The following is a 1153433-nucleotide window of genomic DNA, read 5'->3' as shown; positions in this document are numbered from 1 at the left end:
GCAGGATTCAGATGCCCAGTGGGCAGGTCATGTTCACACCCCAGGTCAAGGCTGGCTGGATGGGATGGGTGTCGGGGACTGCGAGCTCTCCCTGGGGTTTATCCTTTGTCCTGCAGGCATGGGTCCCTGTCTGAGGTGTGGGGCTGTGCACACACAGGTCTGTGTGTGATCTGGGAGCAGCAGGGGGACTGGGCAGGAGGACAGTGAGGATGGCCGGGCAGGGCTGTGATGCATCCAGGCTGGCTACCAGTCCCTGTCTTTGCAGAACACCGGGGGGAGACTATTGTACACTGACTCCATCTCCCTGACACAGGGAGTGACCGTAGGGGTTTCTCCAGGAGCAGGGACTGGGGACTGCCTGGGAAGGCCTCTGACACTCACTGCCCAGGCCACTGTCCCTGCTGGTATCACACAGGACTTTGGTCCAGCACATGGAGGCCAAGCCCAAGCGTGAGAAGGCCAGGGCTGGGTGTATGTGGGTGTCTGGCGATGGGACGGCAGGAGACCCCAGAGGCTGGTGTGGGGCCAGGAGCAAGGACTGGGTGCAGAGCACCCAGCGGGTGGACTGCAGTTGTGAAGATGTCCCAGTGAGGGTTCCTTCCTAGCTGTAGCTTTTTTGAGAGGCCCTGGGCTGAGCTCCATCTCTGCAAAAGCACACAAGCTTGTTCTTTCACTCCAGAATCTCCAACAAAATGAGCTGCGCAGGGGGTTGCCTCTGGAATGTGGGGACCTAGATACCTGGCTCTAGCTCTGAAGATCCAGAGCTGGCCCCAACTTCATCTGCAGCTCCAGAGGGTGGGATGCTACCTGGAGAGACTTCAGCAGGAGACCAGGGGTCCACCAGGTGACCTGGCACCTTCCCACAGAGAACCTGACACTGTCCCAGAAGCGCCTGCCCCTCCCCAGCCCCTGCTCCTGCTCTTGCCCCAGTTCCTGCTGTTTCCCTGCCCCTTCCCCTGCCCCAGCCCCTGCTCCCACCCCTGCTCCTGTCCATTCCCCTGCCCCTGCCCCAGCCCCTGCTCCCACCCCTGCTCTGGTTCCTGTCCCTGCCCCTGCCAGAGCCCCGCCCCTCAGCCTGTGCTGCTGCTCTTGCATCTGTCCCGGCTCCTGTCCCTGCCCTTATCCCAAACCCTGCCCCTACTCCTGCTCCTGCAGGGCTCCCAGAGCCACATCCAGAGCCCACAGCCCTGCTGCTCATACAATTATCCCTTGTTCTATCCCCCAACCCTGATGGCCCGCAGGAATGTTCATCCCTCACCTGTATGTTCTTTCTCTCTGGTACATATTAATTCATATTAACTGTTATTTGCTTTCCATGTTCTGCATACTGTTTATTATTTCTCTTAAATAAAATTATTTGGTTACACTTGAACGTGTCACATTCCCAACTCTGTGTCACCACACCACAGAACATCGCTGGCAGGATATCTTCTCCCCCAAAGGAGACCCTGAACCCAAAGCCCTCCCTGCCCGTTTCTCCTCCAGCCCGGCCTCTGGAAACCCCTAAGCTGCTTTCTCTCTCTGTTCCTTTACCTGTTCTGGATGTTTCTCTACATGGAATCATACAATATGTGCCTTTGTGTCTCCCCACCTATTTTCAAAGGGGACTCTTTTTTTTCTGTGTTTATGTGACATAGAATTTCCCTTATTCCATATTGAAACCCCTGATGGATTACAGATGAGATATAATCATAGAGGCCCCTTTAGGAATTATGCACAATCTTGGGGTCAAGACCCCTGTTCCTGCTGGGACACCATAGCCTTACCCTAGACAGGACACAGCTGGTTCCTTCTGTGGCCCCCACAGAAACCAGGGAAATGCAGAAAGCTGGAAGACACACCACAGAGGGCAAACACATCACTCACAACCCAAGGCCAGAGAAAAGTTTCATCTGACTCTGTTCCAAACCAGGCTCCAAGTCATGGGATTCCACAGGGACAGAGACCAAAGGCATGCAAGATGGGGTTTGCGGGGGGGGGGGGGGATAGGCACATGGGGAGTATGTGTCAGAGATGCGTGAGGTCCTGGGGAAGGGCTCTGGCAAAGGAAACCCTATGAGGGCAGTGCTGGTCACCCACAGAGCAGGTGTCTGGTCTGGGGATCAACAGCCCTGGTGAGAATGTGAAGAAAGAGAGGTCCAATACAGGTCCCCTGGAGAGAAGGGTGACGGGCACCCCTGTCTGGGAGAACAGTGAGCAGCACCCAACCTAGCCTGCAGGTGCACCCATCACCTAGCTGTGCTCAGCCTCAGTCTCAGCCCCGGAAACTCTGGCACTTGTCACAGATGTATTGTCGGGATTGTTCAGCACAGTGGTAGTGGAGAGAGCAGGGAATGGAACAACCCTAATGCTCAAGGAGATGGATGGGATCCATGGTCCCAGTTCTCATGATAGAATGTCCTATAGCTACTGTCCCAGGGTCATCCGGGCACAGGATCCGGGAAGCCCCTCATGAGACCCCCCTCCTGCCACCCTGCTCCTGGGAACATTCAGAATTGTTTGAGGAGGTGGAGAGGAAACAGGGTGACAGCAGAGCCAAGGTGAAGGAATGTCAGCACTGGGAGGACAGTGGCGGGAAGCCACCCAGTGGTGGGAAGCCACCTTCCAGGGCCCAGGCTGTGATGCCCTCCGGTCTCAACCCAAATAATTGCTCCTCGTGTATGGACCAGACTTCTACTTTCACCCCCTGCTTCCTACCTCATTTATTCAACATCTCATTCATTACCCCCTTTTTCCTTCCCTCCACCCCTCTCTTCTCTCCCCCACTGCATCACCCTCCCTGCCTCCCTCCCATCCTTCCTCCCTCCTTCCCCTCACTCCCTCCCTCTCATCCTTCCTCCCTCCTTTTCTTTCCCTCCCCTTCCCCCTCCCTCCCTCTCATCCTCCCTTACTCCCACCCTGCCATCCTCCTCCTCTCCCTTCCCTTTCTAGCTTGCTCCCTCCCTGCCTCCCCCATCCCTCCCTCCCTCCATCACCTCCCTTCCTTCTTTCATTCCTTCCCTCTCTCCTTACTCTCCCTCCACTCCCTCCCTCCCTCATGCCTTCTTTCATTCAAAGATCTGGGGTCCCTGCTCTGTACTGAGCACTGGGGCTTCATCAGTGAACACTGATGACCCCAACCCACGTGGTCATGACCACTGTGGGAGGTGACATGGGGCAGTCCTCAGGGCTAGCAGTGGTGATGAGTCCTAAGAATCTACTCCTGATAACAGAGGCCAGTTGCACAAAGAAAAGAATGGAAAGACCCATGCTTAGCACTTCCTCTAGAAAAATCTAGTCCTGAAAAGTGATGAGAATTAAATATATCCTAGACTTCATGCAATGTGAGTGCTAATGGCACACAGTCCTGATTCCTAGAAGCAACAAAGAGTAAATCATCCAGCATCGACCGGGGATTTATGCACAACTTTTCTGACCAAATGCCAGTGTTTCCGCCAACATCTCCAGGGCCTCTGAGTTTTCCCAAGGGTCTCTGTGATCCTCTGACTCTTCCATCGACCTCCTTGGGAAGCTCTGTCCTGATGTCTCCCTTATCTCCTGCCTTCTCTGCAACCCTTCTGTGGTCTCCCCTCCCCTCACCAGGGCCACCCTCACCAGGATTCCCCATGCCCCTTGGCTGGGTGCCCACATCCAACACTGGGCTCCACGAGCCCTATGTTTTTGCAAGGCCTGTGCATTCCCTCTGGGGTCACCTGGCTTCTCCGTTGAAGCGGCCTGCATCTTCCTGCACTGGGTCTCCTCTGATGAGTCTGTGAGGTCAGCCTGTGCCCATGTCACGGGTATGGAAGCACGAGTCCAGAAAGTCCAGATGACCTGCTCGAGTCCCAGCATGTGGAGCCTGGGCCGAGAGTGGTGCCTGAGCAGAGGAGTTGGGTCCAAGGAGCCTGAGGGAAGACGTGGCACAGAGATCCCCCAGGAGAAGAGTGAGCATCGTGGGGGCCCGGCGCTCAGGCCTGCTGGGAGACCACGTCCCACCCACATTGGATCTGTACCCAGGGCTGGTGGTCATCAGGGTGTCCACCCTCCCAGGCTGCAGGCAGGCAGTGACTGGTGGGGGGAAGGGGGCATGGTTGGTGCAGGAGAGAGCCCTCAGGTAGAGAGGAGGGGGCAGGTGCTTCCCCCAGCAGCAGGTACACTGGGATGGACTGAGAGGGCATCAGGGGACAGCAGTGTCTGCAGCTGGGGTCTTCACACAGGCCGCCTCCTGATGTCCCCAAACACAAAGTCTGGCCCAGGACCTCCCCTCAAGCTCCTACTCCCAATCCTTTGTACTCAGCTCAAGAGCAAGAAATGGCCAATAGTTGAGGTGGTATTGGGCGCACAGAGACATGTGATTTTCTGGCCCATGATGTAACACTGCTGGCATTTTAAAGATCTCAGGGCTTTGACTCAAAAACTGTAGAATGCCAGGGACCCCAGACAGCTTTCTGGAAACATGCCTCTGTGCCTTGCAGCCCTCCAATCCTACCAACTCTGCTCATAACCCCTCCAGAGCATAGGCCCGCAGTCTTGGGACCTCAGATGGCCCAATGTGCCTACAAAAAGTGGTCCAGGTGGGACATCAGGACACACTGTGGGTTCCAGTAAATCCTCCTTCCAGAAAGTGAGGGTATTGCTGGACGAGCTGTCTGAAAACAGCCAGATCAGGGTTCCAGGAAGACACCAAAGGCACAGAAGTATCTGAGGGGCATCTGAAGGTCAGGTAGGGACAGCGGGAATCTCGGATGGTTTTGCCTAGGGGCAGCTCCCGTCCCCTAAACCCTCAGTCTGATGGCTCTGCTGGGATGGCGGAGGGACCATGCCTGGAGGACCCATGTCTCCACTGTCAGAGGTCGCCAACTCGATCTGTGCATGGGTGGGGAAACCTGGCCACACCCCGAGGAATTTCTGGAAACAGTAGCCATCTCAGTGGCAGCCGACCTGGGAGGTCAACCTTCCAGCTGCCTGAGGTGGAATCGAGCCACAGACCAGCACACTAGCCAGAAATGGAAGAAGGAGAACCAGTTCTGCATTTCAATAGTTCCTAAGTTACTGGTTTGTTCCTATGGTTAGTACACTTTGCAAGGCCTTGAAAATGTTCTCCTCATGTTCTCTGCTGGAGAGGTTCTTGAAAAATCTCTGGTTTATAGATAAAATCATCCAGAATTGACCTTGGTTGGCACAGTCATGCTGGGAAAAGTATGGATTTTCCCCCAATTACTAAAAATAGAACTCCTGTATGCTCCGATTACGGGGTAGACATTTATAGAAAATGAAGTCAGTTTCTCGAAGTAAGATCTGCAAACTCTCACCCAATCTCTCCAAGGAGGGGCGGTCACCCTTAGCAACAGGGTACCCATGTGGGAGGTCATAGGCAACCCTCCCCTTGAGGCAGGTGCCTCCCTGGACAAGTGGCTGCCCCAGTGCTGGGAGGTCTCCACAGTAACTCATTCAATGTCTTGGATACTAGGAGGAAACAGAGTACAGCACTAGGCCAGTGAGGGTCAGGACACACTGCCCCAAATACAATATCTTGGCAAATTAAATATAGAAACTGGAAGAATTTTCCATAGAGCAGAAGCAGGAAGTTCCCTCTGATCCCCAGCCATCAGCCCTTCTTCCCTGAAGCAGGTCAGAATACTCCCATGTGGCACTTTCCTCCCCAGACCGCAGAGAGGACATGCTTGTCAGCAGAGTCAAGGAATTTAGGGTCACAAAACCTAGAGGAACAACCTGGTTAAACTAACCTTTATCTTCCTAGTTACTTTTTTATCATTTACCAGCCCTAGCTCAAACCCCTGTGTCTCTCAATTCTTCAAACATTTATTGCTTCTTTTCCTAAAACATAGAACTGTTGGCTCCAATTGCCTCTGCTGGTCTCCATGTTCTTGTGAGGCTCCCAGCAAAAAAATCAATACACTGGCCAGCTTTTCTCCTGTTCATCTGTCTTTGTCAATTTCCAGACCCAGCCAGGGACCTTAAGAGGAGCTGAAGAAAACTTTCCTCTCTTGCAGCCCTGAGACGGGTGTTGCGGGGGCATTGCGGTGGGTTGGGGAATGGGGAATGGGTGGAGTCAGGAAAATCCATCAGGTCTTCCTGACCTTGGTTAGAGCTTCCCTCTGCTGGGAAGCAGCACAGGGCTGTGTATGGCTGGGGAAGCCCGGGAGAGGCAGGTGGAACATGTAGGAAGCTCCCTGACCCCCAGCCTGGGGACTTGGCCTCACTGACAAGTCCAGGGTATGATGATGAATATTATAATGGAAGCATCCTGAATATCAGACCTTCCCCACCCCAGGCTTCAGTATGGCTGCTCCTTGTGGTTGCAACTTTGGCTTAGAGAATTTTCTGAACCAGCTTTGTCAAGACTGCGTTCTTTGCTGTGTGTGGCCACTGAATCCCTGCGCTGTAACTTAGTGGTCAGCCAGTGGCTGGGCAGACAGGTCACCCGTGTTCCTGAGCTATGGCTACAGACTGGAGGGCCCCACAACCTCATCCTCAGTTTCAAACAGTCTGCTTGAGTGGCTCATGGAACTCAGAGAAACACATTACTTACTAGATGACCAGTTCATTAAAAGGACAGAACTCAGGACCAGGCAGCTGGAAGCAATGAGCAGGGCAAGGTGTGTAGCAGAGGCTCGGAGTTCCCCTGCTCTCAGAGCGAAAGGGACCTTCACCCACCTCCTCTCTGACCTTTGTCTTTATTCCTTCTTTTTTTTTTTTTTTTAATTTATTTACTTGACAGACAGAGATCACAAGTAGGCAGAGAGGCAGGCAGAGAGAGAGAGGGAGCAGGGTAGAAGCAGGCTCCCCTGAGCAGAGAGCCCGATGCGGGACTCGATCCCAGGACCCCGGGATCATGACCTGAGCCGAAGGCAGCGGCTTAACCCACTGAGCCACCCAGGCGCCCCTTGTCTGTACTTCCTAATTGATGATGTTCCTCCTTTGGGCTCATCTGTGAACTCAAGTCAAAGACCCAGAGGTCACCAAAATGACCCCTCAAGCAATAACCACTGCCTGATGGTCACCAGCAAGACCCCACGTGATGGACCCCAAGACAATGACTGACCAGAACTTTACTGACCCCCCTGCACCTGCCCACCAACCTTTGTCCTAGATTTTCCTCATATAAAAGCCCGGAGTGTTTTCAACACCTTGAGACCACGCCAGTTCTCGGCCCTCTGGTGCCAGCTGCACTGCAATTCGTTCCGTTCCTGTGTCACCACCACTCATCTCTCTGCCTTTGGATCAGGGACACTGTGAATAGTGTAATGTAGCAAGTCAAATACCAGTTCTTCCCCTCCCCAGGGTTCACGGCTGCTGCTCCTCTCACTGCAGTTCTGCTGTTGGCTTAGTGACATTTCGGAACTGATTTTGTCAAATTTGTATCCTTTGTGTGTGGCCACAGAAGCGTCTGGTCTGTGAATGTAGTGGTCAGCAGTCGACTGGGTGAGATTTCCTTAAACATCTGGAAACTGTCCTCCTTCTAAAAAACAAAAACAAACAAACAACTTCTAGTCCTTGCAGATGGGGAGGAGGGCTCTGGGTGTGTGGGTGTTGGGATACACCTTCAGTACCAGCCAGGCCTCTTAGCACTTTGCCTTGGCCTTCAGTTCCTACTTGCCAAGTCTGACAATCACCAGAGGGCAAAGCCTAGGACCTTCTCAGGTTGGCTCTGAGCAGGCACCCAGCCCATGCATGAAGTATCCCAGGGGCTTGGGAAGAGGTCAGAGCTTCCAGGCCCTTCTTCCCTAATTCTCCTAATGACTCAGCCTTTCTTCCAGTGATTCTGCTTGATTTCTATTTGCCCCAACTCTTATCCATTGCCCTTGGTGGCAGAGACTCACAGATGCCTTTAAATGGTTTGGACATCGACTGTCCTCCAGTAGTCACCTCACTACTGGAAAAGTTAGTGGAAAACAACAAGTCACAGAGCAATCCAAGGGTCTGGACTTGGTGTTTCCCTCTCCTGAGATGGGGACATCTGTTAAAGGGGCAAGTAGACAGCTGATGGGGGCCCAGGCACCTGACATGGACAGGACAGATGGGGTAGATGAGACTGAGATCCCTGGAGCATGTTCCTGGCATCTGGAATGAACTGGCCTTCAAAGCTGCAGATTGGTTGGGATCATTTTCAGGTTGAGGAGGAAAATGAGGGGAGCAGAGACTTATAACAGACACATAATTGTTCAACATCCCTCGACATGAGAGAAATATAAATCAAAACTGTAATGAGATGGGATGCCTGGGTGGCTCAGTGGGTTAAAGCCTCTGCCTTCTGCTCAGGTCATGATCTCAGGGTCCTGGGATTGAGCCCCGCATCAGGCTCTCTGCTCAGCGGGGAGCCTGCTTCCCCCTCTCTCTGCCTGCCTCTCTGTCTACTTGTGACCTTTCTCTCTGTCAAACAAATAAAATCTTTAAAAAAAAAACTATAGTGAGATACCACCTCACACCAGTTAGAATGCCTAAAATGAACAAGACTGGAAACAATAAGTGTTGGTGAGGTTTTGGAGAAAAGGGAACCTTTTTACACTGTTAGTGGGAATGCAAGCTGGTGCAGTCGCTCTGGAAAACAGTATGGAGGTTCCTCAAGAAGTTAAAAATAGAGCTACCCTATGACCCAGCAATTGAACTCCTGAGTATTTACCCATTTACCCCAATGATACAGATGTAGTGAGAAAAAGGGGCTACCTGCACCCCAATAATCATAGCAGCAATGTCCACAATAGCCAAGTTGTGGAAAGAGCCTAGATGTCCTTTGACAGATGAATGGCTAAAGAAGATGTGGTCCATATATGCAAGGGAATATTCCTCAGTCATCAGAAAGGATGAATACCCACCATTTGCATCGACATGGATGGAACTGGAGGGGATTATGCTGAGTGAAATAAGACAAGCAGAGGAACACAATAATCATATGATTTCACTCATATGTGGAACATAAGGAATAGGGCAGAGGACCACCAGAGAAAGGAGAAAAAACTGAATGGGAAGAAATCAGAGAGGGAGACAAACCACGAGAGACTCTGGACCCTGTGAACCAATCTGAGGGTTACAGAAGGGAGGGAGTGGGGAGAATGAGGTACTTGGGTGACTGGTATTAAGGAGGGCACATGTTGTGATGAGCACTGGGTGTTACAGGCACCTAATGAATCAATGAACACTACATTAAAATATACTGATGTACTATATGTTAGTTAATGAATTAAATTTTTAAAATTAAAAATTAAAAAATAAAACCAAGGCAGAAACTGTACATAACTCAGAGGGCTCTGTCCTCCTGGAGGCTGAGCTAGTGGCCACAGCCAAGGCCTGTGGCAGTCGGGGGACTGAAGGTCTGAGAGGTGGCTCAGGGCACCCCTGCCCCTGAAGCCCCGTGGCCATGGCAAGGTGCAGGGCCCGGGAGGGAAGACCCAACCAGAGGCCACCCTGGCTCCACGGCCGCTGCAGGACCACTCCCAGCCTCACCTGGTGGTGTCTGTCTAGAACCAGGAAGAAAACCTTTTCCCTTGATTGTTCTTTTTAAACATGGTTGCTGAGCATTGACACAGAAATCACCCGACATATAACTGGAGCCATTCACAGCTGCAAATGACCCAGAAGTTATCAAAATGTACTGACCACAAAGAAAGGACCTTGTGTCCCCAGGCAGGCCTCCTGTGTGCAGGTGCAGCTGGGGCCCTGGGAATGCCTGTGTGGGCAGGGCTGGGCTCCAAGGTCTCCCTCAAGGGAACAGAAGTAGGAACCTACTCTGACAGCTGTGCTCAGGACAACATCCCCTGATGGAGACAGGGGCAGCTCCTCATGAGTCCCGGATGTCCTGGTGATTCTTGGCCACAGCCTGAGTCTCAGTTTCTTCATGAAGGGTGGGGAGGGCAGCCCAGCCACCATTGGTCACACAGCTCCTCCTGGGATAGCACTTTGGTGGGTTTGTGGTCCAGCAGGTACCTGTTCAAGTGGCTCTTGTCATGCAACACAACCTCGATCCCATTGGCCAGGTCCACCTCCATCACCTGGTGATAGGCCAAGGTCAGTCAGTGAACCTCCACTACCAACCCCCCCAAAAAAGGCCCCCATGTAGTAAACGTCACCCTGGTCCATGGGGATGTGGGCCTGGGACTGTGGCCACCACTGGTAGCTGAAGTCCTCATGGGACACCCAGTAGGAACTGGGGTGCAGGGTGCCAAAGAGGGGGGCAGGATCTCCATGCCCACATGGTCACGAACTTCATGTCCACATCCACACACAACAGGTCATCCACCTCACGGAGGAAGTGCTGCTCACAGAAGTGGCTGACCGTTGCCATGTACTGTATGGACACATCCTGCTACTGCGGGGCACTGGGAACCTTAAGGACCACCACCCTCCCAGGGGGGCACACAGGCCTGGCAGCTTGCTGGTCGGTGATGACCTAGTATGTGTCCCTGTGTCCCACCATGATGGGCTTCTCTGCCCTCTGCAGGGACAGCTCCAGGAAGACCACCTATGTAGAGGGACGAGGGACAAGGTGGGAGGAGGGTCACAGTCAGAGCTGGCCGCAGGACCCCAGAGCTGGGGGCCATGTATGTGTGCACCTTCTTCAAGGAGGCAGGCCCTGGCCTGCTTTAAGCAACAGTCACTCTCCCAGCCTGTCCAGAGCAACTCTGCTTGTGAGGCCTCCCTATCTTCTGTTCCCAGAGATGGGGGCCATCAGCACCCCATCATACGAAGGGGAGCCTGAGACTTCAGAGGTGGGAAACCAACCCCATAGTCAGCATGCTGTAGCCAGGAACACTCCCCCTGTGCCGAGCTCCCAGGCAAACCCTGCAGGTACCCTCCCCTCACCAACCCCCTGCATGTCCTGCCCACCTGCCAAGAGTGGAGCACCTTTGGGCACATCCCTCCTTTCTATGGCCCACAGACTGGCTAGAATCAGCAGGGCTGGTCTCCTGCTCCACCTTGCTTTGAGGGGGCTGTCTCTGGCCCCCACAGAGCTGTCTCCACCCCCCATAGGGTCCTCTCTTGAAGGCTACTGGGCCTCTTGCTGACAAGGTCCACCAATTAACCACTGCTATTCCTAGGAGCGGTCACCCTTGAGCTCCCGCAGATCAGGAATCAGGTCTAGACCATGGGCAGGGATGGGGAAAGAGGACCACTGGAAGAAGAGAGGCTTGCTTAGGCCCCAGCCATGAATCCAAGAGTGGAAGCTTCCAGGTCCAGGACTACATCTCCCAGGCGCCTGAATTTGGAAGTCTTGTCTCTCTGAGAGGCTACCTGTGGGGACAGCAGCTCTCCCATTGTCAGCAAGGCTCGTGAGCCCCTCTGAGACGGATTTTTTCTTAAGGTTTTATTTATTTATTTGACAGAGAGACAGTGAAAGAGGAAACACAAGGAGGGGGACTGGGAGAGGGAGAAGCATGCTCCCAGCTGAGCGGGGAGCCCAACATGGCAGGGTTTGATCCCAGGACCCTGTGATCATGACCTGAGCAGAAGGTAGATGCTTAACAACTGAGCCACCCAGGCACCCTGAAACTGACTTTTTCACACAGGCACTAAGCCTACTTCCCAGTGCCTGCCCCAAACCCGGCAGCTTAGTAAATCACTCACACAGGGAAGGAGGGCACTACATTTAAATAGGGGATAAGGCAGCTGGCAGACATGAGTCAGGTTACCAGTGGCAAGTCCAGGTCCAGCCAACAGGGGAACAAGCCAAACATGAAGCAGGGGGAGAGAAGACTGCTCCTGGAAGAGGGCAGAGAGAATGTAAAGGCCTGAAGTCAGGCCCAAGGCTCATGTGGGATGCCCACACACCTGTGAGCCCCACGGGGGGTGGGGGCATATAGTGGGAGAGAAAAGGCTGGAAGGACAGGAAGCTGGGGAGCAAATCATAGTGATGCTCCAAGGTTATGTTCTAAAAAGACCACTCTTCTTGTTACCAGAGAAGAATGGGCTCTGTACAGCAGAGGGCAGGGAGACCTTAACCTTAAGTCCTAACCCTAACCCCATCCTAACCCTAATCGAACATTAATTTTGAGGACTGACAGCTCTACTCTGAAATCACGAACAAGTCCATCATGCTGGCTTTCACTCCTTGCTCAGTATTTTACTAAAAGTTCTACCCAAAACAATAAGGCAAGAAATAAGGAATCCACATGTGAAAGGAAACAGTAGAACTAGGTCTATTCAGAGACCAGAGATGGCATTGTCTTACATAGAGACCCTCCTAAAGAATACACAAAACACAATCACCGCCAGTTCCCGAATTCCACAAAGTTATAGGACAAAGTATCAATACACAAAAATCTCTCTTATTTATATACACTAGTAATGAATCATCCAAAAAGGAATTTAAGAAAACAATTCCATTTTAGGGAACATCAACATTGACAAAATACTTAGGAATAGATGTAATCAAGGTGTACATCTTGTATACTGAAAATTACAAAACATTGCTGAAAGAAAGTAAGGGAAACCTAAATAAATCTGAGGACACCCCATGGTGATAAAAAGACATACTATTGATAAGATGGCAACAAAGCAATGTGGAAATTCAATGTGTTCCCAAGAAATTTCACAAAGGCCTTTGGGTGCGAAGAAATGCACAAGCTAATTGTAATAGTCATATGGAATTTTAAGGGACCACAAGTTAGCCAAAACCATCTTGGAAAAGAAAATCAAAGGTGAAAGGTCATACTTCTGAAGTTCAAATCTTAATACAAAGCAATAGTAAATAAAACATTGTGATACTGTCACAAAGGTATGCATACACCCTGAAACAAATAATATATTACAAGTTAATTAATTGAATTTAAATTTACAAAAATTTTTAAATAAATAAAATACATATTTTTTAAAGTATGCATACAGATCAGTGGGATTTAACTGAGAGCCTAGAAATAAACCCCTTCATCTATGGTCCACTGAATTTTGACAAGGGTGGACAACATTACACTTGGGGGACATAATGGTCTTTTCAACAAAGGGTGCTAGACTATCTACTATCCATGTACAGAGCAATAGAATTGGACCATTACCTCACACCACATATACACATTAACTCAAAAACAAGTAAAGGCTTAAACGTAAGAGGTAAAATTATAAACCCTAGAAGAAACAAATGGGGATAAATCTTCATAACCTCGGATTTAGCAATGCCTTTAGATCTGACACCAAAGCATAAGAAGGAAAAGAAAAAAATAGGTAAAATAATATCCTCAAAATTAAAAATCTGTCCCAGGCGCCTGGGTGGTTAAGTTGGTTAACTGTCTGATTCTTAATTTTGGCTCAGATCATGATCTCAGGGCCATGAGATTGAGCCATATGTTAGGCTCTGCACTGCATGTGGGGCCTGCTTAAGATTCTCTTTCTTTCTCTCTCTGCCCCTGTCCACTTTCCCACTCTCTCTCACTCACTCTTAAAAAAGAAATGCAAGGGCACCTGGGTGGTTCAGATGATTAAACATCTGCCTTCAGCTCAGGTCATGATCCCAGGGTGCTGGGATCGAGCCCCATGTCAGGCTCCTGGCTCAGTGGGGAGCCTTCTTTCGCCCTCTGCTCATTCTCTCTCTCTCGGTTTATCTCTCTCTGTCAAATGAATAAATAAAATCTTAAAAAAAAAAAAAAGAAACGTTAAAAAAAAATAAAAATATTTGTACATCAGAAGATACTATCTAGAAAGTGAAAAGACAACCCCAAGAATGGAAGGAAATATTTGCACAATATTTATCTAGTAAGAGTGTGTTGCCCAGAATATGTAAAGAGCTGTTACAACTCAACAAAAAGACAACCCCATTTTTTAAATGGAAGAAGGACTTGGATAGACTCTTCTCCAGAGAAATCATACAAATGGTGAAGAGCACATGAATTTAAACATCATTAAAATGAAGTTAAACATCATTAATCTTTATGGAAATGAAGATTTAAACTGGTTAGATGTCCTTTTACACAAGTAGAATCACTATGATCAAGAAAACTAAAAATAACAAAAGAATGTTGAGAAACTGAAACCCTCAAACCTCGCTTGTCAAAAATGGTGCATTCTACATATAAAATAGTTTGGAGTTTACTCAAATAGATCCAAGCAGAATTAACTTAGGGTTCAACAATTGTCTTCCTAGATATATACCCCCCAAATTGAAAACACTGGTCCAAACAAACAAAAATGTACAGGGATATTCATAGCAGCAGTGTTCACAATAGGCAAAACCCAGAAACTATGCAAATGTCCATCCATGGGGAAAAGCATAAACAAAATGAGGTAGATCCATAAATGGCTATCTTGTTCTGCTGTATGAAGGAATGAAGTAAAATGGTTCATTTGTGGGGAAAAAATATGGTGGTTCCTTAAAATATTAAACACAGAATTCCACTGCAGCCTATATGCCCCCCAAAATTGAAAGTGGAAGTACCCATATTCAGAGCAGCATTTCTCACAACAGCCAAAAGGTGGAAGCCACCCTAATGTCCACTGACAGATGAATGGATAAACAAAATGTGGTTTATACACCATGGAACATGATTCAGCCTTAAAAACCAGGGGAGTTGACACAGGCTTCAACACAGGTTGAATGTGGAAGTCATTATGCTGAGTGCAATCAGCCAGTCATGGAAGGACTGTACGATCCCACTTGGATGAGGTGTCTGGGACACAAAACTGGATGTGGCTGCAGGGGGCTGAGGGGAAAGGACAATGGGGAGCTGGTGTTTCATGCATACAGACTCCCTTGGGGAGAACGAGAAAGTTCTGGAGAATGATGTACAACAGTGGGAACTCAACTAAGGCCAAACAATTATGTACCTGAAATGTTTTAAGGGGTCAATGTTCTTAAGTTTGGTCATTGTGAAAAAGTGAATGGAAGACTGATGGATGTCACAACGTGGATGGACACTGAAAACAGCCCCAGTGACATAAGCCATATAGAAATACCACTCAGGGGTGCCTGGGTGGCTCAGTGGGTTAAAGCCTCTGCCTTCGGCTCAGGTCATGATCCCAGGCTCCTGGGATCGAGCCCCACATCGGGCTCTCTGCTCTTCAGGGAGCCTGCTCCCTCCTCTCTCTCTGCCTGCCTCTCTGCCTACTTGTGATCTCTGTCAAATGAATAAATTAAATATTTAAAAAAAAAAAAAAGAAATACCACTCAGATGGGAGCCGTCTGTGCTCCTTAAGTCCATCAAGGTTACCCAAACATGTGGGTAAAGTCCTGGAAGAACTTCCAGAAGATGAAAACTGGATTTAAAAGGAGAAGACATTTCAGACTGTTGGGCAGGTGGTAACAGCTAAAGTGGGCCTGTGGTCTGGGTTCAAATGTGGGAACCATCATGATTTCCTCACTGGGGGTTACTGTGTGGTTGCGTGGGACAGTGTCCCTATTTGGTGTAAAATGCATGAAAGTAGCCTGTGTGAGGTGGCAAACATGGTAAAGAAACGACAGCTGGGGAGTCTGAGTGTGCAGATAAAGCACATTTGTGCTGCTGTGACAAGTTACTGCAGATCTGAAATCACCGCAGAGTAAATGACTTCCAAATATCCACGTTAGCACCACGTCACAGAAGCGAGAGAGGACATCAGACTTCCAGATGGAGGCCAAGCCCTACCAGATCCAGTTCACCCACTGTGGAGCGGTGACTTGCCCTTGGAGGAGGCCACATGTTAGCAAGAGACTCGTGGAGGATTAAATCGGGGGCCCCATGCCTTGGGTGTAGTAGAAGCAGTAGGAGTCGGAATTCCGATTCTCCACAACACTCCACTACAGCCTGGTTAGAACTGTGAAAAATCATGAAGGTAAGCCTCAGTAAAGTGGACTGGGGATACCAGAAGGGGAGGCTATAAGGGGGCGCCTGGTGCTCAGTGCCCATTACAGACCGCACATTACAATCCCCCATGGGAGAGACTCACCCATCACAGGCCCCACAGGGGAAACTGGAGGGTTCATCTCTTACAAGAAATCCACCATCCCCGCACCTCGGCCAGTGAGAATCCTCCATCACCCTGAACCCCTGCCTTTCTCCAGTGGGCTTTCCTTCCAAGCAACTCTCCCAACTTCTTCCTCCTTCTCCATGAAATAATGTTCCTCTCCTTTGCTTCTTGCACTTGTCTGATGTGACCATAGCTTGCTCACCCCAGATTACCACTCTCTGTTATTCCCAAATAAACCCATTTTGCAAGTTACATAACTGGCAGGTTGAGTTTAAGAAAAACAGAACTAATAAATTCAAGAAACTTGCAAGGAATGAAATCAATATACACAAATCAATTGCATTTCTATGTGTTCCGAAGGAACCATCAGCAAGAAACTATGGAGAACAATCTCATTTGCTACTGCATCCAAAAGAACAAGACACCCAGGAGTCCCCTGAACCAAGGAGGTGACTGAACTGTCCTCTGACAGCCATGAGACACTGATGACACACAGAGAGGGAGACACATGGAGAGGGGAAGACACTCTGTGCTCAGGGAAGAACCGATTCTGAGAAAATACCTACTCTCCCCAAAGCTGTCTACAGAGTCTACACTGTTGCTCCTGAACTTCCAAACTCCTGACTAACCCTGAAGCAGCTGTGGACATGGGAAGGAGCCTGCAGGGCCAAGGCAGGGGGAGTATGAGCACCAAGGCAGGCGGCCACTCCCTAACTGAAGACTGAGGAGTCCCAGGAACTGAATCTGCACGTGTACAAACAGAGACACAGGACCCGGGGCTCATCCGAGCCCAGAAAAGGAAGACCCCACGCACAGCACTGTGGGAGGCCACATCAACACACATAAACCCACAGAAGAACCAGTGTCTACACAACGCGACTTTCCTCCTGGGGTCCTGTGACCATGCACCCCCTCACCAGTCCCCGCTCAGGTGGTTTCTCCTTACCTTCTCCTCCAGCGGCTGGTCCTGAGTGGGCGAGACTGCTGTCAGTGTGGATGTGGCCCCACGTCCTCCACAGTGTGTCCTGTCAGTGTGGATGTGAACCCACATCCTCCCCAGCTTGTCCTCTCAACGTGGGAGCGGCCCCATGTCCTCCAGAAGTCTCTACAGCAGGTTCTGAGGAGGCCTGGCTCCTGTCCCAGCTGCAGCTGTGCAGGTCAGGCTAGGGCAGGAGCTGGGGTCCTGCGCCCTCTGCAGGTGGGGTAGGTAATGCAGGACTAGGGGAGCTCACCCTTCAATGGAAGCACCTGCTCCCTCCTGGGGTCCAGCTGGAGCCTTTTCATTCTGGAAATTCAAGCTGCATGAAGCCCAATATCCTTCCACTTCTCCAAAAATAGCTAAGGAACAATGAATTGGAAACAGTATGGAATGACAACAGTCCCTGACACAGTGGTGGCACCAAACATGACCCTGGCCCTGACACAGACCCACACTCTGACCTTGCTCTCAAGCCTGACCCTGAGCCCAATCCAAGGCCCTAACCCTAGCCCCCAACCCAAACAGTGTTCACAAGAATCAAAAGGTAGGGACACCTGGGTGACTCAATGGGTTGGGCCTCCACCTTTGGCTCAGGTCATGATCTCAGGGTCCTGGGATTGAGCCCTGCATTGGACTCTCTGCACTCTTCCTTGCCTGCCTCTTTGCCTACTTGTGACCTCTCTGTCTGTCAAATAAATAAATAAAACCTTTTAAAAAAGAATAAAAATGTAGAAATTGCAAATATCCATCAGTGGTGAATGCATAAACAACATGTGGTGAAGTGTTTGAATTTGGGTTCAGGTTCAGGTTTCAGTCAGAGTTCTAGATCAAGCTTTGGGTTTCGGGTCAGGGTGAGGATTTAGAGTGAGGGGTGAGGAAACAGAGTTGGAGTTTAGGGCTTTAGGTTTATGATTTAGGGCTTAAGACTCAGGGATGATGGAATAAAGTTCAAGGTCAAATTTGGGGTTTGGGTTCATGTTGGGATTTGGTTTCAGGGTTCATGGCTCAGAGTTCTGGTTTAGGGTTTGGGTTCGTGGTTCAGGGCTTGGATCCAGGGCCCAGGTTCCAAGTTCAGGCTTCCGGTTCAATTTCAGGTTTGGGATTCAGGGTTCCAGTTTGGGCTTTAAGGTCAGGTTAGTTTTCAGCGTTATAGTTAAGGGTTAAGGTTAGGCTTAGGGATGACATATTTTCATCAGTTGTCATCATGGACACAAAATCTCTATCACAAAATTGTATTGTAAATCTGAATTGTATTTTGTCTGGGTGTCAGGAGCTGGGTTAGAATTTAAGATCTCAGTAACTATCCCCCAACAACATTCTGATCCAAGGGTCTCCCAGTCACCCAGAAGCAGCTTTTGTCTTGGCTCAAACATACCCTTGGCAGAGAAGGTCAAGCTGTTGCCAAAGTTGGGATGACTTCACAATGGTAGAGATGTGAATATCAAATATCAGGGAAATGTTCATGGAAAATGAAACAGGAGACAGATAACTGCTCAACTCTTGATTCTTCCACAATGACAAAGACAAAGTCTCCAATGGAATCTGATAAGATTCCTATGGTACTCATTACCAGAACTGAAAGAGGGCCACCTCCCCTGCTTTAAACTAAGAATCACAGCAGGATACTTCCTACTTTGTTCAAAAATAAAATTTTATTATTTGGCAGTTCCAGTGTACAATTTGTAGAAGAATTGACAACATTTCCCTTTCTCAAATCCTCATCAACATATGGTTAAAATGCCGGCAACATTGTAATGCACTGCTCATTGGAATACCAAGTACAAGGAGGGCTATTAGAAGCAATAAAAAGGTATCAAATATGAAACTCAAAAAAAGTACCCTTTATGGGCACTCAATGAGGATTCCTAACCTTAAAATGTAAAGTCTCATCCTATGGAATTTATCCATATAAAACTCATCAATAACAATAGCCTATTGATCACCATAACCACCTCACCATTGACCTCTAGGCTTATAATACACACTCCAACCGCTAGAGACACACTTCTCAGGAGAAGAACAGGACTTGCCCACTCCAGAGGTCCAAGTCTTTCAGTGAAGCCAAAAAAAATCCCAGCCCTTGGAAATCCCAGCCATTAGGACACAGTCACAGAAACCACACCCAGAACTCAATAAAGGACAGACATCTCATGAAGCGGGTGCTGTAGATCACCACCAACCCCACGAAGTAACTCTAGAGTAGACTCCAAGTCTGTCCCCTGCCCAGGATTACATGGGGCACCACATTCTTCCAACACTCCATCCTCAGAACAAAACCATGAACCGTCTTTGTCAGTCCTGTGTGCAGGTTCACATGAGCCTTGTAAAAGCCAGACACCTTCTTGAGAGCACTCAGCCTCTCACGCCTCTCCTAGCAGATGGAGGGTGCTGTCTCCCCGACTTCCGTAACAACTAGAAAATACTTGAAACAAGTCTTGCTGTACTCCATGCAAAAGGCTTATTCTCTATCTGCAAAATGATGGACGCTCAGACACCATGGATTCCCCACATCTTTCTGAACTAAGATAAAATGGAGATACAGCTTGGCAGAGCGGTTATCACAACCCCCTACACACATAAACAGACACTCTTCATTTGTGCCCTCCAGACCAGTTTCCATCCACCTTGTTCATTCTTAGCCATCGTCTCTGCAGAGTAGTACAGTTGCCGAGGTGCTGGGACTGAGGTGCTAGGTGCTAAGCCAGCACCTTGGACCACTCACTATCAGAAATTAGTATTTGTGTTATTAACAGATACATCTCAGAAGATCTTGCCACAGTAGTTATTAGAAAAGTCATTACAACAGAGGTCCTAACAACCTGTGCCAATCTCTAGGTCTCCAGTTCCTGGCTCCAGGGACTGACTCATCCATGGGCATATGACTTGGTCACAGCCAATGAGGTGGGAAGAACCTCCATCTCAGCCTGCAGAGGCAAGCATGGGGTGGACCTTCCAGGCCAGGGCTTTTAAATCCTGACTGCAGAAATGGCCTAGGTCAGACCCGGGCAAGTGCCACAGAGGGCCCAAGAAGCCAGTTGCTCCATAACATTGGTGAGGCCTCCATCAGACTCGTCCTGAAGCCCACACATGCTAGATCCTAAACTAACTCAGGAGAACCATAAATGTGCTCCTGGTCTTGGCCTGAAGAAGATGATTCATCTGTGTGGTAGGTAAGTACAAGATATACCCACCAGGCAATGGGGACTGACTCAGCCACACTATACCTATATGGAATTCAAACACAGACAAACATCTTATGGCAAGCTCGAGGTCTACAGAGAAAGGCAGAATTCCAGAGGCCTTAATTATTCACCCATCTCACTATCATTTTTTTTTCCTGTTCAAGTGGAGGGGCCAGGGTTAGGAAGGATAGATCCCAGTATCTTCCCACTCTGCCACTGGAAAAGAAGAGCCCTCATCCCGTCATCCATCATGTTGCAGATCTGGGGTGTGGGAAACTACCACCCATGGGCCACGTGGGACCTCCCTCCATATGATCTCAATCCAGTGTCTCTGAGACATTAGTTATGGATGGCCTGTGACTGCTTTCAAGCCACAATGCAAGAGTGGAGTCATTGTCAGAGACACCACATGCACTGCAACACTTAACAGAAAATCATTATAGAACTGTCCAGAAAAGTCTGTGCTGATCCCTGATCTCAAAAATACTAAGATCATGTCCCTTCTTTGAGTCAAACGTAGAGCTTTCTGGGCCAAATCTAATTTCTTCACCAACAGAAGCAAGGACTTCCATGCTTTGAGTCAGAATGCCATATCCATCATCCTCTATTTACACCTTGAATGCCACGTCTACAGGTCTGTAGCACAATGGGAATTCACTCTTTGCCATGGTAGTGATGCTCAGAAATGGAGGTGTAAGTGTGAGCTCGTGAGGGTGAGCATGGGTTTCCTCTTGGGTAGCCACAGTGTGCAAGGAGAATATAACAGAGTAGCGTGCTTTCTGTCCCACAGGAACGGCCATGCCATGTGGTTGCATAGTGACCTCAGAAGGAAGCCACCTTCCTAGAACACACTTCGTCTGTCTAGACTCCCAAGTCCCTTGTCCTGGACACTAGATTGCACCAAACCTGGGGGCACCCAGAGGGATAGGGACTCGCCCTGCCCATCAGGGTTTTGAAGGACACCTGCTGTTCCAGGGCAAAGGATCCTGAAACCATTCATCCACCTGTCATCCAGCCACCCATCTGAGAGAGAGAGATCTACTCCAAGCCAAAAGGACAAAGAGATGATGAATAGCAGCCTTGTGTGACAAGTGCCATGACAGGGGACACTCAGAGAACTGGGCTTGTGCACGATTGGCCAGACTGGGAGACAGGGAATCAGGGGTGTTCCAGCTGGATGTCACAGCTGTGCCTTTGTGTGCCTTAGTGTGACTGGGCGTTGACGAGACTGGAAATGACAGAGCAAGCAAGGGCCGGTGTCCCTAAACTGTCTTCTGCAAGGCAAAAGTTCGGTAACGAGATTTCCTTCAGTATGCTTTCATGTCACATGCGTCTGTGAGTCCCTAAACCTGATTATGCAGAACATGAAGTATGTAGGAAGCCATGGCTTTCAAACCTGAGGTGCCAGGGCAGAGCACCCTTGATCTTTCTTTTGGCTGCTTTCAGAGTAGGATGACTTCTCCTGCCTTCATCTCCGACCCCAGGACAGGGAACAAAGGCAACACAGATCAGCACGTTGCAATGTCCACTGAAATCTGCAAAGCCATGTTCTCACAGGAGCTAATGGATGAGGACCAGTGGGACAGAAAGGGGAGGCGGATAGCAAGGAACCAGAGGAACATGTCATGTGCATGTGAGCTGGCCCACTTCTCTACCGGTCGGAAGCAAGGCATGCCTGACAGGAGGGAGTCCCACCTGCACCTGGTCCATCTCTTCACCGCCCTTGAGCAGAGCAAAGGATGTGCTGAGCTTGGTGTGGCTTTCACAGGGACATGGCCAGCTGGCCACAGATGCTTCCTGCCAAGTACCTAGAGGACCAGCTCCTTCCTGGGCCTCAGCTAAGATGAAACAATCATTATGTTTAGTTAAGTGACCTATTTCTGGGGACAGGTCCTGTGCTCGGTGCTCTGGTGACTATATCCCCTCCCTTTGTCTTTCTGAAAAACACCTTAGGCAGGTAAGATGGACCTGCAAAAAGCTGTCCCCAGTTCAGGTATGTCACTTGACCCTGACCCTAACCCTAATATCTACCTAAAATATAGTATTTAAAATACTTCTCGTAAGTGAAAGGATGGTTTTTATGAGATAAAGAATTCAGGGACCAACCTTTTTTGGTCTTAACTCTCTTGAATTGCTTCAATCCAAACCATTTCAGCCACATGCTATCTGGAGAGTGGCCACACGGGGGAAGCACTGAGTAAACAGTGCGCCAAACCCATTGCAAAGCCCATTCTTCCTTCATCCTATCAAATCTTGTTCATTCGAAGTTTACAGATCTTGGTACAGGTGATGAAAAGTGTGACTTTGCTGAATTTTTTAACAATCAAACTTATTCCTTCAAACTGTTAAGAATAGAAGGTGTTTTCTAAAATCTCAGACTTGGAGAGCTCGGGAAGGCCCAGGGGCCTGGGAAAGGCCTATGACTTGGAATTGAATCAGGTCTACTTAGGAAACAAGGATGGCTTCTCTTCCACTTCCTTGCAGGATGAATTTGTGTCAACAACCAGCACTGAATCCACACCAAAGAGTACAAGTACAACTCAGAGGAAAACCAAGGAGAATCCACAGCCTCTAGAAGTAGAGAAAGAGCCAGCCCCAGGAACAAAGACATACCAGGAAGGCTCTGCCTAGGTCAGTTCGCATTTCCGCAGATCCTGTGGAGCTACAATGCCCCCAGTGCCCCCGGGGTCGTGGGTCAGGCTGAGCGCACACCCTGATGCTGTCCTGTTGGAACGCGCGACAAGCCTCCTGGGCCCTTCCTCCATGAGAGAGGAGGTGTAAGGCCACCAAGAGGCAAGTGAAGAATTTAAAGATTTGAAGCAAGTGTGAGAGTGTTCTCTTTGTTGTTTCTTTTGTTGGTTGTTTTTTTTTTTTGTCACAGATAGTGAGAGTTGAAATACAGCAGAGGTGTGATTTTATTAATATGATGCTTCTCCAAAGTGGTCTGTCGTTTTCAAAGATGCATCAAATAAGTCCTGTCCTTTCGACCCCTGCAATCGTGCCAGAGTGGTGCTGTTCCATTTACACTCTTTTACTGTTGAGGAAACTGAGGCTCATGTGGTATCTCAAGGTTGTTAAGGAAGCGAGAGTCAGAGTGGAAATTAACATTTTTATTTCTTGACTCTTAACTCACTCTGCCCCATCGCCTTCCTTCCACTTGTCTTTTTTTTTTTTTTAAAGATTTTATTTCATTTATTTGACAGATAGAGATCACAAGTAGGGAGAGAGGCAGGCAGAGAGAGAGAGAGAGGAGGAAGTAGGCTCCCTGCCAAGCAGAGAGCCCGATGCGGGGCTCGATCCCAGGACCCTGGGATCATGGCCTGAGTGAAAGGCAGAGGCTTTAACCCACTGAGCCACCCAGGCGCCCCCTCCCACTTTTCTTCTAAAGAAAGATAAGCAATGGCTCTCTGTCAATGAAGTACATAAAATCCATTACAATTTAATGGAAATTTTAAAAACAGTGGAAATATAGTGATGTCTCTTAAGGAACTCTTATATTATTTTATTATATTATGTTATTTTATGGCATTGTAACAGTAAGGGAAGCAGATTTGTGGTAAGTCCTTGAATTGGGAAAAATCTTCAGTTTCTGAGCAGAACCTGTAATTTGCATTTGATCTTATAATTCTAGGATGAAGTAATTATAGCATGTTGTATACAATTAAGGCTGAGGAATAATTTCATTTTATGTGCTAACGATGTTCACATAGGAAAAGATGTCCATCAAAGCCACACTGAGAAAGTCAGTGAAAGTTGGGCAAAAAAAAAAAAAAAAAAAAGTTGGCCTGGATGTATTTTACATCTGAGATAGAGTGATTTCAGTTTGAAGATGATGCTAGATTTTGTATGTGGAAGAGATCAAAGAGAGAAGTAAAAAGTTTATATCTAATATCATAACTTAAAATAGAAAGCTTATTTTCTTATTTTGGCTCCATTAATTTATATGAACCAACAATGTAAACTCATCAAGCAATACTTTGTTTTCATTTGTACAATGGGAGGAAAAGGACATTCTTATTTCCGGTGAAACTGTGGAACTCAAGAAGGAATATCTTAGAGCATTTCTAAACAGAAAATATTATACAAGTGACATTTGAAAGAGATGAAAAATATGGCCTTTAGTCCCCATCTGGACTAAAATGAAAGAAATGGAAAATAAGAGTTGCCTGTAACTCTTAGAAACTATCTTCTAGGTTACTGGGGTTTCCATTTAGAACATTAGAAACCAACATTTGACTTTGGTGCCTCAGAGTCTAGAAAACAATTTAAGTAATGGATCTTGCCAGATTTCCTTTTGTGTATATTATGTGTAAGGACCTATTTAGAAACTGTCTCTGCTCCCCTTCCCGCAGGGGATTTACTTGGAAACAAGTCCGGGAAACTAGCTCCATGTAATAAAGCCCAGATACAAGGGTGGGTCAGGCCAGGTGGAGACATCTGACCAGTGGGGTGTTGCATACTGTCCTCTTAGCTACCAAGGAGTAGGGACCCCCGCCCTCTGGGAGCCTTTTTGGCACCAATCCTAATCAAGGTATAATAGGCTGGGTCAAATTTCTGATAGGGTAAATTGTAACTCAGTTGGTCACCTAGCATCACTGTGGAGTTTCCTGTGTGTGTTACATTTTCATTGGCCTCCTGTGCGTGGCCAGGCCCAACTGCATGGCCTTTGCCCTTAAAAGCTAGTCTGTGAAACAGAGAAGGGTTGCCCTCTCTTGTAAGAGGTGCGGCCCCAAACGTTCCATTAGATTTTTGATGCTTGGTGCGAAATAAAGCTTTGCTTGACCTTCGCTTTATATCAGTCTCGCTCCTTTAATCACGGACCCATTATTGGGGCATAACATTATGTACTTTGTATTTTGCATACTTCAGTGGTATTGTGGGTTTCCATTTTACCAATTTTTCAGTTTTTGCAGGTTTTAGGGGTCAACCAGTTGTTCCATTTATATATAGTAATCCTGAATTTACTTTTACTGTTGAATAAAGATTTTCATGGCTTAATCAGTGGACAGTAATTAAAGTATTTATTGAGTCCTGGCATAAATTCTGTGTCTGAAAAAATAAAATGCATTGTTTAAGAAAAATTGATAGCTGCCTCCATTTAATTCATTAGCCCTTCATTTACAAAAGAAAATTAATGAATGGAGCAGTACTAATCACAACATAGATGCTTCTGATTATTACTAAAACAAGGCTTCATATATGACAGTTTTCATGACTTAAAATTTGAGATACTTTATTGCATGTTCTTAGCAATCTGGCCACATGGACACTGAAACCTTTACAGTCTGAGTTTCATCACCCCTCCAAGACTCTCATTAACACAGTTCCTGTTTATTGTTCACTTCCCTTTCCATGCCATTAGTAATTCCATGCCACTGTGAAATTGTTCCTGTATTTCTGCTTTCTTTGTCTCGTTTACTATAGGAAAATTCCACCTCCCTGATACCACATTAGGTTTTGTACCATTATTTCATCAAACTGCCTACCTCAGTATGCCCATCTTCAGAGTTATCCCTGGGCTTTTCCAACAAGCCTAACAACAGCATGCTATTAAAGGACCTTTTCTTGTATCACTGATTATTCTTATAAACAACAGTTTATTTCTTTGCCTTAACTGAAATTTTACTTTTTCCTCTAGTTCTCTTCACTGGAGAGTATTGTTTTCTAACTTTCCTAATTCATTAGAAGACTGAGTAGATTTCCATGTTAACTGCAGACCATGCTTTTGCCCCCACTAGACAGCAGTCACTTTTTGGAAATCGTTACCAAACCTTGACACTAGCTTTTTCCCAAGTGGTGTCAGCAACTAACAGTCAAAATGCAATCCCTCTCATTGATGACTTCACCAGCAAGCTCCTGGCTTTTATCACTATCTCCTACCTTGCCAGATATTTTTACAATTTCACCATCAGAAGGCATGACCCTTCTGCCACCTGAAATGTCAATCACTTCTAGATATTTCCAGGCCAATTTTATATCATTCAATTCATCCTTGAAGAGATGGGTCATGCTTTTCATGTTTGGAAATGATTAATCTCCATGAGCTCACACTTTGTGCACATCAAAATCCTATTTATTGCATCTCTTCCTTTACCTTTTTGCAATTTCCCATCCTATGTTTTTTCCCATTCCTCAATTAATTAGCTTGGCCACCATATTAATTGACTAATGATTTGTTTAATTCAAATAATTATTACCAATTATTGCGGATAGGTACTCTATTAGAGAATTAGGATTTGAAGAATTTAAGACAAAAACAGCAAAGGTTGATCAACATAGTACCTCCAACTAGAAAATTTAATTCAGTAAGCACTAGAAAGTACTGCCGCAATAGCTGGATACGCAGCATGTTGTAAAACAAAAATCCCACAGTGCCAGCTGAGGTGGCTCAATAGGTAAGATGACAGCCTCTGTAAGAAGCCCAGAAAAAATATGTGATGATAAAGTAAGATACTCAGAAGTTCTAGCGTGGTAATGGAGAGGTTTCAAGGTTCAGAGTCAGGTTGAAAAAGATTCAAAGAAGGATCTCTGGACTGAGGACAAATAGCTTGCACCAAGGCATCCAAAAGTAGATGCCTGTATACTGTCCCCCCAAAGACCAGTCAGAAAGTCACAGCTCACTGATTTTACAAGCACAGATTCTGGACTACACCAGGGACAACATGACAAAGATGAGAGCGGTGCTCAAAATCAAAAGGAGATTCAAGTCCTCCTTATCCTCTGTGACTATAAGAACATTGAAACACTTGTTACGTCATGACCTCATCTTGAAGAAAATGAGAACAAGAAAGCATTGGAAAGGCAGAATTCTCCCCAGCCCCCACTTTAGTGAGAAATAACTGATGGGATGCCTGGGTGGTTCAGTCAGTTGGGCCACTGCCTTTGGCTCGGGTCATGGTCTTGGGGTCCTGAGATCGAGTCCCGCATCGGGCTCCTTGCTTGGCGGGGAGCCTGCTTCTTGCTCTGCCTCTGCCTGCTTGTGTGCTCTCTCTCTCTCTCTTTCTCTGACAAATAAATAAATAAATAAATAAATAAATAAATCTTTTAAAAAAAAAAAAAAGGAAAGAAAGAAATAACTGACATCTGGGCACCTGCGTGGCTCAGTGGGTTAAGCCTCTGCTTTCAGCTCAGGTCATGATCTCAGGGTCCTGGGATCGAGTCCCGCATCAGGCTTTCTGCTCAGCAGGAGCCTGCTTCCTCCTCTCTCTCTATCTCTCTGCTTGTCTTTCTGCCTACTTGTGATCTCTGTCTGTTAAATAAATAAATAAAATCTTTAAAAAAAAAAAGAAATAGATTCCTGTCTCACGTTGAGGTCTTTTATCCATTTCGAGTTTATCTTTGTGTACGGTGTAAGAGAATGGTCGCAACGTGAGACAGGAATCTATCAGAATCCTAGAGGAGAACATAGGCAGTAACCTCTTCGATATCAGCCACAGCAATTTCTTTCAAGATATGTCTCCAAAGGCCAAGGAAACAAAAGAAAAAATGAACTTTTGGGACTTCATCAAGATCAAAAGCTTCTGCACAGCAAAGGAAACAGTCAACAAAACAAAGAGGCAACCCATGGAATGGGAGAAGATATTTGCAAATGACAGTACAGACAAAAGGTTGATATCCAGAATCTATAAAGAACTTCTCAAACTCAACACACACAAAACAGATAATCATATCAAAAAATGGGCAGAAGATATGAACAGACACTTCTCCAATGAAGACATACAAATGGCTATCAGACACATGAAAAAATGTTCATCATCACTAGCCATCAGGGAGATTCGAATTAAAACAACATTGAGATATCACCTAACACCAGTTAGAATGGCCAAAATTAGCAAGACAGGAAACAACGTGTGTTGGAGAGGATGTGGAGAAAGGGGAACCCTCTTACACTGTTGGTGGGAATGCAAGTTAGTGCAGCCACTTTGGAGAACAGTGTGGAGATTCCTGAAGAAATTAAAAATAGAGCTTCCCTATGACCCTGAAATTGCACTGCTGGGTATTTACCCCAAAGATACAGATGTAGTGAAAAGAAGGGCCATCTGTACCCCAATGTTTATTGCAGCAATGGCTACGGTCGCCAAACTGTGGAAAGAACCAAGATGCCCTTCAACGGATGAATGGATAAGGAAGATGTGGTCCATATGCACAATGGAGTATTATGCCTCCATCAGAAAGGATGAATACCCAACTTTTGTAGCAACATGGACGGGACTGGAAGAAATTATGCTGAGCGAAATAAGTCAAGCAGAGAGACTCAAGTATCATATGGTCTCACTTATTTGTGGAGCATAACAAATAACATGGAGGACATGGGGAGATGGAGAGGAGAGGGAGTTGAGGGAAACTGGAAGGGGAGATGAACCATGAGAGACTATGGACTCTGAAAAACAACCAGAGGGTTATGAAGGGGCGGCAGGGGGGTGGGGGGGGAGTGGGAGGTTGAGGAACCAGGTGGTGAGTAATAGGGAGGGCACGTACTGCATGGAGCACTGGGTGTGATGCCAAAACAATGAACACTGTTATGCTGTAAATAAACAAATAAAAATAAATATTAAAAAAAAAAGAAATAAGTGACATCCATCACTGTGTAAGTTTAAGGAATATACATCATGATGGTGTGATTGACATGTATAGTGAAATAATGACCACAAGAGAGTCACTTAACATCCATCATCTCATATAGATCCAGGAAAAAGCAAAGGAAGAAGAAAAAAGAAAAAAAAGGTGCTCTTTGTAAAGAGAATTCTCATGGTTTAATCCAACAACTTTCTTTTATACCCTACAGCAGTGTTAGCTGTAGTCATGTTGTAAATTATGTTCTAATACTTATTTATCCTATAATTGGTAATTTCTGCATTTTGACCATCTTCCTCCCATTTCTCCTCCGCACAAAACTCCATCTCTGGAATCCTTAAGTCTGATCTCTTTATGTATGTTTAGATTACTTGTATATTTAGATCCATATATATTTAGATCCCACATAACAGATGATGCCATATTTGTCTTTAAATCGTACAGTATTTCTCTTTCTCTGTCTGGCTTATTTCACTTAGTACAATGCCTTAAAGGTCCACCTATGTTATTGCAAATGGTAAGATTTCCTGGTTGTGTGTGTGTGACTGAATCATATTCCACTATGTATAGACCACAACTTCCCCATCCATCCATCCATCCATCCATCAATGGACACCCAGGTTGTTTCCAAGTCTTGGCTACTGTAAACAATGCAGCTGTGAACATGGGGATGCGGCTATCAAGTTAGTGTTTTCATTTCCTTTGGTTATATTCCCAGGAGTGGAATTGTTGGATCCTAGGATAGTTCTATTTTTAGTTTTTTGGATCCTCCATTCTCTTTTCCATAGTGGCTTCCCCAGTTTACAGTTCCACCAGCAGTGTGCTAGGGTTCTCTTTTCTTCACATTCATGCTGACATTTCTCATCTCATCTTTCTAGTTTGAACTTGAGCACCTTTACATATACCCACTGACCTGAAAGGCAGAGTATTTATCCAAAATTGACTAAATCATTGAAAATAAGTTTTTATACTTGTGAAGCCTGTGAGGTCATATGTTGGCAGGTTAAACTACACAACTGGCCTTTGAACAATGTGAGGGTTAAGGTCACAAACTCCTGTAAAATTAAAAATCCAAGTGTAATTTTGACTCCCTAAACACTTAATTACTAAAAGCCTGTTGACAAGAAGCCTTATGGATAACTTAAACAGTCTATTAACACATATTTCGTAGGTTATAGGTATTCTATACTGCATTCTTATCCATTAAGAAGGTAAGGAAAATCTTAGGAAATTACAAGGAAGAGAAAAAATACATTTACAGTCCTGTACTGTACTGAAAAAGTTCCCACATAAGTAGACCTATGCAGTCCAAATCTGTTGTTCAAAAGTCACCTGTTTTTTTATCCTTCTTTTAAAACACAGCAAAATGGAAAACTGCTAGCAAATTTAGATCTTTTATAGAAAACAAAAATGCTAGCTTTCCTTTACATGTTTAAGGAGTATTATGAGTAAACTTTTAAACCTGCAATTACTATCTATTTTCTCTTCTTTTTTAAAATATATTTTTATTTATTTGACAGAGAGAGATCACAAGTAGGCAGAGAGGCAGGCAGAGAGAGAGGAGAAAGCAGGCTCCCTGCGGAGCAGAGAGCCCGACGTGGGGCTCGATCCCAGGACCCTGAGATCATGACCTGAGCCGAAGGCAGAGGCTTTAACCCACTGAGTCACCCAGGCGCCCCACTATCTATTTTCTCTTCAATATAGAGCTCTGTAATGTGTCATCAGGAAAATAGGAGCATAAAACAAACACTTTCTGAGACACAGCAGAACTTATATAATCAAATGTGAGTTGACTTCCTAAGTCATCAGTTACCTGACACTTACTCTCCATGGATGACAGACATTCTGGAAGAGATAATTCAATGGAGGTAGTAAAAAAGCTTAACAGTGGGCTAGGGGGTTGAGGGGCAGGACGGAGGGAAAAAATAGGCAGAAAATGGCATTTTTAGGGCAAAGTACATGTACATTACTGTAACAGTGGATACATCTAGTTCTGTACTTGTCAAAAGCAATAGAACTGACAATAGAAAGAAGGTAAATTAAGAACTTTGGTTAATAATAATGTAACAGAATTGGCCCATCCTTTTAACAGCTCTATCTCACTAATGGAAGATACCAATAGTGGGAAACTACATATGCGGAGGCGTGAAAGGTATATAAGAGCTTACTGTACTTCCAGCTCCTTCTTTGGTGAAATTAAAACTGCTCTAAGGGCGCCTGGGTGGCTCAGTCTGTTGTTTCCAGTTCTTGATATCAACTGAGGTCATGGTCTTGGAGTTGTGAGACTGAGCCCCACATTGGGCTGTGCATGGGGGTGTGGAGTCTGCTTGTGATTCTCTCTCTCCCTCCTCCTCTGCCTCTGCCCCTCCCAGCTCTCTTTCAAATAAATAAATAAATAAAATGTCAAAATAAAACCCCTGCTCTAAAAATATGATCTATTCATAAAAATCACAAAATAAATAAAAAATTCAAACATTTAAATCACTGCAGTACAAGTAAGTAGACTAAACTCTCAGAAGACTGAGATTTTTAGGCTAGGTGATAAATCTAAAGTCAGGTATATGCTTTTACTAAAGATACATGTTAAATTGAAAAGCACCAAGACACTGAAACTAAAAGGAACCAAAATTATGTACTATGCATCTTGAATCATAATAAAACTAGAGTGACTAGAATAATTGTCTAAATGCAAGAATAAATAGATAGAGACAAGGAATTACCAAAGTCACCAGAAGTGACAATTCATAATGATTACAGGCTCAATATATCAGAAAACTTAACATTGATAACTATGTAACCCCCAAATAATGGAAATAATGGAACTACGAAACAGCTGAAGTATGATTTGGCAAAACTACCAGGCAAATCCATGATCATAATTATAATCTTTAACACCAGTCAGTAATTGGCCAGCAGTCAGTAACTGGGCGAAATAGCAATAGAGATACCGAAGACCTGAATATCACTATTGACTATTGTATCCTAAATAGTATTCCTAGAAAACTACATCTAATAGCTAGACAATACAAGTCCTTCTCTGGAAAACATGAAAAGCTTACCAATGTAGACACTGAGCTGGGCCAGAAAACAAATGTCCTTCAATTTCAAAGGAGAGCACTCTTTTAGACTATGTCCTCTGACACAAACAGAAGCAAATTAGAATCAGTGAAAGTAAATACCCGAGAAAGTCATAAGTACTTAAAAATAACAGCAAGTTGTTTTTTAATAACACATATGTCAAAAAAGAATAATTTACAGATCACCTTAGGAAATTACAAGTGATTTTAAGTAAATTATGATGAACATATTACATACCAATATTTGCAGAAGGCATTTATTATGCTTAGAGAGAAAAACATAGCTTTACATTCTTATGATAGAAAATAGGAAAGGCCTAAGATTAATGATCTAAATGTTCATCTTATAATGCTAGAGAAGAACAAATTAAATGACAAGGTTGGAGAAAAAGTGAAGTAATTCAGTAAGGAATCAATGATATAACAAATAACCAGTAAATTAACAAAGCCAAAAATTCACAAGTTTGTCATTTGAAACAATCAAGAAGATTGTAACAACTTGTAACAACAGTGACACTAGAAGAGAGAGAGGAACACGGATACAAAGTAAGAGAAGACAAACAGCTATAGTGAGAATGTAAAAAGCTCTTACCACTAAAATTCCAAGAATGTAAAAAAATAAGTAACTATTATGAACATCTTTATTCCATTACTTTGTTGAGGTACAAAAATCATCCCAATTTCTCTCTCATTCTTAAGGCTTTCAGACAACTAATCTCATATCAAATGAACAGCTCAACACAGAGGTCAAACACCATGTGAAGTTATCACAGAGGAAAGAGCAAAGTAACACCTGACCTACCATTAAAATCTGACTTAGGTTCACATGCATAAAGCAAATGAAAGTAATTCTTTACTATTAAAATGAAAATCTCTGAATAGTTGATAAACAGAAGTTCTTACTTCTACTATAATCCCTTAATGGTTAACACATTTTGCATCCAGTACAGAAACTTTGGTCTTCTCTAGTGTCATGGAAGTGCAACTTTCATCTCCAAAAGTTGCATTTCATGAGTGCATGACATATATTTAAAATATATATGAGGTGAAAATAAGTAGGAAAGAGTAAATAAATGAAAAACACACTTCAGAAACGAAAAATAAGTGGTAAGGAATCCTAGGATGACTAAATCTACTTATGATTCCTGAAACTAAAATGTTTACATTTTTTTGTCCTGATTTCAAAAGTCACATGTGGCACTGAGGACTAGGTGTTATAGGTTCAATGACTCATTGAACACTGTATTGAAAACTAATGATGTTCTATATGTTGGCTAATTGAACAAAATAAAATAAAGAAAAATAATAGGCTGAGTATTTTTTAAAAATTAAATAAAAAACAAAAGTATAATATGAAATTTAATCAAAACAAACCTTACTTTTAAAATAGTACAATGTACTAATTAAATAGTACAATGTACTAATTAAATAATTAAATAATCATTTGTTCAAGAAAAAGAAAAGATGCAAAGGAAAAATAACAAACTATAACAACTATCAAGATTAAATAGGGAATATGATGATAGGTCTGAAGAGGAGATCATATGAAGTAATTATTAATATCTTTATTTGCTAATTGATTTATTGGCAAACTCTTTCAAAATAACACTGGCTAAAGCAGACAGAAGAAACATGAATTCACACTCTATGTGTAATTCCTAAACTGTGCACCAAGGCGTGTTAAGACAACATAGTGAACTCTGAGGTCTAACACCATGTATTTTAAATATATGTCATGCACGCATGAAATGCAACTTCTGGAGATGAAAGTTGCACTTCCATGACACTGGAGAAGATCAAAGTTTCTGTACTGGATGCAAAATGTGTTAACCATTAAGGAATTATAGTAGAAGTAAGAACTTCTGTTTATCAACGATTCAGAGAGTAAAAAGTTAATGGATAGGGATGCCTGGGTGGCTCAGTTGGTTAAGCTGCTGCCTTTGGCTCAGGTCATGTTCCCAGGATTCTGGGATCGAGTCCCGCATTGGGGTCCTGGCTTGGCGGGGAGCCTGCTTCTCTCTCGGCCTCTGCCTGCTTGTGTGCTCTCTCTCTCTCTCTCTCTGACAAATAAATAAATAAAATCTTTAAAAAAAAAGTCAATGGATAAAGTGGAGAAGTATATTCCCAGTATTTCTGAGGAAACACGTATAAAGAGAACGCAGAAGAGACTATGTATAAACATACACAACAAAAACTGAGGTTTTTGGGGGTCATTTGATAAATGTCAGTTAAAACCACTATGATGTACTAACGACAAATCCACCCGATTTGTGAAGATCTATAATAATGACAAAGGGGGGGGGAGACAAGATGGCAGAGAAGTAGGAGACCCTGTTTCAACCTGTCCCCTAAAGTGAGCTGATTACCAAAGCACTCTGTTCACCCATGAAATCAGCCCGAGATTAGAATTACACATGTCTGGATCTCTACGGGGGCAGAAGATGCCAGTGGACAGGTAAAGCAGAGTGAAAACATTGGATTAATATCGGAAGATAAAAGGGAGAGGGAGCCACCAGAAGTGACCCACTGGAAATAATACCCTAATACGAGAGTGCCCTGTGATTGGGGACTAGCATTAACTTGGAGTCTGGTTGAAAGCACTCAAAAAGAGCAAAAGAACTCAAGAGGCAGTTGGTGGAATTGGGCGGTTAGGGACAGGGACTTAAGCTCACGGACCCAGGACAGCCACCCCGGGTGGGGAACAAGAGAGAGCAGGGAAGAAGCCAGGTCTTGGTCCCTGAGCCACCAGTGCACCTGAGAGCGTCGGGGTGGTGGTGCCTGTGAGAGTCTACTGAGGATGCCAGCTGGTGCTCACAGCCTTTTGTGTTCTGCGGGCACACTGCTCCACCAGGGTCTGAGTCACGCTCCACACCCTCCCCTGAGAGAGAGGTCCCTGCAGGCACTAGCCGGCACTCTCTAGGACTGAGAGATTCTGAACACTCTGTCAGGATCGTGACCTGAGCCTAAGGCAGATGCTTCATAGACTGAGCCACCCAGGTGTTCCAGAAGAACAAATACGGTTAAAATGTCCATACCACCAAAAGCAATCTACAGAGTTAATGTAATCCCTATCAAAATATCAACAGCATTTCTCAAAGAACTAGAACACACGATCCCAAAATTTATGTGGAACCAAAAAAAGGCCCCAAATAGTCAAAGTGATCTTGAAAAAGATAAAAAACTGGAAGTCTCACAATTTCAGACTTTACTTCATATTACAAAACTATAATAATTAAGAGTATGGTAGTAGCACAAAAACAGGCACATAGATCAACAGAACAGAACAGAAAGCCCAGAAATAAACCCACAGTTATAGGTCAATTAATCTTCTAAAGGAGGAATGAATATCTGACTGGCAGCAAAAACAGTCTCTTCAACAAATGTGTTGGGAAAACTGGCCAGCAACATGCCCAAGAATGAAACTGGACCACTTTGTTTCAGTGCACACAAAAATAAACTCAAAATGAATTAAGAACCTAGGTGTGAGACCTGAAAATATTAAAAGCTGTGAAGAAAGTACAGGCAATGATCTCTGACATTAGCTGTAGCAAACTTTTTCTAGATATCCCCCCTGAGGCAAAGGAAATAAAAGCAAAAATAAACTATGGGGACTACAGCAGATAAAAAGCTTCTACACAGCAAAGGAAACAATCAGCAAAACTGTATAATAACCTATGGCACGGGAGAAGATATTTGCAAGAGAAGGATCTGATAAAGGGTTAGTACACAATATATATAAAGAAAACTTCTACAACTCACCACCCAAAACCAAATATTCCAGTTAAAAAATGGGCAGAAGACATGAATGTTTTTCCAAAGAAGACCTCTAGATGGCCAACAGACATGTGAAAATATGCTCAACATCACTCATGACCAGGAAAATGCGTATCAAAACCACAGTGAGATGCCACCTCACCCCTGTCAGAAGGACTAAAAACAAAAATCAAGGAACAACAAGTGTTGCTGACAATATGGAGGAAAAGGACACTTGGTGCACTGTTGGTAGGAATGCAAAGTCATGCAGCCACTGTGGAAAACAGTATGAAATTTCCTTGCAAAGTTAAAGACAGAACTACCTTATGATCCAGTAATCACACTATTGGGTATTTACCCCCAAAATGCAAAAACACTAATTCGAAGGAATACATGCACTCCTATGTTTATTGTAGCATTATTTATGATAGCCAAGTTATGGTAGCAGCCAGTGTCCATAGATAGATGAATGAATAAAGGCGTGTGTGTACATATATATGTATGTGTGTGTACATATGACAATGGATTATTATTCAGCCATAAAAAAAAATGAAATCTTGCCATGTGCGCTGCATGGATAGAGCTAGAGAGTATAATGCTAATTGAAAGAAGCTGGAGAAAGATCAATACCATATAACTACCAATGGGTAGAATTTATTATTTTTATTGTTTCTTAAAGATTTTATTTATTGGTCAGAGAGAGAGAGAGAGACAGCGCGTACGTGCACAAGTGGGGGTGGGGAGCAGTAGGCAAAGGGAGAAGCAGGCTCCCTGCTGAGCAAGGAGCCTGGTGCAGGACTGGATCCCAGGATCAAGGCAACAAAAGCCAAGCTGAAGGCAAATGCTTAACTCACTGAGCCACCCAGATGTACCCCAGGTAGAATTTTAAAAAAACAAAATGAACAAGGAAAAAAGAGAGAGAGAGAGACAAACCAAGAAACAAACTATACAGAGCCAACTGATGGTTACCAGAGTGGAGGTGGGTGGGGGAGATGGGGGGAAATAGGTGATGGGATTAAAGAGTATTCTTACCACTATGAGCACTGAGTGATGTATAGAATTGTTGAACTTCTCACAGTATTGTACACCTAAAACTAATTTAACACTCTGGGCTAACTCTGTTGTAATTAAAGTAAAAACTTAAAAAAAAAAAAAAAAAGTGGGGCATAAACAATGAATCTTGGAACACTGAAAAAAAAAAAAAAACCAGAAAATCTGAAAAGACTGCAATGACTTAGCTACAAACCTAAGAAAGAAAATATGTTATCAGGGAAATTATATTACTAGGGAAATTAAGCAAGGAGATAGGTAATATAATCATCAGAATTTCTACAAGTTAAAATACAGCTCTTGAGGGTTAATAATTTAGCAGAATACTTATAAAAAAGGGCAAAACTGAAGAATATCTTTATAACATCTGGAAAATAATTAAGTAACACTGGACCAACAGACCTCAACACAGCTCATAGGGTTTCCCCCAGATTCATTTACATTTATTCCACATACAGCATTATATGAGTTTAAGGTGTATATATATTTGATTTTATCCATTTCTATATTGCAACACAGTTACCACTGTATGATTAGCTAGTGGTTCCATCACATCTAATAACTCTCATTTCTAAAAGCATAAAAAAATTGGGAAAAAGGGATGAGACACCAAAATAGAATTAAAAATCATAGTATAAATTCAACAAAATGAAATAAGAAATTTTCAAGAGGCAGTATTAAAAGAAATAATAATAATTTTCTAGAACTTTTGAAAAATATTAATCTTCACATTAAGGAAGCTAAAGTTACTCTCTCCATATATATATACAGAAAGGGAGATACATGTATCTTTCTCTCTCGTTCTCCATACACACACACGTGCACACACACAGGTGAACTCCTTATATGTATACGTTATAATAAAAACAGGAGAAAATTCAAGCAAAGAATGTTAAAGCAGAGAGAAAGGGTAGTAATTCTAAACATGACACGACAAAAATTAGATAAGTATCAGGATTCACATTTACAATACAGACTAGACCCTAGAGAACATTTCCCATGTGCTCAGTGATAACAATTTAGGTGTTCATATGCCACTAAGGTACCACTCAAGACCAAGGAAAGAAAGTGCATTTCTAGAATGTGAAATAGTTTAAGAATGCACAAAAAAGAATCACAAAAAGTTTAATTTTTTATTTTTTTAATTTTTAATTTTAATTTTTTAATTTTTACACATGGTTTACATCAAGGCAAAACTAAGCCTAGAATGAAAGCAAGAGATTTAAGAAAGAAATGGTGACAGAAGAAATACATTTAAAAAAATATTTAATTGAAAATTACTGTGCTATTTCTAATAGGCAGTAGCTTCAAAATAAAGTTCATCAAAAAATAGAAAATGAAAATTCCAAAGAGGAATGGATAAAATAGAAACAAAGATAATTGTTGAAGAGAGGTCTGAGCACATTTATTGACCTGCATCCATCTTTAGACCCATTTAAAAATGAGATTCATTAAATGAACTTGTCACAGCCAAGAAATCTGGGGATGTATGAGTGAGCTGGGGATGGGGAGCACAGTGGGTAACATAATGAAATCTATTTATGGGAGAACAAGAGATGGTGGACACTTCTTTACTGATGAAGCAGAGGAGGAAGTGGCCAGGCAGGTCATCTGGAAAAGCTTCCAGATCCAGCTCTGGAAAAAAGCAAGACAGGCAGAAAGCTTGGGGGTGGGGGGAGCAGGGATTGAGAGTGGTTTCTAGGAAGTCCAAACATGGAACAACTGGAATAAGTGACACCCCTCCACTCACACTCTTGGTCCCATATCCTGTATCTGGCCGTTTTAGATTACCCAGAGGACAGACTTTACCCAGGTCAGTGGAGAACTACACACTTTAGCAGAAATTTATCACAATTCCTGAAAGAATGAGAGACCCTATGGTAGATGCTGCTTCCAGAATCCAAATTACTTCCCTATTGCTACAGGCATGATGCAAATCAGCAGCTGAGTAAGGAATGACCAAGAAGAACTAATAGCATGAAAGCAATGAAAACAATTAGGATTGCAGGCTTCAAAAGAAAACTTAAACATTTCAAATTCATATTTTCAGAATGACTCAAGAATGTATTGGATAGGTAACACCAGAATAGTATACAAAATGAACTACCAAAAAAGTAGGATGGGGTGGGGAAGAGAGTTTTAAAATTGTATACTCAGCATATAAATTAAAAATTTTAAAACATTAAAAAAATGCTTAAAAAGGACATTTTATTCAGAGTTAAAAAAAAAAGACTAAGAGAGATTGATTTTGCAAGGAAAGCAGCCTAATGCAGCATTCCAATAGTGTCCGTATATGAATGGCGTGAATTTGAGCTGTGGCGAAGAGGGGGGGAAATGGAGAAGGAGAAATACCTACAGCAGGAAGAGAAGCCATTGACAGAAGCTGAGGGGGAAAAAACCCCACATATTTCACAGCAAAGGGACTGTTCAGTGCCCTTGAGAGTAGGTGGAAAATTTAACTAAATAATTCTTCCCACGATACACAACTTTGAAAGGTAGAGCATTAAGTTTCTAGAGAGAAAGTACAGGAGAACTGCATCAAATATTCATCAGAGTGGAATCTACAAATGAAATTTTGGTGTATCTTTAACATTTTGATTGTAGAATACAATTTGAACCTAAAATTCTCTGTCTACCAAGACCACCAGACAGAAATTTTACCTCCTATGTTTTCTCTCCTCCTGTGTCTTCCATGCTCTGTGTATCTTCCTGCCTCCTGCCTCTTTGCCTATCTTTGTTTCTTTCTAAGGATGTTGTCTGAACATATTAATAAGAGAAATATAAGTGAAAAGCAAAATAAAGGAAGACTTTACCCACAATAGTGAAGTTCACCTAGAGTTCCAGCAAAATGGAAATTGTAACTTGGTATGTGCACTAAGGGGACCTTGGAATACAACATTAAAATAAGAACAGAAGTTGAGTGGGGGCGCCTGGGTGGCTCAGTGGGTTAAAGCCTCTGCCTTCAGCTCAGGTCATGATCCCAGAGTCCTGGGATCAAGCCCCACATCGGGCTCTCTGCTTAGCTGGGAGCCTGCTTCCTCCTCTCTCTCTCTCTGCCTGCCTCTCTGCCTACTTGTGATCTCTATCTGTCAAATAAATAAATCTTTAAAAAAAAAAAAACATAAGTTGAGTGACATCTAAAGGAAAAGTAGTCTTGAAGAAAAGGAACCGATTAGATACCAAAAAGTATGTATGGAATAAATAGTCCATGCTAAAGAAAGTTCACATTACTTCAGTCAATAAGGACAGCATAAAGGTGAAATAGAAATTCTGGAAAAAAACAAAACATATTACATACTCCAGATGTTGGAATTATCAGAAATGGATTAAGGCAAGCACAGTTAACGTGTTAAATAATTTAGAGAAGTAAGCATCATGAGGGAATAAATAATGCTTTTCAATAAAGAGACGGAAATTTTCAAAAGCACTGAATGGAAATTCTACAATAAAAAAAAATCACATTGGGCATAAAGATTTCTTTTTGGGGGCTTTCAAGAGAACTATAAATGGCAGATAAAGATCAGTGAATACATACATTTCAGACAAAATGTGGAAGAATTTATCTCCAGTGGACCTGCTAAATAAAGTCTGTTAAAAGAATTTCTTTAGACTGAAGAGAAAAGATGCCCTATAGAAAACTAATTCTGAATCGATAGCAATGCCTGGGAGAATAAATATATGGGAAATACAACAATCTCAAAAAAAAAAAAAAACCCCAAAACTGAAAAACCTCTTCATAAATTGGTAGTTGGCCTCATTAATATCCTTTCTCCAGTCTTTAATTAGGCAAAGAAGTTCAGTAAATATATGGAAGATTGGAAGAGCTGTGCTATTTTGACTTAACTGGTATTTTATAACATCACACCGAATATTGGTAAAATACACATTTCTCTCAAATGTGCTGGAAATAGTGATAAAAGCCATATGCTGAGCCACAAAACAGGTCACATTTTGTTAGAAGAGAATTTGTGCAGAATTTGTTCTATACTACAGTAGTATCCAATTCTAAGTCACTAAGTGGCATTAATCTAGAAAATCTCCACATGCTTGAGGATTATACAATCTATTTCTAATGGATCATGGGTCCAAAAATTTAAAGAAAGACCTCAAAAATAGCTGAAGAAAACACAACATATTAAAAGTTGTCTCATATGCTAATCAGTATTTAGATTTATAGCATTAAATGCAATAAAGAAAAAGGAAAAAGGAGTCCTTAGGATATAAACTTCCACATCAGTGGAGGGACGCCCAGCTGGCTCAGTGGGTGGAGCCTGTGACTCTCGATGTGAGTTCAAACCCCATACTGGGTACTGAGATAACAAAAAAATCTTAAAGAAGCTAGTTGAATAAAATAATCCCAGAGCCAGTCAAAGTTGTCAAAATGATAAAGAAAACCTTCTACATATTTATTTTATTCCATTAAAATTAAAGGAGAAATATTATATGCTAACTGCAAAAGATGTGGAAAATACACTTGAGAAGATGCAACATACATTCAAGATAAAATTGCTCAGTAAATTAAGAATAATGGTAACTTTTCTCAATCTCATAAATTAAATCTCAAAAACAGAATTGAAACCAAAAAAGCTATGGCCGATACTGTAATTAATGCTGAAATACAGGCCACCTTACCCATGATCAGAAACAAGACATGTTTCAGCCTTACCAGGGAAATTAAACAGTGTATCCAAGACCATATAGTTAGTTCAGTAAGTCAATAGTCCTAAAGTCAAATATACCTCAAAATAATATTTTAATACCTAAGAAAATAAGAACCAGAATGGTATTTTGAAAAGAAGATATTATGAAGACCGAATAACCACCACCACAATAAACCACATAAGGAATAATCATTTAAGGCTCTCATTCTCATGTTTTCCATGTATATAGATAAATACACACAAACACACACACACACACAATATGTTTTTATATATAATATATATAAAAATTCCAAAATTAAATGTAGCAACTGATCTCCATTTTTCAGTGGGATCTCTCTACTATCAGGAAACTATGGTACATATGTGGGGTTTCTAATTCATCTGCAATGCTTTCTCAGAACTTTCAGAGTCACTGAAGAGAGGTGATTTCACAGTCTTGGCTTCAAAGAGGACCATAAAAATAGTTTTTGAGCCATTCGTTAAAGTATGTTGTACTCTTAGGAATCAGTTAAGAAATTAAATAATATATTTCAAGTATAATAGTTGGAGAAAATAAGGAAACAATTTAACTCCTAATGAAATTAAGTTTGGGGTATTACATCGATTTATAGATTATGGCTTTATATAAGACAATCAGATGGTTATTGGTAGCACATAAACCTGAAAACTTTCTTATGTAGAGTAGCGCACTGTCATCCTTTAGTCACATAAAGCAAATATTTTCCTAACTGTTACATCTCTAACTTATCATATCTAACAATATCATAATTATTTGTTTCCATGCCTCCTTCCATATTCTTTTGTCCACTTCCAAGGGAAACTCATAGGGGACTGTTATCCTACTTGGCCTCAGAGCTGAAAATAGTTCCTAACTCGATATAGGAGCTTTGAATTTAATTAAATTAGATTTTAAGGATAAAGCAGACATCCCTACATCCTAGAAAGAGCAGAGCAAGACTTGCAGGATCAAAGGTAAAAACATGGACCAACTAGAAAAGCCAACACACGAGGAGGATTTGGACATGATAGCATTAAAAAAAAAAAACACACAACAAAACTCTGAAAAACATTTTAGTAGCCAATTACAAAACAAAAACAAAAACAATTTATTTAGCACAATGGAATGTTTTAGTAGTTAAAACATAAGGTTAACATTTCACAGGACAACTATTTATATACACATAAATCCATTATGCATTCTGAAGAAAAATTTGGAAAAAAAATTGACTTGAGTACTTACATAGATGTGTCCATCTCCTGTTGAAAGCATGATCATTTTGAGATTGCATGGAGCAAACCCTCAGGGGTTACTCAACAATCACCAGGTGAACTATTACATTTTGGATTATAGGGAATAGGAACAAATTACCTCCTCTTAGAAGGGAACAATGGTATAGTAACTTGGAAATGGATTTAAGTAGCAATGGCACAGCACTGAAGACTTACATAAAAGGTTCAAGTATGGATCCATATTTTTTGAAACTAAAAGCTCCAAATACATTGCCTCTTACATTCTACCAAGTCTTCCTTTTGTTATTCTTTTTTTTACATACGTAAAATATTCTTATTTTTATTTTTTATTTATTTTATATTTTTTATTTATTTTTAAAATTTCTTTTCAGTATTCCAGTATTCATTGTTTATGTATCACACCCAGTATTCCATGCAATATGTGCCCTCTATAATACCCACCACCAGGCTTACCCAAGCTCCCACCCCCCACCCTTTCAAAACCCTCAGATTGTTTTTCAGAGTCCATAGTCTCTCATGGTTCATCTTCCCCTCCAATTTCCCCCAACTCCCTTCTCCTCTCCATCTCCCCATGTCCTCTGTGTTATTTCTTTGGTCCACAAATAAGCGAAACCATATGATAATTGACTTTCTCTGCTCGACTTATTTTGCTCAGCATAATCTCTTCCAGTCCTGTCCATGATGATACAAAAGTTGGGTATTCATCCTTTCTGAGGATGAATTACACACTACGTAGTGTAAATGGACCACACCGTCCTCATCCATTCATCCATTGAAGGGCATCTTGGTTCTTTCCAGTTTGGCGACTGTGGCCATTGCTGCTATGAACATTGGGGTACAGATGGCCCTTCTTTTCACTACATCTGTATCTTTGGAGTAAATGCCCAGTAGTGCAATTGTAGGGTCATAGGGAAACTCTATTTTTAATTTCTTAAGAAATCTCCACACTGTTTTTCAAAGTGGCGGCACCAACTTGCATTCCCACCAACAGTGTAAGAGGGTTTCCCTTTCTCCACATCCTCTCCAACACACGTTGTTTCCTGTCTTGTTAATTTTGGCCATTCTAACTGGTGTAAGGTGGTATCTCAATGTGGTTTTGATTTGAATCTCCCTGATGGCTAGTGATGATGAACATTTTTTCATGTGCCCGTCAGCCACTTATATGTCTTCATTGGAGAATCTTGTTCACATTGTTCATATCTTCTGCCCATTTTTTGACATGATTATCTGTTTTGTGTTTGTTGAGTTTGAGTTCTTTATAGATCCTGGATATCAGCCCTTTGTCTGTAGTGTTATTTGCGAATATCTTCTCCCATTCCGTGGATTGCTTCTTTGTTTTGTTGACTGTTTCCTTTGCTGTGCAGAAGCTTTAGATCTTGATGAAGTTCCAAAAATTCATTTTCACTTTTGTTCCTTTGCCTTTGGAGACATATCTTGACAGAAGTTGCTGTGGCCGATGTCGAAGACTATGTTCTCCTCTAGGATTCTGATGGATTCCTGCCTCATGTGAGGTCTTTTATCCATTTTGAGTTTATCTTTGTGTATGGTGTAAGAGAATGGTCGAGTTTCATTCTTAACCAGAAATATTGGTATTCAAAGCATAGACTGTACATTTCTAAAATTTGACATTCATTAGGCTTAAGACATTTTTTCACTGACAGGTTTGAACTTTTTGGATAACCAGAAAATTAAATTTCATGATGATAAAACAGAGTGAAAGTATTTCTTTTCTGGAGAATTAATGAATTTTATCAATTTCCTTTAAAAGTTTTTATTAATAATACCAGCTATTCACGCACCCACTTTTTACTAAAATCATTCTATAATGTAAGAGCTCTCAGGTCAGAACTGTGTTTTTGTTTTTGTCTGATGGATACATACATATTATAGCAATACGTAATCTCAAAAAAAGTCAATGTAGAACCCAAGAAGGGCTATTCATTTACTACTCCTTAATCAGAAGCAAAATTCTCATGCACAGAAATAAATACAATTTAAGTTTAGGCTCTGCATATACTAGTACCATTTTAACAAAATTAAACACAAATTTTGGTAAGAAAAGTGAAAGTTACATTTATTTGGTCACTTAATGAATTAAAAAATTTTACACATCTACCATTTATTCTTACAGTCATGGTGAATGTGTTAAAAGAAAAATAAGTTTTTGTCCTCTAAAAGATTTTAATCTATATAAGACATCAGAGGATATGTAAATCTTGGAGCTGAAAATAAAATCAAGGTCAGAATGTGTGGTGCAGAGCAGAAGGAAATGCTGGTTTTTCCTTTGTATCTTAAATGTCATTTATGACACAGATCAGGAAGCCAGATGTAGTGATATTTTCTAAAAATCAGGGTGATCTATGTGCTTTTCATGTCCATAGTCTGGTTTCTGAATGATTTATGGTCTTCCCAAACCAATGAAGAAGTTACTAACAGTATTTCTTTGAAGAACGTTTTCTTTCTTGTATTGCTATTTAAGTGACTAAGTATAAACCAGGTAAAATCACATAGTTAATGCATAACACATTTCAAAAAAGGTTAGTGTAATTAAAAATACTAGCTGTATTATCTGGGGCGCCTGGGTGGCTCAGTGGATTAAGCCGCTGCCTTCGGCTCAGGTCATGATCTCAGGGTCCTGGGATCGAGCCCCGCATCGGGCTCTCTGCTCCGCGGGGAGCCTGCTTCCTCCTCTCTCTCTGCCTGCTTCTCTGCCTGTTTGTGATCTCTCTCTCTCTGTCAAATAAATAAATAAAATCTTAAAAAAAAAAAATACTAGCTGTATTATCAAAAGACCTAGGTCTTTCTTCAACTTTCCTAGGAGCTAGAAAATTACCTTTATAAGTTTTCTAGACTCTAAAATTTTAAGTCTAGAAATTTGATTTGGTCTAACTCACAACATTATGAAGATCAGATGTGCCCAGTGTGATAGCATTTTTTAATAAACAAAAATGCACAGTATACATAAAATATTTGGAAGATTAGAATTTCTGTAGACAAATAGTTTTAATGGTTCTTTGTCCCTCATCCTGTACTACACAACTTCTTTTCTGCTGCAGAAATCAACCAAATTCTCCATGAATTACAAAAATCACATTCATTTTTAACTCATGTTATGTGAAGTCTGCTGGATGGTTGTAGCTCAGATAGCTAGTTCAATTTTTCTAGGTTCTGTTAATTTGATCAGTTTAGAGGAAATTTGAAATGGGATGTCCATATGGAAATACTCCCTAAGAACTAAATTAATGCACATATATTAGGAATGAATTTTATAAACATGCTTCCTTTTATGTTCTCTTTGTCCAAGATAGTACTGTAAGTAGCAAAATGTTATTCATTGCCCTTCTCAAACTAACCTGTTATGATTTTATAAAGAATCAGTCCCAAATTTCCATGCTGATTGTTCTAGAATATCTGTGTTTTATTTCTTTCAGTGAGTCCCTTATTGCCAACAGTTAGACTCCTTTTTGAATTCAACTTCTTATAGTCATTAATAAGATGCAGTTAGTAACATATCACTTGCAGTATTAACATTCTGTCTCAAACTTGTTCTCCCAAAGCAACTTCACGAGGTGTATTTTCTACCTCCTGCTTTAGCCAGGCTAACACTTTCAACTTCACCAAAACAAACTGTGGACCACTACTTTTTCAGTTTTCTTTAACAGTAAAGTTTATAAGCCTCTAGTCGGGTTACCAAAAAAAAAAAAAATTACAAGAGAAGACACAAATTACAAATATCAGAAGTTGGAAAGTGCCCATTACTACTGATCCCATGAACATTGCAACATTAGTAAGTGAATATTATTAATTCTATGCCCACAAATTTGATAACTTGATGAAATAGAACATTCCCTCAAAGTCATCATCTAAAGAAACTTCCACAAGAAGATGTATAATCTGAATAGATCTCTATTAAAACAACCAATTCAGTGATTAACAACCTTCCTAAATGAAATTACCTGTTGCAGGTGGTTTCACTAGTGAATTCTTTTTTTTTTTTTTAATTTATTTATTTGTCAAGAGAAGGAGAGAGAGGGAGCCAGCACAGGCAGACAGAATGGCAGGCAGAGGCAGAGGGAGAAGCAGGCTCCCTGCCGAGCAAGGAGCCCGATGTGGGACTCAATCCCAGTACGCTGGGATCATGACCTGAGCCAAAGGCAGGTGCTTAACCAACTGAGCCACCCGGGCGTCCCTCACTAGTGAATTCTGACAAACATTCCAATAATGATGATACCAGTTCTCTACAGTCTACCCAAAAAATAGCTAGCAAACACTTCCTAAGTCATTCTGTGAGGTCAGTATTGCTCCAATATTAAAACTGGATGGCAACATGAAAAAAAAATAGAAAAAGTACAAACCAAGATGTTTCATAAAAACAGATATAAAACCTACAACAAGTCATAAGTAAATAAAATTCAACCCTGTATGAAACAACAATACAGCATGAACAAGTGGAATGGATTCCAGGTATATAAGTCTGTATCAATATCTTAAAATTAATTATTATAATCCATCACAAGTTAGACATGAAAAATTGTATTGATACAGAAGAATTATTTGAAAAATGCAATACCATTAATGATTAAAAAAAACAACAACAAAAAAAAACCTTCCAATCAGAAATGGAGGGGAAAGTAACCAAGCTCATTGAAATTAAAACTAATGTCCTATTTCGTGGTGAGAAACTAGATACTTTCCCCCTAAGATCAACAACAAGGCAAGGCCGTCTCCTTTCACTACCCTTACTAAGCGTTGTAGTGGAAGTCCTTGCTAACATAGTAAGAAACAAAAGTCATAAAAGGGACGCAAGTTGAGAAGAAAAAATAAAGGGCAAATGAAAGCATATGAGAAGCTGCTCAGTATCTCAGGGCATTAGGGAATAGCAAATTAAAACAACAAGATATCACTGTGCATCTAGAATGATTAAAACCCAAAACACTGACAACGCCAAAATACTGATGAGAATGTGGAGCAGCAGAAACTCTTTGGCTTGCACGAAAGAAAATGGTCTGACAGCTTACATGTAGAATCCAATTTGGAAATTTTTTTACAAAGTTCGTCACAGATTATCACATGATCCATTAGTTACTCTTCTAAATATTTACTCACATGAGTTGAAAACTTATGTTCACACAAAAAGCTGCACATAAAGTTTCTATCGCTTCATTTGTAATTGTAAAATATGGGAAACAACCAAAATGTCATAAATAGGAAAACAGATAAATTGGTACCTCCTAACAACAGAAAATTATTCAGCAATAAAAAGAAACAAACTATCGAGTTTTGAAAAAAACAAGGAGAAACCCTAAATGTTTATTACGGAGAAGCCTGTCCACAGAGACTACATACAGCATCCTTCCAACTAAATGACATTCTGAAAAGACAAATATATGGGGATAGTAAAAAGATAAGTGGTTGCTGGGGATCAGGGGTAAGAGTGAAAGATAAGTTGATAGAGCACAGGAAATTACAGGGCAGTGAAAATACTCTGTAGCACATTGTAATGAAATATATACATAACACTGTGCATTTATCAAAACTTCCAGAATATACAACACAAAGGGTGAACTCTAACATAACTGTGTACCTCAGGAAATGATAGCACGTCAGTAATGATTCAATTTTAACAAAGGTATCACACTAATGCAGCAAATTACTGACATGGGACACTAAAGGACACTGTATGTGGAGGCAGAGGATATACACCAAATTCGCAGTTTCTGCTTCATTTTTCTATAACCCAAAACTAGTCTAAAATATAATCTCTGCCATTGAGAATATCTCAGTAGAAGCCTCCCAACCTGGGGGTGGGGGAAAACACTTCAAAACAGACACAATACGATCAGTAGCAATAGCATCAATAAGCTCAGGATTGCCACTAATAAACTTCCACAAATCTGATGAAAGAGTTGTCCTCAACATACACACTGAAAAGGAAAGCTATTCATTTGTTAATTTCCAAGATGTTGTATTAAAAAGAATACTGAATGCAACAGATTCAAACATAAAACAATCTTCTTTGTCTTAAAGACAGTGGTAAATTACGGAAATGAAAAAGAAAAAACAAACAGAAAGAAAAACAGAAAGAAAAAGAAAACAGGAACTATTGGCCAATGGTGCATATTTACTACATAATAACTTCATATTTTCAGTGACACTAAAATTCTGGACAACCATAAAAAGTATATATAATAAGTATATATATTCATGTATATATACTTGTGTGTGGGGGGGTTTGTTTGTTTGTTGTGTTAATTTTTTTTTTTTTTAATTTATTGGACAGAAAGAGAGAGAGAGACAGCAAAAGAAAGAATACAAGCCAAAGGAGTGGGAGAGGGAGAAGCAGCCCTTCTGCTGAGCAGGGAGCCCAATGCAGGGCTCCATCCCAGGACCCTGAGATCATGACCTGAGCAGAAGACAGCCGCTTAATCAACTGAGCCACCCAGGTGCCCCTGTGTGCTGTTTTCTGTTGGTAGAGAAAACATGCTAATTTATGGGTTACGTTCAAAGGATGGGAAAATAAGTGAATAGTTTGGAATTGGGAAGAGGTATTTGTAGTTTAAATTGAAAAATAACTATAAAAGAAATTTTCATGGAAAAATATAAAATATAAGCATATTAGAATCATCTATTTCAAAGAAGAGATTATTAAAATGGAATAAAAAAGAAAACCTGTCATATACAGAATATAATATATGTATTTATGGTAAAATATTTTCAAGATTTTAAAATCAAAGGAGTGTAAAAATATTTATTAATATTTTTACTTTAATGAAAGGTGAATGGGGGAGACATTTGATTATATAACACAAAATAGAATTAAGACAGAAATCTTGACATTCAGTACTGCATAATATTAACTGCAAAGAGAGGTTTGACCAAATTATATAGCATGTAAATTATATCTCAATAAAATGGTTTAAAAGAAAAGGTTTCCTTTTGGCATAACCATTAAAGTTAGCAAAGAAGAGCATTGCTTGACATCCAAGCACAGGCTGGCAACTGAAAGCCAACATTAATGTATCACACCATTTCTGTTTATTCTCCCCATTCATTTTTCTCTTTTTAAAGATTTTATATATTTATTTTAGAAAGAGAGGGCACATGAGTGGGGAGAGTAGCAGGGGGATGGGGAGAGAGAATCCCAAAAAGACTCCAAGCTGAGTATGGAGCCTGACTCGGGGCTCCCTCCCAAAACTCTGAGATCATGACCAGAGCCAAAATCAAGAGTCACATGCTTAACTTAACCCATTGAACCATCAGGGTGCCCCCACTCCATTCTTCTCAAGCATCACGGGACTTCTATTTCTCCAGCTTAGGTTAAATGGGGAAGGATTTATGGTGCCTTTGAAGAGAGGTAGCCACTTGAGCTGGGATTATCATTGTGATCTGGTGATTCCGCATCAACAGTATTTAAGAACAACAGTGCCAATTTCATTCTGATTTTCATCCTGTTCTTTATCCACCACCTGAACAGTTGACTCACCTAAACCAATTTTTTTTTCCATTTCTCTTATTATCATTTTTATGTTTCTGTTAGCCTTCTTTGTTCTTTGGAATGGCTTCTCATTACTAAAGCAATACACAGTAGATGTGGTAGCAAGAGGTTGTTCCCTATGTGGTTTATCGCCCTCTGAACATCAGGTTGAAATAAGGTGGCCCAGGCAGAAGGAACTGCCTGTATCACAAGATATATGGTTGTTTGGATCAGAGGCTCATCACTCTGGCTGGGTGATTGCTTGTCATCCAAATCTCACCTCGCTTGTACATGTAACGTTTTAAGGGCTTCAGGGGATAGTTCATTATTTAAAGAAGGCAAGGCAATCAAGTGGTAAAATTTGCAGCATAAACTTACTCAGTTCATGACTTCATTCATTCCAAATTGGTCAATTCAATTACATCTAAATTCTGGAGAATTTTCTGTGTGTTGAATTCAGCTGGGACTCCACCTGACTAGTCTATTCTGTTCAATTATGTCTACCATGAAATTGTAAGTCTCCTGATTATTTAACTAACAAATCTGAAATAATGAATATTTATCAGGGACTTGCTAATATTTTCAAACAAAGAGTCACACTCCTTTGAACTATATTCACGGACTTATGTGGTCCCCTATCTCCTGCGTCATATGTCTGGGAGTATGGCTAGTGAGTAATATTCATAATTCATATATATATATGAATAAAATCATAACTGATGACAGTATTTCTCAAATTCCCAACAGAATCTTCCTTGTACAATAACATTTTTTTCACTTGTCTGTTTCACCTGCTATGACTGGCTCTTATGTTTTTAGCAATTCTACTTAACACTAAAAATCAATTAAGTACTAACCCAGTTATAGTCCCCGGCCTCCTCCTCTCAATCGTCCTTTTCTTATGAATTTATTTTGCCAGCTCAACAGTAGTCAAAACTTTTCACTCATAAATAATAAGCAAACATACAAACATACAAACAAATCTCTACAACAGAAGTTTTGCTGCTTCGTACTGAGAGTGGGTCAGCAACTGTCCCGGCATTGAAACCTGAGCTCTTTCTTCCCTTGTCCTTGCCTAACCACAAAGTACCCTTGCCATATTGAGTTGTAGGTCTGAAAGTCAATCCTTCCTCTTCAAGATGCCAGCCTGTAAGATCTACTGTGATTAAATAGCAGCAGTGGTCTTGGGTTTGCCTAAACTAGACTATTAGTGTGATGACCGAATTTAAAAGTATGTGAGATTCTTAACTATTATCATAAAAGTGGCAACGAATACTACCTTGCTATCATCTGAGCAAAACAGCCTGTAACATCAGCCTTTATTGGCAGTGACAGCCCCTTTACCCCTTTACCCCTTTACCCCTTTACCCTGGCAATGTTTAACTGCTTCACAGAATTCAAAACAGGAGATGAGAGCTTGGATGTCTGGTTGACTTATCTGCATGCTTGTCTAGACATCATTTCATAGAAATAGTCAAACTTATGGGTTTGCAGAAAACTTTGATTTTATGGTGGGTGCTCTGATATAAGGATCAAAATGAAGTTTAGATTATTTCTGTTTTTATCATCTTTATCATTTATATAAAAAGGTTTAAGATACTGACTCAAGGGTTGGGGGTAATATATAGAGGACTCAGTGCTGGTCCAAAGAGAAGAATTCGATTCTTTTGTCTGATCTCTTCAAATGCTTCCTGTACCCAAAAAGGATGGAATCTTACATTTCACCATGAATGAGAATCACAAATACTACTGTCCCTTAGTAATCTTTTCAACCTCCACAGACTGAGATGAAAACTGTTCCTTTTAAAACCATGGTTTAACAGAGAGGAGAGGAGAATACGATAAAATCACATGTCCCCACCTTGTCCAGAAGATTTGCCCATTCTGTGTCCTGCTTTCTGTTGCCATCCATAAATTACTTTGTAGAAGCCTCCCTTTCTGTTACCCTTCCCCTCCTCAGCTAAGCCGAGCTCTCACTCCTGCTGTGGTCTCCTCTATACTTTTTCATCCAGACTTAAAACTGTATGAGGTAATTATATATGTATTTCCTATATTCATCAGGGTTGAAAGTTCTGAGAGCTGGAAAGTTATCTATCTTATTTGTTGTGGTTTTCCCCTGCACCATCACATAGTAAAGCTTCCTAAAAATGCACAAATAACTATAACAGATTGAGTCCATCGAATTTTCTTGATCACTTTAAAGTGGTAGCCAAATAAATTTAGAAGGTAGAGCTTATAAGATGAGTCTCCTCTGATTTTTTTTCCATAGCATATACTCTTTCTTTAAAAAAGATTTTATTTATTCATTTGACAGAGAAAGAGAGAGAACATGAGCTGAGGGAGGGGAGTGGGGCAGAGGGAGAGGGAGAAGCAGAAGCAGACTGCCTGCTCCCTGCTGAGCGGGGAGCCTGAATTGGGTCTCTATGTGGGGCTTGATCCAAAGGCAGACCCTGAACCATCTGAGCCCCCCAGGTGCCATCCAGAGCTTATATTCTAAAAACTAGAGAGTCATTCTTTTTTGGAGGTGAACTATCTACTACTTTATTACTGTATTTATTACTAATTATTTAATAGCTTATTGAGAAATAACTTATATACAAAAATACTGCACACAGATATTCACTTTTAAATTCACAACAACAGGGGCACCTGGGTGGCTCAGTGGGTTAAAGCCTCTGCCTTCAGCTCAGGTCATGGTCCCAGGGTCCTGGGACTGAGCCCCGCGTCAGGCTCTCTGCTCAGCAGGGAGCCTGCTTTCTCCTCCTCTCTGCCTGCCTCTCTGCCTATTTGTGATCTCTGTCTGTCAAATAAATAAATAAAATTTTTTAAAAAAATAAATTCATAACAACAACAAAAAAAGGACTGACCAAAAAAAGGAGTCTTGAGTCCACTACAAATATAATACTTTATATATCACTTACTGGATAAAGTTATCAGAATTTTTTCTTGGGCTGATAAGTCACATTCAGAACTCCATTTTAACTTAGGATCTTTGTATGAGGAGTTCAGAACACTCCCTGTAAGTCAATCCATAATTTCTTAGAGTACTTTCAAAATGCATTTCACGAGCCTCTATATTCTCTATGAAATTGCTTTGTAAAGTGGAAAATAGTTATCACATCAGTGATTAAAGTTTCCCCAAGAGAACTTAATTTTCTAGGTCCAGATAACAGTCATGACCATAAAATTTCTTTGCCTCAATCAAATCCTAGCACCCCTGTGGCCGAGGTTCATTTGGAAGTGTTACTAGTGTGGTATATGGAGCATCCTGATCTTCACAACGACTTTATCACCTTTCCTATTTTCTGAGCCATAGTGGTGGTGTTCATGCTGGGCACAGTCCTTTTTAACCATGTTTCCAATGGGCTATTTGACGTGCTCTCAATTATCAAGCCCTTGCTGCTTTATTCCCTTGAGTCTGTTTGGAAATAGTCTCCCAACCTAGGTTTTCTGTTTTCTCTTTTTTAATTTTTATGTATGTATGTATTTATTTATTTATTTTACCTTGTGCCAAGTACTTCACCATCTGGACATCTCGCAAACTGACATCTGTCAAACTGTGGTCTCAAATCAACATTTCTGTTCTGAGACGTGGTATTTTTTTAGGAAAAAGGAGGCACAGGAATTACCATATGTTTTCTTATCCTGACCATTTGAATTCTGAATCAGCATAATTCCCCTGATATTGAACAGTTCTCCATTTTCTGATTTTGGTAATTTTGTAAACATTATGCAGTAACTATTTTATGGCATTGAGATGGGAAGAAGATTCACCGTGTACTATAAGGCTGGCTATCTATGCACTGGCTAGCTTCCCTTCATGATGCTTACATGAGATCCTTGGCATCACGTGAACGTGGAAACACATTGTTCACTTCTGTGAACTTCCATTTTGTCAAATTCATCTATATAATCAAAAGTTTTTACCCACTCACTTACCTCTATGACTCCCCAAGAAATCAGGAATATGTTTCTCCAGTCTTTTAATAAAGCCATAATGTAACAGTGGTATCTTTAGAAGCTGAAGGAATTTGAGAATCTGGAAATGTAAACTCTCCACACAGACAGTCAAATCAACTGTCACATATGCTTTTTGAATGCAAATAATTAAGAGGTCAAGTATATTTTTGTACTCCCCCTTTCTAGCGCCCTTGCCCTTAATATGTGTACATGCGCACACACATTCTTTGCTGCTTTCATTCCTCAGTGCTCATGGACAATATGCTCCTGCTGTTTCAAGTCCTTCTCCATGCACAGCAGATGAAAACTGCATTGAGACTGCTAACACTACAAATCCCCACAGTGTAGAGTGAAATGTATGTGGGTTTAAGTCTTAACAGGAATCGAATTCCAACACTGCCACTCAGTGATACAAGACTGTCTTTACAAGTACTACCTGCAAGACCAAACCATCCTGTCATCAAATTTCTTAGTATGTGAAATTAATCGGGGTGATTATCAGTGGGTTCTCATGGCTTTTGGAAGGCAGACATAGGCCTACCCAGCATGGGATCTATGGGCTGGTACTCACTCAGCATTTAGGGAGACCTACTTCATTCTTCAGTGTGTTCCATTTCCTATGGCCCATTGTCCTCTGCTGTGCTGAGGCAGAGCTGCTGTTCTGCATTATCAGCTGTATTTCTTGTGTTGCCATGATCTGGAGGAGGAGAAAGAAAAGGAAGCACTAATGTAATTTTTTCTTATCCAATACGTGTCCTATATCCAGAGAACCCTAAGACTTTAAGGTATAAGGGATATCTAAAGATCAGAAAACCTAGATCCTTACTCCTGTTTGATGCTGGAATCTGCTCTGACAGTTTTAAGTAATTAGCTAATTTATTCACCAATGATTTCAGCCAAACAAGATTCATGAGATTCATTCATTTACCCATTTTTTTTCTCTGAATATTTATTTCATACTATGCTCTGAAGATACAATCAAGAAACAGCAAAAATCCCAGCTCTCATGAATTTTACATTCAAATAGGAAAAGATCAAAAAACAAAAATAGCAAAAAGGTATGACATCAGGTATGATTAAGAGCCATAGATGAGATAGGGAAAAGAATTGCTGAAGAGGATGAGGGAGCTCAATTTCAAATCAGATGATTAGGAAACACCTCACTGAAGAAGTGTCTGGGGACAGAAGCCTCGGGAAGTGAGCATGAGTGTTACCCACAAAAGAGCTTTCTAGGCAATGCCAAAACCCTAACCCAAACACTTACAGATATAAAAGCTCTTAGGTGTCTATTGCCTGGTGTGTTTGAAGAGCAAAGGTCCAGTGTGGCTAACACACAAGAAGTAAGGGAGATAATAACAGGACATGTAGTCAGAGAGGTAATGTGATTAGAGGCTAATGATATGCAGATTTCCTGGGACACTGTAGGCTACTGTAATGGTTTTTGCTTTCTCTCTGACGAGTAGGTCAAGTCACTGATAGGGTTTGAAGAATGGAGTGGCATTATATGATTGATATTCTAAAATACAACTGTCTATATATTTATATATTATATATACTTACATATATTATATTTATATATATATATATAGATAGATAGATAGATAGATAGATAGATAGATATGGATAATTTCCCCCAGCTGCAATGCAGAAAATAGGTAATTGGATTGAAATCAGAATCAGGGAACGAATGAGGAGGCCATCACAATTATCTAGATTAGAAGCCTGGATGGCTTGGATCATGTCACTGTGGTGGATGTAGTAAGCTATTGAATTTTAGATATATTTTGAAAGTAGATCTGATAGGATTGGCAGGCAAAGTGAATGCTGGCTATAAAAGAAGAATTAAGGATGACACCAAATTTTTAGTTTAGGCAGCTGAAAACAATGTAGCTATCATCCAGACAGAGAAGATGTCAGGGGAGCAGGCTTTGGGAGATAGGAAAAGTTTGCTTTGGAAATGTTGAGTTCAAGGTGTCTTTGACTACTTAGGTAAAGACAGTAGATGGTATGTACAGGTCTGGAATTCAGGGATTTAGGAGAGAAATCCAGGCTAGAGAATATTTTTAGAGTTCATTCATATTTAGATAATATTTAAAGCTGTAATTATCAGGAGTAGATTTAAATAAGGGAGGAATAATTTTGTTTAAAGGTTCTATGATGTTAGGATCATGGGAAGTGGAAAGGAATAACCCTTGATTCAGAAGGGGAAACACTGAGAGAGGGAAGGGCCCCTGGAACACAACTGAAGAAGTATTTTTAGAAAATGGCTATGCTAAAACTACTATAATGCTACATGTCAATTCTCTCAAGCAAGAAAAGTGGGAATGAATAATATGTAAAATTCTGCTTCTAAGTAAAGGATGGCAAAAACTGAGGATTCCTGCATTTAGCAATGCATTTCTAGGTGATTTTGATAGAAGTAGTTGTGGCATCAAAGTTTCATTAGAATATTCCGGGGGGGGGGGGGGCACCTGGGTGGCTCAGTGGGTTAAAGCCTCTGCCTTAGGTTCAGGTCATGATCCCAAGGTCAGATGAAGCCCCATATTGGGCTCTCTGCTCAGCAGGGAGCCTGCTTCCTCCTCTCTCTCTGCCTGCCTCTCTGCCTACTTGTGATCTCTCTGTCAAATAAATAAATAAAATCTTTTTTTTTTTAAAGAGTCTATTTTCATGTGTGGTGCAAGGAAATGGTACAATTTCATTTTTCTGCATGTGGCTGTCCAATTTTCCCAACACCATTTGTTGAAGAGGCTGTCTTTTTTCCATTGGACATTCTTTCCTGCTTTGTCAAAGATTAGTTGTCCATAGAGTTGAGGGTCTATTTCTGGGCTCAAAATGGATGAAGGACCTCAATGTGAGAAAGGAATCCATCAAAATCCTTGAGGAGAACACAAGCAGCAACGTCTTTGACCTCAGCCACAGCAACTTCTTTCTAGGAACATCGCCAAAGGCAAGGGAAGCAAGGGCAAAAAATGAACTATTGGGATTTCATCAAGATCAAAAGCTTTTGCACAGCAAAGGAAACCGTTAACAAAACCAAAAGACAACTGACAGAATGGGAGAAGATATTTGCAAATGACATATCAGATAAAGGGCTAGTATTCAAAATCTATAAAGAGCTTAGCAAACTCAACATCCAAAGAACAAATAATCCAATCAAGAAATGGGTAGAGGACACAAACAGACATTTCTGCAAAGAAGACATCCAGATAGCCAACAGACACATGAAAAAATGCTCCACATCACTCGGCATCAGGGAAATACAAATCAAAACCACAATGAGATATCACCTCACACCAGTCAGAATGGCTAAAATTAACAAGTCAGGGAATGACAGATGCTGGCAAGGATGTAGAGAAAGGGGAACCCTCCTACACTGTTGGTGGGAATGCAAGTTGGTGCAACCAGTCTAGAAAACAGCATGGAGGTTCCTCAAAATGTTGAAAATAGAGCTACCCTATGACCCAGCAATAGCACTGCTGGGTATTTACCCTAAAGATACAAACGTAGTGATCCGAAGGGGCACATGCACCCAAATGTTTATAGCAGCAATGTCCACAATAACCAAACTCTGGAAAGGACCTAGATGTCCATCAACAGAGGAATGGATAAAGAAGAGGTGGTATGTGTGTGTGTGTATACACACACACACACACACACACACACACACACACACACACACACACAAAATGGAATACTATGCAGCCATCAAAAGAAATGAAATCTTGCCATTTGTGAAGACAGGGATGGAGCTAGAAGGTATTATACTTAGCGAAATAAGTCAATGGGAGAAAGACAACTATCATATGATCTTTCTGATATAAGGGAGTGGAGATGCAACATGGGGGGTTTGGGAGGTAGGAAAAGAATAAATGAAACAAGATGGGATCAGGAGGGAGACAAACCATAAGAAACTCGTAATCTCATAAATAAACAGGGTTGCTGGGGGGAGAGGGTGGTGGGGTTATGGAAATTGGGGAGGGTATGTGCTATGGTGAGTGCTGTGAAGTGTGTTAACCTGGCGATTCACAGACCTGTACCCCTGGGGATAACAATACATTCTATGTTTATAATAAATAAGTTAATTAATTAATTAAAAATTTTTAAAAAGTATATTCTTGAGGAGAACAGGCTGCAGAGAACAAGTCTAACCAATTACTTTGAGAGGACTGTCTGTTAAATAGAGCAGAGAAAGAGTAATGCTTAGGGAGAAATGGGGCCTGCACGCGTGCATGTGCGTGTGTGTGTGTGTGTGTGTGTGTCAAGAGAGCACATATCACAAGCAGATTTTATTCTCTGGGAATGGTACCCTATGACAGTCAACTCATTCCATCTTTGACCTGTCTTTTACACTTTATTTTAATCATCCACTAACCTCTCTCACCACCATTTCTGTTAAAATCCTCTTGAAATAGTGACCTTGCTGAGTTATTTTTCCTCATACGCCAAACCATCAATAAAGGTTTGGGTTGCAAACTCCAGTTTCACTGAAGTATGGGAGCATCTTAACATCAATGCAAATGTCTTTCTGAACAGGAAGTGCAGAGATCTAAACTCCCTTTTTCTACATCTCAAAAAATAAACACTACAGGGAGTACAAGACAGGGATGTCTCTATTTTAGTCAGAAGTTTTGCTTCCTTGTTACTGGTAAGTCATACTTTTGGGGACATAGTGGGAGTGTTGCAGTTGGGGTTCCTATGACTAAAAATGTGCATCTGTAATGATTTTAAACAAGCAATTTCTTATTCTCTTTGTATTATGCCACAAAAGAAATGTTTGTGAGGTAATGCCTTCTTACACTAAAGATTAGAATACACCAAGAGGTTTTCTAAACTACAGAAGGGACTTGGCAGTATCTACAGGGGTTTTTTTAAGATTTTATTTATTTATTTGACAGAGAGAGAGAGATCACAAGTAGGCAGAGAGGCAGGCAGAGAGAGAGGGGGAAAGATGGGGGAAGCCGGCTCCCCACCAAGCAGAGAGCTGAACATCGGGCTCAATCCCAGGACCCCGAGATCACGACCCAAGCCAAAGGCAGAGGATCAACCAACCGAGCTACCCAGGCACCCCTATCTACAGTTTTTGTCAATTATTGTCACAAACAACACTACAGAACAAACCACTTACTAACCTACATACCAAGCATTCATGAGGTAGAGAAATGCCATAGACTCTTAGTAGACGGGACTGCAAAGTCACCTGGCAGACAAAAACAGGAAGGTGTGAAAAATAATGCAATCCATTTTTTACTGTGCTGTTGCAATTTGCTGTGTTTTTCTAACTGGCTCAGGATATATGCTAAGTGACTGTTAAAAAGAAAAATGATGGTATGAGAAATAAACTAATATAATTCTAATTATTAAATATGGAATAATGTTGTGATTGTGAAAATTTCTTGAAAACAGTTCATTCTCTCAACCGCTTCACTCAGTTAACTGTGTGTCTGTAGAAAAATATATTATTTTTTTTCATTGAATTTATGATAAAGTTTATATATTTATATACACATTTTTGTCTGCTCCTTCTAGTCAATTGAAAACTCCTCAAAGACCTAAACCATATTCATTTTGATCCCCAAAGTATCACTAGCCCTTAGCACATAATAATACTCAGTAAACACACACTGAAGGAAAGAGGGAAAAAGGGAAATGTTGAGTAAGCAGAAGCCAAATGAAAGGAAGAGAGAGAATGATAGGCAGAGGGGAAAAAGAGTAGTGGGCTCTGAGGTGAGAAGGAATGTGGTATGCAGACCTGGAAGCAGTCTGCCCAGTCCAGTATGATTGGCTGACAGGAAAGGGCAGAAAAGATTTAGAAATAATGCGTACTCTGAGGGCACAAGGATGTAAAGGTCATTTTCAGTAGTTTCAATGGCAGTGAGATTCTACTGCTATGTTCTGTAAGAGAAAGTTCTGCGATGAGTTTTCTCTTAAAAAAAATAATACTCTGGTGTCTCCCACAGAAATTCTGGAAAAACATGGCAGTGAACATATACCCTCCCAGCTGTACCCACATTTCTCTGTCACTTCTCCTGAGCCAACCACCTCAGGGAGTGGGGCAGGTATGGGGCTCAGAGCCAGTTCCAGGGAAGAGCTGGTGCTGGTCTTTCCCTCCAGGAGAGCTTGGAGAGTGCTGTTCAGGGGAGCTTGACTGGACTGTGTGTACAAGCTTGACCGGCCCTCTGGGAGATAAGGAATTACCAGCTGCCTGGGCTGGGTCCTGGGGCTGCTTCTGGCTTTGGGAGAGCTCTGAGCTTCCCCACTCCATGATGCTCCCACTGCCCATCCAGGCCTCAGGGGGAAGGTCTTTGTCTTCCTTGCAGAAAACAAAGCACATCACATCCCACCAAGGACATCATGATAACTGAAAAAATGTCTTCCTGAATAACAAATTCAAGTCCATAAATGGTGGGACAAAACCTCTTGTCTCATAAAATCAAGTGAAAATAGCATTTTAAAGTATCAATAATGATATAAAACATATGAAGGAAAAGATGAGACTTGGAGAAAAAAATCTGAAAATGGAATAGAATGATACTAGGATTTTCAGGAAGAGAAAAGAATTGGACAGGTTATCAGAGTTAGCTTAAAAATGACAATTTCTTTGGCTATCAGACACATGAAAAAATGTTCATCATCACTAGCCATCAGGGAGATTCAAATTAAAACCACATTGAGATACCACCTGACACCAGTTAGAATGGCCAAAATTAGCAAGACAGGAAACAATGTGTGTTGGAGAGGATGTGGAGAAAGGGGAACCCTCTTACACTGTTGGTGGGAATGCAAGTTAGTGCAGCCACTTTGGAGAACAGTGTGGAGATTCCTGAAGAAATTAAAAATAGAGCTTCCCTATGACCCTGAAATTGCACTGCTGGGTATTTACCCCAAAGATACAGATGTAGTGAAAAGAAGGGCCATCTGTACCCCAATGTTTATTGCAGCAATGGCTACGGTCGCCAAACTGTGGAAAGAACCAAGATGCCCTTCAACGGATGAATGGATAAGGAAGATGTGGTCCATATGCACAATGGAGTATTATGCCTCCATCAGAAAGGATGAATACCCAACTTTTGTAGCAACATGGACGGGACTGGAAGAAATTATGCTGAGCGAAATAAGTCAAGCAGAGACAGTCAAGTATCATATGGTCTCACTTATTTGTGGAGCATAACAAATAACATGGAGGACATGGGGAGATGGAGAGGAGAGGGAGTTGAGGGAAACTGGAAGGGGAGATGAACCATGAGAGACTATGGACTCTGAAAAACAACCAGAGGGTTTTGAAGGGGCGGGGGGTGGGGGAGTGGGAGGTTGAGGAACCAGGTGGTGGGTAATAGGGAGGGCACGTACTGCATGGAGCACTGGGTGTGATGCCAAAACAATGAACACTGTTATGCTGTAAATAAACAAATAAACGAATTAAAAAAAAAATGACAATTTCTTGACCTCAAGAGAAAACCAAAGAAACACACTCAAAGAGCAAGAATGTAAGTCCCAAGAGAGGTCTGCCCACCTTGTTCTCCACCGAATCCCCAGAGCAAGAAAAGTACCTGGCACATAGTAGGTCCTAAATGGATTTTTGCCTTGGGAATTAATAAACTTGAAATTTGCTTCTGGCTAAATTTGATGAAATGCTTTGAAGGCATGAAGTTAAATGACATATAATCTACTTAGGGTAAAGGGGATCAAGATGGAGAAAAGTACAACTGTAGTTAAAAATGAAACTAGAGGGAACATTGGGATTTTCTTCAATATGCCTCAACATTTGACACTTAATCAAAAGGTAGTAAATTATTATTGATCACTCATACAGGCCATAAATATCAGTCAGTCATGGTGATGCTCTAACGAACTACCAGAGTCAAAAGTGATTGGAAGATATATTTAGACTAAATAAAAAAAGGCTTAAACAAAAACTTTGTAACACTCATATACTTGGCATACAGTTGTATGAATAAATGTGTGTTATTTTTAGCAAAGAAGTTCATGTTTAATAGAATACATATTTAGTTTCCTTTTATAATCTCCAAATACTTGTTAAATGTCAAGTAATGGGCTTTATGTCAGCATATAGACAATGCTATGGGATTGGAGAGGTTGTTAAGGGGAAAAAAATGCATCCCTATTGTTTTACCCTGAGTAGAATATCTCATGTCCCTTGCTGAGTGAGAGAGGCAACAGGCTAACAGGAGTAGAAAACTGAATTTCATGATCTGTGGGTGACTTTCTGTATGTACAATGGTATGATATTCTATTAATGACTGTGATATATAAGGATGATCTCTACTTCTTAGATTCTTGGAAATTTTACAGAGCAGGTTCTTCTTCCCATTCTTTGTGGTTTTAATAACATTTACACTAGTCAAAAAACCATAGATCACTATCTACATATTTTTTTTAAATTTATTTTTGTCAGAGAGAGAGAGAGAGAGAAAGATCGAGCACAGGCAGACAGAGTGGCAGAGGGAGAAGCAGGCTCCCCACGGAGCAAGGAGCCTGATGTGGGACTCGATCCCAGGACGCTGGGATCATGACCCCAGCCGAAGGCAGCTGCTTAACCAACTGAGCCACCCAGGCGCAATGAACTATTTTTAGAAAATCTCAAACACATACTGCAAACAGTATAAAGAAGATTACATTCTCCTTCTCTGAATATGTTTGCCAATAATTCCAACAAATTTTGTACAACTCCCATTTACCTTTGGTATATAGAAAGAGTAAAAAAAGAAATAACAGCAACTTTTCAGAGGTCTCTCGGAACAATGAACATCTTCTTTTTGGCTTTTATGGGACAGAATCACTCCTACCATATTTTTAATATGGTTCTAATAGTCGATGTTGATTGACTTATTTTACTCCTGCCAGTTCTGTCTGTATCACCCATCACGTTGTATGACGCTAATTCACTCCAAATGATGAACTGTCCCACTGGAAGTATGAGCGTGCAGCACTGCCAAACTCAGGGAGGCCAAAAGAACATTTTTTTGGTGCCATGTACTCATCCGGGGAAGGGTTGCTACATTGTTCCATAAAAAAATCTCTAAGACACTTAATTTATAACATTGCTTAGAGCACAGACTGTATCTTTGAGGTCTGCCCTGTAAAAACACGCCATGCAATATCATTAGGCAGAATGAGAGAACGATTATATGGAAAACAAAATGAAAACATTCTTGTTTCTGATGCTTTGGAATCCTATTCCACTACTGATGAGGGAAGAGAAGGCAAGCTGAGTACACAGCACAAGCTGATACCTGCACCCTTCCCCCAGCCCCCCACTCCTGGAGGGGACGTGGGTGACACTCTTCCAGGAATCTCCCCCAACTAGCTTGATGTTAATACCTTGCTGGAGAGAAAAACCTTGAAAATGGTAAGGCGTCTGGTATCCGGTTTCTTTTTTTTTTTTTTTTAAGATTTTATTTACTTATTTGATAGATCACAAGTAGGCCGAGAGGCAGGCAGAGAGAGAAGAGGGTGGGGGGAAGCAGGCTCCCCACTGAGCAAAGAGCCCAATGCGGGGCTCCATCCCAGGGCTCTGAGATCATGACCTGAGCCAAAGGCAGAGGCCCAACCTGCTGAGCCACCCAGGTGCCCCTGGTATCCGGTTCCTTATAGGTCCTCTTTAATACACAAAAGTTCCTTAGGAATCTCCCTTTTCCCTTACCTCCCCCAAAACCCATAGTCTGTAATCAGCCGCTGGTCACAACTCCAGTGCAGCAGATTTTCCTGCCCACAGGTCCTCTCCCTGTGCTTTAATAAACCACAATTTTGCACCAAAGATGTCTCAAGAATTCTTTCTTGGTCCTCAGCTCTGGACTGCACCCCACCAACCGTCAACTATATTCTAAAATTTCATCATTTGGCGCCTGAACGGGGGGGCTTTGAGTCTTTACATCTGGACACCAAGCTTTGGTGCAAAATTGGTGAGTACTTTCTCTCCTCTTCCTTTACTCTCATTTCAGGGGCTTTTCAAGGAGTGTGGTCTTACTGGAACACTTGCATGTCAATTGCTCAGGCTCTACTCTTCTAGTCCATGGCTGCTCTATGGGGAGAGAAAGCTGCATTTTGGCTGGAAGTTAGTACCCTGACCAGAATGGTAATTGTAAGGGCCTATTTAGCCAGAGCAGCTCCATCTGGTTAAATAATGACTTTGTTGTTTATACATTAAAACTTAAACTGACCCTGCCACCCCTTCCCCCAGGGACTTACTTAAAAACAAGTCCTGGAAACCAGTCCCAGGTAACAAAACTCAAATACAAGGGTGGGTCAGGCCAGGTGGAGGTATCCAATCAGTGGGGGAGCATACTGTCTCCCTAGCTACCAAGGAGTATGGGTCCTGCCCTTTGGCCGCCTTTTGGGCGCCGATTCTGACCAAGGTGATAGGCTAGTTCAAATATCTACTATAAGGTAAACTATAATTCAATTGATTCAATTGGTCACTTATGTGTGACCTAGCAGGACTGTGCAGCTTTCTCTGTGTGTTACAATCTCATTGGCCACCTTTGTGTGGCCAGGCCCAACAACATGGCCTTTGCCCTTAAAAGCTAGTCTGTAAGGCAGAGAGAGGTCACCTCTTTGCAAGAGATGGCCTGGCCAGTCGGTTTGATTCTCAACACTTGGTGTGAAATAAGGCTTTGCTTGACCTTCGCTTTGTATCAGTCTCGCTCCTTTAAGGACCCAATGGTAATAAGACCCAGAAACTTGATGCCCTATCTATTCCTTCTTCCTTCCTTCCTTCCTTCTTTATTTCTTTGACAGAGAGAGACACAGTGAGAGAGGGAACACAAGCAGGGGGAGCGGGAGAGGGAGAAGCAGGCTTCCTGCTGAGCAAGGAGCCTGATGCAGGGCTTTATGATCTGAACCAAAGGCAGATGCTTAATGACTGAGCCACCCAGGTGCTTCTTTATTCCTGTTCTTATACAAAGTTGTCTGTCTTGGGCATGGGACAGCCACCTAAGTCATCAGGATGGCTGCCAATCTTAAGACTCCTATGGGCAGTTTCCTCCTGATTGATCTAATGTGATCCCCTCCACATCCCTGGTCTGACCACTTCTAGCTGTGGGACTTCCACTGGGGATGAAGTTTGAGAATATAGGTGAGGTTCAGTGGGGTGGGGTCTGGAGCCAAAGACCAAGAAAGAGTTCTTGAGATGTCTTTGGTCCAAAATGGTGGTTTATTAAAGCCCAGGGTCAGGACCTGTGGGCATAAGAGCTCCTTCCCTGGGGTTGTGAGGTGTGGCAGGTTCTGTACGGGTTCAGGGAGGAAAGGAAAAAGGGAGGTTTCAACAGAACTTTCATATGCTAAAGAGGATCTATAAGATACTGGGTACCAGAGCCCTTGCCATTGTCAAGGTCCTTTTTCCCTTCTAAGCAAGGTATTAACATTAAGATAGTTGGGAGATTCCTAAAGAAGTCACACACTCCCACCAGGGGCTAGGGGTGGGGGAAGGTTGCAGGGTGTCAGCCTTTTGCTTTGTCCTCAGCCAGTCTTCTGTTCCCTCATCCTTGGGAGCTGGCTGAAACCAGTACCCAACTGAATTAAAACCCAATGGGAACCTTTCTTAGGGAAGTTGTCTGTCAGGACCACATGTGTTGGAATGTCACTTAGACCATGATGGGTTCAGTGTCCTCTACTAAGTACTTAAAGCTACAAAATTCAGTAATTTCCCCTTGTAAAATTTTTCTAGTATCTCCCATAGGTTAAAATGACAGGGCAGTATGCAACCTTCAGGACAGACGGTGGCACGGCATGGCACGGCATTTCAGTCCATTTACCAGGCACCCACCTGTAGCCTAGGATGTGAGGGGGAAGGGGAGGGATGCTGGTACCCCTCCAGGGCCCTTCTTGGCAGGACTAACTTCATATGGAAGGCAGGATTGTGATTGCTAACAATGTCTTGTTTGAGGGATGCCTCTGGTCACTTTTGACACAGGGGAACCTCTGACGTATCCTGTGTGGGATGCCAGCCAGCAGTCAGGGGGGATTTGGTAATGGACTTTCTTTACTTTTCTGGGAGCATGGCCTCAGTAGGCTTCTTCAGTTCCCAAGGACTCTACCTTGAGGTACATTTTAACCCACTGGAAGCAAACTGCATTGCAAAACTTAAGAAAGGAGTGAACTCCTAGAAAACTGCACGGCCTCTGTGGGATCTATTGGTTAGATCTCCTCTGCAGGAAATCAGGTGAATGGACCTAGGGGACCTTCATTGCTCATACCTAGGCCTTCACTGCTTTACACTGGGACCCCAACCTAAGGGCCCCCTGCAGAATGTGTTTGCCTGAGTATGTCTGGCTAGTAACCCCCCCTCCTGACCTGTTGGACGGTAATTATGTAATTAAGCCACCTCCTGGTAAAGCCAAGTTGCTGGAGGATACACAGGCATCCCTAGCAAAGGGGACTCCAACTTTCTCTCTCTGTTCCTCCTGACAGATGTGGGGGCTTCTCCCTCACTCATTTCCAGGTTGATGGCTATAACTAGAGCCAACTGGGGTTCATCCCCTTGGGATGGAGACACTAAGGAATATTCCCAAGCAGCTGAGGAAACTCCCTTTGTTTCAGGGACATTCCCTGTCTTCTCTGGCCTACGTGGAATATTTAACCCCTCCCCCCCTTATGGCAGGAAATCATGGTGTTTGCTCCTCTGTTGGAACTGATGAGCTCTGAAACCCCGAACCCTCTCTCTGCCTTCTGGCAGAACTTTGTCTCTTCTGTCTCCCCCTTCCCCTGTTTTCCCACCAGTGTGGGTGCAACCTGCGTGACTGGCCTCTAGACCATCCTTGGTGCCTCCTGCACCACAGCTCCTCTCTTCATGGTAAGGGAGCAAGAAGCACCCCTTGAACCTCACATCTCCCACTCCAGATTGCCCCACCCATGTCTCAGGTAAACACTGGAAGTGCAATGCGCCCAAGCGGAATGTCAATCAGCATTTAAACTAAGTTAAGTTTATTGGTTTAATTAAGATAGACATGTCTTTAAAGTTATCAGCACTGAACATGAATCTTACTCTGTGGAGGTTTGCTGAAAGTCAAATAAGCTAATATGATCTCTGTTGCAATCTGTTAGCAAAAAAAAAAAAAAAAAGACTAAACTGATGGTTCATTGTCTCAAAGTTTTCATGGGTAATTGCTCAGATAGCTTTCAAAGTCTTTGGACTTGGACGATAAATGGAATTAAATTCATTGGACATCTAGGTCTTTTCCAAATAGGATAAAGTGCTAAGTCATTAATTACTGGACATAGGTCGGTGCTTTTGACTTCTTACTGCAAAGAAATGAAGGATATTTAAATCTGTTGGTAAACATGTTTTGTGCTTAATGGAGTCACAATTTTGCCATGTAAAGAATTCTGATATAACAGTTCACAGTTGGCTCCTCCTTAGTCTTCACTGGAGATTAAAGTTTCTAAAGAATGCAAAATTCTAAATGACTGATGGGAATGCATTGTTGTTGAAGGTAAAAGGTAATTTTGTCCTAAATAAGATGGTTTCTGGGGAAGGTGGATTGGGACAAAATGTGAACGCAGAGGAAAGTTGTAGAAGGTTTGTGAAGGGAAAATTTTAGATGGAATTTTAGGTTTGGTCAGAGTGGACTAAGATGAAAATAAACAGATTTTAAAATAAACTGGTATAAGATTGAAAGTCTGCTTTCTCTCCATGCAAATTTTGCACCAAAGACATCTCAAGAATTCTTTCTTGGTCATCAACTACCACGGAGCCTCATTTATCTTCTAAGACTTCATCACTATATAGAAGTCTATAGACTTCTATGTAATCTAGAAATAATAGATGGGCAAGAGTAATTCCTTTGGCAAGAGTGGAGGCACATATAACACTGGGTACCGTAGCACGTAAAAAGAAGATCCCCCCAGGGAAATTTGCAAAAAACTAACACAGCTTATTCTGATTAAATATTAGGAGGGTTTTTTGGGTAGGAAATGTTTGTTAAGAATGTCCTTTTCATAAGCATAATGACACTGAGTGCTGTTCTCCCACTAACAAGTTTTTTGTTTTTGTTGTTGTTTTACCGCTTGTGTCTAGTTTCATTTTCCGGTTCATTGATCAAGAGCTCCCTAGAGAGCCCCATTTCAGCACCTAATGCCCTGCAGGCTGATCTCCAGTGGAGCTTATTTAATCCAAGCAACATGAAACTTTAAGCTATATAGTCACATTCAAGAAAGTCTTGTAATTTCATGTTTTATGTACTTTTATCTCCCTTTCATAGAAGCACTGTACCAACCAACCAAGACTGCAGTTTTTTAACTCAAATCAATGCATCCCTCCCAAAAACCAAACTCTGGACTACTTTTCTCCAAGTGTTTCTAGAGAATTCCAGTTGTTGCTATTCCTTTCATGAATCTTTTTAAATTTTCCACTTCAGGTCCCTAGGCAAATGCTAGAGCCCTGAGCAAGCTTTAAACGAATCACTACTACTGTTCAGATCCCTTTCTTGTCATAGGATTTTTTTTTTTTTTTTTAGATTGACATTTATGAAGCCTTCTGCATACTCCTGTCCTACCTATGCCCCAGTACCACCAGCCTGGACAGGACGCTCTCCACAACTTCGCCTATGAGCAGCAGAAAAACTAGTGATTGCCCCCTATTATATATCCCAGATCAAATTAGACTGTCCACTTAATCTAACCTAGGAAAGCAATTATTTGCATTTGGGATTCTGTGAAGTGCCTAAGGTAACTGTGTGCCTTCCTAAAATGGGTGTTCACTTTAGTACCATTTTTTTTTTTAATTTACTTGACAGAGAGAGAGATCACAAGTAGGCAGAGAGGCGCGGGGGCAGGGGCGGGGGGACAGGCTCCCTGCTGAGCAGAGAGCCTGATACGGGGCTCGATCCCAGGACCCTGAGATCATGACCTGAGCTGAAGGCAGAGGCTTAACCCACTGAGCCACTCAGGTGCCCCAGTACCATTTTTTTCCCTTAAAAATGTGACCTTGGATAGGACTGGTTAGAACCAGATAATTTAAAAGCATTTAGACTTTGTGCCATAATTTAGGTGATAATACAAATGTAGCCACCATTTCTGCCTCATTCTAAGGGCGTTTCTGATATTTTTGCCTGCTATCTGAAAGGCGAATAAAAAGACAAATCAACAAGAGTGGAGGAAAGTTGACAAAGAAGTAGAGAATGGTGGTTTGAGTCCTATGAAAACCAATTCTTACCTTTCGTGGTGCCACAGTAATGATCCACCATAGTGCAGGGCCAGGTACTGCTGGGGTTAATGAGGAGCAGAAAATCAGCAGCAATACCTGGTTTGCTAAAATGTACCACAGAGGGCCCTGGGGGTGATGGAAGGTTTGGGAGGAGGGTGGAGGCCTTTGGAATGCCCTGGCCTGCTCCCCACTCTGCTGTTGGAATGCTGTGGGGAGGGGCCTTCCCCAAAGCTTTGTTAGTCCAAACAGCTGCCCTGTGATCTAAGAGATGGATGCATTGTCCTCTAGGCTATGTTTGGCAGAACCTGTGGTAGAACAGGAAGATTAGCATATTGTATCTTTATGAGAAACAGCTCCTCCTGGTTTCTGTGAGAGCCCTTGAGAAACAGTGGTAAGGATTTGTGATTATCCTGAGAGACCCAAAAAGTGGGAGCGAAGAAGAGCAAAGTGTCTCCAGGCATTGACCCCCTTGCCTTGCCTCTCTGTGACAGCCAAGTTTGGAGTAATCTTTCATCCATCAGTACAGGGATTGCTGTCCATTGCTGGCAAGGTACTACTTTTCTGAAAACCTGTGTTCTCGTGAATTTTTTGAAGTACAATTAATATGCGGTCTTATATTGGTTTCAGGGGTACAATATAATGGTTCATCAATTCTGTACATTACTCAGTGCTTGTGAATATTGGTGAACTTTTCCTCTCTTTTATCTATTTCAGCAAGCCCTCGCCCCGCCACTTCCCTCTGGGAACCACCAGTCTTTTCTATTTAAGAGTCTTTTTTGTCTATTTTTCTTTGTTTGCTTCTTAAATTCTACATATGAATAAAATCATATATTTGTCTTTCTCTAACTCATTTCACCTAGCCTTATTCCCTCTGAGTCCATGCATGTTTTTGCAAATGGGAAGATCTCCTTTTTTATGGCCAATGCATATTACATTGTACACATATGTCCCATCTTCTTGGTTCATTCATCTAGCAGTGGACACTTGGGTTGCTCATCAACAAAACAAATAGGCAACCTCTTCAATGGGAAAAGATATTTGCAAATGATCTATCTGATAAGAGGTTAATATGAAGAGGAAAATGACCCAAAGCAGGCCCAGGCCAGGAGGCCCGAGAATATCGAAAGTTACTGACAATGAACTAGAGATAAGCAGAAGCCCTACCCACAGCAAGAGCTAACAGGCCCTTTCTGCTTCTGTAAACAGGCTCCTGCTGCAGGATCCCTGCACTCCTGTTCCCTCCCAAAGCAGCCCCTGCTCTCCCAGTTTAAACCCACCTCCCAGCAGTCAGCATAGCCCTGGGAAACTGCCTGCCTGCAGTCCCCTATGAAAACCTTGTGACCTCGTTGCCCAGGGCCCAGAGTTTCGAGTATGAGCTCATCTGGGCCTGACGGCATGAAATAAATTCGAGTACTACTTCTCTGAGTGTCCCTTATCCTTTGCAGGTCTAATTTTCATTTTTCTGCAACAAATATCCACAGTGTATGAAGAACGCACAAGGCAGTTAGAGACCACCGGGCCCCACCAGGCTCCTGTCTGCTGCTCTCCATTGCTTCTGCTGAGGTGGAAGAAAAGACCAAATGGCCCTCCCATTTGGTTAAGATATGAAAATAAGTCATTGCTCCTGCTGAGGCAGAAGAAAAGACCAAATGGACATCCAGGTTGATTAAGAAAAGAAAAGAAGTCCCCCAGGATGATTTAGCACTCTTCTGAGACACCTCTGTATAGATTGTACTTCCACATAAAGGGGCCAACCGTCCCTGAGAGACCGCAAAAACAACCCATTACCACCCCCCATCACCCGTAACCATAAAAACTCACCCTTAACCCTGTCGGGTGCTCGGCTTTTGGGAAACGATCCCGCTGAGCCCGCCAGTGATAATAAAGCTGAGTTCTCCCTGATTTCTGTGTGCTGCTTGAGTTTCCTCGGTCGGTTCAGATTTTCTGCAACATTTGGTTCCCTGACTAGGAAACCCAACCATGCTGGCCCATTGTGCCACCAGTGTGGAACCCGAGATGGGCTGTGGAGGGCAATGGAGTACCTACCCTAGGGTTTAGGCGTGCCCCACTGATTTCAGCGGACCCAAAGCTGGGTTCTCCCAGATGCCCACAGTTCGCCTCTGCCCTGCTGGACCAACAATAGAAGACTGGGGACAACTGGCAGATTCCACCCCTCAGACCAGGTAAGCCCCAGGGCCACTGCCTGAATCAGACCCATCCATTGTAGATAGAAGGGGAATCTGATCACCTCCCATCACTCAGGGATACCCAGAGAGGGCTGTCCAACCTGTTTGAATGTGGAGAGTGCCTGACTGTGTGAATCTGTCTGTACAGCTCCACCGCTTCAGCTACGGAGTCTAAGTGGGCTGCACCCTGAGTCTCGTGGAGCATCATATAGCATAACGGTCATCTACTCCACTGAGCCTGGTCTGGAGCTTATATGGATAGACCTTAGCTAAGATGCTCCTAAGTTCCCATGAGGGATGCAAACAGGACAGCACCTGAAAAAAATCCCTTCCCTTTGTCTGTGACATCATTCATGATGGGAGGGAAACCCAGTAAACCTAATGTCTTAGACTGCATGCTTAAAAACTTTAAAAAGGACTTCAGCAGTGACTATGGAGTTCATATGACCCTGGGAAAACTCAGGACCCACTGTGAGCTAGAATGGCCTAGTTTTGATGTTGGATGGCCCTCAGAAGGAACTTTAGATTTACCCACCATCAGACGTGTTTATTGCATGGTCATGGGAAACCCAGGGCACCCAGATCAGTTTCCATATATTGACTCCTGGTTAGAAATAGCTAAAACCCTTCCCCCATCGGTACAGTTCTGCATTTTTAGTAAGGGACAGTGCAGGATCCTCATTGCTCAACCAACCAGAAATACTCAGAATAAAGCCATATATCAGGGGGATCCAGAGGAAGAGCTCCCACAACCATATGTTCCTTCAGCCCCCTGACTGCTCCTGCATTGGGATGTGGAACCCTGCCACCCTCAGTCTCTCTGCCGCCTCTGGCTCCATCCCTGCCTCCCCCTGCTCCAGCACCAACTTCAGCCTCTCTGGCACCTCTGATTCCACCAATGGCCACAGTCTCTCTGCCACTTCCAGTTCTCCAATCGTCAATGGTCTCACTACCAGCCTCCACACCACCACCAACTACTCGTGGTGGGGACTCCTCCCCAGAACCCAAACCCTGAAACACCATGTGCTGTCTCTGAACACAGGAGATCCCAACTTACCAAATGCCCTTCCGTGAGACCTGAGGTCCCAATACGATTGGTGCAGATGGCACCCCCAACCAGGTAGGCCCATCTTCTATTATCAGTCTTTCACCACTACCAACCTCCTAAACTGGAAATATCATACTCCACATATTCAGAGAAACCACAGGCAATGATTGACCTCATGGAATTCATCTTCCAAACCCACCAACCACCATGGGAAGATTGTCAACAGCTCCTTTGCACCTTGCTCAACACCAAGGAGAGAAGAAGTATCCTTCAGGAGGTGCGTAAGTGGCTTGAGAAGGTGACTCCAGGACGTGTTATGAATACCAAGCAATGGGCTCAGGAGTCTGCACCAGATAATCGGCCCAACTAGGACTTAAACACAGAAGAAGGCCATAATACTATCAAGTGCTACCAGGAAGCCATCCTGCAAGGTCTCCAACAAGGTGCCAGGAAACCTACTAACATGTCAGAAACAGCTGATGTGACTCGGGACAGGGAAGAAACTCCTGGTAATTACTATGAGTGACTTTTTGAGGATTTCTGCATATACACTCCATTTGATCGAGAAGCACCTGAGAACCAACAGATGGTAGATGCAGACTTTGTGGGACAGTCAGCTCCTGATATCTATCGCAAGCTCTAAAAACTTGAGGATTTTGCTGGGATAAACATCACCCAGCTACTAGAAATAGCCAATAAGTTCTATAGAAACTAAGAGACTGTAGCAGAACAAGAGGCTGAAAAGAAGATGAAACAAAAAGTCACTCTGCTGGCCACAGCCCTTCAAAAAAACTCTCAACTACGAGGACTGCCAGAACGGTTAAGAGAACAGCCTCAACAACGCATAACCCTCAAAAAGGGCCAATGTGCATACTACAAGGAAACGGGGCACTGGAAGAATGAATGCCCAAATCAAAGGCCAAAACCATTCGAATCCTCCATCTGACCTAAAACCCAGGCAGACCGGGATCCAGACTTTATCAGACTAGGCATCATAGACTCGGACTGATGGGGACAGGCTCATTAATGCTAGGCCCCTGGGAGCCCATGGTTGATATAAATATGGAGGGGCCAGAAGATCACTTTCATGGTGGACACCGGGACAGAACACTTGGTAGTAACTACACCAGTGGCACGCATTACAGGATGAACCATAACCATCATGGGTGCCACAGGGGATTGAGCTACAAGCCAACCCTTTTGCCAATTCCAAACTTGTAAGCTAGGCAGACACACTGTGTCCCATGAATTTCTATATGTTCCAGACTGCCCACTCCCTTTACAGGGAAGAGATTTTCTTTCAAAATTAGGAGCACAAATCTCCTTTGAATCTTCTGGACAGGCCACCATGAGTCTAAACCCCACCAGACTTCAACTCATCTTGTCCCTCAACACACCCTGGAATGAAGAATGGAGACTGTTTGAGCAAGAACACCCTGAGACAAACCCCAAGCCCTACAGACTGCAGTTCCTGATGTATGGGCGGAAGATCACCCTCCCAAACTTGTCATCCAGTAAGCTCCAGTCATTATAGAACTAAAGGCAGGAACACAGCCGCAGTGACAGAGGCAGTATCCGATCTAATGGGAAGCCCAAATAGGCATACAGGCCCACCTAGAGCCTTGTTTACCTGCCTCAATCTAAAGGATGCCTTTTTCTGTATTCGCCTACACCCCCCGCACCCCCACCGTAAGTCAACTTCTCTTTGCCTTTGAATTGACTGATGTCAGCTCGGAACGCCAGATGCAACTCACCTGGACCAGACTTCCACAGGGATTTAAAAACTCATCAACAATATTTAGTGAAGCACTGGACTCTGACTTGGCTGACTTCCCCAGGGAACAAACTGGCTGCACAGTACTCCAGTATGTTGATGACCTTCTCATCGCCAGCCCAACTAAGGAAAACTGCCACCGAGCGACTCTCAACCTCCTACATCATTTATCAAAAAGAGTATATTGAGCATCCTGGAGAAAGGCTCAATTATGTAGACAAGAGGTCAAATACTTAGGATTCATGATAACTCAAGGAAGACAGGCCCTCAGCACCAAACAAAAGACTGTGATAATTAACCTCCCACAGCCCACCCCCAAATGAACTTTGCATGAGTTCTAGGGGGCTGCAGGTTTCTGTAGAATCTCAATACCGGAGTTCTCAGTCATAGCCAGGCCCCTGTATGATCCACTAACGGGACCCGATAATCATCCTCTTTAATGGGAAGACAGACAAGAGAAGGCTTTTAAGGAACTCAAGGACTTACTTGGAAGGGCCCCAGCCCTAGGCCTACCCGATACTGGGAAACCCTTCTGCCTGTATGTTCATGAAAAAAACAAAATTGCCTTCAGACTTCTAACCCAACCAATAGGCCCTTGGGAAAAGCCTACTGCATATCTGTCAAAGAAATTAGACCCTGTCACCTCCAGATTGCCCCCTTGCCTACGGGCCTTGGGAGTTGCCACACTTCTCATCAAGGAGGCTGACAAGCTCACTCTAGGACAACAGCTCACAGTAAAAGTTCCCCACTCCTCTGAACAGTCAGAATCAGAAATGGATATCAAATGCCAGATTCACTCAATATCAAGGGATACTTCTAGAAAATCCTTGCATAAACCTACAGATGGTGCAGGCACTCAATCTGGCCACATACCTCCCAATGATGGAAGGGGAACCAGAACATAACTGTCAGGAAATCATAACTGAATTCTACGCCGCCTGGCCGGACCTCCAGGATTCCTCTCTGAAGAATGCTGACCTTACCCTATACACTGATGGTAACAGCTTCCTAAGCAATGGCCCAAGAAAAGCAGGTTACACCGTTACCATGGTTACCGAAGTCCTAGAAGCTAAAACACTCCCTCCAGGATGGTCAGCTCAGAGAGCTGAACTGTGGGCCCTCATCCAGGCACTCTTACTGTCTAAGGACAAAAACATATATACTCAGGATACACCTTCACCACTCTACATATACATGGGGCAATCTACAAAGAAAGAGAACTCCTCACATCTGATGGAAAAACCATCAAGAACAAAAACAAAATCCTCCAGTTATTAGAGGCAGTATGGGTGCCACGGAGCTTAGCCATCATCCACTGTCAGGGACACCAAAAAGGAGATGCTGAGCCAGCTATAGGGAATCGCTTAGCTGACCAGGCAGCCAGGGAATCTGCCCAAGACAGACAACCTGCTTTCTAGCAACCATTACCCCCTCCTTACAAAATCTCACTTATACAGCAGCTGAAGAAGACTGGGCCAAAACCGAGGGAGCCATTCACCATCCCCAGGGGTGGTGGATCCTCCCGGTTGGGTGCTTATTCATTCCAGCAAACCTCACCTCCTATGCCATCACTGAACAACATTCAACTTCATACTTGGGGAAAACGGGGCTTGAAAAACTGCTGGCAAAACCTTTCTACACTGCCAGACTCACGACCTTGTGTAAGTTGGTCACAGATTGGTGCGCCACTTGTGGTAGACACAACCCAAAAACTGGACCTTCCCTGCCCCCCAGAGAACAGCGCACAGGGGCAGCTCCCTTCCAAGACCTGAAAGTGGACTTCACAGAGATGACTCCTTACCAAGGCATAAAATATCTGCTAGTTCTGATCTGTACCTTCTCAGGATGGGTAGAGGCATATCCAACCCAGACCAAGAAGGCCAGAGAAGTCACCAGAGTACTCCTCTAGGAGGTTGTGCCTCAGTATGGGATCCCGCTTACCACACACAGTGACAATGGCCCAGCTTTTATCTCTGAAGTTTTATGAGAGCTAAATTTAGCCCTCAACATCTCCTGGAAACTCCACACAGCCTACTGGCCTCAGAACTCAGAGAAAGTAGAGCGTATGAACTGTACCCTCAAGGAAACCTATCCAAATTACATGCTGAGACCTCCTTAGGGTGGACAGATCTACTTCCCTTAGCAGCACTCCACTCCCCCTCTACCCCTCAAAAAAATGGATTCTTCCCATTTGAAATATTCTAGGGCAGGTCACCCCACTGTTTTCTTCTTTTCCAGGCAACATTAATGTCTCAGAAGATACATTCCTCCAGGACCAACTGTTATCCCTAGGGAAAATCCTCACAGTATTACACGCCCACATATCCACATATTAAGAGAGGGCCTCTATATCCTTAGGAACCCCTGTCCATTCCTTCTGCCCTGGAGATGAGGTCTGGGTAAAAGATTGGAAACATGAACCCCTTTGCCCAACCTGGACTGGCCCACATACATTAATTCTCACAACTCCCACTGCTCTCAAGGTTACCAACATCACACCATGGATTCACCATTCATGAGTGGAAAAGGCAAACCTGGACAAAGCTACCTGGATCCCACATCTGTCACCATCAAACCCTCCGAAGATTATTCTAAAGAAGGACCCCCAAACTAAAATACATCCTCTCCTTTCTCAACCCAGCTGGAGCCTCACCTTATGGCTACTAAGTTTCCTCTGCCTCTTCCTGCCAGGGACCCCCAGTAACCCAAAAACATATGACTGGAAATTAACCCAGACTTTGGAAGGCCAGGATGAATTCCTTCATAACCAGACCACTGACAAGTGTCCCAGCTTCCAGATATCCCTATGTCAACTCCTGGCTCCATGCAAGGAACAAGTACTTGAAGGGAGGCTATGTAAAGAACAGAGACACCAGATACAACTTTGTCCAGACCAGGGGTTAGAGGAATTCAGGGAAAACTTTTGTGACCAATGAGGTTGTGAGACCATAGCCCCATAGCCCCAGGCAACCCTCAGGTCTCCCCTGTTTACATGTCCCAGGCCAACCAAACACTCACAATTATCCCCACAAAACTGTGAAGGCTCCTACTGGGGCCAGCTGTGATGCTGAGGACTGGGTTTGTATGTTTCTGGGGGGGACCCTGGAACGATATTCACTCTCTGCCATGACAGACTCCCACTGTAGCCCAGGTTCTCTTCTATAAACCCCACTCCCCCAGAGCCAACCATTCAAAACTATACTTATCAGCTTTTAAACACCTAGCACTTATGGCTCAACTAGACCCATTCGCCTACTGGTTCCACCTGCTGGGTCTGTCTCACCCTAACTCAATCAGCTTTCTTCCGTATCTTCATCCCTCCTAACTGGCTGTTGCCCAATAATACAAGCCCTGTGAGTTTTGGCCCCATACAAAACTCGGTCCTGCTCTTTCCAGGTAACAATCTAACCAGCTTTCTTCCCCCTGGCTGCACTGAGGCCCCAGACCCAGGCTGCCAGAACTTCACAACTCCTCTACCTTATTGCACCTCCCTGGGCATTTTCCTCTCCTGTGAAAACAACCTTCTCTTTAGGTGCCACAACGAACGTAAGGCCCCTTCTGGTGGCATACTTGTGTTTTTGTGCCCCTCTGCCTCACTATATTCAGACTTCCAGTCCCAGGTCTCTCTTCACCACCTAAGTCGATGGGGCAGTATAGTCTTACTGTTCTTCCTGGGGGCTGGAGTCTTTGCCAGCATAGCTACTGGCGCATCGGGCCTTGGGACTTCCCTTAGATTTTACTTCAAGCTTTCACAGGAACTCAACGATGATATGGAACATATCACAGATTGATTAACATCCCTCCAGACACAACTCTCCACTCTGGCAGCAATAGCCTTCCAGAATCAGAGAGCCCTAGATCTCCTCACTGCTGAAAAGGGAGGAACCTGTCTCTTCCTACAAGGAAAAATGCTGCTACTGTATCAACCAGTCCGGGATCATCACCTCCAATGTTCGCGAGCTCCGGGAACACATCCAGCATCATCAAAAAGGACTCACATCTTGGGATTTCAACCCATGATCATGGACATCCTGGCTATTACCCCTAGCAGGCCCTTTATTGTCCCTAGCTCCTAGTTACTCTCGGTCCTTATCTCAACAGTCTCATCCGTTTCATCAGAAATACTATCTCTCAACACATGACAGCCTGTATCTTTGCCCTCCGAGGATACCGTTCCTTAAATCTAGATAATGATGATCTCTAGGGTACCCCTGCCAATCATCAAGAGGGGGGACATGAGGCGGAGAGAGACCCCCGGGCCCCAGCCCCTTCCTGTCCGCGGCTTTCCATTGCTCCTGCTGAGGCAGAAGAAAAGACCAAATGACTGTCCTGTTTGGTTAAGAAAAGGAAAAAAACAAGTCCCCTGGGATGATTTAGCACTCTCCTGAGACTCTGCTGTGTAGATTATACTTCCACAAAAAAGGGTTCAATCGGCCCTGAGAGAACACAAAAAATGTCCTGTTACCATCCCCCATCACCCATTACCATAAAAACTCACCCCTAACCCTGTTGGGTGCTCAGCCTTTGAGGAATGATCCCACTGAGCCCGCCAGCGATAATAAAGCTGAGTTCTCCCTGATTTCTGTGTGCTGCTTGAGTTTCCTCAGTCGGTTCAGATTTTTCATAACACAGATACAACTCAACTCCCAATAAAAAAAAAATCTAATTACAAATGGACAGAGGAGCTGAATAGACGTTTTTCCAAAGGCAACATGCATATGGCCATCAGAGACATGTAAAGATGCTTAACATCACTCATCATGGAATGCAAATAAAAACCACAGTGAACTGTCACCTCGCAGCTGTCAGAATGGATAAAATAAAAAACACAAGACACAGTGAGAGTTGGCAATGATGTGGAGGAAAAGAAGTTTTGTGCACTGTGTGGGAATGCAAACTGGGGCAGCTACTAGGAAAAACAGTACAGAAGTTCCCCCCAAAAATTAAAAATTGAAATGCCACAGGATCCAGGTCTTCTACTAGTTAGTATTTACCCAAAGAAAACAAAAACACTTATTTGAGAAGATACAAGTTCTTATGAATTGTTGACTAGTAAGTTATTCTCTAAGAAAGGTTCAGGTGTGGGGCGCCTGGGTGGCTCAGTGGGTTAAAGCCTCTGCCTTTCGCTCAGGTCATGATCCCAGCATCCTGGGATCGAGCCCCGCATCAGGCTCTCTGCTTGGCAGGGAGCCTGCTTCCTCCTCTCTCTCTCTCTGCCTGCCTCTCTCCCTACTTGTGATCTCTATCTGTCAAATAAATAAATAAATAATCTAAAAAAAAAAAAAAAGAAAGAAAGGTTTGGATGTATTAGGATTCAAGCTAAAAATCCACAGAGTTGACAGTGAATGAGGAGATTCATTGATTGCACAGAACTTTGTGGATATGGAGTTCCCGTATATCTGATGAGTAACACAGTTACTAAGTGTTACGTATGTACACACATGCATCTGCTTATGATTTAGGATACAGACATTTTTGGTGACATGATTTTCTTCTATTAACACATTTTTATTAATAAGTATCAATTGTAGGGGCACCTGGGTGGCTCAGTGGGTTAAAGCCTCCACCTTCAGCTTGGATCGTGATCCCAGAGTCCTGGGATCAAGCCCCGCATCAGGCTCTCTGCTTAGCGGGGAACCTGCTTCCTCCTCTCTCTCTCTCTGCCTGCTTCTCTGCCTACTTGTGATCTCTGTCTGTCAAATAAATAAATAAAATATTTTTAAGTATCTTTGTAATAAGAGCTTTTATTTCCAAATTTACTTTATAATCTGTAAAAAGTACTGTACCAAGATGGCAGAGAAGTAGCAGGCTGAGACCACATCAGGTAGCAGGAGATCAGCTAGATAGCTTATCAATCCATTGCGAACACCTACAAATCCAACAGGAGACCGAAGGGAAGAACAGCAACAATTCTAGAAACAGAAAATCCACCACTTTCTGAAAGGTAGGACCAGCGGAGAAGTGAATCTAAAGTGACGGGAAGATAGACCACGGGGGAAGGGGCCGGCTCCCAGCAAGTGGAGGTGTAATGGAGCACAAAATCAGGACTTTTACAAGTCTGCTCCATTGAGGGACATTGCTCCAGAGGCTAAACCGGGGTGAAGCCCACGCGGGGTCAGCGTGGCCCCAGGTCCCACAGGGTCACAGAAGGATGTCGGAGTGTCGCAGAGCTCGCACGTATTAGAGCGGGGAAGTCGGCTACAGAGAGAAAGCTGAGGAGTGAGCTCTCAGCTCGGGGTTACCTTGAACCGGTCGCAGGCTGGGTGACCTCGGAGCACAGCCAGAGGCCAGGGAGAAGGAGTGACTGAGTGCTTCTCTCTGAGGGCACACTGAAGAGTGGGGCCCCAAACTCTCCGCTACTCCAGGCCGGAGATTGGGAGGCTGCCATTTTCATTCCCACCCTCTGGAACTCTACGGAAAGCGTTCAGGGAACAAAAGCTCCCGAAAGCGAACCCAAGCGGATTACTTAGCTCTGGTAAGGGTGGTACAATTCCGACTGGGGCAAAGACACTTAAGAATCACTACAACAGGCCCCTCCCCCAGAAGATCAACAAGAAATCCAGCCAAGACCAAGTTCATGTACCAAGGAGAACAGCAGAATTCCAGAGGAGGAGAAAGCAAAGCATGGAATTCATGGCTTTCTCCCCATAATTCCTTAGTCTTGCAGTTAATTTAATTTTTTTAATTTTTTTTTGTAATATTTTATATTTTATTTATTTGACAGAGAGAAAATACAACTAGGCAGAGAGGCAGGCAGAGAGAGAGGAGGAAGCAGGCTCCCTGCGGAGCAGAGAGCAAGATGCGGGGCTCGATCCCAGGACCCTGAGATCACGACCTGAGCCAAAGGCAGAGGCTTTAACCCATTGAGCCACCCAGGTGCCCCTATTTTTTTTAATTTTATTTTTTTTTCTTCTTCTAATTTTTTTTAACTTTTACCCTTTCCTCTTTTAACATTTTTAACTAGTTTATCTTAACAATACCTTTCATTAAAAAAAATAATAATCTTTTTTGAACCTTCATTATTATATTCACATTTTACCCTTCACTGTATCTAACTTTATTTTTTGTATACACATAGGGTTGTTTCTTCTAAAAAATTTGGGGTACAACTTCTAATAGATCAAAGTATGCCCTAAATCTAACTCTGAGCTTGTTCTAGTCTCCAGCCCAAGCAAAATCTCTGCACTTTCTTTTTCTTTATTCTCCCAACCAATTTACTTTATCAACTCCTTTTTTAGAAATTAAAAAAAAAATTTTTTCCTCTTTATAGGCATATTCCATCCCTTCATTGTGTTTACCATTATACATGTTTTTCATTCTTTAAAATTTTGGGTGGCATTTTCTTCTAAGAGACCAAAATATTCCCAAAATTAAGTGGGTGACCCTGTTCTAGACACCAGTCTAATATATATATTTTTTTTTTAATTTGTTTTCTTTTTTTTTTTTAATTTTTTTTTCTGAACTTCTTTTTATCCCCTTTCTCCCCCCCATGATTTGGGGTCTCTTCTGATTTTGCTAAAGCACATTTTCCTGGGGTCTTTGCACCCTTTTAGTATTTTATTTGCTCCTTCATATATTCTTATCTGGACAAAATGACAAGGCAGGAAAACTCACCACAAAAAAAAAGAACAAGAGGCAATACCAAAGACTAGGGACCTAATCAATACAGACATTGGTAATATGTCAGATCTAGAGTTCAGAATGATGATTCTCAAGGTTCTAGCTGGGCTCAAAAAAGGCATGGAAGATATTAGAGAAACCTCTCTGGAGAGATAAAAGCCTTTTTTGGAAAAATAAAAGAACTAAAATCTAACCAAGTTGAAATCAAAAAAGCTATTAATGAGGTGCAATAAAAAATGGAGGCTCTCACTCTAGGATAAATGAGGCAGAAGAAAGAAATAGTGATATAGAAGACCAAATGACAGAATAAAGAAGCTGAGCAAAAGAGAGACAAACAAATACTGGACTATGAGAGGAGAATTTGAGAGATAAGTGACACCATAAGACAAAACAACATTAGAATAATTGGGATTCCAGAAGAAGAAAAAAGAGAGAAGGGAGCAGAACATATATTGGAGAGAATTATTGGAGAGAATTTCCCTAATATGGCAAAGGGAACAAGCATCAAAGTCCAGGAGGTGCAGAGAACACCCCTCAAAATCAAAAAGAATAGGTCCACACCGCGTCACCTAATAGTAAAATTTACAAGTCTTAGCGACAAAGAGAAAATCCTGAAAGCAGCCTGGGAAAAGAAGTCTGTAACATACAATGGTAAAAATATCAGATTGGCAGCAGACTTATCCACAGAGACCTGGCAGGCCAGAAAGAACTGGCATGATATATTCAGAGCACTAAACGAGAAAAACATGCAGCCAAGAATACTCTATCCAGCTAGGCTATCACTGAAAATAGAAGGAGAGATAAAAAGCTTCCAGGACAAACAAAAACTGAAAGAATTTGCAAACACCAAACCAGCTCTACAGGAAATATTGAAAGGGGTCCTATAAGCAAAAAGAGACCCTAAAAGTAGTAGATCAGAAAGGAACAGACAATACACAGTAACAGTCTCCTTACAGGCAATACAATGGCACTAAACTCATATCTCTCAATAGTTACCCTGAATGTTAATGGGCTAAATGCCCCAATCAAAAGACATAGGGTATCATAATGGATAAAAAAATAAAACGGATCAATACGCTGCCTACAAGAAAATCATTTTAAACCCGAAGGCAACTCCAGATTTAAAGTGAAGGGGTGGAAAACAATTTACCATGCTAATGGACATCAGAAGAAGGCTGGGGTGGCAATCCTTATATCAGATCAATTAGACTTTAAGCCAAAGACTATAACAAGAGATGAGGAAGGACACTATATCTTACTCAAAGGTCGGTCCAACAAGAAGATCTAACAATTTTAAATATCTATGCCCCTAACGTGGGAGCAGCCAACTATATCAACCAACAAAATCAAAGAAACACATCAATAATAATACAATAATAGTAGGGGACTTGAACACTCCCCTCACTGAAATGGACAGATCATCCAAGCAAAAGATCAACAAGGAAATAAAGGCCTTAAATGACACACTGGACCAGATGGACATCACAGATATATTCAGAACATTTCATCCCAAAGCAACAGAACACACATTCTTCTCTAGTGCACATGGAACCTTCTCCAGAATAGATCACATCCTGGGTCACAAATCAGGTCTCAACCGGTATCAAAAGATTAGGATCATTCCCTGCATATTTTCAGACCACAGTGCTCTAAAGCTAGAACTCAATCACAAGAGGAAAGCTGGAAAGAACCCAAATACATGGAGACTAAACAGCATCCTTCTAAAGAATGAATGGGTCAACCAAGAAATTAAGGAAGAATTGAAAAAATTCATGGAAACAAATGATAATGAAAACACAACTGTTCAAAATCTGTGGGACACAGCAAAGGCAGTCCTGAGAGGAAAATATATAGTGGTACAAGCCTTTCTCAAGAAACAAGAAAGTTCTCAAATACATGACCTAACCCTACACCAAAAGGAGCTAGAGAAAGAACAAGAAAGAAACCCTAAACCCATCAGGAGAAGAGAAATCATAAAGATTAGAGCAGAAATCAATGAAATAGAAACCAAAAAAAACAATAGAATAAATCAACGAAACTAGGAGCTGGTTCTTTGAAAGAATTAAGAAGATTGAAAAACCCCTGACCAGAGTTATCAAAAAGAAAATAGAAAGAACCCAAATAAATAAAATCATGAATGAAAGAGGAGAGATCACAACCAACACCAAAGAAATACAAATAATTATAAGAACATATTATTAGCAAACCTATGGCAACAAATTTGATAATCTGGAAGAAATGGATGCATTCCTACAGACATATAAACTACCACAACTGAACCAGGAAGAAATAGAAAACCTGAACAGACCCATAACCAGTAAGGAGATTGAAACAGTCATCAAAAATCTCCAAACAAACAGAAGCCCAGGGCCAGACCGCTTCCCAGGGGAATTCTACCAAACATTTAAAGAAGAATTAATACCTATTCTCCTGAAACTTTCCAAAAAATAGAAATGGAAGGAAAACTTCCAAACTCATTATTATGAGGCCAGCATCACCTTGATCCCAAAACCAGACAAGGACCCATCAAAAAAGAGAATTGTGGACCAATATCCTTGATGAACACTGATGCAAAAATTCTCACCAAAATACTAGCCAATAGGATCCACAATACATTAAAAAGATTATTCACCACGACCAAGTGGAATTTATTGCAGGGCTGCAAGGTTGGTTCAACTTCCGCAAATCAATCAATGTAATACAATACATTAATAAAATAAAGAACGAGAACCATATAATACTCTCAATAGATGTTGAAAATGCATTTGACAAAGTACAGCATCCCTTCCTGATTAAAACTCTTCAAAGTGTAGGGATAGAGGGCACATACCTCAATATCATCAAAGCCATCTATGAAAAACCCGCCGCAAATATCATTCTCAATGCAGAAAAACTGAAAGCTTTTCCGTTAAGGTCAGGAACAGGGCAGGGATGTCCATTATCACCACTGCTATTCAACATAGTACTAGAAGTCCTAGCCTCAGCAATCAGACAACAAAAAGAAATTAAAGGCATCCAAATCGGCAAAGAAGAAGTCAAACTATCACTTTTTGCAGATGATATGATACTTTCTGTGGAAAACCCAAAAGACTCCACTCCAAAACTGCTAGAACTTGTACAGGAATTCAGTAAAGTGTCAGGATATAAAATCAATGCACAGAAATCAGTTGCATTTCTGTACACCAACAACAAGACAGAAGAAAGAGAAATTAAGAAGTCAATCCCATTTACAATTGCACCCAAAACCATAAGATACCTAGGAATAAACCTAACCAAACAGGTAAAGAATCTATACTCAGAAAACTATAAAGTACTCATGAAAGAAATTGAGGAAGACACATGGAAAAATGTTCCATGCTTCTGGATTGGAAGAATAAATATTGTGAAAATCTCTATGCTACCTAAAGCAATCTACACATTTAATGCAATCCCTATCAAAATACCATCCATTTTTTTTCAAAGAAATGGAACAAATAACCTTAAAATTTATATGGAACCAGAAAAGACCTCAAATAGCCAAAGGAATATTGGAAAAGAAAGCCAAAGTTGGTGGCATCACAGTTCCAGACTTCAAGCTCTATTACAAAGCTGTCCTCATCAAGACAGCATGGTACTGGCACAAAAACAGACACGTAGATCAATGGAACAGAAGAGGGAGCCCAGAAATAGACCCTCAACTCTATGGTCAACTAATCTTCGACAAAGCAGGAAACAATGTCCAATGGAAAAAAGACAGCCTCTTCAACAAATTGTGTTGGGAAAATTGGACAGCCACATGCAGAAAAATGAATTTGGATCATTTCCTTACACCACACACGAAAATAGACTCAAAATGGATGAAGGACCTCAATGTGAGAAAGGAATCCATCAAAATCCTTGAGGAGAACACAGGCAGCAACCTCTTTGACCTCAGCCACAGCAACTTCTTCTGGGAACATCGCCAAAGGCAAGGGAAGCAAGAGCAAAAAATGAACATTTGGGATTTCATCAAGATCAAAAGCTTTTGCACAGCAAAGGAAACCATTAACAAAACCAAAAGACAACTGACAGAATGGGAGAAGATATTTGCAAACGACATATCAGATAAAGAGCTAGTATCCAAAATCTATAAAGAGCTTAGCAAACTCAACACCCAAAAAACAAATAATCCAATCAAGAAACGGGCAGAGGACATGAACAGACATTTCTGCAAAGAAGACATCCAGATGGCCAACAGACACATGAAAAAGTGCTCCACGTCACTCGGCATCAGGGAAATACAAATCAAAACCACAATGAGATATCACCTCACACCAGTCAGAATGGCTAAAATTAACAAGTCAGGAAATGACAGATGCTGGCGAGGATGCGGAGAAGGGGGAACCCTCCTCCACTGTTGGTGGGAATGCAAGCTGGTGCAACCACTCTGGAAAACAGCATGGAGGCTCCTCAAAATGTTGAAAATAGAACTACCCTATGACCCAGCAATTGCACTACTGGGTATTTACCCTAAAGATACAAACGTAGTGATCCGAAGGGGCACCTGCACCTGAATGTTTATAGCAGCAATGTCCACAATAGCCAAACTATGGAAAGAACCTAGATGTCCATCAACAGATGAATGGATAAAGAAGATGTGGTATATATACACAATGGAATACTATGCGGCCATCAAAAGAAATGAAATCTTGCCATTTGCGACAACGTGGATGGAACTAGAGGATATTATGCTCAGAGAAATAAGTCAATCAGAGAAAGAGAACTATCATATGATCTCCCTGATATGAGGAAGTGGAGAAGCAATGTGGGGGGTTTGGGGGATAGGAAAAGAATAAATGAAACAAGATGGGATTCGGAGGGAGACAAACCATAAGTGACTCTTAATCTCACAAGACAAACTGAGGTTTGCTCCGGGGGGAGGGGGTCCAGGAGAGGGTGGTTGGGTTATGGACATTGAGGAGGGTATGTGCTATCGTGAGTGCTGTGAAGTGTGTAAACCTGGCGATGCACAGACCTGTACCCCTGGGGATAAAAATACATTCTATGTTTATAAAAAATTTTAAAATGTTAATTAAAAAAAGTGCTGTACCTAGTAAACACAGAAACTACCTACAAAGTCAACTTGTAACTCTCTCAGAGTACTCTGACTTTTTTTCTTGACAGTCATCATCATGTCTAAAAATAATACATTTATACTTCTAATTTCTGACCTTTCAACTGACATGTCTTTTCTTTCATTTCTTAGGTTGGATCCATATTTGCTTATTACTTCTTGGCTTACCTTTTGAATTTGCCAGAGCACAACTTGAAGCAACCTCCCTAAGAAGGGAATGTAAAAGAGGTAAATTTTCTGAACTGAAAATGTTTGAAAATGTTTTAATTCTATACAAGTATGGTTAACAGTTTGGTAGCTGATAAAGTACATGTTGAATCTTTTTTGGGGGGTCTCTAGGTAATTAATAGTACTTTTTGAATATTATTTGTGTCATATTGAAGATGTCTGTATTATCTCCACTTTTACATTCTTTGTTTTATTTCAATCCTGAAATTTCATGATGATGTATCTGTATGAGTCTCTCTAGAAAGTATTAGATTCTCCATTGAGCCTTTTTCTTTATGTTGTCACTCTCTTTTAAATATCTATTTTCTGAAATATTTAGTTAACTCTTCAGCCTTATATTTTATTTGCATTTTTAAAAAATAATTTTGTCGGGATGCCTGGGTGGCTCAGTGGGTTAAGCCTCTGCCTTCAGCTCAGGTCATGATCCCAGCATCCTGGGATCAAGTCCCACATCAGGCTCCTTGCTTGGCAGGGAGCCTGCTTCTCCCTCTGCCTCTGCCTGCCACTCTGTCTGCCTGTGCTCACTTGCTCTGTCAAATAAATAAATAAAAATCTTTTAAAAAATATAAAAATAAAAATAAATAAAAAATAATTTTGTCAATCATGTTTAAAGATATGATCCAGTGCATTCAAGAAAAGAAATCTATGTAGGTCTTTGAATTGTTGAATTTTAGAGGCAAAAACTTTTTTTAGGGGACATGGAAACTTACCCATGACCAAAATTTAAAAAGTAGTAGTAGTAGTCTTTGCCCTTCCTCTCCACCTCCCCTTCTTCATCCTCTTCCTCCTCATCCTACTGTTGGTGATTATGTAATGCTGTCAGTACATAAATTAATACAACCTTCCTGGAGGACACTTGCTTAGTAGAGACTGAAGCTTCACCATGACTATGACCTAACTGCTCATACATACAGAGTCTACCTCTAAAAATATATAACTAAGAAATTATAAGAATACCATAAAAAATGTATTCAAGGATAGGATAACTCATAGCCAAGATTGAGAAAATGTATCAATTAAGTTACACTTAAGTGCAAGTAACCAGTGAGAAGTTCCTGAATTAATAGAGTGACTTATTTCAAATTAAATATATTAAAATGGGGATATTCGGCATCAGTTAATTCAGTGGTTTTTACATATCATTTCTCATATTGGCCTATGGTACCTGTCTACAATTAAACTGGCAAGAATTGTGCTATTATAGTAATTGATTAGGCTAAACAAGATTGAGACTAATTTCTAAAAAAGTTGTTGAGAATATGTTGGTAATTAGCATGGTGGTCAAGCTTGCCATTGGAATTGATTAAAGTTTTGGAATTTCATATGACCATACAAGAATGGATCTCACAAAGGTCTAAAGCCCACCGACCTTTGTTTTGGGGTGACTAACTTTAACTTTATTGAATCTCAAAGAGAGTTCAAAATAGTTGGTTTGTGCTTAGAACCTAGTGCAATAGGCAGAAAGATATTCAAGTCTCCAGAGTAGCTAAGACAGAGTCAGGCAGGCATTTTGGGGGATGGGTGGCAGAACACGGGAGTACAAAACAGGAAAGGCAAGCCTCTAAAATCCGTCCACATTCTCACCATGCATTTGTGCAATGAATCCTTTACATCTCACAAACCACTTACACCTCACATACCTGAAGTGAGCTATTTTGGGGGTCTAGGTGTTGACCCCTGGACAAATTCCTCTTTTGTTCAGTCATCCCCATAAGCTTACATAACTTTGTCATATTAAAAAAGTCCCATCCTGTGTCCTTCAGTGTTTTTCTATCACTGATACAATTATCTGTGCTAATAATCATGTGGGTGGTAAACTGTGCAAGTCTCGCAATTTTAAGAGAATTGGGAAATACTTTGGACAAACACTTAAGGATAGAAACTTCTATCTTATTAGGACACTGTGCTTATAAAATAGTGTTATTTTCAAATTAATTGGGACTGGATGAAAAAGAGTAAGATTCAATCTGACTTAGAACTTCAGATGAGCAGGAATCTGTGTGTACCAGAGACATGATGCTTATGTCTGTAGAATTCACCTGGGAGTTTCTAAAATTTTTTAAAAAGATTTTATTTATTTATTTGACAGACAGAGGTCACAAGTAATCAGAGAGGCAGGCAGGGGAGGGGAGGGGAGGGGAAGTAGGTCCCCTGTTGAGCAGAGGACCTGATGTGGGGCAAAATCCCAGGACCCTGGGAGCATTACCCAAGCAGAAAGCAGAGGCCTTAACCTACTGAGCGGCCATCTTCCAGCCCTCTCCTCCCCCCTTGCTTAACCCTTGACTCTCCCGCTGAAAGGATGTATGCCCAGCTCACGTCTCCATAGGTAACCCGATACCCATGCAGGAAACAGAAGTATCAGGTCCCCCCACCCCATACCCTCTGACCACCAAATACCCTACCATATATGGATGTGAGCCCATGCCCTGCCTTGGCCCGATAAAAGACCTCCCGCCAACTCCCTCCCAGTGCGACTTCCCCCACTTCCCTTTCTGGAGTCTAGGAACCTCGCCCAAGGGTGCCCACCTCCTCCCGGCACAACTTTTCCTGGCTCCCCTTCTCCTGAGCTCTGAAACTTCATCGGAGAGTGCCTTTAATAAATCTTGCCTTGCGCCTACCTCGCCTGGTGTCGTGTTTATCTTGCCTATAAAGCCTTACAAATAGTGATGTGGCCTTACTTGAAGGCAAGCTTGAAGCTAGCTATAAAGATCACTCACAAAGCCAGGACACTGAAGTGACCGATAACCTCTAAAAATGAAAGAGACAAGCTACAGAACAGAATTCTTCTCCCCTTTATGCTATGGATGGGAAAAATAAAAAAATCTTTGAAAACTTGAATCCCCAGTCCTGGACCACACATGAGAAGAGATCAGAATTCCATAAGACAACACAACTTTAAAATATTACATAAGAGCAAAATAAAATCAATATCTAGAAATGAAAATGCATACTGATTTTTAATATAATAAATAGCCTAAAAATTGTTAAATGAAGAAAATTAAAGAACTGTTCGACATGGGAATATACACACATAGGAACAGAAGGATAAACATGAGAAATAGGAAGAAAAGAGAGGGTTCTAGCACATTTATAATGGTGGTTTCCAGATGGAAGAGTACACAGAATACGGGACAGATTACAGCAGTAGAGAATGGACTGGAAATTTGTGGGTTTGACAAATGAAAATAAAGACCTGCATGCATAATTGAAGAATCATAAATGAAGCAGGGAAAACACTCAGAAATACAAAAGTTTTTTTTTTAAGATTTTATTACTTATTTTGACAGAGAGAGAGAGAGAGAGAGATCACAAGCATGCAGAGAGGCAGGCAGAGATAGAGAGGGAAGCAGACTCCCCACCAAACAGAGAGCTGGATGCAGGGCTCGATTCCAGGACCCTGAGATCATGACCCAAGCTGAAGGCAGAGGCTTAGCCCACTGAGCCATCCAGGTGCCCCTAGAAATATGATAGTTAAAACCAAAAGGAATGACACTTAGATGCAATAGGGCAATAAATGAAAGATCAGGAGTCATGTAAATACACATTTTCCAAACAGTAAAAAATAAAATAAAATAAAAATATGTAAATTTCTGTATTTGCTTTGGGAAAACATCAAACATGAGAGCAAAATGAAGCCATTTTTCAGGAATAAGACACAATATTACTTATATTCTGACATTAACCAATGAAAATGTCTTCAATAAAAAAATGAGTCATCGGGGTGCCTGGGTGGCTCAGTGGATCAAGCCGCTGCCTTCGGCTCAGGTCATGATCTCAGGGTCCTGGGATCAAGCCCCGCATCGGGCTCTCTGCTCCGCAGGGAGCCTGCTTCCTCCTCTCTCTCTGCCTGCCTCTCTGCCTACTTGTGATCTCTCTCTCTGTCCAAAAAAAAAAAAAAAAAAAAAAAAAAAAAAAATCTTAAAAAAAAAAAAATGAGTCATCAATAAGAAGCAAGACAGCCAGTATAGAAATTCAGCTTCTGGCCAGGATGGAATAATAGGAACCAGAACTATGCTTCCAGGTGAAACTATTTTAAAAATGAACAAGATTATGAAAAAGTGGTTTTCAAGACACTGGCAATTGCTGCTATGAACATTGGGGTACAGATGGCCCTTCTTTTCAGTACATCTGTATCTTTGGGGTAAATACCCAGTAGTGCAATTGCAGGGTCATAGGGAAACTCTATTTTTAATTCTTAAGAAATCTCCACATTGTTTTCCAAAGTGGCTGCACCAACTTGCATTCCCACCAACAGTGGAAGAGGGTTTCCCTTTCTCCATATCCTCCCCAACACACATTGTTTCCTGTCTTGCTAATTTTGTCCATTCTAACTGATGTAAAGTGGTATCTCAATGTGGTTTTGATTTGAATGTCCCTGATGGCTAGTGATGATGAACATTTTTTCATGTGCCTGTTAGCCATTTGTATGTCTTCATTGGAGAAGTGTCTGTTCATGTCTTCTGCCCATTTTTTTTTAATTTCTTTTCAGCGTATCAGTATTCATTGTTTTTGCACCACACGCAGTACTCCATGCAACACATGCCCTCCTTAATACCCACCACCTTGTTCCCCCATCTCCCACCCCCCGCCCCTTCAAGACCCTCAGGTTGTTTTTCAGAGTCCATAGTCTCTCATTGTTCACCTCCCCTTCCAATTTCCCTCAACTCCCTTCTCTCCATCTCCCCTTGTCCTCCGTGTTATTTGTTATGCTCCATAAATAAGTGAAACCATATGATAATTGACTCTCTCTGTTGACTTATTTCACTCAGAATAATCTCTTGAAGTCCCATCCATGTTGCTACAAAAGCTGGGTATTCATCTTTTCTGATAGAGGCATAATACTCCATAGTGTATATGGACCACATCTTCCTTATCCATTCGTCCGTTAAGGGCATCTTGGTTCTTTCCACAGTTTGGCGACCATGGCCATTGCTGCTATAAACATTGGAATACAGATGGCCCTTCGTTTCACTCCATCTGTATCTTTGGGGTAAATACCCAGTAGTGCAATTGCAGGGTCATAAGGAAGCTCTATTTTTAATTTCTTGAGGAATCTCCACACTGTTCTCCAAAGTTCTTATGCCCATTTTTTGACATGATTATCTGTTTTGTTTTGTGTGTGTTGAGTTTGAGGAGTTCTTTGTAGATCCTGGATATCAGCCTTTTGTCTGTACTGTCATTTGTGAATATCTTCTCCCATTCGGTGGGTTGCCTCTTTGTTTTGTTGACTGTTTCCTTTGCTGTCCAGAAGCTTCTCACCTTGATCAAGTCCCCAAAATCGATTTTTGCTTTTGTTTCCTTTGATTTTGGAGACATATCTTTTTTTTTTATTTGTTTATTTACAGCATAACAGTGTTCATTGTTTTGGCATCACACCCAGTGCTCCATGCAGTACGTGCCCTCCCTATTACCCACCACCTGGTTCCTCAACCTCCCACCCACCCACCCCCTCCCCTTCAAAACCCTCTGGTTGTTTTTCAGAGTCCATAGTCTCTCATGGTTCATCTCCCCTTCCAGTTTCCTTCAACTCCCTCTCCTCTCCATCTCCCCACGTCCTCCATGTTATTTGTTATGCTCCACAAATAAGTGAGGCCATATGATACTTGACTCTCTCTGCTTGACTTATTTCGCTCAGCATAATCTCTTCCAGTCCCGTCCATGTTGCTACAAAAGTTGGGTATTCATCCTTTCTGATGGAGGCATAATACTCCATTGTGTATATGGACCACATCTTCCTTATCCATTCATCCGTTGAAGGGCATCTTGGTTCTTTCCACAGTTTGGCGACTGTAGCCATTGTTGCAATAAACATTGGGGTACAGATGGCCCTTCTTTTCACTACATCTGTATCTTTGGGGTAAATACCCAGCAGTGCAATTACAGGGTCATAGGGAAGCTCTAGTCTTAATTTCTTGAGGAATCTCCACACTGTTTTTTGGAGACATATCTTAAAAGAAGTTGCAGTGGGCAATGTCGAAGAGGTTACTGCCTATGTTCTCCTCTAGGATTCTGATGGATCCCTGCCTCACGTTGAGGTCTTTTATCCATTTTGAGTTTATCTTTGCGTATGGTGTAAGAAAATGGTCAAGTTTCCTTCTTCTGTAGGTAGCTGTCCAATTTTCCCAGCACCATTTATTGAGGAGACTGTCTTTTTTTCCACTGGGTATTTTTTCCTGCTTTGTTGAAGAATATTTGACTGTAGAGCTGCGGGTTCATATCTGGGCTCTCTACTCTGTTCTACTGGTCTATGTGTCTATTTTTGTGCCAGTCCCATGGTGTCTTGGTGGTCACAGCTTTGTAGCAAAGCTTGAAATCAGGTAACATGATGCCCCCAGCTTTGTTTTTCTTTTTCAACATTTCCTTAGCAATTCGGGGTCTCTTCTGATTCCATACAAATTTTAGGATTGTTTGCTCCAGCTCTTTGAGAAATGCCAGTGGAATTTTGATTGGAATGGCATTGAAAGTATAGATTGCTCTAACCCGTATAGACATTTTAACAATGTTTATTCCTCTGACCCATGAGCATTTTCATTGTTAGTGTATAAGAAAGCAACTGATTTCTGTACATTGACTTTGTATCCTGTCACATTTCTGAATTACAATATGAGTTCTAGTAGTTTGGGGTGGAGTTTTTTGGGTTTTCCATATAAAGTATCATGTCAAGAGAGAGTTTGACTTCTTCATTGTCAATTTGGATACCTTTTATTTCTTTTTGTTGTCTGATTGCTGTTGCCAGGACTTCTAATACTACGTTGAACAAGAGTGATAAGAGTGGGCATCCTTGCCGTGTTCCTGATCTCAACGGGAAGACTGTCAGCTTTTTCCCATTGAGGATGATATTTGCTGTGGGGTTTTCATAGATTTTATGAAGTTGTGTAATGTTTCTTCTAACCCTATACTTTGAAGCATTTTAATCAGGAACGGATGCTGTATCTTATCAAATGCTTTTTCTGCATCAATTGAGAGGACCATGTGGTTCTTCTCTCTTCTCTTATTGATTTGTTCTATCACATTGATTGATTTCTGAATGTTGAACCATGTTTGCAACCCAGGGATGAATCCTACCTGGTCATGGTGGATAATCTTTTTAATGTGCTGTTGGATCCCATTAGCTAGGATTAGAATCCTAACATCCATATCCATCAGGGACATTGGTCTGAAATTCTCCTTTTTGGTGGGGTCTTTGCCTGGTTTGGGGATCAGGGTAATGCTGGCTTCATAAAAAGTTTTCCTTCTGCTCCAATTTTTTGAAACAGCTTCAGGAGAATAGGTATTATTTCTTCTTTGAAAGTTTAGTAGACTTCACCAGGGAATCTGTCAGGTTCTGGGCTCTTGTTTTTTGGGAGGTTTTTGATCACTGCTTCAATCTCGTTACTAGATATCAGTCTACTCAGGTTGTCAATTTCTTCCTGGTTCAATTTTGGAAGTTTATAGTTTCCCAGGAATGCATTCATTTCATCTAGGTTGCTTAACTTATTGGCATATAACTGTTGATAATAATTTCTGATGATTGTTTCTATTTCCTTGGTATTAGTTGTGATCTCTCCTTTTTCATTCATAATTTTATTAATTTGGGACTTCCCTCTTTTCTTTTGGATTAGTATGGCCAATGGTTTATTGATCTTATTGATTCTTTCAAAAAACCAGCTTCTAGTTTCATTGATGCATTCTACTATATCTCTAGTTTCTATCTCATTGATCTCTGCTCTAATCTTGATTATTTCCCTTCTTGTGTGTGGAGCTGGCTTACTTGTTGTTGATTCTCTAGGTCTTTGAGGTATAGAGACAGCTGGTGTATTCTGGATTTTTCAGTTTTTTTGAGGGAGGCTTGGATGGCTATGTATTTTCCCCTTAGGGCCGCCTTTGCTGTATCCCATAGGTTTTGGACTGAAGTGTCTTCATTCTCATTGGTTTCCATGAATTGTTTAAGTTCTTCTTTGATCTCCTGGTTGATCCAAGCATTCTCAAGCAATGTGGTCTTTATCTTCCAGGTGTTTGAATTCCTTTCAAGCTTTTCCTTGTGGTTGAGCTCCAGTTTCAAAGCATTGTGATCTGAGAATATGCAGGGAATAATCTCAATCTTTTGGTATTGATTGAGCCCTGATTTGTGACTCAGTATGTGGTCTATTCTGGAGAAGGTTCCATGTGCACTTGAGAAGAGTGAGTATTCTGTTGTTTTAGGTGGAATGTTCTGTATATATCTATGAGGTCCATCTGGTCCAATATGTCATTCAATGCTCTTGTTTCTTTATTGATTTTCTGCTTGGATGATCTGTCTATTACTGAAAGAGGTGTGTTATGATCCCCTACCATTAATGTATTCATATCAATATGACTCTTTATCTTGATTAACCGTTTTCTTATGTAATTGGATGCTCCCATATTGGGGGCATAAATATTTACAATTGTTAGATCTTCTTGGTGGATAGTCCCTTTAAGAATTATGTAGTGTCCTCCTGTATCTATGACTACAGTCTTTCATTTAAAATCTAATTTATCTGATATGAGAATCACTACCCCAGCCTTCTTTTGAGGCCCATTGGCATGAAAGATGCTCTCCATCCCTTCACTTTCAGTCTGGATGTATCCTTAGGTTCAAAATGGGTCCCTTGTAGACAACATATGGATGGGTCCTGTCCTTTTATTGAATCTGCAACCCTGTGCCATTTTATGGACACATTAAAGCCATTCACATTGAGAGTGATTATTGAGAGATACATTTTTATTGGCATTGTGTTACCTGTGAAGTCTTTGTTTCTGTAGATTGTCTCCATATATTTCTGTTCAATGATATTCTTGGGTTTTTTTCCTCTTTTATAGAACCCCCCTTAATATTTCTTGCAGTGCCAGCTTGGTGGTCACATACTCTTTTAAACCTTGCCAGTCTTGGAAGCTCTTTATCTCTCCAACCATTTTGAATGTCAGTCTTGCTGCATAAAGTATTCTTGGCTACATGTTCTTCTCATTTAGTGCCCTGAATACATCTTGCCTGCCAGCCCTTTCTGGCTTGCCAGATTTCTCTGGACAGGTCTGACATTATTCTTTGGGCTTTCCTCTGTATGTAAGGAATCTCTTTCCCCTAGCTGCTTTCAAGAGCTTCTGTCTAAAATTATGATTCATCATTTTCACAATCAGGTGTCTCGAGGTCCTTCTAGATTCCATGATCTTGGGGGGAGAACTTTCTGCCTCTAGTACATGAATGCTGGTGCCATTCACCAGATTGGGAAAATTTTCATGGAGAATTTGTTCAACTATATCTTCTAGTCTTCTTTCTTTCTTTCCCCCTCCCCTCAGGGATTCCAATAATTTTGACATTGGAATGTTTCATGGCATCATTTATTTCCCTAATTCTGTTTTCATGGCTTCTAAGCTGTTTGTTCCAGGCTTCCTCCTGATCCTTTTTCTCTATCAGTTTGTCCTCCAGATCACTAATTCTATCTTCTGCCTCAATTATCCTAACTTTTAGAGAATTTAGATTCGATTGGAACTCATTGAGAGCATTGTTAACATCATCCCTGGTGGATTTCAATTCTACCCTAATCAGTTTCATTTTGTCATCAAAGGCTTTCTCCAACCCAGGTATTGCCTGGATAATTGTTAGCCTGCATTGTCCATATCCAAAAACTCTGATGGAGAGAGCCCAGTCTCTGAATATTTCCTCTGTTTGGCATTCCTCCTCCTAGTCATTGTGGTGAGAGATGGCTGAATGGATGTGTAGCTGAATGTATCAACCGTGGTGCAGGCAAGGTGCACTCTGGAATGCTTCTGAGCAATTCGAGAGTCCCCACCAAAAAGAAAGAAAAAAGAGAGAGAAAAAAAAAGAAAGAAGAAATAAAAAAGAAGGCCCACTCAAATGGGCCCCAAAGGTAAGATTTATAAAATATATAAACAAAAAGACTAACAAAAGTACATGATGAGAGAAAAATAAATAAATAAATAAAAGAAACCCATCAAAATGAACCCCAAGTATAAGATTTATATACTACCAGAACAAAAACAAATACACAGAAACACTGACAGAAGAAAAAGATGGGAGGGTGGTTATAGATTCTTAGTGTGGGTGAGGAAGTTTATTTTGATTCTTCCTGAACGTATCTTGATATCTTTGTTAAAGGACTCAAATTTCCTGAGATAAATGGGGATTAAAACTGGTTTACATATAGGCGTAGCATTGATTGGGGAAAGGGGATTACCTTGAAGCTTATCTCTATATGAATATTTTTAAAAATTAAATTAAATTAAAAAATAGAAAAGCAAAAGAAAAACACAGGTATATGTATCCCAAAAGTTCAGGTTAAAAGGTTATGGAATTTGATGTACTGAACATCTCATTGTGATGGTAAATAGGTAAAAAGTTATATATATACTAAAAAAATGAAAAGAACCAGAATAGTGGGAATGAATTAAAAATAAAAGTTATATCTATGAAGTAGTGGTGGTTGTCCTCTTGTTTTTGTCTTTGTTTTTGGCTGGCTTTGGGGGGGGGGGGGCTGCTGTGTGGTTTTTCAGAGAGTCTTGCTCGAGTTGAGTCCTCCTACCCCCATCAAGGGGCTGGGCTCTGAGGAAACCGGTTTTTCAGGCTTTTGTTCTCTGGAGGTTTTTTGGTTTGTTTGTTTGTTTTTTCTCCCCTTGGTGGCTTTTGGTGGTTCTTTGGAGGTTTAGAGGAAAACAAACTGCACCCAGACCTCCCTCTCAGAGAGAAGCCTCGATCTGTTCCCCTCTGGGTGCCCCAGAGCACATAAATTCCCCCTCTGCCACTGGCAGAGCACATCTGCATCATGGTCTCTGGGGTCAAAATAACTCCTGCTTGTACCCAAAACCACAAGAAATACTAGCTGCAGCTGTCTGGGCAGGTCCAGACCACCAGAGAGGTCCCAACCAGAGCTAGCACACTGAGATTTACTGGCTGGGCTGGGCTGAGAGTGTTCAGAATCTCTGGGTCCTAGAGAGCACCCACATGGACCTCTCTCAGGGGAGGATGTGGAGCGTGACTCAGACCCTGGTCGTGCAGCAGGCGTGCAGTGCACAAAAAGGCTGTGGTTCTAGACATCGCTGGCTGGTGTCCAGACCAGACTCCCTCATGGGCGCCACCACCCAGATGTTCTCAGGCATGCCAGTGTCTCAGGGACCAAGACCTGGCTTCTGTGCTGTGCTGACAGCAGTGGCAGTCCTGGGTCCATGGGTTTAAGTCCCAGTCCCCAGCTACCCAATTCCACCAATTTCCTCTTAAAATCTTTGTCTCTTTTTTGAGTGATTTTAACCAGACTCCATGTTAATGCTGGTCCCCAATCACAGGGCACTCTCGTATTGGGGTATTACTTTCCAGTAGTTCGATTCTGGTAGCTCCCTCCCCCTTTTGATATCTTCCAATATCAGTCCGATGTTCCTACTCCGCTTTACCTGTCCACTGGTGTCTTCTTCCCCCGTAGAGATCCAGAAGTGTGTAATTCTAATCTGAGGCTGATTTCATGGGTGATCAGAGTTCTTTGGTTGGTAATCAGCTCACTTTAGGGGACAGGTGGACACAGCACCTCCTACTTCTCCACCATCTTGTCTCCTCCCAACTCCATGAATTTTTTCCCTTTTTATTTAAAGATTTTATTCCTTTCACAAATCACAAGTAGGCAGAGAGACAGGCGGAGAGAGGGGGAGGAAGCAGGCTCCCTGCTAAGCAGAGAGCCCAACGCAGGGCTCAATCCCAAGACCCTGAGATCATGACCTGAGCTGAAGGCAGAGGCTTTAACCCACTGAGCCACCTAGGTGCCCCACCATGAATTGTTTTAACTTCTTCTTTGATTTTCTAGTTGATCCAAACATTCTTGAGCAGGTTGGTCTTTAGCTTCCAAGTGTTTGAATTTCTTCCAAACTTTTTCTTATGAATGAGTTCCAGTTTCAAAGCTTTGTGGTCTGAGAATATGCAGGGAATAATCTCATTCTTCTGGTATCAGTTGAGCCCTGATTTGTGACTTGTTATGTGGTCTATGCTGGAGAAAGTTCTGTACGCACTCGAGAAGAATGAGTGTTCTTTTGTTTTAGGGTGAAATGTTCTGTATATATCTAGGAAGTCCATCTGTTCCAATGTGTCATTCAAAGCTCTTGTGTTTCTTTGTTGATTTTCTGCTTGGATGATCTGTCTATTACTGAGAGTGGTGTGTTAAGATCCCCTACAGTTAATGTATTCATATAAATGTGACTCTTTATTTTGATTAACAGTTGGCTTACGTAGTTGGCTGCTCCTCTATTGGGGGCATTAATATTTACATTTTTTGGATCTTCTTGGTGGATAGACCTTTTAAGCATGATTCAGTGTCCTTCTGTATCTCTGACCACAGTCTTTAGCTTAAAATCTAATTTATCTGATATGAGCATTGCTACCCCATCTTTCTTTTGAAAAAAAAAAAACACAAAACTACAATGCAAAAACCACTAACAGAAAACAAAAACAGAAAAGAAATTAAAAAAAAAAAATAGGGCACCTGGGTGGCTCAGTTAGCTAAGCGACTGCCTTTGGCTCAGGTCATGATCCTGGAGTCCCAGGACTGAGTCCCGCATCAGGCTCCCTGCTCTGCAGGGAGTCTGCTTCTTCCGCTGGCCTCTCTCCTCTCATGCTCTCTCTCTCAAACAAATATACCTTAAAAAAAAAAGAAATCAAAAAAATAAAATGAAGAAATAACAAAGACAGCTTACATCTCAAAATTCAAGCTCAGAGAATTTTTTTTCCTTAGAAAACTTCCATAACTCGGGCACCAGAACATGGCCCATTATTAAAATAAGTGGTTTGGCTAATTATACTTTTAATGAAAGAAAAATGATACAGGCAAATGGATGTCTTGAATTTAAAACCAAGCACTTCATATCTTACTACATCCCTGGGAACACTGACCATGGATTCCTAGAATACCAAAACAAGCAAACAAACAAAAAAATTAACATCTCCATAAAAGACATTTCTTATTTCTTCACACCATTTATATCTGAGGCTGGGGCACAATTTCAACCCTCAGGCTGTGTGATCTTGACTGGTTACTTGATTTCTCTGAATCTGATTTTACCCAGTTATGGGAATAAATAAGGCATGTTAACAAATAATAAAAATGTGCTAACTCCTTGAGAATATGCAGATTAGGATCATGGATTAATAATCATAACAGCTAACACTTAATATACTGCTCCCATATGCCCCAGACTCTTAGGAGTGCTCTATACGTGCTCACTTACTTAATCCTTGCAACAACCATATGAACAGGTCTGGTTTTCAGATAAGAAAACTGAGTTCTAGAAAGAGAAAATAACTTGCCTGAGATCATTAGCAGAGTTGACTTTCAGGCCTGTATTCATCTAGCTTCAGAATTGCAGAAATTAATATAGACATCACAAAGATCTATGCAACCGCCCATTTTTTTTAATTGCATAAGGGCACAGCAAGTGTGATTTTGACCAAAATGGTATCAACCACAAAGACCACCTTTCTACATCACTAAAAAAAAAAATTAGACACAAGAGAGGATTGCAGAATGGTGCTGCAACTGCATTCTGATACTCTTGTGGCATCCAGCAGGTAATGGAGGAAAAGATCTGTGTTCTAGGTCATCTGATGCCTTGAACAATTTTGCAAACAGGGAAAATTTGACAAAACCCAAACTCAAGTCACCCCAGCAATTTTTATCCATTTGTCATGTAAAGTATATGTATTTCTAGGGAACTAAATTGTTCACTTGTCTAATTCAACTTGTCAAAATGTTTCTAATGGTTCTGTGTTGTTGTAGAATATTTATGATGATTCTTTGAGGAAATAAAAGTGTGTTGACTATAAGAACTAGAATGACATAAGTCAGTTTAAATGCCTTTTTTTTTTAAGATTTTATTTATTTATTTGACAGAGAGAGATCACAAGTAAGCAGAAAGGCAGGCAGAGAGAGGAGGAAGAAGGCTCCCTGCCGAGCAGAGAGCTTGATGTGAGGTTCAATCCCAGGACCCTGAGATCATGACCCGAGCCGAAGGCAGAGGCTTTAACCCACTGAGCCACCCAGGCGCCCCTTAAATGCCGTTTTATAGAAAATCTCTATCTTTGCAATTCAGTCTTGCATCTCAAATTAGTTACGTTTCATTCTTTAGACATTGAGTAAGTAAGAACTATGCTATTAACAATGACCATTATTTACTGAATGCTGATCATGGATGCATATTAGGATGATTTGTAAGATTCTGAAGCCCCTGACTCAGAATATTCTCTGATTCACAAGTCTTGTAGATGACCTTGACTTATTTGATTAGCTAGAAATTTTTCAACTGTAAGTGTGAGGATCTAATACAAGTCAATGTTAGCTAAATAGAAAATTTCATGGTTCCTATAATAAGTGAAAAGGCCAGTGGTATACTACATCTGGTCAGCCTGCTCAAGGGACTGAGAGCATTTTTGATCATCGAATCTTACTCATCTCTTTGCTTTCTTTAGTATTGTTTTTGTTATTCTTTATTGCATATTCTCTGTTTTGGCAGTGGCTAGGTTATATTCTAACAGCGTTCAAGTACCTAAGAAAGATGGCTTCTGTTGTTAGTAGTTTCAGCAACGGTTGGTTGTTGCTTTTTGACCTGATTTGGAAGGTAACCTTGTTCCATGACTCCATCTTCCTGGAGCTATAGAAAATCAGTACTTACCAAAGGGCTTTGGAAGCTGTTAGACTATTGCGTAAGTGCTCAGGAAGTTCTTGGGATGTGCTTATACTGAAAAAAAAAATCATTATTTATCTGAAATTAGAATTTAATTGGATATTCTATAATTTTGTTTGCTAAATCTGGCAGCTTTACTCAAGAGCTTATTAACCTCTATGACAAATTAATATTTCCAAATATAGTAATATGAATGTCCTAAAGGCACACTCACAAGCAAAATGATAAACCCAACCAACCAAACAATACATATCAAGAATGGCATTTTTCTAGTGTCAAGAATTATTCAAAATTCTTTTCATGTAGTCTTGTAAAAACCTGTGAGAAAAATAATTTAATTATTCTTATTTTACAGATATGGACATTGGGTCTCAACAATGTTAAATATCCTGAATGTGAAGCAGCCAGAGGTGCTGAGAGCCAGTGTTGAACCAAGTTGTGTGGCACCAGAGATGTCTTACAGGTAATCTTTTCAGTAGTTTCATGTCTCTTGCTTTTCAGGGCAGGATTAACAAGCTACTCTGGTAAGAACCAAACTTTCTTTTTTCTATTGATATCTTCATAGTTTCCTTCCTTGGGCTACATTTGCAAAGAACGTGAACTGTTTCATGTACTTGAATTCCAAATGCACTATTATTACTTGGTAAATTAAGGGACCCATTTGCCCTATTGGACTGATATCCAGTTATCTGTCCCATTGCCAAGTAATCCGCTGAAAGAGAGAAACCTAGATTCACATCTAAGGAAGTTGTCTTACTAAACTGCACAGCATTTTCTTCTTGTTATCACACCCTTTGTCAGTGCAGAAGGGCAGTCCTTAGCCTTGGGGCCAATGATGTTTTCTGCTTTTACATGGCCACCTTGCGTGGCTCTGTGTCCACACACAGAACTCAGTACTTGTACAAGAGCATTTCAAATGAGCCAGGGTTGGGACCTCAAACCTCAGTATTCAAATATTCTTTTACACTTGGGGAACAAAACAGTCCCCAGTGTAACCTTCCACCTTATGGGTCAGAATTCCCTTAATCTCTTTAATTCATTCAGGAGGAAAGAAAAGAAAACAAAGTCTGGCAACCCGTTTCAGTTGTTCAACCCAATACATAAATTAGGCTTTCTTCCTGCCACTCTTCCAAATCTAAATATTCTATAAATGTTGCAGGTAAGAAATTTTTTTAAGTAAATTTCGTTGTAACAACTAGATTCCAATTCTCAGCTCTCAGAGGAACATATTTCTGCCAAATCTGCTGCAGCTTAATGGTCAACATTGTTAAGGTTAGAAGTTTGTAACCAGACTTATAAAGATAGTCTTAAAATTTCCCAAATAGAGGTTGACTTTTTTTTTTTTTGACTGCTTAAATCCTACCAAAATAAGCATAACTTCCTGACTGACTGCCAGCCTGTCTACGGAAAGGTAAATCATTTTAACATAATTATATTATGGTTAAAAGCGTCTGGTTAAAACGTGCAAACTAAGGAGTCTTTTAGGATCAGTTTAGATGTCAATTCCCTACAGATGTATACAAAACCAAAGAAAACTTTTTAAGTCCATGTAAAAAAAATGTATCCATACTACTCATACTACTTACTCAAAAAAAAAAATGGAGAAAAATCATTTACTGCAATATGTCACGGATCTTCAATTTCCCTGCTCTCCTCTAGATACCAATACTACTTTCCCAACACAGAGAGCAAATTCTTTTTTGTTATACATGTGTGTTCATGGTAAGCAGAAGGCATTGTGCCTGCCACAACAGGCAAAGTTTCAAAATAAATTTGCCACCAGCCAGTTGTCACTGGTCTTGCCTGAGGAGCAAGGGAGACCCACGGAGCTGGGCCTCAGTGCCACTCATTCTGTTCCTTTCTTAACCACTTCTGCCACCTCCTGGGTCAGATAGGACTTGTCTCAGGATAGAGCAGCTTGCATTTTTCCTCGACAAGGAAAAGTCAAGATAGGGAGCTGAGCTGATCCAGAAATAAATGGAAGAAAATCTATGAGCATAGAGTTTCTTCAAGTGAGCCCCTAACTTCATGCATTATAATCACCAGGGCTCTTTGCTAAAAATGTTTATTCTTTGAGACCACACTGGATCAAATATTACAGATTCCTCTGGGTAGGGCAGAGGGATCGATAATTTAGATATTTATGGCACGCTTCTAAAAATGAGGTAATTACATATGTCTTTATGGCAGTGACCTCAAGAGTCTGGAAAACTGTAGTATAAACTTGGCACATTATTCTGAAGAGGGATGTTTAAGAGCTTATGGCATCCAATAGGCTGGGTTCAAGTCCTGACCTGTCATGGAGAGTGTCTGTTACTTAACCTCTTGGAGTCTCAGTTTGCTGAATTCAGAAAACTGGATAGGAACAGCATCTGGTGTTTACTGAGCACCCAATAAATAAAAGCCTATTATGAAAAAGCACACCAAATAAACTTGAGTTTCTGTTACAAAACAAGAGATTTTCCACAAAAGTTTTATTTGAAGCTGGACTTTTCAGACTGTGTTTCTGTCTGCTCTGCCTGTATTCAGACTTTCTTGAAAGGTTTAGGAAACTCTGATCAGAGGAAAGAAGCCTTTTCTCTCTCTCTCTCTCTCTCTCTTTAAGGCATTGCTATTAACTAGTCCTTTCTTTTTTTTTTTTTTTTTAGATCTAGTTATCTTTTTAAATTTATTTATTTTTTCAGCGTAACAGTATTCATTGTTTTTAACTAGTCCTTTCTTTGAAATCTTGTTGTTATTAGTGTTTGCTATTATCTAGCAAACTTTCTTGGAAGACTTGCTATTGTAAAGACCCAGGACGAACTGCAGCTGAGAAAATGACTAATGCTAACTAAAATATTCTTTAGACTAAGGTATAAGAATGCTAAATCATTTATTTTTATTTTAAAGCAAAAAAAAAAAAAAAGGAAGGTATTGTGAATACCGTATTGGCATGATCAGCATATTCTTTCTCTTAGTCGAGCTATAGAGAAGCCACATATCTTAAAGGGAACATTCTTTAGGGGCGCCTGGGTGGCTCAGTAGGTTAAAGCCTCTGCTTTCAGCTCTCATCATGATCTCAGGGTCCTGGGATCAGGCCCCCCACTGAGCTCTCTGCTCAGTGGGAAGCCTGCTTCCTGCTCTCTCCCTCTCCACCTGCCTCTCTACCTACTTGCGATCTCTGTCTGTCAAATAAATAAATAAAATCTTAAAAAAAAAAGGGGGGGGACATTTTTTAAAGTGAAAAATTGTATTCACAAAAATAAAGTAAGTGCCAGATCCTAAAGTCTGTCCTATAATCTGCATACATAGGCCTCAGAAGGTCACTAAAAAGGAGACTGATTCACAACAAAAGGACTTCTGTAAAATCAAATGTTAATGGCAATAGATTATGGTATAATTTTGCTGCAAGTTCTGGAATCTTCCCAGTCTCTTGCCTATAATTGCCTACAGCCATCTCCACTTGGGATTTACATTTGTCACCAACACTGGCAAATTCAAAATCCATTATCTAAGACTTCCCTTCTTGTGAACACCAAACTCAAGATCACCTCCAAAGTTGTTTTCTCTGTTGGTGTTTCTCTTCCCTGTCTTCTCTGTGTAGGCTACAGTGTACTTTTTATAACTCTAACAAAAGTTACTTTCTAGTTATGTTAATTCATTAAGCTGAAAAGACTATAACCTGTTGAAGAGTCTTTCTATATCTGAAAAAATGCTACATACATATTTGTTTATCAGGTATCTGTCTGTCTGCCTCTCCATCCCTCCATGCATCCTAATTCGTTCAATAATAATAAATAAATAATGACAGTCCAGTTCCTGTTCCTAAAACTGTGACTTCTGAAATGCTACAACAACTGGTACATTTGAAATTGTACCTGGCTTAGTCCAGGACTGGTATAAGAAATGTTCAGGGTAAGTCTGTGATATTTATATAAGAAAGCAAAGAAATAATAAAGTCTTGATAGTTTTATATCCAAAGGACTTTGAGATCAAAACAAAGGAACTCCCACTGAACAAGATGGGAAAACTCATGCAACAAAAGTAAATCAGATTCTATTCACTGAGACATATATTTTAAAAGTGAGTTAATAAGGATACTTAAAGAGAAGATCTAGTTAAACAACACCAACACCAACAAGACAGAACACAAACAAAAACTTTATTGATACCTACCTGAGTATTTAGAACACTACTTCCTTAACAGGGACGGGCAATTAAAGGAAAATTTGATATCTTCCCTGCTGATCTCCTATTAACTGTATTTTAGTGTAATCAAACACTCTTAGTTAATGATGAAAAGGGGTTTTTTAGAGAAGAATTTAATAAATGAGGAAGAAAAATCAGAATTAAAACATTGCCATTTTGCACTTTTTAATAAAATAATTGTTTTAGGCAGGGGGTAAACAATTAAATGAAAAAAATGATGGGGAACTTTATAAAGGAGGATTTAGGCTATTACCACCAGAATATCAATGGTCAATCTTTTGATTATTGAAAGTGAGACAGCCAGATATTTTATACCTCTTAGAAGCATTATTCCTAAAGTTGAACCTGAATTTATGCAGACTTTTAGATAATGGTTCCAATTTTTAAGGAAAAATAACTCCTCCAACAATTTAAATAACATCAAAGAAAGGAGACAGATAAATCAAGAATGTAGTTCATACCATTGGACAACTGACAAGGCTTTTGCAATGTGACAGCATGTGAAACAAGAAAAAGGAGGATTTGAATAGAAGAAAATCTAGGTTAACAAAGACCTCAGAAACAGAGCAACCAATCCAATGTATGTAATTTGAACAAACTACTTCAAAATAGTTATTTTGAAACAAATGATAAACTAGCACATGGAATAGCACTAGATACAAAAGAATTGACACATTTTTAGATCTGATAGTGGGATTTTGCTAAAGAAAAAAAAATCCACAATTTTGTGAGATGTACATATCATTATATAGTCCCCACCTTACTCTTTGAACTTTATTCTTGATAACTTTTTTTTCCTTGCCCTGAAGTTGGCTTCATCTGAAGTTAATATAGCTACTCCACTTTTCTTTTGATTAGTGTTAGCATGGTATTTCTATCCTTCTTTAGAGAGAGCCACGTTTCTGAACTATATAACTTTCCTTTAGCTTGGGAAAAAAACTGCTATAAGACTTTTTTTCTGCAGGGAAGGGCTGCTTGAAAAGAATTTCCTCCCACGTTGCTTGCCTAAAGATTTCTTAATCTCTCTTTCACTGTTTTTGCCATGTTTTTAAAAATTCCAGTCTAGTTAACCCACAGTGTTCTATTAATTTCAGGTGTACAATATAGTGATGTTCCATGTCCATGCATTACTCAGTGCTCATCACGATAAGTCTACTCTTAATCCCCATTACCCATTTCACCCGTCCTCCCACCCACCTGCCCTCAGTTTGTTCTCTATAGTTAAGAGTCTGTTTCTTGGTTTGTTTCCCTCTCATCTCTCCTTCTTTTTTCCCTTTTGCTCATTTGTTTTATTTCTTAAATTCCACATGTGAGTGAAACTATATTTGCTTAGCATTATACTCTATATAAAGTTATTTTTAAATTTTTATTTATTTGACACAGAGAGAGATCACAACTAGGCAGAGAGGCAGGCAAGGGGAAGGGGGAAGCAGGCTCCCTGCTGGGCAGAAAGCCTGATGCAGGGCTGGATCCCAGGACCCTGAGATCATGACCTGAGCTGAAGGCAGAGACTTAACCCACTGAGCCACCCAGGCGCCCCGAATAGATCCTAGATCCATCCATGCTGTTACAAATGGGAGGATTTCATTCTTTTTATAGCTAATACTTCATTGTGTATGTAGATCACACCTTTTTTTTTTAAGATTTTATTTATTTATTTGTCAGAGAGAGAGAGAGAGAGCGCGCACAGGCAGACAGAGTGGCAGAGGGAGAAGCAGGCTCCCTGCGGAGCAAGGAGCCCGATGTGGGACTCGATCCCAGGACGCTGGGATCATGATCTGAGCGGAAGGCAGCTGCTTAACCAACTGAGCCACCCAGGCGTCCCTAGATCACACCTTCTTTATCCATTCCTCTATCAGTGGGCATTTGGGTTGCTTCCCTTGTTTGGCTATTGTATATAATGCAGTATATTTCGGGGTGTATATATCCTTTCAAATTTGTGTTTTCATATTCTTTGAGTAAATAGCTAGTAGTGTGCTTACTGGATCATAGGGTATTTTTACTTTTAATTTTTTGAGGAACCTCCATATTGTTTTTCACAGTGGCTGCACCACTTTCCCTTCCCTCCGGCAGTGTAGGAGGGTTTGTTTTTTACCTGTATTCTCTCCAACACCTGTTCTTGAGTTTTTGATCTTAGCCGTTCCGACAAGTATGAGTTGATATATCACTGTGGTTTTGATTTGCATTTCCCTGATGACGAGTAATGTTAAGCGTCTTCTAATGTGTCTGTTGGACATCTGTATGTCTTTGGAGAAACATCTGTTCATGTCTTCTGTTCATTTTTTAATTAGATCATTTGTCTTTTGGTGTTGAGTCATTTAAGTTCTTTTTTTTTAACATTTTATTTTAATTCCAGTTGGTTAATATACAGTGTTATATTAGTTTCAAGTATAAAATAGAGAGTTTCAACAGCTCAAAACACCACCCTTTGCTCATCATGGCAAGGGAACTCCTTAATCCCCATCATATGTCTAACAAATTCCCAAACCCCCTTCCCCTCTGGTAACCATCAGGTTGTTCACTATAATGAAGAATCAGTTTCTTGGGGCACCTGGATGGCTCAGTGGTTTAAGCTGCTGCCTTCAGCTCAGGTCATGATCTCAGGGTCCTGGGATCAAGTCCCACATCAGGCTCTCTGCTCGGCGGGGAGCCTGCTTCCCTCTCACTCTCTCTGCCTGCCTCTCTGCCTACTTATGATCTCTCTCTGTCAAATAAATACATAAAATCTTTAAAAAAAAAAAAAGAATCAGTTTCTTGCTTTGTCTCTCTCTCACTCTCTGTCTCTCTTATTATTTTTTTCTTTTGCTTATTTGTTTTGTTTCTCAAATTCCGCATATAAGTGAAATCATACTGTATTTGTCTTTTGTGGAATGAGTTCTCTTAGCATTATACTTTCTAGCTCTGTCCATGTCATTGCAAATGGCAAGATGTCATTCTTCTTTATGGCTGAATAATATTCCACCCCCATCTTCTTTATCCATTCATCAATTGATAGACAGTTGGGTTGCTTCCATATCTTTTTTTATTTTCTTTCGGCTTTTTATTTAAATTCTAGTTAGTTGACATATAGTGTAATATTGGTTTCAGAAATAGAATTTATTGGGGCGCCTGGGTGGTTCAGTGGGTTAAAGCCTCTGCCTTTGGCTCAAGTCATGATCCCAGGATCCTGGGATTGAGCCCCGCATCTGGCTCTCTGCTCAGCAGGAAGCTTGCTTCCTCCTCTCTCTGTCACTGCCTGCCTCTCTGCCTGCTTGTGATCTCTGTCTGTCAAATAAATAAATAAAATCTTTTTTAAAAAAAGAAATAGAATTTATTGATTCATCACCTAATTACAACACCCAGTGCTTATCACAAGTGCCTTCCTTAATAGCCATCACCCACCTAGCCCATCCCCCACCCATCTCCCATCCATCAACCCTCAGTTTGTTCTCTCAGTTAAGAGTCTCTTATGGTTTGTTTCCCTCTCATCCCCCACGCCTTCCCCTATATTCATCTGTTTTGTTTGTTAAATTCCACATACAAGTGATCATATGGTGTTTGTCTTTCTCTGACTTATTTCATTTGTTGTAATACTCTCTAACTCCATCCATGTTGTTGGAGATGGCAAGATTACAGTCTTTTTGATACCTGAGTAATATTCCACTGTATTATATGCATGTATGTATGTATGTATGAATATACCACATCTTCATCATTCATTAGGCAGTGGATATTTGCGCTTTTTCCATAATTTGGCTATTGTTGATAATGCTTCTGTAAACACCACATTGCATGTATCCCTTCAAATCATTGTTTGGGTAAACACCTAGTGTTTGTGCCAGTACCATATTGTTTTGATTACTACAGCCTTGTAATTAAAACTTGAAGTTTGGAATTGTGGTACCTCCAGCTTTGTTTTTCTTTTTCCAGATTGCTTTGACTACTCAACATCTTTTATAGTTCCAAATTTTAGGATTGTTGTCATGTGGAAAATGTTATTGGTATTTCAATAGGGATTCCATTAAAACTTTAGATTGCTTTGGGTTTGTATAGACATTTTAAACAATATTTGTTCTTCCAGTCCATGAACATGAAATGTCTTTCCATTTCTTTTTGTCATCTTTAATTTCTTTCATGAATATTTTATAGTTTTCAGAGTACAGTTCTTTCATCTCTCTTGTTAAGTTCCCCCCCACAGGTATTTTATTACTTTTGGTGCAATTATAAATGGGATTGTTTTCTAAATTTCTCCTGCTGCTGCTTCATTATTACTGTAAACAAATGCAATGGATTCCTGTACATTGATTTGGTACCCTGCAACTTTACTGAATTCATTTATCAGTTCTAGTAGGTTTTTTGGTGGAGTCTTTTGGGTTTATTACATATAGTATTGTGTCATCTGCAAATAATGAAAATGTTACTTCTTCCTTACCAATTTGGATGATTTTATTTCTTTTTGTTGTCTCATTACTGTGGCTAGAACTTCCAGTGCTATTTTGAATAAAAATGGTAAGAGTGAACATCTTTGTCTTGTTCTTGATCTTATGGGGGAAGCTCTTATTTTTTTTCCCATTGAGTATGATGTTAGCTGTGGGATTTTCATATGAGGCTTTTATTATGTTGAGCTATGTTCTTTCTAAATCTATTTTTGAAGGGTTTTATCATGAATGAATGTTGTATGTTGTCAAATGATTTTTCTACATCTGTTGAAATGATCCTATGGTTTTTATCCTTATCTTACTGATGTGATGAATCACATGGATTGATTTGCAAGAATTGAACTGCATTTGCATCCCAGGAGTAAATCCTGGTTGATACAATGAATGATTTTTTTACTGTATTGTCAGATTTGATTTGCTAATATTTTGTTGATGGTTTTTACATCTATGTTCATTAGAGATATTGGCCTGTGATTCTTTCTTTCTTTCTTTCTTTCTTTTTTTTTTTTTTTGTGGTGTCTTTATCTGGTTTTGGTATGAGAATAATGCTGGCCTTACAACGACCTTGGAAATATTCCTTCTTCTTCTGTTTTTTGGAATAGTTTGAGAAGAATAGGTATTATCTCTTCCTTAAGTGTTTGGTAGAATTATCCTGTGACTGTGTCTGATCCGGGACTTTGGTTATTTGGGAATTTTTTAGATTACTGATTCAATGTCCTTGCTGATAATCAATCTGTTCAAATTTTCTATTTCTTTCTGCTTCAACTTTCTTTGGTAGTTTTCATGTTTCTATGAATGTATCCATTTCTTATGGGGTGTCCAGTTTGTTGTCATATAATTTTTCCTAATATTCTCTTAAAATTGTCAGTATTTCTTTGGTGTCAGTTACTATTTCTCTTTGTTCATTTGTGATTTTCAGGGTTTTTTTTTTTAATGAATCTAGTTAAAAGTTTATCAATTTTGTTGATGTTTTAAAAAAAATAGGTCCCGGTTTCATCTTTTTTTTTTTAAGGTTTTATATCATTCATTTCTGCTCTAATATGATTTCTAAGGTTTTGGGTTTTGTTTGTTCTTTTTCTAGCTCCTTTGGATGTAAGATTAGGTAATTTGAGATTATTTATTTATTTATTTATTATTTTTTGCTTCTTGAGGTTGGCTATGATTGCTATAAACTTGCCTATTAGAATTGATTTGCTGCATCCTAATTTGGACCATCGTGTTTTCATTTTCATTTGTCTTCATGTAATTTTTTTTAGAATTTTAAAAAAATTTTTATTTATTTTTTTAAATTTCTTTTCAGTGTTCCAGAATTCATTGTTTATGCACCACACCCAGTGCTCCATGAAAGGCCCTGGGGCCTTCATGTGCTCTCCAAGTCCGAGATTTTAGAAAAGATTTATTCTTAACAGGTTTAAAGAATTAGTTTGGTTGTTAAGAAATTCAACAAAGTCCCACTTTTCATCAACTGTAAACATTGAATGAACAAGGTTTGACAGGATGAGGGAAGAATGGGCTTTGCAGTGGGGTTTGGGGCACTGTTTACTCAGTGCTGTCACCGTGTGGCCACTCTCCAGATAGCACGTGGCCGAATGGGTTCAGATTGACGAATTCAAGGGAGAGTAAGACCGAAGGTTAGTCCCTGAATTCCTTAGCTCCTAAAAACGATCCTCTAATGTATAAGCAGTATTCTAAATCGACTATCCTTTTTTACTTTGCAATTTATTTTCTTTTTTTTTTAATTTATTTTCAGTGTATCAGAATTCATTGTTTATGCACCACACCCAGTGCTCCATGCAATACGTGCCCTCCATAATACCCACCACCAGGCTCACCCAACCTCCCACCCCCGCCCCTCCCAAACCCTCAGATTGTTTTTCAGAGTCTATAGTCTCTCATGGTTGATCTCCCTCTCCAATTTCCCCCAACTCCCTTCTCCTCTTCATCTCCCCATGTCCTCCATGTTATTTCTTTTGCTCCACAAATAAGTGAAGTCATTTGATAAGTGACTCTCTCTGCTTGACTTACTACACTCAACATATCTCTTCCAGTCCCATCCATGTTGATACAAAAGTTGGGTATTCATCCTTTCTAATGGAGGCATAATACTCCATAGTGTATATGGACCACATTATTCATTCATCTGTTGAAGGGCATCTTGGTTCTTCCCACAGTTTGGCGACCATGGCCATTGCTGCAATGAACATTGGGGTACAGATGGCCCTTCTTTTCACTCCATCTGTATCTTTGGGGTAAATACCCAGTAGTGCAATTGCAGGGTCATAAGGAAACTCTATTTTTAATTCTTAAGAAATCCCTACACTGTTTTCCAAAGTGGTTGCACCAACTTGCATTCCCACCAACAGTGTAAGAGGGTTTCCCTTTCTCCACATCCTCTCCAACACACATTGTTTCCTGTCTTGCTAATTTTGACCATTCTAACTGGTGTAAAGTGGTATCTCAATGTGGTTTTGATTTGAATCTCCCTGGTGGCTAGTGATGATGAACACTTTTTCATGTGTCTGTTAGCCATTTGTATGTCTTCATTGGAGAAGTGTCTGTTCATGTCTTCTGCCCATTTTTTGACATGATTATCTGTTTTGTGTGTGTTGAGTTTGAGGAGTTCTTTATAGATCCTGGTTATCAGCCTTTTGTCTGTACTGTCATTTGTGAATATCTTCTCCCATTCGGTGGATTGCCTCTTTGTTTTGTCGACTTTTTCCTTTGCTGTGCAGAAGCTTCTCACCTTGATGAAGTCCCCAAAATTGATTTTTGCTTTTGTTTCCTTTGACTTTGGAGACATATCTTGAAAGAAGTTGCTGTGGCCGATGTCGAAGAGGTTACTGCCTATGTTCTCCTCTAGGATTTTGATGGATTCCTGCCTCACATTGAGGTCTTTTATCCATTTTGAGTTTATCTTTATGTATGGTGTAAGAGAATGGTTTAGTTTCCTTCTTCTATATGTAGCTGTCCAATTTTCCCAGCACCATTTATTGAGGAGACTGTCTTTTTTCCGCTGGGCATTTTTTCCTGCTTTGTTGAAGAATATTTGACTGTAGAGCTGCGGGTTCATATCTGGGCTCTCTACTCTGTTCTATTGGTCTATGTGTCTGTTTTTGTGCCAGTCCCTTGGTGTCTTGGTGGTCACAGCTTTGTAGCAAAGCTTGAAATCAGGTAACATGATGCCCCCAGCTTTGTTTTTCTTTTTCAACATTTCCTTAGCAATTCGGGGCCTCTTCTGATTCTACACAAATTTTAGGATTGTTTGCTCCAGCTCTTTGAGAAATGCCAGTGGAATTTTGATTGGAATGGCATTGAAAGTATAGATTGTTCTAACCCATATAGACATTTTAACAATGTTTATTCTTCTGACCCGTGAGCATGGAATCTTCCATCTTTTTGTGTCTTCTTCGATTTCTTTCATGAGTGTTCTTTAGTTCCTCGAATACAGATCCTTTACCTCTTTGGTTAGTTTTATTCCCAGGTATCTTATGTTTCTTGGTGCTATAGTAAATGGAATCAATTCTCTAATTTCCCTTTCCGTATTTTCATTGTTAGTGTATAAGAAAGCAACTGATTTCTGCACATTGATTTTATATCCTGCCACATTACTGAATTGCAATATGAGTTCTAGTAGTTTGGGGGTGGGGTCTTTGGATTTCCCATATAAAGTGTCATGTCATCTGCAAAGAGAAAGAGTTTGATTTCTTCATTGCCAATTTGAATACCTTTTATTTCTCTTTGTTGTCTGATTGCTGTTGCCAGGACTTCTAATACTATTTGAACAAGAGTGGTGAGAGTGGGCATCCTTGTCGTGTTCCTGATCTCAACAGGAAGGCTGTAAGCTTTTTCCCATTGAGGAAGATATTCGCTGTATGTTCGTGTAATTTTTTAATGTCTTCTTTGATTTTTTTTTGATTGACCCATTCTTCTTTTAGTAGCATGTTATTTATCCCACATGTATTTGTAGTTTTTCTAGATTTTTTTCTTGGAGTTGATATCTAGTGTTATAGCGCTGTGGTCAGAGAAGATGCACGGTATGACTTTGATCTTTTCAAATTTGTCAAGATATGTTTGAGGCTGGGGCGCCTGGGTGGCTCAGTGGGTTAAGCCTCTGCCTTCAGCTCAGGTCATGATCCCGGGGTCCTGGGATCTAGCCCCACATTGGAATCTCTGCTGGGTGGGGTGCCTGCTTCCTCCTCTCTCTGCCTGCCTCTCTGCCTACTTGTGATCTCCCTCTGTCAAATAAATAAATAATCTTTTTTAAAAAATGATATGTTTGTGGCCTAAGACGTGATGTATTCTGGAGAATTTTTCATGTGCACTTGAAAAGAATGTGTATTTTGCTGTATTAGGATGGAATGTTCTGAATTTATCTCTTAAATCCATCTGGTCCAGTGTGTAATTCAAAGTCATTGTTTTCTTGCTGATTTTTCTGTTTGGATGATCTGTCCCTTGATATGAGTACAATGTTAAAGTCCCCAACTATATAGTTTTACTAGGTTTTTTAATCTTTTCCTTTTGATAAGTCTAGCTAAAGTTCTATCAATTTTACTAAACTTTTCAAGCAACCAGCTCCTAGTTTTATTGATCTGATCTTTTGTTGTTGTTGTTGTTGTTTCTGTATCATTTCTTTTCTAATCTTTATTAATCCTTTCCTTTTGCTGGCTTTGGGCTCTGTTTATTATTCTTTTTTAACATCCTTCAGGTGTAAGGTCAGGTAAGGTCAAGACTTTCTTCTCTTCTTCTTCTCCAGGTTGGTTTGTATTGCTATAAACGTCCATGTTAGAATTACTTTTGCTGCATCCTAAAGATTTTGGACAACTGTCTTCTCATTTTCATTTGTCTTCATGTAATTTTTTATTTCTTTGAGTTTTTGTTGGCCCATTCATTGTTTAATAGCATGTTTTTTAACCAAGCATGTATTTGTTGTCTTTCTGGATGTTTTCTTGTGGTTGATTTCTAGTTTTTGTTTTGTTTTGTTTTATAAATTTATTTATTTTTTTCAGCATAACAGTATTCATTGTTTTTGCACAACACTCAGTGCTCCATGCAATACATGCCCTCCCTATTACCCACCACCTGGTTCTCCCAACCTCCCACCCCTGCCCCTTCAAAACCCTCAGGTTGTTTTTCAGAGTCCAGAGTCTCTTATGGTTCACCTCCCCTTCCAATTTTTTTTTTTATAAACATATAATGTATTTTTAACCCCAGGTGTATAGGTCTGTGAATCGCCAGGTTTACATACTTCACAGCACTCACGATAGCACATACCCTCCCCAATGTCCATAATCCCCTCCCCCTACCCAAACCCATCTCCCCCCAGCAACCCCCAGTTTGTTTTGTGAGATTAAGAGTCATTTATGGTTTGTCTCCCTCCAAATCCCATCTTGTTTCATTTATTCTTCTCCTATCCCCCAACCCCCCATGTTGCATCTCCATGTCCTCATATCAGGGAGATCATATGATAGTTGTCTTTCTCCGATTGACTTATTTCACTAAGCATGATACCCTCTAGTTCCATCCACGTCGTCGCAAATGGCAAGATTTCATTTCTTTTGATGGCTGCATAGTATTCCATTGTGGATATATGCCACATCTTCTTTATCCATTCATCTGTTGATGGACATCCAGATTCTTTCCATAGTTTGGCTATTGTAGACATTGCTGCTATAAACATTCGGGTACACGGATCACTGCATTTGTATCCTTAGGGTAAATACCCAGTAGTGCAATTGCTGGGTCATAGGGTAGTTCTATTTTCAACATTTTGAGGAACCTCCATGCTGTTTTCCAGAGTGGTTGCACCAGCTTGCATTCCCACCAACAGTGGAGGAGGGTTCCCCTTTCTCCGCATCCTCGCCAGCATCTGTCATTTCCTGACTTGTTAATTTTAGCCATTCTGACCGGTGTGAGGTGATATCTCATTGTGGTTTTGATTTGTATTTCCCTGATGCCGAGTGACGTGGAGCACTTTTTCATGTGTCTGTTGGCCATCTGGATGTCTTCTTTGCAGAAATGTCTGTTCATGTCCTCTGCCTGTTTCTTGATTGGATTTTTTGTTCTTTGGGTGTTGAGCTCTTTATAGATTTTGGATACTAGCTCTTTATCTGATATGTCGTTTGCAAATATCTTCTCCCATTTATAGATTTTGGATACTAGCTCTTTATCTGATATGTCGTTTGCAAATATCTTCTCCCATTCTGTCAGTTGTCTTTCGGTTTTGTTAACTGTTTCCTTTGCTGTGCAAAAGCTTTTGATCTTGATGAAATCCCAAATGTTCATTTTTTGCTCTTGCTTCCCTTGCCTTTGCCGATGTTCCTAGGAAGATGTTGCTGCGGCTGCGGTCAAAGAGGTTGCTGCCTGTGTTCTCCTCAAGGATTTTGATGGATTCCTTTCTCACATTGAGGTCCTTCATTCATTTTGAGTCTATTTTCATGTGTGGTGTAAGGAAATGGTCCAATTTCATTTTTCTACATGTGGCTGTAAAATTTTCCCAACACAATATGTTGAAGAGGCTGTCTTTTTCCATTGGACATTCTTTCCTGCTTTGTCGAAGATTAGTTGACCATAGAGTTGAGGGTCGATTTCTGGGCTCTCTCTTCTGTTCCATTGATCTACGTGTCTGTTTTTGTGCCAGTACCACACTGTCTTGATGATGACAGCTTTGTAATAGAGCTTGAAGTCTGGAACTGTGATGCCACCAACTTTGGCTTTCTTTTCCAATATTCCTTTGGCTATTTGAGGTCTTTTCTGGTTCCATATAAATTTTAAGGTTATTTGTTCCATTTCTTTGAAAAAAATGGATGGTATTTTGATAGGGATTGCATTAAATGTGTAGATTGCTTTAGGTAGCATAGACATTTTCACAATATTTATTCTTCCAATCCAGGAGCATGGAACATTTTTCCATGTGTCTTCCTCAATTTCTTTCATGAGTATTTTATAGTTTTCTGAGTATAGATTCTTTACCTCTTTGGTTAGGTTTATTCCTAGGTATCTTATGGTTTTGGGTGCAATTGTAAATGGGATTGACTCTTAATTTCTCTTTCTTCTGTCTTGTTGTTGGTGTACAGAAATGCAACTGATTTCTGTGCATTGATTTTATATCCTGACACTTTACTGAATTCCTGTACAAGTTCTAGCAGTTTTGGAGTGGAGTCTTTTGGGTTTTCCACATATAGTATCATATCATCTGCAAAGAGTGATAGTTTGACTTCTTCTTTACCAGTTTGGATGCCTTTAATTTCTTTTTGTTGTCTGATTGCTGAGGCTAGGACTTCTAGTACTATGTTGAATAGCAGTGGTGATAATGGACATCCCTGCTGTGTTCCTGACCTTAGCGGAAAAGCTTTCAGTTTTTCTGCATTGAGAATGATATTTGCAGTGGGTTTTTCATAGATGGCTTTGATAATATTGAGGTATGTGCCCTCTATCCCTACACCTTGAAGAGTTTTGATCAGGAAGGGATGCTGTACTTTGTCAAATGCTTTTCAGCATCTATTGAGAGTATCATATGGTTCTTGTTCTTTCTTTTATTAATGTGTTCTATCACATTGGTTGATTTACGGATGTTGAACCAACCTTGCAGCCCTGGAATAAATCCCACTTGGTCGTGGTGAATAATCCTTTTAATGTACTGTTGAATCCTATTGGCTAGTATTTTGGTGAGAATTTTTGCATCAGTGTTCATCAAGGATATTGGTCTGTAGTTCTCTTTTTTGGTGGGATCCATGTCTGGTTTTGGGATCAAGGTGATGCTGGCCTCATAAAATGAGTTTGGAAGTTTTCCTTCCATTTCTATTTTTTGGAACAGTTTCAGGAGAATAGGAATTCTTCTTTAAATGTTTGGTAGAATTCCCCTGGGAAGCCGTCTGGCCCTGGGCTTTTTTTTGTTTGGAGATTTTTGATGACTGTTTCAATCTCCTTACTGGTTATGGGCCTGTTCAGGTTTTCTATTTCTTCCTGGTTCAGTTGTGGTAGTTTATATCTCTAGGAATGCATCCATTTCTTCCAGATTGTCCAATTTGTTGGTGTAGAGTTGCTCATAGTATGTTCTTATAATTGTCTGTATTTCTTTGGTGTTAGTTGTGATCTCTCCTCTTTCATTCATGATTTTATTTATTTGGGTCCTTTCTCTTTTCTTTTTGATGAGTCTGGTCGGGGGTTTATCAGTCTTATTGATTCTTTCAAAGAACCAGCTCCTAGTTTCATTGATTTGTTCTATTGTTTTTTTAGTTTCTGTTTCATTGATTTCTTCTCTGATCTTTATGATTTCTCTTCTCTTGCTGGGTTTAGGGTTTCTTTCTTGTTCTTTCTCCAGCTCCTTTACGTGTAGGGTTAGGTTGTGTACATGAGACCTTTCTTGTTTCTTGAGAAAGGCTTGTACCGCTATATATTTTCTTCTCAGGACTGCCTTTGCTGTGTCCCACAGATTTTGAACAGTTGTGTTTTCATTATCATTTGTTTCCATGAATTTTTTCAATTCTTCCTTAATTTCTTGGTTGACCCATTCATTCTTTAGAAGGATGCTGTTTAGTCTCCATGTATTTGGGTTCTTTCCAGCTTTCCTCTTGTGATTGAGTTCTAGCTTTAGAGCACTGTGGTCTGAAAATATGCAGGGAATGATCCTAATCTTTTGATACCGGTTGAGACCTGATTTGTGACCCAGGATGTGATCTATTCTGGAGAAGGTTCCATGTGCACTAGAGAAGAATGTGTGTTCTGTTGCTTTGGGATGAAATGTTCTGAATAGATCTGTGATGTCCATCTGGTCCAGTGTGTCATTTAAGGCCTTTATTTCCTTGTTGATCTTTTGCTCGGATGATCTGTCCATTTCAGTGAGGGGAGTGTTCAAGTCCCCTACTATTATTGTATTATTATTGATGTGTTCCTTTGATTTTGTTATTAATTGGTTGATATAGTTGGCTGCTCCCACGTTAGGGGCATAGATATTTAAAATTGTTAGATCTTCTTGTTGGACAGACCCTTTGAGTAGGATATAGTGTCCTTCCTCATCTCTTATTATAGTCTTTGGCTTAAAATCTAATTGATCTGATATAAGGATTGCCACCCCAGCTTTCTTCTGATGCCCATTAGCATGGTAAATTGTTTTCCACCCCCTCACTTTAAATCTGGAGGTGTCTTCGCATCTAAAATGAGTTTCTTGTAGGCAACATACTGATGGGTTTTGTTTTTTTATCCATTCTGATACCCTGTTTCTTTTGATTGGGACATTTAGCTCATTAACATTCAGGGTAACTATTGAGAGATATGAATTTAGTGCCATTATTAGCCTGTAAGGTGACTGTTACTGTATATTGTCTCTGTACCTTTCTGATATACTAGTTTTAGGCTCTCTCTTTGCTTAGAAGACCCCTTTCAATATTTCCTGTAGAGCTGGTTTGGTGTTTGCAAATTCTTTCAGTTTTGTTTGTCCTGGAAGCTTTTTATCTCTCCTTCTATTTTCAGTGATAGCCTAGCTGGATAGAGTATTTTTGGCTGCATATTTTTCTCATTTAGTTCTCTGAATATATCATGCCAGCTCTTTCTGGCCTGCCAGTTCTCTGTGGATAAGTCTGCTGCCAATCTAATATTTTTACCATTGTATGTTACAGACTTCTTTTCCCAGGCTGCTTTCAGGATTTTCTCTTTGTCACTAAGACTTGTCAATTTTACTATTAGGTGACGGAGTGTGGACCTATTCTTGTTGACTTTGAGGGGGGTTCTCTGCATCTCTTGGATTTTGATCCTTGTTCCCTTTGCCATATTAGGGAAATTCTCTCCAATAGACCTTCTGCTCCCCTCTCTCTTTCTTCTTCTTCTGGAATCCCAATTATTCTAATGTTGTTTTGTCTTATGGTGTCACTTATCTCTCGAATTCTCCCCTCGTGGTCCAGTAGCTGTTTGTCCCACTTTTGCTCGGCTTCTTTATTCTCTGTCATTTGGTTTTCTATATCACTAATTCTTTCTTCTGCCTCATTTATCCTAGCAGTGAGAGCCTCCATTTTTGATTGCACCTCATTAATAGCTTTTTTTATTTCAACTTGGTTAGATTTTAGTTTTTTAATTTCTCCAGAAAGGGCTTTTATATCTCCAGAGAGGGTTTCTCTAATATCTTCCAGGCCTTTTTGAGCCCGGCTAGAACGTTCAGAATCGTCATTCTGAACTCTTGGTCTGACATATTACCAATGTCTGTGTTGATTAGGTTCCTAGCCTTCGGTACTGCCTCTTGTTCTTTTGTTTGTGGTGATTTTTTCCGCCTTGTCATTTTGTCCAGATAAGAGATATGAAGGATCAAATAAAATACTAAAAGGGTAGCCAAGACCCTAGAAAAATGCGCTGTAACCAAATCAGAAGAGACTCCAAATTGTGGGGTGGAGAAAGGGGATTAAAAGAGGTTCAGAAAAAAAAAGAAAAAAAATTTAAAAAATAAAACAAATAAAGAAAAAATATAAAAAAGAAAGAAAAAATAAATATATTTAGATAAACTAGTCAAAAAACGTTAAAAAAAGAAAAGGGTAAAAGTTTTAAAAAAATTTAGCAGAAGAAGAAAAAAGAAAGAAAAAAAATTGAAAAAAGAAAAAAAATTGAATTAACCGCAAGACTAAAGAATCATGGGGAGAAAGCCATGAGTTCCGTGCTTTGCTTTCTCCTCCTCTGGAATTCCTCTGCTATCTTAGGAATTGAACCTGCTTTCCTTGATAGATGAACTTCGTCCTGGCTGGATATTTTGTTGATCTTCTGGGGGAGGGTCCTGTTGTCATGACTCTCAAGTGTCTTTGCCCGAGGCGGGATTGCACCGCCCTTACCGGGACCGGACTAAGTAATCTGCTCAGGTTCGCTCTTGGGAGCTTCTGTTCCCTGAACACTTTCCGTAGAGTTCCGGAGGACGGGAATGAAAATGGCAGCCACCTAGTCTCCGGCCCGGAGGAGCTGAGAACCCAGGGCCCCACTCCTCAGTGCACCCCCAGAGGACAGCACCCAATCACTCCCCAGCCTCCGGCCGTGCTCCGAGCTCACCCAGCCCACGACCAGTTCAAGGTAACCCCGAGCTGAGAGTTCAGTCTTCGCCTCTGTCTCTGTAGCCTTCTCCGTTCTAGTACCTGCGAGCTCTGCGACACTCCGACACCCCCGATCCTTCTGTGACCCTGCGGGACCTGGGGCCACGCTGACCCTGCATGGGCTTCACTCCGGTTTAGCCTCTGGAGCAAGGTCTGTCAGTGGAATAGACTTTTAAAAGTCCTGATTTTGTGCTCCGTTCCTCCGCCGCTTGCTGGGAGCCAGCCCCTCCCCCGCGGTCTATCTTCCCGTCGTTTTAGATTCACTTCTCCGCCAGTCCTACCTTTCAGAAAGTGGTTGATTTTCTGTTTCTAGAATTGCTGTTCTTCTTCTCTTTGATCTCCCATTGGATTTGTAGGTGTTTGCCATGTTTAGATAAGCTATTGAGCTGATCTCCTGCTACCTGATGTAGTCTCAGCCTGCTACTTCTCTGCCATCTTGACTCGGCCTCTTGATTTCTAGTTTTATAGTGTTGTAGTATTGTGGTCAGAAAAGATGTATTGTATGACTTTAATCTTTTTGAATTTTTTAAGATTTGTCTTATGGCATAATATGTGATCTATTGTGGAGAATGTTCCATGTGTACTTGAAAAGAATGCGGATTCTGCTGTTTCTGATGGAATGTCCTGAGTATATCTGTTAAGTCCACTTGGTCCAGTGTGTCATTCAAAGGCATTGTTTACTTGTTTGTTTTCTGTTTAGATGAACTATCTATCGAGGTAAGTGGGATATTAAAGTCCCCTATTATTATTATTATTATCAATTAGTTCTTGTATGTTTATTATTAATTGTTTTCTATATCTGGATGCTCCCATGTGGGGTGCATAAATATTTACAATTGTTATATCTTCTTGTTGAATTTTCCCCTTTATTATTAAATAATGCCCTCCTTTGTCTCTCTTTACAGTTTTTGTGTGGCATGGATACTTTAATAATAGTAATTGTTCTGATCCTTGAATATGGAATTTCCATTTGTTTATGTCTTTTTAATTTCTCTCATCAGAGTCTTACAGTTTATGGGGTACAGATTTTTCACCTTCTTAGGAAATTTATTCATAAGTATTTTATTGTGTTTGATGCTGTTTTAAATGGGAGTGCTTTCTTTCTCTTTTGGATATTTCATTGTTAGCATCTTGAAACACAAATGAGTTTTTATGATTTTATATCCTGAAACTACTGAATTCATTGATTAGTTCTCATAGCCAAAATATACCCAGCTCCTGATTTCTGGATTTTTCCCAATTTCTATATTTTACTACCATAAATAACCCTGGATTCAACTTCCATTTGTTAAAAAAAAAAAAAAAGGAAACAGATAATAGCCTTAATTAATTTGTCTTAGGCTAGCTTCCTAGAAGTAGATTCGTTTCTCAATAAATGTGAACGTTACTAATATCCGTCTTACATATCACTCTCTAGATACGTTGTATCATATTCTTCTTTACCTAATTATAGAAAGCTCTACTTCACTACATCCATGTCAAAACAAATTATTTCCTTTCAAATCTTTTTACTCTTATTAGCAAAAATACAAGAAGATATATTAATTTGTATTTCTTTCATGATTTGAAGAAAATATAGTTCAGTATACATTAGCTAGTTGGATTTCACCTCTCATGGTTTTTTGGATGTGTTGACTAATGGGTTACCTTGAAATCTTAGTTGTCCAAGTTTTGAATGTTTTTACTTAAATTTCTATATAAGGAAGAATGAGAGAGACTACATCAGGTGATGACAGAAGACACAAGTTTTAAAATTTACTTATTTAATTGGAAATAAAGTTGAATATTCCTGATGTAAATATTAATATTAGATGCATATGTTACAATCATCTTTATGTAGTGTTTTTTTAAATAGGAAATAATTAACTGATTTTGTCAAGGAGTCAAAAAAATGAACATTCGGACATTTTCTTTTTTTTCTTTTTTTTTTGACAATTTTATTTATTTATTTGACAGAGAGAGATCACAAGTAGGCAGAGAGGTAGGCAAGAGAGAGGGGGAATTCAGGGGTGCAGGCTCCCTGCTGAGCAGAGTCTGATGCAGGGCTTGATCCCAGGACCCTGAAACCAGGGCCTGAACCAAGCCTAAGGCAGAGGCTTAACCCACTGAGCCAACCAGGCACCTCCATTCTGGCATTTTCTAGCTTCAGGTGTTATCAGTCTATGCAAACACAAAGGCAGTTTGACATAGTTCCTGATAATACAGGCACTGTAGGAATGAACTTAAAAGTAAATAAAAAGTTATCTGATACCATTCCCTTAGTCCAATGATACAGAATTAAATCCATGAAACATTTAAAGGTAATAAAGAAATTAACTTATTTGGATGTTTCTTTGTTCTTTTACTCTCCTAGATTTATTTGATTTAATTATAATTTCACAGGCTGCACCTCATGACAGCTACTATTTTTTAAATGATTTCTAGAACACACTGGTTTCTCCATTGTCCTATTCTTAATGTTCATCCATCAGAGTGTGTATTTTCAGCATTCATTATATTTGTTTACTGCTCATTAAGTAATTGTATTCTTGGGAGCCTTTTAAATATGTATTATTTTACCTTAAACTGATATTATATGTTACTGTATATACTATATGCTATAATATATATTATATACTATATAATATTATATATGTTATATAACCTTAAAAACTGATGTCCATTTAGTTACTAACTTTTTATTTTCTGTTATCCCTGCCAGAATCTCACTATTGCCAATGGATGTATATTTATCATTTGTAATCCCAGGGATCCCTATCTTCTTCCCACTTTTTTGGTTTCTAATCAACTCGTGACCATGTTCTGGGAACTTGAGACTATTAAAAGTGTTTTATCTAAATAATAAGGGAGATACTGAATGTAAATTGAAAATATGGCTACTTCACTCCCTGTCCTAAAATGTTTCTAGTAGAGAGATTTCTTAAGTCTTAAGTTAGCAGATGGTCTTACAGGAAAAGTCTTCATTATTCTCTGTACCCAGGTTTTCCTAGTTTAGAATCCTCAAATGGAATGCATGGTAAACTGATATCTCAAAAAACTGTATGAAAATGGAGATATTTTCTAGAAGAAACATTTCTGAAGCACTTTTCATTTATTTTAGCATCATAATCTATGTTGTAAGCAATTGTTTAGCTTCTCGAACTGAGTAGCACCTTTCATCTATTGAAATTCTTTGCATAAAATTAATAAGTCAAACTGAGTTGTATTGAATTACATAACATTTTGGCAACACATAGTCTACATGCTTCAAAGAAATATATCTGAGTACACTTTGTTTTTTTAAACTAGTTCTTATACAAGATCAGACAGGCAACATGAATGAATAACACAATGAATACCACAACCCACACATAGATAAAGAATCATTATTTTGCTGTATTTGTTTCTTCTCCCTTTCTGTCTGTCTGTACACATGCATATGGATGTAATTATGTGTGATGGTATTCACATATGTATATATGTTCATGTATAAGTATAAATATAATTTCACAATAAGCTGAAGACACTATGACCATTTTCATCTTAAATATTACAGAGCGTATTCAATGAAAATAAGAACATATCCCATTAATATTTTTAATCAATAATTATTTATATTACAGGGCACCTGGGTTGCTCAGTGGCTTAAGCCTCTGCCCTTCGGCTCAGGTCATGATCTCAGGGTCCTGGGATCAAGCCCCACATTGGGCTCTCTGCTCAACAGGGAGCCTGCTTCTCCCTCTCTCTCTCTCCGCCTGTCTCTCTGCCTGCCTACTTATGCTCTCTCTGTGTCAAATAAATAAAATCTAAAGAAAAATATATATATATAAAATTATTTATGTTTTGTCAATATGTCTTTTCAGTCTGTTAATCTAGAAGAGCTCCCTAACTTCTTATTTTTTCTAATTTCTTATTTTATTTTATTTTTTCAGTGTTTTTTCTAATTTCTTATTTTATTTTATTTTTTCAGTGTTCCAAGATTCCTAGCTCCTTATTTTTAAAATATTGACGTTGCGTTGACACCATGCCAGATATCTTACAGAGTGTACCACAACCTAGATTTATCTTACTGCTTTCTTATGTGTACTTTTAAAAATTTTTTTCTATTGACATTAAAATAGAACTTATATATGAAGGCTTGGTTAGATTCAGGATAAACTTCCATTTACTTGTTTCAAAAATCTATCTTTGGTGAGTCTTTTTTTTTTTTAATTAATTAATTTATTTTTTCAGCATAACAGTATTCATTGTTTTTGCACAACACCCAGTGCTCCATGCAAAACGTGCCCTCCCTATTACCCACCACCTGGTTCCCCCCAACCTCCCACCCCCGCCCCTTCAAAACCCTCAGGTTGTTTTTCAGAGTCCATAGTCTCTTATGGTTCGCCTGGTGAGTCTTTATAGTACATATTCTATTTACAATTATTATACCCTCTTTTTGGATTAATCCCTTTATCATTATGTAATGTTTTTTTGTCCCTTGTGGCTGCCTTTGTGTTAAGGTCTTTTTTTATCTGATAGAAATATTGCTATCCTGGCCTTTTTTTTTTTTTTTTTTTTACTTCCATTTGCATGGAATATCTTTCTCCATCCCTTCACTTTTCGTCTGTTATGCATCCTTAGGTGTGAAGTGAGTCTCTTGTAGACAGCATATAGATGGATCTTGGTTTTTTTGTTTTTGTTTTAATCCATTTAGTTAGCCTATGTCTTTTGATTGGAAAATTTAATCTATTCACATTTAAAGTAATTACTGATAGGTATGTGCTTATTGCCATTTTGTTAACTGTTTTCTAGTATTTTGAAGCTCGATAATTTTGCTCTTTTCCCTTGAAATTGATTACTTCCTTTGGTGTTTGTGCGTGGATTCTTCTTTTTTGCACGTCAATTATAGGTTTTTGGTTTCTAGTTACCATGAGGCTCATATATAACATCCTAAGTATATAGCAGTCTATATTAAGTTGGTGGTCATTTAAGTTCAAACACATTCCAAAAGTATTACATTTTTACTCCCCACTCCACATTCTATGTGTATGTCATATTTTGTATTATTTATTCTGTGAATCCCTTAACTAATTTGTTTTTATATTTTATTTTTTTAATTAACTTATATTATTAGTTTCAAAAGTACAGGTTTGTAATTCATCAATCTTATATATTACCCAGTGCTCATTACATCACATGCCCTCCTTAATGTCCATCACTCTTAATTTTTTTAGATATAACTGATTTTTACTACTTTGCTTTTTAATCTTCCTACTTGCTTTATAAGTGATCTACTACCTTTACTATATGTTTACTTTTACCCATGAACCTTTTTACTTTAACTATTTTCTTCTAATAATGGCCTTTTCTGCTTAAAGAAGTACCTTCAGGGGTGCCTGGGTGGCTCAGTCATTAAGTGTCTACCTTTGGCTCAAATAATGATCCCAATGTCCTCGAATCGAGCCCCACATCAGGCTGCCTGCTCAGCAGAAAGTCTGCTTCTCCCTCTCACACTCCCCTTGCTTGTGTTCCCTCTCTCTGTGTCTGTCTCCATCAGCTAAATAAATAAATAAATAAATCCCTTCAATGTTCCTGTAAAGTTGGTTTAATGGTGATGAACTCCTTTAACTTTTTGTTTATCTGACAAACTCTTTATCTCTTCCTCAATCCTGAATGATGCCCTTGCCAGATAGAGCCTTCTTGTTTATAGGTGGTTTTTTTTCCCTCCTGTCATAGTTTTCCTTTGACTATATCCTGCCACTTTATTCTGACCTGCAAAGTATCTGCTGAAAAATGAGCTAGTAACTTATGGGTTTCCCTTCTATGTAACTAATTGCTTTTCTCTAGTTGCTTTTAAGATTATCGCTGATATCATGGGGCGCCTGAGTGGCTCAGTGGGTTAAGCCTCTGCCTTTGGCCAGGTCATGATCCCAGGGTTCTGGGATCGAGCCCCGCATCGGACTGTCTGTTCAGCAGGGAGCCTGCTTCCCCCCCTCTCTCTGTCTGCCTCTCTGCCTACTTGTGATCTCTGTCTGTCAAATAAATAAATAAACTCTTTAAAAAGATTACCTTTGATATCTTAATTATTACATATCCTGGTGTAGGCCTCCTTAAGTTTACCTTGTTTGGGACCCTCTTTGCTTTCTGCACCTGAATATGTTTCCTTCCCAGGTTAGGGGAGTTTTCAGCTATTGTTTCTTCAACTAAGATAACTTCCCCTTTCGCTCACTCTTCTTCCCTGCAACCCAGTATAATGAAAATGTTAGCATGCTTAAAGAAAAGTCTTTATTTCTCCATATTTGAAGGATAACTCTACTGGATACATTATTCTTGGTTGGCAGTTTTAACACTTGGAATATATTGTTTTACTCTCATGGTCTGTGGAGTTTCTGTTGAGAAATCTGTTGAATTAGGCTTAATTGGGGGTTCCTTTGTAGGTTAGAATCTTTTCTCCTCCTCTATACCCCAGCTCTAACTGCTTTTAGCATTTTCCATTTATTTTTCATTTTTAACATGTTCATTGTAGTATGTGTTAAGTAGGTCTCTCATATTTAAATTCATTAGTTAATATACAATGTAATACAAGTTTCAGGTTTACAACATAGTGATTCAATACTTCCATAAAACATGCAGTGCTCATCCTAACAAGTGCACTCTTTAATCTCCATCACCTATTTAACCCATTCCCCAACCCACGTCTCCACTGGTAACCATCAGTTTAACTTAACAACCTCTTAAGGGCAAAAATGCTTTTATTAGAGGTCAAGATCCCTGCGAGAGGTTTCAGTACTCCAAACAAGCACAAAGCGGAGAAGAACTACATTCATTGGGTAAGAAAATCAGGTAAGGGGTGCCTGGGTGACTCAGTCATTAAGCATCTGCCTTCAGCTCAGTTCATGATCCCAGGAGGGTTTGAGCCCCACATCAGGCTCTCTGCTCAGCCAGGAGCCTGCTTCTCCCTCCACCTGCCACTTCTCCTGCTTGTACTCTCTTTCTGTCAGATAAATAAATAAGTAAAAATGTTTTTAAAAAACAGGTAAACTTTACCCTTCTCCACCTTTCACCCTAGCTAGAACAGCTCAGGGTCAAGATTACACTGGTCTTGTAATTCTTTTTTTTTTTTTTTTGTAATTTTTTTTGTAATTTTTGTAATTTTTTTTTTTTCCTGCAAGAAGAAGGAAATAGCATGGTATGCCTTCAACATTCTGAACTTTTAGTATGCTTTCGTAGAGGTAGGGTTTTTTCTTTTTACAAGTTTTTATTTAAATTCCAGTTAATACACAGTATAGTAGTCTCAAGTGTAGAATTTAACTATTCATCACTTACATAAAACAACCAGTGCTTATTGCAAGTGCCTTCCTTATCACCAATCATCCGTTTAACTCATCCCATTGCCCACCTCCCTTCCAGTAACCCTGCTGGTTCTCTATGGTTGAGACTGTTCTGTGGTTTGCCTCTTCTTCCTCCCACCCCATATTCATCTGTTTTGTTTCTTAAATTCCATATATGAGTGAAATCATATGGTATTTGTCTTTCTCTGATTATTTCACTTAGCATAATACTCTCTAATGCCATCCACGTCATTACAAATGGCAAAATTGCAATCTTTTTTATGGCTGAGTAATATTCCATTGTGTACATGTATACCACATCGCATTTATCCATTCATGAGCCCATAGACATTTGGGCTCATCCTATAATTTGGGTATTTGTTGATAATGCTGCTATAAACATTTAAGTGTCTATAGCCCTTTGAATCAGTATTTTTGTATCATTTGTGTAAATACCTAGTAGTGTGATTGCTGGGTTGTAGGATATTTCTATTTTTAACATTTTTAGGAAACTCCATACTGTTTTCCAGAGTGGCTATACCAGTTCACATTCTGAACAACAGTGCACAAGGGTTTCCCTTTCTCCAAATCCTCACCAATACCTGTCCTTTCCTGTGTTGTTAATTTTAGCCATTCTGACTGCTATGAGGTGATCTCTCATTATAATTTTGATTTGTATTTCCTGATGGTGACGGGTGTTGAGCATCTTCTCATTTGTCTATTAACCATCTGGGTGTCTTCCTTGGAAAAATGTCTTCTGCCCATTTTTTAACTGGATTATTTGTTTTTTGAACTATTGAGTTTGATAATTCCTTTATAGATTTTGGCTACTAATCCCTCATCAGGTCATTGGCAAATATCTTTTCCCACTCTGTAGGTTACCCATTAGTTTTGTTGATTGTTTGCTTCACAGTACAGCAGCTTTTTATTGTGATGAAGTCCCAGTAGTTTTTTTTTTTTCTTCTGTTTCCCTTGCTCCAGAGATCTATCTAGTAAGCAATTGCTACAGCCAATGTCAAAGAGGTTACTGCCTATGTTCCCTTTAGGATCTTGATGGTTTCCTGTCTTACATTTAAGTCTTTCATCCATTTTGAATTTATTTTTGTCTATATTGTAAGAAGTCCAGATTCATTCTTTTGCATGTTGTCCCATTTTCTCACACCATTTGTTGAAGAAATGGTCTTTTTTTCCACTGGATATTCCTTCCTGCTTTGTCGATGGTTAGTTGACCATCTAGTTTTGGAGTAGCTCTCTTTTTCACTGAAATAATAGGGTGATCTATTAGCTTAGTAAAGTTGGATGTCCAAGTCTTTACCAGGCTTGGGAAATTTTTTAGCTATTTAAATACACTTCTGTGCTTTTTCTCCCTTTCTTCTCCTTCTAGAATACTAATTTCTTTAATATTTGTATGTTTGATGGATTCCCATAGATCACGTGTGCTTTTTTTGGTCTTTTTCATTCTTTTCTTTGTTCTCCTCCAGTTGGGTTATTTGGAAGTTCCTATCCCCTTGCTCACTTATTCTACCATCCCTTTGGTTTACTTTGCCTTTTTTTTTTTTTTTTTTTTTCCATTCATTGAATTCTTCAACTCTAGATTTTCTGTTTGGTCCTTTTGTGTATGTGTGATTCCTCTTTGTTAAAATTATTGTTCTGTTTATGTATTCCTGATTTCTTTGAGTTGTTTTTTCTATGTTTTCTTGTAGCTCATGGAGTGTCTCAAAACAGCCATTTTGAATCCTTTATGAGCTAGATTGTGAAATTCTATGTCATTGAGTTCAGTTATTAGAGGATTATTGTTACCTTTAGATGATGACTTGTTTCCTTCATTCATCATGCTCTTTGGAGTTTTGCATTGCTGTTTTTGCATTCAAGTAGCAGAATGCCTCCAATCTTTATTAGTTAGCTTCAGAAGGAATATACTATCTGTTGGCCCTGTTTATCTGGGGTTTTCTCTAACCTTGCATAGATACACCTGCTTTATACTTCTTAGTCCCACTTAAGGCAGAATTCTTAAGCTTTTTAGTTTTCTCTGGTTCTTACAACTGACCAGGTTGGCTGTTGGAATCCTCTCCTCTGTTTTCCAGAAGTTGGCACTACCACTCAAGTCTGTTGTTTCTCCCTTTTCCATAGACTGGTCTGATTCCGGTCCCAACACCACCACCACCACCACCACCACCCACTGCCCCCAGAGAACTCCATTCACTGGACCTCACTCTGGGTGCTGCACTCAGGAGCACCCACAAAGAGCTGGCTGCAGAGTGAAGTTTAGCTGTCTGGGTGATGGGGGTTGCCTGTGGCCTGAGTTGGACAGCCTCAAGTGAGATTTTTCCAGAGGCTCATTCCCTTTTTAACCCTCTTTGATGTTCTTATCAAAGAACATCTTGATACAAAGAGCCTCTTCCTTGATCTCTTGCTTCCCCCAAGTTACAGAGGTTGCACCTCAGTACTGTTGGTGCTGCTGGAGATAAATGGGTTTTTCCAGCAGTGTGCTGCACAGCTGAGGTGCCTGGACACTCACCACTCTCCTTTATTGTTGATGGAGAGGTCACTACCTGCTAGTTCAGCCCCATGCTGTGTTACCTTGGGAGGCCAGGTAACAAAATTCTGACAAAATTCTTCTTGCCTTCTTAAGTGTATCCAAATTTATAATTTTTCCAATAGTATGTTAGAATCTTCCCCTCGTGAAGGCTGGAATTTTACAAAGTCTCTTGCCTTAGAGTGTCAGCCTGTTGGCATTCTCCATATCTGCCCTGAGAGGAGCTGGGGGCAGCTTTTCCAACTCCTGCTGCCTCCACAGACTATACTGAGCCTGTAGGTTCCACAGCCTGTACAAAATATCCTGTTTGCCTACTACCAGATGCAAAGAGACTTCTCCCAAGTCCTTTTGCATTTGGTGCTGGGTCCCACAACTGGCAAGTGGCACTTTTGTTCATGGATGGATGCCTAATTAGTTGTTTAAAAAAGGAAAAATTGAGGGACAGTCATTCTCTGTTTTCAGTTTTCTTGATCAGGATTTTCCCCTTATGAGATTCAGCCTGCTTTATTTTTATTTTTGTTTTTATAAAAGATTGAACTTTTATTTTTATTGTGTAATTTAAAACATAGAAAAGGTTTCAAATAAAAAGAGTTTCTTCACAAGGAATCTAAGGACTAACACAAATTTAAGTTGATTTAAAAATACATGAAGTAAGAATTTGTATCATGTATAAGAAAAAAGGGCAAAAGAACCCACCCCAATACATTTAATGGGAGAAAGACTAGAAAAGTAGGTAGTTTCATGAAACAGGTTTCTTAACTCCTTTGCTTGGATGAACCTGGGAGGAGGAGGTTAAGGATTGTGGAACTACTCAGGAATGGAAAGTACAGAGGAAAAACCCTGTCAGTCATCTCTGAGGGCAGGGAAGCCACTTAAAAGATCTGCAGCATCAAAGAAATAGCAAAGGAAGCCACATGTCCTCTCTTACCTAGCCAACTCCTTCCCACCAAGCAAATCTACATCCCATATTCTGTGGGATGGCTTCCCAGTTTATCCTTTTACTTGGAACATACTTTAAAACTGGAAGCGCTAAGGAATTTTTATGCCTAGCCTCAGACATTTCAGTGGGCGTGATATATTCAGTGATACCTTTTTATCATATAATTAAATTTAAGATAATTCTTCAAGCTATTTCCTAATGTGTAACATATACTTTACATTTTATGACCACACAAAATCTGGTACTTGGTCGAGATTTTTTTTCCCCCAGAGATCTTATTTAGAGACTTGGCTACCTCTTCTTTTATGAAAGAGAAGGAAAAAAGGCATTACCAAGCTTGCCAGCTCACAGCAGTCCACATTTTATTTCTGTGGAGCCGAAAACATAGGACAAGTTCTTCATAAAATAAAGATTTTGAGGTATGCTAAAAAGAATAATCCAGGTTTTTCTCCTTCACACTTGCCTGATTAGGAAATATTTTCATATATAGTAACTGTATGATAAAATACTTTGCATTCATTTAGAAAGGTGGCTTTACATGTATTGATGTGGGGAAATGTGCAAGCTATACAGTTAAACAGGGTGAAAAGCAAGTTGTAGAATAGAACGTACTGAACTACCCCATTTTTATAAAAAGCTAGGCTATGTTTAGAAAATGAAAATTTGGGAGGAAATGTACCAAATCTTGAAAGAGGTAAGCACTGAAAGATGAGATTACAGGACATTCCTACTTGGCATGTTTCATTTTCTATAATTGACTGTTGTTTACCTTATTAATCTTAAAACCAGAAAAATAACAATAAAAATAGCCAATCAAGTCTTCCTCCACTTTCTCTTAGCTATTTGGGATATAGTAATTGGGTCCTACAAATTCAATCATTAAAATGTTACCCTCAAATGTCTACTTTCAAAACATCTTCTCTTAGCAGATAAATCACCAAAATCATTGCTAGTCTGATGAAAAGTATGCAGGTCACTTTTTTTTTTTTTAAGATTTTATTTATATATTTATTTGTCAGGAAGAGAGAGAGAACACACAAGTAGTCAGAGAGGCAGGCAGAGGCAGAAAGAGAAGCAGTCTCTTTGCCAAGCAAGGAGCCCGATGCGGGACTCTATCCCAGAACCCTGGGATCATGACCTGAGCCAAAGCCAGCGGCCTAACCCACTGAGCCACCCAGGTGTCCCATGCAGGTCACTTATTAACAGCATATTCTGTTGAAAACAAAAACAGTTTAAAAAACAAACAAACAAATGTCCAGAGGCTGTCTTGACCTCTGCAGGGTACCTCAGAGCTCCCTCAGCAGGAGCAGTTCCAGCCTGCTTTTAACAATCTGAGCAGTGGCTTCTCCTGTTCCTTCTACATTTCTCTAAAATTATTCATATCCTTACCTATTCCCTTCTTGCACCTCAGTTCATTCCTATAATTTGCCCCAATCATGAAAGTACATTAGTTCCATCTTATTATATATGTTTATTCAGTAATGGTGATTCATCAGAGGCTATTCCCTTTTTGACCATTGAAATAATGCATATAAATACTTCCATAACTCAATCAAAATCCATCATGTGACCATGTTTTTCAATTACAGGTAATGGAATAGGTTTGTTTTTTTTTAACTGAGGGCACTGTGGAATTTGTTCCCTTGATAACTGCTGATGACCTTTATATTGTCTCTTTTTACCTTCATGCATCTTAATTCCTTTGAAGCATTTAGGACTGCAAGTTGTTGTTGTTTCTTAATTCCTCTTGTATTCTCTTCTGTCCGCACCCCACTACCACTTCTTTCCTTGGATCTCCTGGACTGGTTAAGGAGAGGTACTCAGGTGAATTATTTTCAACCACCCCTTCTACCCACTTCCTGCAATTGAGCACCACATCCAATCAATGTCCAAACATTTTTAGCAATTTTCTTTGCTTTCTTCCATCTTCTCTGGTACTGCCCTCGCTCAGACCCACTCCCTTTGCCACTGTGCCTCAGTCTCTTTGATCAGTCCTAAAACTAGGTCTTGCCTAGAAGAGTTTTCGTTCAATATGGTGGAGATAACTATGTAACCACACTCAGAGAAAGGGGTTCCTCTCTTCTAGAACTGAACAGATTTAGTAGAAAGACCATCAAGTAGACAGGTGAGTTATCCAATCTCAGCAATTATAAAAAGACTAAGAATTTGGTCATTAGGCAGAACTGGCTTGAGCAGTAAGGAATATAAAACAAGCTTCCCAGGAGCCCATTTCTGGGAAGCCCCACAGCAGCACCTCCTTTGTAGTGTGTGAATTCAACTGACCCATGGGGTATTCTTTTGTTTCAGTGATAATGACTGAACAAGTTAAGGTTAAGTCATTATTAGAACGGTCCTGTGGCCTTTCTTCGGACTGAAAAGGTACACTTTTTTCTTAAGAATTGGGCAATACTCTTAAGAAACATATCTAGAAGGTAATATTTTAGATGGCAATACATACTCTGCCCCCACAGTTGTGGCAAACGTTGAACGGTCTCTGACGGTGTCATCCAGACAGGACACTTCCTAGAAAATAAGTAAGGTAAGGGCTCAGGTGCGGGAGAACAAGGTGAATTTCCTCATCTGCTCAGTGAAAGGCTCACTGGTCAGTGGTCTGCATTCTCACCATGCTACTTTCTCTCATTTAGCCACATTATGAATGGGCTGGTCTTACAGGGAGTAAGGAATAACACCTCCACCCTACAGTGCACCCGCATCTTACAATATACAGGACCGACACCTCCTGTACCACAGGATACACAGAATAGTGCTGAGGTTAAAAAACCCTGACTCAAACCGACTTTCCTGTACTTAGTGTAATTAGTAATCCTTCATCTAAAAACTGTGTTGAAGACTTTGGCTAAGGTTGCTCTGGAATCAAGGAAAATTTGATCTGCATGGCCACTCTGTGGTTTTTGGTTTTTTTGTTTTTAAGATTTTATTTATTTGACAGACAGAAAGAGAACAAGCAGGGGGAGTGGCAGGCAGAGGGAGAGGGAGAAGCAGACTACCTGCCAAGCAGGGAGTCAGACATGGGGCTGGATCCCAGGACTCTGGGATCATGACCTGAGCAGAAGGCAGAAGCTTAACTGACTGAGCCACCCAGGCATCCCTGCATGGCTACTTTGAATACTGGAATATAATAGCTAAACCCTAACATACTTATTTTAAAAATAAACTCTAACATATTTAAAGGAAAGACTCTTACAGACCATATAACTTTCACCCCAACACCAACATGCTTACAGATGAGCAAACTGGGGGCCAGAAATAGATACCTTACAGGGTAAAAGATTCAATTCTTGGAATTTTATTTTTCTCATTTTTCCCTGATTACCTAACATTTTTTGAGGTCCAAATAAGAAAGCTTAGGAGAAAGCACTTTGTAAAATACAAGGATATCTATATATGTATATAGGGATTATTACTATGACAATATAGCCATATATCAAGCCAAGATTAAATTTATTATTGGAATAGGTTTTCTGTTGTTGTTGTTGTTTACTCTAATTCAATACATTTTTTAAGCTCCTTTTTAGTCTACACACCGGTCTACACTGTGAGGAGGAAATTGAAAACATGGAAAAACTTGGTCCCCACCCTCGAGGTGTTCACAGTCAATTGATACAATGTAGAGTAATTAACTCATTCTATTCAAAATATATACTGAAATTTTAAAAAAGTTGTTCTACAACTATATAGAAGGTCATTTTATCACAATAATTTTAAATAAGGATAACTTATAAATGCATAATCCAAAATGAGCAATTAGCAAAATCATCTTTAATGATTTGCTGAGATAATTAGTGTTCATAATAATGACCAAAGGAACAAAGATCCAAAACTCTTGGAATTATAGAGGTAAACACTAGACTGTGTTCAGGATAATTTTGGTATGAAGTCTATTCATTTGACTCCTGAAATAGTTGAAAATGGGAATCCAAAAATTAAATAAATGGGTCATTTCCAGAATAGATTCTTCTGTAATGGTATTTCTTGTTTTGTGCAGATTAACAGAGTATCTCACCAGGCCATATCTCCATGCAGTGGACGGTGTATGTGAAAGTAATACCAAGTCACAGTTTGACTAAAATATTTTTTCTCCTGATTCTTAGAGCAAATATATATTATGAGAAAAAAAGAAATCACCACGCAGGGGTATTTTCTGTGTGTTTAATAAATAGCTTCTGTAGTAGGATACTTGCTCCAATAAATCTAGAAGCATTTAGAAAAGCTTACACAGACTTCAAAAACAACTGGGATCTTAAACTTCATTCAATGTCATTCTGTGTTCAACACCTGTTTTCATCAAGCCAAATGATATTGAGCATAAATAAACACAGCAGGGCGTAAGTTTTAATTAACATAAGCTTTGACCACATGTTCTGGGTCAACTCAGTCTCATTTATGATTTTCTCAAGAATCTTCCACATTGGGGCTGGCCTCCTTCTGTGGCTTGAAGGCACAGGTGTTTGTTGTTATTGGTATTGTTTTAGGGTTGCTTTGTCTTGTTTGCCTTCACCCAAACCAAATTCTGCTGCCTTCCTAGATGCATTTGAAATGAGAATATATGTTGTTGGGGCAAATAAATGTCCCAAATGCCATGATTCTTCAACCCCATAACCATAGCAGACATGGCTAATCCATCATGGCACTCTTCCTGGCCAAGCTTGACTATGACCTCTGGATCTTTGTGATTATACTCTAGCCAGCTATGACCTACCAATGAAAGGGACCTGGCTGTGGAGATGGCTGTGTATCCACATGTGTGCATATCTATGGATATACTAAAAACAATTGAACTGTGCTTTTCAAATAAATGAATTGTATGGTGTATGAATTATATTTCAAAGCTGTCAATTTCTGGTCACCAGGGAAACGATAAAGTACCTTGAACAGCTCCTCTCTGTGCACCGCCCCCCCCCCACAACACACCCACACCAAAAAAAAATTGTCAGGAAAGGGAGTTGGTATTTCAGTGAAAATCTATTAGTTTGTCCAAGCATGAGATTTTTTTAAAAAATAGACATTGAAAGGGTAGATAACTCTTTTTCTTAATGCAAGGCTAAATCCTTTCATAACAGCTTCTGTCACACTTGTGGCATGTAGTAGAATACTCTTCGAAGCTTTGTTGAAACACAGAATGCCGGCTCCCAGAAATTCTGTGGTGTGGGCTTGACAATTTGCATTTCTAAGAAGCTCCCAAAGGATGCTGATGCTGCCTATCTTGCTTGGCCCACACTGAGTAGTGGCATTGGCTTAAATCACTTGATAAAACCAGAGAGCCAGGACAAGGCAAATACTGTATAAAAATAGTTCCAAACCCAAAATAGCAAGCAATGACATCATGTTCTTAGAGTGCAGTTACCAAGGAACAGAATGGAAATATTTATCCATGAAGAGCAAAAACCTGTCACAAAAGCTAATGATCCCTCTCTAAGAAAGAAAAATAGAAGGAGGAATTTTAAAATAGAACTGAGCTATAGCAAACCTAAAGCATGGCTTTTAAATGCTACAATGAGACAGAAGATATATTATAATTTCTTTTTATTACTTAGGTTTCTGAATTTTTAGGTAGTCTCTGCATAGGTTTTTTTTTTTTTTCCTCTTTGAGTTGTATTACCCTTTTGATGATTAGGTTTCTCTGAAAAGTCCCCATAGGCCTTTTATCAAAGATAAATAAAAATGCCAGTATGTAAGCAATTGGTCTTTTTAAAGTTCAACTTATTTTTTATTTTTTATTTTATTTATTTATTTATTTGACAGACAGAGATCACAAGTAGGCAGAGAGGCAGGCAGAGAGAGAGAGGAGGAAGCAGGCTCCCCGCGGAGCCGAAAGCCTGATGCAGGGCTCCATCCCAGGACCCTGAGATCATGACCTGAGCCAAAGGCAGAGGCTTTAACCCACTGAGCCACCAGGCACCCCTCAACTTATTTTTTATTAAGGAGGAAGTGATTACATTATGAAATAACAGGAATACTACTTTCAGGAAAGTGGAGGACTCTGTTCATAGGAATTAATTAGAATCTCAAGTTTGTACCTTAGGAATCAGACACTGTTAGTTGTTCAGAAAACCATGTTTTGGCTTCATACTCAACTTACACAGAAAATGACAGGGGAATGCATTGCTGAGGGCTAAAGAGCTACGGAAATGGAACATGGATGGAGATTGTCTGAGATGATGGAGAGCTACCCAAAGAGAAGCAGGTTCTTGCTCTGAGCAATGATTCTCTGCAGGGGGAGGTAGAGGTGGGGTGAAGATGAGAACTGTGAGAAATTGAGGTGGAAAAACTCAAAGTCTGAATCAATGTCCCAGACAATGGTTCTCAAATTTGAGCTTGAAGACCAAGCGCTTTTGTTAAAGCACTGGTCTCAACCCTAAAGACTGATCCAGTACATTTGAGGTGAGACCTTATGTCTTTGAACCCTTGAGTACAATGCTGTTCTAAGGCTTATCCGAGATTCTACTGCATCTGTCATCAGTGGAACACACATTGAGAAACTGTGCTTGGGATTAAGCATCCCTGTAACAGTTAATGTGCGGGCAGATGGGGGCACATCTCTCAGACGTATGGGGGGTTGAGAACTATAGCTGTGAAGGGAAAACAGAGCTTAAAAATAAGAAACAACTCCGTGTTTGCATTAACATTTTTTTTTAACCGAGATGAAGTGAAAGTCTGGGATACTAGTCTGTGTTGAATAGTCAGGCCAATCCCTAGCTGTATTCCTCACTAACCACTTCAGGGCTGGCTGTGAAAGGCCTGGTAACACTTGGTGTTGGGATTCAGCCCGGTCACCATTTAGGTATTGTGATAGGAAAGAGTGAAGAGGAGACGTTAGCTCTTGGGAAGGTATCAGTACCTAGTGAAGCCGACTCATTGTTCCTCAGCTGAGTGTTCCAGTTAACCTACATAATATGATTACTTATTTATTTTTATTTTTTTAATTCTGAACTAAGCACAAAACAATTTATATTGCTTTCCTTCATCTATAGCACAAATAGAATGTTATAAAATGGGTACTGATAAAATGCACGTATTCAGAGTATTAAAGAATTGGGGCACCTGAGTGGCTCAGTCAGTTAAGCTTCTGACTTTTGATCTCACCTCAGGTCTTGATCTCAGGGTCATGAGTTCAAGCCCTGTGTTGGGCTCCACACAGTGCATGAAGCCTACTAAAAAAAATTTTTTTTTTTAAAGAATTTAAGATGCATTTGGAAGACCTGGGTGGCTCAGTTGGTTAAGTGTCTTCCTTTGGTCGTGATCTCAGGATCCTGGAATCAAGCTCCACATCAGTCCTGCTCCTCAGAGAGCCTGCTTCTCCCTCTCCCTCTGCCTGCCACTCCCCCTGCCTGTGCTCTTGCTCTCATGCTCTCTCTGTCAAATAAATAAAATCTTTTAAAAAGAAAGAATTTAAGATGCATTTAAAATTTTTTAACAGAAATGTCCAAGAAATGAAGATGGTGCAGCAGCGTCTTCTGGGAATGACCTGCACACCTGCACACAGAGACTCAGTATGTCATGCAAGCAAATGCCCCAGGTGGGTGGCAAAACACCTGATGGGAAAGTCCAACCACCCTGGTGTCCTGTGCCTTCCCTTCCTTAGTCTATTACCAAAAATATGTTGAAGAGGCAAAGATAAATGACACACTAAGGCTCTGTGCAGCAGGTGAAGCAGCTGGAACAGAGATTCTGGACTGTAAACAGCATGAAAGACCCCAATCTCTTGTGGTTGGGAGAATATGGAAAGCAAAAATATGTCCTTCACACATACCTTCCTATGTCATAAGGGAATTCCTATTATCCTGGAACCCAGTACTGGTCTCTTCGAAAATGCCAGCAAAGGACAGTTTCAAGAAGACCTCTTCTCATTTGAATGTAACTGTTAGAAAGGAATCGACACAGTTTCAAAAAAAAAAAAAAAAAAGATAATAAAAGGAAAAAAGCAGCAAACACAAATGGCAGATAAGGATCTCTCTTCAGAAGAAAGTCACCCCGAACATAAAAATTTAGAACAATCCTACCTCACATACCCTAAATCTTTTAATAAGCTATTGGAACTTGGTTGTTAGTTACCACTTATAAAACAAGTGGCCAAAGGATGCCTGGGTGGTTCAATTGATTAAGTGTCTGCCTTCAGCCCAGGTCATGATCCCAGGTCCTGGGATTGAGTCCCACATTGGGCTCCCTGCTCAGCAGAGAGCTTTCTTCTCCCTCTGCCTGCCGCTCCCCCTGTTTGTTCTCTCTCTGACAAATAAATGAAATCTTTAAAAAAAAAAAATTTCTAAAACAAGTGGTCAAAAGTTAAAAAAAAAAATGAGAGCTGTCCATCAGGGAGATTCAAATCAAAACCACATTGAGATACCACCTTACACCAGTTAGAATGGCCAAAATTAGCAAGACAGGAAACAACGTGTGTTGGAGAGGATATGGAGAAAGGGGAACCCTCTTCCACTGTTGGTGGGAATGCAAGTTGGATATGGGGAGATGGAGGTACTAGGTAACAAATCATACCAAAACAAACAAAACAAAAACCCTCTATTAAAGGTAACTTTAGAGGTAGGTATAAAATTATTTTGTAGTTTTATTATTGTTGTAGTTTTTATTTGTAACTCTTTTTAAACACTCTACATTATTTAAGACAAATGCATAAAACAATAATTATAAAACTATGTTAGTGAGAATGTAATGTATAAAGATATAATTTATGATAACCTAAAACAGATATGGACAGCTGTACAGAGGTTGAATTTTGTATATTTAAGCTAAGTTGTTACCAATTCTAACTAGACTGTTAATATTTAGAACTTTTAAATAATCCCCATGATAACTATTAAAGAAAAAAAAATTTAAATACACAAGAGGAAATAAGAAGGAAATCAAAATATATACTACAAAAAAAAATCAGGTAGGGGCGCCTGGGTGGCTCAGTGGGTTAAAGCCTCTGCATTCAGCTCAGGTCATGATCCCAGGGTCCTGGGATCGAGCCCCGCATCGGGCTCTCTGCTCAGTGGGGAGCCTGCTTCCTCCCTGCCTCTCTGCCTACTTGTGATCTCTCTCTGTCAAATAAATAAATAAAATCTTAAAAAAAAAATCAGGTAAACACAAAAAAGTGCAGTAAAGGAGGAAATGAAGAACAAAAAATATATAAGGCTCCCCCCCAAAAAAATAGCAAAATGAGGAATTCTTCCTTATCAGTAATCATTTTAATGTTAAATGGATTAAACTCTCCAGACAAAAGCAGAGATTATGAATATGGATAATATCAAAATGAACAAAAACCCATGATCAAAATATATGCTGTGTATGACACATTTATGTTTGATTTAAAGACAAAAATGGATAAAAGACCTTAAGGTGAGGCAGGAATCCATCAGAATCCTAGAGGAGAACATAGGCAGTAACCTCTTCGATATCAGCCACAGCAACTTCTTTCAAGATATATCTCCAAAGGCAAAGGAAACAAAAGCGAAAATGAACTTTTGGGACTTCATCAAGATCAAAAGCTTCTGCACAGCAAAGGAAACAGTCAACAAAACAAAGAGGCAACCCACGGAATGGGAGAAGATATTTGCAAATGACAGTACAAACAAAAGGTTGATATCCAGGATCTATAAAGAACTCTTCAAACTCAACACACACAAAACAGATAATCATGTCAAAAAAAATCGGCAGAAGACATGAACAGACACTTCTCCAATGAAGACATACAAATGGCTATCAGACACATGAAAAAATGTTCATCATCACTAGCCATCAGGGAGATTCAAATTAAAACCACAGGGAGATACCACCTTACACCAGTTTGAACAGCCAAAATTAGCAAGACAGGAAACAATGTGTGTTGGGGAGGATGTGGAGAAAGGAGAACCCTCTTCCACTGTTGGTGGGAATGCAAGTTGGTGCAGCCACTCTGGAGAACAGTGTGGAGATTGCTTAAGAAACTAAAAATAGAATTTCCCTATGACCCTGCAATTGCACTACTGGGTATTTACCCTGAAGATGCAGATGGAGTGAAAAGAAGGGCTATCTGTATCCCAATGTTCATAGCAGCAATGGCCATGGTCGCCAAACGGTGGAAAGAACCAAGATGCCCTTCAACCGACGAATGAATAAGGAAGATGTGGTCCATATACACTATGGAGTATTATGCCTCCATCAGGAAGGATGAATACCCAACTTTTGTATCAACATGGATGGGACTGGAAGAGATTATGCTGAGTGAAATAAGTCAAGCAGAGAGAGTCATTTATCATATGGTTTCGCTTATTTGTGGAGCATAAGAAATAACAAGGAGGACATGGGGAGATGGAGAGGAGAAGGGAGTTGAGGGAAATTGGAGAGGGAGATGAACCATGAGAGACTATGGACTCTGAAAAACAACCTGAGGGTTTTGAAGGGGCAGGAGATGGGAGGTTGGGGGAGCCAGGTGGTGGGTATTAGGGAGGGCACGTATTGCATGGAGCACTGGGTGTGGTGCATAAACAACGAATTCTGTTACACTGAAAAGAAATAAATAAAAAATAATAAAACAAACAAACAAAAAACCCAAAAACAAAACAAAACAAAAAAGACAAAAATGGGGGGCGGTGTCTGGGTGGGTCCGTGGGTTAAGCCTCTGCCTTCAGCTCAGGTCATGATATTGGCGTCCTGGGATCGAGTCCCCCTTCTCCGCCCGCCTCTCTGCCTACTTGTGATCTCTCTCTGTGTCAAATAAATAAATAAAATCTAAAAAAAAAAAAAAAAAAAAGGCAAAAACGGGTTGAAGGGCACCTGAGTGGCTCAGCTGGTTGAGCATCTGCCTTTGGTTCAGGTCATGATCGCAGGGTCCTCCTGGGATCGAGTCTCACATTGGGCTCCCTGCTCAGTGGGGACCCTGCTTCCCCTCTGCCTGCCATTCCCCCTGCTTGTGCACACTCTTGCTCTGTCAAATAAATAAATAGAATATTTAAAAAAAAAAAAAAAACAAGAAAACGGGTTGAAGGTGAAAGCATGAGAAAGATATTCCATGCAAATAGTAACCAAAAGAGAACTGAAATGCTTGTGCTAATAGCAGACAATGTAGACAAGAGTCAAAAACTGTTACAAGAGGGGCGCCTGGGTGGCTCAGTGGGTTAAGCCGCTGCCTTCGGCTCAGGTCATGATCTCAGGGTCCTGGGATCGAGTCCCACATCGGGATCTCTGCTCGGCAGGGAGCCTGCTTCTCTCTCTCTCTCTCTCTCTCTCTCTCGCTGCCTGCCTCTCTGCCTACTTGTGATCTCTTTCTCTCGCTGTCAAATAAATAAATAAATAAATAAAATCTTTAAAAAAAAAAACTGTTACAAGAGAGAAAAAAGTACCTATAATCTCTAAGAATTAGTTCATCAAGAACAATTATAGGGGCGCCTGGGTGGCTCAGTGGTTAAAGCCTCTGCCTTCCGCTCAGATCATGATCTCAGGGTCCTGGGATCGAGCCCCGCATCGGGCTCTCTGCTCAGCAGGGAGCCTGCTTCCCTTCCTCTCTCTCTGCCTGCCTCTCTGCCTACTTGTGATCTCTGCCTGTCAAAATAAATAAATAAAATATTTTAAAAAAAGAACAATTATAACTACATGTCCCCAAAAATAGAACTCCAAAATAATGAAGCAAACTTTGACAGAAATGGAGAAATGGACATTTCTATTATGTTTGAAGATTTCAATAATGGATAAAACAATAGAAAAAAATCTAGGATTTTAACAACACTATAAAGCAACTAACCCTAACAAACACCTACGGGACACACCACATAAAAGCAGAATACAGTCTTCTCAAATACACATGAAATATTCTCCAGGATAGTCCACATTTTAGGCTACAAAACAATTTTCAATAAATTAAAAAGACTCAAATTATACAAATTATCTTCTGTCCCCAAATGAGGCTAGAAATAACAAAAGAGAAATTGGAAAATTTCCAAATATGGAGAAATTAAACAACACACTCAACCAGAGGACAAAAAAATCACATGGGAAATCTGAAAATTTTTGGAGATGAAAGGAAACAAAAACAGCATACCAAACCATATGAGAGGCAATGAAAGCAGAGGTCAATGGGAAATTTATAGCAGTAAACACATTTTAAAAAGAGGGATACTTCCAGATTCCAGTCCAGCATGTAAGAAGTTTGAAAGTCACCACCTCATTCTAACAAGTCAAAAGCTGAACAGACTGAAAAAAAAATTAACACTGTATCTATGAGAGAAGTTAGGTCAAACCACTGCCCCCCAAATTAAAGAGACCAACAGTCAATATAGAGAATCACATCTTATAGCAATTTCTTTGAGAACCAGTGCTAGGGTAGTGAAACCTGAACTGGTAGATTTCTCAAGGCATGTGGACAACTCTAAGAGTTAAAAACTCCAAAGGGGACCCACTCATGGAGGTGGAAAGAACCCAAACATTTTAAAGCTTTCCCTGGGTCTCTATCAGATTCTCAAAGTTAATATCAGAAAAAATCCCCTCATGCTTCTGATGGAGAGAGGGAAAGGAACCATTCTGAAGTATGCCAGAGCATTCTGTTCTTAACAAGGTTGGCCCTCAGGAAAAACTATTACCAAAGCCTAACCTGCTGGGCTTTTATCAGAGCATAATGGTGGTGGGGAAAGAATATCCCCAACTCCAACCCCTCTTGCCAACTTGTCCCACCCCAGAGAGGGAGGGAAGCATGCATGAAGTTAGTTCATGATCCAGAAGTATAGGCTCAATAAAAGGTAGAGAAATAACCATAGGAACAAAACACTTTCCTTCCTCTTACACCCTACCGCATTATTAAAGGTCTAAAGTTGTTCTTTATAAGTTGGAAGAACAACACTAACTTCAAGACCTACCACAGAGCTGCAGTAATTAAGATAGTGTACTGTTGGTTAAAGAATAGATGAATAGATTAATGGAACAGAATGAAGAGTCCAGAAATGGACCCACATAACTGTACCCCACTAATCTCAACAGAGGAGCAAAGGCAATACAATGGAGCAAATATTGGGTTCTTCAACAAATGGTGCTGGAACCACCAGATATACACCTGTGCAAAAAAAAAAAAAATCTAAACCAGACTTAACACCCTTCACAAAAATTAACTCAAAATGGATCACAGAACTAAATGCAAAACACAAAACAATAAAACTCCTAGAAGATAACATAAGAGAAAATCAGATGACCTTGGGTATGGTGATGACCATAATTCATGGGCATAACCCATGAGTGAAAGAATTGATAAGCTGAACTTCACTACAATTAAAAGTTTCTGCTCTGTGAAAACAAGTGTCAAGAGAACAAGGAGACAAATCAGAAACTGGGAGAAAATATTTTCAAAAAGACACATCTGATAAAGGAACGTTATCCAAAATACACAAAAACTCTTACAACTCAGCAACAGCAAACCACCCAATTAAAAGATGGGCCAAAGAGCTGAATGGACACCTCACCAAAAAAGATATACAGATGATAAATAAGCACATGAAAAGATTTTCCTCATCAAATGTCATCAGGGAAATGCAAAATAAAACAGTGATATACTTAATAGAATGGCCAAAATCCAAGACACGACACCAAATGCTGGTGAGGGTGTGGAGCAACAAGAATGCACATTCATTGCTGGTAAGAATGGGAAATGGTACAGTCATCTTGGGAGACAGTTTGGCAATTTTTTACAAAACTAAACATGCTCTTGCCAATACAATCCAGAAATTACACTGTTTGGTATTTACCAAAAGGAGTTGAAAACATTTCTGTGTAAAAACTTACACATGAATAGCATTCATATTCATATTCAATTCATATTCAATAACATATTCAATAGCAACTCTATTCATAATTCTTAAAACTTAGAAGCCATGGATGTCTTCAGTAACAGAATGAATAAAAACCGTGGTGCATCCAAATGAATATTACTCAGTGCAGGAAAGAAATGGGCTACTAAGCAACAACAACAACAAAAATGCAGGAAATTTAAATACATATTACAAAGTGAAAGAAACTAATCTAGAAAGGCTATATACTATATGGTTTCAACTACATGACATTCTGGAAAAGACAATATGATGGAAAAAATAAAGAGAGTGGTTGCCAGGGGTGAAAGGGGAGGGAGGCATGAAAAGAGCACAGAGGGTTTTTAGGTCAGTGAAACTACTCTGTATGATACTAAGAACACATGTTATTGTATATTTGTCCAAACCCACAGAAAAGTCAACACCAAGAATGAATCCTAATATAAATTATGGACTTTGGGTAATAATGTTATGTCAATGTAGGTCATCAGTTGTAACAAATGTACTGCTCTGGTAGGGAATGCTGATAATGGGAGAGGCTATGCATAAGTGGGAACATGGAATATGTGGGAAATCTCTGTACCTTCCACTCAATTTTCCCATATACTTAAAACTGCTCTAAAAAATAATTTCTGGGGTGCTTGGGTGGCCCAGTCAGTTAAGCATCCAATGGGCTCAGGTCATGATCTCAGGATCCTGGCATCAAGTCCCTAATAGAGCTCTGCACTGAGTGGGGAGTCTGCTTATTCTGTCCCTCCCCCTCTGCTCCTGCATGTACGCTCTCTCTCTCTTTCTCTCTCAAATAAATCTTAAAAAAATAATTTCTATTTTGGGGATACCTGGGTGGTACAGTTGGTTAAGCAACTGACTCGGTTTTGGCTCAGGTTGTGATCGCAAGGATCTTGAGATCAAGCCCCACATCGGGCTCCATGCTCAACACAGAGTCTGCTTAAGACTCTGTTTTCCCTCTCCCTCTCACCTCTCTCTAAAATAACAATAATAATTTCTATTTTTTTAAAAAAGAGGGAATATCTTAAATTAATAATAAATAAAAATAATAAAACATCATAATGAAGCCATGAAGAGCAAATGAAAAAAATCTAGCAGAAGGAGATACTAAAGATTAAAGCAGAGATAAATGAAATGGAAATTGATAAAGAGAATTGATGAAACCAAAAGTGGTTCTCTGAGAAGATCAACAAAATTGGCAAATTGATAGCTAGACCAATAAAGAGAGGAAAGATGTAAATAAATGAACACAAGGACATCATTAGTGGAATTAAAAAATTATAAGAGAATATTACGAACAATTACACACCAACAAACTAGATAACCCAGATGAAATTAACAAATTTATAGAAAATACACAACTTACCAAAACTGACTCAAGAAGGTCTAGAAAATCTAAAGAGATCTATATTGAATAAAGAGATTGTACTAATCCATTTTTAAAAAGAGACAGATTAGTCTTTAAAAAAAAAATCTTTCAACAACAAAAAAAATCCAGGGCCATACAGCTTCACCGGTGAATTATACCAAACATTTAAAGAAGAATTAACACTAATCCTTCAAAAACCCTCCCAAAAAATAGAAAAGGAGGAAGCAACTTCTAATGTATTCTATAAAGCCATATTACCCTGATACAAAGTCAGACAGACACTAAAGAACAAGAAACCAATGTCACTTATAAGTATAGATGAACAAATCCTTTACAAAATACTAGCACAGGAATCTGACAGCATATTAAAAGGATTTTTTATCATGACCAAATAGGATTTATTCCATGATGCAAGGATGGTTCAACATTAAAAAGAAAAAAAAATCAATGTAATAGAAAAAAAGTACCCAACATGGTCATCGCAGTTGGTACAGAAAAAGCTTTTGGAAATATCAATGCCATTGCACGATAACAACGCTCAATACACTGGGGATTGGAAAGAAATTCCTCACAACGATTTATGTAAAACATCAAAGCTAACTTCATACTCAGTGGTCAAAGACTGACAATTTTCCCCCTAAGATTAGGAACAAGACAGGGATGCATGCTTTCACCATTGCTATTCAACATTGTACTGGTAGTTCTTGCCAAGAACAGTTAGGCAAGAAAAAAAAGTGGAGACGCACCTGGGTGGCTCAGTGGGTTAAAGCCTCTGCCTTCAGCCCAGGTCATGGTCCCAGGGTTCTGGGATCGAGCCCCGCATCGGGCTCTCTGCTCAACAGGGAGCCTGCTTCCCCTCCTCTCTCTCTCTCTGGCTGCCTCTCTGCCTACCTGTGATCTCTGTCTGTCAAATAAATAAAATAAAATCTTAAAAAAAAAAAGAAAAAGAAAAAAAAGTGGAAAGGCATCCAGACTGGGGAAAAAGAATCAGTTTATCCCTATTTGCAGATGACATGATCCTATAAGTGGAAAATGGCAAAAAATACATAAACAAGCCAAAAAAATATTAGAACTAATAAATTTAGCAAAGTTGCAGTACATAAAATGAACACACAAAAACCAGCAATGTATTGCCAATAGATTAACAAAGAACAATCAGAAAAGGAAGTTAAGAAAACAAGTCATTTAGAATAGTACCCAAAGAATAAAATACCTAGGAATACACTTAATCAAGAAAATGAAATACTTGTACACTAATAACTATAGAACATCGCTGAAATAAATTAAAGACGACCAAAATAATTGAAATATACCTTGTAATCATGAATTGGAAGATACAGTATTTTAAGATGGCAAAAAAAACCCTATCAAAAATAATCTACAGACGCAATACAATCCCTATCAAAATTCCAAGGCTTTTTTTTTTTTTTGCAAAAATGGAAAAACCAATCCTCAATGTAATCCATATGAATTACAACTCAACAAAAATGAGCAAAAGAGTTGAATAGCTATTTTTTCTTTTTTTAAAAGGTTTTATTTATTTGAGAATGAGTGAGAGAACATGAGCAGGGGCAGGGGCAGAGGGAGAGGGAAAGCAGACTCCCCACTGAGGAGGGAGCTGGAAGTGAGGCTCCACCCCAGGATCCTGGGACCATGACCTGAGCTAAGGGAGAGGCTTACCTGACTGATCCACCCAGGCATCCTGAATAGCTATTTTTTCAAAGAAGATTTGCAATAGCCAACAAGCATATGAAAGATGTTTAACAGCATTAGTCATTAGGTAAATGCAAATCAAAATCATAATGAGATACCACTTCATTCCATGACTGTAAGTTAAAAAAAAAAAGCAAAGAACAAGTGTTAGTATGAATGTGAACTGGAATACTTATACATCATTGGTGAAATGTAAAGTGGTGCAGCTGCAATGAGAAACAGTTGGCTGGCTCCTTAAAGAGTTAAACAGAATTACCATATGAACCAACAAGTGAATTCCTACACAGCTACTCAGACAAGTGAGTACTTGCATGTTCACAGCAACATTATTCATAATAGCCAAAAGGTGGAAACAACCCAAAAATCCATCAAGGGATGAATGGATAAACATTGTGATATATGTATACAGTACAATATTATTAAGCCACGGAAAAGAATAAGTACTAATACAAATTATAGCATGGGTGAACCTCAGAAGCATTATTCCACATGAAAGCTGACACAAAGGTCACATACCGTAGCAGTCCTTTTTTTTTAAAGATTTTTTTTTTAAAGATTTTATTTATTTATTTGACAGAGAGAAATCACAAGAGAGGCAGGCAGAGAGAGAGGAAGGGAAGGAGGCTCTCCGTTGAGCAGAGAGCCCGATGCGGGACTCGATTCCAGGACCCTGAGATCATGACCTGAGCCAAAGGCAGCGGCTTAACCCACTGAGCCACCCAGGCGCCCCATTTGTATGTCTTCATTGGAGAAGTGTCTGTTCATGTCTTCTGCCGATTTTTTTTGACATGATTATCTGTTTTGTGTGTGTTGAGTTTGAAGAGTTCTTTATAGATCCTGGATATCAACCTTTTGTTTGTACTGTCATTTGCAAATATCTTCTCCCATTCCGTGGGTTGCCTCTTTGTTTTGTTGACTGTTTCCTTTGCTGTGCAGAAGCTTTTGATCTTGATGAAGTCCCAAAAGTTCATTTTCGCTTTTGTTTCCTTTGCCTTTGGAGATATATCTTGAAAGAAGTTGCTGTGGCTGATATCGAAGAGGTTACTGCCTATGTTCTCCTCTAGGATTCTGATGGATTCCTGCCTCACCTTAAGGTCTTTTATCCATTTTTGTCTTTAAATCAAACATAAATGTGTCATACACAGCATATATTTTGATCATGGGTTTTTGTTCATTTTGATATTATCCATATTCATAATCTCTGCTTTTGTCTGGAGAGTTTAATCCATTTAACATTAAAATGATTACTGATAAGGAAGAATTCCTCATTTTGCTATTTTTAGGGGGGGCTTATATATTTTTTGTTCTTCATTTCCTCCTTTACTGCACTTTTTTGTGTTTACCTGATTTTTTTTTTTAAGATTTTATTTATTTATTTGACAGAGAGAGATCACAAGTAGGCAGAGAGGCAGGGAGGAAGCAGGCTCCCCACTGAGCAGAGAGCCCGATGCGGGGCTCGATCCCAGGACCCTGGGATCATGACCTGAGCTGAATGCAGAGGCTTTAACCCACTGAGCCACCCAGGCGCCCCTACCTGATTTTTTTTTGTAGTATATATTTTGATTTCCTTCTTACTTCCTCTTGTGTATTTAAATTTTTTTTTCTTTAATAGTTATCATGGGGATTATTTAAAAAGTTCTAAATATTAACAGTCTAGTTAGAATTGGTAACAACTTAGCTTAAATATACAAAATTCAACCTCTGTACAGCTGTCCATATCTGTTTTAGGTTATCATAAATTATATCTTTATACATTACATTCTCACTAACATAGTTTTATAATTATTGTTTTATGCATTTGTCTTAAATAATGTAGAGTGTTTAAAAAGAGTTACAAATAAAAACTACAACAATAATAAAACTACAAAATAATTTTATACCTACCTCTAAAGTTACCTTTAATAGAGGGTTTTTGTTTTGTTTGTTTTGGTATGATTTGTTACCTAGTATCCTTTCACTTCAATCTGAAGATTCCCTTTAGCATTACCTGTAGGGCAGGTCAGCTAGCAACGAACGCCGCCACCCTCCCACCCCAGCTTTTATCTGCTAATGTCTCAATTTCTCCTTCACTTTTTAGGTTATGCCAAATATAAACTTCTTTGGTGATATTTTTTTGTCAGTACTTTATACTGTATACTTTGTCAGTACACAATAAATAAATAAATAAATGTCACTCCACTCTTTCTTTTTCTCCACGGTTTTTTATGAGAAATTTGTTGTTAACATTATTGAGGATTCCTTGCACATGATTTGGTTCTCTGACTGCTTTCAAGGTTCTCTTTGTCCTTGGTTGTCAACAATTTGATTATAATGTGGCTTAGTGTAGATCTCTTTGTGTTTATCCTTATTGAAGTTGCTGAGTTTCTTAAATGTATAGATTTGTGTCTGTTACCAAATTTGGGACATTTTCAGCCAGTGTTTCTTTAAAGGCCCCATCAGTCCTTCTTTGGGATTCTCCTTATGCATATCTCAGTAGGGTTGAACTAGGTGGCACAGGTCTCTTAGGCACTGTTCATTTTTCTTCATTGTTTTTTCTGTTACTCAGACTTGATAACAGAAATTGATTCCTCTTTGGGGCGCCTGGGTGGCTCAGTGGGTTAAGCCTCTGCCTTTGGTTCAGGTCGTGATCTCAGGGTCCTGGGATCAAGCCCTGTGTCAGGCTCTCTGCTCAGCGGGGCACCTGCTTCCCCTCTCTCTCTGCCTGCCTCTCTGCCTACTTGTGAGCTCTTTTCGTCAAATAAATAAATAAATAAAATCTTTTTTTTTTAAAAAGGAAAGAAATTGATTCATCTTTACATCCACCAGTTCTTCTGCTTCCTAAAATCCACAACCTTCCTAAAATCTGCAATCTTCCTAAAATCTGCAACCCTCTCATGAGTTTTTCATCTTAGTTATTGTAATTTTCAGCTCTAGAATTTCTTCACATTGAGGAAAGGACAGGTGGGGCTACGTAGGAAGAGATAGGGGACTCTGCAACCAGGCTCACAGAAATCCCAAAAATGTGGAGGTGTGGGAAAACAAGAGGTAAAGGAACAAATCAAACCACCCTGCCCTAGGTGTGGGACCTAGGTCTGCTAGGTGGTCGGTGTCTTTTTTATGGCAATCACCTGTGACCGACAAAGAGTAACCAGACCCTAAAAAGGAAGCAAGCCATTGAAGGTGTTATCACTAGTCCTTGCTCAATGGTTATACTGATGGGGATGTTAAAAGAATTTAAGTTCCCAGGTTAGCTTTCTATAAAAGACCAAGGATAAATGCCCTCATTGGCAACTCTGTCCGGACACCTCTCTTGAGAGATTTTTCTGTATCTTCACTTAATAAACTTCTATGGCTTCATTCACTGTTTCCCATGAGATTCATTCTTTGACTCCTAGCTCTCCTGCTTCAATAGTTCCTTTTTACAACTTTCATCTATTTATTGATATTGTTTATACATTGTTCTTCAGGTTTCCTATAGCTTTTTGTCCATGTTTTCCTTAAAAGTGGTTTCATATATTTAGAACAGTTGATTTAAAGTTTGTCTAGCTAGTCCAATGTGTGTACTTCCTCATGGAGAGTTTCTGTTAATTTCTCCTGTAAATGGGTCTGTCATACTTTGTTTACATGCTTCATAATTTTTTTTGTTGATAACTGGACATTTTTAATATTATGATGTGTTGGGAAAGCAGGTTCTTCACCCTCCCCACAGTTTCTTTTTATTATTATTTCTATTGCATGCTGTTGGTGTAGCTGTTCAGTGACTTTTCTGAACAATTTTGGTAAAAGTCTGTTATTTTCTTGTCACTTGTGCTTTGAAGCTTCTGTACCCTTAGTTTATGTTCAGCTCTTTACAGAAATTTCCTTGAATACCGAGAGAGAGAGAGGGAGGAGGGGGAAAGGCAGAATAAAAGCTCCTGTCATTCAGTACTGGGGTACTTGTGTTAGGATATCTACACCTCTGCCTTCACCTTCATTTCTTGCTTTCACTGAGCACAGAGTTCAGCCTAAAGTGGAAGCTCAGAGTCTTCTCTGGTCTTTTCAGACCATGCATCCTACCCTGGATATTCATATGACTTTTGAAATTCCTCAGTGTAAAAGTGCAGCTTTGAACGCCCTACTATTCCCAAAGAAATTCTCTCCCTCGGTTTTCTTCACTGGCTTTGGTGCTCTCTTGTATGCTTCAACTATAACGTTTTGCCCCAAGTGGCTGCACATTGCTCATTTACCTTAAAAAGTTTAAGGAATGCCTGTTGCTTTTCCTCCTGAGTTAGGCAAAACAGAAATGAATTCCCTGTGTCAGTCCTTCAAGTACTGCCCGTAAAGAAACAAATTCTTTGCAAATAACGTCTGTTCTGCTCTCTTCAGCATCAGGGAGTAGGATCCCCCACTGGGAATGCAGGCTACTGTCTTCAAGACCACCACACATTCAGGAAGGGGGTGGGACAAAGGCAAATAAAAATGGCAGAAAGATTTCTATTGTTCTTAAATGTTTTTTTAAAGATTTTATTTATTTATTTGACAGAGATCACAAGTAGACAGAGAGGCAGGCAGAGAGAGAGGGGCAAGCAGGCTGCCCACTGAGCAGAGAGCCCAATGTGGGACTCGATCCCAGCACCCTGGGATCATGACCTGAGCTGAAGGCAGAGGCTTTAACCCACTGAGCCACCCAGGTGCCCCTTAAATTTTTTCTTGATTCAGCATTTCCTTGGTTTCTTTTTTACCGTTTTCCATAAATTTGAAAAGTTGATGGTTTATGCTTTTTTTCCAATTGAGTGTGTGTGTGGAGGGGGTGAGGGTGGAGAACGTGCCCTTGGAACTGCTACTCTACAATTTTTGGTGACCAGAATTGGATATAGTTTGAAGGGTAAATATATTCTATATTCCCAGAAGACTTATATTGGAAATTCTCCAATTATTTCCTGGTGTCTAAAGCTTGTTCAGTAGATAACTCATTACGATATTCTCTAATTTCTTGCATAATCATAATTTTATGTATGGTCTTATTTCTTGAAGTTTGGTTGGCTCAATATAAAAGCCTTGGTTCAGATTTCCCCCTTCTAAATATATTAAATATGCCACTCTATTTCTTTTGGCATCAAGTGTGGTGTATAAAATTCCAACGTTAACTCAATTTTCTTTCCCATATAAGTGACCTGGCCTTTTTGCCTGAATGACCAAAACCTTACTTTCTTCTTCTCCTTTAAAAGTCAGTAGTTTTATGAGAGTATTTCTCAGTAGTGGCTATTATGGGTCAGTTTTACTAGTATTTGAGATGGCTTTCTAACATATGTTTGAATCCTATTGTTTCAGTAGAGTTTTATTCAATTATCATTTTGGGAATGTCTTCCTATTCAATTCCTTTGTTTTTCTTCCTCACAGCTTCTTCTTGTAATTATGGTGGATCGTCTTTGCCTGGCTTCCCATATTTAACGTTTTTTCTAAAGAGTCCTTTTAACACCTTCTGTTGTCTAGTTCCTCCTGTTATTTTTTTCTCTTTTAAGCTTTATTTGTGAAACGTTTTTATTTTTCTTTCTTTCCTGAGCTCCATGAGCTTTTTCATATTCTCCTGTTGTCTTGTTATTTACCTATTTGTTGTTCCTTTAGAGTTTCTATAACCTTTAAATGCTTTATTGAAATGTATACTTTAAAAGGATGAATTGGGTCCAAATCAAGTTCTGGACATTTTCACCATCCTAAAAGAAACCCCATACAAACACCGGTCACTCTCATCCCTTGGCAACCCCCTATCTTAAGTAACCATTAATTTACTTTCTGTTCCTATAGATTGAGTTTTCTGGACATTTCATATAAACAGGATCATACACGCGGTCTTTTGTGACTGGCTTCTTTAACTTGGCATAATGTTTTCAAGGGTCATTGATATTATAGCATACATCCGTTACCTTATAGAGTACCATATAGGTCTCTGATCCATTTAAAATTTTGTATATTGTATGAGGTAGATGTTCAACTTCATCCTTCAACATGTAGATATTTAGTTGTCCCAATGCCATTTGTTGAAGAGATTATTCTCACTTGAATTGTCTTGGCACCTCTGCCAAGCATCAACTGACCACAAATTGTTATTTCTGTACTCCATTCCATTGATTTATATGTTTATCTTTATGCCTGCATGTACCACAGTTTAGATTATTGTAGCTTTAAGGTTTTATCTCCCCTGCTTGTTTCAGGTTGAGTTTGTTCTCTTCTCCGTATTTTAAGGTGGGGTTTGAGGGTTTTTTGTATCCTTTAAAACAGGTGCTTACTGCTATAATTTCCCTTTAAGTACTGTTGTAGTGGCATTCGATAAGTTTTGGTATGTTGCGTTTTTGTTTTCATGTAGCTCAATGGATTTCCTAATTGTGATTTTTCTCTTTGACCTACTGATCAAATTTATGGAGTGCATTAATTTCTACACATTTTTTAATTTTCCAGATTTTTGTTACTAATTTGTGATTTCATTCCATTGTGACTGAAGAACAGACCTTTCATTATTTCAGTACTTTTGCATTTATGGAGGCTTGTTTTGTGTTCTGGCATATGATCTGTCTTAAAGCATATTTCATGTGAGCTTCAGAATTGTGCTGGTTTGTGAACGCTCTATAGATATATTTGGTGTAGTTGGTTTATAGTGCTATTCAGGTCTTCTGTTTCCTTGTTGATTCTCTTCCTACTTTTTCTATTTGTTGTTGAAAGTTGGGTCATATTATTGCTGAATTGTCTATTTTCCTGTCAATTCTGTCAAGTTTTGCTTCAGAATTCTGACGGCAAAATATAGAATTGTCAAGAATTTATGGACTGTGTGGTGAGGTACGGAGATGTTTATACTTGTTAATAGATTCTTGATGGATTCTCTTTTATCACTATAAAATGAGCCTCTTTCTGTAGGAAGTTATTTTCATATCTTTGTTTAGCCACTTCAGCTCTCTGAGGATTGCTGTGTGCAATGGTATTTTCATTGTATTTTTAACTTTTGAATCCAAAATGTGTCTACTGGGGACAGCGTGTAGTTGGATCTTGTTTTTTAATCCATTCTGACAATATTTAACCTACTCTCATGTAATGTTCCTATTTATATGGTTGGATTTATGTATTTTGCTTTTTAATTTCTATATATGTCATACACCTTTTTTTCCTTTGTTCTTTTTCTGATTTCTTTTTCAACTGGGTTTGTTGCTGTTGTTGTTGTTTTAATTTTTAAGTTTTTTAGGGTTGTTTTTTGTTTTGTTTTGTTTTTTAGGTAGGCTCCACACCCAGTGTGGAGCCCAATTCAGGGCTTGAACTCACAACGCTGAAATTAAGACCTGAGCTGAGATCAACAGTTTGGATGCCTAATTGACTCAATATTTTCTAGTATATTATTTTGATTCCTTTTAGTAATCATTTTTTGTGTGTTTTTACTTTCTCAGTGGTTACTCTAGGCATTTACAAGTATACACCTTGTTAGAATCTACTTTAGCTTTATAGTAATTTAATTCTAGTGAAATATAGAAATGTTACTCCTATAAAGCTTTTGTTAAATATGTTGCATTTTATATGTTAAAAATGGATCAATACATTGTAATGATTTTCACAATTTTGTTTCAAAATAGTTGAAAGAACAAGTTATATACAGTTTTTTCTTTTTTAGTTATAAAATTGTAAAGATCAAGCAGTGGTTATTGGTCAAGCCAATCCACATTAATACCTGTGAAATATGCAGACACTAGTTCTTAAATAAAGGTGACAAATACCAATCAGATTCTTATAACACTGTTCAGGATCTAAATAAATGTGATTCTGGACATTATTCAATCCATAAGGCTAACTGAATGATAGTAACACATCAATAATTAAACCAAAGGCACAATTTTCCAAATCACTTTTAGTTAAACAGAATAAATTTTAGCTTTTTAAAAGTCTAAATATACAAAAAACTCAAAGCAATCTGTTTTTCTACCTGAGATCAAAACAAGTTTCTTATATCCTATCTAAACATGATTCTTGACATTGAGGTAAATCTGAATTCACATAATATACTTTGTCAAACTTTTCCAAAAAAAATTTAACCCCTCCTTTAGAAATTCTCATGTTACACATACATATGTACGAGATTAAGAGGCATGTAATGGGACCATGATACTACTACTAATGTGAAAGTAAAAAGTCATTCATTTATACAAAGTGTTCCTGTATGGTGCAGTATGAAATGGGATCACTGTCTTTGTACATACGCAAATCACCAAACGTTCAGAAACTAAGCCCACTTTGAGAAAAGTCATTCTATTTTTCTGGGACAGAGGTTGCCAACTTGTGATGCATAACAAAAATATTGTGTATAAGAGCTACGAAACCAAATATTAGCCTAAATTGGCAGTAACTGCAACTTAAATTAAAAAATTAAACCCAACTAGATCTTTACTGTGGCTATACAACTTTTGCTTTGGGGCCTACAGGTTTCACTGAGGTAATAACCCCTTATCTCTTGCCTCTCTCTACTCCTTGCACTCCTCCAGCCTCCAACTTCTTTCTTCATGGCTGTCTTTGGCAATGCTTCTAAATCTTGAAAGCAAAAGAACCTGCTAGAGTAAATGAGGAGGATGAAAAATAACACAATACATGATGTACAAAAAACCAGTCTAAGACTATGAACCAAGAAAAAACAAACACTAGAAGGAAGGCTGAGCAGCAGTGTACCCTCAAGGCAAAGCTAACATAAAAAAGCAATAGGGGGTCTGTACTCTTGGCCCTTCTTGTACATTATCTCCTGATTGAGAAGAGCATGGCACCAGAAAGTCAAACTCTCAAAAGGTAATGGCTTTGAAGGAGGAGCTAGAGAAGCGAATACATGATAAAGAAGTACAGCAGCAGCTTTAACTGTCAATGAGTTTCTTTGCTCTGGCAGTGGCAACATCAGTATGATCTTGTTGGTGTCAGCCTTTTCTGTGAGCCGTTCTATTTGTTGATTTTGAGCCTCAATCTCATGGCCCATGTCCAGGGCCACGTTTTTTAGGTTTCCTACGATACTGCCCACTTGAGTCAGGTTCTCTTCCATCTCATCTTCTCTGGCATCGTTGGTTATACGTTTAACGTATCCACTGCTAGCTGCTTCAGTGGTTGGTTGAAGCTGACCATTTGTCACTTAGTCTGGCTGCATAGATAAACATTGCTAGGAGAGCTGTCTCCACCATCTCCCCATGTTGCCGTGCAGGCCTTACCAGACTCAAAGTTCTTTGTCCTATTACACGGACAGACACAAAGGCCACAGCACTTGTTGTGTTCTGTTAAAGTCTTCTGTGTCTCTCTAATGTCTTTATTTGGTCCAGGCCTTCTATGTGGTTTAGTTGTTCCCCTTGTTCATCCAGCATAGTGACAGTCTTGATCCCTGCATCCTGTGAATGAAGGGCTAAACCCAGTATTTTCCTTGTACTTTCCAGAAATTCATCAGTAACTGGACGAGTAGGTGGGCTCTTAGCTGAATTTCTTCTGATGACAGATTACCCATGATGAATTAGAACTTCGGATAAGCACAGAAAGTGAAACGTAGATATTCAAGCAGCTCTGGCCACTCCTCTCACTATGCAATGGCATGGACACCCCCAGGCCTGACCTGGAGCTACATCCTCCTTATTTACTTACTTTATTTACCTTTTTATTTCCTTTATTTACCGCCTACTTATAGTTTTTTATATCAATCTTTTTTTTTTTTTTAACCATTTCATGTTCTCATTTCTTCCTGTGGATTCATTATTGAAATACAGTTTTGATTCCACCACCTGCTTTATGGTGTCACAAATATACATTTCTATGTTATAGATAACACAATTATATAGTTTTACAGTATTGCTTTTTAAGTCAGCTGAGGGAAGAATAGGTCATTGCAATGCCTTTTGTAATTTCCTACATAATTACCTTCTTCAGCATTTCTTTTCATGGATTACTGCGTGGTCTCACTTGCTTTCAGCTTGAAAAAATTCACTATTTCTTGTAAGATCCGTTCCCTAGGAATTAATTCTTAAAATCTGAGAACGTCCTCACTTTGCCTTCATTTCTGAAGGATAGTTTTGTTAGAAGATTCTTGGTTGATGGTTTTTTCCTTTCCAGCACTCTGCATGTTATCATCCCACTGCCTTCAAGTCTGTTTCTGATAAATCACCCATTAATGGGGTTTTCTTGTACCTAGTGGTTTTTTGTTTTCAAGATCTTTGTCTTTCAGTATTTTTTAATCTGACATGTATGTGGGTGTAGACCGAAGGGTCTACTTTCTGTTAAGAATTTACTGATTTTTCTCAGATTAATGTTTTCCACCAGATTTGGGATTTTTAAGCATTAGGAAATCTTCAAATTATTTTTGCTTGTTTTTTTTCTTCTCTCTTTTGGGAATTCCCATTACACATATGTTGGTGATTCATAGTTCTCTCAAGTTATTTTTCACTCCCTTTTTCTCCTGCTCTTCAGGTTGTTATTATCGGTATCATTTGGTTCTTTTAAAACACTTTGTTTTCTATTTATGAAATATCATCATACCTTTACCTCCAGCATGGGTTTAGTTTTTTAAAAAGTATACTTATGAGAGCTGCTTGGAAGGTTTTTATGCTTCGAACATCTGGGTCCACTCAGAGGCAGTTTCTTTTTACTGTTTTGAAATCCCCTTGGTTTTGGAACACACTTTACTCTGCTTCTCCAGATATTGGAACTTTTTGTTTAAAATTGGACAGTTTAGATAATAAAACAGCTCTGGAGACTCATCCTCTTCTCTTCCCAAGGCTTTTTAGTGACTCAGCTGGACTCTCTAAGTCCATTTACCCTGCACTGTACAGCATCTGATGCTCCTCTGGAGAGGGCACAGCCTGAGAATGGGCAGTCACTCGGAATCCTCCCTCCAACCCCAAGGACAGTTTTAGTAGGGCATTTAGTAGGGCATTTAGGAGGTTCCTTTCTCCAATCTCCCTGTAAGGGTTCTAGTTTGCCTCCACTGTTATCAAACTGTAATTAACAGCCACTAATTGTTGGTGGGTCTATTATTTGGGGCACTGGGGCGCAAATGGCTACACAGTTTGAGCCAATTAAATTCAGGCCCTTATAGTCTTTTTGAGGTTTGTTCTAGACCTAGGACTACTCTTAGCCGCCTTTCATTCTCTGTTAGGATTATCACTGGTTTCCCTTTTGCCTGTTGCTATCACAGAGTTACCAGTCTCTTCGTATGTCTCTACTCCCACTCCAAATTTCCTTTGTCTATGGCAGCACCCTTAGGCTTGAACTTAGAGGATGCTATAGGAAACTCTGTTTATAGTTTGCTACTGTCTCAGAGTTGGGGATGGGGAGAGTAGCCTGCTTTTCTAGGAGTGATACCTGTGGTCTATAAATAGAGCAGTGGGTGACAGCTCCTAGTCTTGTTTGCCTTTCCTTGCATGGAATCTCCACTCATAAGCTGGGGCAACAGTGATTAGAAAACAGTAATCTTGGTCTGCCATTCCTGGGCTAGATCTTCAGTGCTCTAAGTGGGGACTGGGTAGAGGAAGGAAGGTCCAGTCCTCTTTGCTACTGTTACCTGAAATAGAGCTTCTGTGACATAGAGCTTGTGGGGAGGGGGCAGGTAGAGTGGGAAATGCTAGCAGTCTGCTCATCCTAAGGAGAAACTGTGGGCTGAAATTGGGAGTTAGGGGGAGAAATGGTGTGGCTCAAATACCAAAGAGACTTAATGTTCTTACCAAGTTTTAGTCTTTTCTTGAATAAATGTTTCTGTAATAAATGTTTTTATTTGCTGTATGCTTTTATGACAACTCCTAAGACTTTAAGTAAAAAATACACATATATTTACCAGTTATGGTTGTTGTCACTTAGGAGTCTGCAGATTATGTTGCCACTCCAATTGTGTTTCCTGATTATTTCTGAGAGAGAATATGAGGGAGGGGAGGGCATGGAGGGAGAGGATCTTAAGCAGACTCCTTACTGAGTGCAGAGGCCAATGCAGGGCTCCATCCCAGGACCCTAAGATCATGACCTGAGCCGAAATCAAGAGTCAGACACTTAACCAACTAAGCCACCCAGGTGATCCTTCCTGATTATTTTTTAATGCATGTTTTAAAATATAAAATATAATCAGAACCCTTTAAATAGGCAGTATGCTCAAAACCTGAAAAAGCTTTCTGCTGCCATCAGTTGATTCATCATCAACACACAGCCTACAGAATAAATAGGCAGTTCTTTAATAGTTAAATATATTCCAGAAGTAAGGAGTGTTTATAATTCATTTACAAGTGAGTCTGTTACACCAGTAAATGCTGTTTGACCTGTTGTATAAAGTAAATAACGCTGTGTAAGAATTCGTCCTGGAATAGTTTGCTGAATCCCTATTTCTAATCCAGTAGATTAAAAACACAATTGTGAATGATATAAAGACGTAAGAATCATATTGTGATAAAATCAATCTCAAAAATAGAGAATCCAGACCCTTCTGGATAATTTAAGAACTCAGAAGTTTTCCTCAACTTAAACATGAGTACCACACAGAAAATATTGAAGATGTCTTTCAATGTGATGAAACTGTACAAAACTCTAGAACATGACCATTAGATGACCAATGTATCAAAACCAACGGGATTTAGAAAACACATCTAATTCTGAAGTAAGCAGAAATAAAAAGACAATTTACAAAGAATTATAACTAATTTCTAATCATCATCAGAGTCTGAATCGTATTTCTTCCCTCGGATAGTTTTCTTTTCCAGCTTTGTGAAGTTTGTTCCAAATTTCTTTTGGCTCTGAAATGGTGGCTCCATTAAATTTCCACTAAAAATAAAGCAAATTTGAAAAGCATTTATTCTTTATGATAGTACAGTTGGTATGCTAACCTGCACAAAAATCTCTTTTCTTCCTAACCTATGGAGTAAAGTTTTCTTTAAAATGCTGGTGTCAAGGAAGACGTATATTATTCATATTGATGGTTAAGAGTTTTAAACCCTATTTTGTATTACTAAATGTTTTTGATCAATGTTTTATTTTCTCTTATCATTAATTACTAACACTTCACTAGATGTATGAACAGAGTTTCTAAGTGAAAAGCACAGAAAGAAATAAAAGTTTTTCCACCTGTTTTGGAGATGCTGAACTTGGATTAGATCTTCTTCACTGTAAGAATGACATAGGAAAACGATCTATTTTTTACAGATTATTATGGCTGGTATGATACTGTATTACATCTTTTAATGTTTAGAAAAACATCAATAAAACTCGTGGAATTCATTATCATTAACCTGGAATTGGTATGAAATTTGTCAATGATGCTTGAGAAATAATTGAGACATTTTCTTCTTTCAAAAATATTTAGGAAGATTCCTGGTACCTAGATTCTGGTTGTGAAATATCATTTGCCACTGAGAGAAACCACAGTGCCTTGGGGAAATAGTCAATTCTTGGGAGAGTCCCTCTAAGACTTATTTGCACCAGAAAGAAAGTGCTTAAAGAATTGTGGGGACATGTAAAAAGGACATACACAGAAGCCTGCATGAAAGGGGCTCTCACTGGCCAAATATAGGGCAATATGGGCTTCAAAATAAGTAATATAAGTAACCACCTATAACCCACTGGATAAAATAAGTTACTGCCCATTCTAATATGAATAAATGAAAAAGTAAATTAATGAGGAATATGGAAAAGTTCTTCTTAAATCACTATTTGGCTTGGTAGACAACCTGTTAACCAGTGCTCAGTTATCCACCACCAGAAACGAGACAAAACATCTTTACCGGGGCGCCTGGGTGGCTCAGTGGGTTAAAGCCTCTGCCTTCAGCTCAGGTCATGATCCCAGGGTCCTGGGATCGAGCCCCGCATGGGGCTCTCTGCTCAGCAGGGAGCCTGCTTCCCTTCCTCCCTCTCTGTCTGCCTCTCTGCCTACCTGTGATCTCTGTCTGTCAAATAAATAAAAAAAAAAAAAACAAAAAACAAAAAACATCTTTACCTCCTGGTGTGCTACGCTGAGAAGAATATAGTGTCACTTCTATCATGTACCCGTGAGAAAATGCATAGTCCAAACCTAATCTTGAAATGTTAGACAAATCCAAACTGAGGGGTACTCTACAAAATAACTAGCTTGTATTCTTCAAAAATGTCCACGTATTGAAAAATAAGACAAATTGTCACAGATTAATGCAAACTAAAAACACATAGTAACTACATGAAACATTTTAGTATGCAGGATCTTATTGGGACAGTTGCAGAATTTGAGTAAGATCTGTAAATTACATAACATTTCCTGTCTTAATAATTGCACTAAGGTTACATAAGAAAAACCCCTCAATGTTAGAAAATACATAAGGAAATATTTAGGAGCAAAGGGACAATACATCTTCAACTTCCACTCAAATGGTTTTGAAAAGAAAGTATGTTTTTAGAAAAAGAATGATAAAGCAAATGCAAAATGCTTAAAATTGAGAGACATGGGTAAAAGATAGATGAGAATTCTTTGTACTACTTTTCAATTTGCTTAAAGCTTGAAATAATTTCAAAATACATTTAATAAATATTATATTTTGTTATTAAGAAAGTAAAACCTAAAACTCCAAAGTCAATTTCTATAATGTACACATAATTTAGGCATGTGTAGGGAATATTCAGAGAAAAAGGAACAGGGAAAAGAGAACTTTCTACTTACTGAAAAGCACTATGACTATAGAATGATAATTGTATAATTTTATCTGTTAATTTTCCAAATCAAAAACAGGCACAGAAGGCAAAATGACAGGTTCTGATTTGTGGAATCAGATAAACCATTTGACGAAGTGGACAAGGAGATTAATGAAAAATGGAAGTTGGATTTTAGACCATTTTCAAATTGAGACTGTCTCCACAATAATTTAAGCTGATCACAGAAATGAGATTATACATTTTATCAGATTCTACAAGACAGGAATAGCTACATTAAAAAATCTGATGTTCAAAAGTAAGTCATTATCAATTTGAGTAACCTGGTTTAAATCAGGGAAGAGTCAATTCCAAAGTGTCATTTTGGGTTTTCAGACTAACAGAAAATTAGATTCAATAGGATCTGTTAGGATGAAAACTTTCATAGTTTTCTATGAGTACTCCAAGACTCAGTTTTATCTGTAACTCTGATTTTGTTGTTAGATCATGCTAATAATGTACATTTTAAGAAATATGTTTTGCATTTGTGAAACATTTTCTACATCTAACCCAGAAGACCTTACTTAGCTCCATAAAATGAATGTTAACATTAAAAAAAAAAAAAAAAAAAACTTCTCTAAAAATATCAACTAGATATGGAATTACAATCAGTTGTTTTGCTAAAAATTACCTGTAATTGAGAATATCAGAACAACCCAGCCTCCATTCTAAAGTTTCTGTGGTGAAGTCATCTGTATTTCCTAAGTCAGTAAATCCAACAACATAATCTTGTGTTTTCCCATCTTTTACCAGTGCTAGTGTGGGAATGACTTTGATACGCAGTCTCTCACAAAGGAAAGGTGCTTTTTCCACATTTAGCTTCAGAAATTTGGTCTCAAGATGTTTCTTAGACAGTATCACCAAATGTCGGTCTAATATTTTACACCTGTAAATAAAAACATATAGAAAATCAAAAGCTAAAACAGATTTTTCATAGAAAAAAAATATCGTAAGGGTGCATCTAATTTTATAGTTTTTCTGCTTGAGTCTCATAATTTGGCAGCCAGCTTATGTCGGATGACCTCATTTCATTTCATAGGTTAACTGACGAGAGGCAGAAAAATCATCCAGTATTCTAGAAAGTCAGATGTGCCTTAATGATACTTATAAAAAACAAAATACTAAATACATGCTTTCAGTCACAAGTGGTTCATGAAGTTGTCTTGTTCATGGTAAAAATAAAAAGTGTCACTTCTCTTATGCACGTTTCCTAGTGTCTCATACACAGAGCTTGAAGGGTGACAAATCTGACTTGATAGAACTCAGAAGAGGGTTTTCAGGACTAGAAACGTACACACAGTGCCATATTTGGAAGTTATTAAGACTGAATGGTGTCACCAAGAAGGAAGTCTTCTAACTGCAACTATCATTAAGAAGCACAGAGTAAGGGCTATAAATGTGGTTATATGGTTCTAAAGAAATGAAAAATACCAGTAGTAACTTTTATTAAGTCACCTTCTATTGAAAAGAAAAATGGAAATGACATTTTCTGAAAGTTAAAATGTATTTTAAATTGGTTGATACTTTAGTGTTCCTGAAACAGACTACTGTAATAATCTTTTTGAGTAGTTCTTAATCACAGTGTTCATTATAATCAGCTTTTAAAACATATGATCTAAAATTCTCTGCAAGTGGAGCTGGGAAACACACAGGTGATTCTCATGCCCCATAAAGTTTGATAACTACTGCTTTAGATGATGAAGACATCAAATGTTTCATAATTACTAGTAGGCTTTCTGCATACTTCTTGGTGTAGAGTTATTCCTGAGTTAGGACTGGGTCCAGCAAGTTCCTGGTAACCTTGATGCCTCATCACTCTACCTCTGAATGCATCTTTTCATATATCACCCATGTAGTACAGCAATGAGAGTGTAGTGAAAAACAGTTGGAGAGAACAAGTTAATAAATGGTTCCTGAATGAAGCTCAAAACAAATGATAAATGAACCATTATATGAAAAGTATGTTCTTGAAGACTCGTAGGTAAGTGAACTCCGTGGATTTACTAGAGTTAAATGGAATCTATTTTAGGCAAATCTATGACTATACCATTTGTTAATTCACTTTTAAAAAAAAAAATCCAGAAGCAGCAGGCTTAAATCCTGGGTTCAGGTCCTCTTCTGTCATTTAGTAGACAAGTGACATTAGGTGAGTCACTTAATCTCTCCCAAGTCTTGGTCTCCATGCATGAAGCTTTGGAATTATACCTACATACCTACCTCAAAGGGTCACATCAATGTTCCAGGATTTTAAACATGAAGTTTCCAGTCTACTATGTACCAAGAACTCTGATATCTATTAGATCAAAATTTTCTAATGATTTTTTCTTCTACTTTTTAGGCAATCTCTATACCCAACATCAGGCTAAACTCAAGATCCCGAGATCCAAAGTCAGAAGTTTTACTGGCTGAGCCAGGCAGGCATCTCTTGATTTCTCATTTTTGCTTGAAAGTAAATACCCCTGGTGTTGCACTGTTTATACAACCATCAGATACATTTACTGAGCACCTACTATGTGTCAGCCATTGCTGCCCTAGGGGTAAAAACTTGGGAGCACGGTGAACCACAATATAGGCAAACTCTCTGTTTTCACAACACAAACTAGTGGGCAAAAACATCTAATAAACATCAATTGATATCAACCTTAGAGACTAACATGATATCAATATACCACCTCATCATGTATGTCAGAGGTGGGCAACTTGAGAAATGTGTGCCAAAGGGAGAGGACAGAGTACCACAGTGACAGAGGGTTTCTCGATACCCTTTCTCTCTTTCTTTTTTTTTAAGATTTTACTTATTTATTATTTTATTTACTTATTTTTAAATTTATTTTCATTTATTTTACTTATTTATTTCAGAGAGAGATCACAAGTAGGCAGAGAGGCAGACAGAGAGAGGGGAGAGCAGGCTCTGTGCTTCATGCAGAGAACCTGATGCGGGGCTTGATCCCAGGATCCTGAGACCATGACGTGAGCCAAAGGCAGAGGTTTGACCCACTGAGACACCCGGTGCCCCGATACCCTCTCTTTCCTAAACCCTTTCCATACTTTCCCTTACAGGAGATTTCACCACCTCAACATTTTCTTTCATTTTTATTACCTTAATCAGTACGTCCCAGGCAATCAATCCCTGAAAGATGTTAATTAATAACGAAGTTACTGGGTGGTGAGTTTAAGACAAGGGCCGAGCAGGCTATGGAAATGCGGGAAGAGGGCAAGGCTGAGACAGCAATGAATGATGGAGACTCTACATTGGAGTGTGTGTCTGTCTGAGGGAGGTGGCTGCTATTCAGCATTAGCAAACTGCCTTCCTATGAATTCTAGGTCTGCTATTAAGTTATTTGATTTCTTAAAACATCTGAAATCTGGACTTCTAAAAAAAATTCTCTCTCTCAATTTTTAAAAGTTGGCAACTAATCACATTTGGGGGTTAAAAGAAAGCTTTAGATATGAACTTTTCTAGGGGTATTTTCATTTTACAAGGACTCTGCCTCTGTAGAGAGGCTTGCAGAGCTGGGTTGTCCAGTAGAAATCACTTTCCTCTCCTTCCAGCCAACCCTGGCACGCCCAGTGATGCTTCTAGTGAAAGGCTTGCTCAAACCAGTCTCCTCACGAGTTGCTGGCTGAGGAGTGAGTGAATTCAAAGCTGGTGTTGGCCCCACTCCCAACACTGTGCTTATACCACACCAGTACCAGAAAAGGGAGAAATAATTCTTGTATTGACAAAAACAAATTTTACGTGTACATCTCTTACATGTTTTTAAAGTTACCTAGTGAAAATACAATTCAGAAAATAGCCAGTTCTATGGAAATAATCTTGATTTTCAATAATATTCATTTAAGCTTTTTTATGTAATGGGTTTTTAAGTTAATCTTCAATATAACAATTGTTTAACTTTAACAGAGACGTTTATGTAAGTACAAAGAAACAACTTAGAAAGTTCCTCTAATTTTTAAATTTCCCTATTATGTTACTGTATCTCTACTCAAAGATCTCATCATTTTAAACAAGTCACTGATGTAAACAAAGTTACCTGAATGTGGTGTCTCTGTAGAAATGGCAAACCACTTTTTTACTCTCCTTGACTTCTTGAAAAAAGTCTCTCTCACTAGGGATTTCTCTGTATTCCCCATGTCCTTTTGAAAGCCATTCCTAATTTGGAGAAAAGGGAAATATTATAAACTTGAAATATCTTTCCGTACCACCTTACATTTATTTTGTGTCTAAATCGCTATAATATTCTGTAATGTAGTTGATTTTATCTTGTAGAGAAATCAATTCCTCTTAGTAATTTCCTTTCCTATGTCTCTAGTTTTAGTGCAGACATAAATCTGTGGGCAGGGACTATCTTTCAGCACAGTTTGTGCATAAGAAAATCATCTGTCTTGGTACCTTCACATACATTTTCTCAGAACTTCAAAAATAAAAATTTAGATTTCAGAGACTTAAAATGTAAATATCCATTTAATTTCTCTGCACTCAAACTACTAAAATCAGAAGCATTAGGTCCAAGTTAACGCCAAGCTCTGAAAAACAATGCTCATGAGATAAGCTACTTGGTCTTTGTGGGGAAGACAATGAGAGGGGTGGTTCCTGCAGCTCTCTGCAGCTCAACTCCAGTTTGCTCAGAGGCAGGACCCATTTCTATACTGGCCACTAAGGGGGGAATATCCTAGGAAGAAAAAAATCACATGCTATCCAGAAACAATACAGATCCCACATAATGTCCAGAAATAATACAGATCCCATCAGTCATCTAATCCAACTTCTCAACCCAGTGTATCAACCCTCATCAATCACGCCTGACACTTTTCAGTTTCCCAAGCTTCCTGCTACAGAAAGGGTTTATCATCTCTACTGGAAGCTTGCTTCCTTTTTCAGGCAGCTGGTTTTAATAAAAAGGAACATTGGGCTTACAGGCAGAAGGCATGGGCTTGAATAACTGTTCTACCACTTATTAGGCTAAGAATTCTGATAACCTTTCTGAGCCTCCATTTCCTCATTTATCAAGTGGAGATCACAAAGCAACCATCTCACTGAGTTGTAAAAAAGTAAGACTATCAACATGATAGTGTCTGGCACAGGTGCTTAAAAAGCAGTTGCATGTGTACTCTCTAACTTTTTGAAAGGTTTCTCACACTGAACTGCAATAGATCTGTAAATGTGGTCTGTGGACCTAAGGTTAGAGAGAAAAGTTCTAATGTCTTTCATACATCAGTTCTTCCAATATCCTATCTTCTCTACCTCTCTCCCTTCATTTTCTTTTGGCTGTTTCTCATATGAAATGATCTCTACATATCTTACTTTCCAATTATCCTCCTTTGAACAGAGACTAATTCCTCCTTGTCCTTTTAAAAAGGGGCAGAAGTCTGAATGCGGCCCTCCAGAAGTCGTCTACTGAGAAAGGGGCCAGAGTGCCATCTCCTTGCTTCCTCTGGACTTAAGCTAACACAGACTGTATTAATAGTTTTGGTATCCATTTCACATTGTCTTATGCTGAGCTGAAACTCACAGGAAGCCCTGGTATTTTCTCCCTATGTGACATTTCCCTGGTCAAACGTCTGTGAACTTAAACTCTCAAGTACAACTCCTTAATGGCAGGTTAACATTTCATGCCTTTTCTTTTCTTTTTTTTTTTAAATATATATTTCTTTATTTGACAGGCAGACATCACAAGTAGGCAGAGAGGCAGGCAGAGAGAGATGGGGGGAAGCAAGCCCCCCACTGAGCACAGAGCCCAATGTGGGGCTCAATCCCACCACCCTGAGATCATGACCTGAACCAAAGGCAGAGGCTTAACCCACTGAGCCACCCACACACCACTTCATACCTTTTCTTGACTCACCAATAGCACTGCCCTTAAAAAAGAGTGTATGTTTTTTAAAAAACTCTTTTTAATTCTCATTTGTTTGGCCAACAGGTGGAAGACCTGAGCCTTTCCAAGTTCCTAAGAGGGAGGCAATCTTACTTTGAACCTCCACCAACACATGGCATCTCTCCCAAGACACTCAGCATATCCCTGTGCTCTTAGTACAGTTTCTTTCAGAGTTCATGCTCTGCGGGGCATCTGCTGAATGGAATCAAGCAGGATGGGTAGAGATCACAGTGCAGGCTAAGCCTACCCAAGGCCTGGCAGCTGGGCAGCACCTAGCTCTCGCTTAGTGGCTATCACCCAAGCCTTTGGATAGGCTCTTCCTATTTCTCATCTGTCCTACTGCTTACTACTTTAAGTCCTATGTTGCTAGCTGCTGTAACAAGAAGAGAGGACTCGGTTGACTGAGGCATATTGATTCAAATAGGTCTACTAAATGCTTATGTCACTGCATATACTCATTTCCTGATACCTATACAGATCAGTAAATCAAAATTACTATGCAATCTATACTACTCTTTCAAAAAGAGTATATATCATTAAAACTTCTTGTCTACTTCCTTAAAAAAACATTTTAATAAAAAAGATTTATTACAATGCAGTGAAAACTGTAAAATAAGCCCTCTCCATTATTCTATGACAAATTAATTTTAAATTGATTTGCATAGTAATTTTAAGAAGTCCCTAAAGGCTGTAGGACTTAGGTTTTTAATGATAAATATTCAGACTATTGTTTTTAACTGCTGACAGTTTCACTTAAGCCATCATGCATGTTGCTTACTGCAAATCAGGTAGATTCAGTCTTTCTACAAAAAGATCCTGGTTACGACTTTTTTTAGTTGAACTATTAGCAATTAGTAGTGTTACTTAACTGTGATTGTGAAATAGGAGTTTGTAGCAGAATCTCCTCTTACATTGCCTTGGATAATTATTAGCATTATAATAAAAAAAAGTCTCCTGACTTCAAAACCACACTATACTCACACACCTTATTTTAGAAAACTCAAGCTACAAAAATAGAAACTCAGTCACATTACAAAACATTCTTTCCTTTTTGTAGCAATTCTTATAAACACTGAGAGTATAAACATTATCAAAGAGATGCTACAGGAGCACAAACAAAACTCCCTATTTCTTTGGAAAAGTTAAAAGCGCATGTTTTATTCACAGCCAACTGAGAGAAACCAGAATTGGTAATAATCTATTTCAATCTGACAAAAAGCAATGAAAACATTTTTAATCAAAATTAAATTTACAAAATTTAACCCAACTGGTTTTGATCAGAGTGTATGAGGCTGTTCCACACTCCAGAAGACCAATAAGGACAGAGATGTGGCCACCCTTCTTTGTGAGCCAGCATGCATTCCTTTGAATAAATAAGCCATGTAATTGTTACAATGGAAATGCCCAAAATAATTTCTTCAGTGTAGATTGCCTTACAGCTCTCACCTCACTTACACTGATCAGAGCCAAATTATAACTGGTTTTACAATTACATAAAAGGGAAACCACTGACTCCCAGTGTTCTTCCTAGGCTCCTTCTCAAGCAAAAAATCTGAGCTCAAAAAATGATCTTGGGCACAGTGTTTCTTTTACTTGACTGTGGATTAACATACTGAGCAGGCTAATTTTTAATGTGTCTTTAAAACTAATTTTTTCTCCAGCAAATTTTTAATAGTTATAATACTCTGTAGTAAAAAACAAAAACAATGCTAAAAATAAGGACTGAAATACAACTATTTCAGCACACGTATATATAAGTTGTTAGGAGCATACTGTTAAAGTAATTTCAGAAAGCAGGGCAGAGAGGTTACTTGTTTCTGCTGTTGAGCTTTCCTTAGTGCCTCAAGTCTCTTTTCTTTGAGGCGTTCCAATTCATCCTCGTCCATCTGATCCAGTTTCTGAATTTCAGAATCCAAATGTTCTTCTACTAGTTTCGTAGTCTGAAGCAACTGATTTTCCAGGACTTTTGAAAACATGTCAACAGATGCATTAGCTTCCATTCTTCTAAATGGTATAGCTCAGCCTTGGTGCTAGGGAGAATGTTTGTAAAGTTGGGGGGAAAAAAAAACAAGTAAAGTTTTCTCTCCTTTACAAAAATTCTAGCAAATGTGTAATTTGTACTACACAGTATGTTCTGCTGACAACAAAAAATTTCATGTTACCTATGAGAATTTTTATTTAAATGTTTTATGGTTTTTTTAAGATTTTATTTATTTATTTGACAGAGACAGTGAGAGAGGGACCACAAGCAGGGCAAGAGGGAGAGGGAGAACGAGGCTTCCCACTGAGCAGGAAGCCCTATGTGGGGCCTAATCCCAGGCCCTGGGATCATGACTGGAGCCAAAGCCAAACCCCAAAGACTGAGCCACCCAGGCGCCCCTAAATCTTTCATTCTTTTTAGATCCTTTCATTCAGAAAGGGAAGGGGAGGAGAGGGAGAAGGAGAGGGAGAAGGAGAAGGAGAATTTTAAGCAGGCTCCACACTCAGCAAGGAGCCTGATGTACGGCTAGATTGCAACACTCCGAGATCATGACCTGAGCTGAAATCAAGAAACCGACTGAGCCACCCAGACGCCTCTTACTAAAATGTTTTAAAATTGAATTTTCCACAGGTTATAGTCACACCACTCAAAAGATTACTTAAAGCATAGTTTAGGTGCTTCCGACTTAGTTTGTGTTTCATTACAATAAAGCAAAGTAGTTTAAAAACAGAATCTAATTCAGATAGGAAAGGAACCTCTATCTCAATAACACATGTTATAAGATGTAGTATTTTCTATTAGCAACAATCAGATGGAAATTTTATGTGTGTACCTCTGGGTTACTACTACAGAAATATAATTTATAATTTGCTTATGAAAGCAGGAAGATGTTGCATTTCATATGACACAGTTGCAAATACTACTGAAGAACCTTTAAAAAAACCTTAATAAACAGTGAATTCACTTACCCAGTGACACACAGCCTGACTCACACAAACCCTCTACAACTACCGAACTGAAAAGAAGTCCTCTTCTTGCAAACTTCACTTTTTTTTTTCTTCACAGGAAAAGCAGTTGAAGGCAATGATTTCATCTTTGTATCTCCAGAGGTAAAAGTGCATGGAACACAGCAAGTGCTCAAAAAATATTTGTTAATTTGGGGATGCCTGAGTGGCTCAGGTCATGATCTCAGAGTCCCGGGATCCAGTCCCACATCTCTGGCTCCTTGCTTAGCCGGGAGCTTGCTTCTCCCTCTTCGCCCGCTCCTGCACACACACACACACACACACACACACACACACACACACACTCTCTCTCTCTCTCTCTCTCTCTCTCAAATAAAAACCTTTAAAACATTTTTTGTGAAGGAACATGTGCCTACTTTCTGTTCAAATTATCCTTAAGTTTCAATATGAAAATGCTATACATTTTCAATGAATTATATTTCAAATATAGTAAAATAATTTCACACTTCCTATCTCCAAAGAAAAATGTAACACTGTTTCCTTTCGGGTTGGAGCCAGATGAGGCAGAAAACTGGTTATTAAGACACTGACTTACATGTCAGAACCTGTTCTTACCAGAAATAGAGCAGATGCTGATCCCTGGAGTTTTATGAGATGAACTCGGAATTTAATTCTGGGATAACCGGGAACAGAAGCGAATAGCCAGAGCTGTTCTGGGGACAGGCGATGGTGGTCACCGCATTCACAAAGGGGAAAGCAGATGGTGTTGCGATCCCGTTAACTTTTCTACTCTTCAAACCACAAACCTGATTCTTCCTTTTTACAGTTCATCGGCAACAGTGGGAAGGGGCTCGTCCTCAAATTACCTAACCGTTTCCTTGACTCCCTTACATGCACCCTCCAAAACACCTTAACTGCACCCTAGACACCTTCCGAAAAGCATCCTGGCCATTCCCTGAGCCCATAGGGGCAGACCAAGGCGGAGTACAGGCAGCCAGGTCTTCAACACCTCCGAGGGCGCATGCGCCGAAACCGCCTCCGCCTCACTGACACCGACGTCTGGGCCGCGCCCCTCCCCCGCCCTGGCCGGATGTTGAGTGAAGTGTCCATCAACACTGGGAGGCGGCGGCCGGTTTTTTCACACCATCCTCTGCCTCACCTGAGCTCTCGGTGACACCTGAGGACGAGGAACTGCTCCAGAAAGGCAGTCCCCTCTGGCTTCACCCTCGCAGCAGCTGCCGGTGGCTGCGAACCGGCCGTCACTTCCGCCTCCCCTTTGGCTGCAACCCTCACGCGATACAAGCTGCGACGCCCGAGAAGTGGGGCGGGGGAGGAGGGCGTGCATACGGTGAGCGCTTCTGCGCGTGCGTAGCTCCCATCCTCCGCTCCAAGATTTCCGATTTTTAGTCTCGCTCTGAGTAAACGGCCCACGGGGGAGGGAAGCAAAGTATTCTGGAGGCTGTAGTTTATCAGTGCTCGGTCTGGCCGTGTTGGACTTCGCTAGGCTCCGATTCTCAGTACTCATAATGTTACATCAGAAACGAGAGAGCTACGATCTTGCTCCGGAGTGACACTCCAACTTCGCTTCTGTCGTGTTGATTGAGCACTTTTTTTTTTTTTTTTAAGTTGAGGTATAACTTCCACAGCATGATTAGTTTTTACATACTTAGTACCCGTAGTATCACCGTCCAGATCCGGATATTAAACATGTTTACCACCCTAGTAAGTTGGTTCCTTTTGTACTTCCATAACACAAATTCTTAGATCTTGCTCTCACTTTGAATATAAAGGTTAATTTCTATTTCGGGGAATTACGGGGTGTGTCCCTGTTCATGATAATTTTTTTTTAAAGATTTTATTTATTTGACAGAGAGAGATCACAAGTAGACAGAGAGGCAGGCAGAGAGAGAAGGAAGCCGGCTCCCCGCTGAGCAGAGAGCCCGATGCGGGACTCGATCCCAGGACCCCGAGATCATGACCGGAGTCGAAGGCAGCAGCTTAACCCACTGAGCCACCCAGGCGCCCCCATGGTAATTATTTTTTATGACTGAACAGACTTTATAATTAAAGGACGTTACTGAGAGTCCCAGTTTGTCCTAGATTTATTGCCTGGAGTGCCTATATTGGTTCATTGTGTTTCGTTACTGAACTGCGTGCGGCTGAGAATACAAAGATACAGAGATGGAAGGAAACCCCAAGGCTTGCTTCTGAGGGGAGCTCCAAACTCCAAGTCTGCGTTCCCCTCAGGGATGGAGCTGACATGGGGAATTTTCAGCTTCATTGTCTGTCTCAGGGTTCTAGAACCAGGACACCCGGCTGTTATTCGTGCGCGGCCGACGCTTGCGGAAAGGGGGCGCTCAGGCTCCCGCCTGGCCGGCGGGTCAACCGGAGACGCTCTACCCAAAGCGCAGCTCTCGATGAGCCGCGCCCTGCGTCCCCACGCCGAGGCGGCGAGGCGATGCGCTTGCGCACTGAGAGCTCACACCATATGTGCCCTGTCCCAGTGCGCGCGTCTGTGGAGAGCCGGGTGCGAGAGGCGGCAGTGCGAGGGGAACCAAGCCGAAAAGAGACCAAAGTCGGCTGGGGGACAGTGGGTCTGTGAGAGACCGAATAGAGGGGCTGGGTCTACGAGCGCCGCTGACACACGATGGGGAAGAAGCAGAAAAACAAGAGCGAAGACAGGTAGCCAGTGACCGGGTCCACACGGCGGCGTCCGGCGCAGCTCAGTGGTTCGCGCGGGTTCCTCCGGCGCGGGGTGGCCCGGGGGCGAGGCTCGCGCCAGGCACCACGGGGCTCCGGGCCTGGGTCCAGAATGGGCGGCACGGGGCCAAGACCCCAGTTCCGGGCGGGCGCAGAGGGCCTCGGCGGCGAGCGGGTTCTTCCAGTGGAGGCTCCGTTCCTCCGCTACCTCTCGCCCGGCCTGGAAAGAGGGGTGTCCTGCCTGAGGAGCGGGGCAGTGGTTTGGGGGTTCCCTGCCCCATGGGGAGGCACTCGGGTGGCTTCGCTGGGCCGGGGACGGCCTGGCCAGCATGGCTCCGGCCAGCGTGAGAGTTGTTTTTCCGGCGCTACTATTGGCAAGGATCAGGAAGAGTTCTTTTTGTGCCTTTGTACCTGTGAATACGTGAAGAGAGAGGGCAGTTCGAATATGAGTGTACCTACAGCTAGGTTTCTTAACTCTGAGCCGCTCAGGTGAGTTGGAGTTACAGAGAGGTGTTTGCTCGGTAACTCCCTTTTAACTTCATTTAATTTGGTTACAGTTTCCAATTATTTAAGGTCTGGTTGTCCACACTCCGTGCTTTTCGCTTTCCTTCTTCCGGCCCGTCTTCTGGCGATTTCTTTGCTTTTTAGCACCTCCCCCTAAGAAAGGAGGAGGAGGAGACAAAACCAACCAACCAGGGTCTTTCCTTTCTAACCTCTTAAAAGGCGTTTGGGGGGAAGGAGTGTAAGGTGTATGTAGAGTTACGTACCCCGAAATTTGTGCACCATTTCTGTGTGTCCCATTCGATTGAGACCTTTTACTTTTCTCATTCAAAGTTTACTCCTTGAGAGTGAACATCTGTTCACCAAACTTAGTTCAAATACTAGGGGGAGACTAAGGTAAATTAAAAGTTAAATAAAGGTAAATGTAAAATAAAGGTAAATTAAAAAACAAGACAGCAACAACAAAAGCCCCCAAACCAGCAACCTCTGATAGTTCATTTTGACTCAAAATGGATATCAGGTTTTAATGTTAAAATAAGATTACTAATTATAATTCCTGGATTGTTTGCTCACCTGACACTCATCAGTGATGAGCGGAATTAAAAGACACCACGGTGAGCCTCGTATTTCAGCTGCGGATCTAGTGGAAGAAGTTAATTGGTTTGCAGACTAGAACTTGTTAATCAGACCAGGTAAATGAGAGAAAATAAGCAGACTTCTGGGTGATTTAGTGGGACAAAAATTTCTCTGCTTTTGACAGGATGTTTTGACGCATAGGATACATTTTTATTTAAACCGTGTACAGAAAGAGGAGTATAATAAAGCTTCGTATACTAATTAGCCGTTTCAACCAGGGCTATCACATGACCATTCCTGTTCCATCCACCTGCTGAGAATTTTAAAGCCACCTCAATCTTCATGTGTTAATCATTCAGGTGTATCTGAAAGATAAACACTTGAGAAAAGCAACTGCAGTTATCATCAAGCCTAAGGAATATTAAGAAGGGTATCTTAAATATTATTGAGTATCCACTCATTTTTCTAATTTCATTGTCTTATTTAAAAAATTTTTTTCTGTTTTGTTTGGTTCAGGATTGCAGAAGTCATGTTCTTTAGATTAAAAAAAAATACGCGTATATGTTATTCTTGTCCTTACATCTTTTGCTTTGTAAGCTCTTTCATAATGGAATAAAGCTATTCAGAGGGGAGATATTTATTGTTTATTTATAGAAAAGAGTGTTTCTTACTGATTCATGAAGATTTTGGTGAGTGATGGAAAGTGTAAAGACTGGAGCCTGTTAAGTGATTGATTTGATAGTATAGAAAGAATGCTACTATTGCGTGTTTTGTTTTTTTTTTTTACCTCATCAGACTAATTTGTGGTCTTATATTTTGGCTTATTTTGAAGGGAGCGTGGTAGTAATGTAATCGAAAAATTTATTTTCTCATATGCCAATATCAAGTTTTGTTTACTTTCAAATGCTTCATGGACTCCTTTGCTTGAATGCCTTTCAAATAATGTCTAAGAAATTCCGTGGTTTTGCAAAGGTCCACCTTTGACTGGAGCGGCTTGGCCTTTTTACTTTGGCATTCCTCGTAAGATATTTTGGAGGGAAGGAGGACAGGGAAGATATTTTAGGGGTGAGGAGGGTAGCAGGGAAGTTCCACTACTTGGGAATTAGTTTGCTTTGACTTTCTCTATATTTAAATACAGTTTTCTTCAAGCATATTTTGCATATTTTAAAAAGAAACAAAAACATACACTAGGAAGAAAGTCTAGAAAGAGCTGTATTTTAGGATTAATATTCTTGTTTGTGTAAAATAAGATACTTGTCTGGTTTTATTCTCTTGTATAAAGATCTCCACTTTTAAAGATTGTACATTCATCCCACCACCCCTTGCCTTGCAAGCTATGTTAAGCTGAATGTTTTCTGGCCAGGTAGAACGGGGTGAGAAATGAGCAGCTGCTAATTAGTTATCAAGATATAGGGAATTGAGTCGCTTTTCAGGTTGGAAAGAGCAAAAAATACTTGATCGTTTTAATCCTTACTTCCTCTTTTTAATCCTTACTTTAACTTCTCAACCACACAGTGTTCATTTAAAATTGGGTTTTATTTCACCTGAGTATCTAGTTTTATTTGGGTAATATATGCTTTGTTCTATCAGTGACTTTTGTTTAAAACTGTTCTCAAATTTTGTTCCAGCTTGTGTAATTCTGAGAATGAGATTTTATAAGATATTCAGCAAGTTTTCCTGCCTTTTTTCAGTTGATTGGAGAAATTCTTGATGAGATAAGGGCTAGGATTCAATATCTATAGATCATACAAAATATAAGGCCAGTATTTTCATGATTCTCACAGTCATCAGTTTACATAATGGGACCTTACGGGATTTTGTGTGTTGTATTGATGTCCTTCTGTATCTGTTGACACAATACGATTGATGTTCTTTTACTGATGAGTGTAAAGAAAAAAAAGATCTAGGTTATTTCGTTTTTCACAGCCTCCAGTTCTTCATTCTGGTCCCTTTTTTGTTTGATTCCTTAAGTGTGGTAGTTCTGTTTTTTAGATTATAAGGAAATTGGTGTGTCACCTTAATAGGGTTAATACTCCCCCACCCCCCACCAAAAGAAAAAAAAAGGATATAGAGGGAAGAAAGAGAATTATTTCATCTATCTCACCATCAGCTATCATGGAGGTGGGGTGTCATTCAGGAACTAGAAGGTCTTTCAGGATTCTGTAGAGTTCTAGGGTATGTACAGCATCAGGTAATTTTTTGCTGTGGTTCTTTATACCAGCAGTGAACCAGTATAGTGACTCCACTATTCCTTGTTTTTTTTTTTTGTTTTTTTTTTTTAAGATTTTATTTATTCTTTTGACAGAGAGATCACAAGTGGGCAGAGAGGCAGGCAGAGAGAGAGGAGGAAGCAGGCTCCCTGCGGAGCAGAGAGCCCGATGCGGGGCTCGATCCCAGGACCCTGAGATCATGACCTGAGCCGAAGGCAGCGGCTTAATCCACTGAGCCACCCAGGCGCCCCAACTATTCCTTGTTTTAACTCAGATATTGTTCCTGTCATTACTGGCAAATTCCCTGGTCTTGAGAGTTGTAGCTATCTCTCAGACAGTTGCCTAACCGTTAGATGGTTGCCCTATGTCAGACATTCATCCTAGTCAGTCATATATGATTAGGGTACTGGGGTCCCTCCCTGTGATAGAAAACATGGTGATCTACTTGAGGAACCTGCCCAAAAGGAGCTCTGTGTATAGCCAGTAGTCCAGAGCTTTCCAGAGAGGAAGTGGATCAAGAGGCAACTGGTCTAGCTCAACAAAGGAATTTACTTCTAATTTGTACATACTTGAATTAATAAAAAAAAAGACCTATCTGCATATATTAGATCAAAAAAGAAAAAAGATATGTAATCCAAGAGTTCTGTTCTTTAGCTTATTCCTGTACTATAGGAAGTTAATACATGGGAGGAAGAGACATCCTAGGTTGCCATAAATGAATAAGAAAGCAGATGATAAACTTTTGTTGTTAGCTTATAGTAACTTTAACCTTCTATAGTGGTGATCTCTGGGGAACTGATGCAGTTATTTCTGATGTTGCTTGCCCACTAGTTGCGCTTTATTCATCTAAGTTTCTTCAGTTCTTTCATTTGATCCATGAGGTGAGCAAAGCATTGTTTAACTGAAGCACTAAGTGTCAGCGGTTAGGTTAGAACAGCAGTTCTCAGACTTTGGGCCTTCTACCCCTTTACATTCTTAACTTACTAAGGAACTAAAAAGGTTTTGGTTTTTGTGTGTTATATGGATACTTATTAAAAATAATTAAAAAAATAAAAAATAAAAAAAAATAAAATAAAAAAACTTAATTAAAAGTTCTTAAAATAATTATTAATTTAAGAATAAAACTAGGGATCTGGATGGTTCAGTTGGTAGAGCATCCAACTCTTAAATCTTGAGGTGGTAAGTTCAGACCCCATCTTGGGCAAAGAGTTTACTTAAATAAAATTTAAAAAAAACTAATAAACACATTAACTTAAATGGCATCGTTAAGTAATCATTTACCAAAAAAATATGAGAAGACTGGTATTATTAAACAGTTTTGCAAACTTCCTTACTGTCTGGCTTAGTAAGAAGAGAACTTGATTCTCATCCATTTGTGCACTCAGTGTTATAGCAATATCACACATCATGGGACCTCTGGGAAACTCCACTGTGCAGTTGTGAGAAAATCAGAATGAAAAAGTCTAATAGCTTCTTAGTATTATTTTGAAAATAGTTTTTGATCTCTTGAATTAGTTTAGACCCCCTGAACAGGTCTTGGGGACTACTTTGAGAACAGCTGATTTAGGGATTCCTAAACTAGATTTGGGCCTTTGTAAGACATTTTCCAAGCTCTTTGACTGTCACTAGTGTTTGTCTAACAGAGAATAGAAATGCTTAAGAAGGGGCACCTGGGTGGCTCAGTGGATTAAGCCTCTGCCTTCAGCTCGGGTCATGATCCCAGGGTCCTGGGATCGAGCCCCACGTCGGGCTCTCTGCTCGGCGGAGAGCCTGCTTCCTCCTCTCTCTCTGCCCACCTGTGATCTCTCTCTCTCTCTGTCAAAGAAATTAAAAAAAAAAAAAATGCTTAAGAAGTACTGAAGCACAGCTTAAGACATCTGTGGTTGTGTTCATGCTCTTGATATTTTACCCAGTTAAGATTTTCTTTTTTAGTGCTCGCTTCGGCAGCACATATACTAAGATTTTCTTTTTTAATGTAATAGGTGAGTTTATCAAGTTCTATTAAAAACTTTTGAGATTGGTTTTAATTGGGAGTCCCATTACATTTTTAGAATATTTAATACACTTGTCATCATTGTGGTATTGCATCATCCCATTCAGGAAATTGTCTGCTTAATCACTTAAGTGCCAAGTGTTAGTCTAGGTGCTCAAATTATAGTGGTAAACAAATCACTAATAAGACATGCTTTTCTATTTGGTTAATTGTATATCAGTAAAATTTTTTTTTTTTCATTTGACTGTTTAGAATATTTCTTGTTTGGCTTATTCCTAGGCATCTTATAGTTTCGTTGCTGTTAATATAGTAATTTTTCTTTTTTTGCTTAATAAAACTTTTAAGATGGTTATCTTGTGTCTAACCAATTTAGTGAACTCTGATGTATATATAGGACAGATGTGAAAAGGGTGACAACTGAATTGTGATTAGGTTATTAGTTTGTGATAGTAGGTAAATAGTAAACGGGGGGCAGGGAGAAAATTAAAGACATTATAGCAGCATTCAAATGTTTTAGTTAGTGACACCGAAATGACTCCTTTTTCTTACCCTTTCTAATTTATGCCCTGTGACAAATATGAACTGTTGGGAAATTATAGTCCAAAATACACGGGTATTTTGAACCCTTATTAAACAGTGTAGAAGTAATCACAGTAATACTGCTTGTCCTAACAGTATTTATGTGATTTTAATGAAAATACTTCATGTAGGGACATCTGGGTGGCTCCACGGTTAAGCGTCTGCCTTCAGCTCAGGTCATGATCCCAGGGTTCTGGAATCAAGTTCTGCATCGGGCTCTCTGCTAAGTGGGGAGCCTGCTTCTCCCTCTCCCTCTGCCTCCCGCTCCCCCTGCTTGGGCTCACTCACTCTCTCACTCTGTCTCTGACAAAATAAATAAATAAAATATTTTTAAAAATACTTCATGTAGAGCCAATAACCATGTTGTAGTTAATTTGAGAATCTGGGATGAAGGGGGAAAGTATAGAGAATTAAGAACTACTATATAATAATACAGAAGAGGAAAGTGGGATTTAATATAATAATGTGCTTGAGGTTTAGAACCTCTCAGCTATTAAGCCATATCCAACTCTAGAACCTGTGGCTTTTCACTGTAGGGTACTAGTTGATCTAAGAAATGTCGATATTCCAAAATACAGGCTTTCCAAAGAAAAATTAATATCTGCTCTTTACTGGTGAGAGAACTATTAAAGATTAAGAACTCAGATAAGGAGGGAGAATAGAAAAATGACAGCCACTGTCAGTAGGTCAGTCAGTGCCAAAATTTCTTTAAAGAATTTCTTTCTCCCTTAACCAGTTTAATTATGTAACTTATTGTCTGTATATTTAAAGTGAAAGCAATGACAATTTAATGTTTCAGACCTTCCCATCAGACATGATCTATAAAATTTCAGATATGTTCTTTCAGAAGAATCTCTATTTTTCACCATGTAGCAGTTATTTTTTCAGAATAATTGGTTTTCAGTCCTCCTTTTGGTGATAGATATATACCTTCCATTGTAATAGAAAAGACTTGTTTGGCTTTTCCGAAACTTCATTCAAACCGTAAACTTTGGATAGTGGTCCCTGAAAATACAGTTAAGTACAGTTTTAACTCAAATTTATGTCATTGGGTTTCAGGTACTGAACTTTGATTAAGCTAAGAGGTATGACTGATGATATTGTAGTTGGCATTTCTTCTAAGTCTAGAATAATGTTCTAAAATTCTATTACATGAATATAGTACATTTTATTTACCCATTCATCAGTTGATGGACATTGGGGTTCTACTTTTTGGCTGTTACGGATCATACTGCTATACAAATACATGTACAAGTTTTTATGTGGACATATGTTTTCAGTTCTTGGGGTTTATACTTGAGAGTGAAATTGTTGGATCATAGGGTAACTGTGTTTGACTTCTTCAGAAACTACCAGGCAGTTGAACTTTTTTTCAGAACTGCCAAAGCTGCTGCTCCATTTTACATTCCAATCAACAGTGTATTAGAATTCCAATTTCTCCACATCTTCACCAACACTTATCATCTGACTTTTTGAGTTATAGCCATTCTAATGGGTGTGAAGTGGTGTCTTCCTGGGATTTTAGTTTGCATTCCATGATGGCCTACGGTGTTGAGTATGTTCTTGTGTGCTTATTGGACATTTGTATATCTTGTTTGGAGAACTGTCTATTTGTATATCTTGTTTGGAGAACTAAAAATTGCCCATTTTTATTTTTAGGTTTTTTTTTTTAAGATTTTATTTATTTGACAGAGATCACAAGTAGGCAGAGAGGCAGGCAGAGAGAGAGAGGAGGAAGCAGGCTCCCTGCCAAGCAGAGAGCCCGATGCGGGACTTGATCCCAGGACCCTGAGATTATGACCCGAGCCGAAGGCAGAGGCTTAACCCACTGAGCCACTCAGGCGCCCCCTTTGCCCATTTTTAAATTGACTTCTTTATTCTTGAGGAATGAGTTCTTTATATATTTTAGATACAAATTCTTTTTTTTTTTTTTAAAGATTTTATTTATTTATTTGACAGAGAGATCACAAGTAGGCAGAGAGGCAGGCAGAGAGAGAGGAGGAAGCAGGCTCCCTGCCGAGCAGAGAGCCCGATGCGGGGCTCGATCCCAGGACCCCGAGATCATGACCTGAGCTGAAGGCAGCGGCTTAATCCACTGAGCCACCCAGGCGCCCCATGTTTTATTTTCAATCAGCCTTGCTATCCTAGGATAGCTCCCACTTGGTCATGATGTATAATTCTTTCCATGTTTTCGGATTTAGTTTCCCAATGTTTTGTTGAGCGTTCCATTTTTTCCCCTTTAACCTTTCTTTGTAGCTGTTTTAAGGTCCATCTTTTGGTAAACAGTATAACATTGAATTTTTACAATAGGATTTGATACCCTATCTTTAAGGGTTTAAAGTCACTTATATTGCTTGTATTAATTATATATTTGACCTTACCTCAGCCATCTATTTTGTTTTCATTTGTACCAATTCTGCCATCCTTTTTTTCTATTTTCTTCCTTTTATCCTGGGTTAGAATTTATACAAGCTATTCTTATTTTTTTAAAGTGGTTAGATTTGAAATTTTACTTTGCATATAGAAAGTTAGTATTTAATGCTCCATAAAACAGTATTAGGACATGCAACTGTCCAATATTTCCATTTTATTTTATAATCCTTCACTCCAGACCTTTTACTTAAAAGCTAGATACTACTTAAATGCCAGAACTGAACCTAGAAAAAAAATAGGCACATACTCAATGGATTTTCAGTTTTCAAGAATTTAATTTGCTCTGAAGTCAGAATAATGAAAAGTGATTTCCTCTTTTAGGCATATTAATACCTAAAAGAGTCTCAAAGGAATGAAATGTTGGGAAGGCATTATCTTCCCAGACTCCAGAAATTATGAGACAAAGTAGTAGGTTCCTGATTCATTCCAAAGTTTACTTTCTGTTTATGAAAGTTTGTAATTTTTTAAAACATAGAAATTTAACTTTTTAATATAAAAATTTCAAGCACACAAAATTTGAAGGAATAGTAAAATGAACCCCCATATACTCATCACCTAGATCTAATCATTGCTAGTATTTTGTCCCCATTTTTGTTATATGTACTTTATTTTATAAATACCTTGACATTTTCTCCCTAAACATTTTTTAATAGAGCCACAATACCCTTATCCCACCTAGTACAATTAACACAAATTCTCTAATATTTTTTTAAATGTCTCAAAGACTTTAAAAAATTTTTTTTATTTGAGAGAGAAAGAGAGAGCATGAGAGGAGAGAGGTCAGTGGGAGAAGCAGACTCCCTGCTGAGCAGGGAGCCCGATGCGGGACTCGATCCTGGGACTCCAGGATCATGACCTGACCCGAAGGCAGTCACTTAACCAACTGAGCCACCCAGGCGCCCCCAAATTCTCTAATATTTAATATTCAGTCCATATGTCAAATTTCTACCCGCACAATGGCTTTTACAGTGTGTTAAAGCCAGGTTGCAGACAAGGTTTACATTGCATTTCATCATGGTGTAGCTTATAAATTTTTGAAATGCACACTTTCGTTATAGGTAATCTGGCTAATATTATTTTTTCTATGTAAATTTTTTCTCTGTGCTTTCATTCTGAACTTATTTAGAATTATCAGAATTTTATTATCTCAGCCTCTTGGTAATATGAAGGGGAAATTATTAGACTTATAAGTGGTAGGTTGGTTTAAGGACAAAATTGTTTTTCAGGCCTATAAACTTACTACTATTGAATGATGAATGAAGTGTTTTATTAACTTGCTCTTACTGATATGTAATCAACTTTGTGAAGTTTGAGGTGAAATTCATATAACATAAAATTAACTATTTTAGATATGTAGTTCTGTGGCATTTAATACATTCACGGTATTGTGCAGTCTCTCTTTTTTTTTTTTTAAAGATTTTATTTATTTATTTGACAGAGAGAGAGATCACAAGTAGACAGAGAGGCAGGCAGAGAGAGAGGGGGGAAGCAGGCTCCCCGCTGAGTGGAGAACCCAATGTGGGGCTCGATCCCAGGACCCTGAGATCATGACCTGAGCCGAAGGCAGTGGCTTAACCCACTGAGCCACCCAGGTGCCCCTGTGCAGTCTCTTCTATAGAGTTCCAAAACACTTCATCTTCTTCAAAGGAGATCCTATACCCATTAACAGTCACTCCCTGGCAACCGCTAATCCATTTTATGTCTTCCAGTTGACCTGTTCTGGTTATTTCATATAATGGAATCACACCACGTATGACACCCCCCCCCATTTTTTTTGTTGTTGTTGAGATGCATTTGAGAGAGAGAGAGCATGCGTGTGCATGCAAAATGGAGCAAGGGCAGAGGGAGAGTGAGAGAATCCCAAGCAGACTCCCTGCTGAGCATGGAGCCCCACATGGGGCCCAATCTCATGACCCTAAGATCATGACCTGAGCTAAAACCAAGAGTCCAGGGTTTAATTGACTGAACCACCCAGGCACCCCCATGTGTAACCTTTTATGTCTGGATTCTTTGACTTAGCATAATGTTTTGGAGGTTCTTCATGTTGTCGACCATATCAGCACTTCATTTTGTTTTTATAGCTGTATAACATTCCATTGTGTGTATGTATGCCACATAATGTTCATCCATTTATCCAATGTGGGCATTTTGATTGTTTCTACCTTTTGGCTACTTTGGAAAGTGCTGCTATGAATGTTTGTGTACAGATATTTGAATCTCTGTTTTCAGTTCTGAGTATATACCTAAGCATGGAATTGGTTGGTAAGTAATATGGCACTTCTATGTTTTTAACTTTTTCAGGAACCACCAGACTCTTTTTGAGTGTAGTTGACTCACATTATTACATTAGTTTCAGGTGTACAGTGTAGTGATTGGAGAAGTTAATGCATAATGCTGTGCTTACCAAGTAGGCATAACTACCATCTACCACCATACATTGCTATTACAATATTATTGACTGTATTCCTTATGCTGTGTTTTTTATTCATTCCATAACTCGAAGCCTGTATCTACCACTCCTCTTCACCTATTATGCCCATCCCTCTACCGGTACCCTTCCCTCTGACAGCCATCATTTTGGTCTCTGTATTTACGGAGGTCTGTTCTGCTTTTTTATTTATTCATGTTTTGTTTTCTTTTTTTAGATTCCACATGAGTATAATCATACGGTATTTGTCTTTCTTTTTTCACTTACCATATTCCCCTCTAGGTCCATCCATGTCATCACAAGTGGCAGGATCTCATCCTTTTTTATGACTGGATGATGTTTCATTTATATATACACCACATCTTCCTTATCCATTTGTCTATTAGTGGACACTTGGATTACTTCCATATCTTGGCTATTATAATGTTGAAGTAAATAATGGGGTGCATATATCTTTTCGAATTGGTGTTTTCATTTTCTTTGAATAAATAGCCAGTAGTGAAATTACCGGATCATACTGTATTTCTATTTTTAATTTTTTGAGGACCCTCCATTAATTGCACTAGTTTACTTTCTGGGGCACCTGGGTGGCCCAATCAGTTAAATATATGCCTTTGGCTCGGGTTGTGGTCCTGGGAGCCTGCTTCTTCCTCTCCCATTCCCCCTACTTGTGCTGTCTCTTGTGAAATAAATAATTAAAATCTTTAATTTAAAAAAAGTGGTCCGGTTTCATTCTTTTACATATAGTAGCTAGGTTTCCCAGGACCATTTATTGAATAGACTGTCTTTTCCCCATTGTAAAGTCTTCCCTCCTTTGTCATAGATTAATTGCCCATGTAAGTGTTGGTTTATTTCTGGGCTTTCTGTTCTGTTCCATTGATCTGTAAGTCTGTTTTTGTACCAGTATCATACTGTTTTGATTATGTAGCTTTGTAGCATATCATGAAATCAGGGATTGTGATACCTACAGCTCCCTCCTACCTTCCCCTACCCACCCCCCAAGCTTGCTTTGGCTATTTAGGGTCTTTTGTGTTTCCATGTAAATTTTAGTGTTACTTGTTTTAGTTTTGTAAAAAATGTTATCACCAACATTTTACAGTGGCTGCAACATTTTACATTTTCACCAGCAATGTAAAAGAGTTCTAATTTCTTTATATCTTTGCTGGTGCTTTTGTTGTTGTTGTTGTTGTTGTTTTTAATAGTTATCCTAGTTGTTGTGAAAGGGTGTCCCTTGTAATTTTGATTTGCATTTCCCTGGTTACTAATGATGAACATTTTTTTTTATGTATTCACTAGCAATGTGTGTGCCTTGTTTGGACAAATTCTGTGTTAGTCCTTTACTCATCTTTAAGTTGTATTTTTAAGGTTGAGTTTTAAGACTTTGTATATTCTGGATACTTCTCAGATACATGATTTGTAAATATTTTCCTCCATTATGTGGATTGTTATCCATTGTGTTGGTAGTGTTCTTTTTACCAAAAAAAAATTTTTTAATTTTGATGAAGTCTCTTTTTTTTTTTTTGGTCATTGATGTTGCTTGGACTTTGCTGTCATAGTTAAGAGTCTCTTGCCAAGTCCGAGGCCATATGATTCACCATTTTTTTTCTTAAGAGTTCAATTGTTTTAGCTCTGAAATTTAGGTCTTTAACCCATTTGGTCAATTTTTGTATATGAGATGAGTTAGGGGTTCCGTTTCTTTTATATATGAATATCTGGTACTGGTACCATTTGTTGAAGAGACTTGCTTTCACTATTGATTGGTCTGGGCACTTCTCTCAAGTCCACTGACCATGATGAATGGATTTATTTCTGGAATTTTTATTCCTTTTGTCTTGTTGAGCCTTATGCTGGTACCACCTTATTTTGATTACAGCGGTGTAAATTTTTTTAAATGCAGAATTTCAAACCCAGAAAAGTAGAATAGTTTATGAGCCCACGTGTGTCCATCACTCAGCTTTAAATATTACAGATTGATGACCGTGTTTCATCTATATTCTCCCTACTCCTTTCTTTCCTCCTCATATTTTTTAAAAAGATTTTATTTTAGAGAGAGTGTGTGCATGTGCCCAAGTAGGAGGAGAGGCAGAGAGAGAGGGACAAGCAGACTGCTGAGTGTGGGGCTCAATTCCACAATCCTGAGATCATGACCTCAGCCAAAATCAAGAGGTGATGCTTAACCAACCGAGCCACCTTCACCCCTTTCCTCATTGTTTTGAAACAACCTTAGACATTTGCAAATATTTCAGGTTACCTAATCAGTTGTAAGAAAGATCTTATATCTTAACATTTTAAATAGTGGTGCATTTCTTTTCACTTGGAAAATTCTCATACAGTAGAGTCTTTGTTCAGGTAAATGAAGTGTCGTTACACTTTTCTCTTAGCAGGATTTTTAAACTGAATTTGTTTCAGAAAATTCAACTTGGAAGTTCAGTGATCAAAATAAATTCAATAATTGTTATAGTGGTAGCATGGTTTTTCTTAAGCTGCTGTGATGAACCTGCCTTCCGTATTGTATGAAAGTTGTAGTTGCTATTCCAGAATAGGGCTTTTTCTTTATTTAATAGTATTAAGAATATGTTACATTTCTTGGTCGTCATTCATTGTAGAAGATAGGAAAGTAAATTGGGCATACAAAAAGGAGTTTTCTAAAAGAATCTTACATTTTAATACAGCAAATAGTCCTCTATGTACAGATAATACAGTGAGGAGATGCAGAGAGAATGTGGAATTTAGTTTAACTAGGGGAGTGCCACTCTTCAGATTGCAAATTTGCCTCCCCAAATTATTATGTATGTGTCTTTCAAATTCCTTTCTAATTAAAACTGCCCTCAGAGCAGGCCAAATTGGAAGGAACAGGAGCATGTTGTATGTTTTGTCTCAAGTACCAGGGTGAATGACAAAAAAATATCCAGGATACTCATTTGCTTCTCAGTTGCTGAGTAAATCTGCAGACAGGTGCAGCCTGATCATTCTACTGATAGTGTTGTTCAGCAAGTTGGTTATTGAGAAGTACCCTCTCCTAAGAGTAGTTCCCTGCATAAAATTTTTGTTAATATCTATTTGGTTATGCTGGGTACTACACAGAGTATATTAGATGGAAGTAATACATTTACCAGTGATTAAAGGACCAGACTTGTACAGAAAACAAAGACTACAAGTTCACTTTATTTATTTGAGAGAGAGAGCAAGCGAGCATGTGGGGACAAGCAGGGGGCAGCAACAGAGGGAGAAGCAGGCTCCTTGCTGAGCAGATGCAGGGCTCAATCCCAAGACACCAGGATCATGACCTGAGCTGAAGGCAGATGTTTTAACCCACTAAGCCATTCAGGCGCCCCTAGAAGTTCACTTTGAGTAAGTGCTAAATGTGCTCAATTTGAGCAGTTGTTTTAGACCATAAATTGTGTCCTTTCTTAAGATACTGATTCAGAATGTTGGCCTAAATTATCAGTAGCATCTATATATATCTATAGGCATAATACTGGGTATAAACATATTTCTTATGCAAGTATGAGACCCAAAATACTTGTATCAAATAGTAAGAACTGTAATATTTTTACAAGTTCAGGTTTGTGGGGCACCAGACAACTGTAGCATCATTTCTGCCATAGTCTATTGATCACTCGCCCAGCCCCATGTTAAAGTAAAGGTGACAGATCCCCATCTCTCAGTGTCTGAGAAATTTTGAGCCAGATTGTAAAACATCCACAGGGGATAGAGAGACACTGAAGAAGAGGGGTTGTTGGTAGGAGAAAGTCTAAGGAAACGTGAAGATTTTGAACTGTCAAATAGTTTGCCCAGAGTTGCATTTTCTGTGTTCTTGTCTAACTTTCCATTAGACTTCTCAGTGGAAAATGCCTGTCATTATTAAGTTTGCCAATTTTGGAATTGAGATTTGCACATAAGGGTAATTTTCCTTTTACATTTTTTCAGTGAACTTCTTTTGGGTAATATTTTGTGTCTTAAAGAGTCTTTATTATAGTGATTTCAAATAAATGGGGCGCCTGGGTGGCTCAGTGGGTTGGGCCGCTGCCTTCGGCTCAGGTCATGATCTCAGGGTCCTGGATCGAGTCCCGCATCGGGCTCTCTGCTCGGCGGGGAGCCTGCTTCCCTCTCTCTCTCTCTCTGCCTGTCTCTCTGTTTACTTGTGATCTCTCTCTGTCAAATAAATAAACAAAATCTTAAAAAAAAAATTATGTTTTATTTTTATATTTGATATTTATTCCAAAAAGTCAAATACCTGAGTTTATGCTTGCATACACAGTTAATAAAAACATTTATTTTATTTATTTTAGAGAAAGAGAGAGAGATGGAGTGAACACGAGCAAGAGGGGCAGAGAGAGGAGGAGATAGAATCTCAGGCAGATTCTGTGCTGAGTGCAGAGCCTGGTGCCAGGCTCCTTCTCAGAACCCTGAGATCATGATCTGAACCAAAGCAAGAGTCAGATGCTTAATCGACTGATCCATCCAGACTCCCCAAGAAATACCATGTTTTTAAAAGATTACATTATAGTAATATTTTAGTTATACATTATATCATGTTAATAGAAATTAAGGTATTAGAGAATATTATAGATTTGTTCTTAATTTTCATAACATAGAAATGGGTAAATGATTTATATGAAGTTTACATGCTTTTAACCATACCTGTTTAAACTTATGAATGCACTCTGTAACTTCTCAACTGTTCTTACAGCATTACTAGAAATTAAAATTAATACTTTTTGAGATGCAGTTGGCATAAAATTCACAAGTTTCCAGGGTGTAGTTGATAAGTTTCGATAAACGTATACAGTTGGTGCATCCTTCACCACAGTAAGGATATAGAATATTTCCATTAGCCCAAAAAGTTCCTTTATGACCATTTATAGGCCGTGTTTTTTCCCTACAACTGGCTTTTGGCCAAAAATCATTGTAGTTTTTTTGTTTTTGTTTTCTTTCTCACTGTAGTTTTTTCCTTTTTCCAGAAATTCATAAAAGTAGAATCAGAGTATGTATCCTTTATTGGTTGGCTGAGTTTCACTTAATACTTCTGAGATTATCCATGGATAGGTAATGATTTGTTTATAAATTATCTGGTAGATGGATATTTGGGTTATTTCTAGCTGCTTGTGATTATGAATAAAGCTGCTATGAACATTTGAGTACAAGTCTTTGTGTGGACATATGTTTTCATTTCTCTTAGGTAAATACCTAGGAGTGGGATTGCTGGGTCATATGGTAAGTGTGTATGTTCAACTTTAAGAAACTGCCAAACTGTCTTCGAAAGTGGCTGTGCCATTTTTACATTCCCTCTAGGGATGTGTTCCAGTTGCTCCACATCCTCTCTCAACACTTAGTATTTTCAGTCTTTTTAGTCATGTTGGTGTCTGTGTAGTGGCATCTCATTGTGGCTTTAATTTACATTTTCTTATGTTAGTGATATTGACCATCTTATGTGTTAATTTGCCATTTTTGAATCTCATTTGGTTAAGTGTTCAAATTATTCATCCATTTAAAAAATTAATATTGGATTGTAGGATTTTTTAAAAATACAGATAAATCCTTCATCAGATATATGCATTGCAAAATTTTTTTCCTCACTCTGGCTTGCCTTTTTATTTGACACAGGTATTTCAAATGAAACTTTTAAGATAATTGTAGATTCACATGCAGTTGTAAAAAAATATATATATCACAGAGAGGTCTTTATACCTTTTACGAGTTTCCCCACTATGGTAACATCTTCTAAAACTATACAATACCACAACTTGGATATTGACATTGATATAGTTTACTAACCATATTCAGGTTGCTCAGTTGCATTTGCATTTATATTTAGTGCTTTATAGTATTATCACCTGTGTAGATTTGTGTGTTCAGTACCATAGGCAAAATACAGAACATCACTGCAGGGATCCCTCATGTTGTTCACGTATATGAATAACCGTATTCATCTCCTTCTTGTGACCTCCCCTTCCTTACCCATCCCTAACCCTGGTAACCTTGAATCTGTTAAACATTTGTAAAATTTTTTCTTCTGAAAATGTTGTATAAATGGAATTATGTATGTATGTAACTTTTGGGGACTGGCTTTTCTTCAGTCAGCCTAATTCTCTTGTGATTAATTGAAGTTGTTGTGTGTATTGATAGTTTTTTACGTTTTATTGCTTAATAGCATTCCACGGAATGTGGATGAACAGTTTAACCTTTCACCCATTAAAGGACATGTAGGTTGTTTTCGTTTTTTTTTACTATTGCAAATGAAGCCACTACAAACATTTGTGTAGAAGTTTCTGCATGAGATAAATTTTCATTGCTCAGGGATAAATGTGCAAGAGTGCAATTGCAGGGTCATATGGTAAGTACGTTTTCGTTTTTTAAGAACGTGGCAGACTGTTTTTCAGAGTAGCTGTGTACCAGTTTACATTTCTAGCAGCAATGTATGAGTGATCCAGATCCCATACATCCTCACCAACATAGGTTATTATCACTGTTTTTTGTCAGGAGAGTATTCTCATTGGTGTGTAGTGATTTCTATTGTGATTTCAGTTTGCATTTCCCAAATGTCTAATGACGTGGAGCATCCTTTATTTGCTATATGTAAATGCTCTTCAGTGAAATGTCGTTTCATGCATTTGTCTGTTTTCTAATTTACATTATTGGGATTTTACTATTGATTTTTTGGAGTTATCTGTATATTTTAGACACCAGTCCTTTTCAAGAATGTGGCTCACAAATATTTTCTCCCTGTCTCTGGCTTGTTTTCTCATTCTCTTCAGATGGTCTTTTGCATAACCAAAGTTTTTGATTTTGATGAAGTCTAATTTATTTTGGATTGTACTTTTTTAATTTCAGGAAGTCTTAACTGCTTAGTACTAGATCCCAAAGGTTTTTTGTTTTTGTGTTTTGTTTGTTTTGGGTTTTTCCCCCCTAAAAGTTATATGTTTTACATTTAGGTCTGTCATGTATCTTGAGTTTATTTTTGTATAAGTAGTGAGTTTGGAGGTTTGTTTTTTGGGTTTTTTTGATGAATAGATGTCCATTTGCTCAAGCATCATTTGTTGAAAAGGCTATCATTCCTCTCTTCAATTGCTTGTTGCACCTTTTTCAGAAATCAGTTGTCCATACTGATTTCTGAAAAAGGTGCAACAGTATGGACTTGGGCCATACCTCTCTGGGGGCTAATTTGAGATTCCCTCCTCATTTCTATTGGTATTTGTGTTTGTATGTCTGCCAGAACCACAGTCTTGGTTATTCTAGTGACGTACTCAGTCTTAAAATCGGCTTAAGTTTTTTATTTTAGTCATTTCCTAAAATATCTTAGCTATTTTAGGTTTGTTTGTTTTATTTGTTTGTTTGCTTGTTTTGGTTTTCTGTATGAATTTTAGAGTAGTCTTGTGTGTATTGGCTATGTCCCAAAAATCTTGCTGGAATTTTGATTGGAATTGCATAAACTTGAATGTCATTTTGGGGGAGAATTGATATACCGTGTTAAATCTCCTAGTTCATGAATATGGTATATCTCACCATTTTAATAAGGTTTTGCTGAATTTCTTTCACAGCATTTTGTAATTTTCAGCATACAAATTCTATACATGTTAGATTTATAGCAAAGTATTTTCTTTGAAGTGTTTGTAAATGATTGTCATTTTTCCTTGTACTCCTTCTTATCTTTGAGAAGACTTCAACATATCACTGATAGTGACCTTGATCATTTGGCTGTATTTGTCACACTTTTACATTGTAAAATTACCTGTTTTTTTCCTTTTTCCATACTGTATTCTTCAAAAGTAAATCACTGTGTGTTGCTTATACTTTAGTGGGAAATTATCTATTTCCTTGATGATGGCATATATGCATAACTTATTTAGAATTCTTCTGTGTGAGAGACTTGTCTCATCCCCACTTATTCATTTATCTCTAACAGTATGGACTTGGGGATAATATTTTATACTTTGGCTTATAATCTAATACTGTATTAGTTACTTTAAGAAATTAATTTGTTCCTCTTCTTGGCCAATGAGTGCGCTTTCACTTTCTATATTACTTTGATTATACACTCATTGTTTTGGGTAGGAGTGGGATGGATAGGTAGGAAGGACAAAACAAATGATGCTTGAGCATATGGACATCTATTCATACCAAAAAAACCCTCCAAGCTCACTGCTTATATAAAAATGAACTCAAGATACATGACAGACCTAAATGTAAAACATGTAACTTTTAGGGGGGAAAAAACCCAAAACAAAACAAAACACAAAAAAGAAACCTTTGGGATCTAGTACTGTTCTCTTTTTTTGAGGTGAGTTTTTCCATCTTGTCATTCTGTCCAGAGCAGAACAGATGAATGAGAGAACAAAATACTAAAGTGGCACTTACTTTTTGGTATTACAAGGTGCTCCAGGCTTACTCCAAGCCTAGAGTCAGCTATTTTGCATTCTTTTTTTTTTTAATTTTTTATCTTTTATTTTTTTTATAAACATATAATGTATTTTTATCCCCAGGGGTACAGGTCTGTGAATCGCCAGGTTTACACACTTCACAGCACTCACCATAGCACATACCCTCCCCAATGTCCATAATCCCACTCCCTCTCTCCCAACATCCCCTCCCCCCAGCAACCCTCAGTTTGTTTTGTGAGATTAAGAGTCACTTATGGTTTGTCTATTTTGCATTCTTACCAGCAATTGATATTGTCAGTTTCTTGGATTTTAGTTATTCTGATAGGTGTGAAGTTCTGTCTCCTTGTTTTAATTTGGGACAGTCCAAGATGGCAGAGGAGTAGGAGACCTTAGTTTTTCTGGTCCCAGGAATTCAGCTAGATAGCTATCAATCATTCTGAACACCTGTGAACTCAGCCAGAGATCTAAGAAATAGTTGCAACCCTACAAATAGAAAAGCAACTGCCTTCTGCATGGTAGGAGGTGCAGAGAAGTGAATCCAAGGCAATATATTAGAAGATAAACCGGTGGGGAGTGGGGTGAGTGGGAGGGAGCCCACGTAAGGCAGCATGGGAATGATATAGCAGTGGAGCACAAAGTCAGAACTTTTAGAAGTCTGCTCTGGTGAGGGATGTCCCTGTCTAAAAGGTGCCCAGGTGGCGACACTAGGGCGGAATCCTAGGTGGGACAATGTGGTCTCAGGATCCCTGGGGGCTCAGGAAGACCAGGGGTATCTGGGTGTGGCAGGGTTCCCAGGCATTGGAGCAGGGAAGCTGGCTGCAATCAGGAAGCCCAGGAGTGGCCTCTCAGCTCCAGGTTGCCATGAAATGTGGTCCCCGGTGGCTAACCAGTCTTTGAGCAGGGGCCCAGTAAGAGGCAGAACTGCAGTGAGACACATGCCCCTCCCATCCAGGGGTGGTGCAGGTGTATACCACAGCGGTCTGCAGAGTTTAGAGACTTGAAACGGGGTCAAGTGTCCGAGATAAATATGCTAGGTCACAGGTTTGGTGAACACAGAGTGCTCACAGAGTCCAGGAGACATGACTGCTTTTCCCTGAGTGCACACTAACAAGTGGGGCCCAGAGCTAAGAGCTTAGGAGGCCACCGTTTTCATTCTCATCCTCTAAAGCTGCACTTTCTAGAAAGCCTTCAGGGAACGAAAGCCTCATGGAACAATCTGGAGCTGTTTGCTTAGCCTGGCCCCCTGGCAAGGGTGGTGGCAAGTTTGCCCTGTGCAAAATTGAGAATCAATGCAGTAGGCCCCTCCCCCAGAAGATCAACAAGAACTTCCAGCTAAGATGAAGTTTATGAATCAGAGAACTATAAAACTCCAGAAAATAATATACAGAATTCGTGTTTTTTTGCCCTCATGATTCTTTAATCTTTCAGTTTTAATTTTTTTCACTTTCCTTTTTCAACCAATTTCTTATTTTATCAATTGTTTTTTTAAAAAATCTTAATTTTCATTTTTATAATTACATTCTATCCTTTCATTGTATTTAATTTTATTTTTGTATCTGTATAAGTTTTTCTTTCTTTATAATTTTGTGATGCAATATCTTCTAACAGACCAAAATACACCCAGAATCTAGTGTATGGCTCTGTTCTTCTCACCTGTCTGATCATATTCTTTTTCATTTTTTTAGGTTAGTCTTATTTAACTTTCATCCTTAACCATTACATTTTGTCTTTTCAATGTATTTAATTTTATTTTTGTATAAGTTTTTCTTTTTTTATAATTTTGTGATGCAATATCTTCTAACAGACCAAAATACACCCAGAATCTAGTGTATGGCTCTGTTCTTCTCACCTGATGTTCTTCTCATCATATTCTTTTTCTTTTTTTTTTCTTTTAGATTTTATTTATTTATTTGTCAGAGAGAGAGAGAGAGGGCGAGCAAGCACAGGCAGACAGAGTGGCAGGCAGAGGCAGAGGGAGAAGCAGGCTCCCTGCCGAGCAAGGAGCCTGATGTAGGACTCGATCCCAGGACGCTGGGATCATGACCTGAGCCAAAGGCAGCCGCTTAACCAACTGAGCCGCCCAGGCATCTAGTCTTATTTAACTTTCATCCTTAACCATTACATTCTGTCTTTTCAATGTATTTAATTTTACTTTTGCGTGTGTACGTTTTTCTTTCTTTACAATTTTGAGATGTAGTTTCTTCTAACCTAACAGATACACTCAGGATATAGTATATTGCTTGGTTCACCTGTCTGCTTATAGTCCTCTTTTTTTTTTTTTGTCTTTTGACTTTCATTTTTATAGTTACATTCTATCCTTTCATAGCATTTAACTTTATTTTTGTACTTGTATGAGTTTTTCTTTCTTTACACTTTTGGGGTCTAGTTTTTTAACAGACTAAAATACATACAGGATTGAGAGTACTGCTCTGTTAAGTTCACTGGTCTGATTATATTTTTCTTTTCTTTCTTAAAAATTTTTTTTGGTTTTGGTTCTCTTCTGATTTGTTTAGTGTATATTTCTCTGGGGTTGTTGCCATTTTAGTATTTTGTTCTCTCATTCATCTGTTCTGCTCTGGACAGAATGAGAAGATGGAAAAACTCACCTCAAAAAAAGAGAACAGGAGGGATGACTGGGTGGCTCAGTCAGTTAGGTGTCTGCCTTCAGCTCAGGTCATGGTCCCAGGGTCTTGGGATTGAGTGCCACATAGCGCTCCTTGCTCTGCGGGGAGCCTGCTTCTCCCTCTGCTTGTGCTCTGCCTCTCTCTCAAATAAAATCTTGAAAAAAAAGAACAAGAGGCAATACCGACTGCCAGGGATTAATTAGTATGGATATAAGTAAGATATCTGAACTAGAGTTCAGAATAAAAATTATAAAGATACTAGCTGGGCTTGAAAAAAGCATAGAAGATACTAGAGAATCCCTTTCTGGGGAAATAAAAGAACTAAAAACTAATGAAGTTGAAATCAAAAGGCTATTAATGAGATGCAATTAAAAATGGAGGCTCAGGGGTGCCTGGGTGGTTCAGTGGGTTAAAACCTCTGTCTTCAGCTCAGGTCATGATCCCGGGGTCCTGGGATAGAGCCCCGCATCAGGCTTTCCGCTCAGCGGGAGCCTGCTTCATACTCTCTCTCTGCCTGCTTCTCTGCCTACTTGTGATCTCCATCTGTCAAATAAATGAATAAAATCTTAAAAAAAAAAAAATGGAGTCTCAAACTGCTAGGATAGATGAGGCAGAAGAGAGAATTAGAGAATTGGTGATCTAGAAGACAAAATGATGGAGAACAAAACTGAGAAAAAGTAGAAACAACTATTGGATCACGAGGGGAGAATTTGAGAGATAAGTGATACCATAAAGCCAAACAATATTAGAATAATCGGGATCCAAAAGAAGGGGGGGGCAAAAGCTATATTGGAGCAAATTATAGTGGAGAACTTCCCTAATCTGTGGAAGGAAACAGGCATCAGAGAATCCCCCTCAAAAATCAATAAAAATAGGTCAACACCTCAACATGTGATAATGAAGCTTGCAAATCTCAGAGACACAAAGTCCTGAAAGCAGCTCAGGACAAGAGGTCTATAACCTACAATAGTAGAAACATACGATTGGCAGCAGACCTATCTACAGAGACCTGACAGGCCAGAAGGGACTGGCATGATATATTTAGCACACTAAGTGATAAAAATATGCAGCCAAGAATACTATATCCAGCTAGGATGTTATTCAAAACAGAAGAAATAAAAAGCTTCCAGGACAAACGGAAACTCAAAGAATTTGTGATCACTAAACCAGCCCTGCAAGAAATACTAAAAGGGATGCTGTAAGCAAAGAGAGCCCAAAAGTAACATAGAACAGAGAGGAACAGAGACAATATACAGAAACGGTGACTTTATAGGTAATACAGTGGCATTGAATTTATATCCTTCAATAGTTACTCAATGTAAGTGGACTAAATGTTCCAATGAAAAAACACAGGGTATCAGATTTGATTCAAGAGCAAGATCCATTGATATTGCTGTCTGTAGTAGACTCATTTTAGACCCAGAGACACCTCCAGATTTAAACTGAGGGGGTGGAAAACCATTTATCATGCTAATGGACATCAAAAGAAAGCTGTGGTGGCAATCCTTGTATCAGGCAAACTAGATTTTAAACCAAAGACTATAATAAGAGGTGAGAAAAGACCTATATCATAATTAGAGGGTGTATCCAACTAGAAGACCTAATAATTGTAAATGTTTATGCCCTTAACATGGGAGCAGCCCATTAGATAAAACAGTTACTAACAAAGTTAAACACATTGATAATACAATAATATTAGGGGACTTTAACACCCCACTCACTGCAGTGGACAGATGTTCTAGGGAGAAGATCAACAAGAAAACAATGGCTTTGAATGTCACACTGGACCAGATGGACTTAACGGATAAATTCAGAACATAACATCCTAAAGAAACAAAATGCACGTTCTTTTCGAGTGCACATGGAATATTCTTCAGAATGGATCACATCCTGGGTCCAAATCAGGCCTCAGTTGGTACCAAAAGATTGGGATCATTCCCTGCCTATTTTCAGACTACAGTGCTTTAAAACTCGAGCTCAATCACAGGAGGAAAGTTGGAAAGGACTTAAATACATGGAGGCTAAAGAGCATACATGCTACTAAAAGTGCATGGGTCAACCTGGAAATTAAAGAATAAAAAATTAATGGAAACAAAAGTTAAAACACAGCTGTTGAAAACCCTTGGGATGAAGCAAAGGCAGTCCTAAGAAGGAAGTATGTAGCAATAAAAGCTTTTCTGACGCAAAAAGAAAGGTTTCACATAAACAACCTAACCTTACACCTGATAGAGCTGGCAAAATAACAGCAAATAAAACATAAACCCAGTAGGAAAAGAGAATTAATAAAAGATGAGAGCAGAAATCAATGAAACCAAAAGAACAGTAGAACAGATCAATGAAACAAGGAGCTGGTTCTTTGACAGAAGTAATTAGATTGATAAACCCATGGGCATACTTATTAAAAAGAAGAGAAAGGACCCAAATTAATAAAACCATGAATGAAAGATCACAACTAACACCGAAACAGTTATAAGAATATATTATGAGCAACTATAAGCCAACAAATTAGGCAGGTCTAGGAGAAATGGATGCATTCCTAGAGATGTATAAACTACCAAAAATGAAACAAGAAATAGAAAATCTGAATAGACCTTTAAACAGCAAGGATATTGAAGCAGTAATCAAAAATCTCCCAGCAGAGACCAGGGCCAGATGGCTTCCCAGGGGAATTCTACCAGACATTTAAAGAATTAATACCTATTCCTCTGAAGCTGTTTCAAAGAATAGAAATGGAAGGAAAACTTTGAGGGTCTTTCTATGAGGCCAAAATTGCCTTGATCCCTAAACCAGACAAGACCCTCACCAAAAAGGAGAATTATAGATCAATACCCCTGATGAACATGGATGCGAAAATTGTCACCAAGGTACTAGCCAGTAGGGTCCAACAGTACTTCAAAAGGATTATTTACCACAGCCAAGTCAGATTTATTCCTGGGCTGCAAGAGTGGTTCAGTATACACAAATCAAAAGAAAGGACAAGAACCATATGATCCTCTCAATAGATGGAGAAAAACCATTTGATAAAGTACAGTTTCTTGATTAAAACTCTTCACAGTGTAGAGATAGAGGGAACATAACTCAGTATCATAAAACTCATCTTGAAAAGGCCCACAGTGAATACATTTTCAGTGGGGAAAAATAGCTTTTCCCCTAATGTCAGGAACATGGCAGTGGTGTCCACTCTTACCACTGTTGTTCAGTATAGTACTAGAAGTCCTAGCCTTAGCAATCTGACAACAAAAAGAAATAAAAAGAATCTGAATTGGTGAGGAAGTCAAACTCTCACTCTTTGCAGGTGATGTGATACTCTGGAAAACCCAATAGACTCCACCCCAAAATTGCTAGAACTAAAGCAGGAATTCAGCAACATAACAGGATATAAAATCAGCACAGAGAAATCAGTTGCATTTCTGTGCACTAACAATGAGACAGAAGAAAGAGAAATTAAAGTTGATCCCATTTACAGTTGCACCAAAACCCATGAGGAATAAACCTAACCAAAAAGGCAAAGAATCTGTGCTCAGAAAAGTCGTGAAAGAAATTGAGGAAGACACAAAGAATGGAAAAACGTTCCATGCTCATGGGTTTGAAGAACAAATATTGTTAAGATGTCTGTGGTACCTAGAGCAGTCTACTATTCAGTGCAATCCCTATCTCCTTCTTTTAATGCATGTCCGTAATGACAAATGAGGAGCATGTTATCTTTTTTCTTTGTCATTTATCTGTCAAGTGGCTGTTCAGATCTTCATTCATATTTTATTCTATTTTTTAAAAGATTTTACTTATTTATTTGACAGACAGAGATCACAAGTAGGCAGAGCGCCAGAGAGAGAGGAGGAAGCAGAAAGCAGGCTCCCTGCTGAGCAGAGAGCCCAACACTGGGCTCAATCCCAGGACCCTGGGATCATGAACTGAGCCGAAGGCAGAGGCTTTAACCCACTGAGCCACCCAGGCGCCCCTTTTATTCATGTTTTAATTGGATTCTTTTTTATTGTTGATTTTTTAAAGTTTTTTTTTTCCATATTTTGGATACAAGTACTTGAGCCAGTAGTGTCTTGCAAATAGAGGCATACCTTAGAGATAACTGCACATTTGGTTCTAGACCACTGCAATAAAGCACATCAGATCAGTTTTTTGGATTCTTAGTACATATGAAAATTATGTTTGTAGTATACTGTATTGTGTGCAAACAATAGCATTGTCTAAGATGATGTATATATATTAAACATACTTCATTGCTAGAAAATGCTAACCATCATCTGCGCTTGCAGCAATTCATAATTGTTTTGTTAGAATCTTGCCTTGATGTCAGTGGCTGCTGACTGATCCCACTGGCTGATAGTTTCTGAAGTTTGGGGTGGCTGTGGCAGTTTCTTAGAAGACAACAGTAAGGTCTTTCAATTGACTCTTTCTTGAATCCGTTTTCTGTGGCATGCAATGCTGTTTGGTAGCCTATTTTTACTCACAGTAGAACTTTCAAAATTGCAACAAACCCTGTTGCTGCTTTATCAATGAAGTTTGTGTAATACTCTGAATCTTTCATTGTCATTTCATCAGTCTTCACAGCATCTTCACCAGGAGTAAATTCCATCTCAAGCAATCATTTCTTTGCTCATCTTTAAGCAGCAGCTCCATCTGTTAAAGGTTTTATCATGAGATTGCAGCATTTCAGTTTTATCTTCAGGTTCCACTTCTAACTCTAGTTCTCTCTCTACCACATCTGCAGTTATTTCCTTTACTGAGGTCTTGAACCCCTCAAAGTAATCCATGAAGGTTGGAATCAACTTCTTCCAAATTCCTATTAATATTGATATATTTGATCCCTTCACATGAATGATAAATGTTTTTTATCACCTAGAATGGTGGATCCTTTCCAGAAGGTTTTCAGTTTTCTTTGCTTAGATCCATCAGAGGAATCAGTCTACTATGGCAGCTATAGACTGACAAAATGTATTTCTTGCATAATGAGACCAGGTAAGCCAAAATTACTCTGCTCCATGAACTGCTGTGAAATTTGTATATGGGATCTTCCATTGTAAGGCTATTTTGTCTACACTGAACACCTTCAGTAATGATCTGAGCTTGATCTTCTGAATGACCTGCCACAATTTCTACATCAGCACTTGCTGCTTCACCCTGCCCTTTCATGTTACAGAGATGGCTTCTTTCCTTAAACCTCATGAACCAGCCTCTGCTAGCTTCATACTTTTCTTTTCTGGTTTCCTCACCTCTCTCAGCGTTTATAGGATGAAATAGAGTTAGGGCCTTCTTGATTAGTCTTTGGCTTAAGGGAGTGTTGTGGCTGGTTTCATCTTCCATCCAGGCCACTAAAACTTTCTCTGTATCAGTGATACATGGTGATTTCACTTTTTTTTTCTTTTTTAATCATTTGTGTGTTGACTGGAGAAGCACTCCTGTTTAAGAACTTATCCTTTGCATTCACAACTTGGCTTACTGTTGGGTACAAGGGACTTAATTTTCAGCCTGTCTTGGCTTTCAACATACCTTTTTCACTGAACTTAATCACTTCTAGCTTTTGATTTAAAGTGAGAGATATCTTCCTTGAATACTTAAGAGGCCAATTATTTATTTGACAGAGAGAACGCACACAGGCAGGGGGAGAAGCTGGCTCCCCACCGAGCAAGGAGCACAATGTGGGACTCAAGTCCAGGGCCCTGTGACCACAACCTGAGCTGAAGGCAGAGGCTTAACCAGCTCTGCCATCCAGGCACCCCTGAAGTTAATTCTTTAAATGTATCATAGAATTCATCAGTGAAGCTGTTTGGGCCTGGGCTTTCCTTAATGGGAATCTTTTAGGTTAATGTTTCAGTTGCTTATTAAAGGTGAATTCAGATTTTCTGCTTTTCAATCAGTTGTAGTAGTTTGTCTAGGAATTTGTCCATTTCATCTAAGTCATTGAATCTGTTGGCATATAGTTGTTAACAGTATTTTTTTTTAAAGATTTTATTTATTTATTTGACACACAGAGAGAGAGAGAACACAAGCGGGGGAGTGGGAGAGAGAGAGAGAAGCAGACTCCCCTCTGTGCAGGGAGCCCGATGTGGGGCTTGATCTCAGGACCCTGGGATCAAGGTCCTGAGGTGAAGGCAGACGCTTAACAATTGAACTACCCAGGCACCCCAGCAGTATTTCTTGTATTCAGATCTTGCATATCTGAAATAAATTCCAATTGGTTGTAGTGTATAACCCATTTTATACATTGTTGGATTCAATTTGCTGCTATTTTTTTTGAGGATTTTTACATCTTTGTTTATGAGAGATACTGTAATTTTTTTCTTTCACTGTTTTTGGTTTCAATTTTTGGGTAATGCTGGCCTCACAGAATGAGTTAGTAAGACTCTGCTTTTATTTTCTAGAGATTGTAGAGAAATGGTATAATTTTTTTCCTTAAGTGCTGTAATTCACCAGTAAAATTACTTGGGGCTAGTGCTTTCTTTTGGAAGGTTATAAAGTAGTGATTCAATATGTTTACAAGATACAGGCCTTTAAGGTGGAATAAAGGGTAGTATTAAAGCTGTACATCAAAAGGATAAAGAAAAAAGATACTTTGAACAATCTCTGTACATATGAATTGATAATTTTGATGAAATAGACTAACTTCTCAAGGTGTTGAAACTCACCAAGGTGAAATAGACAATTTGAAGAGCCTGATGATGCCTGTTAAGGAAGTTGAATTTATAATTTAAAATGTCCTGAAAAATAAATCTCCAGAATCCGTCAGTTTTACTGGAGATTTCTACCAAATATTTATAGAAGAATTAATAGCAGATCTGTATAATCATTTCTGGAAAGTGGAAGAAGAGACCCTTCCAGATGTCTTTATGAAACTAGTATTACCCTGATTTCAAAGCCAGTTGAAAGTGGTGTGCGCAAAAAAGAAAACTACAAGCTGATATCCTCACAAATCTAGATCGCATAAGTTGCTAGTGAAATATTGGCAAATAGAATTGAGTACAACTACTTTATACACCTTACCAAGTGGAGTGAATTCAGGTGATGAAGGATGTAGAAACTGATCAGTGTAATACGCCCCATTAACAGGTTAAAGAAGAAAAATTATTACACCAGTTGATGCATAAAACAGTTTTTCTGTTTTTATTTGATACAGAAAGCTTTTGACAAAAATACATCACCCATTCATAATACAACTCAAAAAACTAGAAATAAAGGGAAACTTCTTCAGTTTGAAAAGGGTATCTACAAAAAGCCTGCAACTTACATATTTAGGGGTGAAAAACTCTTAAGTTTCCTCTGAGATTGGAAATAAGGCAAAGATGTTTGCTTTCACCACTGCTGTTCAGCATAGCACTAGTTGTACCCAGTGCAATAAAGAAAAAAGAAATGAAGGAACACATCAGAAAGGAGTAAAACTGTTCTCATATGCAAATGGCATGATGCTTCTAGAAACTGTCCCATTTTATTTATTTTAAAGATTTGATTGATTGATTTGTCAGAGAGAGAGCACAAGCTGGCAGAGTGGCAGGCAGAGGCAATGAGGGAAGCAGGCTCCCTGCCAAGCAAGGAGCTTGATGTGGGACTTGATCCCAGGACCCTGAGCCGAAGGCAGTGGCTTAATCAACTGAGCCACCCAGGCATCCCGAAACTGTCCATTTTAAAACTTTAGAACTAATAAGTGAGTTCAACAAGGTTGCAGTGTAACAGATCAACATAAAACCTAATCATATTTTTGTACATTAGTAATGAATATGTAGAAACTGAATTCTAAAATCTCCAGTTATTTAAAAACACTAGTTTTGTGAAAATTTCAAAACACTGATGGAAGAAAGCAGTGATGTAAATACATGGAGAAACATACTGTCTTCCAGTCTATGAATATAACATAATGAAGGTGTTCTTTTCAAGTCTCTTTGTATATAATTAATCAAATTTCTAAAACTGTATATAATCAATACAATTTCTAAAATTATAGCAAGCTTTTTTCATAGGTACATAGAAGTTTATTCTAAAATATATTTGAAAAGTCAAAGGTAAGAATAGGTAAAACACTTCTCATAATGAGTAATAAAGGGAGATAGTCATTCCACCTGATTTCAAAACTTATAGGTCCATTAATCATGATTGTTAATATCAGAGGGAGACACACACAGATCAGTAGAGCAGAATATAGGACTCAGGAATAGCCCTATGCAAGTACAGCTAAGTGATTTTTGAGAAAAGTGCAAAAGCAGTTCAGTGTAGGATGGATATTTCAAAATGTTGCTGGAGCAGCTGAGTATCCATAGGTTAAAAAAAAGATTAAAATGGATTGTAGGTTTAAACATAAAACATTAAAGCACACAACTGTAAGAAGGTAACAGGTTTTATTTTCAAGTCCTAGAGCATGGTGAAAAATTCTTAGTCATGACACCAAAAGCATGATTCGTAAAGAAAATTTTGATAAAGAGCATCTCATGAAAATTAAGATTTTTCCTTTGATTAAAAATGCTGTTAAAAGATGAGCTACAGACTGGAAGAAAATTTATATAAACCATATTTAACCAGTGACTCAGAACATAAAACGAGTTCTCAAATCTCAACATTCAGTCAGTCCAATTATAAAATGGGCAAAGGATACAAACAGATATTTAACTAAATAGTAAGTATGAATGGCAAATAAACACAGGAAAAAATGTTTTAATTACTCTAGCCTTTAAGGAAATGCAAATGGAAACTAGGATGAGATATCACCACATATCTGTTAGAGTATCTTGAACAGTAGCCATAATATCAAAAATACTGGCTGGGATGTAGGACAAAAATGGACATCTCCATACATTGTGATGTGAATATTAAATGGTAAACTCACTTTAGAAAATAGTTTGGCTGTTTCTTAAAAATCTACATATAACTTTTTTTTTTTTTTTAAGATTTTACTTATTTATTTATTTAACAGAGAAAGTGAGAAAGGGAATACAAGCAAGGGGAGTGGAAGAGGGAGAAGCAGGGAGCCTGATATAGGGCTCAGTCCCAGGACACTGGGATCATGACCTGAGCCGGAGGCAGACGGTTAACGACGGTTAACGACTGAGCCACCCAAGTGCCCCAATCTACATATAACTTTTAATAGCTTTATTTTTTTAAGATTTCACATAATTTTATTTAACAGAGGTCACAAGTAGGCAAAGAGGCAGAGAGAGAGGAGGAAGCAGGGTCCCCGCCGAGCAGAGAGCAAGATGGGGAGCTCGATTCCAGGACCCTGAGACCACAACCTGAGCCGAAGGCAGAGGCTTTAATACACTGAGCTACCCGGTGCCCCAATAGCTTTATTTTTTAAAGTCACCAAGTTAAAACATTTTTATTGTTTTGATAGAGGAATGTGGCCTGCGAAAACACAGTACAACAGAAAGTGGCTTTTTATTTCTTTAAATCGGTAGTAAGTTTAGGATAAAGGATTGGGGCTGTCACAGGAAATATTAATAGGAATGTTATAGCTTTGTTAAAGGGAAAAGTAAGTGGTTTGCAGAAAGGTATACCTATAGAAAAATACTTCTATAGGATCCATAGAGGTTTTAAAGCTTTTCTTACCAGCATGACTAGATTTTAGATTTGAGTCTTTGGCTTATTGAAATCTTAAAGCTGTAGTTTGTAGTGAGCAGGTACAGAAGTAGCACTGAGAGTGTAGGTATCAAGTTTCAACTGATAACTGTGTGTGAGTTACTTTCATTCCTGTCATTGTAATATCGTTGGTTTTTTAGGACCTTTTCCTGAGTCTGGGGCAGAAATTTCAGTACATATTGAAGGAACACTTCAGAAACCATTGTGGTTAAGACTTAAGTTGTGTTGTGTATTACTGATACATTTTGTTAGGTATGTTTAAATTTTTCAGACAACTTCAGAAACATGATGATCTCCTATTTTTAAGGAAGGCAGCACAATTTTGGTGTCAGATTTGGACATGAGTTCCTGGTGTACTGTTTTCTAGTCTTTTGTAAATTCTTTTTCTCTTTGTCTTTAAGCTTAACTTCAGAGTTGTTATGAGGAATAAATGATATAGTATATATAGTAGTTGATCAGCACAATGCTTTGATGTATGATAAGCACTCAAAAACTATCAGTCTTGGGGTGCCTGGGTAGCTTAGTTGGTTAAGTGACTGCCTTCGGCTCGGGTCATGATCCTGAAGTCCCAGGATCGAGTCCAGCATTGGGCTCCCTGCTAAGCGGGGAGTCTGCTTCTCCCTCTGACCCACCTCTCTCTCAGATAAATAAATAAAATTTTTAAAAGAAAGAAACCATCAGTCTTTTATTACTAGCCAGAAGAAGCCTCAGACTCAACAGCATACAAAGATAGTCCTATATACTGTTATCCTGGAGATGTCTGTTTCAGTAATATTTATCATAGCGCTAAATAAAACAAATGACTGCTCTGGAAATACAGCTACTCACAAGCTATTCTGATAAGCTACTCAGAAATACAGCTACTCACAAGCTATTCTGATAAGATGAATTTAGTTCAGGTGAGAGCTGGCAGATTTTTGGAGGTGAAGTGCCAAGCTTCTGTCATTAACCATCTTCCCACTTCACCTTGTTTTTAGAAGCTTCTGTGGTGTGAAATACTGGCAGAGATGCCTTTGGAGATACTGCTGGTTGATACTTGGCCAGGCTTAGGTTTCTGTTATGGAATGGGACCTAAGGATGGTTCTTGATTCTTTCCCATCTACGTACAACACATCCAATTGGTCACTTAAATGCTGTTGATTGATCCCCTCAGTATGTATCTTACATCATTTTGCCTGACACTGCTGCAAGTCAGGTTCATTATAAATAACTATAAGAGCTCTCTAACTGGTCTTCTGTCTCCTGACTAGTTGGGATTCTAGTCTTCCACTCATACCAGAGGTAGATTTCTAAAGATTTTAATTATTTATTTGACAGAGATGACAGGTAGGCAGAGAGGCAGGCAGAGAGAGAGGAAGGGAAGCAGGCTCCCTGCTGAGCAGAGAGCCCAACATGGGGCTCCATCCCAGGACCCTGAGATCATGACCTGAGCCAAAGGCAGCGGCTTAAACCACTGAGCCACCCAGGCACCCCTTTTTTGTGGTTCTATCCAGAACCCAGGTGCCCCGACCAGAGGTAGCTTTCTAAAAAGCAAATTTAGTTATGTAAGCAGTCTGTTACTGTGGAATCAGAACTTTTGGGTTCAAATCCCATCTCTGCCTTATGTGATCCTGGGTGAATTTTCCCAGCTTTGGTTTCTACATTTATTAAAAAGGGTAACTACTCAAATTGGGCCCACAGTTTCTTGGAAAGTTTGCTAAAAATACCGTGTCTAGTTCCCACCCTGTTCCTGGGTCCCTTGATCTTAGGTTGGGTCAGGAAGTCCATAACTTATGAAAAACGTCTCAGTTGGTTCAGATACCCTTTTATTAGTCGTCTTAAGACATCATGTACTTCGTCTTTAGGTTTTTGTACTTCTTGTGTCTGATATATGCGTACCTGCTTTGTCCAGCTCCTTCAGTACTTGGTTCCAGGCTTGTCCTCTGCTAGGAAGTGTTTGACTTTCTGGTTGTGGATTTCATGTTTCAGGAAGTCCTCTCCAATGCAGCAGTTCAGTGTTATATAATCTTTCTCAAGTACACTATCTAAAATATAAGACAAAAGAATTATTTCAGTTCTGGACAGCTATTATAAAAGCATAAATTCCATCATTTCTTGGCATTTTGCAATTCCTGTTTTATTGATTTGCTGTTTTCTTCTAAGATCCTTGAGAATAAATTTTATATCCTCAGTGTCTTGTTAATATTAAAATTATATTTATCATAGACCTAAAAGTTATTCTCAAGAAATTTTCTTTACTGAAATAAAGCATCTTTATAACAAGGTATGCAAAGTGGAGGGTCATGTTGCATGAAGTCTTTGTTTTCCTTGTTCTTTTTCTTAAGATTGTATTTATTTGTCAGAGAGAGAAAGGGTGAGCATACTAGCAGGGGGAGTTTCAGGCCGAGGGAGAAGCAGGCTCTCCACTAAGCAAGGAGCCCGATAAGGGACTCAATCCCAGGACCCTGGGATCATGATGTGAGCCAAAGGCACATACTTAACGGACTGAACCACCCAGGCGTCATGAAGTTTTTGTTTTCTTACTGTGTCGTTTATTTGGATTCATCTACCTTTCATACTTGTACATTTCAGACTGACTGGTCTCCTTGGTTTTCTATAGTTTTTAACTGAAACTTAGTTTGGCTCATTCCAGTATATGAAGGTGAGGACACTGTGACATAGAACTGGAAATGAAACCAAGAATATAAAAGATTATGAGCAGATTTGGTTCTGGGTTTTGGATATTTTATGTGTTTTATTTAGTAAATCATTCCTGATTCATGTAGATTTGGATGTGTGGTCATGTTTTGCACAAGGCATTCAAACTTTGTGCATCTTAGTTTTCCTGTTGGCAAAATGAGATAATAGACTAGATGGTCTCTAAAGTTCCTTCCTGCTCTAAAATTTCTACTATTCCAAGTCAAAATGAATAGCTCTTCAAATATTTAGGTATTGCTATTAATAATAAAGTAATAATACTTGGTTTTATTGTTTAAGCTCTCTCCATTTTATAAATTGTCTCAGGCACACATCAAAAAACTTTGGTATCAACAAAAGTTAATTTCCTTTCCTTGTTACCTCAATTTTCCTGGAGCTGTTCATTATAGTTCTTTCTGATTTGAGTGTAACTTTATTGAAACAGATGTAGGGAAGCTGATTGATTAGTAGAAAAAATTCAAAGGTTCTCATCATAGAACTTGCCAAATGATTTTTCTCAATGGACTGCTAATACATGAGAAAAAGCAAAATATCAAAAAAAAAATTTATCTGTTAATGTGGTAGATTGTTTTGCTCTTGAGTAACATTTAGGTCTTCTTTGTTTTCATTTAAGTGCCAAGGATGACATTGATCTCGATGCCTTGGCTGCAGAAATAGAAGGAGCTGGTGCTGCCAAAGAACAGGAACCTCAAAAGTCAAAGGGGAAAAAGAAAAAGGATAAAAGAAAGCCAGACTTTGAGTAAGTATTCCAAATATATTTGATTTTTATTAGTTTTGGTATGAGATTGACCTATTAAGCTCATTCAGTGCCTCATAATTAGATTTTAATCCTTTAATTTTAATCAGATTTTAATCCTTTTCTAGTGAAGATGATATCCTGAAAGAACTGGAAGAATTGTCTTGGGAAGCTCAAGGCATCAAAGCTGACAGAGAAAGTGCTGCAGTAAAGGTGAAAAACAGACCATTGTTACCTATTCTGTGTCCTAGTGCCAGTTTTGGAGAGCTGCTTTTGGAAGGTTTGAGCAGTGTGAATACATTAAAAGTTTCTATAAATTCTGATGCCAAAGAGGGAAAAGAAATAATGTGTTTTAAAATCTTTCACAGATAGAAGAACATTTTATTCGGGAATTTAAAGGTATTTTGTGGTATGTTGCCTAGTCATAAAATTGGTACATTGGAGATAGAACATTTCTCTTCTCCACTGTTCTGTGTTTGTTCTTTTTCATTCTTCGAATTTGGATAGCCTCAAAGTAATGGGAAAGTGATAGACATGTTTTTTTCCTTTCAATTTCCTTGTAGGCTCTGTATGGCATGTGAGAAGGTAATGAATGTGAACTGCTGATTAGTACTTCAGAGCACCTGGATTTTGAAATTTACAGTGAATGTCAAATGTGCCTGAGGCCTAGGCTAGCTTCTGGTATTTGGTTGAGTTTTATATTCTTATAGAAAGGACCTTATTTTGAAGTTGTTTTGAGAGTTTTTTCTATGTGTACTTAGTAAAGTACGTGATTGAGAAGTCTGTTATTTTAAAAAATAAAATGTAACTTAAAATTTTTAACAATGGAAATTTTTTAGCCAACAGAAAATAATGAAGAAGAATCCATCTCAAAACAAGATAAAAAAAAGAAAGGACAGAAAGGCAAAAAACAAAGTTTTGATGATAATGATAGTGAAGAATGGGAAGATAAAGATTCAAAATCAAAAAAGACCGCAAAGCCAAAAGTGGAAATGTACTCTGGGAGTGAAGATGATGATGATGATTTTAATAAACATTCTAAAAAAGCTAAAGGGAAAGCTCAGAAATCAAATAAAAAGGGGGATGGGTCAGAAGATGAGGATAATAGTAAAAGAGTTAAAGAGCGTTCCCGAGTAAATTCTTCAGGTGAAAGTGGTGATGAATCAGATGAATTTATGCCATCTAGAAAAGGACAGAAAAAAAATCAAAAAAATAAGCCAGGTCCTCATGTGGAGAGTGGGAATGAAGACGATGACTCCTCCTTCAAAATTAAGACGGTGGCCCAAAAGAAGGCAGAAAAGAAAGAACGTGAAAGAAAAAAGCGAGATGAAGAAAAAGCAAAACTGCGGAAGCTGAAAGAAAAAGAAGAGCTAGAGACTGGGAAAAAGGATCAGAGTAAACAACAATCTCAAAAGAAATCTGAAGAAGAAGCTGTAAAATCCAGAGTGACCCTTGATATTGGAGCAATCCCTGCCTCTGAAGAGAAAGGAGAGATTCCCACAGCTGCTGAAGGTTGGTAATACTACCAAGGAAAGGGTTGAAGGCTTGGATTGGTAGTCTGAGTTTTGCCCCAGAGTCATACTGCTTTTTGCCCTTGGTTGTACAGGGACTTAAATTATAATTTTTATCTAAGTACTTTTGATTTCCATTGTTAAACATTTGTATAGTATAAAATGTCTTTAAAACGGTTTGTGTACAGAGTAGGATTTTTTTTTTTTTTAAGATTTTATTTATTTATTTGACAGAGAGATCACAAGTAGGCAGAGAGGCAGACAGAGAGGAGGAAGCAGGCTCCCTGCGGAGCAGAGAGCCCGATGCAGGGCTCGATCCCAGGACCCTGAGATCATGACCTGAGCCAAAGGCAGCGGCGTAATCCACTGAGCCACCCAGGCGCCCCCAGAGTAGGATTTTTTAAAAGAATTTCACTATGAAAGCAGTTTTGCTGCTGATGAAGACTGGAAGTTGCCTAATGATAAGTTTATTCCTTTTGATATCTCAGTGTCAGATAATTCTTTCTTGTTTCAAGATTTTTTTAAATTTTTATAAATACTTTCCCGTTTTTAAAAACCCAATTCAGTCTATGAAATAGAAAAGCAAAAACATGCTAAAATTAGTTAACATCTTTTAAGCAACATGGGCCAGGTTTTTGTGCCAAAACCAATTAACGAAAAATAAGTTTTCTAGCTAAAATCCTCCTCCTTCAGAAAGAGAATAAAGATCAAATGATTCACATACTTTTTTTAAGACTAGAAAGCTTTTAATGGAAAAATTGACCTACCTTTTTTAACCAAATTTTTATTGTCTGAACATCTTTGAGGAGTAACACCACAAAAGTAGCTTCATAAACTTTAGCTCTTGGAATATAATGTATGTTTTTTATTTTGTCCTTCTAATATCCCCTTAAGGTTGGCATCATTCCTATCATCCCCATTTTGTAGAGGCAAAACTCACTACAGAATTTAGGGAGGAATTCAGATATCATGGATTAAGAGATACATTAAATACAGTGTATCTTCTTCCTGCTGTCAGGATCCTCCTGTCTTCTTGGATACTGCAGGACAATTTAGAGCAACACCAGTATTGTGGGCTTCTAAGGAGGCAACTAGGTGGTTTGAGTTATTCTATCCTGGGTACCCTCTTGATAGACCTTACCTTGCTGCTGGCATCAGCTGTGGCCCAATATGGTCTTTGAATTCTGAGGTTTGCATATCACTGCTTTAAGAAACAACTTTTTTCTTTTTTTTTTTTTAAGATTTTATTTATCTGACAGAGTGTGCACAAGCAGGAGCAGCAGCAGAGGGAGAGGGAGAAGCCAGATCCCTGCAGAAGAGGGGGGAGCCCAATGTGGGACTTGATCCCAGGACCCTGGGATCATGACCTGAGCCAAAGGCAGTTGCTTACCATCTGAGCCACCCAGGTGCCCAGGAAACAACTTTTTAAAAAACACTTTGCCTCTATTCTTTTTTGGTAGATGACAATGAAGGAGATAAAAAGAAAAAAGATAAGAAGAAAAAAAGAGAAAAGGAAGAAAAAGAGAAAGAGAAGAAAAAAGGACCTAGCAAAGCCACAGTAAAAGCTATGCAAGAAGCTCTGGCTAAGCTTAAAGAAGAAGAAGAACGACAGAAGAGAGAAGAGGAGGAACGCATAAAGCGGCTTGAAGAGTTAGAAGCTAAGCGTAAAGAAGAGGTATGTTTTCATGAAGTTTTGTTTAACTTCCAAGTCTCTGGTCTGTAAGATATCGTTAACCTTTTAATTCTAAAAGTGTCATAGTTGTAATTCAGTTATGTTATTATTCTGATACAAACAAGATGAAGCAGTCCAGAAAATCTTACCTTTATTTCCTCAGATGCAGAAATTGGTTATGATCCTTGCCAGTACTTAGTCTACTTTCCTGACATTAATACTTATGTACAACCATTAAAATATTTTCATTTGGGTATTCCTAATATAATACTTTACACATATCTCAAGAGCTTTATATTTGAGTTTGGGTTCTTTACATTTAAATTTTATAATTATGCCAATATAATTTTTGTCTTATGTACTCTTATGCAGGAAAGACTAGAACAAGAAAAGAGAGAAAGGAAAAAGCAAAAAGAGAAAGAAAGAAAAGAACGCTTAAAAAAAGAGGGGAAACTTTTAACTAAATCCCAGAGAGAAGCCAGAGCCAGAGCTGAGGCTACCCTTAAACTTCTGCAAGCTCAGGGTAAGTAGTATTTTTAATTACCAGTCTAGAAGCTTCTGGCGTACAGCTATAGGTCTGTGATGGTCAAAAGGGAATTGAATTAAGTCAGAAAATCCAGTGAAAATGCTGTGGAAAAAGTCAAATAATAATTAAAGAGTAGGGATACCAGGCTGGCTCAGTTGGTAGAACATGGAACTCAGTCTCAGCGTCACGAGTTAAAGCCCCACACTAGGTGTAGGGCTTACTTTAAAAAAAAAAAAAAAAAGTAAAGAATAGGTAAGATAAATAGATTATTCTGGGAGACGACTTCTGTAAAGTGTACTCTAAACATACTGTTTTACTTGTATTTTGCTTTAGAATGTATCTTTAACAAATACTTTTTAATGTTAAGAGAGGTTTGTGTTATATAAACATAATTCCTTAACAGCATTTGGTTTTCTATGTTTAATTTTTCCCATTATCTATAAAATGTTTTTAATAATTGATTTGTTCAAATCAGGATCCATATTAGATCCACACATTGCATTTGGTTGATATATCTGGCTCTAACTGATACCATTACCCATTCTTGTTTTGGGCATACACTTTATTAGTCACAGATACTGGATTATTCTTTAGAATTTCTCATATTCTGGATTTATCTGATGCCGTTTTCCTGGTGTTGGCTAATAGACGTTTCTGTCCCTTATAATTTCTTAGATACAGCAGCTTGACTTCTTCCAAGTGGTACTGTGTATTTCGTATTGCCTCATGTCAGGAGGCATGTGATCTGGTTGTCTCACTTCTAGTGATGTCAGTATTGATCATTGGGTTTAGGTATTGGCACCTTTGTCTATTATATAAGTACTCCACTGACTTTTTCTAATAAAAACTTAATATTCAGTCTAATAATTTAATGTCCAGCTGGTGATCATTGCAGAGTTGTGATATTCTGTCATTTCTTCTACACTTATTAGCATTCTTTTAAAGAAAAGCTTTCCCTGAAGTGTAGTTCCTGCAGAAAAGCTAGAATAAATGCTTAATTCTTACACTTCATTAATTTTCAGAATAATAGATTAGTGTTTTAGCAACTTCAGAGGTGATCGATGGGTTTTTTGGATGTATATCATTTTCTTCTGTTGGGGTTTTATGTAATTACATGGTTTTATCTCATAAAGTTATTCATGTTTTTGTATTTAAATTGTTCCATCTTTGGCCAGCCTGAGCTCATTCAGGTTGGTTCCTGTGAGTTTTCCTACAAGACTACAGTATTCTTAGACCTCTTCCTTGCTTTCCAATACAAGTTATCTAAGGTTTATCCTGCACATTTTCTATCTTAGATCTGGAGGAATCATCTGTTTATTCTTGGTTCCTTTATTCCTTTTTGTCAATCTGGACATATAATTTATTATGTTTTTGACAGATAAGATGATTTAAAATAGTATCTCTGCTCCACTGAGAAAATATTAGGACCTCTCAGTTTCCTGTTCTTATATTTCACAGATTTTTATATGACAGTAATTTTGGTGCTTATGTTATAACTACAGTAATAGGTACCATTTATTGTGTATTTATTACATAACTGATGCTGTCATAAACCTTTGACATTGTCTCTTTTCTCATAAAAATCTCATAGGTATTTTCATTCCCATAATTTAGGTGAAGAAAAAGAGACTCCTGAGTTTCAACAGCTTGCCCAAGGTCATGAAGCTGAGATTTAAACTGATCTGTATGACCACCTCTTAATTGTGCATTGTATGGTCAGCTGGGAGCGATGAATATAGAGAAACACAGTACTTAGATTTCAGAAACTTTTATTCTTAATTTGATATAGTTTTTTAAAGATGAAGTTAGAGAACAAATATGAGTACAACGAGCACCCAGATACCAGACTTGACAAGTAACTATCTGGAAGGCTAAAAACACTCATGAAGAAATTGGGATGGGAGTAATTTGGCAATCTTAGTAAAGTTTTATGGAGTAGTTTGACTTGCACTTATGAGATTAGATGAAAAAAAATTTTAAGCTTTTATTTCAGAGCACGAGCGCAATCATGAGGGGGGAGAGTGGAGGGAGAAGCAGTCACCCCACTAAGCAGGAAGCCTGATGCTAGACTCCGTCCCAGGACCCTGGGATCATGACCTGAATCGAAAGCAGACATTTAACTGACTGAGCTACCCAGGCGCCCCTAAACCACACTTCTTACTAACCCATGAGTCCAGGAGGAAGTCTTACTGAAAATTAGAAAGTATCTTGAATTTTGGGAAAAAAACGAAAAGGAAAGTACAACATATTGAAGTTTGTGGGGTGCAGCTAAAGCAATGCTCAGAGGGGGAATTTGTAGTATTAAATGCTTGCTTTAGGAAAAAAAGGTCAAATCAATAGTCTAGGCTTCCCATCTTAAACTAAAAAAATAGAAGAGCAGAGTAAGCAAAAAGAAGAAAGTATTGGGGCGCCTGGGTGGCTCAGTGGGTTAAGCCGCTGCCTTCGGCTCAGGTCATGATCTCGGGGTCCTGGGATCAAGTCCCGCATCGGGCTCTCTGCTCGGCAGGGAGCCTGCTTCCTCCTCTCTCTCTCTGCCTGCCTCTCTGCCTACTTGTGATCTCTCTCTCTCTCTCTCTCTCTCTCTGTCAAATAAATAAATAAATAAATCTTTAAAAAAAAAGAAGAAAGTATAGAAAACAGTGCAATATAAAACAAGACTAGTAGAGAATCATTGAAGCCAGAAGTTAGTACTTTGAAAATAACAATAAAATTAATAAATTAGACCAGCTAACAAAAAAAGGAGACAAGGCACAGATTACCGATACCAGGAGGAAAGAATGGGGAGGAACAACATCATTACAGATATTAAAATGATAAAGCAGTACTGTGAACAATTCTATGCTAATAGATTCAGAAGCTTAGATAAAATAGGGCTATTCCTTAAAAGATATAAACTATCAAAACACATAAACATTATCCTGGGAATGAAGGCTGGTTCAGTTTTGAGAATGAGTAAATATATTTAAAGAAGAAAAACTACATGATCATCTTACAGATATAGAAAAGTCATTTAACAGAATTCAGCATCCATGTATGATAGAAATTCATAAACTGGAAATAGAAAAGCTCCTTATTTTGCTAAAGAGATCTACATAGAAATATTCAACCATTGCACTTAAATGATGAATTATAGATGCTAAATCTTAATATTATAATTACGACAAGGATGTCCACTCTTACACAATCATTCCATGTTGTACTGAACATCCTAGCATGGGCAATTAGGGAAAAAAAAAGTGAAAGGCATAGAGATTGGAAAAAGTAAAACTCTATTCACAGATGATAGCTGCCTACATAGAGAATACCATGGAATCTAGAACTAAGAAAACCCCACAAAATGCTACAACTAATAAGTGAAATTAATGAGGTTATAGATAGGGCCAGTATGCAAATATCAATTGTATATCTGTATGCTAGTAGTTAACAGCTGAAAATCTAAACAGTATTATTTGTAGTAGCACCCCCAAAGTAAATTGAAATTCTTCATTATGATTCTAATATTTGTGGGATCTATATGCTGAAAACTATAAAAACATGAAAATAATCAAGGAGAAATGTTGCATTCACAATTGGAAAACTTGATACTGTTGAGATTATCAGTTCTCCAAAATGACCTTTAGATGCAGTGCAATCATAGTCAAACTTGCAGCAGTATATTTTGTGAATATCTATAAACTGTTTCTAAAATGTGTATGAAAAGGTGAAGGAGTTAGAATGGCCAAAATATTTTTGGAAATAATATACTTGGAGCACTCAAATATCTGATTTCAAGACTTACTATGGTAAGTCTTGTGGTAATAAGTTAAGTAATAAGTTACCATAACTTGTGGTAATCAGTACAGGGTGATACTGGCAAAAGCAGCAATAAAGACAGATTAATAGAATTGTCTGTATACAGTCAGCTTTGGGGAAAAGGCAGTTTAGTATGTAAAATACAGTGTTGGCAACAACTGATACTGGAACAGTTGGGTGTCTAGATGCAAAAACAAAAACCCAAAAGCCTAGTCCTAAATCTCACACATTATATAAAAATTAACTCAAAACGATTGTAAATCTAAATCTACAATATACAACTACAAAACTTTAGGGGGAAAATAGTAGAAAATCTTTCCGACCTTGTGTTATGTGCTTAGTTTAACTTAAAAAGCATAATTCATAAAAGCAACGTATTTGGGGAAGTCCAGTTAAAAATTGCTCTGCAGAAGACATCACTGACAGTTGATTTAAAGACAATACCTGAAAATCACATATCTGACAAGGATTAATATGCACAATATGTGAAGATAACTCAGTATTCAACAATAAGAAGAGCAACAGCCCTATTTAAAAATGGGCAAAAGACGTGAACAGAACTATAGGCAGTGAAAAGAATGTTTAATAGTAGTCATTAGGGAAATTCAAATTAAGACCACAGATATCATTATATATTTATTGAAATACATAAATTTTAAAAACTTGCCTTTTTCTGGCAAGTATGCAGAACAGTTGGAACTCATCTACCTTACTGGTTGAAATGCAAAACTGTAAAGTCAATTTGGAAAACAGTTGGGAGTTTCTTTTAAATTTTTTTAAGTACATATTTATCTAATGTCCCATCATTCCTGCTCCAAAATACTTACCCAGAGAAATGTTCACACAGAAACCTGCATATATGTTCGTAGGAGCTTTATCCATAATTGTCAAAACTGGAAAAAATGCAGATCTCCTTCAGTTGTCTACAGAATAATGAAACTATAGTATATCCATACAATGGAATGCAGTAGGAAGAAATGAAGAATTAGTACATACAACAGTTAGTACATATAACAATGAGGATGACTCTAAAATCTGTTATGATGACAACAGCCCAGACTATAAGGTTTCATTTCTTTGACATTTTGGGAAAAAAAAATCTTTTGGGATAGAAAACAGATCAGTGGTTGGCAGGGGCAAAGGATGTAAGTAGGGTTTGATTACATAGAACAGCACAGGATGATAGAATTGTTCTGCATCTTCACTGTGTTTAATAACTCTGCACATTTTTCAAAAGTCCCAGAACTGGACACTAAGAAAGTAGTACTTTAGTTTATGTAAATTTTCAAACTCCTTATATAGAAAAGAGATTTTTCCATGAGTGTATGTATCTCTGGGGTGAATAATACGTTATCTTTTTTTATTATTATTATTTGTCAGAGACAGAGCGCGTGTGAGCACAAGCATGAAAAGTGGCAGGCAGAGGGAGAAGCAGAGTCCCCTGATGTGGGACTCGATTCCAGGACCCTGGGATCATGCCCTAAGCCAAGGGCAGACTCTTAACTGACTGAGCCACCCAGACTTCCCTGAAATGTTATCTTTTTAAGTAGCATTTCTTTTTTCTTTCTTTCTTTATATATTTATATTTATATATTTATATATAAATTTATATATTTATATATTTGACAGCGAGAGAGAGAGATCACAGGTAGGCAGAGAGAGAGAGAGGGAAGCAGGCTCTCCGCCGAGCAGAGAGCCCGATGTGGGACTCGATCCCAGGACCCTGAGATCATGACCTGAGCCGAAGGCAGCGGCTTAACCCACTGAGCCACCCAGGTGCCCCTTAAGTAGCATTTCTTAGATGATACACAAATAGCATAAATCTGAAGTTTTCATTTTTGTCCCTTAGGTGTTGAAGTGCCATCAAAAGACTCTTTGCCAAAGAAGAGGCCAATTTATGAAGATAAAAAGAAGAAAAAAACATTACAGCAGCTAGAAAATAAAGAAGGTTTGTATACAAAGTGACCTGTGACTTAAAAATAATTTTGTTTGCCTTTTTCCTCTAATTTTCAAAACAGTGTCTTTTAAAAAGAAACCACAAATATTGAAACTTATTTCCTGTACTTTGTTTCTTATTGTTGTTAACCATTCTCAGCTGATTTCAATGACAGGTTAATGGAAAAGTGCTTTTGTTTGAAAAATCTAAATCTTCCCCAAAACAGCTATTCCTATCATTCTTATTTTTCTTTGTTTCCTTCTCAACCTTTTGTGATTTCACATTGTTCCTTGAGCAGACTTATTTCCTGTAAAATATATGGCTGATATTTAAACACTTTCTAAACTTGCTAAGGAATTTTGGTTTGTACTCCTGGTTTTTATTCAGTTCTTAACAGTATCCCAACAGAAATTATGCACTGAAAAAGTATTCTTAACTTAGTTTCTTCCCTTTTTTCAGTATCTGAACCAATAGAATTAAGCGCTGCTGTGGAAGTTGTAGAACAAGGAGTTCCAGAAAAGGAAGAGACACCACCTCCTGTTGAACCAGGCCAGTTGCACTGACTAATTACTTCCCATTAAATAGCACTGATGTGTCAGAAGTTGTCTTCGTCATCATTAATTTGGGGAAAGCAAATATCTGGCAGGATGGTATTCTTCATATTTTTCTCTAAACCATTTCTTTCCATTTCCATTTTGAAAAAGTTTAGGGGTGCCTGGGAGGCTATTTGTTTGACTCTCTGACTCTTGGTCATGGCTCAGGTCTGGAGCTCATGGTTATGAGTTCGAGCCCCCGTGAGTTTGAACTCCAAGCTGGGCTCCGCTTAAAAAAAAAAAATTGTAGGAGTGAGATTTGAATCAGTTTTCAATAGTACCAGTAAAATATAGAGGGAATGGAAGGTTTTTAAATTTTATTTTATTTTTTTATGTTTTCATTTGTGGGTCAGAAATCTTAAGCGGTGCCAAGAAGACCTGAAGTTCTTTATTTAATTCTTTGGAAACATTTTAATGACAACTTTTTAAGAGTACTGTAAAAATTGGCATTTTTAAACCTCCTTAGAGGTCAGCTTCTGTTTACTAAATCTGTAAGAGGATTCATTTTATTAATTATGTGTATATGTGTTTTGGGGTTGAAGAAAGTCTTTGGCTTTTTTTTTTTTTTTAAAAGATAAACATTGTTTTCATTCATTAGACTAGATACTGATAGGCGAGCCAGAGGCTAACTATATACATGTATGGTTAACAAAATCGAGAAGAATCTCCACTGTTTAAAGTTTGAAGTGGGGATAAATAGTAAGAGAGTATCAAGATTGACCCACAGTGGTGAAAAATATCATTGATTGTTCCTGTCCTTCTTTCTCCCCCAGTCTTCTTAGTGTAAAAGGATCATTTACCTGACACAACTCAGCTTAGCATCATGACACTGGAGAAATTGAGGTTGATAGGCTTAATGGCAGTCCATTATTTTAGGTGACATATGTAAGCAGCAGAAAGAATTGCTAATTTAGAAGGATATTTTGGGTACATGTACCTGACTCATTTCCTCTTTCTCAAGATGTTCCAAACATCTTGGCAAATAGTAATTATTACAGGGAAGCAAATACTGCTTGTCCCACTTGAATTTAAGAGTAGTTTTGCTTTATTGGATTTCAGTTAAAAAAAAGTTGAGAATATTCTTAATAATAAGTCTTAATATTCAGAATTATACCTTTCTGATGTTTTTGGATTGTCAGCAAATATTCTTTTATTTTTGTATTTTTAAAGATTTTATTTATTTATTTGATAGAGATCCCAAGTAGTCAGAGAGGCAGGCAGAGACAGAGGAGGAAGCAGGCTCCCTGCCGAACAGAGAGCCCAACGAGGGGCTCAATCCCAGGACCCTGAGATCACGACCTGGGCCAAAGGCAGAGACTGTAACCCACTGAGCCACCCAGGCGCCCCTCTTTTCTTATTTTCAACTGGAATAGAGGTGTAGCTTTGTACCTACAACTATGATTTTTAGTAGAATTTGTATGTAGCTGTAGAAGTTAAAGCAATAAAATAAGTAGTAAATTCTTAGGTATGACGTATAAGTTTGAAAGATCAAAATGAAGATACAGTAAGTAATCCTCTCTTATTTGTGGGGGATATGTTTGAGAACCCCAGTGGATGCCTGAAACTGCAGGTAGTACTGAGCTCTGTTTCCTCCTATACAACTGTGAGAGAGTTTAACTTAAAAATTAGGCACACCGAGAGATGAACAGCAGTAAGTAATAATGAATATTTAGAACAATATACTGTAATAACTTATGTGCATGTAGTGTCTCTCTTTTAAAATATCTTCCTGTACTGTACTCATTCTTCTTGCGATGGTGGGAGATGATAAGTGCCCATGTGACTAGATGAAGTGAGATGAATGATGTAGGCACTGTGATGTAATGTTAGAATACCATTGGCCTTCTGACCGTACATTAGAAGGAGGAATGGAGGATCAGTTGCTTTCAGACCTGTAGATAAGGTTGGGGGGAGGGGGAAACTATTGTGAAATTTCATTTTCTACAAGAACTGAGTGCAGTCATCATCTACCCTTTTCAAAATCCAATAACATTTCACTGAGTTTCTGATATTTTAATTATTGTCAAATATGAAATCTGGTTTAAGTTTAATTTGGTATATTCAAATTTCTAGGAAACTGTGCAGCATTTGGTAATACTAAATTATAACATGTAGCTGTGTTGAGAAAGTAGTTCCAAAGATGATGAAATTGTATGTTGCATGATTAAAATATTTTTTAATGTAAGCAAAATTTTCCACTTTTCCTAAAAGCAAGCCCCTATTTCTGGGTGATTTCTATGTCTTTAACAAAAACCTTTATTTATAGAAGAGGAAGAAGAAACTGAAGATGCTGGATTGGATGATTGGGAAGCTATGGCCAGTGATGAAGAGAGAGAAAAAGGTGAATAACTCATAAGTACCAGTTGACAAATCTAATGGTTATTAGAGGTGTATATATTTAAAGAAATAGTCTTCTGATTATGAAATCCATATGAACATTTCTGGGAATAAAAACCAGTCTCAGATCTTTCCATTGCCTTGGTTTCTAAATCCTCATGTGGATCCTCATTTTATGAATAAATGGTTTTTCAAGGGCACCTAGGATTTAAAATAACATTTTTTCAGAGTGATATTGTAAATGGGATTAGGTTATTAAAGCTAGCCTACAAAAAAACCACTTTAACTTGAAATATAACACAAAGGTAATACAACAAATAGAACCTAATAAATATGAATAAATAATTTTCCGTTGTCATTACTTTCTGTCCTATGTTATAAAAATCTGCTCTCTTTGGTTTTAATTTCCTGGGGGGTGAGATGGATATTTGTTTTTTCAGGGTTTTTTTCCTAATACATTTTCCTTTATAAGTTTTCATTTTAATTCTAGTTAACACACAGTGTTATATTAGTTTCATGTGTATGATATAGTGATTCAACAATTCCATATATTACCTGGTGCTCATCAGGACAAGTACGCTCCTTAATTCCCATCACCTCTTTAACCCTTGCCCCCCTCCCCAGGCCCTGCCCCAAACCTTTCCTCTCCTCTGGTAACCATCAATTTGTTCTCTGTAGTTAGAGTCTATTTCTTAGTTTGTCTCTTTTTCTTTTCTTGCCCTTTGCTCATTTGTTTTGTTTCTTGAATTCTATATGAGTGAAATAATATATTTGTCTTTCTCTGACTGACATGTTTCACTTAGCATTATATTCTCTAGCTCTGTCCATGTTATTGCAAGTGACAAGATTTCATTCTTTCTCAGGGCTGAATAATACTCCATTGTATATATGCACTGCATCTTCTTTGTCCATTCATATGTCACTGGGCACTTGAGCTGCTTCTTTATCTTGGTTATTATAAATAATGCTGCCATAGACATAGGGGTGCATGTAATCCTTTGAATTAGTGTTTTTGTAGTTTTTGGGTAAATACCTGGTAGTGTGATTACTGGATCAAAGGTAGTTCTATTTTTAATTTTTTGAGGAGCCTCCATACCGTTTTCCACAGTGGCTGTACCAGTTTGCATTCCCAACAGCAGCACAATAAAACAGAATAATCATTCAGTGAGTCAATTCATCAAAAAATATCAGAGTATATTCACCTAATAATACCGTACTGAAATATATATTAAAAAATTAGAACACAGGGAGAAACAGACAATCTATAATCATGGCAGATTTTAACCCAGATTTAACCATTCTCAGTAAGAGAGAAAGGGAGTCCAGTTCTGTTTCTTTTCTGTACTTTTTTACTATGTTTGGTATTGTTGTTTAAAATTTTATTTATTTGATAGGGGAGAGCGCAAGAGAAAGCACAAGCAGGAGGAACAGCAGAGGAAGAGGGAGAAGCAGGGTTCCCACTGAGCAGGGAGTCCAATGCAGGGCTTGATCCCAGGACACTGGGATCATGACCTGAGCTGTAACTGACTGAGCCACTCAGGCACCCCTTTTTTTTTTTTAATTCCATATTTTCCTCCTTCCATGAGCTTGAAGTTACATACTTTTTTGCTATTTTTTTTAATTACTCTAGAGACTTTAAAAATAGGTCTTTGAACTATCACTGTCTAATGTTACACTCGTTCCAGACTGCAAAGACCATAGAATACATGAGCAAATTTATCCAGTTCTCAGTTCATTATTCCCATTTATATTAGTTCCCATTCTAATATCCCATCATACCTTAAGTTTACTCATATTGTCAGCTCTTTGTTGTAATTCATTTCATTCTGCATCTCTGATCTTCCATTTGAGATCATTTCTTCTTGCCGGAATACCTTTTAGAATTTCCTTTAGTATGAATCTGTTAGTGAGGCATTCCATATTTGCTTTACTAAAAATACCTTTATCTCTTTATTCTTGAAGGGTATATTTACTGAGTGAAGAATTCTTTGTTGAAATTCTTTTTAACATTTTGAAGATATTATTCCCTTGTGTTAGCTTTCATTGTTTCTGTTGAGAAGTCAGATATCAACCTAAAGTTTTCATGTGCCTTTGGTTTTCAGCAGTAATGATGTGGCCAGGGTTGAGCTTATTGTTGTTGTTGTTGTTCATTCGGCCTATAGAGTTTTATCAATGTATGATTTTATATTTTTAATCAATTTACAGTGTTATGAGCTGTTATTTCACCTCAGGGATTCTAGTTGTGCCTATGATAGGCCTTCTTATTATATCAGTGTAGCATGTCTTTTCACGTTTTCCACCTAATTGAGTCTCCATGGCCCATTCTAAATTGTTTTTCTGATCTGTCTTCTGGTTCACCAGTTTTCTCTTCAGCTATTTCTAATTGCCTGTTAAGCCCATCTTTTGGGTTCTTAGTTTTGTCTCCAGTATTTTCTAGTTTTAGATTCTCCATTTAACTGTTTTTTGGTAAGGTTTTACTTTATAAACTTTTAAATCTTTTGCTCCCTAGATGTTAGAAACATAGTCATTTTTCAACTTTTTAAATAGATTTATTTATTTATTTATTTTAGAGAGTGTAAGGGGCGAGGTGCAGAGAGAGAATCTCAAGCAGACTCCACCAGAGCACAGAGGCTGACTTGGAGCTCGATCTCATGACCCTGAGATCACAACCTGAGCCAAAACCAACTGTTGGATGCTCATTCGACTGAGCCAGCCAGGCATCCCTTAGTTTGGGGGCTTGCTGGCTTCCATCATGTGCATTGTTTTTTTACATGGCTTGTTATTTTCATATATTGTGCTGGATGTTATACTTGTAAAACTTTAGGAATAATTTGACATCAGGGATGGTGTTTTTCTTTCTCCAGAGAGAATTTATGTGTATATCCACCAGGAATCTAACAATATGGAATCATTTTATTCTAGATTTAGAATTGATAGAATCTGGAGGTGATTGACCAATAATGGGGAGGTCCTGTTTATTTCCTATTTATTCTAATTGCTAGTGTTCAATTTTTTGTGACTTCATTCCACAATAACAGTATTACTCAATGTCTATCCACCTTACCCCCTTGACTCTTTTTAATAGACTCAGTGCCTGGACCCCTAAATACTGCTTAGCCTTTAAGATGCCTTCTTCAGAATCAGCAAATGACCACTGCTTCTCAGTCTTTGGGCTAAGATCAAGTACAGAATTGGCAAATGACCCCAACGGAAAGAAATTCTACATGTTGTGTTCTTCTCCCTTAGTTCTTATTCCGCCTTACAGTGTGGTTCAGTCACATATTAAGTTTTTACTGTTAAATGACAATCTTCATTGTAGCAAATATGTGACCAACACTTTGCATTTATGATACATGAAAATAATTAGCATTCATGATATCTTTATAATGTTACTGCCACACTTAGTGCACCCTTAGTAGTGTTTTCCCTTTAAGGTCTTACAATGTTGATGAAAATCTCCATTTTTAACTTTCAAATTTCTTTTTCTTGAAAGAAGAAAACACGATACATATAGAAGTTAAAGAAAACCCTGAGGAGGAGGAGGAAGAGGAGGAGGAAGAGAGTGAAGAAGATGAGAGTGAAGAGGAAGAGGAAGAGGAGGGAGAAAGTGAGGGCAGTGAAGGTGATGAAGAGGATGAAAAGGTGTCAGATGAAAAGGATGCTGGGAAAATGTTAGATAAAAAACCAAGTAAAGAAATGAGTTCTGAATCTGAATTCGACTCTGATGATGATCGTACTAAAGAAGAAAGAGCTTATGACAAAGCCAAACGGAGGATTGAGGTATTTATTTTTCCCTTTCTCTTTACCCACCTCCCCCACAGATGATTCTCATCTGGGATCATTAGAACGGTTCTCTGAACTAGAGACAGTGTGGTACTGGCATAAGAACAAATAATGCAGATGATGAAACAACTAAAAGTCAAAAAAATCCTTATATTTCTGACATACTGATAAGTCATAGATGCTAAAGCAATTCAATGGGAAAAGGATAGCTTTTTCAACCAGTGATGCTAGTTAAATTAATAAATGAGTTTAGTCTCCGACCCCAAATCATATATAAAAGTTATCTTAAAACAGATCAGAGATAGAGCTAAAGATGTAAGAAAGTGAAGGTATAAATTTAGGAAAAAAACAGGACAAAATAGTCATGACCTTGGGTTGGACATTGGGTCTTTAACATTGACCTAACCTAAGGACCTTACTCCCTTAACCTAAGTCAGAATGGTATACTGCTTCATTGTTTCTATTTGTTCTCTCCAAATTTTGATGTGCTCTTTAAATGATGGCTTAAGGGTATGCAGAAATATTCTGAAAATACACACTGTAGTCATAAACACTAGTTAAACTAGTGTTTGCCTTGTGTATTTTAAGTTAGTCACTGTGAAGCATCTGGTGACTTTAGGTATTGAAATTTGATGGGTTAATGAGGCATCTTTTGATTTAGCAAAGTGTACATACCTAGTGAACTTACTACATTTTTCCTATTTAATGTAGTAGACTTGAGAGTTTTCTTTAATTATGTCAGCTTAGTATAAATAATATACTAAAAACTGGTTTGCTTAAGGATGTTAAAGTATTTTAAAGCTAAAAACAATTTTAGCTTTCCTTTTTTAAAAATTATTTTCATTTGTACTTGATTTTTCAGTTTTATCTTTTTTTTTTGATGTATGTATTATTAGTGGTTGTATTAGTGGTTGCCTCACCCTTCTGTAAAGTATTAAAGGGATACATTTTCTGAATTTCTAAAGGACTAAGTCTGTTGTTGTATGTTGGGGTTTCTCACCCCTGCCAGTGTTGACATCTTTAGGCTGTATAATTTTGTTGTGGGGGACAGTCGTCTTCATTTAGGATGGTAAGCAGTATCCCTGTCCTCCACCCACTAAATACCAGTGGCATTCTCCTCCCTTCTTCCCCATTGTAACTGCTGCTTCCCACAGCACCTACTCCAGCCAACTCCTTGCTCTGTACCAATGTGTGAGAGACAGTTTGTAATGTGTTTGATGATTTAAAGACAGTGGGTATAAAGCAGAAAGAAGTTTCCCCATTATTTCACTTCCCAGGCTTTTGCATAGTTCTGTGCATGACATTCAAGTTTTTGTTTTTGTTTTTTAAAGATTTTATTATTTATTTATTTGACAGAGATCACAAGTAGGCAGAGAGGCAGGCAGAGAGAGAGGGGGAAGCAGGCTCCCCGCCAAGCAGAGAGCCCAATGCGGGGCTCAATCCCAGGACCTGGAGACCACCACCTGAGCCAAAGGCAGCAGCCCAACCCACTGAGCCACCCAGGCGCATCCCAGCTTTAAGTTTTTTAAAATGTTTAATTAAAACAGATAATATATTTTGTATATATATATGTGTTTTTTTTTTAAGGATTTTATTTATTTGTCATAGAGAGGTGGAGAGTACAAACCCGAGAAGCAGCAGCCAGAGGGAGAAACAAGCTCCCTGTAGAGTAAGGGGCCCAATGTGGGACTCGATCCCAGGACCGTGGCATCATGAACTGAACTAAAGGCAGCTGCTCAGCCGACTGAGCCATCCATGCTTCCCAGTATATTCCTTTTTTTTCACATAACAGTATGCTCTGGACCTCTACATCCAGCAAATTTTTAAGCAGCTTTTTGGGATATGATTTACATACTAAAGAATTGATCCAGTCAGTTCAGTGACATTTTGTAATTTTGTAGAGTTGTGCATCCATTATCACAACTCAACTTTAAAGTATTTTCATCACCCCAAAAAGATTTCTTGTAACAATTTGCAGTCATTCCCTATTTCTAGCCCCACATATATAGCAGTCCCCCCCACCCTCCTAGTCCCACCATCCACAGTTCTGCTTTCCATGGTTTCAGTTACCTATGGTCAACTGCAGTCTGGAAGCAGGTGATCCTCCTTCTCTTGTATTGTCAGAAGGTCAGTAGTAGCCTAACACTACACTATTCACCTAACTTCATCTCATTACGTAGGCATTTTATAATCTCACATCATCACAAGAAGAAGGGTGAGTACAGTAAAATAAGATACTTTGAGATCACATTCACAACTTTTTTGCAGTATGTTCTTAACATTGTTTAATTTTATTACTAGGTATTGTTAATCTTTCAGTGCCCCTGATTTATCAGTTTAATTTTTTTTAGGAGGGTGGGGCAGAGGGAGATTGAGAGTCTTAAGCAGATTCCATGCTTGGGGTGCCTGGGTGGCTGAATTGTTAAGCATCTGCCTTCGGCTCAGGTCATGATCCCAGAGTCGTAGGATTGAGCCCCGCATCCAGCTCCCTGCCCGGTGGGAAGCCTGTTTCTCCCTCTCCCACTCCCCCTGCTTGTGTTCCCTCTCTCGCTGTGTCTCTCTGTCAAATAAATAAATAAAATCTTTAAAAAGAAAAAAAAATAGCAGGTTCCATGCCCAGCACAGAGCCCGATGCAGGGCTTCTCAAAATCCTGAGATCATGACCTGAGCTGAAATCAAGAGTCAGACACTTAACTGACTGAACCACCCAGGCACCCCTAAATTTAACTGTATCTTAGATACATGTAGGAGAAAGCATAAATATATATAGGGTTTGGCATTATCTGCAGTTTCAGGCATCCACTAAGGAGATTGGAATTTATCACCCCTGCATAAGGAGGGGACTGCTGTAAATTTCAATCAAAATATTTGGTCTTTTATGTCTAGTTTATTTCATTTACTCTGTTTACTTGCGTGCTGACTTTATCAGAATTTTGTTCCTTTTTATTGCCAGATAGTGTTGTATAAGTATACTGTATTTTGTTATCTATTCACTAGAGGACATTTGAGTTGTTTCCATTTTGCAGCTATTACAGATGGTACTACTATATACATTTGCATATAAGCGTTTTAATGGAAATGTGTTTTCATTTTTTTTTTAATAAATTCCTAAGAGTGAGATTGCTGGATCATATGGTAAATTTGTGTTTAACTTTTTCAGAAACTGCTAAACTATTTTCCAGAGTGACTGTACAATTATAGATTCCCACCAGTTGAGGGTTCTGGTAGTTCCTCTGCATCCTAATACTTGTGTTAACATCTGTGTTTTCAGTTACAGTCATTCTCAGAAATATAAGTATTTAGTTTTGGACTTTCAGTTCTGTTTCATCATCTGTATTATCTGCTCTTATGCTAGTACCATACTGTCTTGATTATTATAGCTTTAATAGTAGGTTTTGAGGTAGGGAAAATAGAAGTCCTACAATGTTGTTATTCCTTTTCAAGTTTGTTTTGGCTATTCCAGGTCACTTGCTTTTCCATATAAATATTATGGTCATCTTGAAAGTTTCTGCAAAAAGCTTGCTTAGATTTAGATAGAGATTGTGTTGAATCTATAGATCAATTTTAAGGAGAATTATCTATTTTAATAGTATTGATTCTTGCAGTCTATGGAAGTAGGCTGATTCTCCATTTGGATCTTTTACAGTTTCTTCTAGTAGTGTCTTATAGTTTTCACAGTTTAAGATACGTAGTTCTTTTGTTAAATTTATAATTAGACATTTTATTTTTTATACTGTTGAAAATGGGTTCACAATTTTTAAATTTTTTTTTGTTTCTAGTATAAAGAAATACAGTTGAGTTTTATAGATCTCATGTCCTGTAACTTTTTATTGAAATATTTTTATTCTAATAATTTTTAAAAATTTTTTTATTTCTTATTTTTTTTATAAACATATAATGTATTTTTATCCCCAGGGGTACAGGTCTGTGAATCGCCAGGTTTACACACTTAACAGCACTCACCATAGCACATACCCTCCCCAATTTCCATAACCCCCCCTTCTCCCAACCCCCTCTCCCCCCAGCAACCCTCAGTTTGTTCTGTGAGATTAAGAGTGACTTATGGTTTGTCTCCCTCCCAATCCTATCTTGTTTCATTTATTCTTCTCCTATCCCCCTAACCCCCCATGTTGCATCTGCACGTCCTCATATCAGGGAGATCATATGATAGTTGTCTTTCTCTGATTGACTTATTTCACTAAGCATGATACCCTCTAGTTCATCCACGTCGTCGCAAATGGCAAGATTTCATTTCTTTTGATGGCTGCATAGTATTCCACTGTGTATATATACCACATCTTCTTTATCCATTCATCTGTAGGTTCTTTCCATAGTTTGGCTATTGTAGACATTGCTGCTATAAACATTCGGGTGCACGTGCCCCTTTGGATCTCTACATTTGTATCTTTAGGGTAAATATGCAGTAGTGCAATTGCTGGGTCTTATTCTAATAATTTTTTATGGATTCCTTAGAATTTCCTATAATCAGTGTCATGTTCTCTATCAAAGACAGTTGTAATTCTTACTTTCCAGTCTCATTGCTGCTTATTTCCTTTTTTTTTTTTTTGCCTGATTTCCCTGGTTAAAACAGTACATTACGGAGTAGAAGTGGTAAGCGCAGACATACTTGTCTTGTTTTGAGTCTTTGAGGGGGATAGCATTCAGATTTTCACCGTTAACTATGGTGTTAATAGTAGTGCCCTTCTTTAGTCTGAGGATCTTCCCTTCTTTTCCTGATTTGTTCAGAGTTCCTATCATGAATGGAAATGTGCCTTTTCTATGTGTAGAGATTCTTTTTTCTTTTTTATACTAATATATGATGTGTTCTATTGGTATTCAGATATTAAGCCCAACCTTGCATTCCTAGAATAAATCCCACTTGATCCTGATATAATCTTCTTTATATGTTACTAGATTTGGTTTGTAATATTTTGTTGAGGTTTTTGTGATCTATACCCATGAGGTATATTGATAAGTAACTTTTCTTCTCTTACGATTTGTTTGTCTGGTTTTGGTGTCCGTTTAAAATTAGCTTCCTGGAATTAGTCACAAAGTGTTCCTTCTTCCTTTTTTCTGCAAGAGTTTATGAAAGATTGTTTTTGACTTTTCCTGTTTTAAGTGGCAAAATTTACTAACAAAGCTTTTGTCTTTCGAAGACTTAAAAACTTCTAGTTCAATTTCTTGTTATATTGTTCTCTCTTTGTCATATTTTCTTTTTCATCTTGAGTCATTTTCACTAATTTTTGTCTTTCTGACTACTGTGTTTCATCTGAGTTGTGAACATACAGTTGTTTATGGTATCCTTTTATAATCCTTTTTTTCTGTATGGTTAATAGTGGTGTCTTTTGGTTCTGATATTGGTGATCTGTGTCTTCTTTTTTTTTTTTTTTTCCATTTTATTTATTTTTTCAGCGTAACAGTATTCATTCTTTTTGCACAACACCCAGTGCTCCATGCAAAACGTGCCCTCCCCATTACCCACCACCTGTTCCCCCAACCTCCCACCCCTGACCCTTCAAAACCCTCAGGTTGTTTTTCAGAGTCCATAGTCTCTTATGGTTCGCCTCCCCTCCCCAATGTCCATAGCCCGCTCCCCCTCTCCCAATCCCACCTCCCCCCAGCAACCCCCAGTTTGTTTTGTGAGATTAAGAGTCATTTATGGTTTGTCTCCCTCCCAATCCCATCTTGTTTCATTTATTCTTCTCCTATCCCCCTACCCGCCCATGTTGCTTCTCCATGTCCTCATATCAGGGAGATCATATGATAGTTGTCTTTCTCCGATTGACTTATTTCACTAAGCATGATACGCTCTAGTTCCATCCACGTCGTCGCAAATGGCAAGATTTCATTTCTTTTGATGGCTGCATAGTATTCCATTGTGTATATATACCACATCTTCTTTATCCATTCATCTGTTGATGGACATCTAGGTTCTTTCCATAGTCTGGCTATTGTAGACATTCCTGCTATAAACATTCGCAATTGTACCCAAAACTATAAGATACCTAGGAATAAACCTAACCAAAGAGACGAAGAATCTATACACAGAAAATTATAAAGTACTCATGAAAGAAATTGAGGAAGACACAAAAAAATGGAAAAATGTTCCATGCTCCTGGATTGGAAGAATAAATATTGTGAAAATGTCTATGCTACCTAAAGCAATCTACACATTTAATGCAATCCCTATCAAAATACCATCCATTTTTTTCAAAGAAATGGAACAAATAATCCTAAAATTTATATGGAACCAGAAAAGACCTCGAATAGCCAAAGGAATATTGAAGAACAAAGCCAAAGTTGGTGGCATCACAATTCCGGACTTCAAGCTCTATTACAAAGCTGTCATCATCAAGACAGCATGATCTGTGTCTTCTTGTCTGGGTGCCTTAAACAATAGAGATTTATTTTCTGATAGCTCTTGAGGCTAAAAGTTCAAGATAAAAGCGTCAGCAGGGTTGTTTCCTGGTGAGAACTCTCTTCTTGGTTTGCAGATGACTGCCTTCTCACTGAGTCTTATCTTCTTATGGCCTTTACTCTGTGCATGCCCAGAGAAAGATTTTTCTTAATCCTCCTATTATAAGGGCATCTGTCCTATTGGATTAGGGCCCTACCCATTTAACTTTAATTACCTCCTTTTTAAAGACTCTATCTCCAAATAACAGTCCTATTGGGAGTTAGGGATTCAGTATATGAATTTGGGAGAGATAAGTCCATAACAAATTTCATGGTTCCAAAACCTTGCTATATATAATTTTCTAAAATCCATACCAGACATCCTGGGTAATGATCTCCATTGTGGATAGGGGTCTCTAAGCGAGTCTATGCAACCAGATAGTTTTCAGCCCTGGGACTGAGGAAATATTCATTACGAATTCCCCAGCTACAGATGATTAAGTGGTTACTAATTTTTGCCAATACAGATAATACTGCAATGAACAAACACTGTTGTACACATATATTTCTCTATGCTTGTGTCATTGTTTCAGGACAAATACTTACAGGTAGAATTTCTGAGTTAAAGTCTACTGCATTGCCCTCCAGAAAATTTTAGTGATACAAGTGTGGGAGAAAAAGACAATTTTCAACCATATCAAATCCTAACTAAGGTCACAACATTTGCATTTGAGTCACAGAGTTTAAAGCTCTTGTGTACTACTCCTTGTTAGTAAACAGTCACAATTACACAATTACAATTACAATCTGACTTGTAACACTCCAAAATGTTTTTTCATTCTATTTTCTATAGAAAGATCCAGTGTCCAGTGGTAGAAATGAAAGTAAAGAATTTTTTACAGAAATGGTTTTTAGATGGAAGATATTTCGTACATTACTTCAGAATTTTGATGGAAGTCTTATCTCATTTGAATGCCAGCTTTACTATACTTGAAATGTTAGCATTTCAAAGAGCTGCTGGCATGTGTATTTTTGTTTGGTTCTTAGAAAACTGTATCTAGAAAAAGTATCTTAGAAAAAAAAGTATCTTAGAAAAAGTATCTAGGTAAATGCTATAAGAGAAGTGCATTGTGATGCAAGGAGATGCTTCTCAGGCATAATGAGTGGTATCTTGAGGCAGGAAATGTCATTAGACATCTTAGGCTGGGGATTAAGTAAACCATCTCTCAGTTGAAAGGTTTTATAGTGTTTGTACACCGGATAAAGTTTAAAAATAAATTGTTAAAATATTTTGTAGTTTTGAAGTTTTAATGAAATTGTTTGATTGCAAGAGTATATCTCCTTTTATACAAACACCCCACATAAGCTAGAGGATGTACTGTATATGCCCTGGATGGAATACAAGGTCATTTTCTTATATTCTATTAAATAAGCAGTGTACAAAAGTGTTCAGAAAGTTGAAGCCAAAACTTCATGCTATTTTTACTCCTGTTTAACAGCGTTGTCCTGAAATTCATTTTAACAGGTTTCTCTTTGTCCAGAGGTACTATAATTGCAATTAGATTGTAAAGGTTATGTGGTAAAATGCAATTACACGTAGTTAAATCAACAAAGAACTTGCATGAAGGTTGTGGCATTCTCTTGCAACATAATTTTGAGAACAATAATGATAAGGTTTGAAATAATAATTTTGTGATTTTTTTTTTAATTTCTAGAAACGGCGCCTCGAACATAGTAAAAATGTAAATACAGAAAAGCTGAGAGCTCCTGTTATTTGTGTACTTGGACATGTGGACACAGGGAAGACAAAAATTCTAGATAAAGTAAGAAAATAACTTAGTATTGATATAACTGTTTAAGTAAGTGAATAATACCTTATAAAACGCTAATAGAAACCATAGCACAGATAGGCAGTTCTGTTACATTAAATAGGTTGCACTTTCTTACTGCTTTTGCTTCTTTTTATATTTCAAAATACAAATGTGAATCTGCTGTCTCATCCCAGCTTCGTCACACACATGTACAAGATGGTGAAGCAGGTGGCATTACACAACAGATTGGAGCCACCAATGTTCCTCTGGAAGCTATTAATGAACAGACTAAGATGATTAAAAATGTAAGTACAGTGTATTTGGTGTGTTTTAATCTCTAACAAAAATTAAGGTATAAATTATTTCAGATACAGAAAAAAAATAGTATGAAGATTCATATGCTCACTCTGCATAATTAACACTTGTGCCACTTTGCTGTTTTACTTAAGATCTTTTTTTTTTTTTAAAGAAAACACTAGATGTTATAGGAGCCCTCATTTTTCATTTCTTTTCCTCTTGCTTCCAAAGGCGATTGCTATTTAGAAATTAGAGTATATTGTTCCCCTGAATGTTTTAACACTTTTCCTATAGATTTCCATGTTGAAAACTGTTTACTCCCTGACCCTCTCTTCTCCTTCTATCACATTGATTGTATTTTCATTATCTCCCTAATATTTTCTCTTTGTATAGACTCAATTTATTCAAAATAAATAAAATCACATAAGGTTAAGGTATAGCTTAATGAATCTTATAAAGCAAACACTTTTGTGTCACATATATTAGGAGATAGAACCTTGGCCCTTACCTCAGAAGACCTCTGTTAGATCCTTTTTCAATCGAAATCAGGTGGAATCTCTACCTTTTAGTGTGTTAGAGGTTGCAGAATGTTGTTATTCCAAACCCTTTATCCATGTTTATAAAGAGCGGTTTTGTTTTGTTTCCTTTAAAGTCATAGATTAACATATTTACGGTGTTTTAATTCATTTATTCTTGTGGTGAGAGAGTCTCGTTTTCATCCAGTGATTGACTCCTGAATCTTTTTGATTTAGTTTTAGTAGTCTTTGTTTACATCCTTGTGTCTGATATAGCAGGATGTTTTAGGCTCATCTTATACGTACTGTGCTCTAATCTTGGAACTGAGCCTTGTAAAAATTCCCTAGTTCCATTATCACAGAACAGGTAAAAAAGGTAAATTTGGAAATAAGGTGTAACAAACTGATAAATGACACACAGAGCATAAATTATTATATGCTAGCATTTCCCTTTATTCTTCATTTGGTCTTAGTTCTGTGTATAGGAAAGGTCTTTGAGTTTGTCTCCAGTTTGCAGGGACGGTGGGGTTTGGTTGAGATTGTGTTTTATGTAGCTTGTTTTCTGGTACATTCCTAAGGAACGAATAAGGGGAATAATATTCTTCGAGTTTTTGAATCTTGCATACCAACTTTGTGACCTTCACCCTGGAAATTAGTTGGCTTCCTCAGTTCACATTTTCTTTCCTTAAATATCTTAGAGGTTACTCTCATTTCTTCTCACATAAAATACTGCCTTTCAATCAAGTCTGATCATAAGCTGGTATTCATCCTTTTATAAGTAATGCGGCCTTCCTGCACCTTGGGGTTGATTGTTTTGGGTCAGTTTTCTAGTTATATGGAAATTTTCCAGTTTCATTTCAGTTTGTAATTTAAAATCTTTATTTTAGGACAGTTTTCTTGAATTACAGTTTTTCAAATTCATAGTTTAAAATTTATCTTGGTTATAATTTATCTGGTATTTCTGTGTGTTAGTCATTGGGGATTTTTATAACAGCTCATTCCACCAGTTGCCAGAACTTGAAATCTGGTGTTACGTTTGAACACAGTTAATAAAGAGCATGATTTTTATTAGGTCTGTATTAAAGTTCTCAGGATAGCTTTTATATGACAATTATAATTGTTTGTATTTCAGACACTGAAGTGGAAATAATTATGGTGCTCAGTTAATGTTGATTTAAGATCACCAGAATACAAATATGAGATGTTTCACATTTGAATCACTTTGACCTAGATCAGGAGATAAGATTTTGGAAAATCACTTGAAGATTGACAAAAAGTAGATAAGCAAGTAAACAAAATTGTGTGTGAGAGTTACTGGTCAGTGTCATGATTTAGGGTAAAAGAGAATGTCCATATTAGGCATGTTTTAATCTTTTTTCCATTCATTAAAGAACTTCTGTTCAGAAAGTCAGGTTTTTATGATGTTATTTAAATAAGGCAGTCTTTCCTTAATATTTTAGGTTGGTATAGTAAATTTTCTTTAAAACATACTTGGGGATATTTTTCAAAGTTTAGAATTGCTGTAAAGTTGGACTAGATACATTTTTTAAGTAGTCAGAACCTCTTCTTGCATGTTACCTTTTTATAGATAATCACTCTCAGACAACTAATGTCATTTGTTACTTATTGATAATCTGCTCAAAATTAGAATACACTATGGTTTTATGAGCTGAACAAAGAGAATATTTTCTCGTTTCGTTTTTCCTCCTGCAAACTCCTTTTGATTAATGAAAATATTGACTATAGAGCTTTGCTGGTTGACTCACTGACTGTTGTAAAACCATTTATTTAGAAAAGGAAGTGGTGATGTTTTTAAGTTTTCATGGCTGAATAATTGTTTTTATAAAGGAACTTTCATTGTTTTGGCTTCCTTAAGCTCTCTACTTTTCCCCACCTTTTCTAGTTTGATAGAGAGAACGTACGAATTCCAGGAATGCTCATTATTGATACTCCTGGGCATGAGTCTTTCAGGTAAGAGCAAATTGCATTATTTGGCATCAAACAAACTGCTAGAAACCATTAAATCTAAAGGTTCAGTGAATGAGAACGTCTGATTAATCAACATTGGGGTAGTATTTTAAGAAATGTAGTCCCTGTAATTACCAGTCATCATCTGTGCCTTACTGAGTAAGTAGTAATTTATTTGGATACTTGTTTTTTATAGAGATCTTTTTTACTTTTAAAAACCAATACTAATGCATACTTGGTCTGTCTCCTGTGAAACCCATTATATGTGGAACTTATCTGTCACCTCTTGAGTATATTCTGTAGTGCAAAAAACTTGGCCAATACAATTTGCAGAAATATTGGAGTAACTTCTGGAATTAACTTATTCCAGCTGATATCAGTTCACTGTGTCAGATAAGCATTTGGCAAATTAAGGGCTAATGGCACTTAAATTTTTAATGCATGTGCTTCATTTTGTTTTTTTCATTTAGGTTTTACAAAGAAACATTTGTTTCTTTAAAGGAGTAATTTCAAGTTTTCTATTTATGCATTTTTTTCCTCTTTTTCAACAGTAATCTGAGAAACAGAGGAAGTTCTCTTTGTGATATTGCCATTTTAGTCGTTGATATTATGCATGGTTTGGAGCCCCAGACAATTGAATCGATTAACCTTCTAAAATCCAAAAAATGTCCCTTTATTGTTGCACTCAATAAGGTAAGCTCCCCTGAATAATTAATGTGGAAACGTGCTTCTTAATTTTTTGTGATTAAACAGATTTATCCTGGTATAACTTTTATATAACAGTATGTACTCATTCTAAGTTAAATGTATTTTGACAAATTTATACACACGTAACAACCACCATCTCCATATTCCCAGAATGCTCACTCATGTTCTTTTGTGTAAGCCTACCCCCTTTTTCAACCCCAAACACTGATCTATCACTGTAGACTAGTTTTGTCTGTTTTATAATTTCATATTAATGGAATTATACAGTGTGTAATCTTTTGACTCTGGCATTTTCCATTACTCTTGTTATTTTACATTTATCCATGTTGTTGCATATACTGTTGGTTGTTCCTTTTCATTGATGAGTGATATTTCATTATCTGATTAGTATCACACTTCATCCATTTACACACTGAACAAAGCAGCTGTCAACATTCCCACACATCTTTGAGTTGAAATTTATTTTGATTTATTTTGAGTAAATATATAGAAGGAAAACTGTTGGGTCACATTGTGTGTATATGTTCCACTTAAAGAGAAAATGACAGGGGCGCCTGGGTGGCTCAGTGGGTTAAGCCGCTGCCTTCGGCTCTGGTCATGATCTCAGGGTCCTGGGATCGAGCCCCGCATCGGGCTCTCTGCTCGGCGGGGAGCCTGCTTCCCTCTCTCTCTCTCTCTCTCTGCCTGCCTCCCTATTTACTTGTGATCTCTCTCTGTCAAATAAATAAATAAAATATTAAAAAAAAAAAAAAGAGAATGACATTTTCCCAAAGAGTTTGTATAGTTTTATATTTGTATAAGATTTCAATTCTGCATAGTCTTAACAATGTTTGTTATACCTACAGACTTTGCAATAAGTGTATAATGTAATAAGTGTGTAATGCTCAATTATTGTGGTTTGATTTGCATTTCTGTGATGACTAATGGCATCAAAAATCTTTTCATATGTTTATTTGCTATTTCTCTCTTTGTGAAGTAACTTTTAAAATCTTTGCTCATTTTTTATTGGGTTATTGTTGTCTTAACTATTGAATTTTAACAGTTCTTTATTATTGATTGAAGTTCTTTGTCAGTTATGTGTATTGCGGGTTTGTTCTTGTAGTCAAGGACTTGCTTTTTCATTTTCTTAATATGTTTTGAAGAGCAGAAATTTCTAATTTTGGTGAAGTCCACTGTATAAGAAATTGTTTCTAACATTTTGTGTTTCTTATGTTCTATATTGGTAGTCTTTAATCAGCCCAAATTTATGAAAGTTATTTTCAGTGTTCCTAGATGGTTAATATTTAGATCTGTGGTATTTTTAGTTAATTTTTGTGCATAGTATATGTTAAGGATCAGGGTTCACTTTTTTCCACATGAAAATCTGGTTCAAAACCTGTTGTTGAAAAGATTATAATTTATTGATTTCTTTTTTTTTTTAATTTTATTTTTTTTAAGATTTTATAATTTGACAGAGATCACAAGTAGGCAGAGAGACACACAGTGAGAGGAAGGGAAGCAGGCTCCCTGCTGAGCAGGGAGCCCAATGTGGGGCTCGATCCCAGGACCCTGGGACCATGACCTGAGCCAAAGGTAGAGGCTTTAACCCACTGAGCCACGCAGGCGCCCCTGATTTCTTTTTTACAATGCTGTACAGTTGACACAATGTTAGATTAGATTCGGGTGTACATCATAGTGATTGAACTGTATACGTTATATTGTGCTAATAAATGTATCTGTCATCAGTCACTATACAGTGCTATTACAGTATGCTGTACCTTTTATTCTTGTGATTTATACATTCTATAACTGGAATCCTACACATTCTACTCCACCTTTTTCATCCATGCCCCCCAACCCCCGCCTGGCCACTGCCCTGCCTCTGATAACCACCACTTTGTTCTGTTTATGGGTATGTTTCTACTTGTTTGCTTGTGTTTCTTTATTGTGGTTTTTTCTTTTTAGATTCCACAGACTAGTGAAATCATATAGTATTTGTCTCTGTCAGGCTTATTTCACTTTGCATAATATTCTCTAGGTCTGTCCATGTTGTAAATGACAAGATCTCATTTGTTTTTATGACTAATACTCCAGAGAGAGAGAGAGTGTGAGTGTGTGTGTGTACACCACATCTTTATCCATTTAACTGTCAGTGATCACTTAGGTTGCTTTCATATCTTGACAATTTTAAATAATGATGCAGGAAACATAGGTGTGCATCTGTCTCTTTAAGTTAGTATTTTTGCTTCCTTTAGGTAAATACCCAGTAGTGGGATTACTGGATCATAATGGTATTTCTATTTTTAGTTTTTTGAGGAATCTCCATACGGTTTTCCACATTGATTGGTTGCACCAATTTACATTTACGTAAGGGTTCCCTTTTCTACACAACCTCAGCAACACTTGTTATTTATTGTCTTTTTGATACTAACTACTCTGACTCTGTCATAAGGAGATAGTTCATTGTGTTTTGTTTCCCTGATGATTAGTGAAATTGAGCACCTTTTCCTGTGTCTGTTGGCTATCGGTATGGCTTCTTTGGAAAAATGTCTATTTAGGTTCTCTGCCCTTTGTTTTATTTGGATTATTTGTGTTTTGGCATGTTGTGTCTTGCATGTTCTTTATATATGTTTGATATTAACGCTATTGGATATATCCTTTGCAAATATCTTCTCTCATTCAGTAGGTTGCATTTTTGTTTTGTTGATGGTTTCCCTCACTTTACAAAAGATTTTTATTTTGGTGTAGTCCTAATAGTTTATTTCTGTTTCCCTTGCCTTAGGAGACCTACAAAGAAAATTGTTGCCACAGCCAATGTCAGAAATTACTGCCTGTGTTCTTTTCTAAGAGTTTTATGGTCTCAGGGCTTACATTTAAGTCTTTAATGAATTTTGAGTGTATTTTGTGTATGGTTTTAGAAGGTGGTTTGGTTTTATTCTTTTACATGTAGCTCTCCATGTTTCCCAGCACCATTTATTGAAGAGACTGTGTTTTCTCCATTGTGTATTTCTTTCACATTTGTAATAGATGGACTGTATAAGCGCTAGTTTATTTCTGGCCTTCTGTTCTGTTCCATTGAATTGTGTCTGTCTTTGCGCCAGTACCACTCTGTTTTCATTACTATAGTTTTGTATTATAGCTTGAAATCTGAAATTGTGGTAATTCCAGCTTTGTTCTTTTTCTCAAGAATGCTTTAGCTATTTGGGGTCTTTTCTGATCCTGTACAAATGTTAGGATTATTTGTTGTAGTTTTGTGAAAATTGCTATTGGTATTTTGATAGGGATTGTACTAAATCTGTAAATTGCTTTGGGTAGAATGGACTTCTTCACAGTATTCTTCCAATCCATGAGTGTGTTCCCTCTTTCCATTTGTTTGTGTCATCTTCCATTTATCATTGTTTTAGAGTTTTCAGAATATAGGTTTTTCACCCTTTGGATTAAATTTGTTTCTAGGTATTTTATTCTATTTGGTAGAACTGGAAAATGGGATGGTTTTCTTAACTTGGTTTCTCCTACTTACTAGTGTATAGAAATGCAAAATACTTTTGTATATTAATTTTGTATCCTCCAACTTACTGAATACATGCCTTTTAATAATTTTGGGGTAAAGTCTTTAGGGATTTCTATATATATATATTATCCTGTCCTGCACTAACTGTAATGATTTTACCTCTTCCTTACCAATTTGGATGACTTTTATGTCTTGTCTGATTGCTACTGCTGGGACTTCCCATGTTATATTGAATAAAAGTGGCAAGAGTGGACATTCTTGCCCTGTTCATTCTTAGAGGAAAAACTCAGTTTTTCACCATTGAATAATGATGTTAGCTGTGGGTTTGTCATATATGACCTTTATTACATGAGGTATGTGTGTTCCCTCTAAACCCACTTTGTTGAGTTTTTATCACGAATGGATATTGGTTTCTGTCAGATGCGTGTTCTGAATCTGTTGAGATGATCTTAAGACTTTTGTCCTTCATTTTCTTTTTTTTTTTTTTTTTTTAAGATTTTATTTATTTATTTGACAGAGATCACAAGTAGACAGTGAGGCAGACAGAGAGAGAGAGAGGGAAGCAGGCTCGCTGCTGAGCAGAGAGCCCGATGCGGGACTCGATCCCAGGACCCTGAGATCATGACCTGAGCCGAAGGCAGCGGCTTAACCCACTGAGCCACCCAGGCGCCCCTGTCCTTCATTTTCTTAAGATGTTGTATCAGCTTGATTGATTCTGGATATTGAACCATCTTTGCATCCCCGGAATAAATCCCACTTGATCATGGTGAAGGATCGTTTTCAGTGTATTGGTGAAATTGGTTTGCTAATGTTTTGTTGAGGATTTTTGCATATGTGTTCATCAGAGACATTGGCCTGCAGTTTACTTTTTTTGTAGTGTCTTTGTCTTGTTTTGGAATTGGGTAATACTGGCATCATAGAATGTATTCCGAAATCTTCCTTCCTCTTCTGTTTTTTGGAATACTTTGAGAAGAATAGGTATGAACTATTCTTTAAGTATTAGGTAGAATTCACCTGTGAAGCCATTTGGCTTCAAAAGTCCTAGACATTTGTTTGTTGGGACTGTTTTGATTATTAGTTCAATTTTGTTACTAGTAATCAACTGGTCTTTCTGGATTTTCTGTTTCCTCCTGATTCTCTCTTAGGAGATTATATGTTTCTAATGATTTATTAATTTTTTCTAAGTTGTCAAAGTTTTGGCATATAATTTTTTAAAAAATTTTATTTGAGCGAGAGCAAGCAAGAGATAGAGTGCACAAACGGGTGGGACAGAGGGAGAAGCAGACACTCCCTCCTGAGCAGAGAGCCTGACATGGGGCTCGATCCCAGAACCCTGGGATCATGAGCTGATCTGAAGGCAGATGCTTAACTGACTGAGCCACCAACGTGCACCTGCATATAATTTTTGGTAACAGACTCCTGGTCTTTGTATTCCTGTTGTGTCAATTACTTCTGTGGTGTTGGTAATTTCTGTTTCTGATTTGGGGTCCTCTTTTTTTCTCACTGAGTCTGGCTAAAGGTTTATTAATTTTGTTTCTTTGCAGAGAATGAGCCCTTGGTTTCATTGATCTTTACTGTTTGTCTCTTTCGTTTATTTCTGCTCTAATGTTTGTTATTTCTTTCCTTCTACTAACTTTGGGCTTTTGTTGTTGTTGTTGTTGTTATTGTTTATTTGAAATTTTTCTTTCTTGAGATAGGCCTGTGTTGCTGTGAATTTTCCTCTTATTACTGCTTTTACTGTATCACAAAGATTTTGGACTGTTGTATTTTCATTTTCATTTGAGTTCTTCATTGACCTCTCTGATTGTTCAGAACCATGTTTTTTAGCCTTTACGTGTTTTTCCCAGTTTTTTCTCTTGTAATGATTTATATTTTTATACTGTTTGAGTTGGAAAGAAGTGATAGGATTTCAATCTTAAGTTTACTGAAACTTGTTCTGTGGCCTAGCGTGATCTTTCCTGAAAAATGTTCCGTGTGCACATGAAAAGGATGTATTCCTTTGTTATTGCACAGAATATACCGTATGTCCAGTAAGTCCATTTCATTGGATGTGTCATTTGAATATACTGTTTCTTTATTGATTTTGTACCTGGATGATCTATCCATAGAGGTAAAGGGGGTATTAAAGGCTCCTAACTGTTCTTGTATTACTTGCAGTTTCTCCCTTTTTTTTAAACATTTTCATGTATGTATGTATGTATGTATGTATGTATTGGACAAAGAGAGAGAGTACAAGTAGGCAGAGCGGCAGGGAGAGGGAGAAGCAAGTTCTCTGCTCAGCAGGGAGCCCGATGCGGGGCTGGATCCCAGGACCCTCGGATTTATGACCTGAGCTGAAGGTAGCTGCTTAACCAACTGAGCCACCCAGGCGCCCCTCCCTTTATGTTTGTTAATAATTCTTTGTCTTTAGGGGCTCCAGCTTTAGGTACATAAATACAGTTGTGGATCTTCATGTTGGTTTCATTTCTTTTTTATTATGTAGTGCCTTCATCTTTTGTAATGGTCTTTGTTTTAAAGTCTCTTTTGTCTGATATAAGCATTGCTGCCTGGCATTTGTTTTTTCCTTTCTACTTCTGTTCACATTGAATGGCTTTTTCTATCCCTCTCTTTCATTTTATGTGTTTTTAAAGCTGAAGTGGGTTTCTTGTAGGCGGCATATAAAAGGGGTTCTATTTTCTTAACAACCATTCTCTCACCCTTTGTTTTTTGAATGGAGCATTCAGACCCTTTACATTTAAAATAGTTATTAATAGGTGTGTACTTATTGCCATTTTATCAATTGCTTTCTGGTTGTTCTTGCAGTTCTCTTTTCCTTTCTTCTTCTCTTGCTCTCCTTTTTGTAATTAATGGTTTTCTTTAGTGCCATGATTGGATTTCTTCTGTATATGTATCTATTTCAGTTTTCATTTGTGGTTACCATGAGGTTCACTTGTGACATCCAAGGTATATAGCACTGTATATTAATTTGGTGGTCACTCAGGTTTGAACATAGTCTGAAAGAACTTTTTATTTATTTACCTCCTCCACATTTTAAATATCTGTTGTTGTATTTTGCATCTTTTTGTGAGTCTTTTCCTTTCATAATTTTGTTCTATTGTGGCCTTTTCTTTTTCACTATAGAAGTTTTCTCTTTGGTATTTCTTGTAAGGCTGGTTTAAGTGGTAAACTCCTTTAACTTTTGTTTGTCTGGGAAACTCCAGACAATTGAGTATTCTGATAAATGAACCTGCTATCTCTATATTTACTTTGTTCTTTATTTTCTCTTAGAGGTATTTTGTAGTTACAATGTCCATGTGTTAGATATATTCTAAATGTATCTGTAGTATTTCATGATTTTGGTGCTATTGGTGCTATTTAATTTTAAATTAAAATTTAATTTTCTAATTTTAATTTTATATAGGAATATAGTTGATTTTTATGTATTCATTTTTTAAAAGATTTTATTTATTTATTTGAGAGAGAGCATGAGAGGGGAGAAGCAGACTCCCCGGAGAGCCAGGAGCCCGATGCGGGACTCGATCCCGGGACTCTGGGATCATGACCTGAGCTGAAGGTAGTTGCCTAATCAACTGAGCCACCCAGGTGCCCTGTGTATTCATTTTTAATCTTGTGATCTTATTAAATTAACTGATTAGGCCTAGTAGCTAATTTTGTAGATCATGTGAGATTTTTTGTCTACACGATTATCTGCACATACCTGTTTTACTTTCATGTGTGTGCTCTGTAAATTTTCTTCCTTACTGCAAGAACTAGACGTTCTTGAATAATACCGAATAAAAGTAATGATAGACACCTTGCTTTTTGCCCCATCTTAGGGGGAAGTAGCTGGTCTTTTACCATTACATGTAATGTTTGTCATAGGTTGCTTAAAGTGTTATTTGTGGTTTGTTTCTTTGTTGTTGTTTTGTTTTTTTTTTTGTTTTTTTTTTTTGGTTAGTCATGAGTTGTTGATTTTTGTCAGATGGCTAGTCCACATCTCTTGAGATATATATATGGCTTTTCCTCTTTATTCTGTAAATGTTAATATTTTAAGGGGACTTTACTTTTTATTTTATTTTTTTAAAATATTTTATTTATTTATCTGACAGAGATCACAAGTAGGCAGAGAGGCAGGCAGAGAGAGGGTGGGGAGCAGGCTTCCTGCTGAGCAGAGAACCCAGTGTGGGGCTCGACCCCAGGACCCTGAGATCATGACCTGAGCCGAAGGCAGAGGCTTTAACCCACTGAGCCACCCAGGCGCCCCCCTTTTTATTTTTTTAAGATTTTATTTTTTTTCTTTTTTAGAGCCATTTAAGATTTGAAAGGTACAGGGATTTCCCACATACCCCTGCCTCCCCCATGCACAGTCTCCCCCAGTATCAGCACCTTCCCTCTCACACCAGAGTGATACATTTGTTAAGACTGATGAACTTTGATCAACTTACAAACACCCAAAGTCCATGGTTTACTTCTTGGTGTTGTATATTCTATGGGTTTAGACAAATGTATAAGGACATGGATCCAGGGGTTTCTGGATGGCTCAGTCAGAACATCTGCCTTCAGCTCAGGTCATGATCTCAGCGTCTGGGATCAAGTCCCGCATAGGGCTACCTGCTCAGTGGGGATCCTGCTTCCCCCTCTCCCGTTAACCTTGCCTGTGCTCGCTCGCTCTCTATGTCAAATAAATAATAGAAATAAAATCTTTTTTTAAAAGTTTAAAAAAAAATGACATGGGGGCACCTGGGTGGCTCAGTGGGTTGAGCCTCTGCCTTCAGCTTGGGTCAGATCTCAGGGTCTTGGGATCGAGCCCCGTATCAGGGTCTCTGCCGTGATCTCTGTCAAATAAATAAATAAAACTTTTTTTTTTTTTAAAGGCATGATCCATCGTTTTAGTGTCAGGGTATTTTCACTGCCTTGAAAATCTTTCTGCTCTGTATTCCCCCATCTCCCAATCCTTAGCAAAAAGGTCCCTGATCTTTTTACTGTCTGCAGTTTTGCCTTTTCCAGAGTGTCATATAGTTGGGATTATACAGTATTCTACCATAAGCTTTATCAGATCACCTTCTTTCACTTAAAAAAATAGGAATTAAAGTTTCCTCCACCTGTTTTCACGGCTTCATGGCTCATTTTTTACTGTTAGATCATTATTCATTTTGTTTAATAACTCCATTGTCTGGATGCAGTACAGTATATTCATTCATCCATTGAAGGGCATCTTGGTTGCTTGCAAGTTTCACAGTTATAATTGATGCTGCTTTAAACCTCCATATGCAGATCTGTGTGGGGAGCATATGTCTTTACCTCCTCTGGGTGAATACCAAGGAGTGTGTTGGTGGATTTTATGGTAAGAGTGTTTAGTTTTGGAAGAAATTGCCAAACTTCTCAAGTGGTTATAAGTTTGCAATCCCGGGGCACCTGGGTGGCTCAGTGGGTTAAAGCCTCTGCCTTCAGCTCAGGTCATGATCCCAGAGTCCTGGGATCAAACCCCGCATCGGGCTCTCTGCTCAGAGGGAAGCCTGCTTCCCCCTCTCTCTGCCTGCCTCTCTGCCTACTTGTGATCTCTGTCTGTCAAATAAATAAATAAAAATCTATTAAAAAAAAAAATTTTGCAATCCCACCAGCAATGAATGAGAATTCTGTTGCTCTACATCTTGACCAGCGTTTGGTATTGTGTTTTGGATTTTGGCCATTGTAATAGGTATGAGGTGTGATTTTGTTGATTGATTGATTCATATTTATTTTTTAAAGATTTTATGTATTTGAGAGAGAGCAGTAGTAAGGGAGAGGGACAAGCAGACTTCTCACTGAGCAGGGAGCCCAAGGGTGGGACTCGATCCCAGGAACCTCAGATCATGACCTGAGCTAAAGGCAGATGCTTAACCAGTTGAGCCACCCAGGTGCCCCAGTTTTCATTGTTATAATTTGTGTTTCCTTAAAGTGCTCTTTTAAGATGTGGAACATCTTTTCATGTGCTTATTTACCATTTCTGAGGTGTCAAATTCATTGGCCCATTTAAATTGGATTCTTTGTTTTCTTATTTTTGTATTTTAAGAGTTCTTAATATGTTTTGGATATAAGTTATCAGATGTCTTTTGCACATGTTTTCTCCCAGTCTCTCTTCTTCTTTCACTTTCTAGACTCACTCTGTTTCTTAGAAGTTTTTAATTTTAATGAAGTTAGCTTATCACATTCTTTCTTTCATAGATCATGTCTTTGATGTGGTATCTAAATGGTTCTCACCACAGCCAAGGTCATCACATTTTCTCTCTGTTTTCTTCTAGAAGTGTTAGAGTTTTGTATGTTACATTTAAGTTCTATGATTATTCTGAGTTAATTTCTATAACATGGAGGTCCTGTATTGTGTCTAGATTCAGTTTTTTTGCATGTGAATGTTCAGTTCCAGCACTATTTGTTGATTACTGTTGAATTTTTAAATGTTAAACCAACCTTGCATTACTAGAATAGAGCCTACTTGGTTATGATGTATTTTCTTTCTTTCATATATTGCCAGATTTGATCTGATAAGTTTTTGTTGATGATTTTTGTGTCTGTGTTCGAGTGATTTTGCTATATAGTTTTCCTTTCCTGTAACATCTTTTGTCTACTTTTGTTGTCAGAGTAATGTTGCCTTGTATGATGAATTAAGAAGTATATTTTCCTTTATTTTCTGAAAGAGTTAGTATAGAAATGGTATTTCTTTAAGAGTTTGGTAGAATTTATCAGAATCCACATCTGCATAGAATCTTTTAAACAAGTACAGGTTCTTTTGGTTTTTTATATTTCTTCAATGCAGAAATTTGTGTTTCAGAGAACTAGCTCTGTCTCATTGATATTCTCTTTCTGTCTGTCTTAGATTTCTTTGATTTCCAGTGTTAATTTCATCATTTCCGTCTTTCTGCTTTGGTTTTCATATCTACTTTTTCTAACTTAAGGTGGAATTTTAATTGATTTCAGATATTTTTTTCTTGTATAATAGAAATATTTAAGGTTGTGTTCAGCACACTGTTTTGTTTTTGTTTTTAAAGATTTTATTTATTTATTAGAGAGAGAGGGAGACTGTGAGAGAGAGAACACAAGCAGGAAGAATGAGATAGGGAAAAGCAGGCTTCCCACCGTAGCAGGGAGCCTGATAAGGGTTCTATCTCATGACCCAAGCCAAAGGCATTCACTTAACAACTGAGCCACCAAGACACCCCCATTTAGCACAGTGTTCAAAGCCCTGCTTAGGGGCGCCTCGATGGCTCAGTTGGTTAAGCGTCTCACTCTTGATTTCAGCCCAGCTTGTGCTTCCAGGGTTGTTGGGTTGAGACCTGAGTCCAGCTCTGAGCTCAGCGCAGAAGACTGCACGTCCCTTTTCCTCTGCTTCTACCCCGACTTGTCCTCACTTGCTATCTCGAATAAATAAAATCTTTTTAAAAAATTGTTTTCCTTCGTCATCATTGCTTATGGCTTTTATCTCTAGTTGTCCTTTGTTTCCCTGTGTGTAATGAGTCTTCCTTTTTCTTTGATTGCTTTTAAGAACTTTTAAGGGTTCATCATTGAGATTATGTGATAGTTTCGGTTTATCATACTTTGATTTTCTTAGATCTTTGAATTTATATATTCATCAGTTTAAAAAGTTTTTTGGTTTTTCAGATACTTTTTTTTTTGTATGCTTCCTTTGGAATAGTTTTTATTGCTATATTGTCAAGGCTTCCAGTCTTCTGTAATAATGTAATTTGCTGTTAAGCTTATCTAGTGAATTTTTCTTTCATATTCTATGTTTTTTTAGTTCTACAAGTTTCATGTTTTTCCTTTAAAGGCACATAAATTTATAATAACTATTTTAAGGACCTCATGTCTGGGTCTGTTTCTGCTAATTTTTCTTCTTTTTAGCATTCAGATTCGGGCAGCATCTTTATATTCTAGCCCTAGATTGAGGAAACAGATTTTGCTTTTTTTTTTTTTACCATTAAATATTTTTTCTTCACTATACCCATTTATCATACTTCTGAAAAGCGAAGGAAAATACATGATTTATTTAACAGAGTAAATCTAATTTGAGCCATAGAACAATTAAAATGAGCTGTTCTCTGAGATAGGATGTGATTTTTTTTTTTAATTTTTATTTATTTATTTATTTTTTTTTTTTTAAAGATTTTATTTATTTATTTGACAGACAGAGATCACAAGTAGATAGAGAGGCAGGCAGAGAGAGAGAGAGAGAGAGGGAGGGAAGCAGGCTCCCTGCTGAGCAGAGAGCCCGATGCGGGACTCGATCCCAGGACCCTGAGATCATGACCTGAGCCGAAGGCAGCGGCTTAACCCACTGAGCCACCCAGGCGCCCCTTTATTTATTTATTTATTTTTTGGTGTATAATTTCCCTGGTAATAATACTTGCTGTAATTCTTATTTCTAACTACTAAACAGAACCATTTTGGAATTCCAGCAGAATACACTAATAGTCCTAAGATAATTCTAAGATCTCATGTTTTGCAAACAAATGGCAGCCTTTCCTGAGCTGGTGTGGAGGCTGATGTTACTTAGAAGTTTTTAATTTAAGAAGGGATGCACTTAAGTGGGTTATACAGGCTTTTTGGTATAATAAAATATTTGAGTAATTCACAATCTCCTGAATATATAATATACATTGGGAACTTTTAGTTAGGACCTTTAACCTTAATTAAATTCCATAGTATTCTGAATGCTTTAAAGATGTTTCTTACAAAAAAATTTTGTCCAGATTGATAGGTTGTATGATTGGAAAAAGAGCCCTGACTCTGATGTGGCTGCTACTTTAAAAAAGCAGAAAAAGAATACAAAAGATGAATTTGAGGAGCGAGCAAAGGCAATTATTGTGGAATTTGCACAGCAGGTAAGAAAACTTGCCTTATTATTGAAGAACTTATATAAAAGAATATTTTTTCCCTTTGTTCTCCTGTCCTTATAATAAAGCCAGCAGTTCACTAATGCTGGTTCTGTTCTCTTATTGATGGCAAGTAGTGTTCTCCGTTCTTTTCCTTTATCCCTGGTTTTCTTTTTAAATTAGCTAGTATTTCAGACATCTGTCTTCATACTCTGAATGCTTAAATTTTTAAAATAAAGTTGATTTGGAGGGGCCCCTGGGTAGCTCAGTTGGTTGTGTCTAACTTGTTTTCGGGTCAGGTCATGATCTCAGGGTTGTGAGATCAAGCCTTTGTCAGGCTCTGTGCTCAGTGGGGAGTCTCCTTGAGATTCTCTCTCCCTCTGCCCCTCCCCCACTAAAATAAATAAGTAAATCTAGAAAAAGAGAATTTGACTTGATAAGAAACTACTTTCCTGTGATATAACTAATATACAGGATATGCATGACCTCTTGAGTGCTTTTGAGGAGTTTCAGAAAGTCGAGCCATTTGCTTATCTGTTGTCTAATCAGACATGCTGTCCTAGATACTTCCATGGCTTGGCTTTTTGGAATGATTTTGCTTTTTATGTCTCTAGGGTTTGAATGCAGCTTTGTTTTATGAGAATAAGGATCCCCGTACTTTTGTGTCCTTGGTACCTACCTCTGCGCATACTGGTGACGGCATGGGCAGTCTGATCTACCTTCTTGTTGAGTTAACTCAGACTATGTTGAGCAAGAGACTTGCACACTGTGAGGAGCTAAGAGCACAGGTTATGGAGGTAATGATCAGCTTTTGAATTTATTTTCCTTTTTGCCTTCAACAGTAAATTTTGGGAGGGGATATCTTTTCTCAGATTTAGTCAACATAGTGTAGCATGTTTCACTCCCTTGACACTTGTGTCTCTCAGGTTAAGGCTCTCCCAGGAATGGGCACCACGATAGATGTGATACTGATCAATGGGCGTTTGAAGGAAGGAGATACAATTATTGTTCCTGGAGTAGAAGGGCCCATTGTAACTCAGATTCGAGGTCTTCTTTTACCTCCTCCAATGAAGGAATTACGGGTGAAGGTAAGCCTAGGTGGTACGTGTTGACGTTTGGGGACATGTACAATGTGTATGAGTTCTGTTGAAGTCACTTCTTCACTTTGAGAGCTGCTTGGTTTAACACGCCCTCACTCCTCATCATCTAAGCTTTCCATGAGAATGGAAGTATATTGTTTTGGTTCTATAATGCTAGTTTTTTTAAACATTTTTTATTATTAAATAAAACAAATGCAGAAAACTATACAAAACGTAGAGGAAAAGTCTAGCAAATTTTTAGGAAGCAAACAGATGAAGACTAGAACGTTGTTGACACCCTGGAAGACTGTGTGCCTCTCACGGACATTTGCCACCCCCACACCTTCCTAAAAGTTAACTGTGCTTCCGTTATTATGATAGTAATTAATATACTTTTTAAAAAATAGTTTTAATACCTGAGTGTGTGCCCCTAAAAAAAAGTATGTATGGACTTCATATAAGTGGAATCATTCTCATTTCCATTGTATCTGGCTTCTTTTAGGTCAAAAAACAAAACAAAACACACTTAAGATTTACCCATGTTGCATATAGCAGTAGTATATTTTTGGTGGGTGGTATTCTACTGCATGAATATGTCATGGTTGATTTATCTGTTCCCTGTTGACTGGTCTGTTGGTGGCTTACATGCATCACAGCATCTTCTTCTGTCTGTGACCTTTTTACCTTTTCTATGGTATCTTAGAAACAAATGTTTAATTTTAATATTGAATTTATCGATCTTTTGTGCTTATTGCTTTTGTGTCTACTTGAAGAAAAATTTTCCTACCTCACGGTCCTGAAAATACTGTTTGTCATATCATCTCCTACTCCTAACCACTTTTCAAATAAATACGGTAACAAATGTTTTAATGTCTACAGAACCAGTATGAAAAGCATAAAGAAGTAGAAGCAGCTCAGGGGGTAAAGATTCTTGGAAAAGACCTAGAGAAGACATTGGCTGGCTTACCCCTCCTGGTGGCTTATAAAGAAGATGAAATCCCAGTTCTTAAAGTAAGTTACTTAAAAAAATGTTTCCTCTGGAGCTAAGTCCTGCTGCTATGTCAGCAGAGCCCACGTTGGTAGGGATGAATGAAGCAGGCACCTCTGTCTTACCCGCTGGCTCATAGCAAATAGTTCATGCTTTTAGATTTCTTCAGTTTGCACAGTACTCTGAATTAGCATAAGTAATGTTTATATACGCTAGAATTCTAAAATACATATTTTATTTAATACAAAATGAATCAAAAGCCCAGAAATTGGTGTTAATGTTTTTAGATATCCAAATATACAGACAGAACTCGAGAAAATCTTATAAGGAAGTAGGAGTTGTTTTAAAGCTTGTGTGCCTGTCTGTAGGAGCACATGCCCACTGGAGTCCAGTTTACATATCATTTGCCGAAGAGAAGATGGCACTCTTCCCAGCACGTTAACTCATAGTGAATGCTGGGACTGCCGTTACTCCTCAGCCAGAACCAGATCACAGCCATCAGGGGATTGGCCACCTGAGGGCCAGTGAGAAGAGGGTAGGCATCCCTCTTTGGCCAGTCCCAACTATGGCAGGGACTGCTGCATCCTTCATGGCTAGGACACGGCTGTCCTACATGTTCCCCGGGGGAAATCTCTTCATCTGTAAAGGAGCAGTGGCAGAGGAAAAGGACTCCAAGGTTAGGGCATTTCAGTGAAGGCAGTCAGGCAGACCCTGTGGGCTATTGTGACACATTACACTGATGTAGTCCTTTTAATGTTGGAAAGTTTGTTCTCGTTTTGTTCTGCTCACCCATCTACCTTATTTGCCAAGTATAGCCAAGGTTAACTAGATTTGCGCATTAATAAATCCAAGACAGTGGTGGCCCCGAATCTCCTCCTTTCCAGCACAGGTTCTGCTACACCTTATGTTTTTAGCCTTGATTTCATATTTCCATGTGAATGCTTAATTATAAAGGGAAAGACAGTTTAATTCTAGGCCATTACTGAGAGAGATGTATTTACAACCTTGTCAAATTTAATCTCTTTTCAAGGATGAGTTGATCCATGAGTTAAAGCAGACATTAAATGCTATCAAGTTGGAAGAAAAAGGTGTCTATGTCCAGGCATCTACACTGGGATCTTTGGAAGCTCTACTTGAATTTCTAAAAACATCAGAAGTGCCCGTAAGTAATCCTTCCCAACTCCAGAGGAGTCCATGATAGTCATGGTTTGTGGTGCTGTTTCTTTTACCTGACACAAGGCACTTAAGCTCAGAACCTCCTTTTCTACAGTATGCAGGAATTAACATTGGTCCAGTCCATAAAAAAGATGTTATGAAGGCTTCAGTGATGCTGGAACATGATCCCCAGTAAGTGATTTTTCTTTTGCTGTTTAGGCTTTCATATTACCTGTCCTTCATGACATACTCTATGTTTCACCGAGTGATCCCTATTGTGTTTGAACCTTTCAGGTACGCAGTAATTTTGGCCTTTGATGTGAGAATTGAACGGGATGCACAAGAAATGGCCGATAGTTTAGGAGTTAGAATTTTTAGTGCAGAAATTATTTATCATTTATTCGATGCCTTTACGAAATATAGACAAGACTACAAGAAACAGAAACAAGAAGAATTTAAGTAAGTTGGTGATTTTACTTACTTTGGATCTTTGGTAACGAAGTTGGTTGAGAATTACCAAATAGAAGTTTCTCCTGTTACCCTGAAAGTAGTGTTCCTGTGAAACCGTCCGTAAGCCGAAACGTGAAGAAGCAATTACCATTATTTGCATGGAAAATTTTTTGAGCACTCCCAGGTGTGAACACAGACAGCAGCTCACCGCTCTGGCGGCGTGATGCTGAGATGCTGAGTGTGGTCCCTGGAAAGAAGCTTGGCAGGGCCACACTGTCTGGGGTGCCCACTGCTTCTTAATGGCTCACTGCAAAACAAATGCCAAACGTTTTGGCTTTTTTTTGCTTTTCCTAAGAGTAATCATCCTCGTTTGGTTAGGGAAAGCAGGTACTAAGGTAGGTCTCTTGTAAAAGCAAGGTGGCATCAGGTGAACTTTGGCCACGTGAGATGTATTGAAAACTATACATTCTGCCCATCTGAGCCATTCATTGCAGCAGTATGTAAACTATAATCCCCTGTAGCCTTACAGTTTTTAATTTTCAAATTGGCAGGCCTGGGTCTCATCAACTGGCAAATGGTTGCTAAAATCCTCTTGCTAGAGTTTCTGATCTGGGATTACATGGGAAGGAAGGAACAAAATGGGAATGTACATGGTGAGGGACTGAAATGAGGCAAGGTATTCCATGGTAAGAGAGCTTGCTCCTGCAGCTGACCTCACAGCTTGTCCCGTGTACATGGCATCGCTGCAGGTGCTAAACAAGTCAGCACCGGCTCTGACCAGGTCCTCTTGCAGCTCAGGCGAGACAAGTAGTGAATGCACGGGACGTCAGGTAAGGGCTGCAGAGCAGAGCAGGGAAGGCCTAGATCAGGAGGAGAGCCGTGACAAGCAGTGTGGTCCGGGGCAGCAGCTCAGCTCTGTATATCTTCTGTCCAGATAGAGATCTGGAGGGACTGAAGTGAGCCGCCCAGACCCATGGGGAGTTGTCCAGGCAGAAGGACACACTGGGAGGCGGCCGTGTTGAAATCTGACAGAGAGCAGTTAGGAGATGGGGTCAGAGAAGTTGGAAGGACTCTGTAGGACATGGGGAGGATCTCAGGGAGACAGCGAGTAGTCTTGTCAGGCTCCCAGTGTTCCAGGCAAGACATGAGGGTGGTTCAGTCCATAGGCAGTGATGGCTTAAATTGGGATACACATTTGAAGTAGAATTGCCAGGCGAGTCGTAGCATTTAGATGGGGATATGCTCACTTGAAATCATGAAACTGGAAGTGAAAAGATGTGGCTAAAGAAGACTGCTAGACACAGTGAGAACACTTTAAACACATGCTTGATAGGGAAGATAATAGCCTTTTGGATCACCTCATTTGGGGACATGATACGGAGAAGGTGGCTGTGGTTTGATGCCGGCGTGGTCCCCAGAGTAGGCTGCCTGTGTGCCTGGTCAAGGTTCTAAGCTCCATCTAAATTTAGGGGGTAGGGGTCAGTGTTCCTGTGATACGGCTTAAGACTTGGGAAGCAACAGCATGGCTGGAGGGAGGGGAAGAGGATGGTGAGGGGACGAAGCACTCCAGGTGGGTGGCCTGGACCAGGGCAGACAGCATGGAGGGCTGTCCACAGCATCCATCCTGCTCTTCCGGCACCGCCTGGGGAGTGCTGCTTTCAGCCAGCAGCCTCATACTCATTTGTATTTGCTTTTTTCATGTTTAAGTGGTTTTGTCAGCTTCAAAATTTTTGGGTTTTCTTTTTTTCCTTTTAGGCACATAGCAGTATTTCCCTGCAAGATGAAAATCCTCCCCCAGTATATTTTTAATTCTCGAGACCCAATAGTGATGGGAGTGACTGTGGAAGCAGGTCAGGTGAAACAGGGGACACCCATGTGCGTCCCTAGCAAAAATGTAAGTTTTGGTTGTACTTTCAAAACAAGTGTGGTCTCTTAAAGGAATAAAATGGGGCGTCCAGGAGTGGTGACGACAAGCAGAGCTTATCACCTTTTATGATTTATACCTCAGTAAGGAGTGCCAGTCCAGTGTTAATTCGGAGCACCGGCAAATAAAGGTGCAAGGTACTGTGAAATAGTGCCCTTTTAAAGGTTTTTTGAAGTTTCAAGCCTGGGGAGAAATTCAAAGAATAGAATAACGGACACCCGTATTAAATTAACACTAACTCAGTAATGTTCTGTAATGTGGAATGAGAACTATAAACTTCTCCAGCTGTCCCAAGTCTTTCACAGTGCCATCTGCTGACGTGGTCCAGGATTCCGTCAAGGTGCACTGCATTTGGCTATTATGGATTTGGTCTCAGTAGGGCCAGCCCCTCCCCCATCCTCTCTGGAGTCCAATTGTTTTGCAGATTATTTCTCAACTTGAATTTGTCTGATCGTTTCCTCATAGACAGAAGTTGCAGTGGTTGAAACGGATAGTGTATGCACAGGTGCTCCTGCCTGCCTCCAGCCCCATCGCGCAGACTTCCTTACTGTGGCGATGCCATCTTCGTTTACTGGGGGGAGTGCTGTTGGCTCAGCACTGCTGTTAGAAACACATCTTTCTCCCTCTATAATTACTAAGTAATCTCTGGGGCATTTTGAGTACCTGTGAATATCCTGCTTCAACAACCTTTATCCTGATAGGTTTAGTAATTGGTAATCCTTGCCTGTAAGGCAGTTACACAAATGTTGGGGGGGGTGGATCACCATGTTAAGAACTTTCCTCCCCCCTGAACTTTTCAGTAAGTATCTCATGCACACTCCCTTTTTTAAAAAATGTGATGTTTTAATCCATTACCATTATCCATTCTGGTCATTGGGAGCTCATTCGAGCTGGTTACTTTAGCACTTGGAGCATTTTCTTCCTTCTGGTGCAGGAAGATGCTCCCGGCTCATCTAGCACTTTACCTGCCCCAGACCTGGTTCCTTTAGTGGAAAGTGGCACTTAGACGTCATCTGAGCACTAGGACTTGTTGCTTTTATAACATCTCAGTGGACTGTGGTAGGACATTTGCTTACAGCAGTTATCTCCTCTGTGGCTTTGGCCATACCAGGCACTCCTCATTTTCACTGTCACTCTCCTCTATCTCTTGACGAGGCAGGCAGTGGAGTGGTCTTCTGGACGGTAACTGAGCTGAGGCTGCTCACAGCTTTTATCCTCTAACCTCAGCCTCCAGGGCCCCACCTCATGTGTGTCTGGCTGCCACCCTGACTAGTTCTGACCACTCCAAGCTCATTTCCGATCGAGGTTTGTGCCTGCCTCTCCTTCACTATGGCACCTGCTATGTGAAAGGGTACAGCAGAAACAGCAAGTTGACAGGAGACTTTCCAAGTTGTCTAAAGCATACGAGTGACCTCCTTCACAAGCCATCTTGTGACAGGCAGAGGGGATGTGGTGGTGTCCTTCCCTACCGTTCCAGTGAGAAAATTACACTGTGATGAGTGCTCAGGAAGGGGCACAGAGCCAAGGTTTTCAACTGGCCCCCTTGCTGCAGTTTTTATTTCAGCTGTCCCGTGCCTGTGAGGGGCCAGATGCCTCTGCTTACACTGCAGTCCTTGTTTTACAGTTTGTTGACATTGGAATAGTAACAAGTATTGAAATAAACCATAAGCAAGTGGATGTTGCAAAAAAAGGACAAGAAGTCTGTGTCAAAATAGAACCTATCCCTGGTGAATCTCCCAAAATGTATGGAAGACATTTTGAAGCCACAGACATTCTTGTCAGTAAGGTAAGTGTGTCCTTAAAGTGGCTCGTTTGAAGAAAGTGGGGGTTTGGTTCTTCTGTGGTTCTTCATTTTAAGAATGTGGGGGTTCAGTTCTTTGGTTACCTTTACACAGTAGCACTGAGGACTGGATTCTTCGTTAGGGCAGGTCCGTGATGCGGCCTTGTCTTTGTTGAGGAAGGAAGGGGCCTCCTTAGAGAGTGCCTTCCAGGGTTTGCAGCCAATCTGCTACTCTGAAAGGCAGACAAGCACTGCACTTGTATTTTGGCTAAGGTTTCTTTTTAATGAGCAGTAGCCGATGACAGGCATGGGCCACATTTTGGGGGTCTGGGGGCACGTGGTGGTTACACTGTTGTTGATCTTGTTTGTGCCTCGGACTTGCAGATCAGCCGGCAGTCCATCGATGCCCTCAAAGACTGGTTCAGAGAGGAGATGCAGAAGAGTGACTGGCAGCTTATTGTGGAGCTGAAGAAAGTATTTGAAATCATCTAATTTTTCCACATGGGGCAGGAATTGGAATAAATGCAATATTATGTTATAAAATCACCAAGAAAAAACAAGACAAAAATGGAACGGATGGATCTGGACACCGATGAACTTAAGCATGGAAGGAAAAAAATAGGTGTATAAAATGTTTTCCATGAGAAACCAAGAAACTTACACTGGTTTGACAGTGGTCAATTACATGTCCCCACAGTTCCAATGTGCCTGTTCACCTGCCCCTTCCTTTCCCAACCCTTCTCTACCGGCTGCTGTTTTAAAGTTTGCCCTAACCCAAATTTGGATTTTTATTACAAATCTAAAGCTCTTTCAATTTTATACTGATTAAATCAGTACTGCAGTATTTGATTAACCAAGCTTCTGCAGATTTTGTGATTCTTGGGACTTTTTTGATGTAAGAAATACTTCTTTATTTATGCATATCCCTTCCCACAGTGATTTTTTTTTTTCCAGCATTCTTCTGCCGTATACCCTTAGGAATTTTTTAAAATAGAAAATTAGGCACTCTGGTATCTGCTTTGTGTGAAACCATGGTGTAAAGCATAGCTGGCTGCTATTTACTGCTTGTATAGTCCTGAGAGTCCACTGTAATCAGCACAATTCTGAACTACCAATAAAGAAAACAGACATCCACCAGTGAGCTCTGTTAGGCCTTCATGCTAGCGTAGCTTCGCTCCATGAGTCATCAGCTTCATTAGCGTTAGAATTTTTGTACATCCATCTTGGTCTAGTTCATCCTAGAAAAATTCTATCTTGCATTAGTTTCCTGAGGGCCAGTAAGTAGGCAGCTGACGGACTGTTGGGGCTTAGTGGTCCGAAGTTGTGGCAGAAACATCATGATTCGTTGATGGCAGTAACTGGGTTTTAGCTAGTTTTCCCCAAGAACGTGGAAGTCCACACGAAAAAGTAAGATCTCTAGTATCAGACTATTTACGTTGATAGCACAGTATTGAAGGCAATGGGCGGCATTTGAAGAAAATGTCCCCAAGTATTCACTGGCATACGATTATATTTTTCAAGTATTATGGACCTAGCCTAGAAAAACACTATATACATCTGAAAATCTGCCATTCTTCAATACTACTAAAGTTTCTCAAGGGACAGTAGAAGCAGAGACAGTTTTCCCAGGAAAAAACTCAATATTCAATTATGTGTGTGTTTTAATTTAAAATAAGTAAAGAAGACTTTCTTAACATGCTCCTGTGTTCATGCTTGGGGAGAAGAAAATGATTAAGATTACTTAGAAGCTTTACCCGGAACAAGCAGAATCCCAGTCTGGGACCTCTCAGGAACCTCAAAGCTTAGCATGGAGCCTGTGACAGTCCGGCTTGTAGGTTTCCTCAGCCTTTAAATACAATAAACAGTGCAGGATTTGCTTCCTAAAGGAGTCACAAAAAGGAGCCTGTACAAAATATACATACAGTTCTTTATTAAACAACTGTAAACACTTCACTGTAAAAATCCATAAAACTTTATAAACAAACATTTTGTAAATAGAATCTATACTACATTAAAGAACACAATTATTTACATGCAATACTGACAAATTTGGCACTTATTGAAAAGAAATATACAAAACACTTGCTTAAAAAGAAATTTAAACTTAGAAAAACACCAAGCATTACTATCATGCACTTTGCAAATACCTCACAAGCACTTAGGGCACAGCTAGCCGAGAGCACCGGGCTCCCTGGTGAGACTTATGTGACTTTTAATGTGCTTCCGTAAGTTTGTTGTAAAACCACCTGAACATTGTCAAGAATAAAGTCAAATGCCATGTTCCAAACTGATTCCACCGACTGCTGCATCAACCTAAAAGGTGGGTTAAGAAAAAACAGGTAAGGCCGACAACTCCTCCCGTGGGAATCAGTTCAAAGTATATCATTAGGGTCTTACGATTTAAATCTCAAGGTGCACAACCTTTTGATCGCCATTTGGGATTCAGAATGAAGGGTACCCCCCTTTCACCACCTCCACAGTTAACAGCAGAGAAGCTGCTCCGTGCCTCACTGGAGTAGCTGAGTGAGATTCCCCATTTTATCCTTCAATAGTTACCTTTTCATGTATTTGATAACGAGGTCCAGTTTTTCCAAATCTTTTTCCTCTATTAGGTCAGTACAGTATTTCACAACTTGCAGAATGTCTTCTTCCATTGGATCTAAAGAGTCGGGGGGAGGGGGGGACTCAAATAAGGACCAACCTCCTTTGGAAGAAGGCAGGCAGCTAGCTGCAGACATAAAGGACACCCACATTTCTCTACCCCACTGACTTTAACAGCCATCAAACACGGGGTCCATAGTACGGAGATTTGAGAGTCAGCCCAAGAGTTTCAGAGATTAGAGGGTGCCTGGGTTTAGCCTACCAGATTTAGAAAAATGAGCTCCGTTTCCACAGATGAGCCTGTTCCTGTTCTAAAACCCTAGAACCACTGCATCTCAGTCTGTGGCCATCCCGCCAGCCAAGCCAACCTGAAATGGTAGTTATCCATTCTTTGAGCAAAGTCTTCACATCACTGAATTCAACCGCTCCCGCTAGGTTGGGTGCTGGGGGTCTTCTGCAGCCAGCGGGCTCAGGCTGCGAGCTGGAAAGGCCTGGCACACCTGAACTGGAAGCAGAGAGTTCTCCCTGTAAAGAAAACAAACGATAAAAAAATGCTATATTTACATTAACAGCGAGTACGTTAACATCTGATCAAAGGAAAGATCAAAGTTTTAAAAAGTATGAAAACTATTACCAGAGGTTTCTCAGAAGCAGGACCTTCATGTTTTAGAAACCCATCAATTAACTTCTGGGGGCTCCCACAGGCCCCCGGCAGAGTTTTCACAGGACTAGTAAGCAACTTGTTTTTCAAAGGACTCTGAATCTTTTGGGGGGAACTGATGGGATTTTTTTTCTTGTTTCGTTTCTTTTCTTTCACTGCTGCTGGTTTGAGCTGACGTAACAGATTCTTTGGCACTAAAAGAATATGAACATGAGATCCTCAACAAAGTACGTATGGACAGTACGACGAGTTCTTGTTCCTCCTCCTCGGATACAACCCAACCTGCACGCACACATCCCGACGACACGGGCTCCTGAGCCAGACTGTGCTTGGGGAAGGCACGAGGCTGCAAGTGCAGGCTGCGGGACGCCCACTCCCTGTGCTTAGTCACTGAAGTGGCTTCTGTATGGACAGGCCCATAAGGACTAACTGGAAATTCAATGGGCAAGGTAGCACGCAGTATTGTAATGTGTGTTCAGAGACCTTCAGATTTTTTGTTTTTAAACCTAACTGATGTATCCATCTCGAGTACTCAAGATTTCTGGTAATCAGACTTTTTTCTGAAATGAAGGTGTCTTTAAGTCAAGAAGCTACAGATACAGGTCCAGTTAGGACTGTGACAACACTTGCCTGCATCATACACTCATTCCGCTCCGACACCGAGAGCTCTCAGCGTGACTAGCAGCTCAGACACTGGCCGCTAAGCTCACCTTGTACACTCACCCCACAAGAACTCCTTCCTCGTCTTTAGTTGTGTTGCAGGTCTCTTCCCGGGCTTACCTGACGCAGCGGCCGGCTGCTGGTGAGCGGCGTTCTCTCCCTGCCTTTGTCTCTGATCATACGCTGCCTTCAGCTCCTTCTGAAGCTCGGCAGGAAGGGCAGCAAACACCTCAGGGTCCACCTAGTGGAAACAAGAAGGTACAAAGTCAAACCTGAGCTGATGCTCTTTCACAAAACAGATTTTGTTTTCAAATCATGCTTTTCTGATCTGTATGAATTCTTAATAGGTCCTCAATATTAAAGCTCATTGTATCACAAGGTTTTAGGTAAGTTAGAATAAGAAAATTGGGGGCTAAGAATGGACTTAAAACCACTGCATAACTATCAGGGCAAGCAGCACTACCAGAAAATGAGAGGGGGAAAAAAAACAAGAAAGCAGGCTCATCTGCAATGTTTTTGTTTCTTAAACACCAAGCTTAGACTGTTACTGTCTCTGGTCTGTGATTCTCTATCTCCACCCAGTTATTTGAAGTGTGGCCTAAGGGTCATCCCTGCCCAAGAAAATAGAAACAATTTGTTTCTGTTCTACTTCTGGGTGGAGATTTCAAGCACCCACATAACGCATCTTCCCTCTTCTCTGCCAGTCTGTCTCCTTTAGATGATGCAGAAATAAGCCAATCCCTCCGCCCCCAGTGGATATGGTGTAAGCTACTAAGAGTTTCGGGTCCAAAAGAAAAGAGGAAATGAGACAGGCCCTGAGCTGGGGCAGGACGGGTGAGCATATTTAGGGCAGAAAGTCTCTAATAGCTTACCTGTGAAAATGCTGGAAGGGCTATGACGTTAATTCCTGCGTCACTGTTAGATTCTTGAGGTTCTGGTATTTGTAGCAAAACCGTCCCAACTGGTTGTGGCAAAATTCCTGTATTACAGCCATTTACTGGCTCTTTCCTTTTGTCGCCATGCAGCTCTCCTTGCTGACCAGCACAAGCCTGCTCTATCTGTTCCCGGAGATCGGGTGGGAGTGCTTCTAAAACAGACTGATCGAGCTATAAAATACCACAAGAGTCTGAAGTTAAAGCGTGCTCAGAGAGGAGGTTAGGAGAGTTCGTGTTCTCATGTTCACTTCAACTGGAACATCCTGGACAACAAACAAAGGGTACAGAGAAGCAGGCTAGAAAAGCTAACCCTCCGAAGCGGCACATTTTCGCAAGGTTTTTCGCCTTTCACCACTGAAGCTAGTACTACGTGGAGGCTGGAGAGACACGAGCACACTGTACACCCACGACACCAGCAGCACTGCTGGATCAGGCGGGTCCAAACACTCCCTGGATCTCCGGCAACGGCCGCAGAGAGACTCCTCTCCGACCCACCCGGGGGGCAGGGGGCAGGGGGCAGGGGCCAGTGCCTGTAGGATATGTCAGATTTCTGGAATGTGATAACGGAGTCCTGTTTACCTTTCACACAGTAGACTATCTGCCCCCAATTACAAATAATTCTGGTTCTGACAACACTAAGAAAAAAGGGATTCTAGAAACTAACTTTTCTCTAGCCTACATATCGGATTCCTCTGCGCATCTGTGCCCTTCCATTCAGCAGCATGGAATCCCCTAAGCTGGAGAGGCCAGTGTTGTAGTTTGCCAGGAACTATTTCTGGTTAACTCACTAGCATCTGGGACCCAATGCAAGTGCATCACAACCATCCCTTTCCCAGCCTTAAAGCCAACGTGTAGGTTTCCTTCAGCCTCCCACTGTTTAGTAGAGCAGAGAAATGGACTTTCCCAATATAGCTTACAGTGCTATCTCAACCTTACCAGGAGCAAAAATTCCAACCGTATTCCACGTTTACCGTGCACATCAATGGAATTACTGGCTTATGCTAGGAAAATCATTCACTCTACAGAAAGAACTGTTTCCAAATGCTGCAAGAAAAACCTTGGATGTAGGCCCCTACTGATGAGCACCAAAGCTGTATTGCTGAACAGAGTTAAACCTACATTACGACCACTGCTACAAAGAGATAAAGTGGCTACTGATGGCAGTCTGCAGAACTGGCTTCCGTCCACGTTCTACAACTTGCAAGAGTCGCAGATCTTTCCAAAAGCAGCACCTTTTTCCTAATGTGATCTTTCTCATTTGGAATTCAGTCAACGCCTGATGTGCCCTTGATCTACCTGATAAGTAGCCCTCTCCCCTTCGTGGCTACGCTGACAACTAAAAACGTCATTCCTACTTTGAAACTGCTTTTGCACTTACATAATACTTAGAAGTATAAAATATACCTGGGAAGGTGACGGAACCTCTATACTCAGGTTAAGTCTTGATTTTAAACTGATGGGAGAATGTAGACCATTCCATTTCCCTGAAGACTCAGCTTTGCTAGTAACAGGATTGACACTTGATGTCAGGTGTGTAGAAAAAGATGGCATGAAACTGCAATTTCTAGAGGCAGAGGATATTTCCAGATCCATAGCCGCCACAAATACTGAAAGTATAGAAAATACATAAAACAGCTTCTTCATGTCCTTAGGGATGGGATAATACGGATTACTTTAATCCACTCTCGGTAAAAACAAACTTAGACTATTGACTCCTTATAATCCAGAATGTCGATGTGTTTCTTAAAAAGTAGATCCATGCCAGACAACTGTTAGATTAACTTATTAGCCTTCCCAAGGGTAAAAGCAGCACCAAAACAAGAACCACAGTTATAACCACTGACCTTCCTTGTGCTCCTCTTCTGTGGATTTCTTGGCTTTCTGAACTTGGAAGAGATCCAGGACAGAGTGTGACCCACCAGGAAAGTGGCTTGACTGAGCTGACGGGCGACTGGGGCATGCGGAAGGGTTTGGATTGGTTGGGACCAACTGATTGACTTGAATCCCAACCTAGAACCAGAAGTGAAAATGTGTTTCCAGGAAAACTGAAGCAAGAATATGAATTAACTATGCAAACTTCTCAGCTATTCCTTTTTTAAAAAGATCTTCTAGGTCCTATTTCTAGAATAAAAGATTAAATGAAAGTATTCCAACAATATTCTATTATGACTTACTACAAAAACTACTGACTAGCTAGCAAGCAGTTATTCACCTCAATCTTGGAGTATCCAATTCTATCCAAATATATTGCGATCTCTTCAAAATCAGAAAAATCCAAAAAAGTGTAATACTTTTATATCCCACTAAAGTTCTAATCAACCAAATATTTAATATTAAAAAAAAAAAAACTCCATAGGGAGCATTCTACTTGCAGCCTTACTTCAGTTATCATTTTTGTTTAAAATGAAGTACTTCTCAAGTAAATGGGTGTGGGGAGGGGATGGGCAGTGCCCCGGGGTACACCGCACCCTAAGGCGTCTAGATAACAACACCCCACACCACCATAAAGTCTTACTATAACAGTATTTCAGAGAGAAGTTTTAATCATGTCTGGTTTTGTAATTCTTTAATCCTTCCAAAAATGCCACACCTAACCAATAAATTCCTTTTACTCACATATGTGTACACACACAATGGAACCTGCAATGGTTCATCCTTAAGAAAATTAAGATTTTTACATTTTTTATACCATCTCACCTACATGTCCCAAAAGCATGTTTGGGTGCCTGTGGTAAATGCTCCCTTCTAGAGCATCAACAGACATCAGAATGAATTTGATTAAAAAGGACCTTAAAGGTACAAGAATTATTTGCAGTTCTATACTCCTCACAGTCTACTACTTCCAGGGGATTGAGAATGGGAAGCAAGATAATGTAGGTTAAATAAGCCCTTGGTTACTAAAAGATACTCTAAAAATTTAAGATAACAAAATCATTCTACACAGAAAACTAAGAGCTTTCAGAAAAAATGTGACTCTATGCTGAAAAATAACAAGATCAGATCAGTTAAGAAAGTCAACAATTTTTCAGTTTCTATTCTCCTGGTATTATCTCAAATAAGATGAAAATATGTACAAAAACCCACTACCCCCTCATGACCATTCTTAGATCAAGCCTTAAATGAGAAAAACATTGCAGAAAGGCAGAATTTTAAAATGTTATATACTTACCCCTCTCATATCTGATATATTTAGTTTCATTGCATGAAACATGTTTAGTGTAGCTTTTCCAATTATCTTTGCGCTATCTGTTGCCTGGTCAAGAGTTACAGTCCTGTAAGTAATAGAATTAACTTTTTTAAAGGAACAAAAGCTACATCCCATATATATATTCACTAGTACCTCACAGGTATTGAACTATTTGAAAAGGCATAGGAAACTTGGCCCGAAAGTTACAAAAAAGTTTAAATAATTAAATACTAAATATAATCACTGAAAATGAATGAGAATGTCTTCCTTCAAGGAAACCAGTAATAACAAATTAATTACATTGACAGCAAGGAGTGAAAGAAAAACCATACAGAACACTCGAACTTTGAGATACAGACTAAAGAAGACCTGGCCAACTGAAAATAAGGTGGAAAAAATTCTTTAAAACGATGTACTTTAGTTAACATGTATATGTACAAATAACATGCATATTATGTTGCAACTAAAGCATGAATGTAAATATGTTTGATATTCCAAGAGAAATTTTAAATTTTACATTAAGAAATAAAATTTACATTCCAAGATTATCCATGTTGAGGTATGAAAAGAAGATGAATCCCCATGTTTTAGTTCTTGACTTTTGTTATGTTTGAAGTAAAGCCACTGAATAATTTCAACATGTGAGTATGTGCATGACAATTCTCAGAAGCTCTAGAAATCAACAAACGTGTGGGTAGCTATGACAAAGGAAATACAGTGGTACCCTGTCTAAAACCCAGTGGGACCGGAATACACAATTCTTAGATCTTTAAGAATTCTTGAAGGGGAAGGGGAGACTGTCAGCATTATTAGGTGCTAAAAACTATTTTATTATATTTTAACTTTCTCAGTATGTGAGGACATTATGCACATCCATGAAAGTTACCCATATTTTTAAGGAAACCATTTGCAAAAAATTTCCATTATTTCTTGCCTCGATTAAGTTCATTTCATACAAATAAATCCAGAAGAACTTAAGAGCAAGATTTTTAGTGGACCATGGTGGTTTAAATGTGTTTATCTTCATATCTTTCCAGAATACCATTAAACTGTCTTGGAAACAATTTTTAAGTATTGGGTCAATAGTTATTTATTTTTTGGTTAATCGTGAGCTAGAAGACTGAAAGCACATCAGAAAATCTAAGTTTACCAAATATGCCTGCTATGCCTAAAAAGCAAGGCACCAGCTTGAGAGAAGTCAATTTATGCTACAGAACCTCAGAAATGCTCCATGATTAGAAGTGTCAGGTGCCAGCAAGGGGGGTGAGAAGGGGGAGAGAATGTGTGTGTGCCGCAGAGAGTCAGCCCTTCCTCTGGGATGCATTATACCCGGCATGTCCACGCTGAGAGTTAAGGGAAATCATGCATGGCCACGGGGAGGGAGGCGCCTCACTCAAAAGAAACTACACTCTTCCCACCCAGACTGCTCCACTGAGAAACCAGAATGCTAGCTGCCATCTTTACACCGGCTCACCAACTGCGGGGTGGAGATGGGAAGACCTCTCTCGCGGCAAACTGACGAGCCTAACAGCAAAGACCACAAATACAACCGGCTGTGATAACCAAAGACCAAGCCGCTCAACCACTCGTCTTTGATGAAGCCCACTGGTCCACACGTCCCACTACGAATCTAGAGGTTCCAAATAAAATTTTAGAAGTGCGTGTCTCAACAGACAGCCATGGACTATCACACAGACAGGTGAAGAAAACCTCTAATTATAAAAGCAATCAAAAGAAAAAAAGGAATCAGAAGAAACAAGCGACAGAGGGAACAGATAAGAGAGAGGAGAGAATACAGCATCTGTGAAATAACAGATATTCATATTTAAATGTCCAAAGAATTAAGAAAATACTCTGAAGTTTAAAATGTTGGTAGAAATAAAAAAGTAATATTGATGAAGTACCTGGCACAATAACAAAGACCAAATAAAATTCCGGAACCCCTGGGACACCTGGGTGGCTCAGTCCGTTAGGTATCTGCCTTCAGCTCAGGCCGTGATCCCAGGGGTCTGGGGTCAAGCCCTGCATCGGACTCCCTGCTCAGCGGGAAGTCTGCTTCTCCCTCTCCCTCTGCTGCTCCCCGTGCTGGAATCTCTGGCTCTGTCAAGTAAGTAACTAAAATCTTTAAAAAAAAGAGGGGCGCCTGGGTGGCTCAGTGGTTTAAGCCGCTGCCTTCGGCTCAGGTCATGATCTCAGGGTCCTGGGATCGAGTCCCACGTCCGGCTCTCTGCTCAGCAGGGAGCCTGCTTCCCTCTCACTCTCTCCGCCTGCCTCTCTGCCTACTTGTGATCTCTCTCTGTCAAATAAATAAATAAAGTCTTTAAAAAAAAAAAATCTTTAAAAAAAAGAAACAGGCCATCAAAAGAGCACTGAGCTTCTCAAAAGTAACCCTGGAAAAAACGACGACAATGGAGTCTTTAAAGGAGGAAAATGACTTCTAACTCTCACTTTTAAGTCAGCAAAACTACAGAGCATGAGGACAGACAGGTTCAAAACAATTTATACCCATGCCTTCTTTCTCACTACATACTAGGAGAAGCAGACGAGGGATGCAGGAAAACAGGATCCTACCCAGACCATAGAGAAGGGACACCCCTTCAGTCCCACTCCGCAGTACGTCTAATCCCGACTGCACCGGCCCGCTGGAGGGCCCCCAGAGAGTGCTCCAAGAGGAAAGATCAAACCAGGTGATTAACTGGTGCACTGAAACACACTAGGAGGGAATTCGGCAAATTCACAAAAAAGCCAACAAACAGAACGAGAAGCTCAGTAACTCCAGGACAAACAAGTTCCACAAAAAAAGGGAATGTGGTCGTAGCAGACGCTATGATCAACCATGTGCAGCTGCACAGGGCCACCATCACGGAACACTGCTGGCGGCAAAGGAATTACATCAGGGAAACAGGAATAGGCGGGGGAAGAGAAGTAGTGCAGGGGACTCTGTGTGTGTATGTTTATAAAACTAAAATTAAAAGCACATATATATACAAGAGAGCCACGGCAGGGGAATTATCTCCCCGAAAGAAAAACTGTTAAAAGAAAACTCCCTATGTGATAATTAAGCCACAGATTTCAACTTACATAGGGCTCTTTGACGTGTCCTTTGTCTTACAGTACTGTAACATGTCACAGTCTGGGAGGCACATGACTGCCACGTAGCTAATGACAAGAGGTAACAGAATCATGAGGCGTGGAGTACCACTTAACTCAGCCCAACATGACCACAGCTGGGACTACAGCAGCGGCCCGCAGACTCTTTCTGTAAAGAGCCAGAGAGTAAATCGCCTGTGCTTTACGGTGCCTCTCAAACACTCTTCACTTTGCACAGACTTTTACATAAATACCATTCTTGGCTCACACAAACTACATAAAAACAGGCCCCAGGCTGGATAAGGTCCACAGGAAGCAGTGTGTCAACCCGGAAGCAAGGAAATACAAGGTCAGTGTTAGAATATTTCATAATCCCTCCCCTAAAGCATTCCTCATGCAGTTAAAACACCACCGAGATGTTAGGTTTAAGTTAATGGTTTACAACTGATCCGAATGTTCTTAATATTTATAAAATTACACCTGTTTTGATTAATCATGTGCTCTTTTACATCATCTTCTCCAAAATAAGTATTTTTTTAAAATTTATTTATTTATTTAAATCATTATTTATTGAAAGATTTTATTTGAGAGAGAAAGAGAATGAGAGAGAGAGAGCATGAGAAAGGGAAAGGGTCAGAGGGAGAAGGAGACTCCCTGATGAGCAGGGAGCCCAACGCAAGACTCGATTCCGGGACTCCAGGATCATAACCTAAGCCGAAGGCAGTCGCTTAACCAACTAAGCCACCAAGGTGCTCTCCAAAAGAAGTATTTTAAGGACACAGCAAAATGTACACCTGACCACCAGCTATGCACAGCAGATTGTGAACTGTCCTGTGGTTATTCAACTGAGTCCTCATCTCCTTAAGAGACGAGCACTGAAATATCTGTGGGAGAAATGAGCTGGTATCGGAGATTTGCTTCAAAATCACTGGGAAGAAAGGGAGGAAGGATGGTACAGAGGCGCTGAGAGCAGTACGAGAATCAGGTAATGGGTTCACGGGGTTCCCTCTTCTGTTCTACTTTTAAGTGTTTTAAATTTTCCTAACGAAACTCCTTAAGTTCAGGACAAAAATGGAACAAATACCAACAACAGCAAGCAGATAATGTGCTCACAAAATGGCTATTATCCTTCAACTGGGGGTCAGGGGAATAAAGTTACAATTAATCCTAGTTTTCTTCATGTTAAAATTATATTTTTGGAGCACCTGAATTCTCCAAAAAGGACTGAATGAGGCTGATTTTCTTATTACTATTAGAGTGAACCCCCCAAAATATACAGTGCTAAGTAACTAGGAGATAGTTAAAGACACACAGACGAAAAGAGGAAACTAGTGACAGTTCTTTTCCCAAAGAAAAGTGATTCAGCTTTTGAATAACCCTTCCCATGTATCTTCAATAAAGTTCCAGGTCACATTCTCAGAAAAGGTATTAATAAACTAAATCTGACTTTTCCCACAGAAACCATGTGTAAAAAGGTCATTCTATTCCAGAGTAGGGCCTAACACAACCAACTTATTATAGAAATGATCACTAACAGTGTATTTAACTAACTACCACTAGAAAGACAGGTACACATCAAAATGGTTATGAAAATAGGTAAATATAACAGTTAAGGCTTACCGACTGCATAAGAATACATTTTATAAATATGTGGTTTCACGTACAATTTATAATCCTTGTTTTCATGGTGAACAAATGCGTGAGTGACAAAGCCGGCTGCCGCCTGTGCCTGAGAGCAGTCCTCTTGTGGCTTCTGTCAACACCACCACACACAAAAATTTAATTGGTGCAGCTGGCATGAGCTAAAATACTTTTTTTTTTTTTTTTAATAAACACACAATTCCTTATGCGTGGCTTTCAGGTCAGACGTCTCAACACTTGGATAGACAAAATACAGTGTACCGTTGGTATATAAAATGGTACACAAAAGTAAGTATTTTCTTTTGGTCACAAACCTTAAGTTTCATATTGCGGCCCTCATATTTTAAAAAAAGGGGGGGGGGGTTAAATGCTTTCTCCCAATCTGCAGAGACTACAATAATTAATCATTTCAGAAACAGAACCCATACCTCCCTAAATAAGGCAAATGTCTCATTAAAATCACTTTTTTCTGAAGCACCGTGCTGAGGTTTCCCTCCAGGACCCTGTTGCCCCCCACAACCATCACCACCCTTTCCTTCTGTCCGTACACGAAGTCCACAGCCTGAAGACTCCCTCCAAAGGTCAGACACACAGGTGCCCGTGACCAGACGAACCTGAGGGCAGTGACACGACAGCAATGGCCTTGGGCTGAATATCCGATAACCCCAGACTGAACAGATCTTTATTCAGACTCTTCCTTGTTTTTCTTCTTTTTCCTCTTATTAATTGTAATAACCTGCGCTGGAATATCAATTAGCCAAAATCCTTTTACACATAAGCTTACCTGGCGATGTTATCACAAATCCCATGGCCTCCAAATTTCGCAGTTTCGACTGGGGCCCCAGGCTTTCGCACCATGACTTTGAGCATCAGGCGTTTACCCTTCATGCCGGCAGCCTCGAGTCGTCGCTGAATTTCTTCTGAAAGATTGAGAAGAAAAGCTTCCGCTTCTTTTGGCTATGGAAAGACAAACAGAAAAACTCCATTGTTTTTCTAAACACCGAGCAATTCTCAAGTATTTTCACTTTCAAAATCAAACACGTATACTCTTTATATCCTGAAAGCTGCAGGGACAAGAGTATAGAGTATTCAAGCAACAAGAGTCTATGGGCTAGCTGGAGAGATGGGACTAGGTGGAGAGATAAAGAATAGTAAATAAATGGATAAAACTCATTAAGAGATCAATACCTGGGTGAACCTTATTCCATAGTTGATCTCAGCTGAAATAGATTTTCTTTCCTTTTCAGTTCGAACTGGTCTATCATCCAAACCACGGCAGAACCTATAAAGCATCTGACCTGTTTTGGGACCAAATTCTTTCTGGAGTTTTGCCATTGTCATATACTGCAAGTCTCCACAAGTTTTAATTCCCAAAGAGGTCAACTTGGATTCCATTGAACGTCCAACTCCTAGAAAAGAGGATACGTATAATTCTTTAATTCTGCACATAAACCATTAAAAACAATTTAGCAGTGCGAAATAACTATCATTCACTCACAAGAAAACTAGTTTAAAATAATCTCCCTCAAAATTTTTAAGTGATGTAACTAAAGCATCTCATGGACTTCAAAGAACTGTTTAGTGCAAATGCTAATAAAGTTATTTCTAGAATCCTCTCCTCAATCTGAGCTCCGGATATAGGTGAACCTTCTCAAATATGTGTAAACTACATGAGTTCTCAGAAGAATGCAATCTGTATTCATTACTGAGTAATATCAAGATTTCCATCTTATTGAGAAAATCAGCAAATGAAGTTATAGGCTTGTTTACATGGGCCTACAGTATGACCTACATGTGAAGAGACTCACGAGTGTTAGGGATTCTACTATGATTTCGGTGATGGCCAAATTTCACGACAGTTTTGGTCTCACTTTCTATGAATGGAAACCAGAACAAGAATTTATGACACAGGTCCAAACCCAAAAATGTTATTGCTGTCACACTGGATAAAGTGACCTGGGGATGAAACAACATGGTAGTGAGGGCAAGACAGACTTCTTTTACCAACAAAGATTATCTCTCTAAAAGGTCTCAACCCTCCCACAGCTGGGCCAGTACGCAGCAGTCCCTGGGTCCTTCTCTTCCAGACACCGGGTCTGAGCTTCACCTGGAGAATGCTGATGAGTTCTGTCGCTCTCAATTTGGCCCAAATCTTAACAAAGGTACACATGTCTGGAGAGATATTTGAGAGTACCTAGAGAAACTAAAATTCTGATCAGAACAGTCTGCACACTACCAAATCAGTGATTCCACCAATAAGGAAAAGACTGTTTCTGGTCTTCCACAGCATCTCACGAGACAGCTGAGTGACAGTGGCTGTGTTGTGCTCATCACTTGGGCTTCATCCTTTTTTTAAAGATTTTATTGATTCATTTGTGTAAGAGAGAACGCACGTGCACATACAGGCAGGGGGAGTGGTAGGCAGAGGGGGAAGCAGGCTGCCTGCTGAGCAGGGAGCCCGATGTTGGGCTCGACCCTAGGATCCTGCCTTAGCTGGAGGCAGACACCCAACTGACTGGGTCACCCAGGCACCCCATCAATCATCATTCTTCTAGCGGCTGTTCTGTGAGCAGTCTTCAGTCCAGGTTCTGCCAGGAGCAGCTCCCGGAGCAGTTACACAGGACATAGGGTTAGAAGGCTGCCAACCTTACAGACGACGTATGGCCATGGAGATACACAAGACAAGTTTAAAACAAGAAAAGTTCTTCCCTCATGGACGAGATGAAAGGTGTTAAGCGCACTGCCTCCCATCTGTGCCATTTTAAAGTTCAAGTAAAAAGAGAGAACAAGAAAGAATACCAGAGTCTGCTTTATCGGAGTAAAATCTGCCAGAGGAAAACCATTCACAAAGAGTTCTAAGTATCTTTCAAGATGGAGAGAACCCCAAGGTAAGAAGGAAATCATACCCAAGGCTGGCCAAAGTCAGACACTCTACACACTATTTGTTCAAGAAAGGCTTTTTGTCTCTGTTACCCCTCTCCCCACTCTCAATCTGTGATATTTCCCTTAGAGTCTGTAAAGCTGACATGTTCTCACTGACCTGCAAAATCAGTGAGAGGCAATAATCCTGGGTTATTTCTATGTGTGTGGTGTGGGGCAGGGGAAAAACCTACCGTTTTTGAGAATATCTTCAATACAGTGGAAGAGAATTATTATTCCTAATAAATACAAAAGAAAGGCTATCATATTAAATATCACCAAATGAACAATGATCAACCTAATCTAAGTGAATTGTCCCTGTAGGGAGGAAGGGAAGACCCTGTCCACTGCAAGCTCATCTAACGAAACAAGTGGGAGAGGGAGGCAAGTGGGGGCGGTGCCCCACCTCTAGCCCCTACTATGCTGAGTGGGGAGGAAAAATAATTCAGCACCAAAATCCTGACAGGGTTGTTAGTTCAACTGTCTGCATCATGGAAGCATTTATAAAGAAAGGAGGCCCCTCAAAGGGCACTCAAATTGAGTGCAGCCACCTAGAAAGGAAAAAGTGAAGGAAAACATGCTAGCTTAGAACCAAGTCTCCAAGGAGAGGAGGAGGAAAACAAAAAAAAAGATGTGGAAGCTCCTGGTCAAGCCACTGGGACAAAGACTTGCTTTCTCTCCTTGAAGGGGAACTATGACTCTAAATTAAAAATTGCCAGTAATGTCTCCTCCCCTGGCATCCAGACTTGAAAGTACAACAAAGACACAGGAGAATCAGGTTTTAAAGAAAAAGGTTTTCGCCGTCAAAATAGCACTGTCCAGCAGAACTCTGTGATGATGAAAACGTTCTCTACCTGTGCTCTGCCGTCCAACAGGCACTTCCCACGTGAGGATGCTGAGCACTGGAATGTGGCTAGTGCAAAAGAGGAACTGAATTTTTATTTTATTTGTAATTCATTTAACTTGAAATTCTATTGCCTTCACTTAGCTCCCGGTTCCCGTATGACAACACTTCAGATCTTTATGTCCACCTACAAGGTCGAGTTTTTCTGAGAATGGCTGGGGCCCCAAACCCAGCATGGGCTGAACCAGGTGCAGAAGGTCCTCACGGTAGAGGCACAAGCATGAGGTGAAAGGCCTGGCAAAGATCTCAAAGAATTCACAGAAACAGGCTATTGCAATTAAAGAGTCGATGCGGACGATCCTTTCTTTCACTAAATAAACAGATCTCATTAGGTAATTATTTGTTAGCGTAACATATAATCATTATTCTGCAGAGTCCCCGAAAACATAAACTGACTTAGTAATGTGTTTTCTCCTTCTCATGTAGGTACGATAACTGTGTACAGCATGCTGGACACACACTGTGTACGGGCACAGAGGGCCAGAGCTTGTAGAGGACAACAAGTGAGGTGTAATCATCCCGAGTTTCTTCTCGCTATTGGTTAGAGAGCAAAATGTCCCCAAAGCATGTTCCACAAGATGTTAATAGGCACTATATATTCATCTTCAAATATCCGTAGGAAATTACTACTTTTTAACAAAGATAAATAGGTTTCTTTATTGTAGCAATTCTCAACTTATACTGAGTGGGCCCTCCACCAGGGATGGTTCCTGCGTGGATGTGAAACCTCCCCCCCCCCCACCCCAAGAACAGCCGGCATTCTGTAGAGCACACTTTGGGAAAAGATGATTGCAACACCATCTTCTACACAGACCTAACAACAGTGCAAAGCAACATTCCACACGCCTTTGTGAAAGGTTCTCAATCGATCTGATTAAGAATTTGGGAATTTGATAAAACTCAAAAGATCTATGGAAATCATGAAGAACTCTGGGTATGAAGAAGAGAGGAGGCCACTTGGGAAGGTGGCTTGCCAGAGGGAGCCACTCTTGCTGCCCTTCCACTGTATTTCAGACATCCCTTAGGAAATACAAGGCTATACTTAAGAATTTGACCAAGATAGGGAACTTCACATTTGCCCTTCAAGAAATAAAGTCCCTCTAGCCAGCAAGCAAACTAAAGTGAAAGGTTCAGGAAATACACACCGTGTATAAACAAACAAACAAAAATCATTCAATTCAAAGATGGTGTTACAGACTGAACTGTGTCTCCTTAAAATTTGTATGCTGAAATTCTATTACCCCATACCCCAGAATGTGACTGTAATTAGAGAGAGGGCCTTGAAAGAAGAAATTAAGATAATGAGGTTGTATACACATGGGTCCTAATCCAGTATGACTGCTGTCCCTGTTAGAAGAGGTTAGGACAGAGACACAAAGAAAAAATACCATGTGACAATACAGGGAGAAGACGGCCAATCTACAAGTTAAGGAGAAACAACGTGACAACGGTTCAAACAATGAATCGAGTTGTTTGACAACTCAATCTTTGACTTCTAGCCCCTAGAATCTTGAGAAAATAAATTTCTGTTACATAAGCGGTGGCATTTTATTACGTCAGCCTGAGCAAGCTAACAGATGGCTAGCACAGGAAGTCCGAACACACAGTTCACATGCAGCCTTAAGTACACGGTACCAGCTCCTTCCACCAGCTCCTTCTTACAGAAGCCTGCAGTAAGATGTGTTATTAAAACTTTGAATTTTACTGTCTAAAACTAATTTGCTAGTTTGAGTTTAGAAGATTATTCTTCCAATTTAATCTCAAACTGACAATCAAAATGTCCTATTTCACATTTCTAACATTAACACATTCTTTTAAGTTATTTACTTGGGGATCAGGGAGCTTTAAAACTAACCTACCATAAAATGGCATTTTGGTCATTTACTATTTGATAGCTTATAACAAATTTCTAAGGTGCTTCAGATTTACTTTTATAAGATTTAAGAATATACATCTAAAAATATCAGTAAATCCACTTTTCACAAGCAAATGAATCAAAAAACTTTCAGTGAAAAGGTACAGTCTTAAATTTTCCCTACCACAAGAAGAGAGTATTTTTTAACAAATAGGATTATCTGAAACAATATCAAGGATTACCGCATGGTTTAGAGAAATTTCTTAGAAAGAGGTATCTACCGCAGCAAATCTAAATATTTAGTAAACGTGAAAGGAACTATCCTGTAATTATTGTGAAATGAATTGTCCTACAAAAAAAAAAATTACATCTCCTCAAGGTCCCAAAAGGGCAACTATTTTCCAGTTATAATTAATTATATTTGATGATTTCTCTATGGAAAGATATTTACAAGCTAGGTTAGCCACACAGTAACCACATAACAATATAAAATAAACATCCTGGGTCTTAGCAGAGAAAGGTAAGATGGATATTTTACTTCTACCTCTGATTTAACACAACATAATACTTTGTCTTTAGGTTTTATTCTTCCTAATAGGATTCATATATTTTCTACTTATACAGTTATTTGCTTACTAAACTCAGAAACCTGTCATGAGCCCATCAGTATATTTTTATAAACAGAGGAATCGATTCTCAAAACTTTTTATTTGGCCTAGAAGTACACAATTTCAGTTAAGATTTATTTAAAAGACCAAAAGTCAACTTCATCACATTCCTTTTAAAATGACTGCTAGGAATTCCCTGATCTTGCCATTTGAGAAATATTTAAAGTAAAATATGTGAGAAATAGAAGTAAAAGGTAACATTCAGGTCCTGATTAGTCAACTGAGGGGATTACTCACTGAGGAATTCCAAATTCTGTTATTCATGGCACTTAATCATGGATAAAAAAATTTAATTCACATGTTTTGGAACAGAGAGTAACATTATAAAATTATGAGAAGCACGAATAGATATTTACAACCAACCAGAGTTAAAGAGCAAAGATCTGTATTTACCTGGTAGATTACTAACTAGCTGACCTCTGATGAAATCATCTACTTCTTCTGGTTTTAAGTGGTACTGGCCATCTGGTTTTGCTTTTCGAGTTGCCATTCTAGCAAGGAGAATATTAGAACCTATAAAAGTTTAAAAAAAAAAAAAGTTTTCAAGAAATATTCACCACAGTTATTTTTAAATTAAGATTCTTAACAAAGACACCTATAGACAGGTTACCTATCAAATTTCTTTCAAAACCAATGAAAATAAATAATTCCCAATTGTGATCATTTCAAACAGAGTACAAAACTAGCAGAATTTGGTTCAACAGGACATATAACCTGCATGGATACTGGATAGAGGCTTCCCTTTGCTTCCAAACTGAGTGTCATTTCAACATCTCCTACCCTGGTAGGAGGGGAGAAAGCAGTCCCTAAGCTTATGATCGGAGATGCAGGCACTGGGGGTAAGGATGAGAAATTCCATCACCCTGCCAACCAGTGTGTCCAGGCTGAGCAGGGAAATAAAGCCAAAGGCATGCTCCTGGACGGGGAAAAGGGAGCCTTAAGAACCCAAAGTCTCACTATATAATCAGAACATGTGCAGAGGAAACCAAGGATAGGCAAATCTTATAAACAGAGAGGGACAACGAGGTCCCAGGTGAGGTTGTGGACGTGGAAAAGTAAAGCAGAGCAGAGCCAAGACAATGGGGAAGAGGGGACAGAGAAGGTGTCAGGGCCCTGTAAAAGGTGGAATTTATGGAAGACATAAATAAAAAGGACATGCCTCAGTTTTACAGAAGATTTTTGTAACAGCTATGTGTTTTCCTAGAGTAAATATGTAGATATTCATGATGAGAAAAAGTTCTGCAAAGTGACAGCAAAACGATAAAAGTTTTGAGTTGTGGAGAGGCAAAACAGGTTGAGGAATGGAAATATCACGTGGGATTTTCATTTTAATTAATGACTGAACTTAAAAGAATGTACTCATATTGTCACACCTGTAAATTAAAAAGAACTTTTTAAACAACTAGAACCATGCCAGATACTGGTATACAGATAATAAGCCCTAAATGAACACTGAAAAAGATCTGCAGGCCAAACACAGGGGAGTAGAAAGGTAGGCTAGCTAGAACTGGAGGAATGCTAAGAATGTACTAATCATGTTTTTTATTTTCTGTATGTTATGCTGTTTTGATATCTTAAAACTCTTGCTGGCTGGGAGGAGATGGCCCTCCCAGGGCTAGCTGGTTTTTAAGGACAGAACACAATTACCTCCCTTAGGAGCGCACCTCTCACATGCAAGCCAGCCACCCCCAACCATCTTCTCATCAAGCTCACACACAAAGACAGTATTTTCCTGCCTTAAATCATCCAGGCAGGACACCAGGCAACTAGTACAAAGAGATCCCCGTTTATAGCTCTAAGACCACAGGATTATCTAAAATAGTGAATGCAAAGCTGTTTATTTGTCCAGCTTTTCCCATAGAAACCCCAGTAAAGGTTCTGGCCTCACTCCTGCCTCAGCCTCATGACCAAAACTGGGGGCTTCCCCATGTGGCCCTACGTGGTACTGCATGCCCTCTCCTCCTCTCAGCAAGTGTAAGGAATAAAAACCTTTCCACGGCATTGGCTGCTCTGTGTCATCGCTCAGCTCCCTCCATAAGGTACAATTTCAAGGGTACAAATGAGATGGGGAACTTCAGGGGAAAGAGGATTTCTGAATGAGAATGGAGAAGGAGTAGTTGGAAATGACAATGACAAGCTAAGAGGAAGTTGCATCTATCTCTCAAGCCTGGGATATACAGAGTACAGGAGCACACACGAGTAAAAGAGGTATCCTGGCAAGAGTTACTGAGGATGTGTTCCAAAAGGAGGAGGTGAGCCGGGGAAGCGGAGGCATCTGAGAGGCTCAGAGGGCACAACTGCAAGAGCCAACTAAACAAGGACAAATGACGGGAGGGGCTGAGGAAACAAAGCACAAGGATTAAAGATAAATCGGACCGGAGCTGGGGGGGGGGGGGGGGGGGGGGGGGGAGAACACCATTGTAAGAGCCACTGGTTGACTAAGGGTGACTTGGGAACTGAAAGGGAAGGAAGGACTGGTCAAGCATTCTAGGAAGCTAATGTTTCCTAAATAACTGAATTACACCAAGACTCACAATAACACAACTCCAAATCCTGCCCCCCAACCACCCTGCTTTAAAGGAAGCTTTGACTCACTTAAAAAGAATGTTTACAAATATTGAATTCACTTCTCCCCACTTTTGAAAAACCAGAAATATTCCAACTTGTTTATCCCAAAGACAGTATCATCATCAACCATTTACTCGCCTTTCTAACATGTCTACCTCACGTACTGTATAAATTTGAGATGTGAGAGGTCTATGCAGTATGGTAAAAAAACAAAATCTAAAAAATCACTCCTAAAGATTAAATGATATCCAATGATCATAAAGCAATGCTTTGAGTAAAGGGAAGGGTACAAGATAAGCTGGATACTAACCGATTCCAACAGAGGCCGCACATTTCGTCTGGTCTTTGATTTCCATGCGGACAGCATTTGCAAATTCATCAGGAGTAAGTCTGGTCTCTGCAAGGATCTCCGTGATGTCTACCAGTGCTTCATCACAACTGACAGCTTCAATGTTGTGTGTGTAGCTGTCAACACAAAGCAAAAGCAATGCATCACCCGGCAGCTTGCCCTCGAGGAGACACAAATGTGGCAAAGTCCGGTCTTCCTCTGGAATCTTTTTTCACATTTTCTTTTAAGACTTTTTAAAATGCTAAAAAGTGTTAGCATTTTAATTCAAGTGGCCCAAGTGCCATTATTAGTCACCTAACTTTTAACTATAGAACTAATTAACTGGTATTTTCTTTTTCCCTATTAACTACCAAAAATACAGCAGAAATTATCACTCCAGTTTCCCTATGCTGAGGATACCTTTGTAAAGCTCTGAATAGCTGAAAAGTAGTGGGCGAATTAGAACTGTCATAACATTTAATCTAAAAACTGTTCAAACATGGTTTACCAAAATCCTGAACACATAGAAAAATCACATAAATCAAGTCAAATAAGTAATTGATGATCTCCTAAATAAAAATATGATTAAATATCTTAAATACTGTAGCAGGCCTAAAATATAGGATATAAAGGTCAATCACCCCCAAATACCTGTCTGAAAGAACACCAACTACATTCCCTGAATGTGGAAATACAGTGGGTTTTGATCATGATCTACTGACACAAAGGACTTGTTTTAATTAGCTAGAGAAGAGGAAAAGGAAGAACAGAGCTGTCCTATGGCTCCAAAGCTAATTAAATAAGCAGACCACAAATGGAAGGCAACCAGAAATGCCTCAAGGTCAAAAACGTACCTTCAATAATGGTAATGTATACTACGCCTTGTCTCACCTACATCTTGCTGCAGGTTACAGATTGGAATAATTGGCTGATTCATTTAAGAATAAATATCTGTATTCATTTAAGAAATGAGTGTTTTGGGGGCGCCTGGGAGGCTCAGTGGGTTAAAGCCTCTGCCTTCCACTCAGGTCATGAGCCCAGGGTCCTGGGATGGAGCCCCACATCGGGCTCTCTGCTCGGCAGGGAGCCTGCTTCCACCTTTCTCTCTGCCTGCCTCTCTGCCCACTTGTGATCTCTGTCTCTCAAATAAATAAATAAAATCTTAAAAAAAAAAAAAAGGAAAGAAATGAGTGCTTTGTTTACACTTAAATAAAGGGTGAAATCTGTAAGAGCAGAAGGGTATACCTGGCAGAAGGAATTCTACTTCCCAGTGAAAGCTGCCCGAGGTGTGGAGAATATGAAACCAAGGATTTCCAAAGGATGGGGAAAGAGTAACACTGTGCTATTTTTCCCCCAAGTACAGCCACATGCCACTGACAGTGTCTCCACAGACTAAAAGGATCTCAGGACTAGGATGTGTCATGGCTCTCTCTCAAATCCTCCTGATGTGAGATTCAGGCAGGCAGCTGCCTGAATGCCATGATGCTTGGAACACAGAACACGGGAGACCATATCCAGCTCAGTCATCCACTCCCAGCCCTCACTTGGATGCTTCTCTTGAGCTCAGCTCTGGAACAGGATTTAAAAAGCACACTTTCCACTTGGTAACACCAACATTCACATAGGTGAGATCTTAAGGACAGCTGTGATCATAAATGACTTATCATTCAGCACTCAGACCTACATACTAATACGAATGCAAGATAACTTTCATTTACGCCTTATATTTTCTCTCTCCTGCTCAAGTAGAGAGTCCATCTTGTTTCTCTCTGTACAACCAGCTGTGTCAACAACGATTTGTACTTCATAGATACTCCATAAATATTCAAAATCATGCATAAGAAGGGAGAGGAAGAGGTGAAGACAGAGGTGCAAGACGTATCTCTTAGAACATTAATACACTCCAAAGGTCGACGAACCTTGGCCTACTGTTCAGATGCCTATTTAGGTAAATAAGTATTTAATGGCACACAACCATATCCATTCACTAATGTATCTGTCTTCACTTTAAAGATTTTATTTATTTATTTGACAGACAGAGATCACAAGTAGGCAGAGAGGCAGGCAGAGAGAGAGGAGGAAGCAGGCTCCCCGCCGAGCAGAGAGCCCGATGCGGGGCTCGATCCCAGGACCCTGGAATCACAACCTGAGCTGAAGGCAGAGGCTTTAACCCACTGTGCCACTCAAGTGCCCCTGTGGCTTTCACTTTATACAGCAGAGTTGAAGAGCTGGAACACAGACCTTATCTAGCTCTTTATAGAAAAAATATTCTGTCTTCTGCTATAGCGTATACACAGCCTGCCATGACTTATTTTAAATTTTAAGCTTTGAATATTTAAATACACCTGTACTATAAGTAAAAGTTAATCTCCTTTTCTCAAGTCAACTAATCAACCACCCACAAACTATTGCTAAAAACGAAGTTTTATAGAAACTAACTTTTGGCATACCTAATGATTTTAGAAGATAAATGGTTTTAGAGTCTCTACTTGTTAACCCATCAGTTCTATAAACAAAACTATAATTCAAATGTAATAAAAGAAAATAAGGCTAAAAAACGCCAATCCTTCATCCGTCTGGTTCCAGAGAAAGAAAACGAGAGCCATGAAGTTCTACAGGCAGAGAATCCATTTCCACTGACATCAGGAAGCATCAGAACAGTCTGAGCAGTGCCAACATGTCCCTTAAGACTGAACTACTGATTCTTGGGCTGGCTAAGGAAAGGGCTCCTGAAAGAGAGAAGCATCCAGCAAAAGTGGCCAGGACACCCCTGAAGAACACCAAACCCTCTTCACTATTAGATAAAAGAAGAGGAGACATGGAGTGACCGCAGTGTTTGCTGTACCTTGCCAGTGTTTCATACATTGTTCGTGCAACTTCCTTATATGCATGAAAATCATATGGAACAGCTTGAAGACTGGGACAAAGTTGTTTAGCTTGCCCAAAAAACATTCCATTCCTGATGCCAACTTGTCTGGAGAAAGAATAAAACACAATGGAGGTTAGACTAGGACTAATTTTCAAATGCTTAATCCAATATCAAATGTTAACAGTATCTTTCCCCATGCCACCAATATACAATTTTCACTTAATTCTCATGAGGGATAAACAACAAGCATTAAGAAAACTAGTAAGTTTGATTTCCTCCCAAAAGAAAATTGCACAACGATCTGATTAGAGTAAATGACATGTAGATGTACCAAAATGTTATTAAAAGACCAGGTTTGGCTCTTGTCTGTATCTGAAGCTTTCTCCGAAGACTCAGACCTCTGGCCCCTTCGCAGAGATGCCAGCATGCCATATGCTGGTGATATCACAACCACCTCAGAGCAGGAATGTGCCCTCAACAGAGGTTTTCTTCCCCTAACACATGGCACAGTTTGGCCAGGGTTTGTCCCCCAAAGACAAAGAATATATACGAAAGAACTACACAAAACAGTGCTATGTGACAAACAGACAAAATGTACTCATCCTATTACCACCCAATTCCCAATTGACCAATTCCATGTTCCTGAAGTGGCTCCACAGTGGTTGAGATGCCAATAGCATTGTATATGGTAGCACATCACTCTGGGCAGGAGCCAGGGTTCCAGAACTTTGAGGGACCTAATTGAAAATGGTAAATTTTAAATCTTTTGCGTGTCTCAATGCCCCACATTACTTTGATATTTGGAGCATTCAGCACAAAACTATAATCATGGAATTATACATAATTAGTAAAATTCCATTTGACCACTTTGCAATGAATCAAGAAAAAAAGACTTCAAAGTGAAAGCACAAGCGAAGTAAGAAGCACTGTTTCACCAGATTATATGCGCCTCTGCAAATACAACAAACAGTTATTCTATACACTGATGCAATAAATATTTACTGGGCTTGAATTACTCAGAGTTCCCTGGCACCCTCCCCACCTCAGACCACTACTGAGAGCCACCACAGAAAAGAACGCCCCAACTTATTCAGAGGTAAAGGCAAAATCATATGCATTTTTTATGGACACGAAAACAGTAATAAATTATCTGACTGCAAAGCTCCCAGCAGATGAGAAATATTCTAACAGGAAGGAAAAGTGACAGTGAAAGAAGTGACGAGTGACAAACAGCATGGCAAAGAGTATTTTTTCATTCATTCAACAAAAATTTATGTCTCTGGCATTTTGTGAGGTGGTAGGCAAAAGATGGTGAACAAAACAGACCCCATGATGTTCACAAGGACGACCCTGCACTCACCCAGCACAAGACAGATTATAGTCACTGGATCTTATTTCGTAAGGCAGGGAAGTATATATGTAAAAGTTTTGAAATCTATATAAAATCACATACAACTTAAGATATTTTCAATAATGCTGGCTATGTAGGGTCAGCATGCAAAAGCTAAGCTTACAAATTAAAGGTAATTACTCATTTTTTTAAAAATGTGTTACATAATTGCTATGAATAACATTATATTTACTATAATTTTTTTCCACTTATTCAAAAATTTTCAAGATCATATTATTTAGGAAGACATAATACAACTACTTATGTACGTGTGCACATATACAGCTTGGAGAGTAATGTTTAGGAGCCAGTAGACATGGTAAGGAAATTACAAACAAAAAAGGAAAACTAAGAGATTTCCTGTAACTAAGGGAAGCAAAAAACTCAGAGTTGGTAGTTGGGAAACTGGATTTGTTTCATAGAAAATAAAGGAGTAAAGGCAAATATCCAACAGTTGGAAGTGACGTTTTGCTACGGTGACTTATCTACTTCTGTCAACTAGGTCCCACGCAGGATAAACCACCAATACTCCATCAGCGTGTGCTACAGAAAGCGATTATTCTCAGGCTTACACTGCACATGTAGGTCACTGTCCTTTCAGTGTGTTAACAGGTATCCGTATCAATAAATACAGTAAAGCATCCTTAGAAAATAATTTAAAAATTATTTGATCTTAAAAAACATGTGATTCAAGGATATTTGTATATCATTACCTATTCATCTGCCCATCTACCTTCTCGTTCTATGAAGCTTGCTCTTTCTGATGTGTAAAACAACTAACAGTAATGCATATTCTAGCCTTTGTATATACATCCTACCTCTCCATGAGTTCTACCATCTCATGGGCACACACCATCCTTTGCAGACCCATGATCAGTCTGTGTCCATTGGAAACTCATGAATGCATAAACCTGGGATGATCATCCCCACAATCTAGTCCCCACTCCAGCCCCAGAAACATTTCTCTGATGCAACTGTGGCTATACATATTTTTAAAAAATCTTCTCACCTAAGGAAAATATAATTACAGGACAGCCACAAGAAAAGGGTATCTAAGAACTGTTTTCTAGAGACTTTTATTATCAACTGCTTTCTACAAAATGAAAATCATAATTAAGAAATGAAAGCCCACTGCTGTGGGTTGTGTGGGCTTTTAATCCTCCTAACTTTCACTCAAATTCCTTTTCTCATCACTTTATGTATCTCCTTAAAACAATCACCAACTAAGCATCTTGCTTTTGGCCCATATATTGTCACCCCAATTATTCTGTAGTACATTCAGCTTGACAACACTATCTCTGATGCAACATGACCACAACATCCAAACACCAGAAGTGCCTACTAGCACTGAGACACAGCTGTGGCTACTTGAGTCCAAAGCCCTCAGGAACATGAAAATACTTTCACCCCTGAGGCAGACTTCTTATCCCTCCCACGCAACCCTACTTGCTGGCCAGCACTCAGCTTGGGGGTGCTGAACTAGAAGGGACAACCTTCAGGCAGTAAGAGGGTGGGGCTTTCACTTCACCACCTGTTGAGCAGAACTCCAACACTGACAGAGCATTCCCAAGCTTCCCCACACCTCCAGATGTGAACCCAACTGTCCAGCCACCAGATGCACACACTGTCACACAGTCCTTAGTGGGGAAAAAAGGACTAGCCTTATTGAGCACAACACAAAATCAGCTCTGAACTGCCTGGGCTAATAAAAATACAAAAATCCAGAATGCATCTAGTATTTGCCTTATCATTTTTATTAACGTTTTCAATTCTTGGGCTACATTACCAACCAATAATGAAAAATGTTAAAAACATAATTTTGTCAATAAGAAAGGCAAAGTCAGGGGCGCCTGGGTGGCTCAGTGGGTTAAGCCTCTGCCTTCGGCTCGGGTCGTGATCCTGGGATCCTGGGATCGAGCCCCCCTGCTCAGCAGGGAGCTCACTTCCACCTCTCTCTCTCTCTCTGCCTGCCTCTCTGCCTACTTGTGATCTCTGTCAAATAAATAAATAAAATCTTTAAAGAAAAAAAAAAGAAAGGCAAATCAGTCTAGGAGTAAAAGTTCCACATGTCATAAATGGAAAATAATTTAAATATTTTATAATTATAAATGTCTGATTATAAAGTTTTCTTAAGTATCTTTTTAAAAAAAATAACTGGCAAGATTTTAAACTATTTCAGTTAGATGATACTGAAATATTTTTTGTTCCTAGACTTGCTTGAACAATCCCAACTTTTAATCAGGACTGAAAAATGTTACATATATCAAATCATTATGCTGTACACCTGAAACTAACATAATGTTGTATGTCAATTATATCTCAATAAGAAAAGTATGAATGACAAAGCCATAAATAAAAAAAGACTGAAAAATATAACTGGTAGAGGAGTCTGTTTATTATTAATACTTTAACACTTGCAAACAATATGTAAATACTTGCTGTGTTATAAAGATAGAAACATCTGTTCAATTATCAGGAAAGAAAAACCATAAAGACTGTTCTTTTAAATTAATTAATTCAGGAACACCTGGGTGGCTCAGTTGGTGAAGTAGCTGTCACGATCCCAGGGTCCTGGGATGGAGCCCCACACTGGTCTCCCTGCTCAGCGGGGAGCCTGCTTCTCCCTCCCACTCTGTCTGTTACTCTCCCTGCTTGTGCTCACTCACTCTTTTTCTCTGACAAATAAATAATCTTTTTTAAAAAATTAATCAATTAATTACTACTCCCTCTAGTTTTACAACTATTACAACTGATTATTTTTAAATGATTCTTTTTTTTAAGTATGAGGAACACATACATATGTCTGTTTCTTCTTGTACTGAAACAGCCCATTATACTGAGTTAGGCTTACGGTAAGATAAAGATCTACAGACAAAGTTGGTACTAATGAGTTGACAACACTCTACAATTTTAAGTGAGGAGATTACTGGGTATACCAATACGGAATCATTTACTTCTAATTTAATAGGTAATCAAGTTTTAACATTATTGTGAAGAAAATACTAAGTTTTAGAGGAGTTTTAAATTATAAGGGATTTTTCTTAACTATAAAAAAGAATGATTAGACCAGAAGAACGTTAAGGCCCTCTTCCGTTAAAAAAATATCTAATTCTTTGGGGCACCTTGGTGGCTCACTTGAGTATTCAGCTCTTGATTTTGGCTCATGTCATGATCTCAGGGTCATAGGATCGAGCCCTATGTGGGCTCTACACTCAGCATGGGAGTCTGCTTGGGCTTCTTTCCCTTCTTCTCCCTCCCGCTCTGCCCCTCTCCTCATCAACACTCTCTCAAATGAATAAACAAAATTTTTAAAAAACTTTTTAAAATATCTAATTCTTTAATTTTATACTTCAAAAGACAGTGGTTTAAAAAAGACAATGTCCACGAGGCTTCTGGGTGGCTCAGTTAAGCATCTGCCTTCGGCTCAGGTCATGATCCTGAAGTTCCGGGACCAGGTACCACAACAGGCTCCCTGCTCAGAGGGGAGTCTGCATCTCCCTCTTCTCTGCTCCTCCTCCTGCCTGTGCTCTGTCTTTGACTCTCTCTCCCAAAAAAGTAAATAAAATCTTTAAAAAGACAAACGACAATGTTCAATTTCTTTTGGTTTCCACTGTTGGATGTACTGATTCCTCAGGAAACTACAGTATTTATTTAAAGTCATCTAGCATTTGTGAAAGGAAAAAAGAACTGAAGGGATGAAGCCCTGAAATATTTCTTCCCATAAAATGTGTGTAACACAGGCCTGACTAGCACATCTGAATCCACTTCAAAAGAGTCTGTAAAAATGACTAAGTAACTACTTACTAGGATTACAACACATTTAATTTCCACATACCTGGCTTCATAACTACAAGAGGCAATTTCAGCCTTTGATAAAACAGAATCAATCCCATTTGCTTGTGCAGAATCTTGGTTCTCCCACAACGATGAATCTGGTATCTCTGCTTTAAAAATATAAAATTTAATGATTATACCTTAAAAACTTGTTTTTCTTCACTTTCATTCAAGAAATATATTTTTCATTCCTTTCATATACAAATGCTTAATAAATTCCAAATATAGTTATATCCATTGGTACTGGTCTTACTTAATAAAAGAAAACCTAGGGGCACCTGGGTGGCTCAGCGGGTTAAACCTCTGCCTTCAGGTCAGGTCATAATCTCAGGGTGTTGGGATCAAGCCCCATGTCGGGCTCTCTGCTCGACGGGGAGCCTGCTTCCCCCTCTTTCTCTCTGCCTGCCTCTCTGCCTACTTGTGATCTCTCTCTGTGTCAAATAAATAAATAAAATCTTTAATAAATAAATAAATAAAAGAAAACCTATAGCTCTAACATGGTTTACATCCATTATATATTTCACCAGCGGTCAGACAAAAACACAATGAATTCAAAGTGTTGCATATGAGTAAATGTTTGTTTGGTTTGTTGTTGTTTACAAAATGTATCAAAAGATAAATATGAACTATCCCTTTAACAGTCTCTTTAGGTGAAAAAGGATGAAAAGTTATCAGGATGATGAATTCCCTCCTATATTCTCAAAAGGATTATACAGCTCCCTGTAATGGGAAACAATTAATGGAAAATACACATTTCTCTGAATGTTCTTTGCTGTTTCCTAAATAAAGTACCTGCAAAACTGAAACCTATTTAATACCACGAACAACAAACGCCAACTTCCTACAAGTCATTCGATCAAACAATTCAGTAGGTCACATATCATCAAGAGGTTTCATCCTAAATTAAAGAATTTTCTTTTGAACACACATCAGGTAAAAGAGCTTCATAATGTGGCTCCCTCACAGTAAATTCTACTTAATGGCTTAACAACACATGTTGAATTAAAAACATTCAAGTGTGATCAGAATATCAACTGCTCTACAGAAAACGACTCAAGCCTAAATAGTACCACTCACTAGTATTTCTTAATACCTAAGCCAGATTTATAGCTTCGCACAAGATTATAAAAGCATCTATCTAGAGAGCGCTGACTACATGCCACTTTACTTCCATTACCACCTCTAACTTCACCAGCAATTGAGAAAGATTAAAACACAACTTCAGTTCCTGGTCTCTTGAGATATTACTACGTTCCAAGAATATACTCTAAAAACATATATTCTTAAAACACAATCTCACTCATACATCTAATACTATGAACAAAAATGCCATTAGTTAGTAAAGTAAGCCAAGATATACCATTTCAGTTAACTCTAGACAAACCTATCTTGAGTACATTATGACAACATATAACCAACAAACCGAGTACTTCTTTTCTGCTTATTTCAGAGACATAACATTCCATGAGAAATCAGCCAAGTTAAAGTACCACCAGAAACACATGGCAAAGTGTCTAGCTTCGTGGGCTAAAATAGCTCTTCCTGGTTTGACTCCAGAATTGTCAACGTCTTTTACCCAATTCTGCCACTCACATAAGCATTTTTGGATTCCGGCACCCATACACACAAAGCATAAATGCAAACCAAACTGTAAGGACTGATATCTTAATGCGCTCAAATCCCACTTGCCTCAAAAATTAAAACAGCAGAGTATATAATCTGAGCCATGATTCCAGATATATTATGATAAAAATATGCTATACCGTGACAAATAAAAACAGAATGCAGAGCAGACTTCCCCATTTTCCTGAAACATCTTAGAAGGTTAAATATCCGCTTTCCTAGCCCATTATTCTAAGCTGAAGATCTGCAAGAATTTCAGGATTGTCAGCATCACAGTTCAAGAGAGGTTGCTACTAAACCAAACAACAACAAAGAGAGTTAAAGCTTGAAGAGCCACACCAGCTGCCTTTCACAGATAGAACCATGACCTTAGGCCTTAAAAGTTGGGGAGCTAGGGGACCTATATTTGAAGGTCTAGTCAAATAATCTACGATACTTGTCTTGAAAATTACAGAAAAAATCATGCTTGAGGTGAGAACAGTCTGTGGTCCCTGGGCTCCCAACGCCCTGCCTGAGAGGCACCACCTCATGTTTTCTCTTCACTGGGCTGGCTGACCTTTTCCACAGTGCAGCAGAGTGCGTGGATCCCTCCACGAGCGCAGTGAGTTGCTTCAAGGGAGACTCAGGGAAATTCAGGGACACACTGTCCTCACTGGAGGGCAAAGTAGAGAACTGCTCATCAAAACTTGACAAACTAGACGGGCACATGAAGAATGTGGAGGAACGGTTGGAGAAATCAGAAGCCAGGACCCAAGTCTGTGAAAAAGAAATCGCTGAGAATAAATCTATAACTAACACGATTTTAAAAACTGTTGTTCTTTAGAACGAACACTGAAGTTGTCGAAGGGATAAGAAAACAACTGCATCCCGGAATCCAGGAAGAGGTAAAGGCCCCAACCACAAAATCTTGAGTATAAATGGATTCCAAATATTGGGGCTATCAATGAGAAGCGTCACTGCGAGTAGGCTCAGGAAGCAGCTTCCAAAGGAAGTCATGGATGGAGAGCCTTGGTTACGCTGGTCCATTTAGACAAAGAGTTTTTGAATATGACGAATAAGAAACTAAAGTTTCTACCTATAAAGGGCTGAAGATGCTATCTGTTCTAATACTTTGCCCAGACACAGAAGCCGAAACATCAGAACTGAATTTTTTTAAAAGCCAGTGTGTAGAAGCCAAAGGTTTAATTCCTAAATTGATCCTCGATATTTTAAAATTTGGTGTCTGACTGATAAGGACCCAGAGAAAGAAAGATCCGGAAATAACAAGGAAAGAAGAACAAAGGCATTGAAAAAACAAGCTCTAAGTACAAGGTTAGCTGCAACCAAATCTTATAATAAAGGACAATCTGGTCATTTTACGTTATAAATATTTTGGTAAGCTCCTAATGGGTCAAAGGCTTAGGAAATAAAAGTGAATGATACCAAGTTAAAAAAAAGAATATAAAATGCAAAGTATCATATTCACCTTTTCTAGTGACAGAAACATCTCTTCTTGACAATTTTCAATGGCAAGTGAATTTTCAGTATTTTTCCTAATATTTATCTTCTAACTTACCACCCACATTTAGAGGTGGAGGAGATGTGAATTATAAAAGGTCATTACAATGTTATGAAAATCCAGTGGCTAAACTGATGAAGATAACTAAGTAACCAATAACCGTATTCTGTTAATAAACTGAGTATGGTCAGATCACCTATGAAGGAAGGAAAGATGTAAGAGGACTCGATCGCTGCTACTTGTAAGGAATGTGTGCTTACCAAGGCCAAACTTCTTGACAGAGACTGCCGAAACTACAGGCATGCGTGGCAAACGCAAGATTCTACCTGCTGGAGGAACTGAGTGCTGGGTAACTGACTGATGTTACCAAATGCTATGTCCAAGGTATTTTTCCTTGTTTTAACGTTCCTTCAGAGTTTTTTACGGAGTGCCCAATAGTTAACAAGTATTATGAATTTCCTTAAGCTACTTATTTATTTTCTAGAACTTAAGATCTCATCTTTTTAATCTCAGAAAATACAAAAGAAAATACAAAAAGAAAAACCAACCTACCACAAAACCATACAACCGATAGTTCAGAAACCACCCATACTGTCACACACCACAATACAACTAAGTGTTAACGAGCTCAATACTGACTACCCCAAGACCTACTCATGACACAGAAAATACTAGAATCTCAAAAAATCTTAAAAGACTTAAAATCCAAGAAAAGCTTTAGGAAATCTGGAAAATAGATACACCTGAAGCATAAAGACATATCTATCATTAATGTTTTGTACTCATACCATATAAACAGATAATCACAGCCCAAAAAAGACTGTAATCCCAAAAAAAGGTCCTCAGAAATGTCCAGTGGCTTTCCTTTTGCCTTAACTTCAATGAGATCATTTCTAAAATAATCCCAATTTTTCATAACTGAAAACTAGGAACCAGAAATAATCGGGATGAAATTTAACTGCTTGCTGTCCATTCTACTGTGTATTTAATTTCTGACTACTTTCTGATTAATATTTTTCTGGAAAACTAATTTAAAAATGTTTATGGCTTTGCAGACATTCATGAGAAAACTAATCAGTGACAAAGAATATAATTTCTACAAAAATATTTCTCAGGGAATTTACTGAGGGGGAATAACAGTTGTAAAAATCTTAATAATAATGTGAATAGTCTAAGTTATGATTTTTATTTATTAATAGCAAAAAATCAAAAGTCAGCAAGGCAAGAAAATGTTAAAGCAGGTTTAGCAAAGACATGGGGAATGATGTCTGGTATTTATCTTCTTATTCCAATAAATAAAGTCCTATTGTTTTTTATTCCACTGACTCATACAAATCTTTAGCAACAGGAACTTTAGTATCCACTGTGATCAGTGACCAAACAACTAGTAATTACCTCTCCGGTCTAGAGGCTTCCACAAAGTGATGTCCAGGATTTTATTTTCATCCTCAGTCTAAACGTATATAAAGCAAACATCACACCTTATAAAACATTCTTCACTCTCTGTCCCAGGAAAATATCATCATCTAACTCAACAAAGCAGGGCTATGAACCAGTCATTTGTATTGCATAGACATTTTGCTTTAAGATGTCACTGACACCTTTAAAACCCTTGAATGAAAAAGCTAATTATTTCAACTCTTTCATTTCTGTAACAAGAATACCAGCAGCAAAATCCAGACGTCTTCAATAGGAGCACTGTGATTTCAAAGAGAGCTCATTTGTACCTGCTTTGCCTTTCAGGATTTTATTCTGGTAATACTGCCACTCCAACTGGGGGTTAGCACCAGGACGTAAAGGTGCCCTTCCTGTGCCTCTGTTACTTGTAACAGCCACTGGTTTTCCTGTGAGGAAAAGATAAAAAATTATTTCTAAATCTAAGTACAGGAATGTTAACAACACTGACAACATGGAAAGTTTTTCACAAGATTTAAAAAATACATTTTTTTCTTTAGCTTTCTTGAGGCATTAATCCATAAAGGAGATAACATCTTTAAAGTTATCAATTACCATACAAAGATCATCTAAGTTTCTCAACACCCCCCTAAATTAAATCATTTATGACAACTTTGATACATTTATTCAACTTAAAAGCAATGCTATCCCTTTGCTTCCCATTTTTTTTCTTTTTGGGGGGGGTTTCTTGCAGTAGAAAACAAGTCAACTCTGATCCTAGATTTGAATGGGGGGGAACTATATCTAGATGTTTTATATTTCTCATATCAGAAAAGTAAGGTAACATCTAAATTAATCTTTCAATTTTACAGCAAGAGAAACAAATATATATGCAGAGGGACTACAATCTGACCTACTATATAATCAAATGTGAGAATATAGTCCCTCAGTTTTTGGTTTAGTTATAAATTCTTTCATGTATCCTTTCCTTTTGTGTGCATTACAAGAGAATTGTTAACTTTTTTTTTTAAGATTTTATTTATTTATTTGACAGAGATCACAAGTAGGCAGAGAGGCAGGCGGGGGGAGGGGGGAAGCAGGCTCCCTGCTGAGCAGAGAGCCTGATGCGGGGCTCCATACCAGGACCCTGGGATCATGACCTGTGCCAAAGGCAGAGGCTTTAACCCACTGAGCCACCCAGGCGGCCCGAGAATTATTAACTTTTAAAGCAGTAGTATGGATAATGTGTGTATATATATATATATATGTTAATGAATGTTTTTGTTGTCAGAATAAAAATTACGCATCGGAGTGACTCATCAGGCTAAACCCAATTCTTTAACATTATACACTCCTTTCAGAGTCTAAGCAGTAGCTACTCATGACAAAAATTAAGCCCCAGTAATAACCCAGCAGCTTCTGAGCTCTCCTTAAAGGACAGACTCTCAGAAGAAAATGCTACTAGTTAACAACTTTCAAGCACAGAGAGACTACTAAAAACCCCAGAATAATTGAAAGTACTGCCTAGCTCACAAATACCTGAAGAAAGTCCATTCAAACAAAGATGACAGGATGTCTTAGCAACGATTCCATAATGCAAAATTGTTCTCCAACCAAAAGGCTGGAATGTACACTAGCATCAGGAGAGTTAATCAAGTTATTTACTCAAGAGAGAGAAAGCAGTGACCCAAGCTACAAACATATGCTACCATAAAATTTCCATTTAGTAACAAAGTAATAGTAAACATATGAAAGTATAGAAAATGCCCAATACCAGTCTGTATTAGTCTTAAATGACAGACCCTTCAGGTGAAGAGGAGTATTCTTCCCTAAAGACCTGACCTATTTAGAGAGAAAAAAGGATTTCTAATTTCCCTTTATTTTTCTTGGTAATAGAGTCCAGAAAATTCGGAAGCAGGAATTTATTTTTCCAAGGAAAATTAAGATAAATATTTCTCAAGATTTTCAGATCCTTTAGAACATATAACAATATTATCAATTTTCTTAAAATATAAACAAAAATACAGACCTTTGAGATCTGGTCTATTTCGTATACCAACTGATACAAAGAAGCAATCCATATCAACATGCATTATACAGCTCTGATGCCTGGGTGAACTCAATACTGACATATTTCCTAGAAGGAAAAAGAGAACATTCAAACCCCAAACTAATTTTTAATATTTAAAAAAATCAGGTCTATTTAATTTTAGAAACTGTATTTTTAAGTGCCTATAAGTAGAATGAAGTCTCAAAAAAAAAAAAAAATACAGAATCTATTACAGACCATTTCTACCACACCTCGAGAGACATCAAATTTGTTTCTTTTGCTCTAAAAGTAACCCAGAGATACACATTTAGTTTCCAAGCATAATTTGAAATCAATTATGAAGATTCCATGTTTTTCTAATCTATATTCTAATAATTAAATCTTTAATCCAAAGTATGTCTAAATGTTTATCTTAGAGTTATTTCTGTGTGCTGAAGATTTAATTGAAATGTATAAGGTGTTTTCAAATATTTGGTTACATGGAGCTAAGGAACTTTAAATAATAATATTGATGATGTATTCCATGCAGTCTACAAACATTCCTTACTTAAAAAAAAAAAAAAAACTAACTAAAAATTGCTACTGTTATTGAGTGGTAGGTGTTATGCACTATTGTAAGAGGTTAATGTGTATTTAAATTCTAACAATTCTGAGATAAGTAATCTTATGCCCATTTTACAGATTAATATTATGTTATGTTAATAACTGTGTTATGCAACCAGTAAGAGGCTGAGCTGGTCATCAACCCCAAGTGGTCTGATTTGAGCCCTCACGCCCTAGATATATCGAGAAAAGTCTATAAAACAGAAATCTACATATAAATCTGTATATATATAGAAGTACATACAAAGTTTCCTCCTTAGACCATTAAACACGATCAAAAATCAGCTCTGAAGCACATATGCCACTTTCAAGAAGATAAAGCTGAGTGTCTTCTCCTAAAGCCTTTGCCTTCTAATCCCTCTGAGCTACATATTTTGATTTACCAGGGCTATTTAACCAATCCTGCCACAATAAGAAGCTATCCTGTTTATTGGTCTCATCCTTAGCTCTTTTTCCTGGTCCTGGTCCAAGGTACGCAAGTCTTGGAAATAAGAACCCTGAGCTTATAAAAGTTCTAATGTCATAAATGAGTTTTTCTGCTGATAAAAAACTAGTACTTGAAGGTAGGTCTTCATGATAGGTTTCCCAAAACTTACATTTTTACTCCCCAAAGGTTCAGACTACTCCATTTACCAAACTGTGACTGTGAAAGCATTTACCAAGTTCTCACTACATGTGAGGCACCGAGCCTTTGTTCATGTTATCTTCCCCAAGCTCAGAAGCCCATGAGGTAGGCACCAGGGACTACCTATTGCTCCACTGTGAAAAGGAAACTGAGACCCAGAGAGGTGAACTAACTGGCCCACGGTCCTGCAGCGTAGAAGCGGCAGAACCAGAGTTCGGATTCAAGCTATATCAGCGAACTCCAAAGCCATGTACTTCCTCGCTCTTCCCCGTATTATCTCAAGAAATTATTTATAAAAGAAATCTTAATAATCATAATTCTGCTGTATAGAAATATTATATAAACATAATGTAAACAACCCAAAACAACTGCTTTAAATATTTAAACAGTACAGAATGCATATACCATATATCTACTGAATGCTTTCCTACACTATAAAAATTATATCATTTTATTCCCATTCACGAAACTATTTGTAATAGTTCTTTGAAGCTTTCAAAATTAAATGACCTTCACCATATATGGTCAAGGGATGATGTATGAATAATCTAATACCTATAACATTATTCTGAAATATTTCATAAGAAACGGGAAGCATTTAGGAATACATCAAACACAACAAAACATAACAAAAAAACACATGGAGAAGATCTGTCACTTTCTAGGACAGAACCATGAGCTTCCTTCTGTACCTCAGTTTCCACAGCTATTAAGTTCAGGGGTAGTATTAAGTAATCTGAGATCTGTCTCCAAAAAACAAAACCAAACCATATATTCTGTAAAAAAGCATCATAAACCTCAAAGCAGATACTAATCAATAATGACTGCACAGAAATATAGCCTGCAATTGTTAGTTTTGTTTGCTTCTGAAGACAAGTATTAAAAAACAAAATACAATTAACCCATCTACTTTTATGTGAAAATACTTACTCTCACTACAAGTTTACCACTATAATTACAACAGCTATTATGTCAGTTATTTAATAATTTAAAAATCATTAAGATGCCAGCTTCTGGAATTAACAGTTATTCTTGCCAAACCAATTTATTCTTACAGGAGTTTATGCACTGAATAGAATACAAGTAATATTTTACACAGTTCAAAACTTCAACAACTGACAAAATCTACATAAAGAATGAATGCTCAGAATCTCGACCTTGCTACTGTTTAAATTACTTAAAAATATTCAGTTAGCAACACTTAAATCTGAATTTGTAAAAAATACTTTAATAAGTAAGAAAGCTTTCTCTAATCTGCTAGGCTTACTGTAACTTACATATCCTGATATGTCTAAAGACTTTTATATCATGAGAGCTTAGTACTGATCAAAGCACCAATGACAGCTTAAAAACAAAATGGTCAAGTATGACTATTTCTTAAGAAAACAATTTTAGTATCTACCTGTGTCAGTTACAACAAGTGCAGACCTGCCTGTTTTCATTTTTTTTAACTTTTCCCTTCCTGGAAAAACACCACTACTTTGTCTTTGCAGGGCACTGACAAACTCAGTCAATTCACACTTCCACATTGATATGTGATGCAGTCTCGAGCGGGAATAGAAGTCTGAAATAAAACTGCAATCTGAGGGTTTGGATGGCACTGAAGGTGCTGCCTTGCTAAGAGCAGGTATTGAAGAAGTGCTTTTTGTGCTTGAAGGCCCCTGAACAGCGGAGTGGTGAGCACCATTTACTTTAGTGTTACTGTGCAAAGATGATAAGGAGAAGGAATTAGTTCTGTGTGGATTCCGCACGGCATCTGTGTTTCTAGTGCTTTGTTGCGACAGCTGCACGACGCAGTCTCTGAAGTCAGTGCTGCTCTTCTCAGCCTGCTCCTCCTCCTGGGCGAAGTCTGCGGAAAGCCTGCTGGCAATACTGTGGCCCATGGGCACCAAGCAATCCTGCGTCTTTAAGGCACCATTAGAGCTAGGAGTGTGTCCATTAAAAATGGCAGCGTTGTCTCTGTGATGCGGAATTCCATTTTGTTTCCTTCCTGGAAAGATCTGCTCTAGCTCCATAAAATTAAAATCATTATTTGCATCTTCTTCATTCCAACTGTTCATTCCATTGACTTTGACTTCATTTTCTGTCTCAATCTTCTTAATTATGTGATTTCTATAGCAGGAAAGAAGATTTAATTTCAATTAATGTGAGTTTCAGGCTAAACCATTTTCAATGTAAACATGGTCTTAGAGATATGCACTTCAATATTTCTCTGAAAAATTAAGCCATAAATTTTATATTCTTTCTCTTCCAACAAAAGATAATTCTCAGCTAAACCAAAGGAGCAAGGTAACTAGGAAAATTCTAGAACATATACAGTCTTTTAGGGCTTTTTTTCCCCCCAAACTTCAAACACTCCCAAGGAAGAAATACAATGGAATCTCAGACTGAAGAAAAATAAAAACTATTTTCAATTACTTTTCCCACTAAAATTAAATGGAACTTGTAATCTCTAAATATCCCATTTGAAACACAGTGTCTGGCATTTACTAGGAAGTCGATAAATTATGGGACTCAATATAAAAAGCTCACATAAAAATGGATAAGAAACTTAATTTGAATGATTATTCCCAGTTTTAGTTTTATGTAAGGCACTGTTCAACACATTAAATCCAATACTGCTACAATCCTCGGGCCAGTTAGTTTCATTCAGGAAGACCAACACACTATATGTACAAATCCAGTAATGGGGCCAATTGTCGCATGAGTAGATAAAAAGTTAAGAAACAGGTTAATGTGTCTGAATAATTCAGGAAAAAATATACCTAGAACAATGAGGACACTAGCTTATTAACAGAGGAAATGGCATTTCATTTCTAAGAAAAGCATATTCAGATGCCAGGGTGGTCCAAGGCAATCTGGACCAACTTTCCTGATGACAAGTTTATAAATGCAGGACCTATGACAAATGTTCCACTAAATTCATACTGTGACTCCATTAGATATCTGCTTGGTAATGCTCTATAATAAAGACAAAGTCCATTTTCATTCACAAAAACTAAGTAACAAATACAAAAACCTGAAATACAGAACAGTAATTCATTCCACTTAGAAACACCCACACCATTAATCCAATTACAGTTCAAGCTCCAGAGAAGGTTGCCTAATACATGGCACTGAGGCACTGGTGAGGTTACCACAACTATCACTAAAGTCCCTCATCCCACTTACCAACATGATACATTATTAACAACAGTCTGAATATAGAGACAAGTCACACATGAGTCAGATGCAAAACATTACCACCCATTTCTGGGTTGGCTCTGTCTGGCTGACCATCTCATGGAATATGACAGCCAGCTCTGATTAGGTCCAATCCTTACAGATGATCATGCCAGTGAAAGGGGAAAAGATGACAAACAGGGAACAATTAAAAGGAAGGAAAGAAAACCTAATCTGTTACATGTCTGGCCCTTGAAATAAAGAGAAAGCAAGGAAATAAGTCACATAAAAGAATTTCAAAGGAATTTATAAAATGTACTGAATATACCAAAAAATAAAGATCACAGAGAGCAACAAAAGTGAAGTAAATCAGAGAAGCTGATGGCTAATTGTCTGTGTCACAAACAGTAAAGATTCTTTCCACGTATACTAGCAATATGCAACAGAGCTGCATATATTGGCAATAAACACACTGCTAACACACATTTTTTCTGTACTGCAGTTTTTCAACCTAGACAAACAGATATTCGTGAAGTAGCTGTAGTGGAAATATATCACTGGTAATACACATTAACTAGGCAGAAGTATACATGTATTAAAAAGTACAGTCTAACAGGGTAAGTGCTTGCTAAAACTGGCACAAAGAATTTCAAGAAAACATGTACGTTCTATTTTTATTAGTGTGGGTAAGAAAAAGTTATGAAGTTGTGCATTCAGAAAGACTTTCTGATATTATTGTGCAACTTGATGGTACTAAAAAAAAAATCAAAAAAGTGTCAGGTAATGTGAAAAACACAGGAATATGCTTGTAAGTGAACACAAGCTAAAAAACAAATGACAATAACAAAAACTACAGAAGGTAGTGACATCGGATCCCCCCAGGTTAATTAGACTCCTGGCCTTAAAAAATACATATCCAACCCCCAAAGCGAGCAATTTAATAAGGAGAAGGCTAACAATAATGAACCACCTGATATACATGTTAGGGCAACACACCAATTAATCATAAAACCACTTTACCCAAGATTATTGCAATTAGAGTTTCATCAGTGTATTTTTGAAAACCTGCCACATGGACTCAAGTCTAGAGTTACCTCTAACCATAACATTGAGTCACCAACTGAATTTTTACTGATACAAAAATACTTACATATGTCAACTTGCTATGAATTTGGAATTTTTCAAAAACCACCTAGAAATGTTAACATTTTCAATATGTATATACCACAAAACAGAAGTATATCTGGCACATTTAGTTTGGTTTTTTGAGAATGCAACATTCCATAGCAAATTACGTATATGGAAATAATTACTTTCAGGAAAATCCATGGGAAATTTTACTTATAATAATTTGAGATCCATTAGTTTAACATGGGCCTCTAAATTGACTGGAAAAGCTCTCTTATTTACATTTTATTTACGAAACTTTCACAATAAAAATAATTTTTAGGTAAGACACCCACACACATATTTTAATATGTTTGATAGAGATGAATGGCCAGGTTATGTGTCTGTTTCTATCTTCAGCAAAGCAGGGGCTGTAACCACTGCCAAAACCCAGCTTTGCAACATTCCTGGATGTAGACAAACTTACACCCTGTTGTTGAGCTGTTTGGCTACACTGCTTGGACCTGGCCCAGGTTCCTCAGCTTTGCAGGCAGGAGTAAAGTTGAGACCTTTCTGCATGTTGGACTGCTTGCTGTACAGCTGATAGGGAATGCAGGAGAGCAGTCTTCCAGCTTTGATACTGAAACATAAAAAGTAACACTAATTTAAGTGTTCAGTACCGGGGGAAAATAAGCTTCATGAAAAACCAACCTCTGAATGATGGGAGTTTTTCACCAATAATGAGCCACCTATTTTCCTCGTTTATTTCCTCTCCCTCTGGTTTAGTGGCTCTAATGCAACATAATCTTCCTTAACACTTGAGAGTAAGACATTCTATCCATGAAAGGACACACATCTGCACTTTAAAAAGTAAGTGGCCAACAACCTTATACGAGGGGAAAAGAAATAACTATAGGGTAGGGTGACAAAACTGCATGCAGAGTTTACATATCTCAATCATGACTTTACTATTTAACACAATCCCCCTCAAACAATTCATAAAGAATCATCAAGACTTTCTCAAATCTCATTTCACACATGAAGTATGACTAGAGTAACTAAAATGGATGAGGATTCCCAGTTTCCACACTATGATCTCAGTTAGGGAAATAAACAACTATGAAAATATGTATACAACCTCTTGCCCTTTCTCCTACAGGGTACGGAATGTTTTCTTATTATAGTTACTAAGAGTAAACTATTTATTCTTAAGCACCTGATGACCAAGATTGTTTTTTGATACAATATTATCTAAAGTCACTGGGGAATAGTCTGAAATGTGTCTCTTGGCTAGTTAGCCAAGTAAAAATAATTTTAGAAGAACTCTGTAATACTGTGAGAGAAAAACATAAGTGACACCAAATTTAAAAAAAATATTTTAAAAAGTCCAAATCTATACCTGAAACTAGAGTCGTACACACTTTCTATGAAGACTAAATTGAGGCAAGATACAAAAACACAGAGAAATGAAAACAATCATGACATGAAATCACAATCAACTATTTAAGTGGTTGAATAAGCACCCTAATATGAATAGTAAACGTACTTGGAAACAAGTATGAAGTATAAGCCATATGAAGTATAAGCTCTTCGTAGTATCCTAAGTACCTAACAAATGTGCTAACTCTTTTAGTTTGGGAGCTTAAAAAGAAAAAGCAGATCTGACTGGGAACCAACCAGTCACTGCCACAGGAGACCCTGATGAGCTGGCATGAACTGCAAGAATCATCATCCCTCACTGCGGGTAGATCCACGTGGGAACCTACCCAGAGGAGGCAGGGTCCCCTGCTACAAAAAACTCAACACAAAAGGAAGAACAACAAAAACAAAATCAGCCTTTAATAACTTAGGACAGTGTTTTCAAACTGTGCTCCATGGCATTGTCAGGCTTGAGGAGGCAGTGCGGTGAATCACAGCACCTTCTCGTGAACTATTCTAACCTTCAAATGCCAACATTAAATTGTCTAAAGAAGATTATGACAAAAATTTGAAAATCCTTAATTTACAATATACTGTATAAAAGTGTAAAATTTGCAGCCAAAGGTTTCAGTAAAATAATCTACCTAAAACCAACCCACACAGGCTTCACCATTAAAGGACCCCCCTGCCTCTTAGAAGTGGTAGCTCTATAATCATGCCTGCATTTACTGAGGTTTAATGGCACGTACACAGACATCAGAGAGATCTAATCAAAGCAAAGTTATCACCCCATACACTTAGAAGTGGGAGCTTCTTTTTAAACTGCTCAAACTAAAAACGGGAAAATAAAGAAAAGATGTCATGTACCATGCATTAAATAATTAAAATAATGTTTAAAATTTTAATGTTAGGGCGCCTGGGTGGCTCAGTGGGTTAAAGCCTCTGCCTTCGGCTCAGGTTATGATCCCAGGGTCCTGGGATCAAGCCCCACATCGGGCTCTCTGCTCTGCGGGGAGCCTGCTTCCTCCTCTCTCTCTGCCTAGTTGTGATTTCTGTCAAATTAATAAAATATCAAATAAATAAATAAAATAAAATTTTAATGTTAAAAATTTCATATAAGCACTACTAAGAAGAGATGAACAAGACTGGGATAAGAGTATGAAAGAAAACAGTACTGTGACTGCCCAAAAGGATTCCATGCTAGGACATGTAGACACTGGGCATTTATTTTATATATTAAGACATATGCCTAGGCTGATCCATTTCCACATGGGCCAATTCATTTATAATAAGCTTAATTAAATGGCAAAGAGCAGACAAACAGCAGTCAGAAAAATCTGGACTCTGAATCCTGCTATTCTTGGGTGAATTAGCCTTATTAGCTCTGCCTTTTCATATATAAAATGAAGCAAACAGGCCATATAATTAGTTATTTATATATAAATCATTAAGCCCAACATCAAACTGAAATAAAATCTGTTCAAGTGAACTTTAAAACTTTTAACTGCCAAAAATTGCTTGATTGTATTCTTTCTCTAGTTGTATTCAGGGAAAGAAGGAAGAAGAGGTATTAAAAAAAAAAAAAAAAAAGCTGTAATGAACTTTTTTCTAAGCAAATCAAGTTCCACCAGCACCTTTTTCAACCCCCTTTCCTAATATCTGTGGATCTCTTCCATTCTCTCCAAAGTCAGACTAATAGCCTCAGATCCAATTCTAGCCCTAGCACGATGACAGGACTCTCTGTACATAACACCACACAGCCCAACTCTGGAATGATACTAACTTCTTAAACTGAAAACTGCACAGCTCCTTTTTTAAGGAGATACACAGCGTCATGTTCAGTGATCCTATGTAACGAAGGGACAGGTCATGAGAAAACAGCAAAAGGAATCAATAAGATGTTGCCCGGACGGGCCATCAACTTAATCCCCCAAGGTTTAAAAAACCATTAATCTATAAGATACGTTTGGTTTTCTGGAAGCCAAATTCACTTTTTAAAACTGTACTTTGGACATTTTGGATTTAATTTTCCAATACTTGATAATGTTTATAGAATAAAAATAACAAAGGAACTTCTTATATATCATGCCTCTAACAATCAGTCAGGCATCGTGCTAGATAGTTTGCACAAATTATTTCTAGTTCTCACCTAATCATAGCATCTCAATATTAAGCCTTCTTTCACAAATGAGGATCTTAATATTTTCACCTTTAATTTTCATAAATCTAGCAAACACTCATACATATTATAAATGATTTATATTTTGAAATGATATAAGTTATGGCTCATCACCAAGGTTCAGATGACATATTTAAATTTAGGGAATTAGTATGAATGGCCGCTGATTTACAATATCAATTCCAAACCAACAATAGAAGAACCATAATGTAACAACTAAAAAACAGATTAGTAATAATACTGCAAACTGCTCTTCCTCTCTGTCTGCTCTCCCAGTACACCAGGTCCACAATACCCTGACCTTTTTTTCCCCTTAGCATTTGTTAACTTTTAACATATACTCATATACTAAGAATATTGTTTTATTATGTTTTCTTCAATGGAACATAAGCTCTAAAAGGTAGGGAATGGTTCTTTCTTTGTTTCACTGGTATTTCCCAAGTACACAGCCCATCAGAGATGTGATGTACAAACATTAACTGAATGAACACTATGCTTATCCAAACCCTTTCCATCACTGCTTCCTGCTGCTTACGCGAGTCATCTCCCCTAATTTCTGGCAGCTGAGGTGCAAGAACACTAACATCCTAGGTTATCTAAATTATCAATGTGAGGTGAAAGAGTACAACAGTGTTGTTTAAGACGTTTTTATTCACCCTGAAGAGGAAATGTAAGGTAAGTGTTTATAATATGAAAAGTATTCCAATTTTTAAAACTTATTAATTAAAAATTAAACTTACCTTTCCACAATCCATTCTGGCCGAATTACTTTTTCCCCCTTTAATTCTTTAATTTTGGCATTTGGAAGATTTGTGGCAATAATGTGTGTTGTTTTGGATCTGGAATAATACACATGGTATTGCCCTCCGTGCAACATCATTAGCTTTCTCAATTCCTCAGCAGAAGGATCTGTAAAATTCATATTAAAATATGTTAAGACTTTAAAAGTAAAGCCCTAGCTGAATACCCCTTCAAAAGCCTAACTTAAGAATGTATCACTGATCCACTTCCTCCTGGGCTGTGTTGCCAGTGAACAAAATCAGGAGGTAGGTTACAAAGTGATAAGGCTATCCTGCTTTAGCACACCCTCTTTCCTGCTGGAGACAGTCCACCAACAAAGCACCTACTGCTAAGAGATGCCCAGACCAAATAGGGACTCACAAAATGAATCAATTATTACTAACAGAGCAGACATTTTAAACTTCTGACCAGTTAGCTACATGACCTTGATACTGGTATCTTATGTTTTAAAAAATTAACAACCATAATATCATTTATAGATCAGTTTACAGAGACCCCAATTAATCCTACACCTCCTTCAGAATAATACAATAGTAGACAGGTAAAGTGCTCATACTTACTATGAGCAGACTCACTGTAGGGCTATTAACAGACTTCACTCCTATGAAGCTTAATAATTTTTATTTTTATTTAAGAAAATAAGAAAAGTTAAAATTACTCAGTTTCTTAATATGAACTTGCACTAAAGCCAAAAAATAAAGTTCACCAATATAAAAAAAATGCAAAAAGAGACATCATTTTTTCAATTTTGTTTCAAATTATTTTTTCCTTGCTGCCTACCCATCCCTCAAATTTTTTAACTATAGAAAAATATCTTAAAACAAGAACCATTGTGGTTTATGCTTTCCCATAAAAAGTCTGACTTACTGAAGTTATGTTATGACCAGTATTACTAGCATCACATTAGTTATTTTCAATAGCTTGTTTCTTCCACCCATTATACTAATGAAAGCTCTAAATTATACCTTCCTCAAAACAGCTGTATCCCAGGGTGGGGGGAGTGGACATCTCAGGAGGCTTATAAATCTACTTTGTTATCCAAGCAACAGATTTTTCTTACGCCCATGCAATATAGGTCCCAGTATTTAAGTAATCACTTTTATTACGATAATTGTATAATTAGGACAGTTTTAGTCTTCAGAAGAAAAAAACCAAGCGCATTTAGATACAACAGGTTTGGTCAATTCTTGGTAAATTCTTATAGTATAAAATTCATTCAGTGTTACTGATTGCACATACTAGCACTGCTTAATAGAAATATAATGTCAACCACAAATGCAAGTCACACATATAATTTAAAATTTCCTAGGAAGCTCACTAAACATGGTAAAAGGTAAAATTAGTATTTTTAACCTCACAGATCCAAAACATTAGCACTTCAGTATCTTCAACATATAATTAACATAAAAAAGTAGGATATTTCACATGTTTTGTTTTATACTAAGTCTCCAGCATTTACTTACTTTCTCTTGCTAAGATTAAAAAATGTGGCTGCATAATAGTATAAAGTATCAAATTAAAGGCTATAAATACAATATAGTAATATGGACACTAAATCCAATAAAAAGCAAGGGAATGCAAAAAAGTATTTACAAGTTAATCTACAATTTTCCTAAACCAATTCTAATTGTATTCAATGACTTAAACAGAAAACAGGCTGATAGAACACATTACCTTTGTCTACACATACGTGTAAAAGCACTGTCCCTTCTACTACTTGCTCTCTGAAATCAAATTACTGCAGAAATTTGGAACTGGAAAACCTGGACAATTCACTGGACTACAGGATGAAATTAAGGAGGCTCCCTGAAGTTCAGTTTTGCAAACTCTTGCATATTCTTCAGTGTGAACTGTGAAAACCAATCTAGTTAAAAGGTAAGATCACATGAACTCTGCTATCAGACCAACCTGGGTTTAACAAGGACTTAACTCCTTTAAGTTTCCTCCTCTTTACAAATAAGTCTGGCACATAGAAGTACTCAACATAAAAATCGTTATTACAATAAAGTATGATAGCAGAACTCCTTTCAAGTAATGTATGACTTGAGGATCCTACTCTAGACCTACAAAAAATGGCAGAAGACAACACATATACTGACACATGGTAGTCCTAACTTTTCAAACAAACACAGAATTGCCAATAGTGCACTAAGGACAACAGCCAGGAACCACTCCACCAGCCCAAACAGCCTGGCATGCACAGTGGCTGGTGGCCGCCCTCATTTTCATAGCTTTTGATATTTTTAAAATAGTATTTCTCTCTGGCTCTATTTCTTCAGCAATAGAACATATTCCCAATTACTAGCTCAGAAGAATATAAACAACAGCTCTGAAAATATGCACAATGAATTCATTTTTCTTGTTTAACACTCTCCTTAAATTCAGCAGATGTGGGCTAATTAGGGAAAAATGTTTGGGAGACCGTATCCAACCCCGTGAAATCTCTAGGACACGAAACTTGGTGGAACTCCATCCCTGCAATCTACCACACCAGGGAATTTTCTTCCTATTACTGATAACAATTTGAAATTACCCTGTCTGTTTACTTGTTGGCTGTCAGATTTCCCCCTTGAGCATGCTGCACCTTGAGGGCAGGAACCTTGTCTGTTTCATTCACGTCCAGATGTCTGGGACAAAGAAGGTGTTCAGTACACATTTACTGAATTAACTGGCATCTCCCATGCATCAAAGCCTACTGCCCGGGGTTTTCACCCCTCTAGCAAAAGTGGAGTGAGTGTAAGTAGTATTACCACTTCAGCTCTCAAAATATTTATTAAGTAACTCAACAAATTAAGTCATATAGTTCAGAGCAAGATCCAGTGGGTACAAATCCTAACTCAATCCCTTGCTAAGTTGTTATAAAGTTACTTAACTTTGCAGGGCCTCAGTTTTCTCATATGTAAACCGGGAATAATAGTGCCTCAGAGAGCTGCTATGGGATTAAGAGCTAAAAATTATAAACTGCTAAGAAAAGTGCCATATGCACATAGTAAGAAATATGTGTCACCTATTACCAGCATCTGTATTACTGTTACCATTTTTTATCCCGAAAGCAGAAAGGAAGAAACTTCATGGCTGAGGCTATTTTCTACCTATAAATCATTACATTTGTTCAATTTATAATCCCACCCTATAAATCCTTCTTTTGTTGCCCACCCTCTAGTACCTTTTCATTCAAGAAAGTCCTTGATGTACTAGCAAGGATAAGAAAACAAAACAAAAAATCAAGCAAAACAAAAAAAATATTCAGATAAATTTTACCCCCCCGAATCTCTGCAACTGATGTTACCCTCCAAGAATGTCAGAACTAAAAAAGCTTTTGGAAATCTAATAACCACTTCATTTTCCATATTAGTACAAACAAGCTTAATCAAGTTAAACCAACTAGACCAATTCAAACAGTAGACAAAATTATTCCTCAACCCTCATTATACATCTTCACTGAACATATTATTTTTAAATACATTAGGATATAAAAAAGGTAATCACCAACAAAAATCATCACCATCACCATAGGTTACCAATGACATCTTGGTGAAGATCCTATAAAGAAGAGTATCTCTGAGGTTCAGCGGCTCTTAAAAATGACTTTACCAGAAGAAGAAAAAAAAAGCACTGGTTCTAACGAAACTTTTTTTTTAAGATTCTATTTATTTATTTGACAGAGAGATCACAAGTAGGCAGAGAGGCAGGCAGAAAAGGGAGTGGGGTGGGGGGGGAAGCAGGCCCCCCACTGAGCAGAGAGCCGGATGTGGGGCTCCATTCCCAGGACCCTGGGATCATGACCGGAGCCGAAGGCAGAGGCCTCAACCCACTGAGCCATCCAGACGCCCCACAAAACATTTTTTTAAAGGCACATATGCCAACTGAATGATTTCCCTGAAGATATACTAAATTTTTCAACAAGCAAATTATTATTCATCAATGCACTTAAGGTTTCTTATAAATCGCATCAACTTTAGGCAGATTAATTTGTGGAAAAACAAAAGACCACAGAGACTAAGGTAAATTTCTGAAGTCAGACACAGCTGGTGGGATAGCCACAATTCAGGACCAGGTTTCTGTCTCCACTTACTCATAAGCTGATCAACCTTAACATACTGCTATCATGGATAGAAAGGCCTGGTTTCCAGCTGCAGTGTGACACTGAAAAGCTTAACATCCCAGACAAGTGACTCATCCCACTTAGCCTCAGTTTCCTCTTTATAAAAGAAGCTAAACTAGATGATACTTAAGATTTCTTACAAAGCTACTGTATAATTCTATGTACTAAAACCATTATCTCCAGCAAACAAAACTTGAAGACTATTTCACAAGTTTGTGAGAGAAAGCAAAGCAGTCACTCAATCTTACGGATAAAGGAATTAAGTAGAAAAATGTAAACGAATTAAAAAAAAATACATATGTATGTTAGCGAGACATTGGAAAAAGTTACTAACTCACATATATTGATTATCTAATAAACCACAATGTCTTGTACATATAACAGGTATAAAATTCAGCAAGTTTAAGGTCAAGTAATAGCAAGCACTTAAAAGCAAATATTGTCTCACTGGGGCCAACATAAAATACGCGGTATAAGAGAAACACAGTGAACTGGAGATCAAAAGTCCTGAGTTCAGTCTGGCTCTGCCAAAATTAAAAAGTTTCTACTATCTTTATGGCTTAATGTGACAGAGGTCAAATGGGATGACTGGAGCAAATGACTCCTAAGGTTCCTTTCAGACCTAAACTACTATGAATCTATTTGGATTCCTGACAAATTTTCTATCACTGCCTCATACTCAATTACCAGTAGCTTCCATCACATTAAATGCCATCACAGAAAGAAAAAAAGAAAAAGTCAGTATTTTTTTTTTTTAAGTCAGTATTATAAAACCAACTCTACAATCCATCAAAAAGTCAGTAATAGTGCCTTGATGACCTGGTTAAAATAAACTATCTTTTATGTTTATTTTACCAGATTCCCTGCTCAATTGAGTTTATCCTCTGTAACCGAAGTTGTATACCTGATCCTACTATATGCTAACAATATTTATGAAGAGAAGGCAAAGACTTAAGGGGTCTTCACTTCTATTAATCCCTTAACAAGCAATACTGTCAATGTCTTCATTTACATATATGTAGGTATTATATATTTATTTGTATCTATGTGTGAAGAATCATACATCCCAAAACGCCTACATCAACTCCCAAATTGTCCGTTTAAATACAGGCACAGAAGAGCAGGACATTTGAAAAAAAGTGTAACTAGTCTACTCTTTTCATTTGCGGCTTCCCTACTGAGGGAACGCAGTGGCGGTTTGAAACATGACACAGGATCAATATGCTCAGAGAACTTCCTCTATGACAAAGCAATCTGACAGGCATTTTTACTAACAATAATTCTAAATATCTGAAACAGAAATTTAAGATTAGATGCCAGTTTCCCTAAGCCATTATATTAAACAAAATATGCTTTTTAAGAGATACGTAATACTTGGCCTAACCTGTTAAAGAGTAAGTGCTCTCAATACATGTTTACTGAACAAAATAACAAGGGTAAATTTTTATACATGACAATAAAACTTGAAAATATCATTTTTTTGTCTTTCTCATGGTCAGTAGACACATCTGTCCATTCTAGTAACATCAATATATATGTCAATTTTATTTAAAAACATCCACCTCGGACACCTGGGTGGCTTAGTGGTTAAGCATCTGCCTTCAGCTCAGGTCATGATCTTAGGGTCCTAGAATCGAGCCCTGCACAGGGCTCCCTGCTCCAGAGGGAGACTCCTCCTCCCTCTCCCTGTATGCTGCTCTCCCTACTTGTGCTCTCTCGCTCTGTGTCAAATAAGTAAATAAAATAAAAACAAACAAACCAAAACAAAAACAAATAAAAACATCCACTGCTTTGCAGAGCACAATAAAACTGTCATTAGCTGCTTTAGACCCATAAGCAGGTAAAAACCTGAGGAAAGAAAATTGACATGAATTCAGGGCCTATTCCAGGCAGGTCCTTGACATACCTTATCTCACTTACTCCTTACCACCAGTGATTCCAGCACTGGAATGAGTCTTGGCATCACAAGTCCTGTGTGAGATTATTAACTTCGATACTATTCTTACCAGAAAACATGCATTTTTTTTTGGATTATCTGCATAACTATTTAACTAAAGCACTGCCACACAGTTTCCATACCAGGTTCTATTATGAAGGTGCTAGTGCTATTGTCACGGACTGTTTTTAAATGTCATGTACAAATGTAGTATATACATAGAATGATATATTATTCAGCCTTCAAAAAACAAGTTCTAATACATGCTATAACCTGAACTTTGAGCCATTTATTATGCTAAATAAACTAGTGACCAAAAAAAACCCCAAATGCTGTACAATCCTACTTCTTTGAGGTATCTCAAATAGTTAAATTCACAGCAACATAAAGTAGAAAGGTAGTTGCCAGGGAAGAGGCAGGTGGGAGAAGAGGAAATGGAGAGTTATTTAATGATACAGAGTTTTACAAGATAAAGAAGCTCTGGGAATTGGTTGTGTAACAAAGTGGCTATATTTAACACTACAAAACTACACTTTAAAAATAGTTAAAGTGGTAAACTTTGATGTGTATATACAGTGTACCAGTTAGTACCACATCTGTATTGTAAACAGGAATTTAGTTTAAGCAAAATATCATTCATATACTGATACGAACTTGAATTTTACTCACATTTAATTTTCAATTCTCCAAAACCTGTAATTGTAAGAGCTTGGTAGAACATTATTATTACTACTACCACTTTAGAGATGCTTATGAAAACAGATGCTGTGAAAATAGATGAAACATGAAAATCTCACAGCTTTAAGAGATGGGATTAGCTAATAAGTGACAAAGACCTAGAATTAAAATAAAATCTAAGCCTTGATTTCTGCTCCCATGCTCCTTCTCCAGCTTACAGCCACTCAATAAGAAAATCTACATTCTATACTTCAGAAAAAAGTTTCAGAAAAACATCAATGACGATAAAGGGAGCCTATCTGCAGAATAAAAATTTCTATATTAATCCTACGTAGCACACATTCAATCATCTTTCCCAAACTTTTTTTGAGATTTATTTATTTTGGGGGAGGGGCTCAGAGGAAAAGATAGAACCTTCAAGCAGACTCCGTGCTGAGCCCAGAGCCTGATGTAGGACTCAATCCCCAGACCCTGAGGTCATGACCTGAGCTGAAACCAAGAGTCAGACACTCAACTGCCTGAGCCATCAGGTACCTCCAGCTTTTCCAAACTTTTTAAAGCTTTGCCATCCTAATTGGAGAAGTATTTGCTACATGAAAACTTACTAGAAATATTTCAACCAAAGTAAAACCATAAAGGTTTCCTGTTACATCCTTTTAAGCCAAAATTATTAGCTCCTTCGACACCCTGAACAAGGCTATTTTATAAAGCAGAACAATTTGAAATAAAAGGCCTGCAAAGATAATAACATTTCCAGTTTTAGTAAACCTAAAATTAGGTTCAACATATACTCCTTTCTTTTCCATGTGCATTTATGTATCCTTTCTTGACAAAACACAACTTCCATCAAAGAGCAACTGATTAAGAAAATTCTTCACCTAAACTGTTTCTCAGGAATAGGATTGTACAATTTAAGAATTTTACAGATATCTTGGAAAGAAAGCTTTGCAAACATATAACAATGTATCTGCTAAGGACAATGGTGGTATCTCAGCAAAGACAACCAAAAGCCTAGTGACTGCAGAGTCAGTGCCTGCCTACAAAGAGGTTAGTGCCTGCTGTGGGACTTTGTTCTCAGCCCTAGACTGTACAATATTTCAATTCAGGACTTGATTAAAAACAGAGGCAGTTTCACTTCTGGGAGAAGAAAGCAGACAGTAAACTTGAATAAGAGACAAAGTAATCTGGGCCAAAAAATGCCTCAATGAGAAAAATCAGACTGTGAAAACCAAGGTTCCACATTTTATTTTAAAACAACTGCACATTTTAGTATGTAGGAAAATGGGTACAATGGCAACACAGGACAAAGAAGTCTCAAATGACTAAGCTAAATAAAGCTCTTTGCCTTTTTTTAATTAACTCTACCTCCTTTCCCTTAAAATAACGAACTCAAACAACACAGACATACAGAGGGCTGTATGGTTCTGCTCCACTTCACTGAGGTCAGACTACATGCCTAGAGTATTTGATTCTATTTATGACTCAATATATGCTAGACCCTGACCAACTTCATTAAAGAAGTACAGTAAAAATCAACTAGGAGGAATCCTCTAAAGACCAAAATCAAGTCAGACAGGCTAATGAGCATTAAGTGATATTTCAGTCATGTATAAAACACCAAAGGAAACAAATTAAGAAACTGCTTTAATGAAGAAGAAGAATGGAGACATTTAAACTAGTGGTTTTCAATTTTTTAAATGGCAGAACTCTATTTCAAATGAACCCTAACCAAAAAATCCCCCAAATACCAAACAAATAAAAGTAATATTATATAAGACTTTTTATTCTGAAAGTTCAATTGGTAACAGAAACTTATTACCATTTGCCTTTCAGCACAGTAGTGAGAAAATCCTGATTCACAAACATTAGAACTATTAACATTTTCAACTATTTAAAGGAAGTTATATTCCAAGGTCTATGTAGAAAGTACTTAACCTAACAACAAAAGGCAAGACATTTCTAGTAAATAACATATTTGAGTATTTGTTTCATTTATCTGTTTTTAGTGTACTTAAAAATACTTAAATAATTTTACGACTATAAAACAACCTAGGTATTTTGGAACTTAAGTTAATAACCAATTCAAAAACAACCGTCAGCTTTAGTCTAGCATCCAACAGCACTATGGTATTACTTATAACTTACGGAGACAGGAATCTTATTTAATCATGAATGCATCCTCAGTACCCATATTTTCAAGCACCTCACTTAGAATTTAGTAAGGATTCCACAAATGCTTTTTTAAATACAAGATATTTTATCAGAAAAAAGTTCTGTGGGAAGAGAGGGCCAACCAACACTTGACTGAGTGAACCTGGAAACTAAGTAGGATTTTGACATTCTGAGAAGCTGGGAATGATGATGAGAAAAGCTGTTAAGGACCTGGAGAGAGGTGTGGCCACCTCTGTGGCGTGTGGCCACAGGATTGAAAGCACCCTTTCAAAGAACTATATATATATATATATATATATATATATAGCTGTAGAGTGAATCAGCATGAAGATCACACTGAGAGGACGGGGACAGTGTCTGAATTTACACTCTGGAGTCTTAGAGAAGAGCTAGGACCACTGGATGGAAGCTACAGGGATACACATTTTAGCTCATTAAAACCATAAGAACTGCTCGAAAACGAATTCACTTGCCTCCCAGGACAATATACCATCACACCAGAGTCACTGCAAGAGGCTGAGTGGTAGCCTGTCATTATCTCAGCAATACCAAAGAAGGAATTCTCATGTAGACAAAGATTAATTTGATTCTGAGTCTGTGGTCTAAAGCAAGGGTCAGCAAACTAAGATTTAAAACTAAGCAAACTAAGCAAACTAAGATTCAAAGATTCTGAGTCTAAAAGATTTAAAACTAAGCAAACTAAGATTCAAAGATTCTGAGTCTGTGGTCTAAAGCAAGGGTCAGCAAACTAAGGCCCTTGGGCTAAAGGGCCCATTTTTTTAAATCAGATTTTATTAGAACACAGCCATTCTCATTCATTTATATTGTCTAGGGCGGCTCTAGGGCTACAAGAGCAGAACTGAGTAGTTCCCAGAGTACATGGCCCACAAAGCTCTCACCCTTTAAACAAAGTCTGCAAACCCTTGATCTAAAATACAGCCAGAGGGGCGTCTACGGGGGGGGGGGGGGGGGGGGTTCAGTTGGCTAGATAACCAACTCTTGATTTCAGTTCGGGTCACGATGTCAGGGTGGTGAGATCAAGCACCGCACTAGACTCCATGCTCAGCAGGGAGTCTGCTTGATATTCTTTCCCTCTCCTCTATCCCTTCCCTGCTTGTGTTGGCACGTGTGCTCTCTCTAAATAAATAAATCTTTAAAAAAATAAAAACAGGGCGCCTGGGTGGCTCAGTGGGTTAAGCCTCTGTCTTCAGCTCAGGTCATGATCTCGGGGTCCTGGGATCGAGTCCCACATCAGGCTCTCTGCTCGGCAGGGAGCCTGCTTTGCCCCTCTCTCTCTGCCTACCTGTGATCTCTCTGTCAAACAAATAAAATCTTTTAAAAAATAAATAAATAAAAACAAAATTAAAAACAAAGACTACTACTTTTGGAACCTAAAATAAAATATTTGTTCTAAATATTTCTCCTATCCGCTATTTCAGATGCTGTTCAGAGAGGAGAGGGAAGATTATGCTGCAGTAACACAAGACCTCAAAATCAGTTACTTACAACAAAGGTTTATTTTTCACTCATGAAACATGTCCCTCCTATGCTCCATGTCATCTTAACTCTGCAATCCAGACTGATGAAACAATCTCTATCTAGAACACTGTCAGTCATTGTGGCAAAAGAAAAGAGGGTATAATGAAGTACAAACTGATTTTTAAAGCTTTATCCAAACTGATATATCTCACTTCTACTTACATTCTGTGAACCTGGCCAGACCTGACTTCAACAAGCAAGGAAGTAAAATCCTCCCCTGGGGAGGGGAAGCAGACTTCAGTGAACAAAAATACAATCCACCACATAGTGTATCTGGAAATATTTACATAAATAATTTGTTTTCCTTATTTCTACAAACTATTTTATCAGTAGCAGCATAGTTCTATACCAATGTCAGCCTCAAAGCAAAAAAAAAAAACCAAAGGCACTATAGTAATTTCATGTTTCTCAAGATAAACAATATTAAGGCTCAGAATTATTTTAAAATTATTCTCTATTCCACCGAACACATGCTTGGAATAAAAAAATTCTAGGGGCGCCTGGGTGGCTCAGTGGGTTGGGCCTCTGCATTCTGCTCAAGTCATGATCTCAGGGTCCTGGGATCGAGTCCTGCATCGGGCTCTCTGCTTGGCGGGGAGCCTGCTTCCTCCTCTCTCTCTCTCTCTCTGTCAAATCAATAATAAAAATAAAATCTAAAAAAAAAATTCTAGAAATGAGAAGAAGATATACCACTCACAGTTCTATGCCCAAAGAAAGTTACCACTGTGATAGATTTGCTTCTTAGCATATTTTTTCTGTGCTTTTCCTTTCTAACAGTTTGATCATTCTCTATTTCTCATTTTATACCCTATCCTTTTTCTCATTTACCAGAAATTTTTCTATATTATTATAAATTATCCATAGTTACTTTTTAATTGTTTTAAGTCACCTTATAGATGGTATAATTATAACTGAATTTCTATTCTTAGATGATGCTTGGCTTTCAAATAAAACATCATGACAAGATGATCTCTTCTATAAACCTATACTGGGAGGCCAATCAGGCTTATCAGCTTAGAATAGACTCTTAGAAGAATTACTAAACCAAAGGTGATAAGCAGATTAAAGGCCCCTTGCATATTTCATAACGCCATTCTCCAAAGCAACTCTACCAACTCATACTCTTGCTCCAGCAATGACTGAAGCAGTTATTTTCACCCATCTGTACCTACATTGGGTATTTCATGTAATAATTTTTTAAAATTAAATAAACTTTTCATAAACTTATTATCTCATTATACATTCATCTAATAGTGAAGTTGAACATATTTCCATATTTGTGATCCAGTCTATTTCCTGAAATAAACTGTTTCTGCAATTTGCCTTTATCTATTGCGATGTTAGTGTTATATTTCCTATTATTTTGATGTACGAACTTTTTTCCAGTCATCCGATTTGTTGCGACAAATTATACTGAATAATCCTACCCTCTCCGCCACTGATCAGTGGATCTTTATAACCTAGAATATTTAAAATAGCGCTGAAGGGCTAGGCTGTTGTTTCATAAAAATAATGCATGTAACTTATAATAAATAGACACACACCCATGCACAGATGATTATCTAATTTACATATCAAATTTACAAAACACATACTTTCTTCTTTTTTTTTTTTTCTTTAAGTAGGCTCCGTTTCCCAGTGCAGAACCCACTGCAGGGCCTGAACTCATGACCATGAGATCACAACCTGAGCTGAAATCAAGAGTCAGAAGCTTAACTGACTCAGCCACCCAGGTGCCCCCACAGAATTTATTTCTGAGCAACTCTAAACCACTTATCTGCCTATTCTTATACCAGTTACACAAAGTTTTAAATGCTTACAACCTTCTATAATAGGTTTTCAGATGTCAGAGCCATTTCTTCTCTCCCCATTGTTCTTTTTCATCATGGTCTTAGGTAGAATATTGCAGGGGAAATAAAATGTAAGTCAGAGGGCGCCTGGGTGGCTCAGTGGGTTAAGCCTCTGCCTTCGGCTCAGGTCATGATTTCAGGGTCCTGGGATTGAGTACCGCATTGGGCTCTCCGCTGAGCAGGGAGCCTGCTTCCTCCCCCCCACTCTGCCTACTTGTGATCTCTCTCCCTCTGTCAAATAAATAAATTAAATCTTTAAAAAAATATAAGTCAGATAATTTGCTATAGCAGGTTAGTTAATAGTTAAGGGTATTAACAAGGATAAAGATACTGGGTTTGAAGAAGCATTGCTACTGCAATAAAAGTATTTCTGGCATTTAAAAATTCAAACTATTTAGCAGAACTTCTTATGTAAAATAATGAGTGTTCTTGATAATAATGAAGACCTCTAGGATCCTAAACTATCTTCTCAAAGTTTAAAATTATATTCCACAATATTCCTACTGTTAATTTTAAAGAACATTCTGTAAAAATGTTCTGAATGCAACTAAAGTTCAGAACTAAAACCAACCCTAGTAAGAGACAGTTACATACAGTAAAAGTTAAAGGCATATATCACAGGACCACAATTTAATCCTAAAGCTCTGCAAGTGAAATCCCATCACAGCAAATGCCATTACAGAACACAAAAAGCTACATGAAGACCACTTTCATGTTCCTAGGCATAGTTTGTTAAGATCATCTGGTTAAAACAAATTCCATTAACAAAATTTTAAAATCTTGTACAGAAGTTTTCCTTGACAAATCTCTAATGAGAAAATATTCATTATGCGCACCATTTCATTCTGTATATCCAAAGAACTTGATTAAATGTTGGTTGTGCTACATACATGGTAGAAAGAAGTAAACCAAATGGCTGCTTACACCTCCTTTGGTTCTACAGTAGTAATATCCTTCATTATTTCATTATTTCATTTGAGTCTCACAATCCTACAAATTAGAAAAGATAATTTAGCATGGTTACTGATGAGGAAATAAAAAAAAATTAGGTGATTCGTCCATAATCACACAGCCACTGTGCAGACCCTTTTTGTCTTCTGACTCCCACCCATTACTCTTCCTCCAGTAGCCATGATTACTCTCTCGACTTCTTTCCTCCCTAACTACCTTAGACTTACCACATTCAACTAAAAGCCACATACACTTAACCAAACAAAAACTGAAGAAGTTTCAGAAGACTACAGAACACAGTTCTGAGTAACTATCAGGTGCAAACACCTACTGAACACTGGTAAAAATACAGTGGGTGACATCAATTAATACAGAAGTCTCTCCCATGTTAGAGGTGAAATTCTCACATCTCTGATTTACAAGAGTTTCTTCATTTACAAGAAAAATGAAAAAAGATACATATATATAGAAAGTAATTTCTGGAATGCATACATTTCTGAAAAACTAGATTTGTCACCATTAAATGTATTCTTTTCCTAAACTATCACATTCACATGTTCAGAAAACAACAAAAATAAGGTTGTTAAAGTTTTTAAACAAATCCTTATCACTTAAAATGTACGTCTGTCAATTTGCATACTTCCTTGTTCATTGTGCAAATCCATGCCCAAGTTTATGTCTGCCCATCTATTTTTTCAGAAACCTCAGCAGTATAAAAGCCACTGGACCTGGTCTTTTATCCACAAACTGAAAAAAGCACAAAATAACCAGAACACCTCTTTCCACATTAACTGTCCTGATCCCACTCCAGAGAAGACAACAATTACAGTTCACTAGATCTGAAGCACTAACTAACCTGGGGAAACATGCTGAGGGCCTATCTCCCAGAGATTATAACTCAGTAAAAGCCTAGAATGTGGCCCATTTCTTAGTTAAAAACTAAAAAGATTTAAGAAGACAGAGCTGAATTAGCATATGCATGAAAATATTTTAACATTCTGATTAACAAATATAAAACCGTGTTATTCACTCATTTACTCAACTAATATCTATGAAGCATCCTACAATGTGCCACGCAAGGTTCTAGTCCCTGGCATATAGCAATGATCAAGACTTGTGTCTGTACTCCATGATACTTCTATTTCACTAGACAGACAGAAAATAAGTCAGATAAATACCAGTTCAGGTGCAAATAAATTCTATGAAGAGAAATAAAGTTGGACAAGGGATTAGGAAAGAAAATGGAGGGCAAGGTATACTTATCTTAGATAAGGCTGGGTCAGGGAAAGTCTCAGAGGAGGTGACATTTGGTCAAAGATGTGAATGATGAAGACCTAGGACATCAGATGGAATAGCAAATTTAAGGCCCTACAGTGCTACCTCTGAGACACGTGTGGCTAAGGCTACGACACAAAATGGGCTTTCTAGCTCCTAAAAACTTAATACATGAATAAGACCTGACAATATAAGACTTAGGTGTCAAAGTAAATGTCTCTAACAGTGATGCTATGCAATTTAAATACTATGGACTGGCTTAGGGAAGGAGACAAAATCTAATTTAATCTGAGTCTTAAAGGATGAATATAATTCCAGTTCACAGAAGAAAGAAGCTTTTTACAAGAAACAAAAGCACTAACAGAAGTTCAGAAATAAGAAAGTACAAAGAAAAAACCTAAAGTATCAGAATAAGCCCAATGACCAAAACTGGAGAATAGAAAGGGAAAAATGTAGGTCAGGATTAGGACAAGAATGACTTTATCCTTTTTTGCTTAGAAAATGCCTTTTTATCTAAGATTCAGCTTAAAAAGTGAACCCTCTATGAAGGACTCACTAACTCTCAGAGGCAATAACTTCTCTTCTGTGTTGCCACCTACTTTCCTCTATACCTATCAGAGATTACTTACATCACAAAAACCCACATTCTCCATCAGCCACCATCTGTTCAAACATAATTCCTAACACACCAGTAGCATAAGAAATCCATTTGTTTGTCCAATCAACTAAAGCAGAGCAAAATGGGATGAAAGGTCCAGAGACTGGAAAACTCAATATAGTAAAGATGTCAATTCTCCTTAAATTGATCTACAGGCTTAATGTAATTCCTATCACAATCCCAGCAAGATATTTATTTTATAAATACAGACAACTTTATTCTAAAATTTATATGGAAAGACACAGCATAGGCCCTAGAGTAGCTAAAATAATCTTGGCAAAGAAGAAAATGGAAATAATCATTCTGCCTAATATTAAGGCTTACAATATAGGTACAGTAATCAAAACCATATGCTATCAATGCATTAATATAATAAAACAGAGAACCCAAAAACAGACCCAGATATGTCCAACTGATTTTTCCTAGAAGTGCAAAAGTAATCCAGTGGAGGAAAATCGTTTTTCAACAAGCAGAGCCAGAGTAATCGCATATCGATAGTCCACCAAAAAAATAAATAAAAATTAACTGAAAATGGATCATGAGCTTAAATGCAAAATATAAAACTATGAAAATTTTTAGAAAAAATAGGTGAAAATCTTTGAGATCTAGTATTAAGCAATAACTTCTAAATTAAAAGCACATTCCATAAAGTTGAAGATAGATAGTTGAAGATAAACTGGACCTCATGAAAATTAAAAACTTTGTTCTGCAAAGACCATACGAAAAGGATGAAAGACAAGCTATAGACTCACAGAAAGTATCTGCAAACCACACATCTGACAAAGGAGTAGTATCTGGAATAAACAAAGAACTCTCACAACTCAAAAGAATACAATACAATCCAATTAGAAAATGGGCAAAAGACATGTATAGACATTTCACTGAAGAGGACATACAGATGGCAAATAAATACATCATAGGCTGTTCAGTATCATTTGCCATTGGGCAAATACAAATTAAAACCACAATGAGACACCACTACACATCTATTAGAATATGTAAATTAATTTAAAAATCAAAAACAAAAAATCAATTTGCCTTCATCAAATGCTATTGAAGATGCATCATAACACAAATAAAAAGCACAATGAGATATCAGGACACACCTATTAAAATGTTTAAAAAGCGCTAAATGCTAACAAGAATGCAGAGAAACTGGGTCACTCATAAACTGCTAGTGGGAATATAAAATAAAATAGTACAACCACAGAGAAAACAGTTTGGCAGTTTCTTAAAAAAACTAAACAGGCAACTACCATCTATATGACCCAGCAATAGCACTCTTAATGTTCACACAAAACCCACATATAAATATTCAGAGCCAAAACCAGAAAATAATCCAGATATTCTTAAACAGCTAAATGGTTAACAAACTGTGGAACACCCATACAATGGAATATAACTCAGCAATAAAAAGGAAAAAACTACCGATATATACAACTTGGATAAATATCCAGAATATTATGCTGAGTTTAAAAAAGCGAATCCTGGGACACCTGGGTGGCGCAGTCAGTTAAGCATCTGCCTTCAGCTCAGGTCATGATCTCAGGGTCCTGGGATGGAGTCCCACATGGAGTTCCCTGCTCGGCAGGAAGCCTGCTTCTCCTTCTCCCTCTCCCTCTGCTGTTCCCCACTTGTGCTCTCACTCTCTGAGCTCCAAAAAACAAAATCTTAAAAAAAAAAAAAGCCAATCCTAAAAGGTTACATACAGTATGTTCTATTTACGTAACATCACTGAAATGAAAAAAGTATAGAAACAGGAGACTTTACATAACATCACTGAAATGAAGAAGTATATAAACAGGAGACAGGTTAGTAGTTGAAGGGATTAAAAGAGCTGAGAGCAAACTGGAAGCAGGTGTGGCTACAAAAGAGCAGAGTGAAGAATTTTTGTGATATGGAAATATTCTATCTTGACTGTATCAATGTCAATTTCCTGGTTGATATGTGTACTATGGTTTATAAGACGTTACCAAGGAGACAAATGGCTTTTACCAGGCAAATGGCTCATGGTATCTCTATTATTTCTTACAATGGCATATGAATTTACAATTATCTCAAAAAAATGAAATTTAATTAAAAAAACAGGATGGGGGGCACCTGGGTGGCTCAGTTGGTTAAGCATCTGCCTTTGGCTCAGTTCATGATCCCAGGGTCCTGGAACTGAGAACCAAGTGGGTCTCCCTGCTCAGCAGGGGGCCTGCTTTTCCCTCTCCCTCTGCTACTCCCCATCCCTACTCACGTGGCCCTCTCTCTTGCACTGCTCTCTCTCAAATAAGTAAAATCTTTAAAAAAGGTTAAAAAAACAAAACAAAAAAAAACAAGGAAGGGGTACCTGGGTGGCTGAGTTGCTTAAGCAACTGACTCTTGATTTCAGCTCAGGTCATGATGGAGCCCCAAGTCAGGCTCCACATTCAGTGGGGAGTCTGCTTGAGATTCTACCTCTGTCCTCCACCCCAACCTGTACCTCCCCACCAACCCCAAGTATACGCGCCCATGTGCGCTCATTCGCTCTCTCTCAAATAAATCTTAAAAAAAAAAAAAAAAAAAAAAATGATGGAAGTTGAAGAAGTTAACCTTGGCAGGAAAAAGATCCTCTTTTGGGGGACAAAAAAAAAAAGAACGTGCTGACAGACACACAATATCCAAAAGATGTAGATTCTTTTCTTAATCTCAAGTTGAGTGATAATTGGGTTGCAAAGGATGGGAGTCACCAAAGAAACTTTCAGTTGGCAGAACTGGGAACTTTAAAGGAATCAAGAAAACTTGGAATGTTAAAGTCTATGGGGAGCATGATTAAGAATCAGTAATAATAATACATCAATTCCTACTAGTCTTACTGCATCTAAGGTACTGACTACTGCTAACTCATTACACAGAGATTATTGATTCTCTTGTCTACAAACTGACAGAATATTCAATAAAACTGAAAATTTTTCTAAAAAAATTTTATCATCACAATTTGCATGTCCCTAGGAAATTCAACAAAATGGAACTTTACTTGTAAAATTATAATGTAATCCTAGTAATAGTAAAAATTAGTATTTTCACCCCTATCAGAAAGAAAAGGATAGTGAAAATAATGGAAAGGACAGGAATAATAATGAAAAAGACAGGGATAAAGTTGGGTCCAAATAAAACAGGTCCACAGAGAAAATGTCTTATGGTCACACAAAAATTGGTGACAAAGTAGAATCAGAATTCGATTCTCAACCACAGTAGTGATCACTACAGCATTTTTTCTTCTCCCTCACACAAAGGATCTCTTCTTATATGAATAAGGGTACCCTCATGAACTGGGGACTTCCACTAGTCGCTAATGTAATAAGCAATGTTTGTTTCTTTCTTTCTTCTCCCTTCCTCCCTCCCTCTCTCTCTAACACTTTTAATGTTTATAATGCATCTCAGAAAAGTCTTTGAGCTTGAATGTTCCAGAATACTTAGGCAGAAAAGTTGCACGTGATGAACTTTACCAAAGCTGTACCAGCATTCATTTTGAGATAACATTCTTATACTAAATTCCTTGTCAACAATGCCTGATAAAACTCAACCAAGAAAATATATCCGTTAATTAAAACTTTATTTTAATTCAATAAATATTTCCTGAGTGGTTAATGCCTGTCACTGTAGAGACACAGTAAAATAGTAATGAAAATGTGAAAATGGAGTTCTTGCCCTTATCCAGTAAATAGGCAACTACAATAAGATCCAATAAATGGTTAGATACTAAGGAGTCATATCCCACAGGAGCATGAGAAGTCACCTACACCAGTAAGAAGACAATCAGACAAGTTATGGGAAGTGATGTATAAAGAGACTTCAGATAAGCAAGTTACAGCCAATTAAGAAGCAGAGAGAGTTAAATATCACAGAATGACACAAATATTTACAGTCATTCACTTAAAACAAAACAAACATTAAAATGATCTTAAGAGGAGAGGAATTCTCAAGAGATTGAAAACTTTAGTAATAAAAGCTGACAGCCAACAGACAAGTGATAACTGAATTTACAGATCAGAGAAGGATAAAAGATAAAATCTAAGCGGGCTATGTGGAAGCACTGAAGAGTCTGCTTGGTGCTAGTGAAAGCAAGAGAAACTGAGTGTCCAGTAAAAGAGGCACTGAGCACCTTCAAAAGGGGCCATGTGAACAGGTGATAAAACAAGTAGTTTATGGCTGAAATTCTAAGAGACAGATTAGAAGTCCAGATCTCTATTTCTACTTACAAAGAATAAAGATTATCATGTCCCTTCCAGAGGGTGGACTCAATGACAACAGACATACAGGAGGGGAGAAGTAGACACAGGGGATGAAAAAAAAAGGAGAGGAAGATTAAATGAAATTCTATTTTCTAAACTGTGAGCATTGTGGCCCCATCCTTCCCCCATGGCAACCAAAATGCCAGCAGCTAGGTTTATACCTTCTCTAAGTAAGATTCTGGGAAACATAACACACACACACACACACACACACACACACACACACACACACACACACCCCTCCCCCACCAGCTCAAAAGGACCTATGGATAATTATAGTTGGAAATTCACCAATGAAATGGCCCTACCAGATCCCACCATACTGAGCCTCACAGCGTACATACCCCACTCACGTGTTGTGAGCTTCCCGTCAGGTGGTTATGAAAGGAGACTACTGTTCTCCATTTTAAACCTCATTTGGCTTTTTAAAACTATGTACTTCGATAAAAATTAAAATGAAAAACACAATGGCAAGTACAGGTAGGATGAAAAGGAAAAGACTCTAAGCAGAGGATTTTATCATTTTTATACAGAAGATAAATAAAACAATTTAAAACAAATTGCTCTCAATCCTAATAAAAGTACATGCCAAAATAGGGTACCTAAAAAGTAAAAAGGACTCAACCTGTATATCCATTAACGTAAATGGCAACTCCACTAAAAATTGTAGATGAAGTTCCATCCTTCTGTAAAGTAGCATCTGATCGAAATTGTTCCTCCAATTTCTGGACCTTGGCAGCCATATACCCACCCTAGAATTTAAAGAAAGATAAACCAATCACAAAAGTTATATTTCCTTCACCCCCTTTCTTTAAAAAAAAGTTACATTAAAATAAATAAATATAAATAAATACATAAACGTTCACTATGCTAGTGACCAAGGTTTAATGATGACATAAGGTATAATTATAAACATTAACCATAATACAAGGCAATAAAACAATCGGGTCAAGGAAGAGTTTTCGCTCTGTCAATTCAATTTTTAATTGTTTTATCACATTCTTGTAAGTTACTTTAAAAGAGGAGAAAAGTAACTCAAGAATAATGTTTAATGCTACAAAACATCGTTCTTACCTACAAAATTAAGCGGAAGTTACACTGAGGTTTAAACCAATTAAAAATCTGACATGTCGTCAGTAAGAGTATATTTTTGACTGGCTTCCACTATCTTCTGAATACAGGAAGCTTAAAATTAGCAACTTAAAATGAAACACTCCAAACAGTATAGTTCTCCATGCATGTAGCTAATACAATAGATGATTCTGTGGTGAAATTCTGGATCTAAGCAATCTATTTAACAGTAGTAATAATTTTTATTACAGAACGTCAACTTCAGAAAGAAAACATTATTTCAGCTCAAGACCTACATAAATATATGAATTCAGCTATACTTTTCCTAAACACTGACAAAATCAAGCTTAATTATTTGAATTACCAATTAAGTATTTATTGATTTTACTTCACTCTAAACAACTATCCATTGGATCTTTAAAATACAGCCACATATATCTAGAAGTGGCACATATATTTCTTACAAAATGGAAATTACTTCACTGATTGATATTCAGATATTACATGCTCATTGTGGAAAAAAAATTTTTTTCAGAAAATATAGAAAAATATGAAGAAAACTTAAATGAGGTAGGATTCCATTCACTGTTAACATTTTGGGATCTTATTTTCAAACTTTATTACTATATCTCAGAATACAGAGGTTTTAGAAACATAGGATTATATATAATAGCCCTTTATAACACAACCTTTTAGTCAAGGTCATGTTGCCAAGTTAAATATAAAGGTAAGGGGTAGCTCAGTTGGTTAAGCATCCAACTCTTGATTTCCGCTCAGGTCATGATCTCAGGGTTGTGAGATCAAGTCCCACATCAGGCTCCATGCTAGGCATGGATTCTCTCCCTCCCTCTCCGCCCCTCTTCCCCCCAAAGAGAGAGAAAAAGAGAAAGGGGGGGGGTACGGAGAGAGAGATAGAGGAAGAAAGGAAGGAAGGAAGATGTAAAGATAAATAATGGTTAAACAGTGTTGCACTACACAGAGGTAATTTACTTGACTAATCCCCTACTAGAGTATATCATGTTTTTCTGTTTTTCAGTATTATTAGCAAAGCTGCAATAAAATTACCATAACTAAGTATCTGTGTACCAGAACATTTATTTCCTCAGGATAAAATAAATTTCAGGTGTTAAAAAAGTTTAAACAAGCTTTTAATACATTGTGAAAACTGAGAAGAGTTGATATCTGAAGTGATCTGCACTTTTAAAAAATGCCTTAAACCACACTATAACCTACAAGAGGTATGAAAAATACCTGAACAATTAAATATAGCATTTTTATTCTTTTAAAACACACCCATTTTTCCCAGCCGTCATTTTCAGCTCGCTTCCTCCATCCACCTCGTCTCATGGCGGAGCTTCTGTAATAGGGGGAAAGAAAAAAAAAACCGTGAATTTTATAACATAATGTACTACTAATTGACATTTTATTTCAAATCAAGAAAAATGAGAAGTTAAAATAAACTCAAATATTCAACTGGTGAAAGTTAAAATTTTTTCCAAAGTATATATTCTCCTGCATAAGTGAAATCTGTTCCTAAAACCCTCCTGTAGATAAATATCAGGTTTAAATTACAACAACTATAAGTTTCATTTTATAGCAAAAAATTTTATGCATTCCTGAGCATCAAACCTAATACATATTTGCATAAAGAATCACCAAATTAGACTAACATGGCCATGCTTACTTGTTAACATTAATCAGTATTAACAGAACCCAAGAAAACATTTTCCTTCATGAATTGCCCTCTGATACGGCTCTTAAACTGTCTTTGCTATTACATACTAGACACATAAGAGTGTAGTCACAGTGTAATTCATCTATTATGCAAAACCTCTAAAGGAAGTCAATTATAACAACACATCTAGGGGAGATAAAGTAGAAGGAGTATCACTTATAATAAACTATCAAATCTGCCATTCTCCTTAAGGCTACACTTGACCCACTATCCCATTAAACAACCAAAAGGACCAAATAATGGCTTATCTCAAGTGTCAGCTGGCTTAGTGGCTAGCAAGATATAAAATGGTTCAGAAGTCAAAGCAGACACTAAACGAAATTCCTTATAAAATTCTTTTAGTCATATAGCTACATCTTGAGACACTACTGCATTATCCTTCACAAAATTAACATGTTCTCTATTTTTCTTCTACTATGTAAAACTCAGTATCAATTAATATGCTACTAGAGAAGTTTTAAACATTACCCAAGTCAAATCAGCTTTGATATGGTTTATAAGAATTTGTTACTGAATGACACCTTAAAACATGACACTTTAGCCACACACATCAGCAGATATTTTCTTTCAAGTTATTTTTACATTTGATATATAATGTGATTTACAGTTTTCCCTTGCTGACATTAACATTAATTATGAATTTGTATTATCTACTCTTTTTTTTTTAAAGATTTTATTTATTTATTTGACAGAGAGATCACAAGTAGGCAGAGAGGCAGGTAGAGAGAGAGGAGGAAGCAGGCTCCCTGCAGAGCAGAGAGCCCGATGCGGGGCTCCATCCCAGGACCTTGAGATCATGACCTGAGCCGAAGGCAGCGGCTTAATCCACTGAGCCACCCAGGCGCCCCTGTATTATCTACTCTTAAAAGGGGCCTAGAAGATATGTAGAGGCATTCTCTGAAAAATGTAAGTCTGATAGAGAGACAAGGAGCATAAGCAAAGAGCTCTGCAAATAGCCCAGGTGATTAACCCAGATTAGGGGACATGGATGCTGGTGGAGAGAAGAACTGGTGTTCTTTTCAGTCTGACAAAGGTAGGGGGCATAGTTACCCAATGTATTCATTTTAACTCCCAGAACTGCAATATGTGCTCCACTAAATACTTCTGTTTTAAGAGGCTCACTTTGTCTAGACCCTCAAGACTTCTCCTCTTACCTTAAAGGAGTCTGGGAAATGTATTAACACACAATTCTTGATTTCATATAAACTCTGCATCTATACATATGCCCTTACAAGTGAACACTTTGGGAGTTCTGGCCATTACATGTTATGGATGCATACTCACAAAAATTAAAGGCAACAATTAATCAGCTAAATGAAGATAACCTAAAGAATAAAATATATTATAAAAGTTTATTCAGTGGGCTAATCCATTAGTTAAGAGCCTTATTCATTTAAGATCTACTGGGTAACTACTGCAAAGGGCCAATATGAAATATTAACAGTGATTTAATGAGGTAGAAAACTATGAAACAAAGTTATAATAAATTTTAAAAAATAAAATTTAAAGGTTCTTCCTCTAGTCCAAAGAAACAAAGCTATTCCAGACAAATGCCTAAGCTCTGAAAAGGAATAAGACTGAAATTAGTAACTTCTTCATTTCCACTACTTTGACCGAGTACAGCAAACCCACATTGAGGATTCAAGTAAGACCGAAAAAGGGGGAAAAGAAATAATATTTCATTTTATACATTCAAATTCTACTTTTGAGAAAATTCCATAACAAATAGTAAAGTAGGTATTTGTATCAACCTTCCTGCTGAGAAAGAGGAAAGCTAGTCAAAACATTAAAAAAAAAAAAAAGGCATACAAGGCCCAGAAAAGAATGAAAAATTACTGTGCCAAGATTTAGAAGATGAAAAAGAAAACCTGAAGATGATGAGAAAGAAAACCTCTCCTTCCCAGACTGGGACAGCTTCCTCCTCTGAGAACATGTGGCAATTACAAAAGAGTGGCTGAGAGATTGGGCAATGTTTCTTAACAAACACAGTAAGGTAGCAAAAGCTGGAATTTAAGGGCTCTCCAACCATATATATCTCCACACTTAGGATTAGGATCCTAGGAGTAAGTAAACTGGAAGTAGGCCGAATTTTGCCAAAAACATACCCTGCCCTGGATTACTTCAATCTCTGAAACTAAATTAAGGCAATCCTAGACTAAAGAACACAAATAACATGCTTCTGAACAATGAATGAGTCAACCAAAAAATCAAGGAAGAAACAAAAAATACAAAAAGATAAATGAAAATGAAAACACAATGGTCCAAAATCTTTGGAATGCACCAAAGCTGTTCTGAAGGGAAGTTTATAGCAATATGGGCCTACCTCAAGAAGCAAGAAAAATCTCAAATCAAGAACCTAACCTTACACATAAAGGAGGTAGAAAAAGAAGAAAAAAACAAAACCCCAAACCAGTACAAAGAAGGGAGCAATAATGACTAGAGCAGACATAGACAAAATAGAAACTAAAAAAACAACAGGTCAAGAAACCAGAAGCTGCTTCTTTGAAAAAACTTAACAGAACTGATAAACCCTTAGGCAGATGCATTAAAAAAAGGGGGGGGGGGGGGGGGTTGAGAATTCAAATCAACAAAATCAGAAATAAAAGAGGTGAAACAACAAACACCACCACAGGAAAAAAAAGGATTATAAGAAAATATATATGTTTTTTAGATTTTATTTATTTGAGAGAGAGAGAGCACATGCAAGAGCACCGGGCAGGGTGGTGGTGGTGGTGGAGAACCAGGCATACCACTAAGCAGGGAGCCCATAGTAGGGTTCCATCCCAGGACCGTGGGATCATGACCTGAATGAAAGGCAGCCACTTAACCAACTGAGCCACCCAGGTGACCCAGATTATAAGAGAATATTTTGAAAAATTATATTCCAACAAACTGGACAATCTAGAAGAAGTAAATTCCTAGAAACACTAACTTCCCAAAACTCAATGAGGAAGAAACAGAAAATCTGAACAGAGCCATTAACAACAATGAAATTGAATCAGTAATCAAAAAACTCCCAACAAACCAAAGTCCAGGACCAGATGCCCTCACAGGTGAATTTTAGAAAACATTTAAGGAATTGATACCAATTCTTCTCAAACTATCCCAAAAACCTGAAGAGGAAGGAAAGCTTCCAAATTCATTCTGAGGCCAGCATTACCCAGATATCAAACCAAATACAGACACTACCAACAAAAGGGAACAGTTCCTTAACAGTCGCAAAAGGTATCCCAAAAAGGCCAGTATCTCTGATGAACACAGATACAAAAATCCTCCACAAAATACTAGCAAGATGAATCAGACAATACAAAAAAATCATTATGATCAAGTGGGATTTACCTAGGTATGGAAGGGTGGTTCAATATTCACATCAACCAAAAAAGGGAAAATAATCACATGATCATTTCAATAGATGCAGAAAACACATCTGAAAAAGTACAACACCCACCCATGACAAAAAAACCCTCAACAAAGTAGGTTTTGAGAGAACATAACACAAAGAAGGTTATGTAAGAAAAACCCACAACTAACATCATACTCAGTTGTGAAAACTGAGTGCTTTTTCCCTAAGATCAGGAATAAGACAAGGATATTCATTCTCACGACTTTTAATCAACATAGTACTGGAAGTCCTAGCCACAATAATTAAATAACAGAAAGAAATAAAAGGCATCCAAATTGGTAAAGAAGCAAACTTTCATCATTTACGGATGACATGATACTATATGTAGAAGACCCTAAAGACTTCACTGATAAATGAATTTGTTAAGGTTGCAGAATACAAAATCAATACACAGGAATCTGTTGCATTTCTATACACTAATAATGAAGGAGCAGAAAGAGCTATGAATAAAACAATCCCATTTAAAATTACACCAAAAAATAAAGTACCTAGGAATAAGCTTAACCAAGGAGGGGGGGAAAAACCTGTACTCTAAAAACTATAAAACATGGATGAAAGAAAGTGAAGATGAAAACAAATGGAAGGATATACCTTGCTCATGGATGGAAGAACCAATATTGTTTGTGTCCATATTACCTATAGCAATTTACAGATTTAATACAATCCCTATTAAAATACCAAAAGCGTATTTCACAGAACTAGAACAAATAACCCTAAAATCTGGATAGAACCACAAAAAAGGGGTGCCTGGGTGGCTCAGTGGGTTAAAGCCTCTGCCTTCGGCTCAGGTCATGATCCCAGGGTCGTGAAATAGAGCCCCACATCAGGCTCTCTGCTCAGCAGGGAGTCTGCTTCCCTTCCTCTCGCTCTGCCTGCCTCTGCCTACTTGTGATCTCTGTCAAATAAATGAATACAACCTTAAAAAAAAAAAAAAAAAAAAAAAAACCACAGAAGACCCTAAGTAGCCAAAGCAATCTTTTAAAAAAAAAAACACAACTGGAGGCATCACAATTCCAGATTTCAAGATACACTACAAAGCTGTAGTGATCAAAACAGTATGGTACTGGCACAGAAATAGACATAAACATCAATGAAACAAGAAAGCGCACCTAGAAACAAGCCCATACATATGTGGTCAATCAATCCTTGACAGAGAAAGCAAGAATACACAATGGGAAAAAGATAATCCAACAAATTGTGTTGAGAAAAATAGACAGCTACATGCAAAAGAATGAAACTGAATCAGTTTCTTACACCATATACCAAAATAAACTCAAAATGCTTGAAGATCCTAAATGTGAGACCTGAAACCATAAAAATCCTAGAACAGGGCACAGGCAGTAATTTCTCTGACACAGCCATAGTAACATTTTTCTGTTTCCTGTGGCAAGGGAAGAAAAGTGAAAACAAATTAATGGGACTACATCAAAATAAAAGCTTCTGCATAATAAAGGAAACAATCAACAAAACTAGAACACAAGGGAGAAAATATCTGGAAAGGACATATCCCACTAAAGGGCTAGTACCCAAAATATATAAAGAACCTATAAAACTCAATACCAAAAAAACCTAATAATCCAATTAAAAATGGGCAGAAGACACAGATATTCTACTAAGACATATAGATGGCCAACAGACACATGAAAAGATGAATAACATCACTCATCATCAGGGAAATGCAAATCAAAACCACAATGAGGTATCATCTCACACATGTCCGAATGGCTAACATCAAAAACACAAGAAACAGCAAGAGTTGGTGAGGATACAGAGAAAAAGGAATCCCCTTGCACTGCTGGTGGGAATGCTAACTGATACAGCCACTGTGGAAAACAGTATGAAAGTTCCTCAAAAAAATTACATGATTATTTAAATAAATAAATATCATTTTTAATAAATTATATGATCCAATAACTCCACTATTTACCCAAAGAATATGAGAACGCTAATTTAAAAAGATATATATACCCCTATATATGTTTATGTTTACTATGTTTACTGCAGCATTATTTCAATAGCCAAATTATGGAAGCAGTCCAAGTGTCCATCAATAAATTAACAGAAAAAGAAGAGGTGATGTGTGTATATATACATATATACAATGGAATATTATTCAGCCATAAAAAATATTAAAATTTGGGGGTGCCTGGGTAGCTCAGTGGGTTAAAGCCTCTGCCTTCAGCTCAGTTATGGTCCCAGGGTCCTGGGATCGAGCCCCACATCGGGCTCTCTGCTCAGTGAGGAGCCTGCTTCCTCCTCTCTCTCTCTGCCTGCCTCTCTGCCTACTTGTGATCTCTCTCTCTGTCAAATAAATAAAATCTTTAAAAAAAAATATTAAAATTTTGCCATTTGCAACAACATGGATGGATCTCTAGAGTATAATGCCAAGTGAAATAAGCTGGTCAGAGAAAGACAAGTACCATATGATTTCACTCATATTCGTGGAATTTAAGAAACAAAACAAAGAGAAAGAGGATAAAAAATAGACTATGGTAACAAAGTGATGGCTACTAGAGGGGAGATGGGTAGGGGATGGATGAAAAAGGTAAAGGGGATTAAACAGTACACTTATCATGGTAAGCGCTGAGTGATGTACGGAATTGTTGAATCACTATACCATACACCGGAAACTAATATAACACTGTATGTGAATCATATTGGAATTATAATTTTTAAAAAAAAAAGATGACCCTGGACCGCTCAGTGCTCCAAAGCATCTCACAGAAGCAGTGTAAATCCTCTATGGAGGATTACAACATTCTAATCTTCCCATGTTTTTGCAAACCATTTTGAAAATACAAAGTCTAGCACAGAAATTAAAATAACCAGGCACACAAAGTAGTAAGATCACATGAGTGAAAACGAACAGAAACAAAATAAACTGACCTACATAGACTCCAGATACTGATTTGAAACCCAGATTAAAAACTGCACTATGCTGGGGCGCCTGGGTGGCTCAGTGGGTTAAGCCTCTGCTTTCTGCTCGGGTCATGATCTCAAGGTCCTGGGATCGAGCCCCGCATAGGGCTCTCTGCTCAATGGGGAGCCTGCTTCCCCCTTTCTCTCTCTGCCTGCCTCTCTGCCTGTGATCTCTGTCAAATAAATAAATAAAATCTTAAAAAAAAAAAAAAAAAAAGAATTGTATTATGCTGGAGTGCCTGGGTGGCTCAGTGGGTTAAAGCATCTACCTTCAGCTCAGGTCATGATCCCAGAGTCCTGGGATCGAGCCCCACATCAGGCTCTCTGCTCAGCAGAAAGCCTGCTTCCCCCTCTCTCTCTGCCTCTCCGCCTACTTGTGATCTCTGTCAGATAAATAAAATCTTACAAAAAAAATTGTACTACGCTTACTGTGTTCAAGGAAATAAGTGGCTGCCATGGGTGGGGAAAACAGAGATTCCATTCAAAATAGTCAAAGGAACACCAATTAAACAACAGCTGTCTTTTCAACAGAAATAATAGCCCCAGAAGACAACAGTGCTGAAATAATTAACTTATTTAGAATTCTATACCCAGAGAAAAATTCAGTCAAGAAAGATGAAATAAAGGTATTTGGGGCAAATAAAAACAAAATAATGCCACCAGCAAACTTGCACTAAAGAAATCCTAAAATATTTCCCTCAGGTAGAAGAAGAATGATCTTGAAAGGTCAAAAATACAGGGAAAAAATGCAGCAAGGAAAGCAATAAATATCTGGATTAATCAATGTTAAATACTGATGGAATAAAAGTACAGTAAGGTCAATCTGTTATTGCTTATAACATAATATATAGCACAGGTGAATCAAGAGATCATGAATAAAGAGTAAAGGTAAGAGTAATTATTTCTAGTCCAGACTCTACCACTTCATTGATCTCTGGTACACCTCCATCTCTCTAGGTCTGAATTATTTTATTGTCTGGGTCTTTTATTGTAAGAGGTTTGGGTAGCTGACTACTAGATGTCAATCTAAATAAAGAGGAAAACTGAAGAAAGCTCCTATTACCAGAAACAGAATTTATTTGAGAACAGAAGAATTTCAATTCAGGAAATGCATGCTGTACCAAGCTACAAGCATGTCTGGTGAGGGTTTGGTGTGGACTGTATTTACAGACAAGGATTGCAACGGGGGGGGGGGGAAGTCCAAGCAGTTAAGTTCACTAGCTTGAGGATAGGGAGAGATTCTTGGCAGATACTCATTGGTCAGGAGAGAAGTCTCCCTCTTCTGTACATCAGGCATTTACAGGAAATCAGCCCAATTTTTAAATTCATTCTTCTGAGGGCATATGCCTAAGATTCTCCATTTCCTATTTTATTCCATTTTAGATTAAAATTCTTTCACAGTTCCCTTTTGTACTCTATATAAGACACACTGAAGACCTATTTACAGAAATCAAATATAAAAATTAACTATAATTAAAATAATATAAAATATAAAAAATATATCTATATATTACATATTATATATATTATATATTAAAATATATTTATATTTTATATATATTTAGAAAATATATATAAAATATAAAAAAATAACTATAACCCTATACTTCAGCAACAAATTTTAGAAATTTGATTATGTAACAGTTTTGATATCTGTATTTATTTATGCAGATCTCCTTTAGTTATTCCAGAAGACTTAAGGCAACTTGTACTATCAAATTCATTTAAATAACCTATGTATAGACTAAGATGGCCTATGACAGTGGATTGAGGTAAAAACCTCATTGCAAATCTGGTGTTTACGAAATATTGGGAGTGACAATTTATCAGTCCTGTCACTGTTGTATGTCATCAGTTGTATAACCTCTTTTGTGTCAGACAATAAATGCTAGATAAATTAATAGACAGCTGTAGATTACTTCTCATAGCACAGGTAATTATGGCATCTAAGAAATAATTCAGACATGTATATAGGGGACACCACACTAAACTACCTAGAGATCAAAGCTAATGGAATATTACTGTGTATAAAGCACCATATTTTACTAGGCAATACTGAGATAAATGAAATTAGACACTTTTGTATGAGTTCTAAAATTTTACAATCTAAAAAGAAATGAGTACCAATTACGGAAATACTAACTAGCCTTACAAATGAACTTAAGGGAAAGATTTTAGGCAGGAAGAGTAGGAAGAAAAAAAAACAAACTCTGGACACAAAGAAAACTACATGACCCACATCTATGATGCTAGCAAAGAGCAGCAGCAGACCAACCTGGCATGCAGCAAAGCTACCTGACAACCTAAACTGTAAGGTCAATAAAAGAGATCCAGGTGACAGGAAGCAAGTAATAAGGAGGCTTATCAGACTTCTGTTCATATGTACACAGCATCAAAGACTAGTCATAATTCACTTATTTCAGTTAGACCCCAACATCTCTCCTTTCTCATGCTCAAAACATTATAGAATGAAAATATCAAGAACATATTATATATATAAAATAGCCACTAATCTTACATATGATAGAAAGTCAATAAATTCTTGTTAAAGAAAATGAACAATGTACTTACATGTAAGAAATAAAGTAGGAATAGGAATGTCTCAGTAAAGTGTACTCCAGTACATTTATATTTTAAACTGTACCCTGTATATTTAATCTTATCTACTTTTTTCCTATTTTATTTTTTTTTTTAAGATTTTATTTATTTATTTGTCAGAGAGAGAGACAGAGAAAGATCACAAGTAGGCAGAGAGGTAGGCAGAAGCAGAGGGAGAAGAGCAGGCTCCCTGCCGAGCAAGGAGCCCGATATGGGACTCAATCCCAGGACGCTAGGATCATGACCTGAGCCGAAGGCAGCTGCTTAACCAACTGAGCCACCCAGGCGTCCCCCTATTTTATTATTTTTTTAAGATTTTAAAGTAATCTATACACCCAATGTGGGCTTAAACTCACAACCCCAAGATCAAGAATTGCATGCTCTGCTGGATGAGCCACAAAATTCACACATTCTGTGCTGTTTAATAGACAGAAAATAGGATACCCTCCCTACCCCCAAAACTGTACACAGACAAGATTAGTCAATGATACACACTTCTGATGCTAATGAGAACCACACAACAGGTGGGATTAAGTGTAAGTCATTTAGGGGGTTCTACAGACTACTGTGCTTCCTTTATAGTGTGAAATTAGGACAGATAATGTAAAAACCTATTCTGTAAAGTGGTACGCCAGAAATCAGGGCTTATATTTCTGCTAACCAATAAGGAGCTTCAAAAGAGAGGCACCTATCCTCTCAAGCCATATTCATGGCAAGAATTCTCCACTCTAGATGACTGATTTGCTTCTCAAATAGGACTTACCTTAGAATGGAGGAGAGCAATACATCACATGACACAAGTAACTCAAAAATAACACAAACCCTCTCATCTTCTCTGTTTCAAGCAACCTTCTGAATTATAGCATGTCCTCTTGACTAACCCTGCTCACTAAGAAAAGAATGACCTTTATCAACAAGCCATGTAATTATCAAACTTGTAAATAAAAACTGTCTTCTAGATGAAAGTCTTGCAGACTGGGTTGCTATCTAGCCCCACAGTGTTTGATGACCTTGAGGAAAGTGATAAATGTTTCTAAAACTGTAATACACAACTTAAAATAACCTATGGACTTTTTATCCAACATCAACATAGAAGTCAATAAATAACGAAGGTTTTTAAAAACTAGTTAAAAAATAGATAATGATTCATGTATGCAAAAGTACCCTTATCCCTAGCTTTTAGGTTATACCTTCAATAAACATCAGCTGCTATTATACTAATCTACCCCACCAAGTCACGGACAGAAAATCAAATGGAAACCCTTGAAGATTATAAAGTACACAACATCATTATTTTAAATGCGCTATCCATGGTGCACAACATAATGGAAAGAGCACTAGATTTACTGACACAAGATCTGGGCTTTAATCCCAGTTCTACCATTGCCTAGCTAAATGTCTTGGGATGAGTCCAAGAGCACTGAGCCTCACATCTCTTCACCTATAAAACAAAGTTTGACTGATTGGTGCTCAGTAAAATCCCTGTAGAGTCATGAACTGCATATATGGGATGAATGTGGCAAGGAGGAAACAGAATTTGGAGTAAAACAGCAAGCAGGTAAAAATTCCACTCTCTAAACCCACTTCAATTTTAACAATGTGGCTTTGTAAGTTTTAAAATATCTGAGGTCAGGGACACCTGGGTGGCTCAGCTGGTTAAGCAGCTGCCTCCAACTCAGGTCATGATCCCAGAGTCCCGGGATCAGGTCCCGAATTGGGCTCCCAGCTCCATGGGGAGTCTACTTCTCCCTCTGACCCTCTTCTCTCTCATGCTCTCTCTCTCTCAAATAAATAAATAAAATCTTTAAAAAAAAAGTATTAAAATATCTGAGGTCTGAATAAGAAAGCTCAAACTGAAAAAGACCGAAAACCAAAATAAATGAACTAAAAACTAAGTCTAAAGACTTCTGGCTGTGTTCTATGGTCCCTTATGGGACTACAAAAGGGGCGGAAAATGTTCCACCCCTTGAAAGATTCATACGCTAAAACTCACCCATTAGCCCACAAGTAATGAAATTATAAAGACCAACAAAATGAGAGGCTGTCAGTGCAGTCAACACAGTAACAGCTAGTCAGGTGAAGGGCAAACGAACGGGACAGCAGCTGTATTTATAATGAGCCCAGAGACCTGGAATGCCTTGCAAATGCTAAAGATTTCCTGACTCTTTCATTCTCTTAACAGGGATATTCAAAACCCTATGAGGAGTCTTATGAAGAATCGCTTATTAAAAGATATATCAAAATTACTTATTCATACTTTCCCCCTAACTTTATTTCATCTTTTGCTGGAGGACAGTTATCAGTTCCCACTGGACTTCCAATGTGCATTTAAAGAAGCTTTTCATGGGGCACTTGGGTGGCTCAGTGGGTTAAGCTTCTGCCTTCCGCTCAGGTCATGGTCTCGAGGTCCTGGAATTGGGCCCTGCATCAGGCTCTCTGCTCAGCAGGAGGCCTGCTTACCCCTCTCTCTGCCTGCTCTCTGCCTACTTGTGATCACTCTCTCTGTCAAATAAATATAATCTTTAAAAAAAAAAAAAGCCATTCAACTCCCACTAAAACAAAACAAAACAAAAGCCACAAAACTTCATTCTGTCTTCTTTACTATGATTACTGGTGGATTTTAGTATCTACCTACGGAATGATGTTAACCACCAAGAGCAATCATTTTCATGCAAAGGTGGTATTCCAACTCTTTCCTGAAGAATTATTAACATAGGGTTCTAAACAGTTCACACACCAGCAAAATTTCCACTACAGATCTAGAAACTGCCCAAACACACACTCATTAGTGTTAATCTGTTAGTTACAGGTCTGTAAACTCTAAAATATATTGGCTAGGGGCACCTGGATGGCTCAGTCAGTTAAGCGTCTGCCTTCAGCTCAGGTCTGGATCCCAGGGTCCTGAGATTAAGCCCGCCACAGTGGCTGCTTCTCCCTCTCCTTCTGCCCCTCCCCCTCCACTTGTGCTCTCTCAATCTCAAATAAGTAAAATCATTTTAAAAATTTTTTCGAGGGGCGCCTGGGTGGCTCAGTGGGTTGGGCATCTGCCTTCGGCTCAGGTCAAGATCTCAGTGTCCTGGGATCGAGCCGAGCCCTGCATCAGGCTCTCTGCTCAACAGGGAGCCTGCTTCCCACTCCCCCCTCTGCCTGCCTCTCTGCCTACTTATGATCTCTCTCTCTCTCTCTGTGTCAAATAAATAAATGAAACCTTTAAAAATATTAAAAATGTAATTTTTAAAAATAAGCAAAGAAAAAAGTGGATTTTTGACACGGGAAACATTGCATAGGCAGCTGGAATCACAGAGGCAAGCCACAGGGAAGAGGGTAACTGTGATGTTCATTTGGAGTACAACACTGGCAAGAGGCTACTTCTCCAAGAAATCTATATAGCAGTATACAGAATGTTTTTTCTTGGAGAAGGCAGTGGGAAGCCATCTGAAGAACTAATTTACTAGGATCAAGTACTGCCCTTACAAGTGACTAAGTAAGTGAAATGCCAGCACAGTCACTAACACAACTTGGCAATGCCTGCTTCGACAGCTCTTACTTGTCCTCAAATGGTAAAGGCTTTAATACCAGATAAGCAGCTTTTTATGTAATATTTAAATAGAAAAATACAGCTGCTTTGAGGTTTTGATCTGATTCAACCACAGAGACCATAACTGTCCGCAGTTCTCAGACTGCTGAAATTACAAGGGCACAGATTCTTGAATTTCACAACCCAGGGAAGGAGAATCTTCTAGACATATCCCACACACTATCAGGTTTTGACTTTGAAGACTCTCCTCTATTAAAAACAAAAATCAGACACCCAGGTGATGGACATTATTAAGCCCTTGTAACTATCTCCAAGAATCATAACTAGTGGCTCTAGACTTTATCACATACTCGCTTTTAGAGATTCAAAATCAAACGGACAGTTTACATCCTAAGGATAATATTGTGTGTATTTAAAATACCTCTAAAAATACTTAAAAATAAAATGTCAAGATATTTCAACCAGGTATTATTCCTAACTTAAAAGGACCCTTTCAAAAAAACTTCGTAACCTGGCTACTTCACCTTCAGTATAGAGACATTTTCCTATGACCAGTTGTTTCCTGCTGCAATGAAACAATCCCCATACTATAGAAGATACCTTCTTGATCAACACCAAATAAACAGAAATAAAAGAACTCTATACCACCCAAATAAAAGTGGCTATAACATACACAGCACTGTCTAAAGAAGAGATGATAGACTTGGGTACATAAACCTTATCTAGAAGTGAGTCTGATCTTTCTATCTTATCTTCTTGAGAAGTTTCCTATTATCCATTCGTGACTTGTGTATATACTCTGCTTTGTCATGTTGCTGGTATTTGGTCTCACTAAGTGTCCCTTTTAAAAAAGTTTTCCTGCTCTATTTCTAAAAGAATTACATGTTTACTGCAGAAAACTGAGAAATACAGGAAACAGAAAATGGGAGAAAATTACCATAGTCTCACCATCTTTAAAAAATTTCACCTCTTGGGACACCTGGGTATCTCAAGCAGTTAAGCATCTGCCTTTAGCTCAGGTCATGATCTCATGGTTACGCCCAAAATGGCAGGGAGTCTGCTTCTCCTTCTGCTCCCTCTCCCACTTGTGCTTGCACACTCTCTTCAAATAAATAAAATCTTTTAAAAATTCACCTCTTGGGGCGCCTGGGTTCAGGTCATGATCCCAGAGTCCTGGGATCGAGCCCCACATCGGGCTCTCTGCTCAGCAGGGAGCCTGCTTCCTCCTCTCCCTCTCTCTGCCTGCCTCTCCACCTCCTTGTGATCTGTCTGTCAAATAAAAAATTAAATCTTAAAAAAAAAAAAAAATCCACCTCTTGACTGATACTTTATATTTCCTTCCTTTCAGTATTAAATTTTTAATATTTAAATTTAAATTCTTCAAATTTAAACATGTCACTAGTAATATTTTACATTCCCAGTACTTAGTTTAAAAGAGATCTTTACAATTTATGTTCACAACAATCTGTGGAGTAGGTAGGCCAAATACCTACCTACAGTTTTTGCAGTTTCCTCCTAGGGTAGAAAGACTAAAGGCTTTCAATAAGGCTTCACTGCTGGTTGGTGGTGCAAAATCAGACTTAACTTGTAATAAACTGTAATCTTTGGTGGAAAAACAATGGTATCAATATAATAGGCTTCTGAAAAGCAAGAAAACGTATTTTGAATTGAACCAGCCTAATACAATGCAACAACACAGATGCTTTGAATCCAGCACCTGTCTGGGTCAGGTACAGTAGCTCCCAGATTATATATGGTATATATACGCAGGGACAAAGAAAGAAAATAGCTCCTACAAATAAGGGTGGTTCCATCTAGACTCTAACTGTTAAGTAGTCCATACTCTTAAGAAGTAGAGATCCAGATACACTATCAACTTTTGTTAACTGGTTCTCTGACTTTAAGCAAGTCACAGTCAGATCCCAGTTCCTTAGTTTGTGGATAGAGTAGAACCTGACAAAGTCTAGTCTCTTGCAGTTTGTAATGTATGCATACATTGTATGAATATATTGTATGTATAATGTAATGAATGTATATGATTCTATACATCTATTCACTTAAGAAAAAAAAAGCTTTGGAATAAAAGCATATATATTATGCAACTCTGTCTATACTTCCAGAAAACAAGCTGCGCCTGTTCAGAGAAGTGGCTATCTAGTGAAGAATCAACCTTACTCAAAAAAGGCCTAGCCTTTGCCCTTGGTTCCTGGGAGGTGATCTCTGAGCCCCAGGAATGCCCTGCTTGATAAATGTCTTTCTTTACCTAGGGACTATGAGCCACTCCACACAGTCTAACAATGTGATTTATGGTGGAAGCTCTGGGTCATGCAACATCAATCTCCTGAGAGACCAGAGACTAAAGGTCAGACATGTGGGCAGCCAACCATATCTGTATGACCAAACTCCAATAAAAACTCTGGACATTAAGGTTTGGGTCAGTCTCCCTGGCTGGCAATACTTTGTGTGTATTGTCACTCATTGCCAAAAGTTAGTGCTGTCCTAGACTCCAGTGAGAAGAGGACTGCAAGTTCCACCTGTGTGCCCCATGTGCCTTTTCCCTTGGCTGTTTTTAATTTTTACCTTTCACTGAATAAATCATAACCATAAGTACAACAGTTTTTTCAAGAGTTCTGAGTCCTTCTAGTGAATTACTGAACCTAAGGGTGGTTTGGGGAATCCCCAAACTTGCACTTGGTATCAGAAATGAGAGTGGTCTTGGAACTCCCAAACTCTGGAGTGGCAGAATGACAACTATCCTCCTCTTTTAGTAATAGAACACCTCTCCTACCCCCTAAGTGGGAAGCAGAGTTACAAACTAGAGACTACCATTTCCCAGTCTTCTTCAAAATCAGACATGGCCATGTGAATCAGTTCTGGCCAGTGATAGGAACAGAGTAATAAATGGGAAAAAAAAAAGCTGTGCCATCTTCTTGAAGCAAAGTATTTATTTCTTTTTCTGGTATGCAGCTATGAGGTAACTTGGCTTCAACCTGAAAATGAGAACAATACCACAAGGGATGGCTAAGCAAACACAAATAGTTTGAGACCACAAATAACCTTTTTCAAAAAAAAAGAACAAAAAACCCCTGCAGTTCCTCACCTATGTGGACTGCCCACCTACTATTACAGGAGAGAGAAAAACTTCAATATTGTTTGCATCATTGTGTTCGAAAGCTCAGCCTGTTACAGGGGTACCTGGGCGGCTCAGAGGGTTAAGCTTCTGCCTTTGGCACAGGTTATGATCTCGGGGTCCCAGGATGGAGCCCTGCATCAGGGGGCTCTCAGCTCAGCGGAGAGCCTGCTTCCCCCTCTCTCTCTGCCTACCTCTCTGCCTACTTGTGATCTGACAAATAAATAAAATCGTTTAAAAAATAAAGCTTAGCCTGTTACAGAAGTTTAGCCTGTATCCTAATAAATATAAGTACATTTCAGCATTTTAATATCATGATTTAGAGTCTGCATTTAAACCACATACAGATAAAAACACGATGTGTAAGAAAAATATTTGGATATATTAAAACTGAAAATGCACAACAAATATTTGTAATGTCCCAGTTTGAGACTGATCTCATTAAAAAAAAGTTTCTATCCCAAACAATTCAATATAACAAAGAATTTTCTCTCTTATTCTGTTATAACAAAAATACAAAAAGATGATTGATTTCACAAATCAGTCATTTTAATACAAGTTGAAGGAGGCATTCTAAAAGTACTACTAATAATTTTCTTCCCTATAATTACAGATTTCCATAGAAGGAAAAGGAAAGAAATGGAGACTGCTTTTAATAAAGTACAAAGAACCACCTTCTCTGGCTCTCCAGGGTGTAAAGAAATTAACTGGTTCTAAACACCTTCTCTCAATTTTCCTGACTTTCTCAACTCCAAACCATGTGGCCGAGTACTTATCAAACATCTCCACTAGGATGTCCCACATACATCCCAAAGTCGGCATGTCCAAAAGCAGGACTCAAGGTACAAAGTAAAACAAGAGAATGTTCTTCTGCAGATGACATGGTTAAAAAATGAGTCTAGAAGAAGGAATAAAAAGCCAGTGATCTTCACTAAGAAGTGGTATATTCTCACAGGGAAGCCAAATAACGATCCACTGGCAAGTTCAAGGTTGCAGCAAATCAAGGATTCCAAAGGCCACATAAGTTTAGTAAAACAAGGACAGGACACATCTAGAGAAAAAAGAAGGTAAAATCAAAGAAGAGGGGATTATATCTTCAGTAGTTGTCATATTTGAGCAGCACCAGTTTATTTTGGAGGCCCAATTAACAAAGACTACTGAATTCCCAACTCCAAAGTTTTTCATTCAGTAGGTCTGGAGTGGGGCCAGGAATCTCCATTTCTAAAGAGTTCCCAGGTAATGCTCATGTGGGAGAGCCACTGATTTTGCCTGCAGTGTATCTTGAGTGGTAACTGCAGAGACAAGTACAGGAGGAGTTCAGATGAGACCAAGTATACCAAGAAGAAAAGCTGCTATAGTGTACACTAAATAGAAAGGATTTCACAGTAACAGGAGTAAATGCAACTTACAAAATCAAGGTTTTGATTAGATTACAGGTAACAAGATCTCTCCATCTCTCCCCTCCTGTGCCTTGCACTGCCTCTCCCCAAATTCCAGGTCTGATCTACGTTCTGAGTATCATACTAAGGAGTTTGAACCTTACTTTGTAAAAGTTAGGAAAAGAAGAGTAAATGTATATATGTAAATGCTGTAGGATGGTGATGGCTGCACACAGACAAGGAGGGGTTCTGCTTCCTGAGCCTAATCTACAAACCTGTAGTGCATATCTACCTCTTCCGTGAAGCCCTCTTGGATCTCTTCTCCAGCACGAGATTTGTTGCTGTTTTCTCTGTGCATTTATTCCTTTTTGTCAGTGCCTCTGCTGTCTACACCAGATATGCACTGAGAACAATGTGTAGGATTTTAAAGGGCAGAAGAGGGTAAGGGGGGATTTCAGGAAGGAAATTCCTGAGCAAAAACAAAAGAAAAAAAATAATTAAGGCAACATTCTGGATTGACACATGGACAGAGGTAGTGATAACTTGTAAGGTAGTTGAGGAAATGTAACAGAAAGTTCTGAATATCATACTAAGGAGTTTGAACCTTACCTTGTAAAGGTTAAGAAAGGAAGAGTAAATGTGTATATGTGAATACTGGAGAATGGGGAAGCCGGCACACAGACAGGGAGAAGTTCTGCCTCCTGTGTCTAGTCATGATCCCAGAGTCCCAGGATAGGGTCCCACCATCAGGCTCCCAGCTCAGCAAGGAGTCTGCTTCTCCAACTCTCCCCCTTCTCAAGCTTTCTCTCCCACTCTCTCTCAAATAAATAAATAAAATCTTGGAAAACAACAGTAAAACCCACTAATTTTTAAGATGAAATGACATTCCAAATAGGAGATACTGCATTCCTCAAAAAACACTAGGAATCTTACTCAATGAAACAGTTTATTTAGCTAATAAACTCTATTTTTAAGAAACATTCAGTGAGCCCAAGAGAATGTAACATAACCTTCAAATGAAACAATGAGAAGTAAGATTTTCTACTGGGGCATAAACAATATGCAAAAGAACATTATCAACCTTCAACACTATAATCCTGAACAGCTATAACTCAGCGAGCTGAAACTCAAAATGGCAACTAAGTTACTAAAAACACTTTACAACACTAACAACCAATCCATATATTATCAACACCTCGACCTCACTAGCAAAATCACACCTCAGATTTAGGTTTCCTCTCACTTAACACTAGTAATAACCCAAGTCTAAAACTACAAATTCAAATATACCAAAAACAAAACTCTGACGGCCAAAATTATTTAACTTTGAAAATACTGAAAAATATGTAGTTTATAAACTTAACCTACAACACAATTTATGTATATGACGCAAATGAACATCCACCCAAGGTTTTTTTTTTTTTGGTTGTTTTTTTTTTTTTGACAGACAGAAATCACAAGTAGGCAGAGAGAGAGGAAGGGAAGCAGGCTCCCCGCTGAGCAGAGAGCCCGATGCAGGGCTCGATCGTAGGACCCTGGGATCATGACCTGAGCCGAAGGCAGAGGCTTTAACCCACTGAGCCACCCAGGTGCCCCCTCACCCAAGGTTTTAAACACAACTGTATCGATAAAAGAAAACATTACAATTTTCAACAGAGAGCAATCTTTCTACATATATATATTCAAATGCAACCTGTTTTAATTTTTAGTAATGAAGATCAGCAGTCTACAAGTGAAACTAAAACGTATGTTTTAGTTTCAACTGTCACAAATTGAGCAAATGTCTGTTCACACCTTTTTAGCTATTGTTGTACAATACAAAATCTGAATGGCCTTTGTCCCTGATTCCTGAGATGGAGACTCTAAATCCTAGGAATTTTACAACTGGTAAGAAGAATCTTTGTTATCCTTGGTGGGCCCCTAGGACATCTTTTTATATTAATATAGAACTCTAAGTGGGCCCCTAGTTTCAGGATGGGGCTAACCATACTTGATAGGCCAGTTAAGTGAGGGGTGCCCAGTTGATTCAGTGGGTTAAGCATCCAACTCTTGGTTTTGGCTCAGGTCATGATACTGTGGTTGTGAGATCCAGCCTCGAATTCAGCTCTGCTCAGCACTGAGCCTGTTTCAGATTCTCTCTCCCTCTGTCTCAAATAAATAAATCTTAGAAAGAAAGAAAGAAGAAAAAGAAAGGCCACTCAAGTGATTAGAGGGTTGGGGCTTTGGGCCACATGAGGTCAGTCTGACCTCATGGAAGAAAGGGGTGCTGGAGACTGATTCACCATGTGGCCAATAATTAATCATGCCTATGTAATAAAACTCCAATAAAAACTCCAGACACACGTGCTCGCTTCGGCAGCACATATAATAAAAACTCCGGACACCAAGGCCTAGAGGAACTTCCCTGGTGGTAATTACATATCAATGTGGCAGGATAAACAATGTCCTGGGACATGGAAGCTTTGTACTGGGGATCCTTCCAGACCTCTCTCTAGGTAATATCTCCATTTGGCTTGCCCTGATTTGTATACTTTATAATAAAACTGTAATTCCAAGTATGGTGCATGCAAGCATTTCCTGAGTTCTGAGTCACTTTAGCAATCTGAGGGAGTAGTGGGAACTCCCAAATTTGTAGCCAGTTGGTCAGAAGTACTGGTGGCCCAGAAACCCTGGAGTTTGCAACGAGTACCCTAAAGTGAAAAGAATCTTGTGGACTGTGCTCTTAACCTGTGATGTCTGCCCTAACTTTAGGTAGTTTGTTTTTTTTTTCTTTAAAGATTTTTTTTTTTTTTAAAGATTTATTTATTTGACAGATAGAGATTACAAGTAGGCAGAGAGGCAGGCAGAGAGAGAGAGAGGAGGAAGCAGGCTCCCAGCCAAGCAGAGAGCCCGATGCGGGGCTCGATCCCAGGACCCTGGGATCATGACCTGAGCTGAAGGCAGAGGCTTTAACCCGCTGAGCCACCCAGGCGCCCCTTCTTTAAAGATTTTATTTATTCACCCGAGACAGAGAGAGAGAGAGAGCGCACGAGCAGGAGGAAAGGCAGAGGGAGAGGGAAAAGCAGACTCCCTGCTGAGCTGGGAGGCCGTAGGGCTCAATCCCAGGACCCAGAGATAAAGGCAGACACTTAACCATCTGAGCCACCCAGGCGCCCTAAATCTGAGTAACTAGTGCCAGAATCACACTGCAGCTATACATGTAACAAGATACACTGCCTGACCTCTCTCTTACAGGAACTGAAAAAAAAGCCAAGTGAAGTACTTTTTAAGGCATAAACCATTACAAAAAGTAAGACATTTTTGGTTATGCTCTCAAAAATATTAAAGAAAAAACTTAAAATCTTTTAAATTCAGGATTGTCCAATTTAATTTTTCAAAAAACTGCTTAAACTAATAGAACTTATTTTAAGATATAATTCAGAACTCTGATGAAAAACATTTAAAAGGGAAAGGAACCTAAATCATAATTAAGACTAATGCCTAAGTAATTAAAATATATTAAGTTCATTCTTAGTAATCTCAAGTGTAGACATGATGGACTTCAGAAAACCTAAGGCTCAGCTATTATTTTCTAACTAAATCTCCAAAAAGCTAATTTTCGCCTTGATTATGCTCAGGGATGACTGAAGCCACTAAGCAACATTTTGGTTACTCAGACACTGGATTCAAGTAAAAATCATTCACATCACACACAACTTTTTTTTTTTGCCCATCCTTAACTAATCTTTAATTCAACCATAAAGCCTTGAAAAAATTACTCAAACTAGGGGTGCCTGGGTGGCTCAGTCAGTTAAGTGTCTGACTCAGGTGGTGATCTCAGGGTCCCTGAGATGGAGTCCTGCTTGGGGAGGGGGGGGGGGGGAGTCTGCACTCAGCAGGGAGTCCCCATTAAGTTCCTTTCTCTCTGCCCTCCCCCTGCTTGCACACTCCCACTGTCTCTAAAATAAAAAAAAAAAATCTTTAAAAAAATTACTCAAACTAACTTGTATGCATAGACAGCTACCTGGCTACATGAGAAGGCATATTTTAATTTGACTGGATAATACCCTCCTTACTTACTAAACATAAAGACTTAAAGATTTGTTCCATAATCAGCAGAAACACATCACTAATTTTACTTACTTTCTACCTGAAATTTTAGCCTTAAGCAAATTTAAAAATATCCATATTTTCTTAAATCTGATGCATCACATCTTTTACATGTAAAACTTTTTCAAACTATTTACAAGCTGACCTTCCATGACACACATGCTTTGACTTATTTCAGTAACTATATAATGAGGAAAAAAAAATGATTTTGCCTATCATCAACCTATTAAAACATTTTTCACTCAAAGAATATATACCCATTTATATGTAATAGTTAAATCCAAAGAAAACTCACCCACAAATAATGAAATTACTTGTAGTTTGAGGAACACCACACACAAATAACACAATAAAATATAATAGCAAGTTTCCAAACAAAAACCTTGTTTTAGGGGCACCTGGGTGGCTCAGTGGGTTAAAGCCTCTGCCTTCCGCTCAGGTCATGATCCCAGGGTTCTGGGATGGAGCCCCGCATCGGGCTCTCTGCTCAGCGGGGAGCCTGCTTTCTCCTCTCTCTCTCTCTCTGCCTACCTTTCTGCCTACTTGTGATCTCTGTCTGTCAAATAAATGAATAAATCTTAAAAAAACAAAAAAAAAAACACCTTGTTTTAATGTGCCTCAAGGCAAAGCAGTTATGACCCCAGGTTATGAAATGAGGTAGGAGTAGATGGAAATCCTGGCTCCTTTCTTACCTGTGTGATAGGCCCCAAGGAACATTATCTGAGTCTGTTTCTTTATAACCGTGCCTACCTCAGAGTGGGTATGAATATTAAATGAAACACTGCTCTTACCAAAGAGCCTGACACACAGTTAATCTTTAGTAACTTCGCAACTGTTATTAAATTTTGGAACAAATGTTACACAGAGAAGCAATATTTTGATTTTTCCCTAAGTTTAAGGCCCACAGATAGGATCCTCCTGGTTAAAGTTGAAACTAAGAAAAAAACATACTCCTACAAAGAGGCATTTTGCTAAAGATATGCAGACTAAGTAAAAATAACTGGTATCAAGCCAGTGCGGTTACTACAGGGAAAATCTTAGTTTCTAACAATTCAAGTTGCATTAGCTGAAAGTATCTATGATTATGAAGCTATTGTTTGTCCCCATTCTTTCTTCTCTATTTCTGGAAAGTACTAAAGAAAAAACAAAATCACATTATGAAAAGATGAACAGAAGGGGAAAAAAAAATATGATGTAGAGCCACCTGGGTGGTACAGTTCGGTTGGGTGTCTGACTCTTGGTTTTGGCTCAGGTCATGATCTCACGATGGTGATCTCAGGGTCATGATTAAGCCTCTGGCTGGCTGGTCTCCACACTTGGTGTGGAGTCGGCTTGGGATTCTCTCTCTCCCTCTCCCCTAAGTGTGTGCACTCTCAAAATAAACAAATCTTAAATATATATATATATATATATATATATATATATATATGAAATATCGCTGGGTCACTCTAAGTTCTCATTAAGAACCAAACACAATGAAGGAGGGGTGGGTATCCATAACGAAAAATAGCAGAAACTGAACATAAAAGATAATAAAATACTTCTCCTTTCCCAAATACTACAGGATTCATCCTTCAACTAGATCTTCAAGGATTTTCTGTCTTCAGCCTCCAGCAAGTCCTTTTATCTCCACGGTCCTATCTCCAGCACAACTTCAAAAGGAAATACGTAAAAGCTACTCTGGTGGGCAGCTGCTAAGATAACCTCTCCATCTTCCACAGATGTAAGAATGAAAAGGCTGAATTCCACATTAGACCAATACTAGTCTCCATCCTCAACCGCTTACTTTTTAATCCATTCTAGGCATCCACAAAATGTATTTAAGTATGAGTTCCATAAACATTATTTTGGTAGCCAAAAACAACATCAAAATAAACACAAAATTCAATGATTATACCTTTGTCTCATGCAAAAACACAAAATCCTAAGTCAATTTCCAATTTCAAATACTGTTTCTAGAGACTATAAAATTACCCTGTTCTAAGCACTCTACATACAGTGACTCAATTATTACTCATCATAATCCTAAAACGTACATATGGTCCCTATCTCACAGATGAGCAAACTGAGACATCCAAAGATATTAAGTTGCCCAAGCCTAAAGAATCAGTAAATAGTAGGAGACACCATTCTGACCCAGGCTGTCTGATTCCAGAACAATGTTTAAGTTAATATACCAATTACTCATTTAACAAGTTTTGTTGAGCACCTGCCAGGTAGAATTCTAAGCACTGGGGATAGAGCTGTGAGAAAAAGTCAGACAAGGCCCCTGCCTTCAAGTGGGAGAGAGGCCTTGGAGCAAACAAGTATATGGGGAAAATTTATCAGTAAGTGAACAGTGTATCTTCACCTCACAATAAGTGCTACGAACAAAAATTAAAATGACAGCATCAGGCGCCTGGGTGGCTCAGTGGGTTAAAGCCTCTGCCTTCCGCTCAGGTCATGATCCCAGGGTCCAGGTATCAAGCCCCGCATCGCATCGGGCTCTCTACTCAGCAGGGAGCCTGCTTCCTCCTCTCCCTCTGCCTGCTTCTCTGCCTACCTGTGATCTCTGTCTGTCAAATAAATAAATAAAATCTTTTAAAAAAATAATAATAAAATAAAATACAATGACAGCATCAAAAGTGGCTGAGGGGGGGACTGGCTTCTATTTTAGGGATCCAGGAAGGCCTTGCTGAGGTGGTAACATTTGGCCAGCAAAGAGAAAATGTAAAAGCAAGATAACCACCAGGAAGAAGGGGTGGCCCTACAAAGAGAATAGCAAGTTTAATACCCCTAAGCTAGGAACAGTTTAATTAGTTCGAGAAATGGCAAAAGGACCAGGGGACTGGGGCAGGGTGACGAAGAGTCACATGGTAAGAAGTCCAGTTAGGACTGGCAGCTGCCAAATCATGTAATGCCCTGAGGAGCTGTGGTAAGGAGTTCTGATTCAATACTAAGGGTAACAGGAAACTTTCAGAGGCTTTTGAGCACAAGAATGACAGCCTGACTAACATCTTTAAAAAGCTCTCTCTGGGGACGCCTGGGTGGCTCAGTTGGTTAGGCGGCTGCCTTCAGCTCAGGTCATGATCCCAGAGGCCTCGGATCCAGTCCCACATCGGACTCCTTGCTCAGCAGGGAGCCTGCTTCTCCCTCTGCCTCTGCCTGTCTCTCTGTCTGCCTGTGCTCTCTCTCTCTCTCTGACAAATAAAGAAATGAAATCTTTAAAAAAAAAAAAAAAAAAAAGCTCTGGGGGCGCCCGGGTGGCTCAGTCAGTGAGGCGTCTGACTTCCGACTCAGGTCATGATCTCAGGGTTCTGGAATGGAGCCCAGTGTCAGGCCCAGGAGTCTGCCTGTCCCTCTCCTTCTCTCTGCTCCTCCCCACCCCATGCCCACTCTCTCTCTCTCAAATAAATTTAAAAAATAACAAGACTGCTCTGATTCTTATGTGGGGATCAGTCAGAAAGAAAAGCAAGAGAAAAAGGGACAGCAGGGAGGCACTGTTCCGACTAGAACTCAAGACTAGGATTAACGTACTGTTTGTAAGTAGAAGAGACACTAAAAGAAGAACATGCAACCCAACAGTCTCTAAAAAAAGACTTTAAAAGTATGCTTCCTCCCTTCATCTTCATCCCCCCTTCCTGATTTGATTTTGAAAAAAATAAAATTCTTTTTTAATATCCAAGTTAATGCTTCAGTTGGTGCTATATATATGCGAGAAAAAAGATTAAAACATATTTCCTTCAGGGGCACCTGGATGGCTCAGTCGGTTAAGTGTCCAACTCTTGATTTCAGCTCAGGTCATGATCTCAGGGTTGTGAGCTCAAACTCAGAGTGGAGCCTACTTAAGATTCTCTCCCTTCCTCTCTCTGCTCCCCTACCCTGGCCCCACTCATACACACGCTCTCCCTCTCCAAATAAATAAATAAATAAAATAAAATAAAATAAAATAAAACGATTTCCTTCATTTGTAAGTATTCTGCTCAATATCCTATAATGTATAATATGCCACACACATGTGTATATTCTTAAGAAACAGAAAGTAAAGAGCTTCACTACTATTTAGCTTCGAGCTCGTTCATTAACCCGGAGATAAGGAGTAACTAGCCCCTCTTCTGATCAGCTCTCTTCTCATACTTTGTTTCCAGCATATCCTGGCTCATTCTACACTGTGAATTGTAATAAAAAAAATAAAAAGTATACCAGAGGGAATATGTATGTATTTACCGAACATCTCTGTGTACCAGGTACTCAAGAGATGCCCTACATTCAAAGACTTATTTACTCATTAACTATCCAAAGGAGGAAATAATATCTTCATTCTACACCTGAGGATAAAATAAAATATTAGTAACTTAAATTGTTTAAGATCACACAGCTAATAAGCCAGAATTTAAAACTACATCTAACTCCTTCTTTTTTATCTTTTTTTTTTTATCTTTCCAGTACAGCAACTGTCAAATTAAGATCAAATACATGTAGTCTTCCCAACTTATTATTAATGACTGGTTTGTTGCTGGTGAAGACAGGGTTTCTTTCTTTTACGTAGAACTGAGTTTTGCAGTTGGAGTGGGGAAAACGGAGTGATCCTAATAACTCAAACACATTATTTTGAAAAATTATTTTCCATAATATCATAAATATTAATCCTAAGAGTGATTCTTACCTTTTTAGGAAAAAAATCTTAACTATGTATTGTTCACCATAAAATAGAAGTTCTATGACAACAGATGAGTTGGGTATGGACTGATACAGAAAAAGAGGATATGCACAAAAAGATAATCTTCAAGACACCTGTGGAATCTGAGTGACAAACAGCCTAAGAATTAGGAGAATTAGAGATCCTCCTAAACCTGAGAAAAATTCATCGAAGAGGGACTTTAGATGAACCTCCCAAGAATCCAGCCTAGGAGACATAGGGAAGGAACCACTTGCTAGCAGCATTGGCACTGGCTAAGACAAGGATATGTGAGAAAGCAAAGATGGAAAGTTTGGGAAGCAGGTTCCCCCAAAGGCTGGATTCCTGTGTACTCCACAGCAAGAACCAACGTTATGGTGTGACCAACCCTAAAGCAGCAGCACCTAACTCCTGAAGACTAAAGCGGAGAGGCCAGACAGCCCAGACATACAGAATTAATAAGAACTGTTACATTAAAGTCCTTAAAAGTTAGTTACAGGTGCTTTTATGGGATGTGCTAGCCTACATTATTTTCCCCTAAATGAAACCATTCCCACTCTATACATGACCTGCGAAGGCATGAAAGACAAACAGTAAACTTATACCATCTGCAATTATTTTGTTTTAAACAAGGGGGACTCAATAGGAGTCCCCCTTGTTTAAGGAGTGATAGATTAAGGTATTTTATTTCCTCACAGACTGGACTTAGGTAGTAAGAGCAGTGAAATATACAAGGAAAAGCCCCTTTCGGTCTACTCAGGGGCTTAATCATTTTAATAGTGAGTGGAAGTGTGAAAAGGGCACTTGTAAGGACAGTTGGGGAAAGGTGCCCTGCATTTTAAGGGAACAGGTAACAAGGAAAACTAAGTGAATAAAAATTGCCTTCAGCTAGTCCAACATCGATTTGGGGACCCCAGTGCGGGGGAGGGGCGTCTGATGTAGGGGTCACGGGGTGGGGGGAGGGATGGCGTGGCGGGAAGCTGGGCGGAGAGTACCAGCGCCCGGCCCCGGCCGACATCCTGCGATGCTTCATGAACCTACGACCGAACGCGCGCATGAATGAATGGCGCGGGGCTGAATGGCCGGCCCAGGCGCCGACGCAGGAGGAAGGAGTTTGTCTCGCGGTGTGAGCCGGGCCGGGGGTGGCGTCCGCCGGATAGACCCGGCGAGCACCGAGGGAAGGGCCCCCGTGCGAGTCTCCCGCGCGGGGCGGTCGTGGGCCGGCGGCAGGGTCGGCGGCGGCCGGCTGGCCGCGCCATGGCGGTGGGGGAAGGGGAGGTCACGCGTTACATAACCCGGCAGCTGCCGCGCTCGGGGACGCCGCGGGCCGCCCAGGCCGCGAGAGGACGGCCTGCGGTGCCCGGGCCGGCGCACCCTCCCCAGCCCCGCCTCAGGCCGTCGGCGCTCGGGCAGCCGCCGGGCCGGTCTGCGGCGCCTCCGGGCGACGCGTGTCCGGTCCCACCCCTCCCCCACCCCCGGCCCGGGGGTCGCTCACCTTCCGCGTTGCCCCGGACCACCATGCCCGGGCACAGCCGCCTGCTCAACCTCGCTGGCTCCGGCGCCGCTCCGGCTGCCGCACTGTGCCCTCGCCGGGGGCCCGAAGGAGGGTCGCGGGAAGGAGTCACACCGCCGCGCCACGGCCCACGCTCGCCCCAAGCTCACGGCGGCCGGCCCTGCGCGCGTTAAGCGGCTGCTCCCGCCCCTCCCCTTCCCTGGCGGGATCGCGCGCCGCAGCTCCGCCCCGCCCCTCCCCCTCCCTCTCCGCGGCTGGCGCGCTCCCTGGCTCCTCCCCCTCCCCTCCCCGCCTGCGCCGACCTGCCCTGCGCTCACGCCTGGCGAGCCACTGTCCCCGCCCCGACTCGCACTCACCCTCCGCGCGGCTTACGCACCTGGTCCGCACCCTGCCCCGGGCGTCCCCCGCACCACCCGCGCGGCGCCTCCGAGCTCCGTGCCGGCCCCGCCCTCCCGCCACCGCCCGCTGAGGGCAGCGCCTCCACGGCACGTGACCGTCTCGCTCGCTGGGGCGGAGAGGAGTGCAGCGCGGTCCAGCCTACCGCTGCCCTGCGACTCCGCAGCCTGCGCGCCTCCCGCTTGGTCGCGGCGCATCGGTTGCCTCTGCCGACGGCGCGCTGCCCCCGTCCCGCGACGGACTCCCCGCTCTGGGAGGAGACAAGTGTGGGGATCGACCATGCTTTAAACCCTGGTGCTGTCTGAAGATAACGAGAAACACACGGGTACCCTGTCCACAAGCGATTGATTTACAGTGACATCTAGCGGAGAAAGGGACACACATGAACGGACACTTTCTATGCCAGGAAGCAACCGAGAATCATGGCCCACGTAGGTTAGCGAGAATGAACACTGCGCCACGGAGTGTGAGCGATTCATCGCCAGCTCCCGCAGGGACACAAACACCATTTCTTGTCCTTTGAGTTTCTTCCCGGGATTGCACCTGCTCCTGGATATTTGTAAACCTACAGCAGGTGTCCCACCCCACGAGCAGCGCTGGGGTTACACGTGAAATCAATTTTCCACTAAAGTTAAAAACAAATCGTATATTGTGTATGCTTAAATACAAATTTTAATTGAGGGCCTCCCGGCGATAGACAGTTGTTCCATAAGGACCATTTCCCCCTTTTGGCAGTGTCGCTTTGCCAAGGGATCCCACAATGCTATTATAATAGTCTTAATTGTTGTAATAAACAAACATGAAGCGAACCTCCGTGGAAAGGCTCAACACTTTTTTTTCCTTATTCTCTTACCCAAGATACTTGAAGACTTTGCAGGTACTTAGGAAACTACTGTTTTGAAAACTTATTTTTCAGAGTTGAGACTTGTTTACTGGTAATTCAGAGGATATTCGAATGAGTTGCTTCTTTTATTCTAGCTAGACTTTTCAGGTTTTGCCATTTTATAGACTTATAGATGCACTTCAATTTCGGTGTTCTTGTCTCTAACCTAGCAAAATCAGGTGGCATGTTTTTCTGAGACGTCACAATTTAATACACCTGGCGTAATTTCAGCAGGTTCACAATCAATTGCACACTGCAACTAGGGTATCCTCATCTGCTGAGATCCCACAGAAAAACAGTAACAACACTTACTAATTTTTTTTTAATGTATATCTCTAAATGGCAGCATTCTGTTAATAAGAAATGCCAAAACTTGTGTGCCTGGGTGGCTCGGTGGAGTAAAGCCTCTGCCTTTCCACTCAGGTCATGATCCCAGAGTCATGGGATTGAGCCCCACATCCGGCTCTCTGCTCAGCAGGGAGCCTGCTTCCCCTCCTCTCTCTCTCTCTGCCTGCCTCTCTGCCTGCTTGTGATCTCTGTCTGTCAAATAAATAAATAAAATCTTTAAAAACAAAAAACAAACAAACAAAAAGAAGTGCCAAAACTCGATTTTCAAATTGAAAAAGAAAGAAGTGGGAACCCTACAGGAAATGTACCATTTTTCAATTGACATTTTTCCCCCACTCTTTCCTTTTAGAGTCAAAGTTGTTTTTTTTTTTCCTCAAGAAAGAAGCACAAACATTGAGCTAACTGGTCTTGGCAACACCTTTATAGAATATGGTAAGATGGTATGACTGCACTTCAGTGCTAAGTAGTGGAAAGCCTCTGATAAGGAAGAAAAACAATCACATTGCTCTTCAGATAAAATAGAACAAAAAAGAAAGATGAGGAGTACATAAATAAAATGTATACAAACTCTAAAATCCTTCATACAATTTTGTCAGTTTCTTTTCATTTTTGCCCATTCTAGAATGTCCTGTGTTATGCTCTCCCATAATTGATTACATTATGTCTGAAGAGCCCTTTCTTTCAATTTTGTCCAGTCACCTACATTCATTCCTTCATTCACTTCCACTTATTCTCATGAGAATTATCTTTCCCGTCTAAGGGGAGCTGGCTTGACCTTTGGGTAATGCAACTGAGCCAGCCGCTCTGGCCTCCCACACTTGGGAGTTACTTTGGGGTACTTTACCTTATTCTTCTTTTCTGAGCTTCATTAAAATTTATCTTTGAGATTTCTTTCATTACTGACATCTCAAGGGGCCTATGAAAGTGCAGACCCTTGCAGGGACAGCCCTGGGAAAGGTCATGGCTCTGCTATCTTTTAACCTCTGTATCTGGCAGAAACTTTCCTTCAAAACATCCACACCCAGTCTCAAATACCAAAAACAGAAAATAAGAACATGAAACCATTAAAAAACAGAGATTTGTACTCAAGTCCCTTGGGTGATATACACACGGTAACACCTATGTTTTACTCGTGGGAAAGAACAATCGTGCTGATCGTTGTAAGGCGTTCAGCACGTTATGCTGAACGATGAAATAATGACAAGGAAGAATGAGCGCAAACCCACAGAAACTTAGAAAGGAATTTGGAACCAGAATTGTTCTACCAAGACTTAATTCTTCTAAACAGATTATCTGTTCCTACAGAATAAAAAAAGACCATGGACAGGTATTTATAATATATATCTATATTTAAACAACATAGCTTACAAAATTGAGGATGATTCAACAAGTAAGTTATGAAGAGCATTTTTTTTTTTAATCTTATTTATTTGACAGAGAGAAACCACAACTAGGCAGAGAGAGAGGTGGAAGCAGGCTCCCTGCGGAGCAGAGAGCCCAATGCGGGGCTCGATCCCAGGACCCTGGGATCAGGACCCGAGCCAAAGGCAGAGGCTTTAACCCACTGAGCCACCCAGGCACCCCTATGATGAGCATTTTGAATGACAGTTACTCTTTGGTCAAAGACGAACAAGAGGCATTTCCTGCTCCCGAAAAGTTTCCAGTGTAGGAAGGGAGGCCTAAGCAGAACAGGGTAAGTGTGGCTACTGGCAAGCATTCTATGGGAACATAGAAAGGACGTCAGGGAGACTTCCTCAAGAGAGTGACATCTCAGCAAAGACTGAGATCCTAGTCAAGTTGGCTAGGGGAATGCCGCACCCCATGGAGGGAGTACCATGTGCAAAGCCAGAGAACGGAGGAAGAACAGGGAACATTCCAGAAACTACAGAGTGGGACATACAGAAGGACATGGGGGTGGGTATGCTGAAAAAAGGAGGCTGCAGAAGCAAGTAGGGTTCAAAACATAAACGGCCTCTTAGAGTGTACGAATATGTTTTGCCTGTATCTGCAGGGCAATTAATCATTGAAGTGCTTAAGTTTTGTTTTTGTTTTTGTTTTTGTTTTAATTTACTTAAGTAATCTCTACACCCAACAGGGGGCTCAAGCTCCCAACCCCTGAGATCAAGAGTCCCTTGCTCTTCCAACTGAGACAGCCAGGCACCCCAAATCATTAAAGGCTTTTAACAGGTAAAGAGACTTTGGAAAATCACTCTGGCTATTGTGTGGAAAGTAGGGTTGGGGCAGTCAGGAAGTCTTGTATTAGTCTAGGAGCCCAGGTGCAGACAGAGAAGGCAGTGGGTTGAATTTGACAAGGGTAGGGGTTTTGCAAAGCAATCATAATGCATGGAGAAAAGCACAAAGAAATTGAGAATGTATTCAAGGGAGGGATTATATTGATTGATCATGGAACTGAGTCTCAGTAATTTTTTTTCATAGCATTCTTTGGCCAAAAGAAATACCTAAAAGTTTCATTTATAAAGGAGGTAAGGGAAAGTTAATGGGAAGAAATCAGAGAGGGAGATAAACCATGAGAGAGTCTGGACTCCAAGAATCAAACTAAGGGTTGCAGAAGGAAGGGGGGTGGGGGAATGGGGTACCTGGGTGATAAAAAGAAAATAAAATTAAAAACTAAATTAAAAAAACAAGGTAAGGCCAAACAATAAGCATTTGTGACATAACAACTTAGTAGCCATTTGAAAAAAATAATACACAGAAAGCAAAAGCAAAAATAGTATTTGAATTTCATTTCTAAGTAACCATTACTTCCCAATGGGAACTGTGTGCCCATTGGGCAATGTAAAACTTTTCAGACTATGGGATCGAATTGGATATTGCCATCCTCACTTCCCATTCCACACTGGCAAAAACCATTCATACATATTGCTTCATATTCCATTATCACAGGAGGTATAAGTGTGTATGGCTGGCTCAATTGGTGGAGCATGCAACTCTTGATCTCAGGGTCATGAGTTCAAGCACCACAAAGGGCATGGAGTCTACTGAAAAAAAAAAAGAAGAAGAAGAAGAAGAAGAAGAAAGAAAGGAAAAAAGAAAAACAAAAAACAGAACAGGAAGTTGAGTTTGTCCCATTACTACTGATAATAACTTAAATACCAAGCTAGGTGGTGACAGCCAGACCTCTCCATTGTAAAAGCATGTCTTCCCCTGCATAGACTGTGGAGCAGTACATTTTATCAAGTGAATTGTTTCTTCAACAGTTTTTTTTAAACTAATGGTTTCAGTATTCATGGATAATCTTGGACTGAATCGGTTGTTTTATTGGGTTGCAAAGAAGGGATTTTCTAATTCCATAATTTCTCCCACATTGATTAGTTGGCATTTTTCTGGAAAAAAGAACTGTCCCTATCAACTGAGGATAAACTATCATTTCTCTTTGAGAAGGGTAAATGCTTAATTCCTTCCCTTTAATTACTAATATTTGCAGAAAAGTATTATCTAATAGTTACCTCCAGTAGTGGTAAATGAGCTTTTTCTTGGTTTTTCCTCGTTTCTTCAAAATGCAAAAATACTCATAAATATTTATTTATTATACTTTTGCAATTTATTATACTCATTCTTTTTGATGTGTAAATTGTCCCAGATTTGGCCAGTTATACCCTCTTCAAGTTGCTGCCTATGTCCTGTAACACATTTCAATAGTTGTTTTCTGGGTTTTTTAAAAGATTATTTATTTATTTATTTATTTATTTATCTATTTATTTATGGCATGGTTGGGAGGGACAGAGGCAGAGGGAAAGAAGTCATCTCCAGCAGACTCCCTGCTGAGCACAGAGGCTTGATGTGGGGCTCGATCCCAAGACCCCAAGATCATGACCGGAACTGAAATCAAGAGTCAGAGGCTTAACCAACTGAGCCACCCAAGTGCCTCCACCCCAGTAATTGTTTAAAATTTTGTATTGTTTTATTTTTTAATCAAATAAAGCTACCACTATTACTCTTCTTTTTGGGGGTTTTCTTAGCTATCCTTGCTTGCTAATTTTTTCATTTTAGGATCAACTTCTACAGTTCTCTGGGGAGGGGGAACTTGATATCTTTATTGTGATCTCATTAAACTTATATGTAAACTTGGGGATAATATTTGGTGGACAGACATCTTATCCAAGGACATGGGACATCTTTCCATTTATTCATTGTCACGTTGGAGTCTTTCAAAAGTTTCCCAAAATTGTGATTACATAAGTGTGTGCACATTTCTATTTTTATATATTTTATGTATGTGTTTTTATTGCTATAGTAAATAGTTTTCTTATTTATTATCTTTTCATACTGGCAATTGTTTATATGAAATCTACTCTTTTTTTAATAAGTTAATTTTACATTCTTCTACTGTATTAAGATGCCTATTGTTTGTATTGGTACTTTTCATTGATTTTCTTGTGTTTTTCAAGTTGTTTATCATATCATTTGCACACCGCTATCATTTTAATTCTTCACTTGCAATTTTTATTTCTCTTATCATTTTTCTCTTATCTGATTGCTTTGGTGAATACTTCTAATATATAATAGTTGATATAGTGGGAAACTGTTTTGTTCCTAATTTTAATGGTAATGGGTCCAATGTTTCACATTAAGATAGTAGTTTTGAGGCTAAGATATATATTAAGTATGATCCTGAATATTAAAAGGAATCTGGACTTCCAGTTTCACTTGACCTGTAGAGATTTTAGATGTTATCACTGCCATCCTTATGGAAATTAGTGACATTTTTAGATGTATCAGAGAACTGAGATCACATGACAGAACACCACCTCAAAAATCTAGAGACAAGCATATCCGGAGTACATAGCATTAGAGCAGAAACTATTGGATGCCATAAGATAGTAAGAATACTTACATGGAAATTTTGATGAATTGCTAGAGCCTGTTTGGACAAGTGTAAGAATGAGAAACTTGGGAACAGCAGTCATAGATTTTAATTCAACTATATTAAGAATCACTTTAAATGTGAATGGTCTAAACAGATCAGTTAAAAGATGAAAGTTTTTCAGTTGGATTTAAAACAAAACAAGACTAGATACTATGTACAAAAAAACGCACTTTAAATATAAAGACTCAGATAGGTTAACAGTAATAGGATAGAGAAAGGTATACCTTGCTAGCACTAACCCAGTGAAAGTTGGAATAGCTATATTAATTTCAACCCAAAGGGCTTTCAAAAAAGTAATATTATCAGGGATAAAGAGGGGCAATTACATAATGATAAAAGTGTTAATTTTCCAAGAAGATATAATAATCTGTATTTTAAATGTACCTAAAAACAGTGTCAAAATACATGAAACAAAAGCTGATGGAACCGAAAAGAGAAATAGACAAATCCACCATTATAGTTGAAGACTTCTACACCCTCTGTCCATAATTCATAAATCAAGCAGACAGAAAAAACCAGTAAGGATATAGATGACCTGAACAACACTATCAATCAACTTGATCTAATCGACATTTATAGGATATTCTACCCAACAAGAGCAGAATATACATTCTTCTCAATTGCACATGAAGCATTCACCAAGGTAGACAGCATTCTGGGTCATGAAATATACCTAAACAAATTTTAAAAAATAGAAACCATACAAAGTAAGTTCTCAGACCATGAAATTAAACTAGAAATGAATAACAGAAAGATAGCTGGGAAAATCTCCAAATGGTTGGAGATTAAACAACACACTTCTAAATAACACAGGATCAAAGAAATCTCAAGAAACATTTAAAAATATTTTGAACCAAATGAAATAACATCACAAAATGTGTGGGATGTAGTGAAAGTAGTGCTTAGAGAGAAATTTTTATTTATTTTTTATTTTTTATATTTTATTTATTTATTTGACAGAGAGAGAGGTCACAAGTAGTCAGAGAGGCAGGCAGAGAGAGAGGGAGAAACAGGCTCGCCACTGAGCAGAGAGCCCGATGCGGGGCTCGATCCCAGAACCCTGAGATCATGACCTGAGCTGAAGGCAGAGGCTTAAACCACTGAGCCACCCAGGCGCCCTAGAGAGAAATTTTTAGTATCAAATATATATTGGAAAAGAAGAAAGATCTAATATAAATAATCAGTAATTTTCTACCTTAGGAAACTTGAGAAATAAGAAAAAATTAAATCATCAGAAGAAAGAATATAATAAAATTAGAGCAGGTATCAGTAAAATTGAAAACAGGGAAACCAGAAAATCGATAAAAACAAAATTTGGTTCTTTTGAAAAGATCAATAAAGTTGATAAGCCTCTAGCCAGGCTAACCAAGAAAAAAGAGAGAAGACATAAATGACCAATATCAGGAATGATATTGGTAATGATGTAATTCCCCATGGGCATTAAAAATAGAATAAGGTAATACTATGAACAATTTTGATAGCTTAGATGAAATGGACCAATTCTTTGAAAGATACAAACTACCAAAACTCACTCAAGTATATAGTCTTTTCAACATCTAATTCTATGTCTATTAAAGAAATTGTTTATGTCTTCCCAACAAAGAAAATGCCAGCCCATCATGGTTTCACTGGTGAATTCTACCAAATATTCAAAGGAAAAAAGTCAATTCTACCCAGTATCTTTCAGAAAATGAAAAAGGAAACACTTCCTAACTTGTTCTATTATCAAAACCAGTTAAAGATGGAACAGCTAATGAAAACTACAGTTTCTCATTAATTCAGACAGAGAAATCCTTAACAAAATATTAGCAAATTGGATTCAGCAATATATAAAACAGGTAAAACAATACAATCAAATGGAGCTTGCTATACGGATGCAAAACTGGTTCAATATCTATAAATCACTCAATGTAATTAATAATATTAAAGGACTATGAAAACCCATATAATTATACAATAGTTGTTGAAAAACATTCAAAATAATTTAAGCTAGAAATAGATAAGTTTTTTAGCTAATGAAGGTTATACATAAAAATCTTATAGCTTAGGGGCACCTGGGTGGCTCAGTGGGTTGAGCCTCTGTCTTTGGCTCTGGTCATGGTCTCGGGGTCCTGGGATTGAGCCCTGCATCATGCTCTCAGCTAAGTAGGGAGCCTGCTTCTCCCTCTCTCTCTCTGCCTGCCTCTCTGTCTACTTCTGATCTCTCTCTCTGTCAAATAAATAAAATCTTAAAAAAAAAAAACAACACTTCTAGCTTATATTATACTTAATGGAGAGAGACTGAATGATTTTCTCTAAGAATAGGAATAAAGGAAGTATATCCTTTTTCATGGCTGCTGCTCAACATCATACTGGAAGTCCTGGTTGATGCAATATGACAAGAAAAGAAAATATGATTATGCAGATTGGAAAGGAGGAAATGAAACTGGCTTTACTTGCAGATGACATAAACATCTATGTAAAAAAATCTAAAAGAGAATTTACAAAAAATCTCCTGGGACTAATAAGTGAGTATAACAAGGTCACAGAATACAAGGTCAATATACAGAAGTCATTTGGCTTTCTACATATCAGCAAAGAATAATTGGAATTTGAAATGAAAATAAGAAGAAATCAATAGTCATCAATGAGGGCACCTAGCTGGCTCAGTCGTGGAGTGTGCAATTCTTTCTTTCTTTCTTTCTTTCTTTCTTTCTTTCTTTCTTTATTTCTTTCTTTCTTTGACAGAGATCACAAGTAGGCAGAGAGGCAGGCAGAGAGAGAGGGGGAAGCAGGCTTCCCGCCAAGCAGAGAGCCCAATGCAGGGCTCATTCCCAGGATCCTGGGTTCATGACCTGAGCTGAAGGCAAAGGCTTTAACCCACTGAGCCACCCAGGCGCCCCTAGGGGTGCAATTCTTGATCTTGGAGTTGTGAGTTTGAGCCTCATTTTGGGCTTAAAGATTACTTAAAGGAATTGTCATCAGTGGCATTTTAAATGGAAAGCTAATAGCTAATTATTATTAATGTATCATGTACATTGTAATCACCCTATCTCAAGTCAAATGAACACTGTAATTCATGCTGCATTTTTAAAAAATTTTTTAAATGATTGTATTTATTTATTTGAGAGAGAGAAATAGAACATGAGAGGAGAGAGGTCAGCGGGAGAAGCAGACACCCTGCCGAGCAGGGAGCCCGATGCGGGACTCGATCCCAGGACTCCAGGATCATGACCTGAGCCGAAGGCAGTCGCTTAACCAACTGAGCCACCCAGGTGCCCCAATGCTGTTTTTAATTTAGCAACAGAAGAGAGGAACTTCCTTCTCAAACAAATGAGTTATACATTTATAACTCATATTTTACATTTATATTCTCTCATATTCTTATATTCTCCAATTTTTAGTGGCATAAAAAATACAGTTTCTTAACTTCTTTGATCATTTTTAAACTTAAAATTGCTTTTATCAAAAGCTTGTAGCTTCTCCCTGCCCCTAAATTTCTGATTTTCAAGCCAACATTGTCAATTTTTGTAACAATTTATTTGTGGCATTTACCTTCATGTTTCCAATAGCATGTTTATGTTGCTAATACTTGATTTTTCAATTTTAGATTTAGGCTACTAATTTCTTACTATGAAATATGTGTATTTGGCTGTTTCAAGTGAGAATTTATGGGCAAACACACATTTTTCACCTCATATATTCTCATTTTAGGTATGTTACAAAATTTGGTTACGTCAGTGCTTATTGTTTATATTATCATGACTATTTTTTCAAGATTTTATTTATTTGAGAGATTGAAAGAGAGAGCATGAGTGGGGGAAGGGACAGAGAGAGAAGCAGACTCCCTCCTGAGCATGGAGCCCCACTTGGGGTTTGATCCTGGAACTCTAGGTTCATGACCCAAGTTGAAGGCAGATGCTCAACTGACTGCACCACACAGGTGCCCCTATCGTGAATATTTAAATTAGCATTCAGAGGTGACTCATATATTTATATGACCATAATTTTTTTATAATCAGGTTATCAGTTTTCATTTTTTTCCTTTAGTCAATAATCAAAAACTTTCCAAGAAAAAAAAAAGCCCAAGACCCGTTGGCTTTACTGATGAATTCTAGGAAGCAATTAAAGAATTAATACCAATCCCCCTCAAACGCAAACTCTTTAAAGAATTGAAGAGAAGAGAACATTTCAAAACTTATTTTATGAAGCTAGTATTACATGATACCAAAGTCAGACAAGGACACTATAAGAAAATTAAACTACATGCCAATATCCCCAGTGAACACAGATCTAAGAGAGTAGACCTTCATTGTTCCACCACAAACACACACATACACACACAATGGAAACTATGTGAGGGGATGGATGTGTTAAGTTGATTTTGATAATGATTTTATGAAGTATACATATATCAATTCATCACATTGTATGTTTTAAATATATGCAATTTTACTTGTTGATTAACCTCAATAAAGCTGGAAAAATTGTCTTTTCTGTTTTCTGTCCATTTGTTCTACTTTCTAGGAGGTTCTTCAACTTTATCTTCTAAATCTTAACCAACACCAAAACTCCAAACTGTCATATTTTACATTTCTAAGAGCTCCCTTTTGTACCACTAAGGTTCCTTATTTGCTTAACAATACCATTTTTATTCTTATCACAGAGATATTTTCTTATCTCTCAGTGGATATTAATGATAGTAACCACTTCAAAATTTTTCTTCTTTCCTTTAATTCTCCTTCTGTCCCTTTATATCTTCTCTTCACCTGTTGGTTTGATTCTTATCTTACACATTAGACACTGTATTCATTTGCTCAGGCTGCCATAACAAATACCACAGACTGAGTGGCTTTCAACAGAAATTTATTTTCTCACAGTTCTGGAGGCTGGAAGTCCAAGATTCAGGTGTCAAGAGGGTTGGTTTCTGTTAAGCCCTCTCTCCTCGGATTGCAGATAGCCACCTTCTTGCTGTGTCCTCATACATGCGTTCCTGGAGTCTCTTCTTCTTCCTAGAAGGATGCCGATCCTATTGATCAGTGCCCCACCCCCATGGCTTCATTTGACCTTAATTACCTCCCTAAAGGCCCTACCTCCAAATACAGTCACATTAGGGGTTGGCTTCAGCATATGAATTTGTGGGGGGAGACAAAAGTTAGTCCATTACAGACACCTTCCTCAAATTTTGATAATTACGACTATCTGCTCATATTTAAACATAAGGCCTTAAAAGAACCGTGTGACATAGAAGGACCTGTTGAACGATGGGTTCCCTTCCCAGATAACCAGAGGGTTAGCTACCTGCTGGATGCAGGATCCTGAAACATCAGGGAATATTGGCCTTTTAGGAAGGATGCTTCATTTTGTCTATAGGAAGACCCTGGGTCCTGCTAAGGCCTGGCTGAAGATCTCTGTACTACAGCCAAGGTAGTGCGGCAGAAGTGGGGGTGGGCAGGAACCCAGAAGTCTCAGCCTCTAATGCATACACTTTCATTTAATCCCATTTTCATCAGGATGTCTCTCCTTCATCTTGCTTTGCATCCTTGAATCCAGAGCTTCTCAGATCAGCATTTCCAGGACCAAACTTCTACTCTTACACTGTGGGCGAGGAACAGGTGTCATCTGGGTACACGGGCTCTGAGGCCAACTAAAGGGCTTATCTGCTTTTTTATAGATTCATTCCAAGTCTGTTCTGGGTGCTGGGTACCTGCAGCCGCCAACAACCAGGCAAATTTCCTGTGCTCATGGCACTTACTTCCTAGCCAGTAGAAATAATCAACACACGAATAAAAAGCTATGTCAGTAAAACAGCAGGTAGTGGGGAGTGCTATATGGAGTATAGGAAAACAGGGAAGAAGGGCAGACTGGGAAAGGGTGGGTGTATTAGAGGTGTGGTAAAGAAAGCCCTCTTTGGTAAAGAAACTTTTGAGCAGAGACCAGAAGGAAGTAAGGAAAGAAGCCAGGCAGGTATCCTGGAGAAGGGGATCCCAGGTTCAAATGACGGCGAGGTCAAAGGCCCTGAGTGGGGACTATACTTCAGTTTTTAAGGACAGTGAACTTGGAGGAGAGCGACAAAGGGGGGGAATGACTGAAGAGGAAGACAAGGGGGTGGCACAAAGCCAATTATGTTGGGCCCTAGCCCTGCATGCTGGATGTGATGGAGCCACTGGAAGGTTTTAACCTGAAGAGTGGCATAATTTAGAGGAATTTCTGTGGCTGCCATGTGAGGAAGATTAGAGGAAAAGCCAAATGAGGGGAATCTAGTCATGTTAAGTTCAAGATATCCATCAGATACACACATGAGGATGTTGAACAGGCAGTTAGATCCAACCGTAGAGTTTGGGAAGATGTCTGCATTAAGGGAGCTACATTTTGGAGTTGTTAGTTTATGGCTGATGCTTAAATCCATGCAGCTGGATGCAATCAGTTAGGGAATGAGTATATAGAAAGATGTTTGGTGACTGGGATTTGGAGCATTACTATAGAGGATGTTGTCAAGGGGATAGGGATCCATTAAAGGAAACTGAAAATGATGAGCTTTCAATGGGGTAGAAGGAGAAGGAAAAGAGAAAATCTTCTGCAAGACAAAAAAAAAAAAAAATGGAGTGGGGGAATATCTCAAGGATGAAAGAAAAATTGACTGAGACACGCTAATAATTCAAGGAAGACAAGACCATAAAATGAGCTTTGGATTTGGCAGTGTGGAGGTCGCTAGGGACTTGGTGGGAAAAGTCTTAATTGACACGGTGGAAAATGAAAGGAGAGGAAGAAGATGGATTCAGGCGAGAGGTGATGATGGCCTGGTTTAGGTCGGTTGTGGTGGAGGTGGTGAGAAATGGCCAGACTCTGAAGATGGTTTTAAGATCAAGCAATGGGATTTGCTAATGGGTTGCCTGTGGGGTACAGCATGTCAAAGATGATGTAGGTTCTCAGCCTGAACAACCAGAAGAATGGAGAGGAAGGAGAGGATCAGACTTCCAACCAATCTTCCTGTTTCCAGTCTCTCACCTTCACCCCTACCTTCAGAGGCACTTGGTGCTCCCAACGCCTGAGATTCCTTAGAGCACGCCTCCTGCTGCCCCACCCCTGGTACTTTGCACTCAGCTTCTCCTGGCCCCTGGCTGGCCAGGTGACTTGCTATGCATCCTTCTGATTTCCAGCTTCCAAACTTCTGTTGCTGTCTTTCCTTTCCTATTCTGCTCTGTGTGTTTGAGTCCCTTTTAGAAAACAAAACAAAGCCTTTCATAGTCATTTTTTAAGATTTGGAAAGGGGCAGAGAAAAATGTCTTCTACCCAAAGTTTAACAGAAAGTCTCCCTGTTTGTTTTTATTGTTTATTTTTAAAAGAGATTTTGTCTATTTGAGATAGTGAGAGCACGAACAGGGTCAGAGGGAGAAGGTGAGGGAGAGCAGTTTCCCCACGGAGCAGGGAGCCCCATGCGGGGCTCTATCCCAGGATCCTGGGATCACGACCTGAGCCGAAGGCAGACGCTTAACCAACAGAGCCAACAAGGCACACCCGTTTTTTTATTTTTAAATTAACAAATGGTTATTTCTCTAGTTTGGTCAGGTCAGTTGGTCTTTCATAATGCTTATATTAGATGTTTCAGAGCCTGTGTTTTCCGACTGAGGTAAATCAACAATCTATATGAGTGATAGATTTTTCTTCCTGCCTTCCCCCTCATTCTTCTTCTCTTTCATGAAGCAACGCATTTTATTCACAAGTTGTTTGGGAGCACTACCACTGGGCACCAGCCTGGAAAAAAAGTATACCAGAACCATATAAAAATACGAGTGTTTGGTTCGACACTGTGAACACTTGTGAGTGTGTATGGGTCTGTGTGTATCTTCGAATTTGTGGGTACGCCCTAATGAAAATTTATTCTTAGGTTAGAGAGTCACAAAGAACCACATATATTTAACTGTGTTAACACATAGTTCCACCTCCATTTATCTTAAGTCTTAGCTGGGAAGAAATTCCCAGAGAATTTGGAATTGGAGCAGAGAGAGGGAATCTTTAAATGGCAGGCAAACTCAAGAGCTCCTTGTCGATGTATTGGCTGGGGTCAGGAAGCTTATTTTTGCAGATTCTTGCAGCAAATTTCTAGAGCAAAGCAGCCACATGTGGAGGGAACTACATAGGCTTGTGTCTTTGGAGTGCATTTGTCTTTCCAGCTTGAGCTGACTCAAGTTGGCATCAGTAACTAGCAGCCAAGGGACATCTACTAAGATTAAAGATCTGTGTTTCACTGGCTTGGAAGGTTGGTCAAACTTACCACAGAGCGTTAGAGCAGTCCATCTCTCTCTACTGATACCACAAAGAACAAGGCCAGCACTTAGGACGATATGGCTCTCAACAAAACTTTCCTAGGGGTTAGCAAATTCCCATGACCTGGGGCCAGTGGTGGGGCTGTAGCATAACTTGATCTCTGGGGCTGTTCCCACCAAATGGAGAAAGCTGGGTAAGGACATGGGCCTAACTTATCAGCACTTCATTATCCCCTTTCATTGGAACAGTAAGCAAACCCAGGGAACACTAAATTGCCCTGAATCTTGGGCTAAGTGGGAGAGGATCAGAAATGTACTTTGAACTAGATGAGAAACATGAGGATCACATTTCTGGACCAAAAGTAAGTATTCTCCCCCAAATTTAATATCTAACACGATGCTGTATGCCTCATTTTGCTAGACAAGGTCTTTCACAGGATCTGTCTATAACTAGAATCCAACACATTAGGAAAGCCCAAGGGGAAAATATTCCCAAAGTTACACACCTGAATCAGCGGGAGAACTGAAAATAAACCTGGGGACTTTTACTACTCCCTCTGTCATTAACGACTCCAGGGACCTGTAGGGACCTTCAAGGAGGGAGTCTGTTCCTAGATTTTATTGGAAGGTTTCCCTTTTGTGAGTGTTCCAAATATAAATACTGAGGGGGGAAAAAGAAGATGAATATACCTGTTTTGAGAATGACATACCGATAGTACTGACACATAACCAGCCCTTGCAATGGAGACGCAGTTCTGTTGTAGAAACAGCGTCGGGTTCTGATTCCGACTCTGCCCCTAATGAGATGCTTCATTTGGGGCTGGTCATTTGACTCCTCTGGACCTCGAAATCCTGGTTTGTAAAATGAAAGGGATGCAGTAAACAGTGTCTTCTCTAGTTCTAAAATTCTAAGAAAGCTTAATTTTAAAGGTTTAAAAACTGAATAAAATAAATTGGAATGCTGGCTGTATCATGCAGTACTGACATATTCAAAATAATCCAATGTGTTTAATACAATTCTAAAAAGCTGAAACAGTCACAGAAATATATTCGATTAAAGAACAATGGGGATGCCTTTTGCTTCTGGCCTGGTTTTTTCCTTTCCTTTCTTCTTTCTCTTTCTTTCTTCCTTCCTTTTTTTTTTTTTTTTTTTTTGAGGAAGCCAGAATAAAAATAAGGGAATTATAAAAGACAAGCAGAATTAATCATTATATGAGTTTAATCAGGGAGAGATTAAAACAATCAAGAGGTTCAATATTGCAAGCAGGATTCATAATCATAGGCTTTTAAACCACATGCACAAGACATCAAATATTTTCACATGGGGGAAAGGGGGCTCACAGAACAATACATGTAAAGGAAGAGTAGATTCTGAACAGACCATTTCATTACTGACAGAGGGAGAGAGTGGCGGATTGCCGAAATGAAGAGCCTTATATCTAGCAACCACAGCTGATATTCAGGGGACCGTGTGAAAGGGTGTTGATGGCAGAAACGATTATTAGTAGGCAGAATGCGTTTCAGCTAAGCAGTGCACCAAGCCCAGATATTATTGTCTCAAAGGTGTTTGGCAAATAGGCAGAGATACAGAATGAAGCTTGGAAAAAAATATAGGCCCACCTCCCCCGATAGCCAATGCAAAGAAAGATTCCAGGGGTGTCTGTCTGGTTCAGCTGATAGAGCATGTGACTTTTGCTCTCAGGGTCATGAGTTCAAACCCCACATCTGGCATGGAACCTACTTAAAAAAAAAGAAAGGGGGCGCCTGGGTGGCTCAGTCTGCTAAGCGTCCTACTCTTGGTTTTGTCAGGTCCTGATCTCAGGGTCGTGAGATTGAGCCCCACTCCCATTTGGGCAATCAGTGGGGAGTCTGCTGGGATTCTTCCTCTCCCTCTGCCCCTCTCCCCCTCTCCCCCTCTCCCCTCCATGCAGCCTTTCTCTCTCTCCATATAAAATGAATATTCCAAAGTGGGAAGAAGCACAATTCTCTTGAAGGAGACAAACAAAAACTGAAAGACCGAATCAGAATATACAACAGCTCAGGCAAATGAAAAACCTATTGTGGGAAAATGGCCAACCAGAAAGCTGTGGGAAAGTAACTGGAATTTTTAAAAGCACAATTTGGCCTTGTTTTTAGACACTAACTAGTCACACTTAACCAAATGTCGGGTATTTCTGGAAGTTACTGTTGGAATTATGAAGGAAAGCTGAAGTCCAGGCTGTTCATCACACATTAATTTTTAGTAAGGATTATTCATAAATTCCTGTATGGGAAATTAATTTCAAATGCTGAGTCATAAGCGAGGAAGCTGTACTACTTAAGAACCAGGAAAGGGTAGGAAGGTGGCCTACCAATGGCCCCGGGACAAGGACACCACTGCTCAGAAAGCCCAGACACCAAGAAGGAACTTGGGAAGGGCACAGGAAAGGAGAAAATGGTGAGGAGAGGGACCTTCAAGGTCAACAGCGTCTGTGCATTTTGGCTCCCTGTCCTTAGCGAAATTCTTAGCTTGGCATATAAGGCCCTGCGGTATCTGGTCCTGGTTCTTCGCTGGTGTCCCTCTGTTGAAAACCCCCCACCCCACCTGCCTCCTGTGGGCCCACCACCTCTCAAGTGTAGTGTCTTTCTTTGCCTGTGCGTCTGGGTCCTCATGTTTCCCTCTGCCTGAAATACTCGCTGCTCAGTCTCAGTTCACTGGTCGACACTGCAGAGTGACCTTCCTCAAACAGCCTGTGGACAGTTGCCACCACGGCCTTTTGGGTTCACTTTCCATCACCACGCTACCTTTATTGTCTGTTTCCTGTCTTCTCCTGTGGCCACATGGTTTCCATCGAGGCCCTTGCTCATTGAAGCATGGGCCATCTGAGAAGATTCTCTTGAAAAAAAAAGGGAAATGGGTTTATGCTAATTAGGCACCCCCAAGGGAGGAAGTGGTTGTAGAACTTTTTATAGGTTTCAGAAGGCTTATTTATCTTCCTAGGGCAAGAGGTTCAGGGCCTGAGGGCTTAGCTCACGGAAAGGGCTTCATGTTGGACAAGATAATCACCCCCTGCTTACAATATACGGTCATCTTAGAAATCCCCAGTAGTTGGTCTTGGAAAATTCGGAACCATTTGTAATTTTATTTTTTTTTAAGATTTTTTTATTTATTCATTTGACAGAGAGAGATCACAAGTAGGCAGAGAGGCAGGCAGAGAGAGAGAGAGAAGCAGGCTCCCCGCCGAGCAGAAAGCCCGATGCGGGACTCGATCCCAGGACCCTGAGATCATGACCTGAGCCGAAGGCAGCGGCTTAACCCACTGAGCCACCCAGGCGCCCGGAACCATTTGTAATTTTTACAAAGTGAGAGATTTGCCTTCTTGTGATATTGTACTCCCTAAATAATGCACTTGTTGTTGTTGTCACAGAATTGTGTGATTTCTCTCTGCAGGCCTTATGTCTCTTGTGAACTAAGGTCTTTAATATTACACAGAATCAATCTTATAGTTTTGCTCCTTTTTTGAACATAGTAAAAGATCACCTATGTATTAGAACAGAATCACCAGGAAATCTCAAGTCTTCAAGGTCCCAATTAAGAATCTGAGAGAAATAAGGGGAACATCAATAAATCCCCAAGACAATGCAGTCCAGGTGTATGGCCAATTTTCCCATGAGAAGGGAACTATTGACTGCGTGGTTCTAATGGGATGCTAACAAACATAAGTCCATCACCGTGAAGTGGGTGGCCTCAAGTAGTATTGAGGACACAATAGAATTTGGATGAAGGACCAGTGAGAAAAGAGGAATCACAATCTTATTCATAGTCCTGCAGTCTTGGATAAATCAATATCTATGCCCATGAGGCTTTTTACCAGGCAAACCTGGAGTATTATGAGGGCTGATGCAAGGAATAATGAACCCCTGCTTCATAAACTCGTCCACAATGGGCTTCAATCCTTCCTGAGCTTCGGGCTTGGAAGGATATTGAACAAGGATGGGTGAGGGTTTAGAAAAGTCCATTTCTATTTTGATAGGTTTGGTTTCCAGAATTCTTTGGGACAACAGTTGTCCTAGAGTGAATCAGGGACTTCAGATAACTGTTAAAACTGAGACTGGGTTAAGTTTTCAGGGACAGGCTAGACGCCATCTAAGTTACACTACTAAAGGATTATGCATGAGAGTCTTCGGGTGTTCCTAGCAAAAGTCCATCTGCGGAACATTTGAGTTGGCAGTTCAATTTACATAAAAGATTTCTCCCCATAAGATTTCCTGGCATGGTGTTACAGAGAGGAACTGCATGTTGACTACTGAGAGAGCCAAGGTTTACTGTCACAGGTTGGGTCATGGGAAGAGTTTAAGAACTGTTTGGAATTCTTGAAGAGTGAATCGTTCTGAGGAAGAAGGGTAGGGATGGTGGTAGAACCGGTAACTAACGGAGTAGCACTCGTATCTAGCAGAACGCTTCACCTTTGCCTTTCTGTTATTATAATCCTCCTTATTGAATTGAAAGAATCATTGGGAATTGGGCACAACCCTACCCCTCAGATTCCCTTCATTATTCCTGTTTGGAATAACAAGGAGGCCGCACAATTCTGTTTCATTTTAGCTAAGATGGAGGCAGTTATTCCAACTGCCTAGTCCCTCCCCCCACCTCACCCCCTTTTTTTTTTTTACTATATTGGCAAGTGTCTCTGTCAAAGGGAAAGTTTTTATTGTCTCTTGAGGGAGAGGAGGGTAGATGTAACTGCTTTAATTGTAACACGATGTGCTTTGCTTGTTTTCGTTTCGGGTATCTAAAGCCACTTCAAAATGTTCAGCCAAATGTTGAAGTTCATGGAATGGGATACTTGCAAACAAACATTTTATGGATCATTTCTGCAGTTACTGCCTTTGAATCACCAAGAAAGAAAGGTGGAAAAGGCATTAGAAATCAGAACACCAGGAGCTAAACCAGAATATTGTCTAAATGTGATTATTCTGTTGACAAAGGCTCTTTGGATTCATTCCTTCACTTTTTGCAAGATTAAATCAAGGTCCAGGTTTTTGTTTTTGTTTGTTTGTTTTTATATGAATGCCTTGTGTTACAGTTTCCAAAAGGTTCTTACCCATTTCCTGTACTTTAAGCTGTCCTGAGTAAAATACGTCCCTTATTTTGTATTAACTCTTTCCTGAGAAAAGTGTACATTCACATGGACTTGTAAGACATAATTGAGAGAGATCCTTTGTATCCTTTACCTGGTTTCTCCCAATGCTAATGTTTTGCAAACTACAGGACGGTTTCACAAGGATTTGACATTGCCACAATCCATCAGTCTTCTTCAGACATCATCAGCTTGTACTGATGTGCGTGGGTATGAGAATGCAGGTCTACACAGTTCTAGACTAGGTGTAGGTTCATGCATTTGCTACCATGGTCAAGATACAGAACAGTTCCATCATTCCAATGACCCTTCCTGTTGCCCCTTGATGACCACATCCACCTCCCTCCCATTCCTTCCCCCTGAGCTTCTAACCCCCAGCAGTCAGTAATCTATTATCCATTTCTAAAATTGTGTCACTTCAAAAGTGTTACTTAAATGTTATGTAAATACAATCATACAACGGCTTCAGATTTTAACTCAGTATAATTCTCTGGAGATTCATTCTGTTGTAGTGTGTATCACTAGTTTATTCATTTTTATTGCTGAATAGTATTCCATTTCCACCCATTTACCCATTGAAAGACATCTAGGCTGTTTCCAGGTTTTGGCTATTTTTGAATAAAGCGGATATGAGCATTTGAGTACAGGTTTTGTATAAACATGTTTTCATTTATCTGGAATGAATGCTCAAGAGCACAACTGTTGTGTTGGGTCATATGTAGTTGCATGTTTACTTTTATAAGAATTGCCAAACTGTTCTCCAGAGTGGCCATTCTATTTATTCCTCCACGTTCTTGCCCACATTTGTCATTACTTAGGTGCTCTTGTGTTGGGTGCTGTTTTAGCCATTCTGAGTGGTACGTAGCGGTGCTATCATCGTGATTTTTAATTTGCAAATCCTTGATGGCTAACGATGTTGGGCTTGTTTTCTTACTTGCTATGCATTTCACCTCAGTGAAATGTCTGTCACCTTCTGTTGCCAGACTGGGGGTCAGGAGAGGGCAGGCCTGGGTGGCCTACTTCTGTTGGGTGGTTGGTCAGTTGGCAGACACCCTGTTGCTATACCGGTTCTCCAGTCCTGGGTCCCTAATGAGTTCTTCCTCTTTCCATCTCTTAAACCTCTCCTTTGTTGGCCTCTTGCATTGTTTCCAGGGTTTATAAGTCGCGCTTGGCTGGAGGAGTGAGGAGAGATGAGTCTGTTGCATCTTGTCCATGCTGGAAAACTCTGTTCCAACTTCATCTTATTGAATTAGAGAGTTCAAATAGAAGATCCGCAGTATACATATTGTATTAGAAGACAATGCAACTTTCGGTTGGGAGACTAGAGAGAGGGAATTATTTCCATTAAGAATTAACGTAAAATAGCTAGATACGTTCAGACTCCCACAATCTAACATTTTATCCACTTATGCTGCTCCCGAATGCATGAAATAAAACCTTAAATGTATCCCATAAATAATAAAGTAGTAGTAGAAGACTTTGTGTGATCATTCACGTCAAGAATACTGCTTCTGAGCTTACGAGAAGGATCTTGGAGATGTGCGGATGGCGGACGCTGCTGTTTGCTGCAGGGCTGGAAGGCCTCACCTTTATCTTTTTCTCTCGGATAGCACTGGCCAGGGGGATATAATGCAAGCCACATATATCATTTAAAATTTTCCAGGGGCCATATTAAAAAAGCAAAAAGGAGCAGATGCAATTATTTTAAATAATATTTTAGCCCAACCTATCACAAGTATTATCATTTCAACATACAGTCAATACAAAATCGTTAAGGGCATGGTTAACTTCTTCTTTATACTAAGTCTTCAGACTCTGCAGGCAGGCTTTACGACACATTTCAACCCAGGCCAGGCCCAGCTCAGGTGCTCGAGTTCCTCTTCGGCCTGATGCCTCCTTCCCTGGACACGGTGAGCATGGGGTAGCCTGGCGCGCTTCAGCGCGGGGATGTGGCAGGTGATAGGCGGAAAACAAAGCGGAATCAACTGACAACTGCCTTGAAAAGTACTGTGTCAGCAGAAAAGTTAACATTTCATTCATTTTAGGTCCTCTGCTGATTTTCTGCATGTTGTTTGCCCAATTCTTTCTCTCTTTCTTTTGGCTTATTCATGATGATTTTCCCATTCCGGGTACAGGGCCTGAATTTATTTTCATATTGCTTTGTGCTACTTTACTTCTAAGAGGAAGATGACCCCAACTTCAGGGGAGCCAGAGGATTAAGGGCCTATTTTCTGCTCAGAAGTGTATCAGTTCAACCACATCTAGGAGCCTCCTCAGCAGTTTCTACTTCAGGATCTGGTGAGAGCAGGAGGGAGGGGGAACTCCTTTGCAACAAAGGGAATTTGATCACTTAATCGATGGAGCCAACAGATGGCCAGTGCAGCTCAGAAATGACTGAATAAACAGAACAGTCTGTTAGTAAAGGGCAAATCTGGGGGGTGGGGGCATGCTCACCTGGGGAAGCAGGTCTGAAGGGCCTTGGTGGGCGTGGCTGGGTACTAGTGGGTCCTGCCCTCCTCATTCAGAGGCGGCCACAGCCTCTGAGCATGGCAGGCAAGGAGGGACACCCGAGAAAGGCCAGTGTTTGAATAAGGACCATCTGGAATAAGCAGTAATAATCAGAGAAAGGGTAAAGCACTTTGCCTGGGATTAAAAAAAAAACAAACAACACACCAAAAAACCAAACCAAACCAAACCAAACAAAAAGCCCAGCAACTGATCCTAAAGGCCTGGTTTGTTAACATATATCGTTTTTATGAGGGACCAGCATTTATTTTTATGGCTGAGTTAATGGACTTCTAGAAGTAGAAACTGAATATAGACAGCAACATTTACTACTCATGGAACATTGGGAAAATCCCTAACAGCCTTTCTCCTCCTTTTCCCCCTTCCCTCTCCCCACACCCATTTACTCAGCATCTACTATGTGCCAGACACTGTGCTAGGCACTGCAGTTACAGAGATAAAAAACAGAGTCCCACCCTGGCCTCACAGTCTAGCTCACAAGCCAGTGCCATCAACGTGTGCACACCGGTGTTTACCAGGTAGTTCAGGAAGGGGCAGGTGAAGCTCTGAGCAAGGTGCCTTGGGAGTCCAAATGGGGCCCCTCACCCATAAGGTAAGAGGGAGACAAGTAAAGGAAGGTTGGATTTGGGGATGAGTGGGCTGGATGATGCCTGTGTGAGTGAAGTCGGAGAATGGTGGTCTAGGAAGTGGGAAGAAGTTCTACAAAGACATTGGAGGCGTGAGTGTGGCTTGGTTCAGGAACCTCAAGTAGGCTCAGCATGGCTGGAGCCCTGTATGAGAAGTGAGCGGGCTCAGATAAGAGAAGCAAAGGCCAGATCACTAAGGGTCTCATGTATCAAACCAGTTGGATTTTCTTCAAATGCAGTGACTCTCAGTGTGAGAAGGCTGTTTCTGAAGACACACCTGGTAAAGTCTGGAGACAAATCTCGTTGTCGCAACCCGGAGAGGAGCGCTACTGACATCTAGCGGGTAGAGGTCAAGGACACCATTAAACATCCCACACCTCCTACATTGCGCGGGACAGCGTCCCAGGGCTGTGGCCACTTAATTTGGTGGTCCAGGTGAGAAGATGGCGTTTGACCTAGTGTACAGGGATCAGGGTTTCCTTTGGCTATGAATATACCAATGCTCAATGATCCTTGTCTTTGCTTTATGTCAGTTTCAGCGTTTGGAGCAAATATAGTCTGTTGGAAAGACCTGTTTCTTTGTGCTGGGTCCATGAATCAAGAAACCTAGAACAGTTCATCATGGTAAGAAACATGCACCACTTTCCTAGATACTGAGAATCTGGAGGATAGGAATTACCAACAAATTCGCGCCATAACAGAAGCCTCTTTGTTTGCCAACAATCTGTGCGGCTCCCCACAGCTCCCCACAGCACATTGGTTTGGGAGGTCAGGACAGTTCTTGGGGCTTCTCAAAGCCTGGGAATTCTTAGTGCTTTTGCTGGAATTCTTAGTGCCTCACAAACCCTTGGAGTGAATACATCAAAACCATTGAAAACCCTGTATTCATGTCTTGCCCATGTTCTTTGGTGTGTATATTGGCCATTGCTGAACTTGGGGTTTGAGGCTCTCATTTTCATACCCAAACAAAACAGAATAGAACAGAACAACCCAGTCAAGATTATTTACACATTGAAGGCACCTAATAATAATACCTCACATTTCTGGAGCGCTTTTTAGCCATAGAGCACTTCCCAGACAATTACTAATGGATTCTCCGGCTCCCCACAGGAATAGAGACACGTGCATTCCCACCTGCACCAGCAACATAATTTACATGAAATGAAGAAAAAGACATTCCGAAGTGGCATTGCACGAAATCATAATTACAACCTTAGGCTCAAGATAAACACGTTGAGCTCTCCCAGGAAGTCAGTGATGCTCACCCAGTGGGGAGTTTCCACTTAGATTCCAGCAATGGAACCTGGTGCATGGGAAGGCAAGCCAGGGATGTTCACGTAGTCATTAAGGGCCCAATTCAAAGGCCGATGACCTCAGGTAAGAGACCTGTTGAGAGCAGCGCTGTGGCAGTTGTTGCATGTGACCACAGACCATCTTCCGGCTCGGCCTGTCTCGCTCTCTCTGCTTCAGCCTTCCTGGACACTCTCTGTCTGGCACTTCTGCCTCCCAACAGTCTCCTCTTGCTAATCAGTGGAAACAGTGTGATAAGAAGGTAGGGATGTGTGAGGGACTTCCTGTGTGACATGTTAGGGGAATACAGGCTTTTACAAAAAGGAGATGGGAGGTGGTCTTCTGGGGGTTTCTAGTCACTGAGGGAGGTAAAACATTCTTCCCAGTGCTCCATGAATCCTGCTACCTGGCTGTCACTAGCTTCTACCTCCCCAAAGGTCTTGTAGCAAGGCTCACATGTCCACCCATACACAACACCCTGGACACTTCTCACAGATCATGCCTTACTTACCTTGCTTACTTACTTGCTTTGAGATGACATAAACCAACTGAGGTGTCTCCAAGTCCCACATGAGAAATGTCCTGGGCTAACTGGCTGAATGTAGAACAGTTCTCTGGATCAACAAGCTCAGTTAGAATCAGTCCGGTATCCCTTCCTCTCTCTCTGCCTGCCTCTCTGCCTGCCTCTCTGCCTACTTGTGGTCTCTGTCTGTCAAATAAATAAATAAAATCCTTAAAAAAAAATCGGTCCAGTGAAAAGGACAGAACCCCTTTATTTTCTCTCTACCCCTTAGCCTTTTCCTCTCCACAACTGAGGCCACAGAAGTCCCCCCAACAGGCCACCCACCCCAGGCTCTGTATTCTGAGCTATCCCGAGTCAGGAGACACACCTCAGTGTTCAGGCAATTTGTGGTCAAGTCCCCTTGTTGTTGGTCCAGCTCTTCTGTCCCAGCACTGATAACTGGTTTCTGCCACTGTTCTTGGAACTGTTCCCTGGTCTATACCCAGGGTCTGTGCTGTGTTGATCAGCAGTGGGTTTGGAACCATCTGACCTGGTTTCTCCATGTGGCGCCTTTACGGCCACGATAGAAATGGTCTCCACATGGTCTGTGATGGAGAAGAAATTTCTGTCTCCAGGGGGCATTTTTAAGGTTATATCAGGGATGGAGGCTAAAAACCCACCTCACATGGGACTCACGAGTGTGGTAGAGGCAACAAAGGCCAACAACAGCCCACAGGCAGAGACCTCTCAGGGCACCACTGTGGAGACTGACTGGAGGCTTGGTGAAGCAGCGGCAGTGGAATGAGCAAGTGGTTTTTGAAGGGCTGAGCAGCGACTGCCCCAGTAACGTGGAGTCCAGAGGTCCAAGGCCATCTCAGAAAGCAAGTTAGGTGGAATAAGAAGGACAAGCAACATGCAGAACACCCCATAAGGAAGACTGAGTTGCTTCAAGCCTGGCTGCTCTACGGCATTCTCCCACCCCTGACAAACATTAGGACTTGACTTTGTTAAAGTAACATCTCTTTGATATAACAAGAGCAATATCAAGTCCACAAGAGCACTAAAAAACAACAAAGGGTGTCTTAAAAGGTCCAGGAACGTTGAGGCATCTCTGAAGAATGGAAGAAGCCTAGGATCATCATAAAGAAGAAAATCATAGTGCTGAGGTTGGGCAGAACTAAAAATATAGAGGGCTGATCCAGGATTTGATTAGTTTGGAGGTCAAGAATATTGGGAGATACCCTGGAGGGAGTGGTTAATCACTTAGGAAACTATACAGGAGCGGCTACTTCTCCACCTTCAAGCTAAGAAAGAGGAGTGAGGGGTGTTAGCCTGCCCCCCACCCCAGTATGGACGAGTGGGTTCAGATGGTGGTGATGGAGAGGCCAGATGGGGCCCTGGCAACCCCCAGGAGGGATGGGGTGCCCTCTACATCCAGGAGACTAGATGCAGCAAATAGAACATTGCCAAACTGAGAGCTCAAATGTGAAGTGTAGCACACAGTTGATAGCCCCTGAACATTTGGAAAAAGTCGTAAGAGAGAGGTACCAACCCCAACAAGTGGAAAAGTTTACATCCAAAGAAGCAGAGTTAACAGAGCAAAGAGAACAAGAAAATGACACATATATAATTAGAATCCTCAGAGGGAAATAAAAGGATATTGCACCCATAAAAAGGAATGCTTTAGAGATGTTGGAAATGAAAAATTTGACGATCGAAGTAAAATCCTTGGTAAGTGGGCAGAAGCAGGGAAGCTGACAAGAGAATAAGTTGAAAGGCTGAGCCAAGGAATTCTCTTGGAATAGCAAAAATGGACAAGGAGGACAGAAAAACATAAAAAACGGTCAAGAGAATCAGAAGATGAACCCAGAAGTTCCCAACATGCATTGCCCAGGGCATTAAGGACGGAATACACTCAGCAGTATTAGAAGATAGTGTGCTAGGGTAAGGTCGGTGGGAGACTCATGGATTGATGAGTAGAATCAAGAACAAATAAAATGAAAGACTCTTATCAAGCAATGTCATGGTGACTTTTCAGACATGGAGGGTAAAGGGAAAACCCTGAACACTTTCTGGGAATAGTGGGATGGGGACAGGGGAGTCTCTCTCCCCTGACATGAGATAACATGAGATGCAGGAAGAAACTAGAACAGTATCTTCAAACTTCCAAGCAAAATCCTTTTGAATTAGCATTCCATGGTCGGTGAAACTAGGACACAAGTGTGCGGGCACAAAGTGAGATGCTTTCAGATGTGCAAAGATTCAAAAATTTTACAACTCAGATCTGATTTGAAAGAAGTAGGATGCAAGAAGCAACAAAACAACTGGGAAGCCTTCATGGTAAGTCTAAATAAATACCAATGACTTTTGAAATTGAGATGTAATTCACATACCATAAAATTCATCCTTTTAAAGTGTATAATTCAGTGGATTTCAGTATATTTGCAATGTTGTGCAACCATAACCACTAGCTAATTCCAGAACATTTTCATTACCCAAAAAAGAAATCCTGCACTTATCAGCAGTCACTCCCCAAAAAAATGAAACATGAGAGTTACCCTATGACCCAGCAATTCCTCAACAAGGTATATACCCAAGAGAATTGGAAACATTTAATCACATAAAACTTGTGCTATGACTGATTCATAGCATCATTATTCCTAATAGCCAGAAAGTGAGAACAACCAACACCTATTACTAATGAACAGATAAGATGTGGTATGTCCATACAGTGGAATCTTGTTAACCATAAAAAAGAATGCAGGGCTGACACACGCTACGATAGGGACAAACCTTGAAAACAATATGTGAAGTGAAAGAAGTCCAACAAAAAAAGGCCACCGTTTTATGATTTCATTTATATAAAGTGTCCAGACTAGGCAAATCCATAGAGACGACCAGGGGCTGGAGGAAGTGGGTATGGGGAGTGACTGTTAAGTATGGGATTTCTTTCTGTTGGGGGTAGTGAAAATGTTTTATGATTAGATAAGGGTGATGTTTGCCCAGCCTGTGAACATGCTAAAAACCAACACACTTGACATTTTAAAGGAGGAATTGCTGTTAAGCAATCCTTGTCTATTTGCATCACACACTTTTAAATTTTAATTCTATTTATTTGAGAGAGAGAGCACACACATGGGTGCACACAAGTGGGGCGGATGCAGAGGGAGAGGGACAAGCAGACTCCTCAATGAGCAGGAAGCCCAATGAAGGGCTCAATGTGGGGCTCGATCCCAGGACCCTGAGATCATGACCTCAGCTGAAGGCAGACCCTTAACCTACTGAGCCACCCAGGCACCCCCCCAAATGTTTTTATTTTTTAAAGACTGTATTCTCATATTACATGTTTGATTGAAGATAAATTTTAAAAAAAGAAAGCGGAAAAAGAAATACAGTGAACTACAAATGGCTGAGTCCAAACTCAGCATGGAACATTTTTGTTGGTCTGCTGTGTTCGAACTATGTCACAACATAACAGCTTACACTTAGGCATTGCTTTATAGTAAACAAAGCTTGGCATGTAAAAAAACCAAACACACAAAAATCAAAACCTCTCTTAGCAAGAATATTCCAGGCTTTCCTGTAGGTCGTTTTGTTTTTCACTCTAAGGTGACACTTAACATTACCTGCCAAGAGCATTCTCGGATTGGTGCTCCTTTCTGGAAAAATGCGCTGCTCTGGTCTGGTAGTTCAGATAGGGCCACGCTTTTGTAGAGGAGAAGATAAGTTTGTGACTAGCTGATTGCATTGAAAACAAAATACTGTAACATATGGGAAAGGACATTTTACTCAGAAGTTCTAGGAAGAGACAGGAGAATGTTTTTGAGACAGAGTGATGTTGATTTCAAGGTTTATTAAGACATTAAAAAAGTGACATCACTGATAAGTTACTATTTACCTCCAAATATAAAGCTGCTAATTCTTCAAAATCTTTAGGGTTCATTCTGTTACAGTATAGTAAGATGCTTCTCCATTCCAGACAGTGTTCTGCCCAAGTTTTATGTGATTTCTAGATAGACACAGCAAAATCTTCAAGCAATAAAATAGTGGTCACTGATTCCATCATCTTTGTACACGTTAATTTAAATTCAGACAAAATATAAGATCTCCCTCGACAACTAGGCCTTCCTAATGCCTTGCCAAAATAATTCATTCTTGAATTGTTCATGATTTGAATGTGGAGTTTTGTTTATTTGCAGTATGATAAACACTGCTATGTGAAAGAAACTTCTTCCTTAGAGAGAGATAAGGGATTTAGTATTTGCCCTTCCTTATGCAGACATGAGCCACCATCAAAATGAAGTCCTTTAGGCTTCATGCATGCAGACATCTTAGAAGCAACCTGGGAGGAGAGACCCCTCTAGAGGAGTAAGAGATCTGGGGGCCCTTGTGAGGATGCATTGGAATTTCCTTGGAAAAACTGTTAAAGAATTTTGAGAAGAAAAGCTGGAGGAAGTGAACTAAAGTGAACTTAAGTCACTGCTCTTTAGTCATTGCTTGGGTTAAGATTTTTATCACACACTTAAAGACACAGACAAGAGCACATGGTTTCATCAGTAATAGTGTTGGTAATGTTGATGCTTAATAGACCATTACAACTGCTCGAGTTAAAATAGTGGCCATCAACACAGACTCTGGACTTTCTCCATGACCATGTCCAGATGGCCTAACAAGAAGTCCCAAAGAAGTGTCACATGACAAAGATGAACTTAAGCTATTTTAATATTGAATGACTAGACACAAATGAAAATAGTATTCGACCTTATAAATACAGCACTTTAATCAATGCTACAATGGGTACATTTTTACAGCATAAATTACTGAACAGAATTGTCCTACTTAGAATCCTCTTCAATCCTCCGGGTGCCTGGGTGGCTCAGTGAGTTAAGCCTCTTCCTTCAGCTCAGGTCATGATCTCAGGGTCCTGGGATTGAGGCCCGCATCAGGCTCTCTGCTCAGCGGGGAGCCTACTTCCCCCTCTCTCTCTGCCTCTCTGCCTACTTGTGGTCTCTGTCAAATAAATAAATAAAATCTTAAAAAAAAAAAAAAAAAAAGAAGAATCGTCTTCAATCCTGGCAACAATTGTGAGACCAATTCCTGGAAGAGGAGATGAAGGCCCTGTAATGGGTTTCCGTGGCTGCTAAAACTGGATCAGTGGAAAAGTCTTGTGGGAGTAAGCAGGTTCCCAAGTTGCTGACAGCTTTCCTGAGCCCGAAATGCAGAATTTGAGAAGGTGTCTGACGTGACACACTGTGCAGGAATACTGAATTAGAGTTTCCAGGTCCGTAAACATCCAAGACGACACAGGATACAATGGTGGAATTTTAAATCCCTGCTCTGACCTGGGGAAACTTACACAGGAGTGACTTTCAACTTGATCCCACAGAGCTGTGGAGTCCGCAGGCATTGCTTACGTTGTAGTTGCTTACGTTGTCTATTCCAGAACATCCTGCCTGGGAAAATGGGACATCCAAGAGTCTAGCTAGTGTATCAGCACCTCCTCACGCTAATACAACCCATGTTGCCATTCTAGAATTTTTTTTATCTAAAAGCTCGGAATTCACACTGGACAACGTGTTATGCTCTTGTGGAAAGGGTGTTAGTGTCAATTTGGGCCTTAATGAGGATGGATCTTGCAAGACCTTTTTGTACCGGAGAAAGGCTAGGGATTTTCCAGTGAGTATGAAAAGAAAGGACTCTTTAGAATGAGTATTTCATGATTATTTTGATCACATCAAAGCACTGATTTAGGGACACAAGGAAGTGCTGTGTCTAAATAATATAAATTTTAGATAAAAGCTCAAAACTTCAATTCAGCATATAGGGTCTTGACCTCAGTGGTATGAAACATGCAATTATTGGTCAGACTTCCGGTTTTTGTTTTGATATCTGGGGCCGGCATGTACAAATTTCTAGGTGGGCATCACAAAAATCACTAAGTTCTTATATTGATTTTTCTCTCTCCTGGTACACTGATTAAGGTGTAGCCTGCAATTATGTGATCACGTTGAGGCAACCTAACTCGCTAGAGAAAACATCAATCTATTCTCTCAAGAGAGATCTCTTCTTTCCTGAAGCTTAGGACATACCCAAGTCCCTTATGACAGATCTCCTTTCTCAGGGACAAATGTCCCAGAGCAGCTGTCCTCCACCTCCTGGCCCCAAACAAACAAACATACCATCAAAGGCACAAGATCCACTCCTTGGAGCTCAGCTTCAAAGAAAAGCCACGAGAGCAAAGAAAACGAGACTGTGTTGTGTTCTTTGGCTCTACAAAGATTTTTGAAGCATGGTGTTCAAAAGGCAAGTTGCTTTCTCATGGAAGATGGCCCACACCGGAAGCCTGGGCCCAGTGTTCCTTCTTCCTCTTTCCATCTGGACAATCCTTGATTTCTTAAGTTCAAGACTAGAGGAGAAAGGGGAGGATGGAGCTGTACCCACAACTGGGGTACCTGGCAGACTTGCTGCTCCTGGCAAGGACAGACCCAACCCCCCTTCATCCCATCAGGGGTCTTAGAGCTCTGCCTAGAGGCAGGAGGACTCAAAGTGTTAACAATAAATGCTGAACAATCTTACGGAGGGGGCAGTGGCTACCCCACTGCCATCCTCTTGGTCCTCTAGAACCTTGTCAGGGGGGACAGAGTACCATGCTACACATCACTCCTTTGTATCTTGGTGCCTGTAGGTACAGTAGAGTTCTGTTGTCTCCATTCTGACAACCATGCATTACCCCTGCTGCGCGTGACAGCTGGGGATCTCAAAACACTTGCCCAAGTCTGTTGATCCTCACATTTGAGGTCATGGGTATTCTGAGTTACATTTCACACAGAGGAAATTGAAGTATGCAAAGGAGCTTTATTCAAGGATCATGTGCAGCAGATAATGGAGAGGAAGGTTTGGGTACCCCAGTTATTTTCCTGACTTCTCATCCCAACATCCACGAGTTCTCATACTGAGTCCTTATTTCCTTAAACCTCCGACTGCCTCTAATAATTGTTCTTCTAAAAAGTCAAGATACTAAACCTGATTTATAGAACTTAGAAGGGCAAAACCCCCAAAGGAGCAACAAAATCAACCCAGTTCACAGAGAAGGACATTTTGGGTTGAGTTGGCAGTCCTGGGAACTGCAGGGGATTAATAATCAGATTGCAGATTACTCAAAGGAAAGAGTTACTGTTGTTATTTCACCACACAGGTAGGCCTCAGAGAGAGCTGGCAATGCTATGGAAGCATCTATCGCGAAATCAGTATGTTACATGCTTAGAATTTTTGACATCTCAACTACATGGCCATACTTGAGGCTTTGTGATCTCTCATTTTGGAAGATGAAGGTAACAGAGAAGACTCAAAGAGTGTTCTTTAAGAAGTCATATACCTCTGGCTACTGTGGATAGAAAGCTGTTCAGTCAACCAGTCAACTGCACATTTCTCAGTGTTAAGTACGTTCTCTTTGCTCATGTGGACATCTAGAAATCAAGAGATGATAAACACTGGGGGAATAGTCAGTTTCGTCTTATGGAAAACTGAGGAAGGGCTGAAGAACAACACAGAAAGCAGAATATTGTGATTATTTTTATCACCAAACACCACTGTTTGAAAATCCTACACACCGGTACTATTTTACATCATCTTTGGATATAAATATTCTCTGATGGGCTTTTTCTATGTCAGAAATAAGTAGAAAGCAAGTCCTTGATTCAGTTCTTCAGGGCCCATTGTTACTTCCTGATGCTTAAAGACAAATGCTGATCCTTGTGTCGAGTTGCAATTAGTACTTCAAATTCATCCCTCAGATCAGTGTGTTTAAAACTGGCTCTAAGAGGCAGAGTTTCAAAATAACACATAGGGATTTAATCCCCTGATTCCCATTACTATGAATAAGAGCTGTGAATCTAAGTGCCCTTTGGAGCCAGCTCAAAATTACCCCCTGGTGCCTCAGAATGCCAATTAAATCATAAAAGCCAAAACTGTGGTCAGATGTAATTAGTTTGAGAACAGAGTTTTGTAATTTTCCTCATGCCACACAAGCTGACCCTTCTGATATATACATTATATATATATATATATATATATATATATATATATATATAATATACAGAATAATTCAATTTGGACAAAGAGAACACAAATCTCACGTCTGAACATTTCTTGTTCTGTTTGCCAGGAAGCTGGGATATCGAAAACTGTGCTTGGAAAAATTGTTGGAAATGCAGTTTTTGTTGTTAACTTTTCTTTCTTTTACTTTCTTTTATTAAAAAAGTTTCTTCCAAGACTCCGGTTGACCCCAATTTCATTGAAAATGTGTTACTTCTTAAAAATAGGATTCTGAATATAACAGACTTCAATGGCAGGCAAGCTGTATAAGAGAAAGACAGTTCTTGGAAGACTGTTGAGCGTTTCTTAGCCCAAACCACTTCTGAAAAGAGCATCAAGGTCCCTGGAGCAAGCACAGCCAGTGTCCTGTCCTGGCCATCTCTGAGATGAGGTGGTCTCCATGGTGGCCCTGAGCTAGGGTCCTGCTGCCTGACAAGGACATTTGAATCTAAGGCTAATCTGTTTTTGTTGCTGTTTCTGCTTCTTTGGGAGGGAATGGACTGCAAAAGTTGTGAAAGAAGAGTAAAAATAAGGTTAACAAAAAACCCTCCCCCACACGGGGACAGATAATGAATGGCAAGCTGCTGTTCTAATATTTCCATCTTTGTTAGTTCAAAATGCTCTTATTGATTCAACCAAATATTTGCAAGCATTATTCCACCATGCTGGTTTGAGTTGAAAAAACATGGCACGTATAACTTAGGGAATTAACTTGTGTCGTTAAGAGATGTTGAGTAAAACAGTGTCCCAATGTCCCAGGATTTCTGGTGGGACAACATCAGTGAACTCAAGCTTCCTATTCAGCGTTTTCTGGGACACTGGGTTGTGTCCTTCTGCACATGTGTGTGTGCATATATATGCTGGGAAATGGGAAAGACAAGTAGTAAGCTGTAGTTATAATGAAGAAAAACATGCTTCTGTCTCGCCCTTGGAAAATATCAGACCTAGTAATGATAATCTATGGGAGCTGCATTTAAAAAATTCATGAAACAACAAAGTTGTTTCTGAAGAGATTGTGAACCGGGGACCCGAATACTTATTTGAATATATTTTGATCCAGTTTCCTCGAAAAATATTCACAAAGATTGGTGGACTTTTTTTTTTTTTTTTAACATACAACTCAGTTTCTCTCATTTACAACATAAATCATTTAATGTAACATTTGCAACCTTAGAAAGGCAGACATATTTAATCCAGGTCAGTTTATAAATTCCAATTTCACATGGATTAAAAACTGCAGATAAATTAAGTCACAATAATATCCTGTACATGCATTAAGGCTGGTGACTGCTAAAGTCTCTTGGGTATCTACAAACAGGAAATCACACACAGATTACTGGGTCTGAAGAGTGTCTACATCATTAAAAAAATCTTGCTTTTTTTTTTTTTGGTGATACAGATTTCAACAGCAACTCTGGAAAACTGTGAAAAATGTTATTTAAAAATATATATGTATATACTACTGCACAGTTTCAAAGATGTGATTCATAAATAATGTTGGCTGCACTGATTAATTTTGTAACAATTACTGCACTTCCAAGGTGATGTGAACACGCAGTGACTTATACTCAATGTTAGGCACTAGTAATATCCTTCAGGCATACTACAGTTTTATGTTAGCTGTATTGTACATATATATTTTTAAATGTATGCATTTATACAAACTGTGTATATTATGTATGGGATGTCAGAAATGTACATATCACTGTTATATAATACACACATCATTGTTTTACATACTAGGATAAGTTTTAGTGCAGAAAATCTCATTGCATTGCATTCCATGTGTTCAATCTAGTACACAATTTGTCAACTCTTCAGATTATTTTTCCAGTACATTCTTCTTTAGATAGTGGGTCCGAGTTTCCATTTGCAATTTGAATGTTTCCAGAAATACGTGTTTTAACCAAGCCTTTCTTTCCAGGCACAATCCTGCACATAAGTTTGATCTGTGTAGAGAGTAGTAACAAATCCCAGATTTTGATCAGGAATGTATTTGGGTAACTTTCTTTCAAAGGTAACTCTAATATTGTGATAAAGGAAGGCATCCACTCAGGTCATGGAAGGGTAAGGTCAGCTGAACTTGTGTTGAACTTCTGAGGAAATAATGTGTCTTCAAATAGAAAAAAATGATAATAGACATTATATGTTTAAATGGGAGAATCTCTAGGAGAATCTACATGAATAACTGTGAGCAGTGGTTGTCTTCAGGGGATGGGATATACTACTTTCTACTTTATACATTGCTGTCTTCGTTTGAATCTTTACAACTAGCATGTATTAGTTTTATAATCCAAAAACAGAAGAAAGGTATTTCTACTTTGAACAAAGCTAAATAAAAGGAACAAGTTATGAATGACTTTCACAAACAACAATCAGAAGATGGTTCCTTATCAAAATCACCTACGCCAAAGCGAACAAAAACTGCTGTCCTCACACGGTCTGTTGATGAGATCAAAGACAGGGAGGGACCCTACATGTTCTGACCATTCCCAAAATGACCAGTTCCAAGTTTTGCTGGGAAACACGGGCCACCGAAGTGCTTAAAATGCTGTTGGCACAATCAGCCAGGGGCCACTGGTGTGTTTACCCTGGGGTTTTGTGGGTAAGCACTTCATGGGGTTCCTGTAAGACCTGTGACTTTAAGGATGGGCAGGGCCAGAAAGCACCCCGGGGATACATGATGCGGACCCTGAGGTTCATCATCCCTTTACGTGAGAGTTTCAACTTTTCACCCGAATTCAGCAAGAGGAAGTAGAAATAAGCCTTGGTCCTCCAAAAACCAAAAAAACCCAAAATTTCCTAAATTAGACTCAAATTTCCAACATAGGAGGGGATCATGAACTCTGCCAACAACTAGTGAAAGGGATGTGAGGAACACCTCAGTTCGATAAATGTAAAATAGAAATATTGGTAATATTTCTAGCTGCTTCAGGGCTGAAGCCAAATAAAAATTTTACAAATATTTCACTGGTTTCATATCCCTTCGAACCCTTTACTTTCGATTCATTTCAGATCACCAAAGTTGCTCAATCATTTTGAATCAGTGTTAGAATTACAGCAGTCTTATTTCCCACCTACAGGTCAGGTGACGAAAATATGACCATTACAACCAAACCAGTAAGAGCATCAGGGGGAGCATATATCACTATCTATTATAAATGTTTTGTGCCACCATCACCTTGGAAAACGGAGTGTTCCACATACGGCATGCACCTGTCTTTTTCAGACCATCCTGGTGCAATTCTGTCAAGTGAGAGGCTTCAAGGACATTTTTTTGTTTTTAAGGATATGGCAAGGTCTATCCTCTTCTGCAGGAATTTTTCTTTTTACCAGTATTTTTTATATCCAAGTATATTTAACAAAAAGACTAATTCTAGGGCACGATAAGAGACTATTAAAGTTTCAGACAGAAACTGTAAACAAGACATCAAAAAACTAAAATGTAAACTTCATTTAAAAAAAAAGAAAAGAAAAGAATCAAGGGCAACACATAAACATACCAGACACTCGGGTTGGAAGCACGATGCTGTGGTCGCTGCTACCCCAAACAGATGAGCGGTCTGTGCAAAAATAACTTACCCTGCACAGTAAGCAGCTTGTTAATCAAAGCCTGAAACACAGCCCCCAGACTGAAATGCATTAAAGGACTGCGCTCTGCCCGAAGAGTGAGAGGATCAGTCTTGGGATAGCGAATGGTTCTCAGCCTGAGAAGCAGCTGATACAGACTCCTAGTGAAGAGACATTCTAGGAAGTGTCCTAATTTGGCCAAGAACATTTGTAAGAGAGCTATCGCAGAGAGAAAAGACTTGAAAAATATCGGCTGATGAATGCCATGTGGCTCTGTGGCCACCATGTCACAGTGGCAGGAAGAAACAGCACATGTGCTGGGCGGGCTTGTCATGGCACGTGCAGAAGCTTGCAACTCCACTGAGCTCCGAGCACAGCTGTCTCAGTGTCGGGTAGCTTTCAAAGACACTGACTTTTTGCCAGATCCCAGTACCATGTGCATATGCTTTTGAGGGACAGGGCAGGGCAGGCCTGTGGGATTTGATCCATTTGCTCATGATGCCTTTAGGTGATAATAAGTTGGATGGAAGGGGTGGGGAGTAGACAAAAGGCAAGTATTTGGTCACATGCAATCTAGTAAACGTCAGGCACAAAAATAACTGACTTCTTTTCATTATTCAATTACCCATAAATACACACAATTAAAAATTAACTGGGGGAATAGTATATTAATACTGAAAGTAATCAACAATGTAAGAACTAGGTTCATCTTAACTGGCAGTCAAGCTTTTGGTGTGCTGTCTTGCACCTGGTTAACTAACCCATGAGATTTTGGTTGAATGTTCTAGAAGTCATGGTTCAGCTTTGAAACAGAAAGTGTGTGTGTGATTTTGTGTGCATGTGTGTGTGTAAGTGTATATTCTCTAATCAGAAACCTCTGCTCACTTTGCCTAGTTCGGGATTACAGACACTAGACAAAGAAAACGTGTTCTCAAGAGCTGTGTATCTTACACACACACAGGCAGACTCTTCAACGCCCACACACACGTACCAACACACATGCCCTGGGAAAAGAACATTGTTCGATGCTGAGGAGATATTCACCGCAGTTTGGGAGATGTTGTGGCTGGGACTTCAGTAGCACAGTGTCCAGACACATGGCGCCGTCTGTGGAGACGAGAGCACAATCCAGCTCATGGGCAAGGTCCCTATGAGAGGTGGGTGCTGTTCCGCAGCCAGTGCAGGCCCTGCTGAGAGTACTGGACCAGATGTTCCATGCTGCTGTGCAGAGTGACAGGCCCCATGAGCAAATCCAGGTCGTTGAAGAATTCTAGGGGACACAGAGAGTCGTTTGAGTGACACACAGGCTAGTAAGTGTACTACCCTGGGAGACCCAACTGACTTAAGAAAAAAAATTCCCTTCCTCGTCTTTATAGAAATCAAGGATTCTCTATTCCATCATGCAACTTGAGCATTCAGTGGAACAGAATCCACAGGTGGAGAACTCATTCTATATCCAAAGGATTCTATTGTCCATTTCTCATTTAAATGAATAACATTTACTGAGCCAAAGAGCAAAGAAAATTTACTTCCTCAGACTGCATTGTCCTTGTGCATGAATGCTTCCTACCCTGGATGGGGGTTGTGGCTCTGTTGCCCCTTATATTGGACTCAACTGTAGCATGTGCTGAACCCCTGGAGTGAGTGGAAGGGAGGAAGCTCTAGGCCCCTGGAGGCAAATCAGAGAAGGGTTCTGAAAAATCCTCCTGAAGTCACATTTTAGTCCTGGGATAGTCTCTAGGTTTGTCCTTTCATTAAACATTTATTAGGTGCCAAGGCACTGAGCTAGGCACAGGAGGGTAGAGGTAGGGGAGTATACCACGGGGAATAACGTGTAGGCTCCCAGATCTCCCAGAGATCCCCGTGTAGTGGCTAATACAGACAAATTCGTATGGCTCTCGTGCTGTCATAACTGGATCACCGAACAACACCTTGAGGGTAAGTATCTGGGAGAAGTTTTTCAGAGGTGCTGAATGAAGTCCTGCTGGAGAAGGCAAGGGAGAGGTTAGAGAAGACTCTCAGGTGGCTGGGAGGATAGCCAAAGCAGGAATCCAGGAGCAGAAGAGGGGAGGAGGAGTGGGTCTGGGAAGCAAGGCCGACTTTGCACTGGACATGTAGCACTGAGCCCTCTGGTTGGAGACATCCAGTAGACAGCCGGCAGTGCCATCTGGAGTCTGCTCAGGGTCTTCCAAACTGGCCAAGTCAATTTTGTCCTGTCCCTTCTGTTTTGTTCACCTGTGATGCCCACCCCACGGCATAATCAGCCACACAGCTATTTGTTTTTCAAAATCCTGTCCCATGCCAGTTCCTCTAACAAGACTTTCTTGGTGGCCTCAGTCCCCTGGCATTGACCTCCCTTGGCATTCCCATTAGATTTTCATGGGGCACCACCTCTGGGATGCGTGTTATGTACTATCTGGTTTTATTACCAAATTCCTGTACTCAGGACCCATCTGCTTCTCTGTGCCATTAATTCCCCATCTCAATGTGGACATTCTGGTCTTGTTCTCAGAAGCTTATGTTATCATCTGAACAAAATTCATATTTCATGGCTTCAAAGTGAGGTCAGATTTGCACTCTCACCTGCTGCTGGAGGGAGAGTAGTAAATTGGTATAATCTTTTGGGAGAAAGTTTATAATATATGTCAAGATATATAATAATATGTATCTTAAAGGAATCTACTATACCTGTTGACACCCAAACTCTCCCTCTGATGAAAATAATCAGAATATGGACAATGATTTATATGAAGATATTTATCATAACACGATTTGCAATAGTATAAAAAATTGGAAGTGACATAAATTTCCAACAAGAAGGGGATGGTTTTGAGAAATCATGATACTTTATGGCTACATAAGCACTATTAGGACAGTTTTCTAGAACCGCCATCAAAGATGTTTTTGAAGAAGTGAGTGACATGGGAAAACGCCTGATACCTTGTTAAGTGGAAACAGACAAGATATAAGACTGCACATGGACTGCAATCTTGTTTTGGTAAGACTGTGCGTATTTGGAGAAGACTAGAAGAAACTACAGTAGAATGTTAAGAGTAATTATTTCTTGGGGATAAGATTACTGATAATTAAAAAACATATTTCTCTGTAGTTTTTCACATTTTACAAAGTTAGCCACAGTAGACATGTGTTGTCTTATAATCTGTGAAAAGAGAAACCTCATTTAAAGAGAAATAGAGCTTATTGCTACCTAGAAAACACTCCCTTTTCAGTGGTAAGTGGTAGGTTCCTATCACATAAGTAGCTAGGAACACGCATCCTCTTTAATTAATCAGTTCATTCATTCAATGTTTCAGCTCCCCAGCTGTGTTCTAGGTACTGTGGAAGTGCTGGGCCCTACCTTCAACAAGCTCACCATCTCAAGGGAAAATCACGTGCATGTGCACACGTGTGTGTATCCGTACAGGTGTCTACATCATTTCTATGTACCTGCATCGTGACTATCTCTACCTCCTTCCCTAATCTCCCACAGTCAACATTAAGGTTGGTCAAGGCACAGGAGGCTGTGAATGAGGGGGAGAGGTCAGGCAAAGTTTCATACAGTAACTGACAACTCCTATCACGTCTTCTCGGGTGAATGATGAAAACTTGCTCGATGATGTCCAGCATCAGGCTGGCTCCCCAAGATGTGATGGAAACACATACACACTCCCTGAAGGCACACACCTCTGTTCTCCTTGGCCAGGTTGTCTGCCATCTCCCAGTAGTCATAGCTGTGGAGAATGCTGTTGGTGATGCTGACGTGATTGGCTGCCATCTGGTGGATGCGCTGTGGGATGCTGACGATGGTTGAAGGGGACAGGGCGTTGGCATTGGAGAGGCTCCCCTGAGATCCCACGGAGCTGGTCGGGGAGGGGTTGGGAGACATAGGGGATGGGGTTCCAGTGCTCCTGGAAGGGGAGAGTGGAGAAAAACACAAGAGTGTGGAGGTTGCTACCGGGTGAGGTGGGACAGCCCTTCCCCACCCCCACTACTGTAAGCAAAGCAGCACATGGCCCAGCACCATGCCGTGTCTCATTTATCACCTTTATTTTGGAGAAATGCACTTACTTTCCACTAGCCCCCCACGGAGATGGGGCTTGGGCAGCTTTCGATGAATTCTGCAGGAAAATAAAAACGTTGACAGTGAGTCCATCTGTTTAAGTTTAAACAGCTGATAGTAACATGTTCTTAGGTGACCGCTGAGAGAAATAATGGCAAAGACTGCAGATAAATAGAAGACTCACAGAAACTGAATCCGGGAAGTTAAAATTACTAGGCTACTGGTTTCTTTTCTGGAAGCTAGTGGGGGGGCAGGTGCATGGCCTGCTGGATTTCATGGTGGGCTAAAATGGAGAATTTACTTCACAGCCTGGGTTTTCATGCACCAAATTCTATGTACCAAATTAAATAATAATCCTGAGGGTCTGTTGAATCCTAAACCAGCCTAAATTTTTTCAACTAGCTTAATTTTCCTGAAAAGGAACAAAACAGCAGGAGTACCTCCCCACACCTGCCACACCCACTGAGAACACCTTATATTTAAATGTAGGGCACATCTACAGAAACCACTGACATACATTTAATGCCTGAAAATATATGAGACACCAAATTCTATTGTTTTGACTTATGAAGCTTAAAATTATTTCTCTTAAAGGAAATTGCTACTGAATTTTTCTAAAAGAAAGATTAAAATATATGTCCTTAACAAAGTATTCAAACACTGATTAATCTGAATATTTTGATTTAGGATGTTGTGTTCCATGAGCTGGTTGTCTGCATCAGGCATTGAGAAGTTCTGCCTGTGGCAAGGAAAGTCGCTATATGCACAGACAGATTTCCCCTCTGAAAGCCTGATAATGCGTTCTTGCATGTAAGTCTAAGGGACTGCTAAAAAAAAGAATGGTCTTTTTGATACTGATGTGAATTTTCTAAAACAGCCTGAGCGTGGTTCCCCAGAGACAAGATGTTTCTTTTGGTTAAAAAGGACTCTAGGAAGTGGTGAGTGATTTTTAGTTTTTAGTGGAGGTGTTACCAAAATGGTAAGAAATGGCCTAACACGTGGCAATTCTGCAATTGCCTTCAGGCTCCTCTATTACCAGGAAGCCCCGTGACTGTAAAAACACACATGAGAACCAAGTCTTTTTTTTCAGAGGCAGCTCAGTATTGATAAAACACAGTCTTTATGGACAAATTATCACTGCCACCTGAAGCTTTCATAATCCCTGAACTTTTTTTTTTTAAAGATTTATTCCCTCCCTCCCTTCCTTCCTTCCCTCCCTTCTACCCTCTCCCAATCTCTCTCTCTCTCTCTCACTCTCTCATTTTCTTTCAAGAGCAAGGAAAGAGGGAGAGAGAGAAGTCTAATAGGCTCCACGCCAAGCACAGAGCCTGAGGCAGGACCCAGTACCACAACCCTAAGATCATGACCGGAGTTGAAATCAAGAGTTAGATGCTCAACTGACTGAACCACCCAGACACTCCCATAATCTCTGAACATTAAGTACCATTTAAATGGCTTTTAATTAAGGATAACTACTAATTACCTCTGAGGGGAAACCCAGATGTTTCAGTTGTATTCCTTGCCCATTCTGTACATATTCATGAATGGCATTCATACGGGCTAAGGAATTTTTGTATCCCTTAAAAGTTCTGTTGTTAGCTCTGTGGCTTGTAGAGTTCAGATTCCTTTTTTATTCAAGCATTTTTTTTTTTTTAAGCTCTAATAATGCTCTTCAGTATTAGCTCTTAGATTCTGACATTTTGGAAACGACCTCTCTTGGCCTTAGGCCCCCAAAGTAAAGGAATAGGCTTTGTGTCTATTCTTGTCATTAAACACAGAATGGTCAGTGTGTCAAAACAGTTCTCTCCTTGCGTTAGCACCTGGTTACTCTACATGCTTGACCAGGAAGCCAGTGGCATGCTGGACACAGCCTGTGGAAACTCCAACACAGCCTGGTCAACAGAGGTGATCTCTAAGAAGCGGAGGTTAGGGAGTAAATTAAAGGAGCTAAATGATGGTGTATATCTGACAAAGGGTTGTTGGAGGTGGAAGTGGTATACATTTCTTGTTTCTGAAGATAAACGGACAGCAAGGAGACCGAGAAATCCCAAATGAATTATAACTTCATGTCCGTTTCACAAGTACAGCGGACAAGATTTTCTTTTTTTTCATTCCCCCAGTGAAAACGATTTCTTGAGATAGGTAGAAGTAAGCCTGGTTTCCGATTTTACCCTTATATTTACCCACTGCCATTGTTCTAGTGCCTCTGTGTTCCAATGAGCCATTTCTTGTCATTTAAAACAACACCCTTACTAAAAGTTAAATGAGCTACTGGAGGGAGCTACAAGGAAGTTCTAAGTAGTTACTTTTGAGAGGAAGAAGCTGTAAGTGAACATGAGGAATTTGTTAGCTACGAAGAGGAGTTTCCTAGGACACTGGAGTGGGTAATTGGATCTTCTTTCTCTTGAGACCGTGAAAGCACTTGGACACAAGACAGGGGGATAAATTAGACAAGCTGACAAGGTCATTCTCTGGGACTTGAACACCGTGAATATATCATAAAGGGAGTTACTATTGATATCAGAGGGGTCCTGTATGCCCCCCAAATCCAGGGATGCTACTAGGCTCCATGAAAATGTCCTTGACCGGGAGACCACTGGGCACAAGCAACAATGCTGCCCACTAGTCAGACAATACCTTGAAATAGTCGATAAGTGCTTTTGAATACTTCACGGCGTGGTCCCTTTTGAGCCGAAACATCCGCCAGTACAGGAGAGCCAGGCAGCGGTAACTGTGGCGGAAAGAGAGAAATGGGTGCTGGGAGGATGAGTGTGTCCTCTGCCAACAAGACTTAAACAGAAACTCTTGTTGTTCGAAGGCACCCCATATTTATTTCACGATTACGTATCTGAAATATCATTATACTCATGTTTATGTCTGCTAAGTATCTGACCTTCCTTGTGTTCAAAAGACCTAATTCAAAATTCCAAGGAGTTACACCATAAATACATTTACCACTAGATCCTCACTTTATTGCTGCTTTCTTGGGGCTAAGGGACAGGCCATTTTCTTCTTCTGCCACTAGAGGGCAGTCTCTCTCCATGAGAGGAGTGAGGGAGTGCTCACACACAGCTTTCACTGTGACTAGGTGAGTCTCTGGCCAGAGCCACCTTCCTTCCTGACTGCCCCCTGGTGCCCAGGACCTCAGCAGTGTCAGCTTAGCTGAAAGAATAGCTCTTTACCTGTTTGTCTTCCCTTCACTTTTAAACTACTTTACTGGACTGGAAGTAGGTCAAAGAAAGTAACAGGTACAAATGTCTTGTAAGCAGAAAGAATTCAATGCTGAGAGTAGTTATTCTTATTTTATTGTTTTATATTTATTATTTACATATTAGTATTCTATCTTATATAATGTGAAGTATTAATAATCATTATTAATTTGTTAATCCTAGTATGGAATTTTGAAAAGAACGCAGAAAGCCTTTCCTGAGACATACCCTCTTTTCCTTGGAGTTTTTCACTCATAATTATTTGCTAACTCAGATGTGGTGCTGACATGCTGGAATGCCAACATACCACATACAACTTTCTAGTCTCTTCTGAGCACATCAAACTGCAGATGATGGAAAACTACCCGAGGACATTCTCTTCTGTGTATGTTGCTGTTACTTTCCTTGAGACTTGATTCTCTGCCCTGTAGATTAGGTTCTAGAGTAGAGTGTGAATCACCAGAGAGCAAAGAATGTCGGATTTCTACAGGTAGGTGTTCTGTGATTTGGGAGAGTGGGATGAGGTGTCCCAAGGAAATGTAATGGGGAAAACTATCATCCTCACATAATCAGTACCATTGTAATCATTGCAGATTAGAAAAGATCTATTACATACTGGAACAGTTTAAAAGAAATTCTTCTATTATTACAGTGTAATGAACTTGTTCCTTAGACTGATGTGTTGAGAACTTCAGCCCATCATCTTGATTCAGTCATACTAATCCCACATGTACATCGACAAATGGATTATTTTGATTGTGTCTAAAGTGTTAAACACAAGGGAAATGACACTTGGCACAATTCACATTCAAATTATTAAAGCACAGACCTACCTGATTTTAAAGTTGGGTGTGTATACCCACACACGCACAGGTACATGCATGTGTGCACAAAGACACACACAGAGACTCACACAATCACACAGAGTAACAATTATTCTTGTGTAATGGACCTGTTGATTCTCAATCACTGTGAATTCAGATCATGTATGGTATAGCAACAAGAAATGGTGAGGACTCTCCCTGGTCACCATTAGAACTGCATTTGGTTTTGCATGTCAGAAGACACTAGAAAAAGTATGCCTTTCAGCACCTGATTTACCAATGAACATATACAAGGCTGAGGAAGGTATTTTAAGCTGATATCATGCACTCACCATAATGCAGCCAATTGTTTGTCCTCTGGTGTTGCATTGGGGCCTGAATGGGTTTTTAGTCTCATAGCATACCTCGGGGGAAAAAAAAGAAAAACAAAAGAAATTTTAAAAAAGCTTTCTCATTAATAATAAAACATCTTTTATGATTGAAGTTCTCTTGCCCAATACTTAGTTTTTCATAGCACTTGCTGTTAATTCTTTCTCTCTCTCTCCTCTTTCTCTCTTCCTCCCTCCCTCCCTTCTTTCCTTCCTTCTCTAGAGGGAGGGGGGAGAGGGAGAGGAGAGAGAGAATCTCAAGCAGATTCCCCGCTGAGCATGGAGTCAGACATGGGGCTTGATCTCGGGACCCTGAGATCATGACCTGAGCCAAAATCAAGAATCAGGCACCCAACCAACTGAGCCACCCAGGTGCCCCACCTGTTAATTCTTTCTTACAAGCTAGCTGATGCTGCCCATTTCCCCCTAAGCATGACACTACTATGACAACTAGAACAAAAGAACTTTTAGGACCATCTAGCCACTTCCTGCTCCTCAATAATATAAGTCCAAATGCTACAGACAGTTGAGAGTGATACCAGACGTGTCAAGGTGACACATCCATTTTTACTAATTTAGACTTATGGCTGAGTGGCTGACAAGATGGAGTGAAGTTCAACCCTTCTAAACCAATATCCAGAAAAACGTTCACTCCCTGTACTCAGATGAATGCTTAGATTTACGCTTTTTTCATTATTCAGGAATTCTGACTTTGATGGCTGCGTAAGTGTCCTATGTGCACAACTAGTGGCATTTATGCACTTTACTTAATCCCTCGTATTTCTCTAAACCAAGGGGACTATGGTCATTCCATTCTCCCAATAATATACCAAGTTACTTGCAGATTTTTTGAGAGAGCTGAGACAGTAGGTGAATGGTCAGAAAGTCCTGGGTTCAAATCTGAATTTAGCCTCAATTTCCCTACCAATAAAATAAGACTAATACTGCTGATCACATAGCATTGTTGTAAGGATAGTATTGGTAGAGGTCACTGTAAATGCTTAAGAAATGTTACTGTTATACTAGCTCCCCACCATGCACATTTGTAGGGTCTCTGAATATACCTCCCTCCGTGCACAGTTTTCCTAGTGGTTGCTCTGGTTTTTTACAAATGCGTATGTGGCTTACTGCAATGCACTGGTGTTAACATGTTCCACTTGGAGTGAAGAGTGGAGACTTTATTTCCTTTTAGGTCTCTTGACTTTACTCTCTTTTAGATAATGTTATCTTGAATATCAGCTGGTGGTATAATTTTTGTTTTCATCACTGAATAGGACTTGTAAAACTCAGGAGGAGGATAGCTTATCACATGAATCCTTATCTCTGTTCTTCTGTTGTTCTTCCTCCTTTCTGATGCTCCAAGATTCCTTCATTTGTCCTCTCCTTTCGGTTTGAGGAACTTCCTTTAGCCCATCTTTATAGGTTAAAAACCCGTATTTTGTTTTTCTTAGTCGGAGAATATTTTTATTTCCTCTTCATCCCTGTATAATGAAGTTTCATTGAGTCTAAAATTCACAGTTTGAGGGTTTTTTTCTGTCAGCACTTGAAAAATGTCATGCCACTCTCTTCTCTCCTCCGTGGTTTCAGATGAGAAGTCTGCTGTCATATGAACTGGTGCTCCCCTACAGGTTATGTATCATTTCTCTCCTGTTATCTTCAGGATTTTTGGGGTTTTGTTTTTAGTTTTCAGAAACATTGTTATGATGTGTCTTGGCATGCATTTTTTGGTCTTATCCTACTTGGGTTTTTTCTCAGCTTCTTATACATGTAGGTTTATGTCTTTTGCCAAACTTGGCAAGTTTCAGCCATTACTTCTTCAAATACTCTCTGAGTCCCACTTGCTTCCTCTCCTGAGACTCCAATGATACACACGTTGGATCTTTTGTCCCTGTGCTTGAGGATCTATCCATTTTTCTTTCAGTTTCTTTTCTTTTTGTTGTGCATGTTGGGTAAATTCTATTTGCTGTTCTCAGGATCACTAATTCTATCCTCTGTTGTTTTGTTGAGAAAGGTCTTCAAAAAGCTGTGACTGCCAGTTGACCTGGACCCTGTGAGCTGGACCCAGGTGACTGGAGGCTCCTCACCTCCTCCCTTGTCCTTGAAATGTGGGTTCTACTTGCCTTTTCTGCTCCCAGCGGCTGCTGCAAGGATACACCTTGAGATAGAGATATGGCGTGGAGAACATCTGCGCAGGGTATTGGCTGAACCCATTTAAGGCCTCTATATAAACTTTAAGATCTGGTGCACCGGTGTAGGGATCCATTCATCTTCTGGCCACCCAAGTAAGTTCTCTTTGCTTATTAAACCTGCCACCCACAAAACTGGAGTGGTCTTCCCCTTTCCCCCTGTGTCTCCCCACTCCCAGTGTACAGAAGGAGGATTCAGATTACACACGGGAAGGTCTTGAAAGGGTTATACACCAACACATCTCCACTCTATTACTGAGCCCATCCAGTGAGATTTTTGTTTCTCCTATATTTTTCATTTCTGCAATTTATGTTTAGTTCTTTTTAAAAAATAACATAATTCTTTGCTGAGCTTTTTTTTTGTTTCTTTGAAGAGAATTTATCATTGTTTGTTGAAGCATTTTTATGATGGCTGCTTTAAAAAATCCCTGTCAGATAATTCCAGTGTCTGGTTCATCTTGGTGGTTGGTGTCAAATGGCTGTCTTTTCTCATTTCAGTTGTCATTTCTTGTTTCTTGGTATGATGAGTGAGTTTCTATTGTAACTTGGACATTTGGCTCTTATGTTAGGAGACCCTGGGTCCTATCTAAATCTTTTCTTTTAAAAGGAAGTCATCCTGTTTAGGTTTGGCAGGCAGGTCCAGGCCTACTTCTGGGCTGTAATTCCAATTACAATTTAATTTTCAGAGCCTTTGTGGTGCCATTTTGATTTGTGGTGCTTGGTATTTCTTGGGGAGAAAGGAATTCTCCACCTCTGGGGACAAAGAGGGCAACCTGAGCGGGACAGTTGTGATGAGATCTCCCTTGCCAGTCCTCCCAGCCCCCGGTGATTCTCAGTGAGGGAGAAGAGTCCTAAGCCTGGTGGGCAACATGCAGATTTAAGGTGGTGAATTAGTGTTATTTTCCAACTCAGATAAGAAAAATTTCTTTGTCTTAGTTTTCTAAGTAGTTTAAGGGATTCTATTCAGTCTGAGTTATCTAGAAGATAGATTATATTCTCCATCATGCAATGCCACTTGCATCAGTGAACACACCAGAGTCCTAACCCTGGTGCACAGCAAGTGCAGCACATCACACCTCCAGGTGTATTTGGCGGACATCAGGCTTTTACTGTTGTTTGCATTTGTTTATTTATTTGTTTTTTAAAATTTGAATGCCTTAAAGGGGGCCATGCACACTCCAGTTCACCACAGGCCCTCGGACTTGTTTATTTGTTCATTCAGATATTTACTGAGCACATACTACATTGCAGGAACCGTTCTAGGGATTAGGGATATATCAACAAACAAACCAGAACACCCCCTCGCAGTTCCCTGTGCTGAGGCACTTGCATACTTGCAGTCTAGGACACCTTCCTTCTTTGTGCCCATCCAGGGCCACGCTTTTCTTACGTGCTTGCGGATATGAGTCTGTGCCTTACTCTGAGGAAGCAGTGGGAGAATCTAGCATCTCTTAGAGTAATTTTAAGGATTTTACTATGGTGATTTCTTGCCTTCATTGACAATAACACCATGCCATTTAAGAAAATGGAATGAGGAAATCACCAATACACTGATGTAGTAGAAATATTTTAAGAAGAAAAATGACTGAACAGTGTTGACTTTCAAAACATTAAAAAAATTAAAAAAAATTATTAAGAGGTACTTTATGAAGACGACGTGTACTCTGATACAGAGATGACAGTTTCAAAGGTTGGAAACTACTTACTGAAGGAAAGTGGTATACAATACCAACTTGCATCTTTGGACCAATGCAGATCAAAAAGGTTATGACCTAAGATGGCTAGAAATCTTTCATCTGGACTGACAGAGTAAATACCTAATCTTAGGTTGCAAAGAATTCCAGAATTAGAAAAGTCTCTTAAAGTTAGTTTTGGAGAAGAATAGTTTCACCTGTGGGTATTAAATATTATCCAAGCAGTTGAATTAATTAGAGACATAAACTGTATGACAAGGTTCTCAGTATGATTCATGGATGAGATTTCCTTAAGGGTTCATTAAAAACACATTAAAGATGTGTATTTCTAGGTCTCCATGATGGAAGACAAGAGTCTCCCATCCAATCCCTTGATGTGCCCATGTTAGAAACCCTGCTTCTGGTCACATGACATGTCTCAGCCCAGGTGAGGGATGGTGTTCCTATTCAGGTCTAAGACCAAAACATCAGTATCCTCTGAGACAGCATATCACTGGAGGGATTTCCTTTCCTAAAATACCCCTGAATCTTTTCTCTTGTTGAATACTCCTGAATCATTTACTGATGGAGTTAGGATTTTCATTATACTAACCTGAATTAGATTTTTTTTTTTTAACGCAGTATAAAGGTGAAATTAGTTCAAAATCGGCCACTTCCCACCTGGGTGAGGTAGGCATGTCACATCTCACTCGCACTCAGCTTCCTTTCTGTAGCAATCGAGGGTTAGAAGAGCTCTCCTGCTCACTCACAAAGAAAGCAAAGGAAGCAGGGTGTGTTAAAGTGCCTTGCAAAATCCTACATTCCTCTTTGTGAGGATGAACCTTAGTTCTTGGTAGCTGATGGTGAAAGCTGGGATCCTTTTCTCTGTATTCAGAGTACTGACATACATTCCTCACCCTCTCCACTTCCCCAACAAGACACAGTGCTTACCTGATGAGCTCTACTGTTTCCGAATACATTGTATAAGGAGATTTGGATTCCATCGGGCCTTGTTCCATTGCGTTTCCACACTCAATAAATGACAAAGCTGCTTCAGCATAGTTCAAAGCCTTTCCAAACTTTTCCACCTGATCAACAGAGTTAATAGAGTGTCTTCCCTAAGTATATATTTTTTTAAAACAGTATTGTCACATAGTCTATATGCTTTGAGAAACCCGACTTTGAGTTCCAAAATCCTGTGAAAGGAGCCGAGAGAAGAAAGAAATAGGACGCTTCCTTCTCCAGTTATTTTCACAAATTGCTACTGGCTTAGGGTAAGTGAATGAATGGTTACAGACAGATTTGTCCCAAATCCATACGACAGCTGCCTATCAGAATTGGTCAGAACTACATGCTTGCTCTAATTTCTCTTTCTCTCTTTCTAACCCGTAATTGCTGGGCAACTTCCATCCTTGTCCCTCCATGCTATGCTAAACAAAAAAAACTTGGGGGATTACCTCAAGTTGTCCAAATTTATGTTAATTTCCTCCCACATCAGTGAGGATATCTGAAAATCAGCATCATATTCTTTGGTTCTCATAAATCTGAACTTACATATCAAGTTCCTACTTCCATATATTGTTACTCTCTGTGGTAATTACGTATTCTAAATTCGGACTGTATAATCTTCCCAGTTTTCACATACTCTTTCATCAACACAAACAGAATTACACAAATACTCTATTATACGAGGTCTTGCCTCTAAAAGCAATTCTCATTCATAATGGATACTGTAGAAAACACCAATGGAGAGCAAAACCCTCCCTCCGTGGCAAACCAAGTCTTTAAACAGCTTATAACTCTAATGGGCCATAGAGAAATTTCTCGGCAGTGCTTTCAGACTAAGGAGGTCATTTCATTCAACAAGTATTTTCCACAGCACCCAGTTCTGTGCCATGTGCACTTGATACACAAAAGCTCCTTCCAGGAACCCAGAACACATCTGAAGAGAAAAAACATGCACCCACAATATAGTTCAAAGTACAAGGCAGTCTGTGATTAACTGAGAAAATGCAAAACCAAAAGTCCAATGCAAAGAGATGGTAGGAAGGGAGCAAGTCAGGGGTTCAGCTCGGGGGGAGACCTAAAAATGAGAGTAGGAAGGAATGGGTATGACTTGGCTGGGTTTGGTGAGGAAGCTGGAGGTGTGAGTAGCTGTGAGTGTCTGTGTGAGGCTCTGTGGCTGCAGGAGCCTGCGCTGGGATGAGTGAGGTGTGCTCAGAGGCTGGGAGGGCATCAGCCTGTATGGAACAGCATGTTGATAGGCAAGGTCACATTTGGTAACACGACACAGAAGGAACGATCTTGGTAAACCTTGGGTGATTCAGGAGGAAAATTCCACTCTGCTTTAACATTCGGTGCTCTTCTCTAATAGTGACCACACATCAGCTTCTTCAGGTGACCAGAACTCTCCACCACACTGTGGGGTTGTGAGGAGAAGAACCGGACCTTCCATTTCATTTGTCTATTTTCTGATAACTCTGCTTATCTCCCCTGCACCCCCGTGTCCCTAGGCAGAGATCTTCATACAAATAAATGTTTGATTGGCAACATCACTAGCACTGGGAGAGGGGTACGCTTCTGGTTTCAGCATCTTCAACACTGGAATAATACCCTGAAGGGCATTTGAAATGCCTTATTCATCTCTGGCACCCTAATGCCAGTTTGGAATGCTGGAGGGGAACAGAACTGGAATTACTAGGTAGGAAAGAGTCTCTTTGGAGGAGACCGTAAGATGGAACAACCATGTGATTGCTCTTAGAAAAAGCTAGAAGTTTTCTATGTCTTGCCTGGAAGAGTCAAGCTTTCCAAAACAGGAGATCATCTAAGTTTGTTTTGTTTTGTTTTGTTTAAAACATCAAGTCATGGTGACTTTAGCGTCTTACGTGCAGCATAATAGTTTCTGTGTTATACAGTTTCAGAGGAAGTATTAATTTTGGCAGATACACAGGCAGAACAGGAGTTTTTTTGAAAAGGGATTTGATCCTGGGACCAAGCCAAGGGCTGGCCAGGCTAATAAGAAAGAAAAATGCAAACCCAGATTTTTTTTTTTTTTTAAAGGAACAAAATACTACCACCCACTGACTCCATTGCCTCTAGTTACTATTCAAACCTTAGAACTAAATTGAAATATTCATTTATCCAGGACTTTCTCCCAGTCAGACATTATTGGTTGAAGTCATAATTTATTGGGTTATGAACACTTGATTATATAAACATTTCTCCATTTAACAGACCCAGCCATCCTTGTAATAGATTTTATAATTACCCCAGCTATATGGCCCCGGTGATGAAGCTGCAGTACAAACATAATTTGGAAGAACATATCTGGAGAGAAAAGGGTCTTACCATTGCATCTGCTTTATGCTTCATCCGTTTAGCTTCTTGCATAAAATAATCTGCACTGCGTGGCCTGCAGGAGAGAATAGTAAATGCCATTACTGTGTAAGTGCAAGATCTTTTGAAAATATTCTCCCCTTTTACTCAAACTTGAATCACAATTTTCAAAGTCTGTTTAATATAGAATCAAGCACTTTTGCGTTCCCAAATTACTGTGTATATGTGAAATATCACAATTCTTTTTCTCTTAAATTAGCTATTCAAAACACACTCAATATATGCAGATAGTTTACATTTATAGTGATTTTAACATGGTTCCCCAGTGCCTAATTTGTGAATCAGATTTCTTATTGCATGGTTAAGAAAACAAGTAAAAAATCTTATTTTACATGATATTTGTATATAACAATCCCTTTTTAATGTAAAGATCATAAATATACCTCATAATAACTGTATGGATATGTATGGATGAGTATGTTTACGTATTCTTATGAAAGTACGTGTCATTTATATGCATAAATACAGTTGCATGTATCTATAATTATTTTAGGGTTTCCCCGTGGAAAATGAAAAGAGGTAACACTGTATCATTATATTCCAGTTGTAATGAAGTTAATTGTAAAGTGATGTCTACCTTGTAACAATGCAAACATGGCATGTATTCTCCAGAGTTCTGATTAGCTAGCTGGTAAACATTAACAGCAGACATGTGCATTATTAAAGCAATAACCCTGGCCAGCACTAACTCTGTTGGGAGATGAAGGTAATTCATACAGAGACTGATCTGAGTGTGTGTAATGACTCCAAGTTATGCTAAGCTACTCATCAGACAGTACCTTTTATGCTTAGTCTGATAGATTTTTAAAAATCTGCATACTCTAGGTACGATCCGCATATAATTTTTTATATTATGGGTCTTTATATAATCAATAAACTTGACCTATTCATGAATATCCAATATAAGCCAGGACTCCCCAAATGAGAGGTAAGATGTAAATAGTGATATTAATCACAGAATGACTCACCTATTGTTACATGCTTATTCTGAACTCTCTTCTTTCAGATTCTAATAGGTCTTTTCCCTTACCACAATATTAGGTGGTCAGAGCATCCTTTTACTCAAAGAGGATTATCAAAAATGCTTGGAAATGCCATGTGCACCATGACAATCCCCAAAGTTTATCCTCATCTTAATGGCTTTAATCAATTAAACAAATAAACAAACCATTTAGTTTCAAGTGCAAATCATGGAGGTGAGAAAAGGACCTTGGTTTTACTTCCCCATAAAACATTGTATTATTGTGGAAATGTGCTGAGAATATTTAACTTTTCCAACAAAGAAATAAGGAAAATAGTTACAGAATTTCCTTAATGTGTAAAATGAAACTCCCTATCTTTGGCTCATCATCCCTCTATCATTCTTGCCATTAGGTCTGAAACCTTTCCTTCATCTCGGGAGTGGGGGTCTCCATGGCAGTGGGGCCTGAGGTGTCCTTCATAGGAAGGTCCTGCTCCTACTGACTCTGTTTCTCTAGTTCATCTCCTAGATGTTCACACTTCTTCCATTTGAATGGGTTTTAGATGACTTTACATGTGGTTTTCCCTTCCTTGCCCACACATTGACCTTTGAACATATACTAAATACTGGTCTTAGACTCCAATTCTGAAATTTAAATACGTGTTGCTACTGTCTTTGTTTTTTCGTGGACTTCATGTTTCAGAGCAGTTTTAGGTTTACAGCAAAATTAAATGGTAAGTATAGAGAGTTGTCATATACCTCTTGCCCCTCTCCCACCAGCCTCTCTTACCTTCCTTAACATCCCCTACCAGAGAGGCACATTAGTTAGAACTGATGAACCTCCACTGGCATGTCATTACCACCCAAAGTCCATAGTTACATTAGGGTTCACTCTTGGTCTTGTGCATTTCATGGGGTATAAGAAATGTATAATGATGTTTATTCACCATTACAGTAGCATAGAGAATAGTTGCACTGTTTTAAGAATCCTCTCCGTTATTTTTTGTTGTGTTGTTGCTAAATGTCCCAGCATAGGAGGGCAGACCTTACCTCTAGCCCACACCCAGACCTGACTCCTGAGCTTCAGATGAGTTCACAGAGCCTATCTGCTCAGAAGAGGGGTTCCAGTATCTTCATCCTTTCCTCTTCTCTGTTATCAGATGTTGTGAGTGCATTCTCCTTGTAAAGATCCTCCCTTTCCTTATGGACCACATCTACCACCCAGGCCTGGCTTTTATCACCTCTATTGACCTCTAGTTTTACTTCCCTCCAACCTATCCTGAGCTTTAACAAAACTTGACTGTGTTTGTAAGACATGGCTTTCATTACATCACCATCCTACTCACAGACATAAAATCAATCTCCAGCTCCCAAAGAATCAATCTCAGTTCAGCCCGCCAAAGATCTTGCCTAACCCCTTGAACTGTACCAGTGACTCCCCAAGGCCCTCAACCACAGCCATGGGTGTCTTCCTTGCTGTGGTGTTTACATGCCATCTCTGTCTTAGAACCTCTCTGCTCATCCTTTTCCTCCCACCTGGAACACTCTGCTCACTGTGTGCACATTCACTTAGTGCCTTCTATGAGTTACCACTCCCCCAAGTTCTTATGCCGTGACATCCTCTTAGTAACTTGATCCATGCTCATCTCTGTCCTTCCTGGATGCCCCTTTCTGTTTACATTACACTTTTAGACATTTAATTACCTCCTGAGCTGTATGGCTAAGTCCTGGCATGTGGGCAGCTCTGTAGCTGGTACACTTTCAGCAGGACCTATGCTGTGGACATCTTTGATCTTCCCCACCCTATAGTTTGAGGCACATGGTAGAAGGTCCATGAATCGCCCCCTGAATAGCACTGAATTCATTTTTGAGCTTAGAAAAGAGTGGTGGCTTCTGATGGGGTGCAGCATCACAGCCAATAAACCAGAGAACGTCTCCATGGCAACTTGAAATTCTCCATATCATTATCGACTCCACACGCTAGTATATGAGTTTGGTCAATCTTTTTTTGTCTGGTTTTGCAAACCTTTTCACTAATAGATCATCATTTCAAATGTACTTCATTTTCATGAAAGGATTCTCCTGGCAATAAGGTATGGCATCTTAGTTTCAACTAACCTTCTAACTTACCCTTAGGGATGGCAGTGTCTCCTAATTCCTCATACATGTTCCTTAATCAACACTGTTCTTATCTGCAACCTATGAATGTACTTTTTAGACCTGATACAGAGGCTGAGTCACAAACTCTCACAATAGTGCACATGGATAAGTAACACATCTAATTTTCTGACTGTATCATAGCAGCTGACACTAACCTGAGATGCTGGGAAAAAAGTGTACCATCCAGAGGCCATTTACAAACACATTAGTTAGAATTTTTATCTTCGCATGTAACGGAAGGCTCACTACACTGAATCACTGAAGATTGCTGGATGATTGGCTCATTTCCTCCTTTCAGGTGATTTCCAGTGCCCTGCTCCTAGACCAGAACATTACAGAGGCAGTGGGGCCAATGGGATGCCACCAACACTGTCCAGTAGTGTAGTGGGCGCATGCTATCATGAAGGCATCACTCTGACGGCAATGTACAAGTCAGTAGGGACGCGGAACTGTCATCACCACTGTGGCAGTTACAGACTATAACTTGGCCAAGTCTTTACTACAATAAAATCGAATTATTTCAGTGTTCAAACAGATCTGTGATCCAATCTTCTGTTTTTTCTTTTTTTTTTTTTTTTAACATGAAAAGCCTCGAGTTTTCTTTTTTCATTTGGATAATAACTCTCCTCATATTGTTTTTTCACGGTGATGGTATTTTATGATTTACATCAATGAACCTAACAGAAGTTCAAATAAACATCATACACGTAACTAACTGTGTATCTCTGGTTCTTCAGAAATGGGGCTTGTGAGTGATCTTTTTAAAAACCAAGGCTTAGCCATGTGTATCTTTGTTGTAAGCTCTCTGCAACAACAACAAAAAATCTCAACACTTGATCCAAATAGAATGGTTTTTTTTTTTTCTCCTCACCCTCCCACTACCCGACCTATAAACACGCAGCCTTAGTTCTGAGCAGCAATAGGGTTTGAGCCACCCTGGTATTTCTTCTGGCAGAGAAGCATTAAAGCTACCTTGCTTTTTGTTCTGCTCCAAGGCTGAGATAGAGTTGAATGGTCTCCCACGGAGAGGCTGGCAGCCTTCTTTCTGTAATTCCTACCTCTGTGAGATACACTACCCCACCCCACCCTCCCTCTCCTCCCCCCACAGCAGAGCCGCCTGTTTTGTGAAAACTGGCAGGGATGGGAGCTCAATGTGTTTGAACAAACAGGTTCCTTGGCACAGCAGAAACCTGGATAATTTTCTTAGGGAAGTTGGAGTCCAAATCAGACAGATAGGCAACTGCATACCAAATGAATTCATCATCCGAGATCCTGTCAGCTTGTCATCTGATAAGTCCCATGGGTGTTACTGTGTCCCTCAGCTTTGAAGTACTTTCTTCACAAAGAAGGATGTGTAAGAAGTTAAGTACAGGCAACCCCCTGCTTTCTCAAAGTTTGCGTACAAGCCACTTGGCTTTTATGAAAGCCCTAGAATGGTTTTCGCTAATCTGGAGAGGATCTTAATGCTTCCGAAAAAAAGCTTTACTGTACTAGGGGAGGTCTCTCTTCCAAGTGAAGTAGTAGTGCAAGGTGAGCTCTCGGAAAGCTGGGATACTCTTTGCATTACACAATTTTGGCTTACAAATGGCTTCATATGAATGCTCTACCTTCAGCTAGTGGGGGAAACTGTAATTCTTTTTAATCCACTGAAGTGAACATGATTTAGGAGGGCACTTCAGAGTCAGGGTCTCTAGCAGGCTGGGATTGACTTTATGAGTGCTTCTTGAAGAAAGCAGGTAGACTGCATTTAAGCAGCAAGGATTCAAATGCACTTTTGGTTTCCATTAGCTTGATGCTGGCTGGGGCCCCAGGGTCTCCAGAGCCTGGCTTCTCAGAAGCACAAGTGATCACTCATTGTGTCTCATGCAGGCCATGACTGCTTCTCTCCTGGTCACGCGCAGAAAACAGCATGTTTTCTGGGATGCACAGGCTAAGTGTTGCAGGTTTTTGTCATTCAGTCAAAAGCCATTTTCTATTGAAACGGAAACTCATCACTTTGTTGTTCTTCTCTGCCTGTGACATGTAAAATAATTTTACAAAACTCCTAAAATGATCAGAGAACTAAGATTTCAATCAAGGAGGTCTGAAGGCATTGTCCTTCACTACTCCCCACCACCCTAAGCTTAGTCTTTTTCCTTTTCTCTTTCTCTCTCTCTCTCTGTTACTCTGTTTCAGTTAGAACAAAATAACTTGGCTGAGAGACCGGGATCTCATAAAGTAGAGAATTACATATGAAGAACATAAAGGTGTACTAATGGGGGGGCACCTGGGTGGCTCAGTTGGTTGTGTCTGCCTTCAGCTGAGGTCATGTTCTCAGGGTCCTGGGATCAAGCCCCGCATCAGGCTCTCTGCTGGGCAGGGAGTCTGCCTCTCCCTCTCTATCTCCCTCTGTGCACTCGCTCTCTCTATCACAAATGAACAGATAAAATCTTAAAAAAAAAAAAAAAAAGGTGTAGTAATGGTCTACCAGGAAAGGTGGGGAGGGGGACCTCCAGAAAAAAAACAATGGCCATAGTAAGCCCTCCGTGGGAGCACCTTGCCTCAACGTACTATTACCTCAAGGATTTCAATCGGTGTCCTCTGACTAAATCATGCCACAAGAGATCTGACCTTTTACGTGCAAGACTCTTCCTATCCTCTAAAAAATTAAATCCTTTTAGCTATAGATTTGCTGAGCATAATTATATCACAAATGCCAATCCTTCTTCCTTCCCGGCCAGCCACATTTCACACTCCATGGCCTTCAGCACCACGTGGTTGAGGGAGTCTTTTCTCAATGTCGGGGGGTTTAAGTAGCTGGGCTCCTGTTACGGGACAGATGGAATGTTTGGTGGTTGTGCTGAATGTGATGATCGTGACTGACTCTTCCTTGTGAAATATGGGCAGGAGACAGTCCTGGCATTCAGGATTCGCTGGCTCCTCAACACAGCAATATGGTTGCTGGGAAAGGGGACTTTATTTCCCAGCCAAGCATTTCACCACTCAGCTCTGCTCAGGACTTCTGTACGAGGCCTTAACCACACAGTTGTTCTCTCTCGATGTTCCTGGGCCAAGAACTCCCCTGTCACTAATTATGACACAAAGTAATCTGCAGCTCATGGCTTCACACTAATAAGATCAGTTTCTAGGCTTTGAGTTGAATCAAGTGCTGTCACTTATTGACATAAATTCTTACAGATTTTTTGTTTAACAAAAGTTTGGCAATCACACCAGCATCACCTTAAAACGGTGGCTGTCAAGTAGTGAATGTCGAGCATGGCTAAATGTCAGGAAGGAGGTGCAGCCACTCTGCCACCAATCTAAGCCTGCAAATTACGCAGAACAAGCTGACCTGGATCACGTTTTTAAAAATAAGTGTTATTTTGTTTGGTTCCATCTATATCCTGAAGACATAAACTGGTGCCTGTTTAATTGGTAAATAACATAGGAGAAGGGGTTGAGAAGCCGTGATTTTAAATTTACCTGCATGTAGATTCCTTATATTCACCGGGGGGGGGGGGGGGGGAACTGCAGGCCTTACTCTTCTGGGAATGTTATTCTAATTCAGTTGTGTTCATTCAGCACTTGTTATTAAGCGCCCACTGAATTCAGCTGTTGTCTGAATCGCATGTTTATTCAACCATTAACCAGTATTTATAATACAAAAGGATGAGTTTACTTTTATCTAGAAGCTACATGATGCAGCTTTAAAAATTAAATGACAGTGTGGCATCTGTTCCTTTTTGGATCACTGTAACTGGATTTCCATCAACTCTAAATTACTCCTGGGCGATTTCTCTAGCTCACTCCCCCCCCCCCCCCCCGGTGGCTTGTCTGGTTGGTTCACTGCTTGTGGACGCCTTCAGTGAGGAGAAGTCGAGGAAAGTGACAGGAGCCAGGTCCTTCGTCTGTCAATGAGGCTGCTGGTGGGGAAGCTGGTGTAGAACAGAGAGGAGCAGGAGGTGGAAGTTTTGGGGTCCCAAGACACTTTCCTGGAGAAGCCAGCCATATGCCTCCCTATGCCCTGAATTAATGACTGAGGATTAATTAATTTCATATCTTAACTCCATCCAGTGTACCTGGCCCTTAGTAAATACTCAGCACATATGAACTGGACCTGGGAGACATTCTGCATCAGTTTGGGTAACTTCCTAGTCCAGTCATCTTTAAGGGACATGGATTTTTATTGTTTTAAAGAAGAGATAATGCCTAGTTTTGCTTTTCAAGCTTCAAGGATCTTCCCAAGACTTTCTTAGTTCAGTGGTGGACTGGCTGTTGGAGTTGCATGTTTACTTTACCGTTAAGGATTTCAAATCAACTGGGACACATGGCAATTGGAACATGACATCTACCTCTCCATATGATGGATATATAAGAGTGCCTTTTTATTTCATTATATCTATATCTGTAAAAAGAGAAACAGTTTTATTGTAGCGGTCAGCCAGAAAAATTATACATATTGCTAATGGGAAGACATTAGCTTCGTTGACACAGAAGGTGAAAAAACTATATTCGCAATAGCCCCCGGCAGACTTTTTTTTTTCCTTTTGTAAGTAGTCCGAGAAACTGCAGATCAGAGTATGGCCATTTAGTTGTCACTGTTTCTGACATAGCTTTTTGGTCCATATACTGGAAAATTTCTTATATGTAAATTTTCCATATGTATGTTTAATATCATTATATTAATATATGTGATACCATTGTGTGTGTGTTTAAATATCATGCCCTTAACATCACCTGCTGGAAATGTTGGATGTTTTAAGCACTTTAGGGTCTAATACACATTGTGTTTGATTGCATTGTTAGATTAAGGCTTCTGAATGCAAACTGCCACGTTGTCATCAGACACAATTTTAATCTCCTGTTTTTACAAATTGTTAGAGCTCATGAGAATGATTTATACTACCAAACCCTAATTATATATGTGGTTACATATATAAGGGACGGTCCTCCCATCATATGCACACACCCTAGGGATTAATTACCACCTCACTTGATGGCTTAGGGCAGTGGAGAAACCAAGGGAAGGCGAGGTGGTGAGGGCCAGAAGAGTGTGCTGGGGCTGAGTGCAGCTGCAGCCGCCATGGGAAGAAGAAAAAAACATTCGCCCTCCTGGGCCACCCTTAAACTTTCATAAATCCAATTATCTTGGAATGCGTTCAGTAAGTGGAACAAACCAAAAATGTGGATTTGGCTTTCAACTCCCCAATTCTGTGCCCTTAATTAGTTCACTGAAGTCCAAGCATAAATTCAGGACTATAACTTCATATTCTCAGTTCTTGAGATGTCTGTGGGGTGAATAAATAGAGTGTGTCTATACCCTGGGTGAAGTCAGGGCCGGAGAAGAGGTTGGGTGGAAGATGGGTATGAAGGAGTCAATTACTTCTGCCCAGATGGTCACTCTCAGGAGATCTCATCTAACCAGGTCTTAGGAGAACCTCTGGGAGAGAGGTATCATGATTACTATTTTCCCAGTAAGGTCAAAGACATTTGGCACCCTTTACTTTTTCCAGTTTTGGGTGGGGTCAGTGGATTAAAGTCTGTCCCCTCAGACTGTAAGCAATGAGAGGACAGGATGACTCAGTGCTGCACACTATTCCACCCTGGGATTGAGTGGGGAGCCCACACAGACATGCACTGGATGTGTGTTAAATAGTTAATGTCAGAACCAGGATTCAAGCCAAACTCTTGAAACCGTATCTTCTGTCTTCCAGACTTGTCCTGGACACATATTTATTTTCCTTAAGAACCTAAATAATTTCCAGTATCATTTTATCACTTCTCCTTTATCATTTTCAGAATCTCAAGAGCATCCCAGGATGTTATTTTTATTCCTCTTCTTCTCCTGTTTCTTCTTTTAAATTGACGCTGGGAATGGAAGCAATACTTGGGGTTTCAGGGGCTAGGGCTGGGAAGGATGACAGGATATTTATTTTCCCGTTTAAGACCTGTTTATGCTATTATAAAGAATATGGCATTTTAGAAGGAAATAAACCAGGCATGCATCGCTATTATTCTTTGCCCATTATAATTTACTAAAACAAAAATGCTTCTCTTTCTGGTAGCATACAACCGCCAATAGCCCAAAATGCAGGTGCTCAGGAATGTAAGGCTCATGAATGCCATTTGCCTTAGCTTCCTGACATCTTGGATGCAACCCCAGTAGCTCTGGCTGTTGTAGCCTTTCAAAAAGCCCATGAGGACTCAGAGGCGCATTCAAAGTCAAGCTCCAGCTCCCTTTGAGAAAGCAACACTCACCTGACCAAGTCATGCATATAACCCTCCTACCCGTGGAGTTTCTGTTTTACCTTGCCCCTTACCATATCAACAAAGAGTCAACACTCACATATCATCGAAGACAAGTTTCTGCCTTTTGCAGTCCCTGTGGCCGTTGGCACCTGGAGACCATGGCTCTGTCTGTGGCCGTGACTTGTGGAGGACGTTTTCGGAATTGTTGTGAGCGGCCTTCTAAACAAAAAAACAACACACCAGTCTTTCAGAAACCTGGCTGAAAGGGCAACCCACTGTTTTGTGTTCTAGGTTGGAACTGATGATCCCTTGAGTTTAAATAAAGAAAAAGAAATATGTGTGTTTCAGTTCTCATGCTGAGGGCTTCTACATGCATTGTCAAATGGCATTCTTGTAACAGTATCAGAAGGGAAGTTCTTAATGACCCACTCTCACAGATCCAGAAACTGAGGCTGGCTGAAGTTGAGAAACTTGTCCAAGTTCAAATAACTACTGTGGGTCAGTGACACCCAGGACTTAGGACTCAAGCCCCTACTTTTCCCAGTTGGCTAGACTAGTGGTTCTCCAAGGTGATCTCTGCATTAGAATCATCCTGGGCAGTACTGTCAACACACAGACTGCTGGACCCCTACCCGTCCAGAGCTGAATTTAGGGTGTGCAGTGGGGCCAGAGATCATCACATTTCTAGCAAGTTCCAAGTGATGCTGATCCAGGAACCAAGCTTTCAGAACTGCTGGCTTATAATACCTCTCAAAAGAGAAGTCATTCAGGTGACAAATGGACTGATTCTCATGAGCTGTCTGTGAAGAGCAGGAAAAGCCAAAGGGAATAACTAGAAATTATTTAAAATGTGTTTTTAAAAGGAACACTATTGATCTGTGGGAAAATTAAGAAATCACATTCCCTGGAGATTCAAATATTTATAGAGCACCTATTGTGTGCTAGACCCATGAATCATAAAGCAACTGTCTTTGATTACAAAATTCAAACGGTTTCTTCTGAAATAATTAAAATGTGTTGAGTGTGTATGAATGCTTCTTTAAATATGGACTGATTTTACGTGTAGTCAAGCCTCTTGGTTGTAAGAGCTCCCAGGCCTCTGCATTCCTTTTTGGCACTCACGGTAGCCATTACCAATGTGTGTGATTTCCTGTCTATGTCATTCTGCCCAGCCAGACTGTGAGCTTCCCACAGGCACAGACTAAATCTGTTAGGTCATCACTGGATCTCTATTGCTTGGCACAATGCCTGGAACACAGTAAGTACTTGCTCAATAAACATCTATTTGGTGAAAGAAAGAATGACTGAATAAAGTCTGTAATTACAATTCTCTGGAAATCATTGTTGCTTTAATGTTAGGATCTAGAGGTAAAGAAACGTTTTGTTTGTGTTTCGATTTGAATTGGTAGTTTTTTTATTCCAGTTTTTTCTAGTAAGGTCTTAGACTCTTTGAGCCTAGAATTAAAGGTAATTAATTGTTCTCAAATAAGGGTGCATCAGCGGGTTACTAATTTCCTGATGTTAGAAGATTTTGGCTCTTGCCGGACCTTCTACCAACTATTTTACCTCTTTAGTTCATGGGATGGAACATTAAATACCACCTCCCCCCATCTTTCTTTGCAGAGCCTTATTCTCATGTCTCATCTCTCTCCCTGCCTCACAAAGCCCTGCTGGTATTGACAGCATGGTGGTGACATGAGAGAACTTGGGAGAATGTGCCCCAGAGGATGTATGATCCAGAGCCACCACTGTTAGAAGGAGAGGCCATAAAGAGGAACTAACATGTAGAGTTAGCTACATAGGTATCTGTAGGTATTGGTTCTTCAGATAATACCAGCTCATTTAAATCTCACCACCATTTTGCCAGTGAAACCAGCTCAGAGAGATGAAGCAACTGGCCAAAGTCACATTTGGACTAAATATGAGGTTAGACAGTCTGTGGACCCCAGACCCCTGCCCTTCTCCAGGGCAACACAGGCAGCTGGAATCACCCCTGGGAAAGTTCCTGGAAAAGAGGTGGTGGCCTGGTCCCACATTCTGGCCCCTACACTTGTCACTGAAATTGGAATGGGAAATTCCACAGTTTTGGCCTAGAGTTTCAGTCCCAGATTTAATTCTGCCCTGGGGCAAGGAATCTTCCCAAATGAAAGGGCTGGTTGGTCCTAAACTCCCAATTTACAGTGTCTCCAGATAGATATCCTTTGGGGTCATTTCTCTTCACAGTGGGAAATGCAATCCTACAAAGAGGCATCTTAAGCAGAAGAGGCTTACAATGTCTCCTCTGGTTTCTTCTGTCGTTCTCTGTGGGAAGAGGTAATGGGGTATGCTGCTTCACCTGGACTTTCCAGAGCAGCATTTAGGGATTCTTACCAGACCTCAAGCATGTATTTAGACTGTACCGGGCTAGAGACAGATGAGTATAGGGATGTGCTCAATTTCATCTTTATTTTTATCAGGAAAGGAAGAGAATCAGCATACCGTGAGGTCTCCGGCATGAGACTGAAGCTGGTTCTCAGCTTTATGCTTTTTGTTGGAGGAGGCAGAAGTGAACAAGCCACTGCCATTTGATCTGCTGGACGAAGTTAAGTCCTCGCTGGAATATTTGTGTTTAGATGCATCTGAGAGGGGTGAGATGGGTGACCGGAGCATTTTTTCATTTTTATTTATTGGTATTGCCAAGCTGAAAAAGGAAATCACAGTAATGGAATGTCACACAGTAAGCACAGGGAAAGGTAAATGTTTTATATATGACCCAAACCTCCCATTTAAAATCTACTGGTAGGAAGGCGTTTATTGGGAATTATTATACCAGGAAATAATTTTATGGCCTTAGGACCATAAAAAACAATAAGTAAATTTTACGCATTGTTTCCTTACTCATCTTATTAGGATGAATAATAATTCTAGTGCTAAATGACTAACACTAGTAAGACTTTCATTTTTCTGGGTTTTTCATCTGAGGATCTCAAAACACTTAACAACTTACTATTTTTCTAACATGCCTAAGTAGCAAGTAACGGGAAAGTCAATCACAAGATATATGAGCTCTCCACCTGTAAAAGGACTTTGATAACATCTGAACTTGTACTAATTATTACATGAAGAATAGTAGAATCACAGAATAATCTGCAAAGTGTGAGGCCAACTTTCAGTTGTTAGGTTTCTGGGCTAACCATTCATCAGAATAAGCACAGAACAGGAAACTGTCATTAGAAGTTACATTTGCTGGGGGTGCCTGGGTGCTTCAGTTGGTTAAGCATCCAATTCTTGATTTCAGCTCAGATCATGATCTCAGGGGTGTGAAATGAAGCCCCGCACTGCGCTTCGCACTGGGCGTGGAGCCTGCTTAAGATTCTCTTTCTCTTTCTCTGCCCCTCACCTCTTCTAAAAAAAAAGTTACATTTTCTGATTTCTAGTTCTTTATTTCACATCCGAAATTAATTGTTTATGCCAGAGGAGGACAATTGCTATATAATTTCACTTTTATGTACAATCTAAAAAACAAAACAAATGAACAAACAAAAAACTGAAACAGACTCATAAATACAGAGAACAAACTTGTGGTTGCTGGACAGAAGGGGGGGTGGAGGGAAGAGGATTAAGGAGTACAAACTTCCAGTTAAAAAATAGATAAACTGGGGCGCCTGGGTGGCTCAGTGGGTTAAAGCCTCTGCCTCCGGCTCAGGTCATGGTCCCGGGGTTCTGGGATCGAGTCCCGCATCGGGCTCTCTGCTTGGAGGGGAGCCTGCTTCCTCCTCTCTCTCTCTATGCCTGCCTCTCTCCCTACTTGTGGTCTCTGTCAAATAAATAAATAAAAAAAAATAGATAAACTGTGGGGATAAAAAGTCAATAATACAATAATAATTTTGGATGGTGACAGATGGTGACCATGCTTATCATGACGAGCATTTCACAATGTATACAGATGTTGAATCACTATGTTGTACATCTGAAACTAACAAAATATTGTATGTCAACTATACTTCAATTAAAACCAAAAAAGCCCACAAATGAATAAAACTATTGTCTATCCCTGAATATAACTCTCCCCCAAAATTAACCATCAGAGAAAGAGTCACCTATATTTGAATCTTTGCTATGTATGTTAATATTGATGGGCCTGTCTCCATTACTTTACCCTGAAAAAAAATGAGGGAAGACACATTAACCTGAAATAAACTCAAACACTGCTAATTTGGGATGCTCAGAGAAGTCACTTGACATAGATAGTTAAAAAAGGGTAAATCCATTTAACAAAGACTTAGTCTCTAGTCCTGCAATTATGACTTCTTAATTGCATGTGTTGGCTATCACTGCAAACAAGCCATTAAAGTCACTTCAAAAAGCAATTTCCTTAGTTGGTGGTCACAGTGTAGAAATTACAAACACAGGCCTCCAGAACAGATAATAAAGCCAAAGTTTTTAATGTTAAAATAACAAGGTTCTTTGTGTTATGCAAATAGATCTGGGTAGGGACAGAGTTTCTGGTGATAGATTTCTGGTTCAAGAAGTACTGTGCAAAAAAAAAAAACAAAACAAAACAAAAAGTACTGTGCGTCTAACAACCCAGAAGTGAGATGTGTTCTGGAAAACTCCTTTGGGCAAATCAAAAGTGGCTCAGGGATGATGAAAACACTGATGTTGTAGATGTGAACAGTCTGTACATAATTGTGTCTTGACAAGTAAGCAAAGAAAGTCATATTTCTCAACCTCTATTATTTTACATATTATGTGGTTTGAAATGTTCACAGAAAACCAAATTATTACACTAAACATTATCATGGACATAGGATTATTTCTTCTCCATCATTCTAAGTTTACATACTCAAGTTGACCAAACCAACTTTATTTGGATCTCATCTTTGGGATAGATGATCCCCTTCTCTACATTCCTGAGGTGCACAGACCACCGTTCTTACAAAGAACTTGAAGCACTTTTATATGCACGGGTAATTATGTAACATGAATAAAACTATCTGAACTAGAGGCTCTGCCAGACAAAGGCTCTAGAACAAGAGCTTTTATCCTGGGGTCTGTGAATGTGGATGGGAAAAAGTTACAACTTTTTACTGAAATGGAACATTTCCAGAGTAGTGGTTTAGAGGAGTGGTGCTAACAATGCCTGTGATTGTGTCATCAGCAGGAAATCACAGATATTCTCATGTCATGTCACAGCGGTTGCAGACATCTTGAAATATTGCTTATATTTGTCCTTGTCGCTACTTAGATATTATGGCAGTTACTAGGACCTACTAGAAAGGTTTTCAGTGCATTAACAAAGAAGCACATTTACAACTATATCACATATTTAAAAGATGTTTTGGAGCCACATTTCTCCTATTCACATTTCCCCAGGATTCTGGGCACCCATTAGGCACAGTGCCACCCAATAAGCACAGAGCACTGCGGGCTAGGCCAGGCCAGCTTACACGCATACTCTCCCTCTTGCTCAGACCTTCAAGAGCCTTCGTCTTCCTTCCCAAGGTGACTCTCACACTGCAGCGGGCCTGTGCTTGTGTGCCCTCACTCTCCAATTTCCTCTTGGAGGTTTAGTACTGCTCTACATCTTCTCCTAACCTTTCAGTTTACATTTTTATGTGTTGTGCTGAAACATTAATCTCCCCTTAAAAATTCTATGTACACAGTCAGGGAGAGTGAGGACTGTCTTAGCAGAGGAAAAGTGGTTTCTGAGCTGTGGTATTTCTAAATGGAAAGAGCATCTATGACTGATGATAAGCTACTCACTTCTAATAAATACTGGGGACCTTGCCTTGCTAGAAAGCCATTTGTCAAAGAGGGAACTGGTGCAATGTGGGTCCATCTGGAACCCCTTTAGAGGAGTGACTTGGTGCCATTTAACCTTGGAGACACAGATCCTGTCTAATGCCATGATTTTAGTCTATTCCAGATTAAATTCAGTTTATATTTTTTCATTCATGTTAATAAGCTTAGTGTTCTTATGGGTTTAATGGCTATTAAAATAATGATTTGAAAATTCAGTTACTGAGTTTTCAGAGGGAAGATGTGTCTTTGAGAGCACAAAATGAGTATAACTAGTAACCGGTCTTTTGTTAAAAAGGAGTCCTGACAGTGGCCCTGGGGTTGTGACAGGAAAACACATCCAGGTTTAACTGTTAGCCTTGGGTTAGTTAAATCAAGGGAAACAAGTCTGAAGACCCAGACCAGAACAGTCATTAAAAGATCTGACTCTCTCCAATATGGCACCTGCCTTTTGGACCCAGAGATCCTTTGGGCTTCCCGCTACCTTCAGTGGAACATGCATACCTGTTGATATTCATGCTGCAGTGGTTTGCAGGTAAAGTATTATTGGCAGAGGCAGTCAGTCGTGAAGAGCTCTCTTTTTCTCCCTGGGCCTTCTTGACCTCCCTGTAGTCGTCTTCATTGTCACACTGCATGGAAATAAGCAAAAAACAATCAGCTCTGGATTTCCAGGGATCATAATGAGCTCCCACCACAACCTTCCACAGAGCATGGGCTCCCGGGAGACCAGCTTACTCGGCTTCTCCAGAGAGCATCCCAAGCAGGAATGTGGTTGCACTGTTCCTGTCCCTGTTCTAGGTTCCTGTTCAGCTCCTCAACCAACAAGGATGAAATCTGTCAGTTTTACTACTGACACTTTAGTGAGAGGAAAAGCATGACACCATGATCAACATTACAGAGGGAACATTGTGAATGATGAAAACTGGTCTGTCATCAATATATCTGACTTAGCTCTCCAAAGACGACCTCTTCTGAATTCCCACTGTCCCTCCAGTGTCTCTCATTTTTAGCATTTCGTGGTATCTGAATAAAGTATAATTACCATAACCTGGGCTTAATGCCATAAGGACAATAACAAGCCTAGACATTTTTTTGAAATATATGGCTTTTATGAATTTCAAGCAAAGGTTGTTATCGCTTGGTGTCTTAATTCTAGTTAACAATTTCTATCCCATGGCAGCTTAGAATTCTTAATGTAACTTTTATTATAAAATAGTATTATGCTGGGCAAAATAAGCCAATCAGAGAAAGAAAACTATCATATGGTTTCACTCATATGTGGAATATAAGAAACACAGAAGAAGACTGTAGGGGAAGGGAGGGAAAATAGAATGGGAAGTCATCAGAGAGGGAGAAAAACCATGACAGACTCTTAACTCTAGGAAACAAACTGACGATTGCTGGAGGGGAGGTGGGTGGGGGGATGGAATAACTGGGTGATGGGCATTAAGGAGGGCACGGAATGTGATGAGCACTGGGTGTTATACACAACTGATAAATTATTGAATACTACATCTGAAACTAATGATATACTGTAAGTTAGTTAACTGAATTTAAATTTAAAAAATAGTATTTCAATGGAATTCTTGTTTCCATGATTGTGTTTAACTTTTATACATGTATTAGGGTACAATGTAAACAGTCAACAAAGTTCCATTTTTGGTGAGAAAGCGGACACAGTGACAGTATATTCAGGGCTTTCAGCAGTGTTTTCCAGGAGGCAAGTGCTGGCTTCAAAGATAGAAAGACTTTGACCTTCTCCCTCTAGCTGGGATTGTCATACAGCCTCTGTCACAGGATCCCAGATGCTTACAATGAACCTGACCCCAAGTGACCCCAAACCAAAGCTCTAAATCCCTAGTCTTCTGCTCTGGGTTCCTACCAGGGCTAGACTCTGAACCTTTGGCAGCCAGGTCTATGGTGTCCCAGAGCCGGGTATTAACATCCCAGATGCTGAGTGAAGATTGTTATGAAAATGTTCTTTCACTTCTCTGTGTCTGTATTTAATGATGACTCACTAGATTTTAGGAGGAGGACTAGGTGTCAGGCTTGGTGTAAATGAAGTTTCATAAGTTAAAAATTTTTAGAAACGCCATAATAAAATTATTTAAATATAGAATATTATGGAATTTATATATATGTTTTTCTGCACATCTATTTATGTATGCTATATGTATTTCCAATCTATGTTTATCAATTTCTAGCTATGCATATTTCTTAAAAAAACTATTTTTCTCTGTCTTTCTTTCCATTAGTCTATCCATTTACCCACCAATCCCACAAATAATGAGGGGGGGGCAGTTTATCTAGAGGGAAACAGGAGGGAAGAGGGATAAAGAAGTAGTGAGCTAGCCCATATTACTGAATTATATGGTCCGAACCTGACAACACCTCTGCAAAGATGTCACCATTTCACAAATGAAGAAACTGAAGTACAGAGAAGGTAAGGTCACTTGATTAAGGTTCTCCAGGAGGCCAGGGCTGACTACATAATTTGCAGGGTTCAGTGCAAAGTGAAAACACTGAGCCCCTTGATCAAAAAACCGGAAAAGATTCTTGATATAGGTCTTGGTGATACTTTTTTTAATTTGACACCAAAACCAAAGACAACAAGAGGAAAAATAGATAAGGAGGACTATATCAAACGGAAAAGCTTCTACACAGTAAAGAAAACCACCAGCAAAATGAAAAGGCAACCTACCAAATGGGAGATGATATTTGCAAATATATATCTGATAAGGGGTTAATATCCAAAATATATAAAGAACTCCTAAAACTCAATAGCAAAAACACAACCCAATTAAACAAAGGGCAGAGAATTTGAACAGATACTTAGACACCATGCAAATGGCCAACAAATGAATGAAAAGACGCTCAACATCACTAATCATCAGGCAAATGCAAATCAAAACCACAATAAGGTCACTTCACACCTGTTAGAACTGCTAAAATAACAAACACAAGAAATGGCAGGTGTTGGTGAGGATGTGGAGAAAGGGAACCCTTGTGCACTGATGGTGGGAATGTAAACTGGTGCAGCTGCCCTGGAAAACAGTACAGAGGTTCCCCCCCCCCAAATTAAAACTATAATTATCAGATGATCCAGCAATTCCACTTTGTATATTTATCTGAAGAAAAGGAAAACAACAACTCAAAGAGGTATTATGCAACCCCATGTTCATTGTAGCATTTATCACAACAGCCAAGACATGGAAACTAAATGTCTAAATGTCTGTCAATGCATGAATGGATAAAGAGGATGTGGCGAGAGAGAGAGAGAGAGAGAGAGAGAGAGAGAGAGAGTGTGTGTGTAATGGAGTATTATTTAGTCATAAAAAATGAAACCCTTCCAGGGGCACCTGGGTGGCTCAGTGGATTGGGCCGCTGCCTTCGGCTCGGGTCATGATCTCAGGGTCCTGGGATCGAGCCCCGCATCGGGCTCTCTGCTCCGTGGGGAGCCTGCTTCCTCCTCTCTCTCTGCCTGCCTCTCTGCCTGCCTCTCTGCCTACTTGTGATCTCTCTCTGTCAAATAAATAAATAAAATCTTTAAAAAAAAAAAAAAAATGAAACCCTTCCATTTGCAACAGCATGGATGGAACTTGAGGGCATTTTATTAAGTGAGATAAGTCAGTCAGAAAATAATACCATATGATCTCACTTAGATATGGAATCTAAAAACAAAACCCAAATAAAGAAAAAAGCCCAAGCTGGTATATAGAGAACAGACTGGCAGTTGCTTGAGGGGAGGGCAAAGTGGGTGAAGGGGGTCAAAATGTACAAATTTCCAGTTATCAAATGAATAAGTCATAGAGATGTAATACAGAGCATGGTGACTGTAGTTAATAAAACTTTACTGCATATTTGAGGGTAGCTAGGAGAGTGGATCTTGAATGTTTTCATGAGAAAAAAATATTCTAACTGTATAATGATGAATAGTAACTGTATTTATTGCGGAGATCATTTTGCAATACAAACAAAAACTAAATTGTTACATTATACACCTGAAACTAATATAATGTTATGTCAATTATGCCTCAAAAGAAATTGAAGAAAAAAGCAGGAAAAGAGTAATGTTATAAAGTACTAAAGTAGAAAACATTTTCCTGTCTAAGTCTCTCTCTTGATCTGTCATGGTGATGTTTTAATTACCATTTCATATCGTGTTCCTTCAGGCATGGGGATACTTAGGGAGTGCAGGCAGACTGAAGGGCCCAGGCCAGTCCCGTGACTATACGCATGCATGGGCCCAACAGTGGTTTCCCCGTGTCTGTCAGGTGTATAGGGCTAGGGAAGTCCACATTTCCTTTTTCCATGCCCGCTCCTCAACCCCAAGACAACCTGCAACCCCTGGGAGATTGCAGTCCCCCGCTCTGAGACTTCTCACATCCTGGATGAGGGCTGGGTGAGATGCTTATCTTGACCTGATGTGCCTTGGCCCCTGGGGGCTTAGAGGAGAAGCACAGGTCCTCGGAAGGAGATGGGGACTAGGGGGTGGCACAGGGCCTGCTTCTACACTGTGTTGCCAGAAGTGCTTCAGTATGGGAGTGATGATAGAAACTTTTTCTGTAAGCCTTTTGGCAAACTTTGGAGTGCCAAGGGGCCAAAAGGCTGGCAGAAGACGTGCTGTGGAAACAGGCAGGATGGAGGACCACATGTGAGATAGAGCTCCACACCCTCCCCCCACCCACCCTGGGTTCTATCATCCCATCCGTCACACTTCACTTAAAAACACAAAATCAGGGGCACCTGGGTGGCTCAGTGGGTTAAGCATCTGCCTTTGGCTCAGGTCATGATCTCAGGGTCCTGGGACAGAGCCCCTGCATCTGTGCTCTCTGCTCAGCGGGGAGCCAGCTTCACCCTCCCTCTCTGCCTTCTTGTGATCTCTCTCTCTGTCAAATAAATAAAATCTTAAAAAAATTAAAAAATAAAAACACAAAATCAGAGATAAAATGAATTTCAAGATGGCAACCTCAAGCATTACATTCCAAGCATAGAGCCCTTCTGGCCAGGGCCCAGTGGGGAAAGTACTACAAAGCCCTCAGACTAATGTTTTATTGGGAGAGCCCAGAGCCAGATGTTCCGGGTTCCTTCCTGACTCTGCCCCTTATCACCGGTGGGAGCCTGGGGCATGATGCTTTAGGATCTCTGAGCTTCAGTTTCCTCATCTGTAAAACGTATAACAAAAACCTTTGCCTCATTAAGTTGTAAGGACTGAATGATTTAATAGGTCCAAAGTGCCTAGAGTAGCATCCCTCATGGGGACATCATAGGTATGTTAACTATTGTGAATGATTTTGTCCTCAATTTGGAACTATCCATGATAGTGAGATCTTTGATTTGTCACCTGTGGTGTTTTTTGCTGTGGCCCGAGTTACTTCTGAAGGTAACAGTAATGGGAAGGGACCAAACTCCTCAAAATCGGCTTTAATTTATGAATAAGTTATTTCTGCCCTCAAAAGTCTGCAAAAATGGCAAATAGCGGGGGCTGCTTCCAGATGGAGAGCTGCCCCCCCCCCCACCCGCCCCCAGCACTTGAGCCTCCTTTCTTACTCCCTGCCTTCCTGGTGCACCCTGCTGACCTTTTTAGTGCCATGTCATCCCTGGCTCTCTGATTGCTCCATGCTCGTCCTCCTCAGGGCCTTGCTCCCAGTCCCTCTCCAATACAGTTTCTTCTTTGTCAAGGGTACTGGGAGCAGCAGCTGCTGGTTTGGACGCTGCAGGCTAGTGCTCCCCTCTCTGGGCCTGTCCACCCCCGGCCTTGTGGCTGAGACTCCTGTTTCCTGCTTCACCCCAGTCACAGCCTTACACTCTGTCAGGCTATTGGCTTTAGATCCGTGATTGATCACTGTCACCCTGTCCCTTCCAGCAAAGAGTGAGAGGCACCTTATATTTAGCTTTCTACTGGCCCCAGGATCCAGCTCGCCTCTGCACACTCTTGGTAAGGATTTCCCGTATGCTTGCTTTACCATGTGGTTGGACAGGGCTGAATTATCTATAATGACAAAATGGGACTATGAATGGTGCTTCTCCCATCAGGCAGCTCTAAGGATTTAGCAGAGTTAATCTATGTCAGGTACTTAAGCATGTGGCATACAGGAAGTACTCGAGGAATGGATGTTGAGTAAGGACACACATAAAACTTACTGCCTGTCCACTGCAGACCAGCGTTCCCTGTGGGCTTCAATACTTCCCCACAACTTAAGGGAGAGCCCGCCTCCCCTTGCCAGGCCCTCAGCCCCAGGCCTACCTTGCGTTTCCTCTTGGATTTTGGCAAAGCCTTTTCGGCTGGAGTGTCAGATGGATGGCTTGCCTGTGTGCTCTCAGCATCCTTGGTTGCAGGGGCATTCAAGACCCCAGGCTCCTGGGGCAGGTGTTCTGGGATTCTGGACAGGAGGGTCAGGTCAATTTTGACCCAGAGAGACCTGACTTCATCACTATCCTTTAAGGGGGAGAGAAGTTCATTGCGCCCGAAAGGGACCAGTGTGTAGAACTGCTCCTCCAGCTCCTTGGCAATGTCACTGGTGGTCCTGGCGTTGATGGAGCCTACAGGGGCCCGGGGGCCGCCGCCACTGCTGATGCTGCCAGCTGCTTCCTTCAGCCTCTGGTCATTCCCAGAGGAGGTGGCAGCAGCAGCGGCCACGGCCTGCGCTTTGGACAGAGGGTACTCCTCCTGCTCTGACTCCAGGTCCGAGTCTGAGGAGGAGGAGGAAGATGATGACTCTGTTTCTATGAACTCCTTGGATTTGGGGACGATCCTGCTCAGCCCCCGCGTGCGGCGCTTCTCACAGGTCACTGAGGAGCGCAGCTCCTTGCGGTGGCTCGTTCTGCTGTTGCCGCAGGGTCTGGTTTTGGTGGGCTCTGGAGGGATCACCACACTCGCCCCCAGCGTGTCCGCGGCTGCGGGCTCCTCGGGCCGGTGGCAGTTGGTGCTGTCACCAGCGGAGGTCCTCTCGGTGCGCCTGGTGGGCTTCTTTCCCGCAGACCTCCGGGTGGGTGCGGGCACGCTCTCAGCGGGCGCGCCGGGCACGGCGGGCGGCTGGGCAGCTGCAGTCACGGCCACAGCCACGGCCGCGGGAGGGGACTTCTGCTTCACTCCTTTACTCCCTGGGGCCTTGTTCGCTGTCCTTGGCCTCTGCTCCTCCTTGCAGGCGCTCTTGATGTCCTTCTCTCTCAGGCTGGTTTGGCAAACGTTGGGAAGTTTCCCACAGTCCTGCACTTCCTCTTTTGCTGGAGTGTAGTATTGATTGCTCTCTGGCCCGTGGCTTTCATTTTGGATCAGAATAGGCGGCTTGTGGGGATTAACTTTGTTTAGCCATTTATCCAGCTGCCACTTGTTAGAAGACGCTGGTTCGGCCTAAAAGCAGAAAACCGGCAACAAACAAAATGTCTTTTATTAGACTCACTTAAAAGAGGCTTGGCTGTTTTTAATCTTCACTTACTCCCCTAGGTGTATGAACAGGAAACCAATGGGTTGCAAGCAAAAGGAAAATGTAAGCATTAAGTGTGTGTAGCGACCGCTGGCCTGGCACACAGGAGGCAGGGGTGGCATCCCTTTTCTGTCCCAAGGCACTTATATGTCAGCACAGTAGCATGAAGCCTATTTGGAAAAAATAAGGGGATATTCCTGAGCTTCATTAGAACCCATTTCCAGCACTTTTGATTGTTATACAATGTATATTTTTTATAATTATTCATATGTACATAAACTTGGGATTCCAGGAAAGTTAACTAGGAAACAGCATGAAGACCCTGAGTGTTAAAACATTCATTTTTTTGGTAAGACTGAAAAATTTAGAAGAGATTAAAAGAGGGGTCTAAGTAGAACCTATAATCACAAGCAATTTACATATAATTTATGTGGTAAAGGCAAGTAGGTTATGGTAATTTAACAGCAGAAGCAATAACTTTGGGGCGATGGCTTGTTTAGTGGCAGAGAAGGATTTTAAAAGTAGCTCTGTGTGCCGCGTATGCTTAGTCCATCCTCAACCTGCTTCCATTCACTTTGCTGAAAATGTTTCAGAAATGGAAATGATGATGGAAACTTTTCCTGCATGCAGTTCTGTTAACTTAGAGCAAATCATGGACACTGTAGCTTTTACACTCTGCCCCATGGTTTGGTTCCAGGGAGTCAGGGAATGCCCTAAATCAGAGTGCTGTGTAGATGCATTTTTCTCAGAGAGAGGCCCATAAGTCTCTAGGGAATCTATGGCTCAGAAAAAGGTTAAGAATTGATGAGTTTACAGAGAGTAAATGCTGTCGATTTCTAATACAAGTCCACTTTTCCAGCATCTGTGATTATTAATAGAAAAGAAGTATGTTGGTAAGTGTAAAGCTTTAGGCAGAGTGTTTCCTATTTGTGACCATGCGTGGCATGGGGAAATACTTTGGCTATTTCAAGTGATGGATTTTTCCTTCCCTATGGCCTCCCACCCTCTGAATTTCTGGCATCCATTGTTTGAGGAGACTACTTTCCAGCTTAAAACAAAGAAGACATTGCTTACCTTTGCATTTAATCTGGATTGGTTAAAGTCCAGAGCAAGTCATGCTCTCTTGTAGGAGAAAACCCTTTTTTTTTTTAAGATTTTTAAAAATTTATTTATTCGACAGAGAGAGACACACAGAGAGAGGGAACACAAGCAGAGGGAGCAGGAGAGGGAGAAGCAGGCTTCCCACAGAGCAGGGAGCCTGATGCGGGCCTTGATCCCAGGACCCTGGGATCATGACCTGAGCAGAAGGCAGCCACTTAATGACTGAGCTACCCAGGCACCTGAAAACCCTTTTCTTAAAACATAATAATTTCCTAAAGCTTACTTTTATGTGTCAGAATTTGTTTTTCAACAGTGAGGTCCAGATTAAGAGAACCTGTGGCATAAGCCCTTGCAGTAAGGACCTGAGGGGAGTGGAACAGGCAGTCTTGGCCCTGGCTGGGGCTAGACATAGCTTTGGATATGGGAAGCTTCTGATGGGCCAGAGGGGCTTGGAGCCAAGATGAAGAGGACACAGAGTGTGGGCACCAAGCACTAGGTCTGTGGCAGGAATCATGGACAGCCTGCTGTTTCCCCCAAAAGAGACAAAGCCAACTGCACTTCAGAGAACACCAGCACCAGGTGTCCAGTGACTGGTAAGGACAAGCAACATTTCAGTGGAGGCCAGCTTTGCAGTGGGCCCTTCTCCCAGGACAGGCAGTGAGAATGGAGAGGCTTCTCCTAGGGACACAGGCATGGGAGGGGAAACCCTTATGGCCCCTCATGGGGATTCTGTCCTTCTACTTGTCTTTCCTTTGTTTTTATGTACCAAAAGGACCAGAGCAAGATGCAAAAAACCAAAAAGCTATCATTTTGCACCTCTAAGTTGTTCTATGTAAATTCTGACCTCGCTTTATTTTGGCTTTTCCAGAGGAAGGGAACCCAGAAATCCTAAGAGCACACCCAGTCCATACTGCAATGGGAGATGCATGCAATAGAGAAAGCAGGACAGCAGGACACAAACAGCTTTGCTGCCGGGGGAAGCTCTCACTGGGATTAGCTGAGTGTGGCTGAACGTGAACTTGGTGGCAAACAATTTATAGCTTCTGATAGGGTCTTCTCCCTGCCCCATTTAGCTCCCAAAGTGACCAAGGGCAGGTCAGTGACTTGTGTGCATCAGCTGCCCTAGTGTAATAGGACACGGTCAGTATGAATGGATGCTGAAGGGGCCTCTTGTAGAAAGGGGGCACACTTGGGGAGAGGGTGCAAACATTTATGGTAAAGCAGGCACTCACACCTGCTCGGCCGCCATGTTTGACATTAGCTCACCCTCACCTCCACCACCGTGGGCTTTCCGCAGTTCAGGTCTTAGGTGAGAGAACACAGACAAATGTCTGTAGCCAAAAACGCAGCAGCATACAGGGAGATTTGTACTAAAATTCCCTGATGGGAGCACTGACAGTAAAGGGGAGAATTTAATAGATTTAGTATGGGCCCATTGCCTGGTATGCTTTAGGATCATGTCATTTTTTCCTGCACTTCACAGCTAAAAAGAATCAGTCTAAAGTACCATTTTCAACACATCACTAAATCACACTCCCTTTCTTAAGGACCTACAATGACCTCCTATTGCCTCTCAAAGGAAATCCAAATGCCTTGGACTGGTTTTCAAGGGCATCCTTCATCTTACAGTCATCTTTCATGGCTGAACATGGCTGTGCACCCCACTTTACAGATATCATCTAATTTAATCCATACAGATAAGAAATACTGTTTTTCCCAATTTGTAGATGAGGCTCAGAGAAGTTCAGTGACATGTCCAAAACTGCAGAGCTACCAGGCACTACCAAGGCTAAACCCATATCTGTCTAAGACCATATCTAGATATGTCTAAGACCATATCTAAGAGACCAGATTCTCATAGCAGAATGCTTAAGCTTGTTGAATCACTATGTCATAGACTGAAACTAATGTAACATCGTGTGTCACCTACACTCAAATAAAATAAAATTAAAAAAAATCAGATTCTCAACCCTGCTGCTTTGCCTAATCTCCCATTACTCACTGATGTAGCCTCATGAAAGGGGGGCCTCATTCCTTTGAGAAATGTTGGTCTTCAACCTAAAATGACAGAATTAGATCTAATTTTGGAGAACACTACTGACTCTCCAAATTCCTGTTGGTCTCTATTATCCTCAACTGCATAGCCTTTTTTTTTTTTTTTAACTGCATAGTCTTGTGACGTTCATATTCATTTCACATGTCTACATCTTGGGTCTTCAACAAAGCCAAACATTTCTTTCCGGGGAGGCCAGGACTCTGTTTCTTCGTATGGCTTGCAGTGTCTGTAATAGGGTAGGGAGAATCTGCTGCTACTAAGAACAACTTAGAATGGACTTTTGCTCAAATTATATAATTTATTCCTCAGAACAGCTTTACAGATTAGGCAGGGCAGGACTATCCGCCATTTTGGGGCTGAGGCAATTGCGGCCATGGAAGCTTAAATGGTGAGGAGCTAAGTGGCAGCAGAGGAGGGAAGACTCAGGGCTTGGGGCTGTCTCTCACTGGCATGCTGCTGGCTGTGGTGGACTTCCTCAGGGTTTCCGCCTGGTGGTGTCCATTTGCTTGCCAGCTGCTCTGTATTTTCAGCCTCGACGCTCCTCCCTGATTAATCTTCCCTTCCTTCTGATTCACACACAAGCTCTCCGCCATGGACTTGAGTCCCTGCTTCGTCCACATCCTTCACAGCACCCACGCCCAGGTACCCCACAGATGCCTAATTAAGGAGAAGCCTGTTCAATCAGTGAGTGACCTGCATCACATTTTTACACTTATTTTCAAGAACGGTCTAGGGCCCCATATTCCAAAATGTGCATTTGGCTCATATTTTACATGAAGAAAATTTCCATGGTCAGGTAAGTTTGGGAAATGCCGCAATGGAGGACAGTTTAGTTTACATGAGCAATAGGAAGGGCTGGGTGATTCCCTAAGGAGACGGATTAAACTGACTTTATCCTGATGCCCCTCAAAATCATGGGACCAGGCTCTCTTTGTTCCACACAGCACCTATGACTTGGGGACCACTGATCTAGGGAGCTCTGTGTGAGGGGAAAGGTGCTACCCTCTGGAATGCTCTCACAGGAAAGGATGCACCATGTCAGGAAAGAAGACAAAACTTCAGTGAAGAAAACTAGCCTGAGAACAAGTAAGCAAATGTCAGGGCATGGAGAGGGGATCTCTAGTGACAGCAGCAGATTACGGTGGCTCTTCCATGCTGGTGGCAGATAGGACATTACCTATGGCGATTCATGTAAAATGCAGTGGCTTTCTACACCACAGCCATGAAGAACAGTTCAGCTGGGCCCGGTGGGTTTCCAGTGCTGGCACGCTGAAGGGGAGCACACAGGTGCCTTGGAACATCACGAGCACCTCCTTCTACTCCCACAGCAGGATGGTACTGGGAGGGAAGGGAGGGCCAGGAGAATTTTGTTGCAAAGCAGCAGCATGAACTTTCCGGGTAGTGAAATGGAAGTGTGTGGATATCACAGAGTCCCATTATCTCGTGGGGGTCAGGAAAACGAGTCTGTTCTCCTTAAGATGACCGGGGGAGATGGAAAGGAGAAGGGAGTTAGGGGAATTGGAGGGGGAGGCAAACCATGAGAGACTGTGGACTCTGAAAAACAATCTGAGGGTTTGGGAGGGGCGAGGGGTGGGAGGTTGGGTGGGAGGTGAGCCTGGTGGTGGGTATTATGGAGGGCACATATTGCATGGAGCACTGGGTGTGGTGCATAAACAATGAATTCTGGAACACTGAAAAGAAATTAAAATAAATAAATTAATTAATTAATTAAAAAGAAAGAAGAAAAAAATGACAGGGGCCAGCTCAGTCCCAGGAAGAGACACTGGGGAGGGTCAGCCACATAATGCTACTTCCTGTCTTTGCAATTTTCATTCCGCAAACACATTTTACTTCTCAAGTGTGAATGTCTGTATTAATGTTGGGAGAAGTGTTAAAAGTAACCTTACTTTTTCTCCAACTGATACATTCCATTCCAGTGGAAGGAAGTACCATGTAGCATGGCTAATACATCGCTTGTCACTTCTGCATTCCCTCTGCCTAGAGAAGCAAGAATTGAAAACTCTGTAGCTTCAGGCAACTTAAACTTCTCCGACTTGCACTCCCTCTCCTTGGCGAAAGGCCTCTGAGAGCTGCTGGAAGCTCCCTAGACAAGAGCTTCCTTTCATCACCAAGGAGTTCAAGTCTTTGTAATTATCTCAATGACATTTAGAAAGAATGTGCTTCAAGCACTTTTTAACTGTACTTCTCTTGGACTAGGTTTAGCCAGTAGCTCTAGGATTTACATTTCAGCATGAAAATAAGACTTAACATTCATAAATTTAACCTTCAAAATCACAAAGAGACTGGAGGAGGGGAAGGGTTATTCACGGACACTAATACTTTTTAAGTACCTCTACGGCCCCCTTGGCTCTTGCCATATCTCTGGTACCCAGTTATTTCTTATAACTAAATATTCTGGAGTTTCTCAACAAATTATAGCATAAAGCTGGCTTTGAAGAAGCCTGTTTAACGCCTGTATTTTTTTGTTTCAGATTCTTCCCATTCGAATGTCAGTTCTTTGAAGACGGGGACCTTTTCTGTCAGATAATTGCTGTATTCCAAGGCCAAGCAGTAAGTCTGTGGCAGATGCTTGGTAAATATTTGTTGAATGAATACTAAATGAGTGAATGAATGAAATTATAAAGAATGAATAATAATTTAGTTTCTGGGAAAGTCAGGGTTATATCACCATTACAGGTTAATGTTGCTAAGGACCTTCCCCTTATATTGGTAGACAGAAACAGAGAGAGGGATGGCGGAGGAGGTGAGCATCATGGAAAGGAGAGAAAATGGAAGAAAGAGAGAGATGGCGGGTTTGGGGATAAAGGGAGAGCTCTAGGTGCAGAGCAAAAAGGTGCCGACAAAGGAATGAACAGTGTGGAGAAATTCTCAATACTGCAAAAAGCCTCAGTCTCCTGGTAGGAGACTGGAAGGGGAAATTCCTGAGGGAATTTAAGAGCAAGTCTGTGAATTGCAGATAAAAACACAATTGCTTTAGGGTGTGACGATGTCCTGAGGCACAAGTATCAAGCTGAAACCTTGGATTGTATAGCCCCTTAAGGTGTTCTGCTCCTCTCTCACTGCCACGATTTGCAAAAGTGCCTTCCGTTTTATTTATTTAGTTAAAGATTTTATTTATTTATTTGGCAGAGAGAGAAAGCGCACAAGCTGGAGGAGAGGCAGGCAGAGGGAGAAGCAGGCTCTCCACTGAGCAGAGGGCCTGATGTGGGGCTTGATCCCAGACCAAGGCAGATGCTTAACCAACTGAGCCACCCATGTACCCCAGTGGCTTCAGTTTTATTTCAGAACCTATTAGGAAATTTTGGCCCCAAAGTGGTACAGAGGGTTGTAGGCCAAAAATGTAAATCTTGTGATCCATGGTAATGTCAAATGTTTATAAACCCAAGAAGCAACCGTATTTTATGCCCTCTTTAGCAATCAATGTCTTGCAATCACAGATCCAGGGACTTGAGAAGTTTGTTTTCAACCCTCTCCCAAGAACCTCCTTGTGCTGACTTGCTATTTAATTTCCCCCTTTCCCCTTTAAAGTAGAAACAGCAATGGTTTTTATTGGTACCTTATAATGATTTATATGAGGCACCTAAATCTTTCACACAGATACTCATCATAGCTATAAAAGGTTTCATTATTATTTGTAGGTTGATGCTAATTTTTCTTTTTATATTTTCACAAAGAAAACACAGTTAAGAAGCTTTTATTAATATTTATAGCCCTTGTTCTTCTAATCCGTGACAAACTGCAAAAAGGTAGGATTCTAACCATGTCTAATCCATAAAACTCCTTTCCCTCTGATTTATGGGTGCCCACACTTCCCAGGGGCTGAACTGCCCTGTCTAGTTATTGCCTCCACTAACCCTTATGGAGACCGGATCCAGAGGTTATTTCCAGGCGATGATGTGTACAGCATACTTGGAAATTTCTGGAAGTTAACCCAGAGGTTTTTGGACAATGAAAGATGAAGTTTCTGTACTTCAAAGGGAGCTCTGCTAGGAGAACGGTGAGGAGAGGGCAGAGTTTGAAAATGATGAGTCCAAACAAACCTTAACTGGCTGCCAAGGGATGGTGGCCTCCAGGCCAGTGTTGGAGCTCAGGGAGGTGGGGAGTGGGGGAGGGGACAGGTGTGAGAACTGGACTCCAGGGGTTTACTGTCTCACCTTGGAGAGCAAAGAAGCAAGGCTGGGAGGGGAAGGCTCTTCTTACCTCGGGGCTGGAGTAGTGGGGAGGCTTGCTGCCCTCACTCTCGCTGGAACTGCTCTCGGTCTCCGAGTCAGATCCAGAGCTGCTCTCCGAGTCGCTGGACGAGCTGCTGCCGCTGCTGCTGCTGCCGCTGCTGCTGCCCTTGCTGGAAGGCACGGAGGCTCTGCAGTTGGCCTGCTGGACCACGGTGCTGCCAGCCCGCAAGGCCCCCCGGGAAGGAGAGGGAAGGAAAGCCAAGTGAGCAAACACAAAACGCCACCGAGCAAGCTGTCATTTGACCAAAGGAAAGAAGAAGTGACTAGGGGTCTGCCCATTTGTCAACCATCATCTGGAACCTGAAGATAGTCATCAGGTCACAGGCATCCTAATGGTTAAAAAAGAAAAAAAAATGTGTATATAAATCAAATTGGGAATGAAAGCTGGTACCCCTTGGTAGTCAGGCATTTGTTATTTGCTGGCCATTTTCGAAGGGAGGGTGGTGTCATTTCAGAATGACTGTTTCTGGGAACCGCTTTGCAAATGCTCCCCTACTCCGATCAGCTACAAAAAGGCAAGGAAATCCAAAATGCTTGAAATATTTTGTGAAGACTGGAAATGTCTGTTTGCTTTATTTTAGGAAGTGGGCTGTGAGGAAGGGCACAGCATTCTGCTCTGTGCTTTCATGGCCTGCTGAAAGGTTCTGGAGCCTGCGGGACCATCAAAGTTATAGCCCTGCTTCCTACCTCTTCCTGCCCAGGGAGTTGAATGCTGGAGAGTTTGCAGGAGCTGGCTTGCTGTATAAACAGTAACTTTCCTTTGAGTTCTTTGTTAAAGAACTGAAGATCCATCCTTTACACAGTTTTATATATTCCAGACTTTAAAATTTAACCCCAGTACAGTGGCTTATAGTAACAGCATTTCAAATGTTCAAATATGTCACATGTTCAAACCCCTGACATTCATATCCATGCTGAAAATTTGCCAGAAATCATTACATACTCAGAGATAACAGGAAAAATGGACACATTCTAATGGTAATTAATTAACCACAAAAATTCAGATGGAATACACCAACCCTTAGTTCGAGTCAAAAAGAAAGTTTCGGGACTCCCGCAATACTCAACATCTTCAGAGTCCTTTATTAACTGCGTTGCAACATGCATGAATCTGTTCTTTTGAGGTCAAATTCTGAACCCAGAAAATGCAGTGATCACTTTTTAATGTTGAGTCAGCAAATGTCTGCTTGCCACTTCCCGCTGTGACTACTGCTTCATCAGGACTGGACGTTAGTGAAGGCCAGGGATGGGGGGAGCCTGTCAGGGTTTATGGCCTTATGCGCAAAGCAGCCTGGACAAGGTGAACGACCTTTTCACCTACCCCTTAAATCTTTGACAAGTGCTTTGCCTAAGGACAGATTCTTATAAATCCTCAGTGTGGGGACAGGGAGGGGCGTTAATATTCACTGGAGCCTTGCTTCTCCCAGAAGAATGACAAGACAAGAAACTATCTTCAGAGAGTGGGGTCATAAAACAAAACAAAACAAAGAACTATTAGATTCGGACCAAATACAAACATCTGAGATCCATAAAAGTTTGTCAGTAAACCCCCAAAACACTGGGTGTAAAAACTCCAAACAACCAAACAACACCCCCCCAAATAACCCCAAGCCCCAAGACCCCAAAATGCAAAGCAATGCATGGTGGAGTAAATAGATATGTCTCCTTGCCATACTCTGGAATGACACTTGCTGAAGGCAGGGAAATGAGGATGAATAAAGAGTATTTTGATGGATTTTTTATGATAGTCAAAGGCTTTGATCACTGGGCAGAATCTTCCGCTCACTTTAATTCAAGCAACAAAGGATGTGTGATACTGGTGCTGTGGGTACCTGGGTACTGTGTGCAGCAGAAACAGCAATGTGTGTGCAGTCCCCTGGGGCTTGCACCACAAAGTGACTGAGTGTCTTTTGAAAAGTGCCACTTTAATTTCTGTGAAAATGTCCATTAAACAGTTACCATGCTGCCTTCCTTTTATGACTGCTGTCCTCTAGTAATGAGACATACTAGCCCAAGGAGAGAGAATCTCTGATCTGAATTAGATTGGCAGAAAAGCCTTATACGTTTATGTTTTCCTTTCTTAAATTAGGAAATTCACTTAAAATGACAGTTTTACTGGTATAACTATTATTGGTTTTTAAAATAGTTGAGACAGCCAAGAATTTTAGGATTTTCTTTGTGGTTTGGTTATAAGGGCTGTGAGGCTTACCATGCTTCTGGGGGCAAGGTTGAATATATTTGTGTTTCAATGGTCTGGGTAGAGAATATGTCACCAGAAACAATCCATGTCAAGGATGGGAGCAAGGTAAGGCTGTTGTAGCTCCAGTCGTGGGATCGAGATAACTATCCCAACCTCCATGAAAGCTGCTCTGGTAACTCATCTTGAGGCTGATCTTTGGGGGACACTGAGTCATTCCAGCCTCGGCACAGCAGATGTTGTTGCCATGAGTGCGGGCAGCTGCTTTGCTGCCATGGGCCTCTGCAGCAGGGAGGGGAGGGTGGCAGGAGAGGCGAGGAAGCCGGGGTATGGTCCTCACTACAGACTAGTACTAACTGCAGGATGAGATTGGTTAAACCAGGAGGGCTCTGGGGAGTCAAGGAAATCAAGAAGATGGACAAAGATGTATTAGAAAGACCTTCTGGAAAGAAGACTTTAGACTCAATATATTTCCTTGTAGACTAAGCACATTAGTGTGCCAACTTGTTGTCATGTTTTCATGCCGAAGATATTAAAAAAAAATTCCCTTAGTTAAAAATTAACTTTTTTCCTATACGGTAACACAGATTAGTTGAGATGACGACACAGTCTTAGACAACTTTCAGGAGAATTTTTGGACCCTATGCTATTTCAGGAACATGGTGGTATGGAGTTTGCAGTTGTGACAACACTATTGAGATAATGGAATAAAAGTCTTTCTGTCATCAAACTTAGCACCGTGCCTGGGACATAATGGGCATTTGCATGTGATTGCTGAATGGAAAATCAATACAGAAAATCTATCACTGGGCTAATGAGTTTTTTTGAAACAAAGGATTTAATCTTTTAGAAGGTTTATAATCTCTCTTCTCCAATAAAGAATTTAAGGGGACTTCAGCACCTCTTGTGATCTTCCAATTTTAATACTTCTTTTCAGAGAAACCATCTCTCAGATGATTTATTTACTTTTTTATATTTTGACTTCATGCAATGTTTTGCTGGTTTTGTGAGAGGTCAAGACCAAAAACACCTGTGGGGGAGTCTTGGGTTTATTCTAAACAATCTGCTTGCTGTGTTCCCTCCTTTGCCTTCAGTGACACATTCCTTTCAGAATCTGGCCTGGGCGAATTCTGAATACAGACAGTAAAAGAAAAGATTTGGAACCTAAATGACAAATCCTGGATCTCTCAGTCAAAGGTGCTCATGCCTGCCAAGTGTATTGTGAGGCCTGAATAAATACACAAAGTTGTGCACAAGCTTTCAGCTCACAAGTAACTTGGAGGCAGGCTCTCTGCCTGGTTGGCACTCTGTGGACAGCTGTGATGCCCAGCAGGGGCCTCACTTCCTGTGGCCATTCCACTCATAATGGCCAGATGATATTTTAGAAGGTACGACAGTATCTTCTCATTCAACATTCAGTATTGATTTCCAAATGCTCAATTTCCAAAGTGTGATTAGTGCTCTGGCAACAGTATTCCTTTTTTGATAGCATCTTTGTTGATACTAATTGATCTAAATTATGTGAACTGAAAATGGTAAAAGATGGTGCAAGGAGGTTATCTGTTGCTGAAATTGTCTTCAAAAGCACAAAACTGATAGGACTGTTGGTCCTGCAGATATGATTTTGTTTCCTCTGCTATAGCACCAGGAATGAACCTTCTGTTAAACATGGCTTTTTGAAGATCTTCAGCTTCTGGCCTCAATCAATCTCCATCTTCACCTCAGTGGGTCTAGCTAAAACTCAGCCATAATAAATTTCTCCTATTTTTGACAATCTCTAAAATGTTTTAGAATTATATATATCTATAATTATATATGTAATGATATATATCTATAATTATATGTATCTATAATTATTATAGATATTGTATGTATGCGAGTATGTATATATATTTAAACTCACTCTATTTAAACTTAAAAACCAAAGACAGTTCACCTATTTCACCCTCCCCTCCCCCACCTCTGGCAACCACAAGAATAGAACAGAATTGTAATAAATAAAAAGAATTATATTTTGATTTACCTTCAGTGTTTTTGAATTCATATCTTTGTACAGAATTTTAATTGTTTTCCCAGACGCTACATCATATATACTTACCACAATCTACTGGTATTGTCATTTTACCAATTTGAGTGAAGTACAGAAACCTTTTCTCCTTCATTGTCTTAGGTATTTCTTCTATACATATTGGAGAATCACACTAAACAACATTTCAAATTTTGTTTCAATTGCCTAATACAATTTTGAAACCCAAAGAAGAAAAATTTATTGTATTGATCCTACTTTTGTTGCCACTGTTCATTTGTTCGTTCCTTCTTTCTTGATATCATTTATTTTATTGAGGTTCTTTCTTCTATCATTTCCTTTCTGTTTCAAGAACTTCCTTCAGTCATTCTTTTTGGGTAGGTCTGCTGGCCACCAATGCTTGACAATTTCAGAATGTCTTTTGTTCTTTGTTCCTTTTTTTTTTTTTTTAAGATTTTATTTATTTATTTGACAGAGAGAGATCACAAGTAGGTAGAGAGGCAGGCAGAGAGTGAGAGGGAAGCAGGCTCCCTTCAGAGCAGAGAGCCGGACATGGGACTCGATCCCAGGACCCTGAGATCATGACCTGAGCCGAAGTGTTCTTTGTTCCTAAAGGAAATTTTCAACTCATATAGAATTTTAAGTTGACAGTTTCTTTTTCTTTCAACACTTAAAAAAAAAAAAAAAGTGATGTGCTACATTCTTCTGGCCTCCATGGTTCCTAACGCCAGTGTCATTCAAATTGTTTTTGTCATTTTACCCCATAAGTAAGGTGTTTATTTGTCACGGCTTTCAAAATTTCTTTTTTGGGGCGCCTGGGTGGCTCAGTCGTTAAGCGCCTGCCTTCAGCTCAGGTCATGATCCCAGGATCCTGGGATAGAGCCCTTCAATGAGCATCTTGCTCAGTGGGGAGCCTGCTTCTCCCTCTCCCAATCCCCCTGCTTGTGTTCCCTCTCTCGCTATCTCTGTCATAAATATAAATCTTAAAAAAAAAAAAAAAAAAGATTTTTTTTTTTGACTTTTGTTTTCAGAACCTTGACTATGATGTGTCTTGGCATGAATTTATTTGGGTTTATTCTGTCTGGGGTTTGCTCAGATTCTTCCATCCATAGGCTTAAGTCTTTTGCAAAACTTGGAAAAATTAGAGCCATTATTACTCTTTCTTCTCTCTTTCTGGGCCTCTAATGATACAAATGCTAGATTTATTATAGTTCCACTGGCTCTTAAGGCTCTGTCCTTTTTTTTTTCTTTAGTCTATGCTTCACTGTTACTCATTTTGGCAATGTCTATTATTTTATCTTCAGGTTCACAGATTCTTTCTTCTGTTCTCTTCATTCTACTTTTGAGCTCATGCATTGGATTTTTAAATTCCAGTTATTGTATCTTTCAGTTTTACAATTGACATTTGGTTCCTCTTTATGTCTTCTATTTCTTTGCTGAGACTATATTTTTATTTGTTTCAAGTGTGTTCTTAAATGCTCGCTGAAGCATTTTATAATGGATCCTTTAAAATCGTTGTCCAGATAATTCTAATATTTATGTCATCCACTATAGGCATCTGTTTGATTGTCTTTTCTCGTTCAAGTTGAGATTTTTTCCAGGTTCTTGATATGAGGAATAATGTTCTATTGTATCTTGAACACCTTCGTATTACAAGACGTTGGATTTCAGAAAAAGCACTTATTTTAGCAGGCATCCATTAACACAAAACCAGTAAGGGAGCAGAATGGTATTTCTTTACAGTTGGGCAAGGGGAGAAGGACGTCGAGGCTTCTAACTTTGCTTTTCCTGATGAGGGTGGAAATGTGGCCATCCCCGCCATCCCCTGCCAGAGGTGTTTGCCTGGAACAGAGCAGTTATTATCTAAAAATTTTCTTCTTCCTAGAATACGCACTTCCTGGTTCTTTGACTAGGGAAAGCTGGCTTTCCTGGGGCTTTAAAATAATTTTATATAATATATAATAAAATATATATAATATTGTATATAAAATTTATATACTATATAATAAAATAATCATATATGATTATTTTATTATTAAAGTAAAATATTATTCTATATATATAGAATAATATTTTTAAAAATCTGTGCCTGTTCACATTTCCAGGTTGCTGGCTTTTCCAGCATCCATCTGAGCCATATGAGGAAAAATGCAAACCCAGTGAACCAATGGCCATGCCTTTCTTGGGCCTTAATGCCCTAACTGATTTGCCTTCTCTCTATCTGATAATCTTATGTTTGTTTTATATATAATATCTAAGGATTTTAGCTGTATTTAGCAGATAGGATTGGGAAAAGTACATCGGAACGTCAGAATTTTGTCCCAGAATGGAAATGACCTACTTGATATTTATCAAGTAGAAAGGAACTCTCTCTCAATACTTCTAACCTCTGCTCTGGTTAATTGTATCAAAAGTTGATGAATGAAACAACCATGCAGGTATCTGCTATAGTTCCTGCCCACTTTATCAAATTTGTCAGGCATTAATTCATTTATTTAAAAACCATTTATTGTGGAAATTAAGCTCAGATTTTAAAAGTCTATGTACCAAAGCTGGAAAGATCATGTCACTAAAGAATGCATATATCATAATGGGAAAAAAGACTCACACAAAATGAGGTTGTAAAAATGTTAAGGATAAAAAGGTGAGTAATTGAAAAGTTCTGTTCAGAGTAAATGGCATAGGAGTAAGGGATGATATTGCTGTGACATTTGTTAAGAATCAGGAAGACTCTGAACTCACCTCCTCGAATGGACACACACAATCTATACCTACATATAGAGTAATTATTCCTGAAGAAGAACTGAGGGTTGATTGAGTTTAAATCAGTAGTTTAAAGGGCAACTAGACTAAAGTGAGGGAAATCCATTTACTAACTGCAGAGAATCCGCCAATGGATAGAAATGGCTGGAATTCTCTACAGGGTTGGGGGTGATGACAGGTGCCATTTTTTAATGTTCCTCTTCGTTGATAGTGCAGGTGGGAACAGGATTGAGGTACTCCAGCCAAACTGACAGTGCCCCAGGCCTCCGGCTTACACTAACTCTACAGTCCTTCCAAAAAGGCCCCAGCATGGCATGCCTTGGGAAACCAGGTTCATGTTTGTTCCAGCTCCAGCCATCCTACTTGGGCAACCCCATGCAGCATACCCTTGGATCCCACCAGCTCATGCTTGTTCCAGCTTGAGCTATCCCACCAAGGCAGCCTTGGCATGGTATGTCCAGGGACCTCCTGGTTCACACCTGCTCTGCTCCATCCATCCCACCAGGGTAGTTCTGGCATGGCACACTCCAGGTCACCCCTGCTCATGCCTGCTCCAGCTGTCTTGCTGGGGAATCCTTGGTACAGTGTGACCCACGACCTCCTGGTCTTCACTAGCTCCCAGTATGGCATGTCCTGGGACTCTTCAGTTTGTGCTCACTCCAACTCTACCCACCCTACCAGAACAGTTTTGTTGCAGCATGCCCTGTGAACCCCTGGACTGCTCATGCTCCAGCTGGCCTGCCAAAGCCACCAGGCACATGTAGTCTACAAAGGGGATACACCTACACAAGGCCACTTCTTTAAAACTGGGAGAGATAGTGACTCTCCCTAACTGATAGAAACAAACAGAAGGTAAGACAAAATGAAGAGAAGAATGGGGAGAAACATAGTGAGAACTTCAACAAAGAATTAGAAAATATAAGAAAGAAACAATCAGAACTGAAGAATGTAATAACTGAAGTGACAAATACACTAGAGGGAATCAACAGCAAATTAGATGATACGGAAAAATGAATTAGTGACCTGGAAGGCAGAATAGTGGAAATCACCTCATTAGAACTTTAAAAAAAATAATAAAAAAGAAAGAAAGAAAAGTTTATGGGACCTTCAAGAGAACATCAAGCATACTAACTTTCATATTATAGAGGTCCCAAAAGGAGAAGAGAGAAAGGAACAGAAAAATTATTTGAAGAAATAATGGCTGAAAACTTCCCTATCCTGGGGAGAGAAACAGACATCCAGGCTCAGGAAGAATAGAGAATCCCACATAAGATGAAACCAAAGAGATCGACACCAAGACAAGTTATAATTAGCATAGCAAAAGTTAAAGAGAGACTCTTAAATGCAGCAAGAGAAAAATAGTGACATTCAAGGGAAACTCCATAAGTCTATCAATTGATTTTCAGCAGAAATTTTGCAGGCCAGAAGGGAGTGGCAGGATATATGTGAAGTGCTAAAAAGGGGAAAAACTGACAACTGAAACCATGGTTTGTCAAGATTATCACCAGAAATTTAAGGACAGATATATAGTTTCCCAGATAAGCAAAACTAAAGGAGTTCATCACCATTATATCACCTTCCAACTTACAGCAATTACCTTACAAACTTAAGAAATTATCAGTTTAAAATACACTGCTACTTATATATGACAATAAAGGTCAATATATATGAACTTCATGGAAACCACAAACAAAAACCTACAATAGATACACAAAAAATAAAGAGAAAGGAGCCCAAAAATAAAGCTAATAAAAGTTATCAAATCATAAGGGAAGAGAGCAAGAAAAGGAAGGAATGAAAACTACCCCAGAAAACAATGAACAAAATGGCAATAAATATATACCTATCATTAATTACTTTAAATGTAAATGGACTAAATTCTCCAATCAAAATTGGGTCAATGGGTAAAAGAAACAAACAAAAAACCCCAGCAAGACCCACTCATATGCTACCTACAAGACACTCACTTCCAAACTAAAGATATACAGAGACCGAAAGTGAAGGAATGGCAAAAGATATTCATGCAAATAAAAATGAAAAGAAAGCTAAAACAGCAATACTCATATCAGACTAAATAGACTTTATTTATTTATTTATTTATTTTTAAAAGATTTTATCTATTTATTTGACAGAGAGAGATCACAGGTAGATAGAGAGGCAGGCAGAGAGAGAGAGAGAGGGAAGCAGGCTCCCTGCCAAGCAGAGAGCCTGAGGCGGGACTCGATCCCAGGACCTGAGATCATGACCTGAGCCAAAGGCAGCGGCCCAACCCACTGAGCCACCCAGGTGCCCCTAAATAGACTTTATTTTTTAAAAATATTTTATTTATTTATTTGACAGAGAGAGAGCACAAGCAGGTACAGTGTCAGGCAGAGGGAGAGGGAGAAGCGGACTCCCCACTGAGCAGGGAGCCTATTGTGGGGCTTGATCCCAGGACCCTGGGATCACAACCTGAGCTGAAGGCAAATACTTAACCATCTGAGCCACACAGGTGCCAAGACTAAATAGAATTTAAAACAAGGACTGTAACAAAAGACAAAGAAGGGCATTACATAAGGATCACCATGTCAATACGAGAAGAGGCTATACTATTCATAAATATTTATTTGGGTGCACCAAAATGGAGCCTCTAAATTTATAAAGGAAATATTAATGGAAATAAAGGAAGACATTCACAGTAATATAATAATATAAGGCGACTTTAATACCCCAGTTACATGAATGCGTAGGTCACCAAGGCAGAAAATCAATGAGGAAACATTGGCCTCAAATAACAAATTAGACCAGATGGACTCACATATGGACTATTTTAACCCCAAACTGCAGAATACACTTTCATCTCCAGGGTACATGGAACATTCTCCAGGAGAGATCGCATGCTAAGCCACAAAACAAGCCTCAATAAATTCTAGAAGACTGAAATCATATCAAGCATTTTTTGTGACCAGAATGGTATGAAACTAGAAATCAATTACAAGAAGAAAACTGGAAAGACCACAAATACTTAGAGACTAAACAATATGCTACTAAGCAACCAATGGATCAATGAAGAAATCAAAGGGAAAATTAAAAAACACCTTGAGATAAATGAAATGGAAATACAACTTCCCAAAATATATGGGATACAGCAAAAGCAGTTCTCAGAAAAACAGAAGCCTGTCTCAAGAAACAAGAAAAATCTCAATTAAACATTCCAACCTTACACCTAAAGGAAGTAGAAAAAGAAAAACAAACAAACCCTAAATTCAGTAGAAGGAAGAAGATCAGAGTGGGAATAAATCAAATAAAGATGTAAAAAAATTGAAAAAAAAATCAATGAAACTAAAAGCAGGTTCTTCAAAAAGACAAACAAAATCAATAAACCTCTAGCCAGACTCATCAAGAAAAAAAGAGAGGGACCAAATAAATAAAATCAGAAATGAAAGAGGGGAAGCGACAACTGACACCGCAGATATACAAAAAATCAGGAGACTACTATGAAAAAGTATAAGCCAACAAACTGAAAAACCTCCAAGAAATGGATACATTTCTGGAAATACACAATCTTCCAAGACTGAATTGCGAAGAATTAAAAATCTGAACAGACCAATTGTAAGTAATAAAATTGAATCAGTAATTTAAAAATTCCCAAAAAACAGGGGCACCTGAGTGGCTCAGTTGGCTAAGCATCTGAATTCAGCTCAGGATGATCTTAGGGGTCCTGGGATTGAGCCCAGCGTCAGGCTCCCCACTCAGTGGGGAGTCTGCTTGTCCCTCTGCCCCTCCCCCCACTTGTGCTCTCTCTCCTCTCTCTCTCTCTCTAATAAATAATACAATATTTTAAAAAAATTCCCCAAAACCAAAAGTCTAAGACCAGATGGCTTCATAGGTGAACTCCACCAAATATTTAAAGAGATAGTATCTCTCCTTCTCAAATTACTGAAAAAAACTGTGGAGGAAGGAACACTTCCATTTTATGAACTCTGATACCGAAACCAGACATAGACACCACAAAAAGAAAATTATAGTCAATATCCCTGATGAATGAGAATTGAAATTCTCAACAAAATATTAGCAAACAGAATGTAACAATACATTAGAAGAATCACACACCACAGCCAAGTGGGATTCATTTTAGGAATGCAGGCGTGGCTCAGCATCTGTCAATTAATCAACATGGTACAAACAACATTAACAAAATGAAGGATAAAAATCCTACCATCACCTCAACAGTGCAGAGAAAGCATTTGACAAAATTCAACATCTGCTTATGATAAAAATTCTCAACAAAGTGGGCATAGAAGGAACATACTTCAACATGATAATGCCCATATATGACACCAACAACTGACATCATACTAAATGGTGAAAAGCTGAAAGCTTTCCCTCAAGATCAAGAAGAAAACAAGGATGCCCACTTTTGCTACTTTTATTCAACGTAGTACTGAGAATCCTAAGCATAGCAATTAGGCACGAAAAATAAGTAAAAGTCATCCAGATCAGAAAGAAAGAAACTGTCACCATTTGCGGATGATATGATACCATTTATAGAAAATCCTAAAGATTTCACCAAAAAGTTATTAGAACTGATAAATGAATTCAGTGAAGTTGCAGAACACAAAATTAACGTACAGAAATTGGCTACATTTCTACATGTTAATAGCAAGCTATCAGAGAGAAAAATTATGGAAACAATCCTATGTATAATGGCATCAAAAGAATAAAATATCTAGGAATAAATTTAACCAAGGAGATGGGAGACTGGTACTCTGAAAAGTGTAAGAATTGTGAAAGAAACCGAAGGCGAGACAAATAAATGGAAAGATACACAGTGCTCACAGATGGAAGAATTACTATTGTTAAAATGGTTATACCATCTGGAGCAATCTATAGATTCAATGCAATCCCCATCAAAATACCAATAGCATTTTTCACAGAACTAGAACAAAGAATCTTAAAATTTGTATGGAATCAGAAAAGACCCCGAGAACAAAGCTGGAAGCATCATTCTCTCTGATTTCAAACTATACTACAAAGATAATAATCAAAACAGTATGGTGGGACGAAAACAGACTCATAGATTAATGGGCTAGAAGTAAACCTGCACGTGTATGGTCAATTAATCTACAACAAAGGAGGCAAGAATATGCAATGGGGGAAAAGATAGTTTCTTCAAATGGTGTTGGGAGAACTGGACAGTTACATGCAAAAGAATGAAACTGGACCACTTTCTTACTCCGTGTACAAAAATAAACTCAAAATGGATTAAAAACCTGCATGTAAGACCTGAAACCATGAAACTCCTAGAAGAAAACATAGGCAGAAAGCTTTCTGACATTGGTTTTAGCAACATTTTTTTTGGACAAGTATCCTCGGGCAAGGGCAACAAAAGCTAAGATAAACAAATGAAACTACATCAAACAAAAAAGGAAGCAGCTGACAGACACTCAGGACTGCACAGAACCTGCAATACTGGGGTCAGTGGCTTCTGGCTTCATCAAAGAAAAATTGTAACTATCAGAAACAGTATAGAATCATAAAAAGCAGACAAAATCGGTTATGAAAACTGTAACGCAAGTTACAATACTACTTTTTGACAGTGCAAAACGTGCACACTTTTCATTAATCTAGAAAATCAAAGAAAAGCTCTATAAATAAGTCATACTGGATTAGCCAGTATCCGAGTGGAGGGAAACAGCCACATATCAACACGGAATGGTGATTCAGCACAATTGGACAGTACTTCCCTCATGACCCTAGACCCCTGGATATTTTTGTTGTTTTTGTTAATTGATACCATTATTGCCTCCTTATAGGCATCATTCTTTCTGTTTATAGGTGAGGACAATAAGATCCCTAATAAGAGACAGGGCTGGGATTCTGTTCCAGAAATCTGCCCTATCAAAATAATTAGGTGGGTTTAAAAACATTTCTCTAAAGGATATATGCTCTTTCATTATTTGCAATAGGAAAGGATTTGTAAACAACCAAATGCCTGACAATAGGGGATTGTTAAATAAATAATGATACACCTTTATGAGAGAATACTTTTTCATATTATGCAGTCATTATAAACATATTAGAATATGGACTTCATGAAAAATTCTCACAGTGTATCTGTGAAGAAATGGGCTTTCCAGTATGCTGGTCATCTGAGGGCAGAAAAACTGATCAGAAACACTTAAGTGTTGACTCTGGGGTTTTTTCCTCCTGGGAGAGGATGGGGTTTTGCTGACTCTAGGTTTTACTTCAGATTATCAGATGGTCCCAGTGTCTATAAACAGGCTCTTGAAAAGGATTTATTAAGCATACAGACTGTGCAAATCTCCTTGACTAGTTGCGTGGGGCACAAGCATAAAGGGACTGAGGTGTGAGCATCCCATTAGAAGATCTAGGAGTATCTGGGGATTTGTGCCAGTGTAAGGGACACCTATTCCAGCTCTGTGGGGCTCCTGGGCCTCAGCTGTGTTTCCATATCCTTTGGCAAATAAAATGAGGACCTAATCTAACCTAACAGTGTATATGTGTGTGGTCCTCCCCAGATAGTCTATTAGCTACAAAGCAGCATGATCACAATTACATTAAAAAATATATATGCAGAAAAAATATATATACAGAGGGGAAAAAACACTGGAAGGATATATAGCCAAATGTTAACTGTGGATAATTTTGAATGGTGGAATCATGAGGTTTAAATATTTTTTGAACTTTTCTATGTTTTCCAATTTTTAACCAACAGAACATATGCTAGTCTTTTCAAGTCTTTCTGATGATTCTCTTAATATATCATTAAAATTAGCTTGTTAGTATTTTATTTCGAATTCTGGGAGGCTCTATATTTATGGGTGAACCTGAATTATATTTATGTTCATCTACTTTATATTTTGGGGACAATTTTTGGCAGGTTTTGCATCATGGGAGTTTTGCTTGGAAGAATAAATTGGATGGTGTTCTGAAAAAGTTCCAACAGTTTGAGAATTATCTGTTCTTTGAAAGTTTAGTATTTACCAGCAGTAAACCATCCAGTCATAGAGCTTTTTCAGAATGGTGATTTTTTGGTATCTTTTATAACTTATTTTTTGGTTACTATCTATTTTTTCTTTTGTTGATTTTGTTAATTTATTTTTTCCAAAAAATTCTACTCAATTTCCATTTTCAAGCTTATTTAATTTACAAAATTTATGGCATATTCTCTTAAAATAAAACCCATGGTATCTAGTATAGCCCTTCCCCTAAATTTTGCTTTCTTTTCCCTTTTTCTTCATTATATTTGCCAAAAATTTGTCTAATTTTTTTTCAAGGAAACAGCTCAATCTGTATCATAATGCTAGTATTTTCTGACTTTGCTTCCTTCTATATTTTTCAGGTTTATTTTATAATACTTTTACACACGTCTTGAGTTGAAGGCTTATTTAACCTATTTTAATTCTTTCCTAATAATAGAAGTGTTTGGGGTTATCACTTTGCCTCCGAGTATATCTATGGTTATAGGTGATCCTACTCATTATGCTGTGCTTTTATTTACTTTCTAAAGAGACAGATGGTAGTAGTTTTAAGTCCTCCTTTGATCAAACACTTATTTAGAAGATAGCATTCCATACAAAATGACATTTTACAAGGATAAACATTACATTTGGGTCCCCAAAATAAAAATGGTTGATGTAGCTTAGTATATGTCAACACTCTGAATGGGATGGTGGCTTCAGCCTAAGGGGGGGGGGACTTAGGGTTCAGGTATGACAATCTAGTAAAGGAGAGAAGGGAGGGGCAGGCAGCACAGCTCATTCAGTGTGAACTAGGATGGGATGGAGATAGGGAAAGGCCTGGGGAAGGGATTAAGGCCATAAAGGAAATTTATACAGCACTAGGTCTATCCCAAAGGTCTCTGAAACCTTCTGTTGGCCTTAGGGAAGAATAAAAGTCAACAGAACCTGCCACATTTGGCAAGAGAGAAATTCAGTGATATAGAAGGTCAGTAAACTTGGACATAAATTATGCCTCATATTTGACTGCTGATACTATTGCACCACATGGAGTTCTTCTGTTACAAACCAAAGAATCCAGAGATCCTCCTGATCAGCCAACTGGGCTATTTACCTAATCCTAGAGGGAATGAGGAACTAATGCCCAAATTTCAATTTTATGAAAAGCTTTGGGATACAAGCCTTGATCATCCGTTTCAGACACCAGAGAGCACAGATGTCACCTCATGGGGCCTATGTCATTTCCTGGACTTCATCTTTTATGATATCAAATGTCATAGATGACAATCAGCCATTAACTCTTAACCAGCTGTCTGACTCTCTGCTTCCCTTAGATGGGCGCCCCCGCTTGGAGAATTTGATTGAATATCACCAAAACATTCTTGAGTTTAGGATTCTTGCATTTACATCATTACTACCTGACTAATAACATATGCTAAAAAATATAAATTCTTTTGTTCTGATATTAGTCCTGCTTTTAGATTTATCGTATTGTCTTTTTAGAATGAGTGAAGAATGTCCTAGATACACCAAGACCAAAAAAAAAAAAAAAAGGAAAAAAAAAGCTATGGCTTGGAACTCTGGATCATATTTGGAATAAGGTTTTACTTCCAGTTGAATAAAGACCCATATGTGACCCAAACAAGCAAATAGGTATTACACACACACACACACACATGCACACAAATACAGTAATGCACAAATATACATTGGTTCCTAAATGTCCTTGGGTTTGTTGATAGTTTTTGTCTGTTTTTAAAATAATATTTATTTATTTGTAAATAAAGGCCCGTCAGAGAACAGCCAGCCACCTTCTCTGGACTGAAGGCCATGAATAGAGTGGCGCTCTCTGGTCCCTCTTCAGATGCAAGTGTTCTTGGTGTGGGTGGAGTGTGTGTATGTAAATAACACTGGGAAGCAGAGAAAAATCTGCACATTTTGCTGTGTAACAGACAAGCATTTAAGCTGGGCATCCTGATGTGTGAGTATTCTAGAGGATGGTTCCTCCCCAGGTAGATGCTTGTCAGAAACCCTGCCTTGCTTTGGCCCCGCTACCTCTGCACCACCCTGCTAAGCAAGATCATTCTGCAGGTGCATCTCCATTCTGTCCTTAGCACTGTTTGTGAGACAGTGCCAGGAAGCAGATGCCTTCTGGTGACACAAATTTGCTTCCTCTATAGTCAGGTGAGTGGTATCGCTAGCGACACTGGGTTGAAAAGCCCTTCTTGGCCCAGAGAACATCTCAAAGCAGGGAATGCAACATCCTTCTCTGGACAGTGGGGATGGGAGCTGCGATGTGGCAACAGCTCTAGAAGGGCTGTACCCAAAGGCCATTCACCCAAAGACTCCCCTGGCAGAAAGAGCTGAAACATGGACTAGGTGAAGGTCATCTGATGGGGAGTATGGGGCGACAAAGTGGAAGCAGAAGGGCACTGGCCTCTAAGAGGCTGGGCTCGCTGGCTGATGGTGGGGGGAGGGGGGGTCGCTGCCAGGTGTGGCCCTTTGTGCTTCAGCTGCTAAGAGCAGGCTGACCACCCAGATGAATGACTTGAGCAGTGTTTCCTTTGATCTGTTCACAAGACAAACACAGCTCTTCTGCCTTCCTCAGAGTGTTCTTCCCTTCCCTGACCTGTGGCTGCTGATTTGTGGGAACCTCCCCACGTGATTGTTTTTCAGCCACCAGATCTACAATGGAATGCTGAGAGATCCTTGGCAATCATAATTTCATGCTACCCTGAGCTGTTTTCTCATGCTGTCCTCAGCGTTAAGGTTGTGCAGGGACTGCTTCTAGAGATGAAATCATGTGGTGGGGACATACACGCAGGACCAACTGCACCTTACCGAGTCTCATGCTTCAATATGAGTCCCAGAAGAAAGAAATTCTGCCGTGAAGGGTACCTTTTGTACCTTCCAGCACTTAAGAGTATTTTTTTTTTTAAGATTTTATTTATTTATTTGGCAGAGAGAGATCACAAGTAGGCAGAGAGGCAGGCAGAGAGAGAGAGAGGGAAGCAGGCTCCCCGCTGAGCAGAGAGCCCGACGAGGGACTTGATCCCAGGACCCTGACATCATGACCTGAGCTGAAGGCAGCGGCTCAACCCACTGAGCCACCCAGGCGCCCACTTAAGAGTATTTTAAAGCAATACAGCACATGAGAGATCTTGCCACTTGTGTATTTGCTCATGCCATTCTTATATTTTTTATATATATTTTCAGTTCAAGGAGGTCTTTACACAGTGCAGCCCTAGACTGCTGCCCTCAAGGGAACTCTATAATCCATGTGGCAATAAAAATTTACCCAAGCTCCCAGACTACTGAAGCTTCCTTGCGATATAATTTACATACCACATGAGTTCACTGGTTTAAGTTGTATAATTCAATCTGTTTTAGTATGCTCACAGGTTGTGCAACCACCATCACAATCTCATTTTAGAATATTCTTGAAAGAAATCCTGTCCCATTATTCGTCAATTGTCATTTCCCTCATCCCTTGTTCCCCTTGTTCCAGCCCTAAGCAAACACTAATCTGCTTTCTGTTGCTACAGATTTGCCTATTCAGAACATTTCATATAAATGGAATCATGCAGTATGTGGTATTTGGTGACTGGCTTCTTCCACTTGGCATAATATAACAAAGATCATCCATGTTGTAGCATGTATTAATACAATATTCTATTGTATGGATATACCACATTTTGTTTCCCCATTCATTGATGAATGAACACTGGGTTGCTTCCACTTTTCGGTTATTATGAACAAAGTTATGAACATTTCTGTGCAAGTTTTGTGTGGAGACATGTTTTCATTTCTTGTGGGTTTATACCTAGGAGTGGAATTATTGGGTCCTATGGTAATCTTTTGAGGAACTGCTAGTCTGTTTTCCAAAGCAGTGGTAGGTACTATTTTGCATTTCTTCCAGGAGTGTGTGAGGGTCCGATTTTTCCACATGCTTGTCAATACTTATTATTATTCATCTTTTTTTATTCTAGCCATAGTGGTATGTGTGAAGTTGGAGCTCATTGTGGCTTTGGTTTGCATTTCCCTGATGACTAAGAATACTGAGCCACCTTTCATGCGCCTGTTGGTCATTTGGGTATCTTCTTTTGAGAATGTCTACTCCAATCTTTTGCCCTTAAAAACATTTCATTACTGAGTTATAATAGTTCTTTATATATTCTGAATGAGAGTCCCTTATCAGATATGCAATTTGCAAATACTTTCTCCCTGTCTTGATGGTATTGCTGCAGCAAAATAATTTTTTTCATTCAATCATTTATTCATCCATGCAACAAATACCTATTGAACACAAAAGCATTAGGCACTGTTCTAAAGCAGCAAAATAATTTTTAATTAATTATTTCTATTTTTCTTTTGTCACCTCTCCTTCCTTGACTACTTTTCATCATAGTAGATGCTTCAATTTATATGATTCTGTAAGAGTTTTCAAAGCATTTTCCTTTCAAGCCCCTCCTGTTAGCCTCACAGTTAATCTGTATAGGAAAGTCAGGTATCATTATGTCCACCTTATGGAAGGTAAAACAGAAAAGCTAAATTGCCTACTCAACATCGCACAAGAGATGCTTTGACTCAGGTCTTAGGCTCTTAATGCTAACCTGTGCTCTCTGGGGAGCCAAACTTTCCCAGCGAGGGGGGTAAATTATCAGACTTTTTGGCTTCAGCCAGGCACATTTAGATAGCTTTGCCACATGAGACAGAATGGTATAAAGGCTTTAGAATCAGACAGGCCCGGTGGACATTTCATTTCATCTCCTTGGCTTGCTGGCTGTGTGACCTTGGGGAGGTTACTTAACCTCTCTGAGCTTCAGCTGCCTCAATGGCATTAAGGGGGTAATAACAGTGCCAACCTCAGAGGGATGCTAGGTGGACTAAATGAGAAAATGCATGTGATGTTCTTAATTAGCACAGAGCCCAGCATAGAGCAAGTGCTCAATAAATACACATTAATGTAATTCTTTAATTTTTAAAAATTCTTTAATTTTTAATAACCATTACTTCTTCCAACACTGTAGCCTAAACATGTAGGAATTCCTCTAGTTTACTTGCATTCTTAACTCGCATTACCCATCTGGTCACTTCATGGGATTTTAAAATGTTTGATCAAGAAGGAACCTGGGAGGTCAGCTAGTCTGGGTCTCTAGAAAAGGGGTGTAGCACAGTGTGTCCAAAATCACATGGCAAATGAGCTTTCCAGCGCTACTTCTCAGATGTGTCCTCTTTAATTTTCCATAAACCAGGTAGTTTTAGTGCCAAGTTCCTTGAACTTGAACAAGGTCAAAGCTTAAAAAGCACCCATGGGGGGGCCAGAGAGGCTCAGAGAGACAGCAGCACCCCAGTAATAGGATGGGATAAGGTTTGGCTCCTGAAAACCATCCTCCTAACCCAATCTCTGTCTGAATAAACCAATTCCATTTCTCTCCTGTGTTTAAAGCAAATAAAGCGAGCTTCTGAATGTCAGCAGCATGTGGTGTTTAATTTGCATCTCACCAAGGAATACAAGACTTAAGGATGATGAGCAAAAGGGATTTTTATGGAAACCAAATTACAGCATCCGAGACACAGACTCTGGGCCGTATCAGCTCAAGCTGTGATCTTGTTAGCTGTCGTTAACAGAGCTGGGTTTGTTCCTTGGATAAGGACTCTCAGGGCAAATGTGTAAAACATTATTCAGGTGTTTCTGCAGGAAGTGCTGTTCATAAAGGCCTTTTCAAAGGCTATGTAACAGAGCGTGGCTGATAGACTGTGGCTGGCGGCAGGGAACAGGGACTACAACCAAAGTAAACGTAAACACAGTGAGGACATGCACATCTCCTAGTAAGAAGCCGCAAGGAAGGGCATTTCTAGGACTGGCTAATTCAATGGCTTGGTGGTCCCGCCAAGGACCCAGGTTCTTTGCATCTTTTCTCACTGCCACCCTTGGCTCGTCTGCAGGCTGATTGTCCTCACTGCCCTAAGGCGGCTGCTGCAGTCATGTGCAGACAATGATGTCAGGATATTCCTCTCTGGATTTGCTTGCTAAGTAGACCACCCGTCACTGGCTTCAACTGCATCACATGCCCATGACTAAATCAGTTTCATAGCAAGGCTAATAAGGCCATTAAGACCATTACGATCGGCTTAGACCCATCAATAGTCACCCCTTAGGACTGGAGACTGAGCAGACTCCCCTGAAGAATATGCTTTTCAGTGCAGGGTGAACCCACAGGGGTTTTCTTGTAGGGAAGTGGAGGGTGGCTGCCGGACAGGCAATCAATGGTGTCTTCCTCATACAGGAAGCCTGCCCCATTAATGCAGTATATGCAACAAATGGCAACGAATCCAACCAGCCAGATACAAAGTTAGCTTGCTAGATCATCTCAGCTAAAATTTAAGCAGAGAGCTGTGTAGCGTCGACACTTGCACGTCTGGGTTTAGTCACACCTGTGGGCCTCTGCTTCCTCATTTGTTAAGAGACAGGCATGGATGAGAAGACGTCTGAGGTTCCTCTGACCTCCAATATCTATAGTTAATTACAAAAAAACCCTGGTGACCCTCATTTTCATCACTTATCTCTAAAAATGCCTTATATCAGAATTTCTAACTAGAAGCTATGGTAATTTCTGTGGTAAGTCTTTTCCTTTCCCCCATTAGGGATGATGAGCAGTGGGGAGGCCAGGAAAACAACCAGAGGACATGAATGTCAGAAGTCAGAGATGATTAGTTACTGGTAGTTAGTCCCAAGTTAACTATTGACAATAACATGCTATCTTGTATGTTTTCTTCCTGACTGTGCATTCCTCTGTAACCGCTGAGTGTATGCCACATTCCTAGGTTTCCTACTGCTAGGAGTCTGGGCAATCACAAACATTCCCCTGACAGCTATGCGCAGAGCCTCTGATATACCAGGTGCTGTGCTGGGGGCTGGAAATTCCTTATCTTGCTGTGTGTAAAGAGACTTCAAGGATGAGCCAAAGGCATTCTTTGCCTGAAGCCAGTTATAGCCACAGCACTTCCCATTTTAGTTTTAGGTCAATGAGGATTTTTCTGCCATTAAGATTTTTTAAGTGCTTCTTGCCCTGCGCTGTTGCTTTATACACACTCCCTGCCTGGCACTATTCTGAGTGTGTTGGAGGTGGGTGGGTGGGCAAAAAGCACCATGTTAATCCACGTCTTCAAAGTTGGAGGGCCTAGAATAATATTCCAAAGAAGACGGTATATTTCCAGTGCTAAATTCTGTGATAAATTTCTTACTTGTAAGGGTTTAGAGACCAGGAGAATAACTCTAGAGAAAATCCAGGAGGGCTGGAGTTTGCAGGTAGGTGTCCCTGGGGGAGGTGGTGCCTGAGCAGGGCCCTAAGTGTAAGGCAGGATTTAGCTAGGAGAACAGAGAAGCGGACAAGCTCTAGCCAAAGGGGTAGATTATGCGTGGAAATCCAGAAGCTAGCAGGAAACAGATTCACAGAGGGCGGTTGTGCAGGGTGAAGTCAAAACAGGCTTGGACTGGTGGTAGAACTATCTATATTTCCTTCGATTTTACAGAGTGCAGCACAAAGTAGCCCTCCTATGTACACACACAAGTAGTGGTGAAAAGAGCTGAAGAAATAGATCAGGATTGACTGACTTCCTGTGCCATATGAAGCAGAAATTCTATGAGCCAATATACATGATTTAAAAAAGGAAGACCATTCTGAGTGTGAGGCTCAGGGGAGAAATGCTGGAATGGAGGTCTCCAGCCCTACTTTGGTCCAGTTGCTGTTGGAGTGGAGGACAAATGAGCCAGGGCGGTGGGCTCTCCTTCAACCACTGTGGTCCCCTCAGAACATCCTCTGCGGATGCTTTGCCCCTGAGAGACACTCATGATTGTAAGTGACTCCCATGTGCAGAAGCTGAGAATGAGCTGAACCGAGAGGGAAATTACAAGGATGACATTTTATTCGAGGAAAGGAACATTCGAGTAAGGCCTTTGTTTCTTTAAGGTTTGCTGAAATAGAGAGGTTATTTTATGGGCAGGCTGAGCAGAGAGGGAAAAAAGGAAGAGGGTGGATAAGAAACAGAAGGGGGAATGAAATAAACTGAAATGTGGTCAATATAATTTTATTTGGTTTATTATTCCTGAGGATGGTGCCAATAAGTCTGAGTTCTGTGACTCCCCAGCTCCACCATCATAGAAAATGTGAGCCATCCTGCTCCCAGAAATGAGCTTCCCGCTAAAAGAGAAGCATCACCAAGCCTCGTACAACAAGTCAATAAAGCTCCCAGCCCAGGCCAGACCTGAATTGATGGTGTTCTCCCAGCAGGGTCTGAATGGTCCCAGGCATCCAGCTGGGGACAAGTCAGGCCTGGAGGGTTGCAGCCTGTTCTTTCACTGAACACACACCACAGAGTCAGGAAATGTAGTCAGGCCCCAACTGGGCTCTGGGTCAAAGGCCAGAGCACTGAAATGGGAACTAGACACAGTCCTAGTCTACAGGGAGCTCCTAGTTGGAAGCTCTGGCTTGTTTCTTTGACCAGGAGCTGCTTCAAAGGTAGTCTCACTTTTTTCCAATGAAGGAAAAATGAGTTAGAGAGTTCGCAGGAGGAAGAGTGGGCAGGAGGGAGGTATGCAGGCAGCGATCAGGGTACACATGGCAGTGTGTGCTTCAGTTAATTTCAAGGAGCAAAATGCATGTGGGACCTCAGAGTGTCACATGAGAAAAAACACTCAATTAGGAACTTAATACCTAAAAAGACAGGCAGTGGTCCAGCTTGCCTAAGTCCCGGAGCTTAGGGTCCCATCCTGCCACATGGTTTGTAGGGCCCATTGCATAAGTATGTGAGCCCTTTGTTCAAAAAGCAGGGAAAAAAAGGTGTAATTACAAGTTCTAAAGTATAAACCTCCCTTATTTCTTCCAAGATTTCTCAACTGGTCATGGCATTTTTAAAAAAAGATTTTATTTATTTATTTGAGAGGGAGAGAGAGAGAGAGACCACAGCAGGGGGAGTGGGAGAGGGAGATGTAGGTTCCCTACTGAGCAATGAGCAGGATATGGGGCTTGATCCTAGGACTCTGGAATCACAACCTGAGCTGAAGGCAGACGTTTAATGGACTGAGCCACCCAGGTGCCCTGGTTCATGGCATTTTTTTATTTGCTATTTCATGTTGTACTTTCTGGGCACCAGGGTACTTATGGGGCGAATATAGACGCTCACAGGCATCTCCCCTTTCCATGGCCTGCTGCCCCAACTATGATGGACAAAAGGTGATGCCCAAGGGTATTGTGACCTTTGTACGGGACATACTAGGCACCTGCACCAGAGGAGAAGCTCGCTCTGGAAGAGTTACCCATTGAATAAGCCTGGAGCTGCCAGCTTGGGGTGGTAAGGGCCACCACAGTGCCATAGGCATGTGTGCCCTACCCCCATCCCCAGTGCATCCATGCTCCCCCTGAGGTGCAGGATGGCAGCAGCTGTTGCTCATGGTGGAGAGGGAACACAGAGTGGGGCCAGGGCAGCAGGCAGGGGAATAGGCAGTTCCCTGGGAGGCATGTGACCCAAGACTCCAAGCTGCTACTGCACACTCCACTGTTTCATTGGGCTATGCTTATGAAACATAAATTCGAAGACCAAACTATTAAGAATTTCAGAGGGCAATCACAAAGCATTAAACTAAGTGCACACCATCTGATCACTGGGGTCTCTGAGACCTCACAGTTCACTGGCTCAGGAAGCTGATCCCACCTGGGGCCTCAGGTCCTAGGTCTTCTACCTTCGTCCTTCTCTAAAACAAAATACCCAACATGCAGGCTGTCATCCAGACTTCTGGACTGTGGTCTTCTGAGAGCACCCAGTTTCCTGCCTGTAATCCACCCCGCTGCCTCTCTGCTTGCATTCCCTGAGCTGCTCACTGATTTAAAGGTAGAAGAAAATTCTGCAGAAAATTCCAGGTAACCAAGGTGGTGACAGTTTTGGAACCTCAAAGGAATTTCTGTGGAGATGGGGTTTTAAATAAGTTGGAGTCCCACGTAATTAAAATAATGAATTAAAATTGCTGCCTCAGTAATTGCTTTTATATTATAATATTTACTACCATTGCCATTGTGTAACTTAACTCATTAAGTACATTTGGAAAAAAGATTGGCAATGAATAATTAATAGGATGTGATAACCAAGGGAGTCATGGTGGTTAGGAAACAGAGCTTAAGAGAAAGTGTCACCCACACGCAGTCCTGTTAATGAGAGCCTCACAGCCTGATGGCCACAGGCTCAGAGGGGATGCTCAGAGTCCGTTGCCTGCTATTCTCAGAGGTCAACAGAAAATTCTCTTTGGCCTCACTGCAGATGTGGAAACAGGTCAGAAACTCTTCTCAGTGGCAGCAAGAAAGTCTCCTCTTTATCAAAACAGACAGTCCTTGGCACAAATAACTCAGCAAAATACAAATTAGGAAGGGCACCAAAAGGTCAACACAGTGGTGCCCATGCCTCATAGAAAGTGGAAGTCTGATGTTTTCCATCATGACACATATGGTGGGTGGTCGGTGGGCAGGAGTTCAGCCAGATGCCTCTGACCTGCAAACGGTTCCACCCCCACCGCGATTCCCAAACAGGTCCAACATTTGTGGCAAGTATGGCCCTCACTCCACACACACACAAACACACATATGGAAAATCGAGAGGAACCAAGGTGCACTGCTTTCAGCAGGGAGAGGCTTATTCTACTGAAAAGAGAAAATCCATTTTCAAGGAAGCTCTCCTGAAGAGCAGGATAGAATTGTGATTTAAGCTGTATCCACAGTTTGTACAGAGACGGCCTTCCAAGATCTTGGCATTTTCTTACGTGATTGCCAACCAAGATAAAATACTTTTATAGGACATTTCTTTTCACAATGGTCTTTTGGCCAAAATATGGTTTCTGTAGGGTTGCTAGATCAAATGAAATTTGAATTTCAGATAACCAATGAATAATATGCAATATGAGGGACATACTTATATTAAAGAATTATTCATTGTTCCTGTATTTTTATTTGTTAAACCTAGCAATCTTAGGTCTGTGATCTTTCTTATTCATCCAACATGAAAATATCTGGTGCCGAGCACTAAGAAGATGCTCCTGGAACGTTTGTGGATGACTTATTTAAATTTGCATGACACCTGGCAAACAGCGCCACCATTAAGTAGTGTGCAGGGATTTCCTGTTTGAAAGTTTGCAAAGTCCCTTCTGGGTTCTTGACAGGATGCTAGACAGAATGACACGTGAGAGGATTAATTGCAACTAATCACAGATCTGAAAGTTTGGAGACCTGAGAATTCATGTTGCAGGTTGCCAAGGCTGTATTTTAAGAGAGGTGTAATACAACAGACATTGTGAGAGAAGAACTGCTAGATGATGAAATAAAGGGGTAATAAATATCATGAGTCTATTTCAAAGTCACAAAATGCAGGGTTAAAATACTGCCTTTAATACTTCCGAATGAGCTGAGAGGATGAAAAGTGAGCCTTATGTAACCATTTTCTTGGTATAAGCAAACTTGTTTACATCTCCGCGAATGCAACACTGGCCAGCTAGTTGAGAATCCTAAAGCGGCCATATGAAGAGATAAGAGTTTCTAGAAAAAGAGATACACGGAATTGCCTTCCAGGGCAGGTGTGGAGAATGTAAACACGGAAGGATCTTTAGTGCATCCAGACTAGCCACACTCCAACATCCTAAACTGTGTGTTATTGCCTATAGACAACAGAATATATTGGAAGGATATTTTATTCAACAGAGCAGGCTTGGTCATAATGCTGGGAGTTAATAAGACATACCCTCCCTGGGGTATTTCACTGAAAGACAGTGGCGCCTGCAAACCTAGAGACGATGTCCCAGGCTCACGTTTGTTGTTGTTGCCAGTTTTACTTTCATAATACATAAAAAGTAGAAAATTTCTCTGGAAAGCAATCCTCCGTTAGACCCTTTATTTAGATTTTCCTACTGTACTAGATGCTGCTTACCCTATTTAGAACAGCTGGTAGGATGGAGAGAGAGACAAGATTGACTCCAGGCCCCAGGTTTCACTCTCGACTCCTCTTTGGGGGCTGCCTATGGTGCGAGTGACCCAACTCCCTCAGAAATGCAACCATCACAGAAGCAAAAGCTCATGAAGACTTGCATTTCTTTTAGGAGCTCTGCCTCTACCAGGGTTTTAGCATTAAGACTTCCCAAAAAAGGGGTGCCTGGATGGCTCGGTCCGTTAAGCGTCTGCCTTCAGATTGGGTCACAATCCCAGGGTCCTGGGATCAAGTCCCACATCAGGCTCCCTGCTCAGTGGAGAGCCTGCTTCTCCCTCTCCTTCTGTCAGCCACTTTCCCCTGCTTGTGCACACGTGCTCTCTCTCTCTGTCAAATAAATAAATAGATAACATCTTAAAAAAAAAAAAAAAGACTTCCAACAGAGGATCTTCATCAGAAAGTTCAAAGAAAAAAATAACACTGGAAGCCTGATTAGGTACTTTGTATAAAGCTTGAAAAGGGGGAAAGATCAGCTAGCAAAGTTAAATACTAACTAAAGTCATGGCAATCATGTTAGAGAACAGAAAATAAAGTCTGCAATAGCTCCTGAACACCTGTCACAGAAACGAGGAGAAGACTTTATGACCCCATCTTCACACTGCCCTCTGGAAGTTTATCAGATGAAGGAGATGAGGCCCATGGAGAAAGGATCACTGTCCTGGGGAGAATCGACAGGGGCACTTTCACACAGCTATGAGGCCACACACCTTGGAGAAAAGATAGAGGCCTGGCATGTCCTGGGCTCACCTCATGAAAGAGCTGACCTCTTAAGAGAACACGGGGTTCTGAGGGCAAAGAGTAGAGAGGCCTGTCAGGAGGAGGTAGCTACTAGCTAAGTCTGTTAGACCCAAGTGCTGTGGGCTGTTGCAGAAAAGCTGGCCTTAGCAGAACAGGGAAGGGGGCTCAGTCCAGTGGTGAAAGCTCAGTGAGGGTTCTAGCTTGTGGGAGTGGCCCGCCTCAGCCCTGGGACAAGCACTCTATAAACTGCAAGGACCCTGTCTTTCTCAGAGAACCCCAGCTCCATGTCAGTGAAAGGAATAAGTTGGACTTCCCTGCACTGGTAGCCTGATGCTCGTGTGAACCGCCATGAATCACGCCCCCAACCCAAACAGATGTCCTTCAAACTTCTCTCCATCTGCCTGCTGAGAGGTTAGAGTCCTTCATGGGAGCCTTCTACTCGGCAGTTGGAAATAAAAAGCTTACACTGAAAACGTTTCTTGGAGTAACACTGAATGATGTGAATTCAAGATTAGTTATAATTAGGGTGGCCAAAAAATTTTGGTCTAAAACAGGACATTTAAAAAATAGTGTTAAAATACACATAACATAAATCTTAACGATTTTTTTAAAGAGAGAGAGAGAGAATGTGTGCACAGGAGGGGCAGAGGGAGAGGGAGAGGGAATCTTAAGTAGACCCCCCTGCTGAGTATGGAGCTGATGTGGGGCTCAATCTCATGGCCCTGAGATCATGACCTAAACTGAAATCAAGAATTGGGATGCTTAACTGACTGAGCCACCCATGTGCCCTGTTTAAGTGTATAGCTTAGTAGCATTAACTATATCATATTGTTTTGTACCATTACCACCAACCAGCCCCCAAACTCTTTTCATGTTATAAAACTGAAACTCTATAAACACTAATTTCCCATTCTCCCCTCCTCTTGGCCTCTGACAACCACCCTTCTACTTTCCGTCTGAATTTGACTACTCTAGATAACCCATATAAGTGGAATTACACAGTATTTACCTTTTAGGGGCTGGCTTATTTCATTTAGCATGTGTCCTCAAAATATATTATACAGCTCATGTCAGCATTTCCTTCCTTTTTAAATTGGAATATATCTTAGGGCAGGTATAGACCACATTTTGTTTATCCATTCATCCATCTATGGGTTGCTTCCATCTCTTGGCCATTGCGAATAATGATACTCTGAACATGGATGTGCAAATATCTCTTCAAGACCATGCTTTCAGTTCTTTGGGGTAATATCCAAAAGTGGAATTGCTGGACCATATGGTAATTCTATTTTTAATTTTCTGAAGAACTGCCTATTTTTTCTATAGTGGCTATACCATTTTAGAATTCCCACCAACTGTGCACAAGGGTTCCAATTTCTCCACATCCTTGCCAACACTTATTTTCTATTATTTCATTTTTTGTTTTCTTGATAGTAGCCATGTGAATGGGTGTGAGGTGATATCTCCTTGTGGTTTAAACCAGAACACTTCTAAGAGTAAAGGAGGCACTATGTGAAATTATAATGGGGCATGGGTGATCATTGGGATGTAAGCTCATTGCAGCTATAATCAGCCTAGGGAATCACATGGGAAATGTTGCTTCTGTGGCCCCAGATCTACTGGTCCAAAAGCCCAGAATGCAAGCTTTTGTTGTAGAGTAGCACAACAGTCTTCTGAGAGGACTTAGTTCCTGCCTATAATCTACCCAGCTACCTATCTGCTTGGATTCCCCAAGTTTCTCATGAACATAAAGGTAGAAAAACATTTGGCAGATTGCCTTTGGGTAGCCAAGGTGGTGACAGTTTTGGAAGCTCAAGGAGGCTCTGTGGAGGCAGGATTTTAAATAAGTTGGAGTCTCATGTAAATAAAATAATTCTGAATTAAAATTGCCTCTTCAGTAATGGCTTTTATAATATTTACTACCCATTGCCATTGTATAACTTATTTTATTAATTACTATTGGAGAAAAGTTGGAAGCCATCCTTAGGGTGGGGGTAAAGTGTTAAGTGTAATGGATGGAATGTATCGTTTTTTACTTTGCCCTTCTTTACTCATCAAGGGTGGTAGAAGCAATTCAAGTTTCTCCCTCTCTCCCTTCCTTATTCCTTCCTTCCTTTCCCATCCTTCCATCCTTCTGAGTGGCTGTTTTACTAAAAATATGTACTATTTGTAATAAGTTTTTGTTTTACATAGCTCTTTTGCAAAAAATAACCCCATAAGGACTGACAAATGCTTTGAGGCAGGTAGAGCAAACATTACTACTTCACAACAGATGACAAAAGGGGGTAAGGCCTAATGGGGTACAGGATGTTTAAGCTGTGACTTGGTATTAGGGTAGGGGTAGGCCAGGCAACTTGGAGGGGAGGAGGGGGTAGAGAGGAGAAAACTGTTCCAGGCAGAAGAAACCACGTGTGTGCAGGTAATGGTGAGGTAACATTTCTGTGCTTGGAGTGACACGGTGAGTCTGTGACAGAGCCAGGGCTTGACTGGGACAGGAGGAATCATGCCGATTGAACCCCTACTGTTCCAGAACTTCTGATATCTAGAAAGTCTGTGTGGTATCCACGGCCCGGAGCTTCACTTCCCCTGACCCAGGCAAGGAAATGGGGATAACTGATGACTAGTGCCCACAGGAACAATACATGGGTTGGGTTCACGTTTAAGACCCATGGGGTACAGAATCGTTGTAGAGCTGTGAGCAAAATTTGGCTTTCATTTAGAAATGCTAGTGAATAACTAGTATCTCTCCAGCTACCTGGAAGGAAAAAAAATTACTCAAGAAATAGAATCTTGGGAAATAATGTTGGCTTGACTCTCCTTTCCTCATCATATAAATCTAAGCACGACCGGGGCACTTTTCAAGTTTTTTGTCATCTTCTGTTTTAAGTGCAGAACACAGAAGGAGGGCTAAAATCACTAGAACTACTTTCTCAGAGAGAACAGAAGCTGATGAGGTATGTGCCATCCAGTCAGCCCCTAGCGGAAACTTGCAGGGATGCATGTTTCTTCTTGTTCTGTGCTCAAACATGGCACCAACACACAGCTCACTCTGCCTAAATGGGCCTATGTTCTGATGCTCTGACATATGGACAAGGGCAAGAGCAGCCCTTGGTCTGTTGTGTAGCACTCAAGCCTGTGCTGTGAACACAAGTTTGTAGCAGGTGTGATTGCCTTTTTAAGGGGATGCAGTGGAGGTGGAGCAAGGATGAGGCCCTAGGTGACCAGAGCAATGTGCCTTTGTCACCAGCTCAGTGTGCCAGGCCATCCCTGCACAAGGCCACACTGCCACCTGAAAATCTGGGCTCTGGCCAGATTCTACTCCTTCCTCAACCTTAGGCAAGTAACTCACCCCTCTAGGTATCAGTTTCCCCATGTGTAAAATGGGGACAGTGGTGCCTCCCCCAGAGCTTGTCGTGGGGATGAAATGGGATAAAGACATCAAGCCTGAGCACAGGGCTCGTGGCAGCAGCAAGGCACTCCAAGAGGAAAGAGGATAACATGATGTCCCAATGACCACATGCCTTTGCCAGGGAGGGGTGGGTTATCATTCAACGGCTGTGCTCACCTTCCAACAATAGCAAAGGCCCACACCTACTGTCCTTTTAGAACTACACTAAACAGCTTAGTGGCTGGGGCAATGACTCAAAGAAAATAGGGAACTCCTTCACATATTCCCTCAGCAAAGTAATAAATACCTTAATTCTCTGTGCTTGGGTAACATTCATGCTTTCACACACATCATTTTCCTTCTTTCCTCCCAGTGCCGGGACTGGCTAGCTGAATAGGGATGACTGTCTCCACTGTAAGATGAGGAACTGTGGCCTCAAGTGGCCCTCTGACTCACTGGCTGTGAACAGGGCAAATGGGGCCACAGGGAAGCCCCTGGGGAGCTGCTGGGCCTACAGACTACTGGGCTGGTCCTGTCCAATGAATTGGATCAGGGCCAGTGAGCAGGTAGAACTGGTCTGTGGAATGGAAAAGGGGCTATACACTGTACCTACATAAGTAGTTGCTTTGGTTTCAACACTGTCATCTAATTGACCTATAGTTAATTAACGAGGATGGACATACTGAACACAGACTTTAAAGAAGAAAGGGGCAATAGGAAGAGGGCAGCATGGAAACTCACACCCAAGGCCACAGAGAATCACAGAAGGAGCAGGCACAGCGGGGAAATCTACTCAATTCAGCAGCTCCGATGGGTGCTGCACTCTCTGCTCTGTTGGGAGGATATGGTATAGCAGCTGGCCTGCCAGTCACTTGCCTGGGAGCCAGCACGGGCAAAGGACTGGATGAAGTCAGGAAAGGTCAGGCTGCTCCAGTTGATGGGGAGCACATTAACCTTTCAACAGCAGCAGGGGAGCCCATCGGCCTCCAAAACATAATCATTAAACATCAGCCAGGCGGCTCGGCCAGTGCTGGCCCAAGGCTGCCTCTGGGAGGGCAGTCAGAGGAGTGGGAGGCCCACTGGGGAATGGGAGGAGAAGGGAGGAGGGGCAGGCCTGTGCCCAGAGTTAGCAGCTGGAGGGGTAGCTTGTTCCAGCTGGCTCTGCGAGTCTAGAGTGAAATGCCAGGGTGGGACTGTCTGGGAGGGAATTTACTGGGGGACTGGATGGGTGGGAGGTGTTGGCCCAAAGGCTCTTAAAGCAGAGAAGCAAAGCTCCAGGCTTTTGGCTAGTTTTCTCCACTAAAAGGAGATTTAACAAAAACAAAAAACAAAAAATATTGGTGATATCATAATTTAAATAAACTTCCATTAAAAGTGGCTAAGTAGTTTGGTTTTAAACAAAACAAAACAAAACACCACCCCCAACAATGTATCTATTGGCTTTAAAACTATCCACCTACCACAAATGTTTCTCCAACTGGCTCTCCACTTAATAAAGGCATAGACATGGGTGAAATATCTAAAGACAGTGGCATTCAGGGTGTTAAGAAATATACATGTGTACTGAAATGTACTTTATCTTTTTGAATCTTCTCCCCCCCCACCCCCCCACCCCCCCACCCCCCGTAAGTTATATTACTTGTTGCTCTTGGGTTTCTTTTACGTTCAGTCCAGTTTTCCAGATCTGGGGCAGTGAGAATGGTGAACACATAAAATGAATAAAGGTGTGTGTGTGGGGGGGGGTGACTACAGATTGTTTCTTCCTGTAAAATCAGTTTAAACATTTTAAAAGAACTGACGACTAGTGAATTAATCATCAACATATTCAGTGTAGGACTGAATTTTAAAATTTTTTAAATTTTAAAATTAAGGAAGAGCCTAATGAAAACTAGCTATTCAAGAGGGTGTATGTGTAATTCTACTTCAGAAATATATATTTTTAAAAGGGAGTAGACAGAAGGCAAAAATAAACTATTGGGACTACACAAAAATAAAAAGCTTTTGCATTGCAAGCCATCATCAAAATTAAAAGGCAACCTACTGAATGGGAGAAGATATTTGCAAATGACATATCTGATAATGAATTAATATCCAACATATATAAAGAACTTCTACAACTCAACACCAACAAACCCCAAATAACCTAATTAAAAAATAGGCAGAGGACCTGAATAGACATTTTCAAAAGAAGACTCACAAAGGATCAGCAGACACATATAAAGATGCTTAGCATCACTCATCATCAAGGAAATGCAAGTCAGAACCATAATGAAATATCACCTCATATCTGTCAGAATGGCAAGAATAAAAAATACAAAAACAAAAACATTGGCAAGGATTGTGCTTTGTGCACTGTTGGTGGAAATGTAAATTGGTGTAGTCACTGTAGAAAACAGTATGAAAGTTCTAAAAAAAATAAAAATAGAAATAACTTATGGTCCAATAATTCTATTACAGGTTATTTACCCAAAGGAAAAGATATATGCCCCCTATGTTTACTATAGCATTATTTATAAGAGTTAAAATATGGAAGCAATCTATGTGTCCATCAATAGATGGACGGATAAAGAAGATGTGGTATATATACACAATGTAATATTGCTCAGCCATAAAAAAAGAATGAGATCTTGCCTTTTGCAACAACATGGATGGACCTTGAGGGTATTATGCAGGGTGCCTGGGTGTCTCAGTTGTTAAGTGTCTGCCTGCCGCTCAGATCACAATCCCGAGGTCCTGGGATTGAGCTCCACATCACGCTCCCTGCTCAGTGGGAAGCCTACTTCTCCCTCTCACACTCTCCTGCTTACGTTCCCTCTCTCCCTGACTCTCTGTCAAATAAATAAATAAAATCTTTAAAAAAGAAAAGGGTATTATGCTAGGTGAAAAAAATCAGACAGAGAAAAGACACATCATATGATTTCACTTACATGTACGATCTGAAAAATAAATGAATACAGAAACAAACAAACAAAAAGCAAAATCAAACCATGAAAACAGAGAACAATCTGATGGTTGCCAGAGAGAAGGGGAGTGGGAGGTATAGTCTTCCAATTATGGAAGGAATAAGTCACAGGGATGAAAGGTACAACCTAGGGAATGGTCAATGGTATTTTAATAGTTTTGTATGGCCACAGACAGTAGCTACCCCTGTGGTAAAGTATTGCAGAAGGAACAGACTTATTGAATCACTATGTTGTATACCTGAAACTGATGTCACTAGGTATATGACAACTGTATTTCAGTTAAAAAAGAAAAAAGAGTAGATAGCAGTAACAAATATTGAAAACTATGTTAATTTCACCAGAGTTTTATTTCTCTTAATGCTAACTTTGAGATGTCTTGTGTATTGAGTAAATAGATAACTTTTTTGGATGCATTAAAAAATTAACAAGTGTACGCTATATCACTGTTCTTGGTGTAAAAGTGAAAGCTATATGGTGTTCAAAGGAATATGACATGGTGACAAAGACCTTCATAAAAATAACTTAGAGTTCTTCTATTTAAATATTCTGTCTTCATAATTTTATCAATTTAGTCTGAGAGAATGGGTCCAGAAGAGGGGAACACGGTGTGGATGGCAATGGGTCAAAGCTGGTAATTTAAATTATGGTAATAATAATTAGATGATGCCTTCTATGGGTGTCTGGTTCTTTTGATCCCCCCTTCCTGAGGCTCATTAACTCAGGTAGTGTGGATGATTAGCTGTGCTCTTGGGTAATCACTGATCTCCCCCTGGCTGCGGGAGCAAGGGTGGGATGGCGGGTCTTCTCACCACTGGGGACCAGGCGTGCCTGCGAGAGGCTTTTCCTGCTAGCAGACAAGGAAGGAAAGAATCTCCAGACTAGAACTCCAGCACCTCAAACCCAGGATGGAGAGCAGAGAGCAGTAATTCCGACCAGAGACATGTGACAAAGGGCAATATCCCGAAGCGCATACGTTCATTTCTATCTTTCTTTTTTTAACTTTTTAAATTGTGGTAAAATATATGTAACATCAAATTTATCATTTTAACTATTTTCAGGTGTATGGTTCATTATGTAAAGTCACATTGTTGTGTGGCTATCACCACTAGCAGTCTTTTTTAAAGAGACCACACACTCTCAAGAAAGTTGCATTCGTTACTGTGGGCTCACAGGCACTCAGTTTCACTCAGAGGCCCCTCCTATGGCATCCCCAAGTGCAGACATGAGGAAGCAGATCCCCACTAACCCTCAGGTGTCCCCAGACCCACTAGACCATTTTAAAGTGCAATTAGTGGCTTCATACAATTCATTGTTTATTTACTCAAAAGACTGTAACAGTTTCTTCCAGACTGCTCTGTTCTATTGTGTAAAATACATGTTTGGGACCTTTTAAAATGTGTGTTATTTACCTGATAGAACTCAATGGCTTCTCTGGAGCCATTCAGTTTTATTGTGGAAATTAGTACTAGGGGGGCTTTTTAAAAGCTGAGTTTTAGACCCGACAGCCTGCATTTGCTCACATTGTTAATGCAGTCAACTGAGCTTACAGCCACCCAAGGGCGGTGGGGGATGCTTACATGGCCTCTCCAGAAGAAGTGATAAGGCCAAAGGGGTCCACTTTTGTGATATATATGAGTACCGTTGGGCCCTGTTAGGAGAGTACTGGCTCAAAGACTTCGCAATTTTTCTCCCTCTGTAAGGTCCCCCTGAACAAATCTCTACCAGGGATCCCCACAGTATCTAAGAATCACTGTTTGCTTTTGAAATACAGATTATTTACTTTGAAACAATAAATGAGACCAATTCTTTGGAGACCTGCCAAAAAAGGTGTCAGAAATTGACCCAGATTGACTTTTCTATGTGACTAAAGTAGGAAGATGACGTGGTAGAGACAGCCCAGAGCCTCATCTAAGACCCAAAGACCCACAAATTGACGTTTAGGGGAGAACAGGGTAGATTAGAATATATTACAAAATAGGAATGGTATAAGCAACAGTAATGCATAGATCTCGGGATTTGTTGATGTTTATTTTTCTGTAACATCAATGTAAGAACATGACCCACACTATTAGCTATTTAGAGTTTCATATATTAAGTCCATACTGTAATATTTTCCTCCCCTGGCTTTTAGGCCTCTTGGTAGGACTTAAATCAGAGAGTATCTCATGGCATCTTGATGAGTGACTCTTCTTAGTGGTGTAACAGAGTAATTACTCTCATATGGACAGATTAACAGAGCACTTTTTCTATTTATCACCACATTTAATCTGGACATAAACCTAACAAGGACAGCATTACTTATCAGCCTGTTTATGCAACTGAGGAAGTTTAGATGCAAATGGATAAATAGCTTGTGTGAAGTACACTCTAGCCCAAGTTCAAGGATTCAAAATCCCATCCTTCCTACATGATGAGGAGAGGTAAGGGAGAGCCAGGCCAGAGGTTTGGTGTTTTTTTCCAGAGAGCAGTGATAAGAGGGCCTAATTTGAATTCTTGGCCTTTATTGTTTGAAAGGCACAAGAAAGTCTTACTGAGTACTCCTTTTGTATAAAGTACTACCTAATACTTAAGATGGGCTTCCTATTCTCCTGTCCGCTGTCAAGACCAGAAATAAATAAAGAAGGTGAGCAAAGGATGGAAGCAGACCTCTGTCCACAATTACATGAGGTGCTGATGGAAAAGGTGCTGGTTATTTAAGGTTTCCATGGAAGATGACACTCAATCCCACGTCTGAAGGGGAACACTGTGTAGTAAAAGGCGACCCCACCCCTTGCACCAGTGGCTGTCTGGAGCTGGCTTTCAGATCCCTTTCCCTTTAGACATCTATACCTCAGCAGAACGAGGGGCCTGCAGCTCCCAGTTCACTCCCACTGTCTTGCTTGCTCAGACCAAGGCAGTTCATTCCGTGGAGAAGGTCCCTACTTCCCTTCTTCTTTCCTGAGTCTGGTTATGCTACCCATCCTTTATTTTTTTATTTTTTATTTTTAAAGATTTTATTTATTTATTTGACAGAGAGAGAGACCACAAGTAGGCAGAGAGACAGGCAGAGAGGGGGGGGGGGGGAAGCAGGCTCTCCCGCTGAGCAGAGAGATACAGGGCTCGATCCCAGATCTCCCGCTGAGATGCAGGGCTCGATCTCAGATCTCCCGCTGAGCAGAGATGCAGGGCTCAATCCCAGAACCCTGAGATCAGGACCTGAGCTGAAGGTAGAGGCTTAACCCACTGAGCCACCCAGGCACCCCTACCCATCCTTTATATGCTATTCCCAACACCTCCCCCACCGCCGCTCCTCTCCTCTGCTCGGAGAGTACTTCAGGGCCTCACTGCACCCCTGCAGTGGCTTTGATTTCTTCATAAATTGATAGGGGGGCAAGGGCGATGACAGAAGCAGCTAAGAGCATCATTAACCAGAGTCAGACCACCCTGAGGCTTTATGTCTGTAAGACTTCAGGTAAGTGATGTGTCTCTGGTCACCTGGTTCACTAGGATTTTAGGGAGAGTATTTGGGGAATGAAATGAACTAAAACTGCACTGAAAACGTCATCTCCTCAAGGCCCTTCTGTTGAATCCCTCCTTTCTAGCCAAGAGGGTTGTTGTGAGGAGTAAATGAAGTAATGTCCAGGAGGGGCGGAGCGTAGCACCACCAGATGACTGCTGTGCTAGGAAGACCTATGGCCAGGTGTGCACACGGCGATGTTTAATGTGCACAGCAGTTACACGGATGCCTAAGCTTCTTCCACCACCTTGTAAGCTCCTGGAGGCTGGGATCCATGGGTAATGAATTTCTGTGTCTCCCACAGAGACCAGCACAATGCCTTTCCCACTGCAAGGGCTCAGTAGTGTAGACATGCTTCAAATGAATGAAGGAAGAAAAGGAGCAGGAATCACAGGTAGAGACAGTATGGGAGAGAACCCTAAGTCGTGGCTATGGTATGAATCACAGAAAGGAAGAGAGGGGTGGGGAGACTGTGAGGGGCCAGAGGGCATCTGGTCTCACCCCCTCTCTGTGACACTGTGACTCCACTGGTACTGATTTCTAGTTTAATTCCACTCTAATTTAATTGCACTAGATGATTTTAATCCTTTGAATTTCTTTTCCCCAAGTTTTTAATTCCAGTTAGTTAACCTAGAGTGTTATATTAATTTCAGGTGTACAATATAGCGATTCAATACTTCCATATGCTACCCTGTGTTCATCGTGACAACTGCACTGTTTAATCCCCCTACCTACTTCATCCATCCCCCACCTTCCTCCCTTTGGTAACCATCAGTTTGTTCTCTATTGTTAAGAGTCTCTCTCTCTCTTTTCTGTCTTTCCTTTTGCTTGTTTGTTTTGTTTCTTAGTTTCCACATGTGAGTGAAATCATATGGTATTTGTCTTTCTCTGACTGCCTTATTTCACTTAGCATTATACCCTCTAAACTCCATCCATATTGTTGCAAATGGCAAGATTTCATTTTTTATGGCTGAATAATATTCCACTGTGATAGCTGTCTGTCTGGCTATCTATTTATGTATTTCACATCTACTTTAACCATTCAATAATTTCTTGCCTATTTTTGGACCTTTTTTTTTTTAAAGATTTATTTATTTATTTGAGAGAGAATGAGAATGAGTGGGGGAGGGTAAGGGGAGGGGAAGAGAATCTCAAGCATACTCCCCACGGACACGGGTCTCAAACCCACGACCCTGAATTCACAATCTGAGCCAAAACCGAGTCAGACACTAAACAGACTGAGCCACCCAGACACCCCTGGACTGATATTTTTAATCATTCCATTTCTTCCCACTCTTCATCTCTGTGGCATCTTCAATGCACAAGATGCATTCTGTAGCATCTTATGGGCATGAACACCTGCTTTAACCCATTAGTGGTGAGCCCCTGACCATCAACCTCGGTCTCCTGGGTGGTCTGCCACAGTGGCACATAGCTAGTTTCAGGAAAGTATTTTCTACTTTCAGCCCAAAGCTGTCATCTTTCAACCACAAAACATTAGTCCTAGTTCATTCATTTATTCGCTCATTGTTTTCATTCATTCTTCAAGTGACTTCCTGTGTCCTCTAATCACTAGGAGCTACGCTAGGTGCTTGGGATAAAAAGATAACCAAGCCAGAAACATCAGGATTATTAGAACGATTAGTAGAAACAAAGTATTAGTACAGACTGAGTTAACCATTTGTTAGAATGTAGAACATGGCGTCCGGCCCCATTCACATCTGCTTTGTTGCTGTGCGGTGGAGGATGAATCATAATCATTGGGAGTCGGAGGATGTGGAGTTTAGTCCCAGCTCTGCCACGTCCTACCTTGTGACCTTGGATGAGTCACATCACCTAGCTCAGGCTCAGTCTTCTTTTCTGTAAAATGGGCTTCCTAGCTCATGAGGTTGTTGTGAGGATCACAAAATGAGACAGTCAACGTGATAGTGCTTCTAAACTCGAAAGGTCTTTTTAATTTACACGGTATACCAAAAAGACTTCAGTATAAGTAAGGAGTCCCTTGCACTGGAGACAAGGCTGTGGGTCTCAAGGGCAGGGTTGATAGATACCCTCTAGAATGCCATGCTAGCAGCATCTTCAAAATTGGAAATTTAAAATTTCTTAAAAAGTCCTGCATCCCCCACCCCTTTTTGGAACCTTTGAGAAGAGACCAACTGTTAGTAGTACATGGTAACTGTGACTCCCTTCTCAGGACATTAGAGACATTGTGTAAAATGTTACCCAGAAAGTTACACTTCTACGCTGGTGGCCACCTCCAGCATGCTTCCTTTGCATGGCTGAAGGGGTCCATTTGGCAAGGGGTCAAGAAGAGGAAGCTGGATGCAAACCCCCCACCTTGCGGTCCGATGCACCACCCCATCCTCCTCACCTTGCTCTGGGGCCATTTCCAGTCCTGCTTTTGGACGAACACGAGCCCCATGTGGAAGGAAAACCCCTTCCTTTTAGTCTATTTCTCATTTCCTTAATTCCATTACATTCTCCCTAATGGGAAGAGGAGATTTGATGGGTGAGATTTATTTGAATGAGCCCAAGAGGCCCTTCTTTCTGTAAAGCCAGTATCACTCCACGTGGTAAAGCCCCCAGCAGAGGTGCATGGCTATTTCTGCTCACCACTGTGTCTCTGCCCCAGCTCTGCGCCTGGCTGAGCACGCGGGATGCGCTCACTAACTGCTCGTGGCACAAGTGAATCAATCAATGGCAGTTGTTTGGATTTCAATATAAATGGGTCTTGGACCTGAGATATTGCCAGACGGGCAGACAGGTTACAGTCTGGTGATGCATCACCAAGGCTATAAAAATGTAGCCGTTTCTGGAGTCACACACTGACATTTCAGAAGATGATTATATGCACAATTTAACCACACGGCCACTCGTGCCCTCCAAGTGCCATCGCTTCAACAACTGTTTTCATGTTGGCTTTCTTGCTCATTCCTTTTTTTTTTTTTTTTAAAGTCAGGCACAGTTTTTTTCCCCCCCAGCTCCTCTTATTTCCAGCTGAATGTGATTTATTCATATGAAATTATGCTCCATTTTTATAAAACCCAAGTTACTGCAAATGATGCTTGAGGTTTCACAGAAAATATTAATTCCTGATCTCCTGCTATAAAGCATCCCTGCTCGTTCTGCAGCAGCTCTGTCGCTCGGAGACAGATGGAAGCAGTCCAAGGGTATGATTAACTTCTTAGTCCTGGCAATTTCCTAGTGCTCCTCTTGCCCTAGATTTCCAGATTGACCTCCAGCTTCTCTGCAAATGCACAGTTGCTCAGCTTGATAAATCACACGAATCCCTTTTTTGATCACAGTTATCTACTATTTACTACTTATGAGGCGGAGTTAATCATATTCAGAGGCACTTCATATGCTGCACGCATACCCTTCCTTCTCTGAACAGCACTTTGCATATTTTCCACATTACTGGCGATGTGGCAGCTTTCACAGAGCAGCGAATCTACAGCAAAGACACACCTTTATAAATGAGCCTCATGCCCATTTATCCTTATTCTCCTCTGCCTCTCTCTACCCTGCCTGGTACAATAATCCATAAGGAGAAAAAAAAAAAAAAAAAAAAAAAGCCTGGGAGGCACATTCTAAGGAGTGACTAAGTAAGAAAGAGAGTGTCCTTTGTAGATTGAGGTTTTCTTATAATTGGCTTGTTTGACCTTGTTGAGAATTTTGCCACCTCTTCCTGCCCTGGTCTCCTACGTTTTTCATGATTTGGGGAATCAGTGGGCCTCTGGTAGGCCAGCTGACACTCAAAGGCATAAAACAGATGAAAAATTCCACAGTCAGCAGTAGGAAAGAACAACAGTGCCATTTTACTCTCATGCAAGGCTTCCTGTCACTGCAGGGTGGCACAAGCTGGCTGGGCTGAAACCCACATTTGCCTTCCTGGTGTGATCCAGTCTTCAACACTCTGGCTATTTTGGAGGAAACATTAACTCAGCCCATTGTTCAGGCAAAACCGAACAAGGCCACAGGTTTTCACTGGAGGTGACCACAGAAGATTTTTACGTTTAGGTAACGGAAATATCATAGTTTTAATTTATCAACGTTGTGCATTGATTGCTGTAAAGCACAGAACTTTAAAGCACAGTCTTAACTGTCAGATACTGGATTTCTGCTGGACTGTCTATTTAAACCAAGAAACTAGAGAAATGAAAAGATAGATAAGATTGGCCTTCAAAAGACATCTGGATATTCTCTCATCTCAGATACCCCAAAGGGACAAGATTTCTACCTGCCATTAAAATGAAAAGGGAAAGGCCAACCCTCTTTCTTATAACTCGTCTCATCGGGTTAGGTCTCTAAGACTTGGATGCAGGTTTTCTCACAGGGAAGCAGAGAACAACCCCTAGCTACCTTCAGTATATGCTCATACCTACCAATGACCCCAAGGTCATCATCAAGTTCACATCTTGAAACAAAATGGCTCTACTCCTGTATCAAATGTCCTTGTGTTCACCAGGTGCTCAAGGTGGTTATAAGGCTAACTGGAAGTGAAAGGGGCCCACATGTGAACAGACTAGCAGGACAGGAGACAACAAGAAGTCCATGGTGGCACAGCCTGAGCCAACATGGACTATTCTGTCCAACTGCAGAACTCAGGAAAGCACATTTTAAGGTCTGAAAAGTGCTGCCACTTTCTAGGACAAAATGGAAGTGCTGCCTCATCATAATGGAATTTTATAGCAAGAAGTGATATCAGGCTGGAAACAACAGTTCAGGAAAACAGAGTAGTTTATCTCATTGAATGTAGAATAGATTCATACCCTGTTCCAAGAAGCCAGAGATACTAGGGTAAGATCTCTACCTTAGGAAGGTCACGACTTGGGGGAAATTTTTTTTTTTTAAAGATTTTATTTATTTATTTGACAGACAGAGGTCATAAGCAGGCAGAGAGGCAGGCAGAGAGAGAGAGAGAGAGGAGGATGCAGGCTCCCTGCTGAGCAGAGAGCCCGATGCAGGACTCGATCCCAGGACCCTGGGATCGTAACCTGAGCCAAAGGCAGAGGCTTTTGCTTAATCCCATTAAGCACCCTGGGAAATTTTTGCTTAATCCCATTGCCATGCTGGGGTGGTTCCTCTGACAGGTAGATATTGGGCGAGACATGCTGTAGTGTGATCCAGAGTCACATTCATCATTTTCTAAAAAATACTAGTTTACTCAACAGAATAAGTAATGTGCTAGAAAATGACGTCTCTTACTTGGTAAGTTAGCATTCCCTAATTTAAGAAAATAGAAAATATAAATCCCATGAACTCAATAGGTGTTTTAAGTCCTTATTTTAAAAAAGGATTTAAAATTCTATCTCCAAATGATTACAGATACTTCTCACTTCTGGAAATTACTTGTGTGGCTCTGAATTCTGGAAAACGAATAGAGAGAAGGTATACACAACTGCATTGCTAGAACAGCAAAGTCAACTCATTACTTTAAAATGAGCCAAACTCCCCCAATTTTGAACAGAAAAACCTTTAGACTTAAGGGAGAAATGCTCTATTACATTTAAAGATGGAGAAATTCATAAGAAGAGAGATTACATTGGGAACCTGCTTCTTGGGATGGACTTCTTTTTTCATAGTATTCTGCTGTTAGCACTGATATAATCAACAGGGGCTAAGATGTTAACTACTAGTTGACTCACTGGTGGTTTTGATGAGGGGTTTTAGATATAATATCAGAAAAAGTCAAGGGGAATAGTACTCCTCATCATTAAAATCATGCACGTTTTCTATCCAGGACAGAATCACGTATCTTTTGGGAAGCAGCCTTAGAATGCATTAGTTCTAGTCTTTGTATTTGCAGCCATGTCTTCAAAGGAATTCCCTATTTTCCTGAAGTAGGTTTTGATTCATTCTACCAAAGGTCATAATGCGGTTTTGTGTCTATATATATATATATATATATATATATATATATATATAGCTTCACTGAAACATCATTTATATGCCATAAAGCTCGTTCATTTAAAATGTGCAATTTGACGGCTTTTAGCAGAGGGCTGTGAAACCATCACCATGATCTAATTTTACAACATTTTCAATACCTCCAAAAGAAATCTTCTAATCATTGGCAATAACATAATATTGTAAACTGAGGGCCTCCACTTGGTTTCAGTGCATTTTGGAATGCATTTGGAAACTCTTACTTAACCAGTCAAAGAAACATGTAGAGGAAAGGAATTAACGCGTCAGATTTTCAATGTTTCGATCCAGAGTGTCCTTCCTACCAACAGACTCAGAAGCAGTATAGTTGTCAGCTTTTGTGAAAAATCCCAGAAGCAGTTCCAGGAGATCTTGTGGCGGCCCCTCTCAGAGCACACAAGCTTGTGTGGTTGGCATGGGGAAGGCTTTTTCAACTGCAATAAAAATACTCATGCTCAGCCTGCCACCATAGAGAAAATGCTTTTCAGCCATGTGCACAGATAATTTGCCTAAGTGACAGGTTTTGCCTTGGAGAAGCACTGAACTGAGCTAGTTGACACAGTCAATTATTGTTCATTCAAAAAAAAAAAAAAAAAAAAAAAAGAACTGAGAAGAAAAGGAAGGTGGTTAACAGTTAGCTAGATAATGCTGACATCCCAACCAGCCAGCCGGGGGAACATCTCCAGCTGCTTCTAACACCGTAAGAACCGCCCTTGTGGACAGCAACTGGGGCTTCCTCTTCACCTCCTGACAGTTCTTTAAGAAACACACACACACACACACACACCGTAATCTTAGTAAATGAAAACTCAAAAACCAACCAAAACAAAAAGGGTCTGGTCTGTTCTTGAAAGTAATTCTGTATGTCCCTGTTCAGCTCTCTTCACACATAGCCTTTTGGGTAGAGCAGGATGTGAAATGCAGCTTGAGTGTGTTTATTGATTAGGTTTATACATCTCGTTCAATAACACAAGTCTGAAAACACAAGCCAAAGCCAGGAGTAAAAAGTTAGGCACTCGGGACCATGAACTGGGATATGTGCATGAAGTACTTCAAGAGAGAATTTCATCAAAAGACAGACAGCTCCTGGTGAAACACTATGGAAAAAGTCTGAAGAAAACATCTCAAAATAAATGAAGCACTTATTGCTGAAAAATGAGCCTAGATCTCCACCAATTCCAAAGTTCAGAATTTACTGCCCCATGCAGGTCTTTTCCTCTAAGTTTACTTGTCTCCTGTTTCATTGCACAACAAGGGATTCTTCATACTTTCTATGAAATACAACAAGGCGATTTTTGCAGTAATAAACTCCACACATGCATGACAAATCCAAGCATGCAAAATGTTTAACATCCCAGTTCACAGATACTTTAGGGACAAAATCCGATTATGAATTATATGCCACAATAAATAGGGCTCAATGTTTCATAAAGCAATTTATAGTTCATAAAAATGACAAAATGTACCTGTCAGACAGAGCGTGGAGAGCTGTTCTCTGGGCTGCCTGCTGGAAGGAAGGGCAGAGATGTTTATTTAATATTCTGACTTTAAATTATGTACTCAATCAACACTTTAAAAAATCCGGTCACACATTTTTGCCATGTGGCCAAATATTAAACTACTAGCAACATAGTAGAGAGCCCCATCATGTTAAGAAATGAAGGTTTCCAGAAGAGTTGACAGAAGCCCCTCCCCTCCCCCGAAGCATACACCTGCCACCAGGGGGCGAGCCCGGGGAGGCACGGAGTACTTGGCAGGTGAGGTTAGACCAGTCTCTGGAGACCAGGGGAGAGGATCAGAGCTGTTGCACAATTACTCTCCAAAATCGTTTTCCCACGGTTTTATTCTACTTTCCTGTAAGAAACAAATCTGTCTTGGCTCCTTTGTGGATTCCTTCTCAATGAAAGTATAATTTTTGACTCAGTTTTCAGATTTATCGAAAAAGTTACCACAATTAGAAATTGGAACGCTGACTGGAAATGTGATGATATTATGAGATTATTGATTTGTTGAAGACATAGTAATGATGCTGGGGTGATTTTTAAAAGAATCTTTTAGAGATCCGTATTGAAATATTTATGGGTACCATTATATGATGTTGGGGTTTGCTTTAAAACATTACATTTGGAAGAAAGGTAGAGTGGGCGGGCATCTATAAATGAAACAAGATGGCCTTGGGTTGGTAACTGTTGAAGCTAAGTGATGAGCACACTGGGAATTATTATATTATTCTGGGCATTTCTGAATGTTTTTGCAACTCTTCCTACTACCAAAACTAAGAGAAAAAGAAAAGAAATAAGGCCACTATTTCTCCATCAGATTCTCTCAGGTTTGTAATAATTTTTTGTCTGCCTTCTCTATATTTTTGTACATTGGCTTTCTATCAATGAGCACTCTGACACTTCAGAAGGCCAAGGTCACACTCTGTTCTCTGTCTCAGAAGTTATAAATGGGAGGGGATCAAAACATGGCCTTTAAGACCAAGGCTTACTCAGGATGCACCAGGAAATAAAGAGTGCATAAAATTCATGTATGTTACACATGTCAAGTTTACTGCTTACCAGGGACACCAAAATGCTTCCCATGCTATTCCTCATTCCATTTAGACAGCAGACAAAACAGACAATCTTCATATTAGAAAAAGAGAATCACACATCAGCATCATCAACCCTATTGTAGAAATGAAATACACCTTTGGTGGGGAGCTTCATGTCCTTGGTTCAGTCAGTTCAACATTTACAGAATTCCTATTGTGTAGAGACTAGTGGCGCTGGGCTCCAGGAGGGACAAAAACAAAAGTACAGTTCATAGTCATTGTCTTGGAGAAGCTTCATCCCTAGGTAGGAAGTCACACTGGAGATCCAGGGATGACTTGAGGGCACTTGTGAAATAACATGTAAATGAAAAGGTTAAGGTAGGACAGTGTTAAGATGATGCAGGTCGGAATGACAACTAATGGTTGGTGGACCAGTAGCACCTCAAACAGTGCTCAGAACTGTTAGCAGGTGCTTGGTAAATATCCAAAGTAAACACTAAATGAATGAATCCATTAGGGAATCCTTCCCACCGAAATTTGAGCAGAACTTTAAAGACAAGGAGTGTCTGGAATTGAGTAGAGGTGTTTCTTCGTTTTACATTCATGAAGGGGATCACTACTGGCTCTTACTGCCTGAGGCTGGGAATGTGAAAATCTTTCAAAGATTAGGAAGTGCCCTTGTACAGTGAGGACAAGTTCCCATAAAATCACAAGGGTAACTCTACGGAGAAGCACTACAGCAAAGTAGGAAGGAAAGTCAGATTTGAAATAAGTCAGATTTGCTTCTGGGCCTGGAAAAGGCCCAAGAGGAACTTTGATAATTCCCATAAATGACATAACCACACCGATTTAAGAAAAGACATAAAGTCTGTGGAACTGCGAATGGCAACCGTAGTCTGGCCCTCAACCTATGTCTGCTTCCAAACCGCCCTCTCCTTCCCTGAAGGGGATGACGAGGGAGCCAGTCGGTCAATGTCCAGGTTATTGCAATCTAAGGGGTTACTGCTCTCCCCCTTTCCCCTGGCTTCTACTAAATTAAGGCCCAAATGTCCTGGCATTCCAGTGTCACACAATTAGTCCAAGAGCAGGAAGAAGAATACCCAATACCCACAGATCATCTCTTGGTGAGGACACCGGAGGGAGCAGGGAGAGGCGAGAAGCCTGAGGAAGACCTGGAGCCCAGGAGCCCCCTCGGATACTTAGGGGGATGGAATACTTCCTTCTCTTACACTCCCTTGTCTGCGCTCTTCTGGAGGGCCAGCCTAGGAGCATGCCCACTAAAAGCACCCGGCAAGGGACGGGTCGCCATCGTTGTGCCCATTATTTGCCTCCTAAAGGGTTCTCTTATCACTCAGCAAGATGGCTTTCCCTTTTGGCAGCTATCCTTGAAAAGAAAAGAAGTCTCTACTCTTAACTCTGGCTAAATATACAAAAAGAATTTGGAACTCCCCAAAGGAAAGATGGCATGCATTATTAGTACAGTCTCTTGACATCATCTCAGTGGGAGGCCCTGGAGACGGACTCTTCCTGAAATAACAGAAATCATGAGGGATGGGACTACAAGTTCAACAGAAACCTCTCACATAGCCTCTGAAGTTTCCCCTAGCCATGGGTGTCAGTGTTTAAAAAGTCTATTGACCCTTTTCTCTCCTGCCTCCAAATACTTCCCGTGGACTTTTGTGATAAGGAAACACCGTGCTTTTTGATGTGCAGCCTACAAGAAAATTATTTAGAAAGCAAAAGCAAAGGCAAAACAAACAAAAAATGAGAAACTTAGCTGCTCAGCCATCACTAGAGTGATGTATCCCAGGCGGTGGCATCTGTTGAGAATGTCTCCACAGGCCTGATGTTGGCTGAGTGCTCCTCACATAAGCTGACCTGGAAGCTGGGGGCAGGGGCTGCTTTTCCCTTAGCAGATGGGTGTGATGCTGGGGCTTTGACATATGTCACGGACATAGGAAGGTTTAGACACTGGTCATCCCACCAGTCACTAAGCGATGTCTGTCTGAGACAGTCACTCGTCAATCTGTCTGCACGACGCATGCTATCACCCACTTCACGCCATTGTATTTAGTGCCACTGACTGCCTGCACCACTATTTTCAGTGCCTGGTTTTGATTGTGCTATTTAATTTGCAGTTATTCTACATCATTAAAAACTTTACTCATCATCCATCAGGAAAAGAGATGAGAGTATTTTAACCAGTTTAAATAATTCCTTGAGAAAATAAAAGCTTTATGGCATTAGATTAAAATTGTATGTCATATAGCAAGGCAAAGCCCACATTTTTTTTTTTTTAACTGCCTCGTCTCTTAAAAGTAGTCTGGCTTTTGCATACTATTTCACTTCATGGTTGGAAAATAATAAAATAAACAAACACTGGAATTAAAGAGCAGAGAAAAAATTACTTAGGTGACTCATGATTGAAGCCTGAAAAAATACTCATAGTAAACTAGATGAATTGCCCAATTTCCTTCTTTCAAGAGTTGTACATTACAGCAACCATATTTTTCTCTTCCTAAATCATCATCTCCTCTAGTAACTTTCCTCTATTCCGTTCTCAGCAAAACAGGTTGAGAAGGTTAAGAGAATGCTTCATTGATCTCTCCTGAGTTCATTAGTCATTCATGAATGACTCTGAAGCATAAGTCTACGAGACGAAACAAGTTTTCCACCAGAAATAATCATTTTCCAGGTTCTCTCCAGGAGATGACATGTTTTCTCTGTCTTTATTACAGTAAGCTTGGTGTTTTGGAACATAATCAGTAGACATTCAGGTTTCAATGTATGCTAAATGAATTACCAGTCACAATCTGTTATTGAAGAGAACTCAAAGAGGAAATTAAGTGCCCTTCTTGTAATTGGGTTGTGCATAGAACAAGTTTATGGATATTGGAGTGGGGAGGAGAATGAAAGGAAGAGGCTGAAATTCAGAAGAGTCTCAGGATGATCCAATTTCTTTTTTACCTGATAGAAACAGACTAACATGCGGACAGCTCTGTAATTTGATCCGAAGTACCGACAATGTACAGATAATGGGCTCAGCTCAGGTGACAGGGAAAAATGGACAAAACCCTCCCCATATTGTTCTTAGGGTCTAGAATGAGTCAGATGCGAAAAGTTAAACATACACAAACATTCCAGATGACAAGAGCTATGAGGGAGGAGCACAGGGTGCTATGAGACAGACTATGATGGAGATCTCATTTGGAATGGATGGTCAGGGAAAGCTTGCTAAACTAGATAAAGCACACAAAAAGCTGATGCCTAAAGGATAAAGAAATTACTGACCCAGAGAAACAGGAATGAGTGGGGAAGGAAGGGTCCAGGCAATGAAGACAGTTTGGAGGCAAAGGCCTAGATCCTTGCTCATCTGAAGAACTATAGAAAGGACACTGTGGGGGAGCTCAGTGAACAGTGGGGGCAGGGGCAGATCTCAAGGGCTCTGGAGGTCAGAATAAGGATTTTGGATATTATCCACAGGGCAATAAGAAGTCATTGAAGGATTTATATTATGGGAAGTTGGGTGAAGGATGTACGGGACCTGCCTGTACATTCTTTGCCTCTTATGGTGAATCTATAATTGAAAAGAAAAGAGTATGGAGCGAGGCAATATAACTGACATTTTTTCAGATATCACTCTGGCTTCGATGTGGTGAATGGATTTCAGAAGGAAGGGATAATGACTGAGGTTGTTGCAACAATGTAGGGAAGGGAAGTGCATGGTAGCACTGGAGATGGAGAGAGTCTGGAGGCAGAACTGAGGGAACTGGTGATAGATGGGATGTGGCAGACCAGGTGAGGGGTCAGGAATGAGCCCCAGGCTTCTGGCTTGAACACCTGGCAAGCATGAAGAGCCACTGACTGGGGCATACAGGACTGGTACAGGAGCAGAGGCAATGGTAGACTTTAATTTTGGGTGTGTGAAGTTCAAGTTGCTTTTGGGATGTTCAAGTGGAGAGGTTGAGGAGATCGTTGGATACATACACAAGACTGAAGCTGTTAAATGCCAGTAAAGCACAAAGTACCAATAGAGTTTGGGCAATTGATGGTGACAAAAAGGAGATATATGACTGAATTTTCTGGATCTACAGTCTATCCTTCTCAGAGAAGTAGATTCAGGATTCAAGTGGTTAGAACACATCTTTATTTCTCCACATGTGACTAATCTCTATCTTTTCTGTGAATAGTATCAGGTTTATTATACTGTCAGTAAAGTGGGTACCTCTGTAAGCAGTGATTTTTTAAAGTTTTGTTTTGTTTTTTTTTTAATCTATTTGAGAGAGAGAGAGAGGGAATACAAGCAGGAGGAGTGGGAGAGGGAGAAGCGGACTCGCTGCTGAGCAAGGAGTCAGATGTGGGGCTTGATCCCAGGACCCTGAGCCGAAGGCAGATGCTTAACTGACTGAGGCAACCAGGTGCCCCTGCAAGCATCGATTTTAATCTCCTGTGTTAGGACTTTGTCTCCACATTCAACTACTTGAAAAAACACTCTCAACAGCTAATCTTCGTTCTTCTGTGTTTTGCTGTTACTGAAGCATGCTGTGAAATTTAGACTGGATTCATGTATCTTTACAGGAACTCTGTCTGTTAAGGCTTTACTTTTTTCTTGCCATTTTTCTGCAAGCTGAGACTTGCATTTATTAATTTATTTCATTGCTTAATTTCCTTCTATGTCTCTTAACACAACTTATGTGTCATTAACTTAACTTTTATGCTGTTGCTTTTCATTTTAGTCCTAGCTGATCAGTCTCTTAACTTTTTATGTTGTGGAGCTTCCATTTGTTGTTTTCAACCCGCTTAGTAATATTTGCAAGACAAATATTAACAGTAATATTAATATAATTATTATAATTATTATATATTATTATAAGTTCTTCAGTTTTTCAGCTTTTATTATTATCCAAGTTTTAATATTATCCAGTATTAGAATATAATAATAATTATTATATTTATTATTATTGTAAGCTCTTCAGTTTTTCCTCTGTAATAATAATGAGTCCTGTGCATTTTCAGATTCCTAGAAATGCTGTCTAGGAGGCAGTTTGTTCAGTAGACTTTGACCTTATCCTTTTCTCTGCAGGGGTCAGGCAGAGTCACGGATGATAATGTAATTGACGATCCAAATAAGAACATTTTGGAGAATGAAAGGGGATGCTACCCAGATGGGAGTCAGGGGCAGCTTTTCAGGAAAGTGAAATAAAGAATATACAGCAAAGAAAAAGATGTATTTCAACAAATCTTTTAGATTGTAGCTATGGCAAATAGTGGCAATATAGCATTTTTTTTTTTGCCTGCTTTTCTGGGCACGCTGGATTGTATGGCTGCTCTAATTAAGACAGCTCTGCACAAATATAAATAAGATCAGGATGAGAAGACAGAATTTCAGGGGCTTAGGAGCTTGTCAATAAAGAAAGCAAACCGTGGAATGGGGTCAGTAGCCGGCAAATTACTTGCATTCTTGTTTCTTTAAGTCAAGCCAATTTTTCTATCATTTTCCCGTTCTCTTCCCAGCCACTCTTCCTTTTATTTAGATTCTGCCTAATATGAGGTCCAGTTCATCCTTTTTATAAGTTCTACTTGACCAAGGCTTTTGTTGCTCTTTCTCTCTCGGAACTCCAAGCCCAGAGCATGAATTAGCACCAGGTTCTTTTCTTTCTTGAGGAGTTTGCCATCTGCTTCATGGGAATTCTAATCGTGGCTCCTCCAGTTCCCTGAGGATCACTGAAGGTGGAAACCCGAGCCCATTCCCCCTCACAGGAAAGGGCTTACTGGAGGCTGACAACACTTGCAGTGGGATTCACAGGCAGGATGTGAGTTACTTAGTGGGGATGCTATATTGCCACTATTTGCCATAGCTACAATCTAAAAGATTTGTTGAAATACATTTTTTTCTTTGCTGTATATTCTTTATTTCACTTTCCTGAAAAGCTAGGGTACACTTTCCTCTTTGGAGAATGGTTGGTTAGTATATCCCCCCACACTGGATTGCTTAGATTTGTTTATGTCTACCAAAAATTCCATAAAGACAGTAACAAGTACTTATTGAGCACCTATTATATCCCATCGTAAATGCTGATTGTGGTTGACAATACCATATAAAGTCTGCCTATATAATGATATCTCATAATTTGGCTTCTTGAACTAGCTGACAAATCTGGGGGCTTGTTTGAGGTCAGACTGTGAAAGACAGTCCTAATTTGGCCATTCAGATCTTCAGAGAGGGATTAAGAGAGACATGCCTTTTTTCACTGAGCATTTCCCAGACATTCTAGTCACTGGAGATAAACAATGAACCATTTGTGACATCTGCTGTGCAGGATGACAAGCTCCTGCCTCTACGTCCTGGAGACTTTTGCCTTCACAAATGAAAATTGAGGGGCAGCCACTGGAGTTAGGAAAAAGAAGGGAAAGGTGTGGGGACAATATGAGCACATGCCATGGGGGCTATTCCCGTCCACGTGACTGACATCAGACTTCTGATGTCAGGAGGCTGGGGCTACACTTAGGGCCTGGAAGATACAATCTTAGACAGTGGGCCATACTGACTGTGACAAGGGCAACATCATAGGTCAGAGGGTCCCAGCGGTTTCCTGGAGGAAGTCTGTGGGGCAGGGAGGCTGGTGTGGGAGTCATAAGAGGTCACTGTGAAGTGCAGGAAAAATGGTAGGAAGAGCCATGGTCATGTATGAAGCTATTAGCATTCAGCACGATGTTGGGGGTGGCTGCAGAAGTAAGCTAAGTGATATCCAGCCCCAAGTAAGGTCAAAGGAAAAATTTATGTTTCCAGTGATGTGGCATTGCTGTCCCATGGCAAGTAGCTGCAGCCTGGCCAGCTGGACACTTACCGACTTAGGGAGGCTAGACAACAGTTCCTTAAGGACAGGAAATGAGCACCAGTTACTTTATTGAACAACACTTGGTACAAGGTCTAATTGATAGTATAGGCAGTGGCCCTGTCTCTCTTCTTCTTTCTCTGCCTTCTTCCCTCTTCCTCACTCTCTCCCCTAAAACTCCAGACCTTCTCCCCTTTTCCTCCTCCTACCTTCCAGATCTATTTCTCTATAATCAGCTTCTTGCCTTTTCTGAAACAAATCAATTTTCCTGGCTTCTTCCTGTACTCCTCTCCTTTTATTACTAAATAGGCATTAAAAAATTTCCAGCAACACAAATAAAGAACATTCCTGGGGAGAAGGGAGAGGAGAAGAGGCAGAAGGGAGAGGGGGAGGATGTTAAAATGTGTACTTTTAACAGCTTTACAGTAATACATACTTATGTTAGTATAAAATGTTTTCTATTAATCTACTTTAGTATTTTTGCTGAGTTACCTTAAGATACTGAAACAGGGGTTCAGTAAGGTTGACTTGCTTATAGTCACAGAGCTGGTAAGTAATGGAACCAGGCCATCAAGGTACCAAAGAGCACCCCAGCCCTGCCTCTGCCTTACCTTGGACAATTCCTGGCAGAGGGTGAAGGGAAGGGGGCCAGAGAAATTTGGAATTCTGCCACTCTCAGTGTAAAGAGCACTGGTGGGACGCTGAGTGGACGCTAAGACACGCAGGGGCAAGCTTCCTAGAACTCATCCCACAGAGCAATTTCAGTTCAGGCCAGACCTCGAGCATGGCCAAGAGGGTGACGGCCTGTTAACAACCCTCATCTTTGGCATAACAGGTAGATGCTAGGTTCAGTCACTTCCTACTTTGTTGCATTTGCCAAATGCTTTTTAAAGCTTTCAACAAAATCCTTATGCTACCTCAACACAGTGCTTTGGTGGAGGCCTATTCACTTTCCACCAGCCTTGGTAGGTGTTTGATTGTTATGAATGCAACTTGGGCCCAAGTTGTGTGGAATATAAATGTGACTTTGTTATTGTATAAAGATGAGAGTTACACAAATGTTTTGATAGTTTTGTTGTAATGCAACCTATGTTTGAACAACCAACGTCTTAAGTCTGGCTTTATGATTCACTTAAACACCTTTTATACTCAGACAAAATAGCAATATTTGAAGGTAAAAATAAGTTTGTAATGGTTAAGAAAGAGTCTTATAATTGTGCTTTGCAAACCATTTTTTTTTAACATCAAATAAAGTTAAATTGATTCTGACTGTGTTCTTAATAGTATTGGCATTTTCACCTCTCAAAAAACCACTGACTCAGGGTTTATGTGTGAAAGCGTTTTCACATGTAAGATGCAGTAATCACATACTCTTCCTTGAATGGCTCTGGACTTTTAAGAATGAATCCCAAGTTGAAAGAAGTGATATCCAGAGACATATTGTTGAACTGACCTCCCCAGAGAGACAGTCTATCTAATTTGCACTTTTCTAGTGTGGAGAGGACTGTCTGGTGGCCTGACATTTTGGGAACTGTCTGGTCTGCTTCTTAAAGATGGTCTTCTTTGACTCAGCCCAACCTGTTGGCTGCAAATCTGGTCAGGATGGAACTGGCAAGTGCCAAGGGACTTTGAATTACCACAAATGATTATGCTCCATGTAGAAACAACAGGCTGACAGTCTCCTGAGAAAAGCTGTGCTATGAGATAACCAGTCCCACTCGGAGAAGATTTGGAAAAACACAAACAAAAATAAAACTTTCCAAGTGCATATCTGGACCAAACACCTGGGTGACTAGGTAAACCCTCACTAAATGAAACCACTCAAGCCTGGATCTGAGTGATAGCATATACTCAAAGGAGCATCCACTCTTTGAATGGTTACACTTCTGAAGAAGCTACTGAAGATAAAAACCATTAAAGTCACAGGACAAAGGACTATTCCTCTGAGTTAAATAGCTTGGTCCTCTGGTGGAAGAATTCCACTTTCTCTGCCAACCAGGAGCTCTGCTGGCAGCTGTATTTGAGAAGAGCCTGCCTATCACCTCTTGATGCATGGCCTTTCTTCTGTTCTCCAAATGGAGAATCTATTTTGTTGGTACTGATATCCACCATTAACAAAAACTTAGCTTAGTTTCAAGAATGTGTCTCTACGAATTCTTGAACTTAACAAAGCAATGATTCTCTGTTGTGTTAATTGTGTGTTGCCCAAATTTAATGGATCATCTTTTAATTTTTATATAATTTTCTCATTTCTCAGATTTTGTTCAGGGTCTTCCAATTGAAACTGGTCACATCCTATGGTCCAGGCTGGTTTGGCACAAATAAACCTACATAAATCTCAATCGGGTGAGTCCTCAGAAGAGGTCTGAGGAAACATTTTATGAAATAGGGTTGTGGGCCTTTGTACATCTTGCTCAGTGACATTTAAGTCGGCTGATAATTTCAATGTTGGAAATTATTATTCATTAACATGAAACAAAGGCCATTACATTTTTGGTCATCTACCTTTGCTCATGCTTTGCACAAATGCGTATGAAGAGTGGCATGATTCAATAAAATTGGCCATACTAAGAGAATTTTGCATCTGCTTTTGGTGACACTAAAATTTTATTTATGTATTATGATTACTTAACTAAGTTTTAGGACTCTTATCCAAATAAAAACGTCCTGCTACATGTTTGAGTTTCCGCTAACTGTGACAGAAGTTTCAAATAGGTGCTTGCTTCATACACATGACAAAGGCCTGACAGGCAGTCGTTTTCAATTTGAGTTACTGCTCTGTTTCTATATTAAAAAGAAACCAATTCGGGACGCGTGGGTGGCTCAACTGGTTAAGCCGCTGCCTTCGGCTCAGGTCATGATCCCAGGGTCCTGGGATAGAGTCCCTCATCGGGCTCCTTGCTCAGCGGGGAGCCTGCTTCTCTCTCTCTGCCTCTGCCTGTCGCTCTGCCTGCGTGTGTTCTCCCTCGCTCTCTCTCTCTCCCTCTGACAAATAAATAAATAAATAAAATCTTAAAAAAACAAAAAAGAAACCAATTCATCAATATGATTAAACTGGATATTTAGCTTAGGGATAACATTAATGCAAGACTAAACATAAAAACATATAAACTACTCTTTCTTTTTTTCTAATTTGCTATAAGTTTAATACATGTAATATACGCTTCTTTTTGCACATTGAGGGCAGCGTTTTTCCTGCCATTTAAAATTTACGTTAAATGTCTGAAGTTAAATTACCGTAATGAATATCGCTAATGTGTCTTACTTGATATTTGGCACTTAGTAGGCATTCAAGATGACTCTCAGAATGACTCTTATGTAAAAATTTTTTAGCTCTTGTTTGACTACAAATAACATCTACAATACAGTTCATTTCTAATGTAGGAGAAACTTGATTTTGGAACCTTGCCCCTCAAACCTGGTCTTGATTACTGCTTCAACTCCTGTTTATATAATTCTACACAAGTTTGGCAGGATTCAAGAGCACATACCAGGGTGTTGGCTTTTATGAATCTCCTGGGATGTGAATGTCAAGCTGACTGGATGAACTCTGGCCACAAATCCCAGACAAGCACAATGACTCTATTTATTCAGACTTGGCTGCCTGAATGCAGATTGACTCTGTGGGTAATAAATTTTCACAGGCCAAGAACTCCGGCATCAACCAAGCTGATCCTGAGAAGAAAAATGCACCCAGGGAAGTGCAGCAGGGCTGCACAAACCTCCTATGTTTTTATTCCACGTCTGCATATCATTTAGCTAATTCATTTGGTCACTGATACACATGCACTGCCAATGGCTTCAGAGGTTCTTTTTGAAAGCTCTGCTTTCTGTTATGCAATTGTCATATTAAAAAGTAACAAGGGAAAAAATGAACAGCACCTTTTACGACTGGTAATCTGCTTTCAATATTACACCCCACACTGATGTGAGTTACCCAGTGGCCTCTATGGTAAAAAGCAGAGAACTGAGTGGAAATGTTTCTGTGCCTCCCCATTAGAAACCAAAGGTGACAAAAAGCAATGAGAACTGCAATTCAGTGCTCGGAGCAATAGCACCTATAATCTTGACATCTCGATGCAGCAAGGCTTTAGATTCTTTCTGAGAAGGCTGGGATTCTCTTTGAGACATGATTCGTACTCCATGCATTAAAAATAAAAAAAGAACTGGCTCTTTAACTTGGAGTTTGTGTTAACTACCTAGATATCTATTAAATTAATCATGTGCTCCCCAAATATTGATTGGGGATTAAAAGGTAACTTTTGTTCATTGTAAGATGTAAATTATGCCAGTAGGAAAATTTCCCTCTACAGATTATATCCAATGATCGGTGCCTGTAAAATTAAAATTGTCAGTTTGAGTGGATAAACCATGCTCATTTAAAGAGGAAAAAGGCAGTTATATAATTAAAATGAAAAGACTGCCTGATATGTGTGGATAATGTAATTACTAGAAGCTGCAGGCACATACATAGCCATTCAATTTGGATCCCTGCTTCTTTACTCTCCCTGAGCTTATATATTTGTCATCTCTGAAACACTGTCTGCAGTTGACATTCTCTCCACTGTTCCTTGCTGAAAGTCTTAATCATCTGTTCTTCTCCTCAAGCCTTAGCTATAATAATTTCATCTAGATATTCACTGTGTCTGACTTTCCAAGCTTTCCCTGACTTGAGAGGCAGAGGTCCTCTTCTTACCAAACTGGGAAACATGAAATATAATTAATCTCTCAAGTCCATTAAAAAAATTCCTTTAGTACTTGAGACTTCAGGAATAATTTTGTCTTAAATCTTCTAATTTCTCTGCATTCTTACATAATAACATTGGCCTTTGGAATGTTAGAGCCAAGAGTTACAGAAAAGGGGATCTAAATAAAGTACCACCCTATCAGTATCTTTCATTTACCTAAACAAGAAAATGGATTCTCATATTATTTATCCTAGTCCCATTTTGAACCTCATCAAGTATGAAAATTGTAAGAGCGAGCATAGGAATATGCTTCCATTTTAATTATAACCCCAAACTGTCTAGGTAAACTTTGTCACAATCTCAGCTCCAGATGTCAAATTCTGCTCCCCTTGAAAGGGAAGGGTGTAGAGAAACCCATTCTTTTAGTTTCAGAGGCTTCCGTTTGAGATAAATTCTGAACACTTGTAAATTCAACATGGTGTGGTGATAAGCATATTTAAGAAGTGGCTATAGACATTTCCATGGAGATGGGAAAGATCTTTCCTCCTAAATAGGTAGATTATTTGTACATTAGTCTACAGCCGCCTTAAGATTTTAGGTCTTACGTTTTTGTCTTCTCCGTCAACACCTTTGATCTTCGGATAGTACTAATATGAAAAAACATAGTGTTCAGTAAAAGAATAAAGGTAGAGCAAAGTCATCTTTGATACTGGAAAACAAGAAGCAGGAAATACGCTCAACTCAACTCAACATTGTACATGTATTCATGTATCCATTCAGCAAGTATTTTGCACTACTGCTATGCCAGACACAGTCCCTACCCTCAGGAAACTTTCAGTCTCATTGGTAGAGACAGATTTTTAAGAATTAAACATGGCACATAACTAAAATTATTATGAGACTTTAAGAAGAAAGGTTAAGATGATTGGGAGAAGGACTAACTGGGAGGTCCAAAGTAGATAATGGGGAGGCCCCCTGAGAAAGTGAAAGTTATGTTACACTTCCAGGATGAGAAAGTGTTGGTCAGACTAAAAAAAAAAAAAAAAAAAAAGAAAGAGGAAGGAGAGGCCTCCGGGAGGCCCTGAGGCGGCTGAGTGTGGCTTGTTATAGGAGATGAAAGAAGGCCCATCTGGCTAACGTGCCATGAATGAGCTTAATGTGAAGTGAAGAGAAAGAAGTAAGTGAAGCCGGACTTAGTCTAGGGTAGTGTTAGTCATGCTAAGGGCTCTGGATTTTATTTCAAGTGAAACAGAAAACTTATTTAAGGTTTTAGATCAAGGAATGAGTTGATCTGATTTATATTTTTAAAAGATCACTGTGGGGAGGTTGCATTACAGAGAGGAAGAATAGAAATACGCTACTGTCTACTACATTAGTTTAGACTCGCCAGGATGGAAAGAGAAGGGAAGGCTAGTATTTAATTTTGGAGGCTGAATTTATAGGCCTTCAAGATAAAATTAACATTTAAGTGAGGAACAGGGAATTGTCAAGGATGAGCCTGGTGTTTCTAGGCTTAAACAACTGGGTGTCTGGCAGGGCTATTTTTAGAAATGGAAACAATCACAGGAAGAATATATTTGTGTGTAGGTGGGTAAGGGGTGTCAAAGACCAGAAGTTCAGTTCAGTACAAATTGAATTTGAAATGCTTGTGACACATCCAAGTGGAAAAGTCAAGTAGGTCTGCAGTTCAGAAGAGAGTTCTGAGCTGAGGATATCACTTTAGAAATTGTAAGCATATGAAAAATGAAGGTCATGGGAATGGATGAGATCACCTAAAGAGAGAGAGAGAACAAGAGGAAAGGAGGGAGAGAGATAAAGGAAGTGGAGAACAGCAATCATGAATAAATGCTGAGAGACTACAATATTTAAACTTGCGCAGAGGAGAAGCAGCCAGCAAAGCAGTCTAAAAAGAAACAGTCAGAAGGGCAGGAAGCAAACCAGGAGTTTAGTGTTAAGCACCTCAAGAAAAGTGGGGTGATCAATAGTTTAATGTGCTAAGTCTTCCGGTAAGACAAGAGACTGAGAAGAGCCCAGTATGTTTGGCTCTGTGGAGGTTACTTGTGACCCAATTCATAGTTCTGATGGGGCAGTGGGGCAGAAAGGAGTCAAAAAAACAAGGCCTCAAGTAACGGAGAGGAAATGGGACAGACTTGATAAAAAGAAAGCAGTGTTCTCATGTAATAGGAGTAAAGGAGGGGAGGAGTGAAGATAAAGGTATTTGTGTGGACCTGGTTATGGGAAGATGAGGCTTTCCTGTTGGATGCCAGTCAGCCAGGGTATGTAGTAGGATGAATAAGATACAGAGTAAGATTCAGGCTGCTTACTCAAAAAGTCAGAAAGGTAGAAAACAAAATGCTCCATTATCCACATATTATCAGCTCTGTGATGGAGAATACTCAGGGAGAAAACCTGTAAAATGCTGTCACTAATGAACTGTTAATGTCATGTATATATAACGTAATTCCTAGAACAGCCATTTAAAAAACTATGCACAGAGATATACTAAAAACATGATAGATAAATAAAAAAAGAATTTTGCAGAATGTTCAAGAAACCTATAGGAAGTCAGGGAAAAGAAAACAAAAAAATGAAAACAGAAAGAAAGGGAAAGTGACAGAAAAGCAAAAATAAAGTGACAGACTTAAGCACTAATATATCAGTAATTACATTAAATGCAAATGTTCTAAATACATCAATTAAAGACAGAGATTGGCAAAATAGATTAAAAAAATATGGCAACCATATAGTACCTGAAAAAACTCACTTCAAAAACAACAGTATAGGTGTGTTGAATGTAAAAGAATGGAAAAAGTTACATTATGTAAATATCAGTCAAAAGAATGCAGCAGTGGCTTTATCAGTATCAGATAAAGTAGACCTCAGACCAAAGAAAATTACCAGAGATAGAGTGGAACATTATAGAATGATAAAAAGTCCCTCTAGCAAGAAGACACAGCAATCCTAAATGTTATGTACCAAATAACAGAACTGTAAAATATATGAAGCAAAAACAGACAATGGAAAGGAGCAACAGACAAATCCACAATTATAGATGGAGACCTCAACATTCCTCTCCCAACAATTGATAAACTAGAGAGAAAGTCAGAAAGGATCTAGAAGAGCTCAATAATAACATCAACCAACAGGATTTGACTGATATTTATAGAACACTCCACCCAACCACAGAAGAATCCACATTCTTTCAAGTGCCCATAAGACATATCCCAACATAGACCAGATCTTGGGCCATAAAAAAATACTTAGTACATTTCCAAGAATTGAAATCATACAGAATGAGTTCTTTGATCACAATGGAACCAAACTAGAAATCAATAAGTAAGATTACAGGAAATCTCCAAACATTTGGAAATGAAACAACCCACTTCTAAATCATCCATATATCAAAGGGGAAGTCTCACTGAACTGAAAGACGATGAAAATAAAACATATCAAAATCTGTGGGATGCAGCTACAGCGTGCTGAAAGGGAAATGTATAACACTAAATGCTTATACTATAAAAGAGAACGAGTCTCAACTCAGTAATCTAAGGTCTCTCAAGAATCCAGAATAAGAAGAGCCAAATGAACCCAAAGCAACAGAAGGATGAAAATAATGAAGTTAAGAAATCAATAAAATCAAAACAGAAAAATTGATACAGAATATCAATGAAACAAAAAACTTGTTTTTTTGAAAAGATCAATGAAATTGAAAAACCTCTGGCAAGATGACGAAGACAAAAATAAGATCAGTTTCAAGATGAAATGGGATACCACCATAGGCCCAGAAATTGAAGGAACAATAAAAGAATAGAACTTTCTACACATATATATGAAACTTAAATGACATGATAAATGAATTACTTAAAGAGCACATGTTGCCATAATCTACACAATGTGGAATAACCTGAATAGCCCTTTAACTATTCAGAAAATAGAATTTGTGTTAAAAGTCTCCAGACTCATGTGGTTTCACTGGAGAAATCTGAGAGGTGTTTAAAGAAAAAGTAACATTAACTTTATATAATGTCTTCAAGAAAAAACAAGTGCAGGAAACACTAATGCCCTTCTTTTAAAACCAAAGACAGTACAAAAAAATGAACTTTCTAAACAATATTGCTCACCACCATTAAAAAGACAAATGTGGTGAGAATGTGAGCAACTGCAATTCTTACACCCCTGATGGGAGTGTCAGTTGGTCAAACTGCTTTGAATAAAGGTTTGAGATGAGATACTCAGCTGGAACATGCACATACTCTCCTGGCCCTGATTTCTACGCTTAGGCATAGACCTAACAGAAATGTTCCCACATGCTCACCAGAAAACCTGTTCAAGAATATCAATGGCAGTACTATTCTAATAGCCCTAAATGCCTTTATGCCCATCAGGAGTAGAATGGGTTAAGTACTACACTTGATCTTAGCCAAAAGGCCGAGAAGCGATGGGGTTAAGTAAATTAAGGTATATACACATTAAGGTATTACACATGAAAAAATATGACGGAGCAATGAAAATGAACACCCTTCGATTACATGCAACATGGATGAGTCTCACAAACATAATACTGAGTGAAAGAAGCCAAGGAAAAAGAGCACACACTGTGTGATTCCATTGATATAAAGTTCAAAAACAAACAAAATTACTCTATGGTGTTAGAAAAATAGGAGTGGTTATTCTTCTGGAGGGTAGTGACTGGATGGGGATGTGGGAGACCTGAGAGGCTGGCTGTGTCTATCTCTTTGCTGGCTGTGTCTATCTTTTTTTTTTTTTTTAAAGATTTTATTTATTTATTTGAGAGAGAGAGAGACAGTGAGAGAGAGCATGAAGAAGGAGAAGGTCAGAGGGAGAAGCAGACTCCCCATGGAGCTGGGAGCCCGATGCGGGGCTCCATCCCGGGACTCCAGGATCATGACCTGAGCCGAAGGCAGTCGTCCAACCAACTGAGCCACCCAGGCGTCCCTATATCTTGATCTGAGTGCTGATTACATGGGTGTGTGTGTGGTTTATGAAAATTCATCACGTTGTATTCTTAGGTTATATGTACTTTTCTCTGTGTGTGGTATATTCAGTTCTTAGTTGACTAAAAGCAAAAAACCAAAAGCCTACTGGATCCAGTAACATGAAGGCAACAGGTGAGCCCAGGTTCCAAGGAAGTGGCAGGCTTTGGGATCTAACATTAATTCCCATTTTACAAATTGTGACTCTGGAGTAGAGAACCTCTTAGGGATTGGGCTAGGGCTTCAAAGCCTCTGCGTCACCAGCAGAGCAGGGATTTGAACCCAGGAAGAGGGCTGCTGAGCCTGGGCTCACTGACTAAACTAGCCTATCTCCTCATTCTTGAGAGCGCAAAGTCAATGAGGATAAAGGAAGCATTGGATAGAGTGTTCAAATGCCGTGAGTCTGAGGCAACTGGAGGAAAGGCAAACAGGCATGGTAACTTGAAACTCTTGTGGGTATCTTTTTGTCACAGCAAGTGACCAATATTCACAAGGACAGCCAGATGTCATGTAGAAGGCAAAGGAATTTAGTATGCTCTGTTTATTGAGGCAGGGAAATGTACAATACATTTTTGAAAGATTTTGGGTTAAGGGATAAATTCTGATGATATCTAGCAAAATCACTTATGTGAAACACTTAATTATCTCTCAATGCCAGAGAAATGCAGTGTGTGTGTGCATGTGTGTCTGCGTGCATGCATGTGTGTGTGTGCGTGTGCTCTACTCTTCAGGGGAACAATCATATTTTGGGTCTTGGAGGGAAAAAATACCATATCATTAGTCTTTTTTAAAAGCACAGAAATTATGATTTTGTGATTAGGCCAGGCTATAATTATAGGCCAAAGCAGGATAACTTAATATAATTAGTGTTAGAGCAATTACTTAAACTACCACATACAAACCACTGTCTGGAGTCTTAATTATACTACTGTATAAAAATCACTCATTCTGTCAGCTGCTCTCATTGCAAATGGTGGAAAGGTGCAAGCACATAGGGACAAAATGTAAGAATAAAGGATTTAACCTGTATATTCACAATATAACATTCATTATCCATGGTCACAGATTAAAAAGCAGTAGCTAATAAAGCTACTTTATTGTACATATACTTTATTGTACATATGTACATATATTGTACATATAATGATTCAACTTAAAGTTCTTACTGCCTTAGAGAGCGTGTCTAGTTCATCCTTGATAACTAATTTTTTTTTTAAAGATTTTATTTATTTATTTGACAGAGAGAGAGATCACAAGTAGGCAGAGAGGCAGGCAGAGAGAGAGGAGGAAGCAGGCTCCCTGCGGAGCAGAGAGCCCGATGCGGGGCTCGATCCCAGGACCCTGAGATCATGACCTGAGCCGAAGGCAGCAGCTTAATCCACTGAGCCACCCAGGCGCCCCACTAATTTTTTTTTTTAATTGAGTTTTCAGTGGAAATATTTCCCGGAAAAAACTCTGGAAATTTCTTTCCAAATTAAGAAAGCTTGCTGAATACAATACTCTATGAATCTCCTTTCTAATCAAAAGGATACATAGCCTACACATCTGATATGACTTAATCCACATGAAACTGTCACTGGGAAATCCACGAAGATGTGACTGGCTGATAGTTACATAGATGAGGAACCAAAATTAGGAGTGAAGTCATCATCAGCTCTGCCAAGATTGTTGTGTTAGGGATATCTGACGGTCCTAGTGTGCACACGTAGAAACAAAGTCATCGGTCTCTACAAAACCTGAAGCATGAGCAGCTTTCCTTGCTCAGTTAACCTTTCTTCACTTGGCTGCTACTCTAGCTTCAATACAAGTTCTCTTTCACACCCAGGCCCTTCTTTGGGGCCTCACCTTCTTCCCTAAGGTGAACAAATGCCTCTGTGACCTCACAGCCACATTCTGCTTAGATGCTCTCCCTGGAAATGTTCCTTTGACTTATTTCACCTCTGCAAACTTTGTACACTATGTGCATTTGCATGACTAGACAGCTGAATTGCCTGTGTAGCATTCCATGACATCTTTGTATAAAATTCACGATTCCAGAACCAACCACATACTGTCTCCTATTGCATGTAAAAATAACTTCTGGAAAAACCTCTCTGGATTGTCTTTATACCTACCACATTTGTCCAAACTTGACAAAATACCACATAGATAATAAGAAAAAGGAAACAGAAGTAGAGGAAAATCTATCTTTTGTGTTTTCAAACTTGCTTTAAAACACAAACATTTCCTGCAATGCAGAAGTTGAAAGTGATGAATGTTGCGTGGATATTTTTGCACCTTAACTGACTGATCAGAATAGTATTTATAAACCTCTGACTGATGTCTCGAGCTTGTAAATCAACACCACGGGAGAACACTTTAAGCACATTTATCATCTAAGACAAACAGCCTATTCAGAGCATGATTATTTTTTATTCATCATTTAAGTTTCACCTCTACGTTTGCTTCTTCTCAATGTTAATAATACCTGTATAAGACTTCTCAATATTTAATGTTACAGCTTGCCCGTTGCATGCTGATAAGGTTAGGTCACACGCTTGATCTCTAGAAGACCAGTGAGCTTTGCCAAGAAGAAAAAAAAAGAAGAAGAAGAAAGGAAAAGAAAAAGAAATCCAAAAAAGGGTCTATTTCATATTGAAGTTTGATGCCAGTCGGCTTCCTTGTCAGTTCCCATTGTTGGTTTCAATGACACAAAAATCACAGCATCACAGTTTTAAGGGAAAGTAAGCCCAAGATATTTTAGTGGACTGGTCCCACGGCATGGAAGCTTATAATTACCGGAGAGCACCCAGCACCCTAGAGCACCACAATTTCAAGTGTGCATGATTCAGTCAGCTCCCAGGACAGCCCACTGGGCTAGCGGCACAGTGTCACGTTCGAAGGACAGCAACACCAAACTAAATCTTACCTGCTCATTCTCCTCTTCATCACTACTTAGCTTAAGGTCATCTTCTAGCATTCTGAAAAAAGGAACAAAGAAGTACAGATACTTAACAAATTCAAAATAATTCAGCACCAAAATATCTTTTTTTTAGCACCAAAATAATATGTAGTAATGTTGCAATAGTAAGTATATTTCCTGATTAATTAAAAAGAAAAAAAACAACTCTTTCCTTATAAGCCCTTTCTTCTGATGTCCTTAGGAAATAACAAACTGCCTCATAAAGCCAAGTAACCCCTCACAACTGTCCTTCATAGGATCAGATGGGTTGCTTCGAGAATATGAGGTTGTAAACCAACAGAATCAAATAGGTGCTTTTGCCTGCGAAGTTTGAATTCCAGCTACTTGTTCAATGTTTGGTGCAGGACAGGTGCTGCGCTATGTCTCCATGATTATTCATGGTAAACAATGAGAGAGCAGGTAGAACTCTGCCGACAGCAATAACACAATAAACTGGAGCTGCTTAGGTCTCCATCAGTCAAAGATCTGGAGAAGACATCTGCCTGAAGACTCTGCTGGATGAGGAAGACCAAATGGGAGAGAACTTTGCAAAAAGACTCTGTGAAGGCAACACTCAAGTGCCCTCTGGCTCTGTCAGATTTGCCATGGTGGAGGTGGTGGGGAAGAATACTTTTGGGTCCACAGAGTCCAAAGTAAAAACATGCAAACAGAAAATCAAGCCCTCTTATTTCTGAAGACGAAACCATTATATTCTTAGTAGCACTGATGAATTGTTTACAGGGTAATAGTTTTCAGATTAATTCATTTCAAAAGAAATCTCACTCAGAAGGATACTCTACAATGCAAATGAACGCAGGCAGAGGTGCTCTGTGGGGGGGTGAGGGGTGGGGAAGAGACCATTGCTGACAGACCCCAGGGCTCCAGGAATCAGTGTGAAGGCCACTGAGCCCATGTGCTTCAAAGACCTCACTATCCTCCTTGAAGTCACTTTCCAAAGACTGTCCCCTAAAAATGTGCCTCATTTCTTTAAAAGCCAATTACAGGCCCATCATCAGTATATTCTTCTGAATATTTTTATAAGTAGTTTCAGTGACTTTTGCGGTGAACTTGGGGTAAAGATTTGCCAGGGCAGCAGATGGACCCAGTTTTGCCCCAACTGGCCATTTGTTTGGAGAAAATCACTTAATGCCCTCATCCCTGGCCCTGTTGCCTGAGCTGTAAAATGACAGGTTATGCTGAGCTATCTCTATGGTCCAGTCTTGCTTTAGATTGCAGGAGTTTAGGGAATAAAGTCACCTCCTCTTTCGTAAAGCAGAAAAACTCTTGTATTTGTCGTAGAGAACACAGCTGAGATATTTCTAAGCAATTTCTGATGTATCATTTAAGCCATAACCATTAGGACACCAGATCTGTTTCCTCACAGGCGATGGCTATTCTACCAGTATGGAGAAGTATCACTCTTTTAGTATTTCAACCACAGGCAAACCAAGAAAACATCAGTGAAGACTGCAGAGCTATATCCCCAACTGCCCTTTGTCTCTGTTGGGTGTACCCTCCATTCCCTTTGACCTCACAAACTCCTGCCCTTAGCTTCAAAGAGAAGAGACATGGTAGTGATTTATTATAGCATTGTTTGGGAAGAACCTTTTAGGAAGGGGACTATGTTTTCTTTGTCCTTGAGTCCCCAGTGACTAGCACAGTGACAGCACAGAATACAATACCAGTTTGTTGGCTGGGCTGGGGTGCTTTCCCAAAGCCCATTTTCCTACCAAAAGGCGCAAATGCCTTTCTGATGAAAAAGCCCAGGGAAGCAGGACCATTTCTTGCCTCCACCCCTCACTCTCTCTTTAGGGGTAAACTGCCAGCTGCAATTTGATTTCATCTCGAGGACTGCCCTGCAAGCACTGGGTGTTCCAAGTGTGGGTGGTCCTGTCAGTGGGTGGGAAGAAGGAGGGGTAAGGACACACACAATCAACGTTAACAACCCCTTTGTTGTTGGACAGAGGTCATGTCAAGGGTGATTGAGAAGTTTCATCTTTATATGGCCAATAGCATGCACAGACTTGAAGGCCACTGTCAACCAGAGCAAGAAACCCCAACATGCCCCAAAGCAAGGGATCTCAGCTTGGCTGCAAACCAGCCATGTGACTCAGTCACCACACAAGGCTGGCAACACTGAAAGGAACCACAACAGTAAGAACAGTATGTGAAGTTCTCTTCTAAGGTAGAGAACACAGCTTATTTTTGTTTATTTTAAGCATGTGCTAAGTATGTAAACACATCACTGGGTGTTCGTTTGAATTTCATACTGTCTCTCACATGCCGGATCCTGGGCAGGTCACACCTCTGGGACTCAGCTTTGTCATTTCTATATTTGCCATTGTCTCCAGAAGAAAAGCAGTCAGAGATCCACACTGCTTTGTGAATTTTGTATCTTAAAAAAATGACTTTATTATGTTTCTGGCTGAGAGCTAAAAACAAAGGATCAATGTAAAAATACCTCACATTCAAGAGAGACTTCCCAAGAAGTTAGAATCCAATTAAACTTCCAAATCTTGAATGGGAGGAAATGGCACTGAAACACTAAGTCCAACAGTTCTTACACACCCCACAGCAGTCCTGGGACGCTGCTGTCACCAACACTCCCAGCCACAGACCTGGAGAAGTCAGTCACCACCATTCTGTGCCCAATCACCAGCAGTCACGCACCAAGGGAACAGATGCTCAAGGCCATCCAGGAACACCGTCCAGCCCCTGTGCTTTATTCTGATGGTCACGGTGGAACCTCCGTGACTCAGCATTCACTGTGTTCCTTAGGCCTGGCCCAGCACATTTGAGGAGGAGGAGCCAAAGTGGATATTTGAGGTTAAAGCTGAACAACAAAGCATGGTTGGAGAAGAAAAATGCTGTAATCCCACAAGATCCTAAGAAACGTCAGTGTGTGGAGAGCGGCAAGTAGATAGGAAGCTGGGATTAGCTCCATGTAAACACACTGTGGCAACTGTGCCCCCAACTCCAATCTTATATATTTGAGAACATTTTATCATCTATTTCTGAAAGGAACAGACTGGCATGGGTATATTAAACAAGAACAAAAGACAAAGGTTTAAACCAGAAGTAAAAGAAAATCCAAATTAAGTGTTGGCGACGTCAAGAGGCAGAGGCGGGTATCTCCAACTCCATTTTTGAAAAAAGTAAGGCAAAGTCTCCCATGCTCTGAAGGGCTGGAGGCAGAGTTGGGGTAGATCCTCTGTACATCAGTGTAGGGCCTGTGCTTCGGGATCGTGCTGGCTCCAGAGGGTGCCCTGCCGCACCCCTACACCCCTACATCTGAGCACCAACGGACCTTCCTCCAGCCAGTGATGCCCACCCAACCAGAGCTGCTCCCTTTCATGTTTCCTGAGCCCTTCCTCTTCTCAGCCCCTTGGAGCCCTCACAGGTGCCCAGACTGTTGATTAGTAGCAGTACTGAGCACTGAATGGATGTTCATGCCAGGCTGGCTAAGATCACTTTCTGCATGTTACCTTGTTCAATCCCACACAATTCCTCCAGCTGGCACTGCTGCGGCAGCAGGCAGGCTGTGGTACTTGGAGCTCGGACTGTGCAGTCAGACTGCCCAGGATGAACCCTAGCTCTACCACTTAACTCGCTGAGTGACCCAATACCTGCCTCAATGGGTCTTCCAGAGAAATCACGCAATCATTAGAAAGTGCTTAGCACAGAACCTGGAACAGAGCAAGCATTCAGTAAAGGTTCATTTTTATTAATATTCCTTCTTTTTAATCTCCCGGCAATTTAGCCTTTAAGGAATTTGCATGGGGAAACAATTTAGGAGAAAAGATGTTCCTATAATAGCACCTTAAATCTAAGCCCTTCGCTCTACTTTCTGGACATTCTGAAAAGAGATTTTCCAGAGGTTGTGCATGGGGTAATGTGTTTTAGGTTATAACCGCCGCTGTGGTTGATTGATCTGAGGTGGTTTACTGCTACAGTGGACACAACCCATGCCCGTCAGCCTCGGAGCACAAGATCTGCCCTGAAGGCCAGCGGTCAGCCCCTAGCAGGACCCACAGAGTGATGACAACAGGGATGCGAAACAAAACAGACAATAAAACAGAACTTTCTGAAGCAAGGCCAGAGAGCAGAGGTGCAGCCAGAGATGCCAAGGAACCTGGGACTCTGTGCCTGCAACACCCGACGTGTTGTCACTGCTGTCAGCAGCACTCCAAGGTCGTGCCCGATGGTGACTTACCACGGAGTCTGAACCAGGTAAACCAAGCACTGAGACGTGAGAGGCCGCAGGCAGGATTTTTAAACATGCAATCCGGTAATTAAGATTCTACCTATTTTTCACGCGGGAACTGCGTCAGACAACAGTTTCTGAAAATGATCGTCCCCGGCTTGTTATCACACGCCTCAGGGAGCACCTGGTGCAAAGGTCCCGAGGTTTTGAGCCCCAGGCTGCAGGTCCCAAGCGCTCACGCAGGGAGGGGGACTGACGTGGACGGCTTCCAGGGGAGGGCGCGACGCAGCCACTGCCGAGCTCTGACGAGGGAAGTAAGCACAGGCAGCTCCCTTTGAGGTTTGCCGGGTATTACCTCAGGTAGTGAAGGGTGAACAGCAGCACGGCCCCCCTAAGCAGCGGGACGTCCGGCATCACGCAGACTTTACGCACTGTTGTAGTCACGTGGTGGCGGGGCGTGTGCGTGGGCCTGCAGTCACGTGGTAACGCGGGCGGGGCGGGCGCGCGGTCCAAGGGCGGGTTCCCTCACGTACTACATTCAGATCAGCCCTGCCACTTGAGCGCTTGAAAAAATGCCCCCAAACTGTGAAGCTCTGGCACACACAACTCTCACTGAACCCAGCTGCCTCATCTGCTGGTCTCTGCGGTAGCGCTCAGGAAGGGGAGAAATGAAATAGAACCGTCACGACTGTAATAGCTGATGATGGTAACTTGCCCACGTGCGGTATTTTAAAAACTGGGCCATAGACACATTTCCGTTGCTGCCAGCCCTTACGTTTCCGAGGTACAACACTTCTCACGGAGCATAAAGAGTAGCCTCTCCTTAGCAGATGGCCAACTGCTTCTCCTGCTCCTGTATTGCTTCACAGGTATGGCGAACCGGCACATTAACTACCTTCAAATGTAATGGCAGTCATTTCACAGAGCAGTGGTTTTTAATTAATAGGATTTCCCTGGAATTACTTGCCATTTGGGGCCCTTAAGAGATCTGAATCCTTTAGCCCTTTAAAGTTCATTTCATTTTGCTTGATCTTAATGGCTTTTTTTAAAAAAGCTGACTTCTAATTGGGCCGTTTGATTTTCAGATTTGCGTCTATAGCTGGTGCTACTACTGTCTCCAACTATTTGAGATTTAAAGCCAAAGACAAATGTTTATGACTCCCCATTAAACATATTCATATATGCAAATATCTACTCTAGCAATTAGCTGTGCAGGATAGCCTACGCGTTTTGCAAGTGCACTTCTCTGCTGGTACTCCCCAAGCCATCATCTCCACTGCTAGGAACATGAGAAGGAGTTATAAAACATCTTTCCTTCTGTCTGAAGTCCACTGCTCTGTGAGGGTCAGTGCTACCATCTGTCTGGGCTTATTTTCACAAACAGGTAACTACTCTTCTCTCTGCATTTGTTCAGAAGAGTTTAGCTCATGCCATTCCAGTCAACTGGGAGGCAGTAAGGCTAGGATAGGATCACAGTGGGGTGCTGGTGGTTTAGTGCATCCAATGCACAAATGAAGTCACAGTCTGGAAGCAAATAGAGAAATCAGGAGTAAGAATAAGGGGCTGGTATAGATGACCTAGGAGTTTCAACTCTGATATTTTCCTATAAGGGTGTCATATCTACATCTTTTTTTTTTTTTTGAAACAATGGTGGTTCAAAGGGAGATGGTGTTTGCTCACACATATCTCCTTCTTGGACTTCCTCTTCCAGGGACTATTCCGATTGTTCATGAAATTGGCAAATAATCTGATTCTGCCACGTTCATCCTGTGGCAGAGGACGAAAGTGCACTTCTGTTTATGACCTTACTTTTTCTTAGGAACAGTAAGTTCCCATGGTCTTTTTCTCCCACTTACAAGCTGAGTGCACCTGTCACCTTCTATACAGGCCTGTCTTCCTGGGGCCAGCATCTCATTTCCTACCACTTAAGACTCTCATAAAAAACCAACCTAATTTAGAAGACCTGTTAAACCCTGGTGAGCTACAAGATGAATCTGTGCCTTCAAAATCTCAATTGAGCAACTGCCTTTCCCAATAGGACTCATATCTAATACATTAATATTGAATAAATAGCAATCAAAGGAAACTGGAAACCAACACTAATAAAAAAGAAAAAAAAACATAGTCAGTGGTACTAGAGTGTGGGGTGGGATGAGTTCTGGAGACCAGGGGGCTCAGGGAAAGCTGCAAGGAGGAGGGAGTACCTGAAGGGCTTCAAGTCCTACAGGAGGCATATGAGGTCAGGGATGTCTACCCTGCCCCACAGAGGAAGGGTGACAGACAAGCCCAGAGTGGGAATGGAGGTTGTTTATTTCCCTTATTCTCATGGTATTTTTTTTTTTTTCAAATAATACATATACATAGTTCAGAATTCCCCAAATAGCATAAGATATACAATGAAATGTCTCCCTCTTGGCCTTCTTCCTACCTTCATACTTCCTGCTCTCATCCCCCAAAGTCTTAGGAACCCCCGGCTGTAGCTTCTTATATATTATATCTCAGAGTTTCTTTATGTGTTAACAAACAAATATGAATGCAGCGCATTAAATCCCTCAGGGTAAGTACATAACATTAAAGAACAACTATGTGGTGGACAAATATGTTAACTGGACCTTAATTATCTGGCTGTGGCAGGCAGCTTCTCAGATGCTTCCAGTGATCCTGCCTCTTGATATGCCCCTGGAACTCCCCTCTCCTGAGTGTGGTTGCACCTAGTGACTGGCTTCTAGCAAACAGAGGAAGGCAAAAGGGATAGGATGTTACTTGCAAGTGTAGGTGACCCCTGCTTGCTGGCATGCATACTCTTTTACTCTTGTTGCGAGCCTGCTTGGATAGAAAAAGGCTGCCATGTTGTGAGCTGCTGTAGAAATTCCCATGGCAGGGAACTGGGGGCGGGGGGGAAGGGGGGCCCTCTGGCCAACAGCCAAGGAGGAACTAAGGTCCTCAGCCCAGCCACCCAGGATGAACTGAATTTTGCCAACAACCACATGAGTGAGCCTACAAGAGGGTCTCTCCCCAGGTAAGGCATGAGATGACTACAACCCATCCATAACCTTGTGGTCTTTTTTTTTTTTTTTTAAGATTTTATTTATTTATTTGACAGAGAGAGATCACAAGTAGACCGAGAGGCAGGCAGAGAGAGAGAGGAGGAAGCAGGCTCCTCACTGAGCAGAGAGCCCGATGCGGGACTCAATCCCAGGACCCTGAGATCATGACCTGAGCTGAAGGCAGCGGCTTAACCCACTGAGCCACCCAGGCGCCCCATAACCTTGTGGTCTTATGAGAGATTCTTAGCCAGAGGACCCAGGTGAGCCATGCTCAGATTCCTGACTGACAGAAACTTTAGAGTGATAAATGCTGTTTGAAGCCACTAAGTTTTGGGGTAATTCGTTAGGCATCAATAAGTAATTCATATGCTGGCGGATGATATTAAATATTTAGTGTGTCTCTTTTCAAGATCACTCAGCTGCTTGAGCTAAAAGCATTAGTAGCCATTATTCAAGCCATCCAACAGAAGTATAAGGTAGGCTTAAAAGGTAATAAAAAGGTTCTAAAAGGGTAAAAAGGGTAAAAAGAAATAAGTAAAACCAACTTCAATAGTATGTTTTATTTACGCCAACATATATCAACATGATAATATACATATTTCAAATGCTCACTAGCCCATGTGGCCTGTGGCTCCTCTACTGGGCAATGCAGGCTCATACTATTTTAGAACGTGAGAGGTGTTCAAATATCCAGGAAGTTTTAAGTTTTTTCCATCCCCACTTAGCCCTCAGTCCCTGTTTGTTTCTTTCATATGTCAATCTTCTCTAATGCTTCTTGCCTAACAGGGTACACTGAACAAGTCTGTGACAGCAAAGATCCTAGTAACTTAGCATGTGCAGGAGGTGAGGGAGGAGACAGGGAAGGCTTTGGTCAGAATCATTGCAACCTCGTACCCCCACTAATGATCCTTCATGGAGACTGGGATCCTAAAGGCCCATTTTGATCCATGTTCCAAATGTTTCAATGACCCATTTTGCTTCTAATTCTGATGATGCTAATTACATGTGGCATGACATTCCACAATGTACATGGAAGATTCTGGCTTCATGGAAAAGGTGGAAGGCAGAAAACTGCACAGAGCTTCAGGTGGCCTACGAGAGGGGTATGCTTAGGGCAACACGTTTAGGAGCCACGGCCTAGGAAAACAGAACAATGGGTTGCCTTGCAAATACACCTGTCAGATGCTGACTGGGCAAGAGAACTCTGAACACTTGTTGCTCTAACTCACCTCTTACCCACTTCTCTTGCATATACTAAAGACATATCTCACAAAAGTTATTTAAAATATTCTGTTTTTTTAAAGTTGTGTATTTTTAAAAGTGTGCTGGTTGTTTTTTTCACTTGGAATTGCAGCTCTACCTACGGATGTCGAGTGGCCCAGAGGGAACGCTCTGTCTAGGAGAAATGGAATGCTGGGCCCGTTTTCCTTGAACATCCCATGGATGGAAAGCACCCGGATGGATATAAGTGCCACATACAGTTCATGTGACAGTGAAAATATGAAAATGCTCCAGCTTTTCCTTTTAGGGCAATGCAGTCCACAGTTATAAAGGAGCATTCTCTAAACACATTAGACTTTAAAATTGCTTCCCCCAGAAAGCATTACAGGAAAAGAGGGCTGTAGGTGCTCTATCATTTCTATCAAAAAACAACCGAGGCTTTAGAAATAGCAATTTAATAGGGAATGCTTTCTCCTCAAAGACAGTTTAAAAATTCCTATCCTTGTTTGTTACAAGGACTTCTAGAAAATTAGTTTCTGAACTTGATGTTCTCGGTATTAGAGGATTCCGTTTCTGAGTAAATTCAAGTACACCGCGTGAAAGAATAAGATCCTTTTCCAAGCAGACACCAGAAGAGAGGTCAGAGGACACTGACTGGGAACATAAAGTTTTCTCAGCTTCACAGATCCAATGGTGGGCATTTATTTACTTATTCTATTTGAAGAAGGGAAATGAGGTATGTACATATATGGCTCATGTTTGGATATTAATTGGTTGTCAATTAATTAGTAAGCTGGTTGCCTATTCTGTTTGCTTTTGATAGTAAGAATGCACTGAACCCAGAAGGGTCATACATCTGCTAGGTTAAGGTTTGTTTGTTGGTTCATGATACCAATTTTTGCATTTTTGTGGCTATTGTTATTAATAAGTTAATTGCCAGTAGAGTCCCTACTTGGGAGATGTAGTTGAACTGCTGAATTGTTAGAATGAGAAAAGAGAACCACTAGCAAATACACACACTTTAAGCTATGCCAGCCTTATCTGTTGCCTGCGGATGGCATAATGCAGGGGTTTCAAACTTCACTGCACATCAGAATCACTTGGGATTTTTGAAAAATACTGATGCCTGGATCCCACCCCACCCCTCATATTCTGATGTAACAGAGATATGATCTGGGGATACAGGTTTTTTAAAAGCTTCCCAGGTGATTTTGATTTACAGCAGAGTTTGGGAGGCACTATATAACACAGAACTGGACAAAGAATCAGAAAAGCTGCATGCCTTCAACAGTTCTGGACCTAAACTCTGAAGTTTTAGTTTATCCATTAATAAAATGGGATGACAGAAGTCCCTGGGTGGCTCAGTCAGTTAAGTGTCTGTCTTCTGCTCAGGTCATGACCCCAGAGTCTTGGGATGGAGCCCTGCACTGGGCTCCCTGCTCAGCAGGGAGTCTGCTTCTCCCTCTCCCTTTGCCCCTCACCGCCCGCCACTCGTGCTTGCTCGCTCTATCTCTCTCAAATAAATAAATAAATAAAACCTTAAAAAAAAAATAAAATGGGATGATAGTTGATTTGAATGAGCCAATAAAGGTAAAAGCACACTGGAAACTGCAAAGCCTTATAGGGGCTTCCCAGCAATGGGGTTAGCATTCTCTTAGGCGCTTTAAAAAATATTGACTCATTTTACACAGCGAAGGAAACCATCCACAAAATGACAAGACAACCTACTGAATAGGAGAAGACATGTGAAAGGATAGATCTGATAAGGAGTTAATATTCAAAATATATAAAGAAATTTTACAACTCAGCACCCAAATACAAATATTCCAATTAAAAAATGGGCAGAAGACCTGAATAGACATTTTTCAAAGAAGACACACGAAGGGCCAACAGACCCATGAAAAGATGCTCAACATCACTAATCATCAGGGAAATGCAAGTCAGAACCGAAATGAGATATCACTTTACACTTGTCAGAATGGCTAGAATCAAAAACACAAGAAATAATAAGTGTTGGCAAGGATGTAGAGAAAAAGAACTCTCACGTACTACTGAGGGGAATGCAAACTGGTGCAGCCACTTTGGAAAACAGTATGGAGGTTCCTCAAAAATTTAAAAATAGAATGAACATATGATCTAACTTCACTACTGGCTATTTGCCCAAAGAAAATGAAAAGACTAATTCAAAAAGATACATCACCCCTATGCTTATTGCGGCATTATTCACAATAGCTAAGACATGGAAGCAACCTAAGTATCCAACAGATGAGTGGATAAAGAAGATGTGGTGTATATCTACAGTGGAATATTACTCAGTCATAAAAAGAATATCTCGCCATTTGTTACTACATGGATGGATCTAAAGAGTATAATGCAAATGAAGTAAGATGGACAGAAAAGTACCACATGATTTCACTCATATGTTAAATTTAAGAAACAAAACAAACACATGAAAAAAGAGACAAACAAAAAATAGACTTATATACAAAGAATAAACTGGTGGTGGCTTGGGGTAGGTTTGTGAGGAAGATGAATGAAATAGATAAAGGAAAAAGAAAAAAAAAATACTGGCTCATGGGCCTCATCCCCAAGAATCTGATTTAATTGGTCTGGGGTTGGGCAAGGGCATCAGTATTTCGACAGGCACCCCAGATCACTTTACTGTTCAGCCAGGGTTAAAAACTACTGCCTCAATTCCAGGTGAATGATCACCTTCTCATTAAAGCCATTGCCAATTCTTCCCATCTTCTCTAATTTTGCACAGAATTAAGGACTGCTTGTCAATTTGTCTGGCTCCACGTTTCACCTTCCATTTGAGTAAGAATGCTTCCAAGGGAGAGCTGTGTTTCCTAGATTAAGGCACAAACCCATCATTACTAATGAGTTAAGGAAGTATTGTTAGTGTTTGAGAATTCTATAGTGGTGGTTTTCAGAAACCAAGGACGGTGCTGGGGGCACTTGAGATTGTTTTCTGGCCTATTCTTCAGTCCCTGGGAGGAAATACAGAAGGTTATAGGTTCTCTTGTCTTTTATGTTCTCTGGGGAAGTCCCGCAACTTTCTTCAAGACAAAATAGCACAGTTGACATCTCAGCTCCCTTTCAAAGCACTACTCTGAACCACAGGGGCTAGAGGCCTAGGAACCGCACTCCCTGCCAGCAGGGGTTTTGGCTAGATGTCACCAGTGCAAGGCACTGAATCAGGTTTGGGAGGTCAAAGAGTAACGGGAGCCATTAATGCTCCCAGGGCAGCAAGAGCAGGTGTATAAGCTTCAGCAGATGGCAGATGAACTCTCCACTGGTTGGCTTCTAGGCAATCTTCTCTAACACGTGTAGGTGCTACAGACCCCTGAGATTATTGTTAGTTGTTTTCTGTAATTCCACAGCTTTCCTGATTTCCTGGTGGCTCTGTGCTTGTAGCTTGCCTAGCCCTCCTGATGGGTTATGCCCTATGGTTAGTGCCTTTCTACTTAAAATACATAGGGTGGTTTCTCTTTCCCAGATCAAACTCTGACTTACATGTACAGTAACTAAGAGCATAATGCTGGAGCCAGAAAGCCTGATTTATTGATGTACATCCAGGCCCTGCCACATACTCGTTGTGTGTCCTTGTCCAAAGAACCCAGCGTTGCTCTGTCTCGGTTTCCTCATCTTTAAAACAGAAAAATTAGAGTGTTTAGCTCCCAGGAATACTGTGAGAATTATACAGGGAAAATGCATAAAACATTCATACAGTGCCTGATACACAGGACTCACTCAGTAAACATGTAATATTATTATTGGTATTTTAGTACCCATTCTACCTTTTAACAATCAGCATGCTATACTTTAGGATCGTTTCACTTCTTCTAAGAGCAAACATAAACTTCTTAATTTATTGACCATCTCCAAAGAGCCAGGGAGGTTGCTGGTGATATAAAGTTGAAAAAGTCTTTGCCTTCAAGTGGCTCACTGCCTTTGGGAGGGAAAGGTAGAGAAGTAAACCTAGCAAAGTAACAAAAAGTGGGAGCCCTTGAGGCACCTGGGTGGCTCAGTGGATTAAAGCCTCTGCCTTGGGCTCAGGTCATGATCTCAGGGTCCTGGAATCGAGCCCCCCGTCGGGCTCTCTGCTCAGCAGGGAGCCTGCTTCCCTTCCTCTCTCTCTGCCTGCCTCTCTGCCTACTCGTGATCTCTCTCTGTCAAATGAATAAATAAAAAATCTTTTAAAAAAAAAGTGGGAGCCCAAATAACCATCTTCTTTCTTTGTCAGACAGTGTTGGCCCCTTTTATTTTTCCTTGTAGGTTTTATCTCCAGGCTTCGAAACATCTCTGTAGTTCACTTCTGTGTCTACTATAAGTTCTCCGACGTCCTTCTGAACGTACAGAGTCCTGTGAGGCACACAGTCTACTATACAGGCTTTATCAATATTAGCTGGAGTGGGAGAAACACCTGTCCTATGTTGGCATTGTTCATTTAGTTGCTCCCTCCCTGTCCATCTGCCGCTTTGTTCAGGATACCCACAGATCATTTGAAATTTCATCATAAATTTTGCTCTGTGGACCTAGATGGCCATTCTGGCTTCTGTGACTGTTGGAGGGGACCAAGCCAGAACTGGATGCTGTAGAGATCCAGCCAAACCCCTATCTCAAGTTGTCTCGTCCCCTGGGACATACGTCCTCAGAGTCCGAATCCCTGTGACTGGCTGCAGTCAGTGCCAGTGTAAAGCCCTGTTAGTGGCTTTACACTAAAGCCACTAACCCTCTTTGCCACAAACACAAAAAGCTCATCATTTAAATGTAAAGAGGAGGAGAGGATATCCATGGCTCAAATTAGAGAAAAAGCATCCCATTAGCTATTCATTCAATTGGAAGATTGGTATATGATCCTCAAACTAAGGCATTTCCATAAATTCAGCTTAATGCTACCACTTTTGTAGTACTTCACATATTACCTCTGATACTTCCAGAATTTTTCATTATAAAACTAATCCAGGTGGTCTGAATATATAAAACAGATAACCCCAATTTAAAAAAAAATCTCATATACACCAGGATTAATGCAGTACTTTTTTTTTTTTAAGTGCATAGGGTTGAAAATTAGGCCAAATCTATTCAATGTTCTATACTCATTCTCAGGTATGCACAACTTGTTTTTGCAATGGGAGACAATCACTCATTCAACATGCATCTCTATCCTCCAATTACATCCCTTTGGGAGTTACTCTGCTTATGGTGATACACAATGGATCAAACAACTCATGCACATTAAACCCCACCATGTCTATTGTGAAGGAGGGTTCCATTCGCTGGATTGGAACCAGGGTCACAAGCACCAGTCAAGGTCACTTGTTTTGAAAAAAGTTTCAGCATTTCCTCATGGCTTTAGATCAGGTGTATTTTGGGGTTAAGTCAAGATGAGTAAAACTGCAGAATCAAGTTGTTTGTTGCCTACCCAGCTTTTTACATATTCATCTCTGACTTTCAGGTGGCAGAAAGAAACCTCAAGTGCAAAGAAAATAATTCATGTGAAAAATTTTAAGTGGTAGTGCATATTTTTGAAACAGAATGTGACTGCAGAGTAGTGTTTGTTCTACTTACTGCTTAAGAAAATAACCAGTGGGCGCCTGGATGGCTCAGTTGTTTAAGCATCTGCCTTTGGCTCAGGTCATGATCAGAGGGTCCTGGGATCGAGCCCTGCATTAGGCTCCCTGCTCAGTGGGGAACCTACTTCTCCCTCTCCCTCTTGCTTTGCCCCTCACTCACCACTGTGTTCTCTCTCGCTTGCTCTGCTTTCTTTCTTTCTCGCAAGTAAATAAATAATAATGTAAAAAGGAACTAGCAATAATCATGATAAATACAGTTACTATCCTAGAGGTCATGGTGTAAATCCTGCCTAAGTGGGTCTGTTCTTTGACAGAAGACAGGACCCCAGTCCAATGCAGACTTCCTGAATTTTAGATGGGTCGAGAGTCCCGGTTGGTAGTTTTTCATTAAAATGGTAGAAAATCGATTGAGCTAAGGACCAACACTAGACAACACTGCAAAGAATGTGCACTTTGTCTTTTAGCAACCTCTACCATTTTATGTGTACCCTCTCCCTTTCTCATGCAGCACGTTCTTTTCCTGTCCCAGGATCCCATCTGGGATAAACAGACGTGACATTCAGTTGTCACGTCTCCTCTTAAGGTTCTTTTTCTCGGCTGTGACAATTTCTCAGTCTTGCCTTGTTTTGGATGACCTTGGTCATTTTGAGGCGTGTTGGCCATGAATTTTGTAGAATGTCCCACAGTTTGGGTTGTTTGATATTTTTCTCCTGATGAGATTGGGGTTTTGGATTTGGGGAGGAAGACCCCAGAGATAAAGTGCCATTCTTATTCCACCATATCAAGGGTGCGTGTTATCAACATGACTTATCACTTATGATGCTAAGCTTAATCACTTGGCTGAAATTGTGTTTGTCAGATTTATCCAGTGTAAAATTACTCTTTTTCCTCCCTTTCCAGACTGCATACGGAAGTCACTAAGTAAAACTAAGTCACTAAGTAAAACTCATGCTTAAGGGGCACCTTCTTGAGGGACAGTAGCCGTAGAAATTGTTTGGTATTATTCTGTACAAGAAATTTGCCTAGTTTATTTTTTCAACCACTTATTTATATCCATGTGGACTCTTGCATATTTACTTTCTGTGCTGGGTTATAATCCAACATCAGTCAACTATTTCTTTCTTTTTTCCTTTTTTTTTTTAAGATTTATTTATTTGAGAGAGAGCATGGAGGGGAGGGCCAGAGGGAGAGAGAGAGAAAATGTCAAGCAGACTCCACTCTGAGTATGGAACCCAAAAATGGGCTCCATCTCGAGATTCTGAGATCGTGACCTCAGATAAAACCAAGAGTCGGGCACTCAACTGACTGCACCTCCCAGGGATCCTTCAACTATTTCTTAATCATATTAAAAAGTACTAGACTGAGTAGTCCTTCTGACACTCTACAGATAGAGCCGAGGGGAAGAGTCACAGTGTTGCCAATGGTAGCTACAGACATAAATCAAAGGCTTGTCATTACCTGTGCAAAGTGATTAAAGTCTGGCCAAAGAGACATTTTAAGTCCCAGCAAGGCATTCAGATTCTGATTAGCAAGGACAGAATTCTTTCTAAATGATAGATGTCTGTGTATTCATATGTATACACTAGGGCTATCAGAGATACTCATTTGCTAAATGAAATAGACAGCACCTTTGATTCTTTGTCTTGTTTGCTCACATGGATTTATGTGGCATTCATGTAACACTCCTTCCTTAAAATGTTCCTTGCCCGGCCTCTCTGGTCCCCAAGGCCCTTTTTATCTTTTTGACTTCCCATTTCCTTTGATGAATCTATCCCTTTGGCCACTCTTCAGAAGCTGAATGTTACCTAGGATCCTGTCCTCAGTTTTTGTCTTTCCTCCCCCTTCTCACCTCCTCATCTGTTCCTGAGGATGACATCTATGACCTCATCTACAGGCCCAAGTGCACCCTGGTTTTTCAGCACTACGGCTTCCTGGAGGCCAGAGACCACATTTATCCTACTGGGCAGCGTTAGTGGCTAACAAAATGCCTGACATCGAATAACCACACAACAAATATTTGAGAAGAAAATCAATGAATCTCCACTTGAATGTGCCTCCACCCTAATTTGCCTAAAACCAGAATCCCTCAACTCCCCACTTAAAATCCAGCATGCAATGCTGAATTGGGTGCCCAGGTCTGTGGTACTGGCCATCTGCACATGGTTGCTGACTTCCTCCCTCTCCCTGAACATACTCCTAGAGATGTATGTTCAATTTCTTCACTTCTCTTGAACCCATCTTCCTCCATCTCTCATGATACTACTTTAATTCACACTTCTGGTTCCCCTGTAATAGCTTAGCAACTCCCTCCCTCCAGTTTTTCCTCCAGTTTTTCCTGCTGCCCATCTTGCTGCAGTCCACCCATAACCGAAATTCATAATCCCTGCTGCTTATCAGGGCCCACAAAGCTCTTCATGACCTGGCCTCAGCTCTTTGCATTTGTTAGCCTGTTCTAGCCCTTGGATGCGATACTGGAACAGTGCAAACTTTGTATACTTCCACTTGTCTGACCTTCAGCCTTGACCTCTCCTCCTGCCTGAAATGCCCTTCTTTCTGTTCCCTGCTTTCATCTATTACTCATCCTTCAAATGCCTCCCCAAATGGCACATTTTCTTGATGCCCAGTGACCTTAATTAATGACCCTCTTCTGTACACTTGTCATTAGCATATTTGCCACTCCGGAGTATAATTATCTGTCTTCAGAGTCTGTCATCTACCTGACTCATGGGCTCCTTGAAGGAAGTGCCAGCTTCATTCCTTTCTGTGTCCCCAGTACTAGGAGCACACAAGTATTTATCTAATGAAAAGTCCTAAGCACACGCCCCTCCTTAGTAAGAGACAAGACTTGTAACAGTGCACAGAACTTGATCCAGGACTACAAATTGAATGGAATACAATTAAAATATGCCTTTAGAAGGCTGAAAAATAATGAGTTCAAAATAACGGAGATAAAAATTTATTTTAAGAGGCAATTGAATTTATAATAACAACACTTTTAAAGGTTTATTGCCTATTAACTTCAACAAAAGAAAGTGGCTGGGCAAATTTGTCTGCTACAGAAAAAACAATAGAAAGGGCTCAGATGGAACCTGGAGATGCCCAGGGCCTCAGTGGACTGTGGACCTGTTTATAAAATAAAAGGTGCTAGGCTCATGGCCATGTGCTGCTGCTAGAATTCCTGTAGGAAATGATGGCAGAGTGTATGCTTTTTATCCAGATCTTTTCCTGCTAAAAATCTAGCTTTTGAGAAATATATTTTGGTTAAAGGTATCCTAATACAAGGTAATAATAATAACAATAAAAAAAAGATTGGGGTGCCTGGTGGCTCCGTTGGTTGAGATTCTGACTCCTGATTTTGGCTCAGGTCGCCGTCTCAGGGTGGTGGGATCAAGCCCTTGTTAAGTTCCCTGATTAGCAGGGAGTCTGCTTGTCTCTCTCCCTCTGCTCGTCCCCCTACTTGGACTCCCTTTCTCTAAAACAAACAAATAAACAAACAAATAAATAAAATCTTTTTAAAAAGGATCAAATTTCTGTTTTGAAGAGTTCCTATGCAGGCATGGTGGATTTTTAAAGATTTTATTTATTTATTTGAGAGAGAGAACGAGTCTGTGCATGAGCGGGGTAAGGGCAGAAGGGAGAGGAAGAACCAGACTCCCCGCTGAGCAGGGAGCCCACTGAAGGGCTCAATCCCAGGACTCTCAGATACTGACCTGAGCCGAAGTCAGAGGCTTAACTGACTGCGCCACCCGGGCGCTCCGGACTTTCTTTCTTTTAGTTTCCCTGGTAGAGAAGGCAGGATGGGGAAGGCCAGGAAGAGCCACATGGGGAAGGACAAAGATGCCAGTGTGGATATGGTGTCAGGCAAATGGGGCGCGTTCTGTCTTAATGTCGTGGTATGAGGCACAGAAAAGGCAGTGACAACAGTATGTAGGGAATATGTGTTAAAGGGACTCACCCTGACGTTGCCTTGACGTTGTTTGGGGCCAGAGGCCCAGGGCCTTCAGAAGCTGGGCCAAGCAGGTAGTTTTTAACCCTATCACAGGTTCCCTCACTGCCTTTTCTTTTTCTTTACCAAACCAGTCTTGACCAGAATTTCCTCACTTCTCACCTGCAACACACTCCCTGCTCCAGAAAATTCTCAGGTTGCCTGATCACCAAGGCTAGTCTCCACAGAAGGCTGTGCCCAGTGACTGCTTATTCCTCCCATGCTGAGTTGGATGTTCTGGGGGAAATTTGGTCTTATTTGTATAGGATCTGTCCGTGCATCTGTGCCTGAATTATTTTCATGAAAAATACAAACACCATAATAAAGTTCTACCCCAAATGCATGAACTTCTGTGGCCTGCAGGTTAGGGGTGTTATTTCGGAGCACCCAGTGTTGCTGACGCTCCTATGTCCTTGTCCCCAGCTGGTGTCCATGCTGGGGCAACTTCCTTTCTCTGAGCTTCCTGCCCCAAAGGAATCCTTCACTCAAGACCACAGTCAGAAGACTCAGACTGTAAAGGGGCTCGTGTGCCAGGAAAATCCTCTTAAAAGGGATTTTAGAGGTGAAGAGGCTTTGGTGACAATCGAGACCAGCGGTTTATAAACTGTTGGTGTCAGCGGTGGCACCTCAACTCTTTCTTCAGAGGAAAACCCGAGCAGGCGACCAGAGGCCTCAGATAAGTGTCATCGGCCACTTTTCCCTCCTGCAAGGAAAGAGCAGTGACAAAGCGAGCAGCCACCCTGCCATGGGTGAGAGGCCATGGAACATGGGACAAGCTGTGCAGAGACTACGAGCCTGTGACTGGGTCAGGAGAAAAATGAACTCAAGGGAAAAGCTTCCCCGGTAGGAGTGCTATTGGCTAGAAGGTGGAAATTCATTCGGAGGGAGGTCTTGTTTCAGGAGGATATTTAATTAGTGATTAGGGCCCAGGGAAGGTCTAAGTTCATGTAATTAATACCATCTAAAATACGGAAGGTGTGTTTCAAGGACCCTTCTGAGTAAGCCTTCTTGCCCTTCTTGGTGGAGCTTCTGGAAGCAGTCCCTGGTGGCTGGCCTTGGCTCAGGGGCTGGCGGCTGCCAGCCTGCCAGAGGGGCAAGGGCAAGGCTTTGTTGGAGCCCATGGAGGGAGTTGCCTTCTGGCCTGGCCCCCACCTCCTCCTCTGGCCTGAGCCTTCCTGCCAGAGCCGATGACTGTTAACTCTTCCCCTGAAGCACTGAGTCCCAAAGCAGAGAAAAGCCCTAGCTGCCAAACCCGGTTCTGGCCTTTGCTGACATCTTTCATCTGTGGGGTGGCCCCTGGGGGCCAAGGAGATAGAGAATTCTGCTTGTCCCTTCCCTTGCTCCCAGCCCCTTCTGAAGCAACACTGTTCTTTATTCCTCCTCTTCACTCTTATTCACAGCAGCAATAGCTGGGAAGAGGTTACCAGGCTCTATGGAGGTTGGAGGTGGCGTCTGTGCCTGGGATATGCAGTGGCAAGAGGAAGACTGGCTGATGAAGGCCTCAGAGGAGTTTTCTGGGAGGGGAGAGAAGGGAGCATGACTAGATCCCACAGTGCTGTGTGCTCTGTCCTCACCTGCAATGCCAGGCCTCCTTCTTCTGCAATTTGAATCACACATATCTTTGAGGGTCCATCCCAAGAATTGCTCTTTTAGGAAGTCTACCAGATGACCCTCCTTCCCTGGTGTCCCCTCTTCTCTGAACCCCATCAAAGGTCCACTGTCTTCGCTGGGTGCGGCACCCCCTTCTCCAGACTTCTGGGACAGAGACAATGCTTAACACTCTTGTGTCCTCTGGAGAGTCAGGTTATCAGGTACCAGGTTCAGTGCAGCGGGAAGAGACTCAGCCTGAAAGTCTGCAGCCAGGTCAGCTTCTTGGGGCCATCACCTTCCACTGAAATGCCTTCCTTATGTCTTAGCCTCACTCTGTGCAGGGTGAACTTCTTTTGAGCAGAGGCCATGCCGCAGTCCCAGGTTTGTTTTGTGATTTCCAGTGCGAGGCCCAGGACAGAGCAGGAACTTAACAAATTAACAGATTCTCCAATGAGCCAAATGAAAATGAAGAGACCCCTATGAGGTTACAGAGAAAGTGGGCGGTGGAGTAAGAGCAGAGGAGGATCAAAGACAGTGAGACGGGAATTCTGTTACTCGACTGCAACTCAAGTCAGTATTAACTGATAGTAACATTAACATTACTACCCAGAATGCGGAACTTTAAATAGGATTCTGCAGGAAAAATCTCACTCTTCTCTGTGTATATTTCAGCCAGATTCTTGGAAGTAACCCTCTTTCTCTTCCCCAGATATTGCAAACCCTGGAAGTGCCCAAATCTAATTTTCATACGGAAACAGTTGATAGGCTACTAAGATTTCTTGTCTAGTATAATCATTTACAGTAAGTGTAAATCTTTTCTATTAATGGAAAACACTTATGCTTTTTATAGAAGTCAAGGTGATTTCAACCAAAGAAAAATTACAGAGTTGGTAGGCATTAGAGAAGTGACATTTCCTCCTGGATCCTGTAATTTGGCCACTAATTAACCATTAGGTTTATGGTTCGTTTCTCAATAACAGGGGAATGGCTCCCAGAAGTGACTCTTTGTCCTGTGATAACACGTACTTTGTTCTATTTTTCCCTTATTACTGAAAAACAAAGTTGTTAATCTATTTTTTTTAAATAAAAGAATGAACTCCAAAGCCAGTGATTTTTGATACCTTATTTATACTCTGAAGTTGGTAAGAAAAGCACTCAAAACACCTCTTCCATTTCCTGCTGTATCATTATTTCCAATGCCAAAGGATCCCATATAAAAGCAGCCTTTTTTACTGTGCAAATACAAATTTCTTACTTCTCAGTGCTCTTTGGAACTCTCCAGACCAGAAAGTAGAAATGGGTGCTTTAGACTTTCAAAGGATTTTATGGACTCAGGCCAAATTCTGACTGAGGGAAGGCCTATCTGGTGACCCCTGACCCCCTGATCGGATGGCGGTGTAAAGTCCGAGCTTAGCTGGTGTGAGCCGTGAGCAGTTAGTCACATGGTCACTCAGGGGCTTTGAGCGGGAATGGACAAGGTTTTGGTTTTGCTTCCCAGCGTTCTTTACTTGCCCACGACCTGCCGGTAATACTGTCAGTTTCCTTCTCTATAAAGGGGAAAAGAAAATACTCTCTCAGAACTATGGCTCTCTCTGAGAAACAATATGGGTACAAAAGCTTTTGTGCTGCCAGGAATAAAAACATCATTAAAAGCTGTCACTTGGTTATATGATACGCTGTAATCTCATAACTCTGGAATTGATCTAGGAAAGCCTTGCACCTCCCTTTCATTTACCCACAAGAGTGCCGCTCTTTTAACTGATCCAGTATCCTGGGTCGTTTTCGCTACCAATACTTATAAATTGTTTGCTGCCTCCCCTGCTCCATTCTGCTGTTTCACACGGCTGGGTCAACATTCCGTTGACAAATTTGGGGTATTCCTTAGCTAAGCTGTTAAGATTTATTCTGGCTAGTGGATGAATGTTGCCATTGTTGCTTTGGGAACTGGTAAGAAAAGTTCTACGTCTGGGCCTGTAATGGGGATGCGTCCATACCTACTCAAGGACCTTCAAATGTGCAATATATGTCAATTAAAATAAAGATTTTTTTCAAGTTTATTTGAAAGAGAGAGAGAAAGAGAATGCACAGAGGGAGAGGGAGAAGAAGACACCCCATGGAGCGGGGAGCCTGACTCAGGATTCAATCCCAGGACCCTGAGATCATGATCTGAGCCAAAGGCAGATACTTAACCTACTGAGCAAACCAGGTACCCCCCAAATAAAGCTTTTAGCCTCTCTAGTGAGATAGGAAATGGGTGACTACTGTATTAGAAAACGTGCTAGATTTGCAATTAATTTTTGACTTCTAACTCTGTTGCTTACTAGCTTAATGGCCTGAGTAAATTATTAGGGCTTTTGAGGCCTCCATTTCTGACTGTAAAGTGAGAATGGATAATATACATCTCCTCATCTTTAAAGGATTATTGAGGAACTGAATAGGATCATACAGACAAAAACATACTGCAAATTTTAAAGCGCAGAATAAGTATTCTAGGGACTGAGGGCTACGGGATTCCAACAGTGAAGGCTCAGATCCTTGTGTACAGTAGGACCTCAACAAATGGGAACTGAAAGGAAGGCATACCCAACAACCACCACTAATTCCTCTAGCAACTTGACGTGCAGTGCAGAGGTGAAGGAGAGTGAGAAACAGAGTTGGCAGATTGATTTGGGCTCAGCATGACAAAGGGATGAAAACAATGAACTTCAACATCTGGTTATATGTTTCCAAGGAATCAGTTCAAATGACAAAACACAGGGAACACATTTGATTCTAGAAGGCAGGATCCTTCGGGTGTCCCCTGGGTCCACTGGAAAGGCAGGCAATAGGCCAACCCTCATTAACTATCTGGAGAAGGCGGACATCCAGGTGGGAGAGCAGGAAATTGCACTTCCCTTCACTTCTGCTGCCCCCCTCCCTGTCCTCTTCCGGCCTCCACCCGGCCTGGGACAGGAGAGCTGCTGGGACAGGAGAGCCTGTGCTGCCCTGCTCTCTGACTTCTTTCATTCCTCCTGCACTTGCAGCGGCTTTCCTTCATTTTTTTTTCTTTTTCTTTTTTTTTCCATTTTATTTATTTTTTCAGCGTAACAGTATTCATTCTTTTTGCACAACACCCAGTGCTCCATGCAAAACGTGCCCTCCCCATTACCCACCACCTGTTCCCCCAACCTCCCAGCCCTGACCCTTCAAAACCCTCAGGTTGTTTTTCAGAGTCCATAGTCTCTTATGGTTCGCCTCCCCTTCCAAATTTTTTTTTTTTAATAAACATATAATGTATTTTTATCCCCAGGGGTACAGGTCTGTGAATCGCCAGGTTTACACACTTCACAGCACTCACGATAGCACTTACCCTCCCCAATGTCCATAGCCCCCTCCCCCTCTCCCAATCCCACCTCCCCCCAGCAACCCCCAGTTTGTTTTGCGAGATTAAGAGTCATTTATGGTTTGTCTCCCTCCCAATCCCATCTTGTTTCATTTTTTCTTCTCCTATCCCCCTACCCCCCCATCTTGCTTCTCCATGTCCTCATAACAGGGAGATCATATGATAGTTGTCCTTCATTTTGCATTTAATCCTTTTATTGCTCACTGTGGTTCCTGGTGTTTCCGCTCCCCTCTCTAAGGTCAAAGACTATATTTCAAGTGTCTGAGGGCCTACCCCCAGTAGCGGGGTTCAATACCTGCTGATGAGGAGCCAGGACTGCTGTTAAGGAGCTGGGACCTGGCCCTGTAGGCTGTGGGAGTCCTTAAAAGGACTGAAAGGAGGACGGTGACCCGGTTAAGACTGCCTGGCAGGAAGATCTTTAAGTAAGCTTAGACGGGTGAGGGAAGCCAGCTTTCAAGGGAGGGAAAAACTGCTTCAGGTCCATAATGCTTTCTGAAACTCTCAGGTCTGGATGTCTGGGGATTCAGAACTTCTTTCTAGAAAGGCAAACTGATGCCTCCATCACACACCTGTACAACACCTGGGCGGGGTCTGGGGTAGTTCAATGAACAGTCACAGGAAGTGAGTTCAAAGCTATAAATAGCTTGGAGCTAGTTCTACCAAGTGAGTTTGGTTGTTATTGTTTTTTGTTTTTAAATTTCAGGCATTCAGAGCTTTTAAAACATCTGAGTTGAGGGAGAGACTGTGGGTTGATACTCTAAAGGAAAGTCTTCTAAGGAAGAAGGGTCTTGTTAACCAAAGACTCTCTCGTTCTCTGCTGAGCCCTTCAAGAGGAGTGAGAGAGAAGTCAGAGAGAGGAAATGTTCAGGCCAATAGAATGTGAGCTGTCTGGAGCATGGGGCCATGCTGGAGGGAGGGAGAGGCTCAGAAGGGTGGCAGGTAACCGGTGAGGAGAGGGAAGCTGGCCACTGGCTGTGCTGGGTGTGTGCTGAAGCTACCAAAGACAGTCAAGGAGAAGCCCCTGGAGGGCTACCGAGGGCTATTGGGACAGGAACACCTAGTAATTGATTTGAAATAGTGTGCATTGCTTTCCATAAGGCCTCTCCTTGCCCACCCCACACACCAGTGGATTCTCTAGAACAGTGCTAACAGAAATAGAATACAATTACATAATTTAAAATTTGCTAGTATCTATGTTAAAAAGTAAAATGGTGAAATTAATTTTAATAATATATTTATTTAACCCCACAGACCCCACATATTGTCGTTTCTTTCATTTATTTATTTAGTACAAAGTATTTGACACCTGGTGTGTACTCTCCACATCCCAGTGCTCCACAGTTACCCGTGCTTGGGGCTCCTGGACTGGGTAAGCTCTGGATGCTGCAGCTGGGCCAGTCTCATACCTCAGATGGCTTAGGCTTCCCTGCAGGTGAATCTCCCAGGTGGGACCCTAGTACCCTCCATACTTCTACCTGAGTACACACAGCTTGACTCATTTAATTCACTAGCTTACCAATGACCAGAGGATTAATGCCAGGTATCTACATTTATGAGCATAAATATATTCTTTTTCATGAGAGCTCTTGAGATAGCTGGAAGTGTGCCTTTAAATTACAAAGGAAAAAAAAAAACAGGAAATGTATTTTTCTGTAAAAACTCTGAGTTTGTGTGCATACCCAGAGCTACCCAGAATGCAGGAGGTAGGGTTATCCTTCTTTTTTCATTCCAAATGACCATGGTTATTTCCAACGACCTTAATAAACAGAGTATTTCTCAAACTCACAACACAGCACTCTATCTTCACTAGAGACGGAATTACATTTATAACATGGAATTCTGAGAATTCGCAAGCATATATAAGCAGCTGCATGCCATAAAATAGGAGATCTGATGAAGAAGCTGAAATTAAGTATCTGGAAGAATAAAGATGATCAATCACAGAGTCCCTCTCTCTGGCCAAAGAACTCCTGAGAAGCTGTGAAAAGCTTGACTGCGTGGGGAGGCATCCCAAACCACTCCAACAGGGCACTTATGAACACCAGAGGCACACTCACTCTACAGAGCCCGATGGCTTCACACAACTGTCAGCTGTCCAAACCCATTCAAACAAAATTTATTCCTATTATTTTTTTTTTGGTGAGTGTGCAGATAAAATTCACAAATGAATTGCCCAAGAAATCAGTCTGACAGATTATCACATAAAATCTTGGCTGCCTGGAAGAATTGTAAAAAAAGTTTCATTAAGACAGTTTCATATACAAACATCACCACATGTTACAGCAGCAAGACTCGGTGGTTTGTGCCCAGGAAGCTAAAAATCACTGCCTCTTAGCCAAACAGTATTTATTTTAAGCTGGGTTATCCTATGCTTCTATTATTTAAACTCTGTATTACATTTAACGTAAAAGGCCTAATCCAGGGTCCTTGTCCCCAGTCTACACAGTAGACTGTGCCCACTTAATTTGCCATGAAAGAGAATCAAGTTATACTCATTGCCCTACCCTATTGCCCTTTCTTCCTTCTGCTCTAGACATGTGGTCTCTGGAAGCCCAGAATTTGGACTAACAAAAGCTCTGCATGTTTTACAGTGCAGCGTGGGATTTCTGTGCACTGGTGGAATTCTGCATGGCTATGGGGAAGGAGCCGGCCAGCCTCACTGCTCCCTTCACTCTCCTCTTCTGAGGGGGTGAGGCCCTTCCCATGCCTGCAAGATCTGAAGGTATCAGATCTCTTAACTCCTTTTTGCTTCCCACCCCAAGGAAAAGACGGTCACTGGGCTCTTCATAGGCAGAGAGGAGAAGCAGGAGAAAGCTGGAGAGGAGGAGTTCCACAAGATCTTGGATGATCAGGTTCCTGCAGATTCGAGAAATCTCGGTGCCATGTGGGGTCCTGCCATTTACTTAGCTGGGCAGCATTGCAGATGAATAAGATGGGCTTCTGTCCATTCCTGCTCTGGCTAAGGGGAGTGAGGTGTGTGTGTGTGTGTGTGTGTGCGCGCGCAAATGTGCGTGCATTTGAGATTGCAGCTATAAGACTTTCCAACCCAAAGACTCTGTAAAAGCCTAGAGTTTATCAGAGAGGGGGGGGAAAAAAAGCAAGTTTTTGCCCCGTACAGAAAATGTGGTAAGGAAGAGCAGTTAGTAAGGTCATAAGTTAGGTTTCCATACACACTTCTGTTGTAAAGGCTAATTCTTCTTCAAAAAATAGGCAAGACATTCTGTTCTGTAGAAAGGCTCTTGGAATCAAAACAGAAGAATGGGTCCTGCTAAGGATCCAGGCTCTGATAACTCAGTTCAGGCTCGGACAGCTCTGCCAGGTGTCTCAGAGCTGAGGGGCTGAGTCCTCCCGGTTCTGTTCAGTACTTCTAAGGGGAATAAGGAAACCAAGTGTGCTTTCTTCACATGTTGTTGTTGAAGACAGGGTGATGTAACAGAACTGAAAGTGCTTTGAAAAACACCGCTTAATGAACATTAATAAGGCAGTAACCAATAACCTGACTGTGTGTTTGCATGTTGCCAAGCTATCTACTGCCTATATCATGAGGTCTCATCTGTGATGTTCTATGATGCTTATGTCTGCTTTTTCTTGCTCTAAAACTTCTCTGTGTATTCCCAGGCTGTTCAAAATAGAATTCGAAGGATGTATCATCTGTAGGATTGGAAAGTAGCACAGTGGAGCTAACCCAAAGTTCCAGGAATCAGAACGTCTTTTAAATTTCCCAGTTTGAGAACTCTGTTCTATGCAACAACATTCTCTAACCAGGCATCTCTACTCTTTGCCTTTGGACCACCATTTCAGCAGCTTGTTTGTGTTTTTTTTAAAGCTTATTTCCTGGACCCTCAGGCAGCTACGTTAACAATGGAGTTTTGGGGTCAATTTGGGCATCTCTTCAGTGCTCACTGTCTGTTCAAGAGTCTGCCTGTGATTCATGTCTTGGAGAGCCCAGCATTGGGGTGCTAGATGGCTGTCACCAAACATTTAAAAATTTGGAAATTCCACCTCAAGTTCAAGTCCAACACTGTTGATCCTGGCTAACCACATTCATGCAAAACAATCCAAGCACTGACTCACTTTGGGAATCTGGGCATTCTTGGGCTTTTGCTATTGAGACAGTGGAAAACATATATCAGTGTAGATGTACTCTTTTGCAAGGACAGACTAAGCCACAGTGCTGACAGACATATAATTGTGGACACCAAGTGAGAACATCTCAGGCATTTGGGCATCACCATATTGTAATTTTCATCATAGAGACCCTGTACATATGTTGTTAGAGTTACACCTAAGTACTTTACTTTCTTTGAAGCATTAATAAATGGTATTATATTTTTATTTTGGTTCTTCCTACTTGTTGCCAGTACTAGCAATGCAATTGATTCTTGTATGTTCATCTTATATCCTATAATCTTCCAGAACTCATTTGTTAGTTCTATTTGATAGACTCTCTGAGATTTTCCATACAGACAAGCACGTTGTCTCCAAATAAAGACATCTGTTTTTCTTCTTTTCTAATATTTCTAATATTGCCATACTGCAGTGGCTAAAACTTTCAGTGTTACATCAAATAAGACTGGTGCCAAATTTTGTAAAATTTATTTTTCATCAATGCATATGAATATATGCATTTTTCCTTTTTAGCTTATTGATATAACAGATTACATGGGCTGATTTTCACATATTGAACTGATCTTACATACTTGGAATAAGTGGGATGCATGATGTATTATTCTTTTTATACATTGTTGGATTCGACTTACTAAAATTTTCTTGAAAAAAATTTTTTAAAAAATTTTAAAGTTTACAAGAGATATCGGTCAAGATATTATTTTGTTTTTGTCTGGTTTTGGCATTGGCGTAATTTGACCTCATGTGATTTGGGAATCTTATCTGGAAAAGATCATACAAAATTAATGTTAACTTTTTTTTATATAAATGATAAAATTCTCCAGTGAAAACATCTGTACCTAGAAATTTCTTTTTGGGGGGAGCATCTAAATTACAAAGTAAACTTCTTTCACAGTTGTACGGTTATTCAGGTTAACTACTACAGTTTGGCTGAGTTCTGATAATTTGTGCATTTTCAAGGATTTGATCTATTTCATGTAAATTGCCAGATTTGTGTGTGTAGAGTTATGTTCATAGGACTGTCTTATCCTTCTGACATTTGTAGGGTCTTATTTTGCTCTTCACTTTCCAGTTTCTTCAGGCAGGACTTAGATAACTGACTTGAGATCTTTTCTCATTTCTAATGTAAGCATTTAGTGCTATAAATTTCCATCTTGACGTTGTTTTAGCTGCATCCCGCAACACTCTGATATGTCATGTTTTCGTTTTCAACCATTTCTATGTTTATTATAAATTTCCTTTGAAATTTTCTCTTTGACCTATGGGGTTATTTAGAAGTAAGCTGTTTAATTTCCAAGTGTTTGGAGATTTTCCTGTTGGCCTTCTGTTGTTTATTTTTAGTTTGATTCTGTTATGGTCAGACAATATACTGTAAATGATTTCTATTCTTCTAAATTTATTAAGTTTTTTAAAATTTGTGACCCAGAATAAGGCTTACTTTAGTGAATGTTCCATGGGTACTTGGAAAGAAAGCATGTACTAACTGTTGTGGGGAGAAGGGTTCTATTAATGTCAGTTAGATACTGTTGCTTGATGGTATTGGTCAATTCCTCTAATCACTGTTGATTTCCTGCCTAGTAATCTATTAATTGCAGAGTGGGGTTTGGCAGTCCGTGACTATAACTGTGGATTTGTCTATTTATCTTTTCAGCTTTATCAGTTTTTGCTTCATGTATTTTGAAGTGCTTTTGTTTCTAAATATGCATTTCATGTTGGTATATCTTCTTGGTGGATTCATCCTTTTATCATTATGCAATTTCCCTCTTTGTCTCTTGTAATTTTCCTTGCTCTGAAACCTACTTTTAAAATATTAATATAGCCATTCCTAATTTTTAAAATTAATTTTTACATGATGAATATTTCTGATAGCTTTGCTTTTAACCTACATATGCCATCGTGTTTGAAATGAGTTTTTTGTAGACACTAAGTAGTTGGATCATTTTGTAAAAATCTAGTATACCAATCTCTATATTTTAATTGGTGTATTTAGTCCATTTACATTGAATGTAATTATTGATATGTTAGGGTTTAAGTCTGCCATATTATCACTTACTTACTATTTTTATCATTTGTTTCTCATTCCTCCTTTTTTTTTTTTGCCTTCACATGGATTACGCGAACATTTTTTAGAGTTCCATTTTGATATATTTATAGTATTTTTGAGTATATTGCTTATATTGTTTTCTTAAGTGTTGTTCTCAGGATTACCACACACAGATCACTTTTCACAGCCTGGTATCCACTTTGAGTGAAATGCAGGAACTTTAATTCCATTTAAGTTCCTTTATCCTCTCTACTGTGAAAACTATCTTTACCAGTTCACCTGGGTTTGGAATAGTTTTAGAAGTTTAAGTCTGAAATATTCAAGTCCTGTGGTCTTTAAACTTCCAGTGTGACTCTAAGATCTCAGAGCCATTACTGCATCCAATAATACCTTATTGATGTAACAGCAATTCAGTAACGTGGCAGGATACAAAGTCAATGTACAGAAATCAGTGGCTTTCTTATACACTAACAATGAAAATACAGAAAGGGAAATTAGAGAATCAATTCCATTTACTATATCACCAAGAACCATAAGATACCTGGGAATAAACCTAACCAAAGAGGTAAAGGACCTGTACTCGAGGAACTACAGAACACTCATGAAAGAAATTGAAAAAGACACAAAAAGATGGAAGACCGTTCCATGCTCTTGGATTGGAAGAATAAACATTGTTAAAATGTCTATACTGCCTAGAGCAATCTATACTTTTAACGCCATTCCGATCAAAATTCCACCAGTATTTTTCAAAGAGCTGGAGCAAATAATCCTAAAATTTGTATGGAATCAGAAGAGACCCCGAATTGCTAAGGAAATGTTGAAAAACAAAAACAAAACTGGCGGCATCACGTTACCCGATTTCAAGCTTTACTACAAAGCTGTGATCACCAAGACAGCGTGGTACTGGCATAAAAACAGACACATAGACCAGTGGAACAAAGTGGAGAGCCCACATATGGACCCTCAACTCTATGGTCAAATAATCTTCGACAAAACAGGAAAAAATGGAAAAAAGACAGTCTCTTCAATAAATGGTGCTGGGAAAACTGGACAGCGATATGTAGAAGAATGAAACTCGACCATTCTCTTACACCGTACACAAAGATAAACTCGAAATGGATAAAAGACCTCAACGTGAGACAGGAATCCATCAGAATCCTAGAGGAGAACATAGGCAGTAACCTCTTCGATATCAGCCACAGCAACTTCTTTCAAGATATGTCTCCAAAGGCCAAGGAAACAAAAGCGAAAATGAACTTTTGGGACTTCATCAAGATTAAAAGCTTCTGCACAGCAAAGGAAACAGTCAACAAAACAAAAAGGCAACCCACGGAATTGGAGAAGATATTTGCAAATGACAGTATGGACAAAAGGTTGATATCCAGGATCTATAAAGAACTTCTCAAACTCAATACACACAAAACAGATAATCATATCAAAAAATGGGCAGAAGATATGAACAGACACTTCTCCAACGAAGACATACAAATGGTTATCAGACACATGAAAAAATGTTCATCATAACTAGCCATCAGGGAGATTCAAATTAAAACCACATTGAGATACCACCTGACACCAGTTAGAATGGCCAAAATTAGCAAGACAGGAAACAACGTGTGTTGGAGAGGATGTGGAGAAAGGGGAACCCTCTTACACTGTTGGTGGGAATGCAAGTTAGTGCAGCCACTTTGGAGAACAGTGTGGAGATTCCTGAAGAAATTAAGAATAGAGCTTCCCTATGACCCTGCAATTGCACTGCTGGGTATTTACCCCAAAGATACAGATGTAGTGAAAAGAAGGGCCGTCTGTACCCCAATGTTTATTGCAGCAATGGCTACGGTCACCAAACTGTGGAAAGAACCAAGATGCCCTTCAACGGATGAATGGATAAGGAAGATGTGGTACATATACACAATGGAGTATTATGCCTCCATCAGAAAGGATGAATACCCAACTTTTGTAGCAACATGGACGGGACTGGAAGAGATTATGCTGAGCGAAATAAGTCAAGCAGAGAGAGTCAAGTATCATATAGTCTCACTTATTTGTGGAGCATAACAAATAACATGGAGGACATGGGGAGATGGAGAGGAGAGGGAGTTGAGGGAAACTGGAAGGGGAGATGAACCATGAGAGACTATGGACTCTGAAAAACAACCAGAGGGTTTTGAAGGGGCGGGGTTGGGGGTGGGAGGTTGAGGAACCAGGTGGTGGGTAATAGGGAGGGCACGTACTGCATGGAGCACTGGGTGTGATGCCAAAACAATGAACATGTTATGCTGTAAATAAACAAATAAAAAAAAAAACCTTATTGATGTAGGCACCAGTCCTAAAGGTAAATTACATAACACATCCACCTTTATGCCTATTGATGTAATTTAAAAAAACATAAGATTATAACCACTGACTCTGGCTTAGACCTGAGATGTAACATGAAAGACCTAGGCAGAAGGTCAGCATCAATATACCATGTCATTTCTTTGGTTGCAATTGGGTAAAACGAAGTACTGGGTATTGACAGGTATGGATTTCACTGCAGAGAGCCACTCGACTTTCAGAATTCAGTTCCTATTTTATCTCTGAATTCTAGAATTAAAACCAACAAAGCAACTAATCATGTTTCTTGCCCTTTATTTGTTTTTCTAGCCACTGGGTTCACTTAGTCAGTGGATTAAAGTATACAGTTCTAGATCATGAGTTGTACTATGTTCTTAGGTCACTGTGTTAATGCCTGAATAACCCACATTTCAAAATGTTCAGTCAATAACTAAGGTGAATTTTCATTTTGTAGTGATTGTATATACCTATCATATACTTATTACTAATATATTTATTATATTATGAGGAAATATATTAGGGGCAAAATCAGGTATATATTTGGTGTAATGGTAGGGAGAGAAACTGAGCTAGAATTTGAAACTCATATAACATTATAAAGAAGTAGGAGAGGATCTCATGTGAGAACCGAGAGAGACTCTCAGGAGAATTAGAAGAATGCACTCTCAGCAGACAGAATGGCATGAATAGAGATAGGGAGAAGAAAGATCCTAGAGCATGATAGAGGAGTAACAAGTACCAGTTTGGATCGTACTTTGGGTATGTGGGAATTGAGGGTAGGTAGTGGAAGATGAAGCTAGAAAGAGAAATAGGGAAAGATCACAAAAGATTCTAAAATCCAGGTTTGGAATTTGAACTTAATTTTTGGTAGTACATAGTTACCAAATATTTTAGAGCAGAGAAGTGGCATGATCAGATCAGATATTTTTTTTTTTTAAATTATTTATCTAGGGAGGAGGGGCAGAGGGAGAGGGAGAAGAGAGTCTCAAGCAGACTACCTGATGAGTTCAGAGCTTGACATGGGGCTGGGTTCCATGACTGTGAGATCATGATCTGAGCAGAAACCAAGAGCTGGACGCTTAACTGCCTGGACCATCCAGGCACTCCTAGACCTATACTTTAGATAAGTTAATCTGGCAGCTTCATAGAGATGATATGAAGAAACAGCAGGTGGGGAGATCAGGTTTCTATAGAGGACAGGGAAGGGAAAAAGGGAAGACCTAAACTCAGGTGGCCATAGAGACTTATAGACAAAGAATTATGTAGGAGAAGCTGTGGCATAAAACTTGATAGTATATAGCAAGTAATCAAGTCTTGGGGCCAAGGAAGGGGAGAGAGACCATGGTTTTGAGTCTGGAGGTCACTGTTAGCAAAAGTAAGTGATATAGAAGAAACAGCTGAGGGCAAGAATGGAGAGGAGTATTAGATTCTGAATATGTAGGATCTGGGATCTCAGTGGATGGCAGGAAAGCCTGGTTAGAAGCTCAAGGAAGACATCAAAGTTAGGGATCTCAATTTGGGAGGCATCTGGACAGAGATGATGGTTAAAGCTATGGGAATGGATAAGATCACCATGAGAAGGATGTAGAGAAAAAGAAACAGACCAAAGACTCAACCCTGGTAGGGTGGCAGACAAGGAACAGTTGGTTCAATAGCGCATGATCAGTGAAGAGAGTCCCAGGCTGCAAAGATATCAAGGGGGTTAAAGACTCAGAAAGGGCCACTGGTTTGGCCCAGTGACAAATAGGTCATGGTGGCCCACAAGTGGCATAGAGGTAGGGGACAGGTGACCAGGAAGAGGACCCTTGAGAGTAGAGTAGCTATATGGTTGATAGCTGTGACTGTTGTTATTTTGTTTGGGAAAATATGAACAGTTTATAGGCCCAGATAGGAAGAATACCTAAGAAAAGAATAAGATAGGAGGGAGGAGATGGGGTGAGGGGCACCAGAAGAGAAAAATATCAGACATTTCTTCCACCAAGATGGGAGAGAGGCAGGCCGGGATAAAGCTAGGAAAAAGTTTAAGGTGGAAACAATGGAAACATAAGGTGTTGCTCCAAAGGTACTGTAGTCACGACCAGATTATTATTCTTTTTTAATCAAAAACCCCTTTTTTGAGAAAATTAATATGACTCAGGGCAAAGGTGGTTTTCCCAATCTGAATAATCATCAAAATTAATTATGAAACTTTTCAAAAGTACATTTTTCTAAGCCCAAACCCAGCCACACCAAATCAGAATTTCTGGTAGAGTGGCCCAGGAATCTGCATTTTAAAAGCCCTTCAGTGATTCTGAAGGTTAGCTGGGTTTGGGACCTCCTCAGTATGGTTTTCTAACCAAGGACATGTGGCTGAATCACAGGGGCAGGCACCGATTGACAGACTGCAGCGCACAGCTATTCAAATTTCAAAAAGCTCCCCAGATGATCTGATGTGCACCCTGGATAAGCAGCACAGTAAAGAGACTGGATGGGGGAAAACAATGAAAGGAACAACGACAACAACAACTAGTTGGATAGAATACTGAAATTCACAGTACCGATTGGTTCTCTGTTACTTATGTCACCTGACAATTTCCTTTGGACATTTCTCCTATCGAAATGGCATCTGGTCCTAACCTGGCTGTCACAGGTGGACTGATGTGTTTCTCTGTGGCTTCTCAGCACATTTCCACAGGCGGCCAGGCCTGCGGGGATGCCATCTGTGGCTCTGTGGAGACAGCCTGGCTTTGTAATGTTCTGAAGCCTCTTTAAGGGAAACCATACAGAATAACATTGTTCATTCTCTGAACTCATGGCACAATGTATCTTATAAAAGAAACAAAGATGCAGAATGGGTGGAAACAATGGGAACATAAGGTGGAAGAAAGAGGATAGAAAAAGCAAAGATGGTTCCTATGTACTAATCGGAAAGAAAATATTGCCAGGCAGATTCAGAATTTGGCCAGAAAATTCCTTGCACCGTTTCGTTTTTTGTTTTTTAAAGCAACAGTAACAATACAACAATTACAGAAATGAGAGCCTGGCACATAGTTGCTTGGCACTGAGGGAGGCCATTAAGCCCAGCCCTTTTAATGCCTCTCAAAGAAATACAAAATTCTCTTTTATTCCACATGATGGTGTGATCCAATTCCTGTTCCAGCAGCCCCGGCAGATCATCTGTTGGAGTCTTTAAGTTTACGGCACAGAAGGAAACTGTCAGCTCCTCTCCCCTTTTATAGGACACTCACATTTGCATATTCAACAGACAGTACAAGCCTCACAGGCCATATTCCCCCAAATGCAATAATCCTACCCTTGAAATACAAAAGATATAATAGTAACATGAAAATATTCTTACCCCGATGAAGGCTGGCTCCAGCTGTGGCTTAGTAAGTCAAAAACTAGTAAACTTGCTTGTAATAACATCCTAAAAATTCCAAAGGTTATTTTCCCTCATCCACAGTTAAAAGGCCATCTCCTACAGAACACTGTCACATCTGTGACATGTCCAGATTAAGGCAAGAGGTCTCTTGCTCCTAGTAATTTGTCTGGTTAGAGATTAAAGAAAAAAAATCTGTCTTGAAGCTGTCAGTTAATATTTTTAACTAAAAAAAAAAAAATGCCATCTTCACGCTTCTCAGCAGAACCGTGTGATTTTTAAACAGAGGTAAATTCTTCTCCATATCAGGTATCTGGTAGTTTTGTTTTGTTTTGCATTTTGGCACGAGGCAAGCAAACAAAAGGTTATCCATCAAGTTTAAAATGCATTTTAGTAACATAAAATGAAGTTAGCTTTCTTTGATATAGAATTACCTACACATTTCACTGAAAAAAAAATCCTCTTTGCAATTAATAAAGAATTGTGGTATTCTAACAAAGCTGGAAGCTAAGGATCTTCAAATTCCAAATCTTTCCATTCCTGGATGAGCTTTGGTATTCAGATGTTAATAGGATGCCTGCCTTTTTTTTTTTTGGCCAGTGTTCAGACTAAAAAGTCTGTGAAACAGACATTTTCCATCCTATGACCTCAGTTTTAGGATTTTTTTTTTTTTTGCAAAATGTTAGTTATTTTACTTGGCAGATTGCCAGAATTCCTTCTTACTTTCTCTCTCTTCTCTTTATCTCTTCTCCCTTTTCTTTTCTCTCCCTTCTTCACCTTGCCTGTCTTCTATTCTTTGATACAGTATGGATTTAAATTAAAGTCCAGCTGGACCTATACTTACATGGTGTTTGGTAGGGTTGCTAGAATTAGCAAATAAAAATACAGGATGCCCAGTTAGATTTGAAATTCAGGTAAAAAACAAATAATTTTTTAATATAAATATGTCTCAAATATTGCATGGGACATACCTATACTAAAAAAATTATTCCCAAATATTGTATCAGATATACTAATACCAAAAAATTATTCCTTGTTGCTCTGAAATTCAAATTTAACTCTGTGCCTTGTATTTTAACTGGCAACACTAGTTTGGAGGTTAAATAGAAGGGGTAAAAAAAGAAAGAAAAACAACAAAGACATCTTTTTACAACTGGAAGAAAAGAAATTTCCATTCCTATCCTTCTGAATGCTATTTGTCTAGGTATAACGCTCTATGGCACTGGTTTATTTTTGACCCATCCAGTTTTAGTAACAGCTCCACAGAGCATTCCACATCCTGACACTGTCTGAAGAAGTCCACAGGGTTTCAGCTCTGGATCACCCAAGTCCAGAACTCGCAAAATGGGTCCCACAGACAGCATGGGATCATAGTTCAGCCACAAAACCAAACAAATACTCAAGTTGTAATCAACCATTCTCCTTTGAAATTTGTACATCAAATTTAATATTTTCAAAGGCACGGAAAGAGTTTTCTCTCTATAGTTCTCACTCTGAGGCAATTTAGCATGTTTAGTAACAGTAATTATTAGGAAAAGCAACAGAATTCAGTTGTACTCCAAAACATAATAAAATGATCACCTCTTGGACATTTTGAAAGGGAAGGTGAAAATATTGATATTCCAGACATTTTAAAATAAGATGAAGATCTTAGTTACATTAATTATTAATTCAAGTGTATTTCTCAACATCTAAGTACACCCAAGGGGCGCATGTAATTCAGAAATGATGTTCCCTTGTTCAAAGACATATTAATATTCAGTATTCTAAAAATATGCTGAAGCCTGATAGGCAGAATGGAGAATGTATGAAAGCAGGGTTAAAAGCATGGGTTCAGGGATCAAACTGAATTCAAATCCCAGTTTTGTCACACACTAGTTGTGTGACGCTGGGCAAGGTACTTACCCTCTCTGTGCATCATTTCCCTTATCTGTAAATGGGGATAACCATTCCAGAGAGCTGCGAGAATGATATGAGTAAAATGCTTAGAATAGTGCCTACCACATAGTAAAGAGCTCAGTAAATTTTGGGGGTGAGGATTATAGCTCAAACTGTCAACAGGAAAACAAACCTCACAAAATCAGAGATTGGCTTCATTTTTACAACTGGCCCAGGAGAAAAATGATTTTTTCCCCTGTGGCTAAATGGATGACATATTTAGATTTTCAAAATTATAAATACCAGTATTTTATGTATTTACCCATTTAAAAATCCTCTTTGTTTTCAGAGTATACAACTTCTTGGGTTGTACGAAATTAGCATCAGATTGTTTCAAGAAGTGAAGTTATTTGGTTAACAGTTCTACCCAACTATTGGTTGTTTTTCTTTCTCATCCTGTTTATTATTCTCTTCACTCTCCCCAACTCCAAAAGCAAATGAGTAATACTCTTTCCCCAATCCCTACAAGCCAATTAATCTAACCCAATCTTCCAGCTTTCGTGTTAAACAGACATTCAAATGAAATAGTCCCCAGTCACTGGATTTCCTGCCATCTGGTCAGTTTAAACTTCATTTGTTTGTGTTTTGAACCAGGAATGGAGTCCAGTAGGGCTGGGTCTATTCTCAGTGCAGCTCAGGTGTCTGTAGTCTGAGGCAATGGCAAAGAAAGAGTGCTTTCAAGTCAGATACCTCTAAGGTAATATCCTGTTTGGGCCACACTACCTGTGTGAGCTCCCTGAGACTCGCTTTCTTTATCTGTAAAAAGAGAGATTCTAATGCTACTTTTCCCGGTTGCTATGAAGATTCAAAGCGCTGATTCATCTACAGGGTGATTCTATGTTTCGGTTTATACCCGTCGTCCCTACATCACTCTTAGATTATATAGTTATCCGATTTTTATCAGGGATTTAGCACACGGACTGGGTAGTTACTATTCAGGATGTTACCTCTTAATCATGACATACCAACACCTTCACTATTCTAAAGAAATACTTCAAGTCCCACCAAGTCTTCATTTTTGAAGCAGGGATAGCCTTTTTAACATAGAAAGATGAGTGTGTGCTTATGTGTGAAACTTTGGTCACCTGCCCACTAGCCTTACCTTCCCTGTCCCTTAAGTCTATTTCAGCTATTTCAGGAGCTCTGTGGTAGAATCTTGAGGGCAGAGGCTTAAATATTTTACATGCTTTGGTGGGATCACGTGAGCTCCGCTTTAGCAAAATACACTGCCAACAGCAGAAGGCCCTCTGAGGTGAGCAGGTGGGCCAGGGCTGGGAAGCTGTCTTTTTACCTCTGCCAGCTATTTGGATTGTTGATGAATTCCAGACTCCAGCCTCTGTTCTTTCCAAGATCTCCAACACCAGGCAGTAACACCACTCTTTCTCACTGACTACAACCAGACTTCCTCCTGCTTCATTCTCAGCTCTATGGGGTATAATCTTCTTGATGATATGGAGGGAAGGCAGGGATTAAGGGCTTTTAGGGAAATACCAGTCCTTCTTGCAGAAACAGGGTTTCTCCCTTAAACTTGCTTCTGCTTCATGTACCCTCTACACCAGGCCATAGACTGAAAGTGGTTCCTGCAAGTGGTTCAGGAGCCTGCTGACCTACGAAATCTAGGCCACGCTCAAGTACAAAATCTCCTCGAGCCAACCTGCAACTCTGAGACTCCGATTTTCTGTTCGATAACATGGGATGTAATAATGCAATAATACACCTCATTGGATTACTTTAAGAATTAAATAAGCCGACATGTCCAGTACAGCGTCTGGCACAAAATAGGCATTTAATGCCTGGAAAGTATCATAATGGTACCAGGCTGCCTAGGAAGAGATCAGCATTAGAGGCAAAAGAGAATCTGTGTGATCTGGGGGTGGGGAGAGGGGAGAATTCAGTATGTAAATATATAAGCTCTGCATTTTGGAGGTTTACATCTTAATTAAAATCTGTAGAAGAGAAAGCAAATCTTGCTAGTGGTTTTTCTGAAAGAAGGTACAGAAAATGCACAGCAGCTGTATTCCAATCATCCTTTGTGTTATTCCACATTTAACTCATTGATTCAAAGCAACAATTTCTTATTGTGTAGGTATTATGTTCTAAATAGCTGGGCAAAGCTTCAGCACAAGAGCATGAAGAAGGTTTATAAAAGAAAACATTTGGAGGAAGCATAATCAGTCTTTTAATGCCAGGCAATATTTATTGATTACCCACTGCAATCAATAAATATGGTAATATTTATTGATTTATCACTCTCTCCCATGGCCTAGGTGATTTCTCAGAAAAACACTGCCATCTGCCAAAGCCACAGTGAGTACAGAGTAGCTAAAGTTTATCAATTAATGTCTCTGTGGACTGGAATTGTTCATTGCAGAGGTGCCATACTCAGGTCTAGAGACTGTGTCCACCTTAATCATTAAGTGAAAGAAGCAGTTGCTTATGTGATCTAATTGGTGGTCACTGAAAAACTTCCGTCTCCTTTAACATACCCTCCAACTATCTACCTTCTTGAGCCTGTGAACAGGTCCTATAATTTTCTGAGTTGTCAGGCCTCCTTTGAGCTCAAGATTTCCTTGGCCCCGTGAGAACACTTTTGGCCTCTCTGAGGGGAGTACTGCAGGGTATAATCTAGTCGCATTCTGGCAGCACGGGCCTGTGGCAGAGTTGAGTGGGATAAAAACCTTTGGAGGAGCTCTTATAGTCATTTGGTCTCACTTTCCTCATCTGTAAGATAAGGAAGGAGGAACTTCCTTTGGAGGCTGCAGAAAGGTCTGAGGAAGCCATTTACTTGAGGTGACTGAGCAAGGGCTGGAAACAAGGCAAGGCCAGGGCATGTTAGTCCCTCCTCCGTCCTCACTCCTTTGGCACAGATTATGTATCATTAATTGGTCAGTAACCTATAGGATGTTATGAATATTGGCTGGCAAGTGGATTGGTGTGGTTTGATCTGTATTTAATTTAATTTAATTTAAGATTTTATTTATTCATTTGACAGAGATCACAAGTGGGCAGAAAGGCAGGCAGAGAGAGAGGAAGGGAAGCAGGCTCCCTGCTGAGCAGACAGCCAATGTGGGGCTCGATCCCAGGACCCTCATATCATGACCTGAACCGAAGGCAGAGGCTTAACCCACTGAGCCACCCAGGTGACCCCAGACTGTGTAGGTTATGTTCAAAAAGGATGAAATGAGTATATACCCCAAATAACTAAAGGCAAGATTTTAAAGAGGTAGTTTTATGCTCATCTTCATAAGTAGGATTATTCACAACAGCTAAAAAGTAGAAGCAAACCAGGTGTCCACTGATGGATGAATGGGAACACAAAGTGTACATACACACTATGGAACATTATTTCATTATATATATATGTATATATATATATGTATATACACATACACACACACCATGGAATATTATTTCATTATGCATGTGGACACACACACACACACAACCATGGAATATTATTCAGTCATAAAAAGGAAGGAAATTCCTTTTTAAAGAGGAAAGAATTTCTGACACAAACCTTTGAAGACATTATGCTAAGTGAAATAAACCAGACACAAAAGGATAAATACTGTATGATTCCCCTATAATAAGTCCCTGATGTAGTTAAATTTAGAGAGATATAAAGTAGAGTGGTGGTTGCCAGGGACCAGGGGAGGGAGAGATGGGAGTTACTAGCTATGGCAATTCATTAATTCAGCATATCAGCAGAGTCTCCATTTGAGGAGATCAAAGGAGTTCTGTGGATGGATGGTAGTGATGATTGCACAGTGATGTAACTGTGCTTAATGCTACTAACCTGTACACTTAAAAATGGTTAAGATGGTAGATTTTATGTTACATGTACTTTACCACAATTACAATTCTAAAAAGACATTAAATTAAACAAAAACATATTGAGTAACCCTGACCTAGATAACACTCCGAGAAGTGTGTTTGGATGGAGCCTGGGCATAAAGGAAAGAGAAAGTGTGAGTCTCTGGGGGAACCAAATAAGTCAGGGAATACAGTCTCTAGTTTTTCTGACGAATTCTCTTTTGTGACCTCTGGGACCATGGGTTTTGCAGTCTGGTATAAAAACACAAAAGAGAAAGTTTGTAATCTTGCTCTGTGATAGCATAATTTCCAACCTACATTCTTGATTTCATTTCGTATTTTAATTTGAGAGTACAACCAATATGATAATAAAGCCTAGTTTCCCCCTCAGATAAAACTGATATACACATGTCTTCTCTTTCAACAAGGCTATCCAGCCTTGGACTCATTCATGTCTGAGTGTTGGGTCAGGACCTTCCTTCCTTATTGAATAAACCATACCTCTCAAAGGCCTTCAGCCTCAGTTTCTTCATCTACATAATGAGGGGGGTCCCAGGAGCCCTAAAGGCCCTTCCTATTATATTTTTTATTCTTGATGTCCAAGAGTTGAAGAAACAGAATCTGGCCAATTTTTTCTAGGCAAAGTCTGTACACCAGGTTTCTCATTTTCTTAGCAGACAGAATCCTGGCAAATTACTTAAACAGATACGGAAAGGAAGTCTCTGGGGACAGACACCTCACAGACTAAAAGAACAGCCACAGTTCATTATTTTAGATACAGATTGCTGTGGCCAAAATAAATATCAGGAAGGTTTCAAACTTCTCTGAAAACACACACACACACACACACACACACACACACACACACACACACACATGCCCTATCTATAAAACCATCTTTCGGTAACAGTTTTCAAATCAACTTTGATCTCTCAACTTCCAGAACCTATTATACGATCAGTTTGCACAAACTTATTATTAAATGCACATGCATACGTGATAGATTTCTTTGTGTCTGGCATACAACTGTTTCTCTGTGTATTTTTTCCTCCATATTTAACATTTTCTAAGACAGCTCTACAATGGGCATAAAAAGTGTTAAATGAATATGGTCATGGACTGTTCATGTCCATCCAAAATTTGTATGCTGAAATTCTAACCCCCAAGTGATGGTATTAGGAGGGCCTTTGGGAGGCAATTAGAACTCATGCCCTTATAAGAAGGAATATAATAAAGCTTGCTTCCTCTCTCTTCTCTGCTTTCCACCACGTGAGGACACAGCAAGAAGACGGCCATCTGTAGGCCAGGAAGTGACCCTCACTAGATGCTGGCTCTGCCAGGACCTTGATCCTAGATCTCCCAGCCTCCGGAACTGTGAGAAGTAAATTTCTAATGTTTACAAGCCACCCAGTCTCTGGTAGTTTTTTTTTAACCACCTGAACTGACAAAGACAAATATTTTTCATTGATATGAACTTTCATCTTTGTAAATGACTCACAGAGTTGGACATTATATACGTGGAAAGGATCTTTGGGCATCATCTAGACCCACTCTGTTCTACCAATCAATGACAGCCACATCTTCTAAGACAATTAAAAACAGAAGTCAGTGGTGAATTTTTCAGGCTCCTCCAGGCCATGCATTCTTCACAGGGAAGATATAAAGCCATGTGCTCCTTGCCTATGCTCCTATTGTCTGAAGGCTTGGAGGACAGCTCATTCCAGTTAACATCTCCGGACTAGACTCACCACTTGTCCTTCTTCACTGCCTCAGCTCCACTAGAAGACCTTTTGAAACTTTTGTTTTTATCACCCTTCACCCCTTCTCAGTTTACTTTTTTTTTTTTTTAAAGGAAAGATTTAAATTCTGACTGAGCTCTGATCATTATCAACTGCTGAGACACGGTCGTTCTCTATCTTTTGTAAGTCATGGATCCTGTTAAGGTTGCAGTAATAACTTGATTTGGTGCCGACCAGGTAACTGGCACTTTCTATACATTAATTTCAACTACTGTATAAACTCTGGAGAAAGAACATCGTGCGAGTCATTCTAATTCAGTTTGAGCTTAGGATTTCCAAGTCTTTTACTATACGATGTGCTCACCTGATGGACTTTCTTGTTCTATCTCCTTTGTTTTTTCCTCCTAGGAGGTGAATACTTCGTGTTTGACCCCACTTCTTTAATTTACGAAGGCGATTTCAAATCTTCAAGAAGTTTTTAACATTATAGGTGCTTTGTTCAATGAAGGGTCATCTACAAATGTAGAAGGGTCCTGCCTTGGAATTCTTACAAGCGTATGCCACTGACCTCTCATTTGAGAGTGGATTTGTTAGTGGTTGGCAAGTCTGGATTAAGCAAGCACAGTGACTGTCAAACTGTGGCCTTCATAGTATCTTGGTCATCTCCACTTGCTCACTATTCCTAGGACTTTCTAGTACAGATAACAATCTGGCAGGATCTCGATCTATCTTCCTCTGCAGGCACCACCTTCATTGCTTGCTCTTTCTGGCCTCGTTATTGTCTCCAATGAAACTTCAGAAGAGCTCACAGACAGCAATAGAGTGGGACAGAGAGGTTAAGAACTTGGCTTACAGGTCCCGAATCTTGGGTCTAAATCCTGGCTTTCCCACTTCAAGATAAATAGAGCAGAAACCTTAATTCTCCTCTTGTTTCCTGTAAAATAGGGTGTTATTGGATTTTTACTAAAAATTAGAGGTGATAAAACATGGTAAGTGTTTAGCATAGTACTTGGTCAAGGTTAAAGCTCAAAACAGGTCAATTATCACCAGGTAGAAAAGCTGCCACATAAATTTATCCTCTCTGTAAATTAATCTTGTTATTTAGTTGAGGTAAAATTTATAGACAGTGAAATGTGCAGAACTTAAGTGTAAAATTCCGTGTGGTTTTGATGAATGTATATCCTTCTCACACAGCCCAAATTAAGATACAGAACCCTTCCATCACTTCAGAAATTTCATCATGACCCCTTCCAGTCAATCCCCAGCCCTTCATAGCAACCACCAATGATGAATGAGAGTTCCTGTTGCTCCACATCCTTGCCAGCATTTGGTGTTGTCAGTGTTTTGGGTTTGGGCCATTCTAATGGCCATTCTAATATTGGTATCTCAATATTTCAACTTGCATTTTCCTGGTGACATATGGACTAAGAGCATCTATTCATGTTAAGGTCTTTGGCCCATTTTTAAATAGGCTTGTTTTCTTACTGTTGAGTTTTAAGAATTCTTTGTATACTTAGGATACCAGACCTTTATCAGATGTGTCTGTCACAGGTATTTCCTCCCAGTCTTATTCTCCTGACATTAACTTGTCTTCTTATTCTCATCTTCTCATTCTTCTCATATTGTTTTTCATGGAGCAGATTTTAACATTTCAATGAAGTCCACTTTATCAGTTATTTCTTTCATGGATTATTCCTTTGGTGGTGTATCTAAAAGGTCATCACCATACCCCAGGTCATCTATGTTTTCTCCTATATTATCTTCTAGGAATTTTATAGTTTTGCATTTTATATTTAGGTATGTAACCTGTTTTGAGTTAACTTTTGTGAGGGGCATACAATCAGTCTAGATTCACTTTTTTTCTGTGTGGGTATCCAGCTGTTCCAGCACTATTTGTTGAAAAGATTTTGGTCCTTTGTACTATCTTTGCTCCTTTGTCAAATATCAGTTGACTATATTTATGTGGGTCTATTCTGTTTCACTTATCTATTTCTCTGTTCTTTTGCCAATACCACATGTCTTGATTACTGTTGCTTTGTAGCACGTTTTGGAGTGGGTAGTTTCAGTCCTCTAACTTTGCTCTTCTCCTTCAATATTGTGTTGGCTCTTTTGGGTCTTTTGGCTCTCCATATAAACTTTAGGATCAGCTTGTTGATATCCACAAAATAACTTGCTGGAATTTTGATTGTGATTGCATAGAATCTATGGATCAATTTGGACAGATTGGTTTGGACAGATTGGTGACTTTTGATTAGAAGTATTCCATTGTGTGAATATACCACAGTTATTTATCCATTCACCAGTTGATGGATATTGGGGTTGCTTCCAGTTTTTGACTATTATGAATGAAGCTACTAAAAATATTCTTGTACAAATATTTTAAAGGACATGTTTTCCATTTTTCCTGCATGAATGCTACAAAGGGAATTGTTGGTCATGCGATAAGTATGTGTTTGATTGCTTAATTTTAAGTATAATAAATAAAGTAAATAAAGGGAATTGTTGGTCATGCGATAAGTATGTGTTTAATTGCTTTATTGTCAAGCAATAAATGTGTATAAGAAATAGTCAAATCATTTTCAAAAATGGTTACGCCATTTTACTTTTCTACCAGCAATGCGTGAGATTTCCACCTGCTCCAGATTCTTGCCAATATTTGGTGTTGTCAGTCCTTTCAGTTTTAGTGGGTGAGTGTAGTGGTATCTCATTGTGGCTTTAGTTTTTATTTCCCTGAAGAAGAATGGTATTGAAATGACATCTTGTAAGACATTAAAGTGAAATACATCTTTTAAGCTGCTTGTTAGCCATTTATGTCTATTCTTTTGTCTGTTTGAAGAGGTTGCCCATTTGAAATATTTGTTTCGTTATCATTTTGTTACTGAATTGTCAGAGTTCCTTATGTATTCTGGATACTAATGATTTGTCAGATATATGTATTGCAAATATATTCTCCCAGTTTGTGTCTTGCCTTGTCATTTTGATGAGAAGATATTTTTAATTTTGAGGAAGTCTAGTTCTTCAGGATTTTCTTTTATATGTTTTTGTGACCTCTGTAAGACATCTTTGTCTATCTCAGGCTGGGAAGATATTCTCCCATTTTCCTCTAGAAGCTTTATAATTTTAGCCTTTATAATCAGGCCTATGATTCATCTCAAATGTATGTGGTATGAGAGTCCTGTTTTTTTCCCCCACCAGTTGCTCCAACACTATTTGTTGAAAGCATTTGGCTTTTGCCACTGAACTGCTTGGTAATTCTGTGAAAAAACAACTGACCATATATGTAGGGGTCTATTTCTAGACTCTATTTTGCTCCATTGATTTATTTGTCTGTCTTTATGTCAATGGCGCACTATACTACTTCAGTTTTATAAGTCTTGAAATTAGGAACTATAAGGCCTTCAACCTTGTTCTTTGAAATTGTCTTAGCTACTTAGGTCCTTTGCTTTTCTATAAACATTTTAGAATCAACTCATCATTTTCTATGTAAGTGTTCTACTAGCCTTTTGATCAAGATAGTGTTGAATCCACAGAACAATATGAAAAGAATCAACATATTAACATAATTAAAATCTTCCAATTCATTAACATCTGTCCATTTACTTAGGTCTCAAATTTCTCTCACCAATGCTTTATAATTTTCAGTGTACAGGTCTTATGTCTTTTGCTAAATTTTTTATGTATTTTGTCACTGTAAATAAAATTCCATTTAAAATTTCATTTTTTTATTGCATATTGCTAATAAATAAAAACACAACTGAGTTTTGTATGTTGACTTTGCTTAATTCATTTATTGATTCTACTAGTTGCTATTAGATCTCTGAGGATTTTCTCTATAAACAATCATTCTTTTCAAACTTTATGTTTTTCAGTTCTTTTTCTTGTCTTAATGCACTGACTAGAACTTCCAATACAATGTTGATAGAGGTGGTAAGTGCAGATATCATTACCATATTTTTGATTTTAGGAGGAAAATGTTTGGTGTTTCATTATTAAATACAATATTACTCGTAGGTTTTTTATTGTAGGTGCCCTTTATCAGTTTGATTATGTTCCCTTCTTCCTTCCTTCTTACTTCTACTTTGCAGAGATTTTTTAAAAAATCATGAATGGGTGTTAAGTATGTTAAATACTTTATTTTCATCTATTTAGAAGATCATATGGTTTTTTCCTTTATTCTATTAATATGGTAGATTGCATTAATTAATTTTTCTGTTAAACCAACCATGCTTCCCTGTGATAAACCCCACTTAGTCATAGTTAATCATATTTTTTCATATATTACTGGATTATACATGATAATATTTTGTCAGGGAATTTTGGGATGTTTATGAAGGATACTGGATTATTTCATTTTCTTATAAGGTTTATGTCAGATTTTGGTATTGGGGTTATACTGGCCTTTTACAATGAACTGGGAAGTTTTTCTTCCTCTATCTTATGAAAGAATTTGTGTAAGAATGGTAGTTTATTTTTTTTTTTGTACTTCATTGGCATAAACATTTTTTTATTTGAAGTTTTGACAGAATTTACCTGCAAAACCATCTAGCCCTGGAGCAATCTTCTTTGTGGAAATGTTTCTATTACAAATTCAATTTTTTAAAATAGTAATAAGGGTGTTCAGATTTTCTAAATATTCTTGTGGCAGTATGCAATTTATGGTAAACTGCATATTTTCAAAGAAAGTCACTATTTCATTTAAATTGTCAAATCAACTTGCTAGAATAGTTAATAATATCCAGTTATTATTTGACAGAGATCACAAGTAGGTAGAGAGGCAAGCAGAGAGAGAGGAGGAAGCAGGCTCCCTGCCGAGCGGAGAGCCCAATGTGGGGCTTGATCCCAGGACCCTGGGATCGTGACCTGAGCCAAAGGCAGAGGCTTTAACCCACTGAGTCACCCAGGTGCCCCAATATCCAGTTATTATTGTTAAAATTTCTGTAGGATATGTGTTAATGTCCCCCACTTCTCATTGCTGATGTTAATTTGTGTTTTCACTCTTTTTAATTATTATCATCAGTGTTTGTTAATTTTATTAATCTTTTAAAAGAACTAAATTTTGGCTTCATTGATTTTTCTCTATTATTTGTTAACTCCTATTCTTATTTTTTATTATGTACTTCTAATTATCTTGGGTTTAATTTATTCTTCTTTTATAGTTTCTTAAAGTGGGAACATAGGTTACTGATGTTCAACACTCTTCTTTTTATTAATACAAGCATGTGAAGATGCAAATTTCTTTTTTGTCATGTTTATTGTTTTAGCGAGTCCCATAATTTTCATAAATTGTACTTTCATTTTCAGTCAGTTAAAATTAGTTTCTAATTTCCCTTGTTATTTATTCTTTAACTCAAACACTATCTAGAATTGTTATTTAACTATCAAATACCTAGATTACTTTTTTGCCTTTGACATATGTAATCACGCTGTGATCACAAAATATACTCTGTAAGATTTTAATCCTATGAAGCTAATGGATATTTCTTTTATTGCTCTCAATAGGGTCTGTCTTGGGTGAATACTTCGTGTGTACTTGATAAGAGTCTGTAATTTGCACTTGTTGGGGGCAGTGTTCTATAAATGGTCAATTAGGTCAAAGTGGTTAATAATGTCCAAATAGTCCATATACTTTCTAATATTTTGCTTAAGTTTTCTGCTGATTACTGAAGAAAGGGTTGTTAAAAACCGGTAACTATTATTAAAGATCTGTTAGTAAATACATATGTAATTATGATTGTTATGTTTTCCTTATTAACTAATCTTTTTAGCAGCAGTTAAAGGTCTTTGTCTGAAGGTCTATTTGGCAATATTAATAGTGTCAGACTGGCTTTCTTATGCTCACTGTTTATAGTCTATCTTTTCCACCATCTGTCCTCAAACTATTTGTGTTTTTATATTTAAATTGCTCATCTTGTTGACAGCAGAAAGTCTTGATTTATGCCAGTTTGACAGTCTTTGCCTTCTAACTGGAATGTTTAGTCCATCACATTTAATGCAAGTATTGATATAGCTGGGATTACGTTTACAATTTTTCTATTTCTTTTACATCCATACCTTCTGTTTTTTCTTTCTGTTCTTTCTTTCCTCTCATGTATTGTATTAACCTATTATTTTGGTATGACTTAATTTTAGCTATGCTTGTTTGGGGAAGTGTTTGTTTTTAGTGGTTTTTCTAGGTATTATACTATGCATACTTTTCACCAAACTTAGATTTAATATTATAGTAATTCACATAAAATGTAAGAACCTTGTAGTCATACAATTCCATTAGCGCTTTTATATTTTTTGTGCTAGTTTTGTCATATATTTTATATCTATATACAGCCGACCCTTGAACAAGAAGGGTTTAAACTGTGTGGGGTCACTTACGTGAGATTTTTTTTTTTCAATAAATACAGTATAGTACTAAAAATATGTTTTCTCTTCCTTATGATTTTTCTTACACTATTCTTTCTCTAGCTTTGTTTTAAGAGTACAGTATATAACACATATACAAAATATGTATCAATTGACTATGTTATCTCTAAGGCTTACAGTCAAATACAGGTATTAGTACTTAAGTTTCTGGGGAGTCAAAAGTTGTATACGGATTTTTCATTGCATGGTGGGTCAGAGCTCAACTCCTGCATTGTTCAATGATCAAGTGTACATTGCAAATCCCACCAAACAATATTTTATTTTTTTACATTAATCTTTCATGTTTACACATACATTTATTTTTTCCTGTATATACTCCCTTCTTATAGGGCTGAGTTATTATTGCCCTGATATTATTGCCTTTCAGCCTCATAAATTTTCTTTATCATTTGCTGTAGTGCAGGCCAACTGGAATGAATTCTTTGATTTTGTGTGTCCAAAAGTTTTTATTTCGTCTTTTATTTTGAAGGGTATTTTTTACTAGTGTTAAAATTATGGCTTGAAGTTCTTTCTTCAGCATTTTGTTTTCAGCACTTTAAAAATGTTTTTGCATTGTATTCTAGCATCTGAAGTTTCTGATGGGTATCCTTCAGTTAGTTATATCACTGCTCGCATGTACATATCATTTTTTCTTCATAACTTTCAAGAGCTTCTCTTTATCTTCAGTTTCTAGCAATTTTATAATAACGTTTCAAGATGTGGTTTTATGTGTTTTTATCTTTCTTAGGGCTAACTGAGCTTCCTGTATTTATAAGTCAATGTTTTCACCCAGTTTAAGAAGTTTTTGGCTATTATTTTTTCAAGAATTTTATCTGATCTCTTTTCTCTGGTCTCTCCTTCTGGGACTCCAATTACATGTATATTAGACTACCTGATATTGTCCCATAATGCACCGAGGCTTCACTCATTGTTTTAAAATCTTTATTCCCACTGTTCTTCATATTGATAATTCTGATAGACTATCTCTAATTTTCATTTCAAATATTGTTCTTTTTAGTTTCAGAATTTTCATTTGGTCCTTCTTTATGTTTCCATCTCTCTGCTAAGATTTTCCTTCTTTCAGTCATTATGATTTTTTTCCCTTTACATCCTTGAACATATTATAATAGATGCTTGAAAGTTCCTGTCTGAAAATTCCAACATCTAGATCACCTCAAGGTCTATGATAGTGACTACTTTTTCTCTTGATTATGGATCACATTTTCCTATTTCTTCACATATCTTTTAATTTTTTTTTTAAAAAAGATTTCTATTTGTTTATTTGACAGACAGAGATCACAAATAGGCAGAGAGGCAGGCAGAGAGAGAGAGGAGGAAGCAGGCTCCTTGCTGAGCAGAAAGCCCTATGCGGGGCTCGATCCCAGGACTCTGAGACCATGACATGAGCCAAAGGGAGAAGCTTAACCTACTGAGCCACCCAGGCGCACCTATCGTTTAATTTTTTGATTAGATAATGAATATTGTCAATGATACATTATAGAGAGAGTCTAGAGTCTGTTTTCTTCCTTTAAAATGTTGACTTTTCTATTCTATCAGACAAATTATTAGCTGATCGCCTGAAATTTGTGGGTACTTAGTATTATACTTTCTCATGATCCATTTTGGTTTTATCTTTAGTTTTTAGGTTGACTCCTTTATTCTTAAGGCATAACCTCTCTGAGGTTTCCAAAAACAAACAAAAAAACCCAAAAAACAAAAGTCAAGGTATTTACCAAGCTGTTATAATTGGATGGGATTCAAATTCCAAACTGTACAGGCAGTAGTTGTAGGTATTAAGCAGCAGTTGAAATCTCTGCTCAGCCTTTCAGCTTTTTAGCTATTGTTTTCCACTGGGCTCACTGGCATCTTGCTGACATATATGCAGTTTAGGGATCATCAAAGGATTGAGAGAAAGTTATATAAAGAAGTAGAAGTCTATTCTGTATGGCTCCTTGCTTTCTGGAATTTCCTCCCTTAAAGCCCATCTACTCTGGCATCCCTGAACTCCACTTCCTGACACTTCAAGCAAATATGACTGTGGCTTTGTCCTTGAATTCTAGTTGCTCTTTGTGGATTGAAAGTGCTCTTAGGGGAGAAGCTGTATAAATGTAGATCTCAAGTAGTCCATTTCCTTCTTTCAAGGAACAAATTCCCAACATTATCTGCCTTCTTTTAGTCAACCTCTAATGTCTTCAAATAGTTTTTTAAAAGAATATTTTGTTCAGAGTTTATAATAGTTATGGTAGGAAAGTTAATCTAATATAAGCTCTTTTATTGTTGACATAACTGAAACTCTCTCACAGAAATTTTAATTTATGGGTTTGTGTGTGTATATGTTAAGAATAAATTATCTCAGGGAGATCATATGATAGTTGTCTTGGGTAGGGGGATAGGAGAAGAATAAATGAAACAAGATGGGATTGGGAGGGAGACAAACCATAAATGACTCTTAATCTCACAAAACAAACTGGGGGTTGCTGGGGGGAGGTGGGATTGGGGGAGGGGGAGCGGGCTATGGACATTGGGGAGGGGAGGCGAACCATAAGAGACTATGGACTCTGAAAAACAACCTGAGGGTTTTGAAGGGTCAGGGGTGGGAGGTTGGGGGAACAGGTGGTGGGTGATGGGGAGGGCACGTTTTGCATGGAGCACTGGGTGTTGTGCAAAAAGAATGAATACTGTTACGCTGAAAAAATAAATATAAAGGGAAAAAAAAATTAAAAAAAAAAAAAAAGAATAAATTATCTCTCATCTCTATGAATACTCATAGGATCATTAAATAATATATCCTGAGGGGATCCTCGGGTATTAGCCAAGCAACTCTATCCTACTAGGCAATGACTATCTAAAATTTGTCATGCTTAATCTGTTTTTATTTATTCATATATTAGTTTCAGGTATACAACACAATGATTTAATACTCAGTTGACCCTTGAAGAATGCAGTCAATACCCCAAGCCCCATATAGTTGAAAATCCGTGTATAACTTTTGACTCCCCTAAAACTTAACTACTAATAGTCTATTGTGACTGGAAGCCTTACTGACAACACACATAAGTCAATTATACAAAGTTTGTATGTTATATGTATTATATATTGTATTCATACAATAAAGCTAGAAAAAAGGTTATTAAAAATTATAGGAAGAAAAATACACTTATAGTACTGTACTGTATTTTGAGAAAAAAAAAACCCACATATAATCAGATTCGTGCATTATAAATCTGTGTTGTTTAGGGGCCAACTGTATGTATACACTGTGAAATGATCATCACATTGTCCAGTTAACATCCACAACCATACATAGTTACACTTTTTTTCTTGTTTTGAGACCTTTTAAGATCTATTCTCTTAGCATCTTTCAAATATATTATAGAGTACTGTCAACTACAGTCAGGATGTTGCTCATTACCTCCTCAGGACTTACTTATTTTACAACTGGAAGCTTGTACCTTTCGACTACCTTCTCCCATTTTGCCCATCCTTGCACCCCCCATCCCTGCCTCTGGAAACCACCAATCTGTTTTGTTTTGTTTTTAGCATTTCATATATATGTGAGATCATATGGCAACTGTCTTTTTCTGTCTGACTTATTTCACTTAGCATAATGCCTTCAAGTCCACCCCTGTTGTTGAAAATAGCAGGATTTCCTCCTTTTTTATGGTCAAATAATATTCCAGTGTGTGTATGTGTACGTGTGTGTGTGTGTGTCTGCATGTGTGCATGCATCATATTTTCTTTATCAATTCATCCAGTAGTGGTCACTGAGTTTATTTCCATGTCTTGACCATTTTAAATAATGCTAATGTCTTGCCTTTTTTTTTTTTTAATATTTTATTTATTTATTTGACAGACAAAGATCACAAGTAGGTAGAGAGGCAGGCGGAGAGAGAGGAGGAAGCAGGCTCCCTGCCAAGCAGAGAGCCTGATGCGGGGCTCGATCCCAGGACCCTGAGATCATGACCTGAAGGCAGAGGCTTTAACCCACTGAGCCACCAGGCGCCCCTAATGTCTTGCTTTTAAAAGAGGCCAGGGAAGAAAGATGCTTCTTCAGGAAATGGTTCCCTGTCTGGAGACTCCCTATTATATACTATAATTTAAACCCATACAATGGCTTTAAATGACTCACAGGGTCACTCAATTATAGAGACAGATGGATGTATAAGTATTACTGAAGCTGAGTTTGTCCCACTAAACCATGAATGTGAAAGAAGTATTTTTCCTCATGTTTTATGTGTATGCTATTTATACTCTCCTTCGCTCTGCTTCTTCACTCCTTCCCCTCCATGGAGTTCATCATTTTTTGTCTGTTTTACTTAGGATCTTTCACGCTTGGCTTCTGAATCATTCTGGTTGCTCTGAACCTTAACATTATGAGTTGAATCATTTACCCCTCAAAATTCATATGTTGAAGCTCTGGCCTCCAGTACCTCAGAATGTAACCTTATTTGTACACAAGGTCTTCACTGGGGTATTAAGATAAAAAATGAAGCCATTAGGGTAGGCCCTACTCCAGTATAATTGGCATTTTTATAAAAAGGGGAAATTTGGACACAGATACACACAGAAAGAAGATTATGTGAAGAAACACAGGGAGAATATGGCCATCTGTTAAACAGAGAACAAGGCCTGAAACAACAGATCCTTTCTTCACAGAAGAAACTGACCCTACTGACTGATCTTAGACTTCTAGCCCGCAGAACTGTGAGACAAGAAGTTTCTGTTGTTTTAGACACCTGGTCTTTGGTACTTTGTTATGGTAGCCCTAGTAAACTAATACACTTACCTCTTAACAAATAATCTGATTAACTTTTCTATTTGATTCTGACTCAAGGTTTTGCTTTGTCTCTTAAGATCTACTCACCCCTCAGTTTGGTAAATGGGCAGAAAAGAAAAATATGGGACATATGTTCTAATTTTTTTCACTGAATTTTAATGACTTTTCTGATCCTTAGGTTCCTTGTATATAAAATAAGGATATTGTCCTTACCTACCTGTCTACCTAAATAAAGCTCAAATAAGATACTGCAAAGACCATATAAAATACTACACAAATCTCAGGCATCCTGAGTCCTTTTTCTCTGTTCGTAATATGCTCCTTCTCTTGTTTAATTACAAGAGAACCACTGTTAGAGGGCTCAAGTTCAGAATTCTCCACTTTATAAAAAAGGTTAATCTATTTGAGAGAGAGAGCGGGGTGGTGGTAGAGGAGAGGGCCAAAGAGAGAGGGAGAGAGAGTCCCAAGCAGACTCTGTGCTGAGCATGGAGCATGATCCCAACATCCAGACCCGAGCCGAAACCAAGGTCAGATGCTTAGCTGACTGTGCCCCCCAAGTGTCCCCAGAATTCTCCACTTTTTAAAGAGAAATCCTTTCAACCTAAGACTTTATTTCACTATTTCTAGTTCAAGAGGCAGGATGTGAGGCAGATGATGAATATGGGGTGATGTTTCAAGCTTTTAACATTATGACATCTCCAGAGGGTTTACAAGTAATTCCTCAAACAATATATTTATTTTTATAAGAGACTAACATATGGAAACCAATTCCTTTAGAGAATAAGCTTTTTAGAAATGCTTAAGGGAAGAAGAACTAATGACATATCAAACTGCATTCATAAGATTGGGGTGTGTATTAAATGTGATTTTAAAATTTATAAAATTAAATGTGGAATGTTAGCAGTTTTTCAACATATTTTATATATTCTGTCTGTTTTTAAAATGATTTTGTTAATGAGAATTTGAAAAATTGTTGTTCCTACAATAATTAGCACTTTTATAACAATTATTTACATAATACCACTTATTCCCAAATAGCTTACATTCTAGTTGCATTGATTCTTATCCAGTTTCAAGTGTTACTAAAAAGAACCAAATTTTTAAATGATTCTACCCTTTTCAGTTCTCTAGAATGCCTCCAGATGGCATTAAAACCCTTTTTCCATTATATTTTGCAGCACAAAAATTTAAAAAATTAGTGCTATTTTAACCACTTAAGACTAGTCACATTCACTCTTTCATCAGAAATCATGACAATAGGACTATTTAGGCCTCTTAGGCAATATCTTAAGAAAGACAAACATATAACTACATCCTTTATGAAATACATATGGAAGCCAAAGGAACTTCCCAGACTGAGAAACAGATCTTGGACAAAATAAGACATTCGGTAATATCCTATCACAAAGTGTGATTTCTAATGAACAGCATTTTAGATGCTCAGTAATATGAGCCATGGCCTACACATAGGAAAATTCACAAAGCTGTCTTATACTAAGAAAACATATCTCACCCCTCCGAATGATAAATAAAGATTCTTAAGGAACCAATCCGTTACTGATTCCTGTGAAGCTAACGTAATTTGTTAACCTGTGAATTATTTAATCTAAACTTTGGTGGAAAAATTTGGTAGCAAGTGAATCGCTGAAAACCCATTTGGATTCTTTGAGGACTGAGAGGAGAAAGACAAAATATGGAGTGAGGAACACATGCTTTCTAAGCGTTTTTTCTTATGTTTTAAAAACTGTATTTTTGAATTCAAAAAAATAACAAATTTTTGGGATTCCAGAGGTAATTCTAATTGTATTTTTCACATAATTCCAAGGTTGGAGATGGCAGGCTTTTAAAATGACATTGGTACTGCACAGGTATGTAAGACAGAGTATCTCCCAGTATGTGTGAAAAGTCTTGTAATTATTTATGACAGTTCTGAAAGGCTCCAGTGAAATTCTAAAGGGTTTGCCTCCTTTCTCCCTGACAATACACACCCTGAAATCTTATTACATTTCTATTTTATAAGGAGAAGTATTTGCACTTTTAAGATTATTCTTATTGTGATAAAGCATAGGAAAAACCTCAAATTGTGTCCGCACCCAAAAGCACTTAAAAAGACATCATCATGAGAAAGAGAACCACAGGCTTCCTTCCATTATTATGATTACTCTTACAAGATACTAGCACTGTTTCATATTACAGGCATATTATCTGGATAGAAACAGGAAAGAGACTTACGATGTATTCGATGTGCCATTGTCTGGACTCTCTGGCTCAGCATCACCTTTCTCTTAAAAAGGAAGCAGAAAAAAAAAAAAAAAACCAACATGTGAATGTTATGGTCTTTAAGATTTAAGAGAGATTAAATATATTTCCATGCTCCTATTAAAAATCTTTCAAAATGTGCAGCAGGAGGCTTTTAAAACATCTTTTTTTATTGTCTGAGAACTGGATTTGCAAGTAATTTCTTCTCTGTGTTCCAATTGCCCAGGCACGGATCTGTGAGTAGGTACTAAGGAGCTGTTTGCAAATAACCAGAGGTTCAGAGTGGAGACCTTGCCAAAAGATGAATATCTTACAGATGGAACCTGATTCCTTCCACTTCATTTTACAGAAAATTTAAGGAAATAAACTCCATTAGCATTCTACAGGCAAGGCATTTTGAACTTTGATCCTTTCTGCTAACGTAAGCCAAACCAGGGCAGACTGTATAAGCCTTAGGAGGAGAGAATTTTACAGAACACTAAGGCTGCACCGCAGCTTCCAAGATCCCCCAAATTTCTACCCTACTGAGAGCCCTGGCAGCACCTTTTGTGAACCCTGCTTTAATGCAGAGTAAGATGGAAACCAGAAATCCTTCCAGACCATCTGAAAGTCTAGCTACAGAAATGTTTCTGTGGTCTGTGGTCATTGAAGACTTAATAGGTTTTAATTAAGGAAGCCTGGAACCATTTCCCTTTTTATAGTTTTTAAAAGGGCAAATTCTTCTAGAAATACACATAATATAATTCTTAGAACTGTGACCATTGAGGGTTTGAGCCATGCATCCCCATTTTGTAATGTGCTTCCTCGAGGCTAGAGGATGGAAGGAGAAGGGTCAAGATTGCACGTGTGCGTCAGTTCTGTTATGCTGGTTGTGTGGTGCTAAAATTGAGTAAACCCCAGACAAGGTTGTGGAATGTAAGAAATGGGCCTGCTGGTGGCAACTTGCATTGCTTTGTTCTTTCACGTCAGGCCTGAACATCCTGTAGAACCTCAGGCCTATGGCATGACATTAGCTTCGTTGTCACTGGGTCTCAGGAATGACCGCCTAAATTACACGATGAACACGTCCCAAAGATATCATCCAAACTGAATACCAGAGGAAACTTTACACTATCTCCTCTTTTTTTATAGGAAATTAAACAGTTGTGAAGAAGAGAAGGCACAGTTACATAGGTAGTTCACACATCCAGCTCATACATAACTTGGTGTTAATATGTCGATGCAGTGCCAGAACATCCACGGGGGATAATCACTCTGTTAAAAAGTCACAAAATTGATTTAAGTGCTTTGATCACAAACACTGATGAGACGAGACCCCATCACGGACAAAACCATACTGAAATAAAAGTAGAGGCAGCAAATTCACAAACCTGCTTTAAAGCTCATACTTTTATACTATATTTTTGTTTTCCAGGCCAGTCCGTGGTGCACTCATGTAGGAGACATGTAAGGCCTCATCAGCTGGTTTTAGTGCTGGAAAATAACCTAATTTAGTACTCTCCAGAATCATTTTCCCGCTAAGTAACCATGATTCCTGCCAGGATCCCCAAATAAGAGATGTAACACCTGCATTCTGTGACAAACCCAATTGGAGGCTTAATTTCTCAACCATATTGATGTTTTTTTCCCCTTGAATTTGGAACAACTGGTTACTTTCCCAAGTCTATAGCCACCGGTAATAACCCCACATACAATCATAATCAAGAACGTAAAATGGCAGCTTCCGGAGCAGCAGGCAATGGTAAACAGTTCTAAGCAACTTCTGTCAAAGACACGGGAAATCAGTAATATAAATAGAGACAGTTAATTGGATGTCTGAATAAGGATGCTTTTTACCTTGACCAAAAATGCTGCCAAGTAGCCTGCAGGTTGAGAGGGCACAGGCCTCATTGCGCATGGGATCTGGGGGCTGCAGGAACTGTGGGCTGGATCAGCACAGGGACGAAGCTGCAGCCGATTACCTCTGCTCTTAGCAGCACTGATGTTGTGGCAACAGGGAAAACAGAATAGGAGGGACACAGTGGGGCCAAACGGGGCATTTACGGACGGCCAGAGAGTTGAGTGTTCTCAGCAACTTCAGTGCTGATAATGAACTAACCTTTCAGGGGAAAAGGAAACTCTGAATGAAGACAGGGATTAAAGCTGTGTTTGTTGTTCAGAAAGAATAAAGTGCATAACTGTCCCCATCATCTTGAAATTTTAGGTGATGCAATTTCTGAAGTGCATTTGAAATGTTCAAGTGCATCAGCCATTAAGAATCGTACTCTCTTTTTCGGGACCCAAGGGAAATGATCAACGTATACTAGAAAACTCCCCTCTCCCAAAAATTCTTAGTTGGGTGCTCAGGAGATGTTTCCCTGCAGCCAAAAAAGAAGACCGTTTGGGGTCACTCTGGTTATTTCAGCTGTTTCATGACAGATACCACACTGGTCTCTTTGGGGGAAACCTGCATTGATCATTAAGAAACTTAACATAAAAAAATGGTTCAGGAGCAGTGTGGTCATCTTGCATGTGGAAATATAATTACAGAGAGGAAGAGAGCAAAAAAAAAATGAGCTCTAGGATATATATATCTGTACACACATGTAAATGCATGTATGTATATATGTCTATGATATGCGTACTTTCAGGTTGACGCTCCCTATTTGTCCTCTTGAGCATTCCACAGTACCTAACATATACTACATGCTCAGTGTATGTCCTCTGTCTCCTGACCTGTCATAAATACAGTGGGAGAAGAGGACAAAGGGGCACTCACCAGGGAGATGAATATACAGTTTGAGGTATAAAACAGCTTTATGGCCCCAATAAGCCACTTTAAAAAATTACAGTAGCTACATTTTTTAATCCAATCAATGCACTGAGGTCTTGTACACGGGGCACTCTGGTAACACGAAGATAAATAATACCTAATTCATTCCCTTTAAATACATAACATGACGGCACTGACTCTCCATCCACAGGGCTGTGGGGTGGACTAAAGACTGTTGAAAAGGGACAAAATACACCTGCAGTAGCGTTTGTTCTTCTGCAGAGGAAAGTTTTGCTATACTAAGACATTTCTTTTGTTTTAAATTTTGATTTCTTAATTTTTATTATTATGTTCAATTAGTCAGCATATAGTACATCATTAGTTTTTGATGTAGTGTTCAACCATTCATTTTCTTTAGGACAAACGTAACCCATATTCGTGGTAATGACTTGGCTTGCTTTTGTTTTTAGTTCTGTAAGGCCTTCAGCCACTATGGTAAGCGATACACTTGTTTCTAGATATATCAACTTTAGACAGTGTGCATTGATTTCTGATATAAAAGGCAAGAGATAAGATACTTAAGATACTACCACCTCTGCTTACAATTCTTATTGGTTCTGTTATCACTTGTAATGTCTCTAGTGGGTATTTAGAACTTTAAGTTTAACCTTCTATTTCTGGATTCATCAACTGCTGACAGTATCTTTTCCTTTATACTATGTGAAATGAGGAAATTCACTCATTTATTCTTCCCTCCCTTCGCTGCACACAACTCTGTACAGCTATACTTTTCCTTCTACATAGCCAAGATTTAAAATATTTATAGTCTGTTCAGCAATTATTAATGAGTCACCCTCATTAATATTAATTTACTTAATGATTTAGTTTTTGTAATTGTAGGCACATTAGAAAAATTACAAACCAATAATCAGATTTATAATAATGATTAAATATTAGTCACTAAAGAACAAAGTAGTAAGACTAGACGTGTATAGAATGGAACATCACTAACTCTGAATGAAGGCAAGTGTTCTTGGCATTTAGGTCAAATGTATTTCCATTCTTATCTTCATCATGCCACATGTTAATCTGTCTCAATGAAAGGCTATGGTTTTCCTAAAAAAATGTTGAACAGAGATGCACATGGGTGGCTCATTTGGTTAAACATCTGCCTTCACATAAGGTCATGATCCTAGGGTCCTGGGATGGAGCCCTCCATCAGGCTCCCTGCTCCGTGGGGAGTCCGTTTTCCCTCTCTCTCTCTGCCCCTCCCCCCACTCATGCTCTCTCTCGAGCTCTCTCAAATAAATAAAACTTTAAAAAAACATTAAATGGAGCATCCATTTAAGGTACTAAAATGTATATGTCTATGAAAGTTATATATGCAGTTTTTAAAAGGTTAAAATGAGTTAACTGTGAAAACACCTTTCAGACCAGGAAATCAGTATTGTCAAGAAATAACCCAGAAACTTCCCGGGCTTACATCCTCTTTCTGTTCTCCCCTCCAGCTATCTAGAACTGGAATTTTGTGTTAATTATTCCCTTTCTTTTTTTAAGGTTTTTTTTTAACCACCTAAGTATTTATTGGTAGATAAAATATTCTTTAGTTTTTCCTGATATAAATTTTACATAAATGGAATCACACCGTATGCATTCTTCTGAGACTTATTCTGTGACTCAGTGTTATGGTTTTTAGATTCAGCCATCACGATGTATTGTAGCCTTGGTTCACTCATTCTCATTGTTGTGCAATATCTCCTTATCAAAATCTACCATGATTTTCTTATTCATTTGACTCTTGATGGACATTCATTTTCTCATTATGAATGATGTCATTACAAACATTCATGAACTTCCTTCCTTGTGCATGTTAGGAGTTCTGGGACCTGACGCTTACATATTCTTGACTTTACTAGGGAATCCTAAACTGGTTTCCACATTAACTTATGGTTACACTTTAAAAATGTTTTTTTAACTTAATAATGTAAAATGTAATTTCACTGTGGTGTTTGCATTCCTGAGGGCCAATGAGGTAATATATTGTGCTTGCTCTTTGTGACACTCCCTGTCAATTCTTAAAAAAAAATTATTTTTGTAGTATTGTTTTTTTTAATTCGTACAAACATTTTGTTTTCTTGATACAAGTCTTCTGCCACATTATACATGCACGCACACACCCCAGGGAGTAACTGTGCCCAGTATGAGTCTTTTTACTCTTTTTCTGGAATATTTGAATGATTATAAGTTCTCAATATTAATGTAGCTGAATTGATCAGCATTTCCCTTTATTATTTTGTTTTAAGAAATACATCAAAAGATGTTCTATGTTATCTTTTGAAAGTGTATATTTTTTTCTATTAACATTTAGGTCTTTTAAAAATACAATGAATAGGGGCTCCTGGGTGGCTCAGTTGGTTAGGCGTCCAACTCTTGATTTTGGCTCATGTCATGATCTTAGCATCATGAGATCAAGCACTATGTCAGGCTCCATGCTCAGTGGGAGTCTGCTTGAGATTCTCTCTCTCCCCCTCTCCCCCTCCTCTCTGTAAAAATAAAATTAAATAAATATATAAATAAATCTTTAAAAAAATGAGGAATGGTTTTTGCATATGCTATAGGGTAGGAGTTAATTTCATTTTTCTCCCTATGGAGAACCAATTATTCTGGTACTATTTATTAAAAAGCCCATTCTTTCTCCATTGGTCTACATTATTAGCTCTGTAGTAAATCTAGTTTTCATACATCTGTGGATCTGTTCCTGGGTCTTCTATTCTATTTCATTGCTCAATTTGTCTATTACTATCTTCATTACTTAGCTAAAAATAGGTGTTTATTTTTAATACTGGCATTGCAAGGCCCCAACCTTCTTGTTCTTCAGGAGTGTCTGAGCTACTCTTAGCCCTTGTTCTACCAAATAAATTTGAGAATCAGCTTGTCAATTTCCACATATATATAAGTGAATCTGCTGAATCTCACTGTCCCACTGGTGCTGTTGAAAAGTGAACTGGAAATCTAATTGTTGCTTCTCTAAAGGTATTAAAAGTTATTTTAAGAATTCTTCCTTATCTTTGTAATTTACAGTTTAACTATACTGTATCTAGTGTGCGCCTCTTTTTTATTTTATTTATCTGGCTTAGTACTCACTGAGTTCTTTCAGTCTGTGGGGTAGTATCTTTCAATTCTAGAAAATTCTCAGCCACTTTCTCCTTTAATATTTCCTCTGTCTCTTATCTCCTTCTGGAACTCTAGTTAAATGTGTGTTGGATCTTCTCATTTTATTCCCCATGTTTCTTAACTTCCATTTTGTATTTGCCATTTCTCTAGGCTGTACTCTAGAGAATCGCTTAAGTCCAATTTCCCAATTCATTATTTTTTTCTTCAGTGAAGTCCAATCATCTGCTGTTAAGTCTGACCAAGGAAATCTTATTTCCTATTATTATTTTTTTCATTTCTAGAGGTTCTGATAAGTACTTCTTCAAATTTTCTTGTTCTTTACCACATTGTCAATCTTTTTTTATTTCTGGAAATTAAAGTATGTACTCTTGTTTTATATTTTGGGCTTGGTAATTCCACTTGATCTTAGCCAAAAGTCTGAGAAGTGATGGGTTTGGTAATTTCAATCTCCCAAATCCTTGCAGGTCTAATTCTCTGCTATTTTTCATTGCTCTTGTTTATGGTCTCTTGTTTTCTTGTATATGAGTGATTTTCTCTTTAAGTATATTTACTTAAGCAATCTCATACTCAGTGTGGGGCTTGAATTCACGACCCTATTATCAGAGCTGTATGCTCCACTGACTGAGCCAGCCAGAAGCCCATATTTTTAAAAAGTTTAGTATATGAGTGATTTTGATAGTGAGTTGCTCATTTACCTTAGAATTCTATTTTTATTATTCTTTATTCTTAACTGTTATTCCCCCTTTTTCTGGTATTCTTATTAGCTGAATTTTGACCTTTCCATCCTGATCGATTTTCCAAGTATCTTACCTTCTTGTCATATTTTCCATCTGTCTTTTGCTTAATATCCAGAAAACAAATGTTTTTAACCTTATATTCTAGATTCCAGACTTCAGCTATTATTACTCATCATTTCTATTAAATTTTAAAATTTTATTGACCATATTTTAAATCTCAAGCGCTCATTTATTCTGCAACTACTTCTTTTTCATGCCAATCTTCTCTATACAAATAATTTCATTTTTTTTTGAAGATTGTAATGACACTTGCAATTTTTTCCTCTGTTCTTTGAATTAATAGATTGATTCCCTCAGGGCCATTCCTTTTCTTTGGTGCTCTGTTACATGTTCTCATTTTTGAATGATAATGGGTTGATTAATGAAGGTAATCGGTGTGAATTTCCTGTATTAGTATATTGATCTCTTTTCCTAACATACCTCTACCTTGTAGGGAAGGGCTGATTTAGAGCTCTCTGTATGTGCACAGGGTACTGAGACTGAAGGCCTTCATTTAGGGTTCAGGAGAAGAGAGACCTCAGGGTAAGCTGGAAGCCCTGACCCTTCCTCTACACCCCAACAAAAATAGGAAGTACTTTATTCTGAGTGGGTAGTATTTTTTGAGAAAATGTGACTCTTCTTCTACAACCCATAAATGTCTGTTTTTAAGGTCTGGTATCATCTCAGAATCTGCTCTGCTTCTCTCTTTATTATCAGCCCCCAACTAGGACATCTAGTCAGCTGTTCATTTTTTTAGTAAATATTACTTTTTCTTTTTTGGGGGTGGAGGGGAAAGACCAGACTGAATGCTCTCTATGACAACCAGTTAAGATGGGCATGGAGGTAATCAGGGGAATAATAGTCCAGGTGTTCCTGTCATTGCCCACAATCCATGCCTATGGACTCTTTCTTGGGATTGAGTGGAAATATGGAGTCTCTCTGGGATCTCCCTAGAATAGTTCCCACCACTACTAGAGCTTGTTCCTGTTTGTTTCACTATTTTCCTTTTTCTGGGTCATGATTTTCTCTGCCAGGATTATCAAACAGTATGGTACTTTCTGCTTCTGTTTTCCAAAAATCCAACTGAATTTCTGGTTTGTTAATGGTATCCCTTCTTGTTCTCCGTGCTATTTGGATTTATTTCCATTACTATATCTTTTGGTTATTTAAATGTGGATCCTGAAGAAAGGGGAAGAAGTGCTCATGCGTGGTCTTTCTATTGAACAGGATGCACTCAGAACTTTTGAAAAACACAGACATATGTCATCTATTTTAATATTTAAGTGTCTTAAACTTCATAAACTTTTATAATATTAAATTAATTGTCAATTCGACAAATTGACTACAGCATCTATCTTTTAAGGATTTGGATTGAAAAGAATTTCTGTTCAGTTTACACACTCTTTTCCCTTAGTTATGTACATAACATACTTTTTCTAATTCCAAAAAGAAAATCACTGACCAAAAGTGACAGTCCGTCAATCCACACATAAACATTATTGTTTGCTGTCTTTGAAGTTCAGTTTTTTCTATATTCTACATATTTGCTGGAGTCAGAACTCCAAACATATTCCAAACTGTAATGATTCCAAACCAAATACAAGAAACAGCATTGGGAATGCTGATGGCATCAGCTCTCCTAAAATTTCAAATGCGCTTTAGTCTACAGAAAAAGCTCAGATTTTTAAATAGCAATATTACCTTTTTATAGATGTGCTTGACTTTGGGGGGTGTTATTTGAAAACAAAATATCCCTCATCCTGAGAAAAGAGGAAAACCAAATATCCCCCACCCCTAGAAAAGAGGAAGCCAATCACAAACGTCCATAGACAATGAAATGCCAGAGTATACCACACAAGGCAGGTGCCCCCATCATTCCATAGAAGATGGATTCTGTTTACATAATCTACATTGCAGTATAAGCACATGGATTATGACATGCCATAAAAATCCACTGATACACACACAAATCACAGTATATAGTTCTTGGTCAAGAATTCAAACTCACAGTGAAATGACAGAAGCAAACTTCCAGGGGTTAAGTAATGGGATACAGTCTGTTGTTTTTGGTGTAGAGATTCCAAAATGCAAATTCTGACAGTCATTTTTTGCTTCACCATGTGACCTTGGATTAGTTATTAAGCTCAAAATCTTATTTTCATTACATGCAAAATGGGGATGGTAATGCCTACCTTATGTGCCTATGGTTAGGATTCAGTGAAATTACATGTCAAGGCACTGGGACACAGAAGAGACTCAACAGCTATTTCCTTTGTTCTTTATGTCAAAACCTCTAAGCTCAAGCAAGTACAATGAATGTACATCTTCTCTCTTTTCCCTGAATTGTTTAACTTCAAATGGAAAGTAGTGAGGAAAGTAATGGCAACTCTTCAGTATGCTCTAGTTTCTAGTGTGTTCTTTAGTACAATTATAAGGCGTGTGATGCTGATATTGTACATCTCATGGACTTAATCAGATTGGCATTTCTTTTAAGTCCTTTTCTTACCACTGAATTTATCATTTTCCTTAGATTTCAAGTCCCTTGGCTTTTTACCTCTTTACCAGTGCCTGCACTCAGCAAATCCCAAAGAGGGTGGGTGGGATAATTAAGTGACATTGCCTATGTGTCATGATGCCTCCATCCCCCAACCCTAATCTTTCTCTAGCTGTGCATGAAAAGTCTGGGGCTTTCTAACACATTTGTCTGATAGTCTTTTCTCCTCAAGCCTTCTGCCTCACAGATGCTCAGTGGGTGAGTCTCAGTTCCAAAGATACGTTTACTAGCTCAGAGTGATTTTCATGTTCAAACATAGCTTTGTAATTGGCAAGGGGTGCTCTCTGCTGAGTGGCTGGTCATGAGACTAACAATGCCCAGTCTTGGTGAGTGAGTGCTTTCACGACATGAATGGGGTAGCATATGCATTTTTAATGTTCAAGAAGATATTAGCACCAATTACTAGTGCCAAAGAAGAGAATTAAAACTCTACTTCGTGGAATGATAACATCCTCTTTGATGATGAAGCCCACGTGTTTTATTAGATAGTGGTTTCAGTAAGAAAATTGCTTCCTTGAAGCAGCCTATCTCTGGAAGAGGGAAAGATTTCTTCATGGATTCTAAGGTCATTTATCTTGAGGTCTTCTGATTGGTTCTCCTGGCCCACTCATTTTCTTTCAATTCAGATAACTCACTAGTTGCCTTTAAAGATTTTTTCCCCTCCACATATACCAGAGACTGATTGTAATAAAGCAAAACGTTCTTTCCTCCCAGGATTGCTTTGAAATTTACCATTTTATGTTTTGGTCCTCCTTTCTTTGAATAAAGCTAGAGGAACACTCCAGAGTCTTATCCATTTGGGCAGTACTTGAACAAATGGCCCTCTTTTTCCCCACCTGATTTTGCTTCTTAGTGAAATTCTTCTCAACCTACAGTCTATTGCATGCATTTTCCCTCCTCGCTCCCTCTATCTTCCACCATCCACAAACGAAGCTGTAGAGAGAAGTCTTTCTTACTTGGATTATTGTGTCCGGAGGAAACAAGCTGAGAGTCCTAAAAGAACAAGAAATATCAATTAATTTTCTTATTTTGACTTTCAAAATCTAAGTTGAATATTAGACATACTACTGGTCATTTAGATCCTATTCACTAATCGTGATCTGTACCAGGCACTGTAATGAGAAACATTTATATCAATGTGCTTACTAAGCAGTTCTGGAAATGCAGTTCACAATCTCTTTGCTTTTGCATTGTAGACTTTTTGTTTATTGAGGTGAAGTTCACATAACATAAAATTAACCACTTTAAGATGAGCAATTTAGGGACACCTGCGTGGCTCAGCCAGTTAATTGTCCAAGGTTTTGGCTCAGGCCATGATCTCAGGATAGTGAGATAGAGCCCCGTGTCAGGCTCCATGCTCAGTGTGGAGTCTGCTTGGGACTCTCCCTCCCTCTCCACCCCTGTGTGCTCTCTCTCTGCCCCTCACCACCCCTGTGCACTCTCTAAGATAAACATAAATAAATCTTAAAAAATATTTAAAGTGAACAACTCAGTTGCACTTAGTACATTCCTAATGTTGTATAACCACTACCTCTATTTGGTTGCAAAGATTTCCATCATTCCAAAATAAAACTTAACCTTTAGGCAGTTTCTCCTCATTCCCCTACTGCCCTTAGTCCCTGACAATCACCAATCTGCATCCTGTCTCTATATTTTATCTGTTTTGGATATTTCAGGGAATCATAGAACATGTGACCTTTTGTGTCTGGCTACTTTCACTCAGCATAATGTTTTGAGGGTCATCCACGTCGTAGCACATATCAGTACTTCGTTCCTTTTTACAGCCAAATAATAGTCCATTGTGTGTGTGCTATTTCTTTAGCCATTCATCCATTAATGGATATATCAGCTCTTTCCACCTTTTGGCCATTGTGACTAGGGCAGTTATGAACACACATGTGTATGTATTTGTTTCAGTCCTGTTTTCAAACTTTTTGGATATATACTCATGAAAGGAATTATGGATTCATATGGTAATTCTATATGAAAGTTTTTGAGGAATTGCCAAACTGTTCTGCACAGTGACTGAATCATTTTACATTTTTACCAGCTATGTATGAAGGTTCCAATTTCTCCAAATCCTCACCAATACTTGTTGTATTCCCTTAATTTTGAGAAATTTTATGATAGCTGTCTTAGCGTGTGCAGTTACTCACAATGGTTTTGATTTATATTTCCCTAATGACAAATGATGATGAGCATATTTTCATGCTTTTGTTGGGTACTTGTATATCTTCTTTGGAGAAATATCTATTTAAGGACTTGGCCCATTTTAAAGTGGGTTGTTGGTCTTTTTTGTTGCTGAGTTGAAAGAGTTCTTCACATATTCTGGATCATAAACCCTTGTCAGACATGATTTGCAAACATTTCCTCCCATTCTGTCAACTGTCTTTTCACTTTATTGATAATATCCTTTGATGCACAAAAGTTTTTAATTTTAATGAAGTCCACTTTATTTTTCTTTTTATGGCTCATGCTTTTGGTATTATATCTGAGAACCTACTGCCAAATCCAAAGTCATACATGTCTTTCTGTTTTCTCCATGAGGTTTATGGTTTTAGTTCACATATTTAGGATTTATTATATTACTTTTAATTTAACCCAGTTCCCTTTGGACGTACATTTACTCTCATCACCTTTCTACAGATGAGGCTGGCAACCATTCCACCAGGGACAATCCACTGAACAACTGCTGTCAGTCTCACATTGGTGGATGAAAAGATTATTGCAGATTTCCACTTACCTGCAATGGCGGAAAGCCAGAACTACATAGTATTTTGAGTTTAGTTACTGCTTAGGTAAATAGCAATTGAACCTGATTTTACTTGCACTAAAGTGAAATGCTAACTTTTACTTTGGGAATTCACGTCCTTTTTATTTGCTAAATATTTCCCACTTATTTCCCATTTAGTGTGAAATATAAAGGACAGCTGCAAAAGGATGAATTAATCGAGATGGTAGGAATGTAAAAGAATAAGGGGCAACACAGAAGTTCCAGTGAAACTCCTTTATAATTTCAGTGCATGGGACACAAATCCAGTGCAATGGAATTAACTTCTATTATATAGTTTAATGTATTTTACTAGAGTTTTGCTCCATGAATATGTTTGTCGTGGGACAGGAGATGTCCTTTATGACTTGTTGCATATTCAAATGCAGATGAGGTTTTCAAAAGGCATTCCACTGGACCAGTATAAAATCAGACAGACTGCTGGGTAGGGGCTGGGTTGGAAAATAGGGAAGGGAAGGGATTCCCCCCTCTGTTTAACAGACTGAGTCATACACAGATGCTTTTAATGTTAATGTTAGTAATGATGAACTATTCATATGAAGAAAAAGGAACAAGCTCAACTCTCAATCTGAGATTCAAATTTTGGAAACAGTGTATTAAGATGAAATATTGTTCCTAAAATGATGCGCTAAAGTATAATTCTCATAAAAAAATGATTTGGGCCTACTTTGGATAGTTGTTATTAAAAAGACATCCATGGTTAAATCCTCCAAATGGACTGGTATGTTTCCATCTTTTCTAATTAATTAAGAGATTACATTTGAACATAAATTAGTGTTAGCTTTGATATGTGAAAAGTCCTTTGACTCCTCTGAGAGGTCTGTAGATTTTGACATTTTGCAGGTGTCTTGTACTAGACAGATAAACATTCACTCACCATCAAATAGACAAGAATGGCATTTGAGATACTTTTCAGCATTAAGTTCATTCTCTCTCTCTCTCTCTCTCTTTTTTTAAAGATTTTTAAAATTTATTTAACAGACAGAGATCAGAGGCAAGTAGAGAGAGAGGGGGAAGCTGGCTCCCCGCCAAGCAGAGAGCCCGATGCTGGGCTCGATCGCAGGACCCCGGGATCATGACCTGAGCTGAAGGCAGAGGCTTAACCCACTGAGCCACCCAGGCACCCCTCTTTCTTTTTTTTGAAGTAGGCTCCATGCTCAGTGCGGAGACAAATGCAGGGTTTGAACTCATGACCCTGAGATCAAGACCTGAGCTGGAATCAAGAGTCAGACACTTAACCGACTGAGCCAAGTGCCCTGCATTAAGTTCATTATTAAAAGAAAAAGTTCAAATTTTTGTGAGACTGTTTGCTCATACTCTTGAAAGAGCTTATTTTATTTCTTGGTGCACGTTAGGCATCCTAAAGCTCAGACGATGACTACAGACCGTAGACCCTAGAGCAGAGAACCAAAAATAAACCTATAGATAACCTGAATTATAATTATATACTAAAAGGTCATGTATTTCAGAGATCGCCAGACTTTGAATTTTACCTAAAATATTTGCATAATTAATGGTGATTACTATTTCTATTTTGTGTAGGCAGTGAAGAGGGGCAGAAAACGGTTAAAGTAATTGGTTAAAAAAAAATCACCATAAAAGTCTGCCCTTCTAGAGACAAAGAGAGTTCTGGAGAGGCAAAATAAAATAAAGACTCTGTCTTAATATGTAATATTGTGTTTGCAACCAACGTCTTCTGGTTTCAAGCTTACTAGCTTGAAAATATTGACTGTAACCCGAGTGTTTTTAGACCATGCCACTCTGTGGGTGTGAATGATACCCCATTACTCTTCTCATCGACATACGGCCAGCACATAGCCAGCGGGATGGTTGAGAGCATGAGTTACCTTATGAAGCTCCTCCCATAATTACATCCACAGGACCCTGTCTTCATTCTGACTAGGTCTCTGCTGGCCAACAACAGGGCTGGTGGCTGCAGCTTTGAAGGAGTCCTGCCCTCAAGGTAGCTGCAAAACCCTGGGTCTGCCACAAAATGTACAGACCCTTCCTCTTTCACTGAGCCAGGGCTAGGCTGGGTTCAGAGCAGAAGGAAACAAACCCCCTCCCTCCCAAAGGGCCCAAGCACTTACTTAAGTCCTTAAGTAATGTATTTCCTGCCACTTAGGAACCCATTTGCCTATAGTTTCTATTTCAAAGACTTTCTCTCTGTCTCTTCCCTTCTTTTTCTCAAAGACCCTTGCTTTCTGTAAGTAGATGCTTGGGGAGTTGCTAACCCCGTCCGCACATTCTTATTTTGGCCCCCTCTGGGAGCACTCTACAAGGACTGCAAGGTTCTGTCAGGCACCTTAAGGGTTGCAGAGTGAGTGTACAAAATCTCTGCCTACAGGGCCCCGGGGTCCAGTGAGTTAGCAGTGAAGATGATGGGTATACAAAATATTATAACCCGGGGCTGAAAGGGATGTCACAGCAGCTCTGCAAGGGCACTTTAAGCTTTTGCATCCTTTCTTTGTCCTTGGGATGCATGTCCTGCCATTTTCTGTTTTCTGCTTGGCAAACTTCATTCTTTCTTCAAGGCCCAGAAAAAAACACTCAAGGGTTACCTGCTTTTTGAAACCTTCCTGAATCTCAGAAGGACGCAAGTGCTTTATGTTTTTACTGCACTGTATCACACTGCCACTACAGAAATCATCTTTTCAATTATGACTCTTCAACAAAAAAAGACAAACCCAGCTTTATTAAGGTACAAATTACATGATATAAATCGCACATATTTAAAGCATACAACTGGATAAATATCATAAAAAGAATGCTACTATGATTACTGTCTTGATCCAAGGGGGGGCTCTGTCTTGTTAAGGAGCATTTACTGTTTGAAGAAACAAACAGCAGTAATATCTATTCATTAAAGAAAATTCAGAAAAGCAGTAAAGTATTAAAAAAAAATAAGTTACCTGTCATCCCATAACAGGACACTGCTAAGGTTAATTGACTGCTTCTGGTTTGCCAGTGTCATTCATCAATTGTGTGTCATTCTGACACGTGCACAAAGGGGATAGCCACTTCTGCTTACTTGCAAGAATATGTACAGATGGGAATTCATTCTTCTCCTGAATTCCCAACACCTGTTGTTTGGTACATGGGGATCCTAAACCTTCTTTAAATGTCATGTTTCGCTGGGAAGTAAAGTTTGTACACATCATTTGGCTAAAGATAGAAATAACCAAGTGCCCTGGTGTCTGAGAAAGCCTTCAATGAAGCACTATAATAAAGACTGTATTTTGTCATGTGTAACCTGCCATCGAAACTGTCTAAGGCTACCTTCCCTCCATACTTCCCTCCATACCTTTCATACTGCTATGAAAGAACACTACTGCCAATTAATTTTAAGATGCCATCAACTATGAAACAAATCCTGATTTTAGGGAACTTAAGATGTAAAAAAACCACATCTACTTTAGATCAGTAAAATATGGCAGTTCTTAAGTCATGTAGCTTAAGGACGATCCTCATACTGTGAAGGTTTATTACTTAAAAATGGCCCTTTGGAAGCCTCTAAGGACTTCTCCACTCGTTCTCTCCTTGCTTGTCTCTCAATCCAGCGTTAGAATTATAAAAGGCAAGAAATGGAAATATATTTCTCTTATTTTCGGACCCATGCCTGAAGCTAGTTACTACAGAAAAAGGAGCCTCCTGACTTGTGGGGTGTCCCTTCACCCCCATCCATCACTTTCTCGTCATTCTTTTCAATAAAGCTCAAAAGAATTGAAATAAGGTAATTTATAATTAATTTAAATGTTTCTTTCAAGGTAAGGCTAAAACATGGGGTTTTAGCCCAAATACTTTGTGCTACAACTTAAAGCATGTTAGGAACACCAAGAGGGAGACAGAAAAGGAACTTTCCATTTTTAAAGCACTTTCCTTCACACTTGCTGCCTTTCTTCTCCTTCTAGTGTACAAAGAGGCAACAGGGTTATCCTTTCTAAAATGATGCTAGAATTCTTGTATAATGCTTGAAACACTGATCAGTAAGAATAGTTCCAGACCAGGTTGTTCCCACCAGAGCCAGCATCCATTGCCACACAAAGCATGAAAAGAGAAAACATTTTTGTTGAGAAAAAAGAAAGTAACTTTGTCCTAAAGTAAAACTCGTTATGTAAAAAGAGAAAATTTAAGGGGCGCTTGGCTGGCTCAGTCAGTGGAGCATGGGACACGTGATCTCAGGGTTGTAAATCTGAGCCCCAGGTTGGGTGTAGAAATTACTTAAAAATAAAATCTTTCTAAAATAAATAAATAAATAAAATTAAAAGGGAAAACTGAGGACAAAAATCTAAATTTAAAAAGAAAGGTATATTAAAAAAAGAAAGTTATAGAAATTATAGATGTGTGGAAAAGAAATCCTTGAAAAGGACTTTTAATGTGTGATCCACCAGACTCTGACACAAGGCAGTGACAACGGGTTCTAGAAAGACTGTGACTCAACGCAGATGAAGTCTGTTCTGCTTCTGCAAAACATGGCCCCATGTTGCCAGACTATTGTTGTCCTCATGTCCTTATAACATGGCAACAGCCTGCTCCTGAGTTACTCTACACAGATTATTTTAAAGTTCATAGTTACTGCTTCAGTTTATCTGGTCTTCATTCCTTTTAATAACATTCCACCAAATTTCCTACAGCAGAACGTCCTTTTTCCAACATCATGGAGTTCTATCCGTCAGTGTTTTTCATTCCACACCACAGAACCCACTCTAGCTAATCTGAGCTGGAGATAAAGGTCTTGGATGCCACACATCCATTCCCAATATGCCTTCTGAGGATGGAAAAGGTTCTACAACTTTGAGTCCTTTATTTGCATTTCAAAACTTATGAGACTTCTACAAAAATGAAGAGAAGGCAAATCAAATTCAATTTTTTTTTTCTGGGTTGAAATACCTGATAATGGCACACAGGGGAGGGTATATGCGATGGTGAGTGCTGTGAAGTGCGTAAGCCTTACGATTCACAGACCTGTACCCCTGGGGCTAATAATTCATTGTATGTTAAGAACAAAACAAAACAAAAAACCAAAAAAATCCCTGCTGCCTGTGGGTCTGCTTTCCAGTCAGTCTGAATCTAGGTGCTGAAATCCTTCCCTTTGGGACACTGACATGTCTTGGCGCATCCTGAACTATTAGGAGCTGTTAAAAATATAGTACATTGCTTGGACAAGCACACAGGTTTGTGAGGTGACCGTGATCTGGGGAAAGGCTGAATAAAAAGCTTCATTTCAGATCCAAGGCCACTCCTTCAAGACTGGGAGAGGTGGTTATTATATCTACTACATAGAAACCAACATAGAGAATCAAGAAAATGAAAAGGTAGAGGAATATGTTCCAAATGAAAACAAAACTTCAGGAAAAAAAAAACCCTTAATGAAACAGAGGTAAGTAATTTACCTGATAAAGAGTTCAAAACAATGGTAGTAAAATCTTTACTGAATGGGTGAGAAGAATGGATGAACGCAGTGAGAATTTCCACAAAAAGATGGAAAATATAAGAGAGTCCCAAACAGAAGTCATAGAGGTGAAGAATGCAATGACTGAGCTGAGAAATACACCACAGGTTTCAGCAACAGAATAAGTGAAGCAGAAGAAAGGATCATTCTACTCAAAGACAAGCCAGTGGAACTCACCAGTCAGAGCAGGGAGAAGAAAAAAAAGAATGAAATAAGTGAAGACAGGGGCACCTGGGTGGCTCAGTGGGTTAAGCCTCTGCCTTCAGCTCAGGTCATGGTCTCAGGGTCCTGGGATCGAGCCCCGCATGGGGCTCTCTGCTCAGCAGGGAACCTGCTTCCTCCTCTCTCTCTGCCTGCCTCTCTGCCTACTTGTGATCTCTGTCTATCAAATAAATAAATAGAATCTTTAAAAAAAAAATAGCTGAATCCCTTGAAAATTTAAAAAAAAAAATAAGTGAAGACAGCTTAAAGGCCATACTGGACAATAGACTAACATTTTCATTGTAAGGTTCCCAAGAGAAAAAGAGAATGAAAGGAATAGAAATCATATTAGAAGAAATAATGGCCGAAAATTTCCCCACCTTGGGGAAGGAAATAGGAATCCAGATCCAAGAATCCCAGAGAATTCCAAAAAAGATGAATCCAAAGAGACACACATCAAGATACATTATGATTTAAAATGTCAGAAGTTAAAGAAAAAAGAGAATATGAGAAGCAGCAAGAGAGGGGCTCTTGGGTGGCTCGGTTGGTTAAATGACTGCCTTTGGCTCAGGTCATGACCCTAGAGTCCTGGGATTGAGTCCTGCATTGAGCAGGGAGTCTACTTCTCCCTCTAACCCTCACCCCCTCTCCTGCTCTCTCAAGTAAATAAATAAAATATTTTTTAAAAAAGCAGCCAGAGAAAAATAATTTGTTAAGTACAAGGGATCCCCCATAAGAGTTTCAGCACAAACTTTACAGTTTAGAAGGGAGTGGCAGGATATATGCAAAGTGCTGAAGGAAAAATCTAACCAAGAATACTCTACCCAGCAAAATTATCCAGACAGCAAAAGCTAAAGGAGCTCATTACGTAATGATGAAGGGACTTCATGAAGCTGAAAAGAAGTGGCCTAATTAGTAACAAGAAAACAAGTGAAAGTAAAACTCAACTGGAAAAATCAATCTTTAGTAAAGGTAGTAGATTAATTATTATAAGGGTAGAATGATGGTTAAAAGACACAAGTGGTAAAAAAATAACTATGATTATAATAACTAGGGGATGCAAAAGATGAAAGATGTAAAATGTGACCCCAAAACCCAAAACCAAAACATGACAGGAGGAGGGTAAAAATGTTCAGCTTAAAATGGGATTAAAGTCATTATCAATTTAAAATAGATTGTTACAGATATAACTTGTACATGTAAGCCTCATGGTAACCACAAAACAAAAACCTATAGTAAATACAGAAAAGATAAAGGGAAAAGAATATAAGCATTCCATTAAAGAAAGTCTTCGGGAGCCTGGGTGGCTCAGTTGGTTAAGTGACTGCCTTTGGCTTGGGTCATGATCCCAGAGTCCTGGGATAGAGTCCCACATCAGGCTCCCTGCTCCATGGGGAGTCTGCTCCCTCTGACCTTCTCCCCTCTCATACTCTCCCTCACTGTCTCTCTCTCTCTCAAATAAATAAATAAAATCTTTAAAAAAAAAGAACCATCATTCTACCATTATAATAATTAATTCACTACCTTTACTAAAGATTAAAAAAAAAAAAGAAACCACAAAGGAAGAGAACAAAAGAAGTAGAAAAGAACAGAAAGAAACTTCAAAAACAGCTAGAAAACAACTAACAAAATGACAATAAGCATATACCTATCAATAAATTACTTCAAATGTAAATGGACTGAATTCTCCAATCAAAAGACACAGAGAGGCTGAATTGATTAAAAAACAAGACTTGAAAAAATGTTGAGGCTACTGTTTAGAGAAGAGACTATGTGCTAGAGGGTAGGACGAATGGCTGGAGCACTCTTAAGAGTCCACACTAAATGGATGATGGCTTGGAATAGATGGCAGGTAGAGCACGTCTGGAAACAGGAAGACCAGTTGGGGAGCTGTTGCAGCAATTAATGCAGGAGGTGATAGTGTAGACCAAGTAGGTAGCTGTGATGGTGGGGGAAGCATTTAGATTTGGGATATATTTTGAAAGTAGAGTAGACTTGATTTAATGATGGGCTGGATGTGTGATATGGGTGAAAGAGGAGTTAAGGATGATGTACTGAGTTGAACAGCATCCTCCAAAAGCCCATGTCCACTCAGAATCTGTGAATTTGACCTTATGTGGAAATAAGGTTCTTGCAGATAAAATCAAGCTAAGATAAGGTCACACCAGATTAGGATGGACCCTAAATTTAATGACTGCTGTCCTTACAGACACAGAGACACACAGAGGTAGGAAAGCCTTATGTATTTAGGGGCAGAAATGAAAGTCATCAGAAGCTAGGAAGAGGCAAGGAAAGATTCTTCCCTAGAGCCGTCAGAGGAAACATGGCCCTGCTGACACCCTGATGTCAGACTTCCAGCCTCCAGAACTTTATTTTAAGCTGCCCACTTTGTGTATTTTGTTACAGGTCTGTTAGAAAACAAATACAGATGATTCCAAGGGTTTTGGGCTGAGCCAGCTGCAAAAATGGAGAAATCACTTACTAAGAAACACTGGGATAAAAGGCTTGTGGAGGGGATTAAAAGCTCAGTGTTTGATGTATCAAGCTTAAGATGTTTGTTATCCAAGTGGAGATGTTGAGTAAGTAAGCAGATATCAAGTATGGAGTTTGGACGATGGAGAAGAGGCCAGAGACATAAAATCAGATGTCATAAGCTTGGCACAGAGAGTATTTAAAGCAATAATTAGATGAATTAGATGAAATCACCGAAGGAGTGAACAGAGAGGAGATATGGAAGGATTAAAAGTAAGTGTAGAAAAAGGACTATCAGAGACTCTAGGTCATGTCTGGACTAAAAACCTGCTTGAAAATACACTCTAGCAAAAATAATAAGCACATCTTAAAAAGAAGAAGAGTTGAGACACAAGAAAAATGACCAATTTAGAAACTAACAAATAACTGTTAAGGTGCAATGCTAAAAAATGGTTATAATAATGACAGTTTGAAATATTGTAGTCTCAAACTGAGAGATGATGGTGAGGGAGATCAAAGTAAAAGTGCTTTATAGTTGGGGTAGAATATAGATATGAGTTAATTATAGTATTGATAAAAATGAGTTTAACTAGGTTAATGTATTAAAATTCTGAAGGCAATTACTAGAAAAACAGAGTATTATGTAGATGTTTGAAAATCCCAAAGGGGGAAAAAAAAGGAAAAAACAAAGATTAATTAATCCAAGAGGAAGTATAAAATTTGAAAAAGCCAATAGGCATAGAAGAAAATGAAAATACAATTAAAGATCTACTCTTAAAAGAAAACTATGGATAGTATGTTTTATGGTTGAGTTACTCTACGTCTTTAAAGAGGGGCATGTCATAAAAAGTATTCCAGAACACAGAAAAAGGTAGAAAGCTAAAGAAATCATTATGGAAGGCTGTTATATTCCTGGTGTCAAAACTGAACTAGCATACACAAAAAGATACCTAGACCAAGGTGACTTATGAACACAGGAGTAAAATTCCTAAATTAAATATTGGCATATTGAATATAAAAGTATATCAAATGAACAATCCACTATACTCAAGGAAACTAATCATAGGTGATGGAATGCTTCTATATCTTGAGTGTGATGGTCTCAGGAGCATATGTGTTTTTCAAAACTTGCAGGATACTGTTTGCAAATTATATCTTAAGCTTTACAAATGAAAAAATAAATCAATCCATGAAAATGTTCAGAAAGCTAGAAATAGAAGGAATCTATCTGAGATGGACATACAATAAGCAATTCTTATACCTACTGATAACAACTACACTCAATGATTAGAATCGTCCTTGTTAATGTCATGAATATAGCAAAGATGTATAGCTTCCCGTTGACACAATAAGAAGGGTAAAACACAACATATTTGTTATTTGCAGAACTCTTTAACAGATTCTCGGTTCACATAAAGCCCAAGTCCTTTCAATGGTCCTACTGGCCCAGCACAATGTGGTGTCACTTACTGCTCCTTGCCTGGTTCGCTCCGACTCCACTGTTCTTGATGTTCCCCCAGCAGCCAGGCACTTTCACCTCCATCTGCCAGAATTCTTTGGCCACTGGTCTGCTTGACTTCCTCCTTCTCTACCTTCAGCTCAAGTGTCACCTCCACAGCAGGGCCTTTCTTAAGCTCCCTATTTAAAATTCATCCATCTCCATTCACCATCAGCATTCATTATCTTCCTCTCCTGACTTACCATTCTTCACTACATACCGTCATCTAACATGTCATATATTTTACTGCTACGCATTCTGTTCTCCCCGCTTTGGAAAATGTAAGTCCACACACACACACACACACGCAAATCTCCCAGGATCAAAAGGAGTTCAGTAAATAAATATATAACACCTGGTAGCATTCCTTTTCAGTTCTCTTGGGTATACACCTGAGAGTGGAATTGCTGGGTCATATAATAACCAGATGCTTAACCTTTTGAGGAACTGCTGAAGTGTCTTTCAAAGAGGCTGCATCATTTTTGGATCCTACCAGCAACTGATAGCGGGGTTCCAATTTCTTTTTTTTTTTTTTCCATTTTATTTATTTTTTCAGCGTAACAGTATTCATTGTTTTTGCACAACACCCAGTGCTCCATGCAAAACGTGCCCTCCCTATTACCCACCACCTGTTCCCCCAACCTTCCACCCCTGACCCTTCAAAACCCTCAGGTTGTTTTTCAGAGTCCATAGTCTCTTATGGTTCGCCTCCCCTTAGTACTCTTGTCAACACTGGTTATTGTTTGTCTTTGATTTTAGCTATTTAATTAGGTATGAAGAAGTATCTCCGTGTGGTTCTGATTTGAAACTCTAATGATTTACAGTGCTGACAGTGTCTTTCCATATACGTATCAGGCATTTGTAGACCTTCTTGGGAGAAATGTCTATTTAAATCCTTTGCCCATTCTTTTACCTTTTTATTGTTGGGTTATAAGAGGTTCTTTATATATTGTGCCACTACCTATTTCAGTAAATAAAATTTTCTCTGAACATAGCCACATTTATTCATTTAGGTATGTCTTCAAAGCCTAAATTATTTACAATCTTGATCCTTTATGGAAAAAGCTTGTAGACCTCTGATTCAAAAATGAGTTATTGGGAAAGAATTAGATAAATATTTTGGAAAAAAAAAAAGGCTGGACAGTCGTGAAACAAATCCATGTATTTATGAGAAATTCAATTATTGATTTAGGTGGTATTTCAAACCAATGAGGGGAACATGGGCTAATCAGTTGATAGTGTTACAATAATTTACTAACCACTGAAAAGAATAAAGTTAGAATCTTATGTTATACCATCTATAAAAATTGTTTTAAAACCCAAAAATCAAACTATAAAAATGATAATAAAATAGAGAACATTGTTAGAATGTTGGAGTAGGAAAAATCATTTTTCTCTGACATAAAAATTAAACACTTTGCTAGTATAAAATGTACATAAATAAGGTTGCAAGAAAATAGTTGCATCATATATAACAGACAAATGAATAAGATATAAGGAATTTGTACAAATCATTTTTTAAAAGTGATAATGGATATGAACGGGCAATTTGTAAAGGAAAAATAGTCAATGCTCAAACTCAGAAGTAATTGGAGAAATGCAAATTAAAACAATGGGGTATCAATTTTTTTATCCACACTACAGACACAATGATATAAAACCAGATAATGTTAAACACTGGCAAAGGTGCATAAAGAAATACTGCTGACACGCAGTCAAGCACCCAATTCCTCTTCTAGGTATCCACACTAGAGACTTTCAATAAGAGGCATATAAAGAGGCATTTACAGAAATAATGTTCATTATAATAGTGTTTGTGATAACAAACCCTAACCAATCTCAGTGTCCATCAAAAGGAGCTTGATTAAATAAACTACAACAGATTCATACCATAAAATATTTTGCTGCAATTAAGAAGAATGAAGAACATCTCTATATTTTTACGTGGAAAGATCTCTAGATACCTTTTGTTAAGGGAAGTAAAAATCAGCTCAGAATGAAATTTACCACTGTGATCATTATAATGCATTGTTATTTTAATAATTCACTTTAAAAGGTTACAGTGTTAATATTTAGCAATAATATGCATTCACGGTACCCAAAAAGAATCAACTCTAAGAAGAAATGCTTTTAGAACTATACCATCTAAGAGTTTTTAAAAACAGCATAAGATCATTTATGTCTATCATGCACAGGGAAGATGAGTGGAATGGTATTCACCAAACTCCTGAGAGTAAATTCTGAGTAGGGAAATAAAATCTGGATGAGGGTACCAGACACTTTCATATTTTGCTTCTTCTATCTGCCTAATTTCATCTTTATGAATATGTAGTTATATATTAGCTACATGGTTAGAAAACATAAAATAAAACCTTTTAGACTCACGTATAATTTAAATATATTGTGGCTAATTTTTTGAGTGTGTGTTTGTCCTTAGAAAATGAAAATTTGTTTTTTAAAGTCCTAGAAAATACTTTAAGGTTTATAAAAGATACCAAAGAGGAATTATATACTACATGCCCTCAATTCCAAGACACTGATTTTAAGATACATCATTAATTTAATAATAGTTTTTCAGGGAAAAAAAGACAATCACACTGAATGTGTAAGATGATTATATGATGCATTTCAACTTCGCAAATGTTTTTAGATAAAATGACAATTATAGGGCACCTGGGTGGCTCAGTTAGTTAAGCAACTGCCTTCAGACCCTGGAGTCTCAGCATCAAGTCCTGCTTCAGGCTCCCTGCTCAGCAGGAAGTCTGCGTCTCCCTCTGACCCTCCCCCCTCTCATGCTCTCTCTCTCTCTCTCTCTCTCATAAAATAAATAAATAAATAAATAAATAAAATCAATCTTCTAAAAAATGACAATTATTTTGCCGAGAGTAGGGAAGTGGAAGCTTAATTTTCTCCCTTTGATGAATAAATACATGCTTGCAAACTGTTGAAAATCAGCCATATGCCTCTGGTAGGAATATTTACAGGGGAAAAAAAATCACGGGAAAACCCACTATCCACTACAAAATCTCTGTGTGAGTAAAACATACTGCTCCTGAGCGCTACAAGATCTCACCTTATTTGGAAATGGAAATTTGCTTGGTTCCACTTTGCCAGGTGCTGGAATCGCAGAAAGTGGTGGGAGCCAGGTCATCTCCTAAACGTTGGGAAAAAACAAACAGCATTGTAATACAGGAGTATTTAAAGTCAGTAGCTATTGGAGCCTGCCTTAATAACACCGGGAAGGGATTGAAATGAAGAGATGAATAAAGAATGAAAGGGATTTTTTTTGAAAAAAGGATGTGAGATCTGCTTTCATGATCTCTTTTCCTAATTCTACCAACTCTTGGTTCCATGGCTATCCCCATGCTCCCTTTGTATCTTAAAAAGGTCTGCAAGGCTGTCCTATTTTCGCTTCATTTAAGCTCCTGAGTAAAGGGACAACCTAGTAGTAAAAGTTCTATAGGAAACACTGTACAAAAGGGGCTGCTTCACTTAGACTCAATCCCTCAAAAATTCACAGGGTGTTTCTGTAGGAATGTACAAAGTGACTTTAGGGTCATTATGAGAGGAGTCTTTATTTTAGTAGAAACTAGTATTAGGATGAGTTTCCAAAAAGCCCACATCAACACTTTGGTCTTTCAGGGAGAAGTGAAAAAAACAAATCACACGTACGAAAAAGAGAGAAAAGGAGGGAGGGACGGAGAAAAACAAGTGTCATTTTTATAACACAGTATTAAGAATACAACTTTAGCTCAACACACAATCATCTGTCATCTGCTTTCTGACAGAAACTTTCACTAAACCGTGAGAGAGGGGGAGTGCTGTTTATACACTTGCAGTTTTCTTCTTCAGTTCCATCTCCAGGAAGGTACCTGCATTTACTAAATGATTGTACAATTAAATTGAATCAATCAATTTCTGATTACCAGCAAACTTACTTGGAATTTACAGATAAGCTTTGAACCCACCCCCTTTTAAAAAAAATTTCCTTCCACTTTCAAACCTAAGCAAGCATAGAAGCAGTAGTTGATCCATTTTAGGAAAAGTGAGAAACATTTTTTAGGTGAAGACATCTTCTCACCTCCCTGGGGGAAAAGGGAATCTGTCAGGTTTTTCAAATCAAAGAGATTCTTAAGAGTGGTCTTGTGGGGGCGCCTGGGTGGCTCAGTGGTTTAGGCCGCTGCCTTCGGCTCAGGTCATGATCTCAGGGTCCTGGGATCGAGTCCCGCATCGGGCTCTCTGCTCGGCAGGGAGCCTGCTTCCCTCTCACTCTCTCTGCCTGCCTCTCTGCCTACTTGTATCTCTCTCTGTCAAATAAATAAATAAAATCTTAAAAAAAAAAAAAAAAAAAAAAAAAAAAAAAAAAAAAAAAAAAAAGAGTGGTCTTGTGCCTTTAAAAAAAAAAAAAAAAATATATATATATATATATATATATATATATATTTATTTATTTATTTATTTATTTAATTTTATTAACATATAATGTATTATTTGTTTCCGGGGTACAGGTCTGTGAATCATCAGTCTTATACAATTCACACCACTCACCACAGCACATATCCTCCCCAATGTCCATAACACAGCCACCCTATCCAACCCCCTCCCTTTTAGCAGCCCTCAGTTTATTTCCTGAGATTAAGAGTCTCTTACGGTTTGTCTCCCTCCCCAGTGCCATCTTGTTTCATTTTCCCCTCCCTACCCCCCACGACCCCCGACCCTGCCTCTCAAATTCCTCGTATCAGAGAGATCAAATGAAAATTGGCTTTCTCTGATTGACTTATTTCACTTAGCACAATACCCTCTAGTTCCATCCATGTTGTTGCAAATGGTAAGATTTTGGTTTTTTGATGGCTGCATAGTATTCCACTGTATATATACACCACATCTTCTTTATCCATTCATCTGTTCACAGACAGCTAGGCTCTTTCCATAGTTTGGCTATGTGGACACTGCTGCTATAAACATCCAGGTGCACTTTTTTTTTTTTTTTTTTTTAAGGTAACTCTCCTTCTTCAGCTCCTTGGGTAGTGCAGAGCCACACAGAGAGGCAGCAGAAGGGAAGGTCAAATCCACCCTGGAAGGATTTACTATTATCATCTCTTGCCCACCTTGACACCTATGCCATAGGTGGATTAAGCTCGTAGGCATTTGAGATGTTCCCTCTCCATTCTGCTGTTACAGAGGTCTCGCCAATGGAAAGCAAAGGAAGATCCAGTGACCTTCTCCACCCCTCTCTGCTCTTACCTCTGCTCCCCAAAGCCCCAAGTATCTTCCCATTCTATCCTGTATCTATCCCTGTTGTCTCTTTGGAGGAGGCTGTTAAGCAGCACTGCCGAGTTTGTGTCCAGGAACAAAGTGGGTGCTCAGTATATTTCTGAATGAATGCCAAATTGAATAGTATCTCTGCAATATCTCTGCCATCCTAATCACACCTTTAAGACTTTTAACCTGAATTACTTTTAATAGCTCCCTTGTTGGTTCTGTTTCTTTTGTTATTGATCAATCCACTACACTCCAGCCAACTCAAGTTTCCTAGACTGCAGATGCAGACAAAAAGCTTCACTGTTCCAAAATCTTCACATACCATTATATATATATATATATAAAACAATATGATGGTGCCCATGGCCATGGTGTCTCCTGTTGTGCTTTGCAGTTTTCAGAGCACTTCTATACAACTTTTGTTTTTTTTTTAAGATTTTATTTATTTATTTGAGAGAGAGACACATAGTGAGAAAGGGAACACAAACAAGGGGAGTGAGAGAAGGAAGAGCAGACTTCCCGCTGAGCAGGGAGCCTGATGCGGGTCTCAACTCCAGGACCCTGTGATCATGACCTGAGCCAAAAGCAAATGCTTCACAACTGAGCCAGCCAGGTGGCTAATTTAAAAACTTAACAAATTTTTAAATTTAAACTCAACCTTTAATCACCACTACATCCATAATGCAGGTGAGGGAGTCAAAGCTTAAAGAGATGAACTGATTTGCCCAAGTTCACTGAATTCATAATGTCACCACTGAAATTTGCACATATATCTCATACTTCCAGCCCAGTATTGGTTTTTCACTCCACTACATTTGCTCTCAAAGACCTCACCCTCATATTCAAGAACTTCTACGAGGTCCTGGTTTTCAGCCTTGTGTCTTTTTTGTTAGTCTACATGCACTCTGTGTATAAAGGAAACTACAGTCTTTGTTTTCACTTACACTATACTCTTTGTGTGTGAATGCCCTTTTCTCATATGCTTTTTGGGTTTCTACCCACTCATGAAGGCTCATTTCAAACATCATCTATGTCTTGAGGCCTTTGCTGATTCCCCTTCTACTCCAATATGATACAACAATTTTCTTTTCATGCTCCCCCAATGCACTTATTTTTCTCCCTCATAGTAAAGGTCAGATTCTTATTTGTGTTCAGTTTTATGAGAATACACCTCGGTCTGCACAAAACCATTTCTTCCTCTTCTGATATCCTTCCTCCAAAGCAGAACAGAAATCATACTTTAGAATCTCAGCAATCTCTTTCAATAACATTCAGATTAAACATAATCCTGTAAAGAAGGACTCAAAATTTCTTCGGAGAGGGACACTGCCTACTTATCATTGTGTAGACTGAAGCACAGTATATACTATATACTATATACATTATATACTAAGCACTCAAAATTAACTCGTTGAATTAACTGAAAGCCCATATTTCAATGCAAAATTGCTACCTTTATTTTAATTCTATCTAAGTATTTCCATGTGACTTTTCCATCTAATGAAGTCTGCTAAATATATGAAGGAAGGGTAAAGACAACAGGGTTGCTTAAAACATTTAAATCTTCAGAATTTCCAAAAACATAAGAATTCTTTACACAAACTATTTAAATGTACACTTTAGATTGTTTCTACTTCCTCTTCTGTCACTTACTAGCTCAGTGAGCTTGGGTAAATCACATCTTCAGTAAACTGCAGTGATTTCAAACCACAGACTTAGGAATCAATCAAACCTCAGCTTGTGCTATTTTAGAACCAGAGGAAATAGAGATGTTAACAATCTCCAAGTTTAATCATGAAGATTAAATGAGATAATACATTTAAGGAGCATAGCGTAGGTTCCCTTATGTTTAATCATTCAATAAAAGACAGTACTGATTAAAACCAAACTGAGTTTCAGAATTTTTTTTAAAGATTTTATTTATTTGACTGAGAGATCACAAGTAGGCAGGCAGAGAGAGAGAAGGAAGCAGGCTCCCTGCTGAGCAGAGAGCCCGATGCGGGACTCGATCCCAGGACCCTGAGATCATGACCTGAGCCGAAGGCAGTGGCTTAGCCCACTGAGCCACCCAGGTGTCCCTGAGTTTTGGAATTCTTATCTCTAAAATGAGAATTTCTTTATGAGCTTTAGATATCGGGAAATTGAGATGAGAGAATATTTGGGAAAGTTTTTTTTTTTTTTAAAGATTTTATTTGTTTTTGAGAGAGAGAGAGAGAGAACACAAGCAGAGGGTAGGGGCAGAGGGAGGAGCAGACTTCCCATTGAGCAGGGAGTCTGATGCAGGACTTGATCCCAGGACCCTGGTGTCACGATCAGAGCCAAAGGCAGATACTTAACTGACTGAGCCACCCAGGCACCCTAGGAAAGTGTTTTTATAAAAAAATGAAGCATTATGCAAAGGTAACCCATAATTAACCTAATGATGATTAATACAAACTATGTAATATTAAAACAGAATGTTATTTAAAGCAATTATTATGATCCCTAAGTATATTCTGTACTCTACACTGGAGAAAATATCTGTAAGCTTTCTCATGGGAACAGAGCCTTGACATAATAACAATGAGATAAGATTCGGTTTTTAAAAAAGTGCTTAATTTGTACTTTCTAGTAGTTTAAAATGTAAACAAAGGTGAAGTTTTTCATAACTGCTAAAATTTCACTTAGTCTGTCTCACAGCATTCTCACAGGAAAGATTCCTGTCTGTTGTCAGGTGGTCAATCCCATGCCACTGTGTCCACTGTTCCCCACCCTCACTCATGCTCCTGACTTCTCTCGTCTTAACCAGCCCTTCAGTACTGCACTGTTCCTCCTTCCCCCACTTGGCTGTCCAGTAGCCACTTCCCTGACCACAGGCTGTGAGTTTATCTAAGACAGGATGAAAATAGAATGTAAGGCCAACTACTCCAGAGTTGAGGGAGCTACCTTCTGATCTTCTAAAGTCCCTTGCCACTTCTTTGATCTGTCTGCCTTTGTTCCTCTTTGATTTCTTGTCCCTTAGGAATGAGGTCACACCCTATTCCTCAACACTAAGAGGGCTCCAGTTTTGAGTTTGGGTTCCTTAGCCAAATCGTAGGATTCGGAATCAGACATATCTGTCTTAACACAACCTCTCCAGTCCCATTGCTCTAAGCAGATGTCTAGTTATCCAAGGGACATATTTCAGGGTGTCTTCTTATTTTTTAGATAAGCTTCAAATGCCAAGTCTCTTTATAGTAAATACACTCGCTTTTCTGCTAAATGAAGGAACAGATGGTTAAATGATAACAGTATAGGATACTGCATTTCATTAACTGTCCAACTTTTCTCTATCTTCTATATAACAGTTTTCAGAAGGTCATGGGACACATGGGCCAGTGTCCGTTTTCATGTCTATTATCCAGCAAGCTTGACCCTGAGTCTCAGGAATCCAGAACATCAAGGTGAGCAGAATTTCGTGTACTCATTTTGCTTAACCCTCTCCCTTCTATGGAACTACCCACTTACACTGGCATCACCTGCATTTGCCTGTCCGAGGATAAATGGTCAGAGGTTTGGGGATCTAGTCATTACACAGTGTGACTCTGTTATTTGAGGTGAGAAGAAATGAAAGTTGAATTTTAGTCTGAAATCTTGAGAGTTCAATATGTATATATTGTAGTATAAAGATCTGCACAGTATATTTAGTTTGCAAATAGAGTAAATTAGAAAAATTCTGAACAATATTTAAATTTTCCTATTAAAATCAGCGAATAGAGAAGTAATTTCCCTGGTCCCTCTCCCTGTCTACTGTCGCCCAACTACAATCTATCTTGATCACTGTCAACGAAGCGTTTTATTTAAAATAGTTACTACACCGCACTTGCTCAAAAGCTCCCAAGGACTCTGGTCCAAGCATTCAAGATGCTCTGTCATATGGCGCCATCAAGAAACACTGCAGTGTTACTGCTTGCTACTCTTCTATATGGTGCTCCCCTCCTCCCTGCCAGATGGGCGTACTTCTTGTCCTGCCCTATGTTTTCCTGTCCCGACATTTTCTGTTTTTCCTTTCATGTTACTCCAACTTCACTTACTCTTCCTTCTTTTTTAAAAAAGATTTATTTATTTATTTGAGAGAGAGTGAGCGAGAGAGAGAGAGTGGAGGGACGAGGGGCAGAGGAAGAGGGAGAGAGAGAATCTTAAGCAGACTCCCTGCTAAGCAGGGAGCCCAAAGCGGGGCTCAGTCTCACGATCCTGAGATCATGACCTGAGCTGAAATCGAGGGTTGGATGCTTAATGACTCAGCCACCCAGGCGCCCCTTACCTCTTCCTTCTTTCTCATGCCTTGTCTCCTTACAAAAGTCACTGACCACTGTGATCCTTAGCAAGCACTCTGCATTACACAGGACCCGTGTCCCTTATTTCACATTTCCACGTTACCTGGTGCTGTGAGTTTATCTTTCATGTGTTACCACTATCAGACTAAACACTTTTTAAGCCCCTATTAGTTTAGAACCTCTTTGAGCGAAGGGATTGTGCCTTTGAAACTCTCTTGTAGCTCTTTGGAGGCCTAGCACAATGGATAAAATAATAGGAATTCGTTTACCTTCTCTGGGATTCTCTTTTCTCTCCCTTTAAAATGATGGCACCAATAAGCTATACTTGTCCTACCAGATACATATGATGGTCGCCAGAATCAGGAGAGACTGAAATTCTTCTTTCTCTTTCAGCAATGTTTCAGCAGCTGCTGCCAACTCTGAGGTCTGCTAAAAAGGGGTGTCTATCCCCACAGGCCTGGCAAATGACCACAGCTAACTCCAGAATTCTTTGTGCTCAGAAACTCACTCTTTTCAAAATAAAACATGGGATTAATTCTGTCACTTGCGAATAAAAATATTAAATGCCAGAGTCAATTTTTATATGTGGCAGTGGCTGCTGTTACTTTGTTTTCAGTTTCCGTATGCGAATAATCCCTCAGCTTTTCAGTTCTTTCACACATGTTATTCATGTTATGACACCCTTCTCAGATAAGTGCTGCCAACAACAGAACAGTGTAATTTTTATTACACTGCATATCCTTCAAATGCGGGTAGCTAACGAGAGCACTGTGTCTGGTGAAGGGAAACGCTGCTGCAGGCCCATACCTGGGAGTCAGAGCACCAGCCCTCGAGTAAGAAAAATCGGAAGAAGCACCCCCATTCTTTCCTCACGGGGGTGGGGAGTGCATTCTAACTGTCAGTCCATCTCTGGGCTTTATTTTTTTTAAAGCTTTTATTTTATTTATTTATTTATTTGAGAGAGAGAGAGCAAGCAAGAGAGAGAGCATGAACATGGGGAGGGATAGAGGAAGAGAGAGACATATACCCCTGCCAAAGGGAGCCCAACACGGGGCTCGATCCCAGGACCCTGAGATCATGACCTGAGCCGAAGGCAGATGCTTTACTGAGTAAGCCACCCAGGCACCTGCATCCCTGGACTTCAACAGACTCCACGGTCAGACTTGAAGGCTGGGCAGATTGGGGCTCCAAACAAGAAAGCTGAAGTTACCCCCTAAATTAACAAAAATTCAACAATATCCTCATTGTGTTACTTTAGAAGAAGGACCTAGAGTCTGCAAAATAATAGTAAATATAGTATATTCATGTCCATTAAGAATAACAACAATCATTATTTTTTTTCCCATTTTATTTATTTTTTCAGCGTAACAGTATTCATTCTTTTTGCACAACAATCATTATTTTGATGGATATATTACTCATGGAAAGCTTTTAGAAAAACAGTGGTTGCCGGAAAAGAAAACACCTTCCGTTTTTTTATAGTATGGCTTAGGCTATAAAATTACAAGTAAGCAAACAACAAATAAAAATATATAACTGCAGCATTATTAAAAATCATAGTGAAAACTTGTTTCTTTATATTGAAAACTCAGGAATATGTCCAATTTGAACTAAAATTGACCTGAGAGGGGGATTCCCAGGAGCCATATCTATATTTTCTGGTCTCCTCCATGTCCGCTGGATGGGAGAATCTCAGATTCAAACACTAACTAATCTCAGCCAATGCTTTTTAAAAATTTTTATTTTTTTTTATTAACATATAATGTACTATTTGTTTCAGGGGCACAGATCTGTGGTTCATCAGTCTTATAGCATTCACAGCGCTCACCAGCCAGTACTTTCTAACTTAAGCCTATCCCTTGGCTCTCAACGAGGTTAATCACCAATGGATAAAACAGAGGGTGCACCACATAGTAAAGACTAATGGAATCAAATTGAGAAAGTTTTCAAATCAGCTTTCACAGTCCGAGCAAGACAAAGAGAACACGTGTATTAGATAACAATATGACCCCATGGGATTATGGTGGGGATGGAATTGTTTCTAGAATTGAACATTGTGCTAAAATAATAAAAGTAGTAAAATCTGGGGCACCTGGGTGGCTCAGTCGGTTAAGCATCTGCCTTTGGCACAGGTCATGATCTCAGAGTCCTAGGATCCAGCCCTGTGTCTGGCTCCCTGCTCAGCAGGGAGTCTGCTTCTCCCTCTCCTCTGCTGCTCCCCCTTGCATATGCATGAGGGTGCGTGCTTGCTTTCTCTCTTAGATAAATAAAAAATATCTAAAAAAAAAAGTAGTAAAATCTACTTTGGGTTCTCAGAATTTAAAGAAGAGGGTTTTAATGTTGAGTATACAGCTGCAGGAACTTAATGACTCTTGTTAAACCCAGGTGACAACTTCACTCCCGAGTTCCTGCTGCAACACACAGACACCTGCCAGTTTCCTGTGCTCTTAAGAGCCTTGTGCTCCTGTTGATAAGCACTGATTAGTCTAACTTTAAAAGATGCTTTTAAAAAATAAAGTGTTTGGAGGCAGTAAGAGGATTTCCCAAATTCTGAATGTGAGGCTGGTATTTTCCTGTATCGTTTCTAAGAATAAGTCATATTAAATCTTGGTTTAGAAGAACTGAGGCAAATTCCTGACCCGCTCATGAGAAAGGTCGTTTTATTAATGATATCATTGTCACCTTTTCGTGATAGCACAAACACCAGAAATAAGCCCTGTTAGTAGACGTATAGATTGTAATTAATCTCAGAACTAGCTGTGTTTTGCAACAATGAAACAGCTCTTTCATATGTGTCTAAGGGTAGAGAAGGTATTATTTGGGACAGAGAGAAAGACTATGGAAGCCAGAAGGGTAAAAGGGTGATAATTACATTCTTGTCCATGTTTTCCTTTTACCATGTTGCCCAACCCACTTCCACAGACAGATAATCAGAAATGTGCATTTGACAAAACCTCTCAATTCCAGAGAAGAGGAACGGCAGAACGAAACAGGTTTGGAGTCAGCATCTGGGAAACCACGTGTCATCTTGGCCCTGCTGTGAACTGGCATAATGACCCTGGGCAGGTTTGCTTTGCTGATTACTGATGTCCTTGTCTGTGAATTGGTGTTAATCACAGTATCTTGCAGGATTACTGAAAGGGTTAGTGACAAAGTACCCAGCACAGTGTCTGGCATGAAGTAGGGGCCCTCGCAAGGTGATCACTGCTGTTATCACTACTTTGACAATTAGTGTTGGCAGCTTTTGGCTTGGACTTTGGGAAGAGAAGGGATGACTATAGGAGAAGACATTTATGAGTTTGTTTTTTAATCTATTTCACTCTGTTAATTATTTAATATTTAACTGGTTAATTATTCATAGTCAAATAGAAGGCATAATGAAAGTGTGCTTATTAAACAATAATTTGCTTCCCTCACTCCCTTTGCCACTAGGGCACCATGTGCACAGAGGGGAGGGGGTGCTGTCGCATCATCTGGTATTTTTCTCAAATGGGACAATTACTAGTAAGCAGAATGCATTCTCTTTCTGAAAGCCGGTTTGGGGTTCTTAAGAGTTAGAAGCTTTGTCTTTATTCCTACAGACTACCCCTGCCTGGCCAACAGTTAGGGCAGTTCAGCTGGTACACTGGCTTGAGAGCTCTTCTAAGAAAACCTGATGAAACCAATGGGGAAAGGTGAATACAGGGGTGGAAAGTGATCGGGTCACGGGGGCAGGAGTCAATCTGGAGGCAGGGCACAGAGCAAGGCAGGCAGCCTGGACCAGAAGAGACCTTGAAAGCCACTGGGGCTGAGATAAAAAGTCCCTGGTACAGTAGGCTGTCCGGTTCCCCAGAGGGAAGGCAAGTCTCAGCAGCTGTGGTGCCCTTAGCACAACCTTGCTAAAGGGGCACGTCTTTCTCCCTTTCAAGCCCTTTCCCAGCTAAGTTCCCCTCCACCACGCAGGTTTCTATGAACTTCACTCAAGTATTTCTTCTCAGTTTGAAAGGTGATTTATAGAAATCACTGAGTGACACCACCCTAGTCTAGCAGGGATGTCTCTTCGTCTTAGCAATGAATGTAAAAGGCAGGATGATTGTACAGAAGACGGGAAATGTCTACTGACATACTCCAGATACAGACAGCCAAATCCAGAGGAAGAGGGAAAGCTGGGGAGCCTGGAAGAACCCATCTTTTTTGTCTTCTTTTTAAACCATGAGCTCAAAATATCCTCAAATTGGAGAAGCAAAAGATCAAAATATTTCCCCCCAGAAGTTCATAGGTCTGCGAGAAAAGAGAAGTTAGGGTCAAAATGAAAACAGGAGGATAACCACTTTTATTAGAAGAAAAGCAACAAGAAAGACTGGGTTCGTAAAGCCTGGTAAAGAGCTTGCCCCTTGGGAAAAGATATTCCTTGAGAACACAGAAATGAAGATAAAAGAGGCAGGCACCAAATTAATGACGTTTAAGGAAGATAAGACCCTGAACTCAGATGCTGTGTCTTCGAATGGGGAAAGAAAAGAACTTAAGGCAATGAGGAAGGAAAGATGATTTCACAGATGTCTCCATGGGGAGAAAGTGAGAAAGAAGGTTCAGAATATGCAAAAGCAAATGAACAATCTATAAATTTGAGACAGATGTTTCTATTCCTTGATCCTTGCTGATAATACCAGGCATAGTTTCCTGTCTTGAGAAGGGGTCTGCAATCATGCTGAATAGTTTATGACTTAGTTAGACCAATCAATTCAGCTTCTACTAGTGCATCCAGATGTCCATACAACTGAACTTATTTCTGAGCATCCACTGTGTGGTACAAGGCAACGCAAATGTCCTGGGGATAAAACATGGACTACAACAGACATGGAACAGTGAGTACCAGTGGGGCAGACAAACAATGCATGGTGAACAATCTAAATAAATACAATGCATCCATATTCCTCATGGTTGCCATGTTTTTGTTTCTGGTTTTATTTCTCATGGAGCCACCCCAGCCACCAATGCCCATCCTGGACTTAACGGATGCTGCTCGAGGAATCATATTCCTCATGGTTACTCCATTGGTCTCATGTGTCTAAGTGGTTTGGCAACAACAACAACAAAAAAAGAAATAAAATGATAGTTGTCTTTCTCCGATTGACTTATTTCACTAAGCATGATACGCTCTAGTTCCATCCACGTCGTCGCAAATGGCAAGATTTCATTTCTTTTGATGGCTGCATAGTATTCCATTGTGTATATATACCACATCTTCTTGATCCATTCATCTGTTGATGGACATCTAGGTTCTTTCCATAGTCTGGCTATTGTAGACATTGCTGCTATAAACATTCGGGTACACGTGCCCCTTCGGATCACTATGTTTGTATCTTTAGGGTAAATACCCAGTAGTGCAATTGCTGGGTCATAGGGTAGTTCTATTTTCAACATTTTGAGGAACCTCCATGCTGTTTTCCAGAGTGGTTGCACCAGCTTGCATTCCCACCAACAGTGGAGGAGGGTTCCCCTTTCTCCACATCCTCGCCAGCATCTGTCATTTCCTGACTTGTTAATTTTAGCCATTCTGACTGGTGTGAGGTGATATCTCATTGTGGTTTTGATTTGTATTTCCCTGATGCCGAGTGACGTGGAGCACTTTTTCATGTGTCTGTTGGCCATCTGGATGTCTTCTTTGCAGAAATGTCTGTTCATGTCCTCTGCCCATTTCTTGATTGGATTGTTTGTTCTTTGGGTGTTGAGTTTGCTAAGTTCCTTATAGATTTTGGATACTAGCCCTTTATCTGATATGTCGTTTGCAAATATCTTCTCCCATTCTGTCAGCTGTCTTTTGGTTTTGTTAACTGTTTCCTTTGCTGTGCAAAAGCTTTTGATCTTGATGAAATCCCAATAGTTCATTTTCGCCCTTGCTTCCCTTGCCTTTGCCGTTGTTCCTAGGAAGATGTTGCTGCGGCTGAGGTCGAAGAGGTTGCTGCCTGCATTCTCCTCAAGGATTTTGATGGATTCCTTTCTCACATTGAGGTCCTTCATCCATTTGGAGTCTATTTTCGTGTGTGGTGTAAGGAAGTGGTCCAATTTCATTTTTCTGCATGTGGCTGTCCAATTTTCCCAGCACCATTTATTGAAGAGGCTGTCTTTTTTCCATTGGACATTCTTTCCTGCTTTGTCAAAGATGAGTTGACCATAGAGTTGAGGGTCGATTTCTGGGCTCTCTATTCTGTTCCACTGGTCTATGTGTCTGTTTTTGTGCCAGTACCATGCTGTCTTGATGATGACAGCTTTGTAATAGAGCTTGAAGTCCGGAATTGTGATGCCACCAACTTTGACTTTGTTCTTCAATATTCCTTTGGCTATTCGAGGTCTTTTCTGGTTCCATATAAATTTTAGGATTATTTGTTCCATTTCTTTGAAAAAAATGGATGGTATTTTGATAGGGATTGCATTAAATGTGTAGATTGCTTTAGGTAGCATAGACATTTTCACAATATTTATTCTTCCAATCCAGGAGCATGGAACATTTTTCCATTTTTTTGTGTCTTCCTCAATTTCTTTCATGAGTACTTTATAATTTTCTGTGTATAGATTCTTCGTCTCTTTGGTTAGGTTTATTCCTAGGTATCTTATAGTTTTGGGTACAATTGTAAATGGGATTGACTCCTTAATTTCTCTTTCTTCAGTCTTGTTGTTGGTGTACAGAAATGCAACTGATTTCTGTGCATTGATTTTATATCCTGACACTTTACTGAATTTTCCAGGAGAGGAAATGAATAAAGACTTTCGGACATACATTCATAAGGAGAGTGAAGACCACAGGGAATTATGGTGTAACTAATTCTAGAAATCTTTGATAACATGAGAACTTCCTCTTCCTCTTTGGAGGAAATGACTGAAAAGTTGTGGTCATACAAACTATATTATCCTTCTCTAATACTCTAAATTTAAATATTTAATAAATACAAAAGAATATCAAAATAAACCAATGAGACAATAAAATTCCAAAGCTATATACTTGCATATGTCGGATCTTGGTATATGACAGAATTGTCTTTGCGTATCAGTAGGGAAATTAGACTCCCTTTAATAGATGGTAAAAATAAACTGGTTTACTATAAGAGAGATAAATAAAAAAAAAAAAAAAAAAAAAAAAAAAAAAGAAATAAAAGAAAAAGAAAAAGAAAAAGACCTAAGCTGTGTCAGACGTCCAAGGGCCTATCTTGTGGAAAAGCCATTACAGGTGGCTTATGGAGATAAGCAACCACAATTAGAGTCCACTGGTTAAAGCTACCAGGAAGAGTTTGATTTTTACAAACTTTCTAACAATTTCTGACAATATTCCACAGGTGCTTTGTGCTAAGCATTGCTTTAGTGCTGGAGACACAGCTGCAAATGTGGTCCCTGTTTCACAGATGCTATATTCTGGCAAAAGTGAGATAGACAGTAATCATGTATGCAACTTTATACAACATTATATAACATAATAACACAATGCAGTTTAAGTCAGCATAAGAACCATTAAAACTACTCAGTGGTAAACTGGCTGTTTCTTAAAACGGTGAGCTGCTAGGACACCTGGGTGTCTCAGTGGGTTAAAGCCTCTGCCTTCGGCTCAGGTCATGATCTCAGGGTCCTGGGATGGAGCCCCACATCGCATCGGGCTCTCTGCTCAGCAGGGAGCCTGCTTCCCTTCCTTTCTCTCTGCCTGCCTCTCTGCCTACTAGTGATCTCTGTCTGTTAAATAAATAAAAATCTTTTTAAAAAAAATGGTGAGCTGCTTATCATGGAAGTATTTAAAATCATAACGAGAAGTCTCTGGAATACCTACTTCTTTCTGACTTTTGTGGGGGTGCGTGGGGAGACATGAGGCAACCCTTGACCTCTCTGTCCGTCTCTATTTGTGACTTGGTGAAGTTCTTAGGTACACCTGTATTCTCTGTTGGGCTAAGGACACATGATTTCACTTTAAGTTTTAATTTAATTGAAAAATTATCTTCACTGCATCTTTCTGCTTACATAAATAATATATGCTTCTTGTTCAAAAGTTTAACATTGCAAAAATACAAAAAGCAGGAAAGTGAAAGCCACCCAGGATCCCAGCACCTATGGTTAATGCCCACAGTGAACAGTTTTAAGTGCCAGGTAGTTATCCAATTTATATATATATATATAAAATATATATGTATATTATATATATATGTGTATATGTTTATACACACACACACACACGAACATGGGGATTATACATATATTTTTAATGAGGTCATACTGTTTGGTGACTTTATCTTTTTCATTTCTCATTTCTTCTTTTCCAACGCAACATATAAATGTATCCTCTTTTGAAAGGCTATACAGACAATCCAGTGCCTGAAAGTATAATTTATTCTACCTGGAAATATTATGGCTTATTTAATCAACTGATGGAGAGTTGATTTGTTGCCTCTTTTTTTTTTTTTCATGACTATAAACCACACTTTGGCAAAAATCCTTGTACATTGGTCTTTTCATGGTTGTGTATGTCTTCCAGTATAAATTCCTTGTACAGAATTTCTAGGTCAAATGGCATAAATATTTTAAATGCTAATATATTGTCAAATTGGTCTCCAAAAATGGTCTATTTATTTACATATCCTATAACAGTATATGAGAGTGCCTGTTTCTAAACACCTTTATTAATACTCTTTTTAGGGATGCCTGGGTGGCTCAGTGGGTTAAGTCTCTGCCTTCAGCTAGGTCATGATCTCAGGGTCCTGGGATGGAGCCCTGCATCGGGCTCTCTGCTCAGTGGGGAGCCTGCTTCCCCTCTCTCTCTGCCTACTTGTGATCTCTCTCTGTGTGTGTGTGTGTATCAAATAAATAAATAAATATTTTTAAAAAATACTCTTTTTAAAAGTCATATTTGCAGTGGCTTTTAGACCAAGATGGCCACTTAGGGGGCTGCTGAATTTCACTCCTTTCATAGAAACACTGAATATACATCTACACATGGAGCACTCTCCTCTGAGAGAAATCCAGGAACTAGATAAGTGAATCCTACATATCAAGTGACAGACAAAATATACACATTGAAACAGGTAGAAAAGACTGAGACTCATGCTATTAATCCCATTCCTAGAACAGCATATACTTGGGAGGAAACCTCCAAGTCCCAGCTTCTCTCTGAGGAGAGAGGGTCTGGGTCACAAATTTCTCACTCTAAATTTGAAGGCTGCCATCTGAGGAATGGACTCCCAAATGACCTAACTCCAATAGCCCATAGGGCTTGCATTCATGAGGATTATAGAAAACAAAGAGGCATTCATTAAAGGATGCAGGAACATTTGCATCTATACACCTGGGCACAGTGCAGAGGTGGCAGATGGACAAAAATGCCCACTTCCCAGTTTCTCCCTGGAAGGAGTAAGAATGTATACTTTCCCTGTGAGAGGGACTGGCTTCTGATCAACATGCATCTAAGTGCTAACTACAGTCCTCCCTTTTGGGACCCTGAGAAGTCTTGGGACACTCTCAACTACTGGGAGCCACAAAGAGCAAAAATGGCAGCTTGGACAATCACAAATGTTTGAGCAGTAGTCAAGAGCTTGAGCTTGGCTGGTTAATGAGATTCATCTGCTATACAATACAAGTCTGTCAAGCCAGGGAGAGGTGGCTGTTTTAACGAATGTGCAGAAACGAACACAGAATATCTCAGAAATGAAGAAACAGGGAAGTATGTTCCAAAGAAAAGAACAAGATAGAACAAGATAAATCTCCAGAAACTAATCTTAATGAAATGCAGAGAAGTGATTTACCCAATAGAAGGTTCAGAATAATGTTCTTAACCACGCTCATTGAAGTAAGGAAATTAATTTATGAACAAATAATCTCAACAAAGAGATAGAAAATATTGAAAAGTATGAAAAAATCACAGAGTTGAAGAATGTAATATAATTGAATTGGGAAAAAAAATCTAATAGAAGGATTCAACAGCAGATTAAATCAAGAGGAAAAAAAATCAGTGAACTAGATGACAGGGCAGTGGAATTCATCTAATAAAAATTAGATGAATAAAATCTAATACAAGAAATAAAAAAGAATAAGATAGCTTAGGGGACTTCTTGGACACTATTACATGTACATATATACATTATGTGGGTCCCAGAAGGAGAAAAAATGAGAAATGGGCAGAAAACTTACTCATATAAGTAATGACTGTAACTCTCCCTAAACTGAAAAAGGAAACACACACCCAGATCCAGGAATGCCAGAAAGTACCAAAGAAGAGCAATCCAAAGAAAGTCCTGCTGATGCACATATAATTAGATTGTCAAAAGCTAAAGACAAAGAGAGAACCTTAAAAGCAGCAAGAAAACGTGCTACATACAAGAGAAACACCATAACACTGGCACAGATTTTTTCAGCAGAAACCTTGCAAGTAAGAGATGAGTGGGATGACACACTAAAAGTGCTGACAGAGAAAAGACAACCTGCCACCTGAGAATACACGACCGGAAGAAGTCCTTCTGCCGTCACTAGACCGGCCTTTCAAGAAATGTTTAAGGGAGTTCTTCAAGCTAAAGGGATGCTAATTAATAACATACAAACATATGAAAGTATAAAGCTCACTGGTTAAGGGTAAATTAAGGTCAATATGTAGTTAAGTTCAGAAAAGGTTAAGGTAAATATGTAGTTAAATTCAGAAAACTCTAATATTATAGTGGCGGTACATAAATTCCTCATAACTCTAGTATAAAGGTTAAAAGACAAAAGTATTAAAAATAACTATAATAATTTGTTAATAAGTGCACAATACAATAACAATGTAAACTGGAAAAGAAAACGTAAGACCTGATACTATAAAACTCCTAGTAGAAAACACAGGGAGTAAGCTCCTTGACATTGGTCCTGGCAGTGTTATCTCAGTTTTGACATAAAAAGCAAAGGCAATAAAAGCAAAAATAAACAAGTAAGACTCTATCAGACTGAAAGCTTCTACACAGCAAAGGAAACATCAACAAAATGAAAAGACAACTTCTGGCACAGGAGACTTCCAAACCACATATCTGATTAAAATCCAAAATATGCAAGGAACTCATACAACCCCAAAGCAAAAAACCAATTAACCCAAAGATCTGAACAGACATTTCATAAAAAAGACATACAGAAGGACAACAAGTACATGGAAAGGAGCACAGCATTACTAATTGTCAGAAAAATGAGAGTCAAACCACAATGAACTATCACCTCACATCTGTGAAGATATCTATTGTAAAAAAGACAAGAGATTACAAATACTGGCAAGGATGCAGAGAAGAAGGAACCTTTGTATACTGTTGGTAGGGATGTAAACTGGTACAGCTACTAAGGAAAACAGTACGAAGGTTCCCCAAGAAATTAAATTATAACTACTACATGATTCAATAACCCACATCTAGGTATATATCTAAAGGAGACAAAATCATTATCTCAAAGAAATATTTTTATTCCCATGTTCATTGCAGCATTATTCATAATAGCCAAAGAATGGAAACAACCTAAGTGTCCATTGATGGATGAAGGGAAAAAGAAAGTGTGGTTTGTATATACAATGGAATATTATTCAGCCTTAAAAAGAAGAAAATCTTGCCTTTTGTGACAACATGGATTGACCTTGAGGAAATTATGATAGATAAAATAAGCCAAACAGAGAAAGAAAAATACTATACAGCATTACTATAAGTGGAATCTAAAACAAAACAAAAGTTGAATTCACAGAAACAGAGAGTGGAATGGTGGTTGTCTGGGATATGGGGAAAATAGGGAGAGGCTGGTAAAAGGGTACCAACTCTCAATATTTATAAGATAAATGAAGTCTGAGATCCAAATGTATAGTTGCTAATAATGTACTGTAAATATGGTATCATATAACTGAAATTTGCTGAGAATAGAACTTAAAAAAAGGTAAATATGTGAGATAAGTGTTAACTTCATGGTGGAAATCTTTTCATAGTGTATATGTGTATCTCATCATCATCATGCTGGACTCTTAAAATACATTACAACTTTGTCAATTATACCTCAACAAACAATCATTTTTTACCTCACCGCCAGTTTTATAGGAAAAGAATCCTTGAACCGTTGCTTTAATTGCATCTCTAATTATTAGTGTAGCATATTTATTAGGTGTCTTCTTTTCCTATTCCTGAAATACCTTTCTGTATCCTTGCCCATTTTGACATCAGAGTATATATTTTTCTTATTGTTGTTTAAAAATCCCTTTAAGTATTTTGGAAATTAGCTCTGTCTCATCTGTCAGGTGCATAAATACATTTTCCAATCACATCTGTATGGAAAGAATTCTTGAAGTAAAAATGCGTGAGAAAACTTGGAAGGAAAAACAACTCTTGAGAACAAAAGGTGAACAATACAAATTTTATCTCTGAAAAATATTCAATACAATTATCAAAGTATGGGGCAATTTTATTGTATAGCAGCAAACTTGTCTAAATATTGAGACCTGATCACAAAAATATTTGTTGTAATAAAAGTCTAAATAGAACAGGATAGTAATATTCCAGCTGAACCAATGGATGTTTGCATGAGTGTATATGTGTGACGGGGTGTGCGAGTCAGCAGGTGGGTGTGTCTAAGTTCATGTGTGACTCTTGGCCACATGATGGGTATGAGGGATCTCACCAGGGTGAAGAATGATGTATATAATGATTTATTATAATGGTGATGGTGATACAATTCTAAATTTACTATGAACACTGAATCACACACTGGAAATGGGTTCTTTTTTTTGATATGTAAACTATGCCTCAATAAAGTCATAAAAGGGGGAGTTAGAGAGAGCTCAGTATTAGAGTAGGATAGCAGTACTGAGAAGATAAGGACTTTTTAACTTAGGGAAGGAGCCACAGAGGAGTAGCAGGTTTCTTTTTTTTTTTTTTTTAATTTTTTTTTTAATTTATTTATCAGAGAGAGAGCGAGAGTGAGCACAGGCAGACAGAGTGGCAGGCAGAGACAGAGAGAGAAGCAGGTTCCCTGCCAAGCATGGAGCCCGATGTGGGACTTGATCCCAGGACGCTGGGATCATGACCTGAGCCGAAGGCAGCCGCTTAACCAACTGAGCCACCCAGGCGTCCCGGAGTAGCAGGTTTCTGATGGAGGGTCCGAACCCACGTAAATGTGGCCCTGATGGTCCTGGGAGTAAGTAACCTGGCTTGATGGGGGCAGCAGGGAGGGTGGTGCTGGGTGGTAGGGAGTGCTCTGCCACAGAGAGAGATGAACCTGGAATAGGATGGAAGCCTATAAGGGAGCAATTTAGCCAATGAGGAGATCTAAGCCCGGGGACCATGACAGGAGTGGTTCTGACAAGAAAGAAGGTTGGCGCTAGTGGGATGTATTGAGAAATTGCTAGAGATGCAAAATCCCAACTAAACAGTTTTAAAATGTTACCTTGTTTAAAGCAAATTTGTATTCTAAAACTTTATGCTTCAGAGCCCCAGAAACAAAGAGAACAATAGTGTGTAAAAAGGTAGAGATAAAGCCCTGGACTCAGTATGAGGAGACACTGAGGCTGGTCATAGAGCCATAGGGAACTACAGAACCAGAGGAGTAGGGGAAGAGAGCACTTGGCCCAGAGAAGTTGTCTGCTCAAGGCCACCAAGTCATTCTGTGGTCACCTAGAATGCGAAACTAGGGCTTCTGCACGCTTCAATTTTCTTTCAGTTTGTAAAGAAATGATAAGATCATTTAACTGGGGTTTTATGAGAAGTAGAGATACTGTATTTGATATTATTTCATGAGTATGCTACTTGATGTAGAATAAGATGCATCCACAGTATTTTCCTTTTTTTTCAGATCTTATGTATTTGAGAGAGATAAAGAGCACAAATGAAGGGGGAAGGAGGAGCAGACTTCCCGCTGAGTGGGAAGCCCAAAGCTGGGCTCAATCCCAGGACCCTAACATCATGACCTAAGCCAAAGGTAGATGCTTAACCAACTGAGCCACCCAAGGTAGCCCATCATTAGCAGTACTTTTTTAATAACAGGCTATTTCATTTTATTTTTATTATTACATTATGTTAGTCACCATACAGTACATCATTAGTTTTTGATGTAGTGTTCCATAATTCGTTGTTTGTGTATAACACTCACACTCAGTGCTCCATGCAATACATACCGGACTATCACCGGACTAACCCACCCCCCAACCCCCTCCCTTCTAAAACCCTTCATTTGTTTCCCAGAGTCCATAATCTCTCATGGTTCATCTCCCCTTCTGATTCCCCCCACTTTCATTTTTCCCTTCCTTCTCAGTAGCAGTATTTTTAAAGTGTGAATGTAATCTATGTACTATAGCATTATTTGTTCTCTTAATGTTTCTTACTTGAGCCTGGTCCCAAATTTCCTGCCTTTGGTCCACCAAAGATAAACAAGAAGTGGGACAAGAGAGTGAAAAGGGAAGGGAAAGGAGAAAGCAGAGACCAGAACTAGGTGAAGTGGGCGGGTGAAGACAAGCATGCAAGGAATCAGGACACCTTGCTCTGCCCTTGCCCAGGATGTGTGCTTGACTTTGCTGGGCCTTTGGTTTCTCGTCTGTGAACACTGTGAAAAGAAATGCAATAATCAAAGAGTTTTTGAAAGGAAGGAGCTAGATGGAGCCTATCCCACTCTACTTCAATAGCAACGGTATAAACACATAGCAAGATTCTTGCTGGAAGTTTACACAGAAATTGCCCAGCTACATTCAGCTCTTCTGAGTGATAGAAATGGAAAGTATTTATTCTGGAAACCTGTTTTCAATACACAGCCAAGGTCTTAATGTTCTCAGATTCTCTGGCATTTGCCTCTTCGCTCTTCTTTTTATTTCTTTTGTATCTCTTCAGGACGACGTGGTGACAATTTTTTAAAAACAATTTATTTTGATCAGCGTCAAGGCATGGGCTTAAGCCAAGCACCATTTTTACTCCAGAGTTAAACAATCATGCTCCAATTCTCAAATTGCTTCCCCACCTTGGAAATTTCATGACCAAGTCTCTGACATGTAATTGTAGAACCATCTGTCATAAAATGTAGTTGAATACAAGGAAGTTAGGGCAACTGCAGCTAGGGGAAAGATCATTAATCCTGATGCCACTTTAATCTTCCCTTTAACCTTTCCTATCATACCACCTGCCTCCCTAAGAGTCTCCTCAGTTGAGAGGATCCCTAACTGCCCATTACAGCAGGTCCCACTTCTCAGTCTTATCTCAGGGCCTGCTTCACTGTGACATGTCCAGCATGTTTCTCCTAGAAGTGTTCATTTAGACAAGCCAGGTTCCCCTGGCCACTCACAGTAAGGAGGCTCTGTGCACCTCACCTGCAGGTTTTTGCTAGTGTTCCCCCATCTGCCTTCACTTCCCCATCCACATCCCTACCCTTCCATCCCATATCAGCTCATGACTAACTAACAAGAGCTGGTTTGGATAAAAAACCAAGTAAGGATGTTGGTTCTTCTCTGTTCATCCTCCTTGCTTTCAAGAAGAAAATAGTTCTAGGAATACCTGAGAGATGACATCATTAGAATGAATATTTAATTTCCCAAAATGACTTTTGGAAGGACAGTGAATGATGCCTTTAAACGCATTAAAAGTACCCCACATATGGGGGCGCCTGGGTGGCTCAGTGGGTTAAAGCCTCTGCCTTCGGCTCAGGTCATGATCCCAGGGTCCTGGGATCGAGCCCCGCATCGGGCTCTCTGCTCGGCTGGGAGCCTGCTTCCTCCTCTCTCTCTGCCTACTTGTGGTTTCTGTCTTTCAAATAAATGAATAAAATCTTAAAAAAAAAAAAAAAAGTACCCCACATATGAACCTAGCTACTAAGCACATAGTAGGAACTAAATTGACACCCACTAACCCAATTTTACTAATAGTTGTAGTTTGGTTCTGTGCAAATATGAACTTTAAAATAAATTTGATGCTTTAAAAATTCCAAGTTTCTATAGTCGAACAATTAAACAACACAACAGTAGGAAACACACGAAAAGGTATGGCTACTTCTTGGGAGGAAGGGTAGTGGGGGAACTTTTAAATTACAATTCTCAGAGGGGTTTCAAATTACATGGAGAAAAAAAGGAATGTACTATAGATGTTTCTGGAGTTCTTTATAATTGTATCTTTTTGGCTCCACACAAAGAACCAACAAGCAGAATCAGGATTATTTTGGACAAATTTCAAGAAATTAAAACAAAGGTTAAAAAAAAAGAACAGAGGTCAGTCTGTTTACCTAGTACATACAGATGGTTGTATTTATGTAGTTAGACTAGTAATGCAGAAAGACTTCCAAAGTTCTACGAAGCACACTTGCCAAGAGAATGCTTCAGGTTGGCAGAAGGTAGAAACCCTGTATTGGGTAAATATTTAGCAACACTGGCGAATTTTTAACACTAATATCTCATTTGCAGTGGAATATGCTTTATGGTCTGAAATCTCTTTCCCCATTTTGTTTTATAAGTGATGATAAAAATCAAAACATAATCACCTGTCGAGGATGAATCCTGCACCTGTGAAACTGTATTTCAAACAAGCCAGCTTCCTAATTACAATGGAGAGGGAACTGGCACAAGGAAGCACACTTTATCCCCCCATTCCTGCAGTGGGCTTCAGGCTCTCAGACGAAGGGCTGTTGGTACGACTGCTAAAATCATCTTTTATTACTCCTGTCTGCACAACAAATAGCTTTGTCTGGGGCTCCATGGTAGACTCCAGCCAGAATGAGAGGGCTCAGCGCTGAGGCATCTAATAGCAGCCCCACCTAAGGCAGAAACCAGAGCACCGGGAGTGTCGTGATCACAGTCTAGAGAATCAAGGGAGAGCTGGCTGGTGCAGGGCACGGGGCTGAGCATGGCAAGGGGCATGGCAAGTGGTAACCATGGGCTCTGCTGTAAGGGAACTTACAGTATGATTGGGGAGGTGGGAATCTATAAACTCACCTATACAGAAAAAATACCATCCCTGTGCATATGTGGCAAGCTCCAAATGTAGGATGGGCAGTGATGCTTGAAACCCAGCAAGGGAGTAGTGCTCACTGTGAGCTGGTGTGTTCAGGGCTCCATGAAGGAGGTGAGCCGTGAGCAAACCAGGAACAGAAGGTGAGACCTGGGTAATCCCAGGAATAGGCTGATGGGGAACCTGAGCTGGGATGAAGGGATGCGTGGAAGTCAGCAGGGCTCAAGTGGAGAGAGGAGGAGAGTATTGAGCATAGTCTCCATAGGGCTTTGAATGCCAGATTGTGCCATGGAGGGTGGGTGGTGGCAGGAGGCTGAGTGTTGGAACCTGGGGTCAGACATGCCAGGTGCTGTTTTGGGCAGAGCAACCTGGCAGTTCAGCACCAGAAAATTTGGATGGGGGACATTGGGAGAGAAGGAAGCCTTCTAGGAAGAAAAAGCTTTTTAAAACGGTTGAGAAGTGGAATTATAATAGGAGAGGAATGAGGAGGTGATCAGCTCAGGAAATATCAGATGTTTTAGCGTTCGAGTCAGGAACTGCTTTTAGAGGACAGAGTCTGCAGGGCCAACTTCTGACCTTAGAGCAGGTTTCTTCAAAGGCTGTTTTAAGAGGGCACAATGCCCCGGCTCAGATGGGTCCTGGTCCTGGCTCTTAGATCCCCGCCCAGCCCTGCCCTGCCCCAGGCACCACCAGGACAGGGCAGGATCCCCTGTGCTCTCCTGAGTTCTCCAGGTACTACTGCAGATAGGAGTGGACCTGGTCAGTCTGTACTTGAGTTCAGTAAACAAGAAAGATACCAACCTGCCTGATTTATTCAACTGCATTTAGAGGCTTAGTATGGTCTTTGCCTGGCTTCTGGCCACACAGAATGTGTGTAAAACGCAGTCCTTCCCCTAAGAAGACTCGCATTGAAATCCGGAGGCCTGGGGAACACACATCAATTACTGAGCATCACAAAATGGCATGTAATTTACAGCAACCTTATGTATTTTAGATCAGAGGGGCTCTAGGACTTCAGAGGCATTCAGAATCTATGACCAAACAATTTTAAAAAGCATAGAGAGCCCCCAGAGGAGCAGAGCAGGCTTGTTTTAAGAACTCTTGCCCTCCCCTTATTGAACAGTTTAAAACAGGAAGTGTCAGGCTTGGAGGAAGAAGGACTGTGTCTGAATTGACACACGAAGGGTGAACATAATATGCAGAATGGCTAGTGCGATCACTGGTCACCTTTCACTGCAGCTGTGATCACAGCTAAAAATTCCCAGCTCAAGGGTGAGATTAGGAAGTTCAGCTCCTTGGGCCACTGCTGAGCAGACTGTGGATACCTAAGAGATTTTCAAAGGTGCCATGAACAGAGTGGTCACCCAGCACCAGGAGCCACTCCAAGCACTTGCTCTACATTTATCTCATGTTGTTCTCAGAGCCGTGAGGTAGTGGTACATGAAAGATGAGGAAACTGAGAATTTGAGAGGTTAAAGAACTTGCCAGGGTCACGGAGCCAGGAGGCCAAGGACCAATGCCTCCACCCGCCTCTGAGCCACCCTGTCTCTGCGCCTCCCGCTGGTGGAGGTGGGAAGGTGGCTGCTGACAGGGCTCCCATGGCCATCAACAGATGCCTCTGTGACTGACCAAGCCCTGGATGCAGCTGCGGAGCAGAGGGGTACAGGGGGATCTCTCAGGTTCCACAGTGAATGCTTCCAGAGGGGACACAGGCTCCATTTTGTCACTCACTCTCTGAAACATGGAGAATTTGACTATTCTAGGGAAATCTGCTTTCCACACTGCAACTTTATAAGCGTAGCTCGCTGCAAGGAACTTGTTGCTTTCCAATAGAGACTGTTGGTGAGGGGGTGTGTGATGGTAAGGGCGTGTCTGGGCATAAAGTCACCTTTGGCCTAGAGGAAGGGGCCTAAGATTTTCTGCCACAATCAGGCTTTCAAGTAAGTTGCAGCTTTGGTGCCTCTGTTTTCACACTGATGTTTATGTGAAGAGAGCTGAGAGTGAGGAGAGCCCATGCGTGTGAGACCCCATGCTAAGTTCCTACACAGTACACAGGTCCTCTCATTTACCTGCCTCCTTCCCAGGAATGTCTTAGGAAAGAGCCCGAAGAGTGTCCGTTCTTTCTGTACAGAGAAAGCCCTCCATTCCTCTAAAACATTGTCTTGGCCCTACCCGGCTGTATGCCTGATACCTGAGTCTCTTCTCTGTGGGCTTTAAATGAGTTGACAAGAGACAATGGTGGGTGCAACCCCAAGGACTGGCTGTTTGGTACAGTCTGCCCCTGGGCTGTGGGTGTCCGCAGACTGACCACCCTGCATCCAGGGCTTGAGTGCTGAGTGGCGGGGGAGTGGTCCGCCAGCTTTTCCTCACAGAGGGAAGACACGGCACTGAACCTGTGCCTCTGCTTTGCCAGGCTGGGTTAAGCATTCCCACTGCCTGGCCTTGCAAGCTTCTCCACTACAGAACAAGGCTCCTCCTTCAGAACGCTTAAATTACCTCAGATACAGATTGCTAGCTTGACACCTCCAGCATCTGGCTGATCACTGTCAGGCAACCTCCCTGCAGGCTTGGCCTTCATGCACATGGACAGTCAGCCACCTTCACCAGGTCCTCGGGGCTGCACAGAGGAGACGCACTGTAGCTGGACACCTGCCCGATGCGGCCCCACGAACTCAGGCTCAGTCTGCACAGCATTAACAGAGCAGGCCCCAGCTATTCTTTTAAAATCAGAACCAAAATCTGGAAAAATGAGTTCTAGCCCTGCCAGTTCCATTGGGCAGCTTGCATGTCTATATGGCCCAGCCCTTGCAGGTCTGTGTCATAAAGACCCGTTTCAGTTGGTTTGCCAGAGAGCAGAGGGCCAAACGCAGAGCAGTGCCGAAGCACCACAGCCAGAGTGATCCCTGGGATGGCCACCGTCCCCTGCTGGGCTTTCCCGCCTCCCCACTGCCTGGGCACACTTCCCCTTCCTTCCTCTTCATCCAGCCTTCTCCTGCCCCTCTTCCTCCTCAGCTCTCATCTCCTAAAGGTCTGTGGCTTTTCTTGTGCGTCTTACACAGTCCCTGGCATGGGGTGAATGTCCGCAGATGTTGGACTATACGTGGAGGAATGTCCCAATGATACCAGAAAGGGATGAAATGGTGGGTGTCCCAGAGAGGCAGTGACTGGGATGGAAGAAGGGAAATGGAGGCGAGCGGGGGAGATTAACAGCAGATGTAGAAAGCAACAGAGGTATTCATGTACATACCCCCAGTGTGATTCTCCCCAACTCTCGACAGTAACTGGCGGGGACAGGGCTGGCACGTCCATCTTTTCTTTTATGTGAGTATCAGCATGATCCATATGGCTACCCATCTGTCTGTGTATCTGTGTGTCTATCTATATATCTATGTATCTATCTGTCAAGAGTGTTTTGTGAGAGCATCTCTGTCAGTATGATAGATGTGCATGTCTGTGTCACACACACACACACACACACACACACAGAGCTGAGAAAGCCTTCTCCATTTTAGCAGTTACTCCTCAAATATTTCGGGCAAGGATTGTTGTAAACCTGTCACTTTTAGGATTTCTTGAAAGGAAATGACCCTCCCCATTTTAAATTTATTATTATTATTTTTTTACACTCAGGATCACCTTTAAATGAACATGCCACATTTAATAATCAGGAAAAAAGGACATTGAAAACAGTATAGTCCCTCCTTAGGGATCACCCTGAATTTAACAATGAGAAAAGAGGCACTGAGAAGAATTCTCCTTGGACTCTCACTGATGCAATGGTGGGATGATTCAGGGCCTCTACTGGTGGCTAATGTCACATGTCCAGCAGGGATGGTGTTAAGGATCTTAAATCATTTCCAATTCTAATTGCTACAGAAAAACATGCTGATTCCTGACTCCCAGAACTTGGAATTTTAATAGGTTTCGGGGAAAGGAAAAAGATGGTAATGAGGCTCTAAGATATAACTGACCACATATGGTTAGGGCAATAGGCACTTAGCACAGAACTTAACTATATTTCCTATGTGAAAGCTCCTTTTTGCTATTTTTTTGGTCTCAACTGTCTACCTTCATGATTAAAAGAAAGAAAAGAGTAGGAGAAAAAAGATGCTTACGGTTTGTGTGTATCCATGTGTGTATGTGTTTAAGAGAGGCCCATCCTGGAGAACTTGGCCACTTCCTAATAAAGGATGTACTACTGTTGCATTTTTCTGTTACCTCAGCGTCTGAAATTCCTATTATGTTACTTTTACTGGGAACTACGAAATAACTTTTTAAAAACCAAGATAAAAATTCACTATTTTAACCATTTAAAAACGGACAATTCAGTGGGTTTATGTTATTCATGATTTTGTGCAACTGCCATCCACATCTAATTCTAGAATAATTCTGTCATCTCTCAAAGAAACCTCGTACCGTCCAATTCCATTCTCCTCCTGCCCATGGCAACCACTATCTAGCTACTTGCTGTCTTGATGGATTTGTCTATTCTGGGCATTTCATATAAATGGAAACATACAATATGTGGCCTTTTGGGTCTGGCTTCTTTCACTTAGCATAACGTTTTCTAGGTTCATCCAGGTAGGAGCATGTGTCAGGATTTTGTCCCTATTTATGGCCAAATAATGCTTCATTATAGCACAATTTGTTTATCTACTCATTAGTTGATAAATATTTGGCTTGTCTCAACTTTGTGGCTATTACAGATAATGCTGGTAATAATATTCATGTACAAATTTTGGTGTGAACATATGCTTTTAATTCTCTTGGATGTATATTTCAGAATGGAACTGCTGGGTCATATGGTAACTCTATGCTTAACTTTTTGAGGAATTGCCAACTGTTTTCCATAGTCCCTGCACCATCTTACATTCATGCCATCAACATAGGAGGGTTCTACCTTCTACACATCATTGCCAATACTTTGTTCATTTTAGCTATTCTAGCAGTAGAAAGTGGTAGCTCATAATTTTGATCCATTTTCCTAATGGCTAATGAACATCTTTTCATTTGTTTATTCGCCATTTGTTTATCTTCTTTAGAGAAATTAAGGGAAATGTCTATTAAATCCTTTGCCCCTTTTTTGGGTTGAGTTTTCATTATTGAGTTTTGAGAGTTTTTTTTTTTTTAAGATTTTATTTATTTATTTGACAGACAGAGATCACTGGTAGGCAGAGAGGCAGGCAGGGGGTGAAGGGGGAGCAGGCTCCATGCTGAGGAGAGAGCCCGATGTGGGGCTCGATCCCAGGACCCTGGGATCATGACCTGAGCCGAAGGCAGAGGCTTTACCCACTGAGCCACCCAGGCACCCCGAGTTTTAAGAGTTTTTAAAAACATATTCTGGATACTAAACCCTTACTAGATACATGATTTACAAATATTTTCTTTGAAGCACAAAGGTTTTAAATTTTGATGAGGTCTAACTTAGCTATTTTTCCTTTTGTTGCTTGTGCTTTTCATGTCATATTTACGAAAAAAATTGCCTAAACCAAGGACAAAAAAATCATCTAAACCTATGATTTCTTCTAATGTTCTTATAGTTTTGGCTCTAAATTTTAGGTTTTTAATCCATTCTGAGTTAATTTTTGTATATGATGTGAGGTAAGGGTCTGACTTCATGCTTTTGCGTGTGGATCTCTGGTTGTCCCAGCAACAACTGCTGACAAGATTCCTCTTTTCCCATTGAATGGACTTGGTATCTTTGCCAAACATCACTTGACCATAAAATCATGGGCTTAATTTTGGATTCTCAATTCTGTTCTATTGATCTATATGTCCACTGAAATGAGAAAGTGTTGTGAGTACTTCAATTTTGTTCTTTTCAAGATTTTTCTTGGGTTTTGGAGGTCTCTTGCATTTCCATATGAATTTTAAGATGAACTTGTCCTTTTCTAAAAAAATAGTGATTAGAATTTTGATAGAGATTGTACTGAATCTGTAGATTAATTTGGGTAGTATTGCCATCTTGATGATATTAGGTCTTCTAATTCATGAACACCAAATGTCTTTACAGTTATTTAGGCCTTGAATTTCTTTGAACATTGTTTTGTAGTTTGCAATTTATTTCATTTCTAAGTATTTTATTCTTTTGATGCTACTGTAAATGGCATCAAAATTTTTTTAAAATTTCACTTTGATTGTTCATTGCTAGTGTAAAGAAATACTTATTTTAGTATATCAATCTTGTATCCTTCAACTTTGTTGACTTGTTTGTTAGTTATAATAGTTTTGTGTCTGAGTTAGAGGTGGGATTCTTTAGGGCTTTATATATTGAAAATGACGCTATCGGTGAATAGTTTTTCTTCTTCTCCTCCAATTGGGTGCTTCTTTTTTCTTGCCTAAATGCCCTACAGAATACTTCCAATACATGTTGAATAGGAGCCATCAAAGCAGACATCTTTGACTTGTTCCTGTTCTTGGATGGGGGGAAAGCTTTCAGTTTTTTACCATTATATGTGATATTATCTGTGGGTTTTCCACAGACATCCTTTTATAGGCTGAAGAAGTTTGCCTCTATTTCTAGTTTGTTGAACATTTTTATCATGAAAGGTGCTGGATTTCTGTATTATTGAGATAATCATGTGGTTTTAATCATTTGGTCTACTGTTATTATATATTATTTGATTTTTGTAAGTTGAACCAACTTCGAATTGCTTAGAATAAATCCCTAAAAAATAATTCTTAAAACAGCAGGAAGATAACTGATATGCATTTAACATCACATACCATTGTGGTGATTCACAGTTTTCATGCAATTTGCACAAACAAAAAACCCTGGGAAAGTGACAGCATAGTCATTATTATTATTATTATTAATCTCCATTTTACAAGTAAAGAAATTGAAGCTCAGAAATTTTCCCAAGGATAACACTGACAATGGTGAAGCCAGGTCCAGGCTCTAGGTCTTTTCATTTCCAGTCACATATAGTCACATACACTTCCAGTCACATACATTTCCAGACACATTCATAGAAAGTCTCCTTTAATTATACTGAAAGGATAGCCACAGTTTCATTATATGAAAAGGTAAGGAACATCCCATTCAAAACTAGATTCCCAACATCTAAAGCACCGCTGAAACATTTAATGGTTATCTGGTCATAATCCTTTTCTACGGGTCATTCCTTTCACTATAGAAACAGCAAAAAGTATGTCCCATTTCTAAACACTCTTCCTTGATCTCAGCACACTAGCCACTGTTCCATTTTTCTGTTCCTTTTTACATAAACTCCATCGAAGAGCTATTGATACTCTCTGTCTCTACTTCTCTCCTCAATCTGCCAATTCCAGCCAAATAAGGTAGCACTCCTCTGGCATTCTCAATGCCAATTCTCAGTCTCCATCTCACTGGACCTCTCAGCACTCTGTTTCAGTCGAGAATTCTCTCCTTCATGAATCTCTCTGCATTTGGTCATTGAATGACCTTCCCTCAGTTCTCCTTCTTCCTTAGCAGCCATTCCTTCCCACTTTTCTTTGCAAGAGGAATTGTGTGAACCAGGATTCAGCCCAACAGCCACTTGTCTTTTCCAAGTATACTTCTGTTCTAGGTGATCTCATCCTGGCCACATTTATCCTGCTAATGTGTATCTTTCTCCTGAATTCCAAACTTGTGTCTTGAACTGCTTCCCAATGACTGCCACCTGGATATCAGAATAGCATCCCAATTTAATACATTTAAAATTGAGCTGTTGATTTTCACCACAGGCTTTCTTTTCCCACAGCTTTCCCAATCCGAGTAAATGGCAACTTCATTCTTCCAGCTGCTCATATCAAAACCTTGGAGTCACTTTGATTCTTCTTCTCTCAAACTGAACATTTAGTCTATTAGCACATCCTGCCAGCTCAACCTTCAGCTTGTACCCAGAATCCAGCCACTGTACCATCCACCATTACTGTCCCAGTACATGCCACTTTTATTTCTTATTTCACTTTTATTAAGATTTCCTTTCCTCCTCTCCCTTTCCCCCTCGCTCTCTACCTCCTCCTTCTCTTCCTCCTCCTCCTTTTTCTCCTTCTTCTTCTTCCTTTTTTTTTTTTTTTTGTTTTCTATCCTTGTCTCCTGACAAGTCTCTTCTCCATACATCAGCCAGAAGGATGTTTTACATGAACATGGTAAAATTACACTACAGAAACAGATCAGAGTGATCTTTAAAAGCACAAAACTGAATGGATAAAGAAGATGTGATGTGTGTGTGTGCGTGCACACACACACACACACACACACACACACACACTGGAATACTACGCAGCCATCAAAAGAAATGAAATCTTGCCATTTGCGACAACATGGATGGAATGAGAGGGTACTATGCTGAGCAAAATAAGTCAATCAGAGAAAGACAATTATATGATCTCTCTGATATGAGGAATTCGAGAGGCAATGCTGGGGGTGTGGAAGTTAGGGAAGGAAAAAAAGGAAACAAGATGGGATCGTGAGGGAGACAAACCATAAGAGACTTTTAATCTCACAAAACAAACTGAAGGTTGCCAGGGGAAGAGGGTTAAGGGAGAGGGTGCTTGGGTTATGGACATTGGGGAGGGTATGTGCTATGGTGAGTGTTGTGAAGTGTGTAAGCCTGATGATTCACAGACCTGTACCCCTGGGGATAATAATACATTATATGTTACTTAAAATTTTTTTTTAAAAAGCACAAAACTGATCCTGTCACTTCTTTGATGAAAAACTTCCAATGAATGCCTATCTCATAGAGATAAAAATCCAAGGTCCTTATAATAACCTCTAATGTCCTATATGATCTAGCCTCTGGTTCTCTCTGTGACTTTATTTCCATTATTGTCTCCCTACTTATTCTACTCTAGCTACAATGGCCTCCTTGTTTCACCAAACACGCCAATTAAGTTCCTGCCTTGGGGCCTTTGCACTTACTGTAACCGTAGCCTGCCTACTCTACTCCACAATAACAACAACATTCCCTCATTTGTTACGCCTCTGCTTCACTGTCACTTTCACAGAGAGGGCTCCCTGCCTGCCCTATCTGAAATAACACTTGCCCCACTGCTGCCCATCCTCTCACCCTGCCTCCTTCTTAGCACATATGACCTACCTGACATTTATATATCTTCTGGTTTGTTTCTTGCCTCCATCTAGTAATTTGTAAATTTCTTAAGAACACAGAATCTTCTCTTTTTAGTTCATCACTGTGTCATGGAGCAGGTGTCAGTAAACAATAACCTCCAGATGAAAGTGACCTGTCCCCTATTTTTGTAAATGATGTTTTACTGGTACACAACTAAATCCATGCAGTCACTATGGCTCTACGGCTGCTTTTGTGCTCTAGGGACACAACCAAGTAGCTGCAATGGAGACTGCAGGGCCTGCAAAGCCTAAAATGTTTACTACCCAGCTCTCTATGGAAAAAGTTCACTGGCTCCTGTTTTGAGGCCCAGCAGTCTCTGCTAGCATATGGTAGAAGGTACTAAACACACTTGTTCGATGAATGAATGGACGAATGAATGAATTAATTAATGACAGGAAAAAAGAAGCAAAGAAGTGGGGTTAAGTAATCTCATAGCAAAAAGGTATTTGCATTTTGTTACTAGATTAGCCAAGTATAGTAAAATATAAACAATGATTTGAACTTAGTAAAATCCAAATATATATAAAAGATATTTTAGAATTCTGTTTTCTGTACCTTGGGAATACAATATATTTTCTCCGATGTGATGGAGAAGTATTGAGATGAATACCGCTGGCCTGTGTGACATTTAAGGCCATGTAGGGCTTTATTATCTGGGTGACTTTGGTCCAAATAAGTAAACATGCATACACCAAAAATTATGGCATCAGAAAACTGGAAGTAAAGGGTTCTTTTCTCTTTTTCTTCTTTAAATTATTCTGGCCCACGTTTTGATTTTCCATTTCCCTTTGGGCATAAAGACAGTCTTCTTTTGGATTTAGGGTCCTCATATCTTAAGACTTGTAAACACAGTGCACTTGAAAGGCTTAACTTGGATGTTACCAAAAGCCCTGTAGCCCAAACATCTGAAAATGCTAGTGAACATTATAAAATAAAGAAACAGGATTCTAGGTTTATGGTGTTATTTTTTTTTTTAAGGCACTAATTCTGCCAGCATGAGAAAGAGGAAGGAACAGAACCCAAAAAGGAAAGGTCAGCATTAGAATTTTAAAAGACAGTACAAAGTCCCCACTGAACATTTAGGGGACATACTGCCTGAGTTGTGACCTTTGTTGTCGCTGTAGGACAAGGGACTTACAGTGACCCTGCAAAGGTTTTCCATGGTAATCCATTTGAAAGTACTCCTGAAACTTTTTAAACCTTGAACTGCAACACTGGTTCTCAAAAGATCCAGCTTGAAAATTATTCACTAATCTCCATCTGTGCCCTTTCTGTGTAACATCAAGGGTTTGGGCCTCCACCAACATTTGACCATTTAAACTGGTAGTTAGGTTTATGGACCAATATTCCCGCTCCTAAACACACACACACACACACGCACGCACACACACACACACAGCACTTACAGCAAATTCAAAGACAAGACTTCTGAAGATAAAATTGGTGCTATACAACCCTATAACAAGACTCAAAATACTTTAATGACAATTGGATATCCAGAAGCAGAAGGAAGGAAGGAAGGAAGAAAGGAAGGAAGGAAGGAAGGAAGGAAGGAAGCCCACAAATGCTTATTTTGGCCTGTGAGTACATAGAGAATCTGTTTTCTTAAGTTTGAATATATTCTAGACAAATCATTTTCAACATCCAAAAGCCTATTTTGCCTTGTTGTTTCAGACAAGTTTCTAAGGTGTTTGACAGAGTTACATAGAGTACAAGGACACTGAATGACGGCTTGGAACACTGAGTCCAGGCCACCTCTTCTTTTGGTATCTTTTTTGCAGAAGACAGCGGGAGATAAAAATCCATCACTCCCAGAAGGAAAACAATGAGCAGAGATTTAAGTGAGAAAATGCTAATAATTATGTCACAATGACAATAAAGCTTTTGCTCTCAGAGTCTGATAACAGCCATGCATTCCCAACTCTCACCTTCCAAATATTCTTTAATGTCCCCTTCCAGATTTGAGGGAGAGAAATTCCCTCTGCCCTGGAACCTAACTGTGGAGATTCTGAAAGGTGGTGGCAGAACGAGGGGTTCCGTGTGCTCCGGGGGGCTCGTGTGCTGTCACTGTCCGGGGACTCTGGGTGGACGATGCACAAGGTAAGGGTACAGATAAAACCTGCAGTTTTTGTGCCAGCGTCTCTACTCCTGCCCTGCAATGGGACAGAGCCCACCCCATCTCAGCATGTGTAACTCAGGCCTCTCTCTCAAGGGCGCTTGACATCTACCAGCCAATGACACCACACAACAGCAAATACCAGAGCAGCCTGAGAGGGTTCACTGCAACCTCATGCTGTCCTAAGGACTAAGTCAAGCTTGGTTACTGACAAAATACGTGTTCTTTTCTCCACCAAACATCTCTGTAATAAGTCAGTTGGCCTGACTGTCCTAGAACCCTAGAACCTAGACACGCTTTGTGATGTGGAGGGTGCCAATCAGAAATTTCCAGAAAAGGAAAGCATGGTTAAAAGAACCACCAGGTTCTTTTCTAAGATATCGTATTCTTGCTCTGATAGGACCAGACGGGGCCCTCATGGAAAGGGAAAGTCATTCAAGAGGGTCTTCAGGGCAGCAAATCAACACTCCCTTGAGCACTTAAAAGTGCTAAGCACAGATACTGTACTTCATCAATCCCATCCACCCATTGCAAGCCCTTCTGAGAGTTACGTTAACTCTGATTGGAAGTGTCCTTTTTAGGTGTAACCAGGCACTTCCCAATAGGCCTCAAAGAAAACACTCAAAGGAGCCTCCACAGATGCCTTGCTGAAAACATGGATTTATTTCACCGGCTGCTCTGGCCTAAGTGATTAGCAAGGGGTTTATTTAAGTCCCGGGGACCCCAGGGAAACTGAAGTGGTCCTGAGAATCTGGAGGCAATACCTACCAATCACAACCAGGCCCACACAGCCCAGACTTTCCAGAATTTTGTCGTCTTGGATACTTCTCTGCCTAGAAGTGAGTCTTGGGCGGGGTGGGGGGGGGGTGGGGGGAACAGCACCCTCCAGAGGGTTTCAGATCTCAGTGTGTGTGTGTGTGTGTGTGTGTGTGTTAATAATACTCTGTCAAACCTCCGCAAGCTCCAAATTTGGGGTCACACCAAACGCCCAGAGAATAGAGATGACAGGCGCAAGGCCTGGGACTTCATGTCTACAGGGGCCAGGAACAGACTCTGAGCAAAGGAAAGACCGAAGACAGATGGGCTGGCAAACACAGCTGCGTGTGCTAGTACATACTCTCTATCCGCATTCTAGAAAAATATACTGCTTTGTGCAATATTAAGATACTCAGCTTCTCAACTTTAAAATCCTGGGTTATTGGCACAAGGGGAACAAGCGCTATACATACTTGGCACTAAATACAAGTGCAATTTTTTTTTTTTACTGAATGTGAGGACTTTGATTTTTTGAGCCACTTTTTATCTCAGGATCTGAAGAATATACCAAATATAATGGTACTGCCCTAAAATTTAGTCCATATCTTTTCAATTACCTTCAGAACCTGCTTCTATCATGAGTTCATCCTAAGTTATTAGAGTTTAAAAATTCATAATGACCCAGTAAGATGGCTGTGTTAGTTTTCCGGTGAATGTGTTCTCAGTGCTCTTTTGCACGATTCCTCACTCCTCCGAAATTACCTGCTGAGGAAATTCTAGCTAGTTTCCTAAACTGTTCGAATCTTGTGTAGTGTTTAGGCCCAGGGGAGATGTTGGAACCCTTTGAGGTTTTATTTACTTTCTCCCCTTTTGCCTCCCTGCTTGTGTCCTGGCCGCCAAAAGGACACAGAGGTAGGATGAGGCAGAAGAAGGAGTCAGAGTTAACTGCAGGTCAGCCTGGACTGGTTTGTCTGTTCCTAATCATACCCTGGCTAAGTCATCCCAAGTTCTCATTTTGTGGACCTGTATTACCAGGAAGAGAGTAAAACAGAGAATGGAGAATGACAGTAATGGAGTCTGTGAGTAATGAAATTATGTATCACCAGCTTAGTGCCACACTCAAATTAAGCGGCCATTTCTAAATCTAAAATAATAGCACAGAGGTGGATTCTCCCCGCCTTTAAAAGGCCAGCGCTAGCTCAGAAATTATATCCAAATCTCTAAAAATTACCTGTAAAGGTTACAACTACTCAAGATAGGAAGACTAGCTTAAAAAGAATAAAACTTTACTCTCCCCCTTATTCCTTTTCTCTCTTTACAGCAGAATCTTATCAGAAGTTCTATAAAGGCGATAAAAGAGAGACATTTTATTTCACTTCCGGTTTCTGGTAGAGACTTAAAATAAAAGTTCTAAAAAATATCATAGATGAAAGGTTTCTCTGCTGTATCTTCTTCCAGTCTTTAGAAAACTTCTAACTATTTCCACACACTCCAGAAATTCTGGGAGTTGGAGTCAGTCTAAACTTTTAAGGAGTTATTTAAGAACTTGAGTTCACCTAGTGCCATACACACCATGTACATATTCTCCCCGCTCCACTCCACACGTATTTGGTGAGGACCCATTCTGAGCCTGCTCTGAAACTTTACACTCACCCCACAATGTCTTCTGTGTTAGGCAGAAGGACAGCACAGACGCCAAGAGGCTGGGTTCTGCAATGTGACTGTGGAGTTTGAACCCCAGCTCTGCCAACTTCTGCTCTATGCCCTTTGGAAGGTTATTTCAACTCCGAGTCCCGTTTCCTCATCTCTAAGTGGCGAATGAGAATAGTACTTGACTCATGGGGTCGATGGGAGGCTCAAATGAGATGTTTGCCCCAAAACCACATCGGCACTCTAGCTCCTCATATGACCTTAGATATGAGTGGTGGCTACAAAGATCAAAGCATTTAGAAAGTAAGGGACGTAATATTGGATATCCAGGTCAAAAATAATGTGTCATCCTCAGAATGACAGATGTTTACAAATGAAAATCAAGAGCTCTCACCTTCTGTTGTTTGGTCTTATACGACAAAAAGGTGAGTGTCACTCAGCAACATGGTAAGGCAGTCAGGCAGGTAAGTATCTCGGACTGCCCAGGAGCCAGGGGTATGGGAGTCGGTAAATAGAACTGACCCTGGAAAGCATTTGTGGTTTTTATGTCATGGTGCTATAAAGTAAGATAGTAAAAATAGAAACGATAACTTCAAATTAATCCTTTTATGCCAAGTTGCTGTAAAATATTTAGAGGATTCGGGCAGGTTTTAGTGACAGATTCAATGTGCCATGGAGCTTTGTCCTTTACTGTACTTTAAGCGCCAATGGCTGGATTCCCACCACACCATCTGTTCCTGACACTTGGTCTCATTAGCACGACTATTTTTATTGATACACATAGCAGTGCTTCTCATACCATCTTAGCTAAGCATTATTTATTGTATCTATATATACAACAATATTAACACAGTCAAGCATCAGGATCGGGACTGGAGGGCATCATTAAAATCAGCCAGTGTTCAGCGAGAGATTTAATGATGGATTTAATAGTATTAAATGGGAAAAAATGCCCTTGGCCTTTACATTCTCATTTAAAAACATATAAAAGAGCAGTAATTCAGGCAGTTATACTTCTCTCAAAGATTTTGCTCTAAATCACAGATGGCAATAGGAGGCCATGGCTGCGTGCTGGCTCACACCCACTCACTCTGACCAAAGCCAGAAGTGCCTCGTTGGGTCGTAATTAGCAAACTGCCTGCAAACTCAACTCTTTAAATCAGAGGCCAGTGAGTGCCAGGCTAAAGCACAGTGGGTAGAAAGCCCACAGAAGTGATAATCTAGGAATTCGCTAGAGACTACATTCTCTGGATAGCTGCAACTCCCACATTATTACTGGGTACCACACCTGCACTCATGCACCATAAAGTGGTGTACTTTGCTAAGAAAGCCTCACAGTTTGGCTCTTTAGTTTATAGGGGCTTCAAGGCAATATACTTCCCCCAACCATCTCCTGCCCTCTCCTCACCCCTTGCAGACAGGTCATAAATTTCTGTCTTGGGAACACATCTAGCCAACAAATGATCAGTTCCCCATGATGGATATCCTGGAGAGCTCTGATCGGGGCTGCTGTTCTAAAAGGCTAAATGTTTTTGATTAGAGATCATTAGGCTGGGCTTCAAATTTCGATGGAGATAGTTTTGGCAGAGTGAAAAACAACAACGATTAAAAAAAAACCCAAAACAAAACAAAAAATAAATAAAACCCTGGATTTTACTTAGAGGCTTGGTTTTGACTTCACTGGGTTAGGTAGCAGCTCTGTGATCCTGAGCTAACCATTCTCTGAGTTCATTCTCTCATCTGCAAATTGCCTCCTAGAGTTGGTATGATACTTCTCATCATTGCTGAGGACTCAGACCACGGGCATTTTCTTTCCTAGGGACCCTCGTAATCATGTGTATGTGACCAGAATGACAATCTGGCTCTCAGAACTCCCCTCAGGCCTCTCCGGATACCAGCAGGATTAACAGGCAATGGACGGCAACCATGCATTGTCTTGCCTCCCACTTTCGGAGAGACTTTCTTTGGAAATGTTGACCATCGGTGCTGAGAATAGGTCATGCAGGGGAAGCTTGGAGAGGGAGAGCTCACGGACTCAGGCTGCTCCCATGGCTCAGTTACAGTGCTGATTCCTTCCCACACTTTTTAAAGTCTTGTCAGGAAAAAGAAACATCAGTGGCAGAAACACAAGCTCTGCAAATTAAAATATAGCTACAAAATTATCTTCTTTGCATTTTAAAGCAAATTACAGAATCATTCAACTAATTTCAACAATGAAAGGAATGTAGATCCAGTCAAAATTACACAGGCATGGACGCTAGTGACGATACCTAAAATTAGATTCTGGGTGGCAGCTCCTGCAAAAATAAATGCGAAGTGATGGCTCATCAGAAAATACGTACGTTTCTATGTGAAACTCTCTGGCCTGGGATAAATTCTTCCAACAAAGTGACTACTCAAGCATTTACCAACCTGCTTTAGGAAATACTGCAAGCTAATGTTTCTTGTCCAAAATGTGTATGCAGCGCAGACAAGGGAAGAAATGGGACAGCAACATCAGAGTCTTAAACTGCCTGAAAGCCTAGATGGCAAATGAAGTGCCCCGAGAACAGCCCACAACATGACCAAGAACCAGGCGCCTGCGGGACTAGAGGGTCTACCAGGAACACACATGATGAAACTACTGAAAATTTAATAAAAACACCATGTGCTTTTCAATATCTAAACACAATGGGACTAATGCTTTGGAATTTTTGAATGAAATGCACTAAACAGAATCTTCTGTGAATGAATGAAAGACCTAAGATTTGCCTCTCCCTGGTAAAGGAACTATGAGATATATTCATGTATCTGAGGATAAAATATTTCCTTTACTGAGCACTGTTTGCTTTTACAATTTTATTATCAATCCCCACTAAGTGGCTACCAGATTCTACAGTGGTTCTCAACCAGGGACAATGTCTGGGGACATTTTTTGGTTGTCACAATTGAGAGGATGTTACTGGTCCCTAGTGGGTAGGGGACAGGGGTACTGCTGAACTTATCCTCCAATGCACCACTCCCCCCAAAATAGTATTATCTGGTGCAAAATGTCAATAGTGCCAAGTCAGAAACCATGATCAACAACTCTAACAACAACTCTACCCTTAGGTACTTACTGACTCAAGATAAAGGAAAACATATATCCATGAATGACCAGCCGGGTGAAGAGATACATTAGATGTATTAGATCTCATGTTCATTAGATCCTGAGCATAGAAGTTTCTGTCCCCAAGGATTTGGGGTGTGACACTCTCCCAGCACAAGGATGAGTTCTAATTCACCAAGCTGGAAGCTCTCTGAACCCGCGTCCCTTTGGGTTTTTACGGAGGTTTCATTACATAGGCACAATTGATTAAATCATTGGCCACTGGTGATCACTTCAATCTTCAACTCTTCTCCCCTCTCTGGTAGTCAGGATGTAAGGCTGAAAGTTCCAACCCTCTAATCACAAGATTGGTTTTCCTGGCAAATAGCCTTCATCCTTCCATAATCTAGGGACTTTCCAAAAATCACCTCATTAACAAGCCTAGATGTGGCTGAGATTTATAATGAATAACAAAAGTAACCTGTATCTCTCTGATCACTTAGGAAATTCCAAGGATTTTAGGAGCTTTGTGCCAGGAACTGAGATGAAGACCAAATATCTATATATTCCTTACCATAATTCAGAACATCATTGTACTTGCCCATGAATTGTACAATGTTCATGTTCCCAGCTAAGGTCCAATAAAGGCGATGTTTTGCCTTCTCTCAGCTCTTATACTACAAACCAATGTCCTTTTTGTGGTATAATTAGCACCATAGTTTTTGCAATTTTGTGCTTTTTTTTTTTGTTGGTGGTTTCACTATTTTAAATAGCCCCAAGCATAGAGCTGAAGTGCTGTCTAACGTTCCGAGGTGCAAGAAAGCTGTGATGTGCCTTCCAGAGAAGATATGTGTGTTAAATAAGCTTCATTCAGTCCGGAGTTGGAGTGCTGGCCACAGTTCATTATTAAATTAAATTTAAACAAAAACAAGGTTATGTATTGATGAATTGGTGAAAGTTGTGACCGGAGAGGCTTGCAGGAACTTAACACTGTATTTCCCTGAGGTTCAATATTTGCAAATGCCATATTCACGGCAACTTTATAGAACCTAACTACCATGAATAATGAGAACTGACAATATACATGGGTCTTCCACTAGACCCTATTACACTTGTGTTTCTATCTCTGTGTTAGTGTCTGTTTCCCGAAGCGCTACAGTTCAGCCCTCCATTTATTTAGATGTTCTTTAATTTCCCTTAGTAATCTTTTTATACCTTTCAGAGTATAATTCTTGTAATTTTATCAATAAGTATTTTGTGATTTTGATGCTGTTGTGAACAGCAATATATACAAGATTGCTCTGTACTTCTGATCACTTGCTAAAACATTTTTAATCACTTAAAAACATACCACTACATCCCTGGCAATATTATTCATCCTGAACTGTACTTGGGCTGGTATTAACATAGCCTCTCAAGCTTTCTTTAGATTAATATTTGCATAAATTTTTCATCCTTTTACTTTGCCTATCTCTCTAAATATAAAGCATTTAAACAGCATATGGTTCCTTTCTACTTTTATTATATCCTAACAATCTCAGCCTTTTAATTAGGGTGTTCATAGCATTTCATAATATAATTATAAAATCACATCAGTTTAATATTAACTATATATTTCATTAGTCTTTGGTTTAAATATATCATCTTGATAGTTGTTCTTTATGTCCCTGTCCATCTTTGTTCCTTTTGTTCTCTTTTCCCACCTTCTTTTGCATGAATTCAAACTTTCTTATATTTTTTTCCTCCATTATTGGCTTATTTGCTATACCACCATTTAATTTTTAAGCAGCTGCTCTTTAGTTTACAATATACATTATTATCATGGTCCGTCTTAAAGTAATATATCACTCTACTTCTGATGTAAGATCTTTGCAGCAGTAACCTCTACTCCCCCCCGTCAGTGTGTTGTACTATTATTGTCATTTAGTCTTTTACATGTGTTAGGAACATTTCAATAAATTGTTGTCTTTTTCCTTTGTTTATTTAATTTTATTTTTAAAAGTTTATTTATTTGAGAGAAAGAGAGAGAGGGTGTGCACGTGTGCGTGTGTAAATGGGTGGAGGGGCAGAGCAGGGAGCCCGCCACAGGGCTGGATTCCAGAACCCTGGGATCATGACCTGAGCTGAAGGCAGAGGCTTAACCGACAGAGCCACCCAGGCGCCCGTGTCATTTTGTATTAGATTGCCAGTTATCTTTAAAATCAGATTAAATTAGAAAAATGTTTTATATTTACTAGTCCTCCACCAGTCCTGGAGGTTTTCATTCTTTTATGTAGCTCCAAGTTTCCATCTGGCATTATTTTTTTAAGTATGAAAAACTCTTTAATATTTGTCCAATTTGTTGGAAATGAATTATCTCATCTTTTATTTGAAAAGTTCTACCCTGCATTTGTTTTTGAGATATTTTCATTGGATATTAATTTCTAGGTTGGCATGTTTTTCTTTGAATGCTTTAAAAATGTGTTCCACTGTGTTTTTGTTTATATTGTTACTGACAATAAGGTTGTCGTCATGCTTTTATGTTTGTTCCCGTGTATAGTGTTCCTTTTTTTCTTTCTAGTTGCCTTCGTATTTTCTTTGTTATTATTAATTTTCAGCATTTTGAGTATAATCTGCTTTGATGTTAGGTTCTTTGTATTTATCCTACTTGGGATTTGTTGAACTTCCTAGATCTGTGGTTTATAGTTTTCATCAAATAGGGAAGACTTTCATGGGGCGCCTGGGCAGTTCAGTTTGTCTCTCTGCCCCTCCCGCCACTCACATGCCCACACTCTCTCTCTCAAATAAATAAATCTTTAAGAAACTATGAGACTTTCAGCCACTATTTCTTCAAAAATTTTTTTTCTGCCCCTTTCGTTCTCCTCTCCTTTTGTAATGGCAAGTACACATATGAGAAATACCTAGATATTGTGATGCAGATCAGTAAGATTGTTTTCTACATTTTGCTGTTTCTTTTTTATGTCTTTGTATTGGATGTTAACTATGTGAATGTTACATTGGTAATTGTTTTTCAAATTTTTTTTATTGAGGTATAGTTGACATACAACATTATACTAGTTTCAGGTATACAACATAATGCCTTGATATGTGTATATATTGCAAAATGATCACAAGTCCAGTCAATATCAGTCACCATAAATAAAGAATTTTTTTTGTGATCAGAACTTTTAAAAGTTGTGAAGAGAGTAAATCTTAAGTATGCAATACAGCACTATTAACTGTAGTCACCAGGCTGTACGTTACATCCACATGACTCACTTATTTTATAACTGGAATTTTGTATCCTTTGACTCCCTTCAACCATTTCACCAACTCCATCTCATCTCTGGCAACCACCAACCTGTTTCCTGTATATATGAGCTTGTTTCCTGATTTTGTTTTTAAAATTCCACATATAAGTGAGTTCAGACAATATTTGTCCCTCTCTGTCTGACTTATTTCACTTAGCATAACGCCCTCAAGGTCCATCCATGTTGTTGCAAATGGCAAGATTTAATCCTTTATTTATGGGTGAGTAATATTCCGTTACGTGTATAGGTACGTGTACGTGTGTGTGTGTGTGTGTATGTGTGTGTGTCTGTCTGTGTGTGTATTCTTTATCCATTCATCTGTAAAAGGAGATTTAGGTTGTTTCCACATCTTGGCTATTACAAATAATACTGTAATGAACATGGGGGTGCATATATCTTTCTGAGTTAGTGTCTTCTTTTGAATAAATACTCAGAAGTGGAATTGCTGGATCACATGGTAGTTTTATTTTTAATTATTTGAGGAACCTCCATACTGTTTTCCAGGTGGCTGCATCAATTCACATTCCCACCAACAGTGCACAAGTGTTTCCTTTTCTCTACATCTTTTCAACACTTGTTATTTCTTGTCTCTTTGATGACAGCCATTCTAACAGGTGTGCATTGGAAATACGTTTTTCTTTCTTCGAAGATGAAATTTGCTACCTGTGGATCAGCTCTATCCTTCCAAGGCTTAATTTTAAAGTTTGTTAGGGTGGGCCCAAAAAAGCCTTTACTCTGGGGATATTTTAGCCTTACTACTAAGGGATGACTTTTCTGGTGACTCTACTTAGTGTTCTGGTTTTTTAATGAGATTTCTCCATTATGACTTGTGAGAATTCAAATGTACCTCTGCCCTATGAGAGCTCTGGGAATTGTTCAGTTTATAGCTCCATGGAAATTTTTATTTGCATGGCCTTGTGGAGTTTTCACATTATGTATGCAAGGATTAGTATTCAGCCAAAGACTCAAGGGGCTCCCTCTGCAGATTTCTGGAACTCTTTCTCTGAATGCCTCCACTTTTGTATTCTGCCTTGCAAAATCGAGCTCCCTGGGCCTCTCCAAACAAGAAAGGTTTCTCTTTCCCCTCATCTCAGTGAGACTGTAGGTTCTGCCTGAAGCTACCTCTCTGCACTGCAGTCTGGAAAGCACCTTTGCATATAAATCTAAAGGGAATATGCAGTAGTCACCTAATTTATTTTCCTTCTCATAAACTCACCATTCTGATGGACTATTTCCCCATGTCTGAAAATAGTCTTTTACATATTTTGTGCTGTTTTCTATTTGTTTGTGGCAGATAACAAATTCTATGCCATTTATTACTGTATCAGAGGAACCAGATTAACCATTCAAAAATACAAACCTGGTGATGTCACTCTCTAGAATAAAATCTTTCAAAGCTGACTACATATTTTATTGTCTATAAAGGTATATTTCTTGAGGTGCTAATATGTTCATCAGAAGAGGGTACTATGATAATAGACATAAAGAAAGATGACCACAGGAAACCTGGGACCTCTGTCCTTGTCGTATATCTTGGCTTAGCTTCTAGGGTCTCACTACACAGCCCCCTCCTCCATTTTCCACCAACTTTTACTCCTTCTTCTTTAATAGTTTGACAGTTCTCTTTCCTCCACTTATGGCACATCTCCTATCTTGTCCATCTAGTAAATTCTTCTTCCTTCCTTCAGGCAGTAAAAACATTATCTTCCTCTATGTCTATGTAGTGCTGTACCTCATTTAGCATGTACCTCATGGAATTCTGTTAATTTGTTTATGTTTTGCCCCTTACAAACTAGGTTTTTGAAAAAGTGCAAAATCAAGAAGTATGTTTTAGAAAATTAATCCAGAAAGAGCACTTGTTAAAAATTGGGTAAAGAATATATGATAGAGACAATTTAGAGGATTGTTTTGTATCTACTGTTTTAGTTAATGCCAACCTTCCACACAAAAGAAGCCTGAAGTCCTCTTAACATCAAATCATCCTACTTTTACATGTTAGATTCTTAACTACAGTCAAAACCTACTCAGAAAATCAGAATTTTTAAATGTGACACTCTCAGAATGGAGACTCTCTGTATTTTATGATCTAAGCAGACCTGCCAAAATTTTCAATGTTGGGAAAAGACCTGCAGTTTTCCCACTTAACTATTTGAATATCCTACTGCAGTACCCATTGCAACTGACATATATAAACCCACTGTGCTCACAATCACATTATTTGACTTAAAATTCTGCAGCTTAAAATTGTGTCATAATGTCTTTCTCCTTTTCAGGAAGCTGTAGGCTTCTAGTTATGGAATGAATGTCATGGCGTCACAGGGATAAAAGGTACAGCATAAGGAATATAGTCAATGGTACTGTAATAACATCATATGGTGACAGATGGTAGCTATACTTGTGGTAAGCATAGTAGAATTTACAGACTGTCAAATCACTATGTTGTACACCTAAAGCTAATGCAACGCTGTGTGTCAACTACACTTTAAAAAAGAAGGAACAAAAACCAACACGATATATTTTAATTCAAAAAGTCTCCTATTTGGGGTAAATACATGAAACAGAAGTTTCCAAGACACATGTTAGGCAACTAACGACACTGATTCTTGGGAGATGGAAAACTAATGAGGCAAACGACACTACCACCCAGCTTAAGGCATTAAGAGTTGTCGGGCTGTGGTATAGAAAGGGAATCCAGGTAGAGCCCAGTGGACACTGAGATGAGTCTGGAAGATCAAGTGACTAGAGTATGCAGAACAAAATGCCGAAGAGATTCCTGCACAGAGAGAATCCTGGAGATCTGCAGATGGTCCCTTTGAGTATTCAACAGCGTCATGAGCGGCACAAGGAGAAAACAAATTTGGGGCTAAGGAAAGAATCATCTGAAAGGATTAGATTAGAAAGAAGAAATCAGGTGCTCACTCAAGGCCTGAAACAGTAATTATTTTCACTAGCTAGAGTAGAAAACCTCATAAATGATGGGACATTGGGTAGAGAACCTGAAAGAACCTTGTCTTAGTAGTGGGCAGCAGACTAAATGCTGCTCTTTTCTGGCCTAACAGATTATTAAAATAAGACCCCAAATGATCAAGTTGCTCCCAAGCAGCTTAAATGTACCCCAAAACAAGGCTCAGTATTTATAGAAATACAAAAAGGCAGAATTCTCACCACCTGACAACCTAAAAAATATCACCAGACCTAAAGAAGCAAGAAGACGCAACCCATAGTGAAGAGAACAATCACTCAAAACCAACTTGGAACTGACACAGATGTTAAAATAAGTATATGAGGATAAATTAAACAATTATTATAATTGTAATTTATATGTCCAAAAAGATGAGAGACAGAAGATACACGCATGACCCAAATCAAATTTCTAGACATGAAAACTACAATGTATGAGATAAAAATATACACTGAATGCAATTAATGGCAGAATAGAGATTATAGAGGAGAAGACTAATGAACTAGAAGACAGAGCAATAGAAACCACACAAAATAAAATACAGAGGGAAAAAATGGTTTAAAAAAAAACAAACCAAGAGTATCACTGAACTATAGGATAACTTAATGTGTGTCCTAATGTACATGAAATTTGAGTCTCTAAAGGAGAACAGGGCGATGAGAAACAATGTCTAGAGAAATAATAAAAGAAAAAATTCAAACTGTTTAAAAATTACAAACCTATAGATTCAGGAAACTCAATGAACTCTAAGCATGAGAACCATGAAGGAAGCTATATGAAGATACAGTATAATGAACAGCTCAAAATCAGCAATAAAGAGAAAAAACTAAAAGCAGACAAGAGTAAAATGAAATGAAGATAAAGATTACAACAAATTTCCTATTGGAAACAACGTAAGTGCAAAGGCAGTAGAGCAACATCTTTAAAATATGGAAAGAAAATAAACACCAGCCCAGTGATACATAATGAGCAAAAATATCTCTAAAAAGAACAAGTAAAATAATGACATTTTCAAATACACAAATGCTGAAAAATTCATTATTAGAAGATCTGCACTATAAGAATGTGAAAGGAAGTCTTTCAGGCAGAGGAAAATGCTCACAGATGGAAATGTAGATATATTCAAAGGAGCAAAGAGAACCGGAAATGATAACCACAGAGATAGACATAGAAAAATATATTTAATTATTTAAATGCATTTAAAATATAATTGGCTATTTAAACAACAATATTAGTTTATGAGGAGTTTGTAACATAAAGAAGTAAATATATATGCCAAGAATAGCATATAGGTGGCTAGGAGGGGAAAATGAAAGCATCCTGTTGCAAAGGTCTTGGACGGACTGTATGGGAAATGGGATAATGTTGCTGGAAAGCAGACTGTAGGAAGTTACAGGTGTCTATTGCAAACCCTAAAGTAACCACTGAGAGAACAAAACTTAGAGTTATAGTTACTAAGCCAACAAGTAATAAAGTGGAATAATGAAACAACTCAATACAAAAGAAGGCAGAAAAGGAGAGAAGAGAAACAAAGAAAATATAGGATGACTAGAAAGTAGCAGGACAACAGACCTAATCTTAATTATATCAATAATCACATTAAATGCAAACCTTTTCAAATCCCAACTAAAAGACAAAAATCATGAGACTGCATAAAAAGTCAGGACCCAGTTACATGCTGCTTATAAAAACCACACCTAAAATACAAAAAAAGAATTAAAACAAAATGATAGAAATAGAAATTACATACATGAATGAAAAAAGGTGAGAATGGCTATATTAATATCAAAGCATATCTCAGTGTAACCAGGGTTAAAGAGATTATATCATGTTCAAGGAATCAATCCATCAATAGAATATTACAGTCTAAATGCCTACACCTCCCATACAGAATTTCAAAATCCATGAAGTAAAACCGATACAACAGTAAGGAGAAATAGACAAACCGATAATTATCTTCAGATTTCAATAACCCTCCCTTAGTAATTGACAGAATAAGCAGGAAGAAAATCAGTCACAATGCAATCTTAAACAGCAACACTACGACATGATGGTTTTGTAGAAAATCTAATGGAGTTTACAAAAAAGCTACTTAAATTGATGTTAGTTTCACAATACTTCAGGAGTTAAGATCAATAGAGACTAATTACATACCTATATGCTAGCAACTAATAAATATAAATTGAAATTAAAAATAAATATCATGTACAGTAGCATAAGAAATATGCAATACTTAGGGATAAATCTGAGAAAAGAAGTTCATGCCCTGTACACTAAAAATTCTAAACATTGAAGGAAGAAATTAGATGAGATTTAAATGAATGGAGATATATACTGTGTTCATGGCTTGGAAGAATTAATACTGTTAAGATTCTTTCCAGATTTAAAAAAAAAAAAAAGATTCTTTCCAGATTGATCTGTAGATTCAATACAATCCCAATAAAAATCCTGGAAGGCATTTTTTTTTTTTTTTGGTAGAAATTGATGAGCTGATTCTAAAATTTACGTGGAAATGCAAAGGTGCAAAAATAACCAACACAACCTAGAAAAAACAAGAATGAAATTGGAGAACTAACACTACCTGCTAGAAAATCTTATTATAGAGCCACAGTGACCAAGAGAGTGTGATATTGGTGTAAAGACTGATATATAGGGACAAAATAAAGAATCCAGAGATAGATCACACATATATGGACAGTTGATTATCAGCAAAAGAGCAAAGGCAATTCGACAGAGGAAGGATAGGGTTTTTCAACCATCTACATTGGAACAATCGGATAGCCATGTACAAAAAGTGAACTTTCATCCATCTACACTTAAAGTGGCTCTTAAACCCAAATGTAAAATCTCAAATAGCAAAAGTTAAAAATATTAGCAAAGAGTCTTTGTGATCTTAGATTTGGGAAAGATATTGTAGTTATGATACTAAAACATGATTCATAAAGAAAAACAATAAATTAGAGTTCATCAGAATTAATTTTCAAAAAATCTAACGGTGTCATCTTTGAAAGACACTGTTAGAGAGAATGTGAAGACAAGCCCTATTCTAACAGAAAATATTTGCAAAGGATGTATCTGCAAAGTATATAAAGGATTTGTATAGAAAATATAAAGAAATTTCAAAACTCAATAATGAAACAGTAAAAAAGGACAAAAGTTTTGGATACTTCAGCAAAGAAGAGGTAATGATGAAAAATAAGTGCGTGAAGAGAAACTTGAGATAGTCATTCAGGCAACACAAATGAAAACCAATACACACATTAGAATGTTTAAAATGAAAAAAGACCAGGTATTTGCAAGGTTGTAGAGGCACCTCAATTCTTACATATGGCTGGTGGAGATGAAAAATGGTGTAAGCACTTTGGAGAACAGTTTGGTGTTGTTTTTTTTTTAAGTTAAATATACTTCTATCATTTGATTCAAACATTCCACTGGTAGGTATTTACTCCAGACAAAAGAAAGCATCATTTCACACAAAGGCTTTTTGTATGTTCTAAACATGTGCACAGATATTATAACAGACTTATTTGTGCTAGCCAAGACATGGAAACAAATTCAATGTCCTGCGAAAGTGAATGGATAAACAAGTGGTGGTACAGCCATACAGTGGGTCACTACTTAACCATAAAAAAGAATGAGCATGAAATATGGATGAATCTCAAAATAATTATGTGGACTGAAAGAAGGCAAGAAAGAGTATATATTATACGATTCCATTTATATAAAAGTGTAAAAAAATACAAACTTCCCTATGATGACAGAAAGCAGATGAGGGGTGGCCTGGGGATAGGGGGGACATTCAAGAGTAAGGGATGAATGACAAAGGAATCTGAGAAAAATTTGAGGTGTGATGGACATGCTCATTATCTTGATTGTGGTGATGTTTTCACAGGTGTCTTGAGCTTCTCTTCATGCACTTATGTGAAAACTTATCGAATTGCCATTCTAAATATATGCCATTCATTGTATGCCAATTTTACCTCAGTGAAGAAATGCACAACGAATAAATTTCCTATTTCCTTGCAAATCTACACAGTTTAGACTTCATACATGTAATCCTTTCTGTAAGCTCCTAGGCAGGGTTTCTTTCAGCACAATCAGCTAAACAATTTTGAGAAACTTCAGAAATTTCAAAGTATGGCAACGTCAATTACTTCTTATGAGTGTATAGACTACCTTTTTATTTGTCTCAATTTCATCCAGCTATGCTACCAGGTATTTTCGCATGTTTTCATGAACTTGCTCTTCAATGTCAAGGATTTTAGTGATTGTGGATACTTACAGTCAAGAAAGTGAAGCCACTGGCACCGCTAACTGGAAAGGTGGAAGTGATCCCTCAGAGTAAGGCAGCCACTGACCCAGCAGGGGACTCAGAGGCAGGGAGCAAAAAGTTCCTGTCACCAAAACACAGGGCCTCTATTTCCTTCCTTAGGGCCAATCTGGATGGAGGAGCCATCCAGATCCTGCTCTGTTAGAAAGTTTTTACCAATGATGCTCCTTTCCTATCATGTAGTTATAGGATCTCTCATTTTCACTCAACCCCTAGTCCCCGCTCTTCAGTTCACGTTTTTGCCTGTGACCAGAAAAGTAGAAACTGTGAACACAAATGCTATAGCATGACTACTTTTATCTAAGTGTAGGACGGATCTCTATATTATCTCAAATCATTAATTAGCCAAATTCTTTAAGTCAATCCTTTTGCAACTCTTACTGTAACTATCTTCCTCAGAACTATTTCCTTTGTTAAATACATGCTTATACAGGTTTTTACATGTGTATTATGTATCAATTATCATATAATTACATAATTACTGTAATCGGATTTAACTGCATAATTAGAATGTGTAATTACATAATTAAAACATGTAATTACTAAGTTTAAAAAGTTATGGAAATTATTTTTTAAAATGAATAATGCATGTATGAGTAGTCAACCGTTGAAGTTCACGTCTTAGGACTTCTAAAAACATTTTAACTGAAAACAGAATTTAAAATCCAGTAGCCAGTTATTTCACTTGATGTACTGGATACTTGAAAAATTTTAATGGATTTTTATTTTGCTAAAATATTAAAAACCTTCAAGAGCTCAGCAACTGAGTGCAGAATAAAGAGGGGGAAAAAAGGCAGCTCTCGTTAAGTGTACGTGAGGTCTGACCGCATTATTAACCTGTTCCCATAGATATATTAAAAGTTTCCTTAATGTAATTGACTGCAAATAATAAGCAGTGATGACTGGCATGAAAGTCATTACCCAGCTGGTATTTCAGTGAACCTGGGAAACCATGTTCTCTCCATCTCTCCCCACCGCCCCCAAAATCTATGCTTGGTTTCAAAGGTGTAATGTTACTTTTAAAATATATGTCGATTATCTATCTGCTTGATAATAAGAGAAATCCACATCTATTTACATGGCTTTCACTTAAAGAATAAAAAATTTTTAAAAGTTAGAAGGATTTTACATCATTGGAATTATAATAATTCAACTATGCCAGAGATGGGAAAGAGGAATCAGATATGTTCTCTAATCTTATGTTGTTCAGAGAGACACACAAGCCAATAAACCAAACACAGAGAAAACGGGCAGGAATAGCTTTTGAAAACTTTTTAAAAATCTATTAAATCATAATTTGGTGCCTGAGGAGACAATCCTCATCCTCTAAATCAGCAACTGATCTTTGATTTTTCTGATCCGTATCAAGCCACCAGCTGATTACTTTCTGTGCAGGAAAATCTCTGCTCCTCTTCAGGCCCGTGACACTTCATACAGACTTCATAATAGTGCACTTATCCTATAATCTCATAATTACGTATATGTCAGGTGCTTCTTTAGAATGTAAGTTCCAGGAGGGAAATTGTTCAGTGCAGGAAACATTTTCTCACATGTATTAATGCCTGCAGGGGTATCCTCAATACACATACATGCACACACACACAACAAAGTAACATCCACCTGCCCTTTTCACAGAAGCAAAATATGTGTCTCTTGACAACACACATAACCAGCATGTCTTTCAAAATCCAACAGTTTAAATTGCAAATATTCATAAAGATCACTGTCAAATGATAAGTTATTCTTGGACCAAAAAAGGAAACATGTGCACAAAATAAAGAATATGCTTCACAGAGATGGCAGGGAAAAAAATGAGAATAGTTATAGTCAGCCACAGCCTGGTTTCAAGAGGAGCCCAGTTTCTGCAGACTGCTCTGTCACTGATCATCTTGTGAATTCATCTGCATCAGATTAATGCTCCATTCATTCATTATTACTCCCATCAACATTTATGGAGCTTCTTTCTGTCTACTCTATGTGAAGTGGTGTGCTGTGTACAGAAGATGCAATAAGGTACAAGAGATAACCTCATGGAGTTCACGTTCCCGGGATGGGGCAAACACAGGAGCAAATGTAAGTGCACATATACGATGACAGTGTGGGGATCTCCGGTGTCTGGAGTAGGATGGGTACTCCTTGACAGAGTCAACACAGTGCACTGGGGATCTAACACCCTATGTGTTTCTTCTAGAGAGCCACCCCGGATTTAATGGAGGCAATCCAAGTTGAACTCATATGATAGCGCAAGTAACCCAGAACAACCCCAATGTCTCGGAACCTGGAGTGGGTCTGCTAGTCTTGGAGATGTCCCATTGCCTCCCACATATACCTGTCTCCACCCACCCCACCTTTGCTCCAGATAGAAATTCATAAGCATTATTTTTAATGTGTCTTTGCTGGGAAATAAACGGGTAGGCTGGGGTCCAGCAGACAGCCTGGCAAATAGTAAGCATTCAATGCTGAATGCTGAATCTATAAGTTACATGGGTATCAGTTATAATGGATGGTATAATACATGTGAGTGGTTTTTTCAGTATTTTTTCATCATTTCTGAAGGAAGGGACATACTACTGAAATGGGGTAGTACATGGAAATCTTCTAATTTATCATGGATCATGGACTTAATCATGACCTCAGGAGTTTATCAGAGCCATGTTTAAGGCCTCAAAGCTCCACTGAGGTTGGGAGAAGGCCTGAGAAGGGGATTTAAATCTTAGCCTAACCCCCAAACTTTCCTTGCTTTGTGTGGCATTACTGGCATCACTAGGGTTCCTCCTTGCATTTGTCAGTGAATTCTGATAGAAGGCCACTACTGACGTGTATAAACTGAAACTTATCACCCAAGAATGTAAATTTGGTTGGTCAGATTAGTTGGTGTCACCTTAGAAATGAGGAATTGGGATTCTGGGTGGAAAGGGACAGAACACAGTAGAGGTAAGAGAAAATGGCTTAGTTTTTGGATTGCTACATGGTTGGTTGGTTCCTGAAATACTGTAAGATCACAGAATTTCCAGTCTCAGGACTCTGGACCTGCCATGACCCTAATGCATGAATCCTCATCAAACACCCAGCTTCTGTTCTTGCTAGGATAAGAAAATGTTATGCTCCTAAAAAGACACTTAGTTTTCTGATACCTTAGCTGACAGATCCTTCCTGATAGGCCCCAAACTACAAACTCTACTCCTTGGTCCTGTTTTTTCATGCTGACATGAGAAGACCCAATGTAATCATCTGCTGCTGTGTGTGAGGCCTAGAATTAAGATATAATATTATGTGCTACCTTGACATCTGGCGAAACTGGGGCGGGGGGGGGGGCTCATATGGTCTAACCACATATCCCCCAAGCACTCGGCCTCGTGGCTAAGGTCCCCTAGCCAAACAACCCTTCTTATCAAGGGGAATAGGCACAGATCCTGCTCATCCCTGAGTAGTGGATTTAGTCCCCTGCCAGCCTGTGGAATTAGTCAAACAAGCCAATCTTACCCCTGTGGGAGTCTGGGGACACTGCACCCCCTTGTTACTATGAAGCCTGCTTCTTACTGCCCCTGCTGGTTCACTCTGTCCCAGGGTGTGGTCCCAGGGTGTGGTCCCAGGTGGCCCTGCATCCTCATCTGCCGGACTGTGAGCACTTGAAACTAATCAACTGCTGTCGAGCTCATCTGTCCAGTGTCCAGCGTCATGTGTTCGGCTGTCCCAGTCCTTTGGGAGGGAGAATCCCTCCCTCAGCCCCGGGGTGAAGCAGAGATAGTCAAAGCCGCTGTATGTGAATATGAGGGCTTATGGACCTGGGAAAATTGGGCGGAACAGAGGCCAGAAGAACTCGATTTCATGCGAATTTAAAAATTACATTTCCTCACACATTACATCTTCTCTAAATACCATTCTTGAGTTTTCCAGAGTGACTGTGGGTATGGCTACTGATGTAGCACTAGATTAGGAAACAAGACAAGTGAAGAGAGGGGGAAAAACATGAGTCACATTTGAGGAAAAAGAAAACAAAGAACTATTCTGAGGTCTCAAGACCACTGGTGACAGAAAGTATATTCTAGAAAATGTATAAGCATCCATTTAATTCACCAGCAATTTCCACCCACATCTTACTTTAGCTCACTGAATATCGCATCTCAGGACACCAAAACTCTACCTGTCTCTGTATGAAAACAAAGAGTGACGAACAAGAGAACTAGTGATTAGTACTGATGTATGTGTTCAAGTTACAGACGCAAATCCGCCTCCCCTCCTCCATCCCACACCAACCTAATGGATGAACCTCAATCAATACACTCAGGAAAGACCACAGAATCAATAACAGGGCTAATTTAACAGTATTAAGAAGCGGCGTTTTTTTTAAACAAAAAAGCAGACACACTGGCAATAACCACCTTCTTAATGTTGCCTAGCAACAAGATATAAAAATGATGTACAATGTCAGTAACTTATCGTCACGTACAAAAACAGCCCCCTGCCTTGGCAATGCTGTGATGTACTTTTCCCCAACTAGAACTCCGCCGAGACTATTAATGCCACCATTTTCCATAATATAGTCTGTTAAACAATCATGTGTTTTAGTGCATTAAAACACTGAATTTACTTAATGACTACTCAGTGAAGGAGCAGCTATAGAAAAGGGAGGAGGTTTTCTGTTTCCATTTTAAGCTCACAGGTTCATTCCCTGGCCAGGGGAATTCAGTAGATAGCACTGGATAGCACTAAAATCCAAACATTGGAATTCACATACAAAAGGGGAGAGAACAGGACAAGGAGTGATCTTGTGTGTGTTTTAAAGGAAAAGCAGACGAATGAAGTTAAAAGGTAGTATTAATGCTTCTTGGTGATTTTTAAATTTTTTCTTTGGAATGTGAAAAGTTTCTGGAAGGCAGAAAGCCTTTGAGGTTCCGAAGTATGTCCTTGGCCACATGGGCAAAGCCCTCAATGCGGGGGAACCCTCACTCCTAATGCAGCTACTACGCCGGCAGGTGGGAAGGAGAGCAGGACTGCCCCGAGCTGGGGCTTTACATATATTATCTCATTTCATCCTCCTATGATTTCATTTAATAGGAACAGAAAATAGGCTCAATGAGATTAAGTAATTTACCCAGAAACACTCAGCTAGTAAGTGGTAAAGCTGGGATTCAAAGCCAGATCTGTTTTCAAAGCCACCGCTCATCTTTGCTCCACTTGGCTGTTACTGAGTTCCTGCCATGCGGGATGTTCTGGGATTGCTGCCCCTTAGTACCAAGGTATGAAGGTGGAAACCGATTTCCCCAAAAGGAGCAAACAAAAAACCCCAAACTTTCCTGATAAGCCTCTGATCACACTACACCGTATTTATGTGCACATTTGTCAACTTACATGCTCCCAGAGTTTTGGGCAAGTTTCTTGTTCACTGTTATGTGGCATCATTCACTCCTTACTTTGGGGCCATGTAATACATTAAAAACAAACAAACAAACAAACAAACAAAACCAACCCAACAAACTATTTTCTGCTAAATAGAGCATCTCATTCAGGAGACCTTTGGTGAGTATTTTTGGGCAACTTGAGGGACAAAGGACACTCAGCTTTATGAAACCTTTGCAGAAGTGGATCTATCATAGTCATCACCTGTGCTGGAATATAGTAAGTGCTCAATAACTATGTATAAGGTCAACTCATGAATTTCAAAGTTTCCCTCATAGGCTGATTGACCAGTGATTTTTACTCAGGATCCGCTGGGGGCTTGAATGAATACTGGTCCCTGTAAAACAGCTTGAGATGAGCAAAATGGTCCATTATCACTGATGCAAATCTGAAGGGGAGTATATTCTTCAGTTGCAAGGATGGGCGATTACAGGTGAAGACTACTTGAAGGCAGCCAAGCATCCTCCTGGTTGCTATGCAACCCCAGAGATGGCCCTCGTCTTACCTGGTCTCTCTAACCTCACCTGTTTTCTCATCTAGGAAATAGTTACAACGCACTGTCTGGCAGTCAACAAGCATTTACGGAATACCCACAGGGCACAAAGCAATAAACTCACTGCTTCTTTAAGCCAGGAAATAAAGCTAAAGCTAAGCAGAGGATTAGCTCAAATACCTGGGCAAACGAGGCACAAGTAGAAGTATTAGGCTTTGAAATCCTCCAGGCGATTGTGGCCTTATGCACTTGAGGCTTTGGGGCATTTTAAATTAGTATCTCAATAATCTTGTCTACTGACTTTAGTCAGAATGTGTATGCGTGTGTGTGTGCGCGTGCACACGTGTGTTGGTTTTCTATTACTGCTACAAACAAATCATCTCAAATTTAGTGGCTTAAAACAACACAAATTTATGATCTCACAGTTCAGAACCTTAGAAGTCTAGATGGGCTGAAATCAAGGGGGGCTGTGTTGTGTTCTGGAAGCTCTGGTGGAGAATCTGTTCCTTGTCTGCTCTGGCTTTAAGAGTCTGCCCATGTTCCTTGGCTTGTGGTCCCTTCCTCCATCTTCCAATCTAGCCATGACAGTTCATACTCTCATCTATTCTGCGGCTCTCCTCAACTCATGAAGGACCTTAGTGATTACATTTGACCCACCCAGATAATATAGGAAAATCTCCGCATCTCAAGGTCAGCTGATTAGCAACCTTAATTCCATTTGTAACCTGAATTCCCCTTTGCCATATAACCTGATATAGTCACATGTTTTGGGGAGTAGGACATGGATATTTTGGGGGGGTTATTATTCTGCCTATCACAGTGTGTGTTTTTGAGTAATTACTTATCTATCAAGAGCAATGGTGGGTTATAAATTTTATGGTTATAGCTCAGGGACCTGTATAAGGCGACTATCTTTAGAGCTTTATGTTCTAAGGAAGGTAATATATACATAAAATATTAAACCTATAATCAAAAACAACCCTGACATTTATAACACGATTTATGGTTTGCAAAGCACTTTGACATGTGTATTTTTTTATTAGAACCACATAACTACTTTGCAGAGCAAAGGAAAGCAGTGTTATCTCTGATTTATAGATACATAAACTGAGCCACAGAAGGATTTCCTTAGGGCCACAAAATCAGATTCAAACCCAGATATGCAGAGTTCTAGTCCAGTCTTCTATTACCCACACTGCAAAGCCCTCATTCTATATGTCCTATCAACATATATTGCCCAAAGGAGTAGCAAGAAAGCTTGTTTCTAATCTACAGAAGAAAAAATAGATGTGAGGTTGCTCAGAAACTTAAGAACACAAGCATGCCTCCCACAGAGCTGAGGAGAGTCTCTCCCCAACAGTTCAGAGCTGACTCCTGATGTGTGCGGAGGACAGTGACATAATAATGGATGGAGAGGACAGGAGGAATGGCTCGTAAAGGCTGAGTCATCGCTGTGCTGAGGTACAGCAGAACAATGTATATACCTCACATCCATAGTTAAAAGGAATTGCTCACTTTATGGTTCAAGATTTTCTGGTTTTTGTTTTTGTTTTGTTTTTATATGAATAAAAGAATGAACCCATAGGACAGCTGTAGCCTGTGTACACACTAGTGACTAAGTTTATAAACACACATGGCCAGAGAGGTTGAGGAGTTTTGTTTAAAATCTACACGCCTGTCTGCTATTTTATTCTCCAAAAAGGTACATTATTTATTTGTTTATTTATTTTAAAGATTTTATTTATTTGACAGATAGTGATCACAAGTAGGCAGAGAGGCAGGCAGAGAGAGAGGGGGAAGCAGGCTCACCGCTGAGCAGAGAGCCTGATGTAGGGCTCGATCCCAGGACCCTGAGATCATGACCTGAGCCAAAGGCAGAGGCTTAACCCACTGAGCCACCCAGGTGCCCTGAAAAAGGTACATTATTTAAAAAAAAAAAAAAAGATTTTATTTATTTATTTGAGAGAAAGAGCATGAGCAGGGGGAGACTCAGAGAGACAAGGAGACTCCCCACTGATCAGGGAGCCCTCACTGGGGGCTCGATCCCAGGACCCCAGGATCACAACCTGAGATGAAGGCAGATGCTTAAGCCACCAAGGTGCCCCAAGGCACATCACTTTAATGGAAAACCCAAAATCTGAAACTTGTTCATTTTAACCACTATCTCACAGAATTGCTCTGTTTCACACCTTAAAAAAAAGGAATGATTCTTGTATCCTGCTAAAGGCATAGGCTGATGATTGGTGAAAGTGGCTGCCCCGATGACTGGCTTAGGCGCACGGCTAGAGCTAGTCTATGGAGAAGGCGTGGGGTCATTATCTCCTATTTTCTCTGTTTAGCGGCTACCTACTGTTGCCTTTCCAAGTCAGGTATTACTCTTTTCCACCTAATAACCTCTGAAGACACCTCTGAAGGTGAGACACTAAGAGAAGCTGGAAAGTCACAACCCCCCGCTGGCAGTGCCTGACAAAGCCCCCGGCCGAGGAGTATCCTGACGCAGTACCCTCTGGAGGGCAGACCTTCCAAACCCCAGAACCTCAAATGCTCACTATGCACTACCTTGAGATGTGACTCTAATGGTTAAGCTAGTGAAAGATGAGAAAGATAGTCCCTGGTATAATACAGGAAAATACATAAATGTAAATGCATAAAGGGAAGTCAAGTGTGACTCCCTACCTTAATTGCCTAACACAATTCCCACTAGATGCATAAATTATAGTTCCTATTAACAGCACTATGAATAATAATCAGTTTACTTTCTGACTTGTATCTAAATATACTTTCTATATGATTTCATCTTTTATTCAGCTGTTTAAAAGCAGAACATCTAATTACAGTTCCTATTAGTCAACATTAATTTTTTTTTATTTTTGCTACAGAGCATGTGTGATGACTGATTTTCTAAAAACAGAATTCTTCAGCATATGGAACAAATAGTGTTATTATTAATGCATTCCCAAATGACTCTGCATTTCAATTCCCTTAATTATTTAGTCATTGCTGATTATGTCTTTTTACAATTCATTATCTCATTTCTTGCCATGTGGGCATTTTATTCATTAAGTGTCAAAATGAAGGGTTTGACCTAAAAAAAAAAAAAAAAGATAACCAGGAAATACTGGCATATTTTTAAAAGTCAGTGTTTCCCTTCTTCAACGTTGTCATGCCATGGGATAACACACTCTAAACAGCAAGTAGTTCAAGGACATCTTTGGGAGCCGTGCTAATCTGTGTATTGTGACAGCCGCTGTTGGCCCAGGTTGGAGGAGCATTGCGGAGGGGAGGCGGTGGTGCTGCTCACCGGAGACATCTCTAAAGATTAGGATGCACCAGTTCCAACTATAGCTCAATCACACTGTGATGTTCTCGTTTTAAACGAAGATACTATTTGTGTAAGTGGATTGTTGTACTAGTTTTATTCCAAAGCTAAAATGATCTTTAAAAATAGCTCTTTAAGTAGTGCTGGGAAACCCAGGGTAAGAAACACTTACTAAATTGAAAGAGAACTAGCTCTTAATAAGAATTAATTTTGTCCTCTGGCTGGGCCTACTGAAGCTACGAATCCAAATTCTGACTGGGCCTATTTAATAAGGCCTGGGCACTCCGGCCTTCATGCAGATGTTGGCTCATGATTTCAGGGAAGTCCGTGTACCCTGTCTGAGACCAAATTCACTGTAGAAATTTAAAAAAAAAAAAAAAAAAAGGCCAGGGGAAACTATGGAAGGCCTGAGGATGTGAGAAAATCAGAGGAGAACAGACTTATTTCTACTTGGGTAAAGCCACTGTCCGTCTGAGATGTCCGGTTTTCTCAACAAAGCTGTGCTTTGTAACCTAGATGGTGGACACTACATACAGAAGCACAGAGCAAAATGGTAAGCCTCTTATTAAGTGTACCTTCTCGCTAAACATGTACCTCCTGATCACGCTAAAATTGAGTACTACTGAACAACTTTTGAAAAGGGAACTCATTTTTGTTTTTTGATTTAGGACAAATGATAAATGTCATACAATCCAAGGAAAGTGCATCCAGGCAAGACAAAGCAATAGATGGGCTCAAAGAGAGTATTACTCATCCGAGACCCAAAAAGAGAATTTCCTTGCAGAAAGGTTTTGTAATATTGTGATGCTTTCTCCCCATCGGAAGTGGGGGAGGGGAAGGGAGTTGTTTTCCTCACCTCAAGCCTAAGTGAAAGGGCTTCCATCCACACACCCCTTTACACATCAATAGCCCTCAGAGGACTTAATTTTGCTCTGGGCATTTGCGGATATCTAAATTAAGCCTAAAAAAATCATCAGGGGAGCAGTGAAGGACTGACATGGTAGCACAGAAGGCTCTGTCACATGTGGACTGAACTTTGACCTACAGAGAGACAAGACATACACTGGATACAGAAGTTGGGTTGGGCAGCAGCATGGAGAGAAGAGGGGGTCATATCGAAGACCGAAAGAGGCACTACCATCATCAAAGGAGCTAGAAGTGGACAATCACAGAAAGAAAAAAAAATCTTTTTGGAACTGTGAAAGTACCCCACAAAGAACCCGTGCTCTTTCCCAAAGACAGAGACCCGCCAACTCCACAGAGCACCAGGGCCAGCTATTAAGCACAGCCAAGTATGACTGCTTGGGCCCTTAGCACTTTCTTGTCACCCTAGCTCCAGCCCTGGGGGAGCCAGAAAGCCCTGCTGAAGAAAGGACCAATGCAAGCCAGTGAAATAGAGAAGGAACACCCGTGTCCCTCCTTCCCTCCTAGGATACCAGCCTGAAGGAAGCCCAAGTTGAGGGAAGGAAATATTTAGCTTTAAATGAGTTCAGAACTTCGATGATACCCTATAACTGGGCATTTTAATTACTAAAATGAGATTTGTCTTTTTTTCTCACTAAGAGCGAGTGGAGAGCTTCCGAATCATCTAATAGTGTCTGGGAAACCAGTGAGATTTAATTTAAGGGCAGAAGAACTAGCCCACGAAAAGGATTTCTAAAGACCCTGTGATCAAATGCTTTTGGGCTTTACGTTTACATCCTGTTGAGTACTCCTTGGAGGTAGCAGATGCATTTTTTTTTTTTTTTTTTTTTACTGTGGTAAAATATATACAATATAAAATACACCATTTTAACCCATTTTTAAGTATACTGTTCAGTGGATTTACGTTCATCTTGATGTGTAACCACCATCAATCCACAAAACCTTTTCATCTTTCCAAACTGAAGCTCTATTTCCATTAAATAATATGTAATAGTTGCACTTTAAAGAGGAAATCAAAGAACTCAGCATAAGGCCTGGCTCTTGGTCTTGGAATTTACTACATGCTTTTGTTGCTATTTTACTTTCACTTATTCCATTTCTGATGCTCTTATTTTTGTGTGTGTAGATCTGAGTTTCAGACCACATCATGGTCCTACTGCTTATTCATTTCCTTTAACATTTCTCATAAAGTAGGTCTGCTGGTAATGAATTCCTACATTTTTTGCTGGTCTATGAAACTCTTTACTTCTCTTTAACTTTTAAGGAATATTTCTGCTGAGAAGTCTGGGCTGACAGCTTTTTTCTTCTTCCACCACTTCAACGAGGTCACTCCATTGTCGGACTGCTTCCCTGGCCGCTGTGAGACGTCTTCTGTCATTCTCATCTGAATTCCTCTGCTGGGAATGTGTCTTTTTGCTCTGGCTGGCTGACGTCAAGATTTTCTCTTTGTCTTTGGTCTTCAGCAGTTTGAATATGATATACCTTGGGGCGGGTACATGTGTTGGTATTTATATTGCTAGGCATAGCTAGATGAGGTTCTGGGACAGGTGGGTTGGGGGTCTGTGGCTAATTCAGAAAATTCTTGGCCATCACTTGTTTTGTCTTGTTGCCTTTTCTTCACTCTCTTTGGATTCCAATTACATGAATATTTCACCATTTACTATTATCCTACAGAGCTTACTCTTTTTTTTCTCACATTTTTGTCTCTTTGTTTTCATTCTGAGTAATTTCTATTGAGTTATCTTCACACTCTTTGATTCTTCCCTCAACTGAGTCCAGTTTACTGACAAACCCATCGAAGGCATTTTCCATCTCTCTGCATTTTCCATCTCCCCCGTTTTTTTCATGTGGCTTTCTCTCTTACAGTTCCTGTCTCCCCAGTGAAATTACCTATGATTCTGCATGCATAATTTTGGGTTCCTATCAGAGGTAAAACTAACTTCATAATTTTAAATGCCTTTCCCTTCAGAGTCATTACTGTATTAATTGCAGCCATTTAAGTTCTAATGTCTGTGTCACATTGGATTCTGGTTCTGATGACTGCTTTGTCCGATGACTGTGCTCTTCCGAAGCTGTTTCACTGGTCTCCTAAGTTCGTTTTTTTTTTTTTTAAAGATTTTATTTATTTGTTTGACAGAGAGAGACACAGCGAGAGAAGGAACACAAGCAGGGGGAGTGGAAGAGGAAGAAGCAGGCTTCCCGTCTAACAGGGAGCCTGATGTGGGGCTCGATCCCAGGACCCCAGGACCATGACCTGAGCCAAAGGCAGATGCCCAACGACTAAGCCACCCAGGTGCCCCTCCTAAGTTCGTTTTGAAAGCCATGCATGTTGCATAGGGCAGCAGACTCTGTGCTTGCAGGTGAGGATGCCTTTCCCTCTGTTAGGTCTTTAGCATGAAGGTTTGAGTTCATCTGGTCAGGAGTTGTTCTGGATGTGAAGTTTGCTCTCTGCTTGGCTATGAGTCTCCCCACTTGACTTTGGGTCTTCCCTCCGCACGGCTCTTCTAGTTGTATGCCACTGTTACTCAGTGCTCGCTAGTGTGGGGGTTGGAGAACTGGGGAGGGAAGACAGGCTCTGATGCTCTGATTCAGACTTGGTTTCTGGTAGAAACTGTGAACAGGAGTCTTGGTGGTGTGGCCTTCCTCCAGAAGTAGTGTTACGTGGCATGTGTCCTGATGTCCCCTGGGGGTACAGCTGTTTGATTTCTCTTCCCTGGGTATAGTGGGTCTCCCCTACTGACCTCAGGATACATTTCGGTAGTCCTTCCTCCTAGAGATTTGTTTCTTAAGAATGAGAGGGAGTGGGGTCTTAGTTCAGTTTCAGAGGTGGATTCCATTCCCCTGTCTCACCAAGGGATCCACCAGAAGGGCTGTGGTTTTGTGCCATTCTTCCCACAGATGACAAGTTGGAGTTGGCCGCTGGAGAGACGAGGAGTTGGGTCTGGATGGTGGCTGAGCAGTGACTGCTATTCCCCTCCCCGAGCCAGCACCACAAGAGAGGCTTCTCAGTATGCTCCCAGGTCTTTCCTATGAGTGCCTGGTGGAGGAGAAAACTGCAGGAGACCACAGCCCTCCCTGTGTTTGTGGCATTCTCCCGTGAGCCCACACTCAACTTCAGAAATTCGTTACAGTTTTCTAGCTGAATCGTCTTACTGGTTGATACGGCCTTGGGTGGTGTCCCATATGAATGCTTAGGTCCCATTTCTTTCTGAAGGTGCCTGGCTATCATCACATTTCAGGTTAATTGTTTGCCCTACGATGTCAGTTCTTTCAAGGGTTAAATCGTTTCTCTAGCTTTTTTCTTGTTTTGAGTGAAGCAATGCATCCTCTAGCTTTCTATCTTCTTTCTGTAGCTCTGTGCAGAAGCATTACTGTTTTTAATAGCACTTTACCATGTTTTGTGCAATCCTTAATCTTCTTTGAGCTACACAACCAACCTGGGTCAAGCACATGTTACTGCTGCCACAGCCAGACAAGAAAATTGGCTAGAAAACTTACTATTTACTATGCTGAATATGGATGGGCAGTTCTCTTCAAGTATTATTATAAACTCCTACTTCGCTCAAGAGTAGATTCTTATCAGAGGTAACACTAAGTTTATGATTTTAGATGCTTCTGAGTTCCCATGAAGTCATTAATTTCTATATGTAAAATTCTAGCTGGTATTCATTTCTGGACCCTAGAATTCTCTGGTTTTCTTTATAGTAAGAACTCAAGGCACTGAAAACAATTTAACAAGCAGTATGTCCCATACTTGAAAGTATATAAGATGCCTTTAAATATTGAATATGTCCATTTTTTTCATGAAGTTAGATTTTCAATAAACCATTCAAGTACTTATTGAGATAATTGCTGGGTGCTACGAAATCAAATGGAAATGTAGGCAATCTCATTCTAATAAAATTAAGTCTGCACAATACTGAAAAATATTGAAAATAATCCTTCATACATGGTATGAAAATGCCACCCCACTTTCCTTCTCATGTCTTCTTTTAAGGATCTATATAAAAGCTGAGGTTTTTCTGAACCCACGGCTTTGAAGACTTCCACTATTGTAATTCATCGTCCTTTCAAGTCCAAGTAGATTTCTGGGTTTTACATTGCTCTCCTTGGTTGAATAAGTATATGTGGAAAGGATTTATTTTTAAGTAGGAGGGTTCTATGTCATTTACCAGCTGTTCCAAGCAATGTACCAAGCGTATTTCAATGTGAAAGTACTGCTCTAAGTTGGAAGTTCTGCATGATTTTTAATCCTTTGTGAGCTCTCAAAAGGAATCTTTAGGAACACAGTAGACTAGAACACATATTATAAACATTACTTTGCCTGAGTAATTTGATTTATAATTAGGCATATTTAGTAAAACCATGTACTTGTAAAAGCAACTTGTAGGCACAAGTTGACATAGTTTTATAATCAACCAAAAAGGCAAAGAAATTCAAATAAACACTATAACGGTACTGAAGGAGATTAAAAAGCTATCAACCACCTATCAAACAAATGTTCCACCAGGGGGTGTAGTCTGCATTTATTCCCTTTGCAGCCACTTTACTTAGTATATGCACCTCAATGGTTGTATAAAAACTCTGTTTTTGTAATTTATAATGTCCTACCGGCTTTTGATTTTATTCCAAGCTTTACTGTTTGTCAGTCAAACTCAGTGATTTCCTATTAACGCTGAGTTTTAAAGAATCTGTAAACAGACATCTAGGTTCTTTAGGGGAGTTTGCTGTTAATTCTAGGTCCATTTTTCCCCATAGCCAGGAATCCTTTCACAAAGCAATTGTTTCTTAGCAGTAAAGATAATCTCACAAATATTGTACAGCCAGATATTCTAGATAGAAATTTCTTTAAAGTGAACCTTGTCTCTAATGAATTTGAAAATATTCAATTATCCTAACAACAAGAAAACCAGCAGCTAACAGTCATCAGTTCCAAAATAAAATGTTTATTTCAATCACAGATTTACAAAATTGGTTTACCTCCAGAACTGCATTTGATGAACAAAAATATTTTGTTAGACGCTGACTCACTAAGATGTGTGTATTCACAAATTTACCCAGCAAGAGATGTTACAGCCATATCAAATAGTAAGTGAGAACAATAGCTTTTTTTCTGTCCTGGGCAAAACGTACACTGTCTTGAAACCTACGTTAGCTCGGTGTTACCTGGCCGGTTGGTGGCAGAGCTGCTGCTGAACACAGGAGTTTCTGAAAAAGCTCAAAGTTCCGGGGCCACTCAAGCCCGTGCAGTCAGGGGTGCCTGGGCTTCTGTCCCTTGGAACTCTGGCTGTCTCTTGACTCTCCATCTTTACCCACCCCTTCCTGGGGAGGAGGACAGCACTGATTGTTGCTGCTCGTACAAGGGGTAATTCGGGCAGGAGGTGTCAGTAACGTACAGCTCCATGCAAGGCAGCGTTGATAACACAGGCTGATGCAAAAGAACCATATTCTCAGCAGCACAGTACTCAGTAACTAGCTTATACATGAATACGCACTCGAGCTCACTCTGTCAGGAACTCTAAGTGGTCGTTCTACGCTCACTGCACATCCCTCATGCCACTTGGCACGTACCGATCCTCAATCTAACTCCTTCCAGACGCCTTGCGGCTTCTTAGCACTGCGGCAACAACCGCAGCCATCACACACCCCTTTGTCTCCTCAAGGCTGTAAGAGAGAGATGGTACGATGCAAGAGTCTTGAGGTACCCTCACAAGAAGAGTTGGCTCAGTCTTGCGTTTTGAAAATATCCAGACTTTTTAAAAAAATTGCACTGTATGTGTTTATGAGGTTGGGCTCCGGAGACCTGAGTTTGAACCCTAACCCTGATCTTAAGTGCTCTCTACATCTCTGTTGCTTCTTCTGTAAAATGGGGATGACATCATATAGGGTTACTGCGAGGATTAAAAGAGGTAATAGATGTGAAGGGCATAGTTAGCCATCAATACATGTTAAGCGAGGCCATTATGATGCTTTCTGATGCTTTAAGTCGCGTAGTTTGCTCTAATCCAAGGAGCCAATTCAAATCCCTGTGTCTTAAAGACAGGGAGGCTATGAAGCAATATTGATTTGATTAACTCTTCCTCATTTTCAGTGATAAAGGTCTAGCACACATCCTGTAAGCTTTCCCAATGCTCCTAATATATTGGGGGTGGGGAGAAGAACGGGAGAGGTAATGCATTTTTTAAATGTTCAAAGCAAAATTACCGACCATTTAATTTCCTAAACATTTGTTCTAATTCGCCAAATATTTTGCTCACTGCTTTGTCTTTCCTTCCTCCATTTGCATGTGCTTCGTTTTGGATGTGGCACACACTTTAAAAATACATGATTAAGCAGACAAGCATGTCACCCTTGGAGCTAGCACTCTGTCCCCTGCTTATTCTTAACCAGTCTCCTTTTGTGTTCTTTTGTGCTGAAGTGATTAATCATTTCAACTATTCAAGGGTTGCTGATGATCTTTCTAGATGATGCCAGCTACGATGACCCCTCCTCCCCCACCATCCACACCATTTAAAACATGCTAGGAATCTGCTTTGGAGTCTTTATTCATGTCACAGTGGGCTCCTCATTTCATACAATAACTAGTGGACCTCCCAAAGAACTCTGTTCATTTCACATGTTTTTCCAGAGTCTGGGCTTGGGATGTGTGAGAGACGTCGGCGGAAAACAAAACAAAACAAAACAAGGAAATAGGAAGTTAAGAAGTCAGAGTGACAAATGCTTATTTTACAGACTAGAGGAGACAATTTTTGCTCACTGTCTGGAGAGAAAGTGTTGTTTGATTTCATCTTCCTCAATGCATGTGGCTGGATTTTCTCACCCCCACCCCGCCTCTTTCCAGTTATTTGCAATGGAATTTTCAAATGGCTTTTGTAGTTCAAGTTCAGTCTCAGACTTACCAGGGTCTCAATCTGTAATTTGGTTACAGAGAAGCAGCCTGGGTAGGTTTTCAGGGATTGGTCATTTTTTAGAAGCTATTACTAACATTTTTAGCTAACTTTAAAGGTTCTATTTTGAAAAGCCTATTCTTTACTCTCTGCCCTCCCCGCCCCAGATATACACCATTAAACTGAATTTAAAAACGTGTTTAAAAATTGGACCAAAATACTGCTAGGTCACAAGTTATTGCAGGGAAGGGAAGACTAAAATGATTCATAAAGGAAATATGCAGATACAAGTATTTCAGTAACGTTAAATGAATTAATATAGAATCCCAGGGTAATTTTAAAAGAAATATATACTTTACATACAAAATTAATCTATATTTGAGACTATTAAAAAGATATTTACAAGTAGCTGAGGATAGAGTTTTAAATTATGGCATAATACGTCAATAATAAACATGCTGATCTTGAGATTTTTAATCACATTTCAGAGGCCCAATCAATGTTCATAGATAAATACTTTGTTTAAAAAAATAACATAAAAATTAATATTTTTAATTCCACAGAACCACAGATGTCTAATTATTTAGGATTACCATGCAAAAAAAAAAGGGCACTGAAATAAAATCTTTATTATACTGAAAATCTGTAATAACAAACAGTGTACTGCCCATAGGTCACAACTTCTGTAATGTCCTGGGAAATTCAATGGGGAGAGGAAGATACCCATTTGTACAAATAGGCACATCCTTTTAATGAGAGGAGGGATGGAGGGAAGGTATATTAAAGAAAATAAATCCCCTACTGTTAGCATATGACAATTGTTCTCAAAGCTAATACCTGGAGGGACAGGAAGAGGTGTACCTTTCCTGATTTATCATCAGAAACTGAAAATTGCTGAGGAAAGCAGTATTTGGTAAAGGGCTGGTCTCCAGAGAGTGGAGGTGTGAGTAGTGGTACTGAGTACAGCACTTCTCCAGAAATACTGAGGTCCAAGTGGGGCCAAGAATGGGACAACATGCCATGTGCAAAACCACGATAATGCACAAACAGGGCCGCACGCCATGTGCAAAACCGATGTTAGGTTGCCTATTCCGAAATTATGGGTTGTTGTGGATAGCTTTCAAAATCAGAACAAAATAAGATGCCTCTAAGTATGGAGCACGTTCCAAAGGTCATGCAAAATGTCCGAGTTCCAACCCCTACATTTAAAGAGTACTTACACTGCATTGCATCCAACCAACATAAAACAAAAGACTGGCACTCCTACAAATCACACTTTTCAGAACTTGAAAGACAACGTATAAACGAAATGGAAAGGGAAAATAAGGTTTCTAAATTTTCTCAGGTTATGCTGATCTAAATAATTACGAATATAAGGACTACAGAAAATGTAGATTAGTATCTAGATAGATGGTCTAATTTTTTAAGGCCCTTTTCTCTTTAATCTATAAATTATCATCTTCTATTTAAGAAATTATTTTCAACTTTCCTACGTGGATAGAAATTTGTAGCAAATTTGTGATTTCACATCCTTCAATTTGGAAAAGTAAAGGAAAACACTGTGTGTGGTTTTCCTGATAATAAATACAATTTTTAAAAGTGTGGTCTTGAACTGATTGCTGGTAGGTGGATGTGTTGTAATTGTTCTAGGAACTGCCTTCCACAGAGCATATTAGCAGTGGGAAGAACTCTGACTTCCAGCCCTTGATGCTATGAGCAGCAAAATGGTAATTAACCAAATTATCCCTGCGAATTTATTATCTTGATTTCTTCAACTTGTACATTACACTCATTATCTATCAAAATGAAAAACTCCGTCTCCTGAAAGATAATCAGAACACAAGCAGCAGATAGAAAGGGCTAAGCTCTCCTGACGTATACACCAGCAAGAGCTGCTGGACTCCTTTTCACTTCCAACCCCCAGGAGTTACGAGGTGAATTTTCATCTCTCTTGCATTTGTGCTAATTGTAGGATGTGTCCTAATGCTCCCAGGTCACACAACAGTCTTGGTTGTCCTTGGAAAGCTGGTGTTCTAGGGGAGCTACCACCTCAATATTTTTTGTTGCAGGACCGAAAGGACAATGAGATAGAGAGGAAGAACAGACCTTGAGCAAAAGGTCAAAGTCATCCATTCATTATTCCCCATCCATTTATTCAGTATTTATTAAATATTCGTTACGTGACAGCCATTTTGATAGTCCCTGGGGATAGATGGTAACAGCCTAATGAGGGCATGAAAGATCATTATAACTCAATGTAATAAGTGGAGTGATAAGAATAAAGGGTGCCTTTCCTGGGGAAGACGGAATAGGAGCATCTAACTCAGACTTGGGAATCAGTAAGGCTCCCTGCAAGGAGTGACCTCTCAAGGGAGGCTTGGAGACAGCTGAATTTGGGGTGAGAGGTAGATGGAGCATGTTCTGTAGACAGACGAGCACAAGGTAAGCCCAGAGGCAAGGGCGAGGTGCTTGATATCACCCTTGCAGAAGGGAATACAGAGTGTGAGGTGGGCAGGGGGAAAGATAATGCTGGAACACAAGGCAGAGTTAGGATGTGCGTGGCTCTCCCAGACCACATCCGGAAATCTGACTCTGTCCTCAACCCAGAGGGGAGACACTGAAATGTTTTTCAAAGCGCACATGCTTTGGAAAGTTGATACTGCCTACATTGGGGGAGCTGGCTAGAAGCAGCCAGTACACAGGTGGCCGGGGAGGAGGTCTCTGGAATAATCTAGGTGGAAAAGGATGGTGGACTGAACAAGGAGGGTAGCACGGAGATGGAAAGAAGCAGACCTGTTTGAGGGTTATTCAGAAGACAGACTGACAGCTTGGTGTGGAACCGAATGTGCTGAGTGTGAGGAGAGTGCCGTGGGTTGAGCAGCAAGGTGAATGACAATCGTGCATGCGGAGGCAGAGCCAGCGGAGGTGCGAGATGGCATTAGGGTGGAGGTGTCCACGACACACATAAGGGGAGCAACTGGAGCCCTGGGTGGCTCAGTCAGTTAAGCATTTGACTTTGGCTCAGGTCATGATCTCGGAGTCTTGGGATGGAGCCGCATGTCAGGTGTCCTACTCAGCAGGGAGGCTGCTTCTCCCTCTTCCTCTGCTCCTCCCCCTGCTAGTGCTTTCTCTCTGTCTCTCAAATAAATAAGTAAAATCTTTTTTAAAAAGTGGAGCAATTTGGGAGCAGATGATAGATGAGCCTGAAACTTAGAAAACAGCTGGGGTCAAGGTATACACTTGTCCGCCACCACAGCACAAATGCCACCAGAAGCTGGAGAAACTGTATCCTCCAGAAAAAGAGGGAAATGGGACAGAAGTCGGTAGAATCCTGATACATAAGGGGTAGTTACAGGAAGAGAGGTGCATGGAGAAGCCCAAGAGGAAGTGACCACCCAGTGGGAATAAACCCAGGAGTGTGGTGAGAGAGGCTAAGGCTTGAGCATTTCAAGGTGGACATCATGGTCAGCACATGGGACGCCTACCAGTGTCAATGGGAATGGTCACACTGGGAACGGTCTCGGTGCTTAGCGAGAAGAAGCCTGCGTGGAGTGGGATGCTGGTAAAAGCAGTTTCAGGGGAGTGCGGGAGGAGGAATGGATAGCTGTAGGATCATAAGGAAATGGAGGTGAAGGCACACAGGGGGCTCTGGCCGAGGGAGTCAACCGAGGAAGGGGAAAGAGCCCCAAGGTGTGCAGCAGCAAAGATACTCTCTTTCAAAGTTGGAAAGCAGGAGTACTCACTTACCCTGAGGACAAGACACTGTGAGCGCCCCAAGCTGGAGGAGACCTGAGAGAGGGGGCACCGCCAGCTCCTGAACAGGCCGGAAGTCAGGAAAGAGGGAAGGAGGGATGCACGAGATACAGGTAAGTTTCCAGGTCTGTCAGCAGGTCAGAATGCAAGAGATCTGGCAAGACAGAATCTAGGCCTGTTTAGTTCACTGCTATACATCCAGTGCCTAGGACAGAGCTTGGCACATTGGCCAATGAAGCCAGCAGGCCAAGGTGCTCACGCTAATAGCGTCTGTCTCCTCAGCGTCCAGGTCAGTGAAGCTCCTGCTGAGGCAGGAAGGAGGTCCAGATGTCAGAGGTATGGAGCAAGCAGGATGGTTTGGCTATGCCAGATAAACCTGGTTCTTGGGGATGAAAAAGTCTTTCTCTGTATAAATCACAGATACATACACCATACACAGATGTACAGGCATATTTGCTCTATTAGAATTTTGGGGGGCAGCAATTAGGAAGAGTGTCTAAAGATTCCCTGGAAGGGGAAAACAGGATAAACAGCACAAGCCAGCTACGGTGATCCTGGCCTGAAGGTGGGATTCAGCATAAACAAGAGGTCACAACAGGCTGGATGCCTAGAGGGTTCCGTGATCCAGGCCCCAGAGCTGACTGCTACAGAAAAGTTTTCACTGCTCCATCCTGGAAGTCCTGGAGGGACTGGGGGTGGGGTAGACTCTAAAGGTGGACAAGAGACCAAGCACAATGGTGCCTTGCTAATGGGGTGGGGCATCAACAGAGGACATGCCTCAGAGGAATGTAATGCCTCACACATGGCCATTTCAGTCACAGGCTGAAATGGGGGAAAGATGACTGTTCCCTTAGAGAATTTGATGGGGCAGAAACAATGGTTAAGAGGTCTTCAGTGACTTGTACTCAAGGACCTGTTTGCATGGACCAGCTGCCTGAGAGAATTTCTAGGTTACAGAGAGAAGCAAAAAAAATGTAGGATAGAGATAAAGAAGGTCACAGGGCCTTTTATGCTAGAAATTTTCTGACACAAAGGTTACACACATGCAGACACACATTCACAGTCTAAAAATACTTTGGGAAACAAGGAGGATCTTATTTGTCTGCACATGTTAAGTACTAACATCACTTCAGCAAATATTCTAATGTTTTTGTGCTTTTTAATTAGCACTCCAAAATATTCTTTATTAAATGACTTGATATAATCATTCCATTAATAATTACCATCTTTGGTATGGTTTTCAAAGTCCAATGAGCACACATGCTTATATTATACTTAAGTATAGAAATGGGAAAGAGAAAATAAAATTGCGTTCGTTCTGTTAGGTAAATTTAGCAAAGGACATGAAGCGAGTCGAGTGGCTGGTACTCTTAGCATTTCACTGTTGAAGAGCAGCACTTAAAAGAACCCAAGATTAAACATAAGTATGTTCTTTGGGAATTTACACATTTGAAAGTACTATCAGATATTATACTCTCATGTGTATCGATATTCTCTAGAAGTAAAATAAAAACCACACTGCAATCGTAAACTTCATTCATAGATAAAGATAACACGCTTTGTTCTAGGTTATCCAAGGTTAAGCACTTATTTTTCTGAGAATGAGGACTCACCGATGTACAAAGAAGCAGACTACCATGAAGGTACCGTGAAAACCTGAGTGGCATGCATGGGTGACAAGTCTAGTCCGATGGATCACACATGCTCTGTCAGGCAGCGACTGTCTCTTCTTCGGTCCCAACCTCCTACACTCTTGTGTTGCGAGGGAAGGACTCTGCAAGGCACCTTTCAGAGGAGCACTGGCATCGAAAGGAATGCATCACTATTTGCTTTCCTCCCCATATTCTCTCTTACTCATTCTATAAGCATCTGTCCCTTTTGTGTGTCTGGCAGGTTTTAAGCCATGGCATAAATCTACTGCTTTTTGAGTTACCTTCAATCTCTTATTTCTTTGTTCTGTTGATGTCCCTTATAAGGCAAGAGCAACAGAAAACATACAAAATCAGGTGTTTTTAATGCCTTGGTCCTCTAACATAATGCTGAGCTTCACCAAGTATCCTCATGAGAAACTGAAACTGGGTCTTTGACCTTGCCTGAAGACCAGGCCTTCATGCATTCTGGCTGGCTGACACAGGCTTCCCTTGCATATCTCCAAGTCTTTATTAGCCTGGCTACAGCAGGAGGCACACAGCGCCATTAGCTTCCATGACATCCAGTGGCATCTAGGTGTTGTTAATATGCCATCTACGTATCTCCTCTTTTCTCTCAGTCAGCACCTTCAGAGTAAAACAGTGAACAACGCCCATGAAAAGATATCAACTGAGGTATCAGAATTCACTCTTGACTATTGGGGGCAGAAAGTATATTCCCACAGACCTCTAGCTAAATGGGCTGCTAACATTCCTTTGGTCTTCTATCCCCATAGTTTCTGTAAATGCCTTTGTAATTTCTAATATGCATCAGAATGAGACAGGCAGACAGAGAGGCAAAGCTATTAGTGCCCAACAGGAGCTTCCAGACCTCTAGGGTTCCTTTGGCCATCACCCCCAAAGTCTCCGGCTCAGAAGAGATCCTGAATTAGAGTGGTCTCTTGCCCCACCTCTCCTAGAAACTGAACACCTCTGGAGTGATCACAAAGTCTACAGAGTGTAGCCAAATGGCCCCAGGATGTAGGAGCAGGCCATTGGATACCCCTCAAATGCACAAGGATGCCCTTGGTTTCAGCCAGAAGGACTAGCATAATTACATCTCTTAAAAATGCATCTACAGTTGTAAAATAAGGTACACATTGTGGTATTTCTGTTTCTAACCGTTCAGATGACCAAATGCAGAAGGAGAAATGAACACAAAACACTACCGGCCAATAATTTTGTCTTGAGCAAGACTTGTAAGTTTTGTCCGGTGAATTTCTCTAGGTCTACAGCAGGTTTACTCCAGCTTTGATTTTATTGCACTGCAACAGGTAATGGGAGTATTAATGGAACTGCACTGCAGCTGTACCTGGATTGATTTTGTCATTCGTGGGCTTCATTTTGTCACTAATAAAATCTTTACTGTTTGAAACAAATGAAATAATTGATAAAGGAATGAGTGTAAGCTCGAAAAAGCCTGTTTGGTCTGAAGCGGGGGAGATGTGACTGAGGTTCATCTCTGCAAATGACCCAAACAGGTCACTTAAAACAATTTGTCTCTTTGTCTTCTATTTTCTCTATAGACTGGTTAACATAATTTCCTTTGGGTTAAGGAGCATGTAGACATTTAAGCACAAGGTTTGTCTTGGCCTATCATGCAGGTCTGAACAGTGAGGGAACCATAATAATGGACACTTCATATGGCAGTGCTTTAAACGCTCTCCTCACTCACAGATCTCCCAGAATCAAAACCGAAAATCTTATCCAGCAGGCTCCTTAGTATCTAGAAAAAGAGTTCCTTCATTTGCTGTAAGTCTGTTCAATTGTAATGTCAGGAAATGGATTTGGGCCCCCAGAATTTAAATAAGTATGAGTTACCCCCTTCCTATCAACAGAAATGCAACTCTATGTAAATATTCACTCTAAATATTTCATAGGAAATTGGAATTAAATTAGTGACTAAAGGTGAAAACCAAGAAGATAATCTGCTCAGATGTCATGCTGAAATTATCTTTAACTACATCCTTTAAGTCCAAACCAGGATCTCCAGCACTAGTCTCTTATTAGAAAGGCTCGCTACACTATGAGTAGTGCTCCTCAACTACTGCTATCTAAAGCTGTCTTGCATAAAATTTGTGCATGCAAGATTCTAGCCCTGCACAACCCCATTAAGTTGTAAACGGATTTTATTTGCTGAACAAATGTTAATGCCATTCTACGTTAATGGATAATGCTACGAAAAGCACCTAAGTATTACAGCGCTGGAACCTTTAAGAATGAAATATAGTGTAACTTACAAAACTGTCTGTTACAAACATATGTCAGCCATGAGGGCTCCTAGCTCTTATCGCCCATCTTCACAGAACTCGGTTGTAATTTCTCCCTCGGTTAACTGAATTTTGCAATAATACACAGATTTATTAGGTCCCAGGATCAGAATCCTCTGAGTAAGAGTAAAAAATAATTATACTTTAGAATATAATGTAATATTCAAATGACTTGAAAACAGTCACCTCAGCAAAAATAAGAGAGGGGAGAGGAAAAAGAAGCTTGAAGACGAGGTTGATAACATTGGCCATAAAACCTCTGTGAGTTCAAGTGCACAAATGCATGATCTGGCACTTCCAAACCATAAACACACGGAAATGCAAAACCTCCCTTTCACGGCAAAATGCCCGAGTGGTTTCATTATCGCACCAGGGGGATTTCTTCATTTAATAAGATAGCTTAGTAGAGGAGATAGAGAGGGTGCTGGGCCCAGACGGTGCTTGTTAAAATCCCAGCTCTACCACTTTCTAGTTGTGTGACCTTGGGCAAGCTGTGTTTCGATTTCTTCGTCTGTAAAATGGGGATGTTAACAGCACCTGTCTCATGAGGGATCTGTGATGGTTAAAGGAGCTTATACATGCAGGAAACGGAAAACAGTCCTTCATCTGTAATGAGCACTCCATAAATGTTAGCTCTCCATCATTTGACACTTGTTCTTACCTATAGGATTGACTGCAAATGGAGAGGCCCTGAATGGAAACTATGGCCTCTCCTCAGAAAAGGTCTCTTGACTCACTGACTTCCTATTCTGTCTTGTCCAGGTGCTGCCCCCTCTACTGCACAGAAACTGCACTCAGTAAAGTCACTGATGAATTTTTTGTTGTCCAGTCCATGGAGTGGTTTTCTTTCTTTTTTTTTTTTTTAAATATTTTATTTATTTATTTGACAGAGAGAGAGGTCACAAGTAGGCAGAGGGCAGGCAGAGAGAGAGGGAGAAACAGGCTCCCCACCGAGCAGAGAGCCCGATGCGGGGCTCGATCCCAGGACCCCGAGACCACGACCCGAGCCAAAGGCAGAGGCTTAAATCACTGAGCCACTGAGGCGTCCCCATGGAGTGGTTTTCAATCCTCATATCTCTTTCCCCCTCAGAAGTCCTGTGCACTGTTGAGCTTGAAACCCTCTTTCCCTGACTTCTAGGACCTTTGATGGCCACCGTTATCCCTCAACTTACCCAGCTGCATCCTCTCCCTTTCATTCGCCAGTGGATCTTACTCTCCCTGGCCCTTAAGTGTTGGAATTTTGGTTCTCATTTCTTCTCAGTCTCTTGTCTCTCTCCAGGCAAATTACCCATTTCTGTGATCTTATTACCAATGTGCTAATTAGTAAAAAACGCTGGCCTGCTGCTTAGACCTCTGTTCTGAACCTCAAACCAATGTATGCTCATCTACATTCTCCATGTTTCCTGGACTGTCTCAAACGTACTTCAAAGTCAACATGTCAAAAAATTAATGCAGGATTTCAACCCACCCCCCACAAACTAGCATCGCCCTCAATATTCCCAGGCCTTTGAGTGCCCCACTGAGCATCTACCCTCTGGGCCAGCGGCAACAGCCTCTCCCTCCTCTCTTCTTCCCCTCCTCCCCTCCATCCATTCTGCTTAGCATTTAGAGTAGAGTATCTAAACGGCCAATCTGATCACATCATTCTGGCTCATAGTCCTTCACTGGCCCCCTAAGCTGAGAAGGCACAGCCATACCTGGCTTGTCCTGCCTGGCTTTTGCCACTTAATCTCTAGCCACTCTGGGCTCACTGTCCTTGCTGGGTCCCTAACTAGCCAAACCTTTCCTGTTTCTCTGCCTGCAGCCTCAATATTCTTTTCCTTGGGTTAGTTTCCTTTTCATCCTCCAACCATTAGTCCAAATGTTGCCTCCTCAGGGAAGTTATTCTTGATGTAACCTGAGGTCATGTGCCCTGTGGTGTGCTCTCATAGAACCCTGAGTACTTATCACAATTAACACTAGATATTTATAAATAAATGTCTAAATAAGTGACTACAAAGTAAACTTAGTATCTATTCCTTCTAGCACATGGCGGGTTTCAAGAGGGTCATGTCTATTGGGCCCACCATTATTTTCCTAGTACCTCCCATATGGAAAGGGCATGCTAACACTTGTTAAGTGAGTATCTCAGTTTTCATTATTTTAAGGCAACTTCATGATCTGCTCATTCTCCACAATAAGAGCCATCACTTAAAGTTCTAAGTAACAAGTACCTTGGTGACTGTGACTATATCAGGTTTACATGAGCTGATCACAGGGGAGAGAAAGTGATAAGGAAGACTGGGCTCCACAAAGACTATCCATGGGAACCCAGTGCTAAAAAGAACAATAAGTAATCTCCATATTTAGAGCAAATGGAATCTCTTTGTGAGCTATCACTCATTCTCCCTTAGAGGATTCCTTCATTCACTCACTCACTCACTCATTTATTCATTCTACAAAATCATGAATTCTCAGTTCCAGACATTAGGGGCACAGTGTGGGAGGAAGACCAATGTGGCAGATGCACATGCTTGTGTTTGGAGGAGAGGAAATGCTTAGGACAAGAGAAAAAGACAATCTTGGAAAATGACTGGTGTGTGAGAGGCAGGGGACAACCAAGGAAACATTCTGGGCAAAATTGGGAACACTGATGTGATCCTCTAGGAGCTCCCTCAGTACCAACTACTACTACTAACATGTCCGGCTGACAGGTGAGGGTGGAGAAAAGGCCCACTTGGACACCACCATCACCTCTGTTTCCACTAAGCCTATACCATTTTCCATTGGACCACTCCTCATGGGCTCTGGGAAGACCAGAACTTGGAGAAGGCTCAGCTGCCTTCTGAGGAAATCATCATCTCCATTGCCCTAAACTTTGCATGTGTTTCCAAATCAATTATCTGCTTGGTCCAGGCTTTCCCTTTTGTTCTGTGCCTGATTCAAAGTGGGCCATGGCAGCGACAGCACTGCGGAATATTAGGGCCAGTATCAGGAAGCAGATGTGGGACCAGGGGGCATAAGGCTTTGATCAGCTCTCTTGAGAAAAAAAAAATAATAATGCTTTAAATCCTTGACTGCAGCATTTATTTGTATTTAAGATGAATTTTATGTTACCTCAATGATACCATTTTGCTGTGTGAATTGCTCAAGCCCTTATTCAAACTTCGGGCTCTGCTTAGAGTATGGAAAAGAAAGGTCAGGTGATGGATTTCTACCATATCCTCAAAAAAGAGAAGAAAGGATAAGAATGGGTAGGATCTTATAAATTGGGAAACCGAAGAGGGATTTGTTGTGTTCCAGTATTACCACCTTGCTGATATAAACACCGTAACTAATAAACCAGTGTTTAAGAAGGCTTAAACACTGAATATTTGGACTCCAAACATGAAAGTATGTCAAAAGAGAAACAGGAAAATTATATTAATACTTTATTCTATTTGTTGTTTAATCTGAAACAAAGCCCCAGGTTAGAGACAACACAGATATAAAATAAAATATGTATTTTAACATATATTAAATGACAGAAATGAAGCTACCCATTATGACAGCTGTTTTCTATATAAATCTTTGCCAGAAAAACAAAAATTATGAACACAACAGATCAAATTTCAATTCCTTATTTTGGTCAACTTGAGAGTTAAAAGATTTATTTATGAAATACTGCTTTCCAGGAAGCAAAGAAAAAAAAAAAAAAAACCCTGCCTCTGAAAACAATCTGATGAGAAATGCAAATTTTTAAACCAAATAATTATATTACTGTCATTCACTAGCAATTCAAGAAGTGTGTAGGATGTCCAAAAGTTAGAAACATATTAAAATAAACGTTTTTTCTTTATAGGGAATTGCCATCCCATCTGGTCTAATTTGTCTTGGTGTTTTGCCCAGCATAATATCAGTTCTCTGAGAATGTAAATTATTAGGTTACTCCCCTGAGAAAATATGAGTGAAGAAAAAATATGGGTTGAAGATGACATCCTGATTATAAGTTTGAGTACTCAGGAAAACACTAATATGACGGAAGAGCCCAACCTAAGTAAATCTGGGTGTGAAACTGGTTCATGGAGGCTACTAGAGATTTTGAGGAGGAAAAAGACAGTCTTACAGGAAGTAACTGGCAACACAGTAAGACGCAAAACAATGTGGAAATAAATTTTCAGACACTGAGCATTACCTCTTTGTCAGAGTGCTCCTGATTCTAATTAAGTTTAGGAGAAGAATAACAAGGCAACCCTTGCCTGACTGGAAAGTACAGACTATTAAAGGACGCTTCTAAACAGGAGGGTGATAAATGGGGGCATCTAATGTGTGCACGACCATATTTTTCATCTCAACTCCGTTCTTCTGTCTCCCAGGCGATCACTTTAACACAGTGTCACCTCAGCCTGTACGAAGGCATCAGGTTGATGGGTAGCTCCTAGATTTCAAAAAGAAGCAATGTTTTTGTAAAGTGGCATTTAGGCAACTTCCATGATTGCCCTCAGAAAAGGTAAGCGTCAAACAAGAAACAGAAAATAGGCTCCTTTGACAACATAGCCACGTGCCTTGTTCTACTTGGAATCAATGTCCAACCAGTTGGTAAGATTTATTAAAAAAAAAAAAAAAAAGTCCTTACCCGAATTATTTCTTCAACACAGCTGTTTGTGTCTCCAGATCTACTCTCCTGAAAGCAAAGGGAAAAAAAAAAAAATAAATAAGCCTGATAGCATAGATTTATGGTTACAAAGAAAAGAGTACATGTAAGTATCGAAACTTGAGTTTGGACTGGGAGTGCCTGACGGGGACTTGTGATGAGCTCCTTTCCTTAACAAGGTAGCCTGAGTGGTGGCTGCAACTGACCCTTCCCTGAGCACAGCAGACATGCCAGCCAGGACCACCGCACACACCTGCAGGTCAGCTCTGGGCCCCCCAGTTGAATCCCTGCTAGGCGGGGCAGGCTCCTAGGAGGCCAGCAGCCAACTGGCGGCGGGTGTGAGCTCTGTCCCCCACACCCCCAGGCTCCATCAACATGTGGAAATGCTGCTTCCACTGCAAAAGTGGGACCAGTTCACCCACCAAACATATGCAATGGCTTGGCCGAGTACAATGGCTGCTAAGGCTTAAGCAAAAGACTGTCCCCACTTTCTAAGTAGAAGTCTGGTAGTTTCACCATCCTCAAAGCCCAGATTTACTGGTTTGATGAGCCGAAAACTGAAAGACCAAAAGGAGAAACATCCTCTCAACAGTCGCACAGCATGCTGGGTGTCACACTCCAGAGCCACTTGTTCTGTGACCCACACTGCCCTGTGCTGCGGAGATGTTAAGGGCTCTGAGGAATGGTGGCTTCGGGTCGCAGTCGACACCAGGGAGCACTTTCAGTTCCAGAGATTCTGTGTGGTTACTGCTGGTTCCATAGCTCGGAGCGCAGGAAGTGGTATGGTGGGGACATGAAAGCGGCGGCTGCTGGTAGAAGTGCCCATGGTGGTCTCAGGGAGATACTTCCCCTGGCCTTTTAATTCAGTGACATTGGCCACAACTCAGCATGACATTCGAGAATGAGGCTGTAATCACCATCTTCTCCACGCCCATTCTCCCATCGCCTTCACAATGCTCTCCCCACCAAGGAAGCAAATCTGCCCCTTTCCACGTTTTCTTGTTAATTCTAAGTTACTCCGCAGATTACAGGTCACTCATGACTTCCTCAGAGCAGCCGTCCCTAAGCCTCAGCATCATTTACTTCTTCAGAGTACTCACCTCATACAGTACTTAACTCTTTAATGCTATCTCCTCCCTCTAGAACATACACTCCACAAACTGAGGGGCTCTGTGTCTTTCAGCTGTACTTCACACAGTCCTGAGCGTGTGCTGTGTTTGCTAGTGCCCACCGCGTGAAGACATGAGCTTCTTCCTCTAGTCTTGGGAATGTGAGGACTACCGCAGCAATCAGCTTCAGGACTTCACAATATTGCAAAGGCTTTATGGAAGAAGACACCTTTGCACCCTCCCCTCTCCTGTGTGCACCATACCACCCTGTTACCCTGTTATCAGAGGATTCTGTCTGAAATATTCTACCCTTCACACGGGGGAAGGGGCCAGGGTGTATAAAGTTATGTGAAGTCTGAAAAGGTCCTACACATGACTGAGAAAATTTGTCCAAGTCCCCTGTGGACCTGAAAGTTTACATGACTCACCCTGTACCACATAACAGCAGTGCCTGGACCAGAACACAGAGCTCCTGACCCTCAGTCATGCACATTTCACTTCCAGAAGCATTCCCCAGTCCCAAAGCAGTGTTTAAAATATATCTAATCCCTTAGCAAACCTAAACTCATTGTCAAAAGTATTTCATTACCAGGGTTTCTACAAGGTTTATATGGTTTAGGAACTTCTCACGTGTGTAGTAAAATACCTATAATAGGAAATTTGCCATTTTAACAATTTTAAAGGATATAATTTACTGGTACTAAATATAGTCACAATGCCACCACTATCTAGTTCTAAAAGTTTTTCATCACCCTGAATGAAGTTTTCATGCCCTCTGAACAGGAACTTCCCATTCTTCTCTCTCCCAAGCTCCTAGTACCCACGAATTTACTTTCTGTTTCTATGGATCTTTCTATTCTGGATGTTTTATGTAAATGGAATCATACAATATGTGGCCTTTTATATCTGGCTGGCTGGTTTCACTTACGATAATGGTTTCAAGTTCCTCTATATCATAATATGTATCATATTTCATTCCTTTTTATGACCAAATAATATTCCACTATGTGGATATACCACATTTTAAAAAATCTATTCATTAGTTGATGGACATTTTGATATTTCCACTTTGGCTATTATGATAGTACTTTTACAAACATCCACATACAAGTTTTTGTTTGAATGCCTGCTTTCAGTTCTTCTGGGTATATAATTAGGACTTGAAATAGTGGGTCATATGGCAATTCTATGCTTAGCTTTCTTGAGGGATTGCCAAACTGTTTTTCCACCCTGTCCATACTATTTTACATTCCCATCAGCAATGTATGAAAGTTCTAATTTCTCCATATCCTTACAAACACTTGTTATTTTTGGTTTTGCATTGTTTTATTTGTGATAGTAGCCATCCTACTGGTATAAAAATGGTTATCTCATTGTGGTTTTGATATGCATGTTCCTAATAACTGATGATATTGAGCATTTTTACAAGTGCATGTTGCTCATTTGCATATCTTCTTTGAAAAAATGTCCTTTCCCGACTTTTTTATCAGGTTTTTTGTCTTCTTTATTGTTTGTTGTAAGAGTTCTTTATATATTCTGAGTCCTAGACCCTTATCAGTAAATGATTTGCACATATTTTCATGCATTTTGTGGGCTATATGTTCACTTTCTGGGTAGTTCATGGATGTACAGAACTTTTAATTTTGATGAAGTTCACTTTATTCTTTTTCTTTGTTCCTTCGCTCTTGGTATCATATCTAAGAAACCACTGCTAAATCCAAGGTTCTGAGAGATGTGCTCATGTTCTCTTTTAAGAGTTTTACGGTTTTAGTTTTTATATTTAGGTCTTTAATCCATTAGTTTGAGAATTTTTAGATGAAGTATATTTCCTTATTATTTGGTAAGTCTGAGTTAAAACAGGAACATTATCCTTGTATAAATTACTCCACACTGGTCCCCTCACTAAAGATTAATAACAAAATATTTAAGGCACAGACAACCACTCTTGCTCATGGTGCCTCAGCACAACATACGTGCCTATCCTTAAAATCAAGAAAAACAGTGTTAAATGGTATGACAGGATTAGGAGACCCAAATGCTTTCACTAATATTTCATTACATCCAACCCTCCTGTTTCCCCAAAAGTTCCAGTTTGGTGACACAATGTCATAAGCCCCTCCTCCCAGCCCCAATGCCAACCCCAATCCCAGGACTGATCTAGAAACTTCATCATATCATTCCCTATTTTTTTTTTTTTTTTTTTTGAGACAGCAAAATGAGTGGGGAGTGGGGCAGAAGGAGAAGGAGAAAGAGAATCTTAAGCAGGCTCCGTGCCCAGCTTGGAGCCTGACACAGGCTCGATCTCACAACCCTAAGATCATGACCTGAGCCAAAATTGAGAGTCAGATGTTTAAACAATTGAGCCACCCAGGCATTTCTGGAAACTTCAGTATTCTAATACTCCAATCAAATTGGATCAGAGAGCTCTTTTTGGAACTTGCCCCAAACCTACTTCCTTCCCAGGGAAGCCTAAGGCAATCATCACAAAGGCTGTAAAGTCAAGTCTCTGCCAGGGTCAGGCCAGGGCTCAATGGTGTTTAGAATAATCTTTTTTGGAGTTCAGTGGTGGGGATGAGTGGTCTCATTTAAAAGTATGTCTTCAAACTCACAACCACTTCACTTACTCTACTTCCAAGTCCCAATTTTCCCCTACCATATTACATACTGGCAGAGCAAATGCTAAGTTCTCATACACTTTCTATTTTCCAACTTAAAACCATTGAGCAAGGAAAACTTCACTCCATGTTCACCTGGTAGACTCACCCAGGTACACAACATACTAAAAAGGCTCTTCAAATTAAACTTTGGGTTTGATTCCTTAAAGCTGTATTTCCCTTGAATACCATACTTTAATTTCATTTGAAGGGATTTATATAAATGACAGGTTGCTCTGATGAGTATCTCTTCCTATCATCCTTTAAATTTCCACATCCTACTCTGAAAAAGGGAATCCACTGAGAGAGACATATAGTATAGTTGCTTATTTAAATACTTCTCTTTTCACTGTAGATGGAGTGTAAGATTATTACATTGGGTCATGTCGATGAATGCTCCAACCATGCGTTTTGATGGTCTGGACAGACATCAGGTCATTCCCTACTGGGAGAGACCCTTATAAAGCTGAGAAAGTGTCAGAAGTGGAGCTGGGACAAAGGACTTCTAATAACAGTCTCAGAAAACCCTGGCCTTACATCACAGTATGGAGAGTCCTTGGGCCCTTTCTGGAATATTTCTTACTTCTGAGCACACCACCTATGGACCTAAGAAGGGTACCGTATTGAATCTGAATCTCCAGGACCCCATTTGGATTGCAGTGGGTATCTATGAGACACAGAATTATAGGAAGTCTGAATTGGAAGGGACCTTAGAGCTCATTTTAGGCCAACTCAGTGACTTTATCAGATGGAGAAACTGTGGCCCAAAGAAGTGAAAGACTTCTCCAAAATCATTCTGGCAGCAAGAGGCAGTTAAGACAGAATTTACACTCATTTATTCAAGACCAGTTCAGTGAATTTTCTGCTATGTCATACTGTCTTTCTAAGGTCAACCCTTAGAACTGGCTCAACTTAAGGTCACCATCATGCTTGAAGTATGGAAATAAAAGAATTTGGAGAGTATCTGGTTAAATTTCCATGCTGCAAATCATCCAACACTTAGTCACCCATATGTCTTACTAACCTCCAACATCACATGCATAGACAAAAGCGAGAAGAGATAGGAGAGGAAGTGGAAAGGGTTAAGCCCACCATCCCTCCTGTGATATTAACAGATTAGAGACAAGGATTTGTGTCCCCTGAAATTGGATGACAGAATCCCACCTCTTCTTTTCCAAATACACAAAAGGGGATAGGCAGGTAGGATTGGGGTGGGCAGAGGTAAGGGCTGGGGGAGACTGGAGGGTCTTTCACTTCTTGAGTCTTTCCAAATTTGCTATTAGCTGCAGTTGTGTGCTTTGATTATATTTACATTTTAAAAACTTTCAGTGTTTATGAACAAGATTAAAACATGCATGTAATTTACATCTCTAAATTTGTGTTTATATTTTTCACAATAAAGTTATTGCTTTCCCTGGAAAGGTACCCACTGAGAAGGAGGACTGCACAATGCAAATTTTAATTACTCTATATTTTTTTGAGGGCTTGTAGCTGTTGTTTCATGCTGAGTTGCTGAGCCGTTGCTCTGTATTTACTCCGACTTTGATGAACCCAGCCCATTTCCTATCATTACGTTTTGAAATCTGTCATAACAGTCTCACCTCATTGAACCTCCAACTAAACTTCAATTAAAAGCTAGCAACCCCAGCTGATTCTCCGGCTCTACATCCCTGTCTATCACGTTCCTTCTTCACAGAACTGCTTTCCCCAAATCCTACCACTTAAAAATACACACCACGCAGCCTGCCAGGGAAATGCAAGGAGCTAAGCTGTGGGAAAGTCGAGCTGGAGAAATAGCCAGGAGCATCCTATCACTGAGAGCAGAAGTCCCTAATTACCATGCCAAGCACAGAGCAGTGGAAGAAGCAAGCAAGGCTTAAGGAGAAAAGGCTCGATCAAATCAGTGGGAAATGGCATTTCACTGCATAGATGAAGCTGTACTGTCCTATTTTCAAAAATAGTTTTAACTCTTCATCAGACACACTTAAGGCGGAACTTTCATTCTAAAATAACACTACTTCACAGTCACAATGCCTTTGTTTGTCTGCAAGCACTCAAAAGGCCCTCAAGCATTTAAACATTGTTTATCACATGCATACTCTTCAACACTTCTACAGAAGTATTTTTAAGTAAGTCTTACTAGTCTTGATTTACAAAAAAACTGAATTACGAAGAAATGGACATGCCATCAGTGCCACCAAAGCAGTGGGTGGGGATCTAAGCTCAAATTCAGGGATCACCGTAATTCTACATGCAGCCCAGCCACTGGCTGTATTCCCAGCCTTACCTGAGGCCAGTGTCCCCTACAGTCAGGGAGAAAGCCGGTCAGTTCTCTCTCTCAAATTCAGCCTGTCTTACATCCAACCTAATATCTCCCCTTTTGAGGCTACACTCTGCTCCCAACTACCCAAGCTGAAAACCTGCTTTATCCCTCATCAGTCCCCTTTCATCCCCTGAATCTGCTCAGCAAAACAGGGCACCTTTTTCTCTGCCACTCACATCTATCCTTTCCTCTCTGACTCTACTGTTACGCTATCATCAAGATATTTATACAATGAGAGGAAAAATAAGTAAAAAGGGTAATAAGAAAAGAAAGATGTACAAAGATAATATCACAAATATGCAAACAAAATGATGACAGGTAGTGACAATATTAATATCAACTAAAGGACAGTTGATATTAATACAGAATGAGGAAAAAATCGTCTAGGCATTAATAGAGCATCAAAATAAGGCATGCTAAGAGAAAGGCAGAGACAATTGTTGCGTTTGGAAATGTTTAATCTACCTGTATTGTTCCTAATAGAAAAAGGATGTTGCACCCTCCTCCATATAAGGAGACAGAAATTTGAAAAGTTAAATAAAATGAAGAAGCCTAAATTGTTAGACATTATGAACGTAGGCAGGAACCCCAGCTTTTCAAGCATACATGAGACAGTTACCATGGTGGCAGTCATTGCAGCAGTCATATAATGAGCTACAAGAGGGCTCAAAAAAATTCCAAAAAAGTAGTTGTTTTATAGCCCAGACTCTTTAACCATAAGTTATCAAAACGATGGAGCTATAAATTAAACACTGTACAGGCATAAAAATCTCCTAGAATTCTTGGAATAAAACAAATATCACACACTTATAAATAACTCTTTATGGCCCCAGAAAAGTAAAATTAAAATACCACAAAAGAAAATTATGGGATACCCCAAAATATTCTTTTAGAAAAATTCACACACACAAAAATTTCATTATGGTTTAAAAGAAAGTTTAGGGTGCTAGGCACTCAATTAAAAATTTAAAATCAAGAGATACAAAAAGGAGGAAACAACACATAGAGAAAACCAACGAAATATTTGCAACATGAAAAATCAGTAGAGTTTACAAAGCTAAAATGTAATTTCTTAAAAACAAAACACACCACCTAAAACAACAGTCACTTAAAAATCTGTTCAGTAAAAAGAAAGCCCAAATAAAGTATAAGGAAGGATAAATTATATGAGAGGAAATATAAGAGGCTACTAATATAAATATTAAAAAGAACACAATACTAAGAAATGAAAAACTTTGATGAAATTAGCAACTTTCTAAAAAACAAAACAATGTACTTAAGAAATAAAGAAGAGAGCGAACCCATAACTATGAGAGTACAGATTATATTAAATTTAAAATTATCTTCAAATATGGCTTCAAGTCAGATAGTTTTAGAGTGAACCATTTCAAACTTTCAAGGGAACCTAATTCCATATATTTTGTCTTCCAGAGTAGACAGTAATGGAAAGCTATGAGTGATTTTATTAAATTAGTATAAAAACCTAACATAAGAGAATAATCAATACCCCCTTATGAAGATAAATGTAAAACCCTCAACAGATTATTAAATATAATTCAATAAAATATCATAATAATTAGTGGGATTCATTCTAGGGAATGCAAAATGGTTTAATATTCAATATTAGGGAACTTTTAAAGTACTGCATCACTAAAGAAAATATGTAAAACTGGGATCATCTCAGCTTAAAGATGTTTGGTCATATACCTAGAAAAATCCAAGATTCTACTGAGTCTTATTAAAAAGGGAGATAAAAACATGCTGGATGTAAACTAAAATGTCAAAGCTCCAGGGCTCTCCTGTGTAGCAGCAATAAAGAATTTAAAAAATATGAAAAAAATCCCACTCACAATATCCAGAAAAATAAGTGAGTAAGAGCCTTCACAAGAAATGTTCAAGACCTGTAAGAAAAATCTTCAGAATTCTATTGAAAACTACAACAACAAAATACCTGAAAGGACTAAGCTAGATTTCTCCACTCCAATATATGTATTACAAAGCCAAATACATAACATCAGGAGAAATAAACCACAAACTGCATTAACTTAAAAAAAAAGATGGCAGTCACATAACAGAAAATCAGTCACATTAAATAAGTGTACAATTCAGGGGCATTTAGTACAAACGTTTAGGGCACAATGTTGTAGATGATAATCACCTCTGCCTAATTCCAAAATATCTCTATCAATTCAAAGTAAAATTCTGTACCTACTAAGCGGTTTCTCCCCATTCCCTTTCACATTAGCTTTTTAAATATGACTGAAGTGTGTAAACCTGTACCCCTGTATCCCTGGGGATAAAAATACATTATATGTTTATAAAAAAATAAAAATAATAAATTAAATATGATTTTATTGTATTAACAAATATTTTACTGAACTGAAAAGAACAGAATGAGAAAACCATTGATAAGTATCATTTACTTATATGAGTAGATTTTACAGTGGAAATAGTATCTCTCATTTATGTGTTTCTGACCAGTTCCTAGCAGAGTACCTGGCACAGTGTCATAGGCACCTGTTGATGTTTGTTGAATGAATAAATAAGAGGCCAATACATTTTTAAAAAGAGACTTTTTAAAAAAGATTACAGTCTCATGGGGCACCTACGTGACTCAGTGGGTTAAAGCCTCTGCCTTAGGTTCAGGTCATGATCCCAGTGTGGGAAGGAGCCCTGCATTGGGCTCTCTGCTCAGCAGGGAGCCTGCTTCTTCCTCTCTCTGCCCGCCTCTCTGCCTACTTGTGATCTCTGTCTGTCAAATAAATAAATAAAATCATTTAAAATAAATTACAGTCTTGGGGCGCCTGGATGGCTCAGTGGGTTAAGCCTCTGCCTTCAGCTCAGGTCCTGATCTCAGGGTCCTGGGATTGAACCCCACATCAGGCTCTCTGCTCAGCAGGGAGCCTGCTTCCCCCTCTCTCTCTGCCTGTCTCTCTGCCTACTTGTGAGCTCTCTGTCAAATAAATAAATAAAATCTTAAAAAAAGATACAGTCTTGCACTTTATATGTAATATGACTGGTCATCTACATTACAAAGGGATGTCTTTGCTTTACCTCTCCCATCCCTCCCAAATAAATCACCAGAGTTACCTTAAAGACAAATTCTTAGAACAACAACATATATTTGCTTCATTAAAATTAAGCTTATATACATTACTGCAAAAGCCCTTAGCAAGTTATGTGACTTCCCTAATTTCCATACTGTTATCTGTAAATTAGAGAACAAGTATTAGCTTGCTATCAACAGACAATATTATTAAAGAGTTAATAATTGATTTTCTATCAGATGCTTAGAGGACAAGGTCTTTCAATTATGTTATCAATTATATAATGAAAATTAGTGACCTCAATCAGAGCTTGTTGTTAAAAGTGCATTTGGTTTTCGGAAAGGTAAGTGGTCTGCCAGTGCACTGACCTTGTCAAAAATCTACTGATGGCATAAAGCCATTAGAACCAGAGACAGTGGTTCTACATCCTGATCACTGATTGATATTGAGTGCTTTTCCACGGGGTCATGTCTCAATAAAGTGCCTGAGTCATGTATATCAGAGCCATCTTCCACTGTCCTGTCAAAGCTGGGCAAAGAAACCACATAACAGTAATAGTGAACACGTGCCTTCCACCTGTAATCTGACATCGACAAGAACACTTCAAGACCTCTGTGTTCTTTCATCTACAACTATGCAGTCATTACTCTGAGTGAGAGGAAGACCACACAGGCTCAGGCGAGTGAAAATGCTGATGTTATTAAACCCTCACATGATAGGCAGACTTCAGTGAGACTTCGGAAACATACCACTTCCTTTTTAACATCTTCCTGAATTTCATCCTGTGCCCCATCTATGTAATCTAATAACAAATCATGTGTTTTTTTTGTAGGTAGCAGAAGGCTTGCTGATAAGTGCCTCCCTTTAACATCTCCTCCTTTCCCCCCCTTAATTGATGGAGGGAAATGTAGAGGAAAAAACACATTTGAGTATCATTTATAGTTGGGAGCACATGGTTTTCTTTTCCAATCAAGAAATTCTGAACACAAAAGCTCGCAAGACGGAGAGAGTAATCTGATGTGGCTGAAGAAATTAGCCACTTAAAGATACTTAGGGCTGCTCTACCCTGTATCCTACAGTAAGAGAGATGATCAACACTCTTTCAGCCATGAATTGAAATGACTGCTGTAAATGGCAGAAGTGGCACGATGCATTTAACAATATTCTGTTTGGCACTTTCTATTAATTTTACTTATGTACTTGGATAAAAGAAATAAAGGACAGATTCGCAACTAACTCTTAGGATGTCATATAAATGACATGTCATAAATCTTTCTCCATTATTGTCTCACCTTTTCACAAAGGTCTCAGGTCTGGCTGACCCTCAGAACAGAGTTCATCCCGTTTGCGTCTGACATCAACTCTTTCTATGTATGCTCAGTGAGGAGATAGGCTGTAAATAAAAGCTAAATGAAGAAATCCAGCTGAAAATGAGGCTGACCTGAGAGGTGGGAGCAGGCAGCCCTGAAAAGCCTGAATGAGAAACTGGTATGTATTTCTATTAGCGGGTGAGGATTTTTTTAATACTTAGAAGTTTTATATTTTTTGGAAAAAAATCCACCTAAACTGCCATTCTTAAAAATTTTCTTCTTCTTTTTTTTAACTTGTGCGCATTTACAACATTTTTATTCTGAACTCTTCTAATGTAGCTTTTAAACTGTTAGTCTTGGAAAATATTTACAGGCTATTAGGAAGAGGCGTGTCCTAATGGCAATGGATTTTATCTTTCCCCTTCCACTCCTAGAAAATACTCAATTCCTTCAAAACCTTCAAAACCCCAGTGTAAGACAGAGTGAGTTTGTTCGCCTGTGGAACTTGGTGTCCCTGGGGTGAACCTAGGACATTAATCCATACATCTGCCCTTTCTGCTATCAAGGCAGAACTCAGAAGGTCCCTGAAGTGTCTGCTGACACCTGAATTTCCGTGTAAAAGTCACCAGACAAAGCTCTGGTGGTCCTTGCTGGGGAATTCAGGAAGAGAAGAGACATGTCAGCTCCTGTAACCCTGTAACTGTAGCAGAGATGTTTTTTATCCCAATTCCAAAGCTTCTGTGCAAAGCCCAGTGAGAAGACAATCTCTCTGTATCTTCACACCCTCACTGGTATCACAAAACCCCTTGGAGTTGTTATTCAGAGGGAGAAAAACAAAAGTTTAAAAAAAATTTCAGTAAGAAATAAATACCACATTCTAAATGTGCTGTGATCATTATGGCAAGATTCTGTTTGGACAGAATGCAGACGTTCCCTCTTCAATGTTAGCTAACACCGTGTGGGAGATCTTCGGATACTGGGAAACATGGGGAAGAAGACTCTGTGCCTAGGTCACTTTTCAGTTCACAACCTTTCGCTTCTTTGACTTTTCTTAGTAGACTGTTAAGAGTATGGAATTAATACATAAGGCAAATTTCTGCATCAACAATGTCTCTCTATTCAATATTCACTGTGTATGTGTTTGTTATGTGTATAAAATAAAAGGCTTAAAATCTAATTAAAATATGTTCAAGATTATGTTGGAACAACTTAACCAAAAATGATCATTTTGTCATATATACCAATAAGAGCAGTCAAATTAAGTCAAAGTATGAATGAAAATTAGTCACGGTTACTTTCTATTTAACACTGTGGCTTAAAGGCCTATAGAAAAAACAAAAAAATTCATTCAGGGGCGCCTGGGTGGCTCAGTGGTTTAAGCCGCTGCCTTCGGCTCAGGTCATGATCTCAGGGTCCTGGGATCGAGTCCCGCATTGGGCTCTCTGTCGGCGGGGAGCCTGCTTCCCTCTCACTCTCTCTGCCTGCCTCTCTGCCTACTTGTATCTCTCTCTGTCAAATAAATAAATAAAATCTTAAAAAAAAAAAAATTCATTCAGTTAAACCCTCCTTTCTAATATAATACCAATAAAGAATGTGCCATGTTTGATTAGGGACTTAATCTCCAGCACTAGGAAAGTAGATGATATTTAGAAACCACTTTCTTTAGGCTATAGGGAAGGGACAACTAGAAACTTAACAGTTGTAAAGGACTAAAAGATACAGACTGTTTAGTATAACATGCAACCAGAGAGGGCCTTGAAAAACCTGAAAGGTAGTGTAAAGAGTAAGAACAGGTGGTGACAGATGGTGACTACAGCTTACTGTGGTGAACACTCAGTAATGTATAGAACTGTTGAATCAATATGTTATACACCGAAAACTAATACAACTGTTTATCAACTATACTTCAATTATTAAAAAAAAAAAAAAAAAAAGGATGGTCACTGCTTAGGGAGATGGTGTTGTGTGAAACATCACAACATCAACAGATGACAGAAAAAAAAATAATTCAACTTCTATCTTTCTTCTGCTTTCACATCAAGAATGATCTTCAAAGTTATAAGGCGTAGAACCAACTAGGAGGGAATTTAAGTGTGGGTTAGGAGGCAAGACTAAGAGAATGATTTTAGTCACTTTACATTTGTCGCCCCCTGAAGTTATCTAACTTCTCTAGACCACACTAATCTCATTGGTAAACAGGGATGATATTACTACCTCCTAAATATGAGGACTAAATGAGGTAAAGACTAAATGAGCCAATACCTTTATACAGGTCACTGAGCAGGGTTCCTTCCACATTAGAGCTGAACAGTACATTTGAATAATCATTTTATGTTAGAATTACAAAGAGAGTACTTCCATACTTAGAAAAGAAAGCAATGATTACCAGGAGCCGACATGAGTTGGCAAAGACCAGATGATGCTATCTCTACAATTTCCTCCCATTTTAAATATATCAGGACTTCCGCATGGCATCTGTCACTGTCTTACTAAAGCTCCCGGTGGGCAAGATGGAAACACATGAATTGGTTGTTAGTTTAGTTAGATGGACCTGTAGCTAACTGAACAGCCATACCTAAGCAATAAATACTCTTCAATAAATATTTGTTGAGTGCTTGCTATGTGTCTAGCATGATCTAGATGCTAGGGATTCATAATGTAGCAGAAAACATTCCTGCCCTCATGGAGTTTAGATTCTAATGAAAGGAGACAGTATAAACAAATGAATTATACAGTATACTCGAAGATGCAATGTTATGCAGGAAAACCAGAACAGAGTAAAAGGACTAGGAATGTGGGATGGGGCATTATGTTTATAATCTGTTCATCTGGTGTGCATGTTATCTCTGCTGATCTAGAGAGGTTTTAAGACTGGGCTAGGTTTGCTCCTTCCCCCATCTCCTTTCCTACCTATAAACCTGTAGTATTTTTTCCTTCCACTATGAGAATCTCATTATTCTTAGTATTGTGTGTTTCTTTTTTCCTTTCATTGCTGAGTGAAAGCTCCATGAGTCTAGAAAAGGACAAGACTATTGAAGGGTCTGAACATTTGAGGACTATCTAAAGAAAGCAGAAGTAATCTATCATGGAGAGAAGAATTAAGTGGGTCACACCAGACATCTTACACATCTAAAGGGCACTGTTATGGAAAAGAGGTTAAGCTTATCCTGGGTCATTCCAGACGTGGGAGTATGGGCCAATGGGGGTAAAGTACAGTGGTCATTTTAGCTTCTTGAAAGTTTTTTTCACAAGCAGGACCATCTAAAGAGAATGGGCATGATTCCTCAATTGATTACACGTTCAACCAGAAGTTAAATGCCTCTGAATGGAAGTTAGCTGTTACCTCACACCTCTCAGTGTGAGATTCTTTCCAACTTTAAGACTGTACTCATGGTCATTTCTAACCAATTTTTGGTTAATAAAATGTTGAATGGTGAATTTCTATACCTTCTGGTTTAGTATAGTACTTTAAGTCTGTATGAGTTAGTTATTTATGAAGAAATCCTCTTAAGAGAATAAAAAGAATATTCCATAGTGTAATCCACAAATACAGAATCAGGGTGATTACAGTATTTAATAAATTAAATGGATTAATTGGGTAGAGATTGGAGAAATTTTAATTAACAATTAATCAATAAAAGAATTCAGCATGAAAAATCTATTACAGCTCTGTTTACATTCTTTAACTTCAAGCACTTCAGTTCTGTGTGCTTATAATGAGCAAGCTATAAAAGATGCCATCCATTGGAACATAATGAGAAGAACGTTTTTTTTTCCCATTTTTTTAAAATTTCTTTTCAGCGTAACAGTATTCATTGTTTTTGCACCACACCCAGTGCTCCATGTAAAACGTGCCCTCCCTATTACCCACCACCTGGTTCCCCAACCTCCCACCCCCCACCCCTTCAAAACCCTCAGGTTGTTTTTCAGAGTCCATAGTCTCTCATGGTTCATCTCCCCTTCCAATTTCCCTCAACTCTCTTCTCCTCTCCATCTCCCCATGTCCTCCATGTTCCTTGTTAAAGAAGAACGGTTTTTAATGATAATTAGTATTCATTTTCACAGACAGGAAGGTTACATGGCCACAGGGTGCAGCAAACAAAGGGTTAAACTCATTGAGGAAACTTCTACACTTAAAGCAGTACTTATTATACACTTAACCCTGTAAGGCAGAGCCCTGCCTGAGGGCTAATCATAAGTAAAGCTTCATGTTAAGACAGGTGAGATTGTCCAAGGTGAGGCAGTGAGTAACAGGGAGCCCACGAAACACCACACTTTCGCAGGACTTAACTAATCCTACCGTACTGGTAAGGGCTGAGCTGCAGCTGCTGACTTTCATGTTCTCTCCCTGCTTCCTCAAATCTTACCTGCATAAATGTTTAATGAAAACCATTTGGTGTATTGTAAAGGCCAGAAAAAAAGTATTAAAAAAATTTTTTTTTCATTCCTGCATTTGGGCTGGAGTTTGTTCTCTACACCACTTTATCTCCTACTCCGAGCTCTGTTGGAGGTTTCTCATGGGCTTGCCTGTGGCAAAATCTAAGCTCAGAAGTGGGAAATATAAACCACAGTACAAAGACCCTAACTTTTAAAATCCTTTTGTAATTCTGGCTTTAGAAAAATCAAAGTTTTCATTCAGCGGAGATGAAGCTCCTGTCCCTTTTCACAGAAAATCTAATATCTATAAAGACCTACTTGATGAAGCCTAAAATGCTTTCTAGACACATGGTTGTAGCAATGAAAGTGGTTCTTCACCTCCCACTGTACCTCTGAGCTGACAGAATTTGTTACTCGACTGACAAATAACCTGTCAACACTTTGCAATAATTAGAGCAAATGATCCTTTTCTCGATATAGCATCGCGCGACCTTCCATATTAAAATGTTCTCTATTTGTTCTACGTGCAAAGCTAAGACTGAACACATCTCAGACTACTTCCTAGCCTGAAGTCACAGAGATATTTAAGGCAGGTCATGGGCCAAGAACAGCAATAGTCAAGGGTAAACCCCGATGAATGTGAACCAGGAATCCAGGAGTCAAACATAGTATGGCCTGCTGCATTAACCACCCTCTGAGCCAAAGAAGTACCCCAGCAGTCCTCACTGAAAAGAAAAAAATCAAAGAATCTTAATAGAGATATTGGTGGGTTTATTTTTCATCATTACATGCATTTAAAAAGAAAGGTCTACAGTCAGCTCTGATCAATATAGCTCCTCCTGCTTCCTGTGTCTTTTCAATCTGTTAAGCAAGAAAATGCCTTTATGTTGGCACTAATCCCACTGTGCCCCCAAAGTAAAAAATAAAAAATAAAAACCCTCACAAACCTCCTACAGGACTACCCGTTTCTATGCACAGTCATTTTTTATTAAAAAAAAAAAAAAAAAAGAAGCAACCATAACAAACAAGGAAGTAAAGACTATCAAGAGAACACTCCTGGAAAAGCCTTCTTAAAACTATAGCTAAGTCAAATAAAAATAAAAGTAAAAAGATTAGGGAAAGCAATTATGTTCACAGAATTCATATTCTGTTTGTGAAAGAATTTCAGCATCTAGAGAATTCCTTATTAATGCGCACCAACGCCGAGCCAGCACTGGGCAGCAATGCTGGGTGCTCACTAGGGACGAGGTGGGAGGTGGTAAGCAAATCAGACAGAGATCTAGCTCTCATGGAGCTTACATTCTATGGAAGAGGTGGACAACAAATAAAGGAAATAAACAGGACAGCTTCAGACAGTGACAAGCAATTGCTGGAACAGTAAACAGGTGGCATGAAAAGGCTGGCTGGTATAATCTTCGAGATTCCTTTCAGCGCTAACATCACCTCGTTTTTACTTGTATCACAACGGTATGATGAGGACTTGAAGTCATTTGGAAGAAAGGGGAGGTTTAAGATGAGAGAGTATACTAATAATGGTAGGTATAAAACCCCAAAATACAACAACATAAAATTGCAAAGAAGAAGCAATATGCGATCTCACTTTCTACTGCATCCCCAAGACTCTGGGAAGAACCTATTTACAGTTTCATCGCAGCCATTCTGAAAAGGTAGAGAAAGAATCACAGGTTTTTGATAAGAAATTTTGCAAATAACATGGCAGTATAGCAAAATGCAAATGTAGATGCTGCTGAGCCATCTGTTCAGTATTACGGCAACGTTGGGAAAAGGCTCTGAAAGAAATGATGTTTGAAATCATTAAAAAAATAACATGTCAAGTTTAAAATACTCAAGAATCTTAAAACCAGCATCAACACATTCAGCAACCATATGGCCCTACAGCAGGTTTAAAAAAAAAAAAAAATCACCCTGCTTGCATTTTCTACTTCAACCCAATGGTTTCTAAAACATGTTTCTTTTTCCTATTTGAGTACTTTTTTTTTCCTGTTAAATTCCTTGGTGTTTACAGCTTCTTGAATTATACCTAAAACCGTATTATTCATTTCACCCTTTCTGACGCAGGAGATAATGTAGTGAGGAAGACTGAGTCAACTCTTCCAGGAAAAGGGACACGTAGGTGACTATATATAACTTGTGGAACACATCTTGTTTTAGGTTTATTGATTTATCCCTACTGATCTCACACCCTCAGTACTGATAAGCTAACTTCATTGAGTATCGCAGTTTTCTGGGCACAGTGCTAAGTGCTTTACATTCATCATATCATTCAATTAGCACAATTTTACAAAGTGGATACTGTTATTAACCACATATTGTAGAAGAGGAACTTCTTTCAGGTCATACAACCAGGATGTGGAAGGACCATAGTCCAAATCCAACTTTGCAGGCCACGTTTGAGCTCTCAAATGCTATTATGTGCAATACTTTATTGTTCAGATGGGAACAAATGAGTTGACTTTTCAAGGTTAAGAAATGAACAATATATGTTTGGAGTAGAAGTAGCTCTCTTGCCTCATCAAGAAGAGATTCTTGGAGAAGTGCCTGAAACACTAAAGAACAGAGGTAGTAGTCTAAAGGCAAACTCTTCCAGAAGCACACGACACAATGACAGCCAGAGCTGGGAAAACTGTGAACAAATGGAGGACAGTGAGTGGGTCTGAGTGAGTTAATACTGCAAGCGTGGTTTTTGAGAAAGCAGTTTTTGAGAAAGAGGGTTTCCTACAAATACTGGGCTAGTACTTCTCAGATCTCAGTACCTCTCAGATTAAGATCAACAAAACGTAGCCTGCCCCACAATATGTCAGAGATCTAAAATTTCAGGTTAACTTTTAAAATGATATTTATAAAGCTATTGTTTACATTCTCAGCAACAGAGAATATTCCCTACTGCTTAACCCAAAGCACCCACCACCGGAGAAATGAGTTGATTCAGTCACAGAAGCAGTTTATGTTAGAGTACACTTTCTAGCATTTGTCCAAGGACGGGCCAATTGGCACCTGATGCAGTGGCTGACTAATATTGAGGATCTGCGTTCGGCAAGTCAAGTAAAGAGCTGGTGATAAATATTTCAGTCTGTAAGATAGAAAAGCAACCTGAAGCCCATTGGTTGCATTATAGTTCATTAACTCATCTCATAAACCTATTCCTTGGGTGTTTGGTCAAATTACCGAATGTACAGACTTAAAGAATTACAAATTTATAATGGAAATCCCTGGGGTTTCAAATGAATTGAAGACGAACTCCATTCAACTCAGCAGCTTCATACAGTGTCTTATGGATACAGCGAGGTCCTGATACATGATTATTGGATTACCAGGATTAACGCATATGTAAAAATCAGTGTTACCTCAAATGGTCAGGGTCTGGGATACATTTTAAATGCGAAAGTTGCTTTTATATCTGAAACATAGAAGACTTTTTAAAGTAATGAAGCATGTTTAAACAACTTAATGAATAGTTTAGGAAGAATCCGAAGAAGTCAAGCAATAGGAATATTTGCCAAACACTTAAGTTCTCTAAATTTAATGATATAAATTATAAACTAACCCTAACAAATGCAAAAACTACAGTAGGAATAGATTTGCCTGTATTCAGTGATTTCCAATAATCAGCAAATCTACTGCTCTTTAGTTGTGTCTACCAATCAGCCATCAAAGGGGTTCCATGGGCATGGCATGGGCATTAGTGCCAGTGGAGAAAGTTCTGTGGCCTTCTAAAACTTTTTCATATTCATCTGTCTATTTCTTTTGATGAATTATTTTTATGTCTTGACTGATTAGCAATCTTGATTGTCTTTAGCAACCCTTTAAGTCCCATGTAGCCAGAGTAATAAACAGAATAAAAAGAATAAATATAAAAACAAGTTAGGCAAGACAAATCAGCATGTTATATAGCTGTGGAATTATTAACTTATTGCAGAAAAAGCTGCACAACCAAATCCACACAAACACACAAACATTGGTTATAGCTCACAACTTTCAATCATGTTTGCCTTTGTCCCCTATATTCAGGACACCTGGTAAATCTTTGCCTAGAGGGGCATTTTATTTTTGCAGAAGCTGAAGCTATATAACCAGAATATAGTTGCCTGTAGATAGAGCTTGGCCCCTTTCTTCTCTACTAACCAGGGAGTCCCTACAATAAGAATGATAAGGTTTGGGATGCCAGAATTGGAAATATACTTCTTTTTCTTGTCTAATTGCTCTGGCTAGCATTTTTAGTAACCATGTTGAATAGCATGGCAAAGGTAGATATCCTTTTCCTATTCTTAATCTTAGAAAAACTTTAGCTTTTGAGTATAGTGTCAGCTGTGGGGTTGTCATATATGGCCTTCATTATGTTGAGATACATTTCTTCTATACCAAACCTGTTTAGAGTCTTTATCATGACAGAATGTTGAATTTTGTCAAATGCTTTTTCTGCATTTCCTGGGCTTATTTTAAGATCTTTACCCTTCATTGTGTTAATGTGGCATATCACATTTATTGATGTGGTATCCCATGGATAAAATCCCACTTGATCACGGTGTAGGATCCTCTTAATGTTCTGTTGATTTTCTTTCCTTGTAGTGTCCTTGTAATCTGGCTTTGGTATAGGGCAACAATGGCTTTGTAAAATGGATTTGGAACTCTACCCTCCTCTTAATTTTTTTCAGAAGAGTGTGAGAAGGATTGGTATTAATTCTTATTTAAATATTATAAAATTTACCAGTGATGCCATCTTTGTTTATTGGATCTCCTTACTTGTTATTGGTCTGTTTAGACTTTCTATTTCCTCATGATTCAGTCTTGGTAGGTTGTACATTTTTAAGCATTTTACAATATTAACAAAAATTTTTAAATGATAGCTAAGAAATAGACTAGCATATAAATGGTAAATTTATATATTAAGAAGGTAATTTGTTAAAAGGTAATTCAGTGAGGAAAAGAGTCTATGCAAAAATGGTGCTAGAATAACTGCACATCCACATATAAACAGATAAACCTTGAGTCTTGCCACATACCTCACAAATTATCTCAAAATGGTTCTTAGGCCTAAATATAAGTACTAAGATACAAAATGTCTAGAAGATAAGTGAAAATCTAAATGACCTTGGATAGGGCAAATGTTTCTTAACTAAGACACAAAAATCAAAAACTTCAAGAGAAAAAATAATTTCATTTTGTTAAAATTAAGAGCTTTCTTTCTTCAAAAGACATTGTGAAAAATGAAGAGATAAAGGGTACCCTTTATAAAGGGTTTATTTTGGGGGTGATGAAAATGTTCAAAAATTGTGATGATATGGTTTGTCTCCCTCCCAATCCTCACAAAACAAACTGGGGGTTGCTGGGGGGAGGTGGGATTGGGAGAGGGGGAGCGGGCTATGGACATTGGGGAGGGGAGGCGAACCATAAGAGACTATGGACTCTGAAAAACAACCTGAGGGTTTTGAAGGGTCAGGGGTGGGAGGTTGGGGGAACAGGTGGTGGGTGATGGGGAGGGCACGTTTTGCATGGAGCACTGGGTGTTGTGCAAAAAGAATGAATACTGTTACGCTGAAAAAATTAATAAAAAGGGAAAAAAAAAAAGAAAAAAAAATTGTGATGATAGTTGCATAACTCTGAACATACTAAAAATTATATACATTTAATGAGTGAATTGTATGGTATATAAGTTATATCTCAACAAAGCTATAAAGGAAGAAAAAAGGAAAGAAGGAAGGGAAGGAAGGAGGGAGGGAGAGAGAAAAAAACGGAAAAAAAAGAGAATCCATAGTCTGGGAGAAAATATTTGTAAAACATTTATCAGATAGAAAACTTATAGCCAAAATAAAGAACTCTTACAATTCGATAATGAGAAGACAACTCAATAAAACATGGGCAAAAACATAATGATGGAGCTATGTCAAAGGGACACAGGAGCCAACTGGAAGAGTTCCTAATGGCCAGAGCTGGCCATTAGGAAATAAAGTAGTGTTGGACTATAACTCAAAGTATGAGATAAATATCCATGATTCCATACTGATTATAAAAAACATGACTGAAGGGGCACCTGGGTGGCTCAGTCACTAAGTGTCTGCCTTTGACTCAGGTCATGATCCCAGAGTCCTGGGATTGAGCCCCACATCGGGAACCCAGCTCAGCAGGGAGCCTGTTTCCCCCTCTCTGACTCCCCCTGTTTGTGTTCCCTATCTCACTATGTCTTTCTCTTTCTCTATCAAATAAATAAATAAAATCTTCTTAAAAAACATTAAAAAATGACTGAAAAAAACCCCTTCATGGGGAAGAACAGATAAATCTTCTGTGTATAAGAATTAAAATAAGTTATGTAGCTAATATGCCTTCCAGGAGATGGAGCATAACCTTGCGCTTCTTAAGTGCGGGCTGTGCATAGGGACTCCTCTCCCAAAAGTATAGCATGGACAAGGGTGAGGAAAGGTAACTTTACAGGGGAGAAATCTGGCAAACACAACTAACCGGTGAAATGATCAAGGTTAATGTCAACGCTGGTAAGTCATGATGACAGTCTGTACCCTATATATCATGTGATGAAACTGGCACTTTACTTCTGGGGTCTTGTCCCCCTAAACCCCTAACCTCAATTTAATCATGAGAAAAAGATCAGACAAACCTAAATTGAGGGTTTCCTACAACTATGGGCTAGTACTTCTCAGAATTGTCAAGGTTATCAAAAATAAGGCAAGTCTGAGAAACTCACAGTTTAGAGAAGACTAAGAAAATATGAAAACTTAATGTGTGACATCCTATATAAGATCTTAGAATAGAAAAGGGATATTGGGTAAAAACTAAGTAAGTAACTCTAAACAGCATACCACAGACTTTGAGGTCTAACTCTTGGATTGGCTGGTTTCAGGCAGACACTGGATGGCACATGCACAGGAATGGTCTGAATAGCACGCTAATGATTTGAAAACAGAACTGACATTGAAACTAAAACTCACAGAAGGGGTTACTACCTACGTTCTCCTCTAGGATTTTGATGGATTCCTGTCTCACATGGAGGTCTTTCATCCATTTTGAGTTTATCTTTGTGTATGGTGTAAGAGAATGGTTGAGTTTCATTCTTCTGTACATAGCTGTCCAATTTTCCCAGCACCATTTATTGAAGAGACTGTCTTTTTTCCATTGGACATTTTTTCCTGCTTTGTCAAAGATTAGTTGACCATAGAGTTGAGGGTCCATATCTGGGCTCTCTATTCTGTTTCATTGGCCTATGTGCCCGTTTTTGTGCCAGTACCACACTGTCTTGATGATCATAGCATTGTAATATAGCTTGAAATCGGCAATGTTTTGCCCCTAGCTTTTTCTTTTTCAAAATTTCCTTGGCAGTTTGGGGTTAGCCCAGCGATGGGTATTAAGGAGGGAACATATTGCATGGAGTACTCGGTGTTACATGTAAACATTGAATCATGGAATACTACATCAAAAACTAATGATGTACTGTATGGTGACTAACATAATAAAAAAAATAAATAAAATTCACAGAAGGTATATCAGAACCTAAAGCCTCAGTCCAACCAGGCTGACTGACTGCCTGCTAAAACAAAAATATCAACCTTCTCCATATGGTTTAAACAAGAACCAGCCGTAACTGTATAATATTCAAAATGTCCAAAATATAATCCAAAGTTACTGAGCATATGAAGAACCAAGAAAATCTCAATTCACATAGGAAAAGGCCAATGGTGAGGTGATACAGATGTTGAAATTATCAAAATTCATTGAGTTGTTCATCATTTATAATTGGTAGGTTTTATTACATATAAATTAGACCTTGAAAAATGAACAAAGCCAGAGTCAGTTCTAAAAGGAGTGCTGATACAGCTGAAATCCTATGCTAGTATTATTTTAGTTACAGTGTGAGATGTATTGATTCCTATAGACTATTCTGGAACTAAACCATTATTCATAACATTATTTCTTTGAGAAACTATGTTCTAAGTTTCAAATAATCTGATGGCAAAATATCTTTTGGCACCTGGTCCTTTCTCAGGTGGGTGACCAAACATTTTTGAAAATGTAGTACAGATCCCATCTTCAATCCAGGAATGTGAGACTTTTGATTACTTGGGTATCAAATAATACCAAGCATATCTTAATGCTATTAACATCTCTCAAAGGATTTTGAAGATAACACATCTGGAGCAAGGTTACTCTTTCAATAAATTCTCAAATGATGACTCAGCTGTTGTCTTGAGATGGGACATGCAGGAAGGAACTATTACACTCTTTCCCCTCCTCTGGCATTGAAATTCTGTTGGAAATTAGTGAGTTCCACTTTTATAGAGTACCTCTCATTAAATCCTTCAGTCTCTTCCTAGAAAGAACCATGGAGACAAAGAGTGCCCTAGTTTTTATCTTTCCTGATCACTAAAGGGGCATGGGTACATAGGTTTCAAGAAGACTGTCCTAAAGAATATTTATTTTCTCAAAAGGAAGATCTGTAAAACTGATCTTCTTTCATTCTAAATGAATGAACAATCATAATTGGTATCTATGTTTGGGAGCTCATTTACAAACCTTTCCTATAATTGTGCCACTCATTGAGAGGCACAACTGAGTGAACCAGAACATAATACTGCACCCTTCTTATTAGCATTAATTGTGATCAACTGTCACAGTTTGTTTATAAGATTGAATAATTTTTAATCCTAAAATAATTATGCTGATTATCAAATGATTTTGTATTATTTAGCTGTTTTTTTTTTAAGATTTAGAAAATGTTTAATAAAATCATTGCATTTTTGGATGTTGAAATACAGGGCTTTTTATTTCATTGTATTTGCTTTATTTCCAAGAATTTAGAGGATTTTCCAAGTCATTCTGTCAATAGCTCATTATAAAAATAAGCTGCAGTGAATATATGTTGTGATTTTTAGATGCAATGAACAGTAAGGATAGAGAAATGTGACATCAGAATGCATACACACTCAAATTCCAGCTTGGATCAGATCAACTTTCAGTTTCTGATGGTCAAAGATCCTATCCATCCTACAAACCCCAGTCAGTTCAACCTCCTGGATGATCCTAAATATAGTTGATAATTCTCTTTTTATATTCTCCCCCAAGTACTCTGCCTGGGCCTCCACGGTCATATTTCCCCTAAGCCTACCTTTAACTTAATTAAGTCTTCCTCCACACCTTGACCTTGAACCTATGGATATCTCATTCATAGCTTTTTTTCCTGACATAAACTAAAGAAAGGTATCACAACTGTGCTATTTTAGGTTATTTTCCAGAAAATATTCATTTCCCTTTATCTCCTGTTGTGGGTAGAATGTTTTTCCCTACCTCTTGGTTTTGTTGGCCGAATGACTTACTTTGGTGCATGGGATATAGTGGACATGACACAAGCTTCAAGCAAGCTTGCTCATCAGGGCTTGCTCTTCTCAACTCCTGTTATCACCATGAAAAGGACACAGCCCAGAGAATATGTGGTTGAAAGAGAATTAGCTCACAGAGCACATCTGAACCCAGCATTCAACAGGGAGCTGGTTCTAGCCAGTTCTAACCTAGACTGGCTATAGGAGCAAGAATAAATGATTTTTGTTTTAAGCCACTGAGTTTTGGAGTGGTTTGTTCCTTAGTAATCACTGGCTGATACATTTATTAATGTGAGGTTTTCATCCTCTATGACTATGTCTATGATCTCCAAAATAGGATAGGTCGGCTTCTCCTATGTCCTAAGGACAGTGCTAAATTGAGTTTGGATTGCTTTCCATTAGTGGCACTATCTTATCCTTGCTTACATTAAAGCTGTTGTTTTTCTTTTCTGCCCAGTCTCTCAAGATCATTTTGTGATTTATACTTACCACTGTTCTTCAAGTTGGGGTCCTCTGCAAACATGTCACTCTGTACCTTGTCCTCTACAATCACATCATCTGTGGTAAGGATTTTAGGGGTTTTTTTGAAAGGGGTCAGGAACGACCTGCAGCACAATCACCTAGAACTCTTGTTAAAATTACCAATTTCTGGGCCAGCTCCAAACCCACTGAGTCAGAATCTTTGGGTTGGGATCCAGGAATTCACATTTTTAACACTCTCCCTAGGAAATTCTTATATTACAGTGAAGTTTGCAAAATATTTCAATACTGTGAATATATTAACCAACAAGATTTCAAGCCAATACCTAGTCCTAAAGGATTTAAATGATGATCTGTCATTACCCAGAAATACACCTCTTTATCCTTTGTTTTCTGTATGTTCATTTTCTATCTACTTCAAAATGTTACTTTTTCTTCCCTTCACCTTTTAATCATATGAAAGCTCAATCTTCTTTTTAGTAACCTTGTACCCAACATTTTCAAAGGCCTTTTAATAATTTAAATACATTATTTCAATGGCTTCTCTCTATTAACAAATGTATATTTTCTCTCAAAAAATCTAGTACTTGGGTTAGTCAGATATTTTCCCCATAGAAATCTCACGCCTTACCCCTCCCTCAAAACATAGCTCTTGCACTTTGCATTTAATGGAGTTCACTGGCTGGCCTCGTAAGGAAGTGACCCACAAATCTTAATTCATTGAGTTCCTTATGGAAAGAAGTTAAATTGGTAGCTAACCAGGTTTTCAACAGTTTGCCAGTTACATGATGGTTTTGGTCAATAGCTCCGGAATTGGTGCTATCTCTGATTTCATTCCATCTGTGGCTTCCAACCTTTCAGACTCAGAAGACAATTCGATCTTTTCTGTGTAAGGACCAATGCAATATTTTATTTAGTCTCTTTAATACTATATGGGTGTGCAGAAAAGTGGCTAAGAGCATGGGCTTCAAAGTGCCTGGATTTGATCCTGGTCACACTCTGTGTCTCAGTTTCCCCGTTACATAAATGGGGATGACAACGATGTACTACACAAGCCCGTCTGTTACATGAATTATTGCATCTACAAGTGCTTGAATAGCACTCGCTTCACTAGAAGTCAAGATGTGAAAACTGTTATCATTACTACTTTGAGTATATTCTTGGCACCATTATAAAACTTTAGTTGGGCTCTTTTGCAGTTAACCACTTCTTCCCATTTTCTTAAAGTTTTTTTTTTTTTGTGTGTGTGTGTTTTTAAGGCTTCATTTTTAAGTAATCTCTCCACCCAGCATGGGGTTCAAACTCACAACCCTGAGATCAAGAGTCGTATGCTCTACCAACTGAGCCAGTCAGGTGCGCCTTAAAGGTTTTATTTAAAAATATATCATACATATAGGGGCGCCTGGATGGTTCAGTCAGTTAAGTGTCTGACTCTTGATTTCAGCTCGGGTCATGATCTCAGGGTCGTGAGACAGAGTCCCGCCTCTGGCTCCATGCTGGGCATGGCACCTGCTTAAGAGTGTTTCTCTCCCTCTCCTTCTTCCCCTCTACCTAAACTGGCATGTTGGCATGCTCTCTCTCTCTCTCTCAAAAAAAAAAAAAAATATATATATATATAAAATATATAATTATTTGGTAATATATATTATATATATTTATATATACATATATGTATATATATTACATACAGTAGAGTATCCATAATGTATATGCACATTTTAAAGAATAACAGTAAAATATGTATTTGTGTACCCAAACAGCTTCAGATACGGAGTTGTAAAATAAGTTTTCAAACTATTGTGCTCCTTACTTGGCACCCTCATTTCACTATTCCCAAATGTTGGGTTTGTCATTCCCCCACTTTTCTTTATGCGTTTACTACCTATCTGTTTCTTACTATTTTGAAAGAAAGTTTGCAAGTTCATGAATTCTTTTATGATCTATTTTCTTGTTAACACTCTCCATCTGCCACCTTTTTCAGGCTCTTCTGTTCTCAACTGGGAGACTGTCATAGATTTTGAGAAATGTCTTGCTCCCCATGATCGTCATTTTTTTACCACCACTTAGTTTCGGAAGGCTTCCTTTACCCTCCTCAAAGCTCCCTCCTTTAGTCATGCAGTGTCATGGCCATGTTTATGGATAATGCCCAGCATCATCCATCTGGTCCAACGTTCCGTGGTGTGGTCCTCACATTGGCCTGAATGACTGAGGCAGGAAATTTCCACAGTCTCATCTCATTCCTTATGCTCTTTACCCTATGTAAGAGCTGAGAAAAAAACAATTAATATTTTACAAACTTAAAAGAGATCTTTGAAACCTATTTGATGTGTCAGTATGCCAAAGGCGAAGGCATTGCAAAAGGAACTGAATGAGGTTGTCACTGAACTTACTCAGTTTCCTCTTCTAAATTAAAATCTAGGGCCAGACACCAAAAGGGTTCCTTTCTTTATCCTTCTGCAATTAAAAAGACCCTTTGGTCTCTCTACACTATTCTCTATTCTACTCACTTCCTATCATCTAATGATGCCATTTTGGCAAACTAATATTACAAGGATTCTTTATTAAAATAAATATAGCTTTAAACGGAAACACTCAATAAAATATCTCAACAGATGTTTTTCTTGCAAAGGAAAAAGAACCACAGAAATTCAAAACTAATCTATCCACCTTGCTCAATAAAGACTCTATTGTTCGTTTGCTATGGTCATTGATTTCTGTAGGTAATAATAGGCTGAGAAGAAGTAAACTCTTTTAAAGGTAGATGTTTCTGTCATTCACAAAGAAGCTTCTGCATTGCCTGTTTCAGACCAAAAAAAGTAAAAATTTATCTTGTGCAAAAAATGATAACTATTTCAGAGTAAAAGAACACTTGTGTGCTCTGAAGATAACTATTTCAGTGTAAATATACTACTTTCTCATGGGCCATGAAGTCAGATGATGACTGATTTAAACCATACAAACATTAGAGTCAGACTATTTATTTTGTCTCCTCTTTTAAGAAAAATTTCGGAAAGGAGTTCACATAACCCCAATCCTAATTCTTTAGCCATCAAATAAAGTATCTTAGATAAATATGACTTAGAGATGCTGGAAAATATTTGGATTCCTTTACTGATTTATGTTCTTTATGTTCAATGTTGTAGAGAACATTTTTAAAAATCAACTAATAATGTATATATTATGCTTCGGTCCCAAGATACAAAAATGTTATTTAATGCATCTTAATTTATCCACAGAGCAGACACCTAATTTTAACAAGGTTATCCAGAAGTTATTGGGACGAATGTGGTATGACCCTACAAGTCAGCTGACAGCATCCTAACCAAGCTGCTCAGAGGCAGATTAGGATGGAAGGATCAAATGAAAGAATATGATAGGTTCATGATCAATTTCTTTTTGAAATCCACCTGCCACAAAGATGTTGCTTCTTTCACACCAGTGGAGCAAGCTCCATGTTAGAATGACCAAAAGGAAAAAAAAAAAAAAAAAAGGAGACAAAAGAAAGCTATTTTGAGGATCTCGTAAACCACCAGAGTATCAAGGAAGTAGGGTAGACATCAATTACCTACTTGGTACTTTAATTCCACAGAATCACCTTCTCAAGGGAAGCCAAGGAGGTTAGTTGTTACCACGGTCCTGACAGTTTGCCACTGCTGGCAACATCTGACTACATGAGCTATTTCTTAATGGGACCCACTGTGGTCTTGGAGAATTCATTTATATAGTTTTTCCTTGCTTTTTGATGCAAGGAACCCAATAATGGCTACATAACAGACTGAAAGCAGACGGGGGATAAGATATAGGGCATATGATATCACTACTAGACTTGAATTCTGGGGTCTCGATAAGTTTGTCTACTGATAAAAGTTTAAACGTCTTAAAAGTCTATCTAGTCATTTCCATGACGACAAGGCCAGGAGCGGCAAAAACGTCCACACATATCATCCCCATCATGCCTGGAGGAGAGCAGAGTTCCATGGTGGCTTCCATTCTATTCAATCTATTTTATACAGTTGTATTTAAAAGCACAAACACTGATCTGTAGACTGGCATAACTGTGCATCTAGTCCTCCGGAGGAATCTCTCAAGTTAATAGGTTACAAATGTCATGAAAAGTCCTTATGACCACCCATATGACCAGTTATTCAAAGGCTGCCTATTCACGATCATTCTGAATGCAGCCCACTTTGCACACCCTATGACTGCTCTATTGCAAATGCATCTAAAATGGGCAGTGAGAAGCCTGAGGTTAACGCATTAGCCGATGTCAGGGAGTCCTGTAAGTGACTAAAGAACTTCATCAAGGAAAGAACTGGACACTTTGTTTCAATTCTGCTTCACAATCCAATGTGTTCACTGAAAATGAAATGTTAAGTAAGGGCTGATTTGTTCTCTGGGAGTGTACAGACAAGAGTTCAGCAACATCAAGGCCCCACAAAACTCCCAATAAAACAAAAGGGCAAAGAGTCATGCCTTCTTTGCAGCTGGAAACTGAGATGATACTCATGCCACATGTTGCTTCTTAGGCATTTTAATTAGTATCCCCTATGAACTTTCTGTAGCATTAAATAGAAAGAATAGAGATTCTTAAACAGAGTCAATCTAACAACACTACAATAATTTCTGCTGAGCTCACGTTGCTGAGAACACAGTGGAGGGAAATCAAACAGTGAAGCAATCCTCAGGTTAGATGGTGAATGGAAGTGAACATAAGCTGTGTGGGCAGATAAAATGCTCCAAGGGCACAATGGCAAGGCACGAGTTGCAGTGGCCATGCCATCAAGTGTTGGGGGACACAGCAACAGGGACCATCCTGGCCAGGGTAAGTGGGACAGCTTTTTTGAGCAGACTCTTTGCAACTCTTCAAGGAAAAATGTGGGCAGCTTTGGCCTATGAGCAATAGACTCTGGAAACAGAGAGTGGTTAAAGAGTAAACCAAAGAATTATTTACAAGAGCATGGAAGGTCCTGGCTGTCCCAGTGCTTATTTAACCACACATACTTCCATGTTTGATGACAGAATTAAATTCAGGATGATCTGACTGAGCTCGATGGGTCATTCCAACAAAATGGAATTTAAGAGAGATACATGGGTCTTAATTATATTTAAACCCAAAGATGCAACTCCAAGAATATATGAGCCACAGCTTAACAGCCTCACATGGATAAGACCTGCAAAAGTTGCAGTCGGGAGTCAATAGTGAAGCAAAGTTAATCAGCAAATTAATTTGATTAATTATGCAGGACAGGAGGAGGATAACGCTATTTATGCACCAAAGGCAGTGAGCTGTGTTGGGTTCCAGATGCATCCATGAGGAAGGTGCCCAAAGAAGAGGAGCACATGAAATCACTGAAGATGCTCACTCAGAGAATATGAGAACTCAAGGACATCAGAAAGCCCTCATGTTTTTGAAGGGTTATGATACAGATAAGAGATCAGAGTTACTCTATGAGGCTTTTATGGGCAAAATTAGAGCCAGTAATGGATATTACACTTTAAACACTCATTCAACAAATATCTGTTGATCTCCTATCATGAGTCAGGCATTATGCTAGGCAGCAGAATTCTTTTTTTTTTTTTTTTTTTTAAGATTTTTTTGTTTATTTATTTGACAGAGAGAGATCACAAGTAGGCAGAGAGGTAGGCAGAGAGGCAGGCAGAGAGAGAGGAGGAAGCAGGCTCCCTGCGGAGCAGAGAGCCCGATGCGGGGCTCGATCCCAGGACCCTGAGATCATGACCTGAGCCGAAGGCAGCGGCTTAATCCACTGAGCCACCCAGGCGCCCCTAGGCAGCAGAATTCTAAGGTGAGAGAAATTTCCCCCCAATATTCAGAGCTTTCCACAAACAAACTGGGTTGCCTTCTGAAGACAGTGAGTACATATTTGCTGAAGATATTAAGGAAAATTTGGACGCTACACTTCAGTCTTAGACTGGTTGAAAGTAGAAGACATGAATTTTAAGCTCCCTCCCTCAGAGTGGCTTACGACCATCAGTGTGCTACACTGTGCATCTCTCTTTTTTGGTTCTTCCTCATGGTAAGGAAGAAGCTAACTCACTTGACATGGTTTCAGCGGAAAGTAAACAAAAAACCAAAACTGGTGAATTTAAACAGAAAGGGCATTTATTAAAGAGGATACTGGGTGTCTCAGACTCTCCAAGAGAGCTGCAAAGCTGGTCTGGGGCACACCTCTGCTGAGAATGATGAGCTCACATCACTATTGATGGGAAAGATGGTGCTACAAGAAAACACGGCATGAAAAGTGCAGCAAACTGCCATCATTGCCCCCCCCGCTCCCCACTGGAACAGATTCCACGCATTCCCGACCTCCTCACATCACCTGCCTCCAATTTAGCATCTGGAGAGGATGAACTGGACAGGCAGAGCCTGGATCACAGGCCTAAGTTCCAGCTCTAAGAGGAACTGGAGAATCAAGCCTCTGACATTTTCAGCTTTGACAGGCGGGCTCTGCTTCATAGGACAGGGGAGTTTATGAGGGTGCTCAGGTGCTGAGAGTCCCCCACATCTAATCGTGATGTAAAACACTCAAAGGAAACTATAGCAATTCTTCTCCCAGTGATACTTCAACCAAGCCAAAAATTGAAACAGAAGACCAAAAGATAAGAAAATTGAAGTTTGCAAATTAACTTCCCTAATATTACAGGGAATGTTTGCTTCTATGAATCCCTTTTTAGGAAGAATTCTGATAGTCATGGTCACTCACAAATATGGTTAATAATGCTTAAAAATTGTCATAGTGGGTTTGAATGGAATTAATAACAGGAGCAAAACCCAAGAGAAACCAGGGAGTTTCACGTTGTATTATGGCAGATGGGTTTTTAAGTCAGCCTGTTGGAAAACTAATTACCGCAGCAGTGACCAAGAATAACTTACTAGTATCACAGGACAGGAAGAAACCTCCAGCAGTCAAGAAATCCATCACACAGTGTCCCTAGGGCCTACATTTCCAAAAAAGTGGCTGGCAGCCCCCTTTCTCTAAAAGCCTCTGGGGAAGGTCATTTGATAACCTCCCAAGATAAGTGAGAATTGCAGATGTTGTATATCTCACGGTCAGAATGTTCTTTGAGAATGTTCTTTCCAACCATACCACCACCACCCCCACCCCCAGGAAGAAAAACAGAGAGGAGGGGCTCACCATCGCTTCCATCAATTTCATTGTGGTTTCCAAAGGACAGTGCTGGGGGTCAGAGCCAGTAACCAGTGAGCCAGTAACGCACACCACCGTGATGCATCCACTGGGGCATTCTGGACTCTGGGTGACACTTCAGAATGCCAGACTTCCTCCAGGAAGTGTGAGCATGCTAATCGGGCCCCTGGGACAGGTGGGCACGTGGAGAGAGAGATTAGCTTTCCCCACAGCTGTCAAGCTGGGGCCTCTCATTAACACCCACATTTCTGTCTTTCTTTCCTTCTTTCTCTCTCTCTCTCTCTCTCTCTCTCTTTTTTAGGTCCTTTGACTGTAGCTTGTGTACTTGAAGTATGTCATTGAAAAATGCACAGATGGGATCTACCAGATCATGAGAATGCTTTCACAGCTTTTGAAAGTGTGCTGGGATTCTTTCCTTCAGAAGAAAAAAAAATCCTGTATTCTAATTTCTACCCATTTCCCACTCTCTTCCTGCTTCAGAAATAGACTATCACAGAAGATGATGTTCCAAGTAGTAATAACCAATAGGGCAATAATTAAAATGTTGTTTTTTTTATTTGTTATTTAGTCCTAAAGCAGCTAATTGTATCTGCTAATCTTGTCTTCATAGTTCACGGAAAGGGCACAGCATTTGAAATATATTCAACATTAGCTGCAACCTACTGAAATTCAATGTCGGGCCAGAAGGGGAGACAGCAGGGCAAGCAAGAGGGGTGTCTGACAGGTGGTGCCCTGAGGGGAGATGCATCCTGAAGCAGGAGGGACTTGGGGGAGGGGTCTTTTATCTTGTTATGAAAGTTCTAGAGAAGGGGTTGGGAGTTTTTGTACGGAAACAGCAAGATAATGAGGAATGGAGGAAGAGTACTGAGAACCATGAGTCTGTCTTCGATGACCCTGTGGCTTCCTGAGCATTTTAATCAGTTTCATCCACGATCCCCTGAACAAAATCAAAGAGGCAAAGAGGATAAAGTTACTATTCTCTGGATGGACACTGTGTTCTCTTTGTATGAGGCTGCTCTTTGTATAAAGAAGAAAGGGAGCTATGCGAAGATCCAACAGTCCCATTTTTAACTGAAGTTCCTAGTTCTGGACTTCTAGGTGGCCCCTGCCACACCCACCTGGCCCCAGCCAGCTCAGGGTCTCACTAAACTGACCCCAAGCAAAGTGGGCCCCCTGGAAGCCTATACAGAGGGCTGTAGTCTGTCTATTCATTCAGCACATGCCCAGGATTTGGAACAGATGATATTAGCAATCTTCCCAGAAAATACCCAATTTATTTGTAATGGCTTGGTTGACAGAATTATAGGACTTTTTAAATTTCAGAAAAGACCTTCCATAAAAGAAGGCACTCCCCCAATAAACCCAACACCTACTATGCTCATGTGTCCTGTGTATGGCTGAAGCAGGAGATGGCAAGGGGGAATTAATATGACTAGGATAGAGCTCCTACTGCATAAAATTCCAGCAATATTACCTTGAAAATGATGACATCTGTCCTGAGGAAGTGTTGGGCTTGACACAGGACTTACTTAACTAATAAGAAATGTTGAACAAGAAGTATTCAAAGATGTTATCTCCAGCCAGAAAGGCCACCACTGTGCCCTTTCGAGAAATATCAGGGTAACACAGCTTGTCCTCGGTTACCCCAAGTAACAACACAGTGGACACAGTGATGTGCCAGGCTGCAATCGAAGCCAAAGCATAATGACAGAGGGTCTCTTTTATGGAAAGATATGAGGGGGGGAATGAGATATTCTTTAAAACTTTTTACCAGGGGATGTACACAAAATTCTGCTCTTCTCTGTGAGCTAATTTCATCCCTTTCCTGAAAGCTCAGAAAGAAGAGGAATCTTTATGTGCAGTGAGAGATGGGTTGGATAACGAAGAACCCTCATGATAGAGTTCACCACACCAAAGTGAGCAGGGCACAAAGGGCTAGAGGACACGACATCAGCCAGGGCTGTGAACTCATGAGTCCTCAGCCTATCTGCTGGGATCTCATTAGTAAGTTTTATAGAAAATGAATTTAGAATTTAGAAATGTGAGCTTGGTGGTTCTGTGGGTCTATCTCTTACTTCAACACCAGTGCTTGGGCCAAACAGAGCTGCCCAGCCTCTGAAACCCCCTTCAAGCTCATTCCCAGGGTGAGCTCGTTCCCTAGCTCTCCTCTGGCTCTGGCAACAGCGAACACTGTTACCTGTGGTCGGCATCTTGTTCCTGATTCAACAGAATCACTCTTTTGGGATAAGATCACAGCCAGCTGCCCAGTCAGCCGGCATCAGCCTCCAATTCCTTTTTTTTTTTTTTTTTTTAAATATTTTATTTATTTGACAGAGAGAAATCACAAGCAGGCAGAGAGGCAGGCAGAGAGAGAGGAGGAAGCAGGCTCCCTGCGGAGCAGAGAGCCCGATGTCAGCCTCCAATTCCTAATCCCCTCTAGACCTAGATGTCTACCCCAAGGACATGGCCTTGGGGAAAAGCCCCATGACAGCAGGACACTCCTGCTGTCTCCTCAGAAAGCTGGCCAGGATGAATGGGATCACTCCCTCAATATTCCGGTCCTACAAAGAACCTGCACCAGCCCTCCTGGATCGGTCCACACAGACCCCATCCCTGTGACTTCCTAGAGAACCACTTCCTAGATGAGCTGAATGACCACCTGACCCTCTTCTGCAGGCTGGAGGCTCCCATGTGTGCTGTGCCAGGAACCCTGAGAAAGGCTGGCTCTCAAAGGCAAGGGGCCTCCTGGGCCTTTGAGGGAGATTGTTAGGAAAACAATAAAGCTTTTGCAAACAAACAAACAAACAAAAAAGAATTAGCAGCTGTAAGAAGGACTGTTTGAAAAATTATCAATTACACAAAGAAACTACTCAGTCCCTCAAATTGGTTTAAATTCCATAAAAGGTATCAAGAATTTGGACTTGGGAAGTAGACTGCTGAGTTTGAATGCTGGCTCTGTCACTTAATAATTACCTAACCTCTCTGTATTTCAGTTTTTTCACCTATAAAATAAGGAATAGAAGATGACCTGCCTCAGTGGGATTCTACAAGAAATAGGAGCATAACAAAGCACCAGGCCCATTAGGAGGCACTCACACTCAAGACACATTAGTTATTGTTATTATTATTAAATATGTATTTATATTATGACAACGCATTGTTCTATTTCTCACCTCAATGGATCTCTAAGATCTATCATGAAAACAGATCAAAAACCCAGATAAACTGAGTAAAATTCCTGATTGCCTTAATGAAATTAAGGAAATGCTCATAAAATTTTCTTATTTTACAGATGTTTCTTCAAGGCTGTCAATCCATGACTACGTGAAGGCAGTGCCGTGAATATTTTGATTTTATGTGACAAAATGTTTTAAAAAATAAATGACCAAGGTTACTTGTAATACAAACTCTGAAATCAGGGCAATGAACTTTTCAAATTTTTTTAACATTGAAATCCATTGAACTATCTGATGCTTTGGATCAATCTTTTGCACATGCCCAATTGTGTGACATTATGCACTGGTCACTTGGAAAATATTGGTTCAATGAATTACACAGATCTTCCTATATTAACATAATTCATTACAGAACATCAAAACATTACGTTTGTTTATATTATCAACAGTCTCATCAAAAACGTTTTTCAGTGTTAAAGTAGTTGCCAAGCCCCCTGTGGTGGATAAAAGTTTTCTAAAATTTTAATTTCGGCTTGAGAGCTCAAGGTTTTTCATTAGCAACAAATACAGTTTTCCTTGAAGTGACAATTTTACTTCTTTCACTTTTAGGAAACTGCCAAATACCCAAGTTTGAGAACCATAGTCTCTCAGCCATTCTTTAAGGTAAAACTGTGTTTTCCATTTTACTTTAGGGCCAGTAAGTGGCTTTTCTCAAGACAACTCTCCGACTAGGGTAGGCAGGGAGTCGAAGCATCTTACACATTTTCCCCACTTTTATAGAGTATTAGAAAGACATGGACAAGCCACTGAGATCAAATTAATAATTCCATGTGTCTTAATCAAGGACTTTCTTAAATGAAACTGACGGTTTTTGTTCTGACTTTTTAACTGTGAGTACATGACTATGAAGAGTACAACAGCTACTAACAAAGTTTGGTGGCCTTGCGTTGTTTCATACTAAGGCACCCGAGTTTTACCCTCCATTGTTTCCACACCTAGTTGAATGTCAACACAGTGGGGAAAAAAAAGAAAAAATAACTTTTTTTGTATTATTGTGAAGATGGTTTTGGTATTATGTATCCATCCTAAGGGTCTCAGGCCATCAGAGACTACATATTTGAGAACTGCTGCCTCAGGTAGATTCCTTCATCTGTCTATGCCTCAGTTGCCTTATCTGTAAAATAGAGATAATTCATGGCATATATCCCAAAGGGTTGTTGTGAGGACTAAACAGAACAAATCTGGTACAGACCAAAGAACAAAGCTGGCCTAGGGTAGGTGCCATATAAAGATGGCCTAAAAGGGGTCTGGGGATCACTCGAGACCCTTGGTTCATTCAGCTGTGATAAAAATAACCATCTCAGTGGTTAAAAAGAACATCTCTCTGTCATCTTCACTGAAAAAGCTGAGTACTTCCCAGAGATGGCTCAAAAGATGAACTGGTCAGACTCCTTCAACTGCCACAAACACGACACCACTCTAGAAAGCTCTCATCACTGTAACTGCCCCAGATGTGGCCTGAGAAGTTTATCTTCCCCACCTCTGTGTGGCTCTCTGAGCAACTCTTCTTAGGGGTTGACAGGGAATCACTGAAAATACCAGAGGAAGAAAGCCGACATTTATTTATATTTCTATTTTTTTTTTAAGATTTATTTATTTGACAGATAGAGATCACAAGTAGGCAGAGAGGCAGGTAGAGAGAGAGGAGGAAGCAGGCTCCCAGCCAAGCAGAGAGCCCGATGCGGGGCTCGATCCCAGGACCCCGGGATCATGACCTGAGCTGAAGGCAGAGGCTTTAACCCGCTGAGCCACCCAGGCGCCTCTATATTTCTATTTTTATGTATGCCTGGGTTCTCACAATATAGTGATACAAGAGAGAGATGAGAGATTGCTGGACCCCGAGCGTGCTGCGCGGTGTCAGCTCTCTGCAGTGTAGCACTGGTTTGTAAAAACCAGCAGACTCACGACCAAAACATCTGTCCCTCTAGCTAGCAAGATAGGAAACTGATATGGGTTCGTTTATTCCTGATGGTACTAATGCCGTGTTTTAAAATGAAAGCAGACACAGATGTATACTGCGAAATATGAACTTAAATGAATTTTTAGAAGACCTTTTTTGCTTCTGTTGTGAGCGCTTATTAATGATGGTGCTCACGGGCAATTTGCTCCACGTATCTCTTCGGCCTCCTCCTCTCCTGCTCAGAGCACCACAACCTGCGGCTTCCCCGCTGAGCCTCAAACAGGCCCGGGTCTATCCTGCCGAAGACCTGTTGCTCAGGGTGCTCTCCTTCACTGCCTCCCATCTCCTTGCTTCCAGGACACCAGTCTCTGGTGTCTCCCTGACTCTCGCTTTCCTTTGCCAGGTCCTCCCCAGTCACTACTATTCCTGTTCGTTCCAAAGGACTCAGTCCTGAGCCTCCTTCACTTCTCACACCACGCTCATTGCCTAGGCCGTGCGATGCACTCTTCTGGCTCCAGATACAATCTGTACGTTAACTCCCAAACATTCATGTCTAGCCCAGATTTGTTGTTGAATTTCAGGCTCATTGATCCAACTGCCTAGTTGGTGCATCTGCTTGAATATCTCACAGAAATCTCAGAATGGCTATATCTGAACTCTCGGGCTTTTCTGTTAAACTCCTTCTGTCCTGGTCACCTCAGGGAACATCCACCCTGTAAACCCACTTTACTGTCCTACTGCTTTACCGTCACGATCACTTCAATGTCATGTCGATTCTACCTCCAAGAGATCTGCCTACTCTGACCAATCTCTAATGTCACCACCTTAGCTCAAGGTCTCATCACCTCTGTCTCAACCTGCCTCTTAGCCTCCCTCCTTACCCACCTCTAGCTTCACACAGCAGCCAGAGTGTGCTTGGTAAAAAAGGAATCACATCATGTTGCTTCCATGCTTAAAACCATTCAGTGGCCTTTTTATGGTCCTCAGGATAGAAAACAATCCTTAATGACCCTACCTGGGGTGCTTGGGACATGCACTTGGCATGTCAATAAGACATCAGGTAGAGGTGTCCATCACCTGCTGTGTTGGGGGCTTTGTAGGGTCCTAGCAGCCTGGAACCACCACTGTGAGAAATGAACAAGGGAGCCGACTAGAAACGTGGAGGAGATACAGAGAGCTCATGGGTGGTGGGAGCTGTTATAGCTGTTGGCACCACTGACAGGCAAACTCCTTTATGGAAATTGTCATCGGCACTTTACTGAAGACCCTTATTTTGTAGCCATACATTCACTGCATGTTCACATAACACATGAACCCAGCAAGGCTATTTCTGGAATGCAGTGAAAACACTAAGTGAAACATGGAACTATTTCACAGGCATAATATACAAGTTTTCTTAGAAGCAAACTATAACTTTTGTTTGCCACTAATATAGACGTTGCTAAACAGAGACTAGATCCTATCATCTAGATACTAGGTGCTCATTTCCTTCCATGCAAAAACAATGTAATTCACAGAAGAGTGTATTCTTCATTCATTCAACAAGGTTTCACTGAGTCCCACTGTGTGAGAGACACTATCCAGGTGCTGGAGATAAAGTGGTAAGAAAGATACGTATTTAAACAATGTGTGCTTAAGGATGTGCCAAAGAAAATCACCCCATTATTAGACCCCATCTTCAGCACTTCTTCCCAATGCCACAGATGTGATGCTACAGGTGAACCTACCTTGATTAGCTAGCATTAAACACTGCAAAGGTACCTCACACTTAAGTTCTACATTGAAACAGACATCCAATAAAACACAGCTCTGAAGTAATATGTAGGAGAAAACAGTGGGAAAAGGGAGTTTGCATAACCTCTATGTTAATATTCTGCAGGTCAGCAAAAGCTTAGCTTGAGTTGAGAAGAAAAATCAAGGCAGGACATCTTGACCTCGGAATAAAACCCTCTGGTTGAATTTTAAGTTGCCTAAAACACAACTTTGGGGAGAAACTGATCTTGCCATGTAATGCTCTTCCCTGTGTGATTAGACTCAGTCTCAGTTTTTATTTATTTACCTTTTTGTACTTCAGTACGAAGGGAAAATTCTATTCAATACCCATCTATTTACTGGGACACATATAGGAATATTTATTACACCTTCATAGTGGATTTTTAAACAATCTGAGCCTTCCAAATTAATCCAAAGTCTCACGATCTCCTCCTTCAGTATGTTACTCTATAATAAGTAAATTTTCATAAAAATGAAGGCAATAAAATTCTGTCCTGTCGGTAGGCACTGACATGTATCTTCCAATTCTAATCATGTTCTGTGGGCTGTACTTCTATTAAAATTGATACAATCTAAAAATAATCAATGATAAGAGTAAATTTAAGAACATGTAAGGCATTCAGTCAATTACTTAAGAAAGCTATCACTGAACTCGTGGATTGGCAACATGAAATCTCTCAAGTGAAAGAGTGTGGATGGGTGATTCCGTTGCCTGCCAACACGCCTCGTTTTATAACTCCTGTCCACCAGCATCCTGGTCAGGACACTTCACACAGATTTAAGCAGCAATCCTCTTCACCCCCTTTGATTCTATAAGCCTATGAAATATCTTTCGAATATCTGAACTAAATGTGGACAGATGTGAAGAAAACTAGACAACCAGAGGCCGAAGAATTAGGTCACTGGCAGAGATGTCAAGTTTTCTTTTTGTGCCTCAAGTCAACACTCAGGGCAGCCCAGGAATCTGTTGGCTAGAAGCAATTAAGTAATAACTCATAGGGCTTGAAAAAAGTCCCAGAGTTGGTCATGGGGATGGAAACGCAGAGCGTGCAGTTCTAAAACTGTTTTCCAGATTGCATTCTTTAACAAAGATACCTATTATTTATTCTTTTGAAAAAAGTCAGTAATTTCCCCGTGCAGTCCATAATGAGTTCTGCAGATTCATGGAATTCCTTTCTTGAAATCATTTCCTTTACCTGAATTTTTATGTTTATACTATCCATCTCCAGGCTTATTTAAATTCACACTGTGAATTTAAGGGGCTATGTTTGTATCTTCTGAGCCACGCTCATCAACTTCCTGGTAGCTCCATAAATGTCTATATAACAACAATATTAATAAGAGTAATGAAGCATTACATAAAAACTACACAGAGTGTGTATCAGTTTTTCTTCCATTTCCTTGAGGTGCAGTACGCCACTTTTGTAAAATTCCTCTATTAATTCAAGGTAGGGGAATGGTCAGAAGTTCCCTGTGAAGGTAATTCTGAGCTCCTGGATAGTTTACTCAGAGTTAAGTGGGCATAAATAACTGGTCTTTATAATCCCTTATGTTTTGTAAAAGGCAGCAAAAGAAACTCGTCATCATTTCACACGTGGCTGGGTTCACAAGGACTCAGGTCTTGCTAACATGCCCAAGGGCCACCTCTGTGTTCTTGTGTAAACATGGAAAGCCTAATCATTGTGTCTTCACCTCTTCATGGGTTTTTATGGCCTTTTCAATTATTATTAATGTCCATAGCAACAGCTAAAGTAACTAGTCTTTTAGGTATGGGCTATCATCAATTATCACTGTAACTTTCATTAAAATATTAAGGTAGTTAAGGACCAAATAGAAATAGTTTCCTTTATTAATATCATTTAAAATAACAATGAAAGTGGTAAGATGGTTATATGTTCATTAAATTGCTAATGAAGCCCAACCAATAACTCAAAGCTGGGTTCCCTGCAGAATATCGATTTGAAGTACCATCAGCCAAGATCATTTGATCAGAGACACATAAAATTAGTACCAAGATTTTACTTTCCAAGAATTCGTCTTTGAAATTTTGTGGCCAGCGATTCCATTTCTAGCCCACTAAGAAATGTAAGGTCCCCTGAAGCGAGCAGGCCTAAGCCTAGCTGGAGGAATGGAATTATGATGAAACATTTGCACATCGCATTAAAGCAGATAGGACTGAACCGCACGCTGTCCTGTTGTAGGTCACGTGCCCAGGGAGAGCCCCACTGAGGCATCTCCCAGGACCCAGCTCATTCTAAGGCTCTGACTCACAACGCCAGGATTGTTTTTCCTCTTGGGAAAGACCAGACACTTGCCCTTTATTTAAAAAAAAAAACAAACAAAAAAACCTTCTAAAATGAGTCACTGCTAAAATCAGCTGACATTCTGAGGTGGCGGGTGGAGATCAGGGTTTGCAGCAGGGCCATGTGCTGGGCCGGATGATCTTGCCGGCTGCTGCCCAGGCAGTGTGGGCTGGGTTTTTATGGCTGTGCCACATGGAGAATCCCTCGCTCTAGGATTCCTCGTGTGGATCTCATCATGCAGTGAGGACTCCCACTCAATTTCAAAAGGGTGCTACCCACCCTGGGGGGAAAAAAACCACAAAAACCCTAGCCCACTGAGGAGATGTGAAAATACACCGCGAGGGAAACAGATGGCTTAGGAAGCAGCAATCTGGAATAATAGTGAGGGTGTGGGAGTCGGAGTGCAGGCTGGGTGAGGAGATCAGAGAGGAGAGAACAGGCATCAGTACGCGGCGACAGATGACAGCGTGTTGTTTGGGAGGAGCAGTTGGAGGAGGCCAGGGAAATGGAAGTAATGCATAAGGGCTGCAGCATAATTAGGAAAATGCCCCTTCTGTCGACTGCGTCCGCCCCGCTTGGTTCAGACGGAGAGAGCACTTGCTTTGCCCAGGAAGTGGAGGTTACATGCTATTCCAACAGGCTTTCTGTTTCTGATCGAAACAAATCCAAACTGAGCTAATTTGTGTACAGCTGCAGGCAATATAAACATGGTTGTTTAGAATTCTTTATAGAGTATGGGCCTTTGTACTCCATACTTCACCGAAGTTAATAAGTAGGTGTCAAACTCTGAATTAAAATTCCCAGAAGAGGACACAGCACAAAGGACAATAAAAATGATTTTTAAATAATCATAGGGATAAATAGCATCCACTTCTGACAAATGTAAGTGCTGGCATAAAATGTTATTAGGCTACAGAGATTGTCTTTTGTTCAGGAAGTATGTTTTATTCCCCAGTCGTGTCATTCATCATCCTAATGAGCCCTCAAAATGTAAATTAAATAGCAGAGATGGATTCCTTCGAAAAGCATCTTTGTGTTAGGTGTTAAACCATTTTTCTACTTTTATGCTATATATTGGTTCATGTTTTCATTGGGGAAAAAAATAAGCCCTCAATACTTGAACACTTTATGGGGTAAGTTCATGCAATTCATATTTTCAGGAAACAGTTCATTCATTCTCCAGTACTATGGGTTCTTTGATTTCAAAAAAAGAAGAAAGAAAGAAATCCCATTTTAAAATGCTGTGCCCTGTAAATTATGTCTGATCCGGAAAATCTTAGAAACCTGCACATGCATTTGCTTTGTTGTTTTATTCAGAAGTGATTTTGTTCAGGGAAGCCCTCAATGGGAAAGGATTAGTGAAAATTTCAAACAGCTTTAGTTTACTGAACCGAATGCATTAATGGCTAGGCAAACACCATTTCAACCATTAATGATAAAAGAATAAGGTCATGAGCCAAATTAGTTGCTATTTCTTGTTACGTATTAGTAAGAACATTACCTGTTCCTATGATGAATAGAGAAATCGGGGTTTTGTACTTGACCTGAATTTATGCACAAGCACACACAACAGAAGTAACTGAACAGCACTGCTAGGGAGGCATCCAGGAAAAATACACTGAGAAAGGAAAATAGCAGCAAATCATGTCTCATTTCGGCATGATTGGTCCTCATTTGCCTCTCTCTGTCTCTCTATATATATCTCCCCTCCCCAACCCATCCTCTCTTATTGCAACATATAAATCATTCTTTGCATTCTTTGGCTGTCCCTGCTTATGTGAGAGCTCAGTTGACCCATGTGTCTCTCCAGCTCTCAGTTCTGTGTATGTGTGAGCAAATGTATATGAAATGAAGATACAAATAATTACAATGTTGAGGTTTACCTGATGTCTAGGGAACAGCCATTAAACTGCACTAGGGGGTTTCTATAGCCCCATTCTGCAGGATAAACTATAATTAACCAATCTAGTTATTCTAAAGACATTATATTTTATGAGATCAAAATGCAGGAGAAGTATCCCAGAGCAGAGACTGAAACCATCCAGCTAGGAAAAGGTAACCTAGTGGGCAGCATTACATAGAATACTGGGTTTTTCAATGACTAGTGACCAACTGCTGGCCTGGCTTGAGGTACACCCTCAAAGCCAGTCTGGTTCATTGGCATTGTTGTCTCTGGGAAGCAGTGCCCATGATGGTCCATCTCTAGATGAGTGGCAACTCTCTTTGAAGGTTTGGTTAATGAAAGAATGTATCATGACGAATGGTAGGTCACAGTAAAGCCAGCATATTCTGCTGCATATCTTGTTTCAGTTTATTTATTTGGCTATTTCTAGCAGAGAATTTTCTTTATAACGTTACTGAGCTGAATTCAATGCAAGGCTCAAGACTGTCAAAATGATAGTTGACCTCATAAAGAAACTCTATAGTCGGAACCCAAATCATGGCCACTTTATTTCTGCCTATCAATGTCCTAATATTGCACATTCTGATGGGCACGTTGATTGGTTTATGATCTAATAACATTAATCAGGGAGGGAGAAGCTAATGCCATGTGTCAAAGAAACCTTGAGAAGTGCTGCAGAGAAGGGGTAAGAAGCCAATGAAGGGGTGAAGTCTGAGAGATGAACTAAAGATTACTTCTGACAAAGAAAAACAAGGTGTTATTCCATCCAATTTTTAACTCTGAAAAAGCGTTGTACATTCAGAGACATATTTTTAAATAAAATTTAATCCTCACCTGGAGTCTGGGAAGATAAATGGTTAGGATATCAATAAATTGTTTTATTTTTGACCCCAGGCAGAAAAAACAACATAGAACCCAGGGACTGGAAGGTGCCCTACTGTGAAGAATGTGCCTTTTAACCTTTGCAATATGTTAATAATATAAATTCACACCAATATGGCACCTTCACAGAAACACGGAACTCACACATAAAACCTTTCAAGTATAAAAGAAATAAGTTATCCCCTAAATGTTTTCTGAGACAATTCCCCATGAAGCAGGATCTCACCGTTTGAATGCCTAGACTTTCAACCAGATCTGAAATTCCTGCAAATAGGCCCCATGTTAAATGACTGACAGTACCACTAGGAGATCCACAAAATAAAATACATGCTTCATTAGTCCCCCAGCTGAACTCGGAATCCTCTGGATCAGAATAAATCTCAGCCCTTAAAAATAAATTCTCTTCTGAATTAGCATCTCAGAATCATTAATCTTTGGAGTGACCCTTCAGTTTCATATGGAAGAGAACCACTGTGTTTCACAAAGGTCTTTTTTCTTTTGACACATCATGATTTCATGGAGAGAAGAGAAATAACATACATTTTCTTTTGTCATTTCTTCAGTCTCTCCCTCAAGGTAGCTTCTTAGTCCTCAACTGAAACATCCTAAATTTAAAATCAACGGATAGCCATCTACTGAATCAGGAAGGGACAAAAATTTAGTTTCAGGTATATGTGAAAATAAAAAGAAGGCTAGATGGAATTATTATAAATTTTAGGAAGAAGGAAGCATTGCAGGCAATAAAATTTTGCTGAATTCAAAACAGCTGGGATTTTGTTCTTCATTGCAAAAGGCCTTATGTAGACACAGAATGCAGCTTGATCATTCCACAAAGAAACTACCAAACATGAATATTGTTGATTCATTTAATAGGCTAAATGAAGAGATGAGGTCTATGTGCAGTGAAGATAAGTGTTGTCTCATTTCATCCAATGTGTGTGATACTAAAATACAGACATCGTGGCTTAAATATTTTAGAGTTTGGTCTATAAAGCAATGTCACCATAATTCCATTTTGAAAAATAAATAATTATTCCTTTATTTGCTTATTGACTAATCTGGATGTTCCAAGTTAGATATTTAGTTAAAGCAGGATAAGTCTACCCTGTCTACCAACTTTCACAGTGAGACCATACAAGGCAGGTAGCAGAGGAGACACACTGTTGCTCAGGGACTGCTGGCTTCACTATATTTGCTTCTCCTACCATCCTGGAACCTGTTCTCCCTCTATCAAGGGAATTCACTGGAACAATCCGTGTTCTTCATTTTTGGTGTTCTTCAGCCAGAAACAACTCCCTAAAAGCTTGCTTGCCACCCACCCTTTCCAAACAACACCATCCTCTACTACTAGGTTAATCTTAAAATAGAGCTCTCACCATTCAGTTCTCCATGCTCCATGCTCCGTGCAGTCCATAGAGCCAAGTGCAGCCCCTTACTAAGCCTTCCTGTTCCTGTCTTGCTCATTTAGGCACTTCCTTCTAAACTGTCTGTGTGTTCCTGCTGAAAGCCCCTCCTTTTTCCTCCTCCTCAAATTCTTCCTCTGAAGGTGTCTGCTCAAACCATACCTCACAATATAAAGACGTTCTCTCATCTTCTTCTTCTTCTTTTTTTTTTTAACTTAAAGATTTTATTTCTAGGTAATCTCTACACCCAACATGGGGCTCAAACTCACAGCCCTGAGATCAAGAGTCACATGCTCCACTGACTGAGCCAGCCAGGTGCCCCATCTTCCTACTTAAAACCAAATGTCTACAACCCTTTTGTGCTTGATATTTAATCCCTTCTGTGTCTTACTGAGCTTTTTTTTTTTTTTTTTTTTTTAAGGGGGTTGGTTGGAGGGAGAGACAGAATCTTAAGTAGTCTCCCTGCCCAGCATGGAGGCTGATGCGGGGCTCAATCTCACAACCTTGAAATGACCTAAGCTGAAATCAGGAGTAGGACACTTAACCGACTGAGCTAACCGACTCGCTACTGTCTTACTAAGCTATTTTAATGTTCTACTTAAGTCTTACCAATAAGTCTCTGAAACAGGAATTGTGTCTGGACTCCCTTGAATATAATGTACATACAACTTAGTACGTTGTCCACAAAGACAAATAAAAATGTAATCATTTTAAGATTATTTTCCTACTCCCACCTTCAATTTGGGGAAACATGAGTCTCAGAGAGAAGCTGCAGACCTCTAAATTTGTGTTTATGGGGCTGACTGGGTGGCTCAGGCCTTCAGCTCAGGTCTGCCTTCAGCTCAGGTCATGATCCCAGGGTCCTGGGATCAAGCCCCACATCGGGCTCTCTGCTCAGCAGTGAGCCTTCTTCCCTTCCTCTCTGCCTGCCTCTCTCTCTACCTGTGATCTCTGTCTGTCAAATAAATAAATAAAATCTTTAAAAAAAATTAAATTTGTGTTTATGTCCAGTGGTTGCCAGTTCCAGGGAGGAAGATACAGGAGCTTTTTAAGTCCCCAAAATTCCACCACTAAGCCCTTCTAAGTTTCAGTGGTAGTAAAAGATATAGAACCCTTTTCCTGTTCAATAACTACTAACTTGTCTGTAGTGGATCTGCTCATTCACCGTGTCTTAACTCCTGCTTGGGAGAGAAACTCAACCACTCACTTGGGCCATTTGAACAAGCTCATTTGAAGGGTAGACCATACCGAGATGGCCAGCTTTAGAATCTCTTATGTGATAAGTCTTCTCCATCTACTCTCTCTCACTACATTATAGGAAAGGGGCTATGACTGGTTGTCAACCAGTTGTATCTCATCTCCTACTGTCTAAAGACGGGATAGGGAACATGCAGACAGGGAAAGCTTATTGACCCAGTTTACTCTTAGTGACTGATCAGGAAGAGGCAGAAAAATACCTGAACCATGTATACAGTTCTTTCCTGAATCCTCAAAATAATTTAAAAATATCCTTTAAACATACTTCTTATGTGCCCTCTGTGTGATATCCAAACCTCTTCACATCTTCTTCCTTTACATTGTGCCTTTCAGGCTTACTGTCTCTCTCCCACTTTGGAAAGGTCTCCATGATCTTGAAGATAGGTGCTCAGCTTCACACTAGCTAGGTCTTATGACTCTCCACCCATATCCCACAACTGGGAGACTATTCATCTTATACCTGGCCAGCTCCTGCAGGGCAACTCTTTCTTCAGATTGGGCTTAGCCTACTCCCAATGCATGCATACTCCAAGATGCCCACCAATAAGTTAAAACTAATACACTGGAGTCACTGAGCAATTTTTTTTTTTTTTCAGGAGCAAAGGAGAGACCTGCAAGGTCAGACAAACTCCTTAACACAGGATAGCTGCATTCACATGATGTCAGGTCTGGGGGCAGAACTAAAAGCATCTGCACTCCCTTGCTGTCTCCCCTCCCTGCTGGAGAAATGTGAAGGATGCAAGTTTGTCAGAAAAATCTCTAATTGCTTTTGGACTATTTTAACTTCAAGTCCATTGGATTAAGGTCCTTTAAAAAAAAGGTCTGTACACCACAAACCACAGAAGAAATTTTATTACCCAAAGTGAAAAAAATTGATGACAGTAAGGCAGACTGCAAAAATGACTGCCGTGGAAGAAATTCCATTGTAACATTTGATTTGTAGATTTCTTGAATGGCAAAGAACAATAGTATTCATGAAAACATCGTACTATATTAATTTGGGAGTTTTCCTAAAGATTTTATTTTTAGGACCTTAATTTAGAAAAACTATCTTTAAAATATCAACTTCGACTTGTACCCAGTGCTCTAAGAAACAGCAAAATTTAATTTCCTTAATTCAATTTCCAGTGACACCTAATTTTAAAAATTTTCATCATTTGCCATCTCTCAACGTCCCTTCATGGGATGGCTGAACTACTCTTGAACCTAAACCTCTATCACCAGTCAGTGTTTGAAACAGAAATGGTGGAAATCCTACTTGGCCCTCACAGGTCACAGCTGCTTCCCTGCTCTGGTGGGTGGGGTAGGGACTCTAAGAGCAACAGGTGTCCGGGTGGAAGACAGCTGAGCTGATCTGTTCACCTGAACCTCCCTGTCATGTTCAGTTTAGCCTCAGTCTATAGAATGGAAGCTATCTAAGGCAAAGAGCAACCACAAATGCAGCCCTAAGCCAGAGAACCAGCCTCTGAGTCCAGAAAAGGTAAAAGTTCTTCTTCTTCTTTTTTTTAATGTAAAACCAGAGTGGGGGAAAAAGAAACCCAAACTATTGTTACTAGAATCACCATCAGGTACAAAAAGACCATGAATTATTCCAGGACTCTGAGCCTTTCTTATAACTGATTATTCAGGATAGGGTTGGTGTTGTACTTGTTAATTCAGCATCTGCCTAGTTTATGAAGTTCACTGTTTTTTCTAAGCAACACATCATCCCTGCTTGCCAAATATCATACTGTATATTTGCAGTAATGTGGCTATTGCATTACATTATAATTATCACTGAAATAGACGTAATTTTACCAGAAAATATAAGCTCTTTGATGTTAGGGGTTACTCTCTCATTCTTTTTTTCAAAAACATCCCAGTTCGTAATACAGTATCTAGAACACGATTAGCATTTAATAAATATACATCTTTATTATTGTACTTGATGACAAGTACTGAGTACTTATTGTAAAAAGCCCTGCGCTAAACCCTTTTCTAAGCTTTATCTGATTTGACCTTGCGTCACATCCCTTTGAGAGAGTCTTGTTTCCCCCTGTTCACAGATGAGTTAACAAAGCTTAGTAATGGAGGTGTAACTTGTTCCAGATCACCCTGCCATAAGGTGGAGAGACACACTTCAGTCTGGGTCTAACTCCAAACAGGCACATTAGTTCAAACATCTATGAACATACATGATTCTAAGAGTTACCTCTCTGCACTTATTCTCTGTAACCAAACTCGGCAAGTGTTATATTCGTAACAAACACTGTCCTACACAGTCAAAACTTTGCATCGAGTATTTTAGTAATGAATCTAATACAAATACTTTGGATAATTCTAAAGCAAGGGATGAAAACAGTATATTCCCAATAAAATACTGGAATGGGAAGCTTAACTCTAAAAATACAATAAAACCTCACTGTAATTTGAGAACAAATGAAGAGAGTAGGTGATGAAAGTACTGGGATAAATTAAACAGATCTCACCTATAAAGCATAGACATTGAGGACATTATATATAATTTCAAGTGAATAAAAACTGTCAATTAAGTAGAAGCTTCAGCATGTTGTATAACATTTGAGCACTGCCATTTTAAGATACCATTTCATTTTCTGTATTATATGAAAAACTACATTCAGGGTTTCACAGCTACAAGACTAGAAATGTTTATTTAAATTAAATGTTATCATCACTCTAGTGCTTGTGGATAAGTATATTATTTTTCCTTGTTTTCTTCACACTTCATCAATTTCTAAAAATTGTAGTAGTGTGGTTTTTGCAAATCACCATTTTACAATGACTTTCATTCTTAAGTATTTCAGATAAACATTTAACACGACATAACTTTCAGAAGTTTCCCTCTTTGTGCATTGTAATCAATCACTTGTATTTCTGAAAAGACTAAAGCATGTACATCAAAATTGTATCTTTTTAAAGCATGAAGCTATCTTTGTCAAAGCATTGCATCTTTTCAAGGAAATGTCAGCAATGTTATTCTTAGGCCTCCCTCTGCCCAAGAGGCCAATGAGGGCTGAACAATGAAGCCAACAAGACAGTTAATCAATAGCAGTCACAGCACCATTTTTTATCCTCCAGAATCTTCATTTTCAATGAGGTTTACATCATTAAAGTAAGAAAACGGGACCGTCAATCTCCATTGGTTTCGAGCGGTAGATGAAAGAATTAATTTGACGGTCATAAAAATAACAATGCAACTGTGTGCTTTAAGTCTTTAAAAATTCGCTTTTAGGTTTAAAACCCAGAAGGACAGACATATTGCTAAGAAATAAAAGCACTGATTTGTCAATTCTTTCTTTTCCTCATAGTCTAAATAGATTTCTAACAGATCTCAATGTCGTAAAGAAAAGAAAAAGGTTTCAATCCAAGTCTGTTAAGCTGTAATGAACAATATATTTGAAATACCTTCATTGTCAGCGATACCGATGCCACTGTTTTTGGATGATGTTGACACATGTTGTCTCAACATGTGCTTTCATCATGGCAGATTTATACAAGAAGGAGTAAAAACATCACATAACGCCCACCTAACTACACATCCCCTTCCCAGGGACAGAGGCAAGTCTTGTCAGCCCTAAAGGCTATCGAGCTCGCCTTCAAAAAAAAAAAAAAAAAATGCAAAATATGAATATGAAATTGGGTACAGAGCTTTATAAGAGGTCCACGCAATCCAGGAGCCCTGAAATTAAAGCTTGGTTAAATTAGTGGTAAATCCACTCCTGCCTCATCCACTGAATACACGAGTCTCATTTTGGTTGTACACTGGCAAGTCTGAATGAGCTGCGTTTTTCGTTTGGTCTTTTTTCCGCGGCTGCCTCCCCTGACCACCCCCAGCTATTCTGTATTAGTGGGGCTGAGTATGCCTTGGGAGAGAAGGTGTCGAACATCAGCTCATTCTGTGAACATTCTGGAAAACTGCAGGAGGCCACTGCCAGCCAATGAAGCAGCAGTGAGGGAAACGCCACGGCAGGTGAAGGAGTGCTCTCTGATTTTTTACACAACGTGGGCAGCCGACAGTGTTATCATCATTGATTTTCAATGGAAAATTCATCAGAAAGAACAAGGAATAGAGAGGAAGCAGAAGCCAGAACAAGTACCGAGATTTTAACACTTGATTAAGACACATGGTTGGGCATCTCATGTTCAATTGAGACAAAACCAAAACAAGCTCTGTCTAGGACAGCCATGATGCCTGGCCAGGTGAAGAACGTTCCTGGATCAGAGTGGGGAGAAGACCAGGCACAGGTGGAGGCCCATGACTTCTAAGAATTTGGCACTTTCTCACCATCACCTTGTCCTCACATAGCTGCCCCTCCCCCACCGTTCTTGTCCTTCAAACAGCAGGGGCGTCCGAGATAGGCTTTGGTGCTCTGTCTGGGTAGAAGAAACCTCTGCATGCCCCTGGCCTACCAGATGCAGGATCAAGTCCTGTCAGCTGGATCTTCTTCACCTCAGTCATGGGAATCCAAGCAAACTGAGTTTCCTTGCTCTGTGGGATTTGCCTACCCCAAGAGTGGTGTGCTTTAAATGAAGGTTTATTGTTATTCGGGAATGATGACAGAGGATACCGCCATTGAAAGGATAACATATTATTACATATTATTCACAGGTCCCCAGTGGAGGGGTCACACCACACCATGGGGGCCACACACGGAAGCACCAGGGTGGGTCAGGACGCAGAGGGAGCACGGGGAAAGTGTGGCCAAGAGCCTTTATTGTGCTTTACAAGGGGAGGAATGATCGAGGCAGGTAAAGCAGGTTTAGGACCGGCTAGTTAGAATTTTAGTGGGCTCTGCGGTATAGGGCTGCCCCTAGTAGTCTGGTCCCTGGGGTGATTAGGGCAAAGGACAGTGGCCTGATAAAGGAGATGGTTGGGGGTGTGGACTCTGGATTTGTTGGTTGGTATATAAAAGGTAGCCTAGTGATGGGTAATAAGGAGCGCACGTATGGCACGGAGCACTGGGTATTATATGCAAACAATAGATCATGGAGTGCTACATTAAAAACTAATGATGTACTGTACAGTGACTAACATAAAAAAATTTAAAAAGGTGCACTCCCAACAGGCCAATCATTTACATATCTAAGAATCAGTTAGCCAGGGTCAGCAAGGCCGACAGTGTTATCATTAGGTATACGTTCAAAGCATCAAACTTACAAAATAAAAGACGTGATTGATTGATACAGGAGGGAAGGAACAGCAGGCAGGTAATGTCCCAGGCAATAGCAAAAGCAGCCAGAGTCCCATTTAGCTTTCAGGATTCTGCTGCTAGGGAAGAAAGACTACCCTTGACCCCGCTTCAGGTGTAAGCTAGGAGGGTTACCAAGCCTTCCCTGTGACAAACGGGTGACAATTGCAGGCAGATGTTTTACCCAACACCAAGAGAGGAGACATGTCCTCACTGGTGGAGGCAATATTACCCTCATTTTACAAATGAAGACACTGGGGGGCAGAGAGTTTGAAAGCAACCTTTCCCAATGTCACACAGCTAGTGGGTGGTAGAGTCAGTATGTGCATCCAGGACCGGGGTCATTCTGTCTTCTAGGGCATGGAGCTTAAAGTCTACCAGATTTTTTTTTTTTTTTAAGATTTTATTTATTTATTTGACAGAGAGAGATCACAAGTAGATAGAGAGGCAGGCAGAGAGAGAGAGAGGGAAGCAGGCTCCCCGCTGAGCAGAGAGCCCGATGCGGGACTCGATCCCAGGACCCTGAGATCATGACCTGAGCCGAAGGCAGCGGCTTAACCCACTGAGCCACCCAGGCGCCCCTAAAGTCTACCAGATTTTTAAGGTCCCACACAAATATTTGAGATGAAGAAGTAAATATAGAGGCTCTAAAATAAAAAAAAAAAACTATAATGTCAAAATTAATAATGTTTAAATAGTGTCCAAAAACAAGTTAAGTCATTTTTAATTGTTATGTTTAGTATTTGTTTTAAAAATCCATTACACTTGAAAATAACGTATAGCTTAGATTTTTTTCATTTTCCAAGAATTCCTGAGTTTGCCTGATTATTATAGGGAAATCAATTGTAAATCAAATGAATTAGTTATAGTCAAATAATTTCAAAATCAAGATTGTAAAAGCCTCCTCAAAAGTTTTAAAGCAGGGTGTCAGGTTGCTCAGTCGGTCAGGTGTCTAACACTTGATATCAGCCAGGTCTTGATCTCAGGGCCATGAGTTCAGACCCTGCGCTGGGCTCCATGCCTAGCATTTAAAAAAATAATAATAATCTTTTTTAAAGCATTAAAATAAAACATTATTGTACTTAACGTGGGATGGGGGTATATTTCAATATATTCAACAGGAAAGAGGTAGGGCCACCAAAAGGACACAAGCCTCATGCCTTGGAGGTCTTAAAAGGGCCCTGTCTGATTCAGCCTTGCTCTGAAATCCAGGCTTCTTCCACTTTCATTCCCACCTTGACCACAGGGGATGTGGAATGTGGCTTCAGAGGTCCCTATGGGACCTCGCTTACCATAGAGAATGGTTCAAAGGCTCTGCCCACTGCTCGTTGCAGCATCTGATACCTTAAACTCTGCAGGATGTGATCCCAACTATCACAAAGGAGGAAAGAATATTCAAATACAGGCAGATTCCCAATGGAGTTTCTGGAATGTCTGTCGAGAGCATCAAAGTCTGGGAGTTCTCCTTTCAGTGCTACAACTCCTTAGCTATCTGGGCAATTTAATACAAATTTAGGGCACAGTACATTAGTCTAGAGAACTAGGGTACTATTATTCAACCCAGTCTCAGATTAAATTGTTTTGGAATAAAGGAAGGAAGTTGTGCATTATTTTATATTATCTATGTAATTTTTGAAAAGACCCCTGTACTACTCTCAGGAAATAATCATATCTGGCCATCTTAATAAGGAGATGAAAGAGCATGTATCATCTGTCCCTCATTAGCTCAGTCGACAAGCATTTGTTGTGACCCCTCTCCCTCCCCTGATTCTTCCTAAAGGCTGTCTCTCACATCCACACCAACATCTTGAGCATAAAAGAGAATCTTGTGAGGTCAGTACGATGGAGGATAACTGGGTTTGCCTTGAATCTCTGCTGTGGGGCTCAGCATTCAGTACTGCGTGCTCCTATCCAATAACAGCACACAGGAAAGTTGTGGACTTGCGGGGGGTAGGGGGGTGGAGGGGAGAGGAGTGATGATGAGAAGGTGCTCCATCCTGAGCACCTACTTTTTCTCATCTTGTGCTTACACAGAGGGCTCTGTGATCCAGGAAGAACGGCACTCTCACTACACGGAGACATAGAATAAACCCGTTTTGCACCCCCTCCAAATCTTTCTTTCTTATTTTTTTTCCAACTAAAAAAGAAAAAAATAAACTATCTGTATTACCCACAGCTGGGCCTGCCTGCCCCCTAATACTGGTCAAACTCTCTGCTCAGGACAATGATGGGTCACACGTTCTCAACATCTCCCACACTAGAAATTTTCTCTTACGATTATATCTGAAGTACTTCACAGTGTGCTATGCAAAGCAAATATTTAGTAAATGTTACTGAATGACGGGAAGTTTGACAATCTCTGTTTAGACACTGGTATGAACTGAATGATTGTGCCCCCACAAGTTCACATGTAGAAGCCCTACCCTACAATGTGGTGGTCTTGGAGGAGGGGTTTGGGGAGGTAATGAGATCTGATGGGGCCCTTATCATAGGATTATTACTCTTTTAAAAAGAGACACTGAGGGGCACCTGGGTGGCTCAGTGGGTTAAGCCGCTGCCTTCGGCCCAGGTCATGATCTCAGGGTCCTGGGATCGAGTCCCACATTGGGCTCTCTGCTCAGCAGGGAGCCTGCTGCCCCCTCTCTCTATGCCTGCCTCTCTGCCTACTTGTGATCTCTGTCTGTCAAATAAATAAATAAAATCTTAAAAATAAATAAATAAATAAAAAGAGACACTGAAGAGCTTGCTTGCCCTCTGTGCACTATGTGATCACACAGCAAGAAGGCACCTGTCTGCAAGCCAAGAAAAAGGCTCTCACCAAAACCCTGCCATGCTGGTTCCCTGATCTCAGTCTTCCAGCCTCCAGAAACTTGAGAATATAAATTATGAAGGAAAGAAGAAGGAAGGACAGTGTCTGGTACTTAGTAAGTATCTTGATCGATGCTTTTTCTGATGAATGTCAGGAAAACACTTTAAAAAAGCTTAATTACATAATACGTAAGTCTGTGCTTTAAAAAACCTCACAAGGTGCAAAAGCACGTAGATTTTAAAGGGTAAACTCTGCTTTACTTTTACACTAGCCTGTATCTCTCCCCCCAAATAACCAATTATTAATAGTTTTGTGTGCCTTTATTTAAAATAAAATCATACTATGTATTGGTTTTACAACTGCTTTTCCTTTAACATTTCTTGATTCTCAGTACATATAGATTTGTTTTCATTTTGTGTAACAGGCACAAAATTTTTACACCAAATTTGACTTCTTCCCTATAGGAAAGGCATTTGGGTGATTGATACTTCTGTATTACAAGTTCCTTGAGCACATATGTGGGTATTTCTGTTGGAAATGTTCTCAGAAACGGAACTCCCGGCCTAAAGGGCTCATATTTTCAAATGCTCACAGATATTGCCAAATTGCGCTTTGAAAAGACAATGCTAGTTTACAATCCCACCAACAGAACATTTCCCTAGACGTCAGGAGAAAATTAATATGAAAACCATTTGAATATTTAAATGTGTTTTTGAAGTTGAACTGCAATTCAGTAACACGGGATAGAAACGCGCCTTTGATTTTAAGCCGATGCCATGCTGAAATTCAGATATGCTAAGAGCAAAGAGATATTCTTGGAGCACAAGAATCCTAGCCTTTACTTATATATTATTTAATCGTATCTACTCATATAACCTTTTGAAGCTGGTTTCATAAAGAGGCCACCATGCTCACTGCAGAGAGGCTCGTTACCCCGTAAACCGACCTCTGACAGTGGCAAGCAGAGCCCCTCACCACAGCCATGGTGCCAACTGCAATAAAGGCCAGGGTTGTACACTCTTTATATGCTGATGAAAGGATTTAAGATGAACTGATTAAAGTAATAAAACATATTTGTACACCCTTAACAGCTGCTTCTACCATATAAAAGGGTGGTCTCTTCTTTCTTCTTTTTTCTCTTCCACTAACCACTCCACCTCCAACTCTCTGTTGTCTTTTTCTTCTTCCTCCCCCAACCCCCCTTTTTTTAAAGTAGATCTCCACTGAGAAGTCACGTGGCCACACAAGACTCTGTTCACCTTCAGTTTCTGAATAAACAAGGGACAGAGTTGGTTGTCTGACAAACAAAGAATATACGATATTGTAAGTTGGTATGAAACGGTACAATGGAATGAACCAAAGACTCCGTGTCAAAGAACCTCCCATCTAACACCATCTGACGCACAACTCTATCAACCCAAATTCCAGAAATGCTGAAAAGCCCACAGTAACTGTTTCCACAATGTCACTCCTGCTACTTTGCAGGCTTCCCATATGCTAGAAGCATTTTCCTGGGTTAGTATCTTTTTGCTTTTTGCCCAGAGCTTTACCTAAGAACCTGTCAGAAGTTTCCGTCTGAAGTGAAGCAGTTAAATCACAGTACTTAAAACTGCTAGTCAGGATGTTTCATTTGTTCATTTTCTCCCTTGTCAAAAATGCATTCTTATTCAATATTTCTCTAACCGAGGAGTAAATAAACTGTTTTGTAAGCACACCTTATAATTTTAAAGGAAGGATTTACTTGAAAATATTTTAAATTATTTCTTCTTATTTTATTTTTTTCAATTGTATTCTGAAGATTTATTAAAAAACTGAGTAACAGGTGGTTACCTTATCTGCCAAAGTTAAATGAAACAGACATTCACTATAAAATCAGTAGAAGAGTAAATTCACCCCCATTTACCATAGGTATGACTTCCATTCTAGGACAATAAAGAATAAACAGTTTAAACTGCATTTCAGAAGTTTTTATCCTGTGATGAATGTAAGACAAATTGCAATGTAATCATATATACTTAATTTCATTTTTAGTCATGCGCAATTAATTTACGTTGCCTTAAAAGCACCCTCCACCGCTCCCCCAAATCTAATAGATTCTCCTGAGAAACTTCCAAATGAAACAGAGTGCTAGGAGACCATGGAAATCAGGCCCCCTTGAGTTGATGCAAAGGATCTCATTAGCCAGGTGGGTCACACATCATTCTGTGAAGACTTAGGCCACATGCAAGCCCTCTGCTGATGGTCATCTCTCCTCACACTTACTTTCCACGGCCCACACTTCCCTGCCTCCTCAGAGCTCAGTTCATTTCCCTCGGTGAGGTCTTTTCTGATGATTTCAGCTCACAGTTCTAATCTGTCACCACTTCTGCAGCGCTTCCTGTCTATACCACTCCTTTTCAGTCCTTATTCATTTACTTTCTTATATCATCATTTTATAATCCTGTCTTTCTGAAGAGACACCCTTTAGGAATAAAATACAAATCTTATACCTTTTAATTTGCCCAGTAGAGTGATAAATTTTGGTTGCCAAATTCAGGAAATGCCGAATTGAAATGTCTAGTAAGAAAAAACGATACAGGCAGAGCAAAGGAATATTATATATAAGCCACAAAGTACAATGATGATCTGCCAGCTTTTAATAAAAACACTACTTGTGAATTGGTAAGAAAAACCCAACCCTTTCAAATGATTAACTTCTGGAAAATGCTGCAGAACTTACCTGATAAGCTAGGTCAGTAAGTCTTAGGACTTTTCTATTTCCTATCTTCTCTGCAATTTCCACTGAGTACATTACAAAATTATATGCAGAATACAGACAAAAGTGGGTTCTTTATTCCCCGCTCATTAACAAATGTGTTTTCAGAGTGAGAGAAACCTCTCCTGTCATCCTCCTAGCTTTTGTTTTGGTTTTCCCAAGAGTTAATATCTCCCCTATATAATCTTCAGAATAATAACGACTCACATGTATTGAGCATGGGCCCTGGGCCAATGTTTCTACCATATTCCCTCACTGAATCCTCTCTCCTGCCCCAAAGGATAGGCACTCAGATGAGGATGCTGAGGTGCAGAGAGGGGGGCTCACAGCCAGCATGCTCAAGCCATCCTCAGATTCCCAAACCCGAGCTCTCGACACTAAGAGCAGCCCTCCAAGACCCGCACACAGGAGAAACTGTCATGTTAAACTTCAAGAGCAAACTCACAAGTGATCTGAAAGAGCACTTCCAGAAGCAAGAGAATCTTGCATGTCTTCCTCTTGTGCTGTTGTGTTTTTCTCCCCCCAGGCATTGTATCACTCATCCCGTCCTCAGTCCTGCACTGGCTCATGTTGCCTGTGTGTTGTCTCCAGCCTGCGCGGCTCTACCTGGCTCCCGGTGTAGCTCCTGAGGTTCTCTCATGAAAGCCTGTTTCCACCATCCATGCTGCATACTGCCAATGACCAGCCCAGTTTTTCAGTAACACATTTTCACCTCAGCTTAAAATTCTGGAAGAACTCCCACTGCCTCTAGACCTAAAATCCACGGCTGCACTGACTGGCACCGTCGCCCTGGCCAGCTTCGTCTCCCATTACTGCCCCTGCTCCAACAGGGTACATCTGTCCCTTGTCCTCCCTCACTTCTCCTTCCACACCAGCCTCCTTCCTGCTTCCTGTTCTCAGTGCCTTCTCTTCACACAACCCATTGCTCATACTAACCTCACTGTCAGAACCAAGAATGGTTCCAATGCCATTTTCTCCAGAACCCCTCTCACAGGGCTAGCCACAAGGGTGTCAACTTGGAATGTATGGATTTGGTCACACACACACACACACACACACACACACACACACACACACACAGAATGCAAAACGCTGACTATGTAAGAAGATCAAAGAGCCTACTGCTGAAGAAAAAAACCTCTCCACAGTTTCTTTTCTTTCACCCCACATTCCCAAATACACACAAGTCCTTCCAACTCCACTAATCTTGGCAAGTTTAAACTGCAGTTTTCTGAAACAAAGGTCACTTGCTCAGCTACAGATAAATAAAAATTCACAAGCATCTCCAGGAAAATCAATACAGGTACTAAAAATCTAAGTTGATAATAAATTTTAGTTCCCCTTGCACATAGCTCAGGAATGTCACTATTTACTGGAACTGCTGTAATATCAGATATTTCAGAAGGGTATTGATTTTGCTACTGAAGTGTGACTAAGGGGATAAATAAACTGCTCCTGGGGTCAATCGATCCATTTATCTTCACTGGTATTTTATAAAAAGTCAAAGTAGCATAAACTTTGATAAATAAATGTTATCATGAAAGAAGTATTACTGACATAAGGATCAGAAGGAAGAAAGAACAGACAATTTTGCTATCTGAAAGATACACGATTGGCTTAAGATTTTAGCACTTTTAATAATAGCTGCCCACAAAGAAACATCCTTTTCGACTCACTCTACATAATCTGTGTGGGCCCAACTAAAATTCTGAGCCACAAGGCCAAGAAAAACAGAGGTGAGGCCACAAGTCAAGACCTCATGAGATAGAGATCACCCCCCTCCCCGCCCCGTTTATCAAAAAGAACTGCTAAAGTCCCTAAGGTACACAGATGTCTTTGGATATTTTGAAGGTATGTTTGGGAATGGCAGAGCTGTGGCAAATTTGTGGCAAATTTATCAGAATGGGGCATGCTCTGAAGTGGCTTTTTGGGGCTTTATTGTTAAACCCTGTTGCACCAATAACCACTTAATGGCACCTTGCCGGTTCCGTAAAGATTTCAATGCAAGGCCCACAACATCAGGGCTCTGGTAGGATATTAAGTCTCCTACAGAATTTTAATTGAGGTGTAGGAGAAGTGGAACCCTGTGAAGAGGCAATAACTTACCCTGAGAATTTACCCTGGCAAGAAGATGTTACTGCAGTCGTGTGACGGCAGCACGACCGTTTACATCATGCGATGGAACCAATGATGATGGAAGTTCCCACATTGTTACTGTAATTTTAGCCCAACAAGGACTTCAGAAATGACCATACCCCAGGGAGACGCAAGGCCGTCAGCATACAGAGACTGCTAAAGATTTTACGTTTGATGCAGGCAACTTCTCAAAAGGGCTCTCAAACTTAAAAAAAAAAAAAAAAAAAAATTTCCAATCCAAATACGTAGCTCTTAGATCCAAACCCGCCCTGGTTTTCTTTTCATTAACTACGAGGAGCCCATTCAGGGGTTCCTTATTTTTCTCCTTTCCTTCACACAAACCACTGCTGCCTTCAAAGACCCCTGCCCAGAGAGACGCTTTTCAGGGTCCTGTTGGAGGCAAGCCTGCTCGGCATTTGGTGAGGCAACTTAAAGGAGTGTATCTCCTGGGGGCTGGGGCAATGCCCAGCAGGACACAGTGGGCACTGGATACAATGGCATTTACTGACTGAAAGTGTCTGGGTGGCCAGACCAGGCCTGGGATTCTCTGGGGGTCACAGGATGTTGGCAGTGTGGTTCCAACAGCTGCTAAAGCTACCCTGGGCAGGAACAGAGCCGTAGCCATGGGTACAGTCAAAGGGGGAAATGCCCATGACGAAAGGCTGTCTGGCAGGCTTGGACAATCTCTATGAAATAGGTCTGGCACATTCCCGTAATGGCAGGTCACAGGAAGGAGTCCAGAGTGTACAATGCTACTCATTTTGCTGCTCCCGAAGTGTTGAAAGTGCAGGATTAGCCATAGATCTGTAGAACTGCATCCTCTAACAGCAGCATCCCTCGTTGACACTTGAAGGAACAGAATGTGTATGCAAGCGTACGTGTGTGCACACATGACATCAGCTCTGAATTTGTTGCAGAAAATCTCCCTGATACTATGGCACTAAGGAAATAAAGCAAAATCTCTTTTGAGGGAGGTTTTCTTTTCTCTTTTCTTCCTGCTAATCCTTCTGAGGATCCTGGACTTGTCTTCCCAATGCACTACATCAGACTGAGGCTTCCATCCCTCTATCAGGATGTCATCTACCCATGGGTTAGGTAGCATAGCCGGAGAAAACTCTCATCATAACCTGGGAGACAGGCTCATCACCCTGGTGCTTGGCCCGTGCAGCGATCTGTGTTTCTCCATTGAGCTTTTTCCCACTCTCCGGACAGATCCTGCCAAACTCTACTGGCTCTGCTAAACCTTGCTCGTCCCCCTCTCTCTCCATGGCCAGTGGGACATCTCCACTTGGACCAAACTCATCATCTTGACCCCCTGCTCGCAATCTGCTTTTCTTCATGAGTTCACTCTCAGAGAGCGGTACCATCAGACTTCCAGCCCAAGCTGGTGCTCTGGGAGTCAGCCGCAGCTCTGCCCACTTTTCACCTCAATCCAGTGCATTACCAGCTCTTCCTGAAGAGCTCTGTTCTCTGGGCACCCCCTATCCATCCCTACAGTCTCCAGCGCACATTCCATTCTTTCTTCTTCAATTGCTGCAGTCATCTCCTGACCAGTCCCCTGGCATCCAGTCCAAATCCAGTGGGTTCTCTCCTCTGTGTCCATAGGGACCTTCTAAGAGTCATCTCAGAAGTCGCTCCCCTGCTTGAGACACTTTGGTGGCTGTGCCCTTAGAAGAAAAAGCCAGCTGCTTGTCACAGCTAAAGAAGGCATATCCGCACCTGGCTCACCTTAGCCTCTTTTATTTCCTTCACGACACCCCCATGCACTCACTTTCTGTTCTCACCTACACTGCTCGGTTCTGCAAATATTCTTCCCTCTGCCCCTGTGCATCACAGAAATCTCTGCTTTGCTGTAATTTCCTCCTCAAATCTGAAAGAGAGGTCCCTCCTCGGTTCTGCTATAGGACCCCATGTGTGATGGTCATTAACACTGTTCAGGAAATAGAGATTTTAGATGTCTTTGGATGTGTATTTGTTCATGACTATTTAAACTGTAAGCTCACACACTAAAAAAAGTATAAACTTCAATAAATAGTATAAATAATTTATAGCCCTATAAATTCTTAAAATCTGCAAGTCACATACTACAATTAGTACTGACTTGTTATACATGTACAAGGGAGGAAATATTTCTCTTTTATGGTCAGAGAAATTGAACATTTGTTTAAAACCAATGAATGATAAATTCTAATTCCCAGTGGGTGACTCCTTGGGATAATGTTTAAATATCTATTTAGCATGCTATGTGTTTGAGTATCTTCTGCTGAATTCAGTTGCTGACGCAGCTCGACGAGGCAGGTGTAGCATTGGTGCGGCTGTACCTCGTGTCACCTGACAGGCGCACTTTGAAAACTACATGCCAATTGCATTTCTGTGAATCGAAATTGATTTTAAGTGCCCCATTTGAGAAAATTCTACAGTACTTCCATGTTCAAAGGGAAGAATCACCTTCTAATTTAACTTTCTTGAGTAATCCAGACTTTCATAATTGGATTTACTTACCGCAATATTATAAAGTAATTAAATTGACTTTAGTCGCAGAATTAAAAAAAGAAAAAACGGAAATATATGTAGACACACATCGCCAACATCCTGTATAATACAAACACTGAGATGATTAAGCTGTTCTAAAGAACTCTCATACATAATGAGGGTAGAAATAAAGGGGAACTTAGTATTTCTCTTCTTCTGAATCCTGTTTTATCAATAAGTAATTTTTTTTTACTCTCAATTTATAACTACCAAGGACAATAGAGCTATTTGTTTTTCTAGAGCCACAACAATGAAATAATCTTGGAAGAATAATCTCAATTTTCATAATGAATAAATATGAGTCATTTAGGTTTACCAATACGTACATGTGTAACTGTGATTCTATCGTTAAACTCTACTTCAACAATTATAAGATGCTGTTAATTGTGAGAAGCACACGATGTTGTGTGCTATTTGGGAAGAAAAACTGTCAACCTAAACAATGACACATAATAGATTGTGAGACACATTACAACTTTGGAGATGTTAAAATATGAGAAAATGTGAATCCTGAAATCAGTGATGTAAAGTAACAGATCCTTTCCTGCTTTATTTTCAGTATTTGGAATACTGTTTGGCCACTGTAAACTCTCTATAGATACTTGATGAGTGGCTGAAAAAACAGTGAGCATTTAAAACATAGTGGAATAAATAAATGCCTTGTATAAAGAAAAATGAGAAAAATGGTGGGCACTGATTAAAAGTTTTAAAAAGGAGCAGTTGTTTTATTACCAAATTGTTTCTTCTTTTAAATTGCAGTTCAGGAAATTAGAATACAAATAATAACCTCTCTACAATTTTCCATTAAATAGATAACTATCAGGTTTAAGATACACAAAATCATATATAAATTTGATGAGATTACTTTTAACTAGATTGTAAAATGAATGCCCTGCTATGTCTTTCTGGTATGGTTTATAATAGATTTTCCTTTGAGTTATACTTCAAGTTCATTACTTACATCATACTTATCTCAAAGTCTGGGGTATCGTACTGGGAATGAACAAACACACCTTAGGCTTATGTCTGCAGTCATGTCAATATGAATGGGAAATGTCCTATTTTACAATTGCGGACAACCCGTTAACGCTGTCAATTACAAACCTTCTTCCCAAATATATTTCATGAATACTCTTCCTTTATTATATTTATCTTCTTTGACTGACATCATCTTAAGATGTTCCCAGCAGAGGGAAAATTGGACAGCCACATGCAGAAAAATGAAATTGGACCACTTCCTTACACCACACACGAAAATAGACTCCAAATGGATGAAGGACCTCAATGTGAGAAAGGAATCCATCAAAATCCTTGAGGAGAATGCAGGCAGCAACCTCTTCGACCTCAGCCGCAACAACATCTTCCTAGGAACAACGGCAAAGGCAAGGGAAGCAAGGGCAAAAATGAACTATTGGGATTTCATCAAGATCAAAAGCTTTTGCACAGCAAAGGAAACAGTTAACAAAACCAAAAGACAGCTGACAGAATGGGAGAAGATATTTGCAAACGACATATCAGATAAAGGGCTAGTATCCAAAATCTATAAGGAACTTAGCAAACTCAACACCCAAAGAACAAACAATCCAATCAAGAAATGGGCAGAGGACATGAACAGACATTTCTGCAAAGAAGACATCCAGATGGCCAACAGACACATGAAAAAGTGCTCCACGTCACTCGGCATCAGGGAAATACAAATCAAAACCACAATGAGATATCACCTCACACCAGTCAGAATGGCTAAAATTAACAAGTCAGGAAATGACAGATGCTGGAGAGGATGTGGAGAAAGGGGAACCCTCCTCCACTGTTGGTGGGAATGCAAGCTGGTGCAACCACTCTGGAAAACAGCATGGAGGTTCCTCAAAATGTTGAAAATAGAACTACCCTATGACCCAGCAATTGCACTACTGGGTATTTACCCTAAAGATACAAACATAGTGATCCGAAGGGGCACGTGTACCCGAATGTTTATAGCAGCAATGTCTACAATAGCCAGACTATGGAAAGAACCTAGATGTCCATCAACAGATGAATGGATAAAGAAGATGTGGTATATATACACAATGGAATACTATGCAGCCATCAAAAGAAATGAAATCTTGCCATTTGCGACGACGTGGATGGAACTAGAGCGTATCATGCTTAGTGAAATAAGTCAATCGGAGAAAGACAACTATCATATGATCTCCCTGATATGAGGACATGGAGAAGCAACATGGGGGGGTAGGGGGATAGGAGAAGAATAAATGAAACAAGATGGGATTGGGAGGGAGACAAACCATAAATGACTCTTAATCTCACAAAACAAACTGGGGGTTGCTGGGGGGAGGTGGGATTGGGAGAGGGGGAGCGGGCTATGGACATTGGGGAGGGGAGGGGAACCATAAGAGACTATGGACTCTGAAAAACAACCTGAGGGTTTTGAAGGGTCAGGGGTGGGAGGTTGGGGGAACAGGTGGTGGGTAATGGGGAGGGCACGTTTTGCATGGAGCACTGGGTGTTGTGCAAAAAGAATGAATACTGTTACGCTGAAAAAATAAATAAAATGGAAAAAAAAAAAAAAAAAAAGATGTTCCCAGCAGAGAGCAGTTTTGTAAACAAAGAGGAATTCAACGACTTCTATTTGTTGCTTAAATTTGCTAGGTTTTAGTGGATTACTTTCACATAGTTATGGATTTTATCCTTCACCTGAAAACGTCCCTTTTCTTCCTCATTTGTTCTGCCTTCATGGGCTCATGAGTATGAAACCAGAAACTAGTTAGGTCATTTCTGAGAGTTCTGCCATCTGACACTCCACTGGGAATGGAAGCTACAGCTTCCCCAAGCCTTGATGTTCACGTATAAATGCCGAGTCTGTCGGGTCTGAGATAGATCCGTGTCTCAGGGCCTGGACCTCTGGAGAATAACTAAGCAAGTACATCATGTTCTACTATCTGTACAATAAAATGCACATCTCACATTAAATGGCAAATTCTTCATTTCTAAAGGTTGAATAGGGTAGTACTTATAAATGAATTCCACTTGGTTAAATTTAGAGTGCAGAAAAAGTCCTATCCAAAAATACACTCTGGCTTAGGGCCCTTTCCATTTGATTTTGAATTAATTTATCTCACACCCTTTCTTGTCAGTATCTGATGAGGCCAACGTAAGTTGAAACAGCAATATCAGGCCCAGAAATCTGAAATGCTTCAGTGCTTGATTGAGTTACCTTGTGAAGTTTTCAGTTAAATGAGGGCTTTCTCTTTATTGATATGTTTGGTGCAAGTAATCTCAGTAACAATGTTTCCCTATCTTGTTCATTGTTTTGTTCTTTTCATTTCTTTAATAATTGACTTTGCCTCTGCCTTGTTCTCCAGACTCCCCAGGAGTCCTTCTTTCCCCCTTTGGAAAGGGGAAGGTCTCGACAAGCATGGGCAGTTCTATAAGCCTGTCTGTCTCAAAATGGTCTAGAACACTAACATAATCTGTTTGGTCCCCTTTCTCAGGTGCTTTTTAAGACCTAGAGTAACAGCCCTCCCCACACCTCGAGTGCCTGTAACCCTCCCTGTGGCCATGGTTGCCAGCTGCTCCAGGATGATGCACAGAGGCCTAATGGCACTCCCATCCTGCCTTCTCCTGCCGTCTCTATCCTCCATCCCACCTTGCCTGCTGCTACTACTGGCTTCTTGCATCCCCTTACACCTCCTGGCTTCCTCCTCTGGATGGTCACCCTCCTGAACTTTCCCCTTCCACTCTCCCTACCGCAGAGGCCCCGGCGCTGAGGTGGCTCTCTACCCCAGGGCCAGTCTTCAAGGGATGGACCTCTGTTGCCTATACTCTGCAGAACATCTGATGATGGTGTGCCATCCAGAAATCTCTGCTGCTCTTTCTCTCTGCTAGTACCCAAGTCTTCATGGGGTTGCCCTGAAGATGTTTGTTGAAGTTCTTATCAGCTTACCTCTGCTAGTTTTGGGAAAGACTTCTGATGAAAACTTAGTAACCTCCCTCTTGGTCTCAGTGACTTTCTGCACATAAAAGCAAGAACAGTCATCTGCCTCATATTCTTGGTCCAAATGTGGCTTGCCTGTGTCCCCACCCTACTTCCCCTTCTCTCAGAAATAGAGATCATATCATTAGTTACAGTTTCTTCTCTTATCATCTTAGACACTGATTATTGCAAATGACAAAGAGAAATCACTACGATTAATTGTCTCCCTTGCTCTCCTGTGTTTATGCCTAGCCTCGGACCCACAAAAAGAAAGAGAGATGCTTTGTGCCATTCAGTACATTGGTACAAACAGCAATAAAAGGCTTTTGTTTCAATTTTACATTTTAAAAACTGTAACAGATATTCATGACTTTAATTTAACTGTCTACTTACTAGCAGCCATGCTTGTTAAGGGCTGCAATAAACCAACAGAAAAATTAAGTGCTCCACTTCCTCACATTCTAAGTAATACATTATTTTAAGAGTCCCATCATTATGAATTCAGTTAGTACCCATACCAGCAGCATAGATCCTAATGACCACATTTCGTATTCATACGGACGTTATCATTTATCATGCCCTCTACTGCCATCAGAGAATCATTCCCATTCACTTTTTTTTTTATTCCTTGTGTTTGATAAATAAGTTGATAATCTTTGCTCTACACAATAAAAGAATATTAAAACCAGGCCTGACTAATGTGTGACTGTAGACATGAGAAGAAAGTTTTTTAAGTCCCAACACCGAAATACTCCAACTTCTGCCCTGTGACCCGTCCAGATGCTTTTAGGCATTCTTACATTTCTGGATGCCATTCCAAACAGTATGACAATAAAACTCTCTAAATTGCACCTTAAACCTTAAAACATTACAAACCACAACAGCTACTGTTAACTGTGTCCTTTTATCATATCAGATATTCACTTGATCCTGACACGTTAGCATTACTATCCCCATTTTATATATGAGGGAGCTGAATCAAGGAGAGGTCCGGAAACATGCTTGGCAGGCTCAGAACCAGGATGTGACAAGAGCTGGGCTTCAGACCTAGACTGTCCAAACACCAAGAGGGTGTGTTAGCAACAGAATGTCAGCCTGAATCATAATCCTACCCTTACCCATCTGCAGCAGTCAGTTGTATGTACCAACATGGCTAGGCTACAGCCCCTAGTTACTCACTCAATCACTAAATAGGTATTGCTGGAAAAATATTTTGTCAATGTGATTCACACCCACAATCAGCTGCCTTTACAGAGAAAAGATTATCATGGATAATCTCACTGCGCTTGATCCAATCAGCTGAAACACCTTAAGAATCCAACTGAGGTTTTTCCCAAAGAAGTTCTATCAACCAATTCTTCCTGGGGTCAACAGCATCAGCTCCTGACCAGGGGTTTCCAGCCTGCTCTTCCTGACGTCCTGCCTATGGATTTTGTATCTGCCTAGCCATTCCCCACAACTCATAAGCTAACTGCTTGCCATCCATCCATCCATCTCTCTATCATCTATCTTTTATTTATATATATCCATATATTTCCTACGGTTTCTAATTCTCTCCTGGAACCATGGCTGATACACCATCTAAGAACTGTACCTATAGTTAAGGAGTTATCATACACCAATATTGTGCTAAGCACTCTTGTCTGTTACTATACAGCAAGTCCATACATGTACTGCACACGCCCAGCAAACACTGGATGAACCAAAGTTTTGAAGATCAACCCCCTAAATCCCTAATGGTAAGCAAATGAATTCTAAAAATATGCAGTTATTTCTCTTTTTGTAATTTAGAGCTCCTTTTGTCCTAAATTGAGGAAAAACACTTTTCGTTATTTATTTGAAGACACTCATATACTTATCATATCGTTGATAAAAAGAATGTTAAAATTATGTAAAATATGCAATAAGCTAACAGTGGCCCAATTCTGGTGCACTGTGTACAATTTTTACCATTTTACATAATTAACAAGTTCATGCAAAACTCACTCATTCTATGTGCAAGATTAAAGTGAAATATTTCAAGTATTACCAAAATATTATTCCTCAGACACTAGTTTAGAAAAACTTATTTTTCTCTCCAGGTTAAATAATCTACCCTCCCTTATTGCTTCATCGTAAATCACGTACCCAGTCTTGCAATTACTTCACTGGCTTGCCTGGGGAGTTTTTACTATTTATTTTTTCTCATCCTAAGAAGCTAATACTAGATTCCATTTTCTAATAAGAGAGTCTGAGTTGTTGAGGATTGCTACTCTTACCAGGAAACAAACATTCCATTCACCAACCATATTCAGTCTTGAATTTACTATCCCCATCCCCACACCACTGCAGTCCATCCTCTCATTCTCTTCTCACCAAGCAAAAGGCATCTTGATGCTTTACTCTCCCTCCACATTGAAATGAATGAGTCCTGGCCTTATGACCATGGGATTCTCACAGCTTAGCTTTTGTCTTTAATAAAAGTGTCTACCTGATACATGTTTCTAATTCAGGTGGCTTATGCTTGCCCATTTTCTCCCATTTCTCATAATAATTTTGAATATTTGTTGGCTATTTTACCTCCTGCTTATTGGTCTAAAGTCAATAATAGGTCATCTACATGCCACTGAACATAATTTTCAACCCTTCACTCATGTCCCTGGTCAAAAAGATGTCTAAAAGTCATCATTTCATGGGTAGCACCGTATGTTCAATCTGAGATGAACTCCAAAATGTAAAATGTGCTGATTTGGACTAAAAGAAGCATAACCACATGCTATGCTCTGTCACAGAGGCTACTCACTAAACATTAATTGCATTAAAATAACAATTCAGGAGGAATGCACTTGTAATACTTGATTTGGGAATAAACATACTTTTGCTTAGGCAGTGACAGAAAACTACCCTCTCATTATTTATTCACTAAGTACTGTTGGTTAACATTTTTATTTTTCATTTGTTTTCATTCTCAAGCATATTTTTCAAAACTAGCTTGATTAATAATTTAAAATAAGGTATTATGTGGTAGCATTTGGATACTGTATTAAAGCATTAAGGAAAGATCTAGATAGTAGAGAGGTAAAATAGCAATGTTTTCATCCTTTTCACCACTCTACTGTATTTTGGCATTGTGATCATTATCTGCACAAAGGAATGCAACAAAAACAGCTGGATGAAAGTTTCTAGTTATTGCAAGAATGTTATAAAGTCTTTTCTTCTATATCACTACCCATGAGCTAGATAAGGAGAAATGTCTCTTTGACCACAATTTAAGCAAAGTGTCTGCTTGTCCTAAGTGCCTAAGTGTATATATATATTTTTAATTTGTTTATTTACAGCATAACAGTGTTCATTGTTTTGGCATCACACCCAGTGCTCCATGCAGTATGTGCCCTCCCTATTACCCATCACCTTGTTCCTCAACCCCTAAGTGTATATTTAAGGACGAAGTGATTCCTGAAGTTCTTCACTTTGGCCACTAGGGAACTCAAAGGCAATTTACTGGCTACTTTTATTTACTGTATAATAATTGTATGAATTTTGGTAAGTTACTTTAGATCCCTTTCGGACTAAGAGACATTTGAGTAGTACTGTGGTTTGATGAAGTAAGGTAAATATGATCACTGAAGGAGCTCTCACCAGCTTGGCGTTTGGGTGCACAAATCAGGTAAGTACAGCTAACATCACGTATTACTCCAAATACTGAATTAGGGACTCTACAATTCCTTCCTCCCTATCCAAGGCTACACTTATGATTGGTGAAGTTTACCGAAGGATCTTGAAAGAATGCTTTTACATAAATGTTAAGGAAGGCATAAAAAATGTTTTTGATTTGTGCGTACAGTATAATAAACCAGCGCGGTGTCTGAGTCAGAGCTGCTGGGGTGTGGGCTTCCTGGGGAGAAGCATATTAGTCCATTTATTCTGCCAGCTGTCTGATGCTCTGTCTTTGACAGTGGATTGGCCTGTATTGTAGGAGGTATGGCATCAAGGGTCTATGGTTTTATGTGTGACTATCACATCCGAAGATCTTTCAATCATTGTTTGAACTCTTATTTCTATGTGTTATTTTTTATAAGACTAAGCACGTACCAAGATTAAGTATAAAAAGATTTTTTTTATAAGAAAAGGATTCCTCTCAAAAGCTCAGTAGAAACTGGAAATTACAAACTATCTGCCCCAGTAAATCTAACTGGTTTTGTCAAACAGTTGTCCCCATTTAAAGGCATGCACTTTAGGCTCACTCCAACAGGCAGGGGAATGGATGGGGGTCTGGCTATTATAGTAAGCACTGACACCTCTGATAGAGCGAAATTCCAAGTAGGAAGGTTGAATAGTCATCAGAGGTTTCCTGTGTATCTTACTGATCTACAGCTGAACTGCATATGAAAACAGATTGTAAATGCAGGTGTTATATATTATTGCAAAATGGTCCTTTAAAAAATAAGCTGCTGTACCCAGCAACAGCTGCCTGAAAGGATGCTGTGTGGTAAGTGAATGGGGTGAACTGAGTTCTGGCAGCCAAGAGGCTAGAAAGAAGATATGTACCACAGTGACGAAAACGAGTACTTGTGGTAGGTGGTAAAGAACCCCATGTTGTTACTTACAGCTGGGATGTGAAGTTCCAAGAAGAACCGGGTATCTGAAAGCAAGTGAACATTTTAAAAGTTCTGGATGGTAAGGGTAAACTTCCCTAATGATTCATCAGGTTTGTCTTGTTGAAAGTGGCAGAATTTACAAGCACAAAAAAATAGCTGGCAGGGGAAAGTGCCCAAAAGAAAGAGAGAAAAAGAATCCATCTATAGCCAGGCTACCAAGCCCCAGACACAGTATTCCTTGGCATGTGGAAGTAATTCAGAGTTCAGTGGGAATAATAGATTGCTTTTCAGCTCAAAGGAGAACAAGGTTACATTCATGTTACTGAAGAATGTTGAGTCTTGATTTCTCCAAGTGATTATCCTATAAAAGGAAGACTGCTTTATTTATTAATGTAAGAACCTAGCTTTATTAGAGGCTTAAGACAAAAATCCACTATGACTCATGGGAGAAAAATCTTTCTATGAAACTGATGACCAATAGTTCTATATTTACCTAAAGCTTTATGCTTGATGACAAACACGGTCCATAAATGATATTTGATAATTTGCATTGGTAAAAATTATTGGCCAAAGGCACAGTTGGGGCACAGTATGCTTCCAAAGACCACATAACTTGCTACAATGTGTCCTCATATTTATAACTATGCTGTATGTCCTCATTATGACCCAATAAATTAGTTCTCTGCACCAATGATTATGAAGATTTTTCTCCATTAGGGTACCTTCCAATCATATAGAGGTTTCCAAAGGTCATATTTTTAACCCTAATAAATATGATTGTATTTCTCACCAAATGATCTCTAGGGTATGAAAGAGATATGAGGCTACATATTAATTCAGAAAACTGTAAATTTAATGAGGGACAAAATGTCACACAGCCATACATTCCCAAATATAACACAGGGAAACAAATTCTTAATTTACTCTTTCTGTATTAGGGATTGATATTGGCTCTGTCAAAACTGCATATCTATCCATGAGCAAGATAAATTATTATGGTTATTTGATGGCACTAAGTTTTAAGGTGGGTTGTTATACAGCAATAACTAATCCAAACACTCCCTATGAGGGCAGCAGTAAGTTACATGCGAGGGGATGTCCTTTTTGTAGAAACAGACACTACACAGCACCAAAAGAGGGAAGAGCAAGTATAACCTCCACATGCACTCCCACTATTCCTAGCCCCCTCACAGCCTGGACTCTGCAGCACTTACTATGTTCTGATAAATGCTAGGGCAAAATCAATTCTATCTCACTTCTTTCATTCAGAGAGAAGAAAGAGGAAGAGTTAAAGTAGTTTAGTGACAAGGACCATGTCTTACTCAGCTATACCTACTATTTTGTCAAATATAATAGGAACCTCATATAAATATATTAAATAAATACTGAATTCCTGATAGGATGTTTTTCACAATTGTAATGTTAGCAATTTTGAATCTTTTTTTGTGTGTATTCTAATATTGAATGAATAAGTAAATATATTGTGGATATTAGGAACAAAGCTTTACAATATCAGAAAAGGGAATTATAAAGGCAGAAAGAGAGAAGGCTAGAATGAGCCCTGTGGAACCAGATTAGAATTAGAGATATCAGTATGATCCCTGATTTCTGTTGGAGAGAAAGGTAGATAGATATATGTAAGATAAATACTAGATACTTAGGTATCTATCAGTTGTATATGTTAAGTAGATATTGATAGTGTATGTGTTTGTGTATGTATACATATACTAGCATATGCACATATGATTGTTTTCTGAACCATCTGAGAATAAGTGGCAGACATAAACACAGAGAGAGAGGGGGAGAGAGTCTACTACCTCTTTCCAATTAAAAAGCCTAGAAGCAATAGCACCCAAGTAGCAGTGAGCACACACAGTACCCCGACTTTGGTTTCTAAATACCACACCTTCAATAAAAGGAGCCAGGGCTCCCTCCTTAGAGAAATGGCTGATTCCAGAACCAGGGTTGAGGAATTACAAAATTATTCTAGAATATTCTGCTGTACCAGAGAAAAGGAATAATGGGAAAAAAGGGGGATACAGCATGTGGAAAAACACCAGTATGTTGGAAATCTCACTGACCATATCTGGGATAATCTGAGCATTAAAATAATTTGAATGATCCATTATAACCTATTGAATAAAATAAAAGTCCATGAGTTCATACTGATTGAGTTAATAACTAAGGTAGAATGGAAAGCTCTTCCCTACATAGGAATGTCAACTAATAAATGTAAAAGCAAAGATGCAATTAGAAAACCACTGTTTGGCAAGCACCACTGTAATAAATGACTCAGGCAAGAATCATCAAAGGGTGCTAAAACTAGTGAGTGAAAGCTTCATAAGATATAAAATGTCTACAGTCTCAAACAACTTATTGACAATACTAATTAATAATCTCAGTGAAGAAAATTGAGAGATACTACTCTAACCAAGTGAGAATGTTCTCATCACCAGTAATGAGACACGTCAGTATCATGAGCCTCTGAACATGATGTTTTGAGATGAATCAGCATTTCTCCTGTGGCATTCCTGCTAAAAAAATGCAAAACTTGAATCTAATCACTGTAAAACATTAAGTAATGTAAACTGAGAAACAGTTTATAAAATACTGGCCTCTGGTCCTCAAAAATGTCAAGACTGTGAAAAACCAAAAAAAAAAAAAAAAAAAAAAGAGCCAGAAGAAATAATGCATACTGAAGGAGTCTAAAGAGGCATATCAACTAAATGCAGTGGGTGATTTTGAAAAGAGACATCATTAAGACAACTTGAGAAATTAAAATAAGGGCTGTACATTAAACTATTATATTAATGTTAATTTCCTAATTTTGATCAATGTACTATGATTAGGTAAGCGAATGCTCTAGCTTTTTTTGGAAGATACACCCTGAAGTATTTAGGAATAAATGAGCATCATGTCTGCACTGTTTTCTCAAATAGTTCAGAAAAAATTATATGTATATGTCCTAAGGCTGTATATTTTATTTATACACACATACAGGGACCAAAGAGAAGAGAAAATGAAAAGAGAAAAACAAAGTAATGTGATCAAATATTAACATTTGGGGAATTCAAGTGAAAGGTGTAGGGAATACTTTGAGAGGCACCTGGGTGGCTCACTCAGTTAAGCAACTGCCTTCAGCTCAGGTCATAATCCCAGGGTCCTGGGATTGAGCCCCGCATCAGGCTCCCTACTGAGTAGGGAGTCTGCTTCTCCCTCTCCTTCTGCTGCTCCCCCTGCTTGTGCTCTCTCTCTGTCAAATAAATAAATCTTAAAAAAAAGAAAAAAAAAACAAAAAATTATGTTGATGTGAAAAGATGAAAAACAGTGGCTTAATAATGTAAGAGATTAATTAAAATATTATATATTAATCTCTAATAGCAGTTAACATGAAAAAAATACAGAGCCACGTGTATCAGTAGGGATAGATGTTGAGACTCTAATAAGTGAAAAAAAAGCAAGTTCACAATGTCATGGACAGTACAGTATCATTTACATAATTTAAAACATACAGGTGAAACATTACTCTGTCATTTAGTGAAATTCTTAATTTTTAAACATGGGCACCCAAATTTTCATTTTACACGGAGCCCTGTAAGTTATGCAGCCCTGCAAGTTGTTACAGCACTTTCTTTCTTTCACAAAAAAATATCTAAAATAAATGAGCCATTTCTGGATGACATATACGTGGTATTTATTGTGTTATTCTATGTACTTCTCAGTATTTCAATATTTTTTTCAAGTTAAAAAGAGATCTTTTCACAAGTTCATCTTAAGATACTAGTATAGTTCATGGTGATAAACCTGGAAAAAGACAACAATGATAACCCTATATTCAGCATTGCAAAGCTGCATTGCCCTAAACTGAAGTTTAGTATAAAAGATAAGTTCGCTGCATAGGGCACTTTTCCTTTGTCCAAATCCTCTGCATTTACTTCTCTGCTGAAACATTACCTCTTCAAATTTTTCTTAACCACTCCATCAATGATTCCTCCCTTCATCCCCTCACTTTGTTTTGTCATAGCACTTACTAGTCTGAAATCCTATCATTTCTTTGTGTAGTTACACATGGTATATTCTCCTTCATTAGAATACAAAGCCTGGAGCTAAGGAGCTCTGTATTCCTTGTTGTTTCCATATTTCCACCAAATTAAACAGGATTGGCATGCAGCAAGTATCTAACGTCCATCAAAAAATAAACCTAGAGTGAGATATAGAGACAAGGAGAGAAAGATATGCAGACATATAGAGACCTGAAAGTGTCCAAGCTTTTGTAACAAGCCCAGAGTAAGATCTTCCAAGAGCCTGCAGGATGCACTAAGGGTGCAAGCATGGATTTGGAGGAAGCTAGGGACATCCTGGTCCTTGGGAGATCCCATTCTGCAATCATGCCCTTAGGAAACATCTCCTGGCAACAATCCTGAACAGAATAATGAGCTACCTCTTCAGGGACAGCAACATCTCTGGGTCATCAATTCTGGTAACCCCAAATCTTCATTTCAGGGAGGCCTTGCAAATTCAGGACCTGACACTTAATGCTGCTTCTGTTAAGCAGAAATCTCTAGATTTGCACTTCTGTGTGTCTTTGCTCCTGTTCATGCTACATCCTCTTTCTTGGACACCTGAGTTCCAAAGCCCAACTTAAGCTTCCCTTCAGAAAACCTGCTCTAACTACAGAAGCCCACTGTATAGTGAGGGTCCTGGAAGATTCGGTGAGCAAGGACCTGGAAGATAAGAGATTAACACAGGGATTATTTATGTACTCCATTGCAGGGGACTGGGATCCATAGGCTCCTACAGCACTCTGCCTAAGGTTAGGCACAGAAGGGCTAATGATCATTCCTTGGCCGGAAAGATCAGAGCCTGGAGAGTGCTAACAGGGGTCACTGCAGGGAGGGGGAGGAGATAGGACCTGACTCTCCTTCCTCCCTCTGATCTCCTTAACTTGCTGAGCTTAACAAGAAGCCAGAGGGCAGGAAAGCCTGATGCACTTCTTGCAGGCACTTCCCTGGCACTAAGCAGCTGGAAGAAGAGGTGAGAGTAGATCTGGGACAGCAAACAGAAGGGACTTTGAATACTGACAATCATCTTTCTCTGTTGTACATACTTCCAACAAGGGATGTACAATTATATTCCTTCCTGTTAGCTTTCAATCCTTGTTCCTGTGTGTTAGCCTTGCATATTTCGGCTTGACTCTAAGCTCTTCAGAGGATCATATATTACTTTTCCTGCAACCCCTAAAGAGATTATCACATAATCATATATCATACCATATAATCACAATAATTTAGTGATCATATGGTAGATTACTAAACAGGCTGTCAGATTTTCTGATACTAAAAATGACCTAAAAGCATCAGAATTTACGATACTGATTATGAGATAGCACTATCTATCTCATTAATAGAAGTCAGAATTCTGCAGCAACCCATATACATTTCTGCACAAGATACAACATAACCTAGTAAGAAACATAAATGATGAAAGTAGTCCACTATTTAACAAGAAAACTGCATTGTGTGCTCCACAAAAAGCATAAAAAAATTCTGTTGGATATTTATTGCTTGGCCATTATATGAAAATATTACAGATATAAAAACCTTAGGAGATGGAAAAAATCCTAACAAATTCTTATAGGATTGAATAGTAATAATGCTAGTGCACAATCAATCCTGATACAAAAAAGGGGGAAAGAAAAGAAAAAAAAACAGATTTTCTCTTTCAGTGTAGTTTTCTAAAGGGAATAAATATGCTATTCCTTCAACCAAGCAATTGTCTCCTATTATCTGAAAAATATATTCTGATTGCAGTTACAAAACAAAACATAGCGCTTTTGTTTTTCTGGCTTGCCCATTACATTGCTATATATCCTTTGATTATGAGACCTGTATCTCAAAAGTCATAAAGAAAAGTTTTTTGAAACACTATCATCTTGTTTTGGAGACAACAAGGAAAAAGCAATTAATCCAAAGCTTGAAATATCCTGGAAATATCTTGGGCATTTAAAACAATTTGGAATTATTTAAATTAGACTACTTGTACATCACATTTCATATCCTTAAAAGTCTACTAATGAACATCACCCTGACCCCTATTCCTCATTCCTTAGCCACCCTGGGGGTCAGAATTACTGACCATACATATACAATGTTCCACTCCTGCCTCCCACAAAAATGGTGCCACTATCATAAAAGCATCTGTTCTGGCATCAGTGTTGGTAATATTAATTGCTCCAGTCTTTAACCCAATCTCACAATTTAGGTTGTTGCATTCATTCACTAACAACAAATATTTATGAGGTGACATGGACAGACATAACACAAATAAGCATTACATGTCTGCCATAGGAAGTGTTAACCTACAGGCTACCTCATTAAAGTGGTATTTAAGTGCAGTATGAAGGAGAAATACAAGTAATTACTTAAAACCAAAACCTAATAGAAGGAGCTTCCAATGACAAACTTTACATATACTTAAGTCTTATTTTCAAAGGTAATTATTTTTAAAAGCAGCAATAAAAATACTAAATTCAGTAGAAAAAATTTAGTATGAAGATTGAACTTTGAGACCTTAAGTTCTACTTTGTCATCTAAAACCACTTTTACACAAAACCAATAAATCCCCCAGTGGCACCCAGAAAAGGTGATTTTCATATCGGGCATGAAAATGCCTGGCTCTCCTGATTTGGAAAGCAAGAGGTGCTATTAATCCTAATCATTATTTGTTATTGCTTTATGATATACATTAGGTTACTGTCTTGTTTTTATGAATATAGACAACAATCATTAATCCCAGTAGCAGTATATAACCATTTCCCTGCACTATAATGTGATGAAAAACATTTGGGGCACCTAATTCTTTTATGGAAGATCCAAGAGCATAAAACTATTAATGTTTATCTCTTAAGTATAATTACCATATCTCACCTCAATGCCCACAGCTGAACACATCAATTAAAACTAGACATATCATTTTCATGTTTTGAATGAATTTAATTGTGTGAAGAAGACCTGTTGTATGCCCTCCCTCCACCTTTCAGGAGGCATTTCTTTGTCAATTCTAGAATGGGTTGTAGAGTATGGAATGGTTCCTTCTACAAGTAAGCCAAACCCTTGGGCAGTTGCTGCCAAGACCAGAGCAGCTGGGCCTGTTCAGATCATTTTTAGATCTAACAGGAAAACTTTACTCATATTCAAAAACTACTATCAATGTTCAATTTACCTACAATATTTTATAAAACAATTATTCCTTATTTAAAAAGATTTCATACTGATTAATCTTTTTCCCTTACTAATACTAATTCCTTTAAGGCAAATGTTAAAAGTAATAGAATTCCCCAAATTAAACCCAATGTAAGTGAAACACAGAAAATAATAAAAACTAATGAAACAGAAAACTGACAAACAGAAAAAATCAACAAAGCCAAAAATTGGTTCTTTAAAAAGACTGATAAAATTGATAACCACCTAGAAATAATAATCAAGATTTTGAAAAAAAAAAAAACAAAAAAAACCACACACAAAAAACCAGAAATGATCAAGCTTAAGAATAAAACAGTGGACATACTATAGATTATACAAAAATTAAAAGCATAATGAGGGGAGATTATAAATAATTTTAAGCCAATAAATTTGACAGTGTATATGAAATAGATTCCTTTAAAAACAAAACTTACCAAAACTGACACAAGAAGAGATAGAAAATCTAAAGAACTCTATAACCGTTTTCCACATAAAGTAGTGTATCATCTGCAAAGAGTAAATCTGACTTCTTCTTTGCCAATTCGGATGCCTTCTATTTCTTTTTGTTGTCTGATTACTGAGGCTAGGACTTCTAGTACTATGTTGAATAGCAGTGGTGACAGTGGACTTCCCCATCGTGTTCCTGACCTTAGGTGAAAAGCTCAAAAGACTCTACCCCAAAACTGCTAGAACTCAAGCAGGAATTCAGTAAAGTGTCAATATATAAAATCAATGTAGAGAAATCAGTTGCATTTCTGTACACCAACAAGACAGAACAAAGAGAAATTAAAGAGTTGATCTTATTTACAGTTGCACTCAAAACCTTAAGATACCTAGGTACAGATCTAAGCAAACAGGCAAAGAATCTGTACTCAGAAAATTATAAAATATTCATGAAAGAAACTGAGGAACACAAAAAGAAATGGAAAAACTTTCTATGCTCATGGATTGGAAGACAAAAATATTGTGAAAATGTTTATGCTACCTAGTGCAATCCACACATTTACTGCAATCCCTATCAAAATACCATCAACTTTTTTCAAAGAAATGGAACAAATAATCCTAAAATTTGGGTGGAACCAGAGAAGAACCCAAATAGCCGGAGGAATATTGAAAAAGGAAACCAAAGCTGGTGGCATCACAATTCCAGACATCAAGATCTATTACAAAGCTGTAATCACCAAGACAGTATGGTACTGGCACAAAAACAGACACATAGATCAATGGAACAGAATAGAGAGCACAGAAATGGGCCCCCAGCTCTATGGTAAATTAATCTTTGACAAAGCAAGAGAGAATGTCCAGCGGAAAAAAGACAGTCTCTTCAACAAAAGATGTTGGAAAAACTAGACAGCCACATGCAGAAGAATGAAACTAGACCATTTCCTTACACCACACACAAAAAGACTCAAAATGGATGAAAGACCACTGAGGTGTTCTCAAGGAGAAACCTCTTCGACCTCAGCCACAGCAACTTCTTCTTAGAAACATTGCTAAAGGCAAGGGAAGCAAGGGCAAAAAGGAACTATTGGGGCTTCATCAAGATCAAAATCCTTTGCATAGCAAAGGAAACAGTCAACAAAACCAAAAGACAATGGAAAGAATGGGAGAAGATATTTGCAAATGACATATCAGGTAAAGGGCTAGTATCCAAAATCTATAAAGAACTCATCAGACTGAACAACCAAAGAACAAATAATCCAATCAAGAAATGGGCAGAAGACATGAACAGACATTTCTGCAAAGAAGACATCCAAATGGCCAACAGACACATGAAAAAGTGCTCCACATCACTTGGCATCAGGGAAATACAAATCAAAATCACAGTGAGATACCACCTCATACCAGTCAGAATGGCTAAAATTAACAAGTCAGGAATTGACAGATGTTGGAGGATGTGGAGAAAGGGGAACCCTCCCATGCTGTTGGTGGGAATGCAAACTGGTGCAGTCACTTTTTTTTTGACGTTCCTCAAAAAGTTAAAAATAGAGCTACCCTACGAACCAGCAATTGCACTACTGGGTATTTACCCCAATAAAACAAATGTAGTGCCCCGAAGGGACACGTGTGCTCCAATGTTTATAGCAGCAATGTCCACAATAGCCAAACTATGGGAAGAACCTAGATGTCCATCAACAGATGAGTGGATAAAGAAGTGGTATGTATGTATGTGTGTGTATATACATAACACGGAATACTATGCAGCCATCAAAATAAATGAAATCTTGCCATTTGCAACATGGATGGAACTAGAGGGTAATATGCTAAGTGAAATAAGTCAGTCAGAGAAAGACAATTATGATATGATCTCACTGATATGAGTAATTTGAGAAACAAGAGAGAGGATCATAGGGTAAGGGAGGGAAAAATGAAACAAGATGAAACCAGAGAGGAAGACAAACCATAAGAGACTCTTAATCTAAGGAAACAGACCGAGGGTTTGTGGAATGGAGGGGGCTGGGAGGGATTGGGTGGCTGGGGATAGACATTGGGAAGGGTATGTTCTATAGTGAGCACTGTGAATTGTGTAAGAGTGATGAATCACAGGCCTGTACCCTTAAAACAAATAATACATTAATGTTAATTTTAAAAAAAGAAAGAAATTTAATGAGAAAAAATAAAAAATAAAGAACTCTACAACTGTTAAAGATACTGAATTTGTAATTAAACAGTTTTCTAAAAGAAAACTCCAGAACTAAATGTATCCATGTTAAACTCTTCCAAGAATTAATAAGAGATAATATCAATCATACACTATCTTTTAGAAGACAAAGGAAAGAATACTTCCCAACTCATTCTGTGAAGTCATTATAATCCTGGTATCAAAACTAAACACATGATGAGAAAAGAAAGTTACAGACCAAAATCCCTCATGAACAGCAATGTAAAGGAAAATAAAACCTTTAACAAAATATTAAATCACCTAGAAATATATAAAGAGGATAATATCCCATAATCAAGTAGAGCTTATTCCAGGGATTAATGGCTGGAAATAAATTAATGTAGTTGATTATATTAACACACTAAGGGGGGAATTTATATGATCATTTCGGCAGATGCAGAGAAAGCATTTGACACACCATTTATGTTAAATATACAACCCATTTATGCAGTACCCATTTATGTAAAAATCATTCCATAAACTAGGAATAGAAAATAACTTCCTCAGCCTATAATGGACATCAAAAAAGGAAAAGTCTATAGCTAACAACACATACCACAACAGTGAAATATTGAATGTTTCTTCCTAAGGTTGGGAATGAGAAAGAAATGTATAATATATACTCTTACCACCTCTATTCAACATTTTACTGAAGGTCCCAGCCAGAGCAATCAGACAAGCAAGAGAAATAGAAGGCATAAAAACTGAAAAAGAACCAAACCCTGCCCCCTTATTCAGTGCTGACATGTGTACGTATATATAAAAAGAATAAATCTGCAAGAGAACTACTTGATCTGATAAATGAATTCAACAATGTTGTAGCATATGAAGTCAATGTATTAGCAATAAAAAGGCTAAAAATACTATTTACATAAGCATCAAAAATATCCAGGACATGGAAATAAATTTAACCAAAGTCATGTAAGATTTTTTTTTTAAAAAGACTTTATTTATTAGAGAGAGACAGCAGAAGTGAGAGAAAGAGAGAGAGCACAAGTAGGGGAGAGGGACAAAGAGAGAGAAAGAAGGAGACTCCATACTGAGCAGGAAGCCCAATATGGGACTCAATCGCAGGACCCCAGGATCATGAACTGAGCCAAAGGCAGACACTTAACCAACTGATCTACCCATGTGCCCATCATGTAAGATCTTTATATTAAAAATTCTAAACGCAGCTGAAAGAAACTAAAGAAGACCTAAATAAGAAGAAAGATATATTACAAATGCACACATGGAAAAACTCAATATTGTGAAGATGTTAATTCTCCCCAAATTGATCAAGAGATTCAGTATAACGCCATTCAAAATCTCAGCAGGCTTTTCTTCAAAGAAAAGGCACAAAATTAAAATGGGAGATAATCATGAACCCAACATCAAAGCTACAACAAACAAGTTACTAGAAATGGTGAAAAGAATACACCACCTCTGTTACCACTCATTCTTCCAAGTAATCCATAATCTGTCTAAACATGAAGAAAATGTCAGACACACAAAATTGGGGGATACTCTACAAAACCTCTGGAGTAGTCTTCAAAAGTGGCAAGGTCATAAAAGACAAGTAAAGGCTGAGGAATCTCAGAGACCAGAGAATACTAAGGAGTCTTGACAACTAAGGGCAATGTGGTATCATGGACTGGATCCTCGACAAAGACATTAAGGGAGAAACTCATGAAATCTGAACAGAGTCTATACTTCATATACTGTACTGATGTTAATTTCTTAGTTTTGAGAACTGTACAATGTTAACATCAGGGATAGCTGGTTGAAGCACATATAGGCCCTTAATACACCATCTTTGCAACTTTTTTGTGAATCTAAAATTCAAAATAAAAATGTCGTAGGGTGTGCCTGGGTAGCTCAGTGGGTTAAAGCCTCTGCCTTCAGGTCAGGTCATGATCCTAGGGTCCTGGGATCGAGCCCCACATCAGGCTCTCTGCTCAGCAGGGAGCCTGCTTCCCTTCCTCTCTCTCTGCCTGTTTGTGATCTCTGTCTGTCAAAAAAAAATTTTTTTTAATCTTTTTAAAAAATTGTAAAAATAAAGTAAAAAGGTTGTAAAATGATAATAAAGTGTAGCATACTATATTCATGAGAGTGAAGTGGGCAAAGATTTCTCAGAGGAGAAATTTTTGTTAGAAACAAATAAATGTAGAAGAACAAAAATGATAAATGATAACTTGGATTTCATCACAATTAAAAATGTGCATCAAAAAGTACCATCAAGAAAATAAACAAGTAAACCACAGAATGGGAGAGAAAATCTGCAATGCAATCTAAGAAGCAACTTCTATCCAGTACACAACAAGCACTCTGATACCTAATGAACAACAATAACAGCACAATAAAATAGGCTAACTGCTTGAAGAGAGCCACTTCACAAATGGCGTTTAAACAAATTGCCAATACAAGCATGGAAAAGTGTTTGACATCATTTCCATTTGGGGAATGCAAATTAAACCCACAATGAGATGCCAACAGTCACCTACTAAAATGATTAAATGAAAAAGACTACCATCACCAACTGCTGAGGAGGAATATGCAATATCAAAATTCTTCAGTATTGTTGATCAAGTATAAGATGGTTAAGGTGCTTTGGAAATCTCTTGCAGATTCTTTACGTTAAACACAATCTACTCTACAACCTACCAATTCCACTCCTAGCTGTTTATACAAGGGAAGTCAAACCAGAGGTGTACAAAAAGTTTTGTACTACAATGTCGATAGCTGTTTAATTCATAATAACCCAGACCTACAAATAGCCTAGATTCCCGTCAAAGGATTAACCTACTGTGATACATTCACATAGTGTATCTTTTTTTAGTGTATTTTTCATTTAGTGTATTTTCCCCCGAACAATTGCAGGGAGAAAAGGAACCACTGACAATACTACTGATGAATTTCAAAAATACTATGTTGAGGAAAAAAAAAGCCAGAAACTAGAAGTACATACATCCCATTTCTACAAAATTCTAGAATAGGTAATAAGTTCAAGTCTTGATTCTGGGGGCCAGGGAAACTGACTGGACGGGGGTATGGAGATGATGTCTTTAGCCTTTGCATTTATCATAACTGATTGAAAGATACATTTAGTAACTGAACATTCCACTGCATGCAAATTATACCTCAATTAAGAAAAAGGTAACACAGTTCTTAAGAATTAAGAATCATTACAAGTTCCTAGTTAACATCTTTTTTCCCTTTATGCCTAGAGTCTTTCCTACGTCCAAATGAAAAAAGCCTTTTTCATAGTTCTAGTCCTTTGGCCACTTCTCATGGAATGTTGGTAAATACTTTTTAGCCCAGCCTGTTGGGAGCTTTCAGCTAGGCCAAGCTACCCCTCTGCCAGGTGTCCCTGAAAGGCTTCTTCAATGTAATATAGAATATTCATGCACGTGCTATTTACTCCCAACATAGCCATCCAAAGCATCAACCTCATAAATGCTTCATGATTTAGAAACTTTTAAAAAGAACAGAGTTCCACCACCACCCCTCTCTTGGGAGAGTTTTAAACCATCATGCCAAATATGGTATGTTTTAAACAAATTTTTCTTCCCTCCACAGGAAGCATGACAGTAACTTAGCTCTATTTTTGATAGGATAATATAGGGGAAATCTGAAGATAAGATGAAACCGGGGCTCTGTTTAACCTTCATCTACCAGGGTCTTCTTACAGTTGCCATCTCTTCGAACCAAATGCCAAGTTGCTCAAAGTTAAATGGCTCCTTAACAAGTTTTGGGATTGTACACACAAAGGGTTGATAAAGACTTTGGTCTGAACATTTGTGATGCTTACCAGAGTACGGATTGTCAATTTCTAGATAAAAGCTTTCAATGCTAAAAAGCGTATGTTGTATCTGGAAAGAAATATGCTTTGGGCTTAAGAATCAGTAAGTACTTTATTTCACATTCTATCCAAGTATTCTCAAGAGTTACAATTACAAGTTCTATAAACTTAGAAGTTAATTTGTATTTTTGCAAAAGGAACATTTAAAGATGACTAGGAAGTTCTGAATTGTAGTTGGGTGGAAAGCGAGGTCCAATGAACTCATTCAAAAGAGATAAAGCACATAGGGACAATAGTTGTTCTCCGGCATATGAGCGTATCTACAATGCTGACAGTCTAAATTGTCGAATCAGATATTTTAAAGGACTCGGTTCATAGTTCTTTGGCAATAAAAACTCAATTTTGCTTTGGGAAAAATATTCCCAAAATAGAAAATTTCTGCATCCTTCATTTCTGAGATTTGTGGAGCTTAAAAAAAAAAAAAAGTACGGTGAGGGGAGAGAACATGCTATGATCTACCCCACTATGCATGTACTAAGCATATTAAATGTGTTTTTTGCCTCTATAAAATCATACCACAGAATTCAGCTGCACTTCTTACAATTAAATCACAGTAAAGAACTAAATCATTAAGCCTACATATAAAGGGTAACCAAGTCCTGCTTTAAGAAGCATCTCTGGTTTTGGACTATGGGATGGGCAAGAGAGAATTAAAGCAGATAGCTTAATGTAGGGAGTAAGCTTATCTATGAATCACCTTGCTAGATATGACACTCATAAGAAGAAGATCAGATACCAACCCAATTCAAGGTATTCTCTGTAGGTTTGTTGTAACATTTTTCCCTTGAGCTTCCCTATCCTGTCCTTCCTCTTACAAGTCCCACTGAAAAAACTTTAGTGCCCTACACTGGACAGGGGATTGAAGATGTTTCTTTTTCCCCATAAGACATACCTCAGGGACTTAAGATTTCTGGAAAGAAAACACACACATACACACACACAAACACAACAAACAACACATACAGAAAACAATACAATTCCTCCCCCTTCAGCTAGCACAAATCTTAAATATTCTTTAAGGTTCTATTTGGGTAACATTTCCTTTGAGTTGCTTCCCTGGTGTTCCCAAAGAAATCAAGCTTCCTACTCACATCCCAACTTGCAACTCTATTATAGTTCTTATTTGATCCTGCTATGATCTATACTTTACATCTAATGATGGTAGTACTCAAAAAATAAGAGCTGAATTTCTGACCTTTTCATTTAAGTTTGGGATATGTAAGAAGACTATCATTAACAGGAAGGTGAAGTAGTGAATATCCTTCTTTAATTACTATCCCCACTCCTCGGTCTGCAATATTATGTAACAAATTCAAACTTCACTTTACATTTGCTTATTGCTGTACACTTCACCATTAATCTGGCAAAAATAGCAACAACAGGAGGTCACTCTATCACATGCTATGTTTCAGATTTAGAAACTATTAAACTGACATATAAAACCCAAAACGCTACTTCATCAACTTAATTTTCCCACGTCCACAGACTCCAAAAGGGAATTTCTATTTTAGAACTAAACCATCAAAGCAAATGACTAAGGCTTTTATTATTAATATTATTGTTGTTACAAATTTTCTTTCCTTTTGTGCTCATATTGATTCAAATTTACTTCCGGCTTGGCATGGGTGACCAATCTCTATTTCTTTTCAAGCCCAATGAGAATATTTTCCTACAAAATATGTTTATTAATTTAGATAAACACAAACCAGTGATTCTCACTAGCCCAGAGCATGATCGAGGAGTTTACGTCTGTTGCTTTGTGTCTCCTTGAGGTCCAGGACCACACATTAATGTGCTTGTTCTTGACAGACCATGGCTCCCAGTACATAGTCGGTATTCAACCCCAGTTTACAGAATGGATTACCTACATTTAGTCTCAGGCAGATGAGAAGACAAGGAAAAATGAAGAAAGACAGCATGCTGAACTCCCAGCTTCCACTATGTTCAGCTTCCTTTCTCTGCTTCTTCAGGGGCCCAGAGTGTGAGGCTGTCCTGGCAGCCTGAGCAGCTCAGAGGCCAAGCACAGGTGGAGGAGGGCAGAGTGGAGGGCACACACAGAACAGGACTGGAAACCTCAGACCCTGATATCAGCTGAGCACACAGAAGACACACAGCAAACGGCATATATCATTCCAAGGCCCTTAAGCTGAGCTTCCATTCCCAGGGAGCTGCTTTATTATGAGGGACTAGGTCTCACAACTATGGATCAGGAACGGATGATGTCCCTTTTATGCTATAGGCAACCATGCAGTTGTTTAATTAATATCCGCAAAGGCTGGATAATTTATGGAAATGAATCACTATATTGTACACCTGAAACTAATATAACACTGCATGTTAACTACATTGGAATTGAACTAAACTAAAACAAAATAAAATAAAAACAAAGACAACCTGAAAAAAAATATATCTGCAGGGGCTGCTCAGAGGAAGATGAAGTTGTCATTCATACATTCAATAAACACTTATTGAGCCCCAGTTCAACTGTATGAGGAGCTGAGGATATAAGAATCAATGATTCACAGTCCTCAGGCCTCATTGAGTAACCTGCCAGGGGGTGGTGGTCATGACATCGACCAATAAGCACAAGACCAGACCCCCAGCATGTATGCCTAGAGAAGAAACACAGCTAGTGAGAGCAAGACAGCAAAGTGCGAACACACGGGTACAAGAGCACAAAAGGGACTGAAAGCGCACTTCTGAGTCCACCTGCCACTCTCTACGAGAAGCACATAAGCCCAAGGGCATCTGCAGGCAGAGCCGGAGACATGTTGCTCCATGTTCAGGTGCGAGTTCTTGATGCTTGTCACTTTCCTACTGAGTTCGTTCTATTATTTAAAGATACATAAGTTTCCATACAGTAAAATCTCTAAAACCAAACCACCCACTTCACACATTGTTAATTTATACACTAACAGACAGAGGACTGGCTACATTAGAACAGGTATCAACTGGGGCGCCTGGGTGGCTCAGTGGGTTAATGCCTCTGCCTTCGGCTCAGGTCAGGATCCCAGGGTTCTGGGATCGAGCCCCACATCGGGCTCTCTGCTCGGCAGGGAGCCTGCTTCCTCCTCTCTCTCTGCCTGCCTCTCTGCCTACTTGTAATCTCTGTCTGTCAAATAAATAAATAAATCTTTAAAAAAAAAAAAAGAACAGGTATCAACTGTTCTTTGTGGGAGATGTAGGGCATCTCAAGGACAGTTTTGATTAAGTGCAGTTTTATCTCATACCCCAACTTTGAATCTGATGGCTCCACTGGAGGTGCAAAGTGCTTCAAACACATAGCACCTGGATGAAGGGACAAGCCCGATGCGTCTCCAGGGCTTCAGGGGATCAGAAATGATCTATGCTTTTATTACTCAACAACTTGCTTCAAAAACACCATACACACTTAATAAAGCTTCCAATTGATCTCTTTCTAGGAACTTGCTTTCTTTCCTCTGCACATATTAATAAATCAACAATTAAAAATAAAATTTCTGAAGTCAAACCAATCAGAATTTTGCCCACTAATGTACATCTCCAAGTAATCTAAACAAAAGCATTACAGCCCATATGCTAACCCTGGTTAATTTCTGCTATGTCTCCTAGCAGCTCCCATGGTCTCACAAAGGCTCAGGGTAGAAGCTGATGTGTAAGTTGATACTGGAATTCTCTTGAGAGTGGAACCCTGTCTCCTTGAAGGAAAGGAGGTGAAAGTTGCATCTCTCATCTCTCAACTTCTCCTCATGCCCCTACTTATACAAGGCGATGCTCGCTTAGAAGTCAAAAGCTAGAAGGAGATGAATAATTAAACAATTTTCCAAAGGTCTCCAAATGAGCCAGAAGCAATCCAGCCCCAGAGCCCCTCCAGAGCTCTAAACCTTAAAAATATTAAAGTGTCCTAATCAGAGAACCATGAATGTATACTGAGAAACCACAGAGCACGTGGGAGGCTATTTCATGCTTCAGAGCCCACAAAGCTATTGTGGGACAGATGTACTAATATGGGAAAGAAAATTAAAGTTCAAGACTAAATAACTTCACAAAAACCTCAGTATGGTAGTTAAACAGCATTATGTAAGTCTTTTTAATATGCACGACATGAAGTCAGAGATCCTTCCTTGAATATAAGTTTCCAAAGGCTCTTTGTCCTATAAATATTTGCAAGTAGAGGCTGATATTTATAGGTCATCTTCACAGAACATCATCACCTAATTATATTTATATAACAAGAACAGGCTGGACTTTGTTCACCAGTATCAGGTGGAACTTGAAAGCTATCAATGATAAAAGAATCTTCCTTCAAAAGCTGAGTAACTGTATCTACATAAACCAAATTGAGTTACTCTTTTTACCATATCGCTTCAGGTAAATAAGGCTGGTACTGCTCAGTCTTCAACAGGAGACACAGACAAAAGCCAGAAAGTGAGTTACACTTTCTGCACAGGCAGGCCTTGGAGATCTGTTGGGTAAGGCGATACCACTGCTGTGGTTTGTGATGGTCCCAACCTCAATTCATTTGAACAAAGAATTGCATCACCCCGGCTCTAAGGGACATGTCAAATTAGTGTGGAGTCCATTCAGATCAGTTCTCTTGGAGTTGCCATAGCCTCTAACTATAAGAATGCTGGTCACAAAACACCTGGTACAGCAGTGTCTAAATACAAATCACAGACACGCCACAGAAACCAAACTTTTGGGACTTGGATTAGATGCTGTATATTAAAGCTACTTTTTACAAAAGCACAAAAAATATTTTAGACCAGTTTAATACATTTCAGGCTATGATCTAAGAAATGGCATGGGTAAATGTCAGTAAAAACTTTATTAAGTAAGAGAACTTTATTAAGTAAAACTTTATTAAGAGAAAACACAACCAATTAGATTATATAATATATATAATTATTAATTATATAATTAATAAAAATTAATTAAGCCCATGGATCAACCCCATTCAAAAAGAAAAAAGCATATATTCCTTCATTTCATCATGAAGTCTGACCACCTACCTCCTCCAGTGTAGTTTCATGTTAATTTTATGTTGACCTCAGTTATTTTTTTTTTTTAATAAATCTGGTTTCTCCTTCCCTAGGACTTCTCATATGAATCATCTGAAAACACTACCTTAAAGCATATCTTTTTACAGAAAAATGCTCTCTTGGAACAAAGCATTTTCTGACATCACATTGCATTGCTCTTACTTGATTTAAGTCCATACTATAATAAAGTAAAAAGAAATTCAAAAATGTTAAAATAAATATGCTTTGAGTATAACATTTCATAACCAAAAGAGCCTGAAAACAGTATTTCCAAACAAATGAAAAGGCTGTGGTGCCAACAAATATCTAAGAATGAGCCTCATTTTAAAATACAGTTTGACATGTTCAGTGAAGGAGAATCAGGGGTAAATTCATTATCATGCATTTAGAATTTTTATTTTATTTAAATGAACATCTGACTTCTTTTCATGTTTCAAATTCAGGAAGGCAGAATATCCCGGGATATTAAAATAAAGTGTTTTCTGGATTATATAGAGATTGCCACAGACCTGCACACTAGCATCTCTCTTAACTTTAAGAAACCGTTGGCTCTAGGCTCAGAGTGTTCAGTACACAGGTGAGGTCAAGAGGATAAGCTTGGTTTACCCAGACTGTATGCCTTCCCACCAAGAAATGATAAGAGAAGGTTTATACGTGGAAAGTGAAATAAAAAGTCATACTTCCTTTTCTGAGGATTGCAATCTAACAAGACAGACAAGCAGAACTAAACAAATAGCTGGTCCCAGGAAGAGCCCGGCAATGTTGCAGGGATGTGAGTACGAAGTTATAGGTGACCTGAGCTTGCACTGCCAGGTGGATCTTCAGTGTGATCACTGTAGGCTGGTCCCCTCTGTCACAGAGTGCAGACTAGGCCCTGACGCCAGCCATGGATACCATGAAGCCATCTGAATGTGCCAGGAACTTGCTTTGAGAAGGGAGAAGAAAATTGTCTGATAGGTGATATAGGCTACTCTCCTATCCACCCAACCCTCCCTCTCTCTCCCTCTTTCTCTTTCACTCAACTCCTACAGTTTGGCACTCTGGGACAAACCAGGCTTCTGATCAAAGGCAGAAGTGACAGGGGTTCAAAAGTGTTGATTAAGGGGCGCCTGGGTGGCTCAGTGGTTTAAGCCTCTTCCTTCGGCTCAGGTCATGATCTCAGGGTCCTGGGATCGAGCCCCACGTCAGGCTCTCTGCTCCGTGGGGAGCCTGCTTTCCCCTCTCTCTCTGCCTGCCTCTCTGCCTACTTGTGATCTCTCTCTCTCTATCAAATAAATAAATGAAATCTTTAAAAAAAAAAAAAGTGTTGATTAATGTGTGTACCTACTATGCAGATCTGTGAGACAGGGCTTTTATATTTTTTTAAAGCATTAGCTGCTGACAAGTTAAGTTTGCCCCCGGGACCCAGGAAGTTAGCCCCAAAACACAAGCTCAGATACAGGTACTTTCCAATGTATGGTTCCCAAGGACATATTCCATTTCCCTGTGGCTTTAATGAGACCCAAGAGCTGTCCGTTTATAATGGCTCCCACAGCACTTCTGGGGGTGACTTAGTAACTCGCCTAAGCTTTTACAATACTAAAGTTCCAGCAACCACTAGTTTAAGATTTAGAATTGAAATTCATACAGAATAGTGTTTGAAGCCGCTGAGTGAGTCTTGGCTTTTTCAACCTTCACAACATCACAGAAGGTTCACAGTTTTAAGACACAGAATAAGCATTGATTTTCATGACCCTAGGATCAGTTTGCTTTATAACAAAATCAACAACATGATAAAACAGAAATAATGGCATACTCCCCATCTCATTATTTTTGGTCAGCTTATCTCTGGGTGTGAAGAGTCAGGACCTAAGAGTAATATCCATTGACTAGTTGGTGAGCTCACAGCACTAGCTGAGATGTTAAGACTAGCAAGCTACATGCTGGCCTCATGTCGCACTCAGACTCTGGCCACCAAGAGAAGCCAAATGCAATAGTTCCTTTTCCAGAGATCTGTATGGCCAAGAAGCAGAGAGGACCCTTCTGGGTACAAACTGAGAAGGACTCCAGCTTTGAGGAGGCGATGAGGTGTTAGCAGAGCACTGTTGGGCTCTTTTCCTGTTTCACGTCAGTGAGTACTTCAAATCCCCATTAGTCATGGAGTACTGGTTAAAGAGCACTGGGATAATTTTGTTGTTGTTTCGTTTATATAAACTTAAGTATAAATAATTTGTATTGCAGGGTTTGCCATGGGCTCTCTTCAGTCCATGGGGACGCCAAAGAACAAGATATACAAAAGCACAGTCCTGGTAATGATAGGATGAGGTTCATTTATCTTCCCTGATTTAGCACTACAGTCAGTGCACAGATGAAACAGCTCACTCTGCTTATTTTTCTCACGGAGAAAGAGCATTCAGAAGACACTTCTCTTCATTCCAGATTTTATGCTGATTAAAAACAAAAACAAAAACCATGATTCGGAAGTAGAGCACCCTCCAGTTATGTGGGGTAAGTAAGAGCCACCACCAGGAGAACTGTTCTGCTCCACAGCTGTCCCCTGTGTCAGTGGCCTCTCCCACAGCCCCACTGGCAAACCCTGCTGACTCTCCTTGCTTGGGGCAGTGCTGTACTGGAACCCTGCGTCACCTTACAAACTGTCTGCCTGCCCAGCTACCCTGCAGGAACCAGGTGGGCAGGGACAGCATCTTGCATTAATCTGTGTCTGACAGGTACAAAATGCTCTTTGATGTTAGTTCCATGCTCTTAGGATCTGAGAATGTATCTCCCAGAGTTTAAAAAGCTATACAGAGAGGCAGCAAGGTCAGCATTTTCCAGAGGACCCCGTGGACTTCACAGTTAATCATATTTTCCAATTAACTTTTCCACAGTGCTCCATAGATCTTCTTGTTTTATTCCTGATCCTAATGTACAGTTTCAATAATGTGGGGTTTTTTAATTGATGTTAAATAAGCTCCTAGAAGTTGCATTGCAATGAAGTAATTTCACTGAAAGGCAAACTAGATTTGCTTGTCAGATAATAAATATATGTATGTTCATAATTAAAAGAGATTTATCTTTCCAGAAAGGAGCATAATGAAATGAAATTCTGAGCTGTATACAATTAGTGATGCATTTCACCTGAGATCTTTTTCAGAAAAATACAACATTCAGAATAGTAAAGTCTTGAGATGAGTTTGAGGACCTAGCAAGAAAGTAACGAGCTTAAACTAGAGGTGGTGGTATTTAGGTTAAGCATCTGGAAGACAGACTCTCAAACACAAGATCTGAGTTGGTGGGAAAAGACAACTAAAGACGGCTGGAGGTATTTAACAATAAGGCAGCCCCAGGAGAGAAGCAGACTTCAGTTCTAGTGCCAACCCTGGCTGAGCAGGACTACCTTCCCTGGGTCCTGTGACTTCCTCAGCACAAACACCCACTGTGCGCTCCCAGCCTAGGGAGGTAGAACCAGCATCTCTTGGGTAGCCAGGAATCCCCGTAGATGGGTTTAGAACAACAGCACAAGGAAGTGAAAGGGACCCTGTATAAAAGAGAGTGGGTGAAGAACAGAACTTTTGCCTGACATCTCCCCATTAAAAGTTGGACTCCTGAAGCTTCTTTCCAGCATAGCCCCTACATACCCTCAACGGTGATGGAGATAGCGCTGTCTGGATCAAGTGTGGGGTCTCTTTCAGTTCCATGGTTTGGCATTTGACACTAACCTATCAACAGGGCTTCTGCAGGTCTAGAAGGTAAGTATTTTATGTGAGTTTTCACAAAGATCTGAAGTTGGAAGTTTCTGAGAAGACTCCTCTGTGACCCAGCATATAAAGAACTATAAAGGCAATTCTCTAAAACAACACAGTGACACAGGGCCACAAAGGTGCTATCCAGGTGTCCTTAAGTGCCTCACAGGCAGCTAAATACAATCAAAGCAAATCAGCTCTCAGGAAGTAGAGGTGCAGGGTAAGGACAGAGAAGGATGTCCTGCAGATTTCCACCCTGGGGATGGGGCAAAGTGTACCACGGGCCTTAATCCGACAGTCAGGGCTGCAATGAACCTAGACAGAACAAAAGGCCAGATCCAGGCAAACTTTCTGGACAACTTGTATTAGAACAGATATGATATATTCCCTCTTCTCATCTGCCCCCAAAAGGAAGAAGCTTGCACTCCATTCCTGAGAAGGGAAGAAGCACGTCCATCCTCACTCAGCCTGCTCCCTCATGACTCCCTCCCCGGGCTGGAGGGAATTTTCCTATCACTGCTTAAGAGAGAAGGATCAACATGCCTTGGTCACTCTGTTATTTTGGCTCTTTCTATGACAATGATGCATTTTTAAATTTATGGTGCATTTTTAAATTTACAGTTGATATACTTGGAAAGTTATATTAGTTTCAGGTGTAAAACATATGGATTCGACAAGTCTATATATTAGGCTATGCTCACCACCATAAGAGTAGTTAGCATTCTGTCACCACACAATGTCAGTACATTTTTTCTGCTCTCCTGCCATGCAGAAAGCTTAGCTAGGCACAGCCTGCCTCTCAGGAGAAGCTGCAGGTGTCCAGCATTTTCCAAGACTACTGGGATTGGAATGTTGAATTCTGGGGAGAAGAAACACAGATCGAAGGCCACCCTCTGTAATCCACTTGACCAGCTGAGATTCTGACATACATGTGACTGTCACTTGTGTCTATTTCCCAATTAGTCCTGGATTCAGGAGGGGACAAAAGGCATCTCTTCACATGCCTCTTCACACTCTGGCACTTTTAGGTTTCAAAAAAGGAGGCTTCCCAATATTTAGCTTTAGCAAGGGAATGGCCAATGTCCACTGTCACCTCCCATATGTGTGGCCTTTTTTTTTTTTTAAGAGCAACTGCTGTAAACAGAGCTCATCCTTTTTTTTCATTGTTTACATAATATATTCAGAATCATGTGGTTTCTAATGATTAGAATTTTGTCATGCTTGGAAGTGAAGAGAAGACAGTGGCTGAGAAGAACATCCCCTCATAAAAGACACCTGAACAGTATGCTCAGGATGACTAATATTAAGGACTTGAACATAATAGTTTTCCTCAGAAGAAACAATCTTAGTTTCTAAAGATAATTCACTTCTGACATCTCAGCTCCTGGTTTCAGTGGCTGCACACTGTGTACCTCTGTGCCACACTTAAGACAAGTAAAGTACACGTCAAATAAGAGACTACGTAGTAGTAAGAGAAGATATGCTCACATCCTATAGTCTGAGGCATGGTGGGCCACTCCACACAGAGAACACTGTTTGCCGCTGGTGGATAATGTATTGTCACTATTAGGAGCACTAGTAAGAGGAATACACCATGAAGACAACTTATCAATTTCTGGATATTAATAAGTGGTAAGAGAGGGGAGCCTTGGTGGCTCAGTTGGTTAAGCAACTGTCTTCAGCTCAGGTCATGATCCTGGAGTCCCAGGATCAAGTCCTGCATCGGGCTCCCAGCTCCATGGGGAGTAAGCTTCTCCCTTTGACCTTCTCCCCTCGCATGCTCTCTCTCTCTCACTCTCTCTCTAATAAATAAGTGAAATCTTAAAAAAAAAAAAAATAAGTGGCAAGAGGAAAATCAGAAACTCGGCAAATCCATGTCAGAGAAGTTCCGTATTCACATACTCAAAGCCAACATCACGAATGTTTGGGGCTTGCAAAATACAGAATGAATGCCTAGGAGATGTTCTGTCAAAGTTGCAAACTTGCCCCTCTGAAGGAAAAATCAGGAAATTAGTCAGCCCGCCCAATTTAAAAAAAGTCCAACCATGATATTCATACACTGCCTGGCTTTCCCAAATGATGCCATATGATGGTTTCGTAACAGGTCATAGCAACGCTCTTCCAGCCACATCCCGCCAATTGTACACACAGCATACCACAGCTTCTGATTCTTCCTCAGCATTGGAGAAAAATCATTTTGTACTGAATATTCAAAATGGATTGTCCAACGGTGGCATTTTTAGAGTAGCTGGTGAATCGCCACAAGAATGCTTTTACCTCTGGTTCGGTGTGGGCTAACAGCCCTGGCTTACATCCATGAAATCACTGAGAAAACTGGGACCAAATAGCTGCTCCAGGGCCTTGTTCAGTTTAAGTGCATCCAACTGACTTACTCTTAGCACTCTGTTGGTTTTTCCTTTTCATGTTCTCTTCTCTGGAAGCCATGTCTTCTTTGAGGCTCTCTTACTGACAAGCAGTTAAGAAGGGAGAAGTTTTAGGAGTCTGTGAAATGCCCCTGTTCCATGTAACTTTCTCAGAGACATTCTCTGGGAAGCCTGGCTTCTCCTAGCAGAAGCTGGATTAACCGCCCCCTGCACTTTTTAAAGGATTTTATTTGTCAGAATGAGAGACAGAGAGAGAGAGCGTAGAAGCAGGGAGAGTGGCAGGTAGAGGGAGAATCAGGCTCCTCACGGAGCAAGGATCCCTACGTAGAACTCGATCCCAGTACCCTGGGATCATGACCCGAACCAAGGGCAGATGCTTAACTGACTGAGCCACCCCGGTGTCCCTTTATGTGGCCTTCCTTTATCCTCAGCCATGGAGACAACTTGGAATTTCTCTTGACGCGGTGTTCACATGGACTGTCACCACCAACAAACTGCCACTGTGACATGAAATTATCTGTTACCCCAGACCTTTGCATACTGGGCGCTGGCTGTATTCCTTTCTGAAGAAATTCTTACTCTACTTAGCCAGAAAGGTTATCTGGGGTCATCATTCATTCACTCACTGTACAAATAGTTACTGAGTAATTTATAACTCAAATGGGGAAGCAGAAAACAGTTATTGTCTTTCTGGGACCTCTTTAAAATAATAAAGTACTGAGGATAAAAAAGTACCATGAACCTTACTGAGAGGACATATTCTTACCACGCTAGGGGTATAGTTTAGAAAGAAAGAGACTGAAAAGTTCAAATATTCCCAGAGATGGCAGGCCACCTGCCAGAGCTGAGTATCATGATCTTATTATGTTCCATATGACAACAGAGAACTTCCTGAGACCTTAGCCCCATCATGAGTATTTCAGGACTCTACAAATAGTCCCATATCCAAAGGCGTATGGTTTGTCCTAAAATTCTAACACCACTTCTCTATTCTGAATACACCACAATTTGAAACCATTTCAGTATTTTCCATTCCACTTAAGAATGTTAGGGGAGAACTGACGAACATGCAAGGGGGAACTGAGAACCTCTGCTTGATGCCACCAGCTGCAAATAAACATGCTTCCTGGTAAGTGACCCCAGCAAGCACCCTCAGTCACAGGAGCTACATGATACATCAGTCAACAGAAGCAAAAGAAATGGAAGGAGGTGGGAAGAACATGGATTCAAACAAAACCCAAACCCAAACCCCTCCATTATTTACATTCCAAAATCAGAAGAGGAAAACCTCCCAAACTAATTGGTTGATCTTGGAGCCTAGGTAGGTAGGTGAGCAGGAATGTACGTAGGAAGGTAGGTAGGTAGGTAGGTAGGTATCCATGGTAAGAGTGAGTGAGACAGAGGAAGAGAGAGGGAATTTTCCAAGATGCTTGAAAGGAAAAATAAATATAACCCAACATTCACGTGTATTTCATTTTTGTTTCTTTTCCCCCATTCTGCTTCTTCCTCCTGTCCCTCAGAGACTATAGCCCTCGGAGAAACGGAACTGGGTATTAGCTGGCTAGTAATTAGAGGATCTAGGTTTGCTGGTACGGAAGGATTAATGAGAGCTAGCCACACGATGCTCAGCTAATCCCTCACCTGAAGCACCGGGGCTATTATGGCCTGGTGGTGCTGTGCGGGCAGGAGTTCCCAAGAAATCGAGAGGATCTTTTCCTGACAGCTTCATAAGCTGAGTGTCAGCACCTGGCCTGCTTTGATGATGGGTTTTACCCTAATCAGACCACCCAGGAACTGCAGGGACAAGAAAGCCAGCTGAGTTTCAGGGCCATGTCCACGAAGCTACAGGAAGATTACAGAAAAAAGGCATTCTTTTTATCTGTCAAATCCATATACATTCCTACACAGACAGGAGGAAATGCCACTTGGGGCTGTGTGCTGCAGTTTATAGCTTGTAACTTCATCTTCTAATTGTTTTTTTAGGACAGTAAGAAGTTATACAATATTCAGGAACAAAGTCCAACTTCAAACTCCGAAGTCCCGAGGAAGGAAGAAAGGATTAGGGTGCATTCATTTGGTTTAAAGATGCTGGCCTCAGTGAGAAATTACTGGACTAGTGAAGTGTGAATACACTTGTTGGAAAGGTGAACACTCTTTAAAGTACTAATGACCTTCATTAAAAAGAAGTTTCCTCTTTCAGTAATTATTGTCTGCATTCTCTGACCTCAGTCCAGACCCCAGTCCAAGCTGGGTATAATCTGTGGCATCATCCCTTGCCAACGCTGTCCTCAGACACTCAGGTTTAATACAGGACATCTGTGACTATTTCATGCATTCCTACACCCAAAAAGTAACATTCTAGAATGAATATTTATATTCAGGAAGAAAAGAGGAGAAAAGTACAATGTATCTCATGATGGACAGGCATAAAAATCAGTGATGTCCAGGTTGGAAATGCCAGGAGAGAGAAGAAAAAAGAATAGTACCAGCCCCGTTTTCAAGGAAATTTCATACGCAAAGTAGACAAGTATACAGTGAAATTAGGTGAGCTATAGAGCTGGGGGCACCTTACTTGACCTCAATGCAATTCTATTATTTATAAAACGGCTATAGTAAGAGTACATATCTGATGTGGCTGTGTCGAGGGATCCAGTGAGTTAAAACGTGTAAAGTACTTAAAATAGGGCCTGGCACACAGTAAATAATGACGATGGTGGTGACACTAATGAGGATGATGTTACTGTTGTAATGGTTAATTTTTTTTAACCTTTTTTTAACTGAACTATGGCTGATCTATGTTACATTATGTAACGGTCAATTGTATGTGTCAACTTGGCTAGACCACAATACCCAGATATTTGGTGAAACACCATTCTAGATGTTGCTATTTTTAGGTACCTTAGATACTTTTAGAGGGGATTAACACTTAGGTCAAGAGATTTCGAGTAATGCAGATACTTTCCATAATGTGGGTGGGCCTCATCTAATCAGTTAAAGGCTTTAAGAGAAAACAACTGAGGTCCCTGAGGAAGAGAGAATTCTGCCTCCTGACCTCCTTCAAAGTCAGGCAGATTGCAGCATTAAGTCTACTCTGGGTCTCCAGCCTACTGGCCTGCCCTGCAGATTTTAGACTTGTCAGCCATCATAATCATGGATCCAATTTCTTAATTGCAATCTCAATCTCTCTTTCTCTCTCTCTCTATATATATATACCTTCATATTTTATATATATTCATATAGATACATATATACATATATATCTTCATATACATATTTATAGATACTGTGTATACTTTTGCATATATATATGCAGAGAATATATGTATATATTCTTAGTATATACTAAACTCTTACTATATATATGTATATGTATAAATATGTATGTAGGTATATGTATGCACACACACACACTCTATTGGCTCTGTTTCTCTGGAGGGCCCTAACACAAATGGTATTTTCTTTTATTATTATTTCATGACCAAAAAAGATGAGAGATATACCAGGGATCAATATTACAAACAAGATTTCAACTTGACTAACTTTTTTTGTAAGGCCATCCTGTTTGATCTTGGTTCCCTAAGAAACTGGCAGAATGTGAAGAGAATAATTTACTTAATGAATACCTAGTTATTTCCTTTCTATTAGAAAATAAATACAAATTTTTAATTAAAATAAACAAGTAACATTTAACCTTCTTGATTACACCAGGGGCAAAGGTCTTCACACCCAACTCACTTAATCACATAAACACAACTCAGTTCTTGGCTTTAAAAGGGAAAAAGGCATCCCTCAGTTCCCCTCTTCACTTTGTTAAAGAACACCTAAGCCCTTTCCTATGGAATAGTTCCTATCAGTTTAGATTGACACTGTATCTAAGGAACATTTAAATATTTGCAACAAATACAAATGAATTGTCCAAGAAGAAAAATCCAACTCCATACAGCTTTAGAAAGGCTATGATATATTGAGAAACTAACAATTTTCTTTATATCTCCTATCTCCAGACAGGGACAAATAAAGCTATTTGTTAAAACTAAGCTTCCCAAAACATCTGATATTCTGACTACTTCTGCTAGATTAATGAAACACTTGAAATATAAAAAGTGAAACTTGTATTTCTTTCATTATCTGCTTATGGCATTAATCAGAACTGCTTTGCTAATTACTCTATTGTTAGTTTTCTTTTTTTTTTTTTAAGATTTTATTTATTTATTTGACAGACAAAGACCACAAGTAGGCAGGGAGGCAGGCAGAGAAAGAGAGGAGGAAGCAGGTTCCCTGTGGAGCAGAGAGCCCAGTGTGGGGCTGGATCCCAGGACGCTGGGATCATGACCTGAGCCGAAGGCAGAGGATTTAACCCACTGAGCCACCCAGGCGTCCCTATTGTCAGTTTTCTATTGGGATAAATCTAAGGTATAAAGAGTACAGTAGAGCTTTATATTTAAATCTTGTTCCAAATGATGACTACATTGTTCTGATGGGGCCCATAGCATTGAGGTTATAGTTGGATGTGTTATTCTGTACTGAGCTAAAAGCTAACAGGCTAAAAGTAGCCTTCTGCAACCACTGAGATCTTACATGTTTCACTAAAGTTTACCTCCAAATTTAAATGTCTGATGTAGCAGGAAACTTGTGCTATAACTTAAATCAGGAGATCCTGGTGTCCCACAGTTTCTGTGTGTGTTTGCATATGAGTGTGCATGGGGTATGTGTGTGTTGTTAATTTAATCTGCTATATGGGCTTTCCTCTGTGACTATAAAATGTTTTACACAAATTAATTAGAAAAATATCCCTCTGAAGAAGTAGGTAGACTTTTCCAGTTTTCTAAATTATCTTCCCAGATAATTTGCTTCCAAAACTAGAACTAGAACGAGGAGGCAATTCTAAATTGTCATGTTTTCTCTCTGTCCCTTGTGTTCTCACCTGTTTCATGACCACCCTCCCCTCGCTCCCTTTCTTCAAGTTCCAGATTTCTAGGTCCATCATAAAAGGAATCAACAAGAACTCTGAGCGTTCCCAGGATGCACTTCGGAAACCTTGAACAGTTAAATGAGCTTCTGTTGCTACTGAGAATAAACCAGGATCCAGTGAGCCCTGCCATTCGTCATTAGGGTAGGGATGGGGACCAGAAGGGAAGTTTCTCTGGCAGTTAGAGAAAAAGAAACTGGCCTAGCCCTGCTATAAATTGACAAAGACTGTGAGGAATTCCTTAGAAGATTCAGCAGCCATTCCTGCTATGAGAGGCTTTGCTTGAAAATTTTCTTGGACTTTTGAGTTAGGAGCTGTCTAAAAAGTTACTATGTTATTGTTATGTGTTGGGCTTATTAGAGCAACTAGCATACTATGTTCAGGAAATCTAGCAGTTTTACATAATATCAATTATATATGGTACCAGCTGATCACAGTCCATTTTTCCCTTCTTCCTTTACTAATAGTACCTGAAATTTGTTGGACAAGGCAATGTACCCACTTTAAAAACCACTTTTCCTAGTTTCTGCTGTGACTACTCATATGCTAAATCCTACTGAATGGAATGTCAAAAGGTACCTGGTGGGGCTTCTGAGAAACTTCCTTAAGAGGGGACTTACACAGCTAGCAGTCACCATTCTGCCCATCCCCCTTCTTCCTCTCCTCTCAGGAATAAGATGGTGATGGCCAGAGCTGCAGTAACTACCTTGCAACAATGAAGCAGCACGGAGGATAAAAGCTACGCACTAAGGATGGTAATTAAAAAAAAAAAAAATTGGCCTGAGGCATTGATAATATTATGGTTAGGCAGCCTGTTAAGATTGATCAATCAATCAATCAATCAATCATTTAAAGATCCCTGCAATCTATCTCCCAAGTAGCAACCACTCTTTTTCCTAGTCAATTACCCAGCCGCTGCTTAGTGCCTAATGTGAGCCAAGTGCTGAAGGTACCAAGAAGGGTGAGACATACTTCATGCCCTCATGGAGCTAACAGTCTACTGGGGGAAATATTCAGGTAAGGTGCAAGGTACATGATGTATGATAGTAAGATGTGTGTCATTAACCCATTCAAAAGAGGTCTATTAAGTCCCACTAAGTTCTAGATACTCTCCCAGGGATACAATAAGGGGTTTATATCTAAATGACAAGGAGAAGAGCAAATTGGAGAACCAAAACCAAAACCAATAAGATTAATGAACAAGACAAGGTCAGAAAATAGGGGTGTTGTGATAGTGAATGACAGCTTGTAGCCAGCAAAGGCATCTCTGTAAAGGTAATATTTAATAAATAAAGTTTATCTCCAAATTTAAACTAAGATCCTGAACAAAGAGAGAAGGAAAAAAGAACAAAATTGCCCTGTGGAGAGCTGGGGGAGGAATGTTTCTGGCAGGAGGCAGAGTTCCTGCAAGTGTCCCAGGCAGGTATAGGCTTAGCATCTTGGAGGATGGTGTTAATAACTCCGAGAGAGAAATTAGTCCTGACTGGGGTGGGGGAGTGGGAAGTTAAGGACGTTTCCCCAGTTGGCCTGGGCTGCAGCCAAGTCCTTCACCTCTCTAGAGCGCAGAATTCCCAGCAGAGAAAGAGCACAGTGACGGAAACCCCTCTCCACACCCTCCCTCACGCCCTACTCAGCAACACACACCACTCTCTGTGCCTCACTCCCAACCTACTTTCCTTCACTGAGAAATCATCCCACAAGACCCAGAGAAAAACAAACAAGCAAACAAACAAAACAAACTGAAGAAACCCATCTTTTTCCTTCTACATCAGGGGAAAGTAATTTTGGGCAGCACTGGCACTTCAGAAGCAGTCATCATGATGGAGGAAGGCCCTGCCTGGACCCAGATCAATTGCCATGTAGAAGTTCACTAACACACCATTCCTGTTCAAATGTTGCCTGGTACCTCAGCTCAGAAGAGTCAGCTGCAGCTTCCCTGTACAGATGCCAAGCCAGTGTGGAAGAGAAGCAGCCCAGGCCCTCAAAGCCACAAGAGAAACTGAGGCAAACTCAGGCCCCCCCCTTACTCCCAAACCCCACCCTAGTTCTGTATGCAGCCCCAAGAACACGCGCCTATGTGTGCGGGACAGCACCTGTATCCCGAGTACCCTCCAATGGCTTCATGACACTACCAAGCAGATGAGGACATCACTAATCTTTTGGTTTAGTTAGCGTTATTTAAACAGTTGGAAGTGTAGAAACACACCAGTCCACTGACTTTAGCAGATTCCGAGGTGATATATCCAATTTTCAATAAATGATGATGTTATCATATGGACAACAATTCTTTGATCAATAAAAGAAAACATGACACTGTCCTCTTCTCAAACCCAAATGTGCTCTTTCCTTCTGGGGGAAAATATGTGGGTTTATCAAGTGAAAAGGTTTTTCTTCATTTTAATGAAGATCCTTTCTTTTCACAGATTTACTGCACTCAATAATTGTCAAGTTATTACCTGGTGATCTATTTCTTTTTTTTTTTTTTTTTTTAAGAGATTTTATTTATTTATTTATTTCACAGAGAGAGAGAGAGAGAGAGAGAGAGAGGTCACAAGTAGGCAGAGAGGCACGCAGAGAGAGAGGGGGAAGCAGGCTCCCCGCACAGCAGAGAGCCCGATGCGGGGCTTGATCCCAGGATCCTGAGACCATGACCTGAGCAAAGGCAGAGGCTTAACCCACTGAGCCACCCAGGTGCCCCTGGCGATCTATTTCTAATGAACTCTACTTGGTTAAAAAAGAAGCTGAACGTGGAAGAAAAATTTCTCATTGGTTTCCTATTACCTTTCTGATGACTGTTCAGTCTCTCATCAAAAAGTAGGGCTGGTGATGGTTTTGTGGAGTCTTCTGGTGATTTCCCTCCACGTTTCTCTCAGATTAGCACTTTACATAAAACTAGGACTAGTAGATCATTTGTCCCACCGATGCCTCTATTTGCAATTTCTGCCTAATCATCTAGATTAGACAGAAGGTTGTCTCTCAACCTAATCCATGCTGTCTTCTGTTAAGTTCTCTGTGTTCAAAATAAGCCTACTTATATTGACTTTTTGTTCTAATGGCCCAAATTGAGATTGGAGTTGATGATCTTGGGTGGAGTTGAATATATCTTTTCCATGTTGTCCCAGTGTGGATACTTCTCATTATAAAATTAAAGCTGTTTAAATGTTACTATCTGTTACCCTATCAGGAATAACATCCGTATGTAGGAATGTCCTAATAAATCAACTGGGATTAATTAGACAAAAATTCAACTTTAGGCAAAGCAGACTGTGAAAGGATGGTGGTGGGGAACATAAACTCCCACTTCTTTGAAGTGCAGAGGTTGGTCAAATCTTCCCATCTTCATCAAATTACACCACCTGCTAGGGGTTCAGGTACAGAAGGAAACATGGAGGGAGCCAGCCTTTCTTTCACTGGCGGTCAAGGAGTTTACACTCTAAGGTTCAGTAAACATGCTCTATAACTCTTTGTTTTTTAAAGTTTTTCAGCAGTTACGTGCTACAAACCATGCTTGACCCCAGAGGTACAAAGAAGAAAAAGATAAAGCAGTGAGTAACAGAGCTAACCAAGGAGCTCCCCTGTAGCCAGGATGACAAATAGTCGGTGGCCCACAAGACCGAAGTCCAGAAAGAGCTTACTCTGCAAAGGAATCATCAGACTATAAAATAGACATTTACATTTAATTAAGAAAGGAAATGGACCTTAAGAGGTTATCTGTGAGGTTTTTTAACTTTTTCTTTTTTTTAAATATTTTATTTATTTATTTATTTATTTGTCAGAGAGAGAGAGAGAGGTAGAAAGGGAGAAAGTGTACAAGCAGGAGGAGCAGCAGGCAGAGGGAGAAGCAGGCTCCCTGTGGGACTTGATCCCAGCACCCCAGGATCATGACCTGAGTCAAAGGCAGACACTTAACCAACTGAGCCACCCAGGCATCCCTCTGTTGAGTACTTTACAACAGACTTAGAGAAAATAGTCCACAGGGGGTTTGGGTGATTCTCTGACATAAACTCTAATGTGATTCACCCATTTAAGTATTCCACAGTTAATGGACACCGACGATGTATGAGCTGGCATTACAGAGGCAAGACATGATCCCTGCTCTTGACATATCTTGTCCTCAGAAATAAGTGAGTATACAGAGATACCTCAGAATGCAAGACTTATTGCCTGCAGGCTGATGCAGTAACAGGAACCAAGCATGAAGGAACCAGAGATCTAAGAATGGCCTTTAGTTGGTTCTCAAAAGATACACGTGATTTCTAAGACCTGTATACTTTTATTGAAAATTGATGTTGTAATTTCTATTCTTCAGTAACAACAGTGGCTCCTTCTCCCTTTGTTCACACACTGTCAGGATCACTTGAATATATGTACACAGAAGATACAAATGAGTAAGTCTCCACGATCTAATTAGCAAAACACAAGGCAAGAAAACCATTCTTTGACTAGGTAAAACCACTAGCCTAATGGAACTCTAAAGTGAACTGTAACACTCTCCTTGAGGACTCCTGGCAAAGAGGACCTTCTCACCATTTCCACAGATGGAGTGAAGATGGAGTGAAGAGTGCACGATGAGCACACTGAGCGCCTTCTCGCCTATGAAGTCACACTGCCCACCTAGAGAGCCCAGTGGACCCAACCACAGTGCGGTTGGTTCTGGCCCTTTTTCCTCTTCCCGAAGGCAACTGGGAATGGCGAGTTTCTGCTTTTCCATCTGTCCAATTTCTAAAGTCCCCACCGTCTAGCCGGGAGAAACGAGAAACTCACTATCCATCTCACCTTCACTGGGAAAACCCTATGGGGTCTAGGTTATGCAACAATGATTTCTTCAAACAGCTTCTTTTGTCTCCAAAACCCATTCTACAGGCATTTTTAGACATGGCTCAGCTCTGCACTCTGGGATATATAATCACGGAGAGTAAGCCACACAGGGGGAAGATGCTTTTGGGATTAGAAAGCAGAGGTCGTCAACAAAATCTTACCGGCCACTCAGGAAACCTGTGAGGCATGTGATGTGGGTCCGACACACCCCAGCACAGCTTGGATGACATTCAATACACTTGCTGAACAATCAGTACAAGGGACAATGCACGTGCAAAGCCAGGTGTCCACATTTCTGACAAACAGAAATTCCCCCATTACCTATTTCAGGGATTTTCTAAATGTTTCATAGAAAAATTAACTTCAAGAACCAGGTCCCCCAAGCAATCCTCCCCTCAGGCTCCGTGTAACAGGCACAGCCCCCACCACGAAGAAGAGCTTTCATTCTGGGAGATGACACATGCAGCGACTGTCGCTAAAAGATGGTTGACGGTCCAGAGAGAGGCTCTGATGGACATCCTCAGGGGCTTCCAGGTGCAACACTGTCTTCTGAATTTCTCCATAACAAGCCCCAAGCTCAGACATGGAACTTCTCTTGCAGACCAACACTCATCAAGAATAAAGGAAAGCAAACTCATCTGGGCCACCCAAATTAGAAACCAATAATTGACGAATAGGAATTGGGCCACAGTCACATTGTTTGACACTTGTGTAAAATGGTTTGCTTATGGAGCTAACAATACCAACAGCTGATGAGTGCGTGGGTCTTAAGTAACTAACATATTTAGGAGACTATGGCACCTCAGCCACCTTTAATCCCCAGTCACATACAAATAACAAACTAATCTCAAATCTTTAGGGTAGTGATTTATGTCGTTTCATTAGTGTATCACTCAGAGCCTTGTACTCACTACATCCTAGATAAAATGACCCTAATTAAAATATGTTATCTTAGGGGTTTCTATTTGCCAACATTTTGTTCTCCTCATGCAAGGGTATATATTATTTGCTTCAGTCAGATCATTACATAAATATTTATTCAATACCTATTATGTGCAAAGCCTTGTATAAAGTACAGGATGTAAATATAAACAACACATCTAAGCAAGTGCCTGTAAATAAAGTCAAAGGGTGGCTATATGTAGACAAACTGCATAGAGCTATCAGAGGAAGCGGGAGTTGCATCTAACCAATGGGAGCAAGAGGAAGGCCCTTAGGACCAGCTTGGGGGACATACACAAGTAGGCCTGTGGAGATGGGAGGGTTGGAAATGAGCTCAGTGAGGGCAGAAAGCATGGTGTGGGAATGCACTGGGAATACTAAGACATTCGGTTTTTTCAGTGCACAAAATAAATGAAGGGACTGGTGGAGGGTAAAGCTGGGAAGACAGAATGTGGACGTAGCCTGGATTATCCTGCAGCCAAGAACAGGTATTTAGATTTTGGCCATAAGAAGTTTTTTCTTAAAAAAAGAAATTTTTTAAGTAAGGGAAGTCATGATAGTTGTATGGAAGAGCAATAAGACCACATTATTTTCCTAGTCCTCTGCAACTTGTGGAACTCTCATTCAGGCTGGCTAACTTCTCTTCCCAACACTAGCCTGCATTAATAAAACTCTGCTGCACAGGTCACTGGTTTGGGGATACTCAGAGCTCATGGCTGCCCGGGGCCACCTTGTTCTGGGGTGGAAGGCCTGGCCGTCTTCTGCCTGCAGTGCTCAGTTCCTACAGAACTCACTCCTTGGGGCGCCTGGGTGGCTCAGCAGGTTAAAGCCTCTGCCTTTGGCTCAGGTCATGATCCCAGGGTCCTGGAATTGAGCCCCGCCTTGGGGGGGGGGGTCTCTGCTCAGCGGGGAGCCTTCCCCCTCTCTCTCTGCCTGCCTCTCTGCCTACTTCTGATCTGTCTGTCAAATAAATAAATAAATAATAAATAAATTCTTAAAAAAAAAAAAAAAAGGAACTCGCCCCTTTACGGAACTGCAGATGTGGGAAAATCTTACACTAAATGGATCTGGAGACAACTCCGTATGTTGCCCCCCATTCCATCCACCTTGACACCTTCCAGCTTCTGTGGCACACTCTGAGGCTGCTGTAGTCTATTGTATTTCATTTGGAATGAAAGGAAAAAGGATGATGAATGAGAATAGTGGATGGCAAGGGCCTTCTTGAAAGGACAGCTTCACCTCCCTACCCCAAATTAGCTTCTTCTGCTATCCCCAGATGGACTTCCTTGCCTAATTCTGAGAAAGAACGGAAGTCCTAATAAAGACAGATCCTGAAGTCCAGGGCGGAGCTAAGAGCATGAAAAGGCTTTTCTCACCCTAAACCTGTGGTCCGTGTAGGAAAACTTCTGAGAATTAAAACCACTGTGTCAATAAACAAATAAATAATGAAAATAAGAACTCCTAACTAAATAAACCAGTCAAAGAAAGACAAATACTGTATGATTTCACTCATATGTGGAATTTAAGAAACAAAACAAACAAACAAAGGAGGGGGAAAAAAGAGACAAACCAGAAAAATGGATTCTTTAAGTATAGTGTATAAACAGTTGGTTACACGGCGGGGAGGATGGGGGAAATAGGGTATGGGGATTAGGAATGCACTTGTCTTGATGAGCACTGAGTAATACATGGGACTCTTGGATCCCTATATTGTAGACCTGAAACACTGTATGTTAACTACCCTGGAAATAAAATTTAAAAATTCATTATGACAGAACATTTGATATTTAATATGCTCTTTTGTCTAACTTAAAAAAAAATGTTATGGTATAGTATGGACTAAAGAATATATAAACTTAAAAAACAAAACAAAACAAACAAAAAATGATGCTGTGTCTTCCCTACCATGAGCTCATGACAACATCCAATCCAATTCTTCCAACTAGAGAGATACGAATCCTAGGAAAGAAATGGTCAGAAAACCTCTGACTGTATCCCCAATTTAACTCTTCCAGATAAAATTTTTGTCGGAAAAAATAAAGGTCACTTTCCAAGTGACCTTGGCAAGTTACTCAGGTTTCAGAGTTCTCATCCAGCAAATGGGAAAAATAATAGCACCACTCTACATCGGTGATCAAGAATTACACGAAGTACTGCATATAAAAGTACTTAATCCATCCATTTAGGATATCTTATTGCTGCTAACATTCATGTATCTAAACTGTTTTATTGATTTCACTGTTTCCATCTCAAGTGAAACATTTGTTTCCTTTTAGTTCCCCTCAAGGCAGGAGAAAAGATGAACTTTGGGGGCAAGTATGTGAACTCTATCTGGTATATATAATGTTCTAAAACTCTCACAGGCATCGATATACATCTTCTACAGCTACTGAAATAATGTTTCAAATATCAAAAATTAGAATGGAATGAAATGTCTTTTCACACAATAACCATGAAATGATATTTTTCACTCTTCCCAAGTACTTAAATAAACAATTCTTATACTTTTTCTAGCCATTACAAAGAAATTTTAAAAATCAAATCACTACTAGCAATTTGATTTATGAGAGACAGATGAGATAGCATTACTAACAGAGTGATTTTATAGTTAAACCTTAATTACATGTGCAGCTGCATCAATTCAGTTTGGACAAATAATTACATGATTAATCGTGCAGTAACATTAAATGTAACATAACAGTAAGATTAAATAGATTATCTCTATGCTCTTTCCTCAGCCAAGTATTTCTGCATTTGTGGTTTGTTTTCTAGGTTTTGCTTTGTTTTTTAACCTTTAAAAAAAATAAGGGGGAACAAATTAAGGAGTGCCAGTGTGTGGGTGAATATGTGACAGATTCCAGGAGAGGAAGAATGGAAATATTTGCTGAATTCTGAATATTCTGTTTGGTAAAAGAGATACAAAGTCACTGCATTCTGTACCCCCAGTGCCTGAGTTATGGGAGACAAGTTGATGTTTGTCCTTTGAATGAATGATCACAGCAATTCATTATTACTAATAATAATGAAAATATGGCCAAATAAAAATTTAGTGAGTTTTTTGGTGCATATCCACGAAATCATCTTATTTTACAAAAAGGATTTAAAAATTAGGTTTAACTATTTCAAACTCCTAGATGGAGAATTTATCCATCTATTTGGCAAATGTTTCTTAAATAACTATTAAGCATAATTACAACAGGAGAATCAGACTCATACATCAATCTGTTACTTAAAACTGTATTATTTATACATTCTGTGCCCTACTAGTACTGTGATGAATTTTTGAAAACGTTGAGACATACTTTCAGTTGGGACAGCAAATAAAATCTCATTTGTAGATAGAAAACTACTGTTCAGGAAATTTGACAATAATGAGAATATATATTCCTACATCCAAATATATGTGCCTGGTATACATATGTCTCATATAATCTGACTTAGTGCCAAAGGGGCTAGGTAAAATTAATCCACTAAAAACTGAGGCTAAGATACTATACGGAATACTAAAATGAACTTTTGGTTAGCCTAAAAAACTAAGAAAGAACATTTATTTATATTATAGCTTAACAATTTTTATGTTCTAATTGTAACCACCCGCTCAGTAGTAAGCAAAGAATGAGTCAAGGCATAATTATTATTCAAAATAATTTTTCTAAAAAAAATTTGTATGATTGCCCTCTAGGACATCTTTCTGATTTCTGAACCTGGTTTTTTTGCAAAAACTAATAGAGTCTATAACTCTTACTAGAATTTCCCTTTAACAATAACAATAACAACACAACAACAACAAACCAAAACAAAACAAAAAACAACTACCATACCATCATCCTGGCTGATTTTCTTTTTAATTACTAACTTGTCTAACTCTGCCAGATGGTCATTTGCTAATGGTTCTGCCTATGATCTGACCAGTTCTCCAATATCAATTTCATTGACTTCATTGAAATCCCATATTTTGGTAAGACACGGATATCACACCACAACAGCCAAACTATGGAAAGAACCTAGATGTCCATCAACAAATGAATGGATAAAGAAGATGTGAGATATGTGAGATACATACATATATATATATATATATATATATATATATATATATATATATGATACACACACACACACATATATATACAATGGAATATTATGTTGCCATCAAGAGAAATGAAATCTTGCCATTTGTAATGACGTGGATGGAACTAGAGTGTATTACACTAATCGAAATAAGTCAATCACAGAAAGACAATTATCATATGATCTCTCTGATATGAAGAATTTGAGGGGCAGGGCGGGGGGTTGTAGGGGTAGGGGGGAAATGAAAGACGGGATTGGGAGGAAGACAAACCATAAGAGACTCTTAATCTCACAAAACAAACCGAGGGTTGCTAGGCAGTAAGGGGGTAGGGATAGGGTGGTTGGGGAGGGTCTGTGCTATGGTGAGTGCTGTGGAATATGTAAGCCTGATGATTCACAGACCCGTATCCTTGGGGCATAATACATGATATGTTAATCAAAAAACAAAAAATAAAAAATAAAGACATGGACACAATTCCAAATTGCATTGCATTTGCAATTTATTGTCCAATGTTTACAACAACTTCTTAGGCGGAACAGATAATCAGAGGCAAGGTTAGAAAAGAGGATAGAAATTCATGTTACATATGGTCGGTTCATTTGTAAATACTGTCATATTACAACGACTTGATTTTCTTTGTGTTTTTTTTAAATTAATTTACTTACTGATTTTAGAGAGAGGGAAGGAGGGGCAGAGGGAGAGGGAGAATCTTAAGGAGACTCTGCACAAAGCTAGACACAGGGCTAGATTTCACGACCCTGAAGATCATGACCTTAGCCAAAATCAAGAGTCAGACACTTCACTGACTGAGCTACCCAGGGGCCCCACAATGACTTCATTTTCTCTGCAACCCTGAAACTGACTTGATTCTCTGAGAATGATTGCCTGGAGGGTGGAAAATGAGGTGCTAGCCTGCCTTATTTAGCGAAAGAGAGGCACCAGGTGAATTCATCAGTTTCTTCTCCTCCACTTCAGAAAAGTCCTTTGCTTTTTAAACACCCAAACCCTCATTTGGTTCCCTCTGTCCCATTGCTCTCTGAAAACATTCATCTCCACCTGCCCTCCAATATCTTGCTTTTCCTCCTTCCATGATTTTCCAATCCTGTGTATTACCGTTTTTAAGCTCTATTAGGAACATAGCTATCTAATATTAAAAATTGTACTGAAATGTACTATTTATGATTGAAAAGGGCATATGTGTAAGACACCCTCTCATTCCACACATTTCCTTTGCCAGGGCCCTTGTGTTCTTTATTCAGAGGACTAACTGATGCAAGGCAGATGCCCCCCCACCCCCCAGTGGTTAGGAGTGTGGGTGTTGAGAGCAGGCAGCTGGGTGCTGATTCTGGCTCTAATTTACTATGTGACCTCAGGCAAATTATTTAACTTCTCTGTGTTGCAGTTTCCTTCCCTGCAAAATGGTAAGAGGATTAAATAAGCTAATATATGTAAAGTGCTTAAAACAGGGTCTGGTACTCAGTAAGCACTAAATGTGAGTCCTTACAGGGATCTCCAAGCACCATCCAGTGCTTAGTGAACACTGGGCCCCTTCTTAGAACCTTGGGATACAGAGATAATACGCATTCCCTTGGCCCTGAAATCCAAAAAGGAGTCTGTATTGCAAGACCTTAAAGGCCCCACCCATTCACAGGCTGTGTGACTTGGGATAGGGAAGCAGGGACAGACATTCAAGCCACCTGTGCTTCTTAGCAGCTGTATGACTCTTGATGGAGTATCTAATGTCTTTAGACTTCTTTCGTCCACTACAAAAATGGAGACAATACTTCCTAACTCACACAGGTTTTGAAATGATTATATACAAAACATATTTGAGAAAGCATCAAAAACAGACTTCACAGAGGTACTCCAGAAATGTTCATTTCCCTTCCCTTCCTTAGAAAAAGGACCATAAATTCAGTTTGCAAATACCTAGAAGATGAGCCATTTAAATAAAAGTGCACTCTGGTTACTTTTAAGTCCTTCTGTGTCCAAACTACAAGTCTTTGAATACTAAGTTAAGGGTCAGTAATAGCTGTAACTTCTCAAATTCATCAAAATGTATTATTTCCTTCTGTACAGAGTGGCTAACCAATGAACTGACAAAGTTGTTTTATAATATCCTTTCTCGGACTGTTTTATACAGAAGAGGAGGAAGAATGCCAGTTGTTTAAAATAGGCAGGAAAATTACATGAAAACGAGAGACAAAGTGATCGTTGGCCACAACTGTAGAACCAATACAGTCAACTGCAAACAGGAAGACAGAGGGATAATGGTGTGGGAAGGACCCAAGTGAGGAACTGGGCTTCCCCCACTGGCTGCAGCTCCTGCTCCCATGATCCTCCACTCCCTCTGATAATGGTCCACTGTGGGAGAGATATAGCTCGGGCTGATACACCTGAGTGAGTCACTGTGACGTATCAACAAATGATTAGTAAGAACACAGAGGTTCTTGTGGGTTTGGGTGCTTGGCCAAGGCCATGGCTTAAAACTTGCCTCGTATACAAAGTGCAGGGAATTTGTGTGTGAGTGCGAGAGGATGGTGGAGTGATACAGATTCTCTACTCCTTCTGTGCATGAACCAACCCAAATCCTCAAAAAATAAGCTTTCCTGATGAAGTAAGTAGACAGCTCTGTCAGTGAGGTCTTTTCATACACATTTAGCAAAATAGAAATGTGGGGATATTAAAATCCTGTGGTACAAAAGAAACCCCCTCTTACTTAGCAATCGGCCATGCTGATAAATATAAATAGAAGACAGTGCCTAGGTTTTTCTTTTCTTTCCCTAACTTTATTCACATTTTAGGGCTACTTTGACTTCCAAGTATAGAGGAAATGGATTTCATATAGTTTGCAATAAATGGTGACATGTGTGTGTATGTATATATACATATATTTGTATACATAAGCACACATATATATGCACACACACATATATATATATCCTGAAACTCTGTAGAAATGTTAACAAGGTAATAGTATATATACATACAAAACACTCTGAGGGAGCAGAGTATTTAGAAATGCTTTAATTATCACCAAGGTGATATAGTAAAATGAGGATAATAAAATATAATTAAACATTAATTACAGAAACCATCAAAAATAATTGACTTGTACAAAGCACAGCACTCCTATTAAAAAGGAAGCTGATGGATAATAAAATATATACAGTATTCTGTTCTCTAGACATAATTACTTCAAGGCAGCAATTAAATTTATAGAAAACTGTTAAGTTTCTTCTGTGACGCTTTACTACTGTGAACTCAGGACATTTTGACTGAGAACTGTCTCCAAAAATTTCTCATGATTGTTTAACATCTAAATGGGAAACACTGCCATAAACTCAAAGATTGTGTTATAAACACAAAGAAGTGAATTTTAATGCAGTTAGGACTCTGCTGCACTTGTCACATTTCTGGTGCCCACAGACAAACTTTTGCTCCCATCAGAAATGTCCAATGCTCTTATGACCAAGGCGGAGTACAGTTAAAGCTGAAGGAAATTTTTAATTTTAATGCAAAAATAATATTCCTCAGAAATGCAGGCAGAATATATTTTTACTAAAAATTATCATGCCAAAGTTTTTACACCAGTTTGTCTCCTTATCATTTAAGGAACGAGGACACCATTCCATAAAACCATTCCAATGTCCTCATGGGAAGCATTAGGTTTTTAAAAGGGCATAAAAATCTCTCCTTTTGGCCTTTTCACAGCATATTCAGAGAATCCAGAGAATTCTCTACTTAGAGGCAGTTGTAAACAAACTTCTCTACACTGCAGCAGAGGGTCTGTGGGGGGAGGCTAGGATTTCACGTTTTTACACTGATAAAGTTTGTAACCACTCAAAAATGAAGCTGATCCTAGTCAAAATAGGTGTGTACAACTATAGGCAAAATGAAAGCAGTAAGTTTGAGAATTCCATATGTATGTGTATGTGTAGAAAAGCCTTCAAAAATCCAATCACAGTTTTTTGTTGTCATACTTTTTTTTGCTTGTCCACAAATGATACTTTAAAATATTGCTTTAGTCCAGCAACACTACAGGGACATCAGGTGAAAGGAAGGGGGAAGACACAGCTAGCAAGCATGGTGGCCCTCCCATATTAATGTGAGGAAAAAAGCCCAAGTGTCCAAGGAATACTTCCTGAAGCAGAACTTAAAGGGAACATTTAATGTGAACCACTACAGTGAAAGTCAGTAGGTTAGGCATTATTTGTTACCGTGTCAATTAGCTTAAGCTGACTGACACAAAACCAGACATCTAGTTTTTATAAGAGAGTTATGGTTTGAGCACCTGACTTTAAATGAATATGAAAGTTATCCCTCACCTGCAATGCCTTGATTTAACAGTAAAATAAACTGTAATGATTTGGCAATATTCCTTCAAGATGCCTGATTTTGACCAAAATTATGCCACTAAAGAAATTTCAGAGGCACATGTGTTTGTCACCTGTCTCTATTCATGACAGTACTTCCTGGCGTATAGCAAGGAGTTCCCTAGACAGACAGGAAATAAGGAACTCATGGATATACATTGCCAATTCACCCTGTTGCCTTTGACTGAAGATGAAACGTGAGCCCCATGCCATAAGAACCACAGCATAAAAGTAGGTTAAGTATAACAATAATATAAGCACTTACCCACAGAAATTACAACTTATGGAATGTTCAGCAGAAACAGCTGAGAGTGGTGCCCAACAAACACAAGGCCCCACATCAGAGCCTTGGGATGGAGAGACTATATGCACTCTACTGCCCACAAAATCTAAAAAGGGCCCTACTGCACATGAACCGCAAAGGCCCTGTCACATTCACAAGCTGTGTGTGTGTGTGTCCCTGCACCATTAGTTACAGACCCGTTAGACTCCTTACTTAATTAAATGTTGACCCCTAGAAATTTGGGAGGGCATTCCACAGTTATTTTTTTTTTAAATTATCACTCTTTTACAGGAAAGGCGGTTACACTTAACACCTTAGGGTTGCATGCAGAAATAGATTAAAATCAAAGGATAATAATCCACTTAAATTTATCTCCGCAGACAGCTGTCAAATAGAAAATTCATTTACGTAGGTGTGTGGGTTGTGGAAGGAGGCAAAGAGGAGAAAACGGAAGTGAGCTGGTCTATTTCTTCACAGAGAGAACAAGACACAGCTCAGAGTCACAAAACACAGCACACTTATTGAATGTCAGCCTCAACAGGGTGTTCAAAAAGCGGCACTGTCTCCAAAGACGGTGTGAATGTTAACAGGAGCAACGGGATCATGCAGGTGAGGGGGCTTTCAGATAAAGCAATATGCAAAGAAAAACAAACTCTCAGGACCCGTGGAAGATTAAGTCTGCACATTCAGTCTTTTTGAGGAGAAGTCCACTCAGTGTGTGCAACAAAGGGCTGTACCTGTTCTGTCTGACGTTTTCTCAAGGTCGACAGCAAGGGAGGCAGGTCTGTCTTTTGGCTGCAGAAAAGGAGCAGCACCTTAGAAGCAGGCCCAGGGGCTGGCTTGGCCACAAGGCCTGAGAGCGTGACTCATGCTCATTATGTGTTAGAAGAATTTGGGGTCCATTTGACTTTCCCACGATAATTAAAAAAAGATGACTCTCAGAGTGGTGGGTAGCTCCCCCCCAACCCCCCTACTGAGAAAACTGGTGGTTGTGCTATATTGGGCCCCAATAAGAATACTGTTTTCACTTCTAGACACAGTCAGAGAGAAGATGTCCACACAAGAGCTCGCAGAAAGACAAAGGCTTTGGAGACATGGAGTCTCAAGAACCGGAGATATACATAGTCTGGAAAAACTGGTGGAACAGAATAGTTATACTCAAAAAATATGACGGCTCGCTATGCAATACAATTCAATAAATATTACTGAGTAACTTCCACGCAGATGATCCCTGCCGGTATATGCAGAGACTGGTAAGAAACAGCCGCTGTCCTTAGGGAGTCTACAATCTAACTTGGGCAGAGAAAAGTTGTAAACAAATACATAACCAACCCAAGGCAGGTTCAACCTATGGGAGGAAAAGATAATTTTTCACTAAAAGACATTTTGGAGAGATGGATAAAGTTTTGATTGCCAGATATTTTTCTGAGGGGCAGGTAAGGAATAAGGATAAACAAAGAGGAATAGGATGAACAAAGAGGTCCAAGTAGAAAATAAAATGTATGAGGTTGGAGGGAAAAGACTAGCGTTGCCTGGAAAATACGATATGATAAAGAAAGTAGTGTAAGATTGGTATGTGGTATATGAAACATGTATTTGCAAGGCATAGTTGTATTTAAAGAAAATTTTTATTGCAGTGCTAACATGTATTGCAATTATAGTTAGAGAATTGAAGCACAAGAATTCCTCCTCACAACCCCTCAGATCTTAAGTAATCTTTCTGAGTCCAGCACATTTTAAACACTCAACAATGGACTGCTGAGCGAAATGAACCAAATGAAAAAAATGAAAAAAAAAATATTTTTAAAGATAGTTTATAGAATAAATACATATGATTATTAGCAATTTTCCTCCTAAAATCCATCATTTACTTCTCCCCTTTCTTTCTGTTTGTAAACCCAGCCCACTCTTGTGAAATGCATGATTTTAACTCCCATACATGATTTAAGCCCCATTTTAAACTCCTTGTCAGGCAGCATAGTTTATGGCTTCTCCCTACCACACCAGTCACACCCACGCCCAAACAGAGACCCTGGATACTTGAACAGTGTCCCAGACCTGAAATGAATGAGGACAGATATTTTGTGTGTTCTGTTCAAACACAGTGCCTACCTGGAACAATTTCCCAGTGCCTAGGACAGTATGTAGAACATAGTCTGTGATCCACAAATATTTTGTTGTTGGATAAAGCAAACACATGTTTAACTTAACACAGAATAAGCCAAAGTAAAATTAGGTGTCTTGTTTGTTTACTTACTTCTTAAGATTATCTAATACTAGTAGAGTGTCACAATCAAGATTTTATACTAAATGAAATGTGGAAGTTCATGCTTAAAAAGGGTAAACCTTTCCTTCTTTGATGGGCACGAGAGTTATTAACATCTGGGCAACCACACCGCCAGCATTCATCTTTAAATTTTCAACTGTATTTAAATAATGACAATATTACAGGTTTCTCTACTGCGATTTTTAGACTCAACTAGAAATTGCTGGTCATATGTAATTTCATACTTTCTTAGCCATTACAACGAAAGTAGTCATTCTGATGTTTCACTTAATATCACTATTTACAATTAGTTTTTATGTTCACTGGAGAAAAAAAACACAAAACACTAGTGCCATATGGAGTAACTCCAAGATATCCTGCTGGAATGTTGCATTTTATAAAAAATACGCAAATGCTATTATCCTTATAACAACCCCCAAATATTCTCCCTTCCCTCAAGTGCTGTGCTTCATACCACAGACCTCTTATTAAAAAAAAAATCAAGCTTGCCACCTATGTCATATTATATATATATTTTTTAATATTTTATTTATCTGACAGAGAGAAATCACAACTAGGCAGAGAGGCAGGCAGAGAGAGAGGAGGAAGCAGGCTCCCTGTGGAGCAGAGAGCCCAATGCGGGGCTCGATCCCAGGACTCTGGGATCATGACCTGAGCCGAAGGCAGAGGATTTAACCCACTGAGCCACCCAGGCGCCCCTCATATTATACTTTTTATTTGCCTTCCCTCCCTCTCCTCTCCCTGGTGCCTTCCTACTACCTAGTACAGGGACCCTCCAAATAGGACCAGGTGCTGAGAACAGTTAGAGAAGGGGCATTCGCAGGTTCCAAAATGGAATGCGTATCCACAGCAGCACATCAAAGAGGTGGGCCTTTCAGGCCTCCTTTCCCGCACTCTGATAGCCTCCACGTTTTGCAAGTCACCAGAACACTGTGCTCCTTCCTTCTGAGCTGTCTTGATAAAGCTGCCAAACCTCTGACCTACTTTCACGTAGCCCCGTGCTTCTGGCGTCCCCACAGTCATATGCTCTTCCCCATGGTGGGTCTGCTACCTGTTTTCTCAAAACTGGAAATCACATGGAGCCAGCCACACACATACCTTGCTAGCATTTCAGTCACTGCCTTCGGGGTTTTAGTCACCATGTGTAGGCATTTTGAAAGCCATCCTCCCAAAGTCTTCCCCAGTGCCCATGTCCCACTGCTAGCTCACTGCCCTGCTTCCCACTCCCCCAGTACCTGGTAAAGCAGAGACTAGATGAGTTGGGGAAAGACGTCTGTTTTAAGATGTTGCTTTCTAGCTGGCAGTTATGTATTACCAGCTAAAAACCATATTAACCTGACAATCATATACTATGGTTATCACAACCATTGAAAAACTGTGGTTATTGATTGCTGAGGTCAAGCTAGGAGATATATTGATCTTTCCTTCCTTCGATCCCCCAGCGTTTCTTGCATGTATCACTCATTTGGCAATCAATCACATTTTGCTATGAGACACCTGAGATTTCCCTTTTGCCATTTTCTTTAGGCTCTTTGTTCCCAACTGGCCAGTCCATGCAGTACACAAAGATTATGTAGATTACGTGCTTCTACATTTTTCCATAGACTCTACAAAGTTGTTCTCAGAAATATTAAGAGGACTGATCTGTGGGCATCAAGAATGATACAGACTTATTTCTTCCTATCTCTGCAAAGCAAAACAATGGACCCTGGAAATAACAGAAAGGGTAGCCAAAGGAAATACCTAAAAGGTATCAAGAGTTAGGTGAATTGGCTAGAGACTCTAGATCTAGAAGTCCACAGAGCACCTAAGGACCACCCCACCCAATAGAAGAAGTCTTCTCAGAGTTGGGGTTTCCGAACCCACAACCAATAGGAACAGAAGGCAGCCCAGGTAGGCTCATTTGTTCTGTGAATAGAGTAAGACTCCTACCAACAATGCCAGGTGAGGCAGAACCAGTAAGGGGGATAGATCAGGTGTCCCACTGAAAAAAATCAGCCAGGAGAAGTGTTCTCTTACCCTGCCAGACTCAAGACTGACCTCCCTCACCCAGAACCACAATAAGCACATGACCAGGGAAACATTCTTCATCCATGTCCTCCCCATGAGCCAAATATTCCCTTCCCTGACCTAAAGGCATCAGGAGACCTAGCCTGCAAAAACTCCTTTCTTTCCCTCAAGCAACATCAGGGCCCAATAAACCAAACAGACCAAAACAACACTATAGCAGCTCTGAACATTAAATGTCATTGTAACCACAGTCCAAAAAAGTAGCCTGGGCATTAAACCTAAAAATAGAGACTCACTTATTATTGTAGCCAGAATGTTCAGGATAAAATTGTCGAATCACCCATTATACTAAGAACCAGGAAAACCACAAGTTGAATGAGAAAAACAGTCAACTAATGTCAACACTGAGATGATCAGATGTTAGCATTATCTGACAAGGACTTAGAAGCAGTTATCATGAAAATGCTTCAACAATCTAATAAACAATAAAATCTCTTGAAACAAATGAAAGAACAGAAAATCTCAGCAAAAAAATTAGAAGTTGTAAAAATGAACAAAACTGAAATGGTATAATAAAAAATGCTATAATGAACATAAACTCACTAAATAGGCTCAATAGTAAAATGGGGATGACAGAGAATAGAATCAATAAAATTGAAGATGCAGCAATAGAACTGACTCAATCTGAGCAACAGAGAGAAAATAGACTAAAAAAAAAAAAAAAAAAAACAAGAAAAAAACAGCCTTAGAGACCTGTGGGACTATAACAAAAGACCTATATTTTTTCCTCATCCGAGCACCAGAAGGGGAGAAAAGAGTATAGACGAAAGGCTATTAACAAAATAATGGCTAAAAACTTCTTAAATTTGGTGAAAGACATGTAACTCACAGATTCAATAAACTGTGTGAATCCTAAATAAGAAAAAAAAATCAAAGAAATTCATATCAAGCCACATCACGATTAAATTTCTGAAAGCTAAAGACAATGAAAAAATCTTGAAAATGGCCAGAGGGAAAAGTTGCATTACTTATAAGGGAATAACAATTCATATGAAAACAACTTTCTCATCTGAAACCATGGTGGTCAGGAGGAAATGACACAAGTCTTCAGTTTTCAAAGAAAAGAACTGTCAACTCTGAATTCTCTATTGGCAACAATATCATTCAGAAATGAAAGGGGAAAACAAAAACATTTTCAGATGAAGAAAAACTAAGAAAATTTGATGAGAATTTGCACCTACCCTTAAAGAATGGCTAGAAAAGCAAATAATAGAAGACCATCTGGAGCTTCAGAGAAAAAGAATATCAGAATGGGTAAAACTGATGGTGGAAACAAAAATTATTACACCATCTGATGTGGTGCACAATGTATAAAGAGGAAACACTTAAAACAATCCTATTTAAAGAGAGGGAAGTATAAAGATACTGAAATGACAGTAAGTTTTCTACATTTCAATGAAACTGGTACAACTTTGATACCAGTAGACTATGATGTTTCTTTCATAGGCACATTGTTAATGCCTACAGCTACCACTATGAAAACTATACAAAGTGATATGCTTTAAAAAAAAAAAAAAAAAACTATAACCAAATCAACATAGAATCATTAAATAATTTTTCACATAAACTACAAAAAATTAGAGAAACAAATGAGAAATAGTGAAAACAAATCAGAAAACAAATCATAAAATGGAAGACATAAACTCAAACATGTCAAAAATTACCTTAAATGTAAATGGCCTCAATAAACCAATTAAAACAGATAGTCAGAGTATATAGAATAACATGAGCCAACAATATACTGTCTACATGAAACTTCCTTCACATATAACACTATGCGTTGGTCAAAAAAGACCATGCAAACATCAATCAAAAAAAGAAAGGGCAGAAGTGGCTGTATCAATATCATTAGACTGATATAAAACAGACCTAAAGGAAAATTACCAGAGATGAAAGAGCATTATTACATGATTATAAAACAATCCGTCAACTAGGAAGGCAAAACAATCCTAAAAGTACATGAATGCACCAAACCACCTCAAAATGCCTCAAAATGCATGAAACAAAAAGTGATAGAGCTGAAAGGTGAAACAGATATATGCACAGTTATAGATGGAAACTTAAACTTTAAGCAATAGTTAGATCTACGTGACAGAAAATAAAAAAGGATATAGAATAATTGAACAACATACTCAACAAGATCTACTTGACATATACAGAAACTGTACTCAATGACAGCAGAATAAACATTTCTTTCAAGTGCTCATGGACCATTCATCAAGATAGGGAACTTCCCATGTCATAAAACAAGCTTCAACAAATATAAAAGAGTTAAAATCATATGTAGACCATAATGGAATCATACTAGAAAATAACAGAAAGACAAGAGGACAATCTCCAAGCCCTTGGAAATTATACAAAACACTTCTAAACACACCATGGGTCAGAAACAAAATCTCAAAGGAAATGAAAAATCCACAGAATTGAATGAATATGAAAATATAATATATCAAAATATGTGGCACCCAACTAAAGGAGTGCTGGAAGAGAAATTTATAGCACTAAATACCCACATTAGAAAAGACAAAAGATCTCAAGTAGTAGATGCAGAAGTCCTCAATAAAAAATTAGCAAACCAAATCTAGCAATGTATAAAAAACATTATGCACCATGACCAAGTAGAACTTATTCTGGGGATACAAGGGCAACATGAAGGATCTCTGTGGTGACAGAATTCTTCTGTGTCTTTACTCTGCCCATGTCAACATCCTGATTGTGATATTATACCATAGCATTGCATGTTACCACTAGGGAGGAATGGGTAGAGAGTACATGGGATCTTTCTGTATTATTTCTTTCAACTGCATGTGAATCTACAATGATCTCAAAATAAAGTGTAATTAAAACATGTGTGGGTGCTGAATGCAATTTCAACTCAATCATTAATCTTTAACTGATTTTATGTTATGGAAGACTGAAAGTGTGGTAGTTGTTGGTTCCTAGAGATTAGACGCCCCCAAAACTAGGACTGGAGATTGTTCTCTGAGGTTTCAACTTTCGGAATGACACAAATATGAATGAAAGATGAAATATAAATTATTTTAAAAATCACCCTGAATTCTAGACTGATAAAACTGTACTGTGATCTGACTGAAGCTATCTAAAATAAGGCCATGTGGTAAAGAAGGGTGATTGAAGCAACCATGCCAAGCACAGAAGAAAAAAAGATAAGAGTGTAGCATCCATCCCAGCCATTTCCAGGGAAGAAGCAGCCTTATCCAAATCTATTATTGATACAGTTAGTAGGCGGGCATTCACACAAGTGTGATGGAATTATACTTATTAGACTTCACATATTTTGATTCTGCTCCCCTTCCTGGGCTGCGTGGTAAATAAATCAAAATACTTAGAAATCAACCATAAACCTGCATCTGATGACAGCTAATTTCAAGCTTTTGTTGCATATACATCTACTTTTCCTTTTTTCCCCCTTTAAGTCCATGACATTTCAATGCCATGTTCTTTCCTAGATTTGTAGTTCTCTTCCTAGTTGAATGAATAAACGGACATTCTAGTTTCACACGTCAATCTTGTTACATTAATACAGGTGAGTCCAGCCTTAAAAGTTTGGTGACAAAATCAGCATATTTACAACCAAAATGGTGCCAACCACAGTGGCCTTTTAGGAACTGGGCAATGACCATTCCCACTCTGTGTCTTGGGGTCCAGTGTGATCTTTCTGAACCCACTAGTCCTTCTTCTGTCAGCAATCTCAAATTAGATACGGTGCTTTTTTCTTTGACTGTATTAACACAATTGCCACACACTAAGTGGAAATATACATGAGATTTTTATTATATTTTGATTACCAAAAAAATAACTCAAGATTTTGAAACTAATCTAACAGAGGCCATGAAGTGACTTTCTCCCAATACCAGACTTCAAGACTTATTAAAAGTCTGCCAAGTTTATGATATGGAAAACTAGACAAAAAGCTTCCCAAACCACGTCATCTTTCTGTTATGGTTCCCACCTAGACTTTTAGTTGAGCTGTGCTTAAGTGAGCTGTCAGGAAAAATCAACTAACTAAAACTGAATGGGTTTACATTTGAAGACAAAGTAAAACTTATATGGCTATAACGACCACAGACTAAAATTTATGGAGATGAAATATCGCCTTAAGGATCATCTGTTTGTTGTTAATGGTTAGAAAAAAGAAAAGAAAAAAAAAGGACCCAGGGGAACTGGATCCACAGACGTTGGCCTCAAAAGAAAATGAACACCAAAGGACATATTCAGTAAAATTCAATAGAGACTTTAAAAAGTTATTGATAAATCAAATCTTTACCATGATATTTATGAGGAAAATAACCGATCCTGATTTAAATAATTTTATTAAGATAAATATGAAAACAGAAAAAACTGGAAACAGATTAACAGCACTCTATGGAAAATTGATTATGGGAAGGAATTAAATTGGCTTAATGATGTTCCCTCAGGAGCTTCATGAAAATTAATTCATGCTGGGCCAATTCTGATTAAAATGTTATGTTCATAAACTGGGAGTCTAAACATCCCATCCTCCTGATGACATCATGCCGTTGCATAAACTCTTTGCTATCTTAGATGCTACTATCCTTCCTTCTTCCCCGTTCTCACCCCCACTGCTTTCCCTTTCTCAGTCTTTCACTTCCGGGTGGTTTTTCTTTGACATTTCACCCCTTCTACCTAAGTATTCCCCAAGGTTCCATTCTAAGCCCACTTATATAAATTCTCTCTCTCGCTGTCCTTCCCTTCCTCCAGCCACTTTTCCTCTCCTGCTTCCATCCTCTCCCCACCCCCACTTTAATGCCCGTGACATCAATCTCCATATCTCACTCTGCCCTTTCTCTGGAGTGCCAGTTATGTCTCCAATGGCACGTGGATGTTCCATGGGTACACTGAATTCAAACCATTCAAAACTGGACCTAGCATCTTTCTATACAACCTACAGGACACTGTACTGTCTGGGGCCAGCTCGAACCAGCTTGTACAATCACTGTGTACTTCTCTTCTCAACTCCACAGTCAGAAGGTGGGAATCAGCTTTGGTGTGTGTAACTTCATCGGGGACCTTGGAAAACAGGATTTCTCTGTATTATTGCTCATCATTCCACTCAAAGACACTGCTTTATCCAAGCTGTCGCACGTCGCCCGTGTGTGCCTAGACCATTACAGTAGTTTCCTAACTGGTCTCCCTGACTTGTCTTTGATTATACAATCCATCTCATATGGCCACAGGATTCTAGCCTTTAAAATACAGCCTGGTACATTCAATTCTTCTTCGATATCTCACCATTTTCTAAGGAATGAAGTTCAAAATGCAGTAGATCAGTCTGTGTTCCCTGAGAACAGTAATATATGCCTGTATGTTCCCATCTGTGGTTTTCCCTTGTATTCCCTTAACCTTACATGTCCTCACCCTCATTCTCCTCTCGATGCCCACTCAGCTGAGAAACCCCTTTCCTGATCCCCCAGTAAGAAGGAAATCTTCTTTCCTTTATGCCTACACAACCTTTGTTTGCATCACTACTTCACTACTCCTTCTTCTAGCTCTGCGCTCCAGGGTCTCATGTGTACTCAACTTGGCAAGCAATCAACTTCATTTACATCAGTTTTTTAAACCTCCTTTTGCCTTTAACTGATGGAGATTCTATTTTCCTTTCCACTGTGTATTTCCTTCATTTTGCCTCCCTAACCCAATTTAATTATTCCCAAACCATAAGCATTTACAGAGTTAAGAATGCCTACTCTGTCTGTCACAATCATGCAAGATGAAAGGGTATTTAACCTCAGGCTGGGTATTCCAAGTGCCTGCAATTAAAGCAAATCTTTTTTTCCCTTTGGTTGACTCTATGATTAAAAAAGAAAATGATTTCATTAAAGATAATTCAGTAGACATTTCTGCTTTGGTACAACTTGGATTTGAGACTGCCCTGGAATAATTTAGCATGCAGTAACATCAAGAAACAAGGAGCAGGAATGCCCTCAACATATATGAATAATGGGTAAAACAGGAAGTGAGTAGCAAAAAGGTAAGTGGCCTAGAGGAGGCTTGGCTTGTTATAAAATACCTATGGGAAGCCCTGATAGCTCTGGCCAGTGACGGGTTTGTACAATTTTCCCATTACCCTTTTTTTCAGCCTTTATTTCCCTCTATTCTTTGTTCCCTACTTCTAAGGCAGCTAAAGCAATATCCTCTTAACTATGTATCAAAATTTAGCAATGTTCCACAGCAAAAGAAAAGATTCAGACACTTCAAGGTCTTAATTGAGATGAGATGAAAATGAAGCCTAGAGAGAAGGGCTGTAGAAAGAATACAGGCCCTGGAGGGCATTAGAGTGAACTGCTTCCCTCCCTACAGACTCACTGCCTTACTAAGATGCGGAGGAAAAACAGAGTGGGAGCAGATTCCTGACTTACATTCTCTCCTCTGCGAAGGGACAAAGGTCAGGGGATGGCTACCAGGGGCCTTTCACGTGTGTATGCCACATATTCAAGACCCCATGGATGGCAGGCCACAGGATCACTCAATCTCCCTTTACCACCTTCAGAGACAATGCAGACACGCAATTTCTCTTTTGGTGAACAGTGACCTCAATCTACCTAGAAATAAATGTACTAATTGGTGGAAAGACCCATGTTCGGAGAGCTCCATCTGTATATGGGGAGTGGGGAAGCTTAAACTCCTTTGTCTGGACACCTGGGTGACTTAGTCCGTTAAGTGTCTGCCTTTGGCTCAGGTCAAGATCCTGAGCCAAAGGTCAGGGTCCTGGGTCCTGGGATAGAGTCCCACATCAGGCTTCCTGCTCACCAGGGAGCCTGCTCTGCTTGCTGCTCCCCCTGCTTGTGCTCTGTGTCTCTGACAAATAAAAATCTTAAAAAAAAAAAAAAAAAGGCAACTCCCTTGTCTATGGAGACAGATTACGTTTTATTAATAGAAAGTTACTAAGCTGAAAATCCATACCATTTCTACCAAATCCAGATCTGTATCTAAAAATTAATAAACACCTACCAAATCAAATAACTTTAGTATTTCTTTTTTTTTTTAAGATTTTATTTATTAATTTTGACAGAGAGAGATCACAAGTAGGCAGAGAGGCAGGCAGAGAGAGTGAGAGGGAAGCAGGCTCCCTTCAGTGCAGAGAGCCCGACGTGGGACTCGATCCCAGGACCCTGAGATCATGACCTGAGCCGAAGGCAGCGGCTTAAACCACTGAGCCACCCAGGCGCCCCTAACTTTAGTATTTCTAAGCCTGAATATTTAACATTTTTTATAATTAGGATTTTAAAAATAATACTCAGAATTATCACAACAGTACCATACATTTATGTAATGTTCTCCTCTTAAGAACCACTCAACATTTATAAGTACTATCTACCTCAGTCTCAGTTTTTGTACTTCTCTTTGGACTGAGAACAAATATAACAGTGCATAATAGCATACAAATGGTGCATCTCTGTAAGAAGTGAAGACATTTTCTGATAGGGATGAGGAAGAAAATGGCAAAAGGCAGAGACATGAAAAGATGTGCTCCACATGTTTCCTTCGGGGCACTTACTGTCCAACTGACAATAAACTGGAGTCACCTCCTTACACTCCTGAAGGACCAAGTGTTCCTACCTTCTAAAGACCACCGCTTCTCTTTCTTGCCCATCATCTTGACTCTCTTCTGTCAACACTTCGTTCCCTTTCCCTTTCAAACAACCGAAGATCTTCCATAGCTTGAAAAACCCACTGACTGGTCCTACTGCTTTTCTAGAAGCCATCTCCCTCCTTCTGTCATTATTCATAATTAATGTTGGTTTATAGTCAAAAATCTCTGTTTTACTTTGAAATCTTTCACCACCTGGCCCAGGTTCCTACCAAACTCTTTTTACTACCCTCACAAATGTCAACAATGACCTTCTTTTGCCAAGGAAATGAGCCTCTTCAAATCACTCAGGACACTGTGACACTGCCCTTCTCCTTGACATGTTCCCCTTTCTTCACTTTTAAGATACTACACATGCCTTTTTCTTGTTCTTCTATCGGTAGTCCCTACTGGGGTCTTCTGCCGCCCCCTAATGATGCAGGGTCTTCAATGCAGAATTCTTGGCCTCCAACTCTTTCTCTGTATCTCCTTCCCAAAGAGACTCAATGATCGTTGTGTATAATTACCACATTGAGGACTTCGGTCTCAAGCACCTACACTGCATCTCCAAATGCTTCCTCAGCATTCCACTTGGATTTTCCACCATCAACTCAAATTCAACATATTCAGATGAGAATTTATCACATTCTTGACCAGATCCCAGGGAACTTAGGCTCCATGCCAACTTCTCCACTTTATTAATCATGTCCCTTGCATTTTCTGAGTTCTCTGAGCATCTACATCTACAATATGAGAGTCAAAAGATCTTTCCTGCCTAGTCCAGAGATGGTCATAAGGTCTTCACATCCACAGAGTGCTATAAATACCAAACATGTTGTCATAGCAATTCTCCCAACCCCATTCATCTGAACAGCCCTTCCTTTACTAAGTCACAGGGTCAACATCTCTAGTTTGCCGTTCCTTCTCCTGCGCCAGACAGAGCATCTCCTGGGCCTATCGCTTCCTTCAAGACATCTTACAGTTCCTTCATTTTGTGCTTGTCCATTCTTCTCCACTCTTTCAGTCCTTCATCCACCAGTACTTGCTTCCTGCAACAGTTCCTTACTTCAGACATTTTCCTGTTTCTCCCTCTTCACTCCATTATGCTACCCCCAGAATTAATCTTCCCAAGATTTAGCTTCCACCACATCTTTTCCCATTTCCTAAACTGATTACAGTTCCCACTCTGCCCAGGAAAATAGCCAGACTCAAACTTCTGGCTGGCTTTCAATCCCTCCAATCAAAATTATCTCCAACTAATCCAAACCCACAACCCACTAGTAAATGTAAATGTCATGTCTCCCTTTGAGGCTAAAAGCTCCTTGAAATATATATATATATATATATATATATATATACATATATATATATGTATAAAAACATGGCTTAAATTTATTTTGTGTAATCCACACTGTGGAGTCCACTGTTGACTGAACATGTAGTGTTTGATCCATCTTGTACTGAAAACTTTAAGCAGGGTAATATGACCATAAAATATCATTTGAAGGCCATTCTGGTTTAAATAATAACTCATCATTTAGCCCTACACTGGGGAGTCAGGCCCAGGGCCAAACCAAAAAATGAACAACAAAAATATATTAGTTGGAGGTTTCAGCTCAGTATAATTGATCTGGAAACGTATCTTGAGGCTCTGTTAACAAAACTTTATGGTGGAAAAAAAAAATGATTTGGATTGATTTCCACTGTCTAAATCATGAGCCAGAAACCAAAAGAATTCGACATGTCTGTACACTGTAAAGACAGAAGAGGACTAAATCCAGGAACAGGTGAAACAACTCAAAGTAGAGATCCACATCAAGTTAGTGTCCTTTCCAGTGGCACAGAAGTGTCCCACCATAAAGTCTGCTGGCCACCTGCCAGAGGCTAGTGGCTCTGATGAATCTACTGGGCACTAAGAGCAGGAAGCTATCATACTGGTGTCTCCCAGAATATACCCCAAGCCCCGGACCTGGGGTCAATGAGGGTCCAGTGCAGAGGCTACAAGGAGTGTGCCAGGTTCAGAAGACAAGGCTGACTCCTTGGTCATCCACATGATTATTCTGCTTAGCAAGAAGAGCTGAACAGGAGCAAGTCCAAACGAATTACTTGTATCCACAGCTGCTATAGTTGGTTAGCTCTTGATTCAGGTAAGCCTCAAGCAATGTTCTTTCCTGTAATTTTATAGAAATCATGGCGGGTAGCGGGGAGGAGGTATCAGATAAAGACAAATAATGACATCATGCAGTTTCATAGAGTATCTGTATTACCCTGCTTTTTGTTATGGATGGTATTTTCACTCATTTGACAAATAGTTTCTGGCCCTTTACTGGATGTCTGGCACTGCTGTAGGTACCCAGATACCACAGTAAACAAGGGAGATACAGTCTTCTTCATGTCTCAAGGAGGCAGGCAATAAACCAGAAAATGAATAAGATAATTACAGAGAATGGTAAGTGATATAAAGACTTTATAACGGGTTAAAAAAGATTATGAATGATTGTAGACTTTAAGCCCAATCAATAAAAAAAACAGAAGGAGGCAAAGATGTATTCCAAACTCTTTCTCACCACTCCTCACCCAACTCCTAGAGGAGGAAGCTACTTTTTCTAGCTGTAGCTCTGGCGCCAATCATGCTCAGCAAAAATACTGCATTGCCTTTTTATTTAATACTGCATTGCCTTTTTATTCCTTGGTTAAGCCGGGCACCATCATAACAAAGCTATGCCTCTTCACCTACAAATGGTTAAGTGTAAATAAACAGGCAAGCTTTTCTCCTTTGGTGATTTTATTTAATGCAACAGTATGCTTTTTGACATACTTGATCTGATCAGAAATGAACCCTAAAACAACACATGACACCTTTAATTTTTTTTTCCTGTTATGCCTTGTATAATTTCCAAACACTTAAATTCACAGGACCTTTAGCTTTATATTGAGTGTTCCCTGTAGATAAAGTTTTCTGCTTAGCATTCATGAGTAGCACTTACCTCTCACTAACTGGGGCCCTGTGTTTTGTTATCAGGGCACAGATGCAGCTAAAAAGCAGTCCACCCACTCACTAGAAAAATACTTCTTTGTTAAGATGAGATATGAGGAGGGAAAACATAGATCCTCAGGACTTTCAGTCTGTTGAAATCCTGTTAAGTATAAGGTAGACAATGGAAGCAGATAAGCAAGGTGTTCTACTGGTTCCATTTTCCCACCACCTACATCAATGCAGAAAACTTCCTGTATTTTTTTTACCCATAGATTCAGACTGACACCTTAGAGGGATGGCTATAGTTTACTCTATGCACAGAGCTGGGGCCCGGGGTGGAGGGGTGCGGGGGAGAAGGGCGTGGCAGGAATCACTTAAAATGGACCCAAATTTTTCCTAGGTTTGATACCCCCCAAATCTGTGCTGCACAGAATTGTAATCACAAATTCAGGTCCACTGAAATACTTCAGTTTTGACCTGGGTATTCAAATTTGCACTGTATAAGCCCTAATTGCCTAATTCTAATTCTCAATGTTTTCCCCTTTCTAGGTAGTCTTCATTTTTTTTAAAGAAATGAGACCTTTAATGGAAAATTATTGCTACAGGTACAGGTTCTCCAATTTCTATTCTGCCTCTGCAGCTATTGTTTTAATTAGTTTGCCTGCTTGTAGGCCAGCCCTTTGTTGTGGCCTTCTCTGGGGCAGGGGTGCCTGCAGAGGGTTCTTCTTCTGGAATGCAAGCAGTAATGAGTCATTTCCATAATAAGAGCCCTGTATTGAGCCAGGAGCCAGAGCACCGGAGATGCCCCAAGGAGCAGAAATGCTCCTGCATTTCTGAGGCTACCTATCTAATTTGCATTTGAACATAACTCCTGAAGAACAATTTCACCTGTGATTTCCTGAGCTGTTGAGTAAGGGAGTTTAGATGTTGAATATGTACAAATTATGTTAATACAATGGAGGTAAATGAAAGTCAAATGCACTGTCATGTAAAATGTATAAGTTTTACCTAAATGACCGTTTTCTACCACAAGCTGTTTTTATTTTTTTCCCCCTTAGGTGAAATGTGATGGGACTTTTTAAAAATTAAGTGAATCTTTATAATCTTATTTGATTAAAGCTATCTTATCACTCTTCATTTTCCTATAACCTAGACTTCAGAAACCTTAGCAAGAGGAGGATTAGTTGGTGTCTGGCCACTTCATACAATGGATTAAAACCAATCTAATTTAACACCTGTGTGCTCATCAATAAGTGTACTCAAGCACAAAAGTGAGCACAGTGTTGAGTGATTTTGACACTGACTGCATGACAACCACAGATTCTGTATCCAAACACTCACAGACAAGAAGCTAATTGCAGGGATGAAAGGCACACCGCTAAAAGCATGAGTAATCGCTGCCAGGATCCAAAGATAACCTGCTCTCCTTCGCTAGCAGGGTACTTGAGCAATTATGTCAAACCTGTCTTGGCCCAATCTGACCACCTTTTGTCTCTCCGACCAGTGAAAAATGGAAATGATTTTTCACCACTGCACGTGCAACTGTGAAGGATTTCTTCCGAGCGTGGAGATTTCCTTCAGCGACTGAGTACAACATAAATGCAAAAACTGACATTTGTCATCACACTGCAGAAAAGAAAGGCTGATTAATGATATTTGAACACCTAAGATGTTTGAACACCTTATCCCCAACCCACCCTCTGATACCAGCGGAGACTAGAGACACATGTCTTTCCAAGTTGTGACACGTGTAACCCTGGACCCGGGCCAGTGATGGTGTGCATCATGAGGCAGCCCCGCCCTGCGGTGGTGACACTAAGGAATCATATTATCCAACTGCAATTCAAGGTAGTGATCATTAATACGTACTTCCTGAAACACAAAATTTCAACCACTAAGGGAATACTAAAATTTTCCACTTGGTTGCCCCAAGAGCATGGGAGCCCAGCCAAGAAGCCTGCTGAACTGGAAGGCATCTTTCACCTTTTGCCTACTCAATCACATTTGCCTACTCTTACTTATTCTCAGGTAAACCTGAGTTTGTTTCACAATGCTCTGTGGGTCTTCTCTCTTAACAGTCACTTGCTAGTGAACAACACACATTTGACTTGAAGCTGGAATCCACCCAGGCTAGCTGGATCACTGATGTCCCATTTCAACCCCACTGAATTGACACAGAATTGGATATTCTTAAGTATTACACAAAGCAGGAAACATGAAAAAAATCTTTTGAATTGTCCAGCTATGTGGACTAAACACTTTGACCTGCACAGGGTATCCCTGCTCATGAAATACTGGCAATGACAGCAAGAAGGTCTTCTAATTTCAATTCCATAGGTGCCGATACCGATCATGGAAATATACATATAAAGTAGTTTTCTATAAATCAAGTCACTTTCTATGGCATTTTTCTCATTTTGTGGGACTGAAATTGAGATGGGGAAAACAAAGGGACTCCATTTTTAGAAAGGCTCAGTTTCTGCTGTTTTTCTGCTAGGCCCCATTTACTCATGTTCTATATTTTGCATCTAAGTAAAACAAAGAAGCTATGTTTCCACTCCAAGGGGAAAACAATAAAGTTCATCATTCTCTGCGTTTCGTCCTAAGCCCCGCAAACATCTGATAACATCAAAGAACAGATGGATTCCAAACATGTTCCAAGATATTAGCTTCGAAGAAAACCTCGGCTGATGCTGGCATCTATACCCCAGCTACCCTCAATGACTTGGGAAATGATACCTATTATTCACCTGCCATTTGCCTCTGATCAGACCCTACCCTGGATTTCTGAAGGAACATGTACCCTGACTGCCTTTCCAATACAAACTCCTAAACCCTAAGTGATCAGGAGACCCATTTCCCTTTCTTAGTCTCCCAGTCACTCTGTCTGCTACACTCTATCCCTTGCACTATTCAGTAAATTCTACTCTCATTTCTTCCTGGCTCAGGATGGATTTCCATCCTGTGTGAAGCCAAGGATCCTCTTGGCTGGTCCTGCGAGATCCGCTCTAGGATCTCAGGCCCAGCCTGCATATGTGAAAATGAAGGAAATTGTTTAGGATATCTGAATTCTCCTACATTGTGTATCCTTAAAAGTATTTATATGGGCTAAGAGGGAGGAGACTGGAGTTTCCATCTTACTCCACAATGTTTGGAACCCAGTTGGCTGAGATGGAATGAGTGATATATGAGTTTTGATGAGCAATTATGGTGGCAGCCCTTTGTGCCAAGACCGCATTACAGCCTTTCCTCCACTCATTTTTGCCAAGCCGCCCTACTAAATTATAAAAGTGGTACATCAAGGAACATCTCACTGAATTCTGGAAAAGTACAGCCATGAAAATGGAAAACTAAAATACAGAAAAACAAAGCTAACTAACAAATTCTGAAGGCAGCATTTTACTGATAAGAAAGCCCAGGAAGGTGACAGATGAACCCAGATTCCTACAACCAGCCAAGGGGAGAAGTAAGAAAAGAATCCATTATCCTGGTGCCTGGCCAGGGTTTCTTTACGCGGCTCACTGCATTGTAAGGAGGAGGTTAATACCAACTCTCATTCAAAATTAAATTCTACTAGATATTACGGATTTCTGGTGGGAATACTTCAGAAATGAAAAAGCATTTTCAATTTAAATTAAATTAAATATCCAATTATGTCACAGGAACTATACTTCAATAGGAATCTGTTTTACTCTACCCTTTTATAAAAAGAAAAATTCACTTTTTCCTTTCTTTTTATAAATTAAGTGTTTCATGCAAATGATTCATTTTCACTTCTGACTAAAATGCAGCCTCTTTTAGGTTTGGGGATTAGAATCTGAGGTCCAGGGACTCAATGATATTATATGGCATAGTTCCTGTATATACATGTGTTGTTGTTGTTTTTTTCCTAAGAAAGCATTTTTAGCTTTTATCAGATTTTCAAATGGGTCTATGACTCTCCCCAAAGATTAATAACTTCTGTTTCAAAGAGGGCTGAGGTTTTGGCAAAAGTAAGGAATCCTTACTCCGCAATCTTGTTTCTCTCAACAGCTCCTAAATCTCTCCAATTCACACAATTACCTTTAAATTCACAAAGGAAATCCATAAGACTTACAAAGAAAAGTAAACTCCAGTTCCCACTGGAAGGGGAATGGACAGCAACTGATTAATTCAGCAATGATGCAAACTTAATATAAAACCTCATTTCAGGTAGCCTGAACTTCAGATGGGATATTATCAGCATAAAAACTATTTCTCTCCCCCCCACACACACTTTTTTCTCTCTCTTCTCTTTCCTATCCCTAAAAAAAGGACTATATTTTACTTGATTTAAATTTGCCTAGCAAGCTTTTTCTTCTGAATTCATGTGACTGGAACTGAAATTACTCCACCTGGGGAGAAGAGAAAGCTGAAAGCCAATTTCATATTGGTTTTCAAATACAAGAAGTGTACTCAGAGAGAGGATGATAGCCAAAGGAAATGGTCTTTGAACTAAAGTATGAAGAATGTGAGTTTGCTCTAAAGCTAAATTTCCCAAAATAAAGAGTTCATAACATTAACCTGAGAGAATGAGAGATGGTTTCTGGACAGTTTAAGATCCAGACAGATTCTTGAATGTCTGAAATGGCTTCAATGTGGCCCTGCCTCTAGGCAGGAAGATGAAATTTACCACCAGTGGTCCCTTCCCGGCCTATGACTCCAAGGGCACAACTGGTAGAACTTTGCACTAGCCTAGGAAGTCCACAGACGTCCCTCTGACAGGGGAGGGGGCAGGAGCCAACTAATAGATCTCACAGACTCACCATCTCTTGGCTAGCCGCCATTGCCCCAATGTAACTGGAGGCTGCCCCTGTCTGAACGCTGGAAAGGGGTTTCCAACACGAAGGAGAGCACTGCTCCCTGATTCTAGCCCCAGACCCCACCAATCCCATGGAGCTCCTACGTTTTCAAAAAAAACAAAATAGACTTCAGGTGCTGTTTTGCAGAAATTACATGAATGCCCAGACTTTTTTTAAAATCTCTATTAGCTTTGAAGCACACTTTTTTTTTCTTTTGATGAACCAGTTAATAACCCAGTTCTGCTTCCAAAATAACCATCTATATAATTGGGCTGGCCTCTACTTTCCACTTTGCCAGGCAATCCTGCTTCAGCATAGAGTGGAGGAGATGTTTATAGCCTTACACCTTCAGATTAGCCTCAAAGGTCTTTGTGTGGGTCCTAAAGGGGACCCCCAGGGGACACTTAAGGAGCTGGATGGTGCAGCTCCCACCAGTCCTGTCCTCACAGACTCAGAGATGCTGAGTTGTTCAGGGATCCTGGAGAATATCTGATCAACCAGTATCTGTAATGCATCCCCCTCAGTCACAGCTCCCAACTGATCACCCTATTCCTGCCCTGCTCCTCAAGGGGGAGGAACTCATTGTTTGCAATGAGCCTGTCCCAAAGCGTTCCAGCTATCCTGCTCTAAAGGAAAGAAAGAGCTCAGTCAAAATCTGCCTTCCCTACATGTCCATGTCACACTAGTTTGGGAAACTTCATCCAAAAATCCAAATGCAGGACATTTGCCTGGGCGGTTAAAATTCAAAGAGAGCTGCAGCACACATTCCTTCAGAGGTACAGGAACAGAATTCCTGGAAGCACAATGACCTGAAAAGTAAGCCCAAATATAATTTACAAGTGAGACAGCTCACAGAACTCAGATCCACAGAAAAATCTAAATAGGGTTTAAAAAATGTGTATTTGTGGGGATACCTACTGGAAAGCTACAAACCCAGCAGAAACCAGGAGAGGCTAATAAGCTCAATATGGGAAAAATGGGTAGAAAACACTTGTATTATAGTTTTATTAATATTGCTAATGTCAGAATTACTTGTTGGTTAATTAAAAAAAAAAACAAACACCTCAAAGCCTCACTGAGAATATAAAAGGGCTTTGAAGTCATTATTGATTTCTTTCTCTTAGAGAGCACAAGGCCCTGTGGCCCACAGGAGGAAGAGAAATGCTGGACCTCGTCAGCGAATGAGGACATTCTCCTCCTCCTGGATGAAACCACAGCGCCATGTGTATGATGGTAGGAAAAGTAGAGGCGAGCAACTAGCATGATTAAGACGGTCAGAGGACTAACTAAATAGGGCTCTTCAATCAGAAGAGAGGAATGCAGGGAGGGAATGAAGATGCTTTAAGTCTGTTCAAAATCTGGACAGGTATAAAAAGGGAGTATTTTATTAATAAATACATTTGTCTTCTCTACGCATCTCTTCAAAGACAAGGACTGGGACGAAGTTATGCCTGTATCAACCAGAGCATATGAACGGCCTTGTACCTACTAGTGTTCGACACACATTTAAACTGAATTAGACTGCATTTTCTGCTGGGAAAAGTCAGTGCCCGGGAACTAGCTCATTTTACTCAGAGGTATTCTGTTAGCGGAGTCTTTGTTGGAAAAGAGTGAGATGGCTGGTAAGTTCAGAACAGCTATGCATCTAAGGCTGAGTGAGAATATTTGGATTCAGGGAGGAAGCTCCTGAGCCATGAAAAAGGACCAGCCAGAGTCCACAGAGATAGAAAAAACTCCTTTTTTTTTTAGGTTCCTTTTTCCCTTTATTATATTCTTTACCTTTAAAAAAACCAACTGCTCCCTAGTTCTACTATCTCTATATTAAACATTTTCTTTCCTGCTGCCAATCCATTACTTGAACTCCGAGTATCAGTAAGAACTTGAATTCCATAAAATACAAGCAATGTAGATAAGCAAACACTGCTCCAAATATCTTAGTGTCTATATTGCTCACTATCTCCTGTTTTCAAGTACACTTCTTGCCATAATCATGCGTCCTTAATTAAATATAAATTTCTGGCTGATTTTTTTATAATGTAAAAACTCATGACAATGTCCTTGGGTTTACAGCCCATTACTGTTCCAGCACGCTATTCACCCTCAGCTATTGCTTGACTAAAGTTAATAGAGACTTTGAGTCTCGTATTCATTGCTATAATGTCACTTATGGAAATAAATATTGTGCTGTTTGCCTTTCCCTGCTGTTCCACAGTCTCATTTCAGCCTCAAGGGCTGCCTAGCACACTTGGCCCTTGTGCCAGGACAGAAGACACAAAAGGATCCCTAACAGACATAGTGTCAATGTTTTCTTTCCTCTAACTGCAGCTACCCTGACACTCTGGCACCACCGTGCATGGGGGGGCAATTAGAGATGGGACACGCCATGAGACAACTGCACTGGAAGGACACGAAGAAAGGCAATGATTTCTCTTTCTCAATATGTGGCAATTTTCAGATTTCAGAGGAATAATGGACAGACCCACTCTATGAAAGGACTCGATTTATGGCAATTGCCTTTCTTTTTCTGATTCCATTAAGGCCAGGTGTGCTGACCGTAAGCACAGGGCCAGGTGCTCTCTTCTTATTTAGTACTCCCTGGGCAACTGTTATGTGTATCAGTTTTCTTTTATCCAGATCAATACTAAAAAAAAAAAAAAAAAATGTGTCTTTCAGTCACTGTATATTATTTAAACAAAATATTTGTTGATATAACACATTTTTATAGTCAACTTAAGGGAAGTTTAAGTCGCAGGGTTATTTTTTAATTGTGTGAGTTGTTTCTGATTATAAAAGTAATTCATGTTCATTGTAAGAACAAACTGAAAAAGAGTAGAAACATTTCAATAACCTATAATGCCACCAATCAAAGCAAGCTCTGGTAACAGACTATGTATTTATAAAATCGAGATCATTCTCTACATATTATTTTATATATTTATTTTTCTATTAATGTATCATAAAAATTTCTCATGACATTAAGTTCTTTTCAAAATCATATTTTAATGTCACATAGGGCTGGGGGATTTTTTCCCACTTCCTTGATGTGTTAAATGAAACTGTGATACACATTCCTGTAGATAACATTTTAAATTGCTTCATTCACACTCCAAATCACATTTCAGAAAGTTAGCAATGTAGACTTCTATAAGGATCTACAAGAATGACTGTTCCCAATCCTTCACAGCTTTTTTTTTTTTTTTTTTTTTTTTTTTTAGATTTTATTTATTTATTTGACAGAGAGAGAGAGATCACAAGTAGGCAGAGAGGCAGGCAGAGAGAGAGGAGGAAGCAGGCTCCCTGCGGAGCAGAGAGCCCGATGTGGGGCTCGATCCCAGGACCCTGAGATCATGACCTAAGCCGAAGGCAGCGGCTTAATCCACTGAGCCACCCAGGCGCCCCTCCTTCACAGCTTTTAAATTTTTGCCAGTTAGATGGGCAACATGTTAAGACACTGATATTTTCATTCGTGTGTCTTTATGTTTATTTTCCATATGACATTTTTTTTGACAGCTGGATATCTTCTTTTTATGAGCTATCTATTCAGGACTTTTGCCCATTTTTTTTTTAGAGCAAAGGTTTCTGGTGATATTTTAAATAATATTTAAGAATCCTTTATGTTTTCAATTTTACATTTCATTTTTCATTTCAATTTTTATGTTTTCAAGTTATTAAGGGACCGTAAATTTTCCTTAGTTTGTCATTCGTCTTTAAACCTGATATCATGCTTTTTTCTTTTTTTAAAATATATTTTTAAAGATTTTATTTATTTATTTGACAGACAGAGATCACAAGTAGGCAGAGAGGCAGGTGGGTGGGGGGTGGGGAGAGGGGACAGGCTCCTTGCTGAGCAGAGAGCCTGATACGGGGCTCGATCCCAGGACCCTGGGATCATGACCTGAGCCGAAGGCAGAGGCTTTAGCCCACTGAGCCACCCAGGCGCCCCTGATATCATGTTTTAAAAACTCAGAGGAATAGGCCCTAATATCTGTGTCATTTTTCTTCTGAACTTCAAAGTGTCCTTGAAAATTATACCACTTAAAATAATCAGACATATTTAATGTTCTGAACTTCTCCACTGACCATTAACCACCTAAAATATAAAACCACTAAAACTTTTTGAAAAAGAGAGCCTTTGGCTGACAACTATCAGAAGACAAAAAAATGCCAGTAATTTCCATTGTTTTTTTGCTGTTCATAATCAGGACCCAGCAATGCCTCAAAGACACTAGACCTACAGTGCTCTTAGTCAAGTCACAGGAGCCACACACCAGCAAGCAAAGGCAGTCGAGGACAAACCACCATCCTTTGGGATTCAGTTTAGACTTCTAAGGCCACCTAACCAGAGGAACATAAACATAACAGAAAAAGGCAGTCCAGCCTGAGCAACCACATTCACTAAGTTACTTGAATTTCTGAGCCTCATTCTGGCATGTTAACTAACTACTAGTAGTATTCCTTATGACTCTCCAGGTCTGATGATGTTCCAACTTCCCTCACACTGTGGGCCCAGGATATTAAATTTACTAGAAATTTGCAGAAAGCGTTAAACATGGAACATTTAACTCAAACTGAAACTGAAAACCAAGCAATCAAGTAGAGAGCTAAGATAAAAAATAACATAAAATTAAAAAGGACACAAAAATATTTCCTAATTAAAGAGAAGAAGAGGCTTTAACAATGGAAGAAACAGAACATTCTGGGCTTTCTGAGCTCTGTTCACTCTCTGACAATTACTCAGGTTACTGCTACATACAGGTAGTCTCCTTGAGGGACAGGGCATAATCTTTGTCACAATGTGTACGTACAGTTCATGCAAGGACAAACCAGACATACATGGGATAATCCACAAACTGGTAATAAAGACAAGAGTTTCAGCCTCTTTAAGAACTACTCATGCGTCCATGCCTGACTAGAACCCAACCATAAGAGATTTAAAATATATCAGATGAAATCTAAGTTCTGCTTAATCAGAGGAGCCTCGTACAAGTGTGAGATTAATCCAGTTTTCCTTGAAAAGGACCATTTCATCAAGCGAACAGTCACCATCTATCCCAATGGCAGAGGAAACAGAACTGAATGGGGCCTACTCTTCATCTGACCCATTTCCTCCACTCTCCAATATGGTTTACAAATTTTCAAAATTCATATAAAGGATGATCTCCATATATCTTAATTATCTTTCTGTATTCTCCTTAATCCAAGATGATATAATTCACTTTTTGGTGGATCACTTGTGAATTATTCTTAAATATCTTTGTTAATACTGTTACTGTTCCTGTTATTAATATATCCTGAAACAACACCAGATACTTAAAATCCCTGCTAATGATGCAGAGACTTGAGCTCCAGGTCTGCAGTTATGCGGCGTCTGAGAGGGAAGGCTGACTGAAAGAGCAACAGAACCAGTGTTCTTTTATCCACTGACTTCAGAAGTACCAGAAGGCAGAAACACCATTATCTGGACAATTCAGGTGAGAAAAACTCACCTTTCCCTGAATTCTTTCTGTAAAAGCAGCACTAATGGACTGAATTACTCAGATAATTGTTCTGTGCTCCGCTGTGTTTAATTAAAATAAGAAAGGAAATAACGCTGCCAGGCACGCACTTTCCAGAAGGTTTAGAGTACTGAGCACTCAAAGGTTTTGCAATAGGACTACATGGCTCCAGAAAGTGCCAGCAGAGCAGAAAAATTCATCTAAACAACATTAGTTTTAATTTCACTAACTTCAGAAGAAATCCACTTCACAAAGCTTACAAAAACATTGGTTTTCAAGCACGAGAGAGAAACGTTCTTTCCCCTTTTACATAAAATAAAATGTAAAAGTGTTTTCCTCCCAGTTTGTCAAGGGTAAGCTTTGTTTTTGCATTTCTGTTTTTGTCTTTTACTTTTTTAACTTTACAGTGTAGCAGAAATTGCCCTCTAATATTTCAAACGTCAGGCTTCAAGTGCTAAGGCGATTGTGATAAGAGTTGAAATAGTGTGGAGAGTGAACAAATGCTCAATGCAACTAAGATTGATATATAGGTATCAATCACTTCAACTAAACAATTCACTGATTTCTGTATATGAAAGGAATCTATGAAGCTTTTAAATTCAGACCTAGAGTAGGTCTATTTATATACCAGAGTAGAAAATTTTAATAATGAAAGCTCCTCTTCACTCAGCTTCTATATTCAGTGTCATCCCAAGTCCTTATTTTAGTATGCTGTGAGTATCCAGAGAAATTAAATAGGCCCCTTCGGTGAAGGCCTGGGTTTAGCATGCAGACTGTTTATGAAATAACCTGAAAGATTATCTAAACGTGTTTTTGCTTTATTTTGGTAACCTAAATGATCATAAATACACTATAGCCCTATGGATGGAAAAGTAACTGAATAGAAAAGGAAAGAGGTATGTTAATAAATCTACAGAACTAAAAACAAAATAGTATGTTAATACCATCTGTTCCAGTTCTGTATCGTCCAGCTCTGCCACCTCCCCCCACCCCATCAGAAGGACCTAGTTAATTCACTTGAACTGCTTGCTGCCTGAGATTCTTGCCAGAACACTTAACAGCCCCCTCATTTGCAGGGTGGTTTTATAGGTCTCTGGTGCTGAGCAGAGGTAGGACAGCTTGCAGGGCATGAGGAGGACAGATAAAACCACCCTGCTGTGCAGATTCAGTCCATTTGCACTGGCTCTCATACAGAAAACAAATTGCAACCTCTCACAAAGGGGCCCTTTTCTGCACTAGCAGCCCTGAAAAATGCAGGCAAAAATGAGTAAATCAGGCAACTTCACATCAGGAGGAAAAAAAAATGGCTACCACTCCAACAGCTGCTCTCATAATTAAGAACAGATTTCATCACTAAACTCTTGCTGGTTATGTCTGCAGCAAAACAAATACACAGATGTAAGGCATTTACATACTGGATATTTCGTACTGGGAAACGAAACCAAATCTACCTTTTCTGCTTTAAGATATTATCTTGAAAATATCATCTAGTCAATGGTAAAGTATAAGGCAATGTCCAAACTTTAAGTACAACTATATTTCTGTCATCGTCTTGCAACTAAATTTATTTTGGCATTCTACCAGATTCACTTTCTTTTTACATATTCAAAATTGCAATGCACTGCCATGAACATGACCTCTCTCAAGTAATGAAAATGCACTACTAGTTTCTTTTACTCGTAAAATTTGCTAAATTTATTGCTGCCTCATTTATCCATGTTTTAAAGAATTGCATGGCACATGCAGTAAAAGGAATAGCATTTGACCTTTTTAAAGGCAGATTGGTATCCCATTAAATCAGAGAAATAAAATTAATGAAATGATAAAAATTATAATAAAAACAGATCAGTAAGGACAAATTAATGGAATGCCACTCCACTGCAATGAGAAAGCGGTCTATGATTCACACAACACCGATGAGTCTCACATAAAAGGGCTGAACAAAAGAAGCCAATAATATAAAGTACGAAAATAGGCAAAAGTACTTTTGCTGTTAGAAGTCAGGATAGTGATCCCCCTTGGGTAAGTAGGGTCATGACTGGGAAGGGGCACAGAGGGCTTCTGGGGTCTGGTAGTGCACCACTTCTTACTGTGGATGCCAGTTACACCAGATGTGTTCAGTTTGTAAAAATTCCTCAAGCTGTATTCTCAGGATCATTTTTCTACATATAAACTGGACTTCCACAAGAAATAAAATAAAGTAAACTGAAATAAAGTAAAAGAAATAGACAAGGCATGCACTGAACTTCACGATTTTCAACATCAACAATAAGTACCTGCTCACCAATGTTAGTCCCAACCCTTTCATAGGACCCAATCCATGCAGTGTTCACAAGCTTCCTGACACTGTTACAGTAGTGTCCTTCCTAACAATATTTATTAAGTCATATGTGTTACTTTTTGAATTCCTAAATTGGCCAAATGTTTAGGCTTAAATTAACAGCACAATGTTCTAGGACAGTCTCTTGTCTAATATGTTAAACTGATTATCCTCCCAAAAGGTAAGAATGTTAAATAAATTTTTGAGTATTTCATTACCAGTACTACAATTTAAAGCAAAGAAGCAGTTCTAAACATGTAATTTTCAGTAAAAAGTGGTTCTAAGAGCATCTTTTAAATGACATATTATTATACTGCTTTACCCAAAGAACAATAATCCTTTTATTTATTTATTTAGATTTTATTTATTTGACAGAGAGAGAATAGGCAGAAAGGCAGGCAGAGAGAGAGGAGGAAGCAGGCTCCCCGCTAAACAGAGAGCCCAAGGCAGAGGCTTTAACCCACTGAGCCACCAGGTACCCCCAACAATAATCCTTTTTAGAAATCCACAGATATAAACTAATTGAAAGTAGAACATAAAAGATAAAGCCTAATCAAGTTGACATCATCTCTTCTAAAAGCCTGCATATTTAAAGTTAGACTTAAAACAGTACCCCACCAAAATATCTAATGCATATAGTTCAAGAATGTATACCTGGTAGATTAAATAGTGGTGGCAGTTCCATTCAGAATTGCAAACTTGAGAATTTACAGATGCAAGTTAAGCTGTAAACAAGCATTAAGGCATCAGAGTATCATAAACTGACTAAACAAGCTGTGGTGGCTGATGATGAGGGCGGTGTTTCCTGCACTCTCCTCCCACCTAGGGCTTTGAACAAAATGGGCGGCTGAGTTACAAACATAATCACGTGCCCTTTACTTTAAGTGGCTTCACAGCTGCACTTCTCAAACAGTGACCATCAGTGCATGAACCAGGGGTCACAAGCATAAAGACACTTTCTTAGCCTAAGAGGAGGGTCTCTCGACCTCTTTCCGCATGTTTGTTCGTCTAGTTCAACATTGTTGTCAAGGCTGAATTCTCTTCTGATAGCTTGATCCTACACAATAATTACTGTTAAACCATACCTAAAAGAAAGGGATATGGAAAACATTATTCACCGTCTTTGTGTTAATCAATTTGGGGTTCACGTTTATTAAGTAAGAGCCCCAGAGAACTTGGATGTAGCACGGTGGAACTCTCTACAAGCTGGTTTCTGCTGAAGGGCTGAAATAACACCAGGTTTCACTTTCCCATGCAGTGCTTCCGCCAACAGCTGACCTGGAGCTGGCGTGCTCGGTGAGTGTTCCTTTAGATCCACCCACACACCCTCTCGGCCTGTCAGCCCAAGATCTAGCTTGTGACACAGGACCACGCAGGGCTCATTAAATTTTGATTTATGAGTACTCAATGTTATTTGAACCTTTGCTTATGCCAAACTATGGGCATTTACTTCTTTTAAAGAACTCCTTTGTAATTATAATTTAAGGAAACTAGATCTGTATCCTTAATGGAATTACGATTTCAAATTCCTCTTCACTCTTAGAGTGTGGACACTTCTCCACTGATGGTCAATGAAGCTTATATTTATAAGCTTTCTCCTGCACTACCCCTGCCTCTTAAAAATGTATTCTCGGTTCTTTACGAATTGAGTGTCCAGCTAGAATTCTGACAGGATGTAAGGTGTAAGGTGTATTACTTTCTCAAACTCTAGGCTAGGATAATGCTTGCTTATAAAACATTATGAATCCTTGGTTAAAAAGAACAGCTATGTGATATTTTAAAGCTTTTTTTAAAATCTAATTGGACATTAATTAATGAAGCATCTGCATTTTAAACACTGTACTCTATGGCAAGGATGTAAAGATGAGGAAAACAGGGCACTAGCCTGACTAGGAGCTCACAGACTAGTGAATGAGAACTCAGTGAACCTAATAAAAACATAATGGGATGGATGGATGAATGGATGGATGGATGGCTAATACATGGTGGGCGGTAGGGGGGGACAGTGGAGACAAGAAGTTCTGTGAAGAAACATAGAAAACAAGTCATTCCACAAGGAGCAGAGGTTTCACAGAGGAGATGATAAAGAGCTTCAGTGACAGGTCCCTTGATGGGGGTGAGTGGATGCAGAAGACGTCTGCTATGGAAAAACCGATGGTAAAAGAATAAAGGCAGGAAAGTGCATGTTGTGTTGGGGGGTTGGGGGTGGGAACACAGCCGTCAAGTTCAGGGTAGCTAAAGCGTAGTATAGTTGGCTCATGAGTGTCATGAGGTTATAAGATCGTGAAGGCTGTATGCTAGATCTAAGTGTTAAGTTTTGTTTTGTTTTTTTTTTGTTTTTTGTTTTTGTTTTTGTTTTTTATCTCTAAATGAGTATTTTCTAGCATATGTTTCTCAAAATGCCAATTCCCTCAGTTGCTTTGAAAAAAAAAAAAAAAAAAAAAACACCAAAAAACCAAAATGCTTTTTGATCAAGTAAGTTTAGAAAATGCTACATCCTATGGTGTCCTTTCAGAGATTCTTAATATACATTTGGTATAATACTGCTCTAGGAAAGTGGGGGAACAAAGAAATGGCTGGAGCAAGAATGTAAACATGATCAGATTTATTTGTCCCTTTTCATTTCCTCTTCATTGGCAAAATATTTTTTTAGCAGTTCATGTCTGGTAATGATGTGGATGTTGCACTAAATTTGAAAGAGATTCATGGCAAAACACCAAGAGGTGACAAAACACAGGGATGGCCACGCCACACAAGAGGCTATCTCAGATTAAAAGTGATTCATGATAGAATAAAGGTGAAATTGTGGGAACATAGCAAATGAGAATGACTTCAAAGGTTCTAGCCTAGAGACCCAGGGGAAGGTGCCCCTTTAGCCAAGACATAGAATTTCAAACAAGTCTGTTCTGCAGAAAGGCAGTTATCAGTACTGGTCATTTTAAGTATGGGGCACCTAAAAAAACATCTATAGGGGCATACTGAGAAAGCAGTTAGTGAGCACAGCATAACGTATAGAGAAGCTGAAGCACTATTATGGTGCATACCTGGAACTAAGACAACATTGTGTGTCAACTATACTCAAATGAAAAAAAAAAATTAAGAAGAAAAGGAAAGCACGCAGTTAGAAATATGGCTTTCAGCTTAGAAGGAAGGCCAGGACCAGAGATACATATTGTAATCATACAGATGGTCTAGGAAGTCACTGGAATGGATAAAGCATCCCCCTCCCAACTCTGGGGAAAATGCATAGGGCAAAAAGAGTAAGGAATCCAGAATACCAACAATTCAGTGTGTAAAATGCAAAGTTAATTGATCTCTTATGTGACATTTTTTATACTATAATCATAAGGGATTTTATTGTAATTTATCTTAAGGTTTTATTGTAATGTAAAAGGTTCTGTTTTGCATTATCCAGAAACAAAATATAGTGCTAAGCCTGACACTGTGTTATATTATTACTTTGGTCACTGGTACATCATGTAAAGGAATCAAAATCTTTGGAACAGAGTCTAATTAAATACATCTGAAGTCCAGAGCGATTCAGAGAATTGACCAAAGTCTTGCAGCGAGTTGTTCTATTTGCAACTAGCCCACTATTTAAAAATTAGTTCAAAATCCAACTTTCTCTTTCATTTTATTTGTTTCTAAGGTATGTAAGAATGCAAATGAAATCAAGTAATTCACTCAAATAAGATCATTAACAGATACTAGAAAAGCATTTTCCAACTTTCACATGTTCTCTTTTTAATTTTAATTGCTATGATGGAAGACTGTTAACAATATTAGCCATTTTTTTCTTGATGTAGTTGAACTGTGTTTCATTGGAATGAACATCATGAAACTACTCTTTATTCTTGGAAAGATGGTCAAGAAAAGACCATATTAACAATGGTCTTTTCATCCCACATAGCCAATCAACAAATTTACTAAGTGCGTAACATGAGTGAAGCTCATCCTTACTCTTTTGAAATACACCAGAGAAAGGAAAAGTGAGTAGCACAATCATAACTGAAGTCAAGGAAAACTACAGCGGCTGCCACTTAATTGTGCATAATTATTTCAATTGATTGGCATAAAGTTCTTAAGCATTCAAATATAGAATCCTTTAAAATCTATGTTAGATTTAACAGAATCTACATTTTTCTTCAGTACAGAGGGGAATAAAACCTTCAAGAATTATAAAATATTGCTGCAGAACAGCATGAATATATTTCACACTCCTGAACTGTATACTTAAAAAATGGTTAAGATGGCAAACTTTAGGTTATGAGTTTTTCATCACAGTTAAAAAAATTTTAAAAGCATTATGAAGTTAAATTACCTTAACGTACTTTTGTCCATAAAATGTTCCATATCCTACAAGGAATAGGGAGCTGTCCACCATTTTCAGATGGTGAGAAAGAGGTGAACTGGATCTTTAGCACCAGACAGTGCTACTCAGAGCTTGTTAAAGAGATGTTGACAAGAAGAACATTCAAAAGCTAGAAAAGCTAGTAACAAAGTGAAAGTTAAATAAGAAAGTAGCACTAAGATTTAGAAGGATATGAGAGACTTGTAAAAAAAAAAAAAATCAACAAGATATGATGGTATGGATAAAGAAAGAGGGTCCAAGATGACCCCAGCACATCAGGTCCCAGTAATAACGTGGACCATGTTATTGCAGTCAACCTTAGTTTAAACCATTAAAATGAAAATACCCTGAAAGCATTTGGTAAAAAAAAAAAAAAAAAAAACGAAAAAACAAAAAACAAAAAACCACCACAGTCTGGATGCTCTTTAACCTTTAACCACCAAGGTCTGAAATACCAAATCTGAGATACATGCCAGTAAGTATGAGCCAGGAATTCAGATGAAGCCCAACCAACCAGTTCAGTCATCAGCTTTTGTCCCAGCCAGGTTACACTACTCACTATCCCTGTGCCTCCTTCACTTGAAGTACACTGGGGAAGGTGAAGGGACTGACAAAGAAAAGTAAAAATCATTTCACTTTCAATTTGATGGAACTAAAGAAACTTCTGGAGAGTGAAACAGTCTATTCTAAAAATTTGCTGTGCTCTAGGAAACAGAATAGAACTGAGAAAAATTAAACCTGTTATAGAATTTATGCCTTTAGGCAATCTGACAACTGCTGATCTTTCTTTCCTTTTGGATCTTGGTACTGAAGGCAACTCAGAAAGTCTGCAGCTCTGATCTGTACAAAAGGTCATCTGGTGTTTCCAGATCAATCTCTGTGGTGTTCCAGTTGCTAAAACAGCAGATTAAATTAGCATCCACAAGAACTGTAAGTCTCTCCTCTCCACACCAACACTTGGGGGAAAAACAGGTAAGGATGTCATTGGTATAACTGGAATTGGAGAACCTTACTGTAATGTCTAGCATTAAAAAAAGGAAAAAAAGAAAATTCAAGTTTTTAATTAAACCCTTCAGAGCCTTATCACAAAAAATGTTTCAGCCTTTGCAGAGTAAATGGAATTTTTTCCACTATAAAAAAGCATAGCCAATTTCTAGGGGTAAAATAGTACTTAGAAAAACAATATGAATTTATTTGCACTTAATGTATATATATTTAAATTATCTTACCATTTCTGTTCTTTAAATCTAAGCTTGGATATTTATTTTTCATTTAAAAAGTGGGCATGTTTTAATTTCTAATCTAAGGTTATTATGGCTACCAAAAAAATTTATTTTATTTTTTACTACTGCTAGCTACTTAATCTGTGAAATACAGCTCAGGAAAAAAATGCTGTCATAAAACCTGTTGGTATAAAGATAAGCAGTTTATTTAATATCTAATTAAATGTGGTCACCAGAGAAATCACAGCTTATGAAACTTTATCAGAAAAAGATTAATCCATTTCAGGCTTAACCCAAATGTCATAAGAAAACTCATGAATTTAGATAGGAATCCACTTATTATCCAAAGACATTTTCATATTGAGTAAGAAGAGCCTATATTACTGGTTATATTTATACTTACTTCAATCAAATTCATATACTTTGTAGCTATCATTGATTTCAGGGACAATTCTCAAACTAGAATAATATAATAGGGAGCCCTGTCCTCTTTGTCAAAAATTTCTGTAATGTTCTAAGAACACTTTATGAGTTTATAGACCCCATTCATCCAGAAATTCAAAAAATTATATGGATTGTGTCATTTTAATTCAAAAACAACTATCTAACAAAAAACTATTGAACAACCTATTATATGTGGGACTCAGGCACTGGGGAAATGAGGATGGAGAAAAGGTTTCCTTCTTTTGAAAGTCTCACAAAAATCATGGGACAAACCCTTAAATAACCACTGATATAAAATAATAAGTACTACAGGGTGGAGGCTGCTTTTTCCCCCTAATATCTATTCATGCCTTTATCCATAAAAAAAAAAAATTATCTGGACACATGGTGACCCAGCATAAAGTCTGGATGGATTTCTCAGCCTTCCCTGAAGCTAAGACAGCCAGGTAACTAATTGGGATCAATGAGATGTGAGGGAAAATAGTCTGTAGTCCTTCCAGGTTGAAACTTTGAACAAGATATGCCTTCCCCCTTCCCTTTCCTCTTCCTGAGGGCTCAAAAGGAACCTGGGCCATCTTGGATCAGGTGGACAAGTGTAGAACTCTTACAGGTGGTAGAGCTATAGAATGTATAGACATGACAGGATGTCACAGACCAGAACCACCATTCCACCTCAGATCTATAATGTAAGAAAAATAGGCTTTTGTCTTGTTTTTAAGTTGCTGTTTTTGGAATCCATCACATGAAACAGCACCATGTTCATACTTCTTTTTTTTCTGAGAATTTTGGTACTAGAAAATGTCCATTAAATGGAAGATCCAAGATTGTATAGTAAAAGAGAAGAAAAGCCTGATTTCTAACTTCCTCATGAAAAATAAAACCCTGAATTAGAACAGTAAACTAATTTTACAATAATAAAATTGCAGTGAGAAGTAAAACTGTACAAATTCTTAGAAGAGAATGACTTAAGTAATTGCGGGGGCACAATTTTTTGTTAACAAAATTGTATAATCATGTGATAGAATTAATAAAAAAAAAATCAACATAATAAGGGGCACCTGGGTGGCTCAGTGGGTTAAAGCCTCTGCCTTCGGCTCAGGCCATGATCCCGGGGTCCTGGAATCGAGCCCCGCATCGGGCTCTCTGCTCAGCAGGGAGCCTGCTTCTTCCTCTCTCTGCCTGCCTCTCTGCCTGCTTGTGATCTCTCCCTCTGTCAAATAAATAAATAAAATCTAAAAAAAAAAAAAAAAAATCAACATAGTAAGAAATAGAATAGGTATCAAGAATTGATCACCGACATGCAGGAAAGGCTTAGGAAAACAGTAGTGAATACAGGTGAAAAAAAATACAGGTGAAAGCAATTAGAATGAAACTAATAGATAAGAAAGACAAAGATGATCCAACACAAGAGTAATTCCTTAAAGAGGTAAATCAAGAAGAGTGTGTGCAAACAATGTGTGTAAACACTTAATAAAAACAGAACAAGCAAAGAAACAAAATCAAAACAAAACTCCCTGAACTGGAAGAATGTACTAATCTGGAAAGATTGAAAGAGCAATTCATGTTTCAAGAAATGCTCAATATTGAGACATATTTTGATTAAGCTACAGAAGTTTAAAGAAATAATTCTTTAGGTATTCAAACAGACAGAGCAAACCATTTTCAAGAAGTAATAGGATGGGCATATTTGGAGAATATATATACCGAAGCTCAAGAGAATCTTCAAATTTGGTGAAACTAAAGAAATATAAGAAGAGGTGAAAAAAGAGAAACAATGTTGTCTGGAATGAAATTCATCTTATATTTATGGAATTTTTTTCTGGATGGTAGGATTTGACTTGATTTTTAAATTTCTTTTTTCTTCATTACTTAGATAATTTGAAAAAGCATATAACATGTTAACAAAAACAATGAGTAGGTAAGCAGAAAAATATGAAGAATAAGATGGAAAGCAAACATGCCAATACATTAATAATAATCAATTCTGGGTGGTGACTTTATAATTTCTAAATATTGTTATCATGTTTTATAAGAGGAAGTGGATCTGAAGGAGGAACCTGGCAGGCAAACTGGGAAAGAGTAGTACTCCAGGCATAAGCCAAGTCAGGAATTTATGAAAGGAAATGGCATGCGTAGGAAGCAGCAAGAGGTCTGGTAAGTAAATGGGGATGATGCTTGGGTCAGATTATATGCTATGCTTGCATTTCATTCTAGTCTTTATTTCTGTCACTGATCTACCCAACATCATCCAAACCAGTTATAGCATATTTGTCCTTATTTTTCAGGTGTAAAAACTCAAAGTCCAGACCTCAGGGACAAGAAAATTAAGTACTATCGAATAGAGCCCTCTTCTAGTAATGGCACAAACAGACGAGAGGCAGGGCCTGTGCTTGAGGTGCTTCCAGTGTGTTTGTGACACCAGACAGGCAAAACAGCAAAAATAATACACGGTAATATAACACGCACAGACCCTGTAGGAACTTAAAAGAAAGGAAACTCTTTGATGGTTGGAGCAGACTGTGGCAGTGGCATGACGTAGGCCAGGCTCTTGAAGAAAGGCTGCAGCATTTGGATTTAAGATTTCCAGTCTCTCAAGAAATTACACTGTAGGATCCCTACCCGCAACGACCTCACAGTTCTATAAAGACGGAGTATTTATCCTTTTTTCATACTGAATTATAAAGAAAAGGCAGACTGAGTCATCACTTATGCTGGAATATGACTGTGGAAAAATAAACAAGTAAGTGAAGGCTTAGCTTATATTAAAATAAATTCCAGATGGCTAACTTTTCATCTAGTTCCTTTATGGTCTTATACATTAGATTTAACTTTTTAACGTATCTATGGAAATAGCCTTTTTAACCATAATTAAAAAGGAAGAAAGATACAAAATTTAATTTCTACATTATAAGCAAAAGTTAATCATGAAACTGGAAGAACGGCTGACAACATATTTTTAAAAGGTACACTTTCTTAATTTTAAAAAACTCATAACTCGGTAATTTACAATAGTGCAAAGAAACTGAAAACAGCTTAAATGCCCAACAAAAGGATTATGTACTAAATTATGGTATCTGCATAGGATAAAAACTATTGAAACTCTCAACTAAATGAGATGCAAAGCCCATACAGTGAATGTTGCCAAAGACTATTCAGTGACATGGCAAAGTGGTCATGCAAGGAGAATTATTGGGAAAATAACCATATATGATAGCTTCATCCCTATTCAGTAAAGAAGGTCTAAGTATAGAAAAAGACCAAAAGAATCCACACCAAAATGTTAATTGTGACTATTTCCAGACTGCAGGAACTGTGAGTTTTTTTCTTTCTTTACGTTCTTAATCTTACCTGAATTTTTATAATGAAGACATAATACTCTCAAAAATCTTTCCTGCCCCTTGCTGCAAAACTTCTAGAAAGAACTGTCTATATGTAATATCTTTAATTCCTCCTCTTGATTTTCTCTTAAACTCAGACTTGGGCCCACAAAACACTCTGAAGTAAGTGACGACTTTCATGTTACTAAATCCATCATCGGCAGAATTGAAATCGATAATTCCCTTCTCTACTTGATACCTCTCTCGTCATGTCTCCTAGATACAGTACTGATTTCTTCCTACTGACTGATCCCTTCTTTTCTGTCTCCTTTGCTGGCCCCTTCTCACTAATCCCTTGACGTAGGGATGCATAAGGTCTCAGCCCTGTTCTTTAGCCACACTCACTCCCTGAGTAACCGTACCAGCCTCAAGGAATTACCACATGTATGCTGACCACTTCTAAATCTATACCTTCTAGCCCAAATATGTATTTCCTTCTCTATCAAATTCCACGTTTGTGGCTCCAATGTGCATGTGTACTCATCATGTCCACTTGGATACCCCAAACTCAATAAGCTCAAATGAATTCCTGCTCTTCTCTTTAAAGACCTGCTTCATATATCATTTTTCCCATCTCAGCTGAAACCAGCTTCTACCTTTCGGTCAAAGGTAGAAGTCAAAAATTTGTCCTCGATTCCTCTCCATCTGTCACCCAACCAGTCAATTCTTACTGACTCTCCTCCAAATATATCCAGAATCCAGCCCTCTCATTATCTTTGCTACCACCTAATTCCCATAACTGCTATCACCTCTCCCCCAGATTAGGGAAATAATCTGCCAAGTGATCTCCTGCTTCCACCTCTGTCCCATCATGGTTTATTCGCAACATTGATGGTCAGCTCAATCCTTGTAATACCCAAGTCAGACCATGACACTGGGCTCAGAACCCCTCAAGGGCTCCCCCTTCTCATTCACAGTAACACCAAGATCCTTGCTGGGGCCTAAAGGACTTACATGATGTGGGCTCCTCTCCTGCCTCCTTCCTCCTCGTGTATTCTGCACCAGCGCCCTGTCCTGTTGGTGTCACAGGGTGAGGAGGTGTGTTCTCACGTGGGCTTTTGCTGACCTATCCACTCTACTCCAGCTAACTCCTTCTTTGTCCAACTATCTTCCTGCTAATCTTGCCTCACCTTCTTCTTGCTCAAATCTCACTTTCTTAATGAGGATTATTTTAAGTTTTTTCTAAAAGACTTCATTTATTTATTAATTTGAGAGAGAGAGAGAGTGCACACTTGATATCACTTGAGAAAGAGGGAAAGAGAGAGAGCGCACCAGCGGGGTGAGGGGCAGAGGGAGAAGCAAGCTCTCTGCTGAGCAGGAAGCCCTATGTGGAGCTCGATCCTGGGACTCTGGGATCACGACTGAGCTGAAGGCAAACACTTAACTGACTGAGCCACCCAGGAGCCCCTTAACTAACCTTTTTTTTTTTTTTTTAAGATTTTATTTATTTGACAGACAGAGATCACAAGTAGGCAGAGAGGCAGGCAGAGAGAGAGGGGGAGGCAGGATCCCTGCAAAGCAGAGAGCCTGAGCGGGGCTCGATCCCAGGACTCTGGGATCATGACCTGAGCCGAAGGCAGAGGCTTTATTAACCCACTGAGCCACCCAGGCGCCCCTTTAATAGTGCAACCTGCTCCCTATCTTCCAAACCCATCTGCACTCCTTTATAGGTATGAACCCAGTCACATTTACTCTTTTCCATAATATTTATCACAAATCATAAAAGGGTAAAACTCAAAATGGTAAAGGAGTAAGTGAGATGCTTACTTCAATGCTGAAGCAAGGAATGCTCCTCTAAAAACTTGTATTTAAGCTACTGTGATGCCATTGGGAAAGGGTGGGGTGACCTTGAGGGAGGGACTGTCCAGAGGACCAAACCTATAGGAACTGATAATAAAACACAAACACAAATGAAATAGTCAGCAATGTGAAATCCCAGGGGGCACACTGGCAGCTAAGAAGTGCAAGTTACTAGAAGGTTGATTTGTAGGTCAATGTAAGGAAGGGTGAGAGCTGCCCAAAGGAGGTAGGAAGTTCCCTCTTAGCTATGGGGGCTGAACACAGGAGGAGCCTCAATAGGGATGTCACAGAGGGGAGTCAAACACAGGAGGTCTGGAGGAGACCTTCCATCACCCATGCTCTCTCTCTCTGTGAGACTATCAAGACATCCAAGAATGGGGGGGCGGGGAGCGGCTGATTCATTTTTGTTTCCAGGGCTTATGCAGATCAAAAACGGAATGCACACATTTTTCTATTTTCTACTCCTTAGCCTTCTGTCACACAGATAAGGAGTCAAACATTTACTGTGTATTAAAGGCATGCCTCTGGCTATGTGGACCCAAATGCTATGTAACCAGCAATGTTTCTGAAGGATATGTCTCCCAGACAACAAATAAACAGAGCTCTGGGTAAATATGTGGATTATGTTTGCATAGGTTATGAAATAAAACATTACCATGAATAAGTGGAATAGGAATCATGACAGAAACAAGATCCATGAAGCATAAGACAACATATAGAGATAGAGGGCCATTATGGGAATCAGTATCCATTGTCCTCACGGAGTACCTCTAAGAGCTCCATGTAAGCCAAGCTATTTTATTTTATTTTATTTTTAAAGATTTTATTTATTTATTTGACAGATAGAGATCACAAGTAGGCAGAGAGGCAGGCAGAGAGAGAGAGAGGAGGAAGCAGGCTCCCTGCCGAGCAGAGAGCCCGATGCGGGGCTCGATCCCAGGACCCTGGGATCATGACCTGAGCGAAAGGCAGAGGCTTTAACCCACTGAGCCACCCAGGCGCCCCATGCCAGGCTATTTTAAATCCATTAAAACTTAATTCACAGGGCAGGAAGTCTGAAAATGTGGTCTCCCCCAACACTGTCCCCTGTCCCCCTCCCCATGCTCCTCATTCCCACATCACTTTGCCACAGCTCACATCATGTGGCCGGAGAAGAGAAGCATCTGCCTGCAACACATACACAGCACCGTACCCGCCGCCCCCAGGCCAGGGCTCCTGCTCACAACAACCAAACAAAGGAGAGCAAGGAAAAAGAGGCAGAGCCACGGGTGACTTCAGCTTTTGCTTCTCAGGCCAGCATATAGCTCTCTGGTTTATTTTACATGGGCTGTGTTTACATACATCAGTAAATATGGTTCCCATTTCTCTTTGTAACAGCAGCTATAAATTATATGTTGGAAGTGTTTGGCTTTTCTCTTCCCATAAAAGGTTTGTCAGGAATTACTGAGGCCCCAAGGACAGGAGGTCAGTGGTTGGAGGGGAGTGACTTCCTTCACCCCACAGCCTTAAGTTAATTAACTAATTCAACAAATACCCACTGAGCACAAACTATGTGCCAGGTACAGTTAGGGACGCTTTGGTAAACAAAGCAGTAAAAAACAAAACAAAATCCTTGTTTTTACTGCATTCATAGTCTAGTGAAATTCATCACCTCACCTCAATTTCCAGATTCTGAGCCCTAAAACCACCCAGGGCTGAAGTAAACAGAACTATATAAATAATTATAATAATAATCACAGGTTATTATTATTATGGATTTGTAAGTGCTAACTATGTGCCGGGCACACTATTCTAAGCACTGTACATCTATTAAGTAGTCATAAAAAACGCTATCAAATGCTATCAGTTACTGTTATATTGAATTGTGTCCCTCACAATTTTAAATTTTAGATACAGATGGGGTCTTTATGGAGGTAATCAAGTTAACAACAAAGTATTTGGGGGAGTGCTCTAATCCGGCATGACTGATGTCCTTACAAAAAAGAGGAAATGTAGGCACACATACACGTAGACGGAAAACAACATAAAGATGCAGGGAGAAGACAGCTATCTTCAAGCCAGGGAAGGAGGGCCAGGACAGATTCTCCCTCACAGCCCTCCGAAGAGACCAACCCTACCAACACCTTGATTTCAGGGCTCTGGCCTCCAGAACTGTGAGATAATTTCTGTTGTGTTAAGCCAATCGATTTGTGGTATTTTGTTATGGCAGTCCTAGCACAATAAAGGTACAATCATGATTCCACTGAGACACAGGGTCATCTGGTGAGCCAAGGGACTAAGAGTCCAAGTCAGACAATCTAGCTCCAGAAAACACACTCCTTATTCTATTCTAAAATCAGACCAATTATGCAGAGATAGGTCCCAGTCAGTAAAAAACATGCAAGTGTCTTGCAGTAAAAAACATGCAAGACTCATGCAAGGGTCTGTTGATCCTAAAGCCTGACCTTTGGCCAAAATAAAAAACTGCTCTTTCCAAGGGTGGCTGCAGGAGGCTTGTCGCACGTGCAGCTACAGGATGGAATGTGTGAGTAGCAGCAGGGACCCTGTACTGTCCTCTATAAAGGCATTGCTAACGCTGGTTAATCAGGTAGTAAGTGAGTCTTCTGCTCGGCCCAATTAAACATGTTATTTAATACTGTGTGGCTTCAAAGAGATCGCTTTCAATGAGTCATTCTAAATACTTACTTCCTGAAAATTTTAACACTTTTCCTTAGTCCATATTTTGTTGACTTTATATTTCATTGAAGTGGAAATAAAACTCCAGTGTGATATGTTCTACTACAGGTAATAATAGCTCAGGAAAGCCCAATTCACAGAAACAGAAAGAACATTTGATCCCAGGCTTGGCAATAAAATCTCGGGAGGAGCCTAAGCATTAAATAAGGGAGAATCATGTAACTCAGCCTTTGCTCTATTAATCCAGGATAATCTCAGTCTCCAAGATTTCCATTATTTCCAACAAATAAACACAAAAGAACTTTCAGAATTTCATTTTTCTTTTTCTTCCCACCTCTCTCTCTCTAGGTCACACACACGGACAACCACTTCCAATAATATTCTCACTTCTTTATCTTGTTTGCTTTTGTCGTTTCAGAGGTATTTCTAATAAGAGTAACATAGCCAATATTTACTGAATGCTTACTATAGTGTCACTGTGCTAAGCACATGACATTCTTCAACTCATCGATCGACTCCTCTTTCTGGTAACTCTGCCACGTAGTTATTATCATTTTCTTAACACATAAGAAAGTCAAATTCCTTGCTCCCTGCCACATGGCTAACGAGTGACAGAGCCAGGATTTGAACCTGCCCCTGGCCGAGCCATCATCATGCCATTGTGTATCTCTGTGTATCTGAAAGCTTGCACGAACTGGTGAAATACAGAACAAGAGGCTTTTGTCATTGGACTGTGCAGTGATGCTTTTTCCAGGGTGGGAGAGGCTCTCGGATCACATACCATTTCTTCTAGTGACTCCAAACACAAAGGGCCTGGACTCTTGATTAGCCCCAGGTTTGGAGTCAACACACATAAGGTTGCAGTTTAAGGGCAAATAGTCCCGTAATCCGGCCAGATGCTTTCCGGGAGAGGAAACTTTATGAGAATTGAGAAAATACATAGGGAAAGTAAAGTGGGGCTTTCTAATGGCCTCCCTCTGGGTCTCACTCTCAACACCTACATCACTGGGAGTAGTTTCCTACCTCATGACTAGAAAATGTGGTTTTATAATATGAACCTAAAGAAGCCCAGAGAGGAAAGGGGATGGAAAAGGACATGGGCACCTTTACACAAGAAACATTTTAATATGCTTTCTTCAGAGTTTTCAATAAAGGGTTATAGAAACGGAAGCTATTTTTAAGTGGCTAAGTGCTTTACCTTTAGGGCCTCACCAACTGAACATAAAAGTACCAAAAAAGATGGAAACATTCCCACTTGCCAGCCTTTGTTATGACCTTCAGAGTGACCCACCTGTAGGATGGAAAACAAGTGCTTTCATCCAGTATCTGAGATCAAAGTTGTGGGTCTTCACTCTTCTAAGTCTAAGGGGTGTAGGCTGCCCGCATCCTCACTAAGAAAATGCATGGCCTACGTTACAGGGAGAGGAGGAAGCACAGAGCGTAACCATCTGTGCTGTTACTAAGCCCTGCTGTCCCACAGGACGAGGCCTCAGTCTGCAGTGGGTGAAGGGGGACAGAGGTATGATGATGGGGAGGACAAAACCACAACAGACAGGGAAACCGAGCCTCCAGCCTGGCCACACACCCTCGTTTCATCAATGAGCAATCAGATAGCATACTTCCATTTGAAAACATTATACATCTCAAACGTAATTAAGAAATTTAGACTGGCATGAATATGTAATGTACACATTGCTCTGCAGATGCCTTTCCCGTCCGACAGGCTGGTGCCGACTTTAATTTGGAAGAAATCCATTTTCATACAAAGGTAACCAAGAGTGACAGGAAATAGGAAGCCTACATCATTTGTCTTCTGTGAACTTAGGGGAAAAAAATCAGTTAATTGCTTTTCTAGGAAGCTATTTTGTGGAATCACGGTGCTTTATCTTTCTGCTCATATTCATGGTATAAATGGTGATTTTTAAATGCCCGGCGTAAATATGCTGATTAATCAATACACCTTAAACTATTTAATTACTTCTTTTAATAAATAAAACTCTGATCAACCAAAAAACAGCTTTGCTGTTCTTGTGGATTAATTATCAACCACTACGAAAACTCCTAATATACATATGGTCTATTAATTGATACTCAAACTCACGTGTCTCCTTCCTTAACTAAGAGTAGCAGGCCCTGCTTTCCTCTCTTCCTTCCCTGGCTTTTCAGATCTGTTCTATTCTCAACCATCAGAGCCCCTCTGCAAGAGCCATCTTAAATCACTGCTACTTATTAAATTAATAACAAACAGAAACTAAAATGTGTTATGTTTTGGAGGACCACTGAAGCTGAATCTTGCCAAACAAACTGACTTCATGGGCCATGAGACCCATATTCCCATATTTTGTCTCAAGAGCACTGGATATTAGGCCTTTTCTCTAGGATTGTCCCATTTCTGCCTTCCTATATCACCTAGCATATACATACGTATTTTTTAGTTTGGGGCCAATAGAAAGCACTCTTTTCAAATCTAAAATTATCATTTCAATAACAATTTCTTATTATTCCATGAGCCAAAGACAGATACGGCATGAAGTTAATGATGCATAAGCTCCAGGGCCGCTTAAGCGAAGAGTCTTCTAAGGCCTCAGGAGGGGCTCTAGCAATGAGTTAGTACTTGTTTTTGAAAAAAATTTCAAGCATAAGGTAATTTTCTACTCCTGTTTTCCTGAAGAAAACCCTCAAGATGGTATACATTTTTGGTCCCACAAAACTTGTATCTGCCCCACTAGGTTAATGGTCCCCAGTGCCTGGATCTTGAATTACATGTTAAGGGCAAAACATTTATTTTGTGTGTGTATGTGAAACAAAAAATAATTTGCTTCAACTGGAAATAAGATTTAGTGTTCCCTACCTTAGAATGTTCTAGAATGCATCCGCAGCCATTTCTTATGTCTCTGTCTTACACCTAACACTTGTCACCCTTCCGAGTGGCACTCCAGGGAAGGCTCACTTAATGAGGGATCGCATCAAGAATAAAAAAACTCAGCTATAATAACAAAAATATGTTTTTCATTAAACACAAAACTGAGCTGGGAAAAACCAGCCAAGAGACAGGTGTATCAGTTAAAGAACTCCCTTGAGGTCTTTAACTTCCACATCAAATTGCACTGAATTTTTCCACACTAATTACCTATTATTGAAGACTAAAGAATTATAACAAATAATTCACCATGGCAGCGCAGCAGATAGAGTACAGATGTTGTAGGAAAAATAATGAAGAACTTATGAAGTATAAAATCAGGCAAAAGAGATTCACAAAGTCTCAATTTTTTAAAATAACGATTTTTCTACTACAAGGATTATGAAGGTGAGGAAATTCTCTAGGACCAGGAGGCCAGTTTTTTTTTTTTTTTTTTAAAGATTTTATTTATTTATTTGACAGAGAGAGATCACAAGCAGACAGAGAGGCAGGCAGAGAGAGAGAGAGGGAAGCAGGCTCGCTGCCGAGCAGAGAGCCCAATGCGGGACTCGATCCCAGGACCCCGAGATCATGACCTGAGCCGAAGGCAGCGGCTCAACCCACTGAGCCACCCAGGCGCCCCCAGGAGGCCAGTTTTAAATTTAGTTTGGACTGCACGTGAGAGAAACTGTATATTAAAAGCTAAGTGCTAGAGTCTAATTTATTTAATTCATGTAAAATTTCTTGCACGCAGAGATCACGTCTTTGTTTTTTTTTTTAATTTCTCCTATCACATTGCATCTAGTCATTGATTTGATTTCTTATGAGGACTGTACCTCCACAATGCCATATACAGCTATATTTGCATCTCCCTTGTCTTTACATCATTTTTACCTAACACTTCCTTCTAGCCCCCAAATCCTTCACACTGGCATAAATCTTGCTCTATAGCTAATGTTCTGGGAAACTATACTCAAGTCAAACAAAAGTTCCTTCAGTTCACAACCTCTATAAATTTCCCTAAAAAAATGCATTCCCTACCTCACTGGAAATTAATGTCAGTACTAGCAAGAGGACATTTTCATCTAGGTACTATATGTGTTTAAAAAAATACTAGTAAGGGGCATCTGGGTGGCTCAGTGGGTTAGGCCTCTGCCTTCAGCTCAGGTCATGATCTCAGGGTCCTGGGATCGAGCCCCACATCAGGCTCTCTGCTCAACGGGGAGCCTGCTTCCTCCTCTCTCTATGCCTGCCTCTCTGCTTACTCGTGACCTCTCTCTATCAAATAAATAAATCTTAAAAAATAGTAAAAATAATAAAATAATAATAAAAATATTTCTTGTTTGCCATGTTTGTTTTATTCTCTCCAAAAAATAAAAGCAAATGTTCCCTCAAAAAGTAAAACCTGATTAGTCGATAAAATTCTTCAGTTTCTCTGCTATGATTGTGGATTTTATAGGGATGTCCTATAAACACTGAGTGACATGCCTGCAAAAGATATTTTTTAATCTCCTGGAGTACTGTAAAACAAACAAGCAAACAAAAAAACTCTTTGAGTCTGAAGGATAGGAAACATAACTTATAGATACTAACTATCCTGCTGCTAACTGGGAGTCATTTTCTTATTATAATAGACTAGACAGGAACACACAAGTGCTGCAAAATTCACATTATCATATTTTCCATAATATGCAGTTTTTTGCTAAAATAAGGATTGTATTATCTCCCCTACAATAAAAACACCAAGAAAACAAAACAAAACAAAAAGCAGATCCACCAATTAAAACTTTGTTCTGCAAGCAATACTTCTTACCTCTTTTCTATCAATGTATGATTGGCCTCTTTAAGGTGTTCAGTATAGAATGTTAGGAAAGAATCAAGTGGACAGGCTCAATGTCATTACATGGGGGAAATGAAACACTTCCTGTATAAAAGCTCTGATTTTTCTTGGTATGACTTTTTATCTCAGGCATTTCCCTCTTTCTGTGATTACCGAACCGTACTACAATGTGTCATTCCCAATCTGGGGTCTTGGAAGGGCGTCCTGAAAGTGTCCATATTATTAATGACATACCCAAAAGCCTAATGAAAACTGTACTGTTATCTGCATAAGGCTGTACTGGTTATCAAAGACTGGCTTTTAACCAAGACTTTATAAACTCATTGGGTTATAAAGTAAATAAATGAATTACTACCTAATAAATTTGAAGTTTCTCTGGCACACAAAAATCATTTTAACAAGGAATCAATTGGAATTAAAATTATAATGGATTCCTGGTAGTTACAGTCACCTCTGTTCAAGGATAAGCCATGTTTTATTTGCCAGGTCATTTGATGATGATAACACAAATCAAAGGGCCTGATAAATTCAGTTTTATAAGGGGATATTAATACGTGTTTCCCACAAACTTTTCAAACTACAAATGCTTGCAGAAGTTATATGCTGCTTCTATTAATTCCTAGGAATACTTTATGGGATCCATCATAAACGAATGATCAAAAGGAGTTACTGATGTACATGTCACTTAATTTCCTCATTAGAACCTGTGTAAACATCTCAGAATTTAAAAAAATATTATCTTCTCTAAGGGCAATATGTTGATCTCCCAACTGGTGCACAGTGCTTTCTGAGGTGAGAGCTCAGCTCATAAATTATTAAGTTCAGGCTTGTCAGACTCCAACAAGAAACATCAAGTCATTTGTGTTTTTATTTGGTCATTAAACCAAATTAAGATACAAAGACTATGCTAGCCACAGTGTTATTCCATCTTTAAAACCGAGTATGTCAAAAAGGAAAAAGAAACTGAATGGTTCCTAAGTCCAATACTCTAGAATTCACATTTTATGTTGGTTAGCATACCACATCACAGCAAAACAAACCAAAAAATGTGCATGTGTGCTTTTTCATATGCTCTTGACACGTGCCATCAATTTGGAATATAGGAGGAAATGTGCTTCTCTAAAACAGGACTTCATTTTCCATCCAGATTTACAGTTCAAGTAGACGAGACTCTTTGCTTCCTCTGTGATTATGTGATTTGCCTTTTTCTGTTCTCATATTCCACACATCTAGTCTACACATTTTGTAATGCAATAAATACATACTTCAGATTAAATTTAAGATGCAAGAATCTGAACTTAAGATTTCACTCTCTTCATATAACCTAAGATTATTTTCATAGGACAAGGCGAGTCATTACTTGATTAACATCAATTAACCTGAATTTTAGGTATTACAATATGGATGAGACATCTGATACATTTGACTATTCACCACATTCAATACTGAGTCATTTAATAATTACTTTAAAAATCATGGTAAGGTTTCCTTTATGTCTTGGAACATTTCAAACCTGACAAAAATGTTGAACTTCTGAACTCTTTTACATAATAACTAACCTCTTTTTTACAATACTTCTACTCTTAATACATAATATCCATGTCGACACTGACCCATTCACACACACACACATACGCACACAAAAAATCCCTTGAGGGCACGTGTACCCGAATGTTTATAGCAGCAATGTCTACAATAGCCAGACTATGGAAAGAACCTAGATGTCCATCAACAGATGAATGGATAAAGAAGATGTGGTATATATACACAATGGAATACTATGCAGCCATCAAAAGAAATGAAATCATGCCATTTGCGACGACGTGGATGGAACTAGAGCGTATCATGCTTAGTGAAATAAGTCAATCGGAGAAAGACAACTATCATATGATCTCCCTGATATGAGGACATGGAGAAGCAACATGGGGGGGTAGGGGGATAGGAGAAGAGTAAATGAAACAAGATGGGATTGGGAGGGAGACAAACCATAAATGACTCTTAATCTCACAAAACAAACTGGGGGTTGCTGGGGGGAGGTGGGATTGGGAGAGGGGGAGCGGGCTGTGGACATTGGGGAGGGGAGGCGAACCATAAGAGACTATGGACTCTGAAAAACAACCTGAGGGTTTTGAAGGGTCAGGGGTTGGAGGTTGGGGGAACAGGTGGTGGGTAATGGGGAGGGCACGTTTTGCATGGAGCACTGGGTGTTGTGCAAAAAGAATGAATACTGTTACACTGAAAAAAATAAATAAAATGAAAAAAAAAAAAATCCCTTGAACTGTTGAAGGAAATTCCTTCCCTGACGAACACAGACACATAACCACATATGCTGGAACTTAAAAAAAAATGGTGATACTCACTTTGAGATTTTAAGAAATCATTATTTATGTGTATAACCTCCTTCAGCAATGGCTACAAATCCTACCACATGAAGTCGGTCACACACTGAAAATTAAGAAACATGGGCACTGGATTTATAACTGCCGAGCCGTCACTGAGAACCACTCAGATGTATGTAGATGGCACTGACAAAAGACTCACCTCTCCTTGTTTGGGGATGCTGAACTTGGAAAGCTTGGCCTTGGCTCTGGCGGACTCTGGCTTGGTGGCTGGGACTCCCCTGTACGACGTGCAGTGCACATTGGTTTCTGTGGATGATTTAAGCTTTGGAGACTCATCAGGAGCCTGATCTTGTCCGTCCATCGGCCGTACATATGCAGTGGGTTTCTGCTGGACCAGACTGGGTTTTGAAGCCAGGGATGGAGGAAAGTTCTGAACACAGTGTCCGCTGCTGCTGTGCTTGGCTGCCACAGCAGGTGGCCTTTCCTGGGTCTGAAGACCCACCTCTACATTGCACACTTGTTTGGCTCGTGGCTGCTGTCTGCCAACACCATCTCCAAGCAAGGTCCTGAGAGAGCCTTGTTGTGCTGAGTTGGAAGAAGAAGAAGAGGAAGAAGAAGAGGAAGAAGAAGAGGAAGATGAGGATGAGGGGCTCGACACAGACTGGTTAGGTTTTTTATTATGGTTCTTTGGGTTAGCAGATCTGTTCAAATCAAGCAATCTGTGTCCGTGCTTACTTGCTCTCTGTTGGCCATCCGATGGCGGGTGCCCAGCCTTCTGCCAGCCCATGGTGCCCCTCTTACTCTGCTGCGTGGGGACAGCTGCTGGTGTGGAAGACGCAGTGCTACAGACAGACGAGGGCTGGGTCTGGGCTCTTGAATCTGCAACAAAATGTTCATCGATCTTGTTCACAGGAGCCTGAGGAACCCCAGGTTTGGGAACGCCCACAAGATGACTCTGATTAGATCTATCAGTTAAAAAGTCTTTCATTTCATCGTAATTGCCTAAAGTATTCTGGATCCGGTTGGAGAGCTCATCCCCCTTGTTCGTCTGGAGAAAGAAAAACACAACAAGCACCCTGTCGTTAGAGAGAAGAGAAACACAGGAGACCAAAGGGAGGTGCCTTGATGGCTCACAGAGTCAGGGCTGTCACATTCAGAATGAGAGCTGGGAGATGAAATCAAAGTCGCCATCTCCGAAGTCTGTCCACACTGCATCGCACCAGGACCAGGAGGCCGTTAAGAGCCTCAGACTGCATCAAAAGGGAACCTACCCGCAGTGGTGTGATGCCACTATGGAAATCAGGAAAACAACCACCGTAGTAGCTTTGCAAAACTGTTGGGATTGAAGCTTTCCAGGATTGGGGTTTCTTCTCTTTTTTATAGTCCCTTTGGAAGCTTTTCTTGAACATTCAAATTTGGCTCAAATTGTTCTGCTGACAATTTCTAAATATATAATGATTCTTGCCAGAAACCCAGAGGGATAGGCAGAAGAAGTCAGCATACAGCTTAAAATGCACACAGGGCTTGATGTGCAAGGAGCCACCTGCCTAAACTACCCAAGGTTCTGTGCAGGCCGCAGACGTTAGTGAAATCTCAGGCCTTTTGCTTTGGGAGACAGCTTGTATCTCTGGCCTTTGGTGTAAGTGAGAAACAATCCGGCAGGTTTTTTCTCATTACCCCATCAGGTAGCCTGACTGCAGCATGACCCACGTGTGGCAAATAGGTTACCCAACCTCTTTTTATTTTCTAATAGCTTAGATTTAAAAAAAAAAAAAATACAAGTGTCATTGACTTTGAAAATCAATGCAGAAATGAAGTCTATACTATAGATAAAAATCACAACAAGCAGCTCTCTTTATTAAGCAAAAGCTACATTTTACTGAAGGAACAGGCAGTCAAGTCGTGTGAACTGGATGCCAAGATTTGTGGGAGAAGACCTCCTTCTGAGTGGCTGAGCTGCCTTCCTGGGCTGAACAGGCAGAAAAGCAACTGAAGTTTGGTTGGTCGACTCTTCCAGGAGAGACTGCCACCACAGGGGGAGAGGTACAAGTGAGGGAGAAGATGAACAACTAAAAACCATCTACCTTGTAAGGTTCACTGAAGAGGGAGTAACTTGAATTAAACGTGCCATCATCTTGCTGAGTTTCCTGATTTCTTCTTTCTCGTTCTTTCCTCCGTAACACATTTCTGTCTGGTTCATAGACACTGCATCAGGAGAAGGAAAAGAGAACAACCACATAGGAAAAAGTTAAAGGTTAAAGCCCAGTGGAACATTCACCTGATCGCAGAAGTCTGGGTCATGGACGAATGGCTGTGATAGGGAGAACAAGGATCAGATTAGAGCCAGTATAAGCAAGCAGTAGGAGCTTGGGTATCTGATAATTACATTCTTCAGGAGCAAAAAAAATCCTTAGGGCAAGTTCCAACCAGTACTAGACCTCTCTGCTTGATATGTAAGACAGGAAATATCTAAGCAACTTTGACAGGAGAAGACTGAAAGTAATCTTAAGGCAGACGGTAATTACAGCAATGTGTAAATAGAAATTATGAGCATATTTTCCCCTTATGACAAAGCCTCTGAGTGTTATATGGGAATGCCCCTGTTCTTGTCTTTCTTTCTTTTTTTTTTGCATGGCTGTTTCTGTAGTGATTCTTTCATTAACTAGCTCCCTAAAGAGCTGTTAAAACTCCATGCTGCAATGGTTTTCACAGTTATGAGCCTTCTTCTGATCTCTGTTAATCAGTCAAGTCGTCAAACTACTACTGAATCAATTCTTCCTTCTGATATATTTGACACTATCACTCCTCCTAACTATGAAAAATGTGCCAGGAGGAAGGGGTGCAGGCAACGCAGGGAAAGAACGGAAATTGAATTATGGTGTGTCATCAAGGATCTCAGCCTTTTTGTTAAAGAAAATTAATATCTATTCTCCCAAAATACAATTATGAAGTGACCAGACACCAGATAACTGGGAGGACTAAGAGAGAAATAATGTTCCTTCCCCCTCATAAGGAGAAAATAAAAGGGCTAATTCAACTAATAATAAGGAAGTGACCCGTTTACTGAAGGAAGGAAATACACTTGTTTTTTCAGCTCCATATATAAAGAAATCTGGCTTCAGTGGAGAACTGACATGTCCCTCAGAATGAGCATTGTCTTCATTTCCTAGCAGAAGCATTTGGTTTAAGTGACCTTGTTTTGCTTTGAGCTACCATCTGGTCTACTGTATAGACACCTGAGCTGGGAGGTAGGATAGCTGCCTACTGACTATGATTCTCCCATACCAGCAACATGATGATGGAAAAGCCACACCATCTCTCTGCACCCCAGTGTCTTCATTATAAAACAGGGATGTTTAATGGCATTGTAAGGTTTAAACATGAAGGTAATCTACAAAATGGCTTTGGAAGAGCTATAGGTGCCCAAATTCCAATGTATTGCTTTTAAATGTTGTTAATAATGAAAGGAGCTGTGGGTTCCCAGAAACATATGAAGAGAGTGAGATTCTGTTTCATCTTGTTTTGTTTTAGCTAAATTGCTATCTTGAGTCCAAGAGAAGATGTCGTGTCATGTAGCTGTAGACGACACAAATAAAATGATCATAAAATAAATACTGCTTATCCTTCTAGCTCTGCCCGGGTGGACAGAATATACTTTAAACTCACTAAGGGGCAATGCCAAATGCACTTCCAGCGAGGCGGTGAGAACACCTAAGGCATTTCATTTAAATTTAAGATTAGGGTATGTTAAAATACCCAGAACATGTCACCTATTAGCATTTTAATTCATCTTTAGTACATTACCCGAAGTTATTAGATTGGGGAATCCAGCCAGTGACCTTGACATAATGGAGGCTGCAGCCACAGCCTTACCAACTGAGAGGCTCACAGCTCCAACATCACCATCACTACGAATTCTCTGGGTGGCTATGGTGATGGCGACTGGCAGAAGGGAGGGAGAGAATGAAAATGACACTCTTATTCCCAGAACCAGTCTTCCAGTTCAAAGAAGAGGCTAAAAGAAGGGGCTAAAATGGTCCCGCCTTGCTTGTGGACATTTGCAGTATGAAACCCCAGATCTTTCGCGAACATTCCATGGATTTCAAATGGAGACCGCTCTGACGACACACGACTCATGCTGTGGATGGGCATGAAGTGAGCTTTAACCAAGAAGCGGATTCGAGTTTTAGTACGAACTTGCTCCCTTTGGGGCCAACACCAGCATATGCAGTCAGAAAAATAAGCTTGCATTGCATGCAGTGCCTTTCTTCCCCTCTCCGATACGTGCGGACATCTGGGAAGCACCTAGTGTGCAGAACTTCATGCACAGAGATTTCCACAAACATGCTCGCTGTCCTCGGGCAAGTCAAACCAATCATACACACGAGACTGGTGTGATGCGTGAAGTGGCCTTATGTGACATGGAGCAGGCATGTGGTCATTAAGGATGATTGCAGGGCTTCTGAGAGGTCCCCATGCCCAAAATAGTACCTCCTGCATCTGCTGGCTGATGACTGAAATTCCACAACTAGAGAGTCATTCCTCTGGTTTAAGATGTCTTCACCCCTGAAAGAAATGCAGACACCACAAGAAGGGGAAACACTTTTTAACCTGATCAGCCCTTGGTGTCTGAACACGCATGAGCTTGTCAGCACTTCTGCCAAAGGCCAAGGGGAAAGGCATAGGACATCAGGGTCCAAACAAGGTCCAAATAGAAGGTGTTAACAAAAAAAAGGCGGAACATGTAAAGTTTAGCAATGAAAACAAATTCATAAACTCTACCTAATTCACCCCGTGGGTTAGATGTTTAGCATTAAACTAAAAGCCATCATCAATTAGGCAGTTATCAGACTTGTTACACTTTCAAGGTCAGGGTTACAGTAAGAATCACTTCAAAATATGGGGAAGCTGGAGGTGAGAGGAAAGCTGCTCTTCTTTAATTAAATCTGCCTCATTCCCCAATCCATTTAAAGGTAATCAAAAGCACTCCAAGATACACACCCCTGCTGCTAAAGCTCTCCAACGAGGCTCTGCCTGCACACCCAGGCTATGGCTTCTCATACTAAGAAGGACTGAACACCCCCAGGACCACCACACATAGCTAATAGAACTGCACTGGCCATCTTTTATGGGACTGCCATGATGCTTGTGCCTGCAGCACCCTCCATGCCACCAGATGAAACCAGAAAGACCAAAAATGACAACCATCCCCACCTTCTCCAGAATAGAGCAAAGGAAACCCAAAGAGAGAGCCAGTACTTCTTCAATGCCTTCCCTTTGGTTTCTCTTCTCCTTCCTTGGAAGGCAGCTCTGTCGCCTTCACTGAGCATTTAACTCTTGCTGATGGTGACCCAGCTGACTCCTTCTCCTCCACTAAAACCACAACTCCCACCTGTCATGTCAGGCCTTGGAAACTAAAATGTCATCTGCTTAAAACAAATGTCATTGTAGAGAAAGTCTGGACTTGCCACCTGCTATCTTTCTCTAAGCGTCTGAAACTCTTATCTTTTCTACCAACACTAAATGTTTCAACTCAGAGAGACAGTATCTTCTCAACAGTGAGTCCACCATTCCACTAATTGCCAGTGAAATCTGTGCAGGTACTTACAATTCCAGAGAGTGCCTTTCTCTTGGTATCTCACCATTAAAACTCAGTCCTCTTCCCTTCTCTCCCATTCAAGCAATGTAAAGACCATGCCAATTGCTTTAGAAACAAAGGCTGAAAGTCAGGTCAGCTTCCCTGGGGATGGTTGACTAAAGTTGTAGAAAATTCCTGGCACGCCAATATATATGTTAGACTCAGTAAGAGCCTCATCTTATGAGCTATGTTATTTTTGTTGTTGTTACTAGCAGATGGTAGAATCTCTATCATCTGTAAAGTTATTCCTTATTTCCGTGAAAATTATAAGAATCACACTCCTCAAATGTATGTCACCAAATGTATTTATTTATTTTGTATGAAAGTGGAGGCAGCCAACTGCTACAATATTATTTATTATTTATTGCAGATGCATAACATTCCCAGGAAATGAACCTTTTTAATCAACTCCCTTTAAAAGACTTATTTATTTTTAGAATTTAAAAAAAAAAAAAACAGCCAATGAAAAATGTAGTAAAAACAGTTCGGATCATTTCCTTTTATTTGCTTTTAATCTATAAAATGAGGTAAGTGTAGGGTTCAGGCCAAAGCTAATTATGCTGATTAGGTAAGAATAGAATTCTAAACATGAAATTATCACCATTTCCAATTAATGTATTCTTGATCACATGGTAACAGTATGAGACTAAATAATAGTAAAACCTTTGAGTCAGATGGTTTCTCCCTTCCACTGAGCTCAAAACATTTTATACATAGGTCCCTTAATTATCCTTACAATGTCCCTTGGAGAAAGACAAAGATGGTGGGTATCGCTGCAGGGCTAACTTTTTTAAAGATCAAGGAACTTACGGTAAGAGTTTGATCATCAAAACAATGTCACAAAGAAGTCATCATGTAGAAGGGACACCAATGCCAATCCATGGAAGAGGACTGACCCAGGAGCAAGAGGAGGGCACACTTCCTACAACCCTGATGTCTACAAGCTCACACTATCAATAAACAGTAAATGTGAGCCTCACAAAAGCAAAACAGGACAAATGAGACATAGGGAAGCTACTTTGCATTCAGAGAGAACGAAAAGGAGAATTCTAGAATAAAGTCTGGGTTGTTAAAACTGTTTACAGTCCCCAAAAAACAAGACAAAAATCAATTTCTTTCCACAGTCCACAAGATAAAAGGATATCCTCCCAATACAGAAGAGTGGACTACAGCACAGATGAATGGTTTTAAAAATTACAGACTCTGAAGTAATAAGCCAGCTAGGGCTGCTAGTAACACCATTTTCATTAAATCCTACCCATCCTTCAGCCTGCACTTGTCTCTGCCCATATAGAAATTTGCATGTCTTATACTTTTAAGTCCTTCTTCCCTTCACTGTCCTACACAGCCCTACTATGGGGGACGGGTGCTGGAGCTGGTGGAGCTGCCTGCTCAGCAGAGCCCAGGTGTGGCCCAGAAGACCTGGCTGGCCAAGAGGGGCTACCTTCCGCCCTCCAGCACCCATCCATGTGCAGCCTGTTTACATCTGAACATTAGCTGCCAAAAAACTGCATTTCCCATGGAGGAGGCTTTCAGCCAAGGGTATATATAGCTAATTGCACCCCTTGACTAGAACTGTCTAAGTGTTTTCTTCTTTAACACACACACACACACACACACACACACACACACACTATCCTACCTACTGACATGTCTCCAGAGTTGAGGTCTGGAAAACAAGCCAGTTCAAGGAGGAGAGAGAACCACCTCCTACTGATCTTTTGGAGAAAGTTACCATGTTCTCCATGGCTAAAAACTACTCTACCCATCATACAGCAGAAATACAATTCACTTCAGTCCAAAATGATTTCCTGAAAGCCAAGATGTTAGAGGCAGGGGAGACAATGAGGACTGCGAGCAGCCTTTCCTTCTGCTGAGAAGCTGTGGTTTAGGAGACAGGGAAAGAGGGAAGGGGCCCATTCTAAAAGAGCATGTTAACAGCATGTGGTTGGGGCACTGTAGAAGGGAGCACAGGGAATCCAGAGCGCTCCCTACAAAAGACTTCATTTGAGCTGGGTCTTGAGGAAGGGCAGGTAGAGGACAGTGAAGGGAAGAAGGACTTAAAAGTACAAGACACGCAAATTACTATTAAGTGGCCTTTGAGAGTAGTTGAAGAGGTGACCGCTGCCCTCCCCACACCAGCCCAGGTCTTTAACCAGCTGGAATTCCATACTTAAAGTATTATTTGTTTGGTTTGCTCCACTGCTACCCTTTATGGCTTCCTTACCCTAAATAAGTTTAGCTGATCCCTTCCTAGAGCAGGTTTGATTTGGAGTAAATAAATGAAGGGTGGTGGCAGGGAAGAATAAAAGACACCCTATCCTTTTCCTTACAGTTTGCATCAGGACGGGCCTTGAACATCTTGAGCACAGAGAAAACAATCTTTTCAGGCATTCACATTCCTTGGACAAAATGTTAACCTGCCCCTGGAGTGTGCACTGGCAGCCATAGGGGCGAACAGGAAAAAAAGCACTAGGTAGAGAGAAGACCTTTTGCAGAAACTTTCCTGTTCTTTGGAGCAGCAACATCAACAATTGTGTATAATTAAAGAAACTTAATCAAACACTGCAAAATTATAACAACTGCTTTATGAGTCAAACTAATTATCATCTCTATTTATAAAGCAAATGATAAAACATAAGTAATCCCTTCTTCAGTCAGAGAAAAGCAAGACTGTTGAAGTATACAAATTCCTTTCTTAATCTATAGACAGAGCTGGGAGACTAAAAGACAGGAAGGTGGTCAGAGAGTGAGCAGGTAAGAGAAGCAAGTCAGACAGACACAGGTGGGTTGGAATCATAGCTTGGTAAAGAGACAAGGATCCCCCAACCAGAGTCCTTCAATGCCCTGGATGGTTGTAGACATGGTGCTGGTGCTGGGGGTGAGGGGTAGGGTGCAGGGAGGGTGATGGTGGTAGGGGTGGTGATGAGGAAGGAGGTAGGGGGTGGGGGATGATGGAGGTAATGGTCGTGATGATGGGGGTGTGGGTGGGGATGAAGGGGTGGTGGGAGTGGTGACAGTAAGAGGGGTTGGGATATTGAGGGGGGTTAGTAATGATGGTCATGGCTGTGGTGGTCATGGGAGGGATGGTGGTGGTAGGAGTGTTAGTGGTGGCATGGTGGTGATGCTGGTGAGAACAGTGGTGAGGCTGGTAGTTAAAGATCTGTTGAGGAATGAGGTCTGGTCAACAGTGCATATAACAAACCCTTAAATCCTGAAGAACATTACTCTGCCTGCTCACTTTTACTAGGCTTTTCTTGTAGAGTCAAGTAATTCCATTCCCACACCTCTTTACTCTGTTTTCCCCCAACAGCATTATACCACTGGCTTTGCCATCAGCTTTGTAAGTATGTGACCCCCAATATTATTTCTACCACAGATACCTTGGAAAGGTCAGTCCAACCTTACTTGTTTGTCTTTGATCAAAAAGGTGATGTCAGTCTTAGGGCGCTTGGTTGGCTCAGTGGGCTAAAGCCTCTGCTTTCAGCTCAGGTCATGATCCCAAGTTCCTGGGATGGAGCCCCACATGGAGCCCCACATCAGACTCTCTGCTCCGCGGAGAGCCTGCTTCCTCCTCTCTCTCCCTGATTGCCTCTCTGCCTACTTATAATCTCTGTCTGTCAAATAAATAAATAAAATCTTTTAAAAAAAAAAAAAGGTGATGTCAGTCTTAATTTCATCTTGAAATTCTCTTTGAGAGCATTTACAGATCTCTGCCTCAGGAATGCCCATCTCTTCTACAGGAATGGGAAAAGAATTGGGTGTGGTTTGTGCCAGAATCACTTGTCCTATACCACAGCTTCGGTGAAAGTAGGAAAGAGAAGAAAGTCACAAAATAATGAGCACCCACAGACAAATTTAGCCCACAAATATTCCAAAGAAAAATAATCTTTTGGGATCATCTATAACATTGTCGCAAGCCCATCGGGCCCAAAATAAATTTCGCTAATACCAACAAGCCTTTACACACCGCCACTGCATGAAGATCTTAACATGCATTATTTCACTGAGTAGTTTTCAAAACCCCAAGAGACGTTATCCCCCTCTACCAGCAAAGGAAGAAAAGGCTCTGAGGTTAACTAACTTGTGCAAGCCTCATAGCTGGTGAGCGACAATGCTGGGGTCCGAAGCCAGACAGCCTGGCATCAGAAACCGAATTCTTAGACTCTGCTCTGCTGGCTTCCTGGGGAATCTGCTCACTGACAGGCTTTGACAAATGGTATCCCCATCTTTTGCTAGTAAATGTCAGGCAGAAGGGTGTTAATTTTCAGATCATGACAATTTCAGTTCTTCTAAGATCTGCTCAGTCTCCTTGGTTGATAAGTGTTAACTCTAAGAATTCTTCTAAAACTTATAAAAAAAACAACGGGATCAGCAATTCAAATGAGTCAGCACTAGCAATTAACTAACACTCCAGTCCCAGAATTCTGTACCATGAATTCCTTTAAAAATACGGAATCCCATAATCACACTAACAAAGAAAAGATGCTTCTGCAACATGGTGCTGGACATTCGTTAGTTCTCTACTGATCATTTAGTGAATCCAAACTCCATTTCTAACTCAGTGGAAATGATGACTGCTCCAACTCTCTCTTGTAAATACCCTCCAGTGAGTTTTTAGAGAGATGACAGATAAATGACAGCTTTGCATTTCCAAGGGTTAAATGCTTTTCCTGAGAGATCTTAAGTCTTGGTGCCGTGAGAACAAGTGTCAGGTTCTAATGGAATTGTTCCATTATAAATAAACCACCAGGTTGTATGACAAGCAGCTTTCAAAGAGGCTTTCCACATAGTATAAACAGAGAAGTTAATTCGAGTTTCTTAACATGACCTTTTTCCTTTACAATATAAAAGTGCCTTGGGATGAAGCAATTACTCTGATTTACCATCTTCTCCTTGTTAGAATATAAAGATGCAGCAGAGCTTCACAAAAGCGGTAGTAACCTAACCAAATGAGACCCACCTATAAAGCCCCTACTATGCTATTTCAAAGAGCTCACTTCTAGCCAACAGCAGCACAGAGCTGGCATCAATCACAGTGTCCATTATTAGAAGGATGCTTACTCCCAGGACTTTCATGTTAGAGCCAATAAAGTACTTTTCCTCCACCAAATGCTCAGTTAAATTTCATTTTTATTTTATAGCATCAGTTTCTAAACTTCCACCCCTGGGAATTGTAAAGCCATATACAAGGAGGAATCACATTTAATAGCATGCTTATGTTTTAACAATGATGCCCTTCCGTACAATCCCTGTGTAGCCACTTAGGGTCACGGATGTGATGCCTTACACCAGAGGGCAGAAGGGTGGCAGAGTCCCCTCATATAACTTCCTGCTATCAGTTGGGTCAGGCTTCTGACAGAAAGCCCAAAGACCCTGAATACCAGCCATTAAAGAATGGCTCCTGTTCTCCCTGCATCCAACTGTTCAACTTCTTTTCCTCCCAGAACCACTAATGACATGCAGTCCCTGGTTGAGATGGGATTTCTGAAAAGGAGTTAAGAATTAACTTGAGCCACTTCCATCTGCTGAACTGAATTAATTTACCTGTGGGGTACAGAACTAGCCCCAAGCTAGAATGAAAGCAAACAGAGCTACCTTTAAGGAAAGAGAGAATTAAAGGAATATGTGTGTCCTCAAGTACCTTCTGATGTCCAAGCAATCTGCCAGACCAACCATTAGGGTCTTCCATGTAGGAAACACAATAGCAGCTATGATAAAAGACCTATTAATTTATCTGAGAGGGAAAGAGATCCTGTTTTGAAGATGAGAATGACCTATTTTAGTACAGGGTAGTCTATCGGCTTAGCTAGAAGTCTTCGTGGGTAAAGGGAGGAGGGAAGAGGAAAGTACGATGTTAAATCCTGAGTGTCTGCAGGAGAACAGAGAACCAATGAGAGGATGGAGCTCTATGTCACCAGGAATAGAAGTCTGGAGTATGAGACCTGGACTCCGTCCTCGATCACAGGGAAACAGAAGCCAGTGGGCAGATGCTCCCCAGCTCCCATCCTCCAATCTTTCTCACCTCAACTGCCACCTCAGGCCTTACATCCTGCCCCCGCCCCGGCTTCTTTTCTCCTCCCCAAGCTAACTCTCCCACTTGGACTCTGAAGCCTATTGCCCCCAACTCCACCTCCCCACAGATGCTACTTTCCTCTACTTAGTCGCCATCTTGGTCTCAACTGGGTTTCTTTCATCAGCTAATCAACTCATTCAAGGCCCTCCTATCTTCTAAAAATGAAAATGACAAGTCCTTCCTGACCCTCTGCCCCCTTCTGGCTGTTGCTCTCCATCAGCCACTGTTTTCTGCAGAACCACTTACACTTGCTGTCTCTCCGATTCCTGGTTTTCCTAAACACATGTGATCTGGCTCTGCTCTTCACTGCAAGGTCACAACTTCCCCACTAGGCAGTCAATAAATACTTTTCACTCCCCAACCTCCCACACAGCTACCACTGCCTCTTAAGAAGCTTTCTTCCCTAGGCTCTATGGAAATCTATATTTGTGATTCACTTACTGCCTTTTGGGCTACTCCTGAGTATGCTGTGCTTGTCTCTACTTTTATGCCACTCCTTTAGAATTTGTTGCCACTCAGGGTTCTGGCGAGACCTTGTTGTCTAAGCCTGGTCTCTTCTCGTGTGACAGTCTTCCTACTTATGTCATTCATTCCTTGCCTCAGGTGCCATTTTAACCTTAGTGATATGCAAGGCTCCAAGATTTACCCAAATCTCTCTTCTCAGCTCCAGATCCAATTATCAAACTATCCACCTGATCTTTTCAAGTCATGTTTCCCACAGTACACAGAACCCAGCAACTCTACACAGCTTATTGCCACTCCCTGACCCCAGCATCTGCCTCCAGTCTCTTACCTGGATGGCAAGTGGGTGTATGGCACCATTACCCACAGGGTTGCTTGGGTCAGAAACAAGGGCATCCAGTCAACCCCCCAGTCCTGTCAATATCACTCAAATTTGTTCAACTGTCTGTCTCCTTCTCCCCTGCTACCTCCTCAGTCCAGCCCACCAGTGGTTCTCTCCTAGTCCTTCACAGTGTCTCCTGTAGGGCCTCCCAGCTGTTCTTCCTGCCATTTGCTTTTCCACAGTGAAGGGGTATTTCCTAAAATAGCAGTTTGATCATGTCACTGTAATGCTCCACCTTCCCTTGGACAGAATTCAAATCCAGAATCCATGACCCTGCAGGACCTGGTCCCTGCTTATCTTTCCAATGTCAGCTCAAATCTCCCTCAGTCTCTACACTATGGCCTCTCTTTGAGTCCAGGGGTATGCTCTCCGACTGCCTACCTCCTCCTAATCCTGAAAGTCTCAATTTAGTGATGCTTCCCTCACGAAAACTTTCCCTGGCACCCTCAACAGACCCAAGTCCTGACCTATGTCCTACATAGAACCCTATACTCTCCCTCCAATCACATTTCTTACATGAATCCAAAACCTCTATTGAATGGTTAGCACCCCAGAAGAGAACCTGTGTCTACTTTCTGTAAAACTGTATTTCCAGCACCTAGAACACTGCCTGGCACAGAGGTGGCACTGGAAATAATATTCCAAGTACTTTAAAAATACATGGCAAATGATTTTTAAAATCTCTTCTCATTCCTTTTCAAAATTTAGCCTATTACATACCCCAATTTGAACAAACAGAATAAAAATCCATTCAAAGCCTGGGACTTAAAATGTTCTTTGTAGTTGTAGAGTATAACAATGGGAATCATATTAATAGTAGTACTGAGCAACTGTTTTGGTGCTGGAAAGTTTGTAAAGAAAATTTTGTTATTTTATTATCTCTCTCAACAAACTGTTATGTAGCCTTTATTTATGAAAAACACAGAATTTTAATAAATGAACATGCAAATATAAAAATGAAACAAAATCTGTGTGCCATAAACATTCTTCTGTTCATTTTACAGATAAATGCCTGTCTTCAATGGAGAAATGAGGCTTAGAAAATTTAAAAAAGAGTTGCCTAAACAGTAACTGTTGGAAATAAAATTCTAAATTCCACAGAAGTTCTGGATATTAAAAACAATTCAAGTGTTTAAAAATATATTTTTATTCAAAAAAATTAATTAACACTTACTATAGACAAAATGTCAGCTAGACATAAAAAAATACCCATTCTTGAGGACATTTCTCTAACTTACCATGCTGAAAGCTCGACAGTCGATTAAGCTTAAGTTAGAGGAAGATGTTAAAAATCATGAATTATTTGAACTCTATAGTTCTATAATTCATTAGGTGCTAGTGACAGTAAAGATGATTAATTCTAAATATCCGTATAACACAGTGTCAGAAAACCAAGGGGGTCTTCCTATGGCTGATGTATCATTCACAAGTTCCCAATTTTAATTAGACATGTAATCTATCATAAAAATATTTTATTAGATCCCTAGAACATTGGGAATATTATATATTATGGGGCTGCCTGCACATGATTGTAATTATCACAGTTCTTCAAGAAATGTAAAGAGGACACTCATACATACTCTGCCAACATATCTGCTTCATGTTATCTTTTTTAAAAATATTTTTATTTATTTATTTGAGAGAGAGACAAAAATAGCCAAAGAGAGCATAAGCAGGGAAGATAGGGAGATGCAGGCTCCCTGCTTAGGAGCCCAATGTGGGGCTTGATCCTAGGACCCCAGATTATGACCTGAGCCAAAGGCAGACGCCCAACTGACTGAGCCACCCAGGTGTCCCTGCTTCATGTTAGCATAAAATAGCTCTCCTCCCCTTCTCCTTTCCTCTCCTCCCTCACTCCTTACTCTTTCTGTCTCTTTGAATGTGTCTAATACACTACCATACACAACAGAGCAAATCCAATGTCACAGGCAGCTCTGTGGCATTAAATTTATGTGAAGAAAGTCTAGGAAGAAGGTTCTTCTTTCTCAAAATGCTGTGCCCAGAACAAGGTTGGGCAATTAGTGGCACATACTAGAGGAAGAGACAGGAGAAGAAACATGTGACTTCTCTTCTCATCTTTGATATCTGGCAATTCAAAATCAATTAACCTTCAGCTGAGTTAGCAGGTGTGGGCTTCCGTCCTGATTGCCCAGCTTTCAGAGTGCCCAAGGGTCTCCCTCCCCTAGACTATAGCGTCCACACCTCTCAGAATTAGCTGAGGACAATACCTGGCTTACATTAGGCACTCAGTTACCGTTTGTTGAGTGAAGGGATGGACGGCTGAATTGCCAGTCTTTGTTTTCACTTAACCCCTCCTTTCACTGAATAACCAGTAAGGATAAGCAATACAGTGAGTAGATTTATCTGGTCTGCTATGATACACAAAGGCCCTTCAGATATACATTCCGAAAGCAGCGGCCTCAAGGAGTTGATGAAGCAGGTTTTACCAAATAATTCTTTAATGACTGGCATAAAGAAACATGGAACTGTCATGTTGTCCCTTTGGAATTAAAAGGCTATGTGTATTAATACTATAATATCAAGGGGCGCCTGGGTGGCTCAGTGGATTAAGCCGCTGCCTTCGGCTCGGGTCATGATCTCAGGGTCCTGGGATCGAGCCCCCCATCGGGCTCTCTGCTCCGCAGGGAGCCTGCTTCCTCCTCTCTCTCTGCCTGCCTCTCTGCCTACTTGTGATCTCTGTCTGTCAAATAAATAAATAAACTTAAAAAAAAAAAAAGAATACAAGATACTGTAATATCTCAGTGGGAAACCTACCTGAAAATCACTGAACTTAAAGTTTTCTTGAATAAAAAGCCAATGATTCAAAGTCAACTTGAATGATAGAAAAGGGAAGCAATGCTAGCATCCCACTAAATAAGCAGAAATTTCCTACCAGTGGGCCTTTAACAAGGACCCTCCACAACTAGAAAAGATATTAATATTAGGCCAAGAATGAGGAGATCCAGGTAAGGTCCAGCTACAGACAAGTCAGGAACCACTGCGTGGCTTAGCAGGGTCAATAAAACCAATCCGTACAATGATCACTGGTTGTAAGAAGCAAATGAAGTCATGAAAGCAGAACTCTTTGAAAACGTGAAAGTGCTCTTCCGAGGTAAAATATTATTAATGCCTGGACAGAGGTGATTAAAATACCCACTATGCAGAAAGAAATACCACTCCTTATCCATCTCAGCCTGTCATTAAATACTGAATTTGACCTGAGGATTTCGTATTTAGTAATATACCATTCATATTTAGGATGTCACTGCAGCATTATGTAAACTGTAAAACAAAAACAAATTTAAAGTCAGTTAAATATCATTCTTAGGAGATTAGTTAACAAATCCTTGTTTCTCATACAATGGGAGACTATGTAGCCATTGGATAGAGGCGGTCTAAATGTACAGACATGGGAAAATATCCAAGACATGCATATTAAGTGGAAAGAATAAGCTGTAGAGCAGCATGGATGATATAATCTCTTTTACATAAAGGAACGTGTGTGTTTTACAGACATTTGAAAATCTTAAAATACTTATCTCTGAAGTGAACAATGAAGTGGCGGGGTTAGGAAGGAAATTTATATTCTTCTATCTAGCTTAGACGTTTTACAAGCACATTACTTTTTAATACAAAGCATATTTTTAAAATATTGACAGTGTTAAGTTTTAATTTGTTTCCCCCTTCCGGAGTATCTATAAACATGCAAAACATACAATTAAGGCAACGATTAGTAAATAGAGCACAGGTTTATATGCGACACTCTACCGGGATCCTGGCTCTCCCTACCAGGCTGGGCTCCATTTTTCTCCCCCCTCATTCCCCAAGGATGAACTGAACAGATCTCCCCACAAACCTAACCTGTAGTCTTTAATTCAACCAAACCCCACTTTGATCAAAGACTTTCTGAATCTGTCAGTAATTCCCCTGTACTTAAGCATGCCAAACAAACAAAAAAATCACTGTATTCATCCTGCTAGCATCTAATTGCATCTACACTGATACAATCTGAGTTTCAGACAAATAATCTGCATAATTCCCAGGGATAACTCAGAAGACAGCAGGTCATATCCTACCAGGTCTGGAAACATCTCTTTATGAACTCAACTTGTCTGCTTTTCCAGAGAGATACAGAACCTTAATACAACAAACCTGGGTACAGAGGCATCCGAGACTTTCAATTTATAGGCGGATAACAATTTAACTCAGAAAGGGCTTACTGAATTGCCAAAGCCCTCCACGAACTCCAAATTCTGCTCTCCTGGCTACAAATTAGTTAATTGTCCATTCTACTCCCTCATCTGCACTATCTGCTTCCAAATCCCTCCCCTCCTATAATTTCATCAGTACTTTCTCTGGTTTTTGTGTTAGACTGTCTCCTTAGCTCTTATCTAGTCTAATTTTGTTTGCTGTTTGAGAAATAGTATTTACTGTATTAATTATTTATTTTCAAGTTAGTAAGTAATAATGTTGGAATTTTAGATAAAAATGAATTGTTCTTCAGATTATAATATGCATTTCCTCTGTTTCAAATATTTATATTTTAAAAAGTTGTCTAGTATTTACATCTCATAAAACAAGTAAATTATCATTAATGCAACATCATCTCTTAATATTAGGTATATTATACATTATTAAACATTAAAGGTTATGACTAATAGCATCTTTTTATACTATTCTTATACTAGGAAAATATTGATAATTCTGCAAATTCAATGTGCCATTTTCTATCCATGTCAATTATTTTATCAGGCACATTAAATTCACAAGAGAAGAAACACTAAATATGTAACAACAGCACATCTTCACTAATAAAGAAATGCAAAGCAAATCAAAGTGAAACCATTTTTACCTATCCAATTAGAAAAAAATTTTTAAGTAAGCTGGAAAATTTATATTCAATCCTGTTAAGTGTTGGATGATAGTGGTGTCTCCCATGTGGCTGAAGGGAGCCTAGATCAGAACCAAGTTCCTGAAAACAGTTCTGCATTTTATAATTCATATTCAGAAACTTTAAAAATTCAGAATCTTTTACCTTGCTAATCTCCTCCTGGAAATCTGTTCAGGGAAATTGTCAGAAATGCAGAGATTTATGCAGATTAAATTTCATTGGAGAACTGTATACAAGAGAGGAAACTAGGAGCAACCTGATGTGCAATAATCAGAAAATTATTAAATCATTATTTACTATAGCCATTAAAACTCATGTATTTCAATAATACCTAATGACACAGGAAATACTCATAATGTAATGTTAAAGGAAAAAAAGGATAAAAATTACATAAGTAAATGATCAAAGTTTGTTAAAATTATACAAAAGTGTATTTCTATGTGCATATACACACACACACATATATATAGAAAAAAATCTAAAAGAATACCAAGATATTAATGCTGGCTATTCCTGAGAAATAGAAGAAATAAAACTTTCTTTTTCTTGTGTTTTCATTTGGTGTGTTTGATTCTTCACACACTGCGTGCACGGGAGGGCGGCAGTTCTAAGACACAGACAATAACAAGTGTTGGCGAGGAGGTAGGGACACTGGAGCCCTGTGCACTCTTTGGTGGGAATGTAAAATGATGCAGCCGAATTAGAAAACAGTATGACAGTTCCTCAAAAGGATAAAAACAGAATTACAATAAGGACTTAAGAATCCTACTTCTGGCATATGCCCAAAAGAATTGAAAGCAAGGTCTCAGAGAGCTATCTGTACGTCCATGTTCAGAGCCACATTATTCTTAACATCCAAGACGTGGAAGCAACGAATGGATAAATGAAAGGTGGTCTATACATATGATGGAAAAGTATTCAGCCTCAAAGGAACTTCTGACACTTGACATATACTACAATCTTATGGCTAAACTGTGTCACTCCTAAATTCCTGTATTGAAGCCCTAAGCCCAGGACCTCAGAATGTGACTGTACATGGAAGCAGGGCCTCTAAAGAAGTGATTCAGTTATGATGAGTCATTAGGGTGGGTCCAAATTCAATCTGACTGGTGTCCTTCCAAAAAAAGGAAATTTGGACTCACCAGGGAAACAACGAGGAAGCCCATGCGCAGAGAAAAGACCAGGTGAAGTGGAAAGACAGAAGCCATCTGCAAGCCGGCTTCAAAACAAACCAACCTGCTGACATTTTGATCCTTGAAATCCATCCTTGTGAGAAAGTAAATTTCTGCTGTATAAGCCACCAGTGTGTGGGTATTTTGTTCTATAATCCTAGCAAACTAATATATACAACATGGTCGGACCTTGAGGATATTATGCTAAGTGAATGAGCCAATCATATAGAGACAGATACTGTATGATTCCACTTGCATAAAGTACAAAGAGCAGTCAAATTCAGAGACAAGTGGAAGGTGGTTGCCAATGGCTGGGGAGGGGCAAATGGCAAACTGTTTAACAGACAGAGAGTTTCAGTTTTGCAAGACGGCAACAGTTCTGGGATTTGCTGCATTTAACACTGCTGAACTGTGCACTTAAAAATGATTAAAATAGGTGCTTGGGTGGCTCAGTGGGTTAAGCCTCTGCCTTTGACTCAGGTTGTGATCTCAAGGTCCTCCAATCAAGCCCCGCATTGGGCTCTCTGCTCAGCGGGGAGCCTGCTTCCCCCTCTCTCTCTCTGCCTGCCTCTCTGCCGAATTGTGATCTCTCTCTCTGTCAAATAAATAAAATCTTTTTAAAAATGATTAAAATAGTAAATTTTATGTTGCATGAATTTTACTATAAGAATAAAGAAAGTAGGAATCTGAATTTAAAAATTATTTCACAATTACAAATATACATATTTTATTAATATTTAGGATAAAGTATTATTTCTTTAATTCATGTCACTCAACAGTAGGGTAACAGTATTTTAGAAGTTCACCCCAATTTTGTTCCATGTAGTCTTCTCCATCTTAGTAAATAGCAACACCATTCTTCCAACTGGCCAAAAAACCTTGGAATCTTCTTTACATAAGAAAGGGGAGGAAGCTGGAAGGATCTATGCAATCCATGTGATAATGGGTTAGAGCTGGAGACATCAGCCTCAACTTATAGTCAGCTTAATATATATGCAGGTGGATAAATACAAAAATATGTATAGACATGTATTTATATACATAGGTTAGGATATACCCATATATGTCCTTGTTCTGTCAGTGAACCTAAGAAACATCAACACCTCAGTGGCAATGAGCAAGTCTCCAAATCTTGGTTTCCGAAACCATTCTACACTGAAAGGAACCAGAGCTTCTTGAGGAAATGTCTGATTTTAGGCCTGACACAGCAAAAATACAAACTATATCTGAACAAACTTGCAGCACCAAAAAGTAAGACCACCACCACCACCGGCAGGCAAATGTCAAACAAATCTGGAAACCAACTGGAAAAGCTTCCATTGCTGGAGCAAATTTGAACAAGAAAATAACTAAAATAGTATTGGAATATAACCCAAAGTAAAAAAGAAATACCTATGAGTCCATACTAAATAAATCCAAATAATTTATATAGATACTCCACCTCTAGACAGGAGAAACGTAACTCCGTACTTTTTAAGAACTATAGCTACATCCAATAACATAAGTAAATCTCACAAACACAATAGTGAGTGAAAAAAGCAACACAGAGAAGAATATCTACTATATAATTTCATTTGTATGATATACAAAACAAGTAACCATAAACTTCAGTATTAGAATTCAGGATAATGGTTATCTCTGGGGGGAAAAAAGGAAAAGAATAATGATTGGAAAGATGCCCAGGAGAGATATCTGAGATCTTGGCAACATTCTATTAAACTTGTTAACGATCTATGTTCTATTAATGATTTAATCAACTCAATGAATTAAACTTGACCACTACCTCATACTATGCCTGAAACCAATGTCAGTTGGGGGGGGGGGGGGCGTAAAACCACCTGAAATTGATTTTGGTGTGATATAGTGATTCGTTTCATTTTTTCCACATGGCAAGCCAAATGACCCAGCTCTATTAGTTGAAAAGACCATTATTTTCCCATTGCTATGCAGTGCCAACTTCTGCCATAAATCAGGTCTCCATAGAGGTGTAGTTCTGTTCCTGGACTCCTTTTTCAATTCCATTTGTCTATTTGCCTATCCCTTTGCCAACACTATATGGCTGAATTACTACAGCTTTATAATAAAGTCTTGATACCCAGCAAAGTAAGTCCTACAACCTTATTCTTTTTCAAGAGTGTCTCTTGGTATTCTTGACTATTTCTATTTGTCATACATATTTTGGAACCAGCTTGCCAGTTCCACACACAACTACTGGGAGTTCACTCAGGAACAGGTCTGCATACCCTCACATATGTCATAGCCACATCTCTTCCCTTGCCAAATATGGAAGCATAAAGATGTAGTTTTCCTTCACTTGGGTGCCTGATCGGGATTGCCATCACAAAAAGCCCTCACTCCCATTGACACATTATGAACGTGTAGCACAAGCAAGAAACAGAGCTACATTATAAAAAAAAAAAAAGAAAAAGAAATGCTAAAAATACTATGGCCTTGGGGTAGGAAGAGGAGTTATAAGAAAAAGATCCAATATTAACTCTGGATTTATTTTAAATATCTGAGCTACAACAAGCTTATTGCATATAGACTCATACACACAAATATGGGATACATGAATTGTTATTTCTGTATGAAACATCTGAGTTATTTGCAACTCTCTGAAATTAACTCAAACCATTTACCAGATGGTAAATCCTGGAAATAAATTTAAAATATGCAAAAAAAAAAATACTATCTGACTTTTATATGAAACACAGAGTACCTAATTATAACCTCGTCTTTTAATTTTGAGAAGAGGAAACAATACAGAGTTTTTATTTCTAATATCAGCTTTGAATGATACTCAATTCTGATTTGCAAAAAGGTCTATGTTTTGCAAGCAAATCAGTATTTCCCATTTGGGATTTTTATTGGACAATAAAAGCCTTATGGGCTCAGAATTCATCAGGATTAATAAAAAAAGATGCAAATTCTTATAATACAATGTGCCCCTCAACTTTTTAAGAACCTCTGCAACAGCTTTTTCTGTATATCAAATTAAGATTTACTGTATAATAAAATTATGTAGCAATAATATACAACCTTTATCTAAAGTCATATGATTCTTCGACATTTATCCCTGCTACACTGCAGCACATAAATCATGCAAGAGAACTCTCAAGATACATATCATAGACGGCACAGGATTATTTCGATTTAATTCTTGATAAGAAGTGAAGCAGTAACTTGTTACTCTAGACTGGCAAATCAATATCAAATGCTTGTTCTAAGATCAGTTATCACTCTAGTCATTGCAAGTAGCTTGAAAAACTGAAATATTAGCATTGACAAAAGGATTGCTCTATTTGTTTTCCAAAGGCTTTCCTGTGTGACTCAATACTTAGTTTTACGCCAAAGAAAATCAATTTCTTTATTCAACTTGTCAATCAGAAAACACATAAAGAAAAAATGACTTTACTGGAGCACATAAAAGAATAATGAGTAATAATGTAAGATGAAATGGAAATATAAAGTGGCATTATGTACTAATATACATATGTAACAATAGAATTAATATACATATATAGACTTAAATGCAAAAAAAGGGAATTAATACAGAAGTTAAAACTAAACTGTCAAAAATCAGTTGAACAAACTCACTCCCATCTTTAGTTTTCAAATATAGCAATCTCTTTTCAATTCAGAATGCAAAAAAAAAAAATCATTAGAAGAACCAGCTTTTCCTCTTACAATGAAAGTCCACGGGAATCCAATTTTTCTTTTCTTTTTTTAATCTGCAAACACTAAACTATCTAGAGGGATGATAGTGTTGGCACATTTGTATCAGAATACCAACAAAGAAAACATTTCTCTTTAAATGAAGAGCAGGAGTGACCCTGAGTTACACTTTACGGAACAAAGAAAGAAGAAATTATCTAGCTTTTGATCTTGAACCAATAAAAGAGTTTCAAGAAGGTATACATTGGATACCATGGTAGACAGCAGCATAATACACTGATCTTACTACTACCCAAGTTCCCCCATTCCATTAAGACCACTCAAGTTCACCATGTATTAAGTATTCAGTGTCACACACATTAATTGCCTCATATGAATCATCTTTTATTTTAATGATTGGGTATTGCCAAACACCAAGTCTTCGCTCTAAAAAGTGAAATCTGACCAAGGAAAAGGGTCTGATTCTTCCTTGTTTTGATTAAGAACAAGAACCTTCCCTTCAGTACCTAACAATGCCCAACAAACCACGGGCCCTTGATAAATATTTATTCAATGAAAGAACAGGAAAACATATTTTCTTTGTGTGACCTTAGGCACCTAATGTCTTTTGGTATAAGTTTCCAAACCTCTAAGAACAAGAACATAATAATACACACCTGCCGCCTACACTGGGTTGTTGTGAGAACCAAGGGAATGAATAGGTATGAAACTCGTTTGTTACATATAAAATATATTACAAAGGTAAGTTGTAAGTAAAGAAGCATTCTTGGAAAGGGGGTGGTAGCAATGAAGAACCTTCCAAGAACACAGCTTTCAAAAGTCTAGATTTCCGTTCTATTCCTTAGACCACTTAATCTACATCTTGGCTCGCAAAGATGTTCCATCCACTGAAAGACGGGAACGATATGATTCTAATTAAAATTGAACATGTGTGCTAGGGCTCTGAAAAATAAGTGCTGAAGAAAATTTATCAAACTCTTTTCGGCAGATGGTCTCTCCCATCATGAACTCCCCATTAAGATGGATGGTACCACCATCGTCAAAATGCCATAGCTTTGAAGTGCCTGCCGTCCACCTGCTACATTCAATTTCTTCTATTTAATAATTCTAGGGTTGCCCCACATAGTGTCCTAGGCCATCATTACCTTACTAGCTTTCTAAAAACTTAACATATCATTACAGATCCACTTTTGGGTTTTAGGATAATAAATACAGTATTTGGGAAAGAAAATGTTTTATCCTACTCATATCATATTCACAAATAAATTCTAACAGTTTGAAGAATAGCTGTTTTAAAATGAAGCAACATAGGGGTACCTGGGTAGCTCAGTCAGTTAGGCATCCAGCTCTTGCTTTCAGCTCAGGTCATGATCTCAGGGTCATGAGATCAAACCCTCTGTCACACTCCGCCTTCAACGCAGGATCTGCTTGTCCCTGTCCTTCTGCTCCCCCCCAACCATCAGCTCCCTCTCTCTCTCTTTCTCCCTCTCAAATAAACAAAATCTTTAAAAAATAAAATAAGGGCGCCTGGGTGGCTCAGTGGGTTAGGCCGCTGCCTTCGGCTCGGGTCGTGATCTCGGGGTCCTGGGATCGAGTCCCGCGTCGGGCTCTTTGCTCAGCGGGGAGCCTGCTTCCCTCTCTCTCTTCCTGCCTCTCTATCTACTTGTGATCTCTCTCTGTCAAATAAATAAATAAAATCTTTAAAAAAATAAATAAATAAATAAAATGAAGCAACAATAAAACAACAAAAAGAAAATATAAATATTTATGTGATCTAAGAAGGGGCTGGCATTCCTAATCATTAAAGGAATGAAAGAAAATGAAAAAAAAAAAATGACAGATTTGATCATGTAGAAATTATATGCTTCTATACATCATAAAATTCCCACAAATTTATCTTCAAAAGATTAAAGATAAACTGAGAAAAGACGTAAAACATATAAGAAAAGAATAATAGTTTTATTCTATATATAAAAATTTCTTATAGAAAATTGTTTTAAAAAATCAGATAGAAGTGAATGAGGACATGAACACTAAGTGACAAAAAAATATAAAAAATAAGAGATAGGGGTGCTTGGGTGGCTCAGTTGTTAAGCGACTGCCTTGGGCTCAGGTCATGGTCCCAGGGTCCTGGGATGGAGCCCTGCATCAGGCTCTCTGCTCAGCAGGAAGCCTGCTTCTTGCTCTGCCTCTGCGTGCTGCTCCCCCTTCCTGTGCTCTCTCCTTCTGTCCAATAAATAATAAAATCTTTTTAAAAAATTTTTTTAAAATGAAAGAGAGGTAGGGAGAAGCAAAAATAACCATTGTTGTGGAAAAAAAAGCGTTATCATCAGTAATTTTTAAAAAGAAAAAAAAACCAATAAATATCATTTTCCCCTACCAAATAGGTACAGAACTAAAAAGCATAATCCTCAATACAGACAACTGTACAGTGCAGCAGGAGGTCTCATATGCTCCTGCTGGTAGCAAAACAGGTCAAATCTTTCTAAAGGGTAATTTGGCAATATATTAAAAACTATATAAAAGCTCACATCCTCCAATAAGGAATTACTGGCAATATATGCAATGACTCCTATACATGAAAGTTCACCCTCGCACATGTTTGTGTAACAGCTAAAATATTAAGAGATAAAATCCTAAATGTCCAATAGGAGGATGGCTAAACAAGTTATGGTACATTCATATAATTAAGTATTAGGAATCCGTTTTCAAGGGAAATGTAATGATATGTAATGATAAGTGACCACAATATTAGTAAAAATGGAAGATTCAAAACTATGTTGGCAATAATCCAAATATGGTGGAAGGTGCAAATATAAATAAACACATTTTATAAATATAAAAGTCAAGAACAGCACTCTCAACTTCAACTTGGAGTGTTTTGGTTTTTTTGTTTTGTTTGGTAATTGTTTGATCTGGGTCTCAGTAGACTCTGAAATGGCTTGGGCAGAAGAAATACTTTCAAAGTCAGTATTTCAAACTATAAAACTCTAAGCTACATTTATTCTCACCCCCCTCCAAAAAAAATTCTAATAAAATCATTAAGGGAAGACAAAAGAGAGAAAGAGAAAGAGAGAGAGAGAGAGAGAGAGAGAGAGAGAAAGGCAAATACAATACAGGAATAATTCTGCAATGAAGTCCGAGACAGAAGAAGAGAAGGACCACCAGAGCCCCCTGTGGTCCTCCAGAGGATACAAGACACAGCGGAAGCACCCATGGACACCCCTGTTCAGCGAGTGTGCCCACACCCTGACTTCTTTCCTACCACACTAAGGCTGTTGTGTGGTCTTACTCCCAAAGATTTCAGCCAAAGGGAACTTGTGGCCCCTTATTTCATTCCTTCCAGGATTCCAGCCTTCCAGCATCTAAATTGACTTAAATTTTCCTCAAATTGAAAAACAATCTGGAGATATCAATACCCCTAAAAAAAAATGTACAACTACATACATATCAAAAAGAGAAGAGCTGCAAAAAGCAAAAAAGAAAAAAAAAGTGTCTTACAGAAAGACACAGAAAAGAGTAAACAATGTCAACCATTTTGTGGATTAATAATACAAAGAGAGCTTTGATGTTATTTCTCATGCATTTTATAAGCATTGGAGAAAGCAAGTGAAAGACATCACGCGGCTTGTGGTTGGGGCAAGAAAGAGGCTGGGTACCAGTCCAAAATCTTCCCTTGATTTGACCAGTGCTACATCGATGCTTAGAAAAGTCCGCAGTGTAACAAACCATTCAAATGGCTTAATTTTTATAAATGGGTCATGGGATTATGCAACATGTCTATTTTCTTCTTTATAGTTTTTCTACTTTTGAATTTTTCTGCAATTAATCTATCATACTTTAATGAGGGAAAACTATTGTAACAGTGTTTACATTTTAAATTAGTTAAATAAAATACCAACTTCACTATGTCACTTTCCTGCTCAAAAATCTACAATGACTTCCTCGTAACCAGGAGCTATCCTATCAAATCCGCAAGGCTTCGAATATTTTCTTTCAGACCTGAGCATATCCGGAAGCCTTGGCATGACATACAAGCCTCTCCCCGCCCGAGCTGACCTACCTGTCTCCCTCCTTAGCTCTACAGAAGTTATCCTCCTGCATGCATCCAGGTCATATAGCAGAACCATGGGACTGCTCCCCAAGGCATCGTGTTCTTTTTCACGCACACACCTTTGCTAACAACTCTGCTTCTTACTTAACTTGAAATTCCTCTTCCATCTCTTTCCCCACTTCCTATTCACTGTCAGCTCTGCTGGAAGGTCCCTCCGCTCTAGCAAACAGTCCCTGATATAACCCACTGCTGCCTCCTCCTTGCTCTGGGTGCCTTGGGCTCCCATCCAGCCCAGATTAGTTTCCATTTTCTCTCTCCCCCAGGAGACTGTGAATTCTGGGGCACATACTCATCTCTGTTCTCCCCAGAACCTAGCTCAATACCTAGCTCAAAGGGGCATGGAATAAATGTTTTTTAAATTAAGTTTTCACCTCAACTGTTCTAATTCACAAAGTCTTGAATACGGAGATTTCTAATACTTCAGCCTAGCTTCAATGCTACTGCCCATTTCAAACCAAATAACCATATCTGCCATGCTTTCTAAGTGGGATTCCATCTACCTGCATGATACATAACCTTCCCCCTTCCTCACAACCCTTGTCATTTCCTTCACAGAGCACTTTCCCTCCCATCCTCCCCACCCCCACAAGCTCTACTGTCCCTACGTTCTCTGCTGGAACTCTCGAAATCTGTAGTCATTCAGCCCCTGTGTGCCCAGTGTTAATAAGCATGCCAGCAATTGCTGCTTACAACCTCCCCCATCAGACTATAATCTCCTGAAAGAAAGAAAATGTGACAAATTACTCGGAGTGTCATTTTCCCGGAGTCTGTGGACTCCACTCCAGACAGAGCTGCACCCCAGTGATCACAGCATCTCTGCTCCGAGAAAGAGTGCAATCTAGCTGGGATGCAACCATTTTACTAATTTGGCCAATACACATCAGTGAGTTGCAGAAGCTCCAAATGCTCCTGGAGACCTCCCTCTCACCAGTAAAGGAAAATATATAACAGACCCCTTTTGTAGTCACTAGCTGTAGGAGAAAATGTCCTAGTTTTCCATCCTTCTCAGTCACACCAGAGGACCACCCTGAGGAGAGGAGGATGTTGAGGCAGAAGTCATTGCCAGCGTCGCCAGATCTGACTCACCTGTCTGGCAAGACCGCTGCCGAGCTGGGGTGTTGAGGCACCTGCCTCATTCCCCCGATACTTACAGGCCTGCCTTTCCTTCAAGAGATTTGCTCATGGACAATCACAAGTGAAAGCAGCATTAGGAAACACAGTTTCAGGGCTTGGGATGTATCATTTTACCAGGCTAGCTGGAAAGTCAGACTCAGCGATGATAGGACAAATCACACTGAGAGGATAGAGCCCCACCTGGATAAAACCTCCAAGGAGAACAAGAAGGGTAAAAGCCTTAGTCAGCTGGGGAATGTGCTCTGTGACAGGGTCAGACTGTGTTCCAACTGCAGTCTGTCTCTGCAGTTTCTTCACTGTGTCTCCCCCACCCCACTTTATTAGGATTTGTAAACAGGAAAGTGGAGAGTTCTCAGTAAGAAATAAAAAATAAAGATGTGTAAGGGAAACAGTGTTCAACTTCTTTTTACCCTTTCTCTCCACTACCATCCCATGCTATCCCACCATCTTTCTATGTGCCCTCAATTCAACAGAATACAGCAAAAACCAAATCACATCAAATTTTAGCCTACGAATTCTAAAAAAGAGAAACTTCAATCTCAACACAGACAGTCCCCAATCCTGAGGAGGACAGTATCCTCTTGACCACCTTGAACTTCCAGCAAAGCAGTGCAAAAGAAATCCTAAAATGCTATAGGTTAACCTGTACTATCCTAGGCCTCCTTCTAAACTAGAAAGAAGTAAGCTCTGTGGACTTTGGCATTTAGCAAATTTCTTCTGGCAAACTGAAATTCAGCATGGAATGGTGGTAAAAGCACAATGCTTGATGGCCTCACATCAGGGATGGCACCCAGTTCTACAACTTGCTGGATGGACAGCTCCCTCAGAAACACCATCAGTATCTTTTATCTTCACGGTGGCCATCATAATGCTGATATTCTACATGATTTGTGTGTGTCTGAAAAGACAAAATAAGAAATTGCTCCTGTGCTGTAAAATATTTCTCAGATAAAAGAGCAGAATACAGTTGAGCAAGGAAGAAAAACTGGTATTAATAACAAAACACTAAAATCTGTAGGATAGGTTCTGTCAAGGGCTATGAGTTTTTGTCTCAACAACTACCAAATTTTATTTCTGTGTTTCTTAAGAAGTCACCAACTTTATGGGGGGTACCTGGCTGGCTCATTTGGCAGGCCATGCAAATCTTGATCTTGGGGTTGTGAGCTTGAGCCCACACTGGAGATAGAGTTTACTTAAAAAAAAAAAAAAAGCCACCAATCTTCAGAATTTAAAAACACATATGAATTAAATCTGAATGCATTAGGAGGGTCTCAGTGGTGGATCTTCCTAATGATGGTAAAGGGGACTAGATTACCAACTGGGTAAGTCTCAGAGTCTTTATTTCTCTTAGTCCCTGGAGGTGAGAAATGGCCAGACTCAACACTAGCTCTTGAGGCCAAGGGCTGCATCATCCCAGGGGATCAGCGTGGCACTTGGGATCACTTCAGCCCAGTCAGGTTCTCATCAGGGTTCCAGCCTCCTTTCTCACCACCTTGAAGGTTAAGCCAATCTGGGTCTCTGGGTCTTCGCAATAAGGCCACACAAGAGCTAGACCACACCTTTAATGAGGATAAAAGTCCTGTGCATGATTGATGGCCCTGCCAGGAAGATGTCAGCAAAGGCGTTCAGGAAGAACTTCCTGAGCATATGGCATCCTCCAGTTCCTCAAAAGCAGCATGCAGGTGTAACCAGAAACTAGGAACTAGGTCTCAACTCAAAGGAAAGGCTTTGACTACCCTTGAACTTCAGGGAGCAGAGTATTTTTGAAATATACCTCGGAAAATACCTCGCTTGTAAGTAAAATAATTATATATTCAGGGTACTGTCAGTGCTTATCCAAAAGACAGTGTAAAGCTAAGCAAAATATTCTGTTAACAGTAAAAGAAGTATCATGATTTTAATTCTGGAGTGCTAAGTCAACTAATCTTCAGTGTTTTGTGTTCAGATGACAGGCAGGCAGCCGAACCTAGAGTTTATGCTTGTCCAATTAATCAAATAACCTCCTTGCCACTTATCCTTGGAATTGGCATTAGAAAAGCACCCATGTGCCCCCAAATCATATAAATTCCATGGTTTCCTATTCATTAAATCCAGGTTGGCTTATGCTGATATGTCATATTTTGACATGTAGCCACAAGGGATATACAATCAAAATTAAGAGGAGACCCTAGCTAAAATTGGCATGCCCTACTCGAATGAACAATTTATGCCTACCCATGGATAAAAATGTATATATCTTCTCCAAATGATGAATATTAAACTGTTAGAAACAGAGAGTTATAATTCACTTACTCATTTCTTTTCATTTTCAACTACACAGACTGAGGGAGTTTTCACATCACAGCAAGTGCATATGCTATTATTACATGTAATTATATACCCACTATCGATACCACTATCATCATGGAATTTACCAAATAAACCTGCAGCATTAATAAAATCCTATTTATCTCCTGCTTTCAACCCACCCGTGGCTTCTGTCTGCATTTGGACTAAACGCCCAACTCAACTACTGACCCCCAAACTCCAGCTGGTGCCCACTCTCTGAGCCCAACTCATGCCACCCCCACCCATCCTGCAACCTCGCCAGCACCCAGCCCTGTCCCACCATCACCTCCCACCCCCACCAGGCACGCTGGCCTTCTTTCTTTGTTCTTCGTCCCATGAATGAGCTAGAAAAAGCCCCCATCCCTGCAGTTTCCTTTGTTTAAAAAGCTTTTCCCCAAGACCTCTTAGGTCAAATGTCACCTCAGCAGTGGGGCTTCCCTGGCCATCCTAATTACTGCTGTCCTCAAACTGCAAGCACCCTCTACCATGTCCCTTGTCACCCATTTTATTTTCCCTATAGCACAAATATATTTTAATATGAAAGCTGTTGCTTGGCCCACTGAAACGTGAGTTCCAATAGGAAAGCTGTTTCTTTTTATTGCTGTGTCTGGAACCTGCCTAGCATACAATAGGTCCACGATAGTGTTTGTTACCTAAATGAATGCTGGGCTAGAATCTAGATAAAGCAAGTTACAGATGTGGCAATCCACATGCCTGGAACTATCTAATGACTGAGAAATAAATTGAAACATACAAAAATATTTAGCAGTTGGACACTAAATTATGATTAATCAAAGTTAGCTGAAGGTATCCAACATGAATAAATTATTTAATAAAATAAAGACGGGTCAACGGGGCTCAGATGGTTAAACATCTGCCTTTGGCTCAGGTCATGATCCCAGGATCCTGCAATCAAACCCTGCATCAGGCCCCCTGATCAGCAAGGAGTCTGCTTGTCCCTTTCCCTCTGCCCCTCCCCCCTTTTGCACACTCTCAAATAAATAAGATAAATTCTTTAAAAAAAATAAACAAAGAAGGAAGGGTCACATGGAAATGTAAGCAGCCTGGACTGAGAAGACTTTCTGAAATTTGATAACGAAGAACTTGATGAAATTTCTAACATGATCTTATGGACTGAATATTTTTATCTTTCCCAAATTCCTATGTTAAAGACCTAACCTCCAATTAGATGGTATTTGTAGGTGGGGCCTTTGGAAAGTAATTAGGTTTAGAAGAGGTCATGAGAGTGAAGCCCCTATGATGGGATTAGTGTCCTTATAAGAAGAGAAAGAGACCAGACAACATCTCTCTCTCCATCTCCCCTCTCTCCCCACCTTTTCATGTAAGGACAGCCAGAAGGCAGCCTTCTTTCTGTAAGCCAAGAAGAGGGACCTCACCAAACATCAAACCTGCTGATACCTTGATCTTGGACTTCAGCCTTTAGAACTGTGAGAAATAAATGTCTGTTGTTGAAACCTCCCAGTCTATGGTACATTTGTTACAGTGGTCCAAGCTGACTAATACACTAAGTGACTGGTATGGCACCTCGTGCCTGGAATATCATAGCTGTTCAATAAATATCACTGAATTTTGAAATATTCAAACTAAGAAAAACCTAAAATGATATTATAGTTTTCTCAGTGAATATTTTTAAAGACCACTTCTCTATAATTCCTACTGATGTTCCTCTCCAGCATAAATACCAGATTTGTGGATATTAAAATTAGGCAATAGAACTATCCATGAATGTAGGTAAGATACAACTTGGAAGACTTTTTTTTTCAAGCCCTACAAATTTCAAAGAGCCTTTGCAAGTGCAAACAGACTTCAGCTTTTTCACATTTCTCATGCCCAGAAATTGGGACATTAAAATGCCAGGAATCCTTTCAATATCTAAAATATGTGATAAATGCAGAAGAAACTCTCAAATGACCAAGATAACTTTCTGTGGAGCTGCCAAAAAGCCAGATGCTTCTTTCAAAAGAATATCAGTTTGGCTTTGAACGAATCTGTGGCCTTCACCCCCAAACAGGAAGGGCAGGTGGGATGACATGGTATACAATGCACATCCCAGTCCCCTCAGCAAGCATCTTATGACAGCAACACTGTGTTATTACCAGGCTTGGCATCACATGCCAAACACATGGCTCTGTTGTATCTAAGGACAGGAATTGGAGGGATTTGGTCTGGGGCCATGCAAAATGAATTCTGCACCATCACACGGGGAGCCGTTACATTGGAAAAGATGCAAAATAGCTTCATCACACTTGAGAGTTTTATTTTCAGAGAAGCTGAACATAGTTGAAGAAAAAAAACCAGCCACATTCAAAAAAAGTTTCACGATGCAGGATACTAGAAAATACAACTTTTCTTTTTAACCGCTATATACAACAAAAAGCAATTGTTTTTACTATTGCCATCTATCAAACTATTAACTGTGTGATCTTTTGCCTTAATTCTGAGCATTTGAAAGGACCTATTCATGTGCGTTCATTTTTCACACACCTTTGTGAAACTAGGATGATGATTTGGTTTGAAATAATGCAGCCAAAGGGTTTTTGTAGTTGTTGCTGAGGTTTTTGTGTGTTTTTAAGAAAGCCTAGTCTCCATTCCTACATTTGCAGCTCCTAGTGGAGTTCATCTGAGTTTAAATTTGCTGCCAAAATTATTTTTTCCAGTATCTTTAACACTGGCTGGTCTCATGAGAGCTTGTGTGCCCTGGGCTTTCATAATTAGGCAGCTCGCACCTGAGCATCTCTGTCTCTGGTAATTAGATCTCATGGCGGCACTTGCCTTCCCGTCTGGCCACTGGGCCAGGACTGAACATATTTAGGAGCCGTGACTGTGGGGAGCACTACTATCTTGCCCTTTCTCCCCGCCCTCTTCTGCCTCAGGATGGCCAGGTTCTCAATTACATGGTGAATGCCTGGAAGGCAGGAACATATCCTCCACTTCTGCTCTCTCTGGGCACCTAGCAGAATCTCCTCTTGTGGAAGACAGCTGAAAAACATTCACTTCCCAGCAGTAATAATATCTATATGTTCATAGACAGTTACATGTTTTGAGCGAAATAGGTCTTTCTCTATTTATTTGCCCCTGTCCTCTAAATACTAGGGACGGTACAAAGAGAAAATCTCTAGATGGGAATACTGAATTTAATCAGAATTGCCCCTGTTGCTCTCTCCTTTAAATCTGTCTGTAGGAATCAGAGAGTGCAATGAACCTCAAGGTCCTTTTTCAAGATATTTTTCATCCTCAACACCCAGTGTAAGTTCACTTTCCTGGCCCAATGCAGTAGCCAACCGCTAAGGAGAGTTCCCTAAGCAATAAACAGAAATGCATACTATCTCATTTTTTTCTCTGTGGGCTGGCCAACTATTCGCCGGTCCATTGGCTAATAGAAGTTTGACATGGTATTCAATTTTGATCGATCTTTGAAATTTAGTTTGGGGCAGATTGCTGTGTTTAGATTCATTCTAAAATGCCTATGGTTGTGCCAAAGAGGAAACAAACAAACAAACCAGTATTGTTCATTCAGGGACTCGTTGACCCCTTCTATCCCATGGCTGTCTCACTATCCTGCAGGTCAGACATCAAGTAGTGACACAGACCTGAAGAGATGGGCTAGAACAAGGTAGGTGGAGGGTAACAAGTACAGGACAGGAATCTGCTTTGGGCGAAAGAGCCTCAGCCCAGGGACTCCTAAGCACCTCCCCAGCCTAACCAGCCATCTTCACCAAATTTGGGGCCATAATCATCGGTCTGAAAGGAGAAAAAAGGGAAGGGAAGGAACATGCCATGGCCATCGGGATAAGGAGGGGGCAAGAATGGGAGGAGGGGGGAATCTGACTATTTTCTTTCATGAGGTGGTCAGTGGTAGCCAAAGAAGACTATGAAATCACCTCAGAAAAGCAAGCGATCGATGAGTTATGGAGCTGCTACTTTCCAGCAGCAGCAGTCGTATTTTTACCAGCGTTCTTTTTCTGCCTTTAGGAAGCACAGAAAATGGCCAAGCAACTGCAGACAAATACACTTCTTAATAAGAAGAATAGCCACCATTATTGAGTGCTCACGGTATGTCAGCTATTCTGCTAAGAGCTGCCTTAAATCTTCCCTTTAAGGGTACCAATAAATATTTATTATTCTGACATATATATATGTATCTATATACATATATATATACATACACATATAGTAGATAGTCATAATTTCTAACCTACCTTACAATCCTGTTATATTGGTTATTAATCAGGTTTCTCCAGAGGAATAGAACCAACAAGGGGTGTGTGTGTGCTGTAAATAGATTTATTAAAAGGACTTGGCTCATGAAATTATAAAGGCTGACAAGTCCCAAGATCTGCAGGGTGAGCAGGAAAGCTGGAAATCCAGGAAAGCCAACGCTGTAGTTCCAGTCTGAGTCTGAGGACCTGAGGACCAGGAGAGCCGATGGTGTGAAACAATCACTGTTTCACTTTTTCCCCTCCTCCATGAGACTATAAGCTCCAGAACTTGTAGATACTGAGTCTTAAAATTCATCAAGTATTATTGAGTAGCTGCTATGGGCCAGGCTTAACAAGGACACAATGCAGACTCTGTCCTTACAAACCTTTCCATCCTCTGTACCTGTAGGACAAACCCCAAAGCAGCCTAAATAAAATCAACTGAAAATTAAAAAATAAAAATAAAAACCTCAAAAAATAATCCAGAGTGCATGTCCTTGACAATTTTTAAATTCAGTTACAGTAATTAAAATCTTGAGTTTTTAAAAACTCAACTATAAAAAACAAAAACAGACAAAAAACAAGTCAACTATAAGATCTAAGCCAATGTAATGCAATAACACTTAATTCTTCATTCAATCATTAGTGTAGTGATGAAATTCTCTGTAAGGAGTAAAACATCATGTCCTTTGTGACAAATTAAGCTACAAAGCTGTTTCCTCTGTTCTCTGGTTTCTAGCTTATATTAACGAGTGCCATAAAAGAAAGCCTTTAAGATAATATTTGCAGAAACAAACACTGATTCAAAGCACTTAGAAGCCCATATGTGCGTTGAGGGGAAACACTCAAGGGAATCCTAATATTTATCATGTCGTGTATATGATTACTGTAGTACCTGCATATCTCCATACTCAAGCCACTCTCAATATTTCATGTCTATCTCTATCCTCGACCACAGCCATTCTGGTGGCACACCTGCATATTACCCACGGGAATGACACCAGTAAATATCACATTTTACCCTCTGTCAGAACTGTCTCAGATTATATAAACATGATATATTTTAAGAAGGAATGCATCTCTGTTGTTTACAATTTAACAAAGATAAAGCTATGACAAATATTATAAGCTATAAATAAAGACATCTACCATTGTACTGTACTCACTCATCTCCGGGTTGAACAAATGTTAATTATACAGAATTTGAAAATGAGACTTGTTAATGTCATTTTTAATTTAGCATGTTACAGTGTAAATGTTTTCCATTGTGTTAATTTACACCTGTTATCACAAGCTTCATTATCAGGTTTAGAGTGGAGCAGCTCTCTGTGACTCCGAAATTTGCTTAAAATGGCAGAAACAATTACTAATTAGAAGGGCATGTTTACTTTAATTATATTTATTTCCTAGTCTAGTTTTATATGTAATGTACTATGGAAGTGTATGATTTAATTAGTGAAGCCCATTTATCACAAGCAATTTCTCAAATGAGTGCTGCTTAAAAAATACAACAGATTGGTTCAGAGTTTCGTAAATTCCTTAGATATTTCTACAGGGACAGAGTTACATGGAGATCTTTCACTCATGCACACAGAACACTTTCCCACTTTTGTTCTAAATACTGCAACAAGAATTCAACGCTAAAATTTTTGATGCAAATTTTAAGATATGGTGTACAAAATTTATAAATTTATAAGCTGCCAATTTTATGATCTGCACTCAAAATGATCGTAGGCTTTTATTTGATAGTCACACTCACAAATTTCTTTTAGAACTGTACTTTAAAATTATGGAAAAAACTTTTAACGTTTTTAATAAAAGGACATGCATTTTTTTCTCCCTAGAGTCATTTCTCTGGTACCCAAAGTACAATTGACTTTTTCTTTCCCAAAATTGGGGTATAGTAACCACCAATTCAATAACTGGTTTAGGCATAGACCATCAGTAGATGATAAAATTCCTGGGAAAGACTGTTGGAGAATGGGATAGTCACCTGGTCTCAATAGCACCCCACAAGCTACTTAATCGCAGGAGAAATAAAATGTCTTTACAGGTAAGAAATCTGATGAACAGCACTTTAACCACATGACCAAAGCCAACACCACCATCAGTGGGACAGACGGACTTTCTGTGCTTCCTGAGGCATCACCATGGGAAGGTAACCCTCCTGAGGTGGCATTCTTGAATCCTACAGGAGGAAACAACTGAACAGATACTGATGTCACAAAAAAACTTTGAAAAAACTTAGGGACTATTTAAAAGAGACCAAGGCAGGGCACCTGGGTGGCTCGGTAAGTTAAGCAGCCAGCTCTTAATTTCTGTCCAGGTCATAATCTCAGGGTCATGACACAGAACCCTGAGTAGGAGGGGCACCTGGGTGGCTCAGCGGGTTAAGCCTCTGCTTCGGCTCAGGTCACAATCTTGGGGTCCTGGGATCGAGCCCCTACATGGGGCTCTCTGCTCAGCAGGGAGCCTACTTCCTCCTGTCTCTCTACCTGCCTCTCTGCCTACTTGTGATCTCTCTCTCTGTCAAATAAATAAATAAAATCTTTAAAAAAAAAAAAAAAGAACCATGGAGTCTAAAGATTGTCTCTCCATCTCCCTCTGCCCCTCCCCACCCCTCATAGGAAGTACATGCACTCACAATAAATGAATGAATGAATAAACAAGATAAGGAGATGTGACAACTAAATACAATACATGATCCTTGACTGGATCTTGGATTGTTTTTTAAAAAATAGCTATAAGGAAAATAACTGATCCAACTTAAATATGAACTTATGCTAGATGATATTATTATGTTAAAGTTAAATTTTCCTGGGGTTTTAATGGTAATAGATTCTGTAACAGAAAACATAATTCTTTTTTTTTTTTTTTTTTAATTTGACAGAGATCACAAGTAGGCAGAGAGGCAGGCAGAGAGGGGGAAGCAGGCTCCCGGCTGAGCAGAGAGCCCGATGCGGGGCTCGATCCCAGGACCCCGAGATCATGACCCAAGCCGAAGGCAGAGGCCCAACTCACTGAGCCACCCAGGTGCTCCAGAAAACCTAATTCTTTTTTTTTTTTCCCCAGCATAACAGTATTCATTGGTTTTGCACCACACCCAGTGCTCCATGCAATATGTGCCCTATTACCCACCACCTGGCTCCCCAACATCCCACCCCCCGCCCCATCAAAACCCTCAGGTTGTTTTTCAGAGTCCATAGTCTCTCATGGTTCATCTCCCCTTCCAATTTCGCACAACTTCCTTCTCCTCTCCATCTCCCCATGTCCTCCATGTTATTTGTTATGCTCTACAAATAAGGGAAACCATATGATACTTGACTCTCTCTGCTTGACTTATTTCACTCAGCATAATCTCTTCCAGTCCCGTCCATGTTGCTACAAAAGTTGGGTATTCATCCTTTCTGATGGAGGCATAATACTCCATCGTGTATATGGACCACATCTTCCTTATCCATTCGTCCGTTGAAGGGCATCTTGGTTCTTTCCACAGTTTGGCGACCGTGGCCATTGCTGCAATAAACATTGGGGTACAGATGGCTCTTCTTTTTCACTCCATCTGTATCTTTGGGGTAAATACCCAGCAGTGCAATTGCAGGGTCATAGGGAAGCTCTATTTGGTTTTTTTTTATATATTTTTTAAAAGATTTTAGTTATTTATTTGACAGAGATCACAAGTAGGGAGAGAGGCAGGCAGAGAGAGAGAGAAAGAGGAGGAAGCAGGCTCCCTGCCAAGCAGAGAGCCCGATGCGGGGCTCGATCCCAGGACCCTGGGATCATGACCTGAGCCTTTGGCCTGGGCCACCCAGGCGCCCCAGGGAAGCTCTATTTTTAATTTCTTGAGGAATCTCCACATTGTTCTCCAAAGTGGCTGCACCAACTTGCATTCCCACCAACAGTGTAAGAGGGTTCCCCTTTCTCCATAACCTCTCCAACACACGTTGTTTCCTGTCTTGCTAATTTTGGCCATTCTAACTGGTGTGAGGTGATATCTCAATGTGCAGAAAACCTAATTCTTAAGAGATACACTTGAAGTCAGTAGGGATGAATAGGGATGAACTGTCGTGGTCTGCATTCTTTAGAATGTTCCCAGAACAAAGTGGGAGCGACGCAGCAAGTGTAGCAAAATGACTGGTACACAGGGTTTTAGGGCAGGGTGTGGGTAAATAGTTCATCATGCTCATTACACTGTTGTTTCAACTTTTCTATAAGCTTGATATCAAAAATTAGTAAAATATGAGAGCTCCAACAGGCAGAATGGGAGGCCCAGCTAGGAAAACTCTCTATACAACTTCTTAGAGACAGAGTTGCATGAAACATTCTTGCACTACTCCGAATTTAAACTTTTTAGCATGAATATTAAATCCATTAAAATGGCAGAGTTACACTTAAAAATGGCTTCACAGTTGTGTCTCAATATAGTGACTCAAACGTTCCCATGAAGCACATTCCAGCCACCTTATGTTTTGAGGCCCCAGAAAGAATCCATGCTACGTGGAGCAGCTGAGATATTTCTCGCTGAAGACATGCATCCCACCAGCCCAGGTGAGAAGTCTAGTACTTAGTTTTTTCAGAAAAGAGGTATCTTTAGAGTCTGTTTTCTTTAATTTTAAGACAGTTACTCTAAGTTCCCTAACACAGTTTCTGCATTTATAGAAACACCCTTTCTTAATAAAGGAAAGCAAACATCAGCATGTGAAGAACTTGCCTGGCCAAGAGAACGCCCCCAGAACCCTAGAGGTTAGATCATTCCCTGCTCATCCCCAGTCAGTCCTGGCTTGTATTCCCATGGCTCCTATCAATGCGCATGCGCTGGACACCCACTCATTTCCCTCACAGCAGGTGACACTGAGGATCTCTGCTGGGGACATACCTGCTGCAGTGATTCATGTGGATTAACAGCCAGTAAGGCGACAGTCCCAATGAAGGAGGAGGGTCCCTGTCCTCAGTCCTCCCCTATCCAGGCAGAGGAACTATACAATACATTCTCTGCTACTCTTTTAGCCTGCCACAAAGCTTTCCAATAATCTATGGCATTTTTAGGAATGCTAGGGAAGTTATCTTTTAATTAAATGTCTGATTTCTCTCCGTTGGCAGGGCCTTTTTCTTCCAACTCAGTCATTCTGGCAGTCTTCATTAAATATGGTTATCCTGCTGGGTAGGATAGATAACAAGCTGCTTTGCTAAGTGTCAGCCCATTCCTAGCCCAGCCCTGGATTTTAACCTGTGAGGCAGACCAGGCCTACCTAAGGAAGTGAAACGACAGGGAAAAGCCAAGCTGAGCCAATGTAACGGCTCTCAGGAAGGTACAGAGGGCTATGGTAAAGACCATGTTAAGGCCAGGGAGCCAATACATGGAGAAATCGGCAGCTCAGCAGCTTTTAACAACAGTCTTCAAACGTACTGCACATACAGGTTCTGAAACCGCAAACACAGCTTCTAGCTCCAGAAAAGGAAAGTATTGGGTTGAGGCAAAGCTCACTAGGAGAAACAAGAGAGGCTAATAGTGACCCAGTTCCCCTTTACTGAGCCGTAAAGTTAAAAGGAAAAAGGTAAAAAATGAATATGGCTTACGTTTCTAATCTACCATTTACAGAGAAAGTTGAAAACAAAACCCAGGCAGCTTTACGGGCATAGATTGTGTGTGTGTGTCCACACCTCCCAGTTTATAGCTGTACAACAGACACTGCGTGTTTCAAGAAGGGAAACCTGGATAAGGAGAGGTTGCTGAAGCAGGGTAAGTTTCAGCAAAATGTAACCTTCGCCTTAGAAACCGGGAAACTGGAGTAATTAGATTACAATCTTTCCAACACTGTGGGAGAGATTTGATCAATTAGAGCCAAGATCAGTTACATGATTTGGTTTACCTAAGTAATGGACCCTTAAAGGCAATCAATACTTCTCCAGGCTGAGTCCTCAAGACCTAAGATGCATTCAGCAAACACAAATGGATTTTCAAAGGACCTTAGGACGTTCAATCACAGACTGGGGAAGGGAACTAGAGAGGGTGGGGAGAAGGAAGGAAACCCAGTTTTAAGCTTGCTATATGGAGTCTTCCTTTCCTTCCCTCCTTTGTGTGCTATGTTCACATTTGTTTGTCTTGTAGTTCATATGACTGAAATTTGTTTTACCATAAAGCTTTAATCCAGGGATAAGGAGCCATGCCATTCAGTTTCTATTTAAGATTTCAATGTTGAGTCTAACTTGATAGGGGAAAGAATCACATTGCAATCTATGGTTTAAGAAATCGACAAAACTTAAATTGTGAAGTTTTTAGAAGATTTTATTTATTTACTTGAAAGAGAGAGAGAGAGCATGAGTGAGGGCGAGTGAGGGTGGGGGGCCAGAGGGAGAGGGAGAAGCAGACTCTCCGCTAGGCAGGCAGCCCCACATGGGGCTCAACTGCAGGACTCTGAGATCGTGACCTGAGCCAAACCTTAACCGACTGGGCCACCTAGGCACCCCTAAAGTAAAATGCCAGAAGCAACTCCAGATCTTCTCTCTTCCACCCCATGCACATACCATCTATCCTCCAGGAATGAATTTGGGGAATTGGAAAGGGTGCCATACTCAATTTGTTTGTGGATTACCTAGAGCTGCTTTTTAGTACTATTCTCACTGAAAATGGATCCAGAAGAGTCCCATGCTAACAACCAAAATTTCCGACTGCCTACTCAAGTGCAAGAGCTGGGTTTAGGACCGTCCTTCAGCATAATGGGCTGACTTACCAATTCGTATGGTTGAAAGTCTGAAGATAATGCATTTGTTCCTCTAGACAGAACACTCCCCAAAGCATTCTAAGTCCACCCACTATCAACGTAAAGTAGGTTTCCTGGACAGCAGGACAGGAGCAGCAGCACCCGCTAGCATTTTCTCCAGCAGCCCTCTTAAGTATCTTCTTGGGCATAGGCACCTGCAACATGCAAGCCTCTTACCAGTGATTTGTTTAACACACTTGCAATAATTAGAAAGTTAAGCAACTAATTCCTGACTTCCCCAAGAGTAGGGCTTCTATTAAAAGGTATGGGGAAATGTGACAAGAGAGGAAGTGGAAGGGGGTAAATTTATACTAAGAGGTTTTTTGCATAGCTTTTAAGTCTCTGTAGCAATGATGAAGAGAAGCCGAGGTAATCTAAAACAACAGGTAATCAAAAAGTCATTTATATTTGCCTTTTATCATCAATTATCTTCCTCTTGGCAGCAGTTGAAAAATTATGTTTTACTCAAAAGTCAGCCTGTTGACTTTATTTATACAACACCTGAACTGTGTTGGGTGTCAGCACGTTAGCCACCGTGGAATTTCAAATTTTGCTGTTTGACAGTAACTGGGAGCTTACTTGGAAAGCAATCTCCTGAATAACTGCATTATTATCGTTCCCTAAAATCAGATGGGCTCAGTGCCAGCAGCATGGAAACAGGCAGGGGCATTACATTAGAAGCTTCAATCTAGGCTGTCAGTTCCAATGACCTTCTTCGAAAATGAAGAAAAATGCACCTAGAGCTCAGTCTTCTTGTCTGTGGGGTGGGGATGACAATGGGCACTTGAAGAGCTGTTTCTGAACTAGGAAAAATAATGTATGTGTAGTACCTAGAAGGATATTTGAAGCCAGGTAGGTGCCTAACCTATTCTGACAGCTGTCAGGAGCAGTATCCTAGAGGAAGAGCTCCCCTCTGAATGTCCTGCATCTTTCTGGCCAATCCCCTGCTGATTCTCCACAAAGAGGTCAGATGCTGAGCTGCTCCTACACCCCCACCCCCGCTTATGGACTGCCCCTCGTCTAATTATGCATGCCAGCATGAAGTCCTACCTGAAGATCTCTTTTCCTCCTCCTCTTCAGAGCATTAAAGGATTAAGTAGCCTTTGGGGCTCCTTGAGAGTCCAGAAGGGGGGTTATGGATAAAATCCAAGTAAATAAGCTTGTGGCTGTCTCCTGGGTGGACAAGGACCACCTCTGTATCTAGCTGACAGGTGTGCTCCTCAGAATGGCACACGACTGTCCAGTGGCTGCAGTGCTTTGTCCTGGTTAAGGTTTCTCGCCCTTAGGCAGTTCTTCATTTCTTTTAACAGGGTCAGTTTAACCCTGAGAATTGAGAGAGGACCCTGGAAGTCACTGGCACACCATCTATATCTACTAAACAGTCTGGCCAGAAAAGCAGAGGCCCATGGATTGAGGAGACCAAATTCTAGAGCTGCTCTGGTCCCCAGAGTACCTTGGGCAAGTCACATCCTTTGCGACTGCTTTCTTTTCCACGAAATAAAGACATTGAGTAGATGGTCACTGTGATAGCAGCTAATTTGATGTGTCGATCTGACCAGGCTACAGGTGCCCGGCCATTTGGTCAAACATTATTCGGAGTATATCTGTGAAGGTGTTTCTAGATTGCCTTAACACTGGAATCAGAAGTCTGATGAAAGCAGTTTGCTACCCCAATGTGGGTGAACCTCACCCAATCCAATGAAGGCCTGAATAAAACAAAAAGGCAGATTTCCTCTGAGGAAGAGGGAATTCCTTCTGCCCAACTACCTTCAAAGTGGGACAAGAGCTTCTTCCTGCCTTCAGATTTGAACTGAAACATCACCTCTTCCTCGATTTTGAGCCTGCAAGCCTTTTTTTTTTTTTTTAAGATTTTATTTATTTATTTATTTGACAGACAGAGATCACAAGTAGGCAGAGAAGCAAGCAGAGAGAGACGAGGAAGCAGGCTCCCCGAGGAGCAGAGAGCCTGATGTGGGGCTCCATCCCAGGATTGTGGGATCATGACCTGAGCTAAAGGCAGAGGCTTTAACCCACTGAGCCATCCAGGTGCCCTGAGCCTGCAAGCCTTTTGACTGAAACTAACACCATCAGTTCTCCTAGCTCACAGGCCTTAAGGACTCAGACTAGAACTTACATCATTGCTTCTTCTGGGTCTCCAGTTTGCTGATGGACCCTGCAGACCTTGGGACTTGCTTACTTCCATAATCACATGAGCGACAAATCTCTTTATAAATATATGAATACACGGACGTGCACACATATGTCCTATTGAGACTGTTTCTCTGGAGAACCCTAATATAATCACCAAGAATATTTTCAATTCTAACCCATGCCAAATGGTCATACAATCTTCCCTTGAACATCTCCCAGAGGGGAGGAGACCTCCTTGTCTCCTATGGCAGCTCATCCCACCCCTGGGACGAATCCAAAGCTGAATAGGCCATATTCTCAGCCATAAGGAGCTTACTTCTAACAGACGTGATCAGACTTGAGTAGGGTATAGTATCTTTGCTTTTCATTATAATTGGGTTAACGCAGGCTGAGACCACCTTGGTTGTTATAGTTGACATTGTTTCACTTTGGTTTTCCTGGTTATATCATAATGTTGGCAGTTAACCCTTAGCTTATTTTCACATGAATTACAATGAGGTTAAATCATCACCTAATACTTACACAGAGACATTTAGTACATAAATGCAGGGTGTTGCATTTAATACTATACCCAACATCATTTTCTTGCCCTAGGGACAGAAAGTTCATAATTCTTATCCTGTCATCTAGAGAACTATCTCTTCCTCTCCCTTCTGTGTCATTCAGAGATTAATTGTATATCATTATCTCTAACAGGAAACATGACATGGCTCCTGGTCCCCTATACTAATGGGCACTCCCCATTAGTATACCCTGTCTCTGGATAAAAGGTCTCCAGCCCTGACTGACTACACATTAGAATCACCTGGGAATCTTAAAAAACAAAAGCCTCAGAGATTCTTTTTCAGCTGGGGAAGGTGGGGAACACAAGCTAGGACATTAATAAGAACCTAGGTGATTCTAATATGCAGCTGGTCTGAAATCCAGTGTTCTTTCCAAGCCAGGGGTCAGCAAACTTATTCCATAAAGAGCCAGACAGCAAATATTTTAGGCTATGCAGGCCATATAGTCTCTGTCACAACTGCTCAATTGTTCCCTTTAGCAGAAAAGCAGCCATAGAAATGAATGGCTTGATGGTGTTCCAATAAAACTTTATTTACAAAAACAAGCAGTGAGCCACACTGGCCCATGGCCATGTTTGTCAGTTCATCCATTCACAAGTTTTAAAATGGCTGTTGCTCTCTCCGCAGCAAAAAAAAAAAAAAAATTCATCAAACTGTATAATCACCCACCTCACATTTCTCCATCTTGCCATGTCACAAGAGTCTCAAATGTCTTGTTAAAATCAATATTCACCACCTGGCGTCCTCTTCCTGTGCCACACTACTGATCCCTTCCAAACAGGAACAAACTTGTTCTTAAGAGAATCCTTTGTGTCTCCCAGTAACCACTGCTGCCTTTTTATACGTTCACAAACATCTGTTTAATATTGCTTCTAGAATTTCATCAGACACTGACTTAAGCTCACCCATCTGTAGTCTCTAAACCATCCTTTCCCCCCTTGAAAACTGGTACATGTTCACTGAAATCATTTACAATCTTCTGGCATCCTATTTGCCTTGATTCACAAAATATTATCTAAAGTGGTTCCACAATCACATCTGCAAGTTCTTTCAGTGCCCAGGAGACCTAAATGCATTTTTAGCAGCTCTCATTATCTCTTCTATCTTGGCTTTAATTTCTTGTAACCATCTTCATTCTACCCATACCAATTTCAAAATCGTTTTTCCTGATAAATATGATAACATCAAAACAGGAGTCAAGCAGTTCGGCTTTTTCATGTCATCTGTTTATACCATACCATCATCTGTTGTAAATAAGGCTATGTCTTTTTGATTCTTTTTCTTATGGCTTGTTTTGAAACCCCTACACACAGGTGACCACATGCCTGGGACAGTCTGGTATATATCTGCTGCCCTTAGGTAAATGTTAATAGAGCCCTTTTTACTCGGAAAAACATCCAGTTTGAACAGCTGGCTCCATAGCAAAAGCTGAGGAAATGGAGGTAGACCGCATTTCACAGGCTTGATGAGTTTTCGGGTCTCTCTCGCACACTCAAGAAAAAGAGAAAAACATCTCTGTTGTCTCTAGCCTCTGTTTTTCTAGATTCTAGAAATGAATCTAGGATTTATTTCCTGGATCTGCCATTTACTAGCTGTGTGATCTGAGAATGAGTTCTTTACTCTCTTTAACTACCAACTAGATTCTCTGGAACCTTTTATTATACAACCTAATACGTGATCAAAACACTTAACACTGCATGCATATCACGGAGCAGATTCCCAGTAAATGTTACCTATTATTACTACAGGCATCATTACTAATGTAATTAATTTCCTCAACCCCCTCCACAGGGTAACAGTATATGAAACCCTCTATTGGGGGTTTGTCCTTCCTTTTCCATAGTCACATTCTTTCTTCTCACCAATCTCTTGCTATCCATTTAAACTCTACCTCCCCACAGTCTTGTAAACTCTCCCCGATCCTGGTGAAGAAATCTTTGTCTCCACTAGAGACAAAGAAAGCTACAATATGCAGATAAGTTTCTCCTCTGGCAAAGAAGCAACCTGCATCTATAACCTACATAATTTGAGAGCTGCTCTAGCAGGAATGCACACACATATTCCATGAATCCCTGCGCATCTATATTTCCTGGAACAAGATAATCTACTCTCTTTCATCGTTCCCTTGGGAACACCCCCTGAAAACTTGGGAGATTTCAACTTTCAAATAGCTAGAGTAAATCACTCTAGCTGGATGGTATGACTATATTAACCTTCTGAGAATAAAGACTGACCTAAGCCATATTCAGATAAGGGCATTAGAAAAAGGACTGGACAGAAAACAGTGATAGTTGGGGTTTCCGTGTCAACTACAAAATTTGCAACCATTTATTGAGTGACTACGATATGGCAAGACATGATAACCTAGGCATTGTATAAATGTTATCACACCTATTCCTCTCAGGAACTCTGCAGGAAAATGAGGCTCAGAGGACTCACACACCCAAGGTGCCTAATTAATAAATGGCAGGAATAGCATTCACCTTAAGTCCTTTGCACGCAAAATCAGATATACCAGGCCTTTTTTTATGAAGACAATTCAAACCTGTTTTTAGACACAGTTGAAAAATAGAAAGCCTCCATGAAAAACACAAAACTAGTAAGATTTATATACATTTTAGAGAAATAAATAAACCTTGTTAATTAAATGGGTAGCTGACTTTAATCAATAATTTTGGGTGATGAAAGTCAGGTATCCCAAGGGTGCTTTTTACATAAGACTTACATAATACACACAAGGCCAGTACTTCGAAACAGATAACTACAATGAAGTAAAATTCGAGGAGACTCAAGAAAGGTATCACTTTGATTCATCCTGTGTACCAAAGAGAAAGTGGGTAAACATAACGAAATGGCCCAGGGTTGGTCTCAAATTTAGAAAATGGGTTTCTGTTATGAACTGGATGTTCAAATGTGGACATCCTAGGCTAATCCTATACTAATACTGTCCTATACTAATACCAGTATTACGGTATTTGGAGACAGGGCCTTTGAGAAGTAATAAAGTTTAGATGAGGTCATGTGGTAGGACTGCCCCCCCTCCATGATGAGATTAATGCACCTATAAAAAGTGGAAGAGTCCATAACCCCTCCCTCTCTCCACCATGTGAGGACAGAGCAAGAAGACATGTCCACAAACTAGAAAGAGAAGCCTCCTCAGAAATGGAATCAGCTCCTGTCACCTTATCTCAGACTTCCCAGACCTCAGAACTGTGAGGCACAGATGTCTGTTGTTTAAACTGCCCAGGCTATGGATACTTTTGTTATAGAAGCCTGAACTAAGGTAAGCTTCTATCCTTGTCCATATACTTGCTACATGTTTGACCTTGTATAAGACATCTGGTGTTCCTGGGCTCTCAGGTTTAAATTTCTTTCTGAAAAATATATATCCTCTTTCAATAAATAATGTTAGGACAACTAGAGATCAAAATACAAAAGAATGAAGTTGGACCCTGTGTATGGAGACCTAAGACCACCACTATGTTCGGATATTTGCTAGAAGGACAGAGACTCAGTGTATAGTCACACTCATTACTAAGATTTGTTACAGCTACATAGTAAAGATACAAAGCTAGATCATAAGAGGAAAAGACACAAGGGAGTCTGGAGGAACCCATGTGCAGACTTCCTATGCTCTCTCCCTCCCATGAGGGGTCACACAGAGCATACTTTTCTCCCAGCAATAAAAATGGAGCAACACGTGTATGATGTTTCTACCCAAGAAAGCCCATTAGAGACAAGGCACCCAGGATTTTTAAGGAAAGCTGATCACAGAGGCACCTTCTTCCTAGCCCACACCAAAATTACAGACCCTCTGGGTAAAAAAAAGCAAGAGATTCCTTCCTCATATCATACACAAAAATTAATGTGAAATAGATCACAGACCTAAGTGTAAGATCTAAAACTATAAAAATATTAGAAAATACAGTAGTAGGGGCCCCTGGGTGGCTCAGTGGGTTAAAGCCTCTGCCTTCGGCTCAGGTCATGATCCCAGAGTCCTGGGATGGAGCCCCTCATCGGGCTCTCTACACAGCAGGGAGCCTGCTTCCTCATCTCTCTCTGCCTGCCTCTCTGCCTACTTGTGCTCTCTGTCTGTCAAATAAATAAATAAAATCTTAAAAAAAAAAAAGAAAATACAGTAGTAAACCTTCATGAACTTTCTTATGTATGACACCAAAGTACAAGTAACAACAACAAAAATTAGAGTGGATTTCATCAACATCAAAATCTTTTGAGTTTCAAAGACTATCATCAAAAAAAAAAAAAAAAAGATGGAGCGCCTGGGTGGCTCAGTGGTTTAAGCCTCTGCCTTCAGCTCAGGTCATGATCTCAGGGTCCTGGGATCGAGCCCCGCATCGGGCTCTCTGCTTAGTGGGGAGCCTGCTTCCCTCTCTCTCTCTGCCTGCCTCTCTGCCTACTTGTGATCTCTTTCTCTGTCAAATAAATAAATAAATTCTTTAAAAAAAAAAAGAGAGACACACAGAATGGTAGAAAATATTTGCAAATCACATTTCTTATAAGGGAGTTAGATCTCGAGTATACAAAGAACTCATGCAACTCAATAATAACCTTTAAAAATGAGGAAAGAATATGAATAGACATTTCTCCAAAGGAGATACGCAAATGGCCAATAAGGACATGAAAAAGCAGTCATCATCCTTAGTCATTAGGGAAATGCCAATCAAAATTACAGTGAAATACCACTGCACAAGCATTAGGATGTCTATAATCAAAAAGATAATGGGGCGCCTGGGTGGCTCGGTGGGTTAAGGCCTCTGCCTTCCGCTCAGGTCATGATCTCAGAGTCCTGGGACTGAGCCCCACATCGGGCTCTCTGCTCTGCGGGGAGCCTGCTTCCTCCTCTCTCTCTGCCTGCCTCTCTGCCTAGTTGTGATTTCTCTCTGTCAAATAAATAAAATATTAAAAAAAAAAGATAACAAGTATTGACAAAAATATAAAAAATTAGAATCCTAAGAAGCTACTAGTGAAAATATAAAATGTGGGCACCTGGGTGGCTCAGTTGGTTAAGCCTCTGTCTTCATCTCAGGTCATGATCTCAGGGTCCTGGGATCGAGTCTCGCATCAAGCTCTCTGCTCCGCAGGGAGCCTGCTTCCCCCTCTCTCTCTCTGCCTGCCTCTCTGCCTACTTGTGATCTCTCTGTGTCAAATAAATAAATAAAATCTTAAAAAATAAAAAGAAAATACAAAATGATGCAGCTCTTTTGGAAAACAGTCTGGTGGTTCCTCAACCATCTAAACATATAGTTGCAACATAAGAACCAACAATTCTACTCCCAGACATGTGCCCAAGAAAACTGAAAATACTCATCCACACAACAACCTGTATACAAATATTCAAAGCAGCATTACTGTAGTAGCCAAAAAGTATAAAAAAACTCAAATGTTCATCAGTTGATGAGCAAATACATAAAACATGGTATAGACCATGGTATACTCAATGAAATACAATTCAGCAATAAAAAGGAACAAAGTACTGATATGTGTTACAATATGGATAAAACCTAAAAATGTTATGCTAAGTAAAATAAGCCAGATACAGAGGGCACATATTATGGGATTCTACTTACATGAAAGGTCCAGAACAGGAACATCTACAGAGATAGGAAGTAGATCAGTGGTTTTCTAGAGTTGGAAGTGGTGGGGAGACAGGATGATGGCTAAAGGATATAGGATTTCTTTGGGGATCATGAAGGTGTCACAAAAGTGAGTGTGTGGAGGGTCACACAACCCTGTGAATACAATGAAACCACTGAATCATACATTCTATATGGATGAGTTGTACAGTATATGAATTATATTTCAATACAGCTATTTTTTAAAGAAAATTCTGTCTTCATTTCTTCTAACCCAATGCAAGTTAACAGAAGGACAATGAGAAAAACAGGGCTAATTCTGATCCAGAGGCCACATCAATGCTCCCATCTGGTTAAAGAGTCAGCCAAGAAGCCAGATGTCAGGACGAGAAGAAGATGACCCCAGATCTGGCACTGATGCCTTGCAGAGTGCCTTTGAAAGAGGACAATGAAAGCTTATCTGGCAGGAAACACAGCAGTGTCCACAGAACAAGCTTTATGATCCCAGCCATATGATGGGTTTCCTCAAAATTATAAATAAATAAAGTTCTCCAAAACCGCAAACACAAAATGCCTATGACCAGATGTATTAATCTGATCCATTCATTAACATTTAGAGAGTACCCCAAGGATCCAAGACACACAAGGGATGATGTTATTACTAAACACTATGCGAAACACACCCTCTATTCCTGTTCAGCTCAACGCTGGCCTCTGAGAACAGACGTTTTCACATTAACCTGCCTGGCATCTGGTTATCCACTAACTTGTCTCAGAGTCCTCTGAATAGGTAGTAGAGAGGTCGGAGGAACAGAGTGGAAGTCCTGGCACTACAGTGGGGATGTGGATTATGCCAGGGAGCTCGATGTGTGTTATTTCATTTGTCCTCAACCACTCAGTGTGGGATAATGGTATTGTAGGTGGGAATACTGAGGCACGGAAATGCTAAGGTCACTCAGCTAAGAGGAATGAAATTGCGCTTCAAAGCCCGTCAGCCTGGCTCCAGCAATGCCCTTCATCACCACGCTAACTGCTGTCTGCTCAACTATGCTGTGTGCTTTTCCACCAGAATTTCTTATCTCTTCTAGACAGTGGTCAAAGGTTCTCCTCAAGTACAGGTAACACCACATACATACAGCATTTCTCAGCACTCTTAGGAAAAGTGTTTAAATACCTATTTTTATTTAATGATATCTGTTTAAAGTTTTAAGTTGAGTAACCTTTTTACTTTACAATACGTTTAGGCCTGCAGAAAAGTTGCCAAGACAGTGAGAAGAATCCCTGTATACTTCCTCCTTCAGCTTACCCTACTGTTAACATCTCCCGTCACTCTGTGCATCTTCCGTAACTATACAACCAACAATAACACACTATTATTAACTAAATGCCACCACATTCTTTCCTGGTGTCCTTCTTCTGTTCCCAGATCCCATCCCATTATAGTTTGTGGTCATGGCTCCTTTGCCTCCTCTCATCTGCGACTGTTTCTCAGCCTTTTCTTATTTTTGATGATCTTGACCATTCGAAGAGTGCTAGTCAGGCACTGTGTGGAATGTCTCTCGCTTTGGGTGTTCCTGGTATTTTCTCTTGTTGTCAGGCCCAGATTATAGGTTTCTAGGAGAAGACCAATGGAGGGGAAGTGTCACTGTCATCACATCGTATCACGGTTGCCTACCAGCTACCTGACTCACCCTGCTGATAGCCGCCCGGATCACCTGGCTGAGGAAGCGTTTGTCACTCCACACAAAATGCAGCCCACACTCTAGGGCTGGGGAGTTAGGCGCCATCTCCTAGGGAGGCAGCAGGATTATATAAACATAATCTTCGTTTCAATGGAGTTCATCTGGCATGACATTTAAAAAAAAAGAAACCTGCCAAATGATTGAGTACTGCCCCACGCTGTTTGTAGCGACCTTGTCATGGTTCTGAGGGCTCTCTGCTTATCCAGCTTCTTACGCCTCAGAGTCACGGAGTAAAATACACTTTCTGCAACGTAATAAAAAAGTGAACCAACCAACCAAAAAGTGAACTAACCAACTTTCAGAGAAAGTAGAAAATACATTCCATTCTAAAAGATGTAAAGATATTTTACAGACAATAGGAGAGCAGAAGAAGGAAAAAAATACCCTGTGATAGAGGAGACGAAACATGCTGTATATATTTGTATGGACAGGTACTAAACCGGAAGTTTCAAATGAGCCTATCAAGCCATGCAGATATAAACGTCGAAAGTGAGGTGTCAGGTTTTTTAAAGGAACTTTTCAAAGTTAATGTATCCAATGATTTCATGATTTCACATACCCTTTGCACAGTCGGGGGGGGGGGGGGGAAGCCAGCAGAGAATTTTATAATTCTTTGAGGACAAAAAGCTGTGTTATGATTATGACCACCACTACCAATAGAGTAAGGGCTAGCAGGGTGGGGCTGAGTGCCTGCTCTCACTTCAGTGAAAAGAAAAAAATAAAGAAAGTAGAAAGAAAAGAAAGTAGAAAAGAAGAGCATTTGAGATGATTTCCCTAGAATCTGGGAGGCCTACTGGACTGGCAGCTCACACACAGCTAGAGGGCCCCAGGCTAACAAAAAATTGCAAAGAGAAGTACCCGCATCCCATTATCAGCCTAAAGTGGGACAAAGGTGACTTGAGCCAGAAATAGAATTTATGGTGAGAATGCTGGCCACAGGTCATCCTGCCCAAAAGACTTCCTTCCAGGACATAAGGTTATCCCAACAGGGTGTGGAGAGAACAGACTTCTATAAAATCAGAAGCTTGGATGCAACTGAAGGAGAATCCTGCCCTAGCAAGGGTGCTACGGTATGATGGGCCCAGGAGAGGAACCAAAACAGTGTCCATGGGAAAGGTGCTTTAAAAGCAGCTAAGGCTTCCAGAAGTACGGCAGACCAACTACTCTGGGGCCTATCGGTAAAACAATCATATTCTAAATAAAAATGCAATCATTATTTTTTTTTTTAGGTTCAGAGGAAGCAAGAAAAATCACCAACAGGCACAAAGGAAAAAGCAATCAAATGAAAACCCCAGGCAATGAGCACAAGAAAGGAAAGGGTCCTATAAGGGACAGTGTTGTTTCAAACTGGCATTAGGGAAGGCCTGATGCATGTGGTTGGTCTGGAGCCATCAACTAAAGCTTGGGGACACCTGGAAGGTGGTGAAATTGTCGCAGGACAGCAGTACCCCAGGGCTACCTGCAGAAGCAAATGCAAATACTCTCCCAGAAAAGCTTCCTTGGTTTAAGTCCCAAGGCTTCATCTACAGATTAAGATCAATCAAATCAAATATGAACTAGCAATCAAGGCTAAGTACACACGGAAACAAAACACCATGCATGAGAGTCAGAAGAGATGGCAAACAACAGATTTAGACCGCCATGGACTTCAGAAGTTTCAATTACCGGAGACAGCCTATAAAATAATTATATATGAAATATTAAAGATGCAAAAAGATAGAATCATAAAAATAAACATGCAGTAAGTGACTTCCAAAAATGACCAGGCAGTTTGAGTTTTGCAAGATTAAAACTGTGTTAGAGGGGCACCTGGGTGGCTGTCAGGTAAGTGTCTGACTTCCACTCCAGTCATGTTCTTGCTTCCTGTGAGCCTAAGGAAACAATAATCCCACATTGGAGCTCCCTGTTCAGAGGGGAGCCTGCTCCTCTGCCTCCCTCTGCCTTCACTCCACTTGTGCTCTCTCTCTCTCTCAAATAAGTAAATGAAATCTTAAAAAATAAAAAAGTGCTGGAGATTGGTTGCACAACAATGTGAATGTACTTAATGCTAGCTGAACTTAACTGAACTGTACAACTTAACAATGGTTAAGATGGTAAGTCTTGTGTGTAGACCACAGTTTTGTTGTTTTTTTTAAAGACCAGCATTTTTAAGAAGAACCAAATAAAACATTTAAAAATAAAAATTATAGTTATTGGGGGCACCTGGGTGGTGCAGTCAGTAAAGTGTCTGACTCTTAATCTCAGCTCAGATCTTGATCAGCGTTGTGAGTTCAAGTGCCACGTTGGACCCTTTGCTGGGCATGGAACCTACTTTTAAAAAAAATTATAACTATTGGAAAATATGCACTAGCAAAATTATGTAGCATATCAGTCAAAGCTGAAAAGGAAATTAATGAGCTGGAAGGAAGAGCTGAAGAAATTGCCTCAAAGGCCATCCAGGGAGACAAGGAGATGAAAAATACAGAAGATATGTTAACCTACAGGTTGAATACAATGAGAAGGTCTAATATAAGTCTAATCACATTGGGATGCCTGGGTGGCTCAGTCCATTAAGCATCTGCCTTCAGCTCGGGTCATGATCCTAGTGTCCTGGAATCAAGTCCCACGTCGTGCTCCTTACTCAGTGAGGAGCCTGCTTCTCCCTCTGCCTGCACTATCCCTGCTTCTACTCTCATGCTCTCTCCCTCTCTTTCTCTGGCAAATAAATAAATAAAATCTTAAAAAAAAAAAAAAAAGTCTAATCACAGTCCTAGAAGAAAAGAACAGGAACAATAGAGGACAGAGAATGTTTTTAAGGCTATTAGAACTGAGACCTTCCTGAAGGTGGTAGGACATGAATCCAGGGACAAACTAATCAGGGTAAATAAAAAGGAATCTGATCTACAGATAATGTAGAGAAATGGAAGAGGCCCAAAGACAAAGGATGTTAAACAGCAACTAAGCCCAGAAAACACAAAGCCAGCTTATGACCAGACCAGTCAAGTAAGAAATCCTGTCTACTTCTTATACAATTATCTTCTTTCCCTCAACACAAACCCACTGAGAAAGAGCAGTTAAAATGCAGGGAAAAATGAAAAAGACACCAAATGTACCTCTTCTCCCATAATTAGGATGGATGGATGGATGTCTACAATCAGGCTTTAGCTGGGCAGGAAAAGTCTCACCTTTGAACGAGTGAAGTTTCTGAGGTTTTCACTAACATAATATGATAGTTTATTGAGCATTCTAACTGTTACTACAGTGAGACAGTGTATTTTCAACTTAACAGAACTGTCCAGTGTAAAAAGTATAAAAAAAGAACGGTGAGTTAGTCTTCCTCAACAGAAAGGAGGTGATAAATTCCTGTTACTTCTATATTGCAAGCTGCCAGAGACCAGGACTATCTCCCACCGTTTGTTTTCCCAGGGCCAGAAACCACAGTTGGCCTGATAAACGCGTTCTGTGTAAATCCAAAAATGTATCATTATGTAGTGATAATTTCAGTGCCCTCATTCACCTCCACTCCCATTTCTAATGTGCAAAGTATTAATCTGCCAGTCGTTCTGAAAAGCATGTATGCCGCGCTCTCTTTTATAAATTCTATAGATGCATAATGATTAGATGCTCTCCTTACACACTATCTAGCCAGAAAAGGGGGAGAAGATAATGAATAATACCCAAGGGAAAGAAATCCCTTTTTCAGCTGGTTTAAGTCTTGCCGATAATGTGCATACAACATTTTGCATTTACCATAAAGCTCTTCAATTAGTTCATAGGCAAGTTAACCTTCTAACTCCCAGAAAATATAATTCATGCACGTTTTATACCACGCAGCATCCTGCTAGCTATTATCCATCATTTACAAGTGTTATTTGTCTATAAAAATGACACTAAATTTTTGAAAAATGACACTGCTCTGCCTGCTTCTGGCTGTGTTTTAACAAACAGTACCACTGCAAAAGGCTGTAAGTCGTATAAGAAGCAATTAGTCAAAGAAGCTATAAATATTTTTTAAAAGGATATAAATGATTGCTTGTCCAGAGAGCCAAATGTCTAAAGGCTGATACACAATAAAATAAGGGTTAACATAAAAGAGTACACTTCATTATTTACGGTTAATAAAGTTAATCAAATTCAGTGCTTCTTACTCATGCATGCATTTAAAGAGAAGCACGAGTATGATATGCATATTTATGGAAAAGAGTCCAAAAGATCATTATCTCCAAAAGAAAATCCAACAAAGAAAGAGATGCATAAAATATTGCTATTATCTTATTAAAACATAAACTGTTTTGCTTAAAACACAAACATTTATTTTAATTAAAACAATTAAGCTAAATAATATTTTCCACCACTGAGAGCCATGACTAAAACATGCATTCCACAATTAATATTAAAATAATTTTTGGTCAGAGAAAAACATAGTCAGAACCCTTCAACCTTCCTTTTTCTGGTATCTTATCCACCTAGCCTGGAGTATTTTTGTTCTTCCATTCAAAAAATCTATTCTCAAAAGATATATTAGGATCTTTTTAAAACAAAATTAGATAAGCATAAGCTCATCAATCAGCAATTTCTAAATGCATTATCTTCAAGTGGCTTGGTCTTTTATGTCACTTATCTGCTCAAAATTAAGTGTAAAAGAGTTTCCAAGAAAAGAAGATAGAAAATTAACTTCATTCCATAATACGTTCTCCAATCATGCCAGCAGACAGCTGACATTATTACAGCTCACACTTATAAATCAGTGATTATATACACTAGTTTAGCCAGAAAAGAAATGAAGAAGGCAATTACATAGTGGCGAAACTCCCGAGAAGCACAGTTGTAGTCAATGTTGCTAAACAGCAGTTCACTTGTGGTTAAAAAAAATTTTTTTAAATCCCATCTCTAGGTATTTTGGAGGGGGCGGTGTCCATAATGACTTCTGAGGGAAATAATGTAGAAAATTCATGCAATGTGTGTTACAAGCAGAAAAGCCAACAAAGAAATCAATGGATTGTAATTTTAATTCATTTTATTATTTTGAATTTTAAATTCTAAAATTTCCATACATTGCTGAACAATAAAATAGTACTGAATCAAACTGAGACCAGAATATTTGGGGCGAGGTTGTGATAGCTGCGTATCTACAGACACTTAGTAATGCATAAGCCGGTGGTAAATTAAGACACAAGAAGTCAGCCAGGCATGGTTTCCACACCCTCTTCTGCTCGTTGCCACTTGAATAAGGGCCAAAACACCACTGCTAATCTTATTTCCCATTTCTTAGGTGTGTTTCATTAACTCCTTTTTTACTGCACAGTTAAATACTCTAATTGGCACACTGTATACAGCTACTAGATGTCAGTCATCCTGGAATGTGTCTGTAACGTCCTGCGGTAGAAGGGTTCTGGAGGACCCAGTGAGGTTCTCTTCATTTCTCACTTCTAGAGCCTGCACATGATAATAAAACCTAAGCAGTGCGTTGAGACAAAGTGGCTCATATCAACAAGGAGAGGAATGTCCTCTCTTCCATCTTCTTTAAATTACTCTGAAGAAATGAGATATTCTTCTCGCTCACTCCAAATGAGTCCCAAACAATGTTCACCACTTCTGAAGTACCTTTTGATTCTCAAAGCATTTGCTAGAGTTCTATTTACTGAACCCCCACAGCACCTCAGCAAGGACTGCTGGAGGAAATACTGTCCAAAACGACATTTTTACAGAATAGAGAACTGGGGACATAGATTCAGAAAATGTCACAAGAGTCTGAGGGCTTCTCCAAAAGAGGGTACCGCTTTTATTCACATCTCCAACTCCAGGGTGCTGTCCAGAAGGAAATACTACTCGTGATCCTGGGCAACTGCGATTCACTGACTTGCATCTTCATCCAAACCATCATCCTCATAATTATCTCCCTCCCAGCTAACAAACATGGAGAGCTGTTCATACTTTTATACTTGCTAAAAAAAAAAAAAAAAAGGCCAGACAGATAACCTTAAATTGCCTGTCCCCAGGAAAATGTGAGAAGTTTACTTCTTCCAGTCCAGTCCACAGCTAAGGAAAGAGCTGAAAAACCTGCAAGGGAAGGGCCTCTTATCTGTTTCCTTCCTGAGAGCTAATGGGGTGAGCACACAGACCCGAGGCTGTGTGTGTACATACGCACGCCCCTCTCCAAGCTCATCTGAGATCAATTAAGGGAGTTGTTTCGGAGTGATCAGTCTGTTCCCTGAAAGGTCAGACTTTTCTGGTAAATATTTTTGATAACTCCACCCTGTCTAACCTAACCGCAACAGTAAAATTAAAAAAAACAAACAAACAAACAAAAAAACCCCTAAATGGCCTGCTAGAGAAAAGGTCTAAATTCCACTGATAAGCCAATACTTTCATTTCTAGTAATGGCCAATAAATATTCACAATAACACCACATCATTTTATGTAAACTCATTTCTCTGGACATCTCAGGTCTCTAGGTAGCCAATACATTTAACACCTCTCTCTACAAGATAGGGCAAAGGTATTTATTAGCCCTATTTCACAAAAGAACTGCGGCCCAGAAAATTAAAAGACTCATCTAAGCTAGAAACTGGTGACAAGGTAGAGACATGAATTCAGGTCTCCAAACTCTCTGCTAACTAAATAAAGGCCCAGAAGAGTCATAGAAAAGTCAACACAAACAGTGTCAGCTGTTATTTACACTGCCTACAATAAATATTTGTTCCAGAAAAAATAGTTCAAACAAGATGGGAAATAGTTTAAACACAAAGGGCTGAAGGGTTCAGTATAGGAGAAAAATATGTTTGCTTTTACTACAGTGGAGGAGCTGTTCAGGAAGAGCCTGTCCTGCAAAGGCTGGCCTGGGCTGCAGAGGGCCGCAAGCTCATGGGCCAAATGGAACCCAGACACCTACTGTTTATCAGCACAACTAACTCCTCTCTTAAAGTCCCAAGTTCTCATGCTTTCAATTCAACCACACCTTTAATTTGGAATGCGAGTGATCTCTTTCAACAAGCAAAATTTTGATTTGTGTTATCAATAATGACCAAGTCTCCTAATTCTGACATAGTTAAGTGATACCAAAGAAAAAGGAAATTAACTGGGGTTCTAGGGAGGCTGCGAAAATATCACATCAAATGCAACGGGAAACAGCATGATACCTGCTTTCTGAAGGAGTGGGGAGAGTCCGTAGTTGAGATCATGGTTGGTGGTGGGGGCTACAGTGGTTTCTTTTTGCAGGGGACTTGAATTTGGTTCCTGACACAGGTAGCCTACAGTAGGAAAGCCACAGTAGGAAGAAGCCACATCTTTTTGAATAACACAGACGCTGTCATGCAAAAGGAGGACTGGGTTTATTCTGGATGGCTCCAGAGGGCAAACCCAATAAGTACCCAGAGCAGAGCGGGGAACTTGTGAATAATCTGAACTGCTCAGCAACAGCAGGAGCTGCCTGGAAAAACCAGAGCCTCATCTTCGATGCGTGCAGCAGAAGCTCAGAAACACAAGGTCAAGGACATTGAGAGGGGAATTCCATACGGGGAATGATGTCAGACAAAATAAAAGCTAGGATTCTTTCAAATGCTTAGGACTCTACGGTGGTTTTTAAACATCTCTGCGCAGGCCCCATGGCAGTTACTTCCAGATTATGGGAACTCTGGAACCACACAATTTGAGTCCCGGTCTCAGCCCCACTGTTTCACAGCTGTGTGACACGAGGTAGCTCTTCCAACAAAGTGTGGCCTCCGAACCTGGGTATTCATTAGAATCAACTGGGGAAACTACTATCCATGAAGACATTCAGACCTATACTCTAGAACTTCTAAAGCCTACCCACCAGAAGTTGGTCCAAGAATCTCCATTTTTAAAAAAGTTCCCCCCAGGACTTGCTAGCAGACCAATTTGGGGACCACTGATAAACTTTTTTTTAGTCTACATCTTTATTGGTAAAACAGACTTAATGACAGTTTTTGCCAAAATGAGTCAGAGATAATTAAATAAGATAACATGTAAAATACTTAGCTTGGTGCCTATCTCTAATAAACATTCAGTGTCCCTTAAAAAATGTGTTCTCCATAGTACATGATCAAGCTTAACTTAAGAGCACTCACTGATTAAAAATAAAGACAGTGTGGCTTATGTAGAGTTAATGCTTGGCCATCTCCTGTTTTCTTATCTGTTTTCTCATCCTGTGTTCTTCTGGCAACATGAGCAACACCTGATGCAACATAATTTGAATTAGTTGAAATGTCTTACCTATGTGAATATTGCCTTAAAATCAATTTAACATAAAGTTACATTTGAAAACTGATTGCAGCACTATACAAAGCTTATGACTTTTTGGTCTTTCACAACAATAAAAAGCTCAAGATATAAATTCTCTCCATAGATGAGTTCAAAGCTCATATTTATTCCAGCATACTCAGGTAAAGAAAGAAGACCCCATTTCTCATCTTCCCTGTATCGAAAAGCCACAGTCACTCATTTAAAATCCTGCAGGGCACTGGAAATGGAAGAATTATCCTGTTCTGACATTTCTATCAGCACAAATGGCTTCAATTCTTTAATTATAACGTTGCTTCTAGACACTAGGGTGAATGTTAAAAATACCCCAGAAAGAAAGAGAGAAAGAAAGAAAGAAAGAAAGAAAGAAAAGAAAGAAAAGACAGAAAGAAAGAAAAGAAAGAACTAATTGAAGAAATTTAAATGAAATGAAAAAATGTCTCCCGATTTCTGTATTCCTGGTTGTGAGTTATTAGACTGTTTCTGTTTGGGTGGTTTTGTACAAAAAAATTGTAAAGCGTGATTGCTTAGGAGTCTAAAGGTTAAACTCCAAGGAGCTCATCTGTATGTGAGAACAAGGAACTGTCAAACACTTCACCTCTTGCAGATTAAAACCCTCTGACTAACAGATGTGAAATCATTGTTGCTGTAATTGTTATAAGTAGAAATCTGAGCATTTTTAGAAGATACATCACTTTTTGGAGCAGTCGTTTTATGCCTCGGGTCAATTTTCCCATTCATGACTGATAGAATCGCTGCCTTTCATTTACACTCACACTCTGGTTCCCCTGAATTACTATAAAGTGTTCATCATTATTCTACAGATGGGTTCTTGAAAAGTTATAAATTGAATTTTAATCATCAGTTATATTTTCACATTGTTCCATACATGATAATTTTAGAAATGCATTATCTTCATTTCTGACTTCTCCTAATTGGCCACAGCAACTACAGTTTCCTGCTTCCTCCTACTTCTCTATGCCCACTTCTACCACATAATTACAAGTGTCTGACTTACAGGAGACGCTTGATCAAGATTTGCTGAATGAAGTAACTGTATATAACACCTCAAAGATCTACTCCCTCAAGACAGTTTTTGTAAACTATTTTGTTATTGTAAATCACCATCTCTAGTGAACTTGCTTGATCATTTTTAATTTTAATAAACAGAGGTTTTTCTTAAAATGAATTATACTGTTTCTGGTTTTCAGTTTTAAAGTTATTGGTAAGAATGAACATTTTATAACATATGAAAGCACATAATAGAATAAAATTATAGTCTTATTCTTGTCCAGGATAACACGGGTGCTCAAATATTTGCTTAAGAGGATTGTACATGTTAGAAGTTATAGCATTAAAACACTTGAAACATGCTACAATTTAATAACAAATTTCTTCTTATCAACAATGATCTAAGGGCATATGGCCTATTTCTAAAAGAAAAAAATAAGCATGCATGCAAAAGCTTTTAATTCTGGAATTGTCATAGAAAATAGAGAACCTTACTAAGAACAAAAATGGCTGATAGGAGAAAAGCCTGAGTTATCTTTTATAGTTGACCCTTGAACAACATTGGGGTCCAGGGTGCCAGTCCCCTGCATAGTCAAAAACCTACATATAATGGCTAAGCCCCCAAGAACCTAATTAGTAGCCGACTATTGACCAGAAACCTCACCAATAACATAAACAGTCCATTAACACACATATCTGGTAGGTTATATGTACTATACACTGTATTCTTACAAAAAAAGTAAGCTGGAGGAAAGAAAATGTTATTCAGAAATCATAAGAAAGACAAAATACCTTTATAGCACTACACGGTATTTATCGGGGAAAAAATCCATGTAGAAGTGGACCTGCGCTGTTCCAGGGTCAACAGTGATGAAAGTATGAAAGATAGAGGAGGGTTTCAAAGTTCCAAGTTCCAGGGGTTTATGTGAACAGTATACAAAATATGAATTATGAAACAGACGCTAGACCACCTGCGACTGAGGTGCCTCCATGACGTCCTACTCCACAAATATGGACTTGGGTTGGAAGAAAGTCACAGTGCACTGAAGCAACGGACACTTTATCTACCTCTGAAACACTGCTGGAGGAGGCAATGTGGTTCTGTGAGGCCTCTGGTCTGAAGAAAACTCCAACCTTCGGCTCCAGCCTAAAGCTGAAAAAATGAGGTGGCTTGATATTAGGGTCTGCCTTTAAAGGGGCTGGTGTTTGCATGGGTACCGGAAGGAACTGAAAAGAGCACCCCTAAAAATGCTTTGAGCAGAACTGTCAATAAATACCAAATGATGAAGTCAATGGCTGGCACTTTCTTTAAGAAACCATAATTGTGTCTTATTTTTCCTTTCCCTGCCTGTGAATCAGCTGCATTTTTCCTGTGCCTTTTTCCTCTCCCTTTCAGAGGCTCAGTGAGAATATATTCAAGGCACATACTGCACAGCAGATGTGGTTATCTGCAGGTAGTACAGTCAGTAAATCCAGCTTGCTCAACTAAACAGCATTTATCATGTATTTTTATGCCTTCTGACGTCTGTTACTAAATATAAACAAGGGAAGAGTCACTGACAACTGGAGATTTCTAATCTATGAGATAGGGTGGCTAGAAAAATCGCCTCTGTTTTAACAACAAAATGAGATATTTTGGCCTCCCTCTGTCCAGGATCTCAGGCTGTCCTCTAAATGATCCCTCAGCCTTTAAAGGAATATATATGAGCCTTGAAGAGAAGGACCCATGGAGAGGTGAGTCCAGCTGGAGCTGACTTGCTGGCTGGGCCACAGTGTAAGGTACCTGTTCTATTGGTAAAGGTTGGACCACACCCCCACCCCCACCCCCAATCCCCACTCCAGGAAAGTGCTAGTCTTAGGCTGGGAAAGGGGCTGTTAATGAACTGAAATATCTCCAAATACTGATTACTACACTTTGGGCTTTTTGTTTATCACATGTGGGATTAACATCACAAATGCCAAGAACCCACCACACCATAACATAAACATTGACAATAAAGTGTATTTAGAATACTTCATAGATTTTCTGCACACAGAAAATTCCATCCAAAATATGCTCCAAATATAACCACCACTGGGGTTTCTTATTTGTATTTTATTTTTTATTGACATATAATTAACATACAGTATTATATTACTTCCAGGTGTACAATATAATGATTCATCAATTCTATACATTTCTCAGTGCTCATCAAAACAAGTATACATTTTCTTTATCTCTGCCATTTTATCTGCATTTCTGTTTCCTGCCATCCTTCTTACTTAGTTGAGTCCTTTTGTTCCCTATTTCTGTTCCCATATTACTGATTTGGCTAATTAATCTACAAATTTAAATATGAAGAAATTATTGTCAAACTTCACTAAAATGTCATTTTTCAGAGAAATATAAGATAAAGTCCTACACTTGAAGGCTGAATGCTGAGGACAGATCCCCTAACCTCAGTCTCAGAGAATCTTACTTGCTATAGTCCGTTATGAGTTGAACTGTGTCCCCCAAAATTCATATGCTGAAGTCCTAACCCTACTACCTTAGAATGTGACCTTATTTGGGGGCGCCTGGGTGGCTCAGTGGGTTAAAGCCTCTGCCTTCGGCTCAGGTCATGATCCCAGGGTCCTGGGATCGAGCCCCACATCGGGCTCTCTGCTCTGCAGGGAGCCTGCTTCCTCCTCTCTCTCTGCCTGCCTCTCTGCCTAGTTGTGATTTCTCTCTGTCAAATAAATAAAATATTAAAAAAAAAAAAAAAAAGAATGTGACCTTATTTGGAAACAGGATCACTGCCACTGTATTAGTTAAAATGAGGTCATGCTGGAGTAGGGTGGGCCCCTGATCCACTATGAGTGATATCCTTACAAAAAGGGGAAATTGCCAAGTGGGCATGAAAGTAGAGATCAGTGTGATGTTTTCCATATGCCGGGAAAGCCAGCTATTGCCAGCAAGCCACAAGAAGCTAGGAGAGAGGCAGGAAGAGATTCTTCTCCACAGTCTCTAGAAGGGAATGACTTTGCCAACACCTTGATCTAGAGTTCTAGCCTCCAGAACAGTGAGACAATAAATAGATTTCTGTTGTTAACGCCTTCTCGTCTGTGGTGCTCTAACAGCCCTAGCAAACTAATACACACACCATGCACTTTCTCTGTTCACCGAGGGTGCTCAACAAAATGTGTTATTTTGTCTAATAAAACTCAACAAAGAGCCACATAAATAAGACACCAACTTCTTTAACAAATATAAGCAAGATCATACATCATGATCGGAAGTTAAAAATTAAAAATTGTTGCCGCCAACAACGCAAAGGCTTCTTGACAGAGTTTCAGATGGCTACTTCATGGAAATCAGACATTTTTAATTTTACATTTAAAGTGTTACATCTAAGCTTAAAATTGTAAATAAGCAACTTACTGTGCAAAAAGCAGCATTTTACTCCATCCACACTGTATATCTAATGAGGAGACTAATAAAATGAGAAATTCTTAAATTATGAAAAATGAGAACATGTGGCCTCTATAATGGAGCACTGAAAACGAGTCATAACAGAAGAGCCAGTCCCATAAATATGAAGGAGACTGAGTAGAAAGTTCTGGAAGGAAGACCCATACCAGGCCCTGTTTCGACATAGATCAGACACTTACTCATTCTGAGTACTGGTTTCCTCATGTGGATCTGTCAAATGTTTCAGGTATGGCCACCCAACTCAACACAAACTTTCCAGATCTGACTGAGCTGGTGACACTGTGGCATTTTATTCTGTTGACCTCCTCATCCCACACCCTTGAAATTTCTTGCTTCCTGGGCTTCTGGACTTTGTCCCCTCCTGGCTCTCCTCCTATCTCTGTATCTGTTCCTCCTCCACCTGCCAGGGACACCTCTCACTCTCTTTCATTCTTGTCATTCTCCCTCCTGTACCCTATGTGCCATGCCATCTCCAAGCCTGTACTCCCAGGCCCAACCTCTCATAGCTCCCAAGCAGCGATCTCTGGGGAACAGCTATGCTAATGATCGTAGCATGTTAGCAACATGCCTGATACCTACAAATACTTAGAGCTGCACTTTGGTCAAACACTGTGTTTTTACAGCTGATCCACCACAGGATCAACACGACATAAAGCGATAAGGTGACTTGGAAAATGGCCTGTGAATAGTTTAGTCTCTCGAAGAATAAGACATCCTGGCACCTTGTTTATAGTAATCTTCCATTTAGCAGATGTCTTCATCTCACTTTATCTAGTAAAAAGTTAAAGCCCACTTTGCCTCTCAACATTGAATCAGAGGGGTACAACACAGGCAACATGAGTTTAACAGCAACCAACATGAGGATCTGCAGGTTCTCCCTAAGACTGAACAACTGGGAAGAACTAAGGGGCAAAGGCCCAAAAGAGTGCTTGTTAGCCTTGTTTATCCTGAGAAGACAAACTCTGACCTTGGAGAATTAAGGAATATTTTAGAGACAATCCCTGCCACTTGGAGGCAAATTAAAGCTCACCTTCGAGCACTGGTGGAGAAGAAGGTAGAAGAGAGGCAGCAGGAAGCCTGGATAGGTTGAAAAAATTTTTCTAATTTAAATGTACAAAAAGACCATTATTGGGTCTTAATTCCTGCCAGTAAATAAAGCATTTAATTATATAACAATGAGCTATAAATATAACCCCTATAGAAAGGAAACACAGTATAGAGTTCTCTGCTCCAGGGAGTATCCTTTGCTTTCAAAAGAATAACCTGAGCTAACTGATCATGTTTCTTGGTGGGTGATCAGATAAGTTTAGAGCAGACCCATTTAGGGGAACAGCAGGTGCACAGAAGCGGGCCATGGACTAAGTTAAATGTCAAGGCTCCCAAGTAAAATATGGCAAACATCCCTGTGCCCTCAGTCAACCTTCTCTAAAACCCTCGTAAGAAACACCAAGATCAATGCCTTCCTTCGTTCAGTAAACAAGTCCATAAGAAGCACAACAAAATTTAGGGAAATAGTTATGCCTGGGCATAACTACTCCTTTTTTATACCAGAGCTCTGAGAACTGAAGGAAAACAATACACAGAGCAACAAATGATGGCCAAGGCTGTTTGCTTCTCTCAGAATGCCCAATTCAAAATTCTTCACTGAAAACACCCTTCCACAGAGCACAATTAAGAGAGAGCTTGAAGAATAAGCATGTATGTTTCCTAGAAATTGTCAGATCAGAACAATCCTACTTCTAAACATAGCAACAACAGTGACAAAAAACTTAATTAGGGTGGGCGGGGGGATGGGTGAAATAGATAAAGGAGATTACCAGGACACTTATCTTGATGAAAACAGAGAAATGTACAGAATTGTCGAATCACTATATTGAACACATGAAACCAATATAACACTGTGTGTTAATTATACTTCAATAAAAGAAATAAATAAAAAATAAGCCACAAAATAAAGACCGTTTTGTTTCTGGTTTCAAAGATTACATTTACTTCTATAATAAAAAAAAAAAAAAAACCTGTTAATTAGGGAAATAGCTAAGAAAATTTCACTATAATTAGGGAAAATGTAAAACCATGGTATTTTATAAATGTTTCCAGCTTTCACTTTTCCCTAGAGGTTCTGGCCAAATTCCCAGCATACATTTATCTGATGATGTTTCAAAGGATGGCAAAAACAGAATATCATATTCCAGTTGTTCGTGCTGCTAGTGTCTCTGCAGTTCCCTCCTCTGTAAGATGTTTTACGCCTTGAAGGCATTGTCCTGTCGGAATGCCTTGGGGCTCAGGTGATAGAGCCCAGACCACCTGGCTAACTGGACACAACCACACCCCATGCCTGAACACAGCCCAGACTCTTCTCTGATACACCAGTCAGTGCTTCCCACCGCTTACCAGGAAGTGTTTGCAGGCAGCTTAGCATGCTTTATTGAAGCACATCAGAAAGTCAAGAAGGACTGGAGAAATACAAAATTCCTCAGGAACCAAACGAGTTTCTTCTGGTGACATGAGTGTCTCCATCAAATCAGAATACGGATGTGAAATGACTGGAGTTTATGGGGGGAAAGATGTGTCGTCAGTCTCACTCATCTGCTCTCCACATTCTAACTTGTCCTCAGTCAATTACGTCTATAACTGCAAACCGAGATAACTCCTTATCTCGTGCCATGACAATTAAAATGTCACCCTTGAGATACTAAGAACACAGATTCATTGTGGCTTCTGCTTAGAGAACTATAAACACTGATGGTGTCACATTAGGACTTTACGCAGGGGCTTCTTTCCCCCTGAGGATCTGACACCTTCTCAGGAAAAAAGCCTTCCCAGAAAAAGCCCTACCACCAGAAAGTAAATCCACATTACCTCAACCTCGAATGCAAAGTGCCCACTGCAGCTGAACTCCCAGAGAACCTAAAACCGAATATCTCACCACATTTCCTAAGAGACAAATCACAAAATACCTGTGGTTCTGACCCCGGGAACCTGTTGGCCTTTTTCTCTGCACAACTGAATCAGAGCATATCGTACACTCTCCTTCTGAAGGCCTTGATGTTGACTCCATTTGAGTTGATAAAACTGCCTCCCAGCTGTGTGGTTCTTTTCCCATTTTCTCCTCTTTTTCCTTTTAATAAACTTCCTGCTGAGGCACAAGAGGCTGGAGCAGTGCTACTGAAGGTCCCTTGTGAAGGCTAAAAATGATTTAATCTGCTAGCAATATTTCAAGAGAGAGAAGCCTGGTCTCCTGGGCCAGTGCAAGCTCTCAACATCATGTATGTATGGTAGGTACAAAAATGGCACCCCAGAGATGTCCACCACCTAATGCCCCAAACCTGTGAATACGTTCCCTTACAGGGCAAAAGGGGCTTTACAGATGTGATTAAGTTAAGGGTCTTGAGCTGAGGAGATTATCCTTGGTAATCCCAGAGGGCCCAATTTAATCACAAAGGTCCTTAGAAGAGGGAGACAGGAGAGTCAGAGAAGCAAAGGTCAGTGATGACTGCTGGCTTTGAAGATGGAGAAGGGGACCACAAGTCAAGGAATGTGGAAAGCCTCCAAAAGTTGGAAAAATCAAGGAAACAGATTCTCCCCTAGATCCTCCAGAAAGGCACCTTGATTTTAGCCCAGTGAAACCTGTTGCAGACTTCTGACCTTCAGAACTATAAGATAATAACTATGTGTTGCTTTAGGCCAGTAAGTTTGTGGTAATCTATTCCAGCAGCAATAGAAACTCGTACAGATGTTACTTCCTCCATCCTGACTAATCCAATCTAAGAGTTTTGGAGAAGCAGGTGGGGGAAGCACCTAGCCAATCCCCAAACTCTTCCTCTACTACTCCGACTCTCGATTATCTGTTCCATCAACAGTAACTGACCAGGTACAAAAGTTTCCTTTATTTGGAGAACTGCAGAATTCTTAAGGCTAGAGAAGCTATTTGATAAGCCAAACCTGTAATTTTATCCAAGAGGAAAATAAGAACTCAAAGAGGTTCACAGAACTCCCATGGACACCCAGTCCATTGCTGATTTATAGTCACTTTCTGGCCCAGTTCCCTCAATTTCCTATATCCTGCTTGTATTGTGAACAGTTCCATCCCTCAGGAATACATTCTTCCCCCCTGATTCCCCTTGGCAAATTTTTCTCTGACATAAACATTTCAATCAGTAAAATGTACACATTTTGCATATTCCAGCTAGGAACCAATACAGACTGGCCAGCAAATCCATTCCTAGCCAGCCAGACAGAAAGAAGGTCAGCTCATGCGCTGAGGAGGACTACTATGTTGCCAGGGACAGACATCTTGGAAGTCAGGTGAACACAGCTTCTGCTGAAATGCAGAAGATTTTGTAAATCAACAGACAGGTTTGTCAAGTTGTTGGTTCTACAAACACCATCTGAAACACTGAAGAGCGTTTTTACCACTTTAAACTCACAGCTTATTACAAGGTTTCTTTGTTTTTATTATTTTTAATCAAAATTATATCTTTAGAGCTGTAAGAGACTTAAAGACCATCGGTTCAATCTTTCATTTAGTCAAAGAATCCTCCCTTTGAGGATTCTTCGTATGTATGTATGCCTCGGTCTTGACCCAGAAGCACAATTCAGACAGTCTCGGAGGGCTCTGCTCCCAGCTGCAGCATCAAGTCTTGCCTTCGAGCGGGGGTGTAAGAGACAACACAGAGAACAGGCTCACTTGGCTGCACACTGAACTGAGTCACATGGTCTCCCGAAGAAAGAATAAAAACTGAATTGAGAATGATATGATGTCAAATGAAATTAAGTATTGTGTATAGGAGAGTATACTAGCCTGAAAAAATGGAAAGCCCACTAGAAACAAGCAAACTAGCGATGTGAAGTTTCTCGGTTACTTTGTAAACTCCTCAGGGCAGCCACCACCTGGACACACTCTTCCTTCTTGCCCGCCACCCTGACTTTATGATGGGCCCATGACCAGAACACGGTGAGTTCGACGGAACGAACTGATCCATCCCTGCTTTGCTCTCAGAAAGGGGAAGAGCTCCACAATATGAACTGCGCTTTCTTCTGGCCTTCAGAAATATTGAAGTTCCCCAGCTTCATAAACACTTGCCCAAGCGATCTAAACTTTCAGTGGTGGTCCAGGTTCCTGTACCAGTGTGTGTTCCTTAACTTGAAGCTTATTTTCATCTAGGTCCAATGTTAGTCTGATCGATGCGTCTGCTGCATCTAAGCGCTGGGTGAATGGGGTGCTAGCAGACTCACTGTAAGAAGTCAGTCTCCCTCGAGTCTGGTGCTCCTGAGCTCCTGGTCATGTAGGCAGAAAACCCTGGTCTTAGCTTCCTTGCTCGGACTAACCCTACCCTTCACTGTTACTCTTGTCATTATCACTGTACCATGCTAGATATCTAGCACTCAGACAGAGCAAACTAACCAAGACCCACCAGATAAAAAAAGGATTACAAAAGCTACAATGTCCTTTAAAACAATGAGACAGAGCACCTGCTTTAAAATCAGCATGACATAGTACAATGACATTATGTCCCGTGTCACAATTGGGCTTAAACCTAACTATGCCTTGGTTTCTTTACCTGTTCTCCCTGCTGTGGGTATGTTATTGTGATGACTAGGGAGAATGTAGATAGGATGCTATTAATTATTAGTAGCTCTTAACCATCACTGTTATTTGTACAGTATTACATGGATTTTTTCGCAATTTTGCTTAGCAAAATTACTTCTAATTAAAACATCAAAATAGTTTATCTGGGAAGGTTTCTTTTCCTTTACATTTTTATTCAAGGCCTTGACTAAAACTTTAAAAAAATCACATGCAGATTTATCAATAAATTATTTTCTTGAAACCTGGAGAATAGAGACCAAAGTAAAACCTACCATCTTGGCTACATAAAGAAAGAAATGAAGAGAGGAAAGAAGGGGAGGACAGAGAGGAAGGAAAGTGCAAAAAAATAAATAAGCCAAAGTAGAACTGATTAAAAAAAAAAAAAGCATACACACACACACCAAGCTCTAGCCAGTTTGCCTCAGACATTCTCTCTGGGGGAAATAATTTGCATTGTTTGGGCTAAATGACCATTTTATACATAAAGATTAAGAATCAGCCCAGTGACTCTTAATCTCACAAAACAAACTGGGGGTTGCTGGGGGGAGGTGGGATTGGGAGAGGGGGAGCGGGCTATGGACATTGGGGAGGGGAGGCGAACCATAAGAGACTATGGACTCTGAAAAACAACCTGAGGGTTTTGAAGGGTCAGGGGTGGGAGGTTGGGGGAACAGGTGGTGGGTAATGGGGAGGGCACGTTTTGCCTGGAGCAATGGGTGTTGTGCAAAAAGAATGAATACTGTTACGCTGAAAAAATAAATAAAATGGAAAAAAAAAAAAAAAGAATCAGCCCAGTGTTAGGTATTAAGGAGGGCACGGATTGCATGGAGCACAGAGTGTTAGACGCAAACAATGAATCATGGAACACTACAGCAAAAACTAATGATGTACTATATGGTGACTAACATAATAAAAATTTAAAAAAGAAAGAATCAGTGCATTTGGGAAAATTTTCAGGTAAATGTCTACTTCAGAGCAGGAGGGCACTGTCCTCTTCTGGGGACAATGGGAAGAAAAGCTGTCTGCCTATCAGACAGGAACAAGGATGTAACCCTGACTCCACCATTCATTGGCAGCAACACTTAAACATGTATTTAATCCCTCAGAGTCCTGTTGGCCCCATTTGTCAAGTGGGATAGAGAGCCTCCACATAGAGCTGTCTATGATAAGCATTCAGGTTAACCTGCGACCTGTCAGCTGGGTCACTCACCTCTGCCTTTAGGAAAACACATAAATGCTGCGCCCTGCCCCAGGGTGCTGCCAAAGGACTTTGAGAGTGAAGTCTATACTTTTCCAAAAGAGAATAGCTCTAAAGAAACAAGGGCAATGATCAAGACAAGGCTGAGAACCAACGGTGAGGCCTTTTCTGAGAGAGGAGCAGATTCAGGGGAATCCAGAAGCTAGAAATGAGGATTGAGCTGACAGCGAACAAGTCAGGTAACAGCAGAAACCTGTAGAAACCAGCAATGCAGCCTGAACAGCGGTCCAAAAGCCGTAGAAAGAACAAGACCTTATACTGCTAAGTTTACCGCAGAGAGCAGGGCCAGCTACAGAGTAAGTCAAGCCCATGGTCTACAAGCACAATCTCATAAACTGCCCCAGGAAGGGGGGGTGATTCGGTTTCAATAAATGAAAAGATCCTGATACTTAGGCCTGTTGTCTCTTTAGCCATGAAATGATCTCCATACTACAGCACGTGGATTCTACCTAAAAGCAATTTTCTCCCCTTCATTCAGATCTAGAGACAGGAAAGTCCCTGGACAGCCACATCAAACAGAGCTGGAAGAACAAGAAGTTCCCCACAACTTCAGTGACCACCTGAATACCTAGTGAGTTCCTCCCACAGATAGGTTCTTTTAAATCCACACTTTGGTCTACCTTCCCAGATTTCCACTGGCCTGCACAGTCCCTCTCCCAGCTGATTTAGGAAAACTCTGGCCCATAACCCACCCACATTCTAAATTCACAGATAAAAGGAGAAGAGAGACAACTTTGATTAGGGTTATAGGACCTCCACAGTTGACTGATTTGCCTTTTGATGCACAGAATCTTTGAGGGGAAAAAATAGTTACAATTTATCAGGGGCTGGGAGTAAGGCACTGCTCATTCATTTAATATTCACACAACTTCATGAGGTAGACAGAACAGTATCACCATCCCAATTTTATAGGTATAGAAATAAAGAATCAGATTGTCATGAGTGGCATGGACAGAAGTCAAGCCCATATCTGACCTTTATAATGATTAGTAACTCTCCCATAACAGACAATAGGCAACCTATATAGAACACAAATACTTCTATTGGCGGAAAAATGTAACCTTTTCCTATTGGGGAAAAGATGTAACCTAACTGAAAGATCTTGTGTATGTGAGGGTTTTTTCAAAAATTCATTTAAATGGGGAACCTGGGTGGCTCAGTTGGTTAAGCAGCTGCCTTCGGCTCGAGTCATGATCCCGGGGGTCCTGGGATTGAGTCCCGCATCAGGCTCCCTGCTTAGCAGAGAGCCTGCTTCTCTCTCTCCCTCTGCCTGCTGCTCTGCTTACTTGTGCTCTCTGTCAAATAAATAAATAAAATCTTTTTTAAAAATCCATTTAAATAAAAAAATCCTACCAATATTTCTTTCTTTCATTTAGTAATTTTAAAAATCTATTTCCTTGGAAAGCTTTTGAAGAGGGTTTGTGAAAGTATATAAGCCCTCTAATGTTTTCCTAATTTCAATTTTTCATCATGAGTTTCTCTCATGATCTCAAAAATTATTCAGATCTTGTAAAAGTGCCCTAGAAGTAAAACTAATGTCAGGAAAAACTGAGACATGGTGAAATATAAACTGATGAATGAATGGATGAACTAACAAACTCTAGAACAGTGCACTGCTGTCCTATGTCCCTAAATTACCCAACTTCAGCAAGAACGGTGACTGGAAACTCCCAACCAATGACAGCCCCATAGTGATTTCTGGATGCTAAATATAGACCAAGCCCAAATTCCCAAAGCCTAACCCTGGCTTTATCACACATACTTGGCAAAAGAACATTAACCTGATAAAGACGTCCTGTCCGGCCATGCTTAACTCAATGCCCCTGATTTGCCCTGTTTTCCCCCTAATTGCCAGGGAAGAAATGGATCACTTCTATACAATTGGTGTCTAGCCGGACTATTAAAAAGTCCTTGATCCTGCCGCTGCAACAAAAAGTGCATTGCCCTCAGTTATGTTAAAGCTACTGTGTGATAAATCTGCATATTGCAAATGAAGGAGAAAATCTTGGGCTACCTTATAGCCACAAAAGACACATATGAAGCTATTTGGTCACCATTTTGAGTACTAACAGGCAGGATAACTCAAACAACAACCAACTTGAGAAGCTTTTTGTATACAAGGTGGTATGCATTCTTGTAAAATCACTCTTCTAACATCATAATGCATTTGAATTCCTAAGTCCTTAAACACAACACTGGTCCCCTCATTTTATGTGAAACACAGAGCAGCAGAATTTATCTTTTTGCAGGTATATATCACTGTGAGAAAGTCCAGGTTGGATCAGTTCACATGCAATGAGGGAAATCTAAGCCACTGGACTCTGGCTGTGACCTTAACCAGGTGACAGGGGAAGAGTGTGCCCTACTGGCTCTGAGTTCTTACAGGCTTATTTTCCAAACCACAGCCTGCACTGTCTTTATGTTCTGGCTGAAGGACTCCCAGCCTCCCACTTGTTCACGCAGCCAAGAAGAGATTCGGCTGTTTCTTCAGGATAAAATCACTTTGGCCTGGCAGAACGGTTCTGTCCAGCAGCCCTATTAGTGCCCACTCCTTCCTCTGCAGCTGGAAACACTAACAAAGGAATATGGTTCTCAGACTTCTCCAGCACCACCTCAGCTTCTGCTCATAAGGGAAACCACTGCCTGCAGCTAGAGCCGCTTCCATACTCAGGGAAGTTGGGGCACAGTTGCTTTGGTGAGTCTAATGAAGGCTCTCTGTAGGCTCTCTTCTCAGAAAAGACAAAGAGAAAAAAGAGAAAGAAAAATGCGCATATGATGTTAGGGGTTCCCCTGATCTCCAGGTTTAGAATCTGACTTTATAAGGCTAAGGAGGAAGAATGGGATGGAGAGGAGAGGTGAGAGTTGCAGGAGGAGGGTGGGCGTGGGGAGGAGGGCCAGAGGGACTCAGAGAGAGAGCCAGACCAAGTGACAGCACATTGAAAAAAGTGCTTCAGAGAGAAGCAACTTTCTGCCCTTCTCACCTAGCCTGGGAATCAGATAGTTTGGCTTCTGGTCCAGGTTATCATTTCTTAATGATCTTGAGTGAGTTCTTAGAATAAGCCCTCAATTCCTCAATGTATAAAAGGAAAGGCATTAACCAGATAACTCTGAAGCACTTTACACAGATTAACTTCTTTAATCCTGACACCAATCCTTTGTGATAGGTATTATTTTCTTCCAGAGTTCACCGTTGACAAAATAGAGTTATCCATAACTAGCAAGCAACAAAGCGGGGTATAAGAACTCAAATCATCTGGTTCAGAGTCCATGCTTTTAATCATTACTATGTTGTTACTGCCTTTAACCAACTCACAGACTTGGGAGAACTGTTCCTGTACAAAAACAAACTGTTTAACATTTTGATAGTGGAATGAATGAAATTATAAAATGCATACAGAATGCATAACTATAAAATTACTATATATGTAAATATAAAGTGGACAGACATTTTACAAAAAGGAAACTGTGTGCTGTCTTATACACACTGGTATCTTAATAATATTTAAAATACCATAGAGATAACTCACTTTCTTGAGAGAAAGAAATTATATTCAACAAAGAATAGTTTATAAGAGTTAATGTTTTTACTGGCTATTTATAGTACACTTCTTTATCCAGACATATTTATTAGCCTACTGCATATCAATTACTTTATTACCAAGAAATACAGGAAAGGAGCATACAAATTTATCAATGTCCATCTCAATTTGGGGAAAGCAATGAAGATACTAACCATGATACTAATAATTAACTAGCAAAAATGCTTCAAATTGTAGAATTACCTGTAATTCAATCAAACACTTTATTATAACACTCACCAAAAAAACCCCCAAAACCAAAACAAAACAAAACAAAAACCCTCCAAGTAACTATCAGGTTGTCTTGAGCATGTCATAGCTCTTTTTCAAAGCAAATGTGTGAAATCCCCTATAGCACCTTGCTATCCAAGAGGGACCATGATGTGAAACATCTTGCTCATCACCTCGGCCATGCCAATCCCGAACTCCATGCTCTCACCCAAGGTCCTGGTCACCTCAATCTTACCCACCCATTACTACAACATGAAAGCTCCCAATCAGGCCCTTTACCAACCTTTCAATGAACTCTCTAAACCCTAAATTCCAAAACCACTAACACCACAGGACTGGTACCATTCCCAAATCCATCAAGCAAAATGGGTCTGCCAGAATCCTCCAGGACTATAGATCTTTTGTACTTCACTATGAACTCCTGGTTCCCCACCAGGGGGGGATACAGAGACTGTATCCCCACAAGATTCTGGGAAGCAGCTAGATTTGAGAACACCTGGACTACCAGATAGATATTAACACTTAGTGATAGGTTCAGTGTTCTCTGCTATAAAGTGGGTGAAATAGTTGGGTGGATGACCTCCAGGGCTTCTTCCAGACAAGCTAATGGTCTGTGAGTCCCGATTCTAGAGCTATTTCATAGAGAGTGCTTGCTCATCAACCAAAACGTCATGCTTCTTCAAAGGAGGGGCCACATTACTCTTCTGTGTTTCCAAACTAGCTTTATGCTTAGTAGGAGCTCAATAAACTTAGGATCATGAGTTTCTATGACTATGTCCTGCTGGCTGAGGAGAACTGATAAGCTGAGCCACAGATACCACTGAATGGCTATTTGGCAAACCCTATGCAGATGCTGGTTTACATTTTGCTCCAAAATCATCTCTTATAGAGGCTTCAAGATATTAGCACTTGACTGACTACAGTCAGAAAAACTGAAGCAATCACTTTTTCTAAACTTAGGGTACCAAGAAAGTACCAGTTTTGACTTTGTTTATTTGTTAAGGAAACCACAGAAAACCCTTATGAATAACATAACTGATTTGGGAGAATTATGAAGCCTCTTGTACTGTCATAATAATTCATATATCTAATAGAAGGTAATGGTGAGAAAAACAAGACAATGGTTCTTTTTACTATAATGATAATGGTATGATCCAGGTAACAGTTCAAGTCCAGAAAATACATTGAACGGGCTTACATCTATTACCAAGCGCACTCTATTAAAAAGAGGCTTTTCTAGCTGGCATTTGACTTTCCCAATGTCTGGCTAGGAAACCTTCTCAACAAAGAAGTGTGCCATCATTGGAAAGTTAAGGTTTACAGAAACTAAGAAACAATACTATTCCTTACATTGATATAGGCTTGAATAGTTTGAGTCATTTTCACATGTTATTCCCCTTAAGCCTCTCACAACAGCCCTTAGAGGCAGGCAAGACATACATCAACTGCATTTTACAAATGAGGAAAAGAAGCCTAGGAGAGGTTAAGAAGTTTCTCAATGGTGGAACTGGAATGAGACCCCAGGTCTTCACATTCTATCACTGAATCGGAGTGTCACAGAGGGGAGGCAGATGTGTGATATCTGGCCAGGACAGTGGGGGTTTGAGTTTGCTTTGCTCATTTTATTTTGTTTGTTTTCCTTTGAATTTGGGTATACTGAAGCAAGGTTGCAAAATTTCCAACTGGCCACAGGCCCCATCACATCCAATTATGTAACTGCTCCAGATATTTACTTGGTCTCTTTGGCACCTAAAGTTATTTGAATTTGTGCCCCTGTGCTAAGTAATTATATTTACTTGCTTATAGAAATATAATTGTATCTTACCATATTATATAATATCTTATGAGCACATTCACATACCATATTTTATTCGCTCCTCATAATTCTGTTTACTGATTATAAAACTAAGCTAGGAATAAAAATTAAAGTGACTTCCACAGGGTCAGGACCTAAAATCTGAATGTGTCATGTAAGAAATAACACTATGTGGGAATTTTTAAGCATACGCCAAGGTAAAGTTCTTTTTGGATAACCATTACGTAAGTGTCTGAACTTGGGTACTTAGGTAGGCATATTTTGAAGTTTGATTAGGCACTAAAAGGACAGTCATCCAGAGTATGTTCAGAAATGAAGTTTCCATATTTCCATGGGGCCAAGTCCTGGGAAAGTCATGTTCCTCTGTTTTTCTCTCCAGTGTTCATGAGTTTCCAATATCAAAGAATAAATTGGCAGAAAGTCTTCCCCAAAAAAGGAAGTTACTCACCAAATACTGGCAAAATGAATCCAGCAACATACAAAAGGATTATATGCCATGACCAAGTGAAATATTCTAGGCACGCAAAGTTGATACAAAATATGAGAAATCAGTTAATAGACCACATAAATAGAATTTAAAAAACCCACATGGTTGCCTTCATAGATGTCTAAAGCCTTTGACCAAATCAAATACCTTTCATGACAAAAACACTTAAACAGAAGTAGAAAGACAAACTTCTTCAACGTGATAAAAGGCATCTATGTATGGTAATAGTGAATGACTGAATGGTTTCCCCCTAAGACAGGAATAAGCAAAGAAAGAATATGTCTACTTTCACCATTGCTAGTCAACCTAGTACTAAACATTCTAACATGCCAATTAGTCAAGAAAAAGGAATAAAAGGTATCCAAATTGTAAAGGAAGAAGCAAAACTACCTCTATTAACAGATAAAATGATCTTGCACATATAAAATCTTAAGGAATACACACATATACACATTCTCACACACACACACACACACACTCATCAGGACTAATGAACACATTCAGCCAGGTTGCAGGACACAAGATCAATATACAAAAAAGAAAGTAAAAATATCAGGGACCCACAATCCCATCACTAAATACTAACAACTAAAAAGAGCTTATTCTTTTACTTTCATTAATCTCAACCTGAGATGTAGAATATAAAATCAGAATTTATTTTGGCTTTCAAAATTATCTATAATATTTGGTTAAGAGAACTGCTTCCTGGTATACCCACAGTTCAGGACAATGTAGAGGGAAAGATACTTTGTTTTATAGAGTCAAGAAAATTAAGTGATGAGAAATAGAAAAGATTTTGAAGCAACAAAAGAAATTCTTCCAGGCTCACTAAAGAACCCTAAGCTGTTCAGGTTTTACTTTTCTTCTAATAGGTTTTCTTCAAAATACTCCATAGCAGTTGCAATTAGTTCAAAATATTGCATCTTGGTGTTCATACAAACTAGAAAGTAATGGCTACATTTTCAGTTATTTAGTTTATATTCTTACTTTGGCCCAGTCTCCCAGAGATTCTAAACACCATTAAGAACTTCATAATATTGGTGTGGACTGTTTCCTTCTTCAATTTCATTAGAATTAACATAAAAGTGGTATCTCATTCCAATAATATTGAACATGCTTCTTAGCTAACACAAACTGAACACACATAGAAAGGAAAATTGTTCATTGTTTCAGAAAAGCATTATATTTGTTTCTTTTCTGAAGATTTGAATACAGAAGCACCTACTCTAAAATCTAGAAGGTGTAAAGTGAACCAAGAGTAAGCCAAGCTCTGAGGGGGTCCTGGTAGGTTCCAAAAAAATCGTTTCATACCCTTTACCCTTAGGATCTCAATAAACACAAATTCATTCACTCACATCAACAGTCAGTTATCAATCCCTCTGTATTTGTAAGTTACCACATCTTCTTTTGTTGTTCAATTTTGTTTTAAACAAAAATCAAAACCAGACTCAAGTTATAAGCAAAGCTTCAGTTAAAGAAAATATTAATGTAGGTTTTCTTTTCCTATAAATCAGGTAGTTTATTGCTTGATTCCCTTCTAATTCATATATAAATTTTACTCTTTATTCACAATTTGATTCTAATTATTAAGTGGCAAACAAAGTCAAGTTATTAATTGAAGAACCTGGACATAATAACTGAATAATAATATTCTCTCTCTATATATATATATAGAACATATTCTATATATATATAAAATAAGGCAAATTGCTTAAAAATGAAATATAAGTAAACATATCCTTTCAAAAATAATCTTCCTACTACTGTAAAGATGGTAACATGGAAACTTGGACTGCTTTATCAAAGGAGGGTATCTGCATTTCCTACTGATGTAAGGCTTGGGCTTATGACTGATTAGGCCAATGAAATGGGAGCCTTAATGATGTATGCCACATACTGCAAAAGCTCTTTCATTCCCTCCACCAAGAAGATGGCATGTTCCAAAAAAGGTATACTCTGTCAGCCTAAGTCCTAGAATGAAAAAGGCACACTAGGGTACAGCTGACCTTCAAATGCCACGTAATATGTGTAAGTATTACACTTTGAGACTGTAAGCCACTGAAATCTCAGGGTTATGACCACAGCATTGCCTGACAAAAGCTGACTAATACAAACTACAACCCTAGCATTTAACCCACTTTGTCATTTTAATTTATCTGTAAGTAGAAAGACCCAAGGGATGTCATAAACCACCTTTAGGAAATGTTGATTTCACAATTCAGTATGAAAGAAACATGTACTCACTCATCTTAGTTTGCCAGAGTCAAGCAATTTGATGTAAAGCTATCCCTATGTTCTGTAGCAGCAATTAATGTAGTGATAAGAGAAGGAAATCAAGAGAACAGAAAGCACCCAAATTCGAAGTCTACAATAACAATGAATATATCACTTAGGTTCACCGGACAGATTGCAATAGGCTGTCAACCAGCTGGAGAATCTGAGGTCATTCTAAGTCTGAAACTGGGGAGCAATCATATCAGTATGGATAAAACAGAGATAGATATGAGGTCAAGGTACAGTCATCTATCTGCAATAGTAGAAAGAACTCAGTTTGGTATTATTGATGAAAAGTTACTAGAAATTTTGTCACTAAGGCTATCCAAAGTCATTGTTCCTAAGTCCACCTAAAACAATTCAATAATATGACTGCTTCACCAATTTTCCAGTTCTGTCTTAATTGGTTTTTATTTTAATTGAAATGCATATAACTTTAAAAAAAAAATAGGTGTTTCTTAGCACATACAAAGGGATCCTTATACTAACACTAAAGAGGATTGCGAAGTCACAAGAAAATATTTCTACTCTCAACTGAAGAAAATATTGGACCATTTTCTGTTCTTATCTGCTGTAGTAATTAAATAAACATAAGCCCAGACCTGAAAAAAATATTTATCAATTTTCTTTTAAAAAGCTACAAACTGAAAGAGTGACTCACATAAATGCTTCTAAATATGTTTTAATCCACGGAATGGATACAGCCTTTGAAAACAATTACTAATAAAAACATTGAGTAACCATGAGAAAAGAATAAAGAACTAATAATAAATTTACCATATTCTGAGGCTCCACTATGTGCCAGGCTATCTGTGTTTATTATCTCATTTAACCTTCAAGATGCATCAGTGGCACAGGCATTATCTCCATATTATACAGGAGGAAATGGGTTCAGGAAGGTTAAGTTACTTGCTCAACTAGAAGATGGCAGTTCTCGTTGACTTCTAGTTCTAGATGAACTAGAAGTTCAGTCTAATCTGAACCCACCGCATGCTGGCTCCAAAGCCCCTGGCCTTCCCATTATCAGATGGTGTCTTTCTGGAATTTTGTCACCAAGTAGATTTTTAACCTACCTTGAAGTCTAATTTGTCTTATACTCCAGGATTTTTATAGATTTAAAATAATCTTTGTCATCTGTTTCAATATGTCACCATTCCTTATGCCAAGAATCTATTAATTTTATTTCCCCTGAAGTGCTTCTGACATAAATTCAGCCCATTTACTCTTTCCATCATCAAAGCAACACTTTTTATAGAACCAATCCTATAGCTAGAAGAGACAATATTTCTGTAGAAATGAAAAAGAAATTGTAGAATAATCTATATAAAAAAGAATCACCTCACACACAATTTCAGATTACCTTCGTAGCGTAGTTATGATCATTTTATTGCTGCATCATCATTATCATTATTAATAAAGTTACATTTAGGGGTTAATGGTAGATTGACCAGCTGTGGTGAACAGTTGTCACCATTTTCTTCATCCATTAAGCTTGTCAAAGTAGTGGTTTTATGAGAATACCAATAATTAAGAGAAAACAGATATAGACAATATTTTTATATATTTTTAACACTGACAAAAAACTAGTAGCTAAAATGGCAATTACAATCTTTGTACAGTAAAACCTGTTCAATTGGAATTCTAGTCCAAAATACACAACAACTTGGTCACAATATATTATTCCTTCTGACTTTAAAAGTTCAAACTAATTCTTAAAATGTTTTTCCATATGTACTTCACTATACCTGCTACAGACCATAAATAAATGCACATGAAATCACAAACACTGTAAGGTTGGGAGGGACATCAGAACTCATGCCCTACGATTCTGTCACCGAGAGATGCTTCTTCTCTGCTGGTGACTATATGCGAGGACTGGAGCATGGCCGTCTGGACTAAAACCCCAGCTCCATAAACACTAGTTATGAGCCTTCGGATTAAGTTACTTTGTACCTTTGTTTCCTGCTCTTGATATAAAGTAGAGAATAACAGAACCTACTCACAGATTATGAAGATTAAATGAAATACGATGCTTGTAAAGGGTTCAGTACACTTCCTTACATAAGAATCCTTGAGGCCAGACGGGCTAAGTGTCCTTCTCAGGAGATACAGCCATTAAGTGTCAGAATACCATCCTGGGCACCTCACTGCCAGTCTTGTGTGTTTGAAAACACTTTTTAAAAATCCGTTTTAAACAGTCCTCAATTAGAAAAGTCTACAAATTTTTTCCTGGCTACAGAGCTTCATCCAATTACTTCCAAATCAAAATTACTTTTAAAAACACTCTAATTAAATTACAGATGGCGTGACAGAGATTTATGCTAAAGTGGTGTACGCAGACTTTTCATTCATTAGTCACTTATTCAAAACTGTCCATAAAGCATTTATTATTTACATTTTAGAGTCTAATATTTGATACTATCTTCTTCTCTATGGTTCCATGCTCCAAAACTTCCATTTCTCACAGATATTTAAAAAGTCTCTGCTACCCCCAACGTATCGTCACCTATAACCACCCACGTGCTCTTCCTCTTGGCTTGGCCCAGCCTGCCCTCTTCCTTTTCTGAGACATGTCTCCATCCATTTGCCCCTTCTTTCCCCTCATAATCTCTGCTTTCCCACTCCCTGTTCATTCTTGCACCCCCACGGCCAGCCCTTCAACCACCTCAATCTTCTCGTGTTGACTACTCTAAAGCAATTGACGAGGGGGACCCCACTTTCTCATGGTCTCCTACCTCTCCAAGCACTTGTTTTCAATCTCCTTCAAGGGCTTTCCCTCCCACTGCCCCTCTGTGTCCTCAGCTTAACTCCCATTCTCTCCCCCTCTTCCAGGATAATCTTGTCCAATCTCACAGCTCTCATCAACGCCTGTATGCAGATAACTCCCAAATCTTTATTTCTGTCCTAACCTTCTCAATCGTCATTATCATACAGTAAACTTTCTACAGGCAATTCTACCTGGATGGCCCAAGGCACTTCAAATGCAACCTATTTAAATCCAACCCCTTCATCTTTCCCCATCCAGTTTGTTCCTCCTCTTATATTCCCTACCTCATCACACAAGCTAAATGTTCTAAAAGCATTTTTGGTCCTTCATCCTCCCTCATTCCTCTACTCAGTCAGTCACCAAGTTCTGCCCATGTAATCATCTAAACACATCTCCCCGGCCTCCCCTCCCCTCCATCCTCATTGGCCTCATCTTGGTGGCAATCAATTCCCTGACTGACCTCTGGATCCTTACAGTCACCAGACTCAACCATGGACAATGCCTTCTAGAAATAATGGTAAAATGCAAATGTGACTATTTTGTTCCCTACCCAAAGCCCTCAATAGCAGGCTATCACCTACTGGAAAACGTCCGAGCTCCTTGGAATGACAAGCAAGGCTCTCCGAGGCCTGGCTCCCACTCCTCCCCTGCTATTCCTTATCTTAAATGCTTCACACCCGCAACTTAACTACTTTTATCATTGTTCACAACACTGTTTTTCACATTTTGTCTTTGCTTACCCCTTTGCACTACAGTACCTACCCACATTCCCCCTACTCCCAGCTTAACTCCTATTCACCCTGTAAAACTCAAATTCGATGTCATTGTCTTCAGGAATCTTCCCTAAAACCCCACACTGGGAAGGGTATCCTTTTATGTACTCCACAGGATTCCCTATTAGAGCATATAAAAACTCTACTGAGATTATTTGAAATAATCTGCTCCAGGCTAAAGTGTAAACATACCAAGGGCTGGAAAAGTGATCTATTCACTTTTGTGTCTGGTTCAATAAATGGTTGTTCATCTCAACCCAGAAACCTATAAATCTAGAGGAAGAAAGTTACAAAGGGCAGCTTAAAGCATCCGTACTGTGTTACATTATTGTATATGTTTTAGGACTTTAAAATATTACTTTTGTCCTGCCGAGGGATAAGAGTAAGGAAAAGAATAGAAACTAATTTATGTAACTAATTATCTACCTAAATATTAAAAACTAAAATACCATACTTCCTTTTTCGACTATAAATATTTAATTTCCATACTGAGAACTCTTAATTCAGCCTTGGAGTATTCATTCAGGTTGCGGGGAGGGAGGGGAAGGACGGCTAGGTAGCAAGTAAAATACGCCAGCTTTCCCACAACAGAACTTTTTCAGGTATTGCACTCACAGTAAAAGATTAAACTCTACTTATTAGAAACAAAACAAAACAAAAAACACTCTAAGGGAAAGTCACTTTAAAGATTCAGTTCTCAGGGAAAGCCATGCCATATTTTGGAGAAGGACCAATCTTCAATGAACGGAAAAGAAGTAGGAGAGTCCATGTGGTACCAGCTGAGCAGTCCTGTCCTACACACGGACACCCTTCTCAGGACTCAGCAGGCTCTGCACACAACATCTGTCCTCAGCTCTGAATATCCTATAGCAGCAGATGTGTCTGGTGCTCAGACACAGCATGGACTTCATCTGCATCACCCTAACCTGAGCTCAGACAATACAGGCCAGGTCAAAGGCTTCATCCTACAGAGTTATACATCCAGAGGTACAACCGGTATACCACAGTAAAATATTAAACCATTTGATTTTACATCAAAAAAGAGAAGGCTATCACATATGGATGTCAGCTGGAATAATGGTTTTTCCATTACTGCTGATGCTACTACATATTTCCTCAGGACAACAGACAACCCATATATCTTCTTCAAAGGGTCCCACCTTCCCATTAGGTAAGTCCTCATTTCTACCACCGCAGCAGACCATGAGAAGAGCTGGCAGGACAATCCAGATAGTGGAGGGACCAAAACACTCCAGATCCCAAGCCTCTATTTCAGTGTGCTGCAGAGTCCATGGCCCATGAAAACACATGGCTCTTAGCCTGAGGTAACATCCTCAAACTCCAACAGCATTTTCCTGGCAATTCTGAAAAATGACACCAGCTGGCTCCCTGCCATGGAATATCATTGGTAGAAAAGGGAGCAAGCAAGGAAGGACCATGCTGATGGCCTGTCTTCTCAGTCAAAGGCCAAAAGCCTGAATAATGTAACCAAAGTTCAGGATTTAGCTGACCATCATCAGTCGCTTTTTTTGTTCTTAAGGAACTCTTGTGTGTTTCTTTTCGGGACCCAAGAGAGCAAACCCCAGACTCTGAGAGTCCTTTTTTTCCCCTGAGAGTTGTCCAAATCACCTGACTATTCTGCTATCTGAATTATATATTGATGGCCAATAAACAGTGTTTTCTCTCCTGTAAAAGAAAACACACTAACTTGGTAATACTAGTACAAACCAAGGCAAAACCCAAACATTTGCATTCCTTATTATGGGCCTGACCTATCTTCATGCTTGAGGGAAATAGTTTCCCTCCGTTCCTCAATCTTAAAGAAAAGTTAAATTAGTGGAATAATTACAAGAAATTATTAAACACAATTAGCGCCATGGCCACTAGAGGTACAAATGAAGAGTCTTGCACAAACAGTAGGCTAAAAGCTATCATGAGCATTTCCTCTGTGGGTTCACATGTGTCCCAAGACTGCAAGATTTGAACTGGTCACTATAATTCCTGAAAAGCCACCTTTCTTTTCCAAATCTAAAGTAGTCACAATTGTTTAGACCCAGTGTGGTTGCTCCTATCGGCAACAGTCTCCTATGCCATTTCAGAGAATGGAAATGGGTACGTGTGCATGCACGTGCGCACACACACAAAACCTCATTAAGAAGATAAAGTAAATAAACTCCCTTCCAGTCTCACAGCACATTCAAAGTCAACTGTGCTGTATTTGCTCACATAATCATTCCTATCAGCACTTATTTTTCTAATGAAAAATGAAATTTTTCATTAGAAATTTTCATTTCTAATGAAATAGGACTGGAAATTAAGCCCGGAAACTGCAGCGCTATCTGACCACCTGATGGACTCAGGGCACTCTGTGGTCAGGGCTGAGGGAGAGGGTAGCTGGCAGCGCTGGGAGAGAAGGCTCCCACCTGAGGTGCCAGACACTTGTCCTTGGTTCCACTTGGAGTTTGAGTTTTGATTTCTCCCAGGACACGAGGAAAGTTGCAATTTACAGCTATGGCCACAGGGTAGTGCCGTCATTCTGCAAATAGCTGCCCCTCTTCCCCACTGCCACCTCCCTCTCCTTCCACACCCTGCCTCCCCAGTTCCCTTCCAAAGAGAGAGCGGCTGGGATAGAATGCAGACATTTGGTCTGAGTCCTGGGCACCTACAGGAAGGACTGTGAGATTCCCTGACAAATCAGAAATGCCTAAAAGACCTGGTAGGTATCCAGTTACTCTGAGCACTCGCTCCTGACACAAAAGGACCTAGCCTTCGAAGGACTGACAAGAACTGTAAAGCTGTAAAAAGGGATTAGCCTATTTATCACAAACTCTGTTTACTCAGGCTTTTATGTTTATTTACCACTGTATCCCCACTAGGATACAATGAACCACCCTCTCACTCATCAAAGTTGTATCAGAAAGTCCCACAAAAATAAAATAAATGCTGCATCTAAACGTAACTTCCCGACATTATGGAATTGGAGTGTTATAACGCAAACCTCCCCCCCCCCCACAAAATAAAGAGAAGAAAATGCAGTATTTTAAAAGAGCTTCTCTTTAAAGAAATTTTTGTCCTTTTAGTTCTCACTACTCAAAGCTTGGTCTACGGACCAGCAGTTTACAAGGGAGCTGGTTAGAAACGCACAATCACAGGCTCACCCTGGACCTATTAAATCATAATGTATATTTTATCAAGATCCCTAAGTTATCTGAAGACACGTTACTGTCCGAGAAGTGCTGGCCTGGATGATAGTTAAGTATGCTGACCTGCGTTCTTAGAATAGTTTTCTAAGCCCTGAGTCTTTTCTTTCTCAAGATACATTGTATAGAAAAAAACAAATATATCTTGAAATTAGAAAATAAAAACATTATTTCCCAGAACTGGTAATGATACACTAAAGGTTTTTTCTATCTAAACTGCCAGGTAACTAATGAACATTTCAATGAACGTTGACAGAAAATTTGTTCTGTGACTTCATAACTCAGGTAAACAGTAGAGGCATGACAACAAAAATTTAACCAAGACCACCAGGCTTATATTATAGCACTCCAAAGGATTTCTGAAAACTAATTTCCTGTCCATAAAAAAAGGAAAGTTAAAATTATTTTCAGCGTCAAGGTAACACACAACTCTAAGCTTAGTAGTTATATTAGTGGTCTTCAAATTACGGTTCCTTTTGTTTACCTCAGCTAACAATGAGCCCCCTGGGAAGAAATTATGTGAAGAAGTTTAAGTACCCTCTATGCCATCCTCCACATGTGAGTGGAGAATTACAGAGGGGAAAAACACACAAGAGAAAATTAATGACTTCTGTACTCTGATTCCTGCTCTCCTACGATAGGAATGGTCAAAGATTTTTAAGCCAGAAGAACTCAGATAACTTACTATTGTGGGTCCACTGACCCACAAATCTTCTACCAAGTAACTGGCAGGGCATCGATAGCTTCCTATTGATAGGTAATTGTTACCCTCCAAGACAGTCGGCAAACAACCCCTTCAGGTACTCTCATACCCGATAACCTTACTGGTGCCCTTAACCCGGAACAGCTCAAGGCTCCCTTCCCAATGAAACTCCTTCAACCCCTCCAGGGCCCCTATCATGTCCCCAGGGTCAGTTTCCGTAGACTAAACCCATTTCGTTTCTTGGATGGTGTGGTGTCCTCTTACCCTGGTAATAACTGTGTATTTTGTTTCTATTGAAACTAAATTATGATTAGCCTGACATAATTTAATGAGACCCACAGTGCCAAATGAAGTCATTTGATGTAATGGGTGGTAATTCAATACATTCTCAGTGAAACATCAAAGATTATGTAATGGTTAATATATCTACATATGTTAGTAGTACAACCACAAGTAAGGGTGTATTTGTCTGCTAGACTATGATATACAACTAAGAAAAACTACCAACCTCCACTCTAAATCGCCCCTGGATCCCACTGCCAGGGACAGAACTCTGTACCAGATGGATGACCTGACCCAGCGTGGCCTTTCTGTATCCTTCCTTGTTTATGATAAAGAGACTTTTTAAGGAAGCGAAGGGTATTAAAAGAACTACATTTGGCATTCACAAAGCAATTGACACTTTTATTACTTAACATCACAACCTTATGAGGTTGGCCAGTATAAGTGCTGTCATTTTATAAGTGATTAAACCAAGACTGAGAATAGGAAATGAGAAAAATTGTGAGCTGCCCAGGGCCAAACAGAAAGCAAGGTTGGAGCCAGCTGAATTCAGAAACCTCAATTAAATTCCCAGACAAAAGAAAACGGGCAACATTTAAAATAAGTTTTATGGATTTCACTTTGAAATAAAACAAGGAAACATTATGTTACCATTAAATGATATTAAAATGGTCTTTTATGGCCTTGATTTTGCTACCAAGGCTTTATTTTCAAAATAAAGAAAATTTAAACAGGCAAACTTATTCCAGGTTAAAAATTCCATTTATACACAAAAAATCTTGCATTCCTTTTGAGATTATTTTTTCCCTAATTTGACTGCTATGCTAACCAGTATTATGCCAAAGGGCCTCGTACAAGTTGCTCCATCTAAAGTGTCATTGATTAGACCCATTCTGGTTCACAGAGACATTCTCCCAAAATAGATACTGAACATTTTATAACCCTCCTACATTTTCACAAAAGAGAATCTGGAACACAGGAAGGAACCACTTCCCCACACATAATACTCATCTTCATCGTCATCAGAAAACGTGGTTAAAATTCATCTGCACATCCAGTGTGCATCCTCTCTGGTCAGTGTGGCCCCCAGCCAAAACCTGAGTCCTCCACTTCAATACCATGCATTAGCCAATCTTCTCACCTGGTTTTCTCCAAAACACACCTACCCACAGCCAGGCTGATGCTCCTTACAGATGGGAGCAGCACTCAGCTCCCTGTCCCCAGCACTCCGCAGCTTCCAATGGACACTTCTTTGCCTTCTGCACCTAGGCAACCAGACCCCTTTCGGGCTGCAGCCCACAGCCCCCCTTCAAGCTCCTAGCCCTGAAAGTCACTTGTAGAAACATTTTCATCCCCACAAATGCTGAGGTCTTTCCTGAGCTCCAGGTATGCTCTGGGGTTCTCAACCAAAGAGATCCACTGCCGACAACCATACAGCCACCGTGGGCCACTCAGAATGAGGACAATCAACCCGCCTGCCCTCTACCAGTCACCCTGCAGAGAGCATGTGAAGGGTCCCTGCCTGCACCTCTCCTGCCTTCTGTGTTCTACTGAACTGCTTTAACCCCAAGAGCCCACAACAGGGAGAGTGGTAGGCCTTAAAATGTTTGCTTTGCTGGAGCTGTAGGAAAAGGGTCAAGGTAGCTGAGGGTCGAGGTCAGGAATCTGGAGCAGTTTTCTGACCCTATACAGGACCTGGGAAGCCTAACTAAGAAGGCATGAATGAAGCCATGGCCTGGGCATGTCCACTGGCAGTTGATTTGAAGAGGACCAAATGTGTCAGTAGGTGCTACTGGGAAACACCCCTGTGTTGTTACTGGCTCTGCTTCACTCCGCCTCCCCCATAGAAACATGGGGGTACAAGGGGTTTTCAACCCACGAGAAGATGGAAAAATCTGTAAAAAAATAGAATGGAAATAAAGATAAAATATCAAAGTGCATTACACATAGTAAGGGTAAGTGTTATTTTGTGACAGTTGTTGCAGTTATGTGTATGTGCACCCACAAAAGGTCGAAACGTTAAATGATTTAATTATTGTGAGTCATGGTCTAAAACGTTTGAAAGCCACTGTTCTATAGTACCTATCATATAATAATGCTTAATACTCTATGAATGCTTGCTGAATGAGCAAATTGATAAGTATGAAACAATCCATTTATCACAACTTCAAAGGTTCCAATTTGAAAGAATATAAAGTATAATGCCTATCTGAACAAAAGTAGATGGATTCTGGCCTATGGGAAGCTATGGAGGGGGGTGCGGTAAGAGAAATCTGAATATTTCTATTGTATTTCGATCGACTTTTCCCCCCAATAACAAAAATGTTTTATATTTAAAGAAGATTAAAGACAATTTTGTCCAACTTCATTTGTAAAACTTTTCCCGTTCACTGAAACTACCTACTGATTACAAAAGTTCTGCATCTTTAAAATGCTTGGTATAGGTAATTCCATCATGATTCATAAAAGGATCTTTCAGAGACAGCATGAAAGCCTTTGTTCAACTTCTTTCTTTGCCCAAATACCCCGACCCCCACCATCTGTAAAAATCCCATTCATCTTCCAAGGCTTAGTTCAAAGGCCACATTTTCCATGGAAGCATTTTTGTTGTTGTTGTTGTTGTTTTAACTCAATTTTTCCTCTTTCTTCCTCTACTAGCCACCCTCATCACAAATATAGTCTTTCTGAACCACCAGGGTTGAAAACTTCCTTTTTTATTTATATACTCATCTCATTCCCCACTAGATAATCACATGTATAACCCACAGTTCACTCATCTTTGTACTCCTTATAGCAATCAGCACAAGTCTCACACTTAAGAAATTATCAATTAAAATTTAAGTGGTCAAATTAATATTAAAGTGAACAAATATTTAAGTGAACAAATTAAAGTAATGGTTAGCCTGTTAAAAGGGACAGACATTATTTTATAAGCCCTAAGGAAAGGCATCTATGTCCAGCGGCTTATCAAAAGCTGGTGGAGAACAGGAAGGAGCAGATGGCAAAAGAGTGAAGGTTTGACAAGTGGTGCTGCTCCTCAGACTATCAGACCCTGCAAACTTACTGAATCCCCAACTCTACCCAATGAAGCTATGGAGCCAGGTGCAGGATAAGTGCCTTCATCTTATTCCAAGAGTTCTACTCTGGCTTTAAACCAGAAATGGGAAGTGAAATTAGAGTAGAAATTAGGGCTACCCTTTTCAACTTTAAGGCTGAAAGGAAAAACTGAAAGAGCTATCTAGACCAAAACGCCTCCTTTGAAAAATAAGTATGGGTGTTTGGGCAGAATCGGGGGCAGGTTCAAGGAGGTGGAGGAGATAGTTCTTGAATTACTTGATTTTCTTCGACAATACTGAGCTTTTCTCTTCAGACTGTCTATACAGTCATTTGGAGGCACTTTTTGTGACCACTAGACTCAGCTAGGTCTGGTTCAAAGCCACAGTCACAATTAATAAGCCACAATTTTTTTTTTGTTTTGGAAAACAGTGTCTACCAACTAGAAAGAACTATTAGGAATTAAAATACCATTCTCCTTTGCCATTAACCTGTACCTTCCCCCACCATATACAAAGAAACAGTTTTTCCTAAAATGAACTAAAACAAGTTTTTAGTGTTTATTTTAAATTTATAGATATTTATAAGTTAACTCATGTAGGACAGACATGGTTTGCTAAATCATGGTATTTTTTTCTTCAGATTTTTAATTTAAGATCAGTATCTTTAGGGTTCTGACCTTCTCTTTCTTTGGTATTTTAATAGAACCTTAACTTCCAGTCCATCAAGGTTTTGTTTTGTAATTAACTTCAGAGCCACCCTCATAAACTGGAAGACATCTGCAGAACTGTAGAAAATGCACAGGACTTAGAGTCAGAAAACTGAGTTTTGAGAAGTTAATGGTTGGTTCCAATAAGGCTGCTCCATTTCTGGATGTGTGACCTTGGGCCGATTACCTGATCATCCCCACCCTCAATCTCCCAATCTGTAAAATGGGAATAGTAACAGATAATGCTTCCTAGGGCGGTTAAGGGCTAAATGAGCTACAACGCGCAATGCTCTTAGAACTGTGCATGGTAAATGGTAAGCATTCAGCCAATGTTAGTTTAAAAATTTTGCTCCCAGTGCACATGGGTGGTTCAGTCAGTTAAGTGCCTGCCTTTGCCTCGGGACACGATCTCAGGGTCCAGGGACCCAGCCCCACACCAGGCTCCTTGCTCAGTGTCATATGCTTCTCCCTCTCACTCTGCCCCTCCTCCTACCACTTGTGCACACACATGCACACGCTCTCTTTCTCTCTAATAAATAAATATTTTTTTTAAAATTCCTCTCTCATTTGTTTTATGGTCTTAGTAGAGTCCTTTTACCATTCAAAAACTCCATTTCCTTATCTATAAAATGGGACTCCTATAACTTATCACCTCCAAGATTATTATAAGATTCAAATAAGAAAAAAAATGGATAAGAAAACATGTGACACACAGAAAGTACTCAAATGTTAGTTATTTTGGATCACTTATAAACTTAAAAATAAACCATAACACTGAGTTAGAAAATACCATGCAAAAACTCATCCCTAAATTGCGAACACATCTATGTTAGAAATGCATCCTCAAGAAGTATGGTTTATCATTAACTTATCAGAAATATATAAGCTTTTATAAAGTGTAAATTTTACATCTGCAAACTAGAAACACACTCTGTCAAGCCAAAATTTCCCACTATACTGTAAGCAAGAAGGCCTGCACATTTTCATAAGCCAAAGATAAATTGATGCACTGATTAAATGCTGATTGCATGTACAGCAACTTTTTTAAAATGCTTAATTTCTTTCATTTAAAAAAAAAAGAATAAATGTACTGCTGGTAATGTAAATTTCAAGTCAATGCAACAGATATTTACTGTGTAACTGTGCTCCAGGTAACCCAGCTGGCAGCTAAGGATGTGGAGAAATAAAGCTTAGACCCTGTGCTGGAAAAGCCCACATATTAGAGCTGATCATTTCAAAATATTACTTGTAAAAGTCATGAGGGGGTTTCAATTTGAATCAGCAAACTGACAAGCAGCATAAAAACATGCCAAAGCAATATGTTCTTCCCTTTGACTGAAACACTGTCTTTTAAAAGCAAAAGTCATCTTTAAAGCACAGTTTCTATCTAGAAAACTATTGAATTTGTGCCAGAAACCGACATTTCTAAATGTAAACCTGTAAAATAATAGGTATCTGTAAATGAAAGGTTGAAATAACCCCAGGAGCAACAAGACAGTAATTAGCAACTTTTATAGAGTAATAACGTGTTTCATATTCTTTCTACACTGGCTCTTTGAAGTTTCCAGTGTAATGTATAAAAGTTTTATTACATTAGGGCCCATCCTTGTGTATTTTATAAGCACCAGCATTATGCAGAGCAAGCTGTAGTTACTCATCAACAGATCTTTTATACGAAACTGCTCAATAATGCACTAGCTTTGTGTCCAGTTTAGTTTGTTACACCTGGCTTTAGAAAGATAAAAGTCACTAGAAGCCTATCACTGGAAAAAAATCACTGGAAATAATCCACATTATCATCCACATAATCTATAAATCTTAGAGCAGTTTAGCTTTAAAATTGTACATTGCATATTCATGTGCACACCACTTGCAGTTTTAGACACATGTGAACTCTTTACTGAATTAAAGCAAAAAAAAAAAAAATTACCAGAGGCGGAACAGAGTGCAGTTAATATGCTTGTTCCAGCAGATGTTCATTCCCGTAAATATTAAACATAACACGAGTTCCTCCAGGAATATGCGGGCAGTGATTTTACCACCTGAATAGGACTGGTTGGAAACATGTAGGGGTTGAGGGGTGCGGGGTGGGGTGGAATAAGAGGGATGCTGAAGCAGCCAATGGGATTTTTAAGAAACCCGCAACGAGAATTAAACTGCTTCTAGCGGCGATTTACCTACAGCAGCTCCTCAACGTGAGAACGCGGAGCAACAGATCCCGGAGTGCTCCCCCGGCCGCCTGATCCCCAGGCTACGAGCTGTGAGCGTGGAATAAAGGGACACGCGGGGCGCCGGGGTGGGGAGGAGGAGTACAACTGTAGTGAGGTGTGAAGAAAGGACCCAAAGGAATTGTGAACCTCGAGGAAATGAGTCTCCCTGGGCCAAGGCCTCTGGAATTCCCGCACGGAGAAACACTCGCCCCCTGCCCCCGGTGTTCACTTTCCATCTCGGGTGGGAGAGAAGATGCAGCCTCCCAGACCCGGAGCCTCCAGGGAGGAGGCTGGAGCATCCTCTAAGGGCACTTCGCAGCAGCACCAACTCCAGGGGGTCGCTGGTGCGAACCAGAGGCTCTTCAAGAAGAGGGAGGGCGCAAATGAAGCGAAGGGAGGTGAAAGGGGCTAGGGGCCGAGGGGTGGATCCCCAGGCACTAGTGACACGTTCTAGAAATCGGGTCTTTTTCTCTCCATGGCTGCGCTCTGCCCCCCGGCTCCCCAGATCACCAGCGCCTGGGCTGGGGCGGGCAGCACCGGGCGAGGGAACAGGAAAGGGGGCAAGAAGACGGGGAGGCGGCCGTGCATCCACCCAGGGGAGGCAGGAAGGAGCCGGCGGGGGGGCCGGGGGCGCCCCCGACCCACCCTACCCCCACGGCGGCCGACCGCTCCAAGTCCCCAGCCCAGGTAAGGGCGCGCGGGCCGCCGCGGCCGCCCCTCGCCACTCCCGCCTGCCCAGGCGGCCGGCACAGGGACTCACCACAGCGACTCGAGGTCCCATTCCTGGAGCAGGGCTAAGTCGAAGCTGTCCATGGTGGGAGGTGTCAGCGTCGTCGCCGCCGCCGCCGCTGCCGCCGCTGCCGCCGAGGCTCGGGCCGCCCGCGCGCTGCAAGGAAAGGCGCCGCTCAAGGTGCATCCCGGCCGCCGCCCGCCCCCTGCCCGCCCCCGGGTCGGGCTTCCCTGCGTCCCCCCCTCCGACTCCCGGCCCGCCAGGCGGGCGGTAGCGGCCGGCGCACTCACCCGCTCTTCGGCTCGCGCGCAGGCACACTCAGGAGAGAGCGGCGAGCTCGCCGCGCCGCCGCCGCCGCCACCGCCTCGCCCCCCTCCCTCCCCGCGCCCGCCCCTCCTCCCCTCCCTCCCGGCGGCCCGGCCCGCTGCAGCCGCCGCCGCCGCCGCCGCCGCCGCGGTGCTCTGCGCCCGCCCGCCCGCCTCTTTCTCCTCCGGGAGGCGCGTGTGCGCGGGCGAGGACGAGGCGCGCGCGCGCCGTGAGCCCCGCGCCGCGCCCGCCCCGCGCGCCCCTGCGCTCCCCGCGCGGCTCCCCGGGGTCCCGCGGTGCTCGCAGGCCGCGCCGCCCCCTCGCCCCGCGACCCCGCCACCCGCCTGACCCGCCGCCGCCCGGGGCAGCCCGGGGCAGTCGGGGCGAAGGGAAAGGCGATGGTGCCGAGCGCAGGGGGATGCTGAGTCGGGCCCGGCCTGCCGCATCTTCTGCCTTTCGCCCTCGCCCGGCCCCACCCGGCCCTGCCCGGGCAGCACGCACTTCTCTCAGGGCCCAGAATTCCCCCGACCCTGCCAGGCGCCCCCGCGGGCGGTGTGCCGGCTGCAGCCCTGGAGCGGGTGCTGGGAAATTCCCTGGCCGCCCCAGGCACGGGGAGAGTTAACTGAACTGCCTGCAGCCGCGCTGTAAACAAATCGTTTAAAATATCTGGAGTCAGTAAGTTAAGTGAAAGGGAGGAAACCTCTTCTGACAGGACCTGCAGTTTGGCCTACAGTGGGGGTCCCACCGTCCTCCAGCTGGCCGTCCCTGAAAACTAACCTCCTTTCTTTTTCTTTCTTAGGGCGGGGCGGGCGGGGACAGGCCTCTGGGCGTAGACTGCTAACTTCTCACCCCATCTCCTGAGTGGCAAAACCGTCAGCTGGAGGAAGATAGAGTATCATTGCGGCTCCTAAAATTCAGGTCTTTTTTATTATTACTTCCTTGATTGTAAAGAACATCCCCACCCCCCTCCTTACTTTTACAGACATGCTGAGAAGTCCATGCCTAGATCAGGGCCATGGCTCTGTTTATCCACAGCTGGCCAAAATCAAAACCCCTCCTCAGTTCCCTGACTCTCTCATCCTCTTGGCCACAGTTCTGGAAGCCTCACTCAGGATTCCAGAGAATTCCTGGAGAGAGTGGCACAGAGCATTGTGGTTGTATCCCATCACTTGCACCAAACCCCCAATTTCCTGCAGCACAGAAGTCCTTTCCCATACTCTCCCCTTTGTTCATTCTCAACAAGAAGGACCACCGACTGGAGCCACCAGAAATCTAGACCCTTGTGTGAAAGTCACAGGATTCCTCCATCAAACCTCCTCACCTCCCTGACCTCTGAATGAGGATTATTAACAAATGAAGTTTTGAGAACACATAGAAGAAGAAAAGACCGATGAGAATGCTTACCTATTTGGGATCTGATTACAAAATGCTCAGCCCTCCTTTCTTCCCCTAGCTCTGAAGTAGTCTTTCCTTTATTAGCATCCGTAACTAGTGTGCAAATGTAAAACACTAAATTAAGAGAGAGTATTAACATAGTTTGAGAAAATGGCTTTGTTATTTTACAAACTGACAACTCCCAGCCCCTAAAACCCTCCCTCATTAGTTGAGGGTAGTAACAAGGCTACAATTGAACAAAGAGAATGCGAATAGAGGAGAAAGTACAGGTGTGAAGGGCTGTCTTCCCAAATCCCAGCCTACAGTGCATTTGGAGAGAAGAAAAAAAAAATCTGTCTTCCTAATGTCTCCTTAGCATAAGCCTTGTTGGAAATGTTTGCTCTGGCAAAAGTGAGATGCCTGAGACATCCAGACAGCATTCCCAGGAACAAAGGATGGGGGTGGAGGAGAGTGAGAAGAACAGCCCCTCTCTGGAAGAAATGCAAGTTCCTCGGCCTGAACAAGAAATGCATCCTGTCCCGTGCTCATGGCTGCAGCCTGGAAGCTTCTCCAGAAAGGAGACCTCCCACCCCTCACAGAAACCTGGCTTTCCTTCCTTTCCCACCACATCTGTTTATACAAAGGAGGGCAGCTGGAGAACAAACAGAACCATGTTTACTGGGAGTCCCATCCTAAGCTTGAAGCTTAAGATACAGATTTGCCCTCACTATGGAGGCTGAAGATAAATAGATGGCCCAGGAAAAGGAAAGAGGGAAAGCACTGCAGGGTATAGAGCTGGTGGAGTGGTTTACTCATTAAAGGCCTCTCCCCAAAGCCACGTAGGAATGGGTGGATTTGTATTTGAATTTCAACACAGTGCCTTGTGTTAATATATGAATGTACTTGAGCCTAAAGCAATTTCAGTGTGGGTATTTAAATATTTTTCTTCAGGAATAGCCTTTATTTTCTGTTTGGGGCCTCCTAACGTAGGGGAAGTTGCATTAATACTTTCATTTCCAGTGTATGTTTTTGTGTATAGTATCTAGTTGGAGAATATGGTCTTTTGAAGAAGCCCAAATCATACTCGTAGATATCATTTTTACTAAGTTGTCAATAGAAAATAAATCTAAATTAATAATATTTACAAGGAAAATGTAGAACAGTTAATGAGAGCCTATATATGGTGACTTTTTTATTATTTTTTTATTAATCTTATTTTTTAATTATTTTTATTTATCTGGTATAGTAAGATGTTTGCCATTATACCAAAACAAATGCTTAATCCAGTTGTCAAAATTTTAAATGCTTAATTAAAAGCAAAAAATGTTTGGACTTCCTGGGATTTGAAATTCCAGAACTAAAAGGGAGGTTTGGAGGTTTTTTGTTTTTTGTTTTTTGTTTTTTAACTTGTAAAGAAATAGGGGACTACCTAAATTAAAAATAAAAATAATAAGTTAGTGTTTCCTCTAAAGGAGGTGGAGCTTCTGTGCATACTAAAGACCTGGTGACTAAGGGACTCTTCTCTGGGGACAGAGGCAGATAACCCTCCAGAGAACTGAATGAAACCCCCCAGCTCTGGAGTCTGCAGAGCCCCTATGAGGAGTTAGCTGAGGGAGGAGCTTTGGCTCCAGGATCAGGGGTGTTTTTCTGAGTTAAATCTATGAATGGAAGGGACTGAAAAATGAATCCTCCTCAGTCTGGGGCAGGCCTACAAGTGCACTCAGCAAGGGCCCCACTCACACTCCACCAACCTGGAGTTAAAAGCCTCCAAAACAGACCCAGAAGCAAATCTGTGGCATCCACCTAAGATCTCCTTCTGGACACAAACTGAAAGGCGAGAAACCTAGCTCGGATTTTATTAATTCATGCTTTATTCTGAAGATGTGGCTGCAACTCAGGCGACTCGATGGGAATTTTCCTCTTATAATGCCACCGTTCCCCCAGAAAAATACAACTGGCTAAAAGTCAGATGGGCAGGCCGTCTTGCCACAAGGTCAGAGGAGCCCCCACCCCATGTCGTACAGCATTGTTTGTCACTGCACCTTCTCTCCTGTTCCAGCAAGGCTGCAGTCACGTCACAGTCTCCTTCTCTCAGAGGTTTCTTGAGTGTTTGTAACTGTATCTAGGGATTGCAGGATAAACCCTCTAGGTTTTCTGCTTGCAAATTACATGCTAATATGTCAAGCCCCAGGGCAGCTTGGGTTTTAATCCACCTCAGAGTTCTAGTGTCTTCAGGCCTTTCCCTCTGCACTGGTATCTGAGTGGTTCTAGCCTGGGATTTGAGGTGCCTCTCTTTTTCTGGTTTTGTGGTGTGTGTTTTGTTTTTTTTTTTTTCCATCATTCACCAGGTCCGGAGCAGATGGTGTGGCTGTGCTGGCTGTCATCACTCCTCCTATGTTGCCATGGAAACACGGGGCATAGGGACCATCTCTGCCTTGGGCTCTCTGACAGTATCCTCTGGCAGAGAACTTCAACACTCTGGCCCCCCTCCCCCTTGCCTGCCCACATCCTGCAGAGTTTGAGAAGGACTTGTGGCCCTGGTAGCCAGGGTCATTTCAGAGATCATCTGAGGACATGTTCCCCACAAGTGGTTGTGAACTGACTGCAAAAAGAAGGGGGAGGGGAAGGAGTGCTGATAGTCTAGTTGTGCAGCAGTAATGTTGCAATGGTGGCATATTTGGATTTTCTGTCCCCTCAGCCAGATGCTGTCATGGCTGGTTATTGCCTTTAGATGTCAAAAGAGATGCTCCTAAGGTTGCATCTGCTCATCAGGCCAGAGACTTAACGAATGGAAGCATGTTACTAGGGCTTTATACACTTTATTGACAGGCTACCTCCTCCAAGTGCATTCCTTTTTTTTCTTTGTACAAAACCAGGTTTTCCCTAAGGAATGTATGTACCTTCCTCAAACTTTCCAACATCCTCCTGCCTACATAATTCACTTATATAGCCACTGAGACATTAATTAGATTCAGAAGTCCATGGAAACAGCAGAGTTGGGCAGGGTCAGAGGCCAGGCAGGGCAGAAAAAAGAGCAGGGAAAATGACCCCTTGGGAGAGGGGTAAGGAAGCAGAGGGAAATTTTTCATGCCATTCAAGTACCAAATAAGACAAAGATAATTTCAAAATGTGGTCAACTACCATAACATTGTTTAGAGATTTGAAGCATTGTCCAATTAAAGAGTTCTTTAAAAAAAAAAAAAAAAGTTAATTTGGTAGAAGAATTCCGTGCATGTGTCTTTGGTGTTAGTTGCTCCTTATATAGCCGGTACAAAAGACTAGTGCGTGAAGCGCACCACATTGTAAAAAAGAAAAGAAACAAAGCAGGCATATCTACTGAAGACGAAAATACTGGCAGAAAAGGCATAGGCTAGTCATAAAAGTAGATCAGAAAAGTACTCCTTATCACAGATCATGTATTTCATGCCACACTGTCCTACTTGGGGGATAATCCCTTTGTTTGTGATTCAAGAATCCCTTCGTGCCGGTAACAAGAACCAACCGTCCTGACTTAAGTTTAAAACTTAATATCCCCACTGACTCTCCCACTGACTCTTTGGCACGCTTCCTCACGATGTGCACTGGCCATCCGTGCAAGGTTCAAAGACTATTAATATACTGAGAATAGGAGACAACGAATCATAATGACAGCAAACATTTCCATATTACAATATTTCCATATTATCGCTGGGTACTGCCCTAAGTGGCAACTCCATTTACTCCTCCTAACACCACACAGGGTGTTACTACTGTTTGTATTTTACAGGTGAGTAAACTTAAGGAATGGATAAGCATCACAAACCAAAGCATAGCAGATAGGGGATTAGACCTAGCAGCCACAATACCACACCACCTTCATAACTTTCGCTAAATTATCTATAGCTCTGGAGTGTTTCTATGCCTGCAGGTACTTAGAGAATGAATGTAATACGCACACACTCAGAAAGTGAAAGAGAGCCCTCTACTCTCTCCATACAATCTTCCTTCCCCAAGTTTTTGACCTCTGTGCTCTGCCATGCCACAGCTGGAGAAAGACACGCACTCTCCCAAGTCTCAGTGTCTTCCTTTGCAACACGAGAGGGCTGAGCTGGTCATTCTTTGTCTTTGTCAGATTTTGTCTCTGATAGTTCTAAAATGTTAGAATTCTGGTTTCAGCTGTTCCTCCTGAGCACTGCCAGACAGGAATCCCTGGAGTACATCAGGAAAGCCATAAATCTTTTTTTGTTTAAAGATAGGACCTCCTCCTTGGCTTAAACAAATATCAAGGTGTTGATCTGTTCCAAACAAGAGCACTTGCTGTTAAGTGTTCACAGACAGCAAGACCAGTGTTCCCAAGAGGAAGAGACATGACTTAGGTCTGGGGGGAAATGTGAGAAAGAAGTCATGACTAAAGATGTCAGACTTTTTGCTCTATAGCACCAGAAAGAATTCAGGCATGGAATGACGGTCCCCATAGAGCCCCTGGAAGACACTGGAGTTGCAAATGGACCAACTATGACTCACAGCCTGAAGACAGAAATTTCAACATTATGTGTTGATGGGTTAAATATTGACGTGGACAAAGGGCAGCAGTATAAGATCCTCACAAGGTCTTTCAGGTAGTGGTATCTCCCGTAGGTCAAAGTCCACAGTGAATGTCCTCCACCCAGAAAAAAAGAAATGGCAGAGTCTACCTCATCAGGAGACCAACAAGTTATGACAGTCACTGCCGGTTGCCTACCCAATATGCACCCTCCTCTTATTTACAAACAAAACCCAAGTTGTGTTTGGGGAACTAATAAGCCCAGCTTGCTCTATTATAGCAAGAACTGAGCATATAACACTTGGACCAATGAGACATAGTTCAATTTCTGGAATTTCTTGGGAGTCTTTGCCTTCCTGAAATAGGCACCATCTCTTCCTCTAGGTCACTTCCTTCTTCTTATCCAGAATGTATTTAAATGCCTGAGGTGGAGCAGCCATCTTGGACCTTAAGGGCAAAAACCACAGACTAGGGTTTACAGAACTGAAGTTAAAAGGAAGCTACAACCTTGGTGTTTTTTTGTGTTTTTTTTCACACAATTATACCATCTTCAAACAACCTATCTCTGGATTTTGGAGACAAAGCAAGACGTTATTTGGCTGAGCCACTGCAGTCATGTTTTGGTTCTTACAGCTGACAGAGAAGTCATGGTCCCTTCAGTGTGCCAGACACCCTGCCACATACAGTCAGGTCTGCCAGAGGTCCTAGCCTATGTGCCCCAGCCTACGTGCCCCAGCAGAGGCAGCACTGCAAGAGGCCCAACCGTGATTTGGAGAAGCTTATATTTACTTTCCTAAGCATAATCCTGCCAGAATCCTCTGGGTACACTTCAGTTGTAAGAAACTATGCTTGATTGTCTGAAGACTGATTAATCTGGCTTCAGCACTTTTAAAAATATTCCATATTAATAATTGTCTATTTTTGTGTAATTTGTTAACTTGGTTAATTTATTGTTACATCTTCACAGGGATACTAGAAAATCTCATTTCTGAAAAATAGTGCAGGAATAATAATAGTCAGCCTTTCTTGTGTCCTTGCCACATACAGAAAAATATGCATGTTCCAGACTCAGTCATTGTTTCTACCAATAAACTAATTACCACTGTATGAAGCTGATTTACTTCAGAAGGAGGTTAGAAAAACAATTAATTAAGCACAGTATTTTGAAATATAAACTACATAACAGAATTAGAACCCTATAATAAAATTGCAGAAGCTTGAAATTTGGAAGAAACCATGGAGACTCTCTCTAGCTAACCTTCCACCCCATACAGGAATTACGTACAGATCAGCCCTGGTATGTTCAGCCTACAAATGAGCATTTCTAATGATAGGTAGCTCACTCTGTTGAAAGGCTTCCTATTCCAGAACAACATTCTTCCTTATATTTACGAATCCCAAATCGAGTTCCCTGTAACTGTCTAACATATTACTAACTTGCAGTAAGTACTCAATTAGAGCTCAGTTTCACTGAATTCCTTCTCTGGGTGCTCCATATATTGAGACATGTGGGTTCAAGTGATTTCACTGGCACCTTTGGAAGAGGGAATTCCCTGCCCAGTTGGGAATACTATACAGAGAAGGAGAGCCAGGCTCTCAAAAGGAGCACATGAACAGGGGAATGGGAGAAACCCCACCTTTCTCCAAATAATAGTTGGTTCCTTGGAAGAATGGAGCTTCAAAAGAACTTAAGTTGGCCACAAGAAGGAAAATGCATACCACAAGATGGAGGGCAGGGAGGGCATCAGGAAACTCCTCAAAAGAAAGATACTTCCCTGCTGGATATCAAGGAAGAAGTTGTACACTGGGAGGTAGAAAATAGAAGTCCAAGATCATAGGAAGAGGATGACAGTGAGGAGAGGAAGGAGCCCTGATGAAACCTATGAGTCTAAGGGTCAGGCCCAACATTAAATAATGACAGCAGCTCCTTCAAGGGATGGTTCCCAGTGTTTTTCCAAAGCTCCAACTCTCCTGTGATGCTTATCATAATTCTATATACTTAGTTACATTTTTATGAATTTAGCATTGCTTTCTGTCACTCTCTAGACAACAATAGGAGGTTTATTAAAACATAAAGGGTGATTCTTCCTCTTAGTCCTGAGTGAGTATCAGCCCAGATCCCTGTGTTGTCATCCCTGTCGTCTTTCTCTCAAGAATACAACCCCAAGTCAAGGATGAAGTCACTGGGGATTCTTACCCAAGCCCAGGCCTTCAGATAAGTCCCTTCAGATATTTATTTACCTGACAAACATTACTGAACACTTAATTCATGCCAATCACTGGGTTAAGAAATAAGGAGAGAGGGATAATTTTTTTTAAAAGTCACAAAGCCCACAGTCTAGACAATAATGCACATACCTTCATTCACTTACTTATTCTTGAATTCTACGAATATTTATTGAGCCAGGTTTGTGCTCAAACCTGTGCTTGGCACTCAGGTTACCACCCTAAGTGAAACAGACATGGTCTCAGTGAGGAGGGTTACTGATTACATTACAATGTGAGTAGTGCTATGATGACAGAAGTGCACATACCCCAGAAGATCTTTCTAGAAAGAATGACTGACTTGTGTTCCAGGTCATGAATGGACTTTTCCAGCATAAGGTGGGTGGGAGAGGACAAAAAAGAAGAACAACCTGCCATTCTGCATCACCTGCTATGACAGAGATATGTGTGTCTTCAAAGCTATCAGAGCAAGAGCAAGTGGGTGATGATTCCTGCCTGAGGCACTCTTAAAAGGCTTAGTAGCAAAAAGAACATTTAGGTTGGGTCTAAAAGAATGAGAGCCAAGTTGGGTAGTTGGGAGTGATGGAAGAGCATTCCAGGCAGAAGGAAAAGTACACCTCAGAGTGCAGAGGCGAGAAGCATGTCATGTTCCAATGACAGAGAAGGCTCTGTGTGGTCAAAGCCCTGCCTTGGGCTGGGGGAGGGGGTTGCAGTAGTCAGTGGGTCATGTTTGGGTGGGAGCAGAAGTAGAATGAAGGGAGAAGGGGAAAGGAGCCAAGAACAGGGCAAGAGATTGGGGCCAGGTGGTGAAAAACCCTGTTTTGCTGTTGTGAAAACATTTTAAGGGAGCAGGAAACGAACATCGGAGATTCAGTAAAGGAGCAAGTGAACAGCAGCTGCCAAACCCAGGGGGACAACTGAGAGCTGAAAAGAGGAAATGGTTTCTGAGAAACCAGAGAAAGTATTTCACAAAGCACTCAGCCCAGAGGTTTTTTCTTTCTTTCTTTTTTTTTTTTTTATAAAATCAAGCAAGACTATAAAACCCTTCCCTTAGCACAGGGCTGACCACATCATTTGCAGAGCCTAGAGCAAAATGAGAATGTTGAGCCCCTTGTGCATAAATTAGTAAGAATTTCAAAGAATGACAAGCACAGGACCCTTCTAAGTGTGGGGCCCTGTGGGACTGCCTGGATCACACGTTCACAAACCTGGGGCTGCCGAGGTACTCTTGTGCTCTGGGGCAACTTCACTAACAACGTGAGTGGATGCTGGCTCTCTGGGGCCTGTCACAAGGACTGGCTGGGAAGTGCCTTGAGAACATAGTGCCACACCCATTCAGTTTGCACCAGGCAAGTCTCCTGCACTTGAGCTCATTCCAAAATGAAAAAGTCTCTTTTTCCTGATAGTATTGAAAATATGCACCAAGGAGTACAATTCAAGCCATGCCCAGCTGTATGTCTCAGGGGAAAACATTAAATGAGAAGTACTTTCAGTCTTTCTCTCCCCTTTATAAGAGCAGGTCCTCAAAAAGACTTGTGTTTGCTAAGCAAGGTGATGATAGAGATGGAGGAGAGGGAAACTGAGGAAAAGAGGAAATCGTTCTGCAAAATAAAACAAAAAATGATAGGCGTACAAGGAGAAATGAAGAACTTGGCCAGAGGAGAAAGGGAAAGGAAGGGGCAGTAACTAAAGGGAGTAGAAATTTGGGGAAAGACGGAAATATCTAAATGGATTTCAGAAAGTTTTGGAATATGATGTAATTGCATTCTCCGGCCTCTTAATGAGCCTCAAATAAAAAACTGTACTGCTCAACAAAGTTTAGGAGACAGAGGCAGGGTGTGTGTGTGTGTGTGTGCTTTAGGGAAGGTGGTTTTCAAATAGCGGCAGATCAGAGTTATCTAGGGGACAATTCCAATGACCTGCCCCACTCCAAGACAGCATGAGGATGAACTGGTGTGAAATAGTTTGGAGAGCCCCTGACTGGGGGAAGCTATCACACCACTGGCCAGGATAAGGTGTCTGTTTTGGCCCTAGCCCAAGTCTTTTTCTTTGGTGGCCCTTGGTCTATTTGTCTATTAGTTGGTTCCTTGTCTATTTGTCTGCCCTTGGGGTCAATTCTACACTTCAACTACTATTGCTTTAGAAAAGACTCCGATGACTTGGGGAGCCAGTTACTCCCACCTGTTCTTCTTTAAGACAATCTTCAGGGCACCTGCCTGGCTCAGTTGGAAGAGCATGCAACTCTTGATCTTGGGGTTGTGAGGTAGGTGTAGAAATTTATTTACATAAATAAATAAATACATACATACATACTAAAAAAAAAAAAGAAAGAAATCTTCTATTCCTAGCCCTTTGTTTTTCAGTAATATTTTGGAATCAGCTTGTCAGGTTACACACAAACACATGCACAGAAAAAAAAAAAAAAACAACAACGTGGTAACACTTTGACAGGAATAGCTTGGGGGAGAATATTTCTACAAAACGGAGTCTCCTATACCTGAACATGTACCATCCCTCTGTTTACTTAGATTTCCCCTTTTAATATAATACAAATTTTATATTAATTTTTCACATCTTTCTGTGTTGAGATCTTGCATATAATTTGTTAGATATTTTTTTCTAGATGTCTGATTAAATGCATTCATACTAATAATTTTTCTGTGGTTTTATTTCCTATGTACACAATAATTCAACAATATCATCATGTGAATGATGGCTGTTTTTTCCCCTCTCTGCAATCCCGACACCATAACTTAGCAGCTAGAACTTTAAGTACAATATTGAGTAGAAGCGGTAATGATGGGCACCCTTGCCTTATTCCTGGCTTCAAAACTAAGGATTCTTTGTAGACCTTTCATCAAATTAAGAAATTCCCTTTCTGCACCTAGTTTGTTAACTTTATAGCTATTATTATTTGTTTATTGAAACCATGAACTGGGGACACCTGGGTGGCTCAGTCTGTTAAGTGTCTGCCTTCAGCTCAGGTCATGAGAGTTCCACATCTGGCTCCTTGATCCATGGGGAGCCTGCTTCTCCCTCTGCCTGCCACTCCCTCTGCTTGTGCTCTCACAGATAAATAAAATATTTATTAAGAAAAGAAATCATAAATTGATGCTGCATTTTAAAAAATATTTTCTGTGGTCTGTTGAAATGATTCTACTCTTCAACTCTTTTTTTCTCTGCTAATGGTTAATGCAGTTAATTACATTGATTAATTTTCAAAAGTTAAACCAGCCTTGTGTTCTGGAGTAAATACAACATAGTGGTGATGCATTACTTGTTATATATTTATTGTTAGAATCAATGTGCTACTTGGCCAGGGTGGGGGAATTTCTGCATCAATGGTTATGAATAAATGAGTCAAATTTTCCTATTTTGAAGTGACCTTGTTAGCTTTTGCCAAGAAAGTCCTTGAAGATGAATTGAGGAGATTTACCTCTTTTTCTTTATATTCTCTGGGAGAGTTTGTGTACTATTGGCATGATTATTCTTTAAGAAGTTGGTGGCATTTACCAGTAAAGTCATCTGAATCTATAGTTTTCTTTGAAGGAAATTTTATTTTATTGCAGATTTTATTTATTCGTCAGAGAGAGTGAGCACAGGCAGACAGAGTGGCAGGCAGAGGCAGAGGGAGAAGCAGGCTCTCTGAGGAGCAAGGAGCCCGATGTGGGACTCGATCCCAGGACGCTGGGACCACAACCCAAGCCAAAGGCAACCGCCCAACCAACTGAGCCACCCAGGCATCCCTGAAGGAAATTTTAAATTACAAATTCAAGTTTTAATCATTTTAAGTCAATTTTCTGTCCATTTTGGTAAGTTGCATTCTTTCAGAAAGGTGTCTATGAAAATTTTTAAGTTGATTGCCATAAGTTATGATATTTACTTAATAACTCCTTAATATCGGGGCGCCTGGGTGGCTCAGTGGGTTAAAGCCTCTGCCTTCGGCTCAGGTCATGATCCCAGGGTCCTGGGATAGAGCCCCGCATCGGGCTCTCTGCTCAGCAGGGAGCCTGCTTCCCTTCCTCTCTTTCTGGCTGCCTCTCTGCCTACCTGTGATCTCTGTCTGTCAAATAAATAAATAAAATCTTTAAAAAAAAAAAAAACTCCTTAATATCTGTGAGATTGGCAGTTAGCTCCTTTTCATTCCTTCTTCACAGATTTATGGCTTCTCTCCCTCTCTGTACATCAAAACTTATATATTGCAGTTAAAGCTGTGTTTAGACAAAAGTTTTGATGTACAGAACTTTCATTATCTTTTTAAATTTGTATGCCTTTTCTTTCTTTTTCTTGCCTAACTGCTCTGGCTAGGACCTCTAGTCCTATGCTGTGGTGAGAGTGGGCGTCCTTATCTTCTTCTTGATCTTAGAAGAACTTTCAGCTTTTCACCATTATGTGTGACATTAGCTGTGGGTTTGTCATATATGGCCTTTATTATATTGAGGTACATTCCCACTATAACCAGTTTGTTGAGAGTTTTTACTGGGAAAAGATGTTGAATTTTGTCAAATGACTTTTCTACATCTACTGAGATAATTATATGATTTTTATCCTTCATATTATTAATGTGGTTATCACATTGATTTGTGAATGTTGAACTATCCTTGCATCTTGGGAATAAATTCTCTAGCTATCAAATGTGCTCCTGCATTTAGTTTGCTAATATTTTGTTGAAAATTTTTGAATCTGTGCTCACCAGGTCTATTGGTCTATAATTTTCTTATAGTGTCTTTATATGGCTGTGGTATCAGCATAATACTGGTCTCGAAAATGAGTTCGAAAGTACTCCTTCCTCTTCTATTTTTTGGAAGAGTTTGAGAAGGGTTGGCATTAAATCTTAAAGTGTTTGGTAGAATTCACCAGTCAATGCTGAGCTTTTCTTTGTTGGGAGATTTTTGATTACTGATTTAATCTCCTTATTAGTAATTGGTCTATTCAGATTTTCTATTTATTCATGATTCACTCTTGTTAGGTTGTATATTTCTAGGATTTGTCCATTTCTTCTACATTATCTAATTTGTTAGCATATAATTGCGCATAGTGGTCTCTTAAATCATTTGTATTTATATGGTATTCATACTATCTCCTCTTTCATTTATAGTTTGAGTCTGCTCTCTTCTTTTTCTTAGTAAGTCTAACTAGAGGTTTGTCTGTTTTGTTTATCTTTAAAAAAACAGTTCTTATTTTCATAATTCTTTTCTATTCTCTTTCTAGTCTCCATCATTTATTGCCATTTCTTATCATTTCTGTCACTCTACTAATTTGGGGGTCAGTTTGTGTTTCTTTTACTACTTCTTCGAGGTACAAAGTTAGATTGTGTATTTGAGATCTTTCTTTTTTCTCAATTTTTGGATCTCATCAGCTTTGGTATGTTGTGTTTTCAATTTTATTTGTCCCAAGATATTTTTTAATTTCCTTTTTGTTTTCTTCTTTGACTCCCTGCCTGTTTAGTAGCACATGTTTGTGTTCAAATATATGTGAATTTTCCAGTTTTCTTTTTGTAATTGATTTCTACTTGCATATCATTGGAGTCAGAAAAGATGCTTGATACAATTTCAATCTTCTTAAATCTATTAAGATTTGTTTTGTGACCTCACAATTAATCTATCCTGGGGAACGTTCCAAGTTACTTGAGAAAAATATATATTCTGTTGCTGTTGGATGTGATGTTCTATAAATGTCTGTTAGGTCCATTTGATCCAATGTGTAGTTTCAATAAGATTTTTCTATATTGATTTTCTGTCTGGATGATTTCCCCATTGTTGAAAGAGGACTACTGAAGTCCTCTACTATTATTGTATTGCTATTTCTCCTTTCAAATCTATTAATATTTGCTTTATATATCTAGGTGTTCCTATGTTTGGTACACAGATATTTACTGTTACATCATCTTGATAAATTGAGTGCTCTATCATTATATAGTGATTTTCTTTGTCTTTGTTATTTTTTGGCTTAAGTCTATTGTATCTGACATACGTACAGCTCTCCCCCACTTCTTTCTGGCCTACAAGATTTCTGCTGAAAAAATCTGCTTATAGTCTTATAGGGGTTCCTTTTATGTAACAAATTGCCTTTTTCTTGATGTTCTTCAGATGTTCTCCCTGTCTTTAACTTTAGACCCTTTATTTATAATGTGTTGGTGGAAAAAAAGTTATTTTTTTAAATTCATCTATTTGGTACTCTTTGGGCTTCCTTGATCTGGATTTCTGTTTCCTTCCCCAGGCTAGGGAAGTTTTCAGCCATTATTTCTTTGAACAATCTGCCTTCCTTCTAGGACCCCGTATTTTTTGTTTAAGATTTTATCTCTTTATTTGAGAGAGAGAGTGAGAGCACAAGTGGGGGCAGAGGGAGAGGGGAAAACAGACTCCCTGCTGAACAATGAGCCTAACGAGGGACTCAATCCCAGGACCCTGAGATCACTATCTGAGCCAAAGGCAGAGACTTAACAGATTGAGCCACCCAGGCACCCCTGTGTATATTGTTTTGTTGGTGGTTTCCAATATGTCCTTTAAGCTATCTTCCATGTTTTTCATACTTTTTTCTTTTTGGTCTTCTGGTTGAATTCTACTGTCTGTTTTCATGCTCTCTTATCCTTTTTCTAAATGATCTAGTTTGTTCTTTAATTCCTTCATTGATTTTTTTTTTTCAGTTCAATTATTGTATTCTTTAGCAATGGGATTTCTGTTTGGTATTCTTTTATGTTTTCTATACCTTTGTTGAAATTCTCACTTTGTTCATATGTTGTTCTCCTGACCTCAGACAACACCTTTGACTATTATTTTGAACTCTCTTTCAGGTAAATCACTTACTTCCACTTCATTAAGATCTGTTTCTGGGGATTTACCTTGATCTTTTGTTTAAAGAATTTTCCTCTATTAATTTTTCTTGACTTTTTATGTTGGTTTTTGTGTATTAGATAAAACAACGACTCCTCCCAGTCCTGACAGAGTAGTCTTGCTAGGAGATAAAACTTGTCAATCAGCCTGGCCTGAGCTCTTGGTTGCCTCTCAAATTTTTGTGATTGCCCAACCTGCTTTCTTTATTCTAAGTGGCTCTCCGTATTTGAGGGTATACAAAGACCTGTCAGCGTCCTAATGGAAGAATTGTATTCAACAACTAGATGCAGTACAATTGGAAGCTAGAGCCTCAAACAGAATCAGGAAAGTAGGTATTTAAGCCTCTTCCAGGCAGAAACTCGGAGGGTGTTTTTGTCTACTCCCTTTGCACTGGGCCCAGGTGTATAGTTGGGTGTTTGTGGGACTTGTGAATGGATCTTGGTGATCTGGGGACTCATACCTCAGGCAGCAGAGCAAAAACTGGATGCAGATGTGAGTGCACATTCCTTCTAGGGAGATACTGGTAAGTTGGAGCATGCCAGAGGGAGAAAAAAGGAAGTGTCTGCTGGTTTCTCTACTTTTAAGAACAGATCACAGCCAACCTCAAGATGTATACTAAATTAGAAGTGTGATCCTGAGGCAACAGCTTTCAAAGTTTGCAGATGGTCCCCTTCAGGAAGACCTGGAGCTGGGTGATTTTCCCTGCTCTCTCTGTGTTGAGTTCTGGGGAGATAGCCCCAGCAAGCGCTTGCATGCCCCTTAATAATTGCTTCTTTGTTTGTTATCATCTTGTGGGTCTCAGGAATACAAGGTCCCCTAGTTTTCAGAGCTAGGTGTTTTGCAAGCCTGTCCTTCAGATGGGAGTCTTAAAAGCTGGGGTGCTAAATGTGGGTTTCAAACCATTCACTCCTTGGTAGGAATATGGAGTTTGGAGTTCCCTCCCAACTGTACAGTGCTGTGTCAGGGGTGGGGTTTATGGCATGAGTGTGTCTCAGCATTTCCTACCCATTCCAATGTGAGTGTTTTCTCATTTGCCTAATGTATTGGAGGCTCTCAGATAGTTTCTCTATTTCTTTCAGAGGTATTTGCTGTTTATACATTTGGTATTGCCATGGGAGGAGGGAAGCAGCCTTCATTATCTCTGTCATGATTGTCTCTATTTTACTTTTATTATTGAAGGATAATTTTGCTAGGTTTAAAATTCTAGGTTGACAAAATTTTTTCTCCAGCAATTTAAAGATTTTATATCACTGTCTTCTGGCTTCTATCATATCCATTAAAAAGTCAGCTGTCAATTATATTGTTGTTCCTGTATAGGTAAAGCCTCCTTTTTCCTCTACCTGCTTTTAAGATTATCTGGGTTTTTTTTTTCAGCTTTTAGAAGTTTTACTATGATGTGTGTAAATGTAGCTTCTTTTTTCTTTATCCTACCTGAGGTCCATAGGGCTTCTTACCTGAGTTTGACATCTTTCAACAGTTTGGTAAGTTCTTAGCCATTATCTCATTAGTTACTGAGTTTGGCTCATTCTCTTTTTCCTCTCCTGAGGCTCCAATTTTATGCACATTAGAATTTCTGTCTTCTCTTTTACTCTGTCTTTTGAAATTTTAATTCCTCTTGCTTTTCTAAAGCTTCTTTCTGAATATTTTCTTCTAATATATCTTCCAGTTAACTAATTCTTTCTTGAACTTTATGTAATCTGCTGTTAAACCCATTCACTGAACTCTTAATTTGGAGTATCATGCTTTTTTTTTTTTTTTTTTTGAGGAGTTTGTGTGTATTAACATCCATGTATATTTTTAAAGTGTATATTTTAATAAACTTTGGCATAAGTATATTCCCATGAAACCATTACCACAATCAAGATATTAAGCATATTTGTTATCCCCAAGTTTCCTCATACTTTTTTGTAGTTCACACTCTTACTCCTCCCTCCCATCCACTTTTTTTTTTAATTAATTTATTTTTTCAGTGTAACAGTATTCATTGTTTTTGCACAACACCCAGTGCTCCATGCAGAACGTGCCCTCCCTATTCCCCACCACCTGTTCCCCCAACCTCCCACCCCTGACCCTTCAAAACCCTCAGGTTGTTTTTCAGAGTTCATAGTCTCTTATATCATGCTTTTTTGTAATAGAATTCCCATCTGATTCCTTTTTGTAATTTCTCATCTTATGCCCAAATTCTCTATCTTATCTTTTTTCAACTTAAGACTTTGTAAACATAGTTATCTTAAATTTTGTGTATCATGGCTCTTTTATCTGGAACCCCTATATTTCCATGGTCTGTTTTTTTTTTGTTTGCTTTGTTTTGTTTTGTTTTTGCTGAGAACATGTCATTCATATTGTCTTACCTCCTTGTATCTAGTTATTCTTTTAAATTATATGGTGGACACAGCATTTGCAAGATGAGTTTTGGAAATAATTTGAGGATTACAGTAATGTTATCTTTCTCCAAAGAAGTATGTCCATTTCTGCCAGGTTCTTAGAAGCATTAGCAATTAAGGATTATCTTTATATAGTTTCACAAGTTGAGGGGAATTTATGCTAAAGTTGCTCTAGGGGTATATCCACCTTCAAGTCTCCATTTCTTCTAGGGTACACTCTTCATGTTCCTAAACCAAATAATGGCAATTCACTATGTTGCTTTTTCTTTGTGGACTCTGACTTCATTGTCATCACTTGAGCCCCCAAATCTGTCAACAGCTTGTGTTAGCCTTTCAACCATTGCCTCCAAAACTGGGTTTGGCTTCCAGGGAAACGTAACCCTAAATACAAGACTCACTTTCCTTAATGTCTTTCTCCTTCTGGAGAAATTCTCTGCTATTCTTCATTTGATTTTTATATCTCTAATTTATGTCCTGATTATTAAAAACATTTTAGATTAACTGAATAGATGCATATGTGCTATTAAAAATAGTTTTATTTGTATTTGGGTAATTTGTTCTGACAATGACCTTCACAAGATGGATGTAAGCTATCCTGTATAGTGGTTAAGAGCACAGGATTTGGAGCCAGCAAATCTGGTTTCAAATCCTTGTTTTGCTTCTAGTAGCAGTGTGATTTTTTTGGCAGCTTACTTAAACTTTCTGGTTCCCACTACTCTCACTGGTAAAATGTAAATGATGATTATAGATGCTTTGTTGACAAATAGAATAATATTGCAAAAATATAATAAGAGTTGGCATCTAGTGTATGCACCATCAAATGGCAACTATTGTTATTAACATGAACTATTTAAATATTTAATAACATCTACCAAAGACAAGTATTTTAGATTTAAAATGATTATAATGATGAGATTCTTTTCCTGGTGTTGTATTTCAGAAAGGAACTCTTAGGTCATGGCTTTGGGGTTCTGGCAATACCTACTTTGTAATTTTTCCATACTCAAATCTTAGTAGTGTTTATGCTGTAGAAGTCAGGGACCCAGTGGAATACTTCCTTGCATTCTGGGGTCAATTAAAAACTCCAATTAAGGAAAATTCTGGCTTTCCTCACATGTAGCCTTAAAACATGCTTCTGTGCATAGATGTGTAAGAGTTCATGTGCTTGAGTTTCTACAATTGCCCTGATTGTTTTAATGCCTTTACTAGCTCCCTCTTTACACACAGGTAAAGCCAAAGGTGCACTAGCAAAAATTCCCTATGATTACCCTCAGGACGGCCATTGTTATAGCCCTACTTTAAGCCACCTGACCCTGGTTTTATACATCTAGAGGTTATCTACTCATCAGGAGACTATTCCTGCCAATTCTGCCTGTTGGGCACTTGAAAGCAGGTTCATTTAAACATCAATGACTAGGAGTCTTCATTGACCCCCTGCTGCTTAAGTCGTAACCTAGTCTTGACCTTAGAGTCAAAACTTGGTGAAAAGTCAATAAAAGTAGCAAACAATGTTATATTATTCTTGGCAGACTTTGCACAACAATGAGAGGGTTTAACAATAGTTAATTATGGCTTAATAGTTGCTTGCTAACAAATATTGAGTTTTTACAATGTAGCAGGTAATATGCACACAGGCTGTCATTTGAGTCACATAACATCCAAATGAGGTAGGCACTGTCATTACCCCTCCTTTAAAGGGGAGGAACTGTGGTTTACAGGGGCAAAGTACTTAATCCGAGGCCACAAACCAGCCTCAGGGTTCATGTCAGTCATTCCTGAAACTGTGTGCTCTCCATGTAAACTATTAGGTAGGGAAACTTAAGACTCGGTTTATTATGGAGAAAGCTGTCGTGAAGCTCTGAGGGAACATCCAGCAAATTAATAGGTCCGTAGTTATCCCACAGAATTGCTCTGTTAAAATGAGGTGGATTATGCTTTCAAAGACTATCCTGGTAAGAATAAAGACTGAGGATCTAACAAAAACAATTAGGTTAGCAAGCATCAAAACTGACCCAAAAGAATAGGGACAGAATAGTCTGGAAAGCACCTGGTCATGTAAGTGATGATGTTCAATAAAAGTCCAGAAAAGGAGGCATTAGCAGGTCTTGGGAAGCTTCTTAGAGAAGCTTATAATTGACAAAATGAAAGGTAACACTTCTGTCAGTATAAGACTGTGAAAAGTTAACCTTCTAGGCCCAACTGACATATGTGTTTCCACAAAATCTCTCAGTAGACACATTCAGTGGGTAACCATGTTACAGAATTTACCATCATTAAGAATTCTAACAGCCCAAACCAAGGCCTTCCACACAAATCATTATACTTGAGGCTCTTTATGGAGGAGAAATGAAATTATAATAAGAATAAAATTTATTAAGTTACTTAATGGTCCTGCTGCCTTGCCTATTAAGACTTGATTTTGATTTTGTTTTTTTCCTATGAATACTTAACCAAGTAGAAGCCTAAATCTGAAGAGTTAGGCCCACATTTTCCCAAATAGTCTGGCTACCCTCATTTACCTGAGGGGTGGAAATAAATTCCTCCTTTAACATCCTGAAACAATTAAAATACAGCTTCGGAAGAGATTATGAAACTAAACAACTCTTCCTTCACTTTAGCCTTTTAATCTAAAATGACCACTCTGTGTAGAAATCGATTTAAGGACTGCTAATATCAAGGTTTAGGTGTGAAGGTAAAGTGGTGTAAAATAACCATTTCAAAGATGATGGTGATGAAGGAGGAGGGATCATATCATCTATAGCAGTGGCTTCCCACAGTGAAGGTATAAAAATGAAGTTCCTATGTATTTGCTGGGTATACTACCAGTCAGCAATCCTAGATAATGCCTGGAACACTAAATGCTCAAAGAATGCTTGTTAGGTGAATACATTTACTTAGAAAGTGAGCTGGTCAAGGCTTTGAGCTGGATCTTAAAGGAGGAGTTTAGCCAGTGAGGAAGAGATTCATTCAAATCAGAGAGGCAAGCAAAGGGAGGAGGATGACTTTGAAGTTCCCACTCAGGCAGATGGATGGGCAATGGTGCCATAAACTAAACAAGGTGATGGACACAGGAGGAGGCATCAGTCAAATTAATAACAAACACATGATATTTTGTCACAAACTGGGGAATTCATGGTCATGAGACTAGTGCATCTTGCTGAGTATTACTCTCTCCAATTACCTTGTCCATATTTACACAACTGAAATCCTCTTGTAACCTTTCTTATTGGCCACTCTGTGATTATCCTAGAGCTTTGAGTCTTTGTTTTGATTTTGTTGGCTACTAAAATGGGATATCGTTTATTAAAAGTTAAGATGGAATGAGAGTACTCTCTAAAAGCAAATACTTTATTTCAATGATCTGACTTTCACCTTCATGTAATAGGTAGGCTGTTATTTCTCTTTCTCATTTCTCACTAAAGCCTAATGTGTTTGTGTGTTGATATTCTGTAGATAAGGGAACTATATTAAAATACAACATCATTCAAGGATATGGGCAGGGTGCTGGGTTTGGGAGAGATGTTGGTTGTAAATTAAAAGATGGTCATAGCACAAAAGCAGAGAATGAAGCTGAATATAGTAGTGAGGTTACCCAACCCAAAGTAGTGAAAACTGAATATTTCTCTGGAATGAAGTGCCACATGGTTGGTAGACATGGCCTGAGCATATGTAATTGAGAACATGTCTCTGGAGAGGAGAGGAAAAGCAGAATGGCTCTTTAATAAATTAAGTCAGTGTCTCTCAAAATGTTTGTTTTCTAAATTAAGTATTCCCAAAATGTGCATTTCCCAAATCTCCTGGAGAGATTCTCTTGGAGGTTCACAATGCTAAATATTAGCAGTGAAAAGCTCTGAGAAGACCAGCAGCAAAGGAAAAGTAACTTTATTTTATCCAAATTTGATCAAACTTATTTGACCTTGGAATGTATTTGTCATGGAACATGTAGTACAACTTCCCTGAAAGCTATGGGAATTGTTGAATTAGGAAACCATGTTTAATTTCATAGTGTCTAGTATATATTAGGTGATAAATAAAACTTATTTTTGAATTTTTACAAGTAATTTTCAAATAACAAAATCATTATTGGTTATCAACAGTTTTCTCAAAAAATAGATTTTAAAAAAGCAAAATAGCCATGACCTTCACAATCAGGACAGAACCTTAGAATTAGAAAGAATGTTGCTTTCTTAACATCTACTAAAAATAATTAAAGAAATTTCTACCATCTCAGGGATAAATTATTCCCTCCAGTTCCATAGCATATAGTTCCTCTGAAACTGTTAATTCTGCTTAGATGCCTTCTGAGTGTGAGTGAAATTTAATTATCTCATTTTCTTTAATAGCAGAGAGTAGATTAATTGTTCAAGAGAAAAAATGGCTTGTTACATGGGTGGAAAGGTGCAGAGTCCCTGGTGTGCCACTGTAGATATGACCATCAAGGCAGAAGCCTGATGTAGATAGCACATGAAAGTGTATATTCACACAGAAGATGGAACTAATTATTCATTTAACACTAATTTTCAATTTACACTGAAATTTATTTGGTTTTGTCAAATGAGAATAAATGTGTTCATCAGGCAAACTGCAGTTCAGATTTTGACTTAATCACTTTCTAATTATTTAAGCACAGGCAAGTCTCTGAGCTTCAGTTTCCTCTTTGTAAAATGGCATTACAATTTGGAAAACTAGAATAAAGCCTTCCTCATTTTAGCATTTAAAAGTCCTCAGGATGGTTTTTGCTCACCCTCATGCCACCCTAAAGGAAAGTTTTCTAGCAGACACACCCTACTCCATCCCACTCACAGTTCTAAAGGAGAGAGATCCAGCCAGAAAACAGACCTACAAATGATAAACACTTGAAATACACAAGTCACTTAATCCTTCTCCCTTAAATGGAAATGCAAAACTAAGGATTACCAGGCATACAAGGAGAACTGCAGCATGAAAAAGAAAGAAAAACAAAACACTGAAAAAATAAAATTAAATTAAAAAAAAGACAAAAAACAAAACAACAACAAAAACCCCAAGATCACACACACACACATACACCCCACCACCACCACCACCACCACAACAACAAAACAACAAAAGACAGAAACTAACCCAGAAAGGGGAATAAAAGACAAGTAGGGAATAGAAGACAACACCAAAAACACTCTAACTAATAGGCAAGGGGAATTTTAGAGAAAATATGATATTCTTAAAATCAGGACAAAATGCTAAGAAAAAGAAACGATTAGAGAATGAAAGAAAATGCTTGTAGGTTTTTAAAAAATAGTACAAAAATTTTTAAAAAATAGTAAAAAATTTTTTGAGAAAAAATTTAATTACAAAAGAACTAGAAAATAAACCCAAAGACTCTTCCTACTCTCTTAGAACATAGGGGGGAAAAGAGAAAGAACTGAAAACTATGAGGGAAAAGATTAGTCTAGAAACAGAAATTCAGCCTAGGAAATCTCTCATGCAGTTTTGGAGATGAAAAACATTATCAAAAAATAGTTGAAGAAAAAATTTCTAAAGCTGAAGGGCAAAATTCTTCGGAATTAGAAGAGCTTCTGAATGTCCAGAACAACTAAAGGAAACAAAGCTATACCTACAAACATCTTTGATATGGCAGAATACCAAGGATAAATAGAAACTTCTAAAGGCTTTTATACCCAGCCAGATGTCAATCAAGTATGAGGGCAGAATAATATTTTCTGGCAAAAAGATCTCAGAAAGTTTATTTGAAGATATACCCAGAGAAACCAAAGAGTAGAATAAGAAGAAGGTTTTAGGGTCCAGGAATCTGTAGTTACAATCCAGACTCCTAAGAGCAGTGGGAAAAATTGGCACCGTGACCATTGAAAAAAAGGCAGAGAGAGCTACAAGTACAGTTGAAATAGAAGGATGGTAGGGAGATGGAGGTCTCTAGGAGGAAAGGGGTACTTGATAGAAAAGACAGGCTTGGGGAAAATTATTCACAAAGACAAAAATGTAAAAAGATCCCCAAAAGCACCCATTGGAAACTCCAGGGATCACTGGTAGGGTAAAGAATGTATAATAAAGTGGAATGTTTAATAAAATAATAATTCACACATGAAGCAAACTAAAACATGGCAATATTGGAGGATAAAACCAAAGAGAGAGAAATTCCACTGAACCTTAGTCTGGGAACATCCTTTCTCAGTGGGCCCAGGCTTACAATGTTAGACTTTCTTAAATATACTCCTAACACATGACTTGATCAATCTATGGATGAATCATGGAGATTTGGCTACAACTTTAGGACAAAATGTAAGCGCATGTTTACCTGAAAAGTGAGACTTGGAAGGTGGATAAAAGGATAGGGTCATTAATAATTTTACTTCTTAAAGTGAGAAATCAAGAGATACATTATTATCAAAAGTTAATGAAACAGGAAATAATTTACTATAATATTTTATATTATAAATACAAACACAGGAAGAACAACAGGCAACAAATATAACAAAAGATAACAAAATAAATGTCAGACACATTTATTTTGGGAATGTGTCCCATAAATGGGAATGGGAATGTAGCCCATAAATGGGAATGTCTAGGAATGTGCAGAAGGGGCAAGGGTCGTAGGACTTAGCCAAATGATGAACTTTCATATTGAAGAGTCTGTAAGTTATATCTTTTATTGATACATTTTTTAAAAAAATAGAGTTATAGGCATATTATCTATATAGAGCAAAGAACAGAAGAAATGAAAATGGAAACAACCTCGTAGAATGGGACATTGTCTGTCTCCTTTGTCCAACATTGTATCCCTTGTGCCTAAAATGGCACTGGGCACACCTACCTACTGATAAATGATGAGTGGGAAGAAGGTGACTCTGGGAAACGATATATGAGTGTGGAGGAGAAGGGTCAGAGGCTGTCTCTTCCCAACACTGAATGGTTACCAGATAAAGGTTACTATTTTGATGAGAAAAATATACAATAGTGAAAGAACACAAGTGAATGGAGCATGCCATGAATGGGGATGCTCCTTGGGGAAGTGACAAGTAAGGTGGGACCTGGAAAAGGAATCAGCCAGGTGAGGAAAAAGAGTTCCAGACTGTGGGAACACGTGTGTAGACCCTGGGTGGAGAAAAGATCCAGGTGACTAGAGCAAAAGTGCTATATGGCAGGCTCTATGTGAGCCTGTGCAAGTAGGCAGGGGCCAAGTCTAACAGGGTTTGACAGACCATGTAGGGATGCTGATGAATTGCTTAAGAAAAACGAAGTGAGGCCTCTGACTTCTCTGTTTCCTTAACACCAATGAGGTTGGGTTCTCCTGGTTCTGTGTTTACACTTGGGACCAGCTTGCACACAACTCTGTTCAGGAATGGACTGGTCGCCTGGACTTGGTTTTCAGTATCTCATAACTTTGAATTCCCAAAGAAGAAGAAAATACTACATACTAGGTAACTAAGTAGAATATGGTCCACTTAGCATACTATGTGTCTTCGTTGTGTAAGTTGAAGGGGATGTGCAGAGAATGTTGGGGGGAAGAGTTGGATTTTCTCACCCAAGTTTTGGTGCTTGTCAGGAAGTTGTGGTACTGATTTACAGGGAGGCAGAGAAACACTATCAGGGCAATTTGGCATTGATCAGTAGCAAGGCACATTCTATTCAAGTTCACTGGGTTCTCAGGAGCATGGGACCAGGCCAGATGCCGATGATAATTGTAAAGATATGGGCGCTACCCTGAAGAAATGCCTGTTCTTAGAATACAGAAATAGATGTGGATGAACACAGATCCAGATTCTCTCAGAGCACAAATGCTGCACAGGGATTAGGCTCGGTGCTCTGGGAAGCTGAATGAACTCTTCCAATCCACTAGGGTCCTTGTTAGTGCATCAAAGCAGTAATTTACTCAATGACAAGAGTTCATGTAGCTTCCTAAGGCACTTAACTTACTCCCAGGATGTTGGTTGCACACCAGGGGAATCTGGCTCACTAATCTTTAACACTTGTCATAATTATTTTTCCTTCAATAATGCTATTTTCCCCCTGAGAAACTCAAAATTATTACATAAGAAATGTAGAAATATAAGTGTGTGATATTTTTTAATAAAATGTAGTCAGTGGCCCTGGGGAATTTTTGTAGCTAAAACCTCTCAAATCAATTATATTTTCTCATTTCTAGTTCCAATAATTGAATATTTTATTTCTATATTTATTTAAGTTCTTTCAAAATGAAAAGGTGGAGTTGTGTTGACACACTGGGAAAAGAGGGTATTATTAATTAAAGTTGTTTAAAGTATAAGATGAAAACAGTGCTGATGCATATAAATTTGTTTCAATGAGCTGCCAGCTGCTTTGTGAGGTTATAGGAATACTGTTGGCAATTCTGGGGGGTGGCACAGTGGTTCATCATTCCATCATCTCTAGGAGGTAAGTCTGCAATCACAACTCATCCAGAGAAAAAATAAATGATGCAGCCAGGTGTTGAGTGCCCAAGACTCAGCTATTTGGAAAATCCAAGATGCCTGACCTGCATTTCTCACATTTCAATCAAGAAGTTCAGTTCTGATCACGCTGTCACCTCAGCTGGGTGCTCATTGTCATTTACTCCCATTGTCTTCTGATTCTCACATCATCACTCTGGCCTAGAGAGGAAGGTGGTGGTGGTGGTTCTTTGCCTTTTAAAGGTAAAGAACATGAAGCTCAAAAAGATTGAGGATGGAACGCCTGGGTGGCTCAGTCCGTTAAGTGACAGCTTTCGACACAGGTCATGATCCCAGGGTCCTGGGATCCAGTCCTGCATCAGGCTCCTTGCTCAGCAAGGAGCCTACTTCTCTTTCTGCCTGCTCTGCCTGCTGCTCCCCCTGCTTGTGCTCTTTCTCCCTGACAAGTAAATAAATAAAATCTTCAAAAAAAAAAAAAAAGTTGAGGATGCTTGCCCAAGGTCACATGGCTGCTAGGTGGTAGAGTCAGAACAAGACTAGAGGTCTTTCGATTCCTTGCAGGCACTTCTTGTTGACTCTGGGACCTCAGGTGACCTCAGGCCCTACGTTGCCTGACCTCTCAGCTTCAGCCATTGCACCCAACTCCTACCATACAAGTGTTCTGAATGTCTGAACAAACATGGCGTGGGAAGACCATCCCCTAGAAAGTTTCTGCTCCCAACTAGATGCTGATGACTTACCTAGAGGCAAAGGGACTTTCAGGAACGTGTACATCTCACGTAGGAGTCAGCATTAGTCAGAAAACAATCATGAAGCAGGTAGCTCTTTGACCTGCTCTTGCTAGTTCCCTTAGTATGAACAGTAACACCCCTCATTTCTCTCTTTTACTCTCTCTCTCTCTACCCTCTCCCTCCTTGCCTTGCCCATTCTCATAGGAAAAACTCTCAAGGGGCTTCTGATATTTTTTGTGGTTGGTTAAAGATGACCAGAGTGACCCACTCAAGGAAGGTTAATTTCAGAGTTCAAGCAATGAGTTTTCCGAACCTGCTTCCTCCAACCCATGCCACTGGAGATTAATAAATGTTGGTTATTGTTATTTGGCTCAGAGGATGCTTGATTGGTTTGCCCAAGTCAATCTCATATTTTTGTATTTATTCACTATTACACAAGAAGGCAAAATGAGAAACAAGAGTCAAAATGACAAACAGGCTGATTTCGCTTTGAAATGCAGGACTTTCAAGTAATTGGAACTCTTTGGAAAAGAAATGGCCATATCAAGGGGCCAGGAGGTTTTTGTTGCCAGAGATAGTTAAACTGAATCGATGACCACTTATTGAAATGTGTTGGAAAAGGAGAGTATGGTTAGAATAGATGACCTCTAAGGTTCAACCCTGAGATATTTAATTTGTTTATCCTTCCCATAGACACATTTCTGGAGTACAGACAGAGGGAATTGGGTCAGAGGTCAGGGTCAATAGTCAGGCACCTTCAGTCCATCTGTCGCCTTTGCTAACCCAAGCTGTTCATCCACGAAGTCCAGCGAGGAATGTGGCACCAAGAGAGCAGCTGGGCAGAAAACAGGCCCATAGCTAATGGGTCAGAGTCTCCCTGATTTCAGCTACATTCCCACCACTGACAAACTTTACAGCAGCAACCACTTAACAAAACCAAAGGATCTATTTTGATGAGATTCTGAAACAAGAAACCCTAATGATTTTCTCCCCAGAATCATAGGAAAATGTAGCAGAGATATCATCACATCATTTGAATGTGTACCCACTTGCCAATTACTCTGGATTGATGCTTCCTGATGTAAATAATCAGCTGAACATAAAATCTAAATCATATACAGTTATTTGACACTTTATTCAAGACAAAAAAAAAATTGGCTATTTAGGCAAAAATATCACCCTAGTAGTTTTCCCGGCAAATGTGCTATGACTAAGTATATATATAAAACAGTCCACATTATGAGCAAGTAATGGTCAGGCCATGCCAATGGGTAATTTACTCCCCAGGAAACCGCCAGGGCCTGTGCTACATGTGTGCTCTTTTCCAAGTTGCTCAGAGCCATTTAGAAAATTACTATTGTTATTCACAAAATGCTCCACCAATCTCAGGAATTAACCCTCTTCCCAACATGTCTAATTTACTTGGTCTTCAAGTAATAGGTGCATTAAAGTTGATACAGGTCCAGTGTCTAAATAAGAAAAAAATGGCTGCTTTTTACTGAGTTCTCTGTGTGTTCCAGGTACTCTGAATGCATTGCACACAACCTCATTAAATCCTCACAACAACCCAGATGTATTATTATCTCTATTTGAACTGAAGAATAAACCGAGACTCAGAGAGGAAAGTCATTTGCCCATGGTTACAGAGTTCCTAGTGCCTGGTACATAGGAAGTGCTAGATGAATGATCGTTAATGTTAGTTTTTACTAGAAGGCACAGCTGGGATTGGAGTTGAGATGTAACCTCATCAAAGCCTTTACAATGGCCTCTATGTTGTTCTGCCTCATACAAATTACACTGTCCGTGAGAAAGAGGTGTGTCATGGCCAGGTGTCATTGGCAGGAATCCTTGTCCTAAGGGAGGCATATTGCATATGTCACACCTTCAGTAGCTCCTTATTAGGTAGGGGCATGTAGCATGTGAAATATAATGAATAACACAGAAGTCTCCAAACTTGAGTAGGGTATGCAAAGAATTTTCTAGAAGTTTCTAGAAGCTCAATGATACAGTCAGGGTTCATGGAATCTACATCTATCTTCTGTTTGTGGATGTCATCCTTTCTAAAACTGATTTGCCCAAGACTGCTCTGTGGGCAAGACTCCATGCTATCTCTCCATTCCTGCCTCCCCTGCACCACAGATTTCTACCATATAGGGCACTCCTCTCACCCATGCCTGTCCTGTGTACATGCATAAGAGACCCTCACTCCTAAGGGTGCAGCCGGTGGGCAGAGGTTTAGTGAGATGCTGGGGCCTTCACAAGAACTGAACAAACACTTCCTTTCCTCTGAGTGAATGGAGTGTGGGCTGAATCTTAGTCCCTGCTCACACACTCAGCAGTATGCCCTTGTGCAGGTCATTGCCTGCACCAATCTTATTACAATCCTTAAAATGTTTATTGTCCTGAAACAAAGGCTCATGGCTTTCTGTTTTTTAAGGGGCAGTATCAAAGACTGATTTCCAGAAAGCCTAGAAGTACGAAGTTTTCCGGGGTTCTTTCAGAAGGTTTGTGAGCAAAATCATTCCATGTAGTTTGGGAAGACATGATCACTGGGCTGCCTCACAGGACAACCCAACGGAGGCATCGTCAATTCTCAAAGATAGCTGAGTCAACAAAAGGGCATTTACCAGTCAGGAAGGTTAACTGCTCACTCTTTATTTCTAAACAAAGATTGTTGAGCATCTCCTAAAGCACAAAAATAGAATTGCAGGCCAGACAACAATGAAGACTGAGTAACAGGCTCATAAAATTAATGGCCAGAAATTCCATAGCAACATTTTCAGCCCAGAGCTTCTCAGACCTCAGACTGTAAATATGCCATTTGAAAAACAAAAAGATGGACTCAACATTCCAGTTCCCCAATATTTTTTTAAATATTTTATTTATTTATTTGACAGAGAGAGATCACAAGTAGGCAGAGAGGCAGGCAGAGAGAGAGAGAGAGAAGCAGGCTCCCTGCCGAGCAGAGAGCCTGATGCGGGACTCGATCCCAGGACCCTGAGATCATCACCTGAGCCGAAGGCAGTGGCTTAACCCACTGAGCCACCCAGGCGCCCTCCCCAATATTTTTTTTAAAGACTTTATTTATTTGACAGAGAAAGACACAGTGAGAGAGGGTACACAAGCAGGGGGAGTGAGAGAGGGAGAAGCAGGTTTCCTGCTAAGCAGAGAGCCCGATGTGGGACTTGATCCCAGGACCCTGGGATCATGAACTGAGTTGAAGGCAGATGCTTAACAACTAAGCCACCCAGAAGCCCCATATCCCCAATATCTTTAAGAGCAGGGCAGCCTACTACTCCTGTGCAACTCAGACTTCACAGACACACTTGATGGTGGTGATGATGATGATAATGATGATTTTACCAAACAGAGGAAATACTGTTTCAGTGCATGACACGGTGTTTTCTCGGCCCTTAACTACTCAAATGAGTATGATTTTCAGGTCAGTATTATTGATTTGATTTAAATGCAGTCTTCTTGGGAGAGGCTGCCTTTTAAAATAGATTTCTCAAGAATAAAAGGGTTTCTACCTCACCTTCTCTTCATTATGTTTATGAGTCAATGGGCGGAAGAAAGCAGGGTGCTGCCTCTGAAGTCAGCTAACAGGTGTACCCGGGGAATGAAGGAATGAAACAATTAGTAAACACTTAGAAGATCCATCTCTGTGTCATGCATGGCATTAGGAAATCATCATAATAGGAAAAGTTAGTGGTTATTAAGCACTAACTATATGCCAAGTGCTATTCTAAGAAAAGGACAGATATTTGCTCACCAAAGCCACATGGCATCAACTTTGACAGAACTGAGTAGATTGCCCACCACCGCAGAGCTGATGGGATTTTTCTTCCCAAATGCTTATTAGTCTTTTATATATACTTTTCTGAGTTTATTTGATAAAGTTTCATATCTATTAATGATGATATGCACACAGTATATATTGAAGTATTTTTCTAAGTTTGCTGTTAATTTTCTGTGTGTGTGGTGTTTTTGACAAAGTCAAATCTATCCTTATTTTTATTTCACTTATTTAGTATCAGACTTACTGAAACTCTTCTCACCCCAAGGTTATTAAATCTTCACCTAAATTTTCTCTAGAAATTTTCAAGCTTTATTCTAATACATTAAAATCTTTCTAGAATTCATTTTAGTTTAGTATGTCTAATTTTACTCTACTGCCGACCACCCCCAACAATTAGACAGTGTCCCAGTATTGTTTACTGGAAAGTTACTTTTCCAATCATAACTTTATTCAACAAATCCTTATCCAGAACCTATGATGAGCAGGCATTTTTCTAGGTCCGAGGGATACATTACATTATAATGGGGAGGGGCAAAAAGGGCAACTAAACATAAAGTATGCTTGATGGTGTTAAATGCAGGGGACAAGGAGGGGCTGGAATGGCTATTTTACACAGAGTGGTAGGTCTGTAAGGTCTGTAAGGAAGGCCTCTCTGAAATGAAAGGTGACCTGAGAAGGTCACCTTCTCACCTAAAGGAAGTGAGAGGTGACCTGTGTACCCAGAGAAGGGCATTCCAGGCAGAGGGAACAGTAGTTTCTGGGCCATGAGGTCAGGTTCCAAGAATGGCAAAGAGACCACTCTAGCTGAAGCAGTACCACAAATTAGTGGAGACGGTACTACAAGAAGTCAGAGGGATGGCCGGAGTCAGATTATGTAGGATCTGATAGGTTATTATAAGCAATATGGATTTTGGCCCTGGATAAGCATAGCAGATCACATTTCCCAAAGATGGCCACAGCCACATCTTGTGGGCTTGTCTACAATATGGCATTGTTGTACCCTCAATCTCTTTGAATCTGGGCAGACCTTGCAACCGCTTTGACCAATAAAATATGTCAGGAGAGATGCTGTAACAGTTTGGGGAGTAGCCCCTAACTGGTATAGCAGCTTCTTCTTCCTGCCTCTTAGAAGACAATCACAATGGAAAAAATGCCCAAGCCACACTGGGAGCCCTGGAAAATGAGATGCCACATGAGGAGACAGAGAGGCCAAGGAGCCACAAAGCACCAGGCATATGGGTGAAGAAGAAGGGGATCCTCTAGCCTGGCCAATACCTAAATGCCTCAATTCCTAATCCATGGTATCTTGAGCAAAATTGAAATGTTGTCTTAAGCCACCATGTTTTGGGATAGTTGGTCATGCAGCAATAGAGAACTGGAACAATGAGGAAGGAAGTTCTTAGAGAGGTTTGAGCAGTCACAATATTTGACTGTTCTATAATAATTCCTCTGGGTCTGGGCTGAGAACAGAGGGAAGAAGGGAAAGTGTGGAAAGGAAACCAGAATGCACAACAGGTAAGAGACCAGAGTGGTAGAGGCTGAAGAGGTAGGAAGTGATCAAGTTCTGGATATATTTCAAAGGACACGTGGACGGGAGTTGATGATGGATTAAACGTGAAGTTGAGGGGCTGAGCCCTGAGCACTCCACCTTCTATGGATGTGTTAGAGTTGGAGAAGGAACCCAAAATGTAGGCGGCAAAGGAGTGAAGAGGATGGCCAGTGAGAGAGGAAGAGAAGTAAAAGAATGTTGTTCTGGAGGTAGAGGGGGAAGTTGCTTTGGTAAGGAAGGAGTGATAACTGTGTCAGATCTGCCAGAGAATCCAGTCAAACGAGAACTGACCATTCTCAATATTACTGACCTTGTTCTTGATATTACCAATTCAATATATTTACCATATACTAAATTTGCTTATGTGTGAGCGTATGTGTGTGTGAACTTTCTCTTCTCTCCCATTGATCTGTGTAACCATCTGGAATCATATGACCGCTGAAACTTTCATACTCCACAAGGCAAACACCATGCCTGCCCCCCTCCCTTTTTCTTCTCCCCGGCTCAAGAATATCTTGATTATTCTAATCTAAAATTCATCAGAATTTTGGATTGGAATTTTATCAATTCCCCTTCTTCCCCAAATGCACTGGAAATTTTATTTTATACATTTTTGGCATACAAATTAGTCTGGAGAATGATTACTGAGTCTGCTTATCTAGTCTCCACACATTATGTGTTTCCATTTATATGTTTCACAAACCTAAGTAGATTTTTTTTCATATAGTCTCATGTGTTTTCTCTTAAGTTCTTTTTAGGTATTTAAATTGCAGTGGCTTTTGTGAATTATATCCCCTTTTTCTCATTATATTTTTCTTACTGGCTATTTTTGCTCTAAGAAATCTGTTTTTGTATGAAGAATTCTTTTTTTTTTTCTTTTTAAAGCTTTTTTTTTTTTTTTTAAAGATTTTATTTATTGGACAGAGAGAAATCACAAGAGAGGCAGGCAGAGAGAGAGGAAGGGAAGCAGGCTCTCCACTGAGCAGAGAGCCCGATGCGGGACTCGATCCCAGGATCCCGAGATCATGACCTGAGCCGAAGGCAGCGGCTTAACCCACTGAGCCACCCAGGCGCCCCTGTATGAAGAATTCTCTTATTATTTCTAATGATTTTACAGGTGATGCAAACAGATTTCACACCTTTATTATTTTCATGGGCATAAAATTTCATAGCTATGGATTCAAATAGCCAATGTATAAGGCTGTCCTAATTTCTGCTGATAAAATTATTCCTAGTTTGAAGAATGGGATTTAATATGCCAGTATTTCAAAGTGTTTCACAAAGAACTCCAAGATTTCCAGGTGCTCTGAGAATGATTGTAGCCACACATCTCAAATTGTCCCAGATATTTCCAATTTCAAATATTTTCCCTTTGTTAACCCATGAGTCAGACCATATGTCCTTTGATCTTTGCTTCAAAAAATATTGTCACGGTATTTAGAAAGAGGGACAGCCCAGGCAAAGTTATAACATATGGGATGTTTTTCCTCTGAGCCTCTAACTTTCCTCTTAGTATTTTTCCTGGTATGTGTGCCTAGAGTACACACATGCGTGTACGTGCACACACTCAGACACACACACACACACACACACACACACACACACACACACACACACACAGTGGTGTCCTGCAGGAAAAAAGGGTTTTATTCAAATAATGCCATGTGGGCTGCTGTGCAGCCTGGACTAGGATCACCTTAAGGCTGGCTGGTGTGGAAGGTTTCAGAGTCAGGAAGCCAGGGTTTGGACCTCACCTCTAACTGTATGCACTTGGGTAAGTCACTTAACCTTAGAACCTCTATTCTCTTTATGTGAATATCTACTTTGAAAGGCTGTGGCGGGGACTCAGAAAATGACTATGAAATGCACACTATAGGTAAGAGCTGAGGAAACAGCATCTGCTTGATTTGGAAGGAAATTCCGTATTATTCCTCAGGTCCTTAAGAAAATTCCTTGGTTTCATGGTATAGAAGCAAATCAAAGTTATCGATGCAAAGTAACCAGAATGAAAATGCAGGAAGCAGCGGGCTCTCAGTCTCCTAATTCCCCTCTTTACACACCTAGCTATAGAAACAAATCACCAATTGTCTCCCATTTATAACTAACCAGCCTCCACTCAGAGGCTGCAGTGTAGTAACCATGGGGCAGATATTTGTCATTTTTTGCTGTCCCCTTCCAATGACCCACCCCTTCCTATTACCATTCCACTCTTCCTTTTGAGGATGCCTTCATGGGTAGAGCTTTGGGAAGTAGGGCCTGAAGTCAAATGGACGGACCTGACCTTGCCCTGGAGGCAGGCATGTGACCTAGACACAGCTGATCACACTCTCCCTTCTTTCTGGGATTCTGTATTTTACATAAAGCATGCCCCAAAGTGGGGACAACTGAGGTCATATCTGTCACAGTGGTGGCCACATTACAGGATGCAGATGGTGTTCACATTTCCATTACTGTGGTTCTTAATGGTGTTCTTACTGGTTCTGGCTACTTGGCTTTCAGACCCGCTCACTGCTCTCCTTTATACCTGGTCAACCCCAGTACCCCAAACTATTCCAAAAGATTGTCTTTTTGTTTAGCACAGCTCAATTTGGTTTTTCTCTCTTGCAACAGTGTATGACTGATACACCCAGATTCCAAGACAAGGTAAGAAAAGCAGCTTATCCCACTTAGCAAGAATTCTCTTACCATGGTCAACAGCTGGTGCTTGGGGAAAGGGGGACTCTTAAAACACGTGACTAAATGGTACATCATGACTGAGCTGATGTTCGACATTATCACCTTAGAGAGGATTTTGGAGCAGAGTGCCTTTCAGTTTGCAAATTTATCACCAAAGGAGGCAAGAGGATGGAGGGGTGGAAAGAGAGAGTGAGTATCCACACATGTGATAATCAACTCAAACCCAAAGGCTTCATACGTTTTCAGGAGAACCTGAAACAATTTCTTTGTTCAGAACAGGGAAAAGTAAATGCTAGATTTGCCTTTCCACTCTCCATTTTCCATTGTTTCAGCACTGCTCCCTGGGCCTGAGAAAGCTGCCACCAGCATTTTACTAGTTATCTGATTGTCATCCTACTTAACATGTTCCCTGGTCTGCTGGCTGATGGTAGTTTAAGCAGGGTCTAATTGGTAACATATTGTCGATTGAATTAAGTGCTATATTATAGATATTTAAACCATGATAATTCTTCCATAAAGAAAAATCTGTCAACAGACTACAGCAGAGGACCATTAATAAATCAAATTGTCATGTTTATTAGTTATTGCAGGAGTCTTGTTGTCTTGTATTCATGATAGCCCTCCCCCCATTTTTAGCACCAATAACAGGTATAAAGAGGAATCTCTGGCAAGGCGCTTTTCAATGGGTTCCTATTTGTACACAAACACCTGTTTGTATTTTAATCATGAGAAAAATGGTGCTACTTCACTTTAAAAGGAACATGGATTGGGGCTGTTTTTTGGATGAGGGATAATGTTTTTGTTTTCTTGCAGTTATGTTGTAAAACATTGGGAATCAACACATTGATAATCAAAGAAAAGCCAATGAAAACAAAAATGAGAACACCATTTGCTGATCAGATCTGCAAAAAAATAGAAGAACTGGTAGAATGTACTACAGGATTTGTAGAACAGTTGCTGCAGTTTGATTTGTAGTATTACAAAAATTGGCAATAAATTAACTTTCCATATATGAGAATGATTCAACAGATTATGTAACATCAGTACCAGGGAGCAAAACAGCTATTTGAAAGAATGAGCTAAATCGTACCTAATGACGCATCATTAAGAACCACTATCATTTATACTTTCCCTTTCCCTTTTCTTTAAACTGCCTGGAATGAAAGTCACTTTCCACATGTTTTTCCTACATGAATAAGAAATAATAGAATCGTGTTTTGCAAATGTACCGTCCCTGGAATCTCCTAAAACCCTGTGCACCGAGTAGGACAGGCTATTATACGCAATTTACAGAAAAGAAACTGAAGCGTGGAAGAGAAAGTGATTTATCGAAGGAGTCCCATAGCTGTCAACCTCAGGAGGCAGGATGCAAGGATGCAAGCTCTTCCTCTGAACCAATGTATAGAATAAAGGGTCTAGAAATCAGAGACCAGCATCCAGCTCCTCCCCAGAGTGTTAAATCTCAGCATGACCTTGAACTTGTTTCTGAATTCTCTGGGACATGGCTTTCTTATCAGTCACAGTTCAATACCACATAGTACTGTAAAGGCAATCCTGGCAGCCAGGAGCACAGAATCAGAAATGGTCAGACCCCTGTTCTGCCTGATCCCACCCAGCTCTGCCTGGTCCCACCTGGCTCTGCACCCTTGGGCCAGCTATCAGCTATCTTCTAAATTAGGCACAATCCTAAGGGCTCTGACACAACAACATGAGAAGGCATGTAACATGTTCACACACGTGACAGACACCAACCCCATGCCATGTACTGTCATTTGGATGCCAGTTACAGGTCTCTACTGCCCAGGTTGCTGTGCACATGGAAGTCTGTGTCATCAAATCTGCTAAGCTCCAGAGCTTGCTCCAATCACCAGCAGGACTCAGGGGTAGATCTGCCCCGGGCTCCTGTCCTAGCCAGCCCTCCCACCCCCTGCCACTACACCTTGGTAGGGCTTCCACTTGGGTATCCTTGCTCTGACCTCCTCTGTATCTCCTCATACACTCATTTACCTACCCCACAACCGACCTTCAATCTTTCCCACTCTCCTACCATTTCCCTTCAAATCTGACAGCTTAATTGCAGAAAAGGGTGTGATACTACTACTACTATTACTAATAATAATAATAAATAATGATCACTAAGACTTATAGAGCCCTTTCAATGAGCCAGGCACCCTCCTAAGCACTTGACATGTATCATCTCTGCTAAACCTTACTTAAGTGGTAGAGACTATTGTACCCACTGTACAGATGCCAGGACTCTGATGCAGAGAGGTACAATGAATGACTTGCCAAAAGTCACAGCAAGTGTCAGAGTAAAGATTGGAACCCAGAAATCCAGTGACTGAGCAACATATATTTTTCCACTTTCTAAATGCAAAATAAATGAAAACTATGCATGACACAACTAAATACTAAATGCAGGTGTTGCCCAGAGAAAGAGAACCACAGGGGCGCCTGGGTGGCTCAGTGGGTTAAAGCCTCTGCCTTCAGCTCAGGTCATGATCTCAGGGTCCTGGGATCAAGCCCTGCATCGGGCTCTCTGCTCAGCAGGGAGCCTGCTTCCCTTCCTCTCTCTCCGCCTGCCTCTCTGCCTACTTGTGATCTCTGTCTGTCAAATAAATAGATAAAATCTTAAAAAAAAAAAAAGAGAGAGAACCACAGTAGACAGAAGCAAACCCAAAACCTTAGCATACTGAGTGTTTGTGTTACTTTCACTGTAATAACCTCACATCAGCACTGAGGTGAAAAACCCTGATGGACCTAGGTAAAGGAAGGAACTCTTTCTCACTTTGCACTAAGGGGCAATTGCTTCTGAGAAAAGCAGAGAACATAATTTGAAAAAAAAAAAATTGGTTGTACACTCGAGACTCAAAGAACGAGCTTACTGCCACTTCTCTGCTGTTGTGGGTATTAGTTAACAGTTGGCTTACCCTATTTTAGTTGTAGTATCAAGCACAGAGTACCTGAACAGGCTCTACCTCAGAATTTCCAGCGCTTTGAGTAAAAGGAATTATGAACTGCATATCGAAACATGATTTCACTTTTACATTTGTAAGAGCGTGAGTAGCAAGGAATTCACATAGTAGGGGGAAAAATCCTTTATCACACCATTAGTTTCAAAAATATTGTCACTCTTGCTATTTTGAATTAGATGTGTGTCCATGTGTATCCACGAAGTGCGTACATTGCACGTAATGTGCCATATGTATATGCATGATGTCCGCACACCCAAGCATACACACGTGCATGAACATGATGTGCTGTCCAAAGAATAGGAGCTAGGGCTGTCAGACCCTATTGTTGAGAAAGTCATTCGTTCTGAGTTATTTACACAGAAGCAGTGGCCTTAGGGTAAAACACACACATTCTTTCCTTCCTGAGATCAGGCCTCTGGGTCATTCTCTGTGACCATTCACTGGGGTCCAGTCTGTGGCCATGTCATACGCTCTATTTGGGGGTATAGCTAACAGCCTAAATAAGGTTCAGACACACCGTTCATAAGGCCCATATGCCCAGCTATCATCACGAAGGGTATCAGCACATCCACACTAAGACTACATATCCCTCACATGTGCACCCACATGAATCCTGTGACCTTTTCTGATCATGTTCCAAGTCTGCCTCCGCAGTCTCTCCAGCCATTCACCCCAGGCTGAATTATCTCCATGGGGTGCAATGGGGGTGTTCCCTGCTGCCCAGGCTACTCTGATGCAACCCCCAAAAAGGTACAAAGCAAGGGTTACTTCTTCTCCACCCATGGCAGCCCAGAGGATCCAGACGCTCTCCGGCTTGATCTTACCTCTCAACTCACAGGCTCCTCTTCTTTCCCTCTCAGATAAGTTGTTCAGCTTCTTTCTTCTGAGGCTGTGTGGGGAGCTCCCGTCTCACTGGCAAGCTATCTGAATGACACTTTTCTGTATAAACAGGAAGAGTATATGTGGTCACGACTAAAGTGTGCAGGTGCTGATAGAGGATGTGAAAGTGTGGAGGCGAGTGACTAAACCAGCCGATGGCATTTCCTCACCAGATACCCAACTGCCCTCCTATTACCCACTGCAGGGCAAGGTCTGCCAGAAGGCTGGAAGCAAAAGCCTGGGCCCCATTCTGGGGGACCACCTGACATAAACCAGAAGAATGTGGTTGGTTATGGAGACCAAGAATGAAGTTCTCTACTACTCTGCCTCTCCCTAACTCTGTGCAGACTCCTTAAAAGAATCCCAGGAACATTTTTGGAATCCCTTAAATATATTCTTATCATCAAGTACATTGATTTAAATGGCCTACTTGACTTGCCTGAAACTCTGCTGGCTTCTCAAACTGCCCATATATAGGAGACTAGAACCAAAAGACTTATCCTGTCTGTCATCTGTAATAAGTCTTCTAGAACTTTCTAGAATAGAGATGCAGTGGCAGAGAAGATGCACTAGATCAGTAATCAGATGACCCAAGGCTGCTCTACTCGCAGGGTTTCTACCAACTCACCTCTATTCACTAGTCAACACACAACAGTAGGGCTTCTTACCCCACACCCTTCCATTCTACCCCATTCGTCTCTAGAATACTTTCTGTCACCGAGGAGCTGACTGATGGACACTTTCTTAGTTCCTATCTTATCTGTCCCCCTGCAGTGTTTGACACCAGGGACCATTTCTTTCCTTCCCTCTTGGCCTCCCTGACTCCACATTCTCCTGGTTCAGGTCAAGTGATCTCTCTCATTGTTAGGTTTCCATTCCTCTGCCAACATCTTAAATTTTGTCCCTCCCCAGGGCTCTATGCTTAGTCTAGTGGTTAATGTTCTCCACAAGTGGCTCATCCCAAGCCCACATCCATATATTCACAAGTCTCTGCTATTCTCCCAGGTAGTTCACCAGGCACCCTGGCTCAAATGGTCAAAATGAAACCCTGGCCTCTAACCTTTCCATGAAACCTGTGAAATCCTTCCTGCCTTGCTCCCAACTTGCTCCTATTTCCCACTCCTGAGTTTGCCCACTTCTGGCCTCTTGCTTTTTTCTTGGCTAAAACAGCTTCTTTAGGTTTGACCCTCAATCACCCTTGTCCAAACAGGGCCATTCATCTGTATCCTCAGGCTGGATTCACTTCTGGACATACCTACAAACTGCCTACCCCAGCCTATGCCAACCACGGGGAAATTATCCAGGTATTGACCACATCAGGTCCCTGGCAAGGGGAAAACTTTTCCCTCTCTTATATTCAAATATTCAAACCAGAAATGGGGAGTCTTCCTGCCTTCTTTCCTTTCTCACATACCTGTCAACGTTTCATTACCAAGCCCTGTCAATTCACCTCTTAAACCACACCTCAAATTCTTCCCTCTTCTCCTTTCCTATAGCCAGGCCCTGACTTCAGGTTTCATTAACAATTCTCCCACCCCCAAAGGGGCATGTGTACCCACGGTGTGCAAGAACATACAGAGTTGGGGGAAGAAAAGTCTTAAATATCTACTCATGCTTACTTGATTTATTTCTATTGAGATTAGATTTACCTAACATAAAATTAACCATTAACCATTTTAACATGCACAATCCAGTGACATTGAATATACTCTCAATATTGTGCAACCATTAGCTCCATCTAGTCCCAAGACTCACATTTATTTTTATGTCATATTTTTAGTGTCTTCGTTTTGTGTACATTTTAATGCAGGTAATGTTTGAATACAGTTGTATTGTGACCATTTGTGAATAGTCATACATCCACTGGGAATCTGTTATGAAAGCTTCTTTACTGAGCAGGATGCATGATAGGAAACATAGACACATGTAGTCTCTAAACTCATCTCCCAGCTGACAGGCTCTAGAGTGCTTTCCAAACTGTCTCCAAATTTTCTTTGGAAATGACTGCAAAAATGATGTAACATTACAACCACTGCACCCCAGTCTCAGTCCTTAAACTCTTTAGTGGCTCCACATCACCTATAGGAAAATCCCAAAGTTCCAGCACTGGGGGACAAGGTGTTTGATGCAGTAGCCTCTGCCCTCTCTCCAGTATCATCTCTTGTCACGCTCTCTACTTCCTTCCTTCCTCACCACCCAATAAGACCACACCACTGACAATTTCCTGAACATTCAGACTACTTTAAGTCACTCTTTTCCCATGTTATTCCTCTTTGGGGAATGCCTTTACTTCCATGGACTATCTGGCAAGTCCCCACAGACACTAAAAATCCTTCCTCATTACTCCTCTGAGGTGTCATTCATGACACATGCCAGCCAGTCCTGAAGCATTTGTCTCCATGATGGAGGATATCATGGGCAATTTGGTGGTTAAGAGGGTGAGTTCTGACATCAGAAAGACCTGGGTTTGAGTCCTGCCTCTACCATTTACTAGTTGTGGAAACTAATGTTTCATGTTCTCCATGGGTGGCCTTAAGTACATTACTTAAGCTCCATCTCCTCATCTCTACAATACCTATGCCAGAGTAGTTGCATAAATTAAACAACATCATGCATGCATGGGATAAGTATTCAATAGGTAGAGGGGAACAATTGTTTCTCTTACTATTCTGAATCCCTGAATATTTTGTAAATCTCCTACCAAGGAGAGCTACTCTCAATGAGGCAGAATGGCTTTATTTAAAAAAAAAAAAAAAAAGATTACTTCTTTAGTGTGGATTTGTAACAGAAATTCAAAGAAGGCATTTTCTGCCAGCTGTTTATGCACCGACCTCTGCGGACTTCCCAGCCACGCCTCCTCCCCTTTCCTCCTCCTGGCCCCCTCTCACCACCCACACAGCAATAACCCACAACTGGCAATTGCTGAACACTAGTGGCTGATCTCCCCACTTTGCTTCTTCATAAGCTTGCTGCCCCAACACTGGTGGAGAGCACTCAGGGAGCCCGCCTGTGTTCCTCTTAGGGAGCATCCCCGTGTGCCTCACCCTGGGTGAACAGCTGGGCAGATGAGAAGGCAGACACGGGATGTGAGCAGCAACAGGTCCCTAGAGACAGAGCGGGTCACAGATGGATTCATGTAAACTTCTTTCCAGCCTCTGGCAAGATCTCTGGCACAATGTTTAACAAATATATTTCCTCTGCCACAAGACCAACACACTGAAAAACAATCACTTATTCGCACATCTTCTCCAGGAGACCGGGGCTCTGCCAGGTAAAGTTGGCACTGGTCTCTGTCACACATAGAGGGTCCTCAATAAATTTGTTGAGTGAGTGTATGAATGAAAATAAACTGCAGTTGGGTAAAACCAATGTTGACCTCAAATTCTGTCATGTGTTAACCTTGTCGTGCTGTGTAGCCTTGAGCAAGTTATAGTATCTCAGAGCTCAGTTGCCTCATAAAATGGGAAGCACAAAACACACCCTCCCATGGGAACAGAGCCGTTTCCAAAGTAGGTCATAAACTGTAAAGCCTGCCCTTTACAAGACAGATGCCACTGGGTGTATTTGGAGCTGGAAGCAAGAAGTGATGAAGAGAGGGTGGCAGAAAAGAGGGGACAAATGTGCCTAAGCAGGTTAGTGGCAGAATGTCCTACTCGAAGGACACCTTACTTCTCCAGCATGTGAAAGCCAGGATTTCACTTCTGAACCAGGAAACGCTGTGTTTGTGGGGCTGATGTTCCACTGAGCCCACTCTCTGTTTACTATGCAAAATTCTGGAGGCCTCCCCGGAGGAAAGTGGCTCTGCTTTGTGATAGGGGACAAGAGCATAAGCAACATGGCTTATCCTGTCTGCCAGGACCTGGAAAGAAGCCCAAACTGTCCGTACTCACTGGACACAGAGGGCCTCTTGAGTGAATCTCTCCATAAAGTCGGGATGAAGAAGCGTGTTTGGGAATCTTACAATTCCTTTTTGGGTCAGTGCAACAGCTAGAGTGGTAGTTGGGGTGAGGAAGGACTAGATAGTGCTGCCTGGGACCTCTACTGTAATTTTCAGCCAGAATGGGTGCCGACAGCCTATCCTGTCTGAGAGCTGGAATAGATAGAGAGGATAAGTCCTGAGGGAGAAGGCCCACTGGGGTCTGCACCAGGGAGGACTGTACAAGATCATGGAGGTACATCTGAGAGCAGAGACTCTTTTGCATCCGCAAGCACTATAGTATGGCGTCAGGCACTCAGAAGGTACTGCGAATTTTGGCTAAATGAATAGGTAGGATCTGATCTCCTCAATGTCTGTTATGTGTATATGTCTATATCTATTATTTATCTCATGTGATAATAGAAATCACTGACAGTGATTACTGAATGCTTATGCTGTACCAAGGAGCACTTCATATTAACTTATTTAATTCTCAAAAATCCTATGAGATAGATACTATTCCTATCCTTATTTTGCCAATGAACCCTAGTTTAAGAAATTGTCCAAGGTCACACAGATAATTAATGAATGATGCAGGGTTCAAACACAGGTGTTACTCTTTCAGAACACATACAGTCTCCCTACACACACACACACACACACACACTCTTTATTCACATACTGTTACATGCATATGTAAAGACAGGTAGACACATCGTGCTTGTATTTATAAGCAAATCTATGTGCCTTATGTTTATTCCTGGCATAGCTATCCTGTGTGAAATTTTCATTAGATATCTCAGCCCTAGTGAGCACCCCAAAACACACACATGTATATATAGTAATTTTACCTCATATGTCAGGATCACACAAATCAAACCAAAGAAAGGGATGGGAAGGAGCTAAATTAATTAGTTGAACAACTTCTCTCTGTTAGAACCAAAAGACTTCTAGCTAAGAAATAAATAAGCAACAGAAGGAAACAATCAGAAGGAAGATGGAACAAGCTTCATACACTTGGTCTCGAAAGTATGGGTAAGTGTGTAACGCTTTAAGGCAAAGGAGGTAGAGTGGCCCATCACCCATAAGAAAAATTACCGCTGGAGCCACTCTGTAATTCATGTCTGGAACATGAAGCAGGGAGTGCTGCAGTGATATAATAAGGAACAAATAGGGTAGACAAGGATGGAACATAATTACGGAGACATTCAATCCGTTGGTTGCATTTACCAGAGAGTAAGTTGCATGCCAGAGAATTTGCATACAAATGAGATGCTAAAAATGCAGGAACAGGACAGTGATAAGACCTCACACACGTTATTAAAGCATGTCAGTGGGAAAAAAAATCATTAAATTGATACCATGTAGGTTTAACTACATTACATTACAAAAATAAATTTTCAAATGGTTTCCAGAGCTTTAGAACAGGTATGTGGCTTTCAATTCAGAAAGTAAGCTGATATTTTGTGTGTGTCTATCTTATTATTTGTGTTGCTTGGCCTTATTATTTTACAAACTAATATTTTAAAATAAAACTAGAATATTAGTTCTCCTATAGGTTAAATGTAATCATTCTTTTAACTTTCACAAACACTATTTTTTATGCTCTTGTTATATGCTGTGTGCAATTCCTAGACAAAACTTTTAAAGAATAATTTCTTCAAAATACTTCATCATTACCATTGATGTAAACTTTGTTTACATGAATAGATCAGAAAAAATTCAACTTTTATAAATAATCATTATACCATTTTTAATTTAACATTTATTTATATTTATATATTTATATTATATAATGTATAAAATAAATATACAAATATAAATACATATATTATATATAACACATTATATGTAACATATAATATATAAATATATAAATATATTTATTATATGTTTAGTTATATATTTAGTTATATATTATTTATTTATTACCATTATTTAATAATAACCATTATTTAAACCATTATAAATAACCGCTGAAACTTCTACAATAGTTAAAATGATATTCAAGGACTCCAACAGTCTTCTTTTGCTTGTCTTGAAAGTTGCTTTGGTGAAATACATTGTGAAGTAGAAATGAATTTTGTATCAAATGAAATTTCATATCAACATTTGAAAATAGTGATGATGCTCTCATTTTTGTTCTGTGCATGTATCATTAGAGGAGTCACTCTATTGCTAGCACTGAAAGGCAAATCTACCAAAAGGGAAAGGAATATCCAAAACCCATGACAGAGATTTAGGCCTGGGGCCTGGGGCCTGGGTGTGTCCCTGTTCATCCTCCCTAATTACCAGCCATGTCCTTGTTGTAGTTTGTTCCTTGCTGCTTGGGCACCTTACCTGAACTTTCCTGCTCCATGACAGAGCCAGATGTAACTCATGGTATTTTCTCTCTCATCTCGGGTGCTGTGGGACATGCCATCAGACTCCCATCTACTCAAGCAGTTCTGAGAGCCCCCAGACAAAGCTGCTCAAGGCTGGAGGTGGCTCACCTGAAGTTTTCAGCTTCCTTCATCTCTGCAGATGGCTTCACAGCTCAGGAGACCCAAGGCACAAGAGTGCTTATTGGTCAGAAAACACTGTTCTAAAATTTGGAAGCTAAGTGTTGGTCATTACTTTCATGCTCAATATGCCGTTAGTGGATACATGCTATGAAAATTAATAAAGGGACATCTCGCTAAAGTGAAGTTGGGAGGCTAGGGGAACCTTAATATTTAACGTCAATTACAGAAAGAATTGTCAATTATAGACCCAATGGAAGAATCATCAACAGGAAAGAATTATCTACTACAGACCCCACCAGGGAAAGTTATATACTGCATCTCCTACAGGAAACTGACTACTCCTTCAACTTAGCCAATGAGAAACCACCATCACCCTGAATTTGTGATTCTTCTAAAGGATTTTTGTTCAAAACAACCCCTCCAAACTTCTTCTCCATAAAATCACTTTCCTCTCCTTTGTTTGCTGGACTTGCCTATGGTTTTGCCATACCTTCATGTTCTTGATTGCAATTCCCTGCTACTCTTAAATAACTCCAGTTTTTGCTGCTAAAATAACTGTTTTATTTTTAAGGATATTATTGCATGTTATCGTATCCTTCAATTTGGACTTTGTTAATTACTCTGATCATCTTAAGATGTTTGTTTCTATATATTTTTATTGACATATAGTTGACATACAATGGTAGTTTCAGGTGTACAACATAGTGATTCAACAATGCTATACATTATGTTATGATCACCATTATGTGTAGCTCCCTCCTGTCACAATACAATGATATTATAATACAATTGACTATATTCCCTATACTGTATCCTTCATCCCCAAAACTTACTCATTCCTTAACTGCAAGCCTGTATGCACCTCCTATAGTCCTTTACCCATTTGCCCATTCTTGATAATTCTCCCCTCTGGCAGCCACCAATTTGTTATCTGTATTTAAGAGTCTGTTTTTCTCTTTTCCTTTGTTTGTTAATGTGTTTTGCTCCTTAAATTCCATACATGAGTGAGATCATATGGTATTTGTCTTTCTCCATCTAACTTATTTCACTTAGCCTAAGATTCTCTAGGTCCATCCATGTTGTTGCAAATGGCAAGGTCTCATTCTTTTATACTGCTGCATAATATTCAGTGTGTGTGTGTCTGTTCACACATTCCACATCTTCTTTATCCACTCATCTATTGATAGACATTTAGGTTTTGCTTTGTATATTTTATGCTATTTTTTGGACACATAGATATTCCTGTAAAATATTTAATTTTGTTATTGATTATACCTTATACCAATTTATAAGAGGATTCAATTTTCATTATAATTATAGTACACATTACATCAAATTTGACTTTGTATGAATAGAAATATCACATTCCTTATATTTAGCATTTTCCTCATCTTTATTCTTTTAATTTTAACATTTCTTTGTCATTTTGGTTTACATATTAGGAGCCTAGTAGTTTGTTAGACTTTATGTTGTTGGGGGTTTTCTTGAGAGAGAGAGAGAGCAAGAAAACAAGCACATGAGTTGGGGGAGGGGCAGGGGCAGAAGGAGAGGCAGGCTGAGAATCCCAAGTAGGTTCTACACTCAGTGTGGACCCTGACTTAGGACTTTTTCTCATGACCCTGAGATAGGTCTCATGACCTGAGCTGAAACCCAGAATAGGATGCTTAACCAACTGAACCACTTAAGCACCCCAGAGTTTATGTTTCACCTGGTATTTGTCTACCTGGCTTCCCTTATTTACTTTTACTGTCTAAATTAATTTACTTATTGTTTCTTCCATTATTTTTCAGGCGTCTCCTTTTTTATATTTCTTGGTTTGATTTTTTTTTAGGGAAATATTTACAATTTTTATTTAAAGATAATACGATTTCTTGGTTTGATTTTTTATATAAATTAGGCATTACTCTCTTTGAAAGGTGGAAATCCAGTTTTAACTTCACTGGTCTTTTGTTCTTTAAGTCTAGTCATTTTGAAACCGACAAAAACATTAAGCATTATTTACTGTTTTAGTTTTAGTAAGATGGATAAAATGCTTAATAGAGCAACATATTAAATAGAATTACGAATGGCATGATAATTTTAGTAATTCTGGTAGGAACTGATGTTAACTGAAGGCTTACCACATGTCAGAAACCTATGTTAAGTCTTTCAAAGATGGAACTCAGTAGTGGGGTTCCCAAGGCTGAAGCCTAGCCAAGTCCAAGGGGTTAGCAGTAGATGAGGCTGGGATCTAAACCCTTGGCTGTGTGGCTACAGAGGCCAACATCAAATCCAAAGGGATGCCTCAAAAATATTTTAAGGAAGAGATGTCCTCTCTTGCCCCAGTGACCAGCTATAGAGCTCATTCAAGGATGTTCAGAGGGCCTCGTAGCCAAAGATAACTGATCCTGGAAAAAAGTCACTCACAGTGAATCCATTTAAAGTGGGGGCCCGGGGCGCCTGGATGGCTCAGTGGGTTAAACCTCTGCCTTCATCTCAGGTCATGATCTCAGGGTCCTGGCATCAAGCCCCGCATCAGGTTCTCTCCTCAGCGGGGAGCCTGCTTCCCCCTCTCTCTCTGCCTGCCTCTCTGCCTACTTGTGATCTCTCTCTCTCTGTCAAATAAATAAATAAAATCTTAAAAAAAAAATACAGTGGGGGCCCAAATTTGATACTTAGTAGAGAAGAAGTTTCATTGTGATTTTATTTTTAAAAAAGAAAAACTGTGAAAGTAAGTTTATTCTACATTTATTAAAATGTGGGTTGTAATTGTAATTATGTGCTAATTCTTAAGACAAAGGAGAAAGAAACTGAGTACTATTTGGGTGGCTTTTTCTATTTTGGTGCAACATTCCTGATAAAAGAGTAGGGTACTACCTAAGGACATCCTTTACTTCACGTAGTTTTATGGTATAAACATAAAGAAAACATCTCTTTTATTGAAAAAGGAGAAGGAGGAGGAGGAGGAGTAAAGGAAGAAGAGGAAAGAGGAGGAGAAGGAGAAGAAGGAGAAGAAGAAGGAAGAGAAGAAGAAGAATGGGAGGAAGAAGGGGGAGAGAGAGAAGCAGCAGCAGCAAAGAATTCATATATTTGCCTAATATCTCTTTTATCCTTTGACATTAAAATCACTCCCTTTTGAAATGTCTAAGTGTTAATTTTCTCTTCAATTTTTCACTGGAGAAACTTTGCTAACCTGCATTAGATAATTGTTTTGCATGTGACTTGAGCAGTTCTCCAACACCACTTTCATCTGCTCCATGAAATTTTACCATCTTTTGCAAAATGTATAATTTTACTCTGCAATGGACTTACATCTTATATCCATTGTATTACATTGTGTTGTCCTGCTTATATATGACAAATGGGAAGGGGCAAACTGTACCAGACTTGGTCCCTATAGGAGCAGATGGCATACTCACTCAGACTTTGTGATTGAGGAGAGTTTAATAAAGAAACCTTAAAAAATGTTGTTGGTCAGGACTGGAGAAACCAGTAAAGGATACTGAAGGATACGTGGGTTAACAATAGCAGGAAGCCATTGCTAGCCACACGTAAACCCCAAACCCCTACCTGTGACCCAAAACACATAGCTATAGCTAGAGGAGAGGGCTGTGACAAAGAAACTGTGATTTATGGCTACCTGGATGGCTCAGTCATTAAGCTTCTGCCTTCGGCTCAGGTCATGATTCCAGAGTCCTGGGATTGAGCCCCACATTGGGCTCCTGCTCTGCTGGGAAGCTTGCTTCTCCTTCTCCCACTTCCCCTGCTTGTGTTCCCTCTCTTGCTGTCTCTGTATCAAATAAATAAATAAAATCTTAAAAAAAAAAAAGTTGTGATTTAGGTAGAGGGACACAGGCCATTCACAATAATCCAGTTGAGAAGGAGCTGGGAGAGTAATAATCAGTAATTATCTTATTATCATTCTTCTATTGTCTTCTGGTCACCTGCCAGGGACATCCATTGGCTAAACCCAGATGGAATCCAGAGAGGAAGGCAGCCTACTGAATACATTTCTAGAGTTTAGCCTCTCAGGAGAAAGGGAGGTAGAAAGGGATAGATTGGATCTAGGGGGACAAATAAAAGTATCTATCATATTGACCAGAGACATGTTTATTTGTTGACTCAGTAGATTCTGATATTAAGTGGAGAGTGATATTTGAATGAGAACAAGGCCCACAGGTGCTCAATTCATTATGGATCTTCTAGTTTTATAACTTGTCCTTCCTATATTACATCATAACCAGAGCAATCTACATGATAAATATTGGATTAATTTGATCTCCTGAAGTTTCCTTTCTACTTTGAAGAGAAGAAATTGAACAAGGGGTAGATTGAACACATGTGTTTTGGGGACATATTTGTGTGTTTCTCTATATATACATATATACACATATATATACATACACACATATATACATACACACACATAACACAGAAAAATATCTCTATACAGCATGGGTGAATTTATTGAGTCAGCTGACAATAATGGACGTTTCAATAGCTAGAAAATGCTTTCTGGCATTTTGAATCCAAGAGACCATATTTAAACTTTCAAGCCTTCACTTAACTACCAGTTTCATGATCTCACTTGACCTACAAGGTTTAATGAGCAAAATGAAAGTTTCAGAAAGAAATTAAGTTGGAAATCATTCCATTTTCTATCATATTTGCAATGACTTAAGAAAAATTTTTTTTAAAAACAGGGGCTCCTGGGTGGCTCAGTCAGTAAGTGTCCAATTCTTGATTTAGCTCAGGTCATGATCCCAGGGTTATGAGATTGAGTCCCGCATCTGGACCCATACTTATGGTGGAGTCTGCTTGTCCCGCTCACACTCCCTGACCTTCTTTCTGCTCTCATGCACATGAGTGCTTTCTCTTTCTTTTGCTCTCTCACATACATAAATCTTTAAGAAAAAAAAAGTTACTTCTGGCTCCTCTCTGAAATCTTTCAGGAGATCTGAAATGAATGCTATCTAGAATAATCACTAATACCTATTTGCTTCTATACATTCAGGACAATTTGCCGTTTTTAAATATTCTAAAGGTTAAAACAGGACAAATAAGGACAAAAGGAACAGAATACATTCTGACAAAAAGCTTAGTCTAGGCTACAGTTGTAGAGAAAAACACTTGTTTTTGACTAGCGAGCCATTCATCTATTTTCAAGACATAACTTACCACTACCCACTCAATCAGAAAACTAGGAAATGGCCCATGGCCCCAAAACCTTATGCATCTCTACCCTTTCGTCTCTGAAGTCCTATTATCTCCTCTGGGAGCCAGGTTCTGCATCTTCACTAGTCTAAGCCAAGTCATAGTTTGTTCCCCCACAGGCAGATGTTGAGACATGGATTCTAGTGTAAATTATTTTTTAGGGAAGCTAAGAAGTCACCAGGAAGAAGCTGGGAGAGAGACAGGGAAGGGAAAACAGCCAAAAGGAGATATTATCAAAACACTGTAGCCAACTAGAACCTAATTTTTGGAAAAATGACCTGGGAGCCAGTGTAGAACACACACCTCAGGAGTTGAAAGCTGGAGTATTTTTATGCCGATTTCTGTCATTGGTTGAAACCTACTTGCTGAAGGCACTAGTTTGCCGGCATTTCAAGTTGACCAAAGATGAAGGCAAAGTGGGATTTGGAGGCCAGAGAAGACCTTTAGGCAAAGAAGCACAAAAGCAAAGAAAAAGAAAAGAAGTATTGGCAGTTGGAAATCAGACTGACATATTCAAAGGAGTAAGATAGTGCCAGGGTACAAGGGCAGGGCACCAATATCTGCTACACCAAGGCTCTTTCTCCCATCATTCTCTCTCTCTCCCTATTGTCATCAACTCAAGGGATTTATTTTCTTGTCTTGGATTGGAGAGGCATCTACTCTCTACCCCTATTTCTCTCAAGAAGTTTGCTGAGGCCTCACATTTTCTAAATTGTCCTAAAGGCCTAGGCTTTTGGACCACCAAAGCCAGAGAGTTACAGACCTCCTTAGCTCTCTATTCTATCATGTTTTCACACAGGACAATGAACACAGAGCAAATCATCTATATGAATGGATAAAAGCAAAAAATGGAAATATTGGGGAGGCAGTTATTATCTAAAAATTTTATCCTTCTATAGAATCCACCACTGTTGTTATCAACACTACCATTAGTTATTTTATTACTGTGGGTGCAACAGAAAACATTATTGTGACAATACTCATGAACATTAGTACTAATAAATGTGAAAAACAATAATCAAATTAAAAGTAATATAATTTTTGACGTGTGTTCACCATTCGAACTTATTTTTATTAAAATCCTATAAAATAGCTCTACAGGCTTTGATAGAATGACTTAGAGTGGACTAATGATTCAGCTGAAAACAAGTGGAAAAGCAAACACAAAGTAAATTTGTTTGATAGCATTGGAGAAATGCTGGGAGAGGTGCCAGTTCTTGAAGGGCCAAGGTCCTAGAGAAAAGAGAAGCTCACTGAGGAGAACTTAACCATTTTCATTCCATTCTTCTTAGGACACCTGCTGATTCCTGACATGGAGAGAGTAAAGTTGAACTGGGCAAAAGAAAACTACCAAGAATCACATAAACCAGAAGAACGTCTGATAATCTCACAGGAATGGAGATGGAAAATAAGAGTTTGGGGTTGCCAAGATAGCCAAGACATGAAGACCAATCACTCAAAGAGAAGAGAAGCTCAGAAAAGTATGCCTGATATTCCACAGTAGTTTCTCCCTTGAGGCATTTGTTGACTCTTAATTTGTGCAATAAAATTAATTAATTGATTGATTGATTGAATTTGTGCAATAAAATAAAAGGCTCAGAAATCCCTGAAAAAACAGCAGGAAAACATAGCAATTAAAAGTTTTTACTGGTCATGTATATGTGGAGAAATGAAAATTAGAGACCAGTACCCTCTAAGCTCTAACAAACACCCAAAGTCTCGATGAGAGTATGGAATATGTATTAAAGGTTGGTTTGACTCAGAAATAAACTCAATCTTAAAATCTTTAAAAAAAAAAAAAAAAAGCGGGGGGGGAGCGCCTGGGTGGCTCAGTGGATTAAGCCGCTGCCTTCGGCTCAGGTCATGATCTCAGGGTCCTGGGATCGAGCCCCACGTCGGGCTCTCTGCTCTGTAGGGAGCCTGCTTCCTCCTCTCTCTCTGCCTGCCTCTCTGCCTACTTGTGATCTCTCTCTGTCAAATAAATAAAATCTTAAAAAAAAAAAAAAAAAGAAAGAAAGAAACTCAATCTTACAAAGGCTACAACATGGCTTTGAACCAAGGATGAAGGTAAACTGCCCATATTTGAGCTGTCTGGCAGAGTGTAGCACTAATCCTCTCTGAAGCAGAAAAAATTACCCTCACCCTCTTCAATTTTTTACACATGTTTGACATTCAATTAAACATATCAAGTATATAGAAACAAGGTCAAGAGAAAAATAGGCAATATAAAATAGGCAATAAAAATAGAGGTGATTGAGATATTTCAGTTACATGCATTCACACATCTGATTAATATGTTTATGAAACTAGATTCTAAGAGGAATAGATTTCAACAGAGAACTGTAATATACTAAAGGGAAATTCCTGAAATTGAAAATATAACTGAAATTAAGAAAGGGCTCAATAAATAGATATACCACTAGACTGAAAACAACCGAGAGGAGGATTAGTGTATTTAAAGGCAGATCTATTGAAAAATACACACATTGACACAATGAGAAAAAATGGAGAGAAAAAAATGTTAAAAACATAAGAATTATAATCAAAAGGCCCAAAATATGTGTACCTGGGATTTCAGAGGAAGATAGAGACATTAGGGCAAAAGTAATATTCAAAAGACATAATGTCTAACAGCATTCCAGGACTTACAAAATACATTATGTTACAGGTATAGGGATCACTCTAACCCTCAAGCAGTATAAAGAAACTAAAATGAATAAAGCCTGTATACCCACTACATCATAGTAAAAATGAAGAAATTTAAAGACAAAGGAAAATTATTAAAAGCAGCAAAAAAAAAAAAAAAAAGAACACTTCCAAATGGTGAACAATAAGGCTAATATCTGACTTCTCAGTAGAAACTTCAGAAGCCAGAAAACAATGGAAAGATAGCTTTAGTTATTGAAAGGAAGTAATTTCCAAACTAGAATTTTATAATAAAAAAATATTATTGGGGCACCTGGGTAGCTCAGTTGGTTAAACATCTGCCTTTGGCTCAGGTCATGATCCCAGGCTCCTGGGATCAATCCCACATCAGGCTCCCTGCTCAGCAGGAGGCCTGCTTTTCCCTCTCCCACTCCCCCTGCTTGTGTTCCCTCTCTCACTGTGTCTCTCTCTGTCATATGAATAAATAAAATCTTTTAAAATATATATATTCTTTAAAATTAAGGAAAAATAAAGACACTTTTAGATAAACACAGAATATTTATTGTCAGGGAGTCCCACACAAGAAACACTAAACTGGGCTTTTCAGGCAGAAAGAAAATAAATCCAGATTGAAATATAGAAAGGAATAAATAAAGGAGATACACACAAATGAATGTTAACAACAACAATTCATGTGATTTGAAATGTTTGTACAATTAAATTCATGACAATCATACCAAAAGAAGCAGAGAATGAATAAATGGAGTTGAAAATTCTAGCATGAGAAATGGTAAACAAACTAATTTATATTGAACCTTAAGAAGTAAAAAGCACAGAGAGTAGTCTCTAAGGTAGTCATTTAACGAACAGTACAGGAATACATAACTAAAAGCACGATGAAAATTATAAAATAATAAAATATTTTTTATTGTCTGAAAGAGGTAAAAAAAGAAAAAAGATAATGAAAGGTCTACAAAGCAGGCAGGATGGCAGCTACTCAAGCAAATTAGTAGTGTACTGGATTTCAAAAAAACAAGCACCAACTATATGTGACCAACCAGACACACATTTTAGCCTAAGGACAAAGCAAAAGGGGTGGTAAGTAGAAGATAAAGAAAACTGTACCATGCAAACACAAAGCAGAAGAAAGCTGATATAGCTGTCTAATCTACCAAGCACTAATCAAGGAACAAGGCAGACTTTAAGGTAAGAAACAGCAACAGAAATGTGGAGACGCTTTCATAATAACAAAAGGATGAAGCATCAAGAGATATACAAAAATTGTAAATTTGTATGCACTTAATGACATAGTTACAAAATACATAAAACAAAACTTGACAGAACTAAAAGTGGAAATAACCAGATCCACAATTCTACTGGGACATTTAAAAACATGCATTTGTCATTAATTGACAGAACAGGTCAACTAGAAATTCAGTATGGGCATAAAAGACTTGAATGACATGATTAATAAGTTTGACCTGATTTTTCTATATAGGACACTGCATCCAAAAATGATAGGATAGCTACCCTTTTCAAATGCATATTGAATATTTACTAAAATTTAACATATTCTGGTCCATAAAACAAGGGGTGAAATCACTCAAGGTATATTATTTGTCAGTGAAATTAAGCCATATGTTAGTAACAAAAGATAACTGGAAAATTCTCAAATGTTTGGAAATTTTAAAAATTTCTAAATAATTTATGGGTCTAAGAATTGTAATAGAAATCAAAAAATACTTTAAAGTGATAAAGAAGAGCTTCTATTTCCAATAATGGTGGAGAAACTTGGATTAACCCTCCCACAGATAAAAATTATAAACTCTGGGCGAAATACTAGCAACACCTGGACAACAATAGTAACAAAAACAAATGACTATTTGTTAATTAGTCATATCGCAATCAAATTGCTTAAAACCAGTGAAAAAGAAAAAAAAATCCTAAAAGCTTCCAGGTAAAGACAAATTATGTACACAGGAAATGAGATAAAGCTGATTGCAGATTTCTTGGTAGAAACAATGCAAATTGGTAGACAGTAGAGCAAAAACTTTGAATTCCTGAAATTTAAAAAAAAAATCTGTCAATGTAGAATTCTTTACTCAGCAAAAATGAAGACATGTCAGACATACAAAAGCTGAAAGAATTCATCACAATCAGATCTGTACTATAATAAATGATAGAGGAAATTATTCAAGGAGAAGGAAAATTATAGGAGTTGGAAATCTAGATCCATGCAAAGGAAAGAAGAGCACCAGTAAAACCTAAGTATAAGAGTAAACATATAGACATTTTCTTATTATTGGAATATCTATGAAAGAAAAGCACTAACAATGTATTGTGGGTTTTATAACACATGTAGAAAAAAAAATATATGACAGCAACAGCTCAAAGGCCAGAAGGGGAGGAATGAAAACAATCTCTTGAAAGATTCTCAAACAGTAATGTAAAATGCTATACAATATCTTTTGATGGCAGATTATGATAATAAAATCTGTGTACTATAAACCCAAAAGCAACCATTAAAATAACATAACAAAGTGTTCTGGCTAATAACCAATGAAAAAGAAAAGGCATAAAATACACACATTTAGTCACCCAAAAAAGCAGAAAAAGAGGGAAATGAAACAAAATACTAGAGGACAAACAGAAAACAAATAATGAGAAGACAGGGTAAGATCCAATTATATCAATAATCTATCACATTCAGAGACATGGATCCATCAAAATCCTTGAGAAGAACACAGGCAGCAACCTCTCTGACTTCAGCCACAGCAACTTCGTCCTAGAAACATCGCCAAAGGCAAGGGAAGTAAGAGCAAAAATGAACTATTGGGACCTCATCAAGATCAAAAGCTTTTGCACAGCAAAGGAAACAGTCAACAAAACCAAAAAACAACTGACAGAATGGGAGAAGACATTCACAAATGACATCTCAGATAAAGGGCTAGTATCCAAAATCTATAAAGAATTTATCAGACTCAACACCCAAAGAACAAATAATCCAATCAAAAAATAAGCAGAAGACATGAACAGACATTTCTTCAAAGAAGACATCCAGATGGCCAACAGACACGTGAAAAAGTGCTCAACATCACTCAGCATCAGGGAAATACAAATCAAAACCACAGTGAGATACCACCTCACACCAGTCAGAATGGCTAAAATTAACAAGTCAGGAAATGATAGATGTTGGCGAGGATGCAGAGAAAGGGGAACCCTCCTAGACTGTTGGGGGGAATCCAAGCTAGTGCCGCCAGTCTGGAAAACAGGATGAAGGTTCCTCAAAAAGTTGAAAATAGAGCTACCCTATGACCCAGCAATTGCACTACTGGGTATTTACCCTAAAGATACAAACGTGGTGATCCGAAGGGGCACGTGCACCTGAATGTTTATAGCAGCAATGTCCACAATAGCCAAACTATGGAAAGAACCTAGATGTCCATCAACAGATGAATGGATAAAGAAGAGGTGGTATATATATATATATATACACACACAATGGAATACTATGCAGCCATCAGAAGAAATGAAATCTTGTCATTTGTGATGATGTGGATGGAACTAGGGTATTATGCTGAGTGAAATAAGTCAATCAGAGAAAGACAATTATCATATGATTTCTCTGATATGAGGACATTGAGAGGTGGAGGGATTGTGGGAGGTAGGGAAGGGAAAAATGAAACAAGATTGGATTAGGAGGAAGACAAACCATAAAAGACTTCCAATCTCACAAGACAAACTGAGGGTTGCTGGGGGGTCGGGAGGGTAGGGATAGGGCGGTTGGGTAATGGATACTGGGGACGGTATATGTTATGATGAGTGCTGTGAAATGTATAAGCCTGATGATTCACAGACCTATACCCCTGGGGCAAACAATACATAATATGCTAATAAAAATAATTAAAAAAAATAAATCACATTCAGTGGCATAAACACTTTAATTTAAAGACACAGGTCAAATGAGATTTAAAAAAACCAAGACCCAAGTATATGTGACTACAAAAAACTAAAATGTAAAGACAACAACAAGTAAAAAATAAAAGAATGGAAAAACATATACCACATTAAACCGTAGTTGAAGGAAAGCTTGAATTGTTATGTTAATATCAGGTGAAGTCAATTTCAGAGAAAAAAATTACCAAGGACATAGAGGGTCATTTATAATGATAAAAAGATCAATTCATAAGAAGGATGTATAATTTTAACATTTATATTTCTAAAACAGACCTTCATGATATAAGAAGCAAAAACTGAAAAAGCTTCAAGGAGAAATAGACAAATTCACATTTATGCTAGAGGATTTCACCACCTATGTGTCCATAATTGAGAGAAAAAGTATACAGAGCATCAGATGTTTACAGAAGGTCTGAACAACCCTATCAATGTACCCTCATTTACATTAAAGGACACTCTACCAATAATAGCAGAATGTACATTTTTTTCAAGTACATTTACCAAAGCACATCAAGTTCTAGGCCATACAATTATCCTTAATAATTTTTGAAGGTAACAAAGTCATCCAAAGTATGTTCTATACAATGGCATTAAATTAGAAATAAATAACAAAAGTCCCTAGGAAATCCCCAAATATTTAGAAACTAAGAAACTTCCAAATAACCTGTGAATCTCAGACAAAAAATACAAAGGGAGGTTACAATGTATTTTTAACTGAATGAAAATAAACACAAACTATAAAAATTTGTGGAATGCAGCTAAAGCTATATTTAAAACTATATTTAAAATTAGTATTTATAATACTAAACACCTGTATTAGATAAGAAAACGTATTTCAAATCAAAGACTAAACCTTAAGAAACCAAAATAAGAGGAGCTAATAAAACCTAAGGTAATCAGAAGAAAACAAAAATAAAGATCAAAGTAGAAATCAATAAAATAAAAAATGGAAAAATAATACAGAAATAATAATGAAACAAAAAACTAGATTTTTTAGGACATCAGTAAAACTGATGAACTTCTAGTCAAATGACTTCACTGTGATTTCTACCAAACATTGTTTCCAGGTTATTGTCCTATATTGTATGTGTATTACACAGATAGCTTCGTTTCTTACCCCACTGTCTCATTCTTGACCAAGCTCTGAATCCCTTCATTAAAACAGCTTAACTAGTGTTTTTTTTTTTTAAATCTTAGCCAAGAGAATGACACTGATACACTTCAAAGTCCTTAGATTTCATAGGTTTTACATGTACTCATTTGTATTTGTGTATGTGTGTGTGTGTACATATGTTTAGGTGTGTGCAGTTTCATTACATGGGTGGATTTCTGTGACTACCACCAAAATCAAGATACAGGCAGTTCACTCTGCAAAAGGCCCTCATGCCCCCTTATATAACCACAGCCACCGTCCTCTTTATACCACCCCTTGCTCCCATATAACCCTTGGCAACAACTATTCTGCACTCTATAATCCAAGTTGTTGCACATATTAATAGTTCACCACTACCTATTGTTGTGTAATATTTATGAAATGAGTGTTACCACATTTTATTGTCCATATGTCCATGCCAAGACTTGTACATAAATATTTATAGCAGCTTTATTTATCCTAGCCCCAAGCTGGAAACACCTAAATATACATCAATGGGTTGGGTAACTGAATTGTGGTAGGTATATACAGTAGAATACGGCTCAGCTTAAAAAAAAAATGAGTTAAAGCACAGCCCAACATGGATAAATCTCAAAATAATTATGCTGAGGTTAAGAAGCCAGACCAAAAGAAAAAGACAAAAAAAAAAAAAAAAAAAAGAAAAGAAATCGTATAATTTACTTCTATAAAATTTGAGGTCAGACAAATAATCGAGAGTGATGCAAAGTTGGTCAGGAGTTGCTGGAAGATGGGGATGGGGAGGCAATACAATGGACTTTAAGGAACCTTTTGGAAATAATGGATATTTCTATTATCTTGATTGTGGTGACTGGTTGACAGTTTCATGTGTATGAACCTATATTCAAAGGTATCCAATTATTCCCTTTAAGTATATACAGTTTGTTGTCTGTCAATTATACCTCAAAAAAAAAAAAAAAAAACCAAACCCTGTTTCAAAATTCAATTTAAAAATTTTCTTACAAAGAAACGTTCAGGCCCAGAGTATTTGCCAGTGAATGCTTCTTAACACTAAGGAAGAAATAGCACCCATCTTATGGAAACTTTTTTAGAGAGGAGATAAAAAATGAAATACTTCACGACTTGTTCTATGAGGCCAGCATATCCTTAATGCCAAAAGCAGACAAAATAAGGCAATACGGAAAAAAGTTGCCAGCCAAATCCTTCTTTTAATGCAAAACCCTAAAAAATTTTTTTGCAAACTGTATCCTGCAATTTATATAAAGTGTAACATGTCACAAAGAAGTTAGGCAGGTTCCAGGAATCATTTTGAAAAATTACCAATTATCAGAATAAATGTGAAAAATCATATTATTTGGACAGATCTATAAAAAGTATTTGACCTAATTCAACATCTATGCATTTATTTAAAAAAAAAAAAAAGAATACCCAAACACTTAGCAAACTAGAAATAAAAAGGAACTTCCTTGATACAATAGAGAATTTACAAAAAAATTTGTAGTAAACAACTTAATGGTGAAACAGGGAAGGTCTTCCTTCTGTAATCAGGAATAAAACAAGGATGCTGCTCAGCATCACTATTTCTATTTAATATTATACAGTATAATATGACCAGTAGAAGGCAAGAAAAAAAATTCAAGAATTGGAAAGTAAGTAATAAAATATATTATTAACAGCAACATGGTTGTGTTTGTAGAAAAGCCAAAAGATTCTACAAACTCTTAGGATTAATAATGAATTTAGCAAGACCACTGAATACAGGATCGACATACAACAACCAACTATACTTCTATACATCAGGAAACACCCAAAATAAAACTTTAAGACAATATTATTTAAAATAGCATCAACAAACTTCACATAACTAAAAATAAAGTTAATGAAAGTTATATAATTGCTCTGCATTGAAAATTACAAAATAGCATGTAGAGAAATTAAAGAAGACCTAAATAAATGGAAGGATATATCATGTTCATTTTTATTTATTTACTTTTTATATTTTAAAGATTTTTATTTATTTATTTGTCAGAGAGAAAGATAGAGAGAGAGAGAGAAAGCACAAGCAGGGGGAGCAGAAGGCAAACCAGGCAGACAGAGAAGCAGGCTCCTGCTGAGCAGGGAGCCTGATGTGGGGCTCAATCCCAGGACCCCGGGATCATGATTTGAGCCAAAGGCAGACACTTAATGACCAAGCCATCCAGGCATCCCTCATTTTTTTACTACAAGATTTCATTTTTCCTCTTCAATTCAATGAATTTATATGGAAATGGAAAGGGCCAAGAAGGGTCAAGACAATCTTGAAGAAGAAAGCTTAAATTCTTACCAATCCATAGATGAATTCGTATGGAACACATTAATGAGCCCAGAACCAGACTTGCACATTCTCTATACCTGATTTATTATGAAGATGACACTGTAGTAAAAGGGAGAAGTGATCATTTTTCCCAAAAGCAGTGCCGGATCAACTGGATAAAGAGACAACAATTAATCTTGACAACTACCTCACACCAAGAAAAGAAACTTAGATGAATTTTAGATCTAAATGTACCAGGTAAACAATAGCACACAGAGAAGAGAACACTGGAGAATATTTTGGTGACACAAAAGTAGGCAAAGATTTCTTAAGAAGGATACAAAAAGCACTGATAAATTAGACCACATTAAAAGTAAGACTTTCGGGGAGGAGTCAAGATGGCGGAGAAGTAGCAGCCTGAGACTACATCAGGTAGCAGGAGATCAGCTCGATAGCTTATCTAAACATTGCAAACACCTACAAATCCAACGGGAGAGCGAAGAGAAGAAGAACAGCAACTCTAGAAACAGAAAATCAACCACTTTCTGAAAGGTAGGACTGGCGGAGAAGTGAATCTAAAACGACGGGAAGATAGACCGCGGGGGGAGGGGCCGGCTCCCGGCAAGCGGCGGAGGAACGGAGCACAAAATCAGGACTTTTAAAAGTCTGTTCCACTGAGGGACATTGCTCAAGGGGCTAAACCGGGGTGAAGCCCACGCGGGGTCAGCGTGGCCCCAGGCCCCGCAGGGTCACAGAAGGATCGGGGGTGTCGGAGTGTCGCAGAGCTCGCAGGTATTAGAACGGAGAAGCCGGCTGCAGAGACAGAGCCGAGGACTGAGCTCTCAGCTCGGGGTTACCTTGAACTGGTCGCGGGCTGGGTGAGCTCGGAGCGCGGCTAGAGGCTGGGGATACGGGAGTGATTAGGTGCTGTCCTCTGGGGGCGCACTGAGGAGTGGGGCCCCAGGCTCTCGGCTCCTCCGGGCCGGAGACTGGGAGGCCGCCATTTTCATTCCCGTCCTCCGGAACTCTACGGAAAGCGTTCAGGGAACAGAAGCTCCCAAAAGCGAACCCGAGCCGATTACTTAGTCCGGCCGCCGGTAAGGGCGGTGCAATCCCGCCTCGGGCAAAGACACTTGAGAGTCACTACAACAGGCCCCTCCCCCAGAAGATCAACAAAATATCCAGCCAGGACGAAGTTCATCTATCAAGGAGAAAGCAGATTCAATTCCTAAGACAGCAGAGCAATTCCAGAGGAGGAGAAAGCAAAGCACGGAACTCATGGCTTTCTCCCCATGATTCTTTAGTCTTGCGGCTACTTCAATTTTTTTTTTCTTTTTTCAATTTTTTTTCCTTTTTTCAATTTTTTTTCTTTTTTCTTTTTTCTTCTTCTGCTAAATTTTTTAAAACTTTTACCCTTTTCTTTTTTAACATTTTTTGACTAGTTCATCTAAATATATATATTTTTTCTTTCTTTTTTATATTTTTTTATTTGTTTTATTTTTTAAATTTTTTTCTTTTTTCTTTTTTTTTTCAGAACCTGTTTTTATCTCCTTTCTCCCCCCCACAATTTGGAGTCTCTTCTGATTTGGTTATAGCGCATTTTTCCGGGGTCTTTGCCACCCTTTTAGTAGTTTATTTGCTCCTTCATATCCTCTTATCTGGACAAAATGACAAGGCGGAAAAAATCACCACAAACAAAAGAACAAGAGACAATACCGAAGGCTAGGGACCTAATCAACACAGACATGGGTAATATGTCAGATCAAGAGTTCAGAATGACGATTCTGAACATTCTAGCCGGGCTCGAAAAAGGCATGGAAGATATTAGAGAAACCCTCTCTGGAGATATTAAAGCCCTTTCTGGAGAAATTAAAGAACTAAAATCTAACCAAGTTGAAATCAAAAAAGCTATTAATGAGGTGCAATAAAAAATGGAGGCTCTCACTGCTAGGATCAATGAGGCAGAAGAAAGAATTAGTGATATAGAAGACCAAATGACAGAGAATAAGGAAGCCGAGCAAAAGAGGGACAAACAGTTACTGGACCATGAGGGGAGAATTCGAGAGATAAGTGACACCATAAGACGAAACAACATTAGAATAATTGGGATTCCAGAAGAAGAAGAAACAGAGAGGGGAGCAGAAGGTCTATTGGAGAGAATCATTGGAGAGAATTTCCCTAATATGGCAAAGGGAACAAGCATCAAAATCCAGGAGATGCAGAGAACCCCCCTCAAAGTCAACAAGAATAGGTCCACACCCCGTCACCTAATAGTAAAATTTACAAGTCTTAGTGACAAAGAGAAAATCCTGAAAGCAGCCCGAGAAAAGAAGTCTGTAACATACAATGGTAAAAATATTAGATTGGCGGCAGACTTATCCACAGAGACCTGGCAGGCCAGAAAGAGCTGGCATGATATATTCAGAGCACTCAACGAGAAAAACATGCAGCCAAGAATACTCTATCCAGCTAGGCTATCATTGAAAATAGAAGGAGAGATCAAAAGCTTCCAGGACAAACAAAAACTGAAAGAATTTGCAAACACCAAACCAGCTCTACAGGAAATCTTGAAAGGGGTCCTCTAAGCAAAGAGAGAGCCTAAAAGTAATAGATCAGAAAGGTACAGAGACAATATACAGTAACAGTCACCTTACAGGCTAATAATGGCACTAAATTCATATCTCTCAATAGTTACCCTGAATGTTAATGGGTTAAACGCCCCAATCAAAAGACACAGGGTATCAGAATGGATAAAAAAACAAAACCCATCAGTATGTTGCCTACAAGAAACTCATTTTAGACGCGAAGACACCTCCAGATTTAAAGTGAGGGGGTGGAAAACAATTTACCATGCTAATGGGCATCAGAAGAAAGCTGGGGTGGCAATCCTTATATCAGATCAATTAGATTTTAAGCCAAAGACTATAATAAGAGATGAGGAAGGACACTATATCCTACTCAAAGGGTCTGTCCAACAAGAAGATCTAACAATTTTAAATATCTATGCCCCTAACGTGGGAGCAGCCAACTATATCAACCAATTAATAACAAAATCAAAGAAACACATCAATAATAATACAATAATAGTAGGGGACTTTAACACTCCCCTCACTGAAATGGACAGATCATCCAAGCCAAAGATGAACAAGGAAATAAAGGCCTTAAATGACACACTGGACCAGATGGACATCACAGATATATTCAGAACATTTCATCCCAAAACAACAGAATACACATTCTTCTCTAGTGCACATGGAACCTTCTCCAGAATAGATCACATCCTGGGTCACAAATCAGGTCTCAACCGGTATCAAAAGATTAGGATCATTCCCTGCATATTTTCAGACCACAATGCTCTGAAGCTAGAACTCAATCACAAGAGGAAAGCTGGAAAGAACCCAAATACATGGAGACTAAACAGCATCCTTCTAAAGAATGAATGGGTTAACCAGGAAATTAAAGAAGAATTGAAAAAATTCATGGAAACAAATGATAATGAAAACACAACAGTTCAAAATCTGTGGGACACAGCAAAGGCAGTCCTGAGAGGAAAATATATAGCGGTACAAGCCTTTCTCAAGAAACAAGAAAGGTCTCAAGTACACAACCTAACCCTACACGTAAAGGAGCTGGAGAAAGAACAAGAAAGAAACCCTAAACCCAGCAGGAGAAGAGAAATCATAAAGATCAGAGCAGAAATCAATGAAATAGAAACCAAAAAAACAATAGAAAAAATCAATGAAACTAGGAGCTGGTTCTTTGAAAGAATCAATAAGATTGATAAACCCCTGGTCAGACTCATCAAAAAGAAAAGAGAAAGGACCCAAATAAATAAAATCATGAATGAAAGAGGAGAGATCACAACTAACACCAAAGAAATACAGACAATTATAAGAACATACTATGAGCAACTCTATGCCAACAAATTGGACAATCTGGAAGAAATGGATGCATTCCTAGAGACATATAAACTACCACAACTGAACCAGGAAGAAATAGAAAACCTGAACAGGCCCATAACCAGTAAGGAGATTGAAACAGTCATCAAAAATCTCCAAACAAACAAAAGCCCTGGGCCAGACGGCTTCCCAGGGGAATTCTACCAAACATTTAAAGAAGAACTCATTCCTATTCTCCTGAAACTGTTCCAAAAAATAGAAACGGAAGGAAAACTTCCAAACTCATTTTATGAGGCCAGCATCACCTTGATCCCAAAACCAGACAAGGATCCCACCAAAAAAGAGAACTACAGACCAATATCCTTGATGAACACAGACGCAAAAATTCTCGCCAAAATACTAGCCAATAGGATTCAACAGTACATTAAAAGGATTATTCACCACGATCAAGTGGGATTTATTCCAGGGCTGCAGGGTTGGTTCAACATCCGCAAATCAATCAATGTGATAGAACACATTAATAAAAGAAAGAACAACAACCATATGATACTCTCAATAGATTCTGAAAAAGCATTTGACAAAGTACAGCATCCCTTCCTGATCAAAACTCTTCAAAGTGTGGGGATAGAGGGCACATACCTCAATATTATCAAAGCCATCTATGAAAAACCCACCACAAATATCATTCTCAATGGAGAAAAACTGAAAGCTTTTCCGTTAAGGTCAGGAACACGGCAGGGATGTCCATTATCACCACTGCTATTCAACATAGTACTAGAAGTCCTAGCCTCAGCAATCAGACAACAAAAAGAAATTAAAGGCATCCAAATTGGTAAAGAAGAAGTCAAACTATCACTCTTTGCAGATGATATGATACTATATGTGGAAAACCCAAAAGACTCCACTCCAAAACTGCTAGAACTTGTACAGGAATTCAGTAAAGTGTCAGGATATAAAATCAATGCACAGAAATCAGTTGCATTTCTGTACACCAACAACAAGACTGAAGAAAGAGAAATTAAGGAGTCAATCCCATTTACAATTGTACCCAAAACTATAAGATACCTAGGAATAAACCTAACCAAAGAGACTAAGAATCTATACACAGAAAATTATAAAGTACTCATGAAAGAAATTGAGGAAGACACAAAGAAATGGAAAAATGTTCCATGCTCCTGGATTGGAAGAATAAATATTGTGAAAATGTCCATGCTACCTAAAGCAATCTACACATTTAATGCAATCCCTATCAAAATCCCATCCATTTTTTTCAAAGAAATGGAACAAATAATCCTAAAATTTATATGGAACCAGAAAAGACCTCGAATAGCCAAAGGAATATTGAAGAACAAAGCCAAAGTTGGTGGCATCACAATTCCGGACTTCAAGCTCTATTACAAAGCTGTCATCATCAAGACAGCATGGTACTGGCACAAAAACAGACACATAGATCAGTGGAACAGAACAGAGAGCCCAGAAATCGACCCTCAACTCTATGGTCAACTAATCTTCGACAAAGCAGGAAAGAATGTCCAATGGAAAAAAGACAGCCTCTTCAATACATGGTGCTGGGAAAATTGGACAGCCACATGCAGAAAAATGAAATTGGACCACTTCCTTACACCACACACGAAAATAGACTCCAAATGGATGAAGGACCTCAATGTGAGAAAGGAATCCATCAAAATCCTTGAGGAGAATGCAGGCAGCAACCTCTTCGACCTCAGCCGTAGCAACATCTTCCTAGGAACAACGGCAAAGGCAAGGGAAGCAAGGGCAAAAATGAACTATTGGGATTTCATCAAGATCAAAAGCTTTTGCACAGCAAAGGAAACAGTTAACAAAACCAAAAGACAACTGACAGAATGGGAGAAGATATTTGCAAACGACATATCAGATAAAGGGCTAGTATCCAAAATCTATAAGGAACTTAGCAAACTCAACACCCAAAGAACAAACAATCCAATCAAGAAATGGGCAGAGGACATGAACAGACATTTCTGCAAAGAAGACATCCAGATGGCCAACAGACACATGAAAAAGTGCTCCATGTCACTCGGCATCAGGGAAATACAAATCAAAACCACAACGAGATATCACCTCACACCAGTCAGAATGGCTAAAATTAACAAGTCAGGAAATGACAGATGCTGGAGAGGATGTGGAGAAAGGGGAACCCTCCTCCACTGTTGGTGGGAATGCAAGCTGGTGCAACCACTCTGGAAATCAGCATGGAGGTTCCTCAAAATGTTGAAAATAGAACTACCCTATGACCCAGCAATTGCACTACTGGGTATTTACCCTAAAGATACAAACATAGTGATCTGAAGGGGCACGTGTACCCGATGTTTATAGCAGCAATGTCTACAATAGCCAGACTATGGAAAGAACCTAGATGTCCATCAACAGATGAATGGATAAAGAAGATGTGGTATATATACACAATGGAATACTATGCAGCCATCAAAAGAAATGAAATCTTGCCATTTGCGACGACGTGGATGGAACTAGAGGGTATCATGCTTAGTGAAATAAGTCAATCGGAGAAAGACAACTATCATATGATCTCCCTGATATGAGGACATGGAGAAGCAACATGGGGGGGTAGGGGGATAGGAGAAGAATAAATGAAACCAGATGGGATTGGGAGGGAGACAAACCATAAATGACTCTTAATCTCACAAAACAAACTGGGGGTTGCTGGGGGGAGGTGGGATTGGGAGAGGGGGAGCGGGCTATGGACATTGGGGAGGGGAGGCGAACAATAAGAGACTATGGACTCTGAAAAACAACCTGAGGGTTTTGAAGGGTCAGGGGTGGGAGGTTGGGGCAACCTGAGGGTTTTGAAGGGTCAGGGGTGGGAGGTTGGGGGAACAGGTGGTGGGTAATGGGGAGGGCACATTTTGCATGGAGCACTGGGTGTTGTGCAAAAAGAATGAATACTGTTACGCTGAAAAAATAAATAAAATGGAAAAAAAAAAAAGAAAAGGAAAAAAAAAAAAAAAGTAAGACTTTCTATTTGTCAAGGGATACCCCTAAGAAGTGAAAGTGCAAATCGCTGAACACAGCAAGGTATTTGCAACTCATTGTTGACAAAGACTTTGATACTCCAACCAGTCAGTAAGAAAAATACAGACCCACAGTGGACAAAACATGTGAGCAGCTATGTCACAAAGAGAATATGCAAATGTTCAGGAAACATATGAAAGAGTGCTTACATTGTGAGGTGTCAGGTGAGTACAAACCCAAACCAAGAGGATAATACTATACATAGACCAAAATGATCAAAATTAAAAAGACAAACAATACCAACTGTTGGCAAGGAGGTGGGCAACTGGAATTCTCAATCATGGCTGCTGAATGTGTTGATTTGTACAACTCCTTGGCAATATTTACTAACACTGAGTATCCTCATACCTTATGCTCCAATAATTCCACTTCTGAGTTTATCCCCAAGAGACAGGTGTCTACATGTACACCAAAAGGCATGTGTACGAATGTTCATGGCAGCACTCTTTGTGATAGCTAAAAACTGAAAACAAGGCAAATATCTCTTGGTAGTGGAATTAAGCAATAGTAAGTTGTAGTATATTCCCACAACACAACACTCTATAGCAGGGGTCAGCAAACTTCTGTCAAGGGTTGGAGAGTAACTATTTTAGGTTTTACAAGTCATATAATTGTCTTTGTTACATATTTGTGTCATATGTTCACAACTCTTGAGAAACGTAGAAGGCAGTCTTTAGCTGGTGGACTGTTCCAGAAGAGCTGAAGCGGGTTTTAGTCTACCAGCCCCCTGCTCTAGACCAACAAGTGTGTTACTTACCACATGCAATAACATGAATGAATTTCTCTAACATAATTTTGCATGAGGGAACCCCCATCCACACAAGAGTGCATACTTACCATTGTAAGGAAAATTTAAAAACTAAGGATCTTGATAGTGGGTTTTTTGCAGGTAAGAGTGATGATAAAGGGGGGGGGGGGCACAAACAGGGTTCCTAAAGGGCTAGCGATATTGTTTCTTGACCTGGATGGTGGTTACACATGATTCATTCAGTGAAAATTCATTGAATTATTTGCTTATGATTTGTATAATCTGCTATATGCTTCAAGAAGAATTTTATTTAAAAATCTGGAAAGTCCAATTTCTCCCCCACAACAATTTAATTATTTTCTTCTCACTGCTGTTTTATACCAGCTTTTCAGCTGTCCTAATTAGTAAAAACCTCAGCCCATGCCTAGAAGATTGTGTTGTGACCTATATTCACTATAAAGTTGTTTAATAATAATACTCAAAATACTGACTTTCCTTGTCATGAGTGAGAAGGCAGGGAGAGAAAGGGAAGGTAGCAGGAGAGAGAGGGCAGGGGAAAGAGAGAAAGAGTCAGAGAGAAATGGAGAGCATAGAACCTTGAGGAAAAATTACCCCAAGTACAGCATGGACAGTGGTTTCACCCATGTGGCCTGCAGTCATTTATCCTGCTTCTAACACTTATATTTCAGCAGGAGAGAATTAAGAACACAGTTAGCCAAAATATAAGAGCAGAGTTGAACATGGTTTTCTCATTTCTGCTTTATCCTAAACATGTGTAAAGATTTAGCAGCTCACCCAGCAAGTATTTTTAATCCACATTCCAGTAATAGAGATTTCATGAATGCTTCTCAAGGATATTTTTATTTCCAGGCTTCAACAGAGCCAAGTTATTTCATTTTTTTATGTGGCTCAGTGAAACCTTGAAATGATGACCAACAGGACAGATGAAAGGTGATTCCTCTTGGAACTTTTTTTTTTTTTAATTATTCATTTGACAGAGATCACAAGCAGGCAGAGAGACAGACAAAGAGAAAGGAGGAAGAAGGCTCCCTGCTGAGCTGAGAGCCCGATGTGGGGCTCGATCCCAGAACCCTGGGATCATGACCTGAGCCGAAGGCAGAGGCTTTAAACCCACTGAGCCACCCAGGTGCCCCTCCTCTTGGAACTTTAAAAGGTTGGAGATATTGGTAGATGTGGCAATTTATTGGGTTTTCTGATCTCAATGAGAACTTGAAGATTTAGAGACCAGGTAGTGTTGTTTAACTTTCACAGCAAGGAATATATAATAATACAATAAGTAACAGAGACAGAACTGTTATCAGAATGTTTTTACCTGAATATGTAAGAGGTGGGTCTCTTGGGTCCCTAAAGATGAAATAGATGGACAATTTTCTAGAATGCTGTTTGACATATATAGGTGAAAAAATTCTAGGTCTGATGTGTAAAAACCTAACTTGGGTTGTCATAGTGGGAATTCAAGATCTCTTACACAGGTCTTGGACATAGGCCAGTTCACAGATCAAGAACTTCTCAAATCAGGGAGGTGACTGTGTCCCTTTGAGGAAGGATCAAGTGATACGTAAACAGAAGGACAACATTTGTGAATATTTTTCCAAGCCTTTCCCAGAGAGTCCTTGGTCCTTTTTCCAGGACTGTGCCCCAAGATAACCAGACTTTCTAGGAGTTTGTGGATACTTGTTCTGAAGTGGTACAAATCCTTGGAGAACCAAAAAGCCACAGTGGAAATATTGCGAGGTAAGTGATAGACAAAGTCTTTAATCTGTCTCACAGTGGGTCTGCCCATTTTGTGGTTAATTTTCCCACCATGAGAAGTAGAGCACGACTAGATATACTCAGTAACTAGACAAATCTTGACATTGGTTCCCCAACCTGTGAAATGAAGACTATTATGATAGGAAGAGCCAAGTCCCTAAAAGTGCTCCCAACCCCATCATCGAGAAAATAAATTAAAGGAATGCCATGTCTCTGGGAACTGCAGAGATTAATGCTGCTATCAAAGATCTGACACATCCAGCCATACCTCTATTTAAACCACCTGTTGAAACAGCCTGATATCTCCTAGAGAATAACGAGATGATCACAAACTTAACCAGATGGTGATGATGATCACAGCTGTGGTTCTGGTTGTGGTATAATTACTATAATTACTAAAGCAAATCAACATGGTCCCTGGTATCTGCTATATAGCAAGTCCTATGTCCCAGCAAATCCTTTTCTCATTCACATCAACAAGATAATCAGAATCAGTTTGCATAAAAAGAATAGTCACATCACTGTCCTACCTAAAAGCTATGTCAGGTCTCCCAATTCCCATCAAAATATAGTCTTGCAGACTGTGTTGCAGATACCAATTATTTCCCATAAAATAAAAGACAGTGAGGAAGCTAAGAAGCAAAGGAGGTGAAATATTTTAGATATTATCCATTGTCCCTTCAGCTCCATTGTCCACCCTTCTCCTCCCTCTTCTGAGCTTGTATGGAGAATACAAACAGACATACTTGCTTTTTGCCTTTTGGTTCATTTGGCCAATAGAAGGCACCAGAAAAGGATCAGAGGATGGGAGAAAAGTGAAGTGGAGGCATTTTTCTGCCATGCTGGATTGTCTTGGGTTGGTTGCATCCCTCCACAGAAAGCCACAGTTTTTGTCAGGCAGCTTTCTCCATATACCACTACTCTCTCTGGGTTCTACTCAAGCTTTGTGATGGCTGTTTCTAGTGCTGGGGACCACTCTCTTCTTTGTTGATTTCTCTAAAATCTTCCCATACCTATAAGTAGCTTTTAAAAAAAACTTTTTTTAGTATAGTTGACACACAATGTTGCATGAGCTTTAGGTTCACAACTCAGTGATTTGGCAGGTTCATACATTATGCTATGTTCACCCCAAGTATAGCCACCATCTGTCCCACTACATTGCTATCACAATATCACTGTACTCTCTGTATTCTGTTCTTCATTTCCATGACATCTTCATTCCCTAACTATACTCCCTGCACTCCCCTTAACCCATCTTGTCCAATCGCCTAACAGCACCCCCTCCACACCTTTGGCAACCATCAGTTTGTTCTCTGTATTTATAATTCTGACTCTGCTTTTTGTTTATTCATTTTTTCAGATTCCATTTATAAGCGAAATCATATGGTAATTGTCTTTCTCAGTCTGACTTATTTCACTTTGCATAATACCCTCTATGTCCATCCATGTTGTCCCAAATGGCATGATCTCATCCTTTTTTATGGCCGTGTAGTATTCCTGTGTGTGTGTGTGTGTGTGTGTGTGTGTGTGTGTGTGGTGTGTGTGTGTGTGTACACATACCACATTTTCCTTATCCATTCATCTAATGATGGACACTTAGGTTGCTTCCATGCCTTGGCTACTATAAATAATGCTGCAATAAACATAGGGGTGCATATATTTTTTGAGCTAGTGTTTTTGTTTTTCCCAGGTAAATACCCAATAGTGGAATTACTGGATCATGTGGTATTTCTATTTTTAATTCTTTGAGGAACCTCTATACTGTTTTCCATAGTGGAAATTTACATTCTCACCAACAGTCCACAAGGGTTCCTTTTGCTCCACATCCTCATCTACACTTGTTTCTTATCTTTTTGATTTCAGTCATTTTTTAAAAGATTATATTTATTTACTTGAGAGAGAGAAAAAGGGAGTATGAGTAAGGGGAGGGACAGAGGGAGAGGGACAAGCAGACTCCCCACTGAGCACAGAGACTATTGCAGGGCTTGATCCCAGGACCCCAAGATCATGACCTGACCTAAAGTCACTCAACCAACTGAGCCACCCAGGACCCCTTGATTTTAGCCATCCTAACAGGTGTAAGGTGGTATCTCGCTTTGATTTTGATTTGCTTTTCCCTGACGATTAGTGATGTTAACCATCTTTTCATGTGCCTATTGGCCATATGTATGTCTTCTTTGGAAAAATGTCTATTCAGGTCCTCAGCACATGCTTTAATCAGATTGATTTTTTTTTTTTTTTGGTGTTGAGTTGTAGAAGTTCTTTCCATATTTGGATATTAACATTTTATTAGACATATCATTTGTAAATATCTTCTCCTATTCAATAGGTTGTCTTTTCATTTTCTTGATGATTTCCTTTGCTGTGCTATACAAAAACTTTTTATTTTGATGCATTCCCAATAGTTTATTTTTGCTTTTGTTTCCCTTGCCTTAAAAGACATACCTAGAAAAATGTGCCAAGTCTGATGTCAGAGAAATTACTGCCTGTGTTATTTTCTAGGATTTTTAAGGCTTCAGGTCTCATGTTTAGGTCTTTAATCCATTTTGAGTTTATTTTTGTGTATGGTGTTAGAAAGTGGTCCAGTTTCATTCTTTGACATGCAACTGTCCAGTTTTCCCAGCATGATTTATGGAAAAGACTGTCTTCCCCACTGTATGTTCTTGCCTTCTTTGTCACAGATTGATCATATAAATGTGGGTTTATTCCTGGGGTCTATAGTCTGTTCCATTGATCTATGTGCCTGTTTTTGTGCCCAGTACCATAGTACTTCAATTGCTACAGCTTTCGTATATCCCGAAATCTTAAATTCGGATTCCTCCAGTTCTGTTCCTCTTTCTCAGGATTGCTTTGACTATATAGGGTCTTCTGTGGTTCCATACAAATTTTAGTATCATTGTTCTAGTTCTGTGAAAAATGCTGTTGGTATTTTCATGGGGACTGCACTGAATCTGTGGATTGTTCTGGGTAATATAGACATTCTGATAATATTAGTTCTTTCAATCCATGAGCATGGAATATCTTTCCATTTGCTTGTGTCTTCTTTCATCTCTTGTATCACTGTTTTATAATTTTCAGAGGACAGGTCTTTTACTTTCTTGGTTAAGTTTATTCCTAGGCATTTTATTCTTTTTGGTGCATTTATAGATGATTTTTTAAAATTTCTCTCTCTGCAACTTTGTTGTTAATGTATGGAAATGTTATGATTTCTGGGTATTAATTTTGTATCTTGCCACTTTACTGAATTCATTTATTACATCTAGTAGTTTTCGGTAGAATCTTTAGAATTTTCTATGTATAACATCATGTGGTCTGCAAACAGTAATTTTTAACTTCTTCTTTACCATATGGATATCTCATTTATTTTTCTTGTCTGATTACCATGGCTAGGACTTACAATACTATGTTGAACAAAAGTGGCAAGCATGACATCCTTGTTTCTGAACTTAGAGGGAAAGCTCTCAGTTTTTTCACTACAATTAGTTTTTTTTTTTTTTATTAAACTGCCTATCATGTTTGCATGTGCTTTCTGTATCCTGCTGGTACCCTGACTAATATACAGATAGTTTCCAACCCCCATCTGGGGATGCTTGGGTCTGAGATAAAATAGATGGGGGTTACAGCCAAAAATGCCACTGCCACCCTTCCTGTCCCCCTCCTTTCAGATAAGGATTTGGAGAACCAAAAGTATCCACACAACCTGCATATTTCCCAGCTCCTTTCTGACCTAGAGCTTCTTTTTGTGGTCTTCTCCTTCCTTGATTTCCATCTGTCATTGGTCTTGCTCTGAGATCTAGCCCACCTGGCTATTAGACTCTCCATGGCTCAAAGTCTTCAACTCTCCTTCTCTAGATATCATGGGCAGATCAACAGGAGCCAGGACGCAATCTTCCTATGCTTTCCCTCAGCTACCTGATTGGTCACTTGGAGCCGATCATTTCTAAAATCAGAACCACTGTATCCAGGCCTGCATGATGCCTGACTGGCAACTGTACTTTTTGAGCTACGTCAGTCTTCATTCCCTTCTACTTCCAATTGATATTATTGGCCTCTACCTACCCACAATATTTCACATTTGAGCTGCCCCAGAGCACACACACTCACTCCAAGTCCAGATAATTTTACAGTGTTACATGAAGTACCTTGCATGAAGTTCCTCATTAAATGAAATATGTCAGGATGAATTTGTAAACTATAAAGTACTATAGACAAATAATGAAATTCTGAGTATTTCTTGGCTAAAGTAAATGACCAGCATGTTCACAAAAGTTTTGATATTTGCAATAGTCTTTTACATAACTGACATTTGTAAAGTGACAATAAAGAAAATCACATATAATGTCTTTTTGTGTCTTTTTTTTCCTTCCTAAAGATTCATTAGGAAAAGACCTGCCTTTAATTACATATGGAAATGGTAAAAACATCATTCTGCTATCCTGAGAATGAGCTCACTAGGAATGTGGCATACAACATTATGTGTATATGTTTGTATGCATGTGTGTTTACGTGCATGTGATATGTGTGTGTGCGCATGTATGGTGTGTGTGCATGTAGAAGGGGCAGCTAGACCCCCACAGCAGGGCTAAAGATGTTTGGACTGCAGGTTAAGGAGTAAGCTTTGGCAGAGCGGCTGTTGGGAAGCTAACTGATGGGGTGCCTAGGTGGTTCAGTGGGTTAAAGCCTCTGCCTTCAGCTCAGGTCATGATCCCAACGTCCTGGGATCAAGTCCCGCATCGGGCTCTCTGCTCGGCAGGGAGCCTGCTTCTTCCTCTCTCTCTGCCTACTTGTGATCTCTGTCTGTCAAATAAATAAATAAAATCTTAAAAAAAAAAAAAAGGAAACTAACTGATGCTTTTCTCTGAGCAGGATGAAGCAGATGCTGCCAAAGGATACAAAAAGGTTCCAGGCCAGGGAAAAGTCAAGAAGGAAAAAAAAAATCACATCTTATGTCTCAAAGAAGATAATGTTGAATGACATAGGGACTACAACAGTTAAGTAATGACATGACGCCTTATTGAGTATTTAGGAGTTGTTTAACACTTGCTGTATTTAGTGGTAATTCAGGACCTATGAAAAGAGATATAATAACCATCATCATCACCAAGATATATTAACCACTGGCTGTGTGCCAGGTGTTGTGCTAAGTCTCCTACATATATTAGCTCATTTAATTCAGATAACAACCCTCTGAAATATGCTCTATCATCCCCACTTGGCAGACAAAGAAACCAAGGCACAAAGAGATTGAATGGTAACTAGCCAGTGTTGATACAGTCAGTAAGTGGTGAAGCCAAAATTCAAGTGCCTGTAGCTGAGTCCAGTCACTGGCATTTATGTGCTCAGTTGACTCACAGAGGGTTTTCTCAAGGCATTTATTTCTGTGGATAAAGCTAAAGGAGTAAACTGTTAGATTTTTGTTATCCAGGTTTGAATAAACCTAATTGTTTATATTACACTATCCAAACCAGCTACTTTGGCTGGTGGTCAGCCACCCCAGTTTGGTCAGGAGCCAACACTGGGAACATCCCAGGAAAACCAGGATGGTTGGTCATCCTAAAAGGAATCCTATTTACAATGAATAAATTTCATGAGTTCAAGCCCCATGTTGGATACGGAGCCCACTTAAAATTAAAACAAACAAACAAACAAGATGAATAAATTTACCTCTATGGACTTCTACCAGTTTGTTTTGTTAACAAACACATCGCCAGAGTAATTTCTACATTTTGTCTCTGGCATTAATTAATAACTATCATATAATAAAATGGCCCCTGTTCATTTTTCATTAAGCAGTGGCTCCCATCCTGGGATGGTTTTGTTTTAATGTTGAATGGAGAGTGTAGGCAAGCAGATCCCCATGCTCTCTAACCCACTACAGACACAGCTGGGTGGATGGAGAGTTCTCCCAGGGAAGAGAAAGTCTTTAGGAACGGCAGACATTGTCCAGAAGGTCCAACCTCTCTGACCATGCAGGAACTTCTTCTGTGGATCTCTCGGCACAGGCCTGACGGAGGACAGATCAGTCAAGGCCCAGACGATGCCCACATGCACCCCCTGTATCTGTTAGTGCACACTGGACTAGCCATTCTGTTTGGCAAGTCACTCAGAAATTCAGTGCCAGGTACACAGCCAGTGCCTCTGATTTCTTTTTAGTAATTGGTCCATTGTCAATGTCTTTCTCACCTCTTCAGAGTGTGGCTTCAGAGGGTATTTCCCACTGTGTCCTTAGCTTTCTTTATCACTTGGATTCCTGCCATCTGCTAAAAACTTTTCCTTGAGTGACTGGGGAGAGGCACCTTTATGCCAGGCTCTCTAGTAAGATCTTACTGCCTTGGCCTAGTGCACTGTCTCATGTTCAGTGCCTCGGCTGGAAGAAAAGCCCCACTTGCTGGCTTGTTCCATTTTATCAGACCACGCAACAGTCAAAGTGAAGTGACAAGTGCTGGAGGGTGCTCATTTTCTAAACCTCAATTTGCACCCGCTAATGATCTGCAATATCTGGGCTGAGGCACATAGATTTGCAGAAATAAACCCTATGGCTGTTAATTTCAAGTGGCATCAACCAAGTCACACAGGCAGAAAGAGGGTATGCAGGTGGCATGAACTATATGTACAGTCTATAACTAGGATGGTTTTCAACTCAACGGCTTAAAAGTGAACAATAAATAATTGAGAAATGAATAACAAGGGATTTGGGATCATTTGTGTAAAATTCTATTTGCATAAAAAGAACCTATGTACCAGGACCAGAAATTCCGGTCATTAGAGCTGACTAAATCATCCCAAGTGGTGATCCCTAAAATGGAACTCTGCATAATTTCCTGACATTTTCATGTCTCTTCTGCACAAGAAATACGTTCTAAAATCCAAACAACTTAGGAAAAAAAGTTATACATATGAAACCAAGTATTATTTTCTCCCTCTTCCTAAAGATAAAGTGGCACCACTTCAAGAGAGACACAAATCATTTAAAACTCCAATCTTAATCTAGCATAAAACCATAATACTGTAATTCTTCCTGGGGTAAACTAAAGCCTGTTCAAGGTCCCTGCTTATAATTATTTTACCATTAGAAGCATAATCATATTTCTCAAACTTGGTGTTTACTGTTATGATCTATTTGCTTCACTCCCAACCATCAGCTGGTTCCCAGTTATGAAGATGAGCCTGAAAGGAAATTAAGGCCTTTCTAAGAACTAATAGAAGACCATCACTTCTGCAAGTGGTGTTTGTATTATATTCATCATCGTCTGGCTGGTAGAGACTGTAGGAAATGGGAAGGAGATTATTCCACAAGAATGCATATTGTAGGGAGAAATTAAGATGTACCCATCCATTCTGTGTCCTACCCCAGAAATTGGGTGATACAGTTCCAAGATGCTCAGTGATGTTCATTAATTTGCTTTGGAGAGAAAGAAACAGACATAGACAGACAGAGACAGAGATAGAAAGCTACTCAGCCCTGAGAAGTCAGCACCATCATACTGAGTCCTGTCATGACTCTGAGGACAATAATTCTAGAGCTCACAATTAATTTATCATTAAAAATATGATGAAAAAGAAATCTGGCATTGCCTGCTTTGGCAGACTCCCTAAGCAAAAAAAGAGAGGGAGATTTCCTTTCTGTCGAGTTTTGTTTAATGGGCCAAGAGACATCATGCCACTGGTCCAAATTTAAGAAGAGCTTGAAGGCTATTACCCAATGACATATTAACCTGTGGGTTTATTTATTCCCTGCTTACTCCTCTTTCATGAATTCTTCATAGTTCTTCTTTGAATGGCAAGATGCTGGGATAACTCTGATGTGAGGATGCCATGGAGGCCAAGATGGTAGTGGATGGAATGGTCCCTCCTTGTCTCAATTCACCCTTCCAAAACCCAGGCAAAATCTCAAATAAGCCCTGCTCCCAGTGCAGCCTCAGAGTATTCTCTCTGCAGAAAGCTTCATCACCCCAGACCTGGCTTATTTCCCATTGCAGCCTCTCAAGCCCACGGTATTTCCCACCATTCTGTTTGACCTGTGAACCCTGTTGGCTGAAATCTCTTGCCCTGCCAGATTTCATTGATACTTCTCCCACTCAAAAATCCAGAATGTTGACTTAACAGCTAGCATGTTAGGACAGTCCAAACTCAACACCATTTTCAATCCTAATACCAGACCAAAGTGTTGCCAACCTACACTCTGGCTCTGCCTCCCCATGGCAGACAATATCAATTGTTGATTACCATTCTCTGATGCTCCAAATCTGCCTCAACACAGCCCTCCAAATGGTCACTAATTATTGATGTGAGTTAGCAAGCAAGATCGCTCAGCAAGTAAGAATTTGTTGAACCCAGTTATGTTCTAGCCACCTCTTCTAGGCCCTGGGGACATAGCAGAAAACACAACAAAGCCCATGCCTGGAGAGAAGACAGATATATAGGTATATGATTTAATGTCAGATCGGGGAAACAATATCATAAAGGAAAATTAAAGCAGAGTGGTTAGAGAGTAGAGAACAGAAAGAAATGAGGGAGCCAGCCATGCAAATACCAATGGGAAAGATTCTTCTAGATAAAGGGAATAGAAGTGCAAAGGTCCTGAGCTGGAAGGCTGCAAGGAATCTGTTTGCCATCTCTACCCCCCAACCTGATCCCAATCTACTGCCCCGTCCCCTTTTCCACTCTTGGCCAAAGCCAATCATTGCAGCGGTGGCTCACCTGTGCAAGTATTGCTTATTCTCACCATCACCTCTGCGTCTGAGGTTATCATAAAGTGTTCAGATGGCCAAACTCCCTCCCAGAAGCTGCCAGAGCTCAGAAGCTTGTATGTCGATTAAGAGAAGCCAGTTTTGTTGCTTTCTGTCTAGATGCTGACTCTTCTTACTAATACAGGTAGGTTGACGGGTCATGGAGAAGGGGCCAAAAAACCTTTTAGACATTTTCTCTTGAAAAATATAGGCAGGTTTTTCCCTTTACTTAAGAGCTTAACAAGCTTTCTTCCACCAAGTCAATTCTTCTCAACTAACTTCCCTCCCTCCCTTCCTTCCTTCCCTTTTTCCTCCTACTCCCTCTCTTCCTCTGTTCCTCCCTTCTTCCTTCCCTCACCTGCACTCCCCTCCCATTCCCTACCTGGTGCCCCAGGATGAACCCTGTGACCCAGTTTCGGGGTGGTAGGTCCTCATGGCAATGCTTTGTGGATGTGAATTCTCTTTCTCAGTGGCAACACTACCTGTTAATTACATAGGGGGTCCCAGAGTTTCTTCTCATCTCCTTCATGGGAAGACCTCTAGCAAGATGTACCTCTGGCATTTCATCTACTCCATCTAGTCCCTGTTTGGCTTCCTCTTCTCAGGCTGGGCTTGCGGCCTGCACTACTGAAGACTGATTTCAGGTGAGCACTGTCAGCACCTGCACAGTTAATACACAGGCTCTGCATTGCCTTGGCTTCTTCACGATGATTCATATTTTGTTGCCATGTTACCAGATCCATTCAGAGTCACTGGCATATTTTCAGGTGATACTATTAGATGATGGAGATCTTTGGATGTGTGTGTATGGTGGGGGAAGGAACATGGAGGGAGGCAGAGTAGTACATCAACCATTCATCTCTAGTTCTCAGACAAACCACATTCAAATCTCCAAATTCTGAATCCTGTTCCTGCCAGAGCTGGAATGCCTCCCTTTCCCTTTTTGACTGTGCCTTCAGGGCCAGTGTCAATGGCAGCTCCTCTGATCTTTCCCAAATCTCAAGAATTCTTATTGAAAGTGTAGTTTGCTTTTTGTAGGTTAATTCAAATGAACAAAACAAAACCTATGTAGCTTAATATAATGCTGATGTAGTTCCTGCTCACAGTGCAGTCCACGTGGGTTGGGTAGCACCTCTCCATATGGTGATCCAGAATGAAGCACCCTCCATCACAACACAGCCATCTTCAACCTGTGGCATCTGGGGTCACTATAGTAGGACACAGAGAGTAAAGGGTCTCGCTGGGATGTTCCAGAGGCCAGGCTGGAGAGGGGCATATGTAACTTCTGACCAGGCTCCCTTGGCCAGAAATGAGTCACATGGCCATACTTATTAACTGTTAGGACACTGGGAGATGTCATTGTGCTATTTCCCTAGGAGGAAAAGGGCCCCACTCATGACGCACATAAGCATGGTCTCTGCTACATTCTTTGACACCTCACTTTGATTATATTTGGTCTAATTATTCCCACAGATGCAAAAAAGTAACAAGGAAGCTCAGAAGTTCAGTGCAAACACTGCCTTTTACAGATGAGGCCCAAAGAAGCAAAGGGACTTGCCCAGTACAAAGTTTAGACTAGAACTCTGCTCTACCCATTCCTCCTCCAGAGCTTACAATTCTTTCCAAGTATTTTGCATTATTTTTGCCTGACAAATCATACTCATTGGGATCAAGAATAGGTCTCTAGTCCTAGCTCCCAGAATGGAGCTCAACAAGGAGAAAAGCCTAAAAATTGATCAGAGGGAAAGTTGCAGGGAACAATTTTTCCTCTTCAAAGCTCACCCTCTCATATGGGCCCCTTTTATCTGGAGAGAGGAGGTGAAGGAAAGCACACAGCCATATTTCACAAATCTAGGATGCCAATGGTGGAAGATGTATCATTATTTTATTTATTACTAAAAAAGAAAAAAATGCCATTAATTACCTTGGGCAAGACACTTTCTTATCATTTAAAATTGTTTTATACTTATGAATAAAATATGTATACATTTATTAAGACAGGTTTTCTCATTGTGGTAAATATATATAACATCAAAGTTATCATTTTAGCCATTTCTTAAGCGTACCGTCGATGGCATCAAATACATTCACCTTGTTGCATAAAACCATCACCAGAACTTTTTCATCTTCCCAGTCTGAAACTATGTCCTTATTAAGCAGTCACCCCCATGTGCCCCCACAACAAAGCCCCCTGATAACTACTAGTCAACTTCCCCTCTCTATGAATTTGACTACTCCAGTCAAATGTGGATTCAAACAGTATTTGTCCTTTTGTGACTCTCTTATTTCATAGAGCATAGTGTCTCCAAGAGACATCCCTATTGTAGCACATATCATAATTTCATTACTTTTTAGGATAAATTACGACCTGTTGTATATACATAGACCACATTTTGTTTATCCAATCATTTGTCAAAGGACACTTGGGTTGCTTCCTCCTTTTAGCTGTTGGGAATGGTATTGCTACCTACATGGGTGCACAAATATCTGTTTGAGTCTACTTTGAACCCTCTGGGGGCATGTACCCACAACTGTAATTGTGGGATCATATGGTAATTCTGTGTTCAATTTTTTTAAGGACTCACTGTATTGTTTTCCACAGCGACTGCACCATTTTACATTCCCACCAGCCATGTACAAGGGTTGCAAATTCTCTATATTCTTGTCATGCTTGTTATTTTTTTTCTTTTGTCTTAATAGCCATTCTAATTAAACATAGATTTTTAAAAATCATATATTACCCTTGTGCATCCATAAAAAGGAAAATACAAACAAAACCAATAGTTTCAGGCATTCTTAAAATTTTTTCATATTGTCTGGCTTTCCTGAGTCACTTTGTGACTCAAAGATGATGATGTTTTCCCATGCAATCTCAAACCCTGTGCTGTAGGACCATCAAGTTCACTGGTGATGCAGCATTCTTTTACAGGCGCTAAACACAAGTGGTCCTAGGCTCCTCAGCTAATGTTGCTTTTCTATAGAGTCAGCACATTTGTGATGCCTGCTTTGAGAATGTTGCTAACTAGCCTGGTTTACCTCCTCCCCCACCATGTCCTGGTAGCCACTTGGTTCACAGGAATGCAGTGGTCTACTGTGATCTGGGGATTTTCCTCCAGGCCACTGATACCCATTTTGCAAGTTCTGATGCTGGTGCTTTCAATCAATGCCTGTCCAGGCAACGGCAGCTACGTCTTCTGCACTGCCAAAGAATGTAAGATGTTACTGATAGCAAAGCTTAATTTCAGAAAGGTTAAAATAAAAATAAAAAAGAACGTGTGCTGTCAAAATGATGACAAATATTGATTAAGGGCGACAGGTAAGTATGTTTGTACATGAATCACTTGATATGGAGACTCTGCTCTAAGTCCAGCCCCCTCATTTTGAAATTATCATTTAATAACTGAGGAGGGCAAGAGGCACACAGTCCACACCCCATCCCCAACAAATAAGACTAGAGTCCTTTTTATCCTGGACCCATAAGGACAAAAACAATAGTGTCCTCTCCACAAATGGAGGAGGCCCGATTACACCAGCAGGGGGTGGAGTGGGGATGCAAAATCCTTCTGTTGGATGACTGATGATCCTGTTACTCTAAGACAGGGAAGTCATTCTAGTCCTTCATTGAAAAACAAGGCCTATATGGAAGAAAACACCAAAGGTCTCTTTCGGCCATAAGGGGGCAGAACAGACATTGTTTGTGCCTTGAAGAGATTTGCTTATGCCTAGATTGTGCTCTAGGGTTCCTTCTTGGTCTGGCAATGCTTCTGGAAAAGGTTAACCCCTTAATCCCTCCCTGTACTCCCTTCTGGATTTACTTATTGTAAGGTAGGATCAAAAAGAAGTGTGCAACCTGGGACTTACCAGTCTGAATTAATCCTGAGAAGTTAGAAGGGAATGAATAAAAAGGTAGAAAGACCTCAGATGATCATGGAAACAAAGAGAATGATCCCCAAGAGGGAAATTCAGAAAATTTATTACACTCACTCAAATTTTAATTTTTGTCATTCACTTAAATTTTTATAATTGGAAAATATAATACACAAAGATGAACAGAAGTCCATAAAAAATGCATTTGCAGTAAATGGTAATTATAAAGCCACTTAAGTCACCAACAAGAAGGTAGTTGGCACCCTACAGACCCACCCCTGTGTGCCCTTCCCCATTACCACCCGTCTTACCTCACCGTGTACCTCGCAGTTGAGGCAGCATGGGTTTCATGGGTGTAAGACCTGAGCAATCCACAGAGCCCCATACTCAAATGGGTCTCAGGGTTGGGATCTAAGGCTCTGCTCTTACCATCTTTAAATTCTTAGTAACTTTTTAAACTTGTATTTTATAAGTAGAGTCCAACAGCACTTATGCATGACAGAGGAGATACATGAAAGAAAAGAAAAACCTATACATTTGAGTATCTTTAATGATACTTTTCTCTTTCTTTTTTGACAAAGGGCCCTATAATATTCATTTTGCATTGGGCACCATAAATTATGTGGCTGTCTTAGACTATAAGAATACTGCACACATTAAAAGGAAAAAGAAAAAGAGAGAAAGAAATATACTGAAATAAAAATAATTTAAATAGCAAAATTAAATTAAATTAAAAAAACAAAGAAATACCAAAAATTGAAAGAAAGAAAGAACAAATTTAAAAAGTTAACTGGCGGAGGAGTCAAGATGGCGGAGAAGTAGCAGGCTGAGACTACATCAGGTAGCAGGAGATCAGCTCGATAGCTTATCTAAACATTGCAAACACCTACAAATCCAATGGGAGATCGAAGAGAAGAAGAACAGCAACTCTAGAAACAGACAATCAACCACTTTCTGAAAGGCAGGACTGGCGGAGAAGTGAATCTAAAACGATGGGAAGATAGACCGCGGGGGAGGGGCCGGCTCCCGGCAAAGCAACAGAGCACAAAATCAGGACTTTTAAAAGTCTGTTCCACTGAGGGACATTGCTCCAGAGGCTAAACCAGGGTGAAGCCCACGCGGGGTCAGCGGGGCCCTAGGTCCCGCAGGGTCACAGAAGGATCGGGGGTGTCGGAGTATCGCAGAGCTCGCAGGTATTAGAACAGAGAATCCGGCTACAGAGACAGAGCCGAGGACTGAACTCTCAGCTCGGTGTTACCTTGAACTGGTCGCGGGCTGGGTGAGCTCGGAGCGTGGCTAGAGGCTGGGGATACGGGAGTGATTAGGTGCTGTCCTCTGGCGGCGCACTGAGGAGTGGGGCCCCAGGCTCTCGGCTCCTCCGGGCCGGAGACTAGGAGGCCGCCATTTTCATTCCCGTCCTCGGGAACTCTACGGAAAGCGTTCAGGGAACAGAAGCTCCCAAAAGCGAACCCCAGCCGATTACTTAGTCCGGCCGCCGGTAAGGGCGGTGCAATCCCGCCTCGGGCAAAGACACTTGAGAGTCACTACAACAGGCCCCTCCCCCAGAAGATAACAAAATATTCAGCCAGGACGAAGTTCATCTATCAAGGAAAGCAGGTTCAATTCCTAAGACAGCAGCGCAATTCCAGAGGAGGAGAAAGCAAAGCACGGAACTCATGGCTTTCTCCCCATGATTCTTTAGTCTTGCAGCTAATTCAATTTTTTTTTCTTTTTTTTCTTTTTTCTTCTTCTGCTAAATTTTTTAAAACTTTTACCCTTTTCTTTTTTAACATTTTTTGACTAGTTCATCTAAATATATATATTTTTTTCTTTCTTTTTTATATTTTTTCTTTGTTTTATTTTTTAAAATTTTTTCTTTTTTTTTTTTCTGAACCTCTTTTTATCCCCTTTCTCCCCCCCACAATTTGGGGTCTCTTCTCGTTTAGTTACAGCACATTTTTCTGGGGTCTTTGCCACCCTTTTAGTATTTTATTTGCTCCTTCATATCCTCTTATCTGGACAAAATGACAAGGCGGAAAAAATCACCACAAACAAAAGAACAATAGACAGTACTGAAGGCTAGGGACCTAATCAACACAGACATTGGTAATATGTCAGATCAAGAGTTCAGAATGACGATTCTGAACATTCTAGCCGGGCTCGAAAAAGGCATGGAAGATATTAGAGAAACCCTCTCTGGAGATATTAAAGCCCTTTCTGGAGAAATTAAAGAACTAAAATCTAACCAAGTTGAAATCAAAAAAGCTATTAATGAGGTGCAATAAAAAATGGAGGCTCTCACTGCTAGGATCAATGAGGCAGAAGAAAGAATTAGTGATATAGAAGTCCAAATGACAGAGAATAAAGAAGCCGAGCAAAAGAGGGACAAACAGCTACTGGACAATGAGGGGAGAATTCGAGAGATAAGTGACACCATAAGACGAAACAACATTAGAATAATTGGGATTCCAGAAGAAGAAGAAACAGAGAGGGGAGCAGAAGGTCTATTGGAGAGAATCATTGGAGAGAATTTCCCTAATATGGCAAAGGGAACAAGCATCAAAATCCAGGAGGTGCAGAAAACCCCCCTCAAAGTCAACAAGAATAGGTCCACACCCTGTCACCTAATAGTAAAATTGACAAGTCTTAGTGACAAAGAGAAAATCCTGAAAGCAGCCCGGGAAAAGAAGTCTGTAACATACAATGGTAAAAATATTAGATTGACAGCAGACTTATCCACAGAGACTTGGCAGGCCAGGAAGAGCTGGCATGATGTATTCAGAGCACTAAACGAGAAAAACATGCAGCCAAGAATACTCTATCCAGCTAGGCTATCATTGAAAATAGAAGGAGAGATCAAAAGCTTCCAGGACAAACAAAAACTGAAAGAATTTGCAAACACCAAACCAGCTCTACAGGAAATCTTGAAAGGGGTCCTCAAAGCAAAGAGAGAGCCTAAAAGTAGTAGATCAGAAAGGTACAGAGACAATATACAGTAACAGTCACCTTACAGACTAATAATGGCACTAAATTCATATCTCTCAATAGTTACCCTGAATGTTAATGGGCTAAATGCCCCAATCAAAAGACAAAGGGTATCAGAATGGATAAAAAAACAAAACCCATCAGTATGTTGCCTACAAGAAACTCATTTTAGACGCGAAGACACCTCCAGATTTAAAGTGAGGGGGTGGAGGGCACCTGGGTGGCTCAGTGGGTTAAAGCCTCTGCCTTCGGCTCAGGTCATGATCCCAGGGTCCTGGGATCGAGCCCCACATCGGGCTCTCTGCTCCGCAGGGAGCCTGCTTCCTCCTCTCTCTCTGCCTGCCTCTCTGCCTAGTTGTGATTTCTCTCTGTCAAATAAATAAAATATTAAAAAAAAAAAATTTTTAAAGTGAGGGGGTGGAAAACAATTTACCATGCCAATGGGCATCAGAAGAAAGCTGGGGTGGCAATCCTTATATCAGATCAATTAGATTTTAAGCCAAAGACTATAATAAGAGATAAGGAAGGACACTATATCCTACTCAAAGGGTCTGTCCAACAAGAAGATCTAACAATTTTAAATATCTATGCCCCTAACGTGGGAGCAGCCAACTATATCAACCAATTAATAACAAAATCAAAGAAACACATCAATAATAATACAATAATAGTACGGGACTTGAACACTCCCCTCACTGAAATGGACAGATCATCCAAGCAAAAGATCAACAAGGAAATAAAGGCCTTCAATGACACACTGGACCAGATGGACATCACAGATATATTCAGAACATTTCATCCCAAAGCAACAGAATACACATTCTTCTCTAGTGCACATGGAACCTTCTCCAGAATAGATCACATCCTGGGTCACAAATCAGGTCTCAACCGGTATCAAAAGATTGGGATCATTCCCTGCATATTTTCAGATCACAATGCTCTGAAGCTAGAACTCAATCACAAGAGGAAAGCTGGAAAGAACCCAAATACATGGAGACTAAACAGCATCCTTCTAAAGAATGAATGGGTTAACCAGGAAATTAAAGAAGAATTGAAAAAATTCATGGAAACAAATGATAATGAAAACACAATGGTTCAAAATCTGTGGGACACAGCAAAGGCAGTCCTGAGAGGAAAATATATAGTGGTACAAGCCTTTCTCAAGAAACAAGAAAGGTCTCAAGTACACAACCTAACCCTACACGTAAAGGAGCTGGAGAAAGAACAAGAAAGAAACCCTAAACCCAGCAGGAGAAGAGAAATCATAAAGATCAGAGCAGAAATCAATGAAATAGAAACCAAAAAAACAATAGAAAAAATCAATGAAACTAGGAGGTGGTTCTTTGAAAGAATCAATAAGATTGATAAACCCTTGGTCAGACTCATCAAAAAGAAAAGAGAAAGGACCAAAATAAATAAAATCATGAATGAAAGAGGAGAGATCCGCCCGATCTCGTCTGATCTCGGAAGCTAAGCAGGGTCGGGCCTGGTTAGTACTTGGATGGGAGAAAGAGGAGAGATCACAACTAACACCAAAGAAATACAGACAATTATAAGAACATAGTATGAGCAACTCTATACCAACATATTTGACAATATGGAAGAAATGGATGCATTCCTAGACATATAAACTACCACAACTGAACCAGGAAGAAATAGAAAACCTGAACAGGCCCATAACCAGTAAGGAGATTGAAACAGTCATCAAAAATCTCCAAACAAACAAAAGCCCAGGGCCAGACGGCTTCCCAGGGGAATTCTACCAAACATTTAAAGAAGAACTCATTCCTATTCTCCTGAAACTGTTCCAAAAAATAGAAATGGAAGGAAAACTTCCAAACTCATTTGATGAGGCCAGCATCACCTTGATCCCAAAACCAGACAAGGATCCCACCAAAAAAGAGAACTACAGGCCAATATCCTTGATGAACACAGACGCAAAAATTCTCGCCAAAATACTAGCCAATAGGATTCAACAGTACATTAAAAGGATTATTCACCACGATCAAGTGGGATTTATTCCAGGGCTGCAGGGTTGGTTCAACATCCGCAAATCAATCAATGTGATAGAACACATTAATAAAAGAAAGAACAACAACCATATGATACTCTCAATAGATGCTGAAAAAGCATTTGACAAAGTACAGCATCCCTTCCTGATCAAAACTCTTCAAAGTGTAGGGATAGAGGGCACATACCTCAATATTATCAAAGCCATCTATGAAAAACCCACCGGAAATATCATTCTTAATGGAGAAAAACTGAAAGCTGTTTCCGCTAAGGTCAGGAACACAGCAGGGATGTCCATTATCACCACTGCTATTCAACATAGTACTAGAAGTCCTAGCCTCAGCAATCAGACAACAAAAAGAAATTAAAGGCATCCAAATCGGCAAAGAAGAAGTCAAACTATCACTCTTCACAGATGATATGATACTATATGTGGAAAACCCAAAAGACTCCACTCCAAAACTGCTAGAACTTGTACAGGAATTCAGTAAAGTGTCAGGATATAAAATCAATGCACAGAAATCAGTTGCATTTCTGTACACCAACAACAAGACTGAAGAAAGAGAAATTAAGGAGTCAATCCCATTTACAATTGTACCCAAAACTATAAGATACCTAGGAATAAACCTAACCAAAGAGACTAAGAATCTATACACAGAAAATTATAAAGTACTCATGAAAGAAATTGAGGAAGACACAAAGAAATGGAAAAATGTTCCATGCTCCTGGATTGGAAGAATAAATATTGTGAAAATGTCCATGCTACCTAAAGCAATCTACACATTTAATGCAATCCCTATCAAAATACCATCCATTTTTTTCAAAGAAATGGAACAAATAATCCTAAAATTTATATGGAACCAGAAAAGACCTCGAATAGCCAAAGGAATATTGAAGAACAAAGCCAAAGTGGGTGGCATCACAATTCCGGACTTCAAGCTCTATTACAAAGCTGTCATCATCAAGACAGCATGGTACTGGCACAAAAACAGACACATAGATCAGTGGAACAGAATAGAGAGCCCAGAAATCGACCCTCAACTCTATGGTCAACTAATCTTCGACAAAGCAGGAAAGAATGTCCAATGGAAAAAAGACAGCCTCTTCAATACATGGTGCTGGGAAAATTGGACAGCCACATGCAGAAAAATGAAATTGGACCACTTCCTTACACCACACACGAAAATAGACTCCAAATGGATGAAGGACCTCAATGTGAGAAAGGAATCCATCAAAATCCTTGAGGAGAATGCAGGCAGCAACCTCTTCGACCTCAGCCGTAGCAACATCTTCCTAGGAACAACGGCAAAGGCAAGGGAAGCAAGGGCAAAAATGAACTATTGGGATTTCATCAAGATCAAAAGCTTTTGCACAGCAAAGGAAACAGTTAACAAAACCAAAAGACAACTGACAGAATGGGAGAAGATATTTGCAAACGACATATCAGATAAAGGGCTAGTGTCCAAAATCTATAAGGAACTTAGCAAACTCAACACCCAAAGAACAAACAATCCAATCAAGAAATGGGCAGAGGACATGAACAGACATTTCTGCAAAGAAGACATCCAGATGGCCAACAGACACAAGAAAAAGTGCTCCACGTCACTCGGCATCAGGGAAATACAAATCAAAACCACAATGAGATATCACCTCGCACCAGTCAGAATGGCTAAATTTAACAAGTCAGGAAATGACAGATGCTGGCGAAGATGCGGAGAAAGGGGAACCCTCCTCCACTGTTGGTGGGAATGCAAGCTGGTGCAACCACTCTGGAAAACAGCATGGAGGTTCCTCAAAATGTTGAAAATAGAACTACCCTATGACCCAGCAATTGCACTACTGGGTATTTACCCTAAAGATACAAACGTAGTGATCCGAAGGGGCACGTGCACCCGAATGTTTATAGCAGCAATGTCTACAATAGCCAAACTATGGAAAGAACCTAGATGCCCATCAACAGATGAATGGATAAAGAAGAGTGGTATATATATACAATGGAATATTATGCAGCCATCAAAAGAAATGAAATCTTGCCATTTGCAACGACGTGGATGGAACTAGAGGGTATCATGCTTAGTGAAATAAGTCAATCGGAGAAAGACAACTATCATATGATCTCCCTGATATGAGGACATGGAGAAGCAACATGGGGGGTTAGGGGGTAGGAGAAGAATAAGTGAAACAAGATGGGATTGGGAGGGAGACAAACCATAAATGACTCTCTTTTTTTTTTTATATTTTATTTATTTGACAGAGAGAAATCACAACTAGGCCGAGAGGCAGGCAGAGAGAGAGGAGGAAGCAGGCTCCCTGTGGAGCAGAGAGCCCGATGTGGGGCTCGATCCCAGGACCCTGGGATCATGACCTGAGCCGAAGGCAGAGGCTTTAACCCACTGAGCCACCCAGGTGCCCCCATAAATGACTCTTAATCTCACAAAACAAACTGGGGGTTGCTGGGGGGAGGTGGGGTTGGGAGAGGGGAAGGGGGTTATGGACATTGGGGAGGGTATGTGCTATCGTGAGTGCTGTGAAGTGTGTAAACCTGGCGATTCACAGACCTGTACCCCTGGGGATAAAAATACATTATATGTTTATTAAAAAAAAAATTGGAAGGGGAGGCAAACCATAAGAGACTATGGACTCTGGAAAACAACCTGAGGGTTTTGAAGGGTCAGGGGTGGGAGGTTGGGGGAACAGGTGGTGGGTAATAGGGAGGGCACGTTTTGCATGGAGCACTGGGAGTTGTGCAAAAACAATGAATACTGTTACGCTGAGAAAAATAAATAAATTAATAAAAAAAAAGTTAACTGGCAATTCTTGGCACGAAACCTCTAGGTATTTTCTATGTGACCCAGCTGGAGGTCAACCTGCAGCTGTTCTCACAGTAAAGGAAGGAATACAGCACATCACTCAGTAACTGGCCTTGTTCACCAAACACTGAGAGCCAACCATATGAAAAGCACTGTGACAGACTTATGAAACCTGACTCCTACTCTCAAGGAATCTAGAGTTTCCTGGGCCAAATGAAACATACATGCTCCTCCTTGACTCTAGTATTGCCTGACTCCAGTCATTTATCTTCACTGTAGCAAGGGTGATCCTTCTAAAACGTAGATTTGAATATGACACTTGTCTCCTTAAAATCTTTCAGTGGCTTCCTGCTACCCTCAGAATAAAATTTAAACTCACTGACTTGGTGGTTCACTTCATACCCTTCCTGCAGTAATGATTAAACAATATGACTCAGAAGTGGCCAACAATAAGAAAATGTACTACCTCATATAACCGGAAGTCCCAGGCAAAGAAGCTTTGGATCTCTGGTTAATTCATCAGCCCACTGATCTCACCATGAATGCAGATCTCTCCATCTGGCTAGTCTTGTTTTTCCAGCATATTGATTTGTCTTCTGGAGTTGGTTTTCCTTTTGAACTAGGATATATCCACAGGGTAAAAGAGGGAGTTACATTTGCCTCTAAGCGCCTCACTTGTCAGCAAGAACTGCAGTCTTGCCAATGTTAAACCAACCCTTGGAAAGTTAATGGGATTATCATTATTAGGCTAGACCATGGTCTATGGAGGGCCTTTCACTTCTCTCAATCACATGCTGCCTAGTAGCTCAACAACGCAGAGATGCCCATAGCAAAGAAGGATGGCTTCAGAAGGAAGGCAATCAGCAGTGCCCACCCACCAGGCCTGTGAAGCTCTTCATCATCTGGCCCTGCTTATGTATCTGGCCTTCTCTATTACCACATCTCTCTCACATTCTATTCTTTAGCTACACTAAATTTCTCAACCTACCAGAGTGATTTTGTTTTGGGTATCCACTCATGCTGTTCTTTTTAACTGGAACCCTCTTTTCACTGAAGCAGCTGCCTCCCCCAACACACACACACACACACACACACACACACACACACACACACACACAGATTTTCACCTGGTTAACTCTTGCTCATTCTGTTGAGCAGTGATGGTTTAAGCCAGGAGTGGAAAGCTGGCGGCACCTGGTCTATTAACATATTTTGTTTGTTTCCCTTAGTATTTTTATATTTTTGGATTCAGTCTAGACATTGAAAAATAAAAATCCAGCTTTTTCACTTCCCTTAAAAATTGGGAAGAAAGGGGCACCTGGGTGGCTCAGTGGTTAAAGCCTCTGCCTTCAGCTCAGGTCATGATCTCAAGGTTCTGGGATCGAACCCTGCATCGGGCTCTCTGCTCAACAGGGAGCCTGCTTCCTTCTCTCTCTCTGCCTGTCTCTCTGCCTACTTGTGATCTCTGTCTGTTAAATAAATTAATAAAATCTTTAAGAAAAAGATTGGGAAGAGACTCTAGCACCACATAGCTCCAGAACTCCATTCACTCATGCTGAGGGCAGTGGCACATTGTAAATAGGGCATGTTCCCTCAAGTTCACACAGCTCCCACCTGGCTGGATTAACTCATCTCTATAGCCTGCCTGGCCCTGTAGGCATTGGAGGTGGCCAACCCTGGTTTAGACTGCCCCTGACCGCCAGCTTCCAATTTGGATTGGGTTTCTCCTTGGCTATTTACAAAGCACCCTTCCCTCCCCTACTCAAAACACTTATCACATTATCGTAGCCATCCATTTTCTGGTCAGCTCCCTCAATACTCCCTTAGATTATAAAGTCCTTGGGGGTTATAAGTCTTGTTCATGAATCTGTTCCTATCACCTAGCCCAGGGCCTGGCATGTAGCAGGTACTTAGTGCATGTACAGATGAAAGTGAAAAGTACAATGTATGTTGTTTGTCTCAGAAGAGCATTTAGGCTCTATTTGTTTAACCTACAATTACATGTTCATTGAAGCAATATCAATTAACTGCCCATTATAGGCCTGATAGCGAGCTAGATGTTGAGGGGAAAAGGCAAATAAGTCAGGCTTAGCTCTCAGTGAGGCCATCGTCTAATGGGGAGACCAAAAAAAAAAAAAACAAAAAACAAAAAACAAAAAACCAACAAAAAAAGGCAATGTTTACAGTGTTTACAGTGGAGGTGATAAATGGGATCAGAGGAGAATGTGGAGAGGCACTGGAGGATAGGTGACTGATTTATCTTGGTGGTAAAGAGAACCTATGTCTGGGTCCCAGCAGGAAACAGAATTCATTCCAGATGGCTTAAGCAAAGAGTCTGGGGAAGGGACCAGACACAGAGTTGTGGGCAAGTTAAGGAACCAGGAAGAGCTGTTGTAGTTATACTGGGAAGGCATTCCCTCTCCTGGGAATAGAGGACTAGAAGAAATGATGCTGTTGGAGCCTGTAAGAGCTGGAATTGGGAGACCTGGCCAGAATTAGAGACCTGGTATCAATGTATGAGGTAAACAAGGAAAGAACTGCCCCACCTTTCTCTCTTTCTGCCTTCCCATTTCCTACTAGTCTCTCCCATTGGCTCAAACCAACCAGAAACCCACCAGGTAGGGTGTCAGAGTGATTTATTCTATAGAGGTCAGCCTCCTGGGGCACAAAACAGGGTAGAGGAGGGGAAAGATGGGACCTGGAGGATGGCAGGTAAACAGAGGACAGCTAATGCAAGAGTCTTTCCAAGGAAAGGTCATGCTGGAGCTAAGGCTGAAGTTGGGAGGAAAAATACTGCTTTCAGGATTTTCTGTTTCGCTTAATTTAGGTTTTTGTTGTTGTTGTTGGTGGTGGTGGTGGTGGTGGTTTGGATTATCTGTTGGTTATTATATATATATATATATATCTGTTTCTGCCTTGTTTGCACTCATTAGCACATGTAAGTGTGTTTGCTGAGGCAGCTGCCTTTTGCAGACCACAGCTACACATTCATTCACGAAGGCAGAAGATCTCCACTTAAACAACTGGTCTTGGGAATAAAAATCTAATTAAAAGTACTCAGTAATTTTGGGATTTTATTTCTTCAGGTGCCAGGTACATTAGCTAGAGGGCAGGCATCAATAATGGCATATGTATTGTATTATTTGTATTTATTACTATTTTTAAAAGATTTCATTTGTTAATTTGAGAGAGAGACAGAGAGAATACAAGCGGGGTGGGGGGGAGGCAGCAGAGGGATAAGCAGACTCTCTGCTGAGCTGGGTGCCTGATGCGGCACTCAGTCCCAGGAACTGGAGATCATGTCCTGAGCTGAAGGCAGATGCTTAACCATCTGAGCCAACCAGGCACACCCATAACATGTGTTGTTTTTAATACTATAGGAAAGGTTGGAAACTACTCTCATGATCTAGATTTCCTTGTAGCTCTGAATTAAAAGAAAACATCCCTAAATGTCCTCATCTCAAAATTTAATTCCATAAGAAGTGAGATTTGGATTGATTAGGTTATTTTATTTGCTCATATAAAAGAAAGAATATTTGTGAAGGATGTGGTTCCCTCATCCTTATAAAAAGAACAGAAGAAGGTCAATTTATGTCCGTAAGGGAATGAAGATGGTGGTAGACTGGGAAGGATTCAGGTGCTCATTATTATTCAAACTATGCAAGTTTGGATGTAAAATTTGGAGCATATTCCTTATTGTGAATCAGTTAGAGAAAGCTCAAACCCTATGTCTACTCTACATGGACCAAAATACCTGGCCAGTAATGACACCAGACAACAGTTGTGCACTGTTTTGCCTCCCCCTCAGAAATCCAGGGGGTGGGTCCCCAGACATGGCTAGACCAGCAGTCACACCTGGTGACACATCAAAAGGGCTCAGGGTGTTGCTTTTTACACTTAACTTTCAGTGAGAAGACAAAGGCATTTAAAGATCTTGAAGGTAGTAGGAAAGGTATGTTTTAAAAGGCTTTAATGGGAGCTTATGCTAAAGTGTTCTGACCTGGCAAATTGATTGATTTCCAATTTTCTGTTGGTTTGTGCTGTCAATACCAGACAGTCTCATGGAGGATAGTCTCTGCATTTTGTCATCTTTACATTTATGGATTTTTAAAAAAATTAGTTTTTTAATCTTTGCCAGGTACATTTCAAAAGGATATTCTTAGAATCACTCCAATGGGATACCTATGTCCCTGTAGTCAGGGTGTGGCCATGGAAAATACATCAGAAAAGGCAAGAGTAACCTGTGCTCTACCAAAAGGCTTTTGACCCTGGGCAAATGGTTGAGCCTCTTTGTGGCCTGACTGCTCAATAATAATTGAAGATAAACATCTCTGTCTCACTTGCCTCATCTGGAGCCAATGGGGAAAGAATGAGAACGTATGTGTTCAGGTGCTTAAAGAAGCATAGAGCATCACCCAAGGGAACAGGACCATTCATCTGCCTGTTTGCCAGGCATACAGGGGTATAATGTGATTTGGTTCCTGGGGAGGAGGGCAGTGGGATGGGGCTGTTGTTGCAAGGAGCATCGGCTGCAGGTACCACACAGCCTGTTAGATTGGGAGAGGGGGGTGAGCTGCTGGCATATTCTCCAGCCAGTGACATCATAATCTTCTGGGTCTGAGACACTCTGAACTCTGCTTATCCACTAAATACAGCACATGTGAGGAGACCTCTGGACTACAGACAACCTGAGCTACAGTGCTTTTCTTCCATTCCAATTTTGGTGCCCTGAGGTAGAAATATATGGGTGGAGCTCTCAAACTCTAGCAACCTGAGGGTGTTGTCAAGGGGCTGTGGGTCTGCTGAACCCTTAGCCTGTTATTTCCTCTTTTTCCCCCAACACACATGCAGAGTATTTCTAGATTCTTGGCTGGGTTCTGCAGTTCCTCATATGTGTGTCTTTTGGAAACGTTCGTCTCTGGAGTCCGTTTTCTCAGCCCTTTTCCCTGGTCACTTTTCCCAACCCCATCCCTCTGCCTGCTCTGGTGCCAGCAACATGGTGAAGCCCTTGCTCAGCTTTGGATTTTGTCATGACTTGGCCTTCCTTGTTAATGAATCCCATGTAGTCACACCTCTGATGGCCAATGTGCGCACACCTCCTTTATTCTACATGATCCTGGCCATACCACTGGGTAAGGCAAGGGCTCTCCATCTAATTGTGACTAATTAAAAAAAATTAATCCTTAAATAAAAAGATTTAGAGCTTTAAGGGATCCTTGTACTACAGCTCTCCTTCATCTTCCATCTTCATCTTCCATCTTCATCTTCCCTTCCCCCACTTGAGACTTCCTTTTATATCTTTAGGGGCCAAGTTCAAAATCATCCTCTCCCAATTATGCTGACTGGATATCAATATTGGGAGTTCTCAGGCCCTCAGTGGGCACTTTGTCCCCAACCTGTCTGCTCCCAGGAAAGCCCTTTCCTTCCCACCCCATATGTGTTCAAGGATCCCAGTTCTAGGGTTGCCATGACACCCAAACCCCTATAAACCTCTCGTTCCACTTGGGGAGCCTTGAGACATTGCATTGGACAAATACGCTGTTCTTTAAACTTACCCTGTAGATTTAACTTCAAACCAAGAAAAATATGGAGGTTTGAGTTCAAACGTATTAAAGGGATTTATGTGTGACTAAAAATAGAGGAAAATTCATTACATTCTTTTCTTATAAGAAGCTGGATTTACTTTGCCAAATGTGTCTCAGAAAGTGCATGATTGTTTTTTGTTTTGTTTTTGGTTGTGTGTGTGTGTGTGCGCCAATAGTTGTATTTGCAGCCATTCCCAGCAGGGCAGACTGTCCATTAAATAATCACAATATAAGAGCATCCTCAATAAAATATAATTTTAGCTCAGGAGGACATGGGATGCCTTGCTTTAAAGAACAGAGATGCTCCTCAAAGTGACTTTTTGGTAAAGCAACTAAGAAATACCAGAAATGCACCAGAAGGGAAATGAAAAATGTGGCTCAGACTCCAGACAAGGAGGGAATGGGGCGGGGGTGGGGGGGTGTTCGCGGAAGGCAGGAGCAGCAGCCTGGGGGATGGGCACAGCTTGGCCTCAGCCTGGCTGTGGAAGGAAGTCTGCTACTCTGTCGCGGGAACCGTCTGTGGCCCCAGGAAGCCGGAGACCACACCTGCCCAAGGGGGTTATGCCAGTGAGGCCAGGAGCTATCGGCTCCTTTCCCGTCCTCCCTCCCTGTCTGCTTTGCACCATTATCAGCCCAAGGCAGAAACAGTGAAAGATGGGAGTACGCCCTGCAGATGATCCTAGAGCCAATCGGAAAACAGCCTTTGGTTCATGGACAATTTACGGCAGCTGTCTGAAGCACAGTTGCTTCTGTGATGCAAGGTACAATGGTACAAGGTACAAAGCTCTGAGGAAGGCATTTTATGTACTAGAGACGTTCTGTGCCTAGTTTGAAAAGCACACAAATTGCTTATATAACCCAGATGTCAGCTGGGGCCTTGCTAACCTTGGAGCTGAGGTAACCTTAGCTTCCCAAATGCTCAGCAGCCTGCTGCTGACTTCTGAACACCCCCAGATTTCCTCTCAGTCTGGATCTTAAATGCCTCATCTCTTATGTTCTCAGTCTTCATGTGGGGTCAGATGGGAGCTCCCTGTGGGTCCCCCACTAGAATCCACTTACAGCATGAGCTGCCGAGAGGGCCTGACTGGAGGTGGAGGTTGGGATACAGTTGGGGAGCTCTATCATACACTTCACTGCTCACAATTTCAAAACCTCCCCTCACATGTCCTTTGGGGGTAATGAAAATGTTTTGGAACCAGATACAGGCAATGGCTGCACAACACTGTGTACTAAATGCTACTTTAAAGCAGTTCATGGTATGTTCTGTGAATGTCATCCTACTGTAAAGCAAAAACCCATACCTCTCCTCCGGGCCTCCCCTCTAGCACAGCCCAGACTCCCTCTCCTCAGTCCTCTGCCCTCTCCCAGGCTGGCCACTGCGCCCCTGTGCCCAGGTCTGGGGTGCCCATACTTGCTTACACAAAAGCCTCCAGCGCTCCAACTTTATGGGGCCTGGCCAGAAACTGATCCACCTTCTGCAAAGGTCAGTCAGAGGAGAAGTGTGATATTTCTCTCTGTTCCAGGGACTCAGGTGAGGAGGGATGAGGAGTAAGGGACATGCACAGGGAAGCTACGATTTTAAGGAGCCCGCGGCAACTGTGTCATCACATCCCCTATACAACTGGGCCCCCGTGAATAGGTAGGTCTCCATGGCCCTCCATCACTCAAGCTTTTAGAGAGTAGACATAGGTCATCTACAGCCCAGTGGTCAGGTGCGGGGGCTCTGGAACTGGACTATACTGATCAGTAAACCACCTTTGCCTCTTCCTTGCTCCATGGCCTTGGCTGACCTCTCAGCCTCTGTGTACTTTAGTCCCTTCACCTCTAAATGGGGATCATAACAATATTTGCTTCATCTGGCCATTGAAAGTGCTAGGTCATGAGAAGGGGCTAGCCTGTAGTGAGTGACAGTGACAGTAAATGTTAGAGATCACAGTTCCTGCCACCTCAGAGTATGGCCAGCAGACTTGGAGCTTTGGCTTGGTGTTCCTATAGTATTCCAAGCATATCCACATTTACTCTTAGCATGCCCAGGGAACCTACCTATTGTGGGCTTAGAAATCAGGGTTTCTGGGGCTGTAAAGATGCCTGGAGAATAGGTGGCTTGAGGTCTCCGTGCCTAGGCAAAAGTATGTCACAACTTGACTGGAATTTGCAATCTTATATTTATATTAATTACAGTTTACAAAACACTTCCACAATAATTTTCTCACTTGTTTTCACAACCATCACAGGAAGCAGATTTTATCCCCATCTTTAGAGATGAGAAAGCTGAGATTGGAAGAGGTTAGGTGACTTGCCTATTGTCACACAACGAAAAATAGAGCCAAGAGTCAAAAGCAGGGGTTCTGATTCCTGTGTGATCTCCCAGACGAGAACTCTGTCCACAAAAACACGGTCTTCCTCAGCCGGGCATTGCGCAGCATGGCCAGCACTGGGCTGATGGCTGGTGGGGATAAAAGGAAGAGGCACATATATCTTACCCCGGGAGCTTAGTTTATAGGGGGACCATCAAAGTGCTGCAGTTCCCTGTCCAAATGGCCACCAGCGTGTATTCCTGAAATCTCCCCATCATTTTGTAATGAATTATTTTGTTTTCTTCAAAGGCCTGTTGTGATGCTAAGCTGTGCCCTCTGGTAAGCACAAACATATCTGCAGTGAGAAAGAGGCCATGGCTGACTCTCAGTTGGATGACGGAGGGAGCCCAGTGGAGAGGACCCTCCATCCTTGGCAGAGTCAGGAGACCAGTCTCTCTGAGCTTCAGCTCAGTTTCCTCATCTGTCAAATGGGGAGCATCAGGGTACCTACCTCATGGGGTTATTTTGAAAATTAAATGAGGTCTATGAAAGATGTTTGGCGTGGTAACCAGAATTATCATCATCCCCTCAAGCAAGCTCTGTTCCACATTGACCACCGTCAGTAATAGGCAAATTCGACATAAAGTGATCCTATGTGTTTTGTGCAATGGTTGCATCCTTGGGATTAACTGCAATTCACTACTCAGAGCTGGATGTCCTTTATTTTTTCATATGCATCTGCACACAGACTAGAAACCTACAGAGCACTAAAAACACCATCATAATGAATGGCAGATAACAAAATTATACTCTGAGAGTGTTTTTCAACCTCAGCTACAGAAGAAATTTGGGTGAGAACAATCATAAGACTCATTTTTTTTAAACATCTATTCTTTCACATAAATGTCAGATTAGGGAATAGACTTTAATTATAGTTTTTAATAAGTCAGCTTGACCTCTGTTTCACATACATGTATAGGAAATTTTACAAAAGCTACTAAAATACAATAAAATGATTAAGAAGGTAGAATGGCATACTTCTTTTAAGAAAGATTTTGAAGAATGTCTAAGGAATGACAATCTCCCACGCTCATCATTTTGTTTATTACCCATACATGTTTTCTGAAAAACAACAACAAAAAAACCAAAAACACATAAAACACCTGAAATAAGCTAGCCATTAGTGGGTGCCCCTCAAACTCTGCAGGTAAACGGTGTTCACATGCAGTGGTGAGTTAGATCCGTCACCATTTTCAATAAAACTGATTAACGACTAAGTGTGAGCAAAATAGGGAAGGGAGTAATCAGGTGGAATTTATGTTATTCTAAAGCTGGAATAAAAGTCTATGGCATGGAAAAAAAAAGCCTTTGGGGGCTTGGCCAAGTCCCTAAATAATCAGGAGGCTGAGCAGAGTGGTTGCTCTCAGGCCTCAGCGTCCAGTCGCACAGACAGAGTCTATTAAAAATTAACAAAATAGTTTGAGATTACTATTTTAAGCATTATGATTTGGCAAATGGCAAATACCTAGCAGAACAGATGACTGGCTTGAATTCTTTTTTTTTTTTTTTTTTTTTTTTCTTTTTTTTTTTTTTTTTTTTTTTTTTTTTTTTTTTCCATTTTATTTATTTTTTCAGCGTAACAGTATTCATTCTTTTTGCACAACACCCAGTGCTCCATGCAAAACGTGCCCTCCCCATTACCCACCACCTGTTCCCCCAACCTCCCACCCCTGACCCTTCAAAACCCTCAGGTTGTTTTTCAGAGTCCATAGTCTCTTATGGTTTGCCTCCCCTCCCCAATGTCCATAGCCCGCTCCCCCTCTCCCAATCCCACCTCCTCCCAGCAACCCCCAGTTTGTTTTGTGAGATTAAGAGTCATTTATGGTTTGTCTCCCTCCCAATCCCATCTTGTTTCATTTATTCTTCTCCTATCCCCCTACCCCCCCATGTTGCTTCTCCATGTCCTCATATCAGGGAGATCATATGATAGTTGTCTTTCTCCGATTGACTTATTTCACTAAGCATGATACGCTCTAGTTCCATCCACGTCGTCGCAAATGGCAAGATTTCATTTCTTTTGATGGCTGCTAGATGACTGGCTTGAATTCTTAATAGCCAGTTGTAAGGGAAATGGACCACGACATGCTCTCAGACACAGACATGGCAGTCAGTGCAGAGACCGAGGCCTGGGGTCCGTGTAAGTGTAAGGATCAGCAGTTCCCCAGGGAGCCAACAGAAAGAGCCAAGTATTACTTCCCATCGATTGTTGAGCATTTTCTAGCGAATTAAGGATAAGTCTGGATGGAACTGGGGGGTGCGGATGGGGGTATCCGCATTGGAGTGGGTCTTAGGAATGGCCGAAGCACACTAATGGGAGAAGGCTCACTGTTTTAGGTATTATTCAATAGTTTGATGACGGGAGGGAGGGCGTTTAGACTGCTGTATTTTTTTCAAAGGTTTTATTTATTTATTTGACAGAGAAAGAGAGCCCAAGTAGGCAGAGCGGCAGACAGAGGGAGAAGGAGAAGCAGGCTCCCTGCTGAGCAGAGAGACCAATGTGGGGGGCTCGATCCCATAACCCTGGAATCATGACCTGAGCCAAAGGAAGACCAATGCTTAACCAACTGAGCCACCCAGGCACCCCTAGACCACTGTGTTAATCATGGTTGGTTTGTTTATTTGTTTTCTGTATTTCCTGATGCTTTGATTCCTTGGGACCTGGATGAGTCTGGAGAGAACACCCTTCCTCAGGGTAAGACCATTTCTGGGCCTCTGAGCAAGCCTTTCATTTGAAAACTAACATACACAGAGCCCTCACCCCCAACCACCTCCTCTTAATGGCTCTTACATGCAGGACCACTGTTCCCTTACCCAAAGAATAATTCTAGGGCCAAGTACCAGACAACTAGGGTACAGCCCCTATGGTCAAGAACCCCTTGAAATTATTTAGACAACGAATCCAAAACTTGCTTATGGTGTTTACCCTGCCTCACTTGTTCCTTCCTACAGGAACAACAATAAAGTCTCTTGCTCACCTACATTTGCCCCCTCACTCCCTCTTCCTCCTGACTCACATGGGCTTCCCCAGGTGGCCTTGCATAGCATGGCATGCCTCCCCTCCTCTCAGGAACACTAATGAACTATCTTTTCAGATAACATGTTGGCCTCGTCATACCTGAATAATAATAAAATCTACATTTTAGAACAGTCCTGTCAAATATCCCTGGCATCAAAGGAGCCCCACAAAATGTCACCTACCCAGAAAAGGCAAGGCTCAGAAGTGAGTTTGAGCTCCATGAGGCAGGGTCTTCACATGCCTGCATGAGCAATGATTCCATGGGCAATGGGGAACCTCTGCCAACTCCTGAGCGAAGGGGAATGATCACAGCTATAGCTGAGAGAGCTCCATCTGGCCTCAGACTGTAGGAGGCACTGTGGAGGCAGGGGGACAGGCGAGGACGCTGGAGCCACTGGCTAGGCAAGAGGGCTGGGACCAGGGCCACTGGGGAGGGAAAAAAGGCACCACATGTCAGAAAGGGCAAGACTAGCCAACTAATGAAACACGGTGAGTAGAAGAACAAATGACCCAGAGCTTCCAAATGCTGGCCTCTCAAAAGACAGAGAGGTAAGGAAAGAAGAAGGAGGAGTGATGAAAAGATGTGAAGTAGGAGATAATTGACTTTTTAAAAGATTTTATTCATTCACTTATTGAGAGAGAGAGTGTGGGGGAGCAGGGGGAGAAGTAGAGGGGGCGAAAGAAGGAGGGGAGAAGAATCTCAAGCAGACTCCACGCTGAGCACGGAGCTTGACACGAGGCTCCAGGCGGGCCTCGATCTCACCACCCTGAGATCAGGGCCTGAGCCGAAATCAAGAGTCAGATGCTGAATGGACTGAGCCACCCAGGGTGCCCAGATAATTGGCTTCTTCACTCCTGATTTTCAAACCAGGGTGCTAGTAATCATCATGGGAGCCTTCATTCAAAAAGCATATATTTGCTGTGGGCCTCCCCACCCTGTCCTAAGTGCTGAGAAGTAAGGAGCAGACAAACAGGATCGGCACAGAGCTCATACTCAAGCAGGGAACACGTTTCAAATCACATCGCTTTTTCTTTAAAGAGCATCATAACTCAGGCCTTGCAAGCCAAAGACTCCCCCACAAACCCTTCTCCAGGCACTTGCTGTTCATTTCACCCCTGAAGACAAAAGCATTTCCATCGTCCATGTCATTCTCTCAGAAATGAAGATGGCTTCAGGGCTTTTAGCAGAGGAGCTGGAGTCCGTTAGGACTAACTTAGAAAGCTGTATTTATTTTTTTCCTTTTGGTTAATCAAGTAAGTGTTAAGAAAAAGAGAGGGAGTCACGTGGGTACCAGATGCATGTGAGGGAGTCTCCTCAGAGGGAGAGCAAGTCCTCAGCGGTCCCTTCCTTGCCTGGGGCCATCTCACCTGCCGGGAGGACTTCCCTCTTTCACGTGGTGCACACTGTTGCTTTTGTTTTCCTTCTGCCTATGGAATAATCATTGTTTCCGATTCCTTCTCTGACCCAGAGCCTAGTAGTCTTAGATCACCCACAGCAAAACCGCAGGTCAGGAACAAAGAGAAATGCACCAATGGGCAAAACCACACAATAGCAGGAGAGCTCTTCCAACTGTCCATCTCACCTCTGTCTTCTGACTGCTTCTATCGCCTGCAGATAAAAACTGCTGTACTCCCGTCTGTCTTAATCAGCATGGGTGGCTATAACTAACAGCAGCTTAAACAACAGACATTTATTTCTCACAGTTTGGGAAGCTCACAAGTCCAAGATCAAAGTGCCTGCCGGCCAGTTTGCTTCCTGCTGAAAACCTATTTCCTGGCTTGCAGATGGCTGCCTTCTGGTTGTGTCCTCACAGGGGGGAGAAGGAGATCACCTCTCTGCTTTGTCTTCTTACAAAGCACTAATCTCATCACGAGGGCTTCACTCTCATGACCTACTCACCTTCCAAAGGTCTGATCTCCTAATATCATCCCAGAGGAGATGAGGGCTTTGACATGAATTTTGGAAAGACATAAACATTCAATCCATAGCACCTTTGTGGGCCAAAATGACATCAATGGGTCTTCTAGGTTCTCTCATTAGAAATGAATTTGGGTAGATTAGAGATGAAAAAAAAAAAAAAAAGCCAAGGAGAACGTAAAAGGTTTTCATCACCTAATAACACCAATTTTATCATCACTTAGCATAACTCCTTTCTGACAATTTTATCATCACTTACAATAACTTCCATTAGGGTAATAAGGCATTAAGTAGATGTTGATTGCAAGTAATCTGGTTACATTCACTAATTATATGGAGACTGATTTTTTCCCCCCTGTTTAAAATGTAATTTTATAACATCACTATTTCCTAAAAACAAGACATATCAAAGTAAGGAGACACACAGGCTGTAGTGATAGAAAATGAGATTTTTGTGTATTTGGCAAATGCCTGATGATAGGATGAACATAAATGAAGGGTTCCTCTTTGGAAAAAAAAATGTAAATGGCTCGCTCTCACCTTCTTTCCCTTGGGGTCAAATTAACACATTCACTATGGATAGGCCATTTTATACAGCTGAGCATGTTGATGCTCAAATGCCATCTCATGGAGTGGGGATCTTCCCTGAACACAGAATCTTTAGAGAGATTAAGAATAAATTGCCAGGCTCTGAATTTTATGAGTCTTCCATAGCTGTGGAGTGCTAGTTTAAGTGAGGGGTAGAGAGGCTTTGGATATGTTGTATTATTATTTAGGACTGCTATAAAGTTTTGTAAGGCTTTCCATTATAACTCTGGCTTTCAGTGGGCTATCCTAACTCTACAGAAATACTGATGCTACTATTACTTCTACTGCTACTGCTACTCCTACTACAACTACTAGCAAATTTCTACTTCAATATTGGCATGTATGAACTAGATTAAATTGCTTTCAACTGATAAGGCATTCTTTGGTTATTTTCAGGTTTATAATATTAATGTCCTGAGCATCCTAACAAGAGCAGAATTGTCAGAGCCGTGCTTCGGTTCTTCCGGAACTGAACATGATTTTCTTCACAGACATTGTTTTTAACTTATTTTTCAATAATATGTTCAGGTCTTTTTAGCTTAGAGTAAGAAATAACTCAGATTTCAATTAAAAATGGCAATGATAGTTTACACTGTGCAGTGTTTTCAACTATTTAAAAACAATTTCATTTTCTTTTTCTTTAGGAGATCAGGAGACCATGTGCTGTTGGGCTTTGTAGATTAGACAGTTATTTGTCCTATTTTACAGATAAGAAAGTGAGGGTTAGAGAGAACACATGGCTTGTTCAAGGTCATGCAAGTGTCTGCAATAAGATTAGAACAATCCAGGTGTCCTAAGCAACAACCTTTCAACCGTAGCATGAAATGACTCTGATGCAAAGGGTACATCATTCTATTCACTAACTTTTGAAAAAAATATATACACTTTCATCACAATCTCTCTGAGAACCAGTCTTACATAAGCACACAACTTTTAGTGCTAGATCTGGCCAGTCCAGGCCCATGCAAAGGGCCCAGCTCATTGTACAGTACCTATTTTTTGCACAGTTAGCATCTGATGAAGGTGAAAACATGTCTCAGACAGGAGGACTGCACTCCCCAATGTCTGGGGAGCGGGACACCAGCTGTATCCCCACCCTCCCAGGGCCTTGAAGGCCATCTACTCACTGAGTCTGAGCTAAGACGCACTTTTCAAGACGTTCCATCACTCTGGTTTTCTTCCCTAAAAGGAGTTAAAGGTGGGCATAAGTTCTGTCTCTCAGAAGGTTCCCAAAAAGCAAGTAAAAAATTCAGAATAATTCAAAATCTGAAGTATACTAAGATCTGAGCTCGTGTATTCTGATTACGAACTGCTACGCCAACGACATATTCATTCCCACCAACATGCTGTTCCTACATTTGATATTTTATTTGGGGAAGAAAAGGTCAAGAAAACTTAGGTCGAATAGGTTCTAGTCCAAGAAACAAAATATAAGAGTTTTTCTTTTATTGCAGTCTCTCCCATCTACATACACACCTTACAATCAGTTAGAATAGTAGAATCCTAAGTTCCCAGGTAGATCCAGAGCCAAAGGAAACAAAATTTCTTTATATATTGCTGGGAAGAATGCTCTCAAGCTGAATTTTAAGATGATTTCTGTCATAATATTCTCCTCCTTTAGACTATAATTCTCATTTCTTAACTATAGACAGGAACTTCTTGGCTTCCTTAAAGGGCAAAATCACAGAGATGAGTTATTTATTTATTTATTTATTTAGCCACACGTTGTCTTTGGCGGTTTAAAAGTTGTGGCCCCCACCATCACCCCATCCTATTTACTGGCTGTCTTTTGCAAGGGTTCTAATGAACTGATACGGACCCTGCAGTCCCAACACTGACAATCTTCATCTCAGCAAGAACATGGGTCTAATTATTCCAAATTCTGCTAAAATAAAGCCCAAATGTTCAATTTCCCATGTGTTCCTCTTAATTAAAAATGAAATGAAAGAGAAAAAGAAACCATCAAAATTATATAAATAAAAGCAGATGGAACGCTGTATTGGAAGCTCTCTTCTATAATAACATTCCCTTTAATAAAACTCATTGGTTAATTTGGTTGATAAAAGCAGTGTTAAAATTAAATAAGAATTAACATACACTCGGGTAAATATTTGTAGTTTCCTTCGTGTGCTACCATGATAAAGGTAATTTAGCTTAAAAGCAGTCATCATCTTTCTTCATAACTGATAAAGCATTACTAATTGTGTGTGTTAATATGGTACAATATGGAATTGAATAGAGATTTTATCTTAATAACATCTCCATTAAATTAAAGACAGTGTTGTATGACAGGAAAGATAAGTCTGTTTATTCTGAACTAGCACATCAAAAGAATAACTGTGGGGAGCTGTGCGGTAGCTCACATTTTCTATACAATTCAAGCCAGCAATGTTACAATTATAGTCACTGTTGTAAACATGGCTTTTTGTGTTTTGCGTCATTTCATTTTGTTTTGTGAGGAATAATCTATAGATAATGTTTCATTGAGAAAAGTGATATGTTAATTATGGTGCAAAACATACCGATCTTTCCCTCCCTGTGTCTGATAGGTATTTCTATAAACAAAATGCTGGATGGAAAATGATCCAACTCTGGTGCAATGAAATAATCATCCTTTTCGGCTATTTCTCCAATCCTCAGCCTCTGTCACATGACATGAGTGGCGAGGGTTTGCCATGAAGAGAACTGTCGAGCTCGTAAGGAGTGAATAGTAATGAATTAACTGTAAGAATGCTGGTGTTCTTGGTTCCAGTTCTTTCCTGCAGACCCCGAGAGGGTTGTCACCGATGTGGCTGGAAGGCGCAGTACTGCACCCTTGCCCCAAGGTATGCTCAGCTGTGCCCCTGCTAGGCTGGAAGGGCAGGCTGCCCCGGAGAGCACTAGCCAGCTGGCGGCACCAGGCCAGAGAGGCCCAGCATCCTTTTCCACATGGCCCCGGGGCAGCTTCACCCTGATAAACACATCCTTGCCACATCACTGGCCGCCGTGGAAGGCCAGCAGACATTTTTGAATGTCGGTTGTTTTATCTGTTAATGTGTTTGCTTTCCAAAGTACCTGCCACAGACTGCCTGCTCAGAGGCTATGAATTTACGTGAGACGCTGCACTGTGCTGTGTGGACACGCTCCCGTGTCACCTTGTTGCTTCCAGCCCCCAACACCTGTGCAGAGCCTTGGAAGACATAGCTCTGTACTGCTGACTCTGAGCACACACACGTCATACAGACAAGTCGGCATGAGTGTGAACAGTATCAAGTACTGGCTAAGAAAGTAAGCAGTTTGGGAATAATTACAAACCTCTTCCAAAATATGTTGTTCAAAAAATCAGTCTGCAAAGTAGATGCCAACCCTATTTTTATACCAACCAGGCTGGATTCTTAAAGCCCAGCAAAAAAGAAAATCATAATTTCAAATAAAGTGGAAGATGTAATAAATAATGAACTGCACAAACAGCTTAGCATCATAAGGAGACAGATGGAAAACTTCTCTCCCGAGATCACTGCTTCCAAAATTAGAGAAAAGGGCTTCTGGACGTGTTCAGGGTGGATAGTTCAAGCCGGAATTTCAATGAGGTGAGAATACTTTTTAGTATAAATGCAAGATCTTCATATCTCCCTTTCAGAAAACACACAAATTATGGCATTCATCTGCTTCGCCCAGAACATGAAAGGCAAAACAGTGAATCTCAGGCTTTTCCAGAATGTTGGATTCAATTAAACACGGGAAGATGCTGCTGGGCTTTGTTTCCTACAGAAGTGTTACGATGCCATCATCTGTCCAGGAAAAGAAAGGAACACCCATCCATGTGTAAAAGTTATCAGAAAACTGGAGCATTGGGAATAAAGGAATTACTTCCATGAGAAAAGCACAGCCAGCCATTGGCTCATAATGGGCTAAAAGGCCAATGACCCTTTCTCAGACACTCCCGAGCCCTGGTGTCCAGGACCCACAGCTGTGCCTGAGTCAGCATGGTGCGGATCAAAGAGCAGGGGTGAGGCTGGGGCAGAATTCACCAGCTATTTCTGCTCTGCCTCACCTGCAAGTGCCACAAATGCCTTTCATTTTTGTTGCCTTCCTAGGGACCATGCACATATGGACCCACATAGGTAATCTTGGGGAAGCTCATTTACCACAGATCCTGGTCTATCTAGCTCTCCTGAGCCCCTCCTTCCCTAGATACCATCTTCACTGAAGTCATGTGACAGTTCTTCTTTTTGAAAAGTGCTTAAGTGCCTATGGCATTCTGTCTACTGATCAGGAAACCCCACACCTGGGCTCAGCTCCCTTTGTCCCGATTTCAATGACCAGGGGGATTCTTCTTTAGACTTTCCCTTCTCAGCTGTTTCAAATGACCTCAGCTGGTATCATCGTCATCTTGCCAGGAAGGCTTTCCTATTAGAATGGTTCTAAGAAGTCTTCAGGAGCAAAATTTGCATAAATAGTGTGAACAAAATACTGATTGGCGTTTGAGGGTCATCCACAGCAAGTCTGGCAGAGGATGGCTTTCCCTGGGTGACCTGAGGCAGTAGGTGGCCTGAACCTTCCCCACAATTACAGACCACTGCATTAAATAGCCCAATTCTGTAAAACCCAACTGACTCTTTACAAAAATCATGCATTTAAAAACAATGAACGCATGGTCTCTTCTCCTTGAAACACTGAATATAATGGGGTGTTCCAGTTTCACCACAATGCCTCAGATGAAATTTTCAACCGATGACCCTTAAACACAAATGAATAGTAGTATGGACAGTCAAGGTGAACTCAAGTTCAAAATGTTAGCAAATAGGAAATCAGGATAAGATTAATTTACCTCCTAATTACAGGAAAGGATAGGAAATGATGAAATCAAAGGCCTGTTTTTCAAAACCACAGCAGCTTGCTTCTTCAAAACCAGCAAGGGAGTGAGAAACTCCAGTAATATGGGGCTACAGTCCTATGTAATGCAACCATCTAATGATGGACATGTAATCTCGTACCTCCAGTCACTTTTGTCATAAGCCAGTGGTTAGAAATAGGTCATAGGTCCTGCTCAGTCTCAAGGGGAGAGGATCATACAAGACAAGAACATAAGAAGTAAGGATCATAGGGGGCACCTTATGTGTCTGTCTGCCATAACATACCATTAACAAATTCAGGACACTTAACATTGATACTATCCTTCTCCATGTATCAGCACCTGCTGTCAGTTTGTCCCATTAGCAGTGATATGAATTCTGATCATTTGGTGAAGAAAGGATCTACTAGATTTCTCATCTGTAGTAAGTTTACCAATGTTCCCTCTGTAATTATTAAGTCAAAGGCTATTCATCAAATTTTCACCCAATAATTTTAACAAAATTGATGATTCTTTGCCTGCATCAATAATTACCATGATTTTTGCAAAATGGTGGTTTTGTAAATTCCATCATTCTTTCCACTTTTATTAGCTGGCATTATTCTGCTATAGGAAAGGACTTCCCCTCTTCCATGTAAGTATGTGGATATATATGTACATTTGTATGTGGGTATGTATATACAGGTATGGACTCATGGATTCCAATTATTTTATTAGTTTAAAATTTATTACTGTCCTTATTTATTATGATGCTCAAACTGTCCCACATTTCATCAGCAAGAACACTTTCAAGGTGGCTCCTATCTCCTAAGTCCTTTTAACATATCCCCTTACTTTCTGGCACAAAAAGATGATCCAGGTCCATGTGTACCTCCCTGCCTCAGCCCTGGAATCAGTCATTTTTCCAAGGAGCCCTGGTTCCTTGGATCAGAGAATGACATTTAGAAACCAAGATCAGTGTGCCTGAGAGGGTTTCAAGCGAAGATGTGGGCAACAGAACGTGGAAAGCCCCCTGCAGTGGATGGGACAATGGATAGCAGCTCTGCCATAGCTTCTTTAGAGGCTGAGAGGCCAGCTGTGGGCAGTATTTCTCCAGGATGCCCAAAGTGTTTAATACCACACTAGGCCCTTATTGGTTCCTCTATAAGTACGTACTCGGTTGATTCATTCATTCACTGACATATTTATTGTTCAATAATAAAGCCAAAGTTAGCTTATTAGATACCGTTTCACGAGCTTTTCAAATAGGTAAAATAAAGTGCATGAGCAGCTTGGAGATCATACAAGCCACTCCTCCATTTGGTTAATGACATCCCTTGGACCTCAGTGAGGGGCATGCCATCTCAAGGTCACACACTTGGCCAGCAGCAGAAGCAGGCCTGGATTCCAGCCCTCCTGGCTTAGAGTCCTCCACATCATATACCTTTCACCAGGACCATTTGTAATAAGATGCCAAAAAGATGAACAGAAGAGGTTTTCCAAAGCCTTCCCTGTGACTTCCCTGTTGTGGCTTGGCCTGGGTGCCATATGTTTTTCCCAGGCTCACACTGGCATGCTCCCCCAATACCATGGCTCACAGGTTTTACTACAAGCCTTTTGGCTCTGTGTTGCCAGATGGGGCTCTAGGTTAGCAGTCATACCCTGCTACAGGCTCCACAAGTTCTGAGCATGCACACTGCTGACTCTAAGCCAATCTGTAAAAGTTTCGTGAACATTACGCCTATCTGCAGGGCACTAGGTTCTAGAGGCTGCCTTGATTCACCGAGGGGCAAAATCCCCATCTGCCCTGAAGTCCTCAGTGTCTATTTCACAGTAAGGTAAGCAGGCTTACTCCTTGCTCATTAAAAAATAATAAATACAATTTCCTAAAGAGCTAGTTGCAAGTGTAGCTGGGGGCTACTGAGACCTTGCTCCGTGCCCAGTCTCTTGCATACTTCCTCTATAACCCTGCAAAGAAGCTATAATCATCTCCCATTTTTCAGTGGAAAAACATGGGGCAAAAGAGATAGGCAGTCTCACCTAAAATCTCACTCAGGGTGTGGAAACGAGAGAGCTGAGAGCTGCCCCCTGACCCACAATCTCTGAAGCCGGAATCTCCTCTGTAGGAAGGCAAAGGACACTTACAGACCAAAAAGCTGAGGGGAGTGGCGTTGTGCTCTCATTCCCCTTCTCCCATCACCTGGGTTGGCCTGTGTTCTCAGGGCAGGGAATGTCCTGGCCCTGGCCCTGCCCCATTTGTCCTTTCACAGGCCTCTTGCCTCCACCACCAGCCAGTGCTGGGAGGGCTCCTCAGGCAGGGCCCTGAGCTCCCTGTTGGCCAGCAGAGGCATCTTCACTGGCTTCTTGCCTCCCTAAAATGACTTAGTTCCAGTTCTCAGCTTTTAAATCCCAGAAAATCTTCTGGCAGGGCTAGCTCATAAATGTCCCTAACTTGGCTGGAGGCAACAACCAGCCACACCAGAGGTTTGCCCCTGCACGCTTTGCTTTGGAGTTCTGCCTGGGCGGCTTTCTCAGGGAGGGCTTTAGAGTGTAGACATGAGCTGTGCACTGTAGCAGATGTTTTCTGGAGTCTTTCCTGGGAAGTACCTCTGGGATGGTACTTAGGGGGAAAATAGAAATTACAACTCAGGACTCAACTTAGGGACATTCATCTGAAACACTGTGAATGAGCAATAATTTCCACTTGTGGGACCAACATTCAAATAAAAATATTTCAGTGATTCAAAATAGAGCAAACACCACTGTTTCCAATAGTGATTATGAGATTCTGAAGTTAGACCTGGATTCCAATGCCAGTTCTACTCATTACTAGAGCTAGGACCTACGGCAGTTATTTAACCTGATGAGAAACTAAATGTATGTTATCCCCTCCCAAGGGCTAGTCTATTCTAAATTAGTGAGGTTTAAGATTTTTGCAGTTGTAATTTTGCATCATTGGTTTGAGAGGGCATCCTCAAACTGTGTAAGGTCCAAAGATGTGGATTCATTTGTTCTTTTCTATGAACTAGTTACCTGTTGGAAGGGACGGACAGTCCTTCCTCTCTAAGGAATAAGTGCTAATAGTGGAATTGAAAGCATTCAGGAGGGAACCCAAGGCGGAGCCCCAGACTCTTCAGTCTGGAATGGAAACACCACTGACATACTGGCCTTCAGGCCTTTGCTCCAGCTCCTCCCTTTCTGTCCACCTGTCTGGGTCTGTTGAAACCATGTAGGTGAGAATGCTTGGAATGGAAAAGTGCTGTTCAAATGTCAGAGGTTAATAAATCCTGCCTTTTCCAGACCTTGTTCTTTAGCACAGCAGATTCCCATCTGGCACACACTGGAATCAAGGGAGAGATTTGAAGAAATACAAATGTCTGGGCTCTGCCCCAGGCCAATTAAATCAGGGTTCCTGGGAGTGAGGCTCAGGCACTGGCACTCTTTTTAGTTTCCTCAGATGATACTACTGTAGGAACCACTGCCCTAGAAAGCCATCCTGGGCCTCCGAGGTCTTGCGCTTCTAGAATATTAATCCTGGAATACTAATCTTTGCCATTCATTCAATGCTAAGAATTTGCTTTCTCATACTGTCTTTTGGCATTTTGTTTCTCCCTCCCAGGGTAGGTGGTGAGTACCTTCATACCCTCTCTATCTACCCCCAAACAGTACTCCTCTGGCTCTGGAGATTTAAGCCAATTGTGGGCAGGAGCAGGTAGCTAACTGCGTACTGTGCACCCAGGTACAGCTAATCCCACTGGAGGATAGAAAAATAGTAGCCACTTGTTCAGCTTTTTATGTGCTAGCAACTTCCATGTCAGGAGCCTCATAAGAAATCTGTCGGGGAAAGAGTTTTTAAGCCCCCTTTTTACTGGAAAGGGCGGGGTGAGACTCAGAGAGGGGCAGCATCTTGCCCAAGGTCACAGGGCTACCCAGTGCTGGACCCAGATGCTTAAACTGGTCTGTGTGCCCCAACGCACATGCTTTTCTCGGAGCACGCTGTCCTGACTATGGTCTTGTTGAAGTAAGGACTGATGAGAGAGAAGATGTTTGGGTGCAAGACTGCAAGTCAGCTCATGAAGCGACTAAGAGAATTGTAAAACTGACATTTGAATTTTTCACTACTCGAGTTCCTGATATGATTCATACTCATTTTGTGTGGCCAGGCTCAGACCTGAATGACTAGCTCAGCTATAAAATTTGGGTGCTTTCCTGAGTTCCTGCTGAAATAAATTAATAATAAGGTGACCTATAAATATTTAATAGTCGATTAGAGGTTTTTCCTTTTTTGGATCGGAATCAACATCCTCTGATAATTGCATTTGAATGTTGCAAATAATCTTTGACCCTCATGCTTTTCAATATAACCTGTGTAAATTACCTCTTCAAAAAAATCTATGTGGAGTAAAAGGAAATATGAACAGCAGAACCATTCAAACCTGGAGGTCATTTCATTCCGATGATGTGAGGACAGCCTGCTGGGCCGAAAAGAGGTAAGCTGTGGGTGCTGACATTCTTTTAAATGAGGGTTGAATCTGTGAAAGATTTATGTCCAGTCTGGTCCCTGTCATTTTTCTTTATGCCCAGAAAGGCAACCGCCAAATCCCACACTGCCCTTAATCCTACACTCAGAACTTTTTGCCTTTTTATACCTGTTGCTAAAGCCAACAACACAAGGTCCACCTTCTCAGGCAGTTGTTCTCCCTCAATGGCTGGAAGGATAATCCAAATCCAATTCTCATGACCTCCAGCTCTCATCCCCTTCCATAATTCTTCACAACTAAATAGTATAACCTCTTCCAAGTGCAAGGGACCATTCAGGTGGGGAAACATCTAGCCCTTCCTCCAGGGTCATATTCTGCCACTGAAGGCACATAGATGTCCCGGCTGATCCCTGTCGTTTTCCTTTATGCCCACAAAGCAAGCTCCAAATTCCACCCTGGCTTCAGCCATTTGTTGTACCTGGTGCTGGAGCCAAGACCCCAAAGGCCACCATTAAGGTCCTCCCATTAAGGTCATGCAGATGTTTGAAGGCAGTAACCTTTCTACAGACTCAAAGCTACAATGTGCCAGATATTGTCCTGTGGGCTTCTCTAAGGTCGCTGTTATGACTATTATTCACTCAAAAAATTTCTATATACCAGGTCCTCTACTTAGAAATTTCCTGTGTATTTCACCCTCACAACATACCCATGAAGTACAATCTACAAAATCTTTATTCCCATTTTACAGATAAAGAGATTTAGAGATGCTCAGAGAAATGAAGCAAGTTGCCCCATGTCCCTGTGCAGCTGGTAGTCGAGGCTGAATGCAAACTCAGGCCAATCTGACCTGCTGCTCACCAGAGATAAAAGAGCTCACTTTGAAAGCTGGGTCTTGGGTCCCATCTACGAAAGGGAGACCAGGTGCAGAGAACTAAACACTCCTGGAGCTGGCATTAAAGGAACCCGGTCTCAGCCATCCAGGATGTCACAAAGACTGCTAACATGCAGAGTCCTCTCCATAATCTTATGTACTGCCTCAGAGTAAGGGCTTGTCATCCCCCTGACATCCTTACATTCCAGGCTTTCCTAAGCAGAAGGTCTTCAGGGAATCCCCCAGATGTTACATCAGCTGGTCTAAATCTTCCTCATTTTACTAATGAAGAAATTGAGGAAATGAAGTCACATAGCCAAGGTTACTTTATATGATTTGTTCTTTCCACCCCTTGGAAATCTGACTCTTTTAAGGTGTACATTTGAACAAAAACAAAAACAAAACAAAACAAAAAACCACCCAGGGGCTCCTGGGTGGCTCAGTGGGTTAAAGCCTCTGCCTTCAGCTCAGGTCATAATCCCAGGGTTCTGGGATCAAGCCCCGCATTGGGCTCTCTGCTTGGTAGGGAGCCTGCTTCCTCCTCTCTCTCTGCCTACTTCTCTGCCTACTTGTGATCTCTGTCAAATAAATAAATAAAATCTTAAAAACAAACAAACAAACACCCAGATGCTTCAATAAAAACACAATGCCACACACATCCCTTTGTTTTCCAGAATGGCTTTTCTCTAAATTGAATGTTTTAATAAAGGCAGACAGGAAACGCCAAGATCATAGAAAACCTAATTAGCAGGCATGGAGGTGACATCCTTCCCCTCCATCTGGTGTTTATGGTCCATCACCTGAGTCCTAACTAGGGTGGTGGAAGATTCCAGGTTTCACCTCAGGGTTCTGATGTACAGAGGAGCAGAGATTCCAAACTGCATTGCCAAATGACCACAGTGCCCAGTTCATCCCTTAATAGCACCCCCAAACTCAATGCACTCCTCTCTAGGTTCAATGGTCCCCTTGAGGCCCCCTAAAGAGCCCGCTTGCCAGCCAAAGGAAAAGGATGGATGTGACCAAGGACTCCTGTGATGAGGGTATGGTTTGTAGTTGCTCACGAAGGGTTGGGAGGTTCTGTTTTATCTGAGTGCCCTACACTAGGGACTCTGTGTCTCTCAGGGCTGCTGCTTATCAGGAGGAGGACCTGGGACTGGCATGTACTTCCTTCTCTAATTTCTCCCATCCTAATTCACTGCACCCCACCCCCTACAACAAATGCATCCTCTTGCTCAGCCACCAAACCCCGGTGTAGCAGAAACACGCACAATTCTGATTCTAGCAGCTTCAATATCAACCGAGCCCTTAGGTAGGCAATGACCTACATAGTGTTTAATATGGAAATATAAGAAAGTTTATCTTAAAAAAATCCCTGACCCACTTTCAGGCCACCAACACAGGTACTCCTGGGTAAGGCAGATTCCTGTTGACTCTGAACAGCACAAAATGCTAATATTATTAGCATTTCTCCTAGGGCTGATAGTAATTCAATCAAAGCCCCTCCCAGCAAAGGCCGCTTCTGAAACACACCTTAATTCACTTGTCAGAACATGGCTGCTGCATCTAGGTCCTGAATTAACAAATTCTCAAACACAGGCTCATGGCACAACAATTTTATACATCCTCTATAGGATGTGGCCTTTTGGGGCAAAAAATGGCTGAAACATTCTAGTGATGAATTTATAAAAGGAGTGCTGTCATTTTTCTTCCCTTCATTTTCCAGTCAATCTAAGAAACTCCCTTAAAATTATTTTTAAAGAATTATTAAATTGTATTAAAGAGTACTAGCTACAATTTAATCTTTAGGGAAAATGGAAACAGAGTAGATTCTATCCACATCAGTGTAGTTGCAAGAGCACATGATCTCAAGTTCACTGACCTGGGCTTAAGTCCTGACTCTGCCATTTAGTGGCAGGGTGGCATTGGGTGGCCATTACATTCTATGTTCTACTTTCCTCCCCTGTAGTGAGAATCACATTCATGCTTACTTCACTGACTGATTTATAAAGACCAAATAAGATCATGCACACACTTTGTCAACCATAAAACTTTATCTAAGGATAAGGGATCTTCCTTTATTTTTTATTCACTAGTAGAAAGGTCAAAATCAACACTGAGAATCAAGTTTATTTTTATCCTGCTTTGCTTCCCAGTTTATCTTTTGGTCCTCAGAGATAGCCAATCTCTTCCCACTTTCATCTCTGCATACAGCATAAAGTGAATCATAAATTCATTCAAACTAAGGTATAAACGTCTTTTGCAAAAACATTTTTCTTAGTCACAGGAACCAAGACTTTATAGTGCTAAAATTCTCTGAGTGAGAGACTGGGGCGAGGGAGTAGGGAGGCATACTGGATTCCCCAAATTCTACCAATAGGTAACTACCTGCTTATGGATATTTTAAGGACATCCCCATGGGTCACAAGGGTATGATCTGAAAATTTTTCACAAGAACACAGAGTAACTCTCACCAACCTTTGAACCAGTTCCATCTCACAACTGCTGAGAGTATCACCTTACTGGGACTACTTGCAGCTGTGGTCTTGACTGAGGCTCCTCACCCTAATGTCAACATCCAAATTCTGAGAAAACAGTGGGAAACTTTTCTTTTTGATGTTACCACAAATAGAATTATTTTTGGAATTTTAGTTTTAGGTTGTTTATCGCAAGTTATAGAAATAACAACTAATTTTTACAGATTGATCTTTTATCCTGCAACCTTACTCATTTTATTATGTCTCATGGTCTTTTAGTGGACTCCTTATATAAGATCATGTCACCTACAAATAGACATGTTTTACTTCTTTCTTTCTAATCTGATGCCTTTTATTTCTTTTTCCTGCCCAACTGCCTTGACTAGAACCTCTAGTACAATGTTGAATAGAAGTAGTGTAAGTGGGCATCCTTGTCTTTCTTCCTGATTTTAGGGGGGAAATCATTCAGTCTTTTACCATTAAGTATGAGAGGGTTTCTCATGGACGCCCTTCATCAAGTTGAAAAAATTCCCCTCTTATTCTAGTTTGTCAATTGTTTGTACAATAAAAGGGTGTTGAATTTTGTCCAATGTACTCCTCACCTCCACTGATCTATCATGTGGTTTTTGTCATTTATTCTATTAATACAGTGTCGGACATGATCAAATTTCGGATAATAAATCAACCTTGGATTCCTGTGATAAGCCATGGTATATAATTCTTTTTATATGTTGCCTGATTTGATCAGCTAGTGTTCTGTTGAAGATTTTTGCATCTGTATTCATTAGACACATTGATCTGTAATTTTCTTGTGATACTTCAGTCTGGTTTTGATGTTAAGATTGTAAAGAACTCATAAAATGAACTGGGAAGTGTTCCTTTTCTGCTTTTTGAAAGAGTTTATTAAGAATTGGCTTTAACTTGGGGTGCCTGGGTGGCTCAGTGGGTTAAGCCTCTGCCTTTGGCTCAGGTCCTGGGCTCAAGCCCCACATCGGGCTCTCTGCTTAGTGGGGAGCCTACTTTACCCTCTCTCTCTGCCTGCCCCTCTGCCTACTTGCAATCTTTCTCTGTCAAATAAATAAGTAAAATCTTAAAAAAAAAAAAAAAAGAATTGGCATTAACTCTTCTTCAAATGTTTGGGAGAATTTACCAGAGAAGCCATCTGGGCATGGGTCATTCTCAGTGGGTAGCTTTCTCTTTACTAATTCAATCCTTCTAATTTTATAGGTCTGAATATTCAGATTTTCCTGTTTGGTTTTTTTTTAATTGGGGAGCTCTTTTAAAAAATCAAGTTATCCCTCAGAGACCCCACAGAGTTGATTCTTATAAATGAGTCCTCTTCCTTCTTCAAATAACTAGATTATAGTCTTCTTGACCTTTTTCTAATACCTGCCTCAGGGCCTTTGCATTTGTTGTACCCTCTGCCCAGAATACTTTCTTCCAGACATCTGCCTGGCTGTTCCCCGACTTCTTTCTGACTCATTAGTCAGACATTCTCTAAACACTCTGTAAAACAGCATAGATTCCACCTACCCAACCACTCCCCCATATTCCCCTTACCCTGTGTACTTGTCTTCATAGTACTTTGGTCCTGCTGACTTTGATCCTGCTGACATACCACATGCTTATCTGTTTCCAGTCTCTCTTACCTACCTGCGGGGAAATGTAAGCTCCTTGAAAGTAATCCCTTTGCCTAACTGGTATACTGCTATATAAACAGCAACTAACACATAGAAGACACCCTTTTAACATCTTCTATATGAATAAAATAATTAATTTATAATAGAACTCATTAAAAAAAAAACTTGTGTCCAACAGCAGAAAAATTATTAAGTAAATTACAGTTTTACTTCTCAATGGAATTTTAGATAATCAATAAAATTGATGGAATTACTCATAGGTATTATTCAAAGACATGAACAATTTTCAGAAAGACTCCAAATTGTTAACAGGCACACAGGAGAAAAGTATTAGCCACCTTGCAAGCAAGGAAAAGCAATTTAAAAGAACTACGGGATACCATTTTCCCGTTACTAAATTAACACATGTTTCTCTTTAAACGAACACCACCAGACTCTGGAAAGGTTTTCTGGTGCTGCGCTCTCTTCTAGGGAATATAAATTTAAAGAACACCTTTGGGAAAAAAATTGCACCAAAAAATGTGTAGTATCACATCAAGATGTTCATTCTTTTTCATCTGGTAATTCTGCTGGGAATATCACATAAGAACATGATAAATACTATGGAAATGTATGTATTTATCAGATAATATATTTCAGCTAATATGTCAGATAATATATCAGATATATATGCATCAGATAATCTGCATGTCTCATGGTTCAGAAAATAATGATGTATCTACTCTATTGAACATTATAAAGCTGCTAAAATTATGTTTGTTAAAGGTTTTATTGACTTGGAGAAATGTTGACAACATCATATGATACTAAATTTTAAAATATCAGCCCTGGAGAAGACACTAGATTATCTAGATAAGGAGTAAAATCATCCATAAAGATCCTATAGGAGCCTGGAGAATTTTTACTTTTGCTCAAAATTATTGACTTGATGTTTTCTATTTGTGCCTCCAAAAGCTGAATTGTGTATTCACACAATGTTTTGGTTGAGCTCTTTTCAGTTACAAATAAAAGATAAAGATTCCACTATGCACTCCCTACTGCTATCCTTCTTCATTAGTATACTACATATAATTATTTAAGTTAATCATGTCAGAGGTTTTATGTTTAATTTTTAAACTATAAAGTATTATTAACATTTTAGCAAGTAGTAATATTTCACATCTGTAAATGAATTTTAAAATACATAAACTTTGATTTTTTTATAATACATCCATTCTTCTCATTAAAGCAAATGACCACAGAAAAGTATTACCTATAGGAAATGCCTCACTTAGAACATGTTCTCTCTTCTTAGGACTGGTAACTGATTCCTGTGTGTATGGATTGTTGAACTCAATGGTATTTGGAAGAGGAAAAGTGACAAAGGCTGGTTTCATCATATGTTCTCATTTCCTACCACTTAAAATCCAGTAGAAATTGAAGGGACAAGAGAGTTTCCAGGTAGCCAGAAGGAATTCCAAAATCATAAATACTAAACATGAGGCTTTGTTCTCTGTTGCACACATGTGCACCCATACACAGATCCCAGCTTCAGTTCACCTAAAAAACTGAATGGCTCACTAATTTTTAAAAAAATAATTTTAAATTTTTGACATAATTTTAGATTCACATTTAGAATACCACAGAGACACAAAAAGATGGAAAAACATTCCATGCTCATGGATCAGAAGAATAAACATTGTTAAAATGTCTATGCTGCCCAGAGCAATCTATACTTTCAACGCCATCCCAGTCAAAGTCCTAATGGTATTTTTCAAAGTGCTGGAACAAATAATCCTAAAATTTGTATGGAACAGGAAAGACCCTGAATCACCAAGGAAATGTTGAAAAAGAAAAACAAAGCTGGGGGCATCATGTTACCTGATTTCAAGCTATATTACAATGCTGTGATCACCAAAACAGCATGGTACTGGCACAAAAACAGACACACAGATCAACGGAACAGAATAGAGGGCCCAGATATGGACTCTCAACTCTATGGTCAACTAATCTTCGACAAAATAGGAAAAGATATCCAATGGAAAAAAGACAGTCTCTTCAATAAATGGTCCTGGGAAAATTGGACAGCTATATATGGAAGAATGAAACTCAACCATTCTCTTAGACCGTACAAAAAGATAAACTCAAAATGGATGAAAGACCTCAATGTGAGACAGGAATCCATCAAAATCCTGAAAGAGAACATAGGCAGTACTCTCTTGGACATCAGCCACAACAACTTCTTCCAAGACAAGTCTCCAAAGGCAGGGGAAACAAAAGCAAAAAATGAACTTTTAGAACTTCATCAAGAAAAAATCTTTTGCATAGCAAATGAAACAGTCAGCCAAACAAAGGGGCAACCCACAGAATAGGATAAGATATTTGCAAATGATACTACAGACAAAGGGCTGATATCTAGTTCTATAAAGAACTTCTCAAACTCAACACCCAAAAAACCAAGTCAAAAAATGAGCAGAAGACATAAACAGACACTTCTCCAAAGAAGATATACAAATGGCTAACAGACATATGAAAAAATGTTCAACATCATTTCCCATCAGTGAAATTCAAATCAAAACCACATTGAGATACCACCTTACACCAGTTAGAATGGTAAAAATTGACAAGGCAAGAAACAACAAATATTGGAAAAGTTGTGGAGAAAGGGAAACATTCTTACACTGTTGGTGGGAATGCAAGTTGGTGCAGCTACTTTGGAAAACAGTGCAGAGGTTACTCAAAAATTTAAAAATCAAACTACCCTATGACCCAGTAATTGTACTACTGGGTATTTACCCCAAAGATACAGATGTAGTAAAAAGAAGGGCCATATGCACCCCAATGTTCATAGCAGCAATGGCCACAATGGGCAATCTGTGGAAAGAGACAAGATGCCCTTCAACAGATGAATAGATAAAGAAGATGTAGTCCAGATACACAGTGGAATATTACTCAGCCATCAGAAAGGATGAATACCCAACTTTTGCATCAACATGGATGGGACTGGAGGAGATTATGTTAAGTGAAATAAGTCAGGCAGAGAAAGTCAATTATCATATTCAATTGTTTGTGGAAGATAAGGAATAGCATGGAGAACATTAGGAGAAGGAAGGGGAAAATGAAGGGAGAGAAATCGGAGTAGGAGATGAACCATGAGAGCCTATGGACTCTAGGAAACAAACTGAGGGTTTTAGAAGGGAAGGGGTTGGGAGGATGGGTGAGCCTCATGATGGGTGTTAAGAAGGGCACAGATTGCATGGAGCACTGGGAGTTATACGCAAACAATAAATCATGAAACACTACATCAAAAACTAATGATGTACTGTATAGTAACTAACATAACATTACATAAATAAGTAACTAGAATAACAGAGAGATGCCTTTGTGGAGTTTCCTCCAGTGATAACATTCTGCAATACTATAGTACTATGCCACAATCAGGATACTAATGATGATACACTCTGATCTTATTCAGATTGCTGTTTTACATGTACTTGTGTGTGTATGTGTGTGTGTGTGTGTGTGTGTTTCTACCCAATTTTGTCAAATGCGTAGGTTCCTGTTTCCACCACCACACTCAAGACACAGAATAGCTGCCTCACAAGGATCCCATTATTGACCTTTTATAGACACACCCACTTCCTTCACCTGATCCAACTGTCCTTAACCTCTAACAACCACTAGTCTGTTTTCCATTTCTAATTTTTTTTCACTTCAACAAGATTATCTAAATGGAATTATATAATGTATAACCTTTTGAGATTTACTTTTCTCACTCAGATCCAAGGGATTCACCTAAATTGTTGCATATATCAATATTTGGTTCCTGTTTATTGCTGAGTAATATTTTATGGCATGGATGCGCCATAGTTTGTTTAACCACTCATCCACTGAAGGACATTGTGTTATTTCCAGTTCTTGGCTATTATAAGGAAAGCTGCTACAAACATCCATGAGAAGGGTCCTCTATGAGCATTAATTTTCATTTTGTTGGGATAAATGTCTGAGTGCAGTTGCTAGGTCATATGGTAACTACATGCTCAGTTTTATAAGCAACTGCCAAATTATTTTCTAGAATGGCTGCACCATTTTATATTTCCACCAGCAATGTATGAGTGACCCAGTTTATCCACATCATTACCAACATTTGGTGGTGTCACTATTTTTTATTTTAGCCATTTGGATAGGTTTGTAGTGGTTTTAACTTGTGTCTTTCTGGAAGTCAATGATGTTGAACATCTCTGCATATGTTTATTTGTGTACATATGCATATTTATTTATCAGCATACATTTTGGTGAAATGTCTATTCAGGTCTTTTATTCATTTTATGATTGAATTTATTTATTTATTACTATTCAAGGCCTTTTAACTAGATTTTACTTTTTTAGAGCAATTTTAGATTCATAGAAAATTTGAGCAGGAAGTACAGAGTTTCCATGTACTTCTGTCTCTACACACTCACAGTCTCTCCCATTATCAAAACCCTCCACTGGAGTGATACATTTGTTACAATCCATGAATCTACCTGTCACTTCATCATCCAAAGTCCATGGCTTACATTAGGGCTCACTCTTGGTGCTGTACACTCAATGGATTTGAATAAATGCATACTGACCTGTGTCTACCACTATAGTATCATACAGAAAATTTTCACTCTCCTAAAAATCTTCTGAGCTCTATCAATCCCTCATCTCCCTTAACTCCTGGCAACTACTGATCTTTCTACTATCTCCATAGTTATACTTTTTTTTAGAATGTCACATAGTTTTTCTAAATTGGCTTCTTTCACTTAGTAATATGCATCTAGAGTTTCCTCCATGTCTTCATAATTTGATAGCTCATTTCTTTTTAGTGCTGAATACTATTCCATTTCCTAGTTGTGCTACAGTTTATTTATCTATTCACCTACTAAGGAACAATTTGGTTGCTTCCAAGTTTTGGCAATTATGAATAAAGCTGCTCTAAACATCCGTGTGCAAGTTTTTGCATGGACATAAGTTTCCAATTCATTTGGGTAAATACCAAGGAGCAGGATTGCTGGAACATATGGTAGGAGTATGTTTAGTTTTCTAAGAAGTTGCCAAACTGTCTTCCAAGGTGGCTATACCATTTTTGCATTCCCACCAACAATGAATGATTGATAGTTCTGTCATTCTACCTCCTCACTAGCATTTAGTGTTGTCAATGATTTAGATTTCAACCATTCTATAGGTGTGTGATAATATCTCATTGTTTTAATTCACAGTTCCCTGGTGACATATGATGTAGAGCATCTCTTCATATGCTTACTTGCCACCTGTGTATTTTCTCTGGTGAGGTGTCTGTTCAGGTCTTTGCCCATTTTTTAAAATTCAGGTTGCTTCTTGTCTTATTGCTAGGTTTAAAGAGTTCTTTGTATATTTTGGATAATGGTCATTTATCAAATGTGACTTTTGCAAATATTTTCTCCCATTCTGTGGCTTGTCTTCTCACTCTATTGATACTACTGCATTTTGAAATACTACTGCTTCGTTGGATAGGGGTTCGGAAGTATTTTCTTCAAGTCTATAGTTTGTTTTATCACCCTCTTCTCAGGGTCTTTCACTGAACAAAAGTTACATCTTCTCTCTAATGTCAGAGGCAACCAAAGAAGAGCATGGAAAAAAGAAAGGTAAACTGAAAGGTAGACAGAGATGAACTGATTAGAGACTTAGAACTGAAAGAACAACAGGCTATGTGTTTTGTTTTGTTTTGGTTTTTTTTTTTTTCCCCCACAACCTACCACCCACCAGGGGAAAGTGACTCAGGTCCCTGTTTCAGGTCCCAACCCTACAACAGAAAATGGCCCACGTAGCTCACTATTCCCTTGGATGGAAGAAAAGACTCACCCAAGTGTGCTGAAAGGGATGGGTCAGGAGACCTGCTGACAAAAAGTGGCCAAAGAAGTGTTTTTGGTTTTTTTTCCACCCTATAGGCTTGAAAGTTACCAGGAAGCTTAACAATACTGGCAAGGGAGATCTTGCTATAGGAAGTCTGAGTCCAGGAAGTCTGTCTCCAAGGTCTGAGACTTCTTTCTCCCACCCGGATACACCAGATGGCAGGGTGGCATCAGCAAGGGGGATCCTGCCCAGGAAGCACTCTTTATTTCCAGGGTTTGGAGGGCCTCTCTCTTAGCTAGAGGTACCAGCCTAGTGAAAATTTCCCCATGACAACACCAGGAGGGACCACTGGGAGCTCTACCAACACCAGAGAAACCAAGCAGATCAAAATAACACCATGAAGCCTGCAGAAATTAAATTATCTTTGTAACCACAGACCACAGTAAGTAGTCTGGATGTTAAACCTAAAATGATAGTTTGCTAATAATACCTAAAAAGTCTAGGATACAATAAAAAAAAAATTACCAGGCATACCACAAGCCAAGAAAATCACAACTTGAATGAAAAGAGGCAATCAACTGATGTCAATACTAAGATAAATCATATGTTGGAATTTTTAGACAATGATTTTAAAGCAGTCATTATAAAAATGCTTCAATAATCAATTACAAATTCTGTTGACACAAATGAAAAAATAAAAATATCTCAGTAAAGAAACAGAACTTATGAAAAAGAGCCAATGGGAAATTACAGCACTGAAAAATCCAATATTTAATCTAAATATATATAAATAAATATAAATCTAAAATTTAAAAAAAGTATTGGGCTTAATAGTAGAGTAGAGATGCAAGAGGATATAACTCATAAACTTGAAGAAATATTAATAGATTTTACCCAACCTGAACAAAAGAGAGAAAGCAGAAAAAGAAAGAACAAATGAACAAAGCTTTAAAGAACTGTATGACAATAACAAAAGATTCAAAAATTTATAACGTCAGAGTCCCAGAGAAGAGGAGAAAGACGATGGCTGAAAGATAATTCAAAGAAATAATGGACGAAAACTTTCCAAATTTGGCAAAGGACATCAGCCTACAAATTCAAGACGCTAAGCGAATTTCCAAACAGAACAAATAAAAAAAAAAATCCATGCTAAGACATATTATAATTAAACTATTGAAAAATAGAGATAAAGAAAAGAAAACACTTGGAAGCAGCCAGAGAAATGTCACATTACCTACAGAGGAACCCCAATTTGTATGACAAATTGTGGATTTGTCTTCATCTGAAACCATAGATGTCAGAAGGAAGTGGCATATTTTTCAAGGCTGAAAAAAATTATGTTACCAACCGCAAATTCTATATCTGGCAAAATATCCTTCAGGAATAAAGAGGAAATAAACAAAATGTCAGACACTAGAACACAAAAAGTACTTGCAGTTAGCATACCTACCCTTAAAGAATGGTTTAAGCAGGGCACCTGGGTGGCTCAGTCTGCCAAGTGTTCAACTCTTAATTTTGGCTCAGGTCATGATCTCAGGGTAGTGAGATCAAGCCCTACATCGTGCTCCATATGGAACCTGCTTGGGATTTTCTCTCTCCTTCCCTCTCCCCAGCTTGTATGTATTCTCTCTATTTCACTCTAAAATAAATAAATCTTTTAAAATAAATCTTTAAAAAATAGCTGAAGCAATTTCTTCAAACAGAAAGGTAATAATAAAAGAAAGAATCTTGGATTATCAGGAAGAAAAAGCGAACATATAAGGTTACATATAAAAGAGAACATACAAGCTTACATAAAATAGACATCCTTCTCCATATGAGTTTCATAAATCATATTTGATTACAGAAAGAAAAATGACACCATTTGATACTTAAGTCAGTGGTGGGGGCGTTAAGGGACCTCAATGGAAGTAGTGTTTTGACATTGCACTTCAAGTGGCAAAATGTTGATAACAGTATACTGCGAAAAGTCACATGCATATATAGTGCTCTCTGCAAAATTAAAAATTCAAAATCACTTCAAATCCAATGATATAGGTACATTGAAAACAAAACTGTGGAAATATATATAGCACATAAACAGTATTATGGAGACAGATGTAGCTATATGAATATCTTATTTTAAAAAAAGATTTCAGAGCAAAGAAAATCACCAGAAGCAAAGAGGGACATTACACTACAATAAAAGGATCAATCTGCTGAGAAAAAAAAATGGTCCTAAAGAGTGTACACACACCAAATAACAGAGACTAAAAATCCATGAAGCAAAACTAATAGCGTTGAAAGGAAAAATAGACAAAGCCACAGCAACAGTTGGAAACCTCAACTCTTTCCCCTCAGCAACTGATGGAATTTCTAGAATGCAAATCAGCAAGAATAGAGAAGAACTAAACCATGCAGTCAACCAACGCGACATAACTGACACATACAGAATACTCCATTCCATGATGGCAGAATATCCTACCCCCCCCCCCCCGCCCCGCCCAAGCATTCATGGAACGTTCACTAAGAACTAACTACCATATCCTGGACCATAAAACGAATCTTAAAAAATCTAAGGCCATTAAAGTCATACACATTATGTTCTCTGACCATAATGGAATCAAATTAGAACTCAATAAGATAAAGAAAATGAGAAAAATATCTAAACAGTTGTAAATTAAACAACACACTTTTAAGCAATTTGTTGGTCAAAAAGGAAGCCTCACAGGAAATTTTAAAATATACACAGAATGGCATGAACATGTTCACCAACTTTAAAATCACCTCTTGAAACTAAAATGTTTTTATGATGTAGAGTTATAATTTCAATATATTTTCTTATGCAATTTAAATACTAGATTGTCAATATATACCCATCATCTTTTTAAATCAAAATTGTAGAATACTGCCTTGATGCGCACACTTTTAAGAGGTTCTGGGATGGTTTTGCAACATATTTCTTTATCAAAAAAATAGGATAGCTGTTTGATAAGAGAGCCTATCTCCTATTTCACATATCCCTTAGCCTGTTAGTAGGGGCCAGGAAGCATGTGGTTGGAGCAAAAAGCAAGAAGTTCCTCCTCTTCTACTCGTTCCTAAAAGTTAATGTATCTTCTTTCTACAAGGCCTTTCTCTTCTCCATCCATATTCTCTCGCCAAGTGACCTCAACCAGTTCCACAGCTATAAATATTACCCCTGTATCAGTAATTCTTAATTAGGCAACTCAAGGCTCTAGACTCCAGACTTATTCATCAAACTGCAATCCTGCCATGTTCACCTGGATGTCTAATTGTCACCTTGCCCATCTCCAACAGGACTCTTGATTTTACCTCAAATCTGCTTCTCCTCAATCTTCTCCTGAAATTGGCATCCTCATTCACCCAGTTATTCAAGCCAGAACCCTAGCACCCAATATGGGCTGCTCCTTTTGCCTCACATCCATAATACATCCATGACACACATGACAAGCTCCACAGATCCAACAACCTAAACAATCCTCTCCTTTCCATCTCTGCCACCATCTTTGCTCATCTGATGACTGTAATCTGCTCTCCTTGTTTCTGGTCTTCTCTAACTATGATCCATTCCCCACATGGAAGGACATCATTTTTAAAAATATAAAACAGATTATGCTACTCCCTGCTAACAAATATTTAGTGACTTAACATCACCCTTCACATTTGCTTGCTCATCTACTGCATCTTCTCCAAATAGATTATGTATTTTATGACAGAGAAAAATCTTTTTGTCTTGTTCACTCCAGTATTCTCAGACCTGGCTGGCCCTTAACAAGGGACACCATAAATACCCATCGAATGAACAAATAAATGAATGGGATTTGAGGAGGGCAACCACAGCCATAATCATGAAACAAATTGTCTTGGGAATCTAGATCAGAGTACACTGACATGACTCTGTTATACATGCATATTATCTGATCACAACAATGTCAAAAGTATGTGTGTACCTAAGGACTAGATGGAAATAAAGAAAATGTTAAAATGTAATCTTTAGATGGTGGTTCATGGATATTTTTCTTCTTCCTTCTTTCTAAATTTTCTTCTCTAAAATTAGTATGAATAATTATATAATGAAGAGAACTTAAATGAGTTTTATTGGTTTAAGTAACTCATTGGGGCCTTTCTTTCTCAGGCTGAATTATTCAGTGTCTCACCATTTTATCTTCTTATCGCTCGATCATCTTTTAGGTTCTTTGCAACAATCTCTCCTCACCAAGAATAACCCTCAACAAATTCTCATTCATATTACAGTCCACAATATTTTTCTGTAGGCATGAAAATTTAAGGAGAGGAATTTTTCCTTTCTTAGAAGGTGTCATAGAGCAAGTGTGCTCAAAAATGTTAATAAAGTCCTCATTTTAGGAGTGGCTTCTAAAGAGAGTTGGAACGGTTCTAATGGGGTATAAAATCTGGCAATTAATTCCGAAAGAATGCCTGAGAAACTCTAATGAGCTTTGCATATGTTTCCTCTTTTTATAAGTGGGATTGAATGAGTTATGTTATTCACACTTTTCAAGTGTGAATCTTAGCTAAAGTAGGTTTAATTATGCTTAGGCCAAGTACTATGAAAACAACAAGGAACTTAAAAACTAATCTTCAGAAATTAAAGAAATATATATGGTGATACAAATGTGAACATTTTTCTTTTTTAAAAAATCAGATATACTTGTAGGTACATGAGTATATACAGTTTTGTCTTCCATCAGGCAGTGACCCCAACGAGGGTGGTGACATGCTAATTTCATGAATATGTGTCTTGAGACGAGAAACATAGAACATGTCTTATAAAAATTTCACTTGGGGGCAGAGGTCCAAGCTGGCTTTGGGGGTGGTCCTGTGGCCATGTGGACCAGTCAGGTTTCTTGCCATTTCTGGAAGTAGCTCATTTCCAGGCCTCATTAAATGAGGTTAAATTAGAGCCAGTGAGAAGAAAGGCAGGTCAAACTGTCTGAAGAATCTGGACAGAGTGGGACCCCATGTACATCAAAGCCCTCAGATCCAAAGTAGAATTAGAACTCATCCACCCCACAACTTCTCTTCACCACCGGCACCCACAATAGGTGAGGTGTACTGGGGTTGGGTAGGTGCTGAATGAAGATAGGAGCTGGTCTCTGCCCTCAAGAATTTTAGTATTCTCAGGGAGGAAAGACCCACAGCTGTCAAAAGAAACAATGAGCACATACCTGTGCTGAGCTGAGAAGTCATTCCACAGGTCAGAGGTGGGAAACAGACTGGAAAGGTCACGTGGCAGCAGTCTAGTGGGGCTGAGTGTCTATGGCCATGCTCCTCCCCCCACCAGTCTGACTTGATATGGGACATCACATTCTGAATGATTATTTGAATGGCCACCTGAATGGCTGGAGAAAAGACACCTTTGTATGAAACAGAACCATCTTTAGTGATCCCATCCCTTCTACTCTCATTCACATTTGCGTCAAGGCACCACTAGAGAGGGTCTCAGTGATGAGCTATAAAGATGGTTTCTTATTTCTTAGCTGGGCTAACAGAAGAAACACGTGGTACCTCTAGTCTGAGAGTCACTTAATCTCTGCTTTGGACTGTAAGGACTAATTTGTGTTTTTATTTTTTGTTTTTTATTATGTTTAGTTAGCCAACATATAGTACCATCATTAGTTTTTGATGTAGTGTTCAGTGATTCATTATTTGCTTATAATACCCAGTGCTCATCACAACATGTGCCCTCCTTAATACCCATCACCTGGTTACCACATCCCCCACCCCCTCCCTTCCATAACAGTTAGTTTGTTTTCCAGACCCCAGAGTCTTTCATGGTTTATCTTTCTCTCTCTGATTTCTTCCCATTCAGTTTTCCCTCCCTTTCCCTGTGGTCCTCATGCTATTCCTTATGTTTTACATATGAGTGAAACTATATGATAATTGTCTTTCTCTGCTTGACTTATTTCACTTAGCATAATCCCCTCCAGTTCCATCCATGTCAATGCAAATGGTAGGTATCCATCCTTTTGATGGGTGAGTAATATTCCATTGTATATATTATTCCTGGCATGCAAGGGTGGTTCAACATTCGGAAATCAATCAACATGACAGAACACATTAATTTAAAAAAAAAAAGCTAAGAACCACATGATCCTCTCAATTGATAGCGAAAATGCATTTGACAAAATATAGCATCCTCTACTGATTAAAAATCTTCAAAGTACAGGGATAGAGAGAACATATCTCAATATCATAAAAGCAATGTATGAAAAGCCCACAGTGAATATCATTCTCAATGGGGAAAAAGTCAGGAACATGACAGGGATGCCCACTCTCACCATTATTGTTCAACATAGTATTAGAAGCCCTCAGCAATCAGATAACAAAAAGAAATAAAAGGCATTCAAAGTGGCAAAGAAGACGTCAAACTTTCTCTCTTTGCCGACGACATGATAGTTCATGTGGAAAACCCAAAAGACTCTACTCCCAAATTCCTAGAACTCTACAGCAATTCATCAATGTGGCAGGATCCAAAATCAATGCCCAGAAATCAGTTGCATTTCTATACACTAACAATGTGACTGAAGAAAGAGAAATTAAGGAAACGATTCCATTTACTATAGCACCAAACACCAGAAGATACTTAGAAATAAACCTAACCAAAGAGGTAAAGGATCTGTACTCTAGAAACTACAGAACACTTATGAAAGAAATTGAGGAAGACACAAAGAGATGGAAAAACATTCCATGCTCATGAATTGAAAGAATAAACATTGTTAAAATGCCTATACTGCCCAGAGCAATCTATACATTCAATGCAATCCCTATCAAAATACCATTGACATTTTTCACAGAGATAGAACAAACAATCCTAAAACTTGTATGGAGTCAGAAAAGATCCCAATTTGCCAGGGGAATGTTGAAAAAGAAAATCAAAGCTGGGAGTATTATGATGCCTGACTTCAAGCTACATTACAAAGTTGTGATCATCAAGACAGCATGGAATTGGCATAAAAACAGACACATAGATAAACAGAACAGAGTACAAGAGCCCAGATATGGACCATCAACTCTATGGTCAACTAGTCTTCAACAAAGCAGGAAAGAATATCCAATGGAAAAAAGACAGTGTCTTCAATAAATGGGAGAAATTGGACAGCCACATGCATAAGAATGAACCTGAACCATTCTCTTACACCATACACAAAGATAAACTCAAAATGGATGAAAGGCCTCACTGTAAGGCAGGAATCTATCAAAATTCTAGAGGTGAACATGGCTGTAGGGTATGAATTTGAATCAGATTTGCCTTTCTGATTAGGCTTTGCTGAGGCTTCTATTAAAAACTCATAGGCAATTGTGTAAAAATGATGAATTATAGACCTGTGCCCCTGAAACAAATAATACATTATAGGTTAATAAAAAAATTTTTAAATAGAGAGCAATCTGAAAAAAATATTAACAGGCACTTCCTATATCTGTCTCCAACGTTCACATATATGTTAAGGGACAAGAAAAGAGTCAAGAAGCAGGTACTGGCCAAGAGGAAGAAATCAGCCCTTGCCCACAAAGCCCCAGCCACCGTTTTCCTGAGGAGACAGTCAAGATATGCAAATTAAACTACAAGACCTATCGTTTCATTTATCAGACTGGTACAGCTAAATATGGGCTGACAAAGTTCAGCAATGGTGAGGGTGCTCTGGATCCTTTGGTGGTACAAGTGTAAATCCATACACATTTTTGTGACTTAGCAGTATCTACTGAAATGTTTAAAGTTGATACCTTTTCAACCTGTTTTTGTCCTTTTAAGATTTATGCCTCCAAAACCCTTCTATAAGTGCTCAAAGACTGAAGTATGTTCCTTGTGGCTTTGTTTAAAAACTTAAAAGTATTGGGGCAACTGGGTGGCTCAGTGGCTTAAGCCTCTGCCTTCAGCTCAGGTCATGGTCTCAGGATCCTGGGATAGAGCCCTGCATCAGGATCTCTGCTCAGCAGGGAGCCTGCTTTCCCCTTTCTCTCTGTCTGTCTCTCTGACTACTTGTGATCTCTCTCTCTGTCAAATAAATAAATAAAATCTTTAAAAAATTTAAAAAAAAAACTTAAAAGTATTATAAACATATAATTAACCCAGATGAACTCTGAAGATTAAATAATGTCGGGATGTCCACACAGTGGAATACTATACATAACTTAATGCATTAGACTTTTTTGTATTAATGTGGAAAGTGAAACTTGCAAGCTCAGGACTGCATTCATGGTATGAGTTCATATCCAAAATAATCAACAGGAAGAGTTAATATCAGTGTAAAAAAAGGATGGAGAATTTTGCACCAGTTTTTGGCAGCATGTCTCTTGAACTGAGATTATGTACATCCTTGCACAGCTTGGAATTTTACATAAATTTGCACGATTTAATCAGGAAAAAAAAAGAGGTAAAGCCCATCTTAGGGTAGTTCTGAAACACACTTCCATTGGATGAGTGTTTGCAGGACTTATTCATGACATTCGTAAACATGTGGGCATAGGAAGTGACACTAATTTCTAGTGTGACTAAATAAGGAGCCATATGGACAAGTCTATGTGGCCAGGTTTATTTAGATCCCCACATCAAGAATTGCACTTGTTATAGGTCTTTGAACATATAATTTTTAAGTCTCTTGAAGTCTTTGTTTCCTTATCTGTAACTTGCAGATGGGCCTTCTCAGGTCTATTTGAAAGGGGCTCAGCAGACAGGTAAGTGGAGGGTGGGCAAATGATGCCTCCGAGCAATGGCAGCTGCGTGCTGCTCATGTCAGCTAGGACCAGTGCCACGAGAGCTCACAGCCCTCCTCTGAGTTAGCTAAACTCAGAGCTTTCTCGAATAACCTAGGGGACTTTTCCTACTCCAGTACGTTCTCTCATTCATCCCAGGCCTTCTGCTTCCCCCATCTATTCTGACTAAAGAAAACTGGAGAGACTGAAAAAGACACACACACACACACACACACACGTGTGAGCGTTAGGAAAAAGAAAATATAAATGGAGAAGGGAACTGAGTCATTAGGAGGGAGGGCAGTTAAGATGAGTTACTAGAGGCGTAAATCACACAAACAGAAGTTTGTAAAACAAACCAAGGCCCAATGAGGTGACGACTGACACGCAGCTCCAGAGCCCCACGTTCCAGGCCACCCTGGAGGGCCTACTCCACAACGTGGCCATTGATGCAGCCCAGGTGTGCACAGCCTTGGCCACTCTCATTTCCCCTTCCTGCCCATAGGGCCCCCCCCGTTGCTCAGGAAGCTATGCGGTCCTGGTCATGCATGCAGAACTGCAGAACTCCATGGCAGGTCAGGAGCCCTGGGAGCAGGCAGCTCCAGGCCCGCTTTCATGGTAAGAACAGCTTTTGTACCAAGGACAGTACACAGGCATTGAGGGAAACTGTGACAACCTTGCAAAGCTTATGCTTTTACTGCCACCAGGGCTGGGCCTGGACAGAACGATGTGGTCAGTGACATCAGAGCCACTGTAGTGGACGTTGTGGACATTCTGGGCTAGCCTGAGCCTCATCACAGGTCCGTGAGGCAGGCATTACAACACGCACTGAATGGATGAGGAGGTCACGGCTGGTCAGGGAGGTCAGATGTCCAAAGTCATCCAGCCAGAAAGAAACTGGGTCACTGTTCAAACCCAGATTCACCTGGTTCCCCTAGCTCTGATATTCCTGTCTTTGATTTTTGGCTCTTTCCAGCCATATCTCCCATTCCTTCCTGGGCCCCACAACACTGCCTTACACTCATAAGCCAACCACTAAGAAAGCTGGACCTGCCAAAAGCAGGCTTTCTCCGTGTATCTCTGTTAGTGATGTCCTTTTGCACACACTAGAAGGTTAATCTTAATCGATATTCAGAAAATCAATTAGAAACCTCTGCAGGAATTACAAAGCAATCACTCCTACTATGTCACATGTTTCTCAGAACCTAAAAGAGCATCTCGGGTCATTTCAGCTTTAGACCCACATCCCTGTGAGTGGGACCATCCACACTCCAAGCTCCCACCATCTACACGGAGGAAGTGGAGCGTGCCTATCCCTATCTCCCACCTCTCAGCTTTTACTCACTGCACATATGCCAGCTCTCACCACAGCTCACAGGCCCACCAACACAATACTCCTTTTGAGAGCCAGCAGGGTGATAGAACAAACGCATACTTTTATAAAAATCCACACACTGGGAGTGCCTGGTTGGTTCAGTCAGTTAAGCATCTGCCTTCACTCATGTCATGATCCCAGGTCCTGGGATTGAGCCCCACATCGGGCTCCCTGCTCAGCAGAGTCTTCTTCTCCCTCCCCATCTTCCTCTCCCCCCACCACCCGCTTCTGCTCTCTCCCTCTCTTGCTCACCCTATCTCCCTCAAATAAATAAATATAATCTTTTAAAAAAAATCCACACATGGATCAAAATTTGGCAGTGAAGTTTCGAGGCACACAGTTCGAGAGCAAGTGTGCTAAAGAGTTAAATGAACATGACTTTTTCTACCTCTCCTGGGCATAACTACAATCTGAGTGAGATCCCTGAAGATGAAGTCATCTTCAAGATGCAAATGGACAGGTCTCTAAGAGTATTTCAGACACCTATGGGGAAAGACTCGAGAACAAGCAGGGAGAGGACATGGGGAAGAGCAGGTGGGTTGGGGCCTTCTCAGTTACTTAAATTATGTAGCATCAGCAGACCTCTTCATAGACTTTACAGGTTGAAGTGTGCCTCCCTGTTCACGGTAAATAAAGCCCCCAGCACCTAAGAACATGACCTTATTTGGAATTAGAGTCTTTACTGACATAATTACTTAAGATGAAGTCATATTAGAATACAGTGGGCCTTAATCCAATATGACTGATGTCCCTATTTTTAAAAGGGGGGTGCAATTTGGACACAGACACAGATTACAAGGAGAATGTCATGTGAGCATGGAGACAACCACCTACAAGCCAGGTAGAGGCCTGGAGTAGATCCTTCCCTCCATAACCTCAGAAGGTAACAATCCTGAAGACATCTATATTTCAGACTTCTAGCCTCCAGAACTGTGATAGAATATGTCTCTCATTTGAGCAGTCCAGTTTAAGGTACTTTGTTATGGCAGCCCTAGCAAACTAAAAATACAACAGCCCAATTTCAAACTTCTGCTAAGTGAAACCTAGACAGTTTTCAGGTATAAAGCTACACATTAAAATACAGCAAAGGCTGGGCACCTGGGTGGCTCAGTCTGTTAAGTGCCTGACTCTTGATTTTGGCTCAGGCCATGATCTCAGGGTTGTGGACAGAGTCCCATATTGGGGTCTGTGCTCAGTGGAGAGTCTGCTTGATATTCTCTTTCTCCCTCTCCCTCAGCCATTCTCCCTGCTCATGCTTTCTCTCTCTCTCTCCCTCCCCCTCTCTCTCAAATAAAGAAATCTTTAAAATACAGTAAAGGTAGAGTTATGTGTTTTCAACCCAAAATAGGACTATGGGCCTTCCATGACATTTCCCTCACTTCTTAGGAAGACTTCCAAGAACCGTCTCTACATTGAGGGCAGCATTGTGTCACCTAAGGGAGAGATCTGAGTCTTAAGTGGCAAATTATAAATAAAAACAAAAAGACAGGGAGCTGACACCTGAAACATACAGTTCCAAATATTAAATTAGATTCAATGTATATTGGTTGTATTTAGCCATGTTTCAGCCCTCTCTGAAGCGCCCTCTGAAACCATGTTTCAGAACACCCAAAGCATTTCCATAACTGTCAAGTGAAATGGGATTGGGAGGGAGACAAACCATAAATGACTCTTAATCTCACAAAACAAACTGGGGGTTGCTGCGGGGAGGTGGGATTGGGGGAGGGGGAGCGGGCTATGGACATTGGGGAGGGGAAGCGAACCATAAGAGACTATGGACTCTGAAAAACAACCTGAGGGTTTTGAAGGGTCAGGGGTGGGAGGTTGGGGCAACCTGAGGGTTTTGAAGGGTCAGGGGTGGGAGGTTGGGGGAACAGGTGGTGGGTAATGGAGAGGGCACGTTTTGCATGGAGCACTGGGTGTTGTGCAAAAAGAATGAATACTGTTACGCTGAAAAAAATAAAATGAGAAAAAAAAAAAAAAAAAAAAAAAAAAAAAAAAAGAAAAGCTATACATCTGGCAAAATGATCTAATTTTTCCACTTACAATTCTTACATTTATATACCATACTGAAGAAATAATTCTGTAAAATACGGGCTTCAAAACAAACGGAATCAAACCAAGATGTTCTTTGTTTTAGGAATGTATCCTGAATTAGGGTCATAAGAACATTCACAATTTTGAGGCAATTTTGCAAAATAGGATTTACCTTGATGACTTCATAAAACTTTGTGCTGTAATTTTACCCACAGACATTTTAATTCTTCTGCAATGTGATATGCATATTGCTGGCTGAAAGGATAAACACGAATTCCTTTTTGTATTTTTTCCATCACTGGTACATGTTATCCAACACCTGACAGGCTGTCAGGACACGAGCTCACTAAAAGGTGAGGCTAGTGTTTAATTTGCATTGTGAATCACAAGCATGGCACAGAGCCACACACATGGACCCTGCATATTTCATTCATTCATTCATTCAACACACACACATTGCTCCCTGTGACCATGCTGGGCGCTCCATATGGGAAAAACCCTGCAGGACAGAATAAACAAACCCAAGCAGTAAAGCGAGGCAGAGCTATTTTTCTATCTATGCAGATGTCATCCACGTATGTGTGGATTCACAACCTCCTTTAAGATTCTTTGGGGGCAGTTTTCTTTTTGTTCTTTGAGGGCCCTGGAAGGTCTGGTACAGTGGGCATGGTACACAATCAGGTCTTGTCAACTCTTTCATCAGGCTCCTGACCTCAGGACAGAGAGAACTGTCATACAGAATGTCTTTCCCAGTTTACTGCTTTTGACTAAAATAATAACATTCGCTCTGACATGATGACTGCACCAATTAGACTTAGGCAACGAAAAAACTCGGATGGAATAAATTTAGATGTGGGAATGGAAACCTCTCCAGAGGTCCCCACAGCAATTATCTGTCTTCTTCCAGGGGCTGGGAGACAGGCCTGGTACAGGCCTGAAGTCCACAGGGAGGCCCAGCTTCACAGAGGAGAGGGCCTCCAAACTCCTCCCTAGGCACTCCACCTCCTTCCCCTGTTGCACTCCCGGCACAACCTGCTGGGGAGGGGAGGTTAACAGGGGCTCTTGATCCCTAGGACCTGGGCAGCAAGAAGCGCTCAAACGATCTTCAGGCTGAAGCTTCCAGACTCTTGCCTTGAATGGAAGCCCTGAGGGCAGAGCCCAATCCATCCAGGTGTGCACACAGCAAACACATACTGCATAAAAGAGTGGCTAGATCTAATTTCATGGACATTAAAATAAAACCATTCTTACCACAGCTCAGGTCCTTTCTCCAGGTGTTTGCACACAGCTGAGTTTCCTCCAGTGCAGGACCCTTTGTCTGTGAGACCTAAGGTATGGTACAGGGCTGTTGTCACAGTCTCTGAGGGCACCGAGCTACAAATCAGTAGAGGGTAGGCATTTTCTGGAGTGACTTTAAAAGCAAACAAAATAAAATTGGGATTCCATAGAAAGTAATTTAGAGTGATTGCTTAAAAATACAAACATCACTCCACTATGTCCAACAGAAACAAGTGTTTATTCTGTTTTGTTTTTCCAAATGAGACTGCCAGCCACACTGAAAAATTCGTTTTATCCCCGGCTGCTTCCTATGAGGATGAGCAAGGCAACTGTACATCCATGGCAGACATTTGGAAAACTGCAGCCCCTCCCTGGGGATGCTATTAGTGTCTGGGGCTCTTGTAAAGACAGGGAGACATGCGAATCTGATTACTATTCAGATCAGCAGCGACGCCCAGGCTGTCTGGAACTGACATCTCCAGGTAAATAAAAGGGCATTCACTATAGACTGTGTGTGTTCTTATGTCCCATCTTGGAAACAGTGTATGTCTGCACCCACAGCCTCCATAGCCATCTTGTGCAAAATGTCTCTGGCCCCCCAGGTGCAGGGGTACATTTTGTGCATAATGTGATTGATTACTTTATATCACTTAGCACTTCTTCTACCCCAAATACCATAGTCAAATACCTGGCCCATTTGGACCCTAGCATTAGGCGGGGGGTTGGTTAACAACCTCGTGGTCTTTCTTGGTTCCCTGACTCATATCCCCAGTATGTGACACTGTCCACTTGTCAAAAATGACCTGTACCATTGGCTCTGGAGCTTAAATGAGTTAATGACTTCATAATAAAAGCTAGCATTTATTGACATCTTTCTCTGTGACAGGGACAGTGCTTAATGTTCACTATGTTACAACAACCTTGTGACATCATTCTACTCACCTTCCGGGTGAGGAAACTGAACACAGGGCTGGTATGTCACCTACCCCAGGTCACACAGCCAGTAACTGAGGTAGCCAGGACTCCAGTCTGGCTCATTTCTGAGTCCGAGCCCAGGCTTGTCAGTGTTTCAGCAAGGGGGAGGACAAAGCATCTTAAACGGCAGGCTGTAGGTTGGGATCTTTCATCTCTCCTCAACCCACCTACCACTCCACCCCCGCCATAAGAGTTCACACAATCCTTCAAGTTGTATAAAGTGGCTTCTCAATCACACAGAAATTCAATTTTCCTTACGTATCATTCCAACTTTATCTAAAAACCCATCTTAAAGTTAACTTGCAGGGAGCTTGGGGGGCTGGGGTGACGGGGGTGTTCAGGGCCTCTCTTGGGAATGTCTGTGGTAAGACTACACCCGCCATATAAATCTTGTCCAGGAAAAGAAAAGAAGCCGGGCTGTGTAGGGTAGAGTTACTCCAGCTGCCTGGACCTCCTGCTCACAGACTGGGGAGATCAGAGGGGAGCCAGGCCAATTTGATTCCAGGCCCAGAAAGCCGTGTTTGAAGCGAACCCTCTCAGGTTTCCAAGGAGGGAGGTTTGCTGGGGAGCTGGGAGTGTGGACTGAAGGAGGAATTCCAGGCTCTGTGGTTCCTTAGAGAAGCCGAGGGCAGCAGACTGCATAAGGAACCAGACTCCTTTCTACCTCAGATAAGATTGAGGCCTCTGTCTCTCAAGGTGTTATTAATACTCTTATTTGGTTCAAAAGGAGTCAGTGCTGCTCTTTTCCTGAAGAGTGAGAGTCAGAAGAGAGTCAGAAGGGACTTCCCCAAGGCAGGATGACCCCAAGGTTATAAACCCAAGGAGGGAGGTCCCACCTGGGCCTCTGAGAGCTTGGTCCCACTCCAGCTCCATAGCAAGGCTGCTACAGCGGCTCTCCCTTCCTTGCTATGTAATCACATTTAATAAAACATGACTATTGTACAATAAAGACTGCATTTTCATAAATCTGTTTGTGAGATCAAGTGGTAGGCTTGAAAATATGAAATATGTATCAAAATCTATTACAGCCTCCTCTGGGCATTTTATGTAAATCTTTACCTGTGAGAACATTTCAGAGACAGAATCCAGACTCCACAGAACACCCAAAGCGTTTCCTCTGCTGCATTGCGATATCAGCATAACATTCTTAAAAATTCAAGTTAACCTTTGGGATTCACATGCCCTGCACCATCACCCTAAGAAACATGTTTCCATTCACATGAACAATTACTGCAGTTGCCCTGCATCCCAATTCCTGCTAACCCATCTGGCAGGCACCCCCCAAGCTCTCCCCGGTCCACAGCCCCCCTAGTACCAGCTCCTAGAGCTGGTTCCCCACTGCTTCCCTGCTTCCTTCTGAGAGGAGGGCCCATATACACCACATGCCTCTCCTCAGCCCTCATTCTTCCCACTGGGGTCCTTGGGTCTTAAAGTATACAGGAAACAATTATCTAGAACTAGCTAATTCCCCATGGACACTCTCCCTCTCATATGCCCATCCATACTTTCCTGAGCCTCTCCCTCCTCATTTTCTTGCAACTCGTTGGAGTTTCTGTATTAGAAAAATCTCTGTCCTCTTTCTAATCCTCTTTCCCTTCCATTTGGGAAACAAATATTAACCAAAAATAGGGTGAATGACATAAAAGTGGCATTGATAATCCAAATGCATCCAGGAAAGGGACATGCCTGCATTTGCCTTGGAGGTAAATGCGATGCCACTCTAGGGCTGTTTCTGAGGCTCTCAGAAGTCCCCAGAAGCACCTTTCCATCTCCAGGAGTCTTTAATGACCTCATTTTATTTCACTAAGGAAACCTGCTTTCTTCAAACACTAGCATTCAAGAGGAACTTTAAAAATACTATTTTATTCACTGTGATTGTTTTTCTGTTGTCTTCCATACTAAAATCCTTGATGTTGTTATATTTCCCCGTGCAATCAGTTTATCCAGATTTCAGCTTGTTTGTGAGCTGGCCCACCAGGAAAGCTAGCCACCACTTATTTGTAATACTCTCCATGGAGAAGTATGGTCTGAACACCAACCAGTCACCCTCCTACACTGCTTAGGCCCCTGCCTGTGAGGGGGCCACCTTTTGTCCATCACCTCCCTTCCTGTCAGCCTCAACTTTTACAGCCACTGCTATAGACACCAGGTCACCCCACAGGAGTGAACTGCCAGCTTCTTCCCTCACCACACCTGTTTCAGGTCTTCTCTCTGCTGCTGAGCTGTGGGCCCCTTGTGGGAACTATCTCACACACTTACCACCTACAAGTGCAAAGAGGTAATGCCCTGTGAGGGGCCTTCTGACCTGTGAGGCATCAGAGGGGGAGGCAGTGCTCCTCCTTCATTACTCAGGTGAACAGTTCTGAGTCTTGCTCCGGAAGATTCTTTAGAGTTCCAAAGAGCAAGCATCTGGTGATCCTTTGTAGTGCCCGCCTCTCAATGACAAGCCGTTCCCCTGTCCTTCCCTCCTTCTCCCTGGTACCACATCCCCGCATATCAACCCTTGTTGTGGGATGTACTTTGGGGGAAAACAGGAAGAAAAAGGCTGTTTCTGAATGTTCCTTACTACACATGTGGATTACCCAGAGAATCAGATAAGAATGTGGCTTCTTGGGGCGCCTGGGTGGCTCAGTGGGTTAAAGCCTCTGCCTTCGGCTCAGGTCATGATCCCAGGGTCCTGGGATCGAGCCCCGCATCGGGCTCTCTGCTCCGCAGGGAGCCTGCTTCCTCCTCTCTCTCTGCCTGCCTCTCTGCCTAGTTGTGATTTCTCTCTGTCAAATAAATAAAATATTAAAAAAAAAAAAAAAAGAATGTGGCTTCTTAAAGTGACATTCTATAAGCATGACTGTTGGCTCATTTTGCTCTTCTGGATACCCAAACCAAAAAATATATTTGTGACAAATCCCAGAAGAGCTTCAATGAACATGGGTTCCATAAGGACTCTAAAAGAACAGTTGCCCCTTGCTCTAGATTGAGGACGAAAGATAGTTTATTACTTATGTATAATTACATAAAACTATCTCTAGGTAATGTAAAAAGATTCTGATATTAATTTTCAGTTCCTCACACATGAGAACCTCTTTAACCTTTTGTGGAGAAAATACTGTATTTGCTCTGGGCTGGTCCAGATTTCTTGGCTTTTTTTCATTGGGCAGTCCTGCATTTTCTCTCCTCTGGACTCTGCTTGTCCTACAAAGTTTGTGCTAGGATATCATTTCTGGGATCAAGTTCAAAGCTGAGCCCCAGTGGTTTTATTGGGAGGACTGCAGAAAAGGCTTGGTTCCCTCCAGTACTCTCTGCAAACTAAGTTTGGAGCTCCCATGTTGGCACCCCCAGCAGCCTGTATAGCTCCAGGCTTGCCCTGGGTCTGATGATCTCTGGTCCCTGCTCTAGGCGCTGACCTGCTACTGAGACCAGAGGGGAGATCCATCCTTTGCCTCTACAGAGAAGAGGGGCTTCCATACTGAATCTGAGCTGAAAAGAGGTTCATGGAACAGAAAGACTGTCCTCTTTCTTCTTGAACTCAAAACACCCTTCCTTCAGGCAGCACTGTGGTTTCACTAACTACTTCCTGTCTGAAGCAGTGAGAGCTACAACAAGGTGGAGGCAGCCATCCTGGCTGCGTGGTTGGGTGTTCAGAACTCTGGGAAGCAGGTGAATGTGACCTCTGGAAAGGATGGGAGGTGCTGATAGAAGGGAATAAAAAAGGGAGGAAGCTGGCAATCCCTCCTGGCTCTGGCAAGAGCCTTTTGCCCAGGAGTTAGAAAATGTGACAGGGTGAAAAGGAAAGCAAATACCAAACAGGCTTGGCCCTTTTATGAATGTTCTAGTTCTGCTGGCTAGAAAGAGTCTAAGATGTGAATTATTTTACTTCAGGAAGAGAAAACCCCAGGGCAAAGTTTCAGTCGGGGACCCCACCTGGAGAAAGCAGGATGCCTTTTTACCTTCTTCTCCCCCTCACTTCTGGAAAGCACTGCATGGAGTTTCCTAATTGCCACAGGACTGGCTTACCCCCAGGTTCTCTGGGAGACACTGAGGCCTGATGGGGTCACCAGGCTGTTGCTCCTATAGAAGCAGTAGGTGGCTACAGAGTGCCACCTAGAGGCAGAAGTGGCTAAATATTCCGAGGGACTCAGGCCAAAATAAGCACCGTAGCCAGATCGCATCCACTCTTCCCACCTTCATTTGTTTGCTTTAGTGAGGCCTAGGTGGCTCAGCCTCATGCCCCTAGCCCTCAGCCCTGGACAGGCTCAGGCACAGCCAAGGTCCCTTGCTTCCAAGACCCCAAGTGCAAGCTGGACACAGGGAAAAGCCAGCAGAGCGGAGTTCTGACAGCTTCCTCTCGAATTTTGTTTTTTGTTCTTTTCTTCACATTAGTCTTGCCAAATGTATTTTAACCCTACAGACTCTTAGAACTCAAAGAGGGACTGTTTATTTTTATAAACTAAATCAACATAGAATAAGTGTAAAACATACTCCCGGACCCAAACGTTATTGCTTCTCTTGATTCTTCTTTTAAAGAATCTATTTTGTGTCTAGCTAGGAGTGTGTCTTATTAGTTCCCACTGTAATTGTGGCTGGCTTAGAAAACACTGTTTTTAGAAATCTAAAACACCACTCCTGGTTCTTAGAGTTCCTAGACTCCTTTTAAATCTGGTGGACCTTCTGCCCAGAAGAAATTGAATGCCCCCATACCCAAGTTAATTTAGCCCTAGTCTCAAGGGATGTGTGAATCATTCCTCTCCCCAATCCATCCATGGATGGATTAAAAATCCCTCTCTAGGACAGCCTATGCCTGGGGACATACTGCAAACTGCAATTGGTCCTGTAGAGCTGGTTCTAATATGTTTCTAATATGCCTTATTCTCTACAGAAAGTCTAAGGGCACAGAATGCCCTTTGCCCATGCTATTCCTCTACCTGGAATGCTCTACCACCCCTAATATCCACCTATCCATAGCTGCAAAACAAATCACCCCAAACCACAATGGGTTAAGTCAATATCTTGTTATTATTTTTCATGATTCTGTGAGCTGACTGGGCTCATGTGGGCAGTTCTTACTCTGTAATAGTCAGATAAAGGCTGGGGCTGGAATGCTCAAAAGGCTTCTTTACTCCCGTGTCTAGGGCTGCTGGGATGGGTAGAAAAGCCAGGGGCCGAATGGATATCTCCTTCCATGCTGCTCTTCTCTGAGGCTAGCTGAGCTTCCTCACAGCAGGGTGGTCTTAGAGGAATTGTATTTGTTACATGGCATCTGCCTTCCCCCCGGAAAAGTGTTCTAAAAGATCTGGGAAGAAGCTGGAGACTTCTTATGACTTAGCCTCAGAAGATCCAAAACATCACTTCTGCTACATTCTATTGGTCAGCCCAGATTCAAGGAGAGAAGAATTAGACTCCATATTTCAGTGGGAGGAGGAGCAAAGAATTTGTGACCATCTTTAAACCACAAAACCTGTTTGTCTGGCCAAGCACTACTGGATGCTTTCAGTTTCATATTAATGCCATTTTCTTAGGGAAGCAAGGGTAATCACCCCCTACGCTACAGTAATCATATTTTTTGTACATGCTTGTATAATGCTCTCGTACTCTCTCTCTCTCTCACACACACACACACACTTTTCATATTTTCTTTTTTGTTTTTTAAAGATTTTATTTATTTATTTGACAGACAGAGATCACAAGTAGACAGAGAGGCAGGCAGAGAGAGGAAGGGAAGCAAGCTCCCCACCAAGCAGAGAGCCTGATGCAGGGCTTGAACCCAGGACCCTGGGATCATGACCTGAACCAAAGGCAGAGGCTTTAACCCACTGAGCCACTCAGGTGCCCCCACTTTTCATATTTTCACATTTTTAAAAAATATTTATCTTCCCCACAGACTAAATTCCTCAAGAATACAGGCCATGCCTTTTATTCACTATTGGTCCCAGGCACTCATACAATGTCTGGCATCATGTTCAACTTCAGAACTGAACTAAACTGATGTTGGATTTTCAGTTGATCAAGGGAGGGAACACGGAAAGATTTGTAGGAAGGTTGAAACTAATGTAGGTGTGTCTTTATGCAGCAACCTCTTCATGTGACCTTGCTTGTCATCAGTTTGATAGTGCCCCTCCCTGAGCTCTCTAACAGAAAGGACTTCATGTTTCAGGAGCCCGCCAGGCATGTAGTTTGAACCCCCAGAACATGGGAGGACTCAGAACTTCAGGATGGGGCAGATTCTAGGGGTGGACCTGTGCCTAGAAGGAATCTGGTCTCCCCGGCAGCATGTGGCAGTTGCTGTGTGGGCACTGACAAGAGGTGGCCAGTCATTCAGCCCAGCTGTCAGGTCAGCAGGCTCTGCACAGTCACAGGTGTGCTGACAGCTGGGCAGAGCCCAAGAACAGGGAGTTCAGAGCAAACCCTCATCAGAAATTGCATCTCCGGGGGCCTTAGGGTCAGCAGATGGTGTGACCTCATCCCCCAGTTGCTGGGCCAGGTGGAACTCTAAATAGGGCAATGAGACAGAGACGGGCACAGGATACAAGATAGGCAGCCATCTTCCACCAACAAGGTATGAAGTAGGGCTTGGGCATGAGGCAGATCCAGGTCCTCAGTCAATACCACAGGTCAGGAAGAATGACTTTGCTGTTAAGATCCCTCCTGCTAAGCTCTGGCTGCATGTTTGTGGTAGCCACTGCAGCGTTTGCCAAATATTTTTGCTCTTCACCACCTTCTGAGGACATGGTAGGATTGTATTTCCTGTCCCCCTTGTGATTGGATGGGGTCATTTGACTAGTCTGGCTAATGAGTCATGAGAGCCAGTGGCAGGCATCCCCTCCACCAGAGTCTGGAATTACTGGTGTAAGACCCTAGGAGATCTCCTTCAACACTGGAGACAGCTGTCCCAACCAGGCCAGGTGTGAACAGCACACCCTTGCCTCCCATAATACCTGTGTAGCTGGAGGGGCATAAAAATCTAAAAATCTGTGTTTTAAGTACCTGACACTTTACAGTTCTTTGTTGCTATAGCACAAACAGGCTTGAAGGCTCTCATTTTGGCTGCAAATCAAAAACATCCAGGGGCTTTAAAAAGTCCTGATGCCCACTCCTACACCAGAAACTCTAGGTTCATTGGTATGGGTATGCTGGGAATCAGGATTTTAAAAAACTGAATTTTATTATTTAGAATACTTTTACATTTACAGGAAAGTTGAGAAAATAGTACAGAGAGTTCCCATATGCTCCTCACCATGTTTTCCCTACTCACCTACTGTTGACCTCTCACATTACTATGTCACTACTGCTGAACCAATACTGACACATTATTACTAACGAAGGTTCGTTCATTATACAGAGGTCCTTAGTTTTTAGCCTAGTGTCCTTTTGCTGTCCCAGGGTACCACCTAGGATGCCACATTACATTTAGTCATCATGTCTCCTTAGGCTTCTCTAAGCCTGTCACTCTGTGACAGTCTCAGAATTCCCTTGTTTAGGATCACATTGACAGTTTCAAGGAGCACTGGTCTGGTGTCTCATAGACTATTCATCAACATAGGTCTGTTTGATGTTTTTCTCATGGTTAGACTGGGTTAATGGGTTTTGGGGAGGAAAACCCCACCAATCAAAGATACATGACTTACCAATGTTTATGTTGATTCTGGCCACCTGCGTGAGGTTCAGCTTGTCAGGTTTCTCCAAAGTAAAGTTACTCTTTTCCCCTGTTTTCATATTAGACTCTTTGGAAGTCATTATGCATAGCCCACACTTAGGAGGTGAAACACAACTCCTACCCCTTTGTAGGAGAGGAGGACCTACAAAAATTATTTGGAATTCTTCTGTATGAGAGATTTGTCTACTCTCCAACTGATTTATTCAATTATTTATTTGTATCAGTATGGACTTACGGATATTTATTTTACACACTGCTCTGCTTATGGTCCAATATCTCATTGCCCAAATTGTTCCAGCTCTGGCCACTGAGAGCTCTATCGGTTGGTTCCTGTGCCCCTTTGACACAACCCCATCATTGTAGTGAATACGTCCTTATTCTTTGGTACTACAAGATGCTCCAGGCTTACCTTGAATCTTTCCTGCTCCAACCCCATAATCAATGATTTATTCAACAAGCCATGGTTCGTTTATTGGAGGATATTAGAAACCCACATCCAGGTGCTTGGTTGGACGTCAGGACTTGTCATTCTAATGTGCAATAAAGTCAGGGAGCTACCGGCTAAACTCACAATGGTTCTCAACCCTTACTACACATAAGAAGCACCTTGAATGTTGACTACAGCATGGCAGTTGGTTCCCTATAGGTCCATGAGGCTCCACAGCATGCAACACTTACCACGTATCAAAAGTATTTACCACATAAGGTACCCACGAATTCATTTGAAGGTTTTTTTTGTTGTTGTTTGTGCAATTTGTAAATACTATTTATACCAATGTTTCCTGGAGTTTAAGTATCTTAGCAGAATTTACATCTGGTGCTGTGGCTAGAATTCCCTCTGCTCCACCCCCTTTCCTCCCCCCAACCCCCCTAGAACCCAGTTCTTCTCTCAACATCCAAAGAATATGAAAGGTGGAGAAGTTACTCTCAAGGCACCAAGGTCAGCTCAGGATCTAATGCCAAGTCGTGGGTGAGCCCAAGACACCGAGGGGACCGTTTTCTTTCCAGGACCAGGAAGAGAACTCTAATCTGATTTGAAGTGTATGTGTGTGAGAAAGAGAGAGAATACATGAGTACCTGTGAGCATGAGAAATATGTGTGATTGTGTGTGAACTGTGAGTATAAGTACAGGTGAATGTGTATGGCTGAGAGTAAGAGTGCAAGTGTGTGTGACTATGGTATATAAACTTGACATTGTGTGGAGTGTAAATGAATGTGAGTGTGCATGTGAGTGCACGTGAAACAATAAGCATGTGGGGTGCGGACAAGTCCCAGCAACAGAAGCCCCCAACCACCCTCATTCCTCACACGATCTTGTACTACCAGCTAACTATCTCTGCTCCAAACTCACACTCACAGGAAATGGAGGGGATCAGGGTGCCATGCGTGGCACTGTGCCAAGCCTTGTCTTTCACCTCCTCCTGAGAACCTGGGTGCAGCACAAAACAGTCAAATATTTTCCTCTTCTGTCATCACTAACTATAGCTCCACAAGTTCTCAGATCGCTGTGCTAGCTCATTGCCATAATTAGCAATTTTCTGATATCATACTAACACTAGTTAATTATTCCCTAGGAGACAAAGCAAATTCATGGGATGCCGAGGGTAAGTGGATAAATTCTGCTCTGGAGAGAAGCTCAAGCATTTGTTGTGTGTTAGTCATACCACAGTGTGATCTCAGAAAGGGCTCATTGACGTGGAGCGGGGCTATGGGTGAGGACTTGCAGGAAGGCCTCAGTCCTTACGCTGGTGTCCACCAGCCTTGCTCCTCCTCCACCAAACAAACCCTGGAAAATTCAGGAACCTGTTCTCCTCTTGTCCTTCACTAATGCTGTGACTGAGCCCACCGCAGCCTGGCCTGGAGCCCCAGTGTGAGGAAGGAAGTTTGACATCTCCACCCTCCTCCTCTCCACCCCAGTATCACCCACACTTTCTCTGTTCCAGCAAAACTAACTTGTCCTCATCCTATCCTCAGGGCCCCACTTTGGTCTTCTTCTCCCCTCAGGGACATACAAGTACTTAACAACAAGGTTGCCTGTGATCCCCTTCTGCGGGCAGGGCCTCCTGGAGGGGTGTTAGCTGCTGAGTGGGGACAAGAAGAGAGGGGCGTGGGCACAGCTGTGGCTCCTGGGACATAGGAGCAGCGCCACTTCTCCTCTTCAGAGACACTGAAAAAGAGAACTGAGAGTTCTTGGGGCACATCACTACGTGGGACACACCACAAACCTCTCAAAGGCCCGTTGAGTGAAAAGAAGTAAAGCAACCCACAAGGCTATTTTTACCTGTTATTCTATTGACTGAAGCAGACATTGGGTTTTTTTGCCTCTATTACTCAAATAACCACCCCAGTGGAGTCTTCCTTTCACAAGTGAGAAAGTCCCTTGGTGGTGGAAAGTTTAGGCTTGAGATCTTATACCTGGGGCTTCCTTTCAATTCCCAAAGCACAGAGGGGCTGCAGGGTGTGGTTACAGTGTGACAAGGATGGTGAGGCTCATTCACTCCTCCCTGGCTTCCCCCCAGCAAAGGCCTTTTAAGACCTTTTGCCAGCCACATCCTGTCTGGTTTGGACACCTTCCCCAGTGAGCCCTGCCACCCTGAAACTGAGCACACTGTCATGAGGGGCTGCGCTGGACTGTGGTTCAGTATGTTCTCTAGGCCCAGGCACCTGGATGCTCAGGGACAGCATGACTCTATGGCCTAGTTTGCTGGGACAGTCTCCAGTGACACCTCTAGTCCTGGAGTAATGGCCTAAGAACTCCCCAGTCTTGATTTGGACAATAACCATGGTCACCCTACTTGGTAAGGAAGGTTTGAGGGACAGCACCATTTCCTTGGCTGAGTTCTGGCCAGGCTAAGGCATCTCCACCCCTGTTGGAGAGAGGTAAGCATGCTTCCTGAAGCTCTGGAAAGTCAGGGTAAAATGAGGTAGTGTGAACAGATGCACTGGTAAGAGAACGAGCCACCCTGTCCGTGTGCAGAGATGTAAAAGGCTCATGCTGCACACCCATGTCTGTTCAAATCCAGCCTAGCTCTTTAAATGTCACCAGCATCCTGAAGGCTTCCCAGATGTCTTTGACCAGAGCTATCCTCTCGCTTTGAACCCTCAAACCTACCCTGAGCATTTTTGCACCTCCTTTAGCATGTTCCTTCTGAAATGTTGGAAAGGCAGCACAGAGCAACGCTCAGGAGTATATTAGCCTCAGCTCAAGTCCCAGCTCTAACAGAGTAGCTCTGTGACCTTGGGCAAGTCACTTCACTGCCATAAGCCTGTTTCCCCATCTTACCTTCCTTTCTAGATTTTAACCATGATTTCTTTAAAACGCAAAATTCAAGGTGATTTGTTGAGCCATGGCTACATGCCAGGTGCTTTCACAACCACTGTCTCACCAATCCTGGAGCCAACTCTGAGAGCTGGGGTTCACTGGCACACTTTTATAGGTGGAGAATTAGGGGTTCAGAGAGGTTAATTAATTAGTCCACGGCACACAGCTTAGTAATTAAAAGATCGGAGAGGATTTAGAACACAGGTCCTTCCCCCAGATTGTCACACAACCTCCCTACCTCCCTCTATAAAAATCTCACAATGACAAATAAGCCTTTTTTCTGACATACACTGCACTTTAGCTATAGGGGTTTGTAACACATGACATTTAAAATCAGTTGTGCTCTTCAAGAAAAATCAAATAGATTCCAGGCATCAATTTAAGGGAAGGACAATCATTTACATGGGCCAAGAAGCATTAAGAGCTTCAGCCAAAATCAATATGTTACTATTCCCTATACTCAGCCCTGAATATGTGCCAGAGTCTGCTCATGGCCTTGACTTCTGGATTGAGGAAAAGACGTTCAAACAACTTTTTCCATTTGCAGACAGTGCAAGTGAATGTTGTTTCCAGGTATAAGATTTATTTCTGACAAGAGGAACTATCACCAGCCTCTCACCAGCCTCTCTTGGGCTCTGCTACTTCCCCTCTTGTGCCCTCAACATTCTCCTCTGTACAGGGGACTGTATGGGGTCATCTCTAGGACCCCAACAGCTCTTACTTTGCAGGGAACCCTGAGTCACATATCTTAGATGCTTCAGGTTACATCTGCTTTCTAGAAGGTTTGCCTAAGCAAGTAGTATACTGGGTTGAATGGTCACCCACAAAAAGATATGTCCTCATCCTTATCCCCAGAACCTGTGAATGTGAACTTATTTTTAAAAACAAAACAAAACAAAAAAAGAGTGTTTACAGATGAAATTAATTTAAGGATCTTGAGATGGGATCATTCTAGATTACCTGAGTGGGTCCCAAATCTAATAACAAGTGTCTTTTAGGAGACACACAGAAGAGAGACACAGACACATAGTGGAGAAGCCCATGTGAAGACAGAAGCAGAGACTGGACTGAAACGTGGCCACAAGGCAAGGAAGGCCAACAACCACCAGAAGCTGGAAGAGGCCAAGAACAGATTCTTTCCTATTGCCCCCAAAAGGAGCCCAGCCACAGAACCCCTAGATTTTCACTTCTGGCATCCAGAACTGTGAGAGAATAAATTCCTGTTGTTTTAAGCCACCCATTTTGTGGTAATTTGTTCTGGTAGCCATTCAGGAAACAAATATAAATAGTTTTATATAAACACATGCTCACTTTTAAAACACAAGTTGGCTTCATCTATAAATGTTCCTGAGAGGAACTATTCAATGGAATTACCGTGACTGAAATCAAGATTAGCCGCAGTCTATTAGAACACCTGAAAATTATTTCCAGTGAAAGGAAGAGGAGCCTGGGGAACTGACTGGACAAACCCCCTCACACCTTTACTGAAGGTACCTCAGGAGTACATACTGGTTTTAATGTTGCTCCAAACCAAACTGTCAACAGGCCTTTCAAAGCCTACCTGGTCCTTCTCTTATACAGTCTGGTTAGTTTTTCCCACCGTGTTCCCCAGAGGGTCTTTCTCTAGTCCCACAGCCTGCCTCACATCCAGCCACAACCACGCAAGTGGAGATAATGGAGGCCCAGGCTGAGTGTCCTCAACTTCCCATCAGGGGCTTCCATCTGGTGAACAGTTCCTGGCAGAGGAATGTTCCTCTCTCCAATCCAAGTCTAATCTTCCTCTCAGGTTCTGAGTCCCATCTGCTTCTGCCTCCTCAGGACCAATGTTTCACCCTTAGCCAGTCTCTTTCATCTCTCCCTCTCTATAGTGCCTTCCTCTGGGATAGAAACACGATGGATGGACACTCTCTTACATGAAGAAACTATCCATACCAAGGGCATACGGGCAGTTCACAGAAGAAAGTAATATGATCAATAGCCCATGAAATGATCCTCAACCTCACCAGGAGTGGGGAAATGCAAATTAAAACCCTTGGGAGCCACCATTTCCGTCAAGTCAGGTCATCTGAAATTAAAAACAATGCCCAGGGGCGCCTGGGTGGCTCAGTGGGTTAAAGTCTCTGCCTTTAGCTCAGGTCATGATCCCAGAGTCCTGGGATCGAGCCCCGCATCAGGCTCTCTGCTCAGCGGGGAGCCTGCTTCCTCCCCTCTCTCTGCCTGCCCCTCTGCCTACTTGTGATCTGTCTGTCATATAAATAAATAAAAATCTAAAAAACAACAACAACAACAAAAAAAAACAATGCCCAGTGCTGGTAAACGATGTTAACTGTAGCTTTGTTTAATACAGTGAATAGAAAAAACCTAAACGTACACCAGAGAGGATGGATCTATACATCGAGGCACAGGCGCACACCACGGATTCCCCACAAAGCTGAGCATGGCAGCCTGTTGCAGAGGGAAAGACAATGTGGAAGGTGGCCGAGGTTTGAAAACATGTACTTGGGTAAGGTTACTTTCTTTTGTTTTATTGAGGAACAGCAGACAAACAGTGCAAAGGCGGTACCCAAGTTTAAGCACAAAGCAAGTGGCTGAGGTTCCTTTTTATCTGTTTGGTTCTTCAAAAGAGCCCCACCTGGGGCGCCTGGGTGGCTCAGTGGGTTAAGCCTCTGCCTTCAGCTCAGGTCATGATCTCAGGGTCTCAGGTCATGATCTCAGGGTCCCGGGATCGAGCCCCGCGTGGGGCTCTCTGCTCAGCGGAGAGCCTACTTCCTCCTGTCTCTCTGCCTGCCTCTCTGCCTACTTGTGATCTCTCTCTGTCAAATAAATAAATAAAATCTTAAAAAAGAAAAAAAAAAAGAGCCCCACCTTTGATGGTCTTGGTACTCTACACAGAAGGAAGAGTTGACCAGGTTAGAGAAAGAGAAGGTTGGATCCTAGCACTCACTGCCTAGCGGGGAGTGAGAGAGAGACAGTGCATGAGCACATGCCTGCGCACGGGGCCACACAGGTACATACCCTCGTGCCCCCACAAGGCTTTGGAGAGAAGATACACCAGCACTTAAACACCTATTATCATTTTTCATTTCTTAGAGATAAATACAAATCAAATATTGGAAACCTGTTAGAATTTGATAGAGCTGATAATGGAGCCAATGTGTGGTATATATTTTCAGCACTTTTCTGTATTATGCAATATTTTACTTTAAAAAAATCTGTCCTTAGGTCCTGTCAATCTGTCACCTCTCCATTTGTTAACCCAAATAGAAGTTAACCCTGTCTCCCATTGCAGGGATTACCAAGGCAGTTTTGCATACAGACGAGCCCTGCCTATATGCTTTAGGAGTCAGAAGAAGGGAAAGAGTGCCAGGGAGCCCCTACTGGCTCTGCAACCAGGCTTGGAGAAGAAGACCATTCCCAGAGGTGGGGGAGGGAAACTGAATCCCCCAGACCTGCCGTGACAGAGAAAGAAGAGAGGCACAGAGACACCTATGCCCACTCTATACCCACCCCAGCCAGGGAGCCAGGCTAGAACTAAAGCGGTGGAAACTCCTCAGTTTCCTCAGCATTCAGTGACAGAACAAGCCATAGGCCTGTGTTTCTTCTTCACAGCTAGTGTCCTGAAACTATCTGTTCCTCCTGGCCAACTCTTCACTCCAGTTCAGGCTCCAGTCCAGTCCAGTCAGTCTCTGTCCACCACCTCATGAAGGGTGCTCTGACTCAGGCCCTTCAGTGTGCTTCTGTGGCAAGAGTCCACAGACCCTCTCCAGTCCTGCCTGGCCTGAGTTCTCTTGATACAGTTGACCCCTCTCCATTCCTGAAACCCTCCCGAGGTTATACGGATGCAACCCTCCTCAGGCTCTCTGCTTGCCCTTCTTCAATATACTTTTTAGTTTCTCTCTCTCTCCTCTTCTCCCAGCATGGTCCTCTGAGGACTGCCCAGCCTCAGACTCACCCATCGTAGTATGATGGTGAGTTAAGTGTGTTAACCTGACTAGGACATAGGGTGTCCAGACATTTGGTAAAACGTTATTCTCAGTGTAGGTGTGAGGTGATTCTGGATGAGATTAGAACTTGAATCGGTAGACTGAGTAAAGCAGATGGCCATCCCAGTGTGGGTGGGCATGATCCAAACATTTGAAGGTCTGTATAAAAACAGAAAGCAGAGGAAGGGAGAATTTGTATCTACTCTAAGAGACTGCGTGAGCTGAGACATCAGTCTTCTGCTCTTGAACTGAGACGTACACCATCAACTCCCCTGGTTCTCAGGTCTTTGAACTCAGAGTACATCATCCCACCAGCTATCTTGAGCCTCCAGCTTGTGGACAGAAGATTGGGGGACTTCTCAGCCTCTATAAGCCAGTTCCTTACAACAAATATTTTTATATATACATATTTCTCTGGAGAACACTAACTGATACAGGTAGTCAGTAAAATGTGGATTCTTCAGCCCTGTTCCAGACTTAATGCATCAGAATTTTTGGAGTATCCCACAAATCTGCACCTTATGGACACCATGGTGTGGGTGGAGTGGTGGGTCTTATTTGGTTCTCCTATATGATTTGTGTTCATCAGAGAGCTTTCATGGATTTGTAGTATCTTCCTTTTTGCCTAGCAGAATCACAAGTCCCCCATTCCCTCTTCTTCCCCAGACCGAGTGAAACGAGAGCCTTCAGAAAAACAGTCTCTGAATTTGGTCTGGGCAAGGCAGCCTTCAGTGTGGGTCTGCAGAGCAGGCTCTACATTCAAGTGAAAGGTAACAGATGACTTATCTCTGAAAATAAAGTACTGCAGCAGCTCCCAGAAAGATTGCTTTCTTATTGTTTAACAGAATCTGTAGTAATTAATCAGTCTTCCAGGAATGTTCAACCAAGTAGTAACATACCAAGATGTGAGGGATATCCTTGCATCCTTCCATGTTGGTTCTTAGTGTTTATTTACCAAAGGAAAATGCTGTCACTTCTCCTGAAGGACTTCACATGCTCACAGGTGAGACCGCCACCCACTATTTATGACACCCACATCCAGACCAACAGGCCAGGTTTTCCTCCTAATGTCCAGGCCATATTTAAAATGCCTCCTAGATACTCTCCACCTGGATGCCTTTCACGCAGCATATCCAAAACCACTTCAACACTCCCTACCCACTTCCTCTACTTACCTCCTCTCCTCTATTCCTTACCTTGGATAATAGCAACAGTGCTCACCTCACTGTTCAAGTTAAAAATTCTGCTGTCATCTCCCTCCTCCTCTTACTTCCCACAGCCAGTTGGTTATGGATTTTGTCTGAGGCTATTTCTTCTTTATTGCTTCCCTCCTCCCTATCCCCTCATCACAGCCCGCCTTGGTTCAGGCCCCAACATTTTCTGCCTGGACTTCTAAAATGAGAGGTCTTTCAGAGGTTATAGGGAACTTCAGAGTTCTAGAGTCAGACTAATTTACGTTCAAATCTCAGCTCTGCCATTTACTAGCGAAGTGACTACAGGTAAGTTATTCATCTGCTCTAAATCACAACAACTTCCTTGTGTGCAAAAAGGAGTAACAAAAATGTCTATCTCAGGGTTCCAATGAGGATCAAGTGAAATCATCCTTAGCACAGTGACTGGTACAGTGTACTCTTTCAGTGAATATTAGCTTTCAATTACTATCAATTCAGGTGGGTGGACAAGGCCTTCCAGGTGCTGGACAGTCTTTCATGCTCTGTCTGTGCCCCATACATTTTCTCATGCCTTTCTCTCTGCCTAGAATGCACCCCCTCCTCTGTCCATCAAGTTAACCCATGCTTATACTTTAAAAGTGAGCTTAGATGTCACTTCTTTGTGACATGTCAATATCTTGAAATCAACCACGATGGGAGTATTTACACCAAGGAAACTGGCAAATAATGTGAACCAAGGATTGGTGTATTATTCTGATGATTGTCTAGACTTGAAAAAGTGATGGGGAAAAAGTTGTGTAGTTGTACCTGTACCTATTACAATTGCAAAATTGTTCCTCTAGTATTTGAAAACTATTATCCAATTTAGCAAAAAAGTTGCTCCTATGGACAAGTGAGTGAATTTCCAATATCCATCTTTGTTGTTTCACCTTCTTATTAATATAAACAAAAATAGGGGCACCTGGGAGGCTCAGTCGGTGAAGCATCTGACTCTTGATTTTGGCTCAGGTCATGATCTCAGGGTCGTGAGATCAAGCCCTGAGTCAGGCTACATGCTCAGTGTGGAGTCTGCTTAAGATCCTCTCTCTCTCTCTCTCACTCTGCTCCTTCCCCTTCTCCCGGCTCCCCCACTCACGCTTGCTCTCTCTTAAAAAAAAAAAAATCTTAATAAAACAAAAATATCAGCCAACATTTCCAGTGAAACTACACTCGTTTACAATGACATAAGTGACTACTGTGCCAAATCAGATAGTATCAAGCATCTATTTGTAGTCCGATTTTCTTACACTATTGTAGTAGTAGATTTTACAAGAAATAGCAAGTTACACTGAAGTTATATACATAAACTGGAGGATCGTATCATTTCTAAACTTAAAAAACAATATCACTGATAGAAAAATTTTTGCTAACTCTCCAGGAGTGTGAATTTCACTGTAAATGTAAAATTCTTTTCCAGAGCCTGACCCCTAAAATACCAAAATGAAGAGTAATCTGTTAAAATTTCAAAATATAAGGTGAAAACAGGTATAGAAAATAAAAACAAACATCACAGGAGGTACCAAACAATTCCATTTGTCAACTCACAGTTGAAATGCAATCACAGGATGGCTGAGGATACAGGGTCCAAGAAAAAGGGTTTTTTTAAGTCTGTGAGAATCAATTAGCTATATAGAATTTATAATAAAGAATATTATGTTTTATAATTATTTGTAAGTTGTGTGCTATATGTCCTTTATATCAGTAAAATAATAATCCATTTATTTATATGTATTTATGTACACTTATTTCAGAGAGTCAGTAATCGATCACTTACCAGCACACCACTGATACCAAGCCTCTAAGCTGCCTGCCCTTTAAGGATCTAACAGTACAGAATGGAAGATGCAGAGAAATAACTCTTAACAGGAGGGAAACCAATAGGTTCCATAGACATGAACAGACTGTTTGCTTCTAGAATTCCAAATGAGTGAGACAGCATTTCAGCTGTGTGCAGCTGCCTGTCTTTGTTCATAGTGGTACACCTCCCTCACATGCCTTTTTAAACTTTATAAATTGAGGGAAAACTCAGGAACAGTGGGGTACATCAAGTTCACCGATCTTAAGGATCTTAAGCGTATGCCTCAACGCCTCTGTCTATTCATACGGCGGAATATGGAGGAGCAACAGGAATAGGAATGCACCTTCAGTACAAGGACCCCATGGAGGAATCTCACAGAGTGTAACAAAACAGGGAAGAGTGGATCCTCTGTGACTATTCGATCTTATGATAATTTGAACCTTACCTGCCTCTTCTAAGGGTTCTCCCTAAAGAGTAGAAGGACCTCTCTGGGGTGCAGGGTGGCAGGCTGTTTGCAGTGGCTTCCAGGGCTGTCTTGAGGATCCATCCCCACAGGTGCGGACAAAGGGGACCACGGAGTAAGAAGGAGGGGAGTAGGGGACAGGGAAGAGAGGAGGGGAAGGGGGAGGGGGAGGGGATGGGTGTTGGAGGAGAGGAAGGGAGGGGCAGCGGGGAGGGGGGAGGGGAAGAAAGAATCCATTGAGGGGGGCTGAGCGGGCGCTCAGGCTTCATTCCTGCGCCCACAGCGGCCACGTAGTGAGGACAAGCTTCTGGCCCCTCAAAGTGCGATGTCCAGGGGCCCCTACCTCCTTTTGGAAGGAGATTCGCAGGCCAGGTCAGGGTTCGTGGGGCCCCCACCACGGACAGGAAAATGGCCACGGAAGCGCACTCGGGCCCTCTCTTTACATGGCTCTTCAGGGTGGGACGGCAGAGGACTGCGGAGACGAGACATCACGGACGACCCCGGACTGTCTCTTGGGAGCCCTCCGGCCGTCAGAAGGGTGGTCCTGCCCGCCGTGCGCTGGCTGAGCCCTCGCTGCCCAGGCTGTGAGGCTTGGGGGCCGCGAACCGGGCGCCCCACGGGGTCAGGTCTCTCCTCCAGCCATAAACAAAGCTTGCTTCTTCCTCTGGCCCGGAGGAGTGCTGAGGTCACGCACACGGTGTCGCGGCTCAGCGGCCATGTTGGGGACGCGCGGCTCTTCCTTGTGGAACCGCAGATCCCAGGACCTGTTCCAGTGCTTTCCCGGGCCGACCTCTAGTCCGGTTCCTCTACCAAAGCCAAGCGGTGTAGGCTTTGAAGAGCCGTGCCACCAAAGAAACAGGAAAGCGGTGAGGCAATGGTGGGGAGTGGAGCAGCGGGTCACCCACCTTGACCCTTGACCCTTGACCCGCGTCTCGACTTCCACTTCCACCCCCTGGGCTGCACGTGGAATCACGTCTTGTGATTAACGCGTGGCAGGTGAAGGGTGGCGTGGGAACGAAGACAGGTGCTGAGTTTAAACCCCACACCAGGTTTCCAGGAGGAAAAAAAAGAAAAGAACCCCCATTAATCATCTCAAATAGATTATATATTGAATTAACATACTAAGTTAAATAAAATATTGTTAACTTTTATATCTCAGCTGTTTCTTTTCATTTGTGAAAAAAGACAACTAGATTGCCCTTGTGACTTGCATATGTGGCTAACACGCTTCAGTTGTTTTACGGGAATATTCACCTATATATTCCAAGAGAATCCAGGCTTTAAATAAGTAACAAATATCACAACCACTAAACCAAACACTTGGCTTCCATGACCCAGATATTCCAAGGGTTTTCTAACAAGGGTGGTAGGACTGGCTGCCCTGGTGTGGCCAATTAGGGATGTAATGTCTGTAGAGAATTCAAAAACAATAATAAAACTCAACCAAAGGTCAGTCTGCTTTCTATTGTCACAATCAGGTTGCTACTATAAGCAACTTCAGGACTGAATAGCTCTTTCCAGCCTGGGCGAATGTCTCCTATAGCCCCCCACTCCTCAGATGAACACTGACACTACCACTTGAGTTTCTCACTGACTTCTCCTGACCCCCCGTGCCCACTGACTCTCCAAAATGGCGTTGTTGCCCCCACCATGGGCTTGGTGCTACACTAAGCGCCCTGGGGCTATAAAAAGCATAGAATTCAGGAAAGGCTCCTGCACTAGCCAGGGTTCTCCAGAAAAACAGAATCAATAAGATGTGTATGAATAGAAAAGGATTTATTGAAAGGAATTGTCTCATGCAATTATGGGGCCTGGCAAGTCCCAAATCTGCAGACCCCATGTCCCTGTTCAAGTCCAAAGTCCAGAAGCTGTGTAGAACCAGGAAAAGCCAACATCCCATTTCTTTTTCTTTTTTTTTTCTTTTTAAGATTTTATTTATTTATTTGACAGAGAAATAGAGCCAGAGAGCACAAGTGGAGGGAATAGCAGAGGGAGAGGAAGAAACAGGCTCTGCGCCCAGCAGGGAGCCTGACATGGGGCTCCATCCCAGGACCCTGGGATCATGACTGGAGCTGAAGGCAGCTGCTTAACCATCTGAAGGATTCCTTTTCCTTGGAGGGTCAGTCTTTCCTTTTATACAAGCCTGCAACTGACTGGTTGAGGCCCACCCACATTATGGAGGTAGACTCAAAGTCTAGCAATTCAAATGCTAATCTCATCCAAAACACTCACTGACTCACCCAAAGTAATGTTTGGCCAAATATCTGCGCACCAGGGCCCAACCAATTTGACACATAGAATGAACTCTTGCAGCTCCTCACAGGCTGGTGCCAGGGAAGGGAAAAGAAAAGGACGAGCCTACTGTATGGGCTCAAATTCTAGGTGCACCGCAGCCCTGCTACGCAATCCTGAGCAGGTCATGTGGCCTCACTGTGCCCACGTCCTCTTCAATACAGCGGGGACCGTGATCCTATCCACCCACAGGCCACACGTGTAAAGTGCTCAGGACCATCCCTGGCGTCCTGGGTGCCACCATTGTTAGTTTTCTAGTGTGGCTGGGGGGAGATTCTGATTAAACTCACGATTACTTCTTGTGGCTTTGCAGCTTCATTCATTGCATTTTAACTTTGGAGTCCAGGGCCTTTTGAAGGCAGATTTTCATCAGATTGCAAAACTGTGTCCCAAACCTGCTTTTTCCTGGATTAGATACACAGGTGTGGGTCAGATACCCAGGAGGCCTAGAACCACTTCCTCAGCGAGGCACAGGCATTCCCTATGCTCCTGCACCTCCTGAGTCCCAGATTTCTCCGAACCCTGCCTTTCTGTCCAGGAGGCTGAACTTGGCTTACACCCCTCCCCCACCCCGCTCTCTAATTGAACTCCTCCTAGCTGAGTGTCTGAAGTGATTCAATCGTGCTGCTGTGTGGGAGAACTGAAGCTAAAAATAGGCACCTTTTCACGGCAGGAGGAAGCAGAGTCCTCAGTAACCAGGACTGCAGGAAAAACTGAAGGAGTGACCCAGACCCCAGGGGTCTTGTGTAGGTGAACTGTCAGGGGTCCAATATGTATTTACTGAGCACCTATTGCACACAGGATAGGGGGTGGGGGCTTCTCTCCTTCCTCATGGCTCGAGAGGAAGGAATCTCCCATACTCTCTCGCACCAGGGAGGGGGCCCTGTCATTTGACTGGTGAGAACTTAACATCCGCTGGGCGTCATGCACCGGTGGGCACCCTGCTCCCTTCCCAACTTTTACTCTTGGTTCCATGCTCATTGTGCTCTCAGGGGCCCAGGGCCCGTTTTCCCTGCAGAGGAGAGGAGCTGGTACTTCCTTCTCAGCTGTCCTTCCACCCACGTGGCAGTGTGGGCCAGGAAATGGGGTGGGCAAATGGGATGGCTTCCGTGCAGATGTGGAGCCAACCCCCTCTTTCTTGCTTCCTGCCTTGGCCTTTCTCTGGCATTGGGGTGTTTCTGACTGTAGGCACCCACCAACATTGTGTTGAAACGCCACTCTGGGGTTTGGATCTGAAAAAGACAGATTCAGAGGGGCCCAGGAGAGACCCAAGTCCTCCACTCCAGCGGGGGTGACTACAAGAAAATCAGTGCTTTATTACCAGAGTGGCTGTTGAGACTTGCATTTGTGTCTTCTAGTCGGAGCTCTGGAGGTCAGGCACAGTTGATTCTAGCCCAAGACCCTGTGCTAAGCACTCCTAGGGAGCAAAGAGTGACCTGGACAGGAGCCCTCAGCAATGCATGGGCCTGGCTTGGGAACCTCACCTTGCAGCTTGCACTCATTTTATGAGGAGGTGGCAAGGGCCATGAAGCAGATGTGAAATGTATGCTCGGGGCTGGATTGTATGCAGAGGATACTGAAAACCATTCATCTCCCCATTCACTGCACTGAGCTCTATCTGGAGGAGGATGGGGAGAGAGATAGCCAAGATGTTCAGGTAGTCCCACAAGCTGTGGAGTTCCGCAGGGTGGGTGGGGTGGTGGTGTACACATGTTCCTTAGCACCTAGATCCGGACAGGTACTTCTCTGGGGTCTGGCAGACCCCTCCCTGTAGCTGGAGTGCTAGCAGGGCAGGCCCTGGGCAGTGGGTGTGGGGGCTGTGGGAGGAAATGGGAAGGAGGAAGGGGCCCTGGGACAGGCACCCAGATTTAGATTTAGCGGACTAGTCAAATTTCAGAAATATCTGGGGAGATAGTCCTAGGGTTGCTAACTTTTTAATTTCACTGAGTGAGGATGTTAAAAAAGAAAACTACCATTAGGGGTGCCTGGGTAGCTCACTGAGCCTCAGGCCTTCAGCTCAGGTCATGATCCCAGGGTTCTGGGATCAAGCCCCGCATTGGGCTCTCTGCTCAGTGGGGAGCCTGCTTCCTCCCCTCTCTCTGCCTACTTGTGATCTCTGTCTGTCAAATAAATAAATAAAATCTTTAAAAAGAAAGAAAGAAAGAAAGAAAACCACCATCGATTTTCAGTGATACTTCAAGAGAGAAAGGACATTTTCAGCACCGAAGAGTAGTAAGGATTTCCTAAAGTAGAATAATAGGGCTAGCTTTCCTTTGAAAGGGAGGGGGGTGGCGCCTGGATGATGCAGTCTTTTGGGCTCAGGTCATGATCTCGGGATCCTGTGACTGAGATGAGGAATTTGGGATCAGATTTTGAAAAAGGACAAGGCTAGATGCTGAGGAGCAGTTGGATGTCCCCTGCAGGGTTACCAGGTCACAGCTGTGGCTGGGATTCCACACCAGAGGCTGCAAATCCTTTGAAGACTCCAGACATCACTGAGTCTCACGAACTCTCTCCCTGGATGGCTTGGTGGATACAATAAAGCTGTAAATGGAAGACACATGCGGTCGGAAGAGCAAGTGAGCAAATAAAGAGAAACACCTGACACCTAGAAAATGCCCACAAGGGACAGGTGGGTCTCGCCAAGGTCTGGGGTCTCCCCAAGGCCTGGGGTAAAGCCATGGGCATCAGGGCCCGCCCTGCACAGAACAAGTGCGCTCAACTCACCCCCACCTTTGGTTCTGCGAGTCAGGCCACCCCTGCCCCAAGCTCCCAAGATATGAAGCCAGAATGGTGGCTGTCTATAGACAAGAGCAGGGGCTCTGGAAGGGCTCTGCTCTCAGGACTGCTGGTGGTGGGCAACATTGACACGGGACAATTGGCTCAGGGAATGGAGGAGGCTCTTTCTTCTCTTCTGCTCAACGACAAGGACCCCTGGGGTCTGATGGACACCAAGCTTCTGTCTGGTACCAGGCTCCTCAGGAAGGACTGATAGTCTGGTTGGCTGGTTGCCCGTAGTAACAACTAGATGCCTGGTTCTGTGCTGAATGCTTCACAGATGCCCCCCGCCAGGTCCTCACGGTACCCCTAGAAAAGCAGGCGCCATTCTCATCCCTATTTTACAGGGGGGACATGAGTGCAGGGAGAAGCGGACCCGAGTGTGTCTCCCAAGTGTAACAGTCGTGTCTGTGCTTTGATTCGCCATCTTCGCTGCCTCCCGAACAACATGGGAATCCAAAACCCACAAAGTCTCCTTCCTCGATCTGAGAATGTGGGGGAGGATATTCAGTTGACAGGAGTATCTGGATTAACTTAAGAGGTATAAACCTGATCAGTCCTGGTAAGCTGTCCTACTATCGCTGTCCCCTCAGAGATCTCCATGCAGCCCCGTGGGCAGAGCACTGGGATGGGGGGGTGGTCAGTGTGGGGTAGGGGTCACCCAAGCTGGGCTGCAAAGGTGGCTCCCCCACTTACCAGATGTGTGAATGCGGGCCAGGTTACTTGTCTGAGCCTCCCTGCTTTCCTGGGTAAAATGGGATAACAGTTCTTCTTTTCTTTTTTTTAAAGATTTTATTTATTTATTTGACAGACAGAGATCACAAGCAGGCAGAGAGGCAAGCAGAGAGAGAGAGAGAAGAGGATGCAGGTTCCCTGCCAAGCAGAGAGCCCGATGCGGGGCTCAATCCCAGGATCCTGGGATCATGACCCAGGCTGAAGGCAGAGGCTTTAACCCACTGAGCCACCCAAACATCCCTGGGATAACAGTTCTGAGAACTTTGTGGCTCGTGGGAAAGAGCCAGTAACTTGGTACAGAACGGTGGCTGGGCACCCAGAAAGTACCCACAAATGTCAGCCGCCGTGGCTGTTCTTGTTGTCCTGCTATCATTACCGCTATCATCATTTGTGCAACCAATAGAGACTATTACCTTTAGCCGCTGAAAATGTCAGAGGCCACAAAACATCCCAGCATCTACATCTAGCCCTGTGGGCTCCTACTTTTTTCTTTTTTAAAAGATTTTATTTATTTATTTATTTGTCAGAGAGAGAGAGAGAGAGAGAGAGAGCACAAGCAGCACAATCAGGGGGAGGGGCAGAAGGAGAAGCAGACTCCCCACTGAGCAAGGAGCCTGATGTGGGGCTCCATCCCAGAACCCTGGGATCCTGACCTGAGTGGAAAGCAGACACTTAATCGACTGAGCCACTCAGGCGCCCCGCTTTTTAGGATTCTTAAGGAAACATGCATTGTTGCAAGTGGAAATCTGAGAGGGAACTTCATTACTCACTTTATGGGACCAGTAGAAATAAGTGTGCCTGGTTAGCCCTTCACGATCCACCACCAGGGGCCCGAGCATGGAGCTGAGAGACAAAGAGCAATGCCTTGGAGTCTGATGAGGGCAGGGGAGGCTGGGGGCTGGGATGCCAGACACGCAAGAACCACTAAGGAGAATGACCCCAGAAGCACCTCTGCCAGCAGAAGGATGGCCAGAGCACAGGCACTGGGCCCACACTTCCTTTGTACCAGTGTTTCTCTGACATTAATGACATCAACAGAGGTGTCTGGACCACCTTAAAGTCGTCCCAGCTATCCTGAGCTCCCTGTCTGCTGCTCCCCCCCACCCCGCGCCTCCCAGAACACCGCAAACATATCCAGACTCATGTCCAAGTCTGCCATCCTCTCCCCCAGGCCTGTCTTCTTCCTGGGCTCCCTACCTTGGGAGCAAGGTGGTCATGTTGATTGCTCACCGCAAGCCTAGGACTGACAGATGCTCTCTGCACATTAACTGCAAACCAAAGTAGATAAAAGATTTCCCACATCGTAAATGAGAAAATAAAGGTTCCAAGAAGTGGAAGGTCTCAGCTGAGGTCACCCAGCCAGCGTGAGATTCAAATCCATGTCTGGGGTGGCATAGCAATCATTTTTACCAAAACGAACCACACAGCAGACAAAGCCAGACACTCACTCACGTCAGGACTCTTGGAGTCAAGGGCTTTGGCCTTGATTTATTGTAGTGGGTATTCGACCTTTTTAGAGAAAAGACTGATAGCTTTTATCAGTTGTGAGCCAAGAAAAGATCACAAAGGAATTCCAAAGTCCTGTAACAACGAAAATAATAAAACAGTAATATTCCAGAAGCCCGTTTTCTACACTAAGACACTTGTCCCCTGACTTTAGGGAGGGGCTCAGCTGTGTCCTGGTCAGCTCAGCTTTGCAGAAAAGGAACATCTTCATCCCTTCCATGGCTGCTCCTTTCTCAAATCCAGCCCTGCCTGACAGTCCAGTCCCTTGATTCCTGAGTGTGCAGTGACCCCATGTGGCCATTTCCCAGTGCAGCCACTGGCTGATAGTTCATTGTTTTAAAAAAATCGTAAGATTGATATCTTTGGCTAGAAGTTTTGCTTTCATTCCACCGAGGAGGCAGGCAAAACAAGTAGCTCTGACTGAGAAGAGACAGGTTGAACTTTCGAGAACAAATATCATTCTAGCATGCTAACCACAGGAACCCCTGAGCTCAGGCAGTAGGCTGAGGGCGTCCCCTTAAGGCAGCATTGGAAGGATAGCAACACCGTGATGCTGTGGACGCCTAACCTCCAGGTCCATTTCTGTCCTCTATGAACCCCTCCCCCTGGCTCCTTCCTCCACAAGGCCACCGCCCCCACCCCAGACCAGGCTGAAGCATCTGGAACTTCCAGACTCAGAAAGTGGAAATGGGGGCCTGTCAAGCAAGAGTTGTGATGGCCCATGAGGGTGATCTAAGACACCCCTTTATTTTATAAATAAAAGTAAGGGCCATAACTGTTAGGAAGTCTCTCCTTAAAGCCTCCCAGCAAAGATTTGCAAACAGTTGTCAAGTTCACAGTGTCTTAAAGAAGGTAGGGGTTGTTTTCTCTCATATTGAGATGGGGAAACTGAAAGGGACTCCATTTTTTTTTTTTTTTTTTTTTTTTTAGGGACTCCATTTTTAGAAAGGCTCCTTCTCTGCTGTTTTCTGCTAGGCCCTATTTGTTCATGTTCCATAGATTGCATCTGAATAAACCAAAGAAGCCACGATCCCACTTCAAGGGGAAACCAAGAAAGTTCATCATTCTCTGAGTTTTGTCCTAGGCCCTCAGGCACCTGATAACATGTAAGAAGAGCCAGATTCTAAACATGTTCCAGAACATTAGCTTTGAACAAAACCCAGCTGATGTTGGCATCTATAACCCCTACTGTTGGTGATGTATGAAATAACACCTATCATTCACTTGTCACTCGCCTTTGATTGGACCCTACCCTGGATTCCTGAAGGAACACATATCCTTTCCAATATAAACCCCTAAACCGCACGTGACCAGGAGACTCCTTCTCCTTTCCTTTCTGAGTCTCCCAGACACTGTGTCTGATATACTCTATCATTATTCAATAAACTCTGTTTTCACTTTCTCCAATTCACATTTGATTTCTATCCTGTGCAAAGCAAATGACCCTTTCAGCTGGTCCTTCAGACCCAGCTTGTCTGACTCCATGTTAACTGCAGTCCTTCAGAGGTAGGGGCCCAGGACTGCTATGGTGGCTCCGCAGTGTCATCGGAGACCCCAGCTCCTCTGCCCTCTGCTTCATCATCCCTGAAGAATAAATTCTATCTACAGGGTTACAGCACGGTCACAATATGGCTGCTGGAGACTCACCCATTGGTTCTGAGTTCCATGCAGAAAAAAGAAAGAGCAAGAGTAAAACCTCAGTTGCCAGAGGTGAAAACTTCCTTTGAAATAGCTTTTCCTCACTGGATGTTATAGGTAACTAATGAATCATTAAACATTACATCAAAATTAATGATGTATTATACAGTGGCTAACGGAACATAAAAATAAATAAATAAATAAATAGCTTTTCCTATTTTCTAATAACTTCCCTTATTTCTTATTGGCCAGCCCTATCTGTAAAAAGAGGTTTGGAACTGTAGTTTTGTAAGCGGGGCACATTTCTAAAAAAGAAAGAGGGAGAGGTCAGCTGATAGGGCTCCAGCCTGGGAACAAGCAAGGCTCCCTATTCCTTATCCAAGATAAGGATCCCAAGACCCACCCAGTTTATTCTGGTTTTCACAGCATGCCAAAAACCTCTCTTGACATCAAGAGCTGAATTCCACCTCGTTCTGATTTTAAATCTCCACCGGAAGTGAACATGGCATGCATGTTGCCTGTATGTTTGCTCAATGCGTGCACGGCATCTTTCCTCATGAGCAGTCCTAAGTGTTCCTGCCCTTCTCATTAATACATATTTCATCTCCTGCCCTGAATTTCCCCTTTTAAAAAACCCCACTCCTTAACCCAGAACCCGGGACATGGTCTTTAGACATCAGTCTGCGGTCTCCCCAGGTTGCTGGCCTCCTGTAGAAAGCAATTTTCCTCTCCAACCAACGCTTGTCTTTCAAGTATTGGTTTTTGAGCAGAGAGCAGCTGAACTTGGCTTTGGGTAACAGTCCTAACACTACAGCACCAGGCGCAGGGGCAGAACTGTAGGACTCCACCGTGAATTTTGCTGGAAGGTCTCCATTCCAAAGCTGCTCCCTGGGCATTTATCATTGATTTATCCTTGGCAGTCATCATTGATCCCTCATTGAAGCAGTGAGAAACCACACTAAAACACTCTTTTTGAGTAGGGCGTTTCTGCTGCTGCCACCACTGTTGGAAAGGACAGAGCATGAAATCCAACAGCCTGGTCTAAATGAACAAGGTCGCCCAAGTGCATTTCACCCAGACCCTTCCTCCACTTCTTCTTCTGCTGACCTTGTAACACTGCGAAACCTTTCACATGACTCTCGGCTATTTCAGGTTTGACATTCCTTCAGAATCTGTCATCTCTTACTATTTGGACACTTCAGTCCAGAATTGTAAGAAGTTATTTAAATGTATAAAATAGACCCATCTTTTGCTTGTAAAAAAAAAAAAAAGTCTTTGGAATAGAATTCCTTCTAGGGTTCCTTTAACTGGAGGTCTCCAGGATTTTTTTTTTTTTTAAAGATTTTACTTATTTATTTGACAGAGAGAGAGAGAGATCACAAGTAGGCAGAGAGGCAGGCAGAGAGAGAGGAGGAAGCAGGCTCCCTGCGGAGCAGAGAGCCCGATGCGGGGCTCGATCCCATGACCCTGAGATCATGACCTGAGCGGAAGGCAGCGGCTTAATCCACTGAGCCACCCAGGCGCCCCCGGTCTCCAGGATTTTTAAGTATAAAATATTTTAAAGTATTAGCCCTAGGATAGAGAAACCTAAAATGAGACTGTGTGACATATTGCCAAAGTGACGATCAAATGGAAATCACAACACAGCACAATATAGATCAGTGGGAAAATGGAGTTGCATTTACAACCAGAATTTTCCTACTCGTCTCCCCTATAAAGGAAAGTCTGACACTGCCCTGCATTTCTGATAATGAAGAGAAACGCTGACATATGGGCCTCTGGAAGCACTCCACTCCACGATCAGTTGCCTGGGCAACGGCGTTTGTGCTTTGTTCTCCTAAAGCCATTTATCATGGGATCTCACTTAAGACCATTTTGGTAAATTCTTTGAAAAACCACCAGGCGCCGGCAGAAGGCCATCCTGATGGGAACGCCTGCGGGCAATGCACTCAAGCCTTTGCAGTATGCAGTGTGTCCAGAAGATGGCGCAAGACATCTCTTGTCCCTCTGAAGGGCTCTTCAAAAATGGATGTTTCCTCCCTTATTCCCTCCCTCTTTTCCTCCCTTCTGTCCTCTCCCTCCTTTCTGTCCCTCCCTTTCTTCTTTTATTCATTAATTCATCAAATATCTATGAAAGCCTCAAGCTGAGCTCTGTGCAAGATTGTGGGGAAATGAGTTAGGACAAGGTCCTTGCCTTTGAGGAGCCCAGAGCATGTGAAGCGAAATACAACAGACAATTGAGGCTGACAGGTTGCTAAGGGAGTAGAAGTATTCTTGAGCTCAGCCCAAGGTTTTGGAGTTAGACCTGTCTTGTCTGTCTTCAGGCCCCAACTGCACGCTTACTGTGACCTTCTGCAAATGCCGTAATCTCTCAAAGCTTCAGTTTCCTTATCCACAGAATGGGGATATAGTAGATCACCCCATGAGGTTTTCATAGAATTGGAATAAATGAGTTAATATATATGAAGCCCTTAGCACGTAAAAATCCTCCAAGTGTTGTTTAACACATGTAACTCATTCTCCCATGCTTGGATTTATATCTCATGTAGGCATTTGCTGTATGTAACCAAGTTAAAAAGACCAACCTTGTTTTGAGAGGTCCGTTGTAGGTACAAGGAACAGGCCTGTGCTCTAGGGAGTTGTGCTTAGTGTGAATACTTGTTCAATGTATTTCTGAATACCTTCCCCAGGGAGAGAGGAACAATCTGTCAGAACTGAAGTTGTAAAGCCAGCTAAGATAAAAGCAGCCTTGATATTAGCCAGGTTGGGAGGACAGACTCAGAGAGCCAGCGGCAGGGTTCCCAGGAAACACCATTTCTTCCAAAGGTCAGGCTGCAGCAGGAAAATGCCATCGAACCCCTGACATCCCAGACCCACTTTGTTCCTCTTCTCCAAGGGACACGCAAATGCAGAATCGCTGTTGCTTGGGAGGGCATACCACTCTGTGCTAATCCTAACCCAGGTCTCCTCCTGCTGCTGGAAGCAGCAGCCAGCACACCACTGATCCATTCCCTAGGCCCCCCTCACACCCTGCAGAAGGTGCCTGTGCCATCCGAGAGTCCGCCCCCCTCCCTCTCGTGGAGCAGTGCGCCATGGCTCTGTGGGGATCCTCCCAGGCAATCAACAGCACTTGTCAGACCACAGGGTGTGCCTCCAAAAAGGGAGGTTCACTCCACTCTTCCAGGAGCATCCTTGGGATAGGAATTGTGTTAGCTCACAGATGGGGGCACAGATGCCTCAGGCCATTCCCTGCCTCCCCCGCCACCCTCGACCCCCCTCCCCCTCCCCACCATCCTCCAGGTTTATGATGATTCCCAGGTCCAGTGACAGTGGGAAGACAGTCCACCAGGTGCAGTTCGCTCTGGGGCAGGACCAACCTGTGAAGTCTTGAACATGGGTTTGAGGGTACCCCATGCTCCATGTCTGGGACCTGGGCCAATACATGAGTCTGGCCCTTTGCAGGCCTGTGGGGCTGCTAGTTCTGACTCAGTGGCTGGTGGCTCGGTTGCTTGCCAGGCAGTGCTAACTGCTCCTCTGTGCCACAGAGTGTCCACAGTGCCATGTTAGGGCACAATGGCCTATGGGAGACCAGGACCTCACTCTCCTTGAGTATGGAGGGGTGAGAGATGCTGCTCCTTCCTGGCCAGGTGGGCTGTTGGGGCCTCTGTCTTATTCTCTAGAAGTAGAGCCCAGCATTCATGATGCTGGGGTCAGAGCTCCCATTTCACGACTGGGAGGAAGAAGAAAAGTGGGTTCCAGGAAGGGAAATCTGACCCGAGTATCCAGCAGGACAAGTTGTGCGTCTGGTGAAATATGTGAGGGGACACCTGGGTGGGCTCAGTTGGTTGAGGTTTCTGCTCAGGTCATGATCACGTGGGTCGTGAGACTGAGCCCCACATCGGGCTTCCTACTCAGTGGGGAGTGGGCTTGAGATTCACTCCCTCTTCCCCTCCCTCCCCCATTCATGCTCTAAAATAAATAAATCTTTAAAAAAAATACATTTCACGGGTGCCTGGGTGGCTCAGTGGGTTAAACCTCCTGCCTTTAGGTCATGATCTCAGGGTCCTGGGATGGAGTCCCACATCAGGCTCTCTGCTCAGCAGGGAGCCTGCTTCCTCCTCTCTCACAGCCTGCCTTTCTGCTTCCTTGTGATCTCTCTCTGTCAAATAGATAAATAAAAATCTTAAAAAAAAATACATTTCACATTACAACCCATGCCATACATAGTTGCTCAGGACTGTAGCTGAACATATTCTGTATGTAACGCATTCTGCAGTTTTCTATTCTCTTCTGTTCTAGGTCATTGCTTGGAAATGACGATCACAACCCACTAAACTAGCAATACAACATACTAATGACCCCAGACTCCTTGTGACCACTGACAATGGCCCCACGTGTCCATAGGCTAAAGTGCCCCCAGATCCAGTGGAGCTCAAGGAGGGGCACTTTTGGTTACACAGGGGCTTAGGATCCCTCTCTTCCCACTGATCTGGGTGTGGCAATTTCCAGGAGTGGGACACTCAGGACCCTCAAGTGGTTTCAGCAGAGCATCGGGCTGGCAGGATTTCTTTCTGCCCAGCCTAAGGCCCCCCTCGCACTAGCTGGAAATGGGGGCCAAGACACCACTGGACCTGGCTTAGTCACTCGGCTGGGGTGGACACCGAGGAGATGACTTGTCCCTGAGCTGCTTTTCCTCTTGGGTTTGCTGATGCACCTTGCCCTGAGTCCAGCTGAGGCTTTGGAATGTGCTTTGCTAGCTCATCTCCTATGGTCTCTGCAGCTCTCCCCTCACTACTGTGCCCAGGAATGGCTCAAAAGGCCAGTATCATAACTTATTTGGGTGCTACATTTTGCTTGTACGTAGCTTTATTCATGGGTTGATTTTAATTACAACAGGGACCTAGGGAGGGTGTCGGGGTCTCTCAGGGCCTGTTTTCCTGTAAATAGCAGCTCTGAAGGGAGAGGGGTCCTGCCTTGTCCAGAGAAGGGTGGCCAGAAAAAAAGCACCATAGAACCAGCTCTGGATACAAGCCAGGTAACCTCCAACCTAAGGAAATGCTCCCTCCCTCCGGCTGCAAGGCCCAAGCTCCAGCCACATGGGTTGGACTCTGGTGGCCCTCAGTGGTGTGCTGAGCTTCTAAGGACCTTAGTTTATTTCTAGGGTTGTGTTTATGCTATGCGCTAGGCTCTGCTCCTCAGGCTTTTATTGGAAATAACCCCTTTTCTCAAAAATGCATTTCCGAAAGAGTCCTGAGGTGGCAAAGAAGCAAAGGGAGAGGGACCCCGAAACATAGCATGGCCCTGCTCTCCTGTGCGGCTTCCCTGTGGTGGCGCCTGACCCTGGGAAGCCCATGCACTTGATGGCTAACCTACAGCTCTGTCTGGGGGAGTCAGCCACATTGTGGCTGCTAGAGGAAGAAATAGGCTGCCTACTTCTGTTTCCTGTCCAAGCCCCTCTGTTTCTTTTCTCCCTCTTCTTTCTGAAACAATGGCCCATTGCTTTCTTTTTCCAAAGTCAGCTTCCTAGGTTTCACTTGAATGCGGAGAGCTGACAGTGCCAGGCTGTGCATCTCAAAGCAATCTTAGGCGACAAGCCAAGGAGTAAGAAGTCTCTTTTTCTTTTGACAGAGCAGTCTCACCCTTCCTGCCCCGAGGGTGGCAAAGGGGGCACACCAGGTCCCGGAGAAAAAGCCATTCTGGAGTGTCCTGCTATTGCTGGCACAAATGACCACAAATTCGTTATCTTTCGGTTCTGGGGTCAAAAGTCTGACATGGGTCTCACTGGGCCCAAATCCAGGTGCCCTCAGGCTGCCTTCCTTCTAGAGCATCAAGGGGAAAATCTGTCTTTCCAGCATCTCCAGCTTCGCCCTGGCCAGGTTCTCCAGGCTGCCCGCACTCCGTTCTCAAAGCCAGCAACTGCACGACTCTGCCTCTGCTTCCGTCATCCCTTCTCCTCCTCTGACTTTCCTGTCCCCCTCTTACACTGTTAAGGACCCTTGTGATTATACTGGGCCCACTCAGATCATCCAGGATAGTCTCATCTCAAAATCCTTAATTCATTCAAGTCGCACAAAGTCCCTTTGTTGTGTAAGTTAACATCTTCACAGGTCTTGACACGAGGACAAGGACATCTTCAGGGGATCCTTCTTCTGCCTACCCCATGGGATCCCACAGTCAGCCTGTGGGTTCTTAGCCAGGCACTGAGCTTTTAGGCTGCGGGACATCAGGAGCATGGGAACCTAAGTAAGGCTTTCCTCCATGGCTCAGCCTGGGATTTAAGGAATTATTGTTGGCCAAGAGAAGCCCATCCAGTCCTTGCCTTGCCCCCTTGTTCTGTTCCTGGTCACTAGTGGCGCGGGATGTCTGATTTGGTCACAGACGCAGGCTTTTGTCATTAACACGTTCTGCAGCACACGTGTTTCCCTGATGTGAGTGATACGAGGGACGTGGCAGGCATGGCTCTGGGGACCGGACTCTGGATGCGCGTGGTGTGCAGCTTGTTTATGAAGGAATGCACCTGGAATCAACACTATGGAAGGGAAAGGAAGCAGACGGAAGTGGGCAGAGGGAGAAGCCGAACCCCGGCAAAGGCCAATAGCAGCCTGGGCTGACTCCGCCAGACAGCTTTGGAGCCAGAATGATCCCTGAGAGATGTCCAAGTGTGGCAGAGAGGGTCAGGCCTTTGTTCTCCCATATTGGTCAGTTGTGGGATGTGAGCTCCTGGGGGACTCTCTGCCCTGGAGACAATTCCCGGAGGGTCCGAGGGCTGAAGGCTACGTGCTGCCAATGCTCCCAGCCACTAGAGCGACCGGTCCTCCACTGGAAGGGAGCTGGCAGCACATCCCAGTCTCACGGCAGCCCATGCCTTGTGCCTCTCAGACACATTTGTCCATATTCTGTTTGGAAAGCAGCTCCTTCCAGATTCCAGTGGGCTTCCTTTCCTGGAGGAAACTGAAAACAAGACAGGCAGGGTGCTCTGCAGCTCCTGCCTCTGTTGCTGGGCCCAAGGCCATAGCCAAAGAGCAGCATCCCCCTTCTGCCCTATCCTCTCCACACTCCCTTACTTCAGCCAGTGCCTCTGCTGTTCTCAGGCCTTTACTGACCCAGAAGTCTGCACCCCTTGTCTACACACCCTTCGCCGGCTGGGGTGGCGGCACTTCCTCATTTTCCATCAAAACTGAACAAGGGAGTTCCAAGGAGCACCTCCTGTGGTTCCTCCAGGTTTCACACGCATTCCTCTCTTCCTCAGGGTGTAACAGCCTTGTCTCCTTCTGATCTGAGTCAACTACCCTCCATCAGGACGGGGACTCTCTTCCTGCTTGCTGGTCACTTTATCGTGTCTCGATGAAATGGCAGCTTGTAATCCAATGAGTCTGATGGTGTTCCCAGGCAGAAATCTGCCTTTGCGGAGCGCCTGGGTGGCTCAGTGGGATAAAGCCTCAGCCTTCGGCTCAGGTCATGATTCCAGTGTCCTGGGATCGAGCCCCACATGGGGCTCTCTGCTCAGCAGGGAGCCTGCTTCCTCCTCTCTCTCTGCCTGCCTCTCTGCCTACTTGGGATCTCTGTCAAATAAATATAAAATCTTAAAAAAAAAAAAAGAAAGAAATCTGCCTTTGGAACCAGGACACCTCAAACTACAGAGCTTGAAACAAGGCTATGGGAAGTAGGGATGCTCCAGGTGGCTCACTGGGAGTTCTGGGAAACAGCTCTTGGTTCCCAGACGTGCACATTCTTCCACTGGGAACATGCCCCACATAAAGGTGCTATATCCCATGTGTATCTTGCCTCCCGGGGGATGGCATCCCATTCATGTAAAGCAGTGCCTCTGAGGGGCACTCTTCCTGTAACAGGCCATAACAAGTTGCCATCAGGGGCTCAGTGGGTTAGGAATCCATGGGCACAGGCCCACCCCTGCCCCTTTGTCATGAAGAGGTCTCTAGAGCATTCTGTGGTATGTGACCCCCCCCCCCCCCCGCCCATGCTGTGCATCACATACTCCCTAAGCACGTAATGGTGGTTCTGTTGTTGGGAAAGGGAAATCAATACCCAGAGTGTCTATTTCTGTCAGGGTGCATTACTGGCCCTTTCTGTCTTGAAGCCAGACGAGCCACTTGTCATTGCCCATGAGTCCATATATATTCCAATTTTGGCCTACATTTCTTTTCCACCAGATTGGAAGACCAGGCGTTCTGCCTCAAATTCTGCCCATTGAGAGGTTTTCCCCTCCTTACTCTCTGAAGGCCATCCTTGGTCAAGGCTGGAGACAGCTGCACCTGTTTTTGGCTTACATGTCCCTATGAAGCCTACCTGACCATGAACTAAGGTTGGACTTTTCCTTCCTCTTCCCTCTGGTCATACAGAATCCCCACAACAGACTTAGGCAGGAACTGCAAAGCTGTGCTGGTGCAGGTGGGGGGGGCTGAAGAAGAGATTAAGGCCACTGGCTGCGTCCCTTGCTATGTCCTCTGTTCTTGCTTGTGTGTGACCGTAGATGTCCACGTCCATCTTCAAATGGATTCTTGTCGGTCCACCTAAACTTACAATTTGGGTCCGTCAGAACCCAGCTCACCATGGGCACGTGTGGCCGCGTGGTCACTTTATGCCCCCTGGTCAAGTGTTCTGTCTCTGTCGGGGCCCACTCGCATGCCAGGAGGGTTTTTTTGTTTGTTTGTTTGAAGATGTACAGTTTTCTGCTAGAAAAGGTACAGGTTTGCTCTCCAGGGGCCAAAAGAGCATGTGTGCTGTGATTCTCCTATCGTGGTCTGCCATAAATTCTGCCCAGCTCCTTGCCCACCAGTGATACACCTGCCTGCTTCTTGGCCTCAAGGTCAGGGAACCTTGCAGGGACCTTCCCTGTGCTCTCTGGGCGCCACCCAGAGCCAGAAGTTCATGTCTCCCCTTGCATTTGACTTAGGTATGTAACATGGTGTCTCCAAAATCTAAGGCTTTCAAGAGGGTGTGCTGTTCTCCTCACAGTGGGAGGCATAACAATTTGTCCTGTACTTGGGACAGGATGTCTTGGATGCCTCTCATTACTGAACCCCCTCAATACATCACTGCTGTACTAAGCCCTTGGTCTTTGTGGGGTTTCTCTCCCATCTTCTGGAACGCATATTTTACCTGGACCTTCCATTCTTGCTCATCCAGGTTGGCTGGAATTGGATTAGTCATGTCGGGGATACTGTGATGTTCTGCAGAGCTCCTAGATGGCCCAGGGCGCTTCAGACTATCTTACGACAGAGGACCAAAGGTCAACATTAGTCCAGAGGCAAGACTGCAAATGTATGCATTGCCTGTTTCATGTGAATGCAAAGGCCCTCTTTTCTGATAGGAAATCCATTGGCTAAATCAGTGTCAGTATACCACGTACCTCAGCACAAGTGACCATGTCCTAGCAAAGACAGAACATCGGGCATGGCAGACAGCAGTCAGGACTAATATTTGGTTGAGTTTAGCAGAGTCTGCTCTCATTTGCCAGGATCCACCAGGATTTTTCCAGGGCTAGACAAGTACGTTAAATGGAGAAATGATGGGACCACTGTCTCTGCACCCTTTTGATATTGAACAGTGGCACAAATTTCTGCTATCCTGCTGGGACGGGATATTGTTTTAAGTTACGATCTTGGCTGAGGGAGAGGGGAAAATGTGTCAAAGGCTTCCACTTGGCTCTGCCCACTAGGATATAGCTCTGACCTTGCAGGCCAAGAACACTAATGTAGGTCTATTCTGTTTATATACTCAGCCACCAGAGAAATGGCCACTGGGAGGGTCTGTGAAGCAAATGACCCATGGTGACCTGGATCCTGACCGGGACTGCATTTCCTACTTGGCCCTCATCTGCTTTACTCCAAGGGCCACAATGGTGCTTCTTGTGCCTGGGTAACAATATGGACTGGGATCCTGTGTCCAAGAGGCCTTGAAATGCAAGTATTCCTCTTCCCCTGGTGTGCTGTTAGCTGAATGAATGTCTGAAAGTGTCCTCGGAGAAGGATCTGGGGAAACTTACCATAGTGTTACAGACCCTCCCCTCGTGGAGAGCTGGTTATCTTCATCATTCAACAGGTTCTGGGCCTGAAACTAGGTATGAAAGTTGTGCAAAGGAATGTGAATCTGTATTGGGGCAACTCTCCTTCACCTCTGATTTCTTTTGTTAGTATAGACGGAGTAGCTCCCTTGTTGGCTGTCCATCTATTTTGCCCTATCTTGTTTTGATATCCATCCTCATGTCTATGGGTCAGCAGTATCCTTCCCTCCACACGTTGGGCACCGCCACCACACACGGTAACTGTTCACCTGGCTTCTGGCTGTTCCATGCTGTCACGTGGCCTTTATTGCTTTGGAAGTCCATAATCCTAACTGCCATCAGTGGGCTGGGTTCTCTAATGCCCTTTCCTATCCTTAGGTCTGGGCTGGATTTTAGGGCTGCTGGGACTCCTTTCACTGGGGCACTCACCCATCTCCTAGCGTTCCTAGTTAATGTGTTAAATAAATCCTGAATCCTAGGAGATCGCTCCCAAATTGACCAGGTTTCTTTTAAGCAGGATATATTCCAATCCCTTTGATGAAGCATCTCAGAATCCCATTCCATTAAGCCTCCTGCCTTCTGCTCATACACATGGGCTAGGTCTTTCTATTGCTTTGGGATATAGTACTCTCCCCAACCCCTTTATCAGACTCAAGAATATCCCTGGGTGAGTTTTACTGTGATTTAACCTTATTATAGGCTTAGTGACCAGGAGGGTAAGTGGGGAACAAGGGGTATCAGAAGATCCTGAGGGGTACAAGGTGTTAGCCCCTACAGGAAGGAGCATTTGTATCACCTCTAATCTACCTCTGTGGATACATCATGTAAATAAAAAAAATAAATTTTTATCATTTGAAGACAATGAGATTGGGAGGCTGGTTGTCCCTGTAGCATCATGTAGTCTATCCTGACTGATACATCTGACTTCATGCTAAAAGAAGGGAAAAGATCTTTCAAGTCTCAAGAGCATAAAAAGGAAATTTTTTCCCAGAATGGTATGCATTTTCTTTTTTAAACATGTTGATTAAATAGTCATTTTGAGCACACATCAGGTAGGTGTGGTGGACAATTTTCTTCATACCTCCTTGGTTAATTTTACCAAATTCACTGGCTCAGGCCCCGGTTTGCTAACACAGTCACCAGGCGTGGAGGGAGGCCCAAAAGAGGGAACTGAAAAGCCTGGGAGTAGGCAGATGTCTGGACGAAAAGCCAATTAATTAAATTGGCTTAATTAATTAAACAAAACAAATTAAATAAAAAATTCCGTTTCTTAGCCACGCTAACCACAGCCTACGTGCTCCACAGCCACGTAAAGCTAGTGGTGACTATACTGGCTTGTACAAGTAAACATTTCCATCATTCCAGAAAATTCTGTGGGATAGTGCTAAAGGATTTAAGATTAGGCACTCCATGAAATACCCTGGCAAATGCCTGAATCTTCTAGTTCATATATAAAAGAATATCAGTTTAGGTTTTTCCAAATTTGGCAGCAACCCTAATAATTTAAATGACATAAACAACTTGTGGAAACTAAAAGAAACTTCTCAATCAAAGTTCTTTCAACAACCACAAGGGAGGAAGAATTTAAATATCATTCTCTTGAGAAACTAATACAAAATTATCATAGGAAAAGATGATCAGAGCAAATGTAAGTAAAGAGGGGGAAAAAAGGGGAAGAAAATGTATCTTAAAGGTGCCAAACCATTAATAAAAATAGTTTTCAGCATTTAGCAATGAGTGTGGTATTCCAGCTTTTTTAAAATTTTTAACTTACTTTACTCCTTTTAAATTTCACATTAATATATATTTTCATAGCCTAGCTCTGTATTTGCACTTTCATATTCTTTTTCTTATGAAGTCCTATCCCCCCAACTCATTCCCCAAAACACTGTGTAGGCCTCAGTTCCTATAAAATCTTCTATGCCTTGATAGGACCACTCTTAAAAAGTAATTTTTGTTTTTAAGGCAAAGCCACTGACAGCCTCTTCCCCGATTTCTCTAATACTGAATGAACCTGGAATAGCTCCATGTCTGTACTGGGTTGAACAGTGATCTTCCAAAATTCACATCCAACTCGAACTGTGCATGTGGCCTTCTTTGGGGACAGTCTTTGCGGAGGTAATCAAGTTAAGATCCTGTTGGATTAGGGTGGGCCCTAAATCCAATGATGGTTGTCCTTTTATAGGAAGAGGGAGACATGGTCACACACAGGGAAGAAGGCCATGTGATGACAGGGACAGAGACATGTAGTCAGGCTGCCATGAGCCAACGACAGCTGGCAACCACCACAAGGTAGAAGAGGCAGGGAAGGATTCTAGGGCTTTCGGAGGAAGTGTGGCCATGCTGACCTCTTGATTTGGGACTTCAAGTCTCCAGAACTGTGAGAGATTACATTTCTGTTGTTTTAAGCCACCAAGTTTGTGGTAATTGGTTGAAGCAGCTATAGGAAATGAATACAATATTCTATGTATTGAATTGATCTAGTTTCCAGTCACTGTACCCTATTACTTGGGTGTAATTATTTATTAAAGAGCATTTACAACACTGTAAGTTTTATTTAGTCCAAATATCACATCTTAGCTCTAGAATTCCAACGAATGAAAATCAACAGTACAAGAATACATGAAGTAAATACCGTAACATTTAAGACTGGCCTCACTTAAGCAACAGAAAATGCCAAATACTGTTACTACATCTTTAACCCTGACTTGAGTTTAAAAAATTAAAGTCCAGAAGAATAATCTGCATTACATGAATGTGATAACACATTATATATCTCTAAGCAGATAAAAGCATAATTTTTACGTTTATCTACAGCGACTTATTGGTTCAAACCTGCTCTTCTAATTAAGAAGAAAAAATACACATCAAATTTTTAACTGGTAAAATAATTTCACAGCTATAAAAGATGTTAGTGACACCACCCTCTACTAGCAAAGAACAATATACAAATAGAGCTTTCCAACCTATTAACAATTTTTTTTCTAGCGTTCAGTGGAAAGCTGTGTGTATGGGTTGGGGGGTAGGAGATGAGTAGAATGAGAGGTAAGAAGAGCCAGTCACTGATCAAACTGCTAGCATACAAAACTTGACCAAACCATTCAAGTTAAAAGACTATGGTAAATGACAAAGGCCCCAGTGCAATATTTCAAATGATCCCTCAAAGTAAAAGGTTAGAGACAATCCATGTTGCAAATGCCATTTTGTCCTAAAGGGCCACATCTGCCAACTCAGCCTCGTGACTTAGACTCCCTCAGTGGATTCCGCTGGGACCTAGGTTCGCACTCTACCCAGGGGCTGTCTGATGCCAAGGAGCCTCCCTGCTCTTGGGAGCTGTTCCCCTGCTGCAGGACAACAGCGGTTCTGCTCCTGAGCTCTGCACATACCCAGAGGCCTGTGCCCGTGGGCCTAGGGTCCAACTTCTGCAGAGAGATACTTACTCGTTGGAGAGTATGACTCTCTTACAGAGGCTGTAGCCAGAATGCTAGAATGAGCTTCTTTAATCATATTTTTTTGAAATATTTGTGACATTTTGGCAACATTGGGGCCTCTCTTTGGAGGAGGCTCCTCCTGGTCTGGCCAAGTCTTAGAAACAGTGCATATCTTCTGTATGAAAACCAACCAAACCAGAGCCCCCACTCTCAGCTGCTTCCTCTATCTGGTTCTTGCACTCCAGGAGGCAAAAGTCCTCGTGTCCTGATCACCCAGCATCAGCACCACACCACTGGAGGTCAATCAGCCCTATAGCCAAGAGCCCCTGACATCACCCAAATCAGCCAGTCCTAAGATGTTCCTTTGCCCTGCTTGGCCTTTCCTGCAAAAACACTAAAGTCTCTCCCCCATACTTTCCCAGCGCTCCTACTGTTGCCTCCTGAGTAGCTCTGGTACATCTCCCTGTGGCCTTTTGTGGCATGGCATTAGCTTGTCCATGTTGTCACTCAGTTACCTCCATAAATTAAAATCCTGTGTGTAGAGTTTATCGCAACTGGTACAGCAAGAAGGGTGACTGGTTTTGACAGAGGGACCTCCTCTGTACTGCTCCTGACCTACGGAACAGACTCACTAAGTAGTCTATACCACCAGGTGCCGGCACATGTGTCCCCTGGCAGCTACCATCTGCTGACATGGTGTTCCAGTCTAATGGCATGCATGTCCACGGTCCTCATTTACTCTCAGGTGCTGTGGCCTAGGCTGATGGTAACCCACATTCTCTACTTGGCACCTTGTGGGATAAATAACTGGACTCATGGCTCCCACATGATTCCCTGCCCTGATATGCCATGTTTCTGGACTGAGGACCCCTCAGGAACCAGGATAACTGACCAACACTCAGGGCAGAGGCTTTTCCCAACCAGGAGCATTAAGCGACTTCCCCTAACAGACTGTGCTGGGATGTGAGCTGATTGTCTATGCCAGCAATGGCAAAGTCAGTCAGGGGTGCTCAGCTGTTACCTCCCTTCTCAACTGATCCCATCACACTGATGCCAACTTTCTCCAGATTATCTCCCTTTTAGAAAGTGTCACTGGCAAAAGTCCAAGTGTTAGTCCCCAGTACACTAAGGGATCTACTGGTGACATGAGACTGAGTGCCCTCCTCATGGAAACCACAGCCCCTATGAGGCTTAACAAGTGCTTCAAGGGGCACCTGGGTGGTTCAGTTGGTTAAGCATCTGACTCTTGGTTTCGGCTCAAGTCATGATCTTGGGGTTTTGAGATCAAGCCCCACATTGGGCCACTAGGTGTGGAGACTGCTTAAGATTCTCTCTTTCCCTCTGCCCCCATTCATGCTCTTTCTCTGTCTCTCTAAAAAAAAAAAGTTACTTCGAGGGTAGATTTCTTTGTTGTCACTTACATTTCTGCCATTGTGATTTGCAATTTAAAGAACCCTTTCCATAGAGACTGGTAGCTCAATGTTCAAAGGAAATTCCATCTCAGAAGAAGAAGAAAGAAGAAGGAAGGAAGAAGGAAAAAGGAAGAAGAAGAAGAAGAAAAAGGACAAGGGCAGAGAAGTAGTCTGTTCCTGCTTCCCCTAGGACCTGAGGAAGGTTCTCAACTCATCCAAGACGGCAAATGTCCTGGCCAGTGCATCTGGGCACTTATGAGTGCTGCTGCCCATCAAGAGGAGATACGCCTCCTCCTTAAATCTACAAGGTCACATTAATTAAAAAAAAATAAATAAATCTACAAGGTCACAAACTCAGGATACTGCCAGCACCGCTCTCTTGGATGCAACAGCAGATGATATAACAAAATTTTACGTAACAAATTATGCAGCATAGTTATATTTGGAGCAAATATAAGATTTATATACCAGAAGATTCCTATAACCAGAAGATTTAAAAAGTGCTCATTAGTTTTTGTGCCTCTACAACCTTAGATGTAGGTTCTAAATTAACTTGAATATTTTGCTAAAGTGCCTCAATGACAAAACTTCTTGGACTTAAATCAATACAGCAGGGGGAATTACACCTGGGGATTCTACTAAGTTTAGACACTATAGCTCTTACAATCTGAAAAAAAGTAACTGAATAGAAAACAGAAAAAAATATAGGTCTGCCTCACCATAACTGTAGTTTTGTCTCAATTTCCTGTACTGGCAGTACCAACTCCCCTAAAATACCACCTGTGTAGACACTCTAACACAACAAATAATAAATTAAAACTAATGTAAGTCTTTGTCACTTACAAATTAGATTGATAAAAATGGGACTCCATGATCTTCCCCTATACCCTTAAAATAGTTTACCTGGCCAAATGTAATAAGGCCCTTCAGGAATTAAAATTTATTCTATAAAACCTAATTCACAAAGGGGTGATTATCCCAGTTGCTTCTCCACTTTTATAGCCCAAATTTGCCTGTTCTTAAACCCAGGGAGCATAAAGGTCCTTCATAGTGGATTACTGCCATCCTACTGCTGTGGTCCCATACATTAGGTCCCTGATACCCAATATTCAATATTCTTAAAATTACTAATTCTATTGAATCAGTAACTGGTAAATATTTTGCTCTTAGAGGTTCAGCTAGTACACTCTGCTCAGTGCCTACTGCAACGGTCTCTCAAGCACACTTCACCTTCACCTTGGAGGGACATAGCCACCTTCTCCAGGCTTCCTGTGGGGTACCAGAGCAACTTTGTAGACAAGATCTTTTCTCCACCCATCCGCTCCGGGAGCACAGGCACGGCATCACAAGGACCCTAACCTTGCTCCAAGGAGAGTCATCTGACATACTCACCAAGGACATACAGCCCTAACATCTTTTAGTACTTTTTGGGTTCTGATGACCACGGAGTCTTCATTTACAAATTGTGCTTAATCTCATTGATGCTGCTACTTACAAATCACCTCCCTTAAATGGGGCTCCCTTGGAAAAAACTTATGAAATCTGACCAAATTAACATCAATAGGCACTGTCCTCAGAGACTCCCTCACTCAACAGATCTGGGCAACCTCTTCTCCGGTCACCTGGCATCTCTGGACCCTGATGTGACTGTAAGTGGCCTAAAGGCTTTAGATGCAAGAAACTGACCCTCTCAGCCTCAGGCTATGTTCCATTAAAACAAAAAATAGCCACATACCAGATTCTCCTGCAAACAGAGGCTCTCACAGACGCTGGGCTGTATCTCTGGATCCAGATGTCCCCAGGTCATCAAAGTAGCACCCCACAAGGCCTGCATGGGTAGTGAGGCCTCCTTGATGTAGAATGGAGCCAAACTCAGACTCTCTGATATAGGCCACCTACAGGTGGGGACTGTCCCCCGTCCTCAGTCCCTTGCCAGATGCTACTGGGCTGGAGGAGGTCACCCTCCCCAGACCCTTGGCTACCTGAGGAGCCCTTAGGATTAACTTAGTGAACAGCAGTGAAAATTCATAAACCACATGAATGGCATTGCCCATCTTTATAAAAATGATGGGGAACTCAGAGGAACCCAGCAACTTTCTATTTCCTAGCCAGGATGTCCCCTCTAAGTAAAAGATGGGACCCCAAGTGTAGGCACAATTAGCTAAACTTTAGGCAGTCATCTTAGCACTAGATGCTCTGCTCAGAGAACATATCACACCTGTTGCTACTACCTAAGGGTTGTCCTTGTCAGGATAAAAATCTCTGGGAATCTTGTTTCTCACAGATATCTACAACACAAACGAAACTTACACATATACTAGGCCCACAACAGAAGTCCTTGCCAGGACACTCCTTACTTCCCAGGAGGTTACAGGGAAGGAATAGGAACCAAGACACACACGCCACTTCTCAGAATATGCAATGTTGGGCTTTTGGAAAAGGTGTTCAATAGAACTTTCATGTCCCTGCTAGGTCCCGATAACCGGTTTAATTGAAAAATAATGATCTCCTCAATTCCTTTTCAAATTCAAGTCTAGCAAACAGACCTTCAAGAAGCCCAGTCATGCCCCAGACCTTAATGTCTCTTAATTCAGGGCCTCGTGACTGATTCACCCCTCATACAACCTTTAAAAAACTTCCCCAAAGTATCTGGCAAGTTGATGGGATAGGTGGTCCCAATGCTCATCTCTCCCACAAAAACAACAAAGGCAACAAAGAAGTAACTACACACCAATGAAAACAGCTCTGGGAAAGCTCTGGACTATAAAAAAAGCAGCAGCAAAAACCCCTGCAGAGCTCAAAATCAAAGGATGGCCACATGGAAAAGTGTGAGAAGCATTTTTACCTGCACTATCCCGACCCCCAGTCCAGAGTTGCTCAGCACCAGGAGGGATCCCCTCAGAGGTACTGCACCCCACAGGCAAAGGAGAGCAGGGGCCCCCAGCAGTGGACATTTATAGCCTTTGCTACTGAGGACCCCAACAATCTTCACCAATGCTGAGCCTAGTGGACAGAGCTGCTCAGAGTCACACAGGGTCTCCTTCCTGGGGCTGGAGCAGCCTCTGTAGTGAAAGCTGCCCCCAGGCACCTAAGTCATGGCTTTGACCCACCAGCACACAGTTGTGTTCTTGTAGCATTCCAAGTCAGGGTTCTGACCCACGGTTACTGGGGCAGAGCCGCCGCTGCTCTACACCTCGTCCCCACGTCACAGCTTGACCTGCCATCACAGGCCGAGCTGCTGCTGCTGGACCCCAAGTCACGCTTCGGCCTGCCATGACCCTGGAATGCTACTGCACTGACCTCTGACTCACCTCCCATGTCCTAAGTCAGGGCACTGGTTCTCCAATGCAGGAGCTGTGCTGTTGCTTCTACTGCTCTGTGCCCTGCCCCCAAGTCCCAAGACCAGGTGCTGAACCAAGTCCAAGTCCCAGGCCACACCACTACAGTTCTGTGTTCTCTCTGGTTCCTGAGCTGGAGATTCGATCTAGCATAACTGGGGCCCGGCTGCTGTTACTGTGCCCTCTGTCCCCTGGGGTCAGAGTTGGAACTTTCACATTCTCCCCAGGGTGTGCTGATGCTATCCCCTGCCCCTGGGCCCAGGCGACTCTGTACTCTCTCATCCTAGGGTCTGTGCTACTACTGCATACCAAGTCATGCACAGCCCAGACACAGACCCTGGATCCATGGGAGAGCTGCAAATGCCAGAACCTCAGATGTGGGTGTCCCAGCTGTAGCATGTGCTCCTTTGCCTCAGGACCTAGGCATGACGGTGGCTATGCACACCACCCAGCCCTGGACACCGCTTCACGGAAGATCAGTGTGCTGACTTGGTGCCAGAAGGTGCTCTCAACTAGAACTTCCTTCCATGGGCAACAAAGGAGAACAGGACACCCTCAGCAGCCTTACCACCAAGGGCTGCAGTAGCCCTAGCCACCACTGACACCAGCAAGCCCTCCACAGTTTGGGCCACCAAAGATCCCCACAGCTTTTACTGACACTGATCTCATCTAACAGACCTGCATGAAGACTACGTCACAGTCCTCTTCCCAGAACAAGAAATGCACCCTACTCAGCTAGTGCCCTCACAACCCACATTCAGGTAAAAGTCTTTCCCCACCAAAGCTAGTCTGAAAAGGCTGGAGCAAGTAAATTCTCCCTCAAAGGCTCAGGTATCAATATAAACCCACTAGAAACACACTCAAAAAGCAAGGACACATGACATGTCAAAAAGAACACAAAAATTTTCTGGCAACTGACCCTAAAGAATTGGAATTCTGTGAGTTACCTGAAAAAGAATTCAAAATAATAATTTTAAGGAATCTCAGTGAAAAATCGGGAAAACAAATCAATGAACTCGGGAAAATAATGCATGAATGAAACAAAAACTTCAACAAAAAATTAGAAATCATAAAAAAGAACCACACAATTCGAGATGTGAAGTATACAATAAATTAAATGAAAAATGCAACAGAGAGCTTCAATAGCAAGCTGAACAAGCTGAAGAAAGAATCTCTGAACTTAAAGACAGAGCATTGATATTATCCAATCAGAGGCAAAAAAAAAAAAAAAAAAAAATTAGAGGAAACCTATGTGAGTTATGAGACACCAGCAAGCAAAAAATGTTCATACTGGGGACCTTGGTGGCTCAGTCAGTTAAGCATCTGCCTTTCACTCAGGTCATGATCTCTGGGTTTTGGGATCAAGCCCTGCATCAGGCTCTCTGCTCAGTAGAAAGTCTGCTTCTCCCTCACCCACTGCTTCTCCCCCACCCAGTTCATGCCCTCTCTCTCACTCACTCTCTCAAATAAGTAAAATATTCTTTTTAATTTCATATTATGAATGCCACAAAAGGAAAAGAGATAAAGAGACAGAAAATCATTTAAGGAAATAATGGAAGAAAACTTCCAAAACTGGGAGAGAGGGAGCATTCAGGTATATGAAGCTCAAAGGTCCTCAAAGAGATTCAACTTAGAGAGATCTTCACTGAGACACATTATAAGGAAAAGTCTCAAAACTGAAAGACAAAGATGAGGCATCTGGGTGGTTCAGTCAGTTAAGCATCTTGTTGATTTTGGCTCAGGTCATGATCTCAATGTTGTGACACTGAGCTCCACATCAGGCTCTATGCTCAGCAGGGAGTCTGCTTGAGATTCTCTCTCCCAGGGTGCCTGGGTGGCTCAGCTGGTTAAGCATACGATTTATGATTTCAGCTCAGGTCATGATCTCATGGGTCCTGAGATCAAGCCCCATGTGGGGCTCCACATTCAGTGGGGAATCTGCTTGAGATTCTCTTCCTCTGCCCCTCTCCCGACTCATATGTGAGCACTCTCTTTCTCTTTAAGATAAATAAATGTTAAAAAGTTTCTCCCTTCCTCTCCCCCTCCCTCATACCTCTTGCTCTCTTTCCCTTCCTACATAAATCAATAAACAAATCAAAGACAAAGAGAATTTTGAAAACAGCCAAAGAGAAAAAAGACTCATCACATACAGGGAAACCCCATAAGGCGATCAGCAGATTTCTCTGTAGAAACCTTGTAGACCAAGAGAAAATGAGAAGATAAATTCAGAGTGCAGTAAGAAAAAACTGCCAGCCAAGAATGCTTTCCTGAGAAAAACTGTCCTTCAGAAAGGAAGGAGAAATAAAGACTTTCCCAGATACATAACAGCTGACGGAATTCATTGTTACTAGACCTGCCTTACAAGAAATGCAAAATGAAGCTCTTCAAACTAAAACTAAAGGATGCTAATTAGTAATTGAAAATATATAAAATATAAAATTCATTGGTAAAGATAAATATACAGTCAAATTCTAATACTGCAATAACAGTGTGCAAATCACTAGAAAGACAATGGAAAAGATCAATGAAGAGTTGGTTTTTTTAAAGATAAAACTGACAACCCATTAGCCAGACTAAGAAAAAAGTGAGAAGATTCAAAAACACAATAAACAAAAGAGAAGACATCACAAATGATACAACAGAAATACAAAGGTTCCTAAGAGACTGCTGTGAGCATTTACGACAACAAATGAGAGGACTTAGAAGAAATGGATAAATTCACAGAAATACACAACTTAACAACACTGAGTCATGAAGTAATAGAAAAGCTGAGCATGTCAATAACAAGCAAGGATACTGAATGACTAATCAAAAATTCTTAAAAGGAAAAGACTAGAACCAGATAGCTTCACTTGCAAATTCTATCAATCATTTAAATAATACCAATTCTTCTCAAACCATCTGAAAAAATGGAAGAAAAGGGAATATTTCCACACTTACTTTACAAGGGCATTATTACTCTGACACAAAACCAGGTAAGGACACTTTAAAAGAAAATTATAGACAAATATATCTGATGAAGATAGATTCACAAAATCCTCAATACTATTAAACCAAATTCAGGAGCACATGGAAAAGATATACCCATGATTTACGTTATTTTCATCAGGATCAAGAGGGGTTTGTCCCTGGGATGCAGGGAAGGTTCAACATATGCAAATCAACCAATGTGATACCCACATTAACAGAATGAAGGATCAAATGTATGTGATGTTTTCAATAATGCAGGAAAAGTATTCAACATCTTTTCATAATGAAAACTCTCAACAAATTAGGTGTAGAATGTTTTTCAACATCATAAAGGCTATGTATGACAAGCCCACAGCTAACAACACACTTAAAAGTGAAAAGTTAAAAGCCTTTCCTCTAAGATCATGAGAAAGACAAGGATGCCCACTTTTGCCATTTTATTAAAGACAGTACTAGCCACATCAATTGAGCAAGAAACAGAAATAAAAGGCATCCAAACTGGACAGAAAAAGTAAAATTATCTCTTATAAATAGAAAAACCCCAAAGGTCCTATCAAAAAACTCTTAGAACTAATCAATGAATTCAGTAAACTCCCAGGATACAAAATCAGTTGCATTTCTATACACTAATAGCAAACCATCAGAAAGAGAAATTAAAAAACAATTCCATTTATAATTGTAACAAAAATAAAATACATAGAAATAAATTTATCCCAGGAAAGGAAAGACTTGTACATTGAAAACTATGAGACACTGAGGAAAGAAACGGAAGACACAAATAAATGGAAAGGTATCTTATGTTCTTAGATTTGAAGAATAGGTATTGTTACAATGTGCATACTACCCAAAATGATCTACAGATTCAATGTGGTCCCTATCAAAATTCCAATGGTATTTCTTAGAGATAGAAAAAAGAATCCCAAAATTCATATGGAAGCACGAAATACCCCAATAGCCAAAGGAATCTTGAGAAAGATGTATAAAGTTGGTAGCATCATACTTATGATTTCAACCATTATAAAGGTTATTAATTAAAATAGTATCACACTCACATAAACAGTCATGCAGACTAGTAGAATAGAACAGACAGCACCAAAATAAACCCATGCAGAGATGGTCAAGTAACCTTGACAAGGGTGCCAAGAAAACAAACCAAATGGGAAAAAGATAGCCTCTTCAATAAATGAGGTGGAGAAAACTGGATATCCACATACAAAAGAACAAAACTGGATAGCTATCTTATACCCATGAAAATTGACTCAAAATGGATTAAAGACTTAAATGCAAGATCTGAAAGCATATATCTCCTAGAAGAAAATGAAGAGAAAGAATGATTTCTTTTTGGATAAGATGCCCAAAGCACAGGCAAGGAAAGCTAAAATAAACAAGGACCACATCAAACTAAAGTGCTTCTGTACAGCAAAGAAAATAATTAATAAATTGAAAAGACAACCTATAGAATGGGGGAAAATATTTGTAAACCATACAGGAAATTAAATGAACTCACATAAGGAATAAAATTTGTATTTCAAAGAAATATCTGCACTCTCATGTTCACTGTAGTACATTAGCAATAGCCAAAAGATGGAAACAACCTAAATGGATGAATGGATAAAGAAAATCTGATACACACATACACACACACACACACACACACAATGGAGTATTATGTCTTAAAGAAGGAAATCTTGTCATTTGTGACAACAAGGATGAATTATGCTAAGTAAAATAGGCCAGACAAAGAAAGACAAATACTGTATGGTATCATTATATATGGAATCTTTAAAAAAACTGATTTGATAGATATAAGGAATGGAATGGTGGTTGCTAGGGACTGGGGAAAGAGGGAAATGGGAGGATGTAGGTCAAAGGATACAAACTTTCAGTTATAAAAGTTCCTAGGATTTAATATACAGCACAGAGACTAGTTAATTATATAGAATTGTGTTCTTGAAAGTGGCTGAAAGTAAGTAGATCTTAAGAATTCTCATCACACACACACCATGTGAAGTGACAGATGTGTTAATTATCTCAATGTACATGTATATCAAATCATCATGTTGTACACTTTGAATGTATGTAATTATATTTATCCATTTTTAATAAAGCTGGAAAAAATGTTCTAATTGTACTTTCCTCTATTTAAAGGGGAATATGTGCTCAGACAGCTAACAGAAACATGAAAAGATGCTCAACATCACTCATCATCAGGGAAATACAAATCAAAACCACAAAGAGATAGCATTTCAACCTGTCAGGACAGCTAAAATTAACAACACAAGAAACGATAAGTGTTGATGAGGATGCAGAGAAAGGGAACCTTCCTGCACTGTTGGTGGGAATGCAAACTGGTGTAGCCACTCTGGAGAACAGTATGGAGGTTTCTCAAAATGTTAAAAATAGAGTTACCCTACAATCCAGCAATTGCACTACTGGGTATTTACACAAAGGATACAAAAATACAGATTCAAAGGGGGGTACATGTACCCCAATGCTTATAGCAGCATTATCTATAGTAGCCAAACTATGGAGAGAGCCCAAATGTCCATTGACTGATGAATGGATAAAAAATATTTTGTGTGTGGGGTGCCTGGGTGGCTCAGTGGGTTAAAGCCTCTGCCTTTGGCTCAGGTCATGATCCCAGGGTCCTGGGATCGAACCTTGCATCGGGCTCTCTGCTCAGCAGGAAGCCTGCTTTCCTCTCTCTCTCTGCCTGCCTCTCTGCCTACTTGGGATCTCTGTCAAATAAATAAATAATCTTAAAAAAAAAAAAGAAACTCTTAATGATAAAGAACAAACTGAGGGGTGATGGAGGTGGATGGGGCATGGGCTAAATGGGTGATGGGTATTGAGAAGGGCAATAGTTGTGATGAACACTGGGTATTATTGTATGTAAGTGATGAATCACTGGATTCCACTCCAAAAACCAATATTGTACCATATGTTAACTACCTCAAATTTAAATTTAAAAAATTAAAGGGGGATATGGTTTGCCTTTGTGTATATTAGAAACTCATTATATGTTAGTCTGTTTAACAAGGTTTCTCATTCTCTATAAATTTTTCTATCTTGCCCCCATCCCACCGGGGCTAAAGGCCAGATTGAGGGCACATACTTTCTTGGGACCCATTAATCACAGATATTCCCACAGGCCAGGCAGCTGCTCAACTGATAAGGGACCCGAGTGAACCTGAACCAAAAATCAAAAACAAAAACTCTGCCAGGTGTAGCTACTCACTGTTCTACTGACTGTTGGTCTTATTACTGCTGGTCTGGTTGCTTTCATTGGTTTGCAAACACCTCAAGTAAACCACTGTTTCAAGCAAACATAGCAAACTTTGAGACCCACATCAACCTGAGTGGGTACCCACTTAAAATGAATACCCCAAGTCCCACACCCCAGACAACATCACTCTGGCCCAGAAGCTCACTGTTCAGATGACATTTCCCAGACCATGAGCTTGCCAACTGGAGACAACTCTGCTTTGGACACTAGAACTTATGCCCATAGGCTGCCTTTGCTAAGCCACAAATTGGACACAGGACATTTTTGCTTCTCTTCCTCCAATATTAGGGATTCTATTTCATTTCTGAGCTTGCTGCCTGTTTAGTGCATTACCCTGGTATATTCCTTGCTCTCTGCCAAAACACATACCCCTACACTCCCATGCTTAAAGTGAAATCTGGAGATTATTATCTGTACTACTCAAAAACTGAATGTTGATTATTACTTCCCCCAGGAAGCACTTTGCCTTCTCTCAGTCAACCCCTCAAGTCTCTGGGATAGGACCACTCACCCACTCTCCATTGCCTTCTCCTGCTGCCCTCTCCAGCTTTCCACCAGAACCTCCTACCATGTGTCTCAAATCGTAACACTCCTTTCCCTTGGTTACATGCACTTACCACTTAATTGTTAACGTATTTACTAAATTATCAAATACCCCAAGAGCATAATTGTTGGACCTGCTGTCTTGACTCGAGAAATAGATCAAGATATTATTATCACACTTTTCATACACTTTACAACTCTGCTAAGACAGCATTGAAGACTGCCCCCCCTCCACCCCCCACAGCACAAGACTCCAGATCTATGATCTTGGCTAATGCATATAAATGGGAACCTTAGTTATGGACCGGCCTTAAGGACTCCTTACACCCCCGCTGTGCTGCTCCTTTGAACTCTCATAATAAAACACTTTGAGGACATTAGGGGAAGGAAGGGAAAACTGAAGTGGGGAAAATCAGAGCAAGAGACAAACCATGAGAGACTATGGACTCCAGGAAACAATCTGAGGGTTTCAGAGGGGAGAAGAGTAGGGGAATGGTTTAGCCCAGTGATGGGTATTAAAGAGGGCACTTGTTGCAATGAGCACTGGGTGTTATAACACGAATAGTGAATCATGGAACACTACATCAAAATGAACGAAGTACTATATGGTGACTAACACCACATTAAAAAGCAAACAAACAAACAAACGCTTTCTGTGCTACTCAAGGTAATGTACGACTTACTCTTTAATGTCTCCATTATCATCACTCCAAAGTTTCCTTAATATGATGCTAAAACGTCAGAGGACAATCGTATTAATCATGTGTTAAAAAAAGACTTATGATATTTTGACATCTTTGAGGGCCTCCTCACCAGTCGGTGAGACTGCCCTCTCCAGGCTGACTAGTCAGAGGCAGCAAAGAGTCCACAAGGAAGCATACCTTTCATATGAGAACCAATCAATCCAGAGCCCACACCCTAAGCCACCTCCTTTGTTTGGCTCTTACAGTCCAGGAGAAAAGAGTCGTTGGCCTTAATCACCCAGAGCTCAATACCAGAGAAATAGATCCTGCTCTTATAGCCCAGAACCCACCACCACCATCCAAACTAGATAATCCCAAGCTGTTTCCCCTGCCCTGCCTGGTATTTCCCACTGAAACACAATAAAGGCTCTCACCCTCACTCCCGCTTCTGCTTTCTGGCTCTGGTGCTTCCCCATGTGGCCCTGAGTGCATGCCTCTCATTTCTAGTAGAAATACGAGTAACAATAAATTTTTCTTCCAACGGCACGGACTTCTCCGCATTGTCACCCAGCCACCTTTAGAAATTAAGTCTTGGGAGTGCCTGGGTGGCTCAGTGGGTTAAAGCCTCTGCCTTTGGCTCAGGTCATGATCCTAGGGTCCTGGGATCGAGCCCCGCATCGGGCCCTCTGCTCAGCATGGAGCCTGCTTCCCCCTCTCTCTGCCTGCCTCTCTGCCTACTTGTGATCTCTGTCTGTCAAATAAATAAATAAATCTTAAAAAAAAAAAATTAAGTCTTGGGCACAAATCAGAGCTATGTCCTCAACTGGTCTATCTACAGTGGTGGCTCATGAATTTCTTCAATAGCTTATGCTCCGGCAATATTCTAATACTCAATATGCTAATATTCACCTAAAAGCAGATCCACTACTAAAAGCTACTTGATGGGATTCAGCAGACTTGGTAATTTTTTTTAGCAGGTGAGAGGCCAAAGTTAAGATGAAGTTAAGGCGAGTAGTTGCAAAGGTGGAAACACCTCCTACGAGTCAGAAGACAATGGCTCAGAACAAAGCATTAGCTCCAGTAGGGACGAGGTGTTACTGGGCAACAGTCAGGGTTCAATTCTTCCATATGGCTGGCACAGCTCTCTACTCATTCAGATTTAGCTTCCCTGGTTTTTTAGTTTTGATGAACCACAGAATCAGAGCAGGGTCTTCTCATTGGGGCAGAGCTACAGAAAAAGTGCTTTCTGCAAGCTGACACTGCTATTCATGCTGAGAACTGGAGATGGGGACCTCTCTACCCTATTCTGTGGGGAGTATTTAGGAAAAATAAAACCTCGTGCCTTAAACAAACAAAACTCACCCACATTTATTTTCCCTCCTAATGCTCTTTCTTCTTCATATCTATCACATTATTTTATAGATAACATCTAAATTTTAGAGTGGTATCTATCAAAGTAATTTAACATTAAAGGAGAAAGGAAGAACAAACAGATGAGTACTTGTTAAAAGCAACTTAAAAATCATAATGACTTCTATGTAATACAGCTAGTCCAGGCAACAGACTATTTTGATTATAACAACTACCAATTTTCAAATAATTTTAGGGCAGAGTGATGCTATCGTAGTTCATGGTAATGCTACTACCATCTACAATTTTGTTCCTTGATGATTCAAAAGTCCTATAGTAAGACTTGATATATGTTAATAATTGAGATACAACTTATGAAACAGTTTTGGTGCTTTTTGGTTTGGGAGGTAAGAGGGGTGATGTTTAAGAGAAGAAAGGACACCTCTGTGGTTATAAAAATAGGACAGCACTCCAAAAGTTGGCACATGAATTGGTTATGAACCACTTATGTGGTTGCATGGATAAATCTTAAACATTTTTTTAAAAAGTTTTCTAACTTTCAATTTTGAAGATGAGGACACATAGAGAATATGATATCCTAAAAATTTCATGAGCTTTCAAAATACTGCCGGTCAGGATATCAGTTGTATTCCAGAGACGCAGGCAGGGATGGAATTATGAGTCAAGCCACTGAGGAGAGTGAAATGGAAAAACACCTAACAGAGTGTACAGAATGTACTTCAAGTAATATACTTAAAGATGAAAAATTACTCCCCCACACTGTTATTATTACTCTCTAAGTAGATTCTGTTTTTATCCTGATGTAACTAGACCATTAGTGTTGGAACATTTTCAGTAAAATTAAACTTGAATGTTCTGACACTGACTGAGACCTTATTTTCTGAGAAATATTGGAAATGACATCTTCATGATAGAAAAGAGCTGTGGGGGCGGTAGAGATATCTGTTCCACTGCTTTAGCTAAATTTGTAGCAAATCTGTAGCAAACTGGAATTTATGTTTCCTTAAGTTTGTAAAAGGAAGCTTCCCTCATAATATGACTTGAGATATTATTTCCCTGGTCCACCTTCCTGATAAAGAACGTCATCTAAGGGGCACCTGGGTAGCTCAATCGTTAAGTGTCTGACTTCGGTTCAGGTGATGATCTGGGGTCCTGGGATTGAGTCCCATGTCAGGCTCCCTGCTCAGCGGAGAGTCTGCTTCTCCCTCTCCCTCCCTGAACCGTCCCCGTCCCCCGACTTGGGCTCTTTTGAATGGGTGCTCTCTAATAAATAAATAAAATCTTAAAAAAAAAAAAAAGAGGAAACCATCTAAGTGCTCAGGAAGTGCCCATCAGCTGCTCTGCTCTAAGCAGAGGTGAGATGCTGGACAGAGCATGAAGCAGTCACAGTCCATTCCCTTGGGTGTCAAAAGACAAAGACAACAGAAACTTTTGTTGTTCTATCTACATCATTACTGCCAAACAGGCTTTTACACAAGAACACTCAGAACAAGCTGACAACTCAGAAAGAGGCAGACAGAATCAGGAAGAGATAAGTTAGTGGTTCTGGTCGGAGATCTGGGCCAGTGATGACATCTCCAGAGTAAGGTTGAGAAAGCAATAGCATCTGATGCATACAGAGCAAGCACTGGTACTCTGAGCGCAGAGACTTCAGGAAGGCTCCTGGGGAAACTGATCACATGGTGGTTATTTTACACACTCTCAGATGGAAACAGCAATGGTATGTTTTACGGTAGGAAAGATTCTTCAGAAGAAAAAGAAAGGGAATGGTCAGTGCATACCTATTTTCATGAACGATTCCCAAGAAAGGTCCTCTGGCATACTAGACACAGCTTTGCTTTCTTTTAGATGATCAGGCTAAGATACATGCCTAAGAATGTTGGATACTATCATGAACACATAAATCAATAAAATATTTTAGAAATCACTTGGCCAAATTGCCTTTAAAACATATTCAAGATGAGATTTGAGACTCGCAGCAAGTGAGGCACTAGAAACATTTGATTGGAAGTACTTTTACATATTCTCTTTATGATTAAGTTATATAAGAATAATATTTTCTCGCTCCCATAATGAAACTGACCTTTAGCTATTGAAAACTCCTACGATTACAGTGAAACACGATCATAAGGTCTTTCTAATAAAATGCTTGATGGACTGATAAACAACCAACTTTTGACACTGTGAAATACATTTGTTAAAACTCAAATATCATACACCTTGAATGAATAAAGCAAAACTTACAGCTATGATTTATTCCCTGGTCTGGTTCTCATCATCTTTCCCTTAAGAATATCCACATCATACACCAAGAAGCCAACTCAATACACAAGCTGGTTAGGCCAGTGAGAACTATTCAGTATTTCAGGTTTAAATGTTTATCCCAATTAATACTACCAACTTGCATCAGAGGTTAAAGTTGTCCTGTATTGTTCTTTAATAGATAACACCAGGTCTGATCACTTCTAAAACTTCTTTTTAAAAGACACAAAGACAAGTTTTAGGTTGAGGGTGGAGGAAAAAATTGCTGAATCTTTACATCCTGTTTCTACCTCCCGCTTCTTGCATATTGTCCTGGTGTGTTTTCCTGGAATAGATGTCCATTCCATAGCAGGTTTTCACATCTTCATATATGAGTGGATGGATGGTGAACTCAAGTGACTGATGGGCCTAATTTCCAATGCAAATCCTAGTAGCAAGAGGACAATTTCCTAAATGCTTAGTGCCCACCAAATTAATGAGACAGGGTTATGCTTTCAAGGAATTTTTTGCGCTACTTTGGCTGTATGTTTGACATCCCAATGCACGTACAGTTTTAGCTAACTTTTGCTCACTCTTTCTTGAGTGTGTAGGGATATATATCTTCAGGTCAACTATACTGGTTCTCAGATTTTTCTCTATCCAAGGTACACCTTTGTGTATTCTGACGTTCGTTTGATTACAACATGCAATGCACAAAATCTGAACTACTGCAGGACACAAAACGCAGTTCTATCTGGCAGCCACTACTTCTTGGGTGACGACTAATTTGGGCTCCTGCATAGGACCACAGTTTGATTCCTCAACTTCACAGACAACTTCACAATGACACACAAAGCCTAAGCGGATTTTCAGTTAGCCTGTGCTCTGAGAAATATGCTTCCAGATAAAAATGTGGTTTCCCCCTTCCTGTCTAGCCACCAAAGTATGCTGTTCCATCTGGCGCAGCAAGACACTGTACCAGGGAGGGGGTCCTTGTTTCTTGCAAAACCTAAATCACTCGCCAACCACCTGTGGTGCTCCCTACTGTCGGCGAACTATACCCTGAGCAAATGCTTCAGAGAGATACTTTTAGGTTCTTTTCCAACCATGGGCTCCATTCAAACTTCAGGCTAACCTTGCACAGAGTCAGGTTCCATGAGGCACAGACTTTTAAGATTTGAGAAGGAGTCAATGTTTGCTAAGTGTTCCATTTTGTAACCCTATCAACAAGCATTTTACAGAGCATGATGAATGCGACGCTACTCTCCACGCCTAGCGGCTCCTCACAAAAGTACAAGGGCTTCCAGAAACCTTGACAGAGAGAGATGATCAATTATTTCTCTCCCTGCTATTAACCAGCTCCTGCCGACTGTTCATCTTACGCGTGATGATGACTAATATGCGCCGAATGGCAAGCAGACGCTCTTTCAGGGAGATCATGCCAAGAATAGCCAGCTGAGCCTTGCGTTCCAGCGGCAACACTGCCAGGATCCACCAGGACCACGCGGGACCGCTAGGGTTACTCTGCAGAAGAAATGAAAGCAAAACGAAATTATCACCTAAAATACAAGTCTCCTCCCTCCCCAATACTGTCCTTTTGTTCCACCAACAAGGCAGGAGCCAGAATTAAATGCCACCTTCTACTTGAGGTCTATTTCCCATCCATTGAGCCTTTGACATAGAAAGTACTTTCCTGTTACATATTTAAATGTGGAAGAACTCACAAAACAAAGCGCTTGCAAAGAGAAGTAACTTCCATGGAGAAATTCCACGAATTAATTGCTGCTGTTCTCTCAAAGCTCTAGTTGGGAGTATACACCACTCAGACAAGGGGACCATAATTTTTACTCTATTTCCAGTATTCTATGTTATTGTTTTTTAAGTTTTAAATACATCATAGAAAACTCTATATTAGGAAGGCTAAAAATAGGTGTACAAGTTTGATTATTATAATAAAATTTATAATAAAGCTTTTAGTAGCTATGTTATGAATGTGCAGACATAGATGAAACATCTACATATGAATTATTGTTAATTATATACATGGGAATCACCATGAATTAACTGTATAAGAATTATTATGCTAACCGATAGCATTTACTTCACATACCCAAGCACACATTTCTGGATTGAGCTCTAAGTAAAGCTGGTCAAACAGTTGTTCTCAGTAATCCTGGCATTAAGAGCCTAGATGTCCAGGCCTCCCACTTCCTGTCCTGGCTTCTCCTCCAATCCTACCCCAAACGTATACAGATATATACAGGATCCCTACTGGGAACCGAGAAGGTGGATGCCGGTGTCAATTTATATAAGAGGGAGGAAGATTTTACTGAAAGATCAGGATTATTACATTTGAGACAATTTTTGGCTTACAGGAGGATGCTCCTGAGTTTTGGAAAAGGCATAGGTTGGGCGGGGGTGGGGGGTGGGGGGGTGGAGAAATCCTCCAGAGATAGATAAAGAACATAAAAATGGATGGGAAAGATACAAAGGACAGTTCATCTTCCCCCAAACCTGCTGAGAGCTGGTCCTCTAGCCTTGTTCTCTCTGCAAGATAGGTGAGCACACACAGTGGAAGGAACTCCACACTCTCAGCCACAAGCCCAAGCCATCCTTGCCTGGCTCTGTCACTCAGAGGAGGGGGAGAGGATTTGTTTGCACTTTGAACTGCTTCACAGCCTGAAGCCAGGAACTCACTTCTTGAAGAGCCAGGTTCCCAGAAAGCTCCACCCTTGTGGAGCACCAGAGAAAGCCGGGCTGGAGAGAAGGCAGGAACACTTCTAATATATCAAGGGTTAGATTTTCTCTTCATTTATTCAACACCTGTTTACCAGGCACAAGGCAATCTTATGGGCAAAACACAGAGGGTTCAGCCAGTATACAAGGCTTATGACTCTCTAAATCATAATGATCTAAACAGCTGACTTAAATGATTTAAACAGCTGGTTTAAATGGGGGGAGAAGAAATAAAACAGCTGGATTAAATAGTTGGAGAGAAATAGAAGTACTAAAGCTGATAGCCAATCAGAATAAATTTCTTTTTTGATAGAAAACAAATTACCTTTATGCAGTATTACTCAGAAAGCACTGACTGTTTTGCTTCAAAGGCACATGCTACTACATTAGGTGCTTCTTCATTCTATTGATAAATGAATTGGTTTATAAGTGATCATGATGGAGTATATTGCATAGCACTAACTTTCCTTCAGAATAACATGTCTTAGCACATTACAGCAGCAAATAACAGCATTATAAAAGAAATAAGGAGACTATACCTGAGGCTCAGCTTCCCTGTCTGGCATTAACCCAAAATGGCTTAAAATTTGTTCTTTCATGTGATCCTGAAGTGAAGTGAACCAGGTAACCGACTGTTGATAAACTGAATCATGAAGGCTGGTAAGTTCTTCATAGGCTGGACCTTCCACCTGATCAAGGGAAAAGGGGCCACCATTTCAACAGTTCGTTATTACACAGTGACATCTGCCGCATTTGCTAAGTGGATTTGTGGTATTTATTTCTTAGATAACTGATTAGTGTTTATAAACCTATTATAGGCTCAACATACCAATTTGTACTTTGCTTATATAATGAAGATATATCTGCCTTGTCTATATATAACATCCTGATTTTAACCTTAACAATATAAACATATCCCATGTTATGATGAGCAATTTTCATTGGCTACATGCAATCCTACATTTGAAAATTTACTCCACCATCCAGATAGGATATATTTAAAAATAACACAGCAATATAAATATTTAAGCAAATGTGGGAAGGGGGTTGTTTTATTTTTGTTGGTGGTGGTGAGAGAAGGGGCTGCCATTCCCTCAGGACAGTCTCCTAGAAATAGAATTGCTAAGTCAAAGAATGAGACATTTAAAATATTGTATTCCATATCACCAAACTACATTCCAAAAGACATGTTACCGCAATCACACATTCCCTTCATTAGCCTTATGCAGCAGTAGGCCCTGATAGCCTAGATTTACCATATGCTTTGCTTCTGGGTGCCTACCTCACTGCCAAGTCATTCATTTTAAGTATGCCCCAGTCCTACTCAGAAACACCGAAGTGGGAAAAGCACTAGGCTGGGGATCAGGGAACCCGGGCGTGTTCTGGCTTCATTGCTCATTCTCATGAGCCAGTCATGCAGCCTCCTGAAAGGTAGGGGTTTTTTTTCATCTACAAAATGGGAATACACCATTCAGGTCCTCTCTGGTTATAAAATACCACTATCTATGAAAACTAGGATAAACTGAGGAATTAGATTATAATGCATACAACCATTCTCATTTTGACTTACACAAATTAAACATTCATATGTAGAAGGGGATTTTCTTTTTTTTTAAAAAACCACCAAAATTATTTCATGTTGTAGCTGCGTAAGTGACCATTTTAAAAACATATACCACCAAAAATTGCCATTCACAACAGTCAGCAAACCCTCTCGGATTTGTTACTGGGGCAGCAGAGGGACCCCAAGAACAATCACACTCAGTCACATCCTTTAAACCCTACTCCCTGGTCCTGTGATGTTAGGGTTGACTCATGCTTGGCCCCTGCACTGTGAGGTCCTGTCCTCGGGATGGCCAGAACCAGCACCTGGAAAAGGGATGGTGCTGGCGCTGGGGGTGCGGCTCTCCTCACGGGCCTTATGAATGTACATCACTGTCCCCAAAGTGACTTCCACATTTCTAAATGTGAACCAAAGAATTCAAAATGGGCATACAATAATTCCAAGGATTTCCTCTTTCTAGATGGTTGTAATGCTTTTCTTGCAGGATAATTTACATACAGAAAAACGTGTCGATCTTAATGGTCAGCCATACGCATCAATGGGACCACAATCCTCAACAGGACAGGGGACATTTCCATCACCCTCAATGGCCCTCCACCCCCAGCCAGTCTCTGCCCTCTAACACCAGAGACAAGTGATGCCTCATCTTGGAAGTATATAAATGGACCCACACAGCATGTGTGGTTGTGTGTCTGGCTTCCTTGGCTTAGCATCACACTGAAAGACGTGTTCCTTGAGAGACCTAGGAGATTCTTTCACATTGTTCTGCGTGTGAGCAGTTCCTTGGTTTTTATCGCCAAGTAGTTCTCCATTATAGAAACGGACTACAGTTTGTTTACCCATTCTTCTCCTGATGAGTCTCTGAACTATTTCTTGGTTTTGGCCATAAATGATAAGATGGCTAGGGACATCTTTTTACCCATCTTTCTGAGAATCCCTTCAAAACATTTTGTTAATCTGTCAAAATAAGGGTTCTGATATTTCTATTAGACATACTAATATTTCTCAAGGGGTAAGAGATCTAAACCTTTTATAATGAACTTTAGAAAGCATTTTAAAGCACTGTTTTTTATATCACATCTCATTCTGAACTAACACCAGGATCCAGAACAGGGATGAACTACTACTCACAAGTCAAATCCTGTTCACTGCGTATGTCTATGTAAACAGCACTGTCTTGGAAACCAGTCACGCCAACTCATTCCCAGACTGTCTACAGCTGCTTCTGTGCTGCAGCGGCAGAGCTAAGTCGTTGCCACAGAGACTGCTTGACCTGGAAAGTCTCTGGTATTGACTGCATGGGCCTCTGTGGGAAAGGTCTGCCAACTCCTGAACGCCAAGACACCAAACCACAAAGGCATTTCGCAATGTGCAGCAGTAAGGTAATTTTTCTGAGGAGGACACGTGTCCACCAGCTCCAAATCAGGTGAAAAATCCACTGAAGTAATAAATAACTGAAGTGCTGAATTAGGGAAGGTATAAGTAATATTATCTGTAAAAATATGACCAAGATTTTCCACATGCACAGGAAAACAAGGTGACTGACCTCTGAACACACAGCTGTAAAAGCAACCTCACCTTTTCATCTTCGAGATACTCGATGTCGGCTGTGTTATAGCCATCTCTGTGACGGTGGCTTAGAACTTTGAACCGACTAATCCCAATGGCATCCACAACCGAACTCCCATCAGGAAATGTTCTGACATCCTTAATCTCCAGCATGCAGCCGTATTCCGAAATTCTGACAACAGTTGCGAGAAAGGACCATGATTTTATAAATGCAGAACATCCAAACAAAACAAATGGTGTCTCCACATGGGACCAGCAAGCTTATTTTCTCTAAGAGACACCTGCAGATGATTCCTTCTGTTAAATGCAAAACATATGGGTGTACAAGGGCTGCACGGGGAGGGCTGGAGGGAAAAGGGCCCTTGTGCTCCTGTCTTTCAAACAGGCTAGTGCTTTGGAAGGACCCAAGAGGTAGAGAATCCTCAGTGCCCTTGGTCAGGGCACCGTCAAGGGGTACAGAGAGCACAAGTTATGTCTGGGCCCCCCATGTCCCTCACAGATTCTGCTCCCTCCTCCCCCATTTTCCAGTGATGCTGGCCAGCCCTGTCCTCCCCAACAAACCACTATGCAAAGTCATCTACAGTCAATGCCTTCATCTCCTGCTCTCTCCATACTCCTCCATTCCACTGATATGACCCCACTGGAAGTCACACATGAGTCTGGCATGAGCCTGCTGATCTGTCCTGACCCAACACCACCTGCTGCTCTCTGGTGCCCTCCCCGACCATTGTAGCCCTTTACAGCTTGCCTCCATCTTCCACATGTCTCTCACTCACAGGGCCCGCTCAGGGTGGCATCCTCACTCTGAAGCTGTCCCATGTGATCTTAACCACTCTCACTCTTTTAACTCTCATTCTAACTTCCTGAGGACACGAATTGAACCCATTTCCTGTCAATCACTATGTGGAGCAGTTTATAATATGTTCTTATTCAAGCTTCACAAAAGCAGGAAGGTTTAAAACCAGACAACATATATAAGGCCACAGTAAGATTTAGACCTGAGATCTGAACCCAGTGCTATGTGATTTGAAAATAAATGAACAACTTCATCACATACCTTCAAGCTAACGATGAGTGATGGTTCCAGCTATATGGCTGGACACCTCTTCTTGGATCTCTCCTAAAACTATCTCTTCCTGCTTATCTAACGGGCCGTGGCATGGATGGAGGTGCCCTGAAGATCCCCTTCAAGGGAGGACTTCCCAGCCATCAGCAGACAAATGCCTTCAAATGTCAGCTCCTTCAAAGCCTATCTCAGCTGCAGCACCTATCTTTCTAATGAGCATCCTGTCCTGTCTGTAGATAAGAACTTGTGAATGAATGCAAATTCCCATTGCATCTGAACTCTAAAGCTCGTCCACATGAGGTCATTGGAACATGCCCCCCGCCCAAAACTAGCTGAATTCTTCCCACACACTTACAGGTTTCCTTCTCCTGGGCCCTGCCACAGGTAAGCCACACTTTTGTCTGCTGCTTTCCCTGGAGGGACTGGCTTTCTGCACTTGTGGTGAGCAACATCTGCTCGCTGATGAGTTCAGGAAACTTACGTCCTGCAGTTTATCTGGGGTCATGCTCTTCTTAGTGTGCTGTATCGTTCATGGAAGCACAACGGCTGGAACTTGATTTTTCACTCGCTTTTGCTGATTTTGATGAATCAAATTTTAATATATTCAAATTTATTACTCTCCTCTTCCATGGTATGTGCTTTCAGCATTTTGTATTAAAAAAGTCTTTCCCTTTTCCTAATTATAGTCTCCAATGTTTTCTCTTAACATTTTTATATGTTGTTTTTCACACTGAAAATGTAAATAACGTGTAATTTGTGTATATGGTGCAAGGAAGAGAAAAGATTATTTTTTCCCATTTGGACTGCCCACTAATTTTCTAAGCACCTTTTAAGTGAGCAGCTTGCCTTTTCTCACAAAATTATATGTAAATATGGGGTCCATTTATGAGTGGATCCATTTCTTATCTTCATATTCTATATTAGTGGTCTACTTACTAGGACTTCTAAATTTATTATGGGAGTGTTCTCCCATCTTACTCAACTGCTGTCTTCAAAACTGTCGTGGTCTTGGTCTTTTGCTTTTCCATAATAATTCTAAACAATTATTTTGAACAATTCCATGAAAAACCCCTCTTGGAATGCTGACTGAAACTACTTCAGATTTATAGACTAATTTGGGTAAACCTAACATTTCCATGACATTCAAGTCTATGCATCCATTCATGGAAATGTTATTTCTCTCCATTTATTTAGATCTTCCCAAATATTTTTCAATAAAGCTGTAGATTTTTTTCTATAAAGGTCCTACACCAATCTTTCAAAAGATCTGTTCCTAGGTATATATGGTAGAAACTAGTGGATGGTTCTACATATCCATTCTCCCTTTCTTCCTGGGCACATGGCTGGGCCATATTTCCCAGCCTCCATTCCAATAGGTGTGAGCAACAGGCATAAGTACTCCTTTTCTCCAGAATCCTGGAGCATATGTGCCTCTTCTCCTAGCTAGAACTTGCACGTAGTGACCTCATGATAACAATGCAGTAACAACAAAACCCTAGGGGTTAAGGAATCCAACAGTTTGGGAAGGATGCAGAGACCCCAGAGCAGCCATGGAGGGAGCTGCCTGCCAATTTGATGTAAAACAAGGAGAGGTAAAAACTTAAGAGCTGGGGTTATTGTAGGACTGAAATTTGCCTGGCTGTGTAGATGAAGGTTTCAATTTTTTTTCCATTTTATTTTGTTTTATTTCTTTTCAGTGTTCCAGCATTCATTGTTTATGCACCACACCCTATGCTCCCTGTAATATATGCCCTCCTTAATTCCCAGCCCCAGGAGCACCCAACCCCCAACCCCCCTCCCCTCCAAAACCCTCAGTTTGTTTCTCAGAGTCCACAGGCTCTCATGGTTTGTCTACCTCTCCAATTTCCCCCAAATAATTTTTTAGCAAATTTTTTAGACCTTAAAAGTTAGACTAGATTTGTTTGCATGATGATGAGCTAGAAGAGAATTATAGCCAGAGAGAAGCATGGAGGAATGGATATGAACTGTATTTAGAGGAAGGCAAATAATATGATAGTGGACTAGCAAGTATGATGTCTGAGAGAAAGGAGTAGGAAACTAGGCTACAAAGAAGGCTGGGCTCACATCATAATGCGACCTCAGACTTATACATTTTTACATAATGGGAGCCACTGGAAGTTTTCAACATCATCTTAAGTTGTTCTTCGAGAAAAAATAACAAATTACGTATTTATTTAGGACCTTCTGGATGCTGAAAAGTCTTACCCTGCGTGCTCAGCAGACAGACACATGCCAAACCGTCTGGTGCCAGTTTCCATGCATCTTCTTATCATAAGCCGGTAGCGGGGCTCAAAGACATGAAGTGGACACGGGACGGTGGGGAAGGCCATGGCACACACAAAGATGGGGACATCTCTCGTCAGACTGTTGGGTAAGGGAAAACATAAACTTAGAAACAGGAGCCGTTAGAAACAAAAGGGAATATTAGTCACTGTAACATAGCAAAAGCTAGCCAACCTTAATTTCCTCATTTACAACAGAAAACCCTCAGGCCTGTCTCAGTCTCTAGTGGGGGAAAGGAAGCCAAGGACCACCTCATGAGAAAGTGTTCAGCTTACCAGATTTCCTGACAAGCCTGTCGTATTTAATTTGATGAGACAGAACATGCTGAATTGTATTAATTTACTTAGAAAAAATTACAGCTTACAACTATGATAACAAAAAAATTGTAATGACCATGAGGACATTATGCTAAGTGAAGTAAGTCAGAAAAATGAATATTGAATGGCCTCACTTACATGTAGAATCTTTAAAAAGAACAAAAGCAAGCTCATAGATAAAAACAAAAGATTGGTGGTTGTCAGAGGCTGAGGTGGGGTGGGGAGGTGGGCGAAACAGATGAAGACGGTCGAAGGTACAAGCTTCCAGCTGTAAATAAATAAGGCCTGGGACGTAACGCACAGTGTGTTGACTGCGGTTAATACTACTGTGTTGCATATTTGAAAGTTGATAAGAGAATAGATCTTACAAGCTCTCACCACAAGAAAAAAAATTTGCTAACTATGTTTAGTGATGGATGTTAAGACTTAATGTGATGGTCATTTTTCAATATATATAAATATCAAAGCATTATGTTACATACCTGAAATTCATGTAACACTATGCATCAATTTTACCTTAATAAAAATAAATAATAATAAGAGAAAAAGTTCTGATGAAAGCAAAAACTACACAGTAGTCAAAGGTAATGAGTTCTAAATAACAAGGAGTGGAAGAATTGTAAGACCTCAATAGTTAAAGTTTGCTACAACATACAACTCTGATCACTTTAAAAGACAAAAACAACCCTGGAGCCTATTTCAAGGGATAATCCTATTTTTCCTCCTGTTTCTATATACTGTGCCTTTTCAATTCTGAAAAATTCAGTACCACTTACTTAGATTCAAAAAGCAACTACATAATTTTGTGAAGATACACATTTTTTTTAAGTGGGATCCATACCCAGCATGGGGTCCAACATGGGGTTTGAACTCATGACCCCAAGATCAAGACCTGAGCTGAGATCAAAAGTCAGACACTTAACCAACTGAGCCACCCAGGGGTCCCATGAAGACATACTTTTGAAATATTTTTTACGACCCTTTTCAATTAAATTTCCATAAATTTTTTGCAATTGATTTTTTTTTCTATTTTTAGGTCTAATTTCTCTGCCGGGGGTGGGTACCTGAAATAAAGTTATGAATGCAAGGATTTCCTTTTTTAATCTGAACTCAAGACCAAGTACATACAACTTGAAACTTACTTTGATAGTTCTGTCATTTCTTCATCATAAATTCTCTTCCTATCAGAGAGTTCATCAGATAAGTACTGAAATATTAATTCTTCAGCCAGCATAGTTACATTAAAATTTCTGCTTGCCAACAACTGTAACAAAAGGAAACATTAAGTAATACCACATGGTAATTAATTCTAGAGGACAAAGTACTCTCTCCCCAGTAGAAACGGTTAAAAAAGAGGGAGAGGGGTAGAGCCTCTCGGAAGACAAAGGGTTGAGGATGGAGAGCCTGGAGGTCAGCCAGCCTGGGGTAGGGACAGGGGCAGGGCAGTTCCTCCCCTCTGAGAAAAGGGCAGGAGAAGGTGTTCATCACCCGGAGGAAGGGTGAGTGAATCCCAGCCTGACCAGCTTCTGCATTCTCAGTCAAGTATCACAATGTCAGAGAAGGGAGAGGAAGCGTGTAGGATATGTTGCAAAAGAAGAGAAATGGGAAATAATCATCTGAGAAAGTGGAAAACTGAAGCTACTAGAGACGCATAGTAAGAATGACTACTAATGTTTTGAGTCCAGGATTTAAGACTGTGAATTTAAACCGAAACCAATCTTCCCAATTTTGTGGCTTTTGCTCTAGTTTTGCTTTGTTACTTATCTGTGCAAGAGGCAGAGTTGACTCTATTTGGATTGGGAAAGGGACAGAGGGACCAGAATTCGAGCTGGATGTGAAGGGAAATAGGTGGAACCTGAATTAAAATGTGCCAGGATCAGTGGCTGGAGGGGTCCTATGTAGCTGAGGATTTATTATTATTCTGTGTGCATGTTTGTGCACTACTTTTATCTTAGGCCTATGAATTTGCAAATAAGAGCTTTTTTCACTAACATCTTAATATATATCAGGTACCAAATGCAGATGCTTCATATAAATTAAGTTAGGCCTTAAAAGAGCCCTATCTCAGAAGTAATGTTTACAGTGCGCCAGTAGAGAAAAGGGTCTCAGAAAGGTTAGGAACTAGCTTAGAGTCACAGTGGCACCAGGACCTCAAGGCTCATAGTTTTCAATATGCTGCTGTTGCTTTGTTAACTTGCTGCATTCCTCTGCTTGGGTGCTCTACATATTTCTAACAGTTACATCTGGGCAAGTCCTAGACATCCTGCCTCGTCTCCCTTTAGCTTGTGTGAAACAAGCTATGGGTATTGCTGTCACTAAGAACTAGGGATTCAACCTTGGGACACAACTGTGTTTGAGACACTCAGTAACAGAATAACCAGAGAAACAAGTTTAACTTAATTCACAGTAAGTATTATTAATGACATTCGTATTTTATATGGTTAGTTTATGGCACCATTTTCTTGAAGAGTAATACAATTTGCTTTACTTGGCATTATGTTACCCAAGGCTTCTATGCATACCTAGATAGCTGATGGTTCATGTTTATGATAATGTCTGTGAGAAAGTCTAAGCTCATGAAGCAGTTTCTGCAGCGAAGAAAGAGTGAGTTGTGACTTTTCATTTTACTTAGTTTTGTTATATTCTAATTCTTACACAATGGCAATCTATGCAGAGCTTGCCCTCAATTTTTCACTCATTCATTCGTTCATTCAATCTTTCATTCAGCATGGATTTCCTGAACTGCTATGTGTTCTGGCCCCTGGAAATAGAGTGAAAACAAGACAGGAGGTCGTCTCCGTCCCTAAGGAATTTATATGACAGTGTCAACCTCAACACACTGTTCATCACATAGTCCTCTATCAGAGAGTACTGAACACGGAAGAGAAAGAAAGGTCTGCGTTACAAACAGTGGGCATAAAGACATGCATTTTACTGTCTGAGAATAAACCACCTCCAGGCCCACTGGCCCAGACACATATGGGTGCAACCAGGCAAGAGGCCAAATGTTATTCTACCATTAACAGGAAGAGAGAACAAACACAGTGCAGCGGACCTGCAGAGGAACCGCCAAAGGAAGCTGCCACACAGACTCAAAATCACCCACCATCATGACATGTGGTGCATAGTACAATGAGTCATTCCCATGATGAGAGCCGTGAATAACCTAGAGTTTCAGGATGTACGCAATTTTAAAAAGCAAGTATGTACATAGAATGATTTACAAAGATCTCAATTATAAAAACTTATTTTAACAAATTTTGGCAGTAAACTAAGTTATAATTATTTAAAAATTCACATCCGTATAACATCTCCTTTACCATATCAAATTTAAAATTAATTTTACTGGGCATTTGTTTAAAAAAAAACACTTAATCCCCAGGCACCTGGGTGGCTCAGTTGGTGAGGCAACAGACTCTGATTTCAGCTCAGGTCGTGATCTCAGGGTCTTGAGATTAAGCCACGCATCAGATTCCATGCTCAGCGGGGAGTCTGCTTGAGACGCTCTCTCCCTCCACCCTCCTCCCCCAGCTTACACCCGCACAAGCACACACACTCTTTTTCTGTCTCTAAAAATAGACAAATAAATCTTTAAAACACCACTTTGTCCTACTTAAAATACATTAAGTATAATCTCTATAAGTAATTAAGGAAAATATTATTAGTATTATTTTATAGATTAAACTCCCCCCCCCCAGAAGTTAAATAACTTGCTTCATGGAAGGTTAATGGCACCAGAGCCCAAGAGAATTGATACATATTCACAATTTGAAAAGTTGATCAGAAAGCCTTTAAAAGCTTTAAGTGTTATTTTTTTTGTATTTACCATACCTAAGGTATGGATTTAGCAGTTTATTTTTGAGTTAGACATAACTAAATAGCTTCCCTCCATGGAATCGTGTTACCAGCTTTGATTACAGACAAAAGACACAACAGATAACACACCAAAAGAATATCCCAGTAGTCAAAACTGATCAAGTCTTTGATCCTATGCAAAACTGAGTACTACAATATGACTTCCCCTTGAGATGAGGTAAAGGCCAGAATCCTTAGCACATATTAAGTGTGCCATAATGTTATCTCATCCCTTTATGATTAATACCTGGTGAGGACTCAGTAATGTTATTTCAACTATTTATAACATTGTAGGAGCTCCAGTTACGTTACTCATTTTCAATGTATCTCAACTATAATTCATGCCTAAAAACTTCCCTCAAGTTTAACTGTTTGTGTCTAAACTTCCCTTTTGTACTTTTTGAGAAATCAGAGAGGAAAAGACCTCTCTTGACTGGAGCAATCCAACTTTCTTTAGTAAATGGGTCGTATAAACAAAACCAACCCCAGAAATGAGCATCTACTGAGGGATGAGAAGAGGGGCCGAATGGTCCTGTTGTTTCAGAAGAAATACTTACTTCTGAGAGTTTTTCTTTACACAGTGGACAGTGTGGGGCGTGGTCAAGGCAGCGCTCAAGGCATTTCAGGCAAAACATATGTCCACATGGTGTAGTAACAGGCTCAAAGAGCAACCTGGAAAATATATCTGAGTTTTTAGCCAAAAATGTCCAGAAGAGATCTTCAAATAATCTATTTATTTTCAAAGAATTCCTTAAGACAATTCCCTCATGACTACAGAAATTACTGATATCCATTTTCCATTGAGATTTTCCTTATCAAATTTTTAGAAAATAAATCACTCATTACTAAGGTATACATAATTTCTCTGATAATAAAAAGCCCATTATGGTTAGGATATCCAATTCAGAAAGGATGAGTTTTTCAAAGAGTTGCACAGGTTCTCTGTCATCCTACCTCATGCAAAGGGCACACTCAAAGTCAGTTACATCTATGGAGAGCTCTGGACTTTCTCCTACGTTAGAGGTCATGTTCCTTTGAGGTGAGGAATCTGCCTCTGAAAAAGTTTAAAATGCTATCATTAACATTGCTCACCTGGACAAGAACATGCAGCAACTGCATTTCCTCTGGCTAAAATGTGTCACACCAATATAACAAATCATGCTGGGTACGATATTTCCTATCAGATTAACCATACACAACAATAATTTATCTGGACTGTAAGCAAGAATAAAAGTTAAAGTTATAACTAACTTTTCCCTATTTCTGACTATGAAGTCTTTGTAGGCTTAGTCATTTTAAACTGTTCTATCATCATAAAGCTGATCTATTCCTTTCATTATTCATTTTAAACTATCTGTATAACTTTTTTTAATATACTGAATACTAACTAACAGTCTATCACTCTGGAGTCATACAACTCCATGACAAAATCACTTGCTGACCTTTCTTGGGTACTTTCCCAGGGCCATTCAGCTCAGGCACGTCCTCCAAATCATTTGGAAATTGTCTCTTTAAACCGGTGCTGGGTGCTACTGGAAGGATGCTCTCTAACACTTCTTTATCCTCTTCAAAGTGCAGACCCAGTATAAAATACAAAACTGAAGAATTGGTATTTCTAAATACATCAGATTTCTCAGATGCATTCTGTTTAAATAGGAAAAAAGAATCCTGAGTATTAAGAAATCATAGCATAATAGAAAACAATAATCTTGTAGTGGCCTTTCTTAGAAATCTCTGGAAAGAAGAGGGCTTATGCTCTTCCTTCGTGATAGGTTTCATCTACTAACTTTGAAGATGAGCTTTACACTTCCCACGGTAAAAAAAAAGAATAATTCTTTTTGAGACAGATCAACTGAACATCAATCTTTGTCTATTCAAATCACCTCTTTGCTTTCTTTTCTCCAAGCCAAAATAAACGAGAGTCTCCTGATGCCTGGGGTTCTCAACGTGTGATGTCCTGAACGCCTCTACATGTTTCTTTCAATCATTTTCATTACTTCCACCAACTTCCTTTAAAAGGTTCAACTTTCAGGTTGAGGAGCTAGAAACTGGTCTTGAGAAGTACTTCCAACTAACGTAATGCCACAATCTGAATAACTTGTAAGTGTTCAAAATTACGAATTACGTAAAGGTTAATCAAGATAATAGTGACAAACACACGCGCTTCGTTACCTTAGAACCCCCAGCACCATTGTCTTCTTCCAGAGGCTGGGTGTTTACGTGGCTGGCACACTGAGCCTTTAGCCTGCTGTTCAATATTGTGCTTTGGATGGAAGATGTCAAATTCTGATGCATGTTTTCTGAAGCTGGAAAAAATACCTCACACATTACCTATAAAATTTCCAAGAAGAAAAAAAAGTATTTTAAAACTCTTGAAAAATACATAATATGCCTTAGAGATCCAAAGGAAACTATAAGGCCAAGTAGACCTAACACACTGAAAAGAATAATTACCATAATCCAACTGCCACTATTTCAAAACTCAAGTTTCTGAAACCATAAAGCATCGATTAGTCGTGTTATCTACCAGTCCCTTCCCAGCTTAGCCTTACCAATTACAAAATATGAACATTACCATTTTTATCTGCTGGGTCCTTACACACCTGCTACAGAAAATCACCCCTAAAAGTCTCATGATTAAGAGAGAAAAGTAGAGGTGCAAAGGTTGCAAGGATCCTAAATTAAATTTGAGTTGTGATCACCCATAGGACTGAGATATTTCTAGAAGACCGCTCAATGTACAAGAGAACCACAAGAGCCATCCAGTAAAGAACTTAAAGGGAGACCAGGTGAAGAGCCATAATTCTAGTTCAAGAGCCATGAACTAGCCTTTGGTGGTGGTGGGAAGTAACTGCCAGTCACCTGATGGTCCTGAGCCTCATGGACTCAGCTGAATCCAAAGGCTAAGAGAGGTACAAAGGAGAAACAGAAACGTAATAAAGAACCTGCCACTATTCTTCATGTGACAGGTCAGTGCATCCGCACCCATGACCCCTGTATAAAGAAGGAACAGCACTCAGCAGGGACATTGGTGCCCCCAGCACTGGCTCTGAGGGGCTCCAGTAAAGCAGCAGAAGGCTGCCCAGGAGATGACAGCATTTCATGGGCATCAACAGGCTGGCAGTGTTTGGGCACTGAGATAGAAGATACCTACCACTCACAGAATGCTACAGGGAGAAAATATGACCCACAAAGACAAGAAGCACTCCAAGCATCACCAGACCTGGACTGTGGCACTGAGACCTTTGTAAATCTGCTTAATTTTGAGCTCAGGCTGAATTTCTTAAGCTGTTATAAGGAGTAGTTGAGACATGTTTTAAGGTTCTTGTGAAATTTGCAGGTAGGACAAAGCAGTCAGGGATAGAAGAGCTGATGTTACGATTCAAAATTATTTTGACAAGTTGAAAGAATGGCCAAAACCCATAAGTGATCATTTCACAGCATTAAGAAAGACCAATGCAGGGCGCCTGGGTGGCTCAGTGGGTTAAGCTGCTGCCTTTGGCTCAGGTCATCATCTCAGGGTCCTGGGATCGAGTCCCGCATCGGGCTCTCTGCTCAGCATGGAGCCTGCTTCCCTCTCTCTCTCTCTGCCTGCCTCTCTGTCTACTTGTGATCTCTCTGTCAAATAAACAAATAAAAAATAAAATCTTTTAAAAAAAATGAAAGACCAATGCACTGCACAATACAAGGATAAAAAGTATTGCTAGAAGGTTCTCACAGAAAACAAAAAAAGATCTAGGTGTTTGGGCTAACTACAGTTCTTATAGGGGCCAACAGTGTGATGGTATTAGCCTAAAAATAAACAAACACAAACTAAAAAACATACCTCATGGTATGAACACAAGGGAAGGTAAAATTTCCCCCATCTTTCGCTGTCAGATGTGGATGCTGGGGGACACAAGAATGCATCCAGAGGAGGAAACCTTATAACCTTATAACTATTATAAGGGCTCTTAAACATAGGGTGGATTCCCACAGTAAATGTGACTCAGTGACCTCTAATAAGACTGGGTTAAAGACCTGAATAAGAGAAAAGATATTTCTGCATCATGCTGGTGAAGCTTGGCTGAGAATTTCAAGTCAAGCTTTCCAGCTGAACTGGTATATTTTGTCTATTATCACAATGTCTTTTATAGGGCTCCTATACAAACTGTAATGCTTGAAATTACAACTCTAAGAAAACTCACTCTGCTTCCCCTAGCCTCACACATCAACCCTGCCTCCTTAGCTCATGTCATTACTTCAGTGGAACGGGGAGCTGTACGAGTGCTATCGCATAACACATAGTGCTTTATCCCTGGATGAACATTATCAAACGTGTGAAACTCATCATTAACCCCGTGTGTTTTTAATCACATTGTCATGAATACTCAGAACTATATTTTTTGTTTATCTGACATGCAGGAGTTACTCAGCATGGACATCAAGGCTATAAATGAGACTTAAGAAAGAAATTCGTTTAAAGAAAAATCACACCTTCTGTGCTTCTTTCTTCACTGAGTTACACTCAGGATTTAAAGCAAGGCAGTAGAGAAACTCCTTTAATGCTTCCTTACTTCTTCCCAATCCAGAAAGAGCCTGAGCCTTCATATGATGTCCCTGGATTCATCAAAAGACAAGATATACATTTTTTTAAAAGTGTGATAATATACTTGCATACAAAGGGCCCCAGAAAAAATCATTAGAACTACTGAATATTCATATCAGCTAGAATAAACAAAACCCCACCAAGAATGGCTCTAGCTCTACTACCCTGGAACTGGAGCAAATCCGAGTATTTCATAAACACAATCTATAAACAGAACACAGAAGTCACCAGACCAGGAATTTGAGCCCAAGGCAGTTTCAAGGGCCATGCTAAGTAAGAGAGAAGTGGCTATCTACCAATTTTAAAGATACTCAGTCATCACAGATCACAACCATGTTCCTGCGTTTCAGGAGCATAGTCTTGTGAGAGAAGACCAACATGACCAGAAATAGCTACAACACAAAGCATAACATACAAAATACTACAACAGAAATAAACAAAATACAATATGGATCAGTATTTTCCACCAGCAGGTTTGTTTTGTTTTGTTTTGTTGGTGAGTGCAGTGTTTTTCTCAAATCATTGTAAACATTGTAATTTATCAGTTCATATATTTCCATTTGGGTCAGTCCTGATCATGCATGTTAGTCTTTTTCTTCTTTATTTTATTGAATTTTTTTCTTGTTAGTCCCTGTTTCTTCATTCATATTTTTAAAAAGATGTGCTGTTTCCAACTGGTTTTGTCTCATATTGAGTCAGACCCTTGACTTCATAGAGACTTCATTGCCGAATGGAAGACTTTTTGGGTTCTTCACCTACATGAGGGGGATCTATTTGAGAGGTTTGATTTTCAGGTATATGGTAGGGAAACCAAGCCTTAGGCTGGGAGCCCCATGTATCAGGATTTAGAGGGGCTTACTCAGGGGGCCAAGGGACCTCCTGCATGCATTGGCAGCCACACTTTTCCCAAGCAGTCTGTCCAAATTCTTTGTAGGAGGTGGGGGTGGGGCAATATGATTTTTTTGTTGTTGTTTTTGCCCCACTACTGCTCTGCATGGTGGGGTGAACTGGTATGTCAAGCAAACCACCTTTCTCATTCCTTTCCCAAGAGCTTAAATTTAATCTTCTCTGGAGTTTGTATTAGGACATGAGCTCAGCTCCCATTTGAACTATAATGTTCTCTGCTTTTTCGTCCACTTACCTGCATCCCAAAAATCTGCTGAGCTTTCTCATCTCATAAATATTCCCTATTCTCTTCTGTGGTAGACTTACACTTGCTTATACTTTCTTGCTGCCACAGTTTATGGAGGTGTAATTTATATATAATAAAATTCACCAATTTTAAATGTACAATGTAGGACTTTTGACAAATGTACACAGTGTGTAAGTACAACCACAATCATGATGTAACACATTTCCATCACCCCAGAATGTTCTCACATGCTCTTCAAAATCAATCCTCACCTCTCTCCAAGTCTAAGAACCACTGATCAGTCACTATAGCTTTGCTTTTTTTGAGAATTTCATTTAATGAAATCACACATGTATTTGTGTGCCTTCCTTCACTTTAATGTGATGCTTCTGAAGTTCATCCACATTGCTGAATGGATCGACCTTTCATTATTCCCTATTACCAAGTAGGTTCCAATGAATGATTATACTAAAGTCTGTTTATTTATATTTTTTAATTTTTAAAAAGAAATATTATTAGCTTCATAGTACTTCATTCAGGCAAGTGAATCATATGGTGAACAAGAAATTTTTAAGCTACCTGACATTTGCTGACCAGTAACCCTACTCAGATGGCAGTTATGACAGGTAATGTACATAGCATAGCTCACCTTGTTCATCCCTTCAAAATGTCTCAGGAATGAGACTTTTTTTTTTAAAGATTTTATTTATTTATTTGACAGACATAGATCACAAGTAGGCAGAGAGGCAGGCAGAGAGAGAGAGGAAGGGAAGCAGGCCCCCTGCCGAGCAGAGAGCCCGATGTAGGGCTCCATCCCAGGACCCTGGGATCATGAGCTAAGCCGAAGGCAGAGGCTTTAACCCACTGAGCCACCCAGGCACCCCAGGAATGAGACATTTTGAGAGTTAAAGCAAACAGGAAATAAAAATACTGTCATGAAGCCCAAAGCTAAGAATTTAACCTCCTCCAAATGATAGCTGAATTTGTTTTTTAATCCAGATTTATTGAGGAACTGACAAATATAAATGTATATAAAATGTAGCATCCATCATGATGATTTGATATACACATACATTGTGAAATGATTCCCACAATCAAGGTAATTACACACCCACCACCTCACATACTTAACTTCCTTCCTTTCTTCCCTCCTTCTTTTGCAGTGAGGATCCAATCTTGAAAAATTTCAAGTATGTAATCCTGCATTATTAATTATAGTCACCATGCTGTATATTGGATCCTCAAAATCTTTTATAATTGAAAGTTTGTACCCTTTGACTTACATCTCCCCATATTCCCCTCCCCCCAGGCCCTGGCAATCACCATTCTGTTCTGTTTCTATGAAATCACTTTTTGTTTGACAAATACTATACAGTATTTATCTCCTGTCTGGCTTCTTTCACTTAACACAGTACCTGCCAGCTTCATCCACATTGGTGGAAATAACACGATTTCCTTCTTTTTAAAGGCTGAATAATATTCCTGTGGGGGGGAGTGTGTGGGTGTGTGTGTATCACACCTTCTTAAACTGCCCACACTTAGGTTGTTTCCATATCTTGGGTACCGAGAATAATGCCACAATGAACACGGGAGTGTAGCTATCTGTTAACTAACTGAGTGTAGCCATACTGACTTCATTCATCTATATACCTAGAAGTGGGGCTACCGGATCATATGGTAGTTCCATTTTTTAACCTGAGGAGGGGCTGCATACAGTTTTCCATAATGGCTGTACCGATTTACATTCTCACTAACAGTAGACAAGGGTATGCTTTCCCCCACATCATTGCCCACATTTGTTATCTCTTGTCTTTTTGATACTAGCCATCCTAACAAGTTGTGAGGTGCTAGCTCATTGTGGTATTGATTTGCATCTTTGATTAGTGATGTTGAGCACCTTTTCATGGGCCTATTTGTTATTTGTAGATCTTCTTTGGAAAAAAATGTCTAGTCAGGACCTTTGTCTATGTTTAAAATCTCACTATTCAATTTTTGCTATGGAGTTTGAGGAGTTCTTCATATATTCTGGATATTATTAGTCCATTCTCAGATATATGGTTTGCAAATATTGTCTCCCACTCCATTGCTTACCTTTTTAATTTATTAATTGTTTGCTGTGCAGAAACTTTTAGTTTGATACACTCCTACTTGTTTATTTTAGCATTTGGTACCTGTGCTTTTGGGATCACATCCAAAAAATCATTGCCAAGGCCAATCTCAAGGAGCTTTTTCCCTGTTTTCTTCTAGGAGTTTCACAGTTTCAGGTTTTATATTTAAGTCTTTAAACCAAGCACATTTTTTGTGGGTGGTACAAGGTAGGAGCCCAGTTTCATTCTTTTGCATATGCATACCCAGTTTTCCTAACACCATTTATTGAAGAAATCCTTTTCTCGCTGTATGTTCTTGGCACCTTGGTATAAGATGAGTTGATTACATACGCATAGGTGTATTCATAGGCTTTAAATTTTGTTTTCTTGGTCTATGTGGCTATTTTTATGCCAGTACCATACTGTTTTGCTTGCTGTAACTTTCAACATAATTTGAAATCAGGAAGCGTGATGCTTCCAGCTCTGTTCTTCTTTCTCAAGATTGCTCTGGCTATTAAGGATCTTTTGTGCTTCCTTATGAATTTTAGAATAGTTTTCTCTACTTCTGTGAAAAATCCCATTGGAATTTTTAAAGCAATTACATTGACTCTGTAGATTGCTTTGAGCAGTATGGACAATTTAACATCAACTGTCCCAATCTAAGAACACAGGATATCTTTCCATTTATTTGCTTCTTCAACTTCTTTCAATGCTTATGGTTTTCAGTATACAGGTCTTTCACCTCTTTGGCTAAATTTTTTGCTATTTTTTTTTAAATTCTTGATGTTATTGTAAATGGGATTGCTTTCTAAATTTCTCTTCAGATAGTCTGTTGTTAGTGTATTGGAATGCTGATTTTGTGTCCTGCAACTTTAGAGAATACATTGATTAGTCCCAACAGTTTTTTGGTGGAGTATTCGGGGTTTTCTATATATAAACCATGTCATCTGCAAGCAGATAATTTTACTTCTTCCATTCTGATTGGATACTTTTTATTTTCTCCCTTTTCTTGCCAAATTGCTGTGGTGAGGACTTCTCCAGTATTATGTTGAACAGAAGTGGTAAGAGAGGGGGCACCTGGGTGGCTCTGTGGTTAAATCCTCTGCCTTTGGCTCAGGTCATGATTCCCGGGTCCTGGGATAGAGCCCCGCATCAGGCTTTCTGCTCAGCAGGGAGCCTGCTTCCTACTATCTCTCTCTCTGCCTGCCTCTCTGCCTACTTGTGATCTCTGTCTGTCAAATAAATAAATAAAATCTTTAAAAAAAAAAGTGGTAAGAAAGGGCCTTCTTATCTTGTCCCTGATTTTAGAGGAAGGCTTTTAACTTTTTACTATTGAGTATGATGTTAGCTGTGGGATTGCACATATAACTTTAATTATGTTGAAGAATATTCCTTCTACAACTAACTCATTGACAGTTTTTATCTGATGGGATGTTAAATTATGTCAAATATTTTTTCTGCATCTATTGAGATGACCATACGATTTTTATTCTTCATTGTGTTAATGCGGTGTATCACACTGATTACTTTGCAGCAGTGGAATCACCCTTGCATTCCAGCAATAAATCCACTTGATCATGGTATACAATTCTTTTAAGATGTTCCTGAATTCTGTTTGCTAGCATTTTGTTGAGGGTTTTGCATCTAAGTTCATCAGGGATATTGGCCTATAATTTTCTTTTCTTGGAGTGTACTTATCAGGATAAAGGTAATGTTGACCTCATAAAATGAGTCTGGAAGTGTTCCTTCCTCTTTAGTTCTTTGAAGAGTTTGAGACAGATTGGTATTAGTTCTTCTTTAAATGTTTGGTAGAATATACCTGTGAAACCATTTTCCCTGGGCTTTTCTTTTTTGGGAGATTTTGATTACTGATTCAATCTCCTTGCTCATTACTGACCTGTTCAGATTTTTTATATTTTCGTAAGTCTTAGTAAGTTGTACGTTTCCAGGAATTTATGCCCGTTCTTTGAAGTTATGCCAATTGTTGCCATATAATTATTCAAAGTCCTTTACAATCCTTTGTATTTCTGTGGCATCGGTTGTAATGCTTCCTCCATTTATAATTTCGTTCTTTTGAGTCATCTTTTTTTCTTAGTCTAGCAGAAGTTTTGTCAGTTTTGTTTATCTTTTCAAGAAACCAATTCGTACTTTCATTGAATATTTCTGTTGTCTTTCTAGTCTCTATTTTGTTTCTGCTCTAATTTTTATTCGTTCTGCTAAATTTGGGCTTAGTTTTTTTTTTCTAGTTACTTGAGGAATAAGATTAAGTTGTTTAAAGTATTTTTTATTAACGTAGGTGTAAACCTCCCTATTAGAACTGCTTCTGCTGCACCCATAAGTTTTGGTATGTATGTCTCCATTTCCATTTGTCTCAAGTTTTATTTCTCCTTTGATTTCTTCTTTGACTCACTGGTTGTTTAGAAGTCTGTTGCTTCATTTCCACATATTTGTGAATTTTCCAGCTTTCTTCCTATTACTATTTCTAGTTTCGTGACATTGTGTCTGGAAAGAATACTTGATTTAATTAATAAGAAGATTTCAATCTTCTTAAATTTGTTAAGACTTGTTTGGTGACCTATCAACCATCCTGGAGAATGTTCTGTTTGCTCTTGAAAACAATATATATTTTGCTGCTCTTGGATGGAATATTCTATATGTATTTATCAGATCCATTTGGCCTAAAATGTAGTCCAAGTCCATTATTTCCTTACTGGTTTTCTATCTGAACAAGGTACGTTTGAGGGGGAAAGACGTTCCTCTAAAGTTGGCTGCAAGGGCACAGGCTGGCTGGGGTGCCGTGGCGTAGCTTCCGTGCAGATCTGGCAATGGAGTCCAACACCGCTGCAGGCTGTGGGAACACTCAGCACCCAAGACTGTGGGCATCCTATGGGTGTCTGTGATACCAGTGTTGGCTAGGGCTGTTGGAGTCCTTGGTGGTAAAGACTGCAAGGATCCTCCTGTTCTATGTTGTCCATAGGTGTTATGTTCTAGCCAAGAGGATCCCCTTTGGTGATGGTGTGCTGGCATTCACAGCAGCAGAGAAGTTGGGGTCACAGGCTCAGTGATATGCAGAACTACCTCAGCCCATGGTCTGGGCCACAGACTCCCTTAGCTCTGATGATAGTATCTGAGGTGTAAGAGTGTGTGCAGATCACCTGTGGAACTGGCATCTGGGTCTCTGGACCTCCTTGCTGTGACTTGAGTTTAGGGGGATGAGATGCCTCAGCAGATAGCCCAGTGGTTACAGGGCAAAGAGGTATCCCAATTCAGGACCAAGGGGATGGGGGCACAGAGCAGCAGCTCTATGGCCCCTAGTGATGGCACAACAGCAGCTACATAGCCCCAGCTCAGGACCAAGGGGGTGGGATACACAGCAATGGCAGCCTGACCCAGTGGTAGCAGGTCAAAGTCATCACTTAGGACCCAGAATGCACGGTACAGAGCAGCAGAAGCTCAGATTTAAAATGGTGGGTCAGTGGCAAGGCTTAGGACTGAAGGGGTTGGGTGGGTCAGTGGCAAGGCTTAGGACTGAAGGGGTTGGCCACAACACAGAGGCAGCTCTGCTTCCTGTGGATGGTGAGGCCCTGTAGCATTCTAGTCCTGGAGAGCAGGGCAGTAACTTGGACTCCAGGGGCAGGTGTCACCACAGCAACAACGCTAGCCCTGGGAAGGAGACCCGGAGGCAGAACTCTGGGCAGCTCCATCAGCTGGGTTCAGCATTGGTTAAGAGTATTGGGGTCCACAGTAGTAAAGCCTGCAGAAGCTCATGGTGATGACAAGGATTAAAAGAGTCCTCTGGTTCTCTTTACCCCATGGGGTAAAATTCCTCTGAGGGGATCCTTCTTGCTGTTGAGCTGCTCTGGACTGGGAGATGGAGTGACAGAGGTAAAATACTTCCTACACTTTTCTTTGCGGCCATCCTTAGTTCTGGAGCTCCACAGAGTTTCTGCTGCTGCTGCTTTACTGTAGTCCAGAGCTGTTTTCATTGCTTTATAGTTGTTTATTTATTGTTTTTGTTGATTTTGTGGGGGAAATGAGTGTTGGGACCCCCCTAGTCTGCAATCTTGCTGACACCTTCTCTTAAATGTTGATGGGCCTATGGATTATTTTCAGTCTTTGACTATTACGAATTAAGCTGTTATAAATATCACACTAACATCTTTTTACTTCTCTTGGGAAAATATCTAAAAACATGATTGTTAGGTCACATAGGAAGTGTATGCTTAACTTTATTTTTTTTTAAGAAGTCTTTTTTTTTTTTTAAAGATTTTATTATTTATTTGACAGAGATCACAAGTAGGCAGAGAGGCAGGCAGAGAGAGGAAGAGAAGCAGACTCCCTGCTGAGTAGAGAGCCTGATGCAGGGCTTGATCCCAAGACCCTGGGATCATGACCTGAGCCAAAGGCAGAGGCTTTAACCCACTGAGCCACCCAGGCACCCCTGTATGCTTAACTTTAAAGAAACTTCCGAAACTGTCTTCCATGGTGGCTGTACTATTTTGCATTCCCACCACATTGTATATCCTCGTTCACACTTAGTATGGTCAGTCTTTTAAGTTTAAGCCATTTTGGTGGGTATTTAGTGGTATCTCCTTGAGGTTTTAATTTGCAATTTTCCTAGTGACTAATCACGTGGAGCCTCTTTTCATGTGTTCAGTTGATATCCCTATGTCTTCTTCTCTCTCTTTTTTTTTTTTTTTAAAGATTTTTAATTTATTTGACAGAGAGAGATCACAAGTAGGCAGAGAGGCAGGTAGAGAGAGGGGAAGGAAGCAGGCTCCCTGCTGAGCGGGGCTGGATCCCAGGACCCTGAGATCCTGACCTGAGCCGAAGGCAGCGGCTTAACCCCTGAGCCACCCAGGCGCCCCTCCCTAAGTCTTCTTTAGTGAAGTATCTGTCCCTGCACATTACTTAACTGGGTTATTTACATTATGATTGAGTTGGTAAGTGTTCTTTATATATGCTATATATAATATATGGTTTACCAGATATATATCTTGCAAATATTTTCTCCCATTCTGTTTGCCATTTTGTTTTTGTAGCAGCATCTTTTGAAGAATGGAGTTTTCAATTTTGATGAAGACCAATTTACCTTTTTTTTTTTTTTTTTCACAATCTGTCCTGTATCCTGGTTAAGAAATCTTTGCTTTACAAAAAGTGTCAGATTTTTATGTTTTGATTCAGATATGCTATGGTTATAGGCTATATGTTTAAGTCTATGGTTCATTTTGTGTTAATTTTAATATACAATATAAAGAGAGGGTTGAGGTTCTTTTTTTTTGGCAAATAGATATTCAATTGTCTCCTACTAAAATCATGAAAAATTATTTTTTCCCTATAGAGTTATTCTTGCACTATTTTAACAAACTAATTCACCACTTATGTGTAGGTGTATTTCTGTGCTGTCTCCTGTTTTAGTAATCTACACAGGTCTCATTACTGTAGCTTTATAGTAAGTCTTGGTATCAGGTAGTGTATTTCCTGCAACTCCATTCTTATTTTTTAAAATAGTTTTCACTCTTCTGTCCCTTGTATTTCCATAAATGTGTGGAAATATATACATACATAAATATATGCATGTTTTAAAGTCAGTTTGTCAAAATATGCAAAGAAAAATACCAGAATTTTAATTGGGGCTGTGTTGTTTTTATTTGGGGAATCTGTAATCTTATTAACATTGAGTCTTCTGATCCATGAACATGGTCCATATTTATACCTATTTACTGATACTTAATTTTTCTCAGCAGTGTTTTGTAGTTTTCAGATCTTGTAGGTACTTCATTAACTTTATCCCTAAATATCCCTAAATATGTCATTTTAAAAAAACTATTGTAACAGTCTTATTTTTAAAATATCATTTTATAATTGTTTCTTGTTGGTGAGTAGAATATGATTAGTTTCATTTATCATACCACCTCATATCCTGCAAGCTTTTTGTAAATTTCTTGAGATTTCCCAGCAATTATGTCAACTGTGAATAGACAGTATTGCACTTTCCTCTTTATTATTTATGACTTTTATTTCTTTTTTTTTCTCTTCTTTTAATTTTTGTTTTTTGTTTTTTTTTTTAAAGATTTTATTTATTTATTTGACAGAGAGAGATCACAAGTAGGCAGAGAGGCAAGCAGAGAGAGTGAGAGGGAAGCAGGCTCCCTGCCGAGCAGAGAGCCCGATGCGGGACTTGATCCCAGGACCCTGAGATCATGACCTGAGCCGAAGGCAGTGGCCCAAACCACTGAGCCACCCAGGTGCCCCTTGTTTTTTGTTTTTGTTTTACCATTCTGTCTAGGACCTCCAGTACCTTATTGGTAAGTGGTAAAAGCAAACATCTTTTATTTTTCTTGGTCCTAGCAGAAAGGCATTCCATTCCCTGCCATCAAGTATGATGTTTTCTGTAAGTGTTTTCATAGATAATGGTTATCAGACTGAGGAAATCCCCCATTTCTAGTTCATACATTCATACAAAATTTTTAACATGAAGGGCATTCAGTTTTATCAAGTGCTGTATCTTCTTCATTTATTGCATTTTTTCATTCTGTCAATACATACAAATTTATTTTCAAATGAGATAATGAGAGATATCAGTTTGAAGTTGTTTTTTAATATTTTTGCCTGTTATTTTTTAATCATAATAATGCTTTTCTCATAAAATAAGTGTTACCTCTTTTTCTGCTTTCCAGAAGAGTCTTGGAAGGACTGACATTGTTTCTTCCTTAAATGTGTGATAGAATTCACCAGTAATTTCATCTGGTTGTGATATTTGGGGGGGGGGGGTGTTAACTACAACTTCAGTTTCTCTAAAGAGGGATAAGGTTATTGAGGTTCTCTATTTCTTCTTGAATGAACACTGGTAGTTTGTATCTTTCAAGGATTTTGTTAATTCTAGGTTGTTGAATGTATTGGTATAAAGTTGTTCATAAAATTATTCCTTTTTTTAAACCCTTTTAAGGTCTGTGGGATTTTTAGTGATAGCTCCTCTTATTCCTGATATTAGTAATCTGTACCTTTTCTCTTTTTCCTGATAATCTGAAGTATATCAATTTCACTGATCATTTCAAAACATTAGGTTTTGTTTCATTGACTTTTCTTTATTTACTGTTTTCTATTTATTGACTCTTAGCTCTTCTATTTATTTCTTTCTACTTTTATTTTAATTTGCTCTTCTTTTCTTAGTTTTTTTCAGGAGGAAACAGATCACTCTTTTGAGACCTTACTTATTTAATCATTTACAATTGTTATAAATTTCCCTCAAAGAATTGCTTAGCTGCATATGACTAATTAGGTGTAATGTGCCTTTATTATCAATGATTTCAAATAGTCCCTAGTTTCCTTTATGATTTCTTCTTTATTCCATGGATTGTTTAGAGGTAATCTGATTAAAACAGGTATCTAAGGATTTCCTGAATGTTTTATTGTCATCAATTACTCTTTTCATTCTATTGTCAGAAAGCATACTCCTCAAGATTTCAATAATTTGAAATCTATTGAGACTTATTTTACCAGCATAGGACTCCATGAGCATTAAAAAGTACAGGTATGAACACCTGGGTGGCTCAGTTGGTTAAACAACTGCCTCCGGCTCAGGTCATGATCCCGGAATCCTGGGATCAAGTCCCACATGTGGCTCCCAGCTCCATGGGGAGTCTGCTTCTCCCTCTGAACTTCTCCCTCTCATGCTCTCTCTCACTGTCTCTCTCTCAAATAAATAAATAAAATCTTAGAATAAAATAAAATAAAAAGCACAGGTATGCTTACCCGTTTGGATAAGATCAAACTTATCACATGCCTACTTGTATTTCTGATATGGGCAAATATTTTGTTAGTACTAGTTTATCGCCATTTGCACCAAAAGCTTTGAATCAGTATTAGCCATGATGGATGGCTTGAAAGGACAGTTTTTGCCTAGATAAAACACACTGGTATAGGAGTCCCCAACTGAAAACTCGAAAGTTTGTTCTACAAGTGCTTCCGTCATCTCAACCACAGTAGGACACTTCATCCTTCCCTCAGTCCTTTCAACTTACTTTCTAATGTCACTTCTGCTCTAATCCTTTAGTTACAGTATTAACCTGGAAACAAATTTCTATCCTTCATTATCTTAAATTGATTTATTAGGGTATACTTCTATTAATGTTGTTTTTCACTAGGCACTTACCAAGAATTGAGGTCCACAGATTTGCAATAAACCCTAAAGACATACAACTTTCATTGTTTGGCTTTTTAATCCTCAGCGACAACTTAAACTATCATTTTTTAAGATTTTATTTATTTATTTGACAGGGAGAGAGATCACAAGTAGGCAGAGAGGCAGGTGGAGAGAGAGAGGGAAGCAGGCTCCCTGCTGTGCAGAGGGCCCAATGCGAGGCTGAATCCCAGGACCCTGAGATCATGACCTGAGCCGAAGGCAGAGGTTTAACCCACTGAGCCACCCAGGCACCCCTCAGCCATTGTTTTTATATTAACAAAGTTTATTTTGTGTCATCACAGAGAGCAATATTAGATCTTTCCAACGTAGGCTAAAATTATTCCAAAATACATACAAAACACTTACCGTTCACTAACAACATATAATCTGTTAATCATGATTATTATAGGAACTTACTAAAGTGTAATTTTAACCATTTCCCCTTTACTCACAAATTTATACAATTTTATCATTGTTTATATATTCACTTACTAAAAAGTCATATTATTCAGCTAAATATCTCCTAAAAGTAATCTAAACTATTTTTTAATTAATTGTGTTATGTTAGTCACCATACAGTACATCATTAGTTTTTGATGTCGTGTTCCAAGATTCATTGTTTACATATGATACCCAGTGCTCCATGCAACATATGCCTTCCTTAATACCCACCACATGCTCACTCATCCCCTATCCCCCTCCCCTCTAAAATCCTCAGTTTATTTCTCAGAGTCCACAGTCTCTCCTGGTTCATCTCATCCCTCTGATGCCTCCTCCTTCACTTTTCTTGTCCTTCTCCTAATGTCCTCCATGTTATTCCTTATGTTCCACAAGTAAGTGAAACCATATGATTATTGACTTTCTCTGCTTGACTTATTTCACTCAGCATAATCTCCTCCAGTTCCATCCATGTTGATACAAAAGTTGGGCATTCATCCTTTCTAATGGCTGAGTAACAGTCCATTGTGTATATGGACCACATCTTCTTTAACCATTCGTCTGTTGAAGGGCATCTTGGCTTTCTCCACAGTTTGGCTATTGTGGCCATTGCTGCTATGAACATTGGGGAGCGTATGGCCCTTCTTTTCACTACCTCTGTATCTTTGGGGTAAATACCCAGTAGTGTTTCTTAACTAATCCATTTGGGAGACTTTTTGGTCTTTTAAACTGAGTTGGCTTATTAAGAAGTGGATTGGTACATTCAGACTACTATCATGAAGGAAATCAACACCATGTGTAGGTACCTAATCACAATCACTAGTTTATTCTTAAGCAAATCCCATAAACTTACATTTATTATCTCCAAAGCTAACAAATACCTTAGTCAAATACCTTAGTTAAGCGAGGTTCATTCTGACAAACTGCACTGGCATCCTGGAGAGCCTGCTCATAGTTCTTCATGGTTAAATATAACTCTGCTCGCAGCAGCAATAACGAATTATCTCTAGGAGCTGAAAGACATGGGCAACAGAAAAAAATTAAAATGACTACATTTAAAAATAAATCTTTAGGTCACTAAAAATATTAAATTGGAAAATAAACATAAAGGCAAAAGAAATATTTCCGCCCTCAAATCATATGTGGTTTAATAGCTTGATAAGGATACTTTACATAGCTTCTCTTAGGAAAACAGAAAGAGTATTAACAAGACTTCAAAATGCACCAAGACTAGGCACAGGATAATCTACAATAATAATTAGTAATTGCTGAATCATCTTAATGCTATAACTAGGCCTTAAAAATGAAGAGTTAAAATAACTTTCTTGTAGGGTGCCTAGGTGGCTCAATGGGTTACACATCTGCCTTCAGCTCAGGTCATGATCCCAAGGTCCTAGGATTAAGCTCTGCATCTGGCTCTTTGCTAAGTGAGGAGCCTGCTTCTCCCTCTCCCTTTGTCTGCTTGTGCTCTCTCTGTTAAATAAATAAAATCTTTAATAAATAAATAACTCTCTTGAAAGTACACAAGGAAATTCATACTCAAGAAACAAAAACGCATAATTTGTTTTCTTTTACAACTGCATGGATGTGGACTTACCATCAAAACTGTACCTACAGTATGTCATCTTAAGTGAGAAAAGAAGGGGAAAAAAACTTCCTCAAACAGAAGAGAGCTTGAGAACTGCTCGTATGAGACTATGGAGAAACACCTACCTACGCAGAAGTCAAGAGTGACTCTATGAGCTGATGTATGGTATGTGAAGTCCCTGACTTGGCAAGGTACCATGGGAAAGTGACAAAGCCAGAGCTCATGAAAGGAGAGACATCACAGCCATTTTCATACTGATGGACCTGGTTCAGTCTACCTACACTCATCACAGCATCTTTGTTATAGAGCAATAGCATGCATTTTAATTGACAATAATATTCTAAGTACCTAATGTGTTCTCATTTCTCTACCTAATACCTGTTTCAGTTTGCTCCAAACCCTAGACCCTGACTCTCTCTCAAACTTGGTACTTTCTAAATGCCACTATGTCTCCTCTTAGTTTATGCAGGTAAGTGAGCAAGTGTACATAACAGAACTCATGCAAAAGGATATTACATCAAGACATGGTGGGGCTACTTATGACTGTGTTATTGCTACATATGTATAATATAGGGAAGATCTGACAAGGAAAAAAGGCGGAAAAAGAGGAAAGAAATGGCAGAAATGGAGAATCTAGCAATAAAAGTTGGATCTTTTAAAATAACATTGACTGGTTAAAGATTTTTTCTGCAAAAAGCCAAACAGTATTTTAGGTTTTGTAGGCCAGGGAGAAACTTAAGGCTATTGTACAGGTCCTTATATAACAAGAGAGAAAACAAATTTTCACGCAAAATTTTTTATTGACAAAATTTAAAAATAACAGTAATAATTTAGTACTTTTTAAACACAGGTCTCCTAATTAGAAGAATGGAATTCTTTGGGAAAAGGGACATTTCCTTAAAGTTCAAAGTTGGTGTTCCGTATAATCAAAATGAGTTGAAAATTTCCATGTGTTGGTTATGATCTTTAATGAGATTTTATGTTTTTCATCTTGGAATATGAAATATGGATGTCAATCTACAAGCATATGGTTTTAAAATGAGCATTTTTTTGTTGTTTAGAAGCTCTTTGTAGAATTCTATTAGATTCTTCTCATATTTGTCTCTGGAATATGTCATTATAAAGTAAATATAATTACAGATTAATCATTTCCAACTGAAGACTAAGTGAAAGTTCCTCAAATGCACAATTAAATGCACTTTCAAATACAAAAATAACCTGTAGAGATTTTGAAAATCTCAAAAAAAAAAAAAAAGCCTGCTAGAACTATAGTTTGAACTTAAATACTCATGCTGCAAATGTGGATGAGACTGAAGATCTCTCACTTTGTCCCCACTCTGCCAGAGTTGATTCTCTTGACTCTTCTAAACAACCATATCATGTGCAAGGTGGCATGCTCTGGCATGTTAGGTTTTATTTCTTGCGTTTCTTTTTTACTTCCACATTGCTGTAACAGTAGTGATAGCAGACATTTTTCTTTTATTCTTGAATATAAAAAAGGACATGTGGAATGTTTTAACATAAATTATGTTTACTGTAAGCTCCTGACAGAGAATATTCAAAATAATTACATTTCTCTCTATTCCTAGTTTTCTTTTTTTTAAGATTTTTTATTTATTTATTTGACAGAGAGAGATCACAAGCAGACAGAGAGGCAGGCAGAGAGAGAGGGAAGCAGGCTCGCCGCTGAGCAGAGAGCCCGACGCGGGACTCGATCCCAGGACTTGAGATCATGACCCGAGCCTATGAAAGCATTATAACAGTATGTGAGAGGTTCCTTGGGAGTGTCTCTCTTTAAATCTGTCTTTATAGTGAATTACATTGAACAATTTGTCTAATACTGAAATACCCTTAAATTCTTGGGGTGAGCTCATCTTGACCTTCAGTCTTACTATATGGCTGGATTCAAATACTAAGAAATTTAATTAAGATTTTGGCAACTAATGTACATACGTAAGACTAGCCTATAAATTTTTTCTTAAGCTTTACTTGATTGTAGTATCAAAACTATATTAATCTTACAAAATTAAATGCAAAATTTTCCATATCTCTCTATGATCTGAAATAAGATGAAAGTTAATCTTCCTTGAAAGTTTGTTCAAACTTGCTTGACCACAGTGTCTTTTTCAAGACAAAAGCCCTGAGTAACACTTCTATTTTGTTTATGATTATTGGTCAATGTCAAGCTTTTACTTCTTGGGTCAATTTTGATAATTTATAGTTTCCTTAAAATTCTCCTTTTTACACAGTCTTTAAAATATGTTATGTTCTTTTATATCTGCAATTATGCTTTCTCTTCATTCTTGATCCCATTTATGCTTTTTCTTCCTCACATTTGCCAAACATTTGCTTCTTTTATTGGTCTTTGTAATGAACCAGCTTCTGACCTCTTAGCAAACTCAATTTTGTTTTATTTTGTTTCACTAATGTTTTCTTCATTATTTCCTTGCTTACACTTCTGTTAACTTACTTGATCTTGACAAAATTTTTGGAGTTAAAAACACTCATTTACCTTTATTTTTAATCATTCTTTTCTAATGAATACATTTAAACCTCTACTCCTCACATTCTTTTTTTTTTTTAAAGATTTTATTAATTTATTTGATACAGAGACAGAGAGAGATCACAAGTAGGCAGAGAGAGAGGGTGAAGCAGGCTCCTTGAGCAGAGAGCCTGATGCAGGGCTTGATCCCAGGACCCTGAGATCATGACCTGAGACGAAGACAGAGGCTTAACCCACCGAACCACCCAGGTGCCTGCCTCTCTACCCCTCACATTCTAAAGTCTCCTTTTACTCGAGTCCAAAACAATCACTTCCCATCAAACCGTTTTCTTTGTTGACTTCCACCATTTGGCAATCCATTTATGAAGCCAGAACTTCATAATTTAATCTTTTAAAACATTTCAAATAAATCCCTATACATTTCCTAAGCATTAAGCCTTAAGTTTAATAAAACTGAGAGAATTTTTGGAGGAATCACAAAAAATAAATGGAAAAGGAAAAGCAACTTAAAATTCTTTGTGTGGAGACAGCTTATGGAAGAAAACTGCATGTGGGCACCTTCCAAGAAACTGATAAAAATATCCAAACAGTTGATCAATTATCCCTTGTATGAGGAAAGGAGTCAACAAGAGTACAGTTTGAGAACCAGGCTTTGTAAGGCAAAGAAGAGATAGTCTATTCTCTACATTTGTGTTTAGGGTTAATCAAAGACCGTTTTCCAACTGCAACCCAGGGTCATCATCATGCTGGGAGCTAGAGTTACCACCATAAGACCTGTCATATGAGTGGGCAGTGATGAGAAGGAGAGAACTCTACACGTGTTATTTAGGAAGAGTTGAATGATTTGATACACAAAGCAATGACAGCTAAGTAGTGGTCCTGGTGAAGAGAAAGAATAAACGGCAGTACCCCTCATGGGTTATTTGTTCAAAGTGATGTAGGACTTACAAAGTCAAGGCTACAAATCGTTAAGTGTGTATCTTGAACTTTCACATACATATACACCTGAATGATCACTATCCAGATCAGGGCGTAAGAAGGCTCCTTTGCATACTTTCCAAGGTCGTACCTTTCCTAAAGGTAACCACCATTCTGACTTCTATCACCGTGTACTACTTTCACCTTATTCTAAATTTATACACAGGGTTATATGAATAGAATGTACTCTTCTCTGTCACTATCATTTTCTGAGACTCCTCCATATTGCTGTATGTCTCTGTTTCTTAAAAAAAAAAAACAAAACTTGCTGCATAATACACTGTATGACTTGATTTATATACTCATTCTACTGGCAGGTTGTTATCCAAATATTTTTGGCAAGTATTTATGTGTATATATATGTGTGTGTGCGTGTGTATATATATATCTGCCATGAAGATTCTTACAGATGTCTTTTGTTGGCGTAAGCATTAATTTCTATTTGGCATATACTAAAAAATGGAAATACTGTGCCAGAAGTTATGTTTATGTTTATCTTTAGTAGGCACTCCCAAACATATTTAACTTGCACCAGTTTTCACTTCCACCAGCAATGTAAGAGTTTCAACTGCTTCCAATACTTGCCAAAACTAGATACGGTTACTCTTTTTCATTTTCAGGTATGCTTTAATATCTTATTTTAAATTTGCATTTGATAAGTAATTACATTGGGCACCCTTCCATATATTTATTGCCCATTTTGATATCTAGTTTTACAAAGCATCTGTTCAACTCTGCCTATTAGAGAGACTTCCCTTTTTGCTCTTGAACTGCACACATTCTTTACAGTATTCTGAACTGACATTCTCATTTAGATACATATTGCAAATACCCATCACCTTTTTACTCTTTTGGGAGGTCTCTGGGGAACAGAAATTATTCATTTTAATTAAATCAAATTTATCTATCTTTTCCTATATGGTTATGCTTTTTGTGTCTTAAAAAGTATCACCTACCCTAAGTTTATGAAAATATTCTATGATTTCTTTTAGATATCTGATTATAATTTCCATGTGTGATGTGCAATGGGCATCTAGGTTCATTTTTTCCCAAATGGATAGGCAACAGACTATTTTTTTAAAAGGTTTTATTTATTCATTTGACAGATACAGATCACAAATCGGCAGAGAGGCAGGCAGAGAGAAAGGAGAAAGCAGGCTCTCTACGGAGCCGAGAGCCTGACACGGGGCTCAATCCCAGGACCCTGGGACCATGACCCGAGCCAAAGGCAGAGGCTCCAACCCACTGAGCCACCCAGGTGCCCCTCTTTTCTATGTGTCTATACTTGGGCCAATACAACTCTGTGCTAATTTCTGTAGCTGTATTATAATAAGCCTCTGTATCTTATAGTATCAGTTCTCCAGCTTTCTTATTTTTCCTCATTATCGCCTTGGCCATTCATCAATTTCCACCCAAACCGTGAGGTGAGATTTTGACTGAGAATGCACTAAATCTGTGGTTCAATATGCACAAAACTGACGTCTTCCACTTATTTAATTTCTCGCAGAAATGCGTTGTATTTTCAGTATAGAGGTCTTGAACAACTTTCAAGTATTTCAAGATCTACCCTGACGACTTTTTTGATTACATAAGTGGATTTTCTATTCTGTTTTTTTACAAAGTATATATAATTATCACTGATCTTTCTGTATTAACCTTATAGTCAACAATCTTGATAATCCACTTATAATTTCTAATAGTTCAAATGCTCCTCTGAAGTTCCTATGTACTCCAACATGTCATCTATAAATAATGTTTTATTTTTCCAACCTCAATACCGTTTTTCTCCTCGCAGTACCAGCTAGAATCTTTACACAATGCAAAATGGCAGTGATGGCAGCGAACACCATTCTCACCTTTTCCTTCAGGGGAAAACATTCAGTATTTCATCATTATGATGGTTGCTTAAGATTTTTTTTAATGTAAATTAAATTTAGTTAACATATAGTGTATTATTAGTTTTAGGGGTAGAATTTAGTTATTCATCAGCTGCATATAACACCCAGTGTTATTACATATATCAAGTGCTCTCCTTAATGCCTATCACCCAATTATCCCTTTCCCCCACCCGCCTCCCCTCCAGCAACCCTGTTTGTTTCCTAGAGTTAAGAGTCTCTGATGGTTTGCCTCTCTCTCCATTTTTATCTTATTTTACTTTTCCTTCCTTTCCCCTATATTCATCTGTTTGGCTTCTTATATTCCACATATGAGTGAAATCATATGGTATTTGACTTTTTCTGACTTATTTCACTTAGCATAATACCATTTCCATCCATGTCATTAGAGATAGCAAGATTTCATTCTTTCTGATGCCTGAGGAATATTCCATTGCATATATATACATCTTTAGCCATTCACCTGTCAATGAACATCTGGGTTCTTTTCATAGTTTGGCTATTGTGGACATTGCTGCTATGAACACTGGGGTGCATGTGTTCCTTCAAATTACTATTTTTGTATTCTTTGGCTAAATACCTAGTAGTGCAATTACTGGGTCATAGGGTAACTCTATTTTCAACTTTTTGAGGGATCTCCTTCTGTTTTCCAGAGTGGCTGCACCAGCTTGCATTCCAACCAACAATGTAAGAGGGTTCCCCTTTCTCCACATCCTCGCCAACATGGGTTGTTTCCTTAGTTGTTAATTTCAGCCATTCTCACAAGTGTGTGGTGTATCTCATTGTGGTTTTGATTTGTATTTCCCTGGTACAGATTCTTGTAGATGTTCCTTAATATATTAAGACTGTTCCCCTGTATTCCTACTTTCCTAAAAGATGTTAACACAGGTCATATGATTTTTCTCTATTCTATAGATGTAGTGAATTACATTGGCTGATATACAAGGATTAAATGAACACTTTACTTGATTGTGAGGTGTTTTAAGTGTACCACTGGATTCAATCTGCTAATATTTTGCTTCCTAAAGGTAACCATTGCCCTTACTTATAATATGCTACAGTAATTTTGCCTGTTTGGATTTACAAATAGAATCACACAGTAAAAAGGCTTGTGAGTCTGGCTTCTTTCACCCAACATTGTGTTTGTGATTTCTTCACATTGTAGTGTGTAACTGTAGCTGGTTTACTTTCTTTCTGTATAGTATTTCAAAAGGCATCATAATATAGTCCCTTATTGCATTCTTATTGGACATGTGGGTTGCTTCCCCTTCAGGGCTATCTCTACATAAGGATATACACTCTTGCACATTCTTGTACATTCTTTCAGTGCACATACAGGCAAACCTTACTGAAACTGCTCAGCCAAAGGACCTATCTAACATTTCAAATACTACGAAACAATTTTCCAGGTGTATAATTTGCAGACCCATCTGTAGCATATGATAGTTCTCATTTTCTCCATCTTCTCCAACAGTTGATATTGTGATCTTCTACATTTCCAGAAGCTGTTTTTTTTTTTAATCTTGAAGATTTATTTATTTTAGAGAGAGCATGAGCAGGGGGAGGGGCAGATGGGGAGAAGGGGAAGAGAGAGAGAGAGAGACAGAGAGAAGCAGACTCCCCACTGAGCAGGGAGCCTGCCACTGGGTTTGATCCTGACCTAAGCCAAAATCAAGAGTCAGCCGTTTAACTGACTTGGTCACCCAGGTACCCCAACAATTGTTTTTAAAAATTCTATACTTCTATTGTCTAAGACAGTAGCTACTAGTGTGGCTAGCAGGCAACAGAAATGGGGCTGGAGCAACAGGGGAACGGAGATATTTACTTTTTAATTTTAACTAATTTAAATTTAAAAGCTGATATTGACCAGTGGAAAATTTTGAATTTGGAACAGTTTCAATATGACAATCTACTTTTTCAACCCTAAATTCTATGAAACTGAAATATAAAGGAAGTATTTCTGATGAAAATTTTGTATCCAAATTGGGGTAGGCAGCACATGTAAAATACACAATGCATTTGAAAGGTTTTTAAAGTAAAATCTCCATTTTTTTACATTGAAGGTATGGTGAAATAATATTCTGGATGTATAGGTTTAAAAAATATTAAGATAAATCTCATCTGCTTCTACTCACTTTTTACATGTGGCTAAAAGGACATTTAAAATTACATTATGTGGCTTACACAGTATTTCCACTGGATAGTGCTGCTCCATGCTACATATACATAAACAAGATAGATGAAAATTAAAAAATATACAGCCTGCTACAGTGTGGATATATTGGCTGCAAAAATGGTACAGAATACTTGTTATATAACGCAATTTCACTGCTCTACTTCAACAAAGAATCCCCCAGTTAAACACAGGTGCGCCCTCTAAAAGAGAAAACCTTAACTCTAAATTTAAAATAAAATGCATAATGACTACAGCACACAAGATTCTTTCAGTAACAAAAAATTAAACCAATTCTTCTTGGCTAGTGGTTTAAATCACATATAACCTGTAGCAAAAGGAAGTCTGGTCTTTTAATCTACACATTCTTAACAGGTGGGGGGAGGGGTCAAAGAGCCTGGTGCTGGTCGCAGATTTTAGTTATTTTTTAAAAATTAAACACAGACACCAGTTAATACAACAATCTAATAAGCTAATCACATCAAAACAGCATCTAATGCCCTTTAAGAGAGAATGTACAAGTAATAAAAGCAGAATGCAAGGGGATCCTTCCTGAATTCTTTAGCTGAAACCCCCAGAGCAAATCCTCCACATCACCAAGGCACTCCGTTTGTGCGCCTCGAGGGTGTTAGTCATTCGCATTTTCCTGCTGGCAAATAAAAACCACTTGGTCATCCTCTCACTTCTAGACAGCTCAGATGGGAGTGAAAGGCAGGCCTGGCCTCGCAGGTTCTGTAAAAGACAGGACTACGGAGGGGCAGCTGGCCTCTGACACCAGCCACCCCGGTTGCTGGCTGACCTTACCACCTTCGTAAGAAAACAGCCCCTAAGCCTGAACAAAGCTCTCCATGTCCACCTCTGCTACTCGACAGGTGGGCAAGGCTGGCGGGCCAGCTCCCAAGGCCGACTTACCCAGATCCAGAGCCTGGTCGCTCCTGAGCAGCGCGGCCTCGGGCTGCTGCTGGCGCTGCAGAGTCCGCGCCTGGCCCGCCAGCCTGCGCACGCGACACTCGGCCGGGAAGCACTTCTCCAGCAGGCCGTTCAGCACCACGTTGACTCGCCGGGCCTGCGGTCGGGCCGTCCCCGACTCCACGCAGCGCTTGCACACCGTTAGCCCGCACGGTAGGGTCACCGGCTTGTGGAGCAACCTCTGGCAGCGCGGACAGCCCAGCAGGTCACGGGGCGCGATGGGCGCCGAGGCCGACTGCTCCCCACGCGGCTCCTCGGGGGCGCGGCCCGGCCTCCCATCCTGTAGCCGCCACTCGCGCCGGCCCAGGGCGCACGCGAGGCTGCCCACCAGCTCCCCCAGCTCCTCGGGCCGCAGCGCCCCGAGCCGCGCGGCGCCGCGGAACGCGCCCAGGGCCTCGGGTAAACGGCCCGCGCGAGCCAGCGCGTCCCCCAGCCGCAGGCACAGGCCGCGGTCGGGCTGCGCCAGCCCGGCCAGCATCGAGCGAAAGAGCTCCGCTGCCATTTCATACTCGCCAGCGCGGAAGGCCTCGTCGCCCTTTTCCAAGCGTTTGGCGAACGGCTCCCCGCAGTCGCAGCCGGGGCACTGGGGCGGGGGCGGCGGCGGCGGGACCGGTTCGGGGCTCATAGCTGCGAGGCTGCGGCGCTGTAAGCCGGGACGGAAAAAGCCTAAGCGAGAGGATGCTCCGCTGCCTGGGGCCGGGCGGCGGGAGCGCGGCCGCCGCCTTCGCCGAGGGCCACGCGCGTCTGGGGGTGGCCGCTCGCGGCCGCGGCTACCACAGGCGGGGGAGGGCGCAAGGCTGGGCGGTGTCCCCCGCGCGGCGTGGGAGGCCAGTCCCGCAGGGCCACAACCCCACCCGGACAGGGGCGGGGCAGACACAGCCCAAGTCCCCGCGCAAACCCAGCGCCTTCCTCGCCCCGCTCGCTTATGTAACCCCGGCCGCCTGTGAGAACGTGGCGACCCCCTCCCCACGTCCGCGTTGCCTGGAAACGTTCTCCCTCCTGGTCCCGGGGCGGCCGGACGCGCGTGTGCGTGCGCGTTCGCCTACACGCGCCCTTCGCCGCGCGCTCTCTTCCCGACGCCGCGGCCGTGGCCGCGCCCGGAACAGGTGTCCGATGCCGGCCCCGCGCCCAGCTCTCCTCCAGCTGAGGCAGTTACAAAGCACGTCACGAATTTGATTCAGGAAGCTGTCTTAGGTGACAGGAGAGCCTGAAGTGGGCACTGAACAGATCTCCAGCAAGCTTCCTAATGGAACTCTAAATTTTGCACCGGACATTTTAGAATGAATTTAGAACACTAGTTTTAATAGAGAACCTAAAGAAATCCCGTGCTAGGTGCTGGGAGGAGGAGGAATCTGAGAAATGGCAATTGTACTGCGCCCCGGATTTAGAAAAGCAGAAATAGGATTTTTAAAAATGTCTCCTGACGTGGAGTACTAGCAGACAGAAGTTGCTGGAAAGAAGGAGTTAAAAGCTACATTGGTGTATGAGCAAGGACTAAATGTTCTGTCTGTGCTCATTAACCA

General features: G+C 40.2%; 5 protein-coding genes and 2 pseudogenes across 24 annotated transcripts; 1 reads left to right on the top strand and 6 right to left on the bottom strand.

Moving 5' to 3' along the window:
* Positions 1–156864: 156864 nt before the first annotated feature.
* On the bottom strand, positions 156865–158498 carry LOC123926788 (annotated as a pseudogene).
* Positions 158499–161062: 2564 nt separating this feature from the next.
* Positions 161063–173676, bottom strand: TXNDC9 (thioredoxin domain containing 9). 2 transcript variants are annotated; one of them, XM_045980945.1, is made up of 5 exons: positions 173540–173676; positions 171246–171464; positions 167593–167711; positions 164190–164444; positions 161063–161668 (listed from the first exon to the last, which is right to left on the bottom strand). In XM_045980945.1, exons 2-5 carry the CDS (start codon positions 171432–171434, stop codon positions 161551–161553), a joined length of 681 nt encoding a protein of 226 aa, XP_045836901.1. In that variant the 5' UTR covers positions 171435–171464; positions 173540–173676; the 3' UTR covers positions 161063–161550. The 2 variants fall into 2 exon arrangements, with proteins under 2 accessions (XP_045836901.1, XP_045836900.1); XM_045980944.1 differs by lacking the exon at positions 173540–173676 and adding an exon at positions 172996–173525.
* Positions 173677–174867: 1191 nt separating this feature from the next.
* EIF5B (eukaryotic translation initiation factor 5B) lies at positions 174868–259641 on the top strand. 2 transcript variants are annotated; one of them, XM_045980335.1, is made up of 24 exons: positions 174868–175062; positions 209692–209817; positions 209943–210027; positions 210654–211326; positions 212786–213000; positions 213370–213520; positions 219165–219263; positions 219711–219800; positions 222111–222185; positions 225678–225961; positions 234076–234183; positions 234366–234476; positions 236887–236954; positions 237503–237644; positions 249852–249983; positions 250589–250771; positions 250901–251062; positions 251933–252064; positions 253072–253203; positions 253312–253388; positions 253491–253655; positions 255402–255540; positions 257195–257356; positions 257735–259641. In XM_045980335.1, exons 1-24 carry the CDS (start codon positions 175028–175030, stop codon positions 257840–257842), a joined length of 3654 nt encoding a protein of 1217 aa, XP_045836291.1. In that variant the 5' UTR covers positions 174868–175027; the 3' UTR covers positions 257843–259641. The 2 variants fall into 2 exon arrangements, with proteins under 2 accessions (XP_045836291.1, XP_045836290.1); XM_045980334.1 differs by having other exon boundaries at positions 225675–225961.
* Positions 259524–353558, bottom strand: REV1 (REV1 DNA directed polymerase). Of its 10 annotated transcripts, none has more exons than XM_045980324.1 (23): positions 353360–353558; positions 325710–325773; positions 323971–324097; positions 303862–304030; positions 300011–300163; positions 296657–297366; positions 294006–294113; positions 292309–292425; positions 287462–287570; positions 282213–282341; positions 279350–279504; positions 276865–276984; positions 271314–271534; positions 270910–271082; positions 265377–265479; positions 264052–264217; positions 263612–263814; positions 262145–262378; positions 261393–261513; positions 260586–260806; positions 260320–260476; positions 259907–260009; positions 259524–259663 (listed from the first exon to the last, which is right to left on the bottom strand). In XM_045980324.1, the coding sequence occupies exons 2-23, from the start codon at positions 325761–325763 to the stop codon at positions 259552–259554; spliced, it is 3765 nt and encodes a 1254-aa protein (XP_045836280.1). In that variant the 5' UTR covers positions 325764–325773; positions 353360–353558; the 3' UTR covers positions 259524–259551. The 10 variants fall into 10 exon arrangements, 9 of the variants coding, with proteins under 9 accessions (XP_045836280.1, XP_045836281.1, XP_045836282.1 ...); XM_045980325.1 differs by having other exon boundaries at positions 287462–287567; XM_045980326.1 differs by lacking the exons at positions 325710–325773; positions 353360–353558 and adding an exon at positions 317093–317192 and having other exon boundaries at positions 323971–324098.
* Positions 353559–386888: 33330 nt separating this feature from the next.
* Positions 386889–955828, bottom strand: AFF3 (AF4/FMR2 family member 3). 9 transcript variants are annotated; one of them, XM_045981496.1, is made up of 25 exons: positions 917953–918031; positions 917176–917301; positions 828369–828443; positions 825962–826082; positions 824613–824925; positions 824077–824462; positions 660564–660611; positions 580567–580647; positions 566036–566072; positions 555797–555848; positions 536810–536863; positions 499997–500048; positions 479501–479541; positions 435518–435704; positions 426960–428066; positions 421217–421341; positions 417410–417611; positions 415029–415150; positions 405535–405598; positions 403138–403274; positions 398292–398363; positions 396564–396657; positions 393935–393984; positions 393551–393774; positions 386889–391136 (listed from the first exon to the last, which is right to left on the bottom strand). In XM_045981496.1, exons 2-25 carry the CDS (start codon positions 917226–917228, stop codon positions 391015–391017), a joined length of 3819 nt encoding a protein of 1272 aa, XP_045837452.1. In that variant the 5' UTR covers positions 917229–917301; positions 917953–918031; the 3' UTR covers positions 386889–391014. The 9 variants fall into 9 exon arrangements, with proteins under 9 accessions (XP_045837452.1, XP_045837447.1, XP_045837445.1 ...); XM_045981491.1 differs by lacking the exon at positions 917953–918031 and adding an exon at positions 955747–955828 and having other exon boundaries at positions 824077–824925; XM_045981489.1 differs by having other exon boundaries at positions 824077–824925.
* On the bottom strand, positions 754853–755966 carry LOC123927022 (annotated as a pseudogene).
* Positions 955829–1109094: 153266 nt separating the features above from the next.
* Positions 1109095–1152779, bottom strand: LONRF2 (LON peptidase N-terminal domain and ring finger 2). Its single transcript, XM_045980196.1, has 12 exons — positions 1151854–1152779; positions 1142699–1142817; positions 1129851–1129973; positions 1127547–1127705; positions 1126817–1127018; positions 1126329–1126428; positions 1125932–1126046; positions 1122662–1122783; positions 1121125–1121283; positions 1117842–1118004; positions 1115239–1115388; positions 1109095–1113487 (listed from the first exon to the last, which is right to left on the bottom strand). The coding sequence occupies exons 1-12, from the start codon at positions 1152533–1152535 to the stop codon at positions 1113293–1113295; spliced, it is 2289 nt and encodes a 762-aa protein (XP_045836152.1). The 5' UTR covers positions 1152536–1152779; the 3' UTR covers positions 1109095–1113292.
* Positions 1152780–1153433: the final 654 nt, after the last annotated feature.

The sequence above is a fragment of the Meles meles genome, chromosome 16, assembly GCF_922984935.1.
Source record: "Meles meles chromosome 16, mMelMel3.1 paternal haplotype, whole genome shotgun sequence".
Classification (NCBI taxonomy): Eukaryota; Metazoa; Chordata; class Mammalia; order Carnivora; family Mustelidae; genus Meles; species Meles meles.
This window is presented reverse-complemented; position numbering and strand designations above follow the sequence as displayed.

Bases quoted from the DNA above. Each gene is read 5' to 3' on its own strand.
- TXNDC9 (XM_045980945.1), bottom strand. From the start codon at position 171,434: ATGGAAGCTAATGCATCTGTTGACATGTTTTCAAAAGTCCTGGAAAAT. The intron at 167,712-171,245 runs GTAACCTCTCTG...TCTCCAAATTAG, and splicing joins AAGCTCAACAGCAGAAACAA to GAATGGCTTTCAAAAGGACA. The intron at 164,445-167,592 runs GTAACTTTGTTT...TTTTATTTACAG, and splicing joins TACAGAGACACCACATTCAG to GTGTAAAATATTAGACCGAC.
- EIF5B (XM_045980334.1), top strand. From the start codon at position 175,028: ATGGGGAAGAAGCAGAAAAACAAGAGCGAAGACAG. The intron at 175,063-209,691 runs GTAGCCAGTGAC...TTTTCATTTAAG, and splicing joins AAAAACAAGAGCGAAGACAG to TGCCAAGGATGACATTGATC. The intron at 251,063-251,932 runs GTAAGCCTAGGT...TAATGTCTACAG, and splicing joins TGAAGGAATTACGGGTGAAG to AACCAGTATGAAAAGCATAA.
- REV1 (XM_045980324.1), bottom strand. From the start codon at position 325,763: ATGAGACGAGGTGGATGGAGGAAGCGAGCTGAAAATGACGGCTGGGAA. The intron at 287,571-292,308 runs GTACAAATGAGC...ATATTTTTAAAG, and splicing joins AATCCTGAAAGGCAAAGCAG to CAGAGATACCAGATTCATCG. The intron at 260,807-261,392 runs GTAAGCCCGGGA...ATATTCTTTTAG, and splicing joins GCAGCCGGCCGCTGCGTCAG to TGCCAAAGAATCTGTTACGT.
- AFF3 (XM_045981491.1), bottom strand. From the start codon at position 917,228: ATGGACAGCTTCGACTTAGCCCTGCTCCAGGAATGGGACCTCGAGTCG. The intron at 824,926-825,961 runs GTAGATGGTTTT...TTCTTTCTCCAG, and splicing joins TCTTCAGTGAACCTTACAAG to ACGAACAAGGGGGATGAGCT. The intron at 391,137-393,550 runs GTGTGTGCCTTC...TGTGTCCCCTAG, and splicing joins CCTGGCCAAGGAGAACAGAG to AATTCTTCAACGACCTGGAT.
- LONRF2 (XM_045980196.1), bottom strand. From the start codon at position 1,152,535: ATGAGCCCCGAACCGGTCCCGCCGCCGCCGCCCCCGCCCCAGTGCCCC. The intron at 1,129,974-1,142,698 runs GTATTTGACTAA...TGATGAATCCAG, and splicing joins ATGAACCTCGCTTAACTAAG to GGACATCATATGAAGGCTCA. The intron at 1,126,429-1,126,816 runs GTCAGCAAGTGA...AAACTTTTTCAG, and splicing joins TGGGAAAGTACCCAAGAAAG to AGGCAGATTCCTCACCTCAA.